An 870,388-nucleotide genomic window follows, 5' to 3' on the forward strand; every position below is an offset into this window, starting at 1 on the left:
AAAAATGTCATTTTCCATGTAGGCAGTCACCTTAAGGTTGTAATTTAAAATGCCTTGTATTACTATCTTAACATTCTAGAAAGTTAAAGGAAAGCTATTAATTTGATTAATTTAATTAACACTTATCTTTTCTCATTGGAGTGATAACAGTTATTAAATGTTCTAGGATATTTGCTTATTTTTATGGCGATCTTCAAATTACGCAAGGATTATATGCATCATCTTAGTATATATATATATATAATATGCTAAAATGGTTGTGCTCCAGGTATTATTTGGCGATTTTCATGATTACACAAATAATGTCACTATATATAAAAATGATATATATTTTTTATATATATCACTATATGTATAAAAAATGTCACTATATATATGTGTGTTTCCGGATTTACTTGGCGATATTTAAACTATACCAAGATCTCCAAGACAATAAGTTGATTTTTAGATTACAACAAAATCTCCAAAACTAAGTTGGCGACGATTTGTATTTTTTGGTGACTTATTACAGGGACTGTAAAAATAAATATGCGCCAACTTCATGAATAAAATTTCATCAAATGAGCCACATATCGCATAAATTTAAACAATAAAATTATTTTATTTGTTTGTATTAAATTGATTTGCACAAATGTAAATTAAACTTACATAGATATGTATTTTTTTTAACTTACGAATGCTTTGTTTTAGTTTTAGAATTCTGCATTTTAGTTTTGCTATAGAGAGCAAACAATGAAAATTATTGTAATTCATTGTAAACATAATAAGAATCGAAAGCATTAAAATGTTTTAAAACTTTAGTTTTTAATCGATACTTTAATTTTACTTCTAGATATTTAAAAAAATTATATAATTCATGTCAATTTTAAAGAATAACAACTTAAAAAAACATTGCTCATTAACTGTAACGTATTATTAAAAGTCTCAAGAATCATACTGAACATCAAATCCTATATTATAATGGTAATTAAATTTGAAATACTTTTATTTCAACTTGCAAAGATGATTTTGTCTCGTTATTTTTCGCAATAATTCTAGAAAGATAAACATATTTCTTTAGCAAATTTCTAACAATATTGACAAAAAAGAAAAAATATATAACACAATTTTAAAAATTAATTTATTTTTAAAATTTTGTAGGGAATATTTAAAAAAAACACTTGAATTTAAAAAAAATGCAATTTACTGATAAAAATATCATTAATTGAAGTACGATTTTCTGAATTTAATCGAAACAATTGTAGAAAAAAAGTTAAGAAATTCTTAGGAAAATAATTTAATTTCTTTTTCCAAACCTAAAATAGAAGCGATATAATACATTATATTTGATTTTTAAGAAATATATATTTTAAGAATTAGTATTTTTTACTGGTTACGAAAGCATTACTATATTTCGCAAGAACTTCGTCTTAGCGAATCCTACCTTTGAAGAACAAAAGCATTAAAGCCGAATTTTCTTGTAGAAGATGGCAGCACTTTTTTCCTGTCTACCTCCTAGTGGTAATTCCTTCTGTACACGTTGTTTCGTAGAACAATTTTTGAACTTTTTTTCTCTCTAATGCTTTTCTCTTTTTATACTTCTTCATCCACTTTTTTACTCTTATTTTTTTTACAACGACTTTTCCTGTATGTTTTTCTTTCTTAAGAAATCTGATGTCATTTTTTTTTTTTTTTTTTTTTTTTCAGTTTTGTGGAAAATAAGAAATTTTTCTTGATATCTCTGAGATAATTCCACTTTCTTTTAATATGAAGACAACTTATTTTCTTTCTACATTTTATTCACGCTAAGAACAAAAATATTTCTTGTGAAATCTTCTCTTTACTCCAAAATTTATTTATGGAATAAATATATTCTGTAGAAATAATAAGATACGTATAATATGTAATATACTTAAAATTATCTATCAGAATGATGCCTATCAGCTATTTTTGTATTTAAAAAATGTAGCTTTGTTCACAGACGTATTGAGATGGTCTCGCCTCGCTGTCCTCGAAGTAGAATTCTCAAGTTCGCTTCCAGCAACGCTGCTCAAATTCCATTTTCATACGGATACATGCTTATTTCCTCGTAACATAGAAGTGGTGTTCAACATAATGGGAGCACAACAAACAAATACAAGAACCATTATTAATTAGGCTTAGGGTCCTCTTTTGCATATAGGATTTGCCTAGGAATCAAATCAAACACGTGCTGAATAGTATTTAGAAGAATATTTCACCATTCAAAGTGGAAATATTGTAAAAGTTCTGATGATGATGATGTCGTGTCCACGTTACCACGTAAAGAGGGGTGCAGTAGCTTCTGAGGGTGAAAACCCCTGATCACCCGAGGGCAAAAGTCTGACTTCTAGTTCATGTGAAGATGACACTCACACAGTCGCTTGCATAACCCCTTTTTACAGGGGAGCTCTTTCACACACCTCAAAGATAGAAAACAGGGTGAAACACAACCATGCCCGAACCAGGACTCGAACCCGAGACGTCCAGATCAGGGGAAAGACGCTCTAAAGTTCTAGATGGAGAATATCAATTTCGGATTGGTCCGGAGTATATTAATGCTGGTGGTAGATATAAATTTCTGATTGAACGCTGTAAAATAGACTATAAGGTTTCAACCATATTGAAGCTGGGAGATTCTACTGACCAAATTAAATATTTCACTTTATCCTCGTGTTCACCAAACTGTGATTGTGCAAGTCCCACCGCATTATCATTCTTGAAAATTCCATCTCCTGCAGGAACGTCATAGGATGGACCTGGTCAGATAAAACTTCTCTATACTTCACCCTAGTTCTCTATACCCCACCCCCTAACAGAAATTCACAACCATGACATACCATGATGCTCGTAGCATGAAATATTTGCTTCCATGCCTGATAGAGTGGAAAAAATAATCACAAATATGCGTTTATGCATTTGCCTTCCAAACGTGTACTCGTCATATTGTAGGGAAGATATGAAAGATGATGTATCTGACCATTTAATTTCCTTCCACTTATCAATAGACTAGGTTATATGATTCTGGCACTATTGAAGTCGATGTTTGGCATTGACATCTTTGACAAGTGGCTTGACAATTGCTTCTTTGCCATGAATATTCTGTTTATGAAGATGCCTGCTAGCTTTAATCATTCACACTTTAAAATCCAGATGCTGATTGAGCTCTGCAGTCACTTCGGCTGCCATTGTTTTCTTTTTGGATATTAAAATCTGATGCAATATACGTTAGTCTATGTCACTCAATTGCTATTTCGATTCACTATTTCACTTTGCTAAGTTTTTTCTTGCTTCACTGTGTGCAAGATATAAGGACTTTAGACTTCGTTCCTGCAGGAACGCCTAAAATTTGAGACGTTTCGGTCACAATTGCTCCAGATAATCAATATCTTACAATTTTGTTTCTTTGAAAACTGTGAGGTCTTATACTTTACGCTTTCAACAAAAACCCAAGACGTATCACAATTTCACTAAACCTACCTCACACTACCAATATATATACTTTTAAGTTTAAAAAAAATGGTAGTTAGAATTATATTTCAAAGATTACGGAGGCCATTCTTAAATGTAACTTTTATTCACAGATATCTATATTATTTTGACAACCAGCAATAAATAATCTTTGGAATGGATATTGTGCTTGCGCACTAACTTGCAACATTTATTTATTAGACTACGAAATAATTTAATGGACGCACTTAATTTTAATTTCTTTGTATATCATGATAGGAAGAAAAATTTCAACTCAGTACAAAACGAAGTATTTCGAATATTGCTTGCATATGTTTATATGCTTTGAACATAGGATTTTGTGCGAATAGCTTATAAGCCAGTTAACAGCTACGCTACCTGAGCAATTGCTTTTGTATCGTGGTTATGTTACTGGTCTGCGAACCACAAGGCCCCAGGTTCTCACCTCGCTCGTAACAAATCGCAACAACTTCTTTTGGACACACTGGAAATATCTGTGCTGTAATACTAATATTTGACTATCCAATGAAGCATTCCTAATGCTTTTGTCCTTTTGTCGTTGGATTCTCTCATAACAGAAACTATTTCCCACTAGATTATTACTATGTGTGCAAGCCGATTCGTAAGTTCACCCCCCACCCCACCCCACCCCCATTACTTCGTTTGGGTCATTTTTTTTAACTTTTGCATTTAAATTATTTAGGTATCAGAAGAGCAAAAATATATGTCTGTGCAAGAACCATCATTCACTTTATTTTATTCTTCCATTATTCTTGGTTCAAATTCCTAACCTTATCCTCTTCCATATTTATTATAAATGATGGTATATTATTCTCGAGTCCATTTCAATACATTTTTAAATTTAAATTAATAGAATGAAGTATAATAAGCATTATTGAGCAATATAAACCAATTTCTATGGTGTCTGTAAATCTAATACAACTTAATGAATATCTTCACATTTCCTTCAGGAATACATATTTTAAGTGTTTCATTTAAAGTTGAAAGCAACTATGGTGTATTATATAGCTAAAATAATGAATTGTTTTTCCTTTTACATTTTCCCTCAAAATTGCATTTCTTTTTTTAAAATATAAATCGTATTTTCAATGTAAATTTTGAAATAAATCATTCAAAGAATTTAACAAAGAAAGCATAATCCAGTGAATAAAATATATGAGCTTATTTTATTTAATTAGATGCAACTGCATAATTTAACATTCTTCTTAATTAGTGGCAGCCACATTCTTTAGAAACAGTTTTTGCCGTTATGACGGCTATTCTATTAGTTAATTGAATAAAAAAGCTCGTTTCAAATCTTTCACTGTTTTGCTCCATTTTTAACCTCTTAATCTCTGGATTCATAATTAGATCGTTTCTGCTGTTGTTCTACTGTGAAATGTTTTGCGTGTTCCTAAAAATTTAATCACAATTTGGATCATTAATATTATTTAACTCATAATTAATTTTTTGTTGAATTAAGGACCATTGTTTTCCTTGACATTTTCATTGTGTGGAAATGTGACAAATGGAAAAAAGTTACTTTCATATTCTTGCTCAGTAATCAAATAGATTTAGAGTAATAATGATGTAGCTCATGCTGCATTAACAAAGTCAATCAAAATAGTAAGTTAAATTGGTGATTTCAATCATTTATGATTTACTAACTTTATTTACAATTTTTTTCGTAGTGCATAATTTTTTGTATACATAATTCTAATTTCTGGCTGATAAACAAATAAATATTTAGGAAGTAGCAGTACATCTTTTATGATACTTTAGTCTTGTAGTAATATGTGTTAAATGGATATTATATCAATATTCAACGACCTTGTAGATTTCATGCATTATAAACTTAACCGAGAATAATTTGATCTAATTTTATGAAGACGCGAAACCCAAACTCACATGTTTGTATTCATATCAGCAGCTATCCAAAATAAAGAAGAAAAAAAGCAAAAATAAAAAAAAGCCAAATTATCAGTGTTTTAAAGAAAATTCTTAAAATAATTTTTAAAAAATACCAAACATAGTAAAATTTTTATTTTGAAATCATTTTTTCTTATTAATGAAGACAACTTATAAAATTCTAAATGAATGTAAGCTATAATTTTAATACAATAATGTCTAAACATACATTACATTTTAATACAATATCTCTTCCCCATTTCAGTCTGCTTTTATGCCTAATAAACTATGCTAGAAATATACAGGGTGTTTATAAAGTCCCGGACCCATTTTGATGTTTAATAACTCATAAAATAATAAAGATAGATTTAAATTAATAACATAAATGGTTAAATAGACTCAAAAAGTTTCATGACCCTTGTCAATGAACTTCCACGTGTGCCCCCTTCGTCGCACGGAGAATATCAAGTCGATAGTCAATTTCACGCCAGGTAGCGACAAGCATGTCGGCATCCACAGAGCCATTTGCGCACTTTATGGCAATTAACAATGCCAGAAACATGAAAGGATGCTTCATCGGAGAACATTATGCTCTTCAGAAAATCAGCAGCATCTTCTATCCTCCTTAGCATATCTGTTGCAAAGGCCATCCTCCTAGGTCTATCGTTCGGTTCCAAAACTTGAACAATTTGAACTTTGTATGCATGCAGTCTTAATTTTTTCTTAATAACCTTGTACACCGTCGAAATTGGCATATCCAATTATGTTGCCGTTGATCACACAGATATTCTAGGATTGTGTAAAAATGTCTCTCTGACACGCTCAACATCAAAATCACTTGTGCAAGGACGTCTGGAACGTTTCTTATCTTCGATACTTCCAATTTCTAGAAAATTCTTTTTCCACCGCAAGATGCTGTTTTTGGATGGAGAATCTTTTTGGTAAATTCTTCTGAAATTTCTCTCTGCTTGCACTATCGATTTCATTTCTATGAACCACCATAAAATCTGTGCTTTCTCTTGTGGTGTATGCATTCTCCTTAATATCCGCTCGAATAAAACATCACATACAAAAGTACTACATAGAACAAACACATCAAAAGTAAACATAACATTGCAATAGTTGACAAAAACAAAAGAGAGGAAAATGCAATTAATAAGCAGACAATATTTGGAAAAGTACAGATATTTAGACTGGAAAATGAAATTATCTGAAATTAACCACACGCGCAGACGATATTTACAAAAGTAAAAATATTCAAACATGAAAAGGAAAATATATGAGTTATTCCATCAATAAATGTCATAAGTGTGTTTATATCTTTAATATTTTATGAGTTATTAAACATCAAAATGGGTCCGGGACTTTATAAACACCCTGTATATTAATGAGATGAAAAAATCAAAACACTTTTTTAGGAAAATTATCACTGAAATAATTTATTTATTTTATATACTTACTATTAAATTCTTCATGAATATGGTGAAATACATGGAAAAATAATTTATAAAATAAAATTAAAAATATTGATATATCTATAAATATAAAAATATTATAAACAAAATTATGAATCTATAATTATAAAAATATTATAAACAAAATTATGAATCTATAATTATAAAAATATATAAATATAAAATATAATAAGAATGTATGAATAAAAATTGTTATTTTACACTTTTTTAAAACATCGATGAATGGATATAAATTCTCATAGTATATAAAATTTTAAATTAACACGAGTTATTTATTTTTCAAAATATACCGAAATCCCTGATAGCATGCTTCCACTTAGCAGTCTACTTATACGCATAATAAATCAATCCACGAAACACGCTATATGCATTAGACCAAAAAGCCGAGGCTTCGCTCATCTTTTGGCATTTAAATCACCATCAACTCAATCTATGATGGCGGAGCAGGGAAAATAGCCTTTGGGTACCGAGACCATCGATCGCGCCTTGCTGAGGGTGATAGGGTTTATGATCTAAGGAATTTGGGACTTAATCCTCCCTATTAAAGTTTGGGGCTCCGAGATGAAGTGCCAGGGAAATTGCTCGCCAGTAAGACGCAAAGGAATGAGAATCTGCGCACTTGTAAGATAAAGATCTATAGATATCAGCGTTGTATTCAGCAATGTATGATTTTGTAAACTAGTAGAATAACATAATAGATTTCAGTTGGATATAATAAAAATCCGCAATGCTTACCACATTCTTTCAAAGATACTTAATATTCCCTTTCCTAAGTTTGAACGTATGAAAAGAATCCCTATCAAAATCACATAGTAAAATCACTGAAGAGAAAATATCTTTTATGCAAACCGAAGTCAATTAATCGTTGCTTCTCCCCTATACATGGTATGCCTCCCGTGGTGAAATAAATCAAAATTTCAAACGTTTATTCTTTTTGGCTACGCTTCCACGAAATTATGATCACACACGCGCTCGCAGGTGCCACCATAATATACAGTTTTAACGATGCACGAATGCGTTTTTTATGACAAACTTTTTAAAACAAATCTGTTACAAATGAAGTCACCTGATTTGGGGACATTTTACCAAACCTGCCTGTCGTATATGGGGGGGGGGGAGGTTCTTCCTTCCCCCAATGCGGAAATTCTTCCACGAAGAATGTAAAACCACCCTCTACAATTCGAATCTTTGATATAATCGGGTTTTCAAATGTACCTATCATTTTCCAATCATCACTGAAAGTTGAAATCCATATGGCTATTTTCATGGTATGGAAAATAGAAATCAAATTTACGGTCTAATTAATTGAAGAATATATTTAATAGTGAGTTTAGAATCTCCATACCATTTCAGCTTTTGTTTTTTTTATCAGTTCAGTAATCGAGGCCTAGAAGCAGTAATGCATCAAAATTTCCAAATTTTATTTATAGTTGTCTAAAAATGATCTAATTTCTAAATACTGGATATTTAAAAAAAATGATAAAAGGCGTGGAATTTCATATCATCAACAACTCTTCTTCATTTGTTCAAGTTTCGATGTCTGATTTCTTCAGGTCAAGATAAAACAATAGATTTTCCTCATTAAAGATTTTTTAATGGTTTATTTTGAGATTTCAAATCATTCAATGATTGCCCTATAATTTGTATATTTCATATGCGAGAAAGTCAAACTGATTTAATTAGGAAAGCAAAATCATATAATTTTAACCGTAACTGAAGACGTGAGTCAACGTGACTCCACATCGTTCATTAGTTCTAATTATCACGTGGTGTTTTGTCCTTGAATACAATAACCAACTCGGTACCTTCAAAAACTGCAGTATCTTGGCAAAATTCTAATTATGAACACTTTCGTGTAACCGAATTGTTCTTTTTCAAAGTTTTAGTTGTTGTTTATGGAGTCATTGACTCCATGTCTCTGAAAATATTTATAATTTGGATAATGCAAAAACTTAAGAAATATGCTTAACAATTATTTTAAAATAGTATACTCTTCATTTTTGTTTGTTAAATTCTAAAAGTTATTAACATTTGTGTAATTCCTTAATATCTAACTGGAGTAAGTATTCATTAAAAGATTGTTTAGGTTTTTCTTACATCTTTACTACATTTTATATTATAACATTTAACATATTTAATATTAATATTTGTAATAGTTTTAGTAACTACATGATTTCCAGAATGTATTGTGTTTCTAAAATAAATTCCACTGCTTTTTACAAAAGACAAAAAAGAAAAATAACAATGGAGTCATTTTGACTCCATGCCTCTGGCCGCATGTGGAAATTCCTGTCACGAGTTACGGATTAAGGTAATTAATGATTTCAGTCAAAAAGAAATACAAACCAGCATATTTATAATTATAGTTATTGATGATGATGCCGTGTCATCACGGAAAGGGGGTGTAGTAGCTTCTGAGGGTAAAGACCTCTGAGCACCCGAGGGCAGAAGTCTGACTTCTAGATCATATGAAGATGAAACTCACACATTCGCTTGAACAACCCCTTTTTAAAGAGGGGCACATTCACACACTTCACAGATAAAACACAGATGAAGAACAACCATGCCCGAACAGGGATTCGAACCCGGGACATCTAGATCACGGGGAAGATGTGCTACCCCTATGCAAGAACGCCGGCAACTATAGTTTTTAGTTAATGAATAATCAGATACGGCATTAATTGTCATTGTTTCAATAATCGAAGGCACACATACAGAATGCTTGCAATAATTTATATCGAACCCATTAATTTAATTGTCTCTTATCTTATGTATGATACCTTATATTAACCATAATTTCAGTTTTGTTAGAAGAAAACAAAAACCGAAATTGTTAGACACAAGTGGGCAAGAAACAAGCAGATATGAAAATTAGGCTCCCGGTATTTTGAAAATCCATTCCCATTCGGATAATATATGTTTTAGACATTTTTTAAACAAATATATTTTCAGTACTAAATGCAAACAAATTCTAAAATAAACTCAATATTAACCTTTCACTGGGTATTTAACATTTTCTTTATATACTTTTATTCATTAATATATTTGTTATCAAAATTCAAATAACCTGCACTGAATGGCCTTCTTTGGCTTTATTCATGTGCTTTTAGTGCCTTATACATGTATTGAATCTTACAAGCGGTAATACATGAGCGAATAAAATGCCTGTTTAAGAGGACACATAATGGAGTCTGTTTCTTTCCATTTACATGGATTACATAAGGCAGAAGTTTTCGCAGTAGTTAGAACCCGGATGTCACGCAGTAACTATAAATATTCATGTCTTGGAACCAGTTGTTTGGAAACATGGATGTTAGGATAGGAATATTTTAATATCTGGTTAAACAGCAGAACACAGAAAATAAGATTCGTTAATATGCTATAGTGATGTCTGGGAATCTTTAATGTGGAATAATGGCATTAAAATTCTACTTGCATTAACAAGGAAGTTTGAAAGTAGTTTTACTTTTTTGGAAGATGCCCCAAAGAATTGTGATAAAGGCATTTGCTGAAGATGCCTTTTGTCAATACTAAATAAAGTTAGCAGGAATATTGATTGAGTTTACTTTTAAATTAGAACGATTAGAAATATCTTATGCATAATATAAATTAAATTTCTTTCATAATATAATGTTTAAATTCCATATGCTTAATATAATGTTTATTATACTCAAATAATTAATTTTAATCATAAAATTGTAATTTAGATTAATGTTATGTTATTATAATAATATTATATCTATTCTGTTCGTTGTGTGTATGAACCATTTTAATACAATCAAGTCCCATAACATCATAGTGATATTCAAAATTTCAGTTCCATGATAATCGTTCAAATTTTCAAAACTCTACAACTTCACATTCTTGTTGCTCATTTAAACTATGTAGATATTAAACAAAAATCACTCTTCCATTCTTGTTTACCAAATTTGAAGCAAATAATGGAACTTAATAGTTGACGAATGATAGAAAAAAAGTTTAGAATTTTAGTTCAATAATAAATTCGGTTTGTGCACAAAATATTTTAAAGAATTGGCAAAAATCAGGAACAATTTGCTCGAAACATAAATTTCTGTCATTGAAAAGATTTTTTTTTCAATTTTTAAAATTTGGAAGATTTATTTTAGCCCTGTAATATTTTTCAAAATTATCTGAATAAAAGTCCTAAATTTTTACTTATTTTTTTTTCAAAATTTCAAAGAAAAAAAAAACATTTTAAAGGGCATATTTTTATTCCCAAAGTATATGTATCTGCAAATTTTGGTTCCGTAGGTCAAATAGGAAGTAACCTATAGGAAGTCAAGACACTCATATATATTCAGATTTATTGCTAATCGCCTTAAGCGACCATCTGCTTTGCCAAGGATATGTGTTATATTTAATTTCATTTAAATCATTTTTATATATTATCGTGTCTATGATTTCGCTTAATTATCAGACATTAAAGATGTATTATTTATAATTCTCTCACATATGTAGTTTTTATTTTGTGCATGAACCTGTCTAAAGGGGACCAGTTCATTGAAAACAAGGCACTATTAAAAATAATTTCTGTGATGCATCTGTCTTCCTAATTTAACAGTATGGGTTTTTTTAATTCCTCTTGCAAGTTAGACATATATTAAACGCGATTCCATTACTACAGTTTTCATATTTGGAAGAAACACATGTCATAAACTATTTGATGAAACAACATAAATGGTTTAAATTTAAGAGTAACAGCGAAATCAATTATTGGAAACGAGGCATAAATAATTATAAAAAAATGCCAACAATGAGGAAAAAGTCCCAAGATTATGAAATTTGCATTATTAAGGTATCCGACTACGTTAAAAATACTGGTTTTCGACAACATTGACGAATTCTTCTTTTATTATTATTTCTTGTAGTTCAGGCTTTCCTCTTTCCAAAATAGTATTTTCTAGGAGAAGGAAGGTCTGATCTATCATCCAGGATAATTTTAAACAATTTTTTAGCTAAAATGTTTTTTTAACTTCAATTTTCTCAAACTTTAATTTTATAAAAATTATCCACCGTTAACATGCTATCTCAAAAACTAATAGAAGTATTTACATAAAATTTCAGCGTGTGTTTTAAATACTGTGGGCAATGAAATGAACCAAAAGTTTTATTGTTGGTGAAATACTTTTTCATTCATAGGTGTTTTTAGAAAAATTAAGTTGTAAATTTATGGAAAAAAATGTATATATACGTACATTTTTACACGTAACTTCTTTGCATCTCAAAATGTTTCTTAGATTTTGGTTCATTTCATTCATCATTATATTCTATAACTTGTGTACAAAGAAAAATTGGATTGCTGCATTACAGTTTTGTGTAGAGTGTTAATCGTTTAGGTTAAATTTCATTAAAATTTACTACAAATTTTCCTATTTCTCAAAATATATTATATTTCCAAATAATTTTTTTGTATATATAGTGTTTATAATTGACAATACATCTAAAAACCATAAATAGTTTTTAAAAAATAAAATTTTTCAAAAATATTGCTTTGAATGTAGTCGGCTACCTTAAAATGAAAATTTTTGAAAGCCTGGAAACGGTGTAATATTTACTTTTGTAAAATAAAATTTTCGGAAAATTTCTCCGATAAACCATAGCATTCACTTTAATTTTTAATTAATTCAAATCCTAATAAAAATTTCAAAAAATCTTTTAACTCGGTGAAAGTTTTTTTGGAATTTTACAGGCATTTGCAGGCTCCAAAATATATATGTGCTGGCTTTGGTAGTTGAAGATCGATCAGTTTGTCCTCTAGAGAGCCAACACACACAGGCACGTACTCTTCTTTATAGTATAGTAAATTTTTCGCTGTCACATAACAAGGAAGGCAATAAAAAAAGAGGTATTATTAATGATAAATAAAATTTAATCAGAAATGCCTGTTTCTAATCTTTTTATGAAATATTTCAATATGAAATTATTTTCTCAGACATTTTTATTTAAAAGGATTAATGATCATGAAATAAGAAAACATTGTGAAGGAGAAAAATATTCAAATTGGAGATGTATTATATAGCAGTGAAGTATCATTTAAACGGAACATTTCAAACTAATAATAAAATTAAAATAAAATCATCTGATTGGCATAAATTAGTAAAGAAATCTTAGCATTTCACTGCAAAAATAATTAAACAATACAAAAAAAATATTTAATTTGAATTTTTTCAACTATACGTATCATGAAGCATTTAGTTTTTTCTTAAGAGAGTGAACTAATCTTTAGAATGGATTAAAAATATATTTTATATAAATTAAGAAAACTAAAATTTAATTAGTGAAAAATTTAAAAACTTAGATGTAATTATTTTAAGAAAAAGTAGAGATTTTAAGGAAAAAAGAGAGCATAACATTTTCTTATTTTAAAGTAATACTCTCTATATGACATAAAATAAAGCTTAATTATTTGTACATAGATAAGCGATTTTTTTGTAAGTTTTTGTAGTAGAATTCTTTAATAAGAAATATTACATACAAATACAAATAAGACCATGTATAACTGCTGGTATCAGTGATATTATTTATATATCATAAACACATTTTATCTTAGTATAAACAATAAGTGAGTATTTGTAATTATTATTTACAACGATATTATTCACAACAGAAAAAATAATAATAGCGATGGAACGCATTTAATCTATAAAAATCTGTATTGGGATTCATTTCAAAAGATGAATTAAAAGTAAATAAAATCCATTATATAAGAATAAAATTCTAACTCAGTCCTATTTAATAAAAAAAAAAATCCCAAATCTAGAATTCATCCTGCAACATTAGGGTTCTTTTATCACTTCTTAGGGTAATTCAAAAACCTGTAGTACTAGATTTATAATGAACTTGATCTACGAGGTCCCATTACAATGGCCTTTCTTTACTTGTGACAGCCACCACCAATCCCCGACTACCCTAAACGTGTTGCTCGTTAATCACAACTCCAGGGGTTGGCCTCACTTGAAACTGTGCCAGCCCCGGAAGCGGAAAAAAGTGTCCCTCCAGAGCTCTACTGTAGAACCACCAGTTGTTCCACCTCCTGTTGCTCATCTGCCTGCCTCTTCAATGGATTTTCTCATAAAATTGGTCAACTTTATGGGGTTTCCTTTACTCATCGAACCTTGAAAAAGACGAATCGAACCGGAGAAGGTTGGAAGGTTTCCAAATAGTTCCAAGTGTGGACGGATCGTTTTGTGTCTTCCGAAAGACATTTCGAACAGTGGAATGACAGAGAGAAAGATTGTGGTTTATTTTCGATCCAAGAGATAATGTATTGTTGTAAGGGACTGTGTTTGTTTATCATTTTAGATGGTGCATTAAACAATAACATTACATATGTGTGAATTATATATTGGCTGAAGTATAATAATGACGGCTATTTTATAAAGCTGTCAGAGGAAAATTAGGATTAAAGATTAAGAAATGCAATGGAGTTATACATCTCTTAATGGCAACTCTAGATAATGGACTATATAGACAGATACGCTAGTAAATATGTGGAATGACGTTTTTATTAAAAGTTTTAACATGAAAATTTCAAAGGGACGTAACGTTCGATTGCCTTAAAAATTCAAATTAATCTGATTGGTTTTACTGGAAATATGTGTTTATCTTTTTAGAAACTGTTTATATATTTGAAAAAAAAATCAGTTAGTGTTTGTAAGAGTTTTCTACCTCTTTCTGGAACAAAATGATATTTCGTTCAAGAAGTGAAATATCCTTCAAAATGTCTTCGAAATTAAAAGATTATGCGAATAAAATAATTATTATATATAAATGCATTTTAGTTGTGAAGAAAGCTTATTTATAAATATTCTGTATTTTTGTCTACATATTGGCAAAGTACTTAAATAAAAACGTCAAACTTTTCTTACTTTTTTACCTTATTATAACACGAATTATCTTTTCCTGTGTTTCTTGGGAAAATGATTTTTAAAGCAAATTTTAAACTATAGACCTCAAATATTATGAAAAAATATAATTACATATGGAAATAAGAATTAAATAAAGTTATAGGAAATCAGCCTATTAATGGAGCAAGGTTACGAGCAACTTTTAAGCTCGCTTTTTCTTCACATCAATAAATTAAAACAGAACTTTGAGGTAATTTAATGTAAAAATAAGATATAAACTAAAACATTATCAAATGACCTGTTTTGAAATTATGTATAATTCTGATGAAGAAAATGTGTTTCTACTATTTTTCTAACGCTGTTTAAAAGAATTACCGCAAAAAATTTGTCATCTTGCGAAAACGTTTATGCATAGACCCTTAAAGATCTGCCACAAAAAATGTTTCCAATTATCTCCAGGTGTGAGAAAATTATTTTGTAACTTCAGAATAAATTTCGAATAGAAAGAAAGATTAATTTGAGTTGCATGTGATGATGATTTGATGGAATGAATTGAAGATGCAAATTATTTGACATTAATTACAGATCCACTATTATTAAAAGAGATGCATTGAAGATGCAAGATATTTGAATTTGTGACAATGGCAATACGCAAAAATGAATTAATGTAATCATTAATTGCAGATTCATTGTTAATAAAAGAATACTATTTTTCCAAAGCATCTTCCAACTTAACTGATGTAATTTAATAGCGATAAATGTAATTTTTACCATGCAGATTCGGAAGGTCATCGAAAATTAGTGCATATTTATTTATATTTTAAATTATTAGGGGATCAATTCGTATTAAACTATATAATTCATTTATATAGTAAATCCTAATTTAAAGAGAGCATATTCAATATTGGTATATTTTAATAGATAAATTTTTGAATCCCTGGATTGGAGATGCAATTTATGTTTATTTCAGAAACCTTGAACTATATAATACAGCTTTCATGCATAAATCAAGGTATTTTTCAATCCAATTGATTTGAAACGGATTAACTGCAATTTAATAATTGAAACTATGATAACATGGTAAAAAGAATTTCTATACCAAGATATGTAGTATAGAGATTAGTAGTTTTATCTGTTTCAGTCTTTTACCTGAATTAATTCATTTTTGTAGAAACTTAATTTTTAATTATATAGTTTAATAATTGTGTTTCGAAGGAAAATAATAATAATAATAATACATGTTATGGTAAAATCTTTTTAATAGTAAAATTATAATGTATTTTAATGATAAACTTCCGCTATATATGTAAGTATTGTTTATTTCTTTTTAACCCTTTAAAGGGACATTTTTTTCCAGTCATATTATGTTAAAATATTTTTAGGCTTGAAATTAGAATAAGAAAAGGGATTCATTTAGCTTATTAGATAAATTTAATTTGATTAATTAATTAATTTGGTTGATTAATAATTAAGTAACAAATCAAGACACATCATTTTGTCTGAGATAAAGAACTGAAGCATCTAAGTTTCTGACTTAGTAAAAAAATTTGTCAGAACTTATGCCAAACTACATAATTTCATACAAAGTTTGATAAATTTGGTGGGAAGCATACTTCCCACGGCTGTAGAAAGGGTTAATATAGTTATTTTATAAAATTTAAGTAAATAAAGCATGAAATTTCTGTGATGTCAATAACAGGAAAAACACTACTATGAAATTTTATATTAGTTTTCACACACACATGTTACCTTTTAGATTTCCTTTAAAATTGCATAACATATATTACATATATATAAATAACTAAAGGAAATCTTTAAAAAATATATAGAATTTTTTTAAAAAAAATATTTTTAAAAAAACGTAAAAAATTCAAATTTATAAATAAAAATATGTTAAATAAATAGTTTCAAATCTTAAATAAATAAAAAGTTTCAAATTACAGAAGCAATTTTAAGCTTTTATTAACAATATCCTGTAATGGACACTCTAAATTACTGCATATATTCAAATATTTATATTATAAAAATTATAATATAATAATTATATCATAAAAATAATTTAAAAATAATTTAATAATACAATTTTTATAATAATTATATTATAAAAATTATAAAATAGCAGTTTACAAAAACAGTTCTGAAATATTATGACATCTCAATCCATTTCTGTCGGTTTTTAATGTCTTATTATATATGACAATGTTGACCATCTTGGTAATTAATGATGGTAAATAAAAAAAAAATAAGGAAGTAAATAAGAACATCTGAAATTCAGCCATTTGGCTGAATGTGTAGATCTAATCGAAATTTGTGCTTCAAAAGGAAGCCTGTATGTTTATTTGTGAATATATAAACAAAATTTTATAAAAGGAACGTAATACAGATTATTTTAACATCAAATTGAAAATTTTTACTAAGTTTGAATTCAATTCAGGTGAAGCAAACTGATTAGCTGAAGTGAAATTTTAAAATGCTAATTAGATTCTCTTAATTATATGAAGCAGCTGAATACGAAACATGCCATATTGTAAATATGTATCAGTTAATTGAAAAGAAAACCCTGATTTCCAAATGCATCAAATATATGTGCATTTTGTATATAAAATCATACAAATACTTTTAATTAGAAATATTGAGCTAAAAATCATGATGAGTGTTGCAACAGAGTTTCGCGCATGCGTCATGAACTTTGCGCCTGTGCTTTCCACCATTGGAGAATATAAAACCCATCTTTTTTTCTTTTTTTTTTTTTTAACGAGTTGGCAATTTATTAGCATTCAATTCTGAGTTTATACTTTCTAATATTTAGAAACCCTAACTTAAGTTATTTTTTAATCAACCCTATTTTTTAACTTTACATTATGTTATTAAACTGATATTTCTTTATCAAAACTGAATTAATTGAGTCCTTCGAAACTGGTTGAACAAGCAACAACCACACAACTTTCCTGGATAGTTTCCGTTTGTGGTTTTTTTTTTTCTTTTTTTTCATACAGTATTTCAGTGGCATAGAGATATATAAACCTAAAATTACCCATGAAGCAAAATGTAAACATTTCAGCTTTCTAATAAAGTGATAATAAAAGTGCTGTAATGCGTTTTGTAGATGTTTTTTTTATTATTATTGAAGATAATCAGAATTAGATATGCAATATATACTTCATAAATAAATTCTAATATGTGAGTTTTCGATAAAATTTTGATAATTATTTATATATTACTATGAATGCCACGGCCATTAAAAGATATTGACTTTGAATGATGCTTACTTAATTCATGGTTGGCAACGTATATAGAAAAGAGCTGATGATATTTTTTTCTAAATTAGAACTCGTTATATTAATAAATATATGTATTTTTATGATTTAAAAAAAATGGAAAATTATATCTTAAAATACATTTTGTTTATTATTGCATCCCAAATTATTCCCAGAAGTTTCATACATTTCCTCTACAGTCCCATAGCATTCCTGGTTTATTTCTGGAATCTCTATCGTCCCATGGAGAAGATGGCGACAAAAATCGATATAACAAATTTTACTAATCCATTTTCCATTCTACCTTTACTCAGCAAGAACTTTTTTTAAAGAAAGGCACACACACACAGAGATGGAAGGGGAAAAAAAAGAAATAATAACAGAGTGGCCCGCAACGAGAGCATCAGTGCTAGAGAACACATAAATACAGCTGCAGAGCAACCAAAAACAAATAAAAGGTAGGAGAGTGAGGTTTGAAAAATGCGGGATCCACTAATCGACTAAGGTGAGGCGAAAACTCGCCAGTTGGCGCTACTCTCACCTTATCGATTGGCGCGATGGGGATGCATCCCTATGCTCCGGCATCCTCTTGATCCGTGTGATGGGAAGTTAGACGCAAGTGGGGATCGGCAGAATACGCGACTGAGTCGCAGATCTCGACCCATCCGACGTAACACCCGAACCGGAACTGGTTTTCGCGAGGAGAACTTGGCCTCAGAAGAACCGGCCGAAAGCGCGCCAGTTTTGAATTAAAGATAAGATGGAAGGTGACAAGAAAGGGGACGAGAAAAAGGCAGAAGGGGACTGTGAGAAGGGGGGTGAATGTGAAAAAGTGTCGAAGGGGGCCACCGAAAAAGAAGGGGCCCCCGCTGAGTCTGAACCTGCTGCGACATCCCGTGAAGGCGAAAGAAAGGATTCCACCACCGAATCTTTGATACAAGGTATTGCCTGTTGATGCAATATTATTTTATTTTGATTCACATTTTGAGAGTTGTCTTTGTATTTGTTGTATTGCAAGATTAAAGATGAACATTGGAATGCTGATATTACGCACGTGCTTTAAAGCAGATTCAAAATCTAATATTTTATTATTTTTTAATAATTTTTATTCATGGGAATAATTTATTTAAAATTTTTTCTAATATGTTGATATAAGAATCAGAAAAAAATAGTAGGTGGTTCTTCTTCTATAAGAATTGTAACAAGGGATTAAGAAAAACTACGTTATTTTATGGATTTAATGATACTGCTGTTCTGCTTCTGATATTTTAAAATAGCATGTATTTACTGTATAAAAACAAAACTTCTTCATCATAATGATTAATTATTAATTTTAATAAACTTATTTATGGTTATAATAATAATTATAATAATGATTATGTTTCATAGTTATTAAATTATGACTGATTACACATCCTTTTTTGAATGACATTTCCATTTTTTTGTATATGTACATTTTCAAAAGGGAAACGAAGTTACCTTATTTTTTATTTCTATTCGAAACTCCCCAGATACCTTACATATTTTTTTAGATTTTTGCGCATTTCTTAGATTTTTGTAATATATCTTTCTTAGAAACTGAAATGATGCTTAAATATATTAATATTTATTTAATAATATTTAGACATGATATTAAACAATTTAACTATTGCCATTAAACGAAATAGGTTGAATTTTCAGATTGGGTTATTATACAATTCAGCGAAATAATGGGAATGCAATATGAAGTTTTATGACATTTTTCTGAGAGATATAAGAATTTTCAATTGTATACGATAGTAAATGGATGGCTTTCAGATTAGAAAAAAATTAACAAAATATGAAACTTTCTTTTTAACATTTCATCATCAAATGTATGATTATATGCAATTTAAGAAGGGTTTTTAAATGCATTCTTAAATATTTAATGAGATATTAATTAAATATTTAAAGGGGTCTCACCCATATGTACATTTTTAATTCTTTTTCGAACTAATGTTTCTTATAGAGTTTAAGTGTCTTTGAAATGTTTCAAGTGCCTTACTTTTTTGGAAAAGGACTAGTGTTATACATGAAAATAAAACTAACTATGCATTTAATGGTTTGAGTCTTTTAAATAATTAAAAACCCAGTTTAAAAAACTTTTTTTTTTACGAAAATTAAGCGAACGAAAAAATAAAACCGGAAAATAATTTTAAATAATTAAATTTAAAAGGAATAAAAAAGAATCAATCGATTTTTTTTTCGAATATTATAATAAGGAAAAAATTACTTCGTTTGAAATTTTTAAAAATTAAAAAACAGAGATATTTGAAAAATTAATATTTCTACTATAAATACAAAACAAAACTATTATTATTAGTTTGTTATTTTTATTATCAACACTATAACAAAAATCTGTTATAATGTTTACCGTCCCATTAAATGCATGTTATTCGTTTCCAAACTTGATTATTTCTAATACTTGTATAAACATCATCCTGAAGATGCAAGAAGATATCGATCAAAGAATATATAGCTTGGCTTTTCTACAAAAAATCAATCTCTAAAATGCTCTCATGCATGATGACGCATATCAAAGGGGCACATTCAAGTGTATATTCTGATTTGCTCTGAGTGAGATAAACAGCTTTCCGATTAAACTGCCCTCAATCAACTATCCCACGTTCATTCATTTTGAGTTCTGTAGAAATAATGCTTACCAAAACAGAGATATTTTGCACAATCAGAGGATCATCAATAGGATAACTGCGCTCTGTGAAATTAATAATTCATAGCAAAAGCGGATCATAAATTTTACCCCGTTTTGTATGAACTTCAGGTATTGAAACGCTCTGTTTTCTAGAAAATGAATGTATGCGCCAAAATGTATCTATGCATTAATAATTTTGTTAATAGATACGTTTTTAATAATTTTGTGTTCAAAAATATATTTATTTTGATTTTTTTTAAATTTCTTATCAAGAATTCAAAAACTTATTTAATAAAAAAAAATAAAAAACAATTTTTCAGTCATGATTTAAAAAAAAAAAAAAAAAAAAAAAAAAAACTAGATGAATCGTTATATAAACTTTTATGCCTTCCATTTAGAATCGTTGTTAGTTTTTTTGACGTAAATAAACATTTATTATTATTTATATATTTAATGACAGTAAATTTATGAAAGAGACTCTTCTTTATAAAATAGTATGAAGCATTACAAAAATAGGGAAAAAAGAACACAAACAACAATTTAAATTAAAATATTACTAATACATATTTTAATCGATGTCGCTTAATTTCAACCGTCTTTTTCTATGATTTGTATTTTAATGATCTTGATCATAAGTTACGCATATTTTCTTCGTTCGAATGAATTTATGATTTTTTTTCATATTATTAAGTGGCAGGACTCAACATAAAATTTATATTCGCATACCGATTATAAATTTCTATCTCTTAAACATAATAAAACATTTTCATAGAATCATCATTTTATCATTTCATACACCATATCATATCATCAAGTGAAACTTAAATATTTTTATCAACTTACGATTTAAATGGATCAAATATTTCTGAATAAATAATTCTGAAATTTCTAAAGACATATACAAAAATATTTAAATATTTGAATAAAAATATTATAGAACATAAAACGGCCATATTTTTAAGTAATATTATGATGACTGATAATGTTAAAGACTTATGGAAAATGGGGTCATTACTGGTATTTGCTATTGTTAGATTCGTAAGAAAATTTTGTATTCACTTTAAATTTTCATTCCTAATTTAAAACGTTTTCAAATTATCTATTAGTTTGAGGGAAACTTTATCAATTTTATTTACTGATTTCGATTTTTATTAATTCGAATTTCAAACGTTGTGATATTAGAAAAAAAATTCAAACACTTTTTAAATGAGCAAAACGTTTTAGAACATTGCAAGAAACGTTTAAAAAAAGCTGTTAAAATAAAGTAAAAAAAGATAAAAGAAAAAAAAAAATTAACAAAGAAAAAATCTTTAACAGGCTGCAAATATCCTAGCCACTTCATGTAGGCTTATGAAATCTCTTATGTTTCATTTAAAAAGCATCATGCATATTTTGAGAAAGTTTATCTAATATTTTTGAAGAGCAATAAAGCTCTTATCAGGTTTAATAGAATATTACATTTCTTTAAGTAGTTATTGATATGAGAAAAAAAATTATTTTTTACGAACTCAGTCATCTACAAAAAAAAATTATTAGCTTGCTGTAAAACCTTCTTAGTTTTCTTCTGCTAATAAGATAACTTCTTTTTAAAATGAAACTTTAAATTTCCCTTTAAACCACCAACTCTCTATGACAGCAGACTTAGCCTATTGCCATCAGAAATATTATTTTTAGTAGATGTCTGCGATCAAACTGCGTGAAATTATTTTTAAAGCTATGAAAGTACTCAGAAAAGAACGTGGTATAATATTTGCACAAAACCTGAGAATTCTGAAATTTGATACTTACATTTTCGAGGTTTTCTCGTTACAATTTATTTCTATAGATCATATATGATATTCAAAAAAAAAAAAATTACAAAATTATTAAAGAGATGTAATTTTTTCTCAGGAAAGAATGCACTTGCTTTATGAAATTGTTGAGTTCGGTTTTTAGATATGATATAGATTTTACATTAATTTAGGATGAATTTTGAAAAATTAAGTAATAAATGTTTTCCATTAATTAAAACTAGATTTTTAACCTGAGTAGCAATAAGTAATTTATAAATTTAATATAATACACAAAAATTAAATTTTTTAAAGGATTTACTTAAGAATTCTTCCCACTATTTAGCATTTTGAAGTTTTACAGAATGCATGCGAAATAGGTGAGTTCTGATTTATAATATGTAAACGTAAATTGTAATTGCAAAACTTTTTTTTAATGAAGTAAAGAATTCTTTTTGCATTGTTAGAATTAATGAGTCCAATTCTGCAAAAATTATGCTTTTTCAGTATTTTTTTCATTTATTCTTTTCTCTTATTATTTAGAAAGATATTATTGATCAATTAATATTTCTAATCAATACTATTCATCGAATAATGTTAACAAAGTTATAAATATAATTAAGTCAATTATAGATAAGATTCAGTTAAAGGCTTTTGAAACACCCTCTATCGAATCCTTCTCTAAGCACCCAACTAAATGATCTGAAAAGGAAGGGAGTGGCGGAAATTGTGGACAAAGGATTATTAATTTTACAACTTATGTAATTAAGATTGTAGTGAGTCTTAATGGTAAGAGATACAACAAATGAGTCATCCCGGTAGTAAAAAATAGAAAATATAAAGATATAAATCAGATTTAACATTTGTAAACGAAATACATACCATAATATACTTTCATCAGCTAACTAACGACACGTATCAATCAATATTGAGCAATTCTGATGTAAATTTGAGCTAAAGTTTCTTATTTTCAAAATCCAAATTTCAAAACAATTATTGTATCTTCTATTAAATTCAAAGAATTTAGATTTAGTTTACTTATGTAAATCCTCCCCCATGGTAGAGGCCTCAGATAGATGAGATACCATACCACCGACATGGTAGTTTGTTCTAGCCGCTTTGGTGGGTACAGAAAGAATGGATGGTTGGTTGGTTACCCCCTACCGTTGACGAGACTTGCCTTCTATAGGGATGGTTGTACCGTAGCCGGTGATGACTCTGAGGATTCAATCATGGTATTTGCCAGTTCTGTCGAGGAATTCCTGTTAATCTTATTTTTCCGTGTTCTTCAAAATTGATCGGAGTAATCGATTTTAATTTTCCAAATAGTTAACATTTCAATTTAAAAACACAAGAGAGATTGAATTAAAATATATATAGAGCATTTTAATTCAATCAAATATTTGAAATTTTACATGATCAAATATGTTTTAAACAATAGTCAAATAAATCTTTAGTTTCGCACTCAAAAATTGATTTTGCACCAGAACTAAAAATAAATAAATTATGTAAAATTATAAAACTATTTTTAACCTATGATTCCAGAGATTTAAAAATTATGTGAATTAAAAAAAAAATCTGACTTTTTTCTTAAGACTGTTACCTCGAGAGCATGAAGGCCAGTCAACTCGATTTGAAATCCAGACACTGTCTCAAACGCCAGAAGTTTAGCATAGTTAACTATTATGTTGTCTTCTGATATGAAAGTTAGGAATAATAAATATTCCACTGTACAAACTTGACATCAAAACATTAATCTATCATTTCTAAGCATTATATCCAGCGAAAATATGCATATATAATATGTACGCAAGCATGATGATTTCATAGCATAAATATTTTGAATGAAGTTTTATTCCGACATTTCACAGGATAAAAAAATAATAAATTTCAAAACGTTATTTATCATGCATTTAAAGAGAATTTGTAGTCATTTTATCAAATTATCTCACATATCCGCGATATTTAGGTTACGAACCTTAACTAATTAAATAATGAAGAATCCTGAATAGAATTATTTAGAATGGAAGACTAGAGTTATGGTGAACCATTAGCAAACCTTTAAAAATGGGATTGTCATTAAAATAACTGGAAAAATAATTTTTCGATATATTTTATTCTTTTATTTTTGTTCCTATGGATGAAAAAAATAAAGAATATGAGGTACTTACGTATTAACGCAACCAGGCCAAAATTCGCATAAATCGTCAAATTTGGCGACCCTACTTACGGCAACCCTACGTGTTATACGTGGTTTTTCGTAAAGAAATTATTTTGCTTACTGGTTAGATTGAATGCCAAAATTAGCGCCAGGGTGGGCAAAATTCGCGCCAACCTGGTTACGATAATACGTAAGTACCGAATATAATATATAAACACTACAATATTAAAGAATATATTTCCAAATAAAAGTAATATGATTAATAATATATAGTTATTATTAAATCTAACATAAAGTGAGATTTAAAGGAGAAAGAAAGTAGAATTATAAACAAGTGGTTTTGAAATTTAGCAATTTACTAACGGCAGAGGAAGGCATTAATGTGATTCGCATAACAGAGCCCCAAAAGCTGGCGAAGCCGGGATCAAACTTCCCAATGCAACAAAGTATGACATTGATGTGAACTGGTTTGGAAAGTATCATCATTTTCAACAAATATCAACATTAATTTGTATAATTACTATTAAAAATTATGATACATACTTGATATCAAATTGGAATTCAACATGGCACATTAGCATAAAAGATAATTTTCATAATATATTTTTTATTAAAAGGAACACATCTTCTCTACGTTTACAGAATCTAATTTTTATGAGACATCATTTTAGATTTACATATTTATACGTTTGGAAACAAAATTTTAATGAAGTCTTATATCAAAAATCACACTTCATTAAGATATGAGGGTTGTCAAAGTGTCTAAAAATATTCTCCTCAAGAAAGTTATATCCTTGAAAAATTTATTGTACAGAAAATCATTTACAAGACAAATATTTCGAAAAGCAAATATCTCTTTCTGTGCAAGATTCTTTAGCTGAAGAAGTTTATTGTTATATCCTTACAAGCAGCCACATTGTGAGTGATACATTCTGTAATAATTTTATGCTCCAGGCCATAAAAGACTGGAATAAGTTTTGATGACTTTACGATAAGTGTATCAGTTAAACTTTGATAACGATTGAAGTAAATGAAAATTAGTCCTGTGCATCGAGATATTTCTCCCTATGAATGTAATCCATATTCTTGTGCTATACGGAAAAATATGTGGTATCAAAAATTTAGAGAGCCATTAAACATCTTACATTATTTAAATTAGCTTGAAGATACAGTATGAGAATATATGAAGACACACATCATAAGAAAGAAAAACCAACTATAGGACTTGAAGATCACACAGGTGTCACTATCTAGGTAAAATAGCTCCCATAGCAAGTGATGTCTGTAAAATTCCCTCTATTAGCAGGTATGTACAGTCAGCGGTTATAATTCCGTTGATAACGCTTACAATATTGCTTTTTTTCATCTTGTCTAGTGTCAGATGCTCCTAGATAATCTTAAAACACCGAAGGACAGGACATTAAAAATTGTCAGTTTTTTATCAGCTATTGAAAAATTTTAAAGTGCTTGGATTTCTTTAGTTGTGTAACGATAATTCAGAAAAATATATGAAAATTTTGCGATTTTCTTTAAGTGGTGGTCTGCTGCTCGTTTTAAAGGATGATAGGTATACGGGAGGATGAGGAGGACGGTCAGAGATTGATCACTTTGGAGCTGAAGGCCAACCGCCTCGAAGAGGATGATAGTTCGGTTTCGGACGGTTTATGCTTAAGATAGCAATCGGAACGGAATAAATCCTGTCTGTACTCATTCGTTCAATCGTGACAGGATGGTTGGCTGCAGATAAGAAGAGAAATCTGGTGCAAGAATATATTAGTTAGAATTCTAACTTGATTTTAAATGATTTCTTTGTTCGGGTAGAACGAATTTGTAAATTAATCTACAAGATTTGCTTGTCTTATCTTACCATTGTGTATTTTGCTAAATTAAAACGAATTTACTTGTTTTGGTTTTAAATCTTGTGATGTTCCAAATTTGAGATCATAACTTTTAACGATTGCTACGTTCAGTGGTGGTGGGGTGGTCGGCTGTACACAAGAAGTTATGCTGCATAGTACATTTATTTATAGTTTAAAACTCTACTGTACATCTCCTCTCATATAAGTATTTCTATCATAGGTACAATTTAACTCTGTCAGAAGAACCTACTGATCCAGTTCCTAATACCAGTTTATTCTTGGATTAACATTAAAATTTCAGAATCACAAAGAATCTTTCTGTTTGATCGAATCACACTGTGTTGATAATTATGTAGCTTATTAGTTTTACTTTCTGTATAAGGCTTCGCATAACTTTAACATAGTCCTATCTAATTACAGATATTGTGACTGTATCTAATTCGGCCAATATTAAGGAGAATATATATATATATATATATACATATCGTTTTCGACGAGTATTGGCGATATTTAGCACATGCGATAATTTAAACAAGGCAGAAATTATTGAAGAAATCAATCAAATGTCTAAATATTATTAAAATCTATTTTATTAAAATTTAGCAAATGTATGATATTTTAACTGAAATACATTGCGAACATTTTATCGCACAAAAATAAGGATTAATAGCTTTTGACACACAGAAAAGCAGATATTAATATGAAAAGAATTAATATCTGTCAGATTTATCTACAAGCAAATTTTAGAATAAATAAAATAAAAAATGTGACAATTTTATGGAAAATAACAAATAAAACACGAAATAATTATAATCTGGAAATGGCGAAATTGATGTTAAAAAAAAAATCTCGGAATAGGATAAGAATTTCGGTTTTCTAACATGGTACTTTAATGTTGGTGCTCTTACAAACACAACATTCAATACAAATACAAAAAAAATATTCTTTAAAGCATGTCTAAAACAGTACAATTTTAATGATAGTTCCTATTGATGGCAAGTTGATAAACATATTTATTACATATGACTAAAATTGACCATCTATATATGAATATATTAATTGTCAAATCGATAAGGAATTCAAATGCGTCACGAAGGACATTACACAAAGAATTGAATACAAATCATTAAATTGGTAACTGGTAACTGTAACTAATAACCGGTGGCGAAGTTAAAATCTACAAAGCAATTAAAAAGATTAATTTTCTAATATTCCAGATGGAGTCAGTTAAAGTTAAGACTTAAGTTGATCTTTGAAACTCATTTATAAATTCGTACTAATCGAATCGAGAAGCCTTTTGATATAACGATAATATTCAAATTAATTTTCTACTTCTGGAATTAGACTAGTTGCAATAACGTAAATATGCTTGTAACAGTTATAAATACCCTTTTGAGATCTCAGTTACACCAAGTATTTATGCAATGGATTAAACTGTTCGCATTATACGGCACTTAAGTTCTTATTATACGGCACTTACATTAAAAGGTATATTGTAAGCTGTTTAGGAATTCTGAAATAGGCTGCTTCTGCATAAACTAAAGAAAATACTATTTAATGCGCTTAATTATGTATCGCGGTTTTAAATTGTATAAAATAATTCATCTCTTATAAATAATAAATGAGAATTATTGTTAAGTACTACGATTCAGGGGAATAGTCATGGAATAAAAGCCATAACTTTTATCAAAATCGACGAAACAATGTGTAATGTGTGCATGAACAGTGTATATGAAAAGTTAAAAATTACAGAGGTGAGAAAACTTTAAAAAAATGAATTACAGTCAGATTTAATTAAATTCAACTCTTATATGGAATTTTGGATTGAAGTAAACATTTGAAATGAAAAGAAAATCAATCTTTTTATTCAGGAATCACAAAATAGCCTTTACAATACATTAACATCTAAAATCGCTTATTTCCACCACTTTAAGATTAATTCGTCCATATGTGCGACATATTGTCTTAGAAAAACCGTCTGGTTCGAATGTACGGCGACAAACTCAATATTTTATGAAATAAAGCAAGATACTTTGCTCCGCAGGAAAACACAAAATACAAGTAACAAAACACTATCAAAGTTTACGCAAGAGAGCACCTGCAGAAATAAACAGCAAATTATTATCAAAAAAACCACAATAATACAAATAGCTAAGAGAGAAATGGATTCATGATTAACACTTGATTACTACCTCTCGTGCGTGCGCCTCCGCATTTATAGCTACCATGAAAATCCATAGAAAGATTTAAAAGGATTTTGTGTCTTGGAATTTAACAGAGGTATCGCAATAATTCCGAAATACTCAAATATTTCAAGACATTCATTTTTGCCACTAAAATCACCAAATGTTCTGCACGAGTAGTTACTAATTGATCCGGTATCCATTCACCATCCGTATCCATTCCATCTACTAAACTCTTTGCCTTAGTAGGGAAGCAATAACCGATGTTCTTAAAATAACATTAAGCATTTTTATTCGAATGTTATCAATGAGAAATTTTCATTAATATATAATATATTTATTTTTTTCACATCCTTTAATTTCGTTCAGATGATTGCAACATATTTCATTTTCATCTTTAAACTTATCTTTCCTATAAATTTAATAGTAAAATTAGCTTCACTTTTTTTGTAATCATATTATCATCGCTATATTTAAAATTAAATTTTAAACATTATATATAAAGATAGATTAATCTAATCTGAAATATCTCAAGTTAAAATGTTTCAGACTAAATTCTCTAAATTCGAGGAAAGACAATTCTGATTATACAAAATTAAGATAAATATATAATCAAGTAAAGAACGATTTCATGGAATTAAAAGTAATATTCAAACTATAAATAAATTGAAAAATAAAATTATTTTTTTAGGCCTTTGACAAATCCAAATTCTTATTAGAAAAGGAATTCAGCCTTCAAATATTGTGACTCACTCATATAAAATTTTTATGGACCAAAAAAAAGCATTTATTTTTTTTTATCTATATTCATTTTATTTATTTATTTAATGCCTAAATGTAAGCATACATCACATCTAAACGTTCGATTTATGATTACATTTGTAAAAGTCTCACGAGGCAAAATATTTTATTCAGTATTCCCGGATGCTCTGCGATCTGTAGATATATTTGGAACAACTTTAGTAATAGTTACAGTCAATGTATTTATACTTCCAGATTTTCTATACTTTCGTTACTACCAACAAATATTTTAGAATTCATAAATTTGTAGCAATTTTCATCAATTATTCCTAGTTATGAAGCAATTCCAGTCGATTCTTTTTTATTTTTTTGACTGGAATATTTATACATGTTCAACTATATTAGGCCTAATTTAACCTAGAAAATATTAAAACGTTTGTAAACGCAGAAAAATACTCAAGAAGTTTTGCAAACCCTCATTTCTGTTGACTTTTAAATGTTCATTAACCATTTCCTTAACTATTGAAAGAAACATTACAATTTACTGAATGCTTATGTGACGAATAGTTTTTCGAATTTTGAACACGAATTCAGCTTATGAATCACAACGCTATTAAATAGTTTAAAAATTTTACAGTTTTTCGAAAATTTATCAAATAAAGTAAAAAATTAATATTTTATTTTAAATTAGTAATTTATTTTAAATTTCTACCGCCCCCCCCCCCCCCCCCCCCCAATTGGTATTATTTTGTTTGGCGCGGATAAGACTTCTTTAGCCGGCGGTTTTTCGAAGTTTTCTGGATGTCATAATTTTCATTGTTATAAAATAAATAAATTTAAATAATAACAATAATTTTCTTAATAATAATTATTATTATTCGTAAATAAAAAAAATTACGAAATAAATAAAAATTCGCGTGATACCATTATGTTGTTATTGACATTTGCCCGATAGTTTTCGCATGACAACAACGTGTTAATACTGAACGGCATAGTGTTAATATGATATTTGTTGCACTTCTTTTAGAGTTTATTTAATGCAGAAATTTCTTATACAGAATACACGTAGAAATTTCTGCATTTTGCAAAATTATTCTTATACTCTTATATTTTTCATTTTAAAGGCACAAATTTCTTATACTCTTCTATTTTTTATTTTAAATATTATTATAAATGTCATGTAAGTATTATAAATGTCATAAAAGTTGAAATATATAAAAAAACGAAATTAGTTTTTGTACCTCTTCAGCAAATGTGAGCATAAAAATCTTTCATCCTTGAATTGTTTTCTTAATTTATTTGTGCATCAATCTATTTACTCGTAGTATTTTTTTTAAAAAAGATAATTTCATTTTATTTTAATTCATATATCTTATAAATACATTTAAACTTTTAGCCATTACTGTCATTTAACAATAATATATGCTTTGAATGATATTAAAAAGCTGTGAATAGATTAAAAAAAAAAGTAATAAACCCTTTACTACTACGCTGTGAAAGGTTGAAATTTAGAGAAACGTTTAAAAATTCTTAAAAATACCATAGAGAATCTTAAGTTTTCGATTCTTATCCCTGTTCTAGTAAATAAACCAAACGATTTTCTGTCTACTTCAGTTAGTACTAAAGCAACATGGCAGATAGCAAACCAGAATAGTAAATAACAAGCCACAACAGATTTAAAATTTCGAAGCAGCTGAAATAAAACCATATTTTACCTGTCTGTTGGTTGCGGTTTTGATCTATTATATTATCATACGAGATGACAGACAAAAAGGCAGATATATTTGGTAAATAGCTTCATTTTTATCTAAGAGATGTGAATGTTGAATGTCTTGAAATTCTGCGATTGAAATGTTTGATGATCACAATATGTTCTTTCAACTATATAAAATGGGATATAAAATATTTTCGCGTTCATAAGAAATAAAGATTCTAGAGATCTTTAAAAATCTGCGATAGTTTTTTTGAAGTGATTTGTATTGTATTCGAAATTCACATAAGGCTACAGATTTCAAGTCTAATCTTTTCTATTCCGAAAAATAATAAGATGCCTTATTACATTCATTACAACATTCATAAGATTCATTTTTAGTGCTTAGAAATCACAAATATAGTTTTAGATTTTTTTTTAATTTCTAAAATTAATATGAAAATTTGTAACTGTAATTTTTTTGAACAGTAAATCCAGCATATTTTCAGTCAAATTGGACATACGAGTGCTAAGAGTTAAATGATGCTAACAGAATTCAAACGAATTTTTAAAGGATCATAATTTCAGTAATTGGGTATTTTATCAGCACAAAAGGCATCTAAGAGATATCATCTGCTAAGAGATAACATCTAACAGATATCATCTGCAAAAATATCTTTTACGTTTTCATTATCTTCATGATAAATGGATGCGTTAAAATGAATCATCCCTATCTTTAATCATGAATACTATCAGCTTTTAATGTTAATCTGTGTCACTACTGAACAATTATCATCAATGAAACTTCAGAAAATGGCTTACTTTGGATGTTGTAATTCAATCAAATGAAATTCTGGATTTTAAGACACATATTTTACTTCTCCCTGGAAATTATTTCCTACATTTTTTAAAAGGATTCACTGAAACTTATATTTGTTTTCCAATAATAATGAAACTAAGCAAATAAACTGAATATGAGTACTAGTTATCTTTAATGTTAAATCTAATGCCAACTAGATCCATATATAGAAGGCCATAGCCGAATTTAGGTTTCGAAACTACAACCGTCAGTTCCAAAAGCACTAGAACACCACATCTGGCAATAAAGAGAACACTAAAACAGCATCGATAATATTGCTTTAAAATGACTCTTTCAACAATGCTTTGCAAAAGATTTAGATACCCTAGATTTACTAAATAGATAATTCGTATTAAAGGCTATGCAATTTTGGTATCTAAAGCAACAAATTCTTTTTTCAAATTTAACAAACTAGACTCATGTTGCTACTGATTAAGAAAAACCTACTTTATCTTCTGTAGTTGGTAAAAATTATGAAACTGGCGGCGATGCAGTGCCGTTTTTATTAATCTTTGTTGCTAGTTGAGTTCTAATTTTTTCCATAAAAAAACTTGTTAAGTTTTACATAGTTTATGGAACTCTACAGGCTTCTTACATCTTAAAAATATAAATGAGAAGCTTCTGTACAGTATTGGGTTCTCGTTGAGTGTGTAAAATAATGACTAGTTCCTCGTTTCGTGGGCAACATAAAAACTACAGATGGAGTTACTTCACACCGATGACAAGACATACCTCTTATAGGTTGGGTTATACCTCGTCCGGCTATTCTATAGATTCAGTCAGTGGGCTTCCGTAACGGTGATGGTCATTCAGTTTATTCCAGATGCTACGACAGGATGTTGAATGGATCTTTTGATGTTAATGACTATAGAATTTAAAAGAAGAATTAAAATACCAAAACTTCAAGGTAAACAGGACATAATTTAAAATTTATTAGAAATGTGCCACTAATTATTACGACTTAAACAAATATTGATAAAAATACTAATTACATAACAAGGGCACTTTTCTGAACTGCAGTGATATATATGTATAGTTAACAGGTTAACAGTATATGATGTCATTGTATTATTTTTGTTTGAAATTATCAGTGATCACGAAAACACTGTTAATTTAATTATCTGAAGCCGTCATTATTACATAAAACTTTTCAATGAATATAATAAAATGTGTTATCAACATAAATCTTTTGTAGCCTCTTAATTAAAATCATGAATGAAAGATAAAAATGGAGGAGTTTCTTCTCTTCATAACAAATGAAAAAAAGATAAAATTTTTGAAGAATTTTATAAACGTTCTTTTGCTGTTTAAACGATTAATGGGAAGGGTGGACAAACAGCCCCGGAATTTTATTTTATTCGTCAGGAAAAAGAATGAAGAATGAAAATCTGATAAAGAATGAATTATTTTTTACTACTGAAACAAACAAAATTTTTCTGTTTTGAAGTCCTGCCAAAGGGCCAACTATTCTTCTAAATGGTTTTCGCCATTTAAATTAAGCAGATTCGGAATTGAAAAGGATTTCGAACATGTTAATTGGGTTTCAGTGAGACTTTTCAAACTCGTCTTTGTAACCAGGTTTTTATATTTTTAGCAAAAGATTATCTTATTTTTAACCAAATGGAGATTCTTTAAGAAATCGTAAAACTTCATTATTCTTTGAATCATAATTAAAGGAAATATTCACGCTTTAAGCGCTCTTTTGCGGAAAAATTCAAATTCCATTGAAGTCGTTCATTAACTTGAAAATGATTGGACGATTCAAGATAAGGATGAATTCTTTAAGCTTTATGATTTGCACTAAAAGGAATTACATTTATTTTTGCAGTTATGCTATTTAAGTCTTTATTGCATTTTATCAAACATCATTTTATCCTACAAAATATATGAAAATATTTAAACTTTTTTTCCCAATTAAGTTTGTGGCTTATTAATAAATAAATCTGATAATTACATTTTTTCCAAAATTTCCTTAGGCATAATTAGTATGAATTAAGAATTTATTTAAAGATAAATGTCAATCAAAAATGAAGTACTTTATTTAACTTAATGTAGTAAGGATTCCGTTTATTCTTTCTCTAATACGAAGCATAAAGAAAGTATTCTAAAAGTCAAAAAATTCGAATTTGAAATTTTAACTCGTCTCCGCGTTTGAGATATTCCAGAATTCGAAAAATATATATTTGGCATCATGTCCGTCTGTCTTTGACAAAGATATCAAAAACAATTTGAGCTAGATGCATGAAATCTGATATGTGATTTTCTTACCATGTTTGTAGATTTCTATTAAAGTTTGAGAAAAGTCCATTCAGATGAAGTCTGTCTGTCCGGCTATTCGAATATACAATAATATGATATCTAAAATTCAATATGCAAATCTAATGCAATTTGTACTGTAGTCATTTATCGAATTTTGAGCCAAATCCAATTGGAGTTGACTGTCTGACCATCTGTCGGTCTGTTCTTCTAGAAGAATATATGCACGGTAACTCAAAAAAAAATCAATGACTAAAATATATCAAACTCAATGACTAAAATATATCAAACTCAATGACTAAAATATATCAAACTCAATGACTAAAATATATCAAACTCAATGACTAAAATATATCAAACTCAATGACTAAAATATATCAAACTCAATGACTAAAATATATCAAACTCAATGACTAAAATATATCAAACTCAATGACTAAAATATATCAAACTCAATGACTAAAATATATCAGACTCAATGACTAAAATATATCAGACTCAATAACTAATATATATCAGACTCAATAACTAATATATATCAGACTCAATAACTAATATATATAAGACTCAATAACTAATATATATAAGACTCAATGACTAATATATATCAAACTCAATGACTAAAATATATCAAACTCAATGACTAAAATATATCAAACTCAGTGACTAAAATATATCAAACTCAGTGACTAAAATATATCAGACTCAGTGACTAAAATATATCAGACTCAATGACTAATATATATCAGACTCAATGACTAATATATATCAGACTCAATGACTAAAATATATCAGACTCAATGACTAAAATATATCAGACTCAATGACTAAAATATGTATCGGTGTCCGATTTTTGTAACCACAGTTGCAGTTCTATGTTCAATTGGTTCGAAAACACTCGAGTAAAGCACTCATTCGTTTTTTGGATACAATTAACCTTATGCCAAAGATTAATGGGCAAAAAAAATCGTCAAGGTCATACGATAGATTTAATAAAAATGCTAACTTCACTCCAAAGAGTAATACTTCGTAACTATTCTACACCAATGCCATGCAAGTTGTTCTCTGTCTTACCGAAGACCCGCGATTCTTTTGCAGGGTTGAGTATAACACACTTATTACTGAGTAAGCGAGGAAAGTTTAGAAAATACTATTTTCATTGGTTTTGCAATTTAAATATCTTCAAAATTAAACAAAAGTGGGGAAAAATCACAAAAAATATCGTGCTATTATTTAATACATTTCAAATATATTTCCTCTAAAAATGAATAGTGTGAAAATTATTTACAAGCAACAAATGAGATTTTAAAATATTTGCAAATTTATACCAAAGAAATGATGTTATTTTATAAGGAGTGCTGATTACTATGAGCCATATTGGATAAAAAAAAAAAAAGAATTTTGTACTGAGCTGTTAGTTTTGATTGCAGACAAGTATTTCAGATTATATATGACAATATATGATCACGGTTAATCCGTCCGGTGAGTGTACCGCAAGAAGTCCAACAAGTTCTATATTGACTAACATTGCTTTTACTCAAGAAAGCACAAAGACATTGATAGCAAATACAGCTGAAGTGCACTCGAAAGCAGAACATGCAGTTGAAATTACACACAAACAGCAAATTGGTACTAAGAAACTGCAACATCGCTAAGCTCTCCTAAAGAACTCACTGGAGATGAATATTTCAAAGAGAGAATTTCATGTATTTTTTATGTATTTAACTTTTCATGTATTTAATTTTCATTTCTATTTTTCATGTATTTAACTTCAATCTTATCTACTATTACCTGGTGTAGGAACTTCCAGAGAAAACCCATATTTTGATATTTAATAAAGATACCACCAAAATTCTTGTAACTTCGAGAAACTTCAGTTTTACCTCCTAAGATCGCAAATTCGTCACCAAGTCAGCAGGATCCGCCAAGCCTCCATTCGTTGACTTGTCATCCATTCAGCATGCATTAAAATATATATAAAATTTCTTTACTATAATACTACTTGAATAGGAAAGCAATTTTGCAGATTCATGACACTTTTCAGTGTTAGGCAATTCTCTGAAATATTGACTTTATTTGTATTTTATTGCAACTTACATTAAATGAAGTGTTCCTCAGAAATATTTTTTAGATATATATTTATGTTCATATTGATAACAAAGAACAACATCTTCATTTTCGTAGCTATAATTAAAAAAGGTACTAAAATTAAGAAAAAGTTTCAAGGGTTGATTTATTAAAATATATTTACATAGTTTGTAGATTTTTAAAACTTTTTTTCTTGCTGCTTTAACCAACGCAAGCATCTTTTAAGTATACGAAAATGCATTTGACATTTTTAGAGGAAATATTTCTCAGAATCCTTTTCTATCTTGTAAAAGATGATGCAAAGCTAAGACATATCATTTTCTGTTGCAGCCGTCCATCATATTTTTGAAGCTTCCTGCTCAATTTCATGTTTCTATTTTAAGAGGCTTTCCTATAAAATTTTGTGCAATTCATCTATACTAAAATTTTGACATTTTTCTGTCAAAAAAGATATAACTCACAATAAATTTGTGATATAATATATAACCTATATCATTTAGATATGACACATTCACCAATTTTCTGAAAATACCAATAGGGTTTTTACTATCGAAAATAAGTTCACTGTCTTCTACAACCTCTATTTATTCTTTGAATATAAAGATTTATAGTAAAAAGTTATATACTTTTATTATTATTTTTATATATTTTTATTATATTTTATTTTGCTGTATTTTTATTTTATTATTTACCTAAAGAAATATCTGTTGCAATTTTTATGCATTCTATTCTCCAAATATATATATTTTTTAATTTTAACTTGACTAGTTAAATTTCAAAATGTATTTAATAATCTATGCTGATAAAAATATGCACGTGTCAACAAAATGAAATTATAAATCTATGGAATTAAGATTAATATATTTTTTTAATATTTAATCCTTTAATGCGTTTTTAACGAGTTTAGCATTTTTTAAAATTAAGCTTTTAGTCTAATCCTTTTATTCACTTAAAATACATTAATGGTTCATTGAATTTTAAAATATATTCAAGACATGAAATAGAAATCTTGTCAAGACACTGAAGCATGTCTTATCCACTGACTTAATGAAAGCTGTCTGGTATTTGCATCAAAGAAGACGATTAATAATAAAAATTCGCCTGTTGCCATAATCAGAAGGAACACGTAACTTTTAACATTATTTAATTGCGGGATGTCAATAGTGATAAAATATGACACATTTTATCAAAAATAAGATGAGTATTCAAACTTTAAATTAATATGCATAAGAACATTGGACATTTAATCACGTGTGAATAACCTGAATGTATATATACAATAACTTTTATGCATCGAAGTATTAATTGGGATTTTTAGTTGTTAGGTTTTTTTAAAAAAAGTATATTTACATAAATACGAAAGCGGTCTGAAAATTTAATTTTCGAAAACTTATATCATGATAGTATTTCATGTTTGCTCGTTTAACTTTTTAAATCTAATTTTCTGATTCGTTATATATGGTCTTTATCTTTAGGCGGTGTAAAAAGCCCATCAGTTTGCGGATTTTTCATAAGGTATTTATGTCAATACTTCACAATATTTGAAAACTGAATTCCTTTTATGAAAAAAAAATTGGAATTTTCTAAGGATTAATGAATAATTTTTTGTTCTATCTGCTTATTATAAGAATATTATTTTTGAATCTTTTAAATCATCAATATCTATATTTGCCTACCTTTACCTATTTTTTTTAATAATTAGAAATGTTTCAATTTCGATTGCAATTTCAGACCAAATTTTCTATAAATCTAATAAAATCCATTAATTTCCAATTATATTTATAAAATGTAAAGGAAAAGGAAATCTATAACCCGGAAAGTGGCAGTATGGATATGTTTTAGACATGATTAATCCCTCTTACTATTAGTTTTTTTTAAACCTTAATTTTAGCAGTAGTTATGCATATAGAAAAATATATTTAACATCGCCGCAACACCAGGGTGTATGACTGAAGTAACCGAAATTTGAAAAGCATTGCTGCGAGTACTTTAAAATATATATATATATATATATATATATATATATATATATATATATATATATATATATATATATTTAACAAAATCAAAATTACTGAAAAGTAGATTTTGTTTTAAATTTAGAAAGGCATTCAAAATGGTTTCAAGCCCAAATATTAAGGTAAAAGATTAATATTTTCATCAATATTTCTTTTATGAATATAATTAAAATTTTAAAAATCTTTCTTAATGTGTGCCTGGAATGTGACCAGTTCGATAACTTTATGTCAAACAGTTTGCTCTAAAGACCTATTTGGACATTTTTGTATCCGGCCAAATCCCATCATAACACAATTTTCAATTAATATCCAGTTTATAAACACAGTGGTATTAAAATAATTCTTATTTCATGAATATATATACAATTTCCTTAATGGAGTATATATGCCTATATAATTTAATTTATATTCTGTTAAAAATAATGTATTTTTTGTATATGATCTATTCCTTTATTGAAAATATATAAGAATCATATGAATGAGATATATCTGAAGTGAATGTCTCTTCATATACCTGAGGCATAAGATAATATTTTTTTTTTTCATTCTAATCGTCTTCATGTAACTTTAGGAATAGAAGAAGTCCGACGAAATGAACCTGATAAGAAAAAATGCATACCAGCTTAATTAATTAAATCAAATTAATGAATTAAGAAGATTAAATTAAATTGTTGATGTATTTGTGCATAAATATAATTTTTTTTTCCTTATTTAATAAGTTACAGTAATTATTACCCGAAGTTGAAAATATGAAATTATTTAAATATTTTATCTCTCTATATTAACATCTTTTCACTAGGAAAACACCTCACATCTAGTCATAGTTATGTATTAACTTCACTATTCGTCACAACAAGCCTCTAATTATCCGTTAATTCCCCTAGCAGTGCATCCAGGAAAAGATTGTCAAAAATAAATAGGCATATCAACTAACGTACATTATAAACGCATAAATTGATACCAGGGTTTCAATTAAACATAAATCTAATCTAGATATATAAATTTGGATCCAATTCAATTAAAGCTTGCCTATTTTCTTCGGTTAGTGGAGTACTTGTACTCAGCAGATCTTCAATTAAGGATGCTGGTATTGCTGAAGTAGTATTGCTTAAAAAAACTAAATTAGTGTAATAGGAGACTCATAAAATGTGAGTACGTTATGATATTTTTTATAATACGTTCACAAAGAGTTATAACTTCCATCGTTAGTAAAGAATAATATAATAGCTTTGGGGAACGTTCCAAAAAAGATGTTTATTGACTCAAATCTTTGAGCAAACTTTTCAATAAAAATAATCTCATCGCCCATTCCCAAATACTAGCGAAATATGGAAATATAAATATATTTACTATAGTTGCAACTGAAGGTTGTTTCAAATATATTTACCGACCAGAGAGCATCCGTGAATGTTGAATAAAATATTTCGCCTCGTGGGAATTTTAAAAATGTAAACATAAATCGAATTTTTCAGATAAGATATATGGTTATATCCCTGTATGATAAAAAAAAGTAGATTTGTTGGCTGTTTTTTCATAAAACATTTATATCAATATTTCGCAATATTTGGAAGCTGATTTCATTTTCTAAAAAGGCTTAACAAATAATCAATAAGGCTTAGCAAATAATCATCTAATTTGTTCTATTTACTTGCAGTTTTAATATTGCATTTGATTTAATTAAAATCACGCGTTGTCTATCAAAATTTTATATATATATATATAGATGTATTCATCATCATTTCAAACAAAATATTCCAAAACGTTTATGGAATTCAAAAACTTTAATGTACATTTAAAAATATTAAATGAGAGTTCAATACCTAGTACAGAATATTATAGTATGACATAGTACAGTATATAGTACAATATATTATATACCTAGTAAAATATATTGTCTTTTTTTTTCCAAAAATTTAATTTCAATAATAATGACAACAGGCTGCACAGAAAAACTGAATATCATTTCTACGCAAGTACATATAATGTAATAACTAAAATGATGATAAATATTGCTTTAAAGTAGATGAATTATTTTCAAAATTTGCAAAAGCTAAGACATATTTAAGGGAAAAACAAGTAATAGAAAAACCAATGAGATTGGTCTCCTTAAAATCTTCTCCCGTACTCTATATTATGGGTCTTATACATTCGACTTCCCATAAATGTGTGAATTTTGGTAAGGTGAAAATGTCTTGCATATATACATTGGCAAACAACAACTAAGAAATGTTGATTATGGGCGGGAATTTAGCATTAACATTAGAAATAGCATCTTTTTTCAGGCCGATTGAAACTAAAATCTGGTGCAGAACACACAGATATAGTCTCAAGATCATATACAAAATTTATTTATTTATTTAAGTCATAGTGTTTTTTCAGTTATGGCATTTATATGCTTGCGGAAGTACAGAACGACAGGCGAGTAACCCCTTGACAGATCTAAGGGTGCAATCGACGTTAAAACCAAAATTTCGCATAGAGATATTGTTTAAAATTTTATGAAAATTCTAATATAAATCTAATGATGTAATTTACCTTTTATCAAAATTCATTGTTAATTTTTAATTTTTTTGGTAAAAAATGCATTAAAATATTATAAGACTTTAAATTCCTCCATGCGTATTGAAATAAAAAAAATTCAAATATTTTAGATTAGCATTTTAAGTTTCCATAATATTTTGCATGCACGTTTGCATCTAATATAAATCTATATAATATTTGCATCTAATATAAATCTATATGTTTGCATCTATTATAAATCTATATGTTTGCATCTATTATAAATCTATATGTTTGCATCTATTATAAATCTAATGATGTAATTAACATTTTATCAAAATTCATAATTAATTTTTAAATTTTTTGTTAAAAAATGCATTAAAGCATAAGACTAGCATAAGACATTAATGCATAAGACTTTAAACTTCTCCTCGCGCATTAACATAAAAAAAAATTCAAATATTTTAGATTGATATTTTAAGTTTGCATTATATTTTGCATGCTTAATTTTAATGGCAATGCAAATTTGTCTTCAAAATTTGAATTATTTGACATTTTAATTTTTTATAAAAAAATATCTAGTAATATTTCTTGAAGTCTCAATAAATTATAATTCTAAGATTCATGAATGTTCTCCCCTCAGAGGCTCACCTACTGTAGGTGAGTAAGGGCATCCCAACCCTGAGGTACCCGGGGATCTTTACTCCCATTCAGTTTGTTCTCATGTAAGCCTTCTGCTTTCTGCTGTTTTTTTATGTAAAATTCTTTTCTCAAACTTTCATTTGAAATTTTAAAACTTTTTGAAAGCACTTTATATCATCCGAATTTGCGTACTTTACTTTATGTTAGGCCTTATGATGTTTGATTTCTTTTTAATCTCGTAGCATTTCATACCATATGCTTGGCGCAGCTTGGACCAAAAGGGCTCTTGCGCCAAAAATATACAACCAACTAACCACCCATCATGGATTATCTGTCCATGCAAAATTACATCACTATAAGTTTATGCATATTAACATAAAAGTTTTATAGTTTTAACTAAAAATATGATGAAAATTTTAAAATTTTGATGGCGCCATGAAATGCCATTTTTAGTAAAAACTAAAAACATATTTAAGTAGTTTCATGCAGAACATAAACATTATTAAAGCAAATTACATTTGTTGAATATGTATTTTTATTAGAAGAATTAATGAGTTTTATAGCATATATAGTGCATTGAAAATTAAATGCGTATATTGAACACGAAATACAGTTACAGTTACGTTTAGACAGTTGCACTGCGTCATAGTGCAACTGTCTAAACGTAAACTAACGGGATTGATCTTCTAATATCAATAAAAAATTAACTAATATTAAACAAACGAATAAAGATATCGAAATAACTCTTTTTTCCAAACAATTATTAATAATTTACTATTGATAACTATATTTTAAAAAAATGCAGCTGTAATCGATTTTTCACATTTTTAACGACCATTGTACCCTCAATTTATTATCTGATAATATACACTAGTGTACCAAATTTTTATTTATCTGTTTGTTCACATTTAATATTTAGCGAGTTCACTTATATTCGAACAATTACAAATTTGATCTAAAACTCTTATACCAAATTTGATCTGACTAACTTAAAACATTTTAGAGCTATCATCTTGATAGAGAGACGTAATTCCAAAAATTGAAGGATTGTTTGAAAAGTGCAGATTTGTCAAAATCTCAATGCTGAATTTTTTGTCGATTAAAATACTTTATATACTTCAGGTAAGAGAAAATAAAAAATGGTATCTTCGGAAATCGAATGTTTTTGTATTTTAAAATAGCTTAAGAACTTTTTGAGAAATAATATACTTTGAAAAAAAAGAAGTAAAAACATAATATTTTATTCAATTAAAAATATATTTAAATAATTAAAATTCTTTTATTGTTTCATTCGAAACCCCTGGATCTAATAGTCTGCAAGGCTGAACGTTTAAAAATATTTTTATATTGTGATTGTAGAATATCAAGTTTACATTCCAGATTATAAATATAAATTAGCTTCAAAACTAAATGACATCTATTAATTCTTTTCTTGATTGTCAAGAAATGGAAAATATGTGAACTTTAAACCGATTCATTCTCCGAGTTCCTTCCAAGTCTTATGCATTCTTTATAAACTCGCCATTTCTTCGCGGCTCTAAAATTGCGAGTACTTTAAAGCATCATCATTAACCCAAATTTTGAATGCTTTCCATCTAAATAAACTCAACTGTTTGCGCGAAAGAAGCGTCTTAATTAATGCATAACTCTCTGATGCAGACTCCTTTTAAGCACTTTGAACACATTAACTCATAATAAATTGATAGGTCAGACATCATGAATCTTAGCACTCTTGGTGCCTGTAATTTTCAAACAGTCAACAATACGCTATCTCATGTATTATTTAAAGTAGCGTTCAAATTAATTGAAGAGGACGTATTTTATATTAATGTAAGAATATTAATAATGTGAGCAGATCTTTATTTCTGCCATATACTTAACTATTCTCCTTCCCCTATGATAAATAATTTACAGTATTAAATAAAATGTGCATTTTTTTTTGTTTTGATACAATTACTCATAATATAAATAGAAAATATGATTTATATTTGTTATTTACTTCCTTTGATATTTTTTGCACTACAAAAATTATTGAATATTAGATTATTTGAATGCATTTAATATTGATATTGCCGCATTGATAAAATACAATCGCCGAGTGATACTCTCCATGGCCGAGTGGTCATAGAACTGATCTCATAATCAAGAGATCATAAGTTCGAGTCTCGCTAAAGACAATGTCTTTCACAGTCTGTGTAAATATTTAATTCCTTGATTTTATGTTTTCCTTTATTTCATGTTCCAGCAGATTTTGAACGTTTCTTTAGTTTACCAGACAAGTGTTCTGGACCTTTCATACTGTCTCCAGAAAAGTATTCTGGAACTTTCCCTGTTAGTATAAAAGCAGAAGATCTGTCAGTCACTGTGTTCTGAGTTGCGTTAATAAATTGGTTTAGCTCTAATTCTTGTGTGTGTCATTGAGTTCCACACTAGAGTACCTACGTGACAATATAATAAATATTTGTTTTATGTATATGCATTCATTTCGATTTAACAATACAATAGATTTAAACATTTAAGTTGAAAAAATGAAAAATGTCATTTTTTTAGAATAATGAAAACATCCATTAAAGATAATTATATTGAAAGAATTACATTACATCTCCACCAGTCATGCTTTCTTTATATATTTTATAGAAAGAAATACATAAAAAATGTTTTAAATTAGTATTTTTAATATCTTGATATAAAGTATCTTTGTAAATTAGTTTCCCTTTTGCATATTTTTTGATATTCCAGGTGAATTAATTTTTAGATATGCTTCCTTTTTACTAATTATATACATGTTATTCAGCTTGAGATTATTTTAAATCAAACAGCAACATTTCATTTTCATATGCACATCTTTATAAAGTGCCAACATGAAGATGTGCAAATAATTGGTGAGGTTTTCAAATACGTTTAAGCGTCAAATAAAATCTTCAAAATTTTGAACCATGAGAATGTATATCCAGATTGAATTTAAGTGGAATAAAAGATCCTCTTTCATTTTTAAAGGATTTAATTCGCGGATTTGTGACTACGCTCAAAATAAATTCCGTTTCATTCTCGATTTTCAACTATTAACGTCTCATTTTGGAACTATATAAGAGATATACTGAGGCTGCAAAACTCTATAATTTCGTAGTTGTAATGTTCATTGGTTATTCAGTGATACTTAATACTATATAATATTTGCTCCTTTCTAATCATTGTAACATTAAATCAATATTAACTGTATTCCTTTGAATGCAGATTTCTGAAGACATGTATCAAAAAGCACTATCCATGGATATTTCGATAGCAAGTAAATGTATAGTTTAGTTATATTAAAGTCCCGTTTTAAAGCAACACTAGAGCCTTTTGGAAATGACCTCGTACTTTTTAACTGCGGTCAGATAACGAGGGCAGCACCTGAGCTAGCACCCACCTCTGCAAAATTCCACACCGCACGACACCAATGAAAGGGCGCTGCGGTTCGATAGATTAGGCTTGTACCAAGCCCGCTTACACGACGTCTTCTGTGGATTGGGTCTCGAACCTGAAGCCTTCCGATTCCGAAGTAAAGATCTTACCCATAGAGTTGATATATAAATGGAGGAAGCTAGTCGCTTGTTTCTAGTCTAAATAAGTGTACGCAACATGAGCCTTGGGACTTGGGAGAAATCTGGCCTTTTTTGGCGCCATATCGCAAATCTTGGCATACTCAAAAACTGCCGCGCAACATTTTGCTTCCCGGCATTGGGTGCGGTCGGTTTTTATTTCCGGTTAATAATTCCTAAATAATTTATATTATATATTTATATATATATTCTTTGAAAACTAAGCAAACTGGTTTCTAAAATAATGTTTACTTTTTTACTTTGTTTTTGTGCATTAATTAAACGTGAGTATTTTTCTTCTTTAAGTAAACATTTTACTTCTTTTCTTTACCTAAAAATATCTTTTAATTTTATATTACATGTTTAAATACTTTTATCATTATCTCATACAAATAAAAAAAAATACTTTTATAATAAAAGCAGATTATAAAAGTGACACAAGTCTTTTTTTTTTTCCTTGAATATTTTGAATAATATTTATATTTGCATAAAAAAATGAAAAAGATATTAATTAAAACTGTTAAATTATTTTGAAATAATTTAGAAAGAAAAAAAAACACTTGGTCAGAATCGAAACCAGGTATTCTGAATGCTACGCCTGTGCCTAAACCTCTACACAACTCGAGCGCTCGTTTGGGTAACACATTATTAGTATATCAGCTAATTTTAAAGTTTTAAGGTTGACTATTGAGTCTTAATATTTTCATTAATAAACATTCGAAATGTATACTATCATTATACAAAATCTCATTCCGAAATCAGTTTTAAACCTCGTGCCTTCTTCTTGTTAATATCAGTTTTAAATATTTCGCTTCTGGTTTATAGTGTTGGCGGTAACTTTGCTTCTAACTACCGCAGAAACAAAATTAAATCATTTTTGGAATCTTAAATGTGATGAATTAATACAAAATGATAAGGAAATTCGAAATTTTTATGAAAACGGTGATTTTAAGGTATGTGCATATCGCAAGTTACAAATAAATGTTAACATTCACACAAAATTTTTATCTGTAAAGTTAGCATTTCTTTCTTTAATAGTTTATCTTTAGAATATCCACTAGTTCCTGTTTAGATCTTAATTAAAATTTATATAAACATGCAATTACTGCTAGCACATTTATGAAATTTTACTATATAACATTTTCAATAAAGCATACGTTTTAGTTTCATTATTTCATTCACAATTATGATTTAATATCTTTCACGGTATAATACGATTCGAATATTTATGGTAAAAAAGAAACAACATATTTTAAATAAAAAGGAACTTTATTTGCACTAAAATAAATACACAATTATTAATCGGTTAGTAATGTTTATGTAAACACTTGTATTGGCGAGAAAAAATCACGCCAAGCTTGCAGCCAAGCACTTGCAACACATTCGAGATTAAAATAAAGCAAGTAACAAAATATAATGCAGTTACATCAATTTAAATGAAGCTTAATAACAAATTAAATAAATTTAATACAATAACTAAATTAAACTATGAAATATTATTCAGTTATAACACCAAAATACTGAGTGATCGAGGTTGCGAAATTTTAAATTAATTTAAAATGGATATAAATAGAATATGTTTATTGTACATACCTGTGAAATGATACAGGACTATCCTTTTTCTTTGCATGGAAATGCATCGACTAAGCTTTTTCTTTGCATCGAATTGCACAGCAGTAGTTAACCATGGCTTAAATAAGTTTTAAAATCCAACAGTTAAAAGCGAGAAAAAATCTGCCATTGAAATATAATGGGGAACGGAGAATGCGGTTACAGTGAACACAAATTATGTTCCCAGGACACGTGATTTTATCTTGTCCTACACCAAAGTAGGGTTGCACTCCCTCTATTAGTATCTCAGCTCTATGATCTTACCACTCGGCTATCGAGGCCCGAATAAATGTATGAGAACAAGAAACTAAATAAGATTTCCATGGAAAGAAGGGTTAGAATACACATTTTGTGACCAAAGAAGTGATTTTTATCAGTTTGGATTTTCAAAGAAAGCGATAAAGGCAACGAAGTCTCACCACCATAGAGTTATTTTGAAATATATTGTAGTTTTAGATTTTTTTAAGATGAGACTATAGGGCATTGAATGCAATAGTTTTCTCCATTCTTAAAACTGAATCTAATATGTTGCCAACGAAGAGTTGGGAATAACAATTGGGAATTCTTAACTGCTTTCGAAATAGGGTCATGATTCTTTGATGAGTTTATCACCAATCTCTTCGACAACCGGCCGGCATCTGTGCTGTCGGATTAGTTTGTAGTCTTGGAAAAACTGCAACTGTACACAACTTTGAAATATCTTCTGTTACAAACTGTTTTACAATTTGAATGTAAGTTCAATGTCTGCTGAGTATCTGTTTCGTGCATGGCACATGTGTGTGTGAAGTTTTAATATATTTTCTTGTGAACGAATCTTAGTATTAGTTCTGGCTTCCGATAGCTACAATAGGTGACTCAAGCTTCAGTGACATTTGTTTGTGCAATTTTCATGGAAACTTTTTCTTCTCATTTACTCCATGTTCCTACTATTGCATGTTCTTCTCAAGGTAAATTGTTCATTTCAGTACTATATTTAAAACAAATTATTTCACTTTTTTTTAAATACTTGCTTTAATTTTTTTGAACATGAATAAGTTATGATTGAAAGTAAGGAAAATGTACTGTTTCAAAATGTTATTTAAAGCACCAATTATTTGAAAACATTATCTTGAAATTTAGTTCTATCAGATATTCTTAGCTTGTCGGATAGTCTCAAAGCCCAAACCTATTTCAACAAAATTTCATGCAATTGCGGTTACCTTGACATCTAATGTATTCTAATATTAATGTATCTTATGTATTATAATATATTGGGGACATTAAAAATCCTTTAGTCGAATATGTTTATACAGCTCTTTTAGAACAAGATAATTCATGTTTCACAGCCGAATTCATAGCGTTTAAATTTTTACCTAAAAACTTACAACTTGGTGACAACAGCTCTTCTCATGTGCTGAATAAAATACAAACCTTAACCTCTAACAGGATTAAGAAATGTAATTTGCAAATAGTCTGTTAATAAAGTTTGCTTACAAAGCTTCAGCCTATACTATTGATTTGCAAAGCTTTATTAGAGAACTAGCAAAAATTGGTGTTAAATTCATGATGTAACTTAACTGTTGCACATGTTGAATATAAACTCGAAAATTTCGAAAGTTAATTAACCATTAAAACTCAGATAGCGGAACTTAAAAAATATCGTTAGAAAAGTATTCCTTTCAACAAGTAGTTCCTGTAGTCAAAGTGAATGTAGGAAGCAGTCAATGACACCATGGCGAAAGGTAATTCAAATAATTTACGTTAATACCCCCGTGTCGATGACAAAGCAGTTGAAGACAATTGCAAATGAAACTAACCGGCTTATCGTTTCATCGGCAGCAGATAAATGCAGGGCTAACAGATTTGTTTTAAAAAATGAGGATTCATATTAGAAACTGTTTGATACTAAGCTAAAAAATTGATTTTTTACAGAAACGAAGCCTAAAAGTCTATGCTATTAATGGTTTTCCCATACCCTTTTATAATAATGTAATACGGGATCTTGGTTTTGTCTTGGGTAAGGCTTCGTTGAAGGATTTGTTTGATAGACATTTCGGATCTTTTATCGGAATATTTGGAGCATTTGTTGCCATGGAAATTAGAGACATCATAAATGTTAAAAGCAGATTATTTAGCAATTTCACCCATATGTTAAATTTTAAACATAGGTAATCGGTAATTTTTCTTTTCATTATTATTACATAATTCAAAAATTATTTGCAACAAATTCAGGTAAGTTTCGTTTTGAATACAATGGCTACATGCCTTTTCAACATTAAAGTTCATGTGTTCATGTCTGTATTAAAGGAATACTTATCACATAATAATGCAAATTTATGCCATGTTATTGCTGTTACATAATATTGTTTACGTTATAAATCCTTTACTAGCACGATGTTTAAATTGCATTCTTGTTCCAATTAGTTTCCTTTAAAACTAGCAAAATCCAAAAGGAATTTGAAATGCAATGTATTTTGAAGTTTGCATAATTTATTGTACAACAATCGGCGAAATAGATCCGAGTTTTGCAAGATGTTGATAAGCCTGATCGAAATGGATTAGACGTTCAAAACGAGCTTTGAAGCGTTAAGTATGAATGTTTAATTTGCCGTATTTGCTTAATAAGATGCGTCCTTTGTTCTTTCAGTAACAGCTTCGCACATAAAATTTAAATTGCTTATGTCATCTAAATGGCATTGTGTTTTGATTAATTTCCCGTATCTAGAAAACTTTAAAAGGCATTATTTAATTCAAACATACTCTTCCTTTCAGAGACAAAACGATTTTCGGATGTTTCAAGTATTAAATTTTACCACCTTTTGACACCTTCAGATAATATTTTTGTATTTAAGCGACGGTTAATAGAACTCTGAAGTTGATTAAAATAGAATGTTTAAATTTAAATCACACATGCAAAAATTAAATTTTGCATATGTGATTTAGTGAGAGTAAAATCTTATCCTTAAATAAAGATTTTACTCTCATAATCATTCGGTTGAATCGACATGTTTAAATATATAGTACCCGTTCTGATATGTTTCACATTAGAATTAATATCTCATTCTATTTTTGATTACCAAATCATAATTTTTTTAGCTATTTCATGGAATTAAATGCATTATATAAGATAACTAGATTTTCTTGATTATCAGATTCGTTGAGCCACTTCAGTCACCATTCTGTGGCGATTGTTTTTCCTGATACTTCCTTGCTCACTGACTTTCAATTGTGGAAGTACAATTTCAAATCATATTATGTTTAGCCTTACTTTGAAATAGTGATTTAGTGCTCTAGTTTTATTAAGGAGGTTTCAGTATAATATATACATGCATAATCTTAAAAGTAGTACGTTGTTTCTGTATTTTATTCTTATTGCTTTTGCTTTGTCTCTTGTGATTAAAAATCCTTGATTTTTTTTTTTCCGAAATACTTAGAAAGAGCATTTAATGAATTATTTTTAAGAATGACATCGCGCAACAAAACATGTATAATATTCCAAAAGAAGTGGCAGGCGCATAAAGACCAACAATCGGCTTATAAAAATGGCAATGATTTCGAATATCCATTGTTCTTTTTATATGCAAAACTGGAAGGTCAGTTTTTTTGTTGCTTGTAGAAATCTAAACCACTCATAAGATTTACTTCAAATTGTGCTCATGGATACTATAAATTAATGTTTTTTTGTTCAAAAAAATAAATATAATAAATTTTCATAATAATAAAATCGTTGTTTACCATTACTGATGAGCAATGTGAATGAACATGGCTATTCTCAAAATTTAGTTCTTAAATTGCATTTAAAAGCTAAAACATGGAAAAGGTGTATATTTAATTATTCTTTTCGTTTCATTTATATTGAAAGATGAGTATTCAGCTTGAAACTGTTCTTGTTTCTTCAACATTGATTCAAATTCAATTTTCTTAAACATTGATTCAATTTCTAACGACAGATAGAAATGCAAATTTTCTATTGAAAATAATTGTTTCATATTCGATGTTGCAAACACCTAAATAAATTACCTTTCTTAAGGTTTGATTAAATTATGCTCGGTTGTTCGTATCATTATTGTAAAATTATAACTTATTAAAAAAAACACGACTTCTTCCAATTTCTAAAAATCATGATTTTTTTAAATCTTAATTTTTAGAAACTATGAAATTGTTTTTGGAATATACTTCTCATTTTAATTAAAAATATTTGTGAATGTCAAGAGAATTTGTTATATTCTGTTATAATATATAATTTTTAATATTTATTTTACTTTATATTTACTTTAAATTTTTGATACCCAAGCTAATAAGCTAACAAACTTAATACGTATGTTTATATTTTTTCCAGTACAATTTTTTTATCTAAATATTTGTACTAGAATTAGTCAAAATTCATTTTTGTCTACAATACTAGTTAGCTTTCCTGATAATTTGATATTTTTTTCAATTGATATAATTTTTAATTTGCCTTTCAATTTGTTGTAATTTATTAACCTTGCTGCTTCAGAAATAATGAAGCAGAAAGTGTGACGAAGATTTTCTAACAATTATGTAAATTTTTGTAAATAGATCATTAGTTTAAGTAATAAATTTAGTTAGTAAAAGATCTCACGAGTGGGAAGGGTGTATCGACTTCTAATAAATCCCCAATAGGTTTCTAAGTTCAATATTTTCTATGCAGATAGGTTGCTGGAAAAAATCCTATTGATTTCAGAATAATCTTGTGAACATTGGAAAAGACTTGTCTATTCAGAGATCTCTTGAGAATTCGAAGTTCTGTCTTATATTACCAATTTTATGGCAAACTACGCCTACCACATCTTCAGGTCCTATTTTTACATTCACTGATAAAGATAGAATCCGACACATGATATTTGATTTTCTCATGAAAGTTCTCTTCGATTTCAAAACAAAAAATAATACAATTCAAGAATTATTTTTTTAGATAGAATGAAATAATTACGTAGCAACAGGAGACAAATTTGCAATTGGAAACATTTTAAAATCTAACTTGTTTAATTCCCAATACTTATTTCCATTATTAGTGAAATGACATTGGATCATATTACTTCGAGTATTATCTAGTACATTTTGTTTTAGCGTGTTTTATTTAAATTTCATTCATGTCTTCATAACTTCTATAGTATATAACATAAATAAACACAAAATAAGATGTAACATTACTTTTTAAATTCATGTAAATTCTCAGATTTATTGAAGCAAGATAATTCTTAGAAAACTTACTTTCCTCATTGCTGACTTTTTACACATCTTTGGATTATTGCTGGTGGAAAAATTTGTTCCGTAACATTAGAGAAAACTTAGAGCAATGTAAGAGTTCAGATTTTCTTGAAAAATAAAATTTTTTGTTGAAGATAAAAAATGATATGGATTTCCTAAATAAATGACTCTTCTTTCAGAGCTCTATTTTCAAAGCTTTCCTAGTCAAACGATCATTGATATAGTAATTTCGAAAATGTCCGAGCTAATACTCAAATAAGAAAAGTAGGATGTACCATCAAAAGAAATGGATGCAAAAGCATTGATTTTGAAAGATTTCTTAAATATACTTCAATTTTTTTTCTTCTGATTTTATACCTTTTTCTGTCCATTTATACATTTTTCTCAAAGATTAACAGGCGATTTCAGAATTAAATTGGATTAATGTATTTGATATTACCAGAACATCAGTTGACTTGAAGCCTTTTGCAGAATGTAGCGTAGACTAAGACATCCAGTTTTTGATGCGCATTTCCTTTTCCGATTAACATGAATATAATTCTGATATATTATTTGTCCTCTAGAGGGGATTCTGATGTGTTCTTAGTAATGGAGTTGAGTCATAATTCTTATTCTGTCGAGAGTTCCAAATGCCGAATATCTATGCAAGGTATGATTCAGTCCAGTTATAAGAAATTAGCATACATAATTAATAATTATATCCGGCAATAAACTTTAAAAACCTCTTAATATGTCCTTCAAAATCAGATTAAAGACAGCAAAAATGAATGTTATTCACTTTCCTTTAACCAGATAAATTTGTAAATGCAGAAAGAATGTGAACAGATTTCGATGACTCGGATACAAAATCTGCTATTGAAAAGATATCAGATATACCTCTGATCCGGTGAATGGCAGGAGTTTTTTATTTTTGATGTTATTAGTTTTATTAATATATTATGCACATATTTAAACTCGCAACCAATTCAAAATTGCAATTTGAAATAATGTAAAGAAATTGTTAGACTGCGATATAAAATTATTTTTAGGTTAAGAGTTGACGGCATCGGAAGCAAAAAGGATCGCAGAAGAAAATTGCGAAAGAGATGTTAAAAGAAGACTTATGGTAGAATGAGAAAACAGAAGGTCTGAAAAGAAATCCGAAGCAAAGAATTAGATTCGTTTTTGCAATCAAACATAAAGATTAAATGAAACAATTGTTCTTCATGTCGAACACCTTTCAAAAGTTCAACGCACCATTAAGAAAGTACTCATTGTTAAAATGTATACATGTTAAAGAAAATTATTCAAGCTAATCTCCTCATATTTATCAATCTATTTCGTCTATTCAAAAGCATTATGTACTCTGACTAATTTTTTTTAAAAAAAATTAGTTGCGCACTTTTTAGTTGAGCAGTTTTGTACGAATGTCTTTATATGGAATCTCGTTGTACATTTATTATTCTTATGCTGCATAATAACGGATTGTGTTTTTGTTTATCGTATACACAACAGATTACTACAGTTTTATTACTCATAACTTGAACTAAAGCACTAGTATATTTATGCTACTTTTGATCAGTAATCATTACAACCGATCGATTGTAATAAACACGGTTTTAAATCGATATTTACCCATAATAATCGTTAGCGATTTGTTAAATAAATTTTGGAAAGCAAAATGCGAAACTTCTAATAATTTTTCCTCTAAAAGATTTTTGTTTCTAGGATTTTATACGTTCTTGAAGACTTCATCTACGCATTTTGACATATTTAAATGTTGAGGTTTTTTAATATAAAATTTCCTGTATAGATATTGGACACAAGTACAAACTATGGGCGCTATATTTTATTGAAAGTATGTTTCTTTGAACTATGGAAAGAAATCTTATATTTTTATAGAAATATTACGAATTTTTAAAATCCACTTTATTTATATACGATTTACATTAATTACGACTAAGCAATGAAATATTCCAAGAAAGACGGAAAAAAAATCACTTCAAAGAATTTACTTCAGCAAAATAATTTAATTTCCAACAAAAACTCCCAAGAAATCCACTTCTTCAGATAAGCTTTCGCAAGGCATCTACTCGGAACAGCTTGACCCTTAACTTTTACTGGAAAAATGCAGCCGTGCTGGGAATTTCGGAAGCAAACTTTTAGACTTTCTTGGAAAAAATAAAAATTCCATCTTTTTTTAAGGCCGATGAAATGGTTGTATGGATTTCCTGAACAAACGGGACTTCTCTCGGTGCTCTATTTTGAGCTTTCGTTTGCAATTTAGGGAGCTCTCCGGGTAAAAGATTGTTGAAATGAAATGGTTATTTCGGAGAAATCCGGAGGAATACGCGAATAATACAAATGTAGAATGAGGCCTCGGAATGAATGGCTTGGATTTTTTTTAATTGTTTCACTTTCGCAAATCAGTGAAAATTATCTTGTATTCCCATGAAAGGTGTTTTTGTAGTAAATTTAGTTATAAGTTTTAATGATGAAGGGAGATATAGATCGTAGTTATTTTTTCTTGTGAATTGATAAGAATAATTAAGAAATGTTATGCACGTCATTTCTGTAGAAAATCAATAATATGCTCGTTCATAAATTATTTTATGCATTTTCATGAGTATTGCAACTACAAATACGTCCGTATTCATTCGTATTAGGTATTTATCGTATTATTTTCTAAGCGAATGCAACTTGATTTCAAATAGTGATGTACTGTTTTTGTTGTTTCTTATGGCACTTGCCAAGAACAAGCCCGCTGTTACGAAGACATCGATTTAAGCCGGTGGGGTAGCGTCTCTTGTTTTTATAGTAGCGCCAACTAGGGCCAAGAGTACGACTTTGCTACTCACGCATCACTCGTTCGCTTACACAACCCCTTTTTAAAGGAGGGCACATTCACAATCTCACAGGTAGACGAACCATGCCCAAACCGGGACTCGAACCCAGGACACCCAGATCAAAGGGAAGACGCGCTACCCCATGCCAGGACGCCTGCAGTGATATACTGATTACTATTTATTGAATTGAATTTGTATCACATTCTTATTTTGAACACAAAGCGTATTGGAAAGCGTTCAACAACTCAAAAATTAGCGCTGCTGTTAAAAAAATATTTATAAAGAATTGATTTTTTTAAAATTTACTTTTTTTCTAACTAGCCTAAGATTTTTATATTCTGGCAGGTACGAAATTTTCCCACATTTCAGACATATTAAATAGCAAGTATGCATGTAGCACCTTGTAGGTTTGACAATACAAAATGTCAATGATGAAGTGCTGATTCAGTGCTGACCCCTGCCACATCACTCTTCTAACTTCGCCCATTACGTACGGCAGTACTCACCCAAAAATAAATAGCAAATAAGATTCGAAGTTCACCAGGTCTAATATTAATGTATTACTTTCTTTAAAAAGTGTAATTTTCAATAATATTTTTTTTTAAATTATCGATGTCTATTCTTTAGAAAAGTTATTTCTAACAAAATAAATATCAAATAAATCTAATGTGTTTCTGTTCACATAGTCAGAATTGAAATCAAAATTCATAAACGACTATTGAGACAAAAAAAGCAAAAGAATCAATCAAGAATGACGTTGGATGAGAGTGATGAACGAGTTTGCCACCTTCCAAACCGGGCAGGTCTGATTGCAACTTTATCCTTTAAACTGAAATTGAGAAAAGTGTTTCTTTCTGTTTCCAAATGATCTGTTTCCAATACCATTTGTGTATGCAGTGGTCTTTTATGAACTACTTGCAGAACAATTCCGATCTGTGTTTCACTTACTAGTTGAATAATTTCTTTCCTTATTTTCCCATTTTATTACTTCCTAATTTCTCATATAAGAAGTGTATAAAAATATTGTAATTGTCAAAAAATATCGAAATGATTTTGACTAATCTTCACGTTTTAAATCTGCATGAGTTCGAAAATGTCTATGAACAGGATAACTCAATTTCATTGAGCTAGATGAATTCAATTTGGTATATGAACTCACAATCGTATTTGTAAATTTATATCTTTCTTTGTATGAAATCTATTCTCAGGAAGTCGAATAGTTTGTCCAAGTGCAAGTGAATAACTATAAAACACTAAGAACGTGATAAATAAAATTTGATGTTCAAAATCTACACCCGAAACATTCTTATGATATTCTGAACCAAATCTGTCAAATGGTTGACCGTCTGTCTGTCTATATTTTCGCATGTACATAAATGCAATGATTCATAAACACAATTTAAATCAATGAATATCATTGTTATCTTGCGACTATAACTGTAGCTCCACGGGAAATTGTTGTTGGCAAAAAAGCGCCCAAAATACATATTTGCATAACTCATTCAGTAAAATTGCTATATTGAACCCGAAGTTTAAATTTCGTATCTATAATTTACCAAAGCCATCCAAGGAATTTGCGGTCTACAATGTATAGAATTTTATGTAGGGTATAAAAACTTTATTGGAGAGTAGGAAAGACTCGAGAGATCATTCCCTTTGGTTTTTTCAATTATCATACTCTTACTGTGGATACGTTAGCAAAGAGCACTGTATTCTCAGTGGAAAAACACGCAAATTTGATTTTTAAAAAAACTAAATGCAATTTTAAAATATATTTCGTCGGGAACTGTAGTTTTATAATCCTTATGGTCTAAAGATCGCTTATGGCATATTATACTGAGTATCTTATTGGATAGATTTTATAGTGGTCGCAATTCTGAACATGATGCTACATTTGGTACGGCATTCCACCCCAACACCATGCACGAAGCACATCGTTGGCAACATGATGCTACAGAGCGGAACATAGATTATATTGCTTCCTATACAAGTTCTAATGATAGGATATGCAGTTCATCAGATGAAACCTGCAGTATACTGGCATTCTGAACATAGAGCGTATTGAAAGCAGCTTTCAACAAATTGGCTTCCTAGACTATATAAAATAGCGCACATATTGCATTACCAACTTTATCGCGAAGCTTGTTGAACTATATTGATATCAATTTGCTATCCTGTTTATATAGCGTATTGAATGGATATAATAAATCCTGCATATGTGTATTGGATGCAATCTATAGAGTATCGTCAGAACTTTTATCATAAATAATGACTTAATTTATTTTTTAACACTAGAAATGTCAATGTCTTCTTAAACTTCGTAATATTCCGTAATTTATCAAAAAGAAGGAAGAACTGAATAAAATTACCAAATCTGTCAAATGGTTGACCCTCTGTCTATATTTTCGCATGTACATAAATGCAATGATTCATAAACACAATAATTTAAATCAATGAATTTCATTGTTATCTTGCGACTATAACTGTAGCTCCACGGGAAATTGTTGTTGGCAAAAAAGCGCCCAAAATACATATTTGCATAACTCATTCAGTAAAATTGCTATATTGAACCCGAAGTTTAAATTTCGTATCTATAATTTACCAAACCATCCAAGGAATTTGCGGTCTACAATGTATAGAATTTTATGTAGGGCATAAAAACTTTATTGGAGAGTAGGAAAGACTCGAGAGATCATTCCCTTTGGTTTTTTCAATTATCATACTCTTACTGTGGATACGTTAGCAAAGAGCACTGTATTCTCAGTGGAAAAACACGCAAATTTGATTTTTAAAAAAACTAAATGCAATTTTAAAATATATTTCGTCGGGAACTGTAGTTTTATAATCCTTATGGTCTAAAGATCGCTTATGGCATATTATACTGAGTATCTTATTGGATAGATTTTATAGTGGTCGCAATTCTGAACATGATGCTACATTTGGTACGGCATTCCACCCCAACACCATGCACGAAGCACATCGTTGGCAACATGATGCTACAGAGCGGAACATAGATTATATTGCTTCCTATACAAGTTCTAATGATAGGATATGCAGTTCATCAGATGAAACCTGCAGTATACTGGCATTCTGAACATAGAGCGTATTGAAAGCAGCTTTCAACAAATTGGCTTCCTAGACTATATAAAATAGCGCACATATTGCATTACCAACTTTATCGCGAAGCTTGTTGAACTATATTGATATCAATTTGCTATCCTGTTTATATAGCGTATTGAATGGATATGATAAATCCTGCACATGTGTATTGGATGCAATCTATAGAGTATCGTCAGAACTTTTATCATAAATAATGACTTAATTTATTTTTTAACACTAGAAATGTCAATGTCTTTTTAAACTTCGTAATATCCTGTAATTTATTCAATTCTATTTATTTAGAATTTCATGTATTTGTGACCTTTATCGTCATTTTGTGTTTAATATTTAAAAAAATCAATTTAACATTAATCATTTTGTTTACGTATTCGTTTCTTTAAACTGATAGTACTGGCACAATTCGAAATTATACAGGTTCATGAAAATAATAGAATCCAGTAGTAGAGTTGATTACAATAAATCATTTAATTTCATTTGCCAAAACACTCTACAAGGTTTATATAGCCCACATTTTTATCCAAACAACTAATCATTGTATAATCAAAAATAAGAAATAAAGCCCTAAATTAATTAAATGGAAAAAAAATCGAAGCAGGTTAAATGCTGTTACGAAATTTCCGGGGTTCGTTCGGATAGTGGGAGTTATTTGGTGTGGACAACACTCAATCAGCAATAGAAAATGAAACGACGTTTATTTACACGAAGAGACACATGACAACAAAAAGACAACTATATACAGCGCAGAAGACGATTATCTTCCGCCGAGACGTGCAGAATACAACAAGACTCTACTGCAGACAGTAGCGCACAGCTTAGTTCAGCACTAGCTTGACTCCGTCGCTGCTCCGCTTATCCCTGGAAGACCAGTTCTTCACCTTCGATCCCGACTACTCTTCTCTGTCGCTTCCGACTACGACTCTCGCACTGGTTCACGACTTACTTCGGCAGCTGCAGCTCCTTTTATAGGTTTCAGGAGGCGGGACCAGAAGCCTCTCAACCAATCAGGAACTTCCGAGGCATATCTCGGTTCCTACTGCACGGTTCGGGAAAATTCTCGATGTTTCAGGTCTAATCTATTTTGGCGCCAAAGTCACCAAATTCGTAGCCAAGTTTGTCGCCAAGCTCTGGGACCTCCTATGGAACCAACTATGTTGGGAAGCCGCATCACAGATTCGTAACAATGCGTAGGAAGGAACCTTGTTTTCAAGATAAATATGGTCTTTTTAAGAAGCTTTACAACAATAAATACAAAATTATCAAAAAGAATGGTTGATTATTTATTTTATTAGATTTCAAAAGAAACCTTGAAATGTTGTGAAATGCGCAATTTTGCATGAATGTTAGATTCTGTAAGAAGCTCCATAACAGAAGTAGAATGAAGAAGCCTAAGCTTATAAAAAATAACCAGTGATCATTCTTTTTATCTATGAAGATTTTGCGTAACAAATGACGTATACATCGATATGTGGAGAGTTAAATATTTTACTTGGATTCTTGATTATATACTTGGTTGTTTTTGGTATCGTAAATCATATAAACATGATAGCTTATAAAATGGTTAAATGCCTGCAAAAACCAATTTTCCCTATAATATTTTAAGCTTTTTCGAGGCTTTTGATTCACTCTGATCTCTTAAATCATTTGAATGACTTGCTCCTAAGTCTTCGAGCAAACTTTTGTTTGCGTTTTGTATTTTTCTTTAAAATTTTAGAATTATTGTATGCATCATCTAAAATCTTCAAATTTCTCTGCATTTCTATCAATAAAAACGCCTCTACATCTCTCTAATTAATAAAACTTAATAAAAGTAATCCTATAAAAATGTATCCTCATTTTAATAGAACGTAATTTTTATATTAAGTTAGATAAGACCTGCCATTCTTGCATAGTTGTCTATTCTTGCCTTAATAAATCCAGCCTGTCAACATTAAATCCAGCAATCCAATTGGTATAAATCACGTATTACATGTCATTGTTTAAGTTTATTGTAGATGACTTTCTTAATCTACAATCAACTTAACCATTGGCCTGAGTTTATGCAATGACACAGGAGATAGAAATTAATTTAGTATTAGCATGCGAACAATATTTCTTGGGATTCTTTAGTTCCACATATACAACAGCAAATCTTCATAGAAAAAAAACTAATATATTATTTGTACTGCCAGTAATATAATAATGTTCTATTTTTCGATTTTCGAAAATCGAAAATTTTCATAAGAATGTTTTAATTCTATAATTTCATTTAATACAAACTTGGAAAAAATATGAAATATCTATAAGTACTCTTATTATAAAACATCAGAATGTAACATCTTCTATTGAAACAGTACAGAATATTGGAAATATTTCATTTAAAATGAATTATATATAGTGAAAATTCTGCACTTCAAATGGATGACCACTTTAATTATCCTAAATTAATTTAACCGACAGACATCAAATACCTTTCCCATTTATGAAATCTCTGAACGGTATCATAATTTAAACTTAGATGAATTAAATAATTCCGACTTTTATTTTCCGTTCTTTTATGTAAGGGATTCGAAAGTTCAGTAATTAAATCGCAAAATATATATTTTCATTAATTAATTACTTATCCTGAAATAAGTCAATTCAGTGTATAAAATATTAATGAAGAATGAAATGGAAGACATAATTTAGGATTTTGTTGGGCTCTTATCTAATGATTGTATCAAATTTAATGGAAGTATTGTAAAGTGATTCTTATTATAATGAATATTGATTCATTTTAATTTAGTATTGAACAGTACCATTAGTTTATTAATATAAGTGTAAAAATAGTTAATACGATATTCCAAACAATAAAGAACACTTATAGTGGTTTAAAAATTAATAACCATTTTCAAAAAATGTATTTTTATTACTTTCTGAAGCAGACAGTATATGAAGCAGACAAAGACAACATATTATAATCATCAAAAACTTCGAACTGAAGATTTTGACGAATTTGCAAATTACAGACATCTCTAAGGCAAGAAAATGTAACTTTCAACTATCCCTTTCTCTCAACATTAACTGAAGCTTTGGGACAGTCAGATGAAATTCAATTTGACTTTACAACATATTTAAGATTTCTGTCAGAAAATGTTTTTTACAGTTATAGAAATAAAAGTTTACACACCTACAAAACATAGTTAGATGGAAAGCATTTAATACATAGATTCAACATCTAAAATGAAGATAAGTATAAAATTTAGAGCTAAATATGTCAAGAAATCGACAATCTATTTGTACTTTCGCGAGCATATAAACGTGATTATTTCCCCAAACTCAGTCTTACAAATATGAAACTTGGTATGCGATTTTATGACTTAATTCTGCATTAAATTGTGGTTTTAATCCTTTAGAAACAGTGTCCAAAATAGATATTCGTTTTTCAAGTACTTGTATATTAATCTTACAGCAGTGTTTCACTGAAAAAAAATTGACAATGATCGTATTCTAAAAGCCTCTTTCGTAACTATTGTTGGCCATTAGTGTATGGTTAATAATTTGCAACTACATTTATCAGAACGTATGCCTGAAAGTTTAGGGAAAGTACTCCCTCTGGTTTTATTTAACCTATTCTAGGGCCGTGGGAAGTGTGCTTCCCACCAAATTTATCAATCTTTGTATGAAATTATGTAGGTTGGCATAAGTTCTGACAAATCTTTTTAGTAAAAGAGAAACTTAGATGCTTTAGTTCTTTATTTTGCACAAAATGATGTGTCTTGATTTGATACTTAATTATTAACAAGCAAATTCATTAATCAAATTAAATGTATCTAATAAGCTAAATGAATCCCTTTTCTTATTCTAATTTCAAGCCTAAAAATATTTTAATAGGACTAGAAAAAAATGCCATTTAAAGGGTTAAAGAAAATAACTTAAATATTCAAATTTGAATGTAGTTGACTATGATATGGACCGCTATCTACTTCTAGGCTATTTTGATATTTACCAAGTTTGTCTTAAATATATTTAGTTTGTACCTTAATTCAAATGAAATCCACACAAAAGTTTGCATTACTTTCAACAATGCAAGCTTTTTCTTAAATTTTCAATTTCGTATTTCGGTATGATTTTTGTTCTTAAAAAATCAAAATGAAACTAAAAACAGCCTGTTTGTTCAAATAATGAAAAATGCACTGTTCAGTTTAATTTCTAAATTAAATCTGCATTTCCTTTCATTTCGCTCCATATCGGAGTAGAAAATATTTTTTTCTCATTTCTTTTTAAGATATGATAAAAGTAATCTTTTTTTGTCACAAGAAAAGGGAATTCCAATTATCGCCAGCGCATTTGCGTTCATTCGTTTAAAGGTAGAAATGCATTGATTTTTCTTACACTTAATATATCGTAGGAATGGCATTACCTATCTCGATCTGATTGAATCTATTTAAATGTTACACGTATGTTTTTTTAAAAAAAATGGGATGAATTGTAACATTTCTTTTTAAATTTTGAAAAACCTTCAAATGGAACGGAATGAAAGGAAATATTTTATTTCCTTTCGACTTTTACTTTTTTTTCATATATTTTTTTCATTAATTTCTTTTATCGTAACTCTTTGCTTGAAGGCATATGAAAAAGATATGAAATAACAGGAAAGATATTAAAAATGTGCATTGAAAAACGATACAATGTATGTGTAGCTAGTGTATTGATTTTAGAGAATTATTGTAAATATTCTATTGCACATGCTTTTTGAAATGGATATTCAATGGAAAGATAGGATTTTTTGTATGAAAATGAAAAAGGTTTTTCTCCCTTAAAAGGGAGAAAGTATGCAAAGTTAAGTATTTTAATTTTCACCAGAGGTGCAAGCTATTCAATTCATTTATAAAAACTTGCATTTCAAATGTTTCAAGCTTCCCAATTATTTGACGAATTTTTCAAAATTGTCTTAGTCCGTGAAAAAGCTGTGAAGTGTAAGTAATAAAGGATTATTTGTTATCGATAATTATATTATGTAAAGGATTATTTATATTATATTATTTAAAGGATTATTTATGATATTGATATTTTAAACTTTATTTGCACTCCTAATTTACAGTGGTGATATGACAGAATGAGGCTGTTGCAAAAAATGTTAGAGGAACACCTCATTTTTAACCCTTTCAAATCCATTTTTCTTGGAAAAGGATATTGATTTATAAATCCACTACAACAAATATTGAGTATTAATCCTCTGCTGTTTTTAGTAAATTAAAAAAAAAAATATTTCCCCAGTAAATCATCAAAAGATAACCACCTTTGCTCAAGTAAAAATCTTCTTAAAATGATTTTGAAAAAGAATAAACTCACCTGAAAATAAGCTGCAAGAGAGATTTCACGCATTTTAACCTTGTTTAAATTTAATGGGTGAAAATGTTGATTCTTCTGAAATTTATAAGTCATACCAGCTGTATGATTTCCGCCTCCAATAAATTTAACGCGCACCAAAACGAAATCATTCTATAATGCCAAACTCTATCCTCAGAACTAAACTATAAGTTTCGCAACTTTTTAAAACTCCTTAAAAAAAGAGAGATGTGTGTATATATTTGAGAGAAATGATTTGTTATTCAAGCCAATATCATAAATTGAAAATATATCAGATTAAAATTTATGTTTGAATTGAACAAAGAAAATAAATTACAGTTCGTTTGGGGGAAAATATTACGTGTAATATTGATTTATTACTTTCTGATTTAAAAATATAATGTCGAACAATAAGAATCGATAATTTGAAGAAAAAAAATATTTGAGATATTATACTGGTGCCAGTGTGTTGCCAGAAAATGGAAAATTAATAAATTTTATGCAGTATAGAAATATATTTTTCCAGCAGTAACGATTTTAATAGATGTTAATAAATAAAAAGATAAATATTTCACCATAATTAACTATTTGTTTATTACAAATGCTATTATTATGATTTTTCTTACTAAAGCAAATTTAAATTCCCCAACATGTAATCATTTCTATGACATAATTAAGAATTGTGACTTATCCTTTACGCATTGCAACCAATTATCACCACAATCGCGTAGTACGGAAGAGAGAAAAGGTAAAATCCTAGGGACTTTGACGGTTCTGCCTTAAATTTTATTATAAATCATTATTCTTTCAGCGATAACCTTTTTTGCTAATACAAAATTTAAAACATTTTAATAATAACTTAGTTTGCTAAAGCATCAGAAGAATCATCATTTACATATTTATACACTTGCTTCATTTTATTAAAGACTAGATTTGCAATTGATTTTACATTTGCCTCTTGATTTTCTAACTTTAATGCACCATATTAATAATTTAAAATTTTTTTTTATTAGATTAATCGACAGTTTTATTAAATTCTAGTACCATATGATTCGCATCACCAGGAAAAAACGGATTTGAGGCTGGATAATATCCATTTTAAGGAATTAGAAATTAAAAGATAAATTAGAAATTATTTAATTCAAAATTTATTTTTTGGTAAATAAAGATGTTTTCGAGAATTCTGATAGGTTATTCGTATTTTTAATGGAAGCTGTCTCAAGTAAACTGTCACAAGTAAATTCTCGCCGCCAATTTAACATGATAAATACAATTAAAGTGCTAATTTAAATAGGTTATTTGGAAATAAAATCTTCAATGTTTTGTAACTACAATTATATTGGTTAGTAGTTGCTTTGGATAGTTCATTTTCTTACTAATGCATCATCTTTGTGTTCTCAAACATTGGATAATTTTTAAGATAACTTTGGGGCGCAATTATTTTAATATTTTCAAAAAAATATCTCTAATTTTATCGATAATTTGATTAAATTTTGATTTCATATGTGGCGTCACATAGGAAAAGGAAAGGATTTTGAAATTGCATAATTTAATGATGGATTTAAAAAATTACAAATGGTTTTTATTTGTATTTTAGTCATTTATTATTATTGTAATTAAGTCATGAAAATGTGTTTGAAAAATGTATTAAATGTACTCGCATATTATCCATAACGGAAGTTGCCATAACAAGTAGACACGAAATACAGTGTTAAAAGAAGCAGATACTTTTTTATTTTTCCAGACCATTCCTGAAGCATTATTTTTGATTTGTGGTCGCGCCCTAATCACAAGTTTTGTGTATAAAAATCCCTTATGCCAGCAATAACTTATCTTTATTACTTTACTCAGCTATATCTGTTATTTATGTTTTCGCTGACATTGTCGGCTGCTATTCGTTTTCGGCGTGACAAGTTTCCAAGTCTATTTTTTTCTCCACTCCTTTCCCACTTTTATACGTTGGTCAGAGAAATACAATGGCGACGTTAAGTGACAGCGAGAAAGAAAATGCATATTTCACTTTCCGAAGAATGCTGGACGAAAGAAAAAAATAAATACAACCTTTCAAAATAATTGCTCAAAATATGTCAAAAGCAAAAGCTTATAAATAATTGCTTGTAAGTAATGTTTTAAATGTCTTTCTCATCTCGGACTCCACCTTGAATTATTTTGATTTTGATGAGACTGAGGAAAATAAGTTGAATTCCACTCGCATTATGGGATGAGGACTCCTCCTTAATATTTTAATTTGGAATTTACTGTTCATTTGTAAGTGGAAAAAAAAAGAATAAAACGTCTTCACAAAATTTAATTGATTGATGCAAAAAGGTCCGCATTGGTGTCTTTATTTGTTTATAAAATGGTGATTCTTATTACAAATTTTTTTTAGAAACTATGGATGAAAAGAGAAATAAAATCCCTAAGGCTTGGTCAATATTTCTTGTTCTATAATAAGCCTTGTAACAATTTTCATAGGTATATATTGTAGCAGCTTTTCAGTGGAAATTTTGGGTATTTTGCAGATTTTTACAATGCTCAGCACAATGCTTTTTTTTAATGATCAATTTAGTTTCGAATCTTTCAGTTAAACGATATGATTGATTTTAGTTATTGTTTTTTTTTTCAATGACTCAATGTAAATATGATTTCAGTTATTTTAAATTATTTAAGAAAAGCATTAAAGTTATAAAAAAATTAACTAATTATTAGTTACTAATTTCATTAATATCAGATAAAATTTTATGGAAAATTGTAATAAATTTGCAAAAAATTTAACACTAAAAATTATTATTTTAAACACACGTCACGTAAAAAATATACAATTAAAGAATTGATATTTCTACATATTTTATAGTAATTGTTGATATTTTATTTCATAATGAATCCAGTTACTTAATGAAAAAACACTTTGTAGTCCTAATTCATTATAATTCATACTCATTTCTACAAATTTATTTATACGACAACTAGTATAAATCCATCCTAAATGGTCTTCCCGAACTATTCTGGTATATCCTCAAATAAAGATGTTATCCGTCTCGCACTACATGAAATTTCAAATCGTATTTAAGGCCGCTAAAGTCTTGCATGCCACTGACAAACAGTTTCGAAGTTATAATCTTTGGCGTGACTTTGGGATTTTAAGAAAATCCATCGTGTTTTTTGACGATTAATCACTTGTTTCATAGTATCCAAAAGTCATATTTGTTTTTAAAAAAATATTTTTTTTAATGATTGTAACCAAAATTTAAAGCAGAACTGCAAATGCAGTTACAAAATAACATACAAAATGTGATATATATGAATAGGAATATTTTGGAGTAATTCACTTTCCCTTGCAGAAGTATAGAACAGGCAGAAAGTTGATTCATGTATTTAGTTTCTTTCAAATTTTAAAGGCATCTACCCATTAGATGTAAAGCCTGCGTGACAAATTTTATCCATCTAGCTCTTTTTGTTTTGTAGTTGTAAATTATAAACTGTTTCTCTTTAAATTATAAATTTTCTCTCGGTGTGTTTACCCATTTGTCATTTCTGAGTGATAACATCTTAAAATACTATTATACGATAATAAATATTTCATCATTTTAAAAGTCAAACTTTTTTATAATATCTAAAACAATTAATTGTTTAATAGTCTTGGTAATTTCAGAAATTATAGGTAATTCTGGTAATCTTAGAAAATATTTCTATAGAATTTTTCTACAATATTTCTCAATGTTACAATGGTAATTAAATAATTTCCGTTTCTTAAACAAATATTTAAACGGATGTTTTTCTTGCGTGGTAATCTAGTAAGTTAAGATTGTGCTTATTCCTTTTCTTGTTATTTTTGTGATGTTAAAATAGTTTTTATATATTTATTTTTTATGCGTAAAAGAATGTAATTAAACCATTTTACAGTTTTTCTTTAGAAAATCCCTTTATGGTAAATTTTTCCAGCTTAAGTATTATATTCAGTAACCGAGTAATATTTAAAGCTCTCTCGATTCTACTAAATTTAGTATGCTAAATATTTTTATACAGAGCTCTAAGCTATTATTATATAGCTACGGTGAATAATTATTCAAGACATTCTAGTGTAACTAGTATGGTGAATAATTACTCTGGATTTTCTACTATACATTTAAAAATAATCTTCAGCATAGCCAAGAGGCTATTTTACTTGCTCATGTATTATAAATACATATGGATGGAATTTGTTTCTAAAATTTAATATACCTCATCTTAAGTGTACGTATAAAACAATTTTCCAAAATATGCTTTTGCATGGTAAAATCAAGGAAGTTCTATTCAAAATGTCATTAAAATATATCATGTAGCAACAAATGTTAATTTTTTATATATAAACAAGTAATATATAAAGAAATGTTTAAGTCAATTCCTACTTAATTTTTTATTTTAGTTACTTTTTATTAAATAATTACAATCAATATAAATATGTATATACATATGGCAGAATTACAATATTAAGTGGCAAAATAGAGCTTGGTCACCATTTGGCGACGGATTTTGTGACTTTGGCGACCAAATAGAAATTACTAGACACATTTAATTACTATTCGAAAAAAAAACTGTTTTAACATCAAGTGTCATCCACTACAAGTTTAAAAAAAATGTATTTGAACTTGAGTGGATGAATAAAAAGTATTTTATTAACGATTGAAAATTTGAACAAATATATAGTGCGCTAATACTAGGAATTGAAGAAAAATATTTACTTTCTTTAATAAGAAACATAAATTCTGTTTTTTGACATTATTGCTTATTTTAAATAAGTTTCTTTTTTGTCAATCTTCTATTAATTTTAAATAACATTTATATTTTCTGGGAATGCCCTACTTTTGAATAATATTCTTATTATGGCCTTTTCCCCATGTTTTTTTCTAAATAATATTTGCGATTCTATAGAATGCATTATTATATAAGAATCCCCAAGGAAAGTATATAGTAATTTTCATAATTCATAATTCGCCTAAGTATGCCCAGAGTTCTATTGAAAATCTAGATATTTTACAGTTGGCCAGGGTTTCATACATTACCTTTAAAACAGTTTTTGACATTCAAGGTCACATAATGATATTAATGTGACCTGGAATTGAATTAATTCAAGGTCACATTGAAAATGCAATTAAAGACCTTTTACAGTATATAATTATTTTTTTAAGACGACACAAAATTAAATACTATGTTATATGAAAAATAACGTTAATCATGCAAAATCAATTCATGCTTATATGATATCTATAAATTGTGACTAGAGTTTATTTTCCATTTGCATCTTGCAATACAAAAAAAAGTCGCATCACAGCATAGAATAAAATTATGCACAATTATATTGATCATGTGACTAAAAAACATTGGTGTTGATTTATACGATATTTAATTTCAGTATGAAATATATATAACAAGCAAGATTTGATTGGCAGCTTTTTCCCCCTGAGATGGATATTAAATATATAATAGTTCCACGCTGATAAATTATGCAACAGCTTAATTTTAATATTTCGAAGTTAAGTTTTTATGCGAAGTGGAACATATTTAGGCGTACAATTACATTTGTTTGTAAAGCTATGCTATACGATAATATATGACGAAAATTATTATTTTACTATTATCTTTTTACTTTTTCAATATTTTTTTTTCATAACATTAGTACCATTTTCAAAGTCCTTTCATATCTTAAAGACAAGAAGAAAATAAATGATGCTTCTAGTAGTTCCGGTAGAAAAATATAATTTAATTTGCAACAAATTTGTGAAGAAATTAAATTGAAATAGCTCTATCGTTTACTAAGGAATTAAAGTATTTATAGATCGAATTATCTTTTTTCAGATTCAATGTCTTTTAATATTTATAAGTTTCTAAAAAATTGCAAGAATAATTTTTGTTAATTGAATAATTTTCGAACTATCAAATTATTTTTTAATTCTGAATATACTTTTAACCGAATGGTTCAATTTTTTACTTTTCCCAGAAGAAAGACTTGAAAGCTTCTAATTGTATTCATTATGCATAACAGCACAGAAAGATAATTAATCTATTTTCGAGTCATGGAAAAGAAAGATGCAGCATATAAATGGAAGATTATTAAATGCAATTTAGTGTTCTTTTTTGATGCAGTATTGAAGACCCCCCCCCTCCCCTTTATTTAAGGAAAATACTAAATAAAGAATTTAATCCACAAATGTCTTTCAAATGAAGATAATTATTTTAAAATCAAATTAACGTATAAGCAGATTAATATGTCTGGAGAAACTATTACGTAAGTAAACTTGGAAAACATTTTTTAAAAGTATTTTTAAATTCTATTGTTTTATTATGAATAGTTTTCAGCTTAAAATATTTAAAAACGATATTAGGTAAAAATAAGGTATTCTTTATCAATATGCTTTAAAATTAATGTAACTTTTAGAATTTCCTAGACATGCTTATTTTAAGATTGCTTAAAGACAGACTATATCTAACTATTTATAAAAGCACGATATTTAATAAAATGATGCTACTCTAATTTAAATGTTTGGAGTCGAGCTTTCCTAATTTTTTCACGGACCACGCTTTGTCTATTATAAAATCTAATATTCGGAACTCGAAATTAATGAAACGCTGGTAATTTGAATAAATTGATAACAGTATGAATTATATCCATTTAATAACAGCTCGCTTACTAATAATTTAAAAAGCTAAGTGTGAAATATCTTGGGAGTAACTCTTCGTTTCCATGATAGATGAGGTAAAATTTGCTGCTTCTTCTAATCGAAGACTAGATTCGTTATATTAATAGACAGGAGAAATATACCTCGCAATATTTGCGCGCAATTTTCTCGTTTAAATGAAATTTCTTTTAAGAATATAATCCTTCAAAGCACTTCCTTTGTCAAGAAACTTAAGATTTTCAGAAAGATGACAAGAAATAATATTGCGAATAAGGATAGAAATAAATGATAGGGGTGAAAAAATATTATGTATTTGGAATAAGCAGCGTAAATAATGGAGAAAATTTCAGAAAATATGTTGGAAGTTTTGTGTAATCTGTTCGCCTTTTTTCTAAACGAAGCTAATTTTCTTTTTTAAAAAAAAAAAAACATTGAGTACTTTTTATAGTTCTTCAAGGAGTTGTTTGAAAGGCAAAGAAAAAAGGTATTTGTTGAATATAAACTTGTATATTTTGTGTAACAAAGAAACTGAAATTGGTATGGAATAAATGTGAATAACTGCGGATTTTTAAATAAATTTGATAATAGCTATTATGTAAAGAGAAACAATGTTTCTCTTAAATTTTTCACTACCTGAATTCGTAATCATACAGCGAAAAATAATTATATTAAATCTTTTGATTAAATGATCATAATTCATGTTAAATTGAAGAAAGGGATTTGCAAGCTTAATAATATTTATATTGTTAGGAATCTGGAATATTGTTTCTCTACATAGTTCGTTTTATTGGAATGAAAAGTGATTTACAGATACTGAATATATGTCAATTCAACATTTGACAAAAATTAATGTTCTGCAAACTACAAGAATTTTGGTTGTTTCTATATATATATATATATATATATATATATATATATATATATATATATATATATATATATATATATATATAATATTAAATGTCCTTTAAAAAATTTACATGAATATGAGCTGAAACGATTGTATCATTTTTTGTGAATTGGTGAGGCTAAACACTCCTCATTCTGCCATTTTTCATTTCCTATTTGCTTGTGTGTTTTGATTCCAGTAAGTGTTCTTTGTATACACAGCGGCTTTGTTTTTTTTACTTGTACTTTGTTTTTCCTGGAGGAATAATTCGTCATTATCTGTTGAGTTTTCGGCAAATTTGGAAATTTCACACGCCGGATAGTTTTAAGAAACGATATTCTTTAATGTTATATATAATCAGTGAAAGTGTTCTCCCAATGCGTTGAATTAATGACAAGTTTTGTGATGCACTGACCAATGGAGCAATTAAGTGTTGATGCTATGCATTTTCCATTCCAACGATTGAGTCAAAAATTTTGTACAAATTAAAAAGTTAATAAGATTACATAAGTTTCATTTTATCAAATGCATTGGATATTTGAACTATTGCATTGGCCCACTATTTGACAGAACGAGTCGAACTTTCGTTGCAAATCTGCAAATAAATGATAAATTCGTAATTTTTCATGAATCTAGCTACTGTCATTTATTAGTTCCCGTGCTCCTAAAAAGAAAAGTGAATGCAAGGATTTTGAATAATAATAAGCAGATAAATGATTTCTCACCCTATTCAGTCTTTTCTCCCTTGTAATTACGAGGCTAATTGTCGTGTGTTCCTCTCATTAGAAATAAACTAATTGCCCCATACGCAGTGGTAATAAAGAAAGGGAAATTCAAATTATTTTCAAGATGAGTAGATCTCTTAGAGCAATATGTACGCTAATGACTTTAAAATGAACTGCTTTGTCAATCTTTATACAAAGAAAATTATTTTTGACACTGCGGCTATACAATTTTTAAAAGGAGAAAAAATAAAATGATTAATTAGTTTTAATTTAGTAGCGAATGTTAATTTTAATCTAATGTTTTCAGTGTATCTAATATACAAAATGGAATTTTTGTTTTATGCGCTTCCATACAGTTCCGATAGCGATAAAATTTTGCCAACTTATATCTTGCACGAGTCTTATAGGCATAGTTCAATTACTAGCATTTATTTTGAACATAATAAAATTTACAAACAAATCGTTTCATACATTTCTATTCACTATTATTTTATAATTGAGAGTTGACAAAAGACATACAGCGCATGTAATTCGGAGTTAATCGCACATACATCAAACAGAATAAAATTATCGATACCAAACAATGTGAATGAAAAGAAACCGAAAATATTCAGTGCAAGCGCTAATTTTTTTTTCGTCAATGAATAGCATCTTTATAGCAGACCCCATTAGTTTAAGTCAGAAGATCGCGTGTTATACGACTGGCCGAAACAAGATCATAAATGCTCTCCAATTTTCAAGGTTCATTTGTGGTTGCTCTCCCAGTCGGGGCCGTATGCTGCGAGATCAAATCTACAACAGCAGGTAACGAATTTTTGAAAATTGTCCATGTAGAGCATTTTCGTACTTGTTGCAAACGAGATGCACCAATCATCGAAGATGATAGCTTGGAGGAAGAGAGTGAATCCACTGCAGAAATGCAAGATCCAGCAGATGACTTAGATGTTACTGATTGAACTGGACTCTCATCGCGCCGATATAGTTTTTACTTGGACAATAACTCATTAAACAATTAAATGTTTTAATCGCTTCAATTTAAGATTTGTGACTGTCTAAATTTTGCATTGAGCGGAGCCGAATGTAAGGTTCACATTTACGTTTCATGTTATTTCTGTATTCATAGTGTGTGTGTGTGTCAATAAAGAGACTTTTTACTTTTAAGTTCGTTTTATTCTCTCACTCGGAAGGCAGGCATGATTACGTCCGCCACAGCACGTTGCAAAAGCAGAAGTCGGGCAGAAGCGCAAAATAAATTATCCCTCGTCTTATATAATATGGATAGTAAAAATATATTTTTTACAGTGACAATATATTAAGATTCTGGTAGGGAGTTCTGATGCATGTCAATCACAAGTAAGTTAAACACATGAATCTTTCCAAAAAGAATGTGCTTATTGGACATTTTTCAAACCCTTCACGCTGAGCGTGAGAATGTGTCGGTGTTTAGCCGATTCAGCAATTTTATAAAGCTTCTCTTGAATTAATTAAGCAGACAGTGGAATTGTATCAGGAAATAAGAGAATATATTAGAATGAAGTTACTATGGGCTAAATTAAGATAAAACCTTGGAAATTAATTAAATTGAAATTAGAGTTTAAAATATCATTACATATATGATGTAAATTTTCCAGTGCAAACCGAAATCTTTCTATTTATTCAGTCAATCGACAAACGATATTTCGGTTATATGGACGTAAATCGTGTTAATTGCTTCGTTCAAAAATGTCTTCCAAATGTTCGTCACTTAGTAGATCTACAAAGGAAGCACGTAGAAATAAGCGAATTCGAGCTTCTTAAACAAAATGAGGAATCGCAATTCAAGTGATTCAGAATCTCGAGCTCAACGCGCGGCAAGAATAGAAAGTCAACTTTTATGTGACACACGTGCATCAGAAGCAGAAAATCAATCTACGGCAAGAATCGACTCAACTATTTATAGCAGAAAGTCGAATGCAGAAGGTGTGCTCATTCCACGCATTCCCATTATTCCCATCGACAATACCTTTCGATTTCAAACGACTGTAGATCCCCGTTCGATTTGCATTCTTAATTACCATCAACAAGAAACAAGATCAATCTCCAAGTGCGGATTGAGCCTAGAAAACCCATGCCTTTCACATGGATAGATGTAATTTGAATACCCACGAGTCGGACAGCCAGGAAATTTGATTTTGCTGAAGACGGAAAAACAAATATTGTTTACCTTAAAGCACTTGAATATTTTTATACTTCTATAGAATATTTATTATATTGAATATTTTTATACTCTTATAGAATATTTTTTATACTTCTTTATATATCATTCAGTTGCAATGAATGTATTCATTGTTGACAAGAAAATAAATCACTTTCTATCATTCCGAATTAAAGAGATTGAAATTTGATATAGCTAACGATTATTTCCAAAATTATTTCTTCTGCGGCAGCAGTGCACCAAGTACTAACTAGTTTTATACAAAATATAATTTGAAAATTAAATATTTTATGAAAAAGAATATAAAATTTTACAAAGTAAAGGATTGCAAGATATTTGTCAGATGACATCTGGCAGTTATTATATACGTAACTTTACATACTTATACATATTGCATTTTATTCATGGCACACGTGTTTTGTTTTTAAATTAACTTCACTTTTTTCGAGTTGGCAAAAAGAAACTTTTCCATCGATTTTTAACAATCTTCCTTATTTACGAGAAATTAAAAATCTCAAACTTTGATCTCCTAGATAGTATATTGTAAAATTTTTGGAAATTAATAATTTATCGTTTAATTTAATTCCGTGCAAGCTCTACCACCTTATAATATGGGTCGCGGTGGCCTGGTGGTAAAGTCTTGGCTTTGGAAGGGTTTCATGTTCGATACAAAATTCCACAGAAGAACAATCGTGTAAGCCGGTCTGGTGCACGTTAAATCTGTCAAGGCCAAACACCCCCCCCCCTTTAGCGTGGCGTGGAGGTTTGGAGGGGGGATGCCAGCTTGGGTGACATCCTCGTCTCTGACCAAGGTTTAAAATTACGATGTCCGTCCCAAAATAGTCCTAGTGTTGCTTTAAAACGAGACGTTAATGTAACTAAACTAAAAAAAATAAACTAAATCACCTTATAATGAATCACAATTCCAGATTTATAATTAAAAATAAACTAAGTCAATAATTAAAATAAAAACCTCTCTTAAATCTGTTTTTATTTAATGTATTTACCAATAGTTTAAATTTAGTATCAGCAGCTCTAAATTCCATTTAATTGTGATGAAAAAGATAATTAGCTGAAATTCTAAAAATGGTAGAAAAAAATATCAAAGAGGTGATTATTAGAAGCGATTTCTCTAATTGATTGCGGCACTCGTTAAGAAAAGCCATCAGTGATTAAATAGAGTAAAATTAAAGGTCACAAATTAATTGGACGCTTAATCCCTTGGGTTATGAGACTTCTTTTCAAAGAATTCTTGGTTCGATTAAGTGATTTGAAGACGGAAAAAAAACTTTTGTAATATTTTAATATTTGTTTAATTAAGGAAATTTTTGTAAAACTTTTAAAATAAGGTGTTTTTTTTTACTTCATTGAAGTTGCCATGACACGTTTGTGGGAAAAATCTATACTTTCGTATATTGTTATAGAAAATGGTGATTTTGTAGAGTTGAAGGAATTAAAAAGTGAAAGTTTAAGCAGTGAAGTTCAATATATAATTTTCCCTAGTGTTTCAAAATATTAAAATATGCAAAGATTGGTTTAACGAACAATCAAAAACGTCGTTTACTAAACAATCGCAAAAAAATTCGTATTTTATGCATATCAAAATAAAGTTTGTTTTGTATTATTTTATTGATAATGTCCCTTACTTTATTTGAATCCCAGATTCTACTCAATAAAATAGATATTCTTAACAAAAGTAAGAAGATAACAATTTCTTATATCAATATCTTTTTATTTATGGAATATTACAACAGCGTTGCCACTTTCGCTAAACTAAAAGAAAATTGTAACTGTTGCCATTCGCTTAAAATTTTGAGTTACAAACTTAAATACAACAATATTGAAGATCAAAAAAAATATCTTTTTATTAATACTAATGTTTTAACCAATAAATTTCTATTTTTATTGATTTTAAAAAAAATAATGTACCATATTTATTAGCAGTATATATATATATATATATATATATATATACAAATTTTGCCGTTTAATTTTTGGATATATTGATTGGTATGGAAGCAAATTCCTTTGCTGGTCCTATAAAACCAAGAATAGTAAGAACTGGAACAAATTTCCTTTTCATATTTTCGCACTCGCAAATTAAGAGTGATTTAGGATTAAGCAGCAGTAAGCTAAGTTTTGAATAGTTTTATGCTTTATACATTTAAATCTGTGAACTTAATAAAGCAACCCACAAATATTCAAATTCAAATGATACTAGTAAAAGTTAGAAGTGAATGCTCAAAATGCTATCAATAATAAAAGAAATATTCATCATATATAGTGTGTAACAATAAAAGGTAAAAAAAATTTCAAAAAATATGTGAAAAAAGAATATTTTAGATTAACAATATATTTTTCCGTTAGAGATATAGGACAGTCATAACCAACTAAAATGTTAGATAATTTCGAAGAGGAATTTTGATTCTATGCATAGTCTAAACAAAACTATACGTATTTATCAATTTTCCTCCGATGAAAGACATCTTATCGATAAAGAAATTACTCATCAATGTCTGGTATAAAACAATTAAATTAGGGTTAATTACACATTTTTATTATAGAATAATTTTTTTAATCATTTATAGAATTATGCAAATTTCAATAGTTATTAGCAAATGCATTGGAAAATAGTTTTAATAACAAGACATTCGAGAATTTCATTAAATCTCAACACGATTAAGAAAGCCAAGAGGAAATATTTCTCAAATAAAAATTGTTATAACTAAAAAACCTTAATCATATTGGAGAATCTTTTCCACCAGAATTAAAAGCTAATTTTGAAAGTAAGGTTCTAGTAAAGGCTGTGAAAAAAATTTGTTTCGACTTGAATTATTAAAAGACTATTTATACCTTAGGTATTTATCCAATTGAAAACTATTTCTATCCCCATTTTCTATTTTTCATAGTTAGTTTATTTTTGCTTGTTTATAGTTATATAATTTAGTTTCATTGCGGATTGTTATTTTTTAAAAAAATGATATTTCATTAATAAAATGTGTGGATTAGAGAAAATACAAGTGAAAGATAGTAAATAATGAATGTTTTTTTAATCTGAAAGTAGCATTCAGTTTCATTTTATAACGTATGGTTTTTGACATAGATGATTTTTGTAATCTTTAAGAATATTTAGTTAAATATATTTATTATTATAACTTGCTATAAAACAAAGGATGAAACTTAATAAGTTAACGTGTTAGAAATTATATTCTTCGTTTAAATAGTTGTAAAATGAATAACATTAATAAATCAATTAAGTACTAATTCAATCTAAATATATCACTCTTATATTTTGAATTCGATTAATTATTATTCATCTATTTTGTTACATAAGTACAGGATGGTGCATATGTGGTTTAGTGGATCTTGAATTTCAAATTGCCCTTTCAATTATTTAAACCGGCGTCCTGGCATAGGGGTAGCACGTTTTCCTCGTGACCTGGTCTTCTTGGGTTCGAGTCTCGTTTCGGGCATGGTTGTTCTTCATGTGTTCTGTGAGATGTGTGAATGTGCCCCCCTGTAAAAAAGAGTTGTGCAAGCGAATGTGTTGTGTGAGTAGCTAAGACGTACTTTTGGCACTAGTTGGCGTTACTAAAACAAGACTCTTCCTTGGATAAAAAAATCGCTGACTTCGTCAGCGAGCTTGTCCATGGAAAGTGCCATTATAAACAACAACAATTATTTATTCTTAAGTTACGTCACTTTAAATTTCATACACTATGTACAGGAAATTTGTTTTGGGAGTAAATTATTAATCTACTCCGGCGTCTTGAATTCGTATGTTCCGTTGCATATCGCACAAGAAAAGTAGAGCTTACATCAATTATAAGACGGCGCACCAGCGTCTTGGCCTAGAGGTCCTTCCTTCTCGTGATATGGGCATCCCGGGTTCGAATCCTCGTTCGGAGATGGTTGTTCTTTACCCTGTGTTGTGTCTAGCCCCTGTAAAAAGGGTTTTGAAAGCGAGTGTGTCATCTTCATCTGAGCTAGAAGTCACTTCTGCCCTCGGCTGCTCAGGGATCTTTACCCTCAAAAGCTACTGCGCAGACTCAGCTTAAATAAATAATAACATAATATGACGATCAACAGTGTCATTTATAGGAACACAAATCTGTAACAAGTGATGTTACTTAAGATGATACCTACCGCCCCACTGGTAGGCAGCATCATTTTATTTGTAAATTTTGAGTTTTTACCCAAAGAAACGAACATTCGTCCATGTCCTAATTCTACCATTTTCTGTGTAAAGAGTAATTATAAAGGTATCAACCCCGTTTTGTGCAAAACTGCCTGATGTATCTCAATAATAGAGTCGTTATGAATGCAGCTTATAAAATTACTTTTCCATCCCGTACAGTTTGCGCCCTATCATCAAATGTATAGTTAACATAACTATGCCATCGCAGTTACACCTTCTACGAAAGAGCGCCTCTCTTACTCTCTGGTAATTTCTTATCCCCCATATTTTAGTAATTTCTTTAGCATTTTGAATACATGTACCTTTTGTAAATGGTCACTGAAAGTAAGATACTAACAAGTGGCTGAAACAAAATTAAGTACTTTCGCATGTGTTCTTAACCTGAGCAGTCCTTTAAAAATATTTTCATTGCATCAGATCAAATATGATTAAGATTTTCCCATTTTAGACCTTTAAACTGTTATTAAACTGAAACTTTATATCAGAAAGTAATCTTCAAAACCTGTAGTAAAATTTTATTGATGGTTGCAACTTAAATGGTGCACACAAAACATTGATCATTTGAGTTCTAATTGAAAGCTTTACCTGCGACAACATACTGGACTTTTCTTGACTGGTTAGATGACTTACGGAAGGACTAGATGAATTCTAGTTTACAAAGGAAAGCGATTAGCACCACTGATATATGGACAGGCAAGGGCAAGTTATGGTAGAAATGGAAAAATTAAATATCAAATAGAAATCATACTGAAGAGCACTAAGAATGAAATATAATTTTATCTTTAAGGTGTATGTACACACTTGAAATTTCGAAAATCGTTCAAAATATTGAATATTTTTTTTTATTGCTTAATAATGTTCTCTATTCCTTTAGCTTTCAAACAATACCAAGATGTTGTCAATATTCGAAATATTTCTCGAGTTATAATTATTTTTCTTGAGGTGCTTTCATTAAAAACACTAGTTAAGGTGTTTTTAAAACTCATTTTATGAAGAATATTTTTCCACTATGTTGTTCATTCAAACAATCATAACTCAACAAGAAATTAACCAAATACAGTTATTTATACATCAAAATAATCTGTATGAAATAGTGGTTGTTTTGTGCCTCAATCAAAGCTATATTTATAGAAATAAATTTTTAATAGCTGTTTAAAAGTTAAAATTACAGAGAAAATCCCGCTTTTTCTATTCATCGTTAATGAAAAAATTGTTTTAAAAAAACTATCCATTTTTATAACTTTTTTGAGGCAGACAACATCAAGACTAATATCAGGCATCTTTTCCAACTAGAATTGTGTCTGTACAAATTAGAATTTGAGATATCATGTTTCAAAAAATAGGCTAATTGGCTCATTAAATATTATTTAATTAATTAATAATTAGTGTTATATGGCGTTTTCTCACCGAAATGAGTTTAAACATATATTAATAACCTACTGGGAAAAAACAGGATTTTTAAAGTTAAAATTTAAAAAAAAAAAATCTTCAAGTGTGTACGTACACCTTAAAGAAATTCTAAACAGTTTTCGACCGATTGCATGACTTTCCTAAGAAAACGATTGAGACTGTTGTATGGTTTCAAGCTAAAAAGCTTGAAAAAGCTACAAGTGTCAAAGCAAGAAATGACTATTATCTAATAATTCTCATTCAAAAGTATAAAATTTCAGTAAGAATTAGATAACCACCCAAATGTTCTGAGTAAGTATTGTAAAAAAAAAAAAAATCATCATATTTGAAGGAATTAATTTATCTTGGAAGGCATTAGAAGTATCTTCCTAAAGAAGTTATTAAAAAGATGCACTATTAAAATTTATTTAACACATATAATTTTCTCAAATTCTTTTATATTTCATAATATTAATTTTTATAGAAAATTTTTTCAATAGCTTTGCTTGATACTTTTTCTTTAGTCTTTATATGTACTATACAATATAGTACATATAGACTTTTCTTAATAGCCACTACTTTTCTAACTCAATGAAATTTCATTTAAACATAGCACCCCAAATGAAAGAATGGAACGCAGTTATTGCTAGAATCCTCTCAATTTATCAACAGGTTTCATCTCATAAAATTGTCAGTCATAAATTGGATGTAATCAGTTTCATATAGCTTTTATTACGCTTAAAAAACTCGAATGAAAAATATGGAATCACATCAAAGATCTAATACTTAATGTAGGTACAAAAAAAAATACAATGTAGCAGATTTAAACATGCTTTTCCAAGTCTTGCGTTCTAAAGAAAGCAACAAGACCCTAAAAAAGATCATCTTTCTTTTGTGTTCTTATAAAAAAAAATACTTCGACGGAAAACTCCATTCATAGACTTCCGTTACAAAAATACTAAATGACATCGAATGTTCAGGATTACTTTTTCCTTGATATAGAAAGTTTTTTTCAGGGTAATACTACCTTTAATACGTCTGTACGATATACGTAATCTGAGTGTCATTTTCATTTCCTGTTCACGATTCCGATTCTTGTAATCGATATCTTTTATTTTTAGCTGCACGCTGCAAACGATAGTCATTTCAAGTCGTTATATTTTAATGCCGATATGCGATTTCGATGAACAGGCGTGGGGAATAAAAATGCACACAAGAAGTTTACTTTAAATGCCAAATGGTCATTGGAATCATAAAAATGAGTTTTATTTTTGGAATTGTCTTTTTTTATAAAATTCTCAAAAGGTGCAAAATGAAGCGCAAATAGTTAAGTTAAATATATCCGGAAAAAATTGTTATAATGCAAGAAAAGAGATGTAATGAAAAAATTAAATTATCAGTTTTTAACTGAAATTATATGTATTAAAGTTATTATTTTACTTTCATGTGCATTTTACTTTCTTTTGCTCTCTTGTGCATTTTACTTTCTTTTGCTCTCTTGTGCATTTTACTTTCTTTTGCTCTCTTGTGCATTTTACTTTCTTTTGCTCTCTTGTGCATTTTACTTTCTTTTGCTCTCTTGTGCATTTTACTTTCTTTTGCTCTCTTGTGCATTTTAACAAAGACTTGCTTATTATTTTCGACTTTTATCACCTACTTGATTTCCTTGGCAAACACATGAAAGATAATTTTTCTTAAAATTCTTTCAGGAATCTACCGTTTAATAATCAAACATCAATGATTAGATTTGTTAGATCAAGTCGGATTTACTACATCCGCTATAGTTAATTTTCTCTTAAATTATGTTTTGACTTATACATCAATTATGCTAACGCTTGCTTGAAACTTGTTTGTTGGAACAAAGTTTGTTATATTGATCTTTTAATGTTAAAAGTTCAGTATAAAAAAAGATTGACTAAAATATCAAATAATCCTCTGAATCAAATAATCGTAAAACTGTACGAACATTTAGTATCTGTAAGCTATTGTTTATAAAGATTTGATCAAAGTAATGCAAATAATTTAATTCAAGCATAAATTTAATTCTTGAATAATTCTCGAACCGCATTACTTTCTTTAAACAATTTGTCATTTTCTTAAATGTATTGGGTGAATTTTTTTATTAATTTTTATTTCTCAATCGGTTAATTAGTATGCCTTTTATTATTTTTGCTCTTCAGTTAGTTGTAGAGCAAACTAAGTTCCTTAAATATTCATATTTTAAATTACCTTTGTAAGCGGTGTTATATCACAAAGATAGTGTTCTACGACAAATATATATTTTTATAATTTGGTTGAGAGTTTCTTCGTTTATCGTTGTTTATTTGTTGAATCCTTCCATTTTTAGAATTGTTTTGCAATTAAGAAACTAAAAATGGATATTTTCTTTTGTATATGAAGATTTATTCTATTATAGCAATTACAGTGATATTCGATTTATTTTTAAAAATTTGTAATCCCTTCTACAAATACGTAATAATGAACACAAATTAAAAAAATCAATTTATTTGAACTCTAAGGTTATAACTCTAAATTCAAATAATTTGTTTCTAATGAAAAAAATTTAAAAATACTTATTACATAGACGTATATATATTTGAAAAAAATATATATTCTTGAACAAAAACTTCACCATTTCTTTCCACTACATTCAGCCACATGAAAACTAGAAAATCAAAACTTCCAATGCTCTTTTCCAAGCAAACTGAAATGAACTAAGCTAGCTCGGAAGGTCAAAATCCACCTTTCTTTTTAAAAAGCTTCCAACCTGCAAAGTTGAAATCATCATTTCCGGGAAAATGCTGTTGCTTAGCAACGCTGTTCTTGCATCATTTTTGTGTTCGCTTATCCAAGCGATACACTTTCATTAAAGAAAATTATTATTGTTATTTATATTTTTCTAAATCGAGCGTTTAAAGTGAGGTCTTAAAGTAAAATATATATATATATATATATATATAATATGATGGGTGCTTTTCTGATACTGAAGTCTGGAGTTTTCATAACATATAGTATAGTTTCTTTCCAGAATATATATATATATATTGGTTTAAGTCCTTTGAAAAAGGATTTAGCACTGACTGGTGTTTAGGGTTTAAAATGTGGAAAAAAGTTTTAATGATAGAAGATGCTTTTGATTTTTCCCCGCATAAATTCCACTTTCGTTTTTACGAAATAATACTTCGTTTGCAATATTTAAATCATTCACTAAAAATGTTCGCATTCTTCAAAGATAGAGGTTAAATAGGTAATGGAATTATTATAAAGAAATAAGTGCGTGGAAATTTTTTTATTAGCTTTTTTAAAAATATAATGATGGTTCTTGATACAAATGTAAAATCAATTATCATTCGATCTTGCAAAACTTGATGAGAAAAAGTGACTTCGATGTAAAAACTATATTGAAACTGCTTTAAAATTCAAACCCTTTTTTTCCCTTCATTTGAATTCCACAGATTTGTTTTCTGTAATTTTAAAGAATTAATTCTTAAGTATAATTTTTCAGCAAGGCCGTTCATTATTTTACGCGCATGTGCGTTGCAATCATTTTAATGCATTTTCCATCAATGTTATTCTTTAAAATTAGGAGTACATTTAAAAAATATTATTCCTTGTTCCAAAATATTTATACATAGTTTGAACAATTGTAATTTCCATTTTTATGTTCTTGTAATTAATATTTAAATTGAAAAGAATCTAGATAAACTATATTGATTTCTTTCACTTGCCTCATATGTTATTATCATTGTTTATAAGGGCAGATTACTGATTCACTAACTTCAATAAACATTCATTTAGTGTTGTGGCTCTTTCTTGCTCAATTGCAGTTTTAAACTCTTCTGATGTTGTCGGTTTTCTTGCATATACTTTATCCTTAAGGTTTCATCACAAGAAAAATAATCGAGTGGCAGTAGATCTGGGAAACATACAGAATATTCTATGGTATCACTCCATCCAAGCCATTTATTTGTAAGAATTCTCATCGAGATGGATTTTGCAACAACATAATAGTATTACGATACATTTTCTTGCAAAGAAATTTCGCCATCATTCGATAGAGTATACATTTCTTAAATATCCTGTAGACTGAGGAATCTACATAACACTATCGTGCTATGAAACTCCACACTAATGATCGAATCTTTTATTTTTTTTAAAAAAAAGAATTGATTATGTTTTGTGGTTACGAGAATTTTGCAACCAAACTGGTAGATAAATTATAATTCTATTCTTCTTATTGAGGAACAAATGTTCCGAATAATTTTTATAGCAAATATTCTTATTCAATAAACTTGATTTAAATATCTCCTAAGAACACAATAATATAAATTATTTGATAAATAGCAAAGAATTGCTGAAGCCTGTCTATAATATTTATTAACGTATACCTGTTGTAAAAAAAGGAAAAGATTCCATATCAATAAAGGTGATTTGACTGGAATTTATTATTCTTTCTATTGTTCTTCATCGCTTTACGAGCTCATTTGTTACCAGTGTGAGTAATGGCGTTTTTGCCTTTTTTTATTGAACGCGCTAATCAATATTTCTTTTAATAGGGGAAAATATTAATGCTGGTGATGCTTGAGAAATGAACGTGGAAAGAAAAAAATGAGAATATCGATTATTTAAAAAAACTTTTTATTGAAATAAAAACTACGATCATAAAAATGTCAAAACGAAATGATTAAGAAAGAAGAATTAGGAAATTATTTTCTGTATTCCTAATAATTCCATGATTTAAATCTATCGTTCTAGTTCAAATAATGACCTGTTGTAAATGAAAATGCTACATCATGTTTGACTGAGTTTGTTGATTTGTTTTCAAAAATGTAACTATTAACAATAGATCAAAGTACTTTTTTCTGTTTTGTGCGTTGTAGTTGTGCGTTCAATTGTAATATATGCAGGATGTACAAATTCAAGTTATTGAAATTTTTTATTGTTATATAAAATATTCAAGTTATTGAATATTTTTATCAAGTTATTGAAATAAGTTATTTCTAATGAACTGTAGAACAAAGTATACTAAAGTTATTTTGGCCAACAGATGTTTCACATGAATTTGATAAAAAAAATAATTTAAAAAAACCCTAGGATAATTTTGAAATTATGGATCTAACGCCTTGCTTCAAATCGCGTCAGCATTTTTTTTCTTCTGTAATTCTGCCTTGGAATATTTATGGTATATTATATAGGTTTTATATATATTTTATTTTAATAAAAGTAAAATATGTCATAAAATGTGAAGAATACTTATAAAAATAAAAAATGTATAAAAATGTTTACAATTTTTAATTTAATAATTGCATGTTGTAATTATAGTTGCTAATATTATCCACTGCTGATAAATAATTGAGGGTTAGTTATTAGTTATTACAATACTTATGACACAAAATGGGCGCTGGGGTGGTCTGGTGATAATGAGGGTTTCAGGTTCAAGACCCGATTGAACCAAAGAACCATCGTGTAAGCGGGTCTGGAGCACGTTAAATCCTTCGGGGCCAGACGCCCTTCCACTGGTGTGGTGTGGTATTTAAGTTCGGAGAGAGGGTGCTAGCTCAAGTGCAGTTCTGAATTATCATCTTACTGCGGTTCAAAATTACGAGGTTCATACTCAAATAGCTCTAGTGTTTCTTTAAAACGAGACGTTAATATGTAATATGTTAATATAATAACACAAAATGTACTTATGAGAATGGGGGGGGGGGATCTTCATTTAAAGATGAATTTTCAAAAATGTATTCTTTAAGTTATTGACGCCCTGCTCCATAAGTATTACTTTTGAAAATATATGCATTAGAACTTCAAGAATTCTTAAACTTCAATCAGTTTTGAAACGAATGAAATTTTAATTTTTGCTTATCACTGAAAATTGCCTGCAATCAAATAATATAAATCGAGTCTCCCACTTTACACGTTTTGAAGTGCATTGTTATATCGTTCAATTAATTCCTAAAAATCATGTCTCCAATCGAGACGTATAACGTCATTAACTTTTATTCTTTTGATTCATCTCCCAAATCAGCAGGGACCTAAAAATCCTCAATTGCACTTAACAGATTCCCTCTTTATTGAATTACGCTAACTAGGGTGGTAAACCCGACATGAACTTCATTAAAATTCTCGCACTGCTGTCTACAAGAATCTGTCCACCTGGGAGCCGCCTTGGAAAAGAAAATAATTAATTATGGGACAGAAGGCTATTTCGCGCTCTGTGAAGTGCGCTCTAATTATCTCTTTCGCCAGTGTTTGGAAAGAAAGATTAGGAAAAGATGGAAGCGAAGATAAGTAAAAGTGATGTCTAAAAATTTAATCACAGTTTCATTAATTTGAATTATCATGGAAATGATAAAAATATATGGAAACTTAAATAATTTTGAATATTTTTTTTTTCCAAAAAAAACCCTTTTCTGAAATGAAGGGGAAAAAACGAGTAAAATATATAAAAACTGGAGAAAAATAAAAATGAAATCTACGATTGCAAATTTCAAGTTATGTGAGAACATAATTATTTTTAAGTCATTATTTGTTTTAATTAAGTCATTAACCAGTTTAAACCGATTTGAAACAATCGCGAGACTTCTCTCTCTCTAATATATGATTTTTTTAAACTTTCATTGGTAAAAGCAGGTAAAAAAAATATGTGATTTTGTATTCAAATATATAAAGGTGATGAAAATTGGCATTTGTTCTTTATTCATTGCCTACGCGATTCCGAGCCTCAAAACTCCTTAACCAAAACAAGTTCTCACATAACCTTAATGGAAAAAATACTTTTAAGCATTCATCAGATTATTGAACAACCATTACATAATACTTAAAATTTTAATGTCTTCAATTTATAGATATTAAATTTAAAAATATAAATTATTTTTATTGCTCAAGATAAAAAAAAAAAAAGTAGTCGGATATTTCATTAATTCTGTAACTTATATGAAAACAGAATAATTCTTATGTGCTACACTGTTAGGTTGTTTATCGACATTGCTCTGAATTACAATCCTGTGATATAAAATATTTTTAAGGTAAAAAACATAATTTACAGTTTTAATATAATAAAAAAAATTATGAGTGGTTTTAAAAAAATAGCGTGGTTCAATTTAGGGTAGTTTAGTCAATAGTTGTTAAAGATTTAAGTTGATAAATGTATCTTGTATATATTTTATACTAATTGTTATTTAGAAAATACTTTTATCATTTGAGTGTATTGTCTATTTTTGAAAACCCCAGCTAATTTTCTCTGCATGAATATTTATTATGTTAAATACCCAAGTATACGCAAATATTAATTATGTTAAATACCCAAGTATACGCAAATATTAATTATGTTAAATACCCAAGTATACGCAAATATTAATTATGTTAAATACCCAAGTATACGCAAATATTAATTATGTTAAATACCCAAGTATACGCAAATATTTATTATGTTAAATACCCAAGTATACGCAAATATTTATTATGTTAAATACCCAAGTATACGCAAATATTTATTATGTTAAATACCCAAGTATACGCAAATATTTATTATGTTAAATACCCAAGTATAAGAAAGATTGTCTTTTAAACGATTCATAAGCCTCGTTTTAAGCATATTTAAACCATCATAAGAGCATTGACAAAAGATGTATTAAAAATAGTGGTAGAAATGTGCAAAGTGTAAAGAAAGCAATTGTTAATTTTTAATTAGATAGTTTATTTAAATAGTTTTTACACTTTGAATAGATATTCTTTCTTGTGTATTAAATAACAAATGTGCAAAATATGGCTGAAATCAGTCCAGATGTTTAGAAATTGTGGAAAAGTATGAATACATATATAGTTCCATTTTGATCCTAAATAGAAGCAAGTGTAGCTATTTTGTCTGTCGCATAATCGTTCTGTATATAGTTTGTCTTTAAACATAACCTTACATGCTAAGGAAATATTTACTGATAATAAAGGATACCAAGAACGGGTCACTGCATCCTCAAGTGCTTGAAATGTGCTATCCATTAAATATCGCTTGGTGTATTTGGAAGGAAGCAAAGAAATTTTTTAAATGAATTGTAGGATTAAAGATATATTAGATTTCATCTCTCGGGAGTTTTTTTTTCCATTATCTCAAATAATGATTGCACAGAAATTGCAATAATGATTCCAATAAGATGATATACGCATAATAAAAAGATAGGAAATAATAAGCCAAAATCGCATACCAATAAAATGTGTTTAATACTTTTAAAATAGTAGTGGAAGTGACATTTTTCAAACGATTTTTTTCTAAGAATGAATAGTGAGTAATTAAATAATTTGAACTTGATTATATTCTAGATTATTTAAGGACATTTTCTGCAACTGATGTTAGATTGAATAACAAGATGTATATTATAATTCTTGTTCTTTCAATTTATTCTTCTGTAGAGGATATTTAAAAATTTGAATACAATTCCGAAGCTGAAAAAATGCCTTTCATCGATTACTGATCGTGTACTTAAGACTATAAAATAACGAACTGCTTTCATTCATATGCATTTCACGTCATCATAGCAGAAACATTTTGTGTATTATTCAAATATAAATCAAAGTTGGAAAGTAATTAAAATGAAATTTGTCTTACCCGGTATATTTAGATTAACCCTTTATTTACCGACGGTACTTTAAATTACAGTTTAAATCGGTACCGTTAAAGTACAATTTTCTTTTTCTTCCCCTGGGTTTATTCTATACTAAAACTTAACTAGTAGTTCAAAAATAAATTTGAAAAATTGTAAAATAATTCGGTAAATAAAAGGTTAAAACGTTTCCAACGAAAGTGAAAAATGTCGCTTCTTAAAGATAGCTTCTAAACGTTCCTGAAATCATAGAATCTTTTTTTATAGGTAAGGAACATCATATATGCTAAGATCATTATGCCATTTATAAATATTAAACGGACAAAGCTAAAACTTTAAAATCGTAAATGCGCAAAATAATATGAGTAAATTAAATTAATCTCCTTTCAAATTAAATATAAACACCAAGGAGCATGAACAAAAAAAAAATCTCAAATGATATTTAGTTACTTTGTTAATACAACTTACAAAAATACGTGGGTATTTTTGAATTTGAGATCAAATCCCGTCTTTCTCAGAGTAAATCTTTCGAATAAATAAAAAGAGCTCTACTTTATCAAAAAAAAATGCATTATGCTTTCAGAACTCCATAATATATACCGAAATGAATATATCAAGGCGAGCTCGACAAGACATTAATCAAAAAAGGCTTTGACGCTAAATCGTGGAGAAGAGGTAATATGGAACTATTCCACCTATCTATAACGCTTTTTTATGCAGAGCGTATCAAATCTGGGTAGTTTTAAAAGTGCGAAGAGTGGAAGATAAGGAATATAAAAGGCATTATTAATTTTAAAACGTATATTTCATTTTTGCTTGAAATATGACGTTTATAGGGATAGTGTCGGTAAATGAAATATTTGGAAGAATACATTAGATATTTTTGAAGAGATGCTTTTAAAAAAATGCATATGTATTAGAAAATGAACTCATAATTTAAAGTCACTTGAGTTGTAGCACTTATTATCAATATAAGAAAAGGAAATATCGCATTTGACTTTGCCTTTGCAATTCAAAATAACATAAGCAATAAGTTATTTTCAATTCAGAAATTACTGATACAAGAAAAAAACTATTAGTTGATTATACTGATTGATTATAGACTCGATTGATATACCCAAATATAATTATACTGATTAGTAGCAAAAAAACTAAATTCTGGTTTCAATATATCAAGTTGAAAATGTGAATCTGAACTGTCCTGTAGAACTTCATTAATCTTACATGTAACTTGGTCTCTTAATAGCTTTTGCTGAGAAAAATTGTTAAGCTTCAGATTTTGATAGTTATACAATTCGGCCATACTATTATATAGACCTTAAACAGTTCTGTTCATTGTGTTACTTATCACTCTATTTAATTTTCTGTCAGTGTCCATAAAATTTCAACTTTAAATTAGAGTGGAAATGTTAAACTGCAATTAATATAAAAAGATAATTTACTGAAACCAACCATATCTTTTATAAATATGAAAATTGAAAGCAGAGTCTTTTGGCATTGAAGTTGTATGTGCACTGCAGAATAATTTTCGTAATTTATATAATAGAATTCTTCAACAATAATGCTTCTAATGCATTGTAAAATTCAGTTTTTAGTTTTACTTTCAAAATATTTAAATGATGTAAATAGAAATATTTTATTTTGTTTCAGTCAATAAATGAAGTTATGAGGAAAAATTATGAAGTTTAAATTTTACACAGTCCTGTTGCCCTAAGAAATCATTCTGAGAAGTATTATATTCTTGAAACTTCAACTTTTAAATAAACGTTTCTATCTCTTGCGATCAAATTTGACCGATTTATTAATTTTTAAATATTACAATATTAGAACAATCGGTATTTTCATAATCTAATCCAATCACTCTTGAGAAACCTTGGTGGAAGATTGGCACATATTCTTTGAGACAGTCGATGAAGTGGTCTAAAATCGCCAGTTTTTGCAGAACGATATTCAAATTTCATTAATTAGTCAGTTTTAGTGATTGATTTAGTTGATTTTTCAACAATTTTAATTTAAAATATTAGTGTCTCAAGAATATTTTCTTAAATACGATTCAAAGGGCAGAGGACCTAATGTAAAAATTTAAAATTCATAACTCATTGGGGCATTTATTAATTCAAGTTACATAAAATAGAATTGAATTCATTTAGGCCATTTTGTTAGCAGATGTCCCAGATTAGTTGATAGGTGCTGTCTTGAGTGATTATCCTGTATATATTTAGCCTTCTTTGCCTTAAATTAAACTGTTTTATTGAATGAATAATATAGATAGATGTTGTAAACGATCATAGGAAACATTGTCTCTGTTTATTTTTTAGAAAATATCATTTAAATTTTTTTTATACAGGCATGTGCTGAAAATTACTTTTATATACATAATTTGCATTAATAGTTTTATTTTTTTAATTTGAACTTCTGTTAATGTGCTAATGCTAATTTTTTCCTATGGAGTGCACGTGCAGATTAAATTTTATTTTTATTTTGTGGGAAATATATCGTTGAAAAATATGGTTAAAGTATTTCTTTAAAAATTCGTTAAAAAAAACCGAAATTTAATTTAGAGGCAAAAGCATTGATGTCTTTAAAAAGATAAATTTTGAGCTTTCACTTGATGCAAAAATCAGTTTTGTACTGAATATTTTCAGAAGTTAGATGGAAAGTCGCCAAAATTTTGCATCATTTTTAATTAAAATTCTAATTAAAAATTTAAACTCGCTCCGAATTGCACATAACCTACCTCCAAAGTATACATTTACTAAATTTGGTAGCTGTAGGTACAATTGTCTACCAAATAGAGCGCGCGCGCACACACACACACACACACACACACACACACACACACACACACACACACACACACACACACACACACACACACACACACACACACACACACACACACACACACACACACACTGAGCTTTATTATAAGTATAGATTAATTTTTAAGGAAAATTTATTCTTTTTAAGGCTGACTTTGAAACAAAGGTTTTCGAAATGCAATAATAATCTGATTTCTAAGTTGATCTGCTAAATTAAATTACCTTGAAAAATAGTTTAATGCAAAGAAAATTATGAAAAATAAGAGACTGAAAGTTGTCATTTAATTTCGCCATTTAGAATAAAGTTACGTTAGAATAATTAAGCTATAGTGTACGAGTTTTATAGACATTCCTATTTCAAATGTTAAGAATTTCTAGTTTTCGAAGCTGAATGTTTCTGACTTCTTTTAGTGCTCCAATTTACTTAAAGTCGCTTTTTTCAAATTGTTCGGAAATTAACTGCAACAGAAATTTAGGAAATGAAGCTTAATTGACGAAGTAAAGAAGTTAGAGTTGGTTACGTAAACCAGAATCATATAACGAAGATGGATTCTAATTAAGAATTTTCCTTTTCAAATTTTCTTATCCACAAAACTGATAGGATGTTTCTCTTGACAAATTTAACCCTTATCGTAGCAAGATTCCTTTTTTGAAGAAAAGCAAAAAAAAAAAAAAAATATGTATATCGATATCTTCTTTACGCTATAAAAATAAATATAATAAATAAAATAAATATAATAAATAAAATTAATATAATAAATAAAATAAATATAATAAAACTAAGTTAAAAATTATTTTATAGTGGTAGTATATTTTTATAAAGTTGTAAGTATGGTATACTATACAAAATGAACATAAGGGTTAAAGTGGAACCTCTAGTATATACTATGCTTGTATTAAGGAATCGAGTCTCATTTTCATTTCTCAAATTTGTTGGCATTCATTTTTAACTGTAAATAAAAAAAAGTAAAAACAGTTTTTATCATGCTAATCGTATCAAATTTATTACAAAAGTAGGATATTTGTAGCAATATATCCGTGCACTTGTATACGTCTACTTATAAGTACTACCATAATATAACATATCAAGCAATATTGGTAATAAAATTGTGATGGAGCCTTTGGGAATGGTGCATATTGTACATTGAAAATTCTTCTAAACTTCAATTACAAGAAATATATTTATTTCATAGGAGAAAATTCAGCATTTTTAGAATTATTTCGAAAAATGAGGTGATAACAAAATCGATCTCCAGATAAGAATGAAGACATTTTTAGTGGGCAAATGGAAAATTTATAACAGTTCAGAAACATTAGCTTATAACAGTTTCCTGCAAACATTCCGGTAATTCTCGGAAATAACTTTCAATTGAATACTAGCATATACATCAACAATAACTTATTTAAATAATTTCAAAAACACAACTATTCCACACTTGAAAATCGATTGTCTTCAATTAATCTTCTGAAGTAGAAATACCCGAGGAATCGCATCTAATTTATGGGCAGAAACGTCTAATTGGGTCGATAACCAGACATTCATTAGCTGAATACCAGGAAGCATCCATGATCATTTGAAACTAGAATGGGACACTTTAACACGGGGAGATTTAATACATGATTCAGAGAGCGCTGATTACAAGCCCAACTATTCGAATGCATACGTTGAACTATTTTTGGGGAATAGTACTCTAAATTCTAATGGAGGTTCTTAGCTCCTAAAGTTTCAGAGAACATTTGGTTTCGTCTTTAAGTTTATGAAAAACTGATTGACTTAATTATCTGGATTTTAAGTCTAGACTGTGCCCCAAATAATTTCTGTTTCTTTGTTAACTGCATCTCTCTAGGTCTTTTTTTATCTCTGAATTTGAATGCCTTCCTATTCGATAAAGAAATGAATTTGAAATCTAATACATCATGGCTTTGCTTTTAAGTTTATTAATATCTTATTGCCAGGTATTCTATCAGCATATTTATCAATAGATATTATATTCTTCAATACACTCTACATGGCAGAACATTGAAATGAGAGCAACTAAATTGGATCCATATTTATTTCTTGTACTGCGTATTCACTAAGCGAATTTTTAAGTCAAATATTTAGATAAGGTGTACGTGCTCACTAGAAGATTTTGTTTTTTAATTTTAACATTAAAAATCCAGTTTTTCCACAGTAGATCATTAATATGTTTAAACTCATTTCAGTGAGAAAAAACCATATTACACTAATTATTAATATTTAATGAGCTAATTGGCATTTTTTGAAACAGGATATCTGAAATTCTAATTTGAACAGACACACGATTATAGTTGAAAATTATGCTTAATATTAATCTTCATGTTGTCTGTCTCAATCAAGTTATAAAAATGTATAGTTTTTGACAATTTTTTCATTTACGATGAATAGAAAAAGCGTTTTTTTTTCTGTCATTTTAACTTTTAAATAGCTATTAAAAATTTATTTCTATAAATATAATTTTGATTGTACATAACATCCACTGTTTCATACAGATTATTTTGATATATAAATGATTGTATTTGGTTAATTTCTTGTTGAGTTACGATTGTTTGAATGAAACAACATAGTGGAAAAATATTCTCCATAAAATGAGTTTTAAAAAAACCGAAACTAGAGTTTTTAGTGAAAGTAACTCAAGAAAAATAATTGTAACTCTAGAAATATTCCGAATATTGACAACAGCTTGGTATCGTTTGAAAGCTAAAGGATCGGAGAGCATTTTGAAGCAATAAAAAAATATTCGATAGTGTGTTTTAAGTGTGTCTGTACACCTTAATAAAAAAATTTAAATATAACATTAATATTCCTTGATAACAATATTTTCGCTCAAAACCCACTTTACACAATATTAAAATTTAAAAGATTTAATTTTTCATTATCAGTGGAATTTTTTTCCATATTTTAAACATTTAAAAAAATAGTTTTGAACATAATTTTGTAAAATGTTCCATTTTATAATGCCTGAAACAAAATAGCAAGAATGTATCAACCAATGTGAATATTTGTTCTTAATTAAATGCTTCGTAAAATTAAATTAAATTGGATTTATTGCTATGAAATTAAAATTGATAATTATTACATTTTATAACATTGCTAATTACAACTTCAACAAATTTCAAATTTTACAATTTTTTAACATAAGGTTTTTTCGTCTGGCATTTTTTCTGTAAATTACTTTATATAAAAATTATAACACAACACAATGGCTGATTGAAATGAGACAAAAAGACACAATAATATAGATCAAAACATTTTGCTACAACAAAAATTCATCTTTTTTGTCTGAAGTATCTTGAACCTAATTCTGCCATTGTTTTGAACATCACAGTAAAATATCTAAGTGGCTAGAGGTCACGCTGTTCGGAAGAGAGTGTTATTGATGGTTGTTTAAGGACAATTTATGTTCGATACTTCTGTTTTTATTTCCTTTTTAAATACATTTTGAAAACATAAAAGTACCAATTCTTGCTTAAACACATCTTGTATCATAAATTTCAACCTTCATTCTTTGTGACAAACATTTCTTGATACATACACACATATATTTATAATACATTCAGCATCTTTATTTAGAATCCATTTATAATTTACATAATTTCTCAATTTATATTCTCCGAGATTAAATTAACTCAAGTCTATAGAAAAAAAACAAATCTCAAATAAAGGGAATTGAAAAACTCGGTTCAGTGTTTACACTGGCCAACAACGCATTTAGGGGTAATCTCGGCAACTGTCGAGTAGCATTACTCTCGCAGCAATCTATCGGGGCTGATGTTCGCCAAAGTGTAATTCAGAGGAGTTTTACGATCTCCACTTCAAAGTTTCATGTATTTTGGAGATGGTCTCGACTCTCTGGGCATTTAGTGACTACCATAAAATAAACTGTTTGCTCGGCAATTGAAATGGGAATTCGATTTGTGTTCCCCAGATTGGAAAGTGGCACAGAAGTGCTATCGTGGAGAACTGAACCCTTCAACAACATGCTCGGTTGTCGTTTATGTCTGAGTTGAATCGTGCTATTGAGTTTCTGAAATTCAATTCTAAATTCGGAGAAAAGGTAAAGTAATTTATTTGGGATTAATTCTCATTTATTCGGTATAGTAAAATCGTGCTTAAATATTTTATATAAATTATCCCCAACCTCGTGGTGAATCTCACTCTTAGTAGAGTTAGATTTTTTCTACGTAAAGAAATCTATCAAGTAGTTTTTGGCGACTAATTAATAATTTTAAGTTTTTGTATAGCATATTTAAAATTATACAGGGTGTTCATTAATTATTGTCTGGGCTTCCGTACCTCATAACTTTCGAATAAAAAATATTACGCAAAACCCGATTACGTATTCGTAAATTACAACTCAAAGAATTATGAATACGTAAATTACAACTCAAAGAATTATGAATACGTAAATTACAACTCAAAGAATTATGTATTAGTAATGTACAACTCAAAGAATCACCTTCAGCTGAATACCTACAAAGTGTAAATTGTGCAAGCTTTACACTTTAATATCATTAATAAAATTCTTTGAGTTGTAATTTACGAATACGTAATCGGTTTTTGCGTAATATTTTTTATTCGAAAGTTATGAGGTACGGAAACCCCGACAATAATTAATGAACACCCTATATTTTAGTGTACACAGAAGATACAAATTTTATTGGATGCTAGTTGGTATCCGGCGCGTTGCTACCACAGAAGAAATTTTGGAAATATCATTTGAAATTTGAAACAGATAATTTGTTTAATTAGGAATGATAGAAAGAATATTTTCTTGTCGACAATGAATAAATTCATTGAAATTGAAAAATATGTAAAAGATAAATAATATATATATATATTTACTTTAGATATAAGAATTGTACTATGCTTATAACCTTCATGCAAGTTTAAGCAATAAGTTAGCAAAGTTTTGTCGTAATCGGATGAAAGATACGGCAGCGCATAAAATACGAACAAAAATTCATTTTTATACATTGTATAATAAATAATAGTTTGGATGAGTTTATGAAACATTTTCTTTAATTCTGGAATTAATATCTTATATTTTATGAGTACTCACTGCAGATAAACCTGGTTTGGTACAAATAAAGTATTACAAAATTAGATTAAAACTTCCGAAGCTTTAGTGGTTTGAAAAAAAAAACATTTATTGGAAATGAAATCGGGACTGATTGCATGTTGCTAAATTTTTAATCTATTGCTTTAGGACAACTGTAGATGCAAATGAATAGTGGATAGAAAGACATTGCAAAGTATCGCTATTATTTTAAATGAATGTTTCTGAATTCGGATGATAAACTGTAAAATAACGACATTTTTGCAGTCATTTACGAAATTGATTTCAAGATGCCTATTTTTTTTAAATAAATATACAATAGCATGGGTCATTCTTATAAGAAAAGCTCTGTTCCCCTTTGTATTTTTGCACACATTTGAAAATCACTCTTCTTCCGATTATTTATATTTCTATATATCCCTGAATTTGGAGCCTCTAGGATTCCCTGTCAAAATAAAAAGTACGCAGAGCATTTTATTATAAAGCAAAAACATAACAAAAATTATATGCTAGAAGCTACTTCAAATCAGACTAATAAATACAAAATTTTTATCAAGAAATAATGAGTTTATTGGACTTGGTGTAATTGTTTGATTTACTTGAACGTAGACCTTGACAGGGAAACTCATATCTTTGATGCATATTACCTGAAATTTAATGGGAGTAAAGAAATTTTTCTGTGCTTGGTCTAGGATAGAAATTCTGTATTATGCTGCATAAGCTGCATTATGCCTTTCATCGCTTTGTTCCATTAAATTGTTTTGAGGCCCTGGGTGCATTTGTTGATTTGTCAAGATATGATGAATGGCTAGCAAGTGATGCACTGAAACCGACTGCAGCCTCAATAGTAAGAATCTCTTTATGTACGAGAGGAATGGACGGCATTACTATTTGTAAACATATCCGTGTTTCAACTTCTTTTACATACTCAATAATCAAAATTCAGTTTTACGCACAATTTTGATAAAAATTGTGTATGCAAAAGAAATATTCCTGGAAAATCAACATGAAAAAAAAAATTGCAAAATGAAACCTAATGTGCTTTATGTATATTTTGTTTAAAAATTAAAGCACTTCCAATACTTTTGATACATAACCTTCTTATAAAAAAGTTTTAAAAGATATTTGCCATTTTATTCTGATAATGCATATGAAAAATTTTATTAGTCTAAGTCGTTGCTCTTGCGAGAAAGCTTAAGAGAGTCCGCCATTTTCAATCGCCATACCAATTTATTAATGAAATTGTGGTGAACCTTATAAACCAGATAACAGCTACGAAACACGAGTAATTACTTTTGAATTGTGGTCTTTTTACCCGGTTGCAAACCACAAGGTCTCAGGTTCTATCCTCTCTCAGAACACTCCGCTACAAAATCCATATTGCAATCTAGCAGTGGTGAAAAAGAAATGGATTAATATCACATCGTAAGAGCACGTGCATTTTGATAATAGGCCACATATTCCATTCAATTTACAACGAGTCTTTTGTGAGGCATTGCTTTACTTACTGCATACAAAAAAAATCTATTTTAATTAATGTAACATGAATGCATATTTTGTCGAAATGTTAAATAGCAATTAATATATAAAATTTTTTATTTATAATGTGATAAAATATCCAAATCTTTATTTTTCAGGTAAGAAATTCATGCATTTCATATGAACTTGTCAAACTTATTAAACAAGTAAGTTTGATAAATTAACATTATTCTTATTTGCATTATCGATTTTTTTTCTATTGTTGTATCGCCGAGACTTATTTTAATATTAAATACTTCAAACCTGTATTTTGCTTTTAATGAAATATTTTTATATTAAGGATAAAACTTAATAACGCTTAAAAAATACTGAGTATCTGTCCAAATAATTATTATTTAAATGAACAAGTCATACCATGCATTTCTTAAATGTAAAATCTTGTAAAATAATTTTTTTAACTAAGGCCAGTTTTTACAGCATTTAAATGTTTTTGTTTTTAATGTAATAAACGAATAGGATTCGATGATATTTTCAAAATTAAATTGCAAATCCTGAACATTTTTTTTTTTTTTGATATTGTAGCATCTAAAAGTTTTAATAATTTCACAATGATAGTATTTGATTGATTTAATAAATTTGATTGTTTGAATAAATTTATATTTTAATATTCCTATAATGTTTAAAAAGAATACTGCTGTTTTCTTTTGGCTTAAATTAAACAAAAAAATAAGAAATATTAAGTAAATATCATATTCAACACTTTTGATTAAAAGCGGATATATAAATATTAATTTTGAGTCTCGATAAACGTTCTATTTACATGGAAAATTTATTTCAAAGAAAAATAAACAGAAGAATATAAAATAAAAAATCAGAATTTTTCCTTGAATTGAAGCTTTTTCGAAAATGAGGGATTTTAAAAGTGTAATGGAAAATGATGAAAAGTATGAATATTTTTGTTTATTATCTGTTTGACATAATATTCTGGAATTTATTTATTTTAAGTATATTGAAAATTCTGTTTTATTAAGACGTTTTTAAAATTATTAAATGTTGCTCCCTTAATTTAAGATTGAGTTTTAATTGCTATGTATAAAATTTCTCTGGAAGATTACGTTTAATTTACATATTTTTGAGAATAAATTATTTCCAAATTGTTTTCACTGCTTAAATTACATAGCCTTAGTATTCTCACTTTAGTAATTTGTTCTGAATAATCATTATGAATTTCCTTATTTGTAAGTTAAATAATTAACGTTTTGTTTTGCCGAAAAAAACAACATTTAAAATAAGAATTAACTGCATTAAGAAACTATTCTCTTCCTAAATTTGAAATTGTTCTCAAAAATGGAGGATTTAAATGCATGGTAATTGTTTTCATCAGAATTGTAATTATTGCTCTGAATCATAATTAATATTTTTATAAAATCGGAATTTATAAAATTTACTACTAAAATTCGCAAAGAGTTAAGTTTTAAATGAATATTAAATGGCATATACACATCGAAACATTATTGCGTTAAAATTACTTTGGAATACGCATAAAAAATGAATAGCTTATTTTTACACCAATTATCTTTTTCAATAAGTGAAATTCTGAGAAGTGAGTCAGTGGAAAGAGAATTTATTTTCCCTTTCATACTAGTACAAAGTTGACACTTTCATACTTTTCTCAATCTCGGTTCTTATTTGTATTTCTCTGATTTATCATCGATAGTCTAAATATCACGGTTTTTAAAATTTAATGAAAATGAAGAATGACTTAACTCTTATAAATGAAAATCATTACAAAATGTCCTGGATGTTGAATTTTTATATAAGCAATTATAAATTAATGTTTCTAAATTAATTTGTTTCTTTAGAAAGATTTGAGGAATGGATTAGAGAATTTTTAATTGCATCCTTCATGCATGTTCAAAGACGTAGAAAAAAAATATTGTCTATATTCTTTGCCTTATTAAACAAAATACAATTTGTTTTCAACAATAATTTCTAGACTGTATTATGTTGCAAAATTTCACTTAATTTGTATATCCTATTTATGAAATTACTTTCAACATTATCTTAATTCTTTATAATAATTCTGGCAGTCAAAAGCAGTCATAACCATTTGCATCATGGGCATATTTCACAATTTAGCATATGACGAAAGGGCACTTAACTTAATTGCCTTAATAAAGCAGTTATTTCATTCTAAATATAAAATTACTTGTAAAAGTGATGAAAATAATGCGCGGCTATAGTAAAGTTAAAATTTTAATTTCTTGGTTTTTCTATTAATTTCTATAATGATTATAAATTTAGTGTTGGTAATGATGGAAATTTGTTTGTCGATTTTGTGCTCACTTTCAGGAGTATGTGAGAGCGAGACATTTGGGGAATTTGTGAAACATTTGGGGAATTTGTGAAACATTTGGGGAATTTGTGAAACATTTGGGGAATTTGTGAAACATCTGTTTTATTAAGAAGTGGAATATTCTTAATAAAAGATTATTCAAAATTAGTCAATAGTTAGTTCAAAATATTAATTTACTACCAGATATTGTCATATAAAATTTTCTTCCTAATTCAAACAAGTTTTGGAACATTTTTATTAGAAATTGCTTAATATTTATTACTATAATAAATTTATAATGTAAGCATTTTAAATAGTTAAAAAGTGTTTATATTCTTTTTCGATGTACTAATAAATATATTTTTAATTTTTACGATTATCATATAATCATAAAATTATGAAGAGTTCAAAACAATGTGAAATGAAGGCATAAAAATGTGATTAGAAATAAAATTACTGAATAATCAAAAACAGCGACAAAAAAATTTTAAAATAAAAATGTAATTAAAACTCGGTTGCTCTTATTTATCCATTGAAGTGCTTGTCAGGTCTTTTTATTTTCGAACTTTACAAAAAAGTAAAAATTATGCATTTTATTAAACTATCAAAACAGTTCTATTAAAACCTGTCTACTTTAAAAAAAGTTCTTAAGGTCTCTCACTTACAATTGAACACAAAATAATCATTCAAATTTTAAATAGCATTCTGACCTTATTCCATACGCTATTTAACTTTTACTTAACTGTGGGATATAACAATATCTGGCAGCAAAATTAGAGATTCTGGAAAATAAAACTAACATTAAAAATCATGTATTTTAATAAGTGCATATTTGAACGTAGTTACTATATAACGCACTCCCTTTCTCATTAATAAAAAAAATATTGACCTAGGCCTCTGATTTGTAACAATTGTAGTAATTTTAGACAGTAATTATTAATATCTTCTCCATTCGGTTTAATTGTATCTTCCGATGCATTCTAAGCGCAAAGAGTTTGTATTAAGTAAATTACCAGAAAAATATCGTACTAAAAATATTACAATGTTTATATAAGAAAAAAAAACTCCTTTTTGAATAAATTTTTTAGAAAGCTTTAAAAATTAAAGTAAAATGTATTTTCTCTTGAATACCAACTTCAAGACGTAATTATGTACCAAATTTCGCTATTCTTGGTTTTACTCTCTGCAGAAGTCAATACACGTGATTACATTTACAGAAAATACGCTAGCATAAAATGATTCATATTTAAAAACAAACCATAATGTGAAACATTAGTCAAGAGTTTATCCTTCCAACTATATGATTGAAATAAGCTTCTGTAAGCTGCATTTCTTTTTAAGATTCTAAACCTTTATTCAAATGTATTATTTTTATTTTGCTTTTCTTACTGTACACCATTATAGTTTGGTGTCAAGATCTGCATCAGTGGATCGGATTCTATGTCTGAAACTAGTCTCCATTAAATAATTCTCAAAGTATGTGCACCTCATGCTAAATCTGGAGGATCCGAGGATCAAATCTCTTTTCTTTATTATGGTGGTCAAATCGTTGTCTTCGTCTGGCTGTGATCTAAAGTATTGAAGTTTGTCCAAAAATATTTCCCGAATTCCTTCAAAACAAATCTTTATTGAAACGAAACTTATCCGATTTTAATTTATTTATGGATAGAAAAAAATTGTGATAATGTTTTGAATTGTTTAGTAACATGGTAAATAAAGGTGAGTAGTGTGTGGGGGAGAAGGGAATAATCTTAATGTTTTATGTTGAAAAGAATTTCTAAAAAAAATTTTAGTTAAGTTAGTACTAAAATAAATTATAAACATAATTTCAGTTGTTAAATAAGAAAAATAGTGCGCCAATCCCCTTTTCTTTAACATTCCACTTGGAAGGTGTTCTCAAGCATCGCAAATTCTATTATGAGTTATTTGCAATATGATAAAGCTTATAAACTGTACTTTATCTAGTATTATAAATCTGAAATATGGCGTTCCTGTCGTCTTAGCTTTATCATCGGAAATGAATTTACAGGTATTTTCAATGAAGGCAAGGTGATAATCCGATCTTGCAGACAAATTTTTTGATCATTTAGTTACAAAAATAAAATTAAAAAAATAAAAGAATGATTGCTAGTAGGAATAGAAATCTAGAAATTCTTTCAGCGAAATCTTTGTAAAGTGGCATTTTTTGGGGGAGACAATATAAGCGGAGGAGCTCGCCAAAACAACGATTTCTTACTTGGAGTTGATTGCAAAATCAACTTTCTGTTGACATTAAATGCTGTTACTCACTTCTATTTAACGATTTGCTGTTGCCTTGGATTGGTAGTGTTTATAAGAGTTATCTTCTATGCATATCAAGGCTTCGGTTTTTTTTTATTGGTTCTTATATTTTTATGTAAAATAAAACGTCATTTTCCATTATCCAACATAGCAAATTTCTTTCATCTTAAACTGCCCTACGAATTAGGTAACATTATAAATTGCATTATCAGAAAACCAAAATATTGTTTAAAAAACCTCCTATAAAACAAACTATTAAATATAAAGCTAAAAAAATTGCCAGTAGAAAGTTTTTGAATAAAAGCTCACTAAGAAAGATATTTCAAAATTTAGACTAGTTTTAAAAAAATTGAACAAAATAATATTCAGCTTCAAACATTTCAAAACATATCAACAAACCATCTTTATACAAGTATAAATTTTAAACTAGTTTTTATGTGTATCTTTGTAATTTCTACACAGTCTTTTTAAAAAATCGAATTTTTGAAATTTAGGCAAAACTCATTGCTAGATTTTTATTTCCATTGTAAAATTCAAAGGATGGCTTCATCAAATCATATACGTGTTTTCGCAAGTGGCATTTTCTGATGAAGAAATTGCCTACTTTAATCTTTAACTCAAAAGCATTTTATTCTTACTTTTTTACTTAATTTAGATGACATTTTTTGCAAATTACTTTATAAAAACATCGTTAAACTGAGAAAGTAAAGTATGATGCAACGAAATCAGATAAAATCAAGACAAATGAATAAATCCTAGAATTTTTTTATACGTATTTCAACACAGAATCAAAATTCAAAAGGAATTTTTTGCAATGTTTCTCCGCTCATTTTCATAGCAATTTGTTTTCATCCTCACCGAACGCTTCTGTCTAGTTGCAAATTTCTACATAATTACATTCAAGTATAATTATGTAGGGACAATTATGATCCTCTTTCAAGTAAATCAATAAGTAAGTAAAATATCTCGTTTTTGGTTAAATAATAGAATTTTCGTATATGAAATTTATGAAAGTAGGGAACTTGAAGTATTCGTAGGCAATGTTACTTAATATAAAATAAAATTAAACGACCCTACCGTACATACAAATTAATGATATATAGTCATGAGAACATTTTCGTTTACTTATTTTTGCATTTTTAATACAGACTACAACTAGGCTTAATTAGAATGTAGATTTGTATTTGGGGAATTGTTGGCTTTTGATTACGAAATGAAATGAAGTTCTTATTTCAAAAATAGCAATAAATAGAAGCAATATGTAATTTTTGTATTGATTTATTGTATTGTAAGAAAACGAATTTCGTTCAGTAATTTCATGAGTTAAATTTATATTTTCGCCATTGCAGGTTTCATTACTTTACCGTCAAAACTCAGCCTATTCAATTCTCATTTTCCTGTAATTTAACAAACATCTATAGAGATGAGAAAGTGAAACTGAAAGCATAAGAAATTTGGTGCCTTTACACAAAAATACTAAACAAAATATTGTGGAAAGAAACATGTTAAGTTTGAAAGCAATTTTTAAATAATTTTGCACTGAATTTTATTTCTAAAAAAATGCCAAATCCATTTAAATATAGGAAAGAGGGGAGTAAATCCGCGCACAGCTGTTTTTGGTAACAAAAAGCACGGGAAATTATTTTTTGTCCATCTTCCATCATTATTTTTTGTCCAAGAAATTTGTGTTGGCAAATGTTTTCTTTCTGATTTCTCGATTTTATTAGACCATTATCGGATATTGAAATAAATAGTTTTTCATATTATTTCGGAAACCTAGTTTTCAAGCTCACTTTCTTTTCGAAACAATAACGATTTACATCCAGGAAGATTGTCAGAGCTGGCATTTTTCATTAAAACTGTTCTTTAGATCCACCTTTAACCAAAACTAGATTAGATAAATGAATAATATTTTATTGAAATAATTCCACCCAGCTTGGAAATTGATGCGCTATATTATTCCGTACAAAAAATGCTTTACCTAAAGGATGTTTTATAATTTTATAGATACTACGAATTAATACGAAGCACATTTAAAAGAAATATTCTATAGAAAAATCCATATCTAAAAAAAGACAATCAAAAACATGTAACTGATTCAAAGACATAGGAAGTCACAAATTATCTTGACAAATTACAATTAATTTGTGAAAAATAGTAATTAATCGAAAAACGAATCTACAAGTTAGAAGAAACCAAACAACGATGAAAAAGTATTGCAGTAACAATGGTTGAAAGAGTTCTGCACCTTTTGAATAGTGGATAAATTCCAAATAATGCCACAGGTTATTACTTTCAATGCTGTCGAAATCTTTGAAAATTGTCGATGAGTTTAATTACTGTTTTTTTTTTTCACGGAACTAAGTAACTCTAAAACTTAAATGTAAGTAACTTAAATAATTTAATTAATATAATAAACTAAGTAACTTAAAACGTAACTCTTAGTACAGGGAACTAAGGAACTTTCGTAAAGAAACCATAATTTGTTACTTAATAATAGAATCTCTTTATAATTCTTAAATTCTTTTAATAGTGCTCATTTATAATTGTTTATTTTAATAAAATAAATCGATGAATTTCAGGTCTGATTGAATTAATTTATACATTTGTTTCTAGAATTAAAAAGAAACAATGCTTTCATTTCTAATTCACAAAATTTCAGCTCTATGTTATACGCAAGGATGCAGTAGAAGGGAATAATGTGCAATTGTACTTTTTAGAAAATTATTTTAAAAACAGTGATCCGGTTGAACAAAACAAAGCTGCTCTCAATACTCATTGAGTATTTGCACTTATTGAATATTGATAATTTTTCAATAAAAATCAATAAATTTACTATTGTAAAACTTATGTGCACAGAATCCATCCTTACCTTACCTTATCAACCTTACAGTAAATTCGTTAAATTATATGAAACGTATCCTGATCGTAAATTAATAGCCGTTAAGGGTTAATCCTTAGAATTTGGTGACTCTCATTCAGCATTCAAGATGGTGCATCATTTTGACGTTTTATTTCTTTAAATTTGATTGTAAAAAATAGCTGCAGAGTAGTAAGAAGATTCAAATTAATTAAACGGGAGAATTCAACTTTAAAAAATTACATATATTTTTCGGTGTAGTAAAGTTTTGGTGAGTAATTATGCATCGTGTTACTTTTCCGAGGGCAAAGGGTTAAACTCAAAAGAATGCTTTTTCTACCTATGATTTAATTCGTATAATTTTTCTTAACTGACTTGTATCTCAAAATGACTTAACTATATAAATTTTATTAAAAACAAATGCACCAACTTCAAATGCAAACATTAAAAAAAATAGCGATAAAAAATATACGTTATAGACATCCAGGAAAAAAAGGTTCATAAAATGTTCTTTCAAATTTCAGAGATTCTCATGGTCTTCACAAGGATATTCATTGTCTCTTTTCAAGCGAAAATCGCTCATAATGTAGTGTAACTAAAAAAAAAAAAAAACCTTCCTTCCGTTTTACTCTTATAGTCTTATAGCTAGTAGGCAACATCGCATCTTCTGGAAATGCTAATGACTTGAAAATTTTAGTGATTGTAGCGCTGTGGAGAAAACGATAAACGAATACTGGAACGTCTCCAAGAAGTCGTTTGCTGTTCCTTCTGTGAATCAAACGATTCTTCTATTGTCTTTTAAAATTCAGAACACACTATTCGTGGAGTGTTTCGAAGTGTCCGAAATAAACTTCTCGTAATGGTAAATTTGAGTGCTTTATTTCTTTAAATCCAGGAATTCACTCTAAATTATCGATCTACCACAATTCTAGAACGTTAGTGGATTTTAAATCGTGTATATAAATATTTTTCGAGTGGAATGTTATTTGTAATTTTTTTTTTTTTTTTCGTTTCGGAGCTTGTTCAGATGCACAATTCAACTTTACAGGAGGCCGCATAAAATTACGAATATAATTATTTTCGCTATTTACGGATTGCTAATTTTGTATGGCATTTCTATTAATATGTAATAAATCCAAATTTTAACTTTATTCTGATTAGTAACGTCTCATTGTGCAAAGACAATTTTTTGTCTTTATAAATTATGTGCAATATGCAAAGGCTGACGCAATCAAGCAAACTAAAACTGGAGAGATTAATCAAGTCCAAAACATTAATATGCAATAATATTTAAAAAAATTTAAATTTTAAAAATTAAATTAAATTAAAAAATTAAAAATTAAAAATACTTTTTTGCTTTTTTTATTTCTAATAAATGAAAAGTAACATTCATTTAATTTAAAATTATTATTTCTTTTTTTGCAATTAAAGACGTGATTTAACTGAAGTATTTAGTTCTTATCTTCGCTAAACAAGAAATGTAATTTTGTTTAGCAAAGCTACTGTATCATTAGCTAGTGCATGTCTCATGTTTGCGATTTTTCATATCCTTATTATAATGATTTTAATTAATATACATAATATGAATACTTGAAATAACCTTGTATTTTTATTATACTCTGAAATTAACACTAGGTTATGTAATAAGCGTTTATAATCGCACTTTGTTTTTTAAAAATCCTTTTGAAACTTAAAATGAACTCGATTAAGGTTATTTTTTTAAAGTCATTCACACTTCCGAAAGCAAATCCACTCAATTTATACGTTTTGAATCCTATATGATGATTCTAAGCAACTGAAAATATGTAAATAGAAATAGAAATATAAATATGAAAATTCGAGTTTATGAGCGATAATCTAAAAACAGCAAATATACACTATCTATTCACTAGAACATAGGGCCATTACCAATTTATTTTAAGGAAGAATCCACAACACATGTATTCGAGACCCTATTCCACTGAAAAAAACGTTGTGTAAGTGGGTCTGGTACATGTTAAATCCATAGAGGCGAAAGATCTTCTCGCTCATCTGGTGTGGAAATTTGACGAGGAGGTGCTAGTTCAGGTGTCATCCTTGCCATCTCACCACTGTTCAAAATTACAAGGTCTGTTCCAAAATAGCCCTAGCATTACTCTAAAACGGGACATTAATATATCTAAACCCCAAACTACATCCATATTAATTGGAGAAACCCTACACGTGCAATAGAAAGCTCATAATCATATGATTTCATATCGGAAAAAAATTGTAAAAGCAAATATTATAAGAAATGGTTTATTCGGAACTTAATATAGTAAATCGAAATATTCATGTAGAATTAAAAAAAGTCGTATGCAGTATATGAATTGCATAAAACCTATTTAAAAAACAGCTGCATTATTAGTCGAGCATAAGCAATCTGCATGCAAAGTTTTATAAAATTTGAAAGTAGAAAATATGCGAATAGGTCGCTGTAATAGTTCATTCTTAAGTTTTAAAAATAAATTCTTCTTTCTTCAAAAAGAATTTCGTTTCGCTTTGAAACTCTGCTTCATCGTCCTTTGAAAGACAATAAAATAAGAAAAAAGGCGTTGTAGCCAAATGAAATTACACCTTTCGAAACTACATGCTGCGTAAATCAGTTCTAAAAAGAAATTTGAGTAGGCTGCAAATAAAATGTCCCACTCACTTTCAGAAATCTAGAACAGCATTTTTCTCCGTTATTCCAAACTATAAGGAAATTATGCTGGAAATGTTCTGCGACAAATTTAGAACACAAAATTCCACAGTTCTTTTCAAAAAATCGTGCACTTATTTATTTTTACGATTGTTTTTCGATAAAAAAAAAAAAAAAAAAAAAAAAAAAAAAAAACTTGAATACATAAGTGTCAGTCGAATTTCGTTAGAATTGTTTTATATTATGACGGATTTTTGAATTTGGCCAGTAATCGAACTAGATAATGAAAACTTTTTAAATTTTCAAACACGAAATATGGAAAAATTTAAGTATTATAGTCTTGAAAACATTGGTGTTCGAGATTTCAATGATTCTCCAGATTCCAAACATTTTTGAAAACTAAAAGCATATTTTTGTAATTGTCTGTTGGTCGCTTGTTCATACTGGAAGCGCAATAACTAAAAAAAAAAAAAAAAAAAAAAAAAAAAAAAAAAACCTTTTCAAATAGTCGATGGAATTTAGCATGTAATTTTTCAATATAATTTGTAAATTTCTATGAAATTTTGATCGCATTCCCTCACATAAATTTTTTGTCTGTCTGAAAGTTTGCATTTTTGTCTGAAAGTTAGCATTTAACTGATTCTGACATGCATGTTCAAACATAATTAATTTTTAATAAATAATAATTTAATAAATAATATATTTTGAAAAATTTATAAAATATATTAATATACCAAGAGATACAGATACAAAATTTATAGGTTGATTTTTATGCTAGTTCTTAACCTGTATGTTGAAAATGACTTGGAAAACCATGCTATGAAAGTCACACAAGCCAATTAAGAAAGGGCTAATTTTACACATTGTCAATTATTTTTCATATAATTGTTGAATTTTACATTATATACCTTCATGTACTGTAAAACTAAATATAATTTAAAAAGTAAAGTAATATGTTTTTTTCAAGGATATCATTTTTTGTAAATGTAATTTGAGAAAAAAAAATGTATGTTCCAACGCATTTACTATTTTAAATGATAATATATTGTGAAAAATTCTAAAACATATCTATACATCAAAACAAATATATGTAAAATATATTGGCAGTTTTTCATACTAATACATTCATTAGAAAATTTAATTTGAGTGCGAATGAAATGCGGTCTCGAAGACCCCCCCCAGTTAAGTCATAAAAATTTCCCCTCCCCATTTAAGGGTTAATTGTTTTCTATGAATGACTTGTTATAAAGTAGCACATTGCAATAATTATTTAAGTTTTTGGATCGTAAAAATTGTTCTCAAGGCGGACTTTAGCAGTTTTTTTAAATTTTTTATTTACTTTATATATAAAAAAAGAAAAAAGCGCTGTGTTTCAGTTCCATCCGAAGTTTAGCTGTATTGTTATAGATAAATAAAGCAGAATAAATGTACATAATTACAAGAATTTTCTACACAAAGAAAAAAAATAGCAATTTTCAAAATATAATATTAATGAGGTAGTAATAAAAGCGTTAAAAATAAAATATATTTTATTTGACAATTGCGTTTGCATTTTCATACGCTTTTCTATTTTGATTTTATCGTACGTGAATTATAAAAAGAGAAAATTCTAATCTTCAAACTATACGACTTCAAAATTTAGCGAATATCCACGTGTCATATTTTCCCGACACCGAAAAACACGCTTTTGGAATTAATCTTCTGTAACCAAGAAAAGGTAAGATACTTTCAACTAGTCGCAAGAAATTTCGTATGTGGTTTTGTATGTGAATATTTCTATTAAATTTTGAACGAAATCTGTTCAGATTTATTCTGTCTGTCTGGCTGTCTGCGTACAGATGAACGCAACTCCAAACCATAAATAGATAGAAGGAATAAAATGTCTCACTCTCAGAATCTAAAATGTAGAGCAGTATTTAATTTTGAATCAAAATCCGCAACAAGGTTTATCTGTCTCTTTCGCGTGCATATAGCAGTGATAGCTGAAAAGTGCAATAATTTAGATAAATGCAATTAGAAATTGTGCCAAATTTTGGTCTTATTTGAGTAAAATAGTTATCCAAAATGTATATTCAATTTTCTTCGAATTATTACGAAGCATAGCAAGGTTATGAAGAATAGTGAAAATAAAAATATGAGCACTCGGAATATTCCTGATTTATCGAAATATTCAAAATATTATTGTTACCAAATTTCCGGGTTTGTTTGAATAGTGGAAGTTTTATGGTGTGGAGAACGCTCAATCAGCAGGCGGTAGTAGAAAAAGAAACAACGACGTTTATTTACACGAAGACACACAGGACAGCACAGAAAAGACAATTATCTTCACCCGAGACGTGCACACAACAAGACTCTACTGCAGACAGTAGCGCACAGCATAGTTCAGCACTAGCTTGACTCCGTCGCTTCTCTGCTAATCTCTGGGAGACTCGTTCTTCGATTCTCACCGTCGATTCCGACTACTCCCCTGGCAGCTGGAGACTGCCTCCTTTTATAGGTCTCAGGAGGAGGGCTAGAAACCTCTCAACCAATCAGGAACTTTCGAGGCGTATCTCGGTTCCTACTGGACGGCTCGGGAAAATTCTCGATGTTTCGGATATAATCTATTTTGGCGCCAAATTCGTCGCCAAGCTCTGGGACCTCCGACACGACACCCTGACTCCGCCCAATACAGATGACTGTAAAACAGTCTTTCTGATGATGGAACCAACTATGCTGGGAATCAAAATTACAAGTTTGTAATATTATGATGGATTCTACATTTGATAGGGTTCATATGAGAAAGTTTTCGGAAAGACTCTTCCAAATATTTTATATTCTATAAAATATGACCCTAGCAATTTGCTAGAGACAAATTGCTCTAAAAGTTATTTAGCCCTATTAAAAATATTTATCCTTTTAAAAGTATTTTCGATATTTTTCAACAATTATTCATAAAATATTTCTTAACTTTTAAAATTCCAGTGTATTTGATTTGCTCAAAATATTGTATTTCAAAAATCTTTTCAATGGCCTCTTTATTCTAGAATATTTGAATGGAATGCCTTAAATTCTTAATATTCTTCGTCAAATGAAACTACTTTATTCAAAACGCAGTAAATGTTTAATATCTTTGTGGAATAATTTAATTTGAAGTAATTGAAATAGAAATGAAATTATTGAAATAATGCATAACACAACACTATTTGCATTAAAGAGTTCAATTTGAAATGAATCAGTCGGAATATTTTTATAATTGAGAAATATATCGTTTTTCAGTTGTTGTAAATATAAAATTTAGTAATTATAATATTAATATTTTATAGCACAATTTAAAATATCTTAATAGAATGCAGAAAAATCTCGTCTTAAATGCGCTTTATCCTTAATAATTAAAAAGGCGAAATATTTTTCTGACTTGATAAACATTTTTCTGAATTGAACATTTTTTTTTCATTAAGAGTTAAGATTTGTTATTTTAGCAATTATTAAAAGTACAAAAAGCTCTAGAATTAACAAATTTCTTTAATAAATTTTTTGAAAAAAATTGTCCTATTTTTTTTAGAATTTTTCCCTATGATGCAATTTATTATACATCATAACTGTACAATATTTTAACTAGCTTGAGATAAAGATAATTAGGTTAAACATTCTAATTATATAAAAAAATTTATTTTTATGTAGCGAAACTTTCTATAACAGGATCTATTAATATTTTTAACATCCACTCGAAGAATATATGCATAAATGTGGTAATCTAGAAATTTCTCGGAATTAAATAAGATTTAAACTAATGAACATTAAAAAAAATTTTAATTTGGTAAATTCTAGTTAAGTTCTGATTAAAATCAATTAAAATTTGATGCTTATTTAAATTAGTTAAGCTTTTGTTTGTTATATTTATGTAAAAATCCTTAAGTTTTTAAATTTCGAATCATTTTAAACATTTAGAAATGAAAATTGTATTTGTTGCCTGACTGTTGAAATGTTATTTTCATTTTGGAAGTAATTAAATCGCCTTCTGAGAAATTGTGAGCTATTTTTGTAATAAATAAATATTAAATATTATATATAATCTTATAATTTTAAAGTTTTTCTTGTAATATATCTATCGGCATAAAACAGTTATGCCAAATATATACCAAATCGTAAAATGCGAATTTGTACGTCAACAAATTTAACCATCTTTTAGTCTTCAAGAGTAATTATAAAATCATCCTCCTAAGCTTCTTGTACTTCAATTATAAATGACATTTGATATTTATTCGACAAGATAACGATAATTAAAATTAATTATCTAATTAAATCTAATTAATGATCTAATTATCTAATTGAAGTTAATTATCTAAAAATTCACTTCAACGTAAATGACATTTGATATTGACTAAAGTACGAATGCCTGTGGGTTCTTTCTTGAATCGATACTGGACTGCTTTGTTTTAACATTGATCAATTTTGGTATCGTTAGAATTGTTAGGTACTCACCATTTTAAAATACTAAGTACATTTTATGTATTTAGTAAACTGTTAAGTCAGATCAAAATTCTTACATTGTCTGTCTCAAAAAGTTGCGGTCATTCAAAGTAAATGTTAAGAAAAATGTTGTTATAAAAAACCTGGGTGACTTACTTTCCTGCCAACAAATTGTGCAGAAAGAAAGTTAACTGTTTCTAAGAGAATATTTATTAAGCTGATAGCATAGCTAAATGCTTCAGGATTTCTAAAATTTTATTTTTATAAATTGAATCGTATTAAACTCAATTGAATAAAATTGTTTAACTTTGATTTTTTTTATATTATGGATGCAATGATTTAGACAGCCCAGGTTTTTGGTATATCCTCAAATCTATAGCAGAGAGAAGTTATAAGCGTCTTCAGTTGGGCAACAAGATATACTGATCCAAAAATTTTGGGATCTATAGACAGAGCGATTAGGTTTAACCATTTCACTCACCTTCTGGTTAAAAATAAATTTTTAAGTTCTGGAGGCAAATAATCAACCTCAAATCATACAAAAAAAATTCCAAGCGTTTCTTTAGTTCTGTCTACAATTTTATCTAAAAATTAACTGAACTGTTATTGGCAGCAGTTTTAATTTATGAATATCATCAAAAGAGTGGGTGACAAAATATGAAGGACCTTAGATAGATTTATGCAATCGGTAAAGCGGATATGTATGACGAATCTTTTCAACAACTTATCAAATAGCAGCTGTTTGAGAATCGAGTAATAGGCAGATGATATTGGATCGATACATTGCTTTAAGAAAAGAAGCATCTGAAATGTATGACCTATTATCTAGTCTTTTTTTAAAATTTAATCTACTGATTTATATTTTTTAAAGTGTATACGGTTCAGAAAGATCTTCTATGGTTCTCAGTTAGTCCTCTCATTTCTGAAAACTTTTTAGTTCACGTACTTCAGAGTAGTATTGGAAAGCTGAAGTTTTTCTTTCAAAGATATGAACAATTCTTAAAAATTGTAATGGCAGCCCTAGTTTTTAAAGGGTTTCTCTACAAAACAAAACTCTTCTGAGATGATAGCAGATGTATGCTCGAATATGCTATTGAATATTTTTAGATAATTTCTGGCCTTAAAATTCCTCTGGGTGAACATCTAAGGAACAAAGCGCACACCATGAGTATTAAATCAATTACTCTGAATGTAAAGGGGAGGAATAATTTTGTAGTGATATCCAAGCGAGTCCGGGAGGGAGTGGGGTTCCTTGAATTGGCGTTTGACGCCTTTCCGTATTCAGAGTTGAGAATTTCAGTTCTTAAAGAATAAATACTAAAAGTCCTTCAAAAAATTTGTATTATAGTTTTTTTTTATTTATTTAGGTATTCTACTTATCAAACGGTATACTTTTGACGATTTCTTCAAAGTTGAATAATATCTTTTAAGGTTCTAAAATTGCAATTTTTTTCTAAATAATTTATAATCGCACAGAAAACTGTTTAAAATAATTAAATTAAATTGTTTTTTTAAATATTTATAACAGTCATGCCACGGTCTTTCTTTTTTTTTTCATTTCAAATCTGACTTGATGTCTGAACTTCATTTAAGAGAAAATTTAAGTACATCTTTACACATGTGGTATTAAATATAACTGCTGTTAAAATTTTTAAAAGGGATTTTCTTCTCACGGATAAAATCAAATCCAATTAAAACTATATCCTGGATTCGAATTTTTCTATTAATTAATGTTATATAAGTAACTTTTCTAAAAAATTATTTTCGAATCTTTTATATTTCTTTACGATAATTATGTTAAATAACATTGAACAGTATCTGGAAAAAGCTTCTTTTAAATAAAACAATATATATAAAAAAAACTGAGCTTATTACTTAGACGGTAATTTTTTCAAGAATTTTTTCTTATTACAAAAAAGAAAATAACTTGATAAAACTAAGAAAAATGTAATTTATTCTCACATTAAAACATAATGGATTAAATTTCTAAGACTATAATTAGATAACAAAAAATAACTCGTGTATTTTTTAGAAATGTTATTTAAATGCAAATTAACTATTACAAGCTATGCAAACTCTAACGAAAAAGAACTCTAATGCTCGCTATCTTCATCTTGTTCATAACAATAAAGAAGTAATTTCTAACCTGCTTTATTTGGCTTAAAATAGCCTCCTAACTATTTCCTTCCTAACTGCAAATCCTAATTGCTTTTAGTAGAACGTGATGCTGGGCGACTTAGGAGGATAAAAAGTAATCGATATGCAAATTTCTTTAGAGTAAGAAAGGAAAACAAAATTACTGCAGCGTTACATCAGTTTCCAATTTTTGGATGCTTGTACTTCACCAATTACTCCAGGAACTCGAATGGTTTTCGCATATGCTGATAAGATGGATTATCGATTTCGGGAATATAAGAGTTGAACGAATCAACTCGTATTGTTTTTTTCTAGCATAAATACTTTATTGATGGATTAGTAAAGCAAAAAAGTTTAATACAATTTTCAAATCCTCATCCATGTTATTTTTTAATAATATCTACATAGCAATATAATTAAATTATCTAAAAAGGAGTAAAAATGATAAAAATAAGTAACTTCTTTTTAGTGTCTATTTCTGAAACTTTTACCAGTAATAGTTATGTTAACGTATTTTTTCTCTGAAATGGTTTGTTCACAATTGATATTAAATCTATAAAAACACATGCCATAAATGTTCTGAAGTAAGGGAAACATATAAACATTTGTTCACCACCAAAATCAAAACTATTTAATAGATTTTCTTGAAATTTTTCTTTTGAAAAATACTATAAAGCAAATAAATTTAACAAAGTTTCCATGACAATGATTTGAATATTTAACTTCTTAAATTAAAATCTATAACGGATGCAATTCTTTGCTGTGAACTAAAGGGGCTTTCCTTCCCTCGCTTTGATATGTTAAAAATGATATATATAACCAGCTCTGCACAAAACGTTCTATTCTGTGAAGGTGTTAGCCGTATCTCCCCATCCCAGCATATCTTTGTAAATCTTGAGCAAGGTCGTCGGTTGATTGCCAAATTATCCATCAGTAAAAAAAAAAAATCTAAAATTTATATTGATCATTTTGAATGAATCAATTTTGAACGAAAAGAATATACCCAAATGTGACACATAATTTCATGACTAATGTTAATGTAGCAAAACAAAGCAGAATCTTGATTTTGGTATTTTAGGGTTATCAAAAATTTGGCTTTGTATAAAATTAAGTTCAAATGAACTGCGAACTCTTCAGATTGAACAGAATTGAACAATTCTTTTGTTTAACATACTCTGTAGTGGTCATAATGAACCTTTTGGAAGAATTAATAGAAAGTCAAAAATGCCTTTTAGCATGAAATTAGGATGCAATGTTTTGGAAAATAGTTATACTTTCAATTCTTGATTTCGAGTCAAAGAACATTTATATATTTTAATTTTAATTACTGTTATTAAGTCTTCTTTCAGATATTTTTGATGTTATTATGTTATTCTTAATATGTTCAATACCGTGGATGAACCATTTACCGACATTTTTAAATATAACACCATTTACCGACATTTAACTTGGCTGTTGCGACAAGGGCCTTTACTTGGTTTCCATGATCGGCGAACCAAGATTTCTAGCAGACCATAATTTGTAGAAATGCCAATACAAATTATTCAGTATTACCATCATTATTACAATGGCTTGGAGAAATTAATGTAGTATAAAACATATAAAAGTAGTTATACGCTGATAATTGGCATATAGTTATTCATAAAATATAGGACTATTGTTCGTGTATATTGCGATACATCGTATTGAAGCACTCCAAGCGAAGAGAGGGTAAACAAACTCAGTTTTTCCAATATATCACGACTTTCATAATAGTTTTTAACAGTTGTTGTTAGTTGCCTTTAATTTTTTATAGCATATTTTTCAAAATCGTTGCTGAGTTCTGTCATTTCCCAGAATTACTTTTAATTCACATTGTGGTTATCTTAGCAAACTTTCACGTGTAAATGCAAACCTTAATTACTTGACGCATTCAAAGTCAAAGGGATCGCTGATGACTTGCATCAAGTAAATTAGTTAAAACGTAATTATATTCTGTAACTTATATCTTGTATATAATATTCAACGTTCCATATGTCAGGCCAACAGCATATATATCGAATAATGAAGAAATCGGAAACCCAATATGTAAAATATGTATAATATTGATAATCGAAATTAATTGATATTCTAATCATGGCTTGTCAAAAACATAAAAACAGTATATTATTAACAGGAAGTCACAGATTTACAAAAGTTCTTCGGGCTAGTAAGAGAGATAAAATTCTTTTATAAATTCTCATCTTTCTAAACATGAATCAAGTTAAATAAGTGTATAAAAATTAATATGAATTAACAATTAAAGTATTCAGTTTGTTTCGATTCACCGATGGTTTTCACAGCTACACTTATTCAAGGCTTTTCTAATTAGGGAGCAACAAAATAGTATTAGAATTGCTCTGTAGAGAACTCGCCCTGTCACTTAAAACGCCACTCAGTTAGAGGAAATAAAATATTTTAAAAAATTAAATAGGCATCAAATGAAGTTTAATCCAACATTTAAATAAGTTTAGTCGTCGTCAGATGGGATATGCATTGTTACTTACATTAGATAACCAATGACTATATCTTACAAAAAATTATTAAAAAAAAAGTATTTCAAATTATTTTAAAATTCAAAAAGTTACCATCTTAGTCATACCACTTTCATTTCTGTATAATTTCTTTCTCATATTATAAGAATTTTTTTAACTAATACACATTATGTAATATTTTTAATGTCATGAAGTTCAAACTCATCTGTCAAACTATTCAATCACGTGCTTGAACTCAAAATACATTTAAGATGAGAAAAAATTTTCTTCAGATAATAATTGGATTTTCAATTCCATATTTATTTATTTATATCTGATAGATTCAATCTAATTCATCTTTTTTGGTCGTATCCAACAACAAGGTAAATTTAAAATAATGCATTTCGTGTTAATGGTTTAATAATCCAAAAGAAACAATCTGAGCGAATAAGCTGGTCACCAATGGCGGCTACTTTTACTGAATTCCAAAGGATTTAAACAAACTGACTTAGCAATTCTTAAAACTAAATAAATAAAAATTGAATTGACTTAACCCTTTAAACGGCTATTTTTTTCTAGTCATATTATGTTAAAATATTTTTAGACTTGAAATTAGAATAAGAAAAGGGATTCATTTAGCTTATTACATAAATTTAATTTGATTAATCGATTAATTTGGTTAATGAATAATTAAGTAACAAATCAAGACACATCATTTTGTGTGAGATAAAGAACTGAAGCATCTAAGTTTCTCTTTTACTAAAGATTTGTCAGAACTTATGCCAAACTATAAAATTTCATACAAAGATTGATAAATTTGGTGGGAAGCACACTTCCCACTGCCCTAGAAAGGGTTAAACTGTAAATTTTACTATTTAACAATTAGAATATAAAAAATATTTTACAGCATATTTTAAGCAATGTTATTTTAAATGAATTTGCACTAATAATGCATGAAAATTAAAAGCCAACGTGTTATTCAGTTCTTGTAAGATCCTTCCGACTTTTGTGTCATAACAGATTCTACGAAGTCTGTCCTAATCTATTTACCTCTCCTTCCTTATGTCAAAACTGCATCTCAAGCCGTCCAAGTGTCGGGGGTCAGGAATCAATGAAGGCGTCTCGAGCCATAAAGCAAACATCTCCGACGTATCTGCCTTATTCATCATACTCTCTAGCCGATGATTCCACTGAGTTGGCAAAGGATGCAGGAAATGAACTGATTGCGTAAATAATCGGATTTGCCCTATCCTTTTCCGGATTCGGGGTTCGCCGGTTTTGATGCCGGGAGTTGGAGCGAGAGGAGTTCCCATTGTAACTTGCTTAACGTCCAAGTTTTGTTCCGTTCGATAAATCGGTTTTATTAGTTGGACTGGGTTTTCGAAAGTTTCTATCGTGTTTCGGAATGTTGGTCTTTGATGCGATCATCTTGGGTGCGAAACTGAAGGATTCTGGATTGTATAATCAATAGGGTGGGGAAAGTTCCAATTTGGTGTTTGTTGTATAAAATTAATTTCCAAGCACTACAGGAAAAGTTGCAAAGATAAACATGGAAGAGAAGAAGCATTAAAATAATCGCTTTCGTTATGGTATAATGCGCAAATTTAACTTCAGATTAATAGCATTTTTGAGATTTGATCGCAGTAGTTGTATTCAAACTTTGCGTTATTTAACATTTCATCGAGAAACTTAATTTGAATCAACTTGTATTTATTTCTCGAAATAGTGTTTTACCCCTCTTCGATCGTGTTTTCAAGCAAGATTATTCATTTATAATAAATGATTTGTTTTAACATATGGAATCATAAAGTTCAAACGTAATTGCGTAAGGCTCTTAAAATAGTTATAACTGCATGTGTGTCAAAATTTGAAATTTAAATACTTTGGTTCAGAAACAACAGTCGGACTAAATTATGTAAAAAAGATTCTACAGAATTTTTGTATAATTATATATTTTATTTGGCATTGATAAACGCTTTTTCTTTTAAGATTTCATTCAAAAGAATGTAATTGAAATATATGCTTAATCCACAAAATGGTTAAATTTCTAATTATTCCAGCCAAGTAATATTTTCCCTCAACAAAGTTTTCTAGTAAATGACTATTTCTTTTTTAAGTAGGGAGATTTGGCTTAACATTTTTAATGGTAAATGCTTTTTTATTTTTTATTTTTTGCCAATAAATAATTCTTTAAGATAAAAATGTATAATGGCAACAGATATAAAAATATTTAATAAAACTTGTATGAAACCAAAAATATATTTTTTGATCAAAATTCAATTTTCGTAAGCAAGGGTAAAGTAATAATGGATATAATTTAAGAAAGAGAGCAAATTAAATTTAAAAGCAAAACTTTTATGAATCTTTGGCTGCTAATAAGACATATACATAACATTGACTTTCTAATTTGTTTATATTGCTGTTATTAGAAATTAGGTAAAATTAGAACTTTGCGAATTTTTTAACATGTACCAACACTTGCACTGAAAATGAAGGGAAAATGTGTTTTTAAATATTTGTAGTAAAAAAGTTAAATTTAATAATTTGAAATTCATAACTTTTTAGACGATCAAAGAGAGAATACTAATCCTCGAAATATTTTATAAGTATTACAATTGTATTTTGTTTCAAAATATAAGGAAGACATTCTAACATTCATTTTGAAGCGCCTTTTTACTTTCTTCTGTACAAACAGAAAATCTGCTTGAATCCGAAAAACACATTTTCTAAATTGTCTGTCTATTCGTCTGTGAACAAACATTGAATAATGTTTTAATGTAGGCAGATGAAACTGTAATTTGTGATCATTGCACTAAATATATATACATTTTTGAACGGAATCCATTTACAGAAGGTCGAGCTGCCCAAATATAAAGAATAAGATACACAAAACTAAAAAGCTAAGCTGAAAAATATTTAGAGTACAAAGTTATAATCTAAAATGTACATCTGAATCGAATTTTGAATAAAATCCGTGAAGGGGAAACCGTTTATCTGTCTATACTTTTTAATGCATGTTAGCGCGATGACACAAAAACGCAACGATTTAAATAAATTTAAGTATATGATCTTACTAAAACTATTTCGTATCACATTTTGGTTTTAATAGAATAAAAAAAGGATACCAAGTGCTTATTGGGTTTTTCTTTCATACTTTCCTATGAAGCACAACTTTTATGCACGGAACTCTGGATATAAAATTCTGGGCACTTGTGGGCTTCATGGACTTGACCATTAACTACAATTTTATGTGGGGAAAGAGGAATAACAGTATAGATATTAAATTAGCTAGTAAAGTTCCGCGAGAACATTTTTGTAGGTTTATTCTTTTTGCCAACTAAAATTTAATGTTGATATACAATTTTGATTACCTATATTAAATTTTAGGTCATTAAGAATGTAATTTTTCTGCATTAAATTTTAGTTAGATATACAATTTGAATTTCTTATTCATAATATTTTCTATTTACCGTATTGACATACTCAATGAGAAATGTCGCAAGTTGCAGATTTATTCCAAAATGTCGCACAGATCTGTAATTTTAGAGAACGTACACTAGATTTCATTTTAATTGTTTCTTGCATTTTTGGACATTTATATGTAGTGGACGTACAGACCCTAACCTCAATTGGGTTTTGCACGCAATATGGCACAGATCTACAATTTAAATGTTAAGATATCTTTCAAAATTTCCTTTTTTTAGATAGTTTTTTTTTAATTTATCATATCAAGATAGATATTCCAAAGTAGTTTTCTTCAACTTACGCAGTAATGATACAGAGACCTTTATCAAAATCAAAAATCCAGATACTTTTATGTTTCGCATAAATGAATATGAAAATATTTCTCAACATGTATTTCTGTAGTATTTATAATACTATGGATTATTAATTAGCATTAAAATTAATTATAACATTATTAGCATTAATTAATATTCTTTCTATATTATGTAAAATATTAAAAATTTTAAATTATACTTTAATATTTAGTAAAATTACACCATTTAGTATTGTGACATAAACATTTAAATTTCCCAATACACTTATCTATCTGTTTAAAAGTATGAAAATTTATTTACTGAAAGAATAATTTTTGAGTAGCACGATTTCCGGAAGAACTGCAGTGTAAACTGCTTACGCTGAAATCCGTTGGGGGTGTGGGAAAAATTCCATTGGGATAGTGACACACTATGAAAAACACTGAAAGGGGATGCCAGCTCTTATTCCGTCTTCAGAATCGGACCATGGTTCAGAATTACGAGGTTCATCCTAAAATAACTCAAAAGTTGCTTTAGAAAAGTGCTTTAGAATGGGACGATAGTATATCTGAACTAAATATTTCCTGAAAAATATTTAATTAAATAAAGAATATTTCCTTTTAATCAAAGTGCGTATAAATAATAGTTAATTGTGTTATGTGAAATTCAATTAGAAGAATGATATAAGTTCGATAATTAGGATAAAAGCATTAATTTCTTTTTAAAAATTCAAATATTCGAAGTTATTTAGTTTTTTAAGGTAATTAAAAATTGTTTCATAAAATTCATGGGTTCAACAATCATTACATCATCATTGATTGAAATTCATGGGTTCAACAATCATTACATCATCATTGATTGAAATTCATGGGTTCAACAATCATTACATCATCATTGATTGAAATTCATGGGTTCAACAATCATTACATCATCATTGATTGAAATTCATGGGTTCAACAATCATTACATCATCATTGATTCAAATTCATGGGTTCAACAATCATTACATCATCATTGATTGAAATTCATGGGTTTAACAATCATTACATCATTGATTGAAATTCATGGGTTTCAACAATCATTACATCATCATTGATTGAAATTCATGGGTTTCAACAATCATTACATCATCATTGATTGAAATTCATGGGTTCAACAATCATTACATCATAGTTCATCATTTTGTACATAGTCATATCTAAAATTATAATAATCCGTATTGTTAATAAACTTCTCTTGAAATTATTATGTGTAATTTATGATATAAATTGTATGAAGATATTTATTTTGAAACCAATATTTCCCGAATTCTACATAAAGTAATTTTTTTATTCAAAAATGAAAAAATAATTTCTCATAAAAATACATTTTTTTTTTCATATCAATTTCAAAGAATTCCTCTCCTATTTACATAAGGACTTTCAGCAGAAAATAGAAACTTCAAAGCAGTGATATTCAACTGCATCCAAAATTGTGAGGCTTAGTTTAACCCTAACTTCTTCACTTGTCAGAAATTCAAACACGGTGCCGTCGAAATGTTTGCAGAAGTAAGAAGCGTCATTCCCCTTTCATTAACGTCTTAACCGGCTGTTGAGTCAGCAAGTGTGAGAAGCTAAATTAATGAAAGTGGCCGGAGAATTGAGAATCGGAATGCTTCAATGTCTGAAAAGACTCGGCAGAAAAATTTTCACAGCTTGTTAACTTTAAAATGAGTTCTCTTTTATTAGAATTAGAATATTTTGTACTTAAAATGTCACATGTGATTATTAATTTTTTAGAGGATATTTCTTAAAATCTTAAGTTGTATTTTAGAATGCATTAATCTTCAACTGAAATGAATAAACTGGATTTCTAGAACTGAATTCTTATTGAATACAGTATTAATAGTTATATTATTTCTATATTTCAATTTATAATCCACTATTATAAATAATATTACGAATTTCTAATATTGTTTTGTAGTATGTCTGATAAGATATTCAAAAATTCTTATTAGCTGCTGAAGAAATACTAGCTCAATAATCCCTAAATTTGACAACTATTTTGCGACGGAAATGAAAGTTCTGAAGAATAAAAGAATTATGACTATAGTTCTAATAAAGCTGGGACAATAGTTCATTCTAGAAATTTGTCTCTTGTTAAGAGGCTATAAAAGGCGTCACTTATTTTGAGGGCTGAAAGGAATTTTTTGTAGAGTTGGTCGCAGAGCGATCTCTCTAGTTTGCTCTAAGCTCTTTCCTATGTAGCGATTTTATACATACTAGTATTGTTCGCATTCATAAATGGCATACTTTATATGTATCTTGATTGTGCTTTTGGTATTTAAGCTTCATGTTTCTATGGAATAAAGAACCGACTTCCATTACCCAGCTTATTTAATTTCTTTTATCACAGAAAGAGGATTTCGTATTAATTCAGTGGAATTCCAGTTTTGAATTTTGTAATAGGTAATGTATTAAACGAAATTTAATCGATCACATGGAAACGAAATTTAATCGATCACATGGAAACGGAATTGAATTGATCACATGGAAACGGAATTGAATCGATCACATGGAAACGGAATTGAATCGATCACATGGAAACGGAATTGAATCGATCACGTGGAAACGGAATTGAATCGATCACGTGGAAACGGAATTGAATCGATCACGTGGAAACGGAATTGAATCGATCACGTGGAAACGGAATTGAATCGATCACGTGGAAACGGAATTGAATCGATCACGTGGAAACGGAATTGAATCGATCACGTGGAAACGGAATTGAATCGATCACATGGAAACGGAATTGAATCGATCACATGGAAACGGAATTGAATCGATCACATGGAAACGGAATTGAATCGATCACATGGAAACGGAATTGAATCGATCACATGGAAACGGAATTGAATCGATCACATGGAAACGGAATTGAATCGATCACATGGAAACGGAATTGAATCGATCACATGGAAACGGAATTGAATCGATCACATGGAAACGGAATTGAATCGATCACATGGAAACGGAATTTTATCGATCAGATGATAATTTCTGAAGTTATTTATAATGGCATATAACAAGGATATTAGCATTCAAAAGAAACAGAATATTAGAATTTTCTTGATTGAGAAAGTGAGTGGAAAATAGATTATATTATCTTCCCAAATATGAAAGAATTCAAGTTAAACAAAAGTGCCTAGAAGTAATAAGAACCAAACATTCTGATAAGAACCAACACATTTATATTTTAACTTCATTTATCTCTTGTATTGGATATCAAAAAAGTGTGTGTGCCATTTTCATCAAATCTAAGATTTATTCTGTAGTAAACAGTGGGAGTAGAAATTGTATTCGTTTTAAAATAAATCATTGAAGAATATTCTAGCATCTGAGAAGAAAAAAAAATCCCCATTCTTTTCTCAAAATGAAAAACTGAGTTCATTGTTTGCCAAAAAAGAAAAGAATATTTTCAATATTCTTTCTGCAAAAAGCGCAAAAAGAACAGATTTTTAAAACGTTTCCGAACTATATATCGAAGGAAACTGTAGTCTGAATTAAATAAACTTATAAACATAAGGAACTTCTCTAAATCCAATATAAGTTCCATCGGTAGCTGTAAAGATAGAAGAATACAAATTGTTCGCTGAAGAACGTTTAATCTCAAAGTTAGACGGGTGGGTTTATTTATGAGATGCTTTGGCGTGACATCTCTTGTGATGGCATTCAGTCTCTGAAACGAAGATTTTCTATCGTTCCACTCTTTTGTCGTTTATAAATGGTTTTTCTCTGCAGTCAGTGAAGTAAGTTTCTGAATGGAAAGTTTTATTTTTCTTAAACTCGAAAATTCAGTCCTGTAAATTTGGATGTCTAATGGTATTCTTCTTTTTCGGATTTAAAGTTATAGAACGTTTTTCTGTTTTGTAGAATCTTTTAAATGACTGTAATAGGAAAATGGTAAATTCATTTTAATGGTTCGTTCTCGATGGTGATGAAAATAACCATAATTCAATACTGTAACCAATTTCTTGAGCTTTAATTTAAAAGAATAAGTGTTAACTTTCACAAACTAATTTCGTTTACACTATCGCTTTCTATTTTCTGCTTGTATTCCTATGTTTACTAATTCGATTGACTTCTCTTTGCTCTGCAATTTTTTCACAGCAATAAGTCTTTCTTTTTCAAATTGTTCTTCTCAATTTCTGTCATAAATAATTATTTCATAAACATCTCAACACATCCTGCACGTTTTAAAATATAGCAGTATTTAACTTTAACCATAGAACTTTACTTCCATAGCATAACCATAGAATTTTACTTCCATAGCATAACCATAGAACTTTCCTAATTTTAAAATTATCATCGATTATGAGGCTTAATTCTACAACTAAATACAGTAAATATTTTCGTCCTTTATCAAGATGGGTCATTTTAAAAATGCACTAAATTTCGTTTCAACAATTTAAAAATTCAATGCATATTAAACAGAATTTTAAGAAAACAATTTGTATTTTTAGTCAGGATTGACATACTTGTCATTTTAACAAGGCTTTTCTGTCTTTATATAACAATTCATTTAACCCGGAATGATTTTATAGTTGGATAATGTTTTTCATAAGCTTCAAAGTTTTCTAAATAGTCTGATTCATTGTGTGTAAACAATTTATAGGAAATCCAGTCATTATAGGTTTTAAATGAATAAAATCTTCATCTACTACTTGATGGAAAAACGTTTTTAATTTCTTTATATCATCCTCAAATTCGGCGCTAATTTTATAGATGTTTATAAAAAGAATAAATTTAGTATTTTCAATAAGTCATTTTACAGATCAAAATCCCTATTAGCATAAAATATTGAACATCAACTCCAAGATTCTTAAATGCCAAGCAATATCGTGAATATATCGTAAAAAATGTTTTGAGCATTTTGTCTTTACAGAGATCTTTTGTCATAGTTCTAGCGTATTCCATTTTTAACACAAGTTGGTACAGTATCCGTTCAAAATGTAAAGTTGTTTCAATTCAGATTCTACTATTCAGAAGCTTTTAGGACCTGGCTTCTGGCTTGGCATAATTCCCTGGTGTTTTTTCCTCGTTTAGTCGGTTTCCCATCATTTCACTAGCATGTAATATGTGTGATATGCTCTGTGAAAATTGAAAAAGAATTAGATACATTTTTCGTCAATAGGTGGCTCTGCATCAAACTCGGTGAATTTTAGACTGCATGATAGCCTGATCTCACTCCATGTAATTTTCGAATGTGATGATTTTAGAATGACGCTATCTAAACACACATTTCAAATGATCTTTGATCTAAAGGACTGTATTAAGTTTCTCAAGCGCTTAATTACAGGGCAATTATCGGTAAAGCAATTTTCAGAAAAGAATTTCATACATTAATGCATTCAATAAAAATTGACACTGCCTATCACATGTAATTTTCTGTACACTAAAGCCATTAAATCTTATGTTATCATAAATCTTGATTTTGGCAAAACTAAAACACTTTGTGATGATTTTAAAGATATTTTATTCCACTGCTCCATTCTTGAATATTCGAAATTTAAAACTTCATTTTCTGAATAGGAATTGGATTTTAGCTAATTACATTATATATTTTGAGAACTCCTTTCGCAGCCGGTTGTCTAAAATATCCTAAGTCCAGGAGTAATCCGGAACGCATCGGTAATTCAGACAGAAAGGAAAGCTTTGGGACGATGACTGGGAATTCCAAGCCCTTCTTATTGATTTCTTTACAGACGTATTCATAGATTCTATAAATTACGGATATCGGCTTTTTGGTTCAATGATTATGATTGAACTTCTAGAAAAGCCAGAAGATTTTGAAGTGAAATGAAGAGATAAAAGGAAGGCTTTAACAGAGTGGAGCGATGTTTGGTTTATTGAATATCTAATTACTCTGCATTTTCCAAAGCATAAATTTGCTTATAAAGATTAAAAAAGTATGTTTGGAAAAACTTTTCATGATATTTTTATAAGAATACTATATTTATAACTGGAATGCCAAGAAAAGACCCCTTTTTTAATAATGAGAATTGATTAATAAAAGTGAATTAAAACTTCTGAAGCAACTGATTTAACTTCTGAAAAAGGAAATCGAATTATGAATTTTTCTAAACAAGTAGATTCAAATATAAAAAGTGATAATATAAAACTAAAGTTCATTTTATATTCAGTTTCAATTCAAAATTTTAAATATACGAGATATGACTCATGGTAAATAAGTTTTGCTTTGGTGAAGTTAAAAAAACATTATTTAATATTTATATTCAATTTTGAGAGATTTATTTTTTTTAAGAAAAATTTTATAAGATTTTTTAAAAGTGTGTCAAGTGATCAGTTGCTATTATTTTAATATATGTTGTTTCTTATGGCACTTGCCATGGACAAGCCCGCTATTCGAAGACAGCCGATTTAAGTCTGAGGGGGAGCGCCTCTTGTTTCTATAGTAGCGACATCTAGGGCCAAGAGAACGACTTAGCTACCCACACGTCAAAACCCTTTTTACGGGGCGGACTTCATTCACGCATTTCATTCACTCAACCACAGATCGTAATTTAGACATGAACCAGAGAACGATCACCCCTGATCCAGTACCCCCAGTGGTATTACTCTCGACATGGAGGACTTTGTGACCACGGCAGGTTTAACGCGCGTCAGCCACCAAGCACGCTGGGAATCTTCGGCCGGCGGGGTTCGAACTCGCAACCAAAGGGACGCGAATCCGACGCTCTACCAACCAGGCTATCCTGGCCTATTTTAATATCTGAAGCAACAAAGGAATTAAATCCGCTAATCTCAAATAATAAATTTCTTTTAATTAATAACTAAATACAATGTTAATTTTTGAATTCGTAAATTTAAGATGCTTTTTAAACTTATTAATAATTAAACTTTATGAAGAATTTCAAATTTTCCAAATTAATACAAGAAAATTTCATCACATATTTAATAAACACTGATTGTTTTTGCAATCTTTCGCTGCAAGGTCAATTATATAAATATTAAACGCTTGGGTAAGAATTTCAAAATATGTAGATGGATATACTGAATTCAGCACACCAAGAATAAATTGAAGTGCATTTAAATTCTTCCAAAAATACTTGTTATACGAAAAGGTGAATATAATCCTATACAAAATATCGATCATCATAAATAAAAAATAAATCACTTCGATTTCTGTATTTCTTGCCAAACCAAACTAGAAAAAGAGGGGATCGACTTGTGCATATCAAAAAAGTAAAGCCCAGGTGTGAATTTCCGATGTGCGAAGCATATAACGCTCAATTTAAAATTCAAATTTTTGTCGTCAGAGTTCCTTCCGTTCGGCGTCTTTCATTTTCTGTTTATTTCCGCTTTTCCTTGCCGTTTCACTTTTGGCTTCTTTTTTTGAGTTTGTGATATTTCGATAAACTCTGCGAAATGCTGTATTATATAGATATCATGTTAGTGGGGACGTGATATGGATAAAATAAGAATTCTGAATGGTATCTCTCTGAAATATTTATTCAATGTGAAATGTATCAAATTAATAAATAATGAGGTTGGCAACGGTCGGTTTTAGATGAAAAAAGTGGAAAATTTTCGAATCTTCTAATTTTTTTTTTATTTCAAACATGTGTATGCAGTTTCACTGCTTATATTAATATCATAAAAATACCACTGCTGAAAATTCCATGAGATGAAAATATACTTGGCTTCTTGGCGAGACTTTCGGCACTAAGTGATTTGGCGATAGTCTTGGCATCCAGAGTTTTTGAAATTCGGCAGGTTTCAGAAAATGTATAAAACGTCTGGTTGCATTTCCAAGAGAGGGAGTTTGGTCCTACTTACATTGAGTAACAGTATTGTCTTGTTTTTGATCGCGACAGATTTGTTGAATTTCCCCTTCTCTGTGAGTGAGTTAGTACTTTGAAAATTATTGGAAACTAGTTTGCCTGATTTGTAATGTATATTTCTAAACAACTACTGTACACAGAATACTGTTACACCATCTTAGTAAAAGTGCTTTGAGCTCATATACTCATTCGAATTGTTGACACAAGACTTTGTATAAAACTTAATTGCTTATTTTAATACAATAGATTTATCACTATATCATTTGTTCTCAGTTCTTGCCGTGAATTTACTTATATCATTCCAAATAGATAACCATAAGAAAAAACGACATTTTAAAATTATTTAAGAAGTTCTCTTCGAATCGCCCTTGGAACTACCCTAGTTGCCTTTAGTTACATTTACGACTGTTTTAGAAGTGTGAATTGATTAAAACCATAGCCTAGAGTATTTGAAGCTTAATAAGATGGCACATGTTGCTGAAATTATCATTACAAATATAGAGATTTTTTGTGATTTATAAATTCCATACCTATTTCTTCAATTCCCCATCATTTAATTTTCAGATTTCTCGCAAGCTATGCCAAAGTTGTTGCTGCTGGGGAAATGTCCGGTTAGTTAGTCAAATCTGTACGGTGCACAATGAAACCATGTTAAAGTGAACTTATGCGGTAATTCAAAATCAAGGTTAAAAAACATTTGAAAACTAAATAGTAATATCTGTAAACAAAATTATACAAAAAAAGAACGTTTCCATGTAAAATTATAAGTTGCAATGGTCTATAAACACGTAAAAATTTATAAATGAGGTATTTCATCCACCAAATTTCAAATGTTTGAAATAGTTGGTCTAAAAAAGTTAAGTGATGACTTTTACAAATAGATGGCTTTACTTTTGCAAACATGCTGAATCATAGGATATTTCCGGGGCATTGTGCAAAAATAACACCTTGTAAATAAAGGATACTTATGAGTAAAACTGGATGCCGATTACAGAATTCATTCAGGAGTACAAGCACTGGGTTATCCCACCAGAAACTAATTATAAAGTGAAAGACAAAAAGCTTATTTTGGTCACACTGCATGTTTCTTGAAGAATCCATCTCAAATCTTCGATCCTTTGATTGAGAAACTCTTACTCGGGACAACTTTAGTGAGACTCATAATTTCATTAACATTTTCCTTTTGATATTTGCACTTTTTGGAAATCCAAAGGATAAATAATTTTTCATTGCGCGTTAAAGCTTTCATGCCTAGTATTTCACATTTTTTCCCCTAGAAGTAAACTTGGACATGAGTGATATTTTTTTTCACTCGAGTCGCATTTTCGGTTTTAATTCTCATTCGGTACTTTTTTAAACATATCTAATGATCTTATAAATATATCTAAAAGCATTTTTTAATTATCAATATAGATCTGATCCCATATTTGGAATATGATAGATCAGGTGGCAGAAAAGTTAGTTACTTATCATCAAACATTCCAGAATCAAACTCGCTAAGGGGCCAATAATAATTGCAGTCTAGCAGTTTTCGGTCCGTTTTCGTTAAACAATTTTTAAAACTTAATCACAAAAGGTGAAAAAGCAACTAACTATAACCATTAACGAACCATTCAGGGTTCTTATTTTATTTTATGCTTCCAGTCTGGAGAAATATAAAACAAAAACCATTAAGGATGGACGAATCTAAATTTACTTCAGTTTTAAAGTATTGTTGAAACTTCACTTTAAATTTTAGTTTAACGTTTACAAATTCGATATTTGTTTACATATGATATAAAAGAATTTGAGGCCAATTAAGGATTTATTGCAATTTATCAAGTGTAAAAGACACAAAAACCAATTCATTGAGATATCTGTGAATATTTGTTAAGACCTTTTAGATTTTAATGAAAGATACGGTTCAAGATTTAATGTTTTAGCGGTAATTCACCAGACTTAGTTTAAGTTTATATAGTTAAGATCTTTGAGATCTCCAAAAGGCTTGCGAAGTTTTTGTGAATTTAACTAAGAGAACTTACTTTATTTTTAAATCTACCTCCGCTTCATTGAAAATAAGTGATTTTGTTGTTTCTTATGGCACTTGCCACGGACAAGCCCGCTGTTACGAAGACAGCGATTTAAGCAGGAGGGGGACGTCTCTTGTTTGTTTAGTAGCGCCAACTAGGGTCAAGACTTTGCTACTCACACATCACTCATTCGCTTGCACTACCCCTTTTTACAGGAGGGCACATTCACACATCTCACAGATAGAACAACGGAAGAACAGTCATGCCCAAACCGGGACTCGAACCCGGGACGCCCAGATCATGGAGAAGACGCGCTACCCCTATGCCAGGACGCCAACCTTAAGAGATTTCTTTTTCCTTCCTACAATCATTTTTCGAGTTCAAATATTTTTGAACGAGGTCTCTTCAATTTATCGCCAATATGAAAACCGAATAATCAAATACAGTAATTTTTCTTGCAGTCCTATTCATAGCATTATCTAACTAATAAGAAATCTTAATTATCTACATTGGCAACTTGCATTGTTTTCTTCCTTATTCGATGTGAAAGGGTACATTAAAGAAGATTCCAATTTTTATCTTATTTGAAATCAAATGCTGAGAATCAAAATCAAAATATAAAATGAAAAAAAAAGACGTTCTTAAATCGGAATTTCTGATTTGAAATCGCTATTTTTGCATTTTCCAATATAGTCAAAATTAGATAGAAAATTATTTTATTCTGTTGTATTCGAAACAGAAAATATGTCCCTATATGTACGGTTCATTCCGTTTGTAATCTACCTCCCCAAAATTTGATTAGTTTCAATACAGTCTCTAGTAGCGACCTCATTATGTCCTTTTTTTCATTGAATAGATCGATAATTCATCTTTGGAACACTGAACAATGAATGAAATATTTCTTAAAAATATATCAATTTTTCTCTCAAAACATATCAATTCTTTGAAAAGAAACTGATGCATTTTCGAGGAAAGATCTAAAGTTAATGAGACGTCAAACAGACATGATTAGCATCAGAAACAGAAGCACGGATAATATCTTGGAATCTATTCTTGAAAGAGTAATCAGGATGAAGAATACAGGATTCGATTCTCATCTTCTAATCATTAAATATAATGATCAAAAGATAGTACTATCCAAAGGTTCGATAAAGAAAATCATGCTAGTTTTCGCACTGATAGCGAATGTCAGAAACTACAAAAAATCCACCAAAAAGTATAAGATGTTTATTTAATACCATAAAATTGAGTGATTATACTTCAGATATGGTAAATTTAGTTTATGTAATGAATTTATCAACGTAGAATAATGTAAATTACTTTTTGTATTTGCGTATTGCTTAGTGCATCAATGTCGCAATAATATAAAGAAATCCATAATTAAATTAATTTTTCATTGGTAGAAATTATTTGTACTAGAAATTATTTAATAGTATTAAGTTCAGAACTAAAGTAAATAATAACACTGTAGACTTTACATTGCGAGAACACACAGAGAATGACACGAAGAATTAAAAATAAGGTTTAAAAAGTAAGTTTGACTTTTAATTTAGCAATGGAGTTAAGTTAAAGAATGCACGTGGTTAGAAGTTTTCTTTTATCCTAAGAAAACTGTTATGCATCAAATTTGTCAAGAAATTTGACTACCAAGAAGTTAAACTGCTATTAATAAAAAAATTGTTCCTTGTAAACGAATAAAATACAAATATTTGCAAAAAAATTCAATTACCCGCCCCCGCCTCAGAATAAACCTTGCGTCTTCTATTATGTCATTCTAATTTAGACATCTTATTTCCAATTCTAAAGTGCTTATTTTCAGAAATTCCTCAATTTTGGCTACAAAAAATTTTATGTCTGTAGAAGGATATTTAGGACAAAAAATATCTAATTACGGCTTTAGTCTAAAACATTCGTTTTTTATAACGAAATATCCAATAACATACTTTGATATCATCGTGATATTCTCCAGCATTAAGAATATCGGGCAATATGGGGAAGGAATCTAAGATTATCTTGTGCTAATATGAAAGTGCACTTTCTTATATTGAAAGGAAATGCCTTGTACAAAATGACATCATTTGTTACCCAGGATACATTCTTTAAAATTAGCATATAATGTCAAAATAATCAGGACTCTTACCTCTTTGATTAAAAATCCTAAATTTTTCTATTACTATTTAACATATAAAACAAAAGATTAATAAGTTTATGGTCCATTGATATGCAATTCAAATATTTAGATAGGCATTTAACAATTGATAAGAAAATTTTCATCGGAATTGTTGAACATTTAAAAACGTGAATCGGAACTCGCTAAGAAAATTTTCATCGGAATTGTTGAACATTTAAAAACGTGAATCGGAACTCGCTAAGAAAATTTTCATCGGAATTGTTGAACATTTAAAAACGTGAATCGGAACTCGCTAAGAAAATTTTCATCGGAATTATTGAACATTTAAAAACGTAAATCGGACTCGCTAAGAAAATTTTCATCGGAATTGTTGAACATTTAAAAACGTAAATCGGAACTCGCTAAGAAAATTTTCATCGGAATTATTGAACATTTAAAAACGTGAATCGGAACTCGCTAAGAAAATTTTCATCGGAATTATTGAACATTTAAAAACGTGAATCGGAACTCGCTAAGAAAATTTTCATCGGAATTATTGAACATTTAAAAACGTGAATCGGAACTCGCTAAGAAAATTTTCATCGGAATTATTGAACATTTAAAAACGTGAATCGGAACTCGTTAAGATAATTTTCAAATAAAAAATCATTCGTTGCAAGACTTATTGGCACAAAGGTTTTAATTAGATTGTTATAATATCTTCAAGATATTGTCTAGCATTCTGAATATCGGAAAGCACCGTGAAAATATCGCACTATATCTTATGCTTATAGAGAAAAAGATAAACGATCCTTTTCTTCCCCCTTTTAAAGAATTTTCAACTAATTTCTTGTATGAAATTCCGATACCATAATAATATAATGAAAGCAAAAGCTTAAATTTAAAACCATAATAATATAATGAAAGCAAAAGCTTAAATTTAAAACCATAATAATATAATGAAAGCAAAAGCTTAAATTTAAAACCATAATAATATAATGAAAGCAAAAGCTTAAATTTAAAACCATAATAATATAATGAAAGCAAAAGCTTAAATTTAAAACCATAATTATATAATTAAAGCAAAAGCGTAATTTTTAAAAAGAAAGCTACAGTAGCTAATTATTTACCAATAGTTTTTTTTAATTAATAAAATATTACATTTCTCTTTAACATTATAACTGAACTATTAAATAAATTTAAGACTGACATTTAAAATTAAATCAGAAATATATATATAAAAAAAACATGGCATTTATAAAGCAACCCTCATAAAACATTGAGAAACAGTTCAATCATTTTTGTAATAATGTCTGCTTCTTGCAACTCATTAAAAAGATTTTTTTTCAACTCGTGTCTCAATATTGTATCTTCGAGGAATAAAACATTAAATAACATCGTTCATCAAGTGCTCTTTCAGATGAAATACATTTGGCGCCAAGATGTATCGTTAATGAGATGTCAAGCAGACATGATTAGAAACACAAACTTCAGCACAAATAAAGCGCTCGGAACCATTCTCCAAGACAGTAATCAGCAGACGAACAGAGAATTAAATCCCAATCTTCTGATCATTAAATATAATGATCCGAAGATTGTGGTACCCCGAGGGTCTGAAGAGAAGTAAATAACAGGCCTTTCTTGAGCGTTGGGGAGTCGTCTCAATGTAGTTGAAGACACCGATTAAATTAGTTAAGAGGGTAGGTCGAAACTAAATAGTAACCTGCTACTCATATTATAGTTCGATTATTCAAGATTTATTCACAATTTAATTTCAAGAGCTTTTCGCTTCACTAATTCTCATGAATGTTATGAAATGGCAAATTTTAAGATTGATTTAATCCAATTTAGACATAGTTAACAATTGATATTTTAACAATGAGGCTCTTCAATGCATAGCAAATAGTGTACGATTTATAATATAAGGTAACATTTAGATATCATTCATTTATTGAAAAATTTCTTTTTCTGTATAAATTATTACTAAGTGATGTAACATTGTAGTCCAGATAAATCATAGGTATTTTGAATACAGGGCTTTAAAAAATGATACATTAATAACTATACCGCATGTATTTTTCACATCTTGCATTCAAAGTACATATGATCTATTTATTTACTAATGTATTTTTATTGCAATTTTATTAATGTATTTGTTTGGAAATAATCGATCATAATCATGATAGAATTTTTTTAAAGAAAATTTGCAAATAACATCTCTTGTTCAATGAAACGAAAAAGCTTAATTTAAAATTTGTTAAATAACTTAACCAATTATGGAGAAAATTTGGTAGCAGAGAAGAATCTGTTTTTAGTAATGTGACGATATGATGGCATAGCTCATTTAGTGATATTGAATATGTATTATGACTTAATAGCTCATTAGGTGAGCACTTCAATATTTTCGCACAAATATAGCAACATATTTTAAATTGCGTTTTGAGAAAAATTTCTTATTTCATTTTTTAGATTAATAATATACGGTCTGATTGAACTGTAAGCTGATCAGTCATGTATATACATTTTTGTACACTGAATAAAATATTTCAAAATAAACTTTTTTTTGTCGAACCTGATGCAAGAAGCACATTTTATTAAAGCCTAATAGTAATATTAAATATTAAAGTTCAAATTTGGACAAGCATTTGTACTGGACTTCCATCTGTTCAATATGAAGAATCGGCATGAATTTATTTAATGTAATCAAGTAATTTTCAATATCATCCAAGATCTAACTGCACGCTGTTGGAGGCAATATAGTTTCAGTGCAAAATCTGATTTAGGCGCAATAGCAACACGTTTCTTAAATTAAAAACAACATTACAGATTAGCGTGTATAAATTTTGTACTTACTGGACATATTTGACAGTTTATTTTATCTCGGAAGACTTTTGTAATAAATTACATCGAAAGGCAAGAAATAAAAAAAAATTAGGATATTATTTCGACTTTTTTCCGTGGAAGCAAAATATGCAATTGCATTTTTATAGGAATAATGAAAATTATTTGTATTTCAATGTAAGCAATGAAAGATATTGTAGTAATTTATGCATAAATATGTATTAAAAATTTACTAAAATTAGCGAGAAAAGAAATTGATTTTTGATTGAGATATTTTGAATTATAAGATTCTGCAAAATTATTTTTGTGTGATATTTTCAGTTATCGATGAAGGATGCCACAATTTCTGTGTCTTTAATTTCTAAACATCTAAATTTCTAAATAAAATTTTTAAAAGTTTCTTCCAAGTGCATATTTCCAATATTTCATCTGTGCCAAATTTGGTAGCTCTTGGTTTAACAATTTGCTCTACGGAGAACTAATAAATACATATACACTTCTTTTGTTATCAATGTAAGTTTACGTATATTCTAATTTGCCATTTTCACTGTTCATATATATGTGTCTCCCTCTAGTGATTAAAAAAACCACAGTTCCGATTTTTTTTTTTTTTTAATACTTTAAAGAAATTTTTTAGCTTATCAGCAATTTGAATTAAATATTGCTGAGACCAAATTAAAACTTTTTTTCAGTCTTTAAATGTACGAAAAAAGTAAGTTAAGTTAAAAGTAAGTCAGTTTCATCATAAAGTAATAAAATTTGCTATCCGTATCTACTACCATTTGCATTAAATGGAAATTATGTTTCCATTAAAATAAAAGATGATACATTTATATAAATCAATACTTTAATAGATTGAAGAAACGAAAAATTAAAACTAAACTGGTTTGTGAGAAAACAGTCTACAGTGTTCATTATTATTAATAAGAAATCTTTTTTTGTAAACACGGAAATAAGATTTTCATTTTCATCTTTTCAACTAAAAAATAAATGAAAAAATAAGTCGTTATTCTTCATTCAAATCGACAATTTATAATTAACAAAAAAAATTTCGAGAAATTTTATTAAGAAAATCCTACCTTTTTTTTTAAATTTGTAAATATTTATAAAATTAACTTTGATGAAATGTATGCAAAAAATTTGCATTAAAAGTCTTAAACAAAAGTGTTTAAATGTCTATTTACGTAATTACAAAAAATATTACAATTTTAATTTTTAATACTTTCAGATGCATTGTAAAAAAAGTATATTCCCATTTCTATTTAGTGTTTAAAAAATAGAATACCGTATTAATTACTTGACATTAATGGATATAAATCACGATATAAAGAAGTAGAAAATATTGACAAATGGGTGATTTCTGAAATAAAATGTTTGACTTGGAGAGGTCAACTGAAACTGAACTGAAATGGTGTAGAAGAGAATTTGTTGATAATTTTTTTTTTTTTATGGGGTCTTATATCTGGACTTGGAGAATGCATATTTAGCAAATGATAGATCTTTACATCGAAAATAGAAGCTTAGATGGTATTTAGTTATGGTATGGTAGCGATTCTCAACCTTTGGGGGAGCCCCCCTAGGGGGGCGCAAGCACACTAGAGGGGGACGCGAGAATATCCAAAAGAAAATGTTATTTAAAAAAATTGATTAACTAATTGAAATAAAAGCACAAATACACATAAAAAAACAAAATACATTCCGACATATTTAATAACTTATTAAAGTAAAACATCTTACTAAATCAAAACTTAATAATAAAAACATACTAAATTAAAACAAATTTAATAATTATTAATGATTTCATGGGGCCTATCTTGCAGAGCAAAGTTTTTAGAAGGAAGGCTTAATATTAGAAATAGCCCCTCTCAGCTCTGCCGAGATCTATATTTTGTCTTCAAAGTAGCCACAGCAGAAAATCCAGTTCATGTTGAAAATGGTAATAGAATGCGAAATGTCCTTTTTTTTAGTGCAATTAAAATCATCTTCTACTCCTGCCCAAAATTTAAATAGTGATTTATTACTAAATTGTCTTTTAGTTTCACCACTTGTCGTGAAGTCTATGAATTTTTTTCCTCATCAATTGAGAGTTCTTCAGGAGTCTTATGATATGGATTCGTAACTTGTTATCAGTTTGTCGTCAGCAAGAAAAAACTTTTGTAAAATTCTTTGCCAGCATGGGTAAAAGATTTTCAGTGGTTTACAAAAACAACTTTTACATGTTCTTCTTCAGTCTTGTAAGTTTTAGTACAATTATCCACATTTGCAAACATTGTTAGATTTCTTTGCTTCAAATTTCTTCCCCACAATTCCAATTTTCTATAAAAAGCATTAAATTTATCACTCGTGTATTAAATTTATCACTCATATCTAACATATGTGTATTTGCTCCTTGGATTTGAAGATTCAAGTTATTTAATTTCTCGAATATGTAGACCAAGTAGCTCAATTTCATCAGAAATAAACAATCGCGAAAATTTTCGGCCTCCGGTCTGTTTTTTTCTAGGAAAATGGCGATTTCTTCTCTTAATTCATAAACACGTTGCAAAAATTTCTCACGTGATAACAATCTTGCCTCGCAATAAAATAATTACGCTGAATGTACTGAACCCATATCTTTACAAAGTGCAGAAAAGATTCTCGATTTCAGGGGGTCTCATTTTTATATAATTTACTACGGTTACAACAGTTAACAAAATATTCAGACCAGGACTCATTTCTTTCTAAGCCATTGCATGATCCACAGAGAAGCTTTATGTCCAGACTCACTGAGGCGATTTTTTCTTGTATACCTTGGAATCTTCCGAACATGGCACGAGCACCATCGGTGCATATTCCGACGCAATTTTTCCATTGTATGTTTGCCTCGTTCATAAAATCATTTAGAACAGCAAATAATGCGAGGTCCATTGTTTTGAGTTCTATTGGTTTTCAGAAAAGTAGTTCTACTAATGACATATCACAAAATTGAATACAGGCAATTAAATGAGCATCTGTTGCTTCATCAAGCTATATTGAAATCAATTTATCACGCAACTTTGAGAAAAGCTGGCACTGTACATCTTCAGATATATCACCAATTTGACGAGCAACAGTATAGTTTGAAACAGGTACGGACTGCAGTTGTTTTGAAAAATTATCTCCAAACATAGTATCTACAATCTCAATTGCTGCTGGCAAAATAAGATCTTCACTAATGGTGTGAGGATTTCTACAATTATATGAACTTTGTAAGATACAATTAAAGCTTTTTTTTATTTACAGACAAAGTTTCTTTAAAAAATGATTTTTGCTTTTTATAATTTTAATTTTAATTCGAAGAATTCTCTGGGTTTGTTGATGTACTCACTATGAAGCGTTTCCGAATGTCGTTTAAGTTTATTAGGTTTCATGCTGTCTGCGGCCAACATTTTTGAGCAAATGATACACAGGGGCCTTTCTTCATTTACTTCAGTACTGGTAAACCCAAAATTTAAGTATTCTTGCGAATATTTCCTTGATTTTATTTTCGGAACCAATCTCGTCTGTGTACTTGTTGATGCTTGACTATCGTCTAATGCTTGCTTACTTCCGCTTTAAAAATTTATTCATGAGTCTGCATAAATCTGATGCCGTGAATATTTAATATGGCGAATTGCAATTAACACGAAAACATATATAACATACACATTCACGATAGATTCGATAGCGATAGAAAGATCGACTCGAATGAGACTAGCTGGAATTGAAATCTGCATTATCGTTCTTTCCTATGATAAAACATTTGCTCTATGCATGCTCAAGACGGCATCGGTCGTGTGGATTCCCTTCTACAAATATTACTTATTTTTTTCTCTTTTGTTTAGTCATCCTTCTGTTTTATTATTCGAAAAAAAATGTATTCAAAGATTCTAAATTTAGCTCACCCCGTCTAGGCTTCATTGACGAATTTTTCTACTTTCATATTCTTTTAACGTTATATCGCTGTTTGGCTTTCATTTCAAATATAATATTTAAATCTTCTCCGCTTTCATTCGCTTCATCTGTTCGCCACCCGCTTGTCCAAACTGCCAGATATGGTTTCTCACCAACGTTGGCTCGCTTTTTCTCTTGTTTTGGCAGTTAGTTACAAATAATTTAAAAACAGAATCCAAAATGCTCAATATACATTATTGTTGTATACATGTTATTGTAAGCGGGGGGTGGGGGCGAGATGGAAATTATTATTGAAAACTGGGTCGCGAATACTGAAAGGTTGAGAAACGCTGTGGTATGGGATTACGTTCGGCGGGTTTTTTTAGATATAATTTCAAATTTATATTTTGAATTTTTCTATAAAATTGGAAAAATTTCTTATGAAACAATATGTATTGAAAACTTAAAATGTTTTTTGAAAATAAGAAAATAGGTTTGTATAAAGAATGGTATAAAATAAAATCTTCCTAAGATAAAAGTTCATCAAACGATTCATTCAAAATTTTAGAGATAATTTCAAAAACATATTGCCTGGTTCTAAACGTAAAGCTACGCTTATTTTGATTCAAACTTTTAATTTTAAAGTAAAGTAACTTGAAACTGTTATTTTTCCCCGTAATGAAGCATTCTGAAAACTGATAAATATTTCTATATGAAACAATTGCCTATATGTTTTGTATTCAGGAATTGCGGTATGTTAGGGTATATTTATACCGAATTTGAACTAAATATATGCATTGGATTTGATTTTATCAATTCTTTTATAAGAATTTCTTAAAAAATGAGAAAATAACAATGATGTAAAACAGCATTAAAACTTATTTCAAGAAAAATAAAAAAAATAAAAATGTTCACAAAATTAAAAACTTTGAATAAAAAGAAAAATACTCAACATCTTCGATAAAAACAATTGCTTTTCAAAGTATTTATTAGCTTTAAATGAAAATGAAATATGTAAACATATTATATATATATATCAGTTTCTATAAGCTGGGAAAAATATTTAAATAGTAAATAGTAAAATGTGTCTAATATTTCAATAAACTTTCTTCCTTAATATTTGATTTTAACATTTCATTTTCTTCAATGAATTTATAAATAAAAAGTTATTATTTAACATGTGTTGCCTTTTGCTTGTAGTATCGTACAAAATGCTATTTTTATATGCAGTGTGATCAAGAAATAACAGGAGGTGTTCGGAGCCCTATAGCGTACTGTAGCCCTGTAATGGACAAAATATATCAATTTGACCACCATACATATTAAAGTATGCGATTTCGATTTATCAAGAAAAAAATAGTACCAAAAGACGCCGATAGGGGAAATCTTGGCATTGCAATCGAAAACGTTATGTAATTTACTTATACGGTTACTTTGTGACATGACATCGAAGATAAAAGGAAGGGTTGCGGGAATTATGTCATTTTCCAAGAATTCGGCCGTTCATTGCGTTGTCACTAAGTGAAAGTCCTTATTAGTCCTACTGTTTTATCAGCGGGATGAATATGCCAGTGCTGCTTTTCGTGAATACCGGCGGTTAAAACAGTTACGTAGAGGACCGATGACCATAGCTAACATTCGAAGAATAGTTGAAAGATTTGAAACAGGAATTCTTGGTAAGCAACTAGGCCGAGAATGTAAAGTTGTCAAGCAGGAAGAAGTTGAAGTTGCAACTGCCGTTATGGATCAGGCGATAGCGAATAAGCAGATTATCAGCAGTTCGCGTTCAATATCACCACAAACAGATATCCCGTTCTCGACTGTGCAGAAGATATTTCGTAAGATCCTGAAATTTTATCCATTTAAGATATTACCCATTAACTGATGACAATGATCTGAATCTTGGTAATTTCTGGTTGTGAGGCGATTCTGGTACACTTGAAAGGCGTTGTGTATCAAGGACAGGTTCCTGACATTCCTACTTGAAAAGATCAAATAACGTCACATATCAGACTGCTACAATGTCGATATGCCTAATGCGAGCCACTGTCGAAAACCTCGTGTACCATATGCAATTATCGCAAACCAAGTTGGTTGTCATCTTGAGCCAAATTTGTAAGTTGCAATGATAAACGTTTTTCATTGGTATTTGGTGTGTTGCTTTTTACTGTTTCCATTGACAGTTATGTATTCTTTTTCCACATATAAGCGCTTGCAGCTCCAGGATTTCCCCTATCGGCGTTTTTTGGTACTAACTTTTTTTTTCTTGATAAATTAAAACCGCATACTTTAATGTGTATGGTGGCCAAATTTTGTTATATTTCGCCCAGTACATAACACGCTACAGGGCTCCTCCTGTTATTTTTTGATCAACCTGTATTTATATAAAATTCACATATTTCGCAGGACTTTAAGTTTACAGACAGTAAAATTTCTGAATTTGTTAGCTGTACAAATTATGAAACTTCGTTTTTTATCAAAAATATTAAATATCTTACTTATGATTATACTTAAATTTTTACACTACTAATTTTGTTCATTTTTAAATTTAATTGAAAGTACAAAAACTAACCTTCATTCAATTTCACGATTAGCAATGAAAGTTTCTATAGTTGGATATATTTTATTTTCATCCCTTTGACTTTCTATATTCATAAAGATGAAGTTTGATAATTTTTAATTCAGGTTACGATGTACTAATTTGTAAATGTTGTGAACTTCACTTTTCTCGATGATAATACATTATTTTAATATTTTCCAAGATTACTTGTCAATGAATTGAGCAATTAAACCAAATTTTAATTCCATGGCACTAGCGTTATTTGGTTGTGAATTTCAGAATAGATGATTTCTATATTATATAATATTTATAATAATGAATTATAAGAGAAAACTAAGAGGGAAAAAATTCTGAATTTTAAGCATTAATAATTGTCTATTTTAAAACGTTTTTATTATATTTATTGAAATTCTGGACTTCTCCATGCACATTGTAAGAATTTCGGGAACATAAAGGAGAAAAATTCGCTATATACTTTTGTCCCACCTTTACTGAATAATTCAAAAGACAATCAAGACTAGCATAAACATTCCGAAGCAACAGAATGTTTCCAAACGGGCCTCAACCCATGCAAAACGAGACTGATTTTACTCTGGTAGAAAAGCCGCCAGCAATAACTCTCAACTGAGCTCCAAAGTGAGATGGAGGGGGAAGAACATCGAAGAATTCAAAGAAATACACACGCGTCAGAGGATTGGAAGTTCTCAAAATGTTACACTTTCTCCGTAAGTACTTCTGAAAGGGACCTTCGTGGAGATTTGCATCCAGAAAGGGCAATTCGGAAACCCTGCTATTCGAAGGAGTGTTATTTCTTTGGAGGGAAAAGTTTCTCCAGTAGCAGTATTTTCTGTTCTGCTTTCCCTGTAGTCCACTTAAAAAGGGAAGGCACTAAATGTTGCGGGTTTAAGAGGGTCATTTACCTGTAAATCTTTCAGGTCTCCCCCTGGAAACAGGGGGCAGTTTCTCTAACATACTTTTATTTGCTGATTTCTCTCGATATATTCTGAATGAGAAATCTGTTAAAAGTTTTAATGATCAATTGGATGCAGTTATTCAGAAAAGAATCAACTCTTGAGGTATGTGAATACGTTCAGGAAAAATTATCTAATAGATATAAAATAGTTTTGATTTCTTTTTCACAAAATAAAAAAAAACAATCCAGAAAAGATTATCAGTTGAAATCGGAAATGTTCTGATAATGAGAAAGAAAAGAATAGAATCTACTTTTTTTTCCCTCTAAAAGAGCTATAAAGCTAAACCCTTATAATTTAAAAATTAGTCAAATGATTTCTTACAGTTCGTTATTTCTTCTTTTGGAATAAGAAATGCATTATTTAATATTTTTTTTTCTAAAAATAAGCTGTATTTCTATGAAATTTTTAAGTAATGAGCTTCGACTGATAATTAACATGAAGGTTACAATAATTTTTTGTTTTACCAAGGTTTAAAACAAGTACAAATTGAGCAAAATGAAAAATAATTGTCAAATTTAAACAAATATACACTGGATTGTAACTTGAGATTTTAAGAGAGGATTTAACCGTAATTTTTATGTTTTGGCAAAATCGTATTCAACAATATAAATATTTAAACTTAAAAAAAAACTTATGTATTAAGACCGTTTTCAAAACTTATGTTTTGAAAATATAAAATTGTAAAGTTCCAAAGAGTAAATGGAGAAGTTAAATGTAAAAAGAATTATGAACAGTAGATATGATATATATTTTTCATAATATACTATAAATATGAACATTTACAAAAAAAATTGACCAATAATAAAATATATCGATACAGAACATTGTGCTTCATAAAACTAAATTTTGCCAAAATAGTTATTGCATTATAATTGATCTGCTGTGCATTTTATTGTTATAGATAACTTTTGGTTAGCATATATATTAATTGAAATTTTGAAAATATAAGGATTGATATAAAGCTCCAAAAAATAAACGCAGAAGCTAAATTAAGATTTTATAAAATATTAGAAATAGAAATATGATTTTATGTAATATATTATATGTAATTAATATAAAAATATTATATATAATATGGTATAAAAATATTTGCATTTTCAACAAAATTATTTATTTCAACGTAATCGCCTCCCATAAGCAATGATAAAATGTAATTTTTTTTCGCACATCAGTGCAGAAAATATTCTAAACCTAAATTGTTTCCAAAATAATTATTGCATTATAATTGGTTCTGTTGTGGATTTTATTATTATAGATTACTTTTGGTTAGCACGCGGATGAATTTTATATAACGGATTCTCGATTCTTAAAAATGTAATTGGTTCCTTATCAAACTATTATGTTCCACTAATCCCATAAAGAAATTATCTAGTAAAATTCATTTTCGATGATAATTAAATGTTAATGAAGAACTGCTACAGAAGATTTTCGATACAGATTTACTTAAAACGTTTTGATACAATTAATTAAGAATTTGGAACAACATTAAAAGAAATTATGACATCAATTAAACATTAAAGAATGAATTAAAATATTTTCATTTCATATATTTCAAACCAAACAATAAATAAATAAATATTTGTCTTTCGCTCTAAATGTGGCTAAATTGAAGTCATTTATTGCAGTCAAAATGTAAACTCATGCTTTGATCACAGCAATGATTTCAAATAACGTCAGTTTATAAAAGCGATTGATCATCAAAATTCCATGATCAATGCCTGTAAAAAATGAATTTAGAAAACTATTCGAGAAATTGCAAAATTTCATTATATATATTCCGTAAAAGTTTTAAATAAGTTATATAGATTGCTTTTATTTCCAAATCTTTATAAGATCCCAAAATATTTGGAGATAAACCGAGTAACACCTGAAACTTTAAACATTTGCTCTTTTTAGGAAAATTGAATAAAATTTACTTCAATATTTGATCTTCTATTTAATTTAAATAGATTCATACTCTTCGAAGAAAAAATCAGTAAAAGAAATATAACAGGAAAGAAAAATATGCGAAACAAGTTCCTTTGCTTACCAACGGCAAATATCAATAGAAACTCATGAGTAAATGAAAATTCAAAATAAATATAAAAATGTATACATAATAAAAACATTCTAAAATTCTCAAAATATATGCCAAAGATAAATTTAGCAAATTCTTTAAACACTTTAACCTGAATAATTTAATTAAAAAGGGTGTAGAATTCAATTTTTCTTATATATTTACAGAAACTTAAAAATTTAACAGATGAATAAAAAGCGATATAACGGTGACAGTTGTAAATAAAATATTTTTCTCCCATTTTTTTCTTATTTATTTGCCATTCGTAATTTAATTTAAAAAATATACTTGATTAACATTTCTTTCTTTTTTGTAGTTTCCTAGACATGCGAATGAAATATATTTTTAGATTCCCTCATATTAATTTATTTTCAAGGAATTATTTACTTTTATTCTATAAGTTAGTTATTTCATTTGTAAGAAATGTTTGAAAGAATCTAAGTAGATTGAAAATTTAAAGTTTCAAAATAAAAGAATCCGAGGTAAAAAGTGAACAACTATTAAAAACACAATGCATTAAATGCGTTTACAAAAGCTATGTTATGTAATGAATAACCAAATATTTTTTTAATGGAATAGTTCTCTTCACAAAAAAAAAAGCGCCATTGACGAAATGTTGTAAAATATTTTTTACGATATTTACAGCAGAAACTAACAAGAATAAACCTAATGTTATGTTTTAGTTTTCTGAAAGCAGATAATATCAGAAAGAGTAATCTGCCTAAAACTTCTTGTATTCCACTGCTTTCCCTACATAAAATTGTGAACCCTGGGCAAGGCCATAATTCCTATGCATGGAAATGGTGAAAAATAATTACGGAATACTGATCTCTACGGCGTATCTAGACGATTTACAGAATTTAGTGTGGTATCTTTGGCGATCAATCGCTGACATATTAATGCAGAAGTGTTAGGTAATTGAATTTGTATCTTGGATGTAATTTTTTCTGGCCGATTAAAACCATTTCAATTATAAAGTTCTCAAGAATTTTACTGTCATTTAACCGCACCCATACAACAATTTGCGCATTCAGTGATATCCATATTGAATGGAAATATTTGATATATTTGAGCAACTCAAATTTTTCGTTATCGTTACCTCAACATATTTTTCTCTTGAAAACACATCAGAAATATAAATATGAAACTCAAAATTATGATAAATTAAGGATATCTTGTTAATTTATTTACTTATACCTCAGATGCTTCAAGGCAAACATTTTCCTTTTTTTATTTTTTCACCCCACAATAATTCCATTACGTTAAGAAGTAGTTCCTCGGAATCATTCGGTCATATTACTTTCCCTTACCGAAAGAAAACAGTCGCGATCACATTCTGCCTGCGTGATCCATCCATCTTTCCTTCCAATGCGATATTGGACGGCCGCCATTGAGATATGGGAGGGATCCGTCAAGAAATATTGTACAGCTACTTGTACGGCTGCCCTGTGTTTTGACAGCTGCAATCTGGGCAGTTTTATATCGTTTCATCTCGCTTGTTTGATAGCAAACAATGGAAAGAAATATTGAAAAAAACAAGATTTAGAAGTTTACAAATGGATAACTGTTCAAAAGTATTGGATTCAAATCTAAAGTCGGGGCCGCGGTGGCCTGGTGGTAAGGTCTCGGCTTCGGAACTGGTGGGTTCCAGGTTCGTGACCCGATTCCACCGAAGAACCGTCGTGTAAGGGGGTCTGTTGCACGTTAAATCCGTTATGACCAAATGTCCTCCCGCTGGAGTGGTGTGGTGTGGAGAGGGGGGTGCCAACTCAGGTGTCGTCCTCATCATCTGACCGCGGTTCCAAATTACGAGGTCTGTCCCAAAATAGCCCTAGTGTTGCTTCAAACGGGACGTTAATATAACCAAACCAAACCATCAAATCTAAAGTCATCAATTTAAAGTCGAAGTATCAAAAATCTTTTATCTTAACTACATGATATATTAATCATTTTCTTTAATTTGACTGGTCTAATTTTTATAAAAAGGAAATTCTACAATTTATTTTTTCATTTGTTTTTGAATAGACTTAGAAGTATTAAAATCTTTAGTGTATTTGTAGGCTCTTACTCCCTACCACTACCAATGTGCTAAAAGTATTTTCAGAGTTTAACTATCAGCTAATTTTATAATTTAAATAAACCTCTTGCTTTTTACCACTGCTGGTGATAGTGAATTTAAAAATACATTTTGATAATTATAATTCTTATTATCATAGATTATAATAATTTCCAGCTTAATTATTTATCCTAAAAAAAGATATTGATGCATTTTTTAATTAATAAAAATATGTGCTTTAAAATTGATTTCATTAAATTTATTTCGTTTCTTTAATTCATAAAAATTTACAAATAATTGCACGATTGCGGGAGGATGAGATTTTATTTCAAATTTATTTTTTCATTAAAAAAAATTCAATAGCAAATATTTAGCATTCAATATTTTTATTGGTAATGCTTCGTAGAAAGTCAATTTTGAAAATTATCTTAAAATAATGATTGAAAATAGTTTCTTCCATAAATAATTTAAAACTGAGTGAAAGTTTGAAAAATCTATAAAAATTATAATACGAAATATCAGAAAATATTTAAGAAAAGCATTATGTAAAGTTTTTAAGTAAAAAAGGAGAAAAGAAAAAATGCGTAATAATCAGGGTTAGAAGCATCGAATATGACCTGGAAATAATCATACAGCACTCGTGTTTCAAATTCTTATTACTACAAGGTAAAAAGAAAAGATAAATATGTTTTTATTTGTTGTAAGATTTTACCAGAAATCTTATAATCGATTAACATAATTTAACTGTTCACATCTGCAAAAAATTCACGATAAATTTTTTTGGAATAATGTTTGATTAATAAATGTAAATTTTTAACAAAATGACATTTTAATATTTAATGGCGATTATATAATATTTTTCATTATTTTTCCATCAATAGAAATATTGGTACTTTAAAAATAAACGATGAAAGTGATGATTATTTCAAGTAGCAGACGAAATTGATTTTGAGTTTCTGTGATATTTCTAAAGTTTCTGCCACGTACGGAAATAAATAATCCTGGATTATTACAAAAATAACTATAATGTGAATAAATATTTATTTTGTATCTTATGCATTTTGTAAAATAATTTGAAAAGGAAATGAAAAAGTTTAGAAATTACAACACGTACCATGAAATATAATTAGAATGCATAAAATAAATGTATAAAAATATATCGTAGGCCGTTAAAATAATGACATACAAATCATAATAATCTCTTTTTTGCCATTTTTGTTACATATGTATAGGATGAAGCCTGAAAATAAATCTATTACTGTTGCAACATCAAATCGAAAACTACCGAAAGAGATGAAAAACTTTACTTTTCTTATTTGGGATTCCTTAATTTGCAGCATTAAATTTTAGAATCATATAATTGTATTTAAATAATTCTTAAATAATAAGCCAAACCAATTTTTTTAGAGAAAAAAAATGGATAATATAAGAAACTGTCTTTTGTACAAAATTAAATAAATTACATTTTATAAAGGTTCACAAGCGAAACTTTGAGTGGATATTTTTACCGAGTTCAAGTGATTTCTTTTTTCTAATTTTTAATGTTACTCTGAATAATGCCAATGCATGTTATCGAGAATACAAGCGAAATGTGTCAATTTTTACCTATAATTTATTGCATATTTTCCAAGAAGATCAATAGCTTAACTTCATCTCATATATACTAAGAACCTTTCTTGATATTAGTTGTGGTTGACGATAAGTTTACCAACTGGTCAAGAAAACAGTATCCAAACAAAATATACAATATTTAAATTCTTAAAGCTTAATTTTAATATGTAAACATACTCTTACCTAACAGAAATATGCATATTATAGTGATAGTCTCAAATATATTTCATATTATGGTGATCCTATTGAAGCTGAAGTAATAAATTCAATATATTATTTTTGCCTAGTATAATAAATTCTGTTTAAAAATTCATTTTCCTTGCTTTTTCATCTACTAAATCTCATTTCAATATTCTGAAAAAGGTCTTGAACGTGTGACATGGCTTCTAAATCGTATAGTCGTTCCTAGAACAATGAATCGCAGATATATTTTGAAGTATGGAAAAATGTTTCTCACCAGCAGCAACACTTACTGGCAAAATCAGAGATACTCCGAGGGCCACTGAAAGCTTTGGGAAGTTCTTCTTACTGCACTATAATTAGCATAATTAATATTTCTTCTTAATCATTATAATATCTCGATCATTATGATCATAACTTCGAGGTCAAGTGAAAGCTTTTTCATAGGTCTTAGATTCCATCATGTTTCGTTTTGTTAGTTATAGATAAAAATTTAGATTCCGTATTTACAGCATTTAATTGCTGGAAGCATTCTACATTTGAGTTAGTTTTGAGACATTGTCTTAAATCAATTGTAAGATCTGGAACGAAAGCATATAAACATTTTTACAATATCTTTTATCTGATCTTAGAAGAGCTTCATCTTAGAACTAATTTTTATTTATCCAAAGCCAAATCTTAGGTTTTTGAACAAATTTCCCTTCATTCTCAAGATTACCGAAGAGTTAATGTAAATAAATTTGAACATCAAAATCATTATTTGAAATCTTTTATGCCAAATCTTGTATCATTTGCCAATCATCTTTACTGTATTTCACATAGCTATATTTTCAATTCTGCAACATCTTAATTATTCATTTCTATACAAGGGCAGTACTATAACAAGTATCGAAGCTACAGCCAAACTTATACTTTTTTTTACCTCCTTCGCCAAACTGAAGACAATAATTTTGCTTAGTGAATCAATATTTTCACCTAATAATTCTAGCAATGAACAACGTCTCTGCCGTTGCTGACATGTCTTAGTTGTATGTAGGATGAGGTGGGGTGGGCGCAGTATATTTTACAAGTATGTATATAACATTCAGGAACACAGTTTCCGTTAACTTATATTTGTAACTGTAATAAAAGTTGGGATGAAAATCAAAATGTGAATTCAATTTTTTCTCCAATTTTTCACAATACAAGGTACTCTCAAGGCTTCTAGAAACGCATTTACTTTAAAATGTAACATAAAAAAATTCCAATTGTTTGCTACAATTTTAGTGGAACTAAAATTATATTGATACAATCAGTATGAATATAATTAAATGATTGTGTAAATTGTAAAAATAAATTTAAAAAATGAGCTAATAGTATTTGTGGTCAATGTCTTTAAATGGTCTAGTTGTACTTGACTACTTGTGTTCACTCATGCTGTCCTGATACTTTTCTTCAATAAACTTCAGATATTCGGCAATCGTTGTCTTTGTTCATATCTGGAGAAAGATTTCTCAGCAATATATCGAGTCCTTTAATGGGAAAGCACATTGATACTAATATTACGACATATTATTTTTTACAAATCCAGGAGTTTCTGTAATTCTTGCTTATCTGTTCTTAAACAAGTTCTTGACAATGGTTTTAGATCTCTCCAATCATTAGTTTTCAATTATGACATTGTATATGTGGCAAAATGTAGTTGGTCTATGTATAAAAACTGCTACTAGCAATTTGAATAGCTGCTGGAGGTTTCCCAAGTTTTTTTGTTTGTTTGTTTCTGAAGCAGGAATGGAAGAAACATTTTTTCCCTGAAAATGCTTCCTATCTCAATATATTGGGAATAAACTTCAACTTCTTTTTTAACCCTTTCTAAGGCCGTGGGAAGTATGCTTCCCACCAAATTTATCAATCTTTGTATGAAATTATGTAGGTTGGCATAAATTCTGAGAAATTTTTTTAGGATGACAAAAACTTAGATGCTTCAGTTCTTTATCTCACACAAAATGATGTGTCTTGATCTGTTATTTAATTATTAATTAACCAAATTAATTAATCAAATTAAATTTATCTAATAAGCTAAATGAATCCATTTTCTTATTCTAATTTCAAGCCTAAAATTATTTTAACATAACATGACTAGAAAAAAATGGCCCTTTAAAGGGTTAAATGGTCTTTCTTTCAGTCGAAGCGTAACATTTCAACCTGACATGACGCATATGACCATTTAAGTATTATTTGACAAAAAATAAATGCCATTTTCTCCCTATAGCATGAACGCCTTGATTCATGGTAAAATATGCTAGCTCTTGAGGTATTATAATCACACTTTAGATAAAAAAAAGGACTAATTAGATGACAGATACTTAGAGAGCGAGTTTTTATTTGTGATTCAATATCTTTGATTCTCGAAAGTAATCTACTATACAAGTTGAGAAAAAAAGACTTAAACAAATAAAGCAAATTCTCATTTATAAAAAATAAAGTTTTTCTTTGCCTTTTGACAAAGTAATTTTGATGCAGCCATTCAAGCGCATATAAAACGAAACATTTGACAAAACTTAAATATGTTCCATAAAAAGGAACTCCAATGCAGATAAAGCATAATGAACCATACGTGCGCTACCTAGTTATCTATAACATACTTCAAAGTTCTTTTATTCCTGCATTTGTTAGATGCCGAAACAACACAGATACTTTTTATGAACAAAGTATCGGAATAGCATTCCGGCATCGAAACGCATTCATGATCCTGTCCAAATCAGATTCCACCGGCGGTGTGGGTTTCGCATCGCTAACCAAAACTCCTTGTTAGGGCGGAAGGAAACCAATAACCGATGAGTTGTGGTCGAATTCCTGTGAAACCATTGAGAAAATTCGATTACTGTGACGTCATTGGGAGACAAAACAAGCCCCGATAGGGTATCGACCGTAAAGAGTGGCAATCGCTTCGCATTTGTGGAAGATTGAAAAGTTGGAGAACAAACTAGTCTAAAATCTGATTTATCAAAAAATAAAACTTGTTTTTTAAAAGCATAAATAATGTGGAATTTTTATTTTATGTTCCATGTATTAAATTTCAGTCACCACTCGACTGAATGTGAAGTTGAATTATTTATGAAAATCTTTTTCCAAAAGATATTCTGTTCCAATTATATATATATATATATATAATATAATAATATTTGGAAATGGATTACTTATAATACATTTAAAAAAATTATCGATTTATTTTTAATGATTAGCCCTACATTTCGTATCGATTCCTATTTGCATTACTATTTTTAAAGTCTTTTTGACTACATAAGATAATTTTACGGTTTACAAACAAATTATCCATATTTTTTTAACCCTTTCTAGGGTCGTGGGAAGTATGCTTCCCACAAAATTTATCAATCTTTGTATGAAATTATGTAGATTGGCATAAGTTCTGACAATTTTTTTTAGTAAATCAGAAACTTAGATGCTTCAGTTCTTTATCTCAGACAAAATGATGTGTCTTGATTTGTTACTTCATTATTAATTAACCAAATTAATCAAATTAAATTTATCCAATAAGCTAAATTAATCCCTGTTTTTATTCTAATTTCGAGCCTAAAAATATTTTTACATAATATGACTAGAAAAAAATTAAAATCAAAATATTGCCTTTAATTTTCTTTCATTTGGAAGTTGCACTTGAAACTGGCTCGTGATTATTTAACACGGATCAATTTGATTAGAAATATTTATGGTTCTTTATAAAAAATACCATTGGAAAATCTTTTATTTTCCATTTATTAACATGAAACTCTTTTGTGATTAGGAGCATAGTCCTCATGCAGATCTATCTAAAAATAAACATAATTATAATAATAAAACTTAATTTTCTAAATTGTATATTAAATTTTTAAGCATTTTCAAGTATACATTCAGTGAAAATTAAATTTTTTTAGGATATCTGAAATTCAGATAAGTTGTTTAAAAGAAGTTTGAAGGTATCAAAATACATTTTAAATCAAAAGTATAAATTATGTTCATATTTATTCAGAATTTATTGGATATTTTGATATTGGATGGTATAGAAATAAAAGGGTGGGAAAACTTTAATTCGCCAGTTTTGATGGTTATGACCTGAATTAAATAAATGAATATTTTATTTGATCAAGCTAAGAAACTGGTACAATGAATTCAGTTATGTCTATAAAACCCTTGTTTAAATAATTGATATCCAATGGTAACTATTGAAAACAAATTAATTTAAATAAATTAAAAAGCCCATCATTATTCAATGAATAATTTTGCTTATAATCACATAATGCTATACAATTTCATTCACAAATACTATATGATGCCTTCTACATAATCGCAACTTCTACATACTTTCTGCAAATCAGTTTTTAAGCGTATAATATCGAAGATAGCATCTAGGTAGAATAAAATCTAATAAAAATATAGAAAATCTGGATTGTTCAAAACCAGTATTCAATATCCCAGTGATAAATTATCACTTAATGAAAATATAAAATCTATGAATTATAAAATGTACAAGTAGGGATGGAAGGGTAATGACACTGGGTTTTCCACATGCATTTTAAAAATCGAACTTTTTTTTTCAGAATTTGATTTTACTAAACTCGCATGATTCAAGTCAAACTTCTTGCAATTAAGTCATAATAAAAGGAATTTAGCAAAACTGAAAGATATTTCTAGTATTTCCAGTTCAACCTGCAGTAAGCCTTTCCATTGAAAGATTGTCCAAACAATGTAAATTTCTTTTAATGTTGAGGGGTTCTTATTCGATAATTGTTTAAGACTTTTAATATTATGTAATAAATAGTCTAGAATGTTGCAATATTTTCCATAGTTTTTTTTAAATTTTTATTAAAATTTCAATCATTTACCGTAGGTGAAAACTCAACACTTTTGATCTATAATATAGTGGAATATGAGTTTGTTTTTTTCTGAAATGTGCATCACATCTTGTATCATCGTAGATTTCTTTATATTGTTACCAGAATAAATAATTTCTTTATAGGCAGTTACTGTACCTTTTAGTTTTCTGAATTTTTGTAGCTTACCGTGCAGAGTTTATACTAAGTGATTCAATACTGATGTAATGTTTTCATTGTATTTCTATTTGTTCTGTAAATTCTCCCTTTCCAAACCAATACATTACACCATCTGCATAGGTTGTGCCAGAGTGGTCAAATAAAAAAAAATGTTAAAATATAGTTGTTCCTATCAAAGAAATGAAAAAAAAAATTAGTATTGTGTTCTTCCAAAATTAATCTATGCATCATAAATAATACGCTTTTGGTGCGTGGTTTAACACGCATTGCCAAATTTACTTTAAATTAAAGTATTAAAACATTTTTACTTAATGAAAACTGCCAGCCATGTAAATAACAAAAATAAATTTTAATTACAAATTAAATTAACAAATATAGAACATCATACATTGGCCGTAATTCCATAGACCAGCACGAGGCAGCAGCTCTGAACAAGCCGGCGAAGGCAGGAAGTGAGTCACTCGTATTCGTTGGAGAGCAAAGTTCATCTCCTTAGGTATGATTGATGCTTATCGCCAATTGGCGAAACAGTCATTTATCGCCTGTTTGGCCGCTGCACGCTGTTCAACAGTTTAGATGCTCTGTTACGCATACTTACTCAGTTTTGATTTGCGGCAGTGAATTTGAAATCCAAAAAGGTTCTTGACTTGCAACTGAATAACCGATCCATTGTCACATTGCAAAATATGAATTAAAAGCAACAGTATCAGAATGAAATGTCATCAAAATTAAATTTAATGACAGTTTATATATCTACTGCTTCTGCCATATTGCTTATGCTTCACAGTATGCAGCTTTTAATTTCTTCTTTTAATATTGTACCGAATAATAATGCAAAAAAAAAAAAATCCATCTCTTGTGATACCACGAGAAATGAAATAAAACTCGATGACGGCACTTTATTTTATAAAACACTAAACACAAGTAGTAAACGCAGTAAAGTACAGATAGCACTTGCAGAGATCAACCACATCCAACTAAATATATAATAGCGCTCAAAATGCAGCCAGATTATCCTGTTCCAAGATTATAATTCTAAAGTGAAAACTTATTCTGCAGCCTCAGTTCTCTCGCTTTTATGCAAGATTTTTGTCAGGGAATAAAATTTTCTAAAACGATCTTCTGACGCCTACTAAAAATAATCAAAATAATCCTTGTAGTTACAAGAAACATTTTTGTCGCTAAAGGTGAGAATCGTTGACTTAACGTCTATTTAGCATCCATCCGGAAACTGACCTTCCTATACGACTGACTCGCAGAAAAATATTATATATTTGCAATAATTTTTCTTTTCAACATCCATCCAGTTAACTGTAAACCGCCCTTGCTATGAGATTAACAGCGCAGGATAGTGTTGCAGATTTGTAATCATACATTCATAATGAAATCTGGGATGGCTTGCTTACTCTAATGCGTCTTTGCACGCTTGCTTTATCTAACAGAAGGATAATGAAGCTTCCTTAGAAGCTCTAATCTTTCACCTTCAGGAACGCTTAGCACAATGAATTTGTGTACCTTTAGTTTAAAGCACTCAGTTTCAGTACCTTTATTTAAACATATTTAGTCAGTAATTTTATTAAACATTGTATTTTAATATAAACCATTTGCTGGAAAGATTACAGAAATAATACTTAAGGGTTTAAAAGAATGTTCATAACATATATCTCACGCAACCTATGAAAATCAGCTCATTTTTACGACAGTGAGGGGAAAATTTTAACGAGATGCCATTTTAGTTTTCTTTCCCTATTTAGAAAACGGGTGCTGAAAAATTTACCATTCATTCACGTACTCCCCTTTTTTCATTTCTTTCTGTCCTATTTTCAGTGCCCTCACTTCAGATGAAGGAAACGAAGTATGGGAACTAACTGTCAAAGTAGGGAATGGAGTGAAACGCACTCGCTTAAAAAGCCTGCTTCCGTAATTTCTTCCCGCGCCCATTATAAAGAGTAAACTTTCACTCTTTTCTTGAAACCCTTAATGGGTTTCTTTTTCCCAGATTATTCGAGTTGTTTTTAATTTTTTTTCTTGTTGCTTTATATTCTCCCTTGAAAAATGTTACAAGAGAAATAAAAGGAAATATAACTTTTGAGGTAATCTCTGAGTACTTACTCCAAAACTGTTTGGAAGGTTGGAAGTGTAAATTGAATTATTTCGCACTATTTTGATGTTCCAAATTTTTTTTCTCTTTTCGGAACTAAGATAAAGAAAATAAATCTTTTGTAATGAAATAATTAATGCCACCACCATGAAAAGGAAATGCATGTTAAAAGTAAGAAAATAAAGATAATACATTGCTTCAACTATGCAAGTAAAACGAAAGGAACATTTTAAAAAGCAGTGTATCTTGGTTTTGAATTAAATTAGGTTTATTTCTGTTTTGGAAAAACGAGCTCCAAAAATATGATAGAAAACTTATTGTAATACGATAAAATATTTTTTCAATCAAATTATTTTATGTATTAAATCATTTAATTACGGTTGTGATAAATGTAATGTTAAAAAATTTGTATTTGTAAAAATATATTTTTATATATCGAGACATTTCCTTTCATATACATATAACAGTCAGAGCAATTTCAAAATTCCAGGCTAAAAAAAAAAAAAAAAAAAAAACTCCTTTTAAAGTCCTCTATTTGAAATTGAATCTTCTAATACAAAGCGAAATAGAAAACCATATAATGTGCATTTCAACATCAATCTCCTAGGTAAAAGCATGAAACAAGTAGCCTAAAAATCACAAAATATGATATAAAATATTAAATAAAACAATTGAAGTAATCGCTCTTGCTCTCTATTCAGACAGCCACGGTGGCCTGATGGTAGGTCTCTGTTCACAAGCCGCAGGGTTTCAGGTTCGAGACCCGATTACACCGAAGAACTGTCGTTAAGCGGTTCTGTTGCGCGTTAAACCGATCAGAGTCAAACTTCTTCCCTCTGGTGTGGTGTGGAGTTGGGGTGTCAGATTAGGTGTCGTCCTCGTCATCTGACCGCGGTTTAAAATAATGAGGTCCGTTCCAAAATAGCCCTAGCGCTGTTTTACAACGGGATGTTAATATAACTAAACTAAAATAAACTTTATATTCAGACAAAATATTTTACTAAGCATCAACTTCATATTATTTTAAGTCTGGATGAATTTTGAAAATCAAATCAAGATGTGTAATATTTTGTAGCTATTGGTTGAGTTTGTGAATCTACTCTTATGAGAAAATTACGACTCGTGTTTATTTCTAATTTAGTTGCATGAAAATTTTAATTTTGTAAACGTTTCTCAATAAGTACGATGATTGAGAAACGTCTCGAATTTTTTTCAAAATTGGTCACTTCTCAAACTTTCCAGAAATTTGATTTCTGCCAATCATTTTGAAATTCAGTTAAACGGTCATTTTAAATTATATCACTGATATTACAAAATCCTTAACAAAAAATATTTTAATTGAAAAATATGAATGAATCAAACATTTTTATTTTTGCCCAAAATTACTTTTCAACCATTATTGTTGCACAGGATGAGGGAAAAAAAACTCGTACAAAATTATTACATCATAAAATAAAAGTTAATTAATTTCTTTTTAATTTTTGTTCATTTCTTTTTGTCTACCACTTCAATTATAACATTTTATAATGTATAATTTTGTTTATGTATTGTTTGTTTTTTTTTGGCTTTTTACAATGCTATGCTAAAGATATATTTTAGAGTTGTTAAAGCAAAGAAAATGACAGTATAAAGTCGTCCGTTTGCTTAATGTGCCTGGGCAAACAGTGTCTAATGCAATCTATCGTTTCAAAGAACTTGGCGATGATTTTTAAAGTCTAGGAAGTAAATGAAAACTTATGCTGAACAATTTCAGTAGACGTAAGGTTATCAAAGACTTAAGGTTCGAGAGTTTCCATAAGAAAGATCGCTCGTGATATGAGAATAAGGAACCAATCAGTGCAACGAACGACAAAAACAGAGCCTGAACTGAAGCCTTACAAGTTCCAAAACGTTCAGCTTCTCACTGAAGAAAACAAACTCGTGGGGTTCCAAAGAAGCCGAAAACGTTTAAAACGGGCCGCAAGTCAACGCTGAGAGAGTTTATTTTTCATTAATGAGAAGCTCTTTAACGACCAAAAGCTCATAACTCCTAGAACTATAGGATCTCGTCTGTAGATGCTCCAAGCACTTCAGAAATCGTTGAACATCGCAAAAATCCAAAGTCGGTCATAGTCTGTAACGGAATTTCAGCAAGCGGCAAAACATCTCTGGTTTTTGTTCATGATGGAGCTAAAATAAATCAAAAAAGTGTACCAGTGGAACATTCTCAGAAGCTGTTATATTTCCGTGGGCCAAAACGCTCTTCGGCAATGTATAGTGGAAGTTTCAACAAGACTCCGCAGCAGATCACAAGCCCAAAAAGACAAAGGAGTGATGCAAGGCGCATTTTCCGGACGTGGTATCATCTGGAGAAGGGGGAACTATACTCGCCGAATCTCAATCCCATAATAACAGCTTATGGTCCATTTTGAAGTCATGCAAACGTTTGGATTCTCTAAAGCAATGGTTTCGGTGGGAATGGGACAGATTTAAGGTAGGAAACTTGAGCCCATTACTGAAAATTTCAATAAGCATTTGGGTCATTGTATCATTGTAAAAGGTGGCCACTTTTAAACAAATTAAATTTATTTATTAGAGAAGTCTACTCTTATTATTATTTGTTATGTTTTGCTAATTTATTTATTTTTTATCAAGTTATATTAAAAATTACTTGTCAATGTGTTTCTCCCACACCCTGTAAATTGTTTGTTAAAAATGCTTCTTCATGATACATTGGTATTGTAAAATTAATAACCGCCTATAAGGATCTGGTTCATTTCGATGGATTAAATGATCTTTAACTAATTAGAGAATTCACATTTTGGCACAGTTTAAAATCATAATTATCAGAAATAATCGCACAAAATAACTCTCTTCGTATTACTAGAGGGCCTGGTCAAGACACAGGTTGAGGGCAGAGACCCCAATGATCAATGAAAAAGACAAAAGAATTAAAATTGGTACAATCTGCTGCATCAAAAAAGACTCAAGACTAAGCAATTTGTGGTCGAGAAAAAATTCTTCAAAAAATATCATGAGATTTGCAATTTATCACGGTGATACTTATGATTTAAGCATTATTTTGTTTAAACTACAAGCAACATTTCTTATTTAAATAAATACTGATGTAATTTTCTGAGTAGAGTATCAAATGAGCGATAAAAATTCAAGCAAAATCTAATGTATTGTTCGCAGATGAAAGATCACTTCGAAACTATTCAAAGTATTGCAGTTAAGATAATAATGGTATACATTTGGGTTTTACAGGATAGACTGTTAGACAAAGAGCTATCAAATTCGACACAGTTATACTTAGGTAGATATAAATGTGCTTCCAAGAGCTGTTTTTAATTACAATTCAAAATTACTAACTGCAATTTTGGCAATTGTTTTCATATAAATGTCCCAAATTATTGTAATGCAAAAAATGTCTTTGGAAACCGTATTAAAATTTAGGTAATTAATAGTGCTTTTTTAAAGAGCTTTTGATTCTATTTTTAATTTTTTAAATGTTTGGATACATTTAACAACAATGAATTTCACAATTGTAAAAACCCTTAATTTTTCATTATTACTGATATTTCATGCTAAATTTTTCTTCATTTTTTTAATGATAAAGTTGTGGATTGACAGGTACATTTTTACATCATAAGCAGACTTCTATTTAAAGTATAATTTTAATGTCCTTTTTCTCGTAAAGTTAGAATTTATTTTCACATGTAAGAAATATCGAAAAAAATCACTTTAATGTATTTGAATGTATAAAAAGAAAAAAAAAACGTTCCGATCACTTGAAAATTGCTTTCCTATTGGAACGCGCTGAATTTTTGGTTCAAAAAGAGAAATTTTTATTCATTAATCTTCTGTTACTAGACTAATCATAAAAAAATATTCTGCAATTCTCAAAACGCTTCATCTCTGCAAGATTCTACTTTATGTTCTTATATTTGAAATAAAAATATTTAATTTCAACAAGAAAGTTTTCTTATTAGTTGAATCCGCTTTCCATATTAAAATCCTATACAAAATGAAAGAAAAGTAGGGAGTTCGCAATGGACCGAGTGATTTAAAGCTTAGTAAGTTGTCTCAAAATTTGATGTTTTCTTGACGAAATCCTTGTGAGCAAGCTACATAAAATATTTCCTTGAACATTTTAATAACCATTTTATTCTGGTAAACCAGCTGGTTTCCAAAAGCGGCTGGTATTAATTAAAAAATTTACATATCAGTAAAGTATTTCCTATTTCCAACTCTTCTGGCAAATATTTGAATTCTCCTCCACTTCAAGCGAAAAAAGCGAATTCCACGAATCTAAATTGTCTATAGTGGCATCAAATGACACATCTGCACTAAAAAAAAGTTTCCTGTAATTCATTCTCTCTGCCTTTTTAGTAAGTGAATTCAAACCTTTTTCTTCTTTGAGGATCTAAGTGGGTTTCATTTAGGCCGATACTTTCGATTGGTTTCAGTTTCTTTTTTTATTCTTTCGTAATGAGGGGGAAAAATGATAAAAATCTGTGGGGAAAAAAGTGGCTTTCAGATTTTTCTAGATATTTTTTATTTCGCTTAACGTATTGATGATATAAGTGGAGATATTACCTTTAAATTTAAGGTTAAATCGTATTGACTTATACTTCAAATTAAATTTACTAACAGAAAAATTCAATTTTTTTTCAAAAAATGTTTTGCCACGAAAATAAAGTATTTATTAGAAATTGGTAAGTAGATATTGACCGATGGTAATCCTTGGTTAAAAGTTAGAAACGACTTGTTAAAAGTTGGAAAAGTATTTTTTATTAGATTAATTAAAAGAACTGGTGTATTCTTTAATTACAAGAACTGGTGTATTTGCCATATATTAAAAATGGCCGAACATTGAGAACTTGTCAAAGAATATATTTGAAAACCTATTTTTTTTCTTATTCATATTCCATAGGATAGTTGGTCCATTGTAATCCCCATTATATACCTGAGGACATAGTGATACTATTTATATCAAGACTTCTAAAGATAATTTAATCCTAATTGAGATTTTTAATCCTAATTGAAACACGTAGTGAACAATGTATTCTCTCATTACTAACAGTCTGCAACAGGACCATATCTGCAAACCAGCGCATAAATGTAAGCAGTTAAATCAATCAATTTCTCTTTGGCTAAATATGGATTAATTTCAAACTCCTTTTGATTAAACATCTTCTAAGCAACCGGACCGGGGACTACCTTCATAACTGCATTCTAATCAAATTTCAGTTTAATTCAGTGGATCTCTGTTTAATTTCCAACGATTTTTTATTTGTTTTTATCTTGAATGTAAGAAATGATTAATATAATGGGAACTACACTTTAGTAGAATATTTCACAGCAGAAATTTGACTTTGAATATTCCAATTTGTGGTTACAAAGTTGGCTGAAATAAGTTTCCGCGATTTAATTGGAATCATGTTTGAATACAACGCTACAGATCTCTATATACTGTGTCAAATAACTGTGACAGTACTTTAGTTTCTATCCCACAGGCACGATCATATTGAATCATGTTTTTAAATTTTACCATTTATATCGGACATTTTAACTAAATTTGGCTTTTGCGCCACTAAGCAACAATTAATCAGCTACAGAAAAAAATGATAGAAACAAATCAAGCTATTAGAAGTTTTGCGGTTAGTAAACTTGTAAGAAGCAATAAAATAGGAATATTCATTGCAAGCATCTTATATATACAAAAGGGTTTTAAAAACGCATGACCTCAATTGCGGAAGATTCACATAATTTGTCACTCAAATACAGGTATTTTGCAGATAAATTATTTATAAATCGTTATTTCTTCAATTGAATTTGTATTTATACAAATAAACATTATATCAGTCAAATAATACCATTTATATAAATATTGCTGACTCCACGGGCCCAAGTGTAACAGATCTATCTCCGCTAGATTTGCAGAGCTGTCAAATTTGCATCTGTAGTGAATTTAAATATAAAAAGAAAACTGAAAAAAAGAGAAAATTTTAAACAATATGCTTTATGCATCAATATAACCTTCAGATAATTTTAGGCATGTTTATATGATGTTAAAAAGTCATTTTAGTCTTAATGATATTTTCTCTAAAATTTAGCAATTAACATTTTTAAAGACAAACTATATCTTATTTATCGAATATGTAATAAACATTATCCCGTCATAATGGAAATACGAATTTCTCTACTTTAACCTGGCAACTCTAACAAAGCATTAAAGGAAACAGTACTATTGTTCTAAATAGTTATATGGACGCTTAGAAAGAATAATTGAATGAATCTCTTTATAAATTTGATTTGTTTGAAATTACAATACATGTGATACATAACTTTTTTTGTACCGCTTTTTTTGTGTGCTCACAAATTGTTAACTCGTTAATTCCTGAAAAAATAATGCATTTCTTGTTTGAGCCATTCGGGCGAAACAATTACAACGGTTGAACAAAATCGTAAACATTTTACAAGATTAGCTTCCCCTTCTATGGGTCAAAGTGTTAAGGAAATAGACTAACACTATAGCTCTATTCTTGTTACAAATTTTTCAGCTGATTGCCAAAGTCAAACATTGACATTAGCAGGCACAACATGACAAGACTGGATGTGGTAAATCAGACGATGTCGAAAAACCCACTTTTAAATATTCATTGCAAATGGATAAATTCTATTTAGATTTCTTCTTTTTAAATAACTGAAGTTATATGTACTTGTTACTCTTCACTGTATTTAAATCCTCATAAGTTTTTAACTTGTTATAAATTGAGAGAAAAAACTTTCTTCTTCGGTTATGCTGAACGGAATTTCATTCGCTTGCCCCTTAAAAAATTAAATTGGCTTAAAAATAGAATTTAAAAGATAGAATCAGAAATTTTAATACATAAATATTTGCTTTATTTATTTTAAATGAGAATCTTGATAAGTTTTGAATTGAAAAAATTATATAAGCATTTATTTATTGATTTTTGTAGTCTTTTGATAAAATCATTATGCAAAAAATACAATGCTTTCCAAAATAGCTTACATTTTTTTAGGTTAATTTGTAATTTTATATAGAGACAAAATGACAACACAACATTTTTCGACATTAATTAAAAGCTAAATGAAAAGCATAGTAGTTTCCGAAAAACGAACCTTCTTTTGACAGCATTTTAACACTAGGGATAAAGCTATTAATTTATTTATAGTGACAGTTTTGACGATGAATTTAATACTTTCTTCAATGAAATAAACTGCATTAGAATTATTTAAAATTCCTTGTCAATTCTTCTATTTCTGAAAAAAGCACTATAAACCTCAATTTCAAATTTTCCAATGATATTTAATTTTTATGATGGCGCTATTAATTATTTTATCAGTCCCTTAAAATTTATTTTTATCTTTTGATACGAAAAAAGACATCTTTAATCTTTTTTAACGTCAAAATTAAAAGAAATAATTTAATTTACTCCATCAACACTTCAAGCAGAACTGCTACTAAAAATGTTCGTGGGAAGTCTTAACAATTTTCCCTTTTTTTCCCTCATAATTCCTAATTGAAGAAAGGAAGGGAAAAAATGGAACTATAATCGACCGAAGTTATCCTTCGAAGAGCGACCCATCAAGCCTTTCGTGAAAGGAGTGAAAGTTTATTCCCTCTAATGGGAGAAAGAATAAATGACTGGAAAATAACCTTTTAAGAATGTGTGTGTCGCTCTGTGCCTTTTCTTAAAAATTTCGAGACGCATTTCCATTTCTTCAAATGAAGTGACCCAAAGAATACAAAATTCGTAGGGATGAGGAAGAGGCAGACTTTTAATGACACACAGATTTTTCAAAGGATTGTTCCTATTGGAAAAAGAGAATAGGAAAATTAAAAATTGATTTGTAGTTTCAGTTTCTCTTCAAGGATTTTTAAGTCAGTGCTTTTAGAAAGATCCCTTATAGAAATTCTATCTATTGCAACTATTATCACGACACAACTTCAGAAAATATCTTGAATTCGTCCTCTAAAATAGAAATGCACTGAAAGTTCCAAATATTTGGGGAAAAGGTTTTATTTCTTAAACCATTGCAGTTAGATATGTGTTTCCAATTGTAAATTAGGTAAGATATGCAATTTTAAGAGAATTAGACGTTAATAATAAAGTCTTACAAAAATGTAATTTTAATGCGGTCTCTATATTGAAAACGTTTTATGAGGAAACTGCTGTTCTTACTCGTTTATAAGCAACCAAAGTAATCGACCTTGTAATTGCAAAATTAATAAATATATTTATTAATTTTTTAATACATATGTATATTTTTTCAATAAATACATTTGTTGACCCTTTGCTCACTCGGGATAAGTTGGTGCACTTTGTGAATCATCCTTTTTTTTTCCAACTGTAATCTTGTTTAAATGTACACCATTTTATTTTTGAGACAAAACGATTAAATAGATAAATGATACACACGTAAATAACGTTTCTTTAATTTTTTTTAAAATTGTGCAAAATACTTAAAACTCACAAAGTAACTTAAATCTAAATTTTTTTTCCTTGATGGAATTCATGCACAATTTTATTCATTTCAAGTTTCTAATTAAAGACATTGATGAAATGTAGGTACATTGAAACTTGTATATTATTAAAGAAAACTAAACTGTGAAATAAAGGAACATAACTTTCATACTAACGTATTTATATAATAAATAAATACATGACAACAGATATATTAAATCAAAAGACAAAATATAGGAATTTATAAGATTAAAGTAACAAAAGAGAGAATCATAAAATATACGAATATTTGGTAAATCATGTAAGAAGCTAGTAAGCTTAATGGATCCCTTTTCTGACGCCTTTCTGACATCAATCTCGATATTTAAAATATTTCAATATGCCATTACAATGGCTCTTTAAAAAGTCAATTCTCTTAAAATAGGAGTAGTTTACTCTGGAGGGATGATTTCCAGGTGTCTCACGATAGTCGGCTCGCGTACTGAATGAAATAGCATCTGCAACCACATCGAACCGCTTCAAAATGAATGAGAACTGTTGGTGAAAGTAAGAGGGAATTGTTGATTAGAAGTTAGAGGGAGTAAAAGGATTCTCAATTTAACTGTTGTTTATTTGGCTTAGTAATATATATCCGCAGGTGGACTTCTGTGCACTAATGGTTAAAAAGATGGAATTATAATACCGTAATGCAATTATAAACTCTTATTAAGTTATAAGAATTTGATAAAATAATTCATTAATTAGGGAGCTTATAAAACTGATTCAAAATGAAAAGCTTTGATATCCAAGCGAAGTATCCCTCTTCTTATTATATATACCTGTTTTGATACCACTTGTGGCATCAAGACAAGCTTCTTGAAAAAAAAAATCTGATAGGTCAAAATGAGGTATGTCATGCACAGAACGCAAGAGACCGATAAATAAAAATCATGAGATGCCAAATCTGGTGGTGACATTCAGGTGAAAGTTCAAGAAGCATTTATAAGCTAATTCCTTTGTGAAAGAATTCTGTAATCATCTCCTGGATGTGTTGTGAGATCACAACCTGATTTAGCGCCATCTAATTAATTATACCGATTACCACCGCGAACAGATCTTCAATCGGAGAGCTACTCAAAATTTTGCATCAGACATTTATAGATTTTTGTTGTTGATGACTCTTTTATGCAAATAATGGATTTTCGTCATTCTAAAAGTGGTTATTTTGATGACTGAGGATTCCATCTCAATGAAAGTGGAGGTTTATTCGAATTATATTTCATAGGAAAAAAAGATTTGATTTCAAATGAAATGTGGTCCAATTCAAAATTCTAGACGCAGCGTGTGATCTGATTGTGGCTGCCTATAGAGTTCACAAACACCATGTAGATTGCAATTATATTGTATGATTGAAATAGTTTCAACTGTGTTTTTGCTAATGTTAAAAAAAATGAATGCGGTTGTGGAAAGGTTAAAAAGGTTTCTTCCCGTAATAAACACTCATTACCAATAAATTTTCTCTTTTTTCCTAAATGTCGCAATGTTTCTCATTCAAACAAATGCATTCTAATTAGATGACCTTTTATCTGCTGCAGTTTTGAGATAGAAAGAAAAAAAATGGATAATTTAGCTAATAAATCAGGCTTAAGTCATGACACCTAACCTTTAAATGCCCCAGTTTGAAACAACAGGAAATATATAATGAGACAGACAATGAAATGTTGAGCTTTATTAGACGAAGAGGATGACGTCTGAGCCCGTATCGTCTGTCCAAACTTTCATGCCACACCAAAAGAAGAACACTTGATCTTAATCCAAGTAGGATATTTAAAAAAATTTTCTAAGAAAACTTTCTAATATTTCATGATTAGTGAAAATTTAATAAATTATTCTCGTTTATAAAGCATATATTCAAAAAGTGAAGAACGAGTTCAAGGGTAAATTTACGGAATTGGATTCAACATTGCATATATATAGCAGTATTATGAAGCATTTTTGTTAGTAACTATATTAAAAAATCGAATTTTATTTAAAATATTTTATATTTAATATTCTTGATTTTTGAAAAATCTTCATTATAAAATCTTTTGTTTGTTGGTTTTACGCTCATTCTTTGGGAGATCACAATCATTTTTATGGTTGATTAATACACATTTGAATACTATCTTAAATCTTTTATTTAAATAATTATCTTTATAATTTTGGCAAATGCACTTGTGGAAAACTTTATGAATTGAAATACAATATATATTTATAACTCCAAATATGGTATAATAATTTTTCAATATGTTCTACATTTTCTGAATTACAGAGAGAGCAATCTGTTTATTTGAAACAATTTTAGTGGTTTCAAAACTTCATGTTTTGGTATTTTTCTTATTTGAATCCCAATATTTAAAAATTGGTTGGAAATAGTTTATTTTCCAATTCAAGAATAAGGCATTATATTTCATAAGCTCATTATAAAATCTTGAGAAAATCAATTGATAAAAATTTAAATTTTAAAGTTTTTGCATTATACATTTTACTAGTTAAACAATTTTTATATATATTTTCAAACATATTTCTTTCAATTTTAAAATATATATGTTTTTAGATGCGGTTTTACAATCTGTTTGATACGAAAATTCAGAAATGAGCATTTAAAACCATTTTTCGAAAACTTGATCCCAATTGTAGTCTCGTATCATGATAAAAAGAAAACTTTTACCGGTTTAATAACCCTAATAAGATATCAGCTTAGTAGTCAGAGGTTTAATGGTTCGAAACTTATTGCACTGAAATTCGTTCTGCATGCTGACCATTTAATCAAAATTTGGAATCCTAACAACATGCCGTTGGTGTTGTGTGGAAGTATAGAGAAATGGTGCCAGCTCAGATATTAGCAAATTTATGAAGTTCATCTCAAATTAGTTTTGGTGATTCTGTCGAAGGAGATGCTTATTATTATGCTAAACTCAAACATGACAAGAAATTCTTTTGGAAACAGAAGGATTTTCTTACAAAAATTCTTTTCTCTAAATTAAGGCATTAATATCACTGAAATGGAAGAAGAAAAGAATTAAGATTCTGAACTATTTTTCCTCTGAATCAACAAAGTTACTGAAAGCTCTTCATTTCTCTAAGGCTCTTGCATTTTCTAACCTCTTCCAGCACTATTTTCTTAGCTTTAATTCATTGAAAGAAAACAGAAACAAATGCAATGAAAATATCAAAAAAGAGCACCAAGGCAACATAAACACATTTAAAAAGCTTTTTTGAGTAATTTATTCTCTCTCTCATTAGGAATAGTAAGTTTTCACTTCTTTTTGACGGTTTTAATGGATTTCTTTTTCGCCAAATAATTTTGGGCGCATTTTTTTTTCTTCCTATCTTTGAAAAACGACTGTGAAAGGAAATAACTTTTAAAACCTTCTAAAAAAGCATAAAGTCTTTCCTTTTTGTTGCATTGGTGGAGTCAATTAAATTATTTTCTTTAAATCGGGCATTTCAAAAGGTCAACTTTTATGAACTACGGTATAAATAAAATGTACCAACGTATAGATGAAACAGGTAAAAAAGTCGACAGTAAGATTAATATATTCCTCTTTTCATTGAAAGATTTGATCCTGGATAAATTTTCAAAAAGAGCTCAAGGCAATAGTGTTTGAGATCAATTAATGACAAATTTATTTCGGATTAGTCTCATTAAAATATTATTATGCACTAATTAATGCAAATATGTTTCGTTAATCCCATAATCTCAGTTCAATAAACGTTTATTTTTAGTATTTCTATACATTTTGGCTCCGGAAATTGGAAAGTGGCTGTCCAATTTTAAGATTACTTAAATATGCCTTACATTTATAAATATGAATCCAGCCGTTTGTTGTTAATTTTTTTTAATGCAAAAGATCAGAAGGAAAAAATTAGTAAGATTTAAAAAAATATTTTAATCTTTATATCCGTTAAAATATTTAATACACATTCTAGTATCAAAATGCATTCTTTCTCGATAGAGCAGATGTCAGCAGAAGAATATTTATCTCGCAATTTTGACTGCATGTTGAGAAATATTTATCGCGCATGTTGAGAAACTTATCTTTTCATCCGCCAATATATGAATTCAATGGCTCGAAAACGAAGTAGCTGAAATTTAATGCCTGATTCTTTAATTTTTTTTTATCAGAAGTTTGGAGAAAATCCGTCGATGAATAAATTGATTGACGGTTTTTACATACAAACGCTGTAACTATCAATGATCATGAGAAATTGTGTATTCATGCCATAACCAGCGGGAGTGATTTCCTCAAAATGTTCTAGTATATTCTCCAATACAAATCTTATCACCTTTTTCCACTTAAAATTATAAACATTGAACAAGATCGCGAATGTTTTACATGGCATTTGCGAATACTATTTACGAAATATTGATACCTGGCTTAAATTTATGATATTTACTTAATCTATCGGGCGAATATGTATTTTGAACGTTTTTGAGTCAATTAAAATTTGATGGAAACTACAATTGTAATATCATGATTGCATATGAAATCTCGTTGATTTATTCCATTGAGCTTTAGAATAATTACATTTAATGCGTGTGAAAGTGTAGACAGTCAGTCGACCCTTTGACACTATTTGGTTCAAAATGTGATATGAATCCGCATTTTAGATGCCAAAGTTATGATGCCAACTTTTAGATATCTAACTCTTTATGCATTGTATGCATCGAGTTCACTTATACTCTAACAGACAAACGTCTTCTAAATGGATTTGTTTCACAATTTGACTTGGAAAAAAAACTAAAATTGTCTTAAGACGGAATATATCAAATTTCATCCTAGTTCAAAGCAGTTTTGAAGACAAGTATTGTTCTAAAAATGTGTTTTGAGACCTCATAGAAATTTGAGATTTGTCAATTTTGAATTATTTGATGATTACAGTACTTTTTCTCTATCTACCTACATGAAAAAGCAAAAAATGTAGATGCGAGTCATAATTTGAATGAAAAAGATTGTAAGGAGAATGCTCAACGTAACTGCAATAACACTTGAAATTTGAAAAACTTTCAAATATTGCATATATATAATTAAATGATATAGCATGTAACAGGAGCTTGTTGAAAAGTTCATTCCAAGACAGAAGAGATTGAATAGCTGAACTGTATTATTTAATGGCAAATAGAAAATAACAGAATAATTTTCAAGTTTCTCTTTTTGCTAAATAAATGTTCACCAATAAACAAAATAAACGAAATTAAGACTTTTTATGTAATCTTAAATTGTCTTTTTTGTGCATGCATAATTGTCTTTGCTATTTACCGATAACATGATGATGGTAATACGAGCTTAATATTTAGGTGTTAAAATTATGTTAATATAAAAAATTTGTCAATTTGAGAGAGTGACCCAATGCTAAGCATTGTTCGCTTTCGGCCATTTTTTATACTTATCATTTCGACCGTTTTTTTTTTTTATTTATCATTTCGACCGTTTTTTTTTTATTTATCATTTCGACCGTTTTTTTTTATTTATCATTTCGACCGTTTTTTTTTATCATTTCGGCCGTTTTTTTTTTATTATTTCGACCGTTTTTTTTTTTTTATTATTTCGACCGTTTTTTTTTATTTATCATTTCGACCGTTTTTTTTTATTTATCATTTCGACAGTTTTTTTTTTATTTATCATTTCGACCGTTTTTTTTTTATTTATCATTTCGACCGTTTTTTTTTTATTTATCATTTTGACCGTTTTTTTTTTTATTTATCATTTTGACCGTTTTTTTTTATTTATCATTTTGACCGTTTTTTTTTTTTATTTATCATTTTGACCGTTTTTTTTTTTTTATTTATCATTTTGACCGTTTTTTTTTTTATTTATCATTTTGACCGTTTTTTTTTTATTTATCATTTCGGCCGTTTTTTTATATTTATCATTTCGACCATTTTTGTACTTATTTCGACCATTTTTTTATATTTATTTCGACCATTTTTTTATACTTATCATTTAGGCCATTTGTTTAGTTATTCGTAAGCGCTTGGTAACCAAACGAATAAAGAAAGATAAAATTAAATTTTTAAATTCTAAAAATAGTAGAATAACTTTAGATTTTTTCAAATTTTTAGAACCCTTAATGCAACAACTGATTAGATTGCAATGCTTTTGTTTCCGAGGTTTAATCTTTTCAATGCTGATCATCATGTAATAAAATGACAGTAATAAATTTTTAAGCCTACTAAATGATGGGGTGGAATGAAATAAAAAAATGCCAATTATATTATCTTTACATAAAATTTTGTAGCACAAGAGAAATGAAACAATTTTTATTTAAAAACTTCCAGGGGAAAAAACGGGTTTGTATGACACTAAATACTTTATCATTAACGACAATTAAGAGCAAATCATTTCTGACACGAAAAATGATAATATATTCTATTTTTTCCCATTTATTATCTTTATTAAAAAAAAGTGTTTACCATGACGTGCAATGATAGCCTAATAAATAAGGTATTACATCCAAGCAAACTGAATCAGCTTTATGACATAGATTGGTAATTCTACTACAATATAACCTTATTAATGAAGCAAGTCTCAGGCTTTATGATAACACATGATATGCAAGCTTGGTGTTTATTCAAAGCACGAACCAATTTGTTCTTGTTATCACCTCTTGGTGTTGCTCAGCGTTCGCCATAAAACTTAATCAGCACCTACGTGATGTCTTGTTTATGCCTCTACTATTAAAGTTGATGGTATCGTAAACAACCGAAAAAAAGGGCCTCGGTAGAGTTCTTAAGTTTGTGGATAGAGTAGATTCGGTTTTTTGTTCTATTTAAAAATTTTATCGTAAAATGGAAACGATATGCAGTTTTATAGTACTGTCTGCAGTAAATCGAACGATTCTTTGCATCATGTTTGGATATAGTGTTTTGCTTCAAGTGAGAAACGTTGTAACTTTTAAGCACTGAAATCGACATATAGCTATAGCTCAAAAATGTGCTTAAAAGTTTTTTCTCGGCTTTATCTGCTATTATTTGATGTTTTAAATGCTGCAGTTTGGTCTAAATTTTTAATGTAAAAATATCTTGTTTTGATGCAATTGCTTTTCATGTGGTTCTTTTTATAAGTGTGATTTTAATAGATTTTTTACATATTGAATCGAAAAATAAGAATTAAGTACTGAATTTGAAAGTTATGTTTGTATTGAATTTCAAATGTTTTGTAAAAGTTACTATAAAAAAGAAATAATTAAAGTTCATCGAAATTAAATTTAATTATTTAGTAATTATTTGAACTTTAAATTTAAAAATAAGCATATTTACTTATTTTTACCACTTCATACGTCTCTTTATGTTCTTTTATTTTATTACCAATTTTTTAAATGTATTTTTTTTATTGCTCAAAATGCGTTTCGAGGGCCGCTGGAGCCTGGTGGCAAGGTTTCGAATTCGAAACTAGAGGGTTTCTGGTTTGAGACCCGATTTCACCGAAGTTCTTGCTTTTAAAAAAGGGACGTTAATATAACTAAACTTAAAATGTGTTTCTTTTTGTAATAGTTACAACACTAAAGAATTAAGGGAAAAAGTCATAACTCTTAAGAAATTTTTATTAACAATGTGATTTATTCTATTTTGCAACAAAATAAATATAAGTACATTGAAAAAAAATTAAAGACAATGAGCTCAAAATAATTATTCAATTATGCTTTAAAACTGTAAAATATAAATATTCTCATTTTTTACAAAGTGTAAAAAATTAGCATCTAACCAAAGCAGATTCAAGAAGCAATTCAGAGCATTATTTTTTTTCAAAAGAATTAATGATTTTCGAGGATAAATTTTATGAAATGTTTTCAATTCATTGCACAGGAAACTAATTATTCGAACCATTTTTAAAATTCTACTTAGCAAAAAATAATTACTAATTTTAATTATAAAACTAGTTTATTTCATAAAGAAGTAAAATTATGTCTGTTTGCAAATTATTCATATTATAAAAGAACAACAATTTTAATAGTTTGGTATTTAAATATGTGATAAAAACAAGGTAGAAAAAGCTATGATAGTTTTTCCCTAGTTAATTAATAAGTTTTTGGAAAATTAATTTTAATTTGTAACAAATTTGTTTTAACATTTAATTTATGATACTTCATTCGGAATAAAGTATTTTATTATTTAATAAATTGTGCTTGAAAGAATTGAAAGCATAAAAATTGATAAATTGGTTAATGAAAAATGTACAATAAAATTCTTTGAAAATGAAAATAAGATATATTTCAACTAAAAATATTTCCCGTCGGAATTTGATATTGTGTTTTCTAAATTATAAAAACGCATCGTTATGAATTTCAAATTGTTATTCAGTCAAATAACTCTATAATAATTTTCATAATATTTATCTATTTTTAGACATAAAAAAATCAAATTTAATATCCTTAAGTGATTATCTTTATAAAACTTGTTTGTATAAATTAAATTAGAATCGACTAAGAAGACATGAAAAAGTTCTATACTGAAGCTATTAATAAAACGCAAAAGATATGTTCAATACAAATGAAAAACGTTCCATTTTTTTTATTGCAATAGTCATTTCTGAATTAAAGATTGGGATTTTAAACTGAAATAAATTATTTATTTTATATTCAGTATTAAACTTTCACCAATTTCATTAATTTATTTTTAAAATTAAAATGAATTTTATTATGAAAATAAATCCTACGCTTTTCGAAATCTTTAATTCAGTTAGATTGAATGCAGCAAGAATATATGGACTTCAAAAGAATGAGCATATTAAATACTTTCTTATAATAGAATAAAAGCATAAAGCACTTTTAGTGCAGATGACTATTCATTTGTAATTTATGAATAACTTCTCAAGTTTGTGTTAAAATAAAATAATTTCAATTTGAGTAAATAATATATTCTAATTATTATTGACAACTAACACGCAAACAACGAATGCTTCATTCCTAATATTATTTGAAAATAAATTCTTTGACAAATTTAATTAATTTTTAGAGAGCTATGCATGCATGGTTGTCTAGTATATAAATTTTTAATTTATCTTTATTAATAAACGCCATTTATATTCTACAAATGTGATTATGTGAACTTTGAAAATATGTGTTTACATTAAATATTGCAATGTTTGTAATTTAATAAATTCCAGAGAAAATGTCTTTAGAGAGTATAATAGTTTTACAATGTCTATTGTAATGCATAAAATTTTATTTATGTAAAAGGCAAGTAATTACTAATACATGCTTTTCATAATAAACAAAATTTCTTGTAAACTGTTTTCACGTTGATTTATTTGAAATAGGTTGCAACAGAAGTTTGTTTATTTATATAATAGTTTTATGTTTGTTATGCTTGATTTATTGAATAGCAAATTTAATATAGTGATTAGTATAGTTATTTATAATTTGAATTTATTTGTGATGTTCTGACACAGTGAAAATGCATTTTATCTCATTTATTTATAGTTCTTTTCACATTTATTTCTGTTCATATTTTTATCAGTATTCTTTATAAAAACTGACCTATGTCCTTTATCTTGATTGCATTTTTAATGGGTAATATTTTCGAACAATATTAACACAGGCGTTCTTCACAATCAACATTTAATAAGATGAATTAAGAAAAGGTGTCCAAATCTAGATGACATAAATGAAGTCGAGTATATCTTGTAAATTACAATCGCAACCATGGGATGTGATACCAAGTTTCATTAATATAAACAATTCTATTATATGTTATTGAAGATATTTTCTTTTTATGATTTCTAATTATTGAATATATCTTCATAATGTGCTTATGTTTTATTAGATATCCTATATCGAATTCAATAAACAAATTAAATACTAAGATGAAGATGATCACGATGCTTCTAAATTGATGATGTCAGTGAGTGATTTTATGCGCTAAACCATTACCTGGTGGTTAATGCTAGCTAAAGCAGTTGCAATACAAAACCTATTGAAATTATCTCTTCTAAGCTTGTTAGAATGTAATACGTTACTTATAGCGAAAAATAGTCATTTGGAAACATAGGCATTAATAGGAGTAATATATTATGCCAAGGAGGCCAAAATAGCCTAGTTGGTAGGATGTTAAATTCGTATCTCTTGGGTTGTGAATCCTGTCGAAGACTCCTCGTGTGTGTGGTGGTTGGTGCACGTATATATCTATCGTGGCTACAAAGTCTCCATATCGAGACAATACCAATGGGGGTACTGGTTCAAAGATGATCGTTCTGTGATCCTGGTCTAAATTGCGACCTGTGAATGAAGTCAGCCCCGTAAAACAAGTTGCGACGCATGAGTAGCTAAGTCGTAGTCTTGGTCCTATATGGCGCAACTGAAACAAGAAGCGCTCGGTCTGCTTAAAATCGCTGACTTCGTCAGCGGGCTTGTCTATGACAAGTGCCATAAGAAACAACATCAACAACATGTTATGTCAAGTACACTAGAGCACTTGGAAATAGAACAAGCAGAAATTGGGTACTCGAAATTTTCTTGCACAATAAACACTCCCTAACAATGGCTATCTTCCTTCCTTCCCGTACAAAAACAGAAATACTTTAGCAAGATTTTTATTTTCAGCACTTATTTTCAGTCTAGCACATCTCGCGTTTTGTGCTTCGTAGTACATTGAAGAACACAAACTAAACCTTATGGATGCCATTTTCTTTGATAGGTTGAAACTAGACATATAAATACAATTTTATTAACAAGATCACATACCAAATTTCAGCTGGTACTGAATGTTAAGTTAATTGCGTTTGCATGTATACGGATGACCAGATCGACAGACAGTTAGCTCATTGACATATTTGATTGGATAAAAATCTACATAAAGTTTTTCTTACCTTAACTCTTTGTAGTTATCGAAGTGACTTGCACTCGAACAGTCAGACTTCTTTTGATACATTTCGTTTAAAATTCCTTATCGTTATAAAATGTCGGTATCAAATCCGTGTTCCAAATTTGACCAGTCTTGCTAAGAGCGTTTTTGAATTACCTTGTGTTACAGATAGACTGATATATAGGTATCATTCTAAAAATGTGTTTTACGGACTGGTCTTAAACGTGAAGATCCCCGAATGCACCAGTCTGAATTTTGCGATGATTTATACTTTCTCTTTGTATACCTCATATATGAGAAATTTAAAAAAAAATGTAGTGTAGAAATTTTAAGTTAGGATTGATAATACAATATCTAATCTTCACAAAAGCTTAGGTAAAAATATGTTTAATATTATCAATAAATCTTATGAAAGTTTTATAAATGTTGGAAATAATACAGCTTTTATTTATTGTTAATAAATTTCTTTAATATTGTTAATAAATTTAATATAATTGCATTTCTCTTTTTTTTTTCGAAATTTAAATTTAAAAAAAACTTCTTAAATAAAAATACTTTGAAAGTATATATAAAAAAATGATATAAAAATTGGGAAAATCTTAAATTGAATATTTAATAAGCACGTAATTTCAATATGTTTATTAAGTAATAAACATGCGTCTTATTTCTTAAATTATAAAGTTTCATATTTGGTTATTTACACATTCCACAAATGATACACTAGAAACGTCACTTAAGTTAGGTTTTGACTTGATATTCATTCAAATCTCTTGAAAGTAGTTTAATTCAAAATTCTTTATTTACCTTTGACACAGTTATAATGCTTTAAATATTGCAAAAAAGGAATAGACAGGTTTGAATATTTTTGTAATCTTCATAAAACTAAAAATTTCAAAGTCTTTATAAAATGCAAAAAAAATACTATTTCTGTTCTTAATCAAATCAAAAGTATGATAAAATAAAAATTAAAATGAAAATAATAAAATCAAATCAAAATTATTAATATCCTTTTCAAATTGTTTAATGTAAATTCATATTTACAACCCATCGCACATATTCAATAATATCTTTAAATTAGAAATTTTAATCACTTTTTCTTTCAAAAAGTATTAACATATTTTGCAGACATTCGGATTTCTATTTCTTAACTTATTTTGAAAGAATTTAGTAATTCTAAAAATGCTTCATTTCAGAAAGAGGAATTATGATATATAAAATAATATAAATTCATTGAAAACATTTTTTTCTTTTAGTTGCTGATTATACAACTCTTATCTTTTTTTAACCCTCTTTTCTCTCCAACCACCTAACAATACTTCATCGGAATCCTGTTGGACAGGTTTATTTCTTTGTAAACGACATGATCCGTCGCCTCCCCGGCACCTTGATTCTCCTTCGATTCGGCTCCTTTTCTTTTGTGTTCGGTACTGATTGCTTTGTCACTTTCTCCCCTTAACCGAATTTCTTGATTGAGTGACTAGCCTCATCCACTTCATTTATTCCTTTTAGTTCGCTTGTAGGGGATGGACGGTGATGCACACTGGTCCTAAAGAGAGGGAGAAAGATGCAGGACATCATCAAAAAAAGTCGAAGAGAAACCTATTGTTTCCTGAGACGTCTTATCAGGTGTTATCCGGTGATGCTCATTTTTCACGAATTATTATGCCTATTGTAGTTTTAGAAAAGCGTCAAAAGCTTTGTGATATTGAAGATATTTTGGATAGATGGACGTTTTATTTAAGAAAAGCTTATCAACTTATACTAAAGAAATATTACAAGCTTTATCAAATATTAAAACCGAATTTAATTTTAAAAATTGGATCATGATAACTTTTGATTGTATTATTCTGTCTTTATATTTTTAATAAATATTTAATTTTAATTATATAGCACTAAAAATGTGTGCCCCCCTTCCTAAAAAATTTATAAACTCAGTAACTAAATTCTAAAAAAAATCTACTTAAAATTAAAGAAATTACATTTGTATCGAAAAATATTTGTATAATGTAAAAGCTAATTGTAAATTTCTAGCAAAATGAAAGTCACTTTGCATATGCACAGTTATAAAAAAACAACGTAAGTATTTCAGTTCATTCCTAACTAATAATGAGATTAAAAATTAAAAAAAATATTATAAAATATCTATTACCAAACAAGAAACTACTTGCGAAAATTGATAACTCTTAATACAATTGTTTGCTTTCCAGAACGCTTTAAACGAATTTTGTATTTTGAATGTCATATGATAAATCGCCCAATTTTCAGATAATATGCAGCTGTAAGTATTATATAAAAATATGAATAATTTTCTTTTGTTGTTTATTTTTCTAAACACTTTCTGGTAAAACTGTCCTTCGTATCTTGATGCTTTATTTATTATTATCATAACCCTAAATATATCGTTGTAAGCCGAATCAATTTGTGTGAGGCAAAGTGATGGTATAAATTTGCAATGAAATAGTATCGGAATTAAAATAAATTACTATCAAAATTATCAGATATTTAATAAAAAGGAAAGAATATAAAAACTACCGAAATGAAACACTTTTTAAACGTGAAACCAATAATTAAATAAAGTCATATACATTTCTATTTCTAAAAGTCATATACATCTGAACAATGTTAGAGAAAAATCCATCCGAATCCAGTAATCTCGATAACAGATACCGATATTTCATTCGAAAGAAAGGATAAAAAGTAACGAATTTCAGTCTACGCATACACAAAGACAAATTTCAATAACTTGCAATAAACAATGACACATAAACAGCAATTCATTATTAAATTATCACAAAAGCAAAAAGCATTCAGAGAGAATTTACAGTCTCCAAATAGAGAGAATAAGTCTCCAAAGAGAGACTTATCTCATTATCGACTCCTCCTGCTTCTTCTTGTTTAGTGTGTCTCTTGTTTTTATAGCTCCCATGGTCGAGCATTGAATATTCTAGTATAAATGTCTGGATCCCAAATCTTAATAGAGATATCGCTAAACATCTTGAATATTCAATAACTTCATTTTTTTTTCTTGCAAGTATCAAATGGTCAAGTTTGACACCAAGGCCGTGACCATTAATGTGGCAGTCATTATAATGTAAAATATTTCTTGCATACATTGAAAATTACACATAAGAAAAATTTTAAATTCCTAAAGTAGAGAATTATGAAATGAAAGAAATATTTTAAAGCAATGAATGTTTAATTTTATTCACGATGAATTAATGATTGAATATAATTCACATTGTGAATTTTAACCGAGATTAGAATTTCGAAGGAACAATACAGTTGATTAATTTAAGCACTTATTATTTCATACTTAATTTTTCTGCATTCATATGATTAAATAAATAAACTAAAAGCATCTAACGTTAAAATTCATTCAATAGAAATTCATGTATTTGGATCTGTTAGAGAAGGGAGCCCTAGTTCAGGAAGTTCTAATTTAGAATGAAATAGAAACAGAAAAAAAAAATTATCGATTTCGTCACTTTTATAATTGGTAGTCGTTTACATTGAGGAAAGTTTTATTATTTCCAAAAATATATCACTGGAAAGGATTTTAATCTTTTCAAATCAAATTTTCCAACACTTCCCAAAATGGATTCAACTTCTTTATTCCGGTAGCTCAAGCTATCTTATCTTACGCAAAACCCTCCTTTCCACCTTTCTTAATTAGATTCGTTTGTCGGAATTCTGGCAGACAGGTTTATTTCTTTGTAAACGACCTGATCCATCGTCTTCCGGCACCTTAATCCTGCTTCGATTCGAATTTCTTTTCTTCTTGCTCTGTACCGATTGCTTTGTCACTTTCTCCCTTTAAACGAATTTCTTGATTGAGTGACTGACTTCATCCACTTCATTTATTCCTTTTAGTTCGCCAGCAGGAGTAGGAAGATGATGCGCCCACTTGCCGGAAGGAGGGAAGAAAGATGCGGGGCATCATCAAAAGAGTCTAGAGAAAAGTTATTGTCTCCAGAAATGTTCCATCGCGTTAGCTGATGTTGCTCATTTTCTCAAACTGGTGGACCAGTTCGTTGAAGTTATTGTCGTTCTGGTGTAGTAGTAATAAAATCTCTGAAATTGAGAAGATAATATGTGTTTTACTGAAAATATCAACCTCGTAGAGTAAGAGAGCAATTCTCGTATGCGATACTGATTCCTAACAACCTGAATAACGATACACTTGATGCATCTTATTTTGTCCCATTAGCAAAAGTATGAGATTTCTTATGATTCTTTATATTGAATTCATAATTCGTAAATGAAATTTCTATTGAAATTTATCAGAGGGAGATATGTAAATTTTTATTTTCTTGTATATGAATTATATAAAGAGAAAGTGCTGCAATCATTAAGAAAAATACGAATCTTCTGTTTTCCGAATATATCTCAAAATATACTGCAGTTCTATTAATTCACTAAGCGAAGCATTGAATTCAGAATAGCTGCAAATACGATCAGTGAAACAACCTGAAATGTTCATATAATGATTTGTTTACCTTTGAGTATTGTCATTCAACAATATATAATAAGAATTTTTACATTTACTTTAAAGTTTTATATATGAGACCTATTTTAAAACAATATATTTTGTTTTTCAAGGGAAACTAAAATTGTTTTATCCTTCTAATATTCCATCCAGGCCTTTCTTTCTTTTTTGTTTTTCAAGATAGGAAAATCCTTTTTTTCCCCTTCATATTGAGAAGTTTTATTGTACAATGTTTCTCATAAAATTTTTAAAATTTTTGTTGTACTTGCATATTTTAAAATATTTCAAAATTACTAGATTTGAAGTTGGTCCATTTTTAAATACAGTCGCTTTTTCATATTATATAAATGGGCTGTAAAAATCTTGACAGAAAATTACGAAATTGCACATCACAATGAATAGAAGGATTTAAAGTTTCTAAAATATTATGTGTTATATCTCTATCAAACCTTTATTAAAACAGAATTTAAAAAATACTTTGATTAATCTATTAAAATTAATCAAATATTTAATTTGGATTTTTAGCAAACTTTTATCCCTACGAGGTAACTAGTATACGACTACAAATAAAGAATAAGTGAAATTTTATTTATGCATCTTCTAGAAATGACACTGTTTAATATTTTTGCTAATCGTATGATAAATATTTGTATTAATAATGAAAGAATATTACAAAAATTCGAGGCTCTTTTTTTTCCGACAATGAATTGAGACAAAATTGGATCAAAGTTTCTCGAAAAATTATTCATAAGTTGATATTTCTAGCAATGCTTATCTATACTTACACACACACATTGAGCTTTATTTGTGTGTGTGTGTGTGTGTGTGTGTGTGTGTGTGTGTGTGTGTGTGTGTGTGTGTGTGTGTGTGTGTGTTGGCCCTCTACAGGCAAGGTCATTTGACATACAGCTACCAAATTTGGTACATGTATACCTTAGAGGTCGGGAATGTGCACCTGGGGTTCCTTTTTTGAATTTTTAATTAAAATTTTAATTATTAATTAAAAACTAACTTTCCCGCCAAAAAAATCATCCATTTTCCGCACCGCCAAATGAGTAAGGCTTCAGTTTTTTTTTTTTTCTCCCAACGGTAATGAGGCTAGGGTTAACATTTTTCGACGGATTATTTCAAACGATTCTGTTTATTTTCTTAATGTTTTATGCATTTAAAATTGAACATTGTTAATTAATCCATGTTTCAGATTCATTCTGAAGTACTTTTGAATTAAAATAACACAGAATAAAGGAAATTAAAAATGTCTAATCTGCATAGCGTTACCCCAACTGGCGTAGAAAAATTCACGCATTTGCGTTACCGTAACTGGCGTTGAAAATTCACGCATGCGCATTGTGTTCTGATTGTTGACATGACAACCATTATCAACGGATGATTTAAATTATTTCTAGGTTAGTTGAATGCTTTTGTATGTAAATTGTATTTATGTTAGTTATATATTTTTTTGTATATGCTTATAGTTTTAAGTACATCGTTTTTTAAGTAATCGTTTATTATATATATTAACACTGACTATCGCTTTGATCTACATAGATACCCGAATAAAATTAATTCGCTCTTGATATTTTTCCTGCTTTTCACAATCATCTTGATGCTATTTATTAACTTTAAGAATTAAAAAAAAACTTTTTTTTAGATAAGGCTATATAACTTAATTTATAAAAATAAAATTATTAACGAATTTTCATAGTTCAGAATATAAGAAAAATTTTAAAGTATAATTATTTTTAAAAAATATTATAATAGAATATTATATACCTTTTCATAAACGAAGCATCTTTTAAAAATAGACATCGTCATAAATATTTACTTTCTGTACAATGTTTCGGGTATCGTCCAGTGTGTGTGTACTGTGCTAGAATATTGGCAAACTTGATAACAACGCCTTATTCCACAAGAAACAAGATACCCAGATGGCCGACGTGTATACAAAGACGATCCCTGCAGGAACGAAAAATACGCTAGAAGACACCAAATACTACAATGAGAAAAACGGAGAAATCGTACTATCATCTCGCTTTTTATACTTTTCCATCAGTGTGTAGAATTTCCTATAAGTGTCGGATCTCTATTCCTATATTTTTCAGAGCTTTTATTTTTATCACCAATGTTGCCCTAAAACACCTGTTAAATAAGTCTGCAATTTCCCCTCAATATACGACTAATTGTGCAGTGAAAAACTCTGACAATAACAATATTTAATTTTCTAACAATTTTAATCATAACAACAATATTTAATCGTAAATGTTTTACATCAGAAAATTTGAAACAATATCAGTAAAATCTTATAAATAACGCTTCTTCCCGATAAGTTTGACTTAACATAACGCTGTGAGCCTCCATTTTAACAGTTTCATTTTGATTAAGATTCCAGTTACTCGTGCCTATTCCCTTACATCTGAGGCGACATGCTGACATATTTCATTTGCTTCTGATCTTTGAACGAATACGACTGCTTACGCGTCCACTGGTGGCTAATGAATGTTCTGCGACAATTCTGCTGAATCGATCAAACACTTTAAGCCGAAGCCTTAATCGCACGTCTCGAGCATATGCTATGAATCGTCTAGTTTGATTTAACGAATCTGCATGGACACGGTGGATTCGGAAATTCGATTTCTGCATCAATAAGCTACTACCTAATATATTCGTTTGAGGATTACCCGGCACCCCATGATTATTCAAAAGCTCTTCTGTTGGAGTTGTTGCCTTATCAAGGATCACGCCAGTCAGTTTTGTGACAGAAATTTAATACGGCCACAATTAAAATATTTATGTAAAAGAGATTAAATACGTGGACTTTAACGTCATCACTTTAATATCAGAACGTTCCAGAAAAATTATCTGTTGTTATATCTTAATGAAAAAAATTTCAAAAAAAGTATAAAATTCATTACCACATAGTAACCTTAATGCTTTTTTAATACATATGCAAAAAAGTAATTCATCAAAATGATCATAAAAACCTTGAAATATGTTTTCAGTTATTTTTTAATCTCTTAGAAATTTATTTTTTAAAAAAAAATCTGACATCATTCGATATTTCTCTTTTTAAAACTAACATTCCACCCACATCTAAAAAAATTCTGCAAAATTTGTACATCCAATTTGTTACTTTTCTCATTCGATATAAACCTTCAACGTGTTTTTCTAGTAATGGCATGGAGCCGCGGTGGCCTGGTGGTAAGGTATCGGCTTGGGAATCGGAGGGTTTCAGGTTCGTGACCCGATTCCACCGAAGAATCGTCGTGTAGGGGAGGTCTATTGCACGTTAAATCAGTCATGATCAAACGTCCTCCCGCTGCTGTGGAGAGGAGGGTGAAAGCTCAGGTGACGTCCTCGTCATCTGACCACGGTTTAAAATTATGAGGTCCATCCCAAAATAGCCCTAGTGTTGCTTTAAAACGGGACGTTATGGAACTAAACCAAACCCAAAAAACCAAAACTAGTAATGGTATGCCAATGGCACCGTGTTTATATCACTAGCAAATTTCTAACATTTTTTTCAATGCCACTATATTGATATCATCGGCAAATAACTCTCCATTTGCAAATGACACGCTGAACCCACCTGCAAATATGTACCGGCTTATCATCTCACTGATGTTAATATTGAAAGTGATAAAGGAATCTGAATAATTAAAGCTTCTTTAGTTTTATGTACAACGTTATGTGTTTAAAAAAACTTCTCTTTGAAAACTATTTATGATACTATCTTACGTATTTTGTGTTGTGATGATTAAAAGAACATATTATTTCATCTAATACTTACTCATATAAACGAAATAGAGATATTCGATCGATTCATTACATTTAATAGAAAAGAATTTTTCAGATAATAACAGCTTGTCAATATTCATAAAAAAGATCAACTATGTAATTATTCAAGTATTTTCATTCTACGATAAAAAATTTATATAACGCATAAATGGGTTTTTTTCCGTTAAATTTATATAACGCATAAATTGTTTTTGTTTTTTTTCCTTTAAATTTATATAACGCATATTTATTTTATTTCTAACAACATATAACATATTTTAACAATTGCGTGGTCGAACAAAGAAAAACTTTTAAAATTTAGCATCGACTTAATTAATACCGGGAGGTAACTTTTACAAGAAACAAACGATGATAAAAGATCCAACCGTCTACATTGTGACACAAGAGGAAAATAGAGAATTTCCCTTCAGTGCTTTATTATGAGATTTTGAAAAGGATTTTTTTGTCACGTGTAGACTTAGGAAAGAGAATCTTAGGTATCTTTAAAAGAATATTGTAAGGATTAGGTATTTTTATCCTTTTTACTCGGAGCGTGAGAAAATGCTGAACATAAAATTTCTAGAGCACGCGTGGAATTAAACTCAGTGGCATGACAGCCCAAGTGGGCCAAGGCCTGCAGTGCCCGTATCTACTTTCTTGACCGAGAGCCCTGGGGTACAAGAATTAATGAAAAAAAGGTGGAATTGGATCAAGAAATAAAAGAACATTTTAGAATGAAATTAACATGGGTTAAACTAAGATTAAAATTAGGAAATTAATTATGATTTGAATTAGATTAAGAGATATAATTACATATATATAATAATCTAATAATTCATCAGTTTCTAACCTTTCTAATTTTCATAGTTTTTCTAAGAATAAATATCAATAATCACATTCCTATTTTTGGAATTACCTAGAAATTAGATTACCTTTGACTATTTTTAACTGTTTGTTTTATTTGTCACCATTTTCTTTTGTTCTCACAAACAGTTCTATAAATCTTAAATTCTCCTTAAAAGTAAATAAAGTGGAAATCGCATGAATGGAAATAAAAATTCATTTTCTTTGAATTAATTAAAAAGTAACTTCTTGTGAATGGGTTAAATAAATCATATTTATAGTTTAATGACAGTTCTAAAATTCTTACAAGCACTTCTTTTAGCAAAATAATAACTGTTTTGCTTTAATAGATTTACTTAATTTTAAGCTCTGATTATTTATTATTCTTATTTCTTAAGTATATTTCTCACTTTTTATTATCGACATCAAATTGATTCTCCTCCATATAGGACATATACGTTTCACTCATAAGCACCTCATTTTTGGAGAAAGCGCGCCCACATTTCATACTAATTTTACTGTCAATCATATTTTAATCGAATGTCCTTCTTTTAATTCCTCATCTGTTACCTTGCGTGACTTGATGGATGAAATACATTGTCCATTTTTTTTTTTCTTGGAAGCTATTTGTTTCCTTCCGTATATTTGATAACTCTTTTTCTTTGTTTGCGTTGCAACTTGTTTTTTTAAAAACAATTCTGCCAGTATTACCATGTTTTTAGCACACGTTTTAGAAACTGCTGTTGACCTTTCAGATTTGCATGCTCTTGATTTTAACTTTTAACCAAATGCATGGCGCAATTTAGCCAAATACGGCTCTTTCACCAAAAAAATATATATTATACACCATACCATACCACTTCTTTTGAGACAAATCTTGGAGTTTATTGTTTTCTTTACATCGTTCTTTGAGACGTCTATCCTGTGAAATAACAAAAATAACTGATGCCGGAGCATAATCGGCAATGGCGTCGCTGGCATGGCATCAATTTAGATTATTTCAATTTAAAAAGTGACCAATTCATCAATGTTTTGACATCAAGATGCCCCTTAAGATTAGCATGGAGAACATGTATTCCCTCCCTCTCCTCCTGTTGTTGCGACACTGGGTATACCAACTATTTACTAATGATTCTAAAATAATTCTGCAATTCGTTCAAACACTGTTGACTGAAATGCAGCGACATATCTTCATCATGTACTTCAATCCGACTAGCTAAATGTCAGGGATATGCAAGCGCTAGGGCCGCCTTGGAATTGTTACTAAAGTAAACATGGATTTCCGCGTTAATCATTATTGCCTGATTTAAATGTTTCTATCTTATATGGCTAAAGCATGTGGATGGCTGTGTTCTCGAAGGGATTTTAACCTATTCGCTGATGATGACTTACGTATGTGATTCGTGATTAGAATTGCAGAAATTTTGATGTTTATATCTGTATGTAAATCAAAATGTTAATTTGACACAAATCAGTTAGACCCGTATCGTGGATATTCTTTACTTGTTTATATGGATAACATTAAAAGATTTTTTTAAAAATTTGTAAATCCAGGGGTTAATGCTGAAACAATTGAATTATATGTGATGAAAATCACACGCATAACATTGATTATTATAAAAGTTCGAACAATTTACATCATTTTGGTGATTTTGTTCTGCTATCTATAAATCCTTCTGTTTCTTCGTATAATCCTTGACTCGCTTGTTGTCACATATCACAGTCCGAAAACCAATATAAAAGAATATAACATTACTATTAAAATTAAATAATTAGCAATACTTAATTTTAGTAGAATTATTATATGCATATCATCGAATATGAAAACTGACATTATATTCAGAAAAAAAAATAATAATAAATAAGTTTCAAGATATTAGCATTAAGAAAGGTAAAACTTGTAAAACTTAAAACGAAATCTAGGCAAACGTTTTATATCAAATTGAAATACCTAAAAATTACCACGCATATTATTTATTTTTCCGATAAAACTCTTGCGAGTTAAATTGAAATTAAATATTTGGCTTAGTAAATTTACTTTGCAAATGAAAAATTTTAAAACATGTTTACGCAAGTAAATGTGAAATTAAAACAAACATTTCTGCTATCTCATCAAAGAATAAATTCAAGTACATCGCATTCCCCTCTTTGATTTATTTTATAAACAAATAAGACATTATGCAGCATATTCAAAAAAAGTTCCAGTCAATAATTCAACTCAAAAATGCATATAGTCAGAACCTATTTATTTGGTTTTCTTTCTAAGTGATAACTCTACCCAACTGTGCATGCTAGTTATCATTCACATAAAGCTATTAATGCTGATTTACATACCACTTTTCGCCACTTCCTGCAATAAATTCACCACTGCACATTTAAAAATACTGGAAATGTTTGTCTAATGAGCAAATAATTTATCCAAGAAAAAAGTCACTCATACCGAGAAAAAGAATTTAACTAATTATTGAAATACTGAAATGCTACGTTTATTAGGTACACTCATGTCCAAAATTAAGGTCACAAAAATGTTTTTCAAAGTAATTCTAAATGGCTACCAATAAAATTTAAACAAATTATATTTTATATATTGTGAAGGACAGCTAACACGATATTAACCTTTGTTATGGGAAAAAATGTTGTTTAGCTTTAGTTTTTGGGGAACTACTGAAATTAGACCGTTTAGCCATCTCGGAATTTTGCCTGCCATTTTGTAAATATTGCATTAAAACAAAAATTTTTAACCTGCTTCCAGTCAGAATGAGTTCTCTTAATCGTTTAGACGATTCCTTGAGATGGAGAGCCGTTGGCAGACTTGAAGCTGGGCAGTCTGAAGTGGGGGTGGCTCGATGGTTACAAGTGGCACCGAAAGTGGTATCCAGGCTGTGGAATCAATTCCAAACAAGTGGTACTGTAACTAGGAAGGCCGGCCAAGGCCGTCACAGAGCAAAGACGCCTGCACAGGATCGCTATTTCGCATTAAGCGCACGAGTGCATAGGCTGACAACGGCTCCACAATTTGCGCGTGACCTTGCTGCTGCGTCTGGAATAAGAATTTCCAGACAAAAAGTATACAGACGTCTAGCAGAGAGGGCTCTTTATGCCCAACGACCAGTTGAGTGCGTCCCTTTGACTGCATCCAACAGAAAAGCCCGGCTGTTGTGGTGCCTAGCATATCAGTCTTCGGCACAGAAAGAATGGAGGCGTGTTCTTTTCAGTGATGAGTCGAGATTTACCACACAGTGACACTCGTCGAATCTTCATCTGGAGAGAGCGAGGAGCTCACTATCATCCCTCCTACGTAAAAGAAATCGACAGATTTGGTGGCAGAGGAATCCTTATCTGGGGTGGCATAATGTTGGGCAGTCGTACACCACTGCACATCTTCGATGCGGATACTGTCAATACACATCGCTATAGGGATGAGATCCTTGAAACCTATGTGAGGTTGTTCCGGGGAGCTTTTGGCCCAGACTTCATATTTATGGATGAAAACGCGCTTCCACACAGAGCCCAGATCGTTGATGATTTTCTTGAGGAAGAGGATATTCGACGTATGGACTGGCCCTTGAAGACTCCGGATCACAATCCTATTGAACATGTTTGGGATGGTCTCGGAAGAGCCATTGCACATCGTAACCCTCCTCCTAATACCCTGTAAGAGTTAAAAGCCGCGCTTTTGGAAGAATGGGCTTTGTTGCCCCAAGAATTTATGGACACTCGCATAAAGAGTATGAAAGCTCGTTGTGAAGCCTGTATAGCAGTGTACGGTGGTCACATTCCATATTAGACAGGCTTTTCCCGAGATAAATGCTTCATCTCTGATTCATAATGTAGCACTTTTTTGATATATCCTGTTTCTTAATTCCCAATTAAAATCTTTTCCATGTTATGTGTGTATGTTCTTTCTTCCATTGTAGTGTACCTCTGTGCCAAATTTCGTTAAAAATTCGTAAAAAAGTAATTAAAATCAAAATTATGTGAAAATTTCAAATCTCATCTATCATTTTCTATTAATCCTTTTTCTTTTTTGATTATTTTCTTTTTAACAAAAAATGTTTTCCTCTTTAACCATTTACACTTTAAAAATAGTATATTTTGTATATATATATATATATATATATAATATAAATTGGGTGTGAAGACTCGTTTTAGTTATTACGAAACTCAAAAATATAGTTCTGGATTAATTATAAGTCAGGAATACTAATTTGAGGTGTATTCTTCTATTATGTTTTTTTTAATAATAAGAATGTGAAAAAGATGTATTCTGGTGTCGAATCAGATTCGATATAGGATTGAAAAGGTTTAATATTAAACTTTAGATATGAAATAACCACTTATCATTCATGATATTAAAATGCTGACATTTTGCCTTTGAGTCATATTTCCAAAACCATGTGTTTAGCATGATTTAACGCTAATGAACATTCTGCAACAATTCTGTCGAATCAGTGAAACACTTTAGGCCAAAAGTATAATCGCACTTCTGCAGCACGCGTTTCGAATCGGCTAATTAAATTTAATGAATCTGCAAGCGGCAGGATTCCTCCTGTGCTTTGGTGAAATGTACTTGGAAAATTAGACTTCTGCAGCAAACAGTTGCTGTCTCCTATATTCGTTTCTAATTTACTCGATTGATATCAATTATTCAAACGCTGACCTGTTAGTTGTCGTCGTGTTGATTGGCTGAATCCATCAGTATTTGACGACGACAATATAGCTAGTATTGAAGCAAATGCAACTTTGAATAATTGGGCATTCTGGACATCATCTGTAAAGAGATAATTCTGCATATTATATGATTGTGTTGAGTAACGTTTAAATATCTAGTGAGTTAAATCTTCGAGGCATCTTTTAGAAATATGGATTCTGTTGAAAAAAAAAGAAAGAATCTTTACGTTTCCTATTATGAAAGATGAAATACATGTCTTCAACTATTCTGGTGTGTCCTCATAAACAATTACTTGACCTATTTCATTTAGGTTGATATGATTTGATTTAGTGGAGTTTAATTGCGTAAGAACCATTCTTAATTATTCTGCGCCAAACGTATGATATCCAGAAACTGGATACTCCGACCCACCAGAAGACACAAGAAAAAATTTAAATGACCGGACCACCGCAACAATCAACACTGGTGGCAGTGAGTTCGGTCTCAACACTGATTGTGTCCTAAGGGCCATCACCGGCCACGGTACAACTTTTCCCTAAGGAGGTACGTCTCGTCATCGAGGAGTCAGAGCCAGACCCACACCTTTTCGTGTACCCACAAGGATGGCGAGAACCAACCACCATGTCGGAAGCTTTTCATCCTTAATTACCAGGTGCCCCCCCCAATGTATAAATTAAAATTTTGCTTTATAAACTCTTAGATAAAATCTTATTATTTATCGTGACTTCGCAATGTTTATGGTATATGGTAAAAAAAACAATAAGAAAACTTTAGAATTGAATTTTTTAATTAGATCAATTGGTAAAAATCAGTAATTTTTAAGAAAATAAAACGATGTAGATAATTAGCTTTGTGAAGAATGTCTTTTAAATAGAAAAAACATGTTAAAATCGTCCACCCCCCACACACCTTCTCATGCCTTTTCTTATACAGGAAGATTAAAAGCACCGTAGGCGTTGAAAAATAAATTGTGGGCAACCAATTAGAATGTGTTGAACCGGGCATTGGCATTCTGTACATTGAGGGGCGGGTTGACCCAATAATAAATGCCTCTGCGTGAGTCGAGTATGGTCTATTCTTAATAGAGTAAGAGTTGTATCATGCTTTCTATTAGATGAACTGAGCAATGATCAATACTGTGTTTAATTGAATGAAGCTTATTTGTATTCTTCAGATCCCATTCATTTGCCATTTTGAGTGTGTGTGTGTGATTTTAATGTTTTTTATCTTTGATAGGGTCAGGATAGTTTAAAATAGTAATGGGAAATTTTAACAAATTTTCAGCCAATTCATTGCCAACTATCTTATTCTGAGTGGGAACCCTTCACAGGCGAAACGAGGATGCCTAACATATAAGACGATCGTGGAATTCGAAAATATTAAATGCCAATGGGTGCCTGAAATGATGAAGCCATCTTAGAAGATAACTTAATGAATCATTTAAGATGATACAATAAAAGAGTAGAATAAATAGAACAAATAAGTGATTAAAAGAGGGAGTTTTAACTTTTTCAGAGGAAGAGAAATGCTTAAGTTTAAAGAATTTAAGCAATTCCATTTGAAATATAAACTTTATTTGTAATGCATTTGTATTGCTCGAAAGAAAATATTGTTTTTTTTCTTGTAATATTAGTATTATTGCTGAAAAGAAATATTAAATTAAGAATATTGAATGTAAGCTAAGTAACTAATCTCTGGAACTGGCGAAAAATTTACTAACAATTTGGCTACGAATTCGGACCAGTTGGTAATAATGCTCATTAATTTTTAAGCTATCGTCTTAATAGTAAATATTGATGCTTTAAATCAGTTGTTGAATTTAATTGATGAAGTATTTCTGCTGAATGAATTATTTATATTTGTTTAAACATTATAAGGTGTTTTTTTAAATTGATAATTTATTATCTTAAAAAGCAAACGCAAACATTGAAACTTGGTAATCCCTTTGAATAAAATTTTCAATTTAATGGAATATTTCTACAGTTTTGTTAGGATGTGAAATAATCCAGAGAAGCATATTTCCTACTTTGTGTTCAGCAGATCAAGTATTTAGTTAATTGCTTCTGTATCTCTGTTTCATGATGCAATTTCGTACAATATACGAATTATGCTTTTGGATGCAAAACCTGCCTCTATATGATTTTATGTCTTATAGCCGATTTCCAGAGTTCTCTATCTGGCATTGATATTATTCCATAAATTGATTTTCTTTCTGTCCTTTATTTATCATTTTGAACCTTACAGTTTATTTTAATTTAAAGTATGCGTATTTATTTATATTTCTAACTGTATTTATATTGTTAACCACTTCACCTTATTCCAAAGATAATCGGAGGTTATTGTAATAATGCTAAATAAATTATTAGCATTTCCTCCTTCTTTCATCTCCCCTCTACTTTGGTGAAATCGATACTATCTGGGGCAGAGGCTCTGCCCCAGATAGATCTGAGAATAGTGAGTAGCGCCAAGGTTTAGAAATATTCATTCCAAAATAAATGTTGTTGTTTTTTTTTTGAAAATTAGTAAGAGAATGGGTGTATTTTAATTTCATATTCAAATATTTTCTGAATCTTGTGTGCAAGATATACCTCATAAATGCCTCAATCTTTTACCTCATAAATGCCCCAATCTTTTACCTCATAAATGCCCCAATCTTTTACCTCATAAATGCCCCAATCTTTTACCTCATAAATGCCCCAATCTTTTACCTCATAAATGCCCCAATCTCATCGGTCTCACGTATGAGACCGATTTGGCTGAATTTTGCCCTTAAAATATAGTTGTTTTCTTGAAATATTCATAATAAATTAAATAATTATTTAAAAAAATTGAAGTATTATTTTTCAACTCTGATCTTTGCCAATACCTTACAGAATATAAACGTTATAAGAATAACTGTCGAAATATAAAAAAAAAAAATTAAATCACTGTTAGTCACTATCTTATTCCGATCTTTTAGGTGTGGATATTTCTAAAATTTAGTTATATATATAAAATATATAAAAGTACATAAAATTTCATTTTATATACATTATTAAATTATTAAATCTTGAAACAGTAAGATTCAAATAGAAATACAATAAGATATTTCACTGTTTCTTCTCAAATAACTGAAGATCTTTTTCTCTTTTATTTTAATTTAAAACAAATATTCCGCTAAGTTGTTTGTTTCTTAAATCATATCTGAAACTATATAAAGTGGAAAGTACTACTAATCATACATATCAAACTATATACATACCTCTAAGCAAACATTTGAAGGAAAATGTTTTCGTATAAAAAAAGTTTTTTTTTAACTTTCTTTAACTGTTTAAATATTTTTCAATGAACGGAACATCTCAACGTTTTTCGGAAAATTAATAAAGAAATAAAATAACTTCCTTTTTTTATAAATCAATACCAAATTTATCTAATAAATTCTTGGAAAAGTACTTAATTAAAAAAAAATCCATGGAACGTCAGTTTTATAAATTGTAACTTTGTTATTCGATATTTCCGATTTTATTCAATTACCTTTTTCTGAAAATTGAAGGACAATTTTATTTTTAAGTAGCTTTAAGGGAAAAACGAAGAAAAATATTAATTACATTCTGAGCAAAAATTTAATCAGATCGTTAAAATGCTTTAGAAAGGTAAAATGTGAAAAACAAATTTCAATTAAGGCATCCTCTCTTCTTATCTCTTCTTTTATTCAAGAGGAGTTCTTTGATGCAATGCATATAAAGTTTCTACTTTGAGATGAGTGAAGCATGCTGCTTCTTTTAATGTTTAAATTGGCGTATCCATTTATCCTCAATGTGTATCTTCAAAATATGAAAAAAATGCTGAAGCTTATTTTATTGATTAGATAGATTAATCAAATATGTCCCATTTACCCAATATTTATCAATTTTCATCGGTTCTACTATTGCATATTCCAAGCATTTGTTAGCAGAAAAGATATTCCTTAAAAAAGACTCTTAATTTTTCTTTTTTAAGTCAAACTCTTAAATATTTAAAGATGTTTCATTTTTTGAGTAAATCATGAGGAAAATATTTAAATTTGTTTTAAGTATAGTTCATGGTTAATATATAGCTTGTTTCCTATTGAGTGAAAAATTTTAAGTATGTAATACCATATTTCTCTATCAAAAGCTTTTAAACCTTTAAAGGGCCATTTTGTTTCTAGTAATATTATGTTAAAATATTTTTAGACTTGAAATTAGAATAATAAAAGGGATTCATTTAGCTTATTAGATAAATTTAATTTGATTAATGAATTAATTTGGTTAATAAATAATTAAGTAACAAAACAAGACACATCATTTTGTGTGAGATAAAGAACTGAAGCATCTAAGTTTCTGACTTACTAAAAATATTTGTCAGAACTTATGCCAACCTACATAATTTCATACAAAGATTGATAAATTTGGTGGGAAGCATACTTCCCACGGTACTAGAAAGGGTTAATTCAGTATTGCAGAATAAAATATACTGTTTTCAATCGTACATAAAAAAAAGAAAGAAAGAAAAAAGACATGCAGTCTCATAAGTTGAAAATTCCTCAATTGATTTTAACTTTCAATCAGCACTCAAGCTGCTACGTATATTTATTGTAAATTGATTTGATATCATTTTAAGTATGTATTTTATTTGCCACAATAGGTATTAGAGTTCCAATTTTATTCTGATATTTTAGAAGACAAAATTGGCTATTTTTCTTCAAGACAATACGTAACATTTAAGACTAATTTTCATTAAACACTGTGACTAATTTTCATGAAAACTCAAAGAGGAATGTATCTCAGTCTGTGGACTGTCCCTAAGATGCCGTGAATCGGAAAAAAATACTTGAAATTGATGAACTAAAAGAAATCTCTCAAAATGGTCACCTATCCTTCATGATGATGCTGTAGAACAAATATCATGACAATAAAATGGGCCTAGTCTTGATGTACTTGTTATATCGATTCCTATAGACAAACTACCTATTAAAATGGTTCTCATGACAAGACTTCCAGAAAATGTCTTCAATTCTTCACCGATCATTGTCCCTAGAACCTAAAACCACCCATCATTCAAAGTTATATATACGCGTATAACGCTTTGTCCGTGTTATCTTGTGAACAAGATATATAAAGTAATTTTGTTTGGATTTTAACTGGCTAGGAATATGTTGTTAGAAATGTAAAAACCTCGAACGAGTTCGTAAATGGTTCATCTGGTTAAAAAGGGGTTAAAATGGTGGGAGGTGATTTGAAATATTCTTTTCTCAATAACTTTCTTAGTATTGAAGATAGAAAAATAAATCAAATTAGGTCTCATTAAGACGAAAAACTTTTGTATTTAAATGTTTTCGATAACTGCCATATCTTAGAAGTTGGAGGCTAATAAGTGATTTTCATGCCCTAATTTTGTCTGTTTCTAACATCAATAATTTATGTTGCCAGATAATAGCATAAATGTAAAGGAATCTACCTTTTCCTTCCAACTTAACGATAGCAAATTTTTGGAATTAAAAATGTTCATAAAGAGTTGTATTTAGTGAAGGGAAAATATTCAGTATCTAATCCTAATTTTGTATTAATTTTTGTATTTATTTTTTTACCGGGGCTTCATCAAACACCAGGTGTTAGCCCTCCTTATCGGCAGACGTTGACGAACTTAAAATGTGCATATATGCAGGCTTTCAAAGCGTCAAAATAGAAAGATTGTAAAACTAAGGAATGAATTAAAATATCATCTTGATATCGTTTTTTTAATTCTTAATTTATTTAATTCTTAATTTATTTAATACTTAATTTTTTTCAGCTTAGAACGGGCACTTATAACTGTATTGAATTTCAAAATTTCAACTGTTTGCAATTTCCGAAGAACAACATGACTGTCATTTGTCTTATTTTCTTTTAATACCGCTACAAAGCTGGAATATTCATTATTCACACCCTGTACATGATCTGCGTTTTTAGTTTTGTTATAAAATGAAATTTCAAGGTTTGATTGCTACATCGATAATAAACATGTTATAAAATTAGATGACGGACAGATAAAAGTGTGGGTAAAATAATACGTTTCTATTAGAAGTTTTTTGAACCGGACAGTGTTGAAATACTTAAAATGATGTCGTATATTTAGCAAGTTTCGAAGATCTACCTTTAAAACCCTATAAATTGCTAAAGTCCTCTTGCCTAAAATTCTGTTAAAATCTCGATTGCAGTGCCAAACAAAGAGAATTTGAATCTTATATTTACCATTAATAAGATAAGAATCGATGGAAAATTGAACAAAATTTTTTTATTTAAAAAAGGAATTATCAAATTTTAAGAACAGAAATTTTTTCCATTTATTCATCAGAATTTAATTTTTATGCCTTTATTTCATTTACAGTAAATAAAAATTGCTTTTTATAAGTATTTTATTGTAAATTAAAATCTTTTTCCCACAATATTACATTTTATACGGAATATTTTCGTATTCTAAATCCAGGAATAATTCGGGTTTACTTTATTATTATATGTAAGTATCTCCTCTTTTCGTTTTTCATCTCACCCCTATTTTGACAAAATAAACGCAAATTGATGCATGCGCAAAAAAGCGAAGGGTTTTGAAATAGTGTAAGAACAGTATCAAATATTAGTGTTTCTTTGTTTAAATTTGGGCTAACTCCTTAAGTTTTGAAAGTCAAGGATTTTGAAATACTTAAGTGTATAATCTGAATTATACTGCACATTTTCAGATATATATTTAAGAACAAAATCTGATAGAAATGAAGTGTGAAGAAGTGAAATTGGTGAAGATGGTAGAAATATCATGAAGTGAAATTGGTGGAGTTAGGGTGATAGAGAAATTATTCAATAAGACTAAATATATTGTCTTTCACTATATCATGAAGTGAAATTGTTGGAGTGAAGGTGGTAGAGAAATTATTCAATAAGACTAAATATATTGTCTTTCACTATATCATGAAGTGAAATTGGTGGAGTGAAGGTGGTAGAGAAATTATTCGTTAAGACTAAATATATTGTCTTTCACTATATCATGAAGTGAAATTGTTGGAATGAAGATGGTAGAGAAATTATTCAATAAGACTAAATATATTGTCTTTCACTATATCATGAAGTGAAATTGTTGGAGTGAAGGTGGTAGAGAAAATTATTCGTCAAGACTAAATATATTGTTTAACTATATCATCGTCATTGTGGAGCACAAATTTCTAATGACATAATGTTGTGTAATTGCATTCAAAATATACCAATGCAAAAATTCTTTAATTTTTATTATTGAATGAACCAGAATCGTCACAAAAATAGTGTATTAAATGAAATTTAATTAATATATTAAAAAGATAATATTCTAAAATAGTTATTTTCCACTTCATTAAATTTTGAGAACTTCTTTAAAGATTCATAATTGATAAATATAAATTGTTTTATTTTCTCTATTATATCACGGACGAATAGAATGGCGTGCACATTTAATTAGCTTCAAGTAGTTAGAATACCTTTGAAACTAAAATCAATTGCTCACAAAATTATTCTCTGCTTCTAAAAAAGTAATTAACATCGTTAATAAAGTTTGAAAGGAGAAATTCTATCTGAATTCTATACCTTTCAGGCAGAAAATCGTTTGATCCTTTCAAATGAGTCTTTCAAAGTCGTACTTAAATTATGCGATAATGACTTAAATATAATAACATAAAGAACTGGTATTGAATGCTTAGAATAAATAAATATAACTCTAGAAGATTGTACATAGACAAATAAACCTCAGAAATATTCGGTATTATATAATTATACCACATGATATTTACTAATCCATTAGTAACAAAGGTTTGCTTTATCCTTTTGTTCTAATAAATTAATTTGTAAAGTATGAACATTCAAAATACTAATTAAATTTAAAATACGTTCTATTAGTTTTTTTTAGAACCTCAACTTTTATCATATCTGAAAACTAGTCTACTGTAATTGGTGGAAATCATCGAATTAATGCGGCTATTTAATTTGTAAATGAAGGTAGTTTTAGTTATGAAAGCAATATCTTCAAAACGAAGCAAACATTTTAATGATAAAACAAATGGTTAATGGAATAATATGTACATAAACGCTTATGTGGACGCAAATTCATTCCGAATTTGTTTCAGTCATTTAGCAACAGTTCCAATTTTTGGATTGTTTATATGTATGTGTCAGATTGCTACGATGGGGGAAAATCCGAGAAATGATTAATTTTTGGAGTTGCGTTGAAAGAAAACAATGAATTTAAGTACAGGATGGTTATAATTAAAACTCCACTTTGAAATAGCCATAAAAGAAAAACTACTGGACCAAATGTTATCAAACTTGGTAATAGTTTAAAGAAGGTTACGGACATTTTTTCCCGACAAAAAAAAATAAAGTTCTAAAACTCACCACCAGGGGAGAAATGACACTATATGCAATATTGTTAAGCAAAATAAGGCGTTTTAATCTGCAATTGGTTTAACAAAATCGCCAGTTTAAGAGAATCAGTTTAAAATGCTTTCGTTTCTGAAATTTAATGTATTTTAAAATAAAGCTCGTTTAATGTGGCTTCCACCATTTTCTGAAAGCAAGTTAAATCGCATTAGTGCATTCTCAACATTAACTCTTAGCATATCAGAAGGAATGTTACTCATACGTCGGTGTATCGCATATTTCAGTTCCAACAAATTATTTAGATTATCACCATAAACATTGTTTTTGAGACAACACACATTGAATATGCTTTGTAACAAGTTTCAGAAACGATTAAACTCCTTTTATACCGATGTATCCATGCCTTATTTTGTTCAACAATATTGCATACAGCGCCAATTTTTCCCTGGTGGTGCATTTTTGAACTTTTTTTTTTTTTTTGGCGGAAAAGAAATTATGACCTTATATGAATTATTACCAAATTTGATAACATTTTGTCCAGTAATTTTTCCTTTTATGACCATTTCAAAGTGGAACTTTAATTATAACGACCCTGTAGATTAGATTAGATTATAAGTCCGAAACGAGGTTAGGACAAATGAAATTGAATCATTCACGAGAAAATCTATCAGTAATTAAGATAATAGAGATGTACAGCATTTTTTGTACTGAGTAAAGTTTTTGAATTACCGGCCCACAACAAATTAAGTTTGCCACTTTGAAAATCTGCTAACCTCCCAGAATCATTATTGATCGAATATAATTAAAATAATGATAAAAATGATACCGTTAAAATAATACAGTGCTTTTTTCTAATAAAATGTAGTTCATCACAGTTGATTTGTATAACCAATTTTAATAAAATTCGTTTCTTCGAGAGCTATTTCGTGTTACTTTACTTCGATCTATTTTAGTGAAATACATCTTATCAAAATATAAAATTAAAACAAATTCATTTTTTTTCTTTTAAATAGCTTAGGATTATATTTTTGTTTTCTAATATAGACATATTTATTTCTTTGCTACCAGAACATTTGAATTTTTGAAATCGATGATTTAGTTTTCAGAAATGGGTGACAAATAAATGCCGACAAATCACACAAGTTGAAATAATTTATTTTCATTAATGAATTAATTCAAGATAATTTATTTTCAATAGTGAATAAATTCATGAATTTATGATTTTTTCATAATTTCTTTTGTCATAAAGCTGTTTTACCTTTTGACTGGGATTCCCGAAGTGTTCTGGAAATGGAAATTCGAAAGTGTGATAATTACAAAAATCAGTTTGTATTTTTTTTTTTTGAAAAAAACCTTTTATGTAAACATAACAGTTGCGTTATTCCAAGTAAGTTTTTATTTAACTAATATTAACTTCTGTTAAATTTTAGAACCTAATGATTACTACATCTGCTCAAAATCAAATTCTAAACAATTATGAATTTGTCCCTTTTCCTTAACTGTTTATACTGCATCTTTTATAGAGTTGTTGTTTCTTTTATGATTGAATCCCATTACTCGGCATTCTATTTCGAAAGACATCACTTCTGAACTATTTATAAATCATGTGTTCTTTAATTTTTTAATAGTAACCGAACACTAATTTCCCTCTAGATATGGTAAGGTGCACCTGGAAAGTTGCACAACTATTGCTTGAGCTTTCAAATCCATTAGAGCGTTCTAGTGAATTTGTTTTACTTCTATAATTATGATTTGTCTGATTCGCACTTTCATGGAATGGTTATATAATCAATTATACTAAAACGAAATAATTTTTTTATTTGGAAAGCAAATTAAATGAGATCTACTTTGTTAAAAATATTCATACTAAGAGCAATGTTGATGTTGTTGCAAGGGCTTCCAATAAACAGCGGAAGTTTCGAGGATGAATTGTTCTGAAAACGCTAGATGTAGCAGCGGAAGTTTCGAGGATGAATTGTTCTGAAAACGCTAGATGTAGCAGCGGAAGTTTCGAGGATGAATTGTTCTGAAAACGCTAGATGTAGCAGCGGAAGTTTCGAGGATGAATTGTTCTGAAAACGCTAGATGTAGCAGCTGAAGAATATCGATCGTCAAAGCATCAGCTGAATAAAACAAACTAAAAATAATTATCTATAATGTATAACATTATATGTAATATTAACTAAATGATATGTTTCTTGAATATGTAACATTTTTACTTTCTCGTAACCCAAGTATCCAAAAAGAAAGCATTGTAATCTTCAGAAATTCTAATTCGAAAATTTGAATGACGCGTTCGAAGCCTTCTGGAATAACAAAAATATTTTCGGAACAATGAAAGTATCAATTTGTTCTGTTTTGAAGAATATAACTCTAAATAAACTTTGAGAAATTTAGTTATATTAGTTTTATTATTATTGTTAGAGACCTAATGTGGTCTTTAAATAAAATCCATTGAAAGGCAAGTCTATTTATCTGACATTTCGAGAATAAATGAAAACTATAATTGCAGAATGTAAAAAATTAGCGAAAATTTGGTACACAGACATAGCATCAAATTGTCGATTTAAATAAAATTTTTGATTTAAGTCTTTCTAGGTACTGACTATCTGTCGGTCCATACGTTCGCATACATGCAAACACAATCAAGTACTTAAAAATAGATGTGTGGTGATTTCGTAAATATTGTGGTTCTAAGTCAAATTTTGAATATAATCGATTAAAAATGGTGTCCTAACTGCATACTCTTCTATATAATAAGAAGCACGAAATTCTCATATGCTGGATTTTGAAAATTAAAACAAATCAGATTGGACAATGTCATTAATGCCCTGAGTTTTTATGGCGGGGAGGGATATGGTTTTTAGGGAGTATAGGAAAAAGTTTTGAGGGACTATTCCCCAAAAATTTATCATAAAGAACATATCATCGTGAAAAGTATAATAAGTATTATTAAATACATGATTCTTGGTATTTTACATGCTATGTACTCACTTTCTTGCTTTTGTCTGTCTTCTGGCACCAAAATATCAGCTAACTGAAAATTACTTAATATATATCGTAATATTATACTTATTAGATTTTCATACTTTCGTCTCTTTATGGAAAACAGTTACAATTCCATAGATTTGTTTTATTGCATAACATAATAATTTTTACTCACAGGTTTAAAATAAAGCATTTATTTTCTGTTCCTTATTGAATTCAATTTCCAGAATAACTTTAATTTAATCTGGTTTACTCGGACTCCTCTTTTTTGCCAGTTTCCCGCTTAGTTTAGTATTTGTACTGATTTCTTTCGAAAATGTTTTGATTAAATTTGGTTCTCTTTATTGAATTTAATTCATTCTTCAATATATAAAGTATATACTTTGTATGTGCTTTATAATTGAATATATATATATTCAATTATAAAGCACATACAGTGTATAATGTTATTAAATTTTGAATTTAAATATTGCGACGAATATTTTGTCAATCTAAATGAGATTTATTTTTGTCATAACAACAAAAAAAATACATTTTTCATTGAAGGATGGAAAATATTTCCTTCAAAAATTTAATTTAAAACTATCCTGAAGAATTAAAAAAAACGTAATTGTGATACATTAACTTGATAAAGAAAAAGATATTCCAGATAAACAGAATTTTGAATATAAATTATTCAATAAATTTCATCAATTGTGACAAAGAATATAATTAAATTGGTTCTTAAGAATACAAATAAATGTTCTTATGTGTTCTGGTACACAGTATAAATGATTGGATAATTAAATCTTATTTATGTTCATCATTTGATTAATTTGTGTGAATTAATTTTAATATAAATGAGCAATTTTTTTTATTAAACTTCCATAAATTTTGAAATAAATTCTAAATGTCTTTTAACATTGTTTATTTATTTTAAGAAGTAGAAACAGCAATTACTATTTTTTTTTTTTTTTTTTTCAAATTCCTTCTTTCAAAGAAGCTAAACACAATTTTTTTTTAAAGAAGAGCAAAGTCTTTTGGGCTAAACTAGCACGTTGATTGAGCGAATCTAAGAAATTATATTGTAATTATTTTATGGTGTTTAATGTTTGAAAATAAGAAGATGGATTTTAGGGATTTTATATCCATACTTGGTGACAAAATTTGAGCAGAAAGTTTAATTTCATTGAAAAAATTTTTGATAATATATCGTTAACATTGAAATCCTTAATTTAATCATCAATTTTATACATTTGAATTATCTGATTCCTGTTCAAGGGTAATTTTTTGTTTCAAATTTTAGTGAAATTACCTTCGAAATGCTCCAGAATCCTGTAAACTAAGGATCATTTGCAGTGATTAAAAAAAAGAAAAAGATTTTTATTTCTTACTGATTCTTGCAGATTTTAGGGGGATACATTCAACACGATATGGAGAATGCATTGTTGAACGAATTTGTACTCAAAATTGAAGCATTTATATCATTTGCAATCACACGTATTGCTAACATGATATTCCTTATTTCCTTTTTGTGTGGAAAGTACACAAAGAGACACTGTTCCAATCGTCAAAAAATGTTATTTCGAGATTCTAGTGATTCTCCAGGTTTCAGACCTGCCGGAGTCCGATAAATACATTTTTGGAATTGTGACTGTCTACCTGGGAAATCAATGATTCAAAAATGCGCTAAGATGAATGAAATTAGACATTGTGATATTCACATCGAAATCGAGCATTTATGCCTGATTTTAAAGGAAGACCATTTGTTGGAATCTGTCCATCTAGAAAACAAGGGTCTACGATAATTCCAAAACTCAAAAATTTAGATAATAAAATAAGATAAAAAAAATTAGAAAATGGATACCTCAAAAGCGATAAATAGGCAATTTGTTGCCTACCCATTTTGAGGCTTCAAAAACCTCAAACCAAACCAAACCAAAATCATGTTCTCGCATAATAATAAAATTTTATATAATACTGATTATTAAACCGTGGCAAATTCTGGATTAAATCCGCCGAGCCCTCGATTGTTTCTTGCTCTTTATCTTCATGTAAAGGTAAATGAGTAGCTCCAACCCAACAAGAAATATAAATTAATTTTTTAAATTTATTTTGATATTAAAAAATTAATTTGTGTCAAATTTGGTTTCAATTGGCTGATAGAAAGCCCTTCCTTTTGTAAGATTATTATTTTAGAATGCTTCAAATATAAATCAAGGAAATATAAACAGATAATATTTGATAGTTATTCACCAAAAGTAAATTTCTGTTAAATCCTATCGCGAATTTAATTATAAGTTTTCTAAGCATTATGTTAGTTGAGGCATATTTGAAGAATTGCTTCTAAAACAGTCAATTGAGGTACGTTAAAAACAAAAATAATACCCTCACCACGAAGCAACAAATTCATATATAACTAAATATTGTTCAAACTTTTGATGTTACAGTTAGTTAAATAAATTTCAAAGTAATAAGGAATTAACATCTCAACATAATTCATTGTGCAAACTATCATTGCCTTTTTAGGATAAATTCGAGCATTCTGGGACAAGCCTTCTAAATTTGAATGCGAGCCAATTATTAAAATATTCATAACATACCAAAAGGAGACCTCATAATCAATAATAATAAATGTAATGTGTTCATATCCAAGAAAACGCATGATAAAATCTGAGATCTAACATTCTACTGATCCAAAACAAAATAGGTTGATATTCAATATCCAAGGTTCGACTGATCCTAAAAAAGAAAAAGAAAGAAAAAAAAAACACTTGTAAAAAAAAAAATGTTTGCGTACAAATGCACAGTAAACATTCAAGAGCCAACTAAAACGCACTGTAGATTCAATATTAATTTTTATTTAAGGTATTTCTTGAACATTTTTAAAAATATCAATAACAATTTCAGAAATATAACATACATTGTTTTAAAGTAATAATTTAAAATTACACAAAATTATCAGAAAAAGTTTGCTTACAAGTACAAATTTAAACAAATATTTGCAAGCTAATCTTCCTTTTTTAGCCTCCATGAACTTTGTATGAAATGAAATATAGTAGTCTGCATATATTTTTTGCTACTTATTCATTTTTTAAAGATACTACGTATTGTGTTTGACTTAAAATGTATTCTAAAGGAAAAGAGATTAATCCGGACAAAAGGAAAATCATCTTAAGATTAAGGAATGAATGTAAAAAACTTCGAGCAATTGGCAAGATAATTGGAAGAACTTATTCTTCTATCCAAAAAGGGATCAATAATTATAAGTCATCGGAATTTGTTATCTCAAAGCCACGTAATGGCAGCCCATCTAAGCTGATTTTACAAGAAAAGAGATACATCCTGAAATCCATATGTATAAATCCAAAGATTACAACATTTCAAATAGCAACTGATATTAGAGAAGGATTTAAAAAAATATCTTCATGAGGGTATTATACCGAAAATAATGAAAAAAAAAACTCTTTCGTGGCCGTGTAGCTCGTAGAAAGCCACACATTTCAGCTGTAAATAAGCAAAAATGTTTTGCTGATGAGTAATTAATAATAAATTTTGCTGATGAGTAAATAATAATAAATTTTGCTGATGAGTAAATAATAATAAATTTTGCTGATGAGTAAATAATAATAAATTTTGCTGATGAGTAAATAATAATAAATTTTGCTGATGAGTAAATAATAATAAATTTTGCTCATGAGTAAATAATAATAAATTTTGCTGATGAGTAAATAATAATAAATTTTGCTCATGAGTAAATAATAATAAATTTTGCTCATGAGTAAATAATAATAAATTTTGCTCATGAGTAATTAATAATAAATTTTGCTCATGAGTAATTAATAATAAATTTTGCTCATGAGTAATTAATAATAAATTTTGCTCATGAGTAATTAATAATAAATTTTGCTCATGAGTATGTAAATAAACATTCTGAGTAATGAAAAAAATAATATTCTCTTATGAAAGCAAGTTTTGTATTTTTGACATCAAAGGGTGTAAACTGATGTGGAGAAAACACGGTACAGCTTTTGAGAAGCAAACTCTTGTACCAACAGTTAAACACAGCGGAGATGGCGTAATGATTTGGGAGTGCATGGGAGCACGTGAAAGTCGATTAACTTTTATAGACTCCATATTGAGATCATATGGGATATCTGTATACAATAAAAGAAAATTTGAAAGAGCATACAAAATTTGAACCTTGGCCATCCCTTTTAATTTCTACAAGACAATGATCCAAAACACATTGCTCACAACGTAAAGCTCTGGCTATTGTACAATATCAAAAACCAGTTGCATACTCCTCCACAACCCCCAGACATAAACTCCATCGAACATTTATGGGATTTATTGGAACGCCAGATTCGGCAACATAACATAACGTCGAAAAATATGCTGAGAAAACCACCAGGCTGTTATAGTCTGTCTAAAAGATTGACAGAGATTCTTGACGTAAAGTTATCCAATCAGATATTAAAGTTTAATTGACAGTCGAAGACATTTTTTGAAGACTTTTTTCATATGTACGCAAACTTTTTCTGATAAAGTTTTGTGTAATTTTAAATTATTATTTGTATTACTTTAAAACAATGTGATATATTTCTGAAATTGTTATTGATAATTAATGAATTATTCAAGGAATATTTTTAAATAAAAATTAAATTAATTCTGTCATTATAATGTGCTTCTATTCTCTCTAGAATGTCTACTATGTTCGAACAGTAGACAATCTAGAGGGAGTCTGGTACAATAGTACATTGCCAGATATTTTGTGGAAATTGTAGTTTTCAAAAACACAAGTCTCAATTGCATTGACAGGGCTCTACAAATAGGATTTGATAACTTTACCTTTTTCTAAAGGACCCTCGGGGGGGGGGGGCACCTCGAAATGAGGATGAGACGCTTCCGGCATGGTGGTTGGATCTCGCCACCCTGGAGGGTACACTAATAGGTGGGGGATCTGGCTCCTCCCATCGATGACAGGACGTACTTCCTTCGGGGAGGGTTGTACCGTGGCTGGTGGCGGCCCTTAGGACTCAACCACAGTTCCCGCCAATTGCTGTTGCGGCGGTCCGGTCATTCAGTTTTATGGTTTAAATCCGTGTGCCTTAGGGCGGGTCGGAGAGTTAGATGGTTGACTTACCTTTTTCTAAAGAATACCACAGAAACAAGCAAATTTTCAGTTTCTTCAATACTCCAATGATGCTCAAAAACCCCCATCCTTATCTAATATAATTTAATTTTTTTTTTCCTTTTATTCATAATGCTTAATAAATGAAAAGAATAAACTTCGATTATATATGTCATAAAAAACAAATTTGCTGAAATGTCTGCAATTTTCAATAAAAAAAGTATACTCAATTGTATTTTTAAAAAGAAAAAAGATCTGTTTGGATTTCTTTTTTTGTGATATAATTAAGGAAAGATGTGGGGTTTTTTTTTTCCTTCTGCTTCCAACAAAAAAAAAAATTCAGAGAGAAGTTAGTAATTAATAATCAAAGTCAAAAATGAAAAAAAATCTGAACAAATGCCAAATATCCGAAGAATTTCTTGCGTTGCGAAGGAGAAGGGGGAGGGAAGGATATATAAAAACAAAGTAAAGAAACAAAAACAGTACCTTTCTCGATGGAATTTAATGGCGATAATTATCATAATAATTCTAAATGCCGTTGCTTACAAATGAATTGCTTTGAATCTCGTTTAATAACCTGAGAAAAAGACTCATTGTAATATATGAACAATAATTTTTTTTATGAGAGATGAATATATGAGTTTAAAAGAAGGTGTATATTTGGTGTTGCAAAAAATTGCACAGAAGTCTGTAATATGTATATTTTGTTTTTCTAAAATGCTTTCAGTTATTTCTTTTCAGAATATTTATAGCAACTGTAATTTCTAATAATTATTTAATTATTACAATTTGCATAGAAAACTTTTATCGGTACTGTTTATTACTCGTGATTCTTTTGTTGTAAATATTTAACTTGGGACGCTACAGTTATTGTTTATGATTATTTAATTTTAATTTTTTAAAAGAATTATTAACATTTGTAGATAACTACTGATAAATTTTTATCGTATATTAAAATCTGAAAATCTATTTTGGCGATGTGCATATCTAAATTTAATTAGTAACAATGATAATTTAAGTTTTTATTTTGGTAACTGAATAACATTTATTAAATATATCAAATATTGGGGTGAAAAAATAATATCATGAGTAGTCTGATAATAAATATCTGAATTCTTGAAAATACTGGGCCGCGGTGGCCTGGTGGTAGGGTTTCAGGTTCGAGACCCGATTCCACAGAAGAACCGTCGTGTAAGGGGGTCTGTTGCACGTTAAATCCGTGAGGGCCAAACGTCCTCCCGCTGGTGTTGTGTGGTGTGGAGAGGGGGGTGCCAGCTCAGATGTCGTCTACGTCATCCGACAGTGGTTCAAAATGACGAGGTCCGTCCCAGAAATAGCCCTAGTGTTGCTTTAAAAAGGGACGTTAATATAACTAAACTAAACTAAACTTCTTGAAAATATCAAACTTTTAATCCGCTGGAATAGTCTTCCCCTCCCATATAAAATTGTGAACACTGGCATGACTATGAATACTATAACTACTCAGATCTTTATTTTCCGAGTTCCACATAGGAATGTGTGTTTTGTAGCATAACAAGTAAAGATTTTTTTTTACATTCTTTTTAAATGCATGATATTGGCGATCAAAATTTTCGAAATATTGATCTTTAATTTATCGTTTCTACTGCATCACATGGAACATCGGCAGTTCTTTGATAATTAATCACTGGCATTCGTATAATACACAAGAACAAAAAAATAGGATATGTATTTTGGGCACCTTTCTTTTCGACTGATCGAAACTACAAAGTGGCATATTATAATAATCACAAAATCATATAATAAATTACATTTGTTTAAATTATTTTGTTTTTGTGTTATTGCATTCACACGCATGAAAAAGTACAGACTGACAGACAGGTCAAGTTCTTGATTCATTTGGCTCTAAATAACATATGAATCTTTACTTTATATTTAAACATGTAAACCAAAATTTATCTATCTAGCTTTGCATGGAAATCTGCGAATATGATGCATAAGTCCATATGCCAAATTTCATCTGTCTAACACCAAGCGTTTTGAGTTATCATATTTAGACACGAAAACAGACATAAACAATACCAAAAATGCGTTTTTCGAGCACATGGAGGATTGAACTGTAGACTCATCAATATCTGAAGTTCGAATTTTTCTGACGATTTTAATATTTTTGTCATCTATATGGCTTCTATATACGAGAGTATGAAAAGTAGTACATGGTATAGAAAATCATTAAACAAGATTAAGGATAAGTTGTATTTTCGACACATCCGTGTATTCAGTCTTCGTGAGTATATAAATATATTAAAAATATTTATTCGTAATTGTATTGACTTGTGGTGAATAGCATATAAGCCAGTTAACAACTACGCTACACGAATATATGCTTTTGTATCCTGGTTATGTTACTGGGCTGGGAACCACAAGGTCCCAGGTTCTATCCTCGCTCATCACAATCTGACAAATTGGTGACCTCGGACGATGAACCTTCAACCTTCGTACAGCTGTTATATCGCCATCTACACGCAATCAAAGTCGTCAGACTCACTTGACGCAGCAACCACTCACCCACACACGCTCGCCATAACGCTTGGCGCTACACAAATGGGTACAGGCGCATTAGACTCAACAGCTAATACATCACCACTCAACAGTCATCGTTCGTCTCACTTCTGACTCACTGGAGGGAGAGTCTGTGATGAATAGCATATAAGCCAGTTAACAATTACGATACATGAGCATATGCTTTTGTATCCTGGTTATGTTACTGGACTGCGAACCACAAGGTCCCAGGTTCTATCCTCGCTCATCACAATCTGACAAATTGGTGATCTCGGACGATGAACCTTCAACCTTCGTACAGCTGTTATATCGCCATCTACACGCAATCAAAGTCGTCAGACTCACTTGACGCAGCAACCATTCACCCACACACGCTCGCCATAACGCTTGGCGCTACTCAAATGGGTACAGGCGAATTAGACTCAACAGCTAATACATCACCACTCAACAGTCATCGTTCGACTCACTGGAGGGAGAGTCTGTGATGAATAGCATATAAGCCAGTTAACAATTACGATACACGAGCATATGCTTTTGTATCGTGGTCATATTACTGGACTGCTAACCACAAGGTCCCAGGTTCTATCCTCGCGCATCTCAAACCCCTAAAGACTCATACAATCAGCTTTGTTATTTTTTTTTACTCTCATTATATGCATTTTTTATGCCAAACTATTTTTTTTTTACCTTAATATTTTCTTATGCACCATTTAGCATAAAATAGTAGGGAATAAAAGAATAAGTGCATTTTGTGTGCCACGAGGTAAATAACGGAGTGAAAATGAGTATCTTGCATCTTGAAACAAGGCAGAATAATGATTCATCTTAGGACGAATTTAAATCATTTTTCTATTATGAGAAAGTAAGGATAGCTTGTTCAGAAAATCCAATAGAAATAGTCTCCCGGAAACTTTATAAAAGTTATTTTCGAATAAAGGTTTCGCCTCGGATGAAATCGTAGCTCATAAGCCATGAGAATTTCATACTATTTGATATAGTAAAGGAAACCTAATATGCATTTTGGGAGCGTCTTAACCTATTGAAACCAAAGTTTAATATTGAACTGCAATCTTAATGGAAAGGTCTTAAAACAAAATTTTATTAATGGAAATCGTCGCTTTTATGTTATTGTGTTTACATGAATGCGAAAGTACGTACTATCCGGTAAGAGCTTGATCCATAAACGGTCCACCTCTTATCGGATAGTTTATTTCAAAATTTGAAATAAGTCTGTACATTAGATGTTAAAACTGTGAGCAAAGTTTAGCCATCCAATTTTTTATATTTCATAATTATCATTTTTACCTTTACTAGGACGGCTGAAAATCAAGAATTTTCGTAAATGGATTTCGAATGTTGGTAAAAATCTACACAATTTGGTATGATCAGAATAAAAGCGGGCTAAATACATTTTATCCATCTAACTCGAGGTATTTTTCTGTTGTGTTCACAAAGAAATATAGTTTCAATGAAGTCTTTTGTCTCAGGAAGCTTTGAAACATGGACATTCATCAAAATTAAGTATACATCGTAGATTGGAAATTGTGGTGTGGCATGTGGCGTCGTATGTATAGTGTCTAATGTTCAAGTTTCGCACAAATCTTGTCAAAATTGTATAATTGATTAAATTGCTTCAATCATTTATTTTTTATATACGGAGTACATAATGAGAAAGTATTTTAATCTTCGAAAAATTTGAGCCGGGTATTCTTTTTCTGTCGTGTGACTATTTAAGCCAAATTTTTGTGCAGTAGCTTCTGAGGGTAAAGACCCCTGAGCACCCGAGGTCAGAAGTCTGACAACTAGCTCAAATGAAGATAGCACATACACATTCGCTTGCACAACCCCTTTTTACAGGGGGGGGGGCTCATTTTCACACCTCACGGAAAGAATACAAGGAAGTGAACAACAATGTCCGAACCAGGACTCGAAACCGGGACGCCTCGATCACGGGGAAGACGCGCTACCCCTAGGGCAGGACGCCGGTGCCGGGTATTTTAATTTCACCTTTAAAAATCACATTTCAAACTTTCCTGAATCCCAGAATATAGATTTTTTTTTAATTGCTTTTAATTGTTTGATAGCAAACATGATCAATCAAACACATCTTATGCAGGATGTGTGTGAAATGTGCTGTATGGATTTTATACAAATTTGCTCCGAATTTCTATCAAATTTTGAACGAAATCTATTTACAGGAAATTTGTCTGTCCGACTTCTTTTTATCTTGTAGCTGAACATGATAACAAAACATAGTGTTTGAAAGATAAATTTAGAAATACATTTTCAACATCTAAAATAGTTTTAACATCTGTAGCAAATTTTGAAATAAATCCTTCAAAGGATTAATCGTATATCGGTCTATACATTTGCATGTATGTAAAACGCGATAAAGTGAAACTCAATGGCTTAAAATATACCAAATTTCGTTTAATTTTTGTTAAAATTCTAGTCTGTTATTTCAGTTTTAATCGACTTAATAAAAGATTTCCAAAAAGCAAAAATTTTGTTATCTATTTTCTTTATTATGCATTCGATTTTCATTTACTATTCTATTTTCTTTACTGCACTACAAAACAGACCACTCTTAAGTGCCTGAAAATAAAAATGCGAGTACTAATGGCATTCACAGTTCCCCGAAATTTAAAAATTTTTAGAGGAGGAATGGGCGATGATACTTTTATTAGTGCGTGCTCAAAAATATTCCGAGAAAAGCACTCTCGCTAAATTATCTCTTTCCTCAAATTTCCAAGCACTGACGTAAATATACCATTTCGAAATTAAAGATTATACACGTCACAAAAACTTTACGCATTATATTAGTACATCTAAAACAACATCTGATAATTAATTAGAAAAACAGAGTAAAACGCAAACAAATTTCTGTGTAAGCGATACGGTACTTCATTAAAATTAAAAAGCGAGTAATTAATTGAATCGCTTAATGTTTATCTTTTTAAAAAAATCATTTATTAAAATTATAATTTATGACCTCAATTCTTTTTCAGCATTTTAATTTGAGATGATTTTATGGTGTTTTGTTATGATCTTTGAGAAAAATGGCTTTTTTTTTAAGTTCATATAAATCCTTCAATCCGTTATAAAAATATGAAATGTTATTTGCGTCCATGTTTCCTTTCCCTCAAGTCTTTTAATGGGACATTTAATTGGATTTTTCTTTGTTAAGTTTTCTGTTTCGAATAATCATTCATGCAAAAAACATGATAGTGATCGATCTTTAATTATTTTCATTAGTTTTATCTCAAAAATATTTTAATTCTAAGAATAGTTTATATAGTTAACTCGTTAATCAAGATGGTAAGCATTTGCAAGAAAAATTGACAAGAAATATAATGAGAATCTATGCTAGTGTCTTTTTTTAGATGCCGTTACACTAATTTATTTATGCAAATTACTATTTAATTTGTTTCGACTAAAGTTTAAAAAAAAGAAAAGGACTTGAAAATTTGAGGTTTCTAAAATAAGAATTATTTTTAGCTTATTTAAACCATGTCACTGTCGTTTTCTTTTTGTTCTATTTTTTAAATCTAATAGTTGAACCTCGAAATCTAAATGAAGTTCTGTGTTTCTTGCCATAATTGTTCCATGTTAATTATTTGAATATTCATAACTTTATACTTTCCGGTAGGGAATTAAAAGTAAGATAATAAATGTTCTTGCAATTCTTTAGTAAAAAAGCTAAATTAAAATATTTCGCTATAAAGGTTACATAAGCCTAGATCCAACAATTTTCAAATATAATAATTGAATTAGCATTTTATGCATATATATAATGTCTAAACTATGGCCTATAATTTTTCTTCTAATATTTTGAAGGTCATATAGTATTATTCTAGAATTTAATATAAAAAAGTAAAAACTATTAGCTCTAAATTCTATTTTGTATTTTTTGTTAGAATGTTTATGTCTAGTAGTTGTAAAAAATATTAACTATTCCTTAAAAAGAATTACCAAATTTCAATTTTTAGAAATGCTGGATTTTATTTATCATTTTCAATTTCATAGACCAATATTTTATAATTCATTTATTTTCTTTGGTGCTATTAATTATTTTAACACATTTGTATTAACATCACATGTTTATATTCTTAAATATGCATTCAGTAACATATAAATTTGTATATTTTTTGCTTTTAAATTGAATTTTATAAATTTTCTATTCTATATTCACGAAAGAAAAAAAAAGATAATTATCAGTTTACTTCATGAAACAATGAAAGATATAACGATTATTTTTAATTAACTAAGAAATATTTTTAATTTATTTTAAACTTCACGTGCTTTAAACTTCACATAATTATTTCCTTGTCTTCCCTAAGCCATTTATTTCTTTGCGATTTTTGTCTCTTTTTTTAATTCATTTTTTCTAAAATAACAAAAACTTTTATTTCTTATAATTAAACGTATAAAAACTAATTTTCTACACTATTCATTTGCTTGTCTATATAAATACAATTTAATGTTGATTTTGGAGAAAAAGTGCCCACGATAATAACTGTACATAAAATGAAAATCTTTTTTCTAAGGGAAGATATTAACTTTATCTCCCTGAAACGAATAGTTGCCGTTCTTTCATTGAAACCAGCAGGATACTTTTTCATATCCACGCAGTCAAAAAAAGGTACATTCTTAATATCTAAGATACAAAAAGAGGGGATTTTTTTTTTCTTCAGTCTAATCACAAAAGAAATGGTAATGACATGTTTTAAGAAAAGTACCAAAAATAATGGCCTGGAATTTATCGATGCATTTCAGTTCAGTTCATACGTTTAAAGGCATTGTCATAAAAACAGTACATTTACTGCAATTAACGCAGCTTTCGGCTTCAATAATGCATGCAAGACTGATTTTGCAATATCTTGAGTGGTCCTAAATTACTTTATATATTCGTATTTTTCCTCAAAGAAAATATATTGTAGCTTGAATTTTAATGGATATAAATTATTTTGTTCGTTTTGTTTAAGTACATTATTTGCATTTTTGTTTCTATCCAAATAAGAATCTTTACATTATTTCATTTTAAAAAGCCTATTCAATAAATGAAAACTATGCTATTATGAAAAGCTTCACGCTGATTGGATTTTGGTTTTTAATAGAAAGTTTGGTAAAAATTTTATAAAAAGTTAATAGAAAGAATGACGTCACAACTTAGGTTTAAATGACATACGCAGCTTCAACAGTCATACATCTGACATTTTCTTATCTGCATATTAATGGCAAATATAGGGAAAAAGAGGATAGCGTTTTCATAATGTTTTTAAATTTTATATATTGCTACTGGAATTATCCGGTATATATACGATGCAAGAAGGAAAACAAATAAGATAATAAAAAGCAACGCGTTACTCCAAAATAAGATAAAGTACAAGTGGTAAAAACAAATCTAGGCGTACTCAAAAAACAACAAATGTAGAAACTGGCAACACAAATAGGAAATCACTAATTCGAAAACAGCAATAATGCTCAGAATGCATAGCTAGGGAATGCTCCTAAGATAGATTCACTCAATTATCTAAGTTTTGGCACTAGGCAGGGAACTTTCTAGAAAGACACCAGATCTCGGTTCCTAAGAGAGATAACACCAAAATTCCTGTATTTTCTAGAATCGCCCTCTTTTTTTAAAAAAGTCGTGGAAATTCGTCGTCAAGATCCGAGATCGTTTCTGTATTTTCTAGAATCGCCCTCTTTTTCAAAAAAAGTCGTGGAAATTCGTCGTCAAGATCCGAGATCGTTAATCAGGTACCATTCAACATCAATTATGAATATCTTTAAGTATCTTTTACAGTGATGAAGTTAACAATGAAGAAAAATTCTCACTGGGAAGAGACATAACTATTTTGTAGAGGCCATATATAAACCTAGAGTTAATACCCTTCTTTTAAACCTAGGGTAAAAAAAACACCTTTCTTTTAATGGGTTTTTGGGCTGTCTTCGTTTTACATACATAAGGTGAAAAAACATCTGAAAAAATATAGAAAACATAACATAAACGTTCCTCATTTCGGGGATTCCATGAATGATGCAAACTGAAAATGATGAGTTTCATTTGTTGTTGTTAGCAGCTTTCCGGGCAACCACAACCACAATTCCGAAAACTACATAGATTTAGTTAAAAGGATGCTCAACTGCTTCAGAGACTTTTGAACATGATCATAAAGTTTCATTACCTACGTAGACAGCTTCCTTGGAATCTTAGCAGTACTAATGAATTACAAGGAGAACGATTTCCAGAAGATTTAAGGATAATAGAGGACTTATGCCAGGACAAATGGAATGCTTGAGATGGCCATTACTGGAATGGAGAGTGTAAGTAAAAGTCATGCAAGATTAAGCGCAATAAAGCTTCCAGAATATATAATTCCAGAAAAATATAACCCTTTATTTTATTTATGTATTTTCTATTGTAAATTTAACTAAGATGTTGATCATTTAAAAGTCTTGATATGCTTTATTCCAATAAATTAAAATGTTTTTCAAAAATTTTAATTCATTTCGATTAAGATAAATTTCGTGTCCTTATCCTAAATCTAACAATATATTCACGAGAATAATATCTAGTACGCAAACGGTAACAGATGAACAGTAACGTTATATTTATTTTCAGGAAATAAAATATTCAGCAAAGAAACTTTAAAAAAAAATCCCCTTCACAAAATATATGTTAGTCTACCAAACTAAAATATACGAAAAGGAACTGCATACGAAATGCAACATAAAATGAATAATATGAAAACAAATTATGAAATTGTAATAAATAAACAACTCTCCATCAGTGTATCGTATTTTTTTCCTAATTTATATAGGATTTTTATTTTAGTTATTTTATAATTAAGCCTCGTTAGAATTAAGATACTACAAATGCAATGGAACATTTGTAATAAGTCATCCGACTCTCCGATCCGCCACGAAGGCACACGGATTTAAACCATAAAACTGAATTAACAGCAACACTGGCGGGGCAACTCCTAAGGGCCATCACCGGCCACGGTACAACCCTTCCCGAAGGAAGTACGTCCCGTCATCGATGGGAGAAGTCAGATCCCCCACCTATTTGTGTATCCTGTAGGGTGGCGAGATCCATCCACCTGCCTAAAGCATCTCATCCTCATTTCGAGGTGCCCCCCGGGGGGTTAACATATGGAATAAGTACCATTTATTATTTTTATTTATTTATTTATTGAAAACTCAAGAGCTGAATCATAATTTCTCATTTATTTCAATCTGATGTTTTCAATTCTTTCAGTATGAAGATGGGTTTAAAGTTATGAAGATATTTCTATTACATTTATAATTAAAAATAATCAATGGGGCTGGTCTCTTCTTGCTTGCATACTTGCTAAAAAAACGTTCCATTCATCCCCAATGAGAAAAATGCTCAGATTTTGATTTTTAAAAGTTCTACTCGAGAAAGTACTGTTTCGTAGTATATGAAAAGCCTGTAGCGTAAATGGCAAATAACATGTAATTGGGAAATTATAATTATGAAATATTGATATTTGACATGAATTTAGAGTATGATATTTTAAGATTAATCACTTGTGTGCCATTATTATATCAATATCAGAAGAAATAATACTCATGGATGCATTTTTTCGACCATCTGAAACCAATGTTGGACACAGAATTACATACCATTCATATAAGTCATTACTTTTTTGGTATATTTGCGTGTACATGCATGTTAATGTACAGATCGAAAAACGATCAACTCACTTTACGGAGTTTCTATCAAATTTGAAATGTATTAACATTTTAGGTTCTATACTTATGTATCAAAACTTATCGATACAATTGTTCAAAGATAATTTTCACGTTTTGTAGTTATCATGATCACGTATAAGGAAGCTGAAGAGGCAGAATTATCTTCTTTTCAGACAGAAAAACATATCAAAAATATAGTTTTCGGATTCAGATAGAGATCTCAAAATTGGAGATTCATCAAAATCTTGATTACAAATTTTGTAACAATTACAAAACGAATGTGAAAATCAAATAGTGGAATTTTTTGACAACTTCAGCATTCCCCCCCCCCCCCTTGTTTTTTCCTTCGAGTAAGATGAAGTAATAATAGGCGAATATCTCTCAGTTTGGTTTTGCACAAGACATTTTTTTACAAAATAAATGAAATTTGCATGTTATTTTTTTTTTCGATTGTAGGTTTGGTTTCATTTAAAATAGGCATCATTGTTTAAGAATAATTAAACTTTAATTTTACATTATTAAATTTTTAATACTTTAATGCATCTAATAAAAAATGTTTATCTAAATTATTTTATTTTTTTTACTGGATTTCTTTTTTTATAGATATTGTATATAATAAAATTATATCAGAATGCGCTGTAGGCTGACAAATTAGAAAAATTGCTTTTATTCATCCATTCTAGACAATTGATACTAAATACTATAAAAAGAATCCTCGTTATTTCATTGAATGCTTGATATTTTTATTATATCTAAGCTGTTACTTAGATTACAATATTGGAATGTTTATTCTATTCCATTTTTCATGCAAATGTACTAACAAAAAATAAGACTATATTATTTGGAAATAAAAGTTTCAATAAATCATGGATATACTCGCCAGAGCAAAAAAGCAAGCTTTTATTTTTAAAAATTTAAAGTTATTTTGATAGAGGAGCCATTTATTTTCGTAAATAGATTATTGGTTATCAAAATTCTGAAAGTTTTTTTCATATTCAAACATTTTAGAAATTTCCATTAATATTTCACATTCCAAATCTTTATTTTTACAATCAAAATTACAGCGAAATTCTGAATCTAGCCTGTTTCTGAACAGTATTTAAACTGAATCTTCATAATTGAATAGACATCACCTTAATCAAAAAATTTATTTTGCGGCTACAATGAGAGTACAATTATTCAAAATCAATTTAACACCGAAACTCGATCAAATATTGAATTGAAATGGTTTGTAAGATCATTTCATTTTCTTTGTTATGATCCTGTTCGAATTTTTGATCTTATCTGTTTCTTTTGCTAAGATTATTACCAAGCTTCTCATAAATATGAAAAACCTGTTTTATAAATATATACCTGGATTTTCTTATTTTCTAGTCGATTCATTTGCAATTATTATCCTTGAAATTGCGATTATATTTAGTATCTAAACAGAAATAAACATTTTTCCGGAGCTTTTATATTTTATGCTATTAATAAATCATTAGTTTGTATTCCTATCTCTGATTTCATGAGTCATACTTGATTGGTAAAAGTATAACTTTTATTTTATTTAGAAACACAAGTGATCCATTTCCATCTAAATGTCGGCTTAGCATTCGTTTTTATGCTATATCAATTTCGATATAATTGGACTGTTTTCATTTTTTTTAGCAGAAATTATTAACTTTGTATCTGTTATTCGCATAACAACTAAAATTTGAAAAAGGAAAATTTCTGTTCCTTTCCAAAATTACTTTAATTAATGCGGAAAGAATATGAGTCGAATTCACTGAAGGCAATAAACTTCCCTTATAACGTGTATGATAAATTTAATATTTTGATATAGTTTTTGATTTTTCTTAAACTTTTAAAAATTTGCAGTTCAAAAAGTATTGATTTAGAAATAGTAAATGCATTATGCATAATCTGATGTGAAACTTTATTTAAAGCAAGTTAATTTGCAAGACCAATCCCATCTCAATAAAATACTAATTTCTATCTTAATTTCAATGTGCTCAGTTCTTATTTAAAGGCATGTTTAAAATCGAATAAATTCGTCCGATTCCTTTTATGTGGGAATATGTTATATACTTATTTTTTAACAATAATATACAAACAATAGCAAAATTATAAAGCAGTTCATTTTTCAGTTATATTTCACAATTCTTCTTGATTAGTTTTTATCATTTATTAATACAGCACATCATTATTTTTAAATAGCGGCTGTTGTAATAACCTTATGCAGTAGTTAGATTTATGGGAAATGATAATTATTTTATCCTGTATCACTACTAGAGATTAGTAATTCTAATATTACAGAAAGAATAAATATTAATTTATTTTTAAATAAAATGTTGGATAAATTTAGAAATTATTTTTATAAATCATTACTAAATTATGAAAGAAATCTTGCAAAATATTAGTAAACAAAAAATTAGAAATTTGATTCTGTAAACATCACTTTTTTTTATGCATATTGTAAATTGGATTAAATTATATAATAGGTTGTTTTGTGAACTGAAAATGTGCTTTTGCAATTCACTGACTTACTAAAACAATATATATTATTGCAGTTTTTTTTTTTTTTATTTTAAATATATATAGCTTTATATTGCTGCAAACATTATTTATTATGCTAATTCATTCTGCAAACTTAATTTAAAAATCATTGTGTAATTTTAATATTTCTATTACTTATTCATTTATCTCCTGTCTTAAAATTCAAATTAACCTACAATATTTATTAAAGGAGAAATTTGTTATCTCTAAATTCTGAGGTGCACACAAATAATACCGAATACTGTAGGAAGCTTCTCAAATCTTCCAATAGATGTCGCCACGATTCTTTTTGTCAAAAAATGAATTCCCAATGTAATTTTAGATGGCGCCACAGTTGCATCATCGACGTAGATTGCGGACTATTATGCTCACTGATATCGATAATCGGAGAATCAAAGGTGCATCAGGAAGATTTAATTTCTGCTATAAGTCAAGCGGAAGTAATCGGTGCAGACGCAAATACCATAGTTACAGTTACAGTGTAACCATTTATTTACGCTTTCTCGAACTCGACACGCTGCAAACTTCATTAGTATCGATTTGGCTGCTTCGAAAATAAGCCAATGAAGACAATGGATTAGGTTTCTCTTATTAATATAAGTCTTTCGCAGACAATTTTTATTACCTCTCTGTTCGAAAAATGAAAAGTTCACTTTGCAATTGATAAAAGGGCATTCAATAATATATTTTCATTAATTTATGTTTCAATTGTTTTATTAAAGGCTCAGAAACATTTAAAATAGTTTTGATATGTATAAAAGGATGAATTCCTAAGTAGTATTTCCATGTATTATTATTCATTAGATTAATTAAGATTTAATTTACTTTGCTAAATTTATTCTTTGGAATCGGATTTAGAGAGGCAGATTTTCTCGATATGCAATATTGAAGTTTTTATATATTCACAGAAAATTTGGAATTGAGTTTTAAAGTCAATGGTTGGTAAAAGTCTAAGGAGTAGAGTTTTTTAATCATATTTTTGTTGTTGCTGTCTTTTTAAAATCTATCACTATCATATACTTAGTTTCTTTAATTTGTGTATTTTTTATGATTTTCAATTCGGGAATAAGGACAATATCATTTATAGTTGCATGAACTGTATTAATCTTGGTCCTGATCTAAGGAGTAGTCTAAGGAGTAGAGTTTTTTAATCATATTTTTGTTATTGCTGTCTTTTTAAAATCTATCATTATCATATACTTAGTTTCTTTAATTTGTGTATTTTTTATGATTTTCAATTCGGGAATAAGGACAATATGATTTATAGTTACATAAACTGTATTAATCGTGGTCCTGATCTAAATGACAATTCAATAATATTAACACCGTTAATGTCTTTTGAAAAAAATATCAACATCAACTATTTAATAAGGGGTTATTTTTAATAGACATAATGGTTTAAATAGATTTTATAAAATCTTGTTCCATGAATTCAATTAAATCTTTATATATTTTCAGATTATTTTTATAAAAATATTTGACGAAATATTACCTATATCTACTTGATTAATATGAATAGTCTCCTTTTATAAAATATCTTTTCATATATTGTTTTTATTATTTTAGTGGTTTATTTAATTTTCATCTTATTTTGAAGAAGAAATTATTTTCAAATTTTAAAAAATAAGCGAGTTTGGTACACATTACGAAAACGTTCCTGTTTGGTTAATATCAGTCAATAAAATTTGCAATGCACAGTAACCAAATTTCTGTTATTTATTAGTTGATGCAATATTTTTAGATTTGATCCATTATTAATTCATGTTTTTATAACAAAAAGAATTTACTTTTTTCGCTTGCTAATATATTTATAGCTGAAGGTCAGAACATGGTAGGAACACTTTCTTTTTTTGTGCAGAAATTTATGATGCCTTTTGAAGCCACGATCGTTTAAGAAATATTTCTTAGGGATAAATATTTTAACTACAGGGTGTCCCAAAAAATGTATACACATTTTAGCAGCTGATAACTAAGTTATTTCTTTTTTCTTTACGGACTGAACCCATTGAACCGAGTGATGGCAGACAGACTTGAATTTGAAGAAAGGAAATTTATTCTAAAATGCTACTGGAAGTATGAAAATGCAGTAGAAGTGCAAAGACAATTTAAGAGGGAGTTTAACAAAGAACCACCTACACGAGTTACCATCACTCGAATTAGAGATAAGTTTGAAGCTGATGGAACTGTTCAGGACGTCCATAAACCTGCAGCAGTTGTTCAATCGAGGGCACCATTGAACATGAATGTACGAATATCCCAAGGGAATTGTTCCATCATGTGTGCTATTCCATCGCTTCGCGTTGTCAGCAGTGTCTGGAGCAGAACGGACATCAGTTTGAGAACATGCGATAACAAGACAATAGAATGATATTTGTAGAATCTTTTACATGTTGAAAATTATTCCAATTATAATAAACCCCAAATTTACAATTATTTAAAGTGTGTATACATTTTTTTGGGAGACCCTGTATTTTGCTGTTTAGAATATTTCTGTTTATTTGCACATTCTTGAATCATGCTCAAAATTCAACTAAAACCAAAGATGAATTGGAAAAAAATAGTTAATTTTCAATATTGAATAGAGATTCAAAAACTTATTAAAAATATATTTTGTTATTGAAATCCTTGTTTTTAAATTTATGATTATGCAAAATATATTCTCTTATTTTTAATAACTATTTATTAAAGAATGGTTAAATACATACATCTCAATAATAGAATATTTAAGGGGAAAAAATCCAATCCTCCATGGTTTTTCCAAGCATAAGAATCTAACTATTCATAAGAAGCTGAAAATATTCTTACTTGAAATAGAATTTTCCTTTAAAAATTATATTCGAATAATATATTTTAATATATATTTATATCTATAAATTCACTTTTATAAAAATCGTATTTCAAAATTACTGTTGGAAAAAAAAACTAATCTATTTATCTAATGAAAATAAATCTGATAAATAAATTTTTAAACTAGTCAGAAAGAATTAAAGATACTAACTTTTAAACTTTGTTTAAAAGGAGTAACGTTACATGAGAACTTATTATGGCATTCTTGTATGATACAATTATTATCTAAAATACTGATGCACAGATCAGTATCGATTGTAATACGTGTCTCCTAATTCCAATAATTTAACATTGATAATGAAATGCTTCAATTCAGCTTAAATTTACAGAATTTTCATGCGTCATAAATTTTATTTATTCGGTGATAAAAATGTCAAATACATTACTGCCATCATTATCAAGATTCATGCAGCATATTCGGACAATTTTAATTAAATCTGGACCTTCCTGTCTTAGGCTAGAGGCGACCATAAATTCTTCCCCACCAGATAATTAATTCCGTGATTTAAAGATCCGTAGACAAATATTTCACTAAATTATGGAAGGTTCTCTGTCACGTATGCTATGCGCGAAATGCTGAAGATTATTCCTTAAGTTGACCAAGATTTGGTTGCTTTTATTAAGCAAACAAAAAATAGTTTTATGTATTTTTGTTTTAATATATTTGCCTTCAAATAAAATTAAATATAACTGTTTCCTATGTTAATTGAAAACTAAAAATGTAAATAACTAATCAAAATTCTAATAAGAATTTTATTCTTCACTCTAAATATATAAATGAATTAAAATGATTGATTGAACATCGTTCAGTTCCATACCATCTCCTAAAAAAATTTACTCCTTAATTTTTTTATCATAATTATAATCCAAATAAAAAGTGATTATGATGAAAAAAAGGCATGACACATTTAATTTTTCGTAATCTTGTGAAAACTTACATAATTTTATCCTGAAATTCAGCTATACAACAATTATATATACCATTTTTTCCTATAAAACAATATTTTATTTCACGTGAAATACCGAATATAAAATATGGCATGCATTTTGATGCAAAATTTGTCAATAAGGCAAAAAATTTAGTTTTCCACAACTTTCTTTTTAATTATTTTTACTCAGCGTGCATTACAAATTAGTTATCTGTAATTAAATCTGTATTTAATTTTTATAATAACACTTAATCAAAAAATTCAAATTAATTTCAATAATAATTTTAAAAACTTGTGTCATAAAAGAAAAAAAAATAGATTATCTCGAAATTTTTCTTTAAAGTAAAAAAGTTTACTTAGATTCAAAACTGGGAATTCAAAATCTAAATAATAGGAAATGATATTTCAATATAATTGAATTTGAAATTAAAATGTTATCAGAAATAAATTAAATTCTTTCTCAATTTTTTTCATATTAAAGTTTTTCTGTCTACCTTAAAAAAAAGTATAATCGGAAAGCAAACTTGGATAATTGTGTTTTCTTTTGCATTGAACAAGATTAATTGTAATAAAAAAAACTTTTACAGTCGCAAAGGTAATAGAGTAAAAATATTTTGGGTGATTCCTTACTCCATTACACTAAAAATTAGAAACCACTTTAAAAAATAGTATGTATTTAAATGTCATTGACATTAAAGTTAATAATTTTTAAATTTAACAGATATTTCAAAAACATTATTTTTTGTTTTCATTAGATCCACAAAACCAGCTAATATACTTTAGCTTGCATGTGTTAAAAATGTCTGTAAAAAAGATTAAAAAAAAAAAATACTAGATATTAAGTCAAGATATCTTGAAGTAATATATAAGTCGTTTAGTAATTTCTGAAGATGTTAAAAATAATGTAACTGAATGTAGCAAGTTAAAATTTTCAAATTTAATTGAATTTTAACCATATTAATTTTTTTAAAAAATATTATCAGAATTTTGTGAAAACTTTGAAATTTGTTGTAAGCAGGCAGCTATTGTGTTGTTAAATTAATTACAGATCTGCATTAATTTTTAATGAATGTCTTCAATCTTCCTTAATAACTATACTTTTAATATTTCCAACTCTCTACCTTAGATAAGAACTAATTTATTAATTTCAAAAACTGAATTTTATAACTTAACCAAGTGAAATTATAAATTTCATAATAAATTGCACATAGGATACCTTTGTTCAAAAATATCTGCGTATCATCTAAAGAATTATATACAGATTATAGCTGAAAATTTTGGAAGGTGTATAGTTTTAATACTAAGGTGTTTAGTAGGTGTATAGTTTCTGTGAAGTCATTGTTAATGTAAGAAGTGATTTACTTAAAAGAGAAATATAACATAATGCTTTCATAAGCTGAGGCATTCTATAAAATATTAAATAATATATTATATCCAAATATAGATATGAGTTTAGTAATTAACTTCAAATATGGGCATTTGCCATTTAAAACCATCAATGATTTGACTTTTCTGAAGTGAACTTTAAATAAATCTTTCAAATATTTGTTTCGTATAAAGCGAAAAGAAACTTTCTGTTAAATGCTATTTAAAATATTTCTGTATAGAAATTATATATATTTTTTAAGCAAAAAGTATCAGTATTTATGAAAATATGAATGCATTTCTTAACATGAATTTGTGGAATTTGTAAAATGCACCTGACACCGAAATTCTTATTCTTATATGAAGCTTTGTCGTAGCGACATCTATCGGTTTTCCAATGTTCTAATATTTGTAAAACTGATAGTAATATTGTTATTTTTAAAAGAAAATATTATATATTCATATTTTGTTCATTCCATGCAGAAAATAAAAATCCTAAACATTTTTTTGTGTTATCAATTTTTTCGCATCAAAAATCTTACGGTTATGTATATATAATTTTAATTTTAATTATTTTCTTCACCTTCACGTGATATTATTTGATAATGAAATATTGCATCTATAAACTATCACCAGTTTTAATCATTAATTAATAAGTTTATATCGTCAACATTCAAAAGATGTTCAAAGAAAAAATATTTAAATATATAATTATTGTAATCGTCCAAATTAAAATACCGTTTTATTAATGTGCTGTAAAAGATATTTAATCCATTAATTATTTTTTATTCATAGTATGTCTCTTTTATTAATGAAATTTTCTTTTAATGAAATAATTTTACATTTTCCAAACTAATCCTATCTAAAAATATAGTTATCAAATTTTTAATGTTTATAGTCTTTTATGTTAATAATGTCATAGTTTCAGAATTCATACATTTTATCCTGAACATTTTGAAAAGAGACGCATAATATTTATTTCGAAAAACCTTTTATTTCTTGGCTCTTCAAATTGATTTAATTCATCATTTTGTAATTTTTCCATTTAATCTCTCCAATTTAATTTATATTTCTGGTAGCAACAATCAAAATTAATATATTATAAATACGATTTAAGGGGGAAAAATTATAATGTATTCAGTATTTCAGATATTTTCAATATTTTAGACCAAAACAATTGTTTGATGCCTTAGCTTAGTTTATATAGCTCTTAATCTTAAAAGCTTTAAACGAGCAATTCTTGTATATATATAATTTTTGTGTACATTGGAAACGTTCTAACGATTTGGATCAAGGTCTATATTTTTATAAGATTTTGCTTTTTAAGTTCATCTATATAGGTGTTTTTCCTGAAAAATCTAATTTTACACACACAACTATTAGAGCTTTTTTTTTTCTACCCTCTCTCATTTTGAGAATGTCATACAGCGCCATCTCGTAAATTTTTCTCGTACTTGCATTGTTGCCATAGCATGAAAGCCTACAAACACCTCAACATTTTATGAAGTATTATATGACGTTATCCGAATACGAATACGTTTGGCTGGCATCCAATAGCAATAATGCAATTATGTTAACCGTATCGAATAACATGTTAAACTGAGTGCATTCACGATTTTTTATTATTATTATTATTTAAATGGCCAGATTATATGAAGGTAAGATTGAAAAATATTCCTATGTAATCAGTATGCGATTCGTATATAAATATTTTCTCCGAAAAAACACAATTTTACAAAATATATATATATATATATATATATATATATATATATATATATATATATATATATGCAGGAAAACGCAGGGAAAAATTAAAAATCCAAAATTCATAAGCTCATAAATTTGAAATTGGTACTTAACGATTATAAGAAATTACGGTCGTCATATTTAAACATCTATTCGTTAAATGTATTTATCATATACATTTTAATAATATATATTTAATAAAAAATAAACTGACTCAAAATATCATTGCTATAACTTAAAGACTATAACTTAATAATATGAAAAGAAATTTAAAAGCATGAATATTTTTTCCAAAATAATAAAATAATATCCATAGTTTTTGTGTTTCATTTTAACTTTACAGAAACAGTGCTTTAAAAGTGAGCATTTTGGCACTATTTTTAGATTTCACGGTTGAAGAAACTGTTTAAAATACTTCGAAGATACTTTCTGAAAAATTATTTCAAAAATATAATCTTACGAGCTTTTTTTTTTCTTTAATTCTGCATTCTTAAAGCTCCAGACGAATCTAATAAAATGTAAAATATGCCATATAATTTGAATAAAAAAATCTACCATTTTCTAAAAGAACTAAAGCATTTTTCTTAAATTTTTCTTACGGGCTCGCAATTTTCCTTATCTGGTTTACCGCAGACGCTGTTCCAGACAGTTATGTTCCATTTATGTAAAATAAAAAAGGTGATTTCAAGAATGAGGCTACTCATCTGTAAATAGCAATTTTCTTATGCAAAACGCGTTTTTCATTCTTAACATATTCACTTTATTATTAATTCTATTTTTTTTTTTAATTTTGAATGTTATATGCCCTTTTTTAGAATTGTTGCTTTATTAGTAGCTGCTATACTTATTAACGTTTTCGAAATTTTGAAGTACCCATTTTGTATATATTAAGTTTATTAAACATCCTTTAGTAACAATTTAATGATAAAAATTCTGCCAGTTTATAAATTTACCAAACATATCAAAGTGGTTTGAAAGATTATTACCAAAAAAAATTGACTCAGTTTGAAAAATTAATTTAATATTTTTAATATTAAAATTGGAACCTATTATCATGAGAGAATATGATGCTGTTTTGGTGTGACGTTTTTGAAGCCTCAAAATGCGTAGGCAACAAATTGTTGGAGCTTCAAAATGCGTATGCAACAATTGGCGTAATCGCTTTTGAGGCATCAATATTTCGCATTTAGGATTATTAGAAAAAATGCAGAAGGTTCTCAGATTTGGCGAATTATCGCCAACAAAAGTTACAACTTTATTTCCAAATTATTCATTCTCTGAATTCTTACGAATTGTCTTAATTTAAAGCTTAAACCTGTTTAAATCGGTTTGAAACAATTTCGAGACTATCAGATTACGCATGCGTCGATATTTAGAAAAACGACTGGTTTTATTTCATTTCGAAATCGGTCGAGCTCCAAAACCTTGTTTGCTAGCTAGAAAAATTGAAAATGAAAGTTTAAAAAAATTATCATTATATATATATATATATATACACACACATGGTGTATCAAAAACCTTAACAGCGGCTTTTATTCCTTAAATATTGATCGTAGACATATACTGTAAATTACTAAATTGCGTAAAAAAAGGTGTAGAATGTTATGAAATCGATTAAAATTTTCAGGGGATTAAACTTTAAAAAATACAACATTTAAATTTTTATACAGACTCTGTACAAAATAATTTCCAGTGAGTAAAATATGCCCCATCGTCTAATAAAGTCATGTACAAAATTTCAGAATTTCACCATGAAAATTCTCAAAGATATGTTAAAACAATTTTGGTGAAGGGTCATTCACAAATTAAAATACAAATGTTAACAGCTTGAGTGCAGATGACGCGACACAGGAATGCATCATAAGAAAATTAATTATGCTTCCCATTTTTAGCTTTAAATACAAATTTGAAAATCCATGCTTCCTGAAAATTACTTTAAAATTTTATATCATGAATTACAGAATATTACTTAAAAATAGCACAGTCAGTGAACTTGTAAAAAGTCTTATGTAATCTTTCATTAAAGTAATCGTTCCTTATATAATCTTTTCCTTTAAATTATATAATCTTTCCTTTAAGTTATTTTTATACACATTTTTAATACTTTTGATCGAATAAGAAGTAAAATTATTATTTATTTATTTATTCAATCATTACTTTCTTTGTAACCCTTAAAAAAAGAAACATCATACATGATTTTTTTCTCTTTGCGAACTCATATCCAGGCATCGAAAAGTGCTTTAAGTCAGCATTTATGTCGTTTCATATCTTTGAGACTTTTGGTGATAAAACGCTGAAATTTCGTACATGACCTTATTAGAGGATGCGGCACAGTTTACTCATTGGGAGTTTCTGTTTTTATGTACGGAGTCCGTATAAAAATATAAATTATATATTTTTTAAAATGTATCTCCTGTAAACTTTAACTGATTTTATAGCAATTTGCATCTTTTTTATGCAAGTTTGTAATTTACAGTATATGTCTACCATCAATATTTCAGGAATAAAAACCGCAGTCAAGGTTTTTGAGACACCCTGCATATGTAATATTTAGAAAGGGGGGCAGAGACCGATAGGAAGTCTCGTGATTGTTTCAAACCGGTTTAAACTGGTGAATGACTTAAATTAAGACAAACAATGACATAAAAATAATAATGTTCTCACATGATAACTTAAAATTTGCAATCGTAGATTTCAGTGTGTGTGTGTGTGTGTGTGTGTGTGTGTGTGTGTGTGTGTGTGTGTGTGTGTGTGTGTGTGTGTGTGTGGCGGGCGTGTGTGGGCGTGTGTGTGTGTGGGCGTGCGTGCTTCAGTTAAACTGTGGAAATGCTGTTACAAAATCGATTTCTCCGCATACATGTTTTTTTTTAGCATGCGCTAGCGATTCAGCCCCGAATTAATATATAAACAAATTAAGAACCCCATTTTTTCCCTACATGAATAAGCTGTACAAATGAGAACTGTAAATAAATTTAAAATTTGGATAAATCTTTTGGTTTCTTAAATCTATAGGTGAATAGATTTCAGCTATCCGAATTATAGTACAACTATATTTCGATAACCACTATTATTTTTCCATGATGTCTTGACAAAATGTAAACAAAAAATATTTTAGCATAAAGATATTTTCTGTTTCACAAATGTTCTGGGGAGCAGTTTTGTATTTTGAAAGAACAATATTATTAAGTTGAATATGTTTCTATTTCTCGAAGTATTTATTTTTTTTAAATAAATTCGCTTTGTTCCTGTTCAGTATGTTTTATGATGCCAGTACCTATACTTTTACTGAAAGCTATATTATTGATAGTTACGTTTAATAACTTTGTTACCTTTTGTTAGCCTCGGATCTTGTTAAATACTTTTTAAATGATAGAGAAAGCAATATATCTATAAAGTACGAATACTTTAAGTAATTTCAAAAATTATTGAAAGAAAGAAATATTCTAATTGTTTTTTTAGGGGAAGTGACTAATGAAAACAACCAATATGACTCTTCAAAAGTTTTAATATATCTTTTTGGAAAACACGGCCAGTCTTATTAAAATATATGGGAAAAAATGAAAACAGTTTAAAGCATAATATAATTTTTAAAATATGCCATTATATTAAAAGTGTAGCAATCTCTGTTAAAAATAAAAATCTATGTATATTTGTTTTGGTGCTTCACAAGCCAGACTATTTGACATACAAGTACCAAATTTAGCATATTTTATTATTGAAATGTGGGAATGTGCATTCCAAATCAATTTTATTGTAACTTCAATTAATAAAAAATTAAACTTATTTTTAAGTTTTCCGCGATATAATATTATTGCACAAAAAATGACTTTTACACTGTTTTAAAATTTAAAATGTTTTTGGCTTAACTATTAAATTAGCATTAATGTGATGTTTCGTGATATTTATTTTTTTAAATAATTTGTAGCTTAATTTCTAACACAATATTTCATTGTTGCTCTAAAATTCAAATTGTTTTCATTGTTTCATCAAACGTGTAATATATGTTTCATATATTTTTTTACTTAATTGTTGAAAATTACAGAAGGCGAATTCTATTTAATACTTGAAAAGCTTACTAAATGTGAAGTTAAAATTTAAATAAAAATATGAAATTAAAATATCGTGAAATTTAGAAGATATATGAATCGTACAATTACATTTTTAATAGTGCACTGATGTTCATTTGAATTGTCTCCATTAGGAAGGTTCGTTTAATATTTAATTATCTGTACATTGGTCAGACAATTAAGTAACAAGATATTGAATCTGACAATTTGGACAGAACCTGAAATTATGAACATAGTTATATCTAAATAATTAAACTGAATTAAATAGAATCAGTATCCTCGGCTTACCAAGTGGTTTCCAAAGGTCAGTAATGAAAGAAAACATATTTATAATTATATGAAGAATTTTTAAGCGTTAATAATGTTTAGGTTTAGTTTTTTTGCAAATATATTTTAATTTTTTTTCCCTGCAATATAGAAAAAATTATAAAGATTTTATTGCCGCTTACTTTTATCAGAAAAATATCTATTTTTTCTTAATAATTTTACTAAGTTATTTATTAACATATTTCATTTATTTTCAATACTTTTTGTAAGCTATAATCTAATAAAAAAAAGTAAGTATTTTTTTATTTAATGATTTTCTTTTTCTTCGTTTAGGTAAGTTTCATAAATCTGACTGATAAGAAATTTACGGTTAAAGTGGGTTAAATAAGAGATGTTTGTATTCCTACTTCACAGATGTAAGTAAATAATAAAATATTAATAAATTTGTTATTAATAAAAATGTGTTTTTAAAATTTTCAGAAAGTGTTTTAGACAAGTGTAAACCATGGCCATTATTGAAATCTTGTATGCAAATGCAGATAGTAAAAAGTTAGAAATGAGTTCAAGTACTTTAGAAACAGAAAAAATCCATGCCCCCCCCCCCAATTTAGCAGATTTATTGGAATTTTGGATGCTACTGAGTTAGGAAGTTTTATCTAAAAAAAAGTTAATATTACAGAATTAGGTCTTTAGTAGAATGGGAAAATGTTAAGTTTTCGAGTAACTCGTAAGTTTAAGGGGAAGGCATTTTATCTTTGATTTTGAATAATGTATTCATATTTTTAAAATAAAGTTTTAAAAAGTAGAATTAAAATCCATATAAAATTCAAAATAAATGGCAAATTTTTTTTCTACATTGATTTATGAGAAAAAAAAATAGCAATTATCTTTTTAAATCTTGAAACTGTACATATTTAACAAAAGATATTAAAAAGCATCTACTGTAAAATACCGTTCGAAATTTTGCAGAAATTTGAATTTCATGCTTAATTTAATTCTTTTGTTTGAGTTTATATTGAAAAAGTACATAAATTTTATTTTTATAATTTTTACAAAGTTTATTATTTGAAACGATTTGATTACGTTAAAAATTTCAACAGAACTTTCCAATTCCTCGAAATTGCAAATAAAAAAAAAATGTGATTTTTTTTTTTTTTTCTCTACATCAATTGTATTTTTTATTTAAACTTTGCAATCATAAATTTCAATATCAATTTTAAGCATAAATTTCATATATAAAAGCCAACAATCCATGTAAAAATACTTATTTACTAGTATTACGTTTATAAAACATTAACCATCTCCATATTAAATCAAAATCAAGATTAGTTTATCAGCAGTGGCGGTGGTAAATATATCAGTTTCTTCTAGGAATGTGTTTTAATTTTAAATTGATTGCAGGATTTAGCGGTTAATGTAAAAATATTTAAAATTTCTTGCAAGTAGTTTATAAAATACTTTTGATCCATTTTATTGACTTAAAATAGAAAGATATAGTCATAATAGTTATAAAATAGTACTACAACAAATTCTTACTTACCTTTTTGTATATTTTTGAAACTGCTCAATAGATGGCAGCACAGGTAAAATTCTGTTGCGAGAAGTCTCAAAATCGAAGTTCTCATTTTCGGTTCATTTGTTTCTCCTATTTTAATGTAATATAAAAAAAGAGAACTTAAAACTTGGATTATACAAATTATTTTTTAAAAAAAGGTTTGCTTTAATTTCACTTATTTTTAAGGCATTAAATCTTGATAAATAAATGCATATTTTATTTTTGATATTTGTTCATTTTTTTAAATGATTTCATTGCAAATCACTAGCTCCACTTTTAAATTAATATAAAGTATAAATTATAAAAATAATAAATTCTTTTAAAATAAATTTTCAATGATTCTTTTATATTGTCGTTATATAAATGATAAAAGAAATATCCATAAATATATGGATGTAAATAGTGTATTCTGTTATTCTCTTTTCTTTCCCTTATTAATATAAATATTTTGATTAAAAGTTATAAAATTTACATTACATTATGCTATTCTATTTTTGGCTTTAGCAATCTTGATATAACTTAAATGCGAAAAATGAATAGTAATCGAATACTGCTCAGGAGCAAATAGTTAAAAAATTTGATAACTATTTTTTTCTAAACGATATTAAAAAAATCTTTATACAAATATTATTGTTAAATTACCTTCATTTACTTTAGGTAGAATAAGATCCCAAACATAATCGTAACAAATTGTTCGTAACTCGGTAAGATAAAAAGGTCTCCTAATCCAATGACACCTCTTCAAAATTTCACACCGCACTACGAGAAAAGTATTTGGACGCGTCGGTGTTACTATATATCAGATTTTGTAGAAATCTGTTTGCATCACAGATTTTCAATAGAATATATTTTTTAAACTTGTGATCATTCTGTTACAGTAACCAGCGTCTCTCACTAATTTCGTACTGACCATTCAGATGCGTTTTCAATTTATGATATTATTACATTAATTTGATCTTAAGTTAGCGAAAGTAAATTTTCAAATGGAAAACTGTTTTCACTGTGTGTGTGTGTGTGTGTGTGTGTGTGTGTGTGTGTGTGTGTGTGTGTGTGTGTGTGTGTGTGTGTGTGTGTGTGTGTGTGTGTGTGTGTGTGTGTGTGTGTGTGTGTGTGTGTGTGTGTTCCTAATGAGTCTTGATTCTTTTTCTAATTAGTAATTGTCTTGTGTTTGATGGAATATAAAAGAAAAGAAAATGTATAAATTCTGTTGAAAGTGGACATAACTGCAAGCACATAGGGTATCTTTTTAAATCGAAATTCAATATAGTTATATACATGTTTCAAACAGTTGAAAAAATGCTTTTAAATCGAAAAATGTTTTAAATTTAGTGAAGAAATTTTTTTTAAATTAAATATAGAGTCAATAAATACAAATAAAATTAGTGCAAAATCTTTTTCTGAAGTTTCAAGATACTAATAATTATATTTAGTGAAATAAACTTCAGGCATTAATATTTTTTTTAAATCACGATTCTACAGTTGATATTTATAAAACGTTGTATTTCTTTACTTTATATCATCAGTTAATCAATGAACACCACTTCGTCATAATGGTCGAAATCCTTGTTGGACAAGGAATTTATATAAAAATTTTGATTTCATGATTTGCAAAAGTATATTCATTTTTTAAAATTTTAAAATTATCAGTTAATACTACCAAATATAAGTATATGTGTATCTAAAAGTTTAATGATTAAATGGTGGTATTAGAATGGATACCCAATATACATAAATATTCTAAAAAATAATTATGAAAAGATGCGAACTGATAAAAGTGCCACAATTTGTTTCATCTAGGGACTTGAGACTTGATTTACACAAATTCAAATTTGCTGTTAAATGCTAGTTTTATACGCACATTTTCGTTCTTGTTATTTTTATTTTTCAGATACAAACAATAAGCTCGTTTGTATATATTTCCAAAATATTTCTTTTACAGACAAAATAATACATAAACAATGTAAATCTATTTTACATCCCTAATACACATTCCATAATTACCATTACCGCTTTGCATTTTTGAACAACCACTTGTTACTAATTGCTGAAAACACAGTATGAGGCTTGCAAAGATGGTTCGTCGGTAAACATCATTAAAAATTCACCAGCCCTGATTAACCCAATCGAAATTCCGTTCTCTCGCGTTAATCCGACTCCCCGAATTTCCAAGTGTTCTTCACAATCGAACGCAGCAACTCGTATTCCTGCATCATAAATGAACACTGCAAGACTCCGCCCCCAATGCACTAGTGGCAACTCAACTCCACAGCAGCAGGGGCCGTTTGCAGGGCGGAAGGAGACGGCTCAAACATATCGCTCCCGCGGAATCGAAACATCCCATTCATTATTAATCCAACAGCCCACAAATTCCGCGTCTGTGAACAATGGAGGGCCCCGAGGACATGAATATATTAGGGCTGAAGCACTCGGCTGTTCTCTGGAGCACTAGAATAATACTGCCTTCTCTGCGTCTTTATGATCATCTCCAAAGGCTTATTTAGATATGTAACTATGCCCAATGTTTGGCATCTCAAATCTAACGAATAACACTAGGTGTGTATTTGCTGAATCTAATACTTGATTGCGAAGTAATGCCGAGCATTTTCTTTCTGTTTACGTGTGTTCTGTTTCCTTTCTATTAAGCGTTTGTTTACTTCCCAAAACGTTTAGATAAATAGATATCTTTAAAATAAACATAATACATTTTCTATAGTCATCATTTTTTAACAATTTTTACGGTAATGAATAGAGGTACTGAAAAATAGATAACAATCTAACTCTGGGCAAATGTTACATCGACTTTTCGGTGACGGGTTAGAAGAAAATTCAAACGCCCTTTATGTATTTCGATGAAGAAAGAAGAAAAATGATTTAACTTATTTGCAAGCAATTGGAAGATAAAACCCCTCATCTTTCACCGCCACTTTTAGAATTATTTATCTTGTCTTCCCACAATTAACAGGGCCAAGGTGGCCTGGTAGTAAGGTCTCGGCTTCGAAACTGAAGGGTGTCAGATTCAAGACCCGACTCCCCTTAAGAGCCGTCCTGTAAGCGAGTCTAGTTGCACACCTCTAAATTCGCCGAGGTCAAACGTTCCTCCATCTGGTGTGGTGTGGAAGTTTGGAGAGGGTGTGCCAACCCAGATTTCATCTTCGTTATTTGACCGTGGTTCAAAATCACGAGGTCCATCCCGAAATAACCCCAGTGTAGCTTTAAAACGGGAAGTTAATGTAGTTAAAACTAAAACCCACAGTAAACAAGCAATGGCACTATTGAAGAAAATAGCTAAGAGAAACGATTGACCAACTGATTTAAGCAGAAAAATCTTAGTTCAATATGAGAAGAAAGAGTTGAAATTCAAATTTTTTATAACTAGCCGCCCGTGGTAACCAGCTTGTTCGCTGGAAATATTAGATATGATTACTTTCGATTAAATCTCGTATGTATAAATTAATGTTCCGATTCTCCAAAGGAATCATATAAAGCATCAAAAGGTGGCAGATATCAAAATTGTGTCATTATAATGCCATTGCACTTCTTCTGTTCATTGTGTACCTGAACTATCTAAATTGAATACCATGACATCATAGCACAATTTAAATCATAACTATAACCATCTCCTAATTTAGCATTCTTTTTCTTTACATAAACTACAAAGATATTAAACATAATCCTTTTTCCATAATTTTCAACTGTGGAAGAAAAGGATTGATAAAAACCGCTTGAATTGCAGCGCAAAATTGAGATAAATTGTTAACAATTTTAGTATTTTTTTAATTTGAAAATTCCCCAAAAGGTGTTAAAATTGAGATGTTTCTCCGAACAAAACATAAATATGGACCAATTGTTTTCTGAAGAGCTTTCAGAAAAGTTACTTATTCTCATATTGGTATTAAGTTTGGTATTAACTTAGATTTCTCCAAAGTCACTTTAAATGATTTCATATTTCAAATTCATCAAAATTTTTGACGCATGCATTTAGTTAGATATACATTAAAAGTAACTCTGATCCCTAAAGCAAACGAAGAAAATACAAATAATCAATACAAAATAAGCACATTAATATAATAAATATGAAGCTAATGCCATCTAATAAACCTGTACAAACAAAATATCTAATTTAAGAAAAATTTACACCAATCGATATTAAGTTCAGATAAATATTCATTTCAAAATATATATCAACAATTAATCATAACATAATCAATTACATTAACAAAAGCAGTAATTCGGTGCAGTTAAATATGATATTCTTGTGCAAAAGATTTTGAAATAACCACAACTTTAAGTTATTGGTGATGGCATCCATCATTCATTTTAACCATACGTGGGATCAGTGATTCATAATTTCCTACATTTTCAATAAATTATCTAAATAATAAAATACTTGATGCGAAGCAATAAAGCAAAGTAATAAAATTTTTGTAGTTTAAATAATCTAGATTAAACGAAATTTAAATAAGCATAACAATGGTAATCTCTCATATGGATTACCTCTATTGCCTTTCTATCGATCCAAGTAATTATGACCAGAGGTACTCTAGTAGCAAGGTCTCTAACCTATATCACTTAGTCTTACTCGTAACTTTTGGCACGTCAGTGTTTGAAATTCGAGTCTTTTGTCAAATATCTCTTATGTCCCAGCTAAATAAAGGTTAAACCATTCGATATGAGTCTTCCTCCTGTGTTCTTAATAAGAAAATTTGAAAATGATTTGCTTAGATTAAATGTCTTAAGTTGAACTCAAATGTCATCTTCATCGACTGAACTCAAATTAAATGACGACCCATTCCAAAAGCGTTATTCATTTTCTAGGTTATCTAAAGTTGTTGCCATTAACTGATATCATCACAAGAAAAAAAAGTTGACGCCAAAATGTATTATCTTCATAGTATTACATACATAGTAAATCGTCTATCCCAAAATAAACCTCTTACCTTTTAGAAATAAAGCATTATTCATAGAACCTAGAACAGCTTCCATACAAAATTATTCTAAATTATAAACTAATATTCATAAATTTATTTAACTTTAACAATAAAATTTTAAGTATTAAATAAGCTGTATAGATGAATAATTAATTTATAAATTTATTTGAACACCAAAATCATAAAAATATCATATGCGATCTTAAAACTTCTCTTAAAAAATTAACTGTTTTGACCTCTTGGAAAAAATGCGTATGTAAACTGTCATAAAATATATAAATATAATTAAAAAATCATAATATAAATATAACTGTCATTGAATAAACTCGTCATAATTCAAAATGCACTTTTTCCAAGACAAGTATACTCGTCAAAAACAGTTAACTGATTAATGAACATTTAATATTATAAATACAATAGTTAAGCGAGACAAATGTAGTTAAAATTCCCTATATTCTTTTCTTTGCAAATAGGTATCGACTGATAATGATAAAAGTTTTATTTAATTCTTTATAAAATTAAATACTACACAATTCCTTATTTTAAAAATTTCGTTTCTCTATTATCAATTCAATAACGATATAAGATATCCGACTTTAATATCTTTTGAATAATTTATTATTTAAATAAAGACTCTTAATAAAATAATTCTCTCCCTCAAATGCTCTTTGACCTTCTAAAGGAAGCTTAAAATCAGTATTTCCTTTTTTTAAAACAGCCATTTTTAATCCTCAAAATAAGCAAAAGATGTTTTTTTTTTATGAAAGAGAAGTATTTTTAGCCCACTTGTGGGAAAATGCCTTTCTGTTCTCAAAAATCAATAAATTCCGGGAAAATATTCGTAACTAATCTCTCGGCGACATTCTTGGAGACCTTTGTACTTTATCTGGAGTAATTGGGACGAAGTAAAAAGAATTTGAATTATTTTCTGCGCCAATTAGCTGCTTCTGGAGGATGGATTTTGTAATTACTTTTAACGTCTGCTACAGACAATCACTACGGTTTATTCGTAACTGCAACCGTATGAACAAGATTTAATTACATCTCTTTGTTTAAGGTATCCTGATTCGTAGGAAATGAAAATTATTTTCTGGAATTCGGAATGTGGTGAAATTAAGATTTTCTGGTTTGGCAATGCTTTTGAGAAACCGAATGCAAAAGGAACGTATTGCGCTATGAATTTAATCACAGCAGAATGTATGACTTAGAATATTCTTATAAATATTTCATTCAATTAGTGATATTTCGGCGAAGTAGCTTGTTTTAATTATTAAGGAATATTTTAATTTGAAAGAAATTAAAACTTAAATTGGTGGTTTCTCAGTAGAGTTAACAAGCAGTCTTTCATATCTGAAATTAATTGAAGAGAAATTATTTAAATGCATAAAAAGGACTTTATTATTAATTTCCCAAATAGTTTAGATTTTTGTAAGCATGATATATGTAAAACGCATAACAAGAATGAAATTTTGGTATCTATGGAACATCTTACAGAAAAAAGCCATCAGATAACAATCAATCGCATAAAATACGTAGGGAGACTATAAAAACTGTTATACGTATTATATGACTTCAACATTATTTAAATCTCTATCTTTTCTTTTATTTATTTCTACTACTAACAAAGCGCGCATTACAGTCTAGACCGTTTGACCTATAACTACCGATCTTAGCAAATGAATATTTTAGAGGATAGTATTGTGCAACTCTGAAGAGATTTTTCTTTTGAAATTATAAAATAATCAGTAAATAAAAATGAAGAAAAACTTTGGTACATTTCCACAGGAACATCAAAGAATATTTCAGAATAAAATTATTATATCAACAAAAATTATCTTTTCAATGATAACAGTTTATAATTGAGTATTTTAATATTGTATTTTATTATTGAAATGAATTTCAAATTGTTTTCATTATTGCTAAAAGTTTGTTTTCCTTTTTTTACTATTGTTGATGATCAAGGTATGAGGACTATTAATAAAAAAATTAAAATTTTAATGCATTCGATTACGATTTAACTTAGAAACTAAATGATAATAAAAATATGGGAAATTTATCCATTTTTAAACAACACTACTCTTTTTCTGTGTTATAATTAGACATATAGATAAAACGTTAGGGAAATACTTAGTGCAATGATCAAAACATGTAAGACTTTTAAAGTAGAATGAATTATGTTTATCAAAATTTGAAGCATTTTGCTAAGTACGCCAATAAGATAAAAATGCACAAAATAATTAGTAGAAATTTATTTTAAATTTTTAACTACTTATAAACTTTTGTAGAAACTTATTTTGAATAATATATTTATAATTCATATTATATTTATACATAGTGAGATAAGGTTGAGTTTTTAATAGAAATTGAAATATTTTTTTCTAAAGCAAAATCGGTTTCTTAGAGATTTCTAGTTGATATTCTTCTTAAGAGGGGAATAAGCATTGAAAATAGGAAAATTCAAGTACTTGTTTAAATAACTTTCTTAGACGTGAAAAGTCTGGACTCTTATCTTTTGCTTAATATCTGAGAAGAAACTTTTGCCAGGAAATAATGGTGAGAAGGCAAATTTTTTCGGAAATGATGAAATTTATGGTACATATTTTTGAGTTGCCGATGTTCGCATTTGTTTGTTTTAGTAGGCTGACCGTTAAAGATACGGAGAATCTGAAGGGCTTATTTAATTAACTTTATTTGCACGTGAAATATAATGAAGATTACTTTTTTGCAAATGCCTGTCTTTATTCTGATACTTTCCAAAAGGTTATGTTTTACAAAATAACTAAACTAATCGCACTTTTGTGCTTCTTAATCGATTGGTGCTACAATCTCAACTTCCGAATTTTATGACCTTCCCTATTCGAAGAAGTATTGCAGATGGGGACAGGACCTAAGAGGTGATTAAATTGTCTTTGAATATGAAGGATATTGCCCTCCTGCACTTGGAAATGTCTTATAAGAAACATTTTTAAATGATAAGATCGAAAAAGCTGCGTTTTTGGAAATAGATGATATTTTTTTTCTACTTGTCGAGTGATGACACATTATGATTTACGGTTTTAGCAGGCTTAAAACTCCTGCTGAAAGCACCGAAACCTAATTTGAGTTTCGTCTTTGGATGTGAAAGATTTTAATTCTGATAACTAGAATAAGTTCTAAGTGAAAACTTTATTCACACCCATACTTCTGAAAGAGCTTTAATTAGGTTAAAGAATAACTCTCATTTATTTTCTGAAAATCACTTAAAAATCGTAAATAGAAAAACCTAAAATATTTAAATTGCATTCTTTTAAGCATCAAAGCTATTCTGTCCAATTTATTTTATAAGAAGTTTTTAAACATTGTATTTAATAAATATCTTAACACAACAGTTTTATGCTCAGCTTTTGCAATAGCTGCTTCTATCAATATAAATGTTTGGTTGTTCTAACTTTTGAGAATATTTTAGAGTATAATTTCGGATATTAGCCAGAAAGAGTTTTGTTAGCATGTGTGTCTTTGGTTTCGTATTGCATTTCCCAATATCTTATGTTCACTAGACAGATTGATAGAAAATCGATACAGGTATACAAGTTGATATAAAGACCACATAACCGTAATATTCTTATGGCTCTCTACTTTTTAAATATACATTTAAAGTTAATAATTGAATCCTTAAAATATCTTTATCTTTAATTATTTCAATACTTGGCAATTATATGAAGTTTTTTAAAATGCTAAAACCTTTATTGATTATTCATGTTGTTAAAAGAATTTTACATCCATTTTGCAAGCCAAACCAATTCTAGTTGGTATATTCTTTGAAACAATATTTTTAACTGCCAATGGAATAAAGAAATGATATAAACATTGTGGCAAAAAATGTATACTTCTCAAAAGAAGCATATGAACATGCATCTTTGAATTTCAAATCACATTTAAAGTTACTTTAACGCTGCAAATCCTTTTTCTTTCTTCGTCTGAATTTTCAACACTTTCATTTTAGAAATCAAAACCTAATCACTGCGATCAATATTTCCACTGCAATGAAAATCAAGCACTGATCCATAATTCCATCTGATGAATAATTCAGCGGGGACTGCGAATGATGTTGCGCATTCATTCTGATGTCCTTATTTCCCGGCTAACAATATCCTTCTTATTCTGACCCCTAAGTTTGGTAGGGCATTGTGTCCTGGCACTTTTCCCAGAATCCGGCAAATGAGAAACGTGGGATACGGCCAGGGGTGTCTGGCATCCTGTCACTTTGCCCGGATAATTAATGGAATGCGCTGCGGAAAGTATTGTTTCGGATCCTCGTTTTATTATTGGCTAATAGCCTCTTCCACCATCTGTGATTGGCCGAGCAAGGACAACCGGATGCGATCTATTTATTAGTTATTGAAGAGTTGCCGGGGATGAAGCCAGACAGTGATGTATCGCTGGGAAGAGAGATAAAAGGCGCGCGCCGCTCGTTGCTCTTGTTGCAAAGGATGACTTAGGTGGGGGATTTCGAAACTGACTGAATAAACAATCGTTTAACTGATATAAATATTTCAACAGAGTTGGAAAGATGACAGTAAGAAACTAGATAAATTCTAGATTTTTCATAAAGTTATAGAATTTTTCATATTTTTAACTTTTACTGTTCGTTTTAGTATCCTCAGAACGACCCCTTTTCGACGATCCTATCTCACTAAGGGGTGAGAAGAGGAAGGATGTGTGCTTTTCCGGAATTTACTTTATTATTAAATGGAAACATCTCCTTCTTTCGTCTTTCCTCTCACCAATATTTTGCTGAAATAAATCCATCCTAACGCATGCGCAAAGGCGCGGAGGGTTTAAGAATCCGTTAGCAAACTATGGAATGTGATTTCTTAAATAATTTCTTAGACCTTTCTTTGATGAGAAAAATCATAGCATAATTAGTAAATCTTGTAGATAACCTAAAACTGGGCAACATATAAAATTAGTAGAATCAAAATAACGTTAAATTTTAAAATAATTAGTGATCTATCCAAAATTTTCTCCACATTCTCTAATAAGTAACATTCCCTCCATCTTTCATAAAAACTATGAACACCACGAATGCTCATTTTTTTTTTCAGTGTCTTTGAACTCTGAGATGAGAGTTTGTTCTATGAGAGTTTTGTACTTCAGTAGTGTACAAACAGTGTATGCATTTTACCTGTTTATAATTAACAAAATTCGATGCTGACTACAAATTTAGCTACAAAAATTACGCACCAATTTCCTTTATTTAATTTATCGCATGCTTGAACTCTTTTGTTTAAAAATATTAGATTATACATACTAATAGAGAATGTATTCCTTGACGGATTCGATTAAGAATTTTTTATACGGATATACATTTTAAATGCCAATTTGTATATCAGCTTTATTTATTTACCTTTAAGTTTTGTATTATTGTGATCGATTGTATTTGTATATAAAGATAGACTCTCTGTGAATTGATTTAGTTGAAAAAAACTACAAATTTCTTGTAAAGACTACATACTAATTTTATCCACCTAGCAGAAATCGATTTTTAATTATCATGTTCATAGAAAAGTCGAAAATTTTTGTTAACTATTGCAATATTACTTCTGTATATTTGTTTTCAATAATTAATTATCGAGTTTTAAAGAAATCTATAAAATGGTTTGCTTAACTATTTTAACAGTAAATATTAAAGAATCTTCTAGAGATCTCGTAACAGATTTCCTTTGAATCCAATTGAAGTTTCACCCTTTATTTAAAATTAAATCTACGGGATAATCAATTATCTCGGTGTTTTTTAAAAAAAATGGATGCATTTTATCACTTCTGGAGAAATAGCTAAAAGGAGCGTCTGAATATAATACTATTTCTTGTTGATTTTGTTTTTGTATTACACATACTGGAAATATAATGTAATCAGAAAACATTGAGTTTTATCATATATCAAAACATGTGTTACGATTATGAAGATAAACAAGTGTTTGTAAAGTGTAAAAATATTGTGTTCAAATAATTGCAGAAGCTATATTTTTTCCCCTTCATTTCAAAAAGCTTAGATATTGCTTATGTTTCGAAAAACATATATTTATCTGTAATATTACATTTTCTTCAATTTTATTATTATTACTGGGATTAAAGATTTACAAATAATAATAATCGCTGTTGAATAGATACAAAATCACTGTCTCTACTGATCTTCGGGGCAAACTCGACAACCATTTGGCAAAATGGATGATGAATCTGAAAATAAAACAGATGCTCCTAGAAAATACAAGGTTTATCTATTAGAACCCGACATCCGAAGATCTTTCTGGAAAATATCATGTGAAGTCTGACTTTCTAGAGAGACTATATAACGCGAGCTTTCCCAAGAGGTAAGAATACTGAGCGCAGAACGAGATCTCTAGTTGTTTTAGCTGGGCGCTTTTACTGTTTTTATTTGGAGATTTCCGTTCTGTTTATGTTGGTGGTGACTGCTAGTACTTTTTTTTTGTATATCTTAACTGATTTTTTTACCTGCATTTTGTATACGATACGAGGATATACAAATATAAGAATATTAGTAGAAAAGGCGTCGTCTTCTATTATTTAGCGAGTTTGATATCTTTTACTCTACATCAATCTGACGATATCCGTAATAGCATGCTGTAATCATTTCTTTCTAAAGATGTTAAAGCCCGTGATTATCTGATGCCTTTGAGGCAACGGAAAATTGTTCTGGAATCCACTTAACTATGGTACTTGGAGCTTTAAAGCAATTCTAAAGAAAGAAAATGTAAGCCATAAAATCTAGATGCATTCGTAGTAAACTAAAAATTAGCTAAGATTCAGCACAAAATCATCCTATCTATTATTTTTGATAAAAATTAAAAATATTCAAGATGCAATTTAAGCTAAAATAATAGACATAAATGCATTCTTCCATTAAAAACTATTAAAAAAGCACTACATTTAAAGCCGACTAAAAGCTGCTGCATCAAAAATACTAACTAATAAAACTATCCAAAAGGGAAATACCAATTATGGAAGATAAGAGACTAATTTATTAATAATAAGTGAACAAGGAATAAAAATGAACCCGGCTAGAAAATTGTATCAACGGTCGCATTTAGATAGCAATTCAAAACATGAAATTTACTTTGTGAGCAAGCTGTTTTTCTTAAGAGTTTGTAACCTTGCTCCTTTCCGTAGTTATCTTTGTGGCAGGAAAGAAAGTTTTACAGGTAGAGTAAATGGTCGCTTAATGGATGACGGGACTTCGGAGTTTAATGGCCATTTGTCAATATGAAGACGAATTTGGCTGCAAAAATGAAAGATCCCGTATATTCAAGAATCGTGCCAATATCTCTATTAAGACTCTTCCAGTGTTTTTAGAGAGTGGAATTGTCATTCGAATTGAGAAATGTTGTAATCGAATAAATTATCTTTGAAGTGTGAGCTCCAGTGAATTATCTCTGAGCCGTTTGCACTGTTGCAGATTTTTTACTAACATTTTGCCGCTTGAGTATGTGCTGTTGGATTCTACAAGCTCTGTTTTGCCTGCACTTCAACCGTATATACGTCTGGCTTTCATATTTTGTGCCATTTGCAATTTCAATTTCTTCCAATCTAATTATTTTTTTAGTGATTCATGATCGGAAGAAACTACCTTATTAATGGACAATGAATTAAACTATAATTTCAACAATTTAATTCAAAATTTCTGACAACGAAATTTTTTCTCCTATTTGATATTTTTATTTTCAAATTATTCTACATTTGCAATAAATATTTCAAGCAAAGGTGAAGCAATATAGTTTACACAATAGTTAGACATGTGAAACAAAAAAATAAATAAACAAACATAGCTGTCGAATTGTTTCCTCCTAAAGACACAGGTTCAACATGGAAATTAAATTTTGGAGCAATATTTGGTATGTATCTGTGAATGTTAATTAATGATACGAAGCATCTTTTGGTGCAGCACAATCGGTTTCAGCTAAAATATATTGCTTGTAAATGTGATGGATATTGCAGAGAAAGTATGTTTGGAGATTTGAAAGGTTAGATATGAGAAAATTGCGAGTTTACTGCTACTTATTTTTTAACCAAAGATATGAATCATAAATTTTAATTCCCAAAAGTTGTAATTCCTGCAAATGAAAATAGTTTTTTTTTGTTTGTAAGAGATTAAAGTGCAACGAAATATTCATTCAACCAAAACTAATTAAAACATCTATTTCATAATTAAAGACATTCATTCTAAAATAAGTATGCGGCATTTAATAAAATAACCAGAAGCTTGGCTTATTTTATTAATAAATCATTGTGACATGACTAGATTAATGTCTGAATCAGGAAACAACAATGCACTAATTTTGTTATTTTTTTCTGTATCTAGCAGCAGAATTTAATTACAAACAAATAATTAGATTCTTTCTTCACTGTCTTTTAGATTCAGAATTTAATTTCTCCCGCATTAACTTCGACCTATTCTGTTATAATGCAAAATATGTTGCAGTCAACCGTTACAATCCAAGAGTTTTACGTAAAATTTAATAAAATATTTCTGGAACAAAGCTATGAATTTGGTTCTTAGTTTTTATGGATAAAATTGATAACAGCCTTTAAAAGTCAGAACGGTACCATGCTGAAATCACTCATTTGATTTATTAAAATACTAGCCGCCTTTGGCGACCAGCCGGTTCGCCAATCTTAATGTTCGTTTAAATTTTAATAATTAAATAGCTTGAACCGGAGTTTAACCCCCTTCTTCACCAAGTTGCGATAACACGCCAAAGCTGGCAATCTTTATTATGCACTATGATTAAACATCTGCTCCTTTGCTTTTGAACATTTCGCAAGGCCGTTGTTGGCGATTTTTAAAAGCAGGGGGTTAAACTCCGCTCGTACCATTACATATTTTACGCAATTCCAACTTTAATAGATTCTTCAGCAAAATATTTTAAAACTTCAAATTTTGATAGTCATATAATTCACTCATAATATTATAAAGGCCTTCAGTCATAACGTGATATGTATCTCTCTAATTTTCTGTTACCCCTCGTAGAATTTATGCTTTAAATTAAAGTGAAAATGATGAATCTGCAATTAATATAATAATATTTTTTACTGAAACAAAGCATTTTTTTAATAATATGATTACTGATAATAGAGTCACTGAGCATTTAAACTTTATGGGCACTAAAGAATATCTTTCTTAATTTATGTAATATCTCAAGAATTTGTCAACAAAATTTTCTCAGATTCATCATGAACAGATCTATTAATTAACAATGTTTAATTTTAAATGCATCAAACACTAAGAAAATAAAATGAATCGTTTAAAATAATCGGTCGAAAACAGGTTTAAAAAAACTACTTAAAAAACGATGTACTTAAAACTATAAGCATATACAAAAAATATATAACTAACATAAATACAATTTACTTACAAAAGCATGCAACTAACCTAAAAATAATTTAAATCGTCCGATGATAATGGTTGTCATGGCAACAATCAGAACGCAAAGCGCATGCGTGAATTTTCTTCGCCACTTACGGTAACGCAAATGCGTGAATTTTTCTACTCCAGTTGGGGTAACGCTATGCAGATTAGACATTTTTAATTTCCTTTATTCTGTGTTATTTTAATTCAAAAGTACTTCAGAATGAATCTGAAACATGGATTAATTAACAATGTTTAATTTTAAATGCATAAAACATTAAGAAAATAAACAGAATCGTTTGAAATAATCCGGAGAAATATGTTAACCCAAGCCTCATTACTGTTGGGAAAAAAAAAAAAAAACAATAAAGCCTTACTCATTTGGCGGTGGGGAAAATGGAAGATTTTTTTGGCTCGAAAGTTAGTTTTTAATTAATAATTAAGATTCTAATTAAAATTTCAAAAAAAGGGACCCCAGGTGCACATTCCCGACCTCTAAGGTATACATGTACCAAATTTGATAGCTGTATCTTAAATGACCTGGCCTGTAGAGCGCCAACACACACACACATACACACACACACACACACACACACACACACACACACACACACACACACACACACACACACACACACACACACACACACATTGAGCTTTATTATAAGTATAGAAGAACGTCTTACTTATTTTCAATAAACAATAAAACGAACTTATATTTTATATATATATGCTATGTACAGTTTATATTTATTACATAATATTCCCGTATTTGCTAGGGATTAAAATTCTTTCAATGTGTAGTTTTTTTTTTCTAAGCTTCTTTTCCTTATAATATTGCAATTACTTTGTCATCATCTGCCCTGTTTTTTCACAGTACTATGGTTGTCTTTTTGCAGTACTAATAACAAAGTTAATTTATCATCAGAAGTGTTTTTAATGAATATTAAATTATTATTTGAAAGAGATGATTTTAAAATTCGTGGATACCTGATTTTTTCTTTCAATTTGAAATATTTGTTATATTAGTAATGCAAGTTTTGTTTTCAAATACTGAAGTATAAGAAAGGTTTAAATAATATTTTGAAAATTAAATTTTAAATTTTTCATGAGTACAATACCTGAAAATACATTAAATCAATAGTACTATCTTAGAATTTTGCTCATATGCTCTGTCAACAGCTCACATTTGTACTCTTTTTCCAAAATATATTTTATCTTCTCACGAAAGATTTAATTTTCGATTCTTCAATTTAATTTGAGCGGTGCACTTATATTTTCTTTAAATCATCATTTAATCACTTCTTTAAAAATTATGTGTTAGCATAATATATATATAATCGGGTAAAGGTGTATGTACACACTTGAAACTTCGAAAATCGTCCAAAATATCGAACATTTTTTTATTGCTTAATAATGTTCTCTGATCCTTTAGCTTTCAAACGATACCAAGATGTTGTCAATATTCGAAATATTTCTCGAGTTATAATTATTTTTCTTGAGGGGCTTTCATTAAAAACTCTAGTTACGGTGTTTTTAAAACTCATTTTATGAAGAATGATATTTTTCCGCTATGTTGCTTCATTCAAACAATCATAACTCAACAAAAAATTAATCAAATACAGTTATTTATATATCAAAATAATCTGAAATAGCGAATGTTTTGTTCCTCAATCAAAGTTATATTTATAGAAAAAAAAATTTAATAGCTGTTTGAAAGTTAAAATTACAGAAAAAATCTCGCTTTATCTATTCATCGTTGATTAAAAAATTTAAAATGTTTAAAAAACTATACATTTTTTAAACTTGTTTGAGGCAGACGACATGAAGACTAATATTAGGCATAATTTCCAACTACAATTGTGTATCTGTACAAATTAGAATTTAAGATATCATGTTTCAAAAAATAGGCTAATTAGCTCATTAAATATTATTTAATTAATTAATAATTACTGTAATATGGTTTTTTTCTCGCTGAAATGAGTTTAAACATATATTAATAACCTATTATGGAAAAACTGGATTTTTAAAGTTAAAATTTTTAAAAAAATCTTGAAGTGTGTACGTACACCTTTTAACTCATTTTTCACAACAATTTTCATTTCTTGAAAAACAAATAGTAATCCACTAATACAAAAAATGCAATGCAAAATATGAAATACAAAAAATACTGACCTCCACCTAAAGAATGTTATGAATCAGTAAACGTAGTCCATTTATCTTTGCTATAATCTAGCATTACAAATATACAAATAAAACGGAATGATAAATTTTACGTAACTAATTTATATTCCTTCTTAGCCCTGTTTGAACATGTAAAACGCAAACCTTACTAGATAACAAAACAGAAGTTGAGATTTCGTATCGGCGAGGATATTTTAACTTCGCACAGCGTTACAAATGCATTCGAAAATAATATACTACGTGTGTCTATGTGTAAATTTATTTTATTATAAAATATTATTTTAAACAAAATGAATAATGCACGATATTTTATTTTCTAGTAATATTGTAATGTCTTTTAATAAATCTTGTGTATTATTATAAAATATACTAATACACAACATTATTAATTCTAATTGCAGATCCGTTTTCATTTTTATTTTTTTTCATTAAAATAAGAAAATATATTTTATCAAAAAATTTTAATCTCTTGCAGCTATTCTGAAAATTATTCTTTTACGTGACTTTTAGAAAAAAAAACCCACTGAAAGCTAATTTTTCTTGTGTTATTGTAATTTTTACAAATGATACAAAATTTAATTAAACTTTATGAGTAGGAATTGGAATATATTTTTACATCATCGAATATCAGCCACTTTGAACAGTGAATCGTGAAATTAAAAGCAAGTACTTAAGTTATGAACAGTGAATTTAAGAACAATTTTTATATAAAAAAGAGATTTCTACAAATTTAAATTTGTTATTTAACATCAATAACGTAAAATATTGTACATTTGTTTTGAAACTGTAGACTATTGAGTCTAGAGATAACAATTTTTCTCGTAGTTATTTTTTAGGTAGCAATACTTATTAAGAAAATAAAAAAGGCCTGTTTTAAGACTTTTTTTTAACCCTTTAAAGGGCCATTTTTTTTCTAGTCATAGTATAGTAAAACATTTTTAGGAATGAGACTGACTTAAAGGAAAATGATTAATTTAACTTGTCAGATAAATTTAATTTGATTAATTAATTTATTAATTAATAATTAAGTAACAAATCAAGACACACCATTTTGTGTGAGACAAGGAACTGTAGCATCTGAGTTTCTGTCTTATTGAAAAATTTGTCAGAACTTAATACAATCTATATAACCTCACCCAAAGATTGATGAATTTGGTGGAAAGCATACTTCCCACTACCTTACAAAGGGTTAACTTACAAAGGGATAGTTGACATTTTTTATTAATGATTTCGAAGTATATTACTATACAAAAACTATTTTTAAGTCATTTAAAAAACATTTTAATGCAATCATTATTGACATGAAATTAAGAACGTTTTTTCAAAAAATAAATTAACAAATCAAAATTGAAACTATTATTTTGGATTAGAAATTCTGTTTTGGTTTTAAAAAATGTAAAACTTTTTCCAATGATTTTACACAAAAACAAGATGCAATAACAACATATATAATTCAAAAATTATAGATATTTCAAGAAAATTAAAAATAGAAACATACCAGTCGTTGTAAGAAAAAAAAATGAGAAATGTATCCATAATATATCATAATGTTTCATAGCCATTTTAAGACATTTAAACTTAACATACACAGTGTATGTTTCAAAAGATAACTTTCAAAATTCTGGCATTTAGAAACAAGTCACTTTTGCCATAGAACATGAAGATGAAAATACAATGACGATACTTAAAAATAGTAAGTGATATAATAGATCCGAAGATAACAAGTAAACAGTAGTATTAACAACAAACTTAAATTAAATATTTAAAAGATTTGACTTCTTTTTTTGATTTGCGTTTCAATTTTTTTTTAATTTACCCAACTGCTGTTGTGTTGTTATAAATTTACATACTATAGAATCTGTGTTGTATATATTTTCAGGTGAATTCTTTTCTTTTATTTAATTTATTGGTGAAGAAACATTTGCAATTCCAATCCTGATTTTATATGTTACCATTCCTATTCTTTTTTTTTTGAAGAAAAAGAATATTTTCTTATATTTCTGAACTATTCTTTTAAAGGTAATTTATGGCAGCCTATATTCATTTTTTCCTTAGAAGCTCTAAGATACTGCAGGAAACAATGATTGCTGAAATTATTGCTATTTTCTTGCTTATGACAACATATATTCTGAAAATATCAGAATAACTTCAATTCCATTACCCAGATATCTTCTTAGAAAGCATTCCTAGTAATTTTGAACTATCCTGATTAAAATTTAGGACATAAAGGTTGGACAAGCATTAAATTTTCCAACATAAATTTTGAATAAACATCTCAAATATTTTTGCTTAAATCAACTTAAATAAGGTTATGCTTATATTTCACGTCAAAACAAGCGGTTACGCCTCATTTTAACACAAATATGGAACTAATTTATTATAAAGTAACAATTTCTTTTATTAAAGGGTTTCAAAGGATAAAGGAATTGTCATTTTTCAGTGCAATTTTTTGTTAATTTTTGAATAAGTAACAATTTTAATTGTAATTATATTCAGCTATAGAATTATAAAACACAGGATTTACTGAAGCGTTTTAGAATTTTTTAAGTGTCTGCCATTTGTTTTTTGAAAGAAAAATGACTGAATAGATGCTCTCATAAAGATAAATTTTTTTTTTATCTTGCTCATCTTTGAAGATTTTTTGATCGTTAATGAGCATAATAGCTATCATCAAAAGAAATGGTTCTCAAAAGAAAAAAAAAATTACTCAAAAAGAAAGGATCTTTTTTTCAGCCATTGAAGCTATTTTCCTCTCTGAATTGAAGCACTCATTAAGAAATATCGAAAAAAATGTCTTTCAAATTGTATGCGTATTTGTGATTTTTCTTAAAGGTACAATAAAAGAAATTCTGTAGTTTTTACAAGGATTAGTTATAGAGACATAACTTCAACAGTCTGTTGACATTTTTGAATTTATTATTTAAGAATTTTATGCATTTTCTTATATGCAACATTTTTTCGTAGACTAAAAAGTTTTTGAGCTCTTGTTTTTGTGGTTAGTTCCAATTATCCAAGTAATTTCTTTTTTATGCAGATTCCGTCTTGAGGTCATTGACTTAAACAGATTGAATAACATATTTTCAGACCGACACAAAAATGAAAATTAATTTATTTCTGTTGCGTAAGAACTTAATGTCTTTGTAGTTTATAAGAGTTTCAGAAATTCCTGAGAACATTTTTTTCAACCATTTAACAAAAATATAGGTCATTCAGAAGCTGTTGTAAGGACCTAATAAATGACATTTCTCGTATACCCTTACAAAATTGAATTTATATTCGAGGAAACTTCACTTTTTGAAGGGACGCAATTTTTTATTCCACATTACAAGACAAGAAAAAAAAACGTGGAAAAAGGGGCAGTTTATATTTTCATTACTTAGCGTTCCATTCTTTTTTTTAAAGGAAAACCTTGTCTTTAATTATTACTTTCAAAATAGGTGAAACTATCGATACCTTTTATATCAAACAAAAATACTATATTCTTATTTGAATAAGTAATATCAGGAAACATAAATTTCAGTATTTCTAAAATCTTGGAGATTTTGCCTCTTGTTCACCATTGGCAAAATATAAAAAAATTCCATTTTTTTTCTCTAAATTGTGGTTTTCAAATCAAAACTATACCGGATTTAGATTAGTTTTATTCTTGAAAGTGTAGAAATTCTTTATTTATCTAGAAAATTGAAAAAAAAAGTAAGAATGTTCGCTAACATTTTTTCATTGGACAACACTGGTCAGTTTCCAGTATTCTTGTTGTATTTTATGGAAAAATAATAAAGGATTGTTTCCTCGAAGATGAAAATCAACAAACATTACTGAAAATTCAGTTTTAAGTTATTGATATTTTTACATTCAATTTTTTTTTTCAAATTAAAAAATATTAAATGAAACCTTTTTAATATGGTTGATTCTAGACTTAAAAGTATGTTCAACTTAAATATATTTAAATACTATAATATATTCATTTATAAGCTCTGAAAAATGACAAAAAAATTCTTTATTTATTTAGAGTTTAAGAATATTTGAATGTAAAATTTTCTTTTTCGTTACAATCTTAAATTTCTTTATGATAAATTTAATAAAAAAAATTTCTGTGCTCTTTCATAATCAGTTTTTGAAATCAAAGCTTCATCTTGCATTTTAACATTTAATCTTATATCTTAATTAATTTTCTTAACTAATAACTTAATATCCAATTTTAATATTTAATCTGTGAGAATTTTTACTACATCAAATTTTATACTTTCCATATTTTGTTGTGTACTTTGAAAAGATTTCATAATTGAATATCTTGTTATATAATTCAAATGTATGAATTTAACATAAAGCAGTTTATTTGCTAATGAATAACATTTTTTTCCATAATCTTCGAAAGTGGAAAAACCCATTGAATCGTTAACTTAAAAGAATGTTTTTGAATTTTGTTTTGTATTTATTTAATAAACTTTAAAAGATTTAGAGTAACTGGATATTTTTGTGCATTAATTCAATTTAAGAATTTAACATAATGCAATTTATTTGCGAATTAAAGTCCCCGAAACTGAAAAATATTCCTATAGGATCGTTAATCAATTTGTAAGAATTTTGTTTTGTATTTATTTTTTATACACTTTACAAAAATACAGAAAAATTGAAAATATTGTTTCATTACTTAAGTATATGAATTCAACATAACATAATTTATTTCTAATGAATACCTCTGAAATTAAAAGAAACAGGATCGTTAATCAATTAATAAGAATTTTGTTTTATATTTATATGCAATTACAAAGTTTTAGAGAAATTAAAAGCCTTGTTTCATTAAGTGCACGAATTCAGCATAACGTAATTTATTTGCTAATGAATGTCTCCAAAAATTAAAAAAAATAGTTATTGGATCGTTAATCAATTTATAAGACTTCTGTTTGAAGAAAAATTATACCATTTTTACTATCTTTCTGATTCATTAAACTCGATATCTAAAAAAAAAAAATCCACATCCGCTGTTCTAAATCACGATCTGAAACTACACCTAATGACCGTGATCAAAAATTTCTTGCGATTTGCTATTTTGGTCGCGTGACGGTATGTATAGTTAATGATTGGCAATAATATTTTTTGTAGGAAAGATGGTGCTAACGCAGGAGTTATTACCGAATATTTTTTTTCCTTGGCGTCTTCCTTGTTATATCACCTCTTCTATTTCTTTAGAAGTTCCAACATTGATTGATGCGCTGGTGTCTGCTAATGCTTCCTAAAAAATATATCTTTGCAGCAGAATGTTTTTCTTTTTCTTTTTTATATTCCGTAATTCGAATGGGAAAGTTTATCTTGTTTTGTGTTCTTTTTTTTTTGTTGTTGTTGTTAACTTCGAAGTTTTCCCTGGCTAAGAAAAACCAATTCACTTAATGAAATGATAAAAAAAAATCTCAAATTTTATCTTTATTAATGTTTAAGGTGTACGTACACACTTGAAGTTTTTTTTTTTAATTTTAACTTTAAAAATACAGTTTTTTCACAGTAGGTCATTAATATATGTTAAAACTCATTTCAGAGAGAAAAAACCATATTACACTAATTATTAATTAAATAATTAATGAGCTAATTAGCCTATTTTTTGAAACATGATATCTTAAATTCTAATTTGTACAAACACACAATTCTAGTTGGAAATGATGCCTAATATTAGTCTTCATGTTGTCTGCCTCAATCAAGTTATAAAAATTCATAGTTTTTATTTTTTTACAATTTTTTCATCAACGATGAATAGAAAAAGCGAGATTCATTCAGCGAGAAAAAGCGTCATTTTAACATTTAAACAGCTATTAAAAATTTATTTCTATCAATATAACTTTGACTGAGGCACAAAACATTTACTATTTCATACAGATTATTTTGATATATAAATAACTGTATTTGGTTAATTTCTTGTTGAGTTATGATTGTTTGAATGAAGCAACATAGTGGAAAAATATCATTCTTCATAAAATGAGTTTTAAAAACACCGTAACTAGAGTTTTTAATGAAAGCACCTCAAGAAAAATAATTATAACTCGAGAAATATTTCGAATATTGACAACGTCTTAGTATCATCTGAAAGCTAAAGGATCAGAGAATATTATTAAGCAATAAAAAAATATTCAATATTTTGAGCGACTTTCGAAGTTTCAAGTGTGTACATGCACCTTAAACGGTATTTAATAATATCCTAAAGGAAATTCAATAAATGAAATGAATGTTCTAATGAAAGTTTAATAGAAAGTTCTAAAGAAATGAAAAACTTAGTGTTACCATCGCGGTGTTTTTTGAATAAAATAGTTTTGTAAAATGCTTTTTTTTTAAATTTATGATAAATGCATCTATTTATTTTATTAAAAATTTACTCATCATTCGCTTTATACTCTAAAAATACATAAAAATTTATCAAAGTTGCAGTCCCTACCCATTTAGTTAACTAAATTTTGTAGAATATTCACAAATCTATGTATAAAGTTTAATATTAATTAATAAGACATTTAAAAAATTATCTTAAGTTTCAAGATTTAAAAAATGATAAAATATCAAAAATGTAACTTTGTTAGTTTTAATGAAGAAATTGTTTTATTTGCTAAATAAAAACAATTCTATTAATGACCTAAAGCTAACTTTTTAATATCATATTTCCTAAAACTGAAAGAAAGATCTTCCTAAATAGAGAGAGAGAGAGAGAAAATAAAAGGAAGAAAGGTGTCTAAATTAATATAATAAAATTATTAAATAGTCTGAAATATTAAAGGGAAAAAATTCCTTGACTAAAAATATAATGATCAGTTGATTAAGAGTAACACATATAGCAATTAAACAAGCCAGGATTTAGTGCTTAAATAGACCATTTCTATTAACAGAAATAAAGTACGAAAGTATTTGGAACTAAAAAACATTTCCTAGTTTCACAATTCTGTTGACAATGATTAGTATATCGTGAGCATGTTTTTGTAGTTTTATAATCTTATTAATGCAATTTATATTCTTATTATATAACGCTTCTTCTTTATTATACAACGCTTGGAATATTGTTTATACTCATTCAAGAAGTACTAATCTCTTTAAAGAGTATAAAGTTGCTCTAAAATGACATTTACTTAGATTTGATAATTTCCGTGTATTAAAATAAAGGAGGAATTTATTTTAAAGTAATCTTTATTAAGAAATTTTACTCAATCTTTTTCTTCCACATTATACGAATTAAATGGAAGAAAATCATATAAATAATACTAAATCTTCTATCCTTAATATAGAACTGGAATTAAAAGAAATGAACAAAATTGCATTTTAAACCTTCCTTGTGAGAAATGATTTTCATTATCTTTCTCGCAATTAAACTGTAAAAATATGACATTTTTTTTTTATAAAAAAACATATTTCTTTGCAAAATGCAAGAAGTTAAGAAAAATTTAATTATTTTCTATGAATAATTAATCTAAATTTAATAAGAAAAGAGACGATAGGTTCATTTAAATTAAATTCTGGTTTCTGAATATAGTTTCTGCTTCATATAATTTTTTGCTGTTAATAAAAGAGAAGAAATAAGTTCAAGGAAATTAAATTTTTCCTATTTCGATCAATTGAAAGTAAGATTTTCAAAGTGCATCCTTTTTTAATTCCTATTTTTTGTTTTTTGATAAAGAATTTCGAATCTCTTAATGAAATCTTAAAAATCAATTTATTGTTTTAAGGATCAAAAAGTAGAACTACTTTGAGATAAAATAAAAGATAAAATTTAAAAAAATTAAGGAATACGTCGATACGAGTTTTACAATAAAATCTGGTAAGAGTTTCTGGTTGAGTTTTCTCATATTTCTTAATATGAAAAAAAAGGAATTTTTTTATGAAAATTTGTTGGGTATTTATTTTTTGTGTGCATTAATTAATGGAATAATTATCAATTATAACTATTACCAATGTATATAAGTTATCTTAATTATTTAATAATCAATTAATAAAATTTCTTACTCAAAGGCTATTTTTGAAAATTGTATTTACTCTCTTCACTCGTTCAAATGATGAATTAATTTAATAAAACTTTTTATAACTTAATTTAATTTTCTGTCACATGCTTTAATGTGAAAATATTTAATTATTATTTTGGTGAAGCGTTTAATCATAATTTTAACATCATGAAATATCTCACGAATACATTTTTAAATATGCTCAAGTAAGGGTTTCAGATCGTACAATTCTTCATTTTTTTTCCTTATGAAAAGACACAAAAAGAGTATTTTAATTTAAAGTTTTTAAATATTGTTGGAAATAAAGTTATGATTAATTGTAACGAATTCATTCTACTATCCTATTTGAAATCTCTGTCTATGAATCTGTTTCTACAATGAAGAGTTTGACCAAAATTTTCACCAAACATTTCTCAGCCTTTTTATACTAGCGTAGCCATTGATTTAGCAGTACTGTTCCGCATACCATAACTCCCTTCAATTATATAATTGCTAACATCTGCATATAAATTTTCAGTAATGGCAATATTATGCAGACATATTTATAGTTTTACTGGTTATGTAAAAATGGTTTTTATTGGTCATTATATACATTTATTTATGAGTATATAATATATTGAAGGGCAAACTGAGACTAATAACCGGTTCGTTTATATTATATCCCTTCGGAATGCGAAACCGCAGAACCAAATAGTAGATAGTTAAAAATAAAAATAAAAAATAAGAAAATAAAGTATAAATGGAAAAGTTAAAAAAAAACACACAAAAAAAACAGCAAAAAAAATAGAATAGTAAATAAAATATAAACATAAAAATTGTACAGATTCTAAAAAAGTATAATATGTATAATTACTGATAAATATTCACCGACCAGTTATTTAGTCAACAATTTTTCAACAATCGAAAAGGCGCAGTTGCTTTCAAATTAAAATTTCAATAAAATTCTAAATTCCATTTCCATCTAGCAAGAAGGTCATTGTTCATTTTGATTACTTTAAAGTTCTCACTCTTTGATAATGCGTGGAATTGTTTTCCTATAGGAATATTTACTATCTTCACCAAAAAATATGGCCTAATGAGGCTTAAAGGTCTCATCACCAATGGAAATTTGGTTAAATTAAAACTTTCTTTGAATCCTTTTGATACTGACATTATCGAATAAATTTTTCCTCCATATATCTTTTGGGGAATCTCTGCCATCTAATTTGCAAAGAGTTCATAATTTTCTTCTTATCTTCAATTTTAATTCAAATTCAAGATTTATTGAAATAAATATAAATTAACTTCTTCCTCGTAACGAGTTTTACAATGATATCATCCCTTCCGTTTCCAGGATTCTCATATTTTATAGATACTTTTCCATCATTAGTTTAACAACTTTAATATTCCCTTTTATCAGATAGAGCAGTGAAAGACATAAGAACTGATTTTGAATCCGATGCAATTTTGGCAACTTTTATCTGATTATTATTAGTGTATTCAACAATGTTCTAGAAACTGTAATAATTTTGGCATCGTTTATCTTATTATTATTAGTGTATTCAACAATGTTCTAGAAACTGTTATAATTTTGGCATCGTTTATCTTATTATTATTAGTGTATTCAACAATGTTCTAGGAACTGTTATAATTTTGGCATCGTTTATCTTATTATTATTAGTGTATTCAACAATGTTCTAGGAACTGTTATAAATTTGGCATCGTTTATCTTATTATTATTAGTGTATTCAACAATGTTCTAGGAACTTTATAAATTTGGCATCGTTTATCTTATTATTATTAGTGTATTCAACAATGTTCTAGGAACTGTTATAAATTTGGCATCGTTTATCTTATTATTATTAGTGTATTCAACAATGTTCTAGGAACTGTTATAATTTTGGCATCGTTTATCTTATTATTATTAGTGTATTCAACAATGTTCTAGGAACTGTTATAATTTTGGCATCGTTTATCTTATTATTATTAGTGTATTCAACAATGTTCTAGGAACTGTTATAAATTTGGCATCGTTTATCTTATTATTATTAGTGTATTCAACAATGTTCTAGGAACTGTTATAAATTTGGCATCGTTTATCTTATTATTATTAGTGTATTCAACAATGTTCTAGGAACTGTTATAAATTTGGCATCGTTTATCTTATTATTATTAGTGTATTCAACAATGTTCTAGGAACTGTTATAAATTTGGCATCGTTTATCTTATTATTATTAGTGTATTCAACAATGTTCTAGGAACTGTTATAAATTTGGCATCGTTTATCTTATTATTATTAGTGTATTCAACAATGTTCTAGGAACTGTTATAAATTTGGCATCGTTTATCTTATTATTATTAGTGTATTCAACAATGTTCTAGGAACTGTTATAAATTTGGCATCGTTTATCTTATTATTATTAGTGTATTCAACAATGTTCTAGGAACTGTTATAAATTTGGCATCGTTTATCTTATTATTATTAGTGTATTCAACAATGTTCTAGGAACTGTTATAAATTTGGCATCGTTTATCTTATTATTATTAGTGTATTCAACAATGTTCTAGGAACTGTTATAAATTTGGCATCGTTTATCTTATTATTATTAGTGTATTCAACAATGTTCTAGAAATTGATATAATTTTGGCATCTTACTCTATATCCCCTAAATATTAACTTAATTATTCTACATCCCTTGAAAAAATGTTTTACAGTAATACATTCAATTCTTGGCTCATAAATAGGCTGATTTTTATAGAGGGAGCTAACTTTATAAAAACATACACACAAATACCTAGTTGCTTCCTTTACTGTTTTCAGAAATGTCCTAAAGATCCATTTATTTTTTCTTAATCCTTATTTTCTTTATAGTTCATTTCTGTTAAGTGGATTCAATTTTCCATAGAGCTTGGCTCAATTTTATTTTTAAATGAAAATTTATTTTTTGTTTATTCACTGAGAATTTGTTTATAATTGAAACTTGGATACATAAAATAGAAATAGAGTTCTGACTTAAAATTAAATCTATAGAAATGATATATAATGATTTTTGCACATAAATCCAAACACGACAACTGTGTTTAATGAACATAACTGTAGCAATATGAATAATTTTTTCAACAAAAAGACAACTTAGCATTCCTTTCACTCAATAATTTTCTTGCGAAATTTCAAGTAATATTATAAGAACTACCTCACTACTATACAAAGTTTGTAAAATAATCTCTTCTAATCCTTAAGAAATGCCTCAAAGCAACATGATGCTAAAACCTACGAAACCATTCACATACAGGCGCCCTGGGGCCTCCTAACACAAGCATTTCACCCTTATTTTATGACTAAGCGACCTACTTCGAATCAGTATTTCAATTTGAAGCTAGGACATGCAAGAACTATTTCACCTTCACCTTCCGATGGGGAGAATATTCTGAAGTAAATAACATATTTCAGTACCTTTTCTTTCTACCTTATATTGCTTGTAAAAGTCCAAATTCTTCAAGCAGAAACAACTCGCAGGGAAAGTGAATTCGTTATTGAAAGTCAGAGTAGAGGTCGGAAAACATCGATTCCGGGGATTTACGCTTCTATCGATTACGGATCTTTATTTTAAAATGTACTGGTCGGAATTTCTCCAAACGATTTCTTTTGTGTTTTCTAGTCGGTTGTGAAAGGAATCCGGTAACGTTATGCTTACAATAGCAGCTGCAAAAAATTTATTAAGGTATTCTACTAAAAAAATAATTCATGCAACATTTGCAGATAAATAATCTGTGGTTAAATGGAATCAAAATGTGTCATATATAACAAATATGGTATAATATATAATAAAAGTTGCAAGCATTAAAAACATTTTTTAGTTTTTTTATACAATTTCAATAAAATCAAATTGCAATAATCAGAATAAGCAATAAATTGATGCTACCGTAAAAAATGAGAATGTTTCATTTTATTTTAGCTCAAGTCAAGAGCTTTAATCCTATTCTAATCGTTCTCAATTATTATTTTCTAAGTTAACTCTGGAAAAGAAATTTCACATTTTGTTTTGACATTTTTTGGGGGAAATTTTGAAATAATATTCTTTTTCAATTTTCAAAAGGCGGTTCAGTTAATATAATAATGGCTGTATCATTATATAATCTGTTGATATATATTTTAGAAATACAAATCAGATGTTTCTGAAAATAATAAGTTACCTGAAAACTTAAAAGATTTTCAATAAAAAAAAACTGTCGAAATCAATGTTTATTTTAGATTATAACTGTTATAACTGATAACAGTATCTAACATTTTTATTTTATTGATTATAAATTATAAGACACTTCAATAAACATCATGTTTGAAATCATTAGTTACTGTCAGTTTTATTTAGTAAAATTGTTGATATTTGAGGAAATATCTTCCCTATTTTAAACTGGCTTCATACCATTTTAAAATAAAAGATATTATTGACTTTAGATAACTTTTTTTATTTTATTTTTAAAATGTAAAAAGATTTTATAAATTACAATCAAAACATGAATATATGAAATATACAGTTTTAACATAAAATGCGCACAATTAATTGTATTGCTTGTTTATCAATTTATTTTCATTAGTTTATTATTGTCAATATCAAATAACTTTTTTTCCAGTCACCAAATGACACTATTCGGTAATCTTCTAATTTAAATATTCCACCTTAAAGTAATTTTTGATTTTTTTTTTCCTCTAACAAACATTTAGGAGAACGGTTCTTTGGAGTCCATCATTATTAAAAAGTGTTACTGTATCGGAAAACGATACAATTATTGATCTAAATAGCAAGAACATGAATTAAAAGTTCGTGCTTAGATTCCTGAACGTTTTTTTAAGTTGTTGCTGTTTAATAATATAAAATGTATTGAGAGCTAAAAAGAGCCGAGAACTTATTTCTATAGAAAATAAAAAAATGAAAGAATATCGAAGAGATTTACGAACAACCAATTACTATTAGAGATTACGAGAAACCTTTTAATATACTCAATGAATGATGGCAAATGTTCTTTATTTGAGTGCAAAAAATTATTGTTATCAACATAAATTGTGGAATTATTAATAAAGTAAATTGTCGCAAGTATGAAATAAATATGCAAACAACCGATTTCACTTTAAAAGAAATAATTTTATTAGATGGCAGACGATTTATTCTGCTATCCAGGATTCGCTTAGTGTTTCTAAACTGACTGAATGACAAACAATTCTCAAGTCATCCATAATCCTTAAGCGTTTCTAAATGTGATAATTATTTTATTTATCGTTATTGATAATTTTCTGAAGATAACAACCTCTGCAACAAAAAAATACCATAACTCTCATTTATCCATCAACCTATCAATTTTTTTGCTTTTTTATTACTTTAGCTAATTTCCTAAAACAAAAATTATTTCAAAGTAATCCACTGTTCTTATTTCTACCTGATAATATTAATGTGCCGTTAAAATAACTGACTATTTGCTATAATCTAGCTATTATAGTAAATATTTGCATATTTCCCTTAAAATTATAACAATGCGAGATTTTTCAAACAAAAAAAAATTATTATTGAAATATATTCGAATTCAAAAAGAATTGCTAAATATATTTATGAAATCCTATTACGAAACTATACGACTGCACACAAATATACATTTGTAATCTTTCCACAAACTATAGATAAATCCAAATATAATTAGCAATATATATATATATATATATATATATATATATATACTTTCAAAAATGATGCATTTTGGTAGCATCAAATTAAGCGTAGGCACAACACATTTCCAATAAGAACAAAGATAGAATAAGACATCAATCTGAGCTGAGACACCATGTAGTAAACATATCTCAAATACGAAAAAATTTAAACTTTGAACAATATCAAATCAATTTCTAATTTAATTCAATCAAATCAAGTCTGTTCATTCAACAATTTAAGGCAATTTGTAAAGAATTACCGTTTAGAAATTTCCTTACTGCATGCGTTTTGCAGTATAAATACAATAAATTCATTTATAACAAGAAAATTAGCATTGTAATTAGAATAAATTTGGCAGTGTCTTATGAATTCTATAACTTTTATTGAAAAAAAAATCTATAAACTACACAATGAACCTTTTTTTGTGTAAAATCACTTATTATGGAAAAATCATTTACTATTTTTAAAAAATCACAGAATTAATGATTAATTTCTTACTTTATATCAAGCTAAATTGTTTCAAACAATGATGGACCTCTTGCCTTCCACAATTCATTGCATTCTCTCTTAAACCTTTTATGCAAATGTACCCAAAAATTAATTAATGCTTTTACAACTATGGACTTTTTATCACAACAAAAAAGCGAAATATTTACGCCATTTGGGAAATAGAATATCCAGTTTTGAATAATGATTCTGTCAGAGTGATTAATATTTAACGCTTTAGTGCTCTCGACCTTCAAATAAATATTTTGCCTCATGTAATCGTTCGGTAGACCATGGCTCCGTTAATGGATATAACGATCATTTTTCTGCAAAGGATAATTAATTTTGTATTCTCTTGCAACAGTAGACGAACTCAAAAGGACTTGAGGCGGAGTAAAATCAGTCTTCGAAACAAAAAGTGGAGCAAAAGAGCAAATAATAAAAACTTTGGTTGAAAATTTTGAGCTATTTGTCAAATGAATCATTGGTATAAAAATTATGTAGATAGTAATGTTACTTAATTAAATTTTATATGGTTTTTTGGTATTGTTTTGGCTTGAATAACCCGGATATTTCGCCACAAATTAATTCCAAATAGAATTCGCATAATGAAAACAGAAAGCTTGACCTAAAAACTTTTTTTCTTTCTGTTTAGAATAAAGAAGAAAATCATTTTGATTAAAATAATTCTTAGAAATTAGAGTATTTCTATGCAGTGAGTAAGAATAGAAAGAGATACATAGTTGGGACAAACCCCATTATTTCAGAAAGATTTTTCTGTTGTTGAAATAGCTATAATTAATAAAATTTTATAGTAACGAGGAAGCTTCGACCCCTGTCTGTTTAGCTCTGCAACTTCCATGTTGCCTGGAATTATTCATGTCTTCATGTTAAAAGGAAACAAACTGTTTTAAATATGTCATGAACAAAAAAGCGGAATTCCATTTTTTAAAAATTATTTTAGCACTAGTTAAACTTTAGAAGAAATTGTTTCATAATTTTATTTTTTATGGTAGGTATAAAAAAGGTAGGTATAAAAAAATTAAAACATGAAATTAAAAAAAAATCAACAAATGAAATAAAAACTTTCTTAAAACTGATATATCTCCATTTGCATTTTTTCCCTCCAATATCACTGGATGCACTTTTACTATTAAAAAACCAAAGTAGGTTAACACGTGTATTGCTCACGTGTATTCATAAAATTGCCAGCCGAGCGATGAAAAACTTCCGCTACTCGAAAAAAACCCCTCAAAAAACTGGAAAGGTGTTCATTAGTGTTGCCACAAACGATGTGCCTAAGAGAAGAATTAACAAATAGTATTTTAAACATTTGCTGATAATCTGATGTTGATTAAAGCTTTACTTTTCCTTATTTACCACCACATCATCGTCAAGTGCCTTATAAATGCTTACTACGGAGTAATAAAAATTTTCTTTAAATATTTCGAAAAATATTGATAAAACAAACCAAGTATTATCGGTCAAGTGATTCGCTATCTCCCAATCACAAAGTGAATAAAACACAATGTTTACAATTTTTTTAATATAATAGATATAAATTTAATAGCTTCAAGAAATAATTTACGTGTAATCTCTCTTAATATCAATAATCTTAATATTATCATTAGCTTCCAGAGAAATTTTAAAGCAGATATTTTAATTAATTTTAAAATTTCCATCAGCGCATAGTTAAAAATTAACTCGTTTCACTTTAAATAGAATCAATATTTTTAGCATTTATTTTTTTTCTCGATTAGGCGTGCCATACATTTAATATAAAAACGAAATTTTGTTAAACTACAAAATTGCAATTTAAAAAAAAAACGGAATTTCTATAAGGTACGAAATTGCAAAAGATGTTAACATAATCAAAATTTCTGATTTCTGGAAAAGAATGTGTTATATCTCTTTTTTATTGTTGCACTTTCATTTTGGAACATTATATCAGTGATAAAATGAATAATTTTCTCTCACTGGCTTTAAAAATGTCTGCGACCTTTACATAGTATATACTTCGATTTTAGATCATGAAACTTTAAGACTTCTCTTATATAAATATTCATGACTTGCCAAAGCATAAATTCCCTAACCTGTTTAGTAAACTATTTGCAATAGTTTTTTTTTTTTTTAAGAAAATTGATTTTTGCCTTTTTTATGATTACGATATATTAATACAACCATACAGCAAATCTAATGCTTTAACTTTGGAATTTTTATTACTATAGCTTAAAGTAAAAAATTGGCCAAGTAATCTCATTGTTTATGCTACGAATTATTGGATCACTAATTTTAAAATTTATTTAATAATATAGACTATGTTATTAACTTTTCATTAAAAATATTTTTTTATATTTAAAATCCCATTCTATTTTGAATACCCAGTTTTAATACATACCTTACATTTGGCATAGCATAATCAGAAATGGTTTTTGCGCCAATAAATCAAATCAAATCAGAACCATTTTAGTAAAAACTAATACATTTTTCAGAAATAAATATTTTCCATAAAAAATATCATTTCACTCATTGAATTTGCAGAACAAAATATTGAAAATGACATTTTTGAAATATAATATAATCATATAATAAAAATATAATGGATTGTAAGCATTTTTTAAATCATAAATGCATAAACAAGAATTTAAGTAAATTATGCAAATGGGTACAACAAGTTTATTAAATTAGCAAATAGTTAAGTAATTAAATTTAAAATTTAAGTGACACTTTTTTATAAAAAAAATATTTTTGCATAAAAATTTACAAATAAAAGCCTTGTCTTTCCTTGCTTTTTATTCGAATATTCTTCTATCTTGCACAATCATATTAAAAACATATTCATAAAACTCAAACATGCTTCTTCATATTTCTGTTCAAACATTTTCCATTTTTTTCCCTTTTTGGACTTTATTATTGCTCTTTTATTATTTACGATAATCATAAGGATCGTTTGCTTTTCAGTGTAAAGAAAATATTTTTTCTCTTTTTAAAAAGGTCCAATTATTTGATTTTCAAAAATACTATTTGTAGAAAAATTATTTAATTCCTTCGCGTTTCTCAGGATAAAAGAATTTGATAAACCTGTGATAAAAATTTGAATTATTTATTTCGTTTGTCTCTTCTGAATTAATTCAACACGAGTTTTATTATTCATGGAATTATTATTTCATTTGAAGTAGGTAAGAAAATAGCAAACGATAAATAATTCTGGCGAGCTTTATAATTCATTAAATTAAAATAGTTGAAATTTTAGTTCAAATAAGTAGCAAAATGATAAAAAATAATTAAAAATAAGACAGGTATTTATTTACCAATCGTTTCTTTTAGAATTTCGAAATTGCTGTTTTGTTTAAAATATTATTTTTATTTCATGGAATTCGGTATTATATTCGAAGTATAAATTACTGTTCTCTGAAATTAACATTTTTGAAAAAAAATTCTAATTACTCAGATTAAATTCAGTGTATGTTTATTTATAAATTGTAGTTACTTAAATAAACCCAAATTCTGAATGGAATTAATGTGAAAAATCGTTAAAGCTTATTCTACATTTGTATTCATATCATCAAAAGAAAGAATAAAATTTTTGTTTCAACGCAAAATTCTTAAAAAATTTCTGTCTTCAATTTCCATCAAAAAATTTCTCCTTAATTTAATTAACTTTGAGTTTAAAATTCTGAAACAAAAATGTTAAGATATTTCTAATAAGACTTTTCAAAGCATTTTAAATTAAATCGACGCACTTTGTTGATTCTGAATTCATTGGAAAAATTATTTCAAGAAATTCATCAATTCGAGCAATATAAAATATTATCAAAATTTAAATGTTTTTTTTTATATTTTTATCTTATTTGACTCAAAATTGTAAAGATAGAATTATGGGATCGGTTTTTCCCTTATTTCTATTTGTGATAGATTTCTGGAATTTTTCTAACATTATATTTTTGGACGACAATGCATTATTTTAATATTTTCTGATATATTATTAACTGAGGTTTAATTTAATTTAATTACGATTTCATTCTTCAGAGTGTTTCGAGAAAAAAATATCTCTGATTTTTAGAGCATAAAATTTTTTTTAATATTATTTTAATTTTATTTTTTCACTTAAATTTGTTTAAAAATGATGAGGAAAGAAAGGATAATTTATTTACTAATTTAAAACCCCTTAACTACCAGACTTAAACATTACGATATTATTTTTAAAACGAAATATTTATACAAAATACACAAAATCATTCCACAATTTAATTTTTAACTATCAGATTAATTTAATTTTTGTTAGATTCATGGCAACAACTGGTGGTTATTTTGAAGAAAAATTTCATTTCAGAATTTCCCTACATTTATAAGATTCAATGATGAATAATTAACTATCAAGTAGAACCTAATTAAAATGTAAATAAGTTTTAAGAATATAAATAAATATGATGTTATAGATATCAATTTCATAAATTCTGTATAGTGATATTTGTTGAGGAATGAAAATGTGGAGAAAGTTGTCCCGCCTGATGGGTAGGCCTCTTTATCTCATCACTAAAAGATTTCTTCCAAATTAGCTCTCATGCTTTTGTTTTCAAACCAAAAAGTAAAAAAAAAAAATATTTGATATGTTACCGAATTTTATTTTTGTATTTAAATTTTTTGCAGCTTAAAATTTAAGAAAGAAAATTAAATTCCTCATTAAAAAAATAAATCAGCAAATAATTCGATAAATGGAAGGCAGCTGAAATAAAAAACAATTTCAATACTATTACGATGAATTTTCGTCATTTATTATGTTTCAGGTTGTTTTTAAATCAATAAATTCTTGAGATGTCTTACTAAGAATTCCTTGGATAGCAACATATTTATCCGACGGAAATTACATTTTATCGCATAGACAAATCATCTTTCTTTTAACATTGCACCTTGTTTTGATGTCAACAAATGAATCATGTAAAATGTGCAAATTTGAAACGACAAGTAATTCAATTTCTGTAATCGGTCGATGTAAACAAGATCATTTTTAAAGACTCGGAAATAGCAGCTGCCTCTTTAACTTAAAGCCGGAAGCTTTCTTCCTATTGGCTGGAGGCGGAATAAACGAAATTTGAATCCAACGAATGAATAAACGGAGCTGCCACGCGACTTAACGCTTCGTTTTTCTTCTTCTTCCTCGAATCTCTAAAGGTACAACGGTGTAACGCTGAAACAAAATATCAGGAAAAGGCTGAGTATTGATTTTCGATTACAGTGTCTTCGAGGAATTTGGAACGGAGATTTTCCTGCTCTCCAAATCTCTTTTTGGGATACTTTAATCTTATGTCTTCTAATCTGTTGAAGATAGGAGGTTAATGATTGATAATAAAGGATATAATTTTAGTAAGTTATCAGGAATCTGAATTCATAACTATCCTTTCAGCATATATTTAGTGAACTTATTAATAATTTATACATAGAATACATTGATTTTGGGGATTATGAATGTGCAAATATTTGCTGATAATGGCCTATTTTACAGCCAATGGCTATAATTGCTGATAATGTGAAAGGATAAGAAAAATTATAATGCAGATAATTGAAATATATCATGTATCTTTTTTCCCTAAATCCCAAAACAAAGGAAACACTTTAATAATTTGTTGAACTGGATTACCATTGAGATTTTTTAATATTTAAAAATAAGATATATAAAATTGGATATATAGATATTTTATTTATTCCTAACAAATCTCCTTTAGTGACTAGTTGGTTCAATGTTTAAATATAAATTTTAGTAAAGCTTCATATTTCAGGGAAATGCCAAATTGTAAAATATTAAAACCATTTTATTTTAATAGCCTTCTATATGTTCTTTACATTGTGTACGTAAATTTTTCTAATGGAGAAGGAACCCCTGATACCATAAGGTTAAAAAACATATATATTGGTTCATCTAACTCTTAAAGTTCGGAATATTGTAAATTCACTTTTTTTTATCGTAAACTTAGGAATTAAATTAATTCTTTTGCTTATAATAGTGGTAGAAAATCAAGAGATAAAATTGGATTTTCGCAATTTGAGTTTCACTTTAATAATAATATATATATTGGTGTAAAATATGCTTAATATTTTTTTTCAAAATTAATATACTGAGAAATAATTATATGTCGGAAGATTTTGTATCATTGAAAATACAATTTCTAAATTTTTTGTAACGTTGTAAAATTTATTTTTGTGCAATAATATTTTTGAAAATTATTAAGGGAAAAATTGCTAGAAGTCAGCTTAATTTCTAAACAATTAATATTCAAATTAGAATTTCTAAAAATATCGGTCCGAAGTGTACATTCTGACCCTGCGAACTGTATATGCCCAAATTTGATAGTTGTTAATCATAAAGTCTTGCCTATAGAGCACACCACCAGACATTTATCTTTATTATTAGTTGTTGTTTCTAATGGTACTTGTCCTAGACATGCCCACTGACTTTATTATTAGTAGAAATTATTTGCTGTTTCAAGGTGATATCTTTACAATTAAGAAATAGATACCTTTGTTTTCTTTTATTATATTATTTTTCAGAGAATTATGCAGAAACATAGGGAGAAACTTTGCAAGAATATCACAATATAAGGAATTTATTGTTTTAATAGTTTCAAAATGTTAATATTAAATATTATGATTTTTAAATTAAATCTGGATTTTAAGAAGATTACATGATGATTACTTCTTTAAATATTATTCAATTATTATTAGTTTAATGAACACAAGTAAAATACAAGCTCTTAACGACATCTATCATCATTTTTATAGAATTTCATAGCTTAAGGAACATACTTCACATTTTATTTTTATTTCACAAAAGAATTTATAAATTTCTTTATATAAAAAATAGGAATTCAGAAATAATATTTGCAATATTTTGAATTCAATTTTTAATTAAAAGTAATATAATAAAATGCTTTTAAACTAATGCTTTATTAATAAAAACGCCTTTTTTAGGTTAAAAAAATTTAAGAATAGGATTTTGTTAATCAGTTATTAAATGATTCTGTTTTAATTTAAAAAGAACAGATATGCGAAAAAATGAAACATTGCTCTGCCTTAGATTTATTTCCACATTTAGTTTGGTCATTCTAATTTTTATTCGACATTTTTCTTGCATGTTACTATGAGAAATGTACAAAGATTTTTAGGGTAATAATGCTATTTTGTTAAATTTCCTTTATTTATTTCATTGTGATTTTTTTTAATTATATAAATTACGTATAAAACATGTCATATGAAACTTATTTTGTAACAAATGAGATGTTTATATTGGCAGTAATTATATATTTTGTATTACTGTATAATTTTTTAGCAAGCTATGATAATAATTCAAAACAAATAAAATATTAAAAATCAATTATTAAACAGAAAAAGTATTTTTCAAGTTAAAAGCTTATATTTCCTTAAGCCAAAAAAAAAATTGCGTCTGCCAAAAGTAATTTTAGTGACAACGCTTAGCTTTCCATTTTCTTGAAGCCCGAAGCAAAGTTCAATACTTTGGATATTCTTTAATGATGGATATTTATGTTGCTTTTAGTATGTTCGAAAAAAGCAGGAAAAACTTATCTCCCCAAACTGCATTTGATTGTGCCTTCCGGCAGTTTAAAAAATAATCGGAAATGACAGGCTTTAAATTTTCGAAGGAAAAGAATATAAGTCATTCTCGAATGAAAAAAATAATCGAAAAAATGTTTATTCCTTTCCTGAGCTCATTGACATTTTTTAGATTATCACCGTACCTTTCTGACAACAATAATTGAGTGTTATGAAACAAATTTATGCATAAGGTTTTTAGTCAATAAACACAAGCAGTAAAGATTTATTATGTAATGATTTTTTTTAAGTGATCTTTTTTCGTGACCAAATCATGTGATTACGAACGTTACTGACAGCCGTGGTGTTCTTAGGTAAAATTTCAGATTTTAGTCCTGATTACCTTGGAATCTTTTGTAACTCTGATGCATGAAAGTTTGAAGCCCTAAGATTTCAGAATAGTGAGGCACTTGAATTCCTATTTTACAGTTAATAGAAATTCTCAGCCCTCTGAACACAATAAAAGCATTTCGAATAGTTAAAGAATTGATGATGTTACGAACAATGGATATTATTTCCGGCAATGTTAGTTTCATTGTTGGAAAGAGAGATTTGCATCTTTTCTTTGTGGATGATGATTTGATGCTAGATAAATGCTCCCTGAAGTTAGTGATCATTTGGATATAAAAATTTTGCTTTTGGAAAATACAAGAATTTTGGTCTTATCTTTGTAAAAATTTGAACTATGAGATTCTTTTGGAAAATATCTTTGGTCACACCCAGTCGGGTGAATATAAATAGGCAACCTGCTTTTCGAAATTGGATTCTCATTTTAGACTCTTGATTGCAGAACATGCTTCCGAGTGTTTTTCGTTGAGAGCTATTTCTTCTCCTATTCAGCTATTGGCCTTCTGTTTGCATTGTTAGTGTCTACCAATGTAGTTTTTTATGCGCATCTTAATTGTGTTTCGTCACCTGTGTTCCATGCTTGTAGGAATATTCACAGAATAAAGTGTCGTTCACAAATACCCATCTTCCTCCGTATAATTTCTGTAACAATATACAAAAATGAAATCTTTTTAGCCGAAGGTTAGTTAGTGGATTTTTACAAGATAATGGTTTCGACTCTTCCTTTCTTCAGAGGAAGCTATTCTGATGAACAAAGCACGCTCCTTTGGTATTCAATCAGTCAAAATTAACAAAGTGGGAGGGGGTGGGTAGAGATTCACAAGGATATTCGGGTAATAGCCACACTTTGCTTGAATTGCACTTTAAGAGCTTCAGTATTCAAATATTGCAAAATGTTGTTTCAGAGTTTAAACAGCCATACATTTGAGTAGTAAAAAGAACTTTTATACTGGAATATCAAATCATTATTCGTTATCATCATTTAGCCAAAATAGCTTGTAACTAGATTTACAACAAGAAGTTAAATCTAAAAGGAAGAAAAGCTGCCGAGAAACCAGTATGTGTGGTCTCACTAAAACTTTCTCGTATACTTAGTATAATTCTGCATTATTAATAACATGACATTTTTGAATAATAGTGACGAAACAGACTTTTAGAGTGTGATCTATGGTTCATTATCTTGACTATTAATAGATGGGATGAGGTTGATAAACAACAGGACAGTGAATTTTATTTTTGGCTTTTTTTTCAGACCAGTTGAAACCAAAGTATAACAGAGACCTAATATTTGTCATCGCATAATCTCAAACCAAATTTCATATATTTCAACCATTTCATTTTTTAACTTGTTTATATGCTTGTGAAAATACAGGTCGACATTTGTTTAATCTCTTAATAGATTTGATTCAATCAAAGGTATCTGCACTTTAGACGGTAAATCTGTGTACTAAATTTTATTCATCTAGCTTTCTATGTTTGTATTTATCCCGTTAACTTATACTCGAACATAGTCTTCCTTTAAACGTATTTCTTTCAAATTTTGAATGAAATCTTCAAATTTGTACAAATAAAATACACAAAATTTCATCCGCCCTACTTAAAATATTTTTTAGTATTCGTGTTGACAGAGATAGGTATAATTCCATTCCGCGGGAGAGGGCTCTTCGAAACTTTGTCTCATACTCCCCAAAAAATTTTCTACCCCCTCCCCGTTTATTCGCATAAAATTTTGGATCTTGCATAAGACCGAAAAGGCCTTTCATGGAATATTTTTAAACAATTTTTACGAAATTTTACGTACAAATGTGTATTTTGGATCCCTTTTTGTACCAACCGTTTGTAACCAATATTCGACACAAATCTACAGTTGTAGTTGCAAGACCACATAACGAATTTTATCGATTTCACTTATTGAAGTTCATTTATTAGTTATTGCATTTGCATGCATGTGAAAATACAGACAGACAAATAATTAACCCTTTGAAATCTTTGATTCAAAAATTGACAAGTATCTGTATTTCAGATCTTAAAACTATGTATCAAATTTTATCTACCGATTCATTTTGCATTTTGTTGTTATCGAATACAGTTATGATTTAAAACAACAGAGTCAAACAGATATCCAGTTAATGGATTTTGTTGAAAATAGGACAGAAATATAGAAATTTTGCCGTAAGTCTGTGTACAAATATGACAAAATTCATCATCAAGGCTAGCTTAACTTTTTTTTAGTTATGTTTACAGAAAATAAACTGACATAATTAAAAAAAAGTTTTTCTGACTCAGGCATGTCTGAAATGCGGAGATTCATAAAAATCGAAAGGTAGATTTTTTTTTTTCTCTCCGCATACTTCATATACGAGAAAGTAAAGGAAAAGGCTATATATATATATATATATATATATATATATATATATATATATATATATATATATATATATATATATATATATATATATATATATATATATATATTATTGTTTTTATGCTAATAATATTGTTATGGATTCCATTGCTATTTCTAAGTTCGTAAAAGTCCCCGTGTTTACTTATACTGGATCTATGGTACGAAAACACAATCAGTAGGCCTCAGTAGGAAACAACAACGAACTTTTATTAACGCAAAGGACACGAATACACAGAGACGACAAATACATAGACAACGGATATATACAGCCGAGATGAACACAGGGCAGCACACAGTAACACACTACAATAAACAGTACCACAAAAGTAGTAATCGCCCACAGCACACAAAGCGGCCAGACAGAATTTAGCTTGAGAGGGGATCCTCAGAGCTTTGCTCTACGGTCTCTATAAATGGCTGAAATTCTTCACTGTCTCATCGCTCTAGCTGTATCCAACTGCCGACTCACTGCCACACAACTGGCTGCTCCACACAGGACTTGATGCTGCTTGCATAATAGACAACAGGAATCGGCACACAGCTCAGTTCAGCAATAGTTTGGGCTCCACACAATGCTGGCTCTTCACCGGACTATTCCGCCGTTGTTTCGTTATCCTCGTGAAGACTCGTTACTTATCTACGACGCCAACTTCGATTCATTCCAATTTGAGACTGCCGGCCTTTTATAGTTCCCGGGAGGCGGCCGAGATATTTCGGGACCAGTCAGGCATATCTTGGTTAATATTGGATGGATCGCTAAAATTCTCGAAGATTCCAGCAATATCTTTGTCGTCAAATTCGCCAAATGATCACCATGTTTGTTGCCAAGTTCTAAGGTCACTGACGCTGCACTCGATCAGCACAAACAGGTCTGATCGTAAAAAGGCCTTTCCAGTGATTCAACTAAACGTGATGGGAAACAACTTTTGCAGGCTTCTACAATATACTAGAGCAATAAAAATGAAAAATTTAATTTTTTTAAACAATTGAAATATTATCTTCACTAAATTCCAGAAATAGTGATGTTATTTTATTTCAGCCATGTTGCTTCTTACGGAGAAATAAATAGTTTGTTTTTAAAATGGGACTGACTGATAGCAATTTTTAAGCTTCTAGAGAAACTCTATTATGGATCTTGCCATAGTTTCAGGTTATGTTCAATACATTTTCCGATACATTCCTTTGCCAAGAATGCGACTTTATAAATATAGAATAGGTAATAAAGAATTTTCAAACTTAAAATATGTCTTAATAAATAATTCATACTTCTTGAATGACGAAATCTTTAAAGTTGATAACGCTGAGCTAAATCAAATAAGCAACTAACAAGTTAAACTATGTAAGAACGAAATAAGTTGAATTTTATCCTTGTAAAATAGATAGAAAACTTTATGAGCTCTTCATTTTAAATGCAAATGAGATGTTCAAATGAAATTGTTTTCATATTTAAGTTTTTGTTACATTTCTATCTAGAAATTTGGATTCTATCATTTTATCTTACATAATAAATCGCCAATAGAATGATATGAACTACGATAAAACTAAGTCAAAAAATAGTATTCCTTTATTTATTATACGATTCAAAATAATCAAAGAATTGATCAAATCCTTGAATTTATTGAGAAATGCTAGTACGGCTATGATTGATTTAAATTTGATTTTCTTAAATTTGATATTAAATTCGATTTATTTTTAAAAATCTCTATTTCTAATAAATCTCTCGATTTATTTTAAAAATCGCAACTTAATGACCAATCTAAGCATAATTTGAAATGAATTTAGAATTGAGTGGTATAAAAAACAGAAATAGTGAACTTTTTTTTATTAGAGCAATTTAAATCTACAGAAGGAATGCTGTAAATATGTACTTAAAATTGAAATTTCAATTTAACTTTCGTAGAAATATCTAGAGCATATATCTTAATGCTATTTCTCTTCGTGTGCTGAAATCTCGAGAATTATTTGGAGGAGAGTTCATTTTTTTGTTGAAATGTAATTTAATAGCCTGTACCTGAATGCTGCCAATATTGTATAATATTGATTTGTATAAAAATTCAGAAAATATATCTATGCATTAAATGTTATTTTCATCATATAATGTAGTAGATAGCAATTGGAAAATGAATGCATCGAATCAAAAAGTACTTAAATTGTTAGTTATAACCGGATGTTGTCACTTCTACAATAATGACTTAAAAATGTAATATATACATTTTTGAGCTCCATTTTCTGTTGAAAATGAAATTTCATGAATTGAACTATTTTCTGATAAGGTTTTTATTTAAGTTTTATTATTTATATACTCATAAAAAAAATTCTTCAAATTTCTATTGATCGCAACATTTCAAACCTTCCATAAACAATTCTTTTTTTTTTTTTTAGATGGGTGGGGGGAGAATTATTTCTTTCAGGCTGCATGTATATAAATACGTCAATATACAAACGAGTAGAGGTAGATATATGTAATTTGTCATAAAATCATTATGGCAAATTTTTGGCCCAATATTAAATTTGGTACGACATTCGCAAAATGGTACATGGATTGATAAGCTGTCTTGCGTTATGAACACATTGATTAAAAACTGCAATGAGACAGAAAGAAGAAATTCGTGATGATACTGATATTTCCTCACCTCATGGTATTTACTTGATTAATAAAACTGTAGATTTGTATTGCATTTTGGACCAAATTGATGAAAGGAAGAAAATAATTTACTCCAAATTGCAAACGGAATACTAAACATAAAACGATATAAATTGTAAAAGTATATGAGTAAATCATGGCAGACTACTTTTTTTTGTTCTTAATCAAAACAATAAAGTTATTCCAAAACTTATAATATGTATATTCCTTAAACGTCAAAACAATAAACTTTTTTATAAATTAACAATTTTTTTTTAAAGAAATAACAATTTTATCCTTATCAAATAAGTTGTTTTATATTATATCATCTCTTTCTGCCTACAGAAAAAAATTATCTGCTAGGAGAGTATAATAGATTAAGATCATGATATGGAAGACCTGTTTTAATAGTTTTGACCATCGACTGAAGTCAGTGAATTTTTAAGATGTCATAATCGTCTATATGTAGTATTAAATACCTGTCATATATAATATATATATAATATATAATATTATTTACTTATCTATGTATTAGTATTATATTATCTAAAATAATCATAATAATCTGATTTGGTTCGCTCGACCAAATGAATGATTGAACATCGTAGCATCAATAACCACCAACAAAGAATGCCAAAAATTTAACGGGTGTAAAACGTTTACTTTGAATAAAATTAATAAGAAGAATTTGAAAAAAAGTACCTTTGCCTATAAAAAAAACCAATCGATAGATAAAAGATTAAAATCTTTTCATTTTCACCAATTGTGTTACAAATTAATTTGTTTGAATAAAATTAACCAGCTAACTAGTTATGACTAGTTTATTCAATGACAGTTATATTTATGATGATTGTTTAACCCTTTGGGTACATTTGGCGTATCAGGTCGTCATACAATTGTCTTAATTTATTGTAGTACCAAGTGCCTTAAGTTATGTCAGTATCTTATGGGAATATATATCATATAATGTGAACTAAATGAAATTTTGCATAATATTTATTGCTTTACAAATTAAATTTGTCCCAACGGAAAAATTTTGCAAATAATTGTGTACCCAAAAGGTTAATTATTATATTTATCATGAATTATTTATCATATTTATATAATATGTTATAACAATTAAAATATCCATTTTCCGAAGAGGTCAAAATAGTTAATTGGCTACATTTAATATCTTAAAATTCTGCTGTTAATTAATTTTTCTTGCCTTTCATATCATTTAATTTTATAACAAATTGAAGAGCATCATCATCACAGGAATTATCCCTAAGACTTTTTTTTTGTATTTTAGAATAAAATTTAACATTTCATTTTTAAATCTTCCTTTTCTATTGTGGTAATGTAATATAAATGACAAAAAAAAAGACCATATATCTAATATTTTCCAAGACTCTGCTATCCAGTAAATCTCATTTTGTCAGTATTAAAATTGTCTCACAGTTCATATTATTGAAAAATTGAAATAATCCAAATGCATGCCACTTTAGAATCGATTGGTTTTATTCGCTTGAAAATCCAATGAGTCTCCCAAATAACTTTCTGTTTCGCTAAACAACAAGGATTGTAAGCGGATATCAGCTTCAGATCTCACTATTTGATTGAAACTTTAGATATTTGAAATGAAACGAAAGATTATTCTTTTCCCGTGGGCAGATGATAGAATTTTCTGTGTTTTAGAGGGAAAATTCTCCACACGTATCCTGTTAGGAGGGAATAAAACATTATTTGGGCTCTCAAAAGTCGGAAAAATTCTGTTTCCGGACATAATCGCCAGGATCTCGAAGATCATTACTCTTGTGTGTTTCAATCGAAAAGAATAGTTTTCGAATAACTTTTACTGGAAAATAAAGTGGTCGCCATATCGTATTTTCCCGAATTCACTAAAGTGAAATGAATCTTGATAGTTTCACAGAGAATGAAATACTTGGCAAAGATTCCTTTCTTTATAAATTTTGAAAAAAAAAATGTGGAAACTTCATGACATAGTAAACGAAAAAATTTAGTCGTGGTATTATTTGATGTCGATAATGGACTCGTTCGTCTTCTTTGAAAAAAGTTTTATGAACAATGATTTTTTGTGTGTATAGTCTTGGAAATATGAGACCTTTTATGAAATATTCACAATTATTCCGAATTTAAAAAAAAATGGTTTTCGAATTCAATATTTCCAAAAAACCAATTTTAGCCGATTTTCCAATTTTTGTCAAAAAATAGAATAGGGAAATATGCTTTATTTAATTTATATAAAATAACAAAAAAAATCAATATTAAAGTTAACATATATAGCAAGGAATACATATACATATTACTTACACAAAATAACGAAAACTCAAACAAAATTTTAAATAATATTTTTATTATTTTCACTAATTTTTATTTCTTCTAAGAAAATTGGATTTTAAAAAAGCATAAAATATATACTGAACGGTAGCTAAGTCTTGTTCTTATTTTAGACACAATATTACCTGAAATTGAAAACGCTCGTTCACTAGCTACTGAGCTTGGTTTCATGGTATCCAATAACAAATCTAAGTTTTTTGTTCTTTTATTCGTTGCCTCAAATAATGAAATTTCTACTTTCAGCGTCTTTGGATTTGTAAGTTTTCCGTCAGGGTCTTCAAGAAGCTTATGAATTGATTTTTCTTTGGCTTCTTTTAGAAAAAAACTATTACTTTGACGAGTAATTTCTTCGATTTCCTCTTCCTCGGAATCGGTTTCCACATAAGAATTAGGATATATTCTATAAAATATCTTTTCAGATAATTGAATAATTTCGGTTTTTGAAGCTAAAGAACGTACACTAGATTTCTTCGCTGTACTAGAAATTCTTTGTGGATTTTGCGAATATAGTAACAGAGTTGCTAATTCTACTTGTCTTCTTTCTTGAATTCGTTCTTCTAAAGCATATAATAATTTCAAACTTGTTTTATAAACAGTGTTTAAATTTTTTAGTTCATTTAACAGAAATTCTAATATACCTTCATTTGCTAATAAATTGGCATCTCGTCGCCCTAAGCCTTCAGCTGCTACACAAATCGGCCCCAACCGATAAAATTCTTTTTTGAAAAAGGAGAGGAATACCTAGGCGTTCCGAAAAAACCGATTTTCTTAATTTAAAAACCGGTTTTCAAATGTGATAAATTTACTTTAAAAAACCGGTGTTTTAAAACCGGGTTTGAAAAACCGTCAAGCCCTATTTTATACCCTTTTCTTTTTAATTTCATAAAGGTAAAACGAGAAAGAAAAATAAATGATATTTAAAATTATGTAATACAATTATAAAAATTACAACTGGTTGCAACATCAACGGTTTACATTTTAACAAAAATAGACAGAAAACATTTAATCTTTTGTATTCGGATGATGCCTCTCGCTCACCGAACTTGCACTAATTTTCGATAAAGATTTTTTTATCAATTACAATACTAGTTGCCTTTGATGACCAGTCATTTCGTTGGGTTGAATGGTATTTAAAACATTTAATTGTTTGAAAGTTGTTCTTAATGTTTCCTTATTAAAAAAAAGGAACTTTAGATCTTGATTGACTTATAACTCATGTTACTTTAGAAGTCCGCTCTTTTTATTGATATATGCATTTCTTTCATTTTCTAGTTATACCGTTATACATCCCTTATTAGCCCACGAGGAGCATTTTAGATATGAAAATAAGAAACTTCTGTCATGATGGTTGGTTCTCCCAGTCTTTGTGGGTGGCGAAGTGGTGTGTGTTTAGTTAACACTAACTGATGACGGAACATACCTCATACGCCGTGGTCGGGTATGGCATTTAAATGAAAAAATGATATAATATTGTCAAATTCTAACGTAATTTGCAATTCATAAATTCATCATCATTTTCTGAAGTGCACATGCCAGCCCTCTTACGTTTTGACGAATTTTGCAGTTCTTAGTCATTCGGTTTAATCTGATCAGTGGCAACACACGCACCGCCATACATATACACGCACATTCATCTTTATTATTAATAGATATCTTTTTATTTTTTTATTTTAGAAAGTTTCTTTGTCTTCGAAACTGAGCAAATTGTTTTAAAACTTCCATAGATTTAATAAAGTAGATTCTATTTTCGAATCATTTATTTTTTAAACAATTTCTTTCATATCGAAAGAGAAATCAAAATAAGTCTTATAACTCTTGTTTATTTTAGATACCAAAGTCTCTTGAGTAATGTTATATTCTTTTATACTTCTATTTCCATAGGAAAATCCGCAACGAATCCTTATGCATTTGTATTTAGATTTATATTATATGAGTTATAGTACCCAATCAAAACGATATTACCCTTTAATTGCCATTTATTAGACAATAAGCCATTTCAAGATACTTTACGTAACCATTCTTATTTTGATTTTAATAGTTTTCCCCATTATATCACCTTATAAACATATTGTTGCGAAATTTCCCGGGTTCGTTTGGATAGTGGGAGTTATATGGTGTGGAGAACGCTCAATCACCAGGCGGCAGTAGAAAATAAAACAACGACGTTTATTTACACGAAGACACACAGGACAGCACAAAGACGACAACTATATACAGCATGGAGAAGACAATTATCTTCAGCCGAGACGTGCACACAGCCGCACACAACAAGACTCTACTGCAGACAGTAGCGCACAGTTTAGTTCAGCACTAGCTTGACTCCGTCGCTGCTCTGCTAATCTCTGGAAGACTTGTTGTTTACCATCGATATTCCGGCTACTACTCCGGCAGCTGCAGACTGCTTCCTTTTATGGGTCTCAGGAGGCGGCGCTAGAAGCCTCTCAACCAATCAGGAACGTTCGAGGCGTAACTCGGTTCCTACTGGTCGAATCGGGAAAATTCTCGATGTTTCGGATATAATCTATTTTGGAGCCAAGGTCGCCAAATTCGTCGTTAAGTCGCCAAATGGTCGCCAAGTTTGTCGCCACGCTCTGGGACCTCCTGTGGAACCAACTATGCTGGGAAGCAGCATCACAGATTCGTAACAATATACTACAAATAAATATAATATAATAAATATTTTAAATAAATTCGGATGTATGGACACTCCTTCTTAGACATTGTTTTTCAGTACAAATTTATGAATAATAAAATAAGTTTTTATATCTTTTTTAATATGCATTTATTGCATATAGTTAACCAAAATAGTGAAATTAATATGTTTAAATTGCAAATTTTCTTATACATTTTATGAAATTTAGTAATATAATTTGGCAAATTAATAGTTTATATATTTTGATGTATTAAGTTAAGGATATTTTTAACAGAAAATACTATCAAATAAATACAGCCACTTTTAAATAACTTTGATTTAATGAAATGAATTGTTATATAGTATTACTTTTACATGTTTTTATCATGCGAACATCGGAAATAAGTTTTAATGCTTTGGAATAATACACTATAAAAATTCTAGACTGTCATTTATAAGAAAATAAATCCGGTAAAAGATACTTTCGGGAACGATCTCCGTATAAGTTTTCACTTGCAGCATTGTATCCAGCGTTATATATTCCGATAAATTTTTGCTATACGCAAATATTGAAAATCCGAAGGCCCTTTTCTCACCTATTGATTTTCAATATACTTATCAGATGATAAAGTACGTTTTGACATTCCTGTTAGCATACATTTCTAGCATGACAGAAAATACAAAAAGCTAATACATATTTGGCGTACATTTCTTGAAAAATTTTATGTATGAAAACTTTGTATAATTGATGACTGAATAGATTTCTAATACATTTTGTTGAATATATGTCCTTATTAAACTGAAAAAAAGGATATGGGAGAAATAAGGTTTGGCTCTATTTAAACGTCCGTTCTTATCTTTTACTTTTTAAAAACTTCTCTAATAATAATATGTGTGTGGGGAGGGAGAGAGAGAGAGAGTGTGAGAGAAAGAGTGTGTGGGGAGAGAGAAAGAGTGTGTGGGGAGAGAGAAAGAGTGTGTGGGGAGAGAGAAAGAGTGTGTGGGGAGAAAGAAAGTGTGTGGGGAGAGAGAGAGAAAGAGTGTAAGTGTGTGAGAGAGAAAGAGTGTAAGTGTGTGAGAGAGAAAGAGTGTAAGTGTGTGAGAGAGAAAGAGTGTAAGTGTGTGAGAGAGAAAGAGTGTAAGTGTGTGAGAGAGAAAGAGTGTAAGTGTGTGAGAGAGTGAGAGTGTGTGTGTGAGAGAGTGAGAGTGTGTGTGTGAGAGAGTGAGAGTGTGTGTGTGTGAGAGAGAGTGAGAGTGTGTGTGTGTGAGAGAGAGTGAGAGTGTGTGTGTGTGAGAGAGAGTGAGAGTGTGTGTGTGTGAGAGAGAGTGAGAGTGTGTGTGTGTGAGAGAGAGTGAGAGTGTGTGTGTGTGAGAGAGAGTGAGAGTGTGTGTGTGTGAGAGAGAGTGAGAGTGTGTGTGTGTGTGAGAGAGAGTGAGAGTGTGTGTGTGTGTGAGAGAGAGTGAGAGTGTGTGTGTGTGTGAGAGAGAGAGTGAGAGTGTGTGTGTGAGAGAGAGAGAGTGAGAGTGTGTGTGTGAGAGAGAGAGTGAGAGTGTGTGTGTGAGAGAGAGAGTGAGAGTGTGTGTGTGAGAGAGAGAGTGTGAGTGTGTGTGTGAGAGTGAGAGTGTGAGTGTGTGTGTGAGAGTGAGAGTGTGTGTGTGAGAGAGTGAGAGTGAGAATGCGCGTGTGAGAGAGTGAGAATGCGTGCTTGTGTGTGTGTGTGTGTGAGAGAGAGAGAGAGAGAGGGAGACTAATCGATTAAATTAACTTGATTGCATAGCAGTAGCGCTATCTAGCTGATAATTTCAGAAAACAAGACAATATCAAAACATAAGTAAAAGTAAAAATTAAATTTCTGTTTAATAAACTAAATGTGTAAATAAAAATTGTTTTAAAATTTTAATAATAAAATTTATTACAATATATCATACATTTACAAACATAAGAGCCAACCGCTCTAGCTCACGGTTTTCGCTAAAGTATTATTAGATTTTTTTTGTACTAGATAAATCCTCACAATACAGATTTAATAATAAAATGAAATTTATTAAAATGCAATAAAACATTTCATATCTAGTTCTAATGATACACTCGAATAATTTTAAACAAATCTTAGATTTCACTCTTATTGTGACATCGATGCAAGTGAAGAAAAGCCAATTGTTTGGCAACAATAAAAAAATTATTATTTTACTAAGCCATATTTTGTAAATATCATGTTTATCTACAAAAGAATACATTCCATGCTCAGGAAATCATGACTGAAATATCAAAATTTAAAGCATTAAACTGCATTCAGACATTGCTTGTTTTTGCATTTTTTTTCCATTCTCAGTGCAACCATATATTTCAATAATTACCCCGAAGTCATCTTCTTTACAAGATGGAACACTTTCTTTTTTAATCTGTTTTCCGAAAACAATCTTCTAAAGAATTACTCCAAAAAAGATTGTCCATTAGCCAAAGAAAATTTCTTCGTGTTTGTCTTGTATTGCTGCGAAGCCATCTGTCATTCCACGAACAATAAGACTGAGGAGATTCACTTGTTTTTTTCTTTCATTTTTTTTTATTCCCAAGTTCTTCCATTTCATGTTCTTGGATGTTTGGATTCTATATGCTAAGGATAACATTATTTTGCTTTTAAGAGAATGAGAAATATTGTATCAGTTCGGTTGGTTTTGTTAATGGATTGCGAATGTTGAATCTATTAGCATCCATTTGAGATTCTTTGGTTACATATTTATTATTGGATAATCTCTACCAATAATAATGGAGAGGGCATGTGTCATTTGGTCCTCTGCAGACTGGATTATTTATCCAAAGATACTAAATTTGGGATATATATATTTTGAAGAGTGAAAAGAAGAACCTCGAAGCGATTCTTTTTCAAGTTTCAATTAATTAAAATTCAGACGAAAGTTTACTTTCTTAGATTGCGAATGTTGTATCTATTAGCATTTGTTTGAGATTTGTTAAAAGATTACGAGAATGTTAATAGATGGTAATGTCAATAGTGTTACAAATCTGAATAGTGTCATCTTGGGGGAAAAAACCCGGTAAAACCGTTGTAAGATCTGTCCTGTGCGTGCTAAGCTTGGCGATCATTTGGCGGCTTTGCGACGAGTTTGACGACTAAATGGATCATACTGTAAAGTTCGAGAAGTTTCACGATCCATCCAGTAGGAACCGAGGTACACCCAGAGACGTCCTGATTGGTCTCTAAGATTCTAGCTCCGCCTCCTGGAGCTATATAAAAAGACGGGCAGCTGCAGTGAAGAAATTGTGTGGATCGTCAGAAGTCGTGTGTGAGAGTCGGAGTCGCCGACAAGTAAAGATTTTTGAGAGGATTAGACAGCAAGCAAGCAAGCTGCTGAACTAGCGATTAAATGCGCTGCATCATTACGATTGATTGGCGGTATTTGTTGTAGAAAAAAAATTTCGTAACAATAGATTGCGAATGTTGTATCTATCAGCATATGTTTGAGATTTGTTAAAAGAGTACGAGAATGTTAATAGATTGCGAATGATGAATCTATTTACTTACCTGTATAAAACCGAGCATTTCGAAAATCAAAAATGTTATCATATAATTAAAATAAAACTCCAAGCATTCTGAAAATTAAAATTACTTTTATATAACCAAAAATTTTAATATATTTCGAATATTGAATCTATTAGCATCTTTACACTTGATTACAGCTTTCCCATTAGATAATATCTATCAGCAATAATAGAGAATGTCTATTGTGTTGTCACGTGTCTATTGGTTTTCTGAAGACTAGAATATTTGTCCGGGGATGCTCGATTTCGGATAAAATTTGGAGGATGAAAATATGAATTTTGAAGCGATTTTTTTCCAAGCTCCAATTAATTAAAATTCAGATGAAACTTTGTTGCTTTTTTGATTTTAGAAATTATTATTACATAAAAATAATTTTGGTAGCATGATAAAGTATGGCGCATATTGAATGTGATACGGGTGCATTTTTATGTTGATGGTCCATGCAGATTGCAGAGAATTTGAATTTGCAGACAATTATAAATGCCTTTTTTTATCAGTCAAAATAATTTTATTGATGTTTGTACAATTGTAATCTGTCCTTGAAATCGATTTATCATGTATAAAGGCATCTGACCAACATTTAATTCCTTATTGTATTGATGAAAAAACAATTCAACAATAAAATGAGTTTAATTGGTGTTTATTGCCTCCATTTTTTAATCTAAAGTCAATTGTATAAAGATTGTGAAAGGATAATCCTGACATGATTTGTCAATAACGGAATAATAATGTCTATATGTTAAGCTTTTAAAAGTCCCTTTTAAATAATGTTCAAAATGCATATATAGCCTTTGTTCAAAAAACATATATCCTATACATATGTATTGTCTGAAAACACGTATATCTAAATAGTCCCTTTATTTAATGCTTTATGTTTTATAAATTATTAAAAAAAAATTTCCTTAAAATGTCGTGATTCATCCAGTCTAGTTTATCCTTTCCTTTTATTTAAATTAACCTTTTATCACATCCTATATAATACCAACATTAATATTTTTAATATAAAAAGCATTTATAGTGAGTGAACGATCTAGTCCATGAATAATTTAATTGATAATTGATTTTTTTTAAGAATCAGTTAATAAAACCTCGAACACAGAAAAAGGTATAATCTTACTTTACCTATTTCAATGGATTAAAAATATAATCATAGTGTATCAAAATCGTGAATCATATACGTATCACAACGTTTCAAAAACTTAATCACGATTTATAAAGTATAAGCTTTCAAGCGAAGTGTTTCGCTCTCTAAACCACGTATTCGATTCATTTCGCTTCGATGAATGAGACTGAACACGATAACTTTATTTCATAGACAAGGTTATTCTAAAACTATTCTTTTCGGTCCAAATGCTCAAGAATAATGATCTTCGAGATCTGGCGATTATGTCCGGAAATAGAACTTTCGACTTTGAGAGCCATACAATGTTTCATTCTCTTCGAACATGATACGTGTGAAGAATATTCCGCCGATGAACAGAGAATATCTTCTTTTGTCCGTGATCAATATATATATATATATATATATATATATATATATATATATATATATATATATATAATATACAGGGTGTTCATTAATTATTGTCGGGGTTTCCGCACCTCATAACTTTCGAATAAAAAATATTACGCAAAAACCGATTACGTATTCGTAAATTACAACTCAAAGAATTTTATTAATGATATTAAAGTCAAAAGCTTCGACAATTTGCACTTTGTAGGCATTCAGCTGAAGGCGATTATGTATTCGTAAATTCGCTGAACAAATTTTGACTTTTGATAATTGTGCGGGTTCTCCGAGCCCCATATTCTACAGTTATGTTTATTCACTTTTTCTGATACATGAAAAGTGGATTCGTCACTGAAGAACTATTTCCGAAGGTAATTTTCATCATCCTCAATTAGAGTCAAAATTTGTTCAGCGAATTTACGAATACATAATCGCCTTCAGCTGAATACCTACAAAGTGCAAATTGTGCAAGCTTTACACTTTAATATCATTAATAAAATCCTTTGAGTTGTAATTTACAAATACGTAATCGGTTTTTGGGTAATATTTTTTATTCAAAAGTTATGAGGTACGGAAACCCCGACAATAATTAATGAACACCCTATATATATATAATATAAGCATTTTTATCACTTTGAAAATTAATGTGTATAGCAGTTGCATTACTCTAGAATGCGATTCCTTATTAGGTACGCATCCCATAGTGCATTGTGATTGTAATTATAATGGGCTAAGATGCTGTTCTGTTAAGGTATGGGAAAGTTAATGTCTTTTTTTCATGTTTTGTGTGAAATGTGATCATTAAAGATATGTTACCCAAAACATACGTCCTCTTGCTTCGATTGCACGGATCATAATGATCTTCATTCCACCACATATTTAAAATAAAATCAAAAGTTTGATTTGAGCTGATATCAAAAAAAAAAAAAAAATTGACATTAGAAAATTCTGCTCTTTTTAAACTAAAAATTTATTTTGAAAACTTTTTAAATGGGAAAAAGTTTTTTTTATTTAGCTGGCTCATTAATTTTTATAAGCTTTTGTGTGATGTTTAATGCTTATAGGCTTGTAAATGAGCTTTTATGTTCCAAATAATTATGGTGTGCTCTGTATGAAAAATAATTGTTTTTGGACTTATCTCTTTTCTTTGGAGTATAATTCTAATTTTTTTCTTTTGAAAAAGGGGAAGTTCTTATAAATTTAAAAAAGGACTATCTACTTTTTCAAGTTAATGGAGGAAAGAAAGTTCGCGAATTCTTTTTTCAAAACGTGTAACAGAATTTTCTCTCTGCGAAAATAATAATAAGTAATAATAATAAAATAATAAAAATAAGAAATAAGAAATACATTATGATATAAGTAAATGAAGATCTAATTATGTAGTACATATTTAGTGCTCCCGCTGGCTTGGTGTAGAAGTTTAGAGATGGGATGCCAGCTCAAGTGTCGGCCTCGTCATCTGACCATTGTTTAAAATTATGCGGTCCGTTCCAAAATAACCCTAGTATTGTTGTAAAACGGGACGTTAATACAATTAAACTATCACATGTTTAGAGCTTCAGATAAATTTAATCGCAAGGAAAGTGAGATTCTAATAATGGATATCCCAAAATTAACGCAAGATTAGAGTTAGCCTCTATTTGTGTAATAAAGTGTTGACAACCCTATTAAAACCCATTTGACAGCTGATAATTTAGAGTTAATAAAAATGGAGCGTTAATAATAATCCTTTTTCTTTACCGAAAACAGAGATTATCATACTTTATGAAATGTTTAATTATTTTAAACTTCTAAATATATGATTTAATACTTTAATTATAAAAAACTGTTTTTTTATAAATGTTCAGGCAAATGTTCTTTTATAATTTCTGGAATTTAATTTACGTTCTGATTATGTTTGTGTTTTAAATATATGTGATATTCTTTCTGCAATAAAATTGAATAATACAGTAAATATATTGTATCAATCAATTAATGTAACATATCTTGAAATTCAAACTCTTTTCATTTTAACGAATATTTCAAACATCTCCTTCTAATTTTTGTTAACTTTCTGTGTACTTAGTAATTTATTTAAATTATTCACAAGACATTTTTAAAAAGTTAAAACGAAACTTTTATCATATTTAAAATTGTACTCGCAGCTTAAAATACACATCATAACATTATTCTTTTAGAGTTCCAAAACATGTACCTGTTGCCATTTTTTTATATAAATAATAAGGTAAATGTGATTAGCCCGGTGATTATGTACAATTATTATAAGTTTTACATTTTCGCCTTATTTTATTACTTTACTTCATAAAGGGAAGAACGCAAGTCAAGCTTCTGCAAAGTTCAGTGAAATTTATAATGATATGTTTCATAAGAACGTCACACCAAAGAAGGCTCACAAGGTTTTTTGCCTTTGATTTCAGTCTTAGGAGTATAACTCAGGATCAGATATGCTCACCAAAATTGACGCGACAAAGTTAAGAAATTAGTTGCATCAAACCCTCATTACACCTTTAAAAAAAATGTAGAGATGTTACATACCACTATTCTAACATTCATAGCCAGTTGAAGAAGCTGGGATTATAAGCACATTTTATATTTGGATTCCTCGTGAACTCAAAACGGTTCGTTCCGTGGGGTGCTTAAAAATTTCCGATATGCTCATTAAACGTGAAAGGTAACCTTTAAGCGGTTGTGCGAACTCATTTGAGTATAACAATATAAAGGTCAAATGAGTTTGGCCCCAGTTTTATGGTTCACTGAAATGACATCGGAACCAGGCTTTCGTCAAAATAAAATCATGCTATCGGTTCGTTGAGATTTTAACATAAGCACTGCCACGAAATCAAATCACTCTTGGTATTTGGATAGTCCATCTAATCAAATAAAATTTTCTCGGCTGTGCTTGCAAATGTTGTAAAGCATGTTAAGGATGTAAAGATGTTAAGGAATCAGTATGTTAAGGATTTCATGTTTTTCGAAACCTTACAAAGAATCAAACAATAAATTAGAAATTTGTATTCGTCAGTATGGTCTTTTAGGTCAATTAAGTCAGGAACGTTTAGTCGCAAAGGAAAAGTGTCTCGCCATAAAAATATGGACCTGACACAATTTCGATCACCTCATCAAGGTATCCGACTGCCGGCGTCCTGGATTAGGGGTAGTGCGTCTTCCCCGTGATCTGGGCGTCCTGGGTCCGAGTCCCAGTTCAGGCATGGTTGTTCTTCATCTGTTCTATCTGTGAGGTGTGTGAATGTGTTCCCTGTAAAAAGGGGCTGTGCAAGCGAATGTGATGCGTGAGTACCTAAGACGTACTCTTGGTCCTAGTTGGCGCTACTAAAACAAGAGACGCTACCTTGGCTTAAAATAGTTAATTTCATCAGAGAGCTTGTTCATGGCAAGTGCCATTAGAAACAACAACAACAGGTATCCGACTAGGTTGTAAAGATGCTTTTTCCAAAAAAATTCGATTCTTTTTTTTTTTATTATTATCTGAAAAAAAAATCTAAGCTTCGTAGATTCTAAAACAAGCTGTTTTAAATATATATAAGATAGAACTATAGATACAGTAGTTTCAATAATGCCCAACAAATAAAAATGAAATCATAAGCAGTGGCATTTTTAACCGAAAATGAGTGATTTGTTTTATTTTTATCGTAAAATTCTCCAAAATAATATTTTATATGTTTATATTAACTAGCTACCTACCCAGCCGTAGTTTGCTTACTTTTGGCATTTCTGTGGAAAGCGTGAAAATTATATTTGTGTCCAGCGCATATACAGGGTGTCCCAAAAAAATGTATACACACTTTAAATAATTGTAAATTTGGGGTTTATTATAATTCGAATAATTTTCAACATGTAAAAGATTCTACAAATAGCATTCTATTGTCTTGTTATCGCATGTTCTTAAACTGATGTCCGTTCTGCTCCAGACACTGCTGACAACGCGAAGCGATGGAATAGCACACTAGATGGAACAATTCCCTTGGGATATTCGTACATTCATGTTCAATGGTTGCCCTCAATTGAACAACTGTTGCAGGTTTATGGACGTCCTGAACAGTTCCATCAGCTTCGCGTAGGTGGTTCTTTGTTAAACTCCCTCTTAAATTGTCTTTGCACTTCTTCTGCATTTTCATCTTCCAGTAGCATTTTAGAATAAATTTCCTTTCTTCAAATTCAAGTCTGTCTGCCATCACTCGGTTCAATGGGTTCAGTTTGTAAAGAAAGAAGAAATAACTTAGTTATCAGCTGCTAAAATGTGTATACATTTTTTTGGGACACCCTGTATATGAACTAATTTATAAGTAAAATAGCTAAACGCATTTTCTGAAGAATGAATATTTCAATGTAATTGATTCACGGAAAACAGGATATCTCAAAATCAATTCAGTAGAATTTAATGAAATTTGGTATGCATGTACTTCAAACACTTTGCGGGTGTGAAAGGCCACGGATTTTTATGATAGCTTCATTTAGATATGGTTTGCAGAAGCCTTAAGTTCAAACATAAACAAATTTTGAGAAACAACATTAACGGCAACATAAAATACTCATAAATTTTTCATTTTTTAAATAATTTTTATTTTGGGGACTTTTTATTTTATGTAGTTTGAGCAATATATAGGCGAAAAAAAATTAAATATTTCTATTATTTTTTTAACTTACTTTTTTTCTAACATTGAAAACTTTGCTAAATTTTCATTAAATAAGCAGTTCTTTCTTCAAAAACTAAAGTCAATGAGTATAATTTTTTCTTCTAATAATTAATTTCTTTCAAGTCTGTTTTAGCTATTGGGTACAATAAAAAATATTTATGCATCATTTTTAAAAAGTTCGTCTCCGAACCTAGTCGGATATCTTAAAAATCGTTGGTATTTTGATAGTGAAATTGTGATAAAAAGTGCGCCAAAACATATTCACTTCTTTTGTACTCTAAACTTTTTAGAGAAGTAAACAGCTCAACTATGAATGAGGCTGTAAACCTGCAATTCGATCAATTTCTCGACAATGAAGACAAATTATTCTGTGAACAAGGCATAATGGAGTTCAACGGGAGATGACACAAGGTTATTGAACGAAGCAGCTAGTTTATTATTGATTGATAATTTGTCATTAAATAGATAAATGAAAAGTATAAAAAATGCGGTGTGACTTTTTCCGATAACCTAATATTTTATCGATATTGAAGTAAGTTTTGTTATTTTAGTCGGCAACATTCATTGTACAGACTGGATGTAAGTAAAGAAATTTAATATTTCTGCTTCATAAAATTTGGAAAGCCGTCATGAATGAAAATATATGGGCTAATATAAGTGATATAGTGGATTTCCAACGATTTTTTTTTATGTATCAAGTGAAAGTGAAATGAAAAATGGTATCTGTGAATTATCTGTATCATCTGTCTGGTCAATGACATCAGTCATGGTGTATTTAGAGGAGAATAAATGTATCTTATTAATAAAAAAAGCTAAATAGAAGCAATAAAGATTTTTTAATTAATTTAATTAAAAAAATGAAGTATAATTTCTTTCAGTTGCCCATATTTCAAATCTGATATATAATGTAATGATATTTTAATCCTAATTTCAATTTAATTAATTTTCCAAGATTTTATTTTAATTTAGCCCATAGTAACTTCATTCTAAAAATATTCTCTTATTTCTTGATCCAATTCCACTTTCGGTTTAATTGATTCCTCTGTAAAAATAATGAGCCGTCAGTACCACGTCTCAAATGAAAGTGATATCTTCTGTACTCTTGAAAAGGTGTCAAAGGTCACCCACGTGTATTGAATTGGCACATGGCCAGAAATCCTATGTTATATAAGGCGAGTGATTATTTGTTCATCCCTTTTTGCTTCCTTCTTACTTTTACTTTTGTGCTGAGTTGCGTCGAACCTGCATTATACTTAAACCCAAATATGTTACATATTATTTAGCCGACAGGATTCGAAAAATCTTTACATATTATTTAGCCGACAAGATTGGAATATATTACATATTATTTAGCCGGCATGATTCAAAATGCATTATATAATATAACATAATATAATATAATATAATATAAAGATGAATGTTTGCTTGTATAAGTTAGCACACAAATTTTCATATTTTGCCTAATCTTGATGCATTTTAGAGTAGGAAAAGTATAAAATTAGGCATAGGTGAGGGAAGATGCCACTGTTAATTTTTAAAAGAGCAAAAATATTAAAATATAAGTTCACGAAAGTTTGATTAATTTTTAATTATCTTCAGCTATATCTTGAAAAAATAGTATCATGTAAATGCACTAAATTAAAACTCAAAAAATTTTCTTTTTAATAAAGCCAACTTCTTTTCTATATAGTACTTTCTATTATTTTAAGACCTGTTTTAATTTTATTCGACACATAATGTGTAATAATGTTTTTAATGTGATGATAAAATTAAAACTGATAACATTGTTTCATTAAATCATTTATTCGCATCTTTGCCATGTTAAGATGAAAGAGTCCTTTTTTAGGCATAAATTCTGAAGCCAGATCTTCATTTCGGCTTATATACACTTTCTAATTTAGTCGTTGTAATTTAATGTTAATTAGTTCTATTAAATAGGAACTAGGAAAGTCAATTTTCTTGGCGATTAATGTGGTCACTAAAGGCAACAATTCTTAAACAGTTTCAAGCGGAATTGACATTGCATTATTGCATTTTTTTAGAAATAAAATATTGTTACAATTTTTTTTCTTCTACTACAAAATACCGCCAATAAATCGTAATGACGCAGCACATTTAATTGCTACAGTTCAGCAGCTTTCTTGCTGTCTAATCCTCCAGTTTCTTTACCTGTCGGCGACTCCGACCACTCTCACACACACAACTTCCGCCGATACACACGACACGACTTCTTCGTAGCTTCTGAGTGCCCGTCTTTTATAGTTCCGGGAGGCGGGGCTAGAGTCTTCAGACGAATCAGGGCGTACCTGGCTGTATCTCGGGCCTTAGTGGATGGATCGTGAAAGTTCTCGAACTTTCCAGTAGTATCCATTTAGTCGCCAAACTCGCCAAATTCGTCGCCAAGTCGCCAAATGGTCGCCAAGCTCACAGGTCATTGAAGCACAGGACAGATTTTACAAAGGGTCTTTCTTACGGTGATACTAGCCGTGATGGGAAGCAAATTACAAGTTTGTAACATTATTTACTAAGCATGCCAAATCATAAAGATTTATTATTCTGATTTTTATATTTTTGAATAGAACGAATTGTTGATGCCTCAGATTGATATATCGATATGTATCGTTTTGTATATATATCGATATATATACAATTCAAAATTAAAATAAATCTAAAACAATCGTTTAAATCATTAAATCTAAAAAAAGTCTGTATTCTTGGCGATTAAGATAATAGCCAAGTACAGTTATTCTTAAGCTATTCTATGCGGAAATTACGTTGTGTTATTGCATTTTTTAGAAATAAAATATTTACTAACCATGCCAAATTATAATAATTTATTATTCTCTGATTTTTATATTTTTGAATAGGTCGAATTGTTGACGCCTCAGATCGATATCTATAGATTTGAATTGTATATATCAATCAATATATATACAATTCAAAATGACAATAAATCTAAGAAATTCGTTTATTATGAGGTTTTCTAATTTAACCAAGAATATTATGTTTTGTTGAATATGACGATATAAATAGGAATTGAGAAAGCTCATGAAAATTTCTATAGAGCGTTTGGAAATAGCTTTAAAACTTACGTTGTGAAATGATATTTTCTGTTAGATGCAGCCGACACATATGATAGAGTATATGGCACCCTGAATTGATGATGGACTTGACAAGAAGATAAACCGAATCTTTCATTTGTCTTCTTCACGTTCTCAAAAGATGTCTTTGTACTGGCACAAAGGAAGTGAATAAGATTCTCGCCTTAAAATTAAGTTCACATTCCACTCACTTAACCTAGATTTTGAAGAATGTTTAATGTATTTTTTGAATTATCTTGGATCATGTGATATAAATACCATTCAGACTTTATATTTATTTAGCAAATGTTTAATATTTTGTTATACATTATCTTTTAAAATAACAGCAGTTTCATTTTATATGGTAGAAAGTGAGTTTAAAAAAATATATCACAAACCTCGACGTAATTATGTTTTGCTCTGCAATAGATAATGTGCTAGCCATGTCAAATTAACTCTTAAAAATAGTTTATCTCCTGATACACTTATATCAAAGTATTTAATGCATGGTGTTACGGTGTTTAATCACTTAATAAAAAATGACATTTTAAACAGCAAAAAATACAAAATGCTCATATGTGCGTGTCGAAAATAGGGGACATTTCCCTAACGAATATTTCTGCACTGTTCGTGAACACATACCCTGTCCTCCTATTTGCAAAAAATTGAAGATTCTACACAAGAAAAATGAGGAAACCGTTTTCTTGACTAGTCATCCATTTATTCACATCGAGGCACTCCTTATTTTTATACAATTTTCGATTAGCAGTTTCATATCACGATTATGAATATTTCTTAAAGACAATAAAAATTATTTTTTTCATAAACTACAAATTTCACAATAAACTTGCTGGTTTTCCGCGTGATTATTAAAATAAATTTGCTCTGCTTTTCCTCGTGAGCTTCTAATCACTTACACTCCACGTGAACGTCTACATTTCTTGACTGTCGAGCAAACAAAAAACCTTTTCTGCATAAATTTCAAGAAAACGGGAATGCGTTGCTATCTAGGATCCAGACAGTGGGGATCTGAAAATAAATTTTTGAATGCCTAAAATCCCGATATCCCCAATGTCATTTGTACAAGCTCCACAAGTTTTATTCAAGGGGGAAGGGAGGATAATACCATTATTTCGGAGTGAACAAGAAATTTTCCAGCAGACCACGATCATTGAATGATTATTTCAACTTTATAGGGCCGAAAAGAAATTTTCAACGCCAATTTATCTTATATTTTATCCTATATATGAAATGAACGTTATTTCATCAGTTCTATTCACTTCTTTCATCCTTAAAATTTTTAATCTAACGATATTAGATATTTAAATAGTGAAATGTTGTGAAATTTCCATTTCTTCGTATCTCCCGTAAAAGGAATCCTCTTCCGGTTTGTTAAGATTTTTTTTTTTTTGAAATTAAAATGCAGTCTATTTTTGTCATACAACTCAACTCATTGGCATATCACCACCACAAACTGGGTACTCTCACACGCCGTAGGGCATACGAAAAAATCTGAATTACCAAACCGCCGCAACAGCAACACTGTCGTGAACTGTAGTTGAGTCCTAAGGACCATCACAGGCCACGGCACAACTCTTCGGTCATCGATAGGAGAAGCCAGACCCTTCCACCACCACCATACCTTTTTGCATACTCGCCAGGAATACGAGAACCAACCAGCATTCCTGGAACAACTCATTGGGATAAGTTAACATATCTTCTAACAACTAAATATAAATTTATAATTATAATGGTGTAATTCCTGTTTTTCTCTAAACTACAGAATGGCTTGCAAAAGTAATTTGAATCTAGTATTTATTACTTCCGAATGTTTTCATATCGGTGTGCATATGTGCAGCATTAAAAAAATATTTTATGCCAAAAAATTTTTCCTTCCTTTGTTTGATAAGTTTGAGAAAACCATTCTCAGTTTTGAATGCAATTAGGAAGGATGGATTTATTAGCAGAGATTATAAAAATCCTGATTTGAGAAATAATTTCTGTCCAATAAAACAAAACTTCTGAGATTCTTGAAAACAACGCCAGTATTAAAAATAAAGAAATTGATTTTTTTGGATGTATCGTTACTTTTAGTAATATTTTTTTTAAGTTTTCGCAGCTCTATATTTCCGATAATTACATAAAAAATACCTTCCAAACATTTTATGTAATTATCGGAGGACATTTTCTTTCTATATTTCTTTTTAGAAAAGAAAGTTTTCTAAGGACTTCTGGAAAAAAATATTGCTCCTAATCGGAAAAAATTTCCTCGCATTTGTCTGGAATTGGGGCGATTCCATCTGTCATTACATGGACAATGAAAGCTGAAGAAGTTTGTTACTTTTTTTACATTACCAAATTTTTTCAACATATGTCCGTGAAGGTTAAAATACAGTATAATAAGAATGACATGATTTTTCTTTAAAAAAAAAATACCGAGCAAAATTTTTTTATTGATATGCCTAATGAATCTAGATTTGTGTCAAATTTTCTAATAGGAAGCAGCTATTAGGATCACTGTTTTTATTTTTAAGAAAATACTGCTACGAAGTCTATAATATTGCTTCATTATGTGGTTAGTTTGATAGTAAAGAAGAGTTTTTATAGGCTTTTCAGTGGATGTTGAAGAAATACCAAGATAATGATACTCGGTCTTGGGGACAAACTTGGCGTTTTGAAAAATAGAATGAAGACTTTCGAATGTGCTGCTGGAATTGGGGTGATATCTCTACAGCCAACATCTTGAGATAAACCTTGGCGACAAACTTGGCGCTTTGAAAAACAGAATAAAGACTTTCGAATGTGCTGGAATTGAGGCGATAGCTCTATTAAGTGAAGAAACTTACACACCCTTCTAGAAGATTCTGTGCCCTATCAGGAAACTATAAACACCGAGAGAGCTATAGAGAGGCATTCGAATGAATTTTTTTGAAGTGTTGATCATAGAGGGAGTTTCTCAAGGTATTTTACACTGAGTGTTGTTATAATGTGTTGATATTTAATCAGCGATTTGCTATTTGAAAATCATTGTTATGCTGTTGGTTTCTACAAATACTGTCTTTTATAACACTTCGGTTGTGTTTGGTTACCTATGTCTCAAGTTTTGTTATGAAAGAAGACATTGTTCAAACTTTTAGAATTTTCCGTACAAGTTTGGCGTTTTGAAAGATAGAATGAAGATTCTAGAATATGCTGGGATTGAGGCGATATCTCTACACCCAAACATGAGAACTTTATGAGACAAACATGAAGCAAACTACAATCGGATTTTCCATAAGAAATCGATTTCATCTTTGAAGTATCATTTGATAAATTTTAATCATCATATAAACAGAATTGCTATCCAACTTTATGAATTTTAATATTCAAAATATTGCATCAATTGATTTTAAAGATTTGAATGAACTATATTTTCAAAGAAAGTGTAACAATCTTTTTCTTCAATATCAGCTTCTTTAATTTTCTTTTTAAGCACAAAATATTTAAAACAAGTCCTTTCAACGAAAGCTGCTTATAAGTCATTTCCTTCACTTATTTAATCTTGCATTTGCTATCTCATTTTTCTAGTATGAAAGAGATCATATCTTTTCTTAGATGAATTTAAATTGTTAGGTTATGCAAAACTTGTCTTTTTTTCCGCTCTTCAATGATATCCTTAGGCGACATTTCACTCTATACAGAGGTAAGGAGAACTAATCGAAATTTTTCGAATTAATTATTATGAAAAAGACTAACATTTAACTGTTAATAAATTATATAATGTATCCAAGTAGTCACACAATTCTCAACTATATATCTTTAGAATTTTACAACAGTTTATTATGTTTGTTAACAATATTAACTGAAAATCTGAAAGTATATATCAAAAACATTCATAAAATAACCGATTTGAAAAAAAAAAGATGATTTTTAGAAAAAGATTACGATGGAGAATGCGCCAAAAAATGTCTGAACACAAAAATAAATAAGTGAAAGAAAAGAAATTGAAGAACAAAGAAGAAAGAAAGAATTCGAATTTGAACTGCAAAATAGCAGAAAGTAGATTTACAAAGTAGTATACATTGCAGAGCGCAAATGTAGCCAATGTTAGCCCTTCATCATTTGATGCAGAAATTTAACTAGAATAAAAACAATATTTTATATTATATTTAATTTTGTAAATATTTAACCAAATAAGCTGACAAACTAGGATAAACGTGGATAACTTATTTGCTTTACTTATGACTTTATGACGTTGCACAATTAATAGCAAAAAAATCTGGATAAAATTGCAACGATTAGAAAGAAGTTAAAACGATGTTATTTAGGAGTGCGCAAGTAACCAGCGGAATAATTCGTCGATATTTTTTCTTGCGTATAATAATGTAGTATACACATTAGAAATTTTGAATTGCGATTTTTTTTTTTTTGAATTAATCGATAAATAATGTTAAAGTAACTAGTTTCGGTAAGTTGAGTGACCTCATTAGAGAGGATGAGACAAATGTAAAATATTGATCATTTTATTGCTGATTGGTCTAGATTTATTTCAACAGACGATCTGTCTATAAATACATTTTTAATATTTAATAAATATTTATTTTTGACTTTAAAAAAATACGTTTATAATAAATTTAATCAAATTCCTAAGTACAAAAGAAGTTAGTAAATGTAAAGTAAGAAAAAAATGCTAATTATGAGTAATGGACCGAGAGGAATTACAAAAAGCTAGAATTTTTAATGTATTAGAAAAAGTTAATTTTCCAATTGGGAAATCTCACATAATAAGCTGCTATGTTTATCTTTAACATATTAAAAATTAGATTTTTAAAAAATTATCTGAAGGAACGTTTTATAAAGAGTAAGACTATATTTGTCCATAAAAGGTTTCAATTACGAAATAAAATGAATTTTAATTCAATATTTTTTTATCTTCTTTTTTTTTTCTGAATACATCATATTGATCGGATTTTTTTTTTAAATTTAATTTCATTAAATATTTTGAGATAGGTTCTTTCAAACCTAATATTAAAATGTGTGAATCAAAATCAGTTTAATATTTTTAAACATTTTGAATTCTGTAAACAATTTAAATAGACAACAATAGAATACAAAATATTTTTAGGGAATATGAGCGCAACTCTTAGACATAAATATTTTCTTTTTAAAACGATTTGCCTAAAATAATTTCATTAATAATAATAATTTACAGATTAATTATTAATATTTTTGCAATAAAAGTGCAACTGAATTAAATTTATCATGCAGTAACTTTAAATTAAGTTTTAAAAATTCTCCTACATGCATTTACTGACTTTCTCTTTTTAAGTTTAAAATTCACTGATAAGTGGTAATAGATTTAACAACTAAAATTACAAAAACGAATATAGTCAACAGGATATTTCTTTACCTGCTAAAAGCAAAACATTGTCTCCCTTAGCATAGAGAATCTGAACACCAAAGAACGTGAAATAGCACTCAGGAATAAAAAAAGAAATAAAAAAGAAGGAAAAAAAACCTTTCCTGGATCTTATTATTTCGCCAATAATGCTTTTGCTGCAATAATAGACACATAAGAAATCTTCTTTGGCTAATAGGCAACCTATTTTTAAATAATTCTTCTGGAGATTATTTTCGAAAAATCATTTCAAAAAATGTATTTTTATTGTTCATAATATACTTTTCGAATAATAATGTAAAATAATAATGTGTTGAAAATTGCAACGAAAAACATTTAATCTTATTGTTTTATGTCTTGATGAGTACAGATGATTTTCACAAGTCTCGTAAAATTCATTTCGTTGTATAAACCGAGGTTGAATATTATTGTAGAAAATATTTTTTGTTATTATTTCTGTTGGTGTTGTCTATGTTTGATGTTTAAAATTGCCTCAGAACATTTCTATAGGATTGTGATTATATTGATTTAAATTGGTATCAACAGATCCAATAACGTTTACTTTATAATTCGTTGTAATGTAAATGACTGGTTTAGTTAGAAATAATTAAAGCTTAACATATCTCTAAAATATGTTTTAGCTAAAATAATAAAAGAGTAGGAAAATAAATTATAAAATAGTGTATTATTGAATGTTCATATTAAAATACGTTTATTGCATTCATAAACTAAAAATGCGATACCCACAGACCTATGATATTCAGAAAATAATTCAAGCAAATCAATTAAGTTCTGTAATATTATATTGTTTAAAGCAAAATATATTTAAATGTTCTTTCTAATGTGACTAAATTTAACAATTTTTATTATTTATTTTGTTCTTGTTTTACCTCATTTTTTTTTCCTTCGTTGATTATAATGTCTGACCCGCGCTTCGAATTACTAAATTTTTAGTTTTTAAATCTGTAAGTAAGAGAAAGTATAGAGTAATTATAAATTTAAAAAAAAATATATTTGGAAACGCTTCAATGTCACAAATTCGCTTTATGATATTATAAGAATTAAAATAACAATAAATGTTCCAAATACGATGTATCATCTAATTATGAAATTAATGGTATTATGTGTAAATTCCTAGGTCAGGGGGTTAATAATTTTAATATTTATTTAATATTACCGGCAGAATCAACAAATATTTCTTTATTGTTACTAAATAATCGGTAAATATTTTATTATTAGAATAATAATATAAAAAGAAATATTGTGTTCCAGAGCGAACATTTGGATGTCTATTTTTCAATTATATAAAAAAAAAATATCTAATAAGCAGTTTGTGTTTTTAAGGGAAAGAAACGTTATCGAATTTCTTTTAATAGTTAATATTTGAAAAGCAGCATTTTAAGTACATGTAATTAATAAACCTATCCATAAAAATATTAAATATATATTTAATTCCTTCACATTTACTGGAAAAATTATATCTGGTTAGAAATAATTTTATACCTAATTCCCTCTTTCTTGGGTTGAAATCATTCGTTTTAAAAGAGAGACTTGTTATTATTTAGTGTTCTTATTAATCTCATCTTGATTCCAATGCGCAATTTATTTTTCTTTAAAAATTGACAATATTCTTTACTATATAACAATTAAATACTCATTACTTTGAAGTCATTTCTTCGCTTAATATTTTCCATAACTTAGCAAATTAAATGTGTTAGTCATTTATTAGCCCATTTACAATATTAAATTCCATAACAAAAGAAATATACGATCCAGACATATAGCTTTTGCAAATTATACGCAATAAATGTATGCTAACCAAGCTGTCAAAACATACTTTATCATCGTGAAAGGCTATGTTGAAAATACTTATGATGAAGAAGAGGCCACTTCAGTCCAATATTTAATGATAGTATGAGTTTATAGGGCGATATACTATTACAACCAAATACTCAAGGGAGATCAGTTAAAAGAAATTTCTTGAGAAGGTTTATAGAATAGTATCTTGAAGAAAGAGGGGAATAAGATTTTTTGATCGAATTACATAGCTTAAGTGCAGTAGAACAAAAGCATAAGCTTCGGATTTTTCTACTAGATTGAAAATGGGATAAGAATGAAAGATAACATCTTTATTTTTTTTTTTTAAAAATTAGTTACCAAAGAAAGAGAATTTTAACCTTGTATTTATAATTTATTTTTTTAGGTGATGGATAGTCATTCAAATTTAAATCAAATTTTAAAAAATTGGGTCTGAAGCTATTTTATTTTCTTTAGTAACAGCTTGAATTTTTATTTAAACGCTTGATTTGAATATAATGTAAAATACAGAATTTTATCTTGTTCGTTTTTGGAATTCTTAATGTGAAACAGAAATTTCCAAAATTTTGAAAAATATTCTAGATGTCAGAAATATTTAGATATGACGAATTAGCATAAAGTTACAAGTAAAAATAAATTTTCTAAAAAAGTTTGAAACATTTTTAGTAAAAACATTTTTTAATATTTTAGAAAATGTTTCACAGGCAGTTTTATTATAAATCCTGTAAAAATAGTTAGTGTGTCAAATGTCAAATTCTTCTGTAGCGACAAGACTAATTTTGCTTATTCAATTTAAACAGAATCTTTAATTTATAAAGAATTATAATTTATTAAAACTTTTTTTATACATTTTTATTTTTCTGAATAAATTTTTTGGCTGGTATGAACGTTTAGTTTTTAATTTATAACGATATTTATCTGCATCAGATGAATTTGTCTTGGCTAGTCTGTTTTGCTACTTTAGATCCGATACAGTTAAGAAAATACAAACCTTTTTTAACTGAAATTTTGTTACATCTCTGATTAACTATGTCTTATCCAATCATTTTAATAAATCTGTTGATACTATGGTTGTAGTAGGAGTTACTCCTTTCTTTAAAAAGATTAAGTTGAATCAGAATTATTAATCTAAGATTTTTATCGTTTTAAAATGCTAACATTTCTCTCACTATGCCTTAAAATATCTTGATTAATTTCCGATCAAACTCTCTGGCAGAATAAGAATGATAGAACTACTAGAGAATTTGAATTTTTGTCTGAAAATTCAATTTAGTTAATATTTTTATTGAAACGATTAAAAAAAAAGATGATATAAATAAAAAACTCTTTCATCATTAAATACTTAATCAGGTTTTTTGTGTTTATATTGCAAGCAAGGGCAATAAAAATGAATTACATTTAATAAAAACTAAGAAAGTAAAAAGGCATTATAAACCAAAACTTATTATACATAATGCAAAATCATTTCATTTGTGGATGTACCTCCTTGTATTGTTTTTTTTTTTTTTTTTTTTTTTGTCTAAAGTATTTTTTCAATTGCTCTGAAAAAAAACACAGAATTTTTTTTGTTTTCACATGATAATAAAACAGAATACCTAGTCTTTGCTTAGGGAAAAGAAAAAGTTGAAAACCTTAAAACGATATAAAATTCTTTAAAAAAATTTTAAGGTGTTAAGAAGAACTTTTGAAAATACGTTGCTTTACTTTACTATATGTTTATGTATAAACTAAAATCCACGTCTCTTATTTTATTGCTAAAAATGTTTATTATAAGTTTCACTTCAAAATTGAAATATATGTATGAATTTTCATTTACTATGTATGAATATGTCATTTACTCATTAAATGCATATTTTGTATTCAGATTCGAATAAATTTCTTTGTAAACATTCGAATATTTCACAAATTTTTATATTATTTTTTAATGTCATCATATGCAGATTTTTTAGAAAATATGAAAATCAAAGTAAGATTTTCAGCATTGTAGCATCATAATAACTTATTTTTCTGAATAAAAAATTATTTTCCAAATTCATTTGTAGTTAGCAAACTCATTCAGTAAATAAGGATATTCTTCAATATCTATTGTTTTCATAGAATTGTCTATTTTATTTGAAAAATCAAGATGTTTTTATAAAAATAACTAATTTCAAATATTTCGTATTAAATTAATTAATATTTAATGTTAAGACCTGAAAAGTGGGGAATAGGGGAAGTGATTGTGAAAAACAAAAATAATGGATCTTTTTTTGCTCTGAAGTGAATTTTAAAAAATAAAACTAAGAATGGATCTTTTTTTTTTAACTCTTAAGTGAATGAAACGAAATCATTCTCTTCATTTCCATGGAAATATTTAATATATGTAAATTTGATGTTGTAATAAATTGCAATTTTATACATATTTATTAATTCTAATTTACAAAAGCTTTTAATAAGTAACACTTTATTATAAACAATTTACAAAAACAATCAAAACTTCATTGCAGTATTTGATGTCTTGAAATAATTTAAAAAATGAATCGTTTGGCTTTCAGATTATTTATAAAATATTAATCAAAATGCCGTATTTCAAGATTAATAATTACTATTTAAATGTTAGAAAAAGGTGACGTAAACATGTTTATATTTTTCATTAGTGGATCAAATCAAAGAAAACAACCATCGACTTCTTTTCTGTCCAAAATTTTTAAAATGTAATATTTTCATATCCATAATAAACTTGAAAATATAATAATAATTAAATTTTGATAAATATTTTGAATTAAAGAGATAAAAAGATGTGTATTGCTTTTTTATCTTTAAACAGAAAATTAAATATCGTTTGATAAACAATGTTTTTATTAAAAGTAATATTATTCGAACATTTCACAATAAACGTTAAATATTCAAAATATAAAAAGCAGCATGAACAAATATCTTCCATGCGATATCAAATCAACGAAACGAAAACATAAATTTCTTTTTTTTCCAGAAAGTTTTACGAAGCATCAACATATTTCACCGATTTATAAAACACATAAAAGAAATGTATTTCGTGACTGAAGAATCCCTTACATCCCTTTTCATGTATGGTGAACTGGCATTCTTTTATCATTTTTTAAAGAATCAATAAAGTTAACTTTACTTGCATTTCGTTTGTTCAAACATCTAGTTGCCGTTCTCAAAAAAATAAAATTGAAAAGAAAAACTCTTTCAATTTCTTCGGATCTACCATTAAACATTTCTATACGAGTAATTAATGGATAAGATTTTCCATTAATTTTAAACACTTGCAAGAAAAATCTTTTATTCTGTTATTTACTTTCGTTTCGTTGAAAAACTAAAGATAAAATATTGCTTTCAGATTTCTCTCAAATTAAAAGTAACGTCTAAATATTTAATTCAAACTAAATTTGCATGTGGAATTATTTTTAATGTCACATCAGAAGAAACATTAATAATTTTTGTCCTTCAATTTTAATAAATAATCGTTTTTCGCAAGTAATTAAAGCATTTTAGATTAAATATGGAATTGTACATAATGGAGTTGTATTTATGTAAATTTAAAAACACGAATTCTGAAGAAATTTTAGATAAATAAGAAATTTAAAGATTTCTGTTGCATTTATGATAAAAATTGTAACTAAATAAAATGTTTTTAACCAGTATTTGTTAATAATACAGTTGTTTTCAGCAAATAAGTAAATGTTTATCTTTTTTATTTAACTTTATTGTAGAATGTGTTTGCACCATCGGGAAATATAATAAGTATGATATGTATTCATTTATTTAAATAGTTTTTATTTTTATCATTTTAACTGATAAGAAACTATTCTTGTTAACTAGTACAATTATCCAGACATAAAAAGATAACTGAATGTTTGAAAATTTATAGTTAAATTGCTTTCTTTTTTACTTTTTACTCCTAAATATAGTTAAATATAAAAATATTCCATATAGTTCATTCAATAATTAATTTACAGTTTTGAAATTATTTATTTCAAAGAAGTCGTGTAATTAATGCAGCAAAAAAGTCATGAAAAAAGTTTAATAAAATAAATTTAGGTTACTTTAAAAAGTATTATTGCTATATTTAGAAAAAATTTAAATCTCAAATATTGATATCTCACATTAAAACTAAAAATGCCCAATTATAATGCTTCAAATATCAAAAATATTTTCAATTAATTATGTAAGTAATTGATTTCATTTCATTAATTATATGAAATTAATGAAAAAAATACCAATATCTAAAAATATAACACAAATGTGAAAAATATTGACTTTCCTTTTTATTTCAATCTGTGAGATAAACAAGTTTGTCTAGTGATGAAGTAAAAGAATAATTAATAAAAATGTGTGTATATTTTTATTAATGTACAATAAAAAGTAAAATTCTATTCCATTTCTTTTTCTTTAATTTATATCTTAATAAAAATTCGTAAAATAATGAAATCATTTATTTCCCAAATTTACTCTTAAATGGCATCATGCATATGAAACTAAAATTCTATTAAGTTTACCAATTAATTAATACGATATAAAAATATTAAAGTGTATTGACATCAAAGACAAATAATTCTATTAAATTTTATAGTTTCAAAGAATCGGGTATTAAATAAAAAATCGATCACAAAATTTTATTTTTACATGCCTTTATTTCATGTAAATAAAACAAAAGCATGCAAAAAAAGATTTTTAAAAACTCATATCTTATATCCAATAAATCATGAAACTTTAAAAAAATATATAGAAATTATAAGAAGTTTATTTCAGAAATTTAAGTTTCTTAATTGCTTTTTGAGAATTCAAATATTCAAACATTTTAAATTTTTTGCACTAGGATTTGCAATATGTTAAATAAATGGTTAAAATCATCATTGTAAGAGCCTTTCTCATTCTAGGCCCATTTTGCATATTTTTGCAATATCATAGATTTTTGTATTTTTTTCAAAAATATTGCAATTTGCAGCTAGGTTCATAAATATTCACAAATGCTTTCATTTTTTTTTTGTTTACAATCTCCCTTGGACAAAAGGCTGTAGTTTTTGTATGTATGTTTAAATCTCTAAAAACTTTCATTTCCTATTTAAGGAACACTACATACATGACTTTGCTCGGAATAAAAGCCTTTCATATATAATATTTTTAACATAAAAATTAATTTCTTTAAAATATTATAACACTTTTATAGTCTGAAAGGTGTTTTTTTTAATAAAATTAGAATATCAGTTGAAACGGACGATTTTTAAATACAACCTATAGCTAATTACCTGCATATATTATCAATAGCTGTTATATTAGTAATGCAAATTTTGTTTACAAATGCTGAATATAAGAAAGGTTGTCTTTTTCTAAACGTTCGATTTGAGCTTATTTTTTAAGCACAAGTTACTACTCAAAAGCGAATAAAAGCATTGTCAAATGCTGAATTATTTTTTTAAATAGTAGTAGAGGGATTCAAAAGTGTTACGAATAAATATATTTCTTATTAATTTTTAATTAATTACATATTACATAAGTTTTTGAACTTTGATATGTAAACAGCTCTTTCTCATTCTTTATATAATAATGTAAAGCATTTGGTCAGATTCAGCAAATGGGTAAAATACATACATATATTCACGCATAGCCACATTGGTTTTTATTTATTTTAAGTCACACTATTCAAACTACTGATTCTAAGACTGTAATATACCTCTTGGTGTTCTAGTATAAAGATTTCTTCCTAGGAATGTCTGTTGAAAGAAAAAATAGTAATTGACGAAATGAGAAGTCAATAAAAAATGTCGAAATAAATTTTCTTAAATAAAGCAAAAATAATGTAAATTTTAAGTAGTGAAGATGTAATATAAATAAACAACATAAACTAAAATAAAGAATCAGTCAGAGCTATTACAAAATTGCCATTAATTGTATTAAGGATTCAGAATTATTTTCCACAATGAGATATATATTCACAAATGCAAATTATATGAAGAAATACTTATTGTGAGCCGCATTTTACTATATTTCCTGTATTTTTTAATTTTGTTATTAGTCAATAGATACCATATGTGGAATTAAGGATCCATAATATAAATTCCAAACTCAATCAATGTAATTGTCTCTTATCTCATTTAGTCAACTGTTACTTTGACTTCAATTTTGAACAATGATCGGAAGACGAGGTTGATCCCAGATAAGATGATAGAGCATTTCTTATGAAGTTCATTCTTGTAAAGTTCATCTAATTTTCTTTAGTGTCAGGTAATCAAAATTGGGGAAAAAAAAGGATTACGGAAAAAGTAGCAAATTGCCAAGAGCAGAAGTAAATACGAAGCGAAAAAAACAAAAATTATAATTTTATTATCTTTGAAAGGTTGATAAAAAGAGATAGTAGCAGATGTTCACATTTCTTATTAGTATTAAAGCTGGTGTGCTTTTTTTTCTAATAAATTCTGCTTTTCTGATTATAAAACCTGATAATTTTGTAAGAACAAAAATGATTATTTTATAAAGATAAAAATGATATCACTTAATATAAATGTTTTTTCTTTTACCGAATATGTAGTTATTTTCTTATTAATTTTTTAGAAATTTACAAATTAGGTTTTATTAAGGCATAGAAATGTTTTCCTTTTTTCATCATTACTCGCAGAAGATTGGCATAACATTTTATGTTATATATTGGCTGTTCCATCATTTCCTTCCATTTGTCTTTTAATAGTAGGAAACCCCTTGTATATTTACTTTGTATAAAGCTTTAATTGGTTGCGGTAGGAACGCTATTTTCTAGAACGAATTAAAAATATCTCCCTTTAAAATTTATGGTGACTCGATGATCGATTCGATTCATTCAATAATAATTAATGCGATCAATCGTTGTCTTGTAAGTATTATTAGGAATCAATAATACAATTTCCATACAATATTAACCTTGGAGTTGAAAAAAATAGATTTACAAGGTTCTTTTATGGGTGCTAAATAGATATCATGTCAATGACCATCAACCTGGGCGGCAAACTTGGCGATATATTAATGATACGATGGAGACTTTGACGGCAAAAATGAAAGTTATGAAAAATTAAAGAATTTTGACTATATCTTAGTTAGGAACTGAGATTTAAGAATACTTTGGAAAATTCCATTAATGGTTTGACGTATCAGGTCACTATATGAAAGCAGGCGTACACACTTGGAGTGAATCTGTCTTTGGAGTTTCATCTCAAAGCGTTCTTGCCAAAAATCCTCGACTTCGCCCAGTTGTTACAGTGTCTTTAGTCGGATTCGTTAGACGCTATTGATATTTTATCTTTAGCAATTTTCTGCCTGTTTGTATTGTGAATTTCTGCAAGTCATCTTGTTACCTAATCTTCGCTTTTTTTCTGGGGGAATAAAGCATCCTTTTTTGTTATTCAGCTTATTTGATTTCATTCCCCATCATCGGACAAATATAAGGAACTGTATCGTGTTCAATACCATATTCACAATGGAGAAATGGTTTTAATGATTTTTCCAATGAGCATCTGGGCATGCTCACCAAATAAAAGGAAAAGGGAGCGTGGGAGATGCTGTACATCCCCTACATCAAGTGAATCACTATAATGAATTGAATTTACTGAAAAAAGTCATTTATTTTATCGCTGACAGTATCTATTCCAACTGAGTCTTAATGAATATTCTGCAAACATGTCTTTAAACGCAATGCTTTTTTTTTCTTTGTTTCATACAGACAAAATTATCCCTTTCCTCTAGGAGTTATCTCAAATTAAAGAACAAGGCTATACATATATCATTACTCGACAAATGCAAATCCACTTAAACTTCGACTTTTATATCCATTAATTATGTAGATAACAGTAGATAATTGCTGTCGAAATAGTCTCGAAACGATACTGTTTGTTAACAGCATGATTCCCCGGGAATACTTCTCTTATTATTGTTTGAGTTATTTGATCATTCCTATTAGTTTCCAAGTATGAAATATCATGAATAATCTGAATATTTGACGATAATTTAACTGATTAAATCTTTTAATTGTATTCAAAATTTAAAAAAAAAATTATAATTCGAAGCAATTCATTCTAAATGAACAATTCACAGAATGCATTTTGCTTTACATAGTGCAGCTTCTAGTGAAAGAGTTTGTTCTGTAATTCTTAATTACAAATAAAACATTAACGATTCGCATTTCAAATCGTATATATTTCTATATGCTTATATTTAGAGTTTATTTAGTAAATATTTATTTTTATATATGCTTATAAAATATATAGTTTCAAATTAGATCTAGTTAATTAAAACATGAACTTTTAAAATATATTTTCATTTATACTATTTGATTTAGAAAATGAGGAATATGAATTAAGGTAACCAGAAAAATCTTTTAATTGTCTTGTATCTAAAGATATTTAATATTTATCTTAATCTAAAATACTGCATATTTTTGTTGCCAACTTTACAAATGTTTCATCAGAAAAACATTTTTCTTTGCTTATGCAAATAAATCTTCTGTTCTAATAAATGATTGAAATTTCAATCCTCTTTTAAATCATTATAAAATTTTTCTAACTATGTTTATTTTAAACTCATCTTATTTAGTCTGTCTGTATGTGATGGATAGGTTAAATGTGTATGCAGATTAAACCAGAACAGAAACTCTAAAAACAATCAAAGGACATGATAGTCATTATGATGTTACTGCCTGAAAAAAGAATAAAGCATTTTGCACATATTTCATTAATATATTTTTATTGGTATTGATAATTTTCAGGAGAAAGTTAAGAACCAATAATAAAATAAAACAATTCATTTGATAAAAATGGATGAGTTTGCAAATGAAATTCTTTTATTTAAGAAGTGCTAAATAAATTCTTCAAAATATATTATTTCATGAATAATTTATTTTCTTTCAAATTTAAGTATATCACACACATGATACGAAATCTTGTTTTAATCGGCTGCCAAGTTTTCATAAAATATGTATTACATTAAAACACATTGATTCTGTACATATCTTGCAATATAAAAATTACAATACTTCCTTGCAAAGACATAATATAAGTCAATAACTTATCACAGTCCATACAAATGCGGATACAAAAATTACATCATGATAAAATTCTAACCAAATTTGCCTCAAAACTTCTATGTTATAGTTCTTATATTATTTATTATTCAATATTGAACTAAATCTTGAAAATATCGAAACAGTTTTTAAAGTGTCATGAGTTGCTCGGAAAGATATTGTTACTAAATTTCCGGGGGTTCGTTTGGATAGTGGGAGTTATATGGTGTGAAGAACGCTCAATCACCAGGCGGCAGTAGAAAATAAAACAACGACGTTTATTTACACGAAGACACACAGGACAGCACAAAGACGACAACTATATACAGCACAGAAGACGATTATCTTCAACCGAGACGTGCAGCATACAACAGCAGCATACAAAACTCTACTACAGACAGTAGCACACAACTTAGTTCAGCACTAGCTTCACTCCGTCGCTGCTCCGCTTATCTCTGGAAGGCCAGTTCTTTAGCGTCGGTTCGACTACTCTTCGACTCCACTGGTCTACGACTCAATTCACCGTTGGTTCACAACTACGACCACTCCACTGGTCCACGACCACTCTTCTCTGTCGCTTCCGACTACTCAATTCACCACTGGTTCACCACTCGACTCAACGTCTACTCCCCGGCAGCTGCAGCTCCTTTTATAGGTCTTAGGAGGCGGGTCAGAAGCCTCTCAACCAATCAGGAACGTTCGAGGCGTATATCCGTTCCTACTGGAAGGATAGGGGAAATTCTCGATGTTTCGGGTATAATCTATTTTGGCGCCAAAGTCGCCAAATTCGTCACCAAGTCGCCAAATGGTCGCCAGGTTTGTCGCCAAACTCTGGGACCTCCTATAGAACCACTATGCTGGGAAGCCGCATCACATGTTCGTAACAATATTAATCACTATACATAGAAGTAAAAATTTTAATAGTTATTAACCAACCAGAGAAACCAAAACCCATTTCACTCATAAGATTACTTCTTATTACTTTCTCATAAACGACACAGGGAAAGAAAAGTTATTAAAATCATCAAAATATTAAAATTCGATATTTTAACGGATTTCCTTGTTTCAGATCTTCCTGGGACTGAAAAACACATTTTCTGAATTTATATTGTCTGTCTGTGAATACTTTGAACTACAAGAATTGTAATTTAATATCTTATATTTATACTAACTTATTAGATATTTATCAAAATTTTTTTAGAAATCCAACCACAGAAAATTTGTGTGTGTATGCAAGTGAATACTCTATGAAATTGAAAAAAAAAAATGAAAATATAAAATTTGGTATACAGATTTAGCATACAGATAATAAATTTTTAACCATATTTATCTAACAGGTGGCTGCCTTTCAATCTGTACTTTTGTGGGCTTGTAAACGTTATATCTCAAACGGAAGTGGCTTTAATAAATGAAATTTGATATGTGATTATGCAGCAAAATTATAGCTCTTAGGGACATATTGGTTTTAAACAGATAAAAAGTGGCGTCCAAAATGTATATAAAATTTTCTTTACTATACTAAAAAACTGAAAATATTCATATACGGAACACTGAAAATAAAAATCTGAGATCTCGTGGTATTCACAGCCTTACCCAAGAACTACAATTTTATGCAATAAGAGAATGGGGGGGGGTAATACTTTTATTAAAGAATGTGAGGGAAAACATCAGAGAATAATTTTCTACTCACTTAGACAAAGCTCAATTATGAGTAAAATAATCGCAATTTGAAATTTAAATTTATACATACATAAGTTAACTCATTTTTTGCATTTCATTATTTATTCAAGATAATATATTAAAGTTATAATATTCGTTTATAAAATTTTAATGAAACATTTTGCATCATAAAAAATAACTTTAATATTGTTACGATTATCTCTCCAAATTAATTAAATGTTTTCCGTTTTGAAAAAAAATCGTTTGCTTCTCTATTAATACATGTTGTCCTTAAATAGAATTTATTTTTATAATCTCTCAACAACAATAAATTTCTTTTGATTAAATAATTACGGAAAACCTTGCTCATTTAATTATAGCGATATTTCATTTATTATAGTTACAAAAGATAATTAATATTGCTAGCAAGAGAGGAAAACTCTTGAGAGATTTGAAAGACAATTTTTTAAATGATGTTATTTTAGGAAAAGAATAATTTTTTCAAAAAATCTTTTTCAATTTAGAATTGTGTTTTTTTGGAATATATTTGTAAAAGATTTTTCACTTTACAAGCTTATTTCAATTAATTTTCTTAATGAATTAGAAATAAATTAATGAGAATATCGGAAAAAAATCTCGAAGTGTTTAATGTTTTTTTTAAATCTAATATTACCAGCTTTATTCATAAAAATTCTATTTACTTAAATTACTTTCGCTATAAATTAAAATATATGAATTAAAGTATTGAACCGTAAGCTATATTTAAAATTAGAGTTTTTAGTGCTTCTTATTAATGAATTTTATATAGACCTTTCATTTTGCAGTATTTCGTTTTTATAATCTTCTCATTAAAATAAATTAATTAAATTTATAGAAGACTGTAAAGAAAGGAATTAATTTGGTTAAAGATTTTTTTTTTTTAAATCTGTAACTAGTCTTTCAAAATAACAGTCTAAACAATCGCTATGAATTATTGTTACGAATTTATTTTTGTTTCTTTTACTCCATTATAAGATAGCAAAGCATGGCACATAAATATACATATAGGATCTTAAAGCATTAATATATACCGAAGATTTTTTTTAATCTTATTTCTCACAACATATCAGCCTATTTTTGCAACAATTTATATTTTTGATGCATATATCTATGTTATACATTTTAAAGCACTATGCTTATTTTCCTTTAGTAGGTTGCCAATTTAGTTCTAATAGATTCTAAGGGTTAAAAATGATTAAATAAATATCTTGCTATTCTTAGTGAGCATGCATGGGACGTATTCGAAAACGATTAACATTTACACCATTCTGCAACTCTTCAACTGTTTCATGAAAAAGGTAACGCTTACTGATTCTTATTACCAAAATTACGATGTATAACAAAATTTATAAAAATAAACAATTTGTGCACAGATTCTGTCAGTTCGATTGTACTAAATCACTATGCATTTTCTTCTGAATATCTTATACTTTTGTTTCACATTTGTTTCTTAATGTTAAAAGTTTGATTCGATGATATTTGAAGCGCCATGCTGCTCTATGTATATGTTATATCTTTTATAGAGTGAGCATTTCTTTGGAATACTTAGGAATTCCAGATGCTTATTTAATAGAATTATAAAATTTAAATTTTAATAAAATTATAAAATTTAAATAATCATATTCATTAAACCTGCAAGTTAATTAGAATCCTTCGGAATTCCAGATGCTCATATAATATTATAATAAAATTAAAATATTACAATTAATTAAAACTTGCATGTTTTTGTTCTGGTTTATACTAAACAGATAAGAATTTAAGCCAAGGAAATCTATTGGTGTTGAAATATTATTTGCACAATTTGTATTTATATTTTATTTCCATCAAACTTTTAGAGAATAAATTTTAAATGCATAAACATATTCCAAAACATCAATCTTTATACAAAATGGTTATATAAAATATTAAGAATATAAAATAATTTTTATATTCTGTCAAGATCTAAGTTTCAAAAACTGTAAAATGTTTGATAATTATGAGAAATGTTTTAAATAGTTACGTTATTTTTAGAAATTATAATGCGATTTTAACTTTAATGGAATACAAAGAAATTTATTTCATAAATAATTTAAACATATAAACCGATATATATAATTTGAATTAAAAGTAATGATTTGAAATATATCAGACTTAAACCATTAAGATAAAAGTTAAGATGAAATATGCAAACATTTTGAATTTCTATAAATGTGGAAACAAGTCGAATAGGAATTTATAAATAAATTTTATGTGAATTCGATCTTTATTAATAACAATTCATTTCAAGATGAAGTAATTGGTAATTCTAATATTTCTAAATTGTCCGATAGTATTTCATATCGCATTTTATTTCATTTAAAACGTTTATATCATTATTTTCTTAAACGATTTTCCGTGTAAAGCGCAAGATTGTTCTCTGATCAAATGATACTTATGTAATGGTCAATGAGACTTGTTGGTTATTATTAATAATAATTGGTCAGTGTGATAAAACGGTTAATCCCTTTTTTTACCGGTTATTATAAATAACAATTGAGTAATTATATAGGCGTACGCGTTTTGTGTTTAGTAATATTATGGATAAAAAGTCAACACACATTTTGGTTATTAGTCTTTTCATTGACGAAAAGACTGAATGCAAAATATAATATATATAATTTCGATGATAAAGACCATATACCAGATTTATATTTTTCTTTAGTCAAGATATTGTGATCAATTGCAAATAATGAGACGACAAACAGTCAATATGATGAAATTTATTATTTTCCAAAACATCTATAATTATAAAGATTATACTAAAGTCCAAACTTCATCTTTATAACTGGTGGTGTTTTTAAGTCATTGTACTCTCATGTTAAAGTAGGGATCAACAAATAATGTTTCGGAGGATGGATTTGTCTAAATTTTAATAGAAAACAATAATTTTGGTATAAGGCCATATATCTAATCCAATTTGCTCGAAACATATTTAAGTTATTCACCTCAAATAAAGACTGGCCCACAGCATTCTACAAATGTTGTTTTCGGTCATAGATAACTCTAAAACAAAGAGATTCTCCAAACTTTTATTTTTAAATCACGTTTACAATTTTTTCTCTCATATTTTCGAATACGTATAAGAAAATTAAAAAAAACACACACACACACAATGAAAAAAATCCGAATTATTTTTTGTATATTCTTATCTTTTTCTTTGAATTGCATTAAACTGTCTCAGTAAATGTCTGAATTTCATTTAAACCAAAATTCTTTTTAAAATCATAGATTCTTTCACTAAATTGCTAACGTCAAGAACATACATTCGCTTGAATTGCTTATAAATTTAAAGACTAACATTTTAAATGGCTTCATCTGGCCTAGAAAAATGTTTATTTTTAAGACGCCTTCCCTTAAAAGCATGATAATGACTCCTGTTTTCTTAGAAGGAATTCCAAAAGGCGAACAATTATGGCGATCTAAGTAGGTTTATCGTCGCTGTCTTTAGACACTAAGTATACACCATTACAATAAAAGACTTCGCACTAAATGATGCAGTTACGTTGCCATGGTTACCGTTAAAAAAAGTAGTATAAAATTCTCTGTGGCTTAATAATACTCCCAAAACTCCACTTATCTCGAAGACCAGCAAACGATTTCCTATAAGCGATGCAAAACTGCTTCAGACGATATAAAATTATGGCGGTTAGGAGAATTCTAACAAAGTAAATACAACATAAAGTCAAAAAGATAATTATGCAGTGAATCAGGAGACGTTTAAAAACATTGCTTAAAATAACCATTCTTTAATATTTTTTCTTCCTATCGATTCGGTTAAGTTTTGTACGAATGATTTATTCAGTAAGCCTTAATCTGGTAAATTGAAGATATATATTAGTTTTTCGCTTTAAAAGAGCAATTTATTACAGATCCGAATTCTTTCCAAAAGAAGATATATGTAAATTATGTTGATAGACACCGGAATCCAGTTCCGAGAAATAGCTAGCGATAAATTATATGCTAATGAAAGAAAATATTTTCTGCCATCATTTTGGAAAAATTTAAATTAAGTTTATTCTAAGTACCTTTATATGTGAGCTTAACATTCTTTCGACTGTTTGTTTCATAAGAGCATTCCTTATTTTCAAATAAAGATTGTAAATGTTCACTTGCATATCTATATATCTTCATTTGCTTATTTGTAAATTTAAAATTATAGAACAAACTTCTACACTGAGTCTTCATAGAAAAAGGAAGACATTTTCACAAATGAATATGGGGAACTTAAGCACACAGAGAGAGTAGAATGTGGTTTTTTATCAGTAAATTAAGTGCAAAAAGAAGAATACACTCAACAAAATGTGCAAATAAGGTGTAATGAAATTCAAATTCACTATAGCACGAGTGACTTAGCAATGGTAATATAAATTCCAGACAGAATCTGTTCGGATTTTTTTTCCAGTGATTGTTAGTGGCCTTACAAGTACAAATCTCATCGGGACATGTTAATTTTTCTCCTCTTCATCAAGTTGCACTTTAAAAAAATAGCGTAAACACATAGATGTCTTGTTTCCATTGCTCTCACTAACATTGTCATTTATGTTCCCTTGTTTTCCTATTTGCTTCGTCACCGAATAGGACAACCTGGTTGCATGAATATAACAGTACATAAGTTAACTGTACAAGTAATACAAGATAACAATAAAAGTCCTTCAAGTAAAGCAGATATGATGGGGGCAAATAGGGCACTGTATCAACAACGAACATAAGGAATGCTTATGCCGTATAGAGGGGGCATTTCCCTAATGAAGTATTTCTGCACTGTACGTCAGTATATGCCTATTGTGCTCCTATTTGCGCGTACATGTGCTCATATTTGCAAAAAATAGAAAATTCTAAGCAAGAAAAATCAGGAAACGGTTTTCTTGACTAGTCATCCATTTATTTACATCGAACCACTCGCTTGTTTTTATCTAATTTTCGATAAGCAATTCCACATCACGGTTACGAATATTTCTTAAAGACAATAAAACTTTTCTTCATAAAGTCCTAATTTCACGAGAAACTAGGTGGGTTTCCACGTGATCGTCAAAAAATAATTTGCCCTGCTTTTCCTCTCAAACTAATGATCACTCTCATTCCACGTGAACGTCTACTTTTCTTGAATGACAAAAAAAAATCTTTTCTGCATAACTTTCAAGACAACGAGAATGCGCTGCCATCTGAGGTTAGGAAGAAGAACTAATCCCGACAGCTTCAAACAAATATTCAACGAATTTGCCTCCTTTAGTAATCGTCGATTATAATTTTATTATTCTTATTGTAGTTATATTGTGTTATTGTTGATTTGTCTTTCTTTAAACCAATGATTCTTTATGTGTTATATATCTTTCTTTTTATTTAATTCACTGACAAAAGCCAGCATCCTTCAGCTTTTGCTCTTTACATTTGAGAATACATTGTTGTTCTCAATTGTTCTATTGAAAAATTACTTGTTTCTAAAGATTTAATCTACTTTTTAAATTCATCTAAGGACATTTAGATAATTTAGAATGCATATATGTTACCTATCTTAAAACTGAAACTGAGAATGAGAAGAGCGTTCTTGTTTTCTTGAAGAGTGCAATAAAGATGGTGCTGACTGATTAACAGATTCATCGACATTGATGGGTTATATTTCTAAGAATCGTTGTATGTGAGGCTAGGAATGGAACTGCTTATTGCCGCCAACAGATTCCGAATTTACTAACAGTGGTATCCAGATTATTCAAGCGCTGACTGAACAGAGATATAGTGTTTGTAATTTATATAGAACTCAACATGTGTCATTTTCAAACATCTATATATTTCTCATCATTAGAATAAAAATCCCGCAGATGGAAAACAACCCAATCCATCTTTTTCTCTAGATAGTGGGGTGAAAGCTTATAAGTCAGTTAACAGCCACGCTACACGGGCAATTGCTTTTGTATTGTGGTCATGTTACTCGGCTGCGAACCACAAGGTTCCAGGTTCTATCCTCGCTCATACCGATCCAGTACATTGGTGACTTCGGACGATGAACCTTTAACCTTCGTACAACTGTTGTGGCACCATTTACCCACAGCAACCCAAGGTCTTCAGATTCACTTGACGCAACAACACAAAGCCGTCAGACTCACTTGGCACAACAGCAACCACTCTCCCACCCACATACATACGCTCGCCGCTACTGAAATGCTCAAATGGTTACAGGCACATTAGACTAAACACCTAATACATCACCACTCAATAACCATATCATTCGTTTCATCTCCGACTCACTGGAGGGAGAGTCTGTGGGGAAAGCTTATAAGTCAATTAACAGCCACGCTACACGGGCAGTTGCTTTTGTATTGTGGTCATGTTACTCGGCTGCGAACCACAAGGTCCCAGGTTCTATCCTCGCGCATCACAAACCGCTACAATAGAATCGCTTAAATAACGTATAAGAAATTATCTAATTAACGAGCAGTTACAACAATATGTTTTAAGCTGTGAAATTAAATATGTGATGCGTTCAAATATTCTCATATCAGTAACTCAGGATAACTATTCCTGATAACTAGTTAAGATTAAATCAAAATATGTTATCGTAATGGCTGGAGCAATTTTGATGAAATTTGATTTGCATGTTTCTCTTATTTAAATAAGAATTATTCTAATGGTAAATGAACCCTAACATATCCCACGGATGAAAGTAAGTGAATGAAATATATTTAAGAACGGATCTATCTTATAGATGATTTGAATTCAACGAATGTGATGTAATTTATGAAATTAGATCAAAAACATGATCGACTAATGATCAAACAGAAGATAAACAATAAGGATATGCTCTAAGTTATTTTATGATAAGGTGAGCAGTTTTTCATATACAGCTTTTCTTCAAAGCGTTCCTGAATTATCTTATTCACATGTAGGAGATTGATATGAGCGAGGATAGAACCTGGGACCTTGTGGTTTGCAGTCCAGTAACATGACCACGATACAAAAGCAATTGCCCCGGTAGCATAGCTGTTAACTGGCTTATAAGCTTTCACCACACACAAATAGACAGACATAATTTCAAAAATGTTTTTTATTGTGAGCGTGTGATAGTAAACTGCTATTATAAAATGTACTTTTCTATGAAAATTTAATCTCGACATACTTTTAAAATTATATTCAAAGGTAATTAGATTAAATAATTTATTAGTAAATTAATTCTGAAATACATCATACAAAAATACTTAACCCTTTATTACAGAATAATATAATTATTTTTTTTCCTATTTATTTTTGGAAAAAAATTACAATGTTTTACAAAGAAAAATATTAAGCTGGAAACTTCATATAAGATTTTTTTAAACTTTAAATAAAATCTTATATTTCTTTCTCTGTATGCATTTGAAAAAAAATGCATTTCATATGTACCTTTTAATCTTTCTATTGGGAAATGCACATATTTCATACATAATTCCTTTATCCGCCTTATTTTTTTGGTACTTATACAAGCATTCTTACATAATCCTGACATTATCATTTATGTTCGCTATCCCTCAAGAGTATTTACTGGAGCTACCCCTTATTCCCCAAATTATAATATCTGCGAAGCAAAAACCTATAATAAACGATGCTTTTCTGCAGGCAATGAATAATATATTTATTGATGGCTGCACATATAAAAGTTAGAAGGCTTATCGTAAGAAAAGTTTAGTTAATGGTTTATTATCTTAATGCTTATTCAATCAAATGCCTAATTCTTTCATAATTCTCTGAATATTTAGACGGACAAAATTCCGTTGTTAATTAACATTTAAACGAAACATAGTTGTTATTGGAAACAATCTTTCAAGTACAATATATGTTGGCTCGATATTTCAGTGAAATATTAATTCAAGTCATTACAGTTTTGTAATCGTTACACACGTATTTCGTCTATGATGTGGTTCTCAAACTTTGAGTTTGTGGTACCTAGGAGAGTATAGAATTCTTCACAAGGACGCAGCAAGAAGTTAAATAATTTTCATAATTTTATTTATATTTTTATTCCGTTTGATACGTCGCAACATAAATATCTGGCTTCGAATGACTTGTATATAGGAAATTCATTCGAAGTCAAATTTATCGGCGCAGAAATTAGTAAGGTTCGGATGTCAATAAAAACTGGATATTCATTTCTAAATCCATTCACTGCTTCTCAATTGTGCACATCTGGGTATTTCGTGCTTATTACCATGAAATATAATAGAGATGATCAATTTAAAAAAGGAAATGAAAGTAGCAGCACCGATTTAATTCTACGACTTGAGAAATATGTAATAATTCAAATATTCATTCATTCAATCGATTAGTAAATATTATATTTATAAATAATTATAATATTGAGATATATACATCTATATTTTTGTATGTGATTTAAAATGTATTTTATTTTTCACTAAAATTTACAATAGTTCTTAGCCATTCTGCAAAAAGAAATCATATTTTAGGTTTACAAACAATTGCTTGAAAATTCTTTACTCAACACTGAGAATTAAAATCTACCTTTAGTACCACTGGTCGATAAAAATTATAATGATTTTGCTTATTTTTGATAAACATATCACGATTTTGTACACTTAAGTATGTAAAGCAAGTTTAAATTTATAATCTTTATAGATAATCTTTATTGGTACGTTGTTGTGTTAACCTTATAGTTAGTTGCAAGATATACAAAAGCTGTTGGACAAGAATTTCATTAATTTAATTTTCGAACGAATGACGCATGAACTGACACACATCCAAAATTTCAAGCCTCACAATAGCAAAAACATTTGACCTTGACGATGGTTTTTTGCGTACCCTAGACAAAAATGTAAAGTGAAGGCCAAACGATGTGAAGACTGCTATCCTCTGAGTTTAAAATAAAGACTCTAGCATCAGGCCAATAATGTTCGATTTTAACCATTAATAAATCAGTAAACATAATTTAATAATAATTATATGAAACTTAATATTCCAGTTTTTTTCGAACGTTCCAACAAATATATCCAATAGTTTAATAATAAAATAATTAATAGCTTCACTTCTCCACAGCCGACGTTTGCTGCATTATGACTGTCTAGAAACAATCATAGAATGTTTCTTAAATTAACAGAATCACATAGTAAATAATAAAATGATCTTTTAATCCATTATGAATTAGATGTATTCACTCATTTAGAAAATATTTAGTAAATTAAATAGTAAGAAGTTCCTTAAAGGTACCTTTTGCAATATATCTCTTGACATGAGAGTTATCCTTTGTTTACTATCTACAATTTTTGTGTCAATTGCTTATCATTTTGTATCATTTTTTAAAATTCTTTAAGATTTAGCAAGCCATATTCAAAAGATAATTAAAATACGTAATTACATTAACAATACATATCTTTCCAATTAAGCGACTAATCCCATCCCATTTCTTACAAACTCACCAATATATATATATATATATATATATATATATATATATATATATATATATATATATATATATATATAATATGTAAAGAATATAGAATATTTTCCTTCGAACCTAATGCCAACAAAAAAATTGAATAGTTTAAAAATAAAGTAATTCTTAAACTCAGCACTTCGAAATCGATGTTTACTCCACTGTGATTGTCTAAACACTTCTAATAATCTTAGGAAGTTTCTTAAGGTAACATTACCATAAAGTAGGTGAGAAAATAATCTTTTAATTCATTTCGAATTCGATTATTTATTTTCAAAATATTCAGTAAATTAACGGATAAGAAATTCCTTAAATATACTTTTTGCGATATATCTTTTGATATAAAAGTTGATATCTTTTGTTCATCATCAAGTACTTTTGGCTGAGTTATTTATTATTTTATGTCAATTGTTGAAAATACCGTTTGATATATTAGCAAAGAAAATTCAAAAGAGAATCAATACATGATTACAAATCTGCTTCTGAAGAATTTATATATCTTCCCAACTAAACCACAATTCCCATCTCGTTTCTTACAAACTCGCCAATACATACATGTCAAGAATATCTAGCAATTCCAGACATTAGCATTTATGTTTGTGATCCCTCAAGAGAATTTTCTGGAACCACCTCTAATTCCCTAAATTATAGTGTTCTACCACATAAGAACCTGGAGTAACCGATACTTTCTTCTGGAGATAAGTAATACGTTTATTTAAGGTTGCACACACAGAAGTTCGAAGAGGGCTTAGCACAAGAAAGGTTCTGGCAACGGTCTATTAACTTAATGCCCCCTCAGTCAAAGGCTTAATTATCTCATATTTCTTCAAGTGCCAAAAAGGGTTTATAAGAGCTCTGTCATTAAATAAGAAAGAAAAATTTCTTTGCTGTTTGCAGCAGTCTTGGAAGAGCCATGGATTTCCTATGACAGTTCCAGTCAAATATAGATTTATATCGGAAAAACTTTTATTACTTCAAAGTTTATTTCTTTATGGCTTTTAGAAGAATTATTCAAACTTTGCAAAAATAAGTCACATTTTTGTTTTTGAAAAATTTATCCAGTTTATTTGAAAAGTTTATACAGCTTAATATTGACCCACATATATTCAGAAATGGATAAAGAATTATTAAAATACTTACCGAGTCATATGTCACTGGATATTACGTTAAATTTATACCGTTTACTATATTATATATTCTTATATACTGTGGCTTCATTCTGTTACATAATGTAAATTTTTTGCCATTCCAATGTTAATACAAATACAAATACTATGTCTGACGGTAAAAAAATCAATTATTAGTAAGGATTACAAGAGCATTAAAGAATTTACAAAACTAATTATAAACTATATTAAAATCACTTTTAGTTCCAAATGAAATACCTATCTTTACATGTTTAAATTAAACGTGCAGATCTTAATATTAAGATAGATGAATATAAAATGTAGTGATCCAAAGTGCTATCTTCACGAAATTTCATTATATGAAAACAAAGATTATATGAAAAAAAGAGTTTTTTTTCATTATATGAAAACAAATAATTAGACAAATGTATTTGATTCTACATTTTTTAAATCCTTTTATTGCCTTATCATGTCTATGTTTTGAATAAGCATATTTTTCCAATTAATAAGCTAAGTTATTCCCAGACTTCTAAATTCTATAAGCAAATAAAGAGTAACCCATATTCATTTCAAGACTTTCATGAATCTTAGTTGAATCAATATTATACCTTCATTTCGGAACATGAATATTCATCTAATTATTTATCAAAGATAATTGTACAATGTTATCTGATATTATAAATATTCAACAATATTATATAATATTTCTAGTATTGTTTAATAGAATACAATATCATGTAATATTGTATAATATATGTGTTCTACCAGGGATATTGACTAGTATTTTTATTACGATTATTAAATGCAAACAAAACTATTCTGAATTAAATGAAATTTATTTAATACTTAACCTCTGTGAAATATTAAATTTATCATTTTGAAATATTTTTCAGTGATAATTAAATATAATATACTCAATATATTACAAAATAAAATATACTCGGCCTTTGCTTCAATTTTTATAAGATTTACCATAGCTTTAATACAACGTAGTATGAGTAAACTTTTTAATACTGTGTTCAAAACATTTCCGAACCTTTTTTTTTTTTTTTATATTAACTTAATCTTGGACTTGAATCCACATTTTAAAGAAGAAAAAAAAGAGAAACAACTTGAAACTCACGTAGGTTACGTTACGTAGGTAAAATTACGTTCTCATATTATAAAATTCGTTATATAAAATAAGAAATGAAAATAACCTTTGATTTAAGAAATATGTGGCAGATTTCGTTAGAAAATAATAAATAATAAAAATAGGATTCTTTTTTATGTCTAAGAGAAAACAATTTAGGAATTCGTCCCCTTCTTGAAACTCTTCATTCAATTAAAATTGAATAACCTACCACTAGAAGTTCATCTTCGATTTATTCCCTCCAACAATCTTTTACCACAATTTCATAAAAGTGTTACAGTAATAAGAAACGATAATAATACAACTTTTATAACAAAATAATAATGTTTTCACACAAGAAAACATTACACCTATCCATTAAATCCATAAAGGTATAAACCCTGCAGCGGTTGAACGGGATGTAGTTGCGACCAAACATTAAAATGCATGAGATGCCCAGAGCCCACAAGAGACAGTTTTTCTCCATCCTCCGTCTCCAGGAGGATAGAAAACAAGCAAAAAAAGAAAACGTTTTTATTTATAGCACAAGCAGCACAATCCTTATCCTCCGCTTTGGGAAGGGCAATTATTTTATTCCTTTTGCACGGAAGCTTATTTTGAAGTCGATGCTCTTATAAATAAGTAGGAAAAGAATAGAAAAAAAAACCTAACCACCCTCGACCAAAAGCTTATTGGACGATGGCAATATAAAATAGAGGCAAAAAGAAAAAAAAGATCGTGGATATAACCAAACACCTTATCCTTTTTTTCCCGGAAACGGGAATGCGATTTTGAGCAGCACCATGTGCTCCCACGGGAATCAGAATTTTTGCTCTTTTTCCAGATTTTTTTTCCCAAAAAGATATCAAACTAATGTGGGAAGAGAGGGATTGTATAAGGTGTCTCTCCTCACACACAGACACCCTCCTGCGCTCCTCCGGCAAACGATCGAAAAGTGGCTAGAGGTCACGGAAAGGTCACCAAGAGGGGAGGGGGGTTGGATGCATCGACCGGAATCTTACTTTTCCATTTTCTTTCTTTTCTTTTATTTTTTTTAAACTCCCGTTTTTGAAATCGACCCCGACAGAAATCGTTGTCATGCTTCATCGCTGATACGGAAAGATTCCCTGTCCTGCACCAGTATCCTGGCCCTGCCACCCCTACCCCCTTGCCAGGAATTCTTCAGTCAGTTTAGCTTGGAGTCGAAGATTCGATTTAGCCTACTTTCCATTTCGGATGGCGGATGGGGTGACGGGAGTTTGAGAATTTCGTTTGAAAGCGGAATTTGAATACAGATGATTTCGAGTATTGATATCGCAGGTTGGATTACATGTCTGCATCCCCTCGTCTCTTTCCAGCTCATCTATTCGGAGCAAATTAAGGAAATTTTATCCGTCAGTCTATTGCTACGAATTTCAAAAATTAGCATACGAGCGTCGAAGTTTCAGTTTCATTTGAAAGAGATTCCATTGAAGCCTTTTTGCATTGAATTACAAAGTGAATCGATATTAATAAATGTGTCTTCGATTACTAGTTTTTGAATTTTGCATTATGGATTTTGTCAAATATCTTCATATTTCGGGTTCAAATCTGAAATGATTAATATTAACAACTGGTCTTATAAAAAGTTTAAGAATAAAACAAATATGTAGTTTATTTTATATACCTGAAAAATGAAGTGTAAATGTAAATTTATTTTCTTGAATTACGTATAATGTAATATGACCACAGCAAAAACGTAACTTCTTTGTATTCCTTCATTTGTGTTTAATTTGGTACCGTAAACGTAGATAAATAAAAATTAATAGAACTGAATTGTAATGAGCTGATAAGTTAACTCTCATAAAATATTTAATAACGTTTCCATTTTTAATCATTGCGAAACAGCTTGCTTTGAAATCAAATCTACAACCAATTACCTTTATTTATTTGTTTTATAAAGCTTATATCTGTTTGATGGCTTATTGGAAATAGATTCTAGATAGGCTCATTGTTGTCTTCAATAAGAATCTTTAACAGTCTTTGTTTTTAATAGCTTAAAAAATATATAAAACCTATCCTAATGCTATCTAGTACTATTTTATTAATTAAAAAAATGTATTAAAAACTAATTTTAATTCTTGAACCATATTGTGCTTAAAGCTATTCATCAGGTATTACTGAACAAACAAAATCAATTGCTAAAAATGTAGGAAAGAAAGATATAAACATAAGCATCCAACTCAACTCAATTGAACTAAAAGAAAACTAAGAGACCCAGCCACAATAAGAATAGGTGGGATCTGGCCAAATAACTTCCATTACGAATGGTCCATGTTAAAATGGTTCTTTAAGAAGGTGTATTTCAACATAAGCAATTATCGAGCGAAACCACCATCACTGACCACCAGTCCACCATAAGAAGCGAGAATCGGCTTAATGATTAGGAAGGCTTGCCATCCCATACTTGTGATCCCCCTGAGAGAGAGGGAAAAGATAAAAAAAATAGCAGTGTTTTTTTCAACTTGCAATAAGAAAAATCAACGGAAATGCTAGACATAAAACTATTTCACGTACTATTTCATGCCTTCTTATATACTATCTCTCCTTCTCACGTGGGCCGTGGTGGCCTGGTGGTAAGCTCTCGGCTTGTGAGCCGTAGAGTTTCAGGTTCGAGACCCCATTCCACCGAAGAACCGCCGTGTAAGGGGTATTTTGCACGATAAATGTCAGGGCAAAACGTCCTCCCGTTGGTGTGGTATGGAGAGGGGGATGCCAGCTCAGATGTCGTCATCATCATCTGACCGCGGTTCGAAATTACTAGGTCCGTCCCAAAATATCCCTAGTGTTGCTTTAAACGGCACGTTAATATAACTAAACTAAACTAAATCTCCTTCTCACGCATAAAATTGCAAACTTTGGGAAAAACCTTTAAATGACATGATTACTCTCATTTTTATTTTTAGAGTCCGAAAACTACAATTGCATGCTTCATTGTATAATAAAGAATAAACATTTTGAAATACGTGCTGAATATGCATTTTCTACGCCCGTTTTCGACCAATTAAAACCAAAATTAAGAACATAACTACAATTTTAATACTAAAATCGCATGCAAAATTTCCTTTCTTTAGATCGCTGCATTTTTTTAGTTGTCGCGCTTTTATGTATGATGGTATACAATACGACAAACGGGCAGTCTTATATAAGATTCAAAATATGATGCAAGACAAGATAGTAAATATGTAAACCTCTTTTTATGCATCTGGCTTTTATTTTTCGTAGTAATTGTAAACTAATTACATTCGGACAGTTAGACAAATTTTCTGTGATATATGCTGTTTGTAAAGTGATTAAGTTGAATTTAACGAAGCAGGTCACAGCGTTCCTAGAGGAGAAATATGGAGAGGAGAAAAGTAATCGGTCAGTTAGAAAAACGTAGACTATACCATAATAAAAACAATTTGCTTTTTTTTTTCTGTAAAATTGGTGGAGGTATTTGCAATTAAAATTATGAACTTTACGGGGAACATAAAAAAAGATATTAATTTATTAATCTAAAACTAAAAAAAAAATGTGTTCGCCGGTATTATTATACTGTTTTTTTTTCCGATAAAGCATCGAAGAAAGTAAATAAAAATAAAAATAAAATTCCGAAAAACGCATTCGTGGGAGGGGAGATCTAAGGAAGATTTTGTAATTTTTGAATAATCCTTTTTCATGTCAAATAAAGTTCATAATTTCAACTCAAATATCTCGCCAATATTGCAAATAACTCCCTGAAACTTCTCCCTAGAATTTTTATTATGATATAGAGTACATTTTTCTAATTCTACATTTTGGCTGATCTTCTTTGTTTCTCATTTATTCTTTATACCTTTGTCCCATTTCAGTTATTCTATGTAACTATAGGAAAATATTGCTTTTCTGGCTATATGTCACATAGTTTTCACCAAAGAGCTTTACGATAGCCCAGTATGTATATATGTACGTGTAACTCGGTAATATATGTAATATAATTTATGAAATTGTGTTATGAAAATGATTTTATGCATCAAAAGAAAATAACTTATATATCAAAATGTAAGAGGTGTTAAAATTTAAATATAATTTCATCAGACAATTATTTTTAAGAGAATAAAACTTCGGTCATAAGAAAAAACTAAATTTCTTTATAATTATTTTTACAGCAACGAAACAGCAACGAAATTTATTCTATTGCAGAAAGAAATTGATTTCTAAAATAGGTATATTTTGAGAATTCTCTTCAATTTTAATATCAAATATTGTGCTGTTAGAAACTATACTGTAAATTTTGCTTACTTTTGTTATCAAATTAAAGATAAAAAGAAACAGAAGATACGTTTAACCCTTTCTAGGGCCGTGGGAAGTATGCTTCCCACCAAATTTATCAATCTTTGTATGAATTTATGTAGGTTGGCATAAGTTGTGACAATTTTTTTTAGAAAGACAGAAAGTTAGATGCTTTAGTTCTTTATTTTACACAAAATGTGTCTTGATTTGATACTTAATTATTAATTAACCAAATTAATTAATGAATCAAATTAAATTTATCTAATAAGGTAAATGAATCCCTTTTCTTATTCTAATTTCATGCCTAAAAATATTTTAACATAATATGACTAGAAAAAATGGCCCTTTAAAGGGTTAAAATATAGTTTTTCTGTAATAAATTCTATAACTGAAGATAATTACATACGTACATAAGAAACATTAATTCTTGTTCATAAGGAATTTTTATTTTTATCCAGAAAAAATTGTTGCAAAAACCTTATGGACAGATGAAATCAAGAATATACTGTGGGTCCTTGTTTTGTATATTAAGAAAAACAAAATTATTTTCATTTCGGATTCTCATGTTACATGTTCAAATATTCGTTTTTAAATAGCACATTGAAAAAAAGTGTTTAAGCTTTTATTCTTCTATTAGTTTCTTAATACTATATCAAATATCTCAACATTTCGTATAATTACTTTCAAGATATTTTTTTGCTTATTTGAAGTTAAAAAAAATTATTTTGATAAAAGCTCATAATTACGGAATTTTTTTTTTCTTTACGGCTAGAAAATTTGAATATGTCAAGCTTAGCGAGTTTAATATGTAACACTGAATAAGCAGTTTTAGAAAAGCTTAGCTTCAAAGGCGAAAAATCTCCGAAAAAGGTTGTTTTTAATTAAAAAGTTTGTCATCAAAATTAATTATGAACAAAAGAAAAACCAATTAAGTCTTTCATTTTCTTCCTCGTTCCAGGAAATGAAAAACTCAGATTAATTAGTTGCAAGAACTGTATGTAATTGAAATTAAATATCAGATAACAATTTATAAAAAAAATACACTTTATTGTATTAAAAATGAAAACATCTCATTAATTCTATTAATTCTTTTTTTAAATGATAATTATCATTTAATAGATATTAAATCTGAGGCGGTTGTACTGTGATGAATAAATAAGAGAATGGCGACAGGGTGTGCTGCGTCCTAACACCAACGACAATTTGTCTTATGCCCACATTTCATAATTATCATATTTTCTTATTTGTCCTAACAGTAGATAATTGCATAATAAAATCAAAAATTTCCTGTTTATATAAAGATAACTGTGCTGATTGTAATCTTGAAAATATTCAAGGGATACACTTAAAAGCGAAATAACTTTTTTTGATATTTAATTTTAATTAAACAATGTTTTAAAAACTGGCCTTACGTTTGGCAAATAGCGTGAAATATAAATCAAAAAGCACAAAATGTAATACTCTATAACTGTTGGACTTAAAGAATCTAACAAGTTTATTTCTTCTTGGATAGTAGATTTTAACTAAAAAAAATTTTAAGAAACTATATTAGAATTTCAGTAATTAAAATTAATCAAATTTTAACATACTTTGTAAATAATATATTATTGTGCAAAGACATATTTACATCATATTAGAAATAAAAAATGGAACCAATTACAAATAAAATAAGAAAATTTAAATGAATTGCTACTTAGTGAATTTATTTACAGATGAAACCAAGTCACTGATGCAATCAATCCTCTTTTTCATTTTTATTATTACATTCATATGTATATTTTTTTATTTGAAGTTGTTTATTGATGTTCATGTCTTTTTATTAGTCAATAATATATATATATATAATATAGTTAATGCATAAATGATAATGTTTGATGTTTTCTTATCCAGGAAAGATATATTCTCAAAATAAATTAATTGATCTAAAGGCACAAATAAAACCAAATCACTGATACAATCAATCTTCTGTCTTGATTTCTCTTTTTACATGATTACCTTTTTTTTTATTTTAACGAGGTTTAATGATATTCATATTTTTCTATGATAATAGGTTGCCGGTTAATACACAATTGATAATAATATTATTATGTTTCCTTATCCTGAGAGAGTCATTCTTAAAAAAAAGTTAATCGATCTAAATGTACAAATAAAGTCAAGCTACTAATGCAATCTATCTTCTTTTTCATTTCTTTTTTGATATGCATATATGTATATTTTTATTTTAATGAGATTTGCTGCCATTCATATCTTTTTATACAGCATCGATTATATGTTCCCGGATAATACACAATTGATAATATGTTTGATGTTTCCTTATCCTGGAAAGAGGTATTCTCAAAATAAGTTAATCGATCTAAATGTACAAATAAAACCAAGTCACTAATGCAATCTATGTTCTTTTTCATTTCTTTTTTGATATATGTATATTTTTATTTTAATGAGGTTTGATGACATTCATATCTTTTTATACAGCATCGATTATATGTTCCCGGATAATACACAATTGATAATATGTTTGATGTTTCCTTATCCTGGAAAGAGGTATTCTCAAAATAAGTTAATCGATCTAAATGTACAAATAAAACCAAGTCACTAATGCAATCTATGTTCTTTTTCATTTCTTTTTTGATATATATATATATATATATAATATGTATATTTTTATTTTAATGAGGTTTGATGACATTCATATCTTTTTATACAGCATCGATTATATGTTCCCGGATAATACACAATTGATAATATGTTTGATGTTTCCATATCCTGGAAAGAGGTATTCTCAAAATAAGTTAATCGATCTAAATGTACAAATAAAACCAAGTCACTAATGCAATCTATCTTCTTTTTCATTTCTTTTTTGATATATATATATATGTATATTTTTATTTTAATGAGGTTTGCTGACATTCATATCTTTTTATACAGCATCGATAATATGTTGCCGGATAATACACAATTGATAATAATATTATTATGTTTCCTTATCCTGAGAGAGTCATTCTTAAAAAAAAAGTTAATCGATCTAAATGTACAAATAAAACCAAGTCACTAATGCAATCTATCTTCTTTTTCATTTCTTTTTTGATATATATATATGTATATTTTTATTTTAATGAGGTTTGCTGACATTCATATCTTTTTATACAGCATCGATAATATGTTGCCGGATAATACACAATTGATAATAATATTATTATGTTTCCTTATCCTGAGAGAGTCATTCTTAAAAAAAAAGTTAATCGATCTAAATGTACAAATAAAACCAAGTCACTAATGCAATCTATCTTCTTTTTCATTTCTTTTTTGATATATATATATGTATATTTTTATTTTAATGAGGTTTGCTGACATTCATATCTTTTTATACAGCATCGATAATATGTTGCCGGATAATACACAATTGATAATAATATTATTATGTTTCCTTATCCTGAGAGAGTCATTCTTAAAAAAAAAGTTAATCGATCTAAATGTACAAATAAAACCAAGTCACTAATGCAATCTATCTTCTTTTTCATTTCTTTTTTGATATATATATATGTATATTTTTATTTTAATGAGGTTTGCTGACATTCATATCTTTTTATACAGCATCGATAATATGTTGCCGGATAATACACAATTGATAATAATATTATTATGTTTCCTTATCCTGAGAGAGTCATTCTTAAAAAAAAAGTTAATCGATCTAAATGTACAAATAAAACCAAGTCACTAATGCAATCTATCTTCTTTTTCATTTCTTTTTTGATATATATATATATATGTATATTTTTATTTTAATGAGGTTTGATGACATTCATATCTTTTTATACAGCATCGATAATATGTTGCCGGTTAATACACAATTGATAATATGTTTGATGTTTCCTTATCCTGGAAAGAGGTAGACTCAAAATAAGTTAGTTAATTTAAAATTACAATTGGTGGAATATAAATGTCTCCAAATAAAATTTGTTTTTAATAATTTTTCCCTTAAAAAGGTTTGGCAAAATAATGTTTTAATGTGATAACTGGAATTAATGCTTAATAAGAATGTTGACAAAACTTAAAATTTATATTGGAATTATAAAATACTTAGCCAATTCTTTTATATCATTTCGAGACATGCTGATTTTTATTTTTAAATTGAAAAAAAGAGCATCCAATTTAAAGAACTGTTTGTAAAAAATAGAATTCCAATTGTAAAAAAAAAAATGCTCCTTCAAGGAAAGAAAAAGAAATTTATTTGAAAACCATTGTAATGGAGTGCAACCACTTCAATTCTAAACTTGAAACATTAAAACGCTGTTCGAAATGTTTTCAAAAACTCAATACCAAAAATTCGTTTTAATGACAAGAAAAATCTCGAAAAGAACAGATGGCGAATGAAAAAGCGCCATTTTTATCATATTTTGAATGCATCATTAAATTTACTTGTTTTTCTTAGTACAACAGAAACCATCTCATACATCGAAAAAGAAAGATTAATTTTGATTTAAACTTTGATAATAAGAAAAAAGTATTTTTAGTTTTTTGCTTTTTAAATGGATCTTCTTAGACACTGATTAATTGAATTCTTGTTTATTGACGAAAATAAAAATAATTCCATGCTTTAAATTTTTGTTTTATTAATTCTAAACTCGGCTTGTTTTTATAATAAAATTTTCTCTATTTTTCTAGTTAAAATTTATTTTTTTGTCTAACAAAAGGAAGTAGTAGTCACTTTATTCTAATACAGATGTATCTTTTGGAATAGCGCCAGAAAATGGTGAATTTTTTGTTATTTTGTTTTAAATGTATTTTCTACGTTATTTCTACTTTTTGTAATCTGCTGGGCTTTCCAGAATATTAAATAAAGAATAATGTGTCTGCTGGTTAAATGTTAACTTTTGTTTTTTAGCATCATGGAGGAGGTTAAATTACAACGCTCGTGCATTTTAAATGCATATTTTAGTTTTTGTAGTTGAGTACTTTTCTCGACAACCAAAATTCAAAATTCAGTCAAGCCATCATCTTAATAAGTTCACTGTTTAAAACAAATGTGATTTCGAGATTAAATTACGGATAAAAGAAGATATTGACGCTGTTGAAAAGATTATGCTGACTTTACAAAAAGTTTGAAAAATATTCTACATTATGAAAGTCTTAAAGAATAACCAATTGGAAACACATAGGAAGTAAATATTCCACACGTAAAAAATGTTTTTATGACGTGTTTAAAATTTCAACGTTATTACACAGGAAAAAAATTGCCTTAAAGTGAAGCTGTTTTTATCAGGAAAGCTCATTATGTTGACTCATTTCTTTCACAGGATAATAATGACTTTTTTAGCTAGAACTCAAATTTTCAAAAAATGTTTTTGTTAAATTATGTATGTAGATTCTAATTGCTTTAGGCTCTCGTCGTTGTTGTTTTTTTAAAAATATGTTTTAGGTTTTGTATGTAAAACTAGATATATGATCCTAAAAATTTCAACACGAGTGTAAATTCCATTCGTTTAACTCTTTATTAATAGCATTATTTTATCGTCATTTTTTCCCTTTAGTTATGTTTTGGTACAGAATAAACCCAGGAAGATAAAAAAGAGGCCTTTTTTAATTAATTAAAATAATTAATAATTTATGTTATTTTTAGTTGATATTTACTACCTTCTATTGGAAACATTTTCCTTATGTTTTGTCAAATACTGTTAGAAAAAGCAGTATTATTTGAAGGTATCAGCCGGATCAAAAGGTACTGTAAAGTACTGTCGGTAAATAAAGGGTTAAATGGCATCATTTCTTGATTATAATAAATTTTCTTAACATGGATAAAAAATTAACTCAAAAATATATATAGTGAAATCCTTCGTAACATATCTAAAAAAAATTTAAAAAATCTTTTTAAGTATTTTTTTAATGTTTTGGTATTAAATTTCTTAAAACGTAAAATAAAACTGAATCACTGAATCTTCTCTTTTTTTCTTTCGTTTATTACTAGTTTTAAACATTACAAAATTTTTCATTTTTTATATTTAGTCTCATTTGTTAGCATTTTCTCTTTATTTGAAATCGGGAGGCAAATCTTGAAATTTCATTTTTCTTCAGTATATGAAATTAGTTTCATTGACGATTATTTCAAAAATTCATTAAAATGATCATCTGTCAACATTCCCACAAATAATTTGTAAACATTTCATTCCCTTTTGGAAACGAAATTTTCGAAAGCCTTTTTTCTTCAGGGACAAAAAATTCGAGGAAGTTTTCCTCATTAAAAATCTACAATGTAATTAGTTTTAAAATATATGAAAATCAATACAGCTTTTCATTTTATTTATTATTTTAAAAATAGATGTTTTTTAAAAGAGAAATTAGTTACTAGAGTTGTATTAAGGAAGTTAACTTGAAGTAACAATTAAAAAACTCTAATATATTAAATTCGTTAAATAAAAAAATCATCAAATTTCACATTTATATATATTTTTTTCCTAAAAACCCAATGATAATAGTTGTTTCAATAGATGGTAAAAAAAAAAGATGCAAACATTTCATTTGTCTTCTTTAGAAAAACGACAAATCAATTTGTCAACAATTTATTATCTATTCCTTTCTATTTTATAATCTATTTATTATCTTCATTATCTGTTTAACAACAACTCGTGAACAATTTCTTATCTGTTAAATCGGATGAATGAGATTGGACGAAGTATATCCTGAATACAAAGGAAAAAATAGTGGCATTGTTTGTTTCTCTGGACTATGAGTATTTAACGAATGAAAGATAATTTTCGACAGATTATTAGGCAGAAACTAATACGAGATCTAAAACCAAGGATATATTTTAAAATTGACAATCTGTCAAAGAATGTTCAGTTCATTATGTACATAAATATCAATCCCTGCTTCTTTAAGTCCAAAAAGATCCTTGTTTGTTATAAAAATTGTAGACAGATTAATTTAAAATATTTCAGAAAAAAACTAACTACAGTATTTAACTATTATTTGGGCACTAAACGAATTTCACGTGAAAAAATGATTATTTAAATGAAATACAGTTATCAATCCAATTTTTGATATCTTTTTGGGAATTGAATCTCTCTCCAGAGAAAACACTTGTCATGGAATGAAAGAAATAATAGTCTGAAGGAGCAAAATCTGGTGAAAATGAAATAACGCATGCCATTGATTGATTCTAAAGTTCCTTTTATTGATCTGGCAACATATGGACTAGTACTCTTATAATAAAAAATAACTATTTACTGCAGAATTTGCAATCTGGATTTTTTTTTACCATCTGTTATGCTTTTTGTCATATGTACTGAAATCTGATTTTTAAATCGCCGAAACAACTCTTTGCAATTGTATTCTTTAAACATGTTTATTAAAATGCCTAATAACAACCTATGTGTTTTTTTTTTAAATATTAACCAGAGTTACACACAAATTTCAAAATGTCTTTTGTCAAACTTTTCAAATACAACTTTCTCGATTCATATGCAAGTAAATAGTATTTCTAAAATCAATTATTAAAAAAGTGCGGGATCATATTTATGCATCCAATACATATAACATGAAATTAGCTCAAAATTCAAATATTGACGAAGAATGCATAAATGTATATTGTAACTATGGAAATACATGAAAATTTACAATTTGTAGAGGAATGCATGGCACAGATATTTATTATAATTAATAAAATTCCTCAAAGTCATAGTTATACTATAATGACTATAATAGAAATATTTAGCTGAAAATTTTCTCCTTTTTTTACTATTTCAAATAAACTGTATTAGATAAAAACGTTTCTTGATATTTTTTTCTTAAATTAATTGCAGTTACTACTTCTTTTCTCGAAAAAAGTTATTAATTTTTAATTTCCTGAGATGCTTGTAACCAGAGGCAGGAGAAGGATTAAAATGTTATATAAGAACTTCGATCAAAATTAAAGTTCTAAGAACTTCTAAAAATCGTTCTTCAAAATATTTTCTGAGAAATTTAAAACCCCAGCGAATTCCTTCTAACTAAAATTCTAGAGAAAAATTCTTCGTTGTAAATTTTCCATCGCAGCAATCCAAAATCATGAAAATGCTGTCTCGACCAAACGCTCGATCGCCGCAGGAAAATTGTTTTCCAGAATTCTAGAAGAGCTTAGCGAATATTCGGGAAAGAAAACTGACGTGAAATATCGAAGCACTTTCTTAAAGTATAAATAGACGCCTCTATGAACGGAGCTGAAGTATATTTTTCTTTCGAATTTTATAAACCGTTATTTAATATTTTACAATGCCTTTAGAAAATTGTTAGTTTCATACTTTACAAGCATTCAGATTTGCTTTATTTTTTTTAAATGGTTGATTTCTAGATTCGCTTCCTTTTTTTAATTTTATGCATTTTCTAGATTCTTTGGAAATGGGAATTCTGATTATATTTTCACATACAAAGGATACAAAAAGAAAGTATTGTAATTATCAAAATATTCGAATTCGAGATTCAGAAGAATCTGCACGTTTTAGATCTCTTTGATTCTAAAAATACATAATTTTGGAATTAAATCTGTCTGTATCTCTGTAAATGCAATAACTGAGATGCTTTAAATTACACGATGAAATTGGGAAGGGATCTCTGCACCTGATTCGTTATACAGGGTGGTTATAATAAAAATTCCGCTTTAAAATGGCCATCAAATAAAATCTACTGGACCAATTGTTATCAAACTTGGTAATGGTTTAAAGGAGGTCATGGGAATTACGCAAAAAATGTTCAAAAACTGACCACCAGGGGGAAATGGCGCTTATGCAATATTTTTAAACAAAAATGAGACATGAAGACATTGCTTTAAAATGTGTTTAATCGTTTTTGAAATGTGTTACAAAGCATGTTCAATGTCGCATCCATTATATTCTGAAAGCAAGTTAAATCGCATTACTGCATTCTCAAAAAAAGCTCTTAGCATGCCCCTCGGCGTATTTCTCTTACTGAACGATACCTCTGCAAAGCAAGCCGATCAATGCTATCACATTCATAATAACATTTAACGAGCAAAGTATGGTATCGCCTGGTTAAATACATTGTCTTCATTGTCTAACAATAAGAACTTTGACAAACAGGCCCACTTTTATCTGGAAAACCAAATGACGTGCAAAGCGCATCTGCATAAATCATTTACTTCTACCTGCCTTAAGCCAATTGCAATACATTGCGGTTTTACATAACCCCACAAACAGTTTCGTTTCAGAAATAATTAATCACATTTTAACCGATGTCTACATGTCCTATTTTGCTTAACAATATTACATACAGCGCCAGTTTTTTCCTGTGGTGCGTTTTTGAACTTTTTTGGCGGAAAAGACATTCTCATGACCTTATTTGAACTATTACCAAGTTGGATAACATTTGGTCCTGTAGTTGTCTTTTTATGGCCATTTCAAGATGGAACTTTAATTATAACCATCCTACACATAATTTTGGAATTAAATCTATTTATATCTCTGAATACGATGACTCAAAGATGACTTTAAATTACACAGATGAAATTCGGTATGTGGTCTCTACAAGTGATTTATTATATTTCTGTCAAATTTTGGAGGAAATTTGAATCGCAAAAATTTTGTCTTTCCAGCGGTCGGTATACAAATTTACAGGATTACTATAAGAATAAAAAAAGTTAAATAATTTGGTACAAAAAATTCAAGGTGAAACCAAAAATTCAATTTGATTTTAAAGATTTAAGCGTAGATTGGTATGAAATTTTGAAACAATTTTATCTTGGTGTTGACCATCTATCGATGTATGCTTTAAGAAGTACGTAAACGCAGATACGATGTGATCCGAAGTCATTTAAGGATTGCTCATTCAAGATTAACCCAAATATATCTATTTTTCTCAAAGCCTCCACAGACATGCAGTCTTTGAGAGATCAATTTAACTACACGACATGTTTCAACAGATTGTTCAGGTCTGACTTCGTAACTTTTTAAAGCATTTTAACTCAGATAATTGTGATCTGCCATATTTAATAAGTAAAAAAACGCATATCAGCATCTTTGAATTCTTAAAAGAACCGGACATTTTACATGATATTTATTTGATTTTATTAAATTACACTTTAACTTCTTCCATCTTTGGTTTTATTCCATCTTTGTGGTTTTTAATTCCCTTTATGAATAAAATTGCAATTGAACGGTTTGCTATAAAAAAGGAGGTAGCTCCAATTATTCAAGTATGCAAAAAACCGTAAAAATTGGTTGAAAATTCCAAATTGTGTGAATATTTTCCTCTTGATCAATCTTCTTAATTGTTCCTACATATTATGACAGCATTTTTATTCAAAACTATGTTTTCCAGATAACGTGACACATGTTGGAATGTTGGAGCTACCTCTTTCTTGCAACCAAATAGATAATCTGTCTACATCCATGAAAAATATTTCACAATAAAAATGCATTTTACTATAATATTATTTTATTTAATGTAAACTAACAAAATGTGCAAACAATTTGGCTTTAAAAACAATAAATTATATTCCTATTAAGCATCACACTCCTCCTCTGTAACGTCCTGCTCGTTTGCACGTCGTCGGGCTGTAATCCATCATAGAACCGCATATTATTTTGTGGGACGTATTTCCATTACATCCATTAGTTAGTTCCATTACATCTTTATATTTTGGGCTCTTAAGTGGAAGGGAGTAGGAGTAAGATGGCTGAATCTTGTTTAACATGAATGGAGTAATGTTTCGCATGTTTAATATCCTTACTGTCTTGTTACAGAGTAATATAACACTATCTCTACTTAATATGTTTCCTGTATTAATTTGGGATTTTTCATAAGTAAAAACTCTATATTTCATTATAAAATTCTTTTGTTATTATTAGAGATGATGTAAGGAGTGTTCATGAAAAAATCCTTTAATAGGTTAACGAAGTTGAAAATCATTCCTTGGGTAACTTTAGTAACAACAAACTTTTAACTACGAGACCAGTATACTCACACGGTAGAAAAACTCTTTCTGCTTTTCTTGTACATTTTTCAATGTTTCCAAAGGCAGGATTGCTGGTGGGGGGGGGGATGGCGGTAGCTCCAGGGACTACCTCTATATTGCAACAAACTAATGAGACAAACAGCTCTATCGCTTGAGTAACATGAAATTATTGCAAATTACAGTTTTACAGAGGACCGAGGCATCACAGATAATCCTAAAAGAAATTCTTCACTGTTATGCGATTGAATCTACATTTTGTTTCGTTCTTCGTTGCTTTATGAAATAAAATGCTACGTCCAGCCGTTCGCATATTGCGCATTTTATAATCCCAGCTGTATGATGACTACGGGTCTCAAGGCTTAGGTCGAAGGATCTCTGGAGTTGTTCATCATGAGTTGGAACTCTCAGTTGGTTGGGTAAAGCTTGTGAACGCTGGCTGGGGCGTAGGGAAATAGTGGTGTGAAATGGTTCTGCGGGCCCTCCGGTTATACTGGTCAAAGACCTCGTTGTTGGCCGGTCGGGGTGTTCCTTCTCTTTCTTTCTGTATTACAACTCCTGCAGTATCTCAATCTATACTGCCTTTGGTTGGAAAACGTAATTATTAGAATAATAATATCTTTTGTTATAAGAAAAATTATATGTACATCTCTGAATATTTCATTATGTTACCATATATACTTTTCAAATAATTGAATTTTGATTTCCGTTGTTGCTTTTGGGTTAAAAGACAAATAATGTTATCAGTTTTTATATATATTTTGTACTTAAATAAATCATGCCATAGAAAATAATCATAATAATCGTATTCAGAAAATATACCATTTATAAAAAGTCTGAAAATAATCGTATTCACAAAATATACCTTAAATAAACAAATACCATAGAAAATAATCCCAAAATAGTCGTATTCAGAAAATGAACATACTATTATACTAGATTATACATTTGGTTGTTATAGCGACGGATTATGACAAAAAATTAACTTGATATAGAACAATGTAATTTTTCAAGCTCTCGTCTTTTTCCCTATTAACAGGAAAAAAATTAATTTATTATTTTATTTATTGTTCTTTCTTTAGAATGTGGCATTTTAAATTAGCTTTGAAAGATAAAAAGAAAAGAATTAAGAATTTGGAACTGTAGACTTAAATATTCTGCTGGTTTTCGTAAATTTGAATATAAATTCGATTGGATGAAATCCTGCTTTTTCTAGCGGAGTCTTTAAGTAAAATACATGCATACAAATTCCTTTCGCTTCAAAATACTTGCTAGCTTCTCTTCCAAAAAACAAAATAAGAAGAAGAATGAAAAAGGAAACTCTTTCCGCGAGCGAAACTTTATTCGTCTACTGCAAACAATTTGTTTTACTTAAAGCTAGAATACTGGAAGTTCCTATAAATACATTTTCCAAAAAGTTTGCTTTTAGAGCCTTTTTCTTAACATCGCTATGATAATGTATCGCATACTAGAATTTTATAACAGTTTTTGAAATTGCAATGAAACTTTGTTACGGTTTCAATAAATTCATGCGTTGTGACGAATATCAAAGAGTTCCAATCGCATTTGAAAACGTTATGATTTTATGTATATATAAATATATAGAAATATCTGTTATAACACATAGAAATTGAAATTGCTGTAAGAAAGAGAAAATAATGTTATTGTCAAAAGTAGACCGAAAATGCAATTTTTAAATATATCTCTCAATTTTCGAACATGATAAAAACGCTTCAAGTTAGAATCTTGCTGTCACCAGTTGACTACACCGACCTGCCATGGGGCCCACGCATAAGTCTGAATGATCGGATTGCCGCTACAGTATTAGCGGAACTGAAGTTGTGCCCTAAGAGCTATCACCGACTCGGTACAACCCTTCCTGTAGGAGGTACTCTCCGCCATAGATAAGGCATATCTGATGAAATACCATTTCTGTAACCATCCGGGAGGCGTGAAGTTTGGTATGTTGTACTTGTATAAAATTGATAGATTTCAATGCAATCTATTGATTTTTGAAGGCAATCATCTCTGGCATTTATCCGTCTGGATGACCCAGTGCAAATGAATACGATACTTTCAAAACACAAAAATTCGATCAATATACGATCTGATACATAATTTTAGTGTTTAAAATATATACCTGTATCAAAATTTTGAACCATATATAATATTTATAATGATATTTTAAACTCTTAATTTAATCCAAATTAATTTCTAAAACTTGATCTTAATTTAGCACATAGTAAAATATTCTCTTATTTCCTGATCTCATTCCACTTAATAATTCAACTGAAGCTGTGTAAAAATTACTGCGCAATCAATTCTACTTATCAAGTGAAAAATGACCCGTCCGTTGTCTTTGTCCAAGGTCAATACAGGTTTTCAATTGACACGTGGCCGGAAATCCCATGTTATATAAGACTGGTGATCATTTGTTTCGCGCTCCTTCTTTACTTCTGCTTTTGTGTCACGGTGCGCCCTCTTGTAAATAAATCATGCCTGTGTCCCAGGAATGAAAATGAAAAAATAAATGAAAAGAATAAAGCGAAATTAAAAATACAAAGTATCATCACTGCTTGTCAAACCTGCATTCTGTTTCAACCAAAATATGTTGCATATATATATATATATATAATATTAAATCAAAACCACATCCAGTTACATAAATAAAATTTGTATGTCAATTTGTACTTAAATTATATTTGTTTGTCAAACTTTTGTTTCAAACGGTCAGAAAAAACGTTTAAAGTGTGCATACTTTTTTTTTTCTTTTATATTACGAAGTAAAAAAAACTCTCTTATGCAGGACTCGTAAAATCAAGATTCGATTTCTTTATTGATGATAAAAATCTCTGATGTGTTGTTAAAAATTATTTCTGGGGTTGACAGGCTCTCCCAACGTCCATATTTTTTGAGTTAGAGTGATACAATTTTCATTAGGGAACATGGAAGCAAGTTTCTGGATTGATTAATGTTATTAAATGAACACTGATAAATCATATTTCCTTTTTAAAGAGAATGTTTTGTAATAGGGTATAATATTCCTTTTTAATTACATGATGAATATTGCATTTTTATATTAGATGCTTGTATGTATTTTTATCATTTTTTTTCACTTTAAAAAAGCCTTTATTAAGAAAGATTGGTATAATATATATCAATCAAAATATTTCTTTCCCATCATTTTCTATAACTTTTTCCCATTTTTGTCCAATAAATCTTGCAATTGATTGTCTTATCAATGTCTGTTAATTTTGATCCTACAGGCTGTTTTTTTTATCAGACATAGAAATCGCCACTCTTAAATCGTTGAAACCAAAACCGACAATTGGGATATGACGGAATGCCATCACCATAAGTTTCTATTTCTGATGGGTTTCGGTAGCAGATTTCTTCAACACAAACAAAAAAAAGCAACGAATGTTGAAACTGCAATTTGGAACGTTCCATATTTGGAGTCTTTATACATTGAATAATTCAATAATACTAAATGGAAAACTCTCAAAATGATAACAATAAAGTAATAATAAATTGGTGAAACCCAAAACCATTGTCATTTATATAGATACTTCGCATGTTTACCAACAGATGTCACTGATTGAAATACATGCAATTACCTAATACGATATCTATTATATAATGATTTCTGTACAAAATTTTTCAAAATCTCTAAAAAAACTTCACTTTTTGATATACTTTTCGCTAGTCATTTAGATTAGATATTGCTTAGAAAGAAATGTTGTTGGTAATGTGGTGTTTTATATCAAATAAATGTCTGATTTCAGTATCCAATTGCAGATCCATGTCCAGTATATATTGTAGATTCAGATAGATTAAAAATTAAAGAATCAATTTTACCATTTATCCGCGATATTTCATTTAAAATACCCTCATAACTTATTTCATCTGCAAACTTTTATCAAGCAATTTTACAACTCCTGTAAACATCTGTAAAGGTTCAAATGTAATTCGTTTTATCATCTGAAAATAATTTTTTTTCATGAGATACGAATTTTAACATTGCCGATTTTCCAAAATTTCGATTGTAATTGAGTTAAAAATATGTCATAAATTTTGTTTGCTAAACGCAAGTCTTGCGGCAAAAATATTTGAAATGATGATAAAAACACTGAAAGAAAAAGAAAACTTCTTATCATAAACAAGAGTTTTTGAGTGATTAAAATGTTTAAAGAAAGTAGAGGAACTGTAATAGATGAATCGCAACTTGGAGGATCATCCACTTCTTCTTATCATCAATATATGGATTATAACAGTGAAACGTCTCTTAGTGATTGTCATTTAACAATCGGAGACATTATTGTACCAGTTTTATACGGAAAAATTCTAAAACAACGTCTATGGGGAAATAAAAAATAGGTTTTCGAAAAAGAATAGTGCATCTTTTCTCAGTGTCACCTTTATTCTGGAATTTTTGACAAAAAAAGTTATAATTTTTTTAAGTTCTGTCTTTTCCTGATACAGCATCGTGTAACTTTTTCCTTTCCTGTGATTGAAATAGCCTCTTCATGATTACTGTTCTAAGCCCTTTAATTAGATCAAAGAAAATTCGCAACGAAAAAGTTTTATAAAGGGCGTATTTCGATGATTGGTAGAAACGTCGGTAGAATTGTATTACAGTCGGAAGGAATTACTTCAAAGGAAACACAATAAATTTCGACCAGGAATCGAATAACTTATATTTTACACCACCATTCTTTTTTGATCGTTATAATATTAACCATTTTAAGTAATCTAAATGTTGATTTATGATTTTTAAGTATAATAAATTTGCTTCAAAGTTTAAGTAATCGTCAGTTAGGTTCTCGAAATTCTCGTTGCACCAAGAGCGGCCAAATTTGGCCATAAAATATCTTGGACAATGAAAATATGCACCTGAAATTTAAAGTTTTAACTAAATGAAAATTTAACTGATTTTCGGGGCTTTCTTTCATGGTAACTTCTGAAAATATCATGCTAAAACTAATTTCTAACTTTCTAACTAAACTAAAACTATAAAAGAATTAAACTCTATACACTTCTTTAAAATTTAAAAATTTTCTTTTGAATGATATTTTCACGAATATTTGTGAATGATACCAATTTAATATTAGGAAAATCGCATTTTTGAATCTTGATAAGTTTTTTAAATTGTTTTGTTTGCCCTATTCCAACTATTGATTACATTGTTGCATTGCAATCCATGATGTTTTCATTACTTCATCAATTAGTTAATCATATGATTTTCTTCCATTATTAAAAAAAATCATATGCTAAAGAAAAAAAGATTCTGTTTAATATCGTGTAGTTTAAAAGATATAAAAAAAGTGAAATTAAAACACTGCGAAATTTAGATGATAGATGAACCGCATATTTAATTAGCGCTATGATGTTGTAGACCGTTGAAAGGTTCATGTAGAACATATGAAAAAAGACAATTAAATAACACGGCTTTAATGTCTGACAGAAGGAATCATAGACATGTAGTTATATCTAAACGATTCAATTGAAAGTATAAATATAACAGGCTATATCAAAGGCGACAAGTAATAAAAAATAAAACACAGAATAATATTTATAATAGCATAAAATGTAAATTATAGGTGCAATACGTAAGATGAAACTCAATAAAATATAATAATTCTGATTAAATCATGGTAACAAATAATAATTCCTTTTCCAGTTCCATTAATAAAAAATATAGAATTCCATACATTGAAAAATATATCTTGAAAGGACAGCTGTTATGAATAGTCTTATAAATTTTCAAAATCGAAGGCAGCTTCAAAATGTTTGGATTTTGATATAAACTGTCATTGTTGAAATATCTTGCCAATAATCTCTCACTTGTTTCTAGAGATAATATTCTTCAGTAGGTCTTTTATGAGGAAAAGGTATTTTACAGAGAAACTTCCTTTATGTAACTTCGCCAAGATGTAAAGTTCATATCAGCCTTTTATATATTTCATAAATAAAGACCGAAACTTTTCACAGTTTAGTGAAATATGTATATTATCCTTGGCCTGAATAAACTTTCCTATAATTTATGTCCACCATCCTTGTTAGGAATAGCAAACATCCCCTGTATGGAATAGCATCATAGTTATACAACTCTGAGCAACCATTTTCAGATTCTATTCACAAAAATTTCTTTAAGAGCCGTTATTAAGAACCTGAGATAGAACATTTTTCAAAGAAGAAAGCAGCATTATATTGTCGTGTAAATGAAGTTTGCGTAGATAAACCGTGTGTTAACTAAAGTCAAAGATAACATTCGCTAATCTCAACCTGAGACTTTATTCTAGGACCTAAACTTTGCATCTGTTTATATTCATAAGATGAAATGGCTCGGATCTTACAGATTTAGAAAGATGCAGAAATTATAAGAACATTCTAGAACAAACGAGAAATTACTAGGTAAATCAAAACAATTTTTAGGCAACTTGCTTGCAGTCAGATACGAACTTGCGAACTGTCGCTCTCAGTTCCTAGCATTCTACCACTAAGCCATTCAGTCCATCTTAAATTAGAACAAGTTTAATTACAATATTAAACTTAAAATTAGTACATTTCTATTGGATTACATTTATTTATTAATTCTCAATTGATTTCTTAAATTCAACAAATATAACTTATGTAACCAGAAATTCCCATTACTAGCTTCAGTAATGATAATAATTTTGAGGTAAATAATCAAGGCATAATTCGATGTTAGTTATGAAATTTTAAAAATATTATATTTATATTAGATTCAATAAGTAAAAGAATGTTATTTATAGACAAATTTTATTGACCTAAATTACTTTATTTTCCAGATATTTAAAGCTGTAATACATTTCCCTTAAATTTTTTTAAGTAATAATTTTTAAATTTTTAGATACGAATTATTTTGGCTTGTTGATCAAAATATGTATCAATCAATTAGTGTAGAATAAAATTTCACCGTGGCAGCCGGGCTATAGTTATCAAACAGAAATCATTCATAAGCTAAAAATAACAGCAGAATGCAAGGAAATCCAAAAATCCACTTACTGTGATTAATTTTATGCATATTAAAAATAAATAATCAAGAGAGAATAATTAGATTTCTACGAAATAAAGCCCTAAATAATATTCTTTAGCTTATGTTAGAGTCGTAAAAGTTGTTAAGAAGAATGGGTGGATTCTTTTTTCATTCTGTTTAATCTAGCAAGATTTTTTTAAATGAGAAAAATGGGAAATTCTTATTTTCTTTACGTTTGCTGGTATTTGTTTTGCTCACATGAAAGTTTACTCACATTACGTTTTGAACACATGAAAGTTTACTCACATTACGTTTTGTTCACATGAAAGTTTACTCACACTACGTTTTGTTCACATGAAAGTTTACTCACACTACGTTTTGTTCACATGAAAGTTTACTCACATTACGTTTTGCTCACATGAAAGTTTACTCACATTACGTTTTGAACACATGAAAGTTGCTTATGTACAGTGAAGAAGAAAAAAAGGAGCCACCCAAGCATCTTTCAACCTACAATCATAAAAGTATTATTCCAGAGGAATTAACGTACTCTTAAAGATTTTTGAATTAAAATTTCACTAAGGGGACGTCTCCATATTAAAATAAGAACAAACTTCGAAATGACCAAAGACAATAACTATTGTCATCATCAAATTTCAAAACCATATCAAAATTCTATACAAATGCTTCTCGGAAAATAAATTTAATGAATTTAGATCTATTAGGTTCGAAATTATGATCTAAAAAAGTGTTCGGATTTCTTATGTTAAAATAAAAAATTGGATATTTAAAAATTAAAATAGTTAAGGATCTAAACTCCTTTCGCTATGAAAAATTAATGTATTATACATATTTTGCACATTATTTAATATTAAAATGTAATTTTTAATAAGCGAAAAAGAGTTCAAAATTATTCAAACATTTTTTTATCGAATTAAATGACAAAAACATTTTATGAAGGCATGCAAAATTTTAGTCCATTTCTGCGAGTACTTATCAGGGTTTTTTTATATAAAATTTCTTGTATTATCTCTAAAACAAAGGGGGTGCATTCGGAAATTTCAAAATGTCATTTTCTACTTTGTTGTAAAGTAAGAATGTATGTAAAAAATTTAGACTGCTACAAAAAATATGAAATTAAAGATAATAATTGCTTTCTATTGCCATAATATTATATTAATATCACTACTTTTAAATTTTGGAGGTAATCTCTGTCTTCTCTAATCTCATCTTCTCATATATTGTCGTTTATAGAATATAACAAATTTTGTAAAAATTTAAATTCTATTTCCTAATAAATATTTTGTAACTGTTCAATTTTAGAAACATACTGACAAAAATATGTATTCATACTTAATACGTAACAACTTTATATTTTGCAATAAGAGAAGCTTCATTTGTGTTTTTTTTAATGCTTTTTGATATTTATGTGCTCAATAATTTACATAAAAATCTCGTATTTCATAAAATAATTCTACCTTAATTATATTATTGTACATAATCATAAATTGAATAAAAATATTCAGGTATCAAATATTTATTAAGTTACTGAATTAGTATCAATTTTTTGAAGGGAAAATGTATCATACATTTATTCCCTATAGATGCGGCAACGATGAATTTCACATAAAATTTAAGAATTCACTAAGTAAGGATTAATATTTTTAGTTTACCATTATTTTTACAAAATAAAATGACGTATTTTGTGTTGAATATTTAAATGAAACACAAAATAAAATTTAAAAAAAAAATTAATTTACTAAAATATCGAAATGAATAAGTTTCTTGCAAAATAATGGGTAAGAATTTCTCTTAATAAGCAAATATATTTTATAACAGAAATAAAATAGCAAAAGTTTGAACGAAATTTATTTATAAGTTTTTTTAAAGATTTAATACGAAAAGGCTGGATGTTATAAATAACATTTTTATAGAATATTGGCGATCATTTTTCACAATTGTTTGAACAATCTATTTTGTCAAATAATTCTATTTAAGTACATTAAACAGCTGTTTTTTATATATTTTTGCAAAGAATTTCTTACTTTTAAGAGCGAATGCAAAAAATTAAATCAAATATCTACTGTCAAACTTTTACGAATAGTTAAAATTTAATGTATTGTTTTTAGATATATTTACTAATAATTTTATTACTACATTAAATATATTTGGAAAATAAATGCCAAATTAATTGATTTCACTTGTTTATTGTTTCATCAAAAAAACTCAATATAAATTTTTAATTATTAATATAGATAGTTCTTAAATACATATAATAATTATATATACATAATATAATATTATGCAGCATTGTGCAACATGCGATGCTACCTGGAAAATTCAGAATGCAAAGCGCATACCTTAATTGTTTCAGAAATTAGAGGAAATTTTTATATTATGCTTTTATTATTCCTTACCTGTTTATTGACTCGATGCAATAAATTTTTATTTTTATTACCATAAGCAAATAGAAAATAATAATTTAAACTTTCATTTAGTGTCATTTCTTCTTAGTGTCATTTAAATTCAATTATTGTTTTTGTTTTGTTTTTTGTTTTTAACTAATAGTTTTTTTTTATCTAAATACTTCATTTCTGTATTTGTAACTGCTTAGGATAGAGTTATCCATCTAAAGGAAAAAAATTGTTCAATATTTAAATATAAAGTATAAAAAAGAATGATTAAAGATTCACTTCTCTGATAAAGGATTAAGAAACTATTCTGTCTCTAAAAAGATTTATTTTCTGAAAAAAAGTATTCTGAATAAAGCGAAATAAAAAGTATAAATATTGCATGTTGTTGAAAAATATAAACTCTTTTTTAGTAAAAAAAATGTAAAAAATTTAAGTAAAAAGTAAATTAAAATTTTTAGTAAAAAATTTAATTAAGAATATTGAATAAGATGTTGTAATTTAAGAACAAGAAAACAATTTTTAATCAATTTTTCTTTTTAAACCTTCGAGAAAAATATGCAGTTTTTAGGTTTTAAAAATTTACTCAGCCATCCCATTAAAAATGTGTATCGATTCAGTTCTTGTTAAAGGATCAGTATCACAACTGCATGTTATATTCAAAAAATAATAATCATTTTTTTATTCAAATTATTTTATTATTTTATTCTATTGCTCATATTTAAAGATTTGTAATATTTATTTTTCTATAATTCCATTCAATCATCCGATTCAATCGTTTAAATTTCTATTCCTTACTTCTAGCAGAAGTTTCTCAGTTTCCCTTGCATAACTCACATAATACTGTTTGTTGCAATTCAGTAATACTTTTTTTATCCTGACGTATTCGTCTTAATGTTGGAAAGAAAGACTTACAGAGATTTTTAAATAGATACTGTATGGATAATTCAATCGCATCTCTCACATTGGTGACTATTTGGCCACAAAAATGAAATTTTATAAAAAAGGAAAGTATTATGGACCCATTGTAAAAACAAGATTTATAGATTCTTCTGGTTAATTCAATGTGACGTCATCCACTATCAGAAAGTCTATATAAACTAAAGTGTCTAAAAAATTAAGTCAATTAATCTCTGGAGTTGTATTCGCAGAACAAGATAGAATAGTTGTCATTGAGCGATTTTACTATCTGCTGATGTTGCTAGTATCTAAAAGTGCTGTCTTTTTCTTCAACCTTTGTCTTTTGTTGCCTTTGTGCCGTGTTTTTCTAGAACATTCATGGATTAAATCGTTGTTTTTCATTAACGAAGTCTCGGAGTTCTTTTAACATACATTCATGGATGATTTTTGTAAAATACTTAATTCTAACTTTTCTTTTGACAACGTTTTTTCGTCAAAATTAAATAAATTTTTTTTAAAAAAATATGTTTCAAGCTGCGATTTCCTATTTGTAATGCATTACAAGTAGTGCCAAATTGACTATCGCATCATAAAATTTTAAAACTCAACACTACTCAACTCATATTCACTCTTAACATTTAGATTAGCAAATGAATTGTTTATTGAAATTTTTGTGGCATCATTCCAGTGTACCTCAAGCGCAGAATTGATTATATTTCTTAATTTCTGCTATTGACTCTTTCGCCGTTCTCTCTTGTCTGCGAAAATTTCTATTTTTCCTCTGTTTTTCACCGCATTAAAACAAACGAAAATAAAAACTCAAACAAGTAAACATTTACAAAACGTTTAAAAAGTTTTAAAATGTAGAAGAATACTTGAAGCGCGTTACGACAGCCCTGCAGAAGTTTTATTTTAACGCGCTAAACCCGTTACGGATGACGAAGAGGTTAAAGGTCTGGAATATTATCTGAAAACTAATTCTCGAACCTTAGAATAGATTGTTACTTATCATAGTTATAATATTTTTTGAAAATACACATTCTTTCGTCTATAAATTAGACAATACCTACACATGTATATCTTTTATGTTTTTAACTTTTGATGAAATTTTTACATCTAACCACTTTCGTTTAACTACAAGTTCCTTGGGATTTATTATACAAACACTCAATTCTGATTACCATTGTTAAAAATCAATACCAATTAAAATCTTTAATTTTTCCTTTTTCCAAAGAATACAGCCCATTCTGCATCAAGTTATCGCCCAATTAAACTGAAAGAATGGTCAGTCTTTAATGACGTTTTAAAAATTCATCGCATCTTGGGGGAACAGTTAAAAATTCTCCAACTGTTCGACGGTGCTCTTTGGAGAAAGGAAAGAATGCTAGATATCATCCCTCCCGAGATTAGGAGGGAATGCCCGCTATCAGCATCACGCCTGAGAGAATCTTGGAATTAATGGCTTTCAAGAAGGTTTTATCAACTTCCGACAGGAAACCGAATTCTTGCAATATTGATTCGGTGAGAGTTCCTCTAGTATCTGGTTGTAACAAAAGTTGAGAGACATTTTGGTTGTAAGGAAAAAAAATATTACCGATGGTAATTTTGTACATTTCTTGATAATTTGTATCATTTTCTCTCAATCTCTATTCTAAAATTTTAAATTATGCTATCAATTGATTCATAAATTTTTATGTTTCAAATCAATGTGTGATCAGTGTGTGATTTTTAGGTTTCAAATCAATGTGTTATTTTTAGGTTTCAAATCAATGTGTTATTTTTAGGTTTCAAATCAATGTGTGATCAGTGTGTGATTTTTAGGTTTCAAATCAATGTGTGATCAGTGTGTGAATTTTAGGTTTCAAATCAATGTGTGATCAGTGTGTGATTTTTAGGTTTCAAATCAATGTGTGATCAGTGTGTGATTTTTAGGTTTCAAATCAATGTGTGATCAGTGTGTGATTTTTATGTTTCAATCAATCATGTTTTGGGATCATTTATATCAGTACATTGTATTGAAATTCGTCTGGTATGACTGGTAATATGTCTTTAGGAAATACATTTTAGGAGACCCATTTCTTTAGGAAACATTTGTTTAGATAACATATTTCTTTAGGAGAATATTTGCTTTAATAAGAGTTAAGAATTCTCACATTCGCTATATACTGCAAAATTACGCTCGAATGAAGAAATCGGGATTTGAAAAATAATATCTTGCTTAGTAGAGTAATATGATTGCAGAAGTTGAAATGACAAATCAATGAAGTACCTCATACCTCATCAATCAACTCAAAATCTATGAAAAAGGGCGAAAAAAATGTCAGTTGCAAAATTAGAATATCCTTAAAATGTCCATATATGAATTATAGGACTTGATATTTATATCTTACATTATCCACTCAGCATAACAACAATTCAAGAAACACATAATATGTGTGATATTTTAAAATGCAAATTATCTAATAACATTAAAACATTACAAAAATTTCATATACATTTTAAACTAATTGCTTCGGATTATAATGTTGGTATATAATTTTCTCCGATAGACTATGAATTAACTGGAAGAATCTCTAGATCTCACTTTCTAAAAGAAATAGGGCTATAATTCTTGCATTTTAGTTGAATTTTATAACAGAATGTTACAAGAAGGAAAATAAGCTTGAATGGAGAGAACATAATAAGGAATTACTTCATATTAATAGCTACATTATTATGCATTTAGAGAGCCTTAAATTGTTATTTGAGTATTGATATCTGTAAATGTATATATCTCTATAGTTACCAATAATGATACCAAGTGACGATAAGTGTTTTCTTAATTCATTTTCTTCTTTTACTTCATTGAATTCTATTTTGTGATCCCTCTGCTTGCTAATGTATATCAGCTTTGTTTTAATAGACTTGGTTCTCGCTGCTCTGTTTTTTTCGGCCCTAATTTTATTGTATAAAAACTTAAGTAAACAACCTGCATACCATAAAATTTCATAATATAAAATTAGCCTGCCTACAGCCTGATATTAAATAATAAAAATAGGTATAAAAAAAGAGAAGCTGAGTATAATTTTATCAAAAACTTTTTGCTCTAAAATTTATTATTTTCACTCTGTCTCTTGATAAATTCAGTCTGTAAAAGTAACACGAAAGGATTTATTTAAAATGTATAATATCATACTTTATTTAATTTATTGACGTTCCCTACGTGCATTCATATAAGCAATTGCTTTGACAATATTTACGAAAATACAATTTTTAACTTCAATTTATAAAACCACAATTTCTTTTATAAATCTTGACATGGAAATTTTCATTTATGAAGCTACTTACCCAATGTCATTGGTCATTTTTTCTGAACAATAATTAAAAGAAATTTATGGTTTTCCTAATAATAATTCCAACTGATTAAAGAAACAAATGAAAGTGTCAGCTATTTGGTATCTTAAAAAATTGAAATCCCTAAAATTTCTTTTAGAGATCGTTATGTCGCCCAAATTACACTTACGATATCATGTGATTAAAATAAGAACAAAACGACCTTGAACAATAAGGAGTCGGTCCCTTGATGCAGACAAGGGTATTTCACGAATTAATACCCTGTCAGCGTGTCGACGAGGTGCGATTAGATTTGAACCTCTTTCCAGCAGATTGGACACGTTCTGCAGCGGTTTCCATTTCTAACCCCTCTCCCACCCCCATTTCAGTCTACCCCTCTCACCACCACTCGGTCATTTCGGACTTCTGGTTCTGTGAGGAATTGAGCGTGTAGAATAGTTTCGAAAATGGAGGCTCTTGCGAAATTCCTGCCCATCAATTCGTACTTTCGAATGTTCCCGTTGAAGTGTTCCATCGGATATCTAAATTGAGATATTTGATTTATCCAAGAGAAAATAGATCGGATATTTTTCGACAACGTTTCGTGACGTTGTGGTTTCTTTCTTTGAAATTTGGAATTCAGATATGGAATATTTGAGCATTCGTCAAACGGCATTCGTTTTTGTGTTTAATCGAATGAAAAAAAATATGTAAGAAATGAAATGACATTGCTTGCATAAATTACTATAGAAGGGATTAATGAATGAATAAAGGAACAATTTACTCAACTGCTTTTTTCTGTCCGAAATTTTTACTTTCCCGTATGAGTAGTATAGAGAAAGTATTGTATTCGTCAAAATAATTTGAACTCGAGTTTTCAATGCATCTCCACTTTTCAAATCTCTCTGAGTTCTAAAAACATATTTTTGAGAAATGTCCATTTGTCTGTGACAAAGATAACTCAAAAACGCTTTGGTTTAGACAAATGAAATTTGGTATATGGTCTTTTCAGCAAATTTGTAGGTTTCTATCAGATTGTAAGCAAAGTCCATTCAGAGTAAAACTGTCTGTCCGACTTTTCGAATATAAGTTTACATGTTAATTACAAAACGTAGAGAACTAGATGGATAAAATTCGGCACACACATTTATTATCTATAATGCAGACACCTATAAAATTTTGATCCAATTCCAATGAGGAGTTGACCTTCTTTTGTTCTGTACTTTCAGAATCCTGTAAATTCAATAATTAAAAAACGCAGTGAATTAAATATATTAAATTTAGTATGGGATTTTGTAATTAGAAGTATAGCTTTTTAACAAATTTTTATTTTAATATATTAGAAAAATGCATCTAGATTGGATTTTCGAATACTATTAACCGCATGCCAAGGATTAATCGCCAAATAACTCGCCAAAAATGGCACGTCAAATTTAGTAAAAAGGCTAAATTCCAGTCAAAGATTAATATTTCGTAAATGGTGTGTTCCAATGCCGTGCAAGACGTCTTCTGGGATAACACCTTTATTCAAGAGAATGCGATAAAGTTTTGGATATACCACTCCTTAAATAAAAATAGATATCAACTAAACAACTGAAAATAGAAGGAATCGAAATATTTTTTTAATTGTAAATTTAGTCTTTGAAACGATGATTAATGATGCATTTAAATGATTATCATTTTTGATAACATTTTTTTGATACACGCGAGGGAATAATATTTATATCTTCTGAGTAGCTATGTTTCGTCTATTATTTTCAGAGAAAGATTTTTGAGATTGTTTGTTTAATAGGAATTTTTTTATTATTGTTTCTACTGTGCATTTTGGAGCATACTATCATGACGTTTATCCTTTTCATTTTGATCACAACTGCAAATTAATACAAAATCATTTTCATGTTTATTATCTCTAATAACGCAAAGTTTATTGCAATATTGTTACGATATCTTCAAGAAATCTACGACTTTTAGAGCAACGAATAACATCGTTTTTATGTCTTACAGTATCGTCTGCTTACATGGCTTATTTGATAACTTCCCGTTTTGAAGCTACATGATTGCTATTTCAAGGAAGTCTATGCAGTTTTGAACTACAATCAAATGATAAGAGTGACCTGAGCAAGCATCCTTCTCTGAAGAGACACGCAACTTTTTTTTATTGAACATGCATCAATTACCAATTAGCTTGATGAGTATTCGATGAATATGTGTTCTTTAGAAACAAAAGCTAAAATGACTTACACGCCATTACAGCTCATATATTATTTCCGAAAATAAGAAGAACAATGTTCTCTTTAAAAAACATTTATTAAAAGGATACATTCGCTTAAATAAGATTTTGTTAATAGCAATATCAATAAAAACAAATTAATTATTAATAGATGCCTTCAAACTCATTTAAAAAGTACTTTTTGATTCAGTAATCCTTGCAAAATTTAGAATGATTTTTGAATGAAACTAAAAATAGAACTCAATTACGACTTTTCCGCTTTGTAAAATACAGAATGAGTTAATAATACATGCCTTTTTAATATTTAAGCAGCCAATTTCGTCGCGTAATTACAAGCTTCTGTTCCTCTAACACTTGATGCTATGTGTCTCCTAATGTATCAATCTCCTATCGAATTCAGAGTAATTCTTAATTCATGGGGAAAAGTACTTAATACATAATAAGGAAGATTTAAACTTAAGGAAATGACAGGTGAATAAATGAAATTTAATTGCAAGTTGTGGTAGATTATAAAAGTTTTATGGACTTTTTTACTTCTCTTGAAATTTTACAATTGGTATAAATTTCATTTCATTGTATTATATTATTTTTTTTAAAATTCGATAATTATTTTTTTACTGAAATAAAATGAACATAATACAAATGTTACATACACATTTCGTAATTTTGGCATTTCAATTCGCAAATATTTTTGCGAAATTTTTTGACAGTTTATTAAGTTACATAATTACTAATTGATATACTTGTGGTGATGTTCATGTAGAGTGTAGTGTAAAGCATTTCATCGCTATTAGAAAAATAAACTCTTTATTACACTAACAACTATCGGAACATCGCTGCTTAGCGCACGTATACATAGAACGGGGATTCCCCGGGAGAAGTATATACATAGATTGTATTAGGGAAAGTAGATAGGTAGCGCTTTAGAATGACATGATTAAAGATGGCGCTACGATCACTACATGAGTATCCCCCTAGTGAACAAGGAGAACGACAAATGTGATAATACAAGATAATTATACGCGCATAAAAATAAAACATCACATAATACAATAAGTATAATATAGGATAATGATTTCAAATGGTAAATAGGAATTGAAGTAAATAGATGCAATAATATATGAAATACATAAAATTACAGTTACAATATATATATATGCATAACAATTTATATCTCAGTAATTAATCTCGTTGGAAAATGGACATGACGTCCACTACGAGTGGTAGTTGGTTTTGTCGGTAATTGTTCATTTTTAGAAGAAAGTTCACCTTGAGTTTTATGAATAGTTGCAGGTACAGAAGGTAACGAGTCATTAGATCCTGTCAACACATATGCAGGTTTGATACGGTCTATGGAAACTGTTACATTTTTATTATTAACTTTTAATACAAAAGTTTTATCTTTCCTGCTGATTACAAGGTGTGGACCAGTGTAAGGAGGTGAAAGAGGAGGTTTAACACTGTCCACTCTCAAAAATACATGAGAGCAAGTACTTAAGGATGGATGAATATAAATAGGTTTAACCGAGTGTCTAGACGTTGAGATAGGATTTATAGATTGCATTAGTGCTTTGAATTTTGATACATAAGTATCTGTTGGTACTGATAGATCTACTTTTGAGGTTAAAATGTCAGAAGGCAATCTGAGGGTTGTACCAAAGACTAATTCAGCACATGTGGCATTAATGTCCGGTTTAATTGCAGATCGAATTCCGAGTAAAACTATGGGAATAGTTTCAGTCCAGTTTGGTTGACAATGGGCTATAATAGAACTCTTAAGAGCCCTGTGGAAACGTTCTACAAGTCCATTGGATTGGGGATGGTAGGACGTTGTACGGATTCGATTTGTACCCAAAATATTATTCAAATGTCTAAATAGATGTGAATCAAAATTTTTACCTTGATCTGTAGTTATAGTTACTGGACAACCGAAACGAGATATCCAATTATGAATTAGGGCTTTACATGTTGTTTCAGCAGTTATATCTGAAGTAGGAATAGCTTCCGGCCATCTGGTAAATCGGTCAACTATTGTCATACAATATTTATAACCATCAGATAGTGGGAGTGGTCCTATGAAATCAATGTTTATATGGGCAAATCGAGCATCTGGCAAAGCGAAAGTGCCTATAGGAGATTTTGTATGTTTTTGAATTTTAGAACGTTGGCAATTATGACAAGATTGAACAGAATTTTTAATAAATGAATTCATCTTTGGCCAAAAATAACGTTTAGTAATCAGCTTTCTTGTTGCTCGAATGCCAGGATGAGAAAGATTGTGAATATTTTCAAAAACTATTGAACGAAAAGAATTTGGAATGTACGGACGAGGTGAATTAGTAGATAAGTCACAATACAAGGTTACATCCTCTAAGGGAAAATATTGCTTTTCTATTTTACAATTTGAAGACTTCAGATATTCTTTAAGTTCAGAATCATTTAACTGTGCAAGTGAAATGTCATTAAAATTTAAATTTTTCTTTGAAATTGAATTGATTTCAATGCGAGACAATGCATCTGCAACAATGTTTTCTGTACCCTTGACATAACGAATATCGGTAGAAAACTGGGATATGAAGTCTAAATGTCTCAGTTGACGAGGTGAGCATTTATCCGGCTTTTGCTTAAAGGCTTCAGTAAGGGGTCTTTGATCAGTATAGATTGAAAATTCCCTACCTTCAAGCATGTGTCGAAATTTTTTTATGGAAGCATAAATAGCAAGAAGTTCTCTGTCGTATGTTGACCAATTAGTTTGACTTTTAGAAAGTTTCATTGAGAAGAATGCAATAGGTTCCCAAATTCCATTTGAAAGTTGATTTAAAGAGCTTCCGATAGCAAATAAGGATGCATCAGTCCACAGACTTAAAGGAGCTCCAGGAATCGGATGTTTGAGTAGAGTAGCTTCGGCAAGAGCTTTCTTAGCATTAGAAAATGCCTTATCAGCTTCCTCAGACCATTGCAGAGTAGTTTCAGATTTTTTTGCTGGCCGTGGTGATTTCTTTTTGTTAGTATGGCCTTCAAGAAACTTAATCAAAGGTGATAATATGTGAGCTGCCTTGGGAAGAAATCTGCGGTAAAAATTAAACATACCCAAAAATCGACGAAGTTGAGTAAGGGTAGTGGGTCGTGGGAATTCTTGAATTGCACTAACTCGATCAGGAATTGGAGAAATACCTTCTTTGGAAACTTTAAATCCTAAAAAATCTAGGGTAGGAACACCAAATGTACACTTAGAAGATTTAATTGTAAGTCCATAATGGTCTAATTTTGAAAAGAGAGCTCTGAGATGCTGTCTATGCTCTTCGATTGATTTTGAAGCAATTAATAAATCGTCAATAAAAGCATACACACCATCTAAATCTCTAGTAACTTCATCAATAAATCTCTGAAAGGTACTTGATGCATTGCACAAACCAAATTGCATCCGAGTGCTCTCGAAGAGTCCGAACGGAGTACAAATAGCTGTTTTATGAACGTCCTCGGGAGCAATCGGAATTTGATGAAAAGCTTTTACTAAATCAATATGAGAAAAAATTGTGGTTCCATGTAGTTCGCTAGTAAAATCCAAAACACTGGGAATCGGATATTTGTCCTTTTTGGTCTGAGCATTAAGAGCTCTAAAATCACCAACAGGACGCCAATCGTCACTTCCTTTTTTCGGAACCATATGTAGAGGAGAGGCATAATTGCTGTTGGATGGCCGCATATGGCCTAAATCCAACATATGCTGAAATTCCATTTTAGCGATTTTTAAGCGATCGGGTGCTAGCCTACGAGGTTTTGCATAAACAGGAGAACCAAAAGTTTCAATATGATGCATAACAGAATGTTTTACAGTTTGGTTTGCACATGGAGCTTTAACAATATTAGGAAAATCATTCAATAACTTTGAAAAATCATCATTACAAAATACAGATTTTACAGAATGAACATCAGTATTATTAAGAATAGCATGAGCATTTATATGTGTATACATATCATTTAAACGACGATTTCTTAAATTAGGTTGCAAATTAAAATGATGTAAAAAATCTGCACCAATAATTGCAGTTTTAATATCACAAACATAAAAAGGATAAACAAATTGTTTTCTTAAACCTAAATCTAAAGATAATAACTTTTGTTTATAAACATTTATAATGGAACCATTTGCTGCAAAGAATTTTTGAATCGGAATACACAGTTTATCATTTCTAGTCGCAGGAATCAAACTACAATCACTGCCAGTGTCAACAAGAAAATTTACATTTGATTTTCTATCGCGAACAAAAAGGCGACGAGAACTACTGGGCGAGGCGTATGTCGCCGCTACTCCTTGCCGTTGTGGTTTGGCTGATAATTGCAAGGCGGAATGCATTTTTGCGCTTTGGAGTCGTACTTCCGATGATACCAACAGATATCATCATTACTGGCAGGGCTTTTCCGTCGAAAACGAGGTTGGCGATTCCGTGAATGACTTCTGGAATGGCGACGCATCTGTGCAATTTCTTTACGCAACATTTTAATTTCTGATAACAGTTCAGAATCAGCTGTAGCAGTTGCATTTGAAACAGCACTTACCTGGTTTGGTGTTATATCCAGTATTTTGTCGGCTATTTCAGAGGCTTTTTGAGGTGTCAAAGGTTGTATTGAGGCAAGAATCGATTGCACATTAGATGGTAGTTGCTGAAGAAATAATTCCAGTAAAAGAGAATCGGCAATATTGTGACTTTCGGCACGTCTTTGCATAATTCTTAACAGCACGGACGGCTTTCTATCATGCAACTGCTCTCCAGCCAATAACTTACGAATTTCCTGAGATTTTGATTCTCCGCATCGGGAAATTATCTCAGATTTAAGTTGGCTGTAAGGGTCAGTTGCATCTGGCGAAAGAATGATATCGCGCACAGTTATTGCGATTTCTGGAGGTAAAGTGCTCACGCAGTAGTTGAATTTAGTGCGAGAAGCTGTAATTGGCTTTGGAATAGCCAATTCAAATGTTGACTCTACCATCGTAAACCATAGGGAAGGGTCGGACGGAATGAAGTTAGGCATCTTCACAGCTGAGATTTCCTCCATCATGAAGTGCGCTTTCGTTTCAAAACGAAACTTAGTAAGATAATATTAATCAAATTAAATCAAAAGAGATGCGTGATTTCTTATCCGGGTCACCATTTGTGGTGATGTTCATGTAGAGTGTAGTGTAAAGCATTTCATCGCTATTAGAAAAATAAACTCTTTATTACACTAACAACTATCGGAACATCGCTGCTTAGCGCACGTATACACAGAACGGGGATTCCCCGGGAGAAGTATATACATAGATTGTATTAGGGAAAGTAGATAGGTAGCGCTTTAGAATGACATGATTAAAGATGGCGCTACGATCACTACATACTTAAGTAGTAATATTTTGCTGTTAAATATATATATATTAATTTTAATAATTATTCTACCATTTTAAGGATCTTTTTATTCATTTGTGGAGGGAAATGTGCTTTTATTAAAAATGAATTTACAAAAATTTTGCTTAAAATATTTATTTACTTAAAACAGGAATTTTTTGTTCTGCCTGAATAACTTTCCTCCTAATACTTTTCGAACTGAAAATATCCCAAAAATATTCAATTATGTAGCTTTAATAATGAAATCCAAGTTGATATTTTTTATTCGTAATATTTGTTTTTAAATTTCTGTTATTTTAATCTCTATAATTATAACATAATCAAATTTGATTTAAACTGTAAAGTTTTTCTCTAATTTATTTATATTTCAGATATATAAATTAAAAAATAAAATAAAACTCTTAATCTTCATCTATGCGTCTCAATGAAAATTAATTATATGCGTCAATTAATTTTGCTCTTTTCATTTGCATAATTTTAAGCATTTCAAACATCAAGCGCCTCTAACAATATAAGCAGGTTGTCCTCTCAAAATATAGCTCAGGTATTTGCTTTCAATTAGAAAGATTTTCTAAATTATGTAAATAATCATACTTCTGATTATTTCTGTCAATAAAAATATTTCCGAACAAAACAAGATGTTAAAAAAATTTAGTTCTTTTTGCCTTAGTTGTTATTCATCATACATAGTAAAATATTTTTGACTTAATAAAGTTTTAGACAATGCTCTGTTATTTTACAAAATATGACCACTTCATCTTTAGAAAGCTTTTGAACTATTTTAAAAGATCTGAAACTATTTGAATGCCCACCTCCTAAAGTAATCATACGCCTTTCCTCAAGATGACAACTGATTTAGACGTAAACATTGCAATTCAAAATTTAATCGTTGATTTTAATAATAAAAGAATGCAAAGATTTTGCTTAAAGTGTCAGTCTGTCAAATATATTTTATTATCTATAACTAAAAGGATTGGGCGACTGTATAAAAATTTATAAATAGTTTTTTTTATCCCTTTAACATTATATATATTGCTTCAAAAGGCAAAATTTTTGTTTCACTTGTCATTTATGTCAGTTGGATCATTTATCCCACAAGAACTAAATACCAATTAATGACACTTTAAAAATTATAGATCTAGTTAATATTAAGGTCTAAACTAAATTAAACACTTTGCCATTTGTCGTTCAGCACATTTCAATTTTTGTATTCTTTTTAATAGAAATGTTTTTAAATGACTATGGGAAATGAAAAAATTACATTTATATTTTTTAAAAAAGGTTTGATGAAAATCATTAATTTTTTTTACATCAGTGAGCCGTTTATATCAGCATGCAGTGTTAAAGCTAAACTTTTTGAGTATCAAAGAATAGTCTTCAAAAAAATTATCGGTAGCGCTAAAAACAAGCCTTTTTGTTAATTCGGTTTTTGTCGGTTTTATCCGAGACCAAAAAGTGCCAAAAAAAGTATACCAAATTATGAAAATATCCTTAAATGCATAAATATATGTATAATAAATATGTACATAAATATAGATGAAATCACGTGATGTTACATAGTTTGATGATGGAAATTGTCAAATTGGGGAACTGTTTTCTTTGCTCTCTTTGGTCGCCATTATAACCAAGTTCAGTTAATTCCTGTATTTTTACTTTGAATCCTGTAAAATTTTGATAAAATACAATAAATTTTAATTAATTCTGTTTTCTCCTCATCTAACAATGAAAACTATATTAATATGTTGTTATGCTGTATGAACCATTTGTACATACAATGCTGTAAAATGTATTTTACAAAATGGCATTTTGTTGTAAAAAAAACTACATAAAACTTTTATATAGTATCTATCAAAGAAAAAAAATTAAAATCAATTCATCTTTTCAATTTTTTTATTTGGGAATCTTTTAGACAAGTGTTGAATCCTTAAAAAGTGGCGTCAATTTTTATTGAAAATTCAAAAAAGAAATCCAAAGGATAAAAATGAATATTAATATTAAAAAAAGAGTGCATTTGAGAAACACGTTAAGAATACATTAAAAGAAAGAATGAATACCAAATTCCTTATTAATATTAAAAATATAAAAATGCAGAAACTTATAAAAAATGGATCAAACTAACATTCTCAAAAAAGGATGATTTATCTCTGAATTTCAAAGTTTTAAAAAATAATAATAATTTCTATTTTGCGACTGTCAAGAACTGCATTCTTTCTGCAATCATTTATTTACTTCTTTTCGGCTTCCTGGAAAACTGGGAAAATGAATAAATCAATATAACCCTTCAGCCCTGAGCGACAAAAGCTTTTTGCTTCCGTTGTTGGTTGCGGGGTGTTTTTCTGCTTTTTCTCCAATACCTTTCATCTTTTGAAACTTATTGGTTTCAAAATTTTCCGCATCAAACGAAAAACGAGAAACGTTTGTTTTCGTTTATTGAAATATTTGGGAGCTTTGGCGGTTATTTCAGTAAAGTTTCCGAGAACCGATGGAATAAATTCTTAAAATAATGAAGAAGTGTCTGAATTTTTGGACAGTTTAAAAGTTTGGTTTAAATCTTGAAAGGAAGTTTCTGCCTAAATATATTTCTTATTTAATTGAATATGAATGCTAGCTGCCAGTTCAGTTGATCGTAAATATTATCGTAGTATTGATTTCGTTAGTCGAGAAGATATTGCGTTACGGTAGAAGTAAGTATGACTTAAAGGTATGTGTCGACCCGGGATGAATGTTTTGAAAAAATACTTCAAATACTTATATTTTTTTTTTTTTTGCTTAAAATAAATTGGAAAAAAATCACATATAAAACTGAAAATATGACTTTCAAAATTCGAAGTTTAAAAAATGAGAAATATAGACTTTTTTTTTTATCAAAAAATGGCATACACTTTGTAGTTTAGAAATTTATCAAATTATTTCATGAACATTTTGAAAATAATTTGAGGAATATATTACGATATATTGTTTGGTTCCTGCATTTAAACATAAGCTGTGTTTCTATTCAATCCTTAAATTCTGAGTTTTTCTGGTATATAACATAAAAATTTTGATTTATTCAAATTATGAAGCATTAAAGCAATCGTAAAATCTCTTTTCAAATGAAGTGACTGCTTATTCTGATATTCAGGAACTACAGAGCAGATTAGGGAATTATTTTTAAAAATTTGAAAAAATATGTGTTTGATTTTAATTTATGTGGAGGTTTTTTCCCATAAAAGAATTTTAGGAAAATTTAGAATTTGAAGAAATAACACTTCAGATGTAAAATTGCAATAAAATATAAATTTTGAGACTATATAATTCAATGTAACTTATCAAAGAATGAGTATCAAAATAAAATTCAATTGCTTCAATGGAGGAAATCTATCAGAAATTAAGAGGAGTAAATAAAAATAAATAAACATTCGATTTTTATGACAAAACATGACTTTTCAAATTACCCGCCTTAATAAGAAGGTGTGATTTTCTTCAAAGAAAAAAATTCTCTCTCTCTCTCTCTCTCTCTCTCTCTCTCTCTCTCTCTCTCTCTCTCTCTCTCTCTCTCTCTCTCGCTCTCTCGCTCTCTCGCTCTCTCGCTCTCTCTCGCTCTCTCTCGCTCTCTCTCTCGCTCTCTCTCTCGCTCTCTCTCGCTCTCTCTCGCGTGTGTTATAAAAATTCTACTGCTGAATTAATGTGCTATTTAGACAAAAAAAAAACTAAGAGTCATACTTAATTTCTAAAATACTTTCACAAATGCATGGAGAGAGCTAAAATGTAGTGATACATCAAAATCCCGAATTTTTGAAGATTACGTAATTTTTTCATCGTAAAAAAGAAAAGTATGAAAAAATTATTTGTCTCAAAAATTCGCAATATAGGAATTATTAATCATTTAGAATGAGAATATTCCAGTATTTTTGTAATTAAGTTGTTTAGCAATTTGGTTTGCCGTTTGTGCAGTTCGGTTACAGTTTTAGCCCCTCCGCGTTGGCTTTGGTTTCAATATAGAAAAAATTCACTAATTTAAAACAAGTTTACATACAACAAACTCCGTTATACGAAGAAGTTTATGAAAAACTTGACATCTTGAATCAAATTCTCTTATATTGGTATAGCTTAAATATTACTAAGGAAATCATCTTGTGTGTGAATAGAAAATTTAATTCATTAAATAAGATGGCAAATGACACTTAATTCTACAAAAAAATGTACAACACGGACAACCAAAACACAACCAAGATGTACGCAAAGAATCACATTAATTGAAATTCGCAATACACAATCAGGTAGCACATTGCAACTTAAATTATAGTAATAGCGCAACAGCGACTGGTGCATCAACTTGCAGTGTGATAAACCTCCAAAGAAAGAATTGATACCTCTTGTGAATGCGTCACCTTTTTTTATAGTTTCCCAATAGGAAAAGGAATTTTTTATGAAGGTCTCTTAATTCCGGTTCCTGATAGAGATATTACCAAAATTTTTATATTTTTCAAAACCTTCGTTTTTGTCACCAAAGTCGCTGAATTCATTAGCGAGTTTCAAGTCCGGGAGTCATTGACATGGTATCTATTTAGAATATCTGGAAGTCTATTTTTACACTGATGGCACTACATTGCAAGATTGCAATATTACAGATTCATATCAATATATAAATAGTGGGGAGTCGTATTGTATGCCATTTTTGTTATTTAGCCATTGTTAAAAGATTCTAGGTACGACCCAAAAAATTCCTTGTAAAAATGAAAAAAAAAACTTGAATTCAATAAAATAGACTAAATCAGACTAATATTCAACAATTTGCTTCTAAAATTCCCCCTAATGCCAACAGTTTGATTAAATCTTTAAAAAATTTCTTAGGCATCCGAAATGACACTGTTGAAGTTCCTTTTTAGTATTTCGTTTGACTTGTACACTTTAATAAATAGTGTGTGCCATTTATTCAGCAAAGCATGGTGAAAAATAAAATTGAAATGCACCAGACAATCGCTGTTTTTCTATGGAGCAATTTCTGCTTTCTTGGACCCTTTCCAAAAACATTCTTCGAGAAAGGATGTGATTTCGTTCTTATCATTTATACTCGCATATACGCTTTATGGGTATCTATAACTTTAATAGCTACTTTGATGAAACAACAAGTAAGAATTAGCATTGGTAGTTCAGACTTCTTCCGTTTGATATGGCTCATTTATCTTCCCTCCCTTTTATATCATTGCATTTATGAAATTCGGAATTTTATTACAGAAGAACGAATACAAATTGAATCTATTTCTTTCGAAATAACTAGCATTTGTGACGTTGCAATTTACCATCGTTGGCACAAAGTTGCAAGCCTCCTTTTTTTACCTCATCTAGTGTGTTTGTTTTCGAATACTGCTTTGGAGTTTCAAAATCGTTTCCCCTTAAGCAAAATTCCTCATCCAAATTTTAAATCCATCCAGGGCGAAATCAAAGAAGATTTTCTCTTTTTCGACGTGAGGAGTAATTTAGCAATGAGAAGAAGGTAACTGGGTCATTACGGAGAAGAGAAGAAAAATTTATGGCTTGGACTTCCCAACGACAGGAAGTATTAAATACTTGTATTCAAAAACTATGGGCATTTGCATTTGGATTGGATGATATCTGTAAATGACTATTGGATCAAATACTAATTTTTGCTTACTCTTCAATAAATGTAATAATTCATTAACATTTGAAAAATTTAAAAATGTTTAACTATTGTATCATAATCAAAACTTATGGGCATTTACATTTCGATTGAATGAAATCTGTAAATGACTATTAAATCAAATAATAATCTTTGGTTACTCTTCAATAAAAGGAATAATTCATTTATGTTTGTAAAATAATTTTAAAAAATTAAGAATGTTTAAATGCTGTATCGTAATGGTTCAAATAATCGCAAAGTTTGAAGAAATCATCCTAAAATATTCATAACATCTAGGTATATACATATATAGAATATATCTAGAATACAAAAATATAAAATAATAAAAAATACTTTTAGATATTAATTTGCCCTTAATGAAATTGAAAAATCTGAATATTTATCTTTGTATTGCATAATGCTTTTTTGTATCCTAATCAATATTTGAAAAGAAGCCCTTAATTAATGTTAGCTTAATAGAACTTTCTGCACATGTCTTACGTCAACTACTTGTAAAAAGATCATTTATCTTTCTACTTACTGCAAATGTATGAAGCATAGACTTCAACCTTTTTTGATTGTACGGACCACCTGTTATATAAAAATTATTTTGTGGCCCACAAACATAAATATCCAAGTAAAAATATTTATATAGATGATCGTATATGTAAGTAATTAATAAAATGTAATATAAAACACTATATTAAGTAAAGGCTTATATAAGAACTCAATCAAATGCAAAACTCAATGAGTGCCAATTTACCAATTGCTAGATTATGTTGCCGAACCTTTATATATCACAGTACCACCGATATTATTTTGAAAAATAATTTTAGAATATGACCACATGAAATCTCACTAAAATGATCTCCATCATCTGATAGTACTTTCAATTTCTGTTTTCAAAATTTTCTAGGTTGGTTTCTGGTCCAATGGTTTTCATTTTCCATTTTCAGAAAGAAATACCAAAAAACAAATATGTAAAAGCCGCTCCATAGTTTGGGTAATGCCGGTGTATATACTGTAGCAAATTTTATTTGATTGTAATTGAATTTGAACAGAAATGTTATTTGGTTGTAATTGAATTTGAACAGAAGCTTTATTTGGTTGTAATTGAATTTGAACAGAAGTTTTATTTGATTGTAATTGAATTTGAACAGAAGTTTTATTTGATTGTAACTGAATTTGAACAGAAGTTTGAATTGATTGTAATTGAATTTGAACAGAAGTTTGAATTGATTGTAATTGAATTTGAACAGAAGTTTGAATTGATTGTAATTGAATTTGAACAGAAGTTTTGAGGATGTATAAGTCTTATGAACAGAGTTCAATTACATAGCTGCCCTTTTTAAAGAGATTGGAATGCTACTGTGGATTGTGTCAGTTGATAGGGCCGATGCTGAAAATAGCACCTTATTCTCTAAACTTTCACGTCATTAGTATGGATGTTTAAGTAATGACGACAAATTTTACCTATATTTTACTATACTGGATAGATCTTTAAGAATTGTGTTTCAAACTTGAAATCTTCTGACCTCGACACTGAGATTGGAATTAGACCTCCGTGGTCCCCATGTAATTTGAATATTTTGTTTAAAAATCAAATTTTTCTGCTTATAAGCCACTTTCTACAGAAACGACTGCCTTAACTGCACATATAAAATATAATTTAGTTTTCCTTACATTATATTAAGCACATATTCTGTTGAATATTTATTTTGGAATTTTTCCGATTTTGGTATGTAATTTGTAATTTTTCCAATTTTGGTATGTAATTTGGAATTTTTCCGATTTTGGTATGTAATTTGGAATTTTTCCGGTTTTGGTATGTAATTTTTAATTTTCCCGATTTGGTCACAATGTAATTTGAATATTTTGTTTAAAAATCAAATGTTTCTACTTAAAAGCTACTTTCTACAAAAACGACTACCTTAACTGCACATATAAAATATAATTTAGTTTTCTTCCCATTATATTAAGCACACATTCTGTTGAATATTTACTTTAGAATTTTTCCAATTTTGTATAATTTTATTGGAAAATTTTTTAAGTGATTGGATCAAAAATACTATTTCATATAAAGAAAAATGCTTATACTCTATCATTGTTTTCATCATTAATCGAGAGCCTTCAGAATACTGATAGAGTACTGTGTATGCAAATTCGATTTGTTTGTGTAAAAAATCTGTATACCCTTCAATTGGATTAATCTTGCAAATTAAAAAAGATATTAAATCACATATTATTTATTTATTCTGTCTTTGTTGTTATACTAAATCATTTTTAATAATGGCATTTATTTTATTTTCTAGGTAAGCAAGATCTTTCTGTTTCATTTGAAAAACCAGCCTTATCTGTAAAATATAATCACTCACCATTAAATTGTAAGTATTGGATTTCGCTTTTCTGAATTTAGCCCACTCTCAAAGTCAAAAATATTGGCAAAACAATTTTCTTATATTTCCTCAAAAATGGAAAGGTGCTAATTACGATAATCAATAATTATTAGTCAAAATGTTTCTTCTTCCTCACTTCATGATGGAAGTGAACTGAAATGAGTTCTCACTCGCCTTTAGAAGATTTAGTTGTTGTATATTTATTCTTCTAGAAGATCGATATCTGGTGAAAGTCGATATTCATCAATAAATGTCGGCTTTCTTATAATTATTTGATGTATTGATGAATATTTGTAAAATATGATTATCTTTCACCTACACGAGCAACTATCGATATTGAGAATGAACTAATTGTCGCATAAAGACAAAATTGCAATTTTTACAATCATGCTTCATTTTTAAAAGTTATATATCAAAATAAAATAAATCTTAAGAAATACTTCATGTGAAAATAAATTGTAAAGCATAAAATGGACAATACATTCTAAAAAGGAAAAGAAAATATTATCAATAATTAATAAACGTAGAAATTATGCTATTAATATTATATAATCTTATTTATTGCTGAAACTTAAACTATTGTGTTCGCCTTTATATCTATGTTGTCTCGATATAGAACTCACTAGAACTTATCAGTGCTTATCGACATACGCCGATGATAGTTCGATATAATACATGAGAATATCACCAAATATTCGGTCTATCACCCATTTATTTGAAAGGAGTCGACATTCACCTGAGAATAGTTCGATATAAGGCAGCAGATGAGAATATCACCAAACATTCACCTGAGAATAGTTCGATATAATACACAGATGAGAATATCACCAAACATTCGATCTTTCACCCATCTAATTAAAATGGGTCGACATTCACATGAGAATATTGATATTTTATCGACTTACAACAGAGATGGTTTGCATATATAAGAACAAGACCAAATATTCAAATATCCAATAATTCGATATCTATCACGGATCCATTTATAATGCATCGACATTCATCGATAAATATTGAAATTATAAAATTCCAATCTTTTCCGTTGACATATTTAAATTGTTAAACAATGAAGTTTGTTTGAAGTCGTTTTGTATTCTTTTTAAGAGCGTATCGCAAGTTTTAAAATTTACAAAAATCTTTTAATGATACAAAACTGTTATAAAAGTTAGCTATATCAGCCCGCAAATTGTTGTATGTAATATTATTGTTGTATATTGTCGCAAATCGCCATACGCTGCTTCTGAATCCGAGTTTTAAATATCGCGCGTGATATATCTGATAGTTGCGTATGGCATTTTAAAATAATGGAGAAAGAAAGTAAAGAAATAGAGAATAAAATCAGTTCAAAGGCTACGTTCGCTGCTTGAATCGTTTGACTTATCATCAGTTTATTATACATTTTTTATGAAAATTTCTTTAATTCGATTTAGGAATACAATTAACCAGAGAGAATGTTCTTTCTGAAAATTTCTCCCTACACACAAATAGAGAAACAAGTTAGCTCTTTAATAAAAATTGACACTTAAGCAAGATCGTGAACTCCATGAGTGCTCAGAATATTATATTCTAATTGCCCATGCATTGGGCTTCGTAATATCACGAAGAAAACCTTGCGTAGAATTTGGAAAGTTTTTGTTTTTGACAGAATTGAAATCACACTTTGACACACAGCCATGATTTTTTTAATAAAATAGCATATCAAACTTCAATTATCTAAATCATTTCATTTTTAAGTTTTCGGTGAACAGATCGACAGGCATTTACTCCTCTTACAGATATGATTTCAAATCTAATAAAGATATACACTTTAAATTGTAAAACTGTATACTAAATTTCTGCCATACAGCTCTTTTAGATTAGATATTTTATGGATATCGTGTTCACTTGCCCTTGAATAGAGAGACAATTTTCCTTTGGATGAATTTCGCTCGAAATTGGGTTGAAATATATAAATTTCAGGTAAAAACCAAGTACTGAATTTCAATACCTGAATATATAAATTGAAGTAAAAACTGCGTACTGTGTGGCTTAAAGTATTTTTGAGTTATGGAATTCATAGACAGTGCAATAGACAGAGATACAATATCAAAAATGTGTTTTTTGTCTAAAGATTTATCAACAGCTAAATGAATATTTTTATCATTGCAAAACTAGCTTTGAAATGAGGAAATAAAAATAATAAAAAAATATTTCTTTTATACTAGTAATACTAAGATAAGCCAACAAGATAATGTGTTTTCTTCATTTCATTCCTGATTTATTATTGATTCCTGATTTTTCGAAAAAAAAATTTGAGTGGCCGTTCTCTTGATATATTTAACTAAACAATATTTTTGCATTAGCTTTATTAAAGAAGCACATAATAATTGTTGTTTTGAGATGTTTTAAATAATACTCTGTATTTGAAAGAAATGAAGAATCTGTTCCGTTTCGGTTAAAGTGTGCAAATTTTTTAACCGAATATGAAATGTTTTCGATAAAATATACTTGAACCTACAGTTTCAAAATCTAAACTTTTCGTTATCCTATGTTACGCTTAATATATTTATTAAAGATTCTATATCTTTAAATTATTTTTGATGAAAATATAAAAAAATCATGATTATGATAGTTTATTTTTATTATTTTCTTTAGCTTAAAATAATAAAGATATGTTTAAAAAATTTCTGCTCTAATCTTGCAATGTAACATTTTATGATCAATCCTTATTTATGACAATAGAAAACATCGACTTATAATAACTCTCGAAATTTAAAAAAAAACGAAAATAGAAAATACAACGAACAAAAAAATGAAGATATTTAAATTCATGGTACCCCTCTGAAATACAAAATATTGGATTTAATAAATAATCCAAACAGTAAAATATGTCCCATCATTAGGGTATGTCTTACTATTCATTTTATATCTAACTTTAAATTTACAATCACGGAATATAGAGTTATTATTGATAAATTCGTAAGTAGATACCGTTCAGTTGAGCAGGAAAGTCGCTGCTTCAAATTGGATTAAGAAGGCTCCTTATGCTCAGCGTGTTCCAAAGCCGGCACGAGATATTGAAAGCCCTTATGTAGATAACGTATGAAATTCCCTAGTGGGGTTACTGATTAACATAGTGCCACAACAGTGCACTGGAACAAAGCTAAGTGCTAATTCTGTTGGATGGACTCGTGTAAAGGACGGAGTGCCCATCGCAGAGACAAGTCATTTAATCGCTTTCGGCTTATAATTAAAATGCGCTAAAATAACAAGCACCATTTTAAAATATCTTTTAATGTTAAAACGATACTCTTTGTAAATCCTGATATCATTAAAATACTTGTAAATGGTGTTTTCAAAATAGTGATGAAAATTTTCTTTCCTATATCACAGCAGAGAAGAATATTGACATTAAGCAAGTGGAAAACCATTCCTATAAATTTAAAATAGTTTCAATAAGAAGGTTTAAAAAAATATAATATACCTTTAATGTTAACAACAGTATTATTTTTATTTTTATTGTTTTCTAACTTGTAATGTTGCAATTCATTGTTTCTTAAAGTCGCTATAAGATAACATTAGGGATAAATAATAATTTTTAATCAATTAATTAATTAAAATATTAATTGATAAGTAGGTTCTTAATGCATAAATTAAATACCAATACTTCGAACAGATACATTAAAGAAAGAATTTATCATTTAACAGCTATGAAACCTGCTTTGTTGGTAAAAATTTAAAATAATGCATTGTTATCGAAAAAACTTCAACGTACAAAATTGCATTTCCTTTTGAGGGCAATTTTGTGCATCGATTTTCATATTAACAAATTTTTAAAGCCAGCCTATCAAAAATTGATTGAGAAATCGATTATTATATCCATTCTAATTTTAAATTCTTCATAAATATAAAACTATCCAAGTTCAATAAATGTATTTAAAATAAAATAAAATAAAGGTGCCTGATATGCAAATAGCTATAATAAAAGACAGGAACTCTTAATGATAAGCAATAATTTTTTTTCAAGCCATATAACATCCAGAACACACACTGGGCAAGATACTGTGATATGCCATTTCGTCTCTTTAATGGTTGATAAAAATTGATTCTTTCTTTTTTTATACATTTCTTCTTTATACATTATTGATACATTTAACTTCTAATAAATCTTAAAATATGAACACTTCGGTAACTAGTGGCATTTGGCCAGCATCTGCTTCACGGGGATATTGGTTATATTAATTTCGATTGAATATAACTTAATGTCCATGATAACGTCCATTTACCATGCATTAAATCCGTGTTACTTTAGTTTGGCTTGCATATGTCTGATCAATGTGTGCATGAACCTTTTTAACCCTTATCGTTGCAAGATTGCTTTTTGGAAGAAAATTTAAAAAAAATGTATATAGGTAGCTTCTTAACGCTATAAAAAAACATCAAAAAATAAATAAAAAAATCAAAATCAAAAATAAATAAATAATAAAAAAAAATAATAATAATCAAAAATAAATAAAAAGTTGTATGTATGGTATACTATACAAAATGAACGTAAGGGTTAATAGAGACCGGTTTCAAGACATCATAGAGCTATTAAAAACAAAAATATAAATTCATCTATCTTCTAAATTTCACGTCACTTCTTTATATGTCTTAGAAACTATACGGTTATTAAAGAGAACTTCTTTAGATTTCAACAATGGAAGAAATTCACATGATTAATTTCAATTTAATTAATTTCCAAGCTTTTATCTTAATTTAGCCCATAGTAACTTCATTCTAAAAATATTCTCTTATTTCGTGATCCAATTCCACTTTCGGTTTAATTAATTCCTTTGTAAAAATAATGCGTCATCAATACTACGTATCAAATGAAAGTGATATCTTCGCTGCCGTTGAAAATGTGTCAAAGGTCAACATATGTATTGAATTGGCGCGAGGCCAGAAATCCTATGTTATATAAGACTAGTGATCGATTAGTTCGTCGTTTTTGCCTTATTTCTTACTTCTGTTTTTGTGCCGCACTGCGTCTGCTTGTAAATAAATTGCTTTAAAGATGGATATTAAAGAGAATTAAAAATACAACGTCTCGTCTATGTCTTCAAACCTGCTCTCTGCTTCAACCAATATAATGTTACATATTATTTAGTCGACAGGAGTCGAAAAAATATATATTCAAAAAATAATTTAGGGCAAAAATGTTATATGTTTTTAGAAACTAGACCAAATAAATATTTTTAAAAAAATTGCCAAAATTCAAGAAAAATTTATACGACTATTAATAAAATCATTAAAAAAAAGTTTTATTTTTTTAATTTCGAGATAGTACCTTGTGCAATAATATTTTCGACTGCTACCTGGAGGAAAATTTCAAAATTTAGATTAATTTTTAATTTTTTGAAATCTTCCTGCAATATATATTCTAATCCTCCGAGGTATATGCATACTAAATATAATACTGTTGGTCAAACAGTGGAGAACCAACACACACACAAACACACACACACACACACACACACACACACACACACACACACACATTCACCTTTATTATTAGCAAAGATTAGTTACTTCCTGGAAACTTTATTCAGTATAGTGAAGTATTTTTATTTGCTACTATATTTTAAAAGGGTATAAACAGGAGTACATATTTTTTCAAACAATCTCCAATTACATTAGTTACATGCCCGCAGACTTGACTGTTTTTAGGACCTTTTTACATAGTGAATTCTTAAAAGACATTAAGTATTAACATTAAACCAAAGGAGAGTCAGTCAAAACGTCAGCGAAATGTTACTTGAAGAAAATGATAATGAAAACCCATTAAATAGTTACGCGCAATCATTTTCTCATTTTAAAGTGAAAGACAAAGTAAAACTCAGATATATTTTCAAGCTATTTCATTCCTTCATGTGAAATAATTTTTATAGTTTTCTCCAGTTCAAAGACAGTAAATTAACTACATGTGATTAATCTTATAATATGATAACAGATAATTAAAAATAAAATCATATTTTTTTATCTATACACTCATAAAAGACAATGGTAACTAACAAAATTCCTCCGTTTCTAAGTTAGCTTGTTAGATTTCATTATTGGAATTACCGATTAATTCAAACACTACAATATTTTGCATAAAAATAGATGAATCTAATGAATGGAGTGCTTCCTGGCTTAATACTAATATAATATTAAAATTCAATGAATTAATAATAAAATCACATTTATGACATATGCATTCATAAAAGGTATTGATAAGTACTAACATTAAATCATTCTGTGTATAACTTGCTATCTCTCAAAATCAGAAAGACGAATTTCTCTTTTGCGGTTACCGATTTACTTAATAATTTACAGATAAAGATAAATCTGATGAATGAATACTACCCGATTTGGTTCTAAAATAAGAATATTGGAGATATTTATTCTAAAAGATTTTCGTGATTTTAATTTTTGATGTATGAAACTGTTCAGTTTCTGAATATAATCGGTAGTCCCTTGGTAAAAGAAATAGAACTCTGATAATACACTTAGCATTCTTCATTAGCATATAACCTTCGGTAATAAGTTCACTAACTTAATTGTGAATGCCCGAGAATCAACGTTTGGTGAGGGATACTTCATAATTACCAGAGGGATTTCCCTAGCGAGCCTCCTGATTAGAGCAGTGTTATAACTGAATATTAAAGATGGAAAAAGAGAATTATGCTATTCGGAGAAAATTTTCTTTAAACTTTTATATACAGGATATAGTATTTGTTAGCTAAATGAGACAATACTCTTGATATGCATGAAACCTCGTGATACTTGTTTGATTAATTATTAATATATTGTCATCTACTCTATTTATATTAAAGCATAATATTGTGTTGATTTTACATAAAAAATTCCGTTTTTTTCTGTTTTCCTAATTAGAATTGAAAAATGAAACTCAGTCATAATGAAAATGTATATCTGAATTTTGTTTTATTACATTTTAAATTACTAGTACTGTGTTTCATGTGTAATTTTTAGTGTATCTTTTAAAAATTAGGTTTAAAACTTTATTATTCTTTGTCAAATATGCACAATGAATGACATTGAAGAAGATACAGAAAATAGATAAGATAAATGTAGCATTTTCCTCAAAATAACTTTACTCATTTTTTTCAAGTCTATAATTATTCAAATAAATATCTCCAGGAAAAAAACTTTAAATCTGGAGTTTTTTCTAGAAACATAGAGTAAAAATTATTAGAGAAAAAAGTAGATTCCCAAGCTACGCTAATAATTCATAAATGTAAAGCGAATAAATCTTTTAATTATAGGATAAATCAAAATTATCTACGAATTTCAATTCCAACTGAACAATCTATAGCTGACAAGTTTGCAATAGCTATACTTAGAAAAAACGAAACTTTACAAAATTATTATTTAAAACTATCACAATCTAATGACATGCTGCTAATAATTAAATAAGGCAAATTAAAATTTCATCCTTTTCAAATGATCCAGTAGAATTAGTATTATATTCTGTTTTTCTGCAGAAGTTAATTTCTAAAGACATAAGAGAATTTCATCAGTTATTTAATAATCACGGAAACAATAGATATTGATCTAAAAAAGGATTTAAACTTTTTTAGACGAATTTTAAAGTTTTAAAAATCTTTGTTAACCTCCAAGAAATTTGTAAAGAATGTATGAGTCAATTTTGTAGCGTCCATTAAAATCACTCATGTGACATAAAAAGTTATTAGATCCGACGTCTATAAACTTCATATTTTCTCATGCACAAAAATAATATACCATCGTTTTGTAAAATACGCGATTCTAAATAAAAATTAAAGATACATTCGCATGTCACATGAATTATGCCACATGAGCATAAACTGACAAACGAAATTAATTTAAACCGAGGTACCATAAACCATCATAATTATAAATTTCTTACTTATAAATTTGAAAGTCTTCTAAGTGTTGAGGTAATTAGCAAAAATATTCATTAAATTTTCTTTTTAGTAAACAATATAGAGAATATTGCCTTTATATCACAACTTTATTCTTTCATGACTCAGAAACAAGTTTATTTTTAGAGACTTTTAAAAATCCTTTGTTTAAACATGTCCAAGAATTCAGTAAAAACTTATTTGAAAATAATAGTATAGGCTGATTAATATATTCATGCATTAAAATGTTCATTTTCAAATATAGAAAGCTCTCGATGCTTTTGTACATGCGCCAAAAGACGTTGATTTCAACATAATAGGGATAGAGTGAAAGATGAAAGAGATGCTAACATACATTTAGTAATATAATATGTCAGAAAGACTAGGTGGAGAAGCAACAGCAAGTAATCCACAAAACTAGACTCGCTACACAAATAATAAATACACTAGCATTCAATTACAATAAAATGAAAAATGATAAAAAAAATGTATTTGAAGAGACAAAAGTGAAGATTTAACAAAGAGTTTGAGTTTGAGTTTGATGCAGTTTACTGGCGCTAAAACCATTTCTGATTATGCAGCGCCAATCATAAGGTAAATGCATACATATGGTTCATTAAAAAGGTACATGATCACATTTTAAAAGTTTTTTCTTCTCTAGAGCAGAGGTTTTGAATAAACTGTTGTAAAGATTTGAAGCATTAAAAGAGAATGAACAATACTCATATAAAATAGAAGAAGCCTATCATTTTCAAAAAGGTAAAAAGATGAGGATGAGGATCTTTGTTAAGGATGTCTTTTAAAACAAGGTGAGGCGAATGAAAACATTGAACTTGTTGAGAGTTAAAACGTGGGCACTCTATAAGAATGTGTCGGACTGTCAAAAGGCATTGGCATATTGTACATCGAGGGGCGGACTCCCCTTAAGTAATAATTGTATCCAATTTTCTGCTATGTAAACTAGGCCAAAATTCGATGCAATGCTTAATAGAGTGAAGCTTATTTACCTCTTTTCTGTCCCATTCCGATTGCCATTCCAGAATTAGAATGGCTTTTATGTATCTGTTTATGTCGTTAAAAGGAACAGGGTCAATTAAAAGCCTGGTAGCCGATTTAACAAAGAATTCTGTAAAGGCGCTGCGCCCATCTTATTCGCTGACTATTAATGCTTTGTTGTGTAAGATCTTCCAAAAACAAAAATCTTGATTTCCTGAAATGTACAATACTTAGCTTATGTGCCTTCCAATCACATTGAAATCTAAATGAGGAATCATTTGCGATCTCCATGTAATTCTTCTCGTGGTATTGCAGCGTAAGGTTGGATAGTTAAAGTAGCAGAAATTTTACCTTGAGAATCTTCGAAAAGTCAAGCATTTTTACAGCTCAGAAATGTTTTTTACTTAAGTGGTTCAAAAGTAAATAATTTTTAATCGTTGATAAATTGTAATGTTACATATATATATTTGGTTTCAGTGAGAATTAAAAGAGAGAGAAAATTACTACCCAAGTAACGTTCTTCGACTTTATTTCTACAATTCTTTAAAGAATTTCTCAGCCTTTCTATGCTTAGTCACGTATTGCTCCGTAATTGGAATTAGATCACGAAACTAAACGAGAAAAGTGAACAATTTTCTAGGGAGAGCTCCACAAAATATATTAACAGCGCAGCACAATCTGCCAAGTTAAATTTATGAGAAAAAAAGATTAAAACTAATCTCTCTAACTAAACAATTCTTGAAAATCGAAATGTTTTACTAATAAACGTGTATGAAGATGAAAGTTTACCACCAAACACAATTATATATCATCTTGAACACTTTTTTTTGTGTTGAACCTCAAATCAAAGTCGTTTGTTTAAAGCAATAAACTTTTCCTTAACTGCGGACATTAAAACTGACGGCTAGTGCAAAATATAATTGATTTACTTTGAATGAGACATAAAATTTGCTCGTAAAATGCAAGGTGGAAAGTTGAAAGATGAAATTCACTGCCTTTCTAATGATCGTATTTGAAGAATGGTTCAAGAATATTTATTATGAAGTTTTACTTATAAGTTAACGAAAAAATTTTCAAAAAGATGACTATTATTTCAATTCTAAAAAAAAAAGTAAGATATGTTATGTTCTATTAAATGGTAATTAATATAAAACCTATTGAATCCTGAATATGACTTATATGTGCCAAAATTTGTTATAAGTTTTTGTTAAAATATTAAATTTGATTTTAATTCAGATATTCCAAATCTGCAATATTGATTTTATTTAAATTTCCCCCAGTAAATTTTCAACTTCCACCAACGTGTGGAGCTGCGATTGTGTAATAAACATCATCATGTATGTCAACTACATGTTTCATTATGTTCTGAAGAGTTATCATGAAATCTGCCTCCGTCAAGAAACGTCTTTGACTCCAAAATGAACTCAAAAATATCCATCGTTAAGAATATAAATTGGTTCTAGCTATAAAATATATTATTTTAAAACCAATCATTTTTTTTAAATCATCGAAAATCGTGTCTCCAAATCTTTTAGAGTTATTCTCTAATAAAGAATTTTATCCCACTTTACTTACATAAAAACGTAAATATTGGGTAAGACATGCATGCTTTGCGTGCATTGAGAAGCAATAGTTGTGAACTATAGGTCTTTGACGTGATTTAGAATTTTTACTACCGTGCAGTCCTTAGCGATTAATCCCTGGCATATGGTTAACAAGCAAGTACACGAATATCAAATATGTATATTGAAGCGCCTTTTTTCTGATCGATTTAAAACCGAAATTTTGTTTTTCTGAAACCAAAATTTGGCGCAGAATTACAACTGTAATCATAAAATAGATTCTTAATTTTATTTATGTAATTGCATCTTTGATTTACTGCGTTTACATGAAAGTGAAATTTCAGACTCACAAACAATCAGTCTGAAAATTTTGATATATATCTACAGTTTAGATACAAAAACTGTGAGCCAAACATATATGCAAAGGTTCAGGCAGATCGATAATCAAATCCTTGAAGGATTTTGCTCTAAATTTGATGCTGATATATATTTTAGATGATAAAATGGTGTACGAAATTTTATTTATCTAGCTCTGTAACATTTGTAGCTATCATGTTCATTTGCATTCAGATAGCCGGTCAGCCAGAGACTTCCTCTAAATGGATTTTTTTAGAAAATTTGATAAAAATTAACACGTTTGATGTAAAGACCATATACCAACTTTCATTCTTTAGCTCAAAGATTTTTGAGTTTTATTGGTCACAAAAAGAGACAGACAGACATAATGCCAAAAGAATGTGCTTTTTGAACACAGTTTTGGGGGAACAGTGATATCTGAAACATGAAGATTTGTTGAAATCTCGAATTTGGACTTTTGGACGATACTTTCTCCTGATATATTTCGTTCATGAGAAAATATATAGGTGGTTAACATTTTAGGTGATTATTTTAACTTCAAAAGTTCCAAACTTGATCAAATAGTACCTGAACTAGTGCCTCAAGGTTGGAATACGCCGAATGAAGACGTTTGGGAAAATTTTATCTTGGAACATTCCATGTTTGCACAAGAAGTTCAAAATCATATTTTCCTCTCATCTGTAAAATACAACATTGAGAAAATATTATTCTATATGATCATCTAATTTGTTAGTTCTGAAAAAAAAATTGAGTTAAAAGCTGAGCTGACTCTTTTTAACCCATTCAGAGTAGATTGCATATCATGTATGCAAAAGATTTCTGAGTCAAAAAGGCAAGTAGTGAATCGTATGTGCAAGGAATTGGCGAAACAAAAAGACGAGTAGTGCATCGTGTGTGCAATGACATAGAATTTCAAATTTCAACTTCTGGGGAGGGTCTCCAAAAAAATATCCCATCGCTACTTAGTTAAATGCTCAATCTTTTTCAATCAGAGATATAAATAAAAATTCGATTTTTGCGATCGTTTTCAAACCAAATTATAATTTTCAGTATAGTTAAGGATGTCGGTCACTGTTTAGATGTGGTCTTATTGAAAGGAGCAGCGAATTTACCAGAAATTCAGAACTTACAAATCTCAATTTCTAATTTTCAATTAGCATGAGTTGGAGTGAATCATGTTGGACTGATCAGACAACCCCTATATAACGACTTGACAATTTTCATGCACTAATGAAAAATATGTTAAATATTTTGGTATTTGGCAATGTTTTGTATATTATTATTTGCATTGACACGTTGAATATGTTTCAACAACTTAACTTACGCAGTTCATGAAATTTATTGAACTTTGCATAAAGCTCCTTGAAGATATTGCCAATCTCTTTCATAAAATTTAATACTTTGCGCCGTTTTCTTTGCCAAAGACAAATTTCATGAAACATAGAACATATATTTCTTCAAAATCCTTCGACAAAAAAATAGGAGATATTACGACAACTATATTTTCGTCGCACGCATATGAGGATTAAAAGCCACTATATGTCAAGCCTTCATACTCTAAATGTTTTAAGTTGTAAAAAAAAGTCACCAATCATTTTTAAGGTGTATGTACACACTTGACACTTCGAAAATCGTTCAAAATATCGAATATTTTTTATTGCTTAATAATGTTCTCTGATCCTTTAGCTTTCAAACGATATGAAGATGTTGTCAATATTCGAAATATTTCTCGAGTTATAATTATTTTTCTTAAGGTGCTTTCATTAAAAACTCTACTTACGGTGTTTTTAAACCTCATTTTATGAAGAATGATATTTTTCCACTATGTTGCTTCATTCAAACAATCATAACTCAACAAGAAATGAACCAAATACAGTTATTTATATATCAAAATAATCTGTATGAAATAGCGGATGTTTTGTGTCTCAATCAAAGTTATATTTATAGAAATAAATTTTTAATAGCGATTTAAAAGTTAAAATTACAGAAAAAATCTCGCTTTTTCTATTCATCGTTGATGAAAAAAATTGTTTAAAAAAACTATACATTTTTATAACTTGTTTGAGGCAGACAACATGAAGACTAATATTAGACATAATTTCCATCTAGAATTGTTTGTCCTTACAAATTAGAATTTAAGATATCATGTTTCAAAAAATAGGCTAATTAGCTCATTAAATATTATTTAATTAATTAATAATTAGTGTAATATGGTTTTTTCTCACTGAAATGAGTTTAAACATATATTAATGACCTACTGTGAAAAAACAGGATTTTTAAAGTTAAAATTTAAAAAAAAAAATCTTCAAGTGTGTACGTACACCTTAATACACCTTGAATTATTCATTCAATTCATCTTTATGTATCATCAAATGTCGATTAATGTGTATTTTGCTTAAATTTTGTTATATATCTATAAATTTTAAAAAGTATTTCACTGGATTTTGTGTGCCCAATTCCTCAATCAGTACCAAAATGAGAATTTAGAACTTTCAAATCAAAACTTCCTATTATCTATGATATACTTCAAATTTATCTCATCTGTGAGCATCTCGTCGAACTAGTTAAAACTATATTAGCTAAGTAGATATAACATTATCTATACTACTCCGGAATACATTCTGTATAAATTTTAAATGCGACCCATTTCAAAATATTCTTGCAGTGAAAACTGCTAACACAATCGGAGTACGTAATAGTTAGTCTCCAAATATTCTAGATAAACAAGGCGTGTTCTTAATTTATGAGCACTAACGTAATGAAGCTTATTTGAATTCTACAACGTTCCAAGCCGTAACTGCTCAAACCAAGCGGAGAAAACTGGCCTTTCAACAGAATTACTTTAGCAAATTACGAGCTTCTTTCGGGAATTGAATTTCTCTTGTTTTTATTTCTTAAGAGTTTTACAAATCTGGATATTTCTACAGTTATATTGTTGCAAAAATAGACTGAATGGAACTGAGAAGACATTATAAATTGAAAACTTTATGGAACATACAAAAATAGACTGAACTGAGAAAAAGAGAATTAATTTAATTGCATGAAAGTTAATATAATTTTTTTGCTTACTTAATAATTTTTTAAATTAGACAAAATCAGTTACTTGTCATTTATTCAATAAATCAGTTTCTTACGTATCAGATCACCATTTTGTTTAAAGTTCAGTATTTTATAAACTGCTAATATTTTTCTTTTTCTGATATATTTAGATTTATATTAAAATAATTTGGTCATATTAAGTTCATATTTAATCTTTTCTTTTTTAATTTTTCTAATACATTTAGGTTTTCGTTTAAATTTTGACCACTAAATTTATTATAAATTTTATTGTAATTAGTGACATATATGGTTGACAAAAACGTATAAATCGGTTCTATGTTTTATAATTAAATCATTAAAAGGAAACTATGGTTCTAATATATTTGAATATAAATTATATATTTGAGCTGCATTCTATTTTCAAATTTTATTATTAGTATTCTGTTTGTTTATTTCTAAATGTAGTTTTTTTTTTTTTTGGAGGGGGGGCTTCAATGAGGCATAAAATGTAAACTACAAATTCTTTCTCTGATTACAAAACTTTAATATGAAATAATTGTTAAAAAAAGAAATTAATTTTTTTTCTTATTGCATTATCCTATTGTTAAAGTTATTTTTATGTTCCACAGCTAATCCATTTGTGTAACAAAAGAGCGAAATATTAATTTTTAACAAAATAGAAATAAGAAACAGATCTTCAGTGTTTTTTGTATTCTATGAAATAAAATCTCCCATTTCTTTTCAAACAGAGTTAACCCTTTCTAGGACCGTGGGAAGTATGCTTCCCACCAAATTTATCAATCTTTGTATGAAATTATGTAGGTTGGCATAAGTTCTGACAAATTTTTTTTAGTAAATCAGAAACTTAGATGCTTCAGGTCTTTATCTCACACAAAATGATGTGTCTTGGTTTGTTACTTAATTATTAATTAACCAAATTAATTAAATAATTAAATTAAATTTATCTAATAAGCTAAATGAATCCCTTTTCTCATTCTAATTTCAAGCCTAAAAATATTTTAACATAATTGGACTAGAAAAAAATGGCCCTTTAAAGGGTTAAGACATTATTATAAATTTTTACCGGACTATCATTTTGTGATAATAAAACAATGAAGATTTGAACAGTAGATGCTGCATCTTGTATAACATACGAAATATTGGACAATCTACGATAAAAATCAAAATAATACCTTTTTTCATGTAATAATGTTGAAATTTGCTAATTTCATTGTCTAATTACAAATTTAACTTAGAAATTTATAATTTATAAACAGAAACATGACTATAAAAATAATAATTTTTGTATAAGAGTTTTTTTATAGTCAGGTCAAGACTTTGGGTCCTTATCTTTATCACCCTTATCTTTAGTGTCATTCTCCAGTGATAAAGGGTCTCTTAGTTTGATTAACTGCAGTCATCTTAAGCCATGTTTGCTTGATAGATAGATATCATTCATGGGTTAAGTGCAATCATCTAATATAATTGTTTGAGCGAAATAATCTTAGCTTTTTTTCCATGTGAATCCTTTTTTTTCTGGCATCACAAATTTTTTAAATGCCAAAAACGATTTTCACTGTAGAAAGAAGGAAAACCAATGTTTTTTCTCGATAATGTTTATCAATTATTTTATCTTGTTTAACGAAAAAGAACTCTAATTTAACTTCTAACTTCTAAACAAACTTTTATTAAACAAAATTCTCGTTTAACAAAAGAAATATTTAAAATAAGATTAAATATTTGTCACAATTACCCCAAGATAGTTGTGACTCTTCTATCCTTTCTTTAAAAATTTTGGGTATTTTTTTTTCCTATTGTAGCACTTATTTTTGGTCTTGCAAAATTGTTGGCAAATCCCCAAAAATATTTTTTTTCTGAAAAAACCTATCGAGCAAACGAAAATTTCGAGACGCATTTAAGGATTCAGAAATATGGTCAGTATATAAGAAATAATAATAAAAAATTTCAAGAAAAAATAGTAAAATTAAAAGCAAATTATATGATACCAACTACTCTATGAAGGACATTTTGATAAGACTGTGTTTGAGTAATATGGATTAAAAATTGTGACCATCCTTCTAAAATAAGTTTTACAGCATATTTTTCAAATATCCCAACACAATTCTTTTATGCATTTAATTTTACTGATTGTGGCCCGACTTATTTTTAGTACGAATTCAACACTAAAAGAATCAACCATGTATAATTTGAGAAGATAAATGAAAAATAATAACAATAATATTTTATAGTAATTGTATACAATATATATATTAAGAAAACAATAATTATGAGAAAATATAGCATACAGTATCTGAAATAATATTTTTTAAATATATGAATAATTTTAAGAAATCGTAGAACGAAGTTATAAACACAAATAGATTTTTAAACTGAAAAAAGAAGAAATCTAAATATATTCAAACATAAGATTTATAAATTCAAAATATTAGTTAATACAGAAGAGGAGAATTTACAAAATAAAGAATTTAAAAGCAAGTAACATTAATGTTTGCTCTTATGAAAGAGCTAACTTGTTCATACAAAATCTCTGTTAATATTTTTTTCATCCAAGATTTATTTTATCTTGATTCCACTATCTTATGTTGTTTTCATATATTTATTTAAAAACACATCATTTTCAATAATTAATACTCTAGTCTAAAGCGATATGGATACAATATTCATTCTGTCGTATATACTTTACAGCTTGTCATTTCCACTGAAAATAAATGTCATTTTTTGAGAAGCGTTTCACATCTGATTTAGTTTTATCCCTTATCTTCAAATTACTTTGCTGTATGAAATCGTTTCCTTAGGCAGAAAAGTAAGATTGAAACAAAAAAATACTTAAAAATTTTCTTCCCCTATTTATTCTGTTTTCTGCTAGAGTGAGTGCAAATCGATTTTATTTTTTCCGAAATGATATCAAGAATTATTTGATTTCATTTTCTGAAACGTGAAATTCAACTGTTTAGTATCGTCAATTACATTAAAAGAAAGTATATTGGATATATTTAGAGACGAAATAAAAATAGAAACCCCGGTAAAATTTTTATATTGAAATTTTTCTATCAAGAACCAATAGCAAGAGCATTGATAATTTATCCAAATGAAAAAGTAGATAAAGAAAGGTTTTTTTCGAAGTTCTGCATATAAAATAAAATTAATCTGTCATGATTAACATTTATAAGATTAAGTTTGAATGAATTTTTTTTAATTTTTTAGTTAATATATAACAAATTTCTTTCCCAATATTTGTTTAGAAATTTATTCAGTTTTGAAAATTCTTCAAAAATGTTGCTTATTATTTATTTTTTTTTTCTTTTACAGTATACGCATTGTGAAAAACATCAATGAACTAATGTCAAATTCTTAATATTTGAGTTGAGACGAAAAAGACCGTGTTTCATCAACTGATTTTAAATTCCAAAAGTAAAGAAAGGAACTTATATTTCACCAAAATTAAAAGAACATAGAAATGTTTGTTAAAATTTCATAAATATGCGATTAATGAGTGTTTTTATCATATTAATTATAATTATCATCAATTGAGTAATTTTTTGACATTTCAATCACAATATGTTGACAATATTTATGATTTTTATTGAACATATATCGCATAATACTTTTTTGATTTTTGATATATAACTTTACATTTTTGAAAAGCTCTTATTCATTTTTAGTTATTCTTGTTCATGATTAGTTAACGTTGTGTAATTTTAGACAGAATAATATTAACTAAGATAGTAATTTTTATAATAAACGAGGGTAGTTTGTAGATCAAATAAAAAATTGTGAAACATAAATAATGATGTTATAAACTAAAACTCAATTTATTTTTTTAAGTTTTTTTTTTCTAACTTAAGGAAAAACATTTTTTTTTTCGAAAGAAAGATTTTTCTGTGATAAAATTTCATTTTAATGTGGTATATCAAAAACATCTTTGAAAAATAAGTTTGAATTTGAAGAAAGTTCAAAACATCAGAAAATCATTTCAAAGATCATGAAAGTAGTTCAGTTATTTTAGAAATAACAATCTCCTTATTGAAGTACAATTAGAATTTCGTGTTCATATGAAATGCAAAATATTATACATTTTACTATGTAAATTAATATAAAAATATTTGGATATTTTAAGTTTCAATGATTTCCATTGGTCAAATTTATAATGTAGACAATGCTGAAAAAAATCTTTCTCGTTGAAATAGAATGAAATAGAGAGATAAAGTTTATATATTTTATTTAAAAACAAGATGCCTGTACAAAATAAGAATAATATAATCTGCCATATTAGTTTCTAGTAATAACATCTTCTTACTATTCAATTTGTTTGTTCTAAAAAAAGAACAAATTGAATAAAATGCACTTAAGCAGCAGAAAATAGTCGCATACTAATTCTCTTGAAATTTGTTTAAAATTAAATTGTCTATATAATTTAAATAACACTTTAAGCTTAGTTTCTCAAACTTTAATTAATATAACATAGTGAAAAATGAAAATTGAAGCAATAGATGTAGAAAAACTAAAATTTCTTCTTCGTTCATTTGCATTGTGTTTACAAAATTCGAATTATCTTGTTTTTGTAAATTATGAAATTTACAAACGCATTAATTGTTTATAATTAAAATATTTGAAGAACGTAAAACCCATCCCAGTCCCTTGCAATTAATACAGTTTTTTTAAAAAACTGATATTAAATTATTTTGCGTAGATTACAAAATAAAAGATATTAATAAAGCTGGGTCTTGGGAAAAGAATACATGCGAAAACTGTTTTTTATCTAATGGAATATGTATGCATCGACTTTGTTATGAATAAATTTAGCTCAAAATAAGGAATATTCTAATGAAGTTTAGGTTAGAGCCAGGGAAAATTGTTGATTAGTTGGAAGCTTTACAAAAATGAAATTTTTACTTCGGAACTGCTGCTTAATTTGCATGTTTTGCAATAAGTTTCTTTTTCGGCGTAACCGGAACCTCAAAAGAATATTCCAAATGGAAATAATTAGATTAATAAAAGATGCAAAAATTATACGGTAATTGTAAAAGCAGCGTGTCCATTACTTTTATATTCAATTTAAAATAATTGTAACTTCACAATTTTATATTACAAAAGAGAGAGCCTAATATAAGTTTTAAAATATCATATGTTCAGATTTTATAATTAAAAAAATTGCATTCAGGTATTTGGCTTAAAATTTATTAAAATTTTATTAAATTTAAAATTTATTTCTTTAGAAACTTTATTAACTCTCAACTTCGATAGAAAAATTTACTGTAGCAGTAAATTACCCTACAGTAAATTTTGGGTAAAGCCGTAGATTTTCATTCATTGAATGAAATGAATGATTTGTAGAAATTCATTGAATGAGATGTAGAAATTCATTGAATGAGTTGTAGAAATTCATTGAATGAGATGCAGAAATTCATTGAATGAGATGCAGAAATTCATTGGAAGGGATTGCAGATTTTCACTCATTGAATGAAAATCTACAGGTGAGGCTCAAACAAGCCCTAGAATCTTATAATAAAAGAAATAAAGGCCATTAAATAATTCCATTCTTATAAGTGAATGGCAGAATTTATAAAGACACAACTTATTTTTAATGTTTTTAATTATTGTCTAATAACGTTTGTAATCGATATTTTTAAAATTAGATCAATATTATTTATAAAAAAGATAGGCTTAATATTTCTTAATGCTAACTTAAGGTTAAAGAATGTTACGTTTATAATTAATCATTTGATGATAATTTTTTTTAATTAAGAATACATAATACTTTTAAACTTCTTATTCTCCGAAGTGATAATATTTAAAGCTTGTGTGTTTAAAGCTCAACTACAAAGGAAATACTATTCCAGCCACTGTGATATATGCGATATATATCCGAAGTGATAATATTTAAAGCATGTGTCTTTAAAGCTCATCTACAAAGGAAATGCTACCCAAGTCATTTCAATATATAGCATATGGATAAAGCGAAATAGAAAGGAAAGAAAACAGTTAATAATTTCATCTTCAGAGATAAAAACATTGTGCTGAAAGTTAAATTTGGATTAAAAAAAATACTGATAAAAGTTAACTGAAAGAATTTTTCATATGATTAACTAAACCTTAAATATTACATTTCACCACAGTGAAAATTAAAGTTTATCAGCTACATAATATTTAGAACATTTAATGGTATTTTTCTATATCTGCATTTCCTTTTCTGACATTTCAGAGTTCGTTTTTTTTAAACATTTTTTTCTTTTATTTCCATTATTAGTAAGTTCAGAAAATATGTTCAGTTTGTTTCGTTTGAACAAGCTGTAGCATGTACATTCTCAAAATAACATTACCAATTGCAGAATATCTCAATCAATGTGTTTGGCATGTAATGTTATAAATTGGTTAAATTACCCATATTTTCGAGTAACAACCCATTTCAAAGGACTCATAGCTGATATTTATAATTGACAAAAATTTGCATAATAACAACTCAGCTTTTTTGGCAAAAAGCAAAATGTAAATGTAGGAAAAAAATCCTAATAGAACTACCAAGAAATATTTTGATTAATATCTTTAGTATCAGGGATACTAAAGATATTGTTTAGACCCTTGGGTAATATATATTACAGATATATTATCTCTGGGTCTAAACTATATATATATATTGTAGCGAAATTTCCGGGGTTCGTTGGATAGTGGGAGTTATATGGTGTGGAGAACGCTCAATCAGCATGCGGCAGTAGAAAATAAAACAACGACGTTTATTTACACGAAGACACACAGGACAGCACAAAGACGACAACTATATACAGCACAGAAGACGATTATCTTCAGCCGAGACGTGCAGCATACAACAGCATACACAGCAGCTCTACTCCGTCGCTGCTCCGCTAGTCCCTTGAAGACGAGTTCTTCACCGTCGCTTCCGACTACTCTTCGACTCCACTGGTCCACGACTCTTCAATTCACGACGACGACTCTGGTTCGCTACTACTCTGCTCTGCTCTGTCGCTTCCGACTTCTCCTCAATTCACCACTTCCCGGCAGCTGCGGGTGCTTCCTTTTATAGGTCTCAGGAGGCGGGGCTAGAAGCCTCTCAACCAATCAGGAACGTTCGAGGGGTATCTCCGTTCCTACTGGACGGATCGGGAAAATTCTCGATGTTTCGGGTATAATCTATTTTGGCGCCAAGGTCGCCAAATTCGTCTCCAAGTCTGTCGCCAAGCTCTGGGACCTCCGACGTGACACACGGACTCCATCCAATATAAATGCCTGTAAATCATGCTTTCCGATGGTGGAACCAACTATGCTGGGAAGCAGCATTACAGATTCGTAACATATATATAATATATATATATATATATAAACTCGTTCGTTTAGCAGAGACTGTCTTTAACATTTAATATTTAACTATGGCCACTTTGTGTTTACAAAATTATATTTAATTTCAATTATCTCACAAATTTTATTTAATTCAATGCAAAAACATGCAAATTAAATTAAAACCCATATGTAAATCAGAACCCCAAAAGCATATATATTGTAAAATATCATAAATGAATGCTGAATGATATTTTTTGTTATTTGAGCCCTTAAACTAGTAAATTTTCATTAAAGTACACCTGCTTTCCACTGCATTTAAAAGAATCATAGACTATCGTCGATCTGAAAGAAGCCATAAAATGTTCATAAACAAGTCACGGAATGTACCATCTATTTCCCTTTTACTTGTTGTTAGTCTCGGACATTTATTGTTGCTATTCATGATGAGAGTATTGAAGACGTCTAAAGGAAACATAAGAATGCCTGCATTATCTTTATGTAACCTTTCAATAACTGAATAATATACCTTCCACTCATCAATAGAATTGTTTATATCACTTCTGCGTTGTTCTGTTTGGATTTCTAAAGAGATATTAGTATGCCGTGTTGATGGCAAGCATATCAACATCAAACTATAGATTCTGTTGTAGACATCAAAATTTTCATGGTAAATGTTTACCTTAGAAAATCGATATTTTTTGTGAGTTATCCTTCAGAAATGCCGATTCTCAACATATCAATCAATATTGTATTTCAAGCAAAATATGCAGCTGTTTTCTATTCTATGATACTTTCAATAGGATAAAGTACAATGAAATTGAAAGCTAGAAAATCGATACTATATAGAACATGTCTTCTTTAGTATACATGCAAATACACTAGATATACATAAAGATCTCATTACTAATAATTTCATTTGAGGATTATTTTAAATTTTTATATGCTATTAAGGTAAATTAAGGAACTGAGTCGATTGCAATAAATCTTTGACAATCATGTTTCTTCTGCGGTTTTCTGAAATTTTAAATTCCGAAATAAATAAAATGCTTACATTCCAGTTATTGGCTATGTGCTGGAAATTATGTCTTGATAAATACTGGAAATTAAGACTTACATTTTCTTAAAACGATTTTTATGATAAATTACAAATTAATTTGAAAGAAAATGTATGCTCATTTTACCCTGCATTTTTTTTTAATAAATGATACTTTGAAACTGTAAGTAAAAACCTTTTAGAACTAGAAAAATTTATTTAGAAGTTTAAATAATATTGCTGCCGATGACAATTCAAAGTCATCGGCAGCAATAATTTTATAGAAAACTATAAAATTAAAATACAATAAACAATAAAGAAATGTGATACATTGGATAACCACAAATGACTACTTGGCCCAAAAGTATTTGAAAATATTACTGAATGACCGGAACACCAAAACAGTGATGGTAGGAATTGCAACTGAAGCCTAAGAGCTAGCAGCGCCACGGTACAAACCCTCCCGTATGTTGCACGCCCCATATTAATCAGGGTGTAGCTTTCCTACACTATTTCTGTACCCACCAGAATGGCGAGAACCAACCACTGTGTAGGAAACGTTTCATTCCCTTATTTAAAGTGCTTCCTATTGGGGAGGGGGAGGGTTCGATACTCTAAGTAAGGAAAGCGAGGCTTGATTTTGCAAATATTCCAGAAGACACTGAGTATACAGGTAAAAAAATCGCATCTAAGATGTGCACAAAGAATAACACTTGTCTACTTGTGTTGTCAGCGTTTACAACAAATCACTAAATAGAAATGAGAGTCGAGAATTGAATGTTCCCTTTGAGGTTTCTTGTCTCATACCTTATCATTCAAGGATAACAACAGATATAGAAGACTTGTTTAATAAACTCTTCTCATCCCTCAATTGATTCAATCGCTTGAGTTTCTCGAGTTTACATAGATTCTCATAAGAAGTCATGATGCCAGATCATTAATTAAAATGAATTTCCCACTAGAATCGCCAAATCATGTTTAACTACATTGTTGCAATACAACACAAGATATCCTTTCCTAATTGATTGTAATAAGATTTCAGCTTCCTATCCTTAATTCGATTACAACAAACTCTAACCAAGAATTTTTTCCGTTTAAATCCAACTAACAACATTTATTTCGACTTACAAATGACAACTCCAACACAATTTATACTCTAATTTAGGAAAGGAAAACTTCAACAAAATTCTTAATCGAATTCTTCCTCTTTATTTTGTCCCATACCTTGTCATTGAAAGATAAAAGCAAATATCTCAGACTTGTTTAATAAATTAGAATTGGGAAAACTGCAAATAAAGATTCTGATGCTAATATTTGGTTTTTAATTACGGAGTTCGTGACAAGAATGTATAAGAAAGCTTTATTGCTTTTAGTAAATTCAGCAAGGAAAGCAGGCTGAAGTACCTTTTGGAGTATTCCATTTTTGAATTGAATGAATGTATGAATAAGTTTATCCAGAGGATTACAGGTTTGAAATTAATATTCGTTTACATAAGTAATGATGTTCAATTCCTTCAAGCCATTATGTTTATTTCTAATTTTTATTGAAATCATAAAGTTCCGGTTAAAATTATGCATATCTAGTGCTATTAGAGAAATAGATAATCCGCCTTTTTTGTAAAAACAACTTTGTATGAAGGGGGAAATATTTAAGAAATGCAATTAATTTCCATATTTCAAATACGAGTAATAAATCCATTTTCTGGTCTAAAACATTATTTAATTATTTTCTATTAAATACTTGATTCTAATTTTCTTTTAAAAATAGAATTGGCAAATAATTTAAATGATTCTTTTCTAAATTAAAAACATATTATTTTTCGAAGTTAAAACATTTATTAATACAGTTGTTTCTTATATTCTATGAAACCGGAATGTTACAAGAAATAAAAAATATGGATTGTCACAAGAAATAACTAAATGTCACAAAAATGTCACAAAAAATAAAAAAATTATAACATTCCGGCCATAATTTTTATCACTAGAATTTCATAAGAAATAATTACATGCGTTTTGATGTCAGCAAATTTTGCTAGCATCTTGCAAAGCTAAAAAAATTTTATTTTCAGTATTTCCATCTGCATCATTAAAGCTAACTGTTATTAAACATTTTACAGTTTGAAAGGTGGATTTATAAGATATTACAAATGATATAATAAGTGTAAGATCGCAAAAAGATTAAAATAAAATCTGTTGTTATAACGAATTTGAAATGATGGTAAATTTTCTAAAAGTGAAGAAATTTTTGAAAGCTAAATTTTTATTTAAACAAATGCCTATATTATGAGAACAATAAATCTGAAACATTGTCAGATTTCTTCAATGACATTTCACTTGGCATACACATCTCCAAATTTCCATACCTCATTAAATGCAGTATGTTTGATTCCGACAAATTTAACTTACCTAGCAGAAACTTTAATGCTGAATCGAACATCGAACGACACTGAACACTTATTATCGAGATTGAACATCACGTCAGACAACTTCATATCATTATATAAATGATGTTAATAACTCTAAGAGTAATGGCAATCAATAGAGTAAAATGGAGAAATATGTCATAATCGCATGTTAAGCGTAAATAAACATGTCATTTAGCATGCCCATGAATTTGTAATATTGCTATCCTTCACAGTTAATTTCTCAATAAGGGAGAAAGTTTTATAGATAACTCAGACGGATTCTATATGGATGCCAGGTTAATGACCTCCCAGTTATGGCGACAAATTTGGCGACTTGGCGGCGAATTTATAGAATTTATGGCATGCGTTGTCTTAAGCATTGACAACTGATCATTTTTTTTTTCATTATTATTTTTCAAGATAGGTAATGGGTTTAAAAATTAAATTTACAGACTGAATGCAGAGTTATTACGAATTGACACTATTAAAACAATAAATGTTCCATTTATGCTGCCAGAAAGAGAGACTCTTTATAGCTCAAATTCATATTTGTTAGTAGAATAAATGAAAAAAAAAAGTAGAAAGGCTTCATGTTTAAAATTTTTTAGTTAATAAACATTTTATTTTCTTAATTAATTAAAATCTTCAACCATTATTTATTTGTATCGAGGTCAGGTTACTATTTAGGTTCTATGAAACTCTCTCCATACCAAATTAAAAGCTAAAATTTATAGTAAAACTCATTGCTGTAATGATGTTAAATAATATTAAATGCTGGAAAAAGATTAAAAAATTATTATATCCTGTATTCAATGATATAATAAAATTTTCAATGAAGTCAATTTATAGAATGGTACAGCAAATATTTGGAGCAGACTAAACGTAAAAAAATCAGAGTGAATTCCCAGAATTTTAATAAAGGTGCTATCTCTTTTCCCCTTCCTAAACAGTTTTAGTTTAGACATAAATATGAACGCAAAGAATGCTCAGAATTTTATTTTCGTAGTCCTGCGTGCGACACTTGTTGGTTTCAGACTACAGTAAAGAAAACAGAATATGTATTTCTTTTTTGGGAGGGGGGAAAGAGTCTTTTTTTAATATCATGTTTTTTTAATTGTTTGACCCAAAACTGCAATATTCGTAGCAAGATGATATTTTTAATTTCATATATCTAGGCCGTTGAGTTTTTAGTAGGTACAAACAAAAGACTATAAACTTACAAGTTGCTATCCCATCTATAGAACCTTTTTTAATGTTAATATAGATCTCCACAATAGATGCAAAAAAGGTATACCAAATCTTATCCATCTAGATTTTATATTTTTTAGTTATTATGCTCAATTGCAGGCTGAAAGGATGAATTTGAATTTCGATAAAATAGGAATTTTGTAAAAGATTTGATAGAAATCTACTCATTTGGTGTAAAGACGACATACCAAATTTCATCCAACATGTTTAAAGCGCTTTTGAATTATCGTATTCACATATATGTATGGAACGCAACAGATAGAAGAGATAGACATAATTCCAGTAATGTATTTTTCAGATTCATGAATGTCTGAAAACGTAAACATTCATCAAATTTTTGAATTCATTTTTCAACGATTATAATGCTTTCTCTTCGTATACGTTATATACGAGAACACGAAAACAAACTCTCAGATACTAAATAACTTCAAAATCACTAAAATATTTAGTACTTGTCAACTACAGTTTCCAAATATTCTTATTCCCCGAAAAAACATTCAATTTTTATTTCGTATATTATCCCACTAAAATCTCTACTCTCTCTGTGTATTCTGTTGAAGGAAACGTCTTTCTGAAAAGTGCCATCAATCTTCTTCAGAAGATCCGGAATTCTTTACTTCTCGAGTAACAGTTTGCCACCTGAAGTTTGTGTGTCCACTCGATTCGATTTCAGTTAATGGACTTGGTCACGCATTTCGAACGAATCCAGCAGCGGTCATTCCTTGCGACAAACTGTAACACAAACTAGCGAAATTCTTCATAATGGCCATCAAGATGTTGAATAAAGAATGAACTATTTGAGACCAATACTTTGTTTTCTTATGTTTTTTCCCCTGAGTACAAATATTGTACGGTATATTTTTATCGATAAAGAGAATACATTAAATAATTGTTCAACAGTAAAAACATTAATCATTTGGTCCCTTTTTATTGACAGTATTTCTTATCAATGGTTGGCAATGAGGTTTCGCAACCAGGGTGAAATAAAGGAGAACTTGGAAGATATTACTCTGAGTATTTTGGCATCACAGTAAAAGAAGGGAAGGGGGAAAACTTTTTTATCTCTGTTATTAAATGAAAAATATTATACTTTTTACATATTCAATACATTTTATATGAACTCATAACATAAATTTGATTATTGTAATTTCTAAACAATTTTTTTTCTATGCGCGATGTGGAATATTCTATAAGGAATGTCAGCTGAAGTGATATCCTTGTCATATCACTGAACTTCAAAACTGACCGATCTGATCCAAAATATTTTTTAAATGGCCCATCAATATAATTAAACTTGATTTCTATGATAGCGAAATATTTTATGATTCAAAAATAATATGGAACTCTCTTTTGTGATAATTTAATAATAAATTTCAAATGGGAGTGTTACTTCATCAATGAAATATACAACTTTTTCCTCTAAAAATGGTAAACATTTCTAGAAATTCCAAATGGTATTAGTATGATTCTATTTCAATAAAAACAAATGATCAAATCAGCGATATGAAAATAATAAATTATTAAATAAGTCAATTTAAATAAAAGTATATATCTTGTAGAATAAATTCAGTTTTTCCCTTTAAATTCTAAAACTGAATATTTTAAAAGCATTTATATTTTTAGAAAACAAGCATTTTCAATTCCATTATTGATTTCCATGTCTTTATATTATAAGAAATAGCTGCATATTGATAATGCCATGCTCTTTTGAATTTTACTTTTTCTAAATAACAAAAATGGCATGAATAATAATTATTCTTATGATCTACTTATTTGTATGAATACATTTAATTATTCCTTTAACGCATGGTTGTTTCGTTTAATTCATAAAAATTTCTTGTATAATTTCATTATTTCTAACTGATTTTTTATGTCAAAAGAATATTATGTTAATTACTGTGCTTATTATTTTATATTTCAAAAACTAAATTAATTCATATAGTATTAAATGAAAAAATTCATTTGTTCAAAGACCGATGATTCTATTGCAAACCATAAATAAGAGAAATGTTTGTATCTGTTAGAAAAAAACACAAATTGCGTACTGAAAACTTTTCAGGGATTGCTTCTATTGAACTTCATTTGCTATAATCAACTTCTAAATGTCCAATTACCGTTGCTCAAGCCGGCGTCCTAGCATAGGGGTAGCGCATCTTCCCCGTGATCTGGGCGTCCCGGGTTCGAGTCCCGGTTTGGGCATGGTTGCTCTATCTGTGAGATGTGTGAATGTGCCCTCCTGTAAAAAGGGGTTGTGCATGCGAATGAGTGATGCGTGAGTAGCAAAGTCGTACTCTTGGCCCTAGTTGGCGCTACGATAAAAACAAGAGGCGTCCCCCTTAGGCTTAAATCGGCTGTGTTTGAACAGCAGGCTTGTCCGTGGCAAGTGCCATAAGAAACAAACAAACAACAAACAACCGTTGCTCAATCTTTCTATTATTCTCTTATTATGTTCAAAAAATATAATTTTGATAAAACTAATCTAATCAAATAAATTGTAGACAGATATATTACAAATTGGAAGCCATAAAACTTACGGTAGTAATAATTCTAATGACGCCGAATAGGAACCCCAGATTCATCTAAAAAAAGATTAAGTACTCCTTTTTTTCCACAGCACATATGTTAAAGGCTTAAAACTCATTAAGACGCAATTCTTAAATAATGTCCAAAATATCTTGGAATAAGATATGTAACAGGACACATCAAATAATTTTAACATGTTAAAATTATTTGCTGGGTTCTTTAAATTTCGCTAAATTGCCGATGCAAAATCATTCAAATACTTCAACAGACCAGATCATTTGAAGTACTATTAGGCAAGTAGTTATTTCTTGAGCAGTATGTTAAAAAAGTGTTAATTAGATTTTTTTAATATTTCTGAATAAAATGAAACTTCATTATCTTTTCTCAGACATTTCAATGTCTATAATTACAAAAATTCCATTTTTACAATTAGAAAAAATGAATCTTTTCTGTGATTTTAATTTTTGTACATACATTTTTTTTTCTCTCAATTTTACTAAATTTTCAAAATTTATTATATTCCTTGGATAATAAATTAGTAGCATTCATTCACTACAATTACCATTGTTTAATTTTGGAATCAGCCTTTAATGTATAATCTTGAATTCAAAATTTTTTTAATTGGCGTTTCCAAAATATTTAATTTCCAAGGCTCGCGTATTATTTATATTAATTTTTTTTACTCTTTCATATATGATTAAACAGAGAGAATGTACCGTCATCATCAAAAATATCGAGATTTTGACAAATCACTACCTTTTTAAGACCGAAAATCATATTTTGGCGATCGTGCCTGTCTGCCTTTGAACACGATAACTCAAAAATGCTTTGGTTTAGAAAGTTGAAATTTGGTATGCCGGTTTCAGGGTTTATACAAAAACCAACTTTTTGAAAAACCGGTTTTCGAATTCCATATTTCCAAAACGGTTTTAGTTGGTTTTCGAATTTTTGTCAAAAAAATAGAATAGAGAAAAATATTTTGTCTAAGTTAGTTTATATAACAAAAAACGAAATCAATGTTAATATATATATATATATATATATATATATATATATATATATATATATATATATATAATATTGAATTTTAATTTAATCCTAATTAATTTAGTAAATTTTTAGCCTAATTCAGCCCATGTCAAAGTCATTCTAAAATATTCTCTTTTTTCCTGATCCCATTCCACGTTTTCTATTTAATTCATTCAACTGAAGCTTTGTAAAAATAACTGCGTCAGTGGTTCCCACGTGCCAAATGAAGACATAAAGAATCGCTGATGTAAACAGATTCTTCTAAAGGAACCCTCTGTTTCCCTTATCAAGGTCGACACGTGTGGGAAACTCCAATCGGAATTGACACGTGTCAGAAATATCATGTTATATAAGACCAGGGATAATTAATGTTTTTTTCTTCTTCTTGCCTAATCTGTTGATGTGAGCGGACGTGTTTTGTCCGCGATTTCTTGTAAATAAATTGTGCCTTCCCAGGATGGATTAAAGCGAACTTAAAAATGCAAAGTCTCTTCACTGTCTTCGAAACTGCCTTCTGATTGAAAACTTATATGCTTACATACTTATATAAATTAAGAATTACATATACATATTACTTACACAAAATAACGAAAACTTAAAAACAAAAATTTTGAATAATATTTGCTGTTTTCACTCATTTTAATTTCTCCTAAGAAAATAGGATTTTATAAAACACAAAATATCGACTGAACGGTGGCTAAATCTTGTTCTTATTTTGGACACAATATTGCCCGAAATTGAAAATACTCGTTCACTAGCTACTGAGCTTGGTTTCATGGCATCCAATAACAAATCTAAGTTTTTTGTTCTTTTATTCGTTGCCTCAAATGTTTTTCTTCGGGGTCTTCAAGACACTTATGAATTGATTTTTCCATGGCTTCTTTTAAAAAAGCATTACTCTGTTGAGTAGTATCTTCGATTTGCTCTTCATCAGAATCGGTTTCCACATAAGAATTAGGAAATATTCTAGACAATATCTTTCCAGATAACTCAATAATTCCGGTTTTTGAAGCTAATTAACATACACTAGATTTCTTCGCTGAACTAGAAATGTTTTGTGGATTTTGAAAATACAGCAAAGAGTTTTCTAATTCTATTTATCTTCTTCATTGAATTCGTTCTTCTAAAGCATATAATAATTTCAAATTTATTTCACTGTTAAATTTTTTAGTTCATTTAACAGAAATTCAAATATACTTTCACTTGTTAATAAATTCGCATCTCGTCGCCTTAATCCCTCAGCTGCTATACAAATCGGTCCCAACGGATAAAATTCAACTTTTTTTAAAAAAAAAGAATTGGAATATTTAAGCGTTCCGGAAAACCGGTTTTCTTACTTTAAAAACCGATTTTCGAATGTGACATATTTACTTAAAAAACCGATTTTTTAAAACCATCAAACCCTAGCGGTTTTCAAACCAAATTTATTGATTTCTGTCAGATTTCAAATGAAATTCATAAGAAAGAAGACCAATTGTTTTGCTATCCGTACAGATAAATGAATAACAAAACGTAAAATATAAAATAGATAAGATTTGAGGCTCTGATTTAGCATCTGAAATAGTAATTCATATCAAATGTTGAGCAAAATCCTTCAAGCAATAGACAGCCTCTTGGCTTCTACCCATGCATGCAAACGCGTGACTCAAAAAAGCAATGACTTGAAAACAATGAAATTTAGCAAGTGATTTTGACATTGTGTTGATAATTTATATCAAATTTGGTTCCAATAGATCGAAAAAAGACGTCAAAATGTATATTCAATTTTTTCCACCATACTCCAAAAAGCAAAAATTTCCGAAAATAAAAATTTGAACTTTCATGGCGTTAACGCCTTTGAGTGAAGTTTACCGTCTACAGAGAGAGAAGTTATAATACCTTTATTAGAGGGATTCTATAAAGTTTGAAAATGCTTATTAATAAGCAAAACTTCGTTCTCTTCATCTCAAAATTTACTTAACATCTGGTGGAAAAATACTTCATAAGTAGCTTTAAATTCAAACATGTATAAATTTGTATCATTTACTATCAATAGATTTAATAGTTTTATAAGTCAATCCATATTTATACATGTTTGAATTTAAAGCATATAATCAGTAATTTTGATTGTTTTTAGATATATTAATTTTTATTGCTTAATTATAATCATTCTTGACATGACAATGTCTGATAGATTTTGTAAAAAAGAAACTACTTTTTCGAAACAAAAATCATCCATTTTTTTAATATTATTTTCATAAACTAGGTCACAAATGATATATATCTCTGTCACAGAATTCTGGTTCTATTTCTAGTACAGTAACTATAAAACTTTGCGTGCCTAATGTCGATTAGGGAGCGTATAAAAGGCGAACATTGAAACAAACTAGTTCCCAGCATGTGACCTTCTAATCATGAAATTTTCAACCGAAGTTTTCAATTTTATTTTTCTTGCTCTGCCGATTGTAGAAATTGCTTGTAGCTTTCCTGTGTCTTTAAGAATATGGAACAGCAATCTGGCTTCTGCAACTGAAAGAACTTTACGCTACAACAAGATTTCGAGCAGAAATAAAGGAAATATTTTCTTTTATTAGTTCATTATTTAATAACTTTTTAATTAATTTTTAGAAGTTAAATGTGTCTCATGTAATTTTAAAACAGCTTGCTTCTATAATTATAATTGGAAAATTATGGCATTTTGAATAGTGACCTTAATCCAGCTCTTAATGTTCCCTTAGAACTAAGGCGACAAAACTTATCGTGTTACAGACTCGTTTCTACCAAGTGTATCCCCGCTCATTTAAGGTGTCTTAAGTTCAATTAAGTTAAATTGATGGAAGGAAAAATGTCCTCAAATCGGTGATACGTGCGTGTTTGCAGAGTATGATGCCATAACAGTCGTCACTTTTGACATCAAACAATTGCTCAAATTTCGCAGTCTTTTGAAAACTCTTCGTCGTTAGCTTATTTGAATAAAGCACTAACACAAAATGAATGATCTACTTATCAATTCCAGCAGAAAGAAAACATTATAGGTCTTACTTTAAGCAAATATTTTCAATAATCGATTCATTAGTTTATTATTATTTGATTATGTATATATAAATTTTGTTAAAATAAATTTTGAAATTTTAAAACCAATTTATTTTATCAAAGGAGGCATAAATTAAGTACACATAATAAATGGTAAAAAATACGTCCGTCTACATCGCGACACACGAGCAGAAGAGAGAAATTGTTTCCTTCGATCATTTTAATATGAGATTTTGATAGGAATTTCTTCGACACTTATCGATTTAGGCAAGGGAATTTTAGGTATCTTTAAAAGAATGTTGTAAGCATTAGGAATTTTTATCCCTTCACTGAGAGCTTGAGAAAAGGCTGAGACTAGCAGTTTTATAAAGCGCGTGTAGAATTAAATTAAAAGTGGGAAATGGATCAGGAAATGAGAGAACATTTTAATATGGAATTAATACATTTTACAAGAACATTTTAGAATAAAGTTGGGCTAAATTAGGATAAAAATTATGAAGTTAATAAGGATTTAAATTAGATTATCATTGCATAAATATATTATATCCATAATCTCTTATACTGAAATGCGTAATATAAAGTTGTGCAAAAATTAAGATAATGTTTAATGTGAAAATTTTTAACTTGGTTAAAGTAACAATCAATTACTATCTCTTGTTTAAAATAATAATTAATTTTAAAAACATGGGAAAATTCAATTGCCTCAAGCATCCCTTCAGCTCCTATATAAGTATTAAAATAAGTTTATAAGTTCAAAATCAAATTTGTTATCTAATGAGGAGTTAAAATAAATTCTCAATCGAAGGGGCTAATTAATATAGATGTATATAAAAGACCAAAATAAAATGTGTCATTTAAATAGGAATTTAAATTTGCAGTTTAGTGAATCTATCTCCATACCTAAAGCTGCCGAGCAAATGCATCTGATTGTTTATTATATCGTATCTGCTTAGATAACAATAATCTGAAGAATTACATTACTTAAAATGAAAGTAATAATACATAAAAGATGTGAATTCCAAATAACAAAGAATACTGAACAATGCATCTGTTTGTTTATTAAGTAATATCTGTTTAGATAACAATAATCTGAAGAATTACATTACTTAAAATGAAAGCAATAATACATAAAAGATGTGAATTCCAAATAACAAAGAATACTGAACAATGCATCTGTTTGTTTATTAAGTAATATCTGTTTAGATAACAATAATCTGAAAAATCGTGTGCGATGCATGCAATGATACAAGAAACGAATTCACCAAAAATTTCAATAAATATGCATGAGGCAATATCTCCTCTCGTCGAATGCTCTTTGCTGTTAAAGCAACCGCGCAACACTTCCACCGACATCTTTCTAATATTAAGCAATATTATGCTTCTTGCAAATTCCGCATAAATAATGACCGCGCTGCAGCTGATTAAACTTGCAAAGTAACTGCAGCTGCAAGGCAATATGAAGCAGAAATTAGCATCCCTTTCCGTTGATGCAAATTTCTTGAGTAGCGATTCTCTAAGTTCCGGACTTTGTTGGTAATTAGTATTCCTACAGTGAAGCAAATATATCGTGGAACTCATCGCTTTCTATTTTAAGACGCTCAGAAACAGATTCTTGAGCTAAAAATTAGCAAACCATCTCTTAATCAGTGCGCTTGTTTATGCTACACTGAGTGGAAACTTAAGTGAAAAAAAGTTGGCTTGCCTCTTTTCGGAATTTTAGATTATTTCCTTGGAACTGTCCCGATTTTGAGTTTTACCTTAAGATGATTGCATGTGTCTGCTATTTTAGTATTTATTGCTTTGTATATATAAATAATGTCTACATTTTAAACTATTCTAATAATTGCCTTATGTACAAGTGCATCTATTTTTATGTATTGTAAGAATTAACCTCTGTTAGAGACGCCATTTAAATAACTGATAAATTGTTTCAACAATCGTAACGACAGATATTCCGTTTAGATGCTTATGATCTATATGAATTCATATAATGTATTGAAATAATATAGTACTATAGTATTCTAAACTAACATAACACGTACAAAGATTATTAAGCTTCTTTGGACTGAAATTTTATCGATTCCTGAATCGGCAAACACAACTTAACCCTTTAAAGTGCTATTTTTTTCAAGTCACGATAAATTAAAATATTTTTAGGATTGTGATTGGTTTAAGAAAAGCGACTCATTTAGCTTATTAGATAAATTTCTTGTGATTAATCAATTAATTTGGTTAATTAATAATTAAGCAACAAATCAATGCGCACCATTTTGTGTGAGATAAGGAAATGAAGCATCTAAGTTTCCGTCTGATTGAAAAATTTGTCAGAACTTACGCAAAACTACATAATTATATACAAAGATTGATGAACTTGGTGGGAAGCATACTTCCCACGGCCCTAGAAAGGGTTAATTTAAAGCATGTTACTAGTTCCAAGTTTAAGTTAAAAGAAAATTAAAATGCTATATATATTATCATTCACACGCATTTGCTTCACAAGATACATTTGCAAACTGTAGCCAGCGGGAATATGTTTCCAAAACTTTATTACATACTATACAATAAAAATCTTATCTCACTTCCTGAACATAAAATCGCAGACCTCGAGTAATGTCGAGAATATCTTGCATGATATTGGCGAATTATAGTTACAAAATATGAATAATTGGCATGAAGGTTACATTTTTACAGAATTTATCATACAAATCTATATTTTGAATGACTTTGTCCCAATCAATTGAAACCAAAATGTGACGCGGAGCTACAGTTATTGTTATAAACTCGCATACCAAATTTAATTGATTTAATTCATTACGTTTATGAGTTACTGCATTTACGTACATGCGAATATAAATTGACATAAAGTCAACTATTCGACAAATTAGGTTGAAAAATTGATAATAATCTACTATTTAAATACTAAACCTATGTACCAAAAGTTATTTATCTAGATCTTTACTTTTTGTAGATGCCAATATTATTTTGACTCGAATAGACAGATAAAAAGACTTCTTTGGAATGGATTAAGCTCAAAATTTGGTTACCAAATTTCATTCATCTAGCCAAAAGCGGGTTTGAATTATCGTTATTAGGCGAATAGACAGACTGTCAAATGTAATGACAAAACCATATTTTTCAAATTTTAGGAGATCTAAAACATGAAGATCCACCAATCTTCGAATTAAATTTTTTTAACGATTGCAATACTTTCTCTAATTTCTAAAATTGATTGCAACGCTTCAACAAAAAAAAAATATATTTGTTGGCGTGTTTTATGAATCTAACTCGAAGCGTTTTTAAGTTATCGTATTTACAAATAAACAGATGGAAGCATAGACTGTCAAACATACTGCCAAACATGTATTTTTCGAAATGAGGGAGGTCTGAATCGTGGATATTCGAGTTCGAATTTTGTGAGCGATTTCGCTACTTTCTCAGTCTACAAAATTTAATTTTAACACTCCAACAAAAAACAGTCATTATGGAAATGAGATAAGAAAAATGGGAAAGTTGAATGTGAGAGAACAGCGCTAGAACTTAATGGTTATGAATATAATTAAAGCATTTTACTGAATGAAAGCCTCTATAAGCGTAAAGAATATCCTTTCAATGACTAGGCCGGTTTGACTCATACACAGATCTCTCTCCTCCATGAGATACATTCTGTCAATGGTGACGGAGGCAATAATTAAAAGCCACCACCATTGTTGTATGCTCCATAAAACAAAAACAAATTACCGTATATGATAATTTCGCATCCCCATATTTGAAGTGCCACCAGAAGAATATAAAAATTCTCAACGTCCTATGGTTTGGCTCAGAATGGAACAAGTCCTATTGAGGTTATAGACAAGTTTGAACAAGTCCTATATAGACAAGTTTGAACAAAGCCTATAGAGGTTATAGACAAGTTTGAACAAGTAATATAGAGGTTAAAGGTCCTATATAGACAAGTTTGAACAAAGCCTATAGAGGTTATAGACAAGTTTGAACAAAGCCTATAGAGGTTATAGACAAGTTTGAACAAGTCTTATAGAGGTTAAAGTCCTATATAGACAAGTTTGAACAAAGCCTATAGAGGTTATAGACAATCAACTTAAACGTCCTATAGAGGTTATAGACGTTTATAGAGGTTATAGACAAGTTTGAACTCCTATTGAGGTTATAGACAAGTTTGAACAAGTCCTATAGAGGTTATAGACAAGTTTGAACAAGTCCTATAGAGGTTATAGACAAGTTTGAACAAGTCCTATAGAGGTTATAGATTTGAACACTTTTGAGCCCTCTATAGAGAAGGCTCATAATTGAAATCATTTGACTATGTATTTGAAACTCAGTTTTACCTTTTAGTTTTATCAAATCCATTTTTACTGGTTGTATTTAAAATGTTTCTTGTTTATATCAGTTGAAAGTGTGCAGACCATTTTCCGGATCATAGGATAGTATCAACCGTCGTAGTAATCCACAGCAACCAGAAAATCTATTGTCTCAAAGGTTCACCAGCTAATTTAATCTATCTTTCAGCACTTTTGAAGCTAGTTCTCACTTACCACAACATCAAGGAAATTGAAGAATTTTACACTTACTTCCAAATCTTTCTCTAAACTGTATAAATTAGTGCCAAATTAAAAATATAATGTTATCATACAGTATGAGAATTATCTCGGTCTTCCTAGGCATTAATAATTGTAGCACTTTTATCTATGTTGAAAGAACACCTATTGTGCTGGAATTTTACACAAGTCTTACTAGTTTAGAAAGCCCTATTAAAGAGTTTAAAATTACATAGCAGGTACCTATCTGCAACTACAACCCCCTTGGTGGAACGTTTTTCCTGTTTATAAAGTCTCGGCCTCAGGATCAGTGGCTCCAGTTCAAAGCCAAATGGCACGAAATGTGTTGGAGTGGACAAATTTAATCTGTCATTGAAAGTGACATGTCCTTTCATCAGATGGCGTTCTTATCATCCGATGACAGCTTACAGTTGTGAGAGCGGCTTCAAATAACTCTGACTTCTAGAAAACGGGATGACAAGATAATTAAATTAGCTTAATCCATACAGTGATGATGCAAACTTTTTTTTTTTTAAACTGTGTATGACATGTAACTACATGTAAATGGTAAACCGATCTTAAATGTGTGATTGGGCTCAAATATATAAGCATCACACTAAATTGTTAATGTAGAACATTAACAGTGTGATCATTCCTCCAACTAAACAATGGGATTAAACCACACATGGCCAGAACAGCGGCATGCGATTATCTTCAACGTCAAATAATTCGGATCTTACAGTTAAATCTGATTCATATTGTGAAAATTTAAGATGTTCAAAGGAGATGAATTGCTCTTTTTAAACGTCTTTATCGAGAGTATAAAGATTAAGCAGTCTCAGTCCGTCCTTTATACAAAACATATATACTACTTAATTGATAATATTAAACATTAGAAACAGCTTATGATGCTGAATCAAGCAAAATGAAGCGACAATACGAAGCAGCAATCTGAATCATATTGCTGTTTAACTTTATTTCATTCTGCGTTGAAGATACCTTTAATAAAACCCAAACTAACTCAAATACCTAACTAACTAGCTAAATCAAAAATAAAACTCATACTAACATCCAATTTAATCTTTTCATGTCTGTTAAAATATAAAACAAATCAATTCCTTTGAAACGTTTTTTTTTTATTTTGTTTATCACATGTGTATTTGTATATTATATTTGTCTCATTATAATCAATTAAGTAGATTTTTCAGTAATTGTTATCCTGTGAATTTCCCTGAATTAATAAAAACCGGCATAAATTCTGAAAGTTAAAATATCAATAGTTGTGAACAAATTGTAATATGGTAGCGCTGGATTATTCCAAAGAAACAGGCCGATTTTTAAACCGAATTGGTTTTTTTCTTTTTTGACACATAAGGATGATCACTGCATTACACAACTTTACAAAGACTAACATTTAAACATGAAACATTTTAAATTTTAATAAGCTATTCCTTCCGGTGTTCTTTTTTCAAGCATACCACATCATTCTGCTCCACGCTTCTTTCTCCACGTTGCCACTCGACACCAACTAAATTTAGTTTCTGTCGCCCTCTCACCAAAGCGTCTAGTCCTTCAGTACTTTACAAAATATACGTGTAATAAACGAACCATTCTATAAAAAGCATAATCTTTATTTCTAGCCAGCTTTTAATATAATTAACAAAATTTAAACATGGAATATCAATCAGTTGAAATATTTCTCAAATTTCCTGGATTTTTAACACTATAATGTTATCCTATGTATAATAACATTATAGTACTATATTATAATATATATTATTATAGTATAACACTATAATGTAACAAACTTTCTGTAAATTATGTGACGTGTGACTATAAAAAAAATTACTTAAAACGCTCAACACAGAACAATTGATAAAGAGCTACTGAAGTTTGCAAATGGTTGTAGGAATTCACTAAGAAAGGTTTTCTATATTTTTATTAAAATTCGAATAATTTTAATCGAAATTTTAATATTTTTCTTCAATAATTTCGTTAGCTTTTATCCAACAAAAATAACTTCTTGGCGCATTTCAAAATTTAAAAAAGTAGCTTTTTAATGATCTCCATACATTTCAGAATAATTTTAATAACTCTTAATAATAAATTATTTTTTCGAATATAAATTAAATGTATTTACATTCATTTATATTCAATATAATATTTCAGTATTTTTTATTTAATATGTGTTCTAAAAAGAAATGTCTAGAGGAAACCAAGCGTAAATGACAGCAAAATTCGACTGTAGCTTTTACGACATGTTTAAAATGCTGTGCTGGCGAAAAGTATTGCTGTGTCATCAAGGGTTAGGTTGTTTCTTCAAGCGATGGACAAAATGCTTCAAGGATTTCTTAAACGGCTTCACAGAAAATGAAACCCTGCAAAATAGACAAAAATATAAAAGAGGCATTGTATCCGTAAAATGAAACTCATTTCGATAACATAAACTGAACTTTTTTTACATACTATTTGGAATATATGTCAAAGTTTGAACAAAGGAATAAGAAAAAGATGTACAAAATTGATCGCATAAAAAAGTCACTGTTGCCTTAGAAGCTTCAAATACTCAAAGTCCATTCTAAGAGAGTTTAGCTTCTTAAATAGTTTTAGTGTTAAATAAAACTTATGAATAAATTGAGTGAAATCGGATATTGCACAAAGAAAAGGGAAAAAAAGACATTTTTGCTATGAGTATTAAGAGAATGATTCTACAACTTTTCTACTTGTGACCGATGGAAAATAAAGCCCTCAACTTGGACAACAGCAAAGTATAAATATCGAAATAAAACTTATTTTAGGTTTTATTTCCTGTTTGTATTATGTGCAGTTGTGTATACATTGTATACAATTCCAATGAAACAGTGTCATGTTACCATGAGGGACTGAAATGAGAAAATATCGATTCCCTAATGAATGGCGACACACTCCAAATGGATCGGTGAAAAATGAAATATTTGTTATTGTTCATCCAAATCATCGCTATTTCGTCAACAAATGCAAATACGTTCTAGTATGAGGAGAAAAAAATGACAGAAGACACAGCCAGGGAAATGAATAAAACACTTTCAATGTACTGAAAGGAGTTTGTAATGTTAATCACATTATTGTTGTGTAAATTCATTATTGATTTATCTTCAGTTATTTAGAATGCATTCTTCGTTTTTAGGTTTTGAAATTTCTATAATGTCAGTTAAGCTTTCTCCATTTTCGATAATATCATGATAATTTTAATAATAAAATAAGATTTTAAAAGTTACAGTTTTGTCTTAACGAATCCAACAACATTTTTATTCAGCGTTCCTATTAATGAATGCATTTATTACCGATGTATTGGTAATAAATGCATCGTCGGTAATGCTACATTTACCGATGAAAGTAAAAAATGATTACTTTTAGCAAATATTTTGGATGCACATCAAGCGGCTATGAAAAGATTGATATTTATTGGGGAAATTGACATTTGCCATTCATCAGTTTTTAATAGAGGCATGTGCATTCATTTTAAAACATTTTTTGTGAACTTTTGTCTAGACGTATCAAACAACCTTTTTATTCATCGTTCCGTATTAATGAATGCATTTATTACCGATATATTGGTACGGTAAGGCCACATTTACCGATGAAAGTAAAAAATGATTACTTTTAGCAAATATTTTGGATGCACATCAAGGGGCTATGAAAAGGATGATATTTACTGGGAAAATCGACATTTGCCATTCATCAATTTTTAATAGAGGCATGTGCATTCATTTTAAAACATTTTTGTGAACTTTTTTATTGAAAATAGTAAAAAAAAAATAATAATAACTCCTGTATATGATTCATCAACCAGACTGAAATCCAGTCTTAAATACTGGAGTCAGCGTTCATTTAAATTGAAATTCTATCGACTTTTATCAAATTTCATAACAAATGTTATTGCCAGGGTCGCAAATGCAAGAACAACGAAAATCTACTATAAATTCTTCTGTTTCATAAAACGTATTTTATACTCATTTTTATATAAAAATTTTATACAGTTGATGCATTTAATTTTGTTGACTCACGACAATTTGAACTAAAATGGGACAAAATTGACAAAATTTCTTTAACATATTTAACAAAAAAAGGGAAACAAAGAACATTCACCATTAAACTTCCCAATTCGCTTCCACATTTAAATCAAAATCCGAAAAACTGCCTTGTAAACAAAAAGAAATCATTCATAAATGGATAACAAAGTAAGTAAAAGAACTAAGCAACTAAGTAAAAGAAAAATGAATAAACCGTTTCCAAAGCTGCTCAGTTGTTTTTATTTCTTTTAGCAAAATAATATAAATTCATCATGAAGAAACATTTAAAATTGTTCGCAGTATCCAAAGGGCTCAACCTTTTCAAGCAAGGATTGTTGTTACATCTTTATTTCTAATGCAAATGAAAGAAAATGAATCTTTGCACTTTGCAGGACACGTCCTTATGAATATGTTACAATGTTTTCCTGTACAATCAGTTCATTTACAAATATTTTTATGGATGCTCGATACATGGCCAGGTCGTATGACTAATATCCTTGGAGAAAAAACTTCCCAACCATTTAGAGATTTCGTTAGAAAATTGAGGCAAAAATGAAGGTTCTAAAAAAATATTAATTTTGATTATACATCTATTTGTAAACGATATCCTTCTCGAAAATCCCATATCCTGCCATGGAGATCATATAAGAGGAGGCGCACACACGAGCTTTAATTTTCTCTTTCGGGTATTGATTACAAGGTGTGGTTTTAAGCTGTTGTGCTGTGCACCTACGTAATTAACTATTTGCTGTTTTTGTATGTTCTTGATTTTTATTTTTCCAATTTAAAAATTTTAATGATTTTTGCAAGCACGCTCTTTATGAATATTTTGAGTGTGTTTTCTTACTTGTATTTCATGCTTTCATGAGGAATAAAGATTGTCATTCGTTATCACGTTCATTGCATCATACACTCAAAGAAAGAATCCGGTAACAATATGGATTAAATTCAGAATAGTATGACTTTGGAAGATTATGGGAATATGCTACTCATGATAATGTTTTGGAAAATTTAACTTGATCTTAGCCCCTTAACCTACGATTTAAGTTTCAAAAGTTTGGGCCGAAAACGTAAACAAGGTCTGCCTGACTTCGAACCATTCCACGGTTCGGCAAATCGGTCCTTAAATTGTACGCGTACGACTTACGGATTACAAATGCTATGTATAAGACACAACTGGTTTAATTTTGTGGAATATTTGATAGGTAATTACAACCTAATGTTATAATTGTGGGATATACAAAAGAATTATTATCAATCTCTAAAATATATGCTATTTATGTTTGCTCGATCATCGTACTACGGGCTATGCCCGTAATTGTAGGTTAAGGTGTTAAATAATTAATAATTAATCGACCTCATGATAAAAAAAAGAGTCTTGTATCATCTCTAAACTCAGGTAGTTATTTTTTAATTGTGCCAGTTTAGTTTGTGTGAAATATGTACTTAGTCTGAAAATTTTCTTCAAAATTGACTTATACTATATAATTTACAATAGCATCTATCATTATTCAGCAAGTTTCGTCATCAAATATTTTTCTATTGATGTGCTTTATCTTAAATCATAGTTAAAATTATGGTTAAAATGCATCAATTAATATTAAATAAATTAGTAGATTATAAGCATTCTAGTATACTGTATACGAGGAACTGTAAAATTATATCAGTGGCGTGCAGTTTTTACTTTATAATCCCACTACCCCTAACCTTCCCTGTTAAAGAACATTTTACTATATTTCTGAAATATCTAACAAGAATATAGACGTTGAAATCAGCAATATTTAACTTGTCTATGCCGTCTTCATTATTATGTAGAATTCTAAAATTAAAAGTAATATAGTGAAATGTTTATTCATTTTAAAATGTGATGTTTGTTACTAACTGAAAAGTGAATGAAAATTGCTGTTTATGCATCAATCTCTACAATAAGGGCATTTATTTAATAATTAAATAGTACAATATACCCATGTTGTTTATATATACTCTATAAATATAAACAAGGTATTTAGAAGAGTTTATATTCTCTCATATCTTTTTTGCATATCAATTTTGAATCTTTGTTAGTGTGTTTCTATTATATTGCTTAACACCGACTTACAGAAAAATTTTACAGGCAATACGTTGCCAATTTTTTTTATTTCAACTGATAAAATAGTTCATTTTTACATTAAGTATGAATTTTTAAAAAATTGAGCTAAATATAAAAATCAAAAGAGACATTTAATTCGCACGTACTTCATATTGATAATTTATCGTTGTTAAAAAAAAAGCTAACTACCCGTCAAAACTTTTATGGCATGGTCATACTTTATTCTTTGTTAACTACATTCCTTAACAGCAATAACTTCCCCCATTTGATTTGAAAAACCATAAAATAGGGTCGTAACATATCTGCGGATATGTCTCAAAACGGCCGCTTTCTTGAATGATAAATGTACGAGATATCTGTCACTGTAACAAATATGCAGAAAGAAATGGGAGGAAATTGCTGAATTGTTGTTGCACTCTAACTATTCCCGTGTCGTTATCCAAATATTTTATTGCATAAGAAATGCTATACAATTATATTATTGTGAATAGTTAAATCACCAATCTTATCGTAAAATTGGCCGATTGTAGCGACAGGTTGGTCAGTCTTGCTAAATGTTTCGATTGAATATTTTGTGCAAATTGGTTTTAATGGATTCCTTAAAATAATTTGGAACTTCATATTTTCATAGATATTGAATTCATATTATTTTTAAAATCTTACTCTATTCATTCTTCAATACTTTTCACTAATTGTTTGTCTATATCTTTATAAATCTGATTATATCTGAGGAAAAAGAAGAAGTCCTTAAAAATGGGCGTACTTTAAAAACTTCCTATTACTATTTTTCACTATTCCTTGATTCAGAAGTTTAACCCCTTCCAGTATGATTTAATAATGAACAACTGCACATGAAATAACTATTTAATTTTTATTAGAAATACTTAGTTCATTTTATAATTCTTACATATTGTTAATTAAAATTATATTACTGATATGGAAATAATTGTAATTCGTAAGTTCAGATTCAACACTTTTTTCAAAAACCACTAATGACTTCGGATAAGTACCTAGTTATACGGTTTGTTACGGTGTATCAAGACAATCTAACCGTAAACAATATGCGATAGTAATCTATGATATCAACATAGGTAATAAAAGTGCTGCCGCATTCAGCACACAAGAAATTGTACCGAGACAGTCTAACGGTAAACAATATGTGATAGTGATCTATGATATCAACATAGGTAATAAAAGTGCTGCCGCATTCAGCACACAAGAAATTGTACCGAGACAGTCTAACGGTACACAATATGTGATAGTGATCGGTGGTATCAACATAGGTAATAAAAGTGCTGCCGCATTCAGCACACAAGAAATTGTACCGAGACAATCTAACGGTAAACAATATGTGATAGTGATCTATGATATCAACATAGGTAATAAAAGTGCTGCCGCATTCAGCACACAAGAAATTGTACCGAGACAATCTAACGGTAAACAATATGTGATAGTGATCTATGATATCAACATAGGTAATAAAAGTGCTGCCGCATTCAGCACACAAGAAATTGTACCGAGACAGTCTGACGGTAAACAATATGTGATAGTGATCTATGATATCAAAATAGGTAATAAAAGTGCTGCCGCATTCAGCACACAAGAAATTGTACCGAGACAGTCTAACGGTACACAATATGTGATAGTGATCGGTGGTATCAACATAGGTAATAAAAGTGCTGCCGGATTCAGTATACTAGGAATTTTAAAACGAATTTATTATCATATTCAGAAATAACTGTAGTCGCATGACAAGTATAGCTTGTCATGCTAAGTAGTATAAAAAAAACCAGTGACGAGTTATACTCGTCATTTTACCGGAAGGGGTTAATTGAAAATATATTTTTTTAATTTAATTAAAAGCATATCTTACAGAGAAATTTACTTAGGATGAAAAATGAGTGGAATCCTCATGTCCTGGTCATTTACCCGCATATCTGCTTTAGATTGGTTTGATTTGGTTTATCTACCTCTAATATCCTGATAATCAATATTGGAAAAATCATCCCTGATGCAATATTAGTAGCAACAATAAAAATGCAACGGGTTTCATTTTGTAATGAAAATAATTTGTTGCCAAATATACTTAAAATAAATTTTAAATTGATTAAAAATCAAATACATGATTATACGATAAAAATTGATATCACTGAACGGATATTTTTTTTTCTTTTTGGAATTTTAAGATAATGAAATTTAGTGTGTTATCTTTGCAACAAATTTATATATTTCTGCCACATTTTGAGCGAAATATAATGTGAGATAATCTCTCTGTTTAAAAATAAACACGAGAACTACAAAACGCAGAAAACCAAGTAGGAAAAATTTTAGTATCTCAATTCTATCCTTACGTATGAAATTAAGGGCCAAACTCATTGAATGGTTATATTAAAGACAACATGCCAAATTTGTCATGAAGTTTGGTTGTCTTTGCAACAAATTTGTACATTTCAGTAAATATTGAAGGAATTGCCGTGGGAGAGAGTTTGTCTGTCTGTCTGTATATGTAAACAATAACTATAAAATATAAATATAGTGTATTATATTTTATAACTATAAAATATAATGTAAAAGGGTAAATTTTTAATATCTCGTGTTTCTATGCCTATCACATTTTAAACCAAATTCGTCAGATATTACCCATTTGTCAGCCTGATATCAAAGTAATAACTTGAATGAACTGCTTTTTGGACAAATGAAGTTTAGTATTTTTATTTTAATCGAAGTTCTGCTTCAAATTTTGGATTCAATACGTTGGAAACGAAACATTCTTAAGTTTAAATTTCAATATTTTTGCAAAAAAATGAATACTTGTTTTCTTTACTTCACTTCAAAACAAAAACTATTCATTTTAAGATTTTAAAATAAAAAAATATGAGGACTCACGTCTTGCTCATTTCCCCTCAGATCCCCAATTTTTATATGAAAGGCAAGGAAAGGGAGTGTGCGAAAAAGTTTCGAGGGACCACTTTCACATATTTAATTGTTTGTAGCTTATTTGTATACTATATTTAAAATTAAAAATATAATAATGTATTTGGAATAATTTCATAGCATTAAACAAATAAATAATATAATTTTATTGGCTACAGAGAATCAGTACTCAAATAAAATTCATTTGACAACCATCACGCTAACGAACAAACGAGTAACAAAACTGCTATATAAATGCCTGCATCAATAATTAAATAATAAAACACCCATAACTGAGAAACTTAACTTTGAGTTATATGCTTTCCACATTCAAAACACAAATTATTTCTAAAAAATATTTCATTTTCATAACCATTCCTACACTAACAATTTCTCAATTCCTTTTTAAAATATCACTTTGAGGAGTAACACTGAATTAGCTCTATTACCCCTGCAGTCATCTCTCACAAAAGGAATCCGTTTATTCCCTTTCTCTTAGGTGATGAAATGCTTCTTGTAGAAAGAGAGCCGTGAAACACAATTTACGGCTGGGTAATGTGTTTTCAGGAAATAAACCCCAGACGTCATTATCAGCCCAGGAGGGGCAGCAAAGAAAAAATCAATAACTTCCACTGACACAACCTAACGAATAGTCAACTTAACCGTTATGTGTGGTGTTCAGCAGACGGGAAGTCGCCATTACGTTCATTAGGTTTAAAATGTGTGGAGTATTCCCCTGATACAACTTCTGGATTTTCTTGCAAGTCAGTTAAAACAAACGCCCTTAGAAACGATGTTTGGACTTTTTGAATCGTGTTTAATTGGTCACCCGTTTCCTTTAAGAATTAATTAGGTAACTGGAAAATTTATTACTGGGAACGATGTTTAGTCTTGTACTAAGATTTTCATTAATCAGACATTGTAACAATTATAATATATCTCAAAAATATATAAACACTTTGTATACTTATAATGATAAACCGCTTAGGTGGCCCTTTAAGTAGTAATTATATAATTGGAAAATTTATTATCGGGAACTATGTCCAATCTTGTACTAAGATTTTCATTAATCATGCACTGTAACAATTATAGTATATATCAAAAATTTATATCCACTTTATATATCTATTACAATGATAAACCTCTTAAATGGGCCTTTAAGAATTAGCTATATAACTGGGAAATTTATTACTGGGAGCAATCTTTAATGTTGTACTAAGATTTCCATTAATCATACGTTGTAACAATTATAGTATATCTCAAAAATATAAACCCACTTTGTATATCTATTACAATGATAAACCATTTAGAAGGCTCTATAAGAGTTAATTATTTTTATTACTGGGAAAAGTTATTATTGGGAGCAATCTTTAGTCTTGTACTAAGAGTTTCATTAATCATGCATTGTAACAATTATAGCATATATCAAAAATATATATCCACTTTGTATATCTATTACAATGATAAACCTGCTTAGATGACCCTTTAAGAATTTATTATATAACTGAAAAATTTACTGCTGGAACGATGTTTATTCTTGTATTAAGATTTTCATTTTTATTAAGGAAAATTACATTTATTCTTACATTGTAACAATTATAGTATATCTCAAAAATATATACTCACTTTGTATATCTATTACAATGCTAAACCGCTTGGGTGATCATTGCAAAATTTTCTCGCATACTTTCTAATACAGTTGTTAATCCCAATCCTCCCTTTGTATAACATTGTGGACCTTAGAACTTGAAGGTCATTAATGCTCAGATTTTTATTTTCAGAGTCCTGCCCATAAAATTTTTGTGTTTCGTAATAAAATAAAGCAAATACGCGTTTAACATATCTTTGTCCGACAGACTGAAGCCAAAATTAGAAGCAATACTATAATTTAAGTAACAAGATCATGTATTCAAGATCAAGAAACAAGATCATGTCCATATTTCATTCATTTAAATCATTCCATTTTTATGTTATCGCATTTAGATGCACGTGAATGCACAGATTAGCACAGGTCGAATCTTTGAAGAATTGGATTCAAAGTTTGATGAGACTCTGCCCTTTAAATGCTAAATTTCTGGATAAATATTCTACTGATCGAATTCATTGAGTTTTGAAATAATAATGTTACACTCGGACTGCCAGACAAACTGAATTATTTTAAATGAATTTTTATTCAAAATTTCATGAAAATCCACAAATTTGCCGGAAAGAAAGACCATATAGCAAATTTCATTCATTTAGCTCAAAGCGTTTCAGTTATTGTGTTCACATGTATACAGGCAAACAGACCAAATTACAAAAATGTTTCTTGTAATCTAAAAGGTCTGAAATTTCAGAATTTCGAGTTCAATTTTTTAGACGATCACAATATTTTGTATACTTTGAATACATAGTTAGGGAATGGATCAGAGAATTGTATACTTGTATACTGAGTATACATAGTATAGTTAGGGAATAGATCAGAGAATTGTATACTTGTAAGTATACTGAGTATAGTTAGGGAATAGATCAGAGAATTGTATACTTGTAAGTATACTGAGTATAGTTAGGGAATAGATCAGAGAATTGTATACTTGTAAGTATACTGAGTATAGTTAGGGAATAGATCAGAGAATTGTATACTTGTAAGTATACTGAGTATAGTTAGGTAATAGATCAGAGAATTGTATACTTATTATACGTAGTATAGTTAGGGTATAGATCAGAGAATTGTATACTTGTAAGTATACATAGTATAGTTAGGGAATAGATCAGAGAATTGTATACTTAGTATACATAGTATAGTTAGGGAATAGATCAGAGAATTGTATACATAGTATAGTTAGGGAATAGATAAGAGAATTGTATACATAGTATAGTTAGGGAATAGATAAGAGAATTGTATACTTAGTATACATAGTATAGTTAGGGAATAGTTCAGAGAATTACTAAGGAGCTTGTTTATTTTTTCATTGAATGTTCTCTTTATTTTACTGCTTAATCGCACTAATTTAATTAATCGTTTCGATAACTATTATATTTACTGACAATTTGGGGATTAATTAATTAATAACCATAGAAAGGAATACATTAAAACGCATGATAATTAATCCCTTAACTAATTTTAATTGTGAAAACTCATTGTAGGTTCTGAAGTGTTGACATATTATTCAAAGAGTATATACATTCTTGGAGAATCTGTATATATAAAATTATCATTAGTTAGTAAGAATTATTTATTTCTCCTTCTGGGAATCATAAAGTATTGTTCTAAAGTTATCACATATATTTTATTATTTTGTTTGGCAGAATCTGTATTACCAATTACACATCCATTATACTATTTTATACTAAACACATTTATACTTTTAACCCATTTAATATAATAACACACTTAGAAACAACGCTGCAAAACTATTTGATAGTTACTGTGACTAATTACGCTTTCATAAATATGTCGAGTAAAACCATCCTCGCAGTCAAAACTCTTTTTATTTCCAAAACACAATTAGTGAGACTAAAATAGACAGCATTCCTCTTTCGAGCGAGAACAAAGTAACTTATTTTCACGTAACTAGAAAGCTTTTAGATTTGTTAGGTTTATTCCCTCTATCCAAGTCTCTGAACTTGGCAGTAAATCCTCCGCCACTTTGTTTTTAACGAAAATTGACAATGACATTTTTCATTTCTTTCCTTTTATTGTTCTTGTTATTGTTAAAAAAATAATAATAGTAATGCGCTTCCAGGCATTCTTTTACACTAGGCCTTTTTTATGGGGCTTTCCATTTTATACTAGCGTCTTTCTATTTATTAGCTAAAGCGTTCTTTGACAGGCTTCCTCGCTACCTTTTATGAGCAATTTAATCAATAAAAACGACTCTGTACTTAAATATCAACAAAATAACTAAAATAGCGACAACAAGAATAGTAATTTCTCAACTTACAATACAGTAAAATATCCAAAGGACCTGGGTTCGATACTTCAATAAGGTTTCTAGTTGGACGTTTGTTTCCCGCCATCAAATGTCTTGCTATAAAGAGAAACACATCTTTTCGGAGAACCTTTAAGTTTTAAAAAAAAAATCTATGCTTGTCTTCAGTCAGAGTGAGGACATACGAAACCACATAACCAAATTTTTATTATCGCTGCTATATAAATAAATAATTCATAAAAAATAATGATTTCAAAGCAGGCAATAGAGACAAAGTTTTGTTGAAAAGGATTACCATATCGTTTGAATTTGCTGGAGGACTTTATCTTAAATTACTAATTTAAGATAAAGTCAAACATTTAAATATATAATAACGTAGATATTACGGATAATGAAAAAATATATTTAGATAAAAATTTGTTAAATAATATTAAAAAATTTAAATTAAAATGCTAAATGCTTATATAAATTTCTTTCATCATGACTTGAAATAATGAATCCTTTACTGTTAATGGAAACTGTTTAATGACAGCTTAGGATTGTTTAACTATTTTTTTTTCAAATGAAGCTGTGTGTATGCGTGCATTTATTTTATTTTCCGTAATTCTGAGATAAAAATAATCCTAAACCCCATTTATTGAGTCCACATTTATGTAATATGAAGAAGAGTACAGGTACTGACAAAAAAATATCTATTTTACAACTTATAGTGATGTATTTATTTGTTATTATGAAAATTCAAAATTCAGCAAGTTATTCAATACCTGATGTTCAAATCTGAAAGTTAAGAAAGTTAAGTTACTCTGTTCTTTGATAGACAGAAATAACTTTCTCTCTAGGTGGAAAGCTCAAAAATCAATCAATGCCAATTCCTAATGGCAACCACTATTGTATTGTTGTATCTCTTCACTCTCACGCACAAATAGTTTAAATATTCAGATGCCGAAATATTCTGATCGGCGTCTTTGAATTAAAGCAAGACATGAAAATAAAAAGAAATTCGAAATTTATTTATGATAATTTTTTAAATGGGACAAAAGATTCTTCAATATTCATTCATTTATATTGATTGGTTTCTGGGCCTTACATAAATTCCTAAGCAATAGACAATTATAATAGTTAAAATATTCTGATACCGAAATGTTCTGATCGCCATCTTTAAATTAAAGCCAGACATGAAAATAAAAAGAAATTCGAAATTTTTTTATGATAATTTTTTTAATGGGACAAAAGATTCTTCAAACTTCATTCCTTTGTATTGATTGGTTTCTGCGCCTTACATACATTCCTAAGCAATAGACAATTATAACAGTTAAAATGTTCTGATGCCGAAATATTCTGATTGCCGTCTTTGAATTAAAGCAAAACATGAAAATAAACAGAAATTCAAAATTTTTTTACATATTATTTAAATGGGATAAAAGATTCTTCAATATTCATTCATTTATATTGATTGGTTTCTGGGCCTTACATACATTCCTAAGCAATAGACAAATATAATAGTTAAAATTTTCTGATGCCGAAATATTCTGATAGCCCTCTATGAATTAAAGCATTCGAATTGAATGCTATTATTGCTCTAGGAATGCTCTATGAATTAAAATTCGAAATTTATATACCATATTTTTTTTAAAATGGGACAAAAGATTCTTCAATATTCATTCATTTAAATTGATTGGTTTATGGGATGTACACATATTCCTAAGCAATAGACAATTATAATAGTTAAAATTTTCTGATGCCGAAATATTCTGATCGCCCTCTATGAATTAAAGCATTCGAATTGAATGCTATTATTGCTCTATGAATGCTCTATGAATTAAAATTCGAAATTTATATACCATATTTTTTTTTAAATGGGACAAAAGATTCTTCAATATTCATTCATTTAAATTGATTGGTTTCTGGGATGTACACATATTCCTAAGCAATAGACAATTATAATAGTTAAAATATTCTGATGCCGAAATGTTCTGATCGTCGTCTTTGAATTAAAGTAACACATGAAAATAAAAAGAAATTCGAAATTTATTTACCCAATTTTTTTTTAAATGGGACAAAAGATTCTTTCATATTTATTCATTTATATTGATTGGTTTCTGGGCCGTGCACATATTCCTAATCAATAGACAATTATAAAAGTATGTCCTTCCATTATTTTATTTAGCTTCACCAAACACCCAAAGGTCGTAAAGTGCATCCAAATAGAAAGAGAAGATTCGTCCTAACATAGAACTGAATTTAGAGCTAACATTCAATGCTAATTGATACGTACTAACTGCAGCATTTTTTTTTATTAATTATAAATGCTAAAATAGTAAAAAAGGCAATTAATATCACAATTTATAAAAGCAAAAACTAATACTTGCGGGCTTCTTTTCCGATTTTCATAAAAAATAGGGAATACATTGGAATCATTTTATGCTCAGATGAAATGCAAGAGACTAAGTTATTCTTGGAACCAGTTTTATTTTTCGAACAAAGAATAAGAACTTTAAGATGCAACACAACATAAAGCTGGGTATTTTCAAGCAAATATTTTATATCGTTAAAACATGAAGTTGAAAAAAAATTTTGATAGTCTAAAGTATAAATTTTCTGTGAGAGATGGAATTAATAATTTCATATAGATAATATTTTTAGAAACGATAATAAACGGTTTCAATTTATACTTCTAAAAAAATTCAGGGGATAAAAGACAGCTTACCTTCTTACACAATATAATAATCCTATCTTCGTTTATCCGCCTTTTTTTATTTGCCGACAGCTATTTATATATCGCAGTAGCATTAAAAATAATAAAAGGATTATAACAGAAAACAAAAAATCTGCCAAATGCTCAAAAAGACAGCGCCATTCGTTTTTACCTTCAAAAAAGGATACTTTTGCTCTTACTAAAAACACAAAAAACCATCGTGATCGTTCAGCAGAAACCCTTCAATTCTGCTCTTCAAAATATGTCCTCTTAATCCTCGATTATTCTACTGGTTGTGAAAAAAAATATTGGAAAAAGATCGTCACCGCTGAATCTGACAGCTTACCTGAAAGGCATATTTAACTGCGTCAGCCATGCTTAGTTAAATTCATTTATATTTAATCTCTAAATAAGAGCGATAACAACATTAGTAAGCTTCAAGGAGATGAGATATTCAAGTATAATAAAGACATTTTCTAAAAAAGTATCAACATGAGACATTCTAAAAATGGATTTAAAAGATGAAAAATGGCGCCATTTGACTTCTACGATAACACTTATTCATGAAAATTTTCTTGGCGTAAAATTTCATTTTTAAAGAGTTCGTTATACACAAAATGTCCATTATGATAGTAAGCCAATAGCTGATGTACAATCTAATACAGACAGATATATAATAGAATTGAAAACTGCAGCAGTGGTTTCCCAAAAACTTTCCCGCCTACACTCTAATAAAGGTGTTATACCAGAGAACACCTTGCATTGTGGTGCAATAGTTACGAAATATTAACCTTTGGCTACAATTTAGTATTTTTACTGAATCTATCTTGGCGAGTTATTTGGCGATTAAGCCATGGCATGCAGTTAATAACATACGAAAATCGAATCTGTCATTTAGATGCATTTTCCCAATCGATTGAAATAAAAATTTGTTAGAAAGTTACACATGAGTCTCAAAATACCATACTGTAGCACCTCTTTTTCCCCTTGTGCAGAGAGAGCCCCCTTGTGGCGTTTTACAGAAGACAAGCAGTTCAACGCGAGACCTGCATCCTGAGGTCGACTTTTTCCCTATGCGCAACCCTTGCGCTAACGCCGAATGCTTTCGGTTGGAAATGGTGGAATCCCTCCACCATACTGTTTTCTTTAATCTAATTGTCTATGTGTGTTTGTAAATTTCGTAGTGTAGCTGTGTTTGTGGAAATTAAAACTAGTGTATTTAAAACTGGGCAGTTCCTTAGAAAATCACAACACACTCACTATAATACCAAATTTAATTTATTTAACTCTTTGTGTTTTTGAGTTATAGCGTTTTTATGTTTCAGAAAGTGCAAATCAAGAAACGGGCAATCCCTCGTTGGATTTAGCTCAAATTTTTATAGGTGTCTGCACTATAAATGTTAAATGTGGTGGCGAATTTCATCCGTCTAGCTCTCTTTGTTTCGTAGTTAACATGTTAACTTATATTCGGAAAACAGACTTCCCTTGAATAGATTTTCCCCCAAATGTGCCAGAAATCTGAAAGTTTGGTGTAAAAAACCATATACCAAATTTCATCTGTCTATCTCAAAACGTTTTTGAGTTATCTTTGTCATAGACACATAGACCGACATTTCTAAAAAAATATGTTTTTCGAACTCAGGGAGATCTAAAATGTGGAGTTTTATCAAAAGCTCGAGTTCGAATTGTTTGACGATTGCTATACTTTCTATGTACTCCGTATGGGAGAAAGTAAAAATGTTTAAAATTATGAGTGTTTTTGATGTTTCATTCAATAAATGTAGTTTCAAAAAAATTACAAAAACAAAATTTATACACAAACTCTGGGCCTATTTGTCATGTTTAATCAAATATTTCTGACATATCAATAGATGTGGTCTCTTCGAAGCTTTCTAACAGGCTCTTTAATAAAAGTGTGAATCCTCCAACTCTCCTTATTAAATTGTAAGATTTGGGCAATAATATAGGAAAAATCAACTTGATTTTTTCTATAAAAACTTAAGGAACTCTACGAATTTTTAATACCATATTAACCCTTTAAAGGGCCCTTTTTTTTCTAGTCGTATTATGTTAAAATATTTTTAGGCTTGAAATTTAGAATAAGAAAAGGAATTCATTTAGCTTATTAGATAAATTTAATTTGATTAATTAATTAATTTGGTTAGTTAATAATTAAGTAACAAATCAAGACACATCATTTTGTGTAAAATAAAGAACTGAAGCATCTAAATTTCTGTCTTTCTTTAAAAAAAAATGTCAGAACTTATGCCAACCTACATAATTTCATACAAAGCTTGATAAATTTGGTGTTAAGCATACTTCCCACTGCTCTAGAAAGGGTTAAAGTCAGATGCTGAAAACACTTCTTGCATTTATTAAATTATTAATAAAATAGATATTACATTTCATCTTCTCAACGAGTCAAAATGAATCCTTAACATAAATATAACTCCCATACTTTGTTAACCTTTCATTTGATGTGTCATAGAGAGGGAGTACCAATTGAATTGACGTCCTCGTCATTATATAGTCTGTAAAGAAAAAAATGAATGAAGACATGAATTTAAATAAAGGAATACGCCTTCTTAAATCAATAAAAATGGTTTTCCTTATCAGAAATTCTTATTATTCATAAAAAAGGAATATTTTAAGCTGACTTATATTTCAAAAAAATTCATTTAAATTCTTACCTATCTTCCCCTTAAAAAAAGAGAAATAATTGGATATCAACAATATATTTTCAAAGCAAAAAAAAAAAAAAGTCAGGCAGTATATCTTCTTTTAAAAAACAAAAATATTACTGAATAACTATTCTTTGTTACATTCATTTGAATGAATATATTTTATAATTTCTATACAGAAATCTTATTTCTTTTTTACTTATAATTTTTTTTTCTAATGCTCTTGCTATATAATTTAATTATTTCAGTATGTATTATTATGTTATGAGGGTTCTTCAGTATTATTATTCTGTGTATGCATTCTGTATTCTGTATATTCAGCATTATTATTCTGTATAGGAAATGAAAGTGTGTTATATTATAAATATTTTTCAGTTAAGAAAAAATTCATTATTCTAAATAATTGTAAGCCATGGACTGTATTTAAGTATTTTGCGCATTTATTAGAAGAATAAAAATAACATTCTAAGACGTTTTCAGAAATCGCTTCTATTTTAATGCAAATACAGTGAAAGAAGTCAAGAAATTCTGTAATTTATGCATCACTTTAAATTTATATTATTGAAGTGTAAGATAAACATTAAGAAATATTCGATAAAATTTGATTAAAAAGTCACATTTTCCACTACTTTTGGGGAAGCTTTTTAAATTTCCATTTGCCATTCAATTATTAAGCAGAGACTATAACAAATTTCCTGTGATTTAAGTTGTTATTTAAAATTTTACTAAAGGAATAGCTTAAATCATTTTAAAAAATAAGGTAAAAGGTTTTTAATATCTTTTTCGTCATCAGGTAGCATGAGATCTTCAGAAACTACTGTTGCGGCAAGCAAGCAAACAAACAATTTTGTATAATTACTTTAGCTTGAGTGGCATCACCTTGTTTTATTGTTATTCTAAAACATATTTATATGCTTGTACGCCTATTTGTTGTGAAGAATAAATGGCCGTCGTCTTTACATCGATTTTAGAGTATAAGCTCGATACTAATAACCCATTAAAAATGAAAACTACCCAAAATTTTGTCTATTTACTGAATTAATTAGAAATATAGACATTATGATTTTCACTAATTTTTTTAATATAAATGAGAGATATAAAAAATATTATAAAAAATGAAATAATAAAGATAATATAATATGAATAAAATATTATATAATTTTATTATAAATTATCTTTTTTATAAAAAATTTTAAGTAAACATATTATGCACTTTATTCGCCTTTGTGTTTGATAAATAGCGAGTCACCTGACCCATGACATTTCAGGATTGTTTTGCTAGTATTGTTTGAAATATTTAATGAAAATTATTATTATGACGTCGTAAGTATTTATATGGCACTTCACGGCAAAATGGTGATAAAAAAAGGAAAAGTAAAGCTTTAATTAGCACCAAATTAGTCACAAATGAGTTTAAAGCAATATTATTTGGGAATTTTACTTTTTTGTGTCAACACTAACGAATAGCTTTCCGGTTTGTTTACCCTTTTTGAATAACGAACATTTTCGTCTCTCTCTTCGTTCGAAAATTTTCTTCTGAATACTAAATAATACATGAGCTAACCTTGCATTGTGTTTTTAAAGATGAAGAAAATGCGAGAATGTGCCAATTTAAAGAGAATATTGATCGTAAAGTTGCTGAATTGGCGACAAAACATGATAAATTGTATCAATATTTTGATATTGGAGATATAAATGAAGACTGTTCTCATTGCGGGGTTTTAAGCTGTGAATCTGAAGTTGGCATTGGTATTGGCAAATGTATGTTGTCATCATGAAAAGATTAAGCTTCTAATATTGAAAAAATATCCAGTGGAAGTTTAAAAACTTGCTAGCTGGAACTGACTAACAATGAATACATATCCGACAGCTTCGGGTTAGGTGAGCGAAGCTCCGTAGTTTGTTATATTACTTTTATATTTATATTAAATAAAATAAAATATTATAAAAAATGTAAAGGAGTTTCGTATTTTTACACCGAAAAATTGTAACACGTTCATGTTTTATTCAATTATTTTTATCTTATTCTTTTGAAAATTACTACTAATTATAAAGCAACGGGGAATTATGCACAAAATATATGTTTAATATTATCCCAACGTAAATTTATACAAAGTTTGTCACCATAACAATGACAAGTTTTGATATATAATATACTTTATAATGGTTAAAATTCATTAAGAAATATATGAAGATTAAATTGATTTGAATGAAAAGTTAATTTTTGTATTTCAAAATAGCACTAAAATATTTTTTGTACAATTGAATTTTTGAGGGAGAAAATTTTAATATTCTGGTTAATTCTTAATTAAAAATTAAGAATTAGTCAAATGTTCTTATTCTAAAAAGAACTGTATCAATCAAATTTTAATGCATCTGGTTATTAAATTATTTTTTCACCATAACATATATATTATGTTAAAAAGTATTATCAAATTAATGGACAGTTTATAAATCTGTATTCATAGAATAGAGTTAAAAATATAAATCTAACCAATCGAAAATTAATTTAGAATACTTCCATCTTTAAATTACTAGATTCTGCAATCTATATGACATGTAATATGAGTATAACGAGCTGATTAGAAAGACGTATTACCTTAAAAAGAGTCCATAAAGCTACATTCTTTTTATATGCTGGCGATTTATCAAGTATTTTCGCATTACTTGATATGAAGAATGAAATAAAATTTCGCCGATTGAATTTGAATTTATGACGTTACAAAAAAGAATGAAATTCTACTAAAAGGAGCAATAAAATGAAACTGATTCATTATTCAAAAAAAGTAATGTTAGCTTTTTTACTATAATTAAAAAGTAAATGTTGCTAAATTGTTCCGAAATTTTTATTTTTACTCAAGTTCTTAAAAAGTATTGCCATTTATTTTTTCATAATTAATAAAGTAAAGTCTTTAAAATTATTCCAAACTATTTTGTTTTCATTCTGTTTCTGTATATAATTCATTTTACATTTTCGCAATTGCAAAGAATTCATTTTACATTTTGTAAAAAAAATTCATCTAATTCGAAATTCTGCATCATGAAAAGACAAATATAAACCAACATTGCCTGCACTTTTGAAACACCATATACTAATAAAATATATTTATATTAACGGATACTCGAACTTTTAGTTAGAGGAATCGCAGCATGTTAATGTTTTAAAAACTTTTTTCATCTACTTATATATATATATTGGTAGTAAATTTATTCTTTTATAGCACCGATTATGTGCATACACAAAAGTATATATAATATCATTACAACACGACTGCGTGCAAAAGTAATCACTATAACGGTAAAATAATATTGTTAAAAAAATATTATTTAATTTTTTAATTAATGTAAAGCTGAAGGAAAATGTAGCTGGTAGCATTGAAAAATTAATTTTTTAATATTAAAGTTGTGTAAAAAGGGTAATTTGAAATAATTAACTGCGAGCTCATTGCGAAAAATGTTATTTCAATTAATTATTAACTAATCAAATTAAAATTTTGAAAACCCATTTTCTTCTAAATACTTACTACTAAAGAAGTAATTGCTTAAAAAATTTATTTGCTCTTATTTTATAACACCAATCTGGGATTTTCAATTGTTAATTATCACTTGTATCACAGAGTAAAAATGAAATAACCTGCTTAGTATACCTAGAAAGAATAAATTGTAAACTTTCTGAAGAAAATAAAACCAAAATTCTATATATATATAACATCTTGAAAATTAATTATTCTTTAAGCACAAACATTGACATCTGCTAATTATTCAAACATTTCATGCGTTGAAAGTTATTTCTAATGTTATTTTTCTAGGATAATTTCTACAAATGACTTACTGTCTTGATAATTGTTGTAAAATTTAGCTAAAAATACTGCATTTAGCTTTTCAAAGTGATTCCAATGAAATCAATATTTTATTAATGTCACATTCGAGTATATAATATTTGGGAATCAATATAAAGTTTACAAGGAACATTTTAGGATGAAGCTTTATCTTCGTAAGTTCACCATTACAAAGCTCAAACAATATCCATTTATCTCATTACTTTAAACCAGTATAACAGAGCAATTAAGGATTGTAAATGTTAGACATGTAAACATGGAAGTTAAGCCTTTCTCATAACAGGAAGCATGGAAATATTCAAATTAAATTATTCTGTTTCATTACGATTTGGAAGCGTATACCTTCTCTAGATTTACACTATTACTCACACCTTGAAGGTTTAAGGTAAAATCGGTATTTATGTAAAATCCGTAATAAGTTTCTACAGTGGAACTGCGTAAATAGTGGCAACGCATTTACTTATATACGTTGATTAACAAGATTCTTACGCAGTGCTCTATAAATTATAATCAAATATGTGTGCTGTGGAATCTTGTAGTCTTTACTAAAAAATAATCGTGGTTATCCGTTAAAAAAACAAAAATTTTGATTATTTTTAATAATTTTCTATTGTAATTAATAATTAAAATTTCATTTCCGAATTTTTAAACGGTTTGTTATTAAAGTCAACTGTAGTCACAGTATTAATAATAACCGATTAATCGCATTGAAAATATGCCTTTACATTACAAATAAGGCATAATGCTTCAAAATATTTACGATTTTGTTTGAGGGTGCCATGAGCAATATTGGCTTTGAAAAATTTCAAAGATATTTATTCTTACTATCATTATAATTTTTAATAAAAAAAAAATTGCTGAAAAATAGATTTTCAACAATTTTTTTGTAGATTTCAGAATGTAGATGTAGATTTCAGAAATTTCGTTAAAAACATTCTAAATATTGTCACTTTGATATCTTGTTAACTTATTATTAATGAAAGCTTTTATTGCTTATTTTTATTTTGCTTCGTTTTTCAATATTTTCGAACGAAAAGAGAAGAAAGTGTAGGACATCATCAACTTATTCTTTCAATCTTTACTCAACTGTAGAACATTTAATAATGTTTAGTCTGTACCAGAAAAAGATCTAAAAATTTGTTTCATGTTGTCACCATCACCTAAATACCTTTAATTTACGGTGAAAAAGAAGTTATTTGAATTTCTTTAAAGTAATAAACTGCTTTTTGTTTACTTGTATTCCAAACAATGCAATGGACTTCTTAGAAAATATTCTGTTTCGCAAAATTTCATATTAAAGTTAAGTCGTTAGTCTATTTAAAGAAATTTCTTGCCTAATTAGATTTCTAATTACTTTAAGCAGAATGAAGACGAAATTACTTTTTGATTCAAACATTCATTCATTTATACAATATATAAATTGAAAATAATATATCTTACTCAGTATCCATTTCTTTTTCCGTTGTTTTCTTATGTATCCATAATTTTTGTCCTTTTTTAACCAACATTTATTTTCTTCAATGATCCTTTTATAGTGTTTTTTGATTTATTCCAATTTCAATTTATGGCAATTACTAATTACAACTTCTTACTGTCCAAATTTTTATGCAAATTTATTATAATATTTAAATTTTATAATTTTTGGTTTTTAGAAATTTGCCTATTCTGATCTTTCCAATATTTTATTAAATTGTAATTAGACAAGAGTCCTTGCAGATCTTCTCAAGCAAAACATGTTGCTGCTTAATCCAAAACAACTCAAGGACTCTTTTGCCATAATACTTAAATGAATGTATCTAAACGCATATTAATTCACAAACTACAGCCTCAAAGTTCTTCCTCATAAAAATTATTCCAAAAATAATATTTAAGTCTCTTAAACTTTCCAACTTTCCTGCCCAATAATTGATAGAATTAAGTTTCTTGATAAGTATTATCGTAGTAATGATTCGAATAAAGAAACCTTCTCTTTTGTAGGATCTCCGTATAATTACTCAGAACTGAACATTAGTGATGGCACGACTTTCAAAAATTTGTTGATCCGAATCATGATTTTTTTTCAATGGTATACCATGAGTAAGGCACTAGAGAGCGTTAAATAGCTAAAATAAGTAACTTTGCGATCAAAGTTCTATTTAGATTATAGTTCAAACAAGATAACTTTCCTCTATATAGGATCTCCGCAAAATTCCTAAGAAAATGGACATTGGTGATGATGTGACTTTCAAAAACTGTTAAATCAAAGCCTGATTTCATAAATGATCTGTCACATGTGAAGCATTGGGGGATAATTTAAATTCGTAATGAATCAATACCATTTTTATTATTGTTGAAATAGTAAGAATGCTGATGTGCCATTTTTGCTTTTGAAGTTTTTCTAAAAAATTACCGCTGAAATTAATGAAATAATGACTTTTGCAATGCTACATATTATAATTATGCAAGATGTTCCCTAAAAAGGATTCTAACAAGTGATTTTTATACCTTTAGAATTAACAATCTATTTCCAATTGTAAAATGCTCTAACTGATATTAAAAAAATTATTTTATGTTGTTTCCTTCAGTAAATAGAATACTACAAACATTAACTATTTACATTTTTATTCCAATCTCTTCCTTTTGTTCTATTATTTATGGTTAGTAAAACACTTCTGACACACTAACATTCTAAATATATAAAAAAATCACTCTTTTTCTTCCAAAATCGACCAAAATAAGTTTAATTTTTGTTTTTAATTTTAAACCAGTTAGCGATAGTCTCAATGAAATGCCACGCATTATTTAGTTGACCCTCCGAGAGGTAACCATAGAAATAGTAAAAAAATCCTCTGAAATAGTGATATTCAAAAATCCATTACAAAGTCAATTTTAATAATGAATAGAGGATTTTTTTGCTTAAAATGACACAGTATTAAAAATATACTACTAAATATACTAAATTAACTAATTAATTTATCTGTGTTTCAATTAAAATTACATATATACACTGAAACAACATAAAATATAATTTTTTACACCATGGAGAGCATTTTAAAAATTGAAAGCACACATTAAAGTAAGTACCTCTCTCTGTGATTAATTCTGATCAGTTCCGTGATTGACAATTCTGTGATTTTGAAATGATTTATCTAGTTCATGATTAGATGTAAAATCCAACATAATCTTAAAATCTTCATTTTCAAATCATACAGAAATTATTCATTTTTTTTTATTTCGCGTTTTGAGTTTTTGATCAGCATAAATCATTAGATTTAAAATAATGAACAATAAAACCAGTTTATTTTACAAGCAAACTTCCATTTTTAACTTTCGGCGAAAAGCTCGATATAGAAATCTGAAAATGAAGTTGAGATACTATGTATAGATCTGTACATGCACTAAGTATTTTTTTAATAATAAATTTTCTAACGTATTTACTGGTTTATGTCGTTCGATTGACTTCATTTTTGAAAAGAATTCTGAAATTGATTTGAAAAAGAAAAGTTGGAGTGTTAAAAATAAGCATCTCTTAAAAGCATTAATGTGGCAAATACCTACATTTATATTGATATTAAAAAAATATTAAAAACCTGGGCATGGTAAAAATATAAAATTTAAAAAATGCAAGCAGAAAGATTTTTTTTTCACTTCTGTATGGTTGGCAGCATTCCTTTATTATTTTTTTGTTCGAAAAAAATCTTTTTGCAATTATTATTTAGGAAATTAATCGGATATAAATCTCAGTAATTCTAGAAAACTAATGTGAACCATATTTTCATTTAGATTAAATTACTGACTACACCATTAAGGACTATATTGTTCAGAAATAATTTCATGCCTCTTATTAACTATAAACTAGCTTGTCAAACATTTATAAGCCACCTTAACTAAACTCAGCTTCCAAATAGTATTGCATTTCATGTTGATTATGTTCTTCAACATTTGATTAGATAAAAATATGTTTATGAAGTATATATGTTTTCGAAGCTTTTAAAATCTATTAAAATTGTTTTAAATCCACTTCTAAATACATCAAAATATTTATTGGAAGCATATTAATCAAAGAAAAAAAGAAGCTTCGATGCGAATAATTTGAACAGAATAAAATTATTTGTCAAAATTACTTTGCTAAATTTTGAACAGAATAAACTTATTTGTCAAAAGTACTGTTTATTTACCGTAGTTCCGTTGTTCTCATTGTAAATCAAAATACTTCAGCTTTAAACTAAAAATAACTAAGAATTGTTCGTTTCAGAACCTTAGAAACTCCAAACCTATATTTAATCCTCTAACTTCATTTACACTGTCAATCTTTTCTGACATTTCAACTCAAAATGGAGGCGGGAGTAGTTTGTCATTTCAGAGCTCTCCGTCGTGACGTCATCAAGCTACGTAGATAGTCAGCCATGCTGAATCCATCGGAACCGTCTGTTTTACAACGCCACCTCTCCTTTGTTGTCAAAGAGAAAACCAGCATTTTAATATATTATTTGACGTTTCTGTGCTTTCGGCTTTTGACTGAGTGTTTACACCTTGAGACTACCAAGCTTGTTTAGCAACAACAATCCTTCCCAACACAAATGTCAAAATGAAATAAGAGTTTTCCAAGATACTCTGATTCTCGACGTTTCTTCTCGGTAGAAACAAGGTATTTGCGAACGATATTTCCTTTCTCTTAGTGATTCGATTGAATATTTGCGATCGGGACTCTTGTGGTGAAATTATGAATGTGTTGATAAGTCGTATATTTAAAGAATTTGCATTCTGTCATTTTTAATTCTGGTTTAGAATGTTTATATCTTAGATATTTTTGTAGTTTTCGACGTTGATAGGAAAAAAAACTTTTATTTGTATTTTTAGGCAAATCAAAAATAATTAGCTCTATGATATAATTTCTCAACAGTGTATTTTGCATATTTAAGTTTATATGAAATTGAAAAAGTGATGATAAAAACGAATTTAAAAAATATTGAGATACAATATTGTTTGTACATTTAAATTTTTATTCCTAGTTATTTTTCAACGAAAAATATTATTGCACAAATCATTTTGATTAACTTCCAAAATAATTGAGTATATTTCAAAAATCAAATACATTTATTAAGAACCAAGTATTTTTCAAGTACTTTTATGAAAAAATTGCTTTTATGTATTTGAAAAACTAACGTCGAAGCAACACGGAACTGTGGAAAAACATATAACAAACAGAATATTGAAAACTATATTAAAATATTAGATACAGCTTTTATAGAAGACTTTATGAATTAGATGAATGTTTGTTTGTTAGTAAAAGTGAAAAGAATTTTTATTAGAAACAGCACTATCAAAGAAATAAACCTATTTTAAGAAGGAACTTGATTTGTAAGATTCCACGTGCAATTCAAGCCCAAAGCTTGTAGTTTTGAAGAATTTATTGTTTTTAATAAACTTATTTCTAAATTATATAGATTTTTTAAGTATTTGGAATGAGTACATTTAAAATAGTAATAAATTAAAATTTCAAGTAAGATTAATTAATGTAAATATTAAAGACAGCTTAATGTATAAAAAAATTAAATATTACGTGTCCAAGGCTTTTCAAAATATCCCGCATTTTGGCATTCTAGTTAACATAAATAGAAATGGCGCTATTAAATTATTTGAAAATTTCTTTCATAATAAATACAAAATAATAGTTCAAAGGAAAATTTTATTAACCAAAGGTGGAAAATCCTTAAGAATTCAGATAAAAATATTTTAATTACTAATTGAAAAATTATCGAAACATGCTTTGAAATTGACGGATGTGAAAGACATGATAGCAAATGCATTAATTTGATCAGACATTATATTCAGAACTTTTGAAATAACTGAAAAGTTGAAAAAAATGACATCATGAACATTGATTTAAAATTATATTTCAAATTTACTTTCACAAAGTTGCTGGATTAACATTCGAATATCTACAAAATAGATTATGTAATCCTAACAAAGAATTGGTGAAATGCACTAGCTGTCACGAAATGTTTACATTGAAAAAAAGAATGTTAGAAAAAAAATGATTTACTGATCCAACGAACATCTTCTTGCAGAAACAAACGATAGCATTAGCAAACATTTCCAGATAATGATAAACTATTCAAACACAGAGTGCTCCGATGAATATTAAAAAGAAAACGTGCAAAAGATTTCTAATTATGATTAAACAAAATTCTCATTGAATTCTTATATGACAATTTTCTCTTAAATTTTTTTTTAATGTTAATGCTCTGATAACCAACTAACAAACTATCGAACCTCCCCCTGCTCCAACACCCCTGCTCTAAAGTCGTAGGTTCCAGCGCGAGTTCCAAACGGCTGATCAGAGGGGTCGAAAGATCGATCCCCGGCACGCCAGCAGGGTGGCGCTGTCTTGCAGCAGAAGCATCTCTGGCTCGGAAGGACCCCGGTTCGGCACAGCGCCAGCAAAAGACTTCTCCTAGCATTCTTGTGGCATCACTGCATCACCTGCTCCTCCGTATCCGAGGGACTGAGGGAGGCGGAGAGATCTCATCCCCACGCTCCTTGAGGGATGCAAGCGTGATTGATCAGAGGATCGTCTCGAGTGTGCTCTGCTCTTCCTCATCAGCGGCATGTGGGTGATTGGTGTAGCATCGGTATTGCTTTTGTTGCATTGAGTGAAGTGCTCGTATTAGTGTCTCATTAGGAGCTTGATTCCTAGGATTTCGTTAGAGTGGATTCTACTGTATAAAAAAAAAATATCAGAAAATATTTGTATAGATATTTAAGACTTCTTAGTAGATATAAATAGATACAGGAGAATCCAATCGATTTTCAGAAAATTCAGTATTATAAAAAAAGTTAATTAGCATTAACAGTAGACTATCTTAGATCTGAACGATCACATAATTAGTTTCTATTCAATAAAAGAAAGAAAGAAGAATTTGTGAAAGAGCGCACTCACTAGCAAAACGATTTAGTCAAACTCTAGTCATTTTTGGAGTGAAATGACTCTTCATGACTGTTGATCATCATTGATAATTAGTCAATTAACTTAGGAATTTTTGAAATAGAGACTGAACTAAAGAATTAGCGTTGAAAAATGGCGGAAGAAGGTGCCACTTCGAAATTCGAAGTGACACAAGCGAAGACCCCCGATGATTCGACGTTGAGCCCTATGTCACCAACATCTTATAGCATAAGCGATAATGACAGAACAACTGACAGGCTTTTACCGGGTGAGTCTATTTTTAGTTGATTTCTTCAGTTATTGAGATTATTTCTCATACATTATTATTGATTTTGAGAAAATTTTAAAATAATCGTTTGTATTTTAAGAAACATATTCCAACTTTTGTTATAAAACTTTTTATACATTATATTGTCTTTTTAATGATTCAAAATTAATTAAGACTTAATAGGTTGCATTTTTTTATACATATTTAAATTCTGGTATATGCAAAGTTAATAGATATTAAATGAAAATTTATTTTGTTCCCTTCTTGTTTTTATAACAAAAAAAAATTTAAAAGTCAATATAATTGAAAGCCAAAAATAACCACACCATAAGAATTTACTTGTAAATAATTTCATATAAAAACATGTTAACTTAAGTAGATCAGAGTCAGTTTATCCCAAATTAAATTATCTGAAATTCAATTTTATCCAACATTATTTTCGAGTCAGTTAAAAATCATATATTTATCTATCCTTTCCTAGTATTTTTAGGTCCGCCAATTGTTAGGTGGGAGTTTTTTCCCGCTATTTTTAGGGCTTCAAAGTCAAACACAGAGTGCTTCTAGACGCTCTCGGATACCGCAAAAATATTCCTAGATGTGAAGTTGCTTCAGTGGAAGTTGTTTACGAATTAAATAAGTTTGGAAAAGCAGTGTTAAATAACGGCCGATGAAGTAGAAAAACCTGTAAATATTTCCAGAGTGAAATCAGTGGTGTCAAAATGAAGATTAGATGTTATTAACCAAGTAATTTTAACTGAAGCAACCTTGAAATATTATTCACAGAAAGAAAATTTTTAAGTACCGTTGTGATGCTTTTCTTAAAATGGAAGCACGGACAGAGGCAGCATGGTGATGGACACACTGAGAAAGAACTTTCATCAACAGGAAAGCAATTTTCTTATCTTTTTTTTAAATAATTATTTTGTTTTTATAGATTTATTTCAACGTAGTTTTTTTTTAATTAAGAAATGTATTTTTTCCTTTATTAATCCAATATTTTTACATATCTATCATTAGAAATCTAGTTTATATCGAAAAACTGGAATTATATTTTTTTAAATATAATTTATTAAATTCTGATTCAAATTATGCAATTTCATAATTTTTAATTTAAAAAAAAATTTATTTACATTTTTGACAGTTTTATTATTTATGTAAATACTATTTGGCATTTTATCAAAAATTTCATTATAAATTATTGCAAAAATTAAATTTTATCAATGAAATTAAGAAATATAAATTTTTCATTAAATTTGTTTTATTTATTGCATATTGTTTTATACAAAAATTTCCGATAATACCAGAGAAATTTGCTTAAAAACGAATTTTGATATACTTCAGTTGTTTGGAAGCTCCTTCAAGTGATTTAACTGCGCATGCCTTATTATTTAAATGCCAAAATTTCACAAGGCTCAATATAATGTGTTTACTTGTACTTTAAATCTGAAGGTAGTATTTTCAAAATGATTGTAACTTCATATAATTAAAAAATTCTGAATTATTGATTTTTTTAAAAATTCCACCCATATTTTCTACGTTATTATTAAATCCTTATATTGTAAATCAGAACAATCAATATTACCGTGAAGCCAGAGAGCTCAAAGCGCCACCTACAAGTAAAATAGCCATTTTTGTATACTTTAATATCAAAGAATTACGCAAAAGTAATGTATAAATTTTCTTATAAAATTTCGATGATATGCAAAAAGTTTAAAGTTTTTATGATGTTTTCTATAGATGATATGCAAAAAGTAGAAAATAAAAGTAATAAAAATTCTATTGTTCCTCTTATATATAAAGATGCTCTTCACCAGTTTGCGTTTAGTTCCGTATTGTACAAAAATTATATTTCGTTCTTGTGGCTGAAAGAAGGTATTCCATTTTTTTTCTTAAAATCAAATATATATTCCCAAACTGCTAAACAAATTTCAGCTAATTTTTATTTCTGTTTTTTGTTTTACTATACTTAGAAAAATCTTAATTTATATGAAAAAAAATTATGGAAAATTTCCTATCGAAAATTTAAATTTAAATTTATTTAGATATGATGGCGGATTGATTAACTCAAAGATTCCACACTCATTTCGAATTATGAATTCCTATCGTGAGAAATGTGCTATATGATTATAATTAGATCATATCGGTTTTATATAGGAAGAAGAAAATATTTTAATAGAAAATTTCACAATTAATCAAAAATTTCACATCGCTTATTTCAATTTTTTTCTGGTAATGATCATAAATAAAATACAAAATTGAGACTTAACAAATCTCAAATAAAAATTAGTTTTGAAAAGTATAAGTAAAAAAACAGTAAAAGTACCCCCAAAAGCCATTGTTAGCTATTAAATCATAGAGATCATTCAAAACAGTGTGTAGAAATCTGATTCCAAAGTAACATAATTTAAATAAGTTATATTAAATTTTATATAAAATTTTACAAGCGGAATTGTCAGTATAATAGGAATTTGAAATTTTGAAATCTTAAAAAAAACCATCGTTGTCGGAAAAATATTATAATTTTCATGAATTTGAAATTTTTAAAGCATCTTATATGAAATATTTCGAGTTAAAGTTTACTGAATAATTTAATATTAATTGCAAAAAATTTAATGTGCCATATATTAGATAAAGTCGCAATAAAATAAATTACTCCTTTTTTATATGGGTATTCTAATAAACTTATTCTAAACAATAATAAAGAAATATTTCTGATTCAATTCTATTTATCAATTTTTTTTAAAGTATTATCATATAACTAAAGAATTATTCATTTCAATATAATAATACTGGTTATGAAAGTATGGAAATATTTGACCATTTTCAGTTGAAATAGAAAATTGAAATAACATCATTTAAGCAAATTCTTTTGAATATACTTTATAAGAGAAAATTCAGGAAAATAGAAGCGATAATACTAGCTATCCAAGACTAAAAAATACTGCTGCGAAAAAAGTATTTGACGTATAATCGAATATGTAACATGGATCATTAAATTCTGCATTTCACAATTTACGCATCGAGAATTTTCTGTTCCATAATGTGAAAAACATTTTCTTTCCTATTCTAAGAAATTGGCTCGTTTTTTCTGCTCTATATTCCTCGTTATTTCATAAGTAAGTTTTTCTTTTAACTTTTAGAAATAGAAATAGGGAGTGTAAATGTAGTTTAACACGCACCGCTAAAACCGAAACAAGGATTTTTTTATTTTTATTTTTAACATTTCTAAAAATAATATATATATTAAAAATACATAGTTTGGTTGATGTTAGATCCAGAATTTAAAGATTTTTATAACGGTGAAATTTAAATAACGTTTATGTGTAATAAAGGCCTAATTATTTATATTGAATGTTTCAATCAGTTTATTTTATTAATAATATGCATTATTATTTTTCTTTATATTGTTTATTTATATAATAAAGCCATATATAAAAAGGGCAGCTATCACCTATTCATTATAAAACTTATAAAGGATATAATATTTAAATATTATATATAAATTTATATATAATATATATATTTATATATATAATATATATATTATACTTTTTTATATTTATTCTTATCAATAATGATATAAATTATATAAAGAATGTAATATTTATATATAATATGTATATTTATATATATAATATATATATTTATATATAATATATATATTATAATATATATATTATACTTTTTTATATTTATTCTATCAATAATGATATAAATCATTACAAATGTTGGTTGTTATATAGAATTAAATAAAAATATGTATGATACGGTAAAGGAAATAAACATAACATATATATATAAGATCTTTATGAATAATTTAATTATTATATAGGTTATTTTTAGAGCAAAGTTAAATTCATATATCAAAAGAATTAGATATTTATACAACTAGTTAAAACACAGAAAGACATTCTGCCACATAAATCATATTCTTTCTGTAAACTGTGTGATGCCTTACATTCAGATTCCAACGGTTGAGGCAATCAAGCCAAAAAAATCAAATATAAAATAATAAAATAAATTTTTTAGATGACAGATTCAAATATCCGCTAAATTTCTTAATTTTTAAGTCGAAGAAAAAAGTTCTTAGTTAAAAATTTCTCTACCAAAATATATATGACCATATAAAAAGCATCAATTTAATCGATTAATTTATATTCTGCGAATTCTAAAATTTGTATGATTTAATCTTGGATTAATATAAAAAAATAGTTTATTTAGTTATATAAAAAATGGCAGCTTTCACCTATTCTTTACATAACTTTATTCCTATCAGTAATGATGCTATTACAAATGTTGATTATTATATACAATTGAATGAAAGTATGTATATTACGTTAGATGTAATAAACGCAATTAACATAAGATGTTTATAAATACTTTAATTATTTATATAGGTAGGTTATTTTTAAAGCAAAGTTAAATTCATATATCAAGCGAATGAGGCATTTATACAACTAGTTAAAACACTAAAAGCTATTTTGTATCTTGCGTAAATCATATCTATTTCTCTGCGTCATTGCAAGATCTTTTTTTTTTGTTTTGTTTTGTTTTTTGTTTCAAGCATTTTCATTTGACTACTACTAATTGGATCAATCAGGCTTATAAAGAAACCAATGTTTGAAAGAAAGACTAATAAATGAAATAAGCATTTTTTTTATTATCATTTTACTTTGATTAATGTAGTCAGGGAAAAAAATTTATCGAACTTAAGAGCTTTTCTCGTCTCTTAAGTCAATATGTTAAAATTGCATTATTTATTTTATTAATCTAAATTTAGATCAGAAAAACAACGGTCGAGTCTTGTCAACGAACATCTCTGACTGTTAAAAGGTTAAAAGACATTTGATATTTCTTAAACTAATTGAAAAATTAATTGCATCAAACGTGTGTGATTCATTAATAAATCATCATTTTCTTAGAATCTTTAATTTAAAAAGAAACATTTATTAGTATTGTACACAGAGACTGATTTTTTTAATTAAAAAGATTTCATGTTAATTAAAACTTAATTAAAAACAATTTTTTTAATTTTCTTCAATAATTTCGAGACGTTTTCTTGCACAAAATCAAAATTTGTATAATTTTAAAATTGAAAAAATATTAAATTTTTAGTGTTATTAATTTTATTTTGGTTGCAATTTTTAATTTTAATAATTTTTGACTAATTATAATTTTAATGCTATTTTTAACAATGTTCCTATATTGTTTCAAATATTTTTTTGATGTTTCCTTGTTTTAATGATTAATTAAAATCCGTTTTATCATTTTTTTTCAAATCTTTCTCTGGTTTTCTTTTATTGATGCTAAAATTAAGATTAAAAATTTTTTTTGTCATTAATTTTAAATTTCTCAGTAGTTTTGATTAATATTAACATCTTTAACCTCTCTCATTCTTTCTGTAAATTGTGCAATGCATTACGCTCAGAATCTAACGGCTGATCTAATCAAGCCAGAAGAATCAAGTATTTATTAAATTTCTCAGTTTTTAAATCTATATGAAAAATAATTCTTTAATCTTAATTAATCAAAAGCATAATTTGGAGGAAATTAATTTCATTAATCTGCCATTCTTTCTGTAAACTGTGTGATGCCTTGCGTTCAATTAAATCTATGGAAAAAAATTTAATTAAAAATAACCTAACAAAAAATATATATGCATATAAATAGCATTAGTTGTTCGATTGTAATTCGGTTGTAATTCGATTAATTTATATTCTGCGAAATCTAAAATTTGAATGATTTAAAATTTGATTGAAATAAAAAAATTAATTTACTTTAGTTTTAACTAGGAGTATGAAGTCAACTGAATAGGAAAAATGTGGTACATTGTTTCCTTGACTCTTTCACCATTTGCATTTCTTTACATATACATCCATTGTTTTCCATCCTAATATGTTTTCTTAAATTATTATATATTTCTTTTCAATTCCTCGTAATTGATGCTCCATAGTTTTAAACAGTGGGTGAGTATAGTGTATTCCATTCAGGCCTTTTACTCAGAAAAAGTATTTTCCGTGACCATTTTCATTTTCTTGTTTTGAAGCTCACATCCTACAACAGAGAACAAAATGATATAATAACAGTTTAACAATACAAATATTTATTACAAATTATAGCCTGAGGAAAAGAAAAGATAATAGTAACAATTTTTTGAATTGTAAATTAATTTTGATACTATTCGTACAAGAATTATTAAAACATTCTCTATATTTTCCTTTATTTCCTTTGTGTAATTATAAGAGTATGCTACTCAAATGATGTTGAATTAGAACTAAATTACTCTGTTCATTTTAATCATTTTACCAATTTGTCTGCAAATTCCCATTAACATTTAAGAATAATATTAGTTTTTTGTATTTACTATTCGCCTTTGTAAGCCAGCTAGTTCACCTGAGAATATTCATTATTTTTACTTTCAATTAGATTTCTTATTCATAAATTAATGTCCCTTATTTTAACAAAAAATATTTTTAAGCATCAAATTGTGACAATTTAAAACTGTATTATTTTAATAATCTTACACCTATTCTGTTCATTGTGTGCATGAACCATTTTAAAAGAGTAAATTTTCGTGACATCATATAGCTGTTAAAAATGTAATTTTTCTGATAATGATCTTCTAGATTCAGTAGCACTCTAAATTTACTTTCTTATTTTTCACGTAAATTACAGTTATATTAAAAACAGGATCTTTTTTTTTTAATTTTAAGGCTAGAAGAAGTCCATGCTTGATGAAACTAAGAAAACGATCTAATTGTAGCTCAACAATAAAATTTATCATTAAAAAATTTAGGCCGAAAAATACTTTGCAGAATTGCCAAAATTCAAAAAGAGAGCTTGCGTAGTAACTTGAAAAGATAACTTTTTAAATTTCAAAACAGTGCAAAGATCAGTTTTTCGTGCAGTTATTTTTTGCAGAGTTATTGCAGAAAAAATCTAACTTTTTGCCTTATTTTAATTCATTACAATTTCAAAACGATTGCCGCATTCTACACATTTCCACATTCCACACAAGCGTACTTATACCACATTTGGAAGCTCTAGGCCTAACGATCTATCCTGTAGAACTGCAACACATTATGCGCGCGAATATATTTATCTTTATTATTAGAAGAGATGATGAAACACTATTTTAATTTGTGTTTAGATATAACAAAAGCATCACAAAAGCTTTTATCAGTAGAATAGCATAATTATGTTCAAGCAGTAATAAAATGTTAACAATCTACAGTGTTGTGAAAGGAATAAATGAATAAATCTTCTTGAGAAACAAAAACATTTTTCCTGAACAGTTTTCACAACCTAAACCTTCTCACTAAACCTTGAACTTCTCATTTCTCTTGCTGACTCAATATCTGATGTTCAGCAACAGTTTCATTGTTCACGCAGTACTTCAAAGATCCGTGGCAGGCTTCCATGTTCTCCAAAATGCATCATTCTGGCAAAGAGATTCATTTATAGAATATTTGAAGTTGCAGAGCTGCGTCTGAACGCAACCACTGCAAAGCGATGCAATTATTTAATCTAAATTACTTGAAGGAAATGGAAGAGTGGAACGGAATGGAATTTCTCTTAATGAGATAGATGCATTGTGTGGGAATTTCACTTTTCTTGCAGATTAGTTAATTCAGCTGTTAAATGGTAGAAAAATTAGATTAAGAAAGAATTCACAATGTTGTAAATTGTTAATTATTATTCTAAATGATTCAACAAAAACAATTTACTTAAGAAAATGAATAATCATTTTAAATTCTTTTTATTATCTTGTGGTAATATAAAGTAATCTTGCAACCTTTTTCTCTTGCAAGTAATAATCACTCTTAAGTTAAAAAAAAATAAAGTTAAATAAGATTAATATAATGCTAAATGTTAATATAATGTAATATATGTTAATGTTAAATATTAATATAATTCAATATATGTTAATGCTAAATGTTAATAAAATGTAATATATGTTAATTTTAAATGTTAATATAATGTAATATATGTATATTTTATTGTTAATATAATGTATTTATTGTTAATATAATGTATATTTTAATATAATGTTAAATAAGATTAAATATAAAGTTAAGGCCTCCCCCTCCCCAAAAAAAATTTTCATTTTTTTTGGGGGGGGAGGCCTTAAGTTCATTTTTAACCATTAGTTCATTTTAGTTAAGTATATTAATTATATTTATTTAAATAATTAATTTAATTAATTTAATTAAATTAATAATTATTTTCATTAACATGGGGAACATGTATTAATAATTATATAATAAAAATTTTACTATTAGTAATAAATGATAATAATTCAAAATATCTATTAATAATTCTGATTATATTTTTTAATCATAGATATTAGGTGCTTTCTTAACATATGCTTAAATCAAAACAATACAAAATTCTGGAAGTTATTTAAATTAAATTTTAAACAACGCACTGAATCATTAAAAAAGTGCATGATTCCGAAATAATTACAGGAATATTAAATCTCCGATCTTGAGATTATTCTTAATATCTGTTTATATGAAGTATTTTTAAAAGGATCTATATATTTTTTCAACTAAATGATTGCTACTTATATAAAAAGGTGCAATATAATTTATAAATTATTATATAGCACAATACAGTAAAATACAATTACAATACAATAATATACAATACAATAAAATTAAATAAAGTTAATTGATAACATTTTAACAAGGGGATAAATACTTTAGAATGAAGCCAGTAGTTATGTGTTTTAATATTCCTATAATTATATACCATATTGTTTGTTACAATATTGTTATTTGTAATATGATTCTTAAAGAAATCACTTCTTAACACTAAAGTAAACTTCTGAAATTAAATAACCAGGCCGGTGTAACTCCAGAAAAATATTATGGGCAATATAAATTCCTCCCACGCATCATTACAAACGGGGCGTGCAATCATCCGCTCTTAAGAGATACGTCCTATCATCGCCTCTTATTAACCAGTTCAATATAGCGATTACAATACAATTCAATTCCCTACAATGTAATTAAGCTAAATTAATAAGTGATTACATGCTGCTCCATAATAGGTAGCATAGGAGTTAATACTATAATAGCATACTCTATTGTTAATTCTTTAATGTAATGCTTTTAAGTCAGTTAATAATAGAGTATACGAAATTTTTGTACAGATATTTTCTAAATGGGATAAAATGCTACTTATATGCCCAGGTATAATAACATAACGCAATGTTATAATAATATGAAATAATTAATTAAATCCACCAATAATAACGTAGCTAAAGCAATTTTAGGGAGAATATGAGGCACGAATTAATAAAAATGGTGCTGATTATGAGCTTCATGACTTTAACGAATAATTTGGGTTTATTTTTTCTTGACTATATATATTACTCTCACAAAATGCTACAAACATATTATCCTAGTTATCAACTTGTGAAGTCTAATCTTCAAGAAAATTATTTGCAGGTATTACTTTCGGATTATTTTAAATTCCATCATTTCTAGATCTTCTTGTGCCAGGCAGTTCTATTGATGGTATTTTCGGACATGGTTCTAAGCTTATTATAAACTCTTAGGTCTTATTAAATATTTTTAAGTCATTTTACGTTGTTTGTAAAGAGCTTTATTTTACGATGACAGTAATTAAAATATGAAATTAAAAATGTTACCTTGGTGGAATAAAATGTTGCCTCATAATATTCATAAATTAACTTATCGCGAAGTGTAATGTGGCTTTGAAACTTAAATATACAGTTTGAAAGCCTTTTTGGTTCTTCTTTTATGAAATTCATTCCATTTATATTTAAATTAACATTTAAGAATATCAATGAAAACGCCATTGCCATGAATGTAAAACCTGAATTTGCACAAAAAAAATATTTATTTGATTTTGAATATGAAAATAAAGCTTTTGCAAACGGCGTAAGTACAACGTTTTAATCATCGTAAGTCTGATTTTCTTATTAATAAGTAAAAAGTTTTTTTTTTACTTTCATCACAGCAAAAATGGTTTTTATTTATTTATATTAATTATTTAAAATTTTTTATTCTTGTTTCATTTTCTATAAATAAATAAAAGATTATAATTATGTCACAAATTATGTAATAAGCTATATATAACAATACAGCTATATATAACAATATAGCTACATATAACAAACTATATATTATAACAGCTACATATAACAGATATATATAACAATAACAGCTATATATAACAGATATATATAACAATAACAGCTATATATATAACAATAATTTGTTAAGTTGACATCTTTCTTGAGAAATTTAATATTCTACGACTACAAAACAAACTAAAAATCTACATTAAAAACTATATTTAGAATTCTTCAGCTGAATTTTTTTAATTCATAAGAAAAAAAATCATTTATTTATTTTTTAAAAAAGAATTTCGCGGGAAAAGTTATTAATAAAGAGAGATTTTTTAACTAAATTCAAAAAAAATATGGCAATCCAGTTTAGAAGAAGTGACTTTAATTAATTGCTTCTAAAACCACATCAATATGTTACGAAAAAATATCTTTTTTCTTACGGGGCAGTTCTTTTTTTACAGGATAGATTACGCTGATGGATCACTAAGATCTGTGAATTATTTTTATTCCTTTATTCTTAATTACTTTGTTGGGCTTTTAAGAACCTGTCACGAATTTTCGTCGAATACTTAGTCGAATAAAGATTAAAGTTTCCACCTGTTACAATTTTATTGGTTTCCTGTTTACCAAAGGGGTTTTTTTAATCAATATTGAAAACTTAAAATTATGTCTATTACATTGTTATTACCACTTTTTTTTTCTACTGACGAAATAGTATTAAAATTATTATCAAGAAATGCTGATAAAAGTATGATTTGATTTCAAATTTCCTTTGATTTCAAAGATTACATTCTGAGCAAGGACAAATTTTGATTCCATTTAATATTTCAGATATTGTATCCTAAGCTATCATAGAGGAAAATACCTGACTGGTTCAATATTATTGTGGGATGTATACTTGCATATCTTTGGATTAATGAGGATTCTATATCTTGGACATACAAATGAATGCACACATATTTTTTAGTTATGCAAGCGGACAAAAAGAAAAAAATTATTAAACTGATTTTTATTTCACCACGCCATTTTTATAATGCTCTTTTTGACTCCTCGGCACTTGTATGTGCTTTGTTTTGGAGAGCATGATTGCTATATCCTGAATATTGCAAAATTTGCACATTTTTTTATAATTTTCTAAATTTAGTAAGATAAGTTAATCATTCTAAGGCAGTCAATAAAATTTCATTTAAAATTTTAGGTATTTGATTTGAAACTGGTGTAAATTCAGTTATTATAAGAGATAAAGAACTGCTTTAAAATGATTTGTAAATGACTGTAAAAAATATTTTATATTCATCTAATCAAATAATTATTATTACTTTCTTAATAAATCTTTTATGAATAAAGTCGCTAAAGATATTTTTTTAATCCAAACATGAAATAAAGTGATTTTAAAAGAAATTCGAAGCAACTAATTTATGATATAAAGTTTAATAGATATCCAGATGGTATTTGATTGAGATATGTAATATTTGAGATTTGGATAATTAAATAAATAAATTCTTATTTTTTATAAAATATATGTTTATTTTGATACTTTATTTCCAGTTACAGAATGAATTTTCTGTTAATACAAACAATTAATTGTTGTAGGAAAAGATTACAAGAATTGATTATTGTAGAGAAATATAGCAAATCACAAACTTTCAATTCAATAAACTCATTTCGAGTTTTCAAAATGTACTTATGAATATATTGCAGACGATTATTTTAGTGAAATATTATTTCAAATTTTAAAATTAAATGAATTAATACAGAAAATTTTTATAAAAATGTAACATAATCAGACTTTTAGATGATAATCAAATTATCTACCATCCAAAACAGAAAAATAAAATGAATATATTTTCTTTCCTCCGAAATTCACTAAAATAACATTTTAATACTTTTGCTACTAACATATTTTTGCACATTTAGCTTATTTTAATAAATTTTAATATCATTTTAACTCTCCTTAGTATTTTTATTACAGTTTTTCTTTGTTTTATTTTATAAATGGCTTTACAAGAGTAAAGAATCCAGGTATCTTTATTAAAAAATACAGCTTTGTATATTCATCATTTAGAAATCGCAAATTAGGCTTCAAGTAAAATTACAAAAAATAAAATACTAAAATCATTTTTTATTCTAAAATTTATATTGCATTGTTTTTATAAATATTGCATTAAAGATTCTAAATCTAATATACAAATCGTTCTGAAATATCACTGATTGCTCCAAATATTCGCAAATATATTCACAAATCAAAAGAGTAATAATGCTATAACACAGAATCATTAATTGAATTAATATTATATCTTAATACGATCTAAAATAACGAAATAATATTTAAATAAACATTTATAGCGTAGAATGCATAACATCATATCATTTAAGTGCAAAAATTTAAAAAAAAAAAATTTGAACTTTTTTTATTATAAGATAAAGTAATCTCTTTTATTCAAAATTAAAAAGGTTCACACTTCTGTTATAGCTAGATTTAGCGATTTGGGTCCTAAATGAATCTATCGGTCTCTTTTACACACATGCACATGTTCAGGCGGTCATTTACGGTCTATTTGCAGAAAGCTAAACGATCAGTCCGAGCATATCATGGGTTGCAGTTTCTGCCTCGTCCAATTAATAATGCAGACTGCAGTCTTTACGGTGTGAAGAACGGAGCTTACGAACAAAGACTGTTGTCCTGGATACCGGGATACAAATCCCAGACGCGATTGTTATAGCAGGTTCTGCCTGGATTTTTGTCAATAATACAACAAATCGAAATGATATTATTGCTCTGATAGCTTATTTAGATATGCGTTATACAGTCTCTCTGAAAAGTTATTTATAATGTTATTCTTTAATGTTATAGTTAAACTAATATTTGTTTGATAGCTTTTCTAAAATTTTGTTTGACTGATAGTTTATTCCTTTTTTTTATGAAGCGAAAAAATTGAATAATAGTTACCATGGAAACCAATTATTGAATTATATAACTTCCATTACACTAAAAATCAGCAATAATGTTAAATAGAATTCCTCGGAAAAAGACATTGTTTTCATCGCAAATCATTTGTATTATAAAAGGCATAAATTTAAGTTGTGACAGTAGTAGCCAATCAATTAGGTAATTTCTGTTTAGTATAGTTATATTTTCACCCTATATCAATATTTCACAAGAGTTTTGGGGGATGGATCACATAGTTTTGAACCGTGTTCATGTGTTGAGGAGAGAGCACTAGAGCAGGTTTTTAATTCCTCATTAGGAAAAAAAAGCTAAATTTTATTCCAATTTGATTAGTGCACACTCGAGAAATCTCATGAGAATTTATTATCTGCCTTAACATAATCAAAAATGTGATTTCGCTAAATATTGAATCCCTAATCATCTCTATGATTGAAATAAAGTTGTATTAGATTGTGATGGGGTATGAAATATAGATGTTTTTGTTCCATAAATTTTTTTCGATACAAAATAATTAACTCTTTTTTTCTAGTAATTTAAAGTTACAATATTTATTTCATTTAACAAATATATATTTTATGTAATACGTAGTTATGGAAGAAATAGGAAGAAATCCGTGCATTATCTTTGTAATATGACCTGAAAAATTCAAAAAATGGGCAATTCAGATTTTTTGAAATTATTATGTAATTGGGATATTTTAAAATCCAATATAAACACTGGTAAAACAGACGCTATTTGCGAAAAAGGGCATAAAAATAATTGACAGAAATACTATAAATCGTCTTCAAAGCATTTAGGATTTTATAGGATGCAAATTCATATCTCGTATATCTCCTGTTTCGTGTGTTTGAGATACATCGTCAGTTTATATAACGACGTCTTACTTCAAATTATTTAATGAGAATTAAGAGGCTATCATTTCGTTACTTTATACAAGCATTGGAAATGTACTAAAGATAAAATTATAAATGTACCTGGCTATATCTAATATAACTAGCTTATAAATCTTATAGTACTTCAATATAGTCATCATGCAATCTGTACAACTTCCCAATGACATGAAGGTAGTGGAAGATTTGAAACGGTATCAATTTCGCTGATTATTTGCATATAATGATCTATTGAATTTTTGAAGCAGTTTGATAACGAATAAAATGGCTTCATCTCCAAATCAAACTATAGTTAGATGGACTCAAATCTGAGTAGAATAAATTCCAACGCCAGAGAGCCAATTTCGACACAAACGAGCAGCAATATGTCACGGATTATGTTCCCAATTGCTCAAAAGAGTTTTAAATCAACAGCTCATTACATCCGAAGCTGCAACAGATTGGGTGCTGATTCAATTTATGGAGACTTGGACCACATTAATCCCTAAAAAGTGAATATCCAGCGCGCGTTTTCCAGATCCAGTCTGAATAACATGGCCGATTGACTTTATTATCGATAAAAGTCGATAAAAATAATTTAAAATGGCTTTGGAATTATTATTTATATATTTTGGAGTTTTTTTTAAAGTTAAATCCGTGTAGTCAAATACTAGTAAAATAAAGGATTAAATAAATAATTGGTGATGCAATAAATGGTGAAAAAGCCTAAGGACTAATTGCTTAGAATACGCAACAATAGAAATGTGTATTTCATGCACAAATATTCTACTAATTTCAAGTCATTTTAAATACAGAAGTTATACAGAGCCTTCATGACTACATTGGAGGATTATAGACTTTACAAACTAGTACCATTTTTGTATTGGATGGTCAATATGCTACGGAATACATCTTCACAGTCTCTTGACATATGATAAAAACCATCACCAAGCCTTGAAGGCTGAAAAAAGTCATCATAACTTTTCCAGGCAAAAAATCCTTAAGAAAATTAAATTTATAAGTGAAAGCGGATATATTTTCTTGCCTTCTTAGTTTACAACATCGTGTATTATATACACAAAGACTAAGTGAAAAAAAACATCACAGTTTCTTCACATTCATATGTATTCATAAATATCTTTCTAATAGAAATTTTCTTTGTAACCATTCACAAAATTATTTTACATTAGATTTTTATTAACTGCGTTGTCCTCTACTATGTTATGATACCAAGTGCAATAATTACATTTACACATATTTTTCTGCATATTATTACTCGAACTAATTTTTCTGTAATATTTTCAAAGTAGAAAAATGTAGTCAACTGTTTCATATTATTATCATTTCTTATAAGTTTGAAAAATTCTGCAATATTTATTTCTGTTTTATCTTCTGTAAATATTCTGGTATTTAATAATAAAATTATCGTAAAATGCCCATCAAACCGTTCAGTGACCAGAATGGTTGCGGATAAGCGAGTGAGTTCTGTTCTGTATCAGATGCTGTCACAGCTAAATTCCCAATCCTTATAGCAACCGAAATGATCACATATGTATACTCAAAATATGATCATTGCATAATTAATTTTTTTATTATATCACACGCACAATTTGATTTGTTTTGTATTTCTCAATTACGGAGTCGTCGCAACTTAAATTGCTCAATGATAGAAGCAGACATCTCGTTAAAAAGAGAGCTTCAGAGATAAGGAGAAGAGTTTTTCTAATTTTATCCCTTCTCTCGGGCGACCTCGCTCCATCCAGCGAACTACCTGAGCGCGACCTTGGACTTCACTCATCTGTCAGCCGGGGTTGAAAAAACGCGTTACGTCAGTTCAAGTGTTACCGAGGAGAGCTGGAAGAGTTACAATGGTATCCGCGAACATCTGCTACCAAACATGACGCGGTAAACAGTAGAATGCTCTTTAATCTAACATGATAAAAAGATTCCGCCTGAATAGTTTTTTTTATTCTAAAAAAACAACTCAAGAATTGTTTAAATTTTAGTAAATATTTGTTAAATTTATAAATATTTAAAATGATATAATTGCTACATTGAATTCCATTTGTCCTAGAATAACTAACCAAGTATTCGAATCAAGGACAAAGAGGAACTATCAGAACTTCTCTACGTCAAAGCAACTCGAAGAACCTTGGTAGCATCCAATTTAGTTCCTCTATACATACGAAGTCAGGTTTGATTAGATGAAGTTTAATGCTGGAAAAATCATTCTTGTTTATGCGCTAAATGTATTGTATGGTTAAAATTCGATTTTGTAAACTTGTTTTAAAAAATTATGTCATGTGGCATGATCTGTCAACTTTTACATCGGTAGAAAATGGCAGCAAGAAAAATAGGAATTTTATAATATAATTTTAAAGGAAATGGAAATAAATAATAAAATCCAAACATTTTAATTTCGTGAAAGATGTCTTTTGGAATAATAGAGGAATAATTAAAGTCAATATTAAGAATTAAAATTTTAGGGACTATTAGAATGGGAAGAAGTAACATTGTGTATTGATATATTGCACTGTACATTGAAGGGCGGGTTTCTCAAGAAAAATTGCCAGTGCTTGAGTCCAGTTTGATCCATTCTTAATCCAGCAAAAATTGTATCAAGCTTTTACTAGACAAACTGAGAAACAATACAATTGATCAAAATTCATTCGCCTCTTTATGGTCCCATTTTACTTGCCATATTTTTGCCACCAACTTAGATCTATGTACATTACAGGAGAAGGGAGCCTTGGTGATAAAATTTGTAACTACAATACACTAGTGTACAATTCGTAACTACAGACAAATGTGTAATAAGGAGCCCATATAGTAAAGAATACATCTGAAAACAAAACCCATAATATTTTAAGTTCCTACATTATATAATATCTTAACCCAGTAGGTCACTAACATGCACACAATAACTTACTTTATATTTACCTTATTAAAGACACGGCTTTTTCTTCAGCAGTATCTCATTAATATCTGAATGAACATAATCTTCAGTAAACACAAAAGCATTTTTTTTTTTTATTTCTGAAGTTTGACATTGTTATAAGTATTTAAAATTTTGTTCAATAATTAGTTCAAATATTGTCTTTTTAACTTGAATATATTCTCTGATCAATAATATCATATTGTTACGAATTACATTGTCTATTATCAATAATATCATATTGTTACGAAATACATTGTCTCTTATCAGTAATATCATATTGTTAAGAGTGCTTCCGAACATAATATGTTTGCTAGTAACGAAAATAATTTTACAGATATACTAAGGCTACTGTATGGATGCGAAGTAAATAAAATCTGATCTTTTGGCGACATGGCGACAAAAATAAAAAGATCTCGTATATTTGAAAATCTTGGTAATAACTACCAATGGGGACTACATTTCCGTTGATTGCTCTAGAAGCGTCTTTACTTTGACGTTAAATAAAGCTGGGAGAAGTCAGTAAAATTAAAAGATGAATCGAGAGACATGAGTAGTTGAGCGAAATCTCTCTTAGGAGTACTCTCTGAGAGCTTTGCGCTTTTATGGTTTATTACTGATTTGTTGCTTGTGTATTGCTGTTTACTGCAAGTGTTATTATTGTGTAGGCTTCTTTTTTTACTTGTATTTAGGGTAAAATAAAGCATCATTATCCATTATGGAGCTTTTTAGGCTTATTCGCTGTACAAATGGACAAATGGATATTGAAATTTTTTCATAACAGTATATCAACAATAGCATCTTAGCAGTAATAAGAGATAAATAAATATCTATATTTTTATATCCAAATGCTGCAACCAATAACTTATTATATAGTTACATTAAAGTAAGCATTTCTTTTTTTTACATCATCATAAATAGTGTTTCAATAACAGTTAAATAAGTGACTATACATTAATATATTAAATATTATAAACAATACAAATTGCTGATTTCATATTATAGTTACACTGAAGTGCTAAAATATTGCATACAAATATGCAGGTGTCTTCAATGCACCTTTTAATATTCTAAAAATGGTCATAAAATGCTAACAAATAGTTGCCATAAATTAAATAACCTTATTCTCCCATTCACAATAACACATATCCTATCACTGTAAGGCAATGTAAATCCATAACCATTTGCTTCATTTCCAAATTTTATGTGCCTTATTTCCTACTATTAAACATGTGGTGCTATCGAACCATGTCCATTAAAATCCATTGAAGAGATTGCATTCTCCGGTATGGAATATATTAACTCCAAATTGAATCTAATACTCTTTCAAGCTAACGCAGGCATTTGGGATTAATGGAAAATCGTATTCATTGGAGCACATTAAAGCAAAGTACTGGATCGTTATCTTTTCAAGAGTGATAAATGGAAAGATACTCTGAAACAAATGCGTTGATAAATTGAATGGCAAGACTCGCGTTCTTTTCCAACTTTAATTTCAAAGATTCTGAAGTGAAGGTTTTATGCCCGATGAGCTGCACGGGATTAATCTTTCTGCTTGTTAATTTTAAATGTAAATCATCCAAGCTTCACCGGGATGAAATAAATTGGGAAATGCAACCATTTTTGTGTTTTTATCGTCGTAGTTCTGAATGACTTACAGTCCGCTGGATGATTCGTTCGAAAGAATTCCAAGTGTAATAATTCTTTTGCCTAAAAATTTGTAATTTTGCCAAATCAAGTGCTATATGTCATATCTTTCTTTGTTACTTTATTATTGGAATGAAAACAAGTCAAAACTTTGCTTTAAAAAATTCAATGTTTATTCTATAACTATTTGACTTCAAATATTCTCTTGCTTTTATCAGAAAATTTCTCTTTTCACATGTTTCGAAGTTAAACAAGATCGTTTGGCAAAAATGTTTCTTTGTATGCATTTTGGTTGAAACGTTTTTAATTCAATTTGAAAAATTCCAAGTTTTTGGTGGCTTTCTACTGATTTTTTTTCGTGTAAATTAATACGCATTAATTAATTTCGTTGTTAGAATTCTTAATAGCACTGTTTTATCATTTTGCTGCTCTGAATTGCATTTGAAAATTTTCATTCACTTAATTTTCTTTTCTCATCGTGAAATAATTTTAAATATTATTTATTCACTCTGCAAAATTTTAATTAAAAAATTTAGTCACTCATTTGTTTAAATTTAATTTAAAATATTTCATAATCTAAAATAATCACTCACTCAATATTGTTCCCGAAGTTGAATCATAATTTTTAATGATAGATCAATAGATTTGATAGATTAATCCCTTACTCATAGATAATTTTCTAATCAAATGAAATAGAAAGAAGCTATATATTTTTCCTAATCATTATATTTTCTAAGCACCTGTTTAAAAATTCTTTTACACTTTACAAAAATTTTGGCTTCTTGATGGCAACGTTGAAAAATAGATTAATACATAGATATTTGAAAATTATTTATTTTATATTTCTTGAAAATACGAATAAACTGCAATACTTTTTGGGGGAAAAGTAAGAAGAAGCTTCATTTACTGATGATAATCGCATTAATGCATTAAATTAACCTTTCGATAATCAGATGAATTTTTGTCCAATCCTTTCTCGGACAAAAAAAATCATTATTTCTCTCCTTTAAGCAGCTAATAAAGTTTTATATGTGGGGAAGTCTACATACAAAGATATTGAAGAAACATTATGTGTAATGACAGTTATAGATAACAAAAGTATTATCAGCATAAAATGTATTTCCACTCTACGCTGGCATTGCCAGAATGATGGAGGAGAAAATAATGATGCTCATTATTAACTAACATCTTAAAACATTGTAACATTTTGGCAGTACAGTGAAGTTGCCAATTTCTTCTTTTAAAATTAGAAATGATAAAGAAGCAAAATCACAAGGGCTAAAAATATACCATTCATACTCTCTTAAAAATGGGCTTTGACGATAAATTTATGAATTATATTTAATAAAGTTCGGTTTTCTGAAGACAATACATTATAAAGCCAAATGCAAATGTTGATCTTGCAAACATAAATAGCATAAAAAAAATCATTCATATCTCAAGTATCATATTATACAAGGGAAGTATTATATAAGTGTATTTATACTTTCTCGTATGCGTAGTATAGAGAAAGTATAGTAATTGTCAAAAATTCAAAATCGAGATTTTGAGGAATTTCCACGTTTTAGAGCTCCTTGAGTTCGAAAAACATATTTTTGGAAAATGTCCGACTATCTATTTGTCTGTGACAAAGATAACTCAAAAACGCTTTGATCTAGATGGGTGAAATCTGGTATATAGTCTTTATACCAAATTTGTAGATTTCTATCAAATTTTGAATAAAACCTGTTCGGAGGAAGTCCGTCTGTCCAGCCGTTTGAATATGAGTTAACACGATAATTACAAAACCAATACAGCTATGTAGATAAAATTGGGTACATAGATTTAACATCTAACGTTTAGACACCTTTCAAATTTTGAGCCAAATATAACTAGGAATTGACTACTGTCTATCGTTTTATACTTTCAAAAACACGTAAACGCAATGACTCAAATATATCACATTTGGTATGGGATTCTGTGACTGCAAGTATAGTCAATTTCAATCAGTTTTGTAAGAACGCGTCTAAAATCCAGTTTCGATATTTTTGATATTTTTAACAGCATACCAGAGAATAATCTCTAAATAACTCGCCAAAAATAAGACGATAGATTCAGTAAAAATATTAAATTCACTCCAAAAGTTAATATCTCGGGGCTATATTACACCAATGCCAAGGGGTTCTCTGGCATAACGTTTATTAGAAAGTATCTGAGAAAGTTATCAGGGGACTGTTCCCGCTGGTTTCTCTTATTGAAAGAAATTCTTAATAGTTATTAAATAATAACTAAATTTCGTATGGAATTTCGTCTAATTGCAAATTATGGTCATAATGAAATTTTTTTTAAAAAAAACTCTTTTGTAATATTTTCTCTTGAACAATAAAAATAGTCAAGAAAGTAGTTTTCTCTAATTGTACCATTTTGATAATTACCGAAGTTAACCCTTTCTAAAGCCATGTGAAGAATGCCTCCCACCAAATTCTTCAATCTTTATATGAAGTTATGTAGGTTGACTTGAGCTTTGACAAATTTTTCAATGAAACAGAAACTTAGATGCTTCAGTTCCTTATGTCACACAAAATGGTGTGACTTGGTTTGTTACTTAATTATTAATTAACCAAATTAATTAATCAATCAAATTAAATTTATCTAATAAACTAAATGGATCACGTTTCATAAACTAATTTCAATCCTAAAATTATTTTAATATACCATGACTAGAAAAAAAATGGCCTTTTAAAGGATTAACGTAAAGTTGAAATTCTATTTATTTATTAGAAACAATATTCAGATAGAAGAATTCAAAAATAATTTCAGAGAGAAATTACGAAATTATTTCCATCCTAAAAGAGGTCAAGCCAGTATAAAGCTAAGTAGTCCTACTTCAATTTAAAATAAGATATCGACCACAAAATAATTACTTCTAACTTATTCATAAATTTCATCTAGGGATTAAAGGGGATCTTGGCGACAAAATCTCCTGAACCTTCCCCACAAATCTTCTAGAGACCTTAATATCCCAAATTATTCCGGTCAGCATTAGCAAGTTTGCTGGAGCACCGGAGCCAAGCAATTTTAATTAGAAGTGCACACTTCCACTCAACAGTGGAGCAGAAATCGGTTAGACCGTCTTCAAACTCATTTATAAAGTCGGGGGATAACCTTAATGATAAAGTACGCTGGATGACTTTAAAGGTCTGATTTGGAATTTGAATTGGTCTCGCGATTTCCCCCGAAACGACGTAATTAGTTGTAGCTAGAAATGAAACCTTATTTCACGGTCTTGTTGACTCAAGTACGTTTTCCACTCGTTCTCTTCGGAACTACATTCTCCGCAACTCAATGATACTTCAATAAGAAATATATTTTTAAGACTGTTATTATAAGTTATTGTATGTGGAAGAAATAAGTATAGTTCTGTCACAATTAAAACTATCTTTAAAGATAGGACTAATTGAGCCAAAGGAATTTCTTTTTATATAAAAGAGAAAACGTGCGAAATCTATATAATAAATTATTAATGTGAATTGATATTGTAACGAAACTTGTTCTAACTTGGTGCTGGCTGAATAGGTCAGTGGTAGAATGCTATGAACTGAAAGCGACTGTTTGCAAGTACGTAACTGGCGGCGGGCAAGTTGCCTAAAAATTGTTTTGTTATTGATTTACTTTTTGTTATTTCTCGTTTGCTCTAGAATCTTCTTAAAATTTCTGTGTCTTTCTAAATCTGTAAGATTCGAATCATTTCGTCTTGTGGATAAAAGCAAATGTAAGAATTAGTTCGTTAAATAAAGTCTCGAGTTGAAATTAGCGAGCGTTATCTTTGACTTTAATTAATACCCGGTTTATCTACAATAAATTCATCTACGTGAGAATATAGGTATATTTCCGATAGAGATAGCAGATAAAAGTTTTTACCCATTTTCGTTATGTAAATACTTTGATTTCAATGAATATTTTTTTAATAAGTTATACTAAAGAATTTTTGTTCTGTTAAAAATAATTTTAAACTATTGGTTATTAATCTATGGGTCAAAGCTTCGAAAATATCCCGTAAAGCTGAGACTATTTTTATTTTTTTCTGTCAGTTTCTTTATGTTTTTGAGTAAAACTGATTAAAAAATCATCTGATTTGAAATATTTATTTAAAAAATTTGACAAATATTAATCATGAATTAAAATTATCGTTTGACATTATATATTATCAATATTATCACCTGGTATCTATATTTTCATCGAAATTTAGTAAAGCTTTTGACGCCTGATGGTAGTCAAAACCTGACTGCAGTTTCAAATAGAATTTAATTTTTTTTTGTCTACATATGAGCTGGTGAAGTAAGCTCGTTAGCTACAATAGAGTCACTAATTTACTGATACAATTCCCCTCTGAACCACAAAATCAACTTTCAAAAATGAATTTCTCAAAAATTTTAATTTACGTACAGCATTCTTAAAATTTTATATTTCTTTTATTCAAATCAATGCAGAGTTTAATAAATAAAAAAATATTAATTTTTAAAATAATTTAAAAATTTTATTTTGGAATTTCACACAAATACAAATTTAATGCTTTAATTTTTCCATTAGCTTCTGAAGATATGTCGCTAGAAAAAACAATTTATCACTGTCAAGTATGAATCGCTGAGATTTTTCCTCCAAGTCCATTCATTGATAAGTCGTTTTATATCGTGAAATTATCATTTTGAAACCGAAACCGGTCGGAAACCGACCCACCACTATAGAACTAAGGCTAGTTTGCAGTGTGAGGGCTGAACGTGTGCATTTTCCATTCTAAAATACGTTAAAAAAGAACAAACATTCAGTAGTAAATTGAGTGGGAAAAGCTTAGAAAATACTCAACTTTAACAGAAATTAGAGTATTCACCTGACATTACTCACATTTCACGAATTTATAGAATTTTACCTAGGGATTATAAGGGATCATGTCAACAAAATATCTTGATCCTTAAAATGCCCTCCATTAATCTTTTGGAAACCATAACATGACAAATTATTTTTACCTATTCTGTTGGAGCATTGGCGCTAAATGATTTTATCAGAAGCATATAATTTTGATTAAACAGTCTCAAAATCATTCATAAAGTCAGTGGTTTATTCTTAATAATATAATTTACTAGAAGTAAACTAGAAGTTTTTATATGCTTGTTAATGCATTTGAATTGTTCTAGCAATTTTCTCTGAAACCGAGAAATGAATTAATGCATCTGAAGACTAAATCATATTCTTATAGAAAACGTTTTAATCATACATATTTTCTTAAATTTTAATTGGATTCTAAACTAAAAAAATCATTATCAACTATGTTAACTTAAGAATATGATTTCCCCAATCATTAAATATTTTATTACAATAAGATGTACTTAAAATAGAATCAAAGCGTTACTAGATAGTAAGATGGGTGAAATAGAAACTTTTTTTGTTCCATTTAACTTTTCCATACAAAATAATCTTCAGTCTTTTCATAAGAACTTTATGCTATAACATTGTTACGAATCTCCAATACTGCTTCCCTATACAGTTAGTCTCATAGAAGAAAGAGAGAATTATAATGAATGCTAAATGCACAGGAGTTCAATCATCCTTCGCCTTGGCGACAACTTGGCTCCAAACTGGCAACATTATGTATTTGGCTAATTTGGAAATAAAAATAAAAGGTTGGGAAAATACTTAAATTAAAGCGGTATCTCTATTAGAATTTGAGATTTGGCTATTCTTCTAGAATTTTGATGCCCTATCGTCTATAAATAAACAAAAGTCTAAAGCGAAATAGTTAAGTGTATTCTCTATTTGGAATGTAAACTCGGGGAAAACTCTCTGGGCGCTATTGTGATCTACTATCCTTTAACTGCTATATTCCTACTACTATTTCTTTAACTATTTTCTACTTGTATATATGTTGTTTATTTTAGCAATTGCTGTCTTTGCATACGTTTTTGGTGTGCTTTGCTACTTGTGTTTCGCGTTTCTCTTCTTGAATAAAGTGCATTTACTTATTTCGAGCTTGTTTTCATACACACATCGGTATTTTCGTAACAATATTTGTTTCTTCAACAATCATACATTTTATGAAAATGTTGACTACACTGTTAAAAGTTGAATTTGTGTTTCATCAGTATTAAAATTCAGTCTTCTGGGAGTGTTACTTATTTATTTTTTATTTTTTTTTACTATGCTTCCAGCATGATTTTAAAGATATATTCTAGTAAGTATTAATGAAATATTTTAAAACATATCAAAAATAAACATCTGTTATAGAAGGAATATATTCTGTGCCTTGTTCCTCAAATAACTTTACAAACTATTATTAAGACTTTTAACCCTTTCTAACTTTGACATTTACAGTGCCATTCTAAAGTCTTCATCGGGGCCATTGTAGCTCCTTTTCTTTCACTTATTCAAAAAAGAATTGCAGATTCATTTCAGCTTTTTGACAAATGACTATTTTCGATTAATGCTTAAAAATATTAATAAAAATGTTTAAAATCACTATAAATGAGATATAGAAACATTTTATTTTAATTATTTTTACTTTTTGATTTTTAATATGTAATTTATTTATAAAAAGTATCTTTTTTGACGCTTAAATATAGATTAATAGATACATGTAATCAATTAAGTAAGAGATCGATTAATCGATTTCAAACTTCTATTTTCACAATCATGAAATATATCAAGTTAAATAAAAATGTATAAAAATTGTTTATCCTTGTTTTTTTAAAAAAACAAGATGGAAAAATGTTTCAATTATATTTCCTTCTATTATAAATTCTAAAATTAAATTAAAAGCTATTCTAAAAAATAATTTACTAAGGGCTATTTTTGTTGATTTTATTTCTTTTCTTTCGTGAATGATTTTGATCCTGAAAAAGTTCCTTGGGAAAAAATAAATTCATGAATGAAACAATAAATTCGGATTATTAACCATAATCATCTTATTTTTAGTCTGTCTGACCGAATTCTGGATTATTACAAAAAATCCAACTAACCAAACAGGATGTTATAACTGTTTCACATCAAAACACATAGCAAAGCTTTTTCGTAAAACTTTCAAAAATAATCTGATTAATACATTTCTTTGAATTTTTCACGCACAAAAATATGAGTCAGTAGATCCATCTCCTTCAACTCTTCTTTTGTTGAAACCAGCAGAACAAATTTGTCGAGACACAACAGTGCCCTTTTTTAGACCATCGAAGTTTAGAGACAAGGGCGAATTCAATTTTCCTCTTTCAGGAAATCCAATAAAACTTTCATCAGATTCTGCTGTCCTCGATTTTATGAAGATCAAAATATAGAGCTAAGCACAAAATTTACTGAAAGAGAAATCCTCGAGGCCATTTCCTAGAACAAATGAAGTTAAACCTCCCACTGGTCGGAGCTGGATTTGGTTTCAGACTAATCTTACTTTTCTATTAGAGGTAGAATGAAACACTGTCAATATTTGAATCGATGAGGTAATTGCGATTGTATTTGCAAAGCATGAAATGTTGTTTCTTCAGCTTTCTTTTTTAAGGAAGTTAAGGATTTCTATTTAATTTAGAGAAAAATCCCCCAAGTGTTTTGGAATTAGTTTCAGTGTTCATGTTTTTTGCATTTACTATTTCTAAATGAAAAATATGTGAGTGAAAATTAAGAAATTATTTGATATCCGTTATGTAAGGAAAGAAATATATAGTTCTACATTGGAACATCCTGGATAAATTCCTGAGGTATGTGACAATTTTTGCGATAAACTTTGTGAAAAATATTATAAAATAATCATACTTTTGAATTTTTGCTTAAAAATTAATCAAAAATGTCCATGAAACAAAGACATATGTTAAAAGTCGAACATAGTTTGAAAATTGAGAAAAGTATGATTTTTTGGCTAAAAAAAGAAGTATAAAAACAAAGCTAAAAATGAAATATGTATAAGTAAGCATATTGATTATTGGGGAAATCATGTAACCGCCTTGTTTGGAAGTTTATCAAATAATTTCTTGTGTATATATATATATATATATATATATATATATATATATATATATATATATATATATATATATATATATATTATTTATTGAACTTATTTTATGAACTAAGAAGTATGCTGTATTTTCATTCACTTTTTAACCCTTTAAAGGGTCATTTTTTTCTAGTCATATTATGTTAAAATATTTTTAGGCTTGAAATTAGAATAAGAAGAGGGATTCATTTAGCTTATTAGATAAATTTAATTTGATTAATTAATTCATTTGGTTAATTAATAATTAAGTAACAAATCAAGACGCATCACTTTGTCTGAGATAAAGAACTGAAGCATCTGACTTACTAAAAAAATTTGTCAAAACTTATACCACCCTACATAATTTGATACAAATATTGATAAATTTGGTGGGAAGCATACTTCCCAAGGCCCTAGAAAGGGTTAAGTGATATTCAACCTCTTATCATCGAGATTCAACAGATAAATAATATAAAACTTACATTTTTTTCACATTATGAAGCATTGAAAATTTGTAAGTCTTTTTAAAGGAACAAATTATTTATTCTATAATTCAGAAGCTGAAAAAAAAAATTTGACCTTATTAAACAAAATTTAAACAAAATCATCATTTATTAGATTTGAATTTTAGAGATTTTTTCGTGAGAAGATTTTACCAAAAGTCAAAATTTAAGAAAATAGTATTCCAAAGCATAATACAACATAAAGGTGTAAGTTTTGCAACTATAAAAATGAAGGTAAAATTTATAAAAATAAGCATAAAAACAAAATTCAAATTTCTTTTTAACTATTCATATATTAAGTATATTGACTAATAAATATTTGAAACTTTTAGTAAAAATAGATTTTCTAATGTATGCACATATAAAAGCACTTTATATAAGATTTCATCAGATATTTCAAATAATTTGTTTGATAATAGAATTTAATCCTATTTAATATTAATTTCCAACATCTTTTATAGTATTAAATTACTATATGTTGTAATAAATCAATGAAATCTAATGCAAAACTAGTCCCCCCCCCCTCCTCCATAAAAAAAATTCTTTTATGAATACATTTTTTTAAGTCATATATTTCGATTTTGATAACAAAAAAGGCGAACTTATTCAGAATGCTGAATATTGGCTCTTGGAAGCCATTTTCTCTCATCGAATTTATTTGTTTCAATTTAAAATTCATGGAATTTGCTACAAGGTTCTTCCTAAAAACAGCTTAGTGTTGAAGGAACATGGAAGTGCTTCTGAAATTGCTGTATTCTGGAGTAGAAAACATATTTGCATTCAGTGGTACTTCGGGCTACAAACTTTGAAGCAAGACATGAATTTTGTATTACAGAGAAATCCAGATTAGAAATATTTTTTTTTTCTGCGAAAGTATACTAGATTTTTTTTTTTTTAACTTTTGTTTCTTAGACGAAATTTTTATTAGAAATTTTAGGTAGATGTATACTGCAACTACGTATTTACTTTAACATATTTTTTTAAAATATTTGTAATTAATATATTTCTGTGTTAATCATAATCTCTTCACTTCATAAAATAAATGTAAATTCCAAATTAAATTAGATAGGGTAGATTTTAGATGGTAGATTTTATAGGAAAACTGATGTATTAAGATTAATAATGTGTATAGATCTTTTAATAAAACGATATGCAATTTCATAAACTTTAAAAACTAAACACTTATTTAAGTATATTTCTTTCTTGTCAGTAAAGATGTAAATTTTCATAATCAGTTTTACTATCATCTCCTGGAGTATTCGAAATTTGAAATTTTGTACATTTTGTTTTTCATTTTTTATGGCATTACACTATTTTAATATTTTAAGAACTTAATTTTCAACTAATCGTTACTTAAATTAAATTGCAGTTCAGTATGAGTTGTTTCATCTTGTATTGAGCTTGAGAAATAATAGATAGCGAGATTAAAATGTAGAAAATAAATTTTAAAAATTGTTTTGTTAGGTATACTAAATAAAAGTTTCCACCTAAGAAAATTAAGCCTCATTGCCAGAAATGTTTGATTCCTACTAACACTAATAAAAGTTTTTTTAAAGCAATTTTAATTAGATTTATTAAATAACTACCAGAGATACCCGATGTTGATCAAGAATTAAATATCTTCATGTTTAATATCTTTAATGTAAAAACTACTTTTGTACAAAATGTCATATTACACAAAAAAGTTTATCGCCTGAGGCGATTTTTTAATTAAAATATGAAATCAATTGAGCCAAACGATTTTTAACATTTCCAATAGCTGATGTTCTCCTTAAATTGCTATTATTTTTTTTATAAGTACTTAAAATTTTGTTTAAAAATATTAAAGTTTAAGAAAGATCTTAATGAATGGTTAGTCAATTAATTAAATAATAAATTTCTCATTGATAAAAGCATTTAAAAAATCAAAACAGCAGCTTTTCTTGAATAAATTTTTAGTCATCAGCTTTTAAATTTTCAGTTAGTATTCTTCTAAAATTCTGCTAATGGGAACTTATGATTTCTTTTAGAAATCTTTGTATCGCCATTCAAATTTCTCTTTACTCAAAATTAAATTTTTACAATTATAAAATTATTTCTTTCTTATATCGGAGAATATGCATATATATATGACAGAAGATTTTAATAGAAGTGCTTTTATATTCTTTTAAACCTAATAAAAGCGACTTGCAAAACATTTGGCTGAAATGAATCTGAAAAATGCATTTATATGAAAGGATATTAAAAAATACGGGTAAAGTAGTTTAGAATCTCAACATATTCCAGCAACTGAGTAGTTAAATTAGTAGTAATTTCCTTATTTAAATTAGTACTAATTCCTTATTTTATTTATTTGAATTCGGCTCAACTGCTTAAAAGGTGAAGTGGAGCATTAATACACATACACTCACATGCATATATGCATAGCCAAAAAATGTCTCCTTTTTGAAAATACACTAGAGCAATTTTGAACTTTTGGAGTAATTAAGGAATCTAATTCGGACCAAGCTCATATGATGAGCAGGGAAGCATCAACAGCACCCCTTCTAAACTTCGGTGTTACACCAACAAAAGAACTTTTGTCCCTCGACAGATTTATCATGCACTCGACGTATCCATGGTAAATTTTTGTTTCGTTATGAACCCCTGATCTTCCGGATTCATGATGGGATATAAAATGTAATTATAACTTTTTTTTGTGGATATATCATGCAGTTTATAACTTCTAGTCAGTTACGATTCCTTTACAAACTTTCACAACTCACTATTTAGATTCTGCTTGAACCTCGAGTATATATTTCTCCCAAATCTCTATCTATGGTAAATCAACAATGGAATGAAGTCTTTGTCATGCGACCGTGAAATCCTACTAGAGCAGATTTCTAGCAGATCTATGAGGTCGTTAGTTCGTGTTAATAATTATTTAAATTCATTAAAATCTATTTCAAGGACGGATATTTTTAAACTAATGAAATATCTCTAATAATAAAATGAAAATTAAATAATAATTTTAAACTAATGAAAATAAACTAATGAAATTTAAACTAATAAAATAAACTAATGAAATTTAAACTAATAAAATGAACTAATGAAATTGAAACTAATAAAATAATAAATAAAGGAAATTTCTAATCAAAAACATATTAGCTTGATAAATTTTTAGGTTTCATCCGTTTTTCTTTATATTATGTTTATAAATTTACTCTTAAGTACAATTTAAACAGCAACCTTGAAATCTATAAAACGGTTTTCTAATTAATTATTTCATAACTGCATCGAATTATTATTACACATTTTTATTCGAAATTCTAAAAAGAGAGTTAGTTCAAATTTGTGTGATCCATGAAGGGAAAATTTTTCAAAGTTTATTTTATTTTATTCCATTTACCGTTGCAACCCAACAACTTAAAAGAAGATTATGGAACATTTACCATTTAATTTCGTCAGGGTTTCCTCATCATGTAGTATGGGTAATCCTAGGGATACATTAAATAGTCTCTTGGAGGTACTTAAACAATAATAGGTAATTATGGGTATTGATAGATATATTGAAAAGAATAAACGGTAAATGGAAAGATAAAACGATGTTATAATAAATGGTGATTCCAATTCCAAATTAATGCAAATAAGGATAGATATAGATTTTTTAATATACAATAGGATTTTATATTGTATTTATCTTCTACTTTTCCAGATTTTAAATTATTGAAGCCTAATTGTCTCAAGGTTCCATTAAATGTCGTTATATATTAAATGTATATAATTACCAATATACACGAATTTTACGTAACTGGTAAAAATAATATTTCAGTGTTATCTTGTTATTGATGTACCTTTATGTAGATATTATCAATTATACATAACTAATAGTACCTGCACAACGTAGTTCATGCTATAATGAATGTTAAAAAATTTTTTTAATATTTTTAAAAATTCTATTTACAAAAGTTTAATTTCGAATGGAGCATTATAATCTAAAGATGTGTTATTAGTGCTCGCTTGTTCGTCGCCATTCTTCATTTTTCAGAGAAATCGAAAATACTCTACTTCATTTTTCATTTTCTAGATGAAAAAAATATCATTGTGTACCGATTCAGAAATTCATTGTTTCATATTCAATGTTCATGACTCTCAGATAAGTTATTAATGTCTATCATCTTTCTCGTGAGAGATATGTCTGGCATAAAATATATCTCGCCATTTGCAGGAAGAATATTTTGTTTTTATTCTAATGATACTTTGTAATAAAAAGAGTTCCTCAACAAAGACTCTTTTTCGGAGCTAAATTTTTAATGCATTATGGTTTTAAATTCAATTTATATTTCGTACTTAATGGAATATTGTAATAGATTCTCGCCAATTCAAGCAAGCAATCTAAACATGTGAGTTATTGCCAATCGGCGATTAATAAATTTGGTCAGATTCTGCTTCTATATAATTTTTTTTAGGAATTTTCATGATTCTTGGTTTTCGATTTGTTCTGAATGTCCTATTACTGAAATTCTGATTTGCCAATATGCCAAAAAATTCCTATGAGAAAAGTTTCCTTTCTTCACTGATTGAATAAGCGAGAAACTCATTTGGGAAATAATTTATTCAAAACAAACAATGAAACTATTTTATTCGTTCTTTTATATTAGAGAAAATTGTTTAAATAATCACCTCAAAAGATAATAGAAATTATAATTTTGATGAAACTATAATTGCAATTAATATCAGTTTCAATTGTTAAAATTTTTTGGGGAAAGTGACTTATTTTTTAAAATTTCATAAAATTCAGTAAATTAGGTCAGAGATCCAAAATATATTTTTTTAGAATGACAATCGTTTAATAAACAATTTTTTTACTTCAAATTTTAATATGTGGGTTTCATGATGCATTGAGTCACCATTATGATTGATTGTGAATTAAATTTTATGGCTGTAAGGACGATATATAAATGAGCATTGTCAGCATAATGAAAGATGAATATATACATCATACTTCGTTTCCTAAATATAGACGGAGCCGCATGGAGCGATGATAATAGCTCAATGGATACGCAAGTATAAAAATGTTGAGAAACGTTGAATTATGTGACTGAAACGATTTATCATATTCATCCAAATCCTTTTATAAATGAGAGAAGTAGATAAATAATTCTGCTGCATCATTCTTGCCTTGGGTCAGTACTTCTTTTAACAATGCCCTATTTTGGGAATATGTCAAAGAAGAACGCAGTTTTTGATTGCTTTCTTAAACGATGACTTTTATACGCCAAAAATGATTAATATATAATTAATACATATGCTCAGATATAATGGATGATCATTATTAAATAATAAATAGTTATAAATTACTAAGAAAGTTTTGGGACAAAAGTTATTCTATTTTGTATAATAACTAACATGGAACATTTGAATAATATAAATACTGTATGGAACACAGGAAATGTATAACTAACGTGAAACATGAGAAATCGTTTTCTAAAAAAATAGCATTAAAGTAAAAATAGGAGAAAATTGACAATGGTGATTTAGGCCTAATTCGGTTATTTTTATTACAATAAGCATAAGAAAGAAATGAAGAAACCTTTGAAGTGATTGATTGAAATTTAATGGATATTTTATCACAATAATAAATTTTGAGCAGTTATTTGTGACATTTAGCTGAATTTTTAAACATTTGTAATTTTGTTTACTGCTTTCGGGATTAAAAGTTTATTTTTTATATTTTTTTCCTTTTTCATTGTAAGATTTGTTTTACGAAAGAATGTCCAATACATTTCGTATGCATATAGTTCATATCCTGTTGGCTTTAGGATTCTGAAAATAGTTTTGTCGACTCCAAAATGTATTATTTCTTTATTGATTTGTGTGATGTGCGAATTTATACTTTCCTTTAAAGCAACAAAAATAGTGTAAATTTAAATTAGCCCTCTCCGCTTTTTTAAATGATTCTATAATCAAAAAATAGAAGTAGTAATATCAGGCAATTAAAAATTTGCATAATCCTTTCCCACGATCTTTTTTGCAAAAGGCTAATTCTAAATGTAAAATAAATATAATTGTTAAAAAATATTCTTGTGTTAAAATGCCCGTTAAATATTAGACAAACAGGTTTAAAAATTAAATACACGTTAATTTATTTAATTTTTACTCATTTTTATTTTCCGAAATTTAATCTGCAGGGCCATTTTTGCAACTTTTGATAATGTAAATTATTTTTTACCCTTCAAAAATCGATATCGTTTTCTAAATAATATAAATGAAATAAAGAGAACTGTAAAAGCAATGCAGTAAAACGGGCTCTACCAATTTTAAAAGAATTTAATTAATACAACCCCTTACATAAAACACTATACTTACAATTACACACAGTTAGTCAATATTTATATTAACAAGCTTAACATGAGTAAATCTTTCGGTCGATAGATTTTACTTGCCCTCGTCCTGCCTCACTTTTAATTGGCGCTTGGAGGTTGGCGCTTGTTTGGCGCACTGGCGTTATTTGAGAGGATTACTGGACTACTTTCTTGTAAGTGATTTCTAAACATTTTCCCTTTGATTACGATCCATAATATAATTCAAACAGCTTCCAGCGATATTTTAATTAATAAAAGAAATTTCCTTTATAATAATGTTCCATATAAAGCTTATACGGGAACTAATTTAAGATGGTAATCATTTCTCAAACTAAGATTTAAATCATTAGAGTCTAGACCCGATCTTAGCACCATAAGATTAGCCGATTTCTGAGCTGAAAACTGAGAGCATGACACTCTCATATTTAATAAGATCAAACGAATGTCCAGAAAATTTTGTAAGAAATTTTTGATTGAATCAAGTTTCAACTATTTTATCTTTCGATTCAAAAGTTCTATCATCAGACTATCTTAATATTCAAATCTGTGATTATAATGCATTGTTTTGTCAGGGTTCATTCAATGTTACTATTGTATAAAATTTCTAAAATTATTTGGTAAATGATAATTTTAAAGTAAAAACAATTTTTGTTGTTACAGAGAAAATATGTTGAAATTAAATATACACTAAATTAATTCCTATTTGCTGATCTACTTCTTAAAAAATGTAAAATATATACTAAATAATGTATTTTAAAAATGATAAAATAAGATCTTTGAAAAATTTAAATTAAATATACAAATGCAGAATTTTTATTTGGCTCTTTAAGTAATGTGAAGGCTTCTTGAATTTAAGAGAAAATTCACTGAATACAGATAATTTTCATTTGAATAATTTTTTCAAAAAAAAAATTATTTTTTAAATTTTAGAGTATTTTATTAATGTTTTTGTTTATCCTTGCTTTTCAATAGTAAATAATACCTTTTCTATCAATTCCAAGCAATTAAAAAACAAAAAAGTAATCTTTTAACTGCCTTCAGTATTATAGCGTGATGGATACCTTCCAAATATAAATACGAATTTTTCTTTTTTCTTTCATTGCTTTTCCAGACACATTTTGCATCTGTTCCAAACTGCAGTAGCAGACAACAAGCGCAGTTGTGAGTAATAGCGACATCGAAGAGAAAGCAGAAAAACGTTAAAACATTTTTTTTCGGGATTTTCTTGATACGTTAGGGAAAACGATTTTACTGTGATAATATACTTGGAGACAGTTTCCGACACATTTTTTTAGAGGAGGGAGAGAGGGTATAACTTTTTTGAACCCTGTTTTTGTATGTTTCACGCTTTATTTCTGTGTCGTATGCGATGAAAACAAAGGAAGAAATGTGCTTGCATATTTAAATATAAAAAGAATTAATAAATTTAAACCAACTGAAGTGATTAAACAATGATATTAAATGCATCTTTAATGAATGCTATCTTTGTTAAGCGTAAAATAGTTATAGTAATATGATGAGAGAAAAATCCAATATAGACATCGGTATGCCATCGTATTTCGAACAAGGATTCCTAGTTTCTCTTTTAAATTTTTTATTCCTTCCATCAATATTCTACTAATTATATATCACAACTTGGTAAAAGTTTTGTTGTTGTTAAAATTTTCGAAAATTACATGATAAAAGTTTCCGAATGAATCATTTGAAGTATGGATGTATTAAATGTTTCTTTTCTGGAACTTTAACATTTTGCCCTCTAATGTCTTCTCTCAGTCACCATTCAAGAGGGTGGATCATTTTGACATTTTATTTGTTTATTCATTTCAATTTTAATTGTTAAAAATACCTACAGAATGTTAAAAAGATGTAGATAAACTTTTTAGGAAAACTCAACTTAAAACAGTTACACGTATTTATTTTTTGGTATAATAGGCAAGTGCATGTATTAAGTGAATAATTATGCATCGAATTATCTTTTAGAGTGCAAAAGGTTAAACGGCTGCTCTTCAAACTAAAAAAAGAAAGGAACACTTTGTAAAAGGAGTGAAAAATAATTCAGTTTAAGCATTTCTATAAAAAGAGCTTCTTCTTAATTCCCTATTAAACCTATTTCATGATTAAACTGGAATTTTCAAAAATAAGAAAATAACTATTATATCTAAAGAATGTAGTGAATGTTATAGCTGCTTTTATGGTTTATCTTTAAAATTGATTAAAGTAATGCATCTACCTTTAATCATTGTATGCTAAAACTGTAAATCAGAAAATTAATAACATATAATCCAGGCATTATGTTTCAATTCAGAATGCAATTGAAATTATCGATTTGTTAATTGATTGATACTTTAACTGCTAATTTAATTTCCCTTAAGTTTCAATATCGGTACGAATTAATACCAATTGATCCAGCTAAAAATACTTTGTGAAGTGTACCACCATTGTGAAGTGTTCAATAACACCATTTCATAAATAATAAGATAACTGGGAGAAAGATGGTATGATTTGATGGAAGAAGATAAAAAGAGAACTTTATTCAAAGTTGTTGGTTGCTAATCTTGAAATATATGAGCAAGACAAATACTTCCATCCTAGGCTCTGAGTTCAGCTTCTAGTTTATTGGTTTTGGAATGCGACCAAATGATAATTTTATCAAACAGACAGCGAGACACGGTCGATGCTGAGAGTCTTCAGGGCATTGATTACCAATACGAGAGCAAAAATATTCGAAAATGTAGGACCCTGCAGCGGAGTTCCTATTGAAAGCAAAGAAACCCTTTACTACAGTAAATTATTATTTAAATTTCGATATATCGTTGCCAGAAATAGATTTTTGTTTACATCGTTTGATCTTTGCGCAACTAAGAGTAAAAATTCGTTTTACACATCAAGAATCATCGTTGCTGATATTGTCTTTCCAATTCATATAACATTGCTTTAATTATATTTATGAATACTTTATCGATTTCGTTTTGAAAGATATATTATTCTTTTAATGATGTCTAACGACAATCATAGTCGATAGTTATCGTCGCATAAGAGAATTAATGTAACAAATTTACCATCAAATTAAATTAAAAAGTAGTTTGTCTGTTTTGAAAATTATGTTTTGATTCGGCATTAATTCTAAAGATATTGTATTGCATTCAGAAAATCAGGCTTTTGATTATAAAAAATCTAATGGTTAAAAATTTATTTATCTAAAAACATTTCTAAGTGTATATATAGTTTAACATTTTTAGAATAGCAAATACGCAAAACACGAATGAATCACTGAAATATCAGAGTTGTATTTTAATATTTGTAAAATTAAGTGAAATGGTTTTCGAAATTATTTTTGTTTCTGTAAAATTAAATTTGCAATGATGAACTGAAAATCATATACAGGCTAACCAAATTACGATTAATATTTATTGAAAATAATTACATTTTGATATAAAAAGTGATATTTGGATGTCCAGAAAAAAAAATTGTGAACATGGAAAGTAAAGTAAACTAAAAGTGAAAAGGCAATTTATATAACTAAACTTTCATTCACTGATTATTTCCCTGTAGATTTTTAAAAAAAAGAAAGACAAATATTCTTTTTTTTTCTATTTAAAATTAACAAATTTCATGGTATATTACGTAAAACATATGCTTATCAGATGTTCAATTTTAATCACCAAACGAGTTTTATAGAAATGATTTGCGCATTTTTTTCAGAAAAAAGAATAATTTTTTACTTAGATTAAAATTTGACATTCTTTATTAAAAGAGTAACTATAACTGTAATGAAATTGGATTTCTATAAGTTTTTTCAGCAAAAATTTTTAGGTGCTAATCATTGACTTTTTTTTTCTTTTACTTATAATATTTTTCTTTGATAAAAAAAAAAAAACAGTCCTGCTGATTTATAACAGAGCAGTTTTTTTGTTGTTGTTGTTTGTTTTCGTTCGTTTCTATTTCAGACTGTCAATTACCTTTCAAACCATATTTTCCGTAAAAACATGAATGCCAGTTTTCACACTCATTATTTGAACTTTCCTGTCAACGTATGACACATTTTACTATTCCCTTGCCAGTATAGCAACAGACTGTTTGGCGGCGAAAATTTTTGGATATTTCTCAGTTAACATACTGCCTTCCATTTGTTTTTAATCTTACTTATGCTGTAGTACTTAAGACACGCGTGTTTTTGTATTTTCAAAATTTGTGCAGCGAGAAAGCCATTTAATAATAGAACTATCCACAAAGATTTTTATAATTTTTCGATTTTTTGCTTACATCTTAGTTTTATTATTTTATTCTTTAAAAAAATTATTTCAATTAGTTTAAATGATCTTGTTATATGTCATCTCACTTTTGAATCATGTGTCTTCGTTCCATTTATTATTCCATTAATATTTTCAAAAGTGTGTATGATATTTATTACCTTTTGAAGTCCGTTAATAACATTTAAACGAACTTTAATAACTAATTCTAAAATCAAAGAATTTGAAACATTTACATTACATTTTTGTGAGCATTAGTAATATATAATAGCACAAAAATAAGAAATCTTCCTTTTTAATTATTATTAAACATTTATTTTTTGAATATCTGGAACTTTTTATAGATTTAGATAAAGGACATAAGTGAATAATTCGATGTACCTAGCCCTTTTAAAACTATGTGTTTTAAGAATTTCAGGGCATCCGTTTACGACACTGTTTTGCTTAATTTTATGGCATATTTCTTATTTAATCGTTTATCTATAGTTATTTTAAAGCTTAAGCTTAAAATTAAAAGAAGTATCTAAAGTTTTTAATTTAAAATCCAAAGAAAACTAAAGTTTTAAGCTAAAATTTAAAGAAGTATCTAAAGTAACTTAAGTCCAAAATATCTTTTATTCTTGTCAAGAATTAAATTATTGTAAAATTTTATTATTCTAAATTTTTTAACCTAATTTTTACCAAAATTCATAATGTATCTTGTGTATACTTTGACTGAAATGAATTAATTTGGAATATTATTTGAAGACTAGGACTTTTACTAAGTGTATTCATAGAAAACTGAAATATGAGTTCTGTTTATTAATAAAAACAGAATGATAAAATGAAAGAACGGAAATAATAAAGCAGATAAACTTGCAAAATAATATTGTTCGGTACAAAAACATTTTGTTATTCTTTTCCCTCTTTAAAAAAAATTTGTGATGCCAGATTAATAATTGTAGGAAACAAACAAAATCTATAGTTCTATTTTAAAAGAATGATTTCATAATTAAGTGATAATTTAACTAACAAAATAATTTAATAACGTCCAATGCGATATACCAATTTAAATTTAGACTCCATTGCTCATTTTATGTAAAAAAAATTAGGACTTGAAGTTTCATCATAACTTAAGGCTACAAGCAAATGGATGACCAATATTACACGCATTCTCGTTTATAAGATGGCTACACGTAACTACTCCATCGAATTTACAAAAAAAAAAAAAATATCACTTTGTGGTGGAATGAAGATTATTATGTTCCGTTCAGTGGAAGCAAGAAGATCCATGTTTTCAGAAACATTTCTTTAATGATCATAATTCACACAAACCGAACACAAAACACGAATGACAAAACAAGACATCAAAGCGCGTACCTTACCAGAACAGCATATCATCTTATTACTATTACAACCGCAAGGCACTATGGGATACGTGCCCAATCAAGCTTCGCCATTTATTATCCAAAAGTGAAGATAAAGTAATGCAACTGCCACAATTTTCATTATTCTTGGAAATAAAGAAACTCATCAATGAATATTCATACTGCTCAAATTTAAAGCATTCGGGATTATTGCCATACTTGTTTCTCTCGTGGGAGCCATAACAAACATCATCTCAAAGAAATGGCTCTCTTGTTCATCATTTATGAAATCCTGGGATTTTTATTTATTTCTATTGCGTCACTTTAGATATCTTGGATAATTATGGTTAAAGTTTTCACATATATGTTCTTCACATACCAATTTAATGCCCCGTCAATTTCAATTAATAACTCACGTTAAATCTGAAATAACTTTATTTTTATGATTAACTATTTCTGTATGAAAAGGTGTTTGTTTTCACTTTTACCAAATAGCAATTCAAATAAAATTTTAATAATCCAGGCTGGTTGAATAATATTTCGAAAACAAATTTAAAAATAGGTTATTAGATATTTAATCGTACAATTTCTCTAATGTGAACTATTGATTTGATTCGATTTCATAGTCTCTAGAATTTTGATATGTTTATGCGTTAAACGTAAATTTTATATTAAGGTATACCAAAATTAACGTAATATTTGAATTTGCCACCATTTTTACAGTAAAATATTGTCGACTTATTTTTAAAAAAACCATTTGATAGCCGATAGTTTAGGATTAGTAAAAATGGAGTGTTACACGATAGAACAACATAATAACGCAAGATTTGGGTTAAATAAAATACACATTTTTTTTCTTTAAATTGTTATATTTTATTGAGTCGTAAAGTACACAGAATAGGGTTATATATGAAATAAGACATAGGGCAAATGGCCTCCACGACTTAGCTGACACATAAGCACTCTTTTGTGGGAATTGTTCATGAGCATTTTGCATAAATATGGCTGAATTTCGTTGATGCAGCGTTTAATTTCCTCCTTAAATGCACTCATGCTTGTGAGCTTTTGGGTAAAGACCTTTGACTTCAAATAAGCCATAAAGAGAAATCCAATGGTGTTAAATCACACAATCTGGGGGGAGGGCATTTTTAAAATTTTCGAACTGTGGCCGCCAGATTTTTATTATTATTGAAATATTGTTCAACAATGAAAACGAGTTATTCTATCGTGTCATGCTCCATTTTTACTAACCTTAAACTATCTGCTGTCAAATGGTTTTTTAAAAGGTTCCCAACACTTAATTGTGCAAATGGTGGCAAATTCAAATCTTGGGTTAATTTTGGGACACCCTTTAAAATTATGACGACTGTGAATGACATCCTTTTATAAGTTTAAGAATATTATAATTATTTTCATGTCTTACGCATTGACAGTAAAATGATTTAAATCGTTCGAATAATTCCACATAAACTAAATGGAAGCAAAATATATTCCTTCCACCAAAATCAAATTTATAGCATCCAAATTATGAGAATCAAACATAATAATAAAAACGATACACTGAATTGATAAGTTTTATACATTTTGCTAAAAAGAAACCCATACATCTCGCAATAGCCCATTATCAAACGTCGAGCTCTGCCTCATTTTTCTCCTTCACTCCTCGTGATACTTAAAGAGAAGAACATTCTTTCAGACCTGTGGACAGCCACAAAAACACACGAAACCCTGGCAAAAACCCACATTTCCTGATGCATGCCACAGGCTTTTTAATGACATAAACACGGATAATCTTCAGAACACGCGAGCCCTTCCTTGTGGCACATTTATGAGGGATGAAGGGGAAAAAAAGAGAAAGAAAAATTCGTTTTCGACACGCATCGAGCTTTTTCATCTCTTTCTGGAATCTTCAGAGGATGCATCTTTTGGAAGTCCCTGGATTTCGGCCAAGAAAACAACAGAGGCGAAAAAATGCCTCGAACCCCATAACTCTTTAAGGAAATCATTCGACCTACTTTGTCGAGGCGCCAGAGTGGTGTTGGTGGTGTTTCCATTCTTGCGCAGATGAACGAACCCTCCTCCTCCTCCTCCCTCCTTTCCATCTCTGGAAAATCTTGTAAAAATCGATGACACATGGAACATTAGTTGATTTGCTGCAGGGGAATTTACCAATAAAGTAGAGGGATTTTCCAAACTTCAACCTTAAAGGGATGAAAGAGCGAAAGAGGAATCATACCGGTTCAAATGATCAGAAACTGGACTGTCTGGTACAGACCGGTTTCCTTTTATATTAATTTATTAAATCCTTTCAAATTACAAGCCAGAGGGAGGGTTTTTCATTCGACTTTTCAAATTGCATTCCATTGCATGAAAAAAATAGAGTATGGATTTGGAGTGTGTTTTTTTTTTCCCATCGAATGAGCATAAAAATTTGATATTTGGCGACAATTTTTGGCAATTTGGTGGCAAAGCTACATACCTTATTTGTCTATGTCGTTGCATTACGAATTATCGCCCGCACTTGTTAGCAAACACGTACAAATCAGCAAAAGATCAACCTTTTGAAGTTTTGATCTACATTTCTATGTTATAGATCTACAGTTCTATGTTATAGATCCACAGTTCTATGTTATAGATCTACAGTCATAGATATAGATCTACAATCATAGATATAGATATAGATCTACAGTCATAGATATAGATCTACAATCATAGATATAGATCTACAGTCATAGATATAGATATAGATCTACAGTCATAGATATAGATATAGATCTACAGTCATAGATATAGATATAGATCTACAGTCATAGATATAGATCTACAGTCATAGATATAGATATAGATCTACAGCTCTGTGTTATAGATCTACAGCTCTGTGTTATAGATCTACAGTCATAGATATAGATATAGATCTACAGTCATAGATGTATATATCTAAAGTTTAATTTCATTTATCTATCTTATTGTGTTTTTTCGTATTATGTTCCTAAAGACATGAATGGCCGAGTCCACTGATTTTATAAAGCCGGCTTTTGTCTAAAATTTGAAAGAAATCTGTAAATTTGATGGAAAGATCTAAAATTATATTTCATGCCTGTAATTTCACATGTTTGAGACATAGCGCCTACATTTTTACAAGAGCAGCAAAAGGTCACCTTTAGACGGATTAATTAAAAAATTAAACACATATTTAAAAAAAATCTATATGTTTCATTTTTTTATCATCTGGTCTATATATATATATTTATGGGTGAGAATACAAATTTGTCACAGACTTATTTTGGCTAAAATTTTGATATCATTTGAAAAACTAAAAAGACCACAAACAAAATTTCATGTTTGTAGCTCTTTGCGTTTTTGAGTTGTCGTATTTACAGACTGAAAACATAATTCCAGAAAGGTATTTTTCGAACTCATAGAAATCTAAAATTAGGATAGTTTTTCAAATTCTTGAGATCACATTTTTCGATGATTACAATACTTCGTATATGCGAAAAGTAAATACAAAGATATTTTGCATCAATAACATTTATATATTCAATCTACTGTGCTTGCATAGAAGTGAAATGTAAATACAAAACATAACATTACAAACTTTAGAAAAGGATTGATATTGAATTTTTAGTGTTATAACAACAATATTGAAAAAAAGTGGAAAAAAAAAGAAAAATATAATACCTAATTGCAAACATTTCTTAGTACAGATCAATATCAACATTTTCATAATTTATGACAAATTTTCTTGCGTGATTAAAAAAATTGTTTTAAGCTTACAGTTTTCTGAATAATATTATTTAACTTAATAGATTAATTATATGTTTAACTTATGTGATTAATTATTTACTTATCAGTTATTTTAATTTATTGAATACAAAAATCAAAAACCACCACTTTCTGCAATTTATTTCTTTTCTAGAAACGATGAAGAATTGTAGTACAATATTTTTTACTAGAGAAACTTATAAATATTTTAAAATCCACCATAAATATATAAATTTTAGAATTCTATTTTTATTATGGGAAGCAATTCCCAATTCCCATAGCTTTCATAAAATGTCTTGTCTTAAGATTATTCTGCAGGAAACAGAATTTTCAATGAATCGGAATACAATTTGAGTTGTAAAACTTTGAAACATTGTTTCAGAAAGCTATGTAAATTTAAGAAATCGTGTTTTTTGATAAACATGCACTGAAATCGTTTTATTTTAAACTTAGTGTAAATTATTCCAATTCAAATTATTTTCACATGATTTTCCAAGCATTGCTATTTATTCCAGACGATTTCTAAATAAAAAAAGAAATTTCTAAAAGAAGAAAAGGAAATTATTTTATTTAAAATAGACTTTTTCAATAAACTGACAGTATTATCATAACTTCAATTCAAGGTGCCTTACTTATTTAAGAGTAAAAGAATGGGCAAAATAAAATAAATAGCAGGCTGTCTGACTTCAGGTTACTTGGTGATGAGATTAAGATAATAACTAATATACTCAAAATGTGAATTAAGGATTTTGAGTTGAATTTCGTGTTTAATTAAAAACAATGTGTGAAGTAATTTGAAAATATTAAACAAAGGTTAAAGATTTTCTATAACCTAAAATTCTAAAAAATGAAAAAAAAATTATATAAAACTGTGCTCCATTTTTTTTAAATGTTCTCTCCGGGATATTTTTTGATTTCCTGATTTTGTAATTCCTATTTCATGATTGAATTTTGGATGCGGTTTTATTCAATTATTCTTTTATATGCTTGTAAAGATAGAATTTTATAATATTTCGCTCGCGTTCTGATGTACTGAAGTTCTAAATTATTATGCAGTTGAATGCTTCCAAATGTTGTGTTCTTGAATATTTTCAGAGTTTAATTACCAAATAATTAATTAATTTTAGATAAATTCTGATTCCCTATCAGAATCGATATGTGAGACTAAATTCAATAAATTGTTGAATATAAATTTTTTTATACTCATAATGAGTTATAAAAATATTTGAAAAGCAAGAAACAATAATAGAAAAAAAATGCCATATTTTTTATTGATGTATTAAAAAATCAGAAAATATTTTTTATAGAAATGGAGAAAAAAACATAAATCTAAAAGCATAAGATGCTGAAATCAATAACATAAATAAATTAAGTTAATATGCGAGTCAATTTCTTATAGAAAATTTTTTTGATTATCCATTAAAAATTAAAAACGCAGATTAATATGGTTAAAATTCTGATTTTCTCAGGGCCTCTATAATTCAGACAAAAAGTTATTTTCTACTTCATAAAATAATTTGTATTTTAATAAAAATATGATTTTTAAAATTTTGTTTTTTAGAGATGTTTATTATTCCCTTTGTCCTATAACAACCGTTACTATTGATTAATTTATCCTATAACAATAGCAATAAAATAATATGTATATGAAAAGCAACATTTATTATTAATAAACTAGATAAAATTAAGCAGTAAGTTAAAAATATTGCTCTTATTTTTTTTTTATTATTATTTTGAATGTCCAAATGATTTCTGGATTTTTCAATTATTTCGTTCCAGCACTTTAAATTCCCGAATAAGATCTCTTAACTGCGTAGCTAAGCTTTGATCTAATTCTTTTCTGTAAGAAATAGCTTGATGACGATTGAAACTCATTTGATAAATTTTCCTTTTTTCAACATTCGAAAAAATGTAAATTCGGAGTTTAAGTGGCAATATCTTATGATGTCTCTTCTGTTAAGAGGGACATGTCTACATTTGTCCTGTTTTTTTCTTTATTCTTTGCATTTACTTCGAAGGTTTTTTTTTTTTTTTTTTTTTTTCAAAAGTTAACATGAGCATAAGATTTACCGTAGGAATTATATTCGAAAAAAAAAACATTTCCATACTCTGTTATGATAATTTTTTTGGATTTAAATTGCTTTTCAACTAACGTCACAGCACTTTTCTGCAACTTTTTTTAATGCATCGAGAACAGAGCGATCTCATCTCTATTTTTGCTTCAAAGCTCTCTTTTTTTTTTTATCATCTTACTTTTACAATATGTGAATATTCAACTGAAATAAAGCCACTGATTTCCATCATGGGATGATATTATAAAACCAGACTGCGTGGTCTCCCCAAACTTTCTCGCATATTTTCTAATAAAAATGCTATCCCAGATACGTCTGTAAACGTATTGTAAATATTGGTTTACAATAATTATGAAATACTAATTTTTGACCTGAATTTAGCATTTGTACTGGGTCTATCATTAAATCCTTGGCACATTTTTTGGAGATTACTTCCTGGTATGCGGTTAATAGTATCCGAAAATCGAATTTGTGTTTTTAACATTTAACATTGAAACAAAACTTTTACATATAGCTGCAGTTGTTGCCACAAAATCACATACTAAATTTCATATATTTAAGCCCCTGCGTTTTTGAATTATCACGCTTACGTGTTTCTGAACGTATAGACCGACATACATTCTATCTGTTTTTGGATTTGGCTAAAAAATTTTTAGATATCTTCACTATAGATGTTAAATCTGTCTACCAAATTTAATCTACCTAGCTCTCTTCGTTCTGTAGCTATCACGTTAACTGTCATTCGGATAGTCGGACAGACAGACTTCGTTTGAACGAATTTTGCACAAAATTTTACTGAAATCTACAAATTTGATCTGAAGACCCCATACCAAATTTCATCCGTCTAGCTCAAAACGTTTTTGAGTTATCTTTGTTGCAGACAGACAAATGGACGAACGTTTTTTAAAAAAAATGTGTTTTTCGAACTCAGGAAGATCTAAAACGAATAGATTCGTGAAAATCACGAGTTACATTTTTTGACGATAAATACGTATACCAGAAAGTAAAAATAATTATAATTCGTAATTATTAAGTCCATCTAAAAAGCTTAAAGATGTTTTAAAATAGATGTCAAATGTCATTAAGCATTTATTTTGATTGAAGGCTTCGTAATTAGACCTTACAACAGCATTCGCCAATAATTCTTATTTGAAAATTCACATGCTAAACTTATTATGGGATAGAGAGAGAATCATATTATACTCTAAATTAAATATGGAAGCCCTTTGAAAATATTAGATAACTTTAGTAAATCATTCAAGAGCTCTTCTTTCAATTCCCATTTGATCTTCATGTTGGCTTGTAAGTTTGTTTTTCTCCCTTCAACAAAATTAATTCATCACCATGCACAACATAACCGTTATCAGTCAAGCACTTCAGATTACCACCTCGCCAAAGCATTAAGCAGTAATTAGAAAGATTGCATGGCGAAGATAGTTGGCGAAAAAAATTCTCTTTTCGTCTTGGATTACTGAAACCATGCCAACCTTTTAACTCGTGCATCGACTGTGTTGTCAAATGGCATGTCACACCTAGCTACATGCCGACAACCTTGGGAATGATGCCGAATTCATGAGTCACTTACTGTGGATATAAGCAATATAAATGGTCGTCTAAAAATAAAAGGACAAGGCTTGAGATTTGCCGAAAATCGCTCATTATCAATCTTGAGCAGAACGCCCACTTGGCGAGAGAATTAACTGGTCTCATTTTGAGCTATAAATTTTAAATCAGCATATCTGCTCGATTTATATCCCTCATAAGTCAAAATTTACTTTGGCTCATTTGAAAGTGTGGTTAATTAAAGATTTGTACGTCTCTCTCCAAGTTTGTAAGAGATTTATTAAAGTAATCATTCGCAACATTAATCTTAACTGCATTTCGCTCGATCTATAATTGGATAACCCGAAACCCGCTTATTTTGATATATAACTGTATTTGTACAAATACAGGCATATTTCAAATAAATATTTTGGGGGGTTTATTTAAATACCATAGACGTAATTTACATTTCATTTTAATGCCTTGTTTTGTTTTGTTTTCTTATACTTTATTTTTGCATATTTTCATTTAAAAGTTATCATCAGAGCTCTTATAACAAATCTGTTTTATTTGAACTTAGTATTTTAAAAACGCCGAATAAATTTTAGACAACGAATTCAGATGGTTAAATTCCTTCTTTGTTATCTTTTCTATATAAACAGTAATTATTTAAACGTCTCTTATGAAAAAAACTACATCTTTGATCATAACCAAATTTTTTATACGTACTCTTATGAGTATGCGGTTTGACTTAAAAAAATAGTATATATATTTTGGCCGGTAGGAGAGAAATGGTATTGTAGTGAGGATATATCGTCTATTTTAGAAATATTATGGACCGGGATAACCTGATTGGTAGGACGCTGGATTCAGATCTCTTGGGTTGTGAGTTCGAACCCAGCCGGCCAAAGACTCTCCGTGTATATGGTGGTTGGTGCACGTATAAATCTGGCATGGCCATAAAGCCGTCCAATTCGAGACTGGTGGTTCTGGATCAGAGGTGATCGTTCTCTGATTTAAGTCTAAATTACGATCTGTGAATGAAGTCCATCCCGTGAAACGGACTGACGCATGAGTAGCTAAAACGTACACTTGGCCTTAGATGGCACTACTGAAACAAGAGACGCTAAAACTCGGTTTAAAATCACAGGCATCGTTACCGAGCTTGTCTAAACTGTTATAAGCAAAAACAACAAGAGAAAAATTATCTATGGCAACTTTTTTTATTTATTTATTTTTATTATCCATGGCAACTTTTTTTATTTATTTATTTTTATTATCTATGGCAACTTTTTTTATTTATTTATTTTTATTATCTATGGCAACTTTTTTTTATTTATTTATTTTTATTATCTATGGCAACTTTTATTTACAGTAGTAATGTATTCAGCTACATTACTACTGTAATATCATTTGTCATTGCTTAACAGCTTTAGTTCCAGTTTTCCGTTTGATTTGCAGCGCCTCCATGTTTCACTGCAAAAGTTATAGTTTTTTTTTTTTCAAAACCAAGAATTAACTAAAACAAAATCAGTTAAAAAAGAGGTTTGTATTAAGATGATTTCTTTGCCAATCATTTACAGCTCGAAATATCTTAAGAAAGCTGAAGTATTGTTAATTCTCTGATAAAAATGTTTTAACCACGTAACTGTTTTGCCCAAATGTCATACGGGCATCGATTTATCGAATTTTGATAGTTGTAAGCAAAAATTAATCATTCATAACGATTATAATTCAATATTAAAATTATTTCGAATACATAGATAAGTCAAGTATTCAATGGATTTACATTTGAATCAAAATAAGAAAATATTCCTAAAATAGAAGGTGTCATTTTATTAGATAGTAAAAAAAATATAAACAATTATTAAACATAGAGTCAAAAGGATTAAAATGATAATTAAATGAAGAATTGCTTCTTTAATTCTTCATATAGGCAGAAGAATTTCAAATTTTTGAAAATTACTAGCTGAACCATTTTATATCTATAGTTACTATTCTTTTTCCCTTCTGAAATATAAACCACATATGCAGAAAAGAATGTTTGGCTGCGATCCAACCAGTAATTTTTGCACAGGAGATATCTAACACATCTTGTTTAGTTTGGACCATCCTGTATATATCTCAGTTTCAGATGGGGGGTTTTCTTACATAACACATAGATTCAAAATGAATGTGCATTTTCTTTTTTACTTACTTACATACATTAGAAGTATTTATTTTACCTTTTTACTTATTTTTACATTAGAAATACTTATTTTTAAATTTTATTCTCAAAAACAAATCAATTAAATTTAAAAAATTGTTAATCAATATTTAAATATTTGGTTTCAATAACTGAATTAATAATAATTTTTATTACATTATAATTGTTGATTAATTTTGTAAAAAAAAAAGAATCTAAGCATTTATTCATTCATTTATTTCAAAAATTTTATGATCGTGCTTTAACTTCATTTTCTAATCAGAAATGTTCATGATTTTAACGAAACGATGAGTAAAAAATGAGCCAGATTGGAATTAAACATTCCAGAAAATTTTTATGAAATAAAAATCGTCTGATTTTAATGCTACTGCAATTCAAATAACATTTTTATTCCATAAATTTTAGAATATTTATAAACAACATTTATTTTTCTTTACTTCAGGATAGACCTTGGAGTTTATAAGTACATTTTATAAAATTTCTTTAGCCAGGAAACTTCCTTAAATAAAACACTTGCAGTTCTTATATGCTTACTCAAAAATTGATTTAATATACTATCCAAAATCATGATTTTCATTTAACATAAACCCGTAAGATAGAAACCTTATTTTATATCATATTTCAACAATTTTATTTTGTGGCGGGAAAAATTATTCATGAAAATATATGGAAAAGTTTCGGTGTGTTCTGGAATCTGGCTTGTCCTCGGTAATGGGTTTTCACGGTTCACAGCAGTTTATTACGTCAAACACTGACGTCATACTTTTGAGAAAAATTGTCCTGTCTCACTCTTTTGAGAAAATGATGCTATCTATTTTCCCATTGAATCGGGGCTTGAAGTTTTCGTTCCAAAAAGATGGAATGAAAAATTCTATTTTTTCGTCCATCCGAAAGATAATACAACCTGGCACCACATTCACTTCCCAGAAATGTTTCACTTTCCCAGGGTGGTTTATAAAATATAAATAGCTGATATCTGGAAAGTAAAGTTCTATTCGCTTTTCGGTTATATTTCAAATAACAATCCAGGCTCTATATTTCAGACAAACCGGCTTCCTTTTAAACTATAAACAGATTCTTGTATAAGTAAAATCCATTTCATTTTTTAGAGCTTCGATATTTCGAACAGCTTGTGATAATTGAAAAATGTAGAAAATGTTACGTTTTAGTTTAGAATACGACATTTTGTTTTGTTTTTTGTCGGCCATTTTACGTAACTGCAATTTTTTATTTTAAAATAAAGCTTAATCTTTTAAAATTTGTAGATTTTAAAATGTGTAGAAATTTTTGACATTCCATTCTTCTCCGATTCAATTCTTCGTAGATTTATACAAGCTTTCCGATTATTTGAATAATCGTTGATTATATAAAAAATATTTCAGCAATATGTATATTTAATATTTTTATTAAAAATAAAAAAATTTCTGCTACAATTTTACATGTTATAAAAATTTATTTTTTGTCTCTCTTTCGATAGTAACCTTCGATTCACTGATAAAAGTGAAATTTTTACATATTTTCAATAACTTTCCATTAACAATTATTAACTGAATTTGATCCATTTCTTAATTCCAAAAATAAATTATTTACTGAAGATATGTTATCAAAAATGTTGTTATTTTTTTAAACAACAAAAAATAATCATACATGTTCAAAGGAAAGACAATCATTTTGCTATACATTTCTTGAAATGTTCACAATAATTTCTTACGAAACATGAAAAAGCCGATATTTGAACAATAGCATCTTATTATTGATACATTATATTAATCTCCACTGTAAAAGAATACGAAGCTCAAAGAAGTTGTTATATTGTTGCAGCATAATCACCCTAAACGTATTTTATTTTTGGGAATACATAAATTACTGTAAACATATTTACCCGTAAATCTTTGAAATTAATTCATCAATTTAGTTCAACCCAGAAAACTGCCAAAAAAAAAAAAACAATGTAGAATACAGGACAAGTTCTATATTTTGTTTTTGGTCAATCAATTTCGATATTAATTCCATTACTTTATTTTAGTTATATTAATGCCCCTTTTTAAAGTTATTTTGATAGAGATATCGTAATTTTGAACAGTGTTCAGATGACGAGGACGGCACTTGAGATGGCATTCCCTTCTCCAAACTACCACAACATTCCATCGGGAGGGTATTTGTCCCCAAAGGATTTAACATGCACCAGACCCGCTTACACATCAGTTCTTCAATGGAATTTGGTCTCGAACCTAGAAGCCTCGGGTCCCGAAGGTGAGGCCTTACCACCAGGCCACCACCGGTCATTAATGTCGTTGCATATCCTGTAAATTAGAGATACAATATTTTTATTTACTTTACAACTTTTGTAAATATAATACAATTCATTTATCAAGCCTTAATTCTGTTCAGGACTTTTAAAGCTTCCATATTCCATTCATCAATTTGCCCTCAAGAAGGTTTCCTCTCGGCAATTGTTTCAAGCCTTCTTTTTCTCTGCACTTGCTTTTGCTCACGTATTACAACAGAAGACTTCCTTGTACAACTTATAAATGTCAGTTTGTTCAAATGTTCAATAAACATATAACATAGTATATCCTTTCCATCCTAATTAATCTCTAGATGTAATGGAAAATGAATGGTAAGCATCTATCTCAATTCATTTCTTTTTCTAAGAGTTCCATATTACTGGCAAATAATAACATATTCACATCAAAAACTGAAACTGAACTTAATATTTGCTCAACTGTTCATTAAAAAAATAATAAAGCTTAGCTAATACTCTGGCAGAATATTTGCGATTTAACATTATTAATAACTTTCTTGATGTGATACAAGATATATTGATAAAGAAATTTTTAGTTTAACTTTTAAATGCCTATTTTTGCTTATGGTAAGTGCTGTCAATTTTTTCCTACTTACAATTCAACTTTTGGATTGTCCCCAGTGCAATGTTATTTTTCCTTATGATAAAAAAAAATCGGATTCAGAAAAAAAGCATTAAAAATATAAAAGCTGTTGATATATAATAATACATAATAATAATTGTTGATATATAATAATCAAAAAATTAAAAATTAAAGGTTTTAAAAATATAAAAATGCTGCTTAGAAATAAATGATTATTACACATATCGTCATTCAAATAAATCACCATTTGCACCGAAATTCGTATAAAACAATAAATTATTTTGATAAAAAAAATAGAGATTTGCTTCATAATTTCTTGATTTACCGATTGTTCAGCTTTATGTATTTTTGAAAAAGTTGTGGAATTAAATAATGTAGAATTTTCTTTCGGTAAAAAAAAGAAAAAGAAATCATTCGAATATATCTTTTTGAGAAAGAATGGCCTAAGCTAATTAAATAAATCTGTTTGTCAAATCTTCTGTCTTTGAAAAAGGTTAAAAAGGTTATCTGTTTTGAATCATACAGAATATGTTTGAAATTTATCAATCAAATCAAAGTAGAATTGTTTTCTTTCTGAATCTGAAAAATGTATAAACTGTTATTCCAAAAAATTAATCGCTGTTGAATATATATTTTTAATTAATTCTTCCTTTTCAAAGAAAAATTCAATTTTTTTTCATACTTCTCTTGTAAAAATCCCCCCAAAAAATTTCTAAGATCTTCTAAGGAACATAGATGTGTCGGCTTAGTGCATACATCAAGGCAGAATTTCAAATTCTGAATTATGTATGACTGAATGCAAACAATAAAATGCATGAACTAACACTAAAAGCATATGGTAAACAGGGAACCAGACAGTATTTCCATTCTCTAGTGTTTTTAGAGAGTTCTTTTCCCTTTGATGTTTCTCAATCCTTCGCACACAAAAAAAAAGTTTTTTTTTTCCTCTTTGGTGTCTGGCAACAGCAAATAAAATAACCAAGAAGTCTCAGCGCAAACTGCAACCATGGTATCCTGTTTAAAGTATCACGCGGCACGCTAACATATCTCTTCGTCGCATGAGGAAATAAATACTTTTGTGTTGTTTATTTTCTCTTTGCTTGGGGCTCAAAAAATAAACGCGTACAGGAAACAAAGCTTTTGTTTAAAAGGTAAAGGTGTTTATATGATATAAAAAGGAAAATTCTTTGATATTTTTTTAAAAGACTTTAAGTTTGCTTTATTATTATGCTACCCGACTTCGGCGACCAGCTCGTTTGCCGGAGGTATGGATTTATATTTAACTTCTGTTAAATCGTTTAGATGTAACTTCGTGTTGTTGTTGTTGTTTCTTATGGCACTTGCCATGGACCAGTCCGCTGTTATGAAGACAGCGATTTAAGCCGGTGGGGGAGCGTCTCTTGTTTTTATAGTAGCGCCAACTAGGGCCAAGAGTACGACTTTGCTACTCACGCATCACTCATTCGCTTGCACAACCCCTTTTTACAGGGGGGCACATTCACACATCTCACAGATAGAACAACCATGCCCAAACCGGGACTCGAACCCAGGACGCCCAGATCACGGGAAAGACGCGCTACCCCCTATGCCAGTCAAATTATCAATTATTAAAGCCGTATTATTTTAGTTGTCTGACATATGCTCTATCCAATGTGTGCATAACCCTTTCAAATGGAGAGCAGTCCCATGACGTCATAGCGCTATTGAAAATATAATTGTCCGTTGCACACATCTTCTAAATTTCGAAAATAAAATAATATTTCTCTCGAAAATAGAGGTGATAAAGTACAGCGGCCGTAAGTAACGTAAGTAGGATCTTGAGTTTTTATATGAAATTAAAACTGAAATCGTATCAATGATTAAATCCGGGAAATTTTGTTTCTATGATTTTTCTAATTATCTAAAATATATAGTTTATTATTTATGCGAGTTCGCAAATTGTACAGACTAAGTCTATGGCAAAGGATACCGACGTGCCCTGATTGGTTTAAGCCTTGGCATCTTTTTGGCAATGTTTTGCCAAAAAGATGCCATACCGAAATATATTTTTATAAAAATAAACAAAATTTGTGAATTTATCTCCTCTCCCCCCCCCCCTATTTTTTACGGTTTACATGTAATATTAATCTGGAACACATATACAGCAGAAAAGATCAAATCCTGAAACCTGAATTCAGGAAATATAAAAATTACAATTTATTAAAAATTTTTGTGTGTGTGTTTCTTCTTAATATTATTTTGATATAACTAAAAAAATTAGCTACGAAATCACATATTCCGTTAATGCTTACATATTTATACGTTTTGGGCATTAAGTAATCATCTCCCCATATGTAGTTGAGGGAAAGTAACAAAAGTTAAGCAACAAATTTCAATGACTGCATATATTATCTAATAAAGGCACGAAAATCATAGAAAAATAAGAATTATTTAATTACTGCAACATATGTTGAGTAATTACTTTCATTCAGTTTTTATACTTCTGTGCATAAACAACATTAGTTACTTGTATTACTAGTATTATTAGTAATATTTATTATTATTTTTATTAATTAGTATTATTAGTATGACTAGTAATATTTAGAGAAAACAATTATATTAATAAAAATTAGATCGTGTTGATATTCACTCGTATCTTCTATAAAACTAATGAAAGGTGCAAGGTTTGAGCCAAATGAGCGAAAACTACACTATTATGAGTGCAAAACATTGTCAAAAAGATGCCAAGGCTTAAACCAATCGGAGCACGTCGGTATCCTATGTCATAGACTTTGTACAATTTGCGAACTCGCATTATTTATATGCTTTCATCTTTTTTTAAATATCAGTGTTGCCAAAAACAATTCAGCAATATAGTAACTTTTCAGCTATTTTATAGCATTTACAAAACATAGTTCTTCTGAAAATGTTTATGCTTTTTAAATTGAAATTAAATAAGCGTAATTTATAACCTATTGTTTTGTTGAAATGACATTTAAACAATCTTTGCTTATTTAAAAAATGGATTTTGAAAAATAAAATCAATCTAGAAAAAAATAACCAATTTTTTTAATCTAAAAATTATGAATTAAGTTTTTTATTTAATTATTCATTTATTTTTGTTAGAAAAATATTCTGTAAATTTTTTTTAAATAAACCAGCAGATTGAACCAGAATTGAACATAATTTAAGAACATAAAATTTACATAAAGTTGAACAGAATTTCATGAATGGACCATTCATGAAAACGGTTCATTACATAAAATATAATGAATTGAACGCAATTTTTTTCAGTCTTCAATCACTGGTTGATCGAAAAAGAATTCATGCCTCTAAAACAACTCATTTAAATTCGTTGTTTACTTCAAGTACACTGAATGAAAGTAAAATCAAAACACTAGAAAGGTTTCTGTCCATTGACTTGTAAATGATGCGGTTTCCCTCTAACCTACTTGAAGCACTGTTTAAGTTCCGGCATTAAAATCATTGGAATACATGTGGCGGGGCGAAATAAATTTGTGTTGCATTTTCAAGATAACTGTTGTCTGTCTCTAAAATGATAATACTTTTAAAATCTGTATTAATATTTGTTAAAGGTCTACCGAATTCCTCAAAGAAACCAGTGACAAAATAATATATGAACTGCTGTATTAATTTAAATGCAATAGGATTATGAAATTACAATAAAAGTATGTTTGTTGTCAGAAATAATTTATCAGAATATCGCATTAATTGGCGTAAACGCCTTGATTAATGGAAAGACATGGTGAAAGAGTTCGACAAAGTAAAAAGATGACCATAAAAGTCGGAATATATATATATATATATATATATATATATATATATATATAGAGAGAGAGAGAGAGAGAGAGAGAGAAAATTCGCTCTGTTAAAATTCTAAAGTCATTTTGTAGACAGTTAAGAATCGTCTGTTGTATCATGGTTTATATTAAATACCCTAAAAGCTGGGCCGACTTATCTAATATGCAAGTTTGATTGTAGCCCAAAAAAGTCTCTTAATTCAAGAACGATCTCCTAATTCTTAAAATTTACTGTACATATCTTAATTTTAAATCAAAATTTATTTATTTGTAATATAAAAACCCAAAAAAATCTGTAACGTAGGACGGAAAAATATATCTACCCTTTTTGGTCTGCTCATTATCAGATGCTCACAAATTCCAACTTCTGTTTTGGTATCAAGCTACTCAGTCATTTGACGATTGTTTAATTGTTAGTAAGAAATTATTAAAAAAAAACATCAATATCTTTTATATAAGCATTATACAGGGTGTCCCAAAACAGTGAAATATACTTTATTTCCGTCACTGTAGCAAATGAAACTACATTTCCATTTGCAAATATTTACCTAATAAAGTACCCTAATGTATGAAAATATTTTAAATTCTATAAACAGGAATACAAATATATATATTTACGAGTGTAGTTTATTTTTAGGAGCATGTACTCTAAACTTCACGTGATTCTTTTAAGGGGTGAGGAATTGCATAAAGTTCAAACAAATAAAAGGATTTTAATTTTTTATACAAAGATTTTTTGTTATATAATGCATAATATCCATATGACTGTGGCATTTTTGTCTTCTCTCTGTTAAAAAATACATAACGAACCCTAAAATTAAATTGGTAAAACTTATTTGATATGTGCACGAGACATTATTTACTCTAACAATTTGTTCTTACCAACTGGTTGGGAACAGATTATGAGAAGTTGTATTACAAGAAAAAAAAACGAATGCTTCGAATTTCTTTAATAAATATTTAACTTATAATCAATTAATTCTTTATTCATCTTTGTGTAGTAATTTGAATATTATTTCGCCTTTACGTCCCCTTTTCCAACGTTTTTAAATCGTTTATAATTCCTTCTATTGATTCCTTGAGAGAAGTTTAAATAACAATTAATGCAAGTTGTTTTCTCAGTTTAAAAGTTTAAATATGGTAATTTTTCAATGTCATATTTATGAATAATTAGTAAACAATATACTTTGAAATCATATTGTTTTTCTTCGACGATTTTCCTTAAACTACATTTTTACCACTAATTCTTAAATGATAACTTTAAAAAAAAGTAACTGATTTTAAAACTCTTTGGAAACTCAGTTTTCTTTATAATCCTTTTTAAACCATTTCAAAATCGAATTTAAAATCTAGATCCAAAAAATAAAAAAAGAAGTTGCTCTACGCCAAAACATTATGCTTTTGTTTATGCTTAGGAACAGAATCTATTGTTGGGTCTAAGCGTCTAGTTGTTTCCGTTGCCAAACAACATAGTGTCGTGCCAATCTGTCTGATACAAGTGGAACTATGAATAGAAGAACAACAGAAACAAAATTCAAAAAGTGTTGAAGATATTTAAAAGCTAATGCATTCTTCCGTCAGAAGAATTTATATTTATTTGCTGAAATTTGACAGCGGAAACAAAGAGTTTCGAGCTTTTTAACGATGCAAATAAATGTTGGTTTTATATATATATATATATAGAACTTTTCTCTTTGTCGTTTTAGAAATCATAGTCACACTAAAAGAAAAGAATTTTCTTTGACGTTTTCATGAAATCTTTGCGGTTTTTATGAGCATTAAAACTCATTTGCATTATCTTAATAACAAGTAAACAACAATAGAAAATTAAACATCATAATAAAAAGAAAGATACATCAGTGGTTGCTCTCTTCCTTGACTTTCTTTTTAAAATACTTCCTCTCTTACACGTTTAATGAACTGTTAGAATTAATTAAATATCTGAAAATACTTCATTAATTCTAATCTCTTTGTTTTTAATCTTTCAACTAATGCTTGAACTCAATGGCAGTTTTATTGTCTGCTATTATTGTTCTTTTTTCTTCATTGCCATTTTCTTTTCATTCTTTTCTTGGAATATTCAGGAATAAAACTCGTTTTAATTAACTTCATTAAAGTCATCATTTCAAGCAATTTATTTCAAATTGCTCTTATGTTTTTCTTTTCTTTTTACCCAAATCTCCAAATATCTGTTGAATTATTTCTTTATAAATCTATCGAAAACTCAATTTTCTGCTTGCATTATGGTAATTTTCTTATGCTTCGAATTTTAAATTTAAAAAAGACACATTTTTCTCTAAATTCATTTGAAATAATACATCATACAATTAAAATCTCTATAAGAGATCATTTAGACAAATTTTCCGAATGAATGAATTTTTATTCTACTAATTAATAATATAAATAAAAAAATAAAAAGCATTGTTTTCTATGAAATTTGACAAACTATTTCAAGAGTATACAAGAAAAGAATATTGTTAATTGTATAGTAACTGCAGAAGATTCATTGTTTACTGTTAACGATTGATCTTGGTGGTGGTACATAGAAAGATATAAGCATCTAAAATTTTTATACATCTCTTACGAGTCTTACTAATATTAGAGCTGTACAAAGAATCTATGCATCTTTAATTACAAAATCTACTTTAAAAATTCTTCAAGAATTCAGACTCATTGTAGAGTCAGAGATTATAGCAATTTCTTTCCCTGTTCTTCCTGAAGATGAGTCATTATATAGTCAAAGGTTATTGCAATTTCTTTCCTTTTTATAATTGAAGACTTGCCATTGAATTTTCATAGGTTAATGCAATTTTTTTCCTTTATTATTTCTGAAGACCTATCATTGAATAATCAGATATTATTGTAGTTTCATTCTTTGTTCTTTCTGAATATGAATCATTAAAGAGTCGGAAGCTATTAAATTTCTCTACTTTTTATCCCTAAAGATGAGTCATTATATAGTCTTCTTAGAATTGTCAAAGGTTATCGCAATTTCTTTCTTTTTTATTTCTGAAAATGAGTCATTGAATATGCATATAGATAGATAGATATAAATATATAAAAGTGGTTTATAGACTTTTTCTATATACAACAAATGGTAGCTCGATTTGGCGGTACATAGAAAGTTATGAATGTCTTCTAAACTGCTTAGCATTGTGAATCTGTTAGGGCTACAAAAAACGTCTATTTATCTTCAAGTTACATAAACAAATAAAAAAAAAGCCTTCTGTTTAAAATAAAGTTAGTTCTATTATACAGAACATGGACTGCGATGGTTCAAAATACAATTGTATTCAAAAATGATAAATACACTAGGAATATATTCAAGATTATTTAACTAGGCGTAATACGAAACCTATATTCTCCACTTCAATTATCAGAAAATATAGTCGACTGAAGATAATCTCTATCTCTAGTAATAATATATAGCATATTATTTCATAAGCTTTACAGTAGCACGCAATTTCCTGTCTATATTTTTATGCATACAATTACATGACATGAAGAGGAGCAGTGTATAAAAAATGGGCAGAGTTTAACAATTTTCCATCAATTAATAACAAATTGAAAATTATGCTGCGATAAAAATACTGATATCGTTGAAAAAGATCTTCGTTTTTTTTTTCTTAGCTTGTTTCTGCTTTGCTTTTTAAAATTTCGAAAAAGTCACATCTAGATGCATTTTCCCATTATGTATTTTCCAACTATGGCAGCTCTAAGCAAACGGTCTGGCCTGTAGAGCACAACGCACTGACAGATACTCATTCATTTTTATTATTAATTGATATCAAGGTATAGAAACCAAAGTTAATGGTGTACACTATTTTTGATTTCTTTCTTTAAAGAAATCAGGTTAATTAGCTTGTCCAATTTTTTTTTTAAATTGTGTACAAATAATGATGTAAAATATTCCTTGTTTCCTATACTTCATTTTTAACGAATTTTAAATGATCAGACATGAATTAAATGTATATCAAGTTATTGGCTATTTTTTGCTGTATTCTGTAGTTAAAAAATCATTATGAAAGAAATATAGCTTGGAGCTAACCCTAATGAAATTTCTCGTAACTAGTTTCTTCCCATGCGGTGATTAATCATTCGTCCTTAAATTGCTGCTATAAATATAATTTTATAGGAAAAAAAATTTCATCTACTCTTAGGTAATTCTGTGTAATGATCAATATCCAAAGTTAATCCTAAAAGTTATTTTGAAAATACTACTGTGATATATACGGTTATTACGAAATAAATTTGTTCAAAGTGTAATATTCAAAAAAATTGCTTTAATAAGAAGGTTGGATGAAAAAAGAACTCTTAACTGTTAGAAAAAAACATTTCACATTAAAAAGAGGGGAAAATTATTTTATTTTTCTTCGAAAACATCCAACAACAAAGCTTTGTTTCGAAAAGAAACATTTTTTCTTTCAATAACATTTTTTAAATCCTCAATAATATCTTTTTTCCTTCCTTTTAATCAAATACTAAATATAATAATTGTTTTAATTTACTTAAGAATTAAGAATGAAAATACTTCGATTACCTTGCTTTAATGCAAAATATGAATAATTTTATAGGATTTTAAACTGAGTAACATTTTCTCGGATAATACTATGAAAAACATTTACAGTTAAATTATGCTAATTTTTTTTTCTACTGCAGATTTCTTCACACGCATTTATTTTCCATATGCGACAGTTCTCATCGTTTCTTTATCATTATCTATCTACAAATGAATCTCTTTTACTGTTTTGCATTTAATGGATATTTTATGCAAAAAAAAGAGGAATTCTTATCTCTTAGAATGACATAACTTCGTAACTTAAAAAAAATTTAGAACTCAAAACAAATCACAAAATGCAAATCAGATTGTTTGTAAAATAAAAGAAAAGAAGATTCTTTATTTTGTTCTTTTCCTAAATACGTCTACATCAAATTTTCAAATGATTTTCAAAGCGAATAGATGTTTAATGATATAAAATGAAATTTCATTTCTTTTAATAAGTTTCGTTTATACTTATAACTTTTTATAATAATCTGCCCAGATATTTTATGAGTAAAAAGGAAAAATAATAAATACTTGAACTTTACAAATAGTACACCATTTAAATAATTAATAATATTCTAACAAAAATTATGTATTACAAATGATATTAACTAAATGAATTGAAGAAAACTATATGACAGATTAAATTGTTATAATGTTTATACATTTGAAATACGATTAAAAATAATAATATCATATGAGAATGAATAGCTTTAACCCTATCTAGGGCCGTGGGAAGTATGCTTCCCATCAAATTTATCAATCTTTGTATGAAATTATGTAGGTTGGCATATGTTCTGACAAATTTTTTTAGCAAGTCAGAAACTTAGATGCTTCATTTCTTTATGTCAGACTAAATTATGTGTCTTGATTTGTTACTTAATTATTAATTAACCAAATTAATTAATTAATCAAATTAAATTTATCAAATAAGCTAAATGAATCCCTTTTCTTATTCTAATTTCAAGCCTAAAAATATTTTAACATAATATGACTAGAAAAAAATGGCCCTTTAAAGGGTTAAAGAAGTATTTTGTAAATTTCAAGGAAGATAGAGATTCTTAATATTATAAATAGATGACCAAAAATGAATATACATTTTTATTAAATATTGCTTAAACAATATATAAATTAATAAATAATTGTTATCGGTATTATTGTACGAAATCTTATTCATTACTAATTAGTTGAATAAAGGATTATTTTCGTTAAATTCATGTGTTCTGCAAGATCTGAACGAAGGGAGATTATTACCCTCCAACCCATTCAAATATATTTTTGCCTATGAATTTGAAAACTAAATTTCATTGTTTAATATCAGCTCCAATCGAGGAAGTAAAAGTTACCATTGAAGAAGTGCGCCCGAATTCTAACTCATATGGCCTGTAGTGTTATCTACGGTGGTTGCAAAATAATGACTAACTGCACAAATATGACGAATACTTATATATTAATCAATTTGAACTTTATAACTTTGACTTATTACTACTTCTGCATGTAATAAATTCTAAACCCGTTCGATTTTTACCACTGTGATTAGAATCAACTAGCATTTAATTAGGTGATCCCATATTTGATGATTCTTAACTATTATAGAAGAATCATCTTCGATTAATTAGATGACTCTTAGATAATTAATTAAATTACATAATAAGTGTGAGTCACATTTAAGTTGTTGTGTTCGTGTATCAACAAAAATAAAATGCAGACAAACGTACTATAAACTAAATATTACATATAGATAATATTATCAAATTTACATCAACTTATTTTCATTCAACATTCTAGTATCGTTTTTAAACAACAAGTTCCAAAAGTATCTCTGTTGCCAATCTGAATTTTACAACTATTTACAAAATAAAATTTATAATTATTAAAATAATCGTTAGCTACTTTTAAATAAAATATTTACGATTTATGCCGCAACAAAGTCATACGACTACCAAAGTATTAAAGCATATATACGCACATTTTTAGGACAACCTTTTCTAATACTGAACTAACTGAACAATAACAAGAATTTATGGCAATATGCTTGCTATTAAAAAGTGATGCCAATTTGTGTAGTACCTTAAAGAATATGGATAAGAATAACACTTCATTTTGAATGCAAAGGAATATTACAGAGTACACAAACGAAAATGGAGCAAATAAGTAAAAATGACGAGTTTTCTTAACCTTTGATAACTAAACTTCTAGTGTTACTTTGAATCTAATCATTCGATTCATAGACTACGAATTGAAAGCAATTTAATCTATAATTCCTTTATTTACTTTAAACAAATTAGTGTAACTTAGGGGAAGTATCGTAATCTTTCAATTAAAAAGATGGAAATTCTTCCAAGTCACGAAAAGGCAGTAAGTGCAACAGAAACACTCCTATCCGTAAAACTGACAGATGTCGGTAGTCTGTTAGATGAATATATAGTTATCTAGGGTTAATTATTAAAGTCAGGGGAATGATGAAATGAATAGACGTCTGTTTTTTTTATGTTGTAAATGCATAAATTAGCTCACCGGTCAAAATAAAAACTTGCTCGCTTGTTTAACATAAGTCTGGAGGAAGTGTTAATCCGGTGCAGATGGCACAACTGTTGAATCACATACTCGGTTGTACGCGTGAAGCTATAATGCAATCATAAGGTGATATTAAATGGAATATTTTTGTTTCAAACGGGAATGGTACGTCAAAAGAGAAAATGTAAAAATTTGATATAATAACAAGAAGGTATAATAGTGTGTGTGTTTAGCAATACCAGGTGTACGAAGTTCCAGGATATGTTGATGCCCAGTATTCTAAAAGTAGTGGTATAACATACGTAACCATGAAACACGAAGTCAATAAAGTAGCTGAAAAGAGATTCTAACCGAGAGGGATCGAATAGAAACTTCACAATTTGTAAATCAAAACCACTTCCGAATTCGATAAGAATTAATGTAATCAATGAATTCTGGTCCATTCCAAACTGTTAGCCAGATAACATCGGGAAATGAACAGTATGTAGTTGACATTTAGTGTCGATAACTCTCACGATACAATTTCTCAAAAAAACATCAAATTGCATGCATTTAGCAGGGCACAAATTTCCGAAGTTGCTAACTGGTGGCTTATAATGTTATTTTATTTTTACTTTAATCAAGTGATGCACGGTATTGGTTGCATAGAACTCCAAACAAAACAATTTATCATCAATGTCTGGGAGATCAAGTTCAAGTAAGAATAGGTATGTGATGTCTTGATGCATTTCTCGTACTGTGGATTGGATCCACTCATTGTAATGACCATAATAAACAATTATGTTTATTTTAAAATTCTCGATCATCAGTTCAGCAACTTCATTCAACATTTTTTTAATGAATATGCTGTCAATGCTCCCATTTTTCAAGATGACAGCTACTAAATACACAAGTTTGGAGCATGTGTGACAAATGTGATGAACACTTAAATACACTATTACACCTCAACTTTTTAACCAAACTGCCTGACTTCGGATTACTTGAATCCCACTGAAAATCAGTGGGACTTTTTGGAACGATGGATAAAACGGCGAAATTAATATCGCATAATTTGTATTGTACAACTAGAATTTGGAGGAACATAGAGAATTCCGAGGAGAATTTCTTAAAGTGATGACCTGCTCCTTGCTTAACAGGAAGATGGGCGTACGGAAAGATTAGGAGAAAGGTCAGTTCGAGACTGAGAGGTCTCGAAGTGGATGTCAGTTTGGTGAATAGGTCAGCGTTATTGGCGTGTAATACTAAAGACACTAGTCGACCACAACAAATCCTGTCGATACTGCTTCGTGCATTTGTAGCGAGGTGGTAAACTGTACACAAGAAGAAGTACCCCATCATTTGATAAATTTCCATTATCAAATTTTCAACCAATTGCTTAAACAGAATGAAACTTACATGTAGAACCTTCTGGTTTTCCTCCTTAATCGAATTCAAAGGAGGTGTTGCACAGTATTAGCATGATTTTTCAAGAGTTGGACTATTCTTCGTCCGTCTATTTATTTTTTATGTAAATATATGTGTTTTACAAATGAAAAAAGAAAAACCAAAATACCTTTAATCACGTGCAAGCATTTAAAGGTATTTTTTCAATCTTTCGTAATTGAAATAATAAAAAAAAATCATTATTTAATTCAAACTTTATTAATTCGCTTAAATTATTATTTCAGTTAAAATTAATTTTAAAATATTAAATTCCTACTGCACGCGATTTCAATTTTTATAAAAATAAAATTCCTATCATGAAATTTCGTTATTTTAAACAGTTACTTTATTAATGAAAGTATTTTGGTTAAATATAATTGAAATTCTTTCGCTTATTCATTAAAAAAGGAAATTTTGCTTAGCGATTAATTTTCCGAAACTGAAAAATTCCTAACTAAGTATAGTCCTGTGTGAGATTTAATTTTATTTTTGAACATCCTTATGCTAAGAATACAAATTTCCGTTTCGAATTTTGTGTCTCTTTTCTGAATCCCAAAGAAGTGGGAAAAAATATCCTTCTATTTAATGTTAAACTAACTAAATATCTTTTTGCATCCAACCGTCTCCATTTCGCTTCGCATTAAATTCATTGAGTTCGCAAGAGGGTGAAATCTTCCGGGATCTTTATACCATGTAGAGATCATTTACCGCAGAGAATTCTTTTTCAGAAGAAGCTAAATTACCACTCTACTCTCACGAACAAATGGTTATGGCTCGCTTCCGGAAATGAATTCTTCTGAGACAAGCTGTTACCATTTTCATGCTTGAAATCCTTAAAGCGTTTCAACTCGTCCTTTGTCTTTTTTGGAGATACTTAGGGTGAAACTTAAGTTTCAATCACTTTCTTCGTCTTCTTCTTTTTCATTGTTGCGCCATTTTATCCGGTACATTGGAAAAGAATGAGAAAGTCAACTAATCTTTGGATAGTTAGAAAAATAGGAAAAGTATTGAAACTAAAAAAACGAAATCCTCTTTGAAATTCATTTAGCAAGTGTTGGAAGACTGCTAATCCTAGAATTTTCTTTTTTTATAGAACAAATATTGATTAATTGATTAGTCTCTTGAAATAATTGCTTTCTTATGTAATCATTACTTAAATCTTTAAGTTAAATCAAGAATAAATTGAACTTTTCGGAAGTAATTAGAATCACTTGAGGGTATGTTTCAGGAATAAAATACTCCTTGAAAAATTGTAGTTATACATTCAGTTTTAAAAAGAATATAATTAAACATTCTTTTCGATATTTAAATGCATTTGCTATATTTTTAAAAAATGAAAATCTATTTTAAGATTGTTTAAGTTAGTATTTATATTGAGATCGGTGCTCGAGATTTAGGTTTACAATGAATTCTAGAATTTAAATTAAATGTGAACTCTATTTTTATACTATAATGCTGCTGTTTAAATTCAAATATCAATCGCATGCATATGGATTGTGAATTTATATTACCATACAGTATCAATAAAATTGAATACCAATTCGGAAATTTGGAAGAATAAATTGATAAGAATTAGAGAGAAAATTCTTTTACTTTAATAAATGCTCTGTTCTAATCCTGCCGTGAAAGGACTCGGACTCGCCTGGAGTTTTTAAATCAGAAATAAGTCCACAAATTTTTAAAAACACAAATAATTCAGCTGAATTCATATCCATTTTTTATATTATGTTGTTCATAACTTTCTTTCCCAATGGTCTTTTGTTAACTTTCCCACTCTCTTTTCATGATAAAATCAAGAGCCTTGAAAAAAAATTACGGTTTCCTTTATTTCATATCCTTTTGCTTTTGACAGAATTTAAATTAAACCATTTTTTAAATGTAGCTAGATGGAAGCTTTTATCTTTTGCTACTTTTTATATAACACAAAGAAACCGAAACGTGTTTCCAATTGACTTTTGACATTTTTACAAACAAACGCATCCAGTTAATAATCAAATTTTCAATCATTTGCATTCTACGTTTATTTTATTATACAAAAAGCTATTCAAAGAACTAAATTCATTGCACATAAAATAATTTCTTCTTATAAATATAAATCTGAATTTAACACATGAATCGAGATTCTTCTTAGATATTCCTCTTTCAAATAATAAATTCATTTCAAGTGAGAAAATAAAATTTACTTTTCCCGCGTTGTTATAATGCAATACATAAATGATTTATCTGGAAACAGTAATGAAATGTTTCATTGGATGCCATCACGCTTAAAATTCCTGCTGCCACCGCTAAAAAATGAAAAATCAATGATTTTATAATCTCTTTATCGTTAGGTAGAACTTTTGAAACGGTCGTCGAAAACTGCAGAAGAAGCGAAAAAATATAATAATTTATTCCTCTCGTAGCCGAAGGCTGTTAATAAAATATGCATAAAATCTTACGTATAGCTTTAGGGCAATGGCGCAGAAACTGTTAAGTACATTTTTTCGTCGTCGTATAGTTAAAATCAGTTGGAGATAAAATTGCTGTTCCCTGATACTTTTTTTTCCTTTAGATTCCACTTTCGGAAAGTAGGCTTAATCTAAGTAAGTGCAGTATTAATATCTGTCAGATACAGACTTCAGAAAAATAAAGAAAAAGTTAATAATTAGCCTTTTCTGGTGGGGGTTGAACTTTTTTTTTAAATTACTATCTAATTTTCCTTAGTAAACTATATTTTCTTTGCACTTATTACAGATAATTAAAGCAATATGAATAAAAATAGATTTTTTAAAAATTCATTGAACCATTAATTAATAAAAATATACTCAAAGAATTAAGTTTTAAGATTGCATTTTTATCTTTGCAAAGTAGTTGTCTTCTGTTTTTTTTTCCTCTATCGTTAATTGAAATAAAATCAAAATTAACTGATTTATCTGCATAAATATTTAAAATTTAATTTATTTTTGTTACTATCTTTTAATTTCTAAATAAACTTTCCGGGTGTAAGTTAATTGGTCCTGACTAATGAATTTAAAATTGTTAGATGGAAATAACTCATCTTCTTGTTTGTAAAATAGTTGTCTATAATTAAATCCAGCTGTCGTAAAAGAAAGGAATTTCCATCAAGCAATTAACTATAAATAAAAAATTTTGATTTTAATTGTATCTGTCGTAAACTATGCTCAAACAATGACAGAAAATTATGACTAACCAGTTGGGGTAGTCTCTCCAAAGCTTTCTCGCAAAATCTCTAATAAACTTTTCATGCCAGAGAATGCCTTACGACATTGGTTTACAATAGTTACGAAATATTAATTTTTGGCTTGAATTTAGTATTTTTACTGAATCCGTGGAGAATTATTTGGTGATTAATCCCTGGCAGACTGTTAATGGTATTCTAAAAATTAATTTGTGTTATAGATACGTTTATCACAAGTGATTGAAACAAAAATTTAATATAAAATTAGACTTGTAGCCACAAAATCCCATAGGAATTTTTATATACTGCATTTTTTAATTATCGATTTACTTACTTTTGAAAGTAGCGACCAGGCAGACAGACAAGCAGTAATTGTATTTGGCTAAAGATCTGACAGATGTCTACATTATAGACTTTAAATCTGTGTACCTAATCTTATCCATTTTGCTCTTTTCCTTTTGTAGATATCGTGTGAATTTATATTCGAACAGCTAGACAGACAGACTTACTCTAAACGGATTTTGCCCAAAATGTGATAGAAATCTGCAAATTTGATGTAAAGACCATATATCAAATTTCAGTCGGCTAACTCAAAACGTTTTTTCAGTCATCTTTGTCACAGATAGACAAAAAGACGGACAGTTTGCAAAAATGTGTTTTTCGAACTGAAGGGAATTCTGAAAAGTGGAGATTCGTCAAAATCTCGAGTTTAAATTTTTGATGATTATTATATTTTCTCTATACTGCATGTACAAGAAAGTAAAAATAAAAAACTCTCTTGTTTTTACTTAGAATGATGATTGCTATCACGAGATATCTCGTGATTTTCATACGTCAGGGTGTTATAGCTATATAACAGGTTAAGCAGTATACATTTTAAGGAATTCTTAGCTTTCTAATTCTATGTATCTAAATAATTTATGAAAGTTTATTTTAAATTTGTCGAATATGTTAAACTATTTTCATATAGAAATCCTTTGCAAGTCATTCAGAATAAAGAGATTATAGCAACAGATATTAGAAAAATACTCAAATATTCGATATAGATATAACAGATATTAGATAAATACCCAGTTATTCGATATAGATACAACAAATATTAGATAAATACCCAGATATTCGATATAGATATAACAGATATTAGATATATTTTTTATCATATAATTGGCCCCGAATAGTGAACTCTATTCTTCCAGTTCTGACTGTATGTACGAATTTTTCAAAATTCTATCTAGTTTTTTATATTATTTTTGATTCCACTTCTATGAAGCATATTCTGTTTTATCAATAAAAATGCTAGTGAAAAAAGTTCCCGGTGTAAAAGTACCAAATGTTGGGTCTATTTATATGAAATTTGCCAAAATTTTAAACTTCGTCGATTCTAATTCTAAGTTCATTTATAATTATAGTTTAAAAATATAAATGCTGGGATTTATACAGTATAATTGGATATGAAAATTGGACAAAGATTATCCAAATTGACTGAGTTGTCAAAACATATATTTTATTTTCTGTTTCTTTAATGTGATAAATCTGTAAATTATATAGTACCTCACGTGACATACATATCGTTAAAAATGCTAGACAAGGCATGCAGATGGATCAAGCGCTACAAAGTGTCTCACGTTATTGTTTCTTCTACAGTGGTGATTACAATAAAGCAATTTTTTTTTAAATTTTAATTAAAATTATAATGAAAATTTCTTCGATATCTTAGCATCTTTCCTAAATAACTAAAAATAATCAATCATTAAAGTTGATCGTTGTACAAAATCCATTTTTGTATTACTTTAAAACTGGAATTATTAACTCTTCAGTGATGGTAATTATTTTCTGTAGAATTTTGCTCTGATTTTGATAATTTTTTTAGAATAGTATTTCCAAACAATACATTTTATTATTTTAATTTCCCAAATTGCTCACAAGAGTTTTGAGAAGGCATTAAATATATTTAATGTGCGCACGTTATACGTAAAAAATTTAAATAAGGTGAAAGAAGAGAATTAAGCCTGGAGCACTATTATGTACTATATTTCGTACTAAGAATTCAAATATCTCAAATTTCAAATTATTTTAAAATTTCTCATTATTTTTATCCTCCTATAACGTTTCGAACGATAAAACATATTGTCCACCTTTTTTAATCCTTCCTTTATTAAGATACACTATTCACTGCTAAAAATTAGTTTATAATATATTACATAAATATTTACACATATTCTCTTTAAATAAATCGAAAAAAAACTCAAATCGCACGCCATTTTTGCTTAAGTATATAAAATTGCTTCCGCCTGGCAATGTGTTTATTTAAGTTCTTTCATAATGCTTATCTTTAAAGATATATTTACAAAAATATATAATTCAGGCATTAAAAACGACACATCATTAAAATGACTACCTTCGGAAATCAAACGGGGAGAGAAATTTCTCATTTTCCATTTCAAGATGCACGTAATCCACACTTATTGGGACTTTACTCTCCTTTATCTCCTAGAAGAGGCTCCGAAAAATAATCCGACAACTAAACATCACACAAAAAACTTCTCTCTTCAAACAAATAAAAACGAAAGCAATAACCCTTCGAAGAACAAACCTCCACCATGAAAAAGCACTATAAAAACAAACTCGCAGTCTTTCAAGTAGTAAACAAATGAACTCCCCTCTCGGAAAAACGTACAAATTCTTAAGCCGCCGATATCGAGATTTTTTGGACTGAAAAAAAAAATGAGCCAACTCAACTCTTACGGAAAAAGGAGAAAGCCAAATAAAAAAGAAGATAAAAACCATCTTCCTCCTCTGACAAAATCGATATATATAAAAGGTATCGGGATGTGAAGGCAATATATCTCACAGGAAATTTAGGGAGTGAGGATAAGACGTTCTTTTTTCCTGTTCTTTTTTTTTTTCGTCCCCTCTCATGTTAGTAATGGAAAGGAAGAAGAAATGCAATTACTGGATTCCCCGAGAATGATATTCGGCTTGTCTACTCCACTCCAGGAAAAGGAGACCAAAACCGGCAAGCTCCAGAGAGCAGTGGTATATCAAGATAAGTAAAGAATTATTCTCCCGACGAGCATGTTTTCACCACGTTCTGAAACCTTGTGAAGCGAGATAATGGATGTAATGAAAAAAAAATCAACATAAACTTTTTTATGCTGGGATATTTTCAAATGCGTTCCTAGGCCAAGTTGATTCGTTTTTACCTTAGAGATTTCTTTATTAATGTTCTTTATCTAGATCTTTAGCGTTCTGGTAGACTTATAGTAATGGATCTTAATCTTATGGATCGTCATTTCTTTTTTTTTTCCTTGTTTTAGTCTTTCACACGCGACTATCTTTTGTTTTCGGTAAATAATTCATTAGTTTCAGTAATATCCATCTTTCCTTCTTCATCAATGAACAGTTATTTAAAAAGTCTTGAATGAAAACCAAGTCATGCAAACAAGGAGTTTTGTTCCCTCCCCTTTCATATTTGTGAAATACGGTTTTAAAATGATCCATTTAATCTCTTTCACCTACAGTTCCTCAATCTCTTAATGGTAAAGTATTGGCTTCACAGTTTCAAGCCACCAGGGAGGAAGACCCATTCCGCTGAATCTATTCCCTTTACAATAGCCTGGTGAATATAATCACCTTTTCAGCCAATAATTCGCAAGATAAGCATTACCACCGAACATCACTGAATTTTTTACAGAGTCGTAAGATCCCTTCATATAAATAAACCTTCTGCTTTTGAGCCGTTACATTTAAGAAAGTCGGTTTTAAAAAGATCTATTTAACCAGTTCTGTGGGTTTAGTAACTTCCGTATTTTTCTATTTTTTATTTGAAACTAGACGACTTCGAAGACCAGTTGGTTCGCCAAGATTAATGATTGCTAAAAATATTAATTATTTCGAGCAACATGGTCTTGTCGAACTTCTTTGGAAAAATGTTTTAAACTTCAAATTTTGAAAAACCTATAACTCATACTATTTCAGAATTTATGCATTTACACCATTCTATTCAATGTGCTATACATTTCCTTAATTCTCCGTCTGTATCTTTATACATTCAGTAATATCACAAGAAAAAGAAATAGTGTTTTTCGCCATTGATGTAGTTCTAAATCTAAACTTTGATCGTAAGAACAACAAGTTTTCAAAATTTTTATTAAAAACATTCCCTAGTGGTCTTAATGATTTCCTCAGTAAAATATTTTTAAAAATCTAATTTTGATAGACATATAAATCGTCAGCTTTGCTTATAACACCACCGTGGCGTTATTATAAATGATGGGACATCAACATGAAAAATAAGACAAACCAAAAGTAAGAAAAATAAGATGTGCCAACTTTGGAAGCTCTAAGTCAAGTGATCTGACCTGATGCCTTGCTAATGCAGATCGCGTATGCACAGACATGAGCAATCTTTATTTTTAGTAAAGATGATCGGTCAAAATGATTAGTCGATTTATCAAACTGGCTAGTTATTAAAAATTATCGATTAATCACATTGACTATAATATACACTTTCAAATAAGCAGAAATTGTTGTCATTATATTTTATATATACTGTGTGTAATACAGTGTGAATGATGATGTCTTGCTTTATAATTTTTTATGACGGTTACTGTAATGTGAGTTATTAAAATAGTAATTAAGATAGAAGTAGTAATAGACTATAGGAATTATCAAAATCCGCTATTAACAGGAAGAATAGAATCTCTGAAGCAAATACTATAAAGCAGAGTACTCTATTAATACAAGATGTGCGATATTCCTACGAGGTTATTCAATGTTCTGAATACTGATCAATGTAGGGAAGCTATCGTAACAAATTTCTTCTGCATTTTGTGCTATGTGGATGTATGTTTATAAAGGAATTAAACACGAATATTAAAGCATTTAATTAATTGCCTAAAAATATGAATAATAAATACTTATTACAATTTTAACTACAACTCAACTAAATTCTGTGTTTATTATTGATAAATGAATGCAATAATATAACGTATTATCCAATTTAATTTAGCATATAATCCAATTTATTTTAGTATCGATAGTGTAATCCAATTTATTTTAATATAGATAGTATAATCCAATTTATTTTAGTGCAGGAAATATAATCCAATTTATTTTGGTAGTATAATCCATTTTAAATACTGGAAGTATTCGCTTAAAAATTTTCTGCAAATCTAATTTATGTATACCTATTTAAAAGTTTAGTTACATGAACACAACTTCTGAGACTTTTACCTTCCAGGTGCATTTCCTAAAAAAATCAATATTTAATCCGAAAATTATGTCAGATGGATCTCAAACTATTGCTAACATGCAAAAACTCTATTTTTCATACGAAACTATTAACCAACTTTGATGAAAAAAATGATGTATCACAGGTGAAGGGAAGATTACTAAAACTGATGGTATAAATCCAAGTGCTAAAGGTTGTTATGGAAAAATATAACCAAAAACCCTCTAGCACATTTTTTGCCAGGGATGATTCGTATTCAAGAAAAAAATAGGCTAGACTGCATCTGATTTATGATGATATATCACGAGATTACACCAAGGACACAAGTTAAACCAAAATATGTCGGATTATATCTTAAGAGTCCATATTACTGAATGAGATTAAATTGGAGATGTGTTAAAAGTATTTTATGCTTTATATAGAACTTCTTTATATAGAAGTCTCAATTTAAAACACACAATATATATGAGTTTTTCTAAACGGATCAAATATGAACCGTACTTGAAAATACAAGGTATCAAAATCAAGTAAAATCAGATGCCAAAATGAGATCATAGATGCCAAATTTACCGATGCCAAGATCAATCAGTTTTAGACATCTATGTTCAAAAGAATTACTCGGTGATTATTTAAATTACTGATAGTAATAGTTGATAAGAATTATTGTTATGTGTAGTTTGGATTCTTCTATACAGTTAAAAAATCATGCAATGCATATTAGGTTTTTCTAAAAATATAAATCCAAGTGCATAAACCGGATGAATCTCAATTGTAAACCATATTTTAAAAATGCAAAGTGGTCCAAATTAAACAGGAAATAGCTAGGCATATGCGCTTAAAAAACTGCTTGCCAATATTAATAGGGATAGTAATTATTATTAACAGCTGTTCGTAAAAAGTTTTTCGGATGGGCAAAAAAAAATTTTTTTTTCATTTTAATGACAATATATATGATTGCTAAATATTAATTATATGAACGAAAAAAAATTCATTATAAATCCAACTTCTTAAAACCAAAAAAATCAGATTTTTCAAAACCTAGTTTTATATAAAATCGAATAAAAAAAATGTATAACTTCTCTTGTGGCTTCAAAGATAAACTTACCAAAATTTTAAGAATTCTAATAAATGATTATCTTTAACGTTTTGATTTTCAAAATTCTTTGTGATATCTTCATAATACATTTCTAAATGAGACTAATAAATCATGTTTTTATTTTTTTCCCCTCAATGTTTAATGTAGCAATAAAAATAAATCGATATTGGATGATTTGGGATTATAATAGCACAGAAGTATAAATCAAAGAATAGCAAAACTATGCGATTTATTGCTAATAACAGAAAGCAATATACAATTAGAATTGCCAAAAATGAATAAATATTCATCATAAAGCATATTCAAACCTAAGGCTGACTGCCCAGTTGCTTGTGAAGGTCCCAAAATAGTATATAAAATTCTGTATTCGAAAATAACTCAAGTTTGCAGCACAAAAAATTCTACGTGTGCATTACTGAAGTTAAATAATTTGATTTAACTTCAGTAATTCAGCTTTGATTATAACCATATATCAGGTCGATTCAGAAGTTTGGAGCATTTTTAAAAATAAATAATTCGCAAACGAAGGAGAATATAAAAATATCGTTTGCTCGGAATTTGATGCAAAAGATATCGGATCATTCGGCACGAAATCAGAATTTTTTTGGTAAAACAATAATTGATCATTTATACCATCCCATAATTCTGTAAGTACTGGAGAAGAAATGAAAAAAAAAACTGGAGTAGCACCTGTAAATGGGAAATAGGTTTATAGCATGACGAACTTCTGAGGGAACAGGTATGCACTGAAAACAAAACAAGGGTTGCTTCCAACAGCCATATAAACCACAATAAGTTGTTAAAATGTTGTTGAAAATGCAGTTTTCGAACAATGTTGCCTAATGGAATAGACATGATAGAAACCTTCTACAAATTAAAACTCTATTACCATGTCTTAAGTTGTTGGTTTTCAACAGCCATTTAGACCACAATCAGTTGTTAAAATGTGCGTTGGCCACCAATTTTCGAACAATATTGCCTCATAGAATAGCCATGATAGAACGCATAACCTTTTTCCACAAATTAAAACTCTATTGGCATTTCTTCAATTGTTGACTGGTTAAGGTTAGTCAAGGCATGCCTCAGCTATGCTTTTAGCTATAAGTAGGTTAAGTTTGAAGAAATTCCAATTTAATGTCCTCTCTTAACATTAATTTCTCAATCAGTTTTAAGGTGACCCAAAGTATAGTTGAAAGAGTTTTACTGAATTTATTTGATTTTTAAAGTTTCAATAAAAAATGGTTAATGCGTTCTTCTTATATTCAATCCTTGTAAAAGAATCCATAAGTCTCATTAAGGGCAAACAGAAATCCATTTTCTTTGGCGTCGACTTTCAAACGTTCGATTTATTTCGTGAGAAAGAAACATTCTGGGTTTTATAGAAAGAGCTCGTATTATTTTGCTCTTCGTGGCGAGAACGTGATCAAGAGTTGACATACGGTATCCGAACAAAGAACCTTCGCCATTCGCAGCTGACTTCTTCTCCTCAGAGAACTCTTTCATTATCTGGCTAGCTTTCTATTGTGCACCATTTTCCTTTTTTTTTTTCTGCCAGAGAAATGAGTTCCGGGTCCCTTGTTTCCTCTTTAAAGAGGAAATTATTTTTCCTCCCCTTTTCGGAATTTAAACCTTAATTTGAAGAAAACGTTCTTAAGATGAAGAAAAGGATGGTCGCCAATGTCATTAAGAGTTTTGTGTCAAGTTTGCTGAAAAGGCTGCCTGTTGTATTATTCTTTTTTTTTTAATTGTGCAGTATTTTTGACAGGAGTATTTACCGTTGCAGGAAAAGTAGACAGAGAAAATTAGCTTTTTGTGTTTTTTCAGGTTTTGGAATGCTTTTCGCCCCCTCAGGAGGGTTTTGCTGTTAAACAAGGAAAACAATATTTAAATTTGTCTCATTTTATGTGAAGAATAACGAATTTGGAAAGTTTGTTGCGTCAACGGTGGGGTCACGGGAATTCATTTCTTAAGAATTTATTTTTAAGTAGAAAATTTATCCAAGAATGAATTGAAATATAATGTTTGACGTTGCTTTAAATGAATTTACTAGTTATTACATAAAAAATATGACATCAAAGAAGATCATCATTTAATGGTTTCCTTTCTAATTAAATTTTAAAAGAATTTTATTATTAGAATTCAAAGATTTATCACCTGTCAACAAATTTCTGTTACACGAGAAAGAATTTAAGCAGAAAGAAAAAAGCACATAGTAAAATTAATCATGTTTTTTAATAAAAGAGTATAAATATGAAAAATAACATATTCGTTCGTTAAAGAAAGAGTATTACCTATTCATAGCGATGAACATTAGTCTGATACTTAAAAAAAAATATTTTCCACTTGTTAATTTATGTATCTGCCATATTGGTTATTATCTTTAAAATATTACTCTAATTATCGGCGTTTTTTGTAATTTTGTTTTTCTCTTCAACAAGTTTCTCTCTTTCAACGTTTTTTATATGATTGGTTTTACACAGGAACTCGTACTTTTTTTTGCATTTAATCTTTTAATTTTTTTTTTCGAACATTTTGTAAAACTCAAAGATAATCCTTAAGAAAAAAGTAAGAAATTGTATTTTTTTTCTTGTTGTAGTGGATTGAAATGAAATATTTTTACAAGTTTCAGCTCATTTTTCAAAGAACTAAATTTGTTTTTGATTTAACGTTTCTTGTTAAGGAAGTTTCGGACAATTATTTACACATTCAATCATGAAGTGTTGTCCTGAATTAGTTTAGTTATAAAAATGTCACATTTTTCAAGTTGCACAAACTGCATTAGAATGAACCTTGTAATATCGAAACATGGTCAGATGATGTGAACAAGTGATGAGCCGGTGGCCCCACCACACCACGAAAAGGAGGTCTGGACACAAGTGATAAAACCATGACAACAAATCGATACATTTTTCATAAAGTTAGGTCTCTAACTTAAGATCTTCTAGCTCCATTGTTGAAACTCGGGCTAAGCCTGATTTTAATATAGCATTTTCTTGGAAGGTTTGAATTCACGTCCTAGGACTGCTATCATCTTGAAGTCTTTTAGAAATCTATATATCAAAAGATTATCAAATTTCAACTCGTTTATTGAGAATTATTTGGTAATTACAACAGTTCCATAGCAAAGCAGCTTAAAGAATCAGAATTTTTGGAGCAGAAATTAAACAGTTTTTGGCATTTATGAATTTTTTTTCTGACTTTCATATAATTTTAATATATTTCTTATTTAATATTATTTTCCTGTTCAATTAGTTTGTCAAATTTATATTAATGCTCTTAAAAATATTTTACAGGTTCTTTTTAAAAAATTTCTTGCACATTTTTAAATAAAAATAAATTACAGTGTTTGAAGACAATAATATTCATTTACAGCATTCATAAACTTAGGAATATTTTCACTAAAATCATAATACGGCTTTTGTTTATATTATTCAAGTAAAGTCTTAGCATAGGGGTAACGCGTCTTCCCCATGACCTGGGCGTCCTAGGTTCTAGTCCCTGTTCGGGCGTGGTTGTTCTTCATCTGTTCTATCTGTGAGATGTGTGAATGTGGCCCTCTGTAAAAAGAGGTTGTGCAAGCGAATGTGATGCGTGAGTAGCTAAGACGTACTCTTGACCCTAGTTGGCGCTACTAAAACAAGAGACGCTCCCTTACTTAAAATGGCTGACTTCGTCAGCGAGCTTGTCCATGGCAAGTGCCATTATAAAAATAAATACAACAAATAAAGAAATTAATTCGTGCGTGAAATTTTATCGATAAAAATTATCATTTTAAATATTTGGCTTTTCTGAACTTGAAAAATTATTAAACATCAACAGCATTTCATAATATTCTTTTTATTTTACTAATATATTCTTATGTATTTATGAATTTATAATTAGGTTTTTTAAAAAGTTGTTATTAATATTACCATTTTTTGTATATTTTTTTATGGTAAAAAGTCCGTTGTTTTGGTATATATATATTATGAAATATGACGATGCAGATTTGTTAAATTCAAAGCTGTATGATGGTTTACACATTTCATTTCCAATATATTGTGCAAGCGTGTTTTATTTTGATAGCAAACAGCAAGACTAAAGAATGTTTTGTTAAAAATTCTTTAAGAAATAGTTTACGTTTGCCGTTTTCATAAAACTAAAGTTCAAAGCTAAAAAACAAAATCCAGGAAAGATTCAAAATTAATCGCTGGAAAGTTCTGAAAAATCAAACAATGTACGAATAAACTTCTCAAAATCTAATCATTTTATTTCTTCACGTTCATCGATTCCAGTTTTATCCAATAGTTCGTGGTTCTCCCTGACCTCGCAAAGCAAAATTATTTTATTAAAAGTCAGAACAATTCTGATCAGCTAAGCATTTATCCTCCTTCGAATTTCGGGTCACGTAATCAAAGTGATCGGAACCTTTTCGGTTCCGAATGGAACAGGTAATCGTATTACCCCTGACTCCAGAGAATTCGAGTCAATTCCATGCCAACTACGAATACTGCTTTCAATGAAATTGCTAACAGTAAATCCTGAATGTCATTCGCTGAGATCATATTCAATTAATATACTTGAAACTAGAACAGAATTGGGAAAATCCTTTCAAAGGCATATTGATTTCAAACTTTAATAAAACTTGCATTTGATGCATATTCAAAAAATGGCAGAAAGATTTATTTGTATTTACCCTGTGTTTATTTTTACTAAGTATATTTTCGGTTTTTTTTTTTTTTAATTTCTCGTATACGTAGTATACAGAAAATATAGTGATCGTCAAAAAATTCGAACTCGAAATTTTGGCGAATCTCCAAATTTTAGGCCTTTCTGAGTTCAAAAAGCACATTTTTCGAAAATTGCTGTCTGTTAGTGACAAAAAGAACTCAAAAACGCTTTGAGCTAGATGGTTGAAATTTGGTAAATGGTCTTAGCACCACATTTGCAGATTTTTATCATACTTTGAGATAACTCTGTACAGAGCAAGTCTGTTTGTCTTGTTGTTCGAATATAATTTAACACTATAACTACAAAATGAAAAGAGCTAAATGGATAAAATTCGATACACAAAATTAACTTCTATATTCTAAACACTTGTCAAACATTCAGCCAAATCTAACAACTAATTCATCCTCTGTTTTGATCTGTACTTTATAAAAAACCGAAGAACTTTTAGAAAAAACGCGATAACTCAAAGTGACTTAAATAAATAAAATTTGGTATGTTACTTTTGAAACTATAAGTGTAGCTTTGCGTCAGATTTTTTTTTCCATCTATTGGGAAAAACGCATCTAAAACACAAATTTCATTTTTGGACACTATTGACTGAATGACAGGGATTTATTAAAACATAACTCTTCAATACGATAGATTCAGTAAAAACGCAAATGATTCGACAAAGGTTAATATTTCATAACATGTACACCAATGTTATACAAGGCATTCACCGAGATAACACATTTATAAGAATGTATGTGAAAAAGTATCGGGGCGATCCTTCCCACAGGTTTGATGTTAATAATTCAAATAAATATTAATATTCCTTCCATCAGATTAAACATAACGTTTTTTGAAGAATTTTATAAAGAAAAAGATATTGTTATTATTAAGTACAAAATATAAGAATACTCTTTGCACTCTCCTTAAAAAACTTGAATGTATTATTATTGGTTGAAAGTAATTATTTGCGTTTTAATTTTAATTAGTATTTTATTATGCATTAACTTAAAAATAATTAAACTTCTATTCTAATACCCTTGTCTTTGTAAGAACTTATTCTATTTGAGAATTAATTATCTTTAAAAGTTGTTTGTCATTTGAAGAAAATCAATTTCCTAATTGGTTCCCATAAAGATAGTCAATGTTCTTTTTAAAATTTATATTGTAAAGTAATTATTTGCGTTTTAATTTTAATTTACTCTGAGGTTTAAGTTCACTAAAATTTTTCAGTTTATGAAAGATTCCTTTCGGGAAAAAATGAAAAAAATAAATTTTTCCAATTTGTTTTATATAGGGAAATTAAGCATTATATTTAAATTTATTTTGTAAAAATTCATTTATGGTATATCATTTTGTTTTTAGTATTTCATTATGCATTATCTTAAAAATAATTAAATTTCTATGCTAATACCCTTGTCTTAATAAGAATTTATTCTATTTGAGAATTAATTATCTTTGAAAGTTATTTGCAATTTGAAAAAAATGCAATTTCCTAATTTGGTTCCCATAGAGATAGTCAATGTTCTTTTTAAAATTTATATTGTAAAGTAATTATCTGCGTTTTAATTTTAATTTACTCTGAGGTTTAAGTTCACTAAAATTTTTCAGTTTTTAAAAGATTCCTTTCGGGAAAAAAATGTAAAAAATAAATTTTTCCAATTTGTTTTATATAGGGAAATTAAGCATTATATTTAAATTTATTTTGTAAAAATTCATTTATGGTATATCATTTGGTTTTTAGTATTTCATTATGCATTAACTTAAAAATAATTAAATTTCTATGCTAATACCCTTGTCTTAATAAGAATTTATTCTATTTGAGAATTAATTATCTTTGAAAGTTATTTGCAATTTGAAAAAAATGCAATTTCCTAATTTGGTTCCCATAGAGATAGTCAATGTTCTTTTTAAAATTTATATTGTAAAGTAATTATCTGCGTTTTAATTTTAATTTACTCTGAGGTTTAAGTTCACTAAAATTTTTCAGTTTTTAAAAGATTCCTTTCGGGAAAAAAATGAAAAAAATAAATTTTTCCAATTTGTTTTATATAGGGAAATTAAGCATTATATTTAAATTTATTTTGTAAAAATTCATTTATGGTATATCATTTTGTTTTTAGTATTTCATTATGCATTAACTTAAAAATAATTAAATTTCTATGCTAATACCCTTGTCTTAATAAGAATTTATTCTATTTGAGAATTAATTATCTTTGAAAGTTATTTGCAATTTGAAAAAAATGCAATTTCCTAATTTGGTTCCCATAGAGATAGTCAATGTTCTTTTTAAAATTTATATTGTAAAGTAATTATCTGCGTTTTAATTTTAATTTACTCTGAGGTTTAAGTTCACTAAAATTTTTCAGTTTTTAAAAGATTCCTTTCGGGAAAAAAATGAAAAAAATAAATTTTTCCAATTTGTTTTATATAGGGAAATTAAGCATTATATTTAAATTTATTTTGTAAAAATTCATTTATGGTATATCATTTTGTTTTTAGTATTTCATTATGCATTAACTTAAAAATAATTAAATTTATATGCTAATACCCTTGTCTTAATAAGAATTTATTCTATTTGAGAATTAATTATCTTTGAAAGTTATTTGCAATTTGAAAAAAATGCAATTTCCTAATTTGGTTCCCATAGAGATAGTCAATGTTCTTTTTAAAATTTATATTGTAAAGTAATTATCTGCGTTTTAATTTTAATTTACTCTGAGGTTTAAGTTCACTAAAATTTTTCAGTTTTTAAAAGATTCCTTTCGGGAAAAAAAATGAAAAAAATAAATTTTTCCAATTTGTTTTATATAGGGAAATTAAGCATTATATTTAAATTTATTTTGTAAAAATTCATTTATGGTATATCATTTTGTTTTTAGTATTTCATTATGCATTAACTTAAAAATAATTAAATTTCTATGCTAATACCCTTGTCTTAATAAGAATTTATTCTATTTGAGAATTAATTATCTTTGAAAGTTATTTGCAATTTGAAAAAAATGCAATTTCCTAATTTGGTTCCCATAGAGATAGTCAATGTTCTTTTTAAAATTTATATTGTAAAGTAATTATCTGCGTTTTAATTTTAATTTACTGTGAGGTTTAAGTTCACTAAAATTTTTCAGTTTTTAAAAGATTCCTTTCGGGAAAAAAATGAAAAAAATAAATTTTTCCAATTTGTTTTATATAGGGAAATTAAGCATTATATTTAAATTTATTTTGTAAAAATTCATTTATGGTATATCATTTTGTTTTTAGTATTTCATTATGCATTAACTTAAAAATAATTAAATTTCTATGCTAATACCCTTGTCTTAATAAGAATTTATTCTATTTGAGAATTAATTATCTTTGAAAGTTATTTGCAATTTGAAAAAAATGCAATTTCCTAATTTGGCTCCCATAGAGATAGTCAATGTTCTTTTTAAAATTTATATTGTAAAAATTGTATTATGTATACTTGTGTGTATACTTCCCGTTCTTGTATTTTTAATGCACTCATTTAAAAGTAATTTAGATTCAACTCTAATATCCTGCTCTTAATGAGAATAAATTTTAAATATGAAATAATTTTATTAGAAAAAATTTTTGCAAAAAAGCAATTTTTAATTTATGTAATAATTTTTTTCTTATTGCTAGTTGTAGAACACTAATTAATCGATGTTCTCGGAACAAAATATTACTGTTACTTTTTACTTATCAAGAATGTCATCCAAATCTTAATTTTCCTCCATTTAATCCAAAATCTGTATTTGATAAGGCACTCAGTTTAAAATAACTGAGATTCCATTTTAATATGTATATTTAATACAAATAAATGAAAATGAAAAATTATTCAAAAAATATCGCCTGCAAAAGAATAATTTGAATTTTATAGAATAACTTCTTATTTATTTTTTTAAGCAAAAGTAGATATTCGATAGCTAATCGATGATGTCGGAACAAAACAATAGCTGTGACTGTTATTTTTTATTTATCAAAAATATCATCCAAAACTTAATAATAATTTTTCTTCGTATGATTCAAAATATGAATTTTATAATGCCCTCAGTTAAACCTTTTGTAGGGCTATGGAAAATATGTTTCCCACCAGATCCATCAATCTTTATATGAAATTATGTAGGTTAGCATAAATTCTGATAAATTTTTCAGTAAGACAGAAAGTTAGATGCTTCAGTTCTTTATCTCATACAAACTGGTGTGTCTTGATTTGTTATTTAATTAATAATTAAGCCAATTAAATTTATCTAACAAGCTAAATATATCACTTTTCTTAAGTCAATCTCAATCCTAAAAATATTTTAACCCACCATGACTAGAGAAAATGGTCTTTTAAAAGGTTAACATAACTGAGATTCTATTTTAATATGTAAATTTAAGAAGAATGAATACTAAATAAAGAATAATTCGTAAAAATTCGTATGCAAAAGAACAATTTTAATTTTGCAGAATAACTTCTTACTTATTGCTTTTAGGCAAAAATAGAGAAACGGCAAATCGATGTTGTTGAGATGAAATACCTAATAGTTAAGTGATGGCATCTTTCATTTATCAAATATACCATCCAAATCCAAATAATAATAATTTTTCCTCCACATAAGCCAAAACTATCCTCAACATATAGAAAACAATTATTCTCATATTGTCTATTGTCTCATATGTCCCAAGAATTTCCAAATAATAATAATTTTTCCTCCACATAAGCCAAAACTATCCTCAACATATAGAAAACAATTATTCTCATATTGTCTATTGTCTCATATGTCCCAAGAATTTCCAAATAATAATAATTTTTCCTCCACATAAGCCAAAACTATCCTCAACATATAGAAAACAATTATTCTCATATTGTCTATTGTCTCATATGTCCCAAGAATTTCCAAATAATAATAATTTTTCCTCCACATAAGCCAAAACTATCCTCAACATATAGAAAACAATTATTCTCATATTGTCTATTGTCTCATATGTCCCAAGAATTTCCAAATAATAATAATTTTTCCTCCACATAAGCCAAAACTATCCTCAACATATAGAAAACAATTATTCTCATATTGTCTATTGTCTCATATGTCCCAAGAATTTCCAAATAATAATAATTTTTCCTCCACATAAGCCAAAACTATCCTCAACATATAGAAAACAATTATTCTCATATTGTCTATTAATCAAACGAAAATAATTGTCCCATTCATAACCTAAGCATTCTATAGCCAGAAGAACTCTCCAAACAAAACGGTCTTATCTAATCGAAGCAGAACAGACAAAAGGCGAACCTATCAGAGATGAAGACGTACCGATTCTCTTGAGGATGTCACGTCCCGCTTTATGGATGTGAAGCTCTCCTCCTTGCATATTCCTGTCACCAACGACTTAAAAAGAATGGCTCTCGCTTAGGTGCATGATGGATGAGGTGAGGGGGTCGTGCCATGTTATCCTGCATTTAGGTATTGTTGGGCAACATGGTGCTTAAGGTATTTTCTTTTCTCACCTGCTTTCAGCTCTACGCTTGTAGATAAGGAAGAAAAGATTCATATATCTTATATAAAATATTCATGGATGTGACAAGGAGTTTAATGGAGTTTTTTCATGTAAATGTCAAAATATTGATATTTTAAGGGGAATTTATAGAAAGTTGAGTGTTGGTGATGGATTATTATTTTGGATTAGAGTGTACTCTTCGCATAACCAAATTTCTTTTTTAGTGGAAGGGGAGAAAAATATTCATTTTTCAACAAACTTTCTATAATTTTTGAAGGGCATATTTAAAATAACTCTCTCTCTCTCTCTCTCTCTCTCTCTCTCTCTCTCTCTCTCTCTCTCTCTCTCTCTCTCTCTCTCTCTCTCTCTCTCTCTCTCTCTCTCTCTGTGTGTGTGTGTGTGTGTGTGCGTGCGTGCGTGCGTGCACGTTATTTCACAATATTATACGGAATTGTATTTGAAAAATAAAAATCTAAATTAATACTTCTTTATATTAAATCTTTATTAAATTAACATTAACAGTACTTTTTTAAATTTTATCAAAGACATATTTTCAATTGATTAAAAACTTTAGTTAATTTGAGAGTTAGGCATTGCATTAAAATTTAATAAAAACACACTATAACAAATGCAATTATATAAATTATATATTTTTATACTGTTATATTTATTCATATCTCATTTCTATGTTTCTAAATGTAATTATTAACCAAACTACAGACTATATAGTTACAAATTTATTTATACGACGAATGAGGCACAGAGAAATATTATTTTTGTGTGAAAATTATTTCTAGAAGTATTATTTTGTAGAAAAAATTATATAACATTCAATACTGCTATAACCGGTGGCATTTCATAATGAAATGATCACATTACTCAAAATATGCTTTTGACATATAAGTAATACATTAATAATTTATTAAATATTTTCCCTCTTTAAAGAATGGATTTATTTTTACAGCATTTTTCGTTCAACAATCTTACAGGTTTTTAGTGAAAATCGAATATCCATAGTTATATTGTTATACCAAAACTTTGGTTGCGTACTAACTCGGAATAGAAGTGAAAAAATATTGTTAGCATTAATTTGATTAAGTAGAATGTTGTCTTTCCGCAATACTCCTATTGAAACTGTTACATTGCTGTAATTTCGATAATTATCTTAATGAATACTCTTGAAAAAGACTAGAAATAACTTTACTTATTTTGTATCTGTGTCTTTCATGCAAGACTAAATTCTGATTCTTTTTATTGCATTTATTTGAGTTTATGACGTACTATATTTTTCCTTTGTTATGAACAAAAAAAATATTTAACCAATTGTCTGAATAGATATTTCATTAAGAAAAAAAATGACAGTTAGTGTATATAAATAAAAGCTTGAGGCAGTTTTCTTTCTTTTACCTTTTTCAAGTACAAACATATTATAAGACACCGATATATACCAATATATACATATCAATATGCTAATATATAACAATACATTTTATTATGACTCAGGAGAAACAAATGCCAAAGAAAAATAGTAGATTATGGCTATATGAAGTAGACATATGCAACACATCATTTAATTATGTGTTCCTTATTTTATACAAAAAAAATTCTCTAGTCTGTAATTTTAAATTCACAATGAAATAATTGAATCTTAGCAACGATAACATTTCAGTTTCGTTAACGTATTATAGAATTTCAATTAAATAAATCTTTTCGAATAACATTTATGTATTTTAAAACTATAAAATTTTAGATTCTTTATTTCTCGTATAATATGAGGTTTGCGCAGACACAACAAAATTCTTTCGTCTGGATGAAAATTTGTTCCTGCTCGCAATACATACCGGAAATTCCTTGATATGTCGTTTCAGAAGCTTCTGAAAATGTAGGAATAAAATAAAATATTTTCTATTCCTGCAATAAAAAATTCGCTATCAAATCAAGTAAAAAATAACAAGAAAAGATTGAAGCAAAAACAAAAAATAGAAATGAATTTTTTAAGCACATTTTTTAAGCATTTCCTTTTTAGTGTTGTTTGAAGCAATTCATCAAATGCCTATAATGCATGACTTTTTTTTTTACAAAAAAAAATATTTTTGTTTTGAATAGTTGCATATAATTTAGGAAACTTTTTTTAAATTTAAATTGTTTTTTCATGAAATTAAATAAAATTTTAATGACTATATTATGAATTAAACAATATCTTACGGTGATAAGGCACACGATGATACATCGAATTTCATTTATTTAAAACATTTCCTTTTACAACTATCGCTTTTATATGTTTGTGAAATTCAGACCGACAAATTACAATTCTTTGACAGAGTGCTTTTTTCAAAATTTAATAAAAATCTACATTTTATAAGCTAAACCTGTGAGCTAGGTTTTATATATCTAACTATATATGTTTTGCAGTTACAATGTTCATTTGTTTTCGAACATCCTGGTAGTATATTTCCAATGAATGATTTCAATTGAAATTTGATAGAAATCTAAAAGTTAGTTGTAAAGACCACATTCCAAAATTTATCCACCAAATTCAAAGCGTTTCTGGGTTTTCATATTCACAGACAGACACAATTCCACATTTTGTGAAATAATGTCTGTCTGAGAATATGATAACTGAGAAACGTTGCCTGTCTCAAGTAAATGTTGTCTGTCTGAAATGCTGAGATTCATCAAAGTCTCGAATTGTATTTTTTGATGATTACAATATTTTCTCTTTGTATATTTCATATTTTAGAAAGTGAAATGCAAATATATTTTGTAAAAGAACATTTGTGTAAGCTTATATTTTGACATAATCTCATCTTTCACAAATTTCTAATATATTTTCAACATTCCTTTTCTGATTATTTCAACATTTAATACTTTTATTCCAATAAATATCCTCTCTTTTCATCCTCAAACAAATTCTATTTTATGAAAAGACCTTCCAGTGAATTCAAAACTCCTTTTCAGGACCTAAAGAAGCCAATAAACTTCGAGCAAAAGCTAAGAAGAATTTTGCAGCAACATTTTTATGTTTTTGAATATATATAAATCTGGATTTATTGAATTAATGGTTTTCTTGCCGGTAGACTGGGAGATATATTTCTCGCATACGAATCGCAGAAATATTTATTTCCAAGCATTTCTCCCCAAGCCATGTTAAGCCTAGTTCTTGAATAAATATAAAAAAAGCAAAAAGTTCTTACATTAAAATATTTCCTGAGTTTCTTTTTTTTTTTTTTTTCCTTCAAGTGAGCGAGAAGAATAAGTCTATGCGATTCCAGAATGAATAAGCTCTTGTAATTTTAAATATAAAGCAGTTTCAGAATAAGATCTTCAAAGCTGTTATGTTCTTTTTTGTTTGTTTGTTTTCAGTTTTGAGAAGTAATAGATGAATAAAATATATCTGGAATAAAGGCGGCTAATGTAAAAAACTTATGGAACTGTACTATCCAAGTCTGTAAGTTTACTTACTAATTTATTTGAATTTGCAAATTACATTTATATTCATCGTAAACAATTTAATGGAACTAATAAAAAAACTAATTTTGTTTAGAAGCATTGATTAATGAGAAATTTTTTTAGAGATATTCACTCTTTTAGTGAAAAATATTCTAATGGAACATAGCCTAATTTCGGCTTAGCCGAAATTCATTTTAATGCACTGCCGATACACTAATTTATTTATGTCAGTAACGGTTTTATCTCTGCAGAAAAAGTACAGTAAATTTTGCTTAGAGGCACTTATTAAAGAAGAAAAAATTCTATAATTTCACTCTTTATATTCCACTGATGGTTTAACACTCAATATTTTCATTCTAGTAAATATCCTGTCTTTTCATACTTCTTGACTAACAATCCTCTCTTTTATACAAAGTACAGTGTCTCATAGTCGATAGTGTGTGTGTGTGTGTGCGCGCGCGTGTGTGTGTGTGTGTGTGTGCGTGTGTGTGTGTGTGCGTGTGTGTGTGTGCGCGTGTGTGTGTGCGTGCGTGCGTGCGTGTGCGTGTGTGTGTTTCTTTGTAACGCAATATCTTAGAGGAATATTCCATAAAAATCCAATTAAAAAATCTTAAAATAATAAAGGAAACAATGATTCATGATAAAAAAGCTGATAATATGTTTTTATCCATCCAATTACACAACAGGAAAATCGAAGATGTTTAAGCATTTTAAAAAGAAATGATCATTAAAAAGAAATCATTACTGCTTACTTCAGAAATTAAGCTTTAACTGTAATTGCCTAAGAATTCAGCTAATTAGTTGAACTATAATTGCTTCTAGTTTAAAATTAAATATGGATTTTAAATGAAATGACAGTACACTGCCGAAGCATATAGCTATATTGTAAAGAAAATATATAAACTATATAAAGTTTTATAGTTATATAATTTATATAATTAAAGAAACTATATAAAGTTTCAAAAATAGTGTGAATTAAATGTTTATTAAAATTTGAAATTTATAAATAGTTTGCTGAGAAAGCCATTAAAACTATGTTTAAAATATTTTATTGAAATTTTTTGCAAGAAACAATTACGCCAAAGTTTTTCGATAAACGAATCGTCTTACAATAAAGGAACAACTTATAAAGTTCATTTATATATTATTCAACAAAAATATTTCTTCCTTTAATGTTCGTTTTCTCTGTGTAATGTTTGTACTTTTTAGCGTGTGGGGAACAAATTAATTCGATTCCAAATTTTTTTATACATATCGAAAACGTGTATGCTACCAACGTTTTTTTTTCCGTAGGATTTCCTTTTCTTTATTAAATTTCTTTTATCAATTAACCTTATAATAATTTCTGTATTTTTATTTTCTCGTATTCGTAGTATAGAGAAAGCATAGCAATCACAAAAAAATTCAAACTCGCGATTTTGACGAATCTCCACTTTTTAGACCTCACTGAGTTCGAAAATCACATTTTTGGAAAATATCCGTCTGTCTGTCCCTGATTAAGATAACTCAAAAACGCTCTGAGCTAGACGGTTGATTTACAAACATTTGGCGAAATTTACATCAATTTGCAGATTTCTATCAATTTTTTTTAATCTGTTCAGACAAAGCGTGTCTGTCCGGGAATTCGAATATAAGTTACACGATAGCTGCAAAACGAAGAGAGCTAGATAGATAAGATTCGGTACACAGATTTAACATCTATAATGTAGTCACCTGTCAAATTTTGAGCTAAATCCAATGATGTGTTTATTGTATGTAGGTCTGTACTTTCAAAAGCATATAAACGCTATACTTAAAAAATGCAATGACTTAAATATATCAAATTTGGTATGGAATTTTATAACGTTAGGTGTAGTTTTAAGTCAATTTTTTATTTCAGTGGTTAAGAAAAACATGTCTAAAGCACAAATTTTATTTTGGGGTATTATTGACACATGTCCAGGATTAATCGCCAAATAACTCGCCAAAAATGGCACGATAGACTCCTTAAAAATGCCAAATTCACGCATAAGTTAATATTTCATATCTATTGTACGACATTTCCATGTAATATATTCTTTGACATGACGTTTAGTATGACATTTTTGGCATGAGTATAATTACTCCCGCTGGTTATACTCATGTTACTTTTATTATTTTTGTATTTTAATGAATATTTTTCGATTACGTTGTCTTATTCTCTGTCCTTTAACTCATTTAAAAAATATATTCTGTATTAAAAAATAGAATTTTAAGATTTATTGAATGATAAATCATAATAAGTAAGGTAAAAAGTTTCTTAATCCTCAATGATTAATACGAACAAATTGAGATAATCGATACCTTGCCGCGTAGTGAGTGAAACAAAACCTCCCCTTTATTCAAAAATTTCTGACCTTTTAACTCTCCCAAGTCCCTTGATTAAAATAAATTATTCAACTCTTGTAAAAGATACGACATGACATCGCATAGATTTAGATGTTCCCTTAACGCACGTAGATGCCTTGTCCATAAATCCCCCCATTATTCAGAGGAGCAGTCCTGCATAACGAAGTTCATTAACAAAAGGGGGCTCGTTAATGAAGCGGTAATTAATATCTCACTCATTAAACTTCTCCCTCCTCGCCTTGAAAGAACTTCCTGAAGCGCACGACCCTATTTTGGGACATCTGCAGAAGAACTGTCATGAAGACCATCTGTTTCAGCTGGAGATACACCTGCCTTGTTCGCTGCAGTCTAAATATTGCCAAGTTCTACCACCGTCTTAAATCGCTTGCTGTGAGAGAAATGCGAAATATTTATAGAATGAAAGAATTCGTAAAGCAAAACGTTCATTTTCCATTCACTAAATTATTGCTTTTGGATTCAGGTTCAAGATATATGATGTTTTTATGGCAAGTAAAGTTAGCATCTCATCAGCTAAATATATCATATAGAAATGGTAAGCCTTTGACGTGTCTGAAAAAAATGTTATTTCTTATGCCCTGCTTGACAAATAGAAAAACTATATCATTTGAGTATTACTAAATCCATTAAATTTCTAAATAGCATCATTTATACCTATGGCTTTAAACTTTGGTTAAATTGGTTTCAAATCGCTTTCAAAATAATAACAATTTCTCGTTACACAAATATTTAATTCAAAATTTTAATTCAAGTATTTAAATACCAAATATATATATGAAATATTCAAATATATAAATATTCAAATACACTTAAAAATCTTTTTGTCGTTATTTGAAGGGCACAGCTACAAATTGTAGAGCACGGAATTGTGATTATGTGCATAAGGTTGTTAATCAGCAACATTAAGTTTTATAAGTTCTGGAAATCGATTAATATTATTTTAAATTTCTGACAGATAAATAGCAAATTTTAATGCACGTAGCAACGTATTTTAGTTAAAAATTTAAATAAATTTTATTTTTAAAAACTTTTAGTATGCGCGTTAATTAACGTTATAAAAATCGGGTTTTTTAAGCGTACTTTTAAAAAATGTTCGAATGAAACTTTAGATAACTCATTTCTACAAGAATAATTTAGCCGAAATCCCAATATTGGAAAGTAATTTTTTAAATGAAGCATTAAATATTGAAAACTAGAAAAAAAATCCTTGTTATTTAGCTATTCAATTAAATTTCATGAGCTAATAACACTAAATATATTTGATGATTTTATTAGTAACATTGCTTAAATAACGCCAAAAAATTTGAAAAATGAAAATACAGTGAAAGGTTTTCCGTCATTAATATTATTTTATGTAACGCCACTTAAAGTAAAGACTCATGGTTTAAAAAACTTCAATGTAAACGGATTGTTATAAAGGAACAACCTGATAAATTTCAGCTAATTATTTATGATGCATATTTATTCAAGCAATCTGAATTATTCCGATTTCATTTGCATAGTATTGAAAAATTCTAAACGCAATCGTCATTGCACCATTCAGAAAAACTAATAAAATGTTACAGCACTGAAGGAGTTACACTTCAAGCAATTTGAGATTTTCTGAAAATTCTTTTAATTAGATGAAAAGCAACGAGTGCTTTGATCGTATCAGATATAAACCACATGGGAGCTCATTAAATTTGCTTCTGCTTTGACTAGAAGAAAGAAAAAATAATATTTCAGGAAAAATTGTCAAAAAAAGATAAAAATTCAGGACAAAAATTAACAAAAAAATCCTTTTAAAATAATGACAATTTCATTTTCTTTCCAAAATAGTTTATATGTTACATTTTCCTTCAAATAAATCTAGGATGTTTTCTTTTTTCTGAATCCCTCTTATTTCAAATGTATTTTTAACTGAAATTGAGCAGCAAAAAAAAAATAATAATAAATAAAGATTTAGATTTATAAAATATAAATAGCATCGACAAAAATTAAATCTTCATTTAATTTTTGCAAATACAAAAAAAAGAATGCACTTGAAAAAGCAAAGAGGAATTTATAATCTTTGAATATATAAGGAATTTATAAATAACTCTTTATAACAAACAGTTTATTGTTTTAAAAGCTAAATAAGAGACTAAAGATATTTTCTAACAACCAATGACATCAATACTTTTTCTATTTTGAAATGAAAGAAGCTTTCATTCGTAATCTATTTTTGAATCTCATTTGCGTGATTCTTGCAAAGTTAAGTGTAAAGATTCGTATTGACTGATCTGGGAAATACATCTGTCAAATCTATTTTGCAGACATTTAAATATAAATTTCAGATAAATTCGTCATAGTCCTTAATCTAATTTCTACATTTTTCAATCAAATTATTATTTATTGTAGTATTATATTTTTATTTATATTTGATTATTGATATTTTATATAATTAATAATATGCAATAATGCAATTGATATTTTGCATCCGGTTTACCATGCGAGTTCGCAAATTGTACAGACTAAGTCTATGGCAAAGGATGCCGACGTGCTCTGATTGGTTTTAGCCTTGGCATCTTTTTGGCAATGTTTTGCCAAAATGGTTTGCATGTAATATTAGTCTGGAACACGGTTTACGGTTTACATGTAATATTAATCTGGAACATATATACAGCAGAAAAGATCAAATCCTGAAACCTAAATTCCGGAAATATAATAATTACAATTTATTAAAAATATTTTGTGTGTGTGTTTCTTCTTAATATTATTTTGATATAACTAAAAAAATTAGCTACGAAATCACATATTCCGTTAAAGCTTACATATTTATACGTTTTGGGCATTAAGTAATCATCTTCCCATATGCAGTTGATGGGAAAGTAACAAACTTTCAGCAACAAGTTTCAATGACTGCATAAATTATATAATAAAGGAACGAAAATCATAGAAAAATAAGAATTATTTAATTGCTGCATCATATGTTGAGTAATTACTTTCATTTAATTTTTATACTTCTGTGCATAAACAACATTAGTTACTTGTATTACTAGTATTATTAGTAATATTTATTATTATTATTAATAATTAGTATTAGTAGTATTACTAGTAATATTTAGAGAAAACAATTATATTAATGAAAATTAGATCATGATGATATTCACTCGTATCTTCCATAAAACTAATGAAAGGTACAAGGTTTGAGCCAAATAAGCGAAAACTTCACTATTATGAGTGCAAAACATTGCCAAAAAGATGCCAAGGCTTAAACCAATCAGAGCACGTCGGCATCCTTTGCCATAGACTTTGTCTGTACAATTTGCGAACTCGCGTTTACCATCAAACAATACAAAATCATACCAAAAGTTTAAAAAAACACCAAAAGTACATCATCTTAAGTGGCTTTAAGAAATTTTAAAGAACAATTTTTAGTGTTACGATAAAAACGGACAGGACTATCACATGGGTAATCCTGAGAAGACAAAAAAAAAATTTTAATATCTCGAAATTTAGAAGATAGATGAATCGAATATTTTAATTTTTTTAGCGAGATGATGTTATGGACTGTCTTCGTTAGACAGGTTCTTGCACACAATAAACAGAACTTAAGTAAGACAATTAAAATAGCAAGGCTTTAGTATCAGTTAATTTGGAAGAATCACGGACATGCAGTCATATCTAGAATCAGTTATAAATCAGTTATTTACTGAAATCAGTTATAACCAATATTCCGTCGAACTAGTTTTTAGCCTGATGTGATTAGTTGTTATATAAAATTCGAATATCATCGCCTGTTACCACATAATTTTTAAAAAATGCTCTTTATTGTAACACTAGCCGAATTTGGCGACCAGCTGGTTAGCCAATCTTAATGCTAGTTAAAAAATTTTAATAATTAAATATTTTATGTAATTCCTACTTTAATAGCATCTTCAAAATATTTTAAAACTTCACATTGTAATAGTAATATAATTCCCTCATAATATAATAAAGGTCTTCAGTCATAACGTAATATGTATCTCTCTAGTTTCTTTGTTAGCTCCCGTAGAATTTATGCTTTAAATTAAAGTGGAAATGATTAATCTGCAATTAATATAATACAGAGCATACAACTAACCTAAAAATAATTTAAATCAAGTCCGCATCCGTTGAAAATAGTTGTCAACAATCAGAACACAATGCGCATGCGGGAATTTTCAACGCTAGTTGGTAACGCAAATGCGTGAATTTTTCTACGCCATTTGGGGTAACGCTATGCAGATTAGAAATTTTTAATTTTCTTTATTCTGTTTTATTTTAATTCAAAAGTACTTCAGAATGAATCTGAAAGATCTATTAATTAACAATGTTTAATTTTATATGCTTCAAACATTAAGAAAATAAACAGAATCGTTTGAAATAATCGGTCAAAAAATCTTAAGCCTAACCTTAATTAGCGTGGGGAAAAAACCTGAAGCCTTAATCATTTGGCGGTGAGGAAATAAAGATTTTTTTGGCGGGAAAGTTAGTTTTTATTTAATAATTAAAATTCTAATTAAAAATTCAAAAAAGGACCCCAGGTGCAAATTCCCTACTTCCAAGGTATACATGTACCAAATTTGGTAGCTGTAGGTCAAACGGTCTGGCCTGTAGAGCGCCAACACGCACACACACATTGAACTTTATATAAGTATAGATTATTCTTTCTCCTCATCCATTAATTCGTAAGATTTTATCTTTTATAACTAAAAACTATCAGACGGTATTGTATGACTTTGTCAATATTCTATTTAGCTTAGAAAAGTATTTTTACAACAACAATTCAACTTTCTTATTCCCAATAAATGCAGGTCCAATAAAGAACTTGATTGATTAAATCAGTCACAACAAAGAACAGATTTTTTTTTTTAATGGCGCGTCAATTTGACGTAATACCAAACAAAATAATTTTTAATCCTTTATTATATAGTATCAGACGTTTTTAATACATCTCATTAATATTTCCCACTAACATACAGGAGTATCTTTTCCAACAATGCCACTTTTTGTCGTGTCTGATTCATCATGTTCGCCAAACAATGAAGAACTAACTGACTGATCAAGTCAAACACAGCAACGAACAAAGAAAAATAAAAACTTCCAGCAGCGAGTTATTCCCTACCATCCGCAGACAACAAGTCACCAAGATCCCTGCCGCCCTCTTTATGTGACCAATCTTATGAGAAATAAATGAACGAGATAGATAGACTGCGAGCCTTCTTGGCGGACGACCCAGAAATAAGGAAGAAGATCCTCGTGTTGAATCTCGGCAGTCTTCTTCCGCGTTGTTTGCGTATAGAACTTTTTTTTTTCTTTTTTCCTTTTTTCATTCCTTTTTTCCCCCGGTTTCTTATTTGTCTCTCCAGGCATAACATGGGAATCGGCTTTGCTGAAAATAGAATCCAGAAAAGATTTCTCAGAGGGTTGAACCGCTGCAGCCACGATTCTCAGGAATAGAAAACAGGAACTTAGCGGATTATCACAAATTCGTTCGACGTAAAGGTTACTTTATCCTTTCTTTGCGTAGTGTAAGAGCCTTGCTCGACTCTTGTTTTTTTTTTAGTTCAGTTTTGTGTTCGAGATCTACCTTGTGGAATTTTGATTTCTGTTCTATTCTTATTGTCAACAACGTAAACAACGTCCTTGACTTCATGGCTTTATGTTTTGTTGCTGGCGTCATTCTATTTATGCAAACGAGTTTCTTTAATCTCATTCTTTTAATTTCTATTGTTTCTTTGCTTGAATACTATCTGTGTCTGAGTTACTGCTCTGCTGTAACTTTCTATTTCAAATGCTTCATTTAAATGATAAATTATACTATTGTTTAGCATAACAGCCAGTTCTTTTAAATGCTCTATGCGATAACGCGTTAAAGGAGAGTAAACATTTGACAGATCTGCCAGAATAGACAAGTAGTTTATTTTTAAATTCGTTTTAAATGAAAAATAGAATGTCATATCTTTCGTGTTATTTTGCATTAGATTGGAAATGAATGTTTTAACATTCACATCTGAGGTTGTACTAAAAAGTTATAACAAATATTTCTAAGAACAAATGTTTCCAGTATGAGAATATTCAAATTTTTTACATGTTCGTGATCTTAAATAGAAAGTATATATAATAATTTGTTATCAGAATATAATTTATAGCGAAATATTGACATTATATAAAAAAAAATATTGGAATATAAAAAATATAAAAAAATTATTGTATATAGTTGTATTGTTAGGAATATAAAAAGAAATTATTGTACTGTTAATAAAAAATCCACTTCTTAAGTTATTTTTATTACTGTATTTTCATTGCAAGCTATATTTTTCATTCCAAAAAATTTTATTGCTTTATTAAAGTATCGTCAAATTAATCTCAGACACTTATTTTAATAAATCATAATTTCCTTTACACATGGTTTTCTTATTCATATTTTCTGTCAAAAATCAGTTATTTTATTAGCTTAATATATTGCTTACGTTTAGAGATTTTATAATTAAAAAATTTGAATCCTATCACTTAGTTAATACTTCTAGAATTTAAACCAAATGTCGTAACTTAATCTCAGAATGAAATGAAATTGGATTTTTTTCGCGACTTTATACAAATAGTCTCCCTATCTTACAAATACCTGCATGGTATCTTGAATAACGAAGTATTTGTTTCAGATTTTTTAACAAGACCTCTCCTAGTATATCGAATTCACTTTCTTATTCATTTATATTGTATTTTGCTTGAAAATCTCTTCAATGTTTTTTTAAAAGTATTTAGAAATGAAAATTGGGCAGAAATATAATGAAAACAGCTATACAACTAATATAAACTATTTCCTCACATAGCTGTATAATTTCCTGAATCCATAACTTATCAGACTTTATTAGTTTTTTGATTGTTTATTTGCAGCAAATCCTTTCATAAGAGAATAATAAATCTTCGCAAATTCCTACTAATGTTGATAAGAGCACAACTTTCCAGACAGGACTAGTCGATAAATGCCGAAATGCATGTATTCTTGACTCCACCTTTGTTTACATCTGCATTACTTACCGCCTGTTTTGGCGCTGCATGAGAAAGACTTATTCATTTATTTGAATAAGCTTTTAGTTATTATAGGATTATCCAAACGGCTTCATTTATTCTCATTTCCAATTCTTTGCAGTAGAAAATGAATTCAAGTTTTCATTTAATGGCTTTTCGTTAGGATAAGATTTTGAAGTTCAATAGTTATTTTCTTTACGATTTAAGTTCGAACTGTAAAAGCATGTTGTATTATTAAAGGTCCAGTTGTTCGCATTTCATCTGTTTTTCATATTATAAACCTACAAAATCGATCCTAAATTGTATAATTTCCTGAATCTATAACTTATCAGACTTTATTAGTTTTTTTATTGTTTATTTGCAGCAAATCCTTTCATAAGAAAATAATAAATCTTCGCAAATTCCTACTAATGATGATAAGAGCACAACTTTCCAGGTAGGTTTTCGGCCAGTTATAAGACTGCCAGTAAGACAATGAATGCATCCGCAGAAAGAAACTGATTTATGTTTGCCACAATTTCGTAAGATAGATTCAGGCATTCTATGCTATCTATAAATTGCCGTTTTGGCATTCCTGGATTTTTCAAACTCCTCAGAAATTATGTATGTGTATTAATTTCTTAAAATGATGGATATTTTACAAAGAAACATGATAAAATAAAAAAAAAGGTCAACATACCTAAATTTGGAAAACTATAGAAAAAAATGCAACTAAAATGAAAAAACACAATCTCATAGTAAAATGAACAAAGAGCAAAAAAAATGTCCGAATTAATCTATGATAAGTGATTAATTTTTTAAGGCCAAAACAAAAATCTCCAAATTTTACAAACGCATGCGCATTAAGAAAAAAATACAATTCAGTAGCATGTTGTTCTCCCATCGGGATTTATTTACCCGACCAGGCAGCATTTTTCAACCTTTCTTCGCTTGCGCAGACTACTGGCCAATTTATAACTGGTCGAGTGTAAACCCACCTTTAGTCGCAATAATATGCAGTTTTCAACTTATTTGTCGCCATTTCTTTTCATTTTAAATTACAAATAATATTGCTAATGTGCAGCCATAAACTTTTGAACATATTTTCTAAGTTTTTTTATAATAATTGGCAACAGTTTTCATTTCCTTAAACATCTGTTCACATCGTAGATTTCATGAGGATTTCTTTTTGAAAATTGAAAGAAATTAGCCAAGGGACTGAGAGAAAAGGGCAAATTGAAAGATAATTTCATCGATTATAGGATGGCGATTCGCAGTAACTCTGGGGATATTTAAAGAATACAGTAATGATTCAAGATTGCTTTTTGCAACTACCGCTCAAACATTAAACATTTTATGCATGGGCAATGCCCAGCAATATACAACTGCTGGTGCAGACAGCACAAGAGAGAACGTTTCTTGGGGTACAGTTCTAGGAATGATTACCATTTGGCGATTTTCCGCCAAATTTTTCTCGCCAAGCCCCGCGGACGCTGTAATCTTCAAAATGTTATTTCTCAATGTTATGAGTATTTTCAAGAGACGCGGGCGACTTTATCTTTAAAGTTTGGCGCCAAATTTGGCGGTACCCGTCCCTAGGATTTAGCCTTTCTTGGAAAAGCCATTGAACTTTTCACAAAATATAAATAGCATAAAGCCAAATGCATGAAATTTATGATCAAAAATTGGTAAAGAATCTTCTACAGGGAATGATGTAAGATGCCCCAGTCATATTAGCTTCCCGTTTTAAAGCACCACTAGGTCTATTATGGGATAGTTTATGTAATTCTGAGCTTCGATTAGATGACAAGGACGACACTTGAGTTGGCGCTCAACTTCCCAAGCTGCCGAATCACATTAGCTGGAGGGGATTTGGCTCTGACGGATTTGACTAGCAACAGATCCATTTACACGGCAAATTTCCATTCACTGAAATCTTTAAATATTTGTGCTGTGAAATTATTCCGAAACAGCATTTTATTGAGCTATTTTTTTTTCTGTTTATTAAGATAGGACTGATTTATTGAGTATATTAAATAAATTGCTAGTGAATATTGAAAGTTGTATGCAAGAAAGTCTAATTGGTACCATCGGAGTTTAACCCCCCTGCTTGGCGCAAATTTCAAAACTCGCCAACAACGGTCTGGCGCCATGTTTTCCAAAATGTCCAAAAGCGAGGGAGCAGATGTCCAATCATAGCACATAATAAAGGCGAAAGATAATAGTTTTGCCAATCTAGAGAAAACGGAGCCGGCTTTGGCGCGTTATCGCATCTTGGCCAAGAAGGGGGTTAAACTCCGGTTTAATTTATTATTATAATTATTATGAAAATATCTACTATTTAAAAAGGTATTCATTACCATCTACAAAAGTTCAAAGAATGCAAATGCGAGTTCATCTAAAGAAAAAAATTTTCAATGTATGAAAAAAAAAAGATGGTTTAACTTAACTTCTTTAAAGTTAAATTTATAACATTTAACTTTTATAGTCTAAAATTCTTCCTATTTATAACAGAGGAAGAATTTTAAACTATTTTACTTTTTACTTTTTTAGAGTAACCACATAAAAAAATATTTTTAGAGTAACTTTCAACTTAAAGAAGAGAGTAACTACAAAATTTAAATGCGTTTTTCTCAAAATTAATTTTGAAATAAATTTTCAACCGTTAACATAATATTACCAATATTAATTAATATTTTTAATGAAATTTTCAAGGAATTTTTTGCATACTATTGTAAATAAATTGAACTAAAAGATTTGATATATATTAAATACCTTTTTATTTTCAGCCTTTTTAAATAGAAAATAATCAGAAAATTTGGAAAAAATTCTATATTGTAAACTTGTATATAAACCTTCATAACATTTTTGTATTTTGATCAACCTCTTAGATCTTAGTTCATTTTGAAGATAACTATATTATATATCTAGTGTGTAAAAACAATTATGATTATCCCATTAGAATTTTGTGTAGAGTGTTAGCCGTTTTGGTTAAATTTTGTCGAAATTAACTTCAAATCATTCAATTGAAACAAACAGAATATATATAGAAATGTGTGTGTGTATGTGTTTTAATTTTTATTATTTTTATGTACTATTTAAATAGAAAACACCAAACAAAATTTTAATAAATAGTTTGTTTCGTTATAAAAAAAAATGGCTTTGAACACAGGCAGTTAGTTACCTTGTTTTATCAATTCGTTTTTTCTGATTATACGATGCTTCACATTGTCATTTCAATGCGGCAGATATATTTTTGTAACTTCTCTTTTCCTTATATCATTTATAAACCTTGTCTTAACCCATAAAATTTGCATCTTGCATTCAAAAACTATCCGCAAATGATCACTGTGTATCTTTATTCCAACTTTTAAATTTCCCAATTTTTTAAAGAATATTGATTATTATTGTACAATCAAATGAATCTAACAGCAAAGAGTTTTACACAATCATACATTGTTCAAAAAAGATGATTTCTCAAATTTTACACAATCATACATTTCAAAATATTTAAAATCGAATCAACAGAGTCGATTTTAAATATTTTTCGACAAAACAGATTCTGCATTATAATATCTGGTAAAATTCGGTTTTAACGGCGACCAAAAAGCGCCAAGGAAAAGTTCGCCAATTTGGCGATTTTAGTCGTTAAATTATATAGCATGTGATTCGCATATTCAATACTTTTCATAATTAATAACAATGCACTTAAGTATATTTTTATAATTTGGCGAAATTTTTTCTTGTCGATTTTTGGTGGCCGTTAAAACCGAATTGTACCTAATATTTAATTATCTAAATAAATTAGAAGATTTGTTAAAGACATTTATTTATTTCAGTAGCATCAAAACTAAGAGAGTTTTTCTCAAACTAGTCTTACAAAGTTTGTCGGAAGCTTTCAGTGGCTGTAAAGATAAAGCTTCCGAGTTGAATTAATATTTAGGTTAATTTTTAATATCCATCTCCTTCCGAGTGTTTCAAAATAATCTGTCTCAGTGGAAAAACAAAACAGATGTAATTTTTGTTTGGTTTATAATTTCCCCTTCCAAATGCGTATATTTATTTCGAAAATAACTAGGTCATGAAAAAGCGAGGTTGCCAAGATTTTTGTTTCAAAATTCTAGAAGAATTTTTTTCAACCCACTCGTATTAATATAATTTACGTAAACTTTTCTGGAAAAGGTTCGGCTAAACATAAAAGAACGGAACTGGGTCAGATTTAAAGTCTTTTGAGTTCTGATGTAGAAATGAAACGAATTTACTCGTTTTAAATAATTATATGAAAATTAAACTATACGTCAGATATTTTTCCTTTAGTTCAATATTAAATAAATTACTTGCCAAAAGCTCTTTAAGTGATAACAATAGCGTTCTGCTCAAATTAAAATTTTGCTCAGATTTCGACAAATACCAACCAATTTGTCAAGTACTTTTTTTTAAGTGGTAATTTCTACCGATTTGATAAAAAAAAATTGCAATAGTTTGGCTGAAATATAGTTTAGGGTGCCCCTTTACCTAGCTAAGGAGACCAACAATGCAAGTCGCCAACAAAGATGCCTGGCTTGAAAAACACAACCTCCTTCTTTTGGCCCGAAAAATATTTGTGCGAAAAGTGTTTGTTTCGTCCAGTATAATTCAGGCAATTTTTATTGAAATTCTAAGAGCTATTTGTTGCCATTTCTTACAGACATCCAAAATAACGAATTTTTGGCGGTTTTTTTGTTTGGCACAGTTTTGTAGTTCTTGGCGATAAACCAGGCACTAATCTTAAGAATTACCCAACTTTGAAGGATACCGGTTTTATTCTACTGTAATGTCTAATATGTATCAGAATTTTAAAACAATGCCTGATATATATTTAAAAATAAGAACTTGTAGCTTATTCATCTCAATAAAAGTGAAGACAGACAATAATAAGCAAATATTATCGTTGTTTTTCCTTATAGGCAATAGGTTCATCAATAATTATTTGCAGTTGAAAAATTAGAAAAATAATCTACCTTGAAAGGGAAATAGGAACAAAAAAATTTATGAAGAAATACAACAAAATGAAAATGAAAACACAAAGACACCAATAAGACATATATTTGAGCTATTTTTCCATAGAATAATGGTAATTTCTAAGAAATTCTACCTTTAAGTACAATTACAATATATACCGAATAAGCTGTCCAGAAAAGAAAACTAAAACACGAAATGATGCTCAAGAAATGCACCATAATCCATACAAACAGCAGAAATACAAAACTAATTCCATAATAATTTCTTAATATTTCACAAATAGCATCATCATCAACCCTTTATTAGTCCTGCAATAATCACTTGCCGTTTTTTTATTAGCTTATTGAGCTTTAATTCCAATGCTGCTGACTCTTTTTTAATGAAATAACCTGTCTGAAAGAAAATAAGAGGATGAAAGGAGTTAGAAAGGACCGGTAATTTCAAGAAGCATGTCATTACATTCCTACTGTAACTGTAACTGGTCTTTTTATTGGCATTCTTCTTGGCACCAGTGGCTATTTGTGTTCAACTCTGGCAAATTGTAATTAAGCAATTAGTTACTCCTCGTAACTTACTTTTTCCATTCCAGCTATCCTTGCAGATCTTCGAATAGGAAACCCATGATTCTTTTGTTCACTCTTTTTCCTCTTTAGTTCAATATTTTCTTGTTTAAAGCGTTTAGAATTCAATGCTTTTTCACTGTTTTTCTTTTGGCGACTATCCGAATCTAATCTTGTGTGTTCCGATTTCAATTTATAAACAGGATCAAGAACGGATTCAACAGAAGTTGGATGTTTTACATGTTTTGTATCACATTTTTCTCGTCCTATTTCAGATACCGTCGATTTTTCTTTCTTCATCTGTTCGAGTTCGAATTCGAATTCATAATTATCTTTGTATATTTCTTCAGTTATTACATCCTTGTTACTAGCATTTTTCATTATTTTACATTCTTCCAAATTCGAATTCTTCCCATGAAAGCTATCTGTTTCTTTTTTCTTTTTTGAAATATTGAGCAGCTTTTTCTCTGACTTATTATTCGAATGATTTATTTCATTTTCAAGTGCAGTGTCTTTTAAATCCAAAGCTTTCCCATCACTTAACATGCTCTTGGTTGAAGTGCTTTCCAATTTTCCGGACAAAGTAGAACTACGAGAAACTCTTTTCTTCAAAGAATCGATTTTCTTTCCCGGCTTTTTGTAATCATTAGTGTTTGATCCATTTTGCGGAGATCTATCGGAAGCTACGTCGAGTACTCCAAGATTTTTCCTTGGTTTCGACGCCAGCGATGACTTTCTGGTCTTTTTAATACTCTTTCCTTCTTTTAAGTCGTTTGAAAGTAATTCCTTATTAAATAAATCACATTTCGGTAACATCATCTGCTCATTTTCTGGTATGTTCGAAACCGAAATGGCGCCAACCTTACACGACTTCACTTGAGATAAATGTATAGAGATTCTGCGAATCCCTGCCTTTTTCATGGACTTCAAAGAGGACATCTATACTTGAAACAAATATTTTTCAAAATATATGCTAAAATATTCAATAATGCTTATTTTAATTTATTAACCGTCGCATTAAATTGCGGGCACTCAAAAGTTTTTAAAAACATTTAATAGCTATTTTGAAATCCTATGAAGTGAATCTCGAGGAAAAAACTTTTAGCATGCCTCTACATTTATTTCTTCTCCAGCAAAGCTAACAAATTATTGAATAGCTTTTTGAAATTTTCCTTTGAAGTTTTTATTGAAAGGAACATTTATTGTCGTCGAGTGTGCATTATTATAGTTCCTTTGATATATTTATTTTTTTCTTACAGATAAATTTAATAGCTCCTAGTGTGAGCCTACTTAACTTTAAAAAACAAATTTTAAAAAAACAAAAGTATATATATAAAGCAGAAATAATTTGTTCTAAACTTTCAATCGAGATGAATAAAACGAAAAAAATTCATTATATGAGTTACTGGAATCGAATAGCAAGCAGTTTTAAAATTTATAGTAAAATATAATTAATTTACTGTTAATTCTAAAATTTATGTCGTGCTAACAGAAGTAGTTATTATTATTTGTTATTCATTTTATAATTTAAAAATCATTTACATGTCTGTCCATTTTTCAGAACTTATTTGTGACAAATTGCATATTAACTGTAAGTCTAACTGTTATTTTAAATATCATATTAGTTTAGAACTTTTTTTTGACGTTACTGGTTCTGGTTGCAGACTTTTGAATGTTTGTCATGTTGAAGCAAATGCTATAATTTAATACAGTTTACTTTTATAATTTCTTATTTTATTATGGAACGTGTGCAAAAAAGCTAATTGGCTAAAAGTGTCCCTATTAAGGTTACTGTTGCATGTCATTCTTTATGAGATACATATTTATGTCTTAACCCAGGTTCTCCCTGGACAGAAAATAATGGTGGGAATTGTCATGACTCGGAACTCAACTTTCGTTTTCGAATCAATTTATTTTTGCACAAGACAGAGAATTTCATGAGGTTATTTACACAATAATGATAGAAACTGATTAGAGAATTTACCGATGAAGTAGACTTAAATTGATCAAATGATCCGTACATCAAAAGAGATGAAATAACGTAACGTACAAAATTCTATTCTTAAAGCAAAAAAAAAAAAACATATTCTACTTAAATCAGTAAACTGGATTGCCAGATTCCAAGCTGGAATAAGATTCAAAGCAATGAAAATAAACAGGAAATATGAAACTTATTAGGAGTGGCAACAGGAATAATATATACAAATATCGGCTGCCCCGATGAAAATGATTAAAGGGCCTTAAATTTCCATAATAACGGTATTATTCCACACAAAAATTGTGAACTTTCAGCAAAACAACAAAAACCATAAATTTTTATTTCCCGAGGAATGTACATGACCGTTTTGAATTTTGTAATCAAGCGAAAAAAACGAGGATGCATTTCAGATTTTTTATAATTGCTTAAGGCCAAAATTTGACATAGGATTAAAATAAAATTTATTAATTTATTATTTAAAAATTTATTATTGTCGTGCTTACATTTATACGAATATATAAGCCGACAAACAGTCAATTATTTGACGGATTTGGTTCAAAATTGCATGCTTAACTGCAATTTAGATACTAAAACTGTTACTCTGAATTTACCTTTGTACTAAATTGACAGATAGACTTCCCTTCTGGGTATTTCGCCCAAATTTTAACATAAATCTACAAATGTCTTGTTAAACTACATTTCAAATTTCATTCATCTAGCTCAAAGCATTTTTGAGTTATCGCGTTCATAGATAGACAGACATCATTCCAAAAAATGTAATTTTTGGATTCATGGTGATCTGAAAGGTAAATATTCATCAAATCCGCTAGTTTGAATGTTTTTGATGATTATAATACTTTTTCTTTGCATTATTCGTATATGAGAAATTAAAAATAATCAGCCTGTTTCACCAGTTAGAATAACAAAGATATCCTTAACCTGGTACGAGAGAATTTAAATTCTAGACTCAATTTATGCAATAATTAATTCATATTAGAAAATGAAATGACATTGGTTTTTATATATTTGTAAGAATAATGCAATAAAAACGAGCTATAACAATTTGAAAAGACTTTAATACACAAAACACATATACAAAACACTATACTTACAATTACACACATTTAGTCAAAGTTTATATTTACAAGCTCAACATAAGTACAGGGTGTCTCACAAGGTATGCAACGTTTAATATTTACAGATTCAGATAGAGCACATCAAGACAAGTATTTTGATGTATAACTCATAGAGTCTCCTGATACAGCGTCATAGTTTAATTACCCACATGTTATACATCAAAATACTCGTCTTAACGTTTTCTATCCGAATTTGTAAGTATTAGACTCGCATACCTTGTGAGACATCCTGTAATCGGTCGGTAGGTTTCAAATGCTTATAGTCTTGCGGATAGCCTCGTACTGGTGCCATGATTTTGATTGGCAAGGAGGTTGGCGCTTGTTGGCGCACTGGCTTTAGTTGAGAGTGTTAACAGATTAAAATTATAGTAGCTCCATTAAGTTTATTGATAAGACTAATGCCCTATTTCTCGCCAAGCAAGACAAAAATGTGTCAACAGTCCAAAAATACATCATATACCACCCATCTTGAAATAAAATAAATTGTAATAAAAATTTGACAGGATTGTATCTGGCAAAGTAATAGCTCCAAAACCATTCAATTTTGACAACCGGATTTTGATCTTAAGTCTTACAGACTTGCTATTAAAAAGCATAGGAAGCAGGCTTTAAAAATTATAGCAAGTACATATATGATAGTCAATAATTCTTTAATAATATTCACTGTTACATAAATGCAAACAGATTAGGCATAAAATACTTTTTGGAACTGTGAAAATTAATAATAGAAAACACATACGAAAATGAAAAACTGGTAGAAAATTGCATGAAACAGTGTTGCAACATGATCTAATTTAGTATGATATTTTAAAAATTAAACGTTGATTTAAATTCAATATTCACACATGGAACACAAAGAGTTTAACGATAGAATACATACAGAGGAAGCTACGAGATATTAATTGATATAATTCATATCTTCAAATTTGGTCATTTTTTTGATCATTTGATATTTATAGATTCAGAAAATAAAGAATGGCATACAATAGTAGATTGATATTACCAAAAACTGGTTTTTTGTTCGAATGTACGGAGTAATTTTTTAACATTACTTGTTGCTTCAGAAATCATAGCATATATTTCACTAAACCTCATTTTTAATGAGGTTTATTCTCTTGTCCACTTAGGTACGAAAAAGGGAAAGGAAAACCAAACGTTCCGATTAGCTAATGATACTTCTTCGAAAATATGAGTTACTGATCACCCAGCCAAACGTATTCTCGTGACAGGAAAGAAAAGTGATTGAATCTTCGAGATAAATAGATTCAGGAAATTAATGTGAAGCACAGCAGTTGTGTGAGACACGTACAGAAATCTTCTGTTTGTTTTTCTTCCATGCTGGGAGGAAAGAAAAAGTTGTCGAAAACAGATCTTATCGATTTATCTTAATGGGCATATGGGGAGGTTGACGAGAAACAATGCAGGTTTATCCCCCCCCCAAAAAAATCAATAACACATAGAGATCTGAGCCCTCTTTTTCGTAATTACTTATGGCAATGGTTGTCATTTGATTGTGTTTCATATATTCTAATAAAAAATTAAAGCTGATGTATTTGATGTCTCAGTTTTCTGAAAACTGATTATTTAAGATTGAGGCTTAGTTTTTTCCTAGGATAAAAATAATATTATTCATTTTTTTTCTTAATTTCTGATACAAAAAATCCACAAACTCACAAGATACAATAAGAAACCTGACAATTCACATTTAAACCGTGCATTAAGCTATCGTACTTAGAATTATTTTGTTATTTTTGAATAACTAACAATGACGATTTTCCTATGAGCCCTTTCAAGACGTCACAATAAAATGAAATATTCATAACTCTATCTCTTCGAGTTTTTATAGCCACAGTGTCTGCGCATCGAATGCTCTAGAACAGAATCTAGAATTTGATGATGCTATAGCCAAAATTCTTGAATATTCTGGATCCTTCACTTTTGTCGCCAAAACTGTCGTCAAGGCCGTTGATCCTTGAGCACGAATCCATTCAACGTGCATTAGAGTTATTCGTAAAATTCCCTTTCTTAATAGGAAGCTAATCGCGCAGAGAAACCGAATTAAAAATTCGTAACAATACAGTCTTAATGTTTCACGAATATAAATCCAACAGCTAAAACAATGAAAAGTACTACTGTAAAATGTGCAAAAAAGTACTGTTAAAAATGTATTAAAATTAGAGGGAAAATGTTCATAAATAAAGCTCTATCAGTGAATAGCTATTTTTTTTTTTAATTTTAAAGCGATTCAAAAATAGTTTTCACGTCCTAATACTCCATTGCCAATAATTGTTCTAATACAGAAATTACTAAGAAGTATCGAAATTTTAATTTAAATATTGAAAATACCTTTCTTAGCTAGCTCGTATTAACCAGGACGCCGATAGCTTTCATTTCAACGGTCTACTTTTTCACTGTTTTGATTATTAATATCGCATGCTGCCTCATATAAGCCTATAATAATAAAATTGAATTTTGCTTTTTTAAGAAATAAGTATTCTTATCAAAGTTTTCCTTAAAATTTGCTCTGCTCTTAAATCTTAAAAATGAAGTTTACTTTCTTCTACAAAGGGGAATATTGTTAGCTCATAATCCTTCCAAATAACGGATTATTTTCGAAAAAAAAGCCATCGAATTTCCTTCTTTTTTTTTTTATTTCAGAATATGGTGTGCACGCTCGAATTCTTCCAGAAAAATCCTTGTTTGCTCTCGGAACTCAAATTATACAACAAAACTACTTTTCCATTAGCATGAGCAACCAACCGTTGGGAAAAGGATTACTTTCTAAGAGAAAGGGAAAACTAAATTGTCCTGCAAGTAAAAAGAATAGTTATTTTAAGTCTTTGTATAAAAGAGTGAAAAATGCAAAATGAACGAAGAAGACGGAACGAAAAAAAAACGAAATAAAATGAATCTCAGATTTTAGAACTTCTATTTTTGTCTTCACGCAAGACATATTATAACTTTTCTTCTTCTTTTCTTTTTTTTTCCCTTCAGAAACAACTTTTCAATTTAATGGGTCTCCCTGCTTTTTCATAAAGAGAATTTGTTCAAATTATCTTTAAATAATACTCCATAATAACGGAATTTTTTTTCACTTCACTTAGATCAATTACTAAATCGTCTGAAAATTTCAATTTGTAGGCTGTGAACTTGAGATTAAATCTTTCTTCTTTTTATTTTATCAAATGTATTCTTATCTCATGTGTATTGTTATATAAAAGAATCTATTTATTGCTTCGAAAAAAAATTTAAGTTTATTAAAAGAGGAAAATAATAGAAACGTTGGATTTTAAAATTCTTATCCTTTGGAAAGACAGTTTTAAGAATTATATCTTGATAATTTTTATAATGAAACATATTTTTTTTAATTTTTAAATAGAATTGCTTTTATTGGCATTTCTTTGGTGAAAATCGTTTTCTGAAATTTCTTACTTTAAGCTAGATTATGAAAAAAGAAAAGTGATGTGATTTTTTATAAATTCTCCTAATATGTAATTAAATTTCTAATAAAATTATAATGCATTTATAAAAATTAAATCACTTCGTGCTCGTAAAATATCGTACATATATAGCTAATTTAATATCTGGAATTCATCATGCATCATGCAGGAGAGAAAAGGATGTGATGTCACAGCCTTATTAAATTTTTAATGACAATTGTTAATCGAAATTATTCGGAAACAATTGTTATCCTTAGTTTTTTTGTTTAATTGTGACAGTATGTGAACTGACGCTTTATTTAAATAATTTCAAACGGCGTTTTTTCTTGAGAAATTGCTTCATAAACTACAACACACACAGCTTTAAAATTCAAAAAAAAATCCCATTTTTATTTTATCAACTTATTTATTGTAGAATTTTTCTCGAATTTCAACTATTTTTTTAAATACTTCTTCACATTTTTCTCAGCATTACTTTCCATTGCTACAATGAAATTCAGGCCACCTTCATTGTTAGATCAAATATCGAATTCCAAAAATTTTCGCGGTTTCCACGCTACTGTTCTCTATTATAAGTGGTTTTACAAACTCCCGTTTAAAACAACTCCTAAAAAATTAAACTCAGTCTAATTATGGGATACATCAATTTCTTTAAGTAATTCTGGTAAATCTAAGATATTTTCTTTAGCTACAAATTGTGTTCATTTATTTGCTTGATGTTGTTATTTTATTTTTACTGAAGAATGGGCTAATAATTTTTTTCCACATCTCACATCAGCTGTGTTTTGAAATATACACTAATAAATATTCCTCATATTCAGGGACTTCAACGGAAATTTCAGGTATAGAAAATTAAAATCAACTAATGAACCATTTCCATTATACTTATTTTCAAAATTGTTTAGAATTCCATTAAAGGAAACGAGCCAACTTCAAAGGAGAAGCTCTTGATTAGTTCTTCAAGAATGCTCGAGCTCAATTGTTGGATTGAATCCATTGTTCCATTGTTTGCATTAATATGGAAATGCCGGGAATTTTATGGAAAGTTTCTTACAATTCTTTTCGTTTAAATATTTCCGAGAATACGTGCCTGTACACTTCTTTCCAACTTTTAAGCCCAGGAAATGTAGCTTATAAAATAATTGAGCTCATAAATTGTAAATTAATCATACATTTTAATTAAGTAGCAATTTGATGTATGGCTTTAGAGAATTTTGATATTTATCTTTCTAAACCTTTGTTATATAAAAGAATGAAACAAAAAAAAATCTATTGTTATTTATACTATTTTTGTTGTTAATAGACCTATTAAAATAGAATTTTACAGTTAATATCTATGCAGTTGACGTAATCCTTAATTAGATTGAAAATAATGCACAACATGGCTGTCATTGTAATATTAATTATTAGAAGTTGTGCCTGTCTAGACAGGTTTTTATCCAGTTTACAAGATCTCGATTATTATAGTCACAGATTGACTAATGGAAGCCATTGTAGAAAATATTCTGCACATTGACTGAGTTGATAATAAATTAAAAAGAAATATTCTTTTAGTGCACTTTATTTTGAAATATATAATAACGTTAAAGGTTTTATTTCCCAGAAATAGAATCTTTTATATCCATAATGTTCACTCAAATCAAAACGAATCACTAAAAACGAATAGAAACCAGTAATGATCCACTAACAAAAAAATTGTAATGCCAAAAATAATATTACAAAAACCTAATGAAAAAAATACTATCAATAACTCCAATGGGTCCCCAAGGAGAAAATATAATGGATTAACACAAATCTAAATAACAAAAATTGCAGGCCTTAGCTTATTAACCGTTGTTACATTAACACAAAAAATCAGTGCCAAATGTAAAGAAAAGAAACTGCTGAAAGAAAATATTAGCAATAACACCAATTGACCTGCAAGGGAATGAATCAACACAAGTATGAAATATAAAAAACTGCAGCTCTCAGCCGCACTGACTTTTATTACAATCAATCCATCATAAAATAAAGTAAATAAATTGTGATTTTTACCATTCCTTAACTAATTTTTATTCATGATTAGTTTTAGTCATGTACGAAAAATCAATAATTTAAACATGAAAAAAAAACCTCTTTGAATTGCTTGATGCCGAAACAAAAGCTGAATTAGAGCATTCGATAATGACACAAATAGAAAGGACAAGGATGTATTTGAAACTCCATCCAGCGTTACTGATGGTAGTGGACGATTATATTATAAATTAAATCTAAACCAATAAAAATATTTGCCCAATATTAAATACAAATAAAGAATTTCCCAATTATAATGTTGTATTAATGAACATATATTATGATTTATATCATAATATATGTAACGGACAAGATTGCATACTGGTGGTTTTAGCGAGTTTCATTTAAATTGCCAACACTAATTCACTTTAAGTCTCAAATGCCTTTATAAAGCACAATTAATTTTTTCACAACATTTTATAATCTCGCAAGCAAATATACAAATTTGACCCAAGAATTGTGGTTTAGATTTGAAAGTAAATAACATTCTTTATTTTAATTTCCTAAATTAATTATTTAAAAAAATTATCAGAGTAAATGTTTTGGATTATATATACATCGGATATATACATTATGTGTTACATGTAAATTTATCATCAACCATATCGAATTAGTATGTACTATGAAAATTTATCATATCCTATCTAAATTTACTTTGTAAAATTAGTACATACTACTCAAATTTGAAATGTACTAATTAGTATTACCATATCCTATATTCACTAACTAATCGTTATAAATATCATTAGAATGCTTTACGCCGGCGTCCTGGCATAGGGGTAGCGCGTCTTCCCCGTGATCTGGGCGTCCCGGGTTCGAGTCCCGGTTTGGGCATGGTTGTTCTTCTGTTGTTCTATCTGTGAGATGTGTGAATGTGCCCTCCTGTAAAAAGGAGTTGTGCAAGCGAATGAGTGATGCGTGAGTAGCAAAGTCGTACTCTTGGCCCTAGTTGGCGCTGCTATAAAAAATAAGAGACGTCCCCCTCAGGCTTAAATCGCTGTCTTCGTAACAGCGGGCTTGTCAGTGGCAAGTGCCATAAGAAACAACAACAACAACAAGAATGCTTTACTACATTTTGGATTACATGTAAATTTACCATGAACTATGTAAAGTTAATATGTACTATGCAAATTTACAATATCCTATTCAAATTTCCTTTGTAAAATTAGTATATACTGCGTAAATTTGAAATGAACTATATTCACTAACAAGTCATTATAAATATCATTAGAACGTTTTTCTATATTCTGAGTTACATATAAATTTATTATTAACTGCGTAAAATTAATATGCACTATGCACATTTATCATATCTGTATAAATTTTCTTTGTAAAATTAATATGTACTAAGTAAATTTGCATTGTACTATTTAATATTAACCACTTAACTGTTTCGACCTCGAAAAATGCGTATTTAAATTGTGTCGCAAAAATGTAGCGATGACGAGTATACTCGTCAAACACAGAGTATGTGTAATATAAAATTATGTTGTAATGAAATGATTTTTTTTTATTTCAATAATCACATTTATTTATTTGTTTAAACTAACATACGTTTTCTTTGCATATGGAAGAAAAGAAACCCTAAAAAATTAATTTATTATTTTAATTTCCTGTTAGAGAATGGCATTGAGCAAAACATGGTACAACGCATAATTTTCGACGCTTTGATTTCGACTTGGCCTCAAAATATTTTAAACATCTTGAAATTTACGAATATATTTGAGTTTTTACTAAAATTGCAATTCAAACTGCAAATTGTCACTACTTATTATTCATGACGAATAAACTCTTCCTACCTCAAAAGGTTGTACTTTTTCCATGAAGAGTAAACTCGTCAAAAGCAGTCAAACGGTTAATATATGTTATATAAAGTTACTATGTTCGTGTGCTATGTAAAATCCTGATCTCTTATGTATTTGGGGCATGATTTCTTTTTCTAAATCTCTCTAATAAAGAAATGCTTTGAAATAATTTCATTTCTAAAGAAAATGCTGAAGCAAACGACAGAAAGTACAGAATTCTGATTAATATCTCACCAAATTAGTTCTACACTATGAATAAAAAATCCTCGCCTTCCATCAAAATCAGTTCGCTCTTTTACAAACCAGATTAAAATACCTAAGTGCTCATCGCAATTCTTCAATACAGGTAAGGCACAATTGGATCGCCGCCAATCGAACGTCAGGAATATGAAAAGGATTTACACCAATAATTAATTTCCCGAATCTCACCTGAAAATACCTCTAGAGTCGATCAATACACCCAACTCGCCCGGATATAAGACTCTTTTATTGATTTATTGGATGGCAGCCTTAGAAAATTTTCGAAAAAAGACGAGACAATGCCCGTTTCGTTAAACTTTTCATCGTTGGTTTAATGATGTTGAGACCGAAACGCTGTTGCAAGCTCCGCTGAAATCTTCCAAGCGATAACGAAATGCCGCGGGCATTGCTGAGGTACGCAATCTGGTCTTTTGTTGCCAACTCCAGTTGCAGAAATTTATGGAGATGAGGGGGGAAAAAAAGCTTGAATCCTATCAAAGGATATACAAAGAGCTGGCGTGCATTTTTGTTTCTTACTTTTTTTGTATAAAAAGTTTCCATGTTGAAAATGTCGTTTTTAAGTTTAAACTTCTGAATGGTTAAAGGCTATAATAAATGCATTGAAGTATCTGCCAAAAAAAATAAAGTGTTAAATTTAAGCTGATGGGTTTTCGTTTTTTTTTTTTTTTTTTTTTTTCTTCCTTATTTTGGTTGTTGCTATTAAGTTTCATTGAAAAGTTTCTGCTAAGAAACTTTTTCGTAGTGAAATAAAAAGAGGGTTTGTTTTGTAGAAAGAACTAGCAGAAAGTGAATTGCCTCATCCGTGATGTGATGAATGGTAACGAAATCTAAACATAAAATAAAATTATCTAAATAAATAAAAAACATAATATTGATTCTGCGCTTTTTTCCCCTCGTTTGCGCCTGATGAACTACAAACGATAAAAATCAAAACAAACAGCTGAAAATGAAGACGAAGTAAAATAAAAAATATTTCATTGCAAACGATGCTATTCGAAATAAATAATAAAATAATATGTAATTTTACATATTTTTAATTATATATACATTTTGTATAAATTTATATAATTATATTATTAAAATTATATAAATTATATAAAAAATAAACTTTATAATATTTCTTTCCGATCTTTGTTTCTTACTAATTAAAACATGTAAAACTTCTTCAAACAGATCAGAGAATAACAATTTAGCCCCTTACTAAATCTTCGAAGAAAAAAATTAATCCTAATCTATATGCGTTATTCATTCATGGGTCGGCGAAAAAAATCTTCGAATTCGTCAATGAATTGAAAATCAATGAATAAAAGTCTTTTGATTTTTTCCTAATTTCCTTTAAATTTGAGAAAAACGTTCGAATTTTAACAAAGAAATTGCTTTAATCCGTACTTTGTACATATTCTCTTTTTGATAGATTATAAGCTATGCAAAATTTTCAAATATTTAAATACTGGGTGTATTAGTAATTAAATAAAAAAAATTCCGCATCTTAATTTTTTTAAGAAAATTCATTTTAATTTTTTTAAGGTCTTAATCCTTTTAAATTTGATTTTAATAGTTTGATTAGAAAGATCTCATAGAATAATTTGGACTTTTATATAAATCTGTGAGTGACTAAAGTATCTTCAAAATAAATAATACTGTCCTTGACAAATATAAACAAGAATCATTAATGAAATCGTAGAATAAATTTCTTTTCTAAAAAAAAACACAAAATTCTATCAAACAAGCTGAAAAAAGATTATTATTTATGTCGATGTAGGAAATGTATTACCTTTTTTTTAAAAAAATGGACATGCTTCAATGATTTAATGAAGGCAAATAAGATAATACTCTAGAGATTTAGTAAAAATATATACTAATGCAATATTTAGAATAAATGAGTAAGTAGAAATTCAGTCGTTTCGTCGATGTTTTAATTTCATAAAGAGAAAAAAAATTATTACTTTTATCGGGTACTGTTCCAAAATAAAAAATCAAGTTTTCCAAAATAAGTCCTTTTTTTTCTGACAGCACACTCTTCAGATAAGAATAAATGAGAGGGGGGAAAACAAAACTTTTAATATTAAATTATCTTAAATGAAGCGCTTACTTTTTCGAAAGCTTCACTGTGATTTTGAGTTTTGAAATTGAAAAAAAAAAATGATTCATTTCCACAAAATGGAAAAAACATTTTTTTTTATCATTTTTCTATATTTAATGAGAAAATTCTCCTGAGCTTTAATATTAAAAAAAATTATCTGGAAAAATGTTTTCTCTTCATTCCATTTTATTAAATAAATTGCTCTTGACTACTCCATCGTAAAAACAGGCATGTGACAGGTATTAGATTTACAGAATAATATTTCTTATTTCATAGATTTAACAAAGAGATTTAACAAATGTCCATGTTTAAGACTTTTAAAAAGCACTTTTGGAATTAATCCTGTTTGTCATTCTTTCTGTGAATATGATGATTCACATTTTAAAATTAATAGAATTTGATATGCTGGTTTTTCTACACTAATTGTGTAGATATCTACCAACTTTTGATCGGAAATTTTTCTTCGGAAATCTGATTATTTTCCGAATTGAAATGAACCCACTAACAACAAAACTTATAGAATTAAACTGATAAAAAAATCTATTTACGGGTTTCGCATCTAAAGTGTAAACCTGTATTAAATTTTGAATTAAATTCGACAAGGGATCCGACCATGTCTCTGTCCGTACTTATCAAGCATGTAAGCATAAATAGCTCAAAAATGCAATTTCTTATATAAATGAAATTTAGTATACGATTTTAGCATCCGAAGTCTAAATTTTCATCAAATTTTGAATTGAATCTATCAAAGGGTTGACTTTCTGTATTACTACATTTTCGCATAAAAACCACTACGATTTAAATAAATTAAAATTGTGTAAGATCTTTTTACTGAAATTCTAGTTCGGTTTCAAATTTTGTTTTTAATCCTTCGAAAAAAAGACATTCTAAAATGCATACTTCGGTTTTCTTCACTATCTTACACTACAATTCTGATGTACCGGACTCTGAAAAAAAAATCTGAGTACTTGGGGAATTCACGGCCTTACCAAAGGTCTGTAGTTCTTTTTTTAAAATGGGAGAGTGAATGATACCTTTATTAGAGAGTATACAAAAAAATTCGGAATATAACTTCTGTTGGGTTATTTTTATTATGAATCTATTATTTGCATATCATAAATGAACCACGAGTTTCATCTTGATTGAGAAAAAAATTGTTTTCGAAAATATCAAATGTCTCTTCATTCCTCCAATACAAATAGTACTAAACAAAACAAATTCGTGTTTCATGTATTTTTAAACTTTAAAGCTTAAAATTGTATTGTGTGTTTGTTTGTTTTTATCTTGCATTCAGTTTCTATGCATTGAAGACAAAAAAGATTTAGATATTGCTAGTATTTTTATTTATTTTTTAACTTTTATTTAATTTTAACTGCCCCTTAATGTGTTAAAAAATGAATAAAATCGCTCGTCTAAAAGAAAAGAACGCAGTTCCTGGATTAAATTTCAAGCCGCCCATTGTTGCATTTGAATTCTAAACCGATTCGACTGTAGAAACAAATATCCGACTTATAAATAATGCATTTCTGAGGTCGGATACAATTATCGATCAATTAATTTGGAATTTATTCATGTAGCATGCATGCATTTGCTTTCATGAGAAAACGCATGCATATTTCCTGAGAGACATAAAAGATTCTAAAGCTCTAAGAATTGCTTGCTGAACTTAATATCGAATCAGAATTGTGTCTCTTCATTTTAAAACGAAATAACTTTAATCTTCTTAATTATATGAATACAATAACGTCCCTTTTCTCCTCAAGCCCTTTTGTGGTCGACTGATCCCTAACTATAAGCTTTCAATCATGATCCATCTTCCGAGACATTGAGGATAGAAGTATTGTTTGTTTTTTGTTTGGATACCTCTGGGAAATCCTGTCTACGTCTTATTCCTAAGATAATCCAGGGTCTGGGTTCCAATTCCTTCCACACTTGTTACTTTGCCAATAAGAAGATGACTTCATTTATTGAATTGCACGGGGGATATCCCAGTAGGCTTGTTATCTTTCTGGTCCATATATTATTTTATCAGATTTCTTCATTACGGAATATAAAAGATTGAATACTAATTTTTTTTCATAGATACAAAATCATGATAATACGAAATTCTTATTCATTGAGTTTATTATGACATGTTTTTTAGAAACATGCAATTCTTCTGTACCATTCATGGAGAATATTAATAACTATATCGAACCTGAATTTTTAGAAAATGTTATATTTAAAAAGGAAAAAAATATATCTAGATATACAATCAAATTAGTATGACTGATTGGCGAGAGTAATTGCAGAAAAGGTTAGCAGTTATGTTCGGAACTATTTGCAGCTCAGATATCATCTTTACCATATGACCATGGCTCAAATGTAGAGTTTATTCCGAAATAACCCTAATGGCACAATAATGGTAGAAAGGCTAGTTAACGGGTCGGGATAGCCTGGTTGGTAGAGCGTCGGATTCGCGTCCCTTAGGTTGCGAGTTCGAACCCAGACCGCCGAAGATTCCCCCCGTGCTTGGTACTGGAACAGGGGTGATCGTTCTCTGATTCAGGTCTGAATTACGATCTGTGGATGTATGAATGAAGTCCGCCCTGTGAAAAGGGTTGTGACGTGTGAGTAGCTAAGTCGTACTCTTGGCCCTAGATGGCGCTACTATTGAAACAAGAGGCGCTCCCCTTGAGGCTTAAATAGGCTGTCTTAGACAGCGGGCTTGTCCATGGCAAGTGCCATTAGAAAGAACAACAGGCTGGTTAACAATCACATCGCCAATGTTGTGACATGAATTCTCGTGTAGGTTCAGATGTTGTGACTTTAGTAATGAGGTCTATTATGCGCGTTTCGATGTGTTTTTATTATTTTCTGTAGCAATCCGGGCATCCAGCTTTATCGGATGTTCTCAGCTTTATAGGTAGAGTTTCTATAAAGATGCACAGATAACTTTTCAATAGTCTGGTGAAACTAAAAAAAATCTTTAGGACTTCCAAATGCATCTGAAAGAAAGTGAATAAAATGTGAAGAAATCTGAGTGATGGAATCTTGACAAAAATTTACATCTTTGATTTCATTTAAGACCTTAATCCCGAGGTGCTTTTTTTTTTACATTTTGAATTATCATCCATGATGTAACGTATTTTATTTTTAATTGATTTTTTGGTGTTTCTGGATTTAAACTTGATATTATAGCAAGAATTGATTGACAATTGTTATCCATTCTGTAATATGTTTTAATTGATTTTTGGTATTTCAGTACTTAAACCTGATATTGCAGCAAGAATTGATTGACATAAGCTTTGTCTTCGAAATGACCTCATGATTTTTTGTACATTTTCTGTAATTCAATACTGTTGTGACATTTTTGTATTTTTTTTAATTTGATTTTTAAATTTTGTTTCTGTATTTCGATTTCCCTCTACACGTTCTAGAATCTTAAACCTTATGAATAGGCTGTGTCAGTATAAGCTAATATATAAATGTGATTAAACTAATCTTATAAACGTTAGTGTAAAAGGTTACTCAAAACAACAAGAAAAAATCACATTAGTGGCTGTCCAAAATATATAATGCATATGATATACTCTTCACATTATGCTTTTAACTACGTAATTTTCTCTGCTATCTGATTGGATGACATCATCTGTTTTGGGAAGACGTGATCTAATTTACTCAACTAAGTGTCCTTAGAACTCTTGAAATGTTTATAGATTTCTATACTTAATATATCCAATTATAGTGCATATAAAGGATTTAACCCTCCAGCTGCGTATCCCGCAATTTCCGCTTGTTGGCTGTCAGTTCATTTTCTGTTGCATACAGAATTTTATTATTTTATATTATTATCGTATAACATATAGTATCAGTTCATTTTTTTTTAAAAAGAATTTGAACTTATTTGCGAACATCGCATCTAAATAGTGATTTTAAAGAATTACACAGCCAGAGGGTTAACTTATTAGTTGAAAAATATAGTTATTTGATGCATCACCATGCTCGGGCAACGTAGTTAAAAGGTTAAGACTTCTGACGCAGCACGAATGAGGCAAGGGATATTCTCTCCATTCATATAAATTCGACATAAATTCTGCACTCGTTATAAATCATACTCTTATTTCTAAAAAAAAATCAGAAATTCAGAAATTTTATACAACCACGGAAGAAGTAATATGAGCTTTAAGATCATCTTTTATTTAAAAAGATCTATTACAAAATATTACTACCATTTGTTTCTTTACGTAAATTTTCATTCATTACTAGCAAAAACGAAAACTGCAAAACTGACATACATTCATAAACTTCATAATTTCGAAGTTTCATCAGAAGCTTTATTTGATTCATGGCATGGACTTTATCGCTGCAGGTAAGTTTTTACCAAAATAAGATATATTTTTGATTATACGTCACTTCAAATTAGTCTTGTAACTAATTGCATAGGCGTCTTTTCCCTTCAACAAGTTTAAATCTGAATTTTTACTATTGCAAACAAGTATCGTTTATTTCTTTCATCATATTTATGCATTATATCCACAGAGCTATATGAAAATTGCAGAAATGCATATATGCTGCTTTACTGTGCAAGCTATAAATTGTAAAATAATGAAACGTAAAACAAAACAGTCACGAATTAAGTATAATTTTTTCTCTTACTATTCAGTTTAGCAACATAGCAGCCGTTGCGCTATCAACAGATATTGTTCATAAGTTTTTGAACAAGTAATACCTGGAAAATCATAATTTAATACTTAATTCTTTTAAAGTTTGCAGCCTTTCCTTTATGTGAATCATCTGCCATAAATCTATCCAATTCTTACCAAACAATGCCACATTATAAAAATTATTATCATTCACACGACTTGTGATGCATATCTTGACTCTTCATAAAACACAAGAATGAAGATTCATGGTTAGGTTCTCCAGTTTGAGATGCCTATTACCATAAACCATATTACCATATTTCTTCCCTTCTTTCGTGTCCGAGGTTTCTTTATTTTATTTGAAAACTTTTCGCATCCTCCAGCCATATGCATTTCTCTACCGCATGATTGTTTATTACCTAGGGACAGAAACTTCCGTGGAAAAGTTTCAAGTAATTACCCTTTTTCAGTTAAATAGACAAGGCGAATTAATTGCATATCAGACAGAAAGTTTCTTGCTTGAAATGAAGGAGAAAGTTATTTTCTTCCGTGTCGCTTCGTGTTAGATTATGTGTGAAATCATAATAGTTTGGTTTGTTTCTTTTTCCTTTCAATGATATCGATTTCCAGTTCGGTAGTATATGGAAATTAAAATTTTTCGAAGTTGTTTCTCATTTTAGGGTTGTTATCACGGTTTGTGCGGTGATAAATTTAGGCATTTTGCGGTCCAACGTAATGTACATTATGAGGACTTTTTTTTTAATTCTTGATAAATTTAGTTTCACATTTAAAATATTTTTAATTTAATCAACACATCAATGATTTATTTCAGTTTGACTTTTTTGTTTTAATAACTCTGAGAAAATATATACATTTTTTATTATATATATGTATACATACACTTTTATATTGTTATTTTTACATTTATACACATTTATATTTATTTTATAAATACATTTTTATTATATAAATATAACGGTATGTAATAATACATTTATATCCATTACATACATTATATATTTAATAAGTGCATACATTTTTATATATTTTTAATATATTATTTACATATATATACATTTTTATTTATTTTTAATACGTGTATTATTGAGGAAAGGAATAATATATTAAAAAAAATTGGTGATGATTATTAATTAATGATTTTCTTAATTCAATCTTAAACGTTTGATGATGGATCATTAGGAAATGATAAACTTTAAACAAATATACCATTAAAAACTATTATCTTTCAAAATCTATTAAATGGAATACAACATAACAAAATTAATATTAATTACTATTGTATATAATTATTATTAATTACTTTTTAATTTACTTAATAATAGTTTTAATAATTCGGCATCAGCACATATTGTAGTCCTAATATTTATTATTCAGAACATTATATATATATATATACAGAGAGATATATATATATATATAATTGAAACTTTATTTAATTGACAATTTATAGTATTTTTTATCGATTTGCTTGCGGGTTTCCTTAAGCCCAGTGATCTTAAACAGTTGCTTAATCTGCTTAATCGGAATAACTGAATTTGTAATATATTACTATATAAAAAGAGAAATCTATTTTAATGTATTGACCGTATTATAGAAAACAAAAAAAAAATTAATATTTTCTTTGACGAAGTACCGTTACACACTTATTTAAATTCAATAATGAAATCGTTTCAGATTCGCCTGATGCATATCAAATGCCCACTCCACATTTATTTTGAAATCCATTGCATATCTTGCAAGAGAGAAAATGGCAGCAAGTTATAGCATAAGCTAATCAAACCACAATGAAATATAAAATGTCCTAAGCACTTGCGGTTGTCAAATGACTATTACGACATGTAAATTGACAATATAGAGAATATTTCTCTTGGATTTTTTTATTGCAACTAAATGCGTTAATTAAAGGGTAAATAATATTTTATTTCAATATTCATGTTAAAAACGTTTATGATAATGGCAAGCCACATGTTAAAGAAACTTTTGTAAATATGATCTTACTAGCCGCCTTTGGCGACCAGCCGGTTCGCCAATTTTAATGTTCGTTAACATTTTAATAATTAAATATTTTATGCAATTCCAACTTTAATAGATTCTTCAGCAAAATATTTTAAAACTTCAAATTTTGATAGTCATATAATTCACTCATAATATTATAAAGGCCTTCAGTCATAACGTGATATGTATCCCTCTAATTTTCTGTTACCCCTCGTAGAATTTATGCTTTAAATTAAAGTGTAAATGATTAATCTGCAATTAATATAATAATATTTTTTACTAAAACAAAGCATTTTTTTTAATAATATGATTACTGATAATAGAGTCACTGAGCGTTTAAACTTTATGGGCACTAAAAAATATCTTTCTTAATTTATGTAATATCTCAATAATTTGTCAACAAAATTTTCTCAGATTCATCATGAACAGATCGATTCATTAACAATGTTTAATTTTAAATGCATCAAACACTAAGAAAATAAAATGAATCGTTTAAAATAATTGGTCTAAAACAGGTTTAAAAAAAACTACTTAAAAAACGATGTACTTAAAACTATAAGCATATACAAAAAAATATATAACTAACATAAATACAATTTAATTACAAAAGCATGCAACTAACCTAAAAATAATTTAAATCATTGAAAAATGGTTAAAAAAAAAACTACTTAAAAAACGATGTACTTAAAACTATAAGCATATACAAAAAATATATAACTAACATAAATACAATTTACTTACAAAAGCATGCAACTAACCTAAAAATAATTTAAATTATCCGTTGATTGTGGTTGTCATGACAACAATCAGAACAATGCGCATGCGTGAATTTTCTTCCCAGTTAGGTAACGCAAATGCGTGAATTTTCTTACGCCAGTTGGGGTAACGCTATGCAGATTAGAAATTTTTAATTTCCTTTATTCTGTGTTATTTTAATTCAAAAGTACTTCAGAATGAATCTGAAACATGGAGTAATTAACAATGTTTGATTTTAAATGCATAAAACATTAAGAAAATAAACTTAATCGTTTGAAATAATCCGCCGAAAAATATTAACCCTAGCCTCATTACTGTTGGCAGAAAAAACAAACTGAAGCCTTACTCATTTGGCGTTGGGGAAAATGGAAGATTGTTTTGGCGGAAAAGTTGGCGGTGGGGAAAATGGAAGAATTTTTTGGCGGGAAAGTTAGTTTTTAATTAATAATTAAAATTCTAATTAAAATTTCATAAGAAGGGACCCCAGGTGCACATTCCCGACCTCTAAGGTATACATGTACCAAATTTGGTAGCTGTATGTCAAATGACCAGGCCTATAGAGCGCCAACACACACACACACATTGAGCTTTATTATAAGTATAGATTATTACTTTCTCATAAACATAAAGAGTCAAGTCCATAACCAAGGAAAAAAATTTCAATCTTAAGAAAAATTCGATCTGGAGATTTTGATAAATCTCAACGTTTCATACCTCCATAAGGCCGAAAAAAACCTTTTTTTTAAATTATACCTATTAATTCGTCAAATTTATAGATCTCAATCAACATGATAAATTACATTTAAAGCATGCACTGTAGCCTTTAAACCGAAACTGCAAATATCTATCAAATTTGAAATAATATCCGTCACCAAGAAGTTTGTCTGTTTGTGAATCCATTTCAACACCCAATAACGCAATAGCTATATGAATGAAATATAGTATGTAGCTAATTATATATCTGTGTCGATTGATGGGCTCAAACCATAATAGGGTTTACTGTCTGACGGTCTGTATATTAGCAAGCATGTCGATTAAGTAACCGTAAAACTACATGACATTCACATATTAACCCTTTCTAAGTATGCTTCCCACCAATCTTTGTATGAAATTATGTAGTTTGGCATAAATTCTGACAAATTTTTTTAATAAAACAAAAACTAAGATACTTTAGTTCTTTTTCTCACACAAAATTTTGTGTCTTGATTTGTACTTAATTATTAATTAGCCAAATTAATTAATCAAATCAGATTAAATTTATCTAATAAGCTAAATGAATCCCTTTTCTTATTCTAATTTCAATCCTAAAAATATTTAAACATAATATGACTAGAAAAAAATGGCCCTTTAAAGGGTTAAATTGAATATTTGGTCTTGACAGTAATATTATTGACTTGTGTCAAAGGTAAGATTAGTATCCGGTTCCTCGCCAAGCATGATAAAATCGTGCCTAAGAAACACTCCAAAAGTCCGCCAGTTTGGATTGATACAGGATATGAAAGCAAATGCCATTTAGGTTGTAATAAAAAAATTGACACAGTTATATTTGGCGAGTAAACGCCACAAACTGATTCAACTTTGGTGATTGGACATAAGTTTTAAGTTCAGAGATTTTAGATGCAGTGGAGGAAAAAAAAAACTCAAAATTCCATGTTTGTTTTTATTGTACTCTGCAAGACAGTGGGAGGTGGGGAAGGGTACTCCCGGTTGTTTATTTCAGAATAAATAAAAGAATCTCCTGTCCGACTTATTGCTATTTCAATATCCAGGGAAAGCAGTGTTTATGGAAAACAAAATATTTGTCGTTTTCGATTGAATAATGATTTGCATGCGTAAGGGTCATAAAAAGCATTTCATAATTAATGTATTCTGGGTGTGTCCGTAATTTTCTTGACATGCCTCAGTACTCTTCGCGAATTCTTTAAAAAAAATTCTTTCTAAAACTAGTTATTATTTTCGAAGCTTTTACAATAATCTTTTCAAAAATAGAAAACGTTTTAAAACGCAGAGCATATTTTATTTAACATTTGATTTTGTGAAATGTTATTTTAGTTTTCTGCCACAAGGACCAGATTTGGTTATTCTGCGCCAAACATTTGTTAGACATGAAATGTTATAAATGATATAAGAGAAAAGAAGCCTCGCATTGTATTTTGTATTTATCTTGCGAAACATTCTACGCTTCATCTCCGCTGTTAATTTGAAATCAGCTAAAGATAACACATAGAAATTTATGTGAATTGTTCTGTGATTCCTAATTTTACAGCATCATTACCCTTGTAGTTTCTGCATTTTGACAAGGTTTTGAAACAGAAAAATCAGCGTATTATTTGGGCCACTACAAAACACTAAGCAATAATAACGATGAAATTTTTTAGGGCTTTCAGAAGAAAATAATTAGTTGTTCAATATTTAAGGCTTATTATTTATTGGCCATCTTTATAAAACATTTGATTCATCTAAAATTTTATTAAATTGTTAGTGTAATTTGTTTAAACTTTATTTAATAGTTTGTATCACTTGGTTTCCTCAGAAAAATATTTTTAATATTCAAATTTCGATAGATAAATAACTCGTACTATTTTAGGAGCCTCACTCTATTATGTGCATTGTGTTATATATTTCCCTAATTTTTTGTTCATATTTTCATACATCCAATTATATCGCACTTAATAATATAATTATTTTAAAATATCAGCAATTTAATTATTTTTTTACCATTGCTAAATTTTGATGATAAATTTTCAAAATGTGAAAGAAAATTTCAAAACTTTTATTAAAAATATGTCTTGGCTTCAGAACCTGGGGGTTTCAGGTTCTACATCCGATTCCACCGAAGAACCGTCGTGTAAGCGAGTTTAGTGCACAATAAATCCGTTGAAACCAAACATTCCCCCTCTGGTGGGGTGCGGAATTTAGGAGAAGGGATTGCTAGCGCGTGTCGTCCTCTTCATCTAATCTTGATTCAAAATAGCCCTAGTGTTGCTTTAAAAAACAGGATGTTAATATAACTGAACTGAACCAATTCATCCACATCATTTAACCATGTTTCCAAATTACAAGATCAGTGCTAAAATTGTCCTGGTGTTGCTACAAAATGGGTCTTTTTAAAACTAACTGGATTTTTTTAAATAGTGGAGACGTAAACATGTATCTTATGTAAACTTGTTGGCTGAATGCCAAACCTACAGTAATCAATTTCTAATCATTTCGAATTCGCTTGTGATTCTAAGATATTGAATAAGTACGACTTTGATTAATTTTCTTCCGTTTGCTGCTTGTTGGCCATCGATTTGATTCGTAACTCAAAAACATACAATGAATTAATATGTTTCAAACCTCCTCCAAAATATATTGTTACAGTTATTGATTTTCGATATGGCTAAAGATGCCTTTTAAGCTATTAAATATAGAAATCCAGCTTCATCAAATAAGATTAGTGGATTCCGTTGCTGATGTACTCAAGTAATGGGCCACCGATTCCATCAAATATAGAACTCCACAATTTTCCTTACTAAATGGTTCACTCACAAGGCTCTTCATTTGATACTAGTCACCTTGAACGACTAGTTTGAACGCAGGCAATAAAGAGTTATTTTAAATCCTTTTAAATCTCGTAATTCAATCACAAGAAAATTCATTTGATTCTAGTCGCCTTGAAGAACTAGTTCAAATGCAGGCAAAAAGACTGATATTTGTTCTTTTTAAATCTCTTATATACAATTTTATATTCATTATCTTCTTAGCATTTTTTTAAACTTTGAATTGCGATAGGCATTTGTGGCGTGTCAGCATTTCTTTTATTCTGTTCAAATTGTACATAAATGTCTCTAATACCGTCAAGTCATATAATGAAACTGACAGCATTTATCTAAAATCTATTTTCACTTTATCAGCACAAATAGCCCAAGCGTTGCTTTAAAGCGGGACGCTAATAAAAATAAACAAAACTAAACAAACGCTATCAGCAACAACTTCACTTTATTATTCTTCGTATAAAATAGTACTTTCTCCCAGCATTAAAATGGTTCAAACGTATCAGTTAAGTGAGGATCAAAGAATTAAAATATATCAATCATAATTATTTAGTTTACTTGATATATTTCGCCTTACATGTAATATTTAAGATGGTTTTAGTTATAGATTACACAAAAAATTTGATGAAATTGAAAAAAAATGTAAAATTTCTTATGATTTGAATTTATTACTTAAAATGTTTTACGATACCAAAGAATATGAAAAAATAAGTAAGATCATAATTTCTTGCCTTTAAACAATGAAATAGAAACATGTAATTAAGTGTTTGTGTTAACAATTAAAGCCACTTGGATTTCATTGCGGTAATGAAAAGTAATGTTATGGACAAAAATATTTCTAAGCATTTGCTTGAAATTGGAAAAGAATTGGATAGAAACTAAATTTTCATAATAGCAAAGATATTTATTTTACATTTTGAAATGGATTAAAAATCATTTTTGCATCTTACTTTTGAAAATTATTACCAAAATTCTAAAATATTATTTCACTTTTAATTAAATGAAATCCTAACTAGAATTTCATAAAAATCGCTCAGAGGTGCTCATTTATCCTTTCCAAAATACAACTGTCCCAAATTTCATGACTCTAGAACAAACAGTTCTTTCTTTAGAACCTCAGTTACCACACATACAAATACACATTCATTTTTATTAGTAGTAAAGATGGATTCACAACACTCCCCCTCGCTTTTCCAATATCGATATGTACACTAAACATAAAATCTTATTAATTAAGAAGTCTGCAGTTATTTTATTCAAGCACTTATAAAAATCTTAATGGATGTTACAAAATTTATTCTACATATAGCAATACATAATTTCAATGATTGAAGTATGACGAAATATGTCTCAGTTCTTAACTACATATTTGTGTTATCATAGATAGCATCAGGCAATAAATACTTGGATTTTTTCTTCACGTACATTTGAATGCAACTGGAGAGACACACCCACACATTTTGTTCCCAGTCAGCAATTCCGTGTGCACTTTCCTTTGGAATTATTCATGAATGATTAATCTAGTCACTGGCAAAGTCATTGACTGAACGAATCATTATCTGACCATGTTACACTTCCATTATTCAAATGGTGGAGATTAATAAATGCATAAAAAAATATCAATGGCAACATACTGTTGTACATGATATCTAAAAGTTTCAAATAAGAAAATATTTCTAGCACGTGAGGGTATAGATCGTATGTATAGAACAAAAGTGTACTGAGTTGGAGGCCAAAATAATTTCTATATTCTATTCTGTATTGTTAAAAGAATGTTCTTATTTTTTAATCTTCAGTGTTAAAAGAATGTTCTTATTTCTTATTCTCCATTATTAAAAGAATGTTCTTACTTTTTATTTTCCTTTGTTAAACGAATGTTCTTATTGCTTATTATCTATTGTAAAAGAAAGTTTTAACTTCTTACTCTCCATTGTTAAACGAATGTTCTTATTTCTTGTTATTAATATAGAATCTGTATCAAAAATATTGTTAAAAATTATACGAAATAAAAAATATACACTAAAAAGAGGAATGTTGTAATCTCTCAATTTATCTGTTAAAGTTAAACTGTTTACATATTTTTGCTATACTCCATATTGCTAACAAATGGTGTGTAATTTACATTTTTATCTTCAAGATCAACTATCTTCAAGGTCAAAACATATTAATATAAAAAGAAGATTACACAGTGTTTCTCTAGAATCAGTTAAATAATCTGAAAACTTTTGATGTGTAAATAAGTTTGAGCAGAATGAAATACCAAATAATCTGTTCTGTTTGAAAGAATTCTACATTTATAACGAGTCTGTTTCCTCAATTCTATAGTCAGGCAATTGAAAGCCTCGCATTATCGGAAACAAATATATTTAACTCTACTATGTTGCGTGATTTCCTCTACTAAACTTGTACTGCTACCTGGAATTTCAAATAGCTTCAGTCTACGTGTGTGGGAAGACGTACTTCCTTTTCTGTTCTTCCAGAAAAGAATTTTTCACTAATTACTAATTAAGTTAATTCCATCGCTAATTGAACTTGTTCCAGTCTTTGGATATTTAATTTGTAGTGAACATCATTTAATTATTTTCACATCGAGGATGCCAGGATATTTCCAGTAAACTACACACGAACAGTCTTGTGCAGCACAAGACCGAAAAGATTTTTCTCAAGTTAAAATGCTTAACCAAGTGATAATTTTAAGAATTTCATTCATGTACTTAAATTCCTTTCTGGGATGTTTTAAAAATGTTAATGATGTAACAATGTTATGCTGTAATTATCGATGTCAACTTGCAGACTTTCTCGGATGCATTTTAGATATGGCCTTGAAATATTTAAAAAATTAACAGCTTCCTCTTGGAATTTATTTTTCAAAAATTCTCTTTAGAGGGAATCTTTAAGAAATGGGAAAGATATTTATAAGAAATGAAGCATTTTAAAATTTTAGGAAAGGTTCTTGGTTTTTCATACAAAAATCATGTTCAAATTTTAATATTCTTTCTTCTTCTTTTTTGATAATATTCATGGGTAGTAAAGTTAATTTTTTTTAATTCTTCTGTCTTCAAATTCTTTTAAAAATGTCAAAATTGGTAGTTTTGTTTTCCTTTAAAGGTTTATATTAAATTAATATCTCTGATTTTAGTGATTTAGGAATTTGTTTGCTTTCAGTTTTAATCTACGAATTAAGTAATTTTGAATCTATGAGATGGATAAGTAAAAAAAAAAACGTATCTTTAATTAGACTTTATTTAAATAAAATCAAGCAAAAAATTTTCATAAAAAGAAACTCTACATTTTATGGAAGTTCAAAGAATTAAATGTAAGACTAATCCTCAAAACAGCAAATTATTTAAGTTAACATTTCATCGCAAAATAATTCTGAAAAATAGTTCTTTTCCATATCTTTAAAAAAAAGACTCATTCATAAAAGTTTTTTTCTTTTTTGTAAAATTTTTATTAACAATGAAAACTTTGTTTTTGAAAAAGTTTTTAAAGCGATCTGTATATTTCTCATAAAAAGCGCTTTTGTATTAAATTATTGTATTGTATTTCAGATGTATGATAATATAAATGATTTTATGAATAACTACACTCTTAGATATTTTCTTCTGTTCTTGGTGAAGTACTAATCATAATCTGTTCTCTTCTGCAGGAGATGGACATCAGTCTGACGACCATGCAAGCCAGGATAAAGAAAAAGCGACTTTTGACAAGAACCTCTACCTCTATAGCGTAAGTACAAATGAGATTTTTTTATTACAATTTAATTTGTCTTGAAGAAAGATAATCACAGCAATGCTTTGAACGCCTTTTGCAAATGATTGACAAACAATTAAAGCATCAAACTGCTCAAAACAATTTAAGCATCAATCTATTTTCACAACATTATTCTTGCCCAGCGTGTAAAATTTAATTTAAGTCAAGTTTGTAGTACTTCAAAGACATAGGGAAAAATCGAGTTTATTTATGGAAAACATCCTAAATTTCCAAATATGTACTTTTCAGGTTTTGAAAAAAAAAAACTGTCCAAAGAGTTAAAATCTCAGATAACGCTGTTTCTTTTGTTTTTATTGAAATACCTTTTTGCGGAAGGATTTCTACCAACTTTTCAATGTCACGATTTATCAAGATCACTATTTTCTTGAGCAATTGATCAACTTCAAAGATATGCATTACAAAAACAAATTTTAAATTTCCTTGATCTCTCTCTAAGTATATTAACTCTGAGAACAATTTCAAATTACTTGACATAGTCAAAAACTCTCAGATCTTAGGTGTAAATGTGCAGTAACACGAGCTGTTAAATGTCCAAAACAGTCGTCAGAAAATGACAAAAAAATAATGCTACCTATCTGAAAAAATAAGTTAAATTATCAGTTTTTTTATATTTATTCTTTTAATACATTTATTTAGCATTGCACCTGACATTAAAATTCTTTTCCTTCCAGGCATTCGTATGAATATTTTATTTATACGCATATTTTTGAAAATTTTATTTCAATTTAGATTTATTAAAATCGTTAAACCCTTGCGGTAAGATTTAATAATGAAATATCGTTCATAAAATAACCATTTAATTTTTATTTTAAAAAACTTGTTCCATTTTATAATTCTTACATATTGTTAATTAAAATTTTATTACCTATATAGATATGATTGGAATTCGTAAGTTCATATTTAACACTTCTTCAAAAATTTCCAATGACTTCGAATTAACACGTAGTCTTCGCAAAATCAGAGCGACTCCATGTACCCACGTAAATTTCTTTATTTCAGACACATTATCTACTTGCTTCTATTCTTTTGATGATGTATCTACGACTCCAAAACCTTCAATAAAATCACTTATTAGTCGCTTATCACATTTTCATCTTCTTAGTAATATTTCACTATCATGAGTTTCATTGCCAGTATCAGGTAAATGTATTCTTATTTTTTCTGATTCTTCAGAATTCTCTATTCATCTTGATCTTCATAGTCTGCACTATTCCATTACGATGTTAATATCACTACGTGTTTTTCCTTTAGTAAAAATACATCTTGACCACAGAGATGTCCATACTAAATGTTTATAATATTGAATCCCACTGACTGACAGCAATATGTCCATGACTTGTGCCAAAAAATTCTAACGGTAAACAAAATATGATAGTGATCTATGACATCTTCTTTTTTTCGCCGTTCCCATTTATTAGAAGATGACTATTACGCTTGTCGAGAAGTCGACGATCCATTTACTTTGCGACATCCTGCCTTTTTACTTTTTCATGGCACCTCCGAAAACCCTCGTCTTCGCTAGAAGGTCTTTGGTACAAAAGAGCCCTTAATCATTCATCTTTCAACTAAAAAAATCATGAACATGATTAGATTCCTAATTGATCAAGAATAATTATTCCAATTAGATTAATCCTATCAATTTTCCCATACATTATTTAATGCATCTCGCTTTTTATTCATAATATATCCATAAGCCTACTCAAGTACCTAATTTTATAATTGATTTATTCCTTCACTCATGCTGTACATAATCATGCTCATTCATCCAGTTTTATTGTACTCCAGATATTTTTCATTTTTGTTATTTTATATGTTTCCATATTTTGTCATTTGTATGTTTCTTTCCAATTGATTTCAGTGAATTTTTTATTCTTTCTTCTTAATAAAGTCCCTCTACGTATATACCAAACTGAAAAGGGGCCATATAATCTCTAGAAACGAAGATGTGGTGTGGTGTTAAGTGTTGAGGATTCAGTACACTAAAAATTTTTAATCAAATTTATTATCATATCTAATATTAACTTTAATCGCATGATGAAAATAGATCGTCAGCGTGCTGTATGGCATAAAAAATCAATGGCAAACTATATTCGCCATTTTACTGAAAGGGGTTAACTTTCTTCCTCTGGCCAGTCCTATCTGCTACCTCTTTACGTCTGCATGGGGATCATCTTTTTTATTGCAAATCGAAATTTTCTAGTCTACAGGTCGAAATGTGGTGATACAAATTGTACAAAATCGCTTTCATCAGTATATGTAGTTATATGTATGTAGACCCTTTATTTTTAGCACTCTTTAACTATAAAACATATGGATCAAAAAGAAACTCAAAGAATGAATATCATATTTGGAAAAGCGCCAGACTAGCATCAATTTTTTCTTATCTGCTGAATCAACACAGAGGAGCCACAGTATCTGTGTAAGGTGAATACGTGATATGAGAATTTTTCCAGTATTATGCATGGATGGTCAAAACATCAAGGCTGTAAACTGATCGTATGGACAGTAATAAATATAACTGGACGTACAAGTCTGATATCTTCCAGTATGACAGTTTTTTTTTATTAGATGTTCATGGAAAATATTCTTAAATGTTTTATTTTTATCATATGTTGTAGCCTTTTTCGATATGTCCATATAAAAAAGGACAATCCTTCATGTCCCTTCTTGCTCGTCTTGAGGAACATTGAATTTGGGAACAGCGTATCAAATGTACGGAATGAATAGCATCGTAATATAACGGAATTAATAAATCATTCAATCAATCACTGTAGAGAGATGGGTTGCCCTTTAACTATTCGAGTATTAGTTAAGCCTACTTACCATTGCGTACAGATTTAGTAATCTCAGAATTTATTGAAGCTGTACACTAATGTAAATTTGTAATACCAACTATTTTGTAATTCTACGACGAATAGATCTTCGGTAATTATAGATTTTCAAGAAGACATTTTTAAATGTAGTCTGCTCAAAATGTTATTAATGCTCGCGACGCATTAATATCTCATGAATTTCGAAGAAAACAATTTATACAACTTTTGTTTTCATTCCAAAATATTAAAACTTTCACATGGTTTTTCATCTGTTAAATTAAATAAAATTAACTTTGTTATACAAATTTCCTAATGCCATTCATTTGTAAGACTACATGGAAACATTCATTTTAATTTTTAAAAATAAATCGTAGTGTTATGCATTACGAAATTACTTTTCACGTACTTGTGTAAAAAAAGAAGAGAAAACAAGGATCCTTTAAATTTTTGAACACATGGACTTCCTTCTTTTAAACTTGCAATTAATTTTTATAATTTAATAATTGGTTGATAAAATTAGTATACTGCATTTTAAAAAGAATCAAAAAAGTTTTTAGGCATGAAATTTTAATTAAATAACTGAATTTTAACCCTTTCGAGGGTTATATAAAGTATACCTACCACCAAATTCTTTACTCTTTGTATGTAATTACGTAATGATGTAATTTGTATGTAATTACATACTTAAGATGACGTAAGTTCTGGCAAATTTTTCAATAAAATAGAAACTTAGAAGTTTAAGTTTCTTATCTTCCACAAAATGATGTGTCTTGATTTTTTTTATTCAGTTATCAACTAACAAAAATAATTAATTAATCAAATTAAATTAATCTAACAAGATAAATTAATTACTTTCTTACCTCATTCCTAAAAACATTTTAAAATACCGTGACTAGAAAAAAATGTGACTTGGACTTTTAAAGAGTAAAAGTATAGAATTTAATTAAAAATTTGATACTAATTGGCATGGCAATATTAAAAATTTGATCGTATTTCTTAATAAACAATGTTTTTTTAAGAAATACGATCATAATTAGTTCAATAAGAAAATACGAAACCATTATAACATGGGCAGTAAAAAAAATTCATATATTTGGAGAAATAGCTAAAACACAATAAATTAATGTATTAAGTAAAAATGGCTTGCAAGGCAACTACCCAGTACAACAAATCTTGTTAATTGTATCTAATTCTTACGGAAATACTTCAATTTTTTTTACCACGGATTTTGTAAAATACTTATCTTAAATGAAACGATGTTAAATAATGATCTGTAAAAAAGAACTTTTGAATACATACTTTAATAATGTTGCCTTTTCTTTCCCTTTCAAAATTTTGGTATTCACTATTCAAATCCTTCCTTTTTCTATCTTTCATTAACATAAAATATAAATTACAGAGAATGAAATGATTAAAAACATTTAACAAAAAAATGAAATGAAACTTTTAAGTGCTTAGTTCCGTGATTACTTTTTTAAGTAGTTGCCAAGGAAACATTAGTTTAATCTCAAAAACAATTATAAGAAGACCAAAAACAAAAGAGGCACTTTTTTGCCTAAAAACTTTTTATTCTAAAACTGAAATGAAGATGACAAAGTTTTTACTCTTAACAGGCTTGTGTTTAAATAGAGTCAACGTAATAAAACGGTGAAAATCATCAAAGTGAGTTTTTACTGTATTTATACTGTGTAATAAATTATAATAAAAAGTTTTTTAGAAACGCTAGTGAGCGTTTACTGGAATTTCTGTACTAATTTTCAAATAAGAACATATTCATTCTATTTTTCGAATAAAAAACCTCAAAATTGAAATTTTTAGTTCATAATTCACACTAAACGTTCAAACAAATATGTTCAAACCGAAAATATGAGGTTAGAATCCAATTAAAATGTAGTAAAATTAAGTTTTCCAATACCATTAGAAATCATCAATATCGGATAAGAAGCAAAGGGAATTATAGAACTTTTTAATGAAATACTCTATATTAAATAAAATACTTTTATATTATATTGCGTTTCATTTTAAAAAGAGAATTTACAATAATATGCAAAAAACAATTATCTTAGATGTTGCGATCAGTGTTTTTATTATTGAAAATAGTTAATATGCTGCATACAACTATTATAAATTGTTGCAAATAATAAAAAAATAGCATGTTTGTACATTGGAACAACAAACAATACATAATTTTTTTTAATTTAATTTCTCCTTGTGTTTTATAACACTGAACTGCTGATGCAATCACTGGCAATATGTTGTTAAATGTTTGTACAACAACGTATAGCCAATGATTGAACATCGTTAAAGATTTCTTTGACAGTTCTTGCTTTAAAAAAAAATTTGACACGCCTTTGAATATATCGTAACAAAATGTCTACACCTATCATAACAAACAGCGCTAAAATGAATTTATAAAGACCAAATATTTGAATTTTTAAAGGTTTTCGCTAATTAAATTTCTTCTGTGTATAGATCAGTTTTTTCCAAGCTACTAAATCACGTCATTTTATTCTTCCTGTCCTACTTACAACGTGTTATTAAATGATGCTTTGCACTTAGATAAAAGTAAACCAATTAAAATATAAATCCAAGAAAACGGAATGAAATAGAAAGAGAAAGAAAAAAAAGAAGAAAGAGCAATAAATTGGAAATTTTCCCTATGAATAATGATGGCTATCTATTTCTTAAATTTTAATAAAATTGAAATTGCATTTTTATTTTTACACTGAACCACTATTTCAATCGCTGACAATAAGTTGCAACGATTGTATAAAAGAACACACAGCGCAATTAAACTTTTATAAAATTGTTTTCACACCATTTTTTAAGGCGAACAAAGTGATTCATAATACAAATTAGAACTGTTTGTAATTGCAGCAAAAACCGTTCATCCAACTACTTGAGTGAAAATTTTCCCAAACGATGGTAGGTTTTCAGAATTAATCTAGGACATTACGATGTGATCGAAAACTAATTTTTAATAATATCTTAGACGGTCCATTTAAACATGAAAAGCTCACAAAGATAATCTTGCAATTTTTAATTAGGTAAGGCCATCAAAATCGTAGTAACTAAAATTCGACAAATATTACAAGAGAAGAAATTTTTAAAAAATTATAAATAATCACTGCTGTAAAGACCCAACGAACGAGTCTTCGATAGTTAAAGGACTTGCAACAAACACCCATGAAAGAACAGTATATAAAGAAATTGGGAAAATGAAAAGGAGGTTATGACTGAGGTGCAGCAAAGGATATTGAACTAAAAAAATTATATATAAATAAAAATATAGCATCAGTCAGGTAAGCCACAAAAAAAAGCAATCATTTGTTCCCAGGAGTTTTAGTATAAAGAATCCGCGAAGCGTTACTTCATAAAAGTATAAATGGGAAAAATCTCTGCTTGCTCATAAAATTTTATGACAGCTACATGAAAAAGCACTCAAGCTTTTCATCTAAAATGTGTTACTGTACAATGCTAAGTAGTTGATATATTTCAGGCAGGAAAAATTAGTAATAATGTCTCAAAACCCATGGCTACCCAACCTATTCTTGGGGATAAGTTTTAAATTAATTCTCAGGTAATAATATTTAATGTTATTAGAAACTCGACTGAAAGAACTCCGTCATTGTTCCGAGTGTAGTTTCGATTAGAGTTTATCTTGTAAAGTTTCTTTCTTTTTTCTTTTTTTTTTTTTCTTTTTATCTTTTAGAAAATTAAAATCCACGAAATATGGTATTAGTCAGGCAATGAGCGATATAAAAGTGAAATTTTGCTGCATGCTAAAATGAAAGTATTCCGTTTAAAAATTGTTGACAATCATTTTAACCCTTTAAAGGACCATTTTTTTTCTAGTCATATTATGTTAAAATATTTTTAGGCTTGAAATTAGAATAAGAAAAGGGATTCATTTAGCTTATTAGATAAATTTAATTTCATTAACTAATTAATTTTGTTAATTAATAATTAAATAACAAATCAAGACACATCATTTTGTATGAGATAAAGAGCTGAATCATCTAAGTGTCTTTCTAAAAAAATTGTCAGAACTGATGCCAACCTACATAATTTCATACAAAGATTGATAAATTTGGTGGGAAGCATACTTCTCACGGCCCTAGAAAGGGTTAATGAGAAATACTTTGTTTCTTGCTATTCTTCTTATTTCAGAGAAGCGATTGCATGATGCAATAAGTAAAACATTCCAAAACAATATTTTGAAATGTATCTTTAAAAAAAAATAACGCAGAGAAAAATTCAAATGCTGCATTTTTTTTTTCAAAATTGATTGTTGCTTTACAAATATTCTGTTACGCAGTTCTGGTAGGTCGGAATATGCATTTCAGAGCGATTTATTTTTTAAACTTTTATTAATTAAAAGTTGAATTTTGACTTTTATCACACGATAACTTTTTTAAAATATTCTTGCACAAAATAAATTGTACACCATTTCAAGATTTAATTTTTTTTTAAGGATACCAGTTTAATAGTCGAACAAAATTTTTCCAAAACTGATGAAAAATTTTTTAATATATTTTTTTACTTAATAGAATTCATTAATGCCAGAAATTCAAGTCGTTTCTATTGTTTCATCAAATATTAAACCATATGATTTTTACTCACAATTAAAAGCTAAACAAGAAGGATTCTTTTTAATATCTGTAGTTTACAAAATGAATTAAAAAGTGAAGTTACAATACCAAAATAGTTATAAAATAGGTGAACCAAACATTTGTATTTAAATTGGCTCAATGATGTCATGGTTCTGGTCTCTATTAGAAAGGTTCAAGCACACATTGTGCAGAAATATGTGAGACACTTAAAATAACACGGCTTTAATATTTGACAATTTGACGGAATCAATAAGCATAAAGTTGTATCTAAAGAATTTCACTGAAATAAAGCATACGCAATTTCCCCGGAGAACCAGCTGGTGGAAAGGCGATTAGTAAAATATTAAATCTGAAACTTATAAAGGTATAACAAAAAATGAATTGTGTAATTTAAATACAGATTAGATGTATACTGTTATCAAACTCCAGAATGTATACAGCCAACACAGTTATCACGCAAGACCTTCACTCATATTTTATATTCTCTGTGGTTAGTGGTACTCCAATAATTTTAGTGCCTTTCCGTGAAATTGCTATGGCAACGTATATAGAAATGCTTCGGAATAATTTAACTTTCCGTAGAGCACCTTTTCATGACCTTTAAATGATTTAATAAAAATTCCGTAGCCAATTCATAAATTGCTGAAAAGTGTTCTCAATAGAACAGCGCAGATTTTAGATGCCACAAGAATTCCATTTTTTTTAATTTTTTTTTTTTCATATTTATTCCAAACAGAAAATTGTAAATTAGATTATATACATTTATTATTATACTCTTTCTGTAGTTTTTTCATCAAATATTGTCTGGCATACAAATTAATTCACTTTTATTAAACAAATATTCATATTTCAACATTTACTTCATTGCAGTCATTTTATATGTGATGTGATTGCGGTATTATTTGCATGCAATGAAAACATAAAGAGGAATATGAAGACTGTAAGTATAGAAAAAATTCTGGGTGTTCGCATAGAATTCTTATTATTTGAATCTATGACCAATGATATGATTGCAGTATTATTTGCATGCAATGAGAACATAAAAAGGACAATGAAGGCAGAAAATATAGAAAGGATTCTGGGTGTTCACCTTTAATTCTTGTTATTTGAGTCTATGATCAATGATATGATTGCAGTATTATTTACATGCAATGAGAATATAAAAAGGATTATGAAGACAGAAAGTATAGAAAGGATTCTGCGTGTATGCATTGAATTCTTATTATTTGAATCTATGACCAATGATATGATTGCAGTATTATTTGCATGCAATGAGAACATAAAAAGGATTATGAAGACAGAAAGTATAGAAAGGATTCTGGGTGTTCGCATTGAATTCTTATTATTTGAATCTATGACCAATGATATGATTGCAGTATTATTTGCATGCAATGAGAACATAAAAAGGATTATGAAGACAGAAAGTATAGAAAGGATTCTGCGTGTATGCATTGAATTCTTATTATTTGAATCTATGACCAATGATATGATTGCAGTATTATTTGCATGCAATGAGAACATAAAAAGGATTATGAAGACAGAAAGTATCGAAAGGATTCTGGGTGTTCGCATTGAATTCTTATTATTTGAATCTATGACCAATGATATGATTGCAGTATTATTTGCATGCAATGAGAACATAAAAAGGATTATGAAGACAGAAAGTATAGAAAGGATTCTGGGTGTTCGCATTGAATTCTTATTATTTGAGTCTATGATCAATGATATGATTGCAGTATTATTTGCATGCAATGAGAACATAAAAAGGATTATGAAGACAGAAAGTATAGAAAGGATTCTGGGTGTTCGCATTGAATTCTTATTATTTGAATCTATGACCAATGATATGATTGCAGTATTATTTGCATGCAATGAGAACATAAAAAGGATTATGAAGACAGAAAGTATCGAAAGGATTCTGGGTGTTCGCATTGAATTCTTATTATTTGAGTCTATGATCAATGATATGATTGCAGTATTATTTGCATGCAATGAGAACATAAAAAGGATTATGAAGACAGAAAGTATAGAAAGGATTCTGGGTGTTCGCATTGAATTCTTATTATTTGAATCTATGACCAATGATATGATTGCAGTATTATTTGCATGCAATGAGAACATAAAAAGGATTATGAAGACAGAAAGTATCGAAAGGATTCTGGGTGTTCGCATTGAATTCTTATTATTTGAGTCTATGATCAATGATATGATTGCAGTATTATTTGCATGCAATGAGAACATAAAAAGGATTATGAATACAGTAAGTGTAGAAAGAATTCTGGGTGTTCGCATTGAATTCTTATTATTTGAGTCTATGATCAATGATATGATTGCAGTATTATTTGCATGCAGTGAGAACATAAAAAAGATTATGAAGACGGAAAATGTGGAAAGGATTCTGCATGTGCCGCATTGAATTTTTATTATTTAAGTCTATTATGTGATTGTGGTATTATTTGTATAAAATGAGAACAAAAAGTAAAGGTATTCTGAAGACAGAAAGTTTAGGAAGGATTCAACGAGTGCTCATTGAATTTTTATTAATTGTGCCAGATAGAACGATTTTGGAGAACATGTATTGCGCAAGCATTGTTGTTGATGTTTTAATATCATCCGTCTTCAGACTTCTCATTTGATCGTAATAGGATCTATAGAATATATGCTAAAGATGAAATTCTGCTATTCACAAAATTACACACGAAGGATTCTGATATATTCCATAATACGAATCAGTTATCTTCGGCGAAACGCTTATTCGCCGGAAATAATGATTTTATTTAATGTCAAATTATACATAATTTTGATATTTAGGGCTCACTTAAGAACGTAATTTTAAATTTAAAATTATGATGCAAATTTAACTCTTGAATATGTTTCTTTCATTATTTGTACAGTGCAATCGGTAAGGTAAAAATAAATTCACATCAGTCAGAAAGCATGCTTTATGAGTTATAATCTTTCTATTATTTACAGAATCAAAAATATCAGAGATACAACTTTTAGAGCTCTCATTGGTTAGTAATAACGTCCCCAAAATTATTTTCTTTAAAAAAATCCTTTTCCAAAATTTTGGGGTGTTTTTTTTTAATTTTTTATTTTATATTCTTATTCATTTGAAAATTATTTGACATAAAAATTTAAAGCATAATTCGTAACTTATTGCTTAATATAGTTGATCGATAATAACGTCATCATAATGATAATCAAATGATAAACTGTTTTCGAGTTTTAACCCTTTCTAGGGCAGTGGGAAGTATGCTTCCCACCAAATTTATCAATCTTTGTATGAAATTATGTAGGTTGGCATCAGTTCTGACAAAAGTTTTTGGTAAGTCAGAAACTTAGATGCTTCAGTTCTTTATCTCAGACAAAATGATGTCTTGATTTGTTACTTAATTATTAATGAACCAAATTAATTAATTAATTTAATTTAATTTATCTAATAAGCTAAATGAAGCCCTTTTCTCATTCTAATTTCAAGCCTAAAAATATTTTAACATAATATGACTAGAAAAAAATGGCTCTTTAAAGGGTTAATGTATTACAACTTCTGTGTCACAGATCTCTTAAATTTTGAACCGTGGATAGACAACGATGACTGCATCTGAGCCGGAGTCTTACTCTCCAAATTTTGATGCCATATCAGGAGGGAAACATTTGACACTCCACATCCCCTTTAACTTGCACAATGTGCGTCCTACGTGCATAGTGATATAGTGCATAGCATTTCCGAATTTAAAACTGGAATCGAACCATCAGGCCACAATGATTCTACATTATTTTCGAAGATCTGTTATTGTTGGAAACTAGTTATTTTCATGCATTACTATACAAAAGATTAAGTAGGAGACTGGAATGCATAATAGGGCAACTCATGGCCGATAATTTAATATGGATCTTATATATCGAAACTGATTTGCGATGAAAATGTTGGCATTCTTCTGTGCGAGATTATATATATATATATATATATATATATATATATATATATATATATATATATATATATATATATATATATATATATTCTAAATATATATATATATATATATATATATATATATATATATATTCTAAATATATATATATATATATATATTCTAAATATATATATATATATATATATATATATATATTCTAAATATATATATATATATATATATTCTAAATATATATATATATATATATATATATATATATTCTAAATATATATATATATATATATATATATATATATATATATATATATTCTAAATATATATATATATATATATATATATATATATATATATTCTAAATATATATATATATATATATATATATATATATATATATATTCTAAATATATATATATATATATATATATATATATATATATTCTAAATATATATATATATATATATATATATATATATATATATATATTCTAAATATATATATATATATATATATATATATATATATATATATATTCTAATATATATATATATATATATATATATATATATATATATATATATATATTCTAAATATATATATATATATATATATATATATATTCTAAAATATATATATATATATAATATATATATATATATATATATATATATATATATATATATATATATATTCTAAATATATATATATATATATATATATATATATATATTCTAAATATATATATATATATATATATATATATATATATTCTAAATATATATATATATATATATATATATATATATATATATATATATATATATATATATATATATATATATATATATTCTAAATATATATATATATATATATATATATATATATATATATATATATATTCTGAATATATATATATATATATATATATATATATATATATATTCTGTATGAAACCTTATAGATATAAGAATCCAAATCTGAATTCAAATGTACAGCAATTAAAAGCCATTCGACATAATTTACTCTTTTATAAGGACATTTTAAACTGTAGCTAGACATTTTATGAATAAAATAATCTCTTCAATAACTAAATTCAATACATACTAGACACTGGTAATTACCGTATATCAACAAAATTGCACCATACAGGAACAGATTTAATGAGGTCTTTTACATACACATGATGAAAACAAAAATGATAATTATGATGAGACGTATTTCGAGTAGGTGGCTTCAAATCCACTCGATAAATGATTACGAAATAGGCGATGAACAGATGTGCAAGCCAGTATTATTGGTGTAAATATAGCTAAATCATATTTGGCATATTCATTCATTGAAAGAGCTAGATACACTCATGAAGTGACTATAATGGTACTGCATTGCCTTCAATTTCAGACATACAAGAAATACTTTAAAGAAATATTTGTTAAAGAGAAAAGAAATAAATAAAACAGATTGGATTTAGATTAGGTTGTTAAAATCTCTTCAATATGCTTATTGTAATATATTTGTGGAACTTAGGCATTTTTGTTTCAACGAGTGTTCAGAATTCGAACAGTTTTTGAACTTGGATTGAACAATTCTTGAAACCGCTGAAAGATTCAAGTTATTTGCATTCATGCTAAAGAGGATAATATTCTCTATACTGGCACTTTTGTTGCTGTAAACTATTAGCACTGTTTACCAGTATATTTCCCAGAAAAAATATCAAGCAAGCACCTTGGCATATATCCAGAATTTTAGCAGATATATCTACCAAAGAAAACAAATTATCTTTTTCTGCCGTGTCCGATTTCATTAGTAGAATAACAAGAAAATTAAAAGCCTATGAAGGACTGCAGGAATTTTAGACCGTGAGTATGTCCTTGTAAAATAGAAGCCTGATATATACAGAATTATAATACAATATGAGGAAACTCTTTCATTGAATTCGGCAGATAATCTACGAAGTTTTAATCATAATGATTCGCAAGTTTAAAAATCAAGTAACTTAAAGGATATGAACAAGAAAGGAAATCCTTTTAAAGACAGTCAGTTATTTCCATTGAAAATAAATTATTTGTAGCTTCATAGAAATTGGCAATTGCAGCATTTCAAGTTTACTTGAATGGCTTCAAACAATTGCAAAACTACAAGAAATATCAGGAATGAGAATTTTATCATTAGAAGAAATAAGTTTCACATCTTCAGTTCTTCAATAAAAAGTGCGTTCAATACAAAGGCTAAATTAAATGCCTTTTGAAGAGATTCCAGTCTTTATAGCAAGATGCATTTAGATTCTCCAAACTGAAAGACAGATATCGAAGCATTTTTAATCCATTAGAATCATTTTTCCCATCTTCTGTATCTGACAATGGAATTTTGAAAAAGTCTAATAATAATGACAATAAAGTTGACGATTACGAAAACTTATTGAAGAAAGGAAATAAAAATATAAATGCAAGAATCCAAACCATTCCTGAAGCTATGCTGAATGACCAATAACTTTTCTTTTATTACAAAGGAAATAACGATATCTTTGAATGATAAATTCATAGTTTCGTTCTATATGAGAAGAGAACTGATGTGGCGTGCGATAGGTATATTAACTTATCTTTGAAGTCTAATTATCGCCGACTGTGAAGAACAGGATTTGAAATTCACGTGACTTAATCCGCAAAACTATTTCAACACAATTTCGATTATTTCTTATGTGGTCTTGAGAATGGAAAGAAGATATTCCACATTTCAGAGATAGAATTTTCTTGGAAACAGTATAAGGAAAATATAATCATAAGTATTTTTTAAACACAGAAAACTTAGATGCATCCAGAATTTCACCTATATGCCATGAAGAACCAAGAGATCCCTTTCTTCTTCAGGTAAAACATGCAGTGAAAAAATGGTAATGATCAAATCAACATATGAAAGTGGATTCAGATATCCTTATTTTGATAATATCTGTTTGGTTTTTTTAATTTGTTGCTTTTTTAAATATAAATGTTAAAGAATTGTGTAGAATTTTCGCTAATTTTTGTTCATTATATATAATTGTTATCCTGAAATATCTAATAATTATAATGTTGACATTATGGTACCAGGGACAAACGATTAATTTTAAGCATTAAATTTTAAGCGGGTAGAAAAGTAAAAAAAATACAGGAAAGCTTTATAGCATGCATGACATTTTTGACAATTTTACGGAAAAGAAGTGTGTTCATGTTAAAGAAAAAAAACTGAATTTGAAAATTGATATTTTAACGTCACGTAACATTTTTATGTTTGCAATTCCGATGCTGAATCGCTTCAAACCATAATGGATTTATTCATCGAATCAAAATACGAATTTGTTATATTTCGGAAAAATACTTGTAACAAAGTGAATGATATTTCAAGAGAGATTAGTCTAAATATTAGTAACAAAAAGGTTTATTGATGTGACCAATCCATAAGTCCAAGCTTAAGTTAAGAAATTTTCAAAGCTGAGATTAATTCAAGTTTCTTATGCTTCTGCACCAAACAGTATTTCAGCTAAACCAGTAGAAAATAAAATAGCAAATAAAATAATACTGAGTACTTCAGCTATACTGCCAAACTGTAAGTTAAGAATCTTTTAGTACATAACAACAAAGTAATTCCAAAGTTTTTATAAATGATGCAAGAAATAATTCGAACTAAAAAATTGTAAATAAACTTCCAATTTCTTTTATCAAGGATAAATCCAGGAACAACAATAAAAAAAATAACTAGCTTTCTAAACCTGTTGAATTTGGACTTTTTTTTACCCCAGACTGAAAACAAAGTTTTAAATCTATGCATCTTTTTCATGAAGTTTATGAAAAGTATTTTGAGCAGCTACTGGATGCACTCGGTACGGTTTGAAGGCTATATTGTATCCGAGTTTAGTTACAGAAATTGCGACATTTCTCATAAATGTATTCCTATAATAGATAATAATCATCCTGATAAGCCAAATTCTCCTAAAAAATGTATGGATTCTAACAAATGACCCTCTATACTTTATCAAAATGTTCATGATTTAAATACTGAAACTACAACTCTGTATTCAGTTTTCAGCAGCCTCTAAGGATTACGATATTTAAACGTAGTTTTGTCATGACATTTATTCCTCTTATACATTTCATGAAAGGTGCTTAATTTTTCGCGAAAACCGAAATACAACAAATTCATAAAAACGCGGAATTGTAAAAAATGATAATCTTTCACCAAACTGGTCTTCCTGATATTTATTTAAAATGTGTCTGGTTTTCAATTGCTGTCAGGAAAAGAAGCTTTTTTTGTGCTATATATTTCTTGCCAGTTTCTAGCATTGATAAGAATATAAAAAAAAAATTTATTTTTTTGAAAAATTTAGTTATGAAAATTTTATATATCTTTGGTGAATTTAGTTTACCTATAAATGATTATTTAAATGAAAACAATAGTTTTAACCCAACTAAGAAAGAATTATTTAATGTATGCATCTTTTATAATTTGAACGAATTTAAAATCATTTTTAATTGTAGAAACAAGCATTTAGATTTGACTTTATCTAACATTTATTTTAATAGTATTTCAGTCGATTGCAGAAATAAATCTTTGATCTCTGAGGACAATCAACGTACTGAATTGTCAATCGCTACTTATTTAATGTCTATCCATAAACTGTAATATCAACATTTGTAAGTTTAACTTTAATAGAACTGATTTTTTTAAGTGTGTGATATTTAAGATGAAATATTGACTAGAATTATTTGCCTAGTTTTAATGACATAATTATTGCTGTCCTTACTTTTTATATATAAATTAAATCATATTTTTAGTCAAACAATACCTACAAGAATTTTAATAAATTTTCTATTAAGTACTCACATGAAAAAAAAATATTTAAAAAGGAACCGATTTACTTCATGATAGTTTACAACCATGAAAATTATTGTTGAAAATTACGGATAAAAAATGTATTTGAACGCTTGCTAAGATTAGGAAAAATTGAATGCCAGTTAAATCAGTTTAATTTAAAAAATAGTTTTGGGACTTTAAGGTAGTGTAAAACTTATTTGGTAATTATTATAAGGTGGTGTAAAAATATTTTCGAAAATCATCGCGAAAACATGCCTCAACTTTGCTTGATTTTAATATATTTTGCTTCAAATTATAATTATAATTTTATTTAAAAAAATGCTCCGAAAAATGCATTCTCACCCTCCAAGTTAATTTTTGTCAGTTTTTATAACTCAAGGCGAAATTATCGGGCCTGTAAAACATGAATACACAGATACACATTCGTTTTTATTGCAAGAAATAGAAACAGAGATTATTGATTACCATAATTCACTAATCATGGTAACTGAACTAAAAAACAATCTATTATTATTCAGATTGTATGTATTTAAAGAGAGATTGTTTGTATATTCCGCTCTAAATCATATTCCTCATAATTTTTTTTATCAAAATGATTAAAAGTCACGAAAGAAAGAATAACTTCATATGAAGAGGAGAATTAAGACAGAGAAGTAATTGTATCAGCTAATAAATTTTATTAAGAAAAACAACCTCAAGTAAATGAATTGTTTACGTATCCATGGAAACAAAATATATGATATATGTACAGAAACTCAGATTAATTAAATAAGCGTTGAAGGCGCCTATTTAAAACCAATCAGAATTCTTGTAATATGTCAGCTCAATGTTTCTCGTTCAACGTTCATTAGTATATTGGTTTTAGAAATGCATAATCTGGTTCTTTCGAATTATCCAATATCGTACTTTAATTCAAGAATTCTACGTATGTTTCGTTTTAGATGAGTAGAAAATGTTAATAGATCGCCATAGAATATATTTATTCATTAAATGATATATAAATTGCGGAAAGCGAGTGGCATGATTTTTATTTTTCTTCTTTTTTTCTTTTATGCTTTTATCTATTTCTTATACCACGAACGATAAGTAATGAATAAGTAGAAGAATATATTATATCTCTGCAGAATATGTTTATCTATTTATTTTATGATATATAAATTGCCGAGAGACAATAGTGCAAATCAATATTTGTTCTTTTTTGGCACTTTCATCTGTGAAATATACCACGCACAGTATCTTAATTTAATTCGAAATGAGATTATATTTCATTGATAAATAATAATTATATAGTAATATTAATTATTTTAATTATTCAAGTGCTATAAATTTTAATTCGACAAAAACTGAATCTATATGTTAAATTAATTTTGATTTTTTTTTTCCATTCTTTGATTGAAAATTCCTTAAGTTTCAGAAGAAAAAAACTCAAAATTTATTTAATGTTTTCTTTAATACTATTGTTGTTATTCTTAAAGTCTGTTTAGCTCCTTTCTTTGGAACATTTTTAATGACATTTAATATTAAACAGATTGATTATTTCATATTTTCGTTTCAAATAGGTATGTTTTCTTTGAAATAAAACATTCGAGATATTTCCCTGCGATTATGAACTTTCATTCAATATATTGTTTCTTCTATGGATCTTTTTTATGTTAGTGTAAAAAACTTATTTATCCTTTAAATAAATGATTTTTCACTATATTTTTAGTGAACAGTAATTTTAAAAATTCTCATTGTAATACATTTGAACTGCGGGTAGAATTTATTTTCATAAATATTATGAGAAAATAAATTCTTAAGTACATTAAGTACATACATCTCGAAAAATAATTTTTATTTCAAATTAAAGATATGCTAAAGAGTTTTGGACATTTATAACAAAAAGTTATTTCTCGCAAAATTTTGGACGTTGCATTTCGTTTTAAAGTGAGCATTTTTTTTTCTTCCTTTTTACATTTTGAATGCAATTAATTTAATCTCAAAACATGTTTGCCTCTTATTGCTAAATTAAATAGCAATTTTTATGGTAAAAAAAATATATTAATGAAATTGTTATTGTATGCTATAAATTTCGTTGAAGAAAAATTATTTTTCGCATTTGAAATTTAAAAAAAAAAAAACGAAATATTTTATTTTTATATGAACTGAAGTAAAGTAAACTCTGTTTATTTTAAAGATTTTTTTTGTCGGGTTAAATAAAAAGTAATGAGGGAGAAATAGGACAGCGACTAGAATTCCATTGAAATCCTATATCATAGGATTATAGAAGAATCTTAGTTAATTTAAATTGACCTGCATTCATAAAAAATGTTCTCGGATTTATTTACTCTTTTCCATAATCTTTTAGCATTTTCTAGCCTATTCATAAATAGATTTGCGATATCTTTTTGAAACAAAAAAATCATATTATTCTCTTTATTATATTTATATTAAATTTGCATTTCATACACAAATAAATTAATAATTAATACGTTCTGTTTCTAAAAAGGATATATAATAGTCAACTTAGTTCAAAATAAACAAAAAATTGATTCTAAATATCTAATGTGTAAATCCTACATCAGTTCCCTCGGTCCTTCCCCCTTCCTTTTCCCCCAGACTTCTTCACATATTGTCTATGATATCGGCGATTTCACAACCATAGAAGCTGAGGGTAGATGAGAAGACCTTAAAGATAGAATTGATCCTCAGATTGATTATATTACTTAGACGAAAAGAAATGAAATTCTGATGATTTCTTGAATTTCACAACCTATATGAAAGGAAAATATGATCTTATACTTTACATATATACCTTCGGTAAGCAAAACGATATTAAAAACTATTTTCGCATTTTATATGAACTGTATCCTCTGTGAATGCATTACAAGCTAAAATAATTCGCAATAGTTCTTTTTTATAGAATTTATATTATGATTGACGATTTTAATTGATATTAAACCTCAACTATTTGTTTCATAGGAGGAAATGGCGGAAAGACCCCACGTGGCCAGTCTGCTCAACACCTTGGCCAACTATGACGTCTCTATCCCGACCGTCGAGGATCAGCAGCAGGAAGGAAAGGCCGCCCCCAAGGTGAGAAAAATTTTCCGTTTTGATCTCAGTGTGTAAACTTTTGTCGACAAATTATAATGATTTTTTTTATTGCATTTGTTAGCATAAGAAAGTGAGCAGTTGTTTGTAAAAGAAAATTTGTGCTGTACTGAATTCAAAATTCAAATGATCTTCTGCCAAGAAATGCTTCTGGCAGAAGATCTTCTGCAACTAAAAAATTCCTGTACTTTCACAATAAAGAATGCCTGTTTTTTAATTAAAAAAAATATTTGCTTGCATTTAGATTGAAAATCCTCACAAATTCGCCCATTTGTTTGCGAATTCTTATAGGAAAGATTCATAACAGTTTTCTTTCAAATATAGCGGTTATTATTTTTTATAAAATAAAAAAGTAGCGAAAATGATTCGAATTTATAATATACTAGGAATTAATCAAAATTCAATAGTAAAATATTTTTCAACAATTGAAATAATTGCAATTTTTCCGTGCTTTTCACAATCTCTTAATTTAATTTCCGTTTCATTTAAGAGTTTTAATTTTTTATAGGCATTTAATAACTTTCAAATTTTGTCAAACGTTTTAATATGGTCCTCTATTTACACTGAAACCCTTCATTTCGTTCAGATTATCAGAGAATTTCTAATAAAATATAGAATAATTTTGATCATATCGGCATTCTTTTAATTAACAATATATTTAGTTTCACTTAAATTTTAACAAACTCATTTTTATTTTTACAACTATATATGTCTGTGTATTAGTTTACATTATTAAATCCTGCAGAGTAGAACTTGCAGTCTGATGTAGGGTTATTTGAAGATGCTAAGAAACTCTCTTCACATTTCCACTGTGCATGTTATCTCAGAATTGTTAAGAGGGAAATGTAAAACGCTTTCATAAAATAATTGGTTTCTCTTTCATATTATTAAAATTAAAATCTGAAAACATTTTTCTACTCAAAATGTCTTTTTGCCGGCGTTCTGGCATAGCGCTTCTTCCTCGTGAACTGGACGTACCTGTTCGGAGATAGTTATTATTCTTTTGTATTCTATCTGTGAGGTGTGTGAATGTACCACCCCACCCTCCCCCAGTAAAAAGTGGTCTAAACTCAGTGCAAGCGAATGTGACGCATAAGTAGCAAAGCCGTACTAGTTCCTAGGCCCTAGATGGTGCTACTGAAACAAGAGATACTCTGTCGGCTTAAAATTGCTGACTTCCTCAGCGGGCTTGTCTATGACAAGTGCCATAAGAAACAACAACAGTATTCCACCCAAGCCATCTTTGTGTGCGAAAATTAAAAAATATAAAAATTATTAAAAATAACATTTAATTTGTGTCATTCAGAGAGCTGACATTGTAATTAGAAAATTTGATCCCATAATTCAACAAGTAAAGCTTTTGCGACTTGAAAAGGATTTTAAACCAGCTTGGTAGATATTCAGATAGAGTATTTAAATAAAATAAACTACTTTCTGATCTGATTCGAAACTCTACTGACAGACGGCATGGAAATGCCCTAATTTCAAGTAGCTTCCTATTTCTCTAAACTTTACTTGAAAGTAAATTCACATAATTCATTTTAAATAAAAGTTAGTTAACGTCATTTCATTTTAAAGTATTAACCTCTGAACAATTCTACTTTATAGTCTTACTATTTATTGAATATGGAGATCTGAGTTTAGGCAATAATGGCAGACTAGTATATAATTTATTTGAATAGTATAAACTTTTACTATATATAAGCTTATTCTGCTACTAATGATAAATATAAAATATTGAACTCTTATTCCTTCCAAATATCTAACGTGTCCCAGACTGAAGTTTAGAAAATCTGACCATTCAGTTAATTCTGCTTAACTTCAAATATTCCGAATTCATCGGACGTTTGTATGATAAATTATGTAATTCATGTCGATTTCCAGCGTTGCTGACTGTTTCAATGAATTAATGAACTTCGATTACCCAATAATGAAACAAGTTTCTGACGATAATGGAATTAAGCATAGTTTTCTACAATGTGTAGTGTTTTATTGCTCTTTACAAGTCATATTAAAATAACTTACTATTTAAAATCTTCTAGTTAATTTTTATCTTCATAAGTGTAAATTAAAAGCATTTTATTAATATCTAGATATATATTTACAAAATAAAATCTATCATTGCTACAGTTTATAGGACTTTTTTCAGCATAAAATGTCATAGGTTTTTCCTGATAGTAGTAGACTGCATACTTCATATTTTAATATTTCAGAAAAAAAGAAAAAAACTAGCTTTTATGTGACTATTCATTTAATTTCATGCTACAGCTAAATTGTCTAGAATGGCTATTCTGTCCCTTTTATAACAATCTCGTTCGATTTGTTGCAAAAGTAAACAGTAAATCAATTATGATAACTTTGACCAGACTAGATTTTTATCAAATTTCGACCTTATTGAAAATTTATAATCTCGGAAATGTAGAGTCAAACGGAAAAAATCACCAATATGAGTAGTGAAAACTTTCATTTTACTTTTTAAAATTAAAAGGGGAAAATAGGTAAATAAATAATAAAAGCATTTTGAAAATTAGAATTTAAAACATATAACATTTATGAATATTTGATATTTTTACATGCATTTTGTTTCAAAATGTATTTCAAATACTTTTCGAAAACTTACGTATTTCATGAAGTTACAAGATTCGCTCTGTAGAGTTCCTGATAATAGGTAATATAGAGCTTCAAATTCGTTTGCAGCCACAAAAGACTACAGTCTTGATATAAGAAGTTTTCATGTAGCATTGATATGTTATTATCGATATCACTAGATATTCAATATGGCATCATTTTATAAAAGACTATGGTTCGCTTGATCGCTGACTAGCATGCGCATGTGATCACAAAATCCACACTTCCAATTTTAACACACTGATTTCTCCTTGAAGCTTTCTGTTGAGGTTCTAAATATTGTTACGAACCTGTGGTGATGCTTCCCAGCATAGTTGGTTCCATAGGAGGTTCCAGAGCTTGGCGACAAACTTGGCGACCATTTGGAGACTTGGCAACGAATTTGGCAACTTTGGCGACAAAATAGATTATACCCGAAACATCGGGAATTTTCCCGATCCGTCCAGTAGGAACCGAGTTACGCCTCGAACGTTCCTTATTGGTTGAGAGGCTTCTAGCCCCGCGTCCTGAGACCTATAAAAGGAACTGCAGCTACCGGGGAGTCGTCGTGAGTTGAGTGGGGAATTGAGTCGTCGTATTCGGAATCGACGGTAAAGAACTGGCCTTTCAGAGATTAGCAGAGCAGCGACGGAGTCAAGCTAGTGCTGAATTAAGCTGTGCGCTACTGTCTGCAGTAGAGAGTCTTGTTGTATACTGCTGTGTATGCTGTTGTATGCTACACCTCTCGGCTGAAGATAATCGTCTTCTGTGCTGTATATAGTTGTCGTCCTTGTGCTGTCCTGTGTGTCTTCGTGTAAATAAACGTCGTTGTTTTATTTTCTACTGCCGCCTGCTGATTGAGCGTTCTCCACACCATATAACTTCCGCTATCCAAACGAACCCCGGAAAATTTCGTAACAATATCTATTTTCGGAAATTTCTGATCTAACATTGTATGCCTAGAAATAGTTGATGATTGAATTGCAAGATTTGAAACTTATGCTTACTTTCAACTCAGAAGCAATGAATAGTACAGGCAAAAATCCAAAAAAAAAAAAAATACTTTTTTAGAGGAAACTGGCGATGCCACCTCTGAAATTGTTCTTTCATCGAATAAGATCGTTTGGCGACGATTTTTCCAAAACCATTCAACGAAGTATTGGGATTTAAACATAATAATCACAAAAAAATATTCGGAAATCAGAATTATAAAACTTTTGATACTCTCGTATTGTGTATATGCCATAGAAAAGTCCCTACAGAAAGTTTTTAAGATTTAAAATGAATTTCAAAACATTTTGAAATGGTTTTAACAGCAGTAGTAATTAGAGATTAAAAAACTCAAGACTGAATCCTTTATTTCTCGATGGACCATTTCCCAATAACTTGAACACGCTTCTATTTTCCTCATATAACAGAGGTTTTTTTGTGTGTATGTTATCTTGACGATATGCGTAGCAGTAGATGGTAGCTGAAGGCAAAAATAAAATTAATTATCAAATAAATTTATTACGTTATAGTTACTTATTATGCTTATTCTGGTTATTCAGCAATAAAAATTAATTTATGATTCGAATATTAAATAAAAAGTTGTTGGTAATTTAATTCTTGATTCAAAAGACGCAAAACATTTTGTTATATCGATTAACAACAGATATTTGATGTGGACAGCATGTATCACATGGATGGCGAAGCAGTATCTTAGGGGGGGGGGGGGATCCTGGCCAATCCATTATGGGTATGCGGGCTATTAGCAATAAATAGAGCGTGAGCCCGCTTACACAAAACAAATTAAGTTGCTTCAACAGAGGCTTTCAGACGCAGCGGTTCTTACAATTTCCTGCAGAACAAGATGTACTAAAATCTTTCTCATTTTAGCGTTCTTATCCTTGGCATTTCTAGATCGGTACTGAAAATCACAGTCGTTAAAACTTTACTTTTTATTCGAAATTTTGATGAATTTCTGCGTTTCAAACCTTCCTGGATCAACAAAAAATGCATTTTTGTAATTATGTCTGTCTGTATGTGAACATATTAACTTACAAATGTTTCGAGCTAGAATTTGGCATGTGATATTTAAACCAAATTTATAGATTTTTTTAACCAAAATTTGAGAGAAAATTTGGTTGGTTACTAGAGTACAATTGAAGGCGATAAATACAAAACGTAACAAATTGGATGGCTGAATTTTGACACGCTGATTTAGCGGCTAAAGTGGGAATCGTATCCTGTTTAGGAATATATCCATCAAGGGGTTGACCGTCTAACGATCTGTTCCTTGGCACGCACTTAAACACAATAACTCAAAAACACAACTTGGATAAATAAAATTTGGTACTCAGTTTTAGCATTTAAAGTGTCGATTCTTATCGAATTGTGCATCAAATTTGAGAGAATAGATCGTTGTCAGTCGTTATTTTCACATACATGTAAGAGTGATAACTCAAATACGTTGTGACAAATAAGTGAAATTTGGTAAATGATGTAATAAACTAGTAGTTCTATGTCAAAATGTGATTTCAAACTGTCAAAAAAGAGGAGTCGGAAATGCATATTCTATTTCCCGTACTATACTATGCTATTTACTACCTGTGTAGGGCTCTGTAATGGTTGTAATAATGTAGGGGCGAACCGGAATTTAACCCCCTTCTTCGCCAAGTTGCGATAACGCGCCAAAACTAGCAATCTTTATTATGCACTATGATTGGACATCCACTCCCTCGCTTTTGAACATTTCGCAAGACTGTTGTTGGCGATTTTTGAAAATTGTGCCAAGCAGGGGGTTAAACTCCGGTCGTACCTAATGTAGGTTTTTTCTGACGTTCTCAATTTGTATACGGAGAAAAAATATACTTTTTTTTTTTTTTTGAGGATGTGCGAGAAAGTTTCGCTCCTACTGGTTCAGATGTAATCCGTACTATTTAGTCAATTCGCACATGTAGACTTGGCTTCTGTAAATGCTGTCGTTCATAAGAAGTGCCTTAACTTAGATGGTACTAGCAAAAATGTTCTGTCACTCAATATTTTAAGGAAATAAGTGATTTTTTTTAAGTTATTTTTCGGTAGCTTATCTTTATTTGTGCCTTTTCATTTCTGCGTCATCATTTTCAATTTAATAGACTACAGTTAACTAGAAAATTTTCTATCTTGTTGTTTGATGTCAGCATCTACATGATTCTTTTCGGCAACAATCAAACTGTGGAGGTCGCTATTAAATATTTTAGGTACAGGCAAGGCACTTTAATCAAGTATAAAATTATTTACGAAATATTTACCATCTCGTTTTGAAGTTAACAGCATCGAATCATACTCATTTTAAAGCAGGATGTTAATGATCCCAACCGTTGTCAAAAATAAAAATAGTATGATAAAAATAAATATTTAAAACTAGTTACAAATGCCAACTGGCTGGTTCACCCAGAATATTAATTGGAATTCCTTTTAATTAAACCTTTTATGCATGACTTTTACTTTGTCCATGATTCCTTTAAACTAATAATTCAAGCGTCAAATTCTGATAGGCATTAGATCTTAGTTATTTTAATAATTTTTCTCTTTATGTTTCTTTTTAAATGCATAGTTTCATGAATGAATGAATAATGCCTATAAAATGACTATAATGGATCTGTATCATGCCATTAAATTGTCCGAAAAATCAATCTCCTAATTAACTGGCGTCTTTCATTTTCTCATGCATTTATTTCTCTTATTCCTTGTTCAACCTGTTATGATAGTAAAGGTAATTTTTCTTTAGTCTTCAACAACGGAAAGATGTTAAACAATTAAGTATTTAATAAAAACAATGAAAGGTTTCATTTTAACTATAGTAGTATGTTGCAGTGGTGAAAATTTTTTAACACACATTTTTGAAAATTGTCAAACCTCAGGAAAAAAATAAAGACAAATATATAATTGATAACATTAAACAGAGATTTGTTGCTGTTAAATTTAAAAATGATGCAAAAAGTTTTTGTTCAATAATATTTTAGGAAGTTATCGAGTAAAAAATGTCACATTTTCGTTTAGTTTTTAATCAAAATGTTTTTAAAAAATCGCTCTGAGGTGTACATTTTAACACTCCAAGATATATTTATACCTAATTTGGTACTTCGAGGTCAAACGGCTTGGCCTCTAAAGTACTAAAACATATATTTTCTTTTATTATTTGTATAGATTAAAACATATTCTGAGCTGTTAAATCCCCTTGCTTTTTAAGATCAGGAATATTTATGATGCCATGAACTTTTATTTTCGCATTATATCACCATATATAAACTTTCTGGACTGACCAAAAGATTAATAATGTAAACATATAAACATAAAAGTATGCCAATATTTTTTTAAAAATAGTAATAGAGGAATTAAGATATCCAGCTTAATTGTGCACAAAACAAAAATCACTAAAAATACAGGGTTGACAAGAAATAAGTTACCCACTTTAGAAGGCTCTAAACTACGTTCTATTGGTCCAAATAAGATAAAATTTTAACTACAGATTATTCAGATGATGCATTTTACATTTATTAATTTAAAAAATTTAGTGCAAAAGTTCTCCAACAGATAGAACTGTAAAACAAATGGCATTTATTTGCATATAATGAAAATGTGAAACATAATTTGCGTTACAGCGCATGTCTGTTACCATTTTTCTTGGATGAAAAGAAGGCGGATTCTACGTGAACATTAATTTCTTCTCTGTTCGCCATACCTACGTTGCAAGAAAACGCGTTACTGGTGAAATTGTTCTACCAGAACAAATAAAACTCCGTTGCAACTCTAAAGAAATTTCATCGTATGAAGAAGATACGAAGAGGTCCAATTTCTCCAGGTGCCCTACGCAAATGATGCACAAATTTGAAAAAAAACTGGACAACTTGGCATTCTTCCAGGTAGAGGACGAAAAAAAATCTCGTCTTCCAGCGTCGAAAATGTTGCGACTGCCCTCGTTGAAGCCAGCAGTCAGTCGCTGCATAATAGTGTGAGTTTGCCAGTTGTTTCCCGTGCTCTGGATATGCCTTATTCAACTGTACAAAAAAAATCGTACGGCATATTTTGCATTTTTATTCATACAAAATCAAATCTGTGCACCTGTTGCAGGACGGGGACTTTCTTTGGGGGGATGGGGCTTTTGCACTTCAGTTCCTTTCTCGAATTGTGATCGACATAACCTGGCCATGGAACATTCTGTAGAGTGATGAGGCCCACTTTCGCCTCAATGGCCAAGTTAACACCCACAACTGTTGAATTTGGGCAGAGGAAAACCCTCACGTTATCCAAGAACAACCCTTGCATCCTGAAAAAGTGACAGTATGGTGTAGTTTTGCAGCTACCTTTATCATTGGACCGTATTTCTTTGAAGAGATAACTTCAAATGGAATCCAAACCTGTTCCGTCGCAGGACAACGGTACCATGATATGCTGAGGAATTTTGTAATCCAATTTTTCTACAGTGTAGATGCCTTCAAGACATCATTCTCATACAGGATTGGGCACCACCTCATATTGATCGTCGTGTAAAGCGATTTTTAATACACAGAAGTACGAGACACAGTTCACAGAAGTACGAGATATCAGCCGTCATTTCCCAATACTCCTCGTCCTCGCTCGCCGGACATCATCCCTTGTGACTTTTGGTTGTGGGGTTATTTGAAGGACAATATCTACCTTCAATGCCACTATCTCTACCAAATCTGAAGGACAACATTCGGCGTCATATTCTTAATATTCTGGCAGACACTCCGGTCATCTATCGAAAATAGGTTCTCCGATTGAAGCATATTGTTGAAAATGAAGGAGGGCATATTGAACAATTGTAATTTTACTTTATTAAACAATTATAAACCATATTAAATGGTTTAAAGTGTATTACAACGCCACACAACAGTGAATTTTTGTATCAATTTTTTTTTAATTTAATAAATATAAAGCGCATCATCTCAATAATCAGTAGTTGAAATTTTATCTCATTTGGATCAATAGAACGCATTTTAGAGCCCTCTGAAGTAGATAACTTATTTCTTGCTAACTCTGTACATCTAAAATAAAGTATTATAATCATAATATCACTTGTTAGTATGTTTCCAAATAAATAATACTAATACCTCAAAACAGTAAAAAATTTTAAGTAAAAAATATTAGGTAAAATGAAATTGGCAACATGTTATATAATATGTTAATAAAAATCAACTTGTAATTTTACAAATATTTATTATCTTAGAAATTATGACAATATAAAGAAAATATCATTTGGATTCACATGAACATGTTTATAGCTTTATAGTATTATCGAGATATTTTCCAAAATGTATAAATATTCTTCATAAAAAAATTGTTTCAATCTTTGGCCTGATGAAAATGTAAATTTTAAACATTAGATCAAGCTTTAGTTTATGCAGAGACTGGTATAAATTTCAAAATAATCAATGAGATATCTATCAAAGATTTGCATTAAAAAAAATTAATGTCGTTAGTAGTTTGTCAAGCGAAAATATTTTTTTCTAATGTTATTTTATAAATTTTCTTTTATACATAATCTAGGAGATGAAAAACGAATATTTTGGGAATATATTAAAGCTGTGACATGTAAAAGACAGGGCATGGAAAAAAATTCGATGTTTTTAAAAATGGGGAGATAGAATGCGTGGGCAATTGAATACATTAGAATATTTTATAGGATCTAAAATTCGCTTCCAGAAAAAGAATGTATGAACATCTGTTGAATTATATAATCACTTAAGCTATGATATCATCGATTCAAAAATAAATAGTGAATAATTTTATCATCTATACACAAACTGATAGCGAATGAAAACATTGTACACACAAAGAATATAGAAAGAAATTTTATGAAATGATTTACATTTCGGAAATTAGAATTTAACCTCAGTTTGCAAAAGATTTTTAAAATCTGAAATGAAATCAACCTTTCTACAATACGGAGTTCTCACATCATGACTTCAAATTGTTAGAATGTCATTGAAGTTCTAAAGTACTTTTAAATAAATTAATTTTAAGAATTTGAAGTACTGCCAGTCCTTCTATCTTGTGGGGTTCTTTTAAAAAAAACACATTGCTAAAATTTGTAACAGCTTCCGAGCAACAAAATAATTAGTAGTGCATTATATTAAGACCTAAATTTGAATTCCTTTGATGTAAATTATAACATAAATCAAATAATAAAATTAATGAATTTATTTATGGAAATAATTATTTATTAATAATTAAACTTTAAACACTTAAACACAAATACCAAATTAAAAACAATTAAAATTATAGATAACGAGGAATTGAATAGAGACAAATCTTTAAAATCAATATATCTTAATAGATATATTGATAATTAAAAAACACACTGAAAGGAAAGAAACGGTTACTGGTTATAAAAGAACAAAATTATGAAATTGAGTATCAGTATCAATCAGTAACCTGATGCGATAAAACAGTTATCAATCTGATTTTTCGATTCTTCAAAATCACAGTGATAATTTTTTGAAAGATTAGTTCTTCGTTCTTTTCTAGGCAATAACTCTTTTTATTCTCTTGTTTTCCAGAAAGCCAATCTCGGAACGATAGCCGGAGTCTACTTACCATGTATTCAAAATATTTTCGGCGTCATCTTTTTCATTCGATTGGTATGGATTGTGGGTACTGCAGGGGCGATCGTCGGTTTCATCACTGTCTTCTTGTGCTGCTGTGTGGTAAGCAATTCTCCTTTCTGATACTTGCTTGCTGTTTTTACCAAACATTATGAGCAACTGGGTGATACGTTTTAAAAACTTACATCTATGAGCTAAGGCAACGAATTCCTATTTTATCATGGGTACTGTTATATCCTGTAACAGTCAATCTTCAGAAGTTGCTTTTTTCCTTTAAGAGTGACCTACAGTTAGTTGCCATGAATAAAACCCATGTGATCAGGAGGGTGAAATGAATGGTAAAGAGAATATTTTCAGCTACTAACACATTAATCAGTATTACACATTAAAAAAATTTTTGTTCTTAGATTTACTATACATTGATGGTTTCTTTTGAAATTTTGACTTTCTCTGAAGTGGATGTTTAATGATTAATTCCCAGTTAGTCGTTTTGAATAGGCTTTGTGCAAGTTGAGGTTCGAACTTACAACGTTAGGGTTCGGAGCCACGTAACAAAGCCACTAGACAAAAGTGTACACTCATGTCCGGAAGTTGTTATCTGGCTTATGAAGTTACCACCACAGCTTCATATGGAAAGTTGGTTAAATAAATCACGGTCAATAGGTGGCAAAAATGGAAGAAAAAAACCTTAGCAAAACATTGGGTATCCTAATGCACTGAGTACGTGACTTTGGTGGAAATGTCTTTGAAAAGGCAACAGACCGAAGAGCTGGCTCATCAACATGTACAGGAAAAAACTGTTAGGTCCACCAGTGTACCTAATATTTTTTTGTATTAACAGACAGACCTACCTACTAATATTAATTGCATTATTCCTGTTTTATTTGTATATCTCTGAAATTGTGTATGATGTCTATCGAACACAATATCAGAAACTTGCAAATGAAGCAGGAATAATGATGAGCTGGTGTTAGAAAATGCTATGTATACAATGGCTCTTTGCTTTATTCTTCTCTGTAAACTTACAATGTATACTACCAGACACATTTCGATGTCCCAATATCAACAGTTTTTTTTTTTCAACATTTCTTATTGCATTCATTAAATCTTGTTAAACGCTGAAAATATCATATTGAAATGAGAAAAAAAAAGGATTCTATTTAATTACGGATTTGATACAATCCAAAATATATTTAAATATAAAATTTATTAAAATTCAGAAACTATAAAACAATCAATTATTTAAAAATTTTCACAATCCAGAACTGGAATCATCTTTTTTGTTACATTAGAATAACATTATTTTATGGAAGATAAAAGTTGAATAGTTGAATTCTCATCAATTTAATTTTTTCAGAAACTTTTAAACCTTATAATACAAATCATTAATCAAACAAGAAAAAGGACAAATGCTTGATACTATTTTCAATACAGAATATTGAATTGAAAAACGGGATCGCAAAGTCTAATATGGGATGCCTAGTCGCTTAAATATAACTCAACATGAAATCTAACATACTATTGTAGATTTCATGCGGGGTGGTCTGGTGGTAAGACTCGGCTTCAGAGGTAGAAGGTTTCAGGTTCGAGACCCGATTACACCGAAGAACCGTTTTGTAGCGGGTATTGTACACATTAAATCCTTCGGGATCAAACGTCCACCAGCTAATGTGATGTGGTGCGGAAGTTTGGAGAGGGGAGTGCCAACTCAAGTGTCATCAATAATATAATTTGAACTGAACTGAGCTGACATAATGTTAGATTTCTTTATTCAAGAATCCCATTTAAACATATTTTTTTTTATTCTTATTTCAGACTTTCACGACTGTCATTTCCTTGAGTGCTATTGCGACGAATGGTATAGTACCGGGTAAGTGACTCAATATGACTGAGAAGAAATTTTGAAAAGAAAGCGTCAGTTGAAAGGGCCTACTCATAACTTTTCTTTTCTTTCACAGCGGGTGGCTCCTACTTCATGATATCTCGGTCCTTGGGCCCCGAGTTCGGTGGCGCGGTAGGAATACTCTTCTACTTAGCCACGACGCTGGCGGGTTCCATGTACTTGGTAGGAGCCGTAGAGATATTTCTGGTAAGTACTCTGTCACATTTCATGTCACCATACCTTCGCATACACGATGTTTAGATTCATACTACGCACATGATTTTTACCATATTTTAATGAAGCCCATTAAAATTTTAATAAGAAATATTTAAGTGCATTTCTTAATTTGTTAACAAAATGCAGTTTTTAAATCTTATTTTATATTATCATTCACTGACAACAGCCGTGGTCTGGCCAGAAAGTTTAGAGTCCATCACCGGTATTCAGTGTCAGTCATACGGGTTTGACTTGGCGCATAATGTGGCGCATTTTTTTAGGTTGCATGGCGAAAAGTATGTTAAATAGTTAACAATGGAATTTATTTTTTTAAATTTCTCCAGTCCCCCTTTTAAAAAGCGAGCAATTAAGCATATACACGACGGACACAATATAAATGGTTGTATAGTAAAATTTGCAAAAAAATCATAATAAAGTAAATGATATTTCTTTTTATTGGATAAAAAAATTACACATCAACCTCGCCAAATTTGAATTTTGGATTTACGAGAATATATGTGAAGCGTACTTAGATAGTTAAATCGCCATATTTCATACGATTTTCCCAAAGAATAAAACTATTATTGTTTGTTTTATTTGTGTTAAGACTTGCTCAACTATTGTTTAAAAGATATCTGTTGGAAGGTGCGAATTAGACACCCTTGTATTAAGTGATGAAATGTCCTGCAATTTATTTTTACTTGCATATTTCTTTATAATATTCTTTTCCACTATAATAAAAGCAATTTTCATGTTATCTCAGAACTACTTAGCACCGCAACTCTCGCTCTACGGCGACTTCAGAGACGATCAGGAGATCATGTATAACAACTTTCGGACGTATGGCACCATTCTTCTCGTACTGGTCGGCATTATGGTGTACATCGGCGTAGCCTTCGTCAGCAAGCTGGCTCCCATCGCCTTGCTCTGCGTCATCTTGTCTATCGTCGGTGTCTACGTGGGGGTCTTCGTCAATATGGATGGAAAAGAAGGTGTCGAGTAAGTTTACTTTTCACTTAAAAAATATTTTCTTAAATTATGAGTCCCTGCCTTAATTAGAGTTAGTTTTGGATGAAAAAGTGATCACCAAATTGGGATTTAAACAAGCTATCGATTCTTCTAACAAGGATCATATACTACATTTCAGGTATAGTATATATTCTTTCCAGATATACAGAAAGATATACCTTGTAAAGTGTTCTGAAGTTCCTTGCAGATATATAGAAACAGCAAAATTCGTATACTCAATATAAAACACACAAAGACGCACAAGATGCAAACGATATTATTGACAAAATAAAAATTAAATATTTTCCATCAAAACGCCAATAATTTTTTTAATTTTTACAAAATTTAAATTATATTTTTATTTGATTGAAAATTAATTAAAATTTTGCTAAATAGGAGTACATTATGGCGTAATAATTGCTGAAATTAGTTAAGTGTTTCTGTTCTAGTCAACATAGATTTGAAAGACACTATGATGATCTTAAAGTGGCCATTTTTACGCATGCCATCTTCATATTTAAGTAAATCCTTTTTATGAACTTGGAAAGAAACAAGATTAAGAAAAGAGTCATCTCAATAACTCATAACAAAAACTTCTACAATCCAAATCGAATCCCAATGAATTAGTTTTTTAATTTTTTTAAATCCACTCGAACTTTTAATCAACCAATCAATTTCTAGTTTAATACCTGTAGATGAAGTTCTCAGAATTCTATATGAGGAAATTAATTAAATCTTTTTTAATGCTATATCTTGAGAACATATTATCACAAACTGCCCAAAAATATTATTGCAAAGTCTTTACAATATTATAGGACATTCTGAATATCCAACAATATCATGGCAATATCGTATGCAAGATCTTGTGCTAAAAAGTAAAACTTATAAAATACTAAATTTAATATTTTTGCTTTCATAATTTCATAATTCATATTTAACTAAGAATCATCATTTTTATTGAATGGAAATCATAATGTATTATTGTGTTGTAACTATTTTTGGTACTCCTTACTGCTAAATTAAAGATTATTAATTATCTATTCGATAAGAATTTAAGCTCTAGATAGTTATTTATTTTATGTATTGGGTTAAAAAATAATAGACAAAAAATTGATTATGAAAAAGAATTATTCGATGATTTAAAACTCACAAAATTCTGAGATAGTATTAAGTCTCGATTTGAAGTTAATCTTTTTTACGGATCCATCACATTCAGCTGCTACAAAGCTGTGGTTGTACAAGAGAAAGAGGGAAGAATTTTCCTAATTAAATATATATACGTAATGATATTTTAATTCTAATTTCAATTTAATTAATTTCCAAGATTTTATCTTAATTTAGCCCATAGTAACTTCATTCTAAAATATTCTCTTATTTCGTGATCCAATTCCACTTTCGGTTTAATTAATCCCTTTGTAAAAGTAATGCGCCATCAAGAACTACGTTTCACATGAGAGTGATACTTCGGTACCCTTGAACAGGTGTCAAAGGTCATTCCCTCGGGGCGTGGTCGGAAATCCTATGTTATATAAGGCAAGTCATCATCTGTCCGTCCCTTTTTTTTTCCCCTTTTCTTACTTCTGTGTGCCGCGCTGCGTTTTCTTGTATATAATCATGCCTGCCACTCGGAATAGAATAAAACGTAATTAAAAATACCAAGTCTCTTCACTGTTTCGAACCTGTATTCTACTTCAATCAAAATATGTTACATATATATATAAATTTCACATATTAACTATTGCAACACATATTAACTAACTGCAAAAAATGCGAATGTAGTATTTCTGCAAAAATGAATCACCCTTCATTGATATCCTTGTTTAAAATTCCAAAAAAAAAATGAAAATAAATATTTTTATTATAGTATGGGATTAATCGTATCTTTTGTTTCAGCTTTTGCGTTCTGGGAGACAGAATTCTCACTTCGAAAAACAACGTGGTATGCAGCAAGGACAAAAACGACACCAATTCTCTGTTCTACACGTACTGCAAAAAACATGCTAACTCTACTGCCAGCAACAATACAGAGGACATCATCTGGCAGTGTGATCCGTATTTTGAAGCAAACGAGGCTAAATTGCTTCCAGCTATACCTGGACTTTCCAGTGGAGTATTCTGGGGTGAGAAGTTTTCCTTATTGTCCTTTATGTGTTGTCCTTTATCTTTCCTTCTGTACACGTTAAAAACAGGAATGTAAATGCCAAAAACTATGATCTCGAATAGGTGTAAATTTCCGACTAGACAGCTGCCTAGGCATGTAGGCAGAAAGAAAACTACAGGTAGATCGATATAAAATCTTTGTTTGCACAGTTGCCAAATAAATAAATTTGCAACATATACAAAGCCAATCGATTATAAAATGGCAAGATAATATGAGCATTTGATGAAACTACAGGTAGATCGATATAAAATCTTTGTTTGCACAGTTGCCAAATAAATAAATTTGCAACATATACAAAGCCAATCGATTATAAAATGGCAAGATAATATGAGCATTTGATGAAACTACAGGTAGATCGATATAAAATCTTTGTTTGCACAGTTGCCAAATAAATAAATTTGCAACATATACAAAGCCAATCGATTATAAAATGGCAAGATAATATGAGCATTTGATGAAATATATTTCATGATATTCATTTTGCTAATATAATAGTTATAAACAACGAGTATCGACGTCCTGGCATAGGGGTAGCTCGTCTTCCCTGTGATCTGGGCGTCCCGATTCGGGCATGGTTGTTCTTCTTCTATGTTCTATATGTGAGGTGTGTGAATTTGCTCCCCTTTTAAAAGGGGTTGTGCAAGCGAATGTGACGCATGTAGTAGCTAAGTCGTACTCTTGTCCCTAGTCGGCGCTATTGAAAAAATAAGAGACGATCACTCGGCTTAAATTACTGACAGATAACTGTCAGTGGGCTTGTAAAGTGTCATAAGTCTCTCTCTCACACATAAACAACGAATATCTGCTTCAATAATATTGCTTGAAAATACCAATAACGGGCAGTCTGGAGTATAATAAATAAATAAAGACAATTATGTTTTCGTTATTATGTTAATAAAATAAAAAATATCAATCTAAAATAAATTACCATAATGTTAAAATTGTTTTAAATTGTGAAATTACATTGTCCAAGTTATTGAAAATATGATCCTCATAATGTGCGCATAAAAAATATCAATCTAAAATAAATTACTATCATAGTAAAAACTATGAAATTACATTGTCCAGTTATCGAAAAGATAGGCCTCATAATGCGCACTGCCTAAGGCCGCAAAGTACCTAAACCAGCACTGATCTATAGATTTTGATATCTTTTACCATTACAGAATTTTCTGAATTTTGAAAAATATTACTGAAATTATGTCTGCATAATCTTTCCGGGTGTTAATGATGCAAAACATGATGATGCAAAAACACAACTAACTAAATAAACGAAACATCGCATTGTCTAAATGTTAATCAAAGCCATATATATAAGAAATAGTTGTAAAGCCATAATTATCCCAAATTTATACCAGAGAATTTCAATTTTTTTATATCAGTTTTATAATTATTTTCTTGCCTGGAAATAGTGAATGATATTTGTATTCTCTTAATCTTTTATTCAGATTTCTTGTGTAATTCCATTATGGCGATGACGAAAGGAAAATACAAATTTTATTTCACAACTAGCAAAATATCTTGAAATTCTTTAATTATTTACTATTATGTTATGAATTTACGAAGTTACTTGACTTTAGCAGTGAGCTTGAACAAAAAAGAGCTGTTGACTTTATCGGCATTTATACATTGAATCGTGACAATATTGCAGAATCATAGCGAAAATTAACCCTAATTATTAAAGTTCTCTGCAACGATAAGACAGAAACTATTTGTGTTAGCGGCTATTTATTTCATGTCTTAAAGAGGGAGAATTCTGCTCTCTTTATATGCCTAGACAAATCTCTCATTAGGGCAAGGGAAATGCTACACATCATTCTTTGTTATATTAGGCTACCTACTTCTGTTGTGCTCGAGTGGATTGTTTTTACACTGGTTTCATACCAAATAATCGAGCTGGATCCTCTAATTCATCGCCTTTGGGCCCTTTTTTCCCTTCTTTCCATTTGATTTTGAATGATCAAAATACTCCACTTAAAAATTGATAATTTCTGAAATAATATCTTAAAGGTGCTTTTAATCTTCTTTTGCAGATAACATCGTGGTCCGGTTCCGTGACAAGGGAGACATCATCGATTTGTCAGATGATCCAGAACAGTACCAACCCAAGGGCCGAGATACATATAACCAAATTCTAGTCGATATAGCAACGTCCTTTACGTTATTGGTCGGAATCTTCTTCCCATCTTGCACTGGTAAGGTATTTCCCGAAGAAGGGACTCTTACTTTTATACAAATACTAAAATTATTATACAGCTTCCTAGGATGAATTCTCATTCTTTTTAGCCATTACAATTCATTTTATTAATTCAATTTTAATCAATTTATTTTAAAGCATGACGATGCAAAGCAGTAGTTTTAGTAGTGTGAATAAGCGAAAAAGAATAAAACATATTTCACTTCTTTTTGACCGTTTTTAAAATAAATATTTCCTAAAGTAAAAAAATCATCCAAATTCTAAGCTATATATAGTGAATTACTCATTATATTTAAAGCCTATGTAAGTAAGTTCATATCTCCTTTTATTCTGAATTATTCTATATTTTTACCTTCTAAACATTCTTGTCTTCTAAAGTTCCCTAAAATCCTGATGTTCATAAACGTTATCTTTAATAACTTCCCCATTTTGTTTGTATGTTTCTATGCCCAGTTCAGAAGATCATAAATATACCGCAAGATATCGATAAAGCAAGAATTACATTGCTCTATTTTTAATTCGCTTAAATAATGATTTCCTTTAAGAATTTTTCGTAAAAGAATTGCTTAATTAAATGTCTTCAAAAATAATAATTTTTGGAAGTTAAAAATAATACAATTAACTTAAAAGAAGACCCCAGAATAACATGCATGAATTCCATATTGATACCGTTCAACATTTTGGTGTATTTCTTGTCTCAGATGCTCGCTTCCTTTCGACAAAGAAACTTCGTGCACGACTTAGAACAGTTAATGTAAAAAAAAAAAGAAGAAAGGCAATTTTCATTTAATTTTATTATTTTTCTCATGCTTTTACTTAAATAGGCTCAGAATAAAATTTTCTGACTTTGAAAAGGATCTCTTTTTTATTTTGCCATCATTTAAAAGAAAAATTCAACATTGAAATAAAACTTCTTAAAAAAAATATGAAAGTGCAAAGATAATTTATCACTAAGAGGTCAAGATATATAAAAAAAATCCAAAAAACAAATCATGGAAAATTTAATCATGCACTTTGCAGCAATGTGCTCATATTTTAATAGGTATAATAATTTCACCGCCGATAGACGCTAAACCATGAGCAGCATTGTATTCGTAAATAGAAGCCATATTTATAGAATTCATATGAATCGACACCAACTTAGAATAGCTCGATAATGATGGCAGGTTGTGCTACCGTAATAGAATACATATGGTACCATTTGTATATTAATTGAAAGTATTTCTTTCCTTTTTCATAAAAACTCCCCACAAATTCAACAAATATATTCTATTGATCGAAAACTGTTTTTTTAATATCAACACACAGTTAGATCTTCCAAATAAACATAAGCATGCAGGATATTTTGAAGTGAATTATTGATCCTTCTGCTGATAAACCTTCCGAAAATTTCACTAATTGAAAGAATAATAAATGAATTTATCAAATTTTATTGTTTCGATAATTAACTAACAATACAAATAAGATTCATATCTAAGTCGCCGAAATGAAAACTCAAATTCTCACTCGTTTAATTGATTTTAAAAAGTTAAATCCCGTAATTCCTCATTTTATCAGTTATTGAACATGATGAATGCTATAACGAAATAACTCGTTTTCGGAAAGCTGCACAAAGGTGATATTAATTTATATTCTTCTCTGGCTAGCTTTGATGTTTGATTATATAAAATATTGATGTATGTGAAATTTTCTTTCAGGTATCATGGCTGGCTCTAATCGGTCTGGTGATTTAGCCGATGCTCAGAAATCAATTCCCACTGGAACACTCGCTGCACAACTGACAACTTCCTTTGTCTGTATCCTTTTGTTATAGCGAGTTATAAGATACGAATGTGTTTGTGTTTTACAGGTGGGTCGGTTGAGTGAAAACTGCAAACAGAAATGCAGTATAATGAATCTCTTTACAACAGCAAGACTTTGTTTTAGAATGTCAAAATCTATTTCAAGTGTGGGGATAAATTATGACATTTTCAAAAGAATTGAGTATTGACGTTCATGATATAGTTTATTCTTTAAATGTAAAAAAAAATTAAATTAACCGAATAAATTATAAGTTATTTATTTGGGACTGAAATATTTGTGAGAAAATTAACTTTGTGTATAATAATAAAATATTAATGGAATAAAATTTTGTGTAAAATTATTTACAATCAAAATGAAATTAACAAAAGAATAATTTCTAAAACACCCTTTTATTAGTGCCTTTTAATGTAAAAAAAATACTTTATTTAACTCTTTGCCCCTTTTAAGTCTTCATAATCCCATATTATAAATATCATGGAATGTTAAATCGAACTTTTTCTTAAATTTATTACCAAAAAACACAACTAGTAGAATAAAAATTTTATAAAATTAATTAATTTGTTGAAACTTTTTAAGTTAGAAAATATTGAAATTGTAAATTGTCATCGAGAAAAAACAAGGATATAAAATTTTAGCTCATTAGAAAGTTGCTGAAAAATCGGTTACAAAATTTAAATCTCTACAAACAATTAAAAATCACAAAATTACAAGATTATCATTCGTTATTAGACATATTTAATTAAATATGTCTAAAAACGAATAATAAATGAGGAAAATAAATGACAATAAATAAGAGAAAATAAATAATAAATAGGGAACGTTTTATTTTATTTGTGTTGGAAATTTCTTTTATATATGAAAAAAGAGAAACTAAGAAAACTCTTTTGGCTTATGGATGCATTGGGAGAAGAAATACCAAAAGATATATGAACAAAAAAGGAGAAATATAAAAAATAATTTTTAATGATAATGAAGATAAATCAATTATAGAAAAAAGAATGATGCCAATGGGAAGTCAGGAATGATGGCATTCCTCAAGGCAAAATACATCTTGTAGGGAAAATTTACTCCACAATGAAATTTATGAAATATTTTTCTCTTTTGTTCATTTTATCAGAGGCATTGAGACATTTGCTGTACACACATGGGTAGCTACTTCCTGGATACTGTTTGGCATCAAAGCTTTGGTATCAAAATCATTAACATTTTTGAAAGAAAATGGCATTGCTTTAGGGTCAAATGTGCTGCAACAAATCACATGATTTATATACTGATCTTGAGATCATACATAGTGTGTTTGCAAGGAAGCAAAATGTAGTTGAAGCAATGAATCGAATCATTACTACAAGTTCTATAGTACATTTATTGAGTTGCTGAGATATTTTACGAAATAAGTGAATTGATAAAAATTACATGCGAAAAAAATTTCAGTGCATTTCGAATTGCTAAAAATTATAAACGCACTCCCACGGTTTAGAGTAGGCTTCAAAGCTTCATGATCTTGGAATTGTAGAGTATCAGGTCAAGAAAATTAAATTTACTCCATTTAGTAGATACATTTGATAAAATATATCCAAAAGACCGAATTCAGATGCACTAGTGTCATTAGGACCTACTATCCCTGTAACTGAGTTTATCACATATTCTAATAAAACAGAAGAAATTTGCACATTAGTGGCTGCGTCTATTTTGCAATATATTTTTATAATTTATAATATATATTTTTAAAGTGAAATATACCATCGGATAACTAGGAATTGGTGTAAAATTACTTTATATACTAAATTTCTATATATTTAAATTCAATATTTCTCTCACGTTTAAGTATATGTCATATGCTCTAATATTTTTATGTGTAAAAACTTCGTGATAAATAAAGAAACGTGTTAAAAGGTTTCAAAAAAAGCTGCTGAGATATACAAATTGAATTTAAAGATTTATATTGAGTCCGTCGGATCATATTTTTTATTTGAACCTGCTTTAAAATTAAAACAGAATCCGTGATTTGTGGATATGGATACGTTTTTTGCAGTGGGGATATTTATTTTTTTAAATGCATAAAAAAGTACAATAATAAACTACATTTTTAAAAAAAATTCCATAGATTAGCCGTATTTATTATACCCTGCTCAAATAACGAACTATTCAACTAGAAGATAAGTAAACAAATGAGGAAAATTTAAGAAATTCATTACGAATTTATTTTACAAGATAGATATCGAAGAAATAAGAACTTAAGTTTATTCGAAGCAAGAAGAATGATTTTTCAAAGTAATATATATTTGTATTTCCAAAAGAAAAATAATTATTTCTTAATCATCTTTTGCAATTAACCTTAACTCCTGCAGATTGTTCCGGCGTATTTTTATTTGCTGCCTCCTACAACAACCTTTTCCTTCGGGACAAGTAAGTTTCTCTTTTTTTAATTCTGTAGAAAAGTGCTGTATGTATCAAATTAAATTTAAAAATAGATTTCAACTGATATCGTGTTAAGAAAAAGCCATGACAAGTGAATTTTCAAAACATCATCATAAGCTTAAACATTTTATTTATATAAAAAGTATGCAGTTAAAATGCATTCATCAAAAATATATTATAATACATTTATTAAATATCTGAATATCAATAATTTCACTAATTTCATATTCTATTTATCAAATTTTTATTTGATGCGTTATCGCTTATAAATAGGTGAGTATTCAGAGTTTTTTCTAAAATTGTTATTATACTTTTAAACACACTTTTCAAAAATTTATTTAAAATTTCGGAATTCGGAAAGTCTTTTCGGAATTTTATGTAATGTTGGTTTTTGTAAATAGGTTGTTTTTTTTTGTAATTTGCTCCAGGGATAAAAATTTGCAATTTTTATTAAAGATATCAAACATATAGCATCTTTTTTGCTCTTTACCTTTTGTTTAATAAATAGGCTTTACAAATAAGTCAGATTTGTTTTGCATCCGACTCTTTCTTTTCCTGAACTTGCATTATCCTTAATTTATGAGCATGAGTGTAATTTATTTCTTTGCTTCCAAGGTTCGGCGAAAGTGTAGGAGGTAATTTAGGAGTAGCGATGTTAGCGTGGCCGCATCCAATGGTCATTGTGATAGGGTCCTTGCTGTCCACCATTGGTGCTGGTATCCAATCACTTACAGGTAAACAATTATTTTTCACTCTACAAACATCATTTTAATTCATTTGTCACTAATACTTGACATGAAATGCAAGAAAACGGGATAATGCAACATCTCATTTTGCTACATTCAAATAGAATACTATTTAGAATTCTATCATGTGGGCATATGGTTATTGTTACAAATTTGTAATGTTGCTTCCCAGTATAGTATGTCTTCTGGTAAAAATGACAGTTTTACAGGTAGCTCTGAGATGTTGAATGGAAGAGTCAATGAAGCCTTGTCGAGGAATTTGGCGACTTGGACGACAAAACCGGAAAATGCAGAAACAATAATAGCGATAGCTTCATTAGAAAGCCAGTTTTATCAATCTTTCTAGCAGCTAAAGTTTTCAAACACACATAGTCAACATATCGCCAATGTAAGTCTGTTCTGATAGCAAGTCTGAAACTTGAAAAAAAAACCATCATGGGGTAGGGATAATTTTTTGCAAAATAGAATTTTAGACAATTTATTCCTCTTATTTACAATTACTGAAATAATAGGGGGGGGGAGCTAGAATTTCTAAAACTATATGAACCAGATTTCTTGGACAATGATAAATAAAGAACTGTCGGAGTATATTACTATTGCGAGTATAGGAGACTTAAGGAGACTCGACATCCAAAATAATAATAATAATAAATAAATAAATAAAAATCCGCAACTTTGATTAAATTTGGTTTTTTTTTCTTATATTTGGGTGTAAACTGTTCAAAAATATAATTTTTTTTTAAATTCTATGCCAGAAATTAATTCTTTCTTAACATTTAAAAACACAACGGTAAATTGTTATTATGTCAGACTAATTTTTAGTTCTTAAAAAGAACATCTCTGAAGATAGTTATGCCCAAAAGTAAGTTAAAAGTAGCATGAAATACAGGAAAAAATAGTTTCACAATCTGAAGATATATAAAACTACCCATCAGCTCTATTTAAGATCTGAAGTCAAGCATTGAGCATTTTGTAAATGTGAATTTTTCAAAAAAATTAATTGTCCCTTTTTGCATATATATATATATATATATATATATAACCGCGCTCTGTGGCACTCTCTTTTTTTTACAATTTAATTATTATTTTTTCAGGTGCCCCTCGCCTGTTGCAGGCCATCGCCAGGGATGGCATCATTCCTTTCTTGAACGTTTTCGAATACAGCAACTCAAGGAATGAACCAACTAAAGCTCTCTTCCTCACACTCACTATATGTGAATGTGGAATATTGATTGGAAATTTAGATCACATTGCGCCCATTCTTACCATGTAAGTTATTTACGAACTTTTTGAACTCTTATTTAAACAGGGTAGCCTCCAATCTATTGAATTCTTCAAATAGAAAATGAAGAATGGCAAAAAGCAACGAGATGAGTGCTATTTATCATAGAATCCAAGTTGAAGTTCATTCCTAATGCCAGAAATACAATTTGAAACGCAGGTCAACTGCTGAGACAAAATTAAAAATTATTAGTTAGAAATTAAACTATCAGTATATGTTCATATCCTTTCATTTTCTTTGCGAAAGGTAGAATATTTTTTTTTTACTGTATGGATATTAAAATAAGACACAATATTACATATTTTCTCTTGACTTTCTTTTCTAGGTGTTTCTTGATGTGTTATATGTTCGTAAATCTTGCCTGTACCCTCCAAAGTTTGCTCAAAACCCCTAACTGGAGACCTCGCTTCCGTTGTTATCATTGGTAAGAAGTTGCTTTTGTCTTAAATCCTTTAATAAATGAATTTTAAAAAAATAACTTATTTGTTTCAATGTATAAATAAAAAGCAAATAGGATTATTACATTAAGTGTCAAAAGTTCTAAGATTAGCTTTGTAAAATTTGTAACCAAACAATAACTGCATAAGGATGGCGCAATTGCTGCATCAGTAAAATTATTACGATTTTTTTTTTTTCATTATTACTCCTACAATTTTATCCACCTCGTTGCTTTAATCACCTGGTTGATTGTTTACTCCTCTATTTAGACCCCCAGTCAGTGATGAGTTGATTGATTATTAAAGAGGATAATTAAGACATTTTAATTATTTTTAGAACACACTGGTTTTTCAATGAAGTCTGTGTTTTTAATCAGATGATTTAGCAGAATGCTCATCTATCAGAAAGATACAATGTTTAGAATGTTAAGATTATAATTATGTCATTAACCAATAACAGATTTATACTTTTATAGAAATATTTTCCGTAATATTTTATGAATTAATTTTCTTAATTTTTTCTCTTCATGGATGTTAAATCCATTGTACAGTCATTGTAACCATAAATTAATTGGAAAGTACTTTCTTTATTAAATATTCATAAATATTACTATGAGTACTTCGTATTGTCTGTGAAACTTTTTTTCTCAGTTTTTTATCTCCGAAATTATTATTTTAAATCAATTTTTAGAATAAAATAATGTATCAAAATTTAAAAGAAGTAATTGGAATTAATATTCTTAAAAATATTTAAAATAAATAATAATCAACAAAGAGTTAAAATAAAAAACTATTTGTTCATTAAGAGGTTAATTAAGAAACGAAAATTATTTATCCCTTTCCTGTTATTCAAAAAGGCTTATATTTTAAATCAAGCTTATGCTATAGTATTGCAATATAATTAATATCGATCATTTTTATTCAAGAAGTTTAAATGTTGACTCATTTAAACAACATCAAGGATATTTTTAGTTTACAAAAGAGAAGAATATAATTTAAAAACGATTATTTAAACAATTATTGTTTTTAAAACTAAAGAAATCTGTTTTGATTTCAATTAAAATTGCATTTTATTAGCCGAGAGAATAAACGCGCATAAAAATCCTTTTTTCCAATCTGAAAAGAAGAAATTTTTAATCCGTCCCTTCGGAGTAAATTTTAGAAAAAAATACACTTTATTTGTAAATTATTCCATTAAAAGATTTCTAGTAAATAATTCTTTCTTTACAAAACTTAATAGAAATTTACTTTTTATTTTTTATTCAATAATGAATCAAAATATTTGATACTTAAGCACAAATAGACATTTTTATAAACTGTCCTTGCTGCAAAAACAAACCATTTAAAATTCTCTACACAAATTAAAATCAGTGTTTGATAACGATTAAAATAAATTATTAAACATTTTTGTTATAGAATAAAAACAAAAAAAATAATTATTTTTACTTTGTTTTAACATCTTTAAAGAATTTTGAAAAGTCTTACAACATTAAATGATACAAAAAAGTATTAAACATATGTAATTCATTATTATTATTTTCAACTTCATTCTTTCTCAATGGAGAATTATTTAAATATTACAAGTATTTGGGAAATGTTTCAATTGAATTTAGTTTTGTTTGATTCTAACCGTTTAATAAAAAAAATTGTTTCTATTTTGTCGTCTTGAAAACTCTTTAAAAAATGTTTTCAGAATTACATTAAGCAGAAATACAAATTTTTATTGTATGAAATTTTTTAAACAAAAATATTTGAATTTTTATCTCTTTTCAGCCGAATATATTTTAAATAAATTGAGTTATTAATCAGCTTTTTCCTTTTGATTTTAATCTCTTAGAAATGAAGTTTCTTTAAAGTCTTTAAGACGCTAAAATTATTTTTCAGAAACGAATTGTATAAATGGTGTTAAATTTTTATTGTGGGAAGTGTATTATAAATATTTTATGTTTCATTCGTTCAGTCTAGAGTACAGGATATGTACTTAAATAAATATGTCAATTTTGAAGAAAATAAAACAAAATACAACCTTTTTGCTCATCGGAAATCAAAAAGTAACATTTAAAATTTTTAATTTAACACAGCTATTAGTATTTAATGTAATTCCTTACAAAATGAATACCCCAAATTTTCGGGACTATTTACCCTTTACACACGAAAAATTAACCCGATCCACAATTATTCATCTAATACAAGAGCTTGTTTATTTTTCTGAAAAATAAATATATATAATTGTTTAAGTTGAATTTCTTTGAAATATTAAGAAACTATCAATCCAAAATAATCAATATGAAAATTCACCTATATAATATTTCCTGAATCTGTATAATAAAATATACATTGTATTTAGAGAGCGCTAATGCTGCTACAACTAAAACATAAATGAACTTAACCAAATTAGAATAATTATTAGAAATAAATATTAAGTTTACAGCCAAAGAATCAAAAGGAAATATATAATGAATCCGGACTGAAGACTTTCTCAAAGGTCACCGTCAGGCAAGGATTCAAACCAGGGATTTTTTCTGTGAGGGGTCTGACTTTCGTCCAACAAACCGATCCCTTGTGACCCGAAAATCTCAGGAAATTGAGGTTTTGGAGATAAAATTAATATCACAAAATTAAAGATATATTAATCTACTGAAAATTAATCTCAAATATCAATCTACATCTTTTTACCATTCCGTTGCTCTTTTAACAATAAAAACTGAAAAATAAATTTTTAAAAAAATCAAAATGATGCGCCGTTTTGAATGGTGAGTAAGAGGCACCATCCAAGTGCAAAGGGTTAAAAGAAAATAAAACAAAGTACTACCTCGTTATTCATGGGAAATCAAAAATATACAATTGAAAGTCTAAATTCTACACAGTTGAACGTTTTCGATGCAAGCCCCTCCAGATATACAATGGTTATAAAAGTGGTACGATAATCCAACCAACAATTTTTTAATGTCTAGTATAATACTTTGAAAGAATACTCAGAAATGCGTGTGTTAAGTTTGTCATCATCAATTGGTCGCTGCAGTATAAACACCTGCTTACACCTATCACTTATAACTGAGTTGAATTTCATATTTCAGTTACTGCTTTTTATTCAAGATAAACAAAATTCTTTGTTTTACTCCCTTTTAATAGCCATGTAAATTTGAGATATTCATTTATGTAGTTCTGTATATTAGACATTGTTAATAATCGCAATATATTTTAATAATTTTTTATATTTGATTCAGTTCTCTTAATAATAATCAATGAACATTAAATAATAATAATTTTTTTTATTTCCCCAGGTCAATGTCCTTACTGGGAGTCTTACTCTGTTTAGCTGTGATGTTCATAAGCAGTTGGTATTACGCGCTAGCTTCCATGGCTCTCGCTGGACTCATCTATAAATATATTGAATTTAGAGGGTGAGTCCCAAACGCAGAATTACCTTTTATAATTAGAAGAGTTTCGATTGAGATTGCAGTAAAATATGTTAGTCATTGGTGAAATGTGTTAATCATGTGTGTTAGACTGATTTATCTAATAACTGCCTTTGGCGACCAGATTGTCCGCCCAGATTACACATTTTTCTAACTTTTAAATTATTTAAAAGGGATACATTTATTAAAATTTCACATTGTTATTAAATAATCTGAAATATATAAATGGAATTAGGCTTCAAAAATTACTGCTCAGGCAAATTAAAATATGTGTATACCATTAAAGTGTATAACACAGTTATCTTATAGAATTCTTAGTTATTTCATGAAATATTATATTGCATAAAATAACGGATTTTATGTTTTAACAATATATGCCACAGCGATTACTTGTCTGGCGACGGTTAAATCTAATTTCGCGCTGGGTTAAACTTTCTGTTTTGTACTAAAATCTTGTTTCCGTTTCCATTTCGTTCCTCAAACTGAATGAAGGTTTCTATAACATAGCGGATTCTCTTCTTTTACCTTATTAATTAGCTAAGCAAAACGTTGAATTAAGTGCAGCGGCAAAAGCGTACAATTAAGTAGTATGGAACATTCGTACCATGATTTACGAATGTTTACATGTGACTGTTGCCATTCGACATAAAGTAATTTATGTGCCAATTAAGCTGGCGTATTATATATAGTTATAAATATATATTATATATATATAATAGTAGGAGTAGTCCCCTAGAAATTGCATCGTTTACTTCCTAATAAAGATTTTATTCCCTGTCTTCTCCCGCCATAAAAATGGTGGACCTCGAACAAAATTGTGAAAGCCACAAGTACTCAGATTTTTATTTTCAAAATCTCATACGTGAGATTTTCGCGCATTGAGTAAAAAAAAAATCGAGTTCTTGGATGCTTTCTAGTCAATTGATTGATATCGAAATTTGACACATAACAGCAATTTCAGTAACAAGATAACATTTCAAATTTTAATTTATCTAAATTATTATGTTGTTGAATCAACCTACTTGTAAACATGAGAACGTACAACTCGATATGTGAGCGGCTTCCTGAAGGATATGTTTCAAAGTTAGATACGGATGTACATTTTAGATTTTAAAGCTGAATATCCAATTTTATTTCTTTAACTCTTTGTGTTTTGTAATTTATTTAGCACTTTACGTTTATCGTTTCCAACTTGCATTCGGGCTGGCAGATAACTAAGATTCCTGTGAATGGATTTCACTTAAACAGCCTAGAGGAGGTCTAAAACCTAGAAATTTGTCAAAATGTAGAATTCGAATTTTTTGACGAGTACAGTACTCTTAATTCATGTACAAGAAAGTATAAAGAAAAAAAAAGATGAAGTGTTAATAGGCTTAAATCATTTCACGTGTGCCCAATGTTTGCAATCTTTTTGTAATTCATGGATCCTTCCATTTTACATTTATTTTTAAAATCTGAGAGTATATAGAAAAAAGATCTGAAACACATTTTGAAATTTGTATTAAATGATACTTTCGTTTTCAGGGCTGAGAAAGAGTGGGGAGATGGCATCCGTGGTCTCGCCTTATCCGCTGCTCGCTACAGTCTCCTGAGGCTGGAAGAAGGGCCACCCCACACGAAGAACTGGAGGCCCCAGATCCTTGTTCTATGTAAACTTAACTCCGATCTAGTGCCCAAACATAGAAAACTCATCTCCTTTGCTTCCCAACTGAAAGCTGGTAAGTAAAAAACACAGATTATCCTATTGTTTCGAATCTGCTATCAATCTTTCTTGCAATGTTAAACTCCGATGAAAGAGAGATTTACAGGATATAATAGATTCCAGGTCAGAAACAGCTGAACTTAGTTACTTGAAGAAATTAGCGTTTTTGGTGGTGAAGGTTCGTGAAAATGCAAGAATTACGACTTTTTCTTGATACGAACCGAGATCCGTAGATTCGTTGACGAATTCTGTGGGACACGAATATTTTACAATCGAGAAACCAAAAAACACGAGATGAAGAGATAGAGACTTATTCTTTTTTCTGTAGTATTGATCGCAGAGCGAAGTCTCTAATTCTTTTACACTGATCAATATAACTGTTTTCTGTTTGGTGATTTGCTTTCTGTTTAGATTATTAATGTATAAGGTGTTGTAATAATGTTCTTTGTAAGTATCTTGACTGTATTTTTATTATTTGCACTACGTGTTTTCTGGAAAATATTTGTGGAATAAATCGTCGTTTCCCATTATTTAGCTTATTTTTTCAAGGGATGATTTCCATTAAAATATTACTGTTATCGCTTAGAAAAATTTTTATATTTCCAATTTCTTTTTTTATTTCAAAGAATTATTTTCACATCATACATCTTAGAAGCACATAATTTTCAGGTAGTATGCCCGCCTGTAAATATTATCATGTTTTTAAGAAATACATTTTTCAAACAAAAATAAAATGAAAAATTTGCATAAAATCTTTTTTATAAGTGAAAATTCCAAATAAAATATCATTTTCTACTGCAAAAAAATGGGGGGTTTTCCCCCTTTCTTTTTAGATACTTTGCTCTAAAATCGGAAAAATCAGAATGATGCCGATCTTAGTTTAGTTGATTTTATTGTACCAACGGTAATTAATATGTGAATAAATTCGAAAGTGTCATAATTTTCAATTTTGTTTTCTTGATACTAAGTTTCAAGAAATGACGTTAATCACCAAGATTATAAATATATTTGCAGAAACTGCATACCAAGCAAGTAATGAATAAAATGAATGGGCTTAAAATGCTGTTTCAGAATTATCTCATGAATATATTCATAAGAGCTAATCAAATATTCATTCTTTTAAAAGGCAAAGGATTGACTTTAGTATCGTCAGTGATAGAAGGGGAATTTACGAAGAAGCACAGTGAAGCTCAGGCTGCTAAATTGGTAAGTAGAAACGATAATAACTAAATAATTCATCAATATTTTTACAGAGAATTTTTACATTAAATACATTTCATTTAAATGATGTTTATCGTAATCAATCCCAAGCGTTTTGAAGATTTTTTAAAGCTACTTATTAAAATTTTTAAACAAGAAGAAATGCACCAATTAATTCGAAAGTCTAATGTGAAATATTCATTAACTTTTCAAAAACACGTTAAATGACTGCTAATATATTAAAAGATTCTAAACGAATTATATATATTCTAAACGAATTGCTAATATATTAACAGATTACTAATATATATTCTAAACAAATTGCTAATATATTAACAGATTCTAAACGAACTGAAATATATTAACAGCTTCTAAATGAATATTATATATTCTAAACGAATTGCTAATATATTAACAGATTACTAATATATATTCTAAACAAATTGCTAATATATTAACAGATTACTGATATACAGTCTAAACAAATTTCTAATTTATTAACAGCTTCTAAACGAATATCATATATTCTAAACGAACTGCTAATATATTAACAGATTCTAAACAAATATCATATATTCTAAACGAACTGCAAATATATTAACAGCTTCTAAATGAATATTATATATTCTAAACGAATTGCTAATATATTAACAGATTCTAAAGGAATAATATATATTCTAAACAAATTGCTAATATATTAATAGATTCTAAAGAAATAATATATATTCTAAACGAATTGCTAATATATTAAAGATTCTTATTCTTATTTTTGAATCTATGGATATATAAAAGGCTCAAACGGTTTTAAGTACTCTCATTAATTAATGCTTTGTAGTGGTATTAAGTTTATACATAAGTACCATGATGGTCAGAATTTTAGTTTTCTATTCACATTTTCTTCTCTTTCACGGTATCTGAAAATTTCTAACTGTTCCTGTCACTTAACTGGACTTCTGTCGCTATCATAATCACTAATATAAATTTCAAAACAACCATTATTACTTTCTGTAATAAAGTCAATGTCTATTGAGTCGAAATTAAATTCTTCATCGCTACTTTCAATTTCATGGTGCATTTCTTTCGGTAACTCAAGTTTTGCCATTTTAGAATATAATATTGAAAATATTTTAAGAAGCATAAATGCACGATTATACTTAAACGAAATTTATAAAATATTATGTTGAATTAGATGCATCTTCGAAGCTTGTCTATTTAGTATAATAATACTAACAGATCAATATGGTTTCTTTACTGTGATGGCTGACAGTAGACGTACTACTGAAATAGTCAAAAAGCTTTTATAGCTGGAAGTAGACAAACATACGACGGCGAAATGTTAATACATTCTTATTTAACTTGATTTGTTTTATGCTTGTTGAAATGAGCTCTCTACTCATTTCTTCATGTACCAGAATACAAAAATTTTGTACTCTTATATATTCTAAGTGACAGCCAGTCAAAGAATAATACCTATTCCCCAAAATTAAATTAGTGCCGATCACTAAATGTGATCTTAACAATTTCGTATAGTAATTCTAAGAAGCATTAGTTATTTCTTGTGGTCGTTAAAAGAAAGATCACTTTCAAACTTTTTAAACAGTGGAACGATTTTACTTGCTTGACAAGAAACCAAACATTAAAGTCTTACCCTTGGTAGCAATGCAATATTCTAATATTATTAAAATTTAATAATGAAATGGTCAATAAATTTAACTAAATTCTAATTTCAAGCAAGTCGCAACACCTAGCAGTAAATATGAAAAAAATTTCAAAATTCTATATTTATCATAATGAATTATAAATTATAGACTAAAAACTACAACATAATAATTTTTTTTAAATTCTACCCTTTAATATATTGAAAAAATGTTTTAAAAGCTACTAAACAAATTCATTTAAATTCTAATTTTGTATTATCTTGGTATGATTTTAGAGTCTTAGGAAAGTGATGACTGAAGAGAAAGTTAAAGGTTTCGCCGAAGTGGTAGTTTGTCCCAGTATAGCGAATGGTTTGAGTCATTTGTAAGTAAATTTTATGGTTATTTTAAGTTAATTTTGTTGCTCTTGTAAATGTAAAAAGTTCATCTTTGGAATTAGATACTAGAAATATTGTATTAAATAAATGGAACCCTTTTAGCATCCTTCACTGGTTCTTTTAATACAATTTTACTTAAATCTGGAATTCTGAAAGCTCTTCTTTACATTTAGAATTCAAACAACTGGATTAGGAGGTCTTAAACATAATACTGTGATAATGGGTTGGCCATTCGGATGGAGGCAGAATCCAGAGGCTGGAAGAATCTTTATTGGTATGTATCAGATTTCTACTGAAATAGAAATTTTAAAATATAGTAAAGTGAAAATCCATAAATAAAACGTTCCTATTAAAGAATCACATAAATCAGAATAGCAAAAAGATTTAAATTCAGAGATGTTAGAGGATATTTCATTCACTTGACTAAAATCTTTTTTTTTTAATTATTAGACGCTGAAAGTTAGTTTTATTTCATGCAAAAATATATTGATGTTATGAGGTGAAATCGCCCGTACGAAATATAATTGATCCATCTTAACTAATTCTAATAGTTCTTGTTATTATAATAGTATGAATAATTCGCATTAACCCTTTCTAGGGCCGTGGAAAGTATGCTTCCCACCAAATTTATCAATCTTCATATGAATTTATGTAGGTTGGCATAAGTTCTGACAAATTTTTTTCGAAAGACAGAAACTTAGATGCTTTAGTTCTTTATTTTTCACAAAATGATGTGTCTTGATTTGATACTTAATTATTAATTAACCAAATTAATTAATTAATTAAATTAAATTTATCTAATAAGCTAAATGAATCCCTTTTCTTATTCTAATTTCAAGCCTAAAAATATTTTAACATAATATAACTAAAAAAAACGGCCCTTTAAAGAGTTAAATTTATTTGAAGTTAATTTGAAAGTACTTTTTATTATAATGGTTTGAAAAATGCATATTAAATTTACTTGAAGTTAATTAAGAAAGTACTTTTTGTTATAACAGTATGAAAAATTCACATTATATTTACTTGAAGTTAATTAAGAAAGTACTTTTTTTATTATTAAACGATTGGTTACTTTAAATAAATCTTTCTCTTACAAAAAGTAATTAGATATTCAGTTCATAATTGTACATTGATAATTCATTAAAATTTCACTTGTATTTCTTTAATCTATTTAAATAGCAGAAAATTTTACCAAAAAAAGCAGCATCATAATCAATATGTTATCACTTTCAACAGACTCATATACGATTTCAAAATGGTTCAATGAAAATTAGAGTTTATTCGTATTTTGTATTTAAATCATTTACTGAAAGGAATTTGTATTTTAAAATCATTTATTTGTAATCTTTCTTTTCAGAAAACGTCCGAAATGTGGCTGCTAGCAAAAATGCCCTGTTGATTCCGAAAGGCATTGACCAGTACCCCGAAATCACTGGCAAAATATCTGGACATATCGATGTATGGTGGATTGTCCGTATCCTTTATGGATTTTATTTATAATACTATATAATTTTCATCTAAAGGCCAAAGGATAAAAAATATATACATGATAAAAAAAAATAATTTACCCACACTATAATTGTATAGAATTTCTTTCGACTTTCTTACGGCACTGCATTCAAACTCTCAAAAGAGGCTTTGAAAAAAAGATTAGAACAATGAGGGGGCTAGAGTTAATCAAATATAATAGGTACATCATAATTTCTTTCTTTTATAATATGTTATTCCAATGAAAACTGGTCTTCATATAGGAACAAATTTTTGGTTATATTTTCCCTAAAATTTGTCTTCTTTTAAAGAGTGCATTAATTATTCATCGCTAATTTTCTACTGATTAACTGGAGAGGTTATACTGCAAAACGATTCTATTTAAATCCTACTTTTTTTTCATTTTCTCTTCCACTAGATTCTTAAAGTAACTTGAAGTCATTTTATCAAAAGTCACTAAATGAGAATCAACTTTAAAATTTAATTATTGTTAAAAATTGATTTAAAAAATTTAGCTTTTAGTTCAATTATCATCTGGAAATATTGTTTAATAAGCATTTCTAATTAAACAATATTTTTTAGCTTCTTTATGCAGCAAAATATTATTTTAAAAATACTAAAATTTAATTTCTTCAAAAATTAGTAATCATCTTACACAGACTTGAAATCCTTGATCCATATTGAGTTCAAAATCTTAATGACAATAGAATGTGTGGACGGATTAAAGCTGTTTGTAAATGTTTCATCAAATTAATCATTTTAAAGTTTTTAGTAGAAATTTTTCCAATTATTTTTGTTAAAAAGTTGAGAAATTATAAAAATATACTTTTCGGTTAAATTTTCATCAAATTTTGATTGTGTTCATATCACATGGTTCCAGAAAATAATGCTAAAATCTGCTGATTCTTCTAAGAATTAACATTTTTGTCTATAATTTATTCATGTTTTCTTATAGATTTAATAGTAGGACAATTTAGGGCAACTCTTAGTATTTACGGTCAAAATATCTTTACTAGTCTTACTAACCACTTCTATAAATGATGAATTATTTAATAATAAACTCTAACTGCTTTTTAAGAATATCCCACGTCGAATCTGCTGCTATCCCAAAAGGATTATTTTTGACCGAGATTGTAATTGCCTTAGATATTATTACCATTCACAAAAGACATGCCTCGCAGATGCTTTGTGAACATTTCCCTCCTTTGTAGCAGTTTGGTGACACTCCCAATTTATTAATATATTTCAACTGATCCCGTATATTTTTACAGAAATCACAATTTTTTTTCTTCTGTTATGCATAATCTAAATAATGAAAAAAAAATTGTTTGCAAAGTGTTTTTCTTACAGAATAATAATGATCTATAAATGAATTATTCTGAAAAGTAAACAATTTTTTGATTTTTTTTCCTTAACGAGTATTTTCAGATGACGGTGGCTTGCTAATGTTGTTGCCCTTCCTACTGAAGCAACATCGAGTATGGAAGAACTGCAAGCTAAGGATTTTCACCATTGCCCGTATCCTTTGATTATACAACTAAATATTACCATTTTATACTTAAAGGATAGCGTTCTTTGACATTAATTTTATGACAAATATTCTTACAGCATTTATAGAAAAATAGGAAAAAAGTATTTATAATCAGTTAAATACTTAAACAATAAGGAAAAATAATTATTTCATCAAGTAGATATTAAAATATTTTTTTTAATTTATAAATTTTCAATAATACATTAAAAAATTAACAATCTAATTTTATGTCTTAACTTTGCTGTATGATTTTTAAAAAATATAGAAATTTAAAACTAATTCATATAATGTACACATAATGTGGCCAAAAATATCCGAACACTTTCGGATTTATGCATTTTTCCCAATATCTTCAAAAAAGTGAGATGAACTATCTTCGACTATGTAGAAATTGTGCATAAGTCATGTTAAAGAAAGCTGGTAAACTTCGTTATTGATTGGGGTGTGTATGGTTTGGCTCGAATTTGGCATTCTAGTTCTTAGAGACCATTTGGAAAAGGTCCATTTTTGTTCCAGCATGATCTTGACCCTATACACAAAGCATGAGCTATGCAGAGCTAGTTTGCTGATGTGGATGTTTGGAATTAGACTGGTCTGCTCAGAATCTCAATCTCAATCCCATAGAGCACCATTTGCTTGAATTGGAACGTCAAATTCAAACTAGACTACAAATTCACAAATGGGAATGCCAAATTCACAAAGACCCATATCAGTAACAGACTTATCAGTTTCCATTAACCAGAGTGACGAGCATTTTTTCTTGAAATATCCTAAGAACTAATGAATAGACTTTCTCATAGAGTAATAAATATCATCGTAGCTAAAGGTAGTCCCACTTCATATTAGTAATTGACATATCCTACTACTTTTAATTATATCTTAAATTAAACTACGTAATGCTAGGAGTCTATTATTTGAGCAAATAATAATGAATATCTTATAACCTTTTTGTTATTTATGATGTATAATTTACTGCAATTTCTGTTATGTACTTCACTTATAAGCACGTAAAAAATATTTAGTATATTTCTAATCTTGTACAGAATTCAATATAACTATTTGAAGATTAAAGAATGTCAATTTAGTGCAAACTCCCAAATAATTTAATCTCTCTTCCAGGACAACTGAAGTTCACTACGATATCTATATAATACTCGACTAGAATTTTTGTAAAAGATATGCTATATTTTGGGCATGAGCAATTAAAATTTATTTGCTAAAAATAATTCAATTTTCTCAAACATTTATAGAATTCACTTCAGATTTTAATATAATATATTAATATTACTTTGTCATATATTTGGTGGATTTCATATTATTTAGTTGAAAACTCTAAATTTTAAATTTATGGAAAAATGTGGATTTTTTTCTTAACTCTTTACACTTTTCTGAATATATGTGCTATATTTACGAAAATGCAAGGAATTATTACCCAAATAAAGAAAAGTCATTGTTGGAAATTTCAAATGAGTAAATGTTTTCTATGAAAAAGGATGAGAGAAAAGTCCTCCATCATTTTCTGGTTGTCTCTTAATATCTCGTGACCGGATCTTTATGGTAAATTACGAATAAAATACACGTTTTACATGGCCGAAGACAGTTCGTATAGAATTTTTGGAAATAGTAGGAGTGGGGGGGGGGGGGGAATGCATACATTTGAGAATGTCTGGATATTTTTTGATCACTGAATGCAACGTATAGTGTGTGTGTGATCGAATAGTGTTCTCGTTGATATTAAATTATTAATAATACTTATTATATTTTAATCTTAGTATTAATATTTGTTGATCTTATAAATTTTAGAATAATATTATCACGGTTACAAACTTAATTATTTATTAATATTTCAAAAATAATATAACCCGATCAGTGTCTATAATTTAATATTACATAATTCTGCAATAAAAGAAAATTCGTTGATAATGAATTCTTAATAAATAACTTTAATTCTCTAAAGAAAATTTCATACAAACTTGATAAAATTTAACTATGAAATATTTTTTTGAAATTAAATTTCTCTTATAACTATTGATTTACGATATCATTTTGAAATAAATATATTTAAAGTTTCTCTTTCAACTTTCTTTTATGTTATAATATCCTTCATCGATTGATTTCCAGAGCTGGAAGACAACAGCATTCAGATGAAGAAAGATTTGTCTACTTTCTTATATCATCTGCGAATTTCCGCAGAAGTTGAAGTAGTTGAAATGGTAAAATTCAGTCTTATTATTATTATCATCTGCTATGAAAATTTAAGCAAAAGGAAAGTTAGTTAAATAAATTACATAATTCAGATAGTTTGCTTAAATGGATAAATATTTAGTCTCTAATATTAATTACTTACGTTATTTAATTAATTTGAAATAGGTTAACAAATTTTTAAAAGGAGTTATTGTTATCTGAAAAAGCAGCAATAAATTAGAAAATAAAATGGAGTTATTTTTTAATAATTTAAGGCAAGTCTATTGCTATAAAATTAATTAATTTTATCAAATATTATATGAATATTACAAAATACTCTTTCATTTAAATAAGATCCAAAGTAATTTGTCTAATGTAATATTATTGAAATGTAGCATAAGAATAATTTGTAACGAAATAGTGCCAGAAGTTCCAAAGTTTTAAAGTCGTATTGTAATCATCCTACGGCAATAGAAAGTGTTTTCTATTACCAGCTCAGATTTACAGTAATGTTGAAAATTATGAGCATCTGTATCGATGTGATGAACATTTTTACACAGAGGATTCATCACCTTGCTTTCCTAAGCAGTCTATATTATAAGGCCCTTCTTTTATTAACTGTCTTAATTTAATTTATTATTTCAACTTATTTTTAAGATAATCAGTCTTTTAATTATTTTTTCAGCTTATTTTATTCATATTAGCAATTGTGTGCGTGCGTATGTTTGTTTTAATATGTATATCATGGAAAAAATGATTAAATTAATAAAATTCTTGAAAAAAAATCATACCAAATGGAATATAAACATAGCCTGTAAAAAGTTCATAATGTTACGAATTCTGTAAATTGGTGTAATTTGTCTTATGATAATGAATGTTATATGTATCCCATTGTATTTCAATAGCAAGTCGCCAAATTGGCGAGATATTGGCTCATTAGCGATGTTTTAGGCAACTAATTTTTGTCGCCAAATTTGGCGACATTTCGCCAAGTTTGGCGACGGAAGTTGGAAACCTTGGCGACAGAGAGAATTTTCTAGAGGGATCCTGATTTCTTGAATTCTCTCCAAGGTTCTGGATTTTTCTAATATGACATAACTTCCTGTTAGTGACGTCACTTCCGGCAGAGAGCATATAAAAACAAGCACGAAAGATTAGGAGTTGTATTGGAGCCTTAGACAGCAAGCAAGCTGTAGGCTGGTGACTGAGCTATTGAATGCGCAGTGTTATTCTTGTAGTCTTCGTTAAATAAATAGCTTTATTTATTTTTTTTAAAAGGATTCTGCTTATTGAATTTACTCTAAGCACATCGCAGGAAATTCGTAACAATATTTTATTAATAAAAACCAATTAATATTCCAACACATCATAACTAATGATTTTAATAATTCAATGTAAATGCAAATCGTTGTAGTAATATTTTAGAAATCAAAGAATTTGTAGTTTTTACTAATTTATATATTTAATAATTAAACTACCTATATAGGTATTAGTCAAGTAATAATTTAAAAGAAATTTTAATTAACCAATTCTATAAAAATTACATTCTTTAAGTAAACATGGGTTCCTCACATGCAAGCAAGGGAACCGCACACAGACTGAAGAAAAACTCCGGAAATACTCTGTTTCCGGTGTCAGGGGTTGCCAGAATGTTCGCTTAAGGCAGAGATCTGCCATTCCATCCGGTGATGCATTACAGTTCTGGTGCTACACCTACTAATATTTTTTAATCGACTGCCTGCGGCTAGCCTGTCGAAAACCTTAGATAGCTCAAAGTCGAAAATCCTCTTTAATTGAGTTCACCGCAATCAATGGCTTTAGTAATAGTTATGAAGTTTCTTCCCATAAAATACCATTCTCTGGAATTCAAATCAAAATTTTGTCCAAATGTAATAATTATCTTTTAATACAATAGATTAGAAGCATATTCGCCATAAGAAATTCTTTATTTTGGTATAATGATGCACCATGCGTCTTTTTCAGTAATGGAAACTTTAATATTTTTGACTGTAATCGATATCAGTAAATATGTCAAGTAGAATTATGCATAGTTAAACTGGAGAAGGACAAAGCTTTTATTCACTCGATAAGCATTCAGATGACTGAAATACCATCAGCTCGATAGCAGCTCCTTATATACACCAAAAGAATTAAATATTCAGATTACGTTAACTTGCATAAATAATGAATTTACATACGCTTGAATTACATAAATTTGCATATATCGTAAATTAAACATAAATAACACAATCAATCAAAAGTCTTCACTCAAGTTAGAGCCGTTGATCGGATGATCCGCAGGCAAAGATACATCCACTAGGCTACAATGGCACGCTCAGATTCCATCAGAATGGGATAAAATTTTAACAAAAATACATGTCTATTTGTTTTAATTTTCAGGTGGATAGTGATATATCAGCCTACACATATGAGCGCACACTTATGATGGAACAAAGGTCCCAAATGTTGAAGCATCTAAAACAAAGAAGGGGGACTCTAACTGTGGTAAGTGAAGCATCTTGTGCTTTTAACAGTCATTTTTATATTATATACGTGAAATAAAAATTAATATATTTATGTAACTCAAAGAACATGCATCGATTTTATTTTAACCCTTTTCATTGGTTAATAATTTTGTTTTATTCATTGTCGATTCGTGTTGTAGCCATAGGAGTGATGGAACTTATATTGCTCAATAATATCACTTAGCGTAATTAGCAAATTAATTCTGAATAATTTTTTTAAAAAATATTATATATCTTGACATGGATAAGTTTTAGCAAAGAAATTACAACTAGCAAATTTTCATTCCTTGCATCTGTGCATAAATATTATTTTCACATTTACATATGAAAAAGAATTATAGTACCATATTCTTAAGTTTTATTTATCATTAATTATCCTTCATTTTTTTTTTTTTTTTTCAAATTTTAACTTCGCGAAAAAAATTCTGCCATGGCAAAGCACCACTTTAACATAGCAAGTACTATATTTACAAAAATTTCTTTTTTCCTTTTATAAACGGTGCATCGTATGTATTAAATACGTTTCGCTGCTATGCGTGCGTAGCAACGAAAATCGTTACTAAATTTAAAAAAATAATAATAATTTTTAGAAATTTTCTTTACGCTCTATGAAGGCGTCCTTTCTACTTTCTTACTCTTTCCAGACAGGTAGGCAGGCCATTTTTCTCTACATTCCCACTAAATTCTGGGAGAAAATTATTGTGTTTAGATTCACAAGAGATATTTGCTTGCAAACTTACAAATATGTGGCAGAAAAGGATGCAACGCCTGAAAGGCATTTTATAATAATGAAAATGTTATTGTTTATGTGACGTTACAATAATTGGAAGTAACAAATAAATGCTGATAGAAAAGAAATCCCAAACAACTTCGTTATAACTGGAATATTCTGGAAGCTATTTTATATGTGGTAAAATCCAATGAATATAATGAAGCTTGATTTCAAATATTTTAAGTTTTTTTTCACTTACGAATGATACAATTCGTAAGTGCGATTAAAGTCGTAAAAGTGTGGTTATAAAATATACAAAAAAATTATTAAAAAATAAACATAAATTGCATATTAAAACAATGCGGGAATTAAGTCGAGAAACGAGTTCGAAAAAATAACCAAACGATATTCTTGCTACTCTTTGTAGTATTAGAATAATTATTTCAAAGTAAAAAATCAGACGATAAATTAGTAGCTCATAGACTGACAGTGACGTCATGTTATAGAAACGACGAACAGAAAGTAAGCAATATAGTTTATTTTTATTCCGCGTTTCCAACTATTCGAACATAAGGATTTTTAAACACGAGAATTAAAAATGATATCCGTGATGTTTGGTTTTGTCTTTGTTAAGTTACTGCATGCCTTAAATGCTGAAATCTCCTTTGATCAGGTGCAAACCATTAAAGACAGCGCCAATCAATCCTCCTCCAAACTTAACAAAGTTCAATTCATTGAGATGCCGGATCAAGACGCGGATCTGGTGGACGTAGATGCGACGAGTGACACCTCTCCCTCCAAAGAGGACAAAAGCCCACCCAACGAGAAGGGATCCCCACCTGCTCTGGCTCCATCTATCTCCATCGAAGCGTGTGAGGAGCCTCCAGCCGAAAACGACATCAAGGCGGCAGCCGAACCTGAGAAGACAGGAGACAGCAAAATGCTGCTGGCGAAACCGTAAGTTGTAAAACTTTGGAATACTTGAGTGCAAGAATATTCAAGCAGATTATAATATAACGAAGTTATTATAATATACAGAATGTAACGTCTTGTGTAATCAAGCCAGACAATTCTCCAATATATATAATAGTACGTCATTACCAGATGACACGTATGTTATCCACTTTAAGTGAGAAAAACCACAAATTTGATTCTGAAACCTTACAAAGTTGCGTTAAATTTTTGGGACCGCTTTGGCATATATCATCAAAAAGAGAATTATTAAAAGAACGCAGTTTTGTCAAAAAAATTATTTTTTATCTAAGAGAAATTTAATAATAATAATAATAACATATAATTAATCTAAAATACTGATTAATTGATTGCCTTTGTATGGCACAAGCACCAGTGCTAGTCAAATTAAAGAATCTGCTTAAATATTAGAATATATATAAAAAATATAAGAATATATATCTAAATTAAGTATAAAAATAAATATGATTTATCCAGATTATTAAAAAATACATACGTTAAAATATAAAATATAGGCTAGAATATATTTAAAAGTATTTTTTCCCAATAACTTCGCTAAATCATTTATATTTTATTAAAAATAAATCTGAAATGCAGTATTTTGCCAAAGTAGTTATTTTCTTTCAAAGAAAAATTTAATAATAATATATAATCAATCTAGAACATTGATTATTTTTTATTGCATACGGATTAGTACTGGTCAAATTAAACGAGAATTTATTTAAATATAAGAATATACATCTAAATTAAGTTTGAAAATAAATGTGATTGATCGAGATAGATGAAAATATATATACCTCTAAAATATAAACTAGATTATATTTTAAAGTTGTTGTGTTTTTTTCCAATAACTTTGCTAAATCATTTACTTGCATTTATCATTTCATTAAAAGTACATCTTTGCACGTTTCAGACCACTATGAACCAGAAAAACCCATTTCTGGGATTGTCTGTTTTTCTGCCGCTCTGTTTATGGGTCAGAATACGATAATTCAATAATACCTTGAGCTAGAAAGATGAAATTTGGTATGTGTCTTAAAACGAAATCCATTCATTAGAAGTTTGTCTATCTCTCCAAATGCAATTTAACACGCTAACTATAAAATATAAATAGCTAAATTAATAATATCTCAAACACACTTTTAGCATTTGAAGTACAATTCAGTATCAAATTTTGGAACCAACACATCAATGGATTGACTTGCCTGTCTGTCTGTACATTCGCATATGTGTAAAAGCATAACTCAAAAGTGCAATAACTTGATGAAATTTAGTGCAATAACTTGATTAAAATCTTATTATTAAAACTGTAGTTATGTGTCCAATTTGGAATTTAATCGGTCAAAACAAAGACATGCAAAATATATATTCTGTTTTCTTCAACATAATACTGAAGCACAAAACACTTTTAAGCAGGATTCTGAAAATAAAAATTAGAGTATTCGTAGCCTTCACGGTCTAGCCCAAGTTTGCGAGACAGAACAATAAGTGCGGTGCCCCGTGTACTTGGATTTTATTTTCATAGTACTGTATATGAGCGCTTTGCCCTCATAAGAGAGCAAAGAAAACTGAAATTTTAATAATAAGATCATATCCAAATTTTATTTATCTAAGTTATTGCGGCTGTGATTTTTTGCATTTACATGTATGACAAAGTACAGACAAACAGATGTTCCATCCTCTGACGAACTTTGTTTAAAATTTGATATAGATCTAAATTTTATATCGTAATTCCGGTACTAATTATATATATATATATAATATAGCTTTTTACATTTTTTTAATTACTACATTTACTTGCTTTAAGACAGACAAAGTTAATATGAATGGACTTCATACAAAATTTGATTGAAATATATAAATTCGGTGTAATGACCATATACCAAATTTTATACTTCTAGTTCAAAGCGTTTGAGTTATCATATCCGCATACAGATATATATAATTCCAAAAATAGGCGTTTCGGACAAGGGGAGGTCTGGAATACCCTCCCGCTGGTGTGGTGTGGAATTTTGGAGAATGGGATACCATCTCAGGTGTCGTCCTCGTCATCTGACCGCGATTCAAAATGACGAGATCCGTCCCAAAATAGCCCTAGTATTGCTTTAAAGCAAGACGTTAATATAACTAAACTAAACTGGAGCGTGGAGATACATTAAAATCCTAAAGTCATATTTTTGGCGATTAATACTACATTCTCTTTGTATACAAGAGTTTAAAGAATGAGACTTCTCTCTAGTATATGGAATAATGCCTGATTTTTCATGATGTAGGCAATTAAAAATGTGACCCATTCAACAGGCTGTTGTTTCTTTCAGGGACGAAGCAAATGTCCGACGGATGCACACAGCTGTGAAACTGAACGAAGTCATCACAAGTAAATCACAAGACGCTCAACTCGTTTTCATTAATTTGCCTGGCCCTCCAAAGATAAAGGCAGGAGAAGAGAACTGTATCCTTTTTCTTGTTTTCTAATACATACCTTTTATCTTATTTATATTAATTTAAATTTGAGCGTAAACACATACGATAATTTTATTAGCTTTTTCTTTCCTTTGGATAAATAAATTTAAATTTTATTAATACGGTCATGCTCAGAATATTTTCAGTTTAATCTTTTCATTCCACTTCGACGACCTTTAAATATTTTTTATCCATTACCAGAATCGATTTTAGAAGTAGATGATTATAGATGACAGCCTGATAGGACCTGGTAATTATTCCAATCCAATTGTTATGAAAAGTATCGAAAAATGTATGAAAAAATACTTAACAGCAATTTTATTTTTATTGTTGCAATACAAAAAGGTCTCTAAGTTAGCATTACATTACCTGACAAAGGTTGGAAATTGAAACATCGTTTCTTTGCGTTTAATTAAGAAGCTATCAATGTGGAAAGATTTAAATTACAAAATAGTATTTATCAAAGAATATATATATAAATTAACTATCAATAGTTAAAATCGAATAATTAGTTCAGAAGTAAAGTTGATAAAATAGTTTTTCTTAGTTTTTTTTTTATTTATTTATTTGTGCAAAATTCTCGGAATTCCACAAAAATACTTTTTTTATAGAAGAGAATAACTAGTAAAAATTTCAGGCCAAGATCACGATTATTCTTGGTCGAAGGAAACAAGAGCGTCGAAAAATGCCTGTAAGTACTTTTCTATTTCAAAATTCATGGCCTGAAAGTAAACCCTGTTCTAAGAACGTTATCTTATGGTTTCAAATCTAACATAATAAACAATTGAAAAAAACGTTGAAGATTAAATTTGAATTCATTTTCCGATTGTTGGTTCAACTGCATATACTACAATTTAATGTTTTTCGTGAATCAATTGCCCCAGAATTATATTTTTTCTTTTTCAAATTAAAATTTTACTTTTAGGGAAGAGAGGGGTGGGGGGTATGCAGATTCTGACTGCGAGAAAAGTTGCAGGTAATGTTGGACAAAGTTGTATCTTTTAAAGAATAATGCAGATATTAATCTCAAAACGTACTTATGTGGAATTCCAAAAAATTTTCTCAAATTACAAAAAGAAAAAAAAATCCATATTTGCACTTTTAAGATTTACTTCTGACTTCATTATTCTATCATAATGTTTGATAGCTCATTTTATGTGCCTCTTTAATACCTACTGCTTTTTAACTCGAATCTACTCTCACAAATTAAATACTTTTAATTTAAACTCGAAAAACCAGTGACTCAATTTCCCCTACTACCATCCTCTATTCGTTAAACGAAACCATGTTTACGGATGCAAACTTAGAAGCCTGTTTTAGATAGCAAACTAAACAAGTTAAATTCATAAATCTGTTTTTTTTTTTTTTTTTTTTTTTACAAATAATATATATATATATATATACAGTGGCTCAAAAAATTGAGAGTACACCTTACGTTTACTTGATAAATGCGACTTTCAATATAAATAACACATTACCGGGAAGTGCAAACTTGTTTTTATTTTTACACATAATAAATGGTTTAATTTAGAGTAAAAATAAAGAAAAATCAATGAAAAATTTCTAAATTGAAAATTTTCAGAAGCATTTTAAATACGCAGAATTTTGCCTCAAAAAATTGAGAATATAGCAATGAAGTTTTTGCAATATCACGCATAGAAACAAAGTGTCACTATTAAATTGCATGTCTTTTGGCTCTTATAATGGTCTCTAAACGTCATGGTACCGATTCGACCAATTTTTGGTGGTATCTGAAGATATTTTATCCCATTCTTCTTGCACCACTTGTTTTAAATGGGTTTTGTTTCTAATTTTGTGTTTTTGAAGCACTTTTTCGAGTATGGCCCACGAATATTCAATGGCATTGATGTCAGGGTACTGTGGTGGTGTGTGTAACTGCTATTTACAATGAAAAAGACACCATATTTTGAAGTTACGTGTATTCTTTCTGGTGTCGTTGTCTTACTGGAAAATGAAATTTCCATCTAAACCCAAATTTTTAACACTTTCCTCCAGATTGCTGCGAAGTATATCCAAGTAAACTGTATCATTTATAATGCCATCTATGAAAATTAAATTTCCTACCCCGGATGAAGCCATTTCACCTCAAATCATCACGGAGTCACCATCATATTTAACTGTAGGACGTAAATTTTTTGGATACAAAGCAGTATTAGGCTTTCTCCATACAGTAAGATGGTTCTCACTGCCAAAAATGTTGAGGTTTCTTTCATTACTAAATATAGATTTCTTCCAAAGGTTATAGGTCTTCAATTGATGAGTTTTTGTAAACTTCAAATGCTTTTTCTGAATTTGCAAGCTGGTAAACGGTTTCTCTCTAACAATGCTACTTTTATATCCAGCTTGTCTAATGGCATTTCGCACAGTTTCAGCACCTACACTTCTGCCTATGATTTGAAAAGTTTCTGCAACAAGTTGGATGAACCATATGGTCGCAACAATATAAAGGAAAGTGCTAAAAATTTGAGTTGTCCTGCTGGAAAATGGAATTTCCAGCAGGACAACGACCCCAAACAGAATGCACGTAACGTCAAAGTATGATGCCTTTTTCATTGTAAAAAACAGTTACACACACCACCACAGTACCCTGACATTAATCCATTGAATATTCGTGGGCCATACTCGAAAAAGTGGTTCAAAAATACAAAATTAGAAACAAAACCCATTTAAAACAAGTGGTGCAAGAAGAATGGGATAAAATATCTTCAGATACCACCAAAAATGGGTCGAATCGGTACCATGACGTTTAGAGACCATTATAAGAGCCAAAAGACATGCAATTTAATAGCGACACTTTGTTTCTATGCGTGATATTGCAGAAATTTCATCGGTGTATTCTCAATTTTTTGAGGCAAAATTCTGCGTAAGTTTATTTGAAATGCTTCTGAAAATTTTCAATTTAGAAATTGTTCGTTGATTTTTCTTTATTTTTACTCTAAATTAAACCATTAGTTATGTGTGAAAATAAAAACATGTTTGCACTTCTCGGTAATGTCTTATTTATATTGAAAGTCGGATTTATCAAGTAAAAGTAAGGTGCACTCTCAATTTTTTGAGCCACTGTATATATATGGCCCAAGCAGAAGGGTCTCCATCAAATGAATATCTAAACGAATTCCCCTAGGCTTCTTTATTGTTGCATCTTCGAATAAAAACTTTGAATCCTTGGCTCAGTAGCATACAGAAATCTGAGCATAACAATATTTCCAAAACAACAGGAAAATAATTTTTAATAATTTAAATATTGGTAAGATGCGAATTAACTTTTCTTGATCTAGACATCCTTGCACCAAGCCTGAGCAATGCGTTCCCAAACTAAAAATTAAAAGCAAAATATATATAAATAATTTTAAATGTACTCGTTAGATAATTGCAGACATTCATTTATTATCTTAATGTATCAGATAATTAAAAAAAACGAAGTTGTGAAATTAAAATCGATAATTTAAAAAGATTGAATGGATGAATGAGTCTTATGCTTAAACCACAGTTACTGATCAAAAGCTCATAAATAACACCTGTTAAAAGTTATAAATTTAATATCGAATATCCTCAACAACTCAGAACTTTATATATATATATACCCTAATTAAATACAAACGCGAGACTATTGTATGTAGGCAAAACTATTTACGTTTTATGAACTGTAGAAAATATATATGGAGCAGCAATTCAAAAATCTAAATATTTCTATTACCCTGTAATCCGGACTATTACCTCGGACTTTCTAAATTACATTGACAAAAAAGGGGAAAAAAATTGTAATAAGAGGAAAATTAATTGCGTTGAAAACTGAAATCAAAACGCTTTAATAAAATAAAATATAAACTCTCTTCGTATTCAAAATGATTTAGAATAAAAAAAAAAATCAAAACATTACATTTTACTAATTTTCTAGTAAATATTGGATTTCAATACTAGTGGTAAAATAAAGAATGAAATGGGAATGTCAATTTTTGAGGCTCGCATTGAAGTAAAATATTTTCTATTTATATTGGTTTAATGTAACGACGAGAATAGTAGCATAGAGAAAAGAGAAGTAAAAGAGAATGCGCCATATGAGGCGCCAATATGTATAGGTGCCAATTAGAGGGCGTCACCAAAAAAACAATATTTGTACATTTATTTTACAAATTTAAAGGAAGAAGTTAACGAATAAGATTTGGGATGTAAATTTTGTGCTATAGGTATAGCTCATCTTCGCTGCCCCACTTCGAAAAGGACGGAAAAGGTATACCCGGTTATTATTTATTCTCGATATGCTACTACTTAGTACAGCTCGTGCATTTTCATTTATGTAAGATAATAGAGTAAGAATGGAAATAAATCGGGTTTGTACCTACACGATATACTTAAGAGTCGAATGTATCGGGCCCAGAAATTAAAATTTTGACATACTGTGTACCACTTGATCCTAATCTTATATAAATGCCAAATTTGTGTATACAGTGGATAAATAAGGTTTTTTCCCCAGCTCTTTCCTTAATCAATGGCAGATATGGAATTCATTGAAGTGCTCACCGAGGGACTGGAGAGAGTGTTGATGGTTCGTGGTGGAGGACGAGAAGTGATCACAATCTACTCTTGAAGCACCAGGAACCGGCGGCATCTGCAGAGGCAGGTGGTAATACGGGTGAGCGTCTCATTTCTTCAAAAAAAAGGAAACAAGCAGCTGCCTAGTTTAAACCATGGATGCACTATCTGTTGTTCCAATACCATAGAAAACAAGTTACGATTTGGTTCTCTTTTCCTACCTGATTTCATTCTGTAATAGCGCTGTAGCATATGATCTGATCTTATTTGAGCAGCTTGGATTATTCAGAACTGAATTTTAGTGCGAAAGTTTTAACTATATAGAATTCATTTTTCAGAAAGGAAAGGGAATTTTGGCATTGTCTTTCATTATGCTTATTCAACAGTAAAAATTTGCTTCCTTTTCTTCTCTGTAGCTTTTGTAAGATGTGTGCAAAAATGAAAGTGCAAAAGGGAACCATTCCGTTAGAAGGGTCCTAATCACCAGCAAGCTTGAATCTTGGCGTAATTCCATCAGCGTCCACATTCATTGATACGATATGATGAGCAGTTAAATAATGAAATTTGAAAAAATTTTGTCTGAGGGCCCTTCCAACGGAATTGTACCATGAAAGTGTTCTAAAAGGAATTTTCAAATATTCCTATCAATAAATATTTATAAGAGGGATACCTAAGGAAAAAGTTTATAAGGAAGCTAAAGTAATAAATGTATTCTAAAGAAAAAAATGTTTTTATAATGAACATTTGACAGCCTTTCATATTTGCATACTTGAACAAAATTAGGATATACAGTCAATAGTGCCAATGCAAATTTTGAAATGACTGCTAAGATAAGTATATATCCGAGATCAAATGCACTGATGATGTCTATTACAATTCTTTTATCTCTCAGCAAACATTTCATTTTTATTTTTCAAAGTCATCCTTGATGGACATTTTATGCATGTTCTCTACTTCTAATGTGTTTTGACTTAATTACTGTGATTGTTTTTAGTATTCTTAATTACACTTATTTCTAACTGAGTTCATATTAAACTGAATAATTCATGTTTATCAAATGACAAGTTAAATCACTTTTGAAATCTTGCTGTGTCTGATCTTTCATCTCACTTTGTACATATGTATTATTCTTAGATAATTACCTAGACGCCTGGAAACCAGAAGCTTTTTATACACTTACCTGTTATTCAGTGTTTTGTTACCTAGTCAAATAACTTTATATTTATTGTTCACATATATTGTTATTGTTTTGTTACATCTCAATCTAGTCATTTAACTTGCCAAAAATAACTGTGTTTCAAATTTATGTGTGTTATCCACTTACAAGCTAGTCCTCACAAGATTCACAAGGCTTAAAAATCCCTTTCGTGTGTTGGTTTCATACATATTTTAGAATAAAATAAGGAATGTTGTTACATGTAACTTAAGACTATTTGTTCAACTCCTAATATTGTAAGGCGAGCAAATTAAATGTTGTTGTTATTATAGTATTACAATTTACAGTTTTGATAATGAATGATATATGCTCAGTTTGTAAGAAAGGTCTTAAAGTATTATCAAATCTTTTGGTGAAAAAGGTAAATTTTCTTTCCCCTAAAATTTAATCGTGTTATGTAGCATTCAAAATTCAAAGTGATTCCTATATTTGTGTATATTAAATTATTTCGACTTTCTTTATTTTGAAACTTTTTTATTAAGAACAATTTGTAACATAATTAGATCATTAGATATAAGTCAATATTAACTAATACTTTTCAATCAATTTCTTAGATTGAGTCTTTAACATTTTTCTGAAGATTTAAATATTTAGTTTAAATTCTAAAAAATTCAACTCACCAATAAAAACGTGAGAGATGAATTTTCGTTTTAATTAAGAATTTCATTCATAAAGGCATTGAAAAAAGTTTTAGATTATTAGTTATAGAATTCAGAGTTAGTGCCAAAAGAACCTTTTAAAATATGTGCATGTTAAAGGTGTTGCCAAGCTATAAGAAAAGTACTTAATACTCTGAGAAATGGGAGATTATTTTTTTTTTCATTGCTATTACAAACCAATGTTACAGGATTAATAACTAGTTTCTAAGAAGTGCCCTTCCTAGAAATAAAATTACTAGTCATATTAATTAAATTAAATATATATTTTTCAGTTCTGTTCATTGGAGAGGAAAAAAACATCATTCTGAAAGTTTAAATACTTGTTAATATTCAATAAAGTTGAATATAAAAACATACTGTCATCTATATATATTTTTTATTACTCTCCTTAAATTAAATTATATAACTGCATTTTTTAAAACCATTATTAAGTTTCAACATAAACATTATATTGAATGGTTAATTTAGTCTTACTCACAGCTCACAAAATAAACTTTTTAAAGTAAAAAAGGGGAAAAAATCATTAAAGAGATACTTAAACATTCTCATTTATCTGTGACGTGAGAAATTTTATTTAATGCTCCTTATAATGTGCAATAAAAAAGGCAGCTATTGAAAGTCAGAAATAGGTAATATAGATACAGGCTGCAAGTTCAAGATGAGTGAGAAAAAAAAAAGAGTTCAGAGGTTTTCTAGTGATTTAACATCTTTTATCAATATTTAAATAGAAAGAATTTTGATAAGGCTCTTTAGCTGGATTTTACTTTATTCCAACAATTTTATAAAAGCATTATTAAATAGTTAATAGCATAATTTTGCAAATAAAATTTCATATAAAATATTATATTGATGTTAATACAAAAAAAACTGTATTAAATTAAGCACAATAAATAAATGAAAGTTAATAGAAAATTAAAAACTATGCATAATTTTAAATGGATTAAATGTTTATTTCATGAATTATATAGATTATTATTAAAGTCTACTAAACATATTTCTATTATCTTAAATAATGCTTATATTCTTTCTTTTATTATCATTTTGGAATAAAGTAAAATAATTCGTTTCGACTGCAAGGATAATATAACTGTGATCCAGCAAAAATTATTTTTGCATAGTCACAGATAAAATGAAGTATAGTGAATTATATCTGTAACTTTTATCCTCAAAAATTATTGTATTTGATGGTTCCCAGAAGAATGCTTTTTATGTATTTTACTCAATTTTATAAGATGCTGATAATGAATGTTAAGTCAAAGCCAATAAGAGTTACACTACAATAAATTTCTATAGAAAGTTGATTGTAAAGTTTTATCCACTTGAGCACTTCTATTGCTGTTAGGGTAAATTTGTGATGTATTTATACTGTTGATGTAGACATTATTTAAAATGAAGTTATAGAGTACGAAATTTGTGAGAGTTGTTTTAGGGTTCGGTGCTAAAGTGTACTTTGATGCTACAGGCAATCTAGAAGTTATCTATCAAGTTATTTTTTAGAGTTTTATGATAAAAGATTATTAAGAGTTGGAGAGCTATTATCAAAGTAGAAGTATATGAAGATATTTTTTTCTATAAATTTCAACTGAAAAAAAATCAAATAATTATGAATATTAAATATCAAATTTAATTTTTTTAATTTCAATTATAGAATCATGCATTAAGTATCAAAAGATAAAAGTGCATGAATCAAAATTGGGGATGAAATAATGGAATATTTAATAAAAATTAATTTTTAAATTTAAGTAAAATATCTGTCATTCATTCATACAAAACGAAAATCATTTATTTTAGAGATACATAATGGTGTTTAAGTTTCTTGCCTTATTTATTCATGTAATAACTTTTGAATTAGCATTATTTTTCTTTATTGGTATTTTTAAATAAAGATTTTTTCCATCTGTTTAGTAACTTTTCTTAAGTATAAAATAAAAAGTTATGAATGATAAATACTTTTATGGTTAAAATTAGTGCTGAAAAGAACAAGAAAATGGGAATGGTACATTTTTTCCAAGGAACAGGAAAACAGAAAAGATTTGATCAAAGGTACATTTCAAGAATGTAATCTTCACAATATAAATGTGTACCGAACCATTTAATTACCTTTCGTAGGATGCAATAAAATTTTAATGTTTTTTCATTTTTGTCTCCTTTTTCCATAACAACAACGCCATGAAAACAAAATTACAATACAGTTCAAATGGTTAATTGAAACCCAGCATTTTATATTTTCAAAAATGAATGAGTACTATCCAGATGAAATAAAATGAAATCATTTTTTTTTTTATTTAAAGAATTCAATCAAGATTGAATATTACATGATATAAAGTTGACATTTCTCATATGACAAAATGAATTGGGAATGTAAATAGGAAATGGGATGATGTGTACAGAAATCATTCCACATTAATCATATAATTTGAATGCAGAGTAAATCGAGGGTTAATATATAATGCAAATACATTTGTGTACTTTTCACAATATTATTAAAAGCCTTTTATAATGCTGAAAAATCATAAAAGGTTGGCTTTTATAATCTTATTCTTTTATTTATTTATTTCTAAAAGGATAAAGTAAATCAATAATGTTTTAACAACATATCTGCTTTGTAAAATATTTCAATCCCTATACGATTATGATAAATTCATAGCAAACACAAATTAACTCAAGTAACTCCTAACACAAAATGGAATGTGAAATATTATTCTAAGAACTAATGCACATTCTTAAAACAATACACTTGTGGATATGACACAGGCTTGGAACAACAAACCCTGATCTCATGAATAATGCCAAAATAAACAACAAGAAATGAAATAAGTATGATTAATTAAAGAATAAAATAAATAAATTTGGACAAAAATTGTTTGAGATATTCAAAATATTGCAAACTTATTACATAAAAGAAAATTATTTGATCTCAAGAATGATAAAATTTGATTCCAAAATGCTAAAATCTGCAATTCTGCAGAAATGTGTTATGTCTGTACTTAAATTGATATTGATGGATATCAGACTCTATGAATAAGACAAGACAAAAAAATTTAGTTTGCCCTACATAACACATTAGACTTTTTCCAAAAGTTGTGTAAAAATAAAAATCAATGAATTCACATTTCACTTGAATATACAGAAATGGAATAATTTTAAACAAATAAAAAAATATATTAATATCCCTTTTTTTTCAATGAGCATTAAAAAATGACAAATATTATATAGTTTAATTCCCAAGCAAAAGAAAAAAGGCTTCATTTGTTAATTTCTTAACTGCCCAGTTTTTCTATCTTAGAAGTATATTTAAATTATTGTTACAATGCTACTAATTTTATTAATGTCCATCTTTTGCTCTCTCTTACATGTTCTTTTTTTAAAGGTCAATTTGCACTGCTTAAATGAAATTCACAATCAATAGCAATTAAATAAACTCAGTAAATTATAGGGTTTTTTTATTCATTATTCATTTGCACTTTTCTTAATTTTATTTATGCTATTAAAGCAAGCATAGAAGTAAATTTTCAAAGTAATTTTTAAAATATTGAATTAAAATTTAGCAATATCTTTTTTTTTTTAATTTCATGTATGTATCTGTATAATTACGTTAATTTGGTTTATAAATAGATGTTCATCTGTATTTGTTCCAATTCTATACTATGAACACTTTTGTTTTAATATACTTTCTATTATTTAATATTTAATCATTTTAAGAGGAATTTCTTTGCATTAAAAAAAATATATGCACACAAGATAAAAAGGAAAAAAATGCTTAGCAATTAACAGCATATTAACCTTCATACTCTAAATCTAAAATCAAACTCTATTTTTTCCCCCCTACTACATAGTGGTAGAATTTAAACTTACAAAATTATCAAACAAATTTAATGAGTAAATTCGTCACTAAAGAATGAATACTTTAAACAATCAAGATCATAATAAAAATACCAGAATGTGCCGAATATTTAAATACTATCTCAAATTTTCTGGAATTATTATATAAACTCTTGATTCATTTTGCACCTAATACTTTGCACAGAGGAATGCAAAAACAAATTTAAATTTATTAAACATAGTTCCTGCAGAATTTTTTTCATATCATTTGAATTAAATATGAATTTTCATAACTTTTTCAGACTTTAATTTTCTGAACAAATACATCCTATAATTAATGAACATTTGTGTAAAATATTCAGTATAATCGAACAAGTGAGAAACCCAGATTTGAAATAAGATTCAAAAACTGTAAAAACAAGAAGAATGCATTTATCCGAATGAAAAAACATTAATTAATGCATTTTAATTAAAAGTAAGGAAATCCAAGAATGCAAAAAATATCATCTTTACAATTGATAGCAACAAAATGATAGCTGTACAATACTGCATTGTTTCAAATCAAAACTATGCAAAAATAAATAATATTAACGGAAGTAAATTAGTAAGATAAAAGATATAATTTAAAATTATGTGAGGCCTATTTTATGACAGTCTTTGCAAGCTTTTAAAACTTCCATTTTCATACATATACTATGTGCAATGTAATTAATTACAGTATAATCCTTAGTTTTCTTTCATAAAAACTTGTTTTAAACAAAATACAAAAAAAAATTAATGCTGATTTTTTTAACTATCATAAATGTAAATAATTAATTATACTTGAGATTTTTAGTAATAAAAGCAGGAATCAAACAAATTCCTTTTTTAATTCTAGAAAACAATAAACACTAAAATAATTCAAATGTATTAACTTGAAATCTTCAATATTTAACATAGCCACCACAGTTACAGGTGGTTTCTAAAATAAACAGAAATCAAGAATTCCTCCTTTTTTTTATAATCTTTCAACAATGCTTCTTTCTATACAAGGTAACAATTTTTTAAGGTAGAATGTGAAATGAAAATCTACAAAAAAAAATTAGTAACATTTTGTTTTTAAAAAAACTTAGTTACAAATGATAGTATTGCAGCCAGTATTTTGTTTACAGTAATAAACAATATAAAGCATAGTAACAAATAAATACAACAAATGATCCATGTTTTATTAAGTATAATACAAATTCATTCAACATAATTATTTTTTAGAATGATACTTACAAATGAAAAATGACTAAGCAAAATATAGTTTGCATTATTGGGTTTTCTTTACTTCTTCAGAAACTTCTTCAGTAGTCTCTTTATTATCTTTTGACTTCCACAATTTTTTTAACTGTTTCTTCACCTTTGTCATAAATGAAACTTCTTTACCCTCTTCAATAGGCTGTAAGCTGTAATTTAAATTAGCAAGCTATAATATTTAATCAAGATAATTAAAAATGCAATATAAATAGAATGATAAATTTTAATAGCATGATAAGGAGTATAAGTATTTTTAAAAATTCATGTATATATTTAAAAGTATATAATATGATATTGGCCTGTTGAAAATTTTAGGTTATCATGAACTAATAAAAATTCGGTGTATATTTAAGTTGTTAAGGTGACTATCCTTGAAAATAATTGATGTAATAAAGTTTTAAGAAATCACTTATAATTTAATTTTTAATCTAAGTGTACCATTAAACTAAAATTAGTCATGTTGCATGTTTAACATACTGCATCTTTGAACATGAATGAAGATCTAACACTTCATAACAAAATCTAACATTTCATGCATTTTAATAAATTATTACAACAAATTAAAATCTCAGACTAAACCACATAAAAAAATCGATTAGTAAAAATAAGAAATTAAAACATAAAAGATGGTCCCTGCTTTCCTTCAAGCATCTGTTTAAAGCCTTAATAACCATCAGAGCTATATGGTATCATATTGGCAGTTGTTTAATTTCCTAATGTGTAATAACTCATCAGAATGACAAACAAAAATAAATTATTGATGCAAAGTGATTATTTATCATGTACATTTGTGTTAGGCAATGTTTTTTCGAGTGAGCCACGTTATATACTTTAAAATCTTACTGTATATGCTCTTTTGGATATCTACTTGCCAGCATTAACATACTACATTAGTTGGCAGACAAAATATTTTTATTTTTTAACTTTTATTAAAGACATTTTTGCAGATGCCTTCTATTCTCTACCCATAAAAATATCACATTTGCCAATTATATAAAAAATATATACAACATACAGAAACTGAGCAGTTATATGCAAAGTGCAGAAAAAGTGAATAAATCAACTGAAGTCATTGTTTGCAAAGATCAATTTTCAAATTAAATAATATCATTGTGATTTTAACAATAAATAAAAGGTAAAATACTTTAATTAAAATACAATATTGTCAAGATACTTTTAAATTTAATAAATAAAAAAATATGAATTTTAAATACAAGATATGAATTTTATAAATATCTTATATTAATATGATAAGATATGAATTCTTATGAAAATAGAAAAGAAATGAAATTCATATCTTAGGATATGAATTTCATTTCTTATCTGAATATTAATATATTTATAATTAACCATACCTCTTAGTCGTTATGTTATGGATAGGTCCAAAAGCTAAAGCAACAACTGTGCAAGTAAGACAGATTACATTATATGGCATACTAAAGTCTGGAGTAGGTAAAGATACCAGCAAAATCTGTGTGTACATTCGCAAGATCCTTTTGCTAATTCTAAGAAAAAATAAATAAATAAAGATAAAGATAGTTGAAAATCCAATAATTGTTCTCAAAATAAAATCAAATAAACTTAATAAAATCCATGAAAAAAGGTTTCAGTTTAAAATTGTAATGAATTTAAAGTTATTAAATTTGGTTTTTGATTTTAAGCATTCATCAGCAAATTATGAATTTCAATACTTCAAATATTTTAAGTAAAGTCAAGAAACATTTAAACATAATTTTTCAAACACAACATTTTAAACAAATTACTTTTAAGATTTTAAACAAAACATACTTTAAAATAATTTCATGCAATCAATATTGAATCTGATCTCAACAATCAAATATTTGATTACTTTGGATTTTGCAATTAAGTGAAAACCAAATATTCAAAATTTAATAATTTTAAAAAAATGGCTTCTGCCAATAGTTCCTCTTAGAAATGATAGTTATTATGACCTACATAAAAAAGGTAGCATCCATATTCAAAATTTAATAATTAGAAAAATGGCTTCAGCCAATAGATCATCTTTAAAACGATGGTTGTCATGATCTAGAAAGGGAAATCATTCCTACACCCATAGATGAAATGTTTTTATCAGTCTTATTTAGTACTATTCATTACATAGTTAAACAGTTGTAAAAGAAAATTTCATTAATTCATAAAAAATGTTCATATATATATATAAAAATGGAACTTTCACAGTTAAATATTTATAATTCTTTTATGTTTTCATCACTCTGCTTATATTTTAAAATTGAAAATAAGATTGTCTTTTAAGTTTTAAAATACAATATAATTTAATATGATAAGAGACAAGTCGATCAAATAAGAAATAATTAAATTAGATGAAAATAGATGAATTATGTTATTCAATCTACCGAGATAAAACAAAAATGGCTATAAAAGTAAAATTACTTCACAAAAAATAAAAAATTTTAAAAAAAGAATGCAAAAGAACATTGTTTATATTCAAAACTCAATACAAATCTACACAATCTGAAAATGATTTATGAATGAAGCATGGAAACAAACCCTAGGTGTTCATTTCCAGGAAATTTAGAACAATTTTTAAATGTATCCAATACGGTGGTGACAACAGCTGATCCTGCATAAAATCCATGGTTGGCATCAGGAGGATACTCTGTCCATTTTAGAAAGGCAAAATCAAATCCAATGCTCATTTCAGTCTTAGAATTAGGAGGAAGAATTAAAACCAGCTCAAGATGATGAGGTCTCTTACGATCTTTTGCTGGCTGATAGTGGAAGTAATCTACAATTAAATGATAATTGAAATTATAATACAATTTTGTATAACATCTTCAAAATAAAAAATCATATTTTATACTTAAAGTATAACTCACTATAATAATTTTTTCATAAAATAATATATATTATAAAAATTAATGCAACCAATTTTAAGCAACAATATTTGGATTCCCAGTGTTAAAAAGTCAAAGGTGGATGGATGTTAGGCAAACAAGCAACATAGAATTATTGTTTTAAGCGTATATATCTGCAGTTATAATGTCAGATGATTTATCAATATGCCTTGCTGTACAATCAAGAGAGAGGATAAATTTCTTTTTTTTTTTTTTCTCCCCAAAAAAAAATTTCAAAAATTCAATTAACTATATTTGTCACAAATTAAAAAACAAATTTTTACCCTTCCGAATTTTAAATGATTTTAAGATTTATATTTAATTAGAATGAATGCATTCATTTACCTAATTCAAATATTAATAATTATCATGAAATAACATGTTATTCAAAACATATTGTAAAATTAAAACATTCTAAAACTGGTATTTTTGAAACATTGAATAATAGAATTATATGAAATACTTAAAAATGTGTATTAATTATTATGAAAATGAAAATATATCAAGAAAGTTTTCTGTATTCCTTTTTTTTTTTTTCCATAAAAGAGAAAACTATTTCAACCAAATTTCATATTGGATTATAATACATTAATGCAAGTAATTAGCAACTTTGCGCACAATGATGTGTCTGAAAAGTACATCAAGCAGAGTTGCCACTCAAAACTAGAAAAAAAAATACCCTGTTTTTTTGTTGTTTTTTTTCCTGTACCTATATTCAATATGTGAATATGAAGAAACATGTGAATAGCACTCATGTGCTAGTTATAATGCAATATAATTTTAAGAAAAGGAAAAAAAAAACAAGAAAATGAAGCAACAATTTAACCTTATTCTAAATAATAGCACATTAAAAGAAAGTTTATATTTAAATGCAAAAAATATATATACATTTTTATTTATTATTTAGAATATAGTAAAGACAAAATTTATATATAAAAGGGAGGGGGAATATATATTGCCCCTCATGCTCTTTAACTGTAAATCACACAAAATTAAGGATCTTGGGAAAAATAAAACAAAAAATAATTTGTTGTCATGATACAAACCATTTAATGATTACTTAACAAAAAACATTACAAAGCAAGAAAACTTTTTTATTTATTCATTTTTAACAATTCATGTATTTGAGCACCAATTTCTACAAATTCTGCAGATTTTTTCAGCCATCAATTTCATAGAGTTAATTCTAAACAAATAAGGTAAGATATTTTTATACAACCTAATGTATGTTTTTTAGTTATTTTACTTTCAATGTACATATGTGAAAAAATTAAGATACATCAATGAAAGCTTTAAAGGACGAATGGGACACAACAAGTTTTAACGCTCATTATAATTCAACTTTAAATGATTAGTCTTTAATGAAAAATTTCGAAATCAGTTTATTTTCGGCCATTAAATTTGACGTTTTCGGATCTGACATGTCATCTTTTCCTGTATTCCTTTTAGATACTAAGTCCAACATCAATGATGACTTTTTTGAACTGGCAGGCAATCTTTTATGTTTTCCTGTTTTGACTTGACTAGTAACTGTCTGTTTTCCCATATTATTTAGGCTTATTACCTTACAAAGTGAGCAGTACGCAACAAATGGATTTTGTGAAACTCCTTGAACTCATCCAACAAAACCAGAATTGATTTTTTTTATCCATCCAATTCGTATTAATATGAATTTTGAGCAGTTCATTGTTTTAAAAATATTCTATAATCTATTTTGAATTAGCTCACAGTTTCTCAAATAATAAACACAAGTATAGTAGACTAAACACCACCACACTGCTTCAAGATTCAAATGTTGCTAATTCTCCCAGAAAAATGTATTCTATTCTTTCGTGCAATTGCAGAAGTCTTGTGCATGCTTATTAGCTGCAGTTCGGGAATCTCTTGGAAAAATAACAAATGTCTCATAAATCAAAATTGGAATGATCTGTACAAAAAAAAGGGAGAATAGAAAGTGGTCGAGTTTCCGCATTATACAGTTGCGAATGTTATTGTTTCGCTTTCGGAAGCTATGACTACAATCTTTCATTCTTGCAATCTTTAGAGATAGACATTTTTTAGATAGGAAAAAAAATAACTAAAAAACTTAAAATTCCCTGTATTTTTGCAGGCTTTATGGAAATTTTCAAACTTCCCTGCATTTTCCTGTTTTTCCTGTCTATATTTAAATTAAACTTAAAATGGCATCATTAAATGGCCCTGATCAAATTACTAGACTTTTAGTTTTAAATATGCAATAGAGAAAATATTAAGTAATTTAAAACAGAAAAATCATTTCAATATCTCAAAGGAATTAAAGGATAATTAAGGAATTATAGGAATTAATAGGAATTATAGGAATTAAAATAATTGTAAATGTCTCAAATAGAATGTGTCATTTAATTAGAAAGTTAATAATCGTTTTACAAATAATCAACACTGATCTCTTTATAATTTATCTTTTTTGCACTTCTAAAATATGGAAGTAAATATTCTAAATTAATACAAATAATTATATTAATTTAAATGCTTCGTGAAACACAAATGTACTGTTAATGGAAACATGGAACTGCATTAATAATAAACAAATTAAAAAGTAAGAGAAAATTTCCAAATTTCTTATAATGATGATACTGATCTTAGATGATAAATAATAAATTAAGTAACTAATTACAACTACAGAAAATACAAGCTACATTATAAATAAAATATAAATTTACAGTATTTGAATAATTTAAAAGTTTCCTGAAGAAAAAAAGGCTTTAAAAATTTGTTTACCTGGAGTTAGGCTTTTTCCATCACTTTTAATAGACAAAGTGTGACTGTATAAGCGTAAATACCACGGAACCACGTCATAATAGATAATCTTGAGTGGTTTTATGCGATCATTGTTGAAAAATGTACAGTGAATTCCACCTTGTTCTTGCCCATATCCTAAAATTAAATTAAACATCAGAAAATGTTCTTAAACAAATTGCTAAAACATCATATGATTATTTTAATTAATTTCAAATACTAGCATTGAAATATTGCATTACAAAAATCTTTAATCTTAATCAAATGAATAGTTTCAATCAAAAAAATTTAACTATATATATATATATATTGGTACTTGTCGGTTTTAACAGCAACCAAAAAGTGACAAGAAAAATTTTTGCAAATTTGGTGATTTGCAAATTATATAGCATATGATTTGCATGTTCAAAATTTTTCATTAAAAAAAAAATAATAATGTCGTTGAGTATATTTTTATGTTTTGGCTAGATTTTTATTTGGCGCTTTTTGGTCTCCATTAAAATCAGATTGTACACATTTTTTTTAACAACAAAAAATTATTAATGTATTCAGCACAAATATTAAGACATGCAAGAAAACTTCCTGACAGATGCAAATTCAATGCATAGTTATAAAATTGGAAACATCATCAAAATACATGTTAAAGTATACAGTAAGCCATAAACATAATAAATCTCTAATCATACAGAGAATTATTGAACAGAATCCAAATAATATAGATGTCACTGAAAGAAAAAATTAATACTTTAAGCTTTGAGATTATTTTTTACATTGTCTTAATATGCAATTTTTAACAAGTTTTTTATGACTATAAAGTGTGTTCATAAAGTATCTTGCATTTATAATATGCAATATGCTATTTGAAATACTAATTTGCAAAATTCATTAATACAATTTGCTTTTTCAAAAGATTTTAAAATCCTATAAAACCCCAGAAAAGTAGAAATCATATATTTAAATAATATAATGTAACTATAAAGGCAAAAAAAAACAATTAAAAAATTAGACAGTAACAAAAACGTTTTAGCCCAATAATTTATTATCATTTAATATCATAATGGGAAAGTGAATTTATGTGGATGGAAAATACATATTTCTATTATACACAAAGCATTTCAATATAAATATCATACATTTTATTTATGAAAAAAAATCTGTGAATGAAAATAATAGAATAATTAACAGAATAAGATACCTATTAATAAATAAAACAAATACTTATTAATAATAAACAAGACTAAAGATCATTAGATATCTATTTCCTTATATAAATTTTGCATTTCATATTAAAATTACACACATTTTTTACAGCAATCATTATACATATTCATAATATCTGACAAAAAAATAATTAATAAACATTTAAACACTACCAATAAAAGATATTCAGAATAAAAATTCATTTCAAAATATTTTTCCTAGTTTAATTCAGAAAGAGACATTATAAAAATAATACAACTTACCAGAAACTTTTCTATTTACATAGAAAATTGGAGGTGGTATTATTCCATATATATGAATGTTTTTATATGCTGCACCAATATTTACATATTTTGAATTTTCAAACATCTTTTTCAGATTATAAATTCCATATTCTCTAAATCCTTTAAATCTAATATCACTATCAAAACTTTCTTTGATCACTTCATGTGGTTCATGATTCAGAGTAAAAGGAACTCCAGACTGAAAATAAAATTTTGACTATTATTATCAAAATGTAGTTATTAACAAATAGTTTTCAAACTATTATTTATTTGTTACTTTTCAAGCTAAAAAACAAAATTAAGACTGTATTAAGTATTTCAGGGACCTCAAAAACAAAAATAATTTAAATTTTTTACTAGATACAGAAGCAGTACTATAAGTTTCTTGAATTTTAATTAAATTTTATTGGCTAGGAGGAACAAAGTACTGAAATGTAACAGATATATTACATAATTTAAATAATATTGAATTGATGAAAAATTTAATTGCCAACTTTCTGCTGCACAATATATTTCTGTTATACAATAAATTTTAATTATAACTTCCAAAATAATTCAAGACTAAGATGGAGTCTGAATTAATTCAGACAACATTACATCAATTCATTCACATTATGAATTAATTGCATTCTTCTTGATTGATAAACTGATAACTAAATTTTAACTTATCTTATTAAAATAAATAAAATAAAATATGGTGAAAAATTTTCAAATGATTGACATCTGATAGTAAAAGTGATGCATTTTAACAGCATTAATAAAGTAAACTTAAAATCTACATTTTTAAATTACTACATCAACAAGAAAATTTAATCTCTTCTGATTAACTACATAATTCATTAACTACATAAATTTCATCTTCCTTGATTTAGTTATTTAGAACTGCTATAACGAATACATTAAACTTTACTGAAAATGACAGAATATAAATGTAAAATCATATCTAAGTGTTAAACAATAATGTGAAAATGCAGCATAAGTAAAAAATTATTTATAACATTTAGCAAATTCAGATGTATTCCAGCAAAAAGTAGATAAAAATAAGCTATCTAAATGTTTATAATGGTAAATCAAATTAATTAATAAATGCTTTTAATTAAAACTTTTTTCTTTAGATATTTTGTTTAGAATCAAAGATCATATAATAAAAGAAACCCAGTAATCTACAACATTTTAATTCATTCTGTTGGTATTTTCCAATAAACAGTATAAAAGAATCTTTAAGAAATTTAAAAATCAACCAGCAAATGTGATTAGTCTTTAGCTCATACTGGCCATGGCTTAAATAATTTATGATAATGCTATTATAACAAATTAAAGACAAATCAATTTATTTCATATAATAATTTTGAAGATAAATAGTAATGTAAATAATAGATAAATAGTAATATGGCACAGGAATGAAACAAAATAAAATGAAGTTCATTCATAATAAATTAAGCCAAATAAAAACACCAAGAAGTAAAATAAGTATGGTGAACTCAACATTAAAATGAATAAATTTATACAATAAATGTTTGTATAAATGTGTAATAATTTTACAACATTAAAAATATTGTAGAATTATTACATATGAGAGAATTAATCTCAAAATGAATAAAACTCTAAAAATGTTGAAATCCACGTTTCTGGAGAAATTTGTCAATTACAATTATAAATAAATTCAGGATAAGAGATTTATGCATACAAAAATTTAATTGAAATAATTCTTCTTAAAAGTTAGGAAGGGAAACATGAGATATGGAAGCAAGCATAAATACGGAATTTTAAATATATATATTTCAACAAAATAATACCAAAAAAAGCAATGCTGAAATAATTCCCTACATTCATTTAGTCTGCTGAGTAAAAAAAACTGTAATTGGATACAGAGTTCAAAAGAAACTGCATATCTTTAGAATGTTCAAAATAGAATCCATTTAATAATGGTAGGTTCTATTATAATTGTACCCAATTAAAATGATAAAAAATCTAAACAAAATACGTATACACTTTTTTTGTTTGCACATTCTCTTCAACTGGGCAGAGAAAAAAAGCAAGCAGAAAGGCTTTATCACTTTATTTAAAAAAGAAAAAGGAAGGACCAAGATTAATGTATGTACAAGAATAGAAAATTTGTTGTTTGAATTTTTACTCTATGCAAGTAAAACTGAAATGCTAACTTCTACATTTAGAAGCTAAATGAAAAAAATTATATTTATAACAACAAATATTTTAGAAAAAACATTTAAATTTGTCACAAAAAGAAAAAAAAAATTACTTCATTTATATATAAAAAGGGGCACACAATTTATAAATTAATCTTCATAATTATTTTCAATCTTATTTAAGAAGTTATATCTATTCTTTAAATATATATATATAAGCTTAAATCTGTCAAGTTTGTCTGACATGGCTAATTTCAAATGTTGCTTATATATTTGATATATTTCAGAACTTATTCAATTTTAATAAGGATGGACATTATAGGTTTTAGTATAACTAATTAACTATGTTTACTAAATAAATGATATAAATTTTGTAAAAAATCCAACTAATAACTCTAATAAATTATGTAAAGATTCCAACAAATAAAATTAATAAATTTTATAAAGATTACTTGTTTACTCAATAAATGCAATTACAAATTTTATAAAGAATCCAACAACTAAAATTAATAAATTGTATAAAGATTCCAATGCATTAATTATATTTATGCAATAAATATAACTGTAAATTTTATGAAAAATCTCACAAAAAAATATTTTAGAAATTCATGATTATTCAAATTTAATATTTTAACATGAATGAATATTAATTCTCCAAAACATTATAGAAAAAAAATCTAGATATTTAAATGAAATTATATACTTTATTTGATGATACATCCACAAAAACTTCACTTGTTGCAGCTACTGGGCATGTACTCAAGAGACTTGACCCAAAAAGTTTAACAAAAGACCAATCTGAAAGAAATGTTCTGATAAATAAAATATGAATGACAAAAATGTATACATAAAATATTTTAAAACGTTATTTACCTTGTTTGTTCTGTTGATTCACAGGAGGATCAAAAACAATTGATACTGATTGGATCAATTCTATGGCAATTTTTTTACAGTTTTCCTGCATATAAAAAGACATATTTTTAAAATATCTTTTTGAAATAAAACAAATTTTAAAGAAAATTTAAAAGCATTTTTTTAATAAAAATGATATTTTTAAATAGTCTAATCCAATAATTTTATACAAATCCCTTTCTGCAATAAAAAAACAACATTTTGTAATTAATAATACTAAAATAAACAACTGGATATAAAAAAAATCAAACAATGACTGCTGCAGTTGAACAGATGAATGAATTGGTAATAATAATAACTTAGTGTAACTTTTTTGCATATATACAGAGCCATGACATCAGGCAATTTCCCATTTCTTGTTATACTTATAACAAAAAAATGTGCTTTGAAATTACATGCATGCCATTACTATGAAACTGAAATTGCATCAACACAAAGATTTTACACATGCAAACAGTTTTAGTTCAATTGTTATTTAATATAGTAACATGAGATATCTTTTATCTCAAAATAAAATGTGTATATTTCTGGTCAGATTCCTCTCTTTTAAATTAATAATAGTGAAAAACAGAAAGATTTATATTATGAAATGGATTCTTCTCTTTTGGATTAATAATAATTGAAAAAGGGAAAAGACTCATATTGTCAAAGATTTTCTTAATATAAATTATTAAGCACTTTATGAGAGAACTATTATGAACTTACAAAAATTTTACAAGTTAATTTGATAATTGTTTGAACTTTATTCAATGTTGATTTGCTTTTTTGTATTTCAGTTTCCAGTGTCAGAAAGTCAAAGGTGGGTGCATGTTGAGAATACAAGCAACATGGCATTAACTTTATTATTCTTAGTTCAAATGCGAAAGCAGATGATTTCTTAACATGCTTTCCTATATATATTATGAACATAAGATGTTTGGTGTATATATGATCATTAAAAAAGTATATTTAGTAGCAAATTGTAAATCCAGAAGTTTTAATTTAATTGTTGGTTAATCTAATAGTGTTTACGTTCATGCATGCAGTTATGTATCCCATAGTTAAGTGTATATAACTGTCAGATTCTTCACTTATGAACTGGTAATAATAGCACTCTATTCACAATGTATATGATGAAATAAAGCTAATATATTTTAATATTACCTTATTATAAGATTGAACAAAATGTATACAATGATTCTAAAGGTCACTAAATGGCATATACAGATAATCAATTCATATACTGAAAATCAGTTATTGCTTAATTAATAAAAAAATTACTCATAAAACAACCTGAAATTTACTAACTATAATGTATTAACAAAAGAAATATATATATTCCATAAATTAAAACACTGCAAAATTTGTTTGAAATTTTTTATTAAAGAATTCAAAGATACTGATACTGACACATATATGTATGCATGTATAATTTTACTTCAACAATTCTAATGGAGGAAAAAAATTAACAACTATTGGATAAAAATTCAGAAGAATAAATTCATAATTTTTTTCCTGCTTCTCTGAATTGTCACCAACATAAAATAATGTTACTATAATTAAATGAATAAATCTTATAATTATTTTTTTAATATATTCTTGAAAAGGTTAACTACTTTAACCCTTTCCACCACAGGTCATTAAAAATTTTGAAATAAATGAAAAAACACAATCAATGTAGGTTGTATACACATGGATTTTGCAGTCAAAAAAATTTTTAAACTTGCTTTTTTTCACTGGAGACGGTGTCCTCAAACAAGGACACAGCCTATCTAGAGCAATCTCTGTCTAAAGGAATCTTTCAAAATAATTGTGTCAATTCCTTATGATAATAACAATAATTATGAATACTTTGGGTTTATAGGCACTGTTATTCATATTCTAGGTAATATGAAATATTTAAAATATTAAATATACAAAATATAATATATTTACTACAAAAATTCTAAACTAAATCTTATAAATAAAAATAAATAAAAAATAAGAATTACTACAATATAATACATTATAATTTAATTCAATTAAAAATAAAAATTATCTAATTTAAATGCTAAAAATAAATATTTACTATTAAATTGTGAGTATTAAAAATTCATTAAGTGTTAATTTTATTAATTAATAAAGTAAAAAATAACAAATAAAAAAACAAAATCAAATTAACTTATTATTTGGAATGAAATTTCTCAAGGCATGTTATATGTTAATTATCAAGGTTCTTATGTGTTAGTATCTTTTCGTCTAACACATAATGAGAAATTATTGTTTTGCACATTGTTCATGTTTTGTGCATATTTTTTTTTTATATTGCACAGCAAATATTTTCGAGGAGGACATGTGATGGGCATATGTTGAACATTTTTTCTAATCTTTTGCTGAACATTATTTACATGCTGAATGCAATAATAATTAAGAAAAAAAGCTTAAATAAAAAATTACAGCTATATAAAACTAAATATTTACAGAAAAAGATAGCAAAAAAATAAAGCAGAAAATGAGAGTGAAACATAAGCAACAGTCTAGAAAAAAAGGCAAATATTAAATATGAATATGTTTTCTCGATTCAAACATGCATTTCTTTTTCCTGAATTTGAAGATAAATAAACAAAATCCCCTCCTGAAAACAGAATCAACATCATATCCTTCTCTACAAAATATAAAATAACACCTTTCACATGAAGAGAGGCGAACGAAAAAACAGACGTCCAAGACAGACGGTGTCCTCAAATGAGGACACCTGTGAATCAGCCAATTTGATTCATTCTGAAATTAATTTGAAGAAAACAAAGTTATTATTTAAAACCTCATGGATATTGTAGGAAAATGGGGAGTTGATTTTGATAAAATTTCATTTCTTAAAAGGTCAAAAAGATTGTCAAATTTAAAGCAAAAAATTGGACGATTTTTAACAAAATTAATGCCAGAAACAAAAATTCCTCATACTGCCATCTATTTTTCTAAAAAGAGACTTAATGCTATTTTCCCAAATTTTTTTATAATTTTAAAGCCAATAGTTCTTTTACAGAAAAGTTTAAAATTGGTGTCCTTTTTTATGACCACCACCCTGGAAAGGGTTAACCATCCAAGTTGCCAATTGCTTAGTTTCAAAAATTTCAGTCTTGAGAAGAAGAAAAAAAAAAACAGGATAAGCCAATTTTTTTAGATGTGATGAAATCTTTACCAAATAAATAAATAAATAGAAAAAAATATTTCTAACAAATATGAATTATTCCTTTAGAATAAATCATAAATAAAAGAGCCAATTTGACCACTTGGAGGATTAAAGCAAAAAAAATTTAAATATTTTTTATAAGTTTCAAATCAATTAAATAAGTGCATTAATTTTAGAAACTTTAAAATCAACAAACCTTACACACTCTACGCACATCAACAGCCACAGATACATAATTAGCACTAAAAATGTTTAGAGCATTTAAGAGTGTTGACAGTCCAGCCTGAAAAAATAAATAAAACAACTTTAAAATAAAAAATGTTACATATATACAAAATTTTATTGTAAGGTAAGATGTTCTGAAAACCATAATAAGGATCTCTGATATATAGCTTATATAACAGGATTCATTATTTTTGCATATGTGTATTAAATATAACTACACACATTATCTATACTACACTGCGCTTTAAACAGTGAGATTATAATTTTGTCCAGATTAAGATTCGATTTTAATTTTAAGTTATTATCTAAAAATCAAACTGTTTTATTTTCAAACAAACATTTTGAGAATCAATAGTAATGAACCTAATTATAACTGCTTAATTGTAGTACTTAATGAAAAACTCTTAGTTCATAAAACATTAAAACATTTACACACAGCATTTAAGATTAATATAAAATAATATACTCCATTTTTTTTCCAACTGATTATACTCTTCCTGCTTCAAATTTTAATCATGTCTTACATAGCAAACTCTATCAATTTATATAAAAATTATCCATATTTTTACAACTAAGAAATATTAAAATTGATTATAAAATAATACTAATAAGCAATAAAAAATGCTAATCATTTTATATTTGTAACAAAACTGCACATAATTACCTGAGCACCACATGGCAATAGTTTTCTAAATGGGGTGAGATTTTCAGTGCAGACTATTTCACGTGGTAAAGCAGAATACCTAGCAAAGCTTGCATTGTATGGTTCATGTAAAGGAATCACACCTTCAGGCCGAAAAGAAAGCTCTGGAGTAGCAGTGTTAGAATCATCAATAAAATTTAAGGAAGCACAAAACTGACCTGATAAAACATGAGTCAATTTCTTCCAATTGGAATTAATCCTAAAGGGAAAAAAAATAACAAAATAAATAAGATAAAATGTGAAAATTTTTAATTCGCAGAAAAACAACCATGAAAAGCAATAACTCCATAAATTTACATGCAATTTAATAAAAAATATATTTTATTACAACATTTAATAGAATTCATATAAAAGCATGCTTATTAAAAGAAAAATATAAAAAAATAATATAATAGCAATTTAAGATGAAAGTAAAAACTAAAGAGGAAAAAGATAGCATAAGATCTCTCTATTGGTTTATTTCTTCATAATTTTACAATTACATGATCAATTAATATTTTTTTTCATTTGTCATTTGTTATGTCATGGTCTTCAATAGAAAAGAAATAAACTAAACATCAACAGCTCATATACTAATTATATAACCTTTGCTTACACTTGGTATTTAAAAGAGATCACAGGGGGAAATAAAAGGATACAATATTTGATGCATTTTTTAAGGGAGGAAATTGATGAGAGAAAAAGACAAAAACAAATTTAAAAAAAAGAAGAAAAGTAAGAATGAAAAATCATTTCTATAATTTTAATAAATTTTACAATTTGTTTATACTTTCCTTTACAAAGTATTTTCATGCATCACAATTGTGATAAATATAAAACTGTGTCACTGAAATAGGATTACATTTGTTTTATTTATTGTACACCTGAACCTTCCTAATGAAGTCAAGTCCCATAATATCACAATGCCATTAAATATGTACAGACAATTCTTCTTCTAATTGCATATTGTTGTTTGTAATATTCAAACTTCACTTTATTTCTCATGCAAACTTCACAGATAATAAACAAGATCTTTCTTTTAAAACTTTTAAGAATGAAAGAAAATTAAAAAAATTAAATATTTGATGAAATAATGGAAATTGCCAGAAATTCATTACAACAATGAAAACTATTATGGAAAATAATGTAAATTTTTTTTTAATTATTAAAATTCAGGAAAATACTATGCATCAATAATATATATATATTATATAATTATATAATATATATGCATAATATATATATATATATATATAATTTAAAAATGGCGTAAATTATTTCTATGTTGTAACAATTTCATAATTTGTAGTAGTAAAAACACAAAATCTTAGAATAAATTTTCATAAATTAAATTTCTTACAAAAATCTTTCTGTGATGGATACTATCATCTTCCAACATATATATATGTGTGTGAAATTTGGTAATTCTAGTTAAAAAATTTTGTCTGTAGAATGCAAACACACACACACATAATACAAGTATTAGTATAGGTGTTTTGATAATATGAAAAATTTTTATATATTGAATCTTAAATGTTTTTGATATCAATTATCTCCAATATCAAACTACACATTTCTGTTAAAATTAATTCAAATTAGTGATAGAATTTTTTTGAATTCTCAGTTCAAGGAGTATTACAATGTGAGTTATTCAATGACAAGTTCCAAGACAAATGCAAATACAACAAAATTTTTACTTTAATATTAAAAAATATCAAGCTTTTGTATGGTAGCCAAGAAAAAGATTACACAATGTTCTAAAACAATAGTTCCCAAATTTATTCTATTCCTGTATTACTTGAATTATACTTTTTATTTTCAAGTATACCCTACTATTACATATTCTCTAACCATTCCCCAATACAAAAGGAAGTTTTTATTAATAATTTAAATAGTTTAAGAATTAATGATTCAACTTAGCATTTGAAGGATTCCAAGTTGAATTAATATTTGATTCCCTTTAACAGTATTCATTCAATGCCAAAATAAATTCTAAGAGCTCAAACAATTGTAATAATTTTGCATAAACTTATGCTGTAAGCAAGCAAATATTAACATGACTATGGAAGTTATTTAAGTTTCATTAAATAATCCAATTTTCAGGGTTGCATTGCATATGACAAGGAGTAGACTAACACTTAATAATTAGTTGGTCGCAACCACATTTGTCCATCGAAAATTAGATTATACATGTTATCCATATTTTTTTATACACTGCAGCTTTTTTTAGCCATGACTCTTCTTCCTTTACTCATTTAAGTACCCATTCAGTTTTAAATAAAAAGATTAAAATTTATAGCCTTCGAATGTTTTCAAAAATTTTTCAGCAAACACTATACACAAAAAAAGGAAAGGAAAAATAGCCCTGATTTAAGAAAAATTACAGTTTATACAAAGATAAATAACATGCATAATCCAACTGATGATGGGAAAGAGTTGATGGCAAGCCAACTATCAATAATTAAACATTGGCTATTCTTTTCTATGTATTTATTCATGAAAGAGCTTTTGAACTTACACTAATACAATTAATTACACTGGCACTACTTTCACTTTTCATAAAAATTTGGAGAAATTAAACTATTTTTTTTTTTAATTTCTAATGTTTTTATTTTATTTCTTTTTAAAACTATTATAAATATTTTTGTAAACACTCAAAGTTAGTAAATTACTGCTTGGGAACATTTATTCTAAAATAAAAAATAGGATAAACAATAATTTGGTTATAAACATACTCTGAAGCATTGCATTTGAATAATGCCCATAATTCTGCACCTGGAGGAGCACTCCTAACTGGAAATCCCCACTTTTCATATCTCCAAAGACCTTGCGTTAAACTAAAGTGTAATTCTTGAACCTGATGTTCAAATATTATTTCACCAAGAGAGCGAGGGAACAGACGAAAGTGCCGAACTAAAAATACAACAAACCAAAAAATCATTATTTTTTACTTTTTAATTTATTAGAAAAGATATCATATCACATGCATTCAAAGCAACTTTATTATATACAAATAATACTATTTAAGATAATTAAGATATTTTCAACCAATTTTTTTCAAAATAAATAGTAATAACTTTTCCCACTATAAGTCAATAAATTTGCAAGTTTTAATCTTATATGAAATTAAATAAAAATATTATCAATGTTCGATCAGAGAAAAATGGACAGGTATCTCAATATTTTGATGATTAATTCACATAAAAGAATATTTTAAATATTTTTAACTATACAAAAATCACCCTCTTGTCATATTATGGTTCTCTTAATAAGAAATGAAAAACAGAGAAGTATATACTTCAACTAAAAATATCTCTTAAAATTTCAAATACCACTGAAATGCTTAACTTGATAATAACAAAGATGAACACAAATATTACAGTCTTATATAACTTGACTATAATAATATTAATATACTGAGTTCCATGGTGTCTTAGAAGCAGAGACAGAATTAAAATATATCTAGGAGCAATTCTAGTATAATCTTACTCACTTCCGTGATTAACCAGTTCTATTTTGACCTTCTTGAATGAGTATTGATTGCATCTAGGGATTGCAATACCGGACAAAAATTTGAATACCGGTATTCGGTATTTTTTAAATCTTAATACCGGGATACCGGTTTTAATACCGGTATTAGAAATTTTAGAAAAAGAAAGAAAACACAGGTGTTTCTTTGTTTTATTTGCCAGTTTTGTTAGAGAGTGTAAATATCACAAAAAATAATTTATAACTTACAAATTATAACAGTATATAATCACAAAAAAGTAAAGGAACATCTTATTTATTTAAATCACAAAAAAAGTGTAAATATCACTATTCAGTCTGTGGTACTATTACAAATTTTTGAAATATGATCTTAAAAACCATAATGCATCAATTGTACTGTCATTAAGCCTGAAAAGTAATTTTGTGTAAAAATTACCAGCTGTCGAAAATGCTCTTTCGGCATATAAGCTAGCTGGTGGTACTGTTAGCAATGCGCGATATATTTTTTTCAAGTATTTATCTCTAAATCCCTTCAAATAAATCGATTTCTCGTCAGATGGTTTTGATATAGCTGATTTATGTATTGTATTTTGGTTCGTTGAAATTTTTTTTATTTATCGCTAATTCTAATTTTTGTTCAAAAGACAATTTCTTTTCACTATCGACAGTAATGACATCATAATTTTCGATAATTGAACCGAATTCTGAATGTGGATAGGCTTGTGGGTAAAAAATTTTAAGAAAATTTACTATAAACTTAATCAGATTTGAATTGATTATTTTCTTTTCTTCTTTTTACTTTTCATTTTTAAAATCATTATAATTATGTAAATGCCATAAGACATTTTCTATTTCGATATGTCTTTCTTCTGTGCGATTTTTCAATGTAATATATAATTCTTCAGATAGTGATGTGTGCTGTTCTTTCATGACTGCAACATGAAATTTATTGTTGCATTAGCTGTTAATAAATTAAAATCTCTCCGACATAATGCCTCTACAGTCAGTTTTATTGGATGTAGAGCTGATATAGTTCTGGATATTAAATCGAATTCACTATCTGAAAATTTATTTACAGGTTTAAGTCGATTATTGCTTTTTGGATCGGATTTCTCAGTTTCAAAAATCGTTCCATCATTAGGAGTAAATTGTTCCAACGTGTTTTAGAATCTAATATTAACATATATTCTGCTTTATTTTCAGTTAGTATATATTTTCGTAATATATCCTTTTTTATAGGGGAAGGTTTAAATATCTTAACAATTTTTCGAACTTTATAAATTATAGGAAGCAATTCATGATAGATTAATATTTCATCCAAATAAGCAATATCTTCTTCAACAATTACATTGTTATTATCTTCATTGTCAATATCACTCTCACTCTTACTCTCTTCAAAGTTGGAATTCGAAGTTTCTATATCCACAGTATTTGTATTCTTCTGTTCTTTATTTTTTTTGGTATAATACATCTATTACTCCTAATTGAATTCCATGTGCATAGCAGAACTGCTGATTTGCACCAATCAACTTTCCAATTTTTTTTCATAATTGTTGCTCCATCAATCATTATGGATACAATAATTTCTTTCAGGGATAATCCATGTTTCGCTAATTTAGATTTAAGCAATTAATTAAGCCATTAATTAGCTAATTAATTTTGTTCGTTATGGAGACATAAAAACAAAAACGTATACTATTTTGTCATGTTGGCGATCCCTGAACATATAGTGGAGACAATTTTAAAAATTTCTAGTAAATACCGAAAAACCAGTATTTAAACTTGTGAATACCGGTATTACAAAATTGTACAAATGGCTCAAAATACCGGTATTCGGTATCCCGGTATTGCAATCCCTAATTGCATCTTTAACTTTACAAAGCACTTGTTAAGGATGGACAAACACATTTTTCAACCACATATTTCTCAGTAAATATATCTACTCAAAATTCTAATGATCATTCTTATCACACTTTGACTAAGCAAAACCAAGAATGATAAAGGATCTGATACAGGATGGAAAATCAAATAATGAATGAGAAATAGTTTTCTCCATGCTAAGGATACTAAGATAACCAATTATGAACAAAGAGGATCAAATCAAAGCTTCTTCTGTTTCTTAAATGAAGCAAAATTCATTAAAAAATGTTTAATGAATCAACACAATCCTGAAAAATAACATAAGCTGATTTAGCTAATTTTTATAAAACTTTATAGCTTACAAAGCCAATACAGGAAGAACTTCATGCAGATGAATACCATGCCAGACTAAAATTTACAACTTAGATTAAGCATAAAACAGAAAAATATACCAGAATAGCTATGTACAATACATAAAGTAATAGTATTTGTACATAAAATGCTAGACAGAGATAAAAACTTACATTCTTCCACTGTTATACTCATATTTATTTCCAACAAAATGCACATTATTAAGATAATTATTCTTCCAAATTCTGAATACTATTGCTGCATACTAGTAATCTAAATAAAATTACACTGTTCCTCAGCTGTGATCAAAACTTCCAACATAGATAAAAACAATATTCTAAAAGAATACCATGTAATGTTTTTCTCTAAATCTATTTAATAAGTTGTAACTCACAATTTTAACCTAATAATTATTGATATCATATTATTAATAAAACTGAATTTATAAATAACCCACAGAAAAATACAGAAAACTCAAGAAAAAGGCTAAAGGAGATAAAATGCATTAACATGAAATCGTTAAAAATACCTTAATAGTATCCTGAATTGGCTTTGTCATTCATCTATACGTATATACGAACAAAAAAAATGTAAATTTCTATTTTACAGAAAAAAATAAAAACAGATCACTTAAATTGCTTTAGTAATGAAGTAAAAGGACAAAATATTTTACTAAGATCTTAAAAAGGTATGTATTTAAAACCTACCATATATCTTTATTTAATATGAACACTAATTCTGTTTTACACTACTATAGTCTGTGTATTTCCAATAGGCGGTTTAAGGTCACATTTTCTACTGCATTACTTGTACCAGACAACCAATAATGAGGTAGATAATGTGATCTTGAACCACCTATTGAAAATACACAGACTATAGTTAAGTCCCTGCACACACAGGGATTTAGGATGTTGAAGCTGCTAAATACTTATTGGTTTATCAACTTCATTAATTTTTAAAAGTGAAAACAATAGCTCATAAACCTAAGTTGGTACTTGTCGGTAGTAACAGCGACCAAAAAGCAATAAAAAAATTTCGCCAATTTCAATTGGCAATATGATTTGATCTATATTTATGTACATATATATTATATATCTATATCTTTCTTTAAAAATTAATAATCACTACCAGAAAAATTAGTTTTCAGTAGTACAGTAATCGTTGTACACTCTAATTTCTTAAAATACTAACAATACTTAAAATTGTTTGTGGTTTTTTTTTTTTTTTTTTGTAAATGATATTTTCATTTGAATTCTTGATAAAAATTATAGGAGATATGAAAACTTAATGTATTATATTTTATATAAAAGTATTTCTAACATCAAAAATATTGTGTACATTTTAAAATGGGATACTTGAAAATATTTTCATAACAAGCAGTATCAAATATATCATCTAGTACACAAATAATGAGAGTTCTTATTTCAAATTAGACCTTTTATCTTGTAGCAATTTATAAATATTTCTTTTCTTTATAATTTTTTTCATTTCAAAAGTGAAAACCTATAATAAATTTATTAAGAAGCATATTTTCTTAAATAATTATTTATATCCCCTAATTTACAGATAATATTCACCGTATTTTACGAAGTGAAATCAAGAAATAAAAATGTAATGGACGAAAAATTATTATTTTTAACATAAAATTATTCACAGCTACTTACAATCACGTTCATCATCGTCATTTAGATCCTTTTCAACAATAAATTTAAAATATGTGTACACATGACCACTTGGTAAAGGTTTTATTAAAAGTTTTTCATCAAATCTGTCGGTATAAGTAGTACTTTTGCATATATTAGGCGAGATTATCAATAATAAAATAACATAAAATAAAGAAGGTATATCCCTTTCAAAGCAAGAGCTCTTATTCATTTTTGGTATATTTGTTTCAGAGACTCATCTTTCGATTATACGTATGAACATCCAACAAGCAAAATACTAAAACAAACAGCTACTTAGTCATGGAAACTTTTCATTGCATTAAATCCTGAACAATATGAAAAATATTATAAACTTGAAGAGTACTTTCACTGCTATATGCTACAAGTTAAACAGAAACAAAAACTACTGACACCGATGTTGCCATATCGAAGATATTTATTCATAAGTTCAAAAAAAACAATAACAACAATGTTACTAAAAATTTTACATAGCCAATATGATTGTACATTGTTCATAAAAACGCTTCAAACATTTTAACGAAATCATTCCTTAATTCATCTTTACAATTTCTAAAAAGCCAAAAACAAAAATAACTATTTGATCCATCCTGTATAGTCACATCATTTAAAGACAAAATCAAATATAGTGATTCAAAAGAATATTCATACTAATTTAATAAATTGGGCTTTTATTGTTCCTGTTCTTTTTCAAATGTATCTACAGTTGTGAAATCATTTTCACAGTAATAAAATACTGAATCTGGCATCAAGCCAAGTTTTAGCGGTTTTGTGAAAAAAAAAAATATTAACTTGGTAATTGTTTACAAATTCAGAATTAGAGGTTCTTTGTAGGGAGCGAATTTTTCTGAATTTTGTACCACAAGTTGAATTTAAACTTATTTATTAACTGTAAATAAGCTTAAAATGCCGATTATGGAATGAACATCAACACGAGGTCTTTATAAAGTCAAGATGCTGCTTTTATGCTTCAAAATTTAGTGGTAAGACAAACAATGTAATGCTCGTTTATCATAATTGCATACAGCATCACTGATGTTTCTAAAAATTAATTGTAAATCATTTTACATTGCATTTATATTATTTTGTTTTTTTCTTCTATGAATTCATTAAATGCAAAAAATAAGAATATTTATAATGTAATTTCATTTGAAATAATTTTGAATTATATTTTCTGATTTAAGCATTATTTGTTTTGAAAAAATGTCCGTCTTTTTGCAAATATAGCTTCATTTATTGACATGAATAAAAATACAAATTTGATTTTATATGAATATTTTGTAATGTAATATAAATGTTCTATCACTAACAGAGAATCCTTACTAATTTATTAGATAATTTGTAGAATCATCTGCCTTGTCATCAGTAACATTTTAATTAGAACAATATTTTGTATTTTAGTAATAGTTGCAAGATTGATCTTGACATAAAATGCAACATGAAACCTTTTGTAAAGAAAGAAAAATCTGGCCAGTCATCAGAAGAGTCTTCCTCACAAAGACCAAAGCGAAGTACATGTCAAAAAAATCTTGTAAGTCCTCATTAAGTTATTAATCAATAAATTATTATGTTAAAAAGTTGATAAATTTTTGTTATGTAACAACCCATATTTGTTTATGTTATCTACAAAATAATTGCAATTTCTATTCTTTGAAAGTGATTTAATTATTTTGTAAACCATTTTAACTGCTTGATTCACTTTAATTTACTGTTATTGATTCTAAAATCTTCCAAGGTCAGATTATATTCATCTATATTTCATATTTATGCAAGTTCTTATATGTGATTTTTCTCTTTGTAAACATTCTGTGATAAAGAAAATATTTGATTTGCTTTTGTGCTGTTTGATAAAAAAATATTAATGTGTAGTGAATATGTATGTATATTTAGATAAAATTTACATATTGGATTGAAATTCTTTTTTATTGTACAGTCATCGCAATTCATATATGAACATATGTTTTTGGTTATGTTGTTTATACAAGTTTGAAAGTATAAAAACAATGCTTATTTCACAAATATGAGATTTGGTATACAAGTTGATGATGACCAAATGTTGATTCATAAGGGTTTTCTGTGATGTTAGAATCTGCTACTTGATATGTAACATAAATGTATAGTTTTCAGTTATTAACTGTACAATATTATGTAATAGCTGGTAGTAAAGTTAGAATGTGGATGATTTTGAGAAAAATAATAGAGGCTGTTTAAAATAACTTTGTATGAAATATTATTTATGGTGCAAATTTACAGTTATTCTTTGATTTTCATTGTAATATAATTTTAAAGGCATTTCCACCCAAATTGATTATATTCTCTAATAATGCTTCTTGTTTAAGATATGAATAGATAGTGATGAAATCTTCAGACTCTAATTATACTTTTCTGTTTTTGTGCATTGCCGTATGATTAAATAATTTAAAACACTTGTTGGTTTGAGTGGGTATCATATATATCTTGTCCTATGTTGAATATTATTTATTTCTTATATAATCATGAACTGCTCTATCAAATTTAGTGTATATCTAACTGCTTTATAATATTAAATACTATCTGATATATTTTCTATTGGAGTGAAAATATTCTCAAAACCTTTATTGTATTTGTCATAACATTTATGGACATTTTTTTTTTAATCTATTTAATAGTTTGGTTTTCTATTGCATACAAACTATTTATAAATTTCACTTTTTTATATATAAATAAATTAACAGGGCTTTATAGGAAAATTCTTTGTATCTTATTCAGATCTATAGTATACAGTTTAGAACACAAAGTGGTGCTTTAACTTAGTAACATATTCATTTGTGCCAAAATATACGTAGTTACTTTTGGCACATAACTTATGTGTTAATTTTTTATATATATAAACATCATTATTGTTGTTGTTTTTTTCATATTTATTCATATTTGGTATTTTATTATAACTATAAATCAAAAACAAATAATTGTTTATAAATTTAAATTCACAAATCTACCAATGTGTTATGAAAAGATTTTAATTAAAGTAAAAATTAAGTTAATTGATAGAAAGATGTTGGAAAAATATTGATCAAATGTTTGACCCCTCCATAGTTATTGAAATTATAAGAATTTTTACATTTCATTATATTATTTTATTCTTGTAACATTTTCTACAGAGTTTACATTATAAATCTATTAAATTAGTATTGTTCTTTGAATATATTCTACAAAATTATTTTCATGAATATCTTAAATAGATAATATTTGAAATAGTTTTAAATAAATATATACTACTGTTCCCCAATTATTTCCATAAGAAAAATGTAATAATATTTTATCTCTAATTAATCAGTTGACATTATAATAGTATTTGTCAGGAAGCAAAATTATGATATCTGTATGAAACAGCATCTTTAAAGAGCCTCATGATTATAATATATATATATATATATATATATATATATATATATATATATATATATATATATATATATATATATATATATATATATATATATATATATATATATATATATATATATATATAGTTATCATTAATGGTTTAGCGTTTGAAATAATATAGTTTATTCCTTTTTCTTATAGAATACAATACGATATTTACATTAATGTCAGAACAAATTCTTTGTAAAATTAAATGAGATTTTTCATTTTTAGTGCTATACTTTTTTGTTTTGCTTAGTTTGAGTGAATAGTTTCAAATTCTTTACCAAATATAAATGAAAATTATAAACATTCAGTTGATAATTTGTGTGTTATGATTTTAAATTAAATAGATGATTTTTTTTTTATTTGGTTTGAGATGTTGTTTGAGTATTTTATAAATTGTATTTAGGATGGCAGCAATGGTCTTTTATGGAGAGAAGAAACTGATTTAAAGAAAGCACTTTATGCCTCTCTTCAAGAAACAAAGAGAAAAAATTTAGATGAGGATGATGATGAGCCAGAGGAAGATATGAAAGTACCTCCTGAGGAACCAGCTGTTAATGGGCAAGAGGACATCTTGAAAAAGTTGGTGCTTTATTCTCTTTTATTATATATTGTGGACCTTTATCCCCTGTTAAGTTCACTATGCAAACCTTTCTCACTTCAGTAGTTACAGTGAAGATGCTGGATCCTAAGCACAGTCAAGAAAAAAAATTGAGCTTTAATTCTTTTGCTTTTAAATGCTTAATTCAAATCAAAATTCAATTAAGTTTATTGATTTTGAAAAGGGCCTTGTTTTTTAAAATTTTTGGAAGCATTTAGAGAAGAATGAAATAGCAAAAAAAATCTCAAAAGTTCAAAATACAGGAATTAAAAGTTTTAAGATTATTTAAAAAAACCCTGAAATTAAATTATTTAGAAATAATGGTAAAGAATTTATAGCACAACATTTTAGCACAAATTTTTTAAAGTCAGTTTTGAGAATTAATGAAAATTCTAAATTTGTAGCTACTCTTGTAACACAAACCATAACTGACAATGATGACATCAGATATAGCATCCCCTGATGCCTGGTTGCACAATGACTCAGTTCAGATCAGGCAATGGCATGTGCTGCATGATTTGATCCATGCTCTTATACATGTATCTTAAAATTATTCTAAATTTTTATGTGTAAATTGTCTGTGTACAACATAACTTGTAAATAAATAACTTATACTAATTCAAACTTTACACTAAACCCCTTGAAGACACTACAGAATTGATTTGCTTTTCATGTCTTCATCTTCATCTGCCTAGAATAACATTTTTTAGCCCTGAAAAGGGACTTTTTTTGTTTAATGAAAATGTTATAAAACAAATTCAACAGGCAAATTAAATTATCTAAGAAAATTATAAAAGTGTCAAAGGAAAGTATATGATTGATTTCCATATGAACAGCATGCTTGTAGCTATGTAAATAATCAATAAATTAATGTATGTTAGAATTTTACAAAACAGCTTACAGATATTTAAATAATTAATATACTTGCACTTCAAAATATAATCTACATACTGAGCTATTTTATAAAAATTATATTAAGGTTTACAGTCCCTCCCTATAAATGCAGCTGTGTGCCTCTTTGATCGGAGAGCCCACTATAATGCTTTGAAATGATCTGGCCTTAGACAACCCTATGTAAAGTTGGCACTGTATTAAAACATTCTTGCTCAAAACCAAACATATTTTATCAAAATGACCTTACAATTTATTAATTGGCATTTAAAATGCTAAGTGTATTGGGAATTGTTTCCTTTTAAACCTAAAAGGTATATTATTGTCAGATGGGATTCTGACAGAAACAGTAAGTCTTCCTGACCATAATAAGTTTTACAATTTCAAACTGAATTATGGTTTGAAATCGCAAAACTGTCAATTTAATGCCTGCCATAGTGATCTTATTATTGTTATGTCATTTGGTTAAAAATTTGCCATACCTGGTTAACCCCTTAACTGCTCCCAGGATATGTATATATCTTTACGAAGTATGGCCAAATAACTATGTCCACTGTTTTGGAATGCAGTAAACTGAGTGCAGGGCCTTCAATCTCATAACATTGAAATTGGATTATTTAAATTTGTATTTTTTTCTTTGTCTCTGTTTTATTAGAGAAACTTTGATTAATATTTTGAACTTGAATCTTTAAGTACAGATTAATGCTTTAATATGTTTTTTTAAATATTAAATTACAGTAATATGAAATGTAATGGTATCCTTTTAAAATGAAGATTCTGAAATGAAATGGAATAAATTTAGATTAATAAAAAACTTTATTAATTTAAATAAAATACTATGTTAAGTTTTTCTATCAGCAAATCTTAATATAGTGTTATCTTGTGTATTTAATTGATATGTAATTTCACTACTTTATATTGTTATTTTTTTTAAAATTCAGTTGCTTTTATTTATTTGTTATTTTTTTAGAGCAAAAGTTCATGCTCAGCGCAAATTTGCTCAAGGCTCTAATCCAAACAGTCCTGTGCCAACTCCTCTCAAAGTTCCATATGTGAATAATTCAACAACTGAGCTTTTACCTTATAAACGACCAAAGACAGAGGACTTTTTAACATTCTTATGCTTGAGAGGTTTGTAAAATCTTATTTTATTATATAATCAGTGCAAAAGTGTTTTTAATGCATTGTAAGTAGTTATTATTGTACAATATATTATTATTCTGTAGAATATGTACTGAAAAATCAAAATATTATGACTATCTCATCCACAAATCTTGAGAGCAGTCTGGCAATATAAAGTATAAATGTTAGATCATGGAAATTTAAAATCTTGTTTCAAAGATGTAACAATTGTTAATCCCCCCCCCCCAGCCTTCAGCATGTTTAAGTTGGAAATTTAGTTAAATTGGCAAAAGGGAGGTTCTCATGCACTTATTGATACCTTTGATCTCTAATTTTAGAAATGGCAAAGTTATGTAGCTGTTGATGAGCTATGTAATTAAAATCTTCAGAAAGTGCAAAGACTATGGTCGCCGTGTCTCGTGTGGATATGTGCGTGTGTGGGGGCGGTAAGCCATAAATGCTAAACATAATTGCTGCTGTTTCATCTCTCTGTTAATTCTCTTTCCCTCTGCTTTTTATTGCAAGATAAACTAGAAATATTTCATAACTCATAGTTCTTCAGATACTGTTTCCCCAACATTTCTACTTGCTTTGGCCATGTGAACATCATCAGTAGTCCCCATAACAATGGCCTCATCGGTTGAAGCCTGATTTCTTAAATAACATATTGATGATAATGTCAGAAGTTGTTTATTAATATGGAACCAATGTTTGCCAGTGCATTATAGAATGGTGGCAGCTCAATTATATTGTGCTTCATTACTCCAACCATACTAGCACCTCATTTAACCATACTAACACTTTGCCTAAGTATCATTATGCATATATGTATGTATGTGTGTGAGAGAGAGATGAGAAAACATTAAGATCTTATTGCTTTTGATGCATGAAAATTCGGGGAAACATTTTGTTTATTTTCATTTGGTAATGATTTGAATTGCAGTATAATAAGCAAGACATTTTAATGTAAGCAGATTATATTAAAATGCAGTAATTTATTCAGAAGTAGGAGAAGGGAGAAAATAGTTCTTAGAATATGATTAGCCATCCATCTGTTTAGAAAACTATTCCTAAAATATTTACCAATAAGCTACTATTGAGAGAGATTTTCTGATGCATAAACTTCTCATATTGTATTCTTTAATCTTATTAAATATTTTTAGTTAGTACAGCATGAAGTCTAGTTATATTCAGTTGTGTTCTTTATTTTTTTCATAATATCATCTATGTAATGAATTTTTAAAATATATATTTGTTTGAGAACAGAATTTGAAATGATAAATCTTCATTTAAGAAGTCTGGAAATTTCTGGTTTGATAAAAGTAAAAAGCTGCCACAATCATTCTTGTATTATTTAATGTTTGAAAATTAATTAAGCTGTTTGTATATTTTTCTGAACACTTTTCAAATATCATTCTTCATCTCATTAAAATTTTTATCATAAATTTCTGATGTAATTGATTTTGTGAAACAGAAATTTGAAAAGAATAATGATTATATATATATATAATAGTCCAAAACTATTTCTTTGTTGATAATAATGCTTAAAATTAATTATAATTATTTGTAAATTTTTATAACTTTTTTAGGATTTTAGCCCTCTTATTAAAATTTGTGTAATAAACAATTTATCTTTTTTTTTTTTTTTTTTTTTTTTATTTATCTAGGTACATCCATTTTACCTCCTTCATTAGATTTTCTAAATAGCTGCTCGAAAAGTGACACTAGTTCAGATTGTCGGAGTTTGAGTCCTGATATAGAAATAAAAGATAATGGGAACCATAAGGAATCAACACAGAAAACCTCAGAGCCTCGTGATAAAAGTGGCATCAGGCATGAAAATTTGCCAAATGGTGCAGCACGAAAATCTTCTGCATGCAAAGCATTAACCAAAAAACAACTTGATTCTGCTCAAGCCTTAAAGAAAGCACATACAAAATTGCATAAAGAGGTGTGGTTTGTTTTGTTTTTTCCCCTAATATTTATTGAGAGTTGTGCATATTATTATAAATGCAGTAAAACTTGACAGTATATATTTGGAAAAATAAATAGCATACCATTTTAAACAGTCCTGCAAGTATTAAGTGACTTCTGTAGTAAAAATCTATGATTTAAATTAATTTTAATTTCCTTTGTAATATCCACTCTTATTTTTTTTTTTTAAATGAAATGAAGTTGAAGTGTAACTTTGGTGCATTCTGAAAAATATAACATGCATTTTTTTTTTTTTCCTTTGATTTTTCATAGCACTGAGTACTGTTAATACAAGAGAGCATATAATTAAATTGCTTCCAGTCTTTTTACAGTAGAAAATTTTGCTATGTTAAGTATTGTTTATGATTGCCATATTTACATTATTTTCAATGTGTGCTTTTGGCGATGCAGTATAAAACAATATGAAAAATGTGCAATAAATAGTGATTGAAGCAGTGATTAGCTCTTTCTGATTTCATATTTTGAAATGTTACCATTTATTTCTTCATATTGCTTATTATTTTCCATATCAGCAAATTAATGCACAGTTGCCATAGTCATTTTTGTTAAATTTAAAGGATTATCCTAAACTAATAAATATGAAAAATTTTGCAAAATAATTTTATATAATAATTGAAGACTTCATTAAATAGATTTGTTCTATTAACCTTTTTGTGTTTATTGATATCATTATCATTTATAAATTATCTAGAAAGTGTTGTTTAAGTGAACTTGAAATTTTTATTCAACTTTCTACACTATTATTTATTAAGAATTTGTAAAAATATTAGTATAGAGATCTATGAAAAAACATTTTCTCAATGTTTTTAAGCAGGTCATGCATTTGATTATTTTGATAAATGTTTGAATAGCTCCTTAACTGTTATTTTTAAATATTTAAAAAAAAATTGTCAAAACTATAGGCAGTGAATCATTTTAATATGGTCTTAATTGATGATGAATTTATGAAAATATGAGTTTCGTGTGAAATCACATTATATTCCTTTTTAGTTTCAATGGAGAAAATTTTTGTTTATAACTTATTCTGACTTTTTTGAAACCAAATTTTATCTACTGACTGAAACTCAACCGTAGTCTGAAATTAGTATTTTATTTTATGAAAAAGGATCTAATTTTTTTAAAAAAAGGAAGATAATATAAAATAATAACCCAAAATAAATTATCAATTCCATACTTAACTGGTTTTGAACTTTTATAGGTATCAATTGTTCGAAAACGAAAATCCAGGGATGGATCTACTGATATTGAATTCATAGCATCAGCTTCTTCACGTTCAAAAAACTCCTCAAATACCAGAACTCGTTCTTCAACTTTAAATGCTCTTCGAGAAAAATATAAAAAGAAAAGGCTGGAAACTAACAAGAAAAAACTAATACCACCTAAATCTCTAACTGTTGTTCAACCAACTAAATCAGCAGGATCAACTACTAGATCACAAAGTAATGTCAAACAAATTGAAAAAAGGACTTCTCGCAACACTGTAAATAAAACTGAAGCCAAATTCACACCATTAGTTCCTAGCAAAATCAAGCAGTCTCGAACAGATAGGAAGCTTGCTGTAGAAAAACGAAAATCCCTACGATCAGCTCAACCAATCAAAACTTTTGGGCATAAGAGATTAGCCTTAAACAAAAAGACAATGTGGCTAAGAAGAGCAAAACTTGTTCCCCCTATTGTGGATGTTGATTCTGATAGTGAACCTGAAGTGATCAATAGTGCACCTGCAAAAAAGAATCTACAACAGGTGCCTACATCTAAGCAAGAAAAGACTGAGAATTCTTCAAGAATATCTGAAAGACTAAGAAATCGAGATGATGCTAAAGATAAATCTTCTTTGTCACGCAGACAGATATTACTTAGAAAACACATGCAAAACCGACTAAATGCTAAAAAATCTGCTCTCCATGCCAAAAATATAAAGTCTCGAACCATTATTAAAAGAACCACAAAACAGAGGATTTTGAAGAAAGTTGCTAGGAAAAGTCTTGTTTCAAAAACTATGTCCCTTAGAAAGGATCTCCAAAATAAACGTGTGACTCGTAGTGCCAAACATCAAATAGAAGAAATGCTTTGGGCAAATCCAGAAAAGAAATCCAAGTCTCAGAGTTCTAAAAGTATTCCTTTGCCGAAACACGACAAGAAAAGACATATTAATGATGATCAAACTGCAACTAAAAAACCAAAATTAGCCTTGCTTAAAAAAACTGGAAACAAAGTAACAAAATGTGACAAAGATATTAAGAATAAATCCCTCAACTCTGAATTAAATAAAGCATCAAAACAAATAAACTCTTCAAAGCTTGTGAAAAAAGTGTCTGACTCTGCTATGAATACTAGAAGTTCTAAAACTCCTGCACGTATTGAATCAAAACCAGGTTGTTCCTCGAATGCTACAAATGAAAATTTGCATTCTAGGTCTAGATCAAGTGATGGTAAAGCAATTAAATCTTCGGGAAACAAAGGTAAAAGTATTGACAATAAGAATAAAATTAATCTAACCAAAGGAACTAAACACATGGAAAACAAAATTAATAAATCTGGTGATATCAAAATGAATAAACTAGATGACAAGACTAACAAACTTGCTGATACCAGTGCTAAAAAACTTACAGATAACAAAGTAAACAAATCTTCTGAAAATAGTTTGAGTAAAACCTCCGACAATAGACTAAACAAATCTGATAAATTAGATAAATCATCTGCTGATATAAATAAAAAAGAACATGTTAAATCCGATGAAAATAAATTTATATCCAAGACAAATAATTCTAATATTAAAACTGAGGATCTTGCTAATGTTACAAAAATCAACAAGTTGCCTGAAACATCAAAATCTAATAATGCTACATCAAAACCAGAATTGGAAAATAATTTAAAATCATTAAGTAATAAGAATAAAGAATCTATTTCTAAAAATAACTTTGAAAACAATTTGGAAAAATATCCTTCCGGTGTTATTAAAGATGAAGAAAGTAATGTTCAGAATAATTTGAATTTGCAAAAGAATGATAAAAATCTGAAGAAAGATATTTCTGAATTGATTTCTCTGAATGTTGAATGTGAAGAACCAGTATTTATAATTAATTGTGAACCTAGTTGTAGTGGTATTAATATGGAAGAAAGTGATAAAAAATTGAATCTGGATAAAAGTGCAAAATTTCATTCAAGATTAGATATATCATCAAATGAAAGTCATAATATCAAAAAACATAATGATAAAAAATATTTTAAAAACTCAGCCTATAAAGAAGATAAATTGCTCAAGAAAATATCTGAAAAAAATCAAAAAGTACAAAACAAAATATTTGAAAAAAGTATGAAATCTCATAAAAGAGAATCACTTAGAGAGTCTGACAATAATAAAAACAAATCTGAATCTAAGGATTCAACAAAAAATTTACTTAAAAAGGAATTGAATAAACAAGAACATGAAAATGTAGCCTGTGTTTCTTCTACTTCCATCCATGATGTCTCAAATCAAATAAATATTACAACTATGGATCATGAAAGCAATTTTAAAAATATTAATGGAAATAAAACTACCAATAAAGATAAACTTGATAACAGAAATCATTTAGAAAAAGCTGAAGTTGGAAAGCGACCCAACAAAGTAGATCTGAAAAAAGATTGTAAAAAAATGAAAATTGATTATACAAAAAATTCTGATTTCTCTTCACCTTTCAGTAATTTGAAGAAAAATTCTGAGGCAGTTTCGTATAAAAATAGTTACGCTGAAGTAAAATTAGATAACAAAAGTAGTCAAATAGTTGATTCCCTAGTTCGAAATATCTCTGCTTTTGACAAAGATTCTGATGATGATTCTGATTATGACATAACTTTAGATCAATACTTAAAATTAAAATCAAATAGTGTTTCTTCTAAGGCTGGAAGTTCTAGTTCTTCCTCTTCAGTAGAAGAAAAACTTAATTCAGAATCTAATTTATTATTCAATGAAGTTAAAGATTCAAAAATTAAAAAAGAATCTGAAAAAGTTAAGAAAGAAGGTGAGTCTTCTAAACACAAAAAAGACAAGAGTAGTTCAAAAGATAAGTCATCTAAAAAAGATGATAAAAGTAGTAAAAAGGATTCTGAAAAATCTCTAGCTAAACTCCTAAAACGAGAGCGCTCGAAGTCTAGTAAAAAAGAAGAAAAAGAACGAATGAAACATAAGCGAGAAAGCTCCTGTAGCTCTAAGTCATCTAAGAGGGATTCTGAAAAGGATGGCTCAAAGCTAAATAGAAAAGAAAGTGAGAGAGAAAGTTGTTCATCAGAAAAGAAATCTGATGCAAAAATTGAATCTTCTGAGGGCAAAAAAGAAAAATCAAGTAAGAAAGATTCTTCAAAATTATCAAGATCCAATAGCTATGAAGAAACAAAATCACCTAAGAAGAAGAAAAAGCATAATGAATTAAAAGATATAGAAAAAATTAAAAATCTTATAAGTAAATCTAGTATTTTAAATGAAATTTCTGGATTTAAAGAATTTAAACGACGACTTTCAAGTGATAAAAAATCGAAAAAGCGCAAAAAATTGGCACTCTTAAAAGACAAGAAGCTATCGAAAAAGCTTTCTTCGAAGCTTTTAAGGAAATACTCTAAGAAGAAAGGTCTTAAAAAGAAAAATAAGTTAAAAAAGAAAGAGCTTAAGAAGGAGAAGCTTAACTTAAGTGAGAAAGGTCACTCAAAAAATAAAAAGCAGAAGCATAAAACAAAGGGGGACCATCATAAAAAGGAGAGTCAAGAAAAACATAAAAACTTAGATTCTGTATCTGTTGCATTAGTAGACAAAGATACTTCAGTCTCTATTTCTGAATCTGTGCATTCTTTGCCAAAATCTATAGTAGAAACTCACTGTGAAGAACCTGTAAATATGACTGTCCAGTCTACAACTAATGATACACAGACTTGTACTAATGACATTAGTACTCCTACAACTTATGTTATTGAAGCTATTACTGACAGTATCGCACCTATTGAGACATTGGCTGCTACAGATGTTTCTCAACGAATTTCTACTGATTTAGTATTCAGCAGTACTGATAATTACCAAGGTATAGTTACAAGTGAGTTTCCAGGTGTATTTGAAGAATCTTTTCCTTCAGGTGCTATACTTTTAACTACAAGAGACAGCATCTCACAAGTTCCTCTTCATTTTATTCAAGATATTCCTCCTGCTGTTCCTAAAACCATGGCTGATGCTGCTACAAATACTTGTGAAGATGACCTTGAAGAAACTTTGAGTTCTATTCCTGAACATGTAAAAAATGAAGAAATGTCAGTTGGTACACAAACTATAACTCCTGTTGGATCTCCATCTCCAACCACAGAAATTAAATCTATAGCACCCACAACAATGGTAGAATCTCTTACAACTGCGAATAATAGTGCACAGCAGCTAAAACAAATTCCAGGCATACAAACAGTAATAAATTTAAATTCATCTATAATCCCAACTACGTCTCAAAGACCGGCGATGTCCAATATTGTTCATCTTCCTACTCCTAAACCTATTGTATCAGAATCTGTCGGTCATGCTCTTTTACCAGTTACAGCTGGAAAAATTCAAATGCCAACTGATATCCATTCTACTGCAACACCTGGAAAAAATTCAAGTATGGTTAATAGCATTACAGTCCCCCTAGATTCTGTATCTTCTGGAAAATCAAAAGTATCTACTAATGCTACTGTTCTTGGAACTCCTGTTACACCTGGAAAACCAAAACTATCTGCTAATATTCCTGTTCCCCTTCCTTCCTTAACAACTGAGAAGCCAAATGTTACTGTTTCTCTAACTCCTGTAACACCTGTAAAATCAAAAATGTCCAGTAATATTACTGTACCTCTAACTCCTTTAACACCTGGAAAATCCAAAATTTCTAGCAATGTTAATGTTCCTTTATCTGTTACAACTTCTGCAGCATCAAAATTTTCAGAAAATGCCAGTATATCTATAATGCCAGCACCTCCAAAAGTGACAAATAGTGTGAAAATTCCTATAGTATCTACAGCCCCTGGGAATTTAAATGTGCCTAAAAGTATGAGCAGCTCTAATCTTCAAACAGTATCTCCTGAAGTGCCAGATAGTAATCGGCATCCTCTTACACCTGGAAAATCTATCAATAGTGTTATTGGTCCATCCAAAACACCTAACAAATCTAAGACATCCACTAGTATTACTGGTATTAAACAGCCTGCAACTCCTAAAGAGAAGAAAAGAAGCACACCATCCAAAAAAGCAAAAACTGTCACCAATTTTTCATTTACAAAACCTCAACAATTTCCTTTGGATTCTGCTAGACTGGTAGCTGCTCCTGTATTTTATCCAGAAGAACATGAGTTCGCAGATCCTCTTGAATATATTAACAAGATACGCCCTGAAGCTGAACAATATGGTATCTGTAAAATTGTACCACCATCTTCTTTTAAGGTATGTTTAAAAATTTTGGTTATATAATTTATTGGATAATGAATTCTATTTTTTATCCTTCTTAGTTATAATCCCCCTTTCCTTTAAAATAATATTAAATGATGAATATGTTTATTATTTATAAAAGCAATTTTCATTTTTTTTTTTATTTTATTTTTTTTTTTTTTTTTTACAATAAGCTGCCTAACATTTAACATTCAGTATTGAATATTAATTAAATATAAATAAGCTTGTAGATGTAATAATTAGTCAAAGTTAAATTTTTTGGTTTGACAGAATTTAAGAAATATGAACTCAGATAGTTATATTTGCCATTTAATTTTTTTGAAAAGAATTTGATTGTAATTCTGTGATCTACCATCTGTTTTGAATTTCAACTTTAGAATAGTACTCAAAAATAGTTATGCTTTGCAGTCAATTTTTGAATAGATTTTATGCTTTAAAAATGGGAACAGACAAAAAAAAAATAATAAATAAATAAATCTTTTAAGTTATAACTGTTTCTTGTTTATTTGTTTTCCCATAAATGATTATTTTTATCATGTCTTATTAAATTAACTTTCATTGCTAAGTACAATTCTTTTATTAGGATCTTAATTTCATTAAGTAACCATGTCATGATATCAGAAGTTTTATTAGGTCATCTTTAAGTAATTAAACTATTTAAAGGGAAAAAACCTTTTTCCAAATATTTTGCTCTTTTTTTTTTTTTTTTGTTCTTTAAAAATTTTATCAGTGGTTATAAAATAATATTTTTGACTTTATAAAATGGAATAATGTTTCCTAATTGAATGACTTTTAAATGGAATTAAAAAATAATAATTTTCTGAATTTATTGGAGAATTAATAATCAGCATTCATATAATGTATAGAATTAGATTCTATTTTTGTTAATGAATATTTAATTGAAGAAATAAAAGATATATTATTTAAAATATGCATTTTATTTTTGTAGCCTGAATGTAAAGTTAATGATGATATGAGATTTACTGCTCACAATCAATATTTGCATAAAATGCTCTACAGGTAAGTTAAAAAAATTTTTTATTATATACAAATTGCAGGTTTATTACAGGTTATTTGTTTTAATTTTATATATCTAGTGCTCTCAAAACTTCATAGGAATTAATCAAAATAAAGTGTTTTAAAAATCTGTAACTCTATTACAGGTGGGGTCCTAATGTAGAAGATACTGCTTGTATCCGAAAACATTTGAAATCTCAAAAAATGAAATTTGAACAAGCTCCTTTAGTAAGTTTTTTTTTTTTCTTTCTAAATTTAGATTTAAAAAAGGTATTAGTTAAAAAAAATTTTTAATTTTGGATCCTCGGATAAAATTTTTGTTTTGACATTCTGGAAAAGATGCAATTTGGGGCATTGTGACCACGGACTAATAAATCACATTTTTATATAAATAGCATTATAAATATGGTATATTATTAAGTATATTTATACATATGTATGTATGTAATATATTTTCCATAAGAAAAGTTTAGCAATAATTATTGTACTAAATACAAATTTTCCATTTAATCCATATTCAATAGTTGTACATGAAAATTCAAAAATTGAATAAAATCTAAAGTTTTTAGATTAATTTATTTTAATTATTTTATTTATAGATGGGAGGCATTGAACTGGATATCTCTAAATTTTATCATACAGTCCAACAATATGGTGGTTTACAGCAAGTAATTGAAAAGAAAAGATGGCAAAAAGTTGCTGATGCAATGCGTGTGCCGAAAAGTGTAAGCATCTATTATTTTTTAATTGCAAAATTCTATGCATAATTGTTTAGCTTCAAACTATTGAATGCTTTTCTAATATTTTTGAACAACTAATAATTTCATTGAGAAGTAAATATTGAAGCTGTACTGTCTAATTCTTTATGTTAAATAAAATGAATTACTTTTCATGTTAGGTTCATGTAAAGTTAAATAATTATTTTTATTTTTTTGTAGGCTCAGGATCGAGTTACTAAACTCTATGATGCTTATTGCAAATATTTAGTTTCTTATGATCTACTCCCATCAGATGAAAAACAAAAGATTAAGGAAGAAGTATTAGCTGACCATGAAAAACATGTTAAATTACGTAACTCACCAGAATCTGCAGATGAGGATATAGATGAGGAAGAAAATTATGATTGTGTGACAAAAGTAAGAAAACTAATCAAATTGCATTTTTGGTAAAACTTAAATGGATTAGATTTCCCGAACTTCAACAGAACTGATGTGTTCCGGAATTTTTATTGTCCAAAATCTGGAAATTCTGAAGCTTGGCAATAAAACCATATTGTTATTTTAAAACTTAATTTAAACAAATATATCATCGTAACATTGAACTTAATTGTGAAAAATTATGTCTAGAATTCTAAGAATCGTTTACCTATTAGTTTAATTTTTGTGATTGGAAAGGCATCTTAAATTTATCAGATGTTTTGTCAAGGTCAATTCATTGAGGGGGGCAGAAGATTAATTCATTCCTATTGAATGAAGTAATTACATGCAAAAAATATTACCTCTAAATAAATATCTTCATTAAATTTAATAGCTTGAATCCTATTCCCTACAATCATTTTCATTGCTTTAATGTAATCAGTAAATAATTTGCCAAATGTAATTTCAGTTGGTGAAAAAATTGTGAAACCAAGAAATCAAATACTTTTTAATACTTGTTTATTTGTTTTATAGAGTTGTTGCATTAGCATTTAGTATCAACAAAATAGTATAAATAAAACTTAATAATATAATAACCCTAATTACCAAAATGCTGGAACATCGTGTCCTTTTATTCCGTAAAATTTATAAGGAGCTAGGCAAATTTGCTTGTGTGACAAAATAACATTCACAGTTGTCAGAAAAAAATTTTTAATTAAACTAATATTTTAAAAAAAATCCTTACTTTATGGTTTTAAGTCTTATTTTTTATTTCCTGCAAGTGCTTTTTTTTTTATTTTTCCCTGAAACACAAAAATGTGTAAAATAATTATGATGAGAGGAAGCAAAAACGTAGTAACCATACTTTGTATATAATAAAATTTTGAACAAAATATGTCTTCTGAATCTAACTTCAAAAAATTATGTGTTGTTTATAATTGTATGAAATATTATTTATAACTGTATAGAATATATATATATATATATATATATATATATATATATATATATATATATATATATATATATATATATATAGTATATATATATATATATATATATATATATATATATATTATTTGAAAGAAGTGTAAAAAATGAAGATTGTTATGCTTGTCTGGTCATGTTAGCATGATTGATGAAATGATGGGATTAAATTATTTGCAAAAATTATGTGTATTATTATGCCTAAAGATATATATATATATATATATATATTTTTTCATAGGGTCGCTCTATGTCTTTAAGTAACTTCTACAGAATAGCCAGAAATACAATGAGTATGTGGTTTAAAAATGAGCCAGCTCCAGAAGAAGTTGAGGTAATTCCCATGCATAGATATATTTGATTTTAAATACTTAATTGTGTTGGTACTTTCATGTTAAAGTTAGAATAGTAAATTTTTGTTTCAATTTATTTTGTTTGTTTGTAATATGGTGAAACTTGTTAAGTTTTAATTCAATGGTCTTTGATACCCCCATCTATGGATATTTGAATTTAACATTAGCAAAATTTTTAAATATTGTCAGTAATTCAAATTATAATTTTTTTTTTCTAATTATATAGTACTTTGTATCCATAGTGATCATAGTTGAGTAATTTTTAAGATTCTAGATTCTTTTAATGTTTTAGCTATTATACAAACCATTCCGATTATAAATCTATCAAAAAGCTCTCTTCTTTTTATCTGAGTATGTTAGATGTGAAAATTATTGTCTATTTTAAGGTTTTATTGTTCAATTATATTTAAAGTTACTGCAAACTGTTGTTTATTGAAATTATAATCATTAAAATCTTTTTGATTATAAATAAAACTTTTTTTTATTTATTGACTGTTTATTAATTGTTAAAAAATTGCTAAATATTAAAAACTTATCTTTACTGCAGTTTTTAATGTTAAAAAAAAATGTCTTTTTCTTTTGTTCATTTTAAAATCCATGTTTTCTAATTTGCATTTGTAGAAATATTAAAATTTCATAATGGCTGTAATTTAGTCAGGTTTCACTATATTTTTATATTATAAGTATTTGATTTTAGTTTTATAAAAATATATATATACTTCTCTACTAATATTACAGGTTTAATTAATATTTCCTCATTTATTTTGTTAGCATGAATTCTGGAAAATAGTTACTGAAAGGCAACAGCATGTAGTGGTCCATGCTGGAAATATAGACAGTTGTGTTACCCAAAGTGGGTTTCCTACTAATCGTAGTCCTTTTGCTAAGTAAGTTTTGTATAACCCAAAATTTTAAGACTTAAATGTATGCATGTTTTAAAAATATATGCCCCCCCCCCCTTTTACTGTTACTAAAATATTTTATAATTTTTAGGCATCCATGGAATTTAAAAGTATTGACTAATAATAGTAGATCTGTTTTAAGATCGATGGGACCTCTATCAGGTATTATTTTATTTTATTGCTTAATATTACTTTTATTTGATTGATTTTTTTAATGTTTTTTTTTTAATTTTAAATAGATTATGGTCTTATTTACCTAGTAAATAACATCTAGTTAAGAAAAAAATTTCTTAAGAGCTTGATTTTTTTATAGGGATTACAGTTCCAACACTTCATGTAGGTATGTTGTTTACTACGGGCTGTTGGTACAGAGATCCTCATTCTTTTCCATGGATTGAATATCTGCATACTGGTGCCAGCAAAATTTGGTAAGCAAACTCATATATTTATATAGAAAACTAAAATTCAAGCTTTTAATACATTTGGAAAACAAAATGTTTTTTGATAATACATAAGAAAAATATTTTGATTTTATATTTTTTATTAATTATATCTATGTTTATTTTAACATCGTTTATTGAAAAATTTGAACAAATTAATTAATTTTTGTTCATCTTGTAGGTATGGGATACCAGTGAATGGTTGTGAAAAATTTAGAAATGCTATGAAAAAAATAGTGCCCGAGTATTGTACGAATAAACCTCTATGGCTCTCATCTGATACTGCAATGGTATAATGTTTTTGCTAAACTTTATTTCTTTCACTTAACACAGAATACTAATATAAGCAATTTTTCTCTACATCTATAATAAATATTACTGCATGTATTTAGTAATTTTTACTGAGCTTTTTAATCATTTTTTTGTTTTTGTAATTAAGTTTAGGGAATTTTTTTTCTGAAGGAGAAAAAATAGAATGAACAGAATAAGATATCCTAAACTCATTGGAATTTCTTAAATTTTGGTTCACAATAATAAATATGGTATTAAGGAAAAATATCAATTGTCAGAAATTATGTGCAGTATTTGTTTGTTTGTTTTTTAAGATTCTACAATATTTGTAATAAAAAGAAAACCTTAAGGATTTCATTAAAAATATTATTTTTAACTGATTTTCCATGTAATTATCTTTATTTAATGCCTTATATATATGTGAATATAATCATAAGAATAAGTTAGTCTAGTCTTAAAAAGCTTTCTTCTGATTAAACATGTAGATGGGGGGGATGCTCTAAAAACATTGAGAGAATTATTATGAGATGCAAACTATTAGAACAGCTTTCTTATAAATGCTTTAAGATAAAAGCATAATCAGAATCATTCATTCTACTTTCCATATTAATAATATATTCTATATTATTCTGTCTGTTGCAAACTAATCATAAATATTGTATTTAGATATAAATTTAATCCTAGTTATTTTTTGCGCCTACTCCCAGGTACCACCAGAATTGTTAGTTAAACATGGAGCTTCTTTAAGTCGTACGATTCAAAGCAGTGGCCAGTTTGTTGTTATATTTCCTGAATCATTTACATCTACTATTTGTTGTGGTTATTGTGTTTCAGAATCAGTATATTTTGCACCTACACAATGGTTGGATTTGGCGGTAAAAGCATTTCAGGTGAGCTTCTCATAATATTATTTCTTTTTTCCTTTATAGAATATTCTTCAAATTTTCTCTAAGTTTATCAAATTTAGAAGTATTGAATTTTAAAAATACTTCATAATATTTTAAATGTTATTTATAAATAGATGAAATTGTATAATTTTTTAAAACTAAGCATAGTTAAAAAGAATTTATTTTTAAAATGTATAATTGTATTCATCATATGTATCTAGATGATATTTAGTTTGATTTTTCTATTATGCATATGAAACATGTGGATTTCACTTGGAATCTCAGAACTCTTTTTCTTTTCTATATAGGATATTAAAAATAGCTATGAGTCACCAGCATTTTCATTGGAGAGGTTACTTTTCAGTATAGGAAATGATCCTAAACCACCACTTAAAACACATCTCAAAACTTTAGAAAAAATTCTGCCGATGATTGAAAATATAAGGTAAGCTTTTCATCAAACTTTTTTTAATCATTACAAAATACTTAAATGGATGCATGCAATCATGGTAGTTGGATTGAGATTTTGCCCCAGCAAAGAAAGACAAATTCCATACTCTTTATCTATATTGTCTACAAACCCTTGGGCTTTCTGTTTTTATGCTTGATGAGATGATTGCATTGGTGAAAATGCACACTAAAGAAGAAATGCTTGTTTTCAGATAAACAAATATGATATATAAAATTAATTTAATATAAATTCATTTGCAGGATCTTGTATTGCTCTACCATGTTCAAGAGACTTTTATATCTACTCGGATGATTCTGCTTTCATATTTAAGTGATATTTAATGTTCAGAGCAATTGAACAAGTTTTTCCTTGCCATTGACTTTGAAATAAGATTTTAAGAAGTAGAATGATATATTAATCTGGCTAAAATGTTTATCAGTGTGTTCATAACATACACCTGACTGCTTGTTATATATATATTATCACAGCTTCAGTATCAGCATCATTGTTTGACAAAATTCCATAACTCTGGGCCTGGCAAATGTTAATTCTGTTGAGATAGCATGGTGTAAAAACTTGGAAATAAGATGCTGTCATCAAACCATGATGATTCAAAATAACCAAAGCTGATGAAAGTTTGAAAATGGAGAGTCAATTCAAGTGTCATCCATCCTCATCATCTGATAACCGTTCAAATTTATAATTCTAAAATAGCTTCTATGTAACTCTAAAATTGGATGTTAATCTAACTAAATTAAACCACGTTTTCAAAATGTACACATTTAAACAAAAGGGTCATGTTGATTCCATGTTCCCATTGAAGGGTGAAAACAGTTAAATTTTTGTTTTAAAGAAAGATTAAAAATGAAAGATGAAAATAATTTTTCTTGCTTTTACTTTTTTTCTTTTAACAAATGTAACATTTCAGGAGGCAAGAACTACAATTGCGAGCTCAGCTGAATGAATTGGGTTTAAAACAGTTTGAGAGACTTCCATTGGTCGAAGCTAAGGATAAAAAGAAAAAATCAAGAGATATTGAAGAAACAGAACAAGAATGTGAAATCTGTCATATTCTATGCTATGTATCAATGGTTAGTTTATTAGAAATCTTTATTTAAATTTAAGCTTCTTTTTTTTTTTAGTATTTTGTAATAAATTATATTTATTTACATTAGGATTATCATTATTTGCTTATATTTAGAATAATAAAATGCTGTTTTATTTTGATGCTCTAACATGCTTTATATTTGGCATCAAAATTTAGGATGATTATGCATTAGAAGAGCAATCCATACTTGAATGAGAATATAAATAAAAGGCATCAGATCATGTACCCAAAACTCGGCACATATCACATCATAAATTCTGTGTTTTTAATGTGGTGTTGCTGTTTCTTGTTTTTACAAAAATTTTGTGCCTTTTATTTTAGAAAAAAAAAAATTCACTAATTAATCATAAGCTAGATTCTTGCACAAAATTTACTCCCATTGTGAAAGAGAAAGTTGATGATATAAAAATTACTATGCTTTTAGTATAGAATTCAGTGTAAAAACATAGTTTAGTTTCAATATCATTATATACTGTGAATAACGATGGTACAATAATTCTAAATTAAGCGTTTTATTTGTATATGTATAATTGTTGTTGTTTTCCCCTTCCTAGGTTGTAAATCCTCAAGAGGAAACAGTGTATTGTCTTCCACATGCCATTGAGCATATTCCAAAAAAGAATTTTAAATCTTGTAGACTCAAGTACACTTACAATGAGGTAAAAACTGAATTTTTCATTTTAAAATTTTACACAGCATGTTAATTATACTAATTTTTAAATACTAATGAAATTCGTTAATTATATAAAATAAATAAAATTACATATTACTGATATATAATTTATTGTAGTTACTAATTTATTGCTTGTAAATATGATTATTTAGATTTGTAAATGGTTCTAAAAATTTTAGCTACAAATCTTTAAATGTTGTAAGTTTAAAATAGCTTAAGAAATTGTATCATCAGTTTAATAATGCAATGTAAAAATTTCTATTATAGTAAGAAATGAAAGATTTAGTTAAAAACTTTCTTCCCATCATTACTTTCTTTAATTTCATGAATTGGAACAATCTGAATGAAAGAGGATGGGAGAAAATAACTACTAACAAGATTGTTCCATCAAGATATCGGCAAGATAAAAGGTTAAAAATCGTTTTGCAGAAATTCTAAGCTATTGCAATTATTGATAAACTTCCAAAGCAGAATTTTTATCTTCAAATGCATTTACAGGGAAATAAAAATTTTACTTCACCACTACTATTTCACACCCTATGTGTTGAATGACCCAGCTTTTTTACTATATAATTCCTGGTTCATTCAAATCCTATCCTTCCTCTAATTTCACAAAAGTTGCAATTATGAGGATGGAAGAGAATTTTATGATGAGATCTTTCCAACAAGGTATCTTGCATTTAAGTTTTAAAAATTTAAAAATCACTTTGTAGAACTTTTGAACTATTTCAGCTGTTGAAAAACTTTAAAAAGAGAAATTGTCCATTATGATAGAAGTGACAACTTACTACTTCATCCTTTTCCATTTTTTTTACTTTCAATCACAATTGCAGGGGGAGGTGGAATTCAATCCACCACAGCCATTTTCATTCCCTCTGAAATTAATATATTATCTGTAAACTCAACCAGAATTTTTGTGATTTCTAGAACATTTTTCCACCCTTTTCAAATTCAATCAAAACAATTTGTTAACATAGGCAAAGACTTTTGAGTGAGGGTAATTTGAGGTTTCAAGAGTTGCAGAAATTTTCATGAAATCATCATGAGAACCATTGTAGTAGGTAGTATTCATATAAGAAATCTATCAAAACAGCATTAATAAAAATCTACTAATTGTATATGGACTACAATGTTTTAAATAAAAAAACTAATTAAAAAGCTGTCACACAGTATCTAATTTTTTTCATGACAGCATTTAAAGTGTAATTACTTATCACTTTTTTTTATAATTTAGTTTAGATTATATTTCCCTGTTATGACAGATTTGTAGTTTTGAGGTTCTCTGTTACATTTAATTTGTGGTATTGAGAACCATATGTGTCTATGACGAAAATATTAATTCAGCATTAATAATATCTTAAAAGTCTTTAAGACTGTGAGATTAAATTTAACACAAATGAATAGTAAAAATTCCTAGATGCACAGTAAGACTTTTCCATATTCATGCTTAATACATCACGTCTTGATGCCACAATAAAATTTCAAAAAGGAAATTAATTCTAAGAATAAAGTTCTATCCTCACTTGTCCAAACAAAAGATATATTCAATAATAAATATTTGCCATAAATAATGTAAAAATATTGGAATCCATACAAGCTTATGTGATACAATTTAATTATTTAAAATATATATTAATTTAACATACACTCTTTACAGGAGCTGTCTATGAATTAGGAATAAGTTTTAGGGTTTAAGTAGTCCTACTATTAGAAAAAATAAAAATATTTCAATGCAAAGTGTTAATGAAAAAGGCTGTAGTTTATTTTTATTATTATTTTCTCCTAAACTTTAGTCAACTCCAATCTGAATTTTGTTTATCAATCTGTGAATCTAATAAAGAGTTTCTCCTTATCAAAATATTGTTTTTCATTTGTTCCAGAGTGATATGAATGAACTCTTGAAAAAAATCAGAGATCTTGTTTCTCAGTTGCCAAATCACAATGCTAAAAAGAAAACACCCAAGAAAAAAGGTTTGCCAATCACTGAAAAATAGTCATTTTCATTTAATGTGAATATTTCCAATGGCCAGTTCTCCTCATGGATTATTTAAATTTTTATTTATTTATTATCATTTAAGTTTTGTGTCAAAATACTTAGTGCCATTCAGGAACATCTACATGTTTTGATTCAGTACATTTATGTAAGTTTAATGTAATCATAAGCATTCTTTATGTAAATATTTTAATTCTTTTTTAAATGTAAATTATCACCTGTATATTTTATTTATGCATGCATATTTTTATGTACTTAATTCAGCATTTGGAGGTCAGTTAAAATTAATAAAATTAAATTCTGGAATTACTTTTTTTTTTCAGTGTGCTAATAAAAAAAATCTATGAAACAAACTAATATTAAATCAAAATAATTTTAAAGTTTAAAATTGTTGCAGTTATTCCAATGTACTTTATAATTAATGAAATTTACTGTTGTAGGAATGAATTTTTACCTAATGTTAAGGAATGCTGAAAAGGCTTTATAATTATTAAATTCTAATTCTTCCCTGGATCTTTTTATTATTACATCTTTGTTATTGTACATTAATCCTAATCAACTGAAAAGATATTATTCTGTCATATTATTATATTTTTTATATAATATTTTTAAGACTTTTAGAATCAGACTGTCATTGTTGCAGAAAAGCTATCATTCTTTTAAGTAGTAATTTGCATCAGAAATTATGTAAATAACTTTGTAAAGATGAAGAGTTTCAGATAAAAATTCTAAGACCATTGTGCATTTTTAACTGGCCCTGTATATAGCTTATATTTGAGTTATTCAAGCACAAAATAATTGCACATATAATCCACACTAGAATTGTTGTACTTAATCACTGCCATTGTTTTATGTTTTACATTTTTGAAATGCAAGGACTGTTTATATAAAAATAAATTTACCCAAGTACTTATTGCTATATCTGCTCTAGTACTAGTCTGCCTTGTGTACTGAATGTGGTAATTTTTTTTAACAATTTGTTATTAAGAAAAATCAATTCATATTTAAAAAATTGCACAACCATTGTGTATCTCTTTAAATTAGAATACTACATTTGAGAATATATTTTTAAACTGAATAAATTTCTTATATTTACTATTAAATGTTCTTTTTTAATGCAGTTTTTTTTTAAAGAAAATTAGCAAGATTTTCAAAGAGGAAGAGGGAAATAAAGATTTACTGTTAATGAAATATGTTATTAAACCATCAACTCATTTTATGACTGATTTTTAAAAGGAATATTCACAGTTTATTTTCAATTCAACTACTGCATAAAATAATTTAAGATGTTAATTTCATATTATTTTTACTTTATATGCAAAGATACTTTGTTTTTCTTCATTGATGCCAAAAGCAAAACCTTTGCATATAGATTATTTGTTAGTGCTTTAAAATTATTCGTTTCAGAAATATTATTTGCTCGTAACTAAACACTACCTCATGAATAGTTCCTCCATTTAACCAATTTCTAATTGTTTTCGATCAAAGAATAAATAAAAATATGATGATTTAATTTTTTTACTATAAAACCTGTCAACTTATTCCTTTAAATATGGGTGCATTGTTAATTGGAAATATATTATTTGTGTTAAATGAAAAAATTGCTTTTGTCAACTTATAAACATTAAACTCAGATAGTTATGTTAGTAATATTTAATAAAAATCTATATTTGTTTGTTAGCCTTTAAATTGCAAATTAAAAATTGTTATTGAAATTTTATATTTGTTACCATATTTTTTAGGTTTTTTTATTTATTTACTTTTATACTTTGCAAAAACTGTTGTGGATTTTTTAAAGGATAAATGAAAGTATACATTTTATTAATCGAAATTGAATTAAGTGAATTTTTAATTGTTTAAAATACATCAAAAGGGTCATCTTAATTATTTGGACCACGTAAGATTACTTTTTACTAATATCAAAAGTAATTGGTAATTATGTCTTAGTGTTTATAAAATATATAGAACAATGTACAATTGCAACAAAAAATATTCTTGTAAACTCGAATTCTGTTTAGAATTCCCGTTTCACTTGTCATCTCTGTATATAGCCTGCATTTATATGTCATGAATAAAAACATTTGTTTAAAAAAATTATTTATTGAAATATGTAAATCTTCACATAATTATTTACAAAATTACATTCCATAAACACAATTTATGGTTTCATCTATTATCTATGAATAAATTCCGTGCCAGATACACCTTTCATTGCGCAGCAGAGTGCTATCTAACAAAATATCACAACAGCATTTACCTGACCACCAAGCATTTTTATCTTCATCAGAATTATATACACTTGGATAGATATCACCAGATTCATTTAACATGGCAAATTCCTCATCTTTGAATTTATTTTCAAACTCTTGAGAAGGCACATTTAGCTCAGATTCACTGTTAGTTGTCCTGCTTATTACAGTGATATATACTTCTTTCATTTTAGGTTGTTTTTCATATGTAAGTGAACTGGAACCAGTATCATTAAAATCTTTATTGCTTTCCAATTCCAGCAAAGGTCTGAAACTGTCAACAGTTGAATAATCAGTAGAAGATTTTTGATCTAAAAACATATAGTACAGTAGGTCAGTAAAATTTTAATTTAAAAACTTTACATGATTAAAAAACATTTTTAATTTAATTTTAATATTTATATTAAACAAATGAACACTTCTTAAAGTATAAAAATATCATAAAGAGGGGATTGGAAACTTATCCTCCAATATGACAAATGCTTGAATCTTCATAAATAAATATAGAAAAAGTAGCTATGTTTGTACATAACTTTTGTAATAAATTCTTTTTGTTCTTTTTTATATGATCCACTGGAAGTTAAAAAAAAAAAAAAAAAAAAAAAACAGCCTTCATATATTTTTGTATAGAAGATTTAAATATCATATTTCAGTTATCATTCCAAGCTTGCTACGCCACTGGAGAACAAGGAACTGAAAATCGTCCTTTAAAAAAACTTGGAAAATGCAGAGAAATTTGAGAATTTTCATAAAAACAGTGAATTTTTTCTTAATTATTTTTTTTCTGATCCAAATATTGCCGAGCTTTAAAGATCGTAATTGCAGCTTCCAAAAACAAAACAGTACTATTCACAATTACATATGTGGAAATTCATGTCTTTTCTCTCTCTCTCTCTCCTTTTTTTTTTTTTTTTTTTTTTTTTTTCCCTTGTATAGATCATTACAGTTTTGATTTGCTAGAAAGTTGTTCTTTTTCCATGAGATTCTCGAATTGTAGCTAATGAGCATACACGAGACTTCTGTAACTGTGCGAAAGAATATAATACATTTCTCTGGTAACATTATTCAATGTACAGAAGCCTGTGGTGTTTAGTCTACCATACTTGATATTATTGAATGGTTATTTATTATTTGAGAAACTGAGCTTATTCAAAATAGATTAGAAAATATCTTTAAATCAATAATCTATTCAAAATTCGTATGTAATACGAATAGGACGAATTTTTAAAAAAAAATCCATCTTGATTTTGCTGAATGTGTTCGAGAAGTTCCACAAAACCAATGTATTGCCATACTACTCGCTTTATAAGAAGATAATAAGCCTAAGTAATATGGGAAAACAGACACTTACTAGTCATGCCAAAAGAAAAAAAAATATAAGACTATGTGCCATTTCAAAAGAATCATCATTGATGCTGGACTTAGTATCTAAAAGGAATGACTGTCAAATCCGAAAACGTCAGATTTAACGTTAAAAAATAAACCGATCTCGAACTTTTTAGCTCAAGAACAATCATTTAAAGCTGAATTTTTATGAGCATTAAAACTTATTGATTAAATGATTTGTATCGCAGTAACAAAATTGTTTTCTCTTTTATTTCACCAGAGTTGTTAATTTTGTGCGACTTACAATTAAAGAGCATGAGATATAATATATCCCGCCCCTTAATATATTAATTTTATCGTGTTAAATTCTAGATAATAAATAAAAATAAATTGCTTTTTTTAATGCAAATATAAACCTTCTTTTAGTATGCTATTATTTCGAATAATGTTAAATGGATGCTTCCTTTCTCTGATTTTTCCACTTCTTAAAACCATATTCCATCATAACTAGAACATGAGAGCTATTCGTGCATTTTCTCATATTTGAATATATGTACAAGAAAAAAAACATGGATTTTTTTTCCCAAACTTGAGTGGCAACCCTGTCACTCTCATATCCAAATATATAGCATATTAAAAATGCTTAGGATTCAAATACTGCGACTGATTTCTTTCTTTCAACAACACTCTTTACTTCATATTTTTTACAATATGATTCCATTATTTAATTAAAGTATATAAAACCAGTGGTATTTTATTCTACTAAATTTATGAAGAGATTTATAATTTTACAGAGCTTTATTTTTTCCCCATGATATCAGTTAGATTTTCATCAAAATATGCAGCTCAAGAATCATTGTTTAGATTACATAAAAACTGATCTAGCAACATATCTTCTACAATGCCTAGTTTTCAAATAAATTAAATAATGCAAAAGTAGGACATCACTTCTGGTTTACGGAAAATTAACTTTATAGAAATACTTTATAATAGCTTTATTAGAAATGCAGCTGCTGGTACGGATGAACAACACATTATTTACATAAGGATATGTTCAAAATGAGCATCATGTTTTTTGAAGCATGCGTGAATGACTATATAATAACTACCTGCAATAATTATAAAATAGCTACTTGCATGTTATCATATAGCATAGTGTCTAAAAAAATTAAGTAAAGCAAAAAAAAATTGTAAAATATATTTAAAAATTTAGAAAAATTTAATAACAAAATTGATATCATTAAAAAGCTACTTTGTTATAAATTGGTGTAAAAATAAATTTTTGCTCTGAAGTTAATAGGAAAATATTAAAATTTTGGAAAACCTTTTCTCGATAAGTACCTATTGTCCAAGAAATAATTATTCTTCAAATTAAATTGCTTTTGATCCAGTGTTGGGTTCTTTAGAGTTTATTGAATAATTTTTGCATCATATGTATCATAATTTACAGATGGTATCCAACTTATAAACATTATCATTTTAAAAATCCTAACTTGCCAAGTTTGTGTCATCCATGCAACTGTATCTCTATGCCATATCCAGTGCCTCAACTTTTTATATTATATAAAATGGATGAAATGTGACACTTCATTGTTCAAGAACTATAAGCAATGAATGGCCTATTTTGTGGATTTTAATGGAATGTATGTACCACTCAATATTTCTCTTGTTTTTGCTCATTATTTTGGTATCTCGTTCTTTCTAGTAATCGAAAAAACAATTAAGAACATATATGCAAGAAATATGAGTAATACCTGTTTTAACGGGACGAGTAAATCGAAACCTGTAATATGCTGATTCTTTTTTTAATACTTCTATGATAGGACTCCTCCTTAAAGCTGTAATTAATCTGTGTTTAGCTTTGGTAATTCTTTTAGCATCATCCAGTTTCCATAGCTTTTTCTCTTGAGACCAAGCCTAATAAAAGAAAGAAAAAAATTTCATATATCACAAGGAAAATATCATTGTATATTAACATATTTTCTCAAAATATGGAACAAGCTCATTCATAATTTATTTGCTCACAAGACGCCGTTGTGTATCTGATCAAATACATTTCTCACTTTAACATGAGATTCAAAATGGTAACATCGATCTCTGATATTACATCTTTTAATTTTAAAAGGTAAACTACCATGATCAAAACATGGTCGATTTCATTATTTATTTCTAAAATATCGAAATTCATTTACCTACGTCATTGTATTTTTGAATCATAGTATTTTACATGAATGAAAATGTACAAACGATCGACCCATTGATAGATCTCATTCAAGATTTGATAGCGATTTATATTTTTGAAACTAAAAATATGAATTAAATTCTATCTCTCTAAGTTTTTTTTTTTTTTTTTTTTTTTTTTTTTTTTTGCGTTTTCTAATTATAGTATTCACTTACACTCTGACAGACAGGCAAACTTCCCGTGGATGAATTTTCCCGAAAATCTGAGAGTATTCTTAATATTTACATTCTTAATAGATACGTTCACACGAGGCCAGTTATTGCACGCAAGTTTCTGCTATTGTCTCGGTACTGCCCTAATGTAAACAATTCAGAAAACATGATTGGGACAATAGCAAGTAGTTGTCCCGATAAGACAACTACTTGCCACTGGCGTCACATGATCTTCCTAAGGTAGGCAGCGTTCATACGAGGCCACCGTAATAATTGGCCTCGTATGAACGCTGCTTACGGACCACATATCAGACTTCATGAATTTAGCTCCAAGTGTTTTTGGGGTTACCGTGTTCACAGCTAGATAGACAAAACTCTAACCGGGGGGAGATTCTCAATAATGTTTCCTTAAAACTTTCTCGCACATTTCAAATAAAGATGTTATAAACACCGCCCCTCAATCTCATCTGTTGAAGTGTGAGTCTTGAAAAAGAACGTGAACGCCACGAATGCTCAACTTGTTATTTTCACAGATTTCTGCACGTAAGAGTTATATGCAGTATAACAAAGAAAACCAAAATTGCATTTTTTATTACTTTATTTCGATTGACTAAAACCAAAATTTGTTACAGAATTGAAAATTTTAGCAACAAAATCACATACTAAATTTTATTTATCTAAATCAATGCATTTTTTTAATTATCCCGTTTACGTGCATGAGAATTTACAGTCCGACCGATGCTCAAACCTTTAACGAATATGATTTGAAATTTAATAAAGATCTACATTTTAGGTGCCAAAATTGTGTACCAAATTTCACTTATTTGTTCCGTTTTTGAATTATCGCGATTGCACGCATTCGAAAGTATGGACTGACAGATAGTCAATCCTTAGACAGATTAATTTAAACTTTGCTAAGAATCTATATTTCAGATACTAAAACTACATATCAAATTTAATTTATTTAATTACCAAATTAATGAGATCATATTCCAAAAAAGATATTAATATTTACTTCATTTCTTTTACATTTTTTACTAAACAATTTTAAGGTGTACGACTAGGTTCAGAGGCAAATTATATATATATATATATATGTAGTGACGAGCGCCTGTTGGCGAGCGCCATCTGCTGGTTGTTAGACCGAGTTGACGCTGGTTAGACGGAGGGCAGATCAGACGGATCTGGACGGGAGTAAAGACGTGTCAGATCAGACGGATCTGGACGAAAGACGAGACGCGACGTATTCGACGAAATCTACTGAATGTTCAATTCTTTTATGTTAATGTATATATATCCTAAATGTAATTAAATGTGCGTTCTAAAATAGTAGTGATTTCTGAGTCCTACAAATATGGGGGTTCGGCCGAGATTTTAATGAAGACCGGCACATAGACGAAAGAAGCGCCAAACAGGAGTGAAATTTGACGTAGAGCAATTTGACGTGCTACAATAAACCTTTTGGATACCAACTCCTTGTGGACTGACGCAGTGTGGATCGACGTTGAAGAAATTGTGAGTACAATTTTGATTTATTCTCAAGTATGGCATTTCTTACACGAGCACGAAAGAGCGACTTACTAACTTTAGTAGACGAATTAGAACTAACGGCACCACAGGATGCCAAAGTGCGACAGTTAGTTACAATGATAACAGAGTCGAAAGACTATGACGAAGAGTTCGTAAAAAACTTACTTTTAACTATCATTCAGGAGCGCGAAAGGTTAGATGCTGAAAAAGCCGAAGCCGAAAAGGCCAAAGCCGAAAAGAATGAGCGTGAATATACTTTGAAAAAGTTAGAACTTGAGTTAAAAAGTAGAGAAAATACTTTAACTGTTTCAGATATGCCTAAGACTGATATATTAAAATTGCTAAAGAATTATGATAATAGCGGAGACATAAGTGTTTACCTTTCGTTATTTGAGAAACAAATAAGTAGGGCTAACATTGCAAAAGAAAACTGGATTTCTTATTTACTCGGGTTATTACCATTGGATATAGTCAATTTAATTGCTCGCGAACCTGATCCATCAGCTAATGACTATGATTACATAAAAAAACTCTTGCTTAAAAGATTTAAATTAACTTCCGAACAACTCAGGCAGAAGTTCTTTACTCACAAACGAGATTCTTCTTCATCATGGCGGGATTTCGGTTTAGAACTGAATAACTTTTTTGAGGAATGGATAAATTGTTTAGAAATAACCGATTTTGAAGATTTAAAGCAGCTAATGGTCGTTGACCAGTTAAAGAGTAAAATACCAAATGACGTACGCGATCATTTTCTCGACGATTTGCCCAAAATAAAGAAAGTAGAAGATTTGGTTAATAAACTGGACGAATATGAAGCCGCACGAAGTCACCTTAAAAAGGAAACAAACAGAAATTGGCGTGTTTCCGAAAACAGAAGTAAATTTGATATCGCGAAAGAAGCTAAAAATTCACCATTGCCGTTCGTTCGTGCTCAAAAGAATTATGCTGATGATAATTACTATAACAAGAGTAATAATAAATGTTTTAATTGTAATGAGACTGGCCATAAATCAACTAATTGCAAGTTTAAAAACAAAGGATTGAAATGTTTCCAATGTGGTAACTTTGGCCACAAAGCCAGTAACTGCCCGCAAAGAGATTTTAAAGTGTCTCTCTCTAATAAAGTATATACTCGTAACTCTCCAAAAACTGTAAATAAGCTTAGTAAAAATGTTGAAATAAATGGTGTAAATTGTGATGCATTAATTGATACTGGAAGTGATATTACTATGATTAATTATGATTTTTATTTGAAAATTGGTAAACCTAATTTAATGACTGATAATGTGAAATTAGCTGGTATAAGTGGAGATAGCATTATTCCTCTAGGGTTTTTTTTATTGTGATACATTAATTGATGAATATGTAATATCAACTAATGTGTATGTGTTAGAAATAATGCCGAACGAAATAATCATTGGCATGGACGTATTAAATAATCTAAGCTTTTCATTTCAAGAAAATCAAATTATCATTCATGAAAAAAGAGCCCAAATAAATTACACCCGGCTGGTGAGAAACGAGGTCAAGGTCGTATCACTACGTTCCTCGGAGCTGAAAAGAGACAGTCAGGCACCTATTTTTGCTGAGACTGGCAATAAAATAAATACACATCCTCTCCCATACTTCATTCATTTAACGGATTCGATAAACTATGATGAAATCGACATGAGTCATGTAAAAAAACCGTTGAGACAGGAAATAAATCGTCTTTTAAATAAGTATTCGCCAAACAAAACAAAAAGTACGGATTTGCAAATGAAAATAATATTGAGCGATGATATTCCGATTAGTCATAACCCTCGAAGGCTGCCTTTTAAAGAACAAAAATTCGTTGAAACTCAGATTGATAAATGGTTACAGGAAGGGATAATAAAACCCAGTAGTTCAAATTTTTCTTCCCCCGTGGTTTTGTGTAAGAAGAAGGATGACAGTTATAGGTTATGCATTGATTATCGTAAGCTAAATAAAAAGATGATTAAAGATCGGTACCCTTTACCCCTCATAGAAGATTTGCTAGACAAACTTGAGCAATCAAAAATATTTACTACTTTGGACTTGAAAAACGGATTTTTTCATGTAGACGTAGAGAAAGATAGCACAAAATTTACGTCTTTTGTAACACATCATGGGCAGTGGGAATTTCTTAAAGTACCATTTGGACTTTCCAATAGTCCGAGTGTATTTCAGCGTTACATTAATGTGATATTCAGGAATTTGATGCTAGATGGAACTGTACTGATTTATATGGACGACATTATTATACCATCCAAAACCGAGGAAGAAGGGCTAGAAAAATTACAACGTGTTCTACAGGTTGCATCAGAGTACGGTTTGGAGTTTAATTTTAAGAAGTGTCAGTTTTTAAAACCACAAATAGAATTTTTAGGCTATAGAATCCAAAACGGAACTATACAGCCCTCTGTATCTAAAACGGTAGCTGTAAAAAAATTTCCACAACCACAAACTGTTAAACAAGTACAAAGCTTTTTAGGCCTTACTAGTTATTTTCGGAAATTCATACCCCACTATTCAAAAATCGCAAAACCGCTTAGTGATCTACTAAGAAAAGACATTGCATTTAAGTTTGAATCTGAACAAAAGGAAGCTTTTCAAAAACTGAAAGATATTTTAACTCAGGAGCCAATTTTGCATCTCTATCAACAGGGATCAGTTTTAGAACTTCATACAGATGCTAGCAGTCAGGGGTTCGGAGCAGTGCTGCTGCAACAGGGAACCGACAGTAAGTTTTATCCTATTCATTATTTTAGTCGAAAAACATCTCCACAACAAGAAAAATATAGTAGCTATGAATTAGAAGTTTTGGCTGTGATCGAAGCGTTAAAAAAATTTAGACATTATTTACTGGGTTCTAAATTTAAAATTGTGACTGATTGTTCCGCTTTTCAACAAACTATGAGTAAAAGAGATCTTACACCAAAAGTTGCAAGATGGGCTTTACAGTTAGAGGAATTTGATTACCAAATTGTTCACAGATCAGGAAAACAAATGGCACACGTAGATTCTCTTAGTCGAAACGCAGTACTTGTTGTTACTCTTTCATATAGTGAAGTGACCACTAGAATAGCCAATGCTCAAAATCAGGACGAATTCCTTAAGAAATTGAAAGCTTTGATAGATAAACAAGAAGACGGTGAACACATTGTGAGAAATGGAGTTTTATACAAATACGATAATGGTAGAGAATTGCTCATAGTCCCAGAAGCATTACAAAGAGAAATTATTCGAGAAATTCACAATAAAGGACATTACGCTGTGGCTAAGACAGAAGAAATTTTAAAGCAAGAATTTTACATACCAAAGTTGAGGTCAAAAATAGAAAGTGTGATTGCCAATTGCGTGGAGTGTATTCTTTGTAATAAGAAACGTGGGAAAGGTGAAGGTTTCCTTAACCCCATCCCAAAAGAAAATTTGCGTTTAAGTACATATCACATAGATTTCATTGGCCCTATGCCTTCTACAAATAAGAACTAGCAGCATATTTTTTCAATAGTCGACGCTTTTACAAAATTTGTCTGGTTGTATCCGGTTAAATCAACATCTACTCAGGATGCAATAACTAAACTTAAGCTTCAACAATATACTTTTGGAAATCCGACAAGAATAATAACAGACAGAGTGAACCTCTGTCTGTTATTATTCTTGTCTGCTTTTACCTCAAAAGAATTTGAAACATACTGTCAGGATGAAAATATTGAACATTTCAAAATTAGCACTGGAATTCCTCGCGGAAATGGGCAAATTGAAATAATGCATAGAATTTTAATACCCATTTTATCAAAACTCTCAATAACAGACCCTACCAAATGGTATAAACATGTTTCATCAGTGCAGAAAATTATCAACAGTACTGTTTCGAGGAGTACAAAGTTTACCCCGTTTGAGCTTTTAACTGGTGTAAAATTAAAAGATACAACTGATTTACATTTAAAGGAAATATTGGAAGAAGAATACACAAAAGCAATGATGGAAGATCGAAATAATATGAGAGAAGAAGCAAGGGAAAATATTTTGAAGATGCAAGAAGAGAATCGGAAAAGTTTCAACAAACGAAGAAAAGTGGCGCGCATCTACAAACTTGGTGAATTAGTGGCCATACAACGGACGCAGTTTGGAACTGGACTAAGACCAAAGTTTCATGGACCATATCGGATTGTTAAGGTTAAACCTAAGGATCGCTATGACGTGGAAAAAGTTGGATGTCATGACGGACCAAATACAACTTCCACAGCAGCCGATTTCATGAAAGCATGGTCTTCAAACTAAAAAAAAAAAAAAAAAAAAATGTTTATTATTTTATCCAGATACTGTTTTCTTTTTTTTATTCTTTCAGATTTTTCTACTTTAACTTTCGAGGACGAAAGAGACGTCAGGATCGCCGAATGTAGTGACGAGCGCCATCTGCTGGTTGTTAGACCGAGTTGACGCTGGTTAGACGGAGGGCAGATCAGACGGATCTGGACGGGAGTAAAGACGTGTCAGATCAGACGGATCTGGACGAGAGTGAAGACGTGTCAGATCAGACGGATCTGGACGAGAGTAAAGACGTGTCAGATCAGACGGATCTGGACGAAAGACGAGACGCGACGTATTCGACGAAATCTACTGAATGTTCAATTCTTTTATGTTAATGTATATATATCCTAAATGTAATTAAATGTGCGTTCTAAAATAGTAGTGATTTCTGAGTCCTACATATATATATATATAGGATGTTGCCGAATTCGACCGATAAATTCAAAGTGCTGATAGTAGGCATCAAGGGGATAAAGAATCACCATACAATATATGGTCCCAAACGACGTTTAGTGGGTAAAAATCGCTAAAATATAGGAAGTTCGAGAATTGTTCGAAACAGTAAAAAATTAATAAGAAAGTAACTGGTAACTTGGAGATTTGATGATCTAAGGGAGCGTAAATTACTGAAAACGGAAAAGTAGTTTATAACCCTTATTTGCAAAAATATTAATGCTTTAAGAAAAATAAAAGCTTGAAAATGTAAGGAATTTTATATTCTTTAATTTGATATAAACGTGTAGTTTGAAAACTGAGGAATTTTTAAGATATTCAAGAAAACCTAAAATGGACGCAAGAAAGCATCGGTACCGATGTTTGCAGAGTGTGTTGTCAAATTCGAAAGAAAAAATTCAGAGCGGGGATAGTAGGCATTAAAGAGATAAAAAAATTACCAAAAAATATTGCATTGCAATTAACGTTTTTCAGAGAAAATCGCAAATCGCGTGGAGTTCTCACGCTGGATGTTTGGCACTTTTCGGCTAGTTTTATTCTCAGATGAAGCCTGCTTTACGTGAGAAAGCGATTGCAACACGCACAAAGCGCGCATAATTGGTCATTCGAAAATCCACTCATCTCTATCTTGTCGAACGTGCAACACAGGTTTAATATTAACATCTGGGTAGGATCGTCTATTGGGAACGTATCTTCTGCCGAACGCCTCAGCGGCGCAAAGTACCTTGTTTTCTTGCAGCACGTTCCTCTGGATTTACTGCAGGGAGCACCGACAATTGTACGCCAGAACATTTGATTAACGCATGATGGTGCACCAGCACATTTTAGTTGCATTCGTGAAATCTCACATGTTGTTTGCGAATGAAGTATAACGACCATCAATTCTGCAATGCTCATTAATGATGACTTGCTCACTGCTTTTATTTTCTTTGAACGCATGAAAACTCTTGATTCGAGAAGGACTTTTCTTCTCGATTACTTTGTTCCTAATCCTCGCATTTATAGAGCCATTCTCTTCGCCAGACTCATTGTCTTTTCAACTTCTGTTTTTGCGATCTTCACTGGAAAACGTTAACTGCGACCCAATGTTTTCTGGTAATTTTTTATCTCTTTAATGCCTGCTTTCCCCGCTTTGAATTTATCGTTCGAATTTGGCAACACCCTCTACAAACATTGATACCGATGTTGCAGCGATGTTTTTCTTCTGCCCATTTTAGTTTTTCTTGAATATCTTAAAAACTCCTCAGTTTTCAAACTGCACGATTATATCAAATTAAAGAATATAAAATTTCTTACATTTTCAAGCTTTTATTTTTCTTAAAGCATTAATATTTTTACAAATAAGGGTTATAAACTACTTCACCGTTTTCAGTAATTTACGCCCCCCTAGATCATCAAATAGGCAAGTTACCAACCTGAAAAAATAACTTTTAAGTATGTACTTTCACTTTAAAAAAATTCATAGTTGGAACATCATTTGTTATTTTCTTATTAATTTTTTTACAGTTTCCAACAATTCTCGGACTCCCTATATTTTTGCGATTATAAGATCAGGATTAGGAAAACAATATTACCATTAGTTTTTTTTTGGGGGGGGACTGCTTAATTGAAGAAATTTTAGTAACATTTTCAGCGTTAACTGCATATGTAAATAATAATAATAATGAAAAAACTATTTTTTTATATTTTTTTACATATATTTTTCTCAATCTCAGTGTAATCTCAAAATAATTAATGTATGAAATCTCAAAATATTTTTAAAAATAATTTTTTATGAACATTTGAAGTTGCTTTTAATGATTTTTTTTCCGTCAAAATTTCTCTATGTTTTGTACTGAAAGTGACTGTTAAACATGATTAATTTAAGCTATTTCAAAATTAATAGTCTGTTACACCCGCAAGGTTTTTTATATATGCATAACAAATTTCATTAATTTTTTTTTTTTTTTTTGAATTACTAGCTATTACCCACGACTTCATTCGCGTGGAAATTTTGATGTGTATGTATGAGAACTGACGGTCTGATATCAAACCGTATCATTATAATGCTGTTGAAAGCAGAGTCTGATATGATATAATCAAGTAACTGATTGAGAAAGACCTACGGGAAAATTTCAACATTTATTTTTATTCTAATAAAAATAAATTTTTATTAGAATAAAAGGGGCCAAACCAAGGCATAATGTATACAACATTAAGCCTTGGTTTGGCCCTGGGATTTGTTGATCGTCACTGTAAAAGCCAATTTTAATGGAAATTGCAACCTCTTGAAATAAAATGGCAAGATGTTTGGAATAGCAGATGTGCGGGGAATCAAAACGCTGTCTCCTTTAGCAGCTCCTGTAATAATGCTCCAGTTTATGCGAAGGTACACCTGTTAACTCTGGGGAGTTGAGAAATTCAACGGGTAGGCAGTACTATCATCATTACCCATCACAGTTTCTATGGATGTGTACAGTTTTGAATTTCCGACGATCATGTCTAAAAAATCTTTTGTTTATTTTATTGCCTCACTTGTTCTTTGGCGACAGCACTGCCCTCTTACATAACCACTCTTCATTATTTATATTAACCTCCAAATTGGGAAAAACTTGCATGATTAGTTCGTCTTCTATAGCCACTGGATAGGAAACATCTTCTGAAAATAGAATTATCCAATCTGCATCCGTTTCTAGACGACCTTCTCCAATATGCAGAATCTTATTTGCAAAGACACCTGATTCGTGGTTGTTGTACAGTTGGACGCGCATGTTGCACATAAGATCGAGCTTTTCAGTCCTAGACCACAGAGGCGACGCCTTGAGAAATGCGTTTATTTCATCCACCGGCCGGTGTGGCCCTCTCAATAATAGGCAGTGTCTGTCTAAAATCGTCTGTACGCAAAACGACAACGCCGCCCATCACCGCCTGGTTGCCGCGGATGTCCTGCAGGTTGTGATTTAATGCCTCTAGTGCATGCTTGTGTGACATTGTGCACTCGTCCCATACTATTAACATGCACTGATGCGAAAGAACTCCCCGGCCGCAGTTTATGGTCCGTATTTCTTTAAAATCAAATCAAGTCTATTTCATTTATCAATCGAGTTTGAGATAGCCGCAACAGTATAATGCACATAATTTTTAAACTTTTAAAATGAAATATAGTTGTCAACAATCAGAAAACATTGCGCATGCGTGAATTTTCAACACCAGTTGACGTAACGCAAATGCGTGAATTTTCCACACCAGTTAGGGTAACGCAATGCAGATTAGAAATTTTTAATTTCCTTTATTCTCTTTTATTTTAATTTAAAAGTGCTTCAGAATGAATCCGAAAGATCGATTAATTAACAAATTTTAATTTTAATTTAATAATTAATTAAATTTAAATTTTTAATTTAATCAAACACTAAGAAAACGAACAGAATCATTTGAAATAATCGATCGAAAACATATTACGCCTAGCCTCTTTAGCGTGCGAAAGAAAAACAACTGAAGCCCTACTCATTTGGCGGCCGGGAAACAAAGACTTTTGGCGGGAAAGTTAGTTTTTAATTAATAAAAAATTAACCACTCAATTAACCGGAACAAATAGTAGCCTATGTCCTATTCCAGACTATAATCTATCTCTGTGCTGAATTTTATCCAATTCCGTTCAGCCGTTCTGGCGTGATTGACTAACAAACGTCCATCCATCCAAACTTTCACATTTATAATAGTAGTATAGATTCTTGAGATATCACGTTTTCAGTGAACTAATCGCAGTGAAATATTCGTTCTTCGTAAAATACATTTAAAAAATGTACTTGCACGTTAGTTCATCCAGATATACTACAAGCAAATGCTGTTTTCAAGCGTTTTAAAAAGAATTTTTGAAGTAATAATATAAACATTTTAACTATTATTTTTGGAGAATTTATGATAGAAATAAAATAAATCAATCACTTCCGCTTTAAAATATTAATATTTTTCATTTCATTTTTATCTGTTGTGTGCAATTGAAACTACTGTATCTATGTTACATAGGCTAAAAGTCTATCTTTTTTTAAAATTTACTAATAAAAGTGTCCTTTTAAAACTTTTAAATTAAATTACAATACACTCCCGAGTATCTGGCATAATGTAGAGGAAGGTATGGCCGAATGGGACGGAATCATTGAGTACTTAACCCTCCATTTATTTCAAGCCAAGCAGATTGTGAACGCGGCCCAGTGAATCACAGAAGCAGTTGCCAATAATACCAGAATCTAGCTATATAGCGCGTAATTTCTTCTCCATAGTCACTCCAACTTTTTTTTTTTCGTTTTTCACCCATTTTGAAATCTTCACTGTGACACACTTAAAAAAAATATTTAAAACATCCTAAGAACAATTAACGAATCCTGTACACACTATGCAATTATAATCAGGAACATCAGCAACAATTTAGGTCCCTTACACGCTGACGAAACAATGAACAACGAGCAGAACGCTGCTCTTTTTCTGTCACAACTTGTATTTTGCACATGCATTACCAATGCAAAGTCTTGCATTAATCATAAAATAGAAAACTAGGCTGGATAGTATGGAAGCCGGATACTCGGGAGTGTACTGTAACTTAAAATTATATATAGATGATTTGCTCGACTTACTAATATGAAAGAATAGGAAAAAGTTACCATGAATAAGCACCATAATATTAGTAACTAGTATTAGACAGTTAAAACGGGATATTTAGCAATAACAGTATTATCTAAAAACTGACTCAGGCGTTTAAAAGACACGAGTTTATATCTGAATAACAATCTAATATTTAGATTATTTATTTAACCGCTTTGTGGGTGTTTTTTCTGACATACTAATTTCATTTTTTTTTTCCATAGTTAAAAAATTTATCAGACGAATGTATAAAAAAAAACTTTGCTTTTCGGTACTTGCACATTCCTGAGTGAGATATCGAAAGTAAGACTTGGTGATAATTTAATTTTATCTTGAGTCTCTTAACTTCCACGAAATGTACTCAGTCAACAAAATAATCTTCCGATAAGAGCACACGTCGTGTTATTTTTATCTTTGAATGAGTATTATTGATAATGATATCAAAACTCTAAATTCATATGTATTCTTCAGGTCCTTTTTATATTAGAAAATGTAAAAAAGACTCTTGACTGCGAAAAAAAATTCTACTATTTATAAACATTTTGACAAGATTTTTCCGTAACATTTTTAAAGAGGCATTTGTGATCTTATATTAAAATGATTCTAATGAACTTCATGTCAGATTCTTAATAATCTTGAGGGATAAGTAACTTAATAATAACAAAAAATTTAACTGTGATACTGATTATAATACAGATATACAACTTGGTCATATTACATCTGATTGAACTCCCACTAAAGCACAAGGCCGCGGTGGCCTGGTGGTAAGGTCTCGGCTTCGGAACTGGAGGGTTTCAGGTTCGTGACCCGATTCCACCGAAGAACCGTCGTGTACGGGGGTCTGTTGCACGTTAAATCCGTCATGACCAAATGTCCTCCCGCTGGTGTGGTGTGGTGTGGAGAGGGGGGTGCCAGCTCAGGTGTCGTCCTCGTCATCTGACCGTGGTTCAAAATTACGAGGTCCGTGAAATAGCCCTAGTGTTGCTTCAAACGGGACGTTAATATAACCAAACCAAACCCACTAAAGCACAGTAACATGGATGCGTTCTAGAGACAGAAGAGAACACTAAATCTAAAAATCCATGCGCTCCCAGTCAGTGGCGGGCCGCAGTGGCAAGATCTCGGCTTTGAAACCGAAGGGTTTCAGGTTCGGGACCCGATTCCATCGAAGAATCGTCGTGTAAGCGGATCTGGTGCACGTTAAGTCCGTCGGGGCTAAACGTCCTCCCACTGGTATAATGTGGAATTTTGGGAAAGGGGGGTTGCAAGCTCAGGTGTCGTCCCCGTCATCTGACCGCGGTTCAAAATTACGAGGTCCGTCCCAAAAATAGTCCGAGTGTTGCTTTAAAATGGGACGTTAATATAACTAAACTAAAGTTTGTTTGTTTTCTTATGGCACTTGCCACTGACAAGACCGCTGTTACGAAGACAGCGATTTAAGCCTGAGGGGGACGTCTCTTATTTTTTATAGCAGCGCCAACCAGGGCCAAGAGTACGACTTTGCTACTCACGCATCACTCATTCGCTTGCACAACCCCTTTTTACAGGAGGGCACATTCACACATCTCACAGATAGAACAACAGAAGAACAACCATGCCCAAACCGGGACTCGAACCCGGGACGCCCAGATCACGGGGAAGACGCGCTACCCCTATGCCAGGACGCCGGCACTAAACTAAAGTAAATCCAGTCAGTACACAGCTTTCCGACTAGACAGATTAGTTTGCTGCCTACGGCCGATGGGCTGAAGAGGGGCTGCAGGCAGATTTTTTTAAAAATTGTCATTTGCCAAGTTTCCAAATCAATAACTTTGTAAAAAATTCGAATTTTAAGAATTATAAAACATTAGGACAGGGATATGTATTTACCATTAATTATTAAATAAAATATTAGTTACTTATTAATAATAAATCGGGATATTAGTTATTGTTTAATTAGTTATGTTAAATTCCACATGACAAATCCTATAAAATAATAATTTTTGACATTATATTTGTTTGAAGTTTGTTATTTCCTTCTAATATACCAAAATAATTAAATGCTTTTATATTTTAATAAAGAAATCATTAACTACTTTATAATGCACTAAAATCTTGACATTTTTTTACAAATTTTCAAAAATTAAACCAAAATAAATCATTAATTTAAAAATGTCTTGAAATATGAAATGACTTCGAACTGTTACTGAAAAAGAAGCCTCATAATACGCGAAATGCCTAAATCCACCACTGCTGCCATTGTTTATCTTTCCAAAAGTGCCTTCTTTCTTTACATACTTTTCATACATTAAGTACTAATTACTTCAATATGAAACTCGATGTACAGAGACATAATATGATGACAATCTTCTTGAAAGTGAAGAAATATATTTAATGAAATACCCTGTATAGTCGTACCCCACCTTAATCTCAGAAACAAGCGATTATAAATTCAAAATTAAAAAATATATATTGCCATTATCATAAGAAAAAGTAATGCCGCACATTATTCATTGGATGTTCACGAATGGTAATTGAAAATATTAAGCACACAAGTAAAATTATTTTTGATTCTAGATTATAATCGCAAAGGAGCTCCCTCGCCCTGCCGAAGCGGCCGAGGTAAACTAAATGTCCATGTTTGTTGGGATATCAGTCTGGCAGCAGCAATGGTTAAGTCCTATTGGCCATTATCAGCCACGGTACAACCCCTCTCGTAAGAATGGAGGTAACGAGACCCATGTCATTACTTTATCCTCAATTTGACTGTAGATAATAAGTAACATCGTTCCATAAAAATACGGAAGAAAGGGGAGGACAGACTTATAAATAAATAAAATCATTACCTTATAAACAGCAATGCATTCATCACTCCACAGTTCACTGCTCTGGTGAATTCTGGACACCTTAAAACTGCCTTTTTCCCGATCTTCCCATATCAAATGGCGTCCATAAGTCTTTCGCTCCAAATGCGGAATGATGAAATCCGGGATGAGTTTAAAGGTGGGTCGCATGGGCATCTCTAAGAATTCACAGCCTGGAAAGCAAGAATACAGAAAAATGAGCTTTTTTATGAAAATTCCATGCCTAAGTGACATTGGAACATTAAAAGAGTTATTTTAATACCTGTACAAGTTATCTATAATTATAATAAAGCTCAATGTTGGTGCTCTACAGGCCAGACCGTTTGACCTACAACTACCAAATTTGGTACGTGTATACCTTGGAGGTCGGGAATGTGCAGCTGGGGTCCCTTTTTTTGAATTTTTAATTAAAATTTTAATTATTAAAAACTAACTTTCCCGCCAAAAAATCTTCATTTCCCCACCGCCAAATGAGTAAGGTTTCAGTTTTTATCCCCACGCTAATGAGGTTAGGCTTATTTTTCGACCGATTATTTCAAAAGTAATTTTTTTTATCACTTCGTTTATATTACTTTTAGATTTTTTTTTCTCCCAACTATTAACACTAACCCCCAATTAATGCTTTGTTATTCTATACTATCACAGTATTTTTTTAATTACAGAAATTAGCACTGTCTAAGAACCTTAGAGAGCTTAATCCATTTCTATAAGAAGGGGGCAAAGAATTGAAAACTGGGACGCTTCAATTCATTCTATTTTTTTAAAAAAAATAACACCATGAACAGTAGCTAATTAAGTCTTATAACGGGCATTAAGATTGGCGAACCGGCTGGTCGCCAAAGGCGGCTAGTTATTTTAATATAAGTACATGTTGTAGGTAATGTAGGTCTTGGAAGTCCATTTTACCATCCGCAACTTCCATAACCAGACAATTTTTATTAATTATATATTTATATAATCTCTTTTTAGTCACAAATATTGTGAAAGACTAAAACATTCAAATGTGAGTAATTAATAATGAATTAATTAATAAAGAAATTTCCCAGCAGGAATGACATTCTTCTTCATTTATTTTGGAATAAAAATGAAAAATATTTTTTAAAAAATCACTGAAAAATATTAAGAATTGTCACACATTTATACTTTGTAACAGTCATATTAAGCAAACAAAAACTAATTTACTGATAGTAACAGTTCTTAAACAATGCTGGCTATTTTTAAAAGAAATGCATACATATAATCGATTTTTTTGTTTGATAGCATTATCGCTGATGTCAGGAATTTATCGCAACGAGCAGCCATGTGTTTGAACTCCTGATATAAAAAAAAAAAACGTTTATACATGCTTTTATCGTTAAATTTGCTTAAGAGATAAATGTAGATTTCTAGTTTGAACTTGTAAAGGTTATATCGCAGTTTTTAGAGCGAAAAAAAATACAGATAACCTTCGCATGATGACTTGATACTTTCACTACGCAATATGAGAGTTGGAAAAAATTCTCTATAACGCGACATCCTAAAACAAGATTCAAGAATTGTAGGAAATCTAAGAATAACATGTAACAAATTAATACACACTTTCAAAAGCAAATGAATTATCATTCGAAATTAGAGAAATTCCCTGGAAAAAGGTAACATTTTTTTATTATTATTATTATTACTTCCAGATGTAAAATAGATGAACCGCTTAACTGTTTTGCCCGAGTGTCACACGTGCATCGATTTATCGAATTTTGATAGTTGTAAGAAAAAAATAAACCATTCATAACGATTATAATTCCATATTAAAATTACTTCGAATACATAAATAAGTCAAGTATTCAATGGATTTCCATTTGAATCAAAGTAAGAAAATATTCTCAAAATAGAAGGTGTCATCTTATTAGATAGTAAAGAAAATAAAACAGTTAAGGGGTAAAATTAGTCTGATGAGTTAAATAAATCAGGGAACGACTGCACTAGTGAAATAGATGAAAATGAAACAATAATCTCTTCAATAATTAATCAAAATATCTCACATAAAACGAAAGTTAATCAATCCAAGTTTTAGTAAACAAAGAATATTTATATGTAAACCAAAAGCGATATGATTAGAACACAACCTCAGTTATTCTTTTTTGCACTTCCACCAGTTAAATAAAAATATCTGTAAAACTCTATCTTCCAAATAATTCACAGGAGAGCTGAGCAGGCGAAATCGAAGACGAAATTATATAAAAAGCTCACAAAAAACAAAAACCGACTAAAAACAAAAGTTTACTAATCCAAGTTTTAGTAGCCAATGAATATGGCTAAATATAAGAGATATCATTAAAACACAGACACCTTCGGTTACTCTTTTGGCATTCATTCTTTCTATTAAACAATCAACAAACCGATTTTAAAATCATGGGGTAAATTTTAAGGATAGATCAACCACGCAGAAACTAATCATTTTTACTGTAGAACATGAATTGCAAATGCAGAAGGGGAAGCACAGATTAAGAAAAAAATTCCTGGAATCACAAATATTCATCAAGTCACTAAGAAAACAAACACAAGAGAAACTTCAAAAGACAAACTCTTTAACTCATTTGAAGTTCCGAGACAAAATTAACCCTCTGACTGTGTCAGTTTTTAAAATCACTATTTAAAAGCGATGTTTGTAAATAAGTTCAAATATTTTTCAAAGTGAACTGATACTATATGCTACATCATAATAATATGATATAATAAAATTGTATAAACATAAAAATAAACACTCTAAAAACTAAATAAACACGCGGGAGGCAGTAGAAAGTGGACTGCTTGCCAACCCGCGGAAAACGGACGATACGCATCTGGAGCGTTAATGCAATAAATTTTGGTAAATATGTCACTTCTCTGATCCTACCTTTGTCACTCCTTCTCTTGTCTTTTTTTTTTTTTTTTTTTTTTTTGCGATCATTACAGGAAGTTAAATTTATATCTTTTATTCTTATTTTAGAATAATCTTCATACAAATGTAACAAAATTTTTAAAGCATTATTTAATATCGAAATCTTAATGAAATTCTCTGAATGGTAAGTCATGTCACTGACTCTCCTACGCGCCCGAAGGCATACGGATAAAGAAAACTGAATGACCGGACGCCGCAACAGCAAAACTGGCGGGAAGTGTGGTTGAGTCCTAAGGACCATCACCGGCCACGGTACAGCCCTTCCCCAAGGAAGTACGTCCCGTCATCGATGGGAAGAGCCAGATCCCACATCTTTTTGTGTACTAGGATGGCGAGATCCAACCACCATACCGGAAGCACCTCTTTTCGAGGTGCCCTTCGGGAGTTCTCTGTATGATAAACCACTTCATACAGCATTACAAGGCATGGGGAATTTGAAGATTCATAATGAACGAACACTATAAACTCCTTGCCAGCGAATAAAATAAAAGAGAAGAATATAACAGATATGCTCTACAAGTTAATGGAATATAAATTTATGACAATACAAAAAAAAAGTTTCATGAAAGCTAATATGTGAAGCATGTATAACTTCGAATGTCAAATCCTTTGAACATTCATCTTAAGTATTTTAGAGCTGATATTGCGTTCTACGTACCGGTTATATCTGTCAAGACGCAGATAATGTAATTATGTTGTACTATTGTAAATCTGAACCTATGGCAAAATTGGTATTATCTGACCTACGGCAAAAATTAGTTTTTGAGCAGCAACAAGTTCTGTTCTTCAAGTATATAAAAAAAATAATCACAGTCCTTTCTTTTCTTTTCTTTGTCATTTTCCGTTCAGTTTACATTGTTTTTTTGTTTGTTTGTTTGTTTTTCAGCATCTTTGTCCATGGTTTTAAATTTTCAAACCCAATTCAACCTCCCGAAAATGAAAACATTGAGGTTTTGCTTAAATGTGAAACGCAGGCATGATTCATCGTTTCTCGAAACTTGAAAGTATGAGTTTGGGATGTGTAGCAACAATGATTGTTATCCCCTGTCGCTACACAACCCAACTTCATACTTTCAACTTCACAGAAATGATTAATCATGCCTACGTTCCACGAAAGACTGATTTTCACACTTCACAGCAAGTTCTCGAGTTTAAAAGTTTATAGCTGAGATAACAAAACGAAAATAAATGGGGGGAGGCAAGAAATCCACTCGTCTCTTGTCAAGAAAATACAATTATGTGATGTTAGGCAAAATTGCTCTTCTAAGCAGTAATTAAACTTGTTCTTTTTACATCCTTGCATATAAGTTTATCATAAATTAGTTGTGAACACGTAAAATTCTATAGTGTTACATAAAGAAAAAAATACAAATTCGTTTTTTTTTTTTTTTTTTTTTTTTTTATTCATATATGAACAGCTCTACAATTGTCACCTTCAATTAACACACTACGAAAGGAATTTAATGTTAAATGCGAAATCAATGTTCCTTCTTTTACTGCATGAAAATATACAGCCAAATCTACACATTTTAATATAACAAAGAATTTAAACAAATAATAAATACGAAAAATGAAAATATTTGTATTAATATAGTATTAAAAGGTAAAAATGTTATAAAAAATCTGGAAATCCAAACAAAAACTGCATAAACGTGAGGCACAGGCAAAAATACTCAAAGTAAATTAGAATCGTAATTCCATTATTTTCTTTATATCTTTATATACTAAATGTCCAAGAATTTATTTTTTTTTTATTTGTGATGACATTCATTAAGGCTTAATATCTTTCTTCAAATTATTTTCGGTGCCATTTTTTTTCACCACCATTTTTACATCTGTGTCTTCTAATTTTGTATATGATATGTCTAAATTTTACTGCTTTTTATTTATTATATTACTTTTTATTTCCCACAAATTATTCAATAAATAGATAAGCAGATTATTCATTGACATTAAATGAACACAGTACACTGTCGCATGTTGACTTAAAAGTCACTTCCAAATTTCCACATTCAAGGTTTATAATGATTTTTTTTTTTTTTTTTTTTTTTTTTTTTGTAAATGTGAGAACGATTTCAGAAGACAACTGCTCAATGTTTTAGCATTGTAAGAATCAAAAGCCAAATATCAATGTATTTTTTAAATACTTTTAATTGGGCTGGTTTGTATGATGGTTTAAAAAGATGAATAAAGATGATTTTTTTTTTTTTTTTTGTTAAATTAAATTTTGATTCCGTAACTATGGCGCTACCTAATGGCGAGTTTGAAAAATAAGATCTTGGTATTAAAAAATTGAAAACGATTAGAACATAAGATTTTTGTTATTTAATAATTAAATAAAAACGTATTTTCTAAAACTGTTTATGATTAAATTGTTCTATTTGAAACAACTGCACAAAAATATGACAGAGAAATGTTAATGACAACACAATCGCATTAAATGATATTAATGCGTATATACATGCCATGCGCAGATACTTTTGTCATGTGACTATGACGGCACATATGAATTAATTCCATTCAGCAGGAAAAGAAAGAAATTGGAAACTTTATTTCAAAAAAACCAGACTAAAATATGAATCATTTAAAAAATACAATTCATCATTTCAGATCGTAAACGAAATCTACTTCAGCTGTACAAATATTCTACTTCCTCTTCAACAAGAGACATGTTTTCTATTAGTTTTAAAGCGTAAACCACTCTCACAACAGCATTAGTACGAGTTCATATTCCACGATCGGTATATAACAGTCAGTTGGGCGCAGCTATGATATTAGGAACCAACTACCATCAGAAATTTTACGGTTCACACTTTTGTTTATTTATTATAAAGAAAATTCTAATAACAGAAAAAAAAAGCTTCAATTACAGAGCGTACTACAAAACGAACGACCTACACACACACAAAAAAAAAAAATTTAATTGTAAGTGACGAATGACAAGAAAATTTTGAAACATATGAGGTAATAAATGTATACAGTCAGTATAAAAATCATTGGGAAAAAAACAAACATAAAGAATCAAAAGGTTTTAAACTGAAACCTATAAACATTAAAAATGTACAAGAGATTTTAAAAATTCAATATATTCAGTTTCAAAAACATTAAAAAAAACATTGTGCATTAAAAGCTTAAATAAATAAATTGTTTGTTGTCTTTTAGTTTTAAATTGTATCTTGGAAATAGTTTTTAAGCAAATTGAACATATTTCAAAATTCACACAATAGACAGTTTTAATTCAATAACTGATTTTGGAAAAATACAGCTAAATGTTTTCATACATAAATAAATCGTTAAAATTCGTAAGAACGGAAAACTTTTTAAAAAAGATAATTCAAAAAGATAAATTAAAGTAACGGTTTCAGAAAAATAATAGCAGTTATAAATTAAATAAATATATATATATATAAGTTATCTATTAAAAAGTTATTGATGAAAATCAACTGAAATACCAGCAAGAATGGTCTCTCCGAAATTTTCTTGCATACTTTCCGATAAATGCTTTATCCTTCCTCCCCCCCCCTCCCCTTTCTCTCCAAATAAAATCTGGCCTTCGGAAAAGCCGCAAATACCTTGCATGATCAGCGAGTGATAGTTAAGAAATATAAATTTTTGAAGTGAATCAAGCCTTTTACTGAATTAATCGTGAGACTATGCATCTAGGATGCCTTTTTGCAGACCGATTGATATTTAATCTGGCACAATAAGTACAGTTGTAGTCACAAGGTAGCATGCCAAATTTCATCGAGTCTATGTCTATGAGTTATTACGTTTACATAAATGCATAAGTATTTACTAAAAAACAGACAACTGTTTGATGGATTTGATTCCAAATTTGATAAGTATTTATATTTTAGATGCTCTCGTCATCGATGCCAATTGGATAGTGAACTATTGTGTTGAATTTAACAATAATAAAACATATTAATATTTTTGTTGAATATCTGAGAAAAGAATAACTAATCATGAAATGATAATATTAAATTGGAAATAAACGGACAATGGATTTCTAGTTAGTAAAAATATACGTATGAAATCCAATCAAAATAAACAACAAAAAGAAAAGTCATTAGAATTATTTGTTATTGCCAGCAAAATGAAAATAAAATATAATTAATTCTAAAAATGTTCGAACAGCACGATTAATAAGAAATTTTTTTGCTATAAATTAAATATTTATAATTATATAATATTCATAATTTTCTAATTATTATAATATTTATAATATAATTATATAATATTTATAATTTAAATATTTATAATTTTATAATTATCCCATCTAAAAAACAATATATCTTTCAGGATACATAAATCTATAAAAAATTAGTTTTTCATTTCATATCATTGCAGATTATTTTTAGAGAACATAAAGCGCCAGAGCATTGAAAAAAAAGCAAATCCAAGAATGATAAAATCACAAAGGAATCAAGATATATCAGAAATAAATATTTGATTACTTATCTTTTAAACAAAGGGGATTCGACAAAAAAAAATGCGTCCCAAACGTCAAAATTTTTTTCACAATCCAAGAAAACTATCTTTTCGAATTATCAGGGAAAAAAATTTATGGAAGACAGTAACAGTTAACGATGTAATGTGTTTGTTTAATGCCTTTCAGGCAAAACTCAGTAAAATATTTTCAATAATAAAAATATGTAAAAGTAGAATAAATTTTTAATTAGTGCTAGATGAAATCTCTTAAAATAGAAATCTTTACCAATAAATATATTCTATTTTTAAATCAATATTGCAACTAATTTGTCTAAAATCTTAGCCAAAAATATGAAGCTTCCCATTTAGTATTAATTATTTAATAAATCTTTAAATAATTTGAAAATTAATTTATTTCCTTTCCTAAATTTAATTTTACGATGACTCATTGTTTTGCATGCTTTCTAGAAAACTACCCGTTTTCTTAAGCTTCAAACTATAGCTTGCAGAGCATCTTAAATTCTTAAAACTAAAATAATACTCCAAGCATTTTAGAATTCCATTGGCTTGTTTATTCTTTCAACTTAACAGCATATCTTACAAACATTGCCAGATTCCAAAAGGTTTACAGTTGATCATCAGCTATTATACAAAAAAATAAACGAAATAATATTAACAAAATATTCATTAAAGAAAAAATCGTTTGCTTTTACTTTTTAATAATATTTTAATTAAATAAAAATAGTAGCAGTTATAAAATGTCTGAAAAGGAATCGTCTGCTAAATGTCTATTAACAGATTTAGATTATGATATTCACCGAACACACTGTTTTGTATATTTTCCTTATGTGATCAAAAAAATTTATTCGAATAAATTGATTTCGCTGACATTAATATATAACGGTATATAAATAAAGAAAGCATTTATTACAATAACTAGGCGTTTTCAATATACAGTGGCTCAAAAAATTGAGAGTACACCTTACTTTTACTTGATAAATCCGACTTTCAATGTAAATAACACATTACAGGAAAGTGCAAACATGTTTTTATTTTTACAAAATATTCATTAAAGAAAAAATCGTTTGCTTTTACTTTTTAATAATATTTTAATTAAATAAAAATAGTAGCAGTTATAAAATGTCTGAAAAGGAATCGTCTGCTAAATGTCTATTAACAGATTTAGATTATGATATTCACCGAACACACTGTTTTGTATATTTTCCTTATGTGATCAAAAAAATTTATTCGAATAAATTGATTTCGCTGACATTAATATAATGGAAAATGGAATTTCCATCTAAATCCAAATTTTTAACACTTTCCTTTAGATTGCTGCGACCATATGGTCCATGCAACTTGTTGCAGAAGCTTTTCAAATCATAGGCAGAAGTGTAAGTGCTGAAACTGTGCGAAATGCCATTAGACAAGCAGGGTATAAAAGTCGCTTTCTTAGAGAGAACCCGTTCATCAGCTTGCAAATTCAGAAAAAGCATTTGAAGTTTGCAAAAACTCATCAATTGAAGACCAATAACCTTTGGAAGAAAGCTATATTTAGTAATGAAAGAAAACTCAATATTTTTGGCAATGACAGCCATCGTACTGTATGGAGAAAGCCTAATACTGCTTAGGATCTAAAAAATGTACCTCTTACAGTTAAACATGTTGGTGACTCCGTTATGATTTGAGGTGAAATGGCTTCATCCGGGATAGGAAATTTAATTTTTATAGATGGCATTATAAACGATATAATTTACTTGGATTTACTTCGCAGCAATCTAAAGAAAAGTGCTAAAAATTTGGGTTTAGATGGAAATTTCATTTTCCAGTAGGACAGCGACCCCAAACAGAATGCACGTAACGTCAAAGTATGGTGTCTTTTTCATTGTAAACAGCAGTTGCACACACCACTATAGTACCCCGACATCAATGCCATTGAATATTCGCAGGCCATACTCGAAAAAGGGGTTTAAAAACACAAAATTAGAAGCAAAACCCATTTAAAACAAGTTGTGCAAGAAGAATGGGTAAAATATCTTCCGATACCGCCAAGAATTGGTCGAATCGGTACCATGACGTTTAGAGACTATTATAAGAGCCAAAAGACATGCAAAATAATAGTGACACTTTGTTTCTATGCGTGATATTGCAAAAATTTCATTGGTGTATTCTCAATTTTTTGAAGCAAAATTCTACGTATGTTTATTTAAAATGCTTCTGAAACTTTTCAATTTAGAAGAATTTCTTTGCTTTTTCTTTTTTTTTTTACTCTAAATTAAACCATTTTTTATGTGTAAAAATAAAAACATGTTTGCACTTCCTGGCAATGTGTTATTTACATTGAAAGTCGGATTTATCAAGTAAAAGTAGGGTGTACTCTCAATTTTTTGAGCCACTGTATATAGTAGCGTTCTGATGACTTGGTGATTGGTCATTGACCTCAGACAGAGGAATGCATTTGCTGACAGTTAGAAAACTAAGCATTAAAAAGAGAATCACAGAGAAATAAAAAAGCTTATTAAATACATTTGTGAAGAACTGTGCTTCTTTTAATTACTGAAATAACTTCAATCGCATCTTATGGGAATACGAAACACAACCGGATCAGGTAAACTTTGGCTCATATCCATTTCTTATCAAAATCACGCTATTCTTGTGTCACAACCATCAACTCGCTGCTCAGCTATAAATTGAGGCGAAGAGAGGATTCCAAATGTTTTGAAGAAATTACCTGAAACTCAAACTTAAAACAAGCCTCCTCCTTAAAAGAAAAAGATAAAAGTATTTCTAAACAAAAGAAAAGGGACATCTTTGCTATGTGTAGAAGGAAATTGTGCATAACAACTTGTTTTTATGGATAATGTTAAAATTGTTGTTCATAATAACAATTGTTCCAACATAAAACATGGCCTACAGTGGATTTTACATTCTTCATGCAAGTGCAAAATAACAAACTCTATCCCAATTATTCTAACTTTTACTAATTAAACCTGAAAAATTTAATTCCTAGTAATCTGACTTATCTGATCACTAAACGCCTTTAAGCCTCCTATTATTAAATTATAACATCATCATTAAAAAGTTTTAATAAGTATTAAGAAAAAAGAAACTCGATGAAAATGAAGAGTCAAACGTAGCACAGGGACAAATAACTATGAATGGAAAAATCAAAAATAAATTCAAAAATAGTGATATTCGGAAAATTTCTAAGGTATAAAAAAATTATAAAATATTGGAAAAAAACCTGGAATATCAACATTATTTTTCCAAATAAATTACAAAATGATTCGCAAAAGCATGTGATATGAAAATTATTAACAACTGAAAGACATATGGCATACCGAAACGAACTAAATACTTTTTTTTTCGGGAACAAAAGAGCAAATTTGTTTTATTTATTTGATTTACAAGGATAGTACACTCGAATACATTCTAATTAAAATGAACTTTCTGTCAAATTTCAGAATATTTATCTTACAATTTATTTATTTCTTATTTGCAGATCCTTGTGGTCCATTTTTCTTTTTGTTGGCTAGCTGACTCACAAGTCAACAATTCTCAGATAGCATAAGTAAAAAGTAAAAACCCCTTTTACAAGGTATGTCAATAACATTTCCCTGCATCAACAAAAGGGTGTGACATTGACCTCACCCTTGATCTTAGGCTGAGGGGATGACGTTATTTTGTAGAGATTTCTGTGTATTTTTGTTTCCTGTCATCTATATTTCCATTAAAACATTTTATTCTCACTAGATTTTCTTTTTACTGAATTTTTGAAGATGCCAACTTCTGGGGATCTTTTAAAATTTGGAGACAAACAAATGTAAATGTAACTATAAGGATAATCAGTTTTAAATGTTCTATTTTACTTTTAATCCTTTTGAATTGATAGCTGCAGAGCTTTCTATATTGCTGCAATCATGATCCTCATAAAAATTGGCATTTTTTTAAAAATTTTGTTTCATGATTTAATTTTTATCAGTCTTTAAAAGTTGTCGGTATTCAGGTAAAGAATATATTTCTTTTCTACTCCTGATGGGAGAATTCGTGATGTAACTGAAAATGGCAAAATTTGGACCGCTGTATTTATATTATTAGAAATGCTTGAAAATTATAAGATGAAGACAAACGAAAAAAAAATTTCGAAGATATTAATACGAAAGATGTTATACTTAGACTAAACGAAAAACTAGATATGATAAGCCCAGAATTTTCGTGATATTTTGAAGTTTATAGTAAAGTTTATTCAATATTCGAATATTTAGTTAATTTTCGAAATGAAAGAAAATCGGAATTAAGGAAGCTACTCAAAAGTTTAGAGAACATTGTTCATAGAATATCGAATCTGAATTTGGTAATGAAATAGTACATTTTAAATTCATATCACAGTTTCTCGAAATAGATGGAAAAAAATAGTATGTGCAAAAAATTCTTATGAACTGATGTATGATAATATAATGCAATCAACTTTTCCGAATGTAATGGCAGCGTTGAAAACTTATAGATATCTGATGGTTAGAAAAGCAAACAATTTCACGAAAACTAAAGGTGCTGAAAAACTGTTATAGATTGTCGATAATTTATAAACGCCTGAGCTCTCTGGTTATTATGGCCAATAAACATTATGTATGAAAAAAATTGACTTCCAAGTTAGTTTTACCAAATAAATATAAAAAAAAATTGAGAAAATTTACAACAGGAGATTGTACATAATGTAATAATAAAAAGTACAAATATAAAATTTGTTTTATAATTCTATCATATAATATTGTTTTTAATTTCAAAAATATCCAATCATATAATTAAAGAGTGTTTAAATAGTGTTTAAAAGTTTTGGAACCTTTTTATTATTTTGTTAAAAATAAAATATTTGTTATTTCTTTTTATTCTAGTATTTTTTTCCCTTAAAAATTCTTATTGAAAATTTTTTAAGTCAACAATTTTTAAATAAATAATTTATACTATTAAATATTTTTAGATTATTATTTTAATTCTAATAAATTTAATAACTTAATTTTAAACTTAAGTATTAATTGAAATAAGATAATAATATTAATTTAATTATTTTAATATGCATTTTCACTAAAAAAATTAATATACAAATATGCAGTCGAATGAAAAATGCCATTCAGTCAATGGGACAAAGAACGTTGGCACTTTTATTCCTGTTCGAAAGGAATATAAAGAGGAATATTTTTCCTCGACAATTTTCGGTTTACAATAGAAGTTGTTATTGTTCATGAAAAACAATAAGACTCTTGGAACAACTAACAATTTATGAAAAACCATTTATCTAATTGAATATATTGTCTTTTTTTTTAATTTTAAATTAAAAAAATTAAAATGATGTATTTGTCAAAAATAATTTTTCAGTTTCAAAATTTGAATGCTTGAACCCATCCCATTTTGAAAATACGTAAAGGCAGAAATAAGTCGCTATAATTTTATATTATCAAAAAAATTAGAATAAAAAATGAAAATAAAAGGTAACAACTTTATTAATTTGATATATATCAAATAAACAAGATAAGCATAAAGATTAATTTAAAGCTCAAATACGTTTAGTTCACTTTACTTTCTAATTATCAATACAATTTACCTAGAAGGGGGCCTCCGAACAATTTAGCGCCTGTGGTCTCGAGTTATTAAAATCCGCTACTGCTTAAGACTAGAAATTTGCTTGGCACTTAGTTCGAATTGTGGAGTAACGAAGGCAGAAACGCTCATAGTTTTTGTTGTTGTTGTTGTTTTGTTTTTTATTCGTCTTTCACACACACACACACACAAAGTAAAAAATTACATATGAAAACGAATTTTTCACCTAGAATTCAGCTCTATCACTAGCTCTGTCATATAAAAATGGCTCAGCTTTGAAAACATTTCATGGCCAAGAAGATAGTATTTCGTTCAATTAATATAGCATTAATATTTGGCAAAAAATAATTAATCGAGCAATTTTTCTACAGTTACATAAGTTCATTGAAATTCGAAACAGAAATAAACTGTATAAAAATTCGAAACATTTTTCGATACAGAAACTCGGTACTTTTATTTTTTTCTGTGCAGCATTCTTCTTTCGTTGTTTTCATTTAATTTGAAATTAATATTTTTGTTTTTTTTTTAATTTCAGTATATTTTTTTATTATTCAGCATAAAAAGTAAAAGCTTTAATCAATATCCTATACTCACTTTTTAATTTTCAATCATTGTGACATCAATAGCTGAATTTCTTTCATAGATATAATTCAATGAAAATAATGATAAAAGTTATTGAAATATATTTTTTCTATAACAATGCACATCAAAGGTTTCAGTAAAATCTTATCCCATTTAAATGTTCAAATTAATATTGAAATAAAAAGAATTCAAAATCAATAATAAATTTAAATTTTACATTACTAATTGCTGACTCTAATTTGATAAAAAAAAATATTATTTTAAAAAATGCTTTTGAAATTGAATTCTACATTCTTCAATTCCGCATATTTTTTACCAATTTTAAAATTAAAATCAATTCTTCATATATTTTATTGAAAAGATTTTTTAAAAATTTTGGCAACAAATATTTTTTTATTTACATTCGTTTTTATTTTATTTTATTTCCATTTTACTGCCATTATATTAATACCTTTATATATTGTAAAATTCTTATTTACTATTACCCTGAAATTTTGTAGATGGACTTTGTATTTTCTTTTTTAAATCGTATGTGAAACATTCTTCATTATTTATTATTAGTCATTAAAAAATAAAACAAAATTCCGACAGATTATGAAATAAAATCTGATAAACATCCAATTCTATTATAAATGAAATAAAGTATTGATATTGCATGCTAATATGTGCAAGCTTACGTAAATAGTAATAAACAAAAAATATAAATAAAAATTATAATAAAATATATAAATAAAAAATATAAATAAAAATTTTAAATTATGACTGCTTCTCTCAAAAAGTAAACTGTATTAATTTCATAATATCAACCAATTTTAGTTTAATTATTGAAACTTATTTCATTTATGACACGCCGGAATTTCTACAAAAAGCTGCCCCATCTCTCCAAGAAAGAAAACTGGAAATAAGAAAGAAAAAAAAAAGCGTGTAAAATTGTATTAAAGTTTGAACTAAATTTTGATGCCAAAATAAAGGTGAAAGACACTGAATGCTTTGCAGTTATTGGTTTAGCCCCTTTTTTAACAGTTATTTTAACAGTTAAATACTATAGTATTTAACTGTTGAAAAGGTGTTCGACAGAATGACTTTCTAAAAATATAAGAGTTAATTAAGATTATATCTGATTAAGATTATTTTGTTCAGCTATGAATTTAATCAAACATTTCCTGATCAATTATAAAATAGTTGAATGGAATTGGATTCTTTTTTTTTTCCTGCAAGAGTGACAACAATCCACTAAACTAAGTAATAAAATTGTGTCTAGATAAAAGCATAATTTATTCAAATAAGCAGGAATTGTAATATTCTCTTTTGTTAAAGTTGGGCAATAATTGCGTGAGAGAATAAAATAATATAATAGTTACAAATACAAACTGCCGTTAATTATGGCGTAAAATTGAAGTACAAATTAATTGCTATGTTATTACATTAATTGGGATATTATTACACTGAAACGAAATAATAGTACCATTAAATGCCTAATTAAAAATATATATAATTTATAAAAAAAATGTTATAATAACCCTCTAAACCATTTTTTTAAAATTAAATGCATTGCATTCCAAATATAATTTTGAAATACATCGAAATTATATGATCATAATAATGCCAATAAAAAAAATTGTTACAACTATAACCTATAAATATCTAAAAATGTTAGGATCTTGGCGGAAAAATGAAGTTGATAGGCATAACAATTTTTTTATTCATATATAATTAAATCATTAAATTATCCCACAACCATCAAAATTTCGCTTTTTTTTTATTAATTAAATCTCTTTATGATTTTTCGAAAAAATTGCTCCAGGGTCCACATTTTCACCTTCTAAAATATATTGGTGCTAAATTTATTAGCATGAAACAAAAGATTTCGCGTGTTAAGTGCGAACGATCAGATGTACGTTTTCGCTTTTGGTATTAGAAGAGCTTATTGAACAACAGACACTAACTATAGATGACTCTTATGTCTAAAAGACGTAATAAGAACGTATAATAAATATTTTCGATACTATTTTAAGAAATTTAACCCAGGATGTTTTTGATACATAAACACTTAATTCATAAGGGCTTACATAAGAAATTTGAAAAGTTATTTGCTTGAACGTTTTAATGTATTAGAAAGATTTAAAAAAATTCAAATATGTATATTAATAATCTGGTCAGGGGTAGAATTAACCTCTTCATTGTCCGTAACGCGTCTTGAGCGTTCAAGTGAAACTTCTGCAGGGCGGCCGCAACGTGCTACATTTTAAAACTTTTAAACGTTTAAAACACTTTGTAAATATTTACTTGTTTGAGTTTATATATATATTTTTTTGTTGTTGTTCTAATGAGTGGGAAAACGGAGGACAAACAGAAATTTTCGCGGACAAGAGAGGACGGCGAAAGGGATAAGGTATCTTAGGGGAACCTTTAAGATAACCATGTATACAACATCTTTCGACTTGTCAGTCACTACGTTTTAAAGTATAATTTTAAATGCTAATATTTTAAAAATATTTTTATTAATATCAACTACCTTTATAATTGCTTTCATAAAAATATATACATATTCTGTGTTTATTTTTTATACTTAGTTTAATTAATCTGATAGTGGAATTAAGATTGGCGGATTGATCACATCCCTATAAGCACAACATGCCCACCAACAGTTATGATATCTACATGCTGTTGGCCGGCATTCATAATGTACGACAACGTCACAGAAATTTCATACAATATCTTGTGCTAATTGGGATTGGTCTAAAAATGTTTCATACATAATTATTTACGGAGGGGGGGGGGTTCTATCCAGATCCGGCGTTAAGTTTTGTGGTTTATGAAATCTCAAAATTGGACTTAAAAAAAGAAAGGAAAGATGGCATTGTTTTAGTACTTGCCCTGGGCGCCATTTCATGAAGGTACGCCTTTATATAGTAGCGATGAAGGGTATAGAAAAAAATGTATTTAATTAGTCGTAAGACGCGTGTGTACAATATACCGCGCATATTAATTAAGTACAACGTGCGTACACCAACTAAAACAATGAAAATCATTATTGTTTTTAAACGCATATCGATTTTAAAAATACTTAAAAGTATTTTTTAAACTGCATTAAAATTTGAAAAAAAATTATACGGAAATTAAAATGAAAGTAATGTTATTTTTTAAATTTAATATGGTACAAAAATAAGTTTGAAGCGTTCATAAATTTCGTAGTTAAAACTAAAAAAAAAACTATAAAATTTTTATTAACTTTTTAATTAAAAATTTAATTAAAATTGAAAAAATTTCACAGTAATCTTCTACTATAGAGAAATTTTTATGTACCAAATTTGGTACCTTTGGGTTCAATAGTCTGTCCTGTAATGCGTTTAAAACAATTTTTGCAATAAGTAATATAATGCATCGTGCAATTTACAGATAGCAGACCAGATTATAAAAATTAAAACTAAAAAGAAACATACCTTTGAACTAGTTCAATATTTATAACACAGCAGCAGCCGCCGCAACGGTTTTTCAGAACAACTAGTTCGTAATTTTCTCCGTCAATAGCACGTTATTTGGAAACCTAAACTAGCGGCGGCAGAAGGGGAAGACCCGCAACAAAAACAAACTTCTGAGCATGCGCACTCATCAGTTGCACCGGATGGTAGCAAGGGCGACGCAAATCTCGAGATGATGGAAATAAGAATAAAATAAGTGTTCGGAAGCCGATAAAATTTACTTCCTGTTAAAAATTTAAACTTTGTTTTGAAAAGTTGTTTTATTTTACTTGTTGAGAGAGAAGAAAGTGATCACGTTTCTCTTTGGTTGATGGCTCGTTAATTTAGCCGGCATTCAGGTCTTTCATCTTAAAAAGATGATTATTAGAAATAATGTCTTAGTTTTAAGTGAAGCGATCTAACAACTATGATTCGTCTTGACTTTACAATTTTTGATTCTTTGTCCCGTATTGATACAATGTTTCAAATTTTCTTGTTTAATTACTTGTAAATTATTACATCATATTTTTTAGAAAATGAAATAATGACCATAATTTTTGCAAACAAACTGATCTCCCAGAAATTTTCTCGTACACTCTCTAATAAATGTGCTTGTATGCATGCTGTAGGCGAATAATAGATGCGAAAAAGGCTATTAGACTGAGATTTTTTGGCGATTTTTCGAGAGTATTAATCGCCACAATGCGGTTAATACAAAAGCATCAAAAAAAAAAAAAAAACCCAGATGTATATTTTGGACGTCTTTCATTCGATCAATTAAAACCAAAACTTGGCATAGAACTACATTTATAGTCATAAAATTACAAACCAAATTTCAGATAGTTAGCTCGCTGCGTTTTTTAATGTTCACGTTTATATGCGTGTGCAAGAACAGACCGACAGACAACGGTCAATGCTTGACAGATTTGGTTAAAATTATATATATATATATATATATATATATAAATCTTTGAAACAAAATTATCCGTCGAATTCTTTTTATTTTGTAGTTATCATGTTAATTTATATTCGGACAGTCGGACAAAGAAACTTCAACAAAAAATATTTCGTTCAAAAGTTGTAAAAATTAAAAGTTTACAAATGTAGAGTAGAGATCATATAACAAATTTCATCCGCCTAGCTTAAAACATTTTGGAGACATCTTATTTACAGATTGACATAATTCCAAAAATGTGTTTTCTTAACTCGGTAAAATATGAAACGTGGAGATTTAATCAAAATATCGAATTTCTTGAGGATTACAATATTTTTTTCTTTATATATAAAAAATAAAAAGAAAAAATGCTTCTGAAGAGTTCTTTACATTTAAAATTATTATCACTCTATTTTGGGAAAAGGAAGAACAAAGATTTTTTTCCCTCTGATTCGTTTGTGTATTTTTGATTCGGAATGACACTGATAATAGAAATAATTGATTATTTTCCTATGAAACAAAGGTAATCTAATCAAAAATGAAGATCGATAATATAATACATAGATAATAAGTAATAATGCAATATTATATGCAGCAGATATACCAAATAGATTCTAATTGTTGGTTGTTGTTGTTTTCGGGTTTTTTTTCTTTCTTCTTTTTTCCTTATTTACATTATTTAACATTCTTAACACTGTTACTCACTTTCTTAACATCCTCATTTTCCACAGGAATGAATACTCGTCGTCATATTGATTCATTTGCAATATCTAAAAATCTATTAAAGCCAGTGGCACACCGACAAAAAAAAGCGGCCAGGGCAAATACCAAAACTGTGGCCTCCTCTTTCTCTCTTTTTCTGTTATAAATTTGAAATGCGATTCTATTTTTTTTTTCTGACTTTCTATATCAAGGAATGCAAAGATTGAAAGTGTAATTAACCTTATATATAATAACATAAAAAAATATTTTGTTACTGATAAGATTTAAAAATTACAAATCACAATGACAATCCTTGAATATAATATAAACAATCCTTGAATATAAAATGTGTCATAAAAATATTTCAAAAAAAATGTTGGAAAAAAATTTTATAAAATTAGTTCGAAAGTTTTTTTTTTTTTTTTTTTTTTTTTTTTTTTTTTTTTTTTGCTAAGCATATACAAAGAATTTTTTTTATTTTAATTTTAATCATTTAAAAAAAACAAATAAAAAAATCAGACTGTTACTGTGCAACTTTTAATTCACTAGAGAAACACAAATAAAAAATGATTTCTATTATATTTTTATAAAATTTAAAATGTGTATTTTTTTTTCTTAATTCATCCAATAAGTACGCCAAGGCTATGCAAGACGTTCTCTGGGAAAGCAGCTTTATTAGAGAGTACACCACAAAGGGAAATTACTCCCTCTTGTTATCTTCCTAGTAAACTATTCAGACAGAGATATTAAAAAGAATTCTTCTTCAAATTCTTTTCAACAATGGAAGAAAATCACGTGATTAAACATTCGACAAACAATGAAACGATTTGAATTTCAGGACAACAATAAAAGCTATTGTTAGAAATTATGAAAAAAAAAAAATAAATAAATAAAAATAAAAAAAAAAACATTTTTTTATACTTTAAAACGGCATAAAATTCATTTTGGACCAGTTATATTTTTGGAACTTATTGCGAAAAAATGACAAAATTTTGCTAAATTTTAAATTAATTAAAATATGAAATATATGACTCCGAAGTGCATATTCCCTCTTCCTGGAGCTGTAAATCAAACGATCTGGGCCATAGAGCGCCAACATACATCTGTATGCTGACAAATACAAAACACATCAGTCAGCAAAGAACAAAGGAAATTCCAGGAGGTGGGATTAAAAACATATAATTAATCCATAAATATGAAAAAAAAAGTCCTGTTCTTGGAAGCATATGATTATAATAATAGGCGTTATTATATAGGCGTTATATTACTCCCATAAAGTAAATGAATAGAAACACGAAATTTTTGTAAAAGAAGCAAAACAAAAGGGAGAAATATAAATTTATACAATTATATAATTAGCAAATACAAAATATAAAAAAGAGATTAAAAGATTATTAAAATCAAAAGATGGAATTGATCTTGCGTAGAGTATACAGTCTAAGACATGTGGGAGAAATACTTTCAATGAATAATACACCTAATTTGTCATGAAAAGAAAAAATGGAGGGGGCCATGTTATATCAATATTAACATGATTGTTATGGAGTACACTGTACAACAAAATTTGATTTTAGTTTATTATTTACAATTGTGATTAAAATTAGTTATATTTTCACTGAATAATTAAATTAATATAGATAGTTATAAAGATTTACTGTTTTTTTTTTCAATACTTACAATAAAATATTGATATAACAGAATTCGTATTGAGTAATATTAAGCGTTCCTATCAATTTAATGAATAAAATTTTTTAGTTAACTTTCTTACCTATACATTAAATTACTTTTGTTATCTCCTGATATCTTTGAGCGATGCCTTATTAAGGACAGAACAAATTTGAGTGAACTTGCTTATCTAAGCATTAAATTAATTTTATCTTTTCTATCTTCTGATATCTTTGGGTGAGAATTTGTCATGGGTTGCTTCCATCTGTGGTTTAGGTTCGCATTTTTCAAGAATTATTTATTCTTATTACTAATAATCTATACTTATAAATAAAGCTCAATGTGTGTGTGTGTGTGTGTGTGTGTTGGCGCTCTACAGGCCAGGTCATTTGACCTACAGCTACCAAATTTGGTACATGTATAACTTAGAGGTCGGGAATGTGCACCTGGGGTCCCTTTTTTTGAATTTTTCATTAGAATTTTAATTATTAATCAAAAACTAACTTTCCCGCCAAAAAAATCTTCTATTTTCCCCACCGCCAAATGAGTAAGGCTTCAGGTTTTTTTTTTTTTTTCAACAGTAATGAGGCTAGGGTTAACATTTTTCGGCCGATTATTTCAAACGATTCTGTTTATTTTCTTAATGTTTGATGCATTTAAAATTAAACATTGTTAACTAATCCATCTTTCAGATTCATTCTGAAGTACTTTTGAATTAAAATAAAACAGAATAAAGGAAATTAAAAATTTCTAATCTGCATAGCGTTACCCCAACTGGCGTAGAAAAATTCACGCATTTGCGTTACCGTAACTGGCGTTGAAAATTCACGCACGCGCATTGTGTTCTGATTGTTGACATGACAACCATTATCAACGGATGATTTTAATTATTTTTAGGTTAATTGCATGCTTTTGTAATTAAATAGTATTTATCTTAGTTATATATTTTTTGTATATACTTATAGTTTTAAGTACATCGTTTTTTAAGTAGTTTTTTTAAACCTGTTTTCGACCGATTATTTTAAACGATTCCTTTTATTTTCTTAGTGTTTGATGCATTTAAAATTAAACATTGTTAATTAATCTATGTGTTCATGATGAATCTGAGAAAATTTTGTTGACAAATTCTTGAGATATTACATAAATTAAGAAAGATATTCTTTAGTGCCCATAAAGTTTAAACGCTCAGTGACTCTGTTATCAATAATCATATTATAAAAAAAAATGCTTTGTTTCAGTATAAAATATTATTATATTAATTGCAGATTAATTCTTTCCACTTTATTTTAAAGCATAAATTCTACGAGAGGTAACAGAAAATTAGAGAGATACATATCACGTTATGACTGAAGGCCTTTATAATATTATGAGTGAATTATATGACTATCAAAATGTGAAGTTTTAAAATATTTTGATGAAGAATCTATTAAAGTTAGAATTGCGTAAAATATTTAATTATTAAAATTTAAACGAACATTAAGATTGGCGAACCGGCTGGTCGCCAAAGGCGGCTAGTGTTTTATAAAAAGATTTATTTTCAAAAATAAAACGTTATTTCCTGTTCTCTTGTATGATATTTTTTTTCATTGCTGCCTTCACTTTTAATTGTGCATATAATTCCTTATGAAAACTCAAGCAATAACATTTTTTTTTTATTTCAATCCACCATCAGAAAAAATATCTGAAATTTTAATAATTCAATATGATAACATTGATAACATTCAATGTTCTGCTGTCAGTTATGTTCGTTAAGTTCAAATGAAAAAAACTTTTAAATTGCAGGCCAAGTTTTTGTCGGATGAGCAAAAATGTATGCAAAAAGATAACGAACTAAGAAAGCGGTTGCGGCCATTCTAAACAAAACGTAGGCGCGGTATAGGGCACTTTTCCTGCTGAATGTCGAAAAGTTAACTCGTACTAAATATGGGACCATAGTTTATTTCTAAACTGATAACCAATGTCACATATTTTTAATCTAAAAAATGTTTTAAATGAAACAAAAAAAAATTATACTTTATCCTAAATGAATCAATAAATGATATGCCAAAAAAAAAAAAATGAAATTTGCACTTTAATACAATTTTCCTATTTGTCATATCAACAAAATATTTTTGACTCAGTAATATTTTAAATAAACGAAAAATTCCACCCATCTGCGACTAAACCTGGAAGCAAAAATTAATAAATAAATACATTTAGAAGTTAATTTCAGCCACAAAACTTTGAAATTGAGCATTTTAAGTCAATCAACGGCCGTTAAGTAAGGGATAGGAGGATATTTATCGAGGAGACTAAATGATGTAAAATTGAAATGATCAAAAATTGAGATATCAAAAGTTCCATAATTCGACCAATCTTAAACACATAAGAAAGTAATTTCTTTTAAATGTTTTTTCGTCAAGAATGTTCTTCTAAAAATGATTAATAGGATCTATCGGCAGTATAAGAAAAATCTTATTCTTATAATTTTTTCGGTAGACTTTTAACTTGTTTAAATAACAAAAATTATATTCTCTGCATCACTTTTTAAATGTAAGTATTAGTTTCTTTGCAACAGTTTAGTAATTGGCTTTTAGGACAAGATTAGTTTAGTTATATTAACATCCCGTTTTAAAGCAACGTTTGTGCTATTTGGGGACGAACCTCCTAACTTTGAATCCCAATCAGATGATGAGGGTGATATCCGGAGTGGCAATCCCTCGCCGCACTTCCGCCTACATCAAAGGAAGGACATTTGAATCAAATGGATTTAGCATACACCAAACCCGCTTACTTGTAAGTTCTTCGATGAAATCGAATCTGGAACCGTCCGCTTCAGAAGCCGCGACCTTACTATCAGACAATAGTGATTTTAAGAAGCGATTCGGGAGGTACCCAGGCCGCAGTGGCCTGGTGGTAAGGTCTCGGCTTGTGAGCCGTAGGGCTTCAGGTTCGAGACACGATTCCACCGAAGAAACGTCGTGTAAGGGGGTCTGTTGCACGTTAAATCCGTCATGCCAAACGTCCTCGCGCTGGTGTGGTGTGGAGAGGGGGGTGCCAGCCCAGGTGTCGTCCTCGTCATCTGACCGCGGTTCAAAATGACGAGGTCCGTCCCAAAATAGCCGTAGTGTTGCTTTACAACGGGACGTTAATATAACTAAACTAAACTCAAGGGGTACCCAGGGTTAAGTCACCTATAAGTGCATTTTCAAAGAATTTCTTGTAAGCGGAGAACCCAGAATAAACGAAGCAGTCAAAATATATTTCTTCCAATTTTAGTGAACAATACTGCTTCATGAAAATAACTCATATATTATTCCTTTGGCAATTTATTAAATGAAATTTATTAAAATCATTCAAAATCCGCATGCAGTTGGTTAATGATGGAAAAGATAAATTTTATCAATTGCTTTATGTTACATTCAAAACACAATTTATGATTTAAAAATGGTAATGGCGTTAAAGTCCATTCGTTTGAGTGCTCTCGCGATAAATGTGAATCCAAGCGAGCGGGAATAACCATCTAATCCACTATGTCAGCATTGTTTCATGATAGAAAAAAAAAGACTAAGAATAAATATTACCATCAACGGTGTAACTCAACAGGTGTGCAAAGCACCTGTTTTGTGTCAGAAGGGAAATTCGTATTACCAGCTGAAAAATTCGCTTTTAAACCATAATAATGTAACGAATTCATTAACAAAACATTACTTTTCTAGTCTGAAGATAAATAAATAAATACTGTTTCGGAGCAGCACAACCATCTTTCTTTCTTTCTTTTCTTTTTAAAAAAAAAAATTATGATTTTTTTTTTTTAAGAAAAATCAATCAAAGAGCAATTTTTTTTATTTGACAATTGGTATCATTTTTTTTACAGCAGATGAGGCTGTTATGGCAAAAAAAGTGCGTATTTTTACAGCACAACGGTTTGGCATACGGTATAAATTTTGTACTAATATTAGTTCGATTTTGTTTGAAGTCAATTTGAATAGCCTCATAAATTATTTCTTAATAGTCTGTGAAGCAATTCTGGTCTTTTTTCTAAACTTGAATTTTTCGAATTTGTTTTGCATTGTAATTTCGTCATTTTTGAAGATAATGAGCGCACCATTTGACACCAGCGACAAAATGAATTTTTATTTATCTTAACATTTACTTTCAATCCTAGAAATTTGGCTGCAGAGTTTATATACACCTGTCAGCTTCTTTCTTTCTTCAAAACACTCGTTTTCTTTCTCAGTACTCAAGTATAGATAATGAGCTAGCAAGAACCCCCCCAACACGCACACTATCTCATATACTCTAATAAATGCGTCATTCACCCCTTCTTAAGAATAAAATTATGGATGTCGGGCAACGAGTGTTCAAATTTTCATTTCCAGAATTTCACACATGAGAATTGTATGCTTCTTAGTATAACGTATATATATACATATATAAAAATTTTTAAAGATATTTGTTACTTTTTTATGAAGTATAGAGAGAGTATAGTAATCATTAAAAAGTTCGAAATCGAAATTTTGAAGAATCTCCACGTTTTAGGCTTCCTTGAATTCGAAACATACGTTATTTGAAAATGTCTGTGCATCTGTCTAACTGTGGCAAAGATAAATCGAAAACGTTTTGGGCTAGCGGAATGAAATTTAATACACAGTCTTTTAGAAATTTAATACACAGTAGATTTTCTAACAAATTTGAGAAAATTCCATTCAGAGGAAATCTGTCTATCCGAGTATTCGAATATAAGTTCAAACGATAATTACAAAACGAAGAGGGCTAGATAGATAAAATTCTGTACACAGAGTTAACATCTATAATGTAGACAACAATCGAAATTTGAGCAACATCCAGCATGAATTGACCATCTGTCGATCTGTGCTTTCAGAAACATGAATGCGATAACTCAAAAAAAGCAATGCCTTAAATATCTCAAATTTCATATGGCATTTTGTGACTATAAGTGTACTTTTGTGTCAAATTTTTGTTTTAATCAGTTGAGAAAAACGCGTCTAAAACATAAATTCGATTTTCGGATACTTTTAATTGGGATTAATCGCCAAAAAAAGTATCGCCAAGAATCTCCTGATAGCTTCATTAAAAATGCTAAATTCACGCCAAAGGTTAATTGTACGCCAATGCCATGTAAGGCGTTTTCTGGGGTAATATCTTTATTAGAGAGTGTGCGAGAAAGCTTTGTGAAGACCACTCCCGCTGGAGCATTAGTTGCATTGCGTTGCGATGGTGAACAATTGTTACAAATTATCAATCTTTGGCGATGTTTTTCTTTTGCCAATTATTGCTGGCATGTGGTTAATACACAAGTACCAGAAAAAAGAATATGTATTTTAGAAGACTTTTTTTTCGACCAATTGAAACCGAAATTTGACAAAAATCTATAATTGTAAGCACATACCAAATTTCATTTTTTAGTTATTGAGTTGTTACATTTACATTTATGTGGACCCCTGGGGGCACCTCTAAAAGAGGATGAGATGCTTCCGGTATGGTGGTTGGATCTAGCCACCGTGGAGGGTACACAAAAAGTTGTGGGATCTGGCTCCTCCCATGGATGACGGAACGTACTTCCTTCGGGAAGGGTTGTACCGTGGCCGGTGATGGCCCTTAGGACTCAACCACAGCTTCCGCCAGTGTTGCTGTTGCGGCGATCCGGTCATTCATTATTATTTATCCGTGTGCCTTCGGAGAATCAGTGATATGAATTGCATTTATGTGAAAAGTACAGACCGACAGACAATCAATACTTAGACATATTTGATGCAAAATTTGATAAGAAGGTGCACTTCACATTTCAGAAGTTAAAACTGTGTATGAAGTTTTATATAACTAGCTCTTTATTATTACGTTTTGTAGTTATTGTGTTCCCTGAAGCAGAATAGACAATATTCCTCAGACTGCACTTCATTAAAAATTTCATAGAAATTTACAAATTTATTGAAAGTGCCAAATTTCATCCATGTAGCTCATAGCGCTTTTGAGTTATCATGTCAACAGACAGAACGAAAGAAAGATAGACCGCCATCCATCCTTTATCATCCAATAATAATAGAATTCCAAAAATGCGTTTTTCGAATTGATGGATATCTGAAAGTTAGATATTCGACAGAATCTCAAATTCGAAATAATTGACGATTACAATAATGTCTCTTTGTATATATACTTCATATACGTGAAAGTAAAAATAAATATTATTTTATAAATAAATCATTTGACATGAAAGGGATGTTCCTAAATACATAAATAATTTAACTAAACAAAGCTTTCAGTGCAAAATTTCAGTGCAGTTGGAAATGGAACTTTTACTCTTAGATCTTAGACGAATATATAAATTTTAAGATGATGATGTTCCTATTTTAGCAATAATCAAAATGAATCAAATATATAAAATAATATTAGATAAATTAAAAAAATAGAATTTTTTTATTATGTCCAACTATTTACAATTAATTAAATAGCATTTTAATACTTTCGAACTTAATTATTAGCCAACTGATTAATTTTCAATAAAATTTTATTTTATTGAAATGAAATGAAAAATTTGAATAGAATAAATTTGAGATTAATTAAGATTTTGTAATATTTTAGAAACAACTTTATTAACTTATAAACTTCTAAAAAAGTAGAAATTAAAAAGAGAATCTTGATTATCTTTAAAATTAAAAAGTAATGTTGTACATAAAAAACGTTTGGTGACATGATATCACTTTACTAAAATTAGAAACTTTAATTTTATAATATTAATGCTATGCAATTATTCAGACATCTGCTTAGATCAATCGGAAATGCGACTAACCAAATGTAAGCAAAATATATATGTAATGATATCTCTAAATCTAAATTAAATCCTAATTAATTTCCTAATTTTAATTTAGCTTTCCTAATCTTAATTTAGCTCATATTAACTTCATTCTAAAATTTTCTCTTATTTCCTAATCCAATTCCACCTTTATTGTTTAATTAATGCTACAGAAACTCTGCAAAAATGCTTAAATCAACGGTTCTTACGCTCCGAATGAAGGAATAAGAATCTGTCAAGCTAAGCGAATTTTTTTAAGAGATACCTATTTTTCCCTTATCTAAATCGACACATGTAAAGAAATCACAGAATCTCGTGGTATATAATCATGGGTGAAAATATTTCTGTCGCTCTTTTCGTTCTTGTGTTGTGATGTAGATTGACGTACCTCTTCGCTTCTTGCTTGTACATAAATTATGCCTCCCGGGATGGAATAAAAGCGAAGTTTAAAATTTGGAAGTGTCTTCTTCGGCCACGAAACTGTTCAAAAATGTGTGGTTTTACATTTTATATACATGAAGCAGAAGTAATTAACAATAGGCTTCATTATATTTTAAACATATTTTTATATACATTGATGATTCATATTAAATCAAGTACAAACAAAATCTGTTCTTTCTTTTTCGCCAAGAATCTGCTTACCGAGCATTCATGTGCACCATTGGTTTGTGAATGCTACTGTTCTTTACTTGTTGCCAAGGCCTTCTAAGAATCTCTAAGCAATGCGAATCTCGAGACCATTTTTTCTCTCCTAACTTCCAAAACAAATATTTTTTTATCGAGTTTAATTTAATATTTATAAAAGTAGTTTTTTAAGAAGCAAATTTTGACAAATTGAAATTGTAAAACGCTTAATAGCAGATTTAATTATAAAAAATTCAATATATTGCATATAAAAAGAATGAATACATTCAATATAAAAATAGGTTTTGTTGTTTTTTTAAACACTACTTTTTTGGGGAAAAGAAGCGATTCAAAAATGACACTTTCTGAACATAATTAAGTAATAAATAATAAGATTGAACAGTTTCTTTTTAATTATAAAGCAATATTTTTTTAACTATAAAATAGCATAAAATTTGCAAATGATAATTAATAAAGAACATTATTAAAATAATGCTCGAAAATTAAATTAAACGATACTTCATTTTAATTTGAATAACTCCGATTGCACAACCTTTAAAATTAAATGAAAGAACAAGATTAAACACACTCAAAATACTACAAAAAATTCGAGGCCTCGCTCTCTCCCTCAGGCAATTGTTTACTTTGCTTATTTCATGTTGTGGTCCATGTGTTTTTATAGACACTATCAATCATAGAGCTGATATATACAGTATCTCAGCTCTATGCTATCAATCATCTTTTCAAAACAACTTCATATTATTTAGGCGGTAACAGATGTTCAAAGTATTATGCAGTAAAATCGTTTTAATTTTGATTAAATCATCTTAGGAGTACTTACCTAAAAAAAGGAAAAAATATTTTCTTTGATGAAAGGCGATGAGATGTTATAAAAGAAACTAGTTTACATTCTCCCCGGAAATCTTCCGATTCACACCGCGACGCGAAAATATATCACCGGTAACTGAATTGAAATCGAAACGAGCGACCGCTCCGAACAACTTTCCAATGTGCAAATGAACACCTCGTGAGATTATGACGCAGACGATTTTGTTTGTTATTTTTTCAAAAAGATTCTACAGTCGTCTGTGTAAAACGGAAGTATCCCAAGGACAGATAGAAATCCGAACTGCAGATAGGGTAACCACAGAGACAAAATTTTGCTGATGACAGCAAATTTACTTTGCCGATCGATGGAAAAATGTTTACATTACATTGACATTTCAAAGTGCGCTTTTTGTATAGGAGTTTAAGGGCGTATGTTATGTTGATATAGACAAATCCTTATAACATGATTGTTAAATTTCTTTAAAGAACCCATATTACATCCTTGATTAAAGAAGCAAAAAACCACTATAATAAAAGGAATTTGATTTTAAAAACTTGAGTAAAAATTCATAAATTAAAATTAAATAAAAAATTCTATTAAGCTTTATTATTAAGAGAAATATCAAAAAGCAATTTACACATTAAATCTAGCATTTTCTAAGCGTAATGGGGATATCAAGTATAACAAGGAATTCCATTTATAGATTTCCAAAAAATATATGATGAAATAGAAAAAAAATATGCCTCGCATTACTACAAAAGTATATGAAGCGAGAAACGGAATTTTCATTCCTTAGCTTTCAACAACGAAAGAGAAACGCATAATGAAATATTTGCAGAAAGAATGAAAGCGACTCGGATTTCATTATACTGATGTATAACATTTATAAAAGTATGATTTGAAATATTATTATAAATTCGTTAAAATTAGATTAAGAAAATTAAATAAATAAATTGTTATTGTTACGATTTTTTAATTTTTAAGTAATGTAAAAAAAAAAATTGTGCGATTACAGCTTTTAAAATTTTTTATTCATTATCTAATTATTATTATTATTATTCATATCTAATATTATATCTATATTATTATTCATATCTAATATTATATCTATATTATTATTAATATCTAATATTAATAATTATATATCTTATATTAATTTTATAATATATTGTTATTCACTGTCTAATTATTTATTATCTGAAATTTTATCGAAATTTAAGAGAAAAAAAAACAATTCCAAGTTGTACATCAAACTTCCAAATTATAAATAAGTAAAACTATCGACTCTGTATATTATCTAAAGAATATACATGTACAAACTTTGTTTTTCTTTTATGATACAATGATCATATTTTCTTGATTTCAGCTAAGGAAAATATATACATATTAGTGCTAGAGAATGGAAATTGAATCAACTCTAATAAAAGCTAAAGCCTACACCTAAGAGAAATTACAATATTCTACGGATTACGACTCTAAACAGGCATTATGCACTAAACCAGAATGGTTGCATACTTTATATGGTAAAAATAGAAACATTCCTCATTTATAATTTATATAATTCATATATAATTAATTTCCTCATTTATAATTCGTCATTTATAATTATCAATTTACAAAAATAGATGCATTCCTCATTTATAATTTTTAAAATTTTAAATTGCATATAAATATGTTCCAGATAAATCAAATTCAGACAATTTTCATGGTTTGGCATTTGAGCTTCTCCTTTTACGAGACTTCTAGTCATTTTATTAATAACTCATAATGTGTCTCTGCTAAATTCATTACTTTTTTTATTTACAGAGTGAAAAGGAATTATCAGATCTAAAACGGAAAAGAAAGATGAAAATGTAGATCCAAAGGTCTCTCTCTCTCTCTATGCGAAATTCACAAAACTACGGAAATATTTCGTGCTTTATTTTCTTTCTCGATCTACTGCAGAACATGAACAATAGTGAAATGCCGTAACGCTGTAAAAACCAGATGAAAAAGAATAATATCCTGAATAATGGTTTTCGTTCTGCGCGTGCTGCTTTATTTAGTTCTCATTCCCCTTACCTTTCTGATTCATCGCGTTTAGTTTCCTTCCTCCAAAGCAATTTCATCCTTGAAGCATTTTCATACTACTGTTCGTCCGTTGGTCAAAGTCACTATCAACGGTGAATCATAGTCAACAGTAACTGCTGATGATAATCCAAGAGCGGAAGTTCTTGAGGAGACGTTAAATGAAAACAGAAAATAAAAAAATAAAAATTGAAGGAAATTCGATTCTCTAGCTTGAACATTCTAACGTAATAATATTCTAAAATTAATTCGCATGTTTCACTTCATTTTTTAAAAATTATTTTTAATTATATTGACGATAATGTATATATGCAAAACAAATATAATTTTATCGCATCACGTGCGAGTGTATAAATGCAGTAATTAAAACAATGAAAAATATCGCTGTAAATTATGCTTAAAAATGTTTTTTTTTAATTTATTTAAATTAGAAAATAAATTGTTCGAAAATAAAAACTGGTGTCATTGAAAAGTTAATTTTTTGAATCTCAAAATGGTGTAAAAGTACTTTTTGTACCATGATATAATTAGAAATTATTGAAGAAAATCGTTAACATTTCAGTTGATTTATATTTACACAATTGATAAAAATTTTGAAACGTTTTTTCTGAGTGTGTGTGTGTGTGTGTGTGTGTGTGTGTGTGTGTGTGTGTGTGTGTGTGTGTGTGTGTGTGTGTGTGTGTGTGTGTGTGTGTGTGTGTGTGTGTGTGTGTGTGTGTGTGTGTGTGTGTGTGTGTGTGTGTGTGTAAGCATGTTTCAGCAGTTGCGTGGTCGATTAGAAGAAACTTTTCAAATTTTATAAAAACGTTCGTTTTATTTCATCACGGGAGGCATATTATGTACAAGAAGTGATGATAAAATTGACGTTAGTTTACATCGCGATACAAATGCAAAACAGAACAAAATTTTTCCCTTCAGTGGTTTTACAATGAGTTTTTGATAGGGATTTCTTTGACAGGTGTAAGGGAAGGGAAATTAGGTACCTTTAAAAAAATGTGGTAATCATTAGAGATTTTTATTCCTTCGCCCAGAGCGTGTGAACTTGCTGAATTCATCATTCTAAAAAGCATATTAAAAGTAATTAAATAAAGAGTGGAAATGGATGAGGAAATAAGAGACCATTTTAGAATGAAGTTAATATGAGCTAAATTAAGATAAAAATTAAGAAATTAGTTAAAATTTAAATTAGATTAGGACATATCATTGTATTTTTTTCCCAACCACAAGACGTGGAAGTGCTCCAGCACCTTTTGACACACGATACTATCTTACAGTAGTGTCCAAGTAAGAAATTGAATTTAAAAGTATATCAACAGTGATACCCAAGTTTGCTTTACCTTTACATTACAATAGGAATTATTTTTAACAAGGATATTAGAAATATAAAAAAGATTTAGAGCCTAAAGCTTTTTAAGCCTTAGAGCTTTGCAAAGATGTTATGTAGACCTAAATAATCAACAATAATAACAAAATATTAATAAATCAAATGATATCATGCACCTGTGTTCTGGCCATTTTTCTGTTGAATCTCATTTGATGTGCTTAATTTAGTGATAACAGTCTATGGTATGTTTGCTTATATTATTCTTAAATATTAGAAAATTTGACTCAACAAAATTAATTACTTAATTAGTAATAAAATATCAAATTATTGAATAAAATACCAAAATTGTTATGATTTCACTTAAATAAAATATCATTATACTTATAATTTTATATAAAATATTTAGAACTGAAAATAATAAGGGCAAGATTCAAAAATTTCACATAAAACATTTGGAAATGGACATAATAAATGCAAGATTCAATTATTTTATATAAAACATTTGTAAATTAATGTAATAAACACAAGATTCGAAATATTCTTATAATAAACATTTGCTATTAAATAAATATTATAAAAATATTTTGATATTTGAAAACAAAACAGTTGTATTTAGAAACTTGAAAGTATTCTGACACAAGAGATAGCAGTGGACACAAGAGATAGCAGCTCTTAATTACAATCAGAGCTGTAAAAATTTCCCCTGAGGTATTTACTACCTTATTCTGATTGTCACGTGTCATTAGGAAATATTAGAACCTTGGACTATTATTTTCCCTCTACCTTTACAAGGTATGTATGTACACTAAAATATGAAAGTATTTTGACACAATAGATAACAGAGGATAATTTAATTGCAATCAGAGGTGCAGAAAGAAATTTTATCTGAAGTATTTACTAAATTTCTCTGATTATCATACATCATCAATTTTATTCATTTATTTTTTTTTTAATTTAAAACCTTGTAAAAAAATAAACTAAATTTAATTTACTTTGACTTTAAGAGCATTATGACAAATTTCAAGAGAAACACATTTTAATATTATGGATAAATTCTGAGTAAAAAGTGTAAAAATTCTCATTATTTTAAATAATACTTTTAAAAAGATTACTTCCATTTGTATTATAATTTAAATAATTAACCCAAAGTAAAATCAAGAATACACAATATAAATTTTAAATTGCTGTAGGAATAATAATATTATTTATGAATTAACTTATAATCTTTCATTTGTTGAGTCAGAAACATATGCTGGGGAGATTTTTTTTTAATTCTTGAACTCTTCAGTCGCTTCTTGATAAATTACAATCAAAGATGGGAAAACTTTTGAGAACGGTAATGTAGAGAAACATATTTAAATTTTAACACGGAGAGGAAGGTTTTAGATAGATCTGTATTTTTAGATATCCCCATCAGTATAGGCATTTTGATTATCATGATTGACACCAATGACGAACTTTTCTCCCTTTTTGTTTTAGCAATAGTGGAATATAATGCATAACTAGCAATTCTGTTATTCCTAAACAAAAGAAATCCAAATCGCTTAGGGTTAACGGGCTCTAAAAAAATCAACAATTCTTTTAGAATTAATTCTTTTTAAAAAAAATGATAATACTAAGTTAAGACAATTATTCTGCAAGAAGAATCATTGTTCAGGCATGTTTCCTTCATCTGGATTTATCTGTTTAGTCATTATCTGGCTTTGGGATAAGGATGGCAGCGTGTTTCCAAGATTTGGAAACGTTTATAGTATTGTAGATATGTTGAAATTGTTCCTAGAATTAAAATTAGCGCTATCATTTAACTTTTAGAAAAGATAGCGGAAATATTATCTGGGCTTAGAGTAGTTGTTTCCGAGTTTTTTTATTGCGACATTTAATTCTTCAGTGTGAAAATTCCAATTTAAATTATCAGTATTATTTGTGCATTGAATAGTAAGTGGTTCATGGTGATAAGAAGAATTAGCATCATAATCTGCAAAAACATCATAAAGTTCAGAAAAGTTCATTATATAAGTATTGTTCTGTAAAAAAATATTGTAAAAATTATTATTCTCATGTTAAGGCTTTAAATTCTTTTGCAGAAAAAAAAAGTGGATTTTTTTGCACTGTTGAATATTTTGTCCCAAAAGCTGCTCTTCAATTGTTTACTAAGATATTTCAATTTACTTAAAAATTTTCGGTACAAAATCCAAAATGAAATTGTACGCTTTCTTCTTGTCAATTAATTTAAAATACACAGTTTTTAATATATTATTCCATCATGATGAGAACTGTTTATATGTCTTAGGAATTTTCATTGTATTTTGAGTAATAATATTAGATATTTGGGACGAGATCGTTTCTTAATTTTCTTCTTTATCTTCAAGGCTTTTTTGATGAAAATCAGAATAGATTGCTATTTAATATCCATAAATTCCTCTGTTTATTTTGAAGGAAAATACAAGCAGTAACAACTGAGAAGTTGCCACAAAATAGAGTCATTCCCAAATCAAACTGTAATATAGAATATTGATTTGGAATAGAAAATAAGATTTAATAATGCTTGGTTTCCTCTTGGGATTGTGTGAATCGGGAACGAAGTATTTAAAATAATAAAGTTAAAATTTGTGTTCTTATTGTTTAGTCTCGATAAGCCATTGAATCATCCCTAAAGTGGATGATCCAAATTAAAATCTCTATAGATCAAGGTTGATTCAATAAGTAAATCGTAAAAGATGCCTGCAATTTTAATGTCAAATCCTGTGGAATAATGTGCATTCCCAAGATTGAAAAAGAATGAGTATGTAGTGACTTTAATTGTCAAAATTTCTGAATCTGAACTCGGTGCAAGATTTATGGGGTCTAATTTTGCTAAGAATTGATTGAAGCTCTGCTTTTCCGGCGAGTTATAACTAAAAATCTCTATTTTCAGAGAGAAACTTTTCTTGGGTGGGGGGAGACTATAAAAACTTATTTCATCTGTTCAGAGAAAGGGAGAATATTAGGCAATATCTTCTTTTTTTAATGCTACCATAACACCGGTATACAACTTTATACAGCTTTTTTAGTTTATTATTTACTCAACGACCATTTTTTTCCCTATATTACTCTATTTTGACATTCTCTTATACGAAGTGTACAAAGTGAAAGTATTGCCATCATCAAAAAACTCGAAATAGAGATTATGACGAATCTTCGCGCTTAGCCAGTATCCAAAGAACACATTTTTGAGATTCTATTTCCCGTTTTATTCTGTAAGCTCGGTAACTCAATTTTTTTTTCAGCAAGACAGATCTAAGTTCATAAGTAGTCTTTGCATAAAACATTTATAGATATCTGTCACAGTTAATTTCGCTATTTTTTTAGTAGAATTCATATATAGGAAGTCAGACTGAGTGCAAAGCATGAGCACAATAACGATGACTACAAAATCGACTGTCTGAACACAAAAATTATAAAATGCAAGGAGCTAGATAGATGAAATTTGGTACACCGTTTCAGCATCTAAGTATAGGTTCAAACAAATTTTTAACGAAATTCTTCGAGACGTTAATCATCTGTTGCCTTTTAGTTTTGAATGCCTGCAAATGCGATAACTCAAAAACAACATAAATGAAATTCGATACGTGATTTTGATACTACAATCGGTGTTTTGTATGATGTTTTTGTTTTGTTTAAGATAGTCGGAAAGAAAAGCTTCCAAAATACATATACGTTTTTCTTTATTATACCACGAAGCACAAAACTGTTGTATAATAGACAGAAGATAAATTCTAAGCATTTATGACTTTCACGGTTTTGTCCAAAATACGCAATATTATATTAGGATGGGAAAGGATAATCAGCATTTCCTAAATACAAATATACACTGATTGTCGACTCCATTAATAGTTGGATTTTCTTGCCTTGACGGATGTCAATGTGAAACCTGGAAATATTCGATACCTGGACATGTCAAAACCAATCACGCACCAAGAAATTCTAACTACTTGTGACATGGAAAATCAGCACTGCGACCTTCTATATTTAGAAGGTGTTGGGATAACACCTTTGTTAAAAAGTTTGCAAGGAAGTATCGGGGAGACCACTGCCGTAGATATGATTATCAATCTACTTGCGATCACCATGATTATTTTCATAAGAAAATTATAAATCAATGACATGTTCATAAATGTTGAATTTCAATTCCCAAATGTGCAACCTAAAATTCTATTAAAAAATTCGATTTCGATTTTTTTAAAATTTGGCGATAACTTGAATCTAGAAAATGTATCCAAAAATTTCTTGTGAAATTTCCTTTATCTGATCGTTGGGATTTTTATTTTATTGAGAAAAGAGCAGCACCATTAAGAGAATTCGATTTTCTTGGGGATCATATTGAACAGCTCCTTCATTACAATAGTCGACTTTAAAAATTGGGAAGGATATACCTTCTTGAATGAAAGTTCGAATAAAGTATTTTTGTCAACTTATAAGGTTTTAATATAAAATAAAACGGTAAATCAAATCCTTCAACAATAAAAGAAGAGTTACATGTTCTTCTAAGCGTAAAATATTCTTCATTTGTTTCTTATGTTTATATGTACGTCCATCATCCATTATCTAACTGAAACAGCACTAGGATAATGAAGCAAAAATAGTTATATAAACGCGTAAATAAATTAGAATTTAAATCCAATTTCCGAAAAGTCCGTAGTTTTTCATTGTTGACAAAAACGCAAATCTTACCAAGATAGACATCGGAATCGGAAGTTGTATTGAGGTTATCTACAAAGCTTTTTATTTTTATAATTTAAGGTGAATATGAAAAAGTATTCAAAACTGCATGAGTATATAGAACGTATCTACTCGTAATTTCGACATAGAAATTACGGCGCAAGAGGTGAGAAGTTAAAAGGTAATTTTCCACTGTCACATATGAAGAAACCAGTCACAAAAATGAGAGGAGATACTTTAGAAAATATTTTATTAACAGGAATGTAATTGATGCACATGCTCAAAGAAATTATTAAAAATAACAACCGCCGTCTGCAATGCAGGTTTCACACCTGCAGGATAAGGACGATGAACATTTGCAAAGACATCAGGCATTTCCCGAATATCGCTGACAACAATGGCGATCTTGGAGATTTGATCTATATTGGTTTTAATGGGATAGTCACAGAAGGATTGCTTTCATATGACCCCACAAGAAAAAAAATTCAAACATGAGAGATCTTCTGATCTCAGTGGCCAAGTTATGGGACCATCTCGATCAATCCATTGTCTTGGAAAAGTTGCATTTAAAGTTTCCGTACAAACAAGCTGAAGTATGCAGGCACACCATCGTGGTGGAACCACATTCTTGATCTGATGGGAGTCAAACACAGCAGTTCCGGCAACATCTCTCGTAGGAATATGCGATACGATTCGTCATCCAGACGGAGTGCCTGAAGGTATAAGCCAACCAAATGGTCATGGAAGAATCCTGCCCAAACATTTATAAAAAACAGCTGCTGGAACGAATGAGGATGTGTCACATGAGGGTTCAGAGCGATTGAAATGTAGGTATTTAAAAAAAGACCTCTCGAATAAAAGTGCACTCGACGATGAAAATTACATGTGTACTGAAAGAGAACTTTTTATGGTTATGTCCGTCACTGATGGTGTTTTCCTGTAGGATGCAGAAGAAGTAGATCAACTAGAATCCTCAGAGTCCGAGGTATTTCCATTACGGTACAACCTATAAGTTCTGGTTTTATTATCGTGAATTTCAATAGGATCGTAGGACTGTTATGTCTTTTCCCTTCTATGGCTAGGGATCAAAAATGAGAAAAATAAAACTGTGCCATTTCGTGGGTAGAAAGTCGAACCTTTTATATAATTTAAAATGCCACCTAATGACTCGCCGTCTGCGTTCTATCTATGGAGGACGGAACGCAAACAGCTATTAATGACAAGATTATGGAAACGGAATTAATGATAAAATTGCTCATGTAGACATGTTTTATCATCTCGTAAAATTGTGTTTGCTTTCGTTATTTTATCAATAATTCCTTTATATATATTTTAAAAATTCCATCCTAGTAAAACTGTCACCAGTTTTATTAAAAATAGGTCCCGTTCCTTATTTTTTGAGGGAAGCCTTTTACAGCTCAACTTGTCTATTATTAACTTTCATCACAATAATAAAAAATAGTAACTTGCTGCGCAAAGAATATGTTTATAATTTTGCCGGCATCTTAAATATTTATTTTAAAATAATAAATTCGTCTTATTAGTATGAGGTGAGCTGTTTATGTTTTACAGATTTCTTCATCTTTGAGTTTTAAGCCTATGTCTGAGTTTTAATAATGTATAAACTGAAAATGATTTTATGTGATGTTGTATTTGTAATTCAGTACTTCTCTTATTAAGGATATTTATATTATCTACCCATTCTAATTGCAGTTCCAAGGTAAGCAGGGACACTCTGTACGAGTGTGTTAATAACCTTCTTGAAAATTCACAAAAGAAGCCCCGTAATTTCGTCGAAACTGTCGAATTGCAGATTGCTTTGAAAAACTACGATCCTCAAAAAGACAAACGATTCTCTGGAACAGTCAAGTAAGCTTATTTATTGTTCACATTTAATATAGTACTTAGGTTATTATGAAAGTGTTCTTTATATTTAAATTATTTTATTTAATAGTATGTTAAGAATTTCCTAAATTACTATAAGAGTCTCTCCATATCATTTCAGCCACACTATGATACCAATGATTTCAAATTTTGGTGAAACTTGATATGTTTGTTTTTCTTGTGACTTAGAGCAAACATATATTATTTGGTTATTTTATCTTGAGTTGTGTAAATTTTACAGTCTGTTGGAAGATTTTCAGAATTTCACTTTTATTGATTAAAATTATTGATTCTATGAAAAGCAATTTGTCTTCCTTATTTACAAACCATCACTGTTGAAACTTTTTATTAAGGTATTTTAACATATAGGAAATACAAAAATATGTATATATTAAGCCAGCAAATATCTACATCTGGTTAGAAAAAATCCTGAAATGTTATTTTGAAGTTCTGCTTTAAATATGCTGTCAATGAAAGGAAAAAAAAAGTAATAAAGATTATTTTATTGGTTCTAATAGATGTACTCTATCTTATGATAAAATGAAAAAAATTGCAAGTAGAAGGATATAAGGGAGAGAACATATAATTTTATTGTGCTTTGCTCAAATTTTAAATAAGAATACTTGGATTTGAAAATAGTTTTTTATTTTTTTTTTCAATATTTTGCATTTTAGATGCATATTTTGACTGGTGTTATTGCATATATATATATATATATATAATATGCATGCACAAACAATATGTCAATGTTTTGTTTTTTAATTCATGGAAGTATTGAAGAGAATTGCAAGAACTTGTCATATATTGTTTGTAAATGAGTAGGATGAAAATGTGTGCTGAGGCATTTGACAGATTTCTATAAAGGATTAATTTCATTTTGTTTGTACAGTCAAAATTTGAGGACTATGATGATGATCCTATAAAATATAATCAGATACTTTCATATGATTGAACTGAAATATGTTGCTCAAGCTTAAGCAAAGAGTCTATTGATAAATTTATAGAAAAAACTAAATACATTAACATTGTGTTCATACATTGTCAAATTGCTTTTAAACATTAAAGGATATTTCTTCCTCAAATATAGCTATTATCTCCCGAGGTGAGAAAAATTGTTTTTTTTTTCAATGTTCAGAAAGATCAAGTTACCATTGGCTCTCAAATTCATGTTACAAAAAATAGAATAAGGTACTGTCAAATATTTAGGTAGGAGGGAAATCTTCAGTGATATGTGGATATACAAATTATAACATGGAATAAAATTTCCAAATTTTTCAAATCAATGATAAAAAAATATTGATTTCTAGTTCATTTCTATAATATTAATTAATTCTACTTGTTTCACTTTGAAACAATGTGCAAACTTTTCCTGAAACAAGATTGTTCTCAACTTTTTGAATAGTAGATTATTTGTATTTAGAGTATTCCATTATGGTGAGTGAAGCAAATTCAGAAGATGTCACAATTGAGTTTTTATATTCTCATAGACCATTGTATAATTTTTCTCCTTTAAAACGGGTATTTGTGCAGTGCCCGTCCCTCATACCATCATAATTGTAGAACCATCATATATAATGAATCTGAAGAATTTCTCTTAAAGATACTTAATACATACTTAGGCAAATTTTGTAAATACTTTTGAAAATAAAAGAACTGTGGACCTAGAATTTGAAATATCTTTCAATAAAGGATTTTGTTACAATACATTTTCCATTCAAAAGAAAAGTAAATATGTGCCTTTATTTAGATTTTTACTTTGTTAGTTATTTATTTTAAAATCTTAGTACTGTGTATTGTAGAGAAGATTACAATCTTATTTTTCATAATTTTTAAAGTAAAATGTCTGTATTCAGTAAAAGACAATTTAAATTTAACCTGTAGCAAACTGAGTTTTTTGAATTTTAAAATTATTTTAATTAATGAAGTAAAAAAGAATCAAACTTTCAATTATTTCTTCATTTGCTAGAGCATATCTTTTTGAAGAATTTTTTTTAATCATCTTTTTTTTCCCTTTGAAATGTTTTACTTAAAATAGGAAAAAATCATACATTAAAAAAAAGATCCTAGTTTTATTTATACACATATTTTTTAAAATACATATGAATAAAATTAGAAATTTCTCTTTCTGATCACTTATATATTTCTGGTTTCCTTAATATTATATATTCTAGAAACGTATTCATCAAAATTAGTTGCTAAATGAGGAAGATTCATTCTCTATAAAGGAACAGTTTGTTCCTTTATAGAAAATGAATCTTCCTTATTATTTAAACCTGGTTGATTAAAATCATGAAATCTGAAAAGCCTAAAAAACAATTGTAAAACCTAAAAAATTTGAGGTACACTAAAAATATTTTGTATGCTTACTCACAAAAGAGAAACATCTGAGATCATAGTGACAAACTGCATTTTTTTTGTTAATTTGGAATGGTCCTTAGATGTCTTACTTAATTTATCATATAGAAGAGTCTTTTCAGTAATATAGATCATAAATAAAATGTATAGTAATGTGTCAAAAGAATTGTATCATTTTGTTCTTTCCTATTCATTTTTCAAGATTTATTAAATGTTTTTTCCAACTTAATTATTTTGAAATAAATTGGAGAATAAATATTTTTTTTTAATGTTTTAAGGACTAAAAATGATAAAGTTTTATTTTGTGATAGTAAATGGTTCATTTTATTGTTCTGATATATATTAATTTTCATTTAAATACTTGATGTGGCCAGTTTTTTCATATTTATCTCTAAAAACTTAGATTTTATATAATTTTTAATGTTATTGCTTTTCTCTCTTCTTCTGTAAAATAACTTTCAAGAATATTAAACTTTTTTTAAACAATATCATGAGAAAATAAAATTGGAGCCTTTACATAGGATTAAAATCAAAATTTTACTGTTGTATATGACCCAAACTAAGTCATGAATAAAAATGATTATAAAATGCAATTTTTATTTTTATCATTGCTATTTGTTATTTAATATTTTGTTATATTAAATTACTAACTAACATTTTTATGTATAAAACCTTTACAATTTGATTAGTTATTCATTTTTAGTCATAAAGATTTTACAAGTATAATAAACTTCTTATTTATTTACTTATTAATAAAAAAGTGTTAAAAATCTGTTTGAAAGATTAAGTGCTTTTAGTATTGGAAAGATTAGTAAGTTGATACATGTGTTGTGCATATCTTTGGTTAACATAGTCAGTAGACTAGCATAGCATATTTGGTGATTAATTGTTGGCATGCATTTTTTTTAAATTTATAAAAGTATTTTATATGTATTTATCATTTTTAAACCTTCTACTAAAACTTAACAAACATTATAGCATTGCTTTAACTATGCTTTGTTGAAAAATTCTATTTTATCCTTATTTTATTTTTTGGTTTTGAAATGCCTCATGAGAATTTTTTCTTTTTGCGATATATAAATAAAACTGATGTTCTATTTAAAGAAAACCATTTGCTTGTATTACATTTTTGTTTATGTTTTTATTGATAGTTTTTTTATATTCATGCTCCATTTTTCTTTAGATTGAAAAATATTCCTCGACCTAAATTTACAGTTTGTGTTTTGGGAGATCAGCAACATTGTGATGAAGCTAAAGCTAATGATGTTGCATGCATGGATGCTGAAGCCCTGAAGAAATTAAATAAAAATAAGAAACTTGTGAAAAAACTTGGTAAGTTTTTGAATTAATGTTATCATTTCAATGATTGAAGCAATGAATTTAAAAATTAAAATAGGATATTTTTTTTTCGGTAAAGTCTTTGAATTAGATGTATTTGATACACTTTGTAATGAAAGATCCATAATTTTCACGAATGCATCTATTATTTATAACTAAAAATATGTCCTAAATCCATAGTAGATTAACTTTTAAAGATAAATGAATACAAAATTTCCGTATAACCTCACAATACCAATGTTATTCATGTACACCTTCATTATAGACATGGGATCACTAAGACTCTTGTTTTTTTAGTTGTTAATTAAACAAGAAATATTTTCATTTATTAAAATATAAACATTGCATGAATCACATTCTCATAAATTTGAGTATTTTTTATGTATCTCATTATTAAATATTACCAGAGCTTAAAAAATTGTATATTCAGTTATAGAATAGTAGTTAGTGATTAAAACAATAGGTACTGGTCTTTACTTTATAAAAAACAAGTATGTAATATATATTTAAAATAAAATCTAATTATTAGTAAAACAAATGCAAATTTATAGTAATTATAACTGAACACATTATTATTCATATTAATAAATTCAAAATTGCATTTTCTGTGTTTGTTGGTAGAAATAACATTTTATTTAAGTGATAAAATATAATTATGTACAAGAACTAATCTATTTATTAGTAAGCAGTAAAGTGATAAAGAAAAATGATGACATTATAAAGAAATGAAATTAGCCGATTTCTAATCGCTTTTGCTTAAAAAATTGATTTTAAAGTGCTGGCTTAAGAGAAAAAGTAACAAATATAAATTATGTGAGTTTTTATGAAAACATTACTTTTAAAAGATAAAATAAAACTATTTTCAGAATTTAGTTATCTTGTCAATCATTAACCTATTATCTTACATAGCTACAGGATAATATCTAATTTAATGTTAAAAATCTTGTATTTTCTTTGGCAAAAAAATCAAGCCTTATTATAAAATGTACATTACACATTTTGTTATGTATTCAAATAATAAAAACTTGAGTGAAATAATATCAAGGATCCAAAGAATATAGAAGGAAGACAAGTTAATATTGGATTGAAACAAGGACATTAATTATATCTTATGTCCTCTGTTACAAACAAGAAGTCAGTGTGATTCATAGTATTTTGAAAACTATTGCTGAACTGAAGATACCATAGTTAATACATGCTACTTGGTCTTCACATGTTTCAAAGTATGCATTGTCCTCTTCCAGACGGTACCAGGATTTAATTCAAACGTGAGAAGTCAAAATGACTCCATGTACTATACCAGGATTTAGTGCACTTAAATGCCAAATGATAATAATATTGAGCTTAAAAAAGAATTATAAGTTTACACTGAAAAGTACCATTTTGATTTCCTTTCACTCATTTTATTACTTTCCGATTCTATCCTCACTTCCATCTCACTACTTGTTTTCCACCCTTTATATAAGGCAAGTACATATTCTTCTTCTATCATTTCCTGTCTGCATCTGTTCTTTAATACATCGTAGATAAACATGTACCTTCAACATACTTTTTAAAAGAAATGTTTGATCATATACAAAGGAATTCATTATACTATGATGATGTTCCTTCATTATAACTATTATCTGATGGTTATGGAATACATACAATTGAAACATATTGCTGTTATGATCTATCATGTGGAGTAATCCTGAATTTTCAGAACCATAGTAGTGGTCAGGATTGACCATACACTTTGAAAACTTATTCCTTTACTGCTTTTAATTTGCTCAACTTAATGTAAATATCTTTACAGATGAAGCTAATTTCTGTCTTGTTGTTACTAATTGCTGTATTCAGCCATTACCTCAAATTGTAATGTAGTCTAGAAGGCAATTTCCTAAGACAGTAGAAGCACTCTCATTAGTATCTTGCATATTTTAAAAACAAATCTGTAGATCAGACTGGTGATGGAACTGTTTCTGGTACTTTTTATTATCATTTCAGATGGTTTTTATTGACAAGATAATACTCCCATATTGCTATTATCACCCAGTGTGTTTTAAATAGTGTCAACATATTGTTTTGACCTGTAAGAACATCAGATTCTTTCACTATAAATATAAATAATATTATGTATTGGGTTTATCATCAAGTAATCTGCTCTGACAGATATCATTTCAATTAATGAAGTACAACAGTGATGAAATTTCATTACAAAAAGACATACAATTTCTATAGAACCTATAACACAAATGTTTAGATATTTGTAATCAATATTGTGATGATTTCAGTGATTCTTAAAGTACCATTATTTTATTTTTAAAATGGTTCATCTTTTATAACTTTGGAACTTTAACTAAAATATTGCCAAAATTTTATTCTTCTGGATTGATTTCATCATAGTGTTTCATTTTCCACTAGTATGTATTATCTTAAAGATAGCTGTTGCTAAATTAAGTGTAGCTTGCTTGTAGAATTTAAATGTAGCTTGCACATTATAATAAAATGTCATTAAACCTGCATACTGATGAAAATTTGTTAATATTAGACTGATTTCTACTACTTTAATAGGACTGTTCATCAAAATTAATAGTTTACTCATTATAAGCTTAATTCTTTATATGCCAAGGTTCTATTTTCTTTAAAAGAAATTTTTGTATGTAGAAATACGTATTGCAAATTTTTCTTCTTTTCAGTAAAAACAATGATGATTATTAATTTTTTAGGGTTAAAGATGTAACAATATTTTTCAACAATTCATTTGACAATATTTGTTGCTATTAAAGAGTAAGAATGAAGAATAACATTTTCCATTAGGAGAATTCTCCAAGAACTCTAGAAATTTAAAAGTAAACGAGTTGCAATTTATATCAGGAATAACTATTGATTTGATTTATCTTCATTTTTTTGACTAATGAAAAATTTACTATTTAAATAATTTTTTTTTTTTCAAAATTTTAAGTACCCATTTAAGAATATTGTTATGGGGGGAAATAGGTGATTGCTGGTTTAAAAATTGAATTTTTATTTTAAATAAAATTTCAACCAGTAAAAGTATTTTGTGTGGTATGTTCTTTTCAAAAATAGTTTTCACATTAAAAATATTAGAAATGAAAATGTTTTTTTCCTGAATAATGATATGCGTGTTTGCTAGTTATACAATAAAATTTTAAAGATTGCTTTTAAAAAAATCTTGCTTACTATATTATAGTGTGATAATTTTAAAGTTGCAAAATTCCTTAAACATTTATATTTTTAGCCAAGAAATATGATGCATTTCTTGCATCTGAATCATTGATCAAACAGATTCCTCGATTGCTTGGTCCTGGATTGAACAAAGCTGGAAAATTCCCATCATTGCTAACCCATAATGAATCTATGATGGCTAAGATAGATGAAGTCAAAGCTACAATCAAGTTTCAAATGAAAAAGGTTGGTATGGATTCATTTTAAATAATGCCTTTATTACTAACTAAATTACTTCTGTTCTAATTAATATTAACTGTAGAAATTAACTGATAAAATTTTTAGTAAAATTTGATAATATTATATATTTTATATATTTATGAATATATCTGCTAGCATATTTATGAAAATATTTAACACTAATACTACTTAGATATAAGGCTTCATTTTCTTATTTAAATTTAAATCTCCATTGATAATAAAGATATCTGTGTGTTGGTGCTCTGCAAGCTAGACCATTTGATTTAGAGTTCCAAACTTGGCACCTATATGCTTTGGAGATCAAAAGTGTGCATTTCTGAGTGATTGTTTTTGTTAACATTTTAATTAATTTAAAATTTAAAGAAATTTTATTTTTCTCCTTTTTTATAAATTCAAAAAATATTACTGTACAAAAATGATTTTTGTATCATAAAAATTTTTTTCAATGGTAACAATTTAACATAAATTAAATTTTGGCAATTTAAAAAAAATGTCTTTGATTTTCAATAATAGATTACATTGTTGTCTTGGGATTCAAATTTTTTTTATCATTTCATCAAGTATTTAACCGTGTGATTTTCTTCCATTTTTGAAAGCTAAGGAAGGAGAATTCGTTTTAATATCTGTGTAATTTTTATGACAAATTTTAAAAAAATGAAGTTACAGTACTATGAAAGTTAAAATATAAATGAACTTGACAATTATATTATTAATTTGATTATATTATTTGTTTTCCATTAGAATGGTACAGAGCATTTGGCAATTTTATATTTAAAAATAGTTTGTTTACAGAATCATGGAATGCATAAGAAATATAACTAAAATTAAGTGCAACCAATATTATCAGTGAACCAACTGATTGGAAACAATTATCCAATTATTATTTAAACTTTACATGTAATACATATAATTCATTTTGTAAATCATGTATTCATTTAATTTTTACATTAAATAAATACATTTAAATTTTACATTGTTTGAAATTAATATTGCATATTATAAATAAAATTGTGTTTGTAGTTTATATGCATTTTACAACTTCATTTTCTCATGAAATGTTTAAATTCATAAATGATGATTAAATCTGTTAATGCTTAGAAAAAATGAATTTTTAGATATTTTTACTAATTATTGATTTCTAAATTATCTTATGATGCTGAAAGATTTACTTTAGAAATTTATCTACTTATGCATATTTCTTTAGGTATTGTGCTTGGCTGTTGCTGTTGGTCATGTCAAAATGACCCCAGATGAATTGGCCCAAAATTTGAATTTGGCTATAAATTTCTTAGTTTCGCTTTTGAAGAAGAACTGGCAGAACATCCGCTCCTTGCATGTCAAAAGTACTATGGGGCCATCATTGCGACTTTATTAATGTTTAATAATTTTCTTTGAATGTTTTTCATCCATTGAAAGTAAACGATCTGATTTTTTTCACTAGCTTTTTATTTTATTTATAGTCATTTTTTTATTTATACAATCTTAGTCATTTATTAATTTTTACTTAATTTTTTGTTGTTGGAATGTTTGAGTGAATGTATTTATTTCTTTGAAAGAAAATAGAAAATTATTTTCATGTTTGTTATCTTTTCATCTCGTAATTAGCTGAGGTGTGTAAAGATTTATATTTTATGATGCTTCCAGTATTGCAAACTGGAGATCATGTTATGTAGCATTAAATTTTTGTTTTTAATCAAATAAATGTTATTTGAATTGATCAAATTAATAAATATTTGTGATCTTTTCTTTGTCTTGTTGAAAATATTTCACTTTTTGGAAAAAATATACGTAATAAATTCTTTTTATTCTGAGCTTTCAAATTATATATTAACCACTTTTTGAATTTCATTACCAGGGTTTATTTTGACTTAGATGACAGTAGGCAGTTGTTTAATTATGGGGTCGACAATCTGCTGCTGTGGTGTTGCATATGGTTCTTTTAATGTAAAATTGCAGATTTTTTTAAATAATAAAATGTGCAGTAAAAAAAATATTAAATCTGAAGTAAAAGAAAATTTCATTGCAATATTTTAATGACATTTTATAAACCTTTCTTTTCTTTAGTAGTTTCTTTTGATTGCACAATCAATTAACTTCTAAAATCACAAAATAAAATCATTTGAAAGGTTCAGCAATAGAAATCTCATTATAAACTATAAATAGTTTTAGTTTTTATGGAGTATATATTTTAATTCAATTTTTCAAGCAAACTAAATATAAAATATTTGTAATCTGCAGCACATTATTTATGAATGAAAAGTGTGAATATAAGAATATATTAATGGGATTTTTTTTTTTGGAATGAATATTTATATGTAAGAATTAAAAAATAAAATCATAATGCTGACTTAAGGTTTAACAAATATTATTTTGATAACTATAACATTCAGGATATATATTTATGTTTAAAAAAATTAGTTACCTGTTGTCCAAGGTTATTTTAGTTGTGGGACACTTATCCATAATACTAATTTTCTTCCATTCATTGAACTTCTGATATATTTACTAATTGCAATTGGGGGTTATACTTCCAGTAATAACTATATTACTGTTTTTGACATTTGTATGTACACTTTTCTCTTCTCAATTCGATTTATAACATATGATGAGAAAGTTTGTACTGTCTTATTTTTTCTAATTTATTTGTCCTGCTTTTAATGCATTTTAAGAAATACTTCAAATTTGTCATTTTTGAGAGAACAAGCAAGCAAACTTCTTTAAAAGATCCTGATATTATTATGGCATCTGTATTTATAATATTGTATTGTTAATTATGCATTATTTCTGAAGTAAGCAACTATAATTGAATAAGCCATATGTTATTGTTGTATATCATGAACCATGGATTGATCATTAATATTCACATATACAAATATTCTTAATAAAAAAATTTAAATATATTTATAAAATAAATGTTGGTTAAAGCAATGTAGAATGCTGAGACTTAAGTGTACTGCCTAATTTTGTAGATTAAGAAACTTTTTCGCTAAGAAGAGAAAGAAAAATTAGGTGCCAGTGAAAAGATTCATCTGTTAGAGATTTTGAATAAAAATGCGACGTGTTTTTATTATTATTATTAATTTACAACCACTTTTTTTCAGAATTGGATGGATATTTTTAAATACAGTCTTATCTTACTTTTACGTTATGTTTTAATCAATTCCTCAATGTTTATATCACTTTTTTTTTAGTTTCCTTTGCTTCTCTGCATTCACAAAATACTACACAATTCAAACAGGAATTGAAATAAAGTGTCATCCTAACCAATCGGAAATGTTTCAAGAAATGCAAACATAAATTTGTTTTTGATTACTTACTTCATAGTTTTCACCTAAAATAAGTTTTTTAATATTGTAAATAAAATACTGCAAAACCAAATATATGATTATAATAAATAAAACTATGAATATATCCCTTTGGATCAATAATTATATTTTTGAGACTGTGAAACAACTTCAATGTCTGGACACAAATATCTCTACTTGTAATAACATAAAGATTACTGTAAAAAAAATAGAATATCCATGGCTAATAGACATTTCTATGGCCTTAGAAGCCAACTTAAATCTAAATTAAAACTAGTAAATATGACTTGGTAAGATTATAAAGATATATGATAATATTTAAGGCCTGTTGATTGCTGGATGTTTAATAAAATAGGAGACATGCTGTTAATTTTTTAACGGGAAGTCTTGAAGATCTATGAAGCAGTAAAACAAAATATGGGGGTATTTGTATATAATTATGAAATTTATATTTTTAAAAATAGCAAACTGGACATTATCAAAATAGTAAAAGTGTCTCACATTAAAAGTTGGGTAGTATATCTAAATATGATGTTGCATTGTCAACTAAAAAAAATTTACCTTTTCGAGAATACAGAAAAAATTTTAAATGGGAAGAGCTCCTTATGCAAATATTTGTAATTAAATTTGTATGGTTTTTAGAAGTAATTTTAATTAAATCTGTAAACAATTTTGTTTACCTGAAAAAAATTGTGAGTGAGATTTTATACTGATAATACTGATGCAGTTGTGCAATAATTTCTTTTTATTAGAAATGATAAATATTTTGAAAGAATTCAAGTTTTGAAGTTCTAGAATAAATTTGTTCAAACCATAATCAGGACTGTAAGGAATTATTCTGCTAATAACCAGAAAAATTAAAGGTCGCTTTGAAAACTGATATAATAAAAAAACAAACAAATTAAATGGAAAGTGACTAGTGTAAATGTTATATTTTCAACTGACAGCTTTTGTTGCATGCACTGCGACTATAAAATGGATTACTATATTGTGAATAACCGTCTGATAATTCTAAATATCCGGAATAATATGAAGGCTCATATCAAGTATGGAAAAATTCCTTTTGCTCATTTCTTTCGTGTTTCTTATATGAAAAGAGTAAAGACACCCAATCATGTTTTAATTAAATTTAGTATTTTAAAACTCGGTTTTGAAATATATACGTAAAAAGTTCCTTTTATTTTATTAATAATGTAAATAAGTCTCAAATTATACTAAGAACAAAACAACTGGAAATAAGCCGGGTGAAAGCAAACTTCCAAAAACGAAAATTTTCTTTAACTAATATTCTCTCTTGTTTGACATTTGATTGAGTTTTTGTGTTAAGCACTTCTACGCAGACTGAATGTTTTTTCAAAAATTATCGAGATGAAGAACATTTTGTACTAGTGGTGTACCAATGGTGAATCAGTAAGAAGCAAAAGGGTTATGAAGCTAGTTACAATGATGGTTTAAGAAATGCAGGTAAAGTGGAGCATAAGTACTGAGAAATTTTTTTAAGTGGATGGCTTCATTTAGTAATAACGTCGGGATAGGAATATTTTCCTGAGTTTTAAATAAATTAGATTTGTTCTTTAATGGTAAGATTACAATTGCTGCTTAATTGACTCAAAAATTTCCTAGAAACTTCTTTAATATGATCTCCGATGTTTCGGAATGGCCCGTGGTGTCCTGTTGGTAAGGTCTCGGCTTTGGTACCGGAGGGTTTCAGGTACGAGACCTGATTCCACTGAAGAACCGCCCTGCAAGCAGGTCTGGTGCACGTTAAATCCTTCGGGGCCAAACGTCCTCCCGCTGGTGTTGTGCGGAAGTTTGGAGAGGGGAGCGTCAGCTCAGGTTTCGTCCTCGTCATCTGACAACGTTTCAAAATTACGTCCCAAAGTAGCCCTATGTTGCTTTCAAACGGTTCGTTAATATAAGTAAATCGATGTTTTGGTATTTTTATGGAGAACATCGTTCCTTATAAACCATGGTGCATTTGTGGCGATTCTGAATAATTTATTTTGCATAATTTCAACTTTCTTAAGATGCGTTTTAACAGCAAAGCCCTATATAGAAGATTTATAGATAAGGATTAGACGTAGGATTTGTCTGAAGAAGAAAACATTATTTAGTGAAAGTGGTGAATTTTGCCCTATTAGTGAAATTATTAGTTGCATTTTTGCTCAGAAATAATCGGTGCTGTGTCTGACCTAATTTTTGAAAGTAAGCCTGCAATCGAGAATCAAGCCAAGATATTTAACTTCTTTATCTCGGGAAGGATTGCTTTCAACGAAAGTAACGATTTGTGATTTTTTAAAAAATCCCTTTTGAGAAACATAATTGCACGGATTTTGTTAATATGAATGTCAACAAGCCAAAGAATACACCATTTTTCTATTTCAATAAATCCCCATTAGTGACTTTTTTTTCTCTTTTTGTTTGTCTATTATCATCTTAACCAAAAGAATTTCATGATGACCCTCGATAAAAGCACATGGGAAATTAATGATAATTATAATAAAATCACAGTAATAGGACATTGAAAATTAGTTTTAAATGCACTGCACAAATAGATAAAGGTATAACAGTTAGTCTACTTGATTTTTTTTAATGTATATAAATATACTGTAAACGTAGTTGAAAGTGTGAGATATACATCATTATTTAGGTTTGAATTTTATTCCTTTATTTACTTATTTATTTTTTTTGCTTGGTTGTAATTTGAAACTCACACTTCAGATGATTTTACGTTTTTGAAATAAGTTCATTTGAAAATCATTTGATATATTTTATAGAACTAATACTACAGAAGTGGGATTAACTTCAGTTAAACGCAATTTCAAACTTCTGCAAAAATCTCTTTTCAGGAGTTGTAGCATTGAACAAGCATAGTAAAATTCTTGTGCAAATATTGAATACAGGCAATAACATAAAAAAAAAACAAAAAAAACTGCCATTAGTATTCCAAAATTTTTATGTAACTGCTACACTGATTCGGCAAACTCAAATTTTGAGCATTAAAGTTCATAGACAATTAAAAGAAAATTTAAGATGGAGAGGGGGTTCTTTAAATATGTTTTTTCCTAGTTTCTCAATCGCTTATTGCTTCAAACTTTTCTCTGTCTTTTTTTTGTGTGTGTATGCGTGTAGCTTTTACTGAATTTTGTTCAGTAGAATTATAGAGGCATTAAAAATAAATATAAGAATTGATTCAACATACTTCCTTTTTCTACAGCAAAAATCTATATATTTCAGGAGACTTCTCTTAATTCAGAAGAGATCATCTCAATTCAACAAAAACCATTTCCTATTCACACATATCAGATCATCCTGGTTGGGACCTAATTACAGACACTTCGAGACGACATCTGGTAAAATTATTCCTACAAAACTCCCTCATAACATTAACATAGAAATGTTAACACATAAAGTTGTTTAAACTGATATAAAATTTATTATCATAAGTCACTCCTCAAGGCCTTTATATAGCAAGAACTAAAGCGTTTTCGATTCATTTTCCAATCTTGCATTCATCTTTGGTGACTTGAACCTGCATAATTCTTTGTAAGATTCAAATAGAGCTATTCTAATCAGTAACAATTTCATTGACTGGCTAAAAAACTCCAATTTCAATACTCACAATTCTTCGAATCCTACTCATATTGCTCATTTCGGAAAGACTTCTTTACTTGATCTCATTTTATGCTGATTACCATTTCCCACCAAGTTCAATGCCCTGTTTCGAATTAGAATTTCGAAAACGATCATTGTCGATTCGTTACAACACGGTCAAATTTGGAGAATATATCCAGTAGGATCCAAATGATTGATTGGAAACAATCTTCAAAAAGTTCATTAACAAAAGTAGCCCAAATTCATGTATGAACAAGTTTTTGGAAAACATCGAGAATATAAAACATGTTATATTACCAAGTAACAATTAGCTTCAATAGTGGAATACCTCAGTTCATAATTTCCAAAAGTTGAAGAGTTGTTCCATTAAAAAAAAGGCCTTATGTTTCATTTCAGTTTAGGACGAAAACAAGTCCAAAAACCACCCGGTAAAACTTTGTTATCACGTTAAAAAAACAAGGCAAAATCATTAGGACAAAATGAGTAGCATGACTCGAAACTCTGGCAGTCCTATTCAATGTTTAACAAAGTATATAATCATTGAAATCAAGAAATAAATTCTTCAAACCTCATCTTTTTAAATCATTAATATATTTCGAATCCACTTCAGCAAAGTAAGCTCTTTGCCTACTTTTTTCATCGATAATAGCATGTAGTATGAACCTGTTCCTTCCCCTTGCATATTTTTTGCGATTAAAATATTACCTTTAACTTGCCTATTCATCTTAAGAAGTTAGACAATGTATCTAAAAACAAAAACATTTAAAAATCACAGTCTTAATGAAAATTACCTCGATTTTTCAAGAAATGTTTTCAAACTTTTGTGTCCTAAAAACTTTGCTGGTTAATGGGAAAAACCCTTTTGTTGATTAATGGGAAACGCTATCAGAATAAAATGTCCTAATCAATTTATTTATTTATAGTTTGAAAGCTAGTTGATTTTTTCTCTCTCCCGCTCTAAACTTAGAGGCTAGGAAATATAGTTTTAATAGAATGCTATTGATTCCTGCATATAATGACGATATAAATGTTTTTGCATTTTAATACAAAGAATATATTCAAATGCTTATAACTTGATTGTCACAACCAAAGAAGGAGTTCAGAAGGGAACTTAAATTATGGTTTGAATTTTAGAAATTTCGAGACTGATTGAATACATCAATATGTTAAAAGTAGAGAAAAAATCATTATTTTGATTTTTTAAAATCTTAGAAATAAAAAAAAATATATTCTATTTTTCTTTCAAATGCGACAAATTTATTATCCCAATTTCGTGTTTCCGGGTAATTCCCCACGGCACTTATTCTGTCTACATGATTCTAATTAAGCTTCTGCTATTGAGGAGACACTTTCTTACTTCAATTCTGAATGACAAATGTGAGGAAAATATAGCATGTGATGCACAGTTTGTTTTCAAACATTCATAAAAATCTGAAAGCAGCAGCAAAGATTGTTGAGATATGAACGTAGGTTGTTGTCAACCCATGTCTCACAGAATATAATCCCCTGACTTTCCTTGCCGGTTTCTTATGGCGATAATAGCTTCTCTTTTTAATAGTCTATTATGTGAAATGAATTATTGATTTTTCAAACACGTACACTCATATATTCGTGCACATTCTTATTTGAGATGAGACAAAAGTTTATTATTCCTAATTTACTTATACTATAAAATTTATCAGAAAATTATAGCGATTAAAGTTTTAAAATTAAATCTTATAGCTATTTCTGCACTCCCCTACCCCAAGTTAGGCTTACCAGTGCCTAACCCCAAAAGACAAACAGTGCATCTTGTTTGCACCGCCACTCGAGAGGACAGTTCGGTGTGAAGCTGGGATCGAAAAGTAAACAAAAATAATTTACTTTTCACTCCAGCCGTCGCGTAAAGTTAAAGGCTTAGCATTTCTTATTCGATTCCTGAATTTGTGATATTCCGATTCTTTTTATTAAGCTTTTCAGCCTGAATTTTACTGTAGGACTGTTTGTTGACAGTATATAGAATTAATGATACACACAGAAAGTTTAATAGTGTTTGATTTAAATCTTTCACAGTACTTTACGCACTAAATTCTAAGTATGATTGAAATCTTAGTTATTTAGAACGAACATTTAAAAATAACCATAGCAAAAGATCATGGATCAGACATTACCAGAATTGACTAAATTGTGAATAGAGAAAATTAATACGAAGTTGAAAATTTTTAGTGAACTTGTTATTCGGTCACATATATGGATAGTTTTCTGAATGAAGGAAAAATAGATTTTTCTTATGATTAGTATGATTGCTTGCAAGGAAAACGTTTATTCAAAGATTTAACTAAGTTTAAACTGTTTGAGTCTAGTAAATAATAGAGTTTCAAGAAAATGTGAATGAAAAATTTGAAATACATCTCCACCAATATCAAAAGTTTTCCCAGGTTTTTTTTTTTTTTTTTTTTTTTTTTTGCAATTTTGTCTACAGTATTTATATGAGAATTTGCCATCATAGCGTGTCCGTTGGCAACAAATGTTGATAATCTAAAAAAAATGGCTTCTACGCCAGAACAAGTTGTTTGTACTCCAACTTTTGTTTTTCCTACTGCTTTCCCAGGTGAATAAATATTCTTTCATTTCCCTTAATAAATATCTAAATAATTAAATCTAGGTATATATACATCACCAAGTGGTGTAAATTGCATTTATGAGAAAAAACTTTAAAAATTTCTTTGTTTCTCCTCATCCGATCTCCCGCTGTGCATGATAATCAAAGCGGGATATATTATATTCATTGTTTGATAAATCAGGTGAAAATACAAAGGACATCTGCCATCGTAAGATGACAGTAGATATTTTCGAAATAAAATGTTTTTAATTGTTAGATTGCATGTTTCTTAGTTAATTACATTTTTTTTTGCATGTTATACCGTTAAAATGCTATTAAGTCCCGTTAGCTTTGTTTCACAAAAGTAATCAACTGCAAAATTATTTTACTGTCTTTTTTCTTCTGAGAAATGATTTAGATTTTTTAAAGAATTTTTTTTATAAAAGCCCTAATTTTTTGCTACAATATATGCATTTAATTCGGAGAAATAAATATATTGTTAATATTAAGGATGCTTTGTATTTTCGACGCTTAATTCCATCTTAAATTTTCCTTTTACTTTTCAGTTAATGGTTTCCAACTCTGGAAAGACGAACCGAAAGGTATATTTTTAAGTCGTTGTTGAATTTCTTTTAAGTTATTTAAAAGCATGCGAATTTAATAATTATCTGTTTTATGTGTTAACAAATTTAACTTAGTTTATTACTAAATTATCATTCCGTGTTAATTAGAAAAATATTTGTTAGGTTTATTTGTCTGAAAATGTACAATGGTTAATTAATTTAAAGTTTTCACAGTATTTGGAAGTTTAGAATAAGTAGAAATATACAAATCATCCTTAATTTAACTCTTGCATGTTAGTGCTTAGTTCAGCTTTGCTTGTATCATTTAAATGAATGATATTAGTGTAAAAATTGTCATGTTAACTTAGTTATTGCTATAGTGCATGATCTTAACTCATGGTTTAATATAGGAGTGTTTCTATTAGTTATGTTACATTTTATAAAAGAAATAACTTAAGATTGTCCATCTTAATTTATCTTGCCATATCTTAATTTAAAAACTTGCTATTGATGTATTTCCTGTTTTTTGAAAATGGTATATCTAGTTAGTGGTTATAATTATTTAAGCCTTTCTTTAAAAAAAAATTCATTTAACAATAGTAAGCTTGATTACTGTTGTGTGATTGTCTCTTTCTCACCGGAACCTAGTAGTTCATTGATATAATGATTTGCCCATCTAAAAGATTTGCCATTCTCTGCCAATTATTTCAAAAGTTGTTCTTTAGCTGAAAGTTATTTTCTAAAGTTGTGTTTACTCTTATTAAATACTAGAGTATAATATATTATTAATTTAAAATTTTGAATTTTTCTAAGTTAAGTTCATAAATTTGTTTCAGTCTCAGATTTTTTTTTTAAATTAACGCTGATTTGAATAAAATTCTGGAAACAATATTAGAACTGTTATGAACCTTTGCTTAAAGGAAATGTAAGTTATACCTTACATGGATATCAGGTTTGTAAAAAGAACATCCTCAAAATAGGATTTTGCTTATTTGGCCCTTATAAAGCATCTTTCAAAGAATGCATTTTAAAAACCATGATATAAATTTTGCTAAGGATAAAACTTGCAGATTAAAAATAGCTTGGCAATTTTCTCAGTTGTTTTATTGTTTATTTGTTCAAATTTTATTAGGAGAAATAAAATAAATGCCTTCTGCTTTTTGATATCATTAGAAGCTTAAGATCTACAATTTCTGGCAACCATATTTTTTTTGTGCACATTTGCTGTCGATATAGTCATAATACATAAAATGCGTGATAAGTAGAAAATTTATGCAAGAATAAAGGAATGCCTAATGAATTCCCTCTATAAATTTTGTCAGATCTTTTATTGTGAAAACAAATTTGTGGTTTAACATCTCTACCAGAAAAGATTAAAATAATGAAATTTGCAAGTAGATTTTTTTTTGAAATGCTAGGAAGTATATATATTCCCAGGGTTGTTTAGAAATCTTATTGAAAAATACCAAAAATGTATTGAGTAAATTAGTATTCTAAATAATAATAATAAAAAAAAAATACAATGCCTAAATTGAATGAATAATTATTAGAATAAATTTTGATCTAAAAAAAATCTAAAATTAAATTAGATCAAATTTTTATAACTTAGTGTTTAGGAAATTTAATTTGGCTGGAAATTTAATTTGGCTTTTACTTTTCTTATTTGATTTTATTTTGACAGATTTGTCAGTCTAGTTTTTATCTTTCTGTATCAGATATACAGACTGCCAAGATAAACTGAATAATTTAATTCCATTTGAATCATAAAATGGAATTTCTAAGCTTGATATTTGTAATGATGGTGATATAAATAATCTTGTTCCAGTTTGTGCACTTTATCATGGGTGTCATGTCCTTGTTCAGATAGGGAAGTATCTTCACCTGCTCAGTTATTGTTTTCTACTACGTTTGCTTCTACTATCAAAAGCAGTATCAACAAGTCATTTATTTTCAAAGGGATAATTATTTTTATCAGTTTATTTTCTTAATTCGCTTCACTAATTTTTACAGTTAAAGATTTCAGTTATCTGCTATGTGATTTTTTTTAATTGCTAGAAATGTAAATAGAAACATTAAAGTGAAATGCCAAATCTAACAATAATATATATCAAACTGCTAATTGAATCACTAGATCATTTTTATTCTTTTCAGAGTTTTATAGAGTTTCTTAAATTTTTTTATATATTTCTTTATTGTTATTAAATATTAAAAATGATTTTTTAAGGTTCAAAAAAAATGTTGCTAACTGTTAAATTGGGTGTTGAATTAGGTGCAATAATATCATTCAATTCTTTTGTAATGATAAATTTATTCAAATGCTGATAGCATCAATTGAATCTACTAGGATTTGATTAGCTACTAGGAGAAAAATTCTTTTTTCATATTAGTGCGTAATAATTTTTTACACAGAAATTTAATCATGTGCTGTACTCAAAGAATAACTTGAGTAGTTCTGTAACACAGAATATAAAATTCCACCTAATTGGACAATCCTGAAATGAGCTTAATGTATTCAAGAGTAGTTGATATATTTTAACAATTTATTTTACAGTCTCAATATTCTAAAAATAACAAGAATAATAATCTCAGAACAAATTTTCTTAACTTTGTAGTTTTGTTTTGTTCTATTGTCTAAGATTGACAGAACAAAAATGACCTTGGTGTATTCTGAGAATATATGTTTTATTTTAATGTTTCATAATTTTAAATTTGTCGACTAGTCTTCCTTGATAATAATAACTGGCTTATTAAAATATGGGGTTAGACTTATTTTTTAATGTATTCTTTATAATTTTTATATTTTAGCAACTTCTTTAATGTCGCTGCTTTTGAAATTATTTCTTATATTTTTCTCTGGGTTTGCATTATATATATATTGCATTTGCATTTTTAAATTTGCTTTAATCCATCCCGGGAAGACAATATATTTACCAGAGAGTGCAGACAAAACACGTCCACCACAGGGTGAGACAAGCAGAAGTGGGAAAGAGCGAGAAATAAATTATCCCTCGTCTTGTATAACATGAGATATTGATAGGGAAAATATTTTTTTTACAGTGCTAATATATTATTAAGCTTCTGATAGGAATTTCTGACGCATGTCAATCACAAGTAAGGGAAACACAAGGATCTTTTAAAAAGAATGTGCTTCCTCGACATTTTTTTATCCCTTCACGCAGAGCGTGTGAAAGTATCAGCATTTAGCTGATTCAGCAATTTTATAAAGCTTCTCTTGAATTAATTAAGTAGAGGAAGTAGAATTGGATCAGGAGAGAAGAGAATGAAATTACTATGGGCTAAATTAAGACAAAGCTTTGGAAATTAATTAGGTTTAAATTAAGAGTTTAAAATATCATTATATATATATAATACGGAAACAATAGGAAATTATGAGATAATTGTCCATTGAAGTAAAAAATTTTTATGGTCCATTAGAAATTTTCATCTCTTGAGATAATAAATTTTTTTTTTGTAAAATTTATTTATGACAAGGAACTTGTGCAATGTGCTCTCAGCACTCATGCTGAGATCAAAAAGAAAGTATTGTAATACGTTCTAATATTTATCCATTTGAGGTAGGAATTTATACAAAACAGAATTTACTTAGCATTTTTTTGTAATATAGAATTTTCATGTACATGAAAATTCCATATTACATGTTCGTGAACTATCTACATTAGATAGTTGTAATACTCTATCTGTATATTAACTGAATGTCAGTAATTAATTGAAATAAATAAATAAAAAACATCATGCTGTGACAACATTCACTTGCAGTTGAATTTAAATAAAAGTTCTCCATTGCCATGTGGTTAATACACAAGTACCAGATGTTGAAATTCAGGAGAAAAAATAAGTGTTATGTCTGAAAATTAAATTTTGTTTTTATGTTGTTTTTCACTTTTATTTAAATAAGGGAAAGAAATATTTTTAAAATGTAAGTTATCATATACAAACAAGCGTGAATGCTTGCTCACTGTGCACAAACTGTAATAAGAAAAATTGAAATGTATTATGCGAAGTGAAATACGAAGAGATGCAAGAAACTCACAGAAGTCAAAGTAGAGAATGAATGAGAGAAATTTTTTAAAAATGAACAACAGAAATCAGAAAGCTATATTATTTACATTTTTCTTATTTTAATAATTTTTCTATTGTTAAATAAATTGGAAATACAACTTTTCTCAAGCAAGAGCTTGTTATTTGCTTCAGAATATTAATGATTCATCATTTTCTAAAAATTATCTGTTTTTCTAATGATTACAGTTACAAGACATTATAATCTTGTAATTTAATAAGGAATTGAATTTTCAATGTTTGATATTTCATGTAATTATGTTAACTTCTTGAAAGATTGTAGAACCATTTAAAATGCTGATTGTTCAAATCCTTTTATTCTTGAATTTTAAATTTCTATTAAATAATTCACATACTGTGTTCTTTAATTTGACTGTGCTGGGAAGGGACAAACTTTTTGTTTTATTTTTAGATAATACTCCATTTAGTAGATTAACCTGTATAAAATTTTAAAAATATCTGTTTTCCTTTGTTAACAAAGGTTATCAAAGAGTAATCCTAAAATGCATAGAAACACAAATTATGTCTTCTCCAGTCTTTTGCCTGCTGTCAAGTTAATTCTATCCTAAATTATAGTTTTAGCATGATAATGTTAATATTTTATTTTTTAGAATCAGTTAAATAAATTCTAATGTAATTGTATTAAATAAATTGTATAAGTAAATGTTTATATTGTAATTCAATTTTTATATTAACAATTTATAATTTTATTTTAATCCATTGCTAGAAATTGATTTAAATTATTTTTACCCTAAATAAACTTTTTTTTAAGTATTGATCAATAGGTACTCTACATATCAATGTGTTTAGTTTAATTTTAAGCCGTGTTTTCATGTTAAAATTATTTATAGATTGATGGTATGAAATATTTTAAAATTAGTTGTTGGAAATGTTTTCTGTTCTTTTTAATAAATGGATTTGCTTTTATTGTGAATATTGGAACGTTGTTTTTTGTTCAGTGTAGATACATATGTTGTATATGTGGTGTTAAGTGTAGATATATGTATTTTCAAGTAAATATTTTGCAATTTTTTTTAATAATTTATAGGAAATTATTCTTAAATTTCACAATTTTTTAAAGCCTGGTTGAATCTTTCTTCAAGCATTTTTTTAAAAAATAATTTTTAATTGTAAATGAAAAGAAAGATTTTCCTTTGAATTGTGTTTTTATGAAGTAAGACAGATGAATATAAAGAAAAAGATAGATTTATCTAATTTTATTCAAAAATTATTTAATGGGAAAATTTTAAAATTGGTAGGTAATTTACTTTACTCAAAATATTTTAATACTTCATTCGGCCATTAGAATTTAAAAAAGACAGGAAGAAAAATATTTCTGTACTTTTCTTGTAAGGGTTGCAATTTCATTGCATTGGTGGTATTAGTTTTAGAATTCAGCTGTTCATTGCTTTCTGTTGCTTGCATGTTTGTTCTTTAGTAAAGTTCATTAATATTTCATTTGAATTTTGATCTGTTTGGCTTTCTTTGCATTTAATTTTCATGAGTTTATTTTCATAATCTGTTAACATATGGGAAATGTGCATGAACATGCTATGCCATTTATCTTTCCACTTTCTAAGATAACTCTTTACTCTGTAGCTATTCTTGGCCACTCTAACATTCTCTTTTGAACCCAAAGGAGAGAAGGTTTATTACAAGTTCCCTTTAGGTGACATTGTAAGTGAAGATCTCTCTGTTAAAAAAGTATTAAACTTGTATGAAATTAAATTATGTTAACATCAGTTGCTGCATTTCCCCCAATTTAAAAGATATTATTTGAAATGTTAGTTCGTTGGAAAGGATTTTATTTGCCAATTCTCGTGTCTACGGTGGGAAAAATTGTTTATTTTTAATGCTTGTGATATATAATAGAAATTTAACTTTATTTCTTTTGCGAATTTTTCTTTTTGTTTTGAAATTCTCATTAAAATGGCCATGAAAGTTGAGAAATGTTAAATTTATTTCAATAACCTATATGAAACAATTATGAGAATGTTAAACCAAATTTATCCTTATTATAAGAGGTTGCAACAAGAAACAATATTTTTTTATGAAAGAATATAAAATTTAAGTCAATCTTAAAATATGTAGATTTTTATACATTTGCTTAAATATAATTTAAGCTAAATTATTTGTGCAGAATTTAAGAAAGTTTAGAATTGCAATATTAAAAGATATATAATAATTTCCCTTTTATTATTTTTGATGTATTGTAAATTTCTTTGAAATTGGCCTTAATTTACTGAAATATTAAATAAAAGGAATTCGTAATTTTTATAATGAAAAATTATTTCATGAGAATTTATTAACCATTTTTTTCTTTCATAAGTTTTTCTGTGTATACAGTTTTTAACAAAATGCAGTTATTTTTACAGTTTTTAAGAAAATGCAGTTATTTTTATTTAACAAAGTTTTTAAATTTAATAATAAATTTATTGAATGTTTCTTTTATTTTTCTTATCTGTAAAATTTTCTTAAAAGAATTTTAATTTTTTTAGTGAACCACATTTTAAATAATCATCTCTAAAAAAATAAAATTATAAATTTTTTAACTTAAATTTAACATTATATTTCCTAATTAGTTTTTTAAAAAATAGTTAAAATAAGTTTTTAAATCCTGAGATTATAGATTACTGTCTTGAAATCTGCTCATTTGCTTTATTTAATGTAATTCCATGTTAATCAAAGGCTAGAGGAAAATTTTGTTGGTTTGGATATATTACATATTTTATTTGTAACTGGTCTTCTATTTTCTTTTTATGTCAAATATTATTATTTTGGGAAAATTATAGTTGTCTGGGAACTGGTAGCATTATGCTTAAAATATAATTTTTTTAAAGAATGATATAATGACAATTTCATACAAAGAATATTATTTTATTTGCTTATTTTAATTGAGAAATTTCTAAAATAAGTCCTATTATTCTTTCCTTAAATTGCAACTATTATTATTTTTTAAAGTTGATCCAATAACAAATATGTAGTTGTGAGCATTTTTTAATGTAATTTACCATCTTTATTATCATTATGAATTGTAAATATTGAATATATTTAAGAATCTGATTTTCAAAGCAATAGTTAATAATGATTACTTTCAATATAAATTATCCAGAGGTTAAAAAAAAAGAATTAATGCTATAGTAAAGTGTATCCAATGATAAACATGTAGCTGTAAGCTTTTTTATTTATATCATAATTATTATTAACAAATCTATTTAAGAACTTGATATTCAGAGTAACATTTAATAATCATATGCGACACATTAGTGTAAAAATACAATTTTAATGTTTTCAAAATTGAATTTTATCATTCCTCAGTTAATTTTTTTATATAACAATTCTACAATATTTTTAATATCAAGTTTTTTTTTTTGTATAAATTTATTTTATTATTCTGCCAGTCCTATTTTATTTTTCTTATGTTTATATTTGGTAGAATTCATTATTTTATGAAGTTCAGCTTATTTATTTACTTTTGTTCGAAGTCTGTATCATGTCTGAATAATGACTGCTTTTAGTATAATTACTATTCAGTTTTTAAAAAATTTAATACTGTATTATTTTCTTAAAATTCTATTAGTTTGTTCAGTAATATAGGATGGTTGGGAAAAAATTAACGAATTTCAATTTAATGTTACATCTTAAAATTTGAATATTATGTTTTAAAAAGTTTTTTTTTTTTTTTTTTTTTGTATCAATTCATTATTTGATATATTATTTCTAAATTTTTTTCTTTTTTTAAGAATTAGGGCACATACTTGGCTTAACAAAGTTTATTTTTCATTCTTTTGTATACTTATTAAATAGAATTCTGGCTTAGTATGTCCATATTACATCGTATAATGGTAAAAAACACTGTTTAAGTATCATCAATTAGAAATGAATCTCAGAATCAATCAATTTCAGATCAAAATTTAACAGATTTATTTGAAATGCTATCTATTCACATTTGTATTGCTCTGTATTTTTGTAAGTATTTAACATTAGTACTATTTGGATTTTGCATCATGTTTTTATACAATAGAATTGTGCATGCTGATATGTATGTCTTACTTGTTTAACATCTTCCCTTATTTGTTTCACATTTTGCATGTAATATTTTGCTTTTTTGATTTATCCCAATATTGCACTTTTACTATGCATTATTAGACTTAAAAAAAATTCTAAACTGGTATATTGATATTAAATAGTCGTTATATATATAAAAAAACCCCTTTTTGTTAGATAGTAAAATGTGAAACACATTTTCTGTAATTATATTGGAATTAAAATTACTATGTATGGAAGGACAAGATAAATATTTGCTGGGCAAAGATGTTAAGCAAGTACCCATATAAATTTACCTTTCCCTATGTTCTTGAATTTGATGTAAAAAGTATTTCTTGCAGATGTTTTGACTCTCTGCAATAGCACTGCTGCTTGGACTGATTATAGAGGTATATATTTGTATTTACAAGTTGCTGCATCCTTATCTTATATTTCTGAAATTTTTTAAAAACACTGTTTTCTAAATCAAATTTTAATATTAATTATTTAACAAACTATAAGCTACTTTGATTAAAATATGTATTTCATTTTTCTTGAACATTCTGGTCTGTTCTTCTCTATTTCCTTAAATTTTTATTCCAATATATTTGGGATTTTTTTCTTTATTTCAAATCCCTTATATTTGTCTGTTGCACACTTGTTCATTTTTTAATAACTTATGTAATTTATAAATCACGGATTTAATTTTATCAGATTAATTCTGGTGTCAAAACACTGAATAAATGTGGAATAATAAATTTATCCATACTTATACTGCAGTCAGATTATCACATACATTGTGTAATTTTGAAGTTCTTGTTTGTTTTTATTATTAATTGTAATGTTTAATATTTCCAAGTTATAGCAATTCACACCCAGATTTAAGTAAACATCATCATTTTTATTTGGATATAAAATAAATAGGATTATGCTAAATTTAGCTCTAATTTATTACCATTCATTAAATAAATTTATCAGCTTTGCATCTTTACTCCATTGCATTTTTAATGAGTATTTGCAAATTCTTCCCTATGTTTCTTTTCAGAGCTAAATTTGGAATGGTTCAGTTCCTTAACATAATTTTTTTATTAATATTTTTGCTTTAAATAAGCTATTTGCATTTACTTCCCCATGTGTTGAATTTAATTTCCCACTTCTTTGTAGCATTATTTTTTGTGAACTCGTGAAAGAAAAGATGAATTATAGCATTTGTGTAGCTTTGCTTAGACACTAGGAATCTTTGTTTTTAATGATTGATTTGTTGTTCAAGATTCAGCCAGGTGAAAAGAAAAACAATTTGTTAACATATTAGCTTGATAATTTAATTATTTCTGCTATAAATGGAAATTGCTGTTTCTTCGTAAATCTTCAATAAAGTTTTGAATTTAACGAAACATATATATACACCTAACTAAAAACTATGACCTAGTGTGCTGTACAGAATGTCAATATATTGTAAAATCACTGGATCTTCCACTCGCCAAGCATCGCACATTGAAATTCCACCTCTCAAAATGACATATGCACCTGTAAAATATATTACATATGTATTTACTCGTTTGTCTTCAAAACTATGATTACTACATCAATTAATCTACACATTTGAAATGGCCCTCTTAACTCTAATTAAATAAATAAATGTTAGTAGATAAATGCTTTATCTAAGTTTCGCTACTCTATAATCTTAATTTCTTTATGATGCTGAGATTTTGTTTTTCACCAGTGTATTTTGAATGTTACTTGGATTTAGTCCAGATTTTGCCGTTTTAGTAAACAATTTTAAGTTTTATTTTATTTTAAAGCAGAATAATGGTAAAGTTGGAGTGTGTTAAGTTAAAAATGTTTTATAAAGAAAATTCATTTCTGAAATTTAAGGAGTTTTTCTGATTGCAAAATGTTTCTACCTGTAAGCTTTATTTTCGATTATAAAATTTAACAAATTATGATTGAAAGTTAGTTTAATCTTAATATAACATATTGATAAAAATTGATATATTTTTAATTAGTAGTTGAAAGTAACTGTTGAAAATTATAAACAATTACATTTTGCATCTGTTTATATTTTCTTTCCAGTATTAATTAAATGGCATCAACTAAGAGTATTTTAGGTTAGAGAACAAGGTTCTTAAAATGATAATGTGCTTATTAATTTTTTTAAATAAATCTATCTGTAAAGAAAATGCTTTTGTAAATACTATTTTCTTCCTATCCTATTAACTTTAATTCTTAGGCATTTTCTTTTTTTTTCTCTTTGAATAAAAATCTCTTAATCAACCAAATAACCTGGCTACTAACCTAAGGTAGCCAATTAATTGTTCAAAGTATAGAATTAATAATTTAAAATCAATAAATAAATTACAACATTATTGCTAATTCTAACATTGCTGTCAATTACTCTTTTCTTTAATCATACTTATAAAATGGTTGAATCTTCATACTTTTATTGAATGTAAAAGAATATTTTAAAAACATCTTATGGTGTTTTGATTTATATGCAATTTTTCTTTGTCTACATGCAAATTATATCAGAAGTACTTTAGCAAGATCTCTGAAAACAAACCTTTTTTCAGGATTTGACCCTCGATCCCACTTAGCTAATTTTCATGTAGCTGCTGCTGCTGCAAGTCAGTCTCAGCCGCTACAACACACTGACGATTCTTCCAAATCGAAAGGTGGCAACAGAGGTATCAAGAATCATCTTTCTAATCAGAATGATTACCCGCCTCAAAGAAATCTACTTGTAGCATCTGCACCACCCGCTTTTCCAGGAATAGATTCAGGATTGAAAATTCCCAATCCTAATTTAGATAAACAATCTCAGCAGCCACCACAGCAGCCGCCTCAGCCACCCCCACCTCAACAACAACAACAGCAGCAGCAACAACAACAACCTCAGCAACAGCAGCAAAACCAACAACAGAACCAGCCCCAGCACCACCATCAAACTCACGAAGAAAACCCTCTAGTATCTGAAAAGGATCAACGTTCTTGGCCTTGTCCTTCATGTAAAGTTCCATTTAAGCAAGCCTCTGAACTGCAGGCTCATTTGTCCGCTCATACAAAGGGTGAGAAGACTGTGCCCTGTGATATTTGTGGGAAATATTTTGCATCGGGTGATCGGGTTCGTATACACGTCAAGGCAGCTCACGGTGAAAAATCTTGTTCCTGTGAAATCTGTGGTAGTGGTTTCAGTTACCGTTGCAAACTTCTTGACCACATGAGGACCCATACAGGAGACAAGCCTTTCCATTGTGAGGTATGTGGAAAGAGCTTTTCTCAGAAAAACCACCTCACTCGTCATTCCATGATCCATACTGGTGAACGTCCATATCCTTGTGATTTTTGTGGTAGGGGTTTCTATAGGAAAGATAAGTTGACTCGACATCGTCGGATTCATACTGGTGAGTAGATACATCATCCAATGTTTAATTCCATGTCTAGTATATACTGTTTTAAAGACAATTTTTTTTTAGTTTTCTGTGTATTATTTTTTTTGAATTAATATGTATTTTCTGACTTTGAATTTAATTTAAGATTGACAAAAAAAATTGCAGATGGACATTACCTGTTTAAAATCAGATACTTGCATTTTAACCACATACCATTGGCATACATTTGTTATGAAAGAACCTATTTGTATGTGATATTTAGCAATTTTACACAAGTATCGACAATCCTGATATTTATTCCATATAATTATATATATTTCTAAATTCTTTAAACAGATTTGCATATAGTGGTTGGTACTATTGTATGGGTTAGTCTTTAATAATTTTATTTTAAAAAGGTCTTATTTTAGTTTGTCACACCAATAAGTTTGTTTTTAAAATTTTTTTAGAGTTTTTTAAAAGCTTTTATATCTTGAATTCAATGTCCTTAGTTTAAATGTATATAAATGTAAATCTACATTAATCAGTTAGATATTATCTAATTCTTCCTTGAAATGAAACTTTGAGTGGGATTATTTTTTTATAAGAAAAAAAAATTATTTTTTTGTCAATAAAATTTTAAATTTAATTATGAAGGTATTAGTTATTTTATTTTCAGTATTAATTTTTAATATTCATTTAAGCCTCTATTTGTTAAAATAGAAAAATTCATAATAAGATTAATTAATAGAATAATCTTAGATGTTTTAATACATTATTTGTAGTAGAAACATCCAAAATTATTTTACATATTCGTGCTTTTCTTCTAGAGTATGTGAAATAAAGCAAAATGAAAATCAATAGTTGCAAGAAATGTTTTATTTCATTTTTACATGCTTACTGATCATTGAAATTTATTTCTTCTTTTAATAAAATCAGGTTAATCAGGGAGTAATGTCAAATTTTAGCTTGCTGAAAGTTAGATGTCTAAAATTTTTAAATTGTGTCTGTTTTAACAGTTTCTTAATTTTTGTAATCTGGAGGTTATACTCTCTAATATTTTCTTTTTAATTTTTTATACAATTCATTTTTAATTTCTATGCATTTAAATTCTTACGAGAAGATACACATCTTCCCTATCGTTCATAATAAATTTTTGTTTTATGTAAACATAGAAGCATTTCAGATTTTTTTCTAAAATGATTGCTGTCTGTAAATATCAGTGCTAATAGTAATTTTCAAATTTTCGGGAGTGAAATTTAAGTCTTGAGGGCAAACCTAGATATGGGTCACCAAGACAACTTATTGCCTTCGATGAACTTGCTGAGGAGCTTCTTAGTACACAATCAACATTCAATTGTATATTTGAAATGAATGGGTAAATTTTTATGGCTTTGACCCATAGGCTTTACATCATTTCTTAACACAACATAAGTACACTCAGTGAGCCTTGTACATAGTAGTTTTGGAGGTATTTTAACCTATCTTTATATTTCATACTATGTCATTCAGCATAACTTGAATTTTACCTCTTCTAATTAATTATTTAATTATTAGTCATTGAAAGATAATGATTTTGACTTGATGTTGACAAATTTAATAATAATAAATATTGAATTAATAAATAAACAATAATAAAGCTTCAAGATATATTCTAATTAATTTTCTTGCGTTTGTTTCTTATTATGTATAAAGATTTATTCAACTATTGTTAAATGATAAATATAAAGCATGAAGATTAAAACAAATACACTAGTAGGGATGCTATTTTACTATTTATTTAGAAAAAAATTAGAAATTAATAGTTTTTTATTATTTTTTTTAAAAATTCGTAGTCAAATATCAGATTTGTAAAAAGATTTCTGCTGCAGCTATGCATGTATGCAGTGATAGAAATTGGCTTTTTAATTTCCTTTTTGAGAAAAAAAAGTAAGTTTTTTTTATGCAACATTTTTCTGGAATATTGAAAGCTCTATGAAGACTGTTGATTGATTTCAGTATCACATGCAAAATTAAAGGGTTTAGTGAGTGTAATTATATACCGGAAAAAGTTGGTGTGTACTTGAGCGATCTCCAGTATCATTTTTTAATACATTATTAATGCAGAATATTTTTTGAATGAATATCATTTTTTTTTATTCATCATTAATGCAGAATAAAGTTGAATCTTCCCATCTAAGACAAATTATGTTTGGAGTGAAAAAGATATTTGCCTTTTGTTGTTTTATTAAAATTTAATGGTAATTGAATTAAAGGTTGGAAAGACATTTGAGTTGTAAAGAAAGGTTAAATACTTTAATTATTGTTGGGATTGGATAATTTTTTTTTTCTCATTATATATGTTTGAAGGAAGCATTATTATGAACAGATCACTATAGCTATATTTGTTGATATTTACTGGATAATTTTAGTCTTTGAATGGTCTGCATTAATTAAAGATGGATCTAATGTCATATATTGTTTGATTGTATTTATTTGTTTCTTTATAGCTGACATTTGTTTCAAACATACTGCAATAGAATAATTAACATTGATGTGGAAATTAATTAGTGGTCTGCTTTTTTATATGCCATTTTCTAATACTTTTTGTTACCTCTATAGTAATTTTATATTCTCAACAAGTGAATTCTGAAGCTATTAGAATTGCAAGTCTCCATAAATTATAATTATTACCACTGCTTAAATTTTGTAACACTTTAAGAAAAGAGCAATTCTGTCTATTCATGCAGTTATGAGAATTAAAAGTAAAAAAAAAGAAAAGAAAAGATGTACTGTAAATAGAGAATCGTGCTGCAGAATTCTATATTCTTTCTGAAAATTAGCTTGATATATATGATTAAATGGTGTGAATATTTCTTTAGGCGAGCGACCAAGTGGACAACCCAGAAGACGTGGTGGTGGACAGTTTAATGCAAAAAGTAAAATTTTTATATTTATTTTTTATAACTTTTATTTCTTTCTATTAATTTGGAAAATTGTTGCTATGTTTAAAATTATCCTCTGAACCTATACTTATAAGTCATCAATTGAGAAACCAAAATTTTAATTTTTTTAATAATCAATTTATAACTTTTTTAAAAATTTGTGTAACTCATAGATAATTAAGGGATGTTTTGTTGGGAGCTCATAATCTTGAATTAAAATAAACCTATTAAATGTAAAATTGTGAGATAAGTAATGCTTATGTTTATAATGTAGAGGCATTTTTATTAAGAAATGAAAGCACACATACAGTTTTTTTTTAAATTTATTTTATTCTTTCAAGACAACAGAATTGCATTTTTGGCCATTATTAGGGTATTTTAGCTTGAACTATAGCTAGGTAGAGGATTTTAGGAAAGAAGCAGCATTTTTAGTTTCAGTGGGTGGAATTCTGTGTGTGAAAATAAATGCCCACAACTCAAAAGTTACAGTTCAACTTAAAATAATTATTTCTAGAATGTAAATAAATTGAAACTGCCACACACATGCACTATATTGGTGTTTATTTTTCATATTTATTACTTTAAATTTAACTGTCATAATTGGACAGGACTCGTATCTTGTAATTAGAGCTCATAGTACATTTAAAACATTTATTCTCTGTAAATTGCTAAACTTAATTTCATATGTAACTTGAGAGTATTTTAATATAATATTAAGAGTCTGAATTGAATTTTTGAAGTAAAAAGTATATGTTAAGCATAAATATTTTTTATGCAAGAAATGAAATGTAAAATCAGTGCACATTTGGAAGAAATTTTTCCATAGGTTTATGATCACGAAATATATAGGATGTTTCAAAATTCTGGAAGAATCAAAGAATTATAGAACACTCCTAGATGAGCATAAATTGCTATATAATGCATGACTCTAACTCAGTGTAGTATTGGAAGTATCTCCATTAATCATCCAACCTGTCATAATTGCATTTTTCTATTTAAAATATCTCATTTAAAATATTTCCCTTAATTTTAATGATGACCTTGTTAGAAGTTTGTGTAACTGCAACATGTAGTAATTACTGATTTTACATATTATATACAATTGGGAGATATGTCTGGTTTTTGCCCAATTGTGTACTGACCTCTACTGATGTAACTGCATAGAACATGTTTTGATGAAAAAATTCTTTTAAGCATGTCCCTTAAATTTATTTTTCTTCATTTCTTTGCTTTCTTTATTCCTTTGTTTTTTCATCCCTGGACATATGAGCTATTTACTGTTAGTCCTTCTGTTTGATTCTTATTAACATGCTTTTGTATGATTATTTGTTTCTATCTATATACGATGAATGATCTCTTAAGGGTTGTTTTTATATTTGAAAAGTATTTTATGTGCTTGCAGTTTCAGAGTTAGTAATTTTTCTTTCCCATAGTCCCTCAAAATGCAGTTCGTCATGCTCGAGGAATGGCACATCATGTTGGAACATCCGGTCAAAATAGTGCAGCCCCAAATAGTGCATCAGCTAGTTCAAGTAATATTAAGATGGAATCGGGAATGGCTGAACCTATCCCTAGCACTTCTACAAGTACAAATCTAAGTTTTGCACCTCCAACTTTGACACCCACCATCAGCCCTAGCCATTATAGAGCATCACCTTACAAGCCAGACTGGCAAACACCACCATCTGGTGTTCACTAAAAGAACTAATATTTCAATAATACTTACTATGCATTATTCTATTATTGTATTGTCTATTAACTAAAATGACATGTGCCAGAGAATGTATAAATGGATTTAAATGTTTTTTTTTGTTAGGATTGTTTTTCAGTACTTAATAAAGACCTTGAAAATTTAACTGGCATCAGCTTTGTTGTCTTTCTAGTGTTTTTAAAATTTATGATTTATGGGGTTCAGCTTTCTATTTTCTTTTTTGTCATAAGAATTTTTTTATTCTTTAATATCTGAGAATAAAAAGACATTTGTAATCTTAATGATTATTTGCAAACATATTGAAACATTTTTAAAAAATTTTTTTTATTAGCAATTCATAGTTTTTTTTTTTGCTAGTAAATATAATGTAAATGCTTTTACTTTAACCATAATTTTAAGGTACTTTGAATTATTGTCATCAGAGAAATGATCTGATGCCAGTTTAATTTTTATGTTGAGAATATGATTATTCTTGATCTGAATTTTTTTATTACCCACCGCAAAGTCTCCTTCTCCCAGTGTAGAAGGCTAAACTTGACTGCATTAGTGAAGTAATGGTCATTATTTCAGCTTATACACATGGTTATCTACTTAGTATTATTTTACATTTTTTCTTATTTCCTTAAATTTGATTGCAAATGCTAGTTTGCTTACTTACTACTTAAAATCGATAAATATATAAAAACACAAAGACTTCCTGATGGGTATTTTTATAATAATCGCATAATAAATGCATGTATAGTAATTTTCTTTTATACTATAGTTTTTTGTTAATTATCCAGAATGTATAAAAACTACCTTTTGACAATCATTTAAGCCTATAAGAGACGAGATACAGCATGTTTTCGTTTTTGTACATGAAGATAGCATGATTATTATTTTTAATGGAAAATGGTTAAAGTTTTGTTCAAATTTGGAAATTTATAGTATAAATAATGAAAATGTTTAATCCTGATAAGATAATTTTTTTTAAATGTTCAAAGGACAGTAATCATTAATTTTTATATGGGAAATATACAGATAATTTACACATGCTTACTAATTCACGACAGTCATGGTTTAAAAATAAAAATATTATGCTCTTTAAACCTTAATTTCTGTGTAAAGTTGTCGAAGAAGGCGGGGGGTGATGAAAAATTTTCAGACAGTAAGGCTTATATATATCTTTTAGTTCTGATTATAACAATTACAAAGATAGTTTTTGTACACTCTGCATCTCTATATATTTATTTGCTTCATGATTATTTTTACAATCATCTTATTTCTCTTTGAAGAATATTTTGTAATAGATCTTTGTAAGATCAATAAATATATTGATGTATTTTAATTTTAACATAATTAAATAAACTTCTGGTATTGCAATACTTTTTTAAAAATTAATGAAGTAATAAGTATAATTAAAATTACAATTTGTTATATTTTTTATATAGGACCTTTTCTGTAATTAAAGAGCAATAATTTAAAATTTAATGAAAATGCAGGTAATTTATATTAATCATTATGCAAGTTTTAAATAGAAGTCTAATCAAATCATATGTCTTATAATATACTGCTATTTTCTTACATTTCGATATATTTACATTCTCTTATTCTTTTAATATTCTGCAAATTTTTTTACATTTGGATATATTTGCATTCCCTTATTCTTTTTTCTGATTTTTAACTATGTTGATCCAAATTAAAACTTGCTTAAATTATATAATGATTATATAATTTGCATTTAAAACTGAACAGAAATCATTTCAAATATTACAAAATTCGTTCATCAATACAGAAATTTGAAACTAAATCGAATGACTTTAAGACCATAATTTTTTTTAATTATAAAATATGCCGATCTTTAAATTAAAGAATTTGGGGAAAAGACATTTACTTAATTTTACATTTAGTTATGAAAGTTCTGTATTTTTTAAATTTCCAACTATTTTTGTATGAATTGTATATTTTTTAAAATCTATGTTGAAAAATGTCAATTTTTTTTTCTTGCTTATTTCAATTTTATAAGTATGCAAATTTTATGCAAGATAACGTGAATTTCAACAGTTTAAAAATAACTACATAAATAAAATGATTTTTATCTAAATAAAGATTATATTATAGCCTTTAAAGCATTTAATCCCTACTTATCTCTGGCAAGAATACTGTCCATAACTTTTTAGTGATAATAATAGATATTGAAATGTATTTAGATGGAATTCAAAGATACTTTTGAAAAATAAAACAGTTATAGTTAAGTATTAACATTAATTTTCAGCTTCTTGACTAGTTATTTCTTTAATTACATTTATTTGTTAGAATTATTTAAAAACAACCTTGTATCTACAAAAAGTTTTAATATGTACTCAGTGTATAAGAAAGTCAGTTTTCTTGGTTAGTTTTTATTTGATAGAAAAGTAATATGTTCATACCATCATATTTTTATTTAACTTCTTAAATTGGTATAAAAACTAAATGTGACATATTGTTTTCATTATCTGACCATAAGCAAAAATTAAAATAGCTATTTTTAGTAACTCATACACTTTTTTTTAAATAAAGCGAATTTAGATTCATAAATGAAAATAATAATTAAAAAAACAAACCTGAAACACCCAAGTGCATTTCCAACTTCTGTTTGAGAAGGGTAAATGAAAAGCTAGCTTAAAACTTTTTTTTTTCCTTCAAGAAATAGTATTAAAGCACTTGAATTGTTTACAGTTTATTAACTATTTCTAAAAAAGAATTGATAATTCAACTTTTAAATTAGTTTAATAGGTCTTATAAAAATAGTCAAGCATTGTGACCATCACAATTGCTTTGCTGTGAAGCTACTAGAAATGTTTAAGATTTTTTGTAAAAACAGTGCTATTTTGTCTGTTTATATACGTTCAGGTAATTAACATTTCCAAAAAATATTATACAGTGATCCAAAATTAAATTATACAAAATTAATTTTAACTTAAATCCTGTTTTTTGTTCGTTAGCTAAAGATAACTAATCACTATTTTAAGTTTTCTTAGGAAATATATTGAAAATTTTAAATGGTAAATAAATTGTTTTGGAATTTGGCTATGTAAAATAAAATGGAATATTTTTCAGTCTTGTGAAGCAGTTGTGCATGTAATTCTTTAGTGGCTATATGTTTGAATGTTTTGCCATATCCTGAGGTGAATGAAAAGCAGCTAGACAAATCTTCAATATCTAAATCAAATCTCTGCCTTATATATCTTAATGCAATAAAACTCCTTTTGAGCCAAAAACTCTATTGTTATTCTGAGTATTTTATTTCAGAATTGAAGTGATAAACCATAGATATTTTTAATAGTATAAATTGTGTGTAAAAGTTTACAGTGATTAATAAAAGTTTTTTTAAAATTCAATTAATGCTAGGTATGTTTTCACTAGGTAAACATTTTGCTATTTTTATATTTTCTTTTATAATAAATGCCTTAGTCTTAAAAGTTACTAAACTTTTGTGATGTTAATTATACCTCATTTCTGTAATTAAAACATTGCTTTAGTGTAGTCATATTTTTTTCCTATGTTGTCCTTTTAACTATTTCTTATATGTGAGAAATATTTCATTTTGAAAGTGATATTTTTCTGCCATTCTTCAACATTTCATGTAAAAAAAATTGTGCAGTCAACAAGATCTGATAATTGTTTAGTTATGTATTTTTAAAAATTTGACTATAGATCTGGTGCCAATGCTTTATTTTTCATTGTAAATAATGACATTTATACTCTGTATTTAGTTTGCTGTAAAAATAAGGCAAGCCAAAATTGTATTTCTGTGTGTGAAATTTGTATTTTGCCTTTTTTTGTTTGTTTGTTTGGGTAGTTTGATGTGCCATTATTGTAGGGAGAAACGTTTGTCTGTAGCTTGATATTTTTGTACCAGTTGTAGGACAGTATTCTTCATTCACAGAGAAACATGTCTCCGATCTGGGAATGTTTAATAACGTGATATCTTTAAACAGTTATTGTTTTAAGTTTTGCTCATTTTTTTTACTGTATACTATCAACTTTGTGAACTTTCTGATATGTTTTTAACTTCTCATTTATTGTCATTTTAGATTTCATAATTAAACGATTGAAAAAGACTTGACAAAATCATTTATTTTTCTCATTAAATAAGTTGCATATTTTTAGAACATGGATACTAATCACCCACTCACATATGGTCAATATGGCATTCAATTATGATAGGAAATCATTATAATGTTGCTGCTCTTGATTTTAAATATGGTAATTTTAAGGAGCAAGGTCTTTTTGAAGTACGAAATTAGCACTATTTAAACAGTGATTAGGAATCATGTAGTACAGAACATATAAGTTTTTAGGCTGGCATACTTTCTGTAAATGGTTTGATGTAATGTACAAAATGCTATACAAGATGGGCCATTGGCATCAATGCATAATTACTATGTATGCTTACTATGTATTGGATAATCAATTAAAAAAAAGATTTTACAAAATTTAATTTCTTTTAAAGCAGATTCTGAGAATTATGCAGTATAAAAAATGATGGCAATTCTAGTTAATTATTATTCTTTTTATTCATTGCCACTGAAAGGTAAATAGAGATGGGAAAATATTTTCCTTGAAGCTTTTTAACATTCATTTGTTGATCTCTTATGAAAGCATTTATTCTCTGTATTATGGGTGGAAGAAATATGTTCAGTTTTATTAACTAATATGCATAATAATAAAGTGTCTACTCGACAAAATTCCAGATTTGCATAGGAAAAGAAGTTATATTTTCTACGTACAAGAGTTCTAAATAAGTAGAATAAAAATTTATTTCTTTAAATATTGCACTTAGACATAATAATACATAACATAGACAGTTGTAAATAAGACGTTAGTCTCTTTAAAGATAAGTAATTTTTATGTGCCATTGAATAAAATGTTTCTTTTACATTCATCTATAAATTAAACAAGTTTTAAGCTTCTAAAAATTTTTAAAATTCATGCTTCAACCTGGTGTTTGAACGAGTCTTTCAAAGTACATTTCAGGTATAATATGCTACAAAAAAAGGTGGAATTAGAAAATAGCAATACATTTATTAATTCTCATTAAATTAAAATGTAAATAATAATTAATTGAAGTGCTTTAAAATTTGTTCATTACCAGCACTTTTAACACATTTGCGAATTTGTATTCATCTGACACCAGGACAGGCTTCTTGAATTTGTTGGCAATAATCTGCTGTCTCTATAGGAGATATGTTATACTGAACATAAATCATTCTATGTAGAAAAATTAAAATGTGCCAAGTCAGATAATCTAGGAGGAAGCTGAACAATACACTTGCCCAAGAATTTTATATTACAATATATATGTGTTAAGGAATGGCACCATTTAATTGCAACTACATGATTGGGAGCACTACCAAAAACAATTCATTCATTTGTTCAGATAATGCCATTCAAAATTAATGTATATTGTTAATCATTCAGCATATTGCACAAATTGGGAGTCAAAAAGATTTTTTGAAAATACCATACTTCAAACTAATATTTACAGAAAAATGTCACAGATGATGAACTTATAATACAAAGAATGGATCCATCTTCAAAATGACATTTTTGAGGGAAGAGTAATGTGATTTTTATCTGAAGGAGGGGCTAATTATAAATGGTCTTGATCTGATTATAGCTGTCATTGGAACTCATGAATACTATATTAAAACCAGTTATAATGTTGAAGTATACATTTAGAATACTTCAGTTTCTTAAATATTGATTTCTTAGCTGACTGTTCATATACTAGAATGAGAGTAATTTCAAAAATAAGTCTAAAATGCCAGCTATTATATCATATGAATGCCACATCTTTCCTGAGAAAGTAGGGATTCTGAGTGTGCAATCGCAACCATTTTCTAAATATACTTTTTAAAGAATTTGAAAAACAACATTTGCTGCTAAGCCAGCGTTACAAAAGCATATAGCATAAATATTAGTTTTTCGAAATTTCTCATACCTATCGAAATATCTTATTCCATTGAAAAGCTTAATATCATGACTCCGAGAAAATAATTTTATTTTCTTGCTCAGTATTCTATTACTTTGCAGTATCTTAAATGTTCAATTTATCAAATTTGGGCTCGATTCACAAAGTCACAACTATTGATCAATCAAACTGAAAATGGAACAAATGATTAGCAAATTTCTTCCAAATCTTGATAATTGGATGTTGCACTAAATGTGCAAACAAATATTTTTATATGACAGTTTTTCTGTATTGAATAAATTTACTTTTCTGAATGGAATGTTTCCAGATATGTGATAAGGTCCCTTTAAATTTAAAAATCAGCATATTTTTGCAAATTTTCCTAAGCTTGAAACTTGGTATTTGCATAGAAAACATTTTACTCATTGACTTTTTTTTTTCAGTATGGAGGTTATATAAAAATTTATTATAAATATCAACAGTAGCCAAATTGCTTTCATACAACTATCTACATTATTTAATTGGAAGTATCTAGATGCAATATTTCAGGAAATAAAGACTTGTTCAACTATTTTGGGATATATGAAACATCTTATTTTCTTTTTTCAAGATATTTAAGTTGATTCATATGTTCATTGTTCAATTAAAATTTTGTAGAGTTCTTAATAGCATTTAGATTTGAAGAATACATTTAAAATTTGTAGCAGTGAGTTGAATTTTTTTTTTTTTATGATTTTCAAACTCATGTTACTTTAGAAAATTTGACCAATTCTAAAATACTTTTTAGAATTAGTTATGCAATGGAACTATAAGATAACACAAAATTGAATATAGATTTCATTTAAATTTGGTAAATCCCTTATTATGGTTCCTGTATGAATTATGGTCAATTGTTAATTTTGTGTTTCCAAGAGACTTTTCTTTGTAATGCTTAGTAATTATTGACTGCAGCAAACTGAATGCATTAATTTATATAAACAACTATTGAAATTTTCATGTTAACACAGCTTTGAAAATTCATTTAGAAATGAGAATATAAGAAAATAATAACAATATATTTATAACATTTTTAAATGGTATTAATCAAAGAATAAAAAATTAATATAAAAGACATCAGTATTTTACCATAATTTGATAATATTTTAGATACAAAACTAATTTTTCATTTAAAAAAAAATTATTTGTGGTCAGATATTTTATGGCATAAATTTGTCTTTATATATATTTCAAATGCTACTACAGATTAGTCCCATTTTTTGGTTTACCAAGCTTAGTAATTTGTATGGAAAATGTTCAAAGGTTGAATTTTGTCTTCTATTAGAATCAGATTTTGCAGTAAATGCTGTCCATTAACATAATTGTCCATAAAAATTTTAAAATTTAATGTATTTTTTTAAGTGTAAATTGATTCAAAAATAATTTTATTTTTAAAAAAAATTATATTGTTGGTTTAAAGCACAAATTTATTATGCTGTGCCATGAAATGTTATTCAATATTATATTGACTGAGTTCAAAAGAAAATCTTCAAAAAAAAATGTTCTTTAAAAATTTCTAATGTATAATATTCTTTAATAAAAATCTAAAGCTTATTATTTGAAAAATTATTTTCAGATATTTATTAATTAAAATCAATTCATGAATTTATATATACATTCAAATACAATAATCATTTCAAGTTTCTTAATTCTTCATTTGCCAATTTCATTATAGTATTAAAATTGACATGCAATAAACATCTCCAAAATTTCCGAACTTTACCCCAAATTTCGGATGGAAAACAAGGGCTGTCAATTCCATGAAAAATACGTGCAATAGCCCGTCCAGTAAAACTGTGATCTTGGTGTGTGCAGATAAGATCCCTGATGAGGGATTTAATGTATGATGGATCAACCTACATAAAAATATATACAATTGCAAACAGTTTTCTGCATTTCAGGATGATATCAAAGCAAAATTTTTAAAATTAATTATTATAAATAAAACTTATCAAAACTCTCTTAAGTTGGTTGATATTTATGAAACCAACTTAAAATAGATTAATAAAATAACTGGCTAACCTGTTTTTGCTGAAAAATAACTGACTTAAAATTAAATATAATAATCAGCTGATAAAAAGACATCATATAAATATTATTTGGAATGCATTATATTATTTTTTCAAATGAATTTATAATATAGTAAATTAGAATAAAAAAGATACAAAAAAGGAATATTTGAAAGAAAATATAAAAGAAAAATAATTTACCTCATTGCTGGATTCAGCAGAAGTAATAATGTTTTTGAATTCATCCAAAAGTAAATCATCTCTTGCAAAGTATTTGTTTATAGCTGCTTTAATTCCTTCACTATTTTCTATATTTACTTCATCACAACAATCCAAGCATCGAATCATGGAAAACCTTTAAAAGAATTATCATTAAGGTCCAATAAAAATGTTAAGGTGTTATGCTGAAAGATGCCTTAAAAAATTGGTTCCTTTTTGTATATAATTCATTAATCTTACATCAAAATATTTTTAAAACCTTTCATTAATTATAATGATTTGCATTCTTAAATGGTACCTTTGTATCATCTCACAAATACAAAATCTGTTCTATGATGTACTTGTTTGGTTTCGATAATTTTGTATTTATGAAATCCTAATGAAAGCATAAATGCATATTCTGTAAGAAAAATTAAAATTGTAAAAAATAGACTAAATAAAAGGAAATTGATCAATCTACTTTGCCTGTATGACTAACAGAGAGCTAACTGCTAATTATGTGCAGTCTTCTAATATATAATTTATTTACATTAAGGTTGGACTACTTTAACTCTGGTTCATGAAATATTGAAGTAATAGAAATATTATTATTTAATATATATATATTATTATATATATATATATTATTTTAATATATATTATTTTCTGTATAATATTTGTTTAAAAAAAAGACTAGTTTTATTTTAATTATAAATTATTTTTTTGACAGCCATGGGATAACAGTGAAACTTCTGATGGAACTGGGATTGTGTGAATCTTTTCTACCCTACAGTTACATTTTCATTGGAAATAAAGCTGTAAGGCGAAGAAGAGTATGATGCATTGATATAAATAATAAATATGCAGTTTTTATATCCCTGAAATTGTATGATACAATTGAAACACTGTATTCATTGCCCAGTACAAGAACATTGATATTAATCAGCATAACGATTTTTGAAATTCATATTTCAAATTTTGTTATAAAAGAAATGATACTAAATTAACAAATATACAATAGAAAAGCAATCCATCTTACTTTTGGAAAACAGAAAATAATAATTTGAGGTTTTTTAATTCTGTTTCCTCAGCAGTCATAACTTTGTTGTGCAAAAAGTCTAGAACTTCATCTTTTTCTTCATCTGAAAGATTTCCAGGAGCAGAAATATGGAATGCGAGATCTGAAAATTCTACAATAACTCCAGTTTTTTTTCTCATATCTATAAAATGAGATAAAATATCTTACTGGAAGAATTTGTTGAAAAATGCAATACTGACAAATAGTTTTTATCTTTTTAAGGAAAGTATTTTATGAAATATGGTAATCAAAACACTAATTTGCAGTATTCGCTGAAAAAAAAAACTGAAATGCATTTACACGTGGAAACAATTCTAATATTCTAACACCAAAACTCTTTAACAACAGAATAAATAAATAAAAAAAGGCAAAAATTTCTCTATTCATGCATGACTATTAATCAACCCCCTCTTTCTAGTATAATTTTATAATTCTTTAAAAAAGTAGCATTTCAAATTCAAGACACAGTTCTTTTTTCTGAAATAAAGTATTTGAATAGAATTCCTAAATTTTATACATGATAGTTTATTGAGTGGTAAAATGGCTTCAGTGTTAAGAGTATGATGAACTGAAATGAAAATAGAAGATTTAATTTCAATGGTTCCATTAATGTTTTATTTAAAAGTTATTCACATGTTAATTGAAAGTTTAGTTGAATTCTGAATCATTATTGAATGATGAGTACAGAATTTAAATATTAATAGATCTTCTTTCAGCTCTATGAACATTGAAAACATACATGAGCTAATAACATTTCAAGAATTTTCCCAGTTAGTTCAAAATATTATACATAATTTTTGCCTTATTATAGCTTTACAAGTAAAATTTTTAGTAAATGAAATCACCTTATATAAACTAAAATTACTGTCTAGACTCTGAAGAAATAGTCCACCCTTTCATTTTTCATTGTCAATCCTTTCAGTGTTTCAAAATTAGTTTACAAAGCAGAAAAATTATTATTTTGTTAGGTTTACAAATATTTGGAGGAGAAAAAATACTTTAGACCCAATGTTTATTTAGAAACACATTTAAGGAGATCTATCCAAATATATCAATAGCTATTCTATAAGAATGCATTTCAAAATAACACTTAATCACAAATATCTTTCCATCTTGACCAAACAAATGGCGTTTAAAGTTAACAACAAATAATGCTATAAAAATTTTATCTGATTTATTACTTATAGCAACGTCATTTGTTGAAAGGATTTATTAATAGATCCATTTTGGAATTTACACAATCTTTCAAAGTATCAATAGTCTGACTTTTCAAGCATCAAGCATTACAAGACATATATCTTGCATGTTATTAATGATTTTACTATAAATGGATATTTCATATAAGTAGTATAATCAATATATATATATAATATATTGAGTATAAAGTTTTGATACTCAATAAGATTAAATCATGGGCAGTAATTTTAAAACAAAAGCATCCAAAAATTGTTTACATTCTTAAAAATACACTCAATTTTATTTATTACTAGCTGCTTTTGGCAATAGCTGGATCACCAAGAAATCTAAAAATTCAATTGAATACTGGTGTCTTCACCAAAATATTTTTGAATTTCACATCTTGAGAGACAGATAGCTCATATTATATTAGAAGCCTGATGATGTTATGCATTTTCCTAATTTTCTATTTGCATCTTTATTTATTGAATTAGATCATTGTAAAGAGTGGCAATTTTAAAAATAAAATTGTTAATAGCAACAAAAAAATGATTTGAGTTTCAAATTATATGTTAAAGTTCATCATTTAAAATAAGTTAATAACAATACATTAAAATATTAACAACAATAAGTTACTTAAAAATAGAAAAACTATGTAGTTAAGAAATCATTGATAAGAAAATTTTTCTTTGAATTTTAAGATGATATAAAAATTATTTTTATGCTGTGATATTTTTGAAAGTTATCTCTAGGAAATGCCAAACTTTCTCTTAATTTTTAATTCAAAATAAAAATTTAAAAAATAGCACCATGGAATACATTGCTACTGTCCAAAGAAGATATGTATTACATTTAGTAGGGCTAGGCTAAACAGTCTGGTTTGTAAAGTGTCAAAACACAGGCATTTTCTCCTTTATTATAAGTAAAGATTAATAAAATTTCAAATAAACTTATAAATCAAATACCATTCCATTCCAATTGTTTCAGATTTCGCTTTAATTCAGCTGATTTCCATCCAATAGCAGATGCAATTTTTACAACAGGAAATGTTAGACTTGAACTTTTATCCCATTTTTTACCATTCTGAACATCTAAAGCAATAGCTGTTGCAATGGCAGGATTCTGTAAATTAAAAATTATTTAGATAATTAAAAACTCCTTAATTTACATATACTGCCAAATATTGTGAGAATAATAAGTATATTTCATATTTGTATATGATGAATCAATATTACCAATAAAATATTTTGTCCTTTCCTTAAATGTTAAAAATAGAGCTTCTAGCTGCACTGTAAAAAGTGCAATTTTTTAGATGCAATATAGTTTCCCATTAAAATGTTTTTACTATATTTATGTTATTTAGGTAACTAAATTTATGTATTTTTGTAAATATTATTTAACTTCAAATATTTTTTTTTGTTTTTAATTTCACCTATTCATATATGTCTATTAAGGTTAAAGAGTGAATTTTCTAATTAACATGACATATTTTAAGAATAATATATTAATTTTGGCTATTAAAAAAAACTTCCCATAAAATTCAGACGGATTCATCTTTCTAATTAACATACTAATAATATGTTAAATCTGTGCTTCAATTAAAATTTTGAAATTTGTTTATTAAAAGTAATTAATAATTCTTAAGAAAGAGAAGCTCTTAAAGCAAATAAAAATATTAACTTCCACTTTTTTGAATGAGTAAAATATTGGTTTTATTACCAATAATTGCAAGGCTGTTAATATTGTAATGAATTTTGTAAATATTTCTAAATATGCTTGAAAATGCAACATATCAGGTTAGAAAATTTAATTAAGAAACAATCTCTAGTTATATCAAATATTATAATTTAATATATTTTTTTAATTGGAAAGTCGTTAAATTTGCAGTGTTTTTGGCAAATAATTTTTTTTGCAGCTAAACTTCGAAATATTTTACAATACTCATAATCTGCCTTCTTCAAACAACAGTTCAACATGAGCAATCGAATTAAATTAACATTTTGAAAATTCAATTAAGAAAAAGGCTATTTAAAAAGTGTAACATGTCAAACACAATCGTGAGAAAAAATGTAAAAGCATTGAAGGATTATTTTGACAGTATGAGACCTCGGTGAATATTGATTTCAGACCCTCTCACCAACTAAATCCATCTCAGCTCAATATTGTGCTGGACACTAAATAAATGTCCAAGGTGCCCATCAGAGTATCAAGCACACAGAGAGACAAGCCACCAGTTAAAAGAGAATAAAAAAAAATTTTAAACAAAAAAGCATGTTGATAAAACTGTGGTGAATAGCATATAAGCCAGTTAACAACTCTTCTACCCGAACGATCGTTTTGGTATAATCAGTTAGTTACTGGACTGCTAACCACAAGGTCCCAGGTTCTGTCCTTGCGCATTTACCTAACGCTTCATCTACCCTTCAAAACAATTAGCTTCATGAACTGAATCAGGACTTCTGTAGTTTTGAAAAATCTAGGTGACAGTTCATTAGACTTTGAATTTACTTCTTTTAACTTTATTATTGTATTATCTGTAAACTAATTACAAAGGAGAAGCAACACTGATAAATATTTTGTTTAATAAGAATAAAAGGATACGATTTGAAGAAATATTCCATACTGTATTATTACAATAATTCAACAGTGTTTAAATAAAATAGGAAAAATACACAAAATCTATGAAAAGTATATTTTGAAGTGGAATATAAATAAATAATGATTAATTCATTTAAAATAACTAACCTTTAATGCAATGGAATGCATTTGTTTAGAGCCTCCGTAACATCTTATAGAGCAAACAGCATATGTTGGAGACAGTATTTCAATCCACTGTTTAGGATGCAATTCCAGGTAACAAAGAAGAGTTGAAACATCTAAAAGAGCACATATTTCTTTAGAATAAAATTTAAAAAAAATGAACATAAAAGCACACAATTTATGCAAATGTTATCAATATTATATGCAGGGTAAATCAAAATAATTCCAAAAACTCTCAGACATTTGTTTTAATATACACAGATTGTATATTAAAACAAATCACATCATTGTATATACTAGTGATATTAGAATAATATAAAATAAACAAAAATTTGGTTTCCATAACAGAGTTTTTAAATAATAAACACACAATGTTACAAAAGATCTAAAAAAATGAGTGCTTCATCACAATAATGTTTATTCTGATTTCATCATACAAATATAGTAAAGTTTATTGATTTCCATTAACTGCTGTATACACTAAAGACATGCTTGCCTTTTTAGTATTGATGTGCTATTTCTTCCTATTTTCTTTACACGTTTGGTTCAAATAATGATGGTCAGTGTTGCTAATTTCATTTTGTGCCAAATAAAAAACCAGTATGTAAGAACACTAGTGATTTCTGCTTATAAATACTAAAATAAAATGAATTCTATGTCTAATCTTTCTTTAAAATTTGTGAATTTTTTTACAAATGACCTGTATGTAGACAATAATAGTAACTTTAATAGTCAAAAATCTTTAAGAGGAGAAAGACATAAAATGAAATTAAATTTTTTGAATGGACAGGGCTTAAAAATCTGGAAATAATTTTTAGCCATGCATGTTGTAGAACTATCATATTAACCTTGTCTATACAGCTTAGTTCTACAGTAATAGGGTGACTGGCTGTAATTAAAATAAATATTATAGAATTAACATTTTTATAATTGAGAAAAATAACATTATATAATATAGCAAATACAAAAAAAATAATAATAATAAAAAAAAGCAATAATGATTTTTTTGAAATAAAATTAAATTCAAAATAGAAAATTAAATTCAAAACAGATGTTTTTTTGTTTGTGTTCCCTACTTATCAGAAAGAAATAAAAAATTGAACTAGTACATACTTTCTTGTTTTACATCAAGCTCCTGAACAGTTTCATTTATAGGAAAGGCTACCTCATGTTTACGACAAATATTATGATGTTTTGAATCATCATTTATCTGAACCTATAAAAAACACCAGAAATTACTCGTAACCTGATATCTTTAAATTAAAAAATGAGTCTTTAACTTATAAATCCAATTTAATAACAAGTAATATATAATAAAATGTCAAAATGCATTTAAGATAAACAAGATTAAAAAATATACATGCACAAATTTATACTAACAGAATCATCAATTCTTTTCTCAGGAGGACATTTGCAAGACACAAAAATTCTTTTAAGAAGCTTTCGTAAAGTATGCCTGTCAATACTGTTTGAATAAATGTGCCTTTGTTGTTCCCATATATCATTTCCCTGGTTAAAAAAAGAGAGATTTTATTAAAACTATTATTTTTTTATAGTAAATAATAATTAAAATAAATAATGACTTTTATAAAGATTTGACTTTATAGAATTATAAATTAATCAATTACACGAAATTATAAATGCAATATAACTAAAAAAATTATTAAATATTACCTCACTATCAAGAAATAGATGACAGTGAGCTTTCAAACCATCCCTACCAGCACGACCAATTTCTTGAACATAACTTTCAAAATTCTTGGGCATGTTATAGTGTATAACTGCTCGTACATCTGGCTTATCCAAACCCATACCAAAAGCAACTGTAGCTACTACAATCCGAAGTTTTCCTAAAAATGAATAGAAAAAAACTACTTAACAAATATTGGTAATCACTATCGGTTTGAAGAGTACATTCTGCAAGTCATATATATATATATATATATATATATATATATAAAATATAACTTTTATTTTATAAACATTACAATGGAATATGTAATAATGATAAGCTGTAACTTTGAATGAAAAGTCTAAAAATTAGAATGTATTATTAGAAAAGTTAGTGCCTCAATAAATGCATAAAAAACGTGGCATTTTACAAAAATCACAAAAGTTGAGAACATGACCAGTTCGAATTTTTAAACAGTCAAAATACTTCACGGTAATTTCCTAAATGATACATAGAATCATTTCAAAAGCATAAGATCACAATGCCTATTATGAGACAAAATGTTAATTTCACAATAATGTAACAAATATTTAAAATTGCGACAAGGAATTGAACATTATTGATAGTTTTGTCAATGTTGTTTAATCACATTAAAAGTTTTTTTTTTTTTGTAAAAATACCAGTAATTACAAAGTTAATCAAATGCCAAATTTCAATTTGAAATAAAATGGAATTTCTTGAAAATTAAGGTAATAACTCCATAAATTATTTTGATAGATAAGTCAGGTTATAGTTACAATGGTGTAAGTCACATTTTCTTTATTTTTTCTATATTAATGAATTACAAAGAATAATGAATTATTTGGGCACTAAAACACTGTAATTTTATCATTCAGTTTTATATTTCAAAAACATGTGCTAAAGTAAAGAATATATTTCCCCTCAATATCGGCTAAACATTAAACAGCTCATCAATAACAATTTAACAATACAGTTAAGTTACAACATTTGGGGGGGGGGAATCACAGTTTGCGTTTTGTACTGTATTTTTCAATAGAGGGAAACATTCTAATGATACATCATTAAAAGGAAGGGATGGGATAAGGAGCCGTAAAAGGAGCTTTTTTTTCTCCCTCAAATTCTTTATTTGTTTATTCTAAAGATTGAAAAATTATGTTCAAAATGTTTCCACCTGACATGAACTGTTTTTGTATCGACCGTCTTCTGGGTGGAGCCAATCCAGCATGATAAGCTTCTGCTGTCCAAGCAAAGCGTCTTTTTTCTATGTGAAGAAAAAGAAAACAGCTCATAGAAATGATAATCAAAATTGAATAATACAAATAAAATCTCAACACAAGCATATTAAAATAAAGGAATCTCAGTAAAAGTTATATCAGTATGCAATATCAGTGACAGCCAATCAATTGTGCTCCAAATGCAGTGATCCTATGCTGCAAAAATGCATTTTTTTTTTTTTTTTTTGCTGCCTTTACAACATAAAATTGGACTCGACTTAAGATTAGAATTCATTCACAAAAGTTGAATCTTTTTTTCAAAGTGAATTTTTGTCAAAATCAACCCTGAATTTAAAAAAAAATTACAACTCTAAAAGCCATTTCTTACTTTATTATATAACTTCCTAAGAGGGAGAGCTTTTGGAAGATGGCATGATTTGAGTATGCTTTACTAGAAATCTGTTACTAATTGCAAGTCTTATCTAACACTGGTGCTACCTACTTAATGGTAAAGTACTAATAAACTATACTAGTCAAATGAAGATATATTAGCATACTTAATGGCCATACAACGTTTTATCAACTGTTTTAGTTATTATTCAAATAAAAAAAATGAGACTTGTTAAATTGTGTTTATTAGTACCTATTATTTATTAGTTTATTAATACCTAACACTGTGACATGATAAATGCTAGAAAAATCAAAACTACAATTACATAAAATAAAATTATGAAAAAAAAAAAACAAAAGAAGAATTGATTTGCCATGTTTATTCTAAATATGAAATTTTATTTATTTAAATCATTGTATTTTTGAGTTATTGCATTTACCAGCACTGAAAGTAGAGACTGATAGACGGTTAATCCGTTGACAGGTTTAATTCAAAATTTGATAAGAATCTGTGCATTAGAACTAAAAACATGTGAATTATACTAAAACTTTGAACCAAAGTTCATTTATCTATTTTGCTACGTTTTCGAATGATTGAATTTACCTGCATACAAATGTACAGACCGACAGACGGTTAACCCCATAACTAATTTGGTTCCAAACTTTATTTGGATCTACATTACAAATGCTAAATCTATTAAAAATTTCTTTTATCTTTCTAGCTCTCAACATTTTGTAGGTATCATGTTCACTTGTATTTGTAGAGTCGGACGCTCATACTTCTACTGAATGGATTTAGTTCAATTTCTACAAATTTGTAGAAATGAATTTCATGAGTCTAGCTCACAGAGTTTTTGAACAATTGTACTCACAGAAAGACAAGCATACACTAAAAAAATATGGTTTTCGAATTCAGTGAGATCTAAAACATGGAGATTTGTCAAAATTTTGAATTCAAATTTTTTTGATGATCCCAATGTTTTCTTTTTTTATACTTTGAACAAGAAAGTAAAGCGGAATGGAATATATCCTTAAAACAGCAGCAAGGAAACAAATAATAATATTTTTTAAAATTTACTTACTGGATTTAGCTTTCTTTTTTGTTGTTTCTTCATTTTCAGGTAGCAATTCATCCTGCATAGAAGTTCGTATAAAGGCAGCTAATCGCTCAGTTTCATTTCGACGAATGCAGTATATGATAATTGAAGAGCACTTTCGAAAACGATCTCCTCTCAGAAGTTGTAACAAAGCCTTTGTGATATTCATACAAAAATATGTTAGAAAACAATAATAATAAAAAAATGTAAGTAAAATATTTAAATAACGCATAAAGCTCCAGAAGGAATTAAAATAAGTGAACAATAACTTTGAAATAAATATATTAATAAATTGAAATAAATGCAGTAAAATTACATTTTAGAAATACAAATATTTGAACTGAAAGCGAAGAAACAGCAAAATAATATAATTTGCATACCTGTATTATTAATAATGCATACACTTTTTTCATACATTTGTGATATTCATTTTGATTATTTTACTATCCTATTTAGTTTTAGGTTACTCTCAATTTTCTCTATTCATTCTAATAGGGAATATCATTTCCAATAACATTGTTTATTTCTTTCTTAATTTTAAATTTTAAATAATTTTGCAAATTAATTTTAAAACATAAATAGAATGGCTAGTTATTATATTCTATTTTCTATATATTCTATTCTGAAGTTACCTGAGATAATCTTCATAATTTTGTATCATGGCTAGCAATAAAATTGACATCCAAGTTAGCACACCACTAAAGATTTCCAGGCTGCACTAAAATGATGATGTATGATGACTAGTGACAGCAAAATTTAATGCACATTAAGCCCACATACATATGCAAATTGGACAGCTAATAAACATAACAGCCAGTCATAATAATCCATTTATATGGCTTAGTTCTGTGGTAATGGGGTGTCTGAATATAAATATAAAAAAAAAAAAAAAAATTAAGGAGGGAGATGGGGGGGGGGAAGCACATACATTGTTGCCTTTGGCAAATTTGGATCTCAAGTCCATTATCCTTTGATCTCAAAACTGAGACTCTACATCAGGCTACATTATCATTCTTATCTTACTTTAAAGAAACTGAACAATATTATATATACAAATTACATATTTGATGGCTAATCAAAAGTTCAAAGTCAGATACTTGAACCATTATTTATTAAAGCATAGTTCCAAAACAATTTTTCATAATGTCAAAAAATAATTAACCATTCAAAAATGAAGGCAATTTAAAAATTATTAAAGATTCAACAAAATTTAGCAAAATTATGCATTCTGTTCCTCTACATTAATATTACTCAGTTCTTAAAAAATTTCAAACCCATCAAAAATTCTGAAAACATAAGAAAAATATTGTTTTTAAGATTACAGTTTTTTGAACCTTTCTTTTAAAAAATTCTACATAAATAAATGCATCATCAAACATATATATACTATCATAAAAGGATGGTATAATTGAGAATCCATACATCCCCAATTGAGTATTCATAATCAAGATATAAAATATTTTAAATTCATATTATCCAATCATCTACCTACTGCTTGTTCCAATGTAAATTTAGACACATAATTAGCATATGGTTAATTATGCCATAGTCAAAAAATCAATTTAAGGTGAGAGAAGACAAAATTGGAAATATAAATATATCAAAATAATAAAGATTAATAAAAATATCACAAGGAATGTCGATTCTTATTCATTATGTGAAAAAATTGTTCCATCAAAAATAATATACTATACCATTAATGGAACATGTATCATAGTTTGAAAAGATCTAGTTTAAATTATTTTAAAGAATGATAAACAATTATAAAAATTTTATTATTTAAAAGAATGATGAACAAATGTACAAAATTTATTTTTAGATAAATAAATTTATCAATAATAAATAAAAAACAAGCCTTTTTAATTTTTAGAATGCTAAATGATTACTAGCTTTTTAAATCATTTCTTACCTGATCTTTATATTTGTCTTTTGAAACAGACAAAAGCAGATTATGTGGTATATTAGTATGCCCAATTACAGATTCACCAATACATTTTAAACCTAAGCTTGAAGTTATATCTTCAATAGTTGATTGGGTAGCAGTAGCAGTCAAACCTAAAATACATGTAACTCCCATTTTCTTAGTCAGAACCTAGAAGTTCATCATGAAAAAACATTAATGCCAATACTAATTATATAGCATATTTCATATAAAAATCAATCAGAATATTTAAAAAAGGGGCCATTTTAAAAGATTTCCTTTAAAAGAACCCTGAGGAAAGCAATTATGAAACAGAAATGTGTTATTAAAATATGAGATCTTGAATTTCAGGATTTTGTTTTCAAGGGTAAAAAGTTAAAAAAATCTGAAAATGAATATGTAATGTAATGACTATGTATATGTAATGTAAATATAAAATAAAATTATGATTAAGTTACCCTGCAAAGAAAAAAAACTTTAAAGTTATATAAAATTATGGAAATATCATTCAAAATAAAATCACACAAAAAGTTTTTACTGATGAAGGCTACAAACTTATTTCAGTTTTTATATTGAATTATTAAAATAGAATTATACTAAGTATATATTTTTAATTTAATAAAAAGAAACAAGGAAGAAAGAAATAAACCATTTCCAGTTCACTACTGAAATATTACTATTTGAAAGAGTAAATTAAAAGATGTAATAAAATATTTTCCTACTGGATTAAACTTTTATCACAATTGCATTTAACAGACACCAATTCTGATAATTAAATATGTATCATGAGGGAAAGAACTATAATATAGAATTTTAAACTAAATATAGAATTTAATTATAAAGATGTCACTTTTAGATTCAGCTCAAGTTTGGGTTTAAGATGGACCTCATAATTTCGAAATGCGATCAGGTGACGAGGAATGACATATGTGCCAATGCCCCTTCTCCAAACTTCCATTCCACATTAGCAGGAAGGTGTTTGATTCTTGACAGATTTGGATTTACCAAGTCTATATACATGTAAAATGTTTTTTTAATTTATAGAAAAGCAAGCATGGAATTCTTTAAAATTTTTCCTTCTTCACAATGTTGTGGAAGGAGTTCGATTTTTTAAAATCCATTATTAAGATTTTTTTTTGCATGAATCTGAAAAGGAAACAATGCAGAGAGATCATATGCAAGCATTCTGAAATCTTCTAGAACAGAATTCAGTATGGTAAGTAAAAACCATATTATAAATTATGTCAAAGTTGGTGTGGGAAAACAAAAACATACATTAGAGTATAAAAAACCAAAGAGAAACCTGAGTTCATGTGACCAGAAAATTATTTCTTTAGAATAAGGACAGAATGAAATTATTTCATATGTGGTGCAATTTCCATGGAATTGGTTTTAAACCTATGGTTTTAAACCTATCATAAAATCATCAAAGGCATCATTTTCAGAAAAAGTTAATAAAAAGAAAAACAAAGGAGCTTTTTTTATTAGAATAAGTGTACTTAGTAGGATATATTATATTCATCCATAAACATTTTTAAGAGAATCATGCTTTAAATTAATAAATACAATGTAACAACAATTTAAAATATTTATGGAATAAATTTAGTGAATTTTCTAATACCTTATACAACTGCAAATAAGATGGCCTAAAATTATGAGACCACTGAGAGATACAGTGTACTTCATCAATACAAACAAATGATATGGGCGGTGTTTTAGGATCTGAAATTATGTCAGCAAATTTGAAATCACTGATTACAGCTTCAGGAGATACAAGCAATATTTGTACTAATCCCTCCGTAATATCTTTTATTGCATTGGACCGTTGTATGTCAGTCATTCCACTGTGTAGACATACAGCATGAAGGCAAGATGGTAAACCTGTAACCTAAAGAAAAAAAAGTATTTAGATTATTAAGCATACAAACATAATTAAACTGAATAAACAATTTTTAAACATTTTAAAAAAAGCCCTTCTGAAGCAGATTGTGCTTTGGGAATGAAGAACTGTTGCATAACCTGTCTTTAAATTATTTATCAATTTCTTTCAAATAATATTAGAAAATTTTTAATCATTCAGGATTTTTGATGGTCATGTGTCATTAATAATGTAAAACAATTGTTAATCATATTCCATAATTTCAATTTAGTTCATGAAAAAAATTAAATGTTCAGTCAAATTCGAAATAAAGCTGAAAGAGTGAGTTGTTCAAAGTTGTAGTTCATAATATTTTTAAGAAATAAGTTTGTATAGTTTAAAGCATATAATGAAATGATACATAAATAAGTGAAAAGAGCATTTATAGTTCTTATCAAGTCTACACAGGCTAACCATATTCATAATTTGGGATTATTAGCATTTTCTTCTCTTATTTTTTTTAATGCTTCCAAAATTTTAGAATATATTTTCTTAATCATTTTGGTGTAATACTCATATAAAGAAAACTCCTGCTTATTACATATTTTAAAAATCATTATTTGTTTTGTAGTAAATCAATTACTAAAAAATAATTTTTTCAGAAAAAATATAATTTGCAGCACATTGTTTGACAAAGTCTTCTATCATTTACAGGAAGATGAATAAGTTAAAGAAGTGAAATCTGCTCTTTTAAAACTACAAAAATGCAGAAGATTTAGCAACTGACACTGAATTTAAACAATTTGGCTTAATGGAAAATTTATAAAATGATGTTAAAAAGAAATCTTTTTCAACATTGATGGAAGGAAGGCACCACTGAATTTTAGATTCAAATGAACTTGGAGAAATAAAGAATAATAACAATTTAGGAATGAATAAATTTAAGCAAAATAAGTCTCAAAATTTTTTCAACAGGAGTTACATTTTAATCACTATTTAATAACTTAAAAAAATGATCTGTAACATAACAAAAACAATTCCACTAGTGTCGCTTTAATTTAATTAATCTATTATGTTGTTTCTGCTAATTCTGTAACACTTACTTAAAATTCTGTATAAACAACTAATGAGGAAGGAAAGTCAGCAACAGATGTATAAAACAGCAACATGTTTAATTTTCTATATTTAAGCAAATAATCATATTTACTAAAAAAGATAATAAATATAAATCTAGTTAAGTTCCCTGATTATCTTAAGCCCCCCCTCCAAAAAAGTATGTTATAAATGAATTAAATTTTTAAAAATATACATGATAAATTTTTAAATTTGGCATTTGAAATAAATGCCAATAGAATTCTTATTACTTAAAATGATACACCCCCTCCCATTGTAAAGGGGGCTAAATTATAATAATACAGCATATTTTGCTGTTGATGACTCACCTGATCTTCCATTAGAGAAACTAAAGGTGAAACAACAATGGCTAAAGATTTATTACTTTTAGAGTACATATATGCTGGGAGCTGATAACATAAAGATTTTCCAGAACCTGTAGGTAAAACTACTAGGGTAGATAAACCTACATTAAAAAAACATTTCGTTAATTATTTCAATGATTCACAAAGTACTATTTGTTACAGATATAACTTTATAGTTGAAGGAAAAGTTTCATTCATATGGATAAAAATCAAGCCAATTCGTAATTTGTAATGAACTTGGTTAATTGTTTAATCATAGAAGAAACATTTACACTGAATAAGTATTTTGAGAATTGCAACAAGTATCTAAATCTTATTGTCTTATATAAACCTAAGAGAAACAGTGCAAATCAGAGAGGTATGTAAACATTAATATTCTAATTTATGTTATTTATATAAAACTTTAAAGAAATATTGATGCTTAAAAATCAGCAAAACTTATTGATGATCTGAAGTCATCAGGGTAGCATCAAATGAAATTAAAAAAACAGACTGATTATAACTAGAATTTCTATCAATATCTTATTTTATAATTGTTTTTTCATAATATTTAATTTTTAAAAAGAAAAAGAAAGTTTAAAAAAATTGATGGAAATTTATCTCTATCTTCTCAATGATTATTTAAATATAAATTAAGGATACCATACTTTAAAAAATATTCTATTTATTTAGTTATCAGTAGAATATTAAGTATTCTTTTGAATCTGAAATCAAAACATGTGTTGTATTTATTGCAACAAATATTTCAATGAGATCCAAATTTTAATTAATTATGAATCTTAAAGAATACACAACAGATGCATTATTGATAGAAAACAATTTTTAGAGCAAAAATTAGATATTAGAGCAAACAATTTTTATATATAGTGAAGACTTTTAGTTAAATATATAGGAATTTTGTAAATCTGTTGGTATGATTCAGCATTAATATTTGGCATCTGATTGTACGATCTGGCACTTTAAAAAAATACATGTTTTTTAAAAATGTTACTACTTTTATAGGGCAATAAAAACTTTTGTATATAACTAAAAAAAGTTTTTAAAATAAATTATTGAAAAAAAAATTAATGCACATTCATAAGATTTCATCATGTTAATTTTAAGTTGGATCAACATAAAAATATAAAGTTGTGATTCCTAACAATGTACATTATTGAGAAATTTATTAAATAATGCAAAACAAAAAGTATGATTTCTTGATGCTAAAAGCAATACATGTTACAATATTATAGAAAGATTTTTCACAATTAAAAAAATTAAATTTTCATAAAACTTTTCCCTTACAGATGATACGAACGCTACAGCAGTGAATTGTTTTATTCCCCACAAATTAGTATGTACGTTATAACATAAACTGTTGAAATTTTACTCTTTACATGGTGTTAATCTAATGGTTTTAGTTTAGTTTAGTTATATTAACGACCCCTTTTTTTAAAGCAACGCTAGGGCTATTTAGGGACAGACCTCATAATTTTGAACCACGGTCAGATGACGAGGACAACACCTGAACTGGCACCCCCCTCTCCAAAGTTCACCGTCACACCAACGAGAGGACTTTTGGATCAGACGGATTTAATGTGCACAAGACCCAATTACATGGCAGTTCTTCGGTAGAATCGGGTCTCGAACCTTAAAAACTCTGGTGCACAAGACCCGCATACATGGCGGTTCTTCGGTAGAATCGGGTCTTGAACCTGAAAAACTCTGGTGCACAAGACCCGCATACATGGCAGTTCTTTGGTAGAATCGGGTCTCAAAACTGAAAAACTCCAGTTTTGAAGCCGATGCCTTACCACCAGGCCACCGCGGCCCTGTTAATCGGATGGATCACTAATTTAATTCTATCATAAAGATAGCATTACTCCCAAGAACAATTCTATCATGACATGAATGGATAAATTTATTGCTCATAAAGCAGAATAAATGTAAGTGATATCACTGGTGAGCTAAGGAATTGCAGATTTCATTTTCCAAAGATTTGTAAAGATGCTGTTTTTCTCTTAAAATCCCTGTTTCAAAGTATCTTTAATTTTCATTATAATTCAGTCCGATTATACCTTTACACAGAAAAATAATAATAATACACAAGTAAAGTTGTTGGGTTAGCCACCTAAACTGGATTTGATTCAGGATATTGGATTGGATAAGAGGAGGAGAGGGTAGGAAACTCATACTACAATTATGTTTTTACAGTAACATTGATTTTTTTGTTTTTAAATAAAAAATTGTCGATTTGTTAGAAAAGGTTAAAATTCTAAAGTTATAGGCATTATAAAGCTCTACACAATGAGCATTAAAATGGTTTAATTAGGCCAAGAGTAAATAAATAAAATTGGATATTATTTTAAATTTCTTTGAGCAAAATGTTTGTAATTCCAATCAAACACATATTAAATAGAAGGTAAAAAAAAACCAATATTTGCTTTTGTTCTGCCTCCCTCCCCCCTGCTTTTGTTGACAGTATTGAATTTTTGGAAAAATAATGTCACAGCCTGCATTTTATTCAGGCATTCCTTTCTATGAATGCGTACTTGACTGGAATTACAAAAGTTTAATTAAAATTCAATAAATATTTGAAATTTCCTATTTTTTAAAAATTTATTCCTCATCTGATTAAGTTATTTTAATATTCTATAGTTTATTGTATGGTCCTTTTTAATATCTTTAACCTGAATATTTAAACTTGACCTTTCAGTTTTTTTTTATTGAAATGGTGTAATGTTACAACTTTTCCACTCCCTTTCTCTATTCCAGGAGCAAACATAGTAGTCTGTTTTTGATGACCAACTTAATAACTTAAACCAATAAAATTTCTATTAAGTATTTTTTCCACATTACTTTTCAGGACAATTTGGATGGACAATTAGCCACTATCTGCAGGCTAAAAAGTTTATAAATGAAAGTAATAGTTTAATTATAAAGAGAGCAAAATTTATTACCACATAGAACTCTCATGACAGCAGATTCTTGACCATCTCTGAAGCTTGAATATCCCATTTCTTTCAAAGCTTCATAAACAGCAGCAGGAGTTGCTGCAATAGTAATTTTCCATTAAAAATTTGTCTAAATTAACAACCTAGTATAGAACAATTAATTGAAATCATACATTTTACAGAATAGCCAAAGATAACAGAGAAGAAAGTAATGTATAAAATAATTTTATTACTTTGAAAGTTGAAGTCCCAAAGAAAGTTTTTCACTAACAATATAAAAACACTACAGTAATTAAGAAATTATAAGTAACGCAATGCTTTAAAATCAAGGATAAAATAAGCATACTTTTGAGCCTTTGATATACATATTCATAAGTGTTCATGCATACACACACTTAGGGAAAGTTTAAAAATTAAAATACATTAAGAGAGCTCAACTTCATATCATGTTCATTCATGGTAGTGTATATTGAATAGTATACACCAAGTATAATGTGCATATGATAGCAGAATATTTTTTTGACATCTTTTTCGGAGCATCTCTACCTTCTTCAAAGCAGCCATTAATGAATTAAATCTCTAGCCTGTAGTTTTGCATTAAAAACAGAAGGGGGAACACCAGATGGAACTAAATCTAAACTGTATAAATGATGCTGGGAGCATTCCATATTATAACAAACCAAGTATTATATTAAGTCACCAAAACAAAAGGAAGTAAATTTTAAGAAGTAACTGCAATATAGATAATGGTTATTTTTTTATTCATTATTTCACAACATATATAAAAAATGTAAATAGAGAGTAATAGAAATTTGGAAGTAAGATAGGTGATGTGCAAAACCCAAACTCACTTTACTTAACCATATTTTTGGATGAAAATACAAGAGATATTTAAGTGTTAGACACAAATATATTAAGCATAATATGAAGAAATATACTACACAACAGAATTCCCAAAAGGTACCTTTTGACAAATATTATACTTATAGAAACAAAATATTTAAACATTATTGACATCTACTATATTTTCGCAACTAATAAAATTATTAGATTAACTATTAAACATTTTATAATGCAAAATTTATATTTTCTATTCATATTAAGCATAAAATAATAATTTCATTTGCATGTGATAAGAAAAACATATGTCAGTTAGTTTAAACGGGATATAACACATTGTGAAACACCTTTAGACTTTTTTATAGAAACATATGAAAGAAAAAAAAAAAAAAAAATTCTCTAAGCAAATTCAAAATAAATTTTAAAAAGACACCATTCAATAGATTAAGAATTATTTTTTTTATACAAACAACAAGAATTTTATTCACACGTAATGTTCAAGAGTAAGACATGATGTGAAATACAAAAACTTATAATTGTGAATTTATATTACATTACATTACAACAGAAATGCAGAATACACTAAAACTTATTAAAATATCAAAATAATTGACAATACAATGAATAGATAGATAAATGAAGAGTTGACAATTAATAAAGTTTGATAAAAATATGGTAGGAAAAATCCATGAAATAGTCTAACTAGTGAACTTATCATTTTTAAAAATCAAATAACTTCCAAAACAAAAATCTTTTGTGCTTACATATTGGTTTTCCATCTTCAGTAATCTCATATAATGGCTTCATTGAATGTTTAGGTAGCTCTATTTCATTAAGAGAAAGAGAGGCACTAACTTGATTTGCTTCATTCTCAGTTGAGTTGTCGGGTAGAATATCTGAAGTTTTACAGTCAAAATCTATTTAAAAAATATAAATAATAAAAGAATGAAATAAATTGAAATAAAAAGCAAAGACAAACAAATTTTTATAATTCATTTACAAGAATAAAATTGATCAATCACTAAAAATTTAAAATATAACTAAAAAAATAATTTTAATGGATTAACATAATACTATGCAATCCAGTCAGGGAATAGCATTTTCTTAAAAAAAATTCTGTATAATTTATTTAAAAATAATAATTTACTCTTATTCACTTTTTTTCATTTCAGGTTAAATTTGAAATTTAAATATTGAGCTTGAACTATAAATAGATGAAATTATACAGCTGAGAACTCAGTTAAAAGCATATATTTTTGATAATTGAGAAAACTATTATGGAAAAAGTTAATTATTGCTCCATAAGTAGTTTAAGAGCAATAAACTGGAGTGTATCCCATTTTGCATAAAAACGATAACTTATTGGGCATAGTTTGCATTAATTAACCAGAAATCCATAAATGGTGATATATTCTTAGTTCTATAGTTATATCTAGTTTTCACTGCAGAAAAGAATTTTAAAAAATCTAATTAAAATAAAATATTATTTAAAACTCCATTAATATTATTCTACATAGTTATTTATTAATATTATTATTCCACATTCTATAATAGATTTACATGCTACCACTAAAAAAATAATTTAAAAAAATGAGCAGTGCATAAAAAAATTTAGATAGAATGATTTGAATAAGTTATTTTTGTTCATACCATCTACAGATATAAAGAAAAGGCAAATATAGATATAAGTAGATTAACATTTACTTTGATTTGGAACTGACAGCTTTTTAACTGTAGTCTCTTGAGCTAATTTTGCAGCTTCTTCAAGAGTAGGTAGAGGTGTATCTGCAGCATCATCTTCTTCTTCAAATGCAGTTTCTATGCACATACATAAAATTAATTAGAAATAACAACTCTGCAAATTATTTTAAATTGCCAAAAACTATAACTAATTACAATAAAGCACTACCTTTTGGAGTTGCAGAAACATTACATTGCTTAGCCCAATGTCCTAGTTGACCACACTTGAAACAACCAGTCATAACCGGTATGTTTCCACTATCTCCAGATTTTTTTAGTTGTTTCCATTTCTTCCACTTCAATTTTTTCACATTTACAGGTCGATGACCACGTGAAAATTTCTTTTTCTTAATATTAAGATTTATAAAGTTTTCATTTAAAGTTCCAGATGCTATTTTCCTGAGAATAATAATAATAATAAAAGCATAAAAAAATAAGGAATTTTCTTTGAAACATACAGTACACAATATCACTCAAGATTATAATATAGGACTTTTTCCATTTGCAACTCATTTTCATGCAAGGGTGGTGGGAGAATGGAAAAAGTAATCCATTTCCATCAGATGAATTTTGCCACAACCTCAAATTAGAAATATAGAAGATAATGAGACAAAGTGATTATTTGAGTTTTAATAAAATATTTTAAGAAAATATAATTTCTTAAAACAAATTTTTTCTTATAATTGATGGAAAAATCTGACAAAATAAGATGCTAGGAATATTTTCCAAACCCTCCAAATTCTTCCATTCCTTCAAAAATTGAGTTCAGCTATAACAGACTATTGCTATAAAAGATAGTAACCCTATGCACTCGGAAAAGTAATTCGATGCAAAATTATTCGCCTAACACAAGGGCTTGTTTATTGTCCTGAAAGATAAATATATATAATTGTTTCAAGTTGAATTTCCCTGAAAAGTTAATTTACACCTTTTTACCATTCTGTAGGTGTTTTTAACAATCAAAATTATAAAAACAAAAAAACATCAAAATTATGCACTATCTTGAGTGACCATGAGTTCCTTCTCGAGTGTAAAGGGTTAATAAATAATGTTTCTATTCAAATAAAGACATTTATACAATATTCATTTTTTAATGTAATTTATAAAATTTGAGGTTTGCAGATCTGATGCTAATAGTGGAAAATAATTATTAAGGTATGTACAAAATTAAATCAAAATAAAGATATAAAATAATTTTTCTAGGATAAAATCCAAAATATTTTAAATTCAAAAGCAATACATTCACACATAATATACTAAGGATTCTTATTCATATCCAACTACAAAATTGCTTACATTTTTTTTAATCAAAATTAAAATTAAAATAATTGGTTTTTCTACATAAATGAATATTTTCTCACTTTTGAGATCTATAAATCTAGTTCATAAATCAATCCAATTTTTGATAACTTCACATCTGACTCTTTTTTAAATTTTGACTTTGATTGAGAAAGGTGTGAACACTGGTTTGCATGCTTAAATCTTTTGGTTTAAATAAATAAAATGTATGCCATTTATGAAGAAATTACAGTAAAAAATACTGGACTTCTTATTAAAACATCATTTCTCACATAATTTGTTTCCTTTTTTCTTTAGCATGTTAATCATAATAGTCAACTGCGTAACTTAATTTATTTAACTTAAAGGATAATTGTGTGAGATATTTCATTTATTAACAAAAACTCTAAAATACAAGGAACAAAAAGAGAATATGGGAAAGGACTTATTTAATTTAACATTAATTAATGAGATGAGCACTTCAGCATTGACCTCATGCTATTGGAGAATATAGACAGTAATCTTATATGACATCTTTGGCATTTAATTAATGGTTGTAATAAGCATGATATCTTTAGTATTTTTTTTCAGAGATGAATTTCTGGCATGCAGTTAATAAGTACCATAAAATTGGACTTATAAAGTGAAATATTTAATAATTCTTTAAATTATCAAAATCTTGAAATAAATATAAATTACTGAATTAATGTAAGTATTTTTTTTTAAACAGAAAGACAAAATGATTAAGAGAAGTACTCATAAATACAGGATACAAACAGATGCATTATTACCTTTTAAGATGATTAGCTTTGTGTGATGTGTTAGGACTAGTTGATTGTATAACAGAAGATAGTTTCCGTTTTTTACTTTTTCTTGGTTCTTCATATATTTCAGTAGTTTCTAGATTTGATGCTATAGGGTTCAATTGATTTAGACATGGAAGTTTGTTTTCATTGCTGTCAAGCACTTCAGAATGACTCTCTTTTCCAGGGGAGTTGAGGTAAAGTGCATTTTTACAAATAGGAAAGTGCTCTTTATTTGAATCATCAATACTTTTAACTGATTCAGTAGGTGCCATTTTCAAAAGAGTTTTAGTTTCTAATTTTGTTTCAGACAACTCTGAAATAAATTTTAAAGAAACAGGAGTTTCAAATTCATTATTGTCATTATCTGTAAATTTATTTTCATTATTAATTGCAGACAGCTGGTTGGATCTTTTATCCAGAGTTTTGCTTGCATTTGAATCATTTAAAATACTCTTATTGCATCTATCTAACCATTTTTCATCAATATTTTGCTTGAAGCTCAGTTTTTTAAATGAATTTGTAGAATTAACAGAAGAATATAATAGATTAACACAACTAGCTTTTTTATAAACATTATCAGATTTAGTGAATTTTGTATGAGCTTTAATAACTTTGATATCTGCAATAGAATTTATACTGCTGTCTTCTTCATTTTCATTTATTGGAGTTTGCTCAGTATTTGATAATTTCTCTTCACAATGATGTATTTCAGGAGGAGATTCATTTTTTCCATGTACTGAATCATCAAGGTATGTATGATTTGTATTGTTATCATTAGAAGATTCTAAATACTCATTTGAAGTACTAGTATCAGCAAATAATTTGTTTTTATATTCTGTAATGACATCTTTGAGACCTTGTTTAGATGACAAAACCTGGAATAAAATTTAAAAGATTATGCAATATATATATATACGAATTTGTTTTATACATGAATTTTTTAAAATCATATTATTTAAACAATTGCATTAATAATTTATACATTAATTCTTTATTTACATATTTATTTTAGAGTTTTTTTAAATGACAGAAGAAAAAAATACATAATATTTTTTGATATTGATTCTACAACAACAAATAACATTATAGATTAAATTTTAAAAGGTAAAATAAATAAATAAAGAGGTCAGAAAATATTTTGACATGATCAGTGTCAAAATAGAAATTAATTGATATGGAAGAAGAATTCCTCTATTTAATAACTTCCCTTGACCATGTCAAGTATCATCTCCTACTACCCAGATGTATTTCTTAAATATTAAATTAAGTAATGATTTAGCAATAATGAATTTCAATATTGAAATTAATACATTAAATACTATTTAAAGATCTCAAACTGCCCTCAAATTTTTAAGTTCTGATATAATATATATACTGAAAAACGATGAAAGAATATTTATGATTTTTAAAATTAAATAAATAGTAGAACAAATAGTTTCATATTACTGAATATTTAAAATTAAGCATTATGTAGAAAAATAATTACTTTTCACATATATTTTTATATAATTCCACACTCATACTATCTGTTACAAAATGTTTGAATGTAATAAAATATTAGCTGCTTCTGATAATCAACTGGTTTTCAGAGAATATCAGTAACAATGAATATCAATTAAATCACTTATGCATTAAAACATTTTTATGCATCTAAAAACATCTGTTTATTGTGTACATGAATGATCCTAAAGGAATTGAATCTCACAATGTCATAACAGCATTAACCCATTCAAAATGTCACATTTTTTTTGGAGACCAATCTGAGAAATCAAATTTCCACCCTGACTAATAATTGCAATTCAATATCATTGCTCACATGTTATGCCATTTGACTTCGAAATTCTGTGCACAAACAGTCATTCTTCTGACTTGGAAATTCTTTGCACTGTGTCAAATGGGTTAAATAATTGGATAGTTCTGGGTATCTATTTAAAATTAAATTTTGTTTTTGTTAATGTAATTTTGTTTTTAGATTCCTCATGTAAACTCAATTTATTAACAGAATTTTTCTTTCTTTGTTTTTTAACCTCAAACAATGGGGAAAAAAAACCCCAAGTAACTAAATATTTGATGAAACAAAGTAAATGGATTGAATTTCATTGTAATAATGGAATCTATTACTGAAAATTATATTTTTTTGTTTCAGATTTTGAAAATACTTTTGTAAAATTGCCAAAATTCAGAAAAAAAAACTACATGGGTATTAATTTGCTATTATTAAAAACATAATTATTTTGAATTTTAAAATCGTATACAAAACAATTCTGTGCAATAATATATTCAGAAGTTATTGTGGTAAAAGTTTGCCAAAATCTCAAAAAAATTCCTGAAGCTTCCTTCTACCTAGCATAATTGTTTGAGCATTGATAATACCTAGCATAATTGATAATAAGCATACCTAGCTTCTAAATTCTATATGAGCCAAATATGGTTGAATTATAAGAAATAGTTTGGCCTATAGAGTATTAAAAAAAACTCTCTCTCTCTCACACACACACACACACACACACTCTCTCTCCTTTATTAGCAGAAATATATATATAAAGTTTTTTTTGTTGCCATTTTAAAAATATATTTTCAAACTGCATAAATAATACTTAAATTATTCAATAATTTTCATATTTTGAAATTGCAAATTCATCTTATAATATCAATACTATCAAAATTCTGAGATTTCTACAATTAGTAAATGTAAAAAGAATACATAGGGTTTATGCATGAAAATATCCATGTAAATAAAATGCATATAAAATGCTAATGAAGATCAAGAAGTATAAATAGAAAAAAACTCTAAAAAGAAATTACATTTAATTATGATAGAAATGATGGAAAATTATATTAAAATGAGAAAACTGATCTATATAAATGTTTTCATTTACATAATGCATAATCAAATTGATGGAAGAAACAATAATTATAAAAATAAAAACTTACTTTAGTCATATCAATATTTGACTTCTGTTTTATTTTATCACAAATCATTTCAATGCTACAACTTCCACTGGAATTTTTTGCCCTTTGGTTAGATTTGTTAAAACTTTCACTCCAAACATCTTCCTGGAAAAATATATTTATTCAAATTACTGTGCAAATGCATAGAAATTATAAATAAATTACATATACATTTCTCTAATTTATAATAATTTTTCTAGTTTATAAATTAAATTTTTTTAAGACTTTGAAATCAATGCTTTTATTAAAAAAAATTATATTTTCAAATATTTTAACAGAACATATAATCTCAATAATTATCTAAAATAAATATTCAATGACAATATATGTTAAGATGTATAAAACAAATGTTTACATGCCCTAAAACAATTCGCATATGCAAAAAAAAAACAAAAAAAAGCCGTTAGAAATTAGATTTAAAAAAGTGTTCTACATAATTAATGCACCATTTAAACACTTTTTGACTAACCTGTATTTTACTAGATTCATTTTAACAAACATAAAACCGTATTCAACAATAAGTTCATACAATAGATGACTATGTTTTGTCTAGTAATACATTATTCATCTTTAGTTTGGGGCACAGCAGCTAATACTCATTCCCCAAAACTCAAAAAATTACAACATTTTGTAGTAGGTTAATTATTAGCTCATGTGTTTAGGTGTAATTTCAAATAAATTAAGTAAAAAAATGAAAAACAGTAAAATTAAGTATAAATAATTAAACATAAAAATAAAAGCATTAAAGATGGTGGGCCTAGTTCTCTTGCATTATTTTAAATCCTATTATTGATATGTATTTAATGCATATAATTACATTTAAATAAATTGGAAAATATTTAATTAATTAATTTATTGTTTATTTTTGTCATCAATGATTTTAAAAAATATATGAAAGTGAAAATTTTTTAGATTGGACTATGCTTTTTTTAAATATATATGTATACTTCATTTTTGGAAACAAATAGAAATAATATTAACACTTGGTTATTGGTCAATTAACACATGTAACAAATTAATTAAGAAATTAAAAATCCAATGATACTTAAATTTTACTTTTTTTCTTTGCATGTTTAAACATAACAAATAAACCCATTCAGAATAATATGAACCACAATTTGTAAATAACAGAGCACAACTTAAATTGCATTATTACTGTATAACACTATATTAACAAAATAGTACCCTCTCATTTTCTATCTTGTTCTTTAGTTTCCAGTAATTTCTATAGGCATCTGAAAAAAAGTTAATAAAAGAATTTAATTTTTATTATGATCAAAATAAGATATTCGATTCGTTGTAAAATAATCAATTAGTAAAATTTACCTTTGATATCGGGTGGAGCCTGGTGAATATCTTCCTAAAAAGAATAAATAAATGTCAGGAAAATTATTTAAAATAATACACATATCTTAGAAATTTCAGTACATGTTTACTTACTTTAGAAGGCTTCTTTGAATTGGTTCGGAAAAATTCACATTCCCATGTTTTGATTTGTAATTTTAAAAGTTTTAATTCGTTTATATCGAAGACCAACATTATTTAAAAATAACTTTAATTACATTTTAAGATTAAATGAAACTTATACAACCAAAACGAATTTTGTTTACATTAATCTTTGCTTGACAGATTCTGATGTAAACATAATGCACATGTCGTATTTCGCGGCAATTAAACTTTTCAACTGTAGGTTACAGTTAGCACTTTATGTGAATAACTTTCTCTTTTATTAATGTCTTCTTGATAATAAATGCTTTTTAACAGTTTTTTGGGAATTATTTAAAAAAAAAATTAAGATCGATGATTTTTTATCATTAATATTTTACTTTTTCAGTACTAAATTAATTTTTACAATATATGGTACCCGTTAAATATCTGATGGTTTCGATTTCTAATTCATCCGTACTTTGTTTGTTTACATGTCGTCATGTCACACGTATCTCACGGCACATATCTTGTATGGAGTTAGTTGATATTACTTGTAGATAGAAGAGGCCTCCTTTCAGATGAAATGATTGAATAATCTTACAAATCCATAATATAAATTAATTATAGTTTCTACTTTATTTTTTACGATATTAAAATAGAAGAATTTTGTATAAAATGAGTGAAAAATTTAGTTTCGCCATTGATAGGGGTGGTACTTTCACAGATGTATTCGCTCTCTGTCCCGGTGGTAAAGTTAAGGTGATGAAACTTCTTTCAGATGACCCATCCAACTATAAAGATGCCCCTCGAGAAGGAATTCGTCGTATTATTTCAGAGGTAAAGTAATATTTTTTATAAATATTTTGTGTGATTGAAAGCTTATTTTTAACATTGTTTCATGTAAATAGATTTAATTTTTTGATTTAAATTTTTTCTATGTTATGTAAAGGAAAGTCTAAATAATGTAATGGAATTTGTATTCTTTGTTTACTTGTGAGAACTCGTTTACATTAGTTTTTAGTGTAAATGTTTGATTAATCTTAATTTATTTTTCTCTTATATATGTATGTTTGATGAAAAAAAAAAAAAAGCTATCCCTTAATTTAAATAGTGAGCATGTTATTTTGATTCCATATATTATGATAGTAATATTGGCAATGAAAAAAAATATTTTCATGTTTTTTAGTTAACTGGAAAAAAATACTCTTCAGAAGATCTTCTTGATACAGAACAACTTGATTGGATTCGCATGGGAACAACTGTTGCCACTAATGCTTTGTTAGAAAGAAAAGGAGAAAGAATAGCTTTGGTTATAAGTGCTGGATTTAGAGATATTTTGCATATAGGCAACCAATCTAGACCAAAGATATTCAGTTTGGTATGTTGACTGATTAAAATTTATTAAAAAAAATCATAACACTTTTATTAAATATAATCAGAAGTTAGCTAATATTAATAACCATCTGATTTGCTAATAATTAAGGAATTTGAAATTCATAAGGATAGCCTTGATTAAACAAACAAAGGTATTCAGAATTTGATTTCATGAATTTATAACTGATGAGTAATAAATTTAACTATGTTATTGAAATTCATTCAGTTTGAAGGTGTCTCAAGTGTTTTTAAATTATGCTTTTGTTATATTAAGATAAAAAATTATTTTGCTCAGTTTGCTCGCTTGTGGTGTTTCTGTAGAATTTCTTTTTATTCTTTTATATTGTTGCTTTCTTAAATTTTTATTAAATTAAACAATAATAAGTTTTTTTTTATAATAAGGACATTTTTCTGTATTTTTATTTTAGTTGTGATCATCATGTTTCAAAAATATTAAAAATGGAATGCAAGAATTTATTCCTAAATGTTAAATAAAAACTGCAAAATTTTAATAATTTTTAAAAATAACTGTTGCTGTAGTTAAAAATAACTGCTACTGTAGTTGCTATAGAGATATAGAAACCTATGAAACAGATGATAATGGGGTCCTTTTCTTACTGTTTCTTCTAATCTTAACTGTCCCCCCCCCGCTTCATTTGGTCTTTCTATACTTGAAATTCTGAAGTTCTGCCCCATTATTAATTATGATTCTATGTTATTGCTAATTAACATTGTAAGCTGAAAATGTTTGTATAATTTGTAAAATGTTTCATGAATAATTTAACATTTTATTAAAATTATATCTTTAGCATTCTCATATTGTTTTAATATTATGAAAAGGAAGTTAAATTTTTTTTTTTGTCACTCCTGAAAGCATTTTTTGTGTGCATGGTATTAATAGAAATATGCATTTTTTTCATAGGAGATTTCCTGTCCAGAGAATTTATATGAAGAGGTAATAGAAGTTGAAGAAAGAATTGTGTTACATCAGGATAAATGTGAAATTAAAAGAAGTGCTCCAGTTTTAATAGGAACTACTGGTGAAAATGTAATTATATATTGATAACCACTTTGAAGACTTTATTATTATATGGTTGATCTTATGCTTTACACATTCATATTTTATAAGATTTTTGTTATTTAGACTTTTAAGGTTAAAAAAAATCCCTTGAACAGAGTAAAATCTGCTTGTGAATCAAATATCAAATAATGAGTGTAATTCCATTATCAAGTGGAACTGTGTTATTGATATTCCTATAGTTCTTAAACATTTCATATGTTTTAAAAAATGTATTTAACTACCTAGAAAATATATGACATTTTTCATATGTGTTAGTATTTTGTTGTCAATGTTAGCAAATGACATTAGGATAAAAAAATGTATTACAGAACTATTTTGTAAAAGATAGGAGTTTAATATGCATGATTTTTTAATATGTTATTGAAAATATATGTCATACATAACTCTTTTATTTCTTCTAATTTCAAATTTTAATATTTCTTATTAGATAAAAGTCTGGACTCCATTAAATGAAGAAAAGTTGAGGAATGATTTACATTCTATTCTATCTAAAGGCATCAAAAGTTTAGCAGTTGTTCTTATGCATTCTTACTTGTAAGTATAATATTTAGTTTTCTAGCAATTTTTTTAAAGAAATATTTTTACTGAATATCTAGCATATACCTATTCCAATGATAGGTTCCCAGATCATGAATTATATATTCAAAAAATTGCAAAAGAAATAGGATTTGAACATGTTTCCCTGTCATCAGAAATTATGCCCATGGTACGAATGGTTCCTAGAGGAGATACAGGTATTTATCTTGTGAAATATCGTTCATAATATTCAAATTAAGTATTAAATAATTTTTTATTGTATAATTATAGAATAAATGACCTGATTTTGTATATTGTTAAATAAGCATTAGATAATTGCCTTGGGATACTCGGCTGTCAGCCAAAATTGTCATGTGTTTATTAGATTTCTTCAAATCATAACAGACATAGCATTGTTTTATGTATTTAACTTTAAATATAATTTTATTATTAAGTATGTGAATAAATCATTGATGCCTAACATATAGTTAATGCACATTAGTGAAAATTTCCATTAAAATATTTCATAAGTTAACATTTTTTTATTTCAAATTAATTTATATTTGACTAAGCATGTGAATATGTAAGTACATATTGGTAAGGAGAGTATAAAATTTTCTTTGACCCCAGAACTCTTGCATGAGTTCTGGTATTTAAAGATGAATTATTTCAATTGTTTCTGCATATTACCCAATATATTATGTTCATAGTGTGTTATTAAATATTTATAGATGTTTCATTTTACTTCTAGCATGTGTTGATGCATATTTAACTCCTTGTATCAAAAGATACACTGAAAATTTTTCTTCTGGATTTAAAAACAAGCTAGAGGTAATGTGGATAGTTAATTTTTTTTAATTTACAGGAATTTCAACCATATGATATTTTTATTTTAATGCAGTATGGTTTTTGTTAAAGAAATTCATTTTATTTTTTAGGAAGTGAATGTTCTGTTTATGCAGTCAGATGGCGGTTTGACTCCTATGAATTTGTAAGCTTTGCTCCCCTTTATTTTAAATTCTTCTTTTAGCAAATATCTTAAAGATATACTAACATATGTAAATAAATTATTTTTGAATAAGGGATTATCACCTATAAGTTTAATGGTGTGGAATAATATTTGTGGAAGTAAAATTTTGAAACAAAAAAATTAAATGAATTCAAAGTGGTGTCCATTATGATATTTTAGATATTTCATGTGACATAAATCTCTTGAATGAGTTAAAAAAAGATAACTGATGTAATTTTTGGTTACAAAGATCATATAAATGCAAGTATATTTCTAAAAAAAGTTATTAAATTTTTAATGCCTTTCAACATATAATATCTTTGCAAAATTGGATTTTCAGCCGTGCTATTAATTAATAATAAATATAGGGATCATTGCACTTTAGACAAACTTGTATTTTAAATTAATAAATATAAAGCCTGAAATTCCAAAATTGATTACAATGAAGAAGACCTCATCTCTAGTAAATTTTAGTTGTTAGTATTCTATATTATTGTCACAATTCACTGCATTATATAATATAGTTATATTTCCTTATGTCAAATTTTTATTTACAGATATAATTAATAATATGTTATGGTAAAATGCTATATGAATGTTATATGTATTTATTATTAATCTGAATATGCTGTTATGATGCTACATATTTTTTTTTTGCTTCTTATTTATGCAATACAAACTTAAAGTTTAAGGACTCATGGTTTAAAAGTATATATTATGGTAATATATCAAGTAATTCTTTCCTTTACATTCTGTTTAGTTTTTTAGTAATTATAATCAACTACAACTCAAGTTGACAGCATGAGCAAAGTTATGGAATGCATTAATACATTTGATTAAATAATTCTGAACATGAATTATACATATTTAAAAGGAAATATATAATAAGAATTCAATTTCAAAGATTAGTAATAGATTTTCTGTTTGTGCTTAAATGGTAGTTAGTGTTACAAATCTGTAATATTATTTCTCTGCTAGATTATTCTTATCATTGGATAGAGATTTACAGATATTCTTCATGGATTATTCATTGGCCTCCCCCCCCTCCCTTCCCGATAGTAGCACTTATTTACTAACAAAAATGAAGGATCTAGAAAATGTAAAAATTATGATTCTATCATCAAGCAAGATCTTGAAATTCTTCTAGAGAATTCCATGTGATATCACATTTTGTTGGGAGGTAATAAAAGACAAGTTGATCACCTGAGAAACCTATTCTCTTTTTGAAGTGATAAATGTAAAGTGAGCTTTTTAATTGTTTATATTAAGTATCATGACTTTTATCTGTTTAGCAATCTACTGTCTGCATGTTTTGTTAGTTGTACAAGCACTGTGCTTTGTTTCAATCTTGGCTGGGCTTTTCATTGTTTTTGCTTTGTTTTGTCAAGAATTTTCATGGAATTGTATTATCCTCCATTATCCAGCATGCTTGATTTCATTTATTATGCATTGACCAGATGGTTTCTATAAAAATATTAAATTTTCTCTTTTCTTTTAAAATCATAAAACATATTAAAATACATATGTACATATTGCATGAGTGTATGGATTCTTGTAATTTTTTACCTACTTTAAAGTTAGGCTAAGTAAATGAGGCTAGAGTTTTTAAAAGTAATATTTAGATAAAATAATAAAAGAAACATATTAAGGCTCCAAAGTAAGAAGCATTGAAATATTTATTACATTATTCATGTATAATTCACTTTCTTGTAGTTTTCCGTGTCTTTGTAAGTTACAGACAAGTAATTGGAAATTTTTAATAAAGTAGCTAGTTTTAGAATAAAGTTACCAAAATAAGCACAAAATTTATTTTTTATATAAAATTTATATTTGATAAGAATAATTTTTATTTTGCTCTTAGATTTTGTGGCTCTAGAGCCATTTTATCAGGACCAGCTGGTGGTGTTGTAGGATACAGTAAAACAACATTTGGGAAACATTCGAATTTACCTGTAATTGGATTTGATATGGGAGGTATAATTTTATTTTGATCATAACTTACTAAAAATTGGTTGCAGATATTTAAAAAACTTAGTAGTTTAACTGCTTAAGGACCAACTAATTTTTTATTGTCATATTTACATATACAGAAATAGAATGAAATAACTTAAACTACAACTTTTAAGCAGTTAAAAGTTGAGATATATATTTAATATGGTAATAAAGTGTGCTAGTTTTTAAAATTGGCACATTATATAAATTATTAGGCAATTATCATTTGTTTCAGATTTAAAAGTAATAATTTCGTATATGAAGGAATTTTAGATACATTAAAATAAAAGTATAATTTAATTTAAAATAGTTGCTGTATAATTATTTTTCATCCAGTATAATATTCTAATTGAAAATAATGCATTTAGGTTTGTCAAGTTATATAATTTTTATTCCCTGGACTAGTTGTTTTAGTAAATGTTTGCTTGTTCATCATGTGAGTATTAACTTTGTCATGCCAAGCAGTTTTGAAGAACTGTATTTTATTACAAAAAAAAAAACATTAGTTAAACTTTATTAAAATATTAGTTAACTTGCACAATAAACAGTGGACATCCTGATTGATTGATTAGTTAATTATAGTTGCAAAGCGTTGAAGTTAATTGCAATATTGGTTTAGTTGTTGAGGCTGGAATCTTGTCAGAGTTATTCTTTTGTCATAATTTCAAAATTAAAGGATATTAGGGGACCAGCAATTGTTAATGACCTATCTAGAGATCATGAGCTTTCTTATGAAAGGAGGGGGGGGGGAATTGGAGTAGCGAGTGTGGGAGACTGTCAAGATCCTCTCCCCCACAAGACATTTATAATAAAGCAGTGTCTTTGAGATTTCACTAAAAAAATGAAGGGAAGCAGTCAATCATTTATAATGTATTTAGATATCGTGAGCTTTCATATGAAATTTTGAAATTGTGCCAATGGTTGAAGATGGAATTACAACAGGCTCTTTAATTTTACTAAATATATAAATTGTTTTACTTTGTATTTCTAATTGGATGGAACATTTCATTTCTTCTCTTCTTCTGAAGGAAAATATTGAAATTTATTGGTTAGTGTAATTTTTTAATTATATGTGGATAATTATTTTTTCATATTTTCTACAGGGACTTCTACAGATGTCAGCAGATATGATGGCAGCTATGATCATGTATATGATACAACAATTGCAGGTGTTAGTGTTCAAGCACCACAGGTTTGTTGTATTCATAATGGATTCAATTTGCATATTATCACAGCTATGTAGCAAACTCTTTGTGGCATCTAACTATATGCTATTTTACATTACATTATGATGTCACATTCTTTTTTTTTCCTTGCAAAATGCCTATTGAATTTAAAAATTATATTTTCACGTTGAATTTGACCTTTTCAATGTGTCTATAAATGCATATTGTTTTATGATAAGATTTTATTTCATCAATCTAAATGATTCATTATTCCAATTTAGAGAGCATACCTAATGGTCATTTTATGAATGAGGGAAATTTTTATATAATTGTATTCTTGCATAAAATAGTTTTTTTTACCTTGATTTTTATCTGTGCATGAAAGCATTACTGAAACAAAAATAAATGTGCAAAATCATTACTATTTTTTTTGTCTTGATTCCATTTTTATAACTTTATTTTATATTGTTGTGAGAGTTGCAAAAATTTCACCTTTTTTATTGAGGGAAAAAGCATAACATACTAAAAGTGCCAACATTATGATGAATTTATCTACTTAAAAACTATTTTGGGTGGAATCTATACAGACATGATTTACTATTAGCTGTAATATTATTGCAATTCAGTTTTATTTTAAATTGAAAACTGGATCATATCGAGTATAAGATTTATTGCTGCATCTTATAAGATGACAGAATAGACAAATAAAAATAAATCTTATTGTGGTTTGATTTTGCTGATATTCACCTATCACTGGTAGGGTCTTCTAATTAAATTTTAATTCTTTGGAATTTTTCTTTGTATTCTTTGTTTAGTTTTTTTCTCCCTCTATAGTTTTTTTCTGGTACTAAGAAAAATAGATTGATTTTGTATATAATTATATGATTTATTATACTTCTGGAAAGTTTATAGAACTAACTAAATCATATTTGAAACATTTTGAAATGTATGTAGAGGTTGTTTCAAAGAGAATTCTTGAAATGAGAAGGAGATAGGATAAATAATAGAGAAGAAGAAAATGGGAGGAGATAGAGATGATAAAAAGCACTGATTGGTATTTCAAACTAATGTAATTAATAGTAGTTAATCTGTTTAAGAGCCTTGCCATATTATTATCAGGGACATAATTTGTAGTAAAATTTAAATATTTTAATTGTAATTATTGATAACTCATTCATAATGTGGTGGAATCATATTATGTATTATTAAAGAGAGTTAAATGAATTGGAATATAAATCATTTGAATTTAAAAGTAATTGATATATTTCTATAGAATTTATTTATAAGCAGGAAAATTGATATTAAATGTACTAAAATTCCAGATTTGAAATGAAAGATGCTGTATTTTGTGGAACTTTGAAACACTTGTTAGCATTCAATATGCCATTTATTGATAATACTTTCACTTATATCTCTCTATATGTTATAAACTTGAATTGTTATTGATTGTAATGATGCATATTATATTCCCACTTTGACTGAATCAATGAATAAACAAAGGAAACAATTGATATTCTTGTGAACAGTAAAATATGTTGCCATTGGCTGCTTCTTTGCTCAGAAATGAGCATTGTTGCAAGAACATCAAATTATGAGAATGTCATTAAAAAAGTTTCATTGAAATTTATTTTAAAGTTTTAGTTTGGTGCGAAAATGGTAATCCAAACAAGCAGGCATGCTAATTCTTCTAGCAAGTGGATAGGAAATGCTTTGCCCGTTTCAATTTTAACTGCTACTTTTATTACATGATATTGTTGGCATCTTAGGACAACAGGAGCATGTTAAAGTAGATTTCAATTTAAAAAAAAATCTGTAACTAGTTTAAAATTTTTAGAATTGAAGTCAAATATGAATTGAAAATAGTTACATTTCAAACATAATAATAGCTAGCAATTGATATAAGCTCTTTCTAGTTTTATTAACAGAAAATGAAATGAATTTTGAAATTAACTTCCTACTCTTCACATATTTTTTTCTAATCTACATTTTTAAATTTTACTCTGAACAAAGGCTTGCAAAATAAATTTTTGTGAAGATTTGCATGTTTATCCCCCTCCCCTAACTGTAATGATTAAACTATCTTTATAAGAATTAGGCTATTATTTTAGAAAATTATCCATACACCCATTTTTGAATAACAACATTTACTAAAAAATATTCAATAACTTTATTGAATATTTATTAACTTTTTTCCTTGTTACTATTAAAGTAACATTCCATATACTGCAAGTAAGAGAAAATAAGAAAAATAAAATATGTTGGGAACATAAGTTAATTTTATGTAGGTGTAATAACGAAATAAGAACATAATTGAACATGTGCTTATCTAGGGTTAGGGGAAATACAGTTTTGAAATTACAGTTTAGTTCAAAGAAAGAAAAGGTTGTTTTTCATCTTCCAATTCAACATTTAGTTATGCAAAATTGGCAAATTCTTGTGCTATTTGCTGAGTAGCTTAACCCTCTCTCTTGTTTGATTTATTTTCTTTCTCTCTCTTTTTTTATTACTTTATAGCATTTGTTGATCACCAACTCCCTTAGTGAAGAGGACAAACAAATAAGACTAAAAACGAAAAATAATTTCAAATTTTTTCTAAATTATTTTAATAATAAGTTAAAATAGTTTTGGGATGAATTGCAGCTCTGTAGCCTTAATGAGTGAATTGCTACTGTGTATTGCATTATAATGAATTAAATTTCATGTAGCTACCTGTCCTTACTTCACCAGTCTACTCTTCATCAAAAATTATCTGAACATTTATTTCTTTACAAGATGTGTACTATATTAAATCTAGTGGAAGGTGCAATTGAAAGCTGGTTTGTTCTTCATATGAAACAAATGTACAAAATGTGAAATTTATTAAATATTGCATGATTTTTTTCCTCCTTAGCTTGATATCAATACTGTGGCAGCTGGTGGGGGCTCAATGTTGTTTTTCCGATCTGGACTTCTGGTAGTGGGACCAGAATCTGCTGGTGCACACCCTGGACCTGTTTGCTATAGAAAAGGTATTTGAGTTTTACAAAATTATCATAGGAGGCTGAGAATTTGAATATGTTAGGTTATTACATGATTCCTTAAGGCTATATTTAAGATATATTTAAGGCTATGTTTGCACAATTTAGTGGAAATGTTATCTAACTGCATTCAGAAATCAAAGGGACAATGACTCATATTGTTTAATAGATGACTCAATAAAGACCTTGAGTTATTTAATATGTAGCAATCAAATTGGAATATGATTAATATCCACTTGCTGAATCATCAGCATTGTCTTATCCAATTGGCTAACTGGGCTGTAATCTAAGGTCAGCTCTGACCCTAGAGGCTGTATTATCCTAAAATTCACAATGAATTTATAAAAAGAAGTAGATTAAATTCTGGAAAAATGATCGACTAACATTTGCTGTTTCATTTGCTACTTAAAAATATTTGTATCAAGATTAAATTAAAATGGATAAAATATATATTTTGAAAATTTGGAGAGGAAAAGGGCTCTGAGATTTCCATTGCTTAAGAACCCTGGAAGGGTTAATCATATCCTGCATGTAGTTGCAATTATTATTACTGAAGATGGGCTTTTTAAACCTGAGATGAATTACAAATGATTCCAATTCCTAAATTTTTTTGTTTTCTAGATTATTATTTGTCTACTTTTAGTATCATTTTCTGTGACTAAATTATTATCTTAGTTAATAAAATTTAATTTTATCTAATAAGTTTCTGCTAAAGTATATATAATGATACTTTCGTAAATAATATATTCATCTTTTAAATGGCTTTGCTTAGAAAAAAACAATTGTATTTAACATGTGTTAATAATTTTTTTTCCAGGTGGTCCTTTAACTGTCACTGATGCCAATCTCTGCCTCGGTCGGCTTCAGCCAGATTTCTTTCCTAAAATATTTGGTCCAACAGAAGATTTGCCTCTTGACAAAGAAGCTACTATTAAGGCTTTTGAAAAAATAACTGACCAGGTTTTTTGCTTTTACTTATTCTTGTATGATTTCTCTTTTAACATGCAGGAAAATTTTATCAAATGTAATAAGAATACGTAAAAATTTTTTTATTTCACATTTCTTTATCCTAAAAAATAAAATTTTCTTCTACATTTTCAGACATTTTTTTGTTTAGAACTATCAGATGAAAGAAGATTTTATGACATTCTACCTAATTAATATTTTAATTAGAATTGTTCATAAAACCAGAGGTATTTATTTATAAATACCTCTTTTGTCTGATATTTATTGATTTACTTTTATAAGAAATGGTGAAATGCCCATTTTTTTCTTTGAATTCTAAAAGTTTTTGATACGGAACTTCTTGAACATTTATGCTATGTCCATTTGGACATTTTGCTGTACTTAGTCTTTTCATTTTTTATTATTTGTGTTATTTGGAATCAGAGTAATTCCTAAAAGTAGTTTTATAAATGAAAACTTGGATATCTTTTTAAATTTATTGCTTTATATTAAAAATCATTAATATTCTTCTCCTTCATTCAGAAGGGGAAGAAATAAAAATATTAATGATGAAGTTTTGAAAAATTCTTCAACAATTTTGAGTATCAGATTATTTGTATATCCTATTGAAAGCTTGAATATGATATTTAAACATTTAATGGCTACCATTTTGGTGCCATCACTGATATTACATTATTTTGAGAATTCGTTTTGGGAACAATCTTTAGAACATAAGAGTGTATGCATATATTTTCACTAGTTGCTTTTTGTGAAGAGCTGGTTTACCATAGACTTTGGTTATATTTAATTTCATGTTAATCAATTAGGTATAATTTTATGTCCTTGGCACCGTCAAAATTTCCAGATATTAATGATTTGTGCATTATGCACCTTAAACCTTCATTCCTTTAAAGGAGAGCAATCTCATGACATTATAGCATTGTTAAAAACCTAAATTAGTTCATTTATTTTCTAGCTTTTACATTAAACTTCACTTTTTTATTCATCTTGCAATTACCATAGATATCAAATAGAACTTTTCTTCTCTGGCTTTCAGCAGTGGAAAGAAATCAGATGATTAAATATTTGATGAAACAATTAAAATGGTTTAAATTTCAGGGCAATGGTATATTGTTAAAAAGTAATAAAAAATATTTTTAAAAAATCGCCTTCATTCAGGAAAAATTTATTAGACATTTAAAATAATACAATTTAAAAAAAAAAAATTCAAAATGATGTGCAATAATATTTATGACAATTTTTAAGTAATTGAAATTAGAAAAATTGCCCCATAGTGCAAGATATTTATGTGCCAAATTTTCAGCTATAGTTCAAATAATATGAACTGTAGAGTGTCAATGCATGTGCATACACACATTCATTTATTCATCTTTATTATTAGTAGAGAGTAAGATCATTTAATATAGGGATCTTAATAATATAATTTAATGCAAACTTTAAGGGATAGTAGAATGCACTTAGAGAAGTATTAATTACATATTGTGTTTGATTTTAGGCAATAAAGTACTAGGGACATTTTACAAGTTGTGATATCCCATTATGTGATAGGCAGGATTTTTTAAACTTATGATGAGTTTTATCTATGATAACATTTCCATTAATTTTGATGAAAATTTTATTAAGATTCCTGTGGTTACAACTGCTACAGTTGTATCTTAATGTTTCTATCAATGTTTATTGATCTTTGTATTGATGATGTCAACTATGTCATTATTAATGGCAATGTTTATATTATTTTATCGACAAAGCATGTTTCTTAAATGAATCGATTTTCTTAATTTCTTTTTTGCCATTTTTATAATTTTTGGACATCAAAAGTTCAATCACAAGCACTTCACCACTGAAATTACAATCTTGTATTGAATGGTGATTTGTGCTTTTACTGGTATATTCTATCACAAAAAATTTTAAATCATTTTGTGTGTGGCATTCATAATTGGTAATTATTGTTTAATGATTAGATAATTATTATTAATTAAGGCATTTTTGTTCATTTTTATTATTTCCATATTTTGAAATATTTTTGACTTATCAAAATTTTAGATCAATGAATTTAATAAGAGCTTGGCAAGTAATCAGCCTAAAGAAAAACTTTCTGTTGAAGAAGTTGCTCTAGGATTTATTGAGGTTGCTAATGAGTCTATGTGCCGCCCCATTCGTGCCATCACTCAAGGTAAAGGATTTGATACATCTCAGCATATCTTGGCATGTTTTGGGGGAGCTGGGAGCCAACATGCATGTGCCATTGCTAAAAACCTAGGAATATCTACTATTTTTATTCATAAGTAAGCAATAGAATGATTCATGCATGTGTCTTATTTTTTTTCAAGTGAAAGTGTCTGAGAATTATTAGACATATTATAAAATTATTTAAGAAAAGAAACTTTGTAGTAGTTAATTATCTGTGTTAGACATTACTTACAAGTTTACCAAATTATTGTTTTAAAGAATAATTATTCCCAGAATCAAATACTGAATGTTGTGAAAAAAGATGATTATTCTAATTACTTATAAAGAATTTGTTAAATCTTTAAGACTGCCTTTCAGTGTTTATATTGAACTATATTAACATGTTTATATGTACTTTATATTTTCAAATTGATGACAATGCCGATCTATTCATCACTGACATTGTGAAATTATGGAATCATACACATTTAATTACATTTTATTCAAAAGTTCAGTATGTTTCCTTCCAATGTCTACTTTCAGTACAGTAAAATAAAGGTTATTTATTCATGCCATAAACATTATTTGAAAGAAAATTCCTCAAGAAAAAATTCTGGTGGTGTCACTCTCTTTGCTAATTTAATTGTCTTTGAAATCTATTGTCTTCTTCATATTTTGTCAAATACTACTTTTTCTCTAAATTGTACTCTGCTATTTAGGTAATCTTCATTGAGAGTATATACCGATGACAATTTTTGTCCCCATATCGCTTCAAAATAAGATGGTCACTATATTTTGGATTTTTTTTTTACTCCACAGATAATTTGACTAAATATTCTTTGCTCTAGAATAATTCTTGCTATTTCCATCAGATTTCTGTCCATGTTTGCATCACTATAGGATCTTACAGAAGGTTGTCACAAAAACAATTTCTTAACAGTTTTCACATTATTTCATCATTGTCAAGTTTATATCTTGTTCATCTTACCTACAAAATGGAACAAAGTTTTATTATAAAAAGTGTTATTAAAATGTTCAAATTTGAAATTAATTTATTTTTCTGTAGATATGCTGGTATTTTATCAGCTTATGGAATGGCATTGGCTGATGTTGTAAGTGAAACTCAAGAGGCTTGTGCAAAATCTTATTGTGCAGGTATGTTTTCATTTTACGAAATGTTTCCATAGTTTTTAATTCTGGAAATATAAATTTTATCATTAACAGTGTTAGATGTTATTAATATTTATATTGGTAGCTATTTAGCAAGTTATACAATAAAGGGGATTTCTTAAAGCTATGTTTAAATTTTGAATTATAATTTTTTGTATTTAAATGTAGAAAGTAATTTAAAATTAATAAATTCACATATTCATTAATTAGTGAGAAAATTACAATAAATCTTGCTAATAATATTTTAAAACTAGCTATTTTTGGTAATCAGCAAGTTCACTAAAATATAATTGTATTTAGTTTCAATTAAATCTCTTATGCATAAATTTATGTTCATTGTTCTTTCAACTAAACATTTTTAAATATCAAATTGTTATAGGCATTTAAGCATTGTTGTCTCCCTGTACTTTTAATGTGGACAGGAATTTCCTTAGTTGTATATTCTTCCTTTATATTATAATTATGCAGATATAATTATCCATATTGTTTAACATTTAATGATACATTGTTTTAAATAATTTCACTTCATATTTTTCATACAGCACGTACAATTGATCTAATTCTAAAATATGTTATTTGTATTTTATGAGATATCTAACAACATGTTAAATGCATCAAAATATATATAAATTAAAAAAGACTCAAAGAATGGGCATTATTATCTTTCGGTATGTTTGATGTATAATTTCTTAGAGGATTTTATTAATATTCCACAAATATTTGACAACATGTAACAAAGTAAAAATTCATGATAATATTGCCAAAGATTATAAAAAAGGGAATGGAATCTTCATTTCTTAAGTTTGATTAATGGATTAAAAGCATGTAAATAAATATTTGTATAAACAAAGAAAATGATTTAACTTTCATTACCCTTTAACTTTATTTATTTTAAATATAACAAAAAATTTTGAAACAATAGCACAATAATTAAATTGTTATCAATAAGGTAATTTTTTTTTTAATTTTATGGTGTAAAATTAATTTTTGTAATATAATTGAATAATTGTAATTGCTTTATATTGTAATTTTGGTAATATTTTTGAAATATATTAATAAAAAAAAGGCCACCAAAATGTTCTTAAATTTTTAAAATTTAAAAGAATAAAAAAATTACTCAGAGGTACACCTATTCAATTTTAAAGTATGTCAGAGACAAATTTAGAAGTTTGAAATTTGATAAGCAGATACTTGTCCTTTTTTTAAATTTTTTTTTTATCATCAGTAGACATAAAAGCTGATTTTTAATTTGTTTAAAACTTTTTTTGAGCTTTGATTAACTACTTAATTCATCTGTTGAGTATTGTTTTTGTATCTAGTTATTGTATTTATAAAGTTTAGGGTATTTGTAGACATTATTATAAATAACTACTTTAGATTTATAAATATCTACTGTGTTTGAATACAAAGGTAACATGAACCCATGATCAATATTTAATATTTACTATACCTATTAAAATATTTTTTATTGATATAAAATATAATTATATATAGATGCAATATAAATTGATATTTATTTTTATAGAAAATTTTGAATATTTTGATTCAAAAATTGATGAGTTATCAGCTAAATGCAAGGAGAAATTGAATTCTCAAGGTTTTGAAGAGTAAGTTGAGAATTTGAATTTACATTTCTATGCAAACTACTCTGTATGAATAAATGTTTAGCCCTCATTGATTTTAGAAAATATTTTTTTAGACTCATCGATTTTAGAAAATATTTTTTTTATGTAATAATTCTTCTTATGTTTTTTTCTCTGAAAAAAGACCAAGTGAAATAAAAATGTTCTTTTTTATTAAGTTGAATAAAGTATGGAGGTTTTTTTTTTTTTTACATACCTTTAAAAAGTAAATGATATCAAAATTTTCAGCTTATTTCAATAATAAAAATAAAGCACATTCTTAATCAATAAATAATTATTAAATTAAATTTCCTTATATTTCCATCAAAAATGATGTTGTTTTCTAACAATCTAAATAAGAATAATGTGTAATTTTACCTTACAGGTTAATAATGTGTTACATGTGCATTAGTTTATAGATTTTTAGGTACTTTTCCGTTAGCCAGGCGCAAATGTCGCCAATTGTGAACCAAACGCGAATTTGGCGGAATTCTACATTATTTGGCGATTTTTCGCTTGCGCCCAGCTAACGGATTGTGAAGCAAACGCGAATTTGGTGTAAGAAATTTGGCAGAATTCTACATTATTTGGCAATTTTTCGCTTGCACCTGGCTAACTGAAAAGTACCGATTTTTATTAAAGGACTGTAATATTAAATGAATTAACTTCAATTTTATAATTCAGTGTTAAAATGAATTATATTTTTTTACTTTTATTTAGTTCTGAAATTCAATTTGAAGTGTACTTAAATATGAGGTATGAAAGAACTGATTGCTCTCTTATGTGTACTGCTTCTTCTGGTTCTTCAGAAATCAGTTGTTCCCATGGTGATTTTAAGAAATCCTTTATTGAAAAGTAAGTTAATTCAAATTATTATATTATGCATATTCTTATATTGTGTATAAGATATCTTTTATAATAAAAAAACTATGGATGTGCATTGAAATTTTTGACTTCACGTTTTTCAAGCAAAGTCATGGCTGAAGACAGAAAGACACTTTGAATTTTTAATTTCGTTTTATTTCCATCCCAGGAGGCATGATTTTTTGAACAAGCAGACGCGACGCGCACAACACAAAATGAAATGAGGAAAAGAATGAAAATTTTATCCCTGTGAGATTTTAATAGGGATTTCCAACAGGTGTCGATCGCAGGCAAGGGAATCATAGGGATCTTTTAAAAAAGAATGTGCTTGGATGGACAGTTTTTATCCCTTCACTCAGAGTGTGGGAACTTGTCGGCTTTTGGCCAGTTCAGCAATTTTAGAACTCGTGTTGAATTAATTAAGTAAAAAAAGTGGAATGGGATCAGAAAATAAGTGAATATTTTAGAAGGAAGTTGATATGTGCTGAATTAACTAAGAATTAGGAAATTAAGTTTAAATTAGATTTTAAAATATCCACACACACACACACACACACACACACACACACACACACACACACACACACACACACACACACACACACACACACACACACACACACACACACACACACACACACACACACACACACACACACACACAGTATAAATTATTAGAATAAAAATTATAAATTATTTTTCTGTTCTATTTGTATATGTATTGAAGGTGTTACACATTTCCTGCATAATTAATTTTTTTATAAAGATAAAATGCTATATACTTCAGAGTGTATAGCATTTTGCTTTTATGAATTGTATATTGTTTAATTCAGTATGAAGTGTGACGGTTCAGTTTACTACTTTTCATTCTAAAGATAATTAAACATATTTCTTATTGGAATATTATATTATGTACTTGATAGAATATATTTATAACTTCTTAAATTTGCTTCTTTTTAGATACCAAAGGGAATTTGGTTTTAGTATTCCTGATCGTTCTATCATAGTGGATGATATTCGCATTCGCTCAATTGGCAACAGGAACTTGGATTTCAATATTAATGTTGATGATGCAACTGATTTTCCACAGCACAAACAAGTAATTTCTTTTAAATATTTTCTCATATTTAAAAATTATTTAAAATTAGTTATGCTACTTTACCTGTTTTATATTATAGAATTGGTATCTAACATAATGATAATAGTTTTTACTGTGAGTCTCTTTCTTATGAGTGATTTGTAATGTATCACCAGCAAGGTAATTTAAAAAATACTAGAAGTATGTGTTTACAAGGAGTAAAAAATCAGTAAAATTTCTTTATAAAACTAACCTTAAAATGATTAAACAGGAATATTGTGCTACTTTTATTAATAATGTCATGAGAAGATTAGAAACAGATAGCAAAATATTAAGGTGGAGTATTCTTGAAGCTACTAAGTTTTTCTTAACTTGCTTTAAAGACATTTCCTGGTTCACTTATTCGGGTATGGTTTTTTTTAAAGAGAATGAATTTGGGAATGTTTCTAATATCTGAAGTATTATAAAAAAAAGATTGGGCTAAAATTTTTCATTCTTGAGTATGAGAATGCTGATGATGTACTGATGAATGAAGTGGAAGTTGTTGATATTTTTGTACTTGACAAAGGGAATTTCAGCAGAGGAAGGTGAAATAAATAAAAATATTATGAACGTCTCGCAACAAAAAAATTTAATGGGAACATTGAAAATTAATAAAGTTTTTTAACTTTAAACCTTGCAGTCTCGGAAACTGGTGCATTCCCAAAAATGCAAATTTATGTTATCTGTTTGAGAATTTGTTAACAAAATAATTTGTTTTGATTAAATATTTCAGTAAAAATGGTGTTATACATGTGTTATACAACAATGTTATACATATAAACATGTTTATTTTATTTTTAGCATTTTTTATAGGATTTTATTTATTATGATTAGTTTATAGCTAGAAGTGCATTATAACAACTTTAATCCTAATAATTCATTGTCGACATAACAAACTTTTATTATAAAAAAATCATGCATTTTAAATATGTATTATAATCATGATTTTTTCAAACTTTATTTTATTGCAAATTTTTGATATTTCATAATTAGAATGTTATTTCAATCTTTTAAATGCTCATTGTATAAATATTTTAAAATTGAATCGATTAATCTTTTTTTTTTTATTATTCTAATTATATTATGCGTTATTTTCTTTGAAATTCTTTGGAGTTGGTAAAAAGTCGTCTTTATGTAATTCTGTATATTTTATATCAGGTTGTTCAGTGCTACTTTGAAGGAGGCTATCAGGATACAAAAATTTATATGTTGTCAGATCTGCTGCATGGACATGAGATTCATGGACCAGCAATTATTATTGATGATACATGGTATTTTAATTAATTTTTTAAAAAAAAATTGTTTAGAAATCGGAAGTTTCTTGATTATAATGTGAAAAGTAAAATATGTGGAATAAATTTTGCACTTTTTTTTCCCTTTTAGCACCATTGTTGTTGAACCTGATTGCTTAGCTACTATAACAAAAGATGGCAGTGTTCTTATTAGGGTAATTTTTTTGTTCATATAATCTTATAAGAATGATATAAGCATAATTTATTCAATAATAAACAATAATATATATTTCTACATTTTAAATTAATACTAGTTTGTTTAAAACTCTTGGAGACTTTCTTGTTAATTAATTAATGATTTCAGCTGAACATTTAATATGTATGTAGAAATTTACTTTATATTTTATAAGGATATATATTTGAAAAAAATTAGTTTCTTGTTCTCCAAAAATGTCTTCAACTGAAAAGTTAGTCTAATTTTAATCTATTTAATAATATTAATTTTATGCAATTTCATTATGTAGTAATATTACTTTTAATGATTTTAATTTAATTTGATTTTAATATTTAAAATTTATTGGCTATCTAGCAAGTTACTTAATTTTTAATGTTTGTAACTTACATAATGACTAACAATAGTATAAATGCATATCTAGATGCTAATGATTTTTGCATGATAGTATTTCTTTTTATATAAGAACAATTTGTTTTCATGAGTCACATTTATTCATTGTTTCTACCATATTAGAGCCTACAATTTTTTGCAGTAATTCATAATAATTGAAAACTTTTGTTAAAGATATAAATAATCTTCTAGTTATAAGAAATTAAATAAATTTCAGATTTCAACTGAAATATATTAATATTTGTCTTGAAGATGGAGAAGACTTTTTAAATTATATTATTTGTATGCTAAACTTTAGATTGAATTTTCAGTATTTGATTGGTGTTGCATTTTATATATTTTTCTATATTTTTTTCAGATTTTGAAATCAGATGTAAAGAAAGTATCTACGGATTTAGATATGATTCAATTATCTATATTTTCTCATCGCTTCATGAGTATTGCTGAACAAATGGGAAAGTGAGTTTTAATAATCCATTTGTCCTAAAAGGAACAAGGAATGAATATATAAAACATTATACTTCTGTATTTTTACTGATGTAGAATGTGTATTTTACAGGGTTTTGCAGAGAACATCTGTGTCCACTAACATAAAAGTATGCTGTTTATTAAATTTATTTCATGCTTGTTTAGCATATATATTTTTTACTTAAATGGTTGTTTAGAAGTTGAAAACATTTTTTTTTGTGAAAAATGTGTTATTATTTTTATTATTCAAATGTAGACATTTGACTCCCTTATTTGCTATAGGAAGTAATATATAATGTAATATACACACTATTGCAATATGTTATATATGCTCTACAAAGTCTTGTGTTATTTGCCAAATATATAAGCCTTGGAAGATGGTACAAAATAACTTTTTTTGTAATTTATTGCTGTCTGTATAATTTTGCTGTAAATAGCTTTTTAACAAAACATTATAACTATATATGTTACTTTGTGTGCTGTTAGGGAAAATGATATCATGTAATTGTATTACCTTAAAGCAGCATTTCTCAACTGGTCATGTATTTACTACCAGAGTCATGTGAAACGGGCATAGGAGCTATACGAAAAAAAAAAAAAATACAGCAAAACATTGATAGATTGATTGAACATAAGAGAAAATATAAAAATTTGCTGTGAGGTAGAATATGAAATCTCTCATTTCATTCTGGATTGATTTGCAAGAGTATCCTGAATTATTCAAACAATAAAATTCTGCTACCATTCACAAGCAGAAGAAAACTCCCCCTACATTCCTTTTAAAAAATAAGTAGTGGAACAGTTTTTCCGGTCTAATATAGAACTTGAGACTGTATTTGTCAAGTTTTGATCCAGATTTTAAATTACCATTGTTACACAGCCTACATTTTCCCATTAAATGTTTTATATATGTATAAATGTTTATAATTATTAATATACAGTATTTTTGCAAAACTACTAGTAGTAGTAGCTCTGCTATATGTTGATGTTAGTAATTATACTCAATGGGATAGGATTGGAGTGTGTGTGGAGCAATGATAATACATCAAGAGATATACACAAAAAAATTAAGAGAAACGTTGCTTTAAAATAATATTTTCTTATATTACTGATGAGTTTACTAAAGAAATCTTAATATGAATGTTATCACATGCTGTGAGCTTAAAAAAAAGATAATGATTTATTGAATTGTTTGAAATTTTACGTAACGTCTATTGCTTTAAGCATTAATTGCTTTTGATATAAACTGGCTGCATTGTATTTTGTGGTCACATTGCAGAATCTTTCTATGTTTTAGTTTAAAATTTCTTGAAAAATTAAATTGCTTTAATTTTTTACTTTGGTAATCTAATATTGGTATTTTATAATAATATATATAGAAAATACATAACTATATATTCATGTGAATGATTTTTCAGGAAAGACTTGATTTCTCTTGTGCTCTCTTTGGACCAGATGGTGGATTAGTATCAAATGCTCCACACATTCCTGTACATTTGGGTGCAATGCAAGAGGCTGTACAATTTCAGGTAAATTAAATAATTTGAATAATTTATGTAGTATATATTTTACTATTTCATTAATAATTGTCTTGAATTAAATTATATTTTCATTTTAACAAAACTTTGAACATTTTTCAAAATATTTATTACTATTATTAAAAAGTTTTTTTGGCATACTTTTTGATTTCTTACTCTCATATTTTAATTATAGATTACAAAAGGTATTTATTTTCAAGATGAAGCATTTTTCAAATGTAATATTTTGATTGATGTTAATAATATTGAATCTTTTTGAAATAATTTTGAAAAAATTTAGAAGAAGTATAGAAAAAAAAAGTATAATAGTTTAGAAAATATGGACTAACCATAGAGAGGAAATTTAAATAAATTTTAAATTTCTTTATTTTTGAATTTTTCTGGTAATTTTTAATAATAAAGATTAATCTTAAATATGATAAAATTAAGAAATATTAGAATTGTTTTTCTTTCATCATTGTAATATAAATAATTTAAGTTTAATATTTTGCTATAGTTATATAATAGCTTACTTTGAATATTTTATTGCTTAATATTTTCTGGATTTGCGTAATTTTTTGTACCTTAAGATTATGACTAAATTATTATTATTATTATTTCTAAATTGTAGATGTTTATGTACTATATATATTGAAAAGTTTTATTGCAACAAATGGCAAATTTTCAATAATTTTCTTAAAAAAAGTTTTTACTTTAAAAGGAAACAGCCACTTCATCTGCTCAACATTTAAGTTCAGTTGATAAAATTATATTTCATTCCTTCCATCCACTCATTAATATCCAATGTAGGAATATTTATTTAAGCTTCTTGCATTTTTGCTAATATAGATTAAAACTCTCTATATCTGTATATCAGAAATACATTTTATTGCATTTAAGCTATGTATAAAATCTTGTTTTTTAAGTAATTAAGTAGCATTGAAAAATAGATTCTTTATCCAGAATAACTAATATAATTTTAATCTTTAATGATGTTACAGTTGAAATACTTGGGTGACAACATACATGATGGAGATGTCATCTTGTCCAATCATCCTTGTGCTGGAGGAAGTCATCTACCAGATCTTACTGTTATTACACCTGTAAGTCTATATATATATGAATATTTCTGTAATGCAACTTCTATTGTGCAGCTGCTTATAAGTAATTCTCTTATACAGCTTTATTTAGCTTCAAGATGTGGTAGCATCTACCGAAATTGATGGATCATGTATTTCCCTTTCCTAACATAAAGAAATGAATGTAATATGGTTTGAACCTTTATTTGTATGAGTAAAATATATATTTTAGCCATGTTGTTGAAAATTATTAAAAGAATAAAAGAAAAAAAAATTCAAAAGGCAACAGAATTTATGAAGGAAGTTCTGGAAGGCATTCAAGGAGAATGAAGAATAATTTGTTTCAAGGTAATTTGGTGTTTACATAATTATGTTGTGGGAAATGTGCTGCAAACATGAATATAGGTTTCATGAGATACCTCAGTATGTTATTTACATTTTGATCTGTGATTAAATTGATTCTTCAAAAGTATATTAATTATTTCAGAGAATTAAATATATCAACATATTTATTATTTATAAAATTGCAAGCAAGTTGTTTACTTAAGAAATCAGTGTTTATGACTTTTCTCATATCTTTGCAGTATTTTTAGTTTCATTTATTTTTTGAATATAACCTCATAATGCCTTCATTATATTTAAAAATGATATCTTTTGTGGTCAATAAATTATATTTTATATTGCTTAAAGTAAAAGTATCGAAAAGAAGTCAATATTAAGATTTAAATTAATCCAGGAAATTGTCTTTTTTAATTCTGAAATTTGCTTCATTCTTTTTGTTTTTTTGTGATAAGTTAGCATATCAGAAATTCTTTATCAATAAATATAAATTATTTAGTTTTAGAATTTTCTTTACATATTTTCATAATCTGATTTATCATTTTTTTGCACTTACATAATTTCATTTGTTAGTTTTAATTGATTGTTGAATTTGTTTCCTAAATGCTTACACAATAAGGTTTATTATTTGCTAATTTAGGTTAAAGCATCAAAAACAAATAAGTTAAGTTCATTCATAATTATTATTTTTTTTTCTTCTTCTCAATAATTGAATCGCAATGCTTAGTATCTTCATTGTAATGAGTAAAGTGAGCAGTTTATTTAACAATCCTCCCTGCAGTTACTGAATGTTAACAAGCAGAAGGCAGAAATTCCTCTTTAACATTATTAAATTTAATGGAAATTTTTGTAATAATGTGTCAAAATAAATTCTTTTATGAATTAAAATTATTATACTCTATGAATTGAATTTATGTCTGGATAAATTTTATTAATTGTGTCAACAAACAATAATCTTAAGGAATTAACATTAAAGTAGGATAAAATGTGATTACAAATTAATATACTTGCATTTTATGAACAGGGCAGTTAAAAAATGTTGCAAAAATTATAAGTGTCTATAATGATGTTAGGATAAATGATAAGAGACAAAAAGAAAAAAATGAACACAATATAAAATGAAGCATAAAGTTTTTTTTGAGGGTGGGGGAGGGTATACTTAATAATTGCCTATGGGACTTTACTTATTTCACTGCCGGCGTTCTGCCATAGGGGTAGTGCATCTTCCCCACGATCTGGGCATTCTGGGTTCAAGTCCCAGTTCGAGAATAGTTATCCTTCCTGTGTTCTATCTGTGAGATGTGTGAATATGCCCTTCTGTAAAAAGGGGTTGTACAAGTGAATGAGTGGCAAAGGTGTAATCTTGACCCTAGTTTGCACTACTAAAAAAAGAGACGCTCCTTACTGGTTTAAATCGCTGTCTTCATAACAACGGGATTGTCCATGGCAAGTGCTATAAGAAACAACAACACTTATTTCACTTAACCAAATTCATGTAGTAGTCCGCTTCATGTACTACTTTATAAAGAATGCTTCCCGACATTGAAATTTTTCAAATATAGCTACATGTATGTTCTGCATGTGAATATCTAAAATTTCTTTTGTCATTATTTCAATGAGATATGTTATAGAATGCCATTGCATGCAACTGTGAGCAAACTGATGATACATATAGGGAATGTTTTGTATGGTAGTGAAATGGGCAACCACATCAATATTGTCTATATGACCAGGGAAGTCACAATGAACAGTTATTACATATACAATCAATACTTTAAGCTTTTCCTTTGTGTTGCATTCAAATTTTTCTTCTTTTCCTTGTTTACAAGGTAAGTTCTAGCTAATTGTAATCATGGTAATTATTTTGAATTACACTGAATTTGTTACAATTGAATGAGGTTTTTATTACTCTATAAGAATATGCTGTTATTCAATTAATTTTAGTTATTTATTTAATTGTTTTGTAATGCATTTATTATTAGATATATTTATAATTTCATTTGGTTATTATTTTAAATTGTAATCTTTAAATGGAAAATAGTCATCTGTAATATGAAGTGAGGTATTATTTTTTTGTGTACAAAATTGTGTTCCAAGCTACATTTCTATACACTTTCAAATCAAAATTATTCTTTCTTAAAAATATTTCATTCAAATAAAAATTTTTTAAAAATTGAAACTTATTTCTTTGGTACTTGGTGTGTTTACGCCATGCCAAACCTGTATACTTCTGTTTACCTCATATGTATTACTGCTGATTAATCTTCAAAAAGAAAAGAAAAGGAAAGGTGAATATGTAGTACTTATTGCAACAAGTAATTAATTGCAAAAAGAGAAAAAAATCTCCAAACATGTCATATCTAACATTTGACAATGTACGTCATTAATTTGTGATTAAATCAGATGTTTGCCAGTGGCATGTAGTTAATAAATTAAGTACCTTTTGTAAATAATTTAACCATTTACTATTAATGATATGCTTTTCTATAATCTGACATTATTAGAAAGGTAATTATAACTTTTACATCATCATATATTTGGTTTTAGATTGAACTAATTTTTTTAACTCATTTATTAATTTAAAATTTTTAAAAACTCATAAACTCATAGCAATTGTTATTTAAAAAATTGCTTAGAAATATCATTATGAATTGTATTTAATTTGATGAAAATGGTAAAACATTAGGTTCTTCAAAACCAATTTGCTGTTATTTTGAGTTTTAAATAAATAAAAAAAAAAGAAGTAAATTGGAAACTTGTTTTTTTTTCAAGATTATATTCTGGAATGCTAATGGGAATACATATAATGAAAGTTTATGGAATGCTATTCCTGGGAATGGAGTTGCTGATAATATGTAATTAGTAAATTCAGGAGTAGATGGTAATATTTATTTCAGAACCTTCAAAATTAGAAAATTATTTGTATGCTAAAATACAATGTAAAAATACATGCATATATGATTCTTCAATTCAAATACTAAAGGATTCTTTATTATTATAGTTTTATATCATTAGTTTAATTGATTTTTTAGAATGCATTTTAAACATATAAATGAAATTTTGTATGAATTCAGTAAAATATTTTTCCTATGTAGTATCTATTTTTCAGGTTTTTTTTGAAGGTCATTCCAAACCTGTATTTTTTGTTGCATGTCGAGGTCATCATGCTGATATTGGAGGCTTGACTCCAGGTTCTATGCCACCACATTCTACAACTTTGTTGCAAGAAGGAGCTACATTTGTTTCATTTAAGCTTGTTAAAGATGGTATCTTTCAGGAGGAAGGTAATCATGGATGCATTTTTTTTTATTGTGATGCAACTCATCAACTGAAAATGTAACAAATAATTAAAAGTATTATGCTTTGTAATATTTTTAAATTTTAGTATTTATTTTTCTAATATGGTCTTCTATTGCATTTGGCATTATGCCAAAAGTACTTTTCCTTATTACATTCTTTTCAGATCAACATTTTTTCAAATGCCTGTAATTTACAGTTTTATATGATACACCTTTTCTTCTAGCTTATACTTATAAATAATTGAAGAAAAATCAGTTTCTTAATTCTGTTTTGTTAAAAACTTCATATGTTTATAAATATATTAGGAAAAATATTAATCTTTTTTAAAATTGTTATTTTTAAGCGATTTTTTTTCCATGAAAATATGCTAATTGCATTCCTTTTTTGTATTCATTTAAATTCTATTTCATATTCAAACTAAGCCTTTGACAAAAAAATCGACTTGAGCTTTTTAATTTATATTTTAGATATTACTATTGCTTTTCTTTCAGTTTTTGATATTGAAATCTGAATTCATTGTAATGATTAAAAAGAATAATTCATAGCTTTCTTCCAAATTTATATTAAATTTTAATAGTTGAATGTTGTTATCATTGTAGAATAGGTTCAATAGCATATTAACTTTTTTTTTGTAGAGCTTGTAGAGTTATTGAAAGCACCTGGTAATTTGCCTGGATGTAGTGGCACAAGAAATTTAAGTGACAATTTATCGGATCTGCGATCTCAAGTTGCTGCTAATAAAAAAGTTAGCTTACTTTTTATGCTATTCTTCTATCTATAAAAAGTTTTGTTTCACTGCACTCAGGAAAAAACATTAAGAGTTTTTTATGCATTAGATGTGGTTATGTGTGTATTGTATTGTATAAAAAAAATCTTTGTCAAAAATCCTGTTCTGGATAGAAAACTTTCGAAATTAATGAAATTGTCATAGCCTTTGAATACTTCTTGGAAAGATTTTGTGTTAATGTTAGATAGTATGAATATGTAATCAGTAATACTTTTTAAATTTGAACTGCCAAGTGATTTTTCAGTGTAAGACAGTATATATTTTACAGACCTGATTCAATAGTGGACTATTTAATATCAAAAATTTGCCCATTGAGGGAGTATAGATAAAACTTTGTTCTTTCAAAGTAAAAATTCAAACTTGTGACCAAATTTTAATTAAGGATTTAAATAGTATACTCATGCAGCTTGCTTTGAAATGGACAGTATTAAAAATGTTAATTATTATTATATATATCTTTATTTTTATTGATATATAGTGTTAAGTAATGGATGTTTCATCTATTTTATGAATGCGATTAAGATTAATTTACCTGTTTATTTAAAAATAATAATTAAATTTTTTTTGATTTTTTGTATTTATATTCTTAAATGTATAGTTACATATCTCTGAAAAATGTGATTTTTAAAAATCTTATTGTGGATGTATTGCAAAATATTTATTTTTAAACCTTGCAATTAAAATTTTAATTACTTTTATATTTCTAGGGAATTACATTAGTACAAGAAATTATTTCACAATATGGTCTTGAGGTTGTTCAGTCATACATGAAATATATTCAGGTAATTTGACATATTTTTTTGAAATATTTTGTAAGCTAAATAAATTTGATTATAATTAATTTTCTTCTTTTTTTAGTTATTGCGTTTGCATGATTTAAAATTTTATTGGTTTTACTTAGAGTAATATGTTGAAGTTATAAGAAGATAGTTTGGGAAGACAGATATTTTAAATCGTGCTCAGATAATAATGACACAGAAAGAGAAACTTTACAATTCTACGCTAGACCAATGTTAGCTTATACTTGATGATTTTGTGTATCAATATAGGATTGAATTACAGTGATATTGCGCTTGAAAAAGACAAATTATTAATCTAAAGTCAATATCTTGTTACTTTTGAATAACTTGTAATTCATAAAATTTTTTTTCATTGTGCATGAAGAATGATTTGATTCATCTTTACACTTCTTTGATATTGAAAAGGGGCCGCAGTGACCTGGTCGTAAGGTCCCGGTCTCGGAATCGGAGGGTTGCAGGTGCATGACCAGATTCCACTGAAGAATCGTCGTGGAACATTAATCCGTCCGTAACGTGGGTCTGGTGCACGTTAAATCCACCAGGCCCAACCGTAAGCGGGTGTGGTGTGATGTGGAAGTTTGGAAAAGAGGGTGTCAGCTCAGGTGTTGCCCTCGTCATCTGACCACAGTTCAAAATTACGATTTTTTTCCATAATAGTCCTAGTGTTGCTTTAAAAAATGGGACTAAACTAAACTTTGATATTGAAAAAGAAATCACATGACTAAAACCCAAAGAACTCTGTTTTGTTCCTCTTCATTTTATTTCCCTTTTTTTAAAGTTTTTAATGTTGACTGTCAGTTACAAGATAACTTGGAAATGACAGTCTCGTCCAGACTGCTGTCTATAATTAATCTAACTGAAATTTAATATGATTGATTCAAACTGGCTTTTAGAACTGGACACCTATAATTTGTTTTGGCACTCAACATATTAATAACATAAAAGTTTAACTCTCATTATACTATATATTATTCCTTATTTATTTAAGTTGAAGAATTTTGTATAATTTTTATGAACTTATATTTAAATTGTAGTAATTTTCACAAAATATCTTTTTTCATTTTTAAAATAGGCAATGAGATAAATTCTAACTGTGTATTAATATTCAGACTAAGCTTAAGAGCTATAAAATGATGTTTTATTTTATGATATGGTTCATAAAATCAGAATTGACTGAAAATATTAGTAATTCTCTAGATACAAAGATACCATTTGCATTTTAAGACAGAAATAAAACTAGATTTTTTTAAAATCACGAAACCAGAATTAATGGTTGAATAGTTTACAATTTAAATCATTAGATTGTTCATAAGAGAGCTGAGTTGCACAGGGTAAGACTTTGGACTTTGCCAGGACAGCTTATAAATGCTCAATATGTCATTCTAGATTCAGGATCTCAACTGTTGGATGAAGAATATGCTTTTTTGTACAGCTTTATACAATATTTCTGATGTTTACATGCATTATATTATTATAAATGATGCTTAAGGATGCCATAGTTTTGTGATGGATAAACATTTTTTGGCCATCATTCTTTGTGCCCATTATTTAAGTTGCTTCTGACTTCTTAATGAAGATTGTTTATAGTTTTTTTTGTTTTATTTTAATGTTTATTTTTAAAGATTAACATGCACTTGTATTATTTCTCTTTCAATAAATATCTTTTACTATTATATTTAATAAGCTTATTTACCATAGGAAAATGCTGAGCTTGCTGTCAGAGATATGTTGAGAGAAATAGGCGAATCCACTCTAGCAAAAACTGGAACTTCAGTTTTAGAGGCTTGTGATTATATGGATGATGGAACCAAAATAAATTTGAAGATATCAATTAATGTTGAAGAAGTAAGTATGATAATAGAATCAGCATTTAGCAAGCCATAATATTTTTGAAAAACTTACTTTATAAACATATATAATTATATTCGTTACTATATATTTGTAACTCTTTTAAAATTCCCTAGAAATATTAGACAAAGTAGTACAATGAATCATGAAAGCATAAAAACATATATGGTTTTAAAACTGATAGCAAATTTCTAAATTAATGATGGAAAGCTTTAGTTGTATTGTTCAACATTGGATGAATGATGGAAATGATTGGATAATGATGAAAAGCAATCATCTGTTGTTCAACATTGCATGAAATTTGTATATATTTTCATAATTTATTTGTATAGTTATACTATTGAAGTCCTCTTTGAAATGAATTTTAATATTTAGTTGATAATATTCTATCCTTTTATTTCTATTTATTTTTATTGCCTTTTTGCATTGCTGCTTACATGAATGTTAACAGTTTTTAATAACATTTTAATTTATGAATAAATTTTATTTTTTCTTTATAGCATTGATTAATGTATGTAAACATTTTCATATACCTTTAATTTAATATAAAAAGTATGTTTACTAAAGAAAGAAATATATCGTCAGAATTTTTATTGTTTAACTTTTAAAGGGAAGTGCCGTTTTCGATTTTGATGGAACTGGGTATGAAGTTTATGGCAACTGCAATGCCCCTAAAGCTGTTACCCTATCTGCAATCATCTATTGTTTGAGATGTATGGTTGGTCATGATGTTCCTTTAAACCAGGTAATTGTTTTTCATTTTGTATGTTCGTAAAGGAAGATTTATTTAAAGCATATTCTTAAAATGTATTCAAGTTATGAATCTTAAAATTAATGTGATTTAATTATTTTCCCATGCTTTATAAGTTTTTAAAAATGCTTAATCTTATCAATTTTGAAGTACTTTGATTAATAAATCATGCTTTTATCTGAATTTAAAATTTTGAAAATTTTCATATTTAGGGACTATATAGCCAAATAAAACTTCCATAGTTATTTAGGTTTATTTTGGAAAAATTTGAAGAATTAATAATATTTTCTGAAAAAATTCAAATATTTAATATTTTTAGCATGTTTGTAATTTTTTTGATTGGCATTTATTGAATTGTTTATTTGATGTAATGTTTCCATGATTTTATAAAGTTCAATAATTGATAATGATTTTGAAAAATTAATGTATATTGGTGTTTCTCTAATGATAACTAGTGATAGTTGAACATCAAATATGAATAAATAAAAAAAATCATTTTATTCTGTCAGTGAAAATAAAATTCATTCTGTAACATTGGAATTATGTACTAAAAAAATAATATCTTTACTTTTTGACAGTTCATAGATATTTGGTCTTGCATGTTCTGTTGAATGGTAGGGCTAACTTACTATTCTTTTTTGGTTGGAAAAGGATGTTGTCAGTATTGTAGAAGTTAAAACTTGTTTATTTATTGTTATATTTTCAGAAAAATGATAAAATCTGGATTCTTTCATAATTCAGTATCTTTCTTGAATTATTTGTTTTTATGATGAGATTTTTTTCTTCTAATGTAATATACATTAGAAGAAATATACACAATGCAGATTTCTAAATCATCTGTAATTGAAGTTTTAATTTCAACTTATCAGGGTGGGATTTATTTAATTTACTAGTTAATGTTCATGTACATTTTAAAATGCTTATTTATGTCTGTATTTTCTGTTATGCAGTGACTTAAAAATTGCATTTCCTGTTTCTGTGAAATATTTTGAGCTTATTATTTAATATTTATATACTGAAACATTTAATCAGTAATTTCTTATAATTAATATATTCAGATAAATTTTGCATGTAATTTATAGGGTTGTTTAGCACCTGTGCAAATATTGATACCTCCTGGAAGCATTTTGTTCCCTTCAGATACAGCTGCAGTTGTTGGAGGAAATGTGTTGACTTCTCAGAGAGTTGTGGACGTTATATTCAAAGCATTTAAAACTTGTGCTGCATCTCAGGTATATATATATATATACACAGTGAAACTTGCTCATGTCATTATGTCTTCATTTTTCTTATTTCAGTATGATTGAATCTTATACAATTAACTTGGTGCTGTATGCAAAACTAACTTTTGTGCTATAAAAAATCTCTCTGTAACAACCTTTGATTGTCATTTTCTATCTTCTGGCAAGTTCAATGTTTCTAAGGCAGTCTTTGTTATTTCAATTTTATTCATTCATTTCACCTGTGGTGTTGCTAACAAATGGAAGCAATATGGAGTTTCATTAATCATACATAAAATATAGTTCTTTTATTTATTTTGTGAGTTATTCATTATAAGAACAAAATTCTTTTGTGTAAGTGCTCAGTATCAAATTTACTCACAATCCTTCTGTTTGTTAGGCATTATCTACTGTATATGATAAAGTGAGTTTTCTACAAATGCAAAAATTGTACATATAATTAGAAATCTTTTTTTTAAATTTTTGGTAAAAAATTCAAAAATTTTTTAAAATTGTAATAATGAAAAGCTTATGTTAAATAGATTACGTATAAATTTTTTAGTGATAACTCTAAACAGAGTAGAAAATAACCATAATTCTTAGATCAATTAGAACATTTTTTAAAGTATCTTTTTATTTTTTATTTTTAAAAGATCTCATTTTTTTAAGGATCCTGAAGAATAATGTTGCAAATGAAGGAAATTCTAAATTGTGGAACACATTTATATAAATAGAATATCTTATACACCTTTAAAAAAGAGGTTTCGCAAATGGACAGTATGAATATTATTGCGTTTTTCTTTTTGTCTCACTTCAGATTAATATCCAGTAGAAATTAAATGCTCTAGCACTGCTATGCTTTTATGATTCTGATGGCCCTTTTAATAGAAAAAGGACAGTTAAAATTTTTCATAATGTTTATGAAACATTTAAATTTCAATAATTAGTGTTGTATACTAACATTTATTCCAGATGAAATGTACAACTATTCCTTTTATTCCCTATTTGTCTTTCAAGTTCATAAAAATTGTCAAATTTTTGAGCCACCTGGCATGTAATATACATTAGAAAGTATAATGCTTCATAAATGCATATGTAGATTTTAATACTTGTATACATAGGAATGCTGAAGAGACTAACAAAATATTGTAAAAGTTGGACAAACTTTAGCAATAAAAACTTACATTCGGGATTACACTGTATTTAAATCATTTTTCAATCAATCAAAAGATTCTTTTTGTAGATTAAATCGAAAGCGAACATTAAGAAAAATATTAAATGTGGGAAAGCACAGTCCTGCAGGTATTTAAGGGAAAAGGTTACATTTTGAATATTCACAGTGACATTTTTCAATTTTTTTTTTTAATATTTTTCTTTCTCATATTTTTCTAACTAATGTTTGTATCTTAATTCATTTCAGTATTTTTATCATAAAATATTTTTTCACAAGTTGCGTGATTTTTTAATCACCTACATGATTTGAACTGAAATCTTTCTTTTTGAATTCCAGGGATGTATGAATAACATCACATTTGGTGATGAACGTGTTGGATATTATGAAACTGTTGCTGGAGGAGCGGGAGCTGTAAGTTTCAAAAGGATTTTATTCAATTTTATAAGCCATAGTGTTTATTATTTCTGTTTGAAACATTGGAAATTTGAATTCATTCAAAGAACTCGAGATTTGATTGTGTTTTGTAAAGATTTGGAATTTCATTAAGAATGTTAAAATTCTGTAACATTTTACTTTGCTTTACATATGTACTATAAAGACTGCAAGATTTCATATATTCTTCATTTACCAAATTTTAAATTTGTTTCTGAATCTATGTATACTGATGTACGAAAATACTCTTTAAATCCATTTTCATTTTTTTAAAGCTGTAAATCCATTATGAAGTATGCTTTTTTTTTTTATTAGGGTCCCTATTGGCATGGCAGAAGTGGTGTTCACACTCACATGACAAATACAAGAATTACTGATCCTGAAATTTTGGAAAGAAGGTGATTTTTTTTTTTTTATTATTAAAACAATATTTAGATTTAGCAATAAAATTTTATTTCATATTATTTAGAAGCTGCGGATGGCATAAAAATGTTTTTCCATTTAAAAAATTAATTTTTTTACATTTCTGATTTTATAATTAAAAGAAATATATCAATATTTGTGAACAGTCATTGTATTTACCCCTTTTTATTTTTTCTAAAAAAAATGAGGATTTATTTAATTGTGCAATTTTGCATTTAGAAATTTTGTAAGCTACCAAATTAGCATGGTAATATTAAATAAAGCCAGTTACAATATTTTGGAAGAAATCTGTACACTCTTTATATAAGATTATTAGTTGCATATTTGAAGAATGGATTCATTATATTTTGGGATTAGATGCAGAATATCGCATCCAAATGCTTGTTGGATAAAAGTCTGAATTTCTTCCTGAATCTATTGGAGGATTTCAGTTTTCTGCAATTCCGTACTTGAAACATCTGGAACGATCCCCAAATATTCTCTCACTCCCAATGTGTCATTAGTGACAATTAGTTATTGACCCATCAGTGGCTAGGAACAAATGTGTTGAACTAAATAATTTCCATAAAATTTAAACTTTCATTCCTGGTGTAAATAATTATTGTTTGTGTTTCAGATATCCAGTAATTCTTGAGAAATTCCACTTAAATCCTGGAACAGGAGGAAAGGGCCAATATAATGGAGGAGATGGCATTTTAAGAAAAATGGTATTTCGAAAAGACCTTATGTTGTCAGTTCTAACTGAGAGAAGAGTTTTTGCTCCTTATGGATTAGAAGGTAATAAAGTTATTTTTAAAACATCTTTCTCAAAAAAAAAAAAAAAAAATTATATATATTTGAGAAGCATTTTTTTTTGTATTTATGTTAAAATATGTAAAAAAAAAATTATGTTGTAAAACTTTGATATAGCAGATACTCTTAGATTAATGTGCTTTCATTTTTCTTCATCCTTCTTAAGATCTTGAAGTTTTCCCTCCCCCTTTCTAATAAGCAGCTCTAAAGAGTTTTTATTTTCTAGAATACAAAGACAAAATATTGTCTAAAATTTGCTATGGTTAAATGGTATAAATGGTTATGGTATAAATTATAAATAGAATCAAACTAAAAACCAGACTAAAGAGTTTTTATTTTCTAGAATACAAAGACAAAATATTGTAATCGTTAAAAAATTCAATCTAGAAATTTTCTCCATGAGTCTGATCATATTTCTGAAATTATGTCTCTCTGTAAAACGATAATTCAAAAATGCTTTGAGTTAGACGAATGGAATTTGAAATATGGTCTTTCAACCAAATTTGTAAACTTTTTAATCAAATTTCGATGAAATCTATTAAGAAGAACTTATTTGTCTATGCGAGTGTAAATAAATTTGATAACTTCAAGCTGCAAAGAGCTAGATAAATGAAACTTGATACATAGATTTAGTAATCAGAAATATAAATTCTTTGCAAATTTTGAGCCAAAATGTGTGAAAGTTTAAATGCTTGTTCTTCTGTACATTTGTATGGATGTAAATATGATAACTTAAAACTCAACGATATAAATAATAAAATTTGATATGTAACCTGTTTGATAAAATCGTAGTTCTGTGTTAAATTTTGATTTGTATCGGTCGACAGAAATGCGTATGCTTGATAAATTGAAGTTAGTTTAGTTATATTAATGTTACGTTTTAAAGCAACGTTAGGCTATTTTGGAACCGCGATCAGATGACGAGAACGACACTTGAGCTGTCACACCACTAGCGGGGAGACATTTGGCCCTGACGGAATGAACGTGCTCTAGACCCGCTTACACGACGGTTCTTCGGTTTAAACAGGTTTCGAACCTGAGACCTTCCGCCCTGAAGTTGAGATCGTACCATCATGTAACCGTAGCCTGTGGGAAACTGAAAATAAAAATCTCAGCTTTCTTGGACTTGACTGTTTTGCGCAAGGTTCGATTTTATTTTCGGGAGGAAGAGAGGGCATACTTTATTAGAAAAGGTGCAAGAAAGTTTCTGAGAGACCACTCTTGTTAATTCTTTATTAATGATATATAAACATTTCACAATCCAGTTTAAGGTGTAATATCCTTTTTTTTTTTAAATTTATGATATGCATTTTATGATTTAAATCATTTTGATTTTATGTACACTCTTTTAATTCGAATAGTCTGTTGAATCGTAGTGTTACAATAGTTTGTATACGATACTACAAAACCCTTGTACTGTGAAATTTTCAATATATATATATATTATTTTATGCAGGAGGTGAAGATGGCCAGAAAGGTTTGAATCTGCTTGTTCGAAACGATGGCCGTATCATCAATCTTGGTGCTAAAAATTCTGTCAGAGTTCGAGCAGGAGTAAGTGATGCATTTTTCTTTTTATTTGTTGGATGCTTTACGCTGTCTTCCATGTCTTTCTAATTTAACGGTTTTCCTAGGAAAAAAAAAAAAACACATCTTATTTGCTTTTTAAACGTGAAAAATCTTAGTATAAATCTGCATTATTGCAACGCTATAATGCAAATATTCGTGCAATAGCGTATACTATTGCACATACTTTTATCACCTGTAATCCTTTATGATCGTCTATGTATACATGTATGCCATACTGGTTGGATTGATTGATTTCCCCTATTTTTGTTTTCCTTTAGGTCACTATCGAAATTATTGTTCTAAATATTTTCAAAATATCCGTTATCACTTTCTATATGAAAATCAAAAATTATGTAATTACATTTAAGGGTAATTAATAAAATATTTTCAATATATATTTTTACAGCTTTTTGACTTAATAGAAGATCAACATAATTCTTTGTTGTGGTAATTGAAAGCAGAAATGCGACAGTAAAGGGTCAACTATCAACTGCATTAGTCCATTGATAGTAGCATAAATTATTACGGATATTTTCGCGGAAGATAGTTTTTATGTAACAATTTAAATTCTAATTTAATTTTTATTAATGGATTTCTTTAGTTTATAATTGCATTACATTGGAAAGATTGTTTGTTAGATTTATATTGTCCTACATTATTTTTATTTAAATGGGGTTTAAAAAGTGTACATAAAACAAAAAATCGTACAAGCATTCCATCGTATGTGTTGAATAAAAATCCAAGCGAAAATTGCACTTTGCAATGCAGAGAACTGTCATTTAAGGAAAAAGTTAATTTAAAATTTAGCTATATAATCCTATGCTTCAAGTTTTGAAAAATATCGAAATCTGCTTTAGTAATGTTAAATTAGTGAAAGGATATTAAAGACGAAAAGCATTTTTAATAAATTAGGGAAATTTCCTAATAACCATCTTAGAAACACGATTTGTGAGTTAGTTATATATATCTTCCATAATTATGTTGATAAAACATGTTAGTGGTTTGTTTATTTGCTTACAATGATTTAAGGTTATTAGAAAGCACGCATATTTCAACCATTTTGTCTAGTTGCCATTTTCATGAATGAGTTTTTAATTACTGAATATTTATTTATAAATACTTTGCAAGAATGATAGGCTTAGGATTTGAATTTTACAGTTGAAAATATAAGCAAGCATTTTATTGATTACTGTTAGAGTACGAGTTCTTTTGTGCCTGAGAACCTCAACTGAAAACTAATTATTGTTGATCAGTCAAGACATAGTGTTGAGTTATATGCAACTTTTGTTAACAGTTTTTTCTAACCTCAATTTTTACTTAATCATTCTCTTTAAAATCGTTTAGTGTTGGTTTTTAGGAAACTGGATTGAGTACTTTAGTATTAATGTATATTATAGCAGAATTCTTTATATTTAAAGATAGTGATATGATGATACAAATTCAAATGAAGGGGGAAAAAATCCGCAAATTAGAATTTTAGCTTATATATTAACTCCCTTTGCTTATGTAAGTTAGCTTTTAGAATATGCAATGGGAATGTATGCATTATCCTTTAAATTGCAATTTATGTAAATTAGTAAATTTCCAACTATGGAATTATAAATGTATATAATTTGCAAAATGACATTAAAGTGCTTTTGAATAACATTTATTAATTCCTATAATAGTATAAGGTGCTTTTGAAATGATTTTCACATTTTAAACTACTTAACCCTTTGCGTTCAGGAAAGTAATTAGATGCATGATTATTAACAGAATATAAAAGCTCATTTCATTGTTAAGAGGTATAAAATACAAGGTGTAATTTAATTTTTTAAAACCTCACCTTGTCTTTTTCTTACAACACTGTACATTATATAATTAGTTCTAGAAACTTTTTGGGTCAAGTTTCAATTGGTGACCATGAGTCACTTCTCGAGTGCAAATGGTTAATATTTTCACTTAAGTTGAGTTATTCGATGCTCATCAGTCACATCACTGTATAAGAAGAGCAACGAAGCCTACCTTTACAATTGTGACTTAATAGATATTTGAGTGTTTAATATATTTCTTTCAGCAATGTTATTTTTATAACTAATGATGGATTATTAAAAATCACTTGTCTTTACTATCATTGTCCATTTTTTAAATAATTTTCCATTCCTTTTCAGGACGCTTTCCTGTTACAAACTCCAGGCGGTGGTGGCTATGGGAAAAGTCCCGTTTAAAAGTGGTTGCTAAAACAGTGATAATTTATTGCAGTATTAAAAGACATTTAAATCTATGAATGAATTTTAAATAATTAATTTATCAATGAATTATTTTTGATGCGAAATAAACTGCTATTTATGAATCTGAAATTGTTACAATAATATTATTTATGAGTCCTGTTTATTTTTAAAGATTGTACTGCATACAAAAGGCATTTCAAAGCATGATCGAGTAACACATTTTAAATGCTATAAATAAATTGTATGCACCTAAGGTAAAGTGTATCAAACAGTAGAAGTAGTCTCCCATTAGGTTTTCTTCTTGCATGAAAGTTGGAGACCTTTGATTAAACTGTGACTGTCACGAGTACTCAGATTTTTATTACTCTTAGAGATTATTTGGTGATTGGGACAAGACTGAAGTCTCAACTTGTTACAAACTCCTGCCTTCAACGTAAATGTATGATGACATAAAATACCACATATTGTGTTTTGAAGTGTAAAGAAAACCAAATATACGTTTTTAAAGCATATTTCTTTCAGTAAATTGAGTCGAACATTTGGTACAGATTTACGCTTTTGCCCCCAAGATCATATTTCATTTATCTATATTTATACATAGTATAAAGAAAATATAGCAATTGTCAAAAAATTGTCGAGATTTTGACGAATTTCTACATTTTAGACCTCCACGGTTTTGGAAAATGTTTGTCTGCGACAAATGTAACTCATAAACAAATAAACTAGACAGTTGAAATTTGGTATTCGGTCTTTACATCAAATTTTCATATTTCTATCAAATTTTGAGTAAAATCTATTCAGAGTAAGTCCTGCTGTTCGAATATAAGTTATCACGATAATTGAAAAACGAAGAGAGCTAGATAGATAAGATTCGGTACACAGATGTAATATCTGTAATGTAGGCACTTGTCAAAATTTGAAACAAAACCAACAAAGGTCGATTGCCTGTCGTTCTGTACTTTCAGAAATATGTTAACGCAATAATTTAAAAATGCAATGACTTAAGTATAAAATTTTGTGTTAAATCTTTATATCGATCGATTGAGAAAAACGTGTCTAGAGCACAAATTCGATTTTTGGATATTTTTAACCGCATACTATGGATTAATTGTTAAAAAACTTGTCAAGTATGACACGATAGATTCAGTAAAAGTTCCAAATTCACGTTGAAAGCTAATATTTTGTAACTATTGAACGCCAATGCCATGTAATTTATTAATTTCACAATGATTGCATTTTTGATTAATTGATTTTGTAATGTTACTTAACATTTATATCGATCTAAAGTATGAATATTTTTACTTTTTCTTTGCATACCAGGTATATGATAAAGTTTTATAATCGTAAAAAAAAAAAAAAATTTGAACTTGAGATTTTGAAGAATTTCCAGAACTACAGAGCCTTCCGAGTCCGAAAAACACAATGTTTGAAAATCTGTCCGTGAACACAATAACCCACTGTCAGTGAGATGGATGAAAAATGTTATGCAATCTGTAGACAAAATTTGCAGACTTCTGTAAAATTTTATATATAAATTTTTACATTTAAAGTATAAATCTATGTTAAATTTTGGACCCAATCTCTAAATCTACAGTGATTTAGATAAATGAAATTAGATATGTTATTTTGCTATTAGAATTACAGTTTTATAAAATTTTGGTTTCAATTGGTTAACAACAACAACAAAAAAGTGCCCAAATTGTTTTCTCGAATAAACTACGAATCACAAAACGCTCATATGTGAAACGCTGATGATAAATTTCTGAGCACTCGTGCATTTCATGGCTTTCCGTTGGTTCACAATTTTTATACGAGAGAAAAGAGTAATTGTCCCTTTATTAAACAGTGCATGAGAGAAAACTAGCGGTGACCATTTCCATTGGTTTATATATATTATATAGTAGTTAAAATTTATCGTTTACATGATCAGGCTGAAGCTGGTATACAAAATTATAAATTTACTAATAAGCGCTTTTTTTTTTTTAGAGAACATGTATTTTATTTTTTTGCTTTTCAATTACTTTGTGGAGTACACATTTTCGGTAGATCATAAGCGATCAAATTTCTAATTCTGACGAAGCCTCAAACTACTCTAGCGTAAAGCAAGTAATGTGTCTAAATACTATGTTCACTTTTAAAAGATTGCTATTAGAATAATACAGACTTGATCAATCCACTAGTTCCAAAATTGGATACTTGTTCTGAATTCTGACAAGTTAAAACCATATTCTGAATTTTATTCATCTAAACTCATTACATTTTCGAGTTATGTTTGCATTCAGGCATAATTCCAAAGCCTTGTAGAAGTCTGAGTAGTAAAATTAGTATGATGATGGTGGATATCTTTGCTAATAATAAAGCGGATTCTGTGTTGGTCCTCTTTAGGGCAGATCGTTAAACCTAGAACTATTAAATTTAATGCAGATATTTTTTGGAAGTAGAAATATGCATCTCGGAACAGTATTTTTAAAATTTCAATTAAAGACATTTTAAATTAAGTGACATTTTGACATTTTTCCTGCATAATTTATGAAATATTACAACACAAAAATGCTTTTGACACCATGCCAAAATTAAAACAAAATCTGTTTCGAATGATACCAATTTTGTTGCCATACAATTTGCTTCTTTGTTTTAAATTAATTGCTAAATATTGTTAAGTAACATGTTTCATTATTTAAAATGCAATGGACCTAAAATTGCTCATTCTTACCATGAGTATTTCATCTTAGAATTTTCTTCAATTATTGTTAATGAAAATGAGAAGATAAAGCTTATTTTTTCTTATCAGGTAGTTTTCTGTTTAAGAGATGCTTTTAATACAATTTTTTAAATGTTTTTGTACATACCAATAAAATTTAACTTGCAGTTCAGATTTCATTCTTAATTCGAGCTCAAATTTTAGATAAGATGACAGAAAATGAGTGATAATACTTTATCCCTTAATTAGCAAATGAACAAAACTGTGTAAGATTCTTAAGCAGTACATATTCCTTGTTTAACAACATTTTGACATTTGAAAATACATTGCTGAGGAATCCATTGTGTTCAACTTACATAAAATATTAGATTGAAGTATTAACCAAATTGTTATCGAAGGTGGCAACTATATTATAAATAAAACTTTATATATGGTATTAAATGGATAAACATGCCATTTAAAAAAAAAAAAATCTTTTCGTGACTCATGGAGGTTGGAAAAGTATCGATTCAAATTCTGGAGATTGAAGTATTACATTGTTTTCGCTGCGTTTGTGAAAAAGAGTAATATTTAGATTGTTATTTCATGAAGTTTCCTAAACGAAATATTTCTTATTTCATTCAGAGATGCATCTCTTAGACAAGCGATACAAAATCGCAATGGCACTTTTCTATTCAGAATTTGAAGAAATAAATTTAAATCCGATAAATCTTACTCATTACAACATTATATACTTCTGAAGTTAATCCATTTACCTCAAAGTTCCCAATATACAGGTCCTCACAGGAATACACGGCTATGATTTCTGGGGAAGGGGTATAAAAAAAATATTGCTAAAATTGTATGAAAACACAAACATTAAAGGTTAAAAAAAATTGGCAAGAGTGGTCTTCTCGAAACTTTCTCGCCTATTCCCTAATAAAAAAATACTGAAATCTCTTCTTCCCGCATAAAAATCAGCGACTTTCGATGCAGCTATGAACTCTACAAGTGCTCAGATTTTTAATATCAGTATTTCGCACATGAGCGTTTTGTGGTTCATAGTGTAGAGGGTTTAGTTTAGTTATATTAACGTCCCGTTGTAAAGCAACACTAGGGCTATTTTGGGACGGACCTTGTAATTTTGAACTGCGGTCAGATGACGAGGACGACACCTGAGCTGGCATCCCCCTCTCCACACCACAACAGCGGGAGGACGTTTGGTCATGACGGATTTAACGTGCAACAGACCTTCTTACACGACGGTTCTTCGGTGGAATCGGGTCTCGAATCTGAAACCCTACGGCTCACAAGCCGAGACTTTACCACCAGGCCACCGCGGCCGTCATAGTGTAGAGGGAAAAAGCGAGTATGTATTTTGAAAACTTCTTTGTCGGCCGATTGACCATAATTTTAATACAAAATTGTCCACCAAATTTCATTTATTTTTAATCTTATTTACATCTTTACGAATGTAAATTCAATATATAGATTGATTCGAAATTGAACCGGACCTATTCATTAAATATAAAAACTATTCCATGCAAAATTTGATTGAAATTATCGTGCTCATTTGAACGGACAGACAAATGGGTTTCATTCAAATTTTGCAACAAATTTATAGATCGATAACAAGATCGCATATCAAATTTCATTCGTCTAGCTCAAAGCATTGTTGAAATATCATATTCACGTACAGACAGAATGGCTAAATTCCAAAAATGTGTTTTTCTGGCTCAAGGTATGTCTCAAGCATAGAGCTTCATCAAAATTTAGCATTTCAATTTTTTGATGATTATACTTTCTTTTTACATACTCCATATTCAAGAAAAGTGAAGAGAAATTTTTGAAAAACAATTCTGCGCAGCCAAGTTCAAGTTAAAAAAAAGTCAATTAAATGCCTCTCGATTTGAAGCGTTTACATTTAGAACATTCTTTTAATAATACTTGAAAAATTAGCAATTTTTAAAAAGAAATAATTGATTGAATTTTCGATTTTTTCTTCTTTACAATCTGATTTTCTAAAATGAAATGTTATTGATTTTGGGTAGCAATGGAAGAAGAGTGATGCCATCCTGGAGTCATAATCAATAAAATATATCATTGTTCTCTTACCTACTAGTTTTTACTTAATATTCTAGTTTATTTAAATTTAAAATCTTTTTCATTTACAGTTCTATAGAACTTTTAGAGAAAGCACAATCAGTTTAATGGAACTGCACTTTGACATGAATATATATATATCAACATTTTTATTATTTTAAATTGTTGAATTGATCATCCAAAACACACTATGCCTGAGCACATTCCGCCAAATTATGTACGGCAAAATGTTAATTACAACTTCAATTTACACCACTTTTATTTTCACTATTTTTTAAAAACTTTTTCGTATGCGAAACTTGGAAGGAAAAAGTATTCTAACTGTCAAAAAACTTGAACTTGAGAGTAGGATAAACCTCCTCTTTTCAGAGCTTCCAGAGTTCGAAAAAACGTTTTTGGAATTATACCTGTCTGCAAAAACGGTAACTCAAAACCGCTTTGAGCTAAATGGATGTTGTGATTATTTAAGTGATTATATGATTAGTATGTGAATATTTAATCTAATTTGTATATTTTTTATCAAATTCTGAACGAAATTCACTCAGAGGGAGTCTGGCTGTCTGTTTTTCCAATTGCAAATAAATACGATAGTTTTAAAACATGAAAAACTAGATGGATAAAATTGTATAGGCAGATGCAGCATCTAAAGAGAAGATGCATATCAAATTTTGAACGAAGTCCGTCAAGGGATTGACTGTCTGATTGTCTTACGCATATATGTGAAAGCGATAACTTAAAATTGCAACGTTTTAAATGAATGAAATTTGGGATGGATTCTTGTGATTAAAATTGTTGTTCTGAACCAAATTTTAGATTTAATCAGTTAACAAACGGCCGCCCAAAATGCATACTTGGTTTTCTTCACTGTACTAAGAAGTATAAAATGTGCCGGACATTATAAATTTTGTCAAAAAAAATCATAATAAAGCGAATAAAATAAATTTTTTAGATAAAAAATTACACATTCGGTCAGACCAAAATGAATATATGGATTGACATGTATACACGTCGAAGCACTTTAAATGGTTACTTAATCGTTGCTGTATTTTAGAGTTTTCATTCTCGCATACGCATTATATATTCGATTGGAATCTATAACTTTGATGCCACATATCTTCGATTTAGTTTATGTTTTAGTATGTTTGTAAACTCATAGATGGACAGATATTCCTGCAATGGATTTAGTTCAAAATTGTGAGATATCTACAATTAACTTGTGTGATTACGCATCTGATTTGTTGTGTTTCTGATTTATCAAAGGAATGGGTAGATGAGTAGACAGCCAACTTTTGTTAGATTAAAAAAAATTCAGCGAAATATATCTATAAATATAGCAATAAAGTCATTATCTATCCCACCCTAGTAGCATCACAATATTATTCAATAATTGGGAAAAAATATTGCACAATGTTGTGAATAGTAAGTAGAGATGCATAATCCACGATTTTTTGAATAACAAATAATATTGCTATTGTTATTTTTAAATATGCGTTCCAAATATCTGTTATTTCAATCACATTGTTAATTAAAAATTATTACTTAATATTAAATATAAAATTTATTAATTGTAATTAATACTTAATTTACTAATTTAAGTAACGTGTGATTGAATTAATTTATCTGTTTCAGCTTACTTCTTAAATTTTTTTTTCTCAAAACTATTTATTTAATTTATTTATTAGAGTGAACCATTTTCTGGAAAAGGTGAGTTAAAAATATATGTCATTTTTTAAAAATGTTTACTTTAGTCCTATATTCTACCAATAGATGGCGCCAGCAGTAAACAGAATACATGTAATCGAAATCAATCATGTCACGAGCAATTTAAAATGATCTGTATGTAATAGTGCATCATCAAATACGAATATCGGTTACTCCCGTAAAGTGGAGCGGTGACTTCGCACTTTCCAATGAAGCCTCGCACTTTCCGGTGAAATCACCGCTCCGATAAATTTCAGTGATATGCAATTCAATGATACGATACGATAATTCCAATAACCGGTCCGTTCACTTTTCAATCCAATCACAGATTTCTTTCGAGAGCTTCCATTGGACAGATCGTATCGATTGTTACTTTCCAGTTAAGTCACCGCTCAGGCAAATTTCATTGATATCGTATCGATTGTTACTTTCTATCGTGATCTAAAACCTGTAATCGAAATAGCCTCAGTAAGATCGTATGAAGGATTTGAATCACACCCCTCCTTGAAAAGTATTGATCACTTGTATTTGTGACATTTTGATATTGGTTCCGTAATAACCACTCTTAAAATATTCGTCATCCCTAATAGCAAGGCGACCGAATATCGTACAAACAACATTGCACAATATGCAACAATATTCAAAAGACACTGAAATTTTTAAAGGTATTGAAAAAGTGGGATTTTGTCACAAAAATATTAGTTATAGTTTAATAATTCATTTTAGTTAAATTTTCATCCCTTAAAAATTACCTGAAATTTTTTTCATTAAAAACCGAATATTATATAATATTGCGCCATATTGTAAAAAAAATAAAAAAAATTGAAAATTCTAAAATAATTTTTAACAATACTGTAACTATTACATTGTGAATCTACATTCATTAACACTGATCAACGTTGTAATATGACTGCAAATTTTGTATTTAACAATACGATATAACAGTTTATTGTTCTTTTTCATATGTTTTGTCAGAGGTGATCAGACAACCCGGATATTTTTTTTTGATACTTTGATTTTAATTCTTTGAAAACGATTAAAATAAACCATTCAATTTTTAATAAAATGTCTTAAGTAAAATAAATGGAAAAAGTAAACAAAGGAAATTAAAAGAATAATTAAGTGCAAATACATAAAAAAAATTTTGCTTTTGAAAAAATCTTTATTCAATTTACTATAAATAGAACAAGCAAAAATTATTATGTTTAAGTAAACTGTCAACACTTTTGGCGAACAAACCTTATTTTACCGATAACTGTATTTTTCCTTTTTCTTAATATTAAATTTTTTATTTAAAAAAATGGTAAATAGTTTTGGAATAATAATAATTTTTTATATTTAAAAGCTTTGCCTTGGAGCTTAAATTTCAGATTTTTTTTTTCCTAATGGTAAACTTTATTTACAAGTAAAATTATTTATTTTTTGAATCAAATCATATTCTTAAACCGAAACTGTCAAAGAATTTAAAATCGAAAATGCAATCCAAATGGAATGTAGAAGTGTATGATATTTCAATTACACAGAGCTACCGTAACCGACATTTATATTTTAAGATCTTGCTAGCTCAGTGGATAAAACAGGGCTTGTAAACCCAAAGGTCCCGGATTCTGATCTCAAGATAAGTGAAAGGCAGAAATATAACAAATTTAGATAAAATAAAAATAATCAGAAAATGCGCTTCCTTTTTTTCAACCCGAACAAGTAATTAGAATTAATTTTTGAGAATATTCATTGCATAAGGAACTAATTTGGCTAATATTGAAAAAACTATGTTGTACAATATTGGAATTCAATATTGATCAATAAAAACAACTTTATACAAAACTGTTTTTACCAAATTTTATACTATTGTATAATATTGTATGCTATTTCGGCAACATATTTTTGGAATACTGTATGTATATTCTTAAGACATATTTCTTTTTTGACAGATTTCTTCAAAAATTTGAAAGAATTTTCAAATTTGATGTGAAATTCTTTTTTTAATTTTCAATCTTCTATTTCGTTCCGTTCTTCAGATGTTGCGTTTTGAAACAGACAGACCGAAATCCAAAAATATCCTTTTCAGAGATCTAATACTTCCTATATTCATTAAAATATCGAGGGTGTATATTTCGACTGTTATAAGATTTTCTTCTTTCTATACAAGAGAGTAAAAAAAATCTGATGTTTTTCATTGAATATTTAAGATTCAGATCTGAATAGGTTTTTTTTTTATCAAAACGAGATACTAACGAGATTCTAAATTTGAGAATTATGATATTTAGTAGTTTGAAATGAAATGAAATGAAGTTGAGACGCATAAAATACATTTGAACAAATCTATAATATAATTCACCTACCTAAAATAATCTTATGTTGATTTAGCATGTTGTGCTATTATTATTAATATATATATATATATATATATATATATATATATATATATATATATATATATATATATATATATATATATATATATATATATATATACACAAAAGTATTAGAATCAAGTTAATAGGAAAAACAAAAAATCAAATAAAAATTAAACCAAAAAAATTATAAAATATATATATATATATAAAAAAAATATAAAAAAAAGAATCCGGCCTGAAGACTTTTTCAAGGGTCACCCTCAGGCAGGGATTCAAAGAAAGGGATTTTTTCTGTGAGGAAATACAGACATTGTCTAATAATGATTCCTCGTGACCCGAAAATCCCCTGAAATTATGCTCAAGAGATATACCATTTTAACAGAAAGGAAATATAAAACAACAAATTAGAAGAAATTAACCACAACAAAGTAAAAATACAATAACAAAAATAACAATAGAAACAAAAAATAGCACTAAAATTAAAAATTATAAACGAAAAGGCCAGTACATACCATCAACAGTCAAGGAAACTTTAAACTATCGATTGTGATTCCCTGTTTTTAAAAAACTAGCGGTAAATTATGTAAACAGATGTAGGCTCCCAGCGCCATCTATTGAGTGATCCAGACCTTTTTTTTTATATTTTTTATAATTTTTTTGGTTTAATTTTTATTTGATTTTTTGTTTTTCCTATTAACTTGATTCTAATACTTTTGTATCAATTCATCTGTGTTTTAGAAGTAGCTGCAATTGCGCTCTCTAAATACTATGAAGTTCTTTTTTGGTTTTAGTTTAAATAGGTTATAAATTTTAGTTGCGATTTCGAAACTGTTTTTGTTTCGTTTTCATTTTAGTTTCGTTTTCAAACTTTTTCTTACTTAAGATTGGTTACTATATATATATATATATATATATATATATATATAGTACAACATGCTATATAACAGCGTACTTGTTATTCAGCATTATACAATATGGTACAATATTATGCGATATAGTGCCATATTATATGATATAATGGCATATTATACGATGTGATACAATATTATAGATAGTGTGAATGCCGTGCGATACCATATAATTATATATAATCTCTATGTATATTGAAAAAAGAATGGGATTAAAAATTGGTGCGTTTTTTTCACTTTAAAATAAACTTCAGAGGGAGAGACGAAAATGAGTTCTATTTCTACGATGCAATTTATTTCCTTGCTAAGCCTCTGCACACAACTATACTTAGTTGTGTCGATTCAAATTTCAGCATTACATAAGTCCATTTCTACAATTTAAAGCAACTACTTCACTAAAATATTCGACAAATCATTTCAACGAATAAAGCAAAGAATTCAGAAATCATCATTGAAAAAACACTGACGCCAGCTTGTCAGCTTACTGACCCTCCCCCCTCTTCAATACATAGATGCATTTAAGAATTTTTATATTCCTTCCCAATTTTTTTTTCAAAGCCCCATGCGTCCACAAGACCGAAGGAAAGCAAGAAATCGAATAACATCACTTAAAAAAAAACTGTTGCATTTTTCACAGGAAAGCTGGGCTGTTCGCAACTCCCCAGAATGCCAGTCTGAATTTCAAAACGTCATTCATCATCTATGTAGATGTTTTGTCATATACTGGGAAAGCCTACACCGATCAAAAGAAAACTCGGAATATATCCAATTGATTTTGTAAGAAACTACTAGAATATCAACAACAAACCGTGATCTAAAAATGCGACTTTCAGTACCCTCTATTTTCTCTTTTCTTAAAAATTGTGAAATACATATATGAATTCTAAACAATTCAGTGATTGCTCATGAATAACTGTATTTTTAACTGAAATTGTGGAGCTTATTTCATTTTATTTACGAACATAATAAGATTCGTTTGTTTTATTAGATTAGCTTGTCATTTTGAAATTATACAGAAATTACTGATAGAAAATTAAATAAGAATATATACCTTTTCAAATTAATTTCACTAACTGCTGAACTTTTAGTTAGTGTATTAATATGTGGGTATCTAACAGTATTAAGTAATTGAAGAATTTGAAGCAATATGTTGAATTTCTTCGATTAAAACGTACATCTTCTAACATTTCTTCGATTAAACGTATTGAAAATCTCAATGATTCTTGATCTAACTAGTCCAGAAGAAAGCTCGACCGAACTTTTCCGCAATCGTCGTCTATTTTCAATTTATCCATGAATTTTTGTTGTTGGAGACAACATTCTTCACCTTTTACAATATACCAAAGCTCGTTGTCAGTTCTATATATTTGTGGCAGATTGGGATGTGCGAGGATAGAACCTGGGACCTTCTGGTTCGCAGCCCAGTAACATGACCACGATACAAAAGCAATTGCTCGGGTAGCGTTGCTGTTAACTGGCTTATAAGCTTTCACAACAGACTCTCCCTCCAGTGAGTCGAACGATATGGCTGTTGAGTGGTGATGTTGTAGCTGTTGATTCTAATGCGCCTGTACCCATTTGAGTAGTGCCAAGCGTTATGGCGAATGAGCGTGTGTGTGTGAGTGGTTACTGTTGCTGCGTCAAGTGAGTCTGACGAATTTGGGTTGCTGTGGGTACATGGCGCCACAACAGTACGAAGGTTGAAGGATCATCGTCCGAGGTCACCAATGTGGCGAATTTGCGATGAGCGAGGATAGAACCTGAGACCTTGTGGTTTGCAGCCCAGTAACATGACCACAATACAAAAGCAATTGCTAATGTAGCCTAGTTGTTAACTGGCTTATAAGCTTTCACCACACATTTTTACCCTTTGCACTCGGATGGTGCCTCTCACTCACTTTTCAAGACGTTGCATCATTTTGACGTTTCCTTTTATTTATTTTTCAATTTTGATTGTTAAAAATGCGTATAGCATGGTAAAAAGATGTAGATTAATTTTTTAAGGTAATTCGACTAAAAACAATTATGTATATTTATTTTTTAGAGCAATAAACAAACCTTTGTATTAAGTGAATAATTATGCATCGAATTATTTTTCCGAATGCAAAGGGTTAATAAAATGTTCGCATTTTAGTTACCAATGCAATTAGTGCTTTCCTTCTTGCTTTACAGATTGTTCAGTACTTTGCTACCAACGCGCAAAGTTGGCAAGGGTCCATTCTAGGGTTGCTCCTTTTTTGTAACTGCGCGGGTCATGACCCACCAGAACTTTTAAGAACTCAGAACGCGATGCTTACCGTTGGTAGCGGGGTGTCTCCAAGAAATTCCAACTATTTATCTTTATACTTTCTTAAAACTGACCGGTTTCCACAATTTGGTTTGATTTTTTTGAACACGTTCTAGAGTAAATTTTTAATTGTTAAAGCCAATTGTTTTACAGAATATAACATAATTTTTCAAGTTGTAGATTTATAAAAAAATTACTGAATTGAAATATTAAAAAAGACTTTAGAATACAACCAATATTTGACGCAACATAATGAGCACTGGTTTTCTGCTTAGTTAATCAAATGAATCAAATCAAATCCTCTGTTAGGAGAAACAAGATTCGATTAAGAATATCTTTGTTTGTTTAAATATGGAAGATAATTAATCATTTGGAATACGTTTAATATTCTAATTTTAAAAACGCGCAACTTTTATTGTTTGACAACAGATTCTAAAGCCCTCCGCGCTTTTGCGCATGCCTTAGGGTAGGTTTAATTCGTCAAAATAGTGGTGAGAGGGAAGATGAAAGCAGGAGATGTTTACATTTATCAATAAAATAAACTCGGATTACTCGTGGACTGAATTCAAATGATACGATCAGAAACGACACGATACTCACATACACGTAAAAAAATAAAAATAAACAAAAAAGAAGTATCTATTAGAGCGAAAATCAAGGTCAAAGAATGACTTAGGATTCCAACAATGTGCTCATCCTTCGGTGTTTCTCCACTTAATGAGATAGAATTGTCGAAAAGTGATCGTGTCAGAATACCGAAACGAACAGTACAAGATAATTCCTATTTATTGATATTTGTACTGCAAATCTTCTTCAGTAGATCGTTTGTTATTTGATATTATTTAAATAATAATTTTAAAGTGCTAGAGCTCGAAACCCCCCACTACTTCCATAAAATTTTTAAAAATAAGCATCCCTTGCCCAGGTGTCTTTTGCACCACTTGTATAATTGAAACATAAATGGCTAAATATGTTTTTTAAGATATATATTACTGATATCACTTTAAAATATGCTAATTATTACTACAGAAATTACATTCTATGATATCTCATTGTTCCATTTTGTCCACTATTATAGATAAAATCACGGTTAAGCCTGGATAACCCTTTATCAAAACTGATGATATATTGATAGAACCATATTCCAAATGATTAAATTATTCAAAAATTCAAGAAGCTTTCATTTTATATAATCTTCAATATTATAACCTCACGTTTTGGAATGATAGCTAAATTCGCCACCGATTAATTTAAAAGTCCTGTTAAAAATCATAAGTCAACTTGTTTAATAGAGTCGCCTATATTACTTATACCGCCTATGTTACCTATATTACTGTCTATATTACCCTGAGGAGGGAAATAGATACTGTTAATGCTTAAGATATAATTTTTCAAAAGCAGTTCCCAATTAATAATATGATCTGTTTTAAAATATCATGCAAATTTTAATATCAGAATTAAAAACAATTATTAAAGATTTATAAGTCTTTGATCCGAAAGTTTCTTTTTGCGCACAAGTTCAAAAATTTGCTTTAGATCATATATGGCGCCTGAATGGTAATAAAATCAAATTTTAATGCAATGGCTTCTGAAAATGAACAGCCTAAGAATGATTCACGCTAATTTGTGCTTTCCCGAGTTCCTTAACTTCCCAAAGTGGTTCATTTAACTATAGTATCTCGCTGCTTTAATCTTCCATTGGGCGCAACTAATCTGAGAGATGAAGTCACATTAATTAAGTACTCATATATACTCAAATACTCATACTAAATATACTCAAATGTAAGTGAAAAATTCTGTTTAATATGTTTTTTTTAACATACATTCAAAAATTGCATTAATTGAATACATTAATCTCTTAGATGAATTGCGCCCGATCATGTTAGGATTTGCATTGCGCCCGACGGATGGTTAACACTAAGTTTACCTAGGTTACCATTTTGACCCCTCTGAGAAAAATTTTCGTTAATTTTCTTCAAGAAAATTATTGTTCTATTTTATAGAAATATTTTAATTAATTTTTACTTGCATTTATATGATATATAATCTCAAATCTTATCTTTTTCTTTTTTTAATTTTGAAGGAATGTATATAGTAGACCTACTTTTACAGAAGGATTCATTTTGACCATTCGAATAAATATTGTTGAGAATACATACCTCTATATTTAAATATGTAATGGCTTGATAGGGAAACACATAGATGTAGTTCCAAATATAGAAATAAGTATGTGTTAGTAAAATGCGTGTATAGTCAAATAGAAAATCAGTCAAATAGAAGCTATTATAGGTTGTTAGTAAGAAAATATGTCAGTCAATGTTTCGGTAGATGATGGTAGAAGAATAGATGGCCTTGAAGATCTAGATTTGAAAATAAACGCTTTTTTTAGTAAATAAACACAGACAGTCTTTTCATCACTCCACACCTCAATAAATATATTGAAAATATAAAAGTTGTTTTTACTTTAACTTCATAATAGATAGGCTAATTTATATTTTTTCTAATGACCCCTTTTGATATTTATATCAAAAGGCGTCATTTTGACCGATTTGGTAGAAATAGGTATATGCTAACTCGTGGTAAACCTAGTGTTAATCCTTATGTGTGTCGCATTTTATTCTAAACTTTTCATTAGTTGATTTACAGTTCTTGAGCCGGCGTCCTGGCATAAGGGTAGCGCGTCTTCCCTGTGATCTGGGGTCCTGGGTTCGAGTCCCGGTTCGGGCATGATTGTTCTTCATCTCTTCTATCTGTGAGATGTGTGAATGTGCCCCCCTGTAGAAAAAGGGGTTGTGCAAGCGAATGTGATGCGTGAGTAGCTAAGACGTACTCTTGGCCCTAGTTGGCGCTGCTAAAACAAGAGACGCTCCCTTGACTTAAAATCGCTGACTTCATCAGCGAGCTTATCCATGGCAAGTGCCATTATAAACAACAACAACAATACAGTTCTTGCACTTTGGCAATCTCGGAAGCGATTTTTAGTTTTGGACTGGTTCCAGCTGCCACAAGTAGGCTTCTAATTAATCTCACAGCTCTTGAACGTATGTTCGAAGATTCAACATGCTCTGTACTGCTCAACATCTATAAATCTGGCGAAACAGACTATTCCTTTTGAAGTTTTTATTGTCATAATTTTTAAAATATAGTTGGTTCAACTGTTATAAGTGAGTACCGGAATCTCTATTCAGCGCCAGAATCGGAAATTTTGTTTTGACAAGATTTTAATTTGTTTCAAATACTAATCATTTCGCCAAAATGATTCGCCAAGAATATTGGTTATATTTATTTTCATATAAATCGTTCGGATATAACTTCAGGTCCATGATTCTGCCAAATTTTTAAAATTAAAGGCTTGTTATTTTAATTTGTGTATTGCGTACATGAAATATCTAATGAAGATTAATCCCATAACATCATGGCGCTATTAAAAAGGCAAATGTGTGGCTAATCTATCTTAAATTTCGTGCAGTTGTAATTTATTTTTATTCGTTTCGTAAACAACAAATGTTAAACATAATCCTTCTTTAACTTTCACAATAGAAGAAAGCGACGCAAATAGTTGTTGAGAAAATGAAAACAATTTGATCTTCAGGACAACAATATAATCTTTTGTTGAAAATCAGAAAAAGAAAAGTATTTTTAAAAAATTGCCAAAATTCTGGGAAACATTGCACAGATATTAAATTGGTATTATAATGGTATTATAAAAATAAATTTGTTTTAAATTTTGAAATAGTTTCAAAACTATTTGAATATTTTTGGAATTTATAATGAAAATAAAAGCCAAAATTCAACTTAATTTTTATTAAAAATCTTAAACTTTTTTTTAAATCTAAAGTAAACATTTCCATTATCAAAAGTATAGGTGTGACAAATTTGACAACTCTAAGTTAAACGGTCTGGACTGTAGATTGCCAACACGCACACGCACTGACTATTAGATAGCAACTTGATATTCTCCAATGCTTCATTCATTAACACCTGCGCTTACATTAACGTATCTAAGACAAACATCGAATCACATTATTTAAATTTGCAATTAAATAAAAGTATTAAGCAATTTAAAACAAAAGAATCATTTGGAAACGTTTAAATATCTCAAGGGTTCTTTGTTATAATAGGGATTGAAATAAGAAATATTCCAAATAGAATGTGTCATCTAATTAAGAGATTAAGGAATTCAAAGATCAAGGGGCTGACTTCGAGAGATAATCTTTTCCAATTAATCTAATTTGTAGTACTTTATTTTTAATTTCTAGATCATTATGTTCTTCTTTAATACTGTACCTTTATTAAATGTATTCCCATTTGCTCAATAGAAATCTTATCTAAGGTCCTTAAGAACTAATGATATTGTCTTTTGAAAATGTAAAAATTTTAAATTGTTTAACATGTTGCTCAAAGTTTTTGGCGACTCCAGAAATATTTATCTGGAAAATTCTACATCAATATCATCATCAAAATCACCTTCTTTTAAGTTAAGTAATCTCATCAGTAGAAATCAACAGTAATTTACCTTTAGCATTTAGAAAAGTAATGAGATGTATTATTATATATATGCGAGTATGATTCATTTAAATATTTAAGAATTTGAAAAATACTTCTAGGATTGTTACTATTCCTAAAAATTAATGTAAAAGTTTTTACTATTGTACAGTTTTTATTATAATCAGCATATAACAAGAACGTGAAAACGATGCATCCTGTTCAAGTTAGTGAAGTTATACTAGACATGCAGGTGTGCAAAGATTTAAGTTTACAATTATCAACAACATCAAAACATCTGATAAAAATCTTTTAAAAGTGCAATTACAGTTTAAAATTCTATAATAAACTGTAAGTAAAAGAAACGATCCTCACATTAAAAAAAATCTCCAAAAAACAATATCAAGAATCACTAATTAGTCTGAAGAATAAATGCAAATTCATAAAATAATCCAAGTCACACTTACCAGCTAAACAGCTGAATCATCAAATCATCAAATAGAGCCCAAACTGTAAACAAACAAAAAAAAAAAAAAAAAAAAAAAACCACAAACTGTAACATCTTAAAACTGTATTTCTTTCAAAGCAGTTGAAGGCAATCAAATTCTAAGATGATGAAATCCTTCAATGAACGAGACAATTCCCTAGAATAGTGAGCAGTTAACCTCCAAGAATACATTTCCTTTCGAATCTAGATGCACTGGTGTGTAACAATATGACGGATCAGCAGAATGGTGGATGATGTAGTGACCGAGATCCGAAACAAACTCTTACCACATATTTCGATATCATCATCAGAAGAGGAGATTAGATGAGGCTGTTTTAAGTTTGTCAGATAAAACTCTCTGCCTAAATCATATTTACATGCTTAATGATTATGATTATAATAATAATAAGGCCTTAATGATTATTAAAATTATGAAGAATTGATTATATATACTCTAGGTTTCAAAGATTCTGGAGCGATAGTACTTTCAAATGAATGGAATCTTAACTTATATCATTTCCGCCACATTAATTCTTTTATATCACTTTATCATTTCGATCGACTTTTTTTTTCTGCGAATATGCTTTGATTCGAGAAACATCAAGCAGCAAATAATCAGGAGTTCATTTAATTTTATCAGTCCCCATATAAAGGCACCTGCAACATAAATCCATTAAAGTTGTCTATTCCCCCCATAAATAATTAAAATATTTTTTCTTTATTAAAACTAGGTCATAACAATTAATTAAAAATTATGCAATTTTTTTCGAGAGTTTCATGCCCTTGTTCTAACTAGTTTCAATTAATTTTAATTTTCCCCTTAAACTTACAAATTATAATTGTTATTCCAAATTATGATGTGGAGGTGTTCGTGCCCACATCGCTGAACTCCAAAACATCACAACGTTACCATTGCCGTTTAATTTTTCAATCCAACGGCATTTCATACTATTGAGCAAAAATCTATGCAAATTGCTGATTTGCTATTGGCTGATTTTGTAGTCAAAATGTAATTATGATAGAAAGTATCTAAAAAGAATTGGTGTGGAATATATGTGTATAAATAATGCATGGAGGAGCCAAATGACTCTTTTGAGATCAGTAAGTGAACGCGATTTGAATGTCTTATTCGTTAATGTAGCTACGATTATATGATTATATAAAAAGATAAGCAATCTAGCACTTTACATACCTCACGGAAACATTCGCTATTGATACTTCTTGTGTACGGCCGACTACCCCGCCACCACTGAACGAAGCAGTATCGACAGACTCTATTCATACTAGAGGTGAAATGGTACACAGCTTTTTAATATGACGATACATTCTGCCTTGTTGATAGAATGGTTAGATGTATTCGACCATCTATACGATATCTTTCTGAATTTTAATGTTTATAGAATGAATAACGTATGTAAATTCCATCATCAGACGTACAAGACACATATCGTTTAAAAACTCTACGATATGTGTCTTGAATAGGGCAGATCATTGAACCCAGTGTTGCCAATTTACTTCGTGGATAGTAACGATTCAAAGAAAGGAGTTAAAAAAAAATTTAATAAAAATTAGTGGAATATTAACACAGTGTTTCAATAACTTCGGAGCACCAATTCCATTAATACTCTACTCCAAATAAATTTTTTTCATCCAGACAAGAATTACAGTAACATCTTTTTGCAATACCAATCATTCTTTCTAACCATTCTTCTCACCAAGTCGATGGAAGGTCAATGAACTTCCAGAAGATGTGACGTTTAGTACAAAACTGGAATAAGCACTTTACCTAAACACGAAAAATATCTTTTATAAAAGAATTCTATAGATAATGTACGTTAATCTACGTGCTGCAGATGTGAAGTATTACCGAAGCTAATCCTTTATCTCGGTACTTATTATAAAGAAATTTAACGCACAGACGAATCTGGAATCCTGAACATCTTAGCATAATAACATCTTTTAGACCTAGTTTGCCTGTCTTTATACAGATGTTCTCAATGTAATTTATCAATTTTTTCAGTTAGTAATCTCGTTTCTCTGTAAGTTGAACCTATAGTGACCATTTGTTTAAGCATCCTTGTTCCCTCCATTCGGTTATTACGTCACCAAAAAATTAAATACAGTCGTGTAGGATTTGACACCGATGGGATTCTCTCTGGAGAACCCTGGATGATCTGTCATCTCTTTCTTTCTACCAACAATTTCTTTCTTTCTTTCTTTCTTTCTTTTTTTCCTTCCATCTTGTGCTCATCCAACTGGTTAGATAACTTAGTGTTATAGGCACTGGGGGCACAGGATGACGTTATGTTATGTCTTTATATTATATTTAAAAATTTACTGTTAATTAATAAACATAATACAACACAAAACATTATTTACTATCATTGAAGAGAGCTTGCATATAATACAATAGTTGAAAGAATAGAAAGTACTGTTTTGAAAAAATGCTTAAAAATACTTTGAAAGTTCAAATGAAATAACAAAAAATAATTAAAAAAACTACATTTAAGTAAAATAATATCACTGAAAGGTTAGTTTTTTGAATTTAAAAAATGATCTTTGTGTGATTGTATTCTCTGAAGTTATGAATGATTAAATTTTAAAATTTTTACGAATTTAAATTAAAAATTATTTAAAATTTCAAAAATTCCTTCCTTAATGAGCACAGACTTACCACGAAGTAATTTCAGACGAATTTGATAGCTTTGAGCTCGGTGGTTTGCCCTATAAAGAGTATGAACGATTTTTGTAACTTGTATGACGAAATTTATAGATAATATGCAGACGATAAAGATAATCATCTCAGAACTAGAAATCATTAAAATAAATTTTTTTGGCTTTACTCGTTTCTTTTACTTTCCTTTTATTTTTACGTGCTAGTTCTTAAGCTAATTCCTCAATCATATTCAATCCCAAAATCTACCTGTTTTTCATCGTTTACCTACCTTTACAATTTTCTACCAATTTAAGATTTCTTCATATAATCATTTAATTGTATTTTGCTTCTGGCAAGTATCGAGCAAATGAAATATATTATTAATGAAATGTATTTTTAATGTCTTAACATCTGTAGCTGAATATTTATTATGAAAAAATATGACTGTATATATATTTAATAAAACTGTTAGACATCATAGATGCTTTGTTTTTTTAAATCTTATGCTAAAGTCTATTTCTCAATTTTGTCTATTAATACTTTCAAAATAATTACGATATTCATGTGCCAGTTTATAAATCTTATAAAACGATTAATATCGTTGTATAAGATATATCATCCAATCGATGAAAGCTAGATTTATGGAAGTCCTATTATTCTGAGTAAAGCAGACATATACTATTATCTGCGACATTCTCAGAACCTCTGGCAGAGAAGATTGGAAATTAATCACAAATGAAGCGATCTCACCCTGCCAAGGCATTCATGGAAAAATGAATAATCAGATCGTTACGATAGTATAAGCAAAATGAATATGAATGCAAAATGTTCCAGTTACTCTGTAGTCACGTTTACATCACCCATGGAGAGAAGCGATTCCACATTGGCATGGAAAAAGTTCAGCTCCACATTATTATTATGTTCCCGAGAAGCGAGAACCTGCTTATTTGTATAGAAACTTCTTAAACTATATCTGAGAGGCTCCTAGTGGGAAGTAAACAATTTTATTTTGATAATTGGAAACAAAGGAAACCATTTTATGTTTCGTGTCGTTTTCTTTTTTCTGTATGATAAGTTCTAAAGTTCCACATTTTTTTTTTTTTTTTTGTAATCTATTAAATCTTTCGAAAGTTTTACAATTTTTGTACCATTGCTTCTGTATGAATCCATCATTCGGTGTATACAAAATTTTATTTTAACCAGAAAATTAGGATTAGCTATCGTTTGGTATATAATTTAAAGGATCAAGTAAAAAGAAGAAGAAAATGAGTTTCGTGTTTTCGATGTTTTAAAATGTAATATCTTTTCCCCAGAAAAATTTCCGTATGTGCAACATATATTGTATATTATATACCGATGATATATTTATATACGTGCTTTTTCCTGTTACATATAAATAGAACTTATTGTTCTGGTTCTAATTTAGCACAAAAACATAGTATAGAACTGCAAAGCAACAAGAATACATTAAATAACATTTCTTCTAATCTGATCAGATTTAACTGCCTGTCAACGAAGTGAAAACAAACTAAGATTTTCTTAATTACCTTCCAAAGATTTATATTTAAACGGTTCGAGCTGTTTATTGTTTTAAATTAAGAAAGAGCTCGTTCGAAGCAATCACTTTTCACTTCATTTGGTAAGCTGCCCCTGAAGTCAGTTAGTTTCTTAAGTCTTTATATCATTGATTTAAAAATGGGCGGAAATACTTATTTTCCTTCTTAATAAGATTTTTTTCATTCATTGAATAGCTTTTTTCTTAAATGATTAGGGAAATAAAAATTATCTTTATTATGCCCTTGAATTTGTTAAGTGAATTTTAATAAGAGGATTATGGAATTTAGATTTCAAGTAAAATGCAAAATTATGCATCTTTGTAATGTGATTATGAAATTTATACATGGATATTAACAAAATTAGCTGACTTCCGAGACCAGTTTATAGCTAAGTGGATTTAGGTAATCGCTTAGGAGGTGATCAAAAAATGGAATCTTTATTCATCAAATAAAACTCTCATTTATTTCTTCGAATTTCCGTCTTTTTTAATAACTAGCCGCCTTTATTGACTGTTTGATTACTTAAGATTAAGGTTATTAAGAATGTCAATTAAATATTTTGTGTGACTTAATTTTAAATGTTTCCTCAGCAAAATATTTTTAATTCTAAATTTTGATATATATTTGGAATTCATATCATTTAAGAAATCCTACACCGTTTCGTTCTTTGTTTTAAATAAGGTATAAGGCATTTAGGATAATTCTATGTGCTGAAATGTTAAATAAGTACAATTCTATTTAAGATTTCAAAAAACAAAGTGTCATTCAGAAGTGCATATTTTCAATTCCAAAGTATACATATATCAGGTTTGGTGGTTCAAGGTCAAACGGTCCAGTATACTGAGCGCCAACATACACACAAAGATAGACACCTACACATGAACCTTTATTATTAGAAGAAATAGATATTATTAAAATGCAACGAATATTTAATAATCTTTACATTT

At 28.3% G+C, this 870,388-nt stretch overlaps 8 protein-coding genes across 12 annotated transcripts; 5 read left to right on the top strand and 3 right to left on the bottom strand.

Annotated features, from left to right (window-relative positions):
- The first annotated feature begins 18,586 nt into the window (after nt 1–18,586).
- On the top strand, nt 18,587–633,951 carry LOC129964099 (solute carrier family 12 member 7-like). Of its 2 annotated transcripts, none has more exons than XM_056078781.1 (26): nt 18,587–18,917; nt 561,375–561,454; nt 580,671–580,784; nt 590,960–591,106; nt 592,820–592,874; nt 592,963–593,093; nt 593,866–594,101; nt 596,004–596,230; nt 598,305–598,466; nt 600,166–600,264; nt 602,620–602,677; nt 603,305–603,423; nt 604,530–604,704; nt 605,043–605,141; nt 608,439–608,558; nt 610,098–610,291; nt 611,402–611,481; nt 613,409–613,497; nt 613,684–613,784; nt 614,868–614,984; nt 616,427–616,516; nt 618,651–618,742; nt 621,114–621,218; nt 622,624–622,907; nt 625,241–625,374; nt 629,903–633,951. In XM_056078781.1, the coding sequence occupies exons 1-26, from the start codon at nt 18,737–18,739 to the stop codon at nt 629,992–629,994; spliced, it is 3,381 nt and encodes a 1,126-aa protein (XP_055934756.1). In that variant the 5' UTR covers nt 18,587–18,736; the 3' UTR covers nt 629,995–633,951. The 2 variants fall into 2 exon arrangements, with proteins under 2 accessions (XP_055934756.1, XP_055934757.1); XM_056078782.1 differs by lacking the exon at nt 18,587–18,917 and adding an exon at nt 430,757–432,292.
- A 2,869-nt stretch (nt 633,952–636,820) lies between these two features.
- Nucleotides 636,821–658,929, bottom strand: LOC129963571 (GPI transamidase component PIG-T-like). Its single transcript, XM_056078032.1, has 11 exons — nt 658,531–658,929; nt 653,902–654,079; nt 651,149–651,386; nt 650,456–650,542; nt 647,073–647,157; nt 646,903–646,997; nt 644,032–644,251; nt 642,551–642,706; nt 639,447–639,684; nt 638,273–638,422; nt 636,821–637,066 (listed from the first exon to the last, which is right to left on the bottom strand). The coding sequence occupies exons 1-11, from the start codon at nt 658,739–658,741 to the stop codon at nt 636,931–636,933; spliced, it is 1,794 nt and encodes a 597-aa protein (XP_055934007.1). The 5' UTR covers nt 658,742–658,929; the 3' UTR covers nt 636,821–636,930.
- A 404-nt stretch (nt 658,930–659,333) lies between these two features.
- LOC129964102 (uncharacterized) lies at nt 659,334–685,324 on the top strand. The gene is made up of 20 exons (XM_056078784.1): nt 659,334–659,531; nt 659,950–660,079; nt 662,366–662,541; nt 664,422–664,582; nt 666,241–666,524; nt 667,767–672,995; nt 673,951–674,021; nt 674,165–674,246; nt 674,618–674,743; nt 674,957–675,154; nt 676,383–676,475; nt 677,266–677,381; nt 677,488–677,558; nt 677,710–677,824; nt 678,018–678,126; nt 678,835–679,017; nt 679,323–679,459; nt 680,394–680,556; nt 681,128–681,232; nt 683,127–685,324. Exons 2-20 carry the CDS (start codon nt 659,987–659,989, stop codon nt 683,238–683,240), a joined length of 7,626 nt encoding a protein of 2,541 aa, XP_055934759.1. The 5' UTR covers nt 659,334–659,531; nt 659,950–659,986; the 3' UTR covers nt 683,241–685,324.
- LOC129964104 (uncharacterized) lies at nt 685,320–731,704 on the bottom strand. Of its 2 annotated transcripts, none has more exons than XM_056078785.1 (4): nt 731,517–731,704; nt 702,954–703,144; nt 688,569–688,731; nt 685,320–685,799 (listed from the first exon to the last, which is right to left on the bottom strand). In XM_056078785.1, exons 2-4 carry the CDS (start codon nt 703,125–703,127, stop codon nt 685,417–685,419), a joined length of 720 nt encoding a protein of 239 aa, XP_055934760.1. In that variant the 5' UTR covers nt 703,128–703,144; nt 731,517–731,704; the 3' UTR covers nt 685,320–685,416. The 2 variants fall into 2 exon arrangements, with proteins under 2 accessions (XP_055934760.1, XP_055934761.1); XM_056078786.1 differs by lacking the exon at nt 731,517–731,704 and adding an exon at nt 719,940–720,043.
- A 9,304-nt stretch (nt 731,705–741,008) lies between these two features.
- Nucleotides 741,009–750,321, top strand: LOC129963210 (60S ribosomal protein L10a-like). Its single transcript, XM_056077396.1, has 5 exons — nt 741,009–741,143; nt 741,307–741,462; nt 745,016–745,164; nt 748,412–748,584; nt 749,804–750,321. The coding sequence occupies exons 1-5, from the start codon at nt 741,139–741,141 to the stop codon at nt 749,972–749,974; spliced, it is 654 nt and encodes a 217-aa protein (XP_055933371.1). The 5' UTR covers nt 741,009–741,138; the 3' UTR covers nt 749,975–750,321.
- Nucleotides 750,322–758,023: 7,702 nt separating this feature from the next.
- On the top strand, nt 758,024–778,849 carry LOC129963270 (zinc finger and BTB domain-containing protein 49-like). Of its 3 annotated transcripts, XM_056077518.1 has the most exons (6): nt 758,027–758,109; nt 758,667–758,702; nt 767,129–767,176; nt 769,337–770,167; nt 772,996–773,052; nt 774,492–778,849. In XM_056077518.1, exons 1-6 carry the CDS (start codon nt 758,046–758,048, stop codon nt 774,755–774,757), a joined length of 1,302 nt encoding a protein of 433 aa, XP_055933493.1. In that variant the 5' UTR covers nt 758,027–758,045; the 3' UTR covers nt 774,758–778,849. The 3 variants fall into 3 exon arrangements, with proteins under 3 accessions (XP_055933494.1, XP_055933493.1, XP_055933495.1); XM_056077519.1 differs by lacking the exon at nt 758,667–758,702 and having other exon boundaries at nt 758,024–758,109; XM_056077520.1 differs by lacking the exon at nt 767,129–767,176 and having other exon boundaries at nt 758,029–758,109.
- Nucleotides 778,850–782,371: 3,522 nt separating this feature from the next.
- LOC129963405 (ATP-dependent DNA helicase Q4-like) lies at nt 782,372–809,818 on the bottom strand. The gene is made up of 22 exons (XM_056077757.1): nt 809,602–809,818; nt 809,488–809,521; nt 809,347–809,396; nt 808,144–808,266; nt 805,195–806,084; nt 803,295–803,524; nt 803,090–803,203; nt 802,150–802,302; nt 800,552–800,644; nt 797,577–797,713; nt 795,898–796,164; nt 794,265–794,447; nt 792,341–792,509; nt 790,826–790,915; nt 789,636–789,811; nt 789,342–789,470; nt 789,075–789,177; nt 787,947–788,077; nt 786,167–786,323; nt 783,987–784,167; nt 782,951–783,104; nt 782,372–782,596 (listed from the first exon to the last, which is right to left on the bottom strand). The coding sequence occupies exons 1-22, from the start codon at nt 809,698–809,700 to the stop codon at nt 782,372–782,374; spliced, it is 3,888 nt and encodes a 1,295-aa protein (XP_055933732.1). The 5' UTR covers nt 809,701–809,818.
- A 270-nt stretch (nt 809,819–810,088) lies between these two features.
- LOC129964134 (5-oxoprolinase-like) lies at nt 810,089–848,350 on the top strand. Its single transcript, XM_056078826.1, has 33 exons — nt 810,089–810,426; nt 810,776–810,967; nt 811,886–812,011; nt 812,472–812,578; nt 812,663–812,778; nt 813,312–813,391; nt 813,499–813,551; nt 815,431–815,543; nt 816,665–816,753; nt 819,618–819,735; nt 820,562–820,704; nt 822,754–822,995; nt 823,946–824,034; nt 825,575–825,656; nt 826,392–826,526; nt 827,496–827,634; nt 828,814–828,926; nt 829,039–829,102; nt 829,871–829,971; nt 830,072–830,108; nt 831,399–831,509; nt 832,499–832,600; nt 836,025–836,199; nt 836,851–836,960; nt 837,710–837,784; nt 839,501–839,647; nt 840,261–840,395; nt 841,484–841,633; nt 843,132–843,206; nt 843,543–843,625; nt 844,267–844,427; nt 845,899–845,996; nt 848,162–848,350. The coding sequence occupies exons 1-33, from the start codon at nt 810,265–810,267 to the stop codon at nt 848,216–848,218; spliced, it is 3,780 nt and encodes a 1,259-aa protein (XP_055934801.1). The 5' UTR covers nt 810,089–810,264; the 3' UTR covers nt 848,219–848,350.
- The last annotated feature ends 22,038 nt before the right edge of the window (nt 848,351–870,388 follow it).

This window comes from Argiope bruennichi, chromosome 3, assembly GCF_947563725.1.
Source record: "Argiope bruennichi chromosome 3, qqArgBrue1.1, whole genome shotgun sequence".
NCBI classification, from domain to species: Eukaryota; Metazoa; Arthropoda; class Arachnida; order Araneae; family Araneidae; genus Argiope; species Argiope bruennichi.

What these genes read in the sequence shown, in the direction of transcription:
- LOC129963405 (XM_056077757.1), bottom strand. Translation starts at nt 809,700, where the DNA reads ATGTTGGTCTTCGATATAAACGAATTAAAACTTTTAAAATTACAAATC. An exon ending in TGTCATGAGAGTTCTATGTG is followed by an intron (nt 797,714 to 800,551) that starts GTAATAAATTTT and finishes TTTTTAATGTAG; the next exon opens with GTTTATCTACCCTAGTAGTT. An exon ending in AAGACAAATATAAAGATCAG is followed by an intron (nt 792,510 to 794,264) that starts GTAAGAAATGAT and finishes AATATCACAAAG; the next exon opens with GCTTTGTTACAACTTCTGAG.
- LOC129963210 (XM_056077396.1), top strand. An exon ending in CGATTCTCTGGAACAGTCAA is followed by an intron (nt 741,463 to 745,015) that starts GTAAGCTTATTT and finishes ATTTTTCTTTAG; the next exon opens with ATTGAAAAATATTCCTCGAC. An exon ending in GAAACTTGTGAAAAAACTTG is followed by an intron (nt 745,165 to 748,411) that starts GTAAGTTTTTGA and finishes TTATATTTTTAG; the next exon opens with CCAAGAAATATGATGCATTT.
- LOC129964099 (XM_056078781.1), top strand. Translation starts at nt 18,737, where the DNA reads ATGGAAGGTGACAAGAAAGGGGACGAGAAAAAGGCAGAAGGGGACTGT. An exon ending in GGCTGGAAGAATCTTTATTG is followed by an intron (nt 613,785 to 614,867) that starts GTATGTATCAGA and finishes CTTTCTTTTCAG; the next exon opens with AAAACGTCCGAAATGTGGCT. An exon ending in CGATGTATGGTGGATTGTCC is followed by an intron (nt 614,985 to 616,426) that starts GTATCCTTTATG and finishes GAGTATTTTCAG; the next exon opens with ATGACGGTGGCTTGCTAATG.
- LOC129963571 (XM_056078032.1), bottom strand. Translation starts at nt 658,741, where the DNA reads ATGAATAAGAGCTCTTGCTTTGAAAGGGATATACCTTCTTTATTTTAT. An exon ending in TGACGATGATGAACGTGATT is followed by an intron (nt 654,080 to 658,530) that starts GTAAGTAGCTGT and finishes TTGTATTTTTAG; the next exon opens with TTCGGCACTTTCGTCTGTTC. An exon ending in TATTGCCATGTGGTGCTCAG is followed by an intron (nt 650,543 to 651,148) that starts GTAATTATGTGC and finishes TTATTTTTTCAG; the next exon opens with GCTGGACTGTCAACACTCTT.
- LOC129963270 (XM_056077518.1), top strand. Translation starts at nt 758,046, where the DNA reads ATGGCTTCTACGCCAGAACAAGTTGTTTGTACTCCAACTTTTGTTTTT. An exon ending in TTTTCCTACTGCTTTCCCAG is followed by an intron (nt 758,110 to 758,666) that starts GTGAATAAATAT and finishes TTTACTTTTCAG; the next exon opens with TTAATGGTTTCCAACTCTGG. An exon ending in ACATCGTCGGATTCATACTG is followed by an intron (nt 770,168 to 772,995) that starts GTGAGTAGATAC and finishes ATATTTCTTTAG; the next exon opens with GCGAGCGACCAAGTGGACAA.
- LOC129964134 (XM_056078826.1), top strand. Translation starts at nt 810,265, where the DNA reads ATGAGTGAAAAATTTAGTTTCGCCATTGATAGGGGTGGTACTTTCACA. An exon ending in ATGGCAGTGTTCTTATTAGG is followed by an intron (nt 829,103 to 829,870) that starts GTAATTTTTTTG and finishes TATTTTTTTCAG; the next exon opens with ATTTTGAAATCAGATGTAAA. An exon ending in CTGTGTCCACTAACATAAAA is followed by an intron (nt 830,109 to 831,398) that starts GTATGCTGTTTA and finishes ATGATTTTTCAG; the next exon opens with GAAAGACTTGATTTCTCTTG.
- LOC129964104 (XM_056078785.1), bottom strand. Translation starts at nt 703,127, where the DNA reads ATGCCCATGCGACCCACCTTTAAACTCATCCCGGATTTCATCATTCCG. An exon ending in AATGCATTGCTGTTTATAAG is followed by an intron (nt 688,732 to 702,953) that starts GTAATGATTTTA and finishes TTCTTTTATTAG; the next exon opens with GCTTGGTCTCAAGAGAAAAA. An exon ending in TACTCGTCCCGTTAAAACAG is followed by an intron (nt 685,800 to 688,568) that starts GTATTACTCATA and finishes ATATGTTTTTAG; the next exon opens with ATCAAAAATCTTCTACTGAT.
- LOC129964102 (XM_056078784.1), top strand. Translation starts at nt 659,987, where the DNA reads ATGAAACCTTTTGTAAAGAAAGAAAAATCTGGCCAGTCATCAGAAGAG. An exon ending in ATCGATGGGACCTCTATCAG is followed by an intron (nt 677,559 to 677,709) that starts GTATTATTTTAT and finishes ATTTTTTTATAG; the next exon opens with GGATTACAGTTCCAACACTT. An exon ending in TCAAGTACACTTACAATGAG is followed by an intron (nt 681,233 to 683,126) that starts GTAAAAACTGAA and finishes CATTTGTTCCAG; the next exon opens with AGTGATATGAATGAACTCTT.